Source organism: Anabrus simplex, chromosome 2, assembly GCF_040414725.1.
Source record: "Anabrus simplex isolate iqAnaSimp1 chromosome 2, ASM4041472v1, whole genome shotgun sequence".
Classification (NCBI taxonomy): domain Eukaryota; kingdom Metazoa; phylum Arthropoda; class Insecta; order Orthoptera; family Tettigoniidae; genus Anabrus; species Anabrus simplex.
Window position 1 is genome coordinate 1182883732 of NC_090266.1, and position 1072387 is coordinate 1183956118.

Below are 1072387 nucleotides of genomic sequence, written 5' to 3' on the forward strand. Positions count from 1 at the left end.
AAAATCCGCAGTTTATAAACCCTCATTGAAGGTTCGAGATCATTCAAGACTAAACTAGCCACACCCTCTCAATGGTAGATTTCAAAATTAACACTCAGAATCGAACAAGAAGCCTGTGATAGGTGGAAAATTAATTACAGAAATTAGGGATTGGCTAGATTCGAATCTGGCGGAAAGAAAAAGGAAATATTGCCAACCCAGAAATAAATGAACATTCTTCAGTTACGAAAACCTGGAAATACAAAACTTCTCTAAATTATAACTTCTTACACCTCGCACCAGGGTGCATGATCATAGTTTTTAGTAGTGCCATCTGTGGAAGAATGTCCAAACTTCTTGATGAATGTCAAACAAAACAAGGATAAATTCACTCAGTTTAGGCAACAGCACAATAACAAAATTACCTTATATTTCTGTGGTGACATCTTCTGAGTAAAGTTCTAAGTTGGTGTAGTTTCAGTTTCACTGTTTTACCAATAGAGGAGTTCATTTAGGCGCTGAATTTGAATGCGCGGCTTTGGGGTGTACCTCCATGTACAGTTGTTATTATTATTATTATTATTATTATTATTATTATTATTATTATTATTATTATTATTATTATTATTATTATTATTATTATTATTGGTTGTTCAGTGTTTGGTAAGGTGATACCGCTGATGGTGGCGGGTGAAAGGGTTCTGTGTGGGATATGTTACTCGTACCTTTTCTCAGAATACGTTCTGGCAGACTTCTACTGGTTAGTTATTGTGAAATAAAACGGCAAAAGTACGAGTTTATTAGTCTTGAATGGAGGTGGAAGAGCTTCCTGCCTACGTTCATAGATGTGATAATCTGATGATAGCAGTATTTGTTACAGAATATGAAATATAAATATTTCAGTCATAGCTGGCGCACCCCTCCCCCTTTTAAATCCTGTAAAACTATGTTCCATACAGTACCTGCAGACAGTATTTTGAAAAATCTTGTTAAAGGGTGGACTAAACATACTCTAAAACACACTTTCCACCTCGCAAAACCAGGATAAAACCACTCCTTCATAGTTCGCCTCTCTAATTCAAAGAACGTTATTTATCCATATTCCAACCCTTCTTAACTCTTTATCTTTCTTCGAATGCCTTTAATCGATTCTTCTTTAACTTAACTAATTTCCTTCATATTCCTTTCTTCTCTTCTCATTCCTGACCTCTCCATTGTACATGATGTAATTATGTACTTATGTGTCATATCTGTATTTGTCTTACTGTGCCTAGCTATACGTTTTCTCTTTGTTTTACTTCCAATCTTTAATCTACCTCGTTCTTTTCATTTGCCTCAATGTTTTATTGTTAATTGTTGTTTCCCTACAGCAGAGGTGCTCAGCTGGGCGCCCATTGAGGCTAGCCCAGTGCGGCCGGGCTGTCGTGACGTAAATGCGGGCAGCTTACGTAGCAAGCATACGCCACAGTGAAGCGAGAGAGCGAACACACTTTGTAGGGAAGCGACGGAGCGTTGACGTTCGACTGAGATTACGAAACTCTCATCCACTACTTAGCGAAGTGTTGACTGGGGTACATTATTTAAAATACAACTTTATTGTTTTGTTTGAGTCATCAGTCCATAGACTGGTTTGATGCAGCTCTCCATGCCACCCTATCCTGTGCTAACCTTTTCATTTCTACGTAACTATTGCATCCTACATCTGCTCTAATCTGCTTGTCATATTCATACCTTGGTCTACCCCTACCGTTCTTACCCCCTACACTTCCTTCAAAAACCAACTGAACAAGTCCTGGGTGTCTTAAGATGTGTCCTATCATTCTATCTCTTCTTCTCATCAAATTTAGCCAAATTGATCTCCTCTCACCAATTCGATTCAGCATCTCTTCATTCGTGATTCGATCTATCCATCTCACCTTCAGCATTCTTCTGTAACACCACATTTCAAAAGCTTCTGTTCTCTTTCTTTCTGAGCCAGTTATCGTCCATGTTTCACTTCCATACAATGCCACGCACCACACGAAAGTCTTCAAAAACATCTTTCTAATTCCGATATCAATGTTTGAAGTGAGCAAATTTCTTTTCTTAAGAAAGCACTTCCTTGCTTGTGCTAATCTGCATTTTATGTCCTCCTTACTTCTGCCATCGTTAGTTATTTTACTACCCAAGTAACAATATTCATCTACTTCCTTTAAGACTTCATTTCCTAATCTAATATTTCCTGCAGCACCTGCCTTCGTTCGACTGCACTCCATTACTTTTGTTTTGGACTTATTTATTTTCATCTTGTACTCCTTACCCAAGACTTCATCCATACCATTCAGCAACTTCTCGAGATCTTCTGCAGTCTCAGATAAAATAACAATATCATCGGCAAATCTCAAGGTTTTGATTTCTTCTCCTTGGACTGTGATTCCCTTTCCAAATTTCTCTTTGATTTCCTTTACTGCCTGTTCTATGTAAATATTGAAAAGGAGAGGGGGACAAACTGCAGCCTTGTCTCACTCCTTTCTGCATTGCTGCTTCTTTTTCAAAGCCCTCGATTGTTATCACTGCAGACTGATTTTTATACAGATTGTAGATAATTCTTCGTTCTCGGTGTCTGATCCCTATCATCTTGAGAATCATAAATAGCTTGGTCCAATCAACATTATTGAATGCCTTTTCTAGATCTACGAATGCCATGTACGTGGGCTTGTCCTTCTTGATTCGATCCTCTAAGATCAGACGTAAAGTCAGGATAGCTTCACGTGTTCCTACATTTCTTCTGAAACCAAATTGATCTTCTCCCAACTCAGCTTCAACTTGTTTTTCCATTCTTCTGTAAATAATACGTGTTAAAATTTTGCAGGCATGAGATACTAAACAAATGGTGCGAATGTTTTCACACCTGTCAGCACCGGCTTTCTTGGGAATAGGTATGACAACATTCTTCCGAAAATCGGATGGGACTTCTCCTGTCTCATACATCTTGCACACTAAATGAAATAACCTTGCCATGCTGGTTTCTCCTAAGGCAGTCAGTCATTCAGAGGGAATGTCATCAATTCCAGGTGCCTTGTTCCTATTGAGGTCACTCATAGCTCTGTCAAACTCTGACCTCAAAATTGGGTCTCCCATTTCATCAGCATCAACAGCCTCTTCATGTTCCAGAACCAAATTATCTACATCTTTACCTTGATACAACTGTTGGATATGCTCCTGCCATCTTTCTGCCTTGTCTTCTTTCCCTAGAAGTGGTTTTCCATCTGAGCTCTTAATATTCATACACCTAGATTTCCTTTCTCCAAAGGTTTCCTTGATTTTCCTGTATGCAGCATCTACCTTTCCCAGGACCATACAGCCTTCGACATCCTTGCATTTCTCCTTCAGCCATTCCTCCTTAGCTACCTTGCACTTTCTATCCACTTCATTCTTTAATCGCCTGTATTCTTTTCTGCCCTCTTCATTTCTAGCATTCTTGTATTTTCGTCGTTCATCAATCAGGTCTAGTATCTCCTGAGTTATCCACTGATTCTTAGTTGATCTTTTCTTCCTTCCTAACATTTCTTCAGCAGCCCTACTGACTTCATTTTTCATGACTCTGCACTCTTCCTCTATAGTGTTTCCTTCAGCCTTTTCATTTAGTCCTTGTGCAACATGTTCCTTGAAACAATCCCTCACATTCTTTTCTTTCAACTTGTCTAGATCCCATCTTTTTGCATTCTTTCCTTTCTTCAATTTCTTCAACTTCAGATGGCATTTCATGACCAACAAGTTGTGGTCAGAGTCCACGTCTGCTCCTGGGAAAGTTTTGCAATCCAACACCTGGTTTCTGAATCTCTGCCTAATCATAATGAAGTCTATTTGATACCTTCCAGTGTCTCCAGGTCTCGTCCACGTATACAGCCGTCGTTTGTGGTGTTTGAACCAAGTATTGGCAAGGACTAAATTATGATCAGTGCAGAATTCAACCAGACGACTTCCTCTTTCGTTCCTTTGTCCCAATCCAAATTCTCCTACTGTACTACCTTCTCCTCCTTGGCCTATCACTGCATTCCAGTCTCCCATCACAATTAGATTCTCGTCACCTTTTACATATTGTATTAAATCTTCTATCTCCTCATATATTCTTTCGATTTCTTCATCATCCGCTGAACTAGTAGGCATATAGGCCTGCACTATTGTGGTGGGCATTGGTTTGGTGTCTATCTTGACTACAATAATTCTTTCACTATGCTGGTCGTAGTAGCTTACCCGCTGCCCTATTTTCTTATTCATTATTAAACCAACGCCTGCATTTCCTCTGTTTGATTTTGTGTTGATAATTCGGTAGTCGCCTGACCAAAAATCTTGTTCTTCCTGCCAACGTACTTCACTTATGCCAACTACGTCTAACTTTAGCCTATCCATCTCCCTTTTCAGATTCTCTAACCTACCACAACGATTCAAACTTCTAACATTCCACGCTCCGACTCGTAGAATGTCAGTATCCATCTTCCTGATGATCGCCCCCTCTCGTGTAGTCCCCACCCGGAGATTCGAATGGGGGACTAGTTTACCTCCGGAATATTTTACCCGGGAGGAAGCCATCATCAGTACATCATTCATACAGAGAGAGCTGCATGTCCTCGGGAGTTAGTTACAGCTGTAGTTTCCCGTTGCTTTCAGCCGTGTAGCAGTATCAACACAGCTAAGCCATGTTGAGTATTATTACAAGGCCGTATCAGTCAATCATCCAGACTGCCGCCCTTGCAACTACCGAAAGGCTGCTACCGCCCTTTCGATGAACCATTCGTTAGTCTGGTCTCTCAACAGATACCCATCCGATATGGTTGCACCTGCGGCTCGGCTATCTGCATCATTGGGACACGCAAGCCTCCCCACCGCGGCAAGGTCACATGGTTCGCAGACTTTATAATCGCAACAAAAATTAACCTGACCTTTTCAAGATGTTCCGGTTGATTTGTACTGCACTCGATATCAACCCCCCTGCGCCCCCAACATTGAGGACCACTCATCTACAATAGAGCTTCCTGGTATGTGAAAAATAATCTCTAGAACATTTGGATATCGAACAAGAAGCATTAGTTGATATTTTGATCGACACAGCTCATTATATTTAAGAGTACATTTCCGTTATGAAAATTCTTTTATGAAGATTTCACTAACTTAAGGTGTCGTCATAATATTAAATTCACTTTTCCAGGTAAATAATAATAATAATAATAATAATAATAATCATCTTATTGTATCAAATTGTCATATTTACAAAGCGAGTAGGCGCGCAGTTAAACATTTAAGCCACAGAACAAGAGTTGAACCTTTTTGATATGGATCACAGTGACAAGGCTAGAGGCAGAGAGATAAAAGAAGAATGTGCATAGTGCATAACTTTATATCCACATTTCATAGACATACTAGAATCCATCTTCGAAATATTGATCATAATAAAGTAAATAGTAAATAAATAAATAATAACGACAATAAATATTTCATAGGACTGTCTATCATCTGAAAGCGCATTTGTTCAGTTTAAATTAAAAAATTATTTCGGAAATGTTGTAAGATATTACTTAACGCCATATAGTGCACCACCTAATGGTACGTTATTTTAGAAAAAATGGTACAACAGGCTGTTGTTTCTTAGAAACAATTGCAATTCTTCTTCTTATTTCTCTGCCACTTTTCCCATATCTGTTTGGTTGCGTGTGCGAACTGTGTCGGATATGCCGAGTTTGCCCTATGTTACGGCCGGATGCCGAGTTGGCCCTGTTTCACGGCCGGATGCCCTTCCTGACGCCAACCCTGTATGGAGGGATGTAATCACTATTTCGTGCTTCTGTGTTGGTTGGTAGTATAGTACGCTGTCTGAATATGAAGAGGAAAGTGTTGGGACAAACACAAACACCCAGTCCCCGAGCCAGAAGAATTAATCAGACGCGATTAAAATCCCCGATCCGGCCGGGAATCGAATCCGGGACCCTCTGACCATTCATCCAACGAGTTGGACTTGGAAACAATTATACCAATTGGGTTTAATGAGTTCTTGGTCACGCAAGCGTTGTTTTTCAGTTCATCTTGCTACAGATGACTAGCAGTTTTTGGAATTTGTACATCTCAGTGTGTCAACAAGGTTATTTAGCCACTGGTAGCATTCGCCGCGGCCGTTGGTAAGGTGTGAATCAATTAACAGCGGTCGTGCCAGTCTCGCTGTTGACGACGGGCAGTGCAGATGCATTGGAAACTGTGGCGAATTTACATAGTGTTAATGGGCTAGTGTATAATGCAATAAGTGTAAAGATAATTGTGGAGTGTGATTATAATTTTTTCGTTCAGTTTACGAAGACGTGTGTTACTTCGTGCAGCCTGGTGAGACGGAAATGAACAGGAAGGAAGGAAGGAAGGAAGGAAGGAAGGAAGGAAAACTATTTGTTGAGGGGAACTGTACCTTCTCTCTCCAGTGAGAAAGTAATATCGCAAATAATATCATTCATTTTATTGATAGGAACTGTTTTAATATTTTGAGTGTAGAGCTAATACATAATTGAAATTGACACCTAACAAACGAAAGTCGAGGTTAAAATTGTAATTTTTTCCTCTTAGTATCACTAAACTTTACTCCACAGCGCATTAGCATGTAAAAATGAAATTCATACTTCAGCGTGTATTCGGTGTATACGTGTGTCGAATTTGAAAATTACGAACTATTCTGCTGATTTTCTTCGCTATAATTTGTTGTGCTTTCATTCTTCCTTCTTTGAAACATCGAGGAGTCAGAAAGTTACAGATTTTGTAATTGGGTGTGCATATTGGTCTGAATTGTACTTCGCAGGGCCGTAGACAGACCGGTTTTCTCGGGTCCCAGGGCCCGGGTCCCTTTTGAGAACAAAAAATATCTAAATCAATTAAAAAAGCGAAAAGTAAATGAAATAATCCACCAAAAATGTTTGGTCATACTTGCGGAACGCCTGCAATTTATTAGCGGTTATCTTCATATTCTCGTGTTAGTAAGAAATATAATAGAAAACATTGCTTGGAAGAACCCGCACTGTATTTGTCTACATATGAAGAGCGTGCGGTTGTTCAGACTGCCGATCTAACTCCCAATCCTCCGTTTGTTTCGTCACCCTTCCTTTATTGTTGTAAAAATCTTAGTTGCTAATATTGTCATTTACAGCGAAGTTCGTTTATCTGTTTGGTTTTCGATCTTAAATTTTTAGTTGAGTGATCGCGTTTGTGTAGTAATTACGTCGTAGTTTTACTTGCTAATATTTTTTTACTGTTTGGTTTTCGTTTTGATTAGTGGTAATAGCATAACATCAGTCACCATGAGCAACTACTATAAGCCGGAAATTAAATCGTATTTATCTTCAGTTGAGTAGTAATGTATTCTTCTTTCTTTTCAAATATAGTACCAGCCAACAAGTAAACCATTAATAATTTTTTGAGACAACCTTTTTATTTAGCATTTTGGAACCATAAACGTTAATAACAGACCACATGTATAATTTAGGTAGCAAGATTATTCTAACTTTAATGCAGTGTAGGGGGCTGCCTGGCCGAGGCGGTAAAGGCGTGCTCGGTCCGCCCGGAAGGACGTGGGTTCGAATCCCCGTCAGGAAGTCGTAAAATTTAAGAAACGAGATTTCCACTTCCGGAGGTGCATATGGCCCTGAGGTTCACTCAGCCTACACCAAAAATGAGTACCAGGGGGCAAAGGCGGCCGGGCGTAGAGCTAACAACTCTACCCCATCACGTGCCGAGGTTAACAATGGTGGAAGCCTTTACCTTCCACTTCTCCAAGGGCCTTCATGGCCTGTACGGAGGTGACTTTGCTTTGCTTTTGCTTTTAAGGCAGTGTAAGTATTGTAATACACTTTAGGATTATGTTGTGCTGTACTGTATGCTACGATCACGCCAGATTGCTGACATGTTTTATCTCAAATGCTTACTGAATATTACTTTCATTCGGTCCGACACGTTAGCTGAATGGTCAGCGTACTGGCCTTCGGTTCAGAGGGTCCCGGGTTCGATTCTCTGCCGGGTCGGGGATTTTAACCTTCGTTTGTTAATTCCGTTGGCTCGGGGGCTGGGTGTTTGTGCTGTCCCCAGCATCCCTGTAACTCACACACACCACACATAACACTATCCTCCACCACAATAACACGCAGTTACCTACACATGGCAGATGCCGCCCACCCGCATCGGAGGGTCTGCCTTACAGGGGCTGCTCTAGGCTAGAAATAGCCACACGAAATTATTATTATTATTACTTTCATTTCGCTTAGAAAAGAATTTATCCCACCCTTCCACGTGGGCTCCACAATAAAGAGAGGCCTTGCCTTGCAAATTCTCGTGAAATAATTAAAAAAACGTTAAATTACATAAACAAACCTATTAGATAGAGCAGAGCAGAATTTAGTCGATTTTAATTTAATGTAGGCTATATTATAATTACGTAGGAACGAACTAGTCCAGTATAGCTATATAAATAATAATAATAATAATAATAATAATAATAATAATAATAATAATGTCCGCCTCTGTAGTGGTTAGTGTGATTAGCTGCCAACCCCGAAGGCCCGGGTTCAATTCCAGACTCTGCCACGAAATTTGAAAAGTGGTACGAGGGCTGGAACAGGGTCCACTCAGCCTCTCGAGGTCACCTGAGTACAGGGGGTACGATTACCACTTCAGCCGTCCTCGTGGTGGTTTTTCGTGGTTTCCTACTTCTCCTCCAGGCAAATGCGGGGATGGTACCTAACTTAAGGCCACGGCCGCTTCCTTCCTCTTCCCTGTCTACCCCTTCCAATTTTCCCATCCCCCCACAAGGCCCCTGTTCAGCATAGCAGGTGAGGCCGCCTGGGCGAAGTACTGGTCATCCTCCGCAGATGTATCCCCGACCCTATATCTCACGCTCCATGACACTACCCTTCAGGCGGTAGAAGTGGGATCCCTCGCTGAGTCAGAGGGGGGGGGGGGGGGGGGAAATCAACCCTGTAGGGTAAACTGATTAAGAAAGAAAGAAAGAAAGAAAGAAAGACAAATAATAATAATTTTCAGTTGATGGTTGGTTGTTTTATTCTAAAACTGCCCCCTTATTTAGAGGCCTAGGAAATCTTAAACAATAAACATTAAAAACCTCGCTCGCTTGTGCTTGCATAAATCTTGATATTGGTTTGATCGGTGATTTTTGGGTTGGTGTTGGAATATGAGACTGTTGAATTTCTTCTCGATTTAATAAAAAGCTAACTAGCAGCGCTTACAATATTATTTTATATAGCCTCATACAATTACGACAGATTTTTAGAAAATATGTTGACATAACCATCATTGAGGACTTGCGAACATTTGTTAGGGAAAGCAGAAGCTGGGATAGTTGGGATCAGTTGGTAACTTTTTTAATGTTTACTTCCGGTTGCCAAGTTTTCTATCAGTGTGCGAATTGTTCGAAATCGGTCGGTGTAACTTCAAGATGTCCGATTCGTTGGCTGAATGGTCAGCGTACTGGCCTTCGGTTCAGAGGGTCCCGGGTTCGATTCCCGGCCGGGTCGGGGATATTAACCTTTATTGGTTAATTCCATTGGCTCGGGGGCTGGGTGTTTGTGCTGTCCCCAACATCCCTGCAACTCACACACCATACACAATACTATCCTCCACCACAATAAGACGCAATTACCTACACATGGCAGATGCCGCCCACCCTCGTCGGAGGGTCTGCCTTACAAGGGCTGCACTCGGCTAGAAATAGCCACACGAAATTATTATACTTCAAGATATCGACACAAAATCATACAATTGTTTAGAAAGTAATCTTCTGTTTTACATGTTTGAGATCATGATCTATGACCATTTTACGCGGAATCCCAACCACAGTAACGTGATTGTTCATTTCACATGCCCCACATGCTTAAGCTTGTTTCGACTCACGGCCACCTTGATGAGAAGCCAGTGCCGATGTAAATAAACCGTCGTGTCGTGTCCCCGGAATATTATTATTATCATCATCATCATCCTGTAAGGATGAAGTCAACTCCCGGACGAAATTATATTTACACCGATCTATTTTCAAACCAACTTTGCTTTACGAGAGTGAAAGCTGGGTGAACTCAGGATATTTAATTCATAAGATAGAAATAACAGGCATGAAAGTAACGAGAGTTATCGCTGGTACAAACAGGTGGTAACAACAGTACGAAGGTACTCGGAACGAAGAGATAAAGGCTCAGCCAGGAATGAACTCGATGGATGAAGCTGTACGCATAAACCGGCTTCGGTGGTGGAGTCATGTGATGGGCAGGGGAATGAAGGAGGTTACCTATACCTAGGAGAGAAATGGACTCTATTACGGAGGGTAAGAGAAGTAGGAGACCAGGACGACGATAATTAGACTCATTTTCTAACGATTTAAAGGTAAGAGGTATAGAAATGAACGAGGCCACAGAACAAATACAGGATTGTGGCGGCGGTTAGTAAATTCAAATAGACTCGCAGACCGAGCGCTGAAAGGCATACCAGTCTATAATGAAGATGAATGTATGATATTGTTATTATTTATTATTATTATTATTTTACGGGTTTTCAAGAGGTTGGGAAAGGTGGAGGGGGGGGGGGGGGGCATATCCGTAGTCTTTGGACTTCAGCACACAGTAATTCGCGAGTATTACCTTCGGGTGAGGGCGGGGGGGGGGGGCTTCCGAATATAAATTTGAAATTTATACATTTACAAGTTAAAGCGAGCCTCCTCCCCGTTTACAATATTGATACTTTTTAATTTTACAATAAGCTTTACGTCGCATCGACACAGATAGGGCTCATGGCGACAATGGGATAGGAAATGCTTAGGAGCGGGAAGGAAGCAACCGTAGCCTTAAATAAGATACAGCCCCAGCATATGCCTGGTGAAAATGGGAAACCACGGAAAACCATATTCAGGACTGTCGACAGTGGGGTTCGAATCCACTATCTCCCGATTGCATGCTCACAGCTGCGCGACCCTAACTGCACGATCAACCCGCTCGGTCAATATTGATGCTAGATGGATAGTAGTAACTCGATTCTTAGCGGTGGTATTTTCTTTGCTGGAGTGTTCTAACATGTAAAAGCATGAATTGAGGAGTTAGATGAACTACTTACACTGTTACTGAATGAATACCGTTTCCGATTTTTCCAGTCCCTTTTATTATAACCCAGTCCAGGTCTTAGTTCGCTAGGATGCCGCTACAGGTCAGGAGCTCACTAAAACCGGCACCATGCGCTACGCTGTTATTGCATGAGGCATGCTTCAGTTCATTGGTGTCCGGACTTTTGCGGTCAATGAGATAAACTTGTAGCCGGTCACAGAAATTCCCCAGTTGTCACAGGACATTTGAGGTCACTGCAGCAGGGGGTGGACCTCATTAGTTTAATCTGCGATATCCCCACTACCCTGCCTGATCTCCTGCTCGCTCCTTCTCTCGCGGGCATTATTTAGAGACTGATACCTTCAGACACAAACACAATTCTATATCGAAACTGGTGTAATTATTTACTGTTGTGTGCTGTAATGGATTTGACAGTTACTAATAAGGCAAATGGTTATATGCACAGAAAGTATAGTGAAAGTCAACATGAAATCGTCACACGGATGTGTCTGAAGGGGAAGAACAAGTCATGATTTTTGGTAACATACAACTCTGTAGATGATAAATATATTCTATTCTATTCTATTCTATTCTATTCTATTCTATTCTATTCTATTCTATTCTATTCTATTTTTTATCCGGCCTCTCTTGGTCAACTCTTGTTCTCTTCCGACCCCAACGGTACGATATTTGCCAAGTCCAGGCAGTCTTACATTTTCACGCCCTTCGTGGCTTTTGGCTTCTTTCTCCCTAAAAGTGAGTTGGATCTATTAGATTGTTTTTTTTTTTTTTGTTTTTTGTTACTTTTAAGGGAGGACGGTGGCACCGTTCTACTTTCTCACAAAAACAGTAATCACCACCATCACGAAAAGGTCCCGTGGCTACCACGATATAAAAATTACATTTGCAAGCTGGTATATTTGATATTTAAACTGTAATACAACACAAAGTGTATTTTTATATACAAACATCAGAGGTTAATTCAAAAAATAAGTTTCCTATTTATTTATCGTGGAATAATTAAAGGTAGGCCAGGGTAAAAGACACTTTTTTATTCCGCACCAGTCCTTCATTTTTAGAAAAACGAAAGTGAATCCATCTTTAATTAATTAAAATTTATTTATTTATTTATTTATTTATTTATTTATTTATTTATTTATTTATTTATTTATTTATTATTTATGGTAGTCTAACGTCACTTGAACATACTTTTCGGAAAAAAATTGGATGGGAAAGAATTAGAAATGCCGGACTCGGTGGCTCGGTGGCACGGTTGAGACGCTGGTCTTCTGGGGCCTATTCCACAAAAGTATGGTCTTGTACATTACAAGTTACTAGTGTGGGTTCTTGTAATGTATGGAGTTGTACATTTCTGTTCCACAAAAAATTGATAGTTTCTTGTATATTACCAGTGAATTGTTACAAGTTTTACAAGTGACGACATATCAATAAACATACTACGTCATAGCATGAATCAGCTGTTTATCTTCGTATTCCATTCGTTGAATTAGGTTATGCTTGCCTCATTTATCGTAATATCGTATTTTACTGTAACTTATGCAGCAAAGATTGAAATAACTACTATTCCTGTGAATTTTTTAATGCTACGATGTTATTTTTCAGTTTATTTCTTTGATGATAGGAAATTACTCCGTTATTATCACCCATTCTGTTCTTTCACGATCCTCGCGTATGTTCTACGAGAGTCTAACATACCTACCTTGGTCTGTCATTAGGAATCAGATGCCGCTAATAACGATATTCGGCCGCCAAACTTAATTGTTACGAAATTGCAAACTCTGCATGAATTGTTAAAATGATGTCAAGAGAAACAAAGTTATTCATTTTGAAGGAAATAGAAGGTAGGAAAGATATTCGTTTCGGTGGATTCAGCGAGAGTCTGAAAAAACAAGACAAAATAAATGGTTGGATGGAAATATTTGACTTGGGAAAAGCTCATGGAGCTTTTGAGGGGAAAAGTTGGACGTATGTAAGAGATATTCTGCTCATTAATGATTCCAGGAATGTCCTTCTTGGAATATGTTTTTTTCAGTATTTTCAGGCCAACAAACAATTTGAGGAAATTTTATATCATTTATTGCAGCTACCACAGACCGAAGATTTTGCCATTCCAAGCATATCTGCAGTACCATGGTACTGACCACCATTTCCTAGCCAATGTAATGTTGTTAGTAAATGTTGTTTAGCAGAGAGAGATTTATTTCTGTTCGTAGGATATTTTAAGCTATGGCCAATATCTATCAAAAGTTCTTCCACTTGTATTGTGCTTAACCTAAAACGTTCATTGTATTCAAATACAGTGTTAAACTGGAAGTTTATTCTTTCCCTGTACAGACGATAGTTTTTCATTTTCATCACCATCACTATCACTACTGCTAGACCACATATTTATCAAAATGTATCCAAAATAAGCGTATTTAAATAGCACTAGTACATTTATATATTATTGTCCTTTCACTGGTAGAGAATTCTTCTCAATTCGGTAGTAAGTTACAAGTACTAGTACTTTTGTGGAACACGCCTATAAAAATTCACTAGTAATTTGTAAGTATGGAGTAGTAAAGTACAACTGTAGAAAATTCTTTTGTGGAACAGAAACTCTGGAATTTGTACAAGTTACTAGAGAATTTACTTGTAATGTACAAGACCATACTTTTGTGGAACAGGCCCCTGGCCCCAACTTGGCAAGTTCGATCCTGCCAACCAACGCTTCCAAGTTGTGAGCCCCCGGGACCCATTTACTCACTTACGACAGGCAGGGGATACTGTGGATGTATTCTTCGTCTGTGTCCCCCACCCACAGGGGGTCAAAACCTCCAAACTCGAGTATATACAATAATTTGTTCGACGTTAAATTATATGTTTCAAAATGCTGATTAGTATCACACTTTATCCAGGCTTTGGACTGGCATAATGATAGTATCAAAATCATTTTGGCGTGTTTAAATCAGTTGTATCTAAGCTTCGTCAATTATTTTTGTCGGCTTTAGGTAAGCGTCGTTATAATTTTGTTCCTTTGTACATACCTATTTACATTAGGAATTCCTGAAGCAACAAGAAGATTACGCAAGATTTTCTGTGTAAGAAATTGCCTGTAACCAGGATCTGATGTCTCTAGTTTCTTCATATTTCTTAAGAGTTCTTTCAATCCTGTCATCTTTCTTCACATATTTCGTCTTTCCCATCTTACCTTGATTGAGCTCCAGTTTCAGGTACATGCAGTTCGTCGCTTCTGCTTCCTTCTTTAAACAACCAAATCGTCGAATCGAGGATGTGGATTTCCAACTAAAGAGTTGATCTTGTGATGCCATCCCTCTACAGCATTTGTTGTTCGATATCGCTTTTTGTAACAGATCCACATAGTGATTGGTATCTCGCAGTTTTCAAGCCATGCATGTACAAAAATAGTCGAAGAATTCAGTAAGATTTTCTGTAGAAGGAGCATGAGAATGCATCGCCAACCATCCCTCACTGGCGTCCTCTGGCTTCAAAAATGCCAGAGTAGTGCACATTCGGATGTGGAGACGTATATCTTCGTTTTCCTTGTATTCGCTCGTCAGGCCAAGTTCCTGTACTTTTCTCCAGACATGTGAAAAAAACAGCCACTTAACTCTGCTGACGGAAATACTTTTTTTTTTTTTTTTTTTTTTTTGCTATTTGCTTTACGTCGCACTGACACCGATAGGTCTTATGGCGACGATGGGATAGGAAAGGCCTAGGAGTTGGAAGGAAGCGGCCGTGGCCTTAATTATGGTGCATCCCCGGCATTTTCCTGGTGTGAAATTGGGAAACCACGGAAAACCATCTTCAAGGCTGCCGACAGTGGGACTCGAACCCACTATCTCCCGATTACTGGATACTGGCCGCACTAAAGCGACTGCAGCTATCGAGCTCGGTGACGGAAATACTTCTCGTAGGGTTGATATAGTAGCTGCTTCGGAAGTCAATAGTGATTTTCTTAGGATTCCATTGGGGAACCGCTTCCAAGATAAGGTGAAAGAAACGAATATAAGTTTATTTTTGTTAGGCAGGAACGCAAAGACGACTGGATAAACGTTGCTTTCATCACTTCAGCCTCCAAGGTCTGCGTGAATGGTGTATATCTGGGCGAACTGCTTGCTGCAACTCTCGAACATGACATCTATAAAAGAATTGCGCGTAATGCCTAAGACTTTCTCTACCTTTTTCGGCACTAAAAATTATAATTCTGTCTCCTATGCCGTCGTCAGCTAAACGAAACGGGCTGCCATTATTCGTCTTAAGAATTATCTGAGCACTTGTTTTTGGCTCTACTAGAAGTCCACGTGCATGATTTCGTTGCCGACACATTGTTTGTTCTTTTTTTTTTTTTTTTTGCTAGGGGCTTTACGTCGCACCGACACAGATAGGTCTTATGGCGACGATGGGATAGGATAGGGCTAGGAGTTGGAAGGAAGCGGCCGTGGCCTTAATTAAGGTACAGCCCCAGCATTTGCCTGGTGTGAAAATGGGAAACCACGGAAAACCATCTTCAGGGCTGCCGATAGTGGGATTCGAACCTACTATCTCCCGGATGCAAGCTCACAGCCGCGCGCCTCTACGCGCACGGCCAACTCGCCCGGTGTTTGTTCTTTTTAAAGTTTCTTGAGGTGGCATGTCAGTGACAAAGTCTTAGCCCCTGTTATGCAGATCACCCAACTCCTGCACGTAAATCTGTGGTAGTGGAGTCGCTTCTTCTCTTGCTCTCTTCTTTCCATCCTGAACCTGCTTTTTCACTGTGAAGGCCGCTCCTTCAGGTGGTCCACGCTGATGAACGACGGCATGAACCATTTCTTCGCCTCTTGTCCTCAGCCGTCCTTTACACTTGTTCTTCTCCTGCAGACACACCAAGGTGACGATAACAGGTTGACTCTCCCTATACTTTCAGTACATATAACGTTTGTAAAGTGCACAAAGATTTGCCTGATTAGTAACTGTCAACTCCGTTTCAGCACACAATAGCAAATACAGCACTCACACCAGGAAGTTCGTATAGAATGGTGTTTGTGGCTAAATAATGCCCGCGAGAGAAAAATGTTGATCTGTAAGGAGTGAGCAGGTGCTCAGGTAGGTTAGCGGGGATACCTCGAGATTGTGCTGATGAGGCCCACCCCCTGCTGCAGTGACCTCAAATGTCCTGTGACAACTGGGAAATTTCTGTGAGTGGGCACACGTTTATCTCAGTGATCGCAAATGTCCGTGATCGCAATTGTCCGGCAACCAGTTCATTGGTTGGAGAATATGTCAGCGAGTGGAAAGGAAGGTTTTGTCAACAGTAGGATACATCCAGAACCATTCAGTGCAGTAACGACATCACAGTTAATAAGACTGGGTATCAGCACTTCGACCTATGTTTCTAAGAATGCCGCCTGCTAAAGGCAATAGAATTATGATACAGAAATTTGTGACTTTATTACCATAATGGTGTTGTATCAGGGTCGCAGTCCTACACTCCTAACTATGTGCTATTTACCTTCTTAAAGAGGAATGTTAGCTTTCTCAGTTTTAATTATTTAAGGCTACTTAACGCGAGAAAGTCTGGTGTGAAAGCAGACAAAATGGTGAGTGTCCTTTCACGAAAAATACTTCGGACCTGAAAATGTTGAGTGGTATGAGAATGTGTAATGATTCTGTAGAGTCTGATGATGCACCATGTGACGATGAATCATCATGATTTCGAACAAGTAATTAACGCAGTGTCAAAATACAAATGATATACTTCGTGACATAATTTCTAATTGTATATGTTACGGAGTTATCCGTGGTAGTTAGAGGTGAAAGAAGGTGCGGGCGGGAATAGGTCTCAACTTACAAAATTAAAGTTAATTTTAAAACTTTAACAAAGGTTATATTTTCTTTTCAAAATCAACAGATAACAACAACAGAGTAACGGGTACCAAGTAGCAGGAAAACAATTTAAGAAATTACAATTGTTACAAGATTTGGGCTTCGAGCCCCAAGATTAATTTCTGAGCTCTCAGCTCACCACCACAATAGCTAAAGGGCAGGAAACCCCTATGTACGAGGAGCACTTGCTCCTAATTACAATGTCAAGATGAAAGGAGCAGACCCGCTCTCAATTTTACAAGCCTATCAAAGGCTACAACAACCTTCATTCCTAACTGCCATTAAGGCACACATACAGTGAAACAGGGGTATCTTGTACCCGACCTACAGGGCCTTCACATGAAGAAAACAAACTCTGGGTTAATTAAATGGCCCAAAAAACCAAATTGACTGGAGGCGTAGCTTGCACTCCTACATGAAACTTCTTAACACCTAGGGGGCACTCGGCCAGTTATACAGGGGCTAAGCCCATACTAGGGAGGTGACTAGTTGGCAAATAAGTTTAAGACTTTAAGAAGGAAGAGAAAAACGGTTACGAAAACATAGTCACCTCAAATTCAAAATGAAGGGGAGTTCGAGAGGGTGAAGCACTCTCTATCCCCGCTTTACGGATTGTAATTTATAGATAGACAGAAAAGAATTTACATCTTAAAAGGGTAGTTTACATACAAAAGGTTTCGAACCCTCCCCGAGAGTTAAACTGCTGAGCTAGCAAGAAATGAAGATGTTAACAGGCCATTACCTTGTAGATGAACTGCTGCTTGGAGAAAGAGGCGCTTCCCGCCCCCTGCTATATATATTCACACACTGCAAGATGTCGATGAAGTTACACCGAGACAAGAAAATCAGCAGTTTAAATACCCTCGTGGAACATTCGAGACCTTTCAAGAATGAGTACCCACACCCCCTCAACTTTATTGGATAGCTTAAAGCAACATCTCCATATCGGAGAAGACATACGTTATTGGTCAAAAATTAATTAGAGAAATTCGGGATTGGCTAAATTCAAAACAAGCGGAAAGAGAAGGGTTATACTGCCAACCCAAAAACTGACGGAAAGAAACTTAACAAAGAACAAACTTATGAATACCAAATTTCTTCAAAAAAACAGTTCCTTCACTTCGCACTAGGGTGCACAATTATAGTTCTTAAGTAGTGCCATCTAGAAGAGAATGTCCACACTTCTTGCTACAGAGCAAACAAATACAAATCGAAATAGACATCGTTCAGAACACTTCAAAATTTACAGTAGAGACATCTTCCGAGAAACCTTTGATTTAATCCAGATTTTAAAGTTCAGAGTTTCTCCTGTAGAGAGGTTTCAACTGGCGCAATATTTGAATTCGCGGCGTGGAGGTGTACCACCCGGTACAGTATAATATAATATTTCTAGTTTTATTATGTTCCAAGTTTGTCAGGTGGAGAGGCATGCAGTGACTGTAGCCTATACCTTATTTAGGGAGAGTACAGCGACCAATCCCTCTCAGCCCTTCTTGCAACAAAGAAGAAAAAAGGTAAATAATACAAACAACAATTTACTTTAAGTCGCACTGACACAAACATGTATTATGGCGACGATGGGATAGAAAAGATCTAGTAATGGGGAGGAAGCGTCCGTGGCCTTAATTAAGCTGCCTGGTGTGAAAAAGGGAAACTACGGAAAACCATCTTCAGGGCTGTCGACAGTGAGGTTCGAACCCACTATCTGCCGGATGCAAGCTCACAACTGCGCGCCCCTAACCGCACGGCAACTCGCCCGGGAGATAGTGGGTTCGAACTACACTGTCGGCAACCCTGAAGGTGGTTTTCCGTGGTTTCCCATTTTCACCAGGCAAATGCTGGGGCTGTATCTTCATTAAGGCCAAGGCCGCTTCCTTCCCACTCCTAAGACTTTTCTATCCCATCGTCGCCATAAGACATAGGCCTATCTATGTCGGTGTGACGTAAAGCCAATTGTAGTAATAATAATAATAATAATAATAATAATAATAATAATAATAATAATAATAATAATAGTGAACTGGAAATTAACTAAATTTATTACGAATAGGTTTCAGTCGTAGAAAATTTCTTAACCAACTTGAGAAAAATGAAATAAGAGACAATGAGTGAATACTAAAATAACACGGTAACGCTCTGCGGAATTACATTAATTACTAAAGTTCGTTACACAACTCCGTTGCCCACACGATTAGTCATCTGTTTTTCACTCCTGGATTTGGAGGTCGGAGCTCAGTCTGTGCTAGCGAAATGCGTGCAGTTCACCGTTATTCCAGTAATTCTCCATAATCATTGTCCGGCTCCATGGCTAAATGGTTAGCGTGCTGGCGTGTGTTAACATGGGTCCCGGGTTCGATTCCCGGCAGGGTCGGGGATTTTAACCAACATAGGTTAATTTCGCTGTCACGGGGACTTTACGCATGAGTCGTCTTCGTGATCATTTCATCCTCATACCTACGCGCAGGTTGTCTACCGGCGTCAAATCAAAAGAGCTGCACCTGGTGAGCCGAACATATCCTAGGACACTCCCGGCACTGAAAGCTATACGCCATTTTCATTTCATTTCCATAATCATTAAGTTCCAACAGAACATTCCCTCACCAAATCCCCCACAATACCCCGATGGGAGATAGCTAGACCATGGCTAGGCTTGCCAATTATTGTTATTATTATTATTATTATTATTATTATTATTATTATTATTATTATTAAGGGGCGCCAATGCAGTCTTCCAGCCGCTCGAGCGTCCCGGGTTCGAAAGCGTTGATTTCGAGTTGAATGTTTCAACAGGAAGGGCGTTCAGCATTAAAGGCTTGTCGAAGACCTAACTTAAACCTAAGCGCAGTGCTCCACCGACCGCATTCACAGGTGGGAAGGTGGTGTTGGTACAACTACTACTACTACTACTACTACTACTACTACTACTACTACTACTTTAAAAGCCATCCCATACAGACCAGGGAGGCCCTTTGAGGAGTGGGAAGGAAGATGAACTCTTCTATCTCTAACCTCCGCACTAACAAGTAGGATGGATGATTAAATCTGTGGCCGGTCACCCTTGTGTCCAAGAATTAACCTGGAACTCATTTTCGGTGTAGGATAAGTGAACCTTAGGTCCATGTACCTCTCCTGAAGAAAAAGTCTTCTCCTTTCTAGACTTCCAGACGGGGAATAGAAACACCTTCTTCTGGGTGAAACGAGAACGATTTTATCATCTCGGCATTATTTTCAGCCCAGTCGCAGAATTGCAACAGAAGAGGTTGCTTCCTATTTTGTTTGGGTAATGTTCTAAACTGGCCATGACAATCTGTTTAAAACTGAAGCAGCCCCGTAATGTATTGAACAGTAGGACAGAACTATGCCTTTATCTAGATATTAATTCAACGAAAAAAAAATGGGCAAGTGGTGGGTGCATTTCTGGTACGGTGTTGTTTGCCCGAGAACGGATGCCTTTCGGATTTATAAATGAGCCCAACGGCCAAGGACCCCAAATTTTCGGGAGTGAAATATTCGCCAGAATGTAATTATTTATTTTTGCTGTTCTATAAATGATTATTCTTTTAATGTTAATGCATTTACCTTTTAACTGAAATCAAATGGTTACTAAATTTCATTAATTAACAATAATAAATTACGTCACATTATTGGAAAGTGTTCGCATATTTTGAAAATTTGAACACCGTTAAATTTTTACAATGTACCAGTTTCAATACCTATACCCTTTCAATATTATCAAACTCATTTATGATTGTATATTATTTTACATATACATTAAGTATTAGGCTATTTATGTCTATTTAACGTCTGTATTTCTTATTTCCGTAAACAAACAATAAAAGCCTATGACGTTTTTCACAAAGACAATTGTAGTTATCCTTGTATAATTAACTATTCCAATTATGTATGTCATTAATTAATGCTTTGCCAGTAGCAACACTGATACACGTGCATTATTCCTATGCAGCTCACTTATAGATCCTAGAAGATCCTACCAAGTCAGTAAGTTAAATAAATGCATTTTCGATTAATTATAATTAATGGTTTTGCATGTAGCAATAATTTATTACTATATCAAGAATTACAAATGAAAACATCTGGGGCCGACGACCTACGTGTTGGACCTCTTAAAATACAACAACGATCATAATCATCATCATCAACACACATTTCTAACAATTCACTTCATGGTCTAACCTTACAATACATCCATGGCTCAGGCGGCAGCGGACCGGCTTCCCATCGCTGGGTTCCGTGGTCCAAATCCCGCTCGCTCCATGTGAGATTTGTGCTGGACAAAGCGGAGGCGGGACAGGCTTTTCTCCGAGTACTCCTGTTTTCCCGGTCTTCTTTCATTCCAGCAACATTGCCCCAGAGGAGTGTGACAGACTTCGGCAGTCGGCACAATTCCTTTCCTCGCCGCTCGATGGGGCCTTCATTCATCCCATTTCTGACTCGGTCGAATGACTGGAAACAGGCGGTGAATATTCATCTAAACTTACAAGTGCTGATTTTGTGGGTCAGTAATCAACTACCTTTAGTTATTACGTACATATACTGTACATATTTATTACTCTCTTTTAGGGTACACTTATGTTATAATAGGGCGGAACGCTAAAATGGGCTGTGCCCAGGGCGCCAGGTATCGTAAATCCGGGCCTTTTATATTTTACATGCAGCTCACTTCAGGGCTCCGCTGAGAAGGGATCGCTATCGAACGCCGCGCCAGTTACAATACGCCGAGATGTAGTACCCTGCGTTTAAGGGTTTAAAATTTTATCGGTCGGCTTGTCGCCAAGAACAGAGGCTCGCCAAATTCCAGATCTTTGGCAAAACCTTATGTGCATCAGCTGTCTGGGTAATGAAAAAATAATACGGAAATATTAATTTAGTATCTGATTTAGAAAATTAAATGACAGTGCTGGACATTAAAGTGGTTTAACGTAAATCTAAAAGTGTGAAATTCGTGGGAGATTTTTTGCTGTGTATTTTTATATCAGTAATTTAGTTTTTTAGAGACGATGGGAACGGAAGGGGATATAGCTGACAGCGTGGCAGTCATGGCTTTAATTCAGGTAGAGTTTCGACAGTTTCCTGATAAGAAAATGGAGAATGAAGGAAAACCGCCTCTAAAACCTCAGACAGTGTGGCTCGAACAAACTTTCTCTAACACTAGCTCACAGCTAAACGATGCGTGCCGCCTAGCCAACTGACTCAGTCAGATATTGTGTCTTGGTTTGCGTATTTTTAACATACGTAATTATACGACTGACGAAGGACGAATGCGCTTTATTCCGTAACATGTAATATTAATCAGGTGCAAGTATGTAAACCTTTATTCAAGTTTGATATCGCTTGCAGAATGTTTGCAATTGCAAGTCTGTACTGTCAGTGATCGAAATACGTCAGTTTTTTTTTTAATGTTTTAATATCTTACATTCATTCATCGATATAGTTATTCACATTACGGTACTGGCACTTTATGTAATGGGCATCCGAAACTAAACAGAGAGCTTTATGTAACCTACGCCTTATTATGAGGGAAGGAGAAGGAGCAGCTGGCTCGTAATGGCGAAGCCTGCCGATTACTGGATTGAAAATAACCGATATTTTATCCATTACTCCCTGACGCAGGGGCGTCCCGTCATAAGAGTAGTGGTTTTAGGACAGTTTGGCCGCCACCTCCACCTCCGGTCCCCTGGGAGAGGCCTGAGTGACGTTACTGCGCGGTGTGGGCTGTTAGCTAAGAGCGCCCTCATAACCTCACATGACCTTACGCTGGGTGCTTGTCCACGGTTAACCTTAAAGACCTCGAGTTCGATCCCAGGCCTAAGGAGCGTTAACCGTACAGACCAGTTTGAAGTCTAAGAGTACAGTTAACCTAAGAGACTCAAAATTCAACACTCGGGCTAACCGCATAAAAGTGTAAGCTTAAAATAACAGGCTTCAAGTTCGATACCCGGGCTAACGGCAAAAAGTGCAGGTCTAACGTCACGCTGACCACGCTTAATCTAACCTAACTCACACTCTTGCTTAAATTGCAGGCTTACAGTTACGTTGACCAAGCGTCAATCTAACCGGCTGCCCTTCCCTACACCCAGGCTAACAGTGCTGGCTTAACGTTACGCTGACCAGGTGTTAATCTAACCGGTTGCCCATACCTACACACTGGCTGAAAGTGCTGGCTTAACCTTACCCCTTACGCCTGGCGGGGCTGTAATGTTGGAAGCTGAACTCGGAACAAGATGGCGGCTACACATGGGACTAGGGAGACGGCGTAAGGCTTAATACAAGTGATTTATTCATGGGGGCCATAACGTTGGAAGCTGAACTCAGAACAAGATGGCGGCTAAACATGGGACTACGGAGATGGTGTAAGGCTTAATACATGTGATTTATTCATAGGGGCATAACGTATACTGGCATTTTTCTTGGACCGAAGACTAGTGTAACCTAACAGCTCAATCCACTACAGAAAAAAGGAATACTGAAAATGTATTACGAAGCGAACAACGCCGCATTCATAACATAGTTGGGACGGGCAACTGATCCTCAACCGGAAGCAAAGAAAACGGTATACGCTTGATCTCCTGCCCCCTCCCTTGCTCAGCAACGGATGATTTATAACGGTAGAGGGCTTTACAATAAGTTCTCTTTCCCCAACATAAATTCCCACAGCTCTGTTGCCAATGCACCTCTTAATAATAAATTAAATGCTAACATGTTTAAATAATCAACGCAAAATGTGATAACCATGTTCTTGATAGCGCTCACTTGCGTTTTAAACGACGCGTGCCCCTTCTGTCTAGAGGAAAGAAACCGACTGACAACCCTCATTATCACTAGGGCGGGACACGTTTTGGGATCAGAAGCTGCCGCCTGGGTATACGTTCGCCGTCCCAACTTTCTGTCTTGTGCCATTCTTTTCATCTCAGTGTTGGTCTTGCAGTTCATCCTCAGAAGCAGGCTCTCGAAGTAACACGATCTGGGTCGTCCTCTCCCTCCTTTCTCGGTAATTCTCCCCTCAATTATGTTGCAAAGGAACTCCTGCTACATAACGTAACCAATCAATTTTATTTTTTCCCTATTCTTTTCTTCAATCTCAGTGACTAGACACAGTTTTTCTCCCGTGTCTCTAAGGACTTCAGTATTGTTTTAAAACGTGACATTTAACTGTTTCGCTGAATGTTCGCAATTTAACCAAAGGTGTGTTTATCCGGTAACAACACAAATTAACAAAGACAAAGCTAATGGTACATAATTAGGACGACAATGATTTTCATTACACGTGAGGATAATGATGTCCTTTAGACACTATCGCATGTCCGGCTCCTTGGATGAACGTACTGTGTAAAAATTTCTCTCAGTCCTTCCACAAATACTGTACTGCAAATACAGTAGCCTACTTATTTCATTTATGTTTCTTGAAGTTTTAAACTGTATTTTGTTAATTAACCATGTAAGTGTGCAGCCTAAAACTCACATGTATGACATTTTTAGCAAAAAAAAGGACCGGTTTGTACGACTATCATCTATAACGACCGTTAATGGGCGCTCCTTTAGGTTTCGTTATAAACGGATGCGACTGTATAACGTTTACTTGAATGTAAGGTTTACAATTTTATTTCAAGAAGTAAATTACGAGTAAAAATTACTAAAAATGTAATCGTTACACCAAACAACACATCACAGTACAAACCACCACAGAAACACGTAATACTGAATACATCCCTCCGCGTGGGGTTGGCATATTGGAAGGCATCCGGCAGTCAAACTAGGCTAAATTCTCACAAAGTGCCGACCCCAGGTAACTGGGAAAAGGCCAATAATAATAATAATAATAATAATAATAATAATAATAATAATAATAATAGGGAGGGGTAGGAGAAGAAAAGAACCACCATCGCAAATCCATGTTTCCTTTACCTACGAGAGTGTTAAAGTATAAATCATAATGTTGTTGTAGTGACCGGGCGAGTTGGCCGTGCGGTTAGAGGCGTGCTGCTGTGAGCTTGCATCCGGGAGATAGTGGGCTCGAACCCCACTGTCGGCAGTCCAGAAGATAGTTTTCCGTGGTTTCCCATTTTCACACCAGGCAAATGCTGGGGCTGTACCTTAATTTAGGTGACGGCCGCTTCCTTTACTATCCCATCGTCGCCATAAGACCTATCTGTGTCGGTGCGACGTAAAGCCAATTGCAAAAATAAAAAATAAGTTGTTATAGTGTCCTTACGTTCACAGTAGAGCGAATGCCTAGGTGAAGAAGGTAAAATGAAATGACGTATGGCTTTTAGTGCCGGGATGTCCGGGACATGTTCGGCTCGCCAGGAGCAGGTCTTTTGATTTGACGCCCGTAGGGGACCTGCGCGTCGTGATGAGGATGGAATGATAATGAAAACGACACATACACCCAGCCCTCGTGCCAGCGAAATTAACCAATTAAGGTTAAAATTCCCGACCCTGTTGGGAATCGAACCCGGGACCCCCGTGACAAAAGGCCAGCGCGCTAACCATTTAGCCATGGAGTCGGGCAGTGTGTGTCAACAGGTTCAGGATTTATACATACCGCGTGCCTTGACCGCCTCGTTAGTGATTCATTCGAGTACGAAACAGCGCGGCCCACGCCTGGCGATTGAAGCAAGTTTCGAAACGTTCCATTTTCTCAAGAACTACTTATGGGATTTTGAAATTCATTACATCCCTGAATTTACACTGACCATGACTCCAGTGCTTGATGAAGAAAACGGTGTAGTTCCATTAATTAGTACCGTTATCACGGCAGACATTGACAGTCTGGAAAAGTAATGTTAATGGTTTTACGTCACACCCGCTACTTTCACGATTTACGAAGACGCCGAGAATCCAAAATTTTGTCCCGCAGGAGTTCCTTTATGCTAGTAAATCTACTGACACGAGGCTGATGTGTTTGAGCATATCAGCGAATTGAGTCGAGATCGAACCAGCGAACTTGAGCTCAGAAGGCCAGTGCTTCTACAGTCTGAGTCACTCAGCCCGGACTCCGGAAAAGTAAAAGCCCCTTGGAAACATAACTATAGGTGAAATCAGATTTTCGACACCATTAACGGTATATGAGTTATTTGAGGTGAGCATCTCTTCTGTCTCAAAGACGGACTCATCAGCCGAATGGTCAGCGTTGAGGCCTTCAGTTCAGAGGGTCCCAGGTGGATCCCCGGCGATTTTAATCGCGTCTGATTAATTTTTCTGGCTCGGGAACTGGGTGTTTGTTTGTCCGAACACTTCCCTCTTCATATTCAGACAACACACCACACTACCAACCACCAGAGAAACATGTAATAGTGAATACATCCCTCCATATGGTTGGCGTCAGGAAGGGCATTCGGCCGTAAAATTGGGCCAGATCCCTATGTGCTATACTGTTCGCACCGTGACCCCACCAGGCGTGGGACAAAGCAGCAGAAAAAGATGATCTTTTCTGACTCAGCCTATACATAGTCTATGTATATAGGGCCTATATACACACAATAAGAGGTTTTTTTTTGCTAATTGCTTTACGTCGCACCGACACAGATAGGTCTTACGGCGACGATGGGACAGGAAAGGGCTAGGAGTTGGAAGGAAGCGGCCGTGGCCTTAATTAAGGTACAGCCCCGGCATTTGCCTGGTGTGAAAATGGGAAACCACGGAAAACCATTTTTATTTGTTTTACGTCCCACTAACTACTCTTTTACGGTTGTCGGAGACGCCGAGGTGCCCGAATTTAGTCCCACAGGAGTTCTTTTACGTGCCAGTAAATCTACCGACATGAGGCTAACGTATTTGAGTACCTTCAAATACCAACGGGGCCAGAAGGCCAGCGCCTTAACCGTCTGAGCCACTCAGCCCGGCCAATAAGAGTTTTGTCTCAGAATTTGAAAAGAATGGTATTTCTGTATCGGTCATGTCCACAGTAACAAGGAAATGCACTTCTTACTTTTCCGTAATGTCTGTCTGTCTGTCTGTCTGTCTGTCTGTCTGTCTGTCTGTCTGTCTGTCTGTCTGTCTGTCTGTCTGTCTGTCTGTCTGTCTGTCTGTCCACGCATCACGAGGAAACGATTGAAGGTAATTTCACGAAAATCGGTATGTAAAGTCGGGGGATGAGCCACTACAATCTAGGCTATAAATCATTTTATTCACGCTGAGTGAAATGGTAGTTTAGGGGAAGGCCTAAAATTAAATTCCCCAAAATGTTAATACTACATAACTAAAGTGATATAATATTAAATTTCCGACCATTTATGTCATACATTGTTACCGTACCGGCTATGATAACACAGATATTCATGAATTTGTATTTTTGTTGGTAAGTCCACACCAGCGCCGAACCACGAGAAAATGGGTGAACAGAATTTAATGAAAATCGGTATATAGAGTCGGGGAAGAAGGAACTATAGTCTAAGCTGTAAACAATTTTATTGGCCTTGGATGAAATGGTAGTTTAGGGGTAGGCGCCTAAAATTTAATTTTTAAATACCTATGTTATTGGGCCTGTAGAAAAGTACTACATAACAAAAGTTATAGAGAATATAATTTCCGATCATTTATGTTTTATTCGGTTTTACCGTACCGACTATGATAAGAGTGGTATTTCAGAGTCGGAAGAAAACTAAATGTAAAGGCCTACAATATCGAAAGCGCGTAACATTGATCAACAATAGCATTACATTAACCATTGTTTGTTGTGATGTTCTTTGCCTCTTATGGTGCCCTCAACTCAGATAGATGGGATTACTGCAGCGTACCGAGTATAACAGCCTGACTGAATATTGGCGGGAAATAGCTGGGGAGTTAGGAAACTTTTTTCTTTAGCATGCCATTCCTCTGGTTCATACATTGATACTGCTGGTACGTAACACGCTGGTTCATCATAGTATTCCAGCTGTTCGATCCATACTCTGACGCGCTGTTTTGAATGAATAGTGTGCACTATTGGCAGATGTTCTCTTAGTAGTAGTATGACCTGGTCTAGAATTACAATTTAGGCCTATTCCAAATTATAGCTCCACAATTCACTAAATAATTCAAAATTCAACCCTGAAAAGAGCCGTTTCATAAGAAAAGAGTCTTCCTCTTCACATTTATTAAATTTTACATTCATTTTATTCCAAATTAGCAGTGAAGAGAAAAATTTGTCTCCAAGTCAGATAGATTTTTCCGCCGCCAGGGTAGTGGAATGAGATTTTCCGACTCATCGGGTACGCCTAGGAAACAGATTAGTAAAAGGGCATGGATTTGCCCTGCGAGTCTCTACTATTCGACCCCCCCCCCCGCCGAAAAAAGACGAAGTGTTCACAGATCACGGTTGCCTGCGGCTTGGTCATTCCAGCTCTGGAACTTTGGACTGCTTTCTGAGTATGTAAAAAGGCAGGTGGAGAGTATCTGCCATTATGATGAAAACTCCCCAACCCGATTCTGACTGATGGTAGGCAAGCGGGCTTACCATTACAATGAAAATTCCCTAACCAAGTCTTCATATGAGGAAAGTCTTTCCCGTCGCGTTTCTAGGGTAACATTAAGAGTTATGCAATTTAATACAATCTTGCTCACAACGCGTACACTACCTAACCTAGAATTCTGTACACAATATAGAATTCCGTAGCGAAGCACGGGTACATCAGCTAATCAGAACTAAATTCATACATTTATTAACTTGTGGAGAACGTTTCTGGTCATTATATAGCCTGTTAAATAGGATCCTGTAAAATGCTGTAAATCGGTCTGGCATTCTCACCCTATCCTGAGGATCTGGGCCTGGTACTAAAGAGGATTAAAGAAAAATAATCCTACACCCAGGTGTCTCTTGAAACACTGGGTCATCCAATTATCTTGGAACCGGAGTGCCGGCTGGGAGTGACTAAGCCGACAGCGTAGTGGGACGCAGGGGAGCTTGCGGAGACTACCGGTTCTGGCTTTGTCTCGCAACGCAGTTTGTTTCGTGTTTCAATGAGAGCAACACCTGTGTGCAAAGTGAAGTGAAAATAAAAGGAAAATAATAATAGGCCTAATTATTTTATTCCACACAGTGTGTTTATATACGATTCGTATGGCGGCACAGAATCCGCTCGTGCTGTTAGGAGATAACTTCAAGATAAATTGCCAGGTGTTCCAGTTCCAAGCCTTGGGACGATTCATTGATTAGTTAAAACATTTTGTGAAATGGAAATATTAATGATAAGAAGCAAAGACGGCGGCGTACAGTGTTAATAGAAGAAAATTTTCAAGACACTGAGCAACGCCTGATAAACTCCTAAGAAATTTCTCAGTCGTCTTTCTCAGCAAACGGTAATTTCTTACGATTCCGTACAAAGGGCTACGAAGTTACTTAAGTTAAAACCCTATAAATGGACTGTGGTGCAAGAATTTAAAACAGGTGGTCCTGCGTGTAGGATTGGATTCAGTGAATGGATTTTGAATAAAGTGCATGATGGAGAAATTGTTCCCAATCTCATTCTCTTCTTAGACGAAGCGTGCTTTCGCTTACATGGGTAGGTATGTCATCTCTCAAAACAGCCGATATTGGAGTGCCGAAAAATCTTATCTGCTCACCCCCTATGGGTGGCGGATACAGATGAATACATCCGCGGTATCCCCTGCCTGTCGCAAGAGGCGACTAAAAGGGGCGACCAAGGGTTGGTGGTTTCGGAACCTTGGGATTACCTGTGATTAGTACCATTACGTAAGGAACTACATGAGTTGACGTTACTTGCAATTATATCACTATATGAGGAACACCGTGGGTCTAGGTCACCTGTAATTAGCACCACTAAGTGAGGAACACCACCGGTCTGGGCGTTGCCAGTAATTAGCACCACTATGTGAGGAAGACCATGGGTCTTCATTACGTGTGAGTAGTCAAATTATGTGAGGAACACTATGGTATTTTTTAGAATTGGCTTTACGTCGCACCGACATACAGAGGTCTTATGGCGACGATGGGACAGAAAAGGCCTAGGAGTGGGAAGGAAGCGGTCGTGGTCTTAATGAAGGTACAGCCCCAGCATTTGCCTGGTGTGTAAATGGGGAAAGCACGGAAAACCATCTTCAGGGCTGCCGACAGTGGGGTTCGAACCCACTATCTCCCGGATGCAAGCTCACAGCTGCGCACCCCTAACCTCCCGGTACTTACTACTATGGGTCTGCATTACCTGTGAGTAGTACCACTATGTGGGAAACACCATGAGTCTGTGTTATCCGTGATTAATACCACTCACTGTATGAGGAACATCATGGGTCTACTTTACCAGCGTTTAGTACCATTATGAGGGGCCGGTGACCTGGATTTTGGACCCCTTTAGACAACAAGCATAATCGATGTATGATTTTGCTTTGGAAACAGTCCCTTGTTCCGTTTACTCCATTGTTTGTTATTTTATGGGAAGGTGGGGCATTGCAGGTCAGATCCACTGATAGTTTTAAGTTCATAATCATTTTTCATCGTCGTCTTTTTGATGGATGGATTTTGGAATTTTGATAATTATCTCATTGTGATCATCGTGTACCATTAGGGGCCGATGGCCAAGATGTTAGGCCATTTTAATCATCATCATCGTCATCATCATCATCATCATCTAATCTGCTCCATGAGAAACCTCTTCATGACGAGAAATTAGGAGTGAATATTTTTAAAGTTCATTATAATATATCAGTCAATCTAGCTTGCTCTCGTATTGCCCGGCCGGCGGGAAGTGATAGCTAAGCCTAAAGGGCGCATCTCAAGAACTTCAACATTTGGCTAATAACCAATTTCTTAATTTGAAGATCGCATCACTTGTTAAATCAACGCTTCATGTTTTTATGTTATGTTTGATACTAATTACATAGAATATCTAAGTGTCGCTGCTACAACATGACACTGTTAATTTGTGTAGAATTTCAATAACTTTTGAGATATGACATAGTGATTTTAATCACTTTCTATTTGAGATGTGGTTACTTTGTTGAATAAATAGGTAGAGTAACCCCTAAATATCACTACGGTTAAAGAAAACGGAAAATGTAATAGAAATTTAGACACACTTTTTAGGCTTACTGTGGCAGTACAGCAGTATTCTTATTATTCGTATTCCTATTTATATTCTTATTCTTCTACTTCTTCTTCTTATTATTATTATTATTATTATTATTATTATTATTATTATTATTATTATTATTATTATTATTATTATTATTATTATTATTATTATTATTATTACAAAACAAAAAAGAAAACGTTTACTCCTTTGCCTTGAAACTGCCTTACGTTGAGGAAGGTCATGCTCTATTTCTTCCGGACGCTGAGGCAGGTCTGCATCATTACCTCACATTGTGGGATCTGCGGCGCTCAATGGCAATGAAATGTCTGCCTAATGACATGTGAATGGGAGCCCTGGCTATTAATGTTCCTCCCCTCCTCTCCTCTTTGGCAGCACGCAGCTTTTCTGTGTTGTTCTAGTATTGATCTCAGTGTAATTCCACTGTAGAAGAAACGAAGATATCTGCAGGTGTCTTCGATATTGATTGAGAACGTTCTTTTTCAGGTAAAGATTCCAGGACATTTCTAATTTTATGTTATAGTGTAGTAATGAAGACAAAAGTTTTCAGTATTTGCTTTACTTCAGAAGTGAAATTATAATAATAATGCTATTTACTTTACGTCCCACTAACTACTTTTACGGTTTTCGGAGACGCAGAGGTGCCGGAATTTAGTCCCGAAGAAGTTATTTTACTTCCCAGTAAATCTACCGACACGAGGCTGACGTATTTGAGCATCTTCAAATATCACCGGACTGAGCCCAGGATCGAACCTGCAAAGTTGGGGTCAAAAGGCCAGCGTCTCAACCGTCTGAGCCACTCAGCCCTGCATAGTGAAGTGAAATTATGACAAGAGTACTCAACGGTGGGTGGGAATAATGTAACGTGGTATGTTGAACTTCGAAGAATTGTTTTACTTAACTGTTGATATCGTGATTATAGCCACGGAACCTGCTGTTTTACGTGGAATCCGAACCACAGAAACGTGAATTTTTATTTCGAAAATACAACTTTCTTTTGCTTCCTTCAAAACGCAATCTCTTTGGTGAGAACAACTATCACATCACGCCCCTTCTAATAATCAAGCGGCTCAGACTTAAAGGCAGTTTTGTTTCTGCTAGTGGCTTTACGTCGCACCGACACATATAGGTCTTATGGCAACGACGGGATAGGAAAGGGCCTTAATTAAGGTACAGCCCCAGCATTTTCCTGGTGTGAAAATGGGAAACCACGGAAAACCATCTTCAGGGCTGCCGACAGTGGGGTTCGAACCTACTATCCCCGGATGCAGGTTGACAGCTGCGCGCTCCTAACCGCACGGCCAACTCGCCCGGTTGTTTTGTTTCTGCTTTCTGTGAATTTGTTCATAGAGATCATTTATCTAGTTAAGTGTATATTGCAGAGTTTAGAGCATCTTTTTTAAGGGAACTAGGAGGCCAAACGTGGATGGAAGAGTCCCGTGCTGTAGTGAGTTTACAGTTCCTAACAAAAGTTTAAGATCACCAGCAAAAATGAGTTAACGAACTACGACTTGGTCTGCAAAATATTTTGTGGCTTATTCGTGTTGACATACACATTATAAAAACAACCGTTGTAATATCAAATGAAGTTTAATAAGAGAGATAATTTTTCAAAAATTTTTAGAACCTATAGAAATACTACACTTTTGAGTGTATAGACCATCCTGTTCACTAAACTAAAGGAGGTATATGGGTACTTTATTTTTTTTACATAATAGCCCAAAAAGACTGTATATTGCCATAAAATCCGAAAGATGAACGTATCATAAGATCTTTATTCCGGGGATTATTTTTTCAAACTTCGCATTTAAATAATGAAAACTAACACCGTGTTTAGAAATGCTTGGAATATCTTTGGAATGAGCTACCGTCACCGAACTTGCAATCTTTATGTAGTACAGGCTTCGCCCAACAGATTGCAGTGTTCGATATATGTTACTATAGTGACTCTATATGTACAGTGTGGCCAAGGCCAGTCCAGCCGCCATGTTTTAGCCAAGCACTCAGTCAGCTGATAGATGGAGGAGAGTGATATTATTATTTATTTTGCTAGTGGCTTTACGTCGCACCGACACAGACAGGTCTTATGGCGACGATGGGATAGGGAAGGGCTAGAAGTGGGAAGGAAGCGGACGTGGCCTTAATTAAAGTACAGCCCCAGCATTTGCCTAGTGTGAAAATGGGAAACCACGGGAAACCATCTTCAGGGCTGCCGACAGTGGGATTCGAACCTACTATCTCCCGGATGCAAGCTCACAGCTGCGCGCTCCTAACCGCATGGCGAACTCGCCCGGTAGTGATATTATTGTTTCAATAAAGAATTGACTAGTTCATTGTTTTAAGATGTTATTTATTTTGCTTATACAGTGTGTGTATAGGCCTATCAGTATTTGCTACATTGAGAGTCTGACTACCGGTATCTGATGTAAGACTTAAACATTTAGATTTATACGTGGCATATAAGTCACACTTATTTAAGACGTTAGAAATTCTGTATTGGTAGCTAGGCCTATAATTATATAATTATAACATGTGACATAAAATAGTGTAGTCATTGTCTTGAATAATGTACGTGATGACTGTAAAGTTAGCCTACATTTAAATTTAAAAAAATAACATTACCATATTCCAGGTTACATCGTTTTGCATATCAAAATATACAACGCAGTTTCATCAAATTATACAAATATTAGAGAATTAAATTTTAGGCCTTCCCCTAAACTACCATTTTTCTTAGCGTTAATACAACTATGTATGTCGTATATTATAACGACTTGCTCTCCGACTCTGTATAGCGATTTTCATTAAAACAAGACCACTAATAACATAAATATTTGAGAATATAATTTTAGGCCTTCCCCTAAACTACCATTTCAATCAGGGTGAATACTATTATTTATGGCGTAGATTGTAGCGGCTTATTCCCCGACTTTGCATACCGATTTTCATTAAATTCTCTTCAGCCGTTTTCTCGTGATGCGTGTACATACATACAGACAGACAGACAGACAGAAATTACGGAAAATTAAAAAGTGCATTTCCTTGTTGCTGTGGACATGACTGATACATAAATGCCATCCTTTTTAAATTCTGAGCAATGTACAGACACAACTCTTATTATATATATATTATGCAAGGATAACTACAATTGTCTTTGTGAAAAACGCTATAGGCTTTTATTGCTTGTTTAATTGGTCATTAATTCCATACCCAATGGAAATAAGAAGTACAAACGTTAAATAGACATAAATAGCCTAATACTTCATGTATACGTAAAATATTATACAATCATAAATGAGTTTAATAATATTGAAAGAGTATAGGTATTGAAACTGGTAGAATTTAACAATTTAACGGTGTTCAAATTTATATTTTTAAAATATGCGAATACTTTCCAATAATATGACGTAATTTATTATTGTTAATTAATGAAATTTAGTAACCATTTGATTTCAGTTAAAAAGTAAATGCATTAACATTAAAAGAATATTCATTTATAGAACAGCTATACCTTTTTACGTCGGAACCTAGTGTTTACAGTGCATTAAGTCTTCTGGTATAGCCTAGAGCAAGTTTGTTACTTTCATTGATCAGTCTTATCCTTCCTTGGCTTTCAATATGAAAGTGATTGAGGTATGAGCGATGCTAGTAATGCCATTCCTTATGCAGCCAGTCCATGATATAAATGGTGTGAAAATATTGCTCATAGGGTCGGTTGGTGCATGCATTTCAGTGGGCTTGGCAGACTGATATGTAATAGCAACTTCTGGCTCGGTGAGGAAAGCAAAGGGAAACTACCTCACTCCTCGTTTCCCTAGTACACCTCTTCAGTGATGCCTAAGCCATCTGTGTTAAAATAGTAAAGTTATACTGTACCATGTTACTCGTACTTACTGTTATTACTGTGAAATTACCATTCAGCTGCACAACAGAAGACCTGGTTAAAGCGAAGCCAAATGCACTTGATGTTGCAAGGTTTTGGGCTCACATAGTTTAATGTGGCTCTTCGTCTTTGAAGTATTTATATTATGTTTTATGTTTTTCCTTATATTTAATTTTAAACTTATATATGCTTCTGACACGATATAAATAAATTGCATTCCTTTTGACCGCTCTTCCCAAAACTGGGGAGGGGGTTGTGGGTGCGTACTACGTCACGTGTGGGTGTGTATTTGTCTCTGTTTAACGCCGAATGCCCTTCCTAACGCCAGTCTTATATGGAGGGATGTCATCACTATTGCGTGTTTCTGCACTGGTTTGTAGTGTGGTGTGTTGTCTCAATATGAAGAGGAGAGTGTTGGGACGAACACATACACCCAGTCCCCAAGCCCGAGCTATTATAACTCCCGACCCGACCGGGGATCGATCCCGGGACCTTCTGAACCGAAGGGAGTACGCTGACCATTCATCCACGTAGTCGGACTATTGTTATCATTATACTGTATGAGAAAACTCAACTTGATGCTAGGCGGCACTTATAATCACGTCCTGCAAGAGATGAATAGCCATAACAGCTTGAATTATTCGAAAATATATCATTCATATCTCATAGCGTGAAAATGAATGAGACATAATGGTCGGGAGCGACCTTTCCTGTAACTTTCGTTATATACAGATTTTAGATAAAGTATATATTTTCGGGTATACTTGTAAAGTTGTGAAAAATAATATAACCGTGAAAATTTGTTATATTTTCCTTTCACGGTAAAATCGCACGAAACGTAAAAGAATGTAAATTATATTCTAAACAACTTCCGTTATGTTACCATTGATGCTTTCACGGCTTTCGTTATGTACAGGTTTTCGATACGGGAAATATTAACGGAAAAATTTGACATTTACTCTCGTGGCCTCCATAACATTTTTAACCCATTTTCTTATTATTGTTACCATTGCTTGAGGTAACTCTGCTCGTTCCATCCATAAGCACAAGAGCATGGCGTAATTTTCTTCAAAACTCAGATTTCAGAAATACGTAAATTCACATACATTTCAAAACTAATAATACTGAATAATCTTCCGTGTTTAATGAAAATATATTTTCGGTAGTATTAAAGTTAAAACAGGTAGCCTGTACTTCGCTGAAATTGCATAAAGAGTGATCCTACACTGTGCGGAATACATACGTTTAAAACAGCCGACGGGATATTTGGTTAAAACATGGCGGAGCCAATCAGAATGAAGCACTCGTTGGCCACACTGTACATACAGTGTCACTGTACATGTTACAGATGGAGAATTATCGCTGACTGGCGTCTTATCTTTGAGATTACAATCACCGTCCATGCTGGGAAGTAAGTATCGTGAAAAATACAGAAAAAACGACCCTGTGATACTTTCTTTACCGGGTAAGTTGGTGCGGTTAGGGACTGTGAGCTTGCATCCGGGAGGAGTTTGAACCCCACTGTCGGCAGCCCTGAAGATGCTTTTCCGTGGTTTCCTATTTTCACCCCAGGCAAATGCTGGGGCTGTACCTTAATTAAGGCCACCGCCACTTCCTTCCGACTGCCAGGCTTTTTCTATCCCATCGTCGCCATAAGACCTATCTGTGTTGGTGCGACGTAAAACAAATTGTAATTATAACTTTCCTCTTTACGGAAATATACAGTCTATTAGACAGGTGTTTCGAAAAAAGTTAATTAGTCATAATACCTGCTGTAGTTTAGTGAACAGGGTGGCCTTTACGCCCGAAAGTTGGGTACATTAGTGGTTTCTCAATGTTTTAAAAATTATTACTCATCAACTTCATTGTCCGGCTCCATGACTAAATGGTTAGCGTGCTGGCCTTTGGTTACAGGGGTCCCTGGTTCGATTCCCGACAGGGTCGGGAATTTTAACCATCATTGGTTAATTTCGCTGGCACGGGGGCTGGGTGTATGTGTCGTCTTCATCATTTCATCCTCATCACGACGTGCAGGTCACCTACGGGAGTCAAATCATTAGACCTGCACCTGGCGAACCGAACATGTCCTCAGATACTCCCGGCACTAAAAGCCATACGCCATTTCATTTCATCAATTTAATTCGAACAGGCTGGAATCTCTCTGCGTAACGGGTGGGCTCGATCCCGCTTGACACGGGTATCGTTTGCTCATCACTACAGGCTGTGCAACACCGGAGGTCTGACAAGTGAACCGGCTTCAGGACCGGCACGCTTTCGTATTACTCCACGTGGACTGTCGCTGACAAAGCGAGCATGCTATTGGTCGAGAGACATCTACTATTGGTCACAACAGAGGCGAATGTACTATTCGCGTACCTTTTAGTGATAGATTTTTGTCCGGGGGTGAGGAGTAAGGAGGGAGCTCTCCCGATTCCGGTAATACTGCCAACTGAATGGTAATGAAATCTGAATTGAATCCATAATATGATCGATCGATATGAATCTTCTAAACCTTTATTATCTTAAGGCAACAACTGTGTCACACAATCATTATATAACATTTCTCGATGCGAATCTTGTTCCTAGCATGTATTCTATAGTTTGGCTGTGCTGTGTAAACAACAGTACTAGTACGTAAAGTGTACGCCAGATATCGCACAGCGATGCATATTTTGTGTTTTAAAGGTTGTCAATACGAATCTCGAATACTGCCGATGTCTACCGATTCAGCACTAGGGTGTCCATCCATCACTAAAAGGTGCGCGAATAGTACACAGTCGTAAATCTGGTTACTGTGGCGGGCTGGTACTGCTTAACGTAATAGTCGCCTGTCGTTAACGAAGAAACTGAGGGAACTGTACTGTGGAGTGTCTGGTTCTGGTAGGGGGAAATGTTTGTAACTGTTGCCGAGTTTACAATTTCGCTTTCTCCATTTTTTGCTCCAGTAGCTACTTTTACTACAATTTCTTACAATACACGCTCTGTGACAGTAACTGAAGGCCTTTTTAACAGACCCACAACCGAGCAAGTGGCCGTGCGGTTAGTGTCGCTCAGCTGTGACCTTGCATTGGGGAGTTAGTGGGTTCGAACCCCTCTGCCGACAGCCCTAAAGATGGTTTTCCGTGGTTTCCAGTTTACACACCGGGCAAATGCTGGCGCGCTGTACCTTAATTAAGACCACGGCCCACGGCCGCTTCTTTCCCACTCCTAGGCCTATCCCATCCCATCGTCATCATAAGACCTATCTGTGTCGGTGCAACGTAAAGCCAATTGTAAAAAAATCACACAGGCCCACAAGGCAGAGAATTGACAACATTGATTTTTGAAGGGTCGGTCTGCGCTTTCTTTGTCGGCCACTTCGCTAATTGGTGTCGTGCACCCGTCAGATTTATATGGCTTCTTGTCAGACATTGTTCTCTAGACGTGAAACGAAGAAGAACAATAAATCATACGTGTTGATTGGTTCTAGAGGATTAGGCCATTGCAGCCATCATTAGCATGTATGTCGAAACTTGTGTGATAATCGGTGATATTGTGGTGACTATGGTCGTATGTGTACTATGATTGTATTTAGTATTTTTCATAGTGGAAAGAAGTCTGAAAATATTTTTCGCAGATATATCGTTAACGGGGGACTACGGAATCAAGGGTGGATTATTAAAATCAATCATTGCAGGCTGTTATACCTTTCTGCGTTCAGTCTGCAAAGCCTCTGTTAGTAAACTGTGCGCCTCCACAATCTTCTGTTTGCAACTAGATCTGCGGTTTCGTTTAGTTACGTACCTCTTGTCATTAAATCATTAAATCCTGAGTCTGTCGTCACCTTGGGTCTCCACGTGTTTCTCTTACCCTCCGTGGCCGAGTCAATATTCCTCCTCGGTTAACTATCCTCCTCCATTCGCCTCACATGAACCCACCGTCGAAACCGGTTCATGTGAACGTTTTAATTCGAACGTATTCCTAACATAGACTTATGTCCTCATTCCGAGTACCCTCCTGCCTTTGTTCCCACCGGTTTCTACCAGCAATTATTATCGCTACTTTCTTGTGTGTTACTTCCAACTTATGAGCAAAATAACCCGAGTCCACCCAACTTTCATGCCCGTACAGCTGAGTTGGCCTGAAAACAGACCGGTGTAAAGACCGGGAACTGACTTTATTATTTCTTCCAGAATACTGTCGATGGCAAATACGAGCGCACTGCATTGGCTGTGGTGGACCTTAATTCAGTCTCACATTTTATACTACCATCCTATGAGAATACAAGTCCTAAATACTTGTTCATGGTTTGATTTCTCGACATGGCATTCAATACTCTTAGGTTTCTTCGCTACTGATATGATTTTAGTCTTGGAAAGACTCACTTTCATATCATACTCATTGCACCTTTTTTCAAGTTCCGGGAAATTAAACTTCAGGCTTTCAGCGCAAACTGCCATTAAGATTAAGTTGTCGGTATACGCCAAACTGCTTACTAGATTTTAACCTAACTGAATCCCTCGCTGTCAGCAGATGATCCATGTAAACTATGAACGACGAAGATGAAAGGTTACAGTCTTGTCAAACCCCTGTAAGTGCCTTGAACCAAGAACTCGTTTTGCCATCAATTCTCACTACAGCCCGATTGTCTGCATAAATATCTTCGAATGACTGTAATGATTTCTATTTAATCCCACAATGCCTGGTTACGGCTAACATCATTTTCCTTGATACGCTGTCATATGGCTTCAGAAGATCTATGAAACGTAACTGTACAATCACCTCGTAACGTTTTCTCATTACTTGACGCATATAGCTACTGAAAATCTTGTCCTGACAGCTCCTCTGTGGTCTTAAACCACACCGGTTCTTTTTTTATCCACCGTATTCTCCACTATTGATCCCACCCTCCTTTCTAATATATATATTTGCTGGTATACTGATATATCAAATATCTCAATAGTTCTTGCAATCCTTTCCTTTCCCTTGCTTTTAGATAGTTACTGCCTTTGTCCAATCAGAAGGTATCTTACATTCCATGCTAATCCCATTATGCTCTGAAGCCATTTCGTCCCTGCCTTCACTTATTTTTCACTGTTTTAAGTCTAATTTCATCTATCGCTGTTGCTTTACGGCAGTATAGTTTATTTACCATTCTTTTCCACTTCCTCGAGCTTAGTTTTAGTGTCGCCATTGTTCTCCTCCTCATGCACTCCATTGTCAGGGACTTCAGTAGAGAGATTTTATTTTACGACATTATCGACATATTCTTTCCATTTGTCAAGTGATTCCCTGGTATCTGCAATGAGTTCACCTAGTTTACCCTAACAACTATTCATTTTCCTTTTCACTCCTTTTCAAAGATTTCTGATTACAGCCTGGAAAGGCTTCCCTGCCATTTGAGAACTGGGCAGAAGTGCTCAAAATACGTTTTCCAGCAGTTTTTGTTACATGCTCTTTTACGAAAAAGCAGTTGCAGAATATGTACAAAAGCGCGTAGGTATCTCCCGTATCCCCACTCTACTTAAGAGTTGGAATTATTTCTTTATTCTTTCTCCAGATCTACATAATATGTATATGATCCATTAATGTGGAGAAAAAATAACAAGCCTTACCTAAGCCCACTCACAAAAAGAAAAGGAAAAGAATGTCACCAGATAGGCACACATGAACATACCATACGTAATAATAAAAATAATAAAAATAATATAAATAATAATAATAATAAATGGCAATGAGGCAGGATAATCACTGTCGCCTGGCCCGAGATCAACTCTTATTGGTGGAAGCGTTTGCTGGACTTCTGTGCTAGTATGGGTTTAGCTGTTATGAATACATTCAATCATAAGGCTATTCACCGCTACACATGGGAGGCTAGGGGTACCAGATCCATAATAGACTATATCATAACCGACTTCGAATTCAGGAAATCTGTTAGGAATGTACGAGTTTTCCGGGGGATTTTTCGATGATACAGACCACTATCTGATCTGTACTGAACTCTGTCTGCAAACGAATAAGGGTAGAAAATCTCCAGGACGAGGAAATTAGACAGAAGTACATGGATATGATTAGTGAGAAGTTTCGAACAGTAGACAGTAAGCAGGTTCAGGATATAGAAAGTGAATGGGTGGCATACATGGAGGCTGTAGTAAAAACAGCAAGGGAATGCCTAGGAACAACTGTGTGTAAAGATGGGAAAAGGCGAACATCTTGGTGGAATGATGAAGTGTGAGCAGCTTGTAAACGTAAAAAGAAGGCTTATCAGAAATGGCTCCAAACAAGGGCCGAGGCAGACAGGAACTTGTACGTAAATGAAAGAAACAAAGCGAAACAAATACAGGTAGTTGTTGAATCCAAAAAGAAGTCGTGGGAAGATTTTGGTAATAACCTGGAAAGGCTAGGTCAAGCAGCAGGGAAACCTTTCTGGACAGTAATAAAGAATCTTAGGAAGGGAGGGAAAAAGGAAATGAACAGTGTTTTGAGTAATTCAGGTGAACTCATAATGGATCCCAGGGAATCACTGGAGAGGTGGAGGGAATATTTTGAACATCTTCTCAATGTAAAAGGAAATCATCCTGGTGGTGTTGTGAACAGCCAAGCTCATGAGGAGGAAAATGATGTTGGTGAAATTAAGCTTGAGGAATTGGAAAGGATGGTAAATAAACTCCATTGTCATAAAGCAGCAGGAATAGATGAAATTAGACCTGAAACGGTGAAGTATAGTGGGAAGGTAGGGATGAAATGGCTTCACAGAGTAGTAAGATTAGCATGGAGTGTTGGTAAGGTGCCTTCAGATTGGACAAATGCATTAATTGCACCTATCTATAAGCAAGGGAACAGGAAGGATTGCAACAACTATCGAGGTATCTCATATACCAAGCAAAGTATTCACTGGCATCTTGGAAGGGAGGGTGCGATCAGTCGTTGAGAGGAAGTTGGATGAAAACCAGTGTGGTTTCAGACCACAAAGAGGCTGTCAGGATCACATTCTCAGTATGCGCCAGATAATTGAAAAATGCTACGAGAGGAATAGGCAGTTGTGTTCATGTTTCGTAGATCTAGAGAAAGCATATGACAGGGTACCGAGGGAAAAGATGTTCGCTATACTGGGGGACTATGGAATTAAAGGTAGATTATTAAAATCGATCAAAGGCATTTATGTTGACAATTGGGCTTCAGTGAGAATTGATGGCAGGATGAGTTCTTGGTTCAGGGTATTTACAGGGGTTAGACAAGGCTGTAATCTTGCACCTTTGCTGTTCGTAGTTTACATGGATCATCTGCTGAAAGGTATAAAATGGCAGAGAGATATTCAGTTAGGTGGAAATGCAGTAAGCAGTCTGGCCTATGCTGACGACTTGGTCTTAATGGCAGATTGTGCCGAAAGCCTGCAGTCTAATATCTTGGAACTTGAAAATAGGTGCAATGAGTATGGTATGCAGTGGCGAAGCTAGCTATATTACTTGGGGAGTCTAAGAATATTGTTCAAGCTTACCTTAAATTCTTTTATACAGCAAGTGTATGCGGCGCTCCTTTCTCTCTGCAAATGCATCAATGACACGGTCCCTGAAGCTCTGATTATTTGACAGTTCGTGCAATAGAGATTTCTCTATCGCAAGTGTACTTAAATTACAAAGTCTACTGTTTGTCATTGAATTCCTCAGGAAGGTTTTTATGCGTTTTAGCGCACTCATACTTCTTTCACTCGAACATGTTGTCACTGGAAATGTGAGAACTAAACGAACCAAACGTGTTGTTTGTTCGTAAACCTTGTCCAGACCATTATCCAACATATATTTTAGCAGTATTTATGGAGGTAGATGTTTAGCTTCATCAGAGTACACATTCACAAGTTCATTTGTCAGTTGTTCACTTTCGAAAAAATGGTACATCTTCAGGAGTTGTTTCATTTTCATTGAGGGAAAACTTGTGTTGTAAGCCTTAAATTGATTCTCATCCAATAATTCTGCAAAATGGAAGTTTTCAAAGTCACAGAACCGTATTTCCATCTGTATCACGGTGGTATCAATTATTTCATATGCTAATGCTGTGAGGGTTGGCACTACAAATGATTCTGTTGCCATTGCGGTATTGAAAGCTTTGCTGGTGTCTATGCATTCATTCACTGTTTCTTCATTTCTCAGATTTTTTAAGTTATTTATGGTTTGCTTTATCTCATGGTTGCAGATATTTACATTAGATGTGCATTTTGCTTGCAGCACCTTGAATAAATGATCCATGTAGCAAAATATCTTGTTGAAGACGCACAACAGGAAGAGGAAATTAGGGTCATCTAATCTCTTAACCAGTCCCATAGCAACATTAACAGATTCGCCATCCCATTCTTCATCTTTATCAACAATGTGTGTAAGAGCTTCTTTCAAGTCCTTGAAATGGGATGCTATTGTTGGTGTTGCTCTGGAGTGGAAGTTCCAACATGTCGTACATGCCGGGGAAGTTTAAAGCCTTTATCTCTTAGGACTTGAGTTCTCTTTGATGACTTGCTGAAATATGTATGGAAGGCAGTCAAATCATAAGTAAAGAGACGCACTTTCTTTATAGCTTTTGCTCCATACAAGAGTACCAAATTAAGCTTATGTGCATAGCAATGTATAAACATTGCATGTGGGCAAACTTGCTTTACGATAGTTTGAACACCCCCTGTAGAACCCGCCATTGCGAAAGCCCCGTCGTAAGTCTGACATATTAACTTCTTTTCTACGCCCCATTTTCGTAAGACATCCAATATTACGGCTGACAGTCCAGTGGCACTTATCTTTCGAGACGTCGTAGAACCCCACAAACCTCTCGTGAACGTTATAACCAACACAATACCGAAATATAATGTTCATCTGATTCTGACAAGATATATCTAACGTTTCATCCGCCTGAACAGATACAAATTCACAAATAGAAATTTCTTTCTGAATCTATTCATTCATCACTTGAGTTACACAGTCAATAAGTTCATTCTGAATGTCACTCGAAGTTCCTTTAAATCCTGAAGTTTCTCCCAGATGCTCTCTCATGAATTGTTCTTCTTGTGCTAGCAATTCCAAGGTCTCGAGGTAGTTACCTTTATTTACGGAGTCACTACTCTCGTCATGCCCACGGAATGGAAGTTCTTGTTTTCCGAGAAAACACACCACTTGAACTAACCTGCCAAGAACCCGTCTATTATGATTTACTAACTCATTATGCTTTAGAGCTGCAAGACGAGCCGCTTCTGATATCGCATGAACTATTCTACTCCTGCCGAGAAGAATAAAACGCTCACTGTTCTGAATATGTCTTTTTGAAATCTGGTGTTTACGTGCTCTTCTATGAAAATTTTTAGGGTACTGATGCCACCCTCATTCCATTCACTATCACCTCCAAATAATATGCAAATGTAACAATAAAACCTACAATCTGTCACACTTGCTGTAAGTCATGTATAATCCTTATACCATTGGGACTGGAAAGTTCTTATTTGGTTTCCATCCTTTTGCACAATTTTCAATAATGGCTGAGGCCGCTTGTCTTTCAGGGCATATTTTTCTTCGAAAGACAAAGAAGAAAATGGAGTTCGAAGCAAGTATGTAATAAGATTATTACTTTCATTCATTATACACGGATTTAAAAAATACTGGCAACTCTTCACTAATAATAAGTTGTAAACTTCACAGATCAACAGATCAGAACGTAAACATTAACTCGTAACTCGCGATTTGGAGACGGCTAGGCTCAGTGCTCTGCGAGTAGCGCGGCAGATCGGAGAGCCGTAAAGTCTATTAAGTTTATTAGACATAATTTTCGTGCCTTATATCAATAATTTATTCGTATTACGTCTGGGGAATCTGAGACTCTTAGATTCCCCCCAAGCTTCGCCACTGATGGTATGAAAATTAGCCTCTCGAAGACTAAATTGATGTCAGTAGGTAAGAAATTCAACGGAATTGAATGTCAGATTGATGATACAAAGCTAGAACAGGTCGATAATTTCAAGTATTTAGGTTGTGTGTTCTCCCAGGATGGTAATATAGTAAGTGAGATTGAATCAAGGTGTCGTAAAGCTAATGCAGTGAGCTCGCAGTTGAGATCAACGGTATTCTGTAAGAAGGAAGTCGGCTCCCAGACGAAACTATCTTTACATCGGTGTGTTTTCAGACCAACTTTGCTTTACGGGAGCGAAAGCTGGGTGGACTCAGGATATCTTATTCATAAGTTAGAAGTAACAGGCATGAAAGTAGCAAGAATGATTGCTGTACAAACAGGTGGGAACAATGGTAGGAGGGTACTCGGAATGAGGAGATAAAGGCTAATTTAGGAATGAACTCGATGGATGAAGCTGTACGCATAAACCGGCTTCGGTGGTGGGGTCATGTGAGGCGAATGGAGGAGGATAGGTTACCTAGGAGAATAATGGACTCTGCTATGGAGGGTAAGAGAAGTAGGGGTAGACCAAGGCGACCATGGTTAGACTCAGTCTCTAACGATTTAAAGATAAGAGGTATAGAACTAAATGAGGCCACAACACTACTTGCAAATCGAGGATTGTGGCGACGTTTAGTAAATTAACAGAGGCTTGCAGACTGAACGCTGAAAGGCATAACAGTCTATAATGATAATGCATGTAAAACAATAACATATTGCTTTGTAGAGTACAATAGTGTCAGCAGACGGCATCTGTAACTTAAACAAACAGCATATCACTTCCGGCCTGGTTCGCAACTCAGCTTCACTAAAGTTAATTTTCATCATTTTCTGGATGACTTCCACAACTTTGTAGATAGTCAGCACTTTGTCCTCTCCTTTTTCTTCCGGCACTCCATATATACACTGACTGACAGAGCAAATGCAACACCAAGAAGGAGTGGTCAAAACTTTATGCCAATTGCAGGGTAGACTGACGTCACTGAGGTATGCTCATGATGTGAAATGCGCCGCTGTGCTGCGCACGTAGCGAACGATAAATGGGACACGGCGTTGGCGAATGGCCCACTTCGTACCGTGATTTCTCAGCCGACAGTCATTGTAGAACGTGTTGTCGTGTGCCACAGGACACGTGTATAGCTAAGAATGCCAGGCCGCCGTCAACGGAGGCATTTCCAGCAGACAGACGACTTTACGAGGGGTATGGTGATCGGGCTGAGAAGGGCAGGTTGGTCGCTTCGTCAAATCGCAGCCGATACCCATAGGGATGTGTCCACGGTGCAGCGCCTGTGGCGAAGATGGTTGGCGCAGGGACATGTGGCACGTGCGAGGGGTCCAGGCGCAGCCCGAGTGACGTCAGCACGCGAGGATCGGCGCATCCGCCGCCAAGCGGTGGCAGCCCCGCACGCCACGTCAACCGCCATTCTTCAGCATGTGCAAGACACCCTGGCTGTTCCAATATCGACCAGAACAATTTCCCGTCGATTGGTTGAAGGAGGCCTGCACTCCCGGCGTCCGCTCAGAAGACTACCATTGACTCCACAGCATAGACGTGCACGCCTGGCATGGTGCCGGGCTAGAGCGACTTGGATGAGGGAATGGCGGAACGTCGTGTTCTCCGATGAGTCACGCTTCTGTTCTGTCAGTGATAGTCACCGCAGACGAGTGTGGCGTCGGCGTGGAGAAAGGTCAAATCCGGCAGTAACTGTGGAGCGCCCTACCGCTAGACAACGCGGCATCATGGTTTGGGGCGCTATTGCGTATGATTCCACGTCACCTCTAGTGCGTATTCAAGGCACGTTAAATGCCCACCGCTACGTGCAGCATGTGCTGCGGCCGGTGGCACTCCCGTACCTTCAGGGGCTGCCCAATGCGCTGTTTCAGCAGGATAATGCCCGCCCACACACTGCTCGCATCTCCCAACAGGCTCTACGAGGTGTACAGATGCTTCCGTGGCCAGTGTACTCTCCGGATCTCTCACCAATCGAACACGTGTGGGATTTCATTGGACGCCGTTTGCAAACTCTGCCCCAGCCTCGTACGGACGACCAACTGTGGCAAATGGTTGACAGAGAATGGAGAACCATCCCTCAGGACACCATCCGCACTCTTATTGACTCTGTACCTCGACGTGTTTCTGCGTGCATCGCCGCTCGCGGTGGTCCTACATCCTACTGAGTCGATGCCGTGCGCATTGTGTAACCTGCATATCGGTTTGAAATAAACATCAATTATTCATCCGTGCCGTCTCTGTTTTTTCCCCAACTTTCATCCCTTTCGAACCACTCCTCCTTGGTGTTGCATTGTCACTGTCAGTCAGTGTATTTGGTCTCACAGGGACCCAAACTACCTGAACAGATAATCAAAATACATAACACATATTTATAAAATCTTGATCAGCCTTGTCTGTATTTTTTTATACTTGTGTAACGGTTGGGTGTACTGTTCAGTGTTTCTAGTTATGTTTGCTGTCATTATGTAAACAAGAAATGAATCTAAGATGCTGTCTAGCTGAATTGGCGCAAGCTGTCATGAACCTGACATTATACAGAATACAGCGGAAATTATCCCACCTTAATAAAAGAAAATCTATTAACATCTATAACCACATCCAATCGCCGCCTATACCTAATGAAAGGGAAACACGGCTGAAATAAAGACATCTATGCTAATATCGTGCAGTAATTTATATACACTCCGATTCATGCACTTGGTTATCTACCATACAAAAGCACTAAACAGTTAATTTACTGATATCTACGACGCGTGTTGATTTCAATGTCTATGGATTCGTTATCATTGAAATCAGCGTCGACGATGATCTTGACGTAGAATATTCATGGCTGTCTCCTGGCATAAAAAAAAATTAAGAACTCTCATAACAAAATCAAGTACATTTATCAACTCAAAACAGGACGCATGAAAACCTCGCGGATGCCGTTGACATAACATTAAAATATAGCTATACTTGCTACATCCGCTCTCTTACAAAACTTCCTGATGAAAACCATTTGATATTATTTTTCGTAAAAAAAAAAGATCTTAGCTCTACTGCAAGTGTTAGCAAGCCTTATATTAACATAACACAAGTAGATGTGTGATGGTTGGTTGCATGGGTTTTTCCTTCATAACTAGGTCCTTTTATCACTGTAGTGAGCACTTTCTTACTTCCTTATTTTTCCTTTTATCTATATTTATATCATCGTAGACCTCAAATATTATTCATGTTTCTGAGTATACAAATTATTGCTCCTTTTTTTATACACAGAGCTTCGCGCATTTCTTATACTCTTAATATTTCTATCACTTATCTCTCAGCTTATCCGCTGGTATAGAAAATACCTCTTCCTTAACTCTCAGGATAAATTTAAAATAAATGCTCGTAATTCCCCATCATAATGAACCAATTAATGTTCAACAACCTTCCGCAACTAACTCATCGCATATAACACAGCCACAATGGCTCTCTTACATCTATTCAAACAACAATCTCAACTGGTTTCCACTACCTACGCAGTACGCTACTAAAGATCCAGTAAAATATGTAACCATGACCAAAAAATCATAACTACCGGGATAGTTTATCATGAAGACTGTCAAAACCGTCGTAAACATATTTCTCCACCTAATATTATTATTATTATTCTACTCAATCGTATTTATTCCGACATTGCAATGACGGTTACTGACAACGTTTCTGGTCCTCGTTTATCTACCACTTATAATTTAAATCAATAATTAAGTTTACTTAAACTGCGTTATCTGAATTTTACACGTAATTTTATTATTATTATTATTATTATTATTATTATTATTATTATTATTATTATTATTATTATTATTCCATGAGAATAAAAATTCACTGATCTTACTGTTATTGAAGACATTATGTGAAAAAATTCTCCATGAAATATACGTTTAAATCTGTACCGTACTGAAATTCGAGTCACTGCTGCCCAACTCGTTAATCTCCAATTAAATAACATGATTACTGTCATTGTGCGTGACTATTTACAAGGTGACGACTGCGATATTATCACTGCTTGACTATCATTGAGTACTAATTATGTTACTGACTTTTACCTTCGACAATCTCGCGTCTTAAATAAGAGTATTATTTACATTATTACAATAAACAACATCTTAAGACTTTTGTTCACTTACTCATTTGAAGATTGCTGGCCGTTTCATCTGAAGTCCTTCCGGCAGTCCGAACTCCTTGCATTTAGCCCATGGTGACAGAGACGCGGGACACCGTCGTAAAACCGCCGTATCCAGACATGATAGGCCTCTTCAAGTACACTTCGTCACACACACGAAACACGACCTTGATGAACTTACTAATTGCACAATTTATCTTACAATAGAGTAACATTTTTTAATTATAAATGATTGCCTCTAGACTCGGGCATTAATACTGCTTCTACAAAGAAACTTTTGTACACAGTCCTTGATGACTGCCTAATCAGCAGGGCTCTGAAATACTTTCCCCAAAATAGTGGTCAGTCAGATCAGATTAGTTCCGCTCCCTTTCTACAAGGTCGTCTAACATTTATGTTTGAAGGTCGGTCAACCTGCTATTCGCGGAATTTGAACTGGTGTGACTGAGCTGCTCGGTGACTGCACGCATTCTTACCCTTTGCCGCTACCTGTCCCTTAACAAAAATAACTATAGTAGGGCCCACGAGAGTTGAAGTCTGACAGGTGAGCGGCGAAATCTGTAACTACGAAGTACGCTGCGTTGTCATAATTAACTCCATTTGCAGCCTACCACCCTTTCAGACAGGCTGAGTGATTAATAAAACATGTAGGCCTAGGCCTAATACAATTCATTTACCTTGACCGGTTCCTAAGCTCGTGTTAATAATTCCAGCATTTAAGACAGAACACGACATTATCGATATATATATAAAAGATTTCATAATCACTGACAAAATCATCAGTTTCTGACAATAACCTCAACAAATGCACATGTTAATCACAGAATAGAACAACACTACCCACATTGATAGATTTTTATTATTTAACTCAGATTGTTAACGGTACCTGTACAATTAAGAAATAATCTACGCTATAATAAACACAATAGGAAGACGATACTTCATCGAGAAAAGAAATCAGTCAGAATATGAATGACAAAAGTGACTGAGAGCCAGCCAAGCCACGTGGTGATAGCGTCCTAAAATGTTGCAACTCTGTTATCGTTGCCATAGCAACAGGCCATTTTCGAGCAGCGTTAGTCAACTTTTTCTCGCCGGTGGCGCTAAACGTCAGACTTCAACTCTCGTGGGCCCTACTTTATGCCAAGACACCTGTTCCGTTAACCACTGCACAGCTCCTTCATTTCCTCGTAATCTATCTGGGGGTATATTTACATCAGGCGTACTGAATATGAATAAATTGCTACTGCGTTTGCAAATGACAGTTCATACGGTAAGGCGTGGAATTACCAACATTTTGACGTTAGACTTATGTTGTTTATTCCCCCATTGGAAACTATTATTCTGAATGAATTCTTTCACTCATTATGAACTGAGACATTGATGGTCTGAAGTTAGTTATCGGCATGACCGATTTAAAGTCAATGTTGCTAATCATTGTTTCTAACTTGACACAGGAAAACTAAGTGTTGAAGTAACTTACTCGATACGTTGACAGGTGACGAGTAACATGGACGAACTGACATTGGGAACTCAGAATACAAAGACAAGGAATGCGGTGACCGGGTCTCCTTCATAGTTTCGTGAATACCACGGGGCTCTCCTTCCTAACCGCAGGAGGTTCGTACAATTCGTATTCCTCCGTTGCGGGGGTAGATCTTCGTAGCAGAATTAATTTATATGTCAAACGTCGTATCATTTCACCACTGGTATTCCTGAACTCACAATATTCGTGCTTACTCGCTGATAAACTTTACCTCGGAAATCGATCGCAGAGTGCCTAATTTATTAACCGGCGTGAGTAGCACTATCCTTCCTTGGGAATACACTGTAGGTTGGTGTATTTCGGCACAAAAAAAAAGTTCACAGCGCGGCATATTGCGTTACTGCTAGGCACTTTCTCTAATATAATAGTAAAACGTATGATTAATAACAGAAATTGTACAGAAAATGACATTTTATCCTGCTGTCTGGAGCACACTGTTTCTTCTTTAACTTTATCCAAACATCTAAGATTTACTTAATTATCTCAGGTGCTGTTTTCAAACTAGTAAATTTGAGCGTTGTGATTGGCTTAACTTTGCCTGCGGGGTTTTTGTCGTTCTTCCGCTTGGACGAAACCGCAGGTGAAAAGGAGTGTCAGGTATCGTTCCATCCCTTATTTCAAATTTTCTTTCCTTGTTTTCTGCTTAAACTTTGTCAAGCAACTGGGAGTGCCTTTATTGTTCTCGACATTCGGTTTCCCTTGAGAACATAACAGAAATAGTAGCCTGTCGGCATCTCAATTTGAGAGCTTCCTGCTACGTGCCTTAAAGCCGCCTACTAGGATTAAGACTTTCGTCCCAAAATTGTATTTGAGCGAATTTCGCTGCGCTGGCTATGTTTGCAACTATATATGATTAAAATGACCGCCCATTCTATTTCAATTCGGGATATGGGTGCAATAGTTCAACACAAACGGCCAGATAGACAGACAAATGTGAAAGCGAAGTTGGAATTGATCATTATACACCAGATCTGGGACAGAAACTAAGTATTCGGAGGAAATTCGAAATATACAGGCAGAAAGCCAATTTTATATACACATTGTTGTCTCGGTATTGCATTTTCTGTTATAAATGCCCAAAATGTGATGACCGGGCGAGTTGGCCGTGCGGTTAGGGGTGCGCAGCTGTGAGCTTGCATCCGGGAGATAGTGGGTTCGAACCTCACTGTCGGCAGCCCTGAAGATGGTTTCCCGTGTTTTCCCATTTTCACACCAGGAAAATGCTGGGCCACGGCCGCTTCCTTCACACTCCTAGGCCTTTCCTGTCCCAACGTCGCCATAAGACCTATTCGTGTCGGTGCGACGTAAAGCAAATAGCAAAAAAAAAAAAAAAATGTGATGCTTAAACAAAACAAATAATTTTAAAATATCCTTGCGTCTAATGCTGTACCTTAAATTTTTATTTGTCAGTCAGGAATCGTTTTAAAATATGTGCCTATTCTTACATAGCTCCATCAAAATGTAAATTACCGAGCGAGTTGGCCGTGCACTTAGAGGCACGCGGCTATGAGCTTTCATTCGGGAGATAGTGGATTCGAACCCCACTGTCGGCAGCCTTAAAGATCGTCTTCCGTGGTTCCCCATTTTCACACTAGGCAAATGCTGGGACTGTACCTTTTTGAAGACCACAGCCGCGTCCTTGCTACTCCTAGCCCTTCCCTATGCCATCGTCGCCACAAAACCTGTCAGTGCCGGTGTGACGTAAAATATATATATGTGTGACCTTTCGCGCATCTCTAACTTCGGGTTCTAGTTGAAAATGTTATGCCTCAGCTGGTGTCACGCGGAGATGCAAAAGATTACACTCAAGGGACGTGAGAGTTCGTCGAGCCTGGTCGGTGTCGCACCGTTTGTTTCCTTAAGATATGACTGACGTATGGAGATGTACGTGCATTAACGACTTAACCTAATCCATTATGATATTAACTTATTCTATCAATGAAAAATTCGAGAATATTTCTTTTCTTGGAAGGATGTTCCGTTTAATAACTATTATATTCGGAATAACAATTACAATACTAATTCAAGAAGCAACACAAATGTACGTTAATAGTGATTGAAAATTAAATTAATCAAAAGAAACAATCCTGATTCTTAACTGTTGTTGGTTATGCTCTTTAAATCATCAAATTCTTATCACAATTAAAATATGTTGGTCGCAATAATAATAAGAAGAAGAAGAAGAAGAAGAAGAAGAAGAATAAGGCATTATGATCCCTTTCACTGATCATTTTACCCAATTTGCTCCTACCGCAGAAAACACAAAGCAACACCTTAATGCCAGCTAATGTGGACGAAATGAAGCGTCAGCAAGCAAGTGCATTTAATGCTTGACACTTACATACACTTGAATAAATTCAGTTGTACAATGTGGGACAAAAATGCAAAACAATCACTTACCGTGGATCAGAATGACTTAAAACAACGTTTTTCTGTCTAAAATATTCAAAAATAAAGCTGAGCTAATCTAACTCACAACGCAGATGTGACCTCAACTGAAGACTTAGCCTTCGAATTCTCCACACGATGACAGCACCAATCAGGCAGATATTAACGATGATCGTTTTTCCCCGGGGGGTGGGGGTCATTTTGCCGTGGTGTTCCCTACAACATATTTACATCAATGACATTGCACTACACCGAGTACGGAAAAGCTTGGGCGCAGATTCACCTTATATTCACTAGGACTGAGATAAGTATGTGCTTAACTTTTCAGAAATATGTACAGTATTTATGTATCTGCTGTATCTGATTAAGTTTCAAAAATATATTTTTAAAGTTGCACTATGATTATACTGTCCCCACCCCCCACCCTCCTCCAGTTACTCGAAAACATAGTTGAAACGTCCAAACGTCCTTGAATAAACCAGTCCACAATAAAAATATTCCGACAAACTAGTTCCTCCTTAACAGGCCTGCCGCAGTTTCCGAATCCTGCAAGACTTACTGCGGATGCGCGATATGAAAGCATGCACGTCATGTTGTCGAATTTTATTCTAACGAGTAGAAGAATAGGTCACTTTATAACCTACTCTCAGTGGATGGGGGACGCAGACGAAGAATACACCCATGGTATCCCCTGCGTGTCGTAAGAGTCGACTGAAAGGGGTGACCAAGGGATGATTGTATTAGAACCACGAAACTACTTGTGATCAGAATCATTACGCGGGGAACACCATGGTCGCCTTTACTTGAGAGCAGTACCACTATATCAGCGACACCGTGGGATGCGTTGCCTGTGATTAGTACCACTATATGAGGAACACCACGGGAATACCGGCGCCCGTTGTTAGTACACCTAGGTGAGGAACACCATGGGTTGGCGTTGCCTATGAGTGGCGCCTTTATGTGAGAAACACCATAGGTCTGCGTTACCTGTGCGACGTACAATACTTGTGAGTAGTACCATAATGTGTGGAACACCGTGAGTCTACGCTACTTTTGATTAGTACCGTAACACGACAAATACCACGGTTCTACTTTTTTTAAATATTTGTTCGTGACGTCAACCCCTGTGGATCTTTTGCCACTACTTGCACCATATGATATGAACCTAAGACGACCCAAACACTCAGTCCCCAGGCTAGGGATATTAATCATTTACAGTTAAAAACCCATAACCCGGCTGGGAATCGAACCCGGGGCCGCCGGGTGACAGGCGGACGCGTTGCCCCCTACACCATGGGGCCAGACATGGTTCTACTTTACAAGCGTCAAGTACCATTATTAGGGGTCGTTGACCTGGATTTTGGACCCCTTTAGACAACAAGCATCCTCGATTCAGGATTGCGCTTTAGAAGCAGTCCCTTGGTCAGTAATACTACTGTTTGATAGTTTCTGGGCCGGATCAACATTGTTTTAAATTCATATCCATCCATTCATGTTTCATCATCATCATCTGTTTACCCTCCAGGGTCGGCTTTTCCCTCGGACACAGCGAGGGATCCCACCTCTACCGCCTCAAGGGCAGTGTCCTGGAGCTTCAGACTCTTGGTCGTGGATACAACTGGGGAGAATGACCAGTACCTCGCCCAGGTGGCCTCACCTGCTATGCTGAACAGGAGCCTTGTGGAGAGATGGGAAGATTGGAAGGGATAGGCAAGGAAGAGGGAAGGAAGCGGCCGTGGCCTTATGTTAGGTACCATCCCGGCATTCGCCTGGAGGAGAAGTGGGAAACCACGGAAAACCACTTCCAGGATGGCTGAGGTGGGAATCGAACCCACCTCTACTCAGTTGACCTCCCGAGGCTGAGTGGATCCCGTTCCAGCCCTCATGCCACTTTTCAAATTTCGTGGCAGAGCCGGGAATCGAACCCAGACCTCCGGGGGTGGCAGCTAATCACGCTAACCACTACACCACAGAGGCGGACTCTTCATCATCACGTTTTTTTAATTCTAGTCTGTGGGTGATTTCGAACTTCTAAATTGTCATTATATTTCGTCTCATTAGGGGCCGATGACCTACATGTTAGGTCCCTTTAAACAAGCATCATCATCATCATGATCCTCAGAACCTTTCATAGAACTGATAATTTTGCTCGACTGACGTAAGAAGAAAATTTAATTTCGCCCCCGACACACCTACACAAATACGCACAGTCGAACACAGCAACAACACCTTTACACGTGACTGCCCTTAAATTCACTAATATTCGCTATTCGGTTTTTCATCAGCAACTTTTATATACAAAGGAGTACTGTAACAGTATTTTCACCTGCAAGGCACATGGTACATATTGTTACGAATAAAACTCAGTATGTTTTATTGCTCTAATTTATTTTAGGATGACCCAATAAATGCACACACACACACACACACACACACACACACACACACACACACGAGTCTATTCAGACATGAGTGGCCAACAAGTGTCTCTTCTGTACACACACCAGGAAGTCCCGGCCGGTTGGAATTGCCTGGAGACGGCTATAATCCTTACTTTCACTTCTCTAAGTCGAGTCACCCCATACATCAGCTTTGTGCAGACCGCTGGATTTGAACACAGTGCTACTGGCTACACAGCACACGATTACTATTCCTTGATTCGACTCCAGAGACAGTCCAGTAATTCACACAGTCACATGCAGTGAACACCTAAACACCAACAGCTCATTAGTATTCAACAGCAGGATGATACTCTCAAGAGCGAATATTAACACAGGTCCAATTACCCTCACACTCACGATAATTGCTTTGATCGCTGACTCACGGCGGTCCTACATCGACAGAAGTACACACACTCACAGTACTCTCAGATAGTACACGTCTTCCGTTCCGCACACTGACTTCAGTCAAGCTACTCGCTGGGTACTTCAACACAACAATAGCTCCTCGTTCAGACCTCGGTGGGAAACTAGCGACAGCCAACACCTCTGTCGCCCTCAGCCCAGCCACTGAACCTCAACACACTGTGTCTTACACAGACTCCACCACGCAGTCCAACACTGACCCTGAGTCCAGCACGGGCTGACTCTCCGCGGTTAGCCTCCCTTTTTATAGCTCGGACGATTTGCACCAAAATATTCGCGATGTAGCCAGAGCCGGAATATTCTCGTTGCATCTCCAAGAAACTCTCAGGTAAGCCAGCCGACGAGAACAGTACACGGATATGCCAGCTATGCCCTCCAGGCCGGCTGGGAACTTCCCGGTCGGCTGACTTACTAGTCCCTTCCAAGAAATACCAAAAGGGGCTACCACAGGGCTGGCACGTAACAATACTGTAAGGTGTAGGTGGGTAGTAGGTAAATAAATACACGACTGGTAGCGTTTACTCTTAAGATTCATTTACTAGCACTAATTGTTATACAGATACAGTCGCACAATCACTCTAGTTAGCACACTCTCTCTCTCTCTCTCTCTCTCTCTCTCTCTCTCTCTCTCTCTCTCTCTCTCTCTCTCTCTCTCTCTGTGTGTGTGTGTGTGTGTGTGTGTGTGTGTGTGTGTGTGTGTGTGTGTGTGTGTGTGTGTGTGTGTGTGTGTGTGTTTTCTCACTGTTCAGTGACACTAGTTATTCAGTCTAACACTTACGAGTTGAAACAATTACACTGCACACACTCCTGTAACTGACGCTTGGATCCTAGAACAGTTCACTGTTAATTCACTTTACTTCACAGTTTAGTGTATGCGCGCACAACCATTCTCAAATCTGTACGTGGTACATCAGGCATGTCAAGGTCACGAGGTGAGTGACAGTTTTGCACTGGCCCAGGACGTTGTCTTACCAGATAGCGCACGTCTGGAGAGGTGTACATTACACGCTCATAACTACGGTACTACAGCAATACACGTACACACGGCGACATACATAATTAAATCTATTCAATACAGCGTTTGCATAAAATGGGCGAAACACTACGCTTTGTAATCACCGTGTACTAGAAAAATAATTACGTTAAAGGTTACCATAATGTATGAAGTACCAAGCTCGATAGCTGCAGTCGCTTAAGTGCGGCCAGTATCCAGTAATCGGGAGATAGTGGGTTCGAGCCCCACTGTCGGCAGCCCTGAAGATGGTATTCCGTAGTTTCCCATTTTCACACCAGGCAAATGCTGGGGCTGTACCTTAATTAAGGCCATGGCCCCTTCCTTCCAATTCCTAGGCCGTTCCTATCCTATCGTCGCCATAAGACTTATCTGTGTCGGTGCGACATAAAGCAAATAGCAAAAAAAGTATGAAGTGTAAAATAAGTCTTTTCTTCTTCTTTTTCTTTTTTCTTAAGATCATCAACTCCTATGAGCAATTCTATTTATTGTGAAGCAGAATAATGCAAAATACTATGCCGCTTCTATTTTACTTCTGTGGCAAAACGTAATGTTTTTATAAACTTAAACAAAGGAAAATATTTTTCGATAAAAGTAGCATCTCCCCAAGTAAACGTATTGATTCAAACGTACACAAATACTAACAAGATTATTTTAATGACATTTGTTCGTGGCGTCGACCTCTGCATATCCTTTGCCGCAACTTTCACCATATGAGAGGAACCTGCGTGTAAGTGTAATTGCAGAAGTGTAAAGTGTTGAATGTGAGGAAAGGAACGTTATGGACGACACAAACATCCGGCACAAACACCCAGTCCCCAGGCCAGGGATATCAATCATTTACAATTAAAAACCCTTCAAGCGGCCGGAAATCGAACCCGGGGCCGCCGGGTGACAGGCGGACGCGTTGCATCCTACACCGCGGGGCCGGACCACTAACAAGTTACTGTGCTAATCTTTATGCCACAGCTATGCAGCTGAATGTTTCAACCATTACGTGTAGACCAAAACAGGTAAATGGAACCTGTCGTCGATAGGCGTGCACAGCCCTGAGTCAGCAACGTGGGGGAGGTTTTTTTTATTTTTTTATTTATTTATTTATTTATTTATTTATTTATTTATTTATTTATTTATTTATTTAGTTGGTTGGTTTAAATCAGTGTCAGACCAAACGGCCATCTTGATATTACAACATGCTGGTTTGAACTTTACAGTTCAATACAATTCATTGACACATTTTGGAATATATATGTAAGGACATAGAACATGGGGACGTACCTACAAGTCAACTGAGGGGAAGAGACTCGCTCTCGGGTTTGACACCCGTGTGGTACACGCATGAACAGAAATGGTGTTCCAATATAAACAAGGGATGTAAAGGTATTTTGCTCCGATCCAGATAAACAGTTGAAGTTGGCAAGCGTTATGAAGAGGCCTTTGTCCAGGTAATTCATGTTGGGTCGCGCCACATGTGGCTTATTGGGGCGGATAAGTGGTGCTAGTCCAGGAGAGTTGGTGGAGGCTATTTACCCCATAGAAGAAGTTCCCGTTATCATGTTTGTGCAAGATAACGGCTCTGTTCACACTGCACTTGTGACCAAAGATTTCTTCGAACAGCATCCTTACGTTCACGTGCTTGACTGGCCTCGGAAGTCGGCTGACTAAACGTCGGTAGTTGTCGCAAGAGGAAATTCCTCATAAACCTGACTGTAGGGGTTGTGGTACCAGGTGTCAGGCCTATTGTATTATGTTAACAGATCTATCCCTTTCAATATCTTGTGTAGGTAAATATTTATAATATCCACGGATGACCTTTTGCGGATGCGGATAACCAATCGCGGATGCGGATGTTACGTTGTATATCCGCGCAGGGCTCTGACTGTAGAATAGCAGTTGTGCGCCTGAGGTCACAAGGAAACAACTTGCGCCGGCGAACGACCTCTGATAAAGCAAGACGAATGCCCTGTCTGAACCGCTAGAACAGAAAGTTGAAGTGTTATCGATATTTCAAAGTGTAATTGTCCGAGGTATGAATGAATTAGTCTACATGTCACCGGGCGAGTTTGCCGTATGGTTAGGGGCGCGCAGCTGTGACCTTGCATTCCGGAGATAGTAGGTTCGAACCCCACTATCGGCAGCCCTGATGGTGGTTTTCCGTGGTTTCTCATTTTCACACCAGGCCCTGGGGCTGTATCTTAAGGCCACGGTCGCTTCCTTCCCTCTCCTAAGCCTTTCTTATCCCATTGTCGCCATAAAGCCTATCTGTGTCGGTGTGACGTAGAACAAATTGTATGGCATGATTAACATGAACACAAGCATGTGAAATGAAGAACAACTATTAATACAAACATTCCTATATAATAAAAATATTCACAAATAAACAGAAAAAACAGAACAAACAGAACAATAATGCAGTTTGTTTCTCAAATGCATTTTTGAACAAATTTTATTTACGGATTTTTCAATAATATTCACGAGTAAACAGAAAAATAGAACTTTATTCATAAATAATTATTCAGAAGGAATGTTTTATGTACGAAGCTATCAAATATAATCACAAAAAAAAAATAGAAGTTTCTTAATAAATGTCCGATTAGTGTGTATTATGCATTTCATGACACGAAATGTGAAAAGCTCTACCACTAGATGTACCGCCTGAACAGTCTCCTATGGGAAATGTAGTTTACTGAAGGAATGCCCGCTTTCTAATCTCATTTCTGGATGTAAAATGATCTACCACCGTCTCCAGATTTAACGCTTTAACAGCCTCCGAAGACTACCACTTTTTATGGGAACTTAACATATAGGATGAGGTTTTATTGAGGGGGGGCACTCTGTCCCCCTAAGACAATTTTTTGTGGGGTCAAAAAACGCCTTGCCCCCTCAAAGTCGGCGCCACTGAGAATATCGATATTTTTAATGGATTAGAACTTATTTCGGAGTAACACCTTTCGTGAATAGCCCTGTATGTAGTAAGTTTTCGTCTCTTTGGTTGAATGCGCAGTGGCCTTCAGTTCAGAGGGTCCCGGGTTTGATTCCCAACCGGGCCTAGGATTTTAAACGCGTTTGGTTAATTCCTTTCGTTCGGGGACTGAGTAGTCGTGTTCGTATTAATACACATATTCATTTTCATACAACAGATCACAATACAAACCATCACAGAAACAGGCAATAATGAACACATCACTCTACTTATTGTTGGCGTCAGGAAAGGCGTCCGGCCGTACAAAGTGAGCTTAATCCACATCCAGTGCCGACCACAAGTAGTTGGGAAAAGGCCAGGAAAAAGATGATGGTGTTTAAGTAACTAATTTAAATTAAAACGTAAATAAATAAGCATTTATACATTATTCCTCTATAGATTAACACCAATAAATTATTACGTTTTGATGAACTTTGCGCCTCCCGGCTCCGACCCAAAAAAAAAAAAGATAAAAAAGAAAAAATTGGCGCCTTTAACGACGATCCACTGGGCCCGTTTATAAATCAGACACTGACGCAATCTCAAGTACAAAAGGCCAGCGTCTAACAAACTGCGTACGCAGTCTTTCATTCATGAAAACTTCCGTAAGGAGCTTAATAAATCTATTAAACAAAACCACGTGGCAATGTACCCGAAAATATCTCATTACAATGCTTCAAATTGTAAGACCAGGAAAATTAAAGTATTGTCTTCACCCAAACTGTGATCTGGGAAAAAAAATCAAATCCTACCCATTCGAAACGAATCCTAGAAGGGGAAAAAAATGAAAGGAACAAAATAGTGTTGTAGAACAACCACATCTCACGATTCTGAACATAGAGAAACATGTCGTTACTAAAAAACGAAGTAATAGTAGTTTGATGAACAAGGAAATATCGCTCGTCGTGCACGACGCTTGATAGGACACGATGCCACGCACGGCACATGATGTAGCTGTTGCCGCTAGGCGTGTGAATGTGGTTTATATTTACAGGACAGCACAGCACAGCACTCAGTTCGCTCTTTGGTTGCGATAATGAATTACGTAAGTTACCTGGAGCACGTCCGGTTCATACATTTCTTGGCTGTTGTTATGGTTGGCATCTTTCTTGCGGGTTTCTTTTACATAATTATGAATCACGTTCTACTTAAAATTAACGATCAATGTAATCGTCTCAAAGATAACACTAAATCTAGCAATATATTTCAAATGCCTATTAATAGCTTTGCACACTATAGAATAGCTGCGGATTATGTACATGCTTATTGATAAAACTGGAGTAATATTTACGGTACTTCCTGTACTCCTCGAAACCTGTTCCACTCAGTACAGAAATAAGCAGTACAAGTCAGTGTATGGCTTCAATGATGGGTTATTTATTAGATGTAATCGTTTAGTTTGTCATGTCGTATTTCATAGGAATTATCAATATCCGTGCTGATACCGAAGCACGCTATTTAATCAGCAAGATTAGTTTAGATGTTTAGTACTTTATTAATATACTGTATCTTCCTTATAATTTAAACTGATCCAGAACTCTTGTGTTTAACACAGGAGCTCTGAGCAATTTTAGGATATCATGTTTTCGTTCCGAGATGTGAAATTTCCGGATAGTGTGGTCCTTGTGTTTGTTATGGACGGATATGATGTGATCTTCTTATCGTGAATGACAATGCTGGAGGCAAAGGGCCAACGTACAGCGTGTGTTGGATGAGTGATACCGTACCGAAAACAAAGGGAAGGCGGTCGTGGCCTGGCGTTCTGTTAGTACCATGTTGCACCGCTGGAGTCGCCATGTCGCTCGACCGAATGAGGAGTATCAGCTGGTCGCTGTGGTGCCAAACACGCCCAGGAGAGGGCGGCTCAAGTCTATTGAGGTGGGTGCTACTTCTATTGATTATGTAAATATTTTGTAGATAGAAATGCAGACTTACTGTCAATGAGTCCTCTAAAAATATTGGCGATTTGAAATGTATTACCAGTTAACGATCCAAACCTGACTGGATTCTGTTCACCGAAACTCCCTTCAGGGAGATCATCGTTTGGCATGGGCCCATAAGATTTGTAGAGTTTATTTCCATGCGCGAATATGTCACAGTGCCATATGCTTTGTTGTTTCAAGTAAGATAAATAGTATTTTGACCTTCATTCTAACGCAAGCATATTGTCATAGCCTAGAAAACAGTTCTCTTTTCATTACATATAACTATCCCCGATATGTTTTCATTACTTGCCTTTGATTCATGGTTGTAAGCGATATTAAATAATAGAAGCAATCCGTTTGCTATCATTCCTTGTAAAATGCGATTATCATCTCTTCGTGAATGAATGTACCCCTTTGGTGCTTCTGTACCAGAAGTCGGATATTTCATATTCGATTTGCGTTGTAATGAGATGGTGTGTTTACAATTGCTTGTTAAGTCGTATAATATATGTACGTCGTTGACACTGTTTGTTTGACTTACACAAAGGATCCCTGTTACTTCTAAGCTTATCTGTTGACAAATCGAATTTCTTTTTAGTTTCTTACATGTGCAAAATAAATTAGAGGAACATGGCAAGTTGACGGCCGGGCTGTTTGCAAATCTTTACTTCATATATTTATACTATATTTTCTCCTAAAGGCATCAGTTAACTTGACATATTTTCTCATAAAACTATCTTCCATCATTATTTATTTACCGGCATTTTAATTTATTTATTTATTTATTTATTTATTTACTTGAGATGTGAATACGTTCAAACTCAGACTGGGATATCAAGAGCTTAGCGATGTTCAATAAACACAGCTGCTCTGAAATTTAAGACAAAAATCTGAAAAATTATTGTGGAACAGCCATAATGTCTGACTTAAGACCTGGTTGTTTTACTATTTTACGAAGAGAGTTTTATTAATAGTTAACCGTCGTACTATAATAATAATAATAATAATAATAATAATAATAATAATAATAATAATAATAATAATAATAATAACAACAACAACAGCAACAGTGTGTTTATAGAGTTCAGGCAAGATATGCTACTCCGGTCTCTAGTCTTTACCTTGTTCTCATTTGAGACATTGTTGATGTCGATATTATATTTACATTTTTAAAAATTGTATTACCACTCTTCAGCTGGAGATACTTGTCTCTGGAAAATTTCCCCATAAGTGAATTTCCCTCAAAAGCCATAATTAGGTTAATGTCGTCAGTTCGTTAGAACTAACTTGACAAGGACGCATATATTAACTCATAACGCCAATAGCAGATGAAAGACGTTTAAACATACCGGCCAAATTATTCTACAGACCATATACACATTACTGAATATAGAGGGCAAAAATATGCTTTATAGTTCGGGATGGTGTGGAAATGGGACATCATGGAAAACCATCTTCAAGGCTGCTGACAGTGGGGTTCGAACCCACTATCTCTCGAATGCAAGCTCACAGCTGTGTGACCAAACCGCGCTGTCACTCGGTCTGATAATTAGAGCCCTTCGTTTAGGCACTCAGAATTATCAAAATAGGTAAGCAAAAAGGCAGGCAAAATACGTAAAATAGGCACTTCAGGCTGAAAAGAAGCAAATTAAATTAATATCAATAAGCAAGCGCACTTGCAAAAGAACATAACTCTGTCTGTGTGTGTGTGTGTGTGTGTGTGTGTATGTGTGTGTTTTTTACTCACTACTACAAGCCATTTCTTCAAAATCTCAGCATTTCAACTCGCACACCTATCAGGCGAAATAGTTTTCATTGCCGAAAAAGACCGGTCCACATCAACTAATGTGAAGGGAGTGTATTGAAAACAATGAAGTGTAGGTGACTTACGTCTAAAGTTACTGAAGTTACCCTTCAGAATGTACAAAATCTGTATTATCTTGAATCCTAGATTTTCAGACAGCACGTTTGCACTTTTCACTTAAATTACTTCCTGCTCCACCTGGTGCAGCTTCACTTAAGCTCACCGTATCTTCGTCAGTATTCATCGAAGAGAGAAGAGCACCCCCCCCCCCTCTTTTTTCAAGTATTGTTACTACTTTCGACAATGCAGCGTAATGGGCTGCTGTGAAAGTTAAACTACCGAACGAGTTGCTGCGCGGATTGGGTCACGTAGCTGTCAACTTGCATTCGGAAGATAGTGGATTCGAATCCTACCGTCGGCATCCCTGAAGATGGTTTTCCGTGGTTTCCCATTTTTACACTAGGTAAATGCTGGGACTGTGCCTTAATGAAGGCCACGGCCGCTACCTTCCCAATCCTAGCTATTTCCCGCCCTCCGTCGCCGAAGAACTTCGGTGTGTAAGAGCGACGTTAACAACAAAACGTTACTGCTTTTTGACACGCGAACAGGTAAGTGATTCTTTCAGCCAGGCTGAGTAGCTCAGACGGTAGAGTGCTGGTCTTCTGAGCTCAAGTTAGCTGGCTCAGTTCGGTGGTATTTGAAGGTACTTAAATACGTCAGCCTCTTGTCGGTAGATTTACTGCCACGTAAAAGAACTCCAGCGGAGCAAAATTCCGGCACCATGGCGTCTCCGAAGAAGTGGGATGTAAAACTAATACTATTATTACGGTTCTTTCATATCACGAAAAGATGCGGTGGCATTCTGAGGGAGTGCGACTACTACTTCAGATACTTTGTTGAAATTCTCCGAACAGTACAAAGAAGCAGAGATATTACATTCTTGGATGAGGGGAAAATTACAATAACACATTTATGCTCTTAAAGGTGAATCATACCAAATTAACGGAAAAAATGAGGATAAATTCATCGGTTTATGGCTTTAAAAGGCAAAAAGCGTCACAAAGTCTGCCTATTTTAGCCAATGCTACTTTTATAAAAGTAAATGTTGGCCCTGTCATTCCCAAATATGCCAAAACATGCTTATCTCTGCATAACTGTTTCATATATCGTAACAACCGACAAAAAGTATAAGGAGCATTTGGCCGAACATTCGGGTTCTGCTGATAAGATTCCTGAGAAAACGAAATATTTCATTCGGTCATAAGTTTTAGGCGCCTACTCCTTTATTTCGTCGCCATGGCGACTGGGCGCCTGGGACTTCACCAGCTCTGGTTTATAGAAGGTAGTAGGTGAATTACTCCAATAGTTCTTCCGTTGTTGAGTTTGTTGATCTGAAGTTCCTTGATTGGAAACACATAAGAAACCCTGAAATGGAGTACATCGTCGTGTCTGTTGTGTCTATAGTTAATTATTGTTCGGTCGTAGAGTTTAAAGTTCACATTTTGAGAAGTCTATCTAACGAAAGAACAGCGTATCGAAATAATATAGGCCTAGCTAATCACATACCATCTGTGATGTATGTGCCTATCCGGCAATTTTCACTAACTTTTGAATGAAATAGAAAGTACGTTAATTTACTGTATAAACAAAAACGAAAAAGCACTCGTCTTTACATGTATGGACTGGTTGCGGTCTTAAATGCGGGAGACCCGCGATCATAAATTTAGTTGCACATTAAGAACCCCTTTCCAGGACAAAATCCTTGCCCTCTGGTGACCTATACAAAAATCATTCGAAGTGACTTTTAACGTAGGCTATAGCATTGCATCATTACATCAATTAATTTCATTTCTCTTTAATTGATACCACTGCAAGATAAATCTTACTCTTCAAACTCTTTCTAATGAGATTTATTTGTAAAAACAGTTACGAGAGTTTCCATTCCATTAGCTTACCAAAATTTGCCTTGCCATGGCTGATTCCTTCCCACTCCTAGCCCTTTCCTATCCTATCGTCGCGATAAGACCGATCTGTGTCGATGCGACGTAAAACAAATTATTCAATAATAATCCCTAATAATAATAATAATAATAATAATAATTTGCCTTGTTATAATACAATGAAAGCTATGTTCTAGTGCTCATTTCAGCAAAATTATACATAGGCCCCTATACCTTACAATTGCAATGACGATACATGGTGTGAACGGCTAATTTCAAACATTTTAAAAGCACCAAGATATCGACAGCATTTTATATTTAAGTGTGAGTCATTCACACTTGTACATTACTAATTAAGTTTCCGTAGAACCGAGCAAGTTATGCACGCGGTTCACGTCGCGTAGCTTTGAACATGTGGTTGGGAGATCGTGGGTTCCAATCCATGCGCCGGGAGCCCTGAAGATGGTTTCCCTTTTTTATACCAGGCTGTACTTTAATTAAGGCCATGGCCGCTACCGTCCCAATCCTAACTCCTTTTTATGCTGGGGCTGTGCCTTCAGGCCACGGTCGCTTCCTTCACAGTCCTAGCCCTATCCTATCTCATCGACGCCATAAGACCTGTATGTGTCAGTGCGACGTAATACAAATGGCGACCCAAAAAATAAAGAAATTTAGCCCTTTACCATCCTTACGTCACCGAAAACCTTCGACGTGTTAGTGCGATGTTAAACCACTAACAAAAAATCTGTAGATCAGAGTATCGAGCGAATTGGTTACACGGTACGAGTCATATAGCTGTGAGTTTGTATCGGGGAGATGGTGGGTTCGAACTGCGCTGTCGACTGCCCTGACGACGGTTTATCGTGGTTTCCCATTTTCACACCAGCTAAATACTGGGACTGTACATTAATTAAGGCCGCGGCTGCTCCCCACACATTTCTAGCCCCTTTCTATCAAATCATCGCTGAAAGCCTGTGGGTGGTGTTATGGGTTTTAAACCGCTAGTCAAAGAACAAAAAAAAAAAGAGTGTGACCACTTTCGGAGGTTATTGGTAAAGTCCTCTCCACAATGGAGCTGGTCTGTTTCACTTTTGTTTCCTGTGGAGGTCCGAGGTTCGAATTCTCGTGCTTAAGACAACTATCCTGCATAATATATTCTGTTATTTTGATACTCGGAGCAAAAGTTAAAATAGTACTGTAATCAAATGAAAACGGGGCACTAACCAAAATACATTTAGTATGTTGTTGAAGAAAATGGAACCTTGAGTTCCAAAGGAAGATACTTTCGAGAGACCTGCAATAGTGGAACATTTCATACCCCAAAAGTATGTCCCACCGAGCTCGATAGCTACAGTCGCTTAAGTGTGGCCAGTATCGAGTATTTGGAGGATAGTGGGTTCGAACCCCACTGTCGGCAGACCTGAAGATGGTTTTCCGTGGTTTCCCACTTTTCACACCTAGCCCTTTCCTGTCCCATCGTCGCCATAAGACCTATCTGCGTCGGTGTGACGTAAAGCTCGAAGATAGGGCCACAGTGACAACGCCCGCGTCCACACCGACAGTTCTATGAGGAATACGCTCCACTGACTTTGGGTAGGAATCCCTTCAAATGTCTCCCTACAGCCCAGGTATCTCCCCATGCGATTTTCAGATTTTGGGGGGAATTGAAGAAAGACATTCGGGACATCGGTTCGCATAGGACGAAGACGTGTATGACAGCCCGCCAGCTTTTTAAAACATGTTATTGACCGCCTCATCATCCAGTGCGATAAACGTCTTAACAGTTCTGGTGAATGCTTTTGAGGTACGAAAAGTTCATCTATACTTTTTGGCAGGTGATCCGTTTTCATTTGACTGCTCCGTAGATTTTTTAAGTGTTTTTTCTTTTTTTTGCTAGTGGTATAACGTTGCACTAGCACATCGAATGATTTTGACGACGAGAGGATGGGGAAGGTAGCGGTAGCGGCCGGCCTTAGTTAAGGTATAGCCCCTGGTGTGAAAATGGGAAACCACGGAAGACCATCTTTAGGGCTGTCGACGGTGGGATTCGAACCCACCATGTCCCGAATGCAAGCTTATAGCTACGCTACCCTAACCGCACGGCCAACTTGCTCGGAAAATTGTAAATCTTAGGAAATCTACCCATATCACAGGGCCAAGTAAGTACAATTACACACGTCACTCCATCATATTTAATTATGATCTATCCGAAGTTTCGATGTTATTGATCCTAAAAGTTCCGTACTGTAGCTTTTCTTTAACTGGGGGAAAGTCTCTGATGGATCTGTTTCCCGGTTGAATGAATGCGTTGTAATAAGAAACGCGGAGACAGTACAGTCTTTCCCGACATATCAAGCTTCCCTGTAACTTTTGTTCCAATACCAAGACGTAATAATTCGTATGCCGTCGCCTCAGATATATTAAAATGTCTCGCTCGTTGATATATCCTCGGCGCCATGGTCTCGGCACATGGCTGGAATCAGGTCAAGTAGATTCAAGTCACTACTCGTAAATGACGACTTCATTATTTTTGAGATTTAATCAAAACATATTATTGTGTATTGGAAAAGTAAAACCGTTTCCTGTTATTGTTTGGTTTTCATTTTGAGGACAAGGAATTGAATTAGTCGTCATTCCCATGCACACTGCGTTGTATTCTGCTATGTTGTTAACTAGAGGATAGGATTAGATTAGTAGGCCCAATACTTGGGCGAAGGTATTCATTAAAATGGAAGAAAATCGTAGAGAAATTACTTCAGGTCAGATAACGAAAACCACTGTTTCCCTAAATGGAACCATGTGGCTTTGGCTCCCATCAGTTTTCTGTTATTATAATTCTTCCTTTCTAAGATTTCTTTAATCGCTCTGCAAAATATATTGCTACATCACATTATAGATAACTGAATGAACAAAAACAGAATTCAAACAAATACAACTGAACAGTAATATTGCTAGAGCTGGTAGGTCATTCCCAACGGACCACTCATGAATCGAGTGCGATTTACAACATATTATTAGAATGGAATCATTGTTCTTAATGGATTTTTGTTTCATTTCATAAAAGGAGATCGATGACAATGAGAGACTAGTAAGTTTATCGTTGAGTATTTTGTTAACTCGTAAAATTTACTGGTTTTTTTTACTATGATTGTTTTAATATTGAAAAGACAAATCACTCTAATGGGATTTTGAAATTGAGAAATCACTGAAATTGAGATACGGGCACTATTGGCAATTACTTCTTCACTGTTCATGTTCTAAATCAATTGCTGTGAGTAATAAATATTTATTCCAGTCGCTGAGATTTTCTGGTTTTATGTTTATAATGTGAAACACCAGAAACATATACCAGGGTGGAGAAAAATTTTGAATCAGTAGTTTGTTTATTTATTTACTTATTTTTTAAATTTATTTATTGTGATCCTGACAGGTATACCAGTATGTTCAGTTACGTATGGAGTAGGCCTACGTCATTCTGGATAAAGTTTGTTTCCCACGTACCACGGAGCGTTAACGGAAACAATTTTCTGTTTTACGAACCTTCAACTTCATTCTTCAATAAATTACGTACATTATTTAGCTGGCTGTGCGGCTAGGGACGCGCAACTGTGGGCTTGCATTCGGGGGATAGTGGGTTCGAATCCCAACGTCGGCTGCCCTGAAGATGGTTTTCCGTGGTTTCCCATTTTCACACAAGGAAAATGCTGGGGCTTACGTTAAGGCTACGGCCACTACCTTCCCAGTCCTAGCCCTTTCCCATCCATCCGTTGCCGGAAACCTTCGATGTGTTAGTGCGACGTTAAACAACTAGCTACTTCGCCTACCAAATGTCAACCGCCTCTTAACAGCATTCGACCCCGTGGCGTAAAGCTCAGGACGCAAGAATCTAACTGCGGAGGTAGGCTGAGTGGCTCAGACGGTTGATACGCTGACCTTCTGACCACAGCTTGGCAGATTCGATCCTGGCTCAGTCCGTTTTTTTACTTGAAAGTGCTCAAATGCACCAGCCTCGTGTCGGTAGATTTACAGGCACGTAAAATAACTCTTGGGGGACTAAATTCTGGTGCCTCGGCGTCTCCGAAAACCGTAAAAGTAGTTAGTGGAAAGTAAAACATCATTATTATTCTGTTGTGGATGTTTGGTTTTTGAGACAGCATTTGCTCTCAACTGTGTAAGCTGTGTTTTCATCATTGTATATATATATATATATATATATATATATATTTTTGCTAGTTTCTTTACGTCGCACCGACACAGATAGGTCTTATGGCGACGATGGGACAGGAAAGGCCTAGGAGTTGGAAGGAAGAGGCCGTGGCCTTAATTACGGTACAGCCCCAGCATTTGCCTGGTGTGAAAATGGGAAACCACGGAAAACCATCTTCAGGGCTGCCGATCGTGGGGCTCGAACCCACGATCTCCCGGATGCCACTGTATATTTTATCCAACACATTCCGATGAGGGAATAACAGTAGATCATTAATTAGAAAGTTTGCTATAAATATTGGAAACACTTGGTGACTTGTCACTTCGCAGACAGTCTAGATCAGTGGTGGAAAACTATAAACTCGCGATTACACCCGTACCGTATGCGACGTGATAGCGGAGTGCCTAGTTCGCTGGCCACAGTTCGAATCTCGGCCTGTGTATGTGGGATTTTTGAAATAAAAAATTCACGACCCTACGGTTCTGATTCCACGTAAAACTTGAGGTTCCCTGACTATGATCACAATGTCAACAGTCGCATAAAACTACAGGCTTGCTTTGTTAAAGCGTACTCACTGACCTTGAACGCTACACCACTTTCCCTGTTGCCTGCTTCAAATTCTGCAAATCTGATGTGTTACTACTACTACTACTATTTTGTTCTACAATTTTGCTTTACGTCGCGCCAACAAAGTTATTATGGCGACGATGGGATAAGAAGGGCAAGGAGTGGAAAGGAAGCGGCCGTGGTCTTAATTAGGTTACAGCCTCTGCATTTGCCTGATATGAACATTGGAAACCACAGACTGACAACATTGCCGACAGTGAGGTTCGAACCCACTATCTCCCGAATGCAAGGTGTTTTCATTCCGTACCCTGAAGGGATACGGCGGGCCTCCTAGAGGGTTACGACCTCTCTCAGGCTAAGGAAATCTGAAGCGGTGGTTTGTTTTGCGGTGAAAGTGAGGAGATTGTTGGCCGTGGCCTATAACTGTATCTGTCCCGGCATTTGACTTAGTGCAAGAGAATGGAAAACCATTCTCAATTCAGCCGACAGGTGGAACTAGCACCTCCACCTCCCGAATGCAGAGCTGCAAGAAGAGTAAAACTAGCCGCTGTTGAACCGAAGCCCATTCTGCTCTGTGAATCTGAGGGAAATACATGTGTATGTATACATGTTCATATCGTTGTCGTCATCGTCGAGCAAAACTCGTGCTAAATGTCTTGTACATTTATATAAACGTGTATAATTAATTACATCTAAAATTAGTACGGTAGACACTGTTTACATCTTATCTTTTCGTCTCATTCAATATTACAGTAGTGCCCATGGTAGCTGCTGCCCTGAAGCTTGGTTGGCGGGGGGTGGGGGTAGGGATTATGACTGAACGCAGTGACGTATTCATTAACTGCAGTGTATTATTCTGTAAAGTATGTTAATATTAACGAATGCATTCTTCAAAGAATTGCATGGGAACTTAATTTTCACAATAATTTATTTTTGATGATTTAATTACGTAAATAAAAGAGTAACTTGCTTTTAATGAAATATAAACCTATAATTTTACAAAGAATGTGTTAAATTTATTGTAATTATATATTAAGCTCAAGTAAATAAATAATTAAATAAATATGGGCATTTTTCTTATAAGGATACGCCGTAATCTACTACGATAACAATGACAAACATAAAGAGGGTCACATTACGTGCTATATCACTACTCGGTTTCCTCTGCAGATTTCGTGACATCACATATAAAAATGCCCTCAGAGCGTTCTACGTTTCCTGTGTTTTATCCGTTGTTGACTATACCTCTCCAGTATGGGTCCATTTCTTCTCCTCCAAATCTCTGCCACCTTGACCGTGTAGTCTGTTTTCTGCACAATCATCAGAGCCAGGCTCCCTGTCTATTGCAACTTGAGCAGAAATAAGTGCTTGGAAAATTAATTTTCAGAAATCTCTCCGCTAATAGTTTATTTAGGTCGCGTGAAATAGTTTCAATTTTTGCCCCTCCATGTCGCCTCCAGGTGTACCAGAATGTAGACCCTCTTCCATATTCCATCCTCCCACCTTTCTCTTACCGAAGGGTCCATCTTTATACTATGCGTATTCCAGCCGCGCATAATACTTAATCACGCAATAGGAATTTAGATATCTTCTTATCGTATCCTTCCTTCTGTCATGATACCTCTTACATAATGCAGCTTCATATCTCTTTTCCTTCGGGTTCTTCTTCAGATCTTCATTCACCATCTCTTCTGTTATATTGACGTGATTTTTTTTTCGTTGTGATTGTTTATGTAAAATATAGGGGTTTCGTTGCAATAGACCTGTACCGTTAATTTTGTTTTCATTTGTGTCCTATGTAAAATGATGTCTATTTCCCATTTTAGATTAATTATTGTAAATATTGTACGTAAGATATGTATTATTGATATCTGTGATTCGGCACTAGAAACAAATAAATAAATAAATAAATAAATAAATAAATAAATAAATAAATAAATAAATAAATAAATAAATAAATAAATAAATAAATAAATAAATAAATATACTGTATATTTTATTTGAGTCCGTGCTATGAGGCGTGAAATACCTTGACAGATCGCTCTACTTGAATACAACCGAATTACTTCTGTTACTTCTCGAATATTTTTGCACGATCTTTTCCTTCGATTGAATCATGTGTAATAGAATGTTTATTTCTATAGCACCGCTGTACATTATATTATTCTTTTTGGCGATAACAATACCACATAATATCTAACTTATCGATCAGAGATACTTTTGTTCCCAATTTATTTCAGGACTTAAAATTACGGAGTCCCTCCTTTCGCACCTGCCGGCTGCGTCCAGTTCAACACAGCGTTACCAATCCACGAAAGCAAACATCTGCTATCATCGTCACATAATTATACTGTTACCTAAACTATTCTGTTTCTTCTTATTAGTTGACTGAAAATGTGGTAAATAACAATTGAGTTAACTTGTATGCGTGTTTGCTTGCGTTTAAATACTCCAAGGAATAGAACAATCATAAGTAGTCACTGAATAATGTAACATACACGAAAATGAAAAGTAGGCAAGCTGCGCACAAACACAACGTTTAATGAACTCACGAGCGGAACCGCACAGCGTCAGAAAACAGACTGGAGAAAATGTTTTGCTCTTACGTCTAGAATGGGAAAGAATTGAACATCTGTTACTTATCGATCTGTTGTGTTTTAGTCGGTACTTGAAGTACTCTTAATCGACAGACTCCTTCCTTAACCTCTGTCAATAAGGCAGGCGCGGTGGGTTCTGTTTTATTGCGGGTAATACATTTATGATACAATTGATTTTCTTTACTTTAAGACTGAATTACTGTTAAGAAAAGTTGATTCAAACTAAAAGGAACGTCTACTATCGAGAATGTAAATGGTCCCAACACATTTGACATACCTTGACATACTGCATTTTTGCTTATACAGTAGTAAATTTGAGACACGCATTCTTAGATTACGGACATATGCCTACCATTTTTGTTACATACATATTCATTCCCCTACTAACATTTTCACATACACACACACACATCTATATTAGTTGACCTACTTTTTATTTATTCTGTATACACTATTATTGGTAACCGTTGTTATACATTTCAAACCACATTGAAGAAATTAGTATGGTCACAATATATTCCTACATCCAAAGATGGTTTTCATATCTCGTATCACAAACAACAGACAAATGAGAACAATGGAAGAACATAACTGGATATGTTGAAGAAAAAAATGGGGATCCATCTACAAGTACACTGCACATACTCATGTGTCGAATCAAGAGCTGATTTCTGCTAAATAGAAAAATCACAGCCACTGTACATCTAAAATTCTGTCAGCTGGAATTGTTGAAGACAGATTAGCCGAAATATCAGCAGGCGTGCTTTCGCAGCTTCCAGAAAGAAGTGGTCTGAGACGACTAATGAATAGGCCTAGGCGCCGCGAAGCATTTCTGCTTAGGAATTCGAAAACTTCAGCAGATTTCAATGCAGTTCCAGAAGAATTTACCAGAGATGAGAAATATTTTTGGTTATGTTGTTATTTTCGCAAACGCACAATGATTTTCTTCTCTTACGGAAATCGGTGTGGAACCTTCAAGGTATCACTAGTAATAATGACACATATTTACATCAATGTGTTTTTCGTGGGAAACGCCCTGCTATTCGTGTATATCATTAAAAGAAATGCTTCACACGCATGTACTCTAAGAAAATTAACACTTTCTATGTCCAAGCTAATATTGATTTAAATCCTGTTACAATAGTTACTGATTTTTAACTAGCGATTATCAATTTCCAGAAGATTCGACACGGTTGTGTTGTTGTTGTTGTTGGTTTTAGAAATGCAGTATATCAGCCCTTAAGTTTGGCTCTCGTGCCTACATATGATGCCTTTGATACATATCATCAGATCTATGATAATATTCCTGTCACCGTGCTTGAAATTGCGGAATATTTCTTTAGTACAAAAGAGGTAGACCGGCAAGTGGCAGAACACTGTCTGTTCATCCTGGGTATCCCCCTATTCAATGAAATCACTTTGATGCGACAATTCAAGATCAACCAAGGACTATTAATACAGCCGGGCTGAGTGGCTACGACGGTTGAAGCGTTGGCCTTCTGACCCCACCTTGAGAGGTTCGATCCTGGCTCAGGCCGGTGGTAGTTGAAGGGGCCCAAATACGTCAGCTTCGTGTTCGTGGACTTACTGGCACGTAAAAGAACTGCGCGACTAAATTCCGGCACATCGGCGTCTCCGAAAACCGTAAAAGTAGTTAGTGGGACGTAGAGCAAATACCATTACTACCATTCATGCAATAGAAGGTTGACACAACCGTTTCCAAATTATGGTTGGCAAGTGGCACCTTTCAGTTTGTTTCTGTTATGCATGATTTTTTAAAGAAAGGAACAACAAGATGGTACAGTCGAACCTCGATATTTCGAACCTCCATTAGTCGAATTTCCAGTACCTCGAAATAATTTCAATTTCCCTGACATCTGATCTATTTTCCACGATAATTTATTACTCTATTACTCGGAATTCGGCTAAAAATATTCTGTAACTCTAATTTCGTACAACATTAATTGTGCAATACAGCATTTAATGTTGTGTGTTATTGTTCCTTCACGTACTACAGCAAGGTTAGTATATTCTACAGTATATCTTTCCATCAGACTTTGGTCTTTTTACATAGCGACTTATTTGTCCACCCCTGGTGCGTTGACCTTAGACAGTTGAAGCTGTATGAACCCCTTCCCTGGATCGTCACTGGACCAGGCGTTAAGTGCACCTGCTATTCTTCAATCCTGCATACAGAATCAGTCGAATGTGTTAACAGAAGGCAGTTGGGGATTTTTTTCCTAAGGTGTTAACAGAGGTATATTTCATGTTCCTCTACTGTATGTATTCTGACTTCAACGACTTGATCGAGCTCGATAGCTGCAGTCGCTTAAGTGATCGTGGGTTCGAGCCCCACTGTCGGCAGCCCTGAAGATGGTTTTCCGTGGTTTCCCATTTTCACACCAGGCAAATGCCGGGGCTGTACCTTAAGGTGACGGCCGCTTCCTTCCACTTCCTAGGCCTTTCCTATCCCATCGTCGCCATAAGACATATCTGTGTCGGTGCGACGTAAAGCAAATAGCAAAAAAATTCAACGACTTGCTATAATAAGTGTGTAATTGAAATGACAAAATACGAGGTTGTTTTTATATGGTTAAATAACACCTACGGCAGTATCAAGCTTTAGTTACGTGATTCGATTACATACGTACAATCTGCAAAGGCGGGAATTCTCAATATCTCGAAATTTCGATAACTCGAAATAAAATTCAGCTCCCGAGGTGATTAGAGATATCGAGGTTGGACTGTACTCAAATAATACGTGAATTAAACGCTGGGCGAAGGGTTAGAGATGCACGCAGAGTCGGCTACGAGAGAGTTAATCGAAGATATCAACATGTAGGGCTAATTCAGCACTACGAACAATACAAAAAGGATGCTGGAGTTGTGGAATATCTGTTCACATGCGGACATAATTTTATCCCATAAAACCATAATTTTAATTGAATTCCGTACAGTGAAGCAGTTTATTTCATTTAATATTCAGTATGTCAGATGTCTCATTCGTCAAAATACAACTAGCGTAATTGTAGTCCACCACTGTCCGGCTCCATGGCTAAATGGTTGGCATGCTGGCATTTGGCCACAGGGGTCCCGGGTTCGATTCCCGGCAGGGTCGGGAATTTTAACCATCATTGGTTAATTTCGCTGGCACGAGGGCTGGGTGTATGTGTCGTCTTCATCATCATTTCATCTTCTTCTTCTTCTTCTTCTTCTTCTTCTTCTTCTTCTTCACGACGCGCAGGTCGCCTACGGGTGTCAAATCAAAATACCTCCCCCTGGCGAGCCGAACATGTCCTCGGATACTCCCGGTACTAAAAGCCATACGCCATTTCATTTCATTTCATTTCATTCCACCGCTTGGCTTATGTGTCAAATGTAATATACATACTATACGTGCATTATGATACTCTTCACGAACGCTCCTTCGTTCGGTTCCTTGGCTGAATGGTCAGTGTACTGATCTTGGTTTCAGAGGACCCCGGTTTCGATTCCCAGCTAGGCTAAGAATTTTAGCTGTGTCTGGTAATTCATCTAGCTCAGGGGCTGGGTGCTTTTGTTCATCTTAAAACATCTTAATATATAGTACACGAACCCTTTCTTGAGCCCAAGTTCCCATTCAGCACTATGGAGCTCAGGGATCAAGAAGAGGTTAGCGTACTATCCTTATAACACATTACACTACAAACCGCGCGATAGCGAATATGTCTACATCCCTCCGTAAAGGGTTGGCGTCAGGAAAGGAATCCGGCCGTAAAACTGGGCTTAATCCAGACACAATGCCGACCTTAAGCAATTGGGAAAAGGCCAGGAAGAAGAAGACGACTTCACGAACGCTCCTTGATGAGGATATCCAGTTCTAATTTTGAAAGAGAAGATAGCTGTATTATTGTCCGACTCGTTGGCTGAACGGTCAGCGTACTGGCCTTCGGTTCAGAGGGTCCCGGGTTCGATTCCCGGCCGGGTCGGGGATTTTAACCTTAATTGGTTAATCCTAATGGCACGGGGGCTGGGTGTATGTGTTGTCTTCATCATCATTTCATCCTCATCACGACGCGGAGGTCGCCTACGGGAGTCAAATAGAAAGACCTGCATCTGGCGAGCCGAACCCGCCCTGGGATATCCCGGCACTAAAAGCCATACATTTCATTTCATTTCAGCTGTATTATTGTACTTAAAAACTGGTCAACATGTGACCAGTTTATTCGACATGTTTTGAAATAAAGGAAAAGTAACAAGGAAGTAAAGAAAGAATTAAATAAAAAGACGTAGTTAAATCAAATCTGTCGCATTTGATATTTTTCGGAATTTAACCACGAGTTGAAAATGAAGCCATCAGAGGTAACAAAGTCACTTCTGTATATTATGTACGAGCATTAATATCTATATTTGGCCCTTAAAGCCTCAAATCATCACCATTCTCTGTAGGGATCACAGTTTGTTTTCCATGAGTACATGCTCAACAACAACAACAAAATACATCATGCGTGAAGAAAGTAGCTTATCTCGACAACCCCTGGTCTTTGAGCTCTTTCGAGCTAAATTCAAATGATATGACTGTTATTTTATCCTAATTCACTACCTCGAACAGCAGGAAATGCCAAGTGTTATTAGTAAGGACACTATGACAGTTATGATAAAAACAGTACCCTTGCGATGAGCCAAAAGTTAAACCACAAACACTTCAAATAGTTCGTCGGTGACTTTGACCCAGATGTTGGATGTTAGTATTTCAAAGTCGGTGGCTCAGCCGAGGTAAGTTGCCAACCTTTTTTTGTTTGTTTTTAGCTTTAAGAGAGAAAGCTCATCAGAGAATCCTGTCCTTAAGTGAATAACACGAAGTGGATTTCTGGTTTGGTATTTTAAGAGACCCGATACAACATCAATTAAATGAAATTAAATTGGCAGTCTCTGGAAATATATGTTCGAACCCCACTGTCGGCAGCCCTGTAAATGGTTTTCCGTGGTTTCCTCTTTTCACACCAGGCAAATGCTGGGGCTGTACCTTAATTAAGGCCATGGTCGCTTCCCTCCCACTCCTGCCCCTTTCCTCTCCCATCGTATTCAAACGCGTTTCATTTGCCAGCTGGGGACTGCCCTGTTCGATTCGCGCTACGTATGAAACATCAGCTAGCTGTTGAAGTACAGAGTTCCTTCACCTCCTGACAAATACGTATTCTCCCTACTGTACTCATAAATACACTATGATAAAATTATTACCTTTAATATCGCCGTGGGTAACAGGAAAATGAAAAACTGATATGCGACGGGTTCTATGAGACTACATTATTATTCTGACGTGACATTAAACCATACAAGAACGAACGATCTAGCTGCGCTGTGTGGGCCGCTTAGCTCTTAGCTTGCGTTCGAGAGATGGTAGGATCGAACCCCACTATCGAAAGTCCTGAAGATGGTTCTCCGTGGTTTCCCATTTTCACACCATTTTAATTAATGTCAAGACCACAGCCATCCCGGTCCTAGTCCTTTCCTAATCCATCGACACCGAAAACCCACTTGAGTTAGTGCTAACGCTAGGTAAAATAAAAACCATAGCCTACTTGATTGACGTCAGGAGGGACATCTCCCCTTACAACTGAGTCAAATAAACATGCATGGCACGGATCGCCACACATCACGAGCACAAAGTTAGTACCATTATCTCGGAAGGTACTGACGATATGAAAAAGTACTGTCGGTCTGATTATGTGCCCCTTAGTACAATTAAGGACCTGAATTCTAAAACATGCTAACTCCGAAAAATAAATGAAAATTGAGTTGTGCACAATTTCGGGCTAGGCACATAAGACATATTTTGGCATAAAAACATTTTAACTCCTGTTTGATACTATGTAAAATGTAACCTTGAAACTTCCTCTGAATTCTTAACCATGCCATGATTTGGAATTCAAATGATCGACGGAAGTTGGCATGGCTATAATTAGATAGAAACAGATCGATTAAGTAGGTACTTCAAGGTATCTTGTTGCAAGGAAAAGGAGAAATTCAGTATTTTGAAGTACAAAATAATGAAGTACAGCAGAAGACATAAGAATGAAGTCCAAGCAGGTGTCTTCAGCGATGTCTGGAATAAGTTTCACCTCCTGTATGATTGAGAAATTGAACCATAAACATATATATTTTACAGCAGGGGATGTATGGTGATCCTCTGCCCTTTAAATCAGAGAAACTTGATATTAAAAATCTCATGAAGTTTATTCCAGAAAAAGACAGAAAATTCTACGAATCCCTAAAATCAAAACCAGCTGATGGTGGTGGTATCGAATCAGTGTATGGAAGTGAGTATGAGTAGAAAAACATTAGGTCTCAGTATGTAAGTTACATGATCTGAACAGAGTTTAAATGGTTTTTATGAAGTGAGAAGCAAGTATTATTGTTTTGTTAATGATAAACAGGGTGGCACAGACGGACAAAGACACGTACTGTGGATTATAATCTAATAAATGTCATAATTAAGTAGAAACAACAAACACAACTTATATCTCATTCCTTCTTTCCCAATGTTTTTGTGATAATATCTATAACATAACTTTGTAAGTGTCTGCTTCTAAACCATGCTAACTCCATTCTGAATCGTTTTTAAGACATGGAGTAGGCTAATTGATACACTAAGTATTTGTTACCTTAAATTAATGTGATGTAGTTAGTACCTTATGTAAAATAAAACTCCTTAAAAATATATACACAAAATAAATATTATATTTTTCCTCTTTCCTAATTGTTTTTAAATTTTGGAGTTAGCATGATTTGAAATTCAGGTTCTCAGTTACGGAAAGTGAAAACGGAATGTCAGTATCTTTAACCGTTCACGAGTTATTTGTGTTGGACAGCTTAGCTGAATAAACCTGTAAGGTACGTACTGCAAATTCGCCTACTGTACAGCCACTGAGCTAATCACGCCCCCCCCCCCCCCCCGTTTCAGTATCTGAATTGAGTCCCTAATTTGTAGTATATCCAGAAATCGAATCAAGGTCTACCAGATGTTTAGCTACCATGCTAACACTTTGAATTCAGTAGATATTGTTTGGTAAAATGTCTTAATTCCGCTGGATAGAGAGGCTTACATCTGGAGCGTGGCATTGTATGAAAGTGAAACATGGACGTTAACTAGCTCAGAAAGAAAGATAATAGAAGCTTTTGAAATGTGGTGTTACAGAAGAATGCTGAAGGTGAGGTGGATAGACGAATGAAGAGATACTGAAACGAGTTGGTGGGAGGAGATAGATTGGGCTAAATTTGACGAGAAGAAGAGACAGAATGATAGGACACATCTTAAGACACCCAGGACTTGTGCAGTTGGTTTTCGAAGGAAGTGTAGGCAGTAAGAACGGTAGGGGTAGACCAAGGTATGAATATGACAAGCAGATTAGAGCAGATGTATGATGCAATAGTTACGTAGAAATCAAAAGGTTAGCACAGCACAGGATAGGGTGGCATGGAGAATGCATCAAACCATTCTATGGACTGATGACTCAAACAGCAACAACGACAGAGAGGCGTAGACGGTAAAGCACTGGCCTTCGAACCCAAGTTGCCGGCTTCGATCGCGGCTCCCTCTGGTGGCGTAAGAATCTGCTCAAATACGTGTCAGTAGATTTATTGGACGAAATTCGGCACCTCGGCGTCGCTGAAAACCGTAAAAGTTGTAAGTGGGACGTACTTCCAGTAGCATTATGTCTTAATTTCACTGTGGTAAGTTTATGAAATAATTTTTTAAATGCGAATGCGTCCCCACTACAGATGCACAGACTGGGAATTGCACGCTCAAGACGATGCTTCTCCTTTCGTAGTTCTGAAGCTCACAACGAGCTTTAAACCTTATGTAAGTCAGTAAATGGATTGGAATTTCACTATATCATTGTCGGAGCACTTGATGAAGTGACCTCAACCTCATAATTATGAATTGTTTCAACAGCTTCTTGTGGAGGGAGTGGAGTTACAGCACCGAGCAAGTTGGCTACGCGGTTTGGATCACATAGCTATGATCTTGCATTCGGTAGCTAGTGGGTTCGAACCCTGCTGTTGGCAGGCTTGAAGATGATTTTACGTGGTTTCCAATGTTCACACTAGGCCAATGCTGGTACTGTTCCTTAATTAAGACTACGGTCGCTTACTTCACAATCCTACAGTAGCACTTTCCTATCCTATCGTCGCCATAAGACCTGTGTGTTTCGGTGCGACGTAAAACAAATACTAATAAAAAATGGATTTACAACACTTCCATTCGTTTCCCATGCTGCTTCCATAGAATTTTGGGGAATAGTGGTTGGCCAACGCAAGAATTGCAAGTAACTTCATTTTAAATAATGGACTTAAGGGATCGATTCCTGGAGTATAATATTTTCAGTATCTTAATTCCTAGTAAGGGCATGAACATACACTTTCGCGAAAGTTTTTTTTCTTTACTTGTCTTTATTATTATTATTATTATTATTATTATTATTATTATTATAATTATTATTATTATTATTATTATTATTATTATATATGTTAGTCGCTTTTTTTTGCTGGGGAGCGGGTGCCTTCTGTCATTAAAGTGGGATTCAAATCATCAACCACCACCACCACCCCGATACTATTGGTTTATATGTCAACATAGACCCTTATCCGTTTTCTTCACCGAGATCCACAATAGGACTGGGAAGCTACATTGTTCCGAAATCCGTATTCTAATCCTGGCGCTGACAGCAGCTATCCTGAGCGTGGTTCATCCCCAGGATTTTCCACATTGTCTTAAGAAACGGCCAGCATAGTACTTTACCTTGAGTCCTGGCGCACTCACCTCAGTTCAAGTCCAAGTAACTTCAGTTGCTCATATTGCATCTCTTCCAGCCTTGTCAATTATCAGTCAGTCAGGAGAGAACGGTGAGAGGTTTGAAATAAAACGACACCTCTGTATTGTTGGATTCCATATAAAAATGGGGATGCCGTGGTTATGACCACGATATCAACAGTCTCGAGGAAGCATAAACTAATTTATTTTGTGTCCGGCTCCATGGCTAAATGGTTAGCGTGCTGGCCTTTGGTCACAGGGGTCCCGGGTTCGATTCCCGGCAGGGTCGGGAATTTTAACCATCATTGGTTAATTTCACTGGCACTGGGGCTGGGTGTATGTGTCGTCTTCATCATCATTTCATCCTCATCACGACGCGCAGGTCACCTACGGGTGTCAAATCGAAAGACCTGCACCTGGCGAGCCGAACATGTCCTCGGACACTCCCGGCACTAAAAGCCATACGCCATTTCATTTTTTCATTTATTTTGTCAAAATATCCACGATTAATAGAAGTACTGTAATATACTAATAAAGATTATTTATTCGCTCACGACGTTGAAAAGATTTGAGGTTGCCTTCTAACCGAGCGAATTGACTGCGTGGTAAGGGCCGCATAGCTGTGAGCTTTCGTTCGGAAGGTGATGGATTCGAACTCCACTATCGACAACTCTGAATGTTTTTCCGTGGTTTTCCATTTTCACACCAGTCTATGCTAGGGCTGTGCTTTTAAGGGCACGGCCGCTTCCTTTCCTGTCTTAGCCGTTTCCTATTCTGTGGTCGCCGAAGACCTACCTGAGTTTGTGTGACATTAAACCGCTAGCAGACAAGGGATTGCCTTATCTGATACATGTTTAGCGATGGCTTACAAGCTGTTTATTTATTCTTTCAGTTTCACTTTTAGTATGTCACCGGAAAAACAGGCAGAAGAAAAACCATGAGCATGGGCAGTTTTTTTTTTCAGAAGTTATAATCCGAGATAAAGCACTTTTGTTCTCTATTTGTTATTTATTCTGCGTCGCACTGGCACAGGCAGGTCTTATGGTAAAACCATAAGATAGAGAGGTTCGAACCCATTATCTCCCGAATGAAAGCCCACAGCTCCATGACTCAAACCGCGCAGCCAACTCACTTGGTAGATGAGGTATTAGAATATGGCATACAAAATACTGTGCACATTATAATGGACACTGAATTAAAGTGGATTAAAAAGCCACAGCTCTACATGGTTAGTAGGGTAAAATTCCGAACCCTAGCACCCTTTCTGTAACAGTCGAGGGGACGTTAAATATTATAATTATTATTATATTGTAGGCCTCTCTGTGGCTCAGACTGTTAGACGCTGAACTTCCGCCTCTCCGTCGCGGGTGAAACTTGTGCTGGATCAAATGTATCTCTGGGTATCTCCTATCAGTTTAATACCAATATTAGACCTAGTCTGTAATCATTCATGTTTATCACCACAAAGGTGTGTACTATTCCTTTTGAGTTTTACTCATTTTTTGTGTAGGCTGAGTGAACCTCAGGACCATATGAACCTCTGGAAGTGGAAATCTCGTTTCTTACATTTTTCGATTTACTAACGGGGAATCGAACCCACGTCCATCCGGGTGAACCGAGCACGAGTTTACATGCCATATTTTAATGATAGATTTCCTTCGGTCGAGTTTACATTCCCCCAGCTATCCTCGTGTCGGCAGATTTACTGGCACGTAAATAATAAATAAATAAATAAATAAATAAATAAATAAATAAATAAATGATTTTTTCGTACCTTCCGTAAAATTAGTTAATAGTACGTGCAACTGATAATATTATTCGTACACAACCAGTCCTGTATTCTTTAAGCCGGGGATGGAACCTGGGCCAGTCGGTTGGGAACCTACTCAACTAAATCCTACACTGCAGACGGGGTTCACTAAAGTGCAATTAACCTGAGTCGAAATGGACCTTACAACCATCTCAAATCATGTAATGCTATCCGTTTTTGCCCCGTGAGCTTATAACTACAGACTAGACCCCACAGTTATGTCCTGAAAGAGATTCTTAGGCTGCCTATGACTCTATCGATACAAAAATTAAGCTTGCAGTTTTACGTAATTTATTTTTATGAATACCAAGTGAGTTATCTACGCAGTTCGGCCTAGTAGCTGTTAGCTTGCATTTGGAAATAGGTGGGCTCGAACCCAACTGTCGGTAGCCCTGGTTTTTCGTGGTTTCTCATTTTCACACCAGGCAAATGGTAAGGCTGTATTCCAAGTAAGACAACAGTCACAGACCATCCCGTCCCGTCCCATGCCGTCCCATCCCAGACCTGTTCGAGTTGGTGCGACGTTAAACCACTAGCAAAAAATCAGTTGTTATTATTAGTCGTGGGTCCTATAGTTTGACGTCAAATGTAAACCAAAGAAATACTACGTTTCATCTCAAAATTCTTCGTGCAGTTGGCTAGGATTCGAGCCGAAACTGGTGGTGGTGTCATAGTAGTTTACACTCAAAATGACGGACTGTTATGCTGAAATTGTCCGACTCGTTGGCTGAATGGTCAGCGTACTGGCCTTCGGTTCAGAGGGTCCCGGGTTCGATTCCCGGCCGGGTCGGGGATTTTAGCCTTCATTGGTTAATTCCAATGGCCCGGGGGCTGGGTGTTTGTGCTGTCCCCAACATCCCTGCAACTCACACACCACACATAACACTATCCTCCACCACAATAACACGCAGTTACCTACACATGGCAGATGCCGCCCACCCTCATCGGAGGGTCTGCCTTACAAGGGCTGCACTCGGCTAGAAATAGCCACACGAAATTATTATTATTATTATGCTGAAATTCTTTCCGGCTGCGTTGGTCACATGCACGAATACATGTCACTTCAGTTGTCCTAAATAATTGTAAATTGCTGACTGAGGTATTACAGTTGATGTAAAATAATGTTAAAACTTGCCATTTAGAATTTGGAAGATATATTTTATAGTTCATGCTCACCACTCCTGTTTCATGCAAATATTGGTTAAATATATATATTTTTGGAGATCCTCACTTCTACTTTACCTTAACAGGGTGGTAGTTCAAATACCTGAAATACTGAATAGCCCTTTGTTGTCTTTGAAGAAGAGAAACTTTATGTAGTTCTCTCAGTGACAGCCGCTCTGAGTGGCTCAGACGGTCGAGGCGCTGGCCTTCTGACCCCAATTTGGCAGGTTCGATCTTGGCTCAATCCGGTGTTATTTGAAGGTGCTCAAATACGTATACGTCAGCCTCGTGTCGGTGGATTTACTGGCACGTAAAAGAACTCATGCGGGACTAAATTCCGGCACCTCGGCGTCTCCCAAAACGTCAGTGGGACGTAAAGCAAATATCATTATTATTCTTTCAGTGATAATGTCTATTTTTTTTAGCACCGTACACACTACACTAGTGTCTGCAACCATTCTACAGTAGTTGCTTATATTATGATATAACCTAATTTTGGAAACTTGTTGTCACTGGTCTGATTATTACAAAAAGTGAAATTCCTTACAACTACAAACATGTCCGGCTCCATGGCTAAATGGTTAGCGTGCTGGCCTTTGGTCACTGGGGTCCCGGGTTCGTTTCCCGGCGGGGTCGGGAATTTTAACCTTAATTGGTTAATTTCGCTGGCACTGGGTGTATGTGTCGTCTTCATCATCATTTCATCCTCATCACGACGCGCAGGTCGCCTACGGGTGTCAGATCGAAAGACCTGCACCTGACGAGCCGAACTTCTCCTCGGGGTCGATTCTGGGTTGAACCGTATGTTTTTTATTTCGTAAATGTAGTCCAGGTAGTATGGTATCTGGCATCTTAATCATCAACAGCGATTGCAGCGGGTCCTCTAGAAACCATTTGCACTTACATACTACGATCCTAGAAATGGACGAACAATCGTTTTCATTGGTCAGTTTTGAAAGACGCGCTTTCCACGTCGAGGGCGTGAATTTATTCGCACCACTTCATATACTAGATGCGAAACCTGTTTTCTTTCTACCCTCCTCCAATGGGCTCATAGATTAGCACCAACTATTATTCTTCCCTCGTTCAGGTCCATTACATTTCGTTAGGGCCTTACGTTACCAGTAGGCCTAGCAAAGTATTTGTTGTGTTCAGCGTCACAAAATTTTGTAAATGTAGGATACATGTGACCTAAGGTACGGTGTTTTACTGTATTACAGTGTGTAATGTCCGATGGAAATTTGCAAATTAAAAAATGTGCCTCAACCCAGGATCGAACCCTCGACCTCATGCATGCCAACCCAAAACTCTATCCACTACAACAACTGTACTGCATGGATAATGTTTGCTGACAGAGGTATTTACCGTACATGTAGTTACAGTGTTGCCAGATTGCCACTCTTCAGCGTCCTTTTTCTGACTGATATACTCGCAGGACGAACTTTTGTGAGAGACTTTTTTTTATTGCTGGCATGTGAGGAGTCGCACTGCGACGCCCGAGTGCGCGAATTTCGCTTCACTCTGTATATTGCTATCTGCTTTACGTCACACCGACACAGATAGGTCTTATGGCGATGATGGGACAGCAGAGGTCTAGGAGTGGGATGGAAGCGGCCGTGGCCTTAACTAAGGTACAGTCCCAGCATTTGCCTGGTGTAAAAATAAAAAAAAACACGAAAAGCCATATTCAGGACTGCCGATAGGGGTCGATCCCAACATCATCCGATACAGACGTTTAGTTTGTATAGTATATTGTAGGTAAAGTTAGGCATACTGAAATAGGAGGGAAGGGGAGGCGAGACAGAGGACAAAATGTAATTCATTTGGTAGATACATATAAGTGACGGTAACATTTGAACCTCGTAACTGAGGGGGTGGGAGTTAGTTATGAGGAAAATTAGAAGGAAGATTAAGGACAGTAAGGTTATCCAATCGATGTAATGTGTTTATTAATTTTAAACAATTTAAAGGTATAACTTGCATATTTCTTTTAAAGGCTGGAATTACGGTATTCAGCACTTCGCACCCTCCATCTGTTTGCTGTATGAGTGAAACACTTTTGGCAAATCAAGCAAGGACTGTAGTGTAAACAAACTTCTCTTTGTTCTGAATATTTCTATTGATCTCGTGGCATCTTAGTAAACATCTTACGCAACGGGTCCATTTTTGTCCTCCGTTTCTTTCCCAGTGCAGTTTGTTGCAGCATCACGATCATTCGCCTAAAGATGAGAGAAACCGTAGCTTCAGTGAACTGACAAGTGAAACGTCAGACCTTCAGGGCTCGGATTTGTTTTAAACTTCACACATGTAGAGGAGGGTTGTGTCACGTAGTTGTCACCTTGCGTTCGGGAGATAGTGGGTTCGAAGCCCACTCTTGGGAGTCCTGAAGTTGATTTTCCGTGGTTTCCCATTTTCATACCGGGCAAATATTGGGGCTGAACCTTAATTAAGGTCACGTTCGCTTCATTCCCAGTCTTATTACCGTCTTATCCCATTGTCGCCATAAGATCTGTCGATGTCGGTGCGACGTAAAACAAATAGGAAAAATAAAGTTGTAGAGGGCCCTTAGGGCAGTATACTGTTCAGACGTAATGGCTTCCAGAATTAAAGACCTGGATTCTCCTTCTAACTCACCAAACGTTTTCCGATATGTAGGCCCCTATGTCCAGACCTGGAAATACGTAGCTCTGTGTTTCCCAATTGCTTGTACAAAACAAATTACTAGTATCGAATGGAGACTTTCCAGCTTCATATATTATTATAGTAATAGTTGTGATATAGGGTCAAGTATGGGGTATGATATATGAACCATCACAAATTACAAGCGTGCTTCCTTTGACAAATGCGATAAGAAAGGACTTGCATACTTACTGACATAATATATAATGGTCAGAATGAATTTGAAAAAAGTACGGTGGCTTTCATACTGTGGCATTCATTCACTGGACGTAACAGCCGGAACTTCACCGGTTATCGCAGTTAGAGCTGGTCAAACGTATGTAGGGTTACTGTCTGTCTTATCTCAATCTGACAGCTGGAACGTCTTGTTCCGTAAGATGATCAATAGTGTTATACTGAGAGTCAACTCAAGACCTTAGCGGTCCCTTTGATATTAGTCAGACTTCTGGTCAGTGAAAAGGCTTCCGCAGCGCCAAATAGTTCCCTAGGTTCGTTACTTGTTCCTGAAGTCGGGAGCTTTCTTCAGTTTGGTTAGATATTCTGGTGAACTGACTTGGCGAATTAAAAATGTTTGCCCTGTATAAATATGGAAAATATATCACAGGTTGTATGTTATTCGGGTTCGTTACCAACTCTTATATTTCATACGTAGATGGCTATGAATAGTTATTGTTGTCAGTGGTGTATGTAGCAAAATAATAATTATTTAATGTGATATTGATATCTTATTCCACTGTGTACTTAGTAAGCTTTGTTCGAGTTCATTCCATTGCTGATAAGTTCGCATAATATGTGCGACGTTGAAGATGGATCCAAGAAAACTGTTGGCAATACTGGCTGCAACAGCGTGTTCAGTATTCATAATGGCTGCCAGCTGTGAGCAAGACGTGTGTGATGCTGTGACGCTTGAGTCCCCTGTGAAATACTTTAAAGCTAACAAAAGTGGAGAAAAATTAAGTAGGAAATCTAAACCAAATTGTTTTAAACGTTTTCAGTAGCCTACGAGATTAGAATCCACTGTGGGCTGTGGAAGACGTGAAAAAGACCGCGCAGCTGACCGGCGTTTCTGTGTACAGTGTTTAAGCCGCTGGCTTGGAATTTAAACTCCGCGGAAAATCCAAGTCTCCAGCAAAAGGTCGATGTGTCAGCTCAGTTCAATGTATGCACTCGCCGTAAATAAAACGGGAAGGGCCTTAACACGGAATAATTATAATTTGCACTTCATATTCGTAACCGCCCTCTAACTGCAGAAATGTTGTCATGAGGGGATCATGAGTTCGTTTTTACCTTCCGAATGACGAGACTACAATATTTACAACAATCCTGGAAACATTGTATTTTGCAATCCCACTCACGGGTGGGTTTTTCAGCGTTTTGAACTGTGAGAAACTGCCACTGACAGTCGTTGCACGAGAGCGGAATCGTATACTTATGTTGTAAGTCTCGATGTGCCTCACACAAATTGCATTATGAAATAAAAATTAACCTTGCTTCTCTTGCCTCGGTATTCGTCAGTAATCTGTAGGTTTTACATGGTCAATAAAGGAATAAATAGGTATGGTACGTAATCAAAGTACAGCTATGTGAAAGGAAGTGATTTCGTTTGATGCTTCACTATTTCAGAATGAAGTACTTGTCAGATAGACGCACGGCGTTAATGATAAACTGGTTGCGGCGGAGATGGAGAACGGTGATGGGAAAGGGGAACAGGGGACGTGCTCACATGCGGAAGGATACTTTTCCTAAGCTCTTGAGTTGAATTTCAGATTTTTTTATAGGAGTCAGACCTGCGGTAACTCCTTTTGGTAATTCTTGGAAGGGACTAGTGAGAGCCGACTGGGGAGCTCCCAGCCGGCATGGAGGCCGGCATTTCCGTATACTGTTCTCGTCGGCTGGCTTACCTGTGAGTTTCCTGAAGTTTCAACGAGAATATTCCGTCTCTACCCACATCGCGAATATTCTGGTGCACATGGGCCGAGCTATGAAATGGAAGGCTAGCCGCGGCCAGTCAGTTGGTGCTGGATTAAGGGTCAGTATTGCACTCCGTGGTGGAGTCTGTGTGAGACTGTGTGTTTGGTTTCGTTGGCTGGGCTGAGGGTGACAGAGGTGTTAGCTGTCGCTAGTGTCCCACCGAAGTCTGAGCGAGGAGCTATTGTTGTGTTGAAGTGGCCAGAGAGTAGCTGGACTGAAGTCAGCGTGCGGAGCGGAAGACGTGTACTATCTGAGAGTACTGTGAGTGTGTGTACTTCTCTCGATGGAGGACTGCCGCGAGTTAGCGATCGAAGCTCATCGTGAGTGAGAGGGTAATTGGACCTGAGTTAATATTCGCTGTCGTGAGTATCGTCCTGCTGTTGAATACTAATGAGCTGTTGCTGTTTAGTTGTTCACTGCATGTGACTCTGTGAATTCATGGACTGTCTCCGGAGTCGAACCAAGCAAGTCTTCGTGTGTTGTGTAGTCTTAGCCCTGTGTTCAAATTCAACGGTCTACATACAGCTGCTGTATGAGGTGACTGGACTTGGGGAAGTAAACGTAGGGAGTAGCCGTCCCGGGTATAGCAACGGGCCGGATCGCCTGCTGTGCTATAAGGAAGCGAGACTTGTAAATTAACTGCAATTAGTAGGTGTGTCAATTCATAGCTGAAAAGACGCGTGTGCGTGCATTTATTGGATCATACTGAAATAAACTAGAGTAATAAAACGGACGTAATTTTGTTCGTAACAATAGCCTACTCTTCTTACGCCGCGCCAATGTAGGTAGAGCAGTGTTAAAATTGCAAACCAGAAGATGAAATCTAAGCGTGTGAGAAAGTTTCGTGGTCTGCTGAGCACTTAGCAAGATCGCGGTTCATCTCCAACACGAAGGAAACGATGGAAACCATTACTTGGCACGGCGAGGGCGAGTTCAGTTAGTAAACAACAACATAATGGAGCAAGAGGGGTGCCAATGATGACTCTTCGGGCAAAGAGAGGAGTAGGAGTGGTGAGTAAATTCGCTTACGTTTTACGAACAACCACATTCAAGGTAGCCGCTCTCTGTGCCTGATTTTGATCATTAGAATCCTAAATCTTCTCAGTGCTATCGCGTTGCATCATGAAATTCCATTATTATATCCTCTTTTGCTATGGACGCAATTTCCAATCATTTGCTGCGTGTACTGCAAAATTTTAAACATTCGTTTATGATTAAAAACGGAGACGAACAGCCATATGTGCTCTGGAGAAAGTTGGTTTGTGTTGCGTGATCACGCTGGTAGTTCAAGGACTTTCGAATTATCGGCATGGTAAGTAGCAATAGCCTTTAAAAACTTGCTATACGGTCCCTAAGTAGAATACGTTGTCAGATAAACGCTAAGTGGGCTACGAGGTTGTATTTATTCCATGAAATATGGAGGAAAGTGAAATAGAATGACCTTGTCTCTATCTCTTGCAGAATTCCTCTCATTATATAAATTGTGAGGTTTAAAGAAGACCCTACATGCATTTTACATAAGATCAACAAATAAGAAAGACAGTCACTATTAGTTTCCTTTGTCAAAATTCATGGCATAGTCTTCATTATTAATTACACACACTTCAAGCTCATTTATGCGACACTAGCTAGTTACACACCCGAGCTTCGCACGGGAGGAAGTTTGCATGTATGATAATACGCTTCACAACATTTCCTTCCTCCTAATATACAGTATGTGGCTCTGTTATTCGTACAGGCTTCGATTTCATATGAAGTCTCGTATATTCACATTAACGATTGAAAAACTGAAATAAAACGTACATTACGGGTAAAAACATGGTTTGTCAATGATAATTTGTTAGTCAAAACCATATTTACGCAGGAAGGTTTGATACGAATGTGCCGGCATCGACAAAAGGGTGTACCAGTTGTATTCTTCGTACACATGGACAGGATGATGAGCACCGTTTGTTTGCGATGCACGAAAAAGCATCAGTGATGGCATACGACTGGTCAAGGGTGTGATCAAGGGCGTTTGTCTCCAGTTTATCTGTGGTGGACATGGGTAGGAGTTCAGAGTTAAGTACGCAGCTTAAGAACACTCTACTTAAACTGGCACTTAAAGGATTTTCATTATGAAAGATTGGACAGTTTGTCAATAGAACACATTCTGCGGTACAATATGTGGTTGCTAAATTTAAATACAAAGGCACTATTAGGAACACGCCAAGGAAATCAAGAAGAAAGTGTTTAACTGAAAGGAGAGGACGGTTTGTTGCTCAGCTGATAAAGTCAATTCCAAATTAAGTGCATCAGTATTGAGGCAACTTACGGACTGGATAGATGACCAGCAACTCCACCATCCGTCGCATCCTGTATCGGCATGGGTACTGTGGAAGAATCCCTCGGAAAAGGCCATAAGTAGAAAAAACAGACGGCTTAGACTGACATTTGCTAGGGAGCATATAAATAAGGAGAACGAATACTGGAATGATGTTATCTGGTCTGATGAGACAAAAATAAACCTTTTCGGGTCAGATGGCTTCCACAGACTATGGAGAAAAATTGGTACCGACAATGATGTGGCGAATACACTCCCAATTAAAATACGGTGGTGGGTCTGTCAGCCAGAGGTGTGGCTAACATGCATTTCATTGATGGAATAATGAACAAGGAGGGCTATAATGGAATCCTGAGGGAAAACTTGAAGAAGAGCGCCGAAAAAATGGGGATGCCGCATGTTCATATGTTCCAGCATGATAATGACCCAAAACACTTTGCTGAAATTAATAAAACATGTTTGATGTGGAACGTTCCTAAGCAGCTTAGAACACTTCCCCAGTCTCCGGATTTTAATCCCATCGAACATCTTTGGGCTACGTTGAAGAGGAATATCGTCGGCAACGTGTGCGTACGAAGGAGGAACTTAAAAGTGTGATTCTTCAGGGATGTCAGAAAATCAGCCCGAACATGTGAAAGAAATTAGTGTATTCTACGCGGCGACGATGTCAGGCATTTATAAAGGCTAGGGGACATTCCACTAGATACTAACATGTCCCAGGAACCCTTTATTTTTTGTTTATTTCAAGTGTTCAGTTTGCTTGTACGAATAGAAGAGATATAATATTATGGGCGCGCTTTTCTTTATTAGAAGCTGTATGTTTTGTTAACATGATTGCAAACAGATATAGTAGATACATATTTTCTGAAAGCTTTGTTGAATATATGTTCAGTGAATAAAATCCTTTTCAGTTTATTACTTTCTGGCAGTGCGTACTTAAGCAAACAGCCCGTACGAATAGAATAGGTGCATACTGTATGTTTGAACGTAGCTGAATGCTACGTTTTTCCAAGGCCCTTCGGTCATCTGCGTCTTAGCTTCCTCTGTCTCCCCGTGCGACCGACACAGATAGGTCTTACGGCGACGATAGGACAGGAAAGGGCTAGGAGTGGGAAGGAAGCGGCCTTGGCTTTAATAAGGTACAGCCCCAGCATTTGCCTGGTGTAAAAATGGGAAACCACGGAAAACCATCTTCAAGGCTGTCGACAGTAGGGTTCGAGCCCACTATCTCCCGAATACTGGATACTGCCCGCACTTAAGCGACTGCTGTAGACATTGCAATACAACAGATTATAGTGGATTAGAATCACACCATCGGCAGCCCTGTAGATGGTTTTCTGTGGTCTCACATTTTCACACCAGACAAATACTGGGTCTGTGCCTTAATTAGGGCCACGGATGCTACCTTCCCAATCCCAGCAATTTCCCATCCTTGCGTTGCCGAAAATCTTCAATGTGTTAGTACGAATTTAAACCACTAGAGAAAAGCAACAGGTTATCAGACATTTTCTACACGCATAATTACACACAGTTGATGACTGAACATGTTTTAATATATAGCAATAACAACAAGAACATATTTTTTACCTAGCGAGTGGCTGCGTGGTTTGAGTCACATAGCTGTCTGCTTGCATTTGGGAGATAGTGCGCTCGAACCCCACTGTCGGCAGCCCTGAGAATGGTTTTCCGTGGTTTCCCGTTTTCACACCAGGCACAACTGCTGAGGCTTTGGCTTAATTAAGGCTACGGCCGCTTTCTTCCCACTTCTAGCCCTTTACTATCCCATCGTCGCCATATGACCTGTCTGTGTCCGTGCGACGTAGAGGAAACACACACACACACACACACACACACACACACACACACACACACACACACACACACTCTCTCTCTCTCTCTCTCTCTCTCTCTCTCTCTCTCTCTCTCTCTCTCTCTCTCTCTCTGTGTGTGTGTGTGTATGTGTGTGTGTGTGTAGAGTATATTTAAATATATATATATCCCTTCCAGCAACATAAATGTAGGCTACATTTATCTCTGAGTGAGCAAATAGAAGAACGAAATACACAAATAAACCCCGAGCATTATGGCGCAACAGTTCTGATTGGCCTACCAAGCGACCGCTGCTCAGTCGGAGGTTCTGCACTTTACGAGATGACGCATGGTCATTTTGATGAATCCTTTCGGTCGTTGTTATTGGTTTTCTAGACCGGAGTCGCTGTCTCACCGTCAGTTAACTCCTTAACTGTAATCACGTAGGCTGAGTGGAATTCGAAATAACACTCAGGTCCAGGTAAAAATCCCTGACCTGGCCGGAAATCGATACCGGATCTCCAGGTAAGAGGCAGGCACGGTACCCCTAGACCGCGGAGCCGGCGGAAGAAACAAGTGTGTGCATAAAATATAAGTAAATACAGCTCAGTATCAGTCAGTCAGGAATACAGAAAACTGCATATGTAGAGTAGGCATACCTATTCAAAAAGACAGTCACCTCCGTACAGGCCATGAAGGCCCTTGGAGGAGTGGAAGGTAAAGGCTTCCACCATTGTTAACCACGGCACGTGATGGGGTAGAGTGGTAAGCTCTACGCCGGCCGCCTTTGCCCCCAGGAATTAACCTGGTACTCATTTTTGGTGTAGGCTGAGTGAACCTCAGGGCCATATGCACCTCCAGAAGTGGAAATCTCGTTTCTTAAATTTTACGACTTCCTGACGGGGATTCGAACCCACGTCCTTCCGGGCGAACCGAGCACGTCTTTACCGCCTCGGCCAGGCAGCCCCTGCATACCTTTTCAAGACCTTTTGAAAACGAAAATAAGATTTAGCTAGATTTTCACGCCCTAATTTGAACATCCCTACATTACACACGTGCTGAGGTAATTTAATGTACTGAAACTTCGAATAAATTCTGAAAAAATAGCTACATTTATTGCCATCACAATCCAAAGTAGACTGCTGTCAATCTATTAGACACTTGGCAAGTTCGATCCTGGCTCAGTCCGGTGGTATTTGAAGGTGCTCAAATACGTCAGCCTCGTGTCGGTAGGTTACTTTCGTTTATATTTGCCAAAATAATGACGTGTGAAATGAAAATGACAGGGAAGCTCTGCCAATAAAACACATGAAAACAGTTCAGCGCCTCTAGCGCCAGTGGAGTAACGTCTAATAGATTAATAATAATGTTATATTCTTTACGTCCCACTAACTACTTTTACGGTTTTCGGAGATGCCGAGGTGCCGGAATTTAGTCCCGCAGGAGTTCTTTTACGTGCCAGTAGAATAATTTTAACAATATTAACCTATGTAACAATTTCCATGCGTCTAAATTAAGATAAATCGGAAATCGAAGTCAAAACCTTTTCCACAGAGGAGTATTCACTAATACCGCACAATTATAGGCTGTCACCGCCACGTTTCCAGCTATGTAACTACTCTGATTGCAGTGCGTGGACCCGTTTGTCAAGGCCGGTATGAGAAGCGCAACGTAGATCTCGTTAGCCGAGATGCTATTTTTCCCTCCTGGTTGAAAGAGCTACGAGTATACGGGTTCCGTACGGCGTACATGGTTTCAATATTGATGTCGCCAACTGTTCAGAGAACGACTCAGTGTTTCTGAATTTAGCCGGCCACTTGTTACACACTCACAACTTCGACGTAATTCAGCTACGTCTTGATTATGGGTTCGTCATAGTTTGCATTACGCAGCACTCGGGAGATAGTGCACAGCCGTAGAACGGTAAGTACACGTTTCTCTTTATGACGTACTGTACTTTGCCAGGACGTGGGCAACTCGTTAGCCACAACACAATAGGACCATCATTCACTGACAGATTGGAACGTCGATTGGCCATGCCGACGCCAGAGATGGCAATATGACAGTAGTTATCCTTGGATTCGGGTGATAGATACCTTCTATGAAAGTCGAAAGAAAAAGGTAGTGGGACGTAAGATCAGTACAATTATTAAGAACTCGTTTGAACTACGGTCAGGTTATGAGGAGAGTGGCGTCTGGAACTTACACTGCGGTTCCTTGATACCTAGATGGATCGATATGCCAAAAACCTATCTGTATACAATAAGCGATATATATAAATAACTTGATGGGCGGTTTTCGCCGGAGGAAACTGTGAAAAAACGGCTGAACAGATTTCAAGGAGCGACCACACATTTTAAAGCTTACAATCTGAAGGTCATTCGAAAACAGTAGTGTTTTTTTTTTTTTTTTTTTTTGCTAGGGGCTTTACGTCGCGCCGACACAGATAGGTCTTATGGCGACCATGGGATAGGAAAGGCCTAGGAGTTGGAAGGAAGCGGCCGTGGCCTTAATTAAGGTACAGCCCCAGCATTTGCCTGGTGTCAAAATGGGAAACCACGGAAAACCATTTTCAGGGCTGCCGATAGTGGGACTCGAACCTACTATCTCCCGGATGCAAGCTCACAGCCGCGCGCCTCTACGCGCACGGCCAACTCGCCCGGCACAGTAGTGTTTAGTCTATTGACGAATTTCATATATAAGTTTCTTATTTTCTTCAACTTATTCCAAGGTTTTCCGCTAGGTACCGTGGGGTGTGTGAGTTGACACCGTGTGCCAGCTGGCACCATCGCTTCTTCCTCGAGCTGATCAGCGACAATACAACGCACAAGCTGCAGAGGAAGTTGCAGGCACCTCTGTTTCCCAAGATGGTCAACCTCCAAGATATCGTTAGGAAGCTTAGGAAACTTTCTATTCTTGCACGAGTTATATTATTTCTAATAAACACAACGGCCTTTTGTGTTAGCTAGTTAACAACTTGAGATGGTGGTGGTTCACTTTCACTGTGAATTAGCTTTGATGGCCTTTCGTCTAGGTCGCCATCGGTTTTCTCATTTTACAGCATTGGAGATCGATTTCCGACAGAGAACCTCCTCAGTAAGCTGTTCATGGCTATGGACGCCTTCAGCTCGAAGAAATGTCATATTAATTCCTGTAGTAAAACGCCTAGCATTGTATTTATTTTTAGTACACTTCCAACATCGTTCTCCAGTAGATTTCATAACACGATAAGAAAGTTTTTGTAAAGGAGAACGGCCGTGCGGTTAGGGGCGTGCAGCTGTGAGCTTGAAATGCTGGGCAGTGTTGCCAACTTAGCGGATTTTCCGCTAAATTTGGCGGAATCAGAAGACTGTCGGCGGAAAAATATTACATTTAGCGGACAGCGGTTTTTGTGGCGGAATTCTAGATTTATTATAGCGGAATTTAGTGTTTTATCCATTTTACGTTTTTTTTAAAATTTGTACTCCAGTCTGTCTCCGAGCTACTGGGCGAGTTGGCCGTGCGTGTAGAGGCGCGCGGCTGTGAGCTTGCATCCGGGAGATAGTAGGTTCGAATCCCACTATCGGCAGCCCTGAAAATGGTTTTCCGTGGTTTCCCATTTTCACACCAGGCAAATGCTGGGGCTGTACCTTAATTAAGGCCACGGCCGCTTCCTTCCAACTCCTAGGCCTATCCTATCCTATCGTCGCCATAAGACCTATCTGTGTCGGTGCGACGTAAAGCCCCTAGCAAAAAAAAAAAAAAAAAAAAAAAAAAAAAAAAAAAAAAAAAAAAAAAAAAGGTCTCCGAGCTATTCCATATTTCTTGCCAGGAGCTAGCAGTCACATGAGGAAAACATGTTATTTGAATTTGATGTTATGAGATCATGGTATCATAGATTTGTAATGCGCGGGGAATGACGAATGACGGCAGATAATGAAACTGTGAGAGAGTAGCATTTATATTTATGCTATGAAGGAAGACCGTTTAATGAACTGGCCTGTTTTGTGTGTTGCCCTTGAGGTAGGGGATTCACCTAGTTTGCACCCGGCACTAAAATTCCTCCAATTTTTTTTTTTTCTAGTTGCTTTACGTCGCACCGACACAGATAGGTCTTATGGCGACGATGGGACAGGGAAGGGCTAGGAGTGGGAAGGAAGCGGCCGTGGCCTTAATTAAGGTACCCCAGCATTTGCCTGGTGTGAAAATGGGAAACCACGGAAAACCATTTTCAGGGCTGCCGACAGTGGGGTTCGAACCTACTATCTCCCGAATACTTGATACTGGCCGCACTTAAGCGACTGCAGCTATCGAGCTCGGTCCTACAAGTTTTAGTTTCTCGGTTCGCAGGCAGGGGGTTAATCCCAGTGAAAGTCACGGATAAGGTGAGTGCAGACATTTAATTCTATTATTATTATTATTATTATTATTATTATTATTATTATTATTATTATTATTATTATTATTATTATTGCTGCTCATTTTTATTGTTCATTATTCGAGATCGTTCTTGGCGGAATTTTAGCGGATTTTTTGTAGTATTTAGTGGATCTTGTCCGCCTCTGTGGTGTAGTGGTTAGCGTGATTAGCTGCCACCCCCGGAGGCCCGGGTTCGATTCCCGGCTCTGCCACGAAATTTGAAAAGTGGTACAAGGGCAGGAACGGGGTCCACTCAGCCTCGGGAGGTCAACTGAGTAGAGGTGGGTTCGATTCCCACCTCAGCCATCCTGGAAGTGGTTTTCCGTGGTTTCCCACTTCTCCTCCAGGCGAATGCCGGGATGGTACCTAACTTAAGGCCACGGCCGCTTCCTTCCCTCTTCCTTGCCTATCCCTTCCAATCTTCCCATCCCTCCACAAGGCCCCTGTTCAGCATAGCAGGTGAGGCCGCCTGGGCGAGGTACTGGTCATACTCCCCAGTTGTATCCCCGACCAAGAGTCTGAAGCTCCAGGACACTGTCCTTGAGGCGGTAGAGGTGGGATCCCTCGCTATGTCCGAGGGAAAAACCGAACCTGGAGGGTAAACAGATGATGATGATGATGATTTAGTGGATCTTGAAAATATAATTTGGCAACACTGATGCTGGGACTGTTACTTAATCAAGGCCTTTCCTCTCACATCGTCGCCTATCTTTGTGGGTGCGACATAAAGCAACACGTGTAAACGAGAATTTGTTTGCCTCTTTCACTGAACACGTAGTCTGGATAACACCACTTGCTTCATCGTAAGAAATGTTAAAATATTTTTCACAAATAGTACTGTCAAATTATTAACACATAAAGCAACTTTAATTTAATTGAAAGATACTTCCTTCGTGGTTATGACAAGTGTGACTCAACAGGACTGACCGACGGGTAACGCAAGGGGGAGAGGAAAGTCTATGTTAGTCAGCGCGAAGGGCCAGTGGGTTGGTTTAGGCAGCAAATCGCTCAATTCGAGTGTTTCGTTTTATCTGAGGCAGATGGAATTCACTCAGATCGTGTGCGCCGTTGAAATATTTCGCTCTGTTCGAGTGCCCCCTCTGTAGTGAGGGTACATTTCGGAAATAAATTACAATTTATTCTTGACTGCAACTGCAGTGATATTTACTTGAGTTGGAACATAGCAGCCTTACGACCAAACTCGGAACTAGAGCAGAATTTCGCCACTGTTGGATAGCGTATGGTCGTATGGTACGTGAAGTTTAAAGAGTAAAATTTAAACTTAATTGGAAATATAGGCTTTCATTGACATTGTATGTATTAATGTCATACATAACATGGGGATATAGAACTAGGGCTCGGTAACTGAGGAAAAATCCCTTTTTCTCTCGAGTGTCCGAAAACGAGGCCCAACATAATTTATGTTCATTCTGAGTCATTATAGGCAAGAAAATGGTGAGTTTTATTTGTCCTTTTTTGCCTTTTCAGTTAGGTGGAAATGCAGTAAGCAATCTGGCCTATGGTGACGACTTTGTCTTAATGGCAGATTGTGCCGAAAGCCTGCAGTCTAATATCTTGGAACTTGAAAATAGGTGCAATGAGTATGGTATGAAAATTAGCCTCTCGAATACTAAATTGATGTCAGTAGGTAAGAAATTCAACAGAATTGAATGTCAGATTGGTGATACAGAGCTAGAACAGGTCGATAATTTCAAGTATTTAGGTTGTGTGTTCACCACGGATGATAATAATAAGTGAGATTGAATCAAGGTGTAGTAAAGCTAATGCAGTGAGCTCGCAGTTGCGATCAGCAGTATTCTGTAAGAAGGAAGTCAGCTCCCAGACGAAACTATCTTTACATCGGTGTGTTTTCAGACCAACTTTGCTTTACGGGAGTGAAAGCTGGGTGGACTCAGGATATCTTATTCATAAGTTAGAAGTAACAGACATGAAAGTAGCGAGAATGATTGCTGGTACAAACAGGTGGGAACAATGGCAGGAGGGTACTCGAAATGAGGAGATAAAGGCTAATTTAGGAATGAACTCGATGGATGAAGCTGTACGTATAAACCGGCTTCGGTGGTGGGGTCATGTGAGGCGAATGGAGGAGGATAGGTTACCTAGGAGAATAATGGACTCTGCTATGGAGGGTAAGAGAAGTAGAGGTAGACCAAGACGACGATGGTTAGACTCGATTTCTAACGATTTAAAGATAAGAGGTATAGAACTAAATGAGGCCACAACAATAGTTGCAAATTCTCAGAGACTTGCAGACTGAACGCTGAAAGGCATAAGTGTATACTGATAATGTATGTATGCCTTTTCGGCGCTTTTTGGCATACAGATCCTTTTTAGCTCCTTTTTCTAGCTTTTTTTTTTTTTTTGCAACTTCAGCTTCTTTCTACTACATTTGTACTGCCCATTCTCAATTCGAATGATCATTAGTTCATCCATCACCTCTTAAACATATTTCCTGTAGTAAGAGAGAAAATTAAACGAAAACGAAGGGAAGTGAAATGAAAAAATGAAACTAATACTTGAATAAAACAGAGGTATGTGCAAGATAAGTGAAATATGGAAAGGAGAAAATTTTGGTGTGTGTGTGTGTGTGTGTGTGTGTGTGTGTGTGTGTGTGTGTGTGTGTGTGTGTGTGTGTGTGTGTGTGTGTGTGTGTGTGTGTGTGTGTGTGTGTGTGTGTGTGTGTGTGTGTGTGTGTGTGTGTGTGTGTGTGTGTGTGTGTGTGTGTGTGTGTGTGTGTGTGTGTGTGTGTGTGTGTGTGTGTGTGTGTGTGTGTGTGTGTGTGTGTGTGTGTGTGTGTGTGTGTGTGTGTGTGTGTGTGTGTGTGTAAGATCTCACGTGCTTCAGTTATGAAACCTTTAACACCCGTTGATGCGGAGAGACGTTTCTCGATGTTTCGCAGCGTGCTGTTTGAAAACCGACGATCCTTTACACCTAAGAACCTGGAGATGATAATTGTGATATACTGAAAAGCCAGCTGCGGTAAGGTTTTTCGAATCCAAATTTCTGTAACCCTAGTGTGGTTAAGCCAAATATGATTCCAACAGTTTGCTTTACGTCGCACAGATACAGATAGATCTTATGGCGACGATGAGTTAGGAAAGGCCTAGGAATGGAAAGGAAGAGGGCGTAGCCTTATTTAAGGTACAGCGAGTTTTAGAAGAGAGATCTAAATATTGGTTTACAAGACCAGTGTTTTTATTAAACTGTTGAAACAATGGCAGCATTTGTCTGGTGTGAAAATGGGAAACCACGGAAAACCATCCTCAGGGTTGCCGACAGTGCGGTTCAAACGCATTATCTCCCAAATGCAAGCTGGCAGCTACGTGACCCAAACCGCGCAGCCATTCGCTCGATGTGTAGATTTATAATAATAATAATAATAATAATAATAATAATAATAATAATAATTTAAAAAAGACGGCAGGCCCATAGTGAAAGGATGAGGAAGTTTTGGGAAGATAAGAAGAACAAGAAGATGAAGAATACCAGTGCTATTTAATGGTTCCACGTGCTCCTTAAGGGGCTAAACAAATGTATAGGGCCTATATATATATATATAATGATGTTAAAATGTTGTTTTCTTTACGTCCCACTAACTACTTGTACGGTTTTTGGAGACGCCGAGGTGCCGAAATTTAGTCCCGCAGGAGTTCCTTTACGATCCAGTAAATCTGCCGACACGAGGCTGACGTATTTGAGCACCTTCAAATACCACCGGTCTCAGCCAGGATCGAACCTGCCAAGTTGGGTTCAGAAGGCCTGCCCCTCAACCGTCTGAGCCACTCAGCCCGGCTGTAGATTACTAGAGCACTGATTATTATGCCAAGAAGGCCGTCTGATGCCTGGCATTTTAGAAGTATATAAAGAAAAGGAATCAACAAAATGTAAGCTGAGTGGTATGGTTTATTCCACGACGGTGGAACATCTAAATTAATGGGCCATGTGATAAGGGCCCACAAGGACTTGGATAAAGTGTCTTCACGATCTTTTAGTCGTAACAACCTCGTTGGCTGAACGGTCAGCGTACTGGCCTTCGGTTCAGAGGGTCCCGGGTTCGATTCCCGGCCGGGTCGGGGATTTTAACCTTCATTGGTTCATTCAAATGGCCCGGGGGCTGGGTGTTTGTGTTGTCCCCAACATCCCTGCAACTCACACACCACACATCTGGGTGTTTGTGTTGTCCCCAACATCCCTGCAACTCACACACCACACATAACACTATCCTCCACCACAATAACACGCAGTTACCTACACATGGCAGATGCCGCCCACCCTCATCGGAGGGTCTGCCTTACAAGGGCTGCACTCGGCTAGAAATAGCCACACGAAATTATTATTATTATTAGTCGTAACAACGCCCCTGTTGCAGTATACGATAGTAACACTTCGGAAAAGACAGACTTGCACCACTCTTCGGCTCATTTCGTGGCAACTGATTAGCAAACTTTGTGATTTATGTAGGACAAAGTGTTTAAAATGTTCGTACGTAAATTAAACCCTCGATACGAACTTCCATCACGCCGCACTCTGTCAGATATAACTAATGCAAATGCGTCATGTTTACATGACAAATAAGGGACTGAATAAGCTTGATTATGTTTAGAATATTTAGGTTGGAACAACAACATGTCACCTTCGGTAATGTGTTCCAGGTACAGACAGTTAGTGTAAAAGTATTCGGACAACCGCGGCTATCGCGAAGAGGCGCACTAAGGGTACGAACATACCGAAGATGCATCGCAGCTCTGGAGTGTCCGAATATTTTTTGTCGCCGCTAAAAGTGAATTTTTCTTTCTTATTGTGATTTACCAGGCATTGTTACTGCTATGTTTGTATTTTTTGCTAAATATGAATAAATGCAGATCCCAGTGGACAGAAAATGTAATTCTTAAACCGCTGTATCCCCGTCTTCGCGCATCTTAGGGCGCCTCCTCGCGATAGCCGCGATTGTCCGAATACTTTGTACACTAACCGTCTTACTAATAAACGGTGTATAACATTTATACAAGGTTTATACATCGTTTATGTGAAATTCGTTACTAATAAACCGCGTTAAAGCCTCCTGTGTATACATCTGTTACAGTTATTCATTGAATTGCTTATACAGACCAGGACTCTTGTATAAGCGCCGTATAGCAGCGAGTAGCAGAAAAAGAAACGAGTGAGCCGTTTATTTTCGTGGTATTTATTGTCTACAGTAATATAATCGTGGTCAAATATTCGACTTATCCATATAACATTGAACACACATTGAAAGAATGGACGATAACGTTGATGATCTTCACGGTAATTTAAACATAGAATACATACACCATTCTGATGTTATGGAGGCTAGACATCTTCGTAAAGTAAAACACTTTAAAGAGACAGAATGACAATGAATGACTATAAAAGAAATGATGGTATTTTTGTGTAATAATGTGTTACTGCTTAATAGACTTTTGAAATTGCGAGTTTATTATAAATTATCTGCCTCTACACTTTATCAAATTTGAGTACCCTAAAAAAAGGACATATTCCTCGACATAAAAAATGGTATAACTTGAAAACCGTACGACATATGATTTCCATACTTTGGAGTTGAATATGCAGAAATATGATGTATAAATGCGTAATAGAAACTTTTTTGATCAAACCTTACTTTTAAGCTACAAAACAGTTGTTCCTTTCTCCTGAAAAGTAAGGATTTTGGAATGTGTACACTTTTCAACTCGCCGATTCAATTACAATTGCTTACGTTTTCCGTACTATCCCAGATAGGAGCTATTGATCTTTTCTTAAGCTTTTCCATTTTTTTTTTGCTAGTTGTTTTACGTCGCACTGACACAGATAGGTCTTATGGTGACGATGGGACAGGAAAGGGCTAGGAGTGGGAAGGAAGCGAACCGTGGCCTTAATTAAAGTACAGCCCCAGCATTTGACTGGTGTGAAAATGGGAAACCACGGAAAACCATCTTCAGGGCTGCCGACAGTGGGGCTCGAACCTACTATCTCCCGAATACTGGATACTGGCCGCACTTAAGCGACTGCAGCTATCGAGCTCGGTATTTCCATTTCTTTTTTTTTTTTTCAGTTAACGGGAATTTACAAGCGCATCACTTGACGTCTGTGTTAAGAGATGCATATACTGCATACTTGTAAGAGCAACACCATTGTATATAATCCATCTTCACTTGCCGAACTGAGTGGCCTTCCGACCTCAATTTGGCAGGTTCGATCCTGACTCAGTCCGTTGGTATTTGAAGGTTCTGAAGTGCCTCAGCCTAGTGTCAGTAGATTTACTGGCACGTAAACGAACTCCCGCGGGACCACATTCCGGCACCTCGGCGTCTTTGAAAACCGTGAAAAGTAGTTAGTTTGACGTAAAAATATTATTATTATTATTATTATTATTATTATTATTATTATTATTATTATTACTACATCTTCACTTCCCCGGCATACAACCATTATTTACAGTACACTGTGTTATATACAGTATGTGCTGCTATTATAGTAAATACTGTACCGGCTCTTCCTTCCAAGAAGTCCGAGTGAAGTCACTGGCGGGTAATTCAAATACGTTAAGCCATGAACACTGCCCTAACGGTGCACATGAACAGACGTACAATGTAGGTTTCACTACGGCCTCCACAGATGTATGTGCTAGTTGCTCCTATGAGTGAACCGGTAGTATGACAAATGCTACTATCGGCATTGTTAGGTATTAAACCGGTCTCTGCTTAGTCGGAGGATTGTAAGAGGTTCAGAAGCCGTCGACCGATTGATGTGGTTGCCAATATGTCACTTTGTTTAGGTGGACACTGTAAAATCAGCGCGGTCAAGTAGGGAATTCTTTATGGAAATGGTGCGTTTTACTTTGTCATTAGAATTTAACTGTTTTAATTTCGATATGAATGAATTTATATGTATAATTTCTGTGTTTTCCTTACTTTGTTCATTTCCAGGATTTGTTTTATTGAAATATTACACGCCATGCAGGGGAAAATCTTCGGAAGCCTGGCAATATTTTGAAGTTGTTGATTGGGCCGTTCATGCTTCTGGGGCAATATCTTCAGAGTGATTACACTAACTTGCATCCTACCGCATCGTTATTATATGATCAGAGCAACCACGCAAGAACACTGAAAATAAATCAGCTGTCAATAAAGCAGGCTAACAACTTTTTGAAGGAAGACTTTATCCATTTCATGAGGATTGCTTTAAAATGTCATGCGCGACTCGTTAGGAGAGTATTGTGTTCAACATTCTTGGCAGAAAAAAAGCCGAGGTGGCCAGACAAACTCTTACGTGTCTCAGATTTTGACGTGGAAGAATTAAAGTCTAATTCTGATAATTTATCTTAAGGTAAATACAATATTTATAAGAGGACCATACAGTTCTATTTGGAAGGTCCGAAATAATAAAATGCTTCCGTTTGAAAACGAAATATTTTTCAGTCGTGGTCTCATAACACCAAATGATTTCTCTGTCATCATATCGTAAATTTTTGTAATTAGATAAGTATATCTGCTTTCTTCATTTCTTTAACTGTTAATTTCATTGCCAAACGAATTGTTGAAAATAGTCGATGAAGGAGAATTTGTTCAGTAAAATGTACCATTTAAAACATTTAATGTGCCGTTTCCAGATGTTATAATTTGAAGTATGCGCCACTGAATTCAATCGGATGACTACCGGAGACCTCCAGAGGTTTCTTTCTTTTTTGCTACTTGATAACGTCGCATTGGCACATGGAAGGTTTTCTTCGACGCAAGGATGGGAAAGTGCTAGGATTGGGAAAGTATGATGATGATGGTGATGATGATGATGATGATGATGATGATGATGATGATGCTTGTTTAAAGGGACCTAACATCGAGGTCATCGACCCAAAGGAAAGTATACTTGGGGACAAAACATGACGACCTCGCCACACATCACGACTCTCCGGCGGCAGCCCGGTGTTTATTGTAGGATTTACTACGTCTACTGCATTCGACACGAAGAAAGGGTAAAGGCTGAAGAGAGTGTGGAATAAATTGTTTTGGCAACCTCTCCACACCAAACAAGTATCACTTAGAACTCGTTAACTCAGCAGGCTGTGATTGACTGCTGGCTCCCAGAAACTGAGGCGTCATGTTTTGTCCCCATGTACAGGGGCCATTGCCTTAATTAAGGCACAGTCACAACATTTTCCTGGTGTGAAAATGGGTAACCACGGAAACCCATATTCAGGGCTGCCAATGGTGGGATTCAAACCCACTGTCTCCTGAATGCAAGCTCACAGTTGCACGACCGTAACCGCATGGCCAACTCGCACTGTACCTCTGGAAGTTTAGCATACGAGAACTACTGCTTCGCTCCGCTCCTACCGTTCCCAGCACTAGCTGTAAGCTGCCGTGTAGTCCCCAATAGATTTACCGACACAAAAAAAAAACTAGCACGGGACAAAATTCCGGCACCTCGGCGTCTCCGGAAACCGCAGAAGTGCCGTAGTTAATGGGACGTAATAACCGATATTATCACTAGGCGAATTAAATATAAACTGGATTTTTTTACAATGTTATTAAATCCACCAACAAATACACAAGACCTTGATTTTTCTACATAGTCCGCGGAATTTGACACACATTTTTCCCACTGAATTGGCCATTTATTTTTCCGTCCTCGAAGAAAGGTGTATGCAGCCAGTTGCGCACGTACTCCACCGCTGCATCATGAAATCGCTTTCCTCTCAGTTCTTTCAGTGGTCCAAACAAGTGGTAGTCACAAGGTGCTGACAGATCCAGACTGTAAGGTGGGTGATCCAGAGGTGTCCAATGCATTTGATCCAGTTTTTTTCGTGTTATGACAGTACTGTGTGGCTTTGCATTGTCTTGCGGAACATCGGATCGGTTGCCAGCGAGGTTGCCGGACAATCGCGGTCACGGACATTTGCGGTCGCCGGACAATTGCGGTCACTGAGATAAACTTGTGCCCACTCACAGAAATTCCCCAGTTGTCACAGGACATTTGCGGTCACTACTGCAGCAGCAGCAGGGGTTGGGCCTCATTAGCTTAATCTCGGGTATCCCCGTTAATCTGACTGAGTTCCTGCTCGCTCCCTGCAGATCAACACTTTTCTTTCGCGGGCATTATTTAGAGGGGCTGCCTGGCCGAGGCGGTAAAGGCGTGCTCGGTTCGCCCGGAAGGACGTAGGTCGTCAGGAAGTCGTAAAATTTAAGAAACGAGATTTCCACTTCCGTAGGTCCATATGGCCCTGAGGTTCACTCAGCCTACACCAAAAATGAGTACCAGGTTAATTCCTGGGGGCAAAGGCGGCCGGCGTAGAGCTAACCACTCTACCCCATCACGTGCCGAGGTTACGAATGGTGGGACTTTACCTTCCACCCCTTGCTTTGCTTTGGGCATTGTTTAGAGACTGATGCCTTCAGCCACAAACACCATTCTATACCGAAACTTCCTGGTGTGAGTACTGTATATATCATTGTGTGCTGTAGCTCAATCTTGAAGGTAAGAGGAGGAAGACGAAATATGTGAAGAAAGATGACAGAATTGAAAGAACCCTTAAGAAATATAAAGAAACCAATGACATCAGCTCCTGTTTAAAGGCGATTTCTTACATAGAAAAAATACCGTAATCTTCTTGCTGCTTCAAGCAATCGTAATGTAAATAGGTATGTACAAAGGAACAACATTATAACGACGCCTACCATACCATTTTCTCCGAAAAATGTTAGCGTGGCGTTCGACTACCAGAAATAAATAAATAAATAAATAAATAAAATTAATTAACGTTGGATTAACTTTTGTTTTTCTAAAAATGAAGGACTGGTGCGGAATAAAAGGGTGTCTTTTACCTTGACCTACCTTTAATTATTCCACGATAAATAAATAGGAAACTTATTTTTTTGAATTAGCCTCTGATGTTTGTATATAAAAATTCACTTTGTGGTGTATTAGAGTTTAAATATCAAATATACGAGCTTGTGCATCTGCGTCACTCTTTATATCGTGGTAGCCACGGGACCTTTCCGTGATGGTGATGATTACTGTTTTTGTGAGAAAGTAGAACGGTGCCACCATCCTCCCTTAAAACTAACCAGAAAACAATTCGAATAGGTCGGACTCTCTTTTAGGGAAAATGAAGGGAAAGGCCACGAAGGACGTGAAAATGTAAGACTGCCTGGGCTTGGCAAACATCGTACCGTGGGGGTCGGAAGAGAACAAGAGTTGATCAAGAGAGGCCGAATAGGAAATAGAATGGAATAAATATATGTATTTATCATATACAGAATTGTATGTTACCAACAACATGACATGACTTGTTCTTCTCCTTCCGACACACCCAGGTGACGATTTCATGTTGACTTTCCCTATACTTTCTGTGGATATAACCATTTACCTTATCAGTAACTGTCAAATCCATTAGGGCACACAACAGTAAATACTTACACCGGGAAGTTTCGATATAGAATTGTGTTTGTTTCTGAAGGTAACAGTTTCTAAATAATGCTTGTAAGAGAAAAATGTTGATCTCCAAGGAACGAGCAGGAACTCAGGCAGGTTAGCGGGGATACCCCGAGATGAAGCTAATGAGTCCCACCCCTGCTGCAGTGACCGCAAATGTCCTCTGACAACTGGGGAATTTCTGTGAGTGAGCACAAGTTTGTCTCAGTGACCGCAAATGTCCGTGATTTTATGATGACCGCAAATGTCCGTGACCGCAAATGTCCGGACACCGCCAGCGACGTTTGTTGCAATATGCAGCTTTTGTCTTGACTAAAAGACGGCAGTAACAGGCTGCGTTCATTGCCCTTCGTTCATGCAAGAAATCCACAAACAAAATGCCGCATAGTCCCTCCCCCCAAAGAAAACCAGTTGCAGGCACCTTTCCACCAGAAATACGTGTTTTGGCTTTAACTGGGCCATCTGCACCTCCTTCCCGCCACTCCATGCTTGCTTGTATTGACTCCGCGGTGAAATGAACCCGAGTTTCATCAGAAGTCACAATGCGACGCAGAAAATCATATCCTTCTTCCTCGCAGCGATTCAGATGCTTCCGACAAACATCCTGGCGGAAGTTTTTGTTCATGGTTGAGAAGACGAGGTACCCGCAAGACAATTTCCGAAGTTCGAGTTCGTCATTGAAAATGGCTTGAACAGTTCCAAAGCTTATTCCTACGAGTAAAACAATTTTAGAAATTTATATTCGCCAATCTTCTGCAATAAGATCACGTAGAGCACGATGCAATGATGCTCGTCGTGGTCGTCTTTGGTGGGGCTAGTTTTCCTCTTCTTCCCGTCCAGTCAAAAATTGTTTGTGCCATTCATACACATGGGTCTTTAAACGGGTTGCGTCCCTAAACTGCGCACGGAACCTTCTCAACATTTCCGAAGCTTTGGTGCCTTCTTTCGCCAGAAACTTGATGATGCGCAGCGCAACGGACATGTATACGGTACTTCTTGCTCTCTCATGGCGTACTGAAGCGAGCGGTCGCTCTGTTGTGTGTGGCGCATAAGACCCCTACTTCGGACATTCCCACCAACATCCTCTCAAAACCCCACCCATTTTCGCTCGTTACCAGAGCCGTTAATTTTAAATTCCGGTTTATATTTGATGCACCTCATTATGATTATGATTATTATTATTATTAATAATTAATTAGGGTTACTATATTATCCTTTTTTACCAGAGACCACCCGTTTTTGAGCCTTCTCCCAACCCCCGTTAAGTTTTGCTAGATCCACGGCTCTTCCGTCTACCATCAAATTATTTCTCATGTGTATCATTTTAATTTATTTTGATGCCTGGCAGTCAGTACAGGGGAATAAAACTACTTACGGACATATAGCCTTCTAGCTAATTTTTCACACTTTGTTTTTATTCTATTTTATTGTCATCGATTGGAGTGCATTTGCCACTATGTCTGCCCTCTAGCGAGTCTTTCCTGGACTCCGTTCAAAGTTGGCAACACTGAATGCGTCATTCACTTCTTGTTTGTATCGAAGTTGAAGCTTTTCTAACCACCGGTAGTGACTAGTGAATGATTTTAAGCACGCATAGGCCTCGTATTCTGTTCGCTTTGCGTATTACAGTGAGTTATACGGTTGCAAGTAATAAAAATGTCCAAAGATAACTTTAAGCGTAAGTTTACTTATAAAGTTGAATTTCATTTTCTGCTCCAAGGTAGGACAGACATGGAATATGAATGCACACTTTACAAGTTAGTAATTTAATCTTTGCTTATTTGTCTACTTGATTCTACATTACATGTTATGATATATATGCCAGTATGCCCCAATCTGTAAACTAGTGATGTGTTGCAATTACTATGAACGCATTTTTTCTCACTTCTTTCAGTGGTCCAAACAAGTGGTAATCTTGCTAATTGTACAAGGAAAGCAGTCATCTCCGTACAGGCCATAAGGCCCATGGAGGGGTGGAAAGTAAAGGCTTCTACTATTTGTAACCTCGACATTAGATCTACGCCCGGCCACATTTGACCCCAAGAATTAACCTGGTACTGAGTGAACCTCAGGCAAATACAGTAGAGACAATACGCGACACTTACGGATTTCGCCTTGCTAAAATGGGGGACAATTCGACGGTGGCGTTCCTAGTGACTTGACCTGAACAAATCGCGCTAAATTCAAATATTAATGGAAATGTATATACGGAAATGGATAAATAAATTACGTCTAGAAAGAAAGTGGTATTGAGATATTAACTTCGAAGTTGCTAAAGCAATTATGGATAAATGAATGAAGAATGATTTAAAAGGTTATTATTCAAAGACTGAAATTAGACACGTAAACAAGATATGAAATGGGGTGCTGTGAAAAAGGGCTGATCTTTCATTTATGCATTACTTTTTTAGCTTTAGCATTCCTGCCTGAACTTTTACGGTTGGATTTGTCTTTTTTCTCATTTAAAAAACATTGTATCATCACATTAAGACACTTGTCAATAAAAATATCGGCACATTCCTTACACACATGATGCAATGAATTAACATTCAAAAGCTGGACAATTTACCTCTTAACATGAAGCCTACTAACAGAAAAAAAATCTATAAAATTCCGGCTTTAATCTGAGAAGAGGGATTAAAGAAAGAAAAGTATGAAAATGTTGTCGATAGTGATGCTTTGAGGAATATTTACGTACAATCAGAGTAAAAATGTAACATACCCTTGGCTGTACAGTCGAGGATTTTTGAAGTCGCTGGCCCGGAAATGATCTGAACAGATCTTATAATTCTTATATAAGCGTAACGTCCCTTCTTTCTTGTACGCCTTATCCAAATCACTTCTGTGACATTTCAAAACCCACAGATCACACCCACAACAACACATCGGTATTGAAGGTTAACTGCTGCACTATACAATAAAATATGCGTATTACATTTTATGCCAGTTAAAATATGGGTCGAGCAGGTCAGAAGATTATGAAGTACTATAAAAATCTCTGTCACTGGAAGAATATATATGCAAACACAATATTACTTACATGTTCTTGTCACGAGGGAACCTGAAGAACGACCGCGCATTTTTCTCTACTTCGTAATTACTGCAGCCAAACACATCACATACCTTTCCCCTCATGTTGAGAGGAGATATCAAGGAAAGACACACGCTACTATTTAATTATGTCAACTCACTGAAAACGCATAAATAACACCAAAAACTTCACACAAAAATACACGTGCTCTTATGACAGAATCAGTACTGTTCAGGTCTATCCGCTAGAGTGAGCTCCAATAGCTGTCCCTCGATATCTCGCTCAGTGTCGGGTATTGTCTCTACTGTATTTGCCTCAGGATCATATGCTCCTCCGGAAGTGCAAATATCGTTTCTTAAATTTTTCGACTTCCTGACCGTGAATCATACCCACGTCTTTCCGGATGAACCGAGCATGCCTGTACTGCTTCGGCCAGGCAGCACCCTCCCCTTTTTTTACATGCTATTTATTCGGGGCGTTGACCTAAATTTGGAAATTGCGGAAGTGTAAAGTGTTGAATGTGAGGAAAGGAACATTAAGGACGACACAAACACCCAGTCCCCAGGCCAGGGATATTAATCATGCACAATTAAAAACCCCTTTCCCGGCTGGGAATCGAACCCGGGGCCGCCAGGTGACAGGCGGACGCGTTGCCCTCTACACTGCGGGGCCGGATCAGACAGCCCCTACAGTACAGAGTAAATAACTAAACTAGCGTTGCATTAAAACTTACATTTTATGTTATTTTTTTGTTTCAGCTGCTTTTTTTATTTTCCATCTTTCACAGAGGGCGTTCTGACATAGCAAACAATACTGAGACAAACGAGCATAAGGAAAGCAAAGCTGCATGTAATGCATCTAAAAGTGTGGCTAGTTTTTTCCCAAAATCATGTGGTGAAAGTGATCTAAAAATTGCAGCAACAGAAGCTTCTTATTCATTTCACACAGTCAACACCACCATAGTTTTAACTTAATATATTGTACTGATAAACACATTAGAAAAACTTTCAGTGCCTCCAATACGGGAGCAAATTTGTCATGTGTAAGGAAAAAAAATGTGAGGCAATATTGACCAATGTGATTGCACCTGAGTGTCTGAATGAATTAAAATCTCCTCTAGAATCAGATCATTTCATTGGTATTGGTAGTGATGCCAGCAACCACGGGAATGTAATATTATTCTCCATAGTAATCCAGTTCTTTTCTCCATCTGAAGGTGATATGCAAGCGAAACTAATTGATTTACAAAGTTTCATAAATGAAACGTCTGAAACTGTTGCAGAGTACATTTTGAAAAGTACTTACTAATAACTAGGGCTCGCCGGGCTGAGTGGCTCAGACGGTTGTGGCGCTGGCCTTCTGACCCCAACATGGCTTAGTCCGGTGGTATTTGAAGGTGCTCAGATACGTCAGCCTCGTGTCGGTAGATTTAATGGCACGTAAAATAATTCCTGCGGGACTAAATTCCGGCACCTCGGCGTCTCCGAAAAACCGAAACCGTAGTTAGTGGGACGTAAAGCAAATAACATTATTATTATTATTATTATTATTATTATTATTATTATTATTATTATTATTATTATTATTAGGGCTCGGAAGTTGATGACGTATAAATTCCCTAAAAAGCCTATTTTTAAAATACCTAAAAATATCGAAAAGGACCTAAAACTGGCAAAAAGGACGTAAAAAAGCGATCCAAATTTATTCATAATTTTAGTTGATTACATATTTAATGTTTCAAAGCCCGCCTGGTGGCCATGATCGTTAAAGCTTTGAAGTCTAAACGGTCTGACACCGAAATTAGCCGGTTCGAGACCCGTTGATCGAAAAGAAATTCACCATGAGAATGTTAGCCGGTGTGGTAGAGGAGGTGGTGATATACAATTTCTAATAACTAGATTGCGTGCCAAAAGCCTGGATTAAATTCCAAACCTCTCCGGAGTGCTCATATGTAGTGAGGGCATATGACGCTGTTGATAGTAATTCGTCCGTCGGATGGGGACGTTAAGTCTTGGTGCTGTTCGACAGGAGTAGGCTATGTGCCGGCACCGGGTTTCACCCACTCCCTTCCTTGTATCATATATCACGTCATTCATTTCATCTTATTAACTCCTCTGATGAGGTTGACGTGAGGAAGGGCATCCGGTCATAAAAACCCACCACGACAGATTCATCTCACCTCACCTCATACTCGACCCCATAGAGAAACAGGACTTAGGGTTAAACAAACAAACACATTTAATGTTTAAAAATGAAAAAAAATTCTGGTGGTATTCAACACACAGTGCAAAAATATACGAGTGAAGTAGGCCTACTTCTTTCAGAGTGTATGTATCTTTTGATTAACATAATTCTTTTAAAATTCCGTGTTTGTTAAAAACGTACTTCCAGAATTTAGAATTAAATATTTTTTTTTACCTAGATTGAATTCAGCGAACCCGCAGTGCCATCCTGGAGAAAGAAATTGAAATTAGTATAACTGGAATCATATTTGGCTTAACCACATTAGGGTTACAGAAATTGGAATTCGGAAACCTTACTTCAGTTGGCTTTGCAGTATAGCACAATAGTCATCTCCAGGTTCGCAGGTTTAAAGGATCGTCGGTTTTCTGACAGCTTTTTTTTTTCTATTTGTTTAACGTCGCACCGACACAGACAGGTCTTATGGCGACGATGGGAGAGGAAATGCCTAGGAATGGGAAGGAAGCGGCCGTGGCCTTAAGGTACAGCCCCGATATTTGCCTGGTGTGAAAATGGGAAACAAGGGAAAAACATCTTCAGGGCTGCCGACAGTGGGGTTCGAATCCACTACCTCCGGGATGCAAGCTCACAGCTGCGCGCTCCTAACTCGCCCGGTTTCTGACAGCACCGAGCTCGATAGCTGCAGTCGCTTAAGTGCAGCCAGTATCCAGTATTCGGGAGATAGTGAGTTCGAACACCACTGTCGGCAGTCCTGAAGATGGTTTTCCGTGTTTTCCCATTTTCACACCAAGCAAATGCTGGGACTGTACCTCAATTAAGGCCACGGCCGCTTCCTTCGCACTTCTAGCTCTTTCCTACCCCATCGTCGCCATAAGACCTATCTGTGTCGGTGCGATGTAAAGCCAATTGTAAAAACAAAATTTCTGACAGCACGTTGCGAAACATCGAGAAACTTCTCTCCACGTCAGCGGATGTTAAGTGTTCATACTTGAATCAATAATAATAATAATAATAATAATGTTATTTGCTCTACGTCCCACTAACTACTTTTACGGTCTTCGGAGACGCCGAGGTGCCGGAATTTAGTCCCGCAGGAGTTCATTTACGTGCCAGTAAATCTACCGACACGAGGCTGTCGTATTTGAGCACCTTCAAATACCACCGGACTGAGCCAGGATCGAACCTGCCAAGTTGGGGTAAGAAGGCCAGCGCCTTAACCGTCTGAGCCACGTAGCCCGGCATATACTTGAATCAAGTAAGATCTTCCTCTTCAAAAGCACTCACATCAAAATTGTCTCATTTCAAAATTTCACTTGATACCCCTGGTTTTCTTCAAGCACTAGTTTCTTTTTCATTTCATATCACTTCATTTTCTCACTTTTCAGATATGGTTCAAATATTATGTAATTGCTATAAAAAAGATGTTTATGAGGTGATGGATGAACGAATGATGATTCGAATTGAGAATGGGCAGTAATTGTGTTCGAAAGGTGAAGTTGCAAGAAAAGTGTTAAGACATTTTAAAAAAAGGCTAAGAAATGACGAAAAAGGCAAAAATGGACAAATAAAACTCGTCGTTTTCTGGCCTACAATGACCTAGAATGAACATATGTTATGTTGAGCCTCGTCTTCGGACACTCTAGAAAAATAATACCGAGCTTGAGAGCTGCAGTCACTTAAGTGCGACCTGTATCCAGTATTCGGGAGAGAGTGGGTTCGAACCCCACTGTCGGCAGCCCTGAAAATGGTTTTCCGTGGTTTCCCATTGTCCCACCAGGCAAATGCTGGGTTGTACCTTAATTAAGGCCACGGACGCTTCCTTACCACTTCTAGCCATTTCCTGTCCCATCGTCGCCATAAGACCTATCTGTGTTGGTGCGACGTAAAGCAAACGTAAAAAGAAGAAGAAAAAAAAAGAATTTTCCTCAACTTCAAGAAATATGGTAACCTCTTCACTGAGTGAACAACACTAATACGTCAATGTCTATTATCATATTTTGTAAACATCGCATTAATGTTTTATGGCATTATGGAGGATATGGTTTGAACAATTAGCTTTAACTATTCCTTCGTTCCTTTAACAATTTTATAATTGAAGAATGCTTTCCATAGTTCACGTTAGCAAAATCAGCGCAGTAAGAAGGTAATCATTGTTTACCTTCAAATTGTGTTACATAAGAGGATATCCTTTGATGTTTCATTTGTCTCTTCAGAGCATTCCAGTAATTTGTTTTGTATTTATTTGAAGGGGTCAACATTCTAATTAGGACTGGGGACATTTTCCTATTTCACAATTGGAAGCATTGAAGTAGAGATACACAAACGTTTACGCCTATGCTACATTTTTTTGGGGTCATTCAACATTTTCTAAAAGAACATTTACGCTCCTAGGAGCTAAACGGTTTTTCACAATAATTTTGGCCTACCCAGGGGTAAATACCCACTAGGACGATGTCTCCATTCCTGTATGAACATCCGACTAACTCAGGGTTGGGCAGAGAGTGGGTTGGTTGTCGGTTGGGTCAGGATAAAAAGTCGAAGTTCTACACTAAAATATCAATCAATGACAGGAAATGGAGGTATAACGCGAATGAGAAACAATCATAGGGGGGTAAGATGGATTTATTGATAAATATCCCCGATCATATCACGAGAAAACAAGTACACTGACTGACAGAGCAAATGCAACACCAAGAAGGAGTGGTCAGAACTTTATGCCAATTGCAGGGTAGACTGACGTCACTGAGGTATGCTCATGATGTGAAATGCGCCGCTGTGCTGCGCACGTAGCGAACGATAAATGGGACACGGCGTTGGCGAATGGCCCACTTCGTACCGTGATTTCTCAGCCGACAGTCATTGTAGAACGTGTTGTCGTGTGCCACAGGACACGTGTATAGCTAAGAATGCCAAGCCGCCATCAACGGAGGCATTTCCAGCAGACAGACGACTTTACGAGGGGTATGGTGATCGGGCTGAGAAGGGCAGGTTGGTCGCTTCGTCAAATCGCAGCCGATACCCATAGGGATGTGTCCACGGTGCAGCGCCTGTGGCGAAGATGGTTGGCGCAGGGACATGTGGCACGTGCGAGGGGTCCAGGCGCAGCCCGAGTGACGTCAGCACGCGAGGATCGGCGCATCCGCCGCCAAGCGGTGGCAGCCCCGCACGCCACGTCAACCGCCATTCTTCAGCATGTGCAAGACACCCTGGCTGTTCCAATATCGACCAGAACAATTTCCCGTCGATTGGTTGAAGGAGTCCTGCACTCCCGGCGTCCGCTCAGAAGACTACCATTGACTCCACAGCATAGACGTGCACGCCTGGCATGGTGCCGGGCTAGAGCGACTTGGATGAGGGAATGGCGGAACGTCGTGTTCTCCGATGAGTCACGCTTCTGTTCTGTCAGTGATAGTCACCGCAGACGAGTGTGGCGTCGGCGTGGAGAAAGGTCAAATCCGGCAGTAACTGTGGAGCGCCCTACCGCTAGACAACGCGGCATCATGGTTTGGGACGCTATTGCGTATGATTCCACGTCACCTCTAGTGCGTATTCAAGGCACGTTAAATGCCCACCGCTACGTGCAGCATGTGCTGCGGCCGGTGGCACTCCCGTACTTCAGGGGCTGCCCAATGCTCTGTTTCAGCAGGATAATGCCCGCCCACACACTGCTCGCATCTCCCAACAGGCTCTACGAGGTGTACAGATGCTTCCGTGGCCAGCGTACTCTCCGGATCTCTCACCAATCGAACACGTGTGGGATCTCATTGGACGCCGTTTGCAAACTCTGCCCCAGCCTCGTACGGACGACCAACTGTGGCAAATGGTTGACAGAGAATGGAGAACCATCCCTCAGGACACCATCCGCACTCTTATTGACTCTGTACCTCGACGTGTTTCTGCGTGCATCGCCGCTCGCGGTGGTCCTACATCCTACTGAGTCGATGCCGTGCGCATTGTGTAACCTGCATATCGGTTTGAAATAAACATCAATTATTCTTCCGTGCCGACTCTGTTTTTTCCCCAACTTTCATCCCTTTCGAACCACTCCTCCTTGGTGTTGCATTTGCTCTGTCAGTCAGTGTAAATCAAGGAAAATAATTTGTAAAAGAATGAACTCAAAATATTAGAAATAAGTCGAAATTAGAACGTTACTTGAATGATAATACCAAATTTGACATCAAAATCAAGTTCAACAAAGAACTCTTATATACATCAAGACTGAGCTTCTTCTTATAGTCCAATGTTTATAATTTATGGCAACAAGTGTACGCAAACACTGACATGTGGTATTTCCGTATGGAGTTTCACACTATCGCATCCCAACGATACGGTTTCAAAAGTTAAGTTAATTCCGAGAGTCGCCGAAATTACAATTAAATAAAAGTTACATTATAAAGAAAAGTTACGACGAAAAGAAAAATAATTAAGACGCAATGGACGCTATGTAAGTTATGCAAAATACTAGGGGCATATCCTATACTGTATTTACAACAATACAAATAATCAAACTAAACACATATATGTACATCGGATATCGAGTAAAATCTTAAATGCTACACTGATTCTAATGTGAATCCCGGTTCACTGCAAAAGATCTAGACAGAACTAGATAAACCATCAATACTTCAGCACTCGGGCTGTTCCCTTTTAAAACAACGAGACAAGGTATACAATCACAAATAACAATGTAAAACATCATCCTGTAAGGGAAAAACATACAAATAATCCTTGATATCATGAAGAAAGCAATGGGCAACATTGCCTCCTTCTGCTGCGTTTGAGCGCTCAACAGTGCGGTCATCCGCCATGTACTTCCGGGTCGATTACGAGCTGAAAAGAAATGTTGAACTCCACTAAAGTTTGGATTCTGTCTCCCGGGGCGGTCACAAGGAAGTATCGTCTCCTTCACACCTACAGATAAACACAGGCCAGAAATCAGCTTGCCATGAGATAACGCCTTTCACCGGCTACACGGAAACTCACGTATATTCATACCTTCTAAGCATGCTTTTACCATTAAATATCATCAGACTCAATAGTCTGGAATTTATACTGTCCATTCTGATCACAATACACACTCAGAAGACACTACGCAGGCACACACATCTGCACAATACTCTTTATCTCGTCAGGCATATAATCAGCCTGCCCCAATACATTATAATTCAGCATGCAATCTTTATCTCATTATTTCTCATGAATCCCATTGGCCTTCCACATTATGAGACTCAGTCCATGTCCTTTACAGACCATCAGGCAAACAGAATCCAACTTAACTCAAAGATCTTATTTTAACAACGACGTTCTGCAGCTCCTTCAGTCAGCTTCCATAAAACCATGCATCATGCAGAATAGCTATACCTGTCTCTCTGAATAACCGAAATAAAATGAACTAATACGTGTTTAACGTTGTATAAAGATGAACCTGTCAATCTAGCCCTTCTAGCATATATTTAAGGAAAACTCGTAATATCCTACGCTAAGTAACATACACAAATAAACAACAACTGATCCTATCAATTCCTCATTTTCCCAATCATCTAATCATAAAGCAAAATGAAAATAAAATAAACATGCATTATTCTCGTATCCGAAACTATCATAGTAACAAAATTAAACAAACACATGCCGTCAGGCTTACTTTTCATGAAATTAAAAGTCCTATCTACACTGCCCTAGTACCTCAACATAACTTACATATCATGCCATAAATAACACATGCGCCTTACTGTATTCACATGACGACTCTCGAGATACCAGGATAGCAGCTTACATCCCTGCTAATTTGGTGATCTACTCCATGTCACTCACAGTATTAGCATGTGGGAATACACTTCCTTCTTCTACGGTTGTTGCCATCATCTTGCTAGAAATATTCACTGGAACACAGAAGACTTTGGTTGATAATATCTTCGCTGCTTAATGCTACGAGCCGAAATACCCTTTCTCTTTACCAGATCAGCTAAACACACTGATATAATTATAATACACTTCACTTAAAGGGTGAGAATACAGTTTAAAAAGCAGCACACGGTTCGCTACGGAAATTCTCCGCGAAACGCGCCCGTCGCGGAATAGTGAAACAATAGCACGTTTCCACTACACTTGTTACTCAGCGGTCACTAAACACCGTCTTTATATATTGAAATTAAACTCTGCCAAAATATACTATTCCATATACTCAAGAACAGTAAAATCTTCCAACTACACAATTTAAAGTATCATTGAGAACCAGTTACTGTTACTGGAATAACACCACGTTAACCACGATCACCAATCAGAGTTTGTGCTTCCGCACCATCCAAGCATTTAACACAGAGTGACGCTCTTCAGAGCTAAGGTTACTGAGGAGGCTTCGGTGACGCCATTAATACTGGAGTTCCCGGGTGTCTGAACCAACCACCAATCAGAGAGTTCGTCGTATATGATGACACAATACTTACTGTGATATATTTACAAAACACAACTTAAACACTAGCAAATCTCTTCCACCAATTTTTATATTACATTTCCAAATATATCTGACTTCTAAAACTGTGGAAAACCGATTACCTACAGAAACTGACTTTAGCAACTGAGCACGTTGGTCATCCTGGAATTAAGATTTGGCGCGGTGTAGCCTCCATGTTTCCCAAGTCCTTAATTTCAATTGGCTGAAATATATTGCTTAGTCAGCATCTACTACACGTGTCGATCCTTGCCAGCGCTTGGTTACACCATCCTTTCTCACGGTCATACGGAAATATGAAGCAATATCCAGCGACTCACTGTCTTGCTCAACATCCGTTATCAACTATCTTGGGATACGATGCTTTAACATGTTAGACTGTAACTTTTATGAATAAATTTTACACATTGGGTCAAATAATACTCTATTATTATGGGCCGGCAGGATACGGCTCAATAAGACCTATCTGTGTTGGTGCGACGTAAAGCAACTTGTAAAAAAAGAAGAAGAAAAAGAATTTTCCTCAACTTCAAGAAATATGGTAACCTCTTCACTGAGTGAACAACACTAATACGTCAATGTCTATTATCATATTTTGTAAACATCGCATTAATGTTTTATGGCATTATGGAGGATATGGTTTGAACAATTAGCTTTAACTATTCCTTCGTTCCTTTAACAATTTTATAATTGAAGAATGCTTTCCATAGTTCACGTTAGCAAAATCAGCGCAGTAAGAAGGTAATCATTGTTTACTTTCAAATTGTGTTACTTAAGAGGATATCCTTTGATGTTTCATTTGCCTCTTCAGAGCATTCCAGTAATTTGTTTTGTATTTATTTGAAGGGGTCAACATTCTAATTAGGACTGGGGACATTTTCCTATTTCACAATTGGAAGCATTGAAGTAGAGATACACAAACGTTTACGCCTATGCTACATTTTTTGGGGTCATTCAACATTTTCTAAAAGAACATTTACGCTCCTAGGAGCTAAACGGTTTTTCACAATAATTTTGGCCTTTATTCGGCCAAATTCACTTGCACATCAAACACTTTGCTTTATAATCATTACCCTTCACTGACCCAATGCAGGAATACTATCTTTCCACTTGATAACACAAATTATTTAGGCTTCTGTTTCGGCCTATTAATCCCTTAATCACTGCTCATTGTACGGCACAGGCCTAACAAACTACACAGAGGTGCAAAACGAAATGTACGCGTGCATGTAGGAAGTGAGAACAACAGAACGATACTACAAATAGGAATCTCATTAGCCGAGAGCATGGGGCAGAAAATGTTCGAAGACAAGAAAAGTACGGAAGCCTGAAAACTGTTAAAAATAAGGGCCACGTACGGGAGATTCCGCGAAATATGGCAGGGTTGGCAACCCTGTTTAAGCACAAGCTAAATGAAATTGAAAACCATCAAAGTTTGTCTATTTGGGTCTGTGTAAGTAATATCTTGGTAAATTCAGACCCATTTATCTTATGACTACGATTATACGGGTGGGATGGTTTCTTTCATTTACCGGTTTCGATATTTCTACTTGTAAAATCTGGGACTGCAATTCCTCCTGGACGAACTTCGACCCAGGTACTATACAAACTACGTTCGTATGCTACCATTTAAAATGAATTATTCTCAGCTCTTCATCTGTGTAGGCCTACTCCATGCTTGTGTACAGTACGTAGAAAATTGCTGTGTTTGCTATATTTTATGCATGCTATTGCAATGTTTTCGAGTGAAAAAAAAACGGTCAGACCAGCTACCCCACTTTAATATGACATTTTATTGATTACAGGAACACTCCCCCCCTCCTCTCTTTCTAGAGATCCGGCGAAAACTGTCCAAGATTGTTCTTGGCCACAATTAAAATTCTAGTTTGGCCACAAGAAGAAGACAAATGCAGGTTAGCAATGGATGCATCTGCATGGTGTGCCTGCTTGTTCCTATACACTCCTTGCCAACGCCGACATATTGCACTTGTTTTTATATGTTTCTCTTCTACTTGTGCTTCAAAAATGAGTTGGAAATGCTCTTCAAAACTTGTGTAATTTCCTATTGTGCTTCTTTAGACCTTCTCTTAGTTATGCATTTTCTCTGTACAAAATAACTTTAAAAAATTTATAGTTTGGCATCCCTGAACAGTACTTCTGCTCGGTGATCTGAGGTTAAGCTATGAATCAACAAATTATTAGCGCTACGTCTTATGCTTCCATTGTTGATTTGCTGGATTTATAACTGTCATTTCCTATCTCATGTACCGTCGTCAGAGCCGGTTTAAAAAAACATACTAGTGACTCCTGCAGTAAATGCCGCACATATACGCAGAAAAAAAAAATGCATTCAAGGTACCTTGGGCGAAATTGCAGTCAGTCATAGCGATCTAATTGTTGCCGTTGAAAGTTTCTGGGCTCAATTTCTTTATTGTGAATCTCTTTAGGATCACCCGGGTCTGTGGGATGTCCCTTAACCGACATAGATGCATATTGGTTTGTACATTAAAATATATGTATATAACGAAGGTAAGGTCATAACAACAAAGCTTCAAGCCACAGCTCATACTCGTAATAACTTCACGCCACCATCGTAACAGTATATTAACATGCTGCCAACTGAAATTTGTGATTCTCCCACGATAGGGCTAGTAGCGATGATACCAGTTGCCGCACGGTACGTAGCAGAGGGCCTTGGAACTATGTCAGTTGCCACACGATACCTAGCCGCGCACCGCGGTACCCAGCGGAAGCCGAGGGAAAATTTTAAAAAAATGTTGGAAAATCGGCAGTCCTGTAAAAAAACTACAATTTTTCCAAGGACCTTTCGATTGTACGCTTTGAAAATGAGGTTCGCTCCTAGAAATTTGTCAGCCTTTTTCTCACAATTCCCATTCCCGGAAACGGTTTATTAAATTTTATTTATTTATTTATTTATTTATTTATTTATTTATTTATTTATTTATTTATTTATTTATTTATTTATTTATTTATTTAAAGTGGCAAAGTTAGTGCTCTTGGCCTCTTGACCCCTCTCTTACGCCCCTTGCCGGTGGTAAACGAATAAATTTCTGTAACTGGATTTTATAAAGCATTGTTCATGACATCGTCCATCCGCATTTAATAATTTTTCTGATGCATGATTTCTCTTTAAGTGGTCATGCTGCTTCACCAAACAATAGATGCCGGAGCACAGAAAATTCCCGGTTAATTCATGAAGTTCCTTTGCATGATGCTAAAGTTGGCGTGTGGTGCGCTGCAACAACACAACGAGTAATAGGGCCTATCTTTTTTAATGATACGGTATATTCAGAGAGGTACCGCAGAAATATACCCCCACTATTTTAATTCAATTGCTATCAGATAATGAGGGGAAAAATCGACATTTCCAACAATATTCTGCCACAGCCCATACTGCTACCGATTCCATGGACGATAAACGAGGATGGTCATGACAGGATAACTTCTCCCTCCCCACATTTTCCCTCTTTTACCGTGTGTGACTTTTATTTGTGGGGAAACCTAAAAAATAAGTGTACAGCAATAAACCTCACGCTGCAGAAGACCTTAAATAAAATATAACTGCAGCAATCAGGAGAATTACGGAACCAGAACTCAAGTGTGTGAATTGGAGATTTTTCATCAAAAGATGTGAGAAATGTGTGAATTCAAGAGGACGCCACATTCAGCATCTCCTGTGACAAGGTTAGTGCTCGTTATAGTGCATGCAATTATTATACAAACATACTAAATCCCCACGCCAGTGTTGTGTTTCGGTCCCGGCCTGCTCGCCACGGTTACATGCGATCGTAAGCGAGGACCTAAAACGAATGCACTGTATAAGAGCTTGTAACAGATTGTTTCCGCATATCTACATATTGGTATGCAAATTAGTTTTACCGATGTTCTTCGATTTATGTAAATAATGATGGCATGATCAGATTGTCGGAGAAAAAATTCCTTTCAAGAAAATGAGGCTGTTTTGTTATTTTCGGGCGCGTAGATAATTCAAATAGACAAACTCGCCGTATTTGGCGTGCCAGAACGCATATCGTTACCTGCTGCTGTGCTTCAGGGAAGTGAGGTGATAATGCTTCGCGCGAAAGTAGGCCTACAAGTTTGTCGTTCATTTAGCGCAGTCCTTTCCCAGCCCCAGTAGACTATTCTGTCTATATTGGCTACTAAGTTTGGTGAGATTGGCTCCGTTCCGATACACCAACGAAGAAATGGCTGATATGCACCTAGCCTATGGCGCAGCAAATGGCAACGGGAGAGAAGCCGTACTGATTTGTGGCAACCGGAACTTTAATCGCTGCCAACCTCATCATTCAACCTTCGTGTACATTGGCAGGCGACTGCGTGGAAGAGGGTCGATGAAAACCCTCGTGTGACAGTAGTGCGCATATTTCAGCATCGGTTTAGTGTCAGTATTTGGGCCGGCATTGTTGGTGACTATTTACTTGGGCCGCATGTCCTTCCTCCTGGCCTGAACGGCGACGAATGATACCGTTTCTTGGCAGAACCACTGTCTGGATTATTGGAAGATGTTCCTCTGGGTAGGCCTATTCGGCACCGAATTTAGTTGTCATAATGGCACTCCACCGCATTTCATTCGCCGTGTCACATAGAATTTAAATGATCAATGTCCAGCGTGGCGGGCCAGTTAAATGGCCTCTGCACTCGGCCGATTTAACTCCCGTAGACTTTCTTCGTGACGTGAAGATCGAAGTAATAGTGTGTTTTTTTACCGGTATGTTATAATCTATTGCAGGGCCTCTCAAACGCCCAAAATCTCACGCGTGCAAACTGAGGCGCAGAAGTCTTGTTCAAAGTGCATCGGTCCCACTCGGCTCGGTTCGAACTAACGCTTCGTCTCTGGGCTTTTTTTCTTTTTAAATGCTATTTGTACGGGGCGTCGACCCATGTGGATCTGTTCCCCTGCTGGCACCATATTGTATGAACCTGCGTGTAATTGGAATGGCGGTAGTGTGGAATGTTGTGTGTGAGGAAAGGAAGATTAACTGCTCGGCTCAACTCGGCTCGGATTTGGAGCGCTACGGAGCAAGTGGGGAAGAGGGAGACAGGTGGAGCGAGCGAGACCGGCGTGGGGGAAGAGAGAGACAGCGCTATTGCTCCAAATCGAGGAGTGGGGGTCTGCACTCTAGTCAACCAAGCGAAGTCGTCTTTTGCACTGTGCACAGCGCAATGCACTGGTGCATGCACCCTGAGAGGCCCTGGTCTATTTTATAATTTATATTGAAATTGTGTGTTTGACAGACTGGAAAGCTTTTACGTTACATATAAAAAACGATGGCGTAATTGAATTGGCGGAGAAATATTTTGCTTTTCGAGGAAATATTTACTGAAATCAAACCATTGGGCGTATTGTTTCGTTCAGTATTTCATTCCTTTTACAATGTTGGGAGAAAATTAATGCTCGATCGTATAGCGGCAGCGATGCATCTCCGCGCATGTTAAATAATAAAGAACTTCACTGATACCAACAGACAAGAGGAGAAATGATCGGGTGCATTGTTTGTCTTAATTACCGCCTGTTCTTCTGCTGTGTGCGTGCAATTATGGCTGCTTAATAAACAAACGACGGATACTGCCCATTAAGAGAGAATAAAAATTCTGCGCGAATCGAACGAGGAAACTTGTGCATTCGCGTGGAGCATTATCACTCCACTTCCCCTCCCTTCCTTGAAGCACAGCAGCGGGCAGCGGTATGCGCTCTGGCGAAGCAAATGCGGTAAGTTCGTCAATTTTGAATCGCGCGCCCGAAAGTAATCTCATTTCCTCGAAGTCCGACTCGCTGGCTGAACTGTCAGCGTACTGGCCTTCGGTTCAGAGGGTCCCGGGTTCGATTCCCGGCCGGGTCGGGGATTTTAACCTTAATTGGTTAATTCCATTGGCACGGGGGCTGGGTGTATGTGTTGTCTTCATCATCATTTCATCCTCATCACGACGCGCAGGTCACCTACAGGTGTCAAATAGAAAGACCTGCACCTGGCGAGCCGAACCCGTCCTGGGATATCCCGGCACTAAAAGCCATACGACATTTCATTTCATTTCCTCGAAAAGGAAAAAAATATTTCTCCGCCAACTCAATTCCGCCATCGTTCTTTATAAATGTAACGTAAAAGCTTTCCAGTCTGTTAAACACACAATTTCAATATAAATTATAACACTAAAACACGCCTGTTAAGAAAGCACGCTATTAAACAAAGAATGGCATGTTTCGTTCTACAAGAACATCCTCAGATTCTTTCGAATCACTTAAATCATGCGCATGTATGTACAGTATTGTTTACGTAGCGTAAACTTGTCAAATATTGAGAGTTTGGTGAAAATATGAACAAGTTGAATATGTTTACAGGTATGTATAGTGTTATGTGCCATTTTAACCACATACCAGCCCTTCTGCAATTCTTAAATCTGACAGAACCGGGAATCGAACCCAGACCGAGGACGGCAGCTAATACGGTATGGAGGTGGACTAAAAATGGATAGGGAATCTGCCATCTGGGCGTCAGCCCTAAAATGCAGATCAGCGGTGATTGATCGATAGATTTACTGGCATAAAATGGAAGTCGTGTGAGACCTGATTTCGGCACGCCGGCGTCTCCGAAAACCTAAAATTAATTAGTGGGACGTAAGACCGCTAACTTTAAAATAATGACATTGTTAAATTGTATGATATTGTTATAAGAGTATTATTTTTGTGTGTTTGATGATGGTATTTGAAGGAATGTTAGTCTTTTAAAAGTTGGATTACCGGAATGTTATCCTGAGAGTTGTGTGACGTGTATTTATTTTACATACACCGCCTGTAACTCGGATACCGACCGTGGAACTGGGAATTCATTCCCCAACTTTGAGCGCAGGAGACAAGTGCCTAACCAGCTGGCCTATGTAGCCAGCCTACCGGCTTTTGTCTCCAAGTAAATTGCTCCTAATTTACATAAAATACGAAAGGATCATGCTTGCACCTGCTGACTAGGGCAGATAAATTTGGAGCCTTGACAGTACGTGCTAACTCGATAATGCTGACTCGAGTAATTACATTCATTGTACGTGCTAGTTTGAGCAGACATTGACTTTGTTAGTCCTGGCAGCTATCGCAGCAGCATACGCAACTGTGTTGTGATACTGGAAGCACATTTGATACTCCTCCAGTAGCGAATCTTTGTGGTGAGAGCTGCAACAGATACACGACAGCTGGGAAATCTTGGGCGCTAGTGCCACATCAGACACGGCAGGCGTGTGTTGTTACAACTGCTGCTCCCTTCCTGGTAAAGCGTGTTTTAGATATTTCTGTGTTACTTTTTACCATATTGCTGACATTTACATATTTCTGCTTAGCTTATTCAAGTTCATCTGTTTAGCGGATAAATATGCTAACACCTATGTGTCTCCGTGACTCAGGCGGCATCGCGTCGGCCTCTCACCGCTGGGTTCCGTGGTTCAAATCCCGGTCACTCCATGTGAGATTTGTGCTGGACAATGCGGAGGCGGGACAGGTTTTTCCCCGGGTACTCCGGTTTTCCCTGTCATCTTTCATTCCACGAACACTCTCCACTATCATTTCATATCATCTGTTAGTCATTAATCATTGCCCTAGAGGAGTGTGATAGGCTTCGGCAGCTGTCACAATTCCCATTCTCGCCGCAAGATTCATTCATTCATTCATTCATTCCATCCCTGACCCGGTCACTGACTGGAAAAACAGGTTGTAAGTTTTCATTCAAATATGCTAACACATAATAAAGCTAATTCTGTGCTTATGGGACATACTAGCCTTTCTTCATTGAATCATTTTAGGATCTAGGACATCCTTAGCATTACCATACATTATGGTATTAGCTCAGTAGCGTAGCCAGGGTCGGCCAATTGGGGGGGGGGGGAGGGGGAGTTTATAGTTACAAAATGATGATAGAACACAATGTAAGTGCTTGTGCATGTGTGCTGCGCGCATAAAGACTTGTCGTTCATTATAAGGCCACTGATACAAGTGAATTATCTTGATATTCAGACTGCAGTACACTACAACATTGCACATGAAAATACCGTACAGAACAAGACAATACAATCAAGGTCAACAATTTTACAGCAAATGGTATGTTCTGTTTACAATCTGAGCCGGCCCCGTGGTGTAGGGGTAGCGTGCCTGCCTCTTACCCGGAGGCCCCGGGTTCGATTCCCGGCCAGGCCAGGGATTTTTACCTGGACCTGAGGGCTGGTTCGAGATCCACTCAGCCTACGTGATTAGAATTGAGGAGCTATCTGACGGTGAGATAGCGTCCTCGGTCCAGAAAGCCAAGAATAACGCCGAGATGAATCGTCGTACTGACCACACGACACCTCGTAATCTGCAGGCCTTCGGGCTGAGCAGCGGTCGCTTGGTAGGCCAAGTCCCTTCAAGGGCTGTAGTGCCATGGGGTTTGGTTTGGTTTACAATCTGAAATCCAACTTTCTAAGCTTCGTACAAAATAGATTCAACAGATCTGTTGGTTCTACAATTATGACTCCGAATGTTAATTTAGTTTATTGTTTATTGTCAGTTCCTGTTTGTTTTATTCTTGTAAAATTTCCATGGGGAGGGGTTTTTCTAACCTCTGGTAACCCCCCCCCCCCCGGCTACGCCCCTGCATTAGCCTACTAGATTTCTCAAGCGGAAAACTGTAACGCCTCCCGCAATACCACGTGACGTGCAACTGGTACATGTACCACAGGCTGTCATTTAAATGCATTTCAGTTTTATTATCCCATAGTCTAACCATTTTCTTATTCATTTAACATACTGTTACTGTATATTTTAATAATTGATACTGTGTTATATTACGACATGGTATCAGTCTTTCAGAAATACCTACTTTTCTCTACAATGGATTTTTTCATTAACTACTTGTTTTGAAGGAAAATCATACATTTCCTTGCAGGAATAATTCACATTGAACTTGACACTGTCTGCACTGGCAACTGTTGACACTAACATGGTACCATTTTGTGAAGACCAACACGGATTCATGTTTGCAATTAGCTTTTCAATAATAGCTTTACACTAAACTCTGGTAGTGAAAATTCACCAAACAAAGATAACAGAACTTGAGTTCTTCTTGGCGTCATTTCGTATGGCATTCCATATTTCTTCATTTATCATTCCATCCTCCAACCCGTTCCCAAGAAATGTAACCATTTCCTTCACAACAGATATATCATTAAAACACCCCCGAGCCTGCTGGTTCTGTAAAAGTATTCAACCATGGGAATGCACACTCCAGGATCTTCCTATTCTGGTACCGTTTAAACAAAATCCAGAAAAATTGGTTGTAAATTTCATAGCGCCAGGGGCGGTGCGTGGTATTGTTGCAGGGTTGCACAACTCCCAATATTTTTTTTCCATTCATTTGTCCTCTTTTCTTCTAATGTTTTAGTTTAATAAACCTAGCATATATTCTAAAACATATTAAAATCAACCATCTTTGGTCGTTCGCTGTACCAATGCTTCGTAACGGACCAATAAAGACTGCTGGCTTTGAATCAAACTCAGGGGGTTTACTTTCCTACGGCAACTCCCTAGCGGACAGCGCGGCGCAATGTACCTCAGCAGGGGCGAGCCTAAGCCGGCATAACATCAGGTAGCATGCTCGCCAGTATCGGTTTCAGGGAGTTGCATGAGACTAGCAAGTCCCCTGCCGAGAAACAGTTCCAAATGTACCCGTTAGATTGCGCCACTCTGCGGAGATTACTTCATTCCTACTTTCTCTCTTCTTGCAAAGTTAATTTCATTTTCATTTTTTTAAATTTACAAATTTCGCTTATCGTTGCACCGGCTCAGATAGGTGTTACGGCGAAGATAGGATAGGAAAGGGCTAGGAGTTGGAAGGAAGCGCCCGTGGCTTTAATTAAGGCACAGCTTGGTGTGAAAATGGGAAACCGCAGAAAACCATCTTCAGGTCTTCCGACAGTGGTGTTCGAACCCGCTATACCCCGAATGAAAGCTCACAGCTATGCGACCCTAACCGCACGGCCAACTTGCTGGGTGATTTCTTTTCCACGCCATACCAAACCACCCGCAATATTAGCAACATCTTGCTTCAATGAAAAACAGACGGCAAATTTTCAATTCAAGTGAGACAAAAGTAACTGTGCCAGGCTGAGTGGCTCAGACGGTTGAGGCGCTGGCTTTCTAACTCCCACGTGGCAGGTTCGATCCTGGCTCAGTCCGGTGGTATTTGAAGGTGCTCAAATACGTCAGCCTCGTGTCAGTAGATTTACTGGCGTGTAAAAAACCTCCGGCACCTCGGCGTCTCCGAAAACCGTAAAAAGTCGTTAGTGGGAAATATAGCCAATAACATTATTATAAGAGTAACTGTAGTTACAGTGTAAAATTAGCCTCTTATTTCCTGGGTTATAATTGACAGACATATTACAGTTTTAGTAGGAATGCAGCTCATTACTTAACGATAATAGAGTTTCTTGTTATTTCTGTAAGCTATAAAAATGTGACACTGAAAATGTTGGTGCAACACCCAGCTTCAGATACCACCAGCCGCCACTGCATAGCGCGCAGATAAAACTCTCCAGATATGAATGTGCTGTGTCATAAATCATAAATAATAACCTAAATAAACATTGGGACAAATATCTGTCCCAACACAGTCTTGTGGGGACATGGGCCAACTCCATCGAAATCGGGACGGTCCCGGATAATTCCAGACGAACGGTAGCCTATCTTAATAATTAGACTTTGAATACTTTTACATTGTCTGATAGGTAATCTGTGTTATAGTGTGCATAGCAGTGAGTGTAGCTAGGCTATCAAGGATTGGGATACTTCGGGCATAATATATGAACTACACCAGCCTAAAGCCAATGTGGAAAATTTAAATAGGAAAATCCTCGTCCAGTATAGTAGCCAAACGTCACAGTAGTCTGGAACTGAGCTATGCAAATAGTGGCTTCTTAGTTTTTACCTTGGAACGAGTCTATGGAAGAAGGTGACAATATTTTAAACAAACGGAAATGAAAATTGAATTGAATTGAATTTATTGATAATGATGATATATATGCCACTGAGGCTGAAAAGCCCCTTTATGTAGCGTCTACTTATAACACAATACAAGTTTATGAATATACTAACTACATTTTATAATATTAAAATATTAAATTAAACATTAAACTTAAAAATTAAAATACAGATACCAATTCCAATAAAATTAAAACATAAATCATATAAGAAGTAATAAAGTATATCATTCGATTTTTTAATATTTTAGGCTACAAGAATCTCAGGAATATAAAAAACAGAAACAATTTTCTTAGAAATATACGTATTTCTTATTATTAGACACAAGAATACCTGATCTCAGCCCCTTGCGTACTCCTCCAGTAAGATGTTAACGACTGCTTTAGTTTGGTGCAGTTCCTGTCATTTGCGAAACGGTGAAGATTAAAGACATTGAAGATACGGGATGCAGTGCAAACAAAAGATTTGTTAAATTTAGTGGTACGATGAAGGGGAATTTGAAGGGTAGTTTTTGTAAACCTGTTATCTCTGTTATGTACTGACTCCATAGATTTAAATGCATTATATAGGTAGGGTGGGGTCTTCAGTTTGAGGAATTTTGTGCGTAGCAACGGCTACTGAGATTTCCCGTCGTTCATGGAGTTTCAACCATTGCAGCTGTATGTAATAGGGTGTTATGTGTTCATCACGCCTGGCATTTGTCACGTAACGAACACATGCGTTTTGTACCCTCTGGAGTTGGATGTTCAAAGTTTCAGATAAGTCTTTGTATACGACTGATCCAAAGTCAATTATGGGGAATATAAGACTTTGAACAAGTAGTTTCCGCATAAAAGGTGGTGTACATGACACGTTACGTTTCAAAATATGCATGGATGACACAACTTTTCTGATCACATTTGACGTATGATCAGACCAGGATAGGGTTCTGTCGAAAATGAGTCCTAGATTGTTAACTGTGTCACTATAATGGATATCTGAATCTAGAATTGTTATTGCTGGGAGGGATTTGAGGTCAACAGTTTTCAGGAGTTTTGAGTAACCTATGAAAATAAGCTGGGTCTTGGCCACATTTAATTGGAGGTTATATTTGCGCTCCATTCGATCAATCGAGAGATATCATAGTTGAAATGCATTATACAAGAAGGTGCGTTAGTGGGACTGAAGTGGAAGTAAGCTTGTAAGTCATCAGCATACATGTGAAAAGTACTACTTTCAAAGACTTCAGAAATGTCATTAATACAAATAGAAAAACATAAAGGACCGAGGACTGATCCTTGTGGTACGCCACAGTTTACTGATTCCCAGATAGAGGATCGTCGGTCAACAAACGTAACTCTTTGTGATCTACTTGATAAGTATGATTCAAACCAAGACAGAGCACTCTGCGAGAAACCAATTGACTTCAACTTTGCAAGAAACAACTCATGATTAACAGAGTCAAATGCCTTAGAGAAATCAAAAAGACATAATATAGTAAGCTGCCTCTTATCGACGGCCACGCGTATATCGTCTGTAACTCTCAGCAGAGCCGTAGTAGTACTATGGCCCTTCTTGAAGCCAGATTGGTAGGGATTTAGGATGTGATAGTTAGACAGATATTCACATATCTGCTCATGAACAATTCTTTCTAATGCCTTACTAAGTGCACAGAGGATACTGATAGGCCTAAAATCACTACAGACTGTTGGGATTTTCATTTTGGGCACAGGACGTACATTGGCACGCTTCCATTCTGAGGGATACACTCCATTCTGTAGAGAGAAGTTAAATAAATGCACAAGGGCAGGAAAAAATATGTCAATGCAATTAGAAATCATGGATATTGAGATATTATTATTATTATTTAGCTTTAGTTCGAATTGATCTGACTGCTTTTTCTACCTGTGAAGGGTTTACGTACATGAAATAGAATTTATCTCTTACTTGGAGTGACAGATCTATAATGTTTGGTAGTTTCTGATACTTTCGGAGAGTTGAAGTTAGAGACTGATGCCATATAATATTCACTTAATTCAGATGGAGTAACAGGCATCTGGCTATCTTGAGAGTGACTGACTCCAATACCAAGTGATTTTGCAGCACGCCAAGAAGCTGAGGTGCTCTTACAGTTACGGAAGATGTTGTACGTATACTTCACTTTAGTGTTTCTAAAGACTTGTTTTGTCTCATTACGCAAGACCCTGAATTGCTCGTAATCATCTGGAAGTTTTGTTTTAATAAATTTCTTCCTAGCTCTGTCCCGTTTACTTATCAATTCCTTAATACGCTTATTGAACTATGGTGTTGACTGGTGTTTTACGAGAATTCTTTTTGGTGGCGCATGCTTGTCATAAAGAAAAAGTACAACGCTGTTGAAGAGAGACGTTTTGATCTATGTCATTAGACTGGAAAAACACATTCCAGGGTAGTAATTCAGCGTCAGCACGAAACTTGTTTACGTCAAATTTACTGAAGTCTCGAACAAGAATTGTTTTCGGAATTTGTTTTGGCGTGGATAAATTGAATACAGCATATAGCAAATCATGACCAGAAAAACTGGCAGCTGGTTCCTGTCCGTATTCTACTACCAACTCATTGCAGTTGGATGAGATTAGGTCAAGAGTGCTATCGGAAGTGGCAGTATGAAAGGTTGGATTGAATTGAAGGCAGTCGAGGTTACAAGCGTTGAGCACATCGCGTATGTTATTGCTTTCAAACGTCCCAGTTCCGAAACGAGCATTAACATTGCCCACAACGAATACATATCGTCGCTGGAACGGTAAAAGGTTGTATTCCACAAAGCTCTTCCTATCAATTATTCTCCTTAAGACTGGCCACGCCTCCCAGCCACGTATGGATATGCAGTCCATCAGAACAAATTTTGTTGTGTTCATTTTCCTATGCCCATGTGTAAAGGAAAATGAACCTTACAGTACCGTACTGTAGGAATGCACGTTTGCATTACGTATTTACGCACTCCTAGTGTAAAATGCATGTAAGGTTCACTTTCGTTTAATCATCGACATAGGAAAACGAACACAACGGACATTGTTCTGATGGACTGCGTATCCATATGTGGCTGGGAGGAGTGACCAGTCTTAAGGAGAATAATGGATAGGAAGAGTATTGTGGGATACAACCTTTTACCGTTCCAGCGACGATATTTATAATTCATAACATGAGAATACATATCGTTCAAGAATGTATCCATGAACCCTACTTTTGGTGGACGATATATACAAGCGAAAAGAATTTTAGTGTCTGAAAGGGCTATATCAAGGATGATGTACTCAGGTTTCTTACTGTACTCTCCAGGAGATTTGCTAAGTACACTACATTTTATGCTGTTCTTCAAGTAAACTGCAACACCACCAGCGGCTCTGTTTATTCTGTCATTACGGAAAATATTATACCTATCGAGACAGACGGCAGAATCTGGTACTGAAGGTTTAAGAAATGTTTCACTTACTGCAATAATATCAATCGAACTCTTGCCAAAAATGTGCCGGAACTCAGATATATGGGAGGAGTCAACAAGAGACTGAGAATTGATATATATTTTTTTTTGCTAGGGGCTTTACGTCGCACCGACACAGATAGGTCTTATGGCGGCGATGGGATAAGAAAGGCCTAGGAGTTGGAAGGAAGCGGCAGTGGCCTTAATTAAGGTACAGCCCAGCATTTGCCTGGTGTGAAAATGGGAAACCACGGAAAACCATCTTCAGGGCTGCCGATAGTGGGATTCGAACCTACTATCTCCCGGATGCAAGCTCACAGCCGCGCGCCTCTACGCGCACGGCCAACTCGCCCGGTAGAGAATTGATATGGATGACTTTAAGATTTCTTGTGTTTCTCACACTAACACCGTGTAGTAAGTCAGATAAGTCACACTCATTACTTGTCATGAGTACAATATAGAACAAAAGATTAAACACAATAGATAAATAACAGATCGTTCAAGAAGTATGATGTTTTTAGTAGCTTATATCAATATAAGAATAATTTAAGGATTTAGAAATTACGTGATGAAGTGAGATAAAAAAAGTGTAGAAAATGTGTATAAAATCAATCGCGTTAGCAATTATTTCTAAATGTAAAAGAAATTATAACTAATATACTACACTAAATAGAATGGTTGCGAAAGAGAAACTTTTGAATTGTTAGCCTCACCAGAATTATCTTTACTTCTCGTCCAAGGTACCGTAATTCCAGTAATCAAGTGATGCACAGGAATACGAATTATCGCGCCGCATCATTTCAGTGGAGCTGGGTAGCGTTTCTTCAGTTCCTCGAGGTCCCATTCCGTCTTCACTCGATGTTTCACATCACCAACGCGCACCATTATGATACCATCCATAGTCCGCACTGAATTTAGTCCGAAATGGCTTACAGCACGTTTGAGAATGTCAGTACGGGTCTTAGTTAGGTCCTCCCGTATGGTTATACCACTATTCTTTAACAGCCTCTTTGATTTGAAGACTGCATTTCGGTAGGCGTATGAAACAAATTTCACAATGATGGGCCTGGTTTTGTTGTAACTTCTGGCACCAACTCTGTGCGAACGGTCGATCATCGCGGGATCAAGTGGAACATTGATCCGAGTGGCAATCTCCTGAATGCGCTTGTCCGTGTCTTCTCCTGAAGTTTCAGGTACTCCAAATATACGTAAACTGTTCCGACGTTGATAACTTTCCAGCTCATCTGTCCTATCGTCTAACTACCGTTGAAGATCAGTTATTGCCTCGTCACGTTTGGTGAGTTCACATTTTAATTCTCTGATTACATCAGTATTAAAATCAATACTTTCTTTATGTTTCTGTATGACCTTATCGGGTACTCTGTCTACAAGTTCATCTAGGAGTGAACTGTTCCTAATGAGGTTATCCACCGTTAGTAACACCGTAGTATCTATAACCTCCCTGCTTACGCTGGTTTGCAACGTGTCCGATCGGTTGCACTGATCATCGCAGGTCAAGATGTTGGCAGCACTGTTCTGTGAATTTAGAGGACGGTTGATGTTCTTCACTTGTTCTCGCGTAGTTTCAGCAGTTGCCACATGAGAGCGTGGGCTGTCACTGTTTATTTCCTTGCCTTTAGAGAGTGGGATGGCACTACTGCTCGCGGGCTGGGCGATACGGGATTTAGCCTTCACTTGTTTACGTGAGTTACCCATTGTAATTCAAAAACCTTTTACAAATTACTTACGAATCACGATACCTTCTTCCAAGTAAAGTACTTCTGCACATGCACAAGTCAAAGCACCACTGAATGCACACTTGATATATACTTAACACCGTCTTACAACACCTTCACAAAGATAAATACTGGAGAGGTTCACACTCGCGTCTATACCACCATGAGAGAGAGAGAGTAGGGATTTTTGAACATGGCGGTCCAGTGACAAAGGAGAGCAGGACTCTTCTGACTGGGAACACACCTCTTTCCTGGTAAATCACATTCGCCCCATTCCCTTCCTCCCTACCTACAAATGTTCTGTCTCGTCGTTTTTTCACAGGATTTTTCTCCGTTCCGAATGCATTTATATCTCGCACTATATTAATTATTATTACAGTAAACTGTTATGTTATGTTGTGCTCGTCTTGAATATGGTTTTCTGTGGTTTCTCATTCTCACACCAGGCAAATGCTGGGGCTCTGCCTTAATTAAGGCCACGGTCGTTTCCTCCCCACTCGTAGTCCTTTACTACCTCATCGTCGCCATAAGACCTATCTGTGTCGGTGCAACGTAAAGCCAGTATTGTAAAAAACATTGTGCTCGTATCATTTAACAAATCTTTTCCTCGGCGAACTGTGAGCGTATTCTATATAAGTATGCTTTTGAAGTATGGTAATAGGTAAACAGTATAAACGGTAAACATTTATTAACTGACCAGCAGTACCCGCGGTTTAGACATCTGATTTGAACACTGTCCATAACAATGGTGAACAGTCCATTAATATGCTACCGCTCAACTATCTCTCTTCTCTGCACTAACCTTTTGCCCAGTAAATGCGTAAGAAATAATTTCGTGGTTATCCGTTGTTTAACGTAATCTACAACTTTTTCTCTGAATACTCGCATACAAAATGTTGGTTACAGCGCTTGTGAAAACTCGCTCAAAACATTTTCAAACTCCGGGCTCAGACGGATAAGGCGCTGGCTTTCTGACCCCAAGTTGGCAGGTTCTATCCTTTAAGTCCGGTTGGTATTTGAAGGTGCTCAGATACGTCAGCCCCGTGTTGGTAGATTTACCGGCACGTAAATGAACTCCTGCGCGACAAAATTCCGGCACCTCGGCGTCTCCGAAAAACTTAAATGTAGTTTTTGGGACGTAAAACTAATATTATATTATTACATTTCCAAACTATAATAACGTATACTACAATGAAACATGTAGGAAAACATAACACGTTCTACAAACATAGTGATGTAAGTCAACCTCTTCTGACAGTCATTAGTACGCCATCTGTCGTACATTAAATAAAAGCGATAATTCCAGTGCCGCCTCAAAAATATTCGGCCACTATACAAAAAGCAAAATAAACTCGCATAATTGACAACCCTGTTACACATTCTGTACTTCGTAGGTCCACCTTGATGTTTTATGACTTCTTCCAGTCGATTCGGCATACTGGCGATAACTTTCTTGATATAATCAGCGCTTAATGCCGCCCATTCTTGTAGCACTTCTCTTCAAGTCTGTGAAGAAACTTGGCGACCGCAATTGCAGAGCTGCCTTCATTCGACTCCATACATTCTCGATGGGGGTCAGGTCGGGTGATTGTGGTGGAGTCTCCAAAACCTTCGGGCAGTTGTACAGCAGCCACTCCCTGATAAGTTACGACTTGTGCTTGGGGATTTTATCTTGGCAGAACTTGAAAGTACGCTGTATACCAAGTTGTTCCGCAGATTGTCGCAAATTGTTTTTGAGGATACCCAAATAGCCCTCTTTTATCAAAGTATGTTCAGTGAAACGCAGTGCACTAAGCACGTTCGATGCAACACATCCCCATACCATTGCACTTCCTCCACCATATTTTACCGTTGCTTGTAAATTGCTTGTTTTCAGTTCCTCGTGACGTTTCCGCCACACCAATTGCTTTCCATCGGATCCGAAGACGTTGAACATTGACTCAACAAATAACACATCCCCCCACCAAGCACTGGGTTTGCTTACGTAGGTTTTTGAGAACTCTAGCCGCTTCTTTTTATTTACCGCACTAATGCATGGCTTCCTCCTAGCTCTTCTCTCAAAGAACTCATTCCTTCGCAGTGCTCTTCGCGCGGTTTCAATACCCACATTCTTTCCACACTCCTCTAAAACAGCTGCTACCAGTTTCGGGGCACTAATTTTTGGATTTCGTTCCACATTCCGAAGCACAAACCGCTCCTCTCGTTCTGTCCGCCTTGTCGGTCTGCCGGTCTGGGAAATTTAATCATACTGTCTTCATTTTGGAATCGTATTAGTGTATCTCCAACTGTTGTTCTGCTTATTTTAAGCATCTGCGATAACTTTCTATGCGATTTACCTCGAGCATGATGGAGTATCACGAGCTGGAGCTCTTAAAACGTGGTAGTGTGTTGTCTTTTGCACCCCATTTGAAACCAGTCCGCAACACTGCAGCAAATGACGTGTCTTGCGGCACCGCACTACCGAACTGAACGTTTTACAACGCTATCTGCTCTGTCGCTGTCAATGAACACAGCGGCAATCCCGGCCTTTAGCCACCACCGAGGAACACATTACGCAACACTGCAAACAACAACACCGCAGAAACCCTGGTTTTGGGGATACAATATTGCAAGGAGACATCTAACAACCACCATCCGGATGAGGCTTGGACACGGATGCTACCCTCACCACCTCCACCGCATCGGAGTGACAACCACGACAGTTTGCCCACATGACGATTTCGATTATGCGGATCTGAATCACATAGTCTTTTTTTGTTCCAGGTATGAGCAACAACGAACAAAGTTATTCGCACAGCTTCGGTCATTACGTATCCCATTCCCCACAAATGTTAACATTCTTCTTCAAGACCACGATAGCAAAATCTACAGAGCACTGATCCAGTTTCTACAAGACACCAATCTAACTCTATAAACCCTGATGCAGAAGCCACCAACTGAAATAATTAATAAAGATAATCTCTTAACTGTTACATCCCATTAACTACTACCTTTCTACCATGGCCTTCCCACCCTGTAGTAATGCCATGACCGGCCTCATGGCGAGAAGGTATAGCACCATCCTTATCCTTATCACTACCAGCTGGCCAAATGGTGTCTAGCCAAAGGCCATTCTTGAAAAAAAAATCCCGGCCTTTCCGGGTGACCGAATATATTTGAGGCATGCCATTTCACCCAAGTGCGCAATGTCTTTTCTTTTACAGCATACTGTACATCAGTGCTCCGTGATTCCTCTTCTGCACAAGCATCCACATGTAGTTCCATTACTTGGACACATTTGGTTACACATTCGGCTCATGGTTACGTTATTGTCATCACTTTTCCGCGGATTTTATCAGTGGCCGAATATTTATGGGAGTGACTGTATATCCTATGGTACAGCCAGACTCCCAGGAACGAATTTCGTTGCATTTGCAACCCGTTTCATGGCGGTTGCCATGGGAACGGCGAATACTCACCATGTGCGCCGAGCAAGCTACATAAGTGCAGCCAAAACTGAAATGGCCAGTGAGCAGTACTCTGTAGGTCACTCGGCGATTGGCTGACCCATTCAGACGAGAGCATTGCCACTTGAGTTACCTTAGGTACAGTAAATATCACTTCTTGGGATGTCTCAGAGCTCGGTAGCTGCAGTTGCTTAAGTGCGGCCAGTATTCAGTATTCGGGAGATAATGGGTTCGATCCCCACTGTCAGCAACCCTGAAGATGGTTTTCCGTGGTTTCCGATTTTCACACCAGGCAAATGCTGGGGCTGTACCTTAATTAAGGCCGCGGCCAATTCCTTTCCACTCCTAGCCGTTTCCTGTCCCATCGTCGCCATAAGACCTATCTGTATCGGTGCGACGTAAAAGCAGCTCGAAGAAAACAACTTGAAATTCCATGTGTACTGAACATTTCGTACACCATGGAATAATGGAAATAACAATAATCTTACCTTGGGGGCACATTTTGGCTTGCGACTAGTTTCACGGCTTCGTAGCCGCGTCTTCAGACAAGGAACAATGACCAGTATTGTTGCTAGTCATTTACTTTATTTCGTAACATCAGCATAGTGGTCGCTAGCACTGTTTGACGCTTGCTGTTGGTTCCTTGCGATGATAGGAGACGGTATTGGAATTGTGTGCGCTCTGCCTTGAGTGGTTCCGTTTCACATATGTTCAAGTGGGACGCCAGATGTCGCTCAGTTGATGCGAGTAAGCTAGAAAGAGGACTATAGGGTGGCTGTTGCACCGCCATATTTGAATCCACTTCAACGACGCGTCTGCCAACTTTACATAAACGACCAAAATAAGTGAGCGTGGTGATAATTAATTTCGTGTGGCTATTTCTAGCCGAGTGCAACCCTTGTAAGGCAGACACTCCGATGAGGGCGGGCGGCATCTGCCATGTGTAGGTAACTGCGTGTTATTGTGGTGGAGGATAGTGTTATGTGTGGTGTGTGAGTTGCAGGGATGTTGGGGACAGCACAAACACCCAGCCCCCGGGCCACTGGAATTAACCAATGAAGGTTAAAATCCCCGACCCGGCCGGGAATCGAACCCGGGACCCTCTGAACCGAAGGCCAGTACGCTGACCATTCAGCCAACGAGTCGGACAGCGTGGTGATTATGCAAATGCACAATCTGCAGGAATAAAGACTTTTATACAGTTTACTTAATTACAAGATACACGGTATATAACTACATATTGCATAAAGAAGGAAAATGGACACATTTTCAGTAATTACATTACATTTAGGAGTAGGCCTACAGTACTTAGAACCGAGCTCGATAGCTGCAGTCGCTTAATTGCGGCCAGTATCCAGTATTCGGGAGATAGTAGGTTCGAACCCCACTATCGGCAGCCCTGAAAATGGTTTTCCGTGGTTTCCCATTTTCACACCAGGCAAATGCTGGGGCTGTACCTTAATTAAGGCCACGGCCGATTCCTTCCCACTCCTAGCTCTATCCTGTCCCATCGTCGCCATAAGACCTATCTGAGTCGGTGCGACGTAAAGCAACTAGCAAAAAAAAAAAAAAAAAAAAAAAAACAGTACTTAGCAGGGGCCTATTCCACAAAAGTATGGTCTTGTACATTACAAGTAAATTCTCTAGTAACTAGTACAAATACCAGGGTTTCTGTTCCACAAAATAATTTTCTACAGTTGTACTTTACTACTACCCGTGGTGTAGGGGTAGCGTGCCTGCCTCTCACCCGGAGGCCCCGGGTTCGATCCCCGGCCAGGTTAGGGATATTTACCTGGACCTGAGGGCTGGTTCGAGGTCCACTCATCCTACGTGATTAGAATTGAGGAGCTATCTGACGGTGAGATAGCGGCCCCGGTCTGGAAAGCCAAGAATAACGGCCGTGAGGATACGTCGTGCTGACCACACGACACCTCGTAATCTGCAGGCCTTCGGGCTGAGCAGCGGTCGCTTGGTAGGCCAAGGCCCTTCAAGGACTGTAGTGCCATGGGGTTTGGTTTGGTACTTTACTACTCCATATTTACAAATTACCAGTGAATTTTTATGGGCGTGTTCCACGAAAGTACTAATACTTGTAAATTATTTGTGAATTGGGAATTATTCTCTACCAGTGAGGGGACTATAATACACTGACTGACAGAGCAAATTCAACACCAAGAAGGAGTGGTCAGAACTTTATGCCAATTGCTGGGTAGACTGACGTCACTGAGGTATGCTCATGATGTGAAATGCGCCGCTGTGCTGCGCACGTAGCGAACGATAAATGGGACACGGCGTTGGCGAATGGCCCAATTCGTACCGTGATTTCTCAGCCGACAGTCATTGTAGAACGTGTTGTCGTGTGCCACAGGACACGTGTATAGCTAAGAATGCCAGGCCGCCGTCAACGGAGGCATTTCCAGCAGACAGACGACTTTACGAGGGGTATGGTGATCGGGCTGAGAAGGGCAGGTTGGTCGCTTCGTCAAATCGCAGCCGATACCCATAGGGATGTGTCCACGGTGCAGCGCCTGTGGCGAAGATGGTTGGCGCAGGGACATGTGGCACGTGCGAGGGGTCCAGGCGCAGCCCGAGTGACGTCAGCACGCGAGGATCGGCGCATCCGCCGCCAAGCGGTGGCAGCCCCGCACGCCACGTCAACCGCCATTCTTCAGCATGTGCAAGACACCCTGGCTGTTCCAATATCGACCAGAACAATTTCCCGTCGATTGGTTGAAGGAGGCCTGCACTCCCGGCGTCCGCTCAGAAGACTACCATTGACTCCACAGCATAGACGTGCACGCCTGGCATGGTGCCGGGCTAGAGCGACTTGGATGAGGGAATGGCGGAACGTCGTGTTCTCCGATGAGTCACGCTTCTGTTCTGTCAGTGATAGTCGCCGCAGACGAGTGTGGCGTCGGCGTGGAGAAAGGTCAAATCCGGCAGTAACTGTGGAGCGCCCTACCGCTAGACAACGCGGCATCATGGTTTGGGGCGCTATTGCGTATGATTCCACGTCACCTCTAGTGCGTATTCAAGGCACGTTAAATGCCCACCGCTACGTGCAGCATGTGCTGCGGCCGGTGGCACTCCCGTACCTTCAGGGGCTGCCCAATGCTCTGTTTCAGCGGGATAATGCCCGCCCACACACTGCTCGCATCTCCCAACAGGCTCTACGAGGTGTACAGATGCTTCCGTGGCCAGCGTACTCTCCGGATCTCTCACCAATCGAACACGTGTGGGATCTCATTGGACGCCGTTTGCAAACTCTGCCCCAGCCTCGTACGGACGACCAACTGTGGCAAATGGTTGACAGAGAATGGAGAACCATCCCTCAGGACACCATCCGCACTCTTATTGACTCTGTACCTCGACGTGTTTCTGCGTGCATCGCCGCTCGCGGTGGTCCTACATCCTACTGAGTCGATGCCGTGCGCATTGTGTAACCTGCATATCGGTTTGAAATAAACATCAATTATTCATCCGTGCCGTCTCTGTTTTTTCCCCAACTTTCATCCCTTTCGAACCACTCCTCCTTGGTGTTGCATTGTCACTGTCAGTCAGTGTATAACTTAGTTGACATTCGTCAATTCATTCAATTCAACTCAACTCTCTAGGCTACCTTATGACTATAAGTCTTACTCGTGACCACTCGAAATTGTCTGTTTTATATTGGGAAGAACCGCTCAGTGTTTCCTCAGTTCGTATGTCACATCATTGCACAAGACATCAATAATCGAATCACAAGATCACCGGTGTACGTGGACAGTGGTAAGTGAGCCGACTGACGCAAATAACTTAAACAAAAAGATGTTGAATCAGAAAACTACGGGGCTACTCGGCATCTCGGGCGGCCTATAAAAAATATGATGATTTATACTGATAGACATATTTTCAAAGATGACCGAGCGAGTTGGCCATGCAGTTAAGGTCACGTAGCTATGAGCTTGCATTCGGGGGATGGTGGGTTCGAATCCTACCGTCGGCAGCCGTTAAGATGGTTTTCCGTGGTTTCCCATTTTCACACCATGCAAATGTTGATGTTGTACCTTAAGGCCACGGCCGCTTCCTTTCCACTCCAAGCCCATCGTCGCCGTAAGGCCTGTCTGTGTCGATCCGAGGTAAAGCAAGTTATTTTATTTATATTTAATACTAGCAAAGGTACCCGTGCTTCGCTACGTTAAACATTGTATTCCTATACGGATATCGAAGTAAATTTACTGTACATGCAGTAAATAAGATTTTTTAAAATTCCATGTCTCTTAGCGTTACGGTATTCGAGAAGCACCATAGGGAGGTTCACATACATTGTTTCCAATATAAAGTGCGAGTTGTGGAGTTGTGATGAAAACGGCAGGTCCACTTGCCTACTGCCATTCACAATCGAGATGGAAATGTTCAGGATAATGACAGGTCCCATTGCCTACTACGAGGTCACAATCGATTAGGGGAGTTTTCGTTGCAATAGCAGGCCCCGTTTCCTACTTCCAGACAGATAACAGTTGAGGAATTGTTATTATAATAGGAGGCACCTTCTCTACTGTCAGTCAAAATTGAGTTGTACTCTTATCATTATAATCGCAGGCTCCTTTTTCTAATGGCAGCCAGCTTACTGCCAGTCACTCCGAGTTGGTGAATTTCTATTATAATAGCAGGCCACAATGCCTAACGTCCGTCACATTTTAGATAGGTGAATTTGTTTATAATGACGGGCACCCTTGCTTACTGCCAAACCCAACCAGATAAAGGAGTTTTGAAAAAAATTCTATGCTCCCTAACCTTCTGCCAGTCATATAGAGAAATAAATTATTCATTACATTGGTATACAGGAGTTGGAGAGGGACCCCATTCCTACTGCCAGTCAAAGTCGATGTGGGGAGTACTGATTACAATAGCAGTATAGCAGAATAGGATAAAATATGGGTAAGGTTTTTTCACAGTGCATTATTTTTCGGATACTTATGTAACAGCTACAAACATAGAATTTGGCTCACTGGGTAGGCCGATGTTCGTGCAGAAATTGATGATGCTATCTTTCCTGTAAGTGATTCAAACCATCAAATATACGTGTAAAATGTGCAAAATTTACGTACAATCCAGAAATAGAGCCACATTTAAGGTATAAGGGATAGAGATACGACAAAATGTCATAGAACCAAAGTTGTAGATCATTCCAAATTGAACGAGATTGTGCCACCCATTTTGTGATACGACTTACTGTTTAGCCACCAAATACCTCGAAAAGAAGGTCTGAACCGTCATTAAAATTGCCTCCATATTTCGATATTTTTTCGGAGGTAAAAGGGAAAATTTAAACATCGCGTAATTTTTTCCGTCGGTTACAGGCTAAAAGCTATAATTTTGCCAAATGTCAATAATCTAGCTAGTCTGGCAGATTGTGCCGCCATCTTGATTTGGGGGAGGGGTTAAAAATTAGGACTTTCAGGAAACTTTTAAGCCCATGAAACCTATACCGGTAGGTTATCGTTTTGGATAAATATATCCGACTGCGTTCTTATGCTGAGCCCCAAATTTGAGACTCCCAGCATGCCCCCCTCAGGGTATTTCTAGAATTTTCTATTTTTCTAGGGATTCTGAAGTCATCAGCTTCTCTGCTACCAAGTTTTAAATTTGTAAGATGCCTGGAAGTGCCACATTAATTCACGTCTATTTTCATTTTTATACGTTAATATATGTAAGTTATATACAGTACAGTATATATACAGTAGATCGTTCCAAACCGATTACCATTATTAATATAGATTATATTTCATCCCGTTCCCGAGGGGTTCTAATGGTGCCTTGCCCCCACAGTATTTTTTTTCAGATTGTACGTAATATTAGTACGGCCCCCACCCCAAAGGAGGCTGAACTTGTACTTTAAAAATATCCGGAGTGTCACTATTCATCTCAGTAACCCCGAAAAGTATAGATTCGACGCTATTTTCGATTATTTTCTTACATCGCTCACTCCTCGCCCCCACCCCCAAAGGCGGCTCAACGTGGACTTAAACAAAATCCGGAGTGTCACTATTCTCAGCGACCCCGAAATATATGGATTCGACACTATTTTCTAATATTTTATGTCACTCTCCTCGCCCCCCTCCCGCCCCTAAGTGTACTTGGGGTGTCGTATCCCCACGCAGTTTGTCTCCTGATACTAGGTCGTAATTGTACCAAGTTTGGTGTAAATCGCTCTAGTGGTTTACGGGGAGATGTAATACATACACACATACGTACATACTGTGCCATGTATATATAGACCTACTGTATGTAAGTACTCTTAGATGTAGGCTACTAATTGCGAAGGCAGGTATTTTTACATCTAATTCTGTATATATATATATATGAGTTGTGACGTTCAGAGAACTGAGGGGAAACCATAAGTTAGTGTATAAAATTTGAGTTATGTCGGTTCTTCTTGTTATTATTATTATTATTATTATTATTATTATTATTATTATTATTACCTACTTAAGTTTTGTACTGTAATATAACCGCACAAGTGCCTATTTTTCCTGGATTTCATTTTTAACTTATTTGTTTTGTATTGTGCACTTATCGTGAATACAATAAAATGTCCATGTTCTTTGAAATCATTTAAGAAAAGACTAGGCAAACAATTGATAGGGAATCTCCCACCTCGGCGATAGCTCTAAATGCTGATCACTGATGATTGTGCGTACATATATTTTTTCATCTAATTCTACATACTTATTTAATGGAATTGTCACTGAGGGGGAAAGGCTTTGTAACATCAAAATTTGATGCGAAGAGGTGGCTGCCAGGAGAAACCTGAATCTGAAAGCTAGATGACGCGTAGGAAAGCAGCTCGTAGAATAAAGACCAGATGGCAGCAGCAAGCTTTGAATGTCGTTGCTGCTGTCTTATCAGGAGACACTGCACAGCAGTGTTGAATCATAGCGGATTACCCGCTAAATCTGGCGGATTCTAAGTCCTTCTAGCGGCGAAAATATACATTTAGCGGCTAGCGGAATTTTTGGCGAAATTTTGATGTGTCGGAGGATTTTTCCTTTTTTTTTTTTGCTATTTGCTTTACGTCGCACCGATACAGATACGTCTTATGGCGACGATGAGACAGGAAAGGTCTAGGAATTGGAAGGAAGCGGCCGTGGCCTTAATGAAGGTACAGCCCCGGCATTTGCCTGGTGTGAAAATAGGAAATCACGGAAAACCATCTTCAGGGCTGCCGACAGTGGGGCTCGAACCCACTATCTCCCGATTACTAGATACTGGCTTCACTTAAGAGACTCGGTAGGGATTTTCGATTGGCTTTGCAAAATGTAAACGTAATGCCGCACATTTATGGCATACCGGGCGAGTTGGCCGTGCGCGTAGAGGCGCGCGGTTGTGAGCTTGCATCCGGGAGATAGTAGGTTCGAATCCCACTATCGGCAGCCCTGAGGATGGTTTTCCGTGGTTTCCCATTTTCACACCAGGAAGATGTTGGGGCTGTACCTTAATTAAGGCCACGGCCGCTTCCTTCCAACTCCTAGGCCTTCCCTATCCCATCGTCGCCATAAGACCTATCTGTGTCGGTGCGACGTAAAGCCCCTAGCAAAAAAAAATTAAAAAATAGCATTTATGGCATAAATATTGCCGAACTGAATGAAATTAGTGGGAAAAATTAGAATGTACCTAGTCCCCGGTGGAAGTACCACTAAAGTTTTCTTTCAATTCCTTCGGGTCGAGCTTGTAAATCACCATGTAATTGGGAAGTACTGTGTTATTTTTTACTGGACGAGATCTGTTTTCCTTTGTGAGTGTGTATGTTAATTCAGTTTATCACTGGTGTCTGTGATGAACTGAGTCGTCATACTGCAGCACCACAGGGGTCATTTTTAAAAGTAGTTAGTATTTTAGTGACTTTCATTAGTGTGTCGAGCTTAGATTCTGCGGTTTTTTAATGTTTAAACGATTTTATATTACCTTTGCCTTAATGACTTATTGTACTTACTGTGTGCGCATGTTTAAATATCAAGTGTATTTATTCTGGAGCACTGTAGTTTATTAACCACTGCTGGTAATCACTTTGCCGAAGTTTGCAAGACGATGTTTACAGACTCCGTTGTTGCCAGAGATTTTCAGATGCATAGAACGAAGTATACTGCAATAAATAAGACACTTGGCCCTCGTTTCATAAATGAGTTGAAAAAATATATAAGGGTCAGCCCTTACAGTATCATCATTGACGAATCAACAGATGTTGGGGTCTTAAAAATCCGCGGAACATTTTAATGTGTAATAGCATCCTAATGCCTGGTGACTGTAGTAACTTACCGTATTTATATTTGCGTTGATTAAGAGGGTATGGCTTGACAGTAAGCGGTAAGCAGTTAAGCACTAGATTAACTTATGTTTAATAAATCATACTCTTTTTTTAACTAAGTGGTGCTATTGCAACCACTCCCAATCCCATGCCCTATTATGCTTCGTTCCGACTCGCAAACATAAGCAAGATTGCACATTTCATTTATTATTAAATCGAATGTTGAAGAATCTAGCGGATTTCTAGCGGAATTGGCACAGTCAATTAGTGGTTTTCACTCTTATAGTGTTGGCAACACTGCTACACAGACGTAATAGGAACGGTGACTCTAATGCGCCGTGAATCGGATCACTGTATCGATTCAGTAACGTGAACGGAATCAAATGAATCGATTCCGTAAAATGAATCGAATACCCTATCACTAATTTGGACTGCTCCACGGTGTCTCACATTAACAAACTGTGTCTCATGGAGTGAAAAAGCGTATCATTTGTTGAACTTGTACGGTTAATGATACCAATAAAGATTTTCACCCTAAACTACCCAGTTGTAGGCTACCTTGCTCGACGCGCGAGCCCTGCAGGCAGTCTGCTCGAAATGGATTTTTCACACCTTAAGGTGTAACTAACTATCTGGCAGACTATTACGAAGAAAATGTTTTTTTTTTTTCAACATAAATTTGTAAGTATATCTGCTGGGCTCCATTCTTAATAGGACTAACAATTCAGGCAGCGCATTCAATTCTAAGGGTTCTGGACGTAGGCTACAGTTTTTCGGCTTGCCCTCCTTTTTCAAAAACTACCTGCTCCCCTGGAAGCTATCATAATTATATATAGCCTGCAATAATCTGGAAGAAATAACTTTCGTTAAGGTGAAAGAATTACTAAAATCACCGAGATGAGCATCCAAATACTTCCCCTTTGACTTGTACTCATGGCAACGGCTAGCAGTTCTATCAACCCGACGGTATTACTATTTCTTTTCTTCTTCGGAGGCATGCGTACCTCAACACGCAAGATTTCTCGCGTACCAACGGACAAATTATTCCGTCTGTCCTTTCTCTGTAGGCCTACTTGATGGATGCCGCTTCCGGGTGAGTAGGTTTAACTTGTAACGCCAACCTTCTACGGCATTAGTTGTTCTCCAAGGTCATGACCAAACGGAACCACTGACCGCCGATAGTTGTATGTACCATGTAAAATTAGCACTTTATTCTGGGTGCAAATTTGAAGTTCCCATCACACATCCAGCATGACCAGCGTCCTAATTTTCGTAAATGCACGCTTGTTGCCAACATGGCCAATTTACTGCCATTGTCAAACTTCAGAAGCCATTCGCGACCATCATTGTCTAATTTAAATTGATCGGAAATATCATGCAAATTCTCCAGCGTCTTACGGTTGGGTGGTGTGTGTTCAATTTGTTTAATATTGGCTTGGGGCTGGTTAAAATGTTTCGAAAATTCCTGAGTCGTGAATTTCGCAGGGCTCGTGATACATAGTTTGTCCTCGGTCTATGTGACCAATAAGAATTTGAAACGAAGGTATTCGGATGAAAGTTCTTTCGTTTCGTCCCAAGTGCCTGGAACAAACATTAATTTGGGAAGATCCGCCTAGGACGAAACGTCAATACACAGCATTGTTCTAACCATATTCCATTCCCGTCTTCATAAGTGTATAAATATTATTACCGACGCCTTAATGTTAAAACTAGTAACCACCGGGCGAGTTGGCCGTGCGCGTAGAGGCGCGCGGCTGTGAGCTTGCATCCGGGAGATAGTAGGTTCGAATCCCACTATCGGCAGCCCTGAAGATGGTTTTCCGTGGTTTCCCATTTTCACACCAGGCAAATGCTGGGGCTGTACCTTAATTAAGGCCACGGCCGCCTCCTTCCAACTCCTAGGCCTTTCCTATACCATCGTCGCCATAAGACCTATCTGTGTCGGTGCGACGTAAAGCCCCTAGCAAAAAAAAAAAAAAAACTAGTAACCTCTCGTCCTTGGTAAAAATGACAATGGTATTTAGACTGATGCTTTCACGGTTCGTAGGCCTGTTTATTTTTAAATATATACGCACGACACAGACAGGTCTTACGGTGATGATGAGATAGAAAAGACGTAGGAGGGGAAGGAACCGACCGTGGCCTTAATTAAGGTGTGCAAGTGGGATACCATGGAAAACCATATTCAGGGCTGCAGGCAGTGCGGTTCGAACCCACCATCTTCCGAATGCAAACTGACAATTATGCGGCCCAAATTGCTTAGCCACTTGCTTGGTACGGTCCGTATTAATAGGCGTGATATCTTTTGGGTGTATATCATGTGAAAGAGACAAACTGTAGATAATATTTACAGAACCTAGGAATTTCTACAGTTTTCCTTTCTCACTGGGCAGAACCCCAAAAAATATATCATGTCCGTCTGGTAATGATATTGCTCTGTTGTTTCGTGCAATTGTAAACTGTTGACTTCTTAGTCCTATCTTGAAACGATTTTGTGAATGTTGCTGGCGTTTCATACTTTACTCAAACATAGCCTGTATTTTTTCACATTGGTGATTTCAGATTTTCTTGGCAAGTAAATTATTTGGGTAAAGTTCTGGAATCGCACACGATGTTATACTGCATAGAATTGTAAATTCGGTAAGTTGCAGGTTTGTGAGCGATTGCAAAACAGACCTCGACAATGTTGTGAGGTGGACAGCCGACAATAGGATGATGATAAATAGTATAAAAGGATCAGGTTGTAAATTTCACCAAGAGGAAAAGGCCTCTGTATTTTCACTACTGTGTTGATGGGGTGATAGTATCTCATGGGGATCATTGTAAGCACCTAGGTGGTAATACAAGGAATGATCTTCATTGAGGTAATCATATTGACGAAGTTGTTGAAAAAGGTTACAGATCTCTTCACATGGTTATGCGAGTATTTAGGGGTTGTAGTAAGGATATTAGCCGGCCCCGTGGTGTAGGTGTAGGTGTAGCGTGCCTGCCTCTTACCCGGAGGCCTCGGGTTCGATTCCCGGCCAGATCACGGATTTTTACCTGGATCTGAGGGCTGGTTTGAGGTTCACTCAGCCCAAGTGATTAGAATGAGGGGCTATCTGACGGTGAGATAGCGGCCCCGGTCTAGAAAGCCAAGAATAACGGCCGAGAGTATTCGTCGTGCTGACCACACGACACCTCGTACTCTACAGGCCTTCGGGCTGAGCAGCGGTCACTTGGTAGGCAAATGCTCTTCAGGGCTGTAGTGCCATGGGGTTAGTAAGGATATCGTCCGTCTCCATGGCTAAATGGTTAGCGCGCTGGGCTTTGGTCACAGGGGTCCCGGGTTCGATTCCCGGCAGGGTCGGGAATTTTAACCATCACTGGTTAATTTCGCTGGCACGGGGGCTGGGTGTATGTGTCGTCTTCATCATCATTTCATCCTCATCAAGACGCGCAGGTCGCCTACGGGAGTCAAATCAAAAGACCTGCTCCTGGCGAGCCGAACATGTCCTCGGAAACCCCCGGCACTAGAAGCCATATGCCATTTCATTTCGGTAAGGATATAAAGGAGAGGGCGTATAAGTCCTGGTAAGACCTAGTTACCGCATGGTCCCAGCCTATACGACCCTCGCCAGGACTACTTGATACGAGAACTGGAAAAGATCGAAAGGAAAGCAGCACGATTTTGCAGGGCCTACAGTACAGGCGGGCCCGGGCCTTGAAGGGGCCCTGCAGACTCCTTGCACGAAATAATACATAAATTATATAAAATAATATGTAATTCTGCAGAATTTTAACTTTTGACTTTATAAAGTAGGTGAGTCAAGTAAACACCAGCATTGCGCGTCGCGTAGGCGCGTGATGCACTATATTAATCTATGTAATTCCTAAGTAAGAGAATTTGAGAATATGTGTTCATATTTTTGGAAGGCTTATCAGAGACCGATCGTCCCACGCACACGCGTCTTGTGAGCCTGTCACAAGACAAGAAGGTAATTGAATTACCTTGCGATGTTAGTGAAGAGTTGATGACAACATTTGAATGTTCCTACAAGGACGGTATCAACTCGGAGCTTACATGCAATTATAAGACCCATACATGTTTTTTCTTTGAAATCTTACAGTAATGAATAATTCCTTTGTTTACATAAATTGACAATTACTTCTTCCTGCTGTGATTTAATTTGTAATAGTTGTACATAGGTTTGCGGTCGCTTGATAGGCCATGGCCCTTCGGGACTGTCGCGCCATGGAGTTTGGTTGTATCCATAGGTTTTAAATTTTATTTCAGGAGCCGAAATTTTAATTTTTACAGGCGGACCCGTATAACATTCGTTACGCCCCTGGACCAAGGATTAGTATTACGAACATGTTGCAAATTTTGGGCTGGGGATACTTGGGAGTAAAGAGACGAGATGTTTGACTAAGTGGTATGTTTCGGCTTGTTAGTGGAGAGATGGCGTGTAACGACGTTAGTAGACGAATGAGCTTGAGCGGAGTTTTGAAAGGTAGGAAAGATCATAATATGAAGATAATGTTGGAATTTCAGAGGAATAATTGGGGCAAGTATTCATTTATAGGAGAGGAGTAATGATTGGAAGAAATTATCAAAATAAATGATTAATTATTTCGAAGTTATTTGAAAACGTTTAAGAAAGAACTAGGTGAATAACTGATAGGGAATCTGCCACCTGAGCGACAGCTCTAAATGCAGATCCCGGTAAGCTTTTTGAAGCCTAGCTGGCCGGCTATGTTTACATTCCTTGACTGCGAGGTTCTAGGATTTCTCCAACTTGAGACACAGCGTTGTCAACTCTCCGTTTGCACTGTTTAACCTCTGAGAGCGAGCAGCGAGACTGGACAGAACTGCGCGCAGCGATGCAACCATGGAGACATGACAAGCGAGCCGGCTTCAGGACCGGCACGCTTTTGAAGTACTCCACGTACTGCTATTGGTCACAACAAAGGCGACTGGAGAAAGTCGTAAATCTGGTTACTGAAGGGGGGAGGTCCTGCTTAACGTCTGAGTTGCCGGTCGTTAACGAGGAAATTGGGAGAACTATAACACTACAAGTTTGGTGAGGCCTAGTTGTAGCCCGAGTAAACTATGGACTGCGGAAAACATCGCACGCGTATGGACAGCTGTATACCAAGCTAAATAGCTGCAGTCGCTTAAGTACGGCCAGTATCCAGTATTCTGGAGATAGTGGGTTCGAACTCCACTGTTGGCAGCCCTGAAGTTGGTTTTCCGTGGTTTTCCATTTTCACATCAGGCAATTATTAAGGCCACCTTAATTAAGGCCATGGCTGCTTCCTTCCCACTCCTAGCCCTTTCCTGTCCCATCGTCGCCGTAAGACCAAGCTGTCAGTGCGACGTAAAGCAACTTGTATGTTTCTTTTAAGACAGCTATGGAGTAAATTTCCACGAGATCAACGTACGGATATCTACCATGTTCGCTGTCGAAGAGGTCAATAGTATGGATGTTGCGCAGTTGTCGGAACCTCCACCCGCACAAGCTTCAATGATAAATCAGCTGTCAGAATGAGATTGTCCTGCAAGCTGTGAACGTTTTTAAGCCAGTTGGTATCAGATAACGTCAGATGAAGCATTTGTTGATTTGTGTGTCAATACAAACAGAACATTATATCGGGTTACTGCATCAAATTTCACCCATGTAGCTAAACCTGTGCCGGCACCGTGGTGTAGGGGTAGCGTGCCTATCTCTTACCCGGAGGCCCCGGTTTCGATTGCCGGCCAGGTCAGGGTTTTTTACCTGGATCTGAGGGCTGGTTCGAGGTCCACTCAGCCTTCGTGATTAGAATTGAGGAGCTATCTGACGGCGAGATAGCGGCCCCGGTCTAGAAAGCAAAAAATAACGACCGAAAGGGTTCGTCATGCTGACCACATGACACCTCGTAATCTGCAGGCCTTCGGGATGAGTAGCGGTCGCTTGGTAGGCCAAGGCCCTTCAAGGGCTGTAGTGCTATGGGGTTAGGTTAGATTAGCTAACCCTGTGTATGGCCATTTTAGTTAAACTACGAATTAATCATTGGTTTGGTAAGAAAATGTTGGTAAGGAATGGTTCAGTGCATTTTATTTATAGCATTACCTAGGCCTATTTCGTAATCACAACAGAGGTAATGAATGTCCGAAAATGCATTTCAGTAAAACTATACAGAGCGGTAAGAAACAACATGAACCGGGTATATTGAGTGGTAGAGGGTTGGTCATACTGATAAATAATTTGAACAAATAATTAGATATCTCGTGCCATTGCAATTTTACCAGATACTGAAGTTAGCGAATCAGATCGCTTCCCGGGCGAGTTCAAATGGGCTTCGCGCAGCGGTGTTGCTAAATCTGTAAGTGGCTTCGACCGGCTAGTGAACCATGCCGAGAAATCAGGAGCGTAACGAATGTTATACGGGCCCGCCTGCCAAAATAAAACTTCAGGCCCCCTCAAATAAAATGTAAAATCTTTGAATAACTCAATATAAGTTTAAATATAGCAGGTAGATGTTAGGCAATATATTGTCAAGTTCTACGAACAAAGGGAATATTCGTTATTGTAAGATTAATGCTTTAATAGGTATTTTGACTGACTCCGTGGTTTAACGGCTAAGCTTCTGAACTGCCAACCATATACAACTTACATGTGTGTGCGTAACTTTAATTTTGTATTTATTTTCAGTAGCAAATGAACCGATACCGAAGTCTCAGTTATAATAATTTATTCGATTACAACACATACAAATATACGAACAAAATTAAATAAAATACTGTTCAAATAAAGTCTGAAAAATATCAAACCGCACGACTGATAAGCCTATTAGGCTTATAACATTCGCGCAAAGAAAGCGCGTTCGAAACTTGGTTATCTGATTATTACTACACGAGCTGCTTCTTGGCATTACACCTTGTTGTCGAATAAATGTGTAACAACAGTTAATGATAATATTATTGACTTTGCGTCTCACTAACTACTTTTATGGTTTTCGGAGAAGCTGAGGTGCCGGAATTTAGTCCCGCGCGAGTTCTTTCACGTGCCAGTAAATCTACCGAACCGAGGCTGACGTATTTGAGCACCTTCAAAAACCACTGGACTGAGCCAGGATCGAACCTGCCAAGTTGGGGCCAGAAGGCCAGCGCTTTAACCGTCTGAGCCACTCAGCCCGGCTATTACGGTAGTATACATGGCAATATGACCTTCCCGGTGCAAAAGAATGACAACACAGTACACATGAAGTTCACATGACAAACCTGGGCCTAAAGACCCTCAAAGGCCAGCACCTCAACCATCTGAGCCACTCAGCCCGGCGGTACAGTAGTTAAATGCTCTACAAAATGTGTACTAATACGATCTCAGGTGCACTGCACAACGAGAATGTATAATTTTCTAACTAAAATATGATATTCTGATATACATTTTCACTGCTGCAATTATTTTTAAATAGACTAACTTGGTGCTGATCTTTCCGGAGGAGCGTGTCGCGGTGTTGCGAGAGACGGCAAGGGCAAGTAAGCGTTGTTTACAGCCGTGCTGTGTTAACACTCGCTTGTCAGCTTACAATACACTCAACTCTCGATTTACCGTACTCGGATCAACCGCGTTGCGGCTTAACCGCGATATCAGAAACACTAAAAATGCTCGAGTGTTGGAAAAATGAATAAAATGGCGTATGGCTCGCCAGGTGCAGGTCTTTTGATTTGACACCCGCAGGCAACCTGCGCGTCGTGATGAGGATGAGATGATGATGATGAAGACGACACATACACCCAGTCCCCCTGTTAGTGAAATTAACCAATGATGGTTAAAATTTCCGACCCTGTCAGGAATCGAACCCGGCACCTCTGTGAGCAAAGGCCAGCACGCTAACCATTTGGCCATGGAGCCGGACACGAATGTTAGGAGTTACAGTAATACAAGCGCAACAAACAGTTACGCATGGGGTTGCCTTGGCAAATGTCGAGTCATTGCTGGAGTATATCGAGGGCCAGGATGATGTTCTCATCACCGAAAAACTTGTTTTGAGAAACTTGAGAAGCAAAATAAAGAAAAAGTGTTTCTCGGCACAAAAGCAGGAAACCATGAGTGATCATTTTCAGAAACAGTAAAGTTACGTAGTCTGATTATTTTTCTTTGACTTTTTAGTGTCAACGAAAAGTGCTGTTTATTTTTCAATTTATTAATTGTGCTAAGTGCTACTTTTACTGCACGCATTGTGTAAGTTAATAAGAAACAATACAGAAGTATCATTTATTATCATTATAACTGTACTTTCAGTACGCGTGTTCTATTTTTAAATGTTTGCGGGTTATCAGCGATTTTACATACCCGGGAAGCCTTAACCCTACATTATCCCGGTTAATCGAGAGTTGATTGTGAACTGTTGCTAGATGCGACCAAGTGACAATTCCTCTGCGTACAAATTGTAAAAGAAAGACCTGCCGATGGTGTGATTCTAATCCACTATAACCTGTTGTATTGCAATGTCTACTGCAGTCGCTTAAGTGCGGCCAGTATCCAGTATTCGGGAGATAGTAGGTTCGAACCCCACTATCGGCAGCCCTGAAAATGGTTTTCCGTGGTTTCCCATTTTCACACCAGGCAAATGCTGGGGCTGTACCTTAATTAAGGCCACGGCCGCTTCCTTCCCACTCCTAGCCCTTCCTTGTCGCATCGTCGCTATAAGACCTATCTGTCGGTGCGACGTAAAGCAACTAGCAAGAAGAAGCAGAAGAAGAAGAAGCAAGTCCGCCGGCAAGCCGGTTAGGACCCCCCTATCCGCCACCTGGGACGCGCCACGTGGGAGTATCACCTCTCCCCCTGCTACGCCTGCGTAGCAGGTTCGTGGAACATTTTTTTTAAACCTGGTATTGGTAATTAGAATAATGGCCGAGAAGATTCGTCGTTCTGACCACACGACACCTCGTAATCTGCAGACCTTCGGGCTGAGCAGCGGTCGCTTGGCAGGCCAAGGCCCTTTAAGGGCTGTAGTGCCATTGGGGGGCGGGGGTATTGATAATTTCAGTTTCACACTGCTACATATATCAAAATAATACACGTTATCGGATAATATCCACTGTACCGGGCGAGTTGGCCGTGCGCGTACAGGCGCGCGGCTGTGAGCTTGCATCCGGGAGACAGTAGGTTCGAATCCCACAATCGGCAGCCCTGAAGATGGTTTTCCGTGGTTTCCCATTTTCACACCAGGCAAATGCTGGGGCTGTACCTTAATTAAGGCCACGGCCGCTTCCTTCCAACTCCTAGGCCTTTGCTATCCCATCGTCGCCATAAGACCTATCTGTATCGGTGCGACGTAAAGCCCCTAGCAAAAAAACTAAATATCTACTGTCATAAAAATGCACAGGTTTTATTGCCCAGGTCCTCACATAAAGCAGGGGCAGAAAAGGCACCCATGCCATTGTTCCAGCTGACAATTTGGTATCAAGCCTGATTCTCGGAAGACTGAATGACATTTAAAATGCCCTTCTTCAGTATTGACACTAAACTTGGTGTTTAGGGAAGGAGTGTTGGGTAATTCCTTGTTGAGGAAACTGGCACAGTGAGTTCTGCTCCGCACACACACACACACTTGTGCGCTGGTCATGCTGCCAGTCGGTATCGTGTGCTACGGTCGTGATAAGTCTGATAAGGGATGGCCAGTGACAAACGGCCCGCCAGTGTGGAAGCTCTGCCCCTTATCCTTAGCTACCCGCCCCCGAGGACGTACGGCAGTCTCTTCACTTATTACAATTTCCTGAAGAGCGGTAACGTATCAACTAAGGTAAATTATACTAAACTTTTGCTTTCTGAATCCTTAAGAACCATTTGGAAGTGACCTTCGGCTGTCTTGTATCTTATCTTGAGTGTCTGTCGAAAGTAGCTCAGCTTGAGGAAAGTTTCTGTGATCCCTGTATGCTGGTTTGTATACGCATTCACATGATCTTTGTACTCTATATTTTGTTTAGTCTTAAGAGAGTCAACAAGATGACAGTTTTATTAGTAATAATACTGTCTAATGTTCGGTTTTGATAGAATATACTCCTTATAGAGTGTACGATAATAACCTGCGATGAGCTTAACATGACATACAACTTATCTGAGAATTAAGTCAGGGCTAAGTCTTAAACTTCACAATTCTCTTCTCTTAAATAACTAGAAAGCAGCGTTATATATGTTGTATCACTGCGATCAGTTGTTAAAGTATTTGATTAGTCTGTGAACGCCAGATATGGAGCATGATTACACAAGCATCTAGGGTGGGGGTGGGGTCATTTGTCTGTAGAATTCCAGGCAGCAACTTTCATTCATATTTTTTGGCGTACCTTTACTTCGATGTGTGAAGAATTAGCCCTCCATAGCTTTTTACATTTTGATTGGACTGCAGATGTCAGTTACGTCTAGGGACCGATGACCTAGATGTTAGGCCCCTTTAAATAATAATAATAATAATAATAATAATAATAATAATAATAATAATAATAATGTCATGTCTGCAGTATATTTCCAGGCTAGAGAATGTGACTGGACATTTGATTCTCCTCGCTAGTTGGAAGAGATTCCTTCCGTGACCTCATTTTGCGAAGATTGTTCTCATTTCGTTGTGACCAACAGACGTTCTGTTGTACTGTAGTTGGGTTTCATTCGCCGAGCTTTATTTGTGGACAAGTTCCCTAAAATTCGTTTCCTATCTAAGCAACGATATTTTGTTTAACATTTCTGTTAAACTGCCGCATCATCAGCCTGTCTTAACATTGTAAATATTTAACAGAAAATAACTCTCCGGGCTGAGTGGTTCGGAGTAAGTTGAATGAAAACCGGTATGATTTCAGATCACAGAGTGGCTGTCAGGATCAAATTGTCAGAATGCGCTAATTAAATTAAAAATGCTACGAGAAGAATCGATAATTATATTTAGTAGATCTAGAGAAGCCATGTGGCTAGGTTTACCATATACTGAAACCCCAAAATGAAGACACCCCCAACGGGATTGATCAACACGTTCTTAGGACTGCCGAATCCCGAATGAAACATTATTAGTTCAATTTTATGTTGTCAAATAGCTATATTTACATAATAAACAAACAAAATAAAAAAATATTACACACATCGGACATACCTTCACTTTAGTGCCCATGCCCCGTGGGTATTTCTCACTGGACCGAATCTTTTGTTAACAGTTCCGTATGTTGACATAAATATTTAAAATAGTGTTTGCAATCACATGTCTAAAATTAAATGTTACCATTGCAATACCTTTTACAAAATCAGCTGTCAGTCTATTTCTCTCTCGCCGGGCTGAGTGGTTCAGACGGTTAAGGCGCTGGCCTTCTAACCCCAACTTGGCTCAGTCCGGTGGTATTTGAAGGTGCTCAAATACGACAGCCCCGTGTCGGTAGATTTACTGGCACGTTAAAGAACTCCTGCGGGACTAAATTCTGGCACCTCGGCGTCTCCGAAGACCTTAAAAAGTAGTTAGTGGGACGTAAAGCAATTATTATTATTATTATTATTATTATTATTATTATTATTATTATTATTATTATTATTATTATTGGTCTATTTCTCTCCTTTACCACTGCCTGTATTACGAACAACCACCTCTCAACACAAGCGCTATGGGCTGGCACTGCAAAGAACTGCGAAATTTTAAGTAATTCACTAAATTGTTATTCACTATTACACGACCCGGTGTACTTGGATCATATCTTCTGGTCTGGTTCATTGGATGAGGAATATGTAATTTAATGAACATGCAGCTGGATGAATATAATTTACCAATTCGGTCGAGTAGGCCTATAGGCCTACACGTTAGAGTTGAGCTTAAGTTATACTTCAGAATATCTGTGACCGGCGTATCTGTGACACAAAAATATCTGACTTTTATCTGTGATTCAGTCACAGGAAGCACGAGCATATGATTATCGTTACGGTCACTCTTTGGTCGCGGGCGGCCCTGGGTACTTCTGCGAGGGTCGAGTCATAAGTCATGGCAACTATTTTTTTTTCTTGAAGATACCAGTCCGGTTGGAAAATGTAACATGTACATGTGTGGACAATGAATAGCACTGAAATATCGTAACACACTAATTTATTACGGTAATAATAATAATAATGTTATTTGTTTTACGTCCCACTAACTACTCTTCTACGGTTTTCGGAGACGCCGAGGTGCCGGAATTTAGTCCCGCGGGAGTTCTTTTTAAGTGCCAGTAAATCTACCGACACGAGGCTGACGTATTTGAGCACCTTCAAATACCACCGGACTGAGCCAGGATCGAACCTGCCAATTTGGGGCCAGAAGGCCAGCGCCTTAACCGTCTGAGCCACTCAGCCCGGCTATTACGGTAGTATACATGGCAATATGGCCTTCCCGGTGCAAAAGAATGACAACACAGTACACATGAAGTTCACATGACAAACCTAGGTCTAAAGACCCTCAAAGTAGTCCCCTGCTACTGACACCACACGCTGTCAACGATGTGGGAGGCGCTGAATACCATCTGCCTCAGCATTTGCCGCACCATGTGTGAATCGGGTCACCTGTCGGCGCACAGCAGTAGCAATGTCCTCTCGTGTTGCAAACCGCCTACCACGTAGTGGTTCCTTAAACTTTCGAATGAGATCAAAGTCACAGGGCGAAATGTCGGGAGAGTACGATGGGTGCTCCAATTCTTCCCATCCCCAGCGTCGCAGCAGCTGCCCTACACACTCTGCTTTATGTGGTTTTGCATTGTCGTGCAGGATTATTGCACTGTCCACAAGATCCGGGCGTTTCTCCCGAACGCCACGTTGTATCTGTCGCACCAGGAAGTCCCTGTAGAACAGTGCGGTCACTGTTCAGCCATGTGGAACAAAGTGGCAAACAATGACACACCTGACGTCATACGCGACGATCACCATCGATTTGACTGGGGAAGGATTCTGCCGGACCTTCTGCCTCCTTGGTGATCCAGCATGTCGCCACTCCGCGGACGGACGTTTCAGTTCTGGTTCGTATGCCCTGGCCCAACATTCATCGATGGCGATTATTCGTGACAAGAATTGATCACAGTCCTGTTGCCAGGGTGCAAGGTTGTGGGAGCATATTGCATAGCGCACCCACCTTTGAACTTCCGTCACTGCATGCGGTGTCCGACTCGTTGGCTGCACGGTCAGCGTACTGGCCTTCGGTTCAGAGGGTCCCGGGTTCGATTCCCGGCCGGGTCGGGGATTTTAACCTTAATTGGTTAATTCCAATGGCACGGGGGCTGGGTGTATGTGTTGTCTTCATCATCATTTCATCCTCATCACGACGCGCAGGTTGCCTACGGAAGTCAAATAGAAAGACCTGCACCTGGCGAGCCGAACCCGTCCTAGAATATCCCGGCACTAAAAGCCATACGCCATTTCATTAGTGCATGCGGTACCACCGCGATGCGATTTTGCGCAGTTGCAGCTCATTACGTAATATTTTGTTGACGGTGCGTTCCTCGGTGCCACTTGGCCTCTCTAACTCCAGTAGCGTCCATCGTCTGTCTTCATCCAGGAGCTGCTCGATGACGGCACGTGCCACGTCGGTCCGCACACTGACAGGACGTCCCGAACGTTGCTCATCACTGGTTGACACACGTCCTTGCTGAAACTTTCCTACCCACCGTGCTATTGTACGGTATGGTAGGGCATTATTCCTAAGGGCTTCCACTAATTCACTGTGACATTCCATCGCATTTCTCGCTCGGAGAACGGCTATTTTGATGTAAGCGCGCTGCTCAACACGGGTTACTTCCATCTCGCACGACACTCACCAACTGACTGATTTCACAGCCCTCGCTGCGCTACTACCAGCTATCACAGAGCCATCTGTTGTTCTGCATATACACTATGCCTGCAGAACTTACACACGACACACATAAGTTTGTAATCCGTTCACATATCTACAAGAAAATTAGTTGGCATGACTTTTGCCCCAATCCTCGTATATGAAATCAGTACAAAAATTCCTCCCATATAGGCCTACGGGGTTATTCGGCAAAGTTGTCCATCTCAAATAACTCGTGAACGGTTAAATATATTGTCATTTTGTTTTTCTTTCAGTAACGGTACCTACCAAAGGGCTAATAATCGGACTTAAAGTACTGCGTCAAGACGGTAATTTTTTTAAACGGTACCACACTATTTTTTTTACACACAGCCTTAAATCTACAAACATTACAAATTCAGCACCGTGATTATTTTGAAATTCGGACAAGTACTTCTCGAAAAAATATTATGTATTCAAACATGCCTCATTTGCCAGCTGAAAACTGATCTGTTCGATTCGCGCTACGTATGAAACATGAACTAGCTATTGACATAATGGAGAGTTGCTAGATAGGTATTCTCTCTACTGTGCTCAAAAATACACTATGATAAAATGTATGATTTTAACACCTTTAATATCGCCGTAGGTAACTGGTAATGAGGTGTTTTTTCCAAGGTGCGACTGTAGCCGCCACGGCGGCCAGAGCCGCAACGACTGGGGTCGCAATATACGTTGGCGACAGCAGCCTCAAGCGACGGGCACGTGGGGTGTTTTCTCAGACACGACTCCAGTCGCGCAGTCCAGTCCGTCAGAAATGGACGAGAGCACGGGCGATTTCGTTAGTGGCAGGGCTTTCCTTGACATTTGAATGTAAGAAGAAGAAGAATAGTTAATGTGGTATCTCGGCCCGAAAAGAAGGAAAGTCAACAGTATATTTGCATCGCACTATGAGGAAGGACGCTATAACAATTTAATTAACAGGCATCTTTTAAGAGATGAGACAAAGTTCAGGAAGTATTTCAGACTGAGTGTTTAGTTATATTCTCTAACTTTTAAAAAGTGAAATTTTGAAAACCCCCTGCAATCGGTACAAGAAGCCTATCAGCCCAACTGAGAAACTTGCACTCACTCTCAGGTACGGATATTTTAATCTTATTTAAACAGTGTTTAGCTCAGCTGAATAAGTGTTTTTACAGTAAGACATAACGATGAGTAAATCTGTGGTCGTAATGGACTTCAAGATTTTTTTCGAGTGGCTTTATGTCGCACCGACACAGATAGGTCTTATGGCGACGATGGCATAGGAAAGGCCTAGGAGATAGAATGAAGCGGCCGTGGCTTCATTAAGGTACAGCCCCAGCATTTGCCTGGTGTAAAAATGGAAAATCACGGAAACCCATCTTCAGGACTGCCGATAGTGGGATTCGATCCCACTATCTCCCGGATGCAAGCTCACAGCTGCGCGCCCCTAACAGCACAGTCAACTGGCCCGGTAAACTTCAAGTTAACAAACCCGCAACTTAATTGAGTGACACAACATTAATTGCACCAATATGTCAATTATTTACATGCCATTCCATCGGTGTAATCTAGGGAATGAAGGAATCAATAAAAACCCATAAAAATGATAATGCAGAGTGGGATTTGCATTTTATATAAAAAGTACATATTACACTGTATATTCATTCCTGTAAATTATGACCCAGTAATCTTGACAAGATATCAAGACTGTTTACATCTGAGCACGGCTCGGCTCTTATCGGCCCTTGATTGACAGAGGAGAGTGCTTGCGAAGGAGGTGTTGAGCAATAGTCACTTCCGTCGCAGCGACTGCGGCCGCCAGCACTGCTCACTGCACCAGTGTGGCGGCTCAAGCCGCAATCGCAGCTAGTCGCAGACCAAATTCAAACTGCGCATGCGCTGAGATGGAGACCGTTGTCGCCGTGCGGCTACAATCGCACCTTGGAAAACGCATTTTAAATGAAAAACGGATATAGACCTTGAGCTGCAACAGATAACATAGCCCTGTGAACGTGATCCAATTACGCAACTTAAAGGTGCGTTTTCCAAGGTGCGATTGTAGCCGCACCGCGACAGCAGACTCCATCTCCGCGCATGCGCAGTTTGAATTTGGTCTGCGACTAGCTGCGATTGCGGCTTGAGCCGCCACACTGGTGCAGTGAGCAGTGCTGGCGGCCGCAGTCGCTGCGACGGAAGTGACTATTGCTCAACACCTCCTTCGCAAGCACTCTCCTCTGTCAATCAAGGGCCGATAAGAGCCGAGCCGTGCTCAGATGTAAACAGTCTTGATATCTTGTCAAGATTACTGGATCATAATTGATAGGAATGAATATACAGTATAATATGTACTTTTAAATAAAATGCACATCCCATTCTGCATTATCTTTGTTATGCGTTTTTATTTATTCCTTCATTCCCTAGATTACACCGATGGAATGGCATGTAAATAATTGACATATTGGTGCAATTAATGTTGTGTCACTCAGTTAAGTTGCGGGTTTGTTAAACTTGTAGTTTACCAGGCCAGTTGACTGTGCTGTTAGGGGCGCGCAGCTGTAAGCTTGCATCCGGGAGATAGTGGGATCGAATCCCACTATCGGCAGTCCTGAAGATGGGTTTCCGTGATTTTCCATTTTACACCAGGCAAATGCTGGGGCTGTACCTTAATGAAGCCACGGCCGCTGCATTCTATCTCCTAGGCCTTTCCTATGCCATCGTCGCCGTAAGACCTATCTGTGTCGGTGCGACATAAAGCCACTCGAAAAAAATCTTGAAGTCTATTACGACCACAGATTTACTGATCGTTATGTCTTACTGTAAAAAACACTTATTCAGCTGAGCTAAACACTGTTTAAATAAGATTAAAATATCCGTACCTGAGAGTGAGTGCAAGTTTCTCAGTTGGGCTGATAGGCTTCTTGTACCGATTGCAGGGGGTTTTCAAAATTTCACTTTTTAAAAGTTAGAGAATATAACTAAACACTCAGTCTGAAATACTTCCTGAACTTTGTATCATCTCTTAAAAGATGCCTGTTAATTAAATTGTTGTAGCGTCCTTACTCATAGTGCGATGCAAATATACTGTTGACTTTCCTTCTTTTCGGGCCGAGATACCACATTAACTATTCTTCTTCTTCTTCCATTCAAATGTCAAGGAAAGCCCTGCCACTAACGAAATCGCCCGTGCTCTCGTCCATTTCCGACGGACTGGACTGCGCGACTGGAGTCGTGGCTGGAGACGTGTCTAAGTAAACACCCCACGTGCCCGTCGCTTGCGGCTCTGGCCGCTGTGGCGGCTACAGTCTCACCTTGGAAAACGCACCTTAAACGATATTTTGTCACAGTTACTTCCATGACAGCGTATCTGATATATCGGTGACAGAAAAATATGGCTGACAAAGTAACAGGCTGTGATTTATTTATCGACCATCTCTATACACGTGTATTGCACAAACAAATTAAGTGAAAACCGGAACGAAGGAGAAGTATTTCAACTATCTCTAAAAAAAGCCAAACCCCATCGCACTACAGACCTGGAAGGGCCTTGGCCTACCAAGCGACCGCTGCACGAGGTGTCGTGTGGTCAGCACGACGAATCCTCTCGGCCGTTATTCTTGGCTTTCTAGACCGGTGCCGCCATCTCACCGTCAAATAGCTCCTCAATTCTAATCACGTAGGCTGAGTGGACCTCGAAAATGCCCTCAGGTCTAGGTAAAAATCCCTGACCTGGCCGGGAATCGAACCCGGGGCCTCCGGGTAAGAGGCAGGCACGCTACCCCTACACCACGGGGCCGGCTAACTATCTCATAGCTAAAAATATCGATACATCGATTGTAAGCAATGTAAATCGGTATTTTCTGTTTTACTAGCGTAACAGATAGATTGTAAGCGAATAATAAGTGGTGTAATTCAATAATTTGTATGAATATATATAAATAGGCCTAAATAATATATACCATGTTGAGGATACCAGATTAAAACAAAAGTCAAAGATATTACTTCCCCAAAATAAAAAAAATGCGGACATTAGCAGAAATCGTAAACATATACGCGGATGCTACATTAAACATCGAGAATACGGACATGTCCGCATAAATGCGGTCGTATGGTAACCCTACATATGGCAGAGTACCGAGGAAAAAGATGTTAGCCAAATAGCCATACTGGGGGATTGTGGGATGAAAGGTAGATTATTAAAAGGTATCAAAGGCATTTATGTTATCAATTGGGCTGCAGTGAGAATTGATGGTAGAATGAGTTCGTAGTTCAAAGCTCTTACAGGGGTTAGGTAAGACTGTAAACTGTTGCCTGTATTGTTCACAGTTAACATGGAACATCTACTGAAAGGTATAATGTCGCAGGCTGGGATTCAGTTAAGTGGAAATGTAGTAAGCAGTTTGGCTTATGCCGACTTAGTTTTAATAGCAGACTGTGCTAAAAGCCTACATTTTTTTTTTTGCTACGGGCTTTACGTCGCACCGGCACAGATAGGTCTTATGGCGACGATGGGATAGGAAAGGCCTAGGAGTTGGAAGGAAGCGGCCGTGGCCTTAATTAAGGTACAGCCCCAGCATTTGCCTGGTGTGAAAATGGGAAACCACGGAAAACCATCTTCAGGGCTGCCGACAGTGGGATTCGAACCCACGATCTCCCGGATGCAAGCTCACAGCCGCGCGCCTCTACACGCACGAAAAGCCTACAATCTAATATCTTGGAACTTGAAAGTGGGTGTAATGAGTATGATATGTAAATTAGCTTGGTGCAAATGGATGGGAACAATGGCAGGTGGAGGATATTCGGAATGAGGAGATAGTCTAATTTAGGAGTGAACTCAATTGCTGAAAATGTACGCATAAACCGGCTTCGGTGATGGGGTCATGCGAGGCGAATGGAGGAGGATAGGTTACCTTGGAGAATAATGGACTTAGTTATGGAGGGTAAGAGAAGTAGAGGGAGAACAAGTTGACGATGGTTAAAGTTGGTTTCTCATGATTTAAAGATAAGAGGCATTAAACTGAATTATTTGTCAGAGCTAGGTGCAAATAGGGGATTGTGGAGGTTTAATTAAATTCACCGAGGCTTGCAGACTGAATGCTGAAAAGCATAAGTCTATAATGACTGTGTGTATGTAACGTATGTATGCATGAACGCAGTAGCGTGCGGTGAACATATTCATTACCCCAGCTGCAAAAAAGTTAAATATAAACAATCGTAGCCTCACTACACTCTCTAAAGTCAAGATTGCCATTTTATAAGGCTGCATTTTTCGTGAAAAGGTCTATCTGAGAAAGATCTTCCAAGAATATTTTCAACCGCACGGTCACACATGCTTCCAAATTGATATTCACGACAGTGGCACCATCATAACTTAATCTATAGCAGATTTTAAACAATGTACTTAGTTTCATCCGGTGACGCTTCGTGATAGTACAATCATGGTTTTCAAAAAATACACTGGGACTATTTGTTTTTTACTTAAAAAGCCATCTAAACTAATCAGAAAAATTTAACTGGTATTTTATCGTCGTTGAAGTATTATAGTTTCACTCGCATATTCATGAAGAATGCCAAAGAACTCGCGAAACCTTCACCTATAATCCAAGAGGAACACTGCAAAAAATCACTGTATACCACCATCACAGGCAACCATTCGCGCTTAACTCTGTGTTCATGCTGGGCAAGCTAAATATTTTTCTGCGGCTATCGGAACACACACTCTACACGTGCCATCAATGAATTGCTCGAAAAAACACTCTACATGCCGGAACCCAAGACTAAAATATATTATTCTATATTACAGTTGGTTTCATATACTGGCTCTATTTTTATTAGCAAGACGATGTGCAAGTGGCTATACCGTTAAGATGTTGATATTTTCCTTGCAGTCTCTAGTGTGTGGCGCTGAAAAATTCGAGTGTCAAGTATTAAAACTAACACCCGTTACCTAAGCTAGCTGGCCTGTCGCCGTAAATTGCTGTCGGGGGAGGGGCCAGAGCTTCGCCTTGAGGAAGCTTCAAGTGCATGCGTCACCCAAGCGACCTTAAATTTTGCTGGGGGTAGCTCTCTATCGCGCAGGCAAGGAAACCTAGCTCGCTGGGGCTGTAGGCCTACCTTAAAAGGCCACGGTCGCTTCCTTCCCATTCCTAAGCCTTTCCTATCCCATTGTCGCTGTAAGACCTATCTGTGTCGGTGCGACGTAAAGCAAATAACGAAAAAAAAAAAAAAAAACCCAGCTCGCTGGAGAAGCTGAACTGTGGTAGTGCAGAAGGATTGTCGAAACAGCTGTACTTGGCTTGGCTTAGATGTTCGCAATTTTTTAACCATTATAAAAAGCGTTCTAAGGAATAAGTAGAAAATGTTAATACAAAGTTCTTTACCCCAGCGGCGTTGGCGTAGATGGGGTTCAGTGCACGCCACTGCATGTATGTCACCCTTGTATATGGAACGCTATGTATCGATGAAGGCTAAGAATCAGTGCGTCCAACTCTTCTCCCGTTTTTCTACGGGGTCTGGTATGAAGTAAGATTAATCTGTGTAGCAAGTTTTTAGGGCCCAATGTCCTTCCTTGCGTCAACCTCACCAGAGGAGTGTATGAGATAAAATGAATGACCTGATTTATTTTTTTTTGCTAGGGGCTTTACGTCGCACCGACACAGATAGGTCTTATGGCGACGATGGGATGGGAAAGGCCTAGGAGTTGGAAGGAAGCGGCCGTGGCCTTAATTAAGGTACAGCCCCAGCATTTGCCTGGTGTGAAAATGGGAAACCACGGAAAACCATTTTCAGGGCTGCCGATAGTGGGATTCGAACCTACTATCTCCCGGATGCAATCTCACAGCCGCGCGCCTCTACGCGCACGGCCAACTCGCCCGGTACGTGATTTATGATGATAAGGGAGAGCGTGAAACCCGGTGCCGGTATATGGCTTACTCCTGTCGAATAGCACCAAGGGGTCTGCTCAATGTTTAACGTCTCTATCCTACGGACGAATCACAATCAACAGCTAACTCCATATGAACACTGTGGAGAGGTTTTGAATTGAATCCAAGCTTTTGGCACCATCACATATATTACCCTGTCAGCCAACATTATGATGGTCTATTTTTTCCCGACCAAATGACTCGAACCTGTTAACCACGGGCCAGACCTTATAGACTTGACGCCTTTTAGCGGCCATGTAATGAGGGCTAAGGACAGTAGCGGCGATTAGGGGGAGGCGAGGTGGCAGCAGTTCCCCCCCCCCACCACCACTTTGTGGAGAAACGATTACAGGTTTATTCCAGTTTAGCCGGATGAAACTAGGAATTATTTAAAAAAAAAAGCAATTTGTACAATCCCTGTTGTCTTATCAGCTAATTCTTTCCTTTATTTTCTTTAATCATAAACACCATTTTTAGCGGCAATACGCACAAAATATCGTTCGTCCTGGCTAACCGATTTGTATAGCGCCATAGCAAGTAGTGGAGACTGCCTGTGCTGTGAGGAAGGGTAGCAGGGGTATTTTTAAGGCCATAAAAATGAAATGGCGTGTGGCTTTTCGTACCGGGAGTGTCCGAGGACAAGTTCTGCTCGCCAGATGCAGGTCTTTTGATGTGACTCCCATAGGCGACCTGCGCGTCATGATGAGGATGAAATTATGATGAAGACGACATATACACCCAGCCCCCATGCCAGCGAAATCAACCAATTAAGGTTAAAATTCCCGACCCTGCCGGGAATCGAACCCGGGACCCCTGTGACCAAAGGCCAGCACGCTAACCATTTAGCCATGGAGTCGGACTTAAGGCCATGGAGACCGAGGTATGATCCACCCGCTTGCCGTGCGCATTCGTCAGTCTGGCAGTCTCTTTAGTGTCTGATAGCTTTTAGTGTGTAGTCAAATACTAAATGATTTAATTGTATAATCACGCCGTATTTCTTTTCAATTGTAATAAATGTGAAATATTGTTCCTTTGGTGAAGGTTTTGTTACGGTACTGAATCAACATCTCAAAAAAACTGTTAATACCGCACTTAAGTTGGTAAACTCTCAATACCTCTCTGTCGAAATTCGCCAAGAGAGCATTAAAAAGCTTACCATTTTGTAGCCTTTATTATAGTTTTTGTGTATATAAGCCCCCCCCGCTATATCCCACAGACCCGGGTGCTGTTTATTGTCTGTATTTTGTTTTTTACCCCCGCCCTTTTAATTCCCAACCTCCGGTACTGGCTACGAGACTGAGACATGACAAAAGCTGAATGCAAGCAACAGAATCCAAAGTTATGTGAAATACACTTCAGAAGAAGCAGGGGAGTTAGAAATAAAGACTTCCCAGAAGAGATGAAAATGAAAATCCACAGCCTGTTTCCAGTCATTCGACTGGGTCAGGAATCTAGCGGCGAGCAAAGGAATTGTGCCGGCAGCCGAAGCCTGTCGCACTTCTCTGGGGCAATGATTAATGAATGAACGATGAAATGAAATGATAGTGGAGAGTGTTGCTGGAATGAAATATGACAGGGGAAACCGGAGAAACCGGAGAAATCCTGTCCCGCCTCCGCTTTGTCCAGCGCAAATCTCACATGGAGTGACCGGGATTTGAACCACGGAACCCAGCGACGAGAGGCCGGCGCGCTGCCGCCTGAGCCTCGGAGGCTCTATGTATCCAATAGAATGTATACCCATTTCCGTAAAAGCCTAAAGATTGAAGTATCACAGGGTAATTTTTCCTGCACTTTTCACGACACTCGCTTCCCATTGCGGACGGTGACTAACCTCGAAGATAAGACGACAGTCAGCGATACGCCGATAATTCTCTGTAACATGTATCGACACCTGCGATCTGTTGAGCGAAGCCCGTACTACTTGAGGAGTGCAAGTTCAATGACTGTAGCGTATTATCTTTTTTATTTTTACATTTTTATTTATTTATTTATTTATTTATTTATTTATTTATTTAGTTACCTTTCCAAAATTACAATTTACAAATCAAATTTCAAATCAATCAATTAAAATTAAAAATCAACATTGACAGTTTAAAGAAATATAGCTAGCTGAAAACCATAAGCACACCTGTGTAATTGTATAAGAGTGTTGAGACTAATATAAAATACAAACTACACTTCATAATTTAAAGAAAGAAATACAAATACTAAAATAATGAAATTAAGAGAAAGGGGAATGCCTCCAAAATCAAACGGCCAGGTCCAGCTGAGAAGCTAAGGCATCTTAATAATTGAGTGGCGAGTCTGGGCGTGTAGGAGTAAACTCCTGTGTGAAAAGAAAAAAATATTGAAGTTAAATTAAGGTGGAAAAGAAACTAAGAGCGCTTACCACCTGGCCCCGGTGCGATCACCAGGTAACCAATCAGAGCATAGAAGCTCACCTCCCACCACCGAGACTCACCAATCAAAACTACTGTTTTTTTTTTCTTTCTCAAACGCGAATACTTATCGAGAATCTTCCTTTTACGCAACTCTTAAAGACGTAGGGCGTCTTTCTAGAATCGACGTTTACGTTTCACAATATTGAAGCCGTAGAGCGTTTTTCTAGAACAGACATTTCACAATATTACAAAAGATCACTCAACACTAATGAAAACAATCCTTTACAATTTTCAGTGTTACAAAATATCACCCAATGATAATGAAAACACAATATTACAAATATTCAATAATAATAATAATAATAATAATAATAATAATAATAATAATAATAATAATAATAATAATAATAATAATTGTCCAAATGACTGTCTTCTATAAGTCCACGTGTTATTCATTTTCTTTCTCTACAAAACCTGTGTCATAAGTGTAATCCCTCAACAAGACTGTTTAGGCTGCGACAATTATTATTGAATGTCCAGTTCGATCGCGCGGATTTAATACACAGTTAAAATCACCGGCCAAAATTTTATTATTAAAAGGGCCCTGCACAAAATATCTGATGTCATCTTCAAATAATCGTTCTCTGTCAAGATGCCCTTGGGAACCTGACGGAGCATAAACAATAATAAAAAGAGTGTCCTCACATTTCAGAGCAATAATTCTACCATTGGGATGAAACTCTGCTTCAGAAACAGACAGTCTTGTTCTATTATATTATAGCCGTACCTCGAAGTGATGGGCCAACGTTTACGTTATATTCGTATCCCGAAAACTAGTCTAAGTTAGGATCATTAACTTCTTGAAGAAACGGGATATGTATGTCATGAACCCTGAGAAAATCCTGAAGGAGAGCTCGCGTGGTCAGACTTTTGACGCCGTCTACATTCAAGGTGGTGACACAACGTAGGGGAGTCATCTGCAGAAACAAGGGGACAATCAAAGTAATTGTAGTAAAACTCCTGGTAGGAGGATTTGATTAAGCTGATCTGGTCAATACACTTTCATTCATACACTGGTGTCTACTTTCTGTTATTTAAGCCGACTGCGTGAGGTAGGGCCTACTACGCGAATGGGTGCTGTACGGTTTTGATTCGTCACGTGCAACGTATTTGTTGACAACTTTCATCTGTGAGTTGTGTGAGTCCTTGTTACTGCCTGTTGTATTCGGGGTAGTCTTGTCACCTGCTAGCGAGGTCACTGCACTTTCACTAATACTCGATCCTGTTGTGTTAGGATCCATTACAGGGTCAGGAATGGGAGAATTTTCTGAATCTGGTGTAAACTCCATGTCTTCACTGCGCAAAGAAGCAGACTTCGTTTGTTTGTTTGTTTGTTTGTTTGTTTGTTGTCTGTGATTGGATGGTTTGTAAAATCTGGGTTTGTATTCTGTTTTGTTAACTGAGTGTCTCCTTTTGTTATGTGGATGTCTTCCTGAATTTCCATATCCTCAGACCTTATTTTTCATGTTATTGGTGTATTTACTATATGTTTCATTCTAACTGGGTTCTCTTCGGCTGCCGTCTGATCTACAGTCACCTGTGGTATCTGAATGTCCCCCCCCCCCCTTCTCAAAGTTGTCACTACAAAGTGTCATGATTGCTTCTCCCGTACTACTAGGGCTTTCCTCTTGGGACAATGTATTTAGAGGTGTGTTGTTTCTTTGCAATAGAAACATGATTTTGATTGTCCTTCGTAATATAGTAGAATACTACAATCATTCAGCATAAACCGAGACGGAATAGGGTACTTAATTTCTATTTCTACAATTCGTATGCCATTACTTACATCGGCGAATTCGTAGGCTTCATTCCACCGTTCTTCCTGGATGTCCTTCACTACTCCATACGTAGAGAGAACTCTTGCAAGGCGATCGTTGCTTATTTCTGGAGGGAGGTTGAGCACACGTACAGTCACTCCCATAAATATTCGGCCACTGATAAATTCCGAGAAAAAGTGATGACAATAACGCACCCATGAGCCAAATGTGAAATCAAATGTGTCCAAGTTATGAAACTATATTTGGTTTCTTAGGCCGAAGAGGAATCACGGAACATTGATGTACAGTATGCTGTAAAAGAAAGGACATAGTGGACATGGGTGAAATGACACGCCTCAAATATATTCGGTCACCCGGAAAGGCCGGGATTGCCGTTGTGTTCATTGACAGAGACAGGGCAGATAGCGTTGCAAAACGTTCCGCTCAGAAGTGCGGTGCCGCGAGACACGTTGTGCAGAAATCATTTGCTGCAGTGTTGCGGAATGGTTTCAAATGGGGTGCAAAAGACAACACAATATCACTTTTGAAAAACGCCAGCTCGTGATATTCCATCATGCTCGACGTAAATCGCATAGATAGATATCGCAGATGCTTGACATAACCAGAACAACAATTGGAGATATAATAAGACGATGCAAAAATGAAGACAGAATTAATTCAATTCCCCTGGCAGGCAGACCAAGAAGGCTAACACAACGAGAGGAGCGGTTGTGCTTCAGAATGTAAAACGAAATCCGAAAATTAGTGCGCCGAAACTGGCAGCAGGAGTTTTAGAGGAGTGTGGAAAGAAAGTGGGTACTGATACCGTGCGAAGAGCACTGCGAAGGAATGAGTTCTTTCGGAGAAGAGCTAGGAGGAAACCATACATTAGTGCAGTAAATAAAAACAAGCGGCTAGAGTTCGCAAAAACCTTCGTACACAAACCCAGTGCTTGGTGGGAGGATGCGTTATTTGTTGATGAGTCAAAGTTCAACATCTGTGGGTCCGATGGAAGGCAATTTTTGTGGCGGAAACGTCACGAGGAACTGAGAACAAGCAATTTACAAGCAACGGTAAAAAAATTGTGGAGGAAGAGCAATCGTGTAGGGATGAGTAGCATCGAACGGGGTTGGTGCTCTGAGTTTCATTGAAGATACTTTGACATAAAAGGGGGTATTTGGCTATCTTCAAAAAACAATTTGCGACAATTTGCGGAACAACTTGATATACACTGTACTTTCAAGTTCTACCAAGATATCGACCTCAAGCACAAGTCGTAACTTGTCAGGGAGCGGCTGTTGTACAACTGCCCGAAGGTCTTGAAACTCCACCACAATCACCCGACCTGAACCCCATCGGGAAGGTATGGAGTCGAATGAAGGCAGCTCTGCAATTGCGGCGGCCAAGTTCCTTCAGAGACTTGAAGAGGAGACTGCTACAAGAATGGGTGGCATTAAGCCCTGATTCTATCAAGAAAGTTATCGCCAGTATGCCGAATCGACTAGAATAGGTCCTAAAACATCAAGGTGGACGTACAAAGTACGGAATGTGTAACGTTGTTGTGAATTATGCGAGTTTATGTTGCTTTTTGTATAGTGGCCGAATATTTTTGAGGTGGCACTGGAATTATTGCTTTTATTTAATGTACGACAGAGGGCGTACTAATGACTGTCAGAAGAGTTTGAATTACATCACAATGTTTGTAGAACGTGTTACTATGTTTTCTTACATCTTTCGTTGTATTAAACGTTATCATTATAGTGTAAGAATAACTACCCAATAAAAGTGTGTGAAAAATCAGACTGACCGAATATTTATGGGAGTAACTGTATACCTTTAGCTTAAGTGTCCGCTGCCGAAACCGTTACTTTAGTGCAGGGCCTCTCAGGGTGCATGCATGCACTGTGCACGGTGCAAAAGACGACTTCGCTTGGTTGACCAGAGTGCAGACCCCCACTCCTCGATTTGGAGCAATAGCGTTGTCTCTCTTTCCCCACGCCTGTCTCTCTCGCTCCCCTTGTCTCCCTCTTCCTCACTTTCTCCGTAGCGCTCCAAATCCGAGCAGAGTTGAGCCGAGCTTAGCCGAGTAACCCAGAGATGAAGCGTTGGTCCGAGCCGAGCCGAACCAAGTGGGACCGATGCACTGTACACAGGAACTCTGCGCCGCAGTTTGCACGCGTGAGATTTTGGGCGTTTGAGAGGCCCTACTTTAGTGGTACCACCATTAGCTAAACGAAAAGTTTTCACTTCTTCGTGCCGTGCTAGAAGGTTTTCATAAAGAGCCACAGATAGTAGTTTTATGTAGGCTACACAGCGTTTACCCGTTATTTAACTGTGTTGCAATCACTTGGTCTCTGTTAAGTTTTAGTTCGTTACTAATCCAACGATGGATTTCTAAAAGCGAAGGCCTATAAATTCTGTCTTCAAAAACACATTTTATGGTGTTTTCCCTTACACTTGTCATGATTTTACATACAATTTTCCAAGGACTACACAAAATATATATTAGGAACACACACTCGCACTGCGCGACAACTACACAGTACCTACACGCCGCTTGCCGTGTTACCTCGGCCGAGGTTACGCACGAACCCCATTCCAAAGATGTTTCAAGCATTTATAAATGCGGTATTAATTTTTTATTATTTAAATTCGAAATTTCAAAACGAACGTCCCCATTAAATAAAACGACCTTATGATACGTCATTATACAGTCTATTGCAGGGCCTCTCAGGGTGCATGCGCGTGGTGCATGCACTGTGCACGGTGCAAAAGACGACTTGGCTTGGTTGACCAGAGTGCAGACCCCCCACTCCTCGATTTGGAGCAATAGCGCTTACTCTCTCTTTCCTCACGCCTCTCTCGCTCGTTCCGCCTGTCTCCCTCTGCCCCACTTGCGCCGTAGCGCTCCAAATCCGGGCTGAGTTGAGCCGAGTATAGCTGAGTAGAGCCGAGCTTAGCCGAGTAGCCCAGAGACGAAGCGTTGATCCGAGCTATACCGAACGGCACCGATGCACAGTGCACGGAGCTCTTGCGCCTCGCTCTGCACGCGTGAGATTTTGGGCGTTTGAGAGGCCCTGGTCTATTGGATAGATAGGGTAAACTCGGCAAATATGGGCACCATAAGGTATATCTGAAGAAAAGGAGCACTAAAACAACTTCCATTTTCCTGGTAAAAAATCCTTGAAAACTTACAACCATTTCCATTCGAATAAAGCTTGAACTAGCCTCTATCCCATAGTGGTTGATATACTGTGCAGCTTCGCAGCAAACCCTGTAACTGCCCATATTTGCCAAACTCTTAAGGTAATATGGGCACATTTTCTGGTAATATGGGCACAAGTTATTAAATCACAATTAGAGCCACTGATATGGTTATATTCATTTTGTATTGTAACAAGGTGGTTGTATTGAACATACATATATGAAATAAGGGTAAATATATATTATAATTAAACACTGATCATGAACAAATGCTACCAAGGAAGTAGAACTAATACCATTATTAAGTTACCGACTCGGAATCACTTGAATTGAATTAGAAAATGTAAGTAACATAAAGCTGGTCAAAACTGTGTGTAATATGAAAAGTAAAAGGATTAATCTAACAGAAACAGTCACATGAGAGCACACTGAGTCATAAATACTGACAAAGATTTTTAACTGCCCTCATCTCAATAGAAAGAATCGCCTTCCATCTCTAAGCACTCCTCACGGAACCACTTAGCACATGAACCACAACACTTAGCCCACTTCTGCCCTTCATTCTCATCATAATAATTCCCCTTACACACAGGACAAATACAGGAAACTTTGTTGCTCCGTATGGCTTTACGCTTTGCGGCTAAACCTCCTCTACTGACTCCTGCGATAGGCCTAGCCCTTTTCTGTGCTGAAGCCAGATTTTCTTCACTTGCAAGTTCTCTTGCAAAACACTTACGTCTTCCCCGGTTACTAGTCGTCATCTTCAGTTTTGGACTGGACAATTTTTTTCCTTTTTCACATACAACATGGCCACCCCTCGTGTTCATTTGGAGTCCTGACTCGTCGGCATTAAATATTCTGGCCGGCTTGTGTAGCAGATTCAAATCCTTCATCTTTTTAATCAAGAATTTTAAGTTTGTCTAGGCACATTATAAGTTCTAGATGCTTGTAACTGATTACAATCGCCATTTCTTACTGTTATTACAACACGCGACATATCCTCTTTATCACATTTCTGGCGGATACCCGCTCGTTCATTCCCATTTTGCATCATAATCTGGAAAAAAAGGAAAATTATTTATTTTTTGCGAAATAGCTACGTGCTATATTAATCGATTAACACGAAAACGTACAGATTGCCGTAGAAATAAAAAAGAATAAGTCTATCTCAGAGCCCGTCACGTAAATACAATATAATTTGATGATGCCCATATTACCTACAATGTCACTGCCCATTTTTGCCTTAGTGCCACATTTCAGAAGTTGGCATTAATGGGAAAGAACTAATTCCCAAGCGTGTATCCTCTCGCTACAACATACCCTACACTAACCTTGCAAGCTACCCCTAGTAATATTTCTTGAAAAATAAACTTATTTTGCGTGTAGTGCCTTAAGTAAATTAACTGAGTTATTATAACGCCTTGATTTTGGAAGAGTAGACTGGTCTACTTACCTCAAACCATGTTCTTTTCAGCTTCCGTTAGCACAGTAGAAGACAACCTTTAACATACTGAGCAGGTATGACACTTCACGATCACCAACCTAGCAGAGCGCATGCTTCTACTCGCTACCATTGCGTGAAAAATGAAAAATTTCTTAAATCTGCCCATATTACCTTAGTGCCCATATTTGCCAAGTTTACTCTACTTAGAAAATATTAACGTAACCATATACCTTCTGTAGTTGAGTCAGCAGGATGCTCTTTACACACAAAAGTGGGATATTGTTATAGGTTCTCAAAATTATAACTTTAAACTTCATTCGATATTTCAACGGTTCTTTTTTCATAAGTTGTATGTCAGTACGAATAAGGCAACATGTATTTGCAGACCAGTTCGTACCCTAAATACAGGGCCAGCAGTCATTAACTGATATTCGCTGGTGGTCTTAAACTTTTGTTAGGTACTGTATTATGAATTCTAATGAAGACGGCACAGCCCCGAGCCATCGAAATTAACCAATGAAGGTGAAAACCCCCGACCCGGTTGGGAATCGAGCCCAGGATCCCCTGGACCAAAAGCCAACATGCTAACCATTAAGCCATGGAGCCGGGCAAGGGGATAATGATGATACCACTTCTAGCCATTTCCAATCGCAATCGTCGCCATAAGATCTATCTGTGTCGGTGCGACGTAAAGCGGATTGAATGGAATGTGTCATGTGTGGCTGTTTCGTGATGGATGCAGTATTTTTTCATCCATCTCTAGGTAAGGTAAGGGGCCCATACTTCGTCTCCGTAGCAGATTTGGACTTTTAGAAATTCAGGAATATTATGGACAAGGCTAGAAATTGGTATATATATTACTGGTATTCTCCACTTACGGGCGAGTTACAGTGAAACTGTTATAACGTGAGGTAGTCAATATTTGACATAAACATAAACACAAAAAACTAAACTACAAAAATGTGTTCGTAATTTCGTCCCCCACCAAATTTATAAAAAGTACAATTAATTTTAATATATCTTTCCTTTTCAACCTTACCAAACACTTTCCCTGTAATGATTTTCTTGAATGCCACTTATTAGAAATGTTTTCTTGGTATTATTTTAACATAGTTTTTCAGCATTGCTCGTGAGATGTTGAACGCTTTGTTTGCACGTTTGTAACCATTATCTTGTCCCTCATTCCCTCAATATCCTTTTTCATAGCTTCTTTACCCACTGCTTGCGTTTTCCCATCTGAAAATAATAATAAACTCCATAAATAACAAATAAAATGAAGGGGGACGAAATTGCGAACATTCCCTGATTTATTATAATGGCCTCTACTGCTACAATAACTCACGCCAACCACCTCACTGTAGCGATTGCACGCCAGGAACTACACCACACAACTGAAATGCAGTCCAGTATTTCATACACATATCAGTGCTCACACTAGGAATAACAGGCTTTCAGTTTGAATGCTGCACTAACTCGGCTCAGTATGAAAAGTGAATCCTCCATGTACACGGAAACTAATAATAATGGCGCATGGCCTCCGGAGAGGCCTGGTGCAGGTCTTTATCTAGTAGTCGGCCTATTAGGCGACCTGCATGTCTGTGAAGATGAGGGCCCTACCGAGGATGATTTCTAATGTTGAATACGCCACACATACCCTGCCCCCGAGCCATTGGAATTAAGGTTAAAATCCTCGACCCGGACGGGAATCGAACTCGGGACCCTCTGAACCGAAGACCAGTACGCTGACCATTCAATCAACGAGGCGGACCTACGGAAACTAAACGTGGTGCACACAACGAACTCTCACAACATGACAACGGGATGAGGCTACGCGTGTACGCGCGGATAAACATAAGGTACCAACCGTGCAAACTGGAAATCCCTAGGGGGACGAAATTAGGAGCGGGAACGGAATTTGGCCCTCCTACCTTACACGTAAGAGCAATGTACAGTGTGTCCCACCCTACCCTGCGATTTCAAATACTTTCGAAATGAAGCAGAACGTGTAAGATCTTGTTGCGCAGAATGTATCCATACCAGGGGCTCACGCATTGGGAAGGTGTGCACATTCCATGAAATTCAACCAATATTACTTGTAGCACAAAGTTACATTTTAAAATACAACGTGTATGCATTGTCTAGTGATTTGAAATCCAGAGGTACAATTAATGATAACAGACTTGGTTTCACTTTTCTAAACATCAGACCTTCTGAAATATCTGGACTGTTTTACGAGACTTGTGTAGAATGTGGGAATGGTACGCAGTGGAGGACACTGTCGATCTAGGTAGCGTTCAGCATACAGGTATTTCCTGTGACATTCACCGTAAATTAAAATAATGCTTAGTTTTTTTTTTTTCATTACTGAACATTGTTATGTCTACTATACGAAATGAAATACAACAAAAAATGCCAAAACAGGGTTCAATGTACCGCTACGGAAATCCGTTGCCCTACGTACTATTTCACTGTTTGATACTGACAGCAGTACAGCTGTACTGATATTGGTTTGATGACTGTAGGCTTCTGGGGCATTGCATTTCTCTGAGCAGAGTACTTGTCCCTCATTCCCTCAATATCCTTTTTCATAGCTTCTTTACCCACTGCTTGCGTTTTCCCATCTGAAAATAATAATAAACTCCATAAATAACAAATAAAATGAAGGGGGACGAAATTGCGAACATTCCCTGATTTATTATAATGGCCTCTACCGTCAGAAACCTTTAATTTCCTTCTTAATCCGCTTACCCTCCAGGCTTGGTTTTCCCCTCGGACTCGGCGAGAGATCCCACCTCTACCGCCTGAAGGGCGGTGTCCTGGAGCGTGAGACATTGGGTCGGGGGATAAACTGGGGAGGATGACCAGTACCTCGCCCAGGAGGCCCCACCTGCTATACTGAACAGGGGCCTTGCTGGAGGATGGGAAGATTGGAAGGGATAGACAAGGAAGAGGGAAGGAGGCGGCAGTGGTCGTAAGTTAGGTACCATCCCAGCATTTGCCTGGAGGAGAACTGGGAAACCATGCAAAATCACTTCCAGGATGGCTGAGGTGGGAATCGAACCCACCTCTACTTAGTTGACCTCCCGAGGCTGAGTGGACCAGCCCTCGTACCACTTTTCAAATTTCGTGGCAGAGCCGGGAATCGAACCCGGGCCTCCCGGGGTGGCAGCTAATCACACTAACCACTACACCACAGAAGCGGGCACCTTTTATTTTTATATAATCTGCTTTACGTCGCACCGACACACACAGGTTTTATGGCGACGATGGGATAGCAACATCCCCCAGAATTTGCGTGGTGTGAAAATGGGAAAACACGGCAAACCATCTTCAGGGCTGCCGACAGTGGGGTTCGAACCCACTATCACCTGAATGCAAGCTGATAGCTGATAGCTACGTGACTCAAACCGCGCGACCACTCGCTCCGTAACTTCAGGAACAGTGTGTCTTTTGCCACCCTATAAAAGTCTACATAGTTCAGAGTGTATGAGGTTCAGAAAAGAGAAACCAAGTCTATTATCACTAATTGTACCACTAGTTTTCAGTTCGCTAGAAAAAAAAACATGTTCCATTAAAAAAAGACCGGGCGAGTTGGCCGTACGGTGTGAGCTGTGAGCTTGCATCCGGGAGATAGTGGGTTCGAGCCCTGAAGATGGTTTTCTGTGGTTTCTCATTTTTACACCAGGTAAATGCTGAGGTTGTACCTTAATTAAGGCCACGGTTGCGTCCTTCCAACTCCTAAGCTTTCCCTATCCCTTCGTCGTCATACGACCTATCTTTGTCGGTGCGAAGTAAAACAAATTGTAGGGAAAAATGTTGAAAATGATATTTGTTTCATTTTCTGAATGGTGGATAGCTTCCAATTTTGACTCCATGACATGGGTACATTCCTGCGCAACTAGATTTTTTTCCATTTTTGCTTAATTTAGAAAGTATTTGAGCTCGCAGAGTTAGGTGATGCCTTTGTTGCCGGAACCTAGTGTTTAGAGTGCACTATGTCTTCTGGTATAGGCTAGAGCAATTTTGTTACTTTCATTGACCAGTCTCAGTCTTATCCTTGGCTTTGACAAAATGAAGGTGACTGAGGTATGAGCGATGCTAGTAATGCCATTCCTTATGCAGCCACTCCCTGCTATGAATGGTGTGAACATGTTGCTCATAGGGTCGGTTGGTGCATGCATTTCAGTGGGAGACTGATATGTAATTACAAATTCTGGCTCGGCGAGGAAAGCAATGAGAAACTACCCCAGTCCTCATTTCCCTAATAAGCCTCTTCAGTGATGCCTAGGCCATCTGTAACAGCTGATGGCAGAGCTGTTGAGGATCCAACCAGCCTTTTGGGCTGAGGACTAAACATACACACGAGTTAGGTGAGACACTCTTGTATAGCTTCCACCGAAGTAGGCCTATGTCTCATTTACGGCTGTGACAGTAAGGAACGTGTGGTGCTGAGTAATGGCATTCGGAGCACGATTAGCGCATCTGGATATTACGAAATGTGCTACTCATAGCGCTGCAATAGCACTTTCAGGTCCAGTGCGGAAAGCAATGGCATACTACTTCCACCATTATTATACCTAGTACGCCTCATTTCGGTACTGCCATCGCTTTTTGTGTTCTTCTATAACTGCATAAACTTTCATTATTCTGTTTTCAGAATCCGACTTGCCTCTGGGCTGAAAACCTAATAAACATTGTCGGTTGACGTCAGAATACGCTGACTGGTGTCTAGTACCAGCTAGAACAAGAGTAGGAAGGCGCTAAACCGAGTTGTAAGGTGACTACAATGAAACTTAAAACGGAAACCTTACAACACGTTACAACTTCTTAGAATTGCCTGTCGTGTTGGAGGGAGTGTTCTTGGTTTTCGATGCTCATTAGTTACTTCGCAAGCGTGTGTTGTAGATGAATGTTTTAGAGCAGAAGTGTGTGTTGTGAGTGTTAAAGTTCTGAAGAGACAGAGACACAATGATTACTCCAGATAAAGTTTCATTTCTTAGAGCGGTATTTAAGGCGAGTAATGGTCGAGTAAGTGTCAAGTATCTACTGTGTCACTATGCGCAAGGGTGTAAGATGAATTCACAAAGGAAATATTTTAAAATGCTATAAGGTTAAACATCAGTTGTACCGGTACACATTTCGAGGGGAAGGATAAAGTAAATATAAAAAGGAAACTTTGAAATGCTGGGCGTTTCATTCTTACATCTTGTGACAGGGCCTTGGTACAAGGGCTACGCGGGTTAACGCCGACCTCCCATTTTTTTTTTTTTTTTTTTTCAGAGACGTACTGCTTTTTCCATGGGAACATCGTTCCCTGGCTCTACTATCATTTTTCATAGAAAACCGTATGGCATTATTGCCCGAGATTTCCAACAACTGAACAACTGAGATACTCCATAGTATGTCAAATTCACTTATGTTTTGTTCCGGTGGCTAGTATAGTTTTTTAGGTGATTCCTTCCGCTTTAAAAAATATTTTTTGGAACTTGTCCCTGCTTGCGCACTGCCAGGAGCTTCATCCAGTGTCCTAGTGACGACTGGACTCGAGTTTAGTTGTTCTGTGCGGTGGATTAAGCCCACAGACCGCCGGATGCCTTTCCTGACGCCAAACCTGTGTGTTCATTATTGCGTGTTGATGTGTTTGTTGGTAGGGTGATGTGTTGTTTGTGAAGATGTGTATTAAGACGAACACAAACTCCCAGTCCCCGAACTAGAGGAATTAACCAACGAACCCGGAGCCCTCTGAACCGAAGGCCACTACGCAGACATTCAGCCATGGAGTCATGTTTGAGGTGAGGAAAATGCTTTAAAAATAATTGGAAAGCCTTCCCTTTTGAGGAGGAGCTTCATAGCCGAGGCGTTAAAGGCGTGTTCGGTTCACTCGGACGAACGTGGGTTTGATTCCTAGTCAAGAAGTTGAAGAATTTAAGAAACGAAATTTCAACTTCTGAAGTGGCGCATAGCCCGGAGGTTCACTCAGCCTGCACCAGAAGCGAGTACCGGAGTAATTTCTGGGAACAGAGGTGGTCGGGCAAAGGCCTAACTGTTTATCCCATGTAGTGCCGAGGTTATGTAAAGTGGAAGCTTTTATCTTCCACTCCTCCAAGGCCTCCATGGCCTGTACGGAGATGACTGCTTCCTTCCTTGCTCTACTTCTACATTTGATGTTCAGTCATCGTTAGTCATTCTAAAGATTTGCTTTGCTCTGCTTGAATTGTGATTTATTTCCCAAAATGTATCTCTGATTTCCTGTACCACTGTTCTGTATAAACATTAAAACCGAGGGACCGAGCAAGTAGCTGTGCTGATTGTGTCACATAGTTAATGGTAGGGCCCGGATGTTTATGACCTAAAAATGTATTAAAATATGACAGTAAATATGACTTACAAGTTTTTTGGCCACATTTTCAAAATCTTTAAATTAACATACTTTTAAAATGTAGAACATTCAGTAATAATATTAATGTTGTTATTATGTTTTTAATTCATTTAATTTTTTTTTGCTAGTTGTTTTACGTCGCACCGACACAGATAGGTCTTACGGCGACGATGGGACAGGAAAGGGCTAGGAGTGGGAAGGAAGAGGCCTTAATTAAGGTACAGCCCCAGCATTTGCCTGGTGTGAAAATGGGAAACCACGGAAAACCATTTCCAGGGCTGCCGACAGTGGGGTTCGAACCTACTATCTCCCGAATAATTCATTTAATTACTCAATCCAGAGGTAACTCTCGACTCTGCACAGAATGAAATAAATGTCACATTTTTGATGGGCGAACAGAAAGAATTACATAGATTTTAAATTTTCAGGTAGGAACGTTCTTCTATCTTCACGCAACATTGACTTGTCACGGTAAAAAGACCACTCAACATCCTCATAGGGCCATATTTGAAATAAGTCACATCATTAGACTCGCTATTCTGTCGCTTTATACGCACCTGTCTCTTTCTATACACCTTACCCTCCTAATTGACATAAATATATATTTTTTAAGAAAGATAATTGTAAGGAATTACAGACAAAAATGAGATGTGAAAAATCCGTTTTTGAGACGGCTGGAAGCAGGTATGCGAAAATGGAATAAAAATATAAAAATATAACAGAAACACGAAAATTCGGCGGGGGGGGGGGAATATGACCATAATATGAAAAATTACCGGAAAATGACAAAAAAGTTAAAGCCAAAATATGACTATATGACCCGTGAAAATTGCATAATTTTAGTCACCATTCATAAAATCGTGCTTAACTTACATTTTCCCATGGAAATAATAAAAAAAAATGAAATATGACATGTCATAAACATCCGGGTCCTAGTTATCAGCTTGCATTTGGAAGATCGTGGTTTCGAACCCCACCCTCGGCTGCTCTGAAGATGGTTTTCAATGGTTTCACATTTTCACACAAGGTGAATACTGAGGCTGTACCTTAATTAAGGCCCCGATCGTTTTCTTCCCACTCCTAGCCCTTTCCTATCCCATTGTCGCCATAAGGCCTATCTTGTCTGAGCGACGTAAAGCAGATTGCGAACAAAAACAAAACAAAACCTGAGGGGTACAACCTTGAAACCCTGCCTCACTCCTTCCTGGGTAGTTGCCACTTTTTATACCGCTTTTCCCACATCGATGGGGTCGCGGGTGCGAAATGTGTCACACTTATGGATTTGGCTCTGTTTTACGGCCGATGCCTTTCCTGACGCCATCCCTCTATGGAGGGATGTGATCATTATTGCGTGTTTCTGTGGTGGTTGGTAGTGTGGTGTGTTGGTTGAATATGAAGACACACACACACCCAGTCCCCGAACCAGAAGAATTAATCAGACACGATTAAAATCTCCGACCATGCCAGCAATCAAACCCAGGATCCTCTGAACCGAAGGCTAACGCTGACCATTCAGCCAAGGAGCCGGACATTTAAGCATACATTAATAACGTCTCACAAGTTCCTTGTCCTTGTTTATTACAATGCTAAATTCATATAATCCAATAATTAATTTTGTGCTGATTTCAGATTTCAGTCTTCCTGTAAATAAATCCTAATTCTTACCTGCGAAACAATTTTAAGGGGAGTTTATACTTCATTTTGAAACTTCTTCAGTTTAGATTCTATTGTTAACAGATGTAGGTTTCGTATTTGGGTTCAAATAAACATATATTTATCAAATTAGAGATATGTAGATGTATTTGTTCAAAGGTTTTTCAATTTTATCTTACACAGTACTAGCAAGATACCTGTGCTTTGCTACGGTTTTCAACTGAAAGTTATCTTTCAAAGTTTTACATTTTTGGGGAGTCTACTATCGGCTAGTCTATAAAATAAATCCTAGTTTGTGCGTCAAATGGTTTTGGCGGAATGATGATTTATTCTCCGATCTAACACTCGTCTGAACACCATACAAATGGAACGTTTTGAAACGCTAAGTATTTAACTTGCCTGCTGCCATTTCTTGAAGGATACAGTACTTTTGTATCCATTTCTTGGCACAGGCCAGAGTAAAGTGTAGTTTTCACCGAAGTCCCAGTCTCCTCCATGGCTGTGACAATCTGGAAGCTGCAGGGGTATGGGTGGTGCTGAGTAATGACATTCAGAGCACGACTAGTGCATCTGAGTGTTATGAAAGGTGTTGCTCATAGGGTCAGTCGTGCTGCAATAGCACTCTCTAACCCAGTGAGGAAAGCAATGGCAAACTACCTCACTCCTCGTCTTGCCTAGTACGCCTCATTTTGGTGCTGCCGTTGGTTTTTGCGGTTTCCTTATAACCGCATAACCTTTGGTGGTGCTATTTGAGGATCCAACCAGCCTCTGGGCTGATAACCTAATAGACAGACATGTATTTAACATCTAGGCCGTAGATTCGACCAACCAGTGATTTTTACTCCGTACGTTGGACAGTAATGGAGGAATGAATGTTTAGTTTTAGGGGTAGAGTGTTTTTAAAATATTTCTTATTTAACACCTAAGACTTAAAATTGTACATGAAGGTTGGTCTTTTAAGTTCTTACCTCAAAAGCCGTTTTTGAAGGCAAAAAAAGTTGTAATTTTCAGAGTCAACCTCCATCTAAACTTTTTAACAGAGAAACATTTTGAAGCCAAGCTCAGTGGCTCATATGGTTAAGGAGCTGGATTTCTGAGCCCAAGTTGACAGATTCTATTCTGGCTCAAATACGTCAGCCCCGTGTCGCTAGAACTCCCGCGGGATAAACTTTCGACAACCATAAAAGCAGTTAACGGGACGTAAAACCAAATATTATTGTTAAAATGTCCGGCTCCATAACTAAATGGTTAGTGTGCTGGCCTTTGATCACAAGGGTTCCGGGTTCGATTCCTGGCAGGTTCGGGAATTTTAGCCATCATTAGTTAATTTCGCTGGCACGAGGGCTGGGTGTATGTGTCCTCATCATCAACATCATTTCATCCTCATCATGACTCCCGTCAAATCAAAAGAACTGCACCTGGCGAGCCGAACATGTCCTCGGACACTCCCGGCACTAAAAGCCATACGCCATTATTATTGTTAAAATATTTTGAAGTAGGTTTATATCAGACTTCACACCTGAGACATAAATTACCTTCTTGTAAAATCACAACTTCGTACGACAACCTGTTTCGGAGGGATCAGTAATTTCATTTAACATCATTTAACCCCATTGGGGTGAAATGTTTTAAAATATTTCCTATTTTACATCTAGGATTTTAAAATTTATACCGCCATTCGGAATGTTGTTTTCGTATGTTAACCGGTTTCGGAGGAATGAGTATTTATGTTTACGGGTCTTAACTCCCATTTAACACCCTTGGGGATTTTCTTCACACCTGGCAAATGTTAGGACTGTACCGTAATTAAGGCCACGGTCGCTCCCTTCCCGATCCTAGCCCGTTCCTATCTCTACGTCGTCATATGACCTACCTGTGTCTGTACGACGTGAAAAAGAAAAGAATTCAAACCTTGTGGTATTTAACACTTATGATATAATTTGAAATAGTGTTCTTTTGTGGCATTATTTGATTCATTTGGGGTATAAAATTCATGCCATTAAATCCATCACAATTGAAAATATCCCTCGATGATCGCTTCTTGCTTAATTTACATTAGCAAATCGCAGCCCTAGGCTACACGATAACTCAGGGAAGTGCGTTAGAGCGCACCGAGCCTCGTGACATGCACGTTTCCCATACCGGACGACGTATCAACAAAACAGTTTTCCTCCAGTTACATTAATTTTCTTTAGACCAGTCTCGTAGATTGAATGAAATTTATTTTGTAAAGTTTCAACCCCCTTTCTCCAACGAAGAAAAGCATTCTAATGATAAAAACTGTATGAAAGTAGAAACATAAATAATGTGATGAACAATATAAACCGAAAAGATAAATTTTCGTGCAGTAGAGTGAGCCAAACCAGTAAGAGGTGCCAGTGCAGCAAGTTTTCCACTAGACGTGGCGGATTCACAATGTTCTTAGCATGTAATGTTCATGTCAGGATTTAGTGGTTATTTCGACTTCTTCTTGCGGCAGAGAAACATTCTTTTTCACTTACGATAGAGGAGTTTTTACGTATATTCATTTCGTGCTTGTCAGTTTTCCATGCAATTGCGTTGGCCAGACTGAACCAAACACAAGTGATACGCGGGAAGTGAATACTTGATTACAGTTTATTGTAATGTTTGGTGACGGTATATGTCGGTGTTCGATTCTTGTGTGTGTGTGTGTGTGTGTGTGTGTGTGTGTGTGTGTGTGTGTGTGTGTGTGTGTGTGTGTCGGTTAGGTATAGGAAGTGAAATTAATCAGGTGAGCTAAAATTCTAAATACGTGGTCGGATTACTTCTTCACTTTATGCTAGTTGTTCTACAGGGAAACTGACATTTGAAAATTGCTTGTACTTTCGTTATTGGCTATTGAACAGCTTGCATCAGGATGTTGAAAATGATAAGCAGCTTCAATTCTTTGTGTTTCTTGGGCGAGGGTGATATGGTTCTTGTAAATTTTCTTCTAGGACTCTTGGTACTAGTCACATTATAAATAGGATAGATAGGGAACCCTGATGGTACAGCACTTTTCTTTAGTACTCTTCTACCTTTGCCTACAAATGAATAATTATTTACTTTGAAATGAAAGCTGCAGGCAACAGAAGAAGCAGAATTAGTTTTAGGGACAAAGTTATCGCAAGAAATTGCTTTGGGCTACTCCTTCGTTTTGTCCTGGTCTACCACGAACCTACTACGCTGGCGTAGCAGGGGGAGAGGTGATACTCCCACGTGGCGCGTCCCAGGTAGCGGATTAGGGGGGTCCTAACCGGCTTGCCGGCGGACTTGAGAGAAATAAAATACCTCTCGTGGACCAAACACACAACCCCCTGTGGGTGGGGGACGCAGGCGAAGAATACACCCACAGTATCCCCTGCCTGTCGTAAGATGCGACTAAAAGGGGCGACCAAGGGGTGATTGTCTTGCAACCGTGAAACTACTTGTGATTAGTACCACCATGCGGAGAACATCATGGGTCGCTTTTACTTGCGCGTAGTACCACTATATTAGGTACCAAATAGGTTTGTGATTAGTAGCACACAGGAGCACCGTGCGGTCGGCTTTTGCAGTACCTGTGATTAGTACCACCATATGAGCGGGACCATGGGATGATAGCTACCATGGTTCTGCCTTGCCTATGATTAGTACCCACTATATGAGGAACACCACGGGATAGTGCAGGTCCCTGTGGTTAGTACTCTTATGTGATGAACACCAAAGGGTTGCGTTGCCTGTAAATGGCGCTGCAATGTGAGAGAAACCATAGGTCTGTATTACAGTATATATCGAATTTCATAACCTGTGAGTGGTACCATAATGTGTGGAATACCGCGAGTCTCTGCTACTTTTGATTAGTACCGCAATATGACAAATACCATGGTTCTACTTTCCTAGCGATAAGTACCGTTATGAGGGGCCGATAACTTGGATTTCGGACCTCCTTTAGACTGCAAGCATCATCGATTCAGTGTTATGCGATAGCAGCAGTCCCTTGGTCAGTAAACCTATTGTTTTACGTCAGTTTCTGTGAACGTAAGGCATTGCGGGTCGCATCCACTGATTGTTTTAATTTCATCTCCATCCATTCATTCTTCGTCCTCACGTTTTGAATTCTGGTCAGTGGAGAATTGTGCACTTTTAATTTGTCATTCCATTTCGTCTCATTTCGTACCATTAAGGGCCGATGACCTCGATGTTAGGCCCCTTTAAACAACAAGCATCATCATCATGTTCTGGTCTACAGGGAATTCGTGAAATGAGTGTGTCTCTTTGCTCTTTTTGCTGTTCGAAGTACAAAATGGCCTACAGCAGTACATGTTCGAATATTTCCAAGCACAGTTAAAGAAAAACAAATCACTACACTACACAAATAAAAAAGCGAATTAACGCATACATTAGAATTCTTGTTTAGGACGAAGTTACGGCCAGAAATCACTTTGAGTCACTCATAATACTTAACTATTATTCTTGTTTGCAGAAATTTATGTTCGAAGTACAAAAAGGCACACAACAATGTCATATATTCCAAGTTTTGTAAACACAATTTTAAAAATCAAATCACCACACTACACAAGAAAAAAAAAAAAAAAAAACTAAGTAGCGCAGAACTATCAACTCTCAATAACAAGCCAACAAACACCTCATGACGAACACATTACCAATACTTACGACAGTAAAACAATATAAATGAAACTGGATGCAGTATACAGCTTCCAGTCAGTGACTTAGGTGGCCAGCGTTACAGCGGCATTATGGTAAAACTTTCCAATTACAGCTATATGCTGGGTTTCACAAGTGATTTTCAAGCCCGGTATAAAGAGCGCAGCGAGGGATCCAGTCGGCCGTGGTAAAGCATTTCCCCAACCACTCTCCGCCAAGTTGCATGTTTCTCTTTCCCTCTCAGGCTTCCACAGAGGCGTAATAAAACTCCTTGGAACAAATTTTCCAAACGGTTTGACGTATTGCATTTAGCGAAGAGCTTTGCGAAGCGGCTTAAATCTAAGCAAAACTCTGTGAACAACTCACGAAGTGAAAAATAGTTTAGTAAACAGTGTGTGGTGGTCATCCGTAAGTTGAGGAGGTGACAAGGAAGAGCTCACTGAAAGATTTTCATCTGCACTTTAATATGTTTTTAACACCTGTGTGTGGGACGGTGGCCGTAAATGCAAAAGATGTGAACAGGATGCGATGGGAGAGGATTAAAACAAGACAGCAATATACAGATGTCTTGTGTTATGATCCATCGTTAATCAAGGAACCGGTAACTAAACTCTCCTGGCACGTTTGTCTTAAATCTACTATGTAATTGCGTTCCTTTCAGTAAATGTTTAAAATATTTTGTTAATTGAACCGGAAATATATATATAATTTTACTCAGCGCATTCACGGAATTGACAGAAAATATAAATTGTCTCTTTGCAGTGTGACGCCATATAGAGTGTATATTTTTCTTTTACTGCTCTAGTGACTCTCCTTTAGTTGTAGTGTACCTAGGCATAGCTGTTACACATCTTGCAGTGTTCAGCGTTTAGCGTATCAAGGTTCATGATTTTCATCTGCTCTTCAACATGTTTTTAACATCTGTGTGTGGGACGGTGGCCGTAAATGCAAAAGATGTTAACAGGATGCGATTGGAGAAAGAACAAGGCGGCAATATACAAATGTCTTGTGTTATGACGAAATGGGTTGTGTATGAATAGGAAAATGTTCATATACCGGTAACGTAATACAGCCCCCTAACCTTATTTGTCACCTCACTTTCATGGCAACGCACACATTCATTAGGCTATCGGTAGGCACATAAGCACACACAAACAACACTCACGCCATTCTAAATTAGACTTCCTTTCGTTCCGATTCTGAGAAGTCGTTTTTTATTTATCGCTTGCACGTTCACTGGGCTCGAATTGCTATGAAATAATCAACAGCCGTGTCAGCACTAAAGTGCTCTTCTACTATCGTAGGCACGAAAGTCTTAACCATTGACACCTGACAGCCTTACCGCTAGTGACGACAGTGGCTTCGGTGAAATACCTGTATAACTACGCAACTACTGCATCTAACGGGGCGGGGCAGAAGTAGTTCGCTTTCAAATAGAATTCCCTTTCATTTCGGATGTTCGGTTAAACATCAATTTTTAACCCGAACTGTTCCTTTAAGACTATAGCTCAGGTAACACAGTTGAGAGAGTTAGGTTACAATATATTCTACTCTGTCATCTTAGAAGTGGTTTCCGTGGGTGAAATACAGGTTAACACCGGGAGGGTGACTACAAACATACTGGCAGGGGCAGATTTAGCGGGGTCGCATAAGTCTCAATAGCGAAGGCCCGGATTTCCGGGAGGTCCCTAAATCACCGTGAAAAGGGAAGTAATACTAAAGAAAAAGAATTTATATTGAACACGATATTTCGCCTACTGTATTCATAGAAAAGTACTCATGGTTAACATATTTGACCGATGGATAACATTTTATTAAAATAACAGAACTTTCCCGTTTAGTTTACAGCGTGTCACTTTCCTATTCATACACAACCCATTTCGTTATAAAGCGTTCCATGTGGCTATATAGTTATGGATATTATTGGTTTATAGTTGTGTGTCGTGAATGTAATAACAAGACGCAAACACTCAGTGCACGAATTTTTGGGAGTGCAAACTTCTAGTCGAGTTTTACATCGACACGGTAACCATGGTCGTGTACCGAGGAAGAGGCCCGATGTTAGTAAGAAGAGCCGTGCTGCAAGACTGCTCTTCGGGAAAGAACACGTAAACAAGCGCCAGGAGTTTTGGAATAACGTCATCTGGTTCGATGAAACTAAACTCGACTTGTTCGGTTCCGATGGTGCCCGCAGGGTGTGGAGTAAGACCGATACGGACAACGATGTGGCCTATACATTTCCCACAGTGAAACACGGAGGTGGATCGGTTATGATGTGGGGGTGTGTGTCGGCACAAGGTGTAGGGAATATTCAATGTATTGAAGGCACGATGGACAAAGTACAATAATATCTTGAAGAACAATGTTAAACAAAGTGCTGAGAAATTGGGAATGCCACCGACCTACATGTTTCAACAGGATAACGACCCCCAAACATACCGCTGCCCTGAACAAGGAGTGGATAATTTGGAACGTTACAAAACAATTAGAAACGCCTCTCCAGTCTGCTGACTTAAACTCTATTGAACATTTATGGGCGTTTTTGAAGCCTAGGGTTCAGAGTAGAAAGGTTTCATCCAAAGATGGGTTAAAACGAGTGGTAACCCAAGAATGGTACAATATGAGCCATGAAACGTGTGCGAGGCTGGTAAATTCCATGCAGCGTAGGTGTTTTTTTTCTTTACGTCGCACCGACACAGATGTCTTACGACGACGATGGGATAGGAAAGGCCTAGGAATTGGAAGGAAGTGGCCGTGGCCTTAATTAAGGTACAGCCCCGGCATTTTCCTGGTGTGAAAATGGGAAACCACGGAAAACCATCTTTAGGGCTGCCAACAGTGGGGTTCGAACCTACTATCTCCCGAATATTGGATACTGGCCGCACTTAAACGACTGCAGCTATCGAGTTCGGTGCAGCATAGGTGTGAAGCTGTCATTAAAGTCGAGGGTTACTCTACAAAGTAGGTGCAATGGTTCATTTCATTCATATGTTTAGTTGAAGAACTGTCATCCGTATGAATAGCAATGTGACGTTGGAAAAGGTCATATTTAGTTATATTCTCGAGTATTTTGTACTACCGGTACCTATATATTGTTATAAATATTATTTTTATATGCCATTATAAAGAAATCTATGAGAAATAAATTCCTTAAAATACAATTACTATAACATCCATTTGAATGTCCAAAATGTACTGTTCTTTCACAATATAAAACTGTATGAATGAGAAAGTGACATACTGTATGGGTGGTGATATCGCCGTAATGTTAACACATTTTTATCTTTGAAATGAACGCCTTAATATACATATTCATTTACACACAATAAACCAATCAATCAATCAATCAATCAATCAATCAATCAATCAATCAATCAATCAATACTGATCTGCATTTAGGGCAGTCGCCCAGGTGGCAGATTCCCAGTCTGTTGTTTTCCTAGCCTTTTCCTAAATGATTTCAAAGAAATTGGAAATTTATTGAACATCTCCCTTGGTAAGTTATTCCAATCCCTAACTCCCCTTCCTATAAATGAATATTTGCCCCAGTTTGTCCTCTTGAATTCCAACTTTATCTACATACTGTGATCTTTCCTACTTTTATAAACGCCACTCAAACTTATCCGTCTACTAATGTCATTCCACGCCATCTCTCCGCTGACAGCTCGGAACATACCACTCACAATATTATAATAATATTTGAGATATACATACCACTTAGTCGAGCAGCTCTTCTTCTTTCTCTCAATTCTTCCCAGCCAAAACTTTGCAACATTTTTGTAACGCTACTCTTTTGTCAGAAATCACCCAGAACAAATCGAGCTGCTTTTCTTTGCATTTTTTCCAGTTCTTGAATCAGGTAATCCTGGTGAGGGTCCCATACACTGGAACCATACTCTAGTTGGGGTCTTACCAGAGACTTATATGCCCTCTCCTTTACATCCTTACTACAACCCCTAAACACCCTCATAACCATGTGCAGAGATCTGTACCCTTTATTTACAATCCCATTTATGTGATTATCCCAATGAAGATCTTTCCTTATATTAACACCTAGATACTTACAATGATCCCCAAAAGGAACTTTCACCCCATCAACGCAGTAATTAAAACTGAGAGGACTTTTCCTATTTGTGAAACTCACAACCTGACTTTTAACCCTGTTTATCAACATACCATTGCCCACCGTCCATCTCACAACACTATCGAGGTCAACCTGCAGCCGCTCACAATCTTGTAACTTATTTATTACTCTGTACAGAATAACATCATCCGCAAAAAGCCTTAGCTCCGATTCCACTCCTTTACTCATATCATTTATATATATAAGAAAACATAAAGGTCCAATAATACTGCCTTGAGGAATTCCCCTCTTAATTATTACAGGGTCAGATAAAGCTTCACCTATTCTAATTCTCTGAGATCTATTTTCTAGAAATATAGCAACCCATTCAGTCACTCTTTTGTCTAGTCCAATTGCACTCATTTTTGCCAGTAGTCTCCCATGATCCACCCTATCAAATGCTTTAGACAGGTCAATCGCGATACAGTCCATTGGATATCCAGAATCCAAGATATCTGCTATATCTTGCTGGAATCCTACAAGTTGAGCTTCAGTGGAATAACCTTTCCTAAAACCGAACTGCCTTCTATCAAACCACTTATTAATTTCACAAACTTGTCTAATATAATCAGAAAGAATGCCTTCCCAAAGTTTACATACAATGCATGTCAAACTTACTGGCCTGTAATTTTCAGTTTTATGTCTATCACCCTTTCCTTTATACACAGGGGCTACTATAGCAACTCTCCATTCATCTGGTATAGCTCCTCCAACCAAACAATAATCAAATAAGTACTTCAGATATGGTACTATATCCCAACCCATTGTCTTTAGTATATCCCCAGAAATCTGATCAATTCCAGCCGCTTTTCTAGTTTTCAACTTTTGTATCTTATTGTAAATGTCATTATTATCATATGTAAATTTTAATACTTCTTTAGCCGTAGTCTCCTCCTCTATCTGGACATTATCCTCGTAACCAACAATCTTTACATACTGCTGACTGAATACTTCTGCCTTTTGAAGATCCTCGCATACACACTCCCCTTGTTCATTAATTATTCCTGGAATGTCCTTCTTGGAACCTGTTTATGCCCTAAAATACCTATACATACCCTTCCATTTTTCATTAAAATTTGTATGACTGCCAATTATGCTTGCCATCATGTTATCCTTAGCTGCCTTCTTTGCTAGATTCAATTTTCTAGTTCCCTCAATTTCTCCTTACTTCCACAGCCATTTCTAACTCTATTTCTTTCCAGTCTGCACATCCTTCTTAGTCTCTTTATTTCTCTATTATAATAAGGTGGGTCTTTACCATTCCTTGCCTCCCTTAAAGGTACAAACCTGTTTTTGCATTCCTCAACAATTTCTTTAAACCCATCCCAGAGTCGGTTTACATTTTTATTTGCCGTTTTCCACCGATCATAGTTACTTTTTAGAAACTGCCTCATGCCTGCTTAATAGTCCTACTTTTAAGACCTTCCTTTCTATCACATTTATTTTTAACTACGACAAAAACATCTTCATGATCACTAATACCATCTATTACTTCAGTTTCTCTATAGAGCTCATCTGGTTTTATCAGCACCACATCCAGGATATTTTTCCCTCTGGTTGGTTCCATCACTTCATGAATCAGCTGTCCTTCCCATACTAACTTATTTGCCATTTGTTGGTCATGCTTCCTGTCGTTCGCATTTCCTTCCCAATTGACATCTGGTAAATTCAGATCTCCCGCTACAATCACATTTCTTTCCTTGTAGTTTCCTACATAGCTGATTAACTTGTCAAATAATTCTGAATCCGTGTTAGCGCTACCCTTTCCAGGTCTGTGCACTCCAAATATATCAAGTTGCCTATTATCTTTAGAAATGAGCCTCACACCTAGAATTTCATGTGTCTCATATTTAACTTTTTCGTAGCTTACAAATTCTTCTTTCACCAGAATGAATACTCCCCCTCCCACCATTCCTATTCTATCTCTACGATACACACTCCAGTTCCGTGAGAACATTTCTGCATCCATTATATCATTTCTCAGCCATGATTCAACTCCTATTACAATATCTGGTAAATATATATCTATTAAGTTACTCAGTTCTATTCCTTTCTTTACAATACTTCTACAGTTCAACACTAACAATTTTATGTCATACCTACTTGATTTCCAGTTCCCTGTTCCCTTATCACCGCTCCCTAGGCCACCCCGTTTCCCTGAATGTATCTCCCTATTACCCTTCCAAACAAATTTCCTAACTTATACGTACCACTGCGGTTTAAGTGAAGGCCATCTGAGCGCAGATCCCTACCATATTACAAACCACCACAGAAACACTCAATAAATTCCTCCATATAGATTTAGCGTTAGGAAAGGCGTCCAACCGTAAAACTGGGCTAAATCCAACCAATGTGCCGAACCCAGGTAATTAGGAATAATAATAATAATAATAATAATAATAATAATAATAATAATAATAATAATAATAATGTACATGATATTACTCTTATGTCAGTGCCTTATTTTATTACATTTTAATTTACATTTTATTATTTTACAGACAATAGAGCATTAAGAATTAAACTAACTGATTATTTTAAATTCACATTTAATTTTTTCATTATCAGTTTTAAAAGAAGTCCTAGTTAATGGTAAATTTTAGTCTATAATTTCAATTAGTCTAATCTTTTACCATTAGGGATTAATTACCAAGATGTTGGGCCCCTTCAAATAAAAATTATCATCATCATCATCATCAAGGAGAATGCTGTGATAATTGACGTCTATTGCCCATGTAAAATCACATTGTTCTGTCATAGACTGTTAATGCTTTGCCATTGTAATCATTACGGCTTCTTTTTTACTTTTAGAGTTTTTACTATTACCATACTCCTAAAGATGAAGCCATTGAAACCTAGTTATGAGCCAGGTTATAAGAAGTGAAAGGAGGGAATAAAGAGGAAGATGAAAGCCTACAAAAGCAAAAGGATAACTTAGTTGATTAATATTTCTACAGAAACCTGAGCAGAACCATACCACCAATGTGCGAATTGAGCAAAACCCCAGGATTTCTGTACTTCAGAAAAAATATGCAGCTAGAACCTTAAGCCAAGGGGCTCTGAATATTCAGTGAGATGGGCCCCTTTCAACATAGATCCACCCCTGCATGTAGGCCTCTCTTTTCCAATTGCTAGATCTTATAAACTACTAATACAGATCAGATAACGTACACAGGTACTGTTTATTATCAGATATTACCATACTCAAATATAGGTCTAGAGACAGAAAGAGTAAAAGCTTTCTTTTTTTCCTACTGGTTTCACATCCCAGCTACTCAGAAAGGTCTTACAGCGGTGATAGGATAGGACAGGGCTAAGACTGGGAAGGAAGTGTCTATAGCCTTAATTAAGGTATGGCTTTTCCCAGCATTTCCCTGGTGTGTAAATGGGAAATCACAGTAAACCATCTTCGGGGCTGTCGACAGTGGGGTTTGAACCAATAATCTCCCAGTTGCAAGCTCACAATTATGTGAGCCAAACTCACTCAGTCTCTTGATATCTTGATCATAGCCAGGTTCATGTGGATTTCAAGCCACAGAGACCTGCCTTTTCATTTAAAAAGCCCTACGTGCATTGATCAGGTTTTGAACCATGGCCACTCTGGTGAGGATGCAGTAATGAGGGCACTAGGCTGTCACTCTCGTAGAGATAGATAGATAGATAGATAGATAGATAGATAGATAGATAGATAATCTCTCCCTCCCAAGCCCTGTATGGATCAGAAGCATCATCATCATCATTGTACAGTTCCAGTTTCCCGGGTACTGTTAATGAGCCTCTTCCACTTCTTCCTGTCCATATACAAATTGTCATGGAGAACATCATCCACTGTCCATCCTCTGGTTACTAGATCAACCTTGATCATGTCCATCCATCGGGTTTTAGGTCTTGCTGCTGGTCTTTTCCCCTCCATCTGTCTTTCCAAATTTATTCTGGCTGTTCTTGTAGGCTCCATCCTCATCACATGCCCATACCACCATAGTCTGGATGAACCAGTTCGGTCTAATAGGGATGTCTTTATTCCGGCTTCTTTCCTCACCTCCTTATTTCTTAACTTGTCCATCTTGGTCTTCTGGGATGGTGGATCTAAGAAATTTCATCTCCAATGCTTGCAATCTTGATGAATCTCTTTTTGTGAGGGTGCATTTGTTCTGGGTGATTTCTGACAAAAGAGTAGCGTTACAAAAATGTTGCAAAGTTTGGGCTGGTAAGAATTGAGAGAAAAAAGAGGAGCTGCTCGACTAAGTGGTATGTATATCTCAAATATTATTATAATATTGTGAGTGGTATGTTCCGAGCTGTCAGCGGAGAGATGGCGTGGAATGACATTAGTAGACGGATAAGTTTGAGTGGCGTTTATAAAAGTAGGAAAGATCACAATATGAAGATAAAGTTGGAATTCAAGAGGACAAACTGGGGCAAATATTCCTTTATAGGAAGGGGCGTTAGGGATTGGAATAACTTACCAAGGGAGATGTTCAATAAATTTCCAATTTCTTTGAAATCATTTAGGAAAAGGCTAGGAAAACAACAGACTGGGAATCTGCCACCTGGGCGACTGCCCTAAATGCAGATCAGTATTGATTGATTGATTGATTGATTGATTGATTGATTGATTGATTGATTGATTGGTTTATTGTGTGTAAATGAATATGTGTATTAAGGCATTCATTTCAAACATAAAAATGTGTTAACGTTACGGCGATATCACCACGCATACAGAATGTCACTTTCTCATTCATACAGTTTTATATTGTGAAAGAACAGTATATTTTGGACATTCAAATGGATGTTATAGTAATTGTATTTTAAGGAATTTATTTCTCATAGATTTCTTTATAATGGCATATAAAAATAATATTTATAACAATATACAGGTACCGGTAGTACAAAATACTCGAATATAACTAAACATGACCTTTTCCAACGTCACATTGCTATTCATACGGATGCCAGTTCTTCAACTAAACATATGAATGAAATGAACCATTGCACCTACTTTGTGGAGTAACCCTCGACTTTAATGACAGCTTCACACCTATGCTGCATCGAGCTCGATAGCTGCAGTCACTTAAGTGCGGCCAGTATCCAGTATTCAGGAGATAGTAGGTTCGAACCCCACTGTTGGCAGCCCTGAAGATGGTTTTCCATGATTTCCCATTTTCACACCAGGCAAATGATGGGGCTGTACCTTAATTGCTAGGGGTTTTTTTACGTCGCACCGAGACAGATAGGTCTTATGGCGACGATGGGATAGGAAAGGCCTAGGAGTTGGAAGGAAGCGGCCATGGCCTTAATTAAGGTACAGCCCCAGCATTTGCCTGGTGTGAAAATGGGAAACCACGGAAAACCATCTTCAGGGCTGCCGATAGTGGGATTCGAACCTACTATCTCCCGGATGCAAGCTCACAGCCGCGCGCCTCTACGCGCACGACTGTACCTTAATTAAGGCCATGGCCGCTTCCTTTCCATTCCTAGGCCTTTCCTGTCCCATCGTCGCCATAAGACCTATCTGTATCAGTGCGACGTAAAGCAAATAGAAAAAAAGAAAAAAAACTCTTCTTTGAACATGACTTTTCACCCTAATTGCCATCATACCATTGTCTGTTCTCAGTTTTACAAAATTGTCTAGGTCTTTTTGCAGTCGCTCACAATCCTGTATGTTATTTATTTCTCTGTACGGTATAATGTCATCTACCAAGTGGAGTGGCTGTGTGTGTTAATGCACTATGGCAATGGAGCCAAGCTGTGCATTTGGGAGATGCGTGGATTCCACCTCCTCACCCAATTTCATTCATCATTCATTTCATCTTAATTAGTTCCTCAACTGAGGTTGGCATAAGGAAGGGCATCCAGCCATAAAATCATGCCACATAAATTCATCTTGCCTCATTCCCGACCCATATCAGGAAACGGGACTAAGTGATAGACAAACAAACAATATAACATCATCTGCAAAAAAGCATTATCTCTGATTTCATCTCTGATTTTATTTCTTTATTCACCTCATTTATATAGTATATAAGAGCCATTCAACAGGAAACGAGCTGGACGCTATAAAGTGAAGACGTATACCGGTACCGTTATTTCAAAAGTATTGCCAAGCACTGTTGAGGCACTTGTCCCACTGCGACACAAGGCTGTGAATGACCATCTCATAAAATTTCTGGGGCTGCGTTGTGAACCGGTTCTGAACGTACTGCTTGACGTCATTGTCCAAGGTAAATCATGTGCCTCTCAGAGCCTTCTTTAGCTCGCATTGGATTTTTTTTTGCGTGGTGACGACCCTACATGCTTCCACTGGAGACTTTGTTGTATTGACTAGGGTTCGAAGTGATGACACCATGTCTCATCTGCAGTGACCACTCGTGACAGGAACACATTCCTTTCCTTGGCACAGCGCAGCAGACGTTCAAGACAGAGGTCCATTCGACAGGCTTCCTGTGATGGTTGAATACTGCGAGGCACACATTGGGCTCACTTTTAGCAAATTTTCAATCTGTTGTTAATGATGGCGTGAACATTTCAGATGTTCACTCCGACCGCTGTGGCAATGGCTGCTAACGTAACTCGTCTGTCTTACACAATGAGGCATCCACCTGCTAGGCAATGGCATTGGTAATGCGGTGTGGCATTCCAGACCGTGCATCATCGGCCAACGATATATGTCCTTCCCTGAATTGTTTGTGCCACGCCTTGACTCTTGCAATGGACGTGCAATGCTCTCCATACATTTGTGTCATTCTTCAATTCATTTTCTTTCTCCTCACTCCTTCTGCTGTCAGAAAACGCTCTACACCCCTTTGCTCTTCTTTTGAAGTCTCCATTTCACTGTTTTCAGCACGACTGGGTGCAGTGGACGATCAATGCGTGCACATGTTCGCTCAGTTGTCATGTGGTGTGCACCCATGTCCCTCCAGTGGCAAGTTTAGTACCTCAGCACTCTTATAGGGACCGCACCTTCTTCTGCAGGCAATTGCATTATGATACTTTCAGCGATTTTCATTTTAGAGTCTCCGGCTCATTTCTTTTTTGAATGGCCCTCATATATTAGGAAACTTAAAGGTTGAGTGAAACTACCTTGAAAAACCCCACTCTTAATCATTACAAATTCAGATAATACTTAGTTACTCTAATTCACAATTTCTATTTTCTAGATTTTTTCTCTCTATTGGCTATACGTCACACCGACACAGATATGTCTTATGGCGACGATGGGACAGGAAAGGGCTAGGAGTGGGAAGGAAGCGGCCGTGGCCTTAATTAAGGTACAGCCCCAGCATTTTCCTGGTGTGAAAATGGGAAACCACGGAAAACCATCTTCAGGGCTGCCGACAGTGGGATTCGAACCTACTATCTCCTGAATACTGGACACTGGCCACACTTAAGCGACTGCAGCTATCGAGCTCGGTTTCTAGGAATTTAGCCACCCATTCAGTCACTCTTTTGTCTGGTCCAATTGCCGTCACTTTTATCATTAGTTCCCCATCATCTCCCCTATGAAAAGCTTAAGATAGGTCAGTAGCAATTACAGTCCATTTGACTTCCTGAATCTAAAATATCTGCTATGTCTTGCTGGAATCCTGCAGGTTGAGCATCACTGGACTAAACTTTCCTAAACCTGAACTGCCTTCTGTCAAACCAGCTAGAAATTTTTGCAAATATATCTAGATAGCTAGAAAGAAAGCTTTCTCAGAGGTTGTATGCAACACATGTCAAGTTCACTGGCCAGTAATTTTCCGCTTTGGTATAGATTATAGTGCCTTAACCAATGATGTGCGAGTTTGTTGTGTGCTCCCAGTCTGTTGTATTGAGGGGAATCCTATGACTCATGACCACAAACGTGCTGATTTGAGGGAATACATTACTTTCAGACATAGTGTTCATCTATACTAATGAATAGAATTCAAAGCATAGTGATGTATAGCATAAGGCTAGGTATAAAAATGTAAATAGACATGAAGTTACAAAGTACTTCCAGGCACCCTAGAAACTTTAAAAACTTGGTCCATAGTTAGCATGAGTTTTATAAAATTTGAAGACCATATATTAGTTCGTTATAGATATGTTTAAAAAAGAATTCAGTTGAAGTAGATTCATTTTTAGAACAATATTATTTTGGTACCGTCTGATTACTGGCCAAATATATTTTAAAATTTTAAACAGTCTAGAAATTTCAGAGGAGGCCCAAATTCCTTGCTTTTTAATTTTTAATTTTTCTTTCTAAACTTCATCCTTTGTGCAGTGGAAAACCAAAGCTGAGCTTTAGAGCTTCAGGGATGTGTTTACTTATTTATTGCATACTTTACTTTCTGTGATAAAGAAATGAATTTGTCCTGGGTTTGTTTATTGTCAAATGAGATTGTTTGGGAAGTTACATAATAGGCTACTCCAAGCTCTCAAGGTTACCTCAGTTTATTGCTGAGCTTAGTTAGTACTGCTTAAGTCAGTCATAAGTAGCGACCTGTTCTGCTGTCATGAAACGTGGATTGGGGGGATTGACTTCTCATAGTCGGAGTGGAAATAATTTGCAAGTATGAAGATTTAAGTTACTAAAATTTGTGATGTATGTATGCAGTTCATATGCTTGAATAACTCATTCATGAAGGCTGTCTTCCAACTAAATTAAAATAAGGTGTTGAAATAGTATTTCAGAGCTAATGTGACAGCTTTTAAAAATACCTCATGCAAAATTGTCAATATAGAGCATACTACGATTGGTTTGCTTCATGCAAAAGTATAATGAAGTGTACATCATTGTTGAAGGCAGCAATTGAATTAATGAAATACAGCCAAAAGGAATTTCCCACAGTTCCTGGAAAATAAAAATGCACAGCCTGTTTTCAGTCATTCGACTGGGTCAAGAACAGAATGAATGAAGCCCCCATGTAGCAGCGAGGATAAGAATTGTGCCAGCTGCCTAATCCAGTTGCACTTTTCTGGGGCAATTCATGGATATGAAATACTGTAATATAACTTCAACTACTGTGCTCACCATTTGTAGTTTTACAGTTTTTTTTTTTTACAAGTTGCTTTGTGTTGCACCGACACAGATAGGTCTTATGATGATGATGATGATGATGATGGGACAGGAAAGGGCTAGGAGTGGGAAGGAAGCAGCCGTGGCCTTAATTAAGGTACAGCCCCAGCATTTACCTGATGTGAAAATGGGAAACCACGGAAAACCATATTCAGGGCTGCCGACAGTGGGGTTCGAACCCACTATCTCCCGAATACTGGATACTGGCCACACTCAAGTGACTGCAGCTATCGAGCTGGGTTTACTGATTCTACTTGACTTGAACTCAACTCAAATAGTATTAAATCTTCCTCCACCTCTTTTCCCACATCTGTGGGGTTGCATGTGCGAACTGTGTCGCACATGTGGGTTTGGCCCTGTTTTATGGCCGGATGCCCTTCCTGACGCCAAACCTATGTGGAGGGATGTAATTACTATTGTGTGTTTCTGTGGTGGTTGGTAGTGTAGTGTGTTCTATGAATATGAAGAGGAAAGTGCTGAGACAAACACAAGCACCCAGACCCGGGCCAGAAGAAATAATCAGATGCGATTAAAATCCCCGACCTGGCCGGGAATCGAACCCGGGACCCTCTGAACTGAAGGCCTCAATGCTGACCATTCAGCCAATGAGTCGGACACCTCGAATAATATTAAATAAATATAATAATCTGAAATGTCTGTAATTTGGACACCAGAGTTTACCAAAATGTATCCCTTGAATTTCAATAGAGCATGATAAGTTTTCTCTTCTCTCTCAGGACATGTAAGTGAAACTGTGTACTGGTACATCCGCTATGGCCCTTGCCTAACCCTCTGTAAATGATTTAGCAGGTTGGAATTGTACAAATGTAATCTGCCTCAAATAAAATCTCCACAATGACTTGGAATAAACTAGCTATATTATACCATGACATAATCCATACAGATCCACTTCATGGAAATCTTCAGGTTATATTTAGTCTTGATTTTACCACATACTGTATGCATTCAAACATTACCAACTTGTGTAACCTTATAGCTTGTACGTTTAACACAAAATAGACATAGTAATGAATCTAATGCAGAGGTGTGATGTATGTACCATCACAATGCATGCATGTCTACTCTTTAGTCCTTTCTCCTGAAACAGGTTCAGGGTTGAAGTGAGATGAAATTATATGGCATGTTTTACAGTCAGAACTCTTCCTCTTTTTTTTTTTTTTTTTTTTTTTTTTGCTATTTGATTTATGTCGCACTGACACAGATATATCGTATGGTGATGATGGGATAGGAAAGGCCTAGGAATTGGAAGGAAGCGGCCGTGGCCTTAATTAAGGTACAGCCCCAGCATTTGCCTGGTGTGAAAATGGGAAACCACAGAAAACCATCTTCAGGGCTGCCGACAGTGGGGCTCGAACCCACTATCTCCCGATTACTGGATACTGTGATATAGATGTTGATTCCCATAGGGAATCTGAAATATTTGTTCCGAATGAGTACATTTATAATACCAATATAAATGGTCCGTTATTGGACATTACAAATTTTCCAGCCAACTCATTCCCGGTCGCCAGCGCCCCGCCCCCGTGTGCTAGGCTGGGCTCATCAGTTGGTACCTAGCACACCTACCAAGACGCTGGCTAGTGTATACCGTGCATACTCTTCCTAGTGCCAGTCTCAGTTAAGGAGCTAATGCAGATCAAATAATAATTTTAGTTCCGTGTGGCTATTTCTAGCCGAGTGCAGCCCCTGTAAGGCAGACCCTCCGATGAGAGTGGGCAGCATCTGCCATGTGTAGGTAACTGCGTGTTATTGTGGTGGGGGATAGTGTTATATGTGGTGTGTAAGTTGCAGTGATGTTGGGGACAGCACAAGCACCCAGCCCCCAGGCCTTTGGAATTAACCAATGAAGGTTAAAATCCCCGACACGGCCGGGAATTGAACCCGGGATCCTCTGAACTGAAGGCCAGTATGCTGACCGTTCAGCCAACGAGTCTGCAGATCTAATGAGTGATGGTGAATAAAATTGGGTAAGGAGGTGGTAGGAATCGATGTGGCCTATGAACAGGAACCGTCCCAGGATTTGCATGGAAGTGAAAATCGGGAAACCAAAGAAAACCATTGTCAGAACATGTAGAACGGTACTCAATTTGCCTGGATATCCGTGGGTTACATGACAGCCATCCAGAACATGCACTCCTGCTGAAGCAGTATAATATCCCCACACCTGGACTGCTGATTATGTTATTAATTCATGTTCTTTCAGTACCGGTAGTAGTTACAATCAAAATAAGCATTTACCTTATCACAGGATATGTTCTCATACGTGCCAGTAAGTCTACAAATATGAATTTCAGCATCTCCAAATTCCAGTGGACTGAGCTGGGTTTGTAATAATAATAATAATAATAATAATAATAATGTTATTTGCTTAATGTCCCACTAACTACTTTTATGGTTTTTGGAGATGCCGAGGTGCTGAAATTTTGTCCCACAGGAGTTCTTTTACGTGCCAGTAAATCTACCAACACAAGGTTGACGTATTTGAACACCTTCAAACACGATCGGACTGAGCCAGGATCGAACCTGCCAAGTTGGGGTCAGAAAGCCAGCGCCTCAATCATCTGAGCCACTCAGCCCGGCGAGAGCTGGGTTTGAACTTACCATGTTGAGTACTCTTAGATCTGAGCTATACAGCCTGGCCTTGTCATGCAAAGAAGTCACATGTGGAAGGAAGGGTTACCCTTTATTTTATTATCTGTTATTCTACTTTGCAACAAGGCCAGGTAAATAATAATATTATTTATTATTGTTATAATAATAATAATTATTATTATTGAGCTCTGTAAGGTATCCAGTCTAGTTATAAAATTGACTGCTTTCAAACACCTGCCCAGGCAACAGATACTTACACAAGCCCGAAACCCCAAACATGGTAAGTTACAGATGGATTATGTTGCTACTGCACAGGAAGTACTACAAGAGATCCAGAACATCAAGATTTTGAGAAGTGCCAAACTTGGTTCCAATCCTTACTAACTCTAACATAAAAGTTAAGCTCCTTCCTGGAAATACTAGAAAGATCCAGTTCAGAAAGACCAACAGGTTGAACACTGAAAAGCTAATATCTTGTCAAGATTTCCCGTAGAAACTTGAGTCCTGGGATCCATGGGATTGGTAACAACTACAAGAGGTTCTGCTGAGAACAGCTACAATCCCTCTTAAAAAACTAAGGAAACATGCTTGGTGGCTCAGTGAATGCAATGCAGCAATATGGCAAAGACAGTTCACCTGGCAAAGATGGAACTCACAGAAAAATGAAGGAAGATAGTTGGAAGAATTTCCTAGAAGTGAAAAAAATAAACTGCAAAAAACATTTGGTGGGGGGAAAAAAACACACCTTAAACAAAAAGTCTGGCACAAATTGAGCAAGACTTTGGGAAGAACAATCTACATGCGGAATCTCTGTAGTTACACTCCACCAATAACTCACGGTGACAAGGACAATTGCAAAATCCTGGCCAGTTTCTCTGAGTTCCTTCTCAGTTATAAGGTCTTCACTTTTGAAGACAATATGTCTATTCACAGTTGCCTATACCCACTACAGAAGAAGTCAAACAGATCATCCAGTCACTCAGAAACAAGGCATCTAGCAAGGGCTCATTAGTTGCTAAACTATGGAAGCATGCTGGCAACAAGGCAGTCAACAAGTTAACTGAGAAAATCTGCAAGATTTGGGAAGAAGAGAAACTTCCAAGTGACTGGACCTTAGCCCCGATTCACCGTGAAGAAGGTGATAGTACAGATGTGAACAGCTACCATCGCAACTCTCCTCATAATAGCCTACAAGATCCTCTCAAAAGCTCTTCAAACTAGGGCAGAACAACTGGATCCATAATTGGGATAATACAAAGACGGGCTCAGGAAAGGACGCTCATGGGCCAGTCATCCAGCAGACCCTAACCAACACTACCTTCAAAGTGATATTTAGGCAAGAGATTTCAGACACCTTTGGGATTAAGGGCAGGGTAAGGCAGGGAGATGGACTCTTGCCTCTGCTCTTCAATTGCGTATTTAAGAAAGTCATCCGTGAGTGGTACAAAGAAACAAGCAACAAAGGGATCAAAACTGAGTCAGATTGGGCTGTAGAAACATGAACCTGACAGTTAAATGTCTAGCCTTTGCAGTTGTTCTCATGATCTTTTTGGATTTCCCAGATACTGCTGCAGAGCAGATCAATCAACTCCAGACATAAGCAGCAAAGGCAGCCCTCCAGATCTTTGAGAAAACAGTGTTTATCACTAACATCAAGCCAGTGCCCAGAGAGCTAGACATGGGACAAGGATAGATCACGTGGACAGAGGAGTTAAAATATCTAGGGTAATGGTTTTACATCCCACTAACTACTTTCCTGATTTTCAGAGATATCGAGGTGTCTGGAATTTTGTCCAGCAGGAGTTTTTTTAATATGCTTACCGATTTACTCTAAGAAAGAAGCCATTTCCCATCCTTCTGCCGCTGAAAACCTTTGATGTGTTAGTGAGACATTAAAAAAAATCCTAAAAAAAGATTACAGATATTTACCTTACTCTCATTGACACATGATGAAATTCCGTGAACAAGAATGATCTTATACAGTCTTACATTTGAAAGTTTTATGTTAGCCTTGATGAATTTATCAACATTACTGTTTGCTGTGCAAGTTGTTAGGAGGAGGATTACATTCCAATCTTTCGCCAATATTGCCTGTTTTCCTGTAGTGGGCACAGCCCTTTCACAGTTCACTTCTTGTGAACAATTAGACATGGGTCGATACCAGTTTTTGTTGATACTTAATACAAATATAAGTATGGTTTTATCCTCGATACTCTGATACTATCATTCTCAAAGTAAAATAATAAAACAGAAATTTCTGAATTCAGCATTATTGATTAAGTAGGCATTTTATGTTAACTATCTGTATAATTATAAATTAAAATATATTGTGATATGTAGATCTGGTTAGTAGTTAGCCATGCATCTTTCCACAAACTGAATGTTAAAAAAGTATTCAACACTATTTAAGAAAATAAAAATAAAATGAATGATAAAACAGTTACTTAATAGTGTTGCAAGTTTTTGTTCAAAAATGCAAGCCTTCTCATTCTGTTGGGGACGAGTCTACTTCTTTTTGTGTCCCATATGAATTCTGCTGTGCTAAAGAGTCTCTCAGAATATACTAACTGAGCAAGTTATCCATGCGGTTAGAGGTGCGTAGCTGTGAGCTTGCATATGGGAGATAGTGGGTTTGAACAAAACTGTCGGTAGCCCTGAAGACGGTTTTCTTTTGTTTTCGATTTTCACACCAGGCAAATGCCGTGGCAGTACCTTAATTAAGGCCATGGCCACTTTCTTCCCACTTGTCACTCTTCCCTGTCCCATCGTTGCCTTAAGACCTATCTGTGCCGGTGCGACTCAAAGCAAATTGTAAAAAGAAAATACTGTTGCTGGTGGCATACATGAACATTTCACAGCTAGTTTTCACAGTTTTGGGAACTTTGTATTTGATTTCCAATAAGTGGAAACACTTCAAATGGCGTATGACAGATCTTCTTTGAGGTATGTGGTGATTTCATTTACAGAAGTGTTAACTAATAGTGAATTTGTTGTGTCATTTTCTTGTGTAATGCTGCCATACAAGCACCACATACCAGGCAGTTTTGCTGGCTCCAAAAAATTGGTCACCTGAAATAGAATTTTTAAAAACATCTTTACTATTTTTAATGAGTATATTAAAGCCTGGGGTTGCAAGCATAATTCATTCTATAAACATGCATGTAATCCAAAGAATTTGTATATCAAAGCAAATATTCCTGTAAGCAATAATTGAAATACAGATGATTCATTCCACAACCCAAAATTATGTATTGATGTAAAATGATCCACATAAGACACAAATTTCCTACATCTTCTGGAACACATGACCTTTGATTTGATACAGTCGTGACTCCTTTTGCAGCATCCAAACATTAATTAAGTTGTTCTTTTTTTAATATTGTGCAGTTAGTTGATGAAGACTTCGTGCACATTTAAAAAAAAATATCAGGCATATGTGTATCTTGTTTATACTTCTCAGTGATTTCCCTCTCAACTTTAACTTTCACTATACACATCTCCTCCTCCTTACTGCCTTCCTCTTAAACTTTTTTCATCATTGGGCCTAGTCACTACAGTTGGACACAAAATAGGAAATGCTTTATGTAGACATGAGATTACTATGCTATAGCATACAGTAAACATACGTTCATATGGATGTTGACTGTATGAGCAAGGAACACTAATGGAACTGCAGCACGGGAGATTATTACACACAGTCCTACAGTGTGAGGTAAAGTACAGGGGAAAATGATTGACTCGATTGTGTACTACTCATAGTGCAAAACTTTGCTCATTTATCAAGTTAGAATTCATTTAAAATGTTTGTACTTCTTGCAAAACCCTCGCAGACCAAGTTGCTCGCAATCCAAGGTTGTACTGTATTGAAGTAAAATGTATAATTTTGCCAAAGATATGAATACACAGCATATTAAATTGGAATTACAAGCTTATGTCTTCAGTTGTAGATTCAGGACCCTCCTTTTGGTTAGCAAGTTGCAGCATTTTGTCTGTAGCAGCAGTGAGAGCAATCAAACTGCCAAAGTCTCATTCTTTTAATTGCGATGGAACATATTTCGTTCTCTTCAGTGTCTTGCATTGCATATTAATTGCATCCAGTGATGACTATCTAAAGCTACCAGTTGGCAGCACATAACAGAGGCAAAGGACTAAGACAGAAGACAGTGACAAGAGACTGAGACAACAAAACATGTCACTGCTAATTTTTTAAATGAAAACCTAGACAGACAACACGCCTAGACATAGGTATTTGTTCAGATGTGCATGTGGCAAGGATAGGAATTGTGCCGGCTGCGAAGCCTGTCGCACTACTCTGGGGCAATGATTAATGAACAACAGATGAAGTGAAATCATACTGGAATGAAATATCACAGGGAAAACTGGAGTACCCAGAGAAAAACCTGTCCTGCCTCTGCTTTGTCCAGCACAAATCTCACATGGAGTGACCGCGATTTGAACCACGGAACCCAGCCTGAGCCACGGAGGCTCTAGTAATACTAGTATAGTTAAATATTAATACCTCTTGGGTATTAAGGGCATGGAGGTATCAAAAGTATCAAGAACATATCTCTATTAAGAATAGATCCCATTTCCCTCGATTTATCACCTTATACAGTTTCCCTGTATGGAACAAGTAAACCTAAAAGTTATCTTTAAAATTATCCTCAAACTTCTCTGCAATAATTTATCTTACATGAATCGCAAAAGAAAAAAAATAATCTTTGTTGTAATTTGTACACTGACTGTACCATTATTAGGACTTTGCTCCAGTTTTAGTAACAAATCTTCTTCTTCTTCCTGACCTTTTTTTTTTTTTTTTTTTTGGTCATCACTTGGTGTGCATTTAACCCAGTTTTATGGCCGAATGCCCTACCTGATGCCAACCCTATGTGAAGGGATGTATTTATTATTGTATGTTTCTGTGGTGTTGTGTTGTGTTGTGTTGTGTTGTGTTGTGTGTAGATGAGATGTGTGTTAAGACAAATGCAAACAGCCAGTAAGCAAAAAGCTGGAGGAATTAACCATATGCAGTGAAAATCTCCCACCTGGTCAGGAATCAAACACGAGATCCTCAGGACCAAAAATTCCTCTGGCTATTCAGCTGAGGAGCTGGACCAAAGTCTTCACAATACTGTTGTAACATGAAAATACTTTCTTTTTATAAATACTTTATAAAATTGTAACACAGCACAAATAACCCTTGTGATACAAAATCATGTCATAAAACATGCAGAATTTTAATACCAGAAGCACTGAGAATGAAGTTCTGAAGAGTGAAAGTCAAATGAGGATAAGCCAAGGTGATGAGGAGGCAACATGCAAAGACATATCCTTCCACAATGAGATTGCTGCTGTGGCTGGTCACCACGCCTTGCTGTACCAAAAGGTGATACAACCATGAAAGACAATGTATAGTTTCTATTGTTGAACGTAATAGTCTTGTAATGTGCCAACTTAAATTTTTAAAAGTTATTATTGTTGTTGTTGTTTTTGTTGTTAAAGTATTTCCTTATTAAAATATAAAAAGATTTTTAAGAAGACCTTGCCTTATGCTTCCCAGTTCTAAATGTCCAGCAGCTTTTAATTGGTTCTTCTATTTGTGATTAATCATTGTACTGTATGTATGTATCGTCATAGCGAGCTGATATTTATCATCTGTCCATATCTAATCAAATTCCTTCCTTGTCCAATTTGCTCAGCATAGAGAATTGTGTTAGCAATGCAAAAATTTTCTGATCAAGATTCATGTTCTTTATTTCAATATTTGTTTATCTGAATTGCACTTGACTTGCATATTCTTTATAAATTATGGTATTGAAATTTATGTATATTACTGAAGAATAGATTAGGTAGTTTTTCAGAGATATATTGTTGTGCTGTATATTGAAACAGCCAGAAGGAAATGTATGAGAGTACATTGTGGAGTATTATGTTGTTCAAAGGGGCATTTGCAGTTATCTTCAGCTGTGCGCAAAAACAAAAGGTTTAATGGCAGTCAGTGAGGAATGGACTCATCTTCCCCATCACAAGTGTCTTCACCGCACATGACACTCGACTCCAACCACTTCCCAAGTGCTACAACTGAAGACAGTCCATCACGCCGTCCTAACCGTTCCTCATTCCTTCATTTGCACATCCCTGATCCTAGCACTTGGGGAGGAAGCCATGGATTGGATGGTCATCGCCATTGGTCAGTGCCATCATTCTCCATCACACCAGCTACAGATGGCTCCACTGGCAGTCGAAAATTCAACTTCGGTTTGCATCGGCTGTCCCAGACGGTCAGTGCTTCTGTGTGGAGTGTCAGTAGCTGTGTGACAGTAGTGACATCATATAGTTAAAAACTTTACATGCACAGAAATATTAACCACTAATAATGCCTGATGTGTGTGTTCTAACCACACTAGAGCTCTTGGATTGATCAGTTAATATGTATAACTTATTTTGTGCATAGAGACTACAATGAACACAGCTCAAGCTTCCCCGATTGTGTGAACCTTATAACAAATGTTTGCCTAAAACCTGCAAGAGTCATATACAATCACATTCCTGTATTCACATGCAACTACTGTACTTATATAATTACCCTTCTATTTTAAGTTTATATAAAGGTGGTACACTACTGCATCACAAACAGAAATTTATACATGTTCAGAAATGATAGTGAAATGAATTGGAGTTATGTTTATCTAGTGCTCATCTTGATTTGTGGAATTCAAATATTATTCAGATCTGTCCTTATTCTTATTTTTATTTTAGTTATACAGTACCGTTACATGTCCTCATTTTTCGTGATATTGTATCAGATAAACCTTGAGGATTTGGTTAATTGCCAAATTGTCTTGTTTTGGGATATTAGGTTGTGTAGCCATTTTTGTGTTGTCTTGTGACGAGCGCAGGTTGCCAACTCAGCTAATCTAGGGTCCCCATTCCTTATTGAATTAGCTGTCATGTTTTTTATTCCAATAGCTTCTCTGTAGAGATGATCTTGATGTAGATGGATAGTAGCCAGAATCATAGTTTACTGAAATCTTATTTTTATGATCAGGGAAAGAGAGGGTATCCTTCCCCACTATAGAATTTTCTACTTTGACGAGGTGACAGCGATGCCTACATAAACTAAACAGACGTTCTGGGTTAGGCGGGAGGACAGTCCCGGTTTCAGACATTTTGCTTGCTTCCCCCTCCCCCTATCCAAAGCTCAGGGGCACTTAAATGTTCTGCTTTCAGTAAATATGGTGATTTTTTTTTGCAGTTGTTGAGATCTCGTTTTCAAATATCACACGGCTAACAAACAAATTGATTATTTCCAGTTCTTGTGCAATTTGGTTTTGTATTCTGTTCTGCTGTGTATAGGAGCACATGTGCAGTGAATTTGGATCCAAGCAATCTGTTTGTTGAAAGAATCTTCTCCTACATACTCAAAATCTGGACATCTGAGAAATTGCATCTGAAAGTAGATAATCTCAAAACACAGAGCAAATAAGTTTATTTTTCAGACAGTTGTTTAGAATACCATGACTTTCCAAAATTGTTTCCACAGCTAGTTTCTAGTGACAAGTACGGACTGGTTGTGAACAAAAGTGACATTTCGTAGAGTCGGTGACTAAGTTTTCATCTGAATTATGTTAGAAGTGGATAAAAATAAGATCAACAAGTTATACTTCTGTATTCATTTTTAAGTAGATTATATAAACAAACAAATAAACAAAAATTGTGCTAAAACTGAACTCCTCGATTTTATAAACTAGATCTTTACATTTTATTTTTCACAGGATTGTTTTTAATTTCATCAATTTTATAATTATCTTCACAACAGTTATATAGTAAGTGTGAATCAAAGTTAATTTTTGTAAGTCTGAATTAAAAGTGGAAAATATCTCCTCAGTTACACTAAGTTAAGTTAAGGCTGTTAGGACATTCTTTCTTGTGCAGAAATGTAGTGCATTCCCTATTCATGAGGAAGGTTTGTCTCGAGACCACCAAACGCAGCTATAATACAGGATGCCAGAAAATTTTCTCCACAGCACATACGTGCTGCGCGAGGTGGCATCAGTAGTTAAGTTGGCACCATGCTGCCGCTTGTATCAAATCAAACAAACAACAAACAGTAAATATTAAACTTTGTACTCACTCACAGATGCTGGAAGTGTTGACCTTGTGATCAAAGGCAGACTTCAGTACGCCTACACATATTGTCGCAGACTTTCACTAAAGGTTCTTGCGTAATGGACTGCGCATAATTAAGTTCATCAATCATTTTTCGTCTGTTAAAAGCGTAGGCCTGCCTGTTCCCTGTACTGAACCGGTCACATGAAATTTACTGATCAAATCCTGAACGGTATCTCAGTTTGGACACTCTGAATTAGGAAATCACGCCTAAAATTCTAGTTTTACATTTTCTGTAAACTGATCGCCTTCACGAAAAACGTATTCCAACATAAAAACTCTCTCTTCAGGAGTAAACATTACTGCTTGTACCCTGTTGCTCTATTCCAATAATCTACCTGAACGCTCGCTTAATGCAATACACACTGATGATTTTGATAGCCCACAGCTCACACATGGGGCCTTCCCTGCACTGCTATCCTGTCGACCTTGGCATGTCGTTGAGTGAGCGTGACAGATATGCCACCGTGCTGCCAACTAAACTGCTGATGCTACCTCACGCAGCAGCATGTAGGCACTGGAGAGAACATTTCCTGGCGCCTGTTACAAGGCTGAAGAAACATATGGCATCATTGACGCCTATTCCAATAAGAAAAGTATCCAGTGACAGAATGAAAAAACAACTCTGGCTACCACCTGCTGGAATCATGATCATCTTTATCGAGAAGCTATTGAAGTAATGAAACATGACTACCGTGTCAACGAGACAGAAAAGGGACTGCAAATAAGCAGAGTTTGGTAGCTTATGCTTACCATAAAGTAACAGAAGAATGGTTGCACTGGGCTACATTGAGCAAGTCTTGATAACACTAATCAGAAATAGGTACAAGCTGATACTAACACAACAATCTAGCATTCTCACTTATAAAAATGTCATTTAGTCTTTACAAAGGCTCCTGCACAGTAGTTGAAACATAGACACATTTGCGGTGTCAGTGTGATCCATTATCCCAAAATATGATGATCACTTGTCTGTTGACATCAGTCGTGAAAGCCTACACTAGTATATAATTTAATTCCATTACTCAAACAACTCCAAATACTAAACCATGTTGCTTTTCAATTCATAAACTCCTTGATCTGAAAGGGCATATCAAACCAAACTTCTGCTCTGTTAGTTGATTCTTTCTTTCTATCTTTCTTTTATATACTAATGTCTCAAGAGTTGTATGACAGTGCTTGTATTGTTTTCATGTTTGATATATATAGCTTGTAACTGTACAACAGGGTTACAGATTTCATTCAGCCTTTTTTTTTTTTAATTTTTTTTTTTTTTTTACATCGTTATGCCCTACTCAGGAGCACGGTTGAACTTGCTTAGCTGATGTGTTGCCTTCTTTTCCTCCCAAAATCTCATCAACCTCTCGCTGAGATTCTTCCTTCGTTCTTCTGTCCAAGTTATAGTAGCTCTGGTGTTGGGTTTGTCTTCAAAGTGGTGATTGTTGATTTTGGTTCTGAATTTACATCTATCCTGCACAAATAATAATAATAATAATAATAATAATAATAATAATAATAATAATAATAATAATAATAATAATAATAATAATAATAATAATAATAATAATAATGTTGTAACCAAGGTTGAGATTTACAAAACACAACTTTATTATTCGCTTCAAATGCAAAATACACTATTTACACAAATAAAACTGAAATTTAACTTGAAGCAAAATGAATTAGGAATCTTGAGAAAGAGTCTATCTTTTGTACACTATATACAAGTTTGCAGTATTTACATCCACTACTATCTCGAAAGATAGTCCTTGTGATATGAAAAGTCGATAGTCGAAAACTATCAGAAGTACTGACATAAATGTTTTGGAAAGTCCTTCCTTGCTGAGTTCATAAAAGCAAGTTCAATGTTGGAAGAATTCTTACTTGGCGAAACCAAGGGAGCTTGCATTAATTAGGGAAATATAACGGTATGTAATAGTACGATTGGATATGGGCAGCGGAATGGGAAAGAGGAGCGGTGACCAGAGGTGAGACCTCGTACTGCCAGAAATTCAGTCCACCTGGCCGAAGCACATTTTCAAGAGGAGTAGCCTCCGTGCTCGACGTAGGGTGTATTCTGTAGCTGGACACCGGGGCAAGTGGGCATCAGGACAGGCTGGGAGTTCCTCTTTATAGTACACACATGACGGTCCAGGCACGCGCACTGAGGGCTGCGCGTCGAGGCTAGAAGAATGACACCTGGCGCGCGTGTAGCTGGCTGGCGGAGCGAGAAGGGAGCGCCGGACATACAACACCCTCCCCTCCTAAATACGCCGGTACGGCGTGAAACGGCGGCGGCGCTGGCGGCGGCTGCGATGCTGTGCTGGAGCTGCTGATGTCTCTGTTGGATTGTCCGGAGCTGGGACCGGGCGGAGTGGCGCTGTCGCGTCCTGAAAGGAACCCATGGTTATTAAATGGTCTAAAGCGCGTTCAGCAATAGATTTATCTGGCTGAGCAATAGAATCAATAGCTGGACATGGGCGGTAGCGCAGACGTATCTGGTCTTGATGGCGGCAGATACGTTTCTCCGTAGTCTGTAATTCATAGAGACGATGACCCAAAGATCTGCAGATGACTCCAGGTATCCAGAGTGGGTTTGACCTGAATGTCCGGGTGTAGACCTTGTCGTTGACTGAGAACTTCGTTGGTGAGGTCTGAGACTGGGCCGGAAGAGGCTGCAACAGAGAAAGTAAAGTTCTGTGAGGTCGTCCATGGAGCTTCTGTGCAGGAGTGATATTATCAGCGCCAGGCAGAGTTCTGTAGTTGCTTAAGAGTTGGAGCAATGCTTGGTCTTTAGTTAAGCCTGAAGAGACAGCTTTTTTCATACTTCTCTTAAATGTTTGTACAAAGCGTTCAGCTTCACCATTAGATTGAGGGTGAAAAGGCGGTGCTAGGATATGACGAATGCCATTATATGTACAAAATTTCTTAAAAGCAGTAGCTGTAAATTGAGGTCCGTTGTCCAAAATGAGTACTTGAGGTAAGCCTTCTGTAGTAAATATTTTCTGTAGAGCACGAATGGTAGCTTCGGTCGTAGTAGTCGAATGCATATCCACTACATATGGAAAGTGCGATAGTGAATCGATGACTATTAACCACATGGAATTGAGGAAAGGACCAGCGAAATCGATGTGAACTCGTTCCCATGGAGTAGTAGCAGGAGGCCATGAAGCTAGATCAGAAGATGGGGCGTTCTGATTCAGTTGACATTGTTCACAATGACGGATGAGCTTTTCGATGGCGGCATCAATACCGGGCCAGTAGCAGTGTTGACGTGCTAGTTGCTTCGTTCGGGATATACCCCAATGGCGTCGGTGTAATAATTCGAGAACTTGTTTCTGTAGGCTAAGTGGGATAACCACTCGGAAGATGGTGCCTGCTTCTAGGAGTACGACTCCAGCACGAGTCGTGAGACGATGCTGCATACGATGATAAGGTGCAAGGTGGGCGGGAAGATTGCTCTGAAGAGGCCAACCGTTGCGGATGTAAGTACGCACAGTAGCAAGTGTACTGTCCTTATCCGTAGCTTTAGCTATGCAGGTAGCATCAATAGGAAAACTGGAGACAGTATCTTCAAGTTCTATGTCCAACTGAAGACATTCAGATTCTTGAGAATCGAAGGCAGTATCAGGACCAACTGGTAAGTGTGAGAGGGCATCAGCATTACAATGCTGGGATGTGGCTCGATAGACAATCTGATAGGAATAATCAGAAAGGAACATGGACCATCTTTGAAGCTTTCTGAGGGAATTCTCAGGGATCTTATTACCAGGATGGAATAAGTGTACGAGAGGCTTATGATCAGTAATGATCAGGAAATGGTTGCCATAGAGATATTCATTGAAACGGCGAATACCAAAGATGATGGCTAAAGCTTCTTTCTCTATCTGTGAGTATCGACGTTGATGGTCATTAAGTGTTTTCGAAGCGAAAGCAATGGGGCGTTCCCGTCCATGACGATCCTTCTGGGAGAGAACGGCACCGACACCGTAGTCTGAAGCGTCAGTAGCTAGCGTGATGAGCTTGTCGGGCTGAAAATGAGTGAGTTGTATAGCTTGAATTAAGGCGTTGTTGATGGTTTTCCATGCCTGTTGGCAGTGCGGAGTCCATTGAAATTTAACACCTTTTTTACGTAGAGCGTTTAATGGAGCTGCCACTGTAGCGAAGCGGGGAATGAACTTATTATAGTAGTTCGCTTTGCCTATGAAGGACTGGAGCTGCTTGAGGTTCTGAGGTGCTGGCATGTTGACGATAGCTGAGACATTCTGTGCACTAGGGCGAATTCCAGTCTTATCAAGTATATGTCCTAGGTAGTGAACTTGAGGCTGAAAGAATGTACATTTAGCGAGATTCGCTCGTAGGCCATTGTCTTTCAATTTCTGGAGAAGGAGGCGTAGATTGTTTAGATGTTCCTGATGATCTTTTCCAGTAACAATAATATCATCCAGGTAGTTAGCACAACCGGGAATGGAGGCAGTGAGTTGAGCTAAATAGCGCTGAAAAATAGCCGCTGAGGATGAAACACCGAATGGGAGCCGCTGGAGCTGGAGCAGTCCGAGAGGAGTGTTGAGTGTTAAAAATTTCTTAGAGTCTTCGTCTAAAAGTAGCTGGAGATATGCTTCTTTAAGATCAACTCGAGAGAAGAATTGTCCACCAGCGAGACGACGGAATAAGTCTTCTGGACGTGGAATAGGAAAGATATCTGTGTCGAGTTGTGCGTTGACTGTAGATCGAAAATCGCCACAAAGTCGAACATTACCATCAGGTTTCTTGATTACCACTAGTGGAGTAGCCCATTGACTAGAAGTAACTGGTACCACAATGCCAGTTTGTATCCATCTTTCTAATTCTTTCGTGACCGGGTCTTGAAGTGCTAGGGGTACTGGACGTGCTTTGAGGAAGCGAGGCTTAGCTCCGGATTTCAGCTGTATGTGAGCTGTATAGTCTTTTGCTGTTCCGAGCTGAGAGTCAAAGACTTCAGGAAACTGCTTTAGGAGATCGGTAACGTCAGAAGTAGGATGCAATGTAGATACAACGTTAATGTTGTCATGTATCTGGAAACCAAATAAGTTAAATAGATCCATGCCCATAATGTTGGATGCAGTGTAGTTGTTAACTACGAGAAGAGGAATGGCCTTCTGAATTCCTTTATAACTAGCCTGAAGCTGGATTTGACCTTTAATGTCAATTTTCTTTTTGTTAAACGTCACAAGCTGGATGTCAGCTGGAGAGCATGAAGGGGAACCTAAGTCATGGTAGGTAGCCAGGTTAATAATAGAGACAGGTGATCCAGTGTCTAATTGAAAATCGACGGATCGAGTAGAGAATGAGAGAGGAACGATGATCTTGTTAGAATTCCTTGTGGGAAGAATAAGATTGATCTGATCAACTTCCATGTCTTGGCGGGGCTGTATATGCTTCGGGCGTGCTGCAGGAGTCTTAGCAGGGCGGAGCGAACTCCGACATACAGTCTTAATGTGTCCAAGTTTATTACATCGTTCACAAGTGGCTTTGAAAAAACGACAGTCACGACGTTCATGATGCTTGAAACAGCCTCGGCATGAAGGCAGGAGTTTCGAGGTGCTTTTAGAATTGGGCTTCCTTGTAGCATTACGAGAGGGAACCTGGCGAGAATGCTTGGTAGAGAGCGCCTTATCTGGACGGTTCACTGTAGCAGAGGACTTGCGGGCCTGAGTCGAGACTTGAGCAACTTCGTGGGGAGAAGCTATGGCTGCGGCAGTCTTGGTAGTAAGCTCATAAACCGTAGCAATACGCTGGACGTCTTCTAAAGAAGGGTTACTCTGCTTGACAGCGTCAAAACGTATCTTGTCCTCAGGAGTATGTAAAATTACCATGTCCCGAATGAGAGAATCAGTGTAGGGTGAACCACAACCGTCCTTGGAGCATATGAACTGGCAGGGTTTAGCTAGACCACGCAATTCAGTTATCCATTCAGTATGTGTCTGATGGGGTTGCTTTCTGCTCTGAAAAAATTTATAGCGAGCAGCCACTATGTGAGGAGCTTTGGCATAATGTTCAGTGAGACGGGCCAGGAGCTGTGCGAATGGTACCTCAGAAAGGTTTTCTTCTGGACCTAATTTACGTAGTAATTCACACGTAGCATTGCCAACCGAACTAAGAAATAGTGCTCGGCGGCGTTGATCATCTGTGACAGAATGGCAGATGAAATGCTGTTGTAAGCGTGCTAAATAAACTGACCATTCTTCCTTAGCCGGATCAAAAGCAGAGAACGGAGGAATAGCTGATGGCTGTGTAGAGACAGAAATAGCTTGAATAGCCTGAATTAATGCTGCCTATTGTTGTTGCAGAAACTGTTGTTGTTGCTGCTGTAAGGCTTGGAATACCGTAGCGAGTTGCTCAGCTGTAGCCATTGCGAGATGCGTGCAATAAAGAGCCAGGAGAGCTGTGTGTCAGAACTGGTTGTAGGGGCGACCTTGATCGGTATATGCTGGGAGTGAGAGAGAGAGCAAGCAAACACGCTGGAGCGTGCCACACAGGTGGAGCGCACGACAGAGAGCTGGGGAATGTCTGTTGAGTGGGCGACACACTGAGCACTGATTGACTTCGTCGCCAATGTCTAAGTGTATGAGGGCACTGAGTTTGCTGTACCTCGTTGTGAAGGAGTGGATGAATTGCAAGTTATTATCCTGTCGCCACAGAGTTGGTGACTGGGGCCGATGAATTGGAGTGTCTGTTGCGTTCTGTTTGTTTACCTCGTCGCCATAGAGTTGTGTTGTAACCAAGGTTGAGATTTACAAAACACAACTTTATTATTCGCTTCAAATGCAAAATACACTATTTACACAAATAAAACTGAAATTTAACTTGAAGCAAAATGAATTAGGAATCTTGAGAAAGAGTCTATCTTTTGTACACTATATACAAGTTTGCAGTATTTACATCCACTACTATCTCGAAAGATAGTCCTTGTGATATGAAAAGTCGATAGTCGAAAACTATCAGAAGTACTGACATAAATGTTTTGGAAAGTCCTTCCTTGCTGAGTTCATAAAAGCAAGTTCAATGTTGGAAGAATTCTTACTTGGCGAAACCAAGGGAGCTTGCATTAATTAGGGAAATATAACGGTATGTAATAGTACGACTGGATATGGGCAGCGGAATGGGAAAGAGGAGCGGTGACCAGAGGTGAGACCTCGTACTGCCAGAAATTCAGTCCACCTGGCCGAAGCACATTTTCAAGAGGAGTAGCCTCCGTGCTCGACGTAGGGTGTATTCTGTAGCTGGACACCGGGGCAAGTGGGCATCAGGACAGGCTGGGAGTTCCTCTTTATAGTACACACACGACGGTCCAGGCACGCGCACTGAGGGCTGCGCGTCGAGGCTAGAAGAATGACACCTGGCGCGCGTGTAACTGGCTGGCGGAGCGAGAAGGGAGCGCCGGACATACAACAAATAATAATAATAATAATAATAATATCATTAATTGACCCGATTCATTGGATTTTATATTCTGATTTTCATCATTTGAACTGTAATATAATTAGGTATCATGCATATTATGTCATTTAATCATAGGATAAGGGATTTTTTTGTAATTATTCTGTACATAAATAAGTGAGATTTGTTGATTTGAAATGATCATGCTGTGACTTGTAACTGTGGGTAGGTGAGCTTGCATGATATTTTGCAACCGAGGCTATGTTTAACTGAGTCTGTATTAGACAAGTAAATTTTCCGCTGACACACCTTCGTAGTCATCGTTTGGACACGTAGGGAAGCTATTAAGACTCGTGACTACTTTCGTATATTGCGTGGCCATGTGGTTTCGATAGTGTGTCCGTATTCGCCAACTACCATGTGTTGATGTGGAAGGGATGACCAGATAATAGGGAGATAAGTGATCATCACAAGTTTATAGAAGCCGATGTAAGAGTGGTGTTCGAAGAGGTCTAAGAATCGTCGATGAGGTGTAAGGGTGGTGGTCTGATCTGAGTAGAGACTTGTACTGGGCTGATAGTGAAGCAGCAACATCTAATTGCGAGGTAGAACTTTGCAGTATAAGTTTATTTCAGTAGATTTACCAGAGATTTAGTGCCGTGGTCTTCAGAGGTATAGGAAATATATATATTGAATTTAACCGATATATGCAGTTAACAGTCGCCATGGTACTTGGAATTCTTTATTGAATTTTACTATGCAATTCGCAAACTTTGTTCGAGAATTGAATCTAACGTAGATACATCTAAAATCACATAGAACTGTTGTATTTATTTCAACAACCTCTATATTAGCTATCAGAACATGTGAAACTAGATAGTATGCCTGGATATTACAGGTTCTTTCAGTAAAGTTTTCCAATTTTGAACAATAAATATTGAGTGGACGTAACCGCATTGGAGCTTACTACACTCGGACAGGGAATGTAGGTCAACTCCAGGTTACATAAGAACATAAGATAACAGTAGATGGCTTCCGAATTCAACCCAATGGTTTTTCCAGGAATTTCAAGTTCAGTGGTGTGTGCAGACATCAGGTAATTACAGCATCAGACATGTTATGCATAAATAGCATGAAGAATAATGTAATCACCAGCGATATCATAGTTCAATTCAAGTTCATGCCAATAGCTTTCTTTATTTAGATCAAATTTTCTGTATATATAACAACAAATCTCACAGGGTATATTTTTAGTGTTAAATTAAAGTATGGTCATGCTAGGTCATAGTGACGTAAAGTATAGTCATAAATTCAGTTTTGTTTTAATAGTAATAAGCGATTTTATTTCCAAGTACAATCCTCAATTGTGGAAATGCAGCCATAATCTACAATTGTCCTGATCCATATTCCTGTATATTGCCAGATGTGCGAGTTTATCACCTCACGCCTTGAGAATAATTGAGATACGAGGCATGCTCTCTGAATTTTGTTGCTTATTACAGCAACTGGCGCTCAATCAGTTAATAGTATATTGTGTGAAGAAAATTAATAGTAAGAGTAGCGGTAGGAGTAGTTACAAGCTTTTTCAGTTTGAGACTGCTAATTTATATCATCACCATCATTCTCCCTGTAGCCCACCTGGTGGCCGTAATCATTACAGCATCAAGTCTTAAGGGTCTTGACACCGTGGTTAGCTGGTTTGAGTTCTGCTGGTGAGGGGGGGGAAAGGACTATCAGCATCATTGGCGCCTTCTTCATACCGAGTTGTTTTTAGTCATTGATCACAAGTTAACATGTTCGAAACAAGAGCTCTGTTTACCACCTGCCAGGTTCCATTATCTTATGCTGTTTTAAATTCAGACCATGCATTGTACCTTTCTTGTACTTTTCTTGCATTGTACTTTTCTTTATTAAGTACAGCTTTTTTCTTCCTTCATCCATTTAATAATTCTATACCACTGCAGTCTATTTCTCTACTTCTCACCACTGTCACTAGTGGATCTTTGTTGTAAAGTGGATTCCATACTTTGTGATATGTGATATGATGTGATATGAAACATTCCCAAGTTGCACCCTGCTGATTTTCATCCCATTTAATTATTTTCCCAACTTCTTGAAGTTCTCAACAAGTTGATACATTCATCTCTGATTTTCATAGCTCCTTTTCCATATCTTTTTCCTTTTGTCATTGCAGATGGCTTATTCTTCTCCACACTTATTTTCTTTTCCCATTCAATATTATCAGTTATTTCACTGAGCTGTACTTTGACATTTCTCTCATCCTTTTTCCAGATCACAATTTCACCGGCTAATAATAATGTGTTCATTCCCTTATCTCATATGCTACTATTTTTTTTTTTTTTGCTAGTTGCTTTACGTCGCACCGACACAGATAGGTCTTATGGCGACGAAATGCTACTTTTTGCTCTCATGGCATCATCCATGATGGTTATAAATAATAAAGGAGATGGCACATTTTCCTGTCTTAGTCCAGTATCATTTTCAAACCACACTATTTTCCCACTTAAGCATCTCTGTTTCTCTCTGTATGTCTTTCCCTTTAGTCAGTATTCTAGGAACTGTTTCTCTTTCCATCTGCGATGACCTGATTAGTACACACGCATGCACTCAACTATACTTTTGCAATGAACGACAACACTTTCCTAATTAGTCGCTATTTACAAATGTCTCTTGTCCTCACAGCGGGTTTCCAACCTGGTAGTGTTTACCTGGAATGGTTTTCTTCCATAATCTTGATGGACAGGTCTCACCTTTCACTTTGCTTCGCACATACCACAGTTACCTCACACAACAGCTTTATGCAGATAGGTTTGAATATACAAACTTTTGCTATCACAACGCACAGTGACTGCACACTTGGCTACATTCAAGACAGGATCGCTAACTCTAAGAATAATTTCACATGACCGCTTCACACGATGAACTTCTCAACACATACAGTATCACTCGACAAGACAATAATGTAGCACCAACTCAACTACTACTCAGCACTAACAACTCACCTATGACATAAACTCTTAACACTCCTCAATGACAACAATTGCTCCAACTCTAACATTCCACCACGACAACACTCTCTCAACACCCACTCACTCCTCTCATTCATCGCAAGCCTTCTTTTACGAGTACATACCTCTAGTATTGAAGTACTAGAACCTTCAGTGTGCTGCCAGAATAGAAACTTTCTAGTTTCGCCTTCTAGAAAATTCACGGAGACACCAGATGGAAAGCACTATACAAGCAGAGGCCTGCTGGGAACTTCCCGGCATAACTTCCTCAGCCCATTCAGAAAATTGGGGGGGGAGGGGGGCTCCAGTGGGCTGGCAGTCACTTGAGCGTGATAAAGATGTTGATTCCCATAGGGAATCTGAAATATTTGTTCCAAATGAGTAAATTTATAATACCAATATAGTTGGTCCATTATTGGATATTATAAATTTTCCAGCTAACTCATTCCTGGTTGCCAGCGTTTCACCCCAGTGTGCTAAGTTGGGCTCCTCAGTTGCTTAATAGCACACCTACCAAGATGCATGGCTAGTGCATACAGGCATCAATTTTTGAAAATGAGACAAAGTCTCTCATAGTGCATTGTCACTCCCGGTGGCTCCAAGTAGCCTACGCAGTGGCCTCCACGGTATGCACTTTACTTTACTTTACTGTACTTTTAAAATGATGTTTAATTTCTTTTAACACAAATCTAGAAAAAGCTCCTTCTCCCTCTACTCAACAATGAATGATAACAGTGCACTTTCCGCATTATAAATAAGTCTACTCCGTGAGTCGCGTATGGTTGAATAGACCGGAGATAGGTAACGTGAAGAGTCGCATGCGAATGAAATGACCGGATAGCCAGCTTGTCTCTCACTGAAGGAGTGGTGAGGGATAACAGTGGTGTGACAGAAGTGTGGACGAGTCCATTGAAAAGTGCTGAGGTGGAGGAAGTACAATAAACTGTGTTCGTGGAAGGATTGATCAAAATAAACAGAAATGTTTGAAATGACCGGACGCGACCCCTCACGAGTTAATAGGTTAACTGAAACAATATAACTGAGGTTAAAACTAAATGTTTAATTTCGGGCCAATGACCCTAGATGTTAGACCCCTTTAAACAACAAGCATCATCATGACCAAATGCTTCATTGACAGTTATTTTTCTACTAAGCACCAACAGAAATTAAAACTGCCCTTAACTGCTGAAATATCGAAAGTACAGTATAAGGGAGATGTTAAAACACTGACTCAGTAACTTCTTTTGAAACTATACCAGAGATTTAAACTACAAATATGAAATATATAATCGGCTGATTTACTCGACTTACGCCGACAGCAGAATATTTGAATATGAAGAGCAGCAATTATAACCAACGATGCGAAGACCATTAACTATCTTGCCAGTGGAAACCTGTGTATTCTACTGAATTCTTTTTATTTTCTTCAATTAAATTTGCAATGCTACCAGGATCGTATTGTTTATTTAAAATGTTTTGTCCTTCATGATAAGCACTATGTGCTATACAAAATATCGTGTCTAGTACCCATACGAATGTAAATGTAGAATCAGCAGGAAGTATAACTCCATATAATAACTTTACAAGTATCCTGCTAAAAACTATCAATATTTAAACAAAAATTAAAAAAAAAAAAAATCAAAAAGTTTCCCCCAATCCAAATATGAAGCAAAGTAAACCTATGTAACCTACAGTACACAATGTACTGAATACCAACAGAACTACTAAACATAAAATTTAAAAAATAACAATCATCGTGGTTATTTCCAACAAACACCAAACACAAGTCATTTATTCCATTAACTAGGTCACTCACACACCAAATGTTTTTATTGTGCTGAGTAATAACTACTTTATCACTACAAAAATACAGAGCACCTTCAACAGCTGACCATTCACTAGCACGTCCAACAATGAGGTTTTCATAGTTGCTAGTGCCTCTGGTGAAGAACGGAAGGTACAGAATAAAGATTGAATCATCAGGTTGCTCTTCATTCAGTTTGGTATAAATTAGATTCTCTAGTGCTTGGCTGCCTAGATAGGACGATGACTATAAAGTTCAAAGGCAAGATATACAAGACTGTTGTTAGACCTGCCCTCACTTACGGCTCATAGTGTTGGACAAGGCAAAAGAAGCATGATCAGCAAATGCATGCAACAAAAATGCGGATGCTGCGATGGTCATCGGATGTCATCTTCTTGGACCAAATGCACAGTGAGCATATACGAGTACGGCCCCTATCAGTGAAGAATTGGAGGAGCAGCAGTTGCGCTGGTACGGACACGTACGACGTTGAGGTGAAGATCATCATGTTAAGAGAGCTCTTGCAATCGAGGAACCAAGGAGAGGATGCGGGCGTCCGAGAGCAGCATGGTGGTGTACAGCCGAAAAGGCCTTGAATAGAAACGGCATTCGAATGGCAGAGATATCCAACTGCAGGTAGTACTCTCTAAGGGTGAGAAGAGCCGGCCCTGAGTGATATTTGAGAGTATCCATTGTGGGCACACACATGACCAGGAAAGAAGTAGTGCATGGCTGCTATACACCAACAGTTATGCTGATAAAACTGTACAATAAACTTATATCAGTTTAGATTCTGGCACCTTTTTTCTTTCATCCAGTGTTATGGCAAGTGTAATTGAAGGAGTAAACATATTGGCACAGATTTTCTTACTGTCTCTTGTAAAATGTTATTTATTATCCTTAGCTTGTGACAATTTTGTCAATTTTAGACATCTTAAATGGCAAAAGTGAACCACTGACTGAATCAAATGGGTGGAAAACTAGAAAACGTAATGTGACAGGCCAAATTTGGTACCTACTGGGAATTCTGGGACATTTTCAAAATTTTCCTCTGTGAATTTGCAGGAAATATCAGGACTCCTCTCTCTATGCATAAACCAGAGCCTAGATATCTCTGTGACCGCTGCTGCTTCTATAAAAGATAGCTGAGGGCTTCATGCTGTTATAAGGTACCTACAGAATGGGTGGAATAGCTTGGTGACTTTGAACATGTAGAGAAATTAATTTCATTTTATGGGTCCGAATTGAACTTTGATTAAACCAAATTAAAATAAGTGAGTTAATCCACCTTTTCAATACAAATTAAATAGTGTTTATTAAATAAACACTTAATGGGACCAGTTTCGACCTATTTAAAGGTCATCTTCAGCCATATCGTGTGTAGAACAACGTATTTGAAATGCAGTTGTTTTAAAGATGGTCTTAAAACATAGAAGTTTGACACTATGAATATATTTGTTCAACTCATATTTTAATTAGGACATTATTTTGCATATATGCTCAAGTCTACATCCCATCAAGATTATAAATGATTTAAAGTGTAAAAGTGTATCTACACTTCGCAGTGATATTAAGAATATCAAAAGACTTCTTCTCTACTAAAACAACATTAATGCATATGTGCCCAATTCCATACCTCGTCAAGATTGTGAATTTCGACGTGTATCTACATTCTTGAATACTATGAAGAATACAAAAAGACTTCTTCTTCTCATATATTCCCACAGCTAAGTGAACAAAAGTGTTTTAAGGAAATTCTAAAAACATTTTTTTCATAGTGTCAAACTTCTATGTTTTTAAGATCATCTTTGAAACACTGTGTTTCAAATACGTTGTTCTACACGCGATATGGCTGAAAATGACCTTTAAATAGGTCGAAACTAGTCCCATTAAATGTTTATTTAATAAACACTATTTAATTTGTATTGAAAAGGTGGATTTAACTCACTTATTTGAATTTGGTTTGACTTTGAACATGACCTGGTATTGGTTGCTATATGAGTAAGCAATCAGTTAGGATCATTTCCACCCTTCTCAAATTGGCCAAGTCAACTGCTGGGGATGTGACTGTGTAGTAGAAACTGGAAGACATAACCACAGCAAAACTAGTGTTGATTAGGTCTCATGTGTTGTCTGATAAGGTGCACTGAGCACTGAAATAGGGGCTACAAGAAAATCCCATAAAATCACATTGTACCACCATGCATTAATTCTGCAGTGCCACCAATTGTGCATCTAGCACCGTACTGTGTGCCAGGAGACACAAGGACAAGGGTTGAAGGCTCGGGCACTGCATTTGGTGGTGAAAAGAATGCTGCTGCTGCTGCTGGTTCGTGAACGACTGCAAGTACGTGATTTGGAGAGATGAATTGTGTTATACCATGTGGCAGTTAGATGGGAGTGTTTGGATGTGGTAAATTACATGCAAACAATACATGCCAGCTTGTACAGTACCTGCAATGAAATTTGGCAGAAGTGTGGTGACAGTGTGTGGGTGTTTTTCATGGTCTTGGTCCTCTCATAATAATACAGAGCATGTTGAAAGTAGGATATAAGGACATCTTGACCGGCTGCATGTTGTCTATGGTAGATCAGTTTGGAGATGTTCACTTCAGCTTGATAATGCTCCATACCATAAAGCGAGTCTGTTCAACAGTAAAGTTCTAGAAATGGTTTGGCTGGCCCACATCCCCAACCTCAATCCTATCGAACACTTCTTGGATGAACTACAATGTGTCTTTGCATCAGACCCCAGTACCCACATCACTAACTATGCTTGGTACAACAATGCCTACCACCCCCTCATTTTTTACATTTTTCATTCTTACAAGAATAAACAATTACTTGCTCATTGTAGTCAACAATTACAGCAGTGACAATAATATAACTAAGGAATTACACTTTTAAATATACTGATGAAGAGATAGTAGGCTAACAGGAGAACAAAACAATGTGAGTCCTTACAAGAAATTGAGCCTGATAAAGAAATTCTGACTGTCTTCAGGATCAGCACATCAAGGAACATATATATTTAACAAGAATTGATCTGTGTATTTAGTGTTAGCCTATTAATTTATTTTTTTACAATTTGCTTTACATCGCACCGACACAGATAGGTCTTATGGTGACGATGGGATAGGAAAGGCCTAGGAGTGGGAAGGAAATGGCTGTGGCCTTAATTGAGGTACAGCCCCAACATTTGCCTGGTGTAAAAATGGGAAACCATGGAAAACCATCTTCAGGGCTGCCGACAGTGGGGTTCGAACCCACTATCTCCCATGGTCGCTTCCTTTCCATTCGGTGCAACGTGAAGTAAATAGCAAAAAAAAGAAAAAAAACCCCACAGTTACAGCATATCTTTTAGTGTACATTACTGTTGATGTATTAAAAGTGGGAAAAATCTTCAAGAAAAGGGGGAAGACTGGCCAGAAACATAAGATGACGTGTAGGTACTTCAAGAGTTGGGTGTCCTCAGCAGACATTCATAAAGTAAGCAGTGGACCAAGTGATTCTGTTTTCATGTGCATTTCTTGCTTTAAAAATTCAGAATTGTTTGTAATTTTTGTTTGTAATGTCTATCATATATCTCTCTTGGAAGTAGGTGTCAAAGTAGGAGAATAACGTAGGGTAACTTCGAAATATGAATGTGTGAATTTTGAATGGGTTTCATCAGTGTACAGGAATTTACACAAATAAGTTCATGAGACTAAAGATTGCTTTTACCTGTACCCTCATATTTAGTAGCTGCTGCATGCTCGATTTCTTCCAGACCATCAAAACAAATGGAACTTGTTTTCTTTAATATGTAGAATTAATATAGCAGTTGAGGCTTTCACGGCTGACGTTCATTATCAAGTCTGTATTTTGAGGGCTTGTAGCCTGGAAAATACAGATATGAGGTGGGATTAATATTGAGTAATGTTCTTTGTACACAAGTATTTTCAGGTTGGCATTATTGCTCAGCTACCTAACAATGTTTTCATTAACTATTAGCAACTTTTAACAATTGTAGTGAGGTTTATGTTACCATAGTCAAATTATGTTCTTGTTTGTGTTTTATGTTTGATGGTTGTTATTAAAAAAATCTTATTTCATTTCTCTTTCCTTTAGGATAAAGTATAAGGGAGTCCTGCAAGGAAGTTATATTCCATAATAATTTTCATAAATGGTTTAGAAATGAATGGACGAATAAAATCTGGTAGAGTTGTAACTGATAGATACTGGTATCAGGCTTACATTTTTGATTATATGGCTGTAAATTTGTCTTTTTTAATACATTGCTCATTTTCATTTTAAATTGGTATTGGTATTTGGTGTGTAAAGGGACCTAACATCTAGGTCATCAGTTCAATTAGTATTTGGATTAAATATGTATTCCTTTTAGTTATGCAAGCAGTATAGATGCAGTAAATGCTGACATATTTGAAATCAGCCATGTATCCAGGAATTATACATGTATTTCAAACTCAGAACTATATTGTATTTTTTCTGTATTGTGATATGTAAGCATATTGATAGCTGATACACATTTTTTTCTCTTCCCATTCTACAGGATATTTTTTTGCTGGGCTGAGTGGCTCAGGTGATATAGCGCTGGCTTTCTGAGCCCAAGTTGGTGGGTTTGTACTCTTTTTGGTGCAATAGTATTTGAAGATGCTCAAATATGTCAGCCTTGTGTCTGTAGATTTACTGACATGTAAAAGAACTCCTACGGGACAAAATTCCAGCACCTTGACATGTCTGGAAATCGTAAAATTAGTTAATGAGAATGTGAAACCAAGAATGTTGGTGTTGTTTTTAAGATTCTTTATAAGTCTACACATGACCAGTTGTGTAGTGTAGATGGTTAGGTATTCACTTTCTGTGCTCAAGATTGCTAATTCAATCCATGACACAGACATTTAACATTTAAGAATCCTTGGTTGCAGAAGACCAGTAGTTCTACTGGCACATTAGGGAACCCCTTTACAGTGCAGAATTCTGGTACTATATTCCTTTAAAATCTCTAGCAATTAAAGGGATGTTAAATGTACAACATCATTTATATTATGAAGATGTGTTTGTCCATTTTTCGTTAATGACAGCACTTCAAACGATTTTCTTTGTATTGCCATACGAGTAGAATATATCAAAGTTACATGTGAGGCTGTATTGCCAGCCCTGTGGTATAGCGTACCTGCCTCATACCCGGTAGGCGCCAAATTTGATTCCCAGCCAGTCCAGGGATTGTAATTCTGAACTGAGGGCTGGAACAGGGTTCACTCAGCCATGTGAGACAAAGTGTGGTATTCTTCTGATATGAGAGGCAAAGGATCTTGTCAATAATGCCAAACAGTACGGCTGAGGATGTCGTCACTTTGACCATATGACTATCTGGCTGGACAGCATTTGGCAGGCCAAAGCCCTATTGTGCTATTGTCCCATGGGCTTATTTGTTTTCTATTCTAGGTTGGGTTGCTATGTACAGATTATTCTCAATCAGACACAAAAATTAAAGACTGATTGAATTTAAAAATTGGGAAAAATGAATGGAAAGAAACAACATAATATAGGGTGAAATAGAAAAAGTAAAATATATACCTAGCCAAATAAAACTTTAACTCTACCGCAGATTATTAGAAAAAAAGTCCAAACTAGGAAACATATTAGCCGAGTTGCAGGTGGTCCACTACATTTTGATAACTATATATTGGACTATGATAAGGAGTAGAAGGATATAGCATGACAAGTGTCACGAACTGGAACTCCAAAGGAAATCTCGCCAAGAATATCTCAGCACTCAAGGTTTCAGAATTTGTGTTGCAGCTTACTCATACTTTGTTCTTGTTGCTTTTCTTGCTGCATTTTTATTAAAATTCTTCGCTATCTGGATATCTGAGATGGTAAATGCATTTTCGTTGACTAGATCTAAATTATTCAGCTCCTTGAAAGTGCTGCAATGAACTGCAATGAACTTACAGACACTATCATATTTAGTTGTGCTTCATCATAATTGTGCATACCAGGACTTTTAAACATTTGTATATTGGTTTAATATATCTGGAGGAGACCATGAAGACGTTAAATTCAAATACTTGTTGATTAACTTGTGAAACAGGGAACAACAATATTATTTTGCAAGCTTCGGAATTATTTGTGCCACTTGTTGGGACCAGAAAAGGGGTGGACAGATTGGAAGTATATAAACTTTAGTTGGAACAAACAAACAAACAAACAAACAAACAAACAAACAAACAAACAAACAAACAAACAAACAAACAAACAAACAAACAAACAAACAAACAAACAAACAAACTTACTTACTTACTTACTTACTTACTTACTTACTTACTTACTTACTTACTTACTTACTTACTTACTTACTTACTTACTTACTTACTTACTTACTTACTTACTTACTTACTTACTTACTTACTTACTTACTTACTTACTTACTTACTTACTTACTTACTTACTTACTTACTTACTTACTTACTTACTTACTTACTTACTTACTTACTTACTTACTTACTTACTTACTTACTTACTTACTTACTTACTTACTTACTTACTTACTTACTTACTTACTTACTTACTTACTTACTTACTTACTTACTTACTTACTTACTTACTTACTTACTTACTTACTTACTTACTTACTTACTTACTTACTTACTTACTTACTTACTTACTTACTTACTTACTTACTTACTTACTTACTTACTTACTTACTTACTTACTTACTTACTTACTTACTTACTTACTTACTTACTTACTTACTTACTTACTTACTTACTTACTTACTTACTTACTTACTTACTTACTTACTTACTTACTTACTTACTTACTTACTTACTTACTTACTTACTTACTTACTTACTTACTTACTTACTTACTTACTTACTTACTTACTTACTTACTTACTTACTTACTTACTTACTTACTTACTTACTTACTTACTTACTTACTTACTTACTTACTTACTTACTTACTTACTTACTTACTTACTTACTTACTTACTTACTTACTTACTTACTTACTTACTTACTTACTTACTTACTTACTTACTTACTTACTTACTTACTTACTTACTTACTTACTTACTTACTTACTTACTTACTTACTTACTTACTTACTTACTTACTTACTTACTTACTTACTTACTTACTTACTTACTTACTTACTTACTTACTTACTTACTTACTTACTTACTTACTTACTTACTTACTTACTTACTTACTTACTTACTTACTTACTTACTTACTTACTTACTTACTTACTTACTTACTTACTTACTTACTTACTTACTTACTTACTTACTTACTTACTTACTTACTTACTTACTTACTTACTTACTTACTTACTTACTTACTTACTTACTTACTTACTTACTTACTTACTTACTTACTTACTTACTTACTTACTTACTTACTTACTTACTTACTTACTTACTTACTTACTTACTTACTTACTTACTTACTTACTTACTTACTTACTTACTTACTTACTTACTTACTTACTTACTTACTTACTTACTTACTTACTTACTTACTTACTTACTTACTTACTTACTTACTTACTTACTTACTTACTTACTTACTTACTTACTTACTTACTTACTTACTTACTTACTTACTTACTTACTTACTTACTTACTTACTTACTTACTTACTTACTTACTTACTTACTTACTTACTTACTTACTTACTTACTTACTTACTTACTTACTTACTTACTTACTTACTTACTTACTTACTTACTTACTTACTTACTTACTTACTTACTTACTTACTTACTTACTTACTTACTTACTTACTTACTTACTTACTTACTTACTTACTTACTTACTTACTTACTTACTTACTTACTTACTTACTTACTTACTTACTTACTTACTTACTTACTTACTTACTTACTTACTTACTTACTTACTTACTTACTTACTTACTTACTTACTTACTTACTTACTTACTTACTTACTTACTTACTTACTTACTTACTTACTTACTTACTTACTTACTTACTTACTTACTTACTTACTTACTTACTTACTTACTTACTTACTTACTTACTTACTTACTTACTTACTTACTTACTTACTTACTTACTTACTTACTTACTTACTTACTTACTTACTTACTTACTTACTTACTTACTTACTTACTTACTTACTTACTTACTTACTTACTTACTTACTTACTTACTTACTTACTTACTTACTTACTTACTTACTTACTTACTTACTTACTTACTTACTTACTTACTTACTTACTTACTTACTTACTTACTTACTTACTTACTTACTTACTTACTTACTTACTTACTTACTTACTTACTTACTTACTTACTTACTTACTTACTTACTTACTTACTTACTTACTTACTTACTTACTTACTTACTTACTTACTTACTTACTTACTTACTTACTTACTTACTTACTTACTTACTTACTTACTTACTTACTTACTTACTTACTTACTTACTTACTTACTTACTTACTTACTTACTTACTTACTTACTTACTTACTTACTTACTTACTTACTTACTTACTTACTTACTTACTTACTTACTTACTTACTTACTTACTTACTTACTTACTTACTTACTTACTTACTTACTTACTTACTTACTTACTTACTTACTTACTTACTTACTTACTTACTTACTTACTTACTTACTTACTTACTTACTTACTTACTTACTTACTTACTTACTTACTTACTTACTTACTTACTTACTTACTTACTTACTTACTTACTTACTTACTTACTTACTTACTTACTTACTTACTTACTTACTTACTTACTTACTTACTTACTTACTTACTTACTTACTTACTTACTTACTTACTTACTTACTTACTTACTTACTTACTTACTTACTTACTTACTTACTTACTTACTTACTTACTTACTTACTTACTTACTTACTTACTTACTTACTTACTTACTTACTTACTTACTTACTTACTTACTTACTTACTTACTTACTTACTTACTTACTTACTTACTTACTTACTTACTTACTTACTTACTTACTTACTTACTTACTTACTTACTTACTTACTTACTTACTTACTTACTTACTTACTTACTTACTTACTTACTTACTTACTTACTTACTTACTTACTTACTTACTTACTTACTTACTTACTTACTTACTTACTTACTTACTTACTTACTTACTTACTTACTTACTTACTTACTTACTTACTTACTTACTTACTTACTTACTTACTTACTTACTTACTTACTTACTTACTTACTTACTTACTTACTTACTTACTTACTTACTTACTTACTTACTTACTTACTTACTTACTTACTTACTTACTTACTTACTTACTTACTTACTTACTTACTTACTTACTTACTTACTTACTTACTTACTTACTTACTTACTTACTTACTTACTTACTTACTTACTTACTTACTTACTTACTTACTTACTTACTTACTTACTTACTTACTTACTTACTTACTTACTTACTTACTTACTTACTTACTTACTTACTTACTTACTTACTTACTTACTTACTTACTTACTTACTTACTTACTTACTTACTTACTTACTTACTTACTTACTTACTTACTTACTTACTTACTTACTTACTTACTTACTTACTTACTTACTTACTTACTTACTTACTTACTTACTTACTTACTTACTTACTTACTTACTTACTTACTTACTTACTTACTTACTTACTTACTTACTTACTTACTTACTTACTTACTTACTTACTTACTTACTTACTTACTTACTTACTTACTTACTTACTTACTTACTTACTTACTTACTTACTTACTTACTTACTTACTTACTTACTTACTTACTTACTTACTTACTTACTTACTTACTTACTTACTTACTTACTTACTTACTTACTTACTTACTTACTTACTTACTTACTTACTTACTTACTTACTTACTTACTTACTTACTTACTTACTTACTTACTTACTTACTTACTTACTTACTTACTTACTTACTTACTTACTTACTTACTTACTTACTTACTTACTTACTTACTTACTTACTTACTTACTTACTTACTTACTTACTTACTTACTTACTTACTTACTTACTTACTTACTTACTTACTTACTTACTTACTTACTTACTTACTTACTTACTTACTTACTTACTTACTTACTTACTTACTTACTTACTTACTTACTTACTTACTTACTTACTTACTTACTTACTTACTTACTTACTTACTTACTTACTTACTTACTTACTTACTTACTTACTTACTTACTTACTTACTTACTTACTTACTTACTTACTTACTTACTTACTTACTTACTTACTTACTTACTTACTTACTTACTTACTTACTTACTTACTTACTTACTTACTTACTTACTTACTTACTTACTTACTTACTTACTTACTTACTTACTTACTTACTTACTTACTTACTTACTTACTTACTTACTTACTTACTTACTTACTTACTTACTTACTTACTTACTTACTTACTTACTTACTTACTTACTTACTTACTTACTTACTTACTTACTTACTTACTTACTTACTTACTTACTTACTTACTTACTTACTTACTTACTTACTTACTTACTTACTTACTTACTTACTTACTTACTTACTTACTTACTTACTTACTTACTTACTTACTTACTTACTTACTTACTTACTTACTTACTTACTTACTTACTTACTTACTTACTTACTTACTTACTTACTTACTTACTTACTTACTTACTTACTTACTTACTTACTTACTTACTTACTTACTTACTTACTTACTTACTTACTTACTTACTTACTTACTTACTTACTTACTTACTTACTTACTTACTTACTTACTTACTTACTTACTTACTTACTTACTTACTTACTTACTTACTTACTTACTTACTTACTTACTTACTTACTTACTTACTTACTTACTTACTTACTTACTTACTTACTTACTTACTTACTTACTTACTTACTTACTTACTTACTTACTTACTTACTTACTTTGAGCACCTTCAGATACCACCAGACTGAGCTAAGTTCAAACCCACCAACTTGGGCTTAGAAGGCCATCGCTTCTACCATCTGAGCCACTTGGCCTGGAAGTTAAAAATAAATATACACAGTGAATTTTTATTTAACTCAAGATATTTAAGGACTCAGTTAGAACATACATTTTGTAGTTATGTGTACCTTTTTTGTTTGTACTTTCTCATAATTTTTAAGTGATTTAACATGAACTAGAATTTTTTCTTCTTTTCCCCTGTAATATGGACATTTTCCATTCCTTCTAAATTCTCCAGTTTACACATTTCCCAGTTCCTGCCAACTTGGATAAAGCTCTTATAAAGAGCTTGTATAGATGGAATATTTCATTAATGGCACTTTTCTTGTCAGACTCTTTCACGGAGGACATGATAAAATGGGGAAGATATTTCCCTATCTCATACTATAGGAAATTGTGTCCATCTCTTCCCTAAAGAAGAAATGAAGTAAAGTTGCTGATTCATGTACTGTATTAAAAACTTTGTTGTAAGAAAATAAAATTCCTCTTTGTTATAGACTCTGCACCGGAGCGATTCGATGGTGTCACTTTGCTATCGGTCACTGGTGAACTACATCATCGAAGATAATCTTACTGGTCTTCAGAACTTCCTTGAAAATAAGAGAGTACAGGTGGATGACAGAGATGAGGTAAGTGTGTTTTGATTTAACAAGAGTTAGGAGATAATTGAATAAAAGTAATTGAATTACTTGTAATGAATTCATCTTTAGTGATTGTTACTTATAACCATTACTTTTCACAAAATGTAATTTTTATGTGTAATTTACTTCTTGAAATAAAGTTGTAATTGTTACATTCTACTAATAGATTTACATAGCATCGAGAGTTTGACAGTGTTGGAGATCCAACACTCGCAAGGGATCACACCAAGGGTATAAAGCCAAAGATATGATGCACACTCGTTCATTTACTTGCTACTTTGTGCGTTACTGGTTGAGATGTCCGACTCATTGGCTGAACGGTCAGCGTACTGGCCTTCGGTTGAGAGGGTCCCGGGTTCGATTCCCGGCTGGGTCGGGGATTTTAACCTTAATTGGTTAATTCCATTGGCACGGGGGCTGGGTGTATGTGTTGTCTTCATCACACGCCTACGGGCGTCAAATAGAAAGACCTGCACCTGGCGAGCCAAACCCATCGTGGGATATCCCGGCACTAAAAGCCACATGACATTTCATTACTGGTTGAGATTTAGAAAATCATGTACAGTAGTACGACTGTGAGTTTGCACATGGTCGATAACAGAACCAGAATAAACATATGACTGCAAAGGGGTTAAGGAATTTGCATTCCCCTATTTGAATAAACATTTTGAATTACTATAGATACTGAGAACATGAGTGTGAAGTGCAAATGTTGATTTAGAGCGATCATTTCGAAAGTTCCAAGGTATTGTGTTTAGCCTCACTTACTGATGATGGCTTCTTAATGTCTATGCTAAGAGACACAAAATGACGTAATATCTTTTCCCTTGCAAACTTCAGTATTGTTCTAGCCTTTTGTGAAATGAAAATGTCTGTGATTTCCTGATGACTGGCATTTCATAAGTCATGGCAATTGTGTTCTCGTTTATCTTCTGGAAAAGCATCTTGCTATGTGTGATGGTAATTTTACAGATTACTTGTTGAAAAAAGTAATTTGGAATTGTATTTGAGTAAGACATTCCTCAGGTAACTGTAATTCAGTCCAATTACTTTTATTTTTGTACTTTTCCCATCGCTGGGTGTAACATTAAGAGATGTTTAAGGTTGCAAGTTAATTTTATGAAAATGTATTTGGTAATGATCTGCTGTTTTTGAGTAACATAACAACAACATATATTTATGTATTCTATTACATTGATACAGCCAGCTATGGGTTACAGCTACGCAAACTACCTGCCATTTTTCTTTCAGAGGCTTACACATTTTTCTTTACATTGTAGCCAAAGTTTCTTCAATTCAGGCTTCTTTTTCTGTCTCTGTTCCATTGAGATGTTGTGTGGTTTAGCAGGATGTCTCTTTGGATTCTCCCTAATATCTTCAACTTTCTTCCTGAAGATGGTTCTGTCTTGAATTTCTTTTGGAGTTTCTGCTTCCTTCCTTCAGATCTTTGTGCACTTCTTTAAGCCAATGGGAAGGAGTTTTCCATTTTTCCTGAAGAGCTAGTATTTTATTCGCTCCTCTATATCTGGGTTCATTCTCTTTAGCTCCATTGAAGGTCGGCCTCCTCTTTCTGATTTTTGCAGTGATCTTCTCTGTTCTCTCATACAGTTCTCTATTGGATCTCAGATGGAATATAAAACCCTCTGACACTTTCTTGTGTCCTAGAATTTTCCTGAGAAAGTTCTTTACCTTTTTCTCAATTGTAGGATAATCTGTTTTGGCTAGTGTCCCTGCAGCATAGAGGCATTCTGGTCTGACTACTGTGCAGTAGTGTCTCAATTTTGCTTGGATGGAGATCATTCTGGACCTGTAGGTACCATGGTAGTTTAAAGGCCATATCCATCCTCCTTGCTCTTTCTCCTAGCGATCCTTTCTCATTGTCATTAGGAGTAAGGATCTCGCCCAGGTACTTAAATTTCTTAGTCCTTCGGATATTTCCATCCACCATATCAGTCTTGTGGATAGGGTCCATTTTAGCTGAGTCTGTGTACATTGTCCTTTCAAATAAGATCCTCAGGCAAGTCTTAGCAACTACATCTTGTAGTACTTCTATTTGTTCCACTACTGTTGGGATGTGTTGTGTGTGTCCTCCGTGCCTGCAACTTCCGCAGCCCGCCCAGCATCGACGTTTCGAGAGACCACGAGGTGGACTGCACTGCTCTGACGTAATCGTTTGTGACGTCAGGCAGGACTATAAATTGAGCAACGTTTCTGTCTCTCCAGGCACTCCCACAGTGTCCAATGACCAGACTACACCGCAAGTCAGACACGGAGGTACCCTCTTAAATAAGTGTTCTGAACAGGTGGACTAATTCTGGCCGGGAGGTTTCACCTCAGGGCATTGCCTTATGCATCCTGCCTCCCGTAGTGCCGTTGAGCCTCCTACCCTAGCATTCTGCTATTCTCTCAAGTCCCCTACAAGTGCTCCGACTTCAATCCAAGCATTCTGCTATTTATGAACCTTAACGCAAGCTCCTTGCAAGTCCTACGCCTCCTACTAGCATTCTGCTAATGCGGAGTTTCTACAAGTTCCACTTATCATTATACTAACTATGGATAGTTTTCAACTATCAAGGACATTCCTTCATCTGAGCAGACTATCTTATCAAGATATGAACTGAATGTACATAGGAATATTAACTTGTATAAATGTAAATAGTTTTCAGACCCTCAGTCTACTACTTTATGTTAGCATTGAACGTGTGCAGCTCATTAAACTTCAAGACAAGTTTCATTCTTTTTTGTGTACATATTGTATGAAAATTTCCTTGTATATCAAGTTCCTTTTATGCAACAGGATGTTGTATGCAAGGATCACTTCATTATCAGCAAAGGCCAGGCAATCAAATGTGATATCAGTATTTTTTCATCCTCTGAACTCCCTGGGAATTTTTATAAGAGTCTCATGGTCCACTGAATCATAGGCCTTCTTGAAATCCATGAAGGCCAAAATCATCCATTTTTACCTTATTGTCGTAATCGATCAGTGACTTGGGGATGAAAATTAATTCTGAACATGAATTTCCTTTCCGAACCCTGCTTGGTATTCCCCCAATCATTTATATAGGTGGGCATCCGCCCTAGTTTGAAGAGCTTTCGGCAATATCTTGTACGTGATGGGAAGAAATGAGATGCCCCTGTAATTATTGATATCCATTTTATCACCTTATTTGTACAAGTGATGAATCGTAGCATTCTTCCACTCCTCTAGGATCTCGTCTGTTGCCTGAAAGTGAACAACAATTCCTTCCAACTGTTCAACCATATTTTTGCCTGTGTACCAACACAATTCTACTGTGATAGTCTTTTCCAGGAGCCTTGTTGTTTATTTAGCTCTTTAATTATACCGTTAATTTCTTCTTAGTCACGAGAAGTTTTTCTATGAGTGATCCAAAAACAAGTTCTTCCTCAGGAGGGTCACAGTTCAAATGTTTCTGAAAATAATGAGCTAAGTGTTCGCAATTATTCTTGTTGGTTGTGATGAGCTTTCGTTCCTCATTCTTAAAACCCAGGTTTCTAGGAGTGAATCCCTTAATTTTGTTCTTAAAAACTCTGTAAAAATCCCTCATGTTATTTCTCAGTTTGGTCAAATTATTCCTTTTTGTATATCGCCGCTTCGCATTCCTGAGGAGTTTGGCAGTGTGTTTTCTCTGTTCATTGAATTACTCAAAATCTTTGTGGTTAGAGTGCCATCTGTTGTATGTTCTGGATCTTTCCTGCATTGCTCTGTTGCACTCGTTGCTCCACCAGGGATACTTTATTTTATTTCCTTTGCCAGGAATATTGTGTGTTCGGCTGCCTCTTCGTTTTTCTTGTTAATTTCTTCTGGTTCATACGAGTCCAAGCATTCAAGCTCTTTCTGGTACTTCTTCACGATTTCATGATTGACCTTGAACTTGTCTGTCTTAAATCTTTTGATTTTAAATGAGGTTCTCTTGGTAGTTTTGGGTCTGAACCCATTTTCACCTGAGTCCATGTAGCTCTCTTTTGAACCTTGACATTCGTTATTTTCCAGAGGCTGCCATGTTATTGATTTGAAATTCTACCAAGCTGGGATTTGGCAATCGCCATGTCATCTTTTGGTTCTTTCTTGAACCGAGTGGACCTTAACTTCAGATTGAACAAATCAGACTTCAGTCAGCCTTTGTCCATTTTGGTTTGTCCTTTTATAGCCTGGATATTTTCCAGCTATTTTCATATATTTCTTTTCTTTCCCAATCTGTGCATTGAAGAAACCCATTAGAATTTTTACTTGATGGTCAGGAATTTACATCAATTCTCTTTCAAATAAGGACCAAACACTTTATCCTTTTTTGTTATCCTTGTTGATTGGATCTTGCACATTGTGGATCACATAAGATTTTCTTTTTATTAGATTGTACTCAAGTAATTATTACAACTTCAGAGTTATACTGTAGATTCATGTTAAACTGATTTTCCTTAAAATAATATGGCCATTCCTATCTTCCATAAGCTGGACTGAGTAGTTCAAACAGTTGAGTGCTGGCCTTCTGACTTGGCAGGTTCAATCTTGGCTCAGTCCGGTGGTATTTGAAGGTGCTGAAATGTGTCAACCACGTTTTGGTAGATTTACTGGCATGTAAAGGACCTCCTGCAGGGCAAAATTCCAGCTCTTTGGCATCTCGAAAAACCATAAAAGTAGTTCGTGGGACTTAAAATGAAGTACCTTATTATTGTCTTCCATAAGATCTCCTACTTACCTGGAAATTGAATAAATAAAATACGAGTGTCATTTCATAAGTTATGGCAACTGTGTTATGGGATCTCTTCTGCAAAAGTACTTAGCATATGAGTCTATGTTTGAAAGCCTCAGCAGTTTAATATGGCAAAGCTCTATCACCCATTGCCATTCTTAGCTCTGCATGACACTGATATTAATTTTTTCCATGGAGAGCTGCAATTTTCACATATGGCTCTTGTTCATCTTTACTTAAAACCAATGTGAAGCATGGCCTGTAGCATGCTGACATTTTTGTGCATTGTTAACTAGCCACGAGTGCTTACAAATGCTATATATTGGTAACATTAAGTAGTGTGTGATGCATGTTTTTCAAACATATGAACTGGATCTACCGTGCTCCCACCTGTTTGGAAAATATAACAATGTTGCTATGACTAATGAAATGGCCTCCACATGTAGTAATTGTCCTGTATCATATACTCATTCCTCAGAGTGGCCTATATTTCACTATTTGAATTATTTCAAATTTCTCGTCAATCATAATTTTTATACAGTAACAAGAAACATGCAAATCAAAGTTCATCAGTATTATCCTGCTTGTGCTCAAATCACTGCATCTGTTCTTTGTCCATATCTCATATACTTCCTACAAATCCAGTTACCTGTATTATTAGTAACTTTTCAGTTTAATAAAGGTATATTCTTTGATGATGCCGTTGGTATAAAAGGCACTAGTAATGATGGAGTAGACCCAAACTAGATGGAATTCGCTTTCACATTCAGTAGTATATCCAACCCTAATGCAGTCTGTCGATTCATGTGCCTATATCTAACACACATTTCTCTGCCTGAGAGCCAATCTCTCTCATGTCATGAATGTGTCTGACTCGTGGCTAAGATGTTGAGTTAAATATATATATTAATTCATATGGCACTGAGCTCGATAGCTGCAGTCGCTTAAGTGCGGCCAGTATCCAGTATTCGGGTGATAGTGGGTTTGAACCCCACTGTTAGCAGCCCTGAAGATGGTTTTCCGTGATTTCCCATTTTCACACCAGGCAAATGCTGGGGCTGTACCTTAATTAAGGCTATGGCTGCTTCCTTCCCAGTCCTAGCCCTTTCCTGTCCCATCGTCGCCATAAGACCTATCTGTGTCGGTGCGACATAAAGCCAATAGCAAAAAAAAAGAAAAAAAAAAGTTCATATGGCATCGTTACATACTTTCAGTCAATCACTGACAAGATAAACTAGCCCCTCTTCACTTAATACTGAATAACAGCATCTGGATATCACTGAAGCACATTGTTTGTGCTAAAGAAGCAAATATTTAACATAATTCCCTTGATGTCATTAGGAAACATAAAGGATATCAATTAAATGAAACTCCAGAATATTAATGATGAAAGTTATGAAGTTATATTTTGAAATGAATAATTGGGTTAAAAAATAGTTTAATGATGACCACCAACATGTTAAAAAACAATATTTTGGTAAGGTTTTTATCTTTTAATGTGTGTTAATGACATTCAGTTTTTAATATCGGGATAGGATCACATTCTCTTCAATTTTTTTATTATTATTATGGGTTGAATTGAAATATTTCACAATCATTGCACTGAAATTTGAAAGGAACAATATCGGCTACACACATCTTCATTATAGACTTTCATTCCTTTCAGCCATAGTCTGCGAGACTCTGTGAATTAACTAAGTGCCTCCCCAATCCTCTATTTGCAACTACAGTGACTCACATAATTATTCGGACATGTTAATTATAGACTTTGCTACACACTGGCCCTATGGTTCAGAGAAAATATTGTACAAGCAAACTAGTTCCTGACAGAACCCAGTTTGAGAGATACAACATGGCGCTGAAATGTGTACTTTTAGATAACAGGAGAGAACCAGTGACCCTGGCACATCAGAACACAGTTAACGTGCTTCCAACAAAATTATTTGGATGCAAGTCAGTTGCTGTGCAGAGGTCGTGTGTAGAAGAGCCACGGACAGCATGATCATAAACGTTCAGAGAGTTCGAGTGCTGTGTACAACTTGTGTGAAAATGGGCCGCAGAGGAAGAGAGCATAATTGAACAGCAGAAGCTAGTAATTTTTCACCGTGCTAAAGGTAAAAGTTGTCGTAAAGTTGCTGAAATGTTACAAATGAAGAAAAGTACAGTCTCTGATATCACAACATGGTTCACACTTTCTGGGAAGTCGGGAAAAATCAGGGAAAGTCAGGGAATTTGGGAAAGGTTAAGGAAAGTCAGAGAAACACTAAAAACAATGCCTGAAAATCAGGGAAAATAGCTAGCTCTTTTAAAAAAGTCAGGGATTTTTAAATTACATACTTTGCTCGCGCTTGTTGCTGTGATAAAATCATCAACAAATGTGTGATTTCTACCTGATAACTGCTGGTGAAACAAAGTTTAATCAAGTTCAGGTAAGAAATATTTATACAGTATATTAAATATCTGTTATTACTTTTACAATATAATTAAACAAGAACTACATTAATTTACACTATATTACAAAATTAGGCTGTAAGTGTACCATACATTTACTATACTTCAACTTCTATTCAATAAGTACTGCAAAAGTACAAACTGTATGAAGTATACTTCATATACATAATACTTACCATGTTGTTAATATAAAACAATTCACTTTATGCCCTTAATATATAAAGGTAGACAGGAGATAAGTCTCTCTTTTTTAAAAATACAATTGGCTTTACGTCGTACCGACACAGATAGGTCTTATGGCGACGATAGGATAGGAAAGGGCTAGGAGTGGAAAGGAAGTGGCCTTGGCCTTAATTAAGGTACAGTCCTAGCATTTGCCTGGTGTGAAAATGGGAAACCACGGAAAACCATCTTCAGGACTGCCAACAGTGGAGTTCGAACCCACTATCTCCCGGTTACTGGATACTGGCTACACTTAAGCAACTGCAGCTATCGAGCTCGGTAGGAGATAAGTCTACTGCTATCTTAAATGCTACAGAAATTTGCCATCAAAGGCTACATTTTATTTTTATTATTTTTATTATTTTTATTATAGATATTTAGTAATTCATTATAAATATGTTCTACAAGGTCTTTTTTATACAAAAATTTATCATGATTGAATAATCTATATATATAAAATTACTTGTCCTGACTGACTGACTGACTGACTGACTGACTGACTGACTGACTGACTGATTCATCATCGCCAAGCCAAAACTACTGGACATAAAGAAATGAAATTTTGGGGATACATTCATATTAAAATGTAGGTGCTCATTAAGAGAGGATCTTTGGATATTCTGTCGCTAAGGGGGTGAAAAGAGGGGTAAATTTTTAAAATGAGGATATCTATATCTCAAAAACTTAAAATTTTACAGGTGTGAAAATTAGTATTTGGAATCTCCGTTAAAAATAAAGGAGTTTAATCCTTTTTATGAGGATACCTATATCTCAAAACTGAAGATGTTACAGTCGTAATAATGGGCATTTGGAAGCTCCTTTATAAATAAAGAAACAAGTCTTTTTGGTTTTCTTTAAGTTCACCTAAGGGGGGAGGGTGAAAGGAAGTGAAAAAATTTAATTCTTTTTATGGAGAAACTTATATCTCAAAAACTTAAGATTACACACGTGAAAATTAGTATTTGGAATCTCCTTTGAATATAAAGGAACATGTAGTTTTGTTGTCGGAAAATACACTTAGAGGGGGGTGGGGATGCGGGAAGCACTCATCAAGGGGTTGAATTCCTTTTATGGGGATACTTATGTATATCTCAAAAACTGAAGATGTTACAGATGTGGGAATAGGTATTTCGAATCTCCTTTAAAAATAAACATGTATTTATTTTTTCGACTTGAGAGAAGACTGTTTCTCATATGTACAGTTCTACGGTGCATGGTCGTCTTAGCCCCGAAAGGTAATATCACAAACATGGTTTACAAAGAATTTCTGCAGTAAGTGAAACTAAATTTATGGGTGAGTTTTTATACTTCAGGAATTTTCAGATAATGTCTTAGTACAATGCCGAGGAATGATTACTTTGATCAAATTATGAAATCCACGTGAGCGAAGCCGCGGGTAATTGCTAGTTTTTTATAAAGTAACTTATTTTTAATTTGCAGGTTCATTTTGAATATGACATCTTCAAAGAAAACTTTTTTATGACCAATGGTTGAACTGTAAAATATCAACCCCGAATTCACAGGCTGGTTAAGCAATGGACCTACCATTTCACAAGTTAATTGTAACATTTGCATAAAATCAATTGATTTATTAAACATGGGTCATCAGGCTGTTATATCTCATGGTAAAGAAAAAATTCATATGAGTTCAGCTAAAACGAAAGAAGACCAATCTTGTATCGACTAGGTGGAAAATAAATAAATACTTAATTGTGAATCTATTGAAGTGCGGTACGGACCATGAAACTGATTTTATGTAATTCTACAAGTACCTCGAGAGAAAATGTTACTAGTATGAGTCAAGTAAATATCCAGCCACTTAGTCAAGAAAGTATGGAAATTTCACCCTAACCTGAGATTTTGAAATCCGCTTAACAATCAGTTGAATCATTTTGCACAAGGGACGATGTTACAAAAGCGGAAGCAATATGGGGTTTGAAAGTTGTTAATACCAAGTTTTCGTTAAAACATTCAAACTAATGTTCCCAGACAGTTCAGTTGCTTCGAAGTTTAAAATGGGTGCCACAAAGTGCAAATACATTACAAACTATGGTCCAGCTCCTAATTTACCAGGCGAGTTGGCCATGCGGTTAGGGGTGCGCAACTGTGAGCTTGCATCTGGGAGATAATGGGTTTGAACCCCACTGTCGGCAGCCCTGAAGGTGTTTTTCCGTGGTTTCCCATTTTCACACCAGGCAAATGCTGGGGCTGTACCTTAATTAGGGCCATGGCTGCTTCCTTCCCATTCCTAGGCCTTTCCTCTCCCATTGTTGCCATAAGACCTATCTGTGTCGGTGCGACATAAAGCAAAAAAACCTAGCTCCTCATTTTTCCAATGAACTCAAAGATATGTTGCAATAGTGTGATGATTACATCATCTGTTTTGATGAGTCGTTAAATAAGATGGTACAAAGGGGACAGATGGATATATTTGTTAGGTTTTTTGACATCAGTAGGAGTAGAGTATGTACGTAGTATTTTAAAAGTGTGGTTAGGCAGAAGTACTGTGCAAGATTTACTTGAAAGTTTTAATGCAGGAATTCATCCATTGAAGCAAAAAAATATTCTTCAAGTTTCAATGGATGGCCCAAATGTTAGAGTTTTATGAAAAAGTTGGAAGGAAGGAAGGAAGGAAGAAAGGAAGGAAGGAAGGAAGGAAGGAAGGAAGGAAGGAATCGCTAGATGGTTGGATAATGTGGCATGTAGTGACAGACTTTTAAACATTTTTGATAGTGTTAAGGAATTCATTGATTCATGAAAAGTTTTGAATACAAAACCATTAAGAAATATTTCAGAACAAACAAAAGACAGCTTCATCAAGTGCAAAGTAGCATTTTTCAAAAACATCTCCCAAAAATGTGAACAATTTCTAAGAACATTTTGAGCTTCGGATCATCTAGCTCCATTTTTGTTTACAAATTTCCAAATTACTTTATGTACTTTGTTGGAGAGGTTCATAAGAAGTGAGAAACTACCTTCTAGTAGATCTGCTCTCTTCTCCTTGGACTTAAAAGATGAGCTCAACAACCGTGACTTGAAAAATATTTATATCAGTTTCCAAACCAAAACGCTTCTTAAAGAAACCAGAGCAAAGGAAACTGATATTCAGAAGTTCAGATTAGAGTGTCAAACTATACTGATCAAAGTGACTGAAAAATTATTAGAAAAATGTCCTATTAAGTACAGAACAGTACAAGGTTTGTCATCTTTGGAGCCCAACATAATATTCAATCAATCAGAACAAGGAAAATAGAGAATTAACATATTATTAGAATTATTGAACACTACTAACAGCATTTCTGATGTTTTTGCTGAAAAAGCTAAAACACAGTACAGTAGTCTTAGTTATGAAGCACACATCATATTTGAACAACATATCAAAACATATCAAAACATATCTAGAAAATGCTTACAGATTATTAAACTAGGTGTAATCTTTTCTCATGGAAATGCTACTGTTAAGATTGCTTGCTCAATAAATAAAAATTTACTTGTTGAAAATCTACATGAACACAGCTTAGTTGCACAATGCATGGTTCAAAATTCAATAAGATTCTATGAAAGCATCCAGAAAATACCAATAACCCAAGCACGCTTGAACAATGTCAGAGTTGCCCAGAGAAGATATAAGGAAAGCCTCCAACAGTAAAAACAAAAAAGCTCAAATAGAAGAAGAAAAGAATAGAGCAGAAAAACGAAAGATATCCTTGGAAATTCAGAAACTTGAAGCTTTGAGGGAAGAAGAAAACATCACATCAGAAATACTATTATTGGAGAAGGCCTTGTTGATTTTCATGTATTTAGAATGGACAAAATCAACATTTGACCATTTTGACATCCAACCAATGATAGTGTCCAAAAAAAGATGGTTTTTAGTGTTATCTGAAACGTATTTCAATTTACTAGAGGTAATGGTACAAATTATTTACACATTTGTTATGACATACTGCATTAATTTTTAGCATACCTTAAAATGTTTGTATCATTAATGTTGTAGAATATGTTTAGCTGATTACTTTAAAACACTAGACTAAGTATGACATTGTATTCAATTTGAAAAAATTTATTATGTAATCAAAGAGTATTGTAAGAATAAAAAGGTGAGTGATGGATGGCTATGGGGATGGTGGAGGCCGATTAAAAAGAAAATGATTGATATCCTTCCAGTCATTTAATGAGTCGAGAGTCAGGGAAATATTGTCTTTTCAGTCATGGAAAGTCAGGGAAATCAGTACCAAAATAAAAGTGTGAATCGTGCACAAGATTCTGGGAGGAAGATAGGACTGAACATCTACCAAGAACTTTTTCAGTGAGAGAAGAGTTTTGTATCATCACAAAAACAAAAAAGGAACTAAAGTTCAGTGCTCCAAAACTTGCTTCAAAGATAGCCACAGACACCGGAAAGAAAGTGGATCCCGAAACAATAAGGAGAGTGCTCAGAAGAGGTAACCTTCACGGCCGTATTGCAAGAAGGAAGCTCTTCATAAATTAAATAAATCGAAGGAAGACAATGCTGTTTGCCAAGGAACATGTTAGAGGAGACAATGAGTGGTGGAATGACATTATATTTGCTGATGAGAGTAAATTGAACATATTTCAGTCTGATGGGAGGATAACAGTTTGGCGGCATCCTAATACTGAGCTTCAAAAGAAAAAACTGAAAGCAACTCTTAAGCATGGTGGTGGACATGTAATGGTGTGGGGGTGCATGTCGGTGAATGGAGTTGGTGAATTGGTTTTTATTGAGGGTAAAATGGACCACTTTCAATACCTTAGAATACTGAGGGACAATATGAAAAAGAGTGCCATAAAGTTTTAAGTTTTATCAAGATAACGACCCAAAGCATATGGCCCGGAATGTAAGGATGTGGTTATTGTTTAATTGCCCAAAGGTGTTTCATCCTCCTCTTCAATCACCAGACTTGAATGTGATGGAAAATCTTTGGGACAAACTTGATAAAGAAATAAGAAAAACAACAATCACATCTAGAGAATAGCTGAAAAACCAACTTCAAGAACAGTGGCAGAAGATATCTCCCGAATACACCCTGAAATTAGTGAAGAGCATGCCAAGTCGACTCAGGGAAGTCATCGAAAAGAAAGGAAAGCCCACCAGATACTGAACCCTTAGGATCATAAGTAAAAAGGAAAGTGTCCAAATAATTTTGTGGAGTATTAGTTTTGATTTTGTTTCTTAATTATTATATTTTCATTGACAGTGTTCATTAGAAGAATGATGGACGTTTAGTTTTTATATTTGTTACATAAACTTCTATTTAATTTATATCAGTGCTTTATTATTATTGAAATCACTGATACAAAGGAAAATATAATAAATCATGTCTGTCCGAATAATTTTGCAAGTCACTGTACCTCTGTGACCTGGTGTAGTTCCATACCTCTTGTCCTTAAATCATTAAAAACTGAGGCTAATCATCTTAATCGTCTTGAACTTCCTCTGTTTTTGTTACTCTCCATGTCCAAGTCCAATCTTCTCCTAGCTAACCTATCCTCCTTCATTAGACTCGCATGACCACACATCTGAAGCTGGTTTACGTGGAGCTTTGTCTATTGACTCCATTCCTAACTTGTCTTTCTCCTCATTCTGAATACCTCCTGCTATCTTCCCACCTGTTCATACCTACAGTCGTATGAGAGGAATAATACACTTATAGTTTTAGGCTAATTTGTAAGTAACTGGGCAGGTAAGGTATAGAAAAAGTTACATTTAAATTGCTTATTTTGCCTGCTTTGTCGAAGGACTTTTATACCTACAATTTTTGTTCCTGAATCAAAGAACCAAAATAAATGATTAGCTTTTAAGTGTTTCAATTTAAAATATGATCCTTCCTTCTTATGTTTTCAGAATGGTTCAACTCCTCTTATATATGCAGCAACTAAAGGAAAACTCCAGTTTCTGCGAGAACTAATAAACCATGGAGCTGATGTGAATGCAGAGGACTCTGTAAGTCATGTTTCAAAAACGTTTTTCTTCTTTCTCTGCAAATCATTAAAAGGGCTTATGTGGCTTAGATAAAATTGGCAATCAGCCTTACAAAACACAGGCTATTCAACACAATTGGTTAAATTAAATTAAATTTAATTTTATGTAAGTCATCAAGAAAGCAAATACACTTCAAATTATAGAAGTTACTTTGCTCAACAAAGTAAATAGAAATAAATTATTAATTGCATAGAACATGAATAATACAATACAAGAGCCGTAATGTACCCTGTGGATACACTACATCTTCTTTTTCCATTAGATATAAATGTATATGCCAAAGATTAAGAACAGTTCTTTCTCACAACCTTCCTTTACATTTAAATTCTTGAGACTTGAAAAGATTGGATTAATGTGTATCATTTTAGGATGGCTGGACTGCACTACTGTGTGCTGCAAAAGAAGGTTATCGAGATATCTGTGCAGAGCTTCTTGAACATGGAGCTGACATTGAGCATAGAGATATGGTAAGAGGAAAATGTGTTAAAATCATTTGTTGAAGCTATTCTCTTGCATAAAACTAGTCTTGTGTTTATGATATAATTCTAAAATTGTGTATAAAATAGTAGGTTGTAGAGTAATTTGTATACATGAAACAAACATTAACCTTTTGGCCGTGTGGTTAGGAGCGCGCAGCTGTGAGCTCGCATCCGGGAGATAGTGAGTTCGAACCCCACTGTCGGCAGCCCTGAAGATGGTTTTCTGTGGTTTCCCATTTTCACACCAGGCAAATGCTGGGGCTGTCCCTTAAGTAAGGCCACTGCCGCTTCCTTCCCATTCCTAGGCCTTTCCTGTCCCATCGTCGCCATAAGACCTATCTGTGTCGGTGCTACGTAAAGCAAATAGCAATAGAACTCCCAACCTTTCTCAATCAGTTGTCTTATACTAAAGATCAGGCCCACAGTTGATCTTCCTCTTCGCAAACCATGCTGTTCGTCTTCTAGATTTTCTTCCACTGTTTTCCTCGGCCTACATTCAAGGACGCTTTCACAAATCTTTGCTGCATATGGGATCACAGTAACTCTCGGATAATTGTTGCACTACTTTCTGTCACCTTTCTTAAAGATCAGAACCATTTCACCTTTCTTCGTACCCTGATGTCCTTCTATGCAGCTTTTAATACTTGCCAAATCCAGTGAATTCCAACAGGTACTGCAGCATTGATCATTTCACTTGTCACACCATCACATGCGGCTGTTCTCTCAGGATGAATTTTCTTGGTTGCTTCTGCCACTTTTCCAGCTGACATTTCTCTTGAATCAACACTTCCATTCTGTAGTTTAACTTCTGTTTCTTCCACCCCTTATGTAGCTAGTGGATTGAGAACTGTTTCAAAATACTCCTTCCTTCTCTTAATGATGTCATTTCCATCAGCTAACAATTCACCTGTCACACTTTTAACTGTCAGAGCACCCTCCTCCCAATCAGACTTCCCTGTTTTTCAATAATGCACACAGTTTCTTTTTGTCCCCTTTTACATTTTCTTCTAGTTCTTTCATGAACTTTTCCCACCACTTTTGTTTCCCTGCACTTTCCCTATCTTTGTCCACCTTTTGTTTGCTTCTTTATATTTTTCTGTCATTTCATCTGTTTCCGCCAATGGCTGTGGCCGTGTTGAAACACCGGATCCCGTGAGTTCTCCGAAGTTAAGCAACATTGGGCGTGGTCAGGAGTTGGATGGGTTGCCACGCGCTGTTGGTGGGGGGTAAGGGAATGGAGGAGCGGAAAGGAACTGGCCACCCTACCGCACATAAACTTCAGCTCAGGAACACCTCTGCGGAGGTTTGGACCTGCCTTCTGGCAGAATAACCTTTACCTTACCTCATCTGTTTTCTTCTGCATATTCTTCCATATTGTCTTCTTTTGATTTACCAAGGTATTTTATTTTCCAGGCCAATGACCTTAGATGTTAGGCCCCTTTAAACAAGAAGCATCATCATCATCATCATCATCATTTTATTTTCTGTTCTTTTTGTACCCCTTCATCCACAAGTTTTTCTGGCACACACTACAAAAGTTTTCTTAAATTCAGTCCATTCTTCTCCCACTCCTTTAACTTCAGATTTTGGAACCAGTTTCTTAACTTCCTCTTGGAATTTCTCCCACAACTGTTTCCGTTTCAGATTCCACACTTTAACTTTCTTCTCCAATCTTTCATTTATTATTAGTACTCTTCCTACCTGGATATTGGGTATGACTAATCAATGATCGCCATCAAATGCTTGGTCTGGAAACAGTGTTCTATCCATCTATTCTTTCCGAATCCTCCTATCAGTCAAGAAGTAGTCGGTCATGCTCTTCGTTCTACATTCTCTCCTCAATCATATCTAGTTATCTTTTTTGAGTTCATCTTCTTGAACCATGTATTCCCAATTATGAAACAATTTCTCTCACAAAATTGCAAAAGATCTTCGCCTTCAGAATTTATTTGGCTATAACCAAATGGACCTACCCGATGTTCCAGGCCTCTCCATTTCTTTCCTGTCTGACACATTCAGATCCAGTGGCATAGATAAGAATTTTCCTTGTGGGGGGGGATGATAATAATAATAATAATAATAATAATAATAATAATAATAATAATAATAATAATAATAATAATAATAATAATAATAATACACATTTTAAATGGATGTTTTATTATTTTATTATCTTTACCTTCTTAAAATAATAAATACATCTATTTATTATCATAAGTACAAGCACCTCATGGTGGGAGATATATTCCCCTTATTTCCCTCTTATCTAAGCCACTGTTCAGGTCCCTCATTATCACACATACCCTGTACTAGATAGATGCACACCCTTTGGTCTCTAATCCCTCTTCCTGATTTTCTGCCAGAGGAGTATAAACTTGTATCTAGTCCTTCTCTTGCTTGTTAGTTTCAATTGTAACTTTTATTATGCTGTCACATACTATTGTGAAGGTATTTTCACAGAAACAAGGATGATTGGGGTTAAAAAACCAAATAAATAATAATTACATTATTACTCTGTAATGAGCCACTGGAGACCGCGGGTCCCTTATATCAATATACACGGAAGGTTTCCCCGAACAACCTCCGAAAGGTTGTCAGTGGCGTTCGGATTCACCCTGTACATTCTTATTATCTTCCTATGTGTCCGACTCGTTGGCTGAATGGTCAGCGTACTGGCCTTCGGTTCAGAGGGTCCCGGGTTCGATTCCCGGCCGGGTCGGGGATTTTAACCTTAATTGGTTAATTCCAATGGCCCGGGGGCTGGGTGTTTGTGATGTCTCCAACATCCCTGCAACTCACACACCAAACATAACACTATCCTCCACCACAATAACACGCAGTTACCTACACATGGCAGATGCCGCCCACCCTCATCAGAGGATCTGCCTTACAAGGGCTGCAATCGGCTAGTAATAGCCACACAAAGTTATTATTATATCTTCCTATGTTTCACCTTTGTTTGACTATTGTGAATTCATTGGAAGTTTAGGTTTATACAAACTAAAATTTATAATCTTGTCTGTATATTAGGATTATCTGGCTGTCAATCATTTTGAGAATTTGAAAATTCTTTCCTTCTCTTTTCTGATACGAGGTAACTTGAATTATTTTCTTGGTGATAGGGTGGCTGGACACCACTCATGTGGGCTACCTACAAAGGACATGCTGAGGTGGTGGCTCTGTTGCTGGAAAACAAAGCTGAAGTGAACGCTCATGGGAATTACCATATTTCTTCTCTTCTGTGGGCAGCTGGACGAGGTTATGCAAAGATAGCCAGAATGCTTATACGGCATGGTGCTAAAGTAAACGTTGGAGACAAGGTATGTAATATTTTTATAACATATTAGGTGATATTGTAATTTTAGTGGCACTTGTTTTTGACTGACTCATAGTAATTTTATGTGAATACAAATATTTTAAAAACAAATATTTTTATTTGTGTTCCTTTTCATATAATGACTTGATTTGACACTTCTTTGTTCCCTTCCATCACTTAATTAACATAGAGTATTAATAAGAGATTTTATCTATTAGAAATTGGTATTTGTGGACAGATTTCCTTTTTGAAATTTGTTGTTTATCTTAAAACAAATGTCACAGAATTTTTTTAAATTTGCATTCATATAAAACTGTCTATAAATTTAGGCTGATGGGGAAAATATTGGAAAGAATAGTAACTTGTCTCATGTGAGAGATGTGCATATAATCAATTGGCAGGGAACGGGAAAGAAATCGATGTTATGTCCTATACAATACTGTAAGATTTAAAAGAATTAATTTTTATGTCATTCATGTACATAATTGAGCAGCTCGATTTGTTCTGGGTGATTTCTGACAAAAGAGTAGCATTACAAAAATGTTGTAAAGTTTGGGCTGGGAACACTTGAGAGAAAGAAGGCGAGCTGCTCGACTAAGTGGTATGTAATACCAATATAAATCGTCCGTTATTGGACATTATAAATTTTCCAGCTAACTCATTCCTGGTTGCCAGCGTTTCACCCCGTGTGCTAAGTTGGGCTCATCAGTTGGTACTTAGCACACCCACCAAGACGCATGGCTAGTGCACACATGTTCCGAGCTGTCAGTGGAGAGATAGCGTGGATTGATATTAGTAGATTAATAAGTTTGAGTGGTGTCTTTAAAAGTAGGGAAGATCACAATATGAAGATAAAGTTGGAATTCAAGAGGACAAACTAGGGCAAATATTCATTTATAGGAAGGGGAGTTAGGGATTGGAATAACGTACTAAGGGAGATGTTCAATAAATTTCCAATTTCTTCAAAATAATTCAAGAAAAGGCTAGGAAAACAACAGATAGGGAATCTGCCACCTGGGCAACTGCCCTAAATGCAGATCAGTAGTGACTGATTGATGATTGATTACTGTAACATTTAACACTATACTGTAATTCTTTTCAGCCATGCATAGGCTATTCTTCCTTTTTTCCCCCCATTCCTTATTTACCTTGATCTATTTTCTGTGTCTTTTCATTTGGTTGGTCACCAGATCATATTTTAGGACAACTTTCATAGTATCTGTGACTAGGAGCCTCAAAGCCCCTTATCTCAAAAGTTATGACCAAGAAAATCATAGTACCATAAAAATTGTATACGTTTGGCAAGTACTACCTCTTAAGGGTATTGGCCTGCCAGATGAATGCTGCTTAGCCAGATGTCCTTCTGGTATTTGTGTTTGGAAAGGTCAGTGTGATGACTTTCTCAGCTTCCTTGGCTTTCCTGACTGGCTTCTCTACTTCTCATATCAACAGGACAGAAACAATTTCTCTCACAAAATTGCAAAAGATCTTTGCCTTCAGAATTTATTTGGCTTTTGGCTGGTGTGAACATGTAATACCACGGAAACCCATCTTCAGACCTGCTGATGATGGAGTTCAACCCCAACAATATTGCATGGTAGAATCATACGCATTTTCAAGTTGTCAAATGCAAATCCTCTTCGATTGTTACATAGTATATTTTTTTACATCTCAATAATAATAATAATAATAATGATGATGATGATGATGATGATGATGATGATGATGATGATGATGATGATGTTAATTTTGTGGGGAAAAAGCCTTATTCACTCATGTATAACTCTTTGTGGAACATCATTTGGATGTTCCATTCCTCTTGTTTCACAGTGTATAGTTTCCTCTACTGTTACATCTGCAGTATCTACTTCTTCCCTGTGACTTCTGCTTGCTTGTTTGCTTCCTTCCTTCCTTCCTTCCTTCCTTCCTTCCTTCCTTCCTTCCTTCCTTCCAATTATGTTATCAATATCACTGTTGGCAGTCATCTGTGTGCTAGATCTTCCTCTATCAATACATTTCCAATAAAATGTAGTTTCATTTCTGCTCCATGAGTGATGGTACATATACCCATTCTTTACTATCTATATATATATATATTTTCTTGAGACTTAATTACCCTAGCCATAAATCAAAACAAATTTTGAAATATCAATTTTTGTTTCTATAGTTGTAACTTCAATAATAAGAATAAAACAAATCATCATTTATGAATTTTTTTTTTTAGGTTTGGATGTTGGAAACATTTGACATTTTGCATTGAATATTCTCGTTTTGCATATTTCTGTAGCAGTCATTTTTGGGCATTGGACATTTTGTATTGGAGATTGTTACCTAGAAGGATCAGTGTGCATTCAGAGCACCTCCGTCAATAATAACAAGCTCTGTTTGCGCCCCAAAGTTGATACTGCCCCTAACCATGACAGAGCCATCTCCAAACAGTGTCCTCTTGGACATATTGCATCGTGAATATTACTCCCTTGTCTTTCTCCATACTCACTCTACCATCAAGTGACCGAAGACAAATGAAGAGCACCATTGACTATTGGTCTAAATTGCATTTCTGGTATTGATGTGCAAATTCTAATCATGCTACTCAGTGCCAAAAAATGAGCTGTACACCAGTACTGGATCTTCTTGACTTCAAATAGTCCTCATCTTACATTCCTCTCACTTACAACGGTGTTTCTTACTGCCTCAAAATGATTTCTGGCCTGCACTGCGATAGTTCGGGTGATCTTGCAAGAACTGAAGGAACAGGAACCTGTCACACTTGGCAGTTATAGACCTCCAATGCCCTGAGCCACATAGTGTGATGGGTACAGAGTTCATGGAATCATCTCGGACCATGCTGGACAATTCCAGGCGGTGCACCAGTTACATTGCCTGCATGATGGATGCTTTGTCCATCCTCGATTAACGTGATAGGGCGCACAGCGTCTTTTTGGCTAAGGGGCACCTTTACTTGATGAATGTGACAGGAAAACTGAAGAAAATTTGTTATTGTGACAAAAGTTACACCATATATTAATAATCCATCAATGGTTTCTACTCCAGTATCACAAAATCTTTTAAAATTTAAAGGCTTTAATGCCTGCAGGTGCAATAAAATCAGTGTCTAGCACTTACAGTTGAACAGCAGCTAATGAAGTAGCATTTATGACCTTTTATCTCTGTATCTTATCTCTAAGATTGTTGACTACATGTTTCTTAGCTCATAGAACTTCCCTTAATAGAAGTCATCTCTGTTTGTATTTATTTGCATCCAATTCAATTTTTACAAAGTGATCCACTCTTTTTGCCAATCAGTATAGTTTTTCTTAGTCTCCTATTAGCTGAAGTCATTTATTATTTTCCAAATTGAACAAATTTTTGCCATTTATAGTTTCTGTTTTGGGAGATGAAGATGGCTACTACATTTCGCTTGCATGTGAGAAATGCACCGATAGCAATGAGAATACTGAAGACCTCTAACATAATTGTTAATAATTTCACTGTTCTCTTCAGTGTGTCAGTTCGTGTTCCTTTACATGTGGGCTAATACTGTATTATAAAACTCTTCTTAAGAATAAAGTATAATTAATTTACATTTTTCACCTTGCATCCTATGGTCTGCAATATTTTATGGCCTTGTAACTGTAATAGTACCATCATCTCCTTGCCTTGTACAGTTGAACATATGGTTTAAATGGAAATTGACATTTGTATACTTTCTGGAGTGTCACAGTGTTCGATTTTAAAATATAACAGACACAAATGAAATTCTCTATTTTGGTTCAAAACTCTGTGTGCAGTTACACCTCAAACATATAGTCAAATGATTAGCATAGTGATGTGATAAATTGAACGGCTTGCTACCTGAGTCCATGTACTGACACCCTTGACCTATGTAAAGGCTCTCGGAGGCTATGCGTACATAGTGGAACACTGCTTCCAGTTTTGGAAAGCTTGTCAACCGCTTGACATGCCTCTATGATGCAATCAAAGAGATTTCACCCAGTTGTAAGAGTTTGACAGGGGTCAAATTATTGGAACTCGTAAAGCTAGATGCTTGCATCGACGAATCACCCGTCACCTAGGCCGTTCCCATGAGAGCAGTGGATGTGTCACGGCATGCACACATGGCACGTGGGCTGTTTACAGTGTTGTCATGAATGATATACCTGGACTGGTGCAGACTAGAACAAAGTAGTCTTTAGTGACAAATCCAGGTTCTCTTTGTACACGACAGTGGCCAAGTTCATGTCTGCAGGCCTCATGGGAGTGCCTCAGTCCTGCCTTTACTATGACACCACACACTGCCCCACTCTGCTAGTATGCTGGTCTGCACAACAGGAATACCTTTGCAATATTGCCACACTTCTGTGGCCTGCCAGATCACAAGATTTATCGCCGATTGAAAATATCTGGGACCACCTGGGATGCTAATTTCAGCAGTCTAGGAGTTGACATGCTCTAGAGAACCAGTTGCTGCAGATATCGGCAGATGTGCTGCAGGTTATGGTACGAAATCTGTTTGTATCCTTGTCTGATCGTATCACATTTAATAATAATAATAATAATAATAATAATAATAATAATAATAATAATAATAATAATAATAATAATAATAATAATAATAATAATGATGTTGTTGTTTTTACGTCCCTCTAATTACTTTTTCGGTTTTGGGAGATGCCGAGGTGCCGGAATTTTGTCTCATGGGAGTTCTTTTACATGCCAGTAAATCTACCAATACGAGGCTGACGTATTTGAGCACCTTCAAATACCACTGGACTGAGCCAGGATCAAACCTGCCAAGTTGGGTTCAGAAGGCCAGTGCCTCAACCATATGAGCCACTCAGCCCGGCCCGTGTCACATATTGTGTCCAAGGTACAGGCAGATCCTCGGAGTACTAGAGTCTTGCTGTTTTCTGCAGTAAATTATCCTTTTACTCTCATATCACTTTCTTACATCAACTTTAAAATAATCCATATTAAGTATTGTGCAATTCTAACAGCTCTTTCCTGGTGCACAGTTCTTTTTGCAATTGGGTGTAATTAGTTTATTCACTAAAAATGTTACTTAAACATAGAATTTTCTGATGGAAGTTGTATGCTTAAATTTTTCTTTTGCTTTTTACTTTCCAGTATGGCACAACAGCATTAGTTTGGGCATGCAGAAAAGGGAATGCTGAAATTGTGGATTGCTTATTAAAAGCAGGAGCAAATGTAGACACTGCAGGAATGGTAAGTTGTTCTTTCTTTCTTTCTTTCTTTCTTTCTTTCTTTCTTTCTTTCTTTCTTTCTTTCTTTCTTTTTTGTTGAATCCAAACAGGTTCAAATATATTTAATACCATATCCTACATAAATGATGCATGTGATTTGTGTTAAGTTTAAGGAAGGGCAGCTTGGTAATTTATCACTGAAAAAAATTCAAAATGAAGCAGGTTGATTCCAGTCATCCCAATTACTGTAAGAAGAATGATAAAGGTACACAGTGTAATCATTCCCTTGGAGGAACACTGGAGAGGTATAATGATACACAAAATAGTTAACATATCGCGGTGATGAAGTATTGCAAGTGCTTTCGTGTCTTGATTTTTGTGCATGAGAATAACTGTTCTTTGTTTTTGTTTCAGTACTCCTGGACCCCACTCCTTGTAGCAACTATGGGCAATCATGTTGAAGTTGTCAACTTACTATTAGAACACAAACCTAATGTCAATGCTCTAGACAAGGATGGTTGCACAGCACTTACTATTGCCTGTAAGGAGGGTTACCATGAGATTGCAGCAGCCTTGCTCAATGTTGGAGCTTACATAAACATACAGGTACTTTTTTGCTAAATATAGTGGACAGTAGCAATATGGAGGAATACTGGAGAGTTATAATGATTTATGAAGTAATTAACATATCATGGTGATGAAGGTTGATAATGCTGTTGTAAAATTGTAATTTTCTTTCATTTTCATGATAAACAGTATCAGTATGCCTCATCATGGCACTGTTTGGGGTCTCTCAATAACTGCATATGCTTTAGCAGTACTTTGTGAGGATCCAACCAGCCTCTGAGCTGAAGACTTAACAAGCAAATTATGTGGTATTTAATGGAAAATATCCTCAAAAGTTTCTTCAAATTCTCTTTCAGTTTTTTGCAAATAACTAGAAACTTGATTTTGGCAGCTATTATGTATTCTTCAGAGTAAATGTTGAAAATGTCTTCCACCTGCATCCATATGGAACTGTACTTGCCACACCATATTCAGTGACATCCTCTGAAGTGGATTCTTCTTCTACTTCTTCTTTCCCTTTGTGCCGTTAGTCGTCGGGACATTTCAGCCATTTACTAAACTTTCTTCTATCGTGCGCCATTCTCTGAACCTCACCCAGGGTCTTTCCTTGCTTCCTGATCAGTCCCAAGATGTACTCCTCCCATTCAATCCGTGGCCTCCCTCGTGTTCTTCTTCCTGTTGGTCTGGCTCGCCACACCTGCTTCGCTTTCCTTTCATCTTCCATTCTTTCTAGGTGACCAATCCAGCCCAATCCTCTCCTCTCAATGACGTCCATTATTGGCTCCTGCTGAAGCTCATCTCTTACTGTGGTGTTTCTAATATGGTCTCTTCGAGTATTCCCAGCAACTTTCCGTAAATATCTCATCTCGGCGGCAACCAGACGGCTCTCCAGTTTTTTATGCACTGTCCAACTCTCTGCACCATACAGGAGGGTTGGCAGGTACACGGCATGATATACCCGCATTTTTGTGTTTCTAATGATTTCTTTCTTTCTTCCCTATGATTGTGTTGTTTATACCATAGTAAACTTGATTAGCTTTTCTAATTCTGTTGTTTATTTCTGCCTCTAATTTTCCGTCCTCTCTGAAAATGGTGCCCAGATACTCAATTTGTTCTACTTGTTCAATATCCTCATTATTCCACTTGATTTGAAGCTGTACTTTTTCTCGTTTGGTGAACTCCATGACGTTGGTTTTGCTCGCATTCACTTCCATCCCATGGTCCTGGAAGGCATAAGCCCATTCAGTAAGAGTTTGTTGGAGATCCTCCTCTTTCCGAGCCAAAATCAGAATGTCGTCTGCATAGACCAGGGATTGGACATATATTGGTCTCATGTTCCAGTTGCCAACCTTAATTCTTTTAGTTCTTCTTTTACACTGCTTAATGACTTGGTTCATGAAGATCACAAAGAGAAGAGTACTCAAGCTGTCACCCTGCTTTACTCCCTTCACCATTTCAAATTCCCTAGAGCATTCACCAGCTATTCTCACCACTCCTTGGACTCTATTGTACATGCTCCTAATGCGGCATAAGAGAGTCTTTGTTACCTTTTCGTCTTCAAGTGCTGCCCACAGCTGTTCCCTGGGGACCGAGTCAAATGCGGCCTTTAGGTCGACAAATGCAGCTAGAACATCCTTCCCTCGACTAAGTCTTTTCTCTATAACTGTTCTTAGTGTATATATATGGTCGTGTGTTTGTCGACTTGGCCTGAAAGCACACTGTTCTTCTTCTAATTTTTCCTCTACTTCTTGTCTCAACCTCCTCTCCAATATGTGAGTGTTTATCTTTCCGGCCACACTGGAAAGACAAATTGCTCGATAGTTTGCACAGTCCAGAGTGCTGCCCTCCTTATGGATAGGAACAATAATGTTCTTCTCCCAATCCTTTGAAATCTTCTGAATGCTCCATGCTTGTTGGCATATCCTTGTCATCCATTTCACCACTGCCTCTCCTCCATACTTCATCAATTCCAGTGAAATTCCATCCCAACCAGCTGCCTTGCCCACCTTCATTTCAGTGATAGCCTCTCTTACGTCACTCTGCATAATTGTCTCCCCTTCTTCTAGTTCTTCTTCTGCCCCGTTACCGGCGTCGTCTTGTAAATTCTGGTCTGCGGGGAACACATCCTCATAGTACGTGCTCCATGCATCAAGGATGTCCCATGGCCTCGTTTGGATCTTCCGGTTCCTATCTTTAATGTTCCTGATTCTCTTTCCAGTTTTGCCTTGGAGGGATCTTAGTATCTTCCAAAACTTCTTCTGATTATTTCTGTATTCTGATTCCATTTCCTCACCAAATTCCAGCCAGTTCCTTTCTTTTGCCCCTTGTACTTGCTGCTTTGCTTCATTACGTGCTTCAACATAGTTCCTCCAGTCCTCTACCCTTCTTGTTCTCATGTACTCCTTCCAAGCTACCTTTTTCCTCCTTACAACTTCCTTGACTTCCTCAGTCCACCACTTTGTTCGTTTCCTTTGTGTGTTTACTGTAGTTTTCCCACCGACCTCTTCTGCTACTTTAATAATATTCATCTTAAATTCACTCCATCTCTCTTCTAAGTTCCAACCTCTCTCAGGTTCTTCTCTTTCTCTTTGCTGAAGTATTTCCCCCAACTTCTGAGCATAATTCTGCCTTACCTCTTCCTCTCTAAATGCAGAAATTCTTATTTTCTCAAATCGAAGATGAGAGGGTGTGGGTGTAGCCTTGAACCTTGTTTTCATAACCAGAAGCCGATGTTCTGTACTCATTTCTGCACTGCAGAAGACCCTTACATCTAGTGGTGCATAAGTCATGTTCTTAGTGTAACAAAAGTAGTCAATACAACTCTTTGCTCCTCGGCCTACTGCCTCAAAAGTTATTTTATGGATACTTTTATGGGGGAAGAAGGTGTTACCAATCCTTAGCTCATTATCAATACAGAATTCCAGCATTCTTTCACCATTGGTATTGATGGTTCGTTCTGCTCCATGTTGACCCATACATCCATGTCCTCGACGTAACCTATTTCCGATCCTAGCATTCCAGTCCCCCATCACAATAACATGTCTACTTCTTTCCCTAGCTTTGTCTATAGCTTTTTGCATTTGAACATAGAATTGCTCCTTATCTACTTCTTGCATATCTTCAGTGGGGACATAGATCTGCAATAGCGTAATACATTCTTCTAGTTCCAGATCCACTGTGATAAGTCTGGAGTTAATAGGTTTCCATCCTGTCACTTTGTTTTCCACTGCTTCGGACATAATGATGGCCACACCTTCTTTTGCCCGTTCATTCCTGCTGACTCCTGAGTATCTCATTACATATCCCTTATCCAAATTTATTTGGCCATTGCCTTTTCTCTTCATTTCACTGACTCCAAGTATGGCAAGCTTGTACTTTTCCATTTCTTCGACTATTTCTACCTCCTTTCCTGACAGAGAGGTCACATTCCAAGTACCAATTCTCATATACCTTTTCGTGCCAGGTTGTTCCCTTGTTATCCATCTGGCTACTCGTTTCTCTGAATAGTTAATTTTGCTCCACGTGGGTTATTAGCCCTACGGAAGCTAGCATGATGAGGGGGCTGCCCTCTTAGCTGTCATGCCAGCCCGTTTTCTGTCAGGGTATCTTCCCTTAGCCTTTGGGGTCCACTCCCTATCTGCAAGGCAGCAGTTTGTGGTTCGCAGTCCTCTGCCTACTCCGCCGTTGAGGTGTTTCCAAAGTTCCTTCTTCTGCCTTCGTAGCCATTGACTGCCAACTTCTGATGAATTTATGTGGCATTTCCTGCACACAGGCATCATCTGGCCTCCAAAAGGGGAACTCCTCCGCCCATAGCCGTTGGACCCCCTTCTGGTTGTTAGGTTTGGTAATGGCCGCCTGACCCTCGGCCGGACAGTCGCAGGTTGTACCGTCTACTGTCACATACGGAAGTGGATTCTTGTCAGTGTCATTGATTTCATTCCTGATGCCATCACAGAGTTCAGCAAGTGATCTATCTTGTTTACTAATTTCTTTGGTGAGCTGAACAAGTGTCCTCAAACATCAACACAATCTTGACTCATTCCAGTTCTGTGTTTTCCACTACTGCTGAGGAGCAAGCCAGTTGTCTCCATCTTTCTCACCAATGGTAAAATTGTTGGCCTGGTTGGAAAATTGTGCTCACCGAATTCTCTTCTAAATGCCCGTTGTGTTTCAATCAAGGAATTTGTCTTCCAGTATGTTTTCACAGTAAAAAACATGCTGCCAAAGAGAATAATGCATGTTTATGTTACGTCTGCAAAACTAGAGACTGTAAACTAATTAATTATAGCCAACAGTAGGCATAATAGTCAACAGTGGATGGTAGGGGTATGAATATATTTTTCTCCCAGAGCTACTGAGGTCATTGAACCCAATGTCAAGTTTCTGCTAGCATACAGAGGGAAATTATAACTCATTAAAATGGTTAAGGTTAATGTGGATTGTGCTATATAAGTGAGGACATATTATATCGATAGTAAAATAATAATTTATATATTTCTCTTTGGATGAAATGAGCCTTGCTATGCTATGCCATGCTATGTTAAAAGATAGAACTTCTGATGCACATAGCTGCCCCTGTGCATCAGTGGTAGAGTTTTGGCCTCTGGATCCCAAGACAGCAGGTTCAAATCCGACAGAGGTAGTCTGATTTTTGAAGGGTTGAAAAAAGTCCATTTGACACTCCATGTCATACGATATCAGGATGTAAAAGATCTCTGGTGACACATTTGGTGTTCACCCGACAAAATTCATTAAAACTCAGCCATAGACACCCAAGAGAGATCCGGTTTACTGCGTTGTCTAGTAGTCCTAGAGTAAAACTGAACATCGAAATTGATGAGCAGACAGCCAGATGTCATCAAATTAAAATGTCTGCACATGGTATTGTTGCTGTTGTTCACATAAACCATGGAATAGCATAAAATGTTATGTACTATTATGTGATCTATAAAACATCTGTCTGTTAAGTCATCAGGCTGGAGGTTGTTTCAGTCCTCAGATGATACCACCAAAGTTTATGCAGTTAAACGAAATTGCAGAAATCATTGGCGGTGCTATTATCAGGCATACTAGGTAAAATGAGCAATGAGGTAGTTTGCCACTGCTTTTATCTCTGAGCCACAAAATGCCTTTGCAGCACAACTGTCCTTATGAGAAACATCTTTCAGAGAATCCAGATACAATAATAGTTGTCTGAGTGTCATTGCTAAGTACCACCTCTACCTCAGTAGCTTCCATACTGTCACAGCCATAGAAACGAATAGTGGAAGCTACATTTTCCTCTGACCTGAGCCAAGAGACAGATGTAAATATAGAATATTGATATTAATCAAGAAAAAACAACAGACAACCCAAAGCATCAGAGAATGTTGAAATCATGAAGGCAGAGAATCTTGAAATCATGAAGGAAGAATGCACACTCAATAAAGACTTAGAAATGCAAAAAAAATGTATGGACACATTCATGTTAAGCTTTTTTAATGCTCGGGTAGTAGTAGTAGTAGTAGTAGTAGTAGTAGTAGTAGTAGTAGTAGTAGTAGATTTAACCTGTCTCTATTAATAGGATAAGGGTACCTGCAGATGTAATTGCTATCGATGAATTTTATTATTCATTTCTTTTATTCATTTGTTAATCATTTTACTTATGGATTTCATGTATCATTCTTTCCATTTCCTTGGTAAGCTATACAAAAAAAGAGAACTGAAGGCTAATAACCAAAATATAACTTTGCTTGGAGATGTTGCTTTCTTTGACTTTCTTCGTTACCTCATTACCCATACCTCAGTAGCTTCCATACTCATGCAGCCATAAATGAGGCTGAGACTTCAGTTCAAGTTAAATTTTGCTCTGGCCTGTGTCATCTCTTCATGATGATGATGATGATGATGATGATGATGATGATGATTATTTGGCCTCAGTTGCCATGTGCAAGCATTTTAATTTGATGACATCTGGCAGCCAATTTTGATGTTCCATTTTATTCTAGGCCTACTAGATAGCATAGTATATCGGACCTCTCTTGGGTGCCTATGGCTTAGTTTTAATTAATTGTGTCAGTTAAACATCAAATGGGCCACTAGAGATCTTTTACATGCCAACATCGTACGTTATGGCTTGTTGAATGGATTTTTTTCCACTCTTCAAAAATCTGACTGCCTGTGCAGGGTTTGAACCTGTGATCTTGGGATCTGGAGGCTGACGCTGTACCACTGGTCCACTATATTTTTGTCTGAATTTAGTGCAAACACTGTGTTCAAAAGAAAACTAAACAAGTTATTTGTATGAAATGACGATATTCTTCAGTGCCTCTTTTACATCTTGTAAAAATGAAGATGATATATATTATGTGCTATGAGAAACTAAATATAAGTCATAAATCGGAGGAGGACAGGGTGTAATACTTAACCAAATTTTCCTACACGTATACAGTAGAACCTCGATGCATTGTTCCCGGAACTGTCGTGTTTCCGTATCCATCGTTCAATTTATTCGGTCTCAAAAATGTTCCACATAAACCAATGTTAAATTACCCCACATCTCTATCGTTCCTCGAACTATCGTTTTATTGCATCGATCGTCAAAATAATATTTGACCTCGGCCACAATTTTCCCGCATGGATCGATCGTACGTAAGAAAAATAAACACAAAAGTTTTTTGAATTTAAAGAGACAGCTGAATAATCTAGCTTATAATAGCAGCAACCTGTTACGCGAGAATGTACGAGCAATTAAGGGTTGCTAGTCTTGAGCAAGGATCTCGTAGGCTGGAGTGCTGTGCACAGGTTATTCATGCTCAACCTCACTACGAGCCTCCTGGCGCCAACGCTTCTCCTCAACCCACTAACCGGCCCCTAGAAGTATTCTTATTTACAAAAATTAAAACAGAGACACTGTAAAACTCAAATTTGCCACCATTTTCTGTGTTGCTATTGGCTGGCTAGGGTTGCCAACTTCGTTGAAAATGAGAAAATCGTGCAGTTTAAAATAGTTTCAGCATGCGCCGGGTACGTTTTAATTAGTCACAGGGTTATTAATCGCGTCGTATCTTGTGATGTGTGTGGGATGCTAGAGGCCTGTTGACCACTTTGTTGCCCCCTGCCCAGTTTTTTTTTACAGCCGGATCTAACCAAGCCAGACCAATAATCTTTTCACTAGCCTGGTCTTGAAACTAATTCCTAAGTTGGCAGCATCACTTAGCCCGCTGTAACTTCATCCGAGGCGCGCCATGTTGAATTTCTAACCACTGTGACATCATGCGAGCCGTGCCATGTGGGATCTCTAACCTATCGTTCGCGAAGGGTCCACGGAATCTTTACCAAAATACAGGTTTTCGCTGTAATATCTACGTATATAATTAATTTGCAATAAGAGAAGTGACCTTGAAGGTTTTCTGATTACTACGAGATGTAAGGAAAAGTGAAACGAAATGGCGTAAAAGTCGCGCTTTTTATTTTCATCGTGTATATCCTGATTGCAATATTTTGATACCATTATGGATAGTATGAGCATGTCCGGCTCCATGGCTAAGAAGCCACGATCGGGTCGGGGATTTTAACTTTGTTGGTTAATTCCGACTTAGGCATTAGGATTCATCCTAGGTAGAGCTACATTTTCATAAGCGCGTCGATCGCCTATCACGCAACAACTCGAAATAATCTGCACTTGGCTTCAGAGGCCACACGCCATCATCATTATTATTATTATTATTATTATTATTATTATTATTATTATTATTATTATTATTATTATTATTATTATTATTATTATTATTATTATTATTATATTTACATGATGGAAAATGCCTAAGTACAGTACCCATATTTTATTATTTTGCTTTTCCCCTACTTTATATGTCACCCGCATTTATAGTTTTCCTGCATCCATCATCATTTTCCCCCTCTCCCTTTAAAAATGACGCATCAAGATTTTACTGTATTAAGAAAATAATTTAAAATTGATATAAGGGTGTATTTTGTTGTGGTTAATTTTGACATTTTAAAATTTTTTAGGACCGTGCTGGAGACACAAACTTAATACATGCTGTCAAAGGTGGACATCGCAGTGTAGTGGAAGCATTGTTAAAGAAATATGCAGATGTTGATATCTCAGGAAAGGTAGGCATTTTTCCCAAATTTGTTTTACAATATAAGTTTGGACTAGATACATAATTTTCTTGTTCTATTGTTATAACGTAAATCCATTGCATTAACATAGCTGTGTGGATTTATGGATGCTGCTTTCAAATCTCTCTTTTATCACTAATAAATACACTGCCTGACGAAAATGTTAAAGCACCCAGAAGGGGAAAAGGAAAGGAAATGAAATGAAACTTCACGTGTTGAGAGGGTATGTGTTGTTATTTCAGCGATTATAGACTCGAGTCAAATTTACAAAGAACTTGGCAGTACGAGCCCACTTATCTGTACGTTGTTGCACCCCCTCTAGCCTGGATGCATGCACCGATTCAGTTATGAAGGGTGTCATAAAACCATTGTATCCTCTCCTGAAGCAAGCTGGCTCACAACTGTTGTAATTGGTCCTTGATATCCTGGATGTCGGTACTGGGACTTAGTTGATGTCTGAGCTGGTCGCACACATTCTATCGGGGACAGATCTGGGGATCTTGCTGGCCGTGGGAGTACCTCAACATCATTTTTGACAGTTCATAGAGACACGTGCTCTGTCTGGAGGAGCATTGTTCTGCTGAAAAATGGCACCATGATACTGTCGCATGAGAGGTAACACACGAGGACGCAATCACTACCAGCCGTGACTTGAAGTCCTACCCTATGGCTCCCCACACCATGACACCAGGAGTAACAGCGCTGTACCTCTCCACAACATTGGAAGAATGGGACCTCTCCCAAGGTCGCCGCCATACTCTCAGATGATGGTCATCTGGGATCGTGCAGAACCACAATTCATTGCTGAACACAGTGCAATGCCACTCATCAGCAGTCCATGCTTCCCGGTCATGGCAGCACTAAAAAAGCAACTGGAACCTTGATGATCAGTATGCCTGCCCTCATGTTCCCAGCAGTCCAACATTGGGCCAGTGTCACATCCGAATGAACCACAAATCTGGACATTGAACATTTCGACCACCCGGCCAAATGGAGACCCACAATGAGGTCCTGTTCAAATTCTGTCAGTTGCTGATAATGCTGTCTCTCTTGAGTACATGATATCTCCATGTCCTTCACAATGATCACTCAACATCTGATGCTGTTTACCCCCCACCATATATACCTTACCAGGCCTGGTAACAGTACTAAATATGAACAACACTAATGCTATCTGTTGGCTGTTCTACCTGTCACAGAGAATTGCAACTCTATAATCATTTATGTACTCACTGATTGTGTGTATATTATGAAGTTACATTGACATCAGACCATTTCTTTCGGGTGCTTCTATTATTTTTGTCAGGCAGTGTAAATGGTGATTATCTTGTATATCAATTCAATGAAGAAATTATGGCCTTTTCATGAGTGAGAATGATGGAACATATTTTGACCACTTTGCTGATGCTGATTGTTTGCATAAATTATATGGTACCAGTATATTGTCATTGCCGGGACGAATCCTCATATGTGATAATATTTTTTGAGATACACTGACCCGCAGCACATATATTATGAAGAGCGAGAATGCCTTGACAATATTCACACAACATTGCACCTTAGATGACAGAACCTTACTGGCCAAGGTTCTAAGTTTCATATAGGAGCTTTTGTCCCGGCAGCGACGATGTATTTGAAAGCATATATAAAGTAAACATTACTATCTAAGGATAAATGGGGATTACACTGACTTCAGTGATTAAAGCTCTCCAAAATAAGATTACAATGTGTATTAAGACATTTGGAAAGAGGTTTGACAAATATGAAAAAATTGTAAGCCTCCTTTCTGGAATTGTTTGAAAACTTGTATTATCACTTAAAACTGTAAGCCTGCTTTCTTTACTTTGTAATGTTCTGTTTGTGTTTAGGTAACATGGTAACTTTTGACTGTTATAAGTAACAATTGTTGCTCATATTACAAAATAATTATACAAATGTTTTGCTATAATACTGAGAGAGGATTTGAACTAAGAACCAGCTGCACTAAGTTTTTCCTATTGGCGACACGACAGCCATCACTTATTACACGATATTGAATCATTCCGTATTGCCAGTTTTCACTTTACAAAGGAAAAAATTTAAAAGTATCCTCCCATTCAATAAATAATTCCATAATTAGATGGAGTAATAAAATTCAAACATTTTTTGACTCGTTTGAGCCATCTTCAATGAAATAAGGGGGGTTAAAGTAATTTACATAACATAAGCTAAAAATGTGCTAAACACATAATGAAGGAACAAATGAAAAACAAGAGATATGACTGAAATAAAAACAATACAATATTTACATCATTAGATGGAGCAATGAATAACTCGTTGAGACAAATTCAGTGAAAAAATGTTAATATAAAACATAATAGAATTGAAAAAGTGTGTCAAACCTAAGAAGAAAAGGAATGAAAACAAACAGACGGAAACGAACAATAACTGCCGTGCTTATAGTGAGGTTGCGGACCTCTTAGTCTAAAAATTTCAGTTTGATAACAATTCAAAAACAGGACAAAATCACTCTGTTGAAAAACCTGGCTGACTTTGTAGAAACACTATCACCATGAATGGCTAGGAGGAGAGTGAAAAAGCTTGAGAAACCAACTTTGAGAGGAAGAAACGTGCCAGGTGAAATGTATGTGACAAGTGATGGAAAAGCGCTGATGAATTAAAAATTTTAAAATAGTAGCATTCTCAATTTCTTCTCAATTTAGTGGTCCTGTTCTTGATGATTGTTTCCAGTGTTTGCTAGGTGTGTTTGCCTTATTTTAAATGGTCGGGAGGGTGGCAACAAAATTGAGAAGCTGTGTTAGAGAAGATAACAGGTGCATGGTAAACTTTAAGTGACCATAGTGGAAACTGTCAATGAAGTTCCAATCTGTAATGGAAAAAATGAGGTTGTGTGAGAAACTTGGGCTGATAAGTAAAAAGGTGTAAAATGAGTGTGAAGAAACTTTAAACTTATGGTACTTAAGAGGTGGTTGTCCTCTCAAAATGGCCTGGACAAAGACAGACTATCAGCCTGATTTTTCAACACAGCAATTTCGTCCCGTTTTTGAATTGTTATCAAACTGAAAGTTTTGTTCTTGTTGCTTGATGCTTGTTGTTTAAAGGGGCCTAACATCTAGGTCATCGGCCCTAACTGAAATTTTTAGACTAAGAGGTCCGCAACCTCACTATAAGCACTTGTTGTTTGCTTCCGTCTGTATCATTTGTTTTCATTCCTCTTCTTCTTACGTTTAACACACTTTTTTGATTCTATTATGTTGTATATTAACCTTCCTTTCACTGAATTTGTCTCAACAAGTTATTCATTGCTCCATCTTAGATGTAAATATTGTATGTTTTTATTTCCATCATGTCTCTTTTGTATTTCATTTGTTCCTTCATTATGGTTTTAGCACATTTTTAGCTTGTATTATGTAAATTACTTTAACCCCCCTTATTTCAATGAAGATGGCTCAAACGAGTCAAAACATGTTTGAATTTTATTACTCCATCTAATGATGGAATTATGTTATGTATTGAATAGGAGGATACTTTTAATTTTTTCCTTTGTAAAATAACAGCCATCTTTGGAGTTAATTAGATGGGAGGTGCGCACGCATATCTGTCCTGGCCATGGATGTGTGTTTGTGATTGCCCATGCACAGGCATTTGTGAGGTGTGTCCTGTTCTACATATTAAATTACGAAGTGTATATTTACTGCCACACAACATGTGTTTATGATCAGTCATCCCATCAAGTCCAAGAAAGATTCTTGGGTGTAAAAGTTCCAGGTCATACAATGATCCATACTGTTTGTAATAATTCAGGCTACAGGAAGTACTAGCTTAAGAAACCAAACCAACAGTGTCGAGTTCTGAGCGAAGAAAAATTAGATAACATTGGTCATCATTTGGAAAATTCTGAAAAAAAAAAACCCACTGTTGACTGTGGACAAGAGGCTAACTAAATTGTCACGGTTAAAACCATTTAACAAACGTGGCATATACTCTTCAACCAGGTGATCATGTACATAGGTTCACGTTTGTCAGTGGGTTCTGGATAATGTTTAATATTTAATATTTTTCTCAGTCCAGGCCTGGTTCCATGTCCGTGTTTATGTGAATATGCAAAGTAATCATTATTGGAGCACTGAAGAACCTGATTTCGTACATTAAATACACCGGGTGAGTTTGCTGTGCAGTTATGGGTACCCACCTGTGTCTTTGCATCTGGGAGATAGTGGGTTTGAACCCCACTGTTGGCAGCCCTGAAGATGGTTTTCCGTGCTTTCCCATTTTCACACCAGGCAGATGCTGGGGCTGTACCTCAATTAAGGCCACAGCCGATTCCTTTCCACTCCTAGCCCTTCCCTGTCCCATCGTCGCCATAAGACCTATCTGTGTCGGTGTGACCTAAAAACAATTTGTAAAAAAAAATTAAAGAAATTAAATGCCCATCCACAATGAGAAAATTGATGTATGGTGCACCCGCCATGAGCGGTGGACGAATCACAGGACCAATATTCTTTTTGAGCATGCTGTTGATTCTAACACATGTGAATACTGTTCTAACCTCACTCCTTTTTGGAGAATTATCCAACAGGGAGTGTGATTTCACTTTCATGGCTCATACAGCCAATATTTCAATGATAGGAATTGAAAGTGTGTTGCAGCAAGACAGAGTTTTTAGTAGGGATTTGTGGCTTCCCAGTCACTGACCTGATCCCCTACAACTTTTCTTCCTGAAGTAGTTTAAAATATTGCATATACAAGACAAGTCTGCACACCCTAGAGGAAGTGAAACTAAATATCTGCTAGCAAATTCACAACATTATACAACGTGAACTACAGTAAGCGAGGTATTGTTTCTTAAATAGGTGCCAAAAAGCTGTGGGCAGTGAAGATAGGCAGTTTCAGCATTTCCCTTCATAAAGTTGCTAAGTAATGAACTTCTGAAAATAGTTCATAGTAATGTTGTATGATCGCATCACCACTGCTGAACTCTCACTTGCTGATAGTACCAAGCTTGATAGCTGCAGTTGCTTAATCCAATATTCGGGAGATAGGGGGTTCAAAGACAGCCCTGAAGATGGTTTTCCATGGTTTCCCATTCTCATACCAGGCAAATGCTGGGGCTTTACTTTACTAAGGCTACGGCCACTTCCTTCCCACTCCTAGCCCTTTCCTGTCCTATTGTCACCATAAGACCCATCTGTGTCGGTGCGACGTAAAGCAACTTGAAAAATCATCGATAGTAACAGCACTGCACAGCAGGTTCTTAATTCGAATAGTCTCACAGTACAAAAGATATTGGATGTTAACTTAATCTTCAGTTAACCTTGGGAAATGTACAGTTAGTTGGTTTGCGTCTAGGAGCTGGAAGTCTTCTTCACACTAAAAATTCTTTGAGAAGTGACTATATTCACTCATACGTATATTGCTGGTTTCTCTATTGGTGCAACTGCCTCTTCTGGAATTCTAGCTCCATTTCTAATTTCTAAAACTTTATTATTTTCACGCTACAGTTTTATTCTCAGTGACAATAAACAATTTGCCTCCCATAAATAATTATTGGGAACGTTATGTTCGGCCCGAACTTCAAGAGACTTGCTACTGCAAGCGGTCGGATTGATACAATGCATGTCGTGGTGGTCGTTATAACATCTTCCTATTTCTGTCGTAGTAGTAATGTCATTCTTGACTATGTACTGCTTGTAGTCATCATCTTTCTCTTTTCTCCACAGTACACATCTTTTACAGTTGTTCTCCTTTCTGTGGTTATTTTAGCTGTCTTATTTACCATCAAACATAGTGGGGGAAACATTATTCTCCCTTTATTCTCAGCCCTGCATAAAAGTCAGATTAAAGAAAATGCCACCTATATACGAAAGAACTTCTTGACTCAAAATTGGGTAGAAATGAATCTCTAGAAATGGCATAGAACCATTTCTGTCTGAGCTCAGAGTGGCATAGACATTCATGAAATTAAATCCCCTTTAGTTCCCAGTCTTATTATGGCAGTATGCCATACTTTAGTATACCATCGTAGCTAACCATCCACCTACGACAATTAAATGTTATAACTTCTCCTGAATACATACTTACGCACATAATGATCAATATAATGAAACATAGTTAATTAATTCGACCTTTGAAAATGTGTGGAATAGACATTCATACATACCTAGGTTTCTAAAGCGTGATACTTATTTACTTGTAGTTAATGAATATGAAACTTGTTCACAATCACTTCATTAAACACCAAAACTTGTGTAATAAACAAGGAAAATGCTTGCCTTTAGTGAACTAAAATAGGCTGTGAAGAGACATATCCTACTAGCACTCCTATGAAAAATCAACTACGAGCTGTTCGCTGCTTAGCATGGAAGCTGAGGCAAAGGACAAGGTGTTACAAACATAGCAGACGGTGATGGTTAAAGAGAACAATGAAGGTATGGAAGACTTCCCTTCAGACCATCCGTGGAGAACCAATGGTATTGTGTTGTCTGTGGGTCGACTATGGAACGGTTATGCACTCGCACTTATCGAAGAGAGACGACATCCCCCCTCCCCCCAGTGTTTACTTGTGGCATCTACCTGACCGTAGTAAACATCCTTACAGTATGCGCTGATGTGGCTGATTTCCACCATAGTCTAAAACTTCCGAGCATCATATACCTCTTTCTCTGAGATGACAAGCAGTCGGTAGACCTTGTCTACCATTTTATGAGGAGTATTGGTCTGTTTTATCATTTTCAACAGTAAAAATTATTCTAATTATTTTCCAAATTATCTTTTATTGTAAATGAATTTTATTTTTAGTAACACTATTAATCTACAGTAAATTGTAATTTTAGTTCTCTCATCTTTTAACTGTGATTTTTCTTTTAGTTTTGTTTTATGTTTTAAAATTGATTTTGGTGATTTGCTTTTTATAATGTGTATGGTTTTTTAAACTTTCTTAATGCCCCATTGAATTTTATTACATATTAATTAATGATTTATGGAGAGTATGGCATTGCAAATCAGATCCACATACAGTACAGTAAAACCATGTTTCTCCGGCCCTCGTTGATCCGGATCTCCAGATAATCTGGATCAGATTTGTAAACAAAAGTACATCAAATATTCGCTTTTTAGTCTGATTCAATGTACAGTTCCTGCATAAATTGTACAATAAATTATGGTAACACTCTACTGTAAAATGCTTTTTGTTGAGTTTAAGAAAGATTTACTGGAGTGTCACAGGGCACTAATGTGGCTATGGCACTATGTTGGAAGAAGAAATTGTAGCGGCATGCACATTACAGCTGACAGTGAGAAAGTAGATGACATGGACGAGGAGGGAGCGATCACACTGCAACAGCGGATGACACATGCAGATGCTGTGCATCAACTGACAAACATCATGGCGCACTTGGAGTGTCAGTCCGAAACCACTCCAGCTGAATTATTAATGATGAAGCATTTGCGTGACTGTGCTTCGTTCATACACCACATATGTTTCAAACAGAAGACAGTGGACCAATCCTTTGTTAGGAAATTATGTGATTTTATGTGATTAAGATTTTTGTATTTATTGTTGTTGTTGTTTTGAGTCATCAGTCCATAGACTGGTTTGATGCAGCTCTCCATGCCACCCTATCGTGTGCTAACCTTTTCATGTCTACGTAACTATTGCATCCTACATCTGCTCTAATCTGCCTGTCATATTCATACCTGGGTCTACCCCTACCGTTCTTACCACCTACACTTCCTTCAAAAACCAACTGAACAAGTCCTGGGTGTCTTAAGATGTGTCCTATCATTCTATCTCTTCTTCTCGTCAAATTTAGCCAAATTGATCTCCTCTCGCCAATTCGATTCAGTATCTCTTCATTCGTGATCTGATCTATCCATCTCACCTTCAGCATTCTTTTGTAAGACCACATTTCAAAAGCTTCTATTCTCTTTCTTTCTGAGCTAGTTATCATCCATGTTTCACTTTCATAGAATGCCACGCTCCACACGAAAGTCTTCAAAAACATTTTTCTAATTCCTATATCAATGTTTGAAGTGAGCAAATTTCGTTTCTTAAGAAAGCTCTTCCTTGCTTGTGCTAATCTGCATTTTATGTCCTCCTTACTTCTGCCATCATTAGTTCTTTTACTACCCAAGTAACAATATTCATTTACTTTCCTTAAGACTTCATCTCCTGATTTAATATTTCCTGCATCACCTGCCTTCGTTCGACTGCACTCCATTACTTTTGTTTTGGACTTATTTATTTTCATCTTTTACTCCTTACCCAAGACTTTGTCCACACCATTCAGCAGCTTCTCAAGATCTTCTGCACTCTCAGATAAAATAACAGTATCATCGGCAAATCTCAAGGTTTTGATTTCCTCTCCTTGGATTGTGATTCCCTTTCCAAATTCCTCTTTGATTTCCTTTACTGCCTGTTCTATATAAACACTGAAAAGGAGGGGGGACAAACTGCAGCCTTGCCTCACTCCTTTCTGGATTGCTGCTTCTTTTTCAAAGCCCTCGATTCTTATCACCACAAACTGATTTTTATACAGATTGTAGATAATTCTTTGTTCTCAGTATCTGATCGCAATCACCTTCAGAATCTTAAATAGCTTGGTCCAATCAACATTATTGAATGCCTTTTCTAGATCTACGAACGCCATGTACGTGGGCTTGTCGTTCTTGATTCAATCCTCTAAGATCAGACGTAAAGTCAGGATTGCTTCACGTGTTCCTACATTTTTTCTGAAGCCAAATTGATCTTCTCCCAACTCAGCTTCAACTTGTTCTTCCATTCTTCTGTAAATAATGTGTGTTAAAATTTTGCGGGCATGAGATACTAAACTAATGGTGCGGTAGTTTTCACACCTGTCAGCACCGGCTTTCTTGGGAATAGGTATAACAACATTTTGACGAAAATGGGATTGGACTTCTCCTGTCTCATACATCTTGCACACTAAATGGAATAACTTTGCCATGCTGGTTTCTCCTAAGGCAGTCAGTAATTCAGAGGGAATGTCATCAATTCCAGGTGTCTTGTTCCTATTTAGGTCACTCAAAGCTCTGTCAAACTCTGACCTCAAAATTGGGTCTCCTATTTCATCAGCATCATCAGCCTCTTCTTGTTCCAGAACCAAATCATCTACATCCTTACCTTGATACAACTGTTGGATATGTTCCTGCCATCTTTCTGCTTTGACTTCTTTCCCTAGAAGTGGCTTTCCATCTGAGCTCTTAATATTCATACACCTAGAGATCCTTTCTCCAAAGGTTTCCTTGATTTTCCTGTATGCAGCATCTATCTTTCCTAGAACCATACAACCTTCGACATCCTTGCACTTTTCCTTCAGCCATTCTTCCTTAGCCACCTTGCACTTTCTATCCACTTCATTCTTTAATTGCTTGTATTCTTTTCTGCCCTCTTCATTTCTAGCATTCTTGTATTTTCGTCGTTCATCAATCAGGTCTAGTATCTCCTGAGTTATCTACTGATTCTTAGTTGATCTTTTCTTCCTTCCTAACATTTCTTCAGCAGCCTTACTGACTTCATTTTTCATGACTATCCACTCTTCCTCTATTGTGTTTCCTTCAGCCTTTTCATTTAGTCCTTGTACAACGTGTTCCTTGAAACAATCCCTCACACTCTTTTCATTCAACTTGTCTAGATCCCATCTTTTTTGCATTATTTCCTTTCCTCAATTTCTTCAGCTTCAGATGGCATTTCATGACCAACAAGTTGTCAGAGTCCACGTCTGTTCCTGGAAAAGTTTTACAATCCAGCACCTGGTTTCTGAATCTCTGCCTAATCATATGAAGTCTATTTGATACCTTCCAGTGTCTCCAGGTCTCATCCATGTATACAGCCATTGTTTGTGGTGTTTAAACCAAGTATTGGCAAGGACTAAATTATGATCAGTACAGAATTCAACCAGCCGAGTTCGTCTTTCGTTCCTTTGTCTCAATCCGAATTCTCCTACTGTATTACCTTCTCTTCCTTGGCCTACCACTGCATTCCAGTCTCCCATCACAATTAGATTTTCATCACCTTTTACATATTGTATTAAATCTTCTATCTCTTCGTATATTCTTTTGACTTCCTCATCATCCACTGAGCTAGTAGGCATATAGACCTGCACTATTGTGGTGGGCATTGGTTTGGTGTCTATCATGATGACAATAATTCTTTCACTATGCTGGTTGTAGTAGCTTACACGCTCCCCTATTTTCTTATTCATTATTAAACCAACTCCTGCATTTCCCCTGTTTGATTTTGTGTTGATAATTCGGTAGTCGCCTGACCAAAAATCCTGTTCTTCCTGCCAACGTACTTCACTTATATCAACTACATCTAACTTTAGTCTATCCATCTCCCTTTCCAGATTCTCTAATCTACCACAACGATTCAAACTTCTAACATTCCATGCTCCGACTCACAGAATGTGAGGATCCATCTTCCTGATGATCACCCCCTCTCGTGTAGTCCCCACACGGAGATCCGTTTGCCTCCGGAATATTTTACCCGGGAGGAAGCCATCATCAGTACATCATTCATACAGAGAGAGCTGCATGTCCTAAGGAGTTAGTTACAGCTGTAGTTTCCCGTTGCTTTCAGCCATGTAGCAATATCAACACAGCTAAGCCATGCTGAGTATTATTACAAGGCCATATCAGTCAATCATCTAGACTGCCGCCCTTGCAACTTCCGAAAAGCTGCTACCCCCCTTTCGATGAACCATTCCTTAGTCTGGTCTCTCAACAGATACCCATCCAATATGGTTGCACCTGTGGCTCGGCTATCTGCATCATTGGGACACGCAAGCCTCCCCACCGCGGCAAGGTCACATGGTTCGCAGGGGAGGTTGTATTTATTTATTTATTAATATTTATTAACATCTTGTAAACAATACCATGTACATTATTTTGTTACAAAACATAGTTTCTTATCATGATAAATGGTGAGCTTATTTGTATTGTATTGTATTGTATTGTATTTTATTTCGTCCAACTGATCATACAGTGATATGGGACACGTCAATAATCATATTTACAGTAACAAAGGATAAAACAGTAATATACATGCCATGATAAATAAAGAGAAATATACAATGTGGTAAAGAGGCACAGATTAAAAAAAAAAAAAAAAAAAAAAAAAAAAAAAAAAAGTTATACATAAGTTAATTTTCAAGAGCTAAGTATTCTTCAATAGAATAAAAACAATGGTTAGAAACAAATTTGAATAATTCTTTCTTAAATTTTGAACATGGTTTTATCTGCTTAATGCAGTCTGGTAATTTATTAAATAAATGTACTCCTGCATAACTCAAACTTGATTCATATAGCTTAGTTTTGTGTGGTTCTATGTGCAGACTGTGTTTATTTCTAGTATTATACCTATGTACATCAGAATTTATGGTGTAGCTGTTTACATTCTCCTTCATATATACAAGTGTATGGAAGATATAAAGGCTAGGCAATGGTAAAATAAAGTTTAAAGTATTTCTTGCAGCTTGTCCTCCTGCCGACACCGGCCATTCCTCTAATTATTTTCTTTTGTAACTTAAAGATGACTTTGCTATATCGTGAATTCCCCCAGTAAATGATTCCATAGGTTAGTATGGGATGGACATATGCAAAATACATAATTTGGCAAGCCTTTAAATTAAAACTATTTTTCAAAGATATTATCATGAAATAAATTCTACTAAGCTTTTTCCCTATAAACTCTGTATGTTTATCCCAGGTTAATGATTCATCCATCCACAAGCCAAGAAACTTTGTTGATGATGAGTACTCAATTATGGTCTCTCCAAATGATATTGGACTAACTTCCATATTTAAATTAATCTTATGGTGAAATCTAATCACAGAAGTTTTCTGTTTACTTAAAATTAATTTATTATCTTCAAGCCAGCTCAGGATATTACTCACTATATTGCCTGCCTTCAATTCTAACCCTTCAGAACTTTCATCAGCTACAAAGACAGTAATATCATCTGCAAACAAAGTTAATTGCACTCCTTGAATATCATCAACAATTTGGACGATATCATTAATAAATACTAAAAATAATAATGGTCCTAAAACTGACCCCTGTGGAACACCATGATCTATGTTTCTGGCACAGGAATACACATTCTTAATTACATTTTTGCTCAAATCAGTACCGGTATATGATATTTCAACAATCTGCCTTCTATCCCCTAAAAATGATTTGAACCAGTCATAGGCCATTCCCCGAACTCCATACATGTATAACTTTTCTAAAAGCAAGCTGTGGTCAATTATATCAAAAGCTTTTGTTAAGTCCAAGAAAATACCTAAACATGCACCCTTCCCATCTAGTGTGTCATATATCCCTTCAATAAAGTTAATGAATGCTGTGGTAGTTGATCTATTTTTACGAAAGCCATTCTGGCAACCAGCTAATATATTATGCTTCTCTAAGAATGATAACAGTCTATCGTACATAATTCTTTCCAGTATTTTGGAGAATACAGAGGGGAGGCAGACAGGCCTATAGTTACCAGCATCTTCTTCACTACCCTTTTTATGTATCGGAACAACTTTGGTTACCTTGAATTTGTCTGGAAATTTACCAGTGGTTAGTGACAAATTTATCAAGTAACAGAGAGGCTTGATTATGTATTGGTAACAGCATTGAATAAGGTAGTTTGAATAACCATCTAAACCAGAAGACTTCTTTTTACCCATCTGTTTTATTACCTTATCTATCTCTTGCTCAGTCACAGGAGTAAGAAACATGGATGATACATTCCTGTGAACTGTATTCAAGTTTGTTCTTGTCACTGCTGTTTGAAAATTTTCCGTTAACCTCAAAACTGCTTCTATAAAATAGGTACTAAATATTTCTGCAACTTCTTCTGGATCACTGATTTCTTTCCCTGCATTTGTAAGAGTAATATTACTTTTTAATGGAACTAGAGTACCTTTCTCCCTTTTTATAATGTTCCACATACATTTAGACCTGTTTTTAGAATTTTTTAGCTCATTCTCATTATGCAATCTTTTGGCAGCCTTCAAAACTTCTTGATATATGTTCTTATACTTCTTATAATAATCCTTCAATTCAGATGAGGATTCTGTTTTGCTTATTATTCATGTAACCCAGATTATCTGGATTTTCAATTTTCCACATTGCCTTTGGTCCCACTTAGTTTTGGATAAATTATGTTTTATTGTACTTTAGTCAATGGGTAAATTTTAATTTATAATTTATAATGTTTGTGATAGCTGCAGTCACTTAAGTGCAGCCAGTATCCAGTATTCAGGAGATAGTGGGTTTGAACCACACTGTCGGCAGCCCTGAAGATGGTTTTCCGTGGTTTCCCATTTTCACACCAGGCAATTTCTAGGGCTGTACCTTAATTAAGGCCATTGCTGCTTCCTTCCCCTTTCCTCTCCCATCGTTGCCATAAGACCTATCCGTGTTGGTGCAGTGTAAAACAACTTGTAAAAAGAATTTATAATTTCATCTGAAGCCATCAAGGGCCAATGACAATATGATGGTTTTTGTGATCTAAATATTACAATTTGTGTCTTTGTTTTGTAAATGTCTATCTTCCCTATCATTATAATATTTAATGTACATATTGCTCAGATTGCCTTATTTTTTAAATATTTATGTTGTAGGATAGGAAAACTGCAATATACTGGGCTGTTGAGAAAGGGAACGTTGCAATGGTCAGATTGCTATTAACTGCAAATCCAGATTTGGAAATATCCACAAAGGTAAGCTATAACAAATCTACTTTCACAAAATGAGAAGTTATTTCCTCACATTTACTACTAATAGTAATTTCAAAAAACTGAAACTTATCACAGAAATTCTACACTAATATGCAAAAATTAAAGACAATGAAGATAACTGCATTCCAATACATATGTTGAGCAACAAACTGTGACAGTTTAATTAAACAGCACATCCAGAGAGATTTATTACAGAACTTTTCCCAAAAGCTATCAATTGATAAGACCACAAGGCATTGCATACAGGACATGTCATGGTGCCAACATGGGTAATGTGGTAAAGTGGTACAATATGTGGTCATCCCAGATACCAGCATACATGGTATAAACATCTCTCATGCCGAAAACAAAATTTTCCAACAGTACTTGAGGTATAGAGTCCTATTCATGTATCAAACCTGCCTGCAGCTGATTTATGGAAGTACCAGAGACCCCTCTAGAGGATACCAGGGTGTGCCCCTAGCTTACTTGATATGGCCCATATTAGGGGAAGTGGCTAGTAATCCAGTAGCACCTAGTAGCAGTAGCATCTAGTAATCTCTGTATACCTGACCTGTTGCAGAGTCACATTAAAATACATGCAGAGCGATGTATGTGAACCAAAATGCCAGACCAGACTTAAATGCTATCACTATCATAATGATCTACTTCAGTGATAGTTGAATTTTACATCAACCAGACCTTTGAAGGGAGATGCTATGAGATATTTCAGGGCATAGAACAGTGTCATCTGAGTTTGATTTGCTTCAAGTTGCTTAAGGATTTTTCATAGCACAATGTTATTGATATGGGTTCTTTGAATCATAGTAGTCAAATGCATACCAGTTACACATCAAGTCCATTCTATTCGCGGTATGATCCACAATGTAGTCTTTCATTTCATTTCATTTCATTTCATTTCATTTCATTATTATCTTTAACTTTTTGTGTATTACTGTGTGAATTACCGTATTTACGCGAATAATCCCCGCATAGTGTTCATAAAAATTTGACACACGTAATTGGGCGCGGGTTGTATTTGCTTCAATGTTGGCATTTAACTTTTTTTCTTTTTCAAAATGAGCCTTCCTAAAGTTAGGGGGTGGGGATTATTCGGTGGCAGGGATTATTCGTGTAATACGGTATTTTATTTTCTTCATTTTAACACTCTGAACTCCTTTTTGTATATTTTCCTAATGAAATGTGTAATTTATGTCTGCCACTCGTCAAATTTCAAATTCCTTCTGTGGTGATTGATCTGATGTAACAGGAACTTATTCCTTGATTATTTCTTGCTAGCCCATTGTGTGGTCATTGCAAATAATAGAGGTACTTTGGTCCGACTCGTTGGCTGAACGGTCAGCGTACTGGCCTTCGGTTCAGAGGGTCCTGGGTTCGATTCCCGGCCGGGTCGGGGATTTTAACCTTAATTGATTAATTCCTACGGCACGGGGTCTGGGTATTGTCTTCATCATCATTTCATCCTCATCACGATGTGCAGGTCGCCTACTGGCGTCAAATAGAAAGACCTGCAACTGGCGAGCCGAACCCGTCCTGGGATATCCCGGCACTAAAAGCCATCCGACATTTCATTTCATAGAGGTACTTTTTTCGTGTATGGCCTGCAGTTAAACTGAGAAGGTTTGAAGTTTAGAAGGTACCCCGCTTTCAGAAAGTATACTGTTCAATCTTTCTTAAACATTAATTCTCTTCTGCATTTTTATTCTTTATAAAGGACAGACCTTTTTTCATTACAGACAGTTCCATTTACCTAGTGTTTGTTCAGCTGCTACCTTTTGTTACCTTGTGACTGAGTAATGCAAACATAACTAAATCATAATAATAAATTTAAAATTTTATGAGTTTTAAACACTTAGTAAAACATTAGAACAAACACAAGGTTCACAGACTCGAAGCAACATAAAACATAAACAGGTTGGGAAACTTGACGACTATCAAAGGACGTGGGAAACGAACGGCATGGAAACCCAATGAGGTAGGTGGTACATATCCACTGTGGGGAAAGAAGTGGAACACGACAATCACCCTCAAACTCTTAATTTAATAAACCAACAAAACCAGATAAAAAGGGACAAACCAAAATCTACAACCAAAACAAAACAACTCATATACTAAATGAAAATAAAAATTTGACTGTGACTGTAAATGCACGCTACATACAAAGAAATTTTCAATTTATACAGATACAGGAAGAACTGAACAAACTCAATTGCATTTTCAGATATGTGCATAATATCAAAGGAATTTTTATAATGAGAGCTAATCTCATTTTGCCAACTTAAGAGAGAAAGAAGGAATAATGCTTAACACAGAGGTACCGCAACCTAGTATCCTTACCTAAAACACTTCCAGCAAGGAACATTGGTTTTTTGGCAAACCCGAAGAAAAGTTATTACACGTTAATTACAAAGTTTTCTTTCACACAAAAGGAAAAGGGAATTGCCTCCAAAATTAAAATTAAAATGTGAATGCTTACCTGCAGAGCTAAGTCATTTTGATGAATAAATGGCGAATGTAAAATTTGAGGGTAATCTCCGGCGCACGAAGGAAAAATTACATTTAAATTAAGTTAAAGACCTCAAAACAAGGAATAGTGTTTACCCCGAGACAGGTATCCCATAACAGGACAGCAGCAGGAGTGCGTCCGCCCTCTAGGCCGGTCAGGAGCGAAAGGCACTAAAGCAAGCTTCGCTCCCACAAAAGGGCAACAAGCCAGAAATGGTGCAACCACCAAGGTAACCAATCAGGCAGTAGAATTTACTCCTGACTTTCACATTCACCAATGATATCTCTTATTCCTACCAATCAAAGTTCTCTTCATATCCAGTTCTTAAAGGTCGAGATGTTTCTTTTACACGACACTCATTTTGTCACCAAAAAATGGCATGTGTAAGTACATGCTGCCTCAAAATTTAGATACATAATTCCAAAACTCACAGCTATAATTAAACACCAAATTTTTCCAAACCTAATTCGTCCAAAAGGAGATCTTACACAACACCATAAGCAAAATCTTCCAAACAAAAAGTCCAATGTTCAATTTTTCAAAGGAGATACTGTATTTACGCGAATAATACCCGCCACCGAATAATCCCCGCCACCGAATAATCCCCGCACCCTAACTTTAGGTAGGCTTATTTTGAAAAAAAAATGCCAACGTTGACGCAAAAAACCGCATCCCAATTTCGTGCCTCAATTTTTTTTAAAATGTGCGGGTATTATTCACGTAAATACGGGTATTTACGCGAATAATCCCCACCACCGTATTTACGTGAATAATACCCGCCACCGAATAATCCCGCACCTTAAATTTAGGAAGGCTGATTTTGAAAAAATAATTCCAACATTTAGAAATAGGAAAGGATTTCCACCTATCAATACTTGTTTATTGCACTTATTATGCTACTATAAACACAGTTTCACAAACATCGATAACGACATGCAAATCCTGAACATAAACCCCAAAGGCCCCTTGCTCAACATAACAGAAGAATTTTTCATCACTCTAGATCAGTATACCAATCCACATTACAACATAAATTAAATCACAGAAAAAACTAACATCATCTTCAATACAGTTATGCCCGCCCTAAAAAACTCTTACCTGAAGATAATCGATAAACAGAACGCAACACGCGACAGAAAAACATCTAACAACACACCCAGCTCCACCCCCACCCCCACAACAGCAACTCTCCCTACCTCTCCTTCCCTTCCCCTCACAGCAGCTAGTATGAGCCCAAGAAGAACACGAAGCAGTACACAACAAGCTCGCATATCAAACACATCTCAGCCACACCAACAACAGTAAGTACATATTCAAATTAGCACACACAACCCTTAGACATTCAACAAACATAAATATCACTCATAGCTCAATCTTATCTTCCACAGATAAATATAACATCACTGCACAACTACAAATGGGAAAGGAGCCACTACTTTGAACCCAATGTCACTCAGATTTTATGGACGTCGCAGGACAACATATTTGATTTTAACATAAGGCAACACACACAACAGAGCTGAACATATTTTAGCCTAATTTTAACCATACGTCTGGCACCTTTTTAAAATTGGAAAGTGTTTTACTCTATGTACATACGTGAAGACAAAATGTTTTACTCATACAATTTTACAAGCAAACGATATCATTTAAACTCCAGGAACAGCAGCTGAGTGTACAACTGTGTAAACAAGACTTGAACATGGGGGTTAGCCAACAAGCAAGACACGAACGTTCATGTGCATGAAGTGCTCCCATATATTGTATTCATCTTGTACTTATATATATGTTAGTTTTAAGTGAGATATGTTTTATCAACTAAATTTAAGATCTTAAACATACTATTTTAGACATACAATACATTGTTGTACATAGTGACATATATGCCAGTTCACGTTATGACATGCCCCATTTGGATGTCACCTAATGTTTATTATCGTATGGCATTCCTTTGAGAATACTATCTTAATCGTAGCTTCATCACATAGATATGTATGCATGGTTCAGCTGAGGATGACCTTATGTAAAGGGTCGAAACCGGTCCTGTAGCATAATAAGTGCAATAAACAAGTATTGATAGGTGGAAATCCTTTCCTATTTCTAATTGTGTAGTTCGTCAATACGGAAATGAAGATTATAGATTACGATAATTCCAACATTGACGCAAATAAAACCCGCACCCAATTTCGTGCCCCAAATTTTTTAAAAAAATGTGCGGGTATTATTCGCGTAAATATGGTATTTTATACAACATAATTTTTTAGACAACATGAATTTTTCAAAATAAATTTGAAGAGTCTTCCATCATTTCCCCACTGCTGTCCTAACTCCGGCCACTCCTTTCATAAATATTCTACATATCTCAGATTAAAATTGATTTACTTTCTCATTGGTATAATGATAAATATTTAAAACACCATCAACTACTTTTATTGATGCAAAATTATTATCTAAATTTTGGGAAGCTCCTGGACCTAATATTATAAAACTTTCTTCCCCACCTTCCCTCATCTGTTCTCTGTACTTACTGTCCCTTCCCCTTGTACCTTCCCTGATATTAAAGCTCTGAATCATGTGAGTCCTTTTTGTGTGTGATTTTATTTTTAATATGTATGAAATGGAATTTGATTAATCATATCTTTCAGTTCTAATGATCAAATTCTTGATATTTTTACAGTGACTTAGTAAGGAGTGTATTTATGCAGATTATTCTGATTCCTTTCATTGTTATAGGATGGAGACACACCATTGTTGCGAGCTGTGAGAAACAGAAACACAGAAATTGTTCAGATTCTTCTTGATAAGAAAGCCAAAGTATCGGCAGCTGATAAGAAAGGGGACACAGCTCTGCATATAGCAATGAGAGCTAGATCTAAGGTATACTTCATCATCATATTTGTTACTCCAGGAAGTGGTATTATACTATTATGTAGATAATTTATGCATGTACATATGTGTAAGGGGCAGTCAAATGAAAACTGAACACCCACCATAACACACATTCCACGCAAAAGGTGGCAACACTGTTGTTATGTATCAATACTACCATCGCTGTGGTGACAATTCACAGGTGCACACAGTTATTGGGTTATGTCATTGTTGGTGCGTGGACTGGTCTAATGTGTTTGTCCAGCTGTAGAAATGGAGGCAAGGAAAGAAGAGCAGAGAAGTGTGGTTCGTTTTCTGGCGGCTGAGGATGCGGGAGCATGTGAAACTTATCATCACATGTCTGCTGTGTATGGCGAACACTGCATGTCCATAACAAGTATGCATGAGTGTCAGAGGAGATTCTGAAAAGGGCGCACATCACAGCCCTCATACTTCCAATCTGGCGCAGGCTACGGTGCAACGATTTGGTTGGGGAACATTTCAACATCCTCTGCACTACCCAGATCTTTCACCATGTGATTTGCACATTTTTGGCGACCTGAAGAAAGACGTTCATGGATGTTTGTTTTATTCAGACCAGGAAGTGAAAGAGTGGGTGTAATTGTAGATCTGTCAGTAACCTACCTCTTCACAACTTATAAATCTCATTTTTAAAAAATCCTTATTGGCTTTAACAACTAAGGTCAAAGGATTTTCCCCCACCTTCCAATACTTTTTTCATTTTTATAGCTAGTTTTTATGTGTATACAAACATGTGTCCACGTGAATTCTAGCTAAACATTGCAAGAGCATGTTTCATTCCATTTTGGAACATCTTTAGCTTAAAAAAAAAAAAAACCCTCATATATTAAGTACAAATGTTGGCATGCATAAAATAATGAGAACACTAAAGGTGATAATGAAGTTAAAATGCTCTTCTGTAGAGAATTAAAACACTGAACACAAGTATTGGAAGGTGGGAAAAATCTTTTGACTTCTTTGTACAAAACTGGAATTGATCGTCTCGTCTCCCAGTGGGATAAATGTATTAACGCTTTTGGTAATTGTTTTGAATAAAACCATTCCATGGTCACATTGTAGCAGGTGTTCGGTTTTCATTTTTCTGCGCGTTGTATGTATGTAGGTTTGTGTAGACATAGGTAAATTATGTGCAAGGTCAGTATGTTATATAATCCTAGTCTGATCTAGTTGATATAAGATCATTAGTTGATTTATGCAGGAACTTAGCTTGGGGATGATAACCTCAATGGCAATGTGACTAAAACTGAATTGTCATTCATCAAAGAAAATTGGTATTTTCTAGTTTTTATGAAAAATCTCCTCAATTATTGTGGAAATATTTAACAAAGTTATTTAGAAATTTTGTCATTTATTCTATAATTGTATCAGTTTAATGACTTAATACCACAATAAATTTATAAATGTGTTGACACCTTCAGTAATCATACCTCATGTTGATTTTTGTTATGGAGTAATTGCAGAAAGACCTGATCTTTTATCACTACATTCGTATAATACTATATCTCCCTTATGTCATCTTGATCCTTCCTAATATTGCAGCTTCCATTTTCAACAGTGTATACCATAATTCTGCCATGATGTATAAATTTCTCTTTTCTTTTTTTTTCTTTCTTTTTTTTTCCCTCGTGAAACATAAGTTACTTATTAGAGACCTAATAGGTCCTTGTTGTTTATTGTTTTGAGTGTTGAATCCTCAGCCCAACAGTTGTTCAGATCCCCATCACTTCCATTATCAGTTGTCATAGAAAGCCCAGGTGTTACTGGAGGGCAATACCAGAGAAATGAGGAGTGTGATAGTTTCCTGCTACTGGGTGAGTTGGCCATGTGAGTAAGGGCATGCAGCTGTGAGCTTGTATCCAGGAGATAGTGAGTTTGAACCCTGCTGTCGGCAGCTCTGAACATGATTTTCCGTGGTTTCCCATTTTCACACCAGACATATGCTGGGGTTGTACCTAAATTAAGGCCATGGCTGCTTCCTTCCCCTTCCTAGGTCTTTCCTATCCCATCGTCTCCATAAGACATATCTGTGTTGGTGCGACGTAAGGCAAATTGTAAACAAACCAGTTTCCTGCTACTTTCCTCACTGAGCTAGAAGGTGCTATTACATGTCAGTCTGTCTAGCTCACTGAAGTGCATACACCGGCTGATCCTATGAGAGACTTTCTCGCACCAATTATGGTAGGGACTGGCTATTAAAGAATAATATTAGAAGCATCACATATGCCTTGATCATGTTCATATTCATAAAACAAATGATGAGACTGGGACAGATTAAAGAGAGGAACAGACTTGACCTACCCCATACCAGAAGATAAAGTGTATGGTTAACACTATGAATCTGAGCTTGATGGTCTAGCTTTCAGGGCCTTTGCTTGATTCAGTACATTAACGTAAATGGAAATGTAGGCCTCAGATAACATTGTCTGAATTAATGTGAAATAACACAAATTATAATAATCTGGAGGAAGAAAGAGATCCCTGAAGAGTGGGGAAAGGGTTTAATTATCCCGATATTTAAAAAAGGTGATAATTTTTTTTTGCTACGGGCTTTACGTCGCACCGACACAGATAGGTCTTATGGTGACGAAAAAGGTGATAAAAAGAAATGTAATAACTACAGAGGGATCACCCTTATTGTCCATGTAGCTAAGATATTTGAGAGAGTATTGGAAGGAAGACTGAAAAGGAAACTAGAAGGAGAAATAGAAGAACAGTATGGTTTTAGGAAAGACAGGTCAATGTTTGACCTGATCTTTACATTAAGACATATGATGGAGAAAAGATGGGAGTTTGGAAAAGACATAATGATAACATTTATTGACATTGAGACAGCTTATGACAGTGTGCCCATACAGTTGGTATGGGACACATTAAGGAAAAAACAAGTTAACAGAGTGGAAGTGCAAATGATAAAAGCTATGTACAAAAATTGTGTTAGTAGTGTGAAGACTAGCATAGGGAAAACAAAATGGTTTAAAGTAGAAAATGGTCTCCGACAGGGAAGTGTACTATCTCCCATACTATTCATCATAGTCATGGATGAAATTCATAAGAACATTAAACAGAGATAGGGAAGACAGGCAACAAAAGCCATGTTGTTTGCAGATGATATACTGATGAAATGGAAGTACAATAACAAGTAGATGTGTGGAATCAAGAGATAGAAAAATTTGGAATCAAAGTAAGCACAGAGAAAAGTAAAACAATAGTTATGACAAGGGGAAGGAAGGAAGGAAGGAAGGAAGGAAGGAAGGAAGGAAGAGGAAAGATAAAATTGAGTGGTAAAATTCTGGAAGTGGTTAAAAGTTTCAAGTACTTGGGAAGTGTGATCAAGGAAGATGGAAAGATAACTGAGGAAATTGGGAAAAGAATACAACAAGCAAACAGCTTCTACCAGAGCGTAAGGGGTATTTTGTGGAACCAAGATGTCTTGAAGAAATGTACGAAAGTATTATATTCAACCTGTTATGAACCCATACTAACCTATGCAGCTGGATCGTGGACTACAACAAAACAAGAGGAGAGTAGAATACAGGCAGCGGAGATGAAATTCCTAAGAGGTACTGAGAATTAGAAATGAAGAGATAAGGAAAAGGACAGGAATCTTGAAACTTCAAGACAGGATAGAAACAACAAAGCTGAAGTGGTATGGGCATATGATGAGAATGGGAGAAGAGAGAGTGCCAAAGAAAGCTCTTTCAGAGAAGTTAACAAGAAAGAGACCACAAGGAAGACCCCGAAGGAGGTGGACAGATTCAGTATGGGAGTGCATAAAGAAGAGGAGAGGAAAACCAGAAGATGTACTTAAAAATGGAGTGATGGAGAGACAGGCAGCGATGGAGGTCCTTAATTCACAACCTGACCTGGAAACGGGAAATGATGATGATGATGATGATGATGATGATGATGATGATGATGATGATGATCTCAACTTATAAACAAGTTGTTTAATAACAGGGCAGATTCGAAGTCTCCAGTCCAGCAGTTAAAGACCGATGTAACATAGTAACTCGTGCTCCGCTCTTTTCCACTAACAAGTATCGCCCTTGGCAGGCAGTATGTTTTTCGGAAGACTACAGTAGAACCTCGATACATCGATCCCAGAACTGTCGTTTTCCCATATTCATCGTTCAATTTATTTGGCCCTGTAAATGTTCCATATTTAAAAACCCCATGGTGCAACAGCCCTGAAGGACCATGGCCTACCAAGCGACTGTTGTTCAGCCTGAAGGCCTGCAGAGCATGAGGTGTCATGTGGTCAGCACGACGGATCCTCTAAGCTGTTATTCTTGGCTTTCTAGGCCAGAGTCACTATCTCACTGTCAGATAGCTCCTCAGTTTTAATCACGTAGGCCGAGTGGAACTCGAACCAGCCAGGAATCGAACCCGGGGCCTCCCGAGTAAGAGGTAGGCATGCTACCCCTACACCATGGGGCTGGCACGTTCCATATAAATCAATGTTAAATTTCCTTGCATCAATCGTCAAAAAACATATTTGTCTTTTGCCACAATAGAGATGTATCACGCAAAACTTGTCCACTAGGTAGCGTAATGGAAATACACGGTATGCGCTTCCCGCTTCTCGATTGTTTTACATGAGACTTATATGGAGTATTTCTAAATTTATGAAAACTGAAACGAAACTGTTTACTGTAAATGCATGAAAATGAACTCACCATATTCTGCTGAGTTTTGAAAGAGATGGGAAATAATATAGGTGCCATGACGATTGCTGATTTGAAAGTGGAATTGAAGGAAAAAGGTGGAAAATTATCCAGAAGGAAGCGAGTTGACTGAAAGGGAAGGACTAAATGTAGCAATCTTTCCTTTTAGTGTTTTTGTTAAGATTGAATTCTTCAAGTGCAAATAGCCACGATATTGGCATGACTGCAGTATCACAGGCTACATCCAGTAGGTACTACTGAATTTAATTTCCTTTCAGCACACTAGTTTCAAGACCTTATTTCAGGCCATAAGACAGATATAAATATTTTAAATTTGGAAATGATGTACCGGTATTATTTTGTTTTCACTAAGTCTGAAATTGATGGTGCTTCAGTGTCAAAATTATAGGTCACTCTGTGATTCAGGGTACACCACCACACACGGTATTATGGATGCTTCCCTACTTCTGAATCTTCTTGCTCTCGGGATTATTTCAAAGCTGCCGGTGCCACTCCATGAAAATATCAAAGGTACAGCATTCTCCTTAAGTCTTCATCTTTCACATAAAATTATTGAATAATACTGAAAATGAAAATCCTCAGCCTGTTTCCAGTCATTCGACCGGGTCAGGAATGGAATGAATGAAGTCCCCATCTAGCGGTGAGGATAGGCATTGTGCTGGCTGCCAAAGCCTGTCACACTCTTCTGGGACAATGATTAATGGCTGACAGATGAAATGAAATGAAATTGGAGTGTGTTTCTGGAATGAATGATGACAGAAAACGGGAATACCCGGAGAAAAACCTGTCCCGTCACTGCTTTGTCCAACACAGATCTCACATGGAGTGACCGGGATTTGAACTACAGAACCCAGCGGTGAGAGGCTGGTGCACTGCTGCTTAAGCCACGGAGGCTAATTGAATACTCGTAATAATAAAGAATATTATTGTTTTCACATCCCACTTACTACTTTTACGGTTTTCGGAGACTCCAAGGTTTCGGAATTTAGTCTTGCAGGAGTTCTTTTATGTGCCAATAAATCTATCAACACAGGAGTGACGTATTTGAACACCTTCAAATACCATCGGACTAACCCAGGATCGAACCTGTCAAGTTGGTCTTAGAAGGCCAGCACTCTATCGTTCGAGCTACTCGGCCAGGCTAAAATGGTTGAAATAGGTCATATTAACCTTTTCACTCCCAAGTTTCTTTCAGCCTTATGCATGCCCTCTACCAGATTTTTCTGGACGTTTCAACAGTGGTTGTAATAGGCCATAAATACATTGTATTTACACAGCTACTGAAAAGTCATGGAATGACAATATCAGCTGCAGTCGCTTAAGTGCGGCCAGTATCCAGTAATCGGGAGATAGTGGGTTCGAGCCCCACTATCGGCAGCCCTGAAGATGGTTTTCCGTGGTTTCCCATTTTCACACCAGGCAAATGCCGGGGCTGTACCTTGATTAAGGCCATGGCCGCTTCCTTCCCAGTCCTAGCCCTTTCCTCTCCCATCGTCGCCATAAGATGTATCTGTGTCGATGCGACGTAAAGCAAATGGCAAAAAAAAAAAAAAAAAAAAAAAACAATATTAGCAATAGTTTTCTCCTAACACTTTTCCCAAAACTTGAAAGAACTTGGCGTGATAAATGTCGACAGCTTGTTTCACTGAAACTTATCTCCACTATATTCATAAAAAATCAGACTCATCATAATTGCCTAAAATTTCTAAAATATAATCTTGTGTTATGCTTTCTTTACACTCCCGTGCACCCATCTCAGAACGCAGCTTTGAAAGAAAAACACAAGGCACATAATTATCGTCAAAAAACTGTAAGGCGATTTATGAATCATCTGTCGTCTGAACAAAGCATGTCAACAGCATTGGACTGAACTCGGAAGTGAACAAGAGTGCATTGCTTTAAATCCAAACTAACTCGTGTTTGGGACAGCGGGAGAAATGTTGACATCCGAGTTAACTCGGGCATGGGATGGAAAAGGTTAACTAATCAGGACGTCAGCAACTTATTATATTTCAGTAATGGCAAAATTTTCAACTGTATAATGCTTTGAGCAGACATTGATGTTATGTTTTATTTCTTAGGTCTTGCCTACAAAGCACATGCACCTACTTTTTACGGAAGGGCTCCTCCTTAGGAAATTGATGATATGAGTACGATTGACCTTGTTTTTGGAACATTGGAATATGCAATTGTCAGGCAAAACAGTTTTCTTTTCTGCCATTGCGATATATTAAAACTTTAACTTCATCAATTAACTAGGCAACTTCCATTAAAAACATAGAGGAATAAATGACGATCGACAAGTGCATACCGTGTACCACTCCTGAGACATATATTGGTAGTGTTTCAGAACGTAAGAAAAATATATGCAAAAGTGTTTCTGAATTTAAAGAGACAGCTCAATATTCTAGCATATAATAGTAGCAACCTGTTACTCGAGAATGTATGAGTGATTCAGTGTTGGTAGTCTTGAGCAAGGATCTTGTAAGGCTGGAGTGCTGTGCGCAGGTTATTCACGTGCAACCTCACTATGAGCCTCCCGTCACCAACGCTTCTTCTCGACCCACTAACTGACACCTAGAAGTATTATTATTTACAAAAATTAAAACGGAGGCACTGTAAAACTCAAATTTGCCACCATTTTCTTTGTTGCTACCGGCTGGCTAGGGCTGCCACCTTTGTTGAAAATAAGAACATAGCACAGTTTAAAATAGTCACGGCATGCGCCAGATACATTTTAATTAGTCACAGGCTTGTGGAGTATGTGGAGTATGTGGATGCTGGATGCCTGTTGACCACTTTTGTTGCCCCCTGCCCAATTGTCTTGTTACAAGCTGGACCTGACCAAGCCAGACCATATCTTCTCACCAGCCTGGTCTTGAAACTAACTCCTAAGTTGGCAGCCTCATTGGCAGCCTTACATAGCCCGATGTGACCTTGTCTGAGATGCACCTTGTTGAATTTCTAACCTCTGTTGTATTGAGCCATGCCGTGTGGCGGTGTAGGATCGAAAGAGGATGATAGGATCTTTAACCTATCATTTGCTAAGGGTCTACGGAATCTTTACCAAAATGCAGGTTATCACTGTAATATCCATGTATATCATCAGTTTGCAATAAGAGAAGGCAGTAAGGTTTTCACTTATTACAAGATGTAAAGAAAAGTGAAACAAAACGGCGTAAAAGTAACGCTTTTTATTTTCATTGCATCTAATCATGGTTGCAGTATTTTGATTCAGTTATGTATATATTAGTATGAGCGTGTCCGATTCCATGGCTGAATGGTTGGTGCGTGTTGGCCTTTGGTTCAAGGGGTCTCGATCGGGTCTGGGATTTTAACTTTCCTTGATTAATTCTGACGGTTCAGGGGCTGTGTGTGTTCGCTGACTGACGCATTAGGATTCATCTTAGGTAGGGCCACATTTTCATAAGCATTTAGATTGCCTATCTTGCTACAACTCGCAAGACCTGCACCCGGCTACAGAGGCCACGCCATTATTGTATTATTATTATTATTATTATTATTATTATTATTATTATTATTATTATTATTATTATTATTATTATTATTATTATTATTATTATTATTATTATTATTATTATTATTATTATTATTATTATTCTAGTTCTTCACATTTGCATTGTTCCTTTTGCAGGGAATTGTTGAGGTTCTGCTACGTAATCCTAAGAATAGCCAGTTATTATATCGACCCAATCGTGCTGGAGAAACTCCTTACAACATTGATATGAATCATCAAAAGACAATATTGGGACAAATATTTGGAGCACGTACGTTGTAATAGTTCCTTTTTATTTTTTATTTTATTATGTTCACAGTAAAGTAGTGTAAAACAAAAGATAAAGGTTTCCACCTATTCAATACTGTTTGTTGTAACCTTAAAAACGTTGCATATATTTGTTGCAACAAATATATTATGTTTTACACTCTATTTGTTTTACACTATATTGCTCTTCAATATGGATTAATATGAAATTTATTACCTGTGTTCACAGTAACAGATGAAAATCATATTTTAAATTACATTATTTTCTTTATTTGATATGTTTTAAAGTACTTGATTGGTGTTTGATAAATCAGACTTATTTGTGTAAAGGAGAATATAGAGCAATTATAAAAATGCAGTAAAAGAACAGCTTCATTACTTTCATACTGTATCAGCTTTCCATTATATTCATAGGTGTTCAATTTCACATTACAAGTAAACTTGAAGCTTGTCTAGTATGATGTTTTTAGCTTATCAGTTGAGTGCTGTATATGGATGCTAAATTGAATGGGGAAATAAACACTAGTTCTATATATTCTGATCTAATTAGTACTTGGAGGAAGGCATAAATGTCATAAGATAATTGTGATGTAGATAAGTAATTGAGAATGACTTGACAGGAAAAAGTGAACATAGATTGAAGTATGCTTATTATTAACTTTTGACATGACTTGATCAAATAGAGGAGTATAAATACTTAACTTATTTCTTTTTCTTCAGGTCGACTAAACACCAATGAAGATAATGAAAACATGCTGGGATATGATTTATATAGCAGTGCTCTTGCAGATATTCTGAGTGAACCATCATTATCTATGCCAATAACTGTTGGGCTTTATGCTAAATGGGGCAGTGGCAAGTCCTTTCTTCTCAACAAGCTACGAGGTAAACTTGTACTGTATTTCATCCATGTTCTACTTCATAGTTCCCTTTTTCTTAATTTCTACATCAAATTTGGAAAGCTCTCAAGCATAGAAATATTGATTTCTTTTTTTGTTAGTTTTTCCCTTCACATTTCAAGATCTTAATTTTATTGTTCAGGATCCTTCCCAGCTTCATCATATATACATGAAGCATACAGTGGAAAAAGAGGCTCAGTCTATTTTTTTCTGAAAACTGGATTGTGCTGTCATCTGTTGGGGGGACTGTCATGAAGATATGTGCACATAGTTGTTTTGGGAAAAAACAAGCTCAGTCCTGTGTAAGAACAAAAAGAAAAATTAATAGACTGGGAAAAAACAGGCTCAGTCCATCTGTACTGGGGAAGAAACAGCTCAATCCACAGATGCTATATTCAGATTGCTAGTTAGGAGAATGACTCTGGCTTGATTAACTCCTTGCTCTTTGTAATTTTGCTTTAACTCGACTGTAGGCTGTGCTGTGTTATAGTTCTAAGTGGAACAATATTAGTACTGCATTAGGATTTGTGAAATGTTTTGTGTCATGTGGAGATGAGACTGATTTGCACATACGTAATCCCACTCTTGTCATTTAATTTGAAGGTTAATTTTAGTCTGCATTGCCTATCGATGGGTAACAGGGAGGATATTGTCAATAATGCTGATAACACTGAACAGTGCTCTGGTAAGAAATCAAAGAAACAAAAACAACATGGTAGAATGTCTAATGCTAATATCTTTTTGAAGTTACTAAGTCATAAAATGGGGCCTGATTGCTAATTTAAACCACAATGTTTTCAACTTGTCCTGATTGAATGAAGTAAGAAAATGTCTAGTTTTAATTTGTTAGGATCTCATGATGTGAAAAGCTCTTACCTCTGTGATCTAATAAGTCATCCCTGTTTAACGCAGAAGGCCTAGGGTAAAAAATAATAGGTTAAATGATGCTTCATATTCATACAAAGTTAGGGTAGTGCAAAATAATGAAATGGTTGAAGTTGTCAGTGACGTAAGGTATTTATAGCAATGCATGGCATTTCAAAGAATAGAATATTTGGTTAAGAGCCTGAAAACAACTGGGACTTCTCCGAAAGCTCAATGAGGAATACGTGAAAATCGACCCCGCACACTAAGTGATGAGGCAGCTACTCTGATTCGTGACCATATTAAATCATTTAAAGGCAGATCTAGCCACTATAGTCTTCATGATACAGCAAAAACATATTTACCAGAAGAGCTTAATGTGAAAAGAATGTGCAAAATGTTACGTCAGATTCATAAAAATTAAAGTATCCTATAAATCTTACAGATCCATTTTTTGTAATGACTTTCATATTGCCTTCGGATAGCCTAGGACAGACACCTGCAGCACATGTGATGAATTCACAACCAAAGTTAAAATAAGAAAGGCCTTGTTAGATCCTAATGAACTCGGCATCATACAGCAGGAGATTAGACGTTTGAAAAATGAAAACAAGACTCCATAAGCTAAGTGCGGAACAGTTCTATAAAGGAAAAGCATGGGCAAATGAAATGTGTAAATTGTCGGCAAGCCACGAGGCCATACATATGGACTTCGGGGAAAATCTTCCTTTACCAAATATTACCACAAACGATGTCTGTTATAAATGCCAGCTATCCATGTATGTGTACAATGTACATGTTTTGTCCACTTCACAAAGCATATTTTACATGTATCCTGAAACAGAAGGCAGAAAGGGCAGTGATGAAGTTTGCTCTTTACTTCACAACTTTGTGTACAGTTACCTAGAGGGATAGGTTAGGCATCTATAAATAATAAATAAATGATTCATGCCCAGGACAGAATAAAAACTTCACTTTGTTTTGATTTCTACATAACTTTATCCACCAAAAGAAGTGGCTAGACTCTCTAAAGATAACTTTTCCAATTCGTGGCCACTCCTATATGAGGTTTGACAAGAATATGGGACTAGTAAATACAAAGTTCAAAGCTGAATATACGTCAGATTGGATAGAAGTGTTTAAATAAGCAAGAACAAACCCATTTCCATTTGAAATAGCAGAAATTGGATACTACCAGTTCAGAAAGTGTACTTCTTTCATGGAGAACTCTTATAAGAAGAAATCTCCATTTACATCTAGACTTATCAAGGAACTTAAAATCTCAATAGAAGACTTTACTTCAGGTGTGGAGCTATGCACAGCATATAATGCAGCGTGGATAAAATTCCATTATAGACAAACCAAAAAATGTCTGCAGTGCTTCAAAACAATGAATTCAACCTTCCACATAAATCATATGAAGGTAAATGTTTGTTCATAGGTATCTTACAATATCGAAATTGATATAACTTAAATACTGAAGTTACAGTATACCGGTACAGTGCCGTCTTTGTTTTGTTTTAGGTTGTTTCCGCAGACGAGGAGCTCAGTACCAAAGACTGTCAAGATCTGAAGAAGTTGTGTCATGCAAGTGCACAAGTGTGGGGAACTGATAAAGACAGTGCTGTGTTTATTTATTCTTTTCAGCAAGTTCTATGTATATATTTTCATTTTTTTAAGGTTGTCATTGAATAAATATGGCTGATTTTTACACGGTTTCATTTATGGTGGGTGTGTGTGTAACATTTTTTGGTGCTGAAACCCGGGAAGGGAAGAGGAGAAATACTAAGCTAAAGTTTTACAAATGATAAGAGCTAATAGTGTACACAAGCTAAGAAGCCCTGGGAGTTACAGAATATCCACGAGTGGATGCTCACAGAATATCCACGAGTGGATGCTACGAACATCTGCAACAGAGAAAACCAGTCACGTAACGTGCTGAAGGACACTATTGGATTTTCTCATCACTGCTGTACAGTCAGCTAAGTCACATGAAATCATTAAGGAATGTAATATCATCTACTGTAGAATATTGAGTTTTATGGCTTTTACTTGGATCATTGTGATATATATGCATGTTTCCACACCACATGTACAATAATACTATTCATTAGAAGATGCATGCGGTCTCTGTGAGCACAAAGACAAGCGATAAATGCACGATATACGAATATCTACGGAAACCATTCAGGTTATCTCACGGTGAATAGCGCTACACCGGCGCACTAACCTATACGGACAAAAGTTGGTTACACTATCTCCAAGACCTTTGCTAAGTATAGCAGTGTATAGAAGTTAACGAGGCAATCAGATACAACATAACCTTTGTTCATCCAACATTGTTACATACGATTCCACCGTTATTAGTTCTCATGACTAACGAATTACAGTTATATAACCACTTAAAATCGTTCATTATGGCAGAGGATAACCCCCCCCCCAAAAAAAAAGGAAATTTGGAAATCTCCAAAGGAAACGTAAGACCGTAAGATCAAATATAACAAGATTCAGTTCCACAATTAACGATGGGGAATCGCATCCGACTACGGACTATGAATACAACAAGCTTAGGCTGGAAGATGTTTTAAACCAACGCATCCCTCTTGACGAAGAAATTCACGAACTCCTGTCGGACACAGAGTACGAAGATGACATCAGTAAGTGCGAAGAGTACACAGACATAGCTAAGCAGGCAATCTTGAAAGCATCATGCATCATTGGTGATAAAGTATCCACGTCAGTCGCCAGTTCGAATCTAGCGGTGTAAAATGCAACTGTAACATCTGCGCCATCACTTTTGATACACGCGGTGAAGCTTCCTGCCCTTAAGTTACAGCCGTTCGCAGGTGATATTGAAAAATGGTTGAGATTTTGCGAGCAATTCCAGTCATCCATAGATAATAACCCATCCATCACAGTCATTGACAAACATTTCTTTCTCCAGGGTTATTTGGAAGATGAACTGAAGTATTTAGTAGAGGGCATCCCTGTAACTGCTGACGCATATGACAAGACAAAGCAAACCTTAATATCGTGCTACAGTGACAAGAACCACATCATTCAAGCACATATTGATTACCTCGAAGCCTAAAAGCCAATTGTTGACCCCTCTGCGGAAGCTTTAAATGTTTTGTTTATAGAGAGTAACCGCCATTTCCAGGCATTACGAGCTTTAGAGTACAATGTCGACTACTATGGACACATGTTATCTCCAAAACTGTTACGAGCATTTCCCAGTGAAATCATCCATCATTGGATTGTTAATGCCAGAAGGGAAAACGACCGGGCGAGTTGGCCGTGCGCGTAGAGGCGCGCGGCTGTGAGCTTGCATCCGGGAGATAGTAGGTTCGAATCCCACTATCGGCAGCCCTGAAAATGGTTTTCCGTGGTTTCCCATTTTCACACCAGGCAAATGCTGGGGCTGTACCTTAATTAAGGCCACGGCCGCTTCCTTCCAACTCCTAGGCCTTTCCTATCCCATCGTTGCCATAAGACCTATCTGTGTCGGTGCGACGTAAAGCCCCTAGCAAAAAAAAAAAAAAAAAAGAAGGGAAAACGTAGCAGAAATTCGCATCACAAGGCTCGTGGAATTCCTGAGTGACAAGGTAGAGAACGTCATGATCACACATATAATAAAGTGCTCCAGTGTGACTAGTACCCTGCTGCTAGGTTCGGGCAAGTTAACACAAAATCAGGTAGGTTAGATAAACGAAAGGGGAAGTCACCATCAGAATTCTGTATGTTCTGAGAGTTCATGGTCATTGGACTCAGAACTGAGCAAAGGTATCCAATACGAAAGAATGCATTGTAAGGCTTAAGGCCTCCAATCGATGCTTCTTGTGTCTTAACAGAGGGCACATTACTAGGGATTGTCCCAAGAAGAGCAGGGTGTCCTGCAGTAAATGCAAGCAGTCTCACCATGTTTCGATCTGCGGTAGACAAGAGGAACCGGTATCAGTGGGCAAGATCGACATAGGAACACAAGGCTTCACCCACTTTCAAACTGCCCACGCTACAATCATTGGACCAACCGGTGAGAGTAAACTAACGCTTTGCATACTAGATGCTGGTAGAGAGTCAAGCTTTGTTATCACCGATCTTGTGAAACAACTGAATCTAAAGGTTATTGGAAAGAGAGATTTAGTTGTTTTAGAATTTGAATCGCAGCATTCCACACCCACAATTCGTAGAATCATAAACTTCAAAATCAGCAGCGGAACATCCACTATACCCATATTAGCCTTTGAAACTGCCAATAAGTACTAGCCACATCCTGCTGCAACATCTGATGTTCATACATTCTTACGTGTATGAAAACTTCAAGTAGCAAACCCTGCTGATGTTAGACATGACCTACCAATATAAATTTTGATAGGCATTGATTAATATTGGAAGATAGTTGAAGACAGGCAGACGATACACCTCTCAGACATGCAGGTACTCGTACTTTCAAAGTAGGGCTGGACACTTACTGGAAACAAGTCTGGCACATTGGTCAATCATGCTTCTGTAAATCACATCCACAATTCATTCATTCATTCATTCATTCATTCATTCATTCATTCATTCATTCATTCATTCATTTATTTAGCTTCCATAGACTGTACAATTACATATTTTGAAATATGCCAACAGTATAGGAGTTGTCAAGTGATTTCCTAATACTAACTATAATATATGCACAACAATGAACATTTTGAAAAAGAAGAAAAACAGAAACACCAAATACCTCAATGTTAGGACAGCACATCTTAATTTTTTTAAATAATATTAATAACCAATATTTACAAGACAAAATAAAAATATATTGGTGTGGTGTTAGTAATATGAACATAGTCAATGTGACATTAACATATTTTTAAGGCGATATACTAGATTAATAAGTAGTAGCATCATTACCAGCACTTCATCATGTATTCTTCTGTACTGTAGAAGCAGCTACTCAGCAGGAGATTTTTAAAGCTGTGGTAAATGAACTGACGGGACTAATATCTTTAATCGTATTTGGAAGCTTATTATACAATCTGATTCCAACAGAGTCTACATGTCTCAAGGCAATGGTTTTACTCTTGTGCTCGATAAAAATATTACTTCTTGTTTGCGTCTGGTAATTGTGATTGTCAAAATTCTTTCTGAAGTGATCAATATTTGTTTTCACGTGTAGAATGCATTGCATGATGTATATGCTTGGTACTGGGAGTATCCTTAGTCTTTTAAATAATGGTCTGCAATGATCTAACCTGTTACGTCTGAATATAATTCTGATAGCTCCTTTCTGTATTCGAAAAATAACATCAAGATTTGATTTGTAGCAGCCCCAGAGACCAATAGCATAAGTGATGACTGAATGGAAATATCCAAAATATGCTATTCTAACATATTCTTCACTACAACTATTAGACAAAATCCTTAAGGCAAAACAAACAGAACTCAGAGACTTCCCTATTTTTTTAATATGACAATCCCATCTTAATTTTTCATCTATATGGACACCTAAAAATTTTGTGGTCAACGTATTTTCAATTGCATTTGCATTTAATATAAGGTTGTGTTTTTTTGCAGTTTTGTCATGGTAGTTAGATGCCTTGAATTCCATGTATTGGGTCTTTTTAAAGTTCAATGTTAATTTGTTTTTCCTGAACCATGATTCTAACCTAGACAGGACTGTATTTGCTGTAGTTTCTATAAACGTAGGGTCAGGATTATTAATAATTATGTTTGTATCATCAGCATACAGAACTGCTGTTTCTACTTGATTATTGTGAGGAAGATCATTCACGTAGATCAAGAAAAGAACAGGCCCCAAAATACTACCCTGCGGAATACCTAAGTCTATGCTTTTTACCTGAGAGTGATATGTCTCATTATGTCCCTTACTGTTACAATGTGTAATTTCAACAAACTGGGATCGTTTATTCAGGTATGATCTAAACCAGTCATTAACAATTCCTCTAACTCCAATCTGATATAATTTGTGCAACAATATTGCATGATCAACAGTATCAAATGCCTTTTGAAAGGTCAAGAAATAGTCCTATCACAGTTTCATCATTATCAAGAGCATTTACGACCAACTGTGTAAAATGTGATAAAGCAGACAAAGTACTTCTGCCGGCTCTGAACCCATGTTGTGCATTATTTAACAAATTATATTTAATTAAAAATTTAGTAAGCCGATCTTTCATAGCACATTCAAATATTTTTGAAATAACAGTAAGTATTGATATTGGTCTGTAGTTATGTAAATCGTGTAAGTTTCCACTTTTAAAGACTGGGATAACTTTAGCAATTTTTAGGAGATTAGGAAACTGACCACTAGAAAATGATTCATTGATGAGATAAGTTAAAGGCTGTACCAGATAGGGAGCACATTTTTTAATGAGTTTTGTGGGAACTTCATCTACACCTGTGGAAGTTTTGTTCTTACAGGATTGTATGATTTTAAAAACTTTCAGTTCTGTTACTGGAGTTAACTGCATAGAGTTTTGCACAAAGGTTGGGAGTTCTGGTAATACACTGACTGACAGTGACAATGCAACACCAAGGAGGAGTGGTTCGAAAGGGATGAAAGTTGGGGAAAAAAAAGAGATGGTACGGATGAATAATTGATGTTTATTTCAAACCGATATGCAGATTACACAATGCGCACGGCATCGACTCAGTAGGATGTAGGACCACCGCGAGCGGCGATGCACGCAGAAACCCGTCGAGGTACAGAGTCAATAAGAGTGCGGATGGTGTCCTGAGGGATGGTTCTCCATTCTCTGTCAACCATTTGCCACAGTTGGTCGTCCGTACGAGGCTGGGGCAGAGTTTGCAAACGGCGTCCAATGAGATCCCACACGTGTTCGATTGGTGAGAGATCCGGAGAGTACGCTGGCCACGGAAGCATCTGTACACCTCGTAGAGCCTGTTGGGAGATGCGAGCAGTGTGTGGGCGGGCATTATCCTGCTGAAACAGAGCATTGGGCAGCCCCTGAAGGTACGGGAGTGCCACCAGCCGCAGCACATGCTGCACGTAGCGGTGGGCATTTAACGTGCCTTGAATACACACTAGAGGTGACGTGGAATCATACGCAATAGCGCCCCAAACCATGATTCCGCGTTGTCTAGCGGTAGGGCGCTCCACAGTTACTGCCGGATTTGACCTTTCTCCACGCCGACGCCACACTCGTCTGCGGTGACTATCACTGACAGAACAGAAGCGTGACTCATCGGAGAACACGACGTTCCGCCATTCCCTCATCCAAGTCGCTCTAGCCCGGCACCATGCCAGGCGTGCACGTCTATGCTGTGGAGTCAATGGTAGTCTTCTGAGCGGACGCTGGGAGTGCAGGCCTCCTTCAACCAATCGACGGGAAATTGTTCTGGTCAATATTGGAACAGCCAGGGTGTCTTGCACATGCTGAAGAATGGCGGTTGACGTGGCGTGCGGGGCTGCCACCGCTTGGCGGCGGATGCGCCGATCCTCGCGTGCTGACGTCACTCGGGCTGCGCCTGGACCCCTCGCACGTGCCACATGTCCCTGCGCCAACCATCTTCGCCACAGGCGCTGCACCGTGGACACATCCCTATGGGTATCGGCTGCGATTTGACGAAGCGACCAACCTGCCCTTCTCAGCCCGATCACCATACCCCTCGTAAAGTCGTCTGTCTGCTGGAAATGCCTCCGTTGATGGCGGCCTGGCATTCTTAGCTATACACGTGTCCTGTGGCACACGACAACACGTTCTACAATGACTGTCGGCTGAGAAATCACGGTACGAAGTGGGCCATTCACCAACGCCGTGTCCCATTTATCGTTCGCTACGTGCGCAGCACAGCGGCGCATTTCACATGATGAGCATACCTCAGTGACGTCAGTCTACCCTGCAATTGGCATAAAGTTCTGACCACTCCTTTTTGGTGTTGCATTTGCTCTGCCAGTCAGTGTACATCTGATTTATTTGCATTTTCAAGTTTGTATGGTAGGGATAGAAAGAAATCATTTATATAATTAGCCAAATGATGAGGGTCATTCATTTTTATTCCCTTATCATTTTTTATGGCAGCAACTTTATTTCCAACTGCGTGTCTGTTGGTTTCTCCCTTGATTACCTTCCATATGGTTCGTGATTTATTGCACGACTCTTTAACTTTCTTGTTATTGTGCATTATCTTAGCCACCCTAAGAACTCTTCGATAGACTGATTTGTAGGTTTTAACGTACTTACAAAAAACCTGGTCACAACTCTGCTGTGCTAGTCTACTTGGTAATTTACATTTTTGACTTGAAATCCGTATACCCTTCGTGATCCATGGCTTTTTTGAAGATTCATTAATTACTGCAAGTTTTTTTGGCAGATGTAATTCAAATTCCATTAAAATAATGCTTTAAAAGGTTCTATACTTTTGGTCATTGCTATGATCGAATGTTATTGGAGTCCAGGTCTGAAGTTTAAGGCTTTCAATGAAACTGCCACATGCAGCTGCAGAGAAAAAACGAGTTAATTGTGCTTGCTTTATTTTGGTTGAATGCTTGCTAGCATTCTCAAATTCTAGTTGTAAAATTTGAGCATGATGATCTGATAATCCAAAATTTATATTAGATGCTTGCATTTTAGAACAATGGAAATTAATCCAAATGTTGTCTATCGTTGTAGCTGAGGTGGCAGTTACCCGAGTGGGTGTAAAAATTAAGTGTTTTAGATTACAGCTTTGAAGAACATGCAGTAGTTGTGATGTTGATGGAAGGTTTTCTTCAGCAAAATCTATGTTAAAATCACCACAAAGTATTACTTCTGCGCTGCTATTCCTACCGAAAATGTTATGAAGGACTTGATCTAAATTTTCTAAGAAAATCTCCACATCAGCATCCGGTGAACGGTACACGGTTAACAGAATTACCCTTTTACCATAGGGAAGCTTAAATTCCACTGAAGTTAGTTCAAATTCTAATTCAGAATTATGCACTTCAAGATCCTTCCTTTCTTTACATTTAATTCCTAACTTAGCAAAAATACAAACTCCCCCATGCTCTTTATTAACCCGACTGTAATTACTTGCCAGATAATAACCTTCAATATTAATGAGTTTAAGTTCATCATTATTACACCAATGTTCATCCACACAGATAAACATAACATCCTGTATTGAATTTAAAATTACTTGTAATTCTAAAATTTTATTTTTAAGACATTGAATGTTCTGATGAAATATTTTGAACCGCCTATTCCCACCCTCCAAGTCATTACCGGTATTTAATTCTGGACCCACATTTTCGATTGAAATGTTATTGGGTCCAGAATCTAACACACTTTTCCCGGACTAGGTAGTTCTAGGACAGACTTTTCCTGATCTTTACTTGTAATGATGTTACTTATTACCTTTCTTACATATTGCTTCCCAAGTCTATTCAAGTGCATGCCATGCCTCGTATGAGAAGTTCGGTTTAATTTACTAATGTCTAACATCGATAAGCTGATCCCTATGGACGAAGACATGCGGCAATTTTGGGACTTGGAGACTCTAGGGATTTGAGACCATCAGAAATGAGCATGAACATTCAAGGATGCAGCAGTAATGAAGGAATTTCATGACACTTTTTGGATGGAAGATAGTAGGAGAATAGTGTGTTTACCCAGAATGGAAGGTGTAGTCTTACACTTAAATCGCACCAATGCAGAAATTCACTTCAGAGAAAAGGGCAATCTCGAGTTTCGAGAAATGTATCATTCCAAAATGATGAACTATATTAAACCTTTTAGTGCCAGTCGCTTATAGGTGGTCTACGCGAGGAATACCAGGCCTTTTTTTTTTTTTGTAAAGAAATTGCAATGTTTCAGTAAAATCATTATAACTTGATTATTATTGAAGATATGCCTTCGAAATTTTTACTTATCATAGAAAAGGAGTTGCTTTACATGTTTTTAAATTCACAAGCTGTGTTATATTAACACTATAAAATATAAAAAAATAATAGCTTAATAATTATCAAAATGAAAATTGAAAAGTCAAAATTTAGATTAAGAAACAAAAATCAAAATTAAAATTATGCACTGAAAAATATTATTGTCTGCAAATATATGCTCTTGGTTCACTATTTGCAAAATTTCAATATCCTAGGCACTAAAGTTTCCAATTTAAAAAATATTTTATTTCACTATACAAATGTACACATTTCATGCTGGTTCACTTTTAACACTTGTGATACCCTATGCAGTTGCCATGAAGACCCTTCATACACTTGGAACAGGCAGTTCGTGATCTTTTTACTGGCCCTCCATCTTTTTTGCTGCACACAACGCATCTTTTCAATAACCTGCCATCTAATTTCACCAAAAGTTCACCTTCCCTAGGTGGATTTAGCTTGGGTACGGCATTGTTTATTAGGTTCTTCTCTTGGATCCATTCCTTTTCTATTGATTCTATTATGGAGGAAGTGAACTTGAGACGCGTCATAACTTTACTAGAAGTATTCTGTTTATAAATCAAGTACGAATTCAGCACCATTCGCGCCAAGATACAAAATACCACCTTCTTCCAATATTTTAGTGTTCGGTGCTCGTCAAAGTATGTGTACAGCATCATGTCAGATGGTCAACTCCCCCCATTGATTTGTTATATTCGAGGACTACAGCTGGCTTTCTTACTTCAACCTGCTGTCCTCGACGCCTCTTGACTGTTGTTTTAGTGTGTGCTGTGCAGGATGTAGACAAAAGAAGCACTGGATTTTTCTGTGATTTATTTTCCCGGTACCCAGCAACAAGAATCTTATTACTCCGAAAATATTTCTCTTGTCCTACACCAAACTTTCCTTTCAGTCCTTGTGGGATATCTTTTCTGTTGCATCTGAGGGTGCCTGTTAGGTAAGTACCATTTTCAAATAGGTACTTGGCCAAAGGAATGCTGGTAAAAAAAATTGTCAGTGAGAACGTGATAGCCTTTCTTCAAATAGTTTCCCATAGTCAGTAATGTATGAACTACTACATGTCCCAAGCCAAACTTCTTAATTTTCTCTTTGTCTACATCACTCTTTGCCCCTCTGTAGCAATAAAACCCCAGGCAGTAATTGATGACAGAGTCACAAATCATCCAAAACTTAATGCCCCACCTATGATGCTTCTTATTTGGGAGGTACTGCATCAGAGATGAATGGCATTTAGTGCCCACTAACGATTCATCTACACTTAATTGCTGATGCGGCGTGTAGTGAAACCAGAACAGTCTATTGGCATGGTCAACTATTGGCTGAAATCTTGCACATGGATCATATTTAGGGTGGCCAGGTGGAAAGATGGTACTATTGTCAATAAGGTGGAAAAATTTCAGAATTAACTGAAATCTATTGCGGGAAAACATGGTACCGAACCAAGGAATCTGTCTTGAATTAGTCTACCAGTATGAAAGTATAGTTGGCCTTCTTGTAATACCCATTTCCACAAAGGCTTTTATTTCTGCGACAGTAACAGGTCTCCATTGTCGAGCTGTTGAATGGGGCGACAGTGGCTTTAGAGAAGAGAGGAACTGATTTGCATACCTGTTCATTTCCTTCACAATTAAATTCAAAATATATACAGTAAAGAACAGGTCAAACTACTGCACAGGCTCTGCATCAGCGGGAGGCACATGTTTAGGACCGGGTGTTTCGAGATACAGTGGGAAGGGCTCGAACCGAGTGTCATTTCCAACTGAAATTTCACTGAACACTGTATTATGCATATAGGCATTGTTGTTATTACTGCCTGCATCGTGGCCTACTCTGTCTTCATTTACGTCACTTTCCGAATCAGCATCACTGTCACTTTCGCTAATGACAATAACACGAGGTTTATTGTACTGTGGAATGTCATCGCTACACTCACTTCCTGTCTCTGAAATAACATCACCAACATCATAATTGCATGACCCTGATATAGCTACATCTTCATCAGACTCAATATAATCGTCATCGGCACAGACTCTGTTAATATATTCAGCTAAATCGTCATCGTTCTGGAACATATCGCGCGCGGCAGAGGCCATTTTCCCGCTCACAAACTTTTACGGTGTACAGAATATAGGTCGCTTTGAAAAAAATCATATCTCCATAAATACAGCGATTGGTGCGATAGTTGTGGTAGATTTAGAAACTACAGGTTGCAAAGAATCTAGATCACCTGTATTGTGCTGCTATCTGTCTGAAAATCGAGAACTACAAGCGAATATAAAACTGCTTGTGTAAGGAGCGCTATTGCGTTCCCGGCAATTTTCGCTCGCTCGCCGAGGAACGCTTTTGCGCTCTCTGGTATTCTAAGAGTTAAGAAGGGACATGTTGAAACAGTACTTCTAGAGGAATCTACTAATAATGTATTTTTGCTACCTTATAATGCAGTCAAGAAGAAAGACTACATAATCAAATGGAGAATAGTCTTCAATGCTTCCTCCCATCTGAAGAATTCACCATCCCTTCAGAATGCGCTGGAACCAGGACCTAACCTATTACCAGAAATATTATCAATGCTACTTCGCTTTCGGATGTGCCAGCAAGTGTTAATCTTGACCGGATTCTAACCTTCTTGCAACTCCTAGATGAGAGGGACAGGAACCTAACAAGACTTTTCTGGTTCCATGTAGAAGAGGATGACAGTGGACACACATGCACCACAAAGGACATCATGACCTACAGATTCACACATTTGCCATTTGGCCTCACCTGCAGCCCTTTTCTTTTATCGACTACCCTCCATGAACTGACTACAAGACTCAATGACGGGTATCCAACAGCTTCAAAAATCTTGGAGAAGAACGTCTTCATGGATGACTTCGCCCACAGCTGTGGAGGAGAAAATGGAGCCATAACTACATACTATGAACTGACAAGCTTGCTTAAACAGATAAGTCTACCGCTGGTGAAGTGGGCAATTAACTGTGAACCACTGAGTAATATCTGGTGTGCTGAAGGCCATGAGATCAAGCAGAGCACCAGTGTCCTTGATGTCATCTGGAACACAGAAGAAAATGAACTGCTGTTGAATCATCAAGATATCTTGAACATCGAGAACCCATCCACCAAACAACAGGTAATCCGAAGAATAGTTGCAAGATTCTACGACCTTCTTGGCATGCTGTCACCTGTGTTGATTGTAGGAAAAATGATCTTTCAAGACACATGATGCAGGGGCATCCAATGGGATGAGATTTTGCCACAAGATATTGCCCGGAGATGGCTAACTTGGACCTCAAGCCTCAAGCAGTTAGACATGATACAGATCCCCAGATGAGTAGGATTCTTCAGCCAGACTCTAGAGGCTTCAAAAGTCCATGTATTCTGCGATGCGTCAGAAAGAGCGTATGGAGCTATCCTGTATGTTAGAACCACAGATGAATCTAGTGTTTCAGTTCAACTTGCTTGCAGCAAAGGTAGGCTTGCCCCTACCAATAAGGCAACTCTCCCATGACTTGAATTGTTTGCTGCCCTGACAGGTGTACTCCTTCTCAAGTATTTTTGCTACTCTACGGGACATGATGTCGCAAGAGCTCTGGGTTGGATACATAGCAATCCTAATTGCTGGAAAATTTTCATTTGAAATCATGTGACAGAAATACAAAAGAACTCTACCCCAGCTCAATGGCATCATTGTCCTAGTACAGAGAGCCTAGCTGACCTCCTATCACATGGACCGTTCACCACAGAGCTTCAGTCCACTGCACTGTGGTGGCATGGACCTGCATGGCCTTGTGGTAATCCAAGCATCTGGTCTTACTTGCGGAAGCTCGAAAGGCTCCCCAGCAGGTCTTGACTGTCAACACCTGGGAACCTCCCATTGACGCAGCAAAGTTCAGTTCATACTGGAAAATCCTGTGCGTATGGATTTTATGCTTCATAAATAATGTGAAATACGATGAAAGTCTCAACAGTGGTCTGACAGCTCATGAACTAGAAGCAGCATGTCTTCATTAGATCAGCATAGCTCAGAGGGATAGCTTCCCTTCGAAATACAATGCCCTCAAGAAGAAAAATGACATTTCCACAAAATCAAAGATTGCACATTACAACCCCTTCCTGCAGGATGACCATATAGGCTATAGGGTCGCCTTCATTTTGCAGAGCTGATGGTCCAACAGAAGCACCCACTCCTTCTTGAAGGCAACCATCCTTTTACGAGTGAGAATTATCCTATACGAACTGTGCACAGAATTTTGGATTCTAAACGCTCGGCAAGCTATCAAGAAAATCCTCCACAGATGTCTGCCATGCAAGATGACAAAGAATCATTGTGGAAGTGAAATTGAGGCTCCTTTGACACTGGATTGTGTGCAAATTACTAAACCATTTGCCGTCACAGGTGTGGACTTCGAAGGCCCACTGTATGTGAAGGTGGGGAGTCGGTTGCAGAAGTCATAAATCATGTTGTTTACTTGTACAACCAGAAGAGCTCTACACCTCAACCTTGTAACAGACATCAGCACAGAGAAATTTATCATGGCCTTTAGACGCTTCTCTGGTAGACGAGGATTTCCCCACACCATATGTTCTGACAATGCAAGGACATTTCAGGCAGCTAACAAGGAGCTGTCAGAGCTCAGTCAAATCCTCTGTCACCCCTTAACAAACCACCACCTTTTGCACAATAACATCACCTGAACTTTATTCCACCATGGCCCACTTGGTGGGGAGGATGGTGGGAGAGAATGGTTGTAATGATCAAGAGATACCTCAGGAAGGTGTTCGGGAAGTCCCTGGTTGACCAGGAGATCCTGAAGACGCTGCTAGTAGAAGTGGAAGCAACGATTAACTCAAGAACCATCACACAAGATGGCTCAGATATACAGTAAGTAAAACTTCTTTTATAGTTTCACACTTGTACGTTTTCTACACTTATGTACTTTTTTTTTTTTCAGCGGTCCCGACAAAATCCTATACATATTACGGCAAGTTATTTAATTTATACTTCTTTCACTTATACAATTTTTATGCTTATATCTTCAGTCCTCGAAGGCAAAATGCTTTGTTTATACGTTTACGATGGTTTCAGTCTTCAAAATTGCAAGAAATATTCTGAACACAAACTTACGACTCGCACTGTACTTTCCATGGAAATCATACCTCTACACGCATGTTTGGTAGTGTGAGCAACCTGGAAGCTATTTTCGAGCATACTCTTGGTGTTCTGTGCTTCAGGTGTGACCATGTTGTGATTAGCATCGTGAGATTCATGAGTAATGAATGTGGGTGAAAGAAAGAGAACGAGTATTATGATTGCTGAAAGATTATGTATTTTGAGTGTAGTGAAGGAAAGTGGCTACATGAAACAAATTGAAATTGCTTAGAAATTGGGGATTGCTCGGTGTACCTTAATACGATTGTAGCTAAGTTTGCGGAAATTTAAGGAAGCGCATTAGGTATTATGACAAATAAGCGGACCTGCATTCAGGGCAGAAAGTACCAATGCCTGGAAGATTGTTTATTACAGTGGTTCAGGCGACATTGGGCAGAAGGCATTCCAATCAGCAGACCAATGCTTTGCGAAAAGGCAAGTGAACTAGCGATCACACTTGGTGTAGAAGATTTTTGTACTTTGTCAGGCTGGCCACACAAATTTAAGGTTAGGCGTGGTATTGACAGTCATAATGTGTGTGGGGAAAGCAGAAGTGTCGATACTGAGACTGTGCAAGATTGGAAAGAAAATAGTTTGAAAGAACTGACATCACGATTCGCTCCTAAGGACATTTTCAACACAGACGAGACAGGCCTCTTTTATTTAATGCCTGGACGTACAATGGCATTCAGAGGGGGAAAATGTCAAGGCGGGAAACAAAGCAAACAACGCCTAACAGTTCTGTTATGTGCCAATAGTGACGGAAGTGAAAAACTGCCTCCACTGACAATTGGCAAATTTTCAAAGCTGTGATGTTTTAAAAATGTTGCTACGCTCCCCACGAAATACACCAACAATAAGAAATCCTGAGTCACTATGAAAGTTTTTAAAGATTGGCTTCGAAGTATGGACCCCAAAATGGGAGTGGTCGGTCATAAGATATTATTGTCCGTGGATCGATGCGCAGTACATCCTCCTATTACTTACCTGAGGAATGTGACAATGGATTTTTCCTGCAAATTGCACGAGCGAGCTGCAGCCACTCACTCTTGTAGTGATAAGCAACTTCAAGTTGTATTATCGTAAGATGTTGGTGCAGCATGCAATCAGATGTGTAAACATCAGAAAAAAATCTAAGTGAAGATCAGCATATTACAAGTAAGATTTCTCTCGTTTATTTCCTTTTAAAAAATATATTTATTCATGTTTATGTGAAATATTTGCCCTAGGACTTCGTGCAGTACTATGCATTAAGGGCCGTTTCACACTAGGCGACAGTAATCGGCTACCAGCTGTCCGTGTTTTTGAAACATCATTTTAAACAGATCTCTTCACACTGGGCTACTCTGTCTTGGCGACTGAACTTGAAGTAGTTCATTCCCGCTACCGACAGGTGAGGCAGATTTTGCAACTCCGACTGGTAACAGCTGCATATAATTTATTCTTATAAAATTTTTCCACCCTAAGTAGGGTCGAAACTAGTTCCAAGTGACTTAATGTAATGTAAATATATGCATTGCAAAAATAATTTATTGAATAGGTGGAAAAATTTTATAAGAATAAATTATATGTAATCTCAGTTCAGTACGAATCAATCAAATTTGAAATTTATAGCCCTTGATGGCGACAGCTAATAAACCATAGCTGTGCACTGAGGTCTTCACATTCTTCAGTCGCGTTCCATTCAGAACTCCCTTCAGTGTCATTGTGCATTTCATGTTCCTTCATGTTATGGATTCCATTTCAAAATGCTACAATCTGTAGTGAATAAAATAAATTATGTTCAGTATGAATGATATCCGGCTCCTTGTTTAAATGGTCAATCTAATGGCCTTCGGTTTAGAGGGCCTTGTGTTAGATTCCCAGTGGGGCCGGAAATTTTAACTGTGTACGGTATGGTTTGTGTTTGTTCCCACACTCTCCTCTTCATATTCATACAACACATCGTACTACCAACCACTAGAAAAACCCGCAATAATGAACGCATCCCTCCACATTGGGTTGGCATCAGAAAGGGCATTCGGCTGTTAAACAGGGCCAGATTCTCATGGGCAACACAGTTTGCACCCGCAACCCCACAACTGTGGGAAACAAGGTAGAAGAAGAAAAATATTAAGTATGATGTATCTAGACAAGTGGGACAAATAAACATGGAAGATTTCATTATACAACCATCTGGAACTTAAAATGTGACGAATGTAGCAGTAGAGTTGAGAAGAGAAATGCATGGTCTTGAGTAATGATCATCTCAGTTCAACTACCTCAAAGTTAAGGCTAATTTTTCTTTAGCTGGTTTTACTTTTCTCAACTTGGTGTCCATTCCCATAATATCTTTTTTCACACCTTAGAAGAGTTCATCAAAAGGTTTCTTTGACATCCTGAAGTAACTAATAAACTTGGTCATCACATAAATAGTTGAATAATTTATAGAAAAAACGTTTTTCCAAACGATCTTTCAACATAGGATGTGAATGAAACCTACGATGCTCTCTTTCCATCTTTCTTTTCGACAATAATAAGAGGCAAGAAGATGATGAAAACTGGCAGTAGACTGTAAAAGGCGGCTAAGTAGCGTGGTGGGCTACTGCTCGGCGACACGGAATTCACATGAGCCTCTTTGTAGCCGATTCCGGTCGCCTAGTGTGAAGCGGCTCTAAAGGACATGATTCTTTGAGTTGTTGTTGTTACAGTAATCTCGTGTCTTCAAAAAAAATTAAAAATAACAAATTAATTTCTTCTCCTCTGATAGGCAATGCATTACATCGCAGCGTCATGGCACCGTGTTTCAGAACTTACAGTACAAAATTGTTTCCGAAAAGGTGGATTTTGAGGGAGTTCTGATGATGATTGTAATATCATCGATGATAATGCTGATGCTCCTGATAATGGTGGCAATAGTAATGACGACTATGATACCGAAGAGCCACAGCCAGCAAAAAACAAACCAAGATAACTGACTACTTTATTCTGTAAAGTGAATCTTTTCCCCCTCTATGCATTTTTTTAAATCTGGGTGCATTTCTTTTGTGCTTATATTGTTTCATATTGCCATAAATATTTTGGAATATAATCAGTTTCACATTTACAGAATTTCATTGAAGCGTTTTCCACACTTACATGATTTTTTCCTTCGGTCTCCTGGAAAACGTATAAACGAAGTTTTACTGTGCTAATGCCAAGTCATTTTTTTCATGGTGAACGCTTCACAGCCTTGCTTACCAGTCCCGAGCCCAGCATCCAGATAAACGTGAGAAAAGAAGTTGGGCACAGGCAGAAGTTACAAAATGACTCTCTGAGGAGTTGGAAGAAGGAGTACCTTTTAGAATTAAGAAGCTACAATGAGGTCCAGCGTCCTAAGAAACTACCAATAGAGTGCCAGGTGGGAGGCATAGTTTTACTGCAAGAAGATGTACGACCGAGGCACATATGGCAGAGGGCGTTAATCACTGAGACCAGACCAGGCAGAGATGGGAAGGTGCATACACTCTACCTCCAGAAAGCTGATGGGACTATTATCAGCCGATGTGTTCAGCTGGTCATTCCATTGGAGATCGACCAGGGTGGGGAGGATGTGGAGAACTGATGAAGATAGTGCTGTGTTTATTCATGTTTTCTCTTTTGAGCAAGTTCTGTGTATGTGTTTACTCTTTGCAGCACGTTCTGCATACATGTTTTCATTTTTTGTATGTTGTTGTCAAATAAATATAGCTGAATATGACACAATGTTTCATTTATGGTGTATGTAGCAAGAAGAATTCTTCTCTTCGATTCCCTACACTGACTAACATCTTGGATATCAAGGCGATTCAAAATCCTGGACGTCAAAATTTAAAAGATTTCAAACAGCATGTTGTCAGTGTTGAGCAATGTATATATCTTATAACTTTGTTGATTTCTAAAATAATTGTAATCTATACACTAAATAAAGCATTTGTTACATTCTGTAATAGGATGGTGGTTTAGTTATCAACCGAATATTCAAGGGACTAAAAGGCCGAGTACAGGACTGGGCTAGTTTTTCCATGGTTCTGATAGTAGTACAAAGCTGTTTAAATTTACCTATCAATGATAATGCTCACATGAGCATAAACTAGTATGAAACAATGATCCCAATATATCTACGTGCATATTGTACAAGTGTAATATGTAATAATATTAAACATAAGGCAAATGCATAGTTACAAACTTTAAAATTAGTTTCCTGAAAAAATTAGTAAATGTGACTGAGCCCCTTTTTGCTTTATACCCTTCATATACATATATATATATTTCCCCAGCAGGAAAAGAGAAAAAATAATAAGTTGTTACAATAAGGGAATATCTGAATATTTAGCAGTGTCATTCATGACCTTTGGCAATTTGATTCACCCTCTCTAACTTCACAAGGGATTTGTGCAAATACATGTGAAGTGAAGAAGTTTTCCTTGAGAACAATCAAGATTTTCTTCTGAAGATGCGTAGCAAAGTTCTCTGTGAAATGTAAAGATTTTCACCTTGTTTTCTTGACACGGCACAAGCCCAAAAGCTTTTTATTATGTCTACATGTGAAGTCAGTTAATATGGTGGAAATCTTTAAATCTTGAATACAGTATAACCCCTACAATCATTACAGTCTTAATTTAACAACTGCAAAAGGCAATTTATCAACAAACAATCATCTCTCAAATGACTGGGATGCAACCATTATAAACGAACACCATGAAAAGTTTTGACAACTAACCATGTACAGGACACACCTGTTTGATTTACACAATAAGATACCGAATATAACTAATAGTGATTAGTGATTACAAACTAGCCAAGTCAGTCAGTAATCCAGAAATTTAAAAGAATATACCAAAAATATGATTACTTTTACAATAAGCTGTCAGGCATAGAGAGAGCCATCTAGTTTGTGACTTGGATACAGATCGGTTTACCATTAACCATTTTCCGATGGATCTATACAAATCTTGTATACAAAAGAATAATGACAAAGGACTGGGGAGAAAAGGAACCTGAGGAGCACAACATGAAAAATGAGTAATTTAGTCCATGAAAAAGTTATGACAGACGTACGTTCAGTTTCAATAATCCGCCTCAATATACATAATATTTGGTTCTGCCCAGAGAATTATTGCAACTATTAAGAATATAGCTCAGACATTTGGTGTTGACCACTCCCCCAAATCCTGCCAAGGGTGTCATGTAGGAAAAGTGATAATTTAACCTTATGTAAGCTTGTTTCCACATCTCTCACCTGCTGAGATTCAAACGACGAATCGTGGAGCAGATACCCGCTCTTTCCAATTATGACCTTTGTGCTGATACGTGCACTATGGTCACTCTCTCAATTCCATCTGCTGAACTGACAAGGTGGCAAGTATTTATAAGTCATCAAGAGGTTGGAGAAAGTACGAGTGGCGAAAGAACGTTTAAGGACTTGACGTCGTGGAATGCGAAGGAAGCAGCAGATCATCTAATATGGCGGCCAGTCTATGATTGGGAGCAGAGGGTGACAGTTCATGAAATGCAAATGAGCACAAGTGTAAGGAAGAAAGTAGAAGTTAAGTCCCAGAAATAATAAAGTATCTGTAGCAGACCACACAATATTAAGGTGGGACAGTACAAATTGTGACCCGTATTTTTGGTATGCCTTACGCGGGTCATTCTTCTCCAAATCTACATCTCCATTGCTTCCACTCTCTATCTTTAGCATTTCAGTGCCCAGCTTTCCCATCCATACGCAAGTACACACCAAACAAAGCTCTTCACAAATGCTCTCCTTGTTTCTGTGTTTATGTACTTACTGCTTAGCAGTTGTCTGTTGCTGTAGAAGGCTTCTTTAGCCATGGCTGTTCTTTACCCATGGATACTCTGTAGCCACTGGTGACAGTGCTTCAAAGATGACAAAATTGGCTTACCTGTTCAATTTTTGAATTGCCAATATTTATTTGAGTCTTAGATCTTTGAGTGGCCTTACTTATAACCATTGTCTTTTTCATCTTAGTGTTTGCTATTTGCTCTATGTCCCAACGCGTAGAGGTCTGATGGCAATTATGGGATAGGAAAGGCAATGACTGAGAAGGAGTTGACCATGGCCTTATTAAGATACAGCCCCAGCATTTGTCTGGTGCAAAAAATAGAAAACATTGGAAAAACATCTTCAGGCCCACTGAAAGTGGGCTTTGAACCTACTCTTTCCCAAATGCAAGCTCACAGCTACATAATCCGAACTGCTTTCTTGGCTCTCGTAGTGTTTATTTTGAGGTTCTATTTGGAGAGGATTTCAGCCAAAGCTGTTAGTGTTCTTCCATTCATTTCCTTTGTTCTGCCAACAACGATGCCAATATCATCTGCATACTGTATACATACACTGCACGGGTTTCTCATTAATTTTAATACCAGCTGTTTTTCTTTTCATCATTGCTATTGGCTCTTCTATTTACATATTGAATAAGTGAGGTGAAAGTGAGCAGCCCTGTCTTTCACATTTCCTTTTTTTTCCAGTTTCTTTGCTTTTTGTTCACTTCAATTTCAGTTTGCTGTGGCTTTTACACATTCAGTATTAAGTGTCTGTCCTTCCAGTCTATTCCTACTTTTTTCATGGTTTAAAAGAAAAGTTTCCAATCCATTTTATCAGAGGCTTTTTCAAGGTCTATGAAGGCTGCATGTATATTCCTATTCAATTCAAGTCACCTCTCAAAATTATAACTAGAGCAAGAATTGAATCTCTAGTTCCTTTCCCTACCCTGAAACCTAATCGGTCATGGTCTATGTATTGTATTATTTTTCCTTTAGCCTAATTCTGTTCTTTATTATGTTGAGCACTATTTTGGAAGCATTTGGGAGAAGGTGGAGGGTTCTATAATCAGAACAGGCCATTCCATTTCCCCTCCCAGGTAATAATACTCTCACACCAGACAAATGCTGGGGTTGTATCTTAATTAAGGCCATGGCTGCTTCCTTCCCACTCTGTGCCCATTCCTATCCCATCATTGCAATAAGGCCTATCTGTGATGGTGCAACGTAAAACAAATTGTAAAAAACAACAAAAAAACAATTTATGAACATCATTATATGGATCTGTATTGACATTCACTCAATTGTACAGTAATTGTCCTAAATATAGGACAATAATAAAAATGTCCTGAAAGGTGGAAAATTCTCTTAATTACAATTGGAAAAATAATACAGTCTTACTGTGAACAAAATCAAGGAGGACTACTCCTCTTTTGTAACAGTCAGTAACTACTTAGATAAGAGCATTCTTTATCTTGTCCTCCATATATTTCATAAGTTCTGGTGATAACTCTGTCAGGACCTCTTGCTTTATTTTCCTTCAGGCGTAACAATGCCACTTCAGAAATCAGTTAATCAAAATTGTATTCAGATATCTTTACAAATCAAACTGGATGATCTTATACTAATTTGGAAAGCTATTTTGCTATTTTAATATCACTAGCCAAGTGTTCAGAATTAATTCCATGAATAAACTTATGAAAAAAGAAGAAACATTTGAGTTACTCATCTAAAATTAAGCTGAATATCAGACAAACTGATTCAGGATCAAATCTGCCATCGTGAGCTAAGCAGGCTGAATGTTCTTAAGGTTTTTGTAACTTTCAGATTGACTGCATGAAAAGATTGCCATAATGTAATGTATACTATTCCTATGATATGTTATAGTAGTATCTACTACCTAAAACAGGGCGAATTAGGTACGCAGTTAGGGTCATTTAGCTGTGATCTTGCAGTTGGGAGATGATGGGTTTGAATCCTACTATCGGCAGCCCTGACGATTGTTTCTCATGGTTACCCATTTTCACACTAGATAAATGTTGGAGCTGTACTTCAAGTAAGGCCACTGCTGGTACCTTCCCAATCCTAGCCCTTTCCCATCCTTGAATCACTGAAAACCTTAAGTGAGTTAATGCGATGTTAAACCACCCACCCACCTGCGCGCGCACGCGCGCGCGCGCACACACACCCTCACTCTCTCTCTCTCTCTCTTTTTTTTCTTTCTATCTGAGGTCCTTTTGCATCAACTACCCACTTCCATAAGCCAACGATATAGAGTCAAGTCATAAGAAATACACTACATTGCATGACTACAAGGTTCTTTTTATTCTAATAGTTATTTCATTCTCCCCATTAGGGGAGCGGGTCACCAGTCCAACAAAGGGACTCTTTGGCCAATTACATGTACAATAATTTGTTGTGAAATGTTTTATATGAGTGTGTGCTAATAGCACACGTTTTGCAAAAGTCAGGAAAAAAAAAAGTCTTCTTTTGTAGAATACATCAGCAGAAATGAAAGTCTGTTTCTTGAAGTATGAAGCACTACAAACTTAACATAAGAACAGTAAACATTTTTTTCTTGAAGAGAAAGAATATGGAATGAAATGATAAACAAGATCGGATTTTAGATGTACAAGCAATATCATAATATTAATAACCAATTCTTGTCCAAGTGAAAAAACCAAGTCGTCATAAGTTCTGAGAGGTCACACATACACTGAACACAAATGTAATCAGAGATGGCGGTGGTATGGCCATTAATTCCACTAAATGTGTAAAGTGGCAATGGAAAAATAACCGGAAAAAGAACCTCAGTCAGAATTGTGTGATCTGCAGTGGTCCATAACTTTATGTGCGTTTAGATTTAGCTGTGGGCTGAGGCCGATGGTGGAAAGAGGTGTTTGATAAGAGGTGTTGGTTGGTTTGTAAGGATGGCGGTGGCGAGAGGAGAAAGGCTAATTGTTTCTAAAGGTTCAGATGAGCTGCGGGAGACAGCATTCTGTAAATAGCGAAGACGAATAGAATGTAGATGAGAAAGGATTGTTGGGAATGTATAAAGGTCATTTACTACTTCGAGTCTAGTTTCTGGTCTGAGGTGATAAGCCAGTTGGATGGCGTGACGGTCTAGTTTTAATATGTCGAGGTATTGGAGAAGGGAGGCGGATATCCAGGATAAGGAGGCGTACGTGATAACAGGTCGAACAAAAGCTTTGTACGTATTAATAATCTGTGTTGCTTTTAATCCCCAGGTTTGAACTAACAACCAGCGGAGAAGGTGAAACCTGCGGGATGTCTTTTTGTAAATCTGGTCCAAATGTATATTCCATTTTAAATTATTTTGAAAAGTGATGCCTAGGTAGGTAAGAGTGGTGGTTTTGGTAAGGGGTTGATTATGTAAGGATAGATAAATTTGGTTAGTAGGACGGCATCTACGTTTACAATTGCGGAAAATTATAAATTGTGTTTTGCTTACATTGATTTTGATGTGCCAAAGATTCAGCCATTGTTCGAGCTCATTTAAGTAGGTTTGTAATTGAGATTGCAGGGATCGGTTATTAGTTCCTAGAGCCAGTATTGCTATGTCGTCAGCAAATTGATATAATCTGAGTGGGGGAAGAGGTTGGGGAATATCGATACAAAACAAGATATACAAAAGCGGTGACAATGGACTACCTTGTAGGACTCCTGCTTTAATAGAAAAGATGTAGGATAATGTATTATGGATATTGATTTCGGCTGTGTGGGATTTAAGAAAGTTGGTGAGGAAACGGATGATCGTCATAGGTAGCGGGAGGTGACGAAGTTTAAATATCAGTCCGTCGATCCATACCTTGTCAAAGGCTTTCTCAACGTCTAGACTGATAAGGGCTGCACAGTTTTTGGGAGGTAAATATTTTGTGAGGGATGCAGAGATATGAAAGAGGTGGTCATGTGTGGAGTGCTGAGGATGGAAACCGGCTTGCGATTGAGGTATGAGATGGAGGGAGTTGAGATAGGAATATATACGGCATGCGAGGATGGTTTCTAAGATTTTAGAATACACTGTTAGAAGGCTGATAGGGTGATATGAATTTATGAGAGATGGTAGTTTTTTTTAGGTTTTATAAATAACAAAATAGTAGCATGTCCCCAATGGGCAGGAAAGAATCCAGTATGGAGAATGATAGTATATACTGCACTTAGGAGTTGTAGGAAAGGATGTGGAGCTTCTTTGATGTGTCGGTAAGTAATCTGATCTAGACCAGGGGCAGTGTTCTTTTTGGTCCTGAGTACGTCTTTTATGTCTTGTACTGTAATAGGAACATTTAGGGGATGTTGGGAATCAGGGGCGGAAAGAGGTTCAAAGCTAGGTCGAAGAGGAGGTTGAGTGATATCCGCATATTCGGTTATTACAGCATGGTCGGGATGGTAGAAATGGGGGTTGGAAGACGGCGAGAAAATTACTCTATAATGATCTGCGAAAATGTCGGCCTTTACTTTAGGATCGCTGGGTGCGGATTTGTTATGTATTATTGGATAATGGGGGTAGGATATCTTTGTGTGTGTCAGTTGTTTTAATTTGGTCCAATATTTGCGAGTATCAGTCGTGTTGGATAATTCAGTACAAGTATTTGCCCAGGCTTTTCTTTTCATAGCCTTGATGAATGAACGAGCATGTCTAAGGGGAGTTCTATGTTCGCGAAGGATATTTGGGTCACGGGTGCGGAGGTATGCCTTGTAAAGGTCATGGGAATATTTTAATAGCTGGAGTGCTTTAGGTGGTTAGGTGGGAGGGGAGGTTTGGAGGGATGGGAGGTGTGGCGAGGAATATGGAGTCTGTCGGCAGTAATAGGGAACATGCATGATCCGGGGTTTTAATTAAAAATATGCTAATCTGATTCAAAATTGCATGCAGAATTCAAAAATGTGACCAGAATGTACAAATAATAACTCAAAACATGATAAAAATCTACGAAAATGTCACGTCACGCAAGTACGCGATCTCATTGGTCTGACGTCATCGTACAGGTTGACTGAATTAGCAGACTAAATAACACATAGTGCGCTGTGAGAAGCAGGATACACTTCGCGTATTTCTACTTTACGTTAGTGCCTAATATGGTTAAATTCGAGGTCTATACATCGGATAATAATCTGAGTGGTATATTTTAGACTTAAAATGAATCCTGCGCAGACAGTGAGGCAGAAAACTTATAAATGGTGTAGAGTTCCGATGTTCAATAGCACATCGCATACCATACCAAACAAATTGTTTATACATGTTCCAAAGACGCTAAAACTAGGGGGAAATGGATTTTGGCGAGCCGGAGAAATGCTGGTGATATATCGGAAGAGTCTACAGTTTATTTTTTTGAAGATTTTAACATAAGATAAATTTGTTTGAATTTTCAAATCACTTTTCCATGTCAGCTGTTCTAGTGGTAAAACTTTAAATTTTAATGTATGATGCTTTATTTAAATGCTTCAATTACATCTTGGAATATGAAAGTAATAAACAGTGCATTAAATAATGCTGATTATTAAAGTATTCTCCAAACCTAACCTATGTTTTGGGTGATCCATGTCAAGATAATAAATCAAAGGGGTTATGAACCATTTAGACAGCTCTAATTCTACCAATATATCTTGGCATGGGACAGTTATGTATGTCTTTATTGAAGAGCTTAATTGGTAAAGAAATTTAGGCTATATCTAAATACTCTATAATGTAACAAAGAATAGGCGTGTACATCATGAAAGGAAACAACGTGAATTTAACAAATGTATAACTCTACACAAAACCAATGCTTGTCTGTTGGGGTCTTGTAAGTTAACAATGCTCAATTATAATAATTATCATAACATTAATGAAATAAATAACATAATTGCACACAGGTGAAAATAGTGATGTAGGTGTTTAAAATATTATCCAACTTAGCCTAAGTTTTAGTTTATACAAGCCAAGTCAATAAACCGAAGGGTAAAAATACCGCGCGAGTTGGCCGTGCGGTTAGGAGCGCGCAACTGTGAGATCGCATCCGGGAGATAGAAGGTTTTGAACCCCACTGCTGGCAGCCCTGAAGATGGTTTTCCGTGGTTTCCAATTTTCACACCAGGCAAATGCTGAGGCTGTACCTAAGGCCACGAGCGCTTTGTTCCCATTCCTAGGCCATTCCTGTCCCATCGTCGCCATAAGACCTATATGTGACGGTGTGACGTAAAGCAAACAGCAAAAACAAAACAAAAAAAGTAAAAGTCACAGCACCCAAAGACATTCCTGTATTGAGCGACCAAAATGTCACCAGGACACATTTCTTTCCTGATATGCTCAGCTTGTTAAAAGCCAAATGTAATTAATGTCATTGGCTTCACGCCCCGCTAACTACTTCTACGATTTTCGGAGACGCCGATGTGCAGGAATTTAGTCCTGCAGGAGTTCTTTTACGTACCAGTAAATCTACCGACACGAGGCTGACGTATTTGAGCACCTTCAACTACCACCGGACTGAACCAGGATCGAACCTGCCAAGTTGGGGTCAGAAGGCCAGCACCTCAACCGTCTGAACCACTCAGCCCAACTTGTGAAAACTAGATGAAGTCATATTTATCTTTATCATGTTTAACTTTTTCCCTCCACAAATATATTTAATTCTCTTTCATGGGCCCCGGAAGTGGGTAGGCCAGTTGCCCCAACCATAAATATATATTTTTTCAGAAATGATAGGTTATAGACCTACAGTACTATGATCTTTCTTTCTTTCCTTCTTTCTTTCTTTCTTAATCAGTTTATCCTTCAGGGTTGGTTTTCTCTCGGACTCAGCGAGGGATTTCACCTCTACCACTTCAAGGGCAGTGTCCTGGAACGTGAGACTTTGAGTATGGTGATGAAACTGGTGAGGAGGGCCATTACCTCGCCCAGGCGGCCTCACCTGTTATGCTCAACAGGGGCCATGTTGGAGGATGGGAGGATCGGAAGGGATAGACAAGGAAGAGGGAAGGAAACGGCCGTGGCCTTAGGTGCCTGGTGGAGAAGTAGGAAAATACGAAAAACCACTTCGAGAATGGCTGAGGTGGGATTCGAAACCCTTCTACTCAGTTGACCTTCCGAGGCTGAGTAGACCCCGTTCCAGCCCTCGTACTATTTGTTTTCAACTTTCATGGCAGAGCCAGGAATCGAAACCGGGCCTCCGGGAGTGGCACACATTAACCACTACACCACAGAAGCGGACTATGTTATGTTATGTTAGTGCTGAAATCCGATTTCTTACTTTACTAATGCTGAAAGCCCGAAAATGTAATGTTATTCTTTAATAGGGGAATCAGTCTAGAAGGAAATGTTGAAAGTGATGTGATATCTATCCAGGTTCGTTGTTATCCTAATACTATGGGTTACAGTACATTGCATGTATATAAAAGACGCCACTTACAAACTTGCTTGTTATCCGCTAATTTCTGCGGCTACAAAAGTCACATTTTTCAAGAATGATGACGTCTACACATGGTAGATTGTCTGACTGTGTTGTTTTGAACCTTTCTTCTGTCGTTTCGAAGTTATTCGCGATCATGAATAATAAACAATCGGCTTTTAGCAACGGCTGATGCACAACGGCTGGTAGAGCTCCATGCGGTACTGGATCGTGACGTCACAGCGCGCCGCCTACGTCAGAGGCCGTTTCACTCGCCTTGCGGAAAGGCACTATTAAATATTTTTTTAATGGTAGAAAACAAGGCAACATACCACAATGTAATACGTTTATGTACTATTTCATTGGTGTACTTTTCAAAAAAAATATTTTTGAAAATGATGCATGTTCCCAATTAGTGTGGATTCTAATGTCTTAATTACGTCATGTAATTCATGCGGTGATGTAGGTGGGTCAGTATTGCGTATTATGTCTGTTGTTGTTTGCCTGTATGCTACCCAGTCGGTTCGATTATACTGTCTGACTGGTGGAGGACGTCAGGTATGTTGGTATGGATTAGTTAGGACATTTGTGACGGTTAATAGGGCAGGAACATGGTCACTGCCTATTGAAGGAAGTAGAGTGATGTCACAGTTCGTTGCTAGGTTAGGGGTGAGGATTAGAATATCAGGGGTCGTTTGTGATATAGGGCGGGTGGGGGAGGGGAAGGGTAAGTCAACACCCCGGATATCATGTAATAGTTGGTTGTAGGTGGTTTGTTGTTGCTGCATATATGACATAATGTTGAAATCTGTGATAATAATGTAGTACTATATTTACGATCGATGTATTCCACAAATTTGGTTGGTAGGGGAGAACCTGGAGGTATATAAATTGTTGCTAGAGCTATTATTTGATTTCCAATCATGATTTCTATGATTAATTTTTCAGATGGGTATTCATTTAGATAATGATAATGTTGTTGTGAGGGAATGGATTGATGAATACTAATAGCTACCCCTCCGCGGCCTCTGGTGGGGCGATCGGAGCGGTAGAAAGTATGGTTTTTAAATTTTGGACTTTATTTCCTTGTTAAAAATGTTTCATTAAAAATTATGATATCCGGTTTGTGTTGATCTATCTGCAGATCCAGCAGCGGGCGCTTGGCCCTCAAAGAACATACATTATTGTAATAAATTTTCATTTACTAAAATAGTGGACTAGGATCAAGGGGAAAGAATGCACAGTGCGTTCTTGTCCCAGAGAATGTTGCGTCCAAGTGAGTCTGGAAGATCAATCGCGCCGCTAACTGGACCTGATACAGAATATTAGGACGTTGAAAGGGGAGAACATTCTGGAGCACCATAGTGATGAATCACAGAATGTTCTCCGTGGAGGGAGGGGGAAGAGTGGAAGAGGAAGGCGGGGTGGGAAGATCAATGGGAGTGATAGGTAGCACGGTTTCTGGTTGAGTGGGGGAAGGTTGAGGTTTACCCTTGCATTTAACTGAAAATGTTGGATGAGCTTCGCCGCAGGTGGTGCATTTGGGTGATCCCTTATTCATGCAAGCATGTGAGGCATGTTGACCACTGCAAATCGCACATACCTGGTCGAGAAAGCACGGTGCAGTAGTAGGATGATCGTAGGATTGACAGCGATCGCAGCGCCTGCGCTGTGGTGGAGATGAGCGGGAGGCCTCCACACGATGTTGCTTCGCGTAGATCAGCACACCGTCCCTCAGTAGCTGGTCCAATGTTGCAGTATCCCGGGAGAGGATACGCATCAGCGAGGTCGGTCCGTTGGCATTCCGGATACGAATGACCCGGAAGATTTGATGTCGCTGCTGCTGGAGTTGGGCAGCGACCTTGTCCTCAGTGTAACTGCGATCGACCCCGTATGCCACCACTGACAAGGTGGGAGCTGGACGCGAAGGTGGTTGGTTTCGCTGTGGTTGTTGAGCCAGGTTCTGTGCTGCAGCATGCTTTCCAAAGTGCACCATTCCTATGGAGTTGACTAGGACTGTGTAGAATGGTCTAGAAGTTTTGATATTGTAGCCATCTTTGCTCCAATGAATTTCTAGATTGTATTCATGTATGGCGTTGGGCAGAAACTTGGTGATAATATGGTAGATTGCTTTCGGATGGTTGATGTCCGGGTTCAGATGCCTGAACTTCACTATGTAGAATGGGGCAGGTAGACCGGTGTTTTTTGCTATGCCACTGCACTGTCATACTTGATAGGGCAGTGCAGGATATTTTGCTGCCTCTGCATAGCTTCTAATACTTGATAGCATAAATTCCGGAGACCGATTCCCAGGTGGTAAATGAAACGGTGCTATAATATCACTCTCTTTGATGTTTAGAAGTGATATGCCGCTTGGAGATGCTTCAGGATTGGCTGACAGTGTTGTATAGGTACTGCCAGTCGATGCACGGGACCTGTCATCCTCAGGAGCAATGGCGATCTTCTTACGATGAGTGGGACTTGGAGAATCGTTGGATTCAAGACTCCTTGCTTGTTTAATTGTTTCCTCGTCCGTCACGGTTTGTTGTCCTTGTGGTGGTGTAGAACTTCCGGACGCCATGAATGTTGCTTTACCCGCAGATGATAAATTATTGTCGACGGATGGTGCCCTCCATTGATCTGCTGCTAATATAAAGGTGTTGCCGTTCGTAGCTGTTCCCATACAGTACACAAGTAGCTGGAATGTGTTACAAGGTTCTTTGAACACCCGTTTTTAAGAAGAAAGGGGTGCAGTTGCTTTAATGGTATTTGTTATTAGATTTTTGATGGACCTATCCTGTGGATCCTTGTTAACTTTGGCTTATAGCATCAATGATCACCTTTTTGCTCAAAGAAATGACAGTTTTTGAACTCTCGATTTTTGTCTTGAGCAACATAAATAAGGCTCAAGCGATGAACTAAATTACTTATTCATGTCACACATTTTCATTTGCAGATGAAATGAAAAACTTTGCTCGTCAGTGGGTGGATCCTGTCTTCCAGTTTTCATCTCTTCTCTTTATAGCAGTGGTTCATTCTGCACTAGCCACTGGTACTGCAGTTGCCTTAGCTTCAGATAACTGGATAATTGGTGTGAGCTCTGGTGGAGCATTTGTGTTGCTTGCTTATACATTCCTTGTTCTAGTATGGTTTGGAATTCAGAGGTAAGTATGCATTTCTAGTAGGAATATATATATATATCGTGTGTGTGTGTGTGTGTGTGTGTGTGTGTGAAATTAACCTCATCATCCACTATTTTGTCTTCTTTCATTTTTTATTTTCCATTGAATGTTTTCTTGTCCTTAGTTTTATATGTGTTTTTTAGTCCTCACTTTTTTTTTTGCTGGTTGCTTTACGTTGCACCGACACAGATAGGTCTTAGGGCAACGATGGGATCGGGAAGGACTAGGACTGAGAAGGAAGCAGCCGTGGCCTTAAGGTACAGCCCCACCATTTTCCTGGTGTGAAAATAGGAAACAACGGAAAACCATTTTCAGGGCTGCCGACAGTGGGGTTCGAACCCACTATCTCCCGGATGCAAGCTCACAGCTGTGCACCCCCTAACCGCATGGCCAACTCGTCCGGTAGTCCTTACTTAATACATTCTCTAACTATATAATAACATGAGGGTACCTACTATCTGCTATTCATTTTGTAGAGTAGCACATTAGAAAGGATCTTAAGTTTATATATATGTCCACATGAGGAATTGCACCTGTTTCTCTGTCTCTCTTCCACACACATATTCTGAGAAAGTCTTCAGCACCTTTTGTGTCTTAGCTTCAATTAATTACAGTTATATTCTCAACTAGAGATATTGAAATATCACAGGTTCAGACAGGCAAGTATTTCGAATTTGACTGGAGATCTGGAGCACATGCCATTTTTTCTTCTTCTTATTCTACTACTACTACTACTATTATTATTATTATTATTATTATTATTATTATTATTATTATTATTATTATTATTATGAAATTCTATACAGTTTATACAGAAGAACTCTGTAAGTTTGTTGCAAATCAGACAGCCTCCATTGCTATAAGACACTCTGGCTGAAATGTGAGGATTGTACTGTGAACTAGAAATATGTAGGGTACCACGAAATTAACTTTACACTTAGTGAAATTCAGTAAAATGAATGTAAAAATGAATACTTGTTGTTAATCATGGGTCTCTTCTAGGTTCCATCCATTCACCCTGACAGTATCATGTAGCACCAACTTACAAACTTGTGGTTAAATACAAATTAAGATAAAGAAATGAATTTAACAGAATGTAAACTTACTTTTGTGTCACACTGTATTTGAGAAAAGAAGACATACACAGTACACCTATGAACTTGAAGATCAAAGAAATGTATCCATATCTGCTTGCAGAGGATAATATTTGGTCTAACTCACGTCTGACAATGGATGATTGTCAACACAAAAATCATACTGATTTCGAATGATGAACATTAACTTAACAAATCTGTTTAATAATAGACCTGGATGCTCTCTGAAAAGAGGAACATAAGAAGTTCTAAATCCAAAAAGTTACATGCATTTATTCTAAAAATATTGAATACTATTTATGGCTGTTAAAAAATATTCTTATCAATGAAAATGAATCAGGAAGAATATTAGAGACCTCTTGATTACAGTACTTTCCATCAAACCATAATGAGCAACAGTTTCACCTGACTGAGTAAGTGTGCTGTGCAGGTAGTCATGTAGCTGTAAACTTGCGTTCTGAAGATGGTGGGTTAGAATCCTACCATTAGCAGCCCTGAAGATGGTTCCCCATGATTCTTGATTTTCACTTCAGGCAAATAGTGGGGTTATATCTTAATTAAGGCCATGGTCTCTTCCTTCCTAATCCTAGCCCTTTCTCATCTTTGCATTGCCGAAAACCTTCGATGTGTTAGTGCAACATTAAATGACTAACCAAGAAAAGTTTCACCTTGGAGATATAATTTATTGTGAAAGAAATAACAACTGGTTTCTTACGCTAAGCTCCAAAAGTGAAAACATATCATACTTACTTACGTATAGTATATTTCACACTCTTTTACTGAAAATTATGAACCATCTTTTGATGCACGTTATGTGTTTCTTCTTCTTCTTCTTCTTCTTCTTCTTCTTCTTCTTCTTCTTCTTCTTCTTCTTCTTCTTCTTCTTTTATGACCACATAGGATCACTTTAGTCAGTCCGTCGTTCAGGTCTCTTTGAAGGGATTGTTCGGGCTTTGCGGTCCTCCCAGTACTTCTTCAGACGCTCCGATCTTCGTGCCCTTTCCTCAGTTGAAAATGTGCGTGTTGTTGGTTTGTTTTGTGTAAGGGTAAAGCGGAGGTTTGTATTCTTGAGTTTTGTATTCAATTTTATCTTATTTTTGGTGTCTTCTGTTGTAAGGCCTATTTCCTTCAGATCCTCTCTTACTTCTCTGATCCATTTACATCCTGTTGTGGTATTTTTTGAGACGAGATTGTGTTGTACTAGTTGTTTCAGAAGTCTCGAGTCCTGCATCCTCATGATATGTCCAAAGAATCCCAGTCTCCTCTTACGCATAGTATCTGTAATGGGTTCTAGCTCTTTGTACACGACTTTGTTAGGTATTAACCGCCACTGTCCATCTTTCTGATATTTTTTGTTGATACAGGTTCTTCCAATCCTCCTTTCAATTTTCTGAAGTCTGTCAGTCTTTGATTGTTTATTCAGGTAAAAGAGTGTTTCTGCTGCATATGTAGCTTCCGGTTTTATAACTGTGTTGTAGTGTTTTATTTTTGTATTTATTGATAGACATTTCTTTTTGTAGATATCCCATGTTAATTTTTGTGCTTTAGCTAATCTATTTGTTCTTACTTGGATTGAGATTTTTTCATTTAAGTTATGTGTTATTACTTCTCCAAGATATTTAAACTGAGTTACTATTTTGATTTTATTACCATTTATGGTGACTTCTTTTAGCTGTGTTGGTTTTTGGGGCATAATTTCTGTTTTTTCAAATGATATTTTGAGGCCAATTTTATTTGCAATGTTTTGAAGTTCTGATATCTGGGTTTTTGCTTCTTTTATGTCCACTGCTAGTAATGCTAAATCGTCAGCAAAACCCAGGCAGTTTGTTTTGATTTTTCGGCCAATTTCTTCTAATAATGTCTTTCTCAATATCTATGCACTTTTGTTCATACTAATTCTCTCTTAGATTTTTAGTCTCTCTATTAAATAGGTTTCTGAGTTGTTATAGTATTGCATTTACCTAGAAGATAGTCCACTTTTCTCCAGCATTTCTAGTATCTTATTTGCTTTCCGTGGTTTATAAATTGCTTTCTCTTCATTTGCCAGGCATTTCTCTGCTGCTTCAGTTGTTGCTTTCTTCACATATTCCCACTTACCTTGAATTCAAAGTTGCACTAATTTTTTCCATGGTAAAAGCCTTATCTGTTATTTCTGTATATTCACTCATAGCACCTAGATTATAATGTCCATGTGGTTAGGGGCGCGCAGCTGTGAGCTTGCATCCGGGAGATAGTGCGTTCGAGCCCCAGTGTCGGCAGCCCTGAAGATGGTTTTCTGTGGTTTCCCATTTTCACACCTGGCAAATGCTGGGGCTGTTCCTTAATTAAGGCCACAGCTGCCTCTTTCCCACTCCCAGGCCTTTCCTATCCCATCGACACCATAAGACCTATCTGTGTCGGTGCAACGTAAAACAAATTGTAAAAAGAAAATTATAATGTTATTTCATCATTCTTTTTATCAGGCTGATGTCCGGCTCCATGGCTAAATGGTTAGCATGCTGGCCTTTGGTCCAGAGGGTTACGGGTTAGATTCCCAGCAGGGTCGGGGATTTTAACCTTAATTGGTTAATTCCAGTGGCTCGGGGGCTGGGTGTGTATGGCGTATTCAGCATTAGAAATCATCCTAGGTAGGGCCTTCATCTTCACAGACATGCAGGTCATCTAATAGGCCATCTACGAGGAAAGGATCCACACCAGGCCTCTCCGGAGGGCATACGCCATTTGATCAGGCTTATAGTTGGGCAGACCCATTAAAACAGTCACCACCCATTATCAATGCTAAGGTATATTTTGTCTGTGTATAGGAAAGGTAAATATTCTTGAAAATGAATGATTTATCTAGAAGGTTATTGCTCATGGCAAACTCGCACAAATTAAGCATATTGTATTCTGGTCAGTAGGAATTCAAATATAAGTTTTCAAAATTTTGCTTTACACCTCAAAATGCAATGAAGTTCTATGCAAGCAGACTGTGGAAGGACAGACACGTTTTATTTCTTTGTGTCCGTGTAGAATGAGAGACCAGCATGGGGTGGATGAAAACAGTGATAGATTGGTATCCAAATGATGTACAGTAAAGGAGAGGATATCAGTCATCCCATTGGTCCATGTCCTGAGATGAACTGGATGAGAATGGCATTAAGACAGAGGAATGTAAAGGAAGAAAAGATGGGAAGGCCTTTGACTTAGCAGGGGACTGAACAGGCAAAAGAGTAGTGGTGTTATTAGTATTAATGAGGGTACTATTCATATGGTCAAAACCAAGCTCGATAGCTGCAGTTGCTTATTGCAGCCAGTATCCAGTATTCGGGAAATAGTGGGTTCGAACCCCACTGTCGGCAGCCCTGAAGATGGCTTTTATGTCGCACCGACACAGATATGTCTTATGGCAAAGATGGGATAGGAAAAACCTAGGAAGTGGAAGGAAGCGGTCGTGGCCTTAATTAAGGTACAGCCCCGGCATTTGCCTGGTGTGAAAATGGGATACTACGGAAACCCATCTTCAGGGCTGCCGACAGTGGGGCTCGAACCCACTATCTCCCGATTACTGGATACAGGCCGCACTTAAGCGACTGCAGCTATCGAGCTCGGTGGTTTCCCATTTTCACACAAGGCAAATGCAAGGGCTGTACCTTAATTAAGGCCACGGCCCCTTCCTTCCCAGTCCTAGCCTTTTCCTGTCACATCGTCGCCATAAGACCTATCTGTATCAGTGCGACGTAAAGCCAATAGCAAAAAATATATATTAATATGGTCATATGTGGTTGCTTTGTGGGTATGTTTGGCCCCACTGAGTCCATGTCCATAATAATGTGGTGCTATCGTTGGATCTGATGGCTTATGTTCACAAGATTTAAAGTCGTCTTCTTTTTATCAACTGTGTTAGAAATGAGGAGTCTCTAATAACTGTAAAACCTCATAAGTAGAGCCCGGATTATATGTAATATAAAATTGAGAAATATGTACATAAATATGTAGCTAAAATTGACAAAATATGTAGCTAAATTTGTAATAAATATAAAAATATGTAGCTTAATAGCTAAGCTTTATTTGATGTATTCTTGTACACAAAAAAGGAAACAGAACCGAAAAAAGTTAAAAGTGCAGATATTATTCAACCTCTAATTTTCAACTGGAGGCACAAGTAATAACTAAATATTTATCCAAATTATCTGCGGTCATCAAATGCTTCCTGTCTGTTAGGATGTTCTTATAGACAGAAAAAGACCTTTCAACTTCACACGAAGTCACTGGCAATGAGGAATGATACTGGAAGATATGTTCTCATTCTCAGAAAGCTGCACAGACTCACCATTAAATACTTGGCATACATTTGAAAAAAATTTGTATCCTGGGTTCTTTTTCAATACATCATTGAATTGTACTGAAACACACTTGCTGATTGTTCCTGACACAACACTCAATTTACTGATTGCATCTTCCACTATAGACATAGATTCATAGAGGGATAGCTTTGAAATGCTTTTGGTATCCAGCTAAAGTGGCTTGTGATGTATGCAGTGGATAAAGCCACCTTTGAATCTTGAAAGGCACTCACGCACACACACTGCATTTTCAGGAAGAAATGTTTCCACCACTGACTTCACTGCTTCAAAATTTTCATTAAAGAAGTTTGCAGCTTCTATCCATGTTCCCCACCTGGTGATCACAGGCTGTGGAGGTAAAGGCACATTTGGTAACAGTTTCTTGTAGTACTGCATGCTATAGGGATATTTGCAGAAAACTTTTCTTCTTGATGATACAAACCATTCACTTCAGGTAATTTCTTTTATGGGCTCAGGTACTCAATATAATCAATGTGCCAAACATGTGAAATGGACTGTATTGGGGTAAAACACAGACAATGCAACTATAGATTTTAGCATATAGGATCCAACATCTGAGTAGGGTACCAACACGTTTTCTTCGTTAATCCCTACCTCTTTAAGTCCATTGTAGAATCATGAATCTGTAGCATGATTTGTCTGTTCCAGTGGTTACCAGTGAATTAAATAAGACTTACACGGAGCCTCTGGAGCCAATTTACTTGCTAGGAGATTTGCAATGAAATGGCCCAAGGCATCGGTCGACTCGTCAACGGCAAACCAAATGTATGAATCGCCAAGTTCACCTCTAATCGTTCCCATCGTGTCAATGTAGCAGGAGTTCAAATAGTTTTTCCGGAGTGTTCATTCATCCGGAATATTGAGGTTGCAATGTTTGCTAGGAATCCTTGAAACTTCGGCACTCCAAGTTATACCATAGTATATTTGCAGCGACCATTGTCTTGCACAAATCTTGATTAAATTCACTGCTAGAAGACGAAGAAGGTGCCAGCACTCCTTGTGTAAGAACAACTTGTTTCTTCAACGGATCGCGTTTTTTATTTCTCACATGAAGATCAGTTTTTAAATGCTGTTCTAATTGTGACTTCATGAAGCACCCAGTACATTCATCACACATTATGCATAGCACGATTTTACAGTCACTTGTAATGGCTTCATCAATCAAAATCAAATCGATTAACTTTGATGCTAGATTGGATGCGACTGGTGCCATAGCGATTCACTAACTGTGACTCAGAATATGGTTCAAGCAAGTGTTTTCTTTCCTGAGTAGCTTTCACTTTGTGTCTTTTTCCATAACAGCAGCGACATGTCATTGACCCACCCTTCACTTCATCAACATAGCTAAGGGATACGATTCTTTGACAGAATACTTCATTTTCAATTATTAAATTATTTGTAGATGTTAGAGACGAAGCAGGCTTTTAAAACTATTTTCAGATGTTTTAAGTCAATGTAAAATTAGTGAAAAAAAAAAAAAAAATCGTGTTTTCTTTCAAATGTGCAATATCCTTCAAAATATTTAAAATATGTAATATTTATTAAAATATTTATTATGCATCAAGATATGTAAAAATACGTAACTTTAAACTCCTGGAATAATGGATGTTTTAGTGTGTGAATCACTGACTTTTTTTTAAAGCTACATATATGGGAACTGAATATGTAATTATGTATAATCCAGGCTCTACTCATAAGATAAGTGGTTTGTATCATGATGTAACATGCTACTAAATTTCTCACAGTTATGTTGCTGATCGGTAAGTAAGTTGTCATATGATAAATATTCACTACCCTTCACTATACAAGTCAAAATGCAATACATTTCTAACTTCTGACTGGAATGAAGCAAAACTGAGCTTTCCTGAAGCTAACAGCTTACTCCCCAGCAGTGCAATTTACCCCATGAAACTCGGCAATTTCAGGCCATTCCTTTTAATTGTGGCTAAGCTGAGTGGCTCAGATGGTTGAGGCGCTGTCCTCCTGACCCCAACTTGGCAGGTTTAATCCTAGTTCAGTCCGGTGGTATTTGACGGTGCTCAAATACGTCAGCCTCGTGTTGGCAGATTTACTGGCACGTAAAATAACTCCTGTGGGACAAACTTCCGGCACCTCAGCATCTCCAAAACCCATAAAAGTAGTTAGTGGTATGTAAAGACAATAAATAACTTCTTTTTCTTCTTTAGCGTTTGTCCCGCCTGGTGGCAGGGTCCGCTATGTGGATTTGTTGTCTCCATTTAATTCGGTCACGGGCCATGTCAGGATGTAGTCTTACAGCTTTCAGGTCGTTGTGCACTGTATCGATCCATCGCTGTCTCTGTCGTCCCTAGGGCCTCTTTCCAGTGACTTCCAATGTATACGCTGACTTTGCCAGTGTATTGTCTTCTGCTCGCAACACATGTCCAAACCAGCGCAGATGGTTTTCTTGCATTTTCTTCTGGATCGGTGCAACGCCAAAGCATTTCATAATATTGTCGTTTGAAATATGATCCAGTCTAGTGATGCCAGCTGTCCACCTAAGCATCTTTGTCTCCATGATGCTTAGTCGACTTTCTACCTCCTTCGTAGCAGGCCAACACTCAGTGCTGTAGAGAGTGACGGAACGGATAACAGTCCGGTAGATCTCAGATTTCAGATGGTCCTTCATTCGACAGTCGCAGGTGACACCCGTTGTCATTCGCCACTTCAGCTGGGCTGCGTGTATCCTTGTGTTGACCTCATCAGTAAGTCTGCCATCATCAGAGAGTGTGGAGCCAAGATATTTAAATTTCTCTACTCGTGGTAGATCTTCACCATCAGTGTGGATGGTTCCAACTTCTCGAGAATCTAATGTCATGTACTCTGTCTTCTTTTTGTTGAAGCGCAGCCTATATTGCGCTAGTCGGTTGTTCCACTCTTCTGTTTGGTGCTGGAGATCAGACTTACTCTCAGCAGCCAACATGACATCATCAGCGTAGAGAAGTGCCCATGGTGTTGGCTTGTGCAGGGCTGATGTAACAGTGTCCATCACAAGAAAGAACAGCAGTGGTGATAAGGCAGAGCCTTGATGTACTCCTACAGTGATGCGGAAATTATTGAATGCTCCTGCGGCAGCTTGAACATAACTTCTTGGTTCTACGTAGAGCACCTGTGCTCACTAAACAAGGTGCTCTGGAATGCTATGTTCTCGTAGCGCTAGCCAGATTAGGTCATGTGGCACCCGATCAAAGGCTTTCTCAAGATCCAGAAAAGCGAGATGAAGAGGCGTATGTTTTTCATGGTGTATCTCAACTAACAGCCGTGCAGCATGGATTGCATCTGTTGTGCCACAATTTTTCACAAATCCAGCTTGGTTCATTGTAAGTTTGGCTATATGGCGAATCCTTTTGTCGAGAATACGTTCGAAGATCTTCATCGCGTGGCTCAGAAGTCTGATCGGGTGTTAATTAGAACAATCGGCAGGACTTCCCTTCTTCTTGAAGATTGGTATGGTAATGCTCCGTCGCCAATCTGATGGTATTTGACCTTCTTTGATGATCTGATTGAAAAGCTGTGTTAGCCATATTGCCGCATCCCACCGTTCAGAGCACCAGAACTCTGCCGGAAGATCATCGGGGCCGGTGGCTTTCACTGGTTTCATCTCCTCCAGAACAGCCTGAACTTCTGTGACGTCAATTTCCTTCACTGGGCCTTCAGTAGCGGTGGTGGTTGGGATTGGTGGGTGGGGAAATTCTTCGGTTGAACGTTTCTCAAAATAGCTCCGCCAGCGTTCTCGTGCTTTCTTCCAGTCGACCGGCAGGTGATGTTTTTCGTCATTGATGCCGTAAAAACGATGGATGTCTTCCGTTTTGTGGTGCCTCGATTTGAGTAGCCGGTAAATGTGCCACTTGCCTTTGCGCATGTCAAGTTTTGCATATAGGTCTGCATATCGGTTTGCTTTTTTTGTAGCAATGACCTTCTTCGCCTCACTACGGGCTGTTTTGTAGGCATTCCAACGAGATGGTGTTTTAACTGAAAGAAACTTGTGGTACAGCTGTTTCGTCTTCCGCACTGCATCTTTAACATCGTCGTGCCAAAGCCACGTGTCTTTGTCAATCCTACGTCGTCCTGGTTTAGTTGTTCCAAGAATAGAGCGTGCGGCTTCATGAACAGCGTCTTTCAGTTCAGTCCAGCTCTCCTCAACTGTGGTGATTGGTGGCACTGTCATTTTTGTAACAACGTCGACCTCCTTCTCCTTATAGCACCACCATTTGATTCTTTTAGGCCCATTTCTGGGTAAGAATTCAGCTCTTGGCGACTTCATCCGTAGCTTACAGATGACAGGTCGGTGTTGCATCGCGATGGTTTCATAAGGAACAATTTTTGTATCCAGAATATCTTTGAAATTCCATCGTCTCACAAGGATGTAGTCAATCTGAGTTGCATTGGAGCCACTGTAGTACGTGATTAGATGAGTATCACGCTTTTTGAACCAGGTGTTTGTGATGATCAGATCATGAGTTATATTATCTTTTTATTGTGCAACTTTCCCCCACCTACATCTGATGGTGGGGGCTCTGCTGGAAATTACATTCCAAACACAGGTGATGACAAAGAACATTTCCGGGATTGGAGAAAATGTGGTTGCACTAAGCAATAATAGGAAAAATTTGTGATATGATAAGCAAGGTATTTTTATGTAGATTTAATACAGCTCAGAGCTAGGACTTTGAATTTATGGTGTGCTAAACAAGAAAGCATCTTAACGAGGAAGACACGATGCTTCGCTATATATAACTTCTCATACGCATCATATTCAGTTGGCTGTTAAGAATGAATCTACATAATGCTGATTTTTTGTTGTAAATGAAGAAAGGAATTAAATCAGATTTCATGTAGAAACTTCATATTACTCTAAAACATTTATATCTATATCATTTATGATACAGACCAGCAAGATGAACCAAATTAAAATTAGCATAGCATTTGACAGTATAACAAGCTTCCTGTCCCCTATGAAAGCTACAGGGAAGTGAGTACATTCCTTTCTTCATTAACTTGTTCACATAGTCTATTTCTTATTCCCCTCAACTTCTTATTATTGGATTGAAATATGTTTCTTTTGTCTGTAGGTATGACTGGTATTGGGCGTACAACTTCAATGTGTACCTGAGCCAAAAGATGAATTCGTTAAAGCTCATATTGCAAGTTATGTTTTGTCATCCTCCTGGGGCAAACTGGAATGATGGACTTGCTGCCCAACCTATACGGTAAGCATAGTTCAATCTCTTGTATAAAATATAAATATAGAAAGGCAATAAATTTCAAAATGTATTTTATGTTCAATACTGAACCATGTTATCACAGTGCATCTTTCTAGGGGGACTCTTCTCTTCAGATCATGGGGTGATGACCATGAGGTCCAACCTGAGTCTAACATTGCTTCCTCTTACTTAAAACAGGTTCCTCTCTTTCATTTCTTCATTTGACCTCCATTGGTTTCTCTTCACAGACTCCAGTCTTACCCAATTTGTAAGTCAGAGGGAGCCTCCCATTGCCCTTTCCTTCATTTTGACGATACCTTCATTCTTTGAAAGGTTGGAACTCGTACATTCAGGATAACATTAGTGGGGACTGGTAAACCTGTTTTTTTCTCTTCTTCAAAAGTACAACTATCATATCTCTACCATCTTTGTCTAAAACCATTCATAAGATTTTCTTGGTTATAAAAGCCTATTTGTTCCTACCCTTAAGTCAGCTAGTAGCTCATAGTATGTACAGACTTTTAGAGACAATGTGGGAAAAATTACTGCATTGTTAGCATACAGTACTAGTCCATGTCTTTACTCACATATTGTGCAGAGTCAAATTCATATTCTGGTGGGGATTTAATTGGATGAAACTGAGCATGATTTTAAATACCTATACAGAAATGCAAGGATCGGACTTTTAGCTAATGCGTGGAGGCTGGAAGTATAGTATGTATTTCTCTTTTACAGGTATGTTATAGTGTTATATACCATGTTTCGAACTAGTGTGTTCAACAAACTGAAAAGCTTTATTTAAGTTACATTAACCAAATTAACAGTGATATTCAGTGGTCGTTACATTAACAAAGTTGACACGGGAAAGTATGGCTTCCATCTTAACAAATGATAGCAGATAGGAAGAAGCGAATACTTTCTGAATGTGAAGAAACTCTGGGAGATACACTTACCAACATTCAACGATATGCAAGTTATTCTTTGTTAGGCATCAATAATTGTTTCCTGAGTTTTGCTTGTTGTTTTACTGTACATTCGTTAGGATGCAGTACACGTTTCCTCAGTACATGCATTTTTAGTAAAAAAATTATTAGATTACAAAGTCACTCATAGCCATGCAAAGGGTGTTCAGGAGAGAGTATGGCATGCATGATCCTGCTAAGAGATTTGTGATATTGGGAGTGATCTCATTTTAGTTAACTGTTGGGTTCTTCAGCCTGCCAAAACTAATTTTGAATAAATACATTTATAGACTACCTGAAAAAGAAAACCTATGGTAACAGAATTATACCCGAGAGAGAACATTATTCGATTTTATCAAATCGCACCCAAAAATAATTAGAAATGTATAAACATTTATGTTTATTTCTGCTTAAATCCTTAAAAACTTGAAATTTTGAACTTATCTTAATGAAGTCCTCACTTCTCTCAACTCTAGCATAGAACAAATAACATTTTTAAAAAGCTTAAGTGAGACATGATACTGGCTATTGTGAGAAAGTTGTGAACAACTAGGTCTTTGTTGAGTGAGTCTGGCAAGCATTGGACATCTGGTTTAGCAGATGTGGCAGAACATGTACAGACTAATTTGTTTTGGTATCTTAGGAAATAATTACATTGCTTGGGGTATTCTTATTCCATACGTCAAAGAGCAGCCAAGGTAAAGAAACTGCAGCTGCACAAGTTGACTGCCATTCACACATTGCAAGAGTGAGATAATGGAAAAAGAGTCCGTACCTGCACATGATTCTTGGATTTGACTGTACGGCGATTGGAAATTCTGAACATCACATGGTTCAGACAAGGCCTGATTCCATCTGCTGGTTATGTGAATTCTCAAAATACCTTCATTTGGGTACACGTAACCCATGCACTGTTCACGAAAGACCTGCACCCACAAAAGGTCAGAGTTTGGTGTTCAGTCTCTGCAATCCGAATAGCGGGTCCATTCTTTGTCTCGGGTATGATAAGCACAGTCTGGTACAAGGACATTTTCCTGCAATTTGTCAAGCAACTAGATGACATTGAGCTAACTCAGGGTTATTTTCAGTAGCATCATACATCAACAGAGTCTCTCGCTCTGATCAGCAGCTTCTTTGAGGACAGAGTAATCTCTGAGAATTTGTAGCTGTGAAGATCACCAGACTTATGGTGTCAAGGATAAAGTAGGAGCAAAATAGACCACGAACAATTGAAGAACAGCATCATGACTGAAATCAATGAAATAGATGAGGAAATTTTGCAGTGAACTGCCAGAAGCATAGAGCGATGGGTATGGCTGTGTCTACAGGAAGATGGAAGTCATTTCCAGTGATGGGAAAAGTACAAAATAAAAGTAATTGGGCTCAGTTACAGTTACCTGAGAAAAAAATTACTCAAGTACAATTCTTAATTACTTTAAAAAAGTAATCAGTAGAATTACAATTACTTTACAAAACACCACTCTTAGGACATCATTGACATTGTTTCACATGGGAATGGAATGATACCAAAGTTTGTAAGGAAAAATACTTTACTCTAGTTTGTGTTATTTAGCATAGGGATATTAAGTGGCTATCATCACTAGGCGAGACTAAACAGACTTACAAAATGATTGCTCCAAGAAAAATTTGCATGTCGCTTTTATGTTTTCATTATTTTCAGGATAACTAATTCAAAATATTTATTCAAATAGTGGAATGGAAATGCCTTGATCCCTTCACCGTCACACATTTATTTTGGCTCCATTCTCGACCACATATCCCCTGTAGGTGGGGGTAGTACAATAACATGTACAGCATTCCCTGCCTGTCATAAGGGGCGACCAAAAAGGGAGATCAAGAATGCTCAACTTGGGAGCGTGGGTTAGCGTTCACGGTTCTGCTAGGTGAGTCTGTCATTGCTTCCCCTTACTTGTGTCAGTGTCCTCAGTCAACTATTATTCTTTCCCATTCTCAACGGTATTACATTTTGGAGGCCTAGGGAGCCTTTCAATTTCATGCCGTTCATGGCCCTGCCTTTCTTTTGCAGACACCTTCACTTTTCGAAGTGTAGGTCATCCTTCATTTTTCCTTCTGATTAGTGTTAATAGTTGTTTTTCCTCTTAATACAGTAATAACCACCATCTTCTCGACCACGTAGTACACGATTATCTAAATCTCAACCAGTAACCACGACAACCTGCAAGTAAGTAAATGGGTGGGCAATGTATCCTGGAATTATGCCCTTGGTGCGTTGCTTTGAAAGTGCTGGGGCACCAAAGCTTGTCTAAAGTTGCCAAGATTTCGATGTGATGTATGTTGATTATTAGATTGTAATGATTAAAATTTTATTTTCAGAAGTAAATTAAGTCAAAAGTAACGATTACGAATAAAAATTACAAAGGTAATCCCAAAAATAAGGTCTCCTATTTTTTTTATAAATACATAGACCTATTTATTTCTAGAATGGTTTACATCATTTTACAGCTTAAACATTTAGCTATTTTTCTACATAGTCACCATTTTGGTCGATGCATTTTTGTAGACGCTGTGACAGTTTTTGTATGCCCATGTCATACCAGCTCGCCGCCATGCTGTTCAGGAAGTTGTGAACTTCATCTTTCACCTCATCGTCGGTGCTGAATCGTTTTCCAGCCAAATGTTCTTTCAACTTAGGGACTGTGGGGTGGGTGGGTGATGTTCCACTGAAACGGTTGCAGGAGGCAACGGTTTGCCGGGCGACGTGTGGGCGAGCATTTTCATGGAGAATGTTTATGCCCTTGCTTAACATTCCTTTTCTCCGGTTCTGAATTGCCCGTCTGAGTTTTTTCAGGTTCTCACAGTACCTGTCAGCATTAATTGTGGTCCCAGCAGGCATAAAGTCGACCAACAATACCCCCTTTCGATCCCAAAACAAAGTTGTCATGACTTTACCGGCAGACTGTGTTTGCTTGAATTTCTGTGGCTTTGGCGATGAGGGATGCCGCCACTGGCGTGGTTGTTGCTTGGTCTCTCAGGTGTAAAGTGGAATGCCCAGGTTTTGTCACCTGTGACAGTTGAGTCCAAAAAGTTGTCCTGTTTGGCTGCAAAGCATTGAAGAAATGTGCGGCAAGAATCGGCTCGTTGCTGCATGTGGTCTTCAGTCAGCATCTTGCGCACACCTTCCGATATTTCAAGTTTTCCGTTAAAATTCTGTGAGCGGCACTTCAGGAAACCTCATGAAACAAAGTGCAGAGATCATCCAGGGTGATCTGCCGATCTTCACGCACGATTTGCTCAACCTTCACGACTGTCTCGATGGAAATTGACCGTCTCCCGCTCCTTTGTTCGTCGTGAATTTCAGTCTGACCGGCTGCAAACTCTCTACACCTCTTACAAACATTGTTGACATCCATGCATGACTCACCATACACTTCTGTCAATTGGCGATGAATTTCAATCGGTTTAGTACCTTTTGTGTTAAAAAACCGAATAAGTGCACGCACTTCGCACTTGGTGGTAACATCCAACGGGAGCTCCATTCTCAACTGCTGCCAAGCCAAGACTGAGTGCCTCAGCACAGCATGCGCATGTTTATATGCGAGCGCAGGAAACATTTTTCACAATATTGTGACCAACAGCCACATGAACAGAGTTCTGTAATTATTAAAAAATAGGAGACCTTATTTTTGGAATTACCCTCGTACTAAAGAAGTAATTGTTACAAGTATTTCAATTACTTTTACTCAATTATTCCCAACTCTGGTCATTTCCAACATCTACTGTGATGGTAAGTGAATCTGCCACAATTTCTTCATGTTGGAACGTACAGTAGTTGCATCTACCTATCTGCTACCAGACAGAAATGGGGTCGTTTAGAAAACCACCTACCGGGCAAGTTGGCCGTGAGGTAAGGGGCGCGCAGCCGTGAGCTTGCATCCAGGAGATAATAGGTTCAGATCCCACTGTCAGTAGCCCTGAAGATGGTTTTCCGTGGTTTCCCATTTTCATATCAGGCAAATGCTGCGGCTGTACCTTTATTAAGGCCACGGCCACTTCCCTCCAACTCGTAACCCCTTCCTCCCCCATCGTCGCCACAAGACCTATCTTGTCAGTGTGACGTAAAGCTACTAGCAAAAAGAAAAAAGGAAATCCACGTGATTTATATAAATTACCCAGCATTGAAATAAGGATGTACATGGCTAAAATCCCTAGCCCAGCCGGGAATCAATCTTGGGGACCTCTGAACCAGAAGTCACTACTATGACTGTTCAGCTTAGAAGCTGAACTGGTACCGTAAAGTGGGGTAACTTCGGCCATACAGGGTAATTTCGGCCACTGGTGAATAGCAACACTTATTTTCTCCTGCCTCCTATACTGAAAAAGATGAACCACTTGCAACAACTAAAATGCACGTACAATAGAATGCTCTATCAACACTCGGTAGTCCAAAGAACATTGGCGGGCTCATTTTTGCGTCAATCAATTTTTTTCGCAGCCCCGACTATTGTCTTGTCTGTTAACAACAGAAAACAAACTGTTCTCTAGTCCCAGCATTTGATTCTCCATTCCAGTGTTTTATGGGGTCAAAATGTAAGTACGTCTGGTAACGGATCAACCCAATGTGATGCATTTTATTCAAATAGGTTTTTCTGGGAATAGTTTTGTGATAAAAGTTGTCCTCCTCCGGGGTAACATCAGCCATGTCAAGAACATACAGGAAAACATTACGCGGCCATGGGTATTGTAATAACAATCCTGTTCACTTCAAGAATGCTTTAGAAGAGAGTAATAAAGCCACAATAACAATAAATGGGGAAGTTTACTCCGACAGGGAGGGGAAAGACAGTTCCCATTTTCAATGATAGACGGATATCAGTTGACATGAACAATGCACATTTAAGAACTTGATTGACGGCCCAGATATTTTCTAATTTAGAAGACAGTGTGTTATGAGAACAGTCTGCAAGATTGCTTTTTTTCCAATATCTTTTTCTCTCCATACAATTTGGCTTTATGATTTTTGTACCTTTTATTTATTATCTTTTGTACCATTACAAATATTTATGCAACGCAACATGTAATTTGTAATATCATACAATGCTTGTATGCTTAGGCGAAAAAAAATAGTGGAAAATGTGAATTTGATCACTATACTTCTGTTTCAGTACAAATCGTTTTAATTTGTTTGTGATTGTTGATACTGGGCATTCTGCAGGTTTTAAAAAAACATTCACAGTGGCCAAAGTAACACTACATCGAAGAAAACTTTGTTTCGTGAGTTATTTTCATGGCGGCCGAAGTTACCCCGAAACATGGGGTAACTCCGGCCACTCTTTCGATAATCATAATTCATTACTGAATAACAATTAGAATTATGTTCATATTTAGAAATGAAGAACAAACATTGCAGAACTTATAATTTTCAGAAAATTACAGAGAATATTTCACATTTTAATTTTAAAAATATACGAGAAAGTGGCCGAAGTTACGGTATTTTACGGTATTTAGAAAAGGTCTTTTATTTTTAAATTAGGGATGAAATCAATGAAATGTATTCAGGTCCATGAGGATGGTTCCAAAATATGCAAACGGAACCTTAAAGCATTGTTATGGCAAGAGACTTTATGAAGGCTTTAGCAAGTCCAAATCATTCACAAAAGTTGGCTGCTATTATTAGGTAGTTCTGTGCGACTTATTGGATAGAACTTATGATATAAGTTAAAAGTAGAAAAGGGTGCAAGTGCTTGGTTTCTTTCTGAAAAATCGCAAACTGAATGATGATGATGTTGTAGGGTTTTCAATTTCTAGCCCATCAAGTCAATCCTTCTGCCATGTGTGCAATTCAAAGTTAAAAGTGAAATGAATCCAGATATATAAAATTCATGAAGATGTTACCTAATATATTGCAATGAACTATGAGTAAACAGTGATCGTTGTGTGGCAACTGTCACTATCAAGAGAAGTTTTAAAATTTTTTTGGACAAGAATAAATAGCAGCAGCCAGTCCATGTTGTCAGTTTTACAGGGCCAGTTTTGAATGAAGCTCATCAATCTAGTGAAATACAACCTTTGTAATGAAAGATCCATGACTGTCACTGTAAGGAATAAAATATTTAACCTAACTGATCGTCTTTATTCTTTTCAAAGATGGTCATACTGCATTGTCATAGAAGGAGCTTAAATGATTTTGCTTTGCCTAGGCTGAGTAGCTCAGTTGGTAGAGTACTGGCCTTCTTAGCTGGGAGTTTGATCTCAGCTCAGTCCAGTGGTATTTGAAGATTCTCAAGTACATCAGCCTCATGTTGGTAGATTTACCGGCACATTAAAGAACTCCTGTAGGACAATGATTTTGCCTCCAAACATACTACACATTAAAGAAACAATATTGTACAATGAGAGTCTTGTCCTTTCTACCATGTTATTTTGTTTGTTTATAATTCTTCTCCATAGAACATGGGGGCTGATGACCTAGATATTAGGCCCTTTTATACAACAAGCAACAAGCATAGAACATGACAAAAACAGATCATAAAGCAGCTTGAATTTATTCCTTCCTGTTTATTGATCTTCACTTCATTGCTGTACATTAAGTCTTTCACTGTAACTGTGGCCCATTAATAAAATATCTTACAGTAGAGGCATGTCTGCTAATTCAGATGTGCATGGATGTAAAGGCTAGAATCATCTAAACAATCATTAGTTATGAGCCTAATCTCTACCAACAACCACCACTATAGGTGTTTGTAATGAATTAAACCTAATGAATTTTCCTGTTTCAGTTTCTATTTTACTGACCAAACTAGAGTCAGTAGTACATCTGCAGGAGAAAATTCAGTGGTTCAGATGCTGGGATCATTATATGATTCAATTGAAAATGACTATGGTGCTTTAGCAACAAGATTATACAGAGCATTCAGACCAAAATCATGTGAGTATTGTCAAGATCAAAACCACATATTATATCTGTATTGAAATTGTTGTAGCCTTACATAGTATATAATGTATTCTTTGTTCTAAATCAGTTCATTTTTCAACATAATGAAAAGCCTAAACTGTCTTTATTGTGAATGGTTGTTTCCTGACAATCTACCTGCAATGTAATTGTACCTGAAGTTCTTTATGTTCATATGAGACTGATGTCCTTGTATGAGTAACAATATTGAACAAGTACAAAATTAAATCAGATGCAGTCTCTTCATTGTTGCTATACATACATGTTTATTTAGGCTGGTTTTGCCTTGAATCTAAAATTTCGTCTACTGAACATAGAAGACCTCATTTCTACACTAATACATACTTTTGTATTCTGTAAAAAAAAAAGAAAAAATAAGGGGAAGGAGGGCCACGGAGAAATATATCTTCACAATTCAGAATGTTACACTAGTTTTATTTGTTTCTTAAAATTATTTTATGCCCACATTGGAGCACTTTAATCAGTCCATATACATTTAAGTTCTTAAAAGTATTAGGTACAAATTTGGCTTACGTTTCTTCTTCTGCTCCCAGAGCTCCTTCATTCTTTCTGACCTGGCTGCCCTTTCTTTGTCAGTTATGGTGTACTTTGCATGTAAAAGTTTCTAGTTTAAGTCTCAAGTCTCTGTTTTTGAGGATCCTGTTCTCTTATCGGTCTTTAATTTGCTACAATGTCAAACCTAACACATCTAAATCATCTTGGACTTCTTTGAACCAACTATTCTTGGTTTTACTTTTCCAAAAGTAGTTGAAAAGATGTTTCAGTACCCTGGTTTCTGGTAGTCTTGATATGTGGCAGAAAAATGCAACCCTCCTTTTCCACATTGTGTCTATTATTGACTCAGTTTCCTGGTATACAACATTAGGTAATAAAAGCCATTGTCCATCTACTTGGTGTTTTTTGTTTATGACTGTTCTAAGGATTCTCCTTTCTGTCTTCTGTAATTCATCTGTTGTTGATTTGATGTTCAAATTGAATAGTGTTTCACTAGCCTAGGTCGCTTCAGGTTTAATAACGGAGTTGTAGTGTTCGAATTTTGCATTTATCAAGAGAGGTTTCTTCTTGTAGGTTGGCCAAGTGATACGTTGCACTTTTTTCAATTTAGTTGTTCTGTTTTCTACTGATACTTTCTCGTTTAAGTTCCAAGTAATAATCTTCCCAAGATACTTGAATTTATTTACAATCTTAATTTGTTTGTTATTATTCAGTGTGATAGTTGGTGTTTCAACCTTGAAGGATGGCATCATTTCTGTCTTTTCAAATGAGATTTGTAGTCAGACTTTTGCTGCTCATTTTTTTTTTAACCTACCCACCACTTCATATACACACAGTACTCCACACTAACCAGCCAACACAGAAACTTGTAGTAGAGAATACATTCCTCCACATAAAGCTGGCATCAAGGAGGGCATCTGACCATAACATAGGGCAAAGTTCACAAGAAGAAGAAAAATGATGTTATAGCATTTTAAGACGTGCATAGCCTCGGGACTGGATGAGGATAGTAAAATAAAAATGAAAAAGATAAAAATATAGTGCATTCTTCAAACTCTGTTTTTTTTTAAAATCAGGAATTAAATTAAAATGAGAACAAACAGATGTTAAAATTATTACAAGAATAAACATAAATAATTACCAGCAATTTCATACTCTATGGCTAAATGGTTAGCATGCTGTCATTTGGTCCAAGGGGTCTTGGGTTTGATTCCTGACGGAGTCAGTGATTTCAACCTTCATTGGTTAATTGTGGTGGCTCAACAGGGACTGGGGGTGTGTGCAGTCTTCAGCATAGATGGAGGTCCATCCTCATAGATGTGCAGATCACCTATGGGCGTCAACTTGAAAGACCTGCACCAGGCCTCTCCACAGGCCACACACCATTATTATGATAGTATCAGTAATAATAATAATAATAATGATAAAAAAATTATAATAATAATAATAATAATAATAATAATAATAATAATAATAATAATAATAATAATAATAATAATAATAATCCCGTGTGGGGATTTACCGGTTACCTCCACCGGGCGCGTCCCATTGGAATTGGGGAAGCTCGCTGGCTCTGCCGCCAGCAGAGTCAGAGGGTAGTAGGGAAATAAAATACCACCGTGAAAAAAAAAAAAAACTGGTCCCTTGCCAGGGTTACGGCGAAGACTGGTAAATGACCAGAAGCCAGAAAACATCTTGAGGCAACCTCTAGGGCTAACAACCCTAGTTGCAAAAGGATGGGTACCCGTCCAAAGCAAAGTCAAGTCAAAAAGCATGATGGCACAACATTTCAAGAAACATACCCCAGGGGGTAAATCTTCGGATAGATCCCTCGTCGTGAATGCCATGGCGCACGAGTCTCGTTCGGATTCTGGGGGAGACTCGACATCATGCAAGAGACGAGTCGGAGCGTCTCGGTGTACCCCGAAGAGTCAAAAACTCAGGCCAAAATCTAAAACCTTTCTAGCAACTTCCAACATAAATTCACTTACACAAACTGGCAAGCTGAAAACCCTCATCAAAGCTCTTCACGAAAATCAGATATCCATAATGGCCCTACAGGAAACAAGGTACCCAGATGAAGAGATTTATGAATCCGATGGCTACCGATTTTCTCAAGAGCAAAGCGCAAAGAGGAATCCTCAATGGAGCTGCGATGCTTGGAACCGCGTTTGCTGTTAGAACCAAGATCCTTAAATCGGTTGCAAATTTCGAACCTGTGAATGACAGATTGTATATACTCACAATTAAATGCGTGAACAAAACCTACGCCCTAGTTAACGCACATGCTCCTACAAACGTTAAGAACAAGTCTGATCCAGACGAAGTTGATAATTTCTGGGACCTACTGGATGAAAAATTAAACAAAATCCCCAAACACCATGTCAAGCTTCTTTTGGGTGACTTCAATGCCCAACTAGGTCATGAACAGAAGTACAAGAAAGTTATAGGAAATTACCCTGCTCACAAAAGAACCAATCCCAACGGTAAAAGACTGGTGTCCATTTGCGAAAATCACAACCTGCAGGTCATGTCGACCCACTTTCTCCATCTACCCAGAGAGCAAATGACTTGGCGTTCTCCCGTCCAAACTCTCGGAGAGTTCCAAATTGATCACGTTGGCAATCTCCAGGAGAAACAGCCCTGAGATTATGAATGTGAAGGTAAAGAAAGGCATCAATGTGGCCTCAGATCATTATATGTCTCTTATCAAATTCAAACCAATTCCCGCAAACACAAGGAAGACAACCAAACAGATCACATGCTTCGACAATGATAAACTTCGGCAAAGGGTCGAGGAGTTCCAGGAAAAGGCTAGACCAAATGACTGTGACTTTAACAACGCCAAAAGTCTCCTTGTTGAGGCTGCCAAAGACGTTGCAGAAATCAAGAGAAGCAAAAAGCATGCCTGGTGGAATGGTACCTGCGAATCAGTCCTCCAAGAAAGACTCAATGCATGGAATCAGTACTACTCTACAAAATCAGAAAATGATTGGGAAACCTACAAAACCCAACGTGCCCAAGCAGCTAGGGTGTTCAGAACTGAGAAAAGTAAATACGAAAAATCTCTCATTGAAAAGATAGAACAAAACTTTAGGAAGAATGAAAGCAGAGAGTACTACAGAGCCTTCAAACACAAACTCACTGGCTATAAACCACCATCTCTATGCTTTGAGCGAAAGGACGGCACACTGGCGACGTCATATGAAGAAAATTGCAGCATTCTGGCAGATTACTTCAAGAATTTACTTAATTGCTCTAAACCGCAAAGCGCCATTGAGACCAAGGAACCCTTATTCAGGTACCCAGATTCCAGACCACCCGACAGAGATGAAATCAAGCGCCACATTGCCCGTCTCAAAAATAACAAAGCGCCGGGTGATGACTCAGTAGTAGCAGAACTATGGAAATATGCCCCAGAGGAATCACTTGATATCTTGCAAAAGCAAATAGAAGAAATTTGGAACAAGGAGACCCTACCCGAAGATTGGAAAATAGCTTTGATCCATCCACTGCACAAAAAAGGCAGCATGAAGAACATCAACAACTACAGAGAAATATCTTTGCTACCCGTGACTTACAAAATTCTATCACTTGCCATCCTGGAGCGTTTGGAAGCACAAGTCGAACATCAAATAGGTAAATACCAAGGAGGGTTCAGAAAATGTCGCTCAACAGCTGAACAGATCCAAAATCTCAAAACGATCATCAGATATTGTACACTAAGGTCCAAGCAGTATGTGTCTGTCTTTGTGGACTTTAAGAAAGCGTACGACTCCATTGACCGGGAAGTCCTGCTAAACATCTTAAATGAATTTGGAGTTGATTTGAAACTGCTGGCATTAATTAGAGCCACCCTGACCGATACAAAATCCAAGGTGAAGTTCCACGGATGTCTCTCGCATTCCTTTGACATCAAAACAGGAGTCCGACAAGGTGATGGGCTATCCCCGATACTCTTCAACTGTGTTCTTGTAAAGATCATCAGAACCTGGCGGGTGAGATTACAGGAAACCAACTACAGTCCATTGAGAATAGGAACCAAATCCAAGGGGATCGCAACAGACTGCTTAGCATTTGTCGATGATATTGCTGTTCTCTCAAACAACGTAGAAACCGCTAGAGCTCAAGTTGAAATTTTAAAGGAAATTGCCGAACAAACTGGTTTGCAGATATCGTTTGAGAAAACAGAAGTAATGACTAACATCAAAGAGGCTCCACCAAAACTCCATACAAAATATGGGGACATCACCCGAGTAGACAAATTCAAATACCTGGGTGAGATCATCATGAAAAATGGACTGGACAAAGAAGCACTTCAGGAGCGAGTACGCAAACTGGAAATAGCCTACCAAACATCCCGCACAATCTACAACAAAAAATGCCATTCCCAAAACACCAAGATACGTCACTGTGAAACAGTTCTGAAGCCAGTAGTTCTATATGCAGCCGAAACCCTGTCTCTAAATGCCAACAAAGGACTCCTTGAAGAACTGGAGAAAAAAGAACGCAAAATTATGAGAGAAATCTTGGGATCAAAGTACAGAAATGGAATCCATCAAAAGAGATCCAACAAGGAAGTCTACAGCAAAATAGAGAAAATTACTGACACAATCAGAAAAAGACGGTCATGATTTTATGGTCATCTGAAAAGAATGGACGGAATAAAGTTAACTAAAGAAATCTTTCACTTTTTAGATTCAAACCCCAAAACCACAATTCCCTGGTTTAGAAATACCAAGGAAGACCTGCAAATGCTACATATCTCAGCTGAAGACGCCCTTAACAGAGATCTCTTCCGCAAGAAAATATTGACGAACGGGTTAAACCGAGACGAGCAACCGAAGAGAAGACACGGTGGCCCTTGGACAGAGGAGCGTAAGCAGGCCCAGCACCACACGTACTACTCATGGGTGACGGACGTGCGTAAGATCGGCTCCACAGTTTCAGTGAATTAGAAGGTGTTATTCTAAAGGGAGCTATATAATAAGTGGTACACGAGTGTGTGATACAGTGTTGAATCAAACCAGTGAGTATCAGTCATTGTAACAATCAGTTCACCAGTATTAAGTAGTGATTTCTCAGGCAATATGGGCCGTAGCAAGCGCAACACCAGTGACCAAAGCAGTAGTGCCAACCGCAGCAGTGCCAACCCTGTTGAAGAGGCAGTCACCAGGATACTAAACGAAACCATCAGCTCTGGTAAGTTCCTTGAAAAGATAGTAGCCGCCATATCGGAGCGTGTGACAGAACTCGTCATAAAGGAATTAGAAAAATCTCTCCAGTTCAATTCTGAAATTGTGGCAGAATTGAACGCAAAACTCGAAAGCAGGGATAAAGAAATCCGTGAGATGAGGGAAGATTTTGCTGCAAGATGTGACTCACTGGAACAATACAGTAGAAGAGCTAATGTTAGAATTTTTGGGGTACAGGAAAGTGTAAGTGAAAATACGGACGAACTTTCGATAAATGTTTTTAGGGAGATAGGTGTGATTGTGAATTTGCAAGACATTGATAGGAGTCACCGAGTTGGACCTAAATCTCCAGGGAAACCTCGGCCAATCATTGTCAAATTCACATCATATCGAACAAGGCAGGAAGTGTTTCGCAATAAGAGAAAATTGAAAGGTACCCCAGTAACTATTCGCGAGGATCTAACCTCCACCAGGTTGTCAATTCTTAAATCAGCTATTCTCCGCTTTAATCAGAGCAATTGTTGGACCTCGAGTGGAGACATCATTATTAAGAAACCAGATGGCAGTAAAATTAGAATTAACCGGCTGAGTGACATTCCTAAGGACAGTGACAGCAGTTAAATGTAACAATTCACTGAACTGAGTGCACCGAACTGAGTGTTTATATTCCTACATTAGTCCATATTTATTTATCTCAAGATCGTTAAATTCTATCTTAGAATAGTTTAGTGAATTATCATTTATTTTCGTTTAGCTTAGTTAAAATTTCTTTTTTGCAACTATTTATCTATATATTTTACTAAATAATTGCATTTACTTTCTTATTTCCTTATGATTAATTTAATAACTTTCAATTTTAAATACTTTTAATTTTTATTTTATTAATTTAGACACAACGCCCTTAATTTAGTCGCGCTTTAAAATAATAGGTAATTCTAGGCACAGTTGACTATATTCCTGCACCTCACTACTTCAGTTAACTTTAAATTCCTCCTAGCTCTTTGTGTTTATCTGTACATTTTGTTAACTTTCATCGTTCCAAGTTGGCAAGAGTTACAAGTGACAAAACAAATTCCTCTGACGTCACCAGTCGATTTCAACAGCCACCGTATGTCGCCTCAGACCAGCAACCCTCTCCCGTCCTTCCGCTGTCCCCACTCCCCTCACCCTCTAGCGCAAACCTTGATCAAAGTACCGCTAGTATCCTCAAGACTTTCGTCTCGCAACATCCCAGAGCCCTGCACGTCTGTCATATAAACGCGCAAAGTATATTAGCAGCCAACCGAATGGACGAGATTGCTGAAATATTCACTCCACCTGTTTTCCATGCCCTGCTAGTGTCTGAGTCATGGTTAACAGACAATAGCCAGTCTTCTTTGTGTCATCTTGAAGGCTACTCGCTTCTGAAAAATGACCGCACTCACAAACGGGGTAGAGGGGTATGTGGCTATTTCCTAACTAGCCTCAAACTTAAGCTGGTCGGTCATTCACCTGGCAGGTATGAGAGAAAACCGGAATACATGCTCGTAGAAACAACAACGAACGGGATTAAAGCGCTTGTAGGAGTAGTTTACAAACCTCCGAATACATGTCACTTAGAGATCTTTGAAGCTGACTTGACTAAATTACTGCCAGACTACCCTCACACAATAATTATGGGGGATTTCAATACGGATCTAACTGACGCAACTTCTTCCGAATCCACACGACTCAAAACATTATTTCAAGCCTATAATATGGAAATCTTACCTCTCTCTCCGACTCACCATACATCTCATTCGCACACACTATTGGATCTTATAGTTACCAGCAACTCAGACAGAGTCCTCAATGTTGGTCAAACCTCCGTACCTGGTATATCTGCACATGACGCAATATACATCTCGTATAACCTCCGGCCACCGAAACCCTCCCAGAAATTTATCACCTATCGACCATTGAAAAATATAAATAAAGATAGACTCTTAGAGGACGCAGGCAAAATACCCTGGCATGACATAACGAACTATAACAATCTAGATGACAAAGTTGACTTCTTTAATAGCAAAGTAATGGAACTATTTGACAAGCATGCCCCAAAGCGGCGAGCGAGAATATCGAAAGGACCCTCCCCGTGGTTAAATGACAAAATTAGACAACTTATGAAACAAAGAGACTGCGCTCACAGACAGTACAAAAATGACCCTACCGTACAAAACTTTGACGAATATAGGAAGTTACGAAATAAGACAACACAACAAATACGAAATGCTAAATTGCGACACGCTTACAGTTTAATTATGCCTGACGGTAGAACAGCGACGACATTTTGGAAATCTATTAATAAGCTTGGACTTACGAAGAACAAGACCAGAGAAGAAATTACAGTACCTCTCGAGACTCTTAACAAGTACTTTACTGATAACTGCTCCGTAGTACGACAGGACGACAAACAGAGACTTATGAATTATTATGGTACACGCCCTACTCCTGACAGAGAGAAACTCTATTTCAGTCACGTGACGCCCCTCCAAGTCAGAAAAGCAGTCCTCAGAATAAGCACGAAAGCAAAAGGAATTGATGACATAGGGACTGACATGGTCAAACTAATTCTTGATTGTATATTACCAACCTTAACTCATATAATCAATTTCTCTCTTCTATACTCCACATATCCAACTCTCTGGAAGAAGGCTATTGTGCTACTTCTTCCGAAAAGTAAAACGCCCTCGAACGAGGGAGACTATCGTCCAATCTGTATTTTATCAGCTTTATTAAAAATCTTAGAATATGTAGTTCATACACAAATGTCTGAGTACCTTCGAACGCACAATCTCCTTAATCCTCTCCAGTCCGGTTTCCGACAAGGACATAGTACAACTACAGCCTTAGTTAAAGTGACTGAGGATGTTAGACAAGCAATAGACAGAGGACGATTCACAGTTCTGGTACTACTAGATTACAGTAAAGCTTTCGACAGCGTAGACATTGACATTTTACTTGTAAAACTAAAGGCTCTACATTTTTCTCAGAGTACGATTGCTTGGATGCATTCTTATCTTCACGGACGTCAACCATGTGTGAAAGGTAATAATGGAATCGTTTCCTCGTGGCGCCACGTGAAGAGAGGAGTCCCTCAAGGCTCTGTACTTGGTCCTCTTCTTTTCGCACTCTTTGTGAATGACATATCATCCAATTTAAGACACTGCAAATACCATATGTACGCTGACGATCTTCAACTCTACACCGACTCTACATCACGTGACCTCCAGGAAAATATCGACTTACTAAATATTGACTTACGGTCTGTTAGTGATTGGTCTGCTGCGCACGGCCTGAAATTGAACCCTACAAAGTCGCAAGTAATCCTTCTTGGCCATCAAAGTCAAATAACAAGTATAACTAAACGTCTGTTGCCAGGAGTAATCCTGCAGGATGTTCCAATTCCTTTTGTATCACAAGTGAAGAATCTCGGTGTTATCATGGACGAACGCATGACTTGGTCTGCACATGTCTTACATATCTGTCAAAAAGTTTACTCATCTTTACATTCTTTATATAAATACAAACATATATTTCCAATAAAGCTTAAAAAGAGATTAATTGAAGCCCTTGTAATGCCACATTTTGACTATTGTGATGTTGTCTTCAATGACGTCAGGCCACAATTTTCCCTAAGGCTACAGCGCGCTCAAAATGCGTGTGTGAGATATATATGCAGCTTAAGAAAATATGACCACGTGTCACCATCTTTCCTAAAATTAGAGTGGTCGCGACTCCATGTTCGTCGTAACCATCATACTTTGTCTCTTCTCCACCGAGTTCTTACTACATCTTCCCCATCCTAACTTTCTTCACGTTTCCATTACTTCTCAAATGTTCATGACAGACATACAAGGGCTCAAACATCCAACCTGCTCATCATCCCTCACCATCGAACTGCCGCATATAACAGCTCATTCTCGGTGTTTGCCGCATGAGAATGGAATCGTTTACCGGACGACGTCAGGGGAATAACAACTACAGTGTCATTTAAGAGAGCGTTAAGAGGTGCAACAGGATGCGAGTGACCTGTGAATTTCTGGCCTTTCAGTGATCGTGCTACTACAATATCATTACTAGCTATTATTATTATTATTATTATTATTATTATTATTATTATTATTGCTGTTGTATGTATGTCCTACTGTGGTGGAATTTTATTTCAGTTGTATTTTGATTGTGTTTTAATTGTGTCTTCTAGTATTAATTACGGTAGTATTACTTATGACTTTAATGTATACTAATTGGTTTAGTGTATGAGAAGGCCTAATGGCCTTAACTACGCCAATAAAGACATTTATCTATCTATCTATCTATCTATCACAAAGAATGAGGGAAATTTGGGCTCTAAAGAAGTCCAAGTTCAGTGTCAAATGCAACAAGACTTAACGTGGTCCTTGATGGCCCCAGCGAATTATATAATAATAATAATAATAATAATAATAATAATAATAATAATAATAATAATAATAATAATAATAATAATAATCAGCATTAAGAGAATAGAAGTACAGCTTGAGAAATATAAACTGTAGGATTTTGAAGGAGAAATATAATCTGTGGAATGTTGAAAATCCGAGCGAGTTGGCCGTGTGGTTGGGGCGCACAGCTGTGAGCTTGCATTCGGGAGATAGTGGGTTCGAACTCCACTGTCGGCAGCCCCAAAGATGGTTTTCCATGGTTTCCCATTTTTACACCAGGCAAATGCTGGGGCTGTACCACCACGGCTGCTTCCTTCCCACTCCTAGCCCCTACCTATCCCATCATTGAATAGAGTATGGTTGCCCAGTTGTACTTCGTCTTAAAACAGTAACCACCACTACTACCACTACTACCACCATCACCACCTATCCTATCATTGATGAAAACCTATCCTTGTTAGTGCAATGTTAAACCACTACCAGTATAACAAATAATTTATGTAAACAGCTTGAGGCTTCATAAAGTTTCACTCAAATGAATAACAATAAACCAGATTTATCCTTTTTTTTGACAACAACTACAACAACAACAACAACAACAACATTTTGTTCGGGTATTGCTAGCCTGGTGCACCCCTTGTAAAGCAAATTCTATGACGAGGATGGGCGGCATCTACCATGTATAGGAAACTGCATGTTATTGTGGTGGCGGGTAGTATTGTATATGGTGTGAGGGTTGCTGGAATGTTGGGGAGAGCACAATCAACCAGACCCCTAGTGAAGGAAATTAACTGTTTTTCAAGACTAAAATCCCTTGATCTGTTTAGAAATTGAACCTGTAGCCCCCTGAACCAAAGGTCAGTAGGCTGACCATTCAGCCAAGGAGCCAGACTTTTCCTCAGTTAATTAATAATTACTCTTACCTGTATCATTGCTCTTTCTCCTAGTCAAATCTACATCTTCATGGCGCTGGCGTAGACTGTGCTGCTTACCATACGCCATCATCTTTGAGATTAGTTTCATCTGTCTACTTGTTGGAGCTGTTGTTCTTACTGAATTCCTGCAAGATACAGGTGATCATTCAGGAAGGTAAGCCAGAGTCTTACTCTTATTTTAATTTCACTTTCACTTTCTACTTGCAAATGTTAACTTCCAGTGTCAGAGCAAGTAATGACGTCAGCCAGATGGAGAACAAAAAATGAGAGTTCTGTGCCCTGGTGTTTACATCATCCTTTATGTTCTTATATATGAGGGCAATAGTGGGGTAGACATTTTTGATCCTGAAAAAAAAGAAAAGGAAAAAATCTAAAATAAGACTTTTCTTGAAAGATTTTTTGAGGTAAATGATGAGTTGATGCATTTTTAAATGGGTAGAAATAGATGCATAAATCTTACTCAGTAAATAAGTTCTCTATGTGATATGATTTGCGTCAAACACACACTTCTTTAATATTTTTAGTGCTAGGTATTGTTTATCTAAAATACACTGACCAGCAGAAGTAGAACACATTCATTTCTTATGTAAAATCTTAATTTATTCTACTAAAAGTATCATTTTTCCAATATTCATTTAAATTTTATAAAAGCTAGGTGTTTCGCTATAGAAAATATCAAAACATGTTTTACAACATGCATTACCTCTCAATTTTTCTTACATTTTGCAATTCTTCAAATCTTTCAGTTTTCAGTTTTCTTTTTAGTTGATTTTTGCCAGTTGTTATTGAATTTATGACCAGACAATACAAAGTTACTGTTTGTAATGTACTTCACGACAACACTGTTCGCTAAAAACAGGTGTTTCTACCTCAAGTGTCTATGACGGCCTGTAAATGCTCAGGCATACTGTTTACAAGTTGTTGGATGGCCTCTGCTGGGATGCAGTTGCACTCCTCCAGCAATGATATTCGCAATAGTGCCTATGTATTGTCACATTATCTTACGTTCCTTCCAAATGTATATCATACATGTTCAATGGGGTTTATGTTAGGACTACATGGTGGCCACTCCAACAGTTCTGACTTGGCACTTTGCATAAGCCAGCATTTCTTGGTTATTCATTGTGGATCGCTGCTGGCTTTAACCTCCTATGACCAGCCAGGCAGAGAAAAGTTGTTCTACCTCTCAGCGGAACATAGAAGTGGAGTTTTGCTCATTACAGTGAAAATTTGAACATAAAAAAGTGGTAACATAGCATATTCCTAGGAAAGAGTGATACCAGCAAGATCAAAAAATTTCTCTTCAATTATGTAAATTCTGTATTCCTTGAAATGTGCATTTATAGTTCTTTCTTATTATCAAATTTTGCATTGTTTGTCTATCCAGTATCAAGGATCTCTTCTTTGTATTTGAAATTGATAATTACATCATCATTTAATGTCTTCAAACACTTAAGACAATGATAAGTGTGCGATTAAGTTCTAGTGTTTGAACTTCATCTGAGTTTGTAAGTTCATAGACTTGTTTCATAAGATCAGTGTAGTGCTTTGAGAAGTTACCAGTAATCTTGCAGAAGATAATGTGTTTGGATTGATATCCTTAATATATATGACACGATATCCTCCTCTTTCTTGTCTACCGTTTGTTCTCGGACAGTGACTGTCACTGCTGTGTTTTTGCTCTTTGTAAGGGATTTGTGCACTAGAAAAAAGTAAATCTTCAGGAGAATTTAGGTATTTTAGATTTACCATATTTAAATATTGTAATGGTTATATCGTCTGCCGTGCCAACTTGCTACGGGCTGGTGACGTCAGCGTATTGGCCCACCCGCTTACTCTTTGACTGCGCCAATTGCGAACAAGGCTCCGGTGTTAGTCCGGCCCTCCTCTCGCTTCCGCCCATGGTGGTGTGGCATAGGACTATGGAAATGAAGAGACGATTAACCTGGAGTCTTCCATCTCACGAGGTCCAGCATATGGACTGAAATGACTGGCGCAGATATATAAGACAGGAGTTACTTGCCTAAGTTGGAGTTTGTGTAGTTCATTCGTGAGCTCAGTGAGTTTTCGCCAGTGCTGTGAAGTGTGTGAACTGCTGTGACTGTCGGACTAGCGTGCAACAGCGTGGGCTGACGGCGAATGAGAGACTGTGAAGCTGTGCAACGGACCTTGTGTGTGAATGTAAAACTGTGCAGGCGCGCGCGAACTGTGTAGTGTGCGGCCACTTTTGAAATACAGCGTACACTGTCCTAGGGTACAAGTGCATGTGATGTGTGACTTTGTGACATAACTGGTTAGCTTGCAAGAATAATAATAATATATATAGCAGAGAGAGAGAGAGTTTTTTTCAGGCTCTCCTCAATAAGTTCACCAAACTTTTATCCAAACAGGCCAAAATCAAGAGCGAACTCAAATGGGAATTAAATGAACTTAAGGGTGGACAACGTAAATTAGAACATGAAATGCGCTCTCTCGAAAGAAAATTCAAGAGTGACATTATGTAGGACATACAGGAACTGGTAGAAAAACAGATCAAAGAAATACCGCAGGTTTTGGAGTCAGGGGTTCGAGACCTGAAAGAAGAAGTAAGCGCCCTGCGTACGAGAGTGGCAGCCATGGAGACTCTTGCTAGAACCACCAGCAGTGACAGTGGCTCCAGCGCAGCAAAGGTAAAACCCGTACGCTTCTTGTAGCACCTTCCGGGCCCAATTTGAGACGTGTGCGGGCACAGCGGTTGGACATCGGAGGAAAGATCCGTGCATCTAATCACCGAACTGCAAGGTCCAGCAGCGGAGGTGCTACACAGCCTCCAGCCAGGTGCCACCTACGAGATGATTGTTAGAGCGCTCGACTGCCGATATGGTGACCACCAGCCGCCTACAGAGTCCAGCTGAGGAAGAGGACCCAGCGCGCTAATGAGACGCTGCAGGAATTCATGCAAGGTGTAAATCAGTTAGCCCACAAGGCTCTGGATGGGCTGCCTCAGGACCACATTCAGCGGGAGGCAGCCTATACATTCACTGATGGGCTCTGCGACACTGAGATCTGTCAAAAGATAATGCTCAGCAAGGAGCATAACCTCAGGAAGGCCCAGACGTTAGTCCTGAGGATAGAGGCAGTGAAGGGAACAGTGGCACCAAGAATATGAGCCACAAGAAGCGATGACTCGCTGGAGACCCACTCCGTTACAGGAGAGCGATGCACGCCACATCCAAGACGCTGACGCACCAATGAGATCAGTTGCTGGAACTGCGGCAAGCGTGGCCACCTAAGGTTGAACTGCCATGTGAGGGCCGCTCCCCAATCAGAGGAACGAATAAGGGCCGATAAGGAGAAGAGCTTGATGATGCTGTCACCACTGTCCCCTCGCTTCACTTTAAATGTGGTCAATGAGCGGAGCAACGACAGCTTGATCACCGACGGGTGACTCGGAGGCAGGCTGTGCCGGGTCACGATAGACACGGGGCAGCATTAACCATCACCAGGCTCGACATCACTGAGGGACAGCTAGAGAGGGAACCCAAATGCCCCTACATGCTGCGAACAGCCTCAGGAGACAACATCCCTGTCCTGAAGGAGGCGCTACTTTAGCTGACGCTGGGACGACGGCACCTACGAGTCTGGGTCTTCATTGCCGCCATCACGGATGGGCCTAGACATGCTACAGGCATACGAGGAGACTGTTTATGTGGGACAACGTTTATTGTGGCTCAGCAGACAAGAGGTAATGCTCTGATGCCCAGGGACACAACCTCGAGTAGCGCGATTAATGCTGGCCAGCAACGAAGTGATACCAGCCAACAGCGAGATGATGGTGATGGCTTGGTTGGAAGAACCCGTACAAGGTGGTAGTGTGCTCGTTGAGCCCGGATCGCTGACCACTGAGCAAGGACTCTACCTGGCCAGGACGCTGCGTGCCGGTACAAATATTGAATTCGTGGGAACAAAGGATACCCAGCGGGACTGAGCTTGAAACTTGTGAACCAGTCACGTGTGTCGTGCCAGTGGACAATGAACATGCACAGGCCCCGAAAGCAGGCGAAGGATCAGATAAGCTCTGGAAAATTATATTCGACGCCCGGAAACATTTGGAGGCGGGACAGGTCAGGGAGCTTATGGAACTAATCCATGCATTCCGGGATAATTTCACTGCTACCGGAGGTGACTATGGAAAGACGGATAGAGTGTACCATCATATTAACACCGGCGATGCTGCTCCAATCCCACAGCCACACTTGGCAAAAAAGGTGGAAATCGATCAGATGCTGGGTGACATGAAGCAGTGGGGAGTCATCAAAGAGTTGAACAGTCATTAGTCATCACCAGTGGTCCTGGTGAAGAAAAAGAATGGTGAAACCCACTTCTGCATCGATTACCACAAGTTAAATGATGTCATGTTGAAGGACTGTTTCCCTTTACCTCAGACATGTTATTTGGAGCCCAGTGATTTTCGACTTTGGAACTTGAAGTCTGGGCACTGGCAAGTGCCACTCCATCTGGAAGACAAAGAGAAGATGGTGTTCTCAATTGACCAAGGACTCTACCAGTTCACCATAATGCCCTTCAGCCTCTGCAATGCGCCGGCAACCTTCGAGCGACTGCTGGAGTCTGTACTGAGGGGGGTAACTCATGACGCCTGCCTCGTGTATCTGGATGATATAATTATTGTGGGATGAACATTCAGAGAGCACGTTGAGAACCTATGGAGAGTTTTCCAGTGACTACATGGGGCTCACTTAAAGTTAAATCCAGGAAAATGCCAGCAGTTCCAGAAGGAGGTGCGCTACCTGGGCCACATCGTGTCATTGGAGGGAGTAGCCACAGATCCGAAGCAGTTAGGAGCTGTCAGGGACTGGCTAGTGCCAAGAGAAGAGCTAGAACTGAGGAGTTTCCTTGGCCTTTGGACGTACTGCCGCAGATTTATAGCTGGCTACGCAGACATCTCAAAGCCTCCTACATGGCTTACCGAGGAGTGGAGGCCTTTCCAATGGTCAAGTGAGGCAGAGGCTGCCTTCCGAACGCTGAAGGAGTCGCTGTGTACAGCACCCATCCTAGGATACCCCAAGCTTGGGGAGAAGTTCATCGTAGACACTGACGCCAGCGATGTGGCAATTGGTGGGGTGCTGTCACAAGTGCAAGACGATGATCGCCTATTTCAGCAAGACATTGTCAAAAGCTGAGAGAAATTACTGCATGACGCATCGGGAATTGTTGGCTACCGTGAGGACCTTGGAGCACTTCCTCAAGTATCTGTATAAGCAGCCTTTCCATTTGCGCACCAACCACTCTTCATTGACCTGGTCCCTAAGCTTCAGCAACCTAGGACAGACAGCTCGCTGGGTACAGCGCCTTCAGAAGTATGACATCACCACCATGTACTTACAAGGAAGGAAGCACTGCAACACAACACTCTATCCAGAAGACTGTGCCATGAGAACTGTGCACACTGCCAGAAAATGGAGAGACAGGTGGGCATTGTGGACATCCAGGCTATGAGGTCACCCACCACTGAGATGCCATCAGGAGGGAGCAGCTGCAGGGCAACGACATCGGGCTGATCTTCAGGGAAGTTGAGTCAGGGCAGAGGCCGGAATGGAAAGACATCGCCAAACGCAGTCCAACCTATAAAGCGTACTGGGCCCAGTGGTCGTATCTCATGTTTAGCAACAGGATGCTTACCCGCATGTGGGAATTGACTGATGGAAAGAAGCAGATTGCCCAGCAGATAATTCCCAGGAGCATGAGAAAATAAGTGCTGACGGAGTTGCATGCTGGCACTACTGCCCGCCACTTTGGGGTGAATAAGACCCTAGATCGTGGTCGAGGGCTTTACTACTGGTTGTACCTGAGGAACGATGTTGAGAGGATGTGCCAGCTGTGTGACACCAACACGGCGAGCCAAGACCCATGTACCAGGAGTAGGGGCCAGATGATGTCTTACATCATTGGAGCACCTTTCAATATACAAACATTTTATTTACAATGTATTTACATTTAAAAGATATATCAAATATACAATACACAAAACTGTTTCATTCATTTGCACTTTATCATTATTTGGCATAAAAATTATGTCAAATGTATAGAGTAAATCAGGCAGGTTGGACACATGGGTTTGAAGTACAGATACTGGAAAATGTTCTTCACATTATGAGCTGATAATATGACCTGAAGCATAAAAAACTTAAGTACCAGTCATGTAAGTAATAATGACATACTGGCAAAAAATAAATCTTACCTTTTATTGGCTTCTCTGTCTTCGACATTGCTCCCGGCACTACAGGAAGAATTACTGCTGCTGTCTCTGATCACATCATCCTTCTCTGTAGCATAAAGGTTAGTGTTATTAGCTGCCGTCCTTGGACGCCCGGGTTCGATTCCTGGAACTGCCAGAAATTTAAAAAATGTCAGGAGGGCTGGTACATTGTTGAAATGGTACGTGTAGCTCACCTCCATTGGGGGTGTGCCTGAAAAGAACTGCACAACCTCAGGATTAATTTCACTGGTCACAATCTCCATAAGAAATCATCTTCACTCCCACCTAACGTATTAGAGATTCCCATTTTCTTGAAGCTCTTTAGAATCACCTTCAAAGAAATAATGTCACAGTTTCCAGTAATTACTCATTGTCTTCTGTCAGGTGGCCATGAAAATTGTCCAACACAAAGAGGGCTGAACACCGAAGGAGGGATCCTGCTCAATTTCCCCAAACCATGCATATCCAATCCTGTACCAGATGTGTTCACCCACTTTTTTTCTTCTTGAATACAAATGTGGATCCCTCGTGGAAATTTTACTTCCGGCATCGTTTCTCGTTTCAGAACAACATGGCTGTTTTTCACTTCCAGTAGTGCATACGATAACACATGGTGTCCCTTTCTTATTATTTGACTTTGTGGCACATCCAGACTTATTGACATCTGATATGCACCTGTTTGGGAGAGCAAATACACTTAAGAAAATGGAAATTGCAACACCATGAAGGCATTGGTCATTGGTTGTTGATTTTCAAGATATGGAACGATGCCATGTAGGTATGTAAACGATCAAAGTTTCAGACCCATTGGATTGTTGCTACAGGTTTCCCCACATGATTGGTCGCGGAGGAATCAACTCCAGTATACGGACTCTGGTGTTGCGTAGTTGACTTGCAGTCTGTGCAGTGAAGTGTTCCCCGTCAAACATGCCTCGACGACAGAGAAGAACACACTATCAACAACTGTCGCCGTTTGAGAGGGTTCGGATAATTGGGCTGTGTGAGGCTGGATTATCGGTAAAGACTGTCGCTGCACATGTTGGCCGACAGGCGTCTACGGTACAACGTATATGGCAGCAGTGGTCAAATAAAGGTACCCACACTCGTAGACCTGGCACAGGCCCAGCACGACGGACAACTGTGAGAGAGGATCGCCGCATCATTCGGATGGCCCAGATGGAACCCCATGCAACAGCAGCGCAAATTTGAGAAGCTGTGGCACCCCACGTTGTAACTATTTGATGATAATAAATATATATAATTTCTTGAATATCATAAAATATATCATAAATGAAAATATTCAAAAACTTAATAAAATTAATAAGCATAATTAACCGAAATGTCCGTAGTATGGGCGCCAGAGTTCACCAGAATGGATCCCTCGAATTTAGATAAGAGCATGATAAACTTTATATCCCAGGGCGTGTGCATAATGCTGCATACTGGTACATCTGCTGCAGGCCTTACCTAACCTCCTGAAAACAACTAAATAGGTAGGAACTGCACCTAGATTCATCAATAACTCCACTGATTCTAAAATAGCTAACTATATTCTTAACAACATCCATGCATGAGCACCTCATCAACATACAAAATTATACATATAATGCACACATAAAATTTTGCCGGAAGACTCCATGTTACATGTAATAAATATCATTTTTGGTCCGTATTGATGATATTAGATTGAAATAATAACATTAAGATAACCGATAACCAATTCATTAATGAAGCACGAAATAAAAATAGCCTACACAACAAAAAACACTAATCGCAATTTATTCTTCAATCACAACTCTATCAACATCACAGACAATAGTTACTCTGGATCAGGAATATACAGATTGAAATGCTCTACATGTAATTTTTCTTATGTTGGCCAAACTGGCCGCAGCTTCTCTACCAGATACGCCGAACATTACAATGCCCAAAGACACAACAAATTCTCCGCAATGGCCAACCATATGAGGGACACCGGGCATAAATTCACCACAATAGAACAAGACCTCCATATCCTAAAAAGAGTTGATAAAAGCAAACTCATGACAGAATATGAAAACTTATTTATTTTCCTCGACCAACATTTTAATAAAGATAAAAATCTAAATGACACTATTGATAAAAAAAGCCCCTTGTATGAACAGATTCTTATTTTATTACGAGAATCAACTTCCCTCACCAACAAATTCTTAAAAATCTTCAACCTCACATCAATTAGAGTTCCCACCTCCCCTACAGCTAATATACCCCCCTCCCTTCCCCCCGCCGCTAGTACCTCTAATTCAAATACAACCAATAAACCCTTAGCCACACCCACCGGAACATCGCTCCCTCCAATAGCCTTACACCGTTACAACACGAGCAGTAATACACTCTCTTCCTTCCCTCCCACCAATAGCAGCCCCCCTCTAATAGTTACGTCAACGCAAACAGATCCCCCTCCAGCACAAAACTTCAGTTATAACACACGTAGCAAGAAGTCTACTGTTGCAAATACTTCTAACTCATAATATTACAAGCTATCTTTGTCACCGTCAAATGGTAAGTGCATAAGATTCTACTTCAATATTTTTCAAATATCTTTTCACACAATTAACTCTACGTTTCTTGCTTCCATTTACAGATTCCACTTGTATATGCTTTTTCAACTAGAATATCTACAAACTCACAATTTACAACATTTGAACATCACTTCAAATTTTGAGATGGTCCATAGTGATCCTATTTGAAACTGTTCTTCAACCTCTATTCACCAACTTCATATCCTCAACATGTTCTACAACTTCACCATATGCATCTGACTTTCGTCTTTTATCTTCAAGATCATGATGAACTTCGGATCTCCCGACTAACTTTGACTTTTACTCTCTCCTCTTTTCTTTGATTATATAAGATTTTTCGCCATCGTCTAATTATAACCGCCATTACTATCAACTTTACTTTTATGCAATCTTACTACTTGTTGTTTAACAATCTGTTTTATTCCATTGTACTTATTTTAGCAGCCTTCTAAGGTTAATTTTGTTAATACTTCCACTATTGTATCTCATCACATTGTATTTTCAAACCATCATTGTTATTTTTAATGTTATTTTACTTCAAATCTCTTCAAGATTTTAAAATTCATTTCATCACTACATGTTATTTAGACGCTTATTTTTAATTTAAGGTTAAGACTATGGCTGATGATGCCTTCAGAGAAGGCGAAACATGTCCCACTATTAGCTAACAAATTTATGTAAATCATGCAAGACGATTTTGTATTGATTAGGTGGTCTAATAAATAACTTAATGTTATTATTTCAAGACTCCATGTTTACAACAACAACAGTAATGAAAACCGTGGGAAAATGAAAGCGAGAACTAAGCTACCATTTGTAGATAGTCTGATGAACAATGTACATATATGTAGATAAATACCCTTCACTGTCTCTGTATCAGTACCACTTGCCGATTCTCATAATCTTCAGATATCACATCACACAGATAGTGTACCTTGTAATACTGTGTTCACAGACTTTAACACTTGTTTCAAAGATATATACATTTAAGTAACACACGCTTATCGATCCTGAATATAAATTATGGAAAGTCTGAGATAGCTTTCACCAACATATAATGCCAGGCCGCCACAAGTACTACAACACTTAATGCGTACGCCCTCCACAATTTGTTGATCAGCCACTTTCCACGAACATAACCAGACTACGCTCCACGAACGTTTGAAGTCCAGTCCATTGCAGCCGTGTCACTCCAGTACCGTGTATCAGCACTACTTCCTTCTCGTACAGTGTGTCAGTTGTGGTTCTTGTCCGTACCGAGTGGTTCTCTTATACAGTAGTGATTGGTTGTAGTTGTCTTCCTTCTCGTTCCTTTACAATCTCCCTGGTTGCCACCGTATGATCAACCTTTATAGACATCAACATCCCCCTCCTTTCAGATGATACGTCTGGATTGGTGCTTGCCAGCCAATCATGAGTGATCTCTAGTCAAGACCAAGCCCTGAACTTCTCCTCGCTCCCAAGAGATAAACAAACTCTGGGGTTTGTTACATGAGTCAACGAACTTCCCTAATACAACAACAAGCTCATCTCATCAGGCTGGGATATATACATGACTCATGAAATTTCCCGACACAAGTACATCACAACAAACACTGGGGTAGCCACATGACTCATCCAAATTACCAGAGTTATTAAAGCAATGTTTTCCCACTCGTGCAAAACAAATTACTCATACCTCCATATGTGGATATCTTCCAGCTTACAAATATAAATGGCAAAATATACAAATGAAATACTGATGATAATAATAATAATAATAATAATAATAATAATAATAATAATAATAATAATAAAAATAATAATAATAAATCGAATACTGAAAATATCTCTAACTTCTACATATAATTCGGGGGTGTGATATATGTACTATCACAGCGTTACACAACAAACAGTTGGTAATCGCCTATGTGCAGCTGGCTTACGAGCCCGTGTCCCTGCAGAAGGTGTTCCATTGACCCCACAACAGCGACATGTAAGGCTGGCCTGGTGTCGAGAAAGATCGACGTGGGTTGACAAATGGCATAGTGTCATCTTTAGTGATGAATCACGCTTCTGTCTTGCCCGCAGTGATCGCCGGAATCATGTGCGCCGACGTACCAGGGAGAGGGGCCGCCCAGATCTTATATTCGAGAAGCACACAGGGCCAACACCAAGCATTATGGTCTGGGGAGCTATTGGCTTTAATGTGAAATCACAATTTGTGCTTGTTGAGGGCACTATGACTGCTCGACAGTACGTTGATAGGGTACTCAAACCAGTGGTTGTCCCTCTGATGGCGAACATTGCTAATGGGATGTTTCAGCAGGACAATGCCTGGGTTCACACTGCACGCATCTCCAGAGAAGCTCTCCACGACATCACAACCTTAGAATGGCCCACCAGATCCCAGAACCTCAGTCCTATTGAGCATGTGTGGGACGTGATAGGTCGTCAACTCGCCAACCGTCCTCAGCCACCCACAACTCCAGAACAACTGACCCGTGCAGTATAGCAAGCATGGACCACAATTCCTCAGGAAGCGATCCAGGGCCTTATTGACTCCATGCCTCGATGAATTCATCAATGTATTGCAGCTCGTGGTGGGAACATCCTGTATTTATTGATTGTCCAAACTTGCGGTCAGAGGGACCTGAATGTGTAATCAAACCAGTGGTTGTCCCTCTGATGACGAACATTGCTAATGGGATGTTTCAGCAGGACAATGCCTGGGTTCACACTGCATGCATCTCCAGAGAAGCTCTCCACGACATCACAACCTTAGAATGGCCCACCAGATCCCAGAACCTCAGTCCTGAATCACAACCGAACACTCGTCCTGCATGTTCAATTGCAGCAATGTAGCACCACTCCTTCTGGGTGTTGCAATTTCCATTTTCTTCAGTGTATTTCTTCAATTTCCACTTCCCAGTCATGAAACAATGAAAATCAGTTACGTTTTGGTTGAAATCATTTGGCATTCTTTGGCATAATGATATTCATTTTCAAAGAGAAATGGACTTTCTCGTCATAAAATTAATCATCCAACCTTGGCTAACCTTAAAATCAGACACACTGATCCCATGAGCTGTGTTATTTCTTCGTCCTTTAAAATACAGCATTTTGTGGGAAATGACATATAAGTTGTTGCATAAATAATTGACATATTTCTGCAGATCATCCTCTACTTGCAGAAACTTGTAACTTTTTGGGCCGAGAAATGCTTCATGAGACTTGTCACTTGAAGTGCAGTATTCTGTTCCTGCCAGTAGCCCATGTTGCACTTGGACACTGAATGCTTCTGGCAAACTGCCCTGTTCCCGTGTGTTTTGGTGTAACTGCTGACTGTGATTTTATATAATGCAGTATTACTTAAATACTTGCAAATTGTAGATTAACAAACAATTTTGAGATCACAGAACATGCGCATACCAGAAACACTCAGACTGAAATAAAGCATCTCTAGTGTGGTCTGCACTGATTCACTCACTGATCTAATGCAGTGGTACGTCTGAACGGGCAATAACAGGAAGTTGTGTGGTATTTGGAATGCTAGGGTTTTGCAGTAGGAAGGCTGCTACTTGACATCTTTATTTTGAAATGCATCCAGAACTTGCAATGAATCATCGAGAAGGTGGGTGCGTTAAATATACAAACATTCCTTCGCCCCCTACTTTGAACCAAAAAAATATATTGGGGTGCATAAATTATGCAGGGGCATTAGTTATGCAAGGAAATACTTTTTTTTTGTTAGTGGCTTTACATCTCACAGACAGGTCTTATGGCGACGATGGGATAGGAAAGGTCTAGGAGTTGGAAGGAAGCGGCCGTGGCCTTAATTAAGGTACAGCCCCGGCATTTGCCTGGTGTAAAAATGGGAAACCACGGAAAACCATTTTCAGGACTGCTGACAGTGGGATTTGAACCCACTATCTCCTGGATGCAAGCTCACACAGCCTTGCACCCGTAACCGCACGGCCAACTCGCCCGGTGCAAGAAAATACAGTATATGAAGCAGTACAATAAATTACTTACCAATTCACTTGTATTGTAGGCCTATATGTTTCCTATTTTGTTTCAAAACTATGTTTTGGTATTTCATTATAATGCATACTTCAAAACTTAATTGTGTACTTTTTTATGTTAAAAGTGTCTTTTGATTATTTATAGGTTACTGGAAAACCTGATGTTACCAGTCTTGTTTGGTGCAGTCCCAATGCTCTACATCTGTTATAATTTTAAAGATGATGTTTCATTGTCTCGTTAATTTGATTTTTATAACCATTACTTGGAATTCAGTGTAAATTATTTCTATTATTTCTATCCACAGCCTTGATGAAACAACTGCAAAAGTCATCCTGATAACTATTGGGCTCCTGTTGGGTATTGGAATTGTCGCCAACTTGTATACGTGGAGTCAGATGTTGCAAGCTGTGGTATTTTCTCAGAGACGTCACTTGCAACGTGCTATTGCTCGCCTGGATACATTAAAATCTGAAGGATTTCTTCAAGCATTACGCTCTGAAGTCAACCTCATGACAGAAATGGTAAATAGTTGTAGTGCCACTGAATTGGTTAATATTTAGCATTTAAAAGTTCTCTTTATCATAGAGAACAAGTATATTCTTGATAAGTAGATATATTACACCAGATATTTAATAGGTCTTTAGAGGGGATTCTTTCCTAGGGAAATGATCAATCAGTCATCACCGATCTGCATTTAGGGCTGTCACCCAAGTGCTAGATTCCCTGTCAAAAAATTGTTCACCTAATCTTCTCTTAAATGATTTCACCCCCTGTGGATGGGGGATGCAGACGAAGAATACACGCACGGTATCCCATGCCTGTTGTGAAATGAAACTAAAAGGGGCTACCAAGGGATGATCAATTTAGAGCCATGAAACTACTTGTGATTAGTACCATCATGTGGGGTAAACCATGGGTCGCCTTTACTTGCGAATAGTACCACTATGTTAGGCACACAATAGGTTTGTCATTAGTAGCAATAATGGGTGGGTCACTATGCGTTTACAGTACCCGTGATGAGTACCACTATATGCGGAACACCACGGGCTTACGTTGCCTGTGATTAGTACCATTGTGAGAAACACCACAGGTCTGGGCATTGCCTGTGATTAGTAGCACTATGTGAGCGACACAGGGGGTCTGCGTTGCCCGTGATTAGTACCCACTATGTGAGGAATATCATGGGATAGTACAAATCCCTTATTTGAGGACGACCATGGATCTGTGTTACCTATGAGTGGCGCCATTATGTGAGAAACACCATAGGTCTGTGTTACCTGTGTGACGTACAATACTTGTGAGTAGTAACATTACGTTTGGAACACCATGATTCTCTGCTACTTTTGCTTAGTACCGCAACTTGAGAAATACCATGGTTCTACTTGACTAGCGATAAGTACCATTATGAGGTGCCGTTGACATGGATTTTGGACCTCTTTGGACAACAGGAATCATCGATTCAGAATTGTGCTTTGTAACCAGTCCCTTGGTCAGTAATACTAATTTTTCAATATTGTTTCTGGGAAGGTGAATCATTGCGGGTCAGATCCACTGGTTGTTTTAAGTTCATAATCATTATTCATCACTTTTGTTTTGAATTCTAGTCAGTGGATCAATTTTGGAATTATTTTTTACTTTCAGTATTGTGAGTTGGCTCTGCTGATTATTATTCATATTTATCCTTTCATTCTTCATCATCACGTTTTGAATTCTGGTCAGTGGATGAATTTTGGACCTCAAAATTGTTGTTGCATTTAGTCTCACTTCGTACCATTAGGGGCCAATGACCTAGATGTTAGGCCCTTTCAAACAACAATCATCATCATCATCATCATCATCATCATCATCATCATCATCATCATCATAAATAATTTCAAAAAATTTGGAAATTTATCAAACATTTCTCCTTGATGATTCCTTTGAAGGACCGTTCATAACTGGAAATACAGTGACCACCAAACAAGAGTTTATGACAAACTCAAGTAAGGCACAAATAGCAACTTGGCAGGAAGGACAGGCTGTTTTTCCCCAGAACCCTACCCATCCTTTCCACTGGGGACAGCCATTGTTCTCTTCAACAAGGAGGAATTAGGAAACAGCCTCTTTATTGTAAAAGACAGGAAAGAAATGAAAAGAAGGCAATGATTTTCCTTTTCTTACCTGGGACCCTCTGAACCGAAGGCCAGTACGCTGACCGTTCAGCCAACGAGTCGGACAAAACTATTTAGACCTTAACATATACCAGAAGTAATAATCACCTATTTTATGACATTTATAGAATGCCTTACTCAGACAATTAATGTAATCAAACAGGATTCTTTTCTTCCAAGTTCACACAAGAAGGTCTCATTCTATAGTTTGGTACATAGAACTTTAAACATTCTGTTTTCCAAAGAAAATTACAATAAAGAAATCAACACCATTTACAAATAGCTATAAAGGATGGTTGCAACAGAAATATTATCAATTAAAAATGATTACCCCCTGTGGGTGGGGGATGCAGACAAAGAATACATCCACGGTATCCCTTGCCTGATGTAAGAGGCGACTAAAAGGGGCGACTAAGGGATGACTGTATTAGAACTATGAAACTACTTGTGATTAGTACCACCACGCAGGGAACACCATGGGTCACTTTTACTTGCGCATAGTACCACTCTGTTAGGTACAATATAGGTTTGTGATTAGTAGCAACAGAGTGCGTTGCCAGCTTTTACAGTACCTGTGATTAGTACCACTTTAGGAGCGACACCATGGTTCTGGCTAGCCTTATGATTATTACCCACTGGGTATGTGAGGAATACGACGGGATAGTGCGAGTCCCTGTGGTTAGTACACGTATGTGATGAACACCATAAGTTTGCGTTGCCTGCAAATGGCACCGCAATGTGCGAAACACTATAGGTCTCTATTACATGTGCGAATTTCATTACCTGTGAGTAGTGCCATAATGTGTGGAATACCGCGAGTCTACGCTACTTTTGATTAGTACCGCAACATGACAAATACCATGGTTCTACTTTCCTGGCGATAAGTACAATTTTGAGGGGCCGATGACTTGAATTTTGGACTCCTTTAGACTACAAGCATCATAGATTCAGTATTATGCTATAGACACAGTCTCTTGGTCAGTAATACTATTGTTTTATGTCAGTTTTTGTGAATGTGAGGCATTGCGCGTCAGATCCACTGATTGTTTTAAATTCATATCCATCCATTCATTCTTCATCCTCACGTTTTGAATTCTGGTCAGTGGAGGATTTTGGACTTTTAATTTGTCATTATATTTCATCTCATTTTGTACCATTAGGGGCCGATGACCTAGATGTGAGGCCCCTTTAAACAACAAGCATCATCAATAAAATGGTTATGGAATTGAGGAACAAACCAGTTACTTTTTTCAAAGAAAGAAACCACTGACAGCAAAAAGAACTTCATTTCATTTACATACAATTGTAATAATATTTTTCAAGTCACCAGTATTTCCACAAAACACAATCTCTCTGTTTCCTTGAAAACCAGTAATACTAATGCCAGGTTATTTCATAACAGTCATGTTAATAATAATAATAATAATAATTATAATAATAATAATAATAATAATAATAATAATAATAATAATAATAATAATAATAATAATAATAATAATAATAATAATAATAATAATACATTTTCAAATTTGGGTGTTTATAGATTGAAATGTAATTACTGTCAGGCAAACTGGCAGACTGGTAGGAGCTTCAACATTCCTTATGAAGAACACGTCAATGCAAAAAGATATAATAGATTAATGAGCTCAATAGCTGTAGTCACTTAAGTGCGGCCAGTATTCAGTATTTAGGAGATAGTAGGTTCAAACCCCACTGTCGGCAGCCTTGAAGATGGTTTTCCTTGGTTTCCCATATTCACACCAGGCAAATACTGGAGCTGTACATTAATTAAGGCCATGCCGCTTCTTTCCCACTCCTATCCCTTTCCTGGCTTGTGTAAAAAGAAAAAAAATCTGCTACGAGTGAGCACATGGAGGACTCATTCTTATATACTTCAATCGAACAGGATATGGAAACTTTAAATAAATTACAGAAAGGCAGATTGCTCAATATTTGGGAAGACAATCATATTCATTTAGATCAGAGATTGAATGCAGCTTTATATCTTCACGAAATTTCAGAAAAGGTCAGTATTTTATACGATGAACTTATAAAATTTGGTAACAACCATAATTTTTTGCTAATTATACGTAACTTATTGGTCACACGTCTGCTTCCAGTACCTCATACTCCTTGTTTACATTCCCCCTCCCCTCCCACTCTCCCTTCCTCTGTTGATGCTGCTATCACTCGTGCAAGAGCGAACGTGTTGCCGACTTAGTGTCAGCCTAGCTGGCAAGTTGTATGCTACAGTAAGGGATATATTGGCGAGTGAGTTAATAATTTTCATTTTTCATTTATGTCCTTGGTCTCCTTTTTTTATTCCTTTTAGATATTTCACACTTTTTTAAGGTGCTTCTACTGCAGTTCTAATTCAGAATTGCAAAATTTTCTTTTGGTTTGCAATATAATGGCTGTCCACACATTTTTTGAACTTCAGAAATGTTATTTTTAACATGAGTTGTGGACAATTTTATTATATGAAGTACATCAATTTTTATTATATCTCCTACAAGATTTTATGGATTTTAAGGAGTACATTTCCAATTTTATTAATCACACCACAACTTTGCGTGTCTTTCTACATCTTGATGTTTAAAATGTGACATTGCAACTTAAAATTCTTTTAAGTAGGGGCCTGTATAAAAACGTAAGATTCACTATGTAACATTCAGATATTTTATATGTTGTCCTGTTGTATAATCTAATGCAGCTGATGATGGCCAAAATAGGCTGAAACATATGCTGATCACTAATTATGTAATGTTTTTGCAATTTTAAATTGTAAATAAAACTGAGCCTGCCTCTGTGGTGTAGTGGTTAGTGTGATTAGCTGCCACCCCCGGAGGCCCGGGTTCGATTCTGGGCTCTGCCACGAAATTTGAAAAGTGACACGAGGGCTGGAATGGGGTCCACTCAGCCTCGGGAGGTCAACTGAGTAGAGGTGGGTTCGATTCCCATCTCAGCTGTCCTCGAAGTGGTTTTTCGTGGTTTCCCACTTCTCCTCCAGGCAAATGCCGGGATGGTACCTAACTTAAGGCCACGGCCGCTTCCTTCCCACTTCCTTGTCTATCCCTTCCAGTCTTCCCATCCCCCACCAAGGCCCCTGTTCAGCATAGCAGGTGAGGCCGCCTGGGCGAGGTACTGGTCATTCTCCCCAGTTGTATCCCTGGCCCAATGTTTCACGCTCCAGGACACTGCCCTTGAGGCAGTAGACGTGGGATCCCTTGCTGTGTCCAAGGGAAAACCAACCCTGGAAGGTAAACAGATTAAGAAAGAAATAAATAAAATAGAATTATTTTGACTAGGTGGACAACCAAACTTCTATTTTATTGTATGGTACATTATTCTCCCACAGAGGCCTATAGAAGAACTCAGAAGGTGCAAACACATACTCATAAAAATGTATGTTAAGCATAGTCTTAAGGGCCTCCGTGGCTCAGGTGGCAGTGCACTGGCCTCTCACCGCTGGCTTCCGTGGTTCAAATCCTGGTCACTCCATGCGAGATTTGTGCTGGACAAAGTGGAGGCAGGACAGGTTTTTCTCTGGGTTCTCCAGTTTTTCCTGTCATCTTTCATTCCAGCAACACTCTCCAGTATCATTTCATTTCATCTGTCATTCATTAATCATTGCCCCAGAGAAGTGTGACTGGCTTTGGCAGCCGTCACAATTTCTATCCTCGCCGCTAGATGGAAGCTTCATTCATTCCATTCCTGACCCAGTCGAATGACTGGAAACAAGCTGTGATTTTCATTTTCAAGCATAGTCTTACTGTTGAATCTGAAATATAAATGTTGATCATTCTTTATCTCTTTATCTGTTTTAGGTAAAATGTCTTGACAGTTTCACCTCTCAGCAAACACGCCTGGTTGTCATTGTAGATGGCTTGGATAGCTGTGAGCAAGATAAAGTATTGCTGGTCTTGGATGCTGTTCATATGCTCTTCTCAGATACACTCTCTCCATTTATAGTCATATTAGCAATTGATCCTCATGTTATTTCTAAGGTAAGGATGTTAATATCATATTATTATTATTATTATTATTATTATTATTATTATTATTATTATTATTATTATTATTATTATTATTATTATTATTATTATTATTATTATTATTATTATTATTATTATTATTATTATTATTATTATTATTTCCTTTGCCGTATAAGTGTTCACAGTGAAGAGACACCTGAACATCACTCAGGGTCGGTTCTTCTGATCCATAAATAGTATTCCTTCTGCTTCTGTATCTGGGCAACAAGGTTATCCTTCCTTTCCAGGGTGATTTCATTTGTTTGCTACAACATTGCTTCTGGATGTCTTTGACCTTTCTCTGATTCTTCAATGGCAGAGATTACTGTACAGAATGATTTTCATAATGCTGTGTGGCGTTCCTGTACCAGTGGAGTTTCATCTTTCCAGTTTCTCACCAATAGTGGTGATGCTGAAGAATCCTTCCATTTGCTCATTACACACTTGGTCGGTCAGAATAATACTTGCAGACAACTGCAGCATTCACATTTCTGTGGTGTGCATATGTTGATATTGCTGATTCTGCCTTACCCAACATTCAGAGCCATACATGAGGGCTTTTCCTTTAAGTTCTGTGAATATCTATCTGTTGTACAAGACAGCTGTTAGTCGTCACCATATCATCCAGCGAACATTGATGCGATTCTTGACATTGTCACCAATTGTGACATAAGTGGTGATGACAAAGCCGAGTACTTGAGCGTGCCGGTCATCATCAGTGATTCACCAGCTAGGAAGACAGTGTCATGTGGGCCAAACAAACTCGGGCTTTCCAAAGTTGCAGAGCATGCATACTGTCTTCTTATGGCTGATGCTGTGTCTGTGTGGTGCTCCTATAGCTGATAGTAGGATTTTCATTTTTGTAAATAATTATACCAGTTGTGTCCTATTTCTGTAATTTTGGTAATCACTGATGAGCTGAAAGAAGTTTTGTCTTTGTGTAAATGTTTATTCTTGCGATCAAACATTGATATTTGTTGGAAATATCTACAAAGTGTCATATTTAAAGTTCAGGACTTTTCAGTTGGGTCAGCTTCTTTGGAAAATGATATGAATATAAAATGAAATAACGTAAGTGTATTGTGGAGATTTATTCATCCTGGTCAGATAACAGTTAAACGAGACTTGCTAACTTTAAAAATTCTACCTGCTTCCATTACTCATATTTTGAGTCATTCTCTTTCTTCCCATAATTATCTCTTTGATCACTAAATATGTTCTGCTATTGGTCAGAATATCTCCATTTTAGTTCTGAAAGTAAACTGAATATGGCTGGAAACAAAGTAATACACTAACTGTGAATTTCTTTTTTTTTTTTTCTTTTTTCTTCCTCCTAACCAGATTGCAAGTCAGGTTAGTATGTATCCTGGTGGGAAATGTTGAATGTATAGATGGTGTTGCTTCCAGTCTTTGTATTAATGTTTCCAGGTCCTATGAATAGCTGTGAATCCATTTATATCCTGATATGAAAATGAATTTCCAAGCATGTTGATGAGAAGAAAGTACAGGCATTTGCACAAAAGAAGGTGAACTTCAGCCTCAGTAATACTGTGTAATAATGACTCAAAAATGTAGCTTGTATTTTATGGAAGAAGTAGAAAATATTGATTCCATGTATATTTGATAAAATTTTCAGTTTACAATGCAGAATACATTCTGCCATATGATCTGAAAATACATGCATGCTATTATATTTAAAAAAAATTCCTTAAAAGGACATAATATATAATTAAGTATATCATGCTGACAAATTTCATTTGTAGCACAGCTCATGTTCCATTAGAGAATTACAATGTAACTTTTCCCTTTAAGATATACTGTGATTTTCAAGTTAATAATTATAACGGTTTTTAACGATTTAGAGATAAGAGGTATAGAACTAAATGAGGCCACAACACTAGTTGCAAATCGAGGATTGTGGCTTGCAGACTGAATGCTGAAAGGCATAACAGTCGATAATGATCATGTATGTATGTATGTATGTATGTATGTATGTATGTATGTATGTATGTATTGTATGTATTGTATGTATGTATGTATGTATGTATGTATGTATGTATGTATGTATGTATGTATGTATGTACTATGCACCTAAATAAAAATTCTGTATATCAAATATGCTTCCCAGGAAAGACTCTGAAACATCTGTAAAAAATAATAGCTTCTTCCCAAATACAGGGCTAGTACATACAGGGTATATATTTAAAAGGAGTTGCAAATTTGTTTCTGTAGTTGGTCATAACATAGTTGCTCACAGTTAACTTTTCCTTCTGTAAATGCCTTGCATTTTCTTCCCCCCCCCCCCCCTCTTTTGCATCTATTCTGATGGCATGAACGCATTCCTGTTACCCTGTAAAGAAGAGCTACATTTTAGAGCTTTCAGAATTGATGTAGGTGAAGGCATACATGAAATGTCTTGATGAGAGAGGAATATTGTACAGTTCTTGAAGTTAATGTTGGCTGTGAAATAGATTTAGTTGACTTTCCATCAATTCTGTAAACTACTGTAAAACTGTTATGACTTGGATCATGTTGTAAATCAGGCTTAAGAGATCTTGTATACATCCAAGTCAAGACTTGTTCGAATATGTTAGAAATTCATTCTGACATTTCATTAATTACAAATAAAATTTTCTTCAGTTTCTTCACGTTATTTTTTATGTCATTGGAGCCACCTTGTCTCTTTGAGTTATGGCCAGGATTTAAGGAATGATGCCATATGATTGGTCAAGTGAAAATTCTAATCCAGGATTCATCCGTTATTGAACCTCAGCCATTTAAATGGAATGGCAGCAGCTAAGCCTTAGTGCTAATCGTGCCCCCCCTCCCGTAAGGAGAACATAATTGTTTCATATTATTCATAAACTGCCAGTAGTTCACTTTTCAAGCAGAAAGTCCAAATACCAGTTAGAAAGTAGAATATATCATTGCTTTCCTCAGTTTCAACCAGTTATCAGAAGCATACAATCCCTAAGAGTTTTCATTCAAACAGACTGCAAATTGAGTATCATTAGAACTGTAAGCAAATAAATGTGAAAATGTTTCAGGACAATAAAAGTAAAAGACAATACTATGATATAATCAATGAAGAGTTTCAAATAATAAATTGTAAGGTAGTCTAGGACATAAATGTGGAATTAAAATGGAAAAGAGGTGCAACACTGAAGATAGCAAAGGTATGTCTCGAAACAAGGGTGTTGAAAAATAACAGATGCTTACCTCATAGTGGAATGACACGACTAATGCAGCACATAATATAAAGTGAAAGCAAATCAAATATTACTTCAGTAAAGAAATCTCATATTAGAGAGTATTATATAATATGAAGGAACAATATCAAATTAATTATTGTTCAATGAATAAATTAAGGGAAGAGTTTAAAAGAGATTGTAAAATTAATTCACCTAAAATATTGCAAAGGATCCTAGAAAATGAGGAAGAAGACAAATTACGAGCATTTTGGTTAAGTCTGCTAAGCTCATAAAAGAGTACAATTGACCAGATGATAATAATAATAATAATAATAATAATAATAATAATAATAATAATAATAATAATAATAATAATAATAATAATAATTTAACATTTGTGCTAACTGGTAATTGCCTTATCATATGCCGATATGTCAGAATTTTGTCCCATAGGAGGTCTTTAATTTCCCAGTTGTTGCATTTAAACATCTTCAGTCAGGATCCTATTTTATTTAAAGCATGTAGTTAAAATGTTAAGCAGTATTTACACGGAGAGATGGCTAGCCTGTTCTCTCTCTTCAGAGGTAGGAACAGAGGCTTACGATTAAAGTTATTTGAAAAACATAGTGAGATATGATCAGGGGTGGCTGAAGATTGGTAATTATATTTCAACTTACGGAGACACTAGGTCTTGTCATCATGGTTGTTTGATGGTCCTTTGGCGAAATGAAGCGTTATCTGAACCTGTGATAATAAAGAGCGGGGTTTATGCAGTGCTAGATTATTGGACCTTTGTAGTCTTTTATATATATATGATTTGAATAAAGAATTGAAGTCACAGATGAGGCTATTTGCAGATAATGTTATTCTGTATAGAGTAATAAATACGATACAGGATTGTGAGCGACTGAAAAAGAGGCAGACAAGTTTGTGAGATGGATGACAGATAATGGGGTGAAAAGTCAGGTTGCAGTTTTCACCAATTAGTTTTAATTAGTGTGTTGATGGAGTGTAAGTACCTAAGGAAAGTTCTCCATTGGAGTAATATCATTAATGGGATTGTAAATAAATGTTACAGATCTCTTCATATACTGAAGAGGACATTTAGGGGTTCTAGTAAGGATGTGAAGGAGAGGGCATATAAATCACTGGTTAGACCCCAGTTAGAGTACGGTTCTCCACAATAACCTGAAAATACTAATCCAAATTCATTGCCACCAGATGAAGAAGAAATCACAAGACAGATCAAAAGACTTAAAAATAACAAAGCATTGAGTGAGGATGGAATCATAGCAGAAGTCCTCAAATCAGCAGGCCCAAAGACCATAAAAAAAATCACAAAAATCATGCAAGACATTTGGAAAACACAAGAAGGGAGACAGAACAGATGTAAACAACTACAGAGGAATCTCACTAGTATCAGTTGCATATAAAATAATTCTATCCCAGTGTCTTCTTGATAGAGTACAACAACAACTAGAACCACAAATCAGAGATTATCAGGCAGGATTCAGACCAGGTCGATCGTGTCCAGAGCAAATCTTGAACTTAAAGCTAATCCTAAGACATCAGAGAATTTGTAGCAAAAATTTAGTCTGCACATTTGTTGATTTCAACAAAAGCCTATGATTCAGTGGATCGCAAATCACTCTTTCAAATATTGAAAGAACAAGGTTTAGACATGAAAACACTTTCAGTCATAAAACAGACACTGACAGACACAAAGCCCAAGGTTACATTCATGGGGAAAATCTCAGATCCCCTTGAAATCAAAATGGGAGTGAGACAAGGAGATGGACTCTCGCCCTTACTCTTCAACTGCATCATGGAAAAAGTTATACAAGAATGGCGCAAACAGAAATTGGTCCTCAAAATTCACCAACCAATCACTTTAGGCAGAGGAAAACTAGTGATTGATTGCTTAGCATTTGCGGATGACCTAGCAATACTAACCCAAGACATTTCAACAGCCCAAAATCAGATTGAACTCCTGAAAGAAATAGCAGAAAAAGTCAGCTTTAAGATATCTTTTGAAAAGACAGAATACACGACCTGCAACAAATATGCACCAAAATTCATGGAAACAAAATATGGTAAAATTAAATTAATATCACAATTTAAGTACCTCAGTGAAACAATTCAGGAAAATGGACTTAAAACAAAAGCCAATGAAATTAGATGCCAAAAGATGGAAACTGCACATCGACTAACCCAAAATATTTATAACAAACCATGTATCTCCAAGCATACTAAACTGAGACATTACAATAGTCATTAAACCAGAATGTCTTTATGGATCAGAGATACTAATCTTTAACAGCAAAGCAGACATTGAAAACACTGAGAAAAAGGAACACAAAATCATAAGAAAAATTCTAGGCCCGAAACTCACCAACGGACAATACCAACTTGGAGGCAGACAAGAAATCAAACAATACACAAGTATTTACAGTGATATTAGAAAACACAGGCTAAGATTCTATGGTCATATTAAAAGAATGCATCATCGGGCGAGTTGGCCGTGCGGTTAGGGGCGCGCAGCTGTGAGCTTGCATCCAGGAGATAGTGGGTTTGAACCCGACTGTCAGCAGCCCTGAAAATAGTTTTCCGTGGTTTCCCATTTTCACACCAGGCAGATGTTGGAGCTGTACCGTAATTAAGGCCACAGCCGTTTCCTTCCTACTCCTAGCCCTTTCCTATCCCATCGTTGCCAGAAGACCTATCTGTGTCGGTGCGACATAAAGCAACTAGCAAAAGAATGCATCCAGACAGGCTTACAAAACAAATAGTCTAATTCTATGAAAATAGGAGTGAGGCTAAAACAGACACATTGAAATGGATTGGCAAAATTAAAACCGATTTGAAACAGGCAGGAATTACACCAGCAGATGTCCAAAACAGGGTGATCTTCAGATCTAAAATTCATAAATGGCAAGTTGACCAAGAGGAAGGACCAAAGAAGAAGACTGGAGCTACCTGGTCTGAAGACAGAAAGGAAGCCCACAGTAAAAGACTGAAAGAAATATGGGCACAGAAGAAGGTAAATGCACACCGCTAAGTACTTGGCGTAGTCTTAATGGGCTTACTCACAAATATTATAATAATAATAATAATAATAATAATAATAATAATAATAATAATAATAATAATAATAATAATAATAATAATAATAATAATAAATACACAGCACTTCCTATACATGTATAATTAGTTTCCAAAATTACTGTTGAATAAAATAGTCACACTAATGCATTTCTGGTTTTAATACATGGCAATGGCTGTACCTTTTATTGTAAAGAAATTAGTTAATACAGTGACCCTTCCTTCTAGGAGACAAGGTTGCCTCAGAACTAGATCAAGCAGGCCACCAGTAAGGCTTTTCATCCTTGTCTGTTCATTCATTCCTGATCTAGAGAAGGCTAGGAGATGGTTTCTTCCTTTTTTGTTTTTTGTTTTGTTTCTTCTTTATCAGTTATGGGGAAAAAGGTTTCTTACCAAATTATACTGTGTGGGAGGAAAGCTTCTTCCCCAGTTTCTTTGAAAAATATGGTAACCAGTCATAGTGACAACAGCATGATGAGCCAAGAATTTATTATTCTTCAACCCTCCTAAAATACGATCCCTTATTTCATTTTTTTTTTTTTTCAATAGCATATGTCGTTTTAATCTATAATATTCAGTGATTTGGACAGCTGACTTTTCAAAGAAAATAGTTTTTATTGTTTGAGTCATCAGTCCATAAACTGGTTTGATGCAGCTTCCATGCCACCCTATCCTGTGCCAACCTTTTCATTTCTACATAACTGCTGCATCCTACATCTGCTCTAATCTGCTTGTCATATTCATACCTTGGTCTACCCCTACACATCCCTCAAAAACCAACTGCACAAGTCCTGGGTGTCTTAAGATGTGTTCTATCATTCTATCTCTTCTTCTCGTCGAATTTAGCCACAAGAAGCTAGATTCAATACTTCTTCATTCATGATTCGATCTATCAATCTCAACTTGAGCACCACATCTCAAAAGCTTCTATTCTTTTTCTTGCTGGGTGAGTTATCATCCATGTTTCACTTCAGTACATTGCCGCGCTCCAAACGAAAGTCTTCAAAAACATTTTTCTAATTCCTATATCAATATTCAAAGTGAGCAAATTTCTTATCTTAACAAAAGGCCTTCCTTGCTTGTGCTAGACTGCATTTTATGTCCTCCTCAGTTCTGCCATCGTTAGTTATTTTACTACCCAAGTAACAATACTCATCTACTTCCTTTAAGACTTCAATTCTTAATCTAATATTTCCTGCAATACCTGACTTCGTATGACTGCACTCCAAACTTTCATTTTGGACTTATTTATTTTCATCTTGTACTTCTCACCCAAGACTCCGTCCATACCATTCAGCAACTTATCCAGATCTTCTGCAGTCTCAGATAAAATAATATCATCAGCAAATCTCAGGGTTTTGATTTCCTCTCCTTGGATTGTGATTCCCTTTCCAAATTCCTCTTTGATTTCCTTTACTGCCTGTTCTATATAAACATTGAAAAGGAGGGGGGATAAATTGCAGCCTTGCCTCACCTCTTACTGGATTGCTGCTTCCATTTCATAGCCCTCGATTCTTATCACTGCAGACTGATTTTTATATAGATTACAGAAAATTCTTCTTTCTGAGTACCTGATCCCGATCACCTTCAGAATCTCAAATAGCTTGGTCCAATCAACATTATCAAATGCCTTTTCTAGATCTACGATCGCCATGTATGTGTGCTTGCCCTTCTTAATTCGATCCTCTAAGATCAGATGTAAAGTCAGGATTACTTCACGTGTTCCTACATTTCTTCTGAAGCCAAATTGATCTTCTCCCAACTCCGTTTCAACCTGTCTTTCCATTCTTCTGTAAATATTATCTGTTAGAATGTTGCAGGTGTGAGATACTAAACTAATGGTGCGGTAGTTTTCACACTTGTCAAGACCGGCTTTCTTGGAAATAGGTATAACAATATTCTCCCCAAAAATCGGATGGCACTTTGCCTGTCTCGTACATCTTGCACACTAAATGGAATAAGCTCGCCATGCTGGTTTCTCCTAAAGCAGTCAGTAATTCAGAGGGAATGTCATCAATTCCAGGTGCTTTGCTCCTATTTAGGTTTCTGAAAGCTCTATCAAATTCTGACCTCAAAATTGGATCACCATTTCATCAGCATCAACAGCCTCTTCGTGTTCCAGAACCAAATCATCTACGTCCTTACCTTGGTACAACTGTTGGATATGTTCCTGCCATGTCTTCTTTCCCTAGAAGTGGTTTTCCATCTGAGCTCTTAATATTCATACACCTAGTTTTCCTTTCTCCAAAGGTTTCCTTGATTTTCCTGTATGCAGCATATACCTTCCCTAGGAACATACAACTTGCACTTCTCCTTTAGCCATTCTTCCTTAGCTGCCCTGCACTTCCTATCCACATCATTCTTTAATCTTCTCTGCCCTCTTCATTTTTTTTTCAATCTTGTATTTTCGTCGTTCATCGATCGGGTCTTGTGTCTCTTGAGTTATCCATTGATTCTTAGTTGATCTTTCCTTTCTTCCTAACATCTCTTGAGCAGCCCTACTGACATCATTCTTCATGACTATCCATTCTTCTTCTACTGTGTTTCCTTCAGCCTTTCCATTTAGTCCTTGTGCAACATGTTCCTTGAAACAATCCTTCACACTGTTTTCTTTCAACTTGTCTAGATCCTCTCTCACTGAATTCCTTCCCTTCTTCTTTTTCTTCAATTTCAGGTGGCATTTCATGACCAACAAGTTGTGATCGGAGTCCACGTCTGCTCCTGGGAAAGTTTTGCAATCCAACACCTGGTTTCTGAATGTCTGCCTAATCATAATGAAGTCTATTTGATACCTTCCAGTGTTTCCAGGTCTTGTCCATGAGTACAGCCATCATTTGTGATCTTTGAACCAAGTATTAGCAAGGACTAAATTGTGATTGGTGCAGAATTCAACCAGCGGACTTCCTCTTTCGTTCCTTTGTCCCAATCCAAATTCTCCTACTGCATTACCTTCTCTTCCTTGGCCTACTGCTGCATTCCAGTCTCCCATCACAATTAGATTCTCACCACCTTTTAAATATTGTATTAAATCTTCTATTTCTTCATATATTCTAGATTTCCTCATCTGCTGAACTAGTAGGCATATAGACCTGTACTGTTGTGGTGGGCATTGGTTTGGTGTATATCTTGACAACAATAATCCTTTCACTATGCTGGTCATGGTAGCTTGCCCGCTGCCCTATTTTGTTATTCATTATTAAACCAACTCCTGCATTTCCCATGTTTGATTTTGTGTTGATAATTCTGTAGTCACCTGGCCAAAAATCCTGCGCTTCCTGCCAACATACTTCGCTTATACCAACGACATCTAACTTTAGTCCATCCATCTCCTTTTTCAGATTCCCTAACCTACCATAACGATTCAAACTTTTAACATTCCATGCTCCGACTCGCAAAATGTTAGTATCCATCTTCCTGATGATCGCCCCCTCTCATGTAGTCCCCACCCGGAGATCCGAATATTTTACCCAGGAGGAAGTCATCATCAGTACGTCATTCATACAGAGAGAGCTGCATGTCCTTGGGAATTAGTTACAGCTGTAGTTTCCTGTTGCTTTCAGCTGTGAAGCAGTATCAACAGAGCTAAGCCATGTTGAGTATTATTACAAGGCCATATCAGTCAATCATCTGGCCTGCCACCCTTGTAACTTCCGAAAGGCTGCTGCTACCCTACTTTCGATGAACCATTCGTTAGTCTGATCTCTCGACAGATGTATTGTTGTTTGAGTCATCAGTCCATAGACTCGTTTGATGCAGCCCTCAATGTCACCCTATCCTGTGCTAACCTTTTCATTTCTACGTAACTATTGCATCCTACATCTGCTCTAATTTGCTTGTCATATTCATACCTTGGTCTACCCCTACCGTTCTTACCTCTTACACTTCCTTCAAAAACCAACTGAACAAGTCCTGGGTGTCTTAAGATGTGTCCTATCATTCTATCTCTTCTTCTCATCAAATTTAGCCAAATCGATCTCCTCTCACCAATTCGATTCAGTATCTCTTCATTCGTGATTCGATCTGTCCATCTCACCTTCAGCATTCTTCTGTAACACCACATTTCAAAAGCTTCTATTCTCTTTCTTTCTGAGCTAGTTATCGTCCATGTTTCACTTCCATGCAATGCCACACTCCACACGAAAGTCTTCAAAAACTTCTTTCTAATTCCGATATCAATGTTTGAAGTGAGCAAATTCCTTTTCTTAAGAAAGCTCTTCCTGGCTTGTGCTAGTCTGCATTTTATGTCCTCCTTACTTCTGCCATCGTTAGTTATTTTACTACCCAAGTAACAATATTCATCTACTTCCTTTAAGACTTCATTTCCCAATCTAATATTTCTAACATCACCTGCCTTCGTTCGACTGCACTCCATTAATTTTGTTTTGGACTTATTTATTTTCATCTTATACTCCTTACCCAAGACGATCCATACCATTCAACAACTTCTCGAGATCTTCTGCAGTCTCAGATAAAATAACAATATCATCAGCAAATCTCAAGGTTTTGATTTCCTGTCCTTGGACTGTGATTCCCTTTCCAAATTTCTCTTTGATTTCCTTTACTGCCTGTTTTATGTAAAAATTGAAAAGGAGAGGGGACAAACTGCAGCCTTGCCTCACTCCTTTCTGGATTGCTGCTTCTTTTTCAAAGCCCTCAATTCTTATCACTGCAGACTGATTTTTATACAGATTGTAGATAATTCTTCGTTCTCGGTATCTGATCCCTATCATCTTCAGAATCATAAATAGCTTGGTCCAATCAACATTATCGAATGCCTTTTCTAGATCTACGAATGCCATGTACGTGGGCTTGTCCTTCTTGATTCGATCCTCTAAGATCAGACGTAAAGTCAGGATTGCTTCACGTGTTCCTACATTTTTTCTGAAGCCAAATTGATCTTCTGCCAGCTGTGCTTCAACTTGTTTTTCCATTCTTCTGTAAATAATACGTGTTAAAATTTTGCAGGCATGAGATACTAAACTAATGGTGTGGTAGTTTTCACACCTGTCAGCACCGGCTTTCTTGGGAATAGGTATAACAACATTCTGCCGAAAATCAGATGGGACTTCTCCTGTCTCATACATCTTGCACACTAAATGAAATAACCTTGCCATGCTGGTTTCTCCTAAGGCAGTCAGTAATTCAGAGGGAATGTCATCAATTCCAGGTGCCTTGTTCCTATTTAGGTCACTCACAGCTCTGTCAAACTCTGACCTCAAAATTGGGTCTCCCATTTTATCAGCATCAACAGCCTCTTCATGTTCCAGAACCAAATTATCTACATCTTTACCTTGATACAACTGTTGAATATGCTCCTGCCATCTTTCGGCTTTGACTTCTTTCCCTAGAAGTGGCTTTCCATCTGAGCTCTTAATATTCATATACCTAGATTTCCTTTCTCCAAAGGTTTCCTTGATTTTCCTGTATGCAGCATCTACCTTTCCCAGGACCATACAGCCTTCGACATCCTTGCACTTCTCCTTCAGCCATTCTTCCTTAGCTACCATGCACTTTCTATCCACTTGATTCTTTAATCGCCTGTATTCTTTTCTGCCCTCTTCATTTCTAGCATTCTTGTATTTTCGTCGTTCATCAATCAGGTCTAGTATCTCCTGAGTTATCCACTGGTTCTTAGTTGATCTTTTCTTCCTTCCTAACATTTCTTCAGCAGCCCTACTGACTTCATTTTTCATGACTCTCCACTCTTCCTCTATAGTGTTTCCTTCAGCCTTTTCATTTAGTTCTTTTGCAACATGTTCCTTGAAACAATCTCTCACACTATTTTCTTTCAACTTGTCTAGATCCCATCTTTTTGCATTCTTTCCTTTCTTCAATTTCTTCAACTTCAGATGGCATTTCATGACCAACAAGTTGTGGTCGGAGTCCACGTCTGCTCCTGGGAAAGTTTTGCAATCCAACACCTGGTTTCTGAATCTCTGCCTAATCATAATGAAGTCTATTTGATACCTTCCAGTGTCTCCAGGTCTCGTCCACGTATACAGCCGTCGTTTGTGGTGTTTGATCCAAGTATTGGCAAGCACTAAATTATGATCAGTGCAGAATTCAACCAGCCGACTTCCTCTTTCATTCCTTTGTCCCAATCCAAATTCTCCTACTGTACTACCTTCTCTTCCTTGGCCTACCACTGCATTTCAGTCTTCCATCACAATTAGATTTTCGTCACCTTTTACATATTGTATTAAATCTTCTATCTCCTCATATATTCTTTCGATTTCTTCATCATCCGCTGAACTAGTAGGCATATAGACCTGCACTATTGTGGTGGGCATTGGTTTAGTGTCTATCTTGACGACTATAATTCTTTCACTATGCTGGTCGTAGTAGCTTACCCGCTGCCCTATTTTCTTATTCATTATTAAACCAACTCCTGCATTTCCCCTGTTTGATTTTGTGTTAATAATTCGGTAGTCGCCTGACCAAAAAATCTTGTTCTTCCTGCCAACGTACTTCACTTATACCAACTACATCTAACTTTAGCCTATCCATCTCCCTTTCCAGATTCTCTAACATACCACAACAATTCAAACTTCTAACATTCCACGCTCTGACTCGCAGAATGTCAGTATCCATCTTCCTGATGATTGCCCCCTCTCGTGCAGTCCCCACCCGGAGATCCGAATGGGGGACTAGTTTACCTCCGGAATATTTTACGCGGGAGGAAGCCATCATCAGTACATCATTCATACAGAGAGAGAGCTGCATGTCCTCGGGAGGTAGTTACGGCTGTAGTTTCCCGTTGCTTTCAGCCATGTAGCAGTATCAACTCAGCTAAGCCATGTTGTGTATTATTACAAGGCTGTATCAGTCAATCATCTAGACTGCCGCCCTTGCAACTACCGAAAGGCTGCTACCCCCCTTTCGATGAACCATTCGTTAGTCTGGTCTCTCAACAGATACCCATCCGATATGGTTGCACTTGCGGCTCGGCTATCTGCTTCATTGGGATGTGCAAGCCTCCGCAGTGCGGCAAGGTCACTTGGTTCATAGGGGAGGGCAAAATAGATTCATTACTTGAAAAATGTACTCAAGTTTTAGGAGGGGCTGTTACTTCATACTTGTGATAGACCTGTGGGTAAGACAGATCATTGCATGTCTTGACTCCTCTCTCCTTTTACTCTTCCTGGTAAACTGGGTAAATATGAGACTTGGGCAGATGCTTGCCAGAAAAGTTAACCCTTACTGATTTCGTCTACAGTCCATACCTTCATAGATCACTTACCATGCTCCGAGCTCTTGGGATCAACATACCTACAACCTGCCCCACTGACTTTAAGGTCATTATTTCCCTGAAGGAATTCTTTATCTAAAGAAAGTTAGTCCATTTTCAGTACTCTCATTTCCCATGAGAAGTAACCTCTTTTTCTCTCCTTACAACTGGAGTGTATTTTCCCATCTTCTGATCTATGTTCATCATACACACTTATGGTAAGTCCACCGTTAACCCTTCTTTCACTTGGCTTATTGTCGATGATTTCTTATTTGTCACTTGTTTCTATAAGATTTTCCATACTTAACCAAACTATATGAATATTAATTTCATATTTCTCATATATCTCACACTTTTTATGAAATTTGTTGTATAATATGTTGCTCCAGTATTACCCATAGAAATTCCTTCTAAATTCAATTTTGCATCAAAGAGTTCATTCATCGACATAAATCATCATCATCATCATCATCATCATCATCATGAGAACTATCCTCTTAGTGAAATAAATGCTAGGCTGAGTTGCTCAGACGGTTGAGACTCTGGCCTTCTGCCCCAACTTGGCAGGTTCGATCCTGGCTCAGTCCGGTAGAATTTTAAGGTGCTCAAATACGTCAGTCTCATGTAAGTAGATTTACTGGCACGTAAAAGAACTCCTGTGGGACAAAATTCCAGCACCCCGGTGTCTCCAAAAAACAAAAAAGTAGTTAGTCGGGCGTAAAGCCAATAACATTATTATTAGTAAAGTAAATTGTCTCTTCCTCCATGCAAGCAGACGTGATTCATACCATAGGTGCTGCGCATACAAAAAAGAATAAAATGATTATCAAGAAAATGATGAATAGCTTTTATTAACATTACATATGAGGCGTATAGTTTCAAACACGACCAAGTCCATCTTTTTCACGTTCTGATGTTTTGACTTCCATGGATTCCTCTTTACAAGATGAATACAACGGAAACGAAAGTGGGTTTCAAATCCGGCCGGATCACATTTAAAATTGCAGCAAAGAATGGGGTTTCATATCAAAGTCGGCCAAGTCCCTGTTAACCCGCACGGGCCAATAATCCTGCGCTATCCAGTCACGTGTTTTCTTCCGGTAATATGGCAGCCTGACGTTTGTTCGAGTCACATGTGGTGGTTTTGTTTGCGTGTATTTTAATAAATATTTTATGAATAATAAATATATACATAATTAATTGGTCGTTTTTAATAGTATTCATATTTGCTGTGCAATAAAATGGAGGAAATGAATAAAAGCCATACCAGAAAGCGTCAACGTGATCTTTCCACCTTGAAGCGCATGAGGGAAAAACAGCTGAGATGAGTACAATCAACGTGTTGTTAGTGGTGATTTAATCAAGGCTCGGTGATATGTTTCGAAGGCGCGATGGTATTGAATAGGTATAATATGAAGAATATACATTGAAGTAGCTACATAAATCTATATATTTTCAAAATATACACTATTTAAATGTTAATTAGCCTCTACATTGGTTACAATATTGGGTAATTTTACACAAACATAATGTTTCAACTAATAATCTTTAAAGATTTTTCACTAAATCTTATATCCTTTTTAATCATATTTGTTCTAAATAAAGTCAAGATGAACACAGTTGGAAAATAGGCCTAATCTATATTTCTTTTTTCTTTAGGTATTAGGCCAAATTTTCTAATCTAAGTTTCAAAGATGGCCAAATCCTCTTACGTAAGTTTCAAAATCGGCCAAGTCCCACAGTTAGTTTCAAACATGGTGAAGTCCAAATTTTAAATACATTTTTCAATTCATGTAATATATTTAGACTGTAAAAATTGTATGGTAATGAGTCAGAAGCCTCTGCTAAGCAACATAAAGATTAAAGTGTCTGAATATATATGAATTAATAACCTAAACGAGTTTTTTGCTTCTCCTGAAAAAAACAGCTCAACGGACTTGGCCATGTTTGAAACTATACGCCTCATATATACCGGGGGTGCCTATCTGGTCCACTGTAGGGCTTTCATTGTGATGCACGAATGGGCTACTTGCAACAGTGTAAAGTCAGAGAAGTTGTCGAATGTTGCAGGGGTTGCAGACTATCGAGGAACTCAGTTTGCTGAAACCCTGCTGGAGGGCTCTGTAGGGTACAAACCAGAGGTCAGAAGTAGCTTATATGCTTGCCAGTACCCAGGGAAACATTAACAACATGTGGGATTCCCACTCCTGATTGTTGGTTGTGAGCCATCCGCTTGGGGTTCAATGTAAAGGGGCATGTTAAAGAGGAGTTCACTTCAGACAGCAAGAATTAGAATGCAAGTTATGCATAGAGCCCTGCACGGATGCAGATATCCATGGATAAATCCACGGATATCCGCTAAGTTAGTGTCTTGGCGGATGCAAATGTATGGCTGTGTGGATAATTTTGTTGATAATTTATCAATAATGTTTATTGATTTTCACTCAGGTATACCCTTATTTTTGCTTGTGGTTAGGTGACCCTTGACAGTGGTATGGGAAAATGGTAATATATAAAGAGCAAATCTGATCTAAGCCTAACTGGTTCCTGCCCACAATTAGTGCAAGAAAGGAATAAAGGTCAATAGGTCGGTAGTTGTCGCAAGAAAAAATTCCTCATAAACCTGTGACTGTAGGGGTTCTGGTGCCAGGTATCAGGCCTAGTGTATGATGTTAACAGATCTATCCATTTCAATACCTTGGGTATAATATACTGTAGTTAAATATTTATAATATCCGCAGATAACCATTTGCAGATGCGGATAACCATTCGCAGATGTGGATAATATTTTTTATATCCGCGCAGGGCTCTAGTTATGCAGACAGTCTGCTTAAATGGAAGGCATCCTCCTAAATTCCTCAAGCAGAATTTTTCAAAAAGAATGATATATAAGACCATAAATGATAAATTGCATATTATTCTTCGCAGCAAGTAGATAAACATCTGAAATATGTTAACTGTAGAAAAATGAAACAAATATATTTTAGCACTGTAAGTTGTTGTTAAACAGAGGAGACTAAATTCAATGGATAGAAATATATGTTACACTCAATAATTTGGTTCTGCCATAAGCAATAGTATGGTTCACAGTGCTACAAGAACACAAAATGAAATAACGAAGAATGGTATTAATTCTAAAATACCCCCTTGTTTAAACGTGAATTACATTTGAGATTATGATCAAAAAGCTAAGGATTGTTCAATACAGCTTTGCGAATAAACATGTAAAATGAATTTATGAATGTATAAATCTGAGAAGAGAAAAGTAAAAATAATATTAACCCTGTACATCTTTGACAAATATAAGAAACAGAATTCTGTTATATTTCCTAACAAATCTAAAATCTGCTTTGATATGAATATATTGCAACTATCATAAGCAATAATATGGTGCTCATGGTTACCAAATCACAAAGAGAAATACACTCATTTGCAAAAACATTCAAACCACAAACAAATCATCATAGTACAATGAAGGTTTGCTGTGGTGTGTCTCTTCTACCGTATTTCACCGCACAATCGTCGCCACTGCGTAATCGTCGCATCCTTTATTTTCAGTACCAGAATCGGATTTTACAATTTCATTGCATAATCGTTGCACTCCAAATTTTGTTCATGAGGCTATTTAAAAGGTAAATGGAACTGCAATGTAAGTTGCATATGAATGCGCAGTTTAAATACATACATGGCTTATTGGCAATTTGGCAACACAGTCAGGTTTGCGAGATATCATGCAACACATAAATAAGTAAATAAATAACTTCATTAATTAATTAATTAATTAACAATACAAGTAAACGTACGATGCATGGATTATAGGTAGTTTGATGTGGTCGTGAGACAGTGTACAATTTATACACCAGTAACATATTAATTCTCATTTGTAATACATAAGGCTGTAAGTTATTGCTTATCGGCAACGTCACCAGAAAATACGGGCACTGCACACTCTTTGTTTTCTAATACAGCTTCCAAAGCCTTGCAACCAGGGGTGCGATGGTTTCGGAACACACAGGCAAATGGCGACAAAATGAGTCATTGAGAATCTAACTCACGAAAAAATAATAATCCTCTTTTCAATGGTAAACATCAGAATGAATACATTCTTTTTTCACAACATTGTCATGTTCTTGTGGTCTACTATAATACATAATCGAACGTTCAGGTAGTGGGAAATTTACGAGTAGGTACACCCCTGCTTGCAACCCTTGTACTTCTTCTCTACTGGACCACTCCATGTTGTGGAGGTATGTAGGTTCTCCCGTTTCGTGTTTATTAGGAATTCTCATGGAAGTATCGACTGCTCTGGAATGTACAGATGCATGTGTGTGTTTGTAAGTGACTTGATTACTGTAGACAGGTGTGCGTCAGAATTTAAGTTTTATTTTGTTTTTGGGATATTTGTAGAAATATTTTGTTTTTAAATACAATTGTACGGAACAGTTACAGACAGTAATTTACATAGCAACACATTAATGCGTAAAGCATATATTTGTAATTATAGATAATTACAGAAACCTTTCTGCGGCCTTCAAGCTAAAGGTAATTGTCTTTGCTGAACAACACAGTAACATCCGTGGAAAGAAAATTTTCATAGAGTGGAAACTTGGTCCATGACTGGCGAAAATTAAAAGAAGATAAAAAAACACAAACTGTTCTAGATGCGCATTTGGATACCGGAAACAGGGAAGTGTCCAAAAATTGACGAAGTGTTCGTGTACGTCAATGGAATATGTACCATCGGCTGCAGTGTATCATATGAAATGTTACAAATGAAGGCACAGAAGGCAGCGTGCGAACACAATGTTCCCATAACTCAGTTTAAGGCAAGGTGTGGATGGGTTATGAGGTTTAAGTGACGACACAATCTGTCAGTACGAAGGAGAACAACACTGTGTCAAAGATTGCCTGCTGATTACACGGACAAGATTGCAAATTTTCACAGATTTGTATTACGTTTGCACCAGAAAATTTGTACTTCCTTTCTGAAATCTGTATAATGCTGATCAGGTTCCAGTCTTTTCCCATACCGTATGCCTCGCAACAGCACTATTGCCCTATAAGGATCATGGAGTGTATTTATGAAAACTATCGGTAGTGAGAAATTACGATGCACGGCAAAGCTGACAGAAATAATTTGTCCCTTACATAATTTTCAAGAGGGAAAGTTATGCCTAAGCTAATACAGTTTCCCCTTGGAATTCGTGTACGAGTGCAACCAAAGGGTTGGATGGTCGTAAAACTCATGCTGGACTGGATTAAAACTGCGTGGATCGGGTGAGTTGGCTGTGCAGTTGGGGACACGTGGCTGTGAGCTTGCATCCGGTAGGTAGTGGGTTTGAATCCCACTGTCGGCAGTCCTGAAGATGGTTTTCCGTGGTTTCCCATTTTAACACCAGGCAAATGCTGGGGCTGTACCTTAATTAAGGCCACAGCCACTTCCTTCCAACTCCTAGGCCTTTCTTATCCCATCGTCGCCATAAGACCTATTTGTGTCGGTGCGATGTAAAGCCATTACCAAAAAGAAAGAAAAAACTGTGTGGGATTGAAGACCCAATGGACTAGTGAAACAGCCGGCTCTGCTTATTTCAGATATATTCCGAGGTCACCTCCTCAATGAAGTGAGGCAACTTCTCAATGAAAATAAGACAACAGGTAGCCATTCCTGGTGGCCTAACATGATGCCTGCTGGAGATATTAGGTGTCCATCCTTTGACTTACCAGTATTATGTTTGTAGGCAATGAGGAGTTGGGACCTTACACCACCTGAACTAGTCTCCAAGAGCTTAAACACTTGGATCTCAAACACACTAGACGGATCCGAAGATGACTCTGTGCGGCAGAGTGACGAAGAATCTGATACTGGTATGAGCAACGGCGAGGACGACACATCAGATACCAAAACCAGCGATAGCGACACAGATGATTTCAAGTAAATTGTTTACTGGGAAGTCTGTATTTCACAATAATGCAATAATTTTTGCTAGTGTATTATTTTAACTTTAATGCTCTGATTAATAAGTTCATTTTTGTTTTCAGATTGGAGAGATGTTTGCCGAACTGTTGCAAATTAATTATGAATTTTGATTTGGACTATTTTAATTATTTTGATGTATATATGCGATTATTATGTGCACCTTAAACTTGTATAAAATACAATTTAGTTATAAATTATCTTTTCAAAAATTCAAATACTGGTATTAAAATATTTGTCGCGTAATCGTCGCACCAAAGAGGATATAATATGATAAAGATGAAAGTCAATAATAAATTTCGGTTCCAAGACAGATGGCCCCTTGTAGTTTCAGTCCGCAATCAGAGATTGCACTGCAGTGTGCATCGTTTGCAATACCTTACTATTATTATCAATAGATTGCGCAGAGAAGTGATTTCCACCAAAGTGACTCACATCCGGTTATGCTCACCACAACCCCTCCCTCCACCTTCAATTCTAATCCCCCCTCCTTCACCCCTCCTACCCACCCCACAACTCATATATGATGATTATAATGCAGTTCTACTGTTTCCATACCCAATACATGATAATTCATATATTTTTATTTTCAAGTACTTGCTATGTCCTAAATAATGATCTGATACCCCTAGTTAGTACAGCATAGTATGTTATTGAGAGCATAACCTCACACCACAAAGTACATGATGGTTGACCAGTTGTACTTCCTCTTAAAACAATACTCACCACCACCACCAAAAAGTAGCTTTACCTTGAAATGAATGATTGACACATTACCGCAAAGCTGATATTCCGACAAATAATAAATCTCTTCTAAAGCAAGAGAGCAGAGCACAGCATACGCAGGATATGGGTATCACATCAGTATCCAAGTACCACATGAAACTAAAAATAACAGAATTAAGTGCACTGAGACAGGATATACAGTATATAGAATTACATAAATAGAACCATTCAGCTTCGAGCCCCTGAGGTGTACTCAAACAGGAAATACAGGTTTTCAGGAGGACTGGCAAGGATATATTTCTAATTAACAAGCAAAAGAAACAAAGATTTACAGCACAGGCACATGGAATTCAAACAACACAAATAATGTAGCATCATGGAAACTATAGCTTAAAATCGATATTAGTTCGAAGAAGGTTAATAGATTGGGTAAAGTCGGATTCAATGCAATCCAGCAATATTATCTCCATAATACTTGACGTTATACAACTAATTCTTTGTCAGAAGGGCCCACTGATTGAGCTTAGACTTGAAATACTTCACTTCGAGACAAACAGCCTTTAATTATTAAAATCACTCTTTTCATGCCTACTTGCCTACCATCTACAGAACCTTCCTACAACTATCTACCCGTTGTGAATGACCTGCAGCGTCATCTAAAAATTAGGACTGGAACTACCTGAAGCTAGCTACAGATTGGAACCATAGGCCCCATTAGACTTTCACTGGGGTGGGTTGCACTCTACTATTTTTTCGGGCCATGCGGTCAGGGGCACACAGCTATGAGCTTGCATCCGGGAGATAGTGGATTCGAGCCCCACTGTTGGCAGCCCTGAAGATGGTTTTCCGTCGTTTCTTATTTTCACACCAGGCAAATGCTGGGGGGCTGTACCTTAATTAAGGCCACGGCCGCTTCCTTCCCATTCCTAGGCCCTTCCTGTCCCATCGTCGCCATAAGACCTATCTGTGTCGGTGTGACGTAAAGCAAATGGCAAGAAAACCCACCCATTTTTTTGAAAATTTTGGTATAAAAAGTATGACGTTTATGCGGTGAAATACGGAATGTTCAATGCTGACTGCTTGCATGTAAGTACCACTAGGGGAGGTACATGTCCCTTCCTCATTCGTAGATGGAAGACACCGAATAAGGCCTTAGTAGCAGCATGAGCCACAGAGCTAGGTTGAGTGAACACTCAGCATATCCTGACAGCCAATTTGACAGGCCTTTGACCAGCTAGTTGATTTTGGAAGAGCCCTCATTGTCAGACTAATAGAGGGAGTTTGGACATTTAGCCATGTTGCTCACCACTTGGTTGCAGTGGTACACACATGTCGAGATGGCTCAAGTTGACCCTAGTGGACCCCAGCAGGTTGGATCGTTTCATGGTGTGATAGTTTGTAAGCACTCCAGGGGCGTCGCTGTAAACCATCCAGAGACTTGTCACAGCTGGGAATATGCCTGTGTCCACCAGTGCCATATCTAGGCAGTTAGCAGAGCAGGACCGGTCTGTCCCTTACGATGTCTACCATTATGAACTGAGTAATGCTGAGCACGTTTTTAACTTCTGCCAGGAACAGGCAGCATGGCAGCTTGTGGACTGGCAACTAGAAGTGTTTAGTGATGAATCATGGTTCTGTCTGGATACAAATGACTACCAAATTTAAGTATAGAGATGCCCTCACCAGTGCAGTGACATTTTCTTATAGAGCGGCACACCACCCCAATACTATGGGGTACCATTTGCTATGAGTACTGCTTCCTACCCCACTGGTGTTGATTGATGGAACCTTTGACGGCACAGCGGTACGTCCAGTAAATATGCGACCGTACATACTTCCCTTTCTGGTGAAGCTCGACCACCCCATTTTTCCACAGGATTATGCCTGGTCTCACCCAGCACCTCTGGCCTGCCTTTGTGATGTCAGCATGCTTCCTTAGCCAGCAAACTGTCCAGACCTCTCACCCATTGGGAATGTTTGGGACCAGAGTGGATGGCAACTTCAGCCAGTGATATCTATGGCAGAGTTGGAAGGCCACGTGCGCCAGGTGTGGCAGGATCTTCATCAGAAGAACATCCGACGTCAGTATGCCTCCGTGCCTAACTACATCACCACGGGTCTCTGTGGTACAGGTAGTGCAACATTGTACTAAGTGTATCCTGGAAGTGTTTGTAACTCTACATGCCCCTGTGATGGCTCCTTCATCGTGCAGGTTGCTTTCAAAAAGTAGTGTAGTACAGAAGCATGTTGATTCTAAACTCAAATATTTGCATTATTGTGTGCAAGGAGAAAGGCATTCACATTTTCTGGAGATAATCATGTTCTTCTCGCTTGTACTCGTACAACATCTACTTACTGAAGTTTCTTTCACTGAAAGTTACTGGTGGCAGGAATACACATAATCCTTTTGTCGTACTTGTAGGAGGAATACACATAAGTCTAGCATTGCTAATTTTGGGTACTCATGTTCATGTTTTTCCCACCTGGATAAAACTTCTTTTTCTGCAGTATTAATGTCAATAGCTGCAGAATTATATCTGCTAATTTCACTGCTTCCTACAGGAGCCAGAAGCCATTATATATATTCATTATATATGTCTTACTGAGGATGACCCAACGCCGGGTTGAAACATGTCTATGACTGTGTAAAGTTTTGTCTTAATTGGATGTAAAATATAGTATTGACTAGGAGGATATCAATTAATTTTGTACAATTTTGTAAGAAGTCCATAGAATTATTTAACATAATCTACACTGTTACCTGTTCAAATGGTACACAAATCAGTGCCTGCAAATGGATAACTATGCCCATCACAATGCTTTCTGCAAGTGGATTGTTGAACAAGAAAGTAGCACACACTTGAGTTTAAGTTAAATTTTATGGCACTTAAATTTTGTGTAGTGTATTGTGTTATTTTGTTACAGTGTTAAGATTCCAGGATCACCTAATTTAACCCTATGGACTGTTTGTGGGGCTATTTTCGCTATCAAATTTATGCAACATTGCCTGCAAACGGAGGTGACCTTGTATGTAAATGTTTTGCAGCAACAGCAACTGTCGCATTGACAATAGTATCTTGATTGCAAGAAAGCATACTGAGAAGAGTAGTATTATGTACTGAACAGAGAGGAGCTATTTTGAACATTTGTTGTGATGTAACATGCAACAATATTCATATATATCATGATTTCCTTTCCATACCAATCCACCAGCCTAGTGTGGCAACCCAATATACTGCCAAGTACGTGCCTGCTAGGTGCTGCATCAGCATGCTGCAGAGTATCGATCTGAAGCACCCAGTACATCCCCGGACACAACTTTTTCTTTGTAATTACAGCCTGTCATTTTTGTGGTATTGACACTTTCAAAATTGGGGCATGTAGTATAAGACTCAGTTTCAACACTCTTTACATAACTCTTTAAATGCAGAAGTGTAAATGCATTATGAGTTATTAGATCAGTAAAAGGAACCATTGTCATCCATCTAGAACTTGTGATAATTGATGTCTATAAAAATGGCACCTTCGCATAAACCATTAAAACTTTTGCATCCTAGGGCAATAAAATTATTATAAATTAATGATTTGCATATCTAAAAAAAGCATATTTCCCTTTCATCCTGCATTCTTATACAGTAATTTATACTCTTACCCAGTAGTCGGTCTGACATTCAACTGTCAGTGCCAGGATTTTAACCTCATTTTCTTGAGAAAACTGTTCGACAATGAAGCTGGGTAGATCTAATCAATTTTTCCTCCTGCTAAGTATTCAGACAGTAAGAGCTGTGAGATCTGTCATGTTCACCAAATGACATCTAGTTCTACCCCAAGAATGGTAGTCAAAAGTTGGTTGCATGGCCATTCAGAGAGGTCAGGGAGCAGTTGTGATAAGGAATTTACTATGTAGTCAGAAATGATCTTAAACCACAAAAATATTAATAAAAGAATTTTTAAAAAATTTTTTTTTTTTTGCTAGGGGCTTTACGTCACACCGACACAAAAGAAAATTTAACTTGATTCTTTTCTATTCTCCAGTGGCATTGCTTTGAAGTCCCTCTGCATGTGGTTCTACTTCACTATCCACAGCTGTTCTGCTTTTTATGTCGCCAATGGTAACTGAAATGAAAATACTTCTATTTCTCTGACTTCTAGCATGTCTTTATCTCCTTATGTCATGCCTATCCATAAGATCTGTGTAATCGTGCACCAGTATGTTCAATATCAGTAGTGATGGTACCTTGCCATTTACATGCATTTCATTTCATGATCTTTTTCTTTCCCTATTTCTCTCTGAGAGGGGAGTTTTTAATTGGGTTTTCATCATTTGACTTCATTTAATAATGCTTTAACTGCAGATTTGAAGAGAAGATTGTACTGGATGTTTTTTATTTAGTAAAACGAAATACATATTTCTATATTAGATACCAGATTAATATTAAGGAAACATCATTATACTCGTATTTGGCATGACAAGTCGGTAGCCAAATAAGAATCGAATGAAAATTTTCCTGGTGTCTAAATGTTTGCAATAGCTATCTTGGTTACCATGTAAGAAGTCCACATTCTGTAATACTGTCCAGAAAATGGGAGGATTCAAAATTAAGTTTCAAAGATATCTATAATTTTCAGCTCATTCTTGTTCAGAAAGAATCCTCTTAGGAAGAACCCATCTAAGAAAGCAATTCTATTTCTTTTTTGCTTAGTCACTATTCAGGCCAACCTCACGATCTGGGTGCAGTGAGCATGCCTTTCAAATGGAGACCTTGGGTTTGATTCTCAGCCAGGTTTGATGTCCATTTAGTCTACACGAGAATACCTAAGGAGCTATCTGAGAGTGAGATGGCAGTCATGGATAATGGCAGAGAGGATTAGTCGTACTGACCATGCATCATTTAGTATTCTGTAGGCATTTGGACTGAGCAGCAGTCACTTGGTAGGCCAATCTCATTGGGGCGTGTAGCATCATGCTTCTCCCCCCTGTTTAGTCAGCTCCATGGTAAAGGGATACCATGTCTGTCCCTTACTTGGAGGCCTTGTGTTTGATTTCTGGCTCATTCAATACGAGACGGAAAACTTGAATGTGGTTCATGCAGATCATGTGACAAATTAATACACTGGCGGAAAAAAATCCAAACGCCATGAAATAAGGAATGTAGAATATGGAAATTTCGGCAATATATTTGTCCAGGTAACATCTTTAATTGATTAAAAGTACAAGACTATTGGTTAATATCCGCATGAGAAAAGCCATCACAGATATGCCATGCTGGTCCAGTGGAATCGCCTGACTGTTGAATGCAGGCATGCAAACTTACATGCATTGTGTCGTACAAGTGCTGGATGTCAGCTTGTGGGATGGAGTTCCATGAATGTTGCTTTTTGTCGGTCAATACAGGGACGGTTTATGCCGGTTGTAGGTGGAGCTGGAGTTGTCGTCCAATGATGTCCCAAACGTGCTTGATTGGTGACAGATCGGGGGATCAAGTGGGCAAAGGCAACATGTCGATGCTCTGTAGAGCACGTTGGGTTACAACAGCGGCATGGGGGCGTGCATTATCCTGTTGGAAAACACCCCCGGGAATGCTGTTTATGAATGGCAGCACAACAGGTCGAATGACCTGATGGACGTACATATCTGCAGTCAGGATTCAGGGGATTACCATGAGAGCACTCCTGCTGTCATAAGAAATTGCTCTCCAGACCAGAACTCCAGGTGTAGGTCCAGTGTGTTGACGCCACAGACAGGTGGAATGCAGGCGCTCACCTGGCCTCCTTCTAACCAACACACACCCATCACTGGCACAAAGGCAGAACCGGCTTTCATCGGAAAACACAACGGACTCCACTCCATCCTCAAATGAACTCTCGCTTGACACCACTGAAGTTGCAGACCACAGGTATTGGGGTAAGTGGAATGCACGCCGCAGGGCATCTGGCCCGGAGCTGTCCTTCAAGTAACCAATTTCGAACAGTTTGTTGCATCACTATGGTGCCAACTGCCACTCGAATTGCTGCTGCAGACGCAGTCCACTGTGCCACAGTCACACGCCGAATACAGCAGTCCTCCCTCTGGGTGGTGCCATGGGGACATCTGGAGCCCAGTCTTCTCTTGACCACTGCTGCCATCACGCATGTACATTGGAATCATTCCTGCCAAATCATTCTGCAGTAGCGCAGAAGGAAAATCCACTTTCATGTAGTCCTATTATATGGCCTCGTTCAACCTTAGTGAGCTGTTGATACTGGCATCTTAATCATCGTAAAGGCATTCTTGACCCACTCACAGTCACTCCATCCAATTTCACAGGTAACTAATGCTCTCGCACAGTACAGCCCGTATTTAAGGCAAACCTGATGTGCAACGTCATGGGGCTGCTACTTGCGCCACGCTAATGTGATTTGCTGGAAGTTTGAATCAACATCATCTTTCAGATGTATCTGCTATTTTATTTACGTCGCAGTGACACAGATAGGTCTTACAGCAATGATCGGATAAAGAAGGCATAGGAATGGGATGGAAGCGGCCGTGGCCTTAATTAAGGTACAGCCCCAGCATTTGCCTGGTGTAAAAATGAGAAACCGCGGAAAACCATCTTCAGGGCTGCCGACAATGGGGTTCGAATTCACTATCTCCCAGATGCAAGCTCACAGCTGCACGTCCCAAAATGCACGGCCAACTCGCCCGGTAAACGAATTTGATTCACAAGCTGTGAAACGCATCTACGGTCCCTCTGTCAGAATCTTTTTCAGACTACAATTCTGATGTCGTGTTTCGGGCCCACGTGTATTACACCACTCCTTGTAGACACACTGAACAGTCTGCTGCGAAACATCAACAAATCCAGTAACTTCACACATCGTATGGCCATGGGCACAGCAAAACACAATTGCCCGTTTTACCCACTCGGTCACATCCTTACATATACCCGTGTTGACGTACACTCTCCGCTTTAAACATCAATGCCTCACTGATCATTACTGCCTTATCCTCACGTAGAGGCAGTGCGCTTGCATGGGACTCGTTCGCTGCGCCATCTGTGCAGGCTTAACCATCCATCTGTGCGTGCGCACGCACGAAGGAGTGAGTTTACAAGGTGATAGAAGAAAATCTTATGGCTTTATGAGCCAGTGTTGTCATTACTAGTAGCATTATAATCTAAATGTCATATATCACTGTTTAATAATTTAGTATATAACCATAGTCAGTACATAAACTTCTATCATAACGGGTACAGAAACTTTCATGAAGCTCTTCCAATCCCTTGTCATACCTATGCTTTCGTCAGCTCTTCCAAATAAGTTTCCATACAACACCTTCCTTCTCAATCCAGTGAAATAGAAATAGCACTTTGTTTCACTTGGTGTCCATAACAGAGGCAGTTTAATTAAATGGAGAAGAATTTATCAGAGGGAAAATGAAAGACAGAAATCACAATGAGTGTCAAAGTAGGGATAGCTTCAACGATGCTGATAAAGCAAAAGTTTGTTAATATGAGTACTAATTATTCCAAGGAGTTCGTTAACCCTTTTAGGACCAGGTATATTCAAGGAGGGCATGCCTAAGAAGACCAGCTGTTTAGCATGTGGTATGGTGAAACAGACCAAGCTGTTCGAGGCATATTATTCTCATCTCCTTTCAGAAACCTGTAACTTAGTCTGTAATAAAGTTTTCTTCACAATTCTTTTTTTCAAAATCTTGAGAAAGCAACCCTTTTTCTTATGAGATGTAAATGGAGACAGTTTAAACAAAATTAATATTTTAAAATAAACAATATTTTATATATGCACTAAAAATATTTTTTAAATGTTGAAATGAAATATCTGTAGCTTCTAAACTAAGCAAAATTTATCCATGGCAAATGTATTATTTACGTTCCATAGTTCATTATCCGTACTATCACAAGTTTTATTGGAGTTCAGATTGAAATTAATTAACAAAATATTGTTATTGTCACCTTGATCTGAAATCTAAAAATACAGCACAGCAGTAAGCACACATTGTTTGCCTACACATTGTAGATACAAATAATAATAATAATAATAATAATCGTATGGCCTCAGCTACCGTTTGCAGACATTTCGATTTGACGCCATCTGGCTGTCTGCTCGTCAGTTTCGACGTTCCGGTTTACTCTGTCTGCCATCTAGCGGACCTAGAGTAAACCGGATCTCTCTTGGGCGTCTATGGCTGAGATTTAATTAATTTTGTCGGGTAAATACCAAATGTATCACCAGAGATCTTTTACATGCCGACATCGTATGACATGGAGTGTCGAATGGATTTTTTTCCGCCCTTCAAAAATCCGACTACCTCTGCCGGGTTTGAACCCGCTATCTTGGGATCCGGAGGCCGACACTCTACCACGGATCCACAGAGGCAGCTACAAATCCAGTACCTATGAATAACACCAATACACACCTATAATATAACACACTGAAACGGACTCAATGATGTTTTAAAATGTTTCCAGTTGTTTTCCACACATACAAAAATTTATTTACAAATATGTTTCACAATGCACACACCATGGCACCCTTCTTTGCATTTGGTACACACAGTTCTTCAGCTGGTCCTCTAAGGGCTAAAGATTAATAATAATAATAATAATAATAATAATAATAATAATAATAATAATAATAATAATAATAATAATAATAATAATACATTAGGCAGCAAGTAACCTAGTGCACACTTCTCAGTTTTTCGTTTATTTCTTTGTTTGCTTATTTACGGTATCTCCCTTCCAAGTGGATAATTATTTTGAGTATTGTTTTCCGTTTCATGTGATACAGGCATCGCCTTTGTAAATAATGAGTGTTTCTCGTAAACATATGACACGTTGTGAATTGTAGGCAGAACTCGACGAGAACTCTGACGATGACTTGTTAGATTTATCAGATTTCTGGAAATGAGATACTGTAAATAAGGAAGCAGGCAAGCAAGCAAACAAACAAACAAACAAACAAACAAACAAACAAACAAACAAACAAACAAACAAACAAACAAACAAACAAACAAACAAACAAACAAACAAACAAACAAACAATAAAATTGAGAAGAGTGCACTATGTTACTTGCTGCCACACGTGGTTTATGTTGAATTGGCAACAGCAGACCGCACAGCTCGGTGATAAGTTTAACGCGGGCTGACGAGCGCGAAATGGCGCTCTGCATTAGATGTGCTGCACTGTACTTGTTGGTGTTTATTTCGTGCTTTGACTCATAATCAAACTTCAATCTAACAGTCCCAAAAGATCTTCAAGACACTTAATACAGCGTCATAATATTCATGTGTAAAAATATTTGGCCTACAGATATCCTTTTATTTCATTGACGAAATATTGCTAGCTGGTCCTTTTAGCCAGTGTGGCCATTGACGATATATCGTCAGTTGGTCTTCTCGCAAGGATTGTCACTGACGATATATCGTCAGCTGGTCCTATAAGGGTTAATACTGTATAAATAGAGTGATACTCCCTTGAGTTAAATATGATGTGAAATATATCACAACTCTGTAGCAGTGTCATGTATTGTCAGAGAATGATATCATTAATATTCTGGATGTCCGGCTCCATGGCTAAATGGTTAGCATGCTGGTCTTTGGTCACAGGGGTTCCAGTTTCGATTCCCGGCAGGGTCGGGAATTTTAACCATAATTAGTTAATATTGCTGACACGGGTCTGGGTGTATGTGTCGTCTTCATCATCATTTCATCCTCATCACGACGTGCAGGTCGCCTACGGGTGTCAGTCAAAAGACGTGCATCTTGCGAGCCAAACTTGCCCTCGGACACTCCCGGCACTAAAAGCCATACACCATTTCATTTTCAATATTCTGGAAAACTGACATAGGAGCAGAAAACATAACGCAAGTTGAAATACAAGAGAACTGAACACCAAGCAAGTTGGCTGTGCGGTTAGGGGCACGCAGCTGTGAGCTTGCATTTGGGAGATAGTTGATTTGAACCCCTCTGTTGGCAGCCCTGAAGATGGTTTGCCATGACTTCCCATTTTCACACCAGGCAAATGCTGGGGCTGTACCTTAATTAAGGCCATGGCCGCTTCCTTCCCGCTCCTAGCCCTTTTCTATTCCATCATCGCCATAAGACCTACTTGTGTTGGTGCGACGTTAAGCTAATCATTGTGTGAAATATAAATACTCAGGCAAATCACATTATTACTACTGCTTCCTATATTCCATGTCAGCTGTGCATGGCCCTTGAAGTGTGTCACATGTCGTGAACTGGCATGGTGGGTATACAAGATGTGCGAGAGGCTGTTTGCACATATAAGATTTTTATTTATTATTGTCATGGATATAAGGGACTATTTATTGATGTTGGTGATTATTGTTTTTTTGCGCCAAGGATGGCAGGATTTCTGATACTGCTCAGTTTGAGAACTGTTCGCATCCTGCTGTAGTTAAAGTGTTTCGTGAGAGGACAAATGAGGCGTCTAGTATCAAAACCGGCCAAGTCACTCAAGGCATATTTTTCAATATGGACGAAAAACCTGTAGAGACAAAGCAATGATGGTCAGAAAAGATTTTTTTTTCACAGTTAAATCCTTAATGGTTTGATATTTAAGTTCCGTTGTTTTGAGAAATCTAACTCATAATTAACCCATCTTTTTTGTTAATTTAAATTTTGACTTGGCCGTTTTTGTTGCAATTTTGTACAATTTCACAAGGTATGAAAGTAAATTTTTCAGTTCACCACTTGGAACAATATCCACCTTACAGCACACAATAATGACAAAATACGAGCACACCGGAAATAGGATTGCTTTGGAGCCAATAACGGTAAGAAGCCCGCGAATACGTAAATCAGTGTTGCATACGAACAAAAAACAAAATATTATGACTTCAAAGAATATACATTACGAGGAACGATTTTGCCTACTGATATTATCACATTGTTGCTTAATGTAACAACACAAGGTTCCAGACAATAATGCTGCATCATAAAGATTGTCGCTCGTTCCTTGACTTGGCCGGTTTTGAATTCACTGGCTGCATGACTTGGCCGATTCTGTTGCACGACCGAGAATTCAGTGCTCTATAACATGAAGACATGGACGATTTTAAAGCATATTCTTGTTTCACCTGATAGTGCTATACTTCTACTTCAAATTTATAACCTTAACTCATTTTCGTAAATTTTGTGACTTGGCCGGTTTTGATACTAGACGCCTCAAATGGTGCCATTGCAAATATCCAACATGTAACCTGCGGAGCACAATGTACTGTTGATGGGAGAAGTGAATATCGACTACAAAGGTGCAAGAGAACTGACCAACACACTACAACTGACCATTAAAACGAATCAAGGGGCTATGAGATGTATATCTAAAATTACAGTTGAGGTAAACCTGCTGTGTGGCTGTCAAAGATGCATCTGTGGAAAATGGTTTCACTCTGCACAAAAATGATGCAGCTGTATGTGTGTTGGGTATTCAGCCCGAAGGCTGGTTGATCCTCTTCAACTCCACCAACAGCTGTCATAAATAGCCTAGGCGTCACTGGAGAGGCGTGCTAGGGAAATGAGGAGTGAGGTAGTTTCCCGTTGCTTTCCTCACCGAGCCAGCCGCTATTATTACATATCAGTCTGCCAAGCCCACTGAAATGCATGCACCAACCGACTCTATTGAGCGATATTTTCACACCATTCATAACAGGGACTGGCTGCATAAGGAATGGTATTACTAGCATCACTCATACCTCAGTCACTTTCATATTGTCAAAGCCAAGGATGAGACTGAGACAGGTCAATGAAAGTAACAAATTTGATATAGCCCATACCAGAAGACATAGTGAACTGTAAACACTACATCTTGCCAGCAAAGGCATAATGGAACTGTACCTCCCCTGATTGACAAAGGGTCGCCTTCTCTGGTGAGCCGAATTTTCTGCTTCTTCAGACAGATGGACATTGATGTATCAGATGAGAAGCAACAGAGAACAAATACCAGGCAACCATTGCTTGAAGAACACAAGCTGGTGGTGGTAGCATTATGGGCTGGAGAATACCTTCATGGCTTGCTATAGGACCACTCATCCATGTTGAAGACACCCTCAACTGATTTGATTATTAACCCATCCTTGCAGATCTCATATACGCATACACGCTGACAGTCTTTGCACAGACGAATAGGATTTTCCAGCAAGATAATACGACATGTCGAAACAGTTGATCTTCGATATCTCGAAGCGTTTCTGGAGGTTGAAAATGCTTAAGAGTTATTGAAAATTCGAGGTATAGAGAAACGAGCATACTACTTCGGTTCCACACACACATATCAGTTGCATCGTAATCTGCTTTCTAATTTTTTCACCACTGCTACTATATTTTTTTCTTTATCAGCAATTTCAATATTAGTTTAATATTATTATTTTAATATTTTCACCATAATTTTAGTACTATTTCTTCTTTCTCCCACCCTTTCTTCCACTACCTTGATCTACTTACCTGTTTTTCACTTGCATTTAAAATTTTCAGCAAATGTTTCTTCTCTGTGGCACTGATGTTGCTGTTCTGAGCAGGGCTTTGAGTAACCCAGTTAGTCTGGAACTTAGAAACTTACACATGGTTATTCAAGCTTGTGAAGTGCAGTACCATTAAGATACTATGGCATGCGTTTAATCAAACAATATACACTGGAGAAATTTTATGAATAATTATTATTCTTGTATAAGGAGATTACTTGAAGTTCAGGTTCCTAGTCGAGGTACCAGTTTTATGTGGGGATAATCATGTGATGATCTGCATAACTTCAAGTTACAAAAATATAGTTTTTCATCTGGGTTGAAATATTCTTTGAGATTCAAAAATTTGATTATAGAACTTCAAGTTATAAAATAGAAATATATTTATATAAAACACATAAAATTTTCAAGATTCCATTGGAGAAGATAAATTCCTTCAAGATATTAAAAATTTGAGTTATAGACTTTTCAAGGTTCGAGTTATGAAAGTTTAACTGTAGCTAGAAATGTCCAGCATTGATTGAAGGTGTATGACCAAGACTTCCAAGTACTTAACTGAATCATAGTTTTCTTGATTTGGATCCAGTTAAAAATACGTAGGACCATACAGATTGTATTTAATGTATGGATCATCCATCACATGCTCTAGCAGCTGTGGGATGCACTGCTGACAACATGGCTTCAGATACCTGTTACAACCTACCAGCACCTTACTGATTAACTTGCAGCTTGACCAGCTGTTATCCATGCTGCTCACCATAGTTACTCTGTATATTAGGTGGTAGTCATAATAATGTGACTCAGCTGTGTAGATTTGTTAAGAAGGAAGCCATCATTTTTTCAGTGTTAACTCAGTTAATACAACTTGTGATCAGTAATCAGAAAGAAAACAATAAACACCATACATTAATATAATTATATAGAATCGCTTCTTCTGTCGATTTTCTCACGCCCTTCTGGGGTCATGGGTGTGAACTCTTTCACAAATGTGGATTTGGTCCTGTCTTATGGCTGAATGCCCTTCATGACGCTAACCCTGTGATGAGGGATGTATGCACTGTTGCGTTTTTCTGTGATGGTTGGTAGTGTTGTGTAGTGTGGTATGTGTGTGTATGTAAAAAGAGGCAAGTATTGGGACAGACACAAACACTTGGCCCCCAGGTCAAAGGAATTAACCATATGAAATTGAAATCCTCAACCCAGCTGGGAATCGAACCCAGGGCTCTCTGAACTGAACGTCTATATTGACAAATCAGCCAAAGAGTTGGACAATTATATCGAATCACTTACCGTATATTTTTGTATTTGGGGCCGATTACGTAGATCAAACGACAATAATCATCATCATCATCATCATCATCATCATCATCATCATCATCATCATCATCATCATCATCATCATCATCTATTTTTGTATTTTAGTTGAGACTGCAAATTTTACAGAACATACAATTTATTTGACCATATTCAGCTCATATGAAGTTTGATTTTTGTTGTGGATGTAAGATGACCCTCTCCTGTAAGGACTAGCAACATATGTTGAAATATTTATGTGGTATCTGTTAAGCTGGAAATGTTGCCTGTGCTGTACTTCTGCCATGTGACATCCTTGTTATGTATGTTTCCCCTTCTTTTCTACCTTCAGTACTGAAACTATTTTATTGTCATAAATGTTATGCTCTTGTGCAATGTAGTTTGTTACTCTATGTATCCATTTGGTATTTACAGTGCCATTTCATAGAAGAAATGCTAGATACATTTTCTTTCTGTTGTGAACTGATTACTAGTTAATGTTCCATACTTTGCTTTAACCTGCTGTGTGATAGTGTTACATACTTGAAACAGTGATTCCGTTTGATGAATAGCAAAGAGGTATGATAGCTCGGTCACTAGGTTCTCACCAGAGTGGCCATAATTTGAATCCCAACCAATACAGCTTTGATTTTTGAAATGGGAAATCACATCTCTGAATTTTAACTAGACATAAAATTGATGGTCCCATTGCTGAAGATCACAAGATTAACTTCATATAAAACTGTAAGTGGACTTTTCTTTATAGATGGATGTTCTTTGTCCTTCAGTTTCCTTGTCACTTATTGACCGAGTAATTCTTTTTCAACTTTGGTGGGTGAAGTGGAGGTTGGAGAACATTCCATAGTAAGTTCGACTAGTGACAGCACAGGAGGATTTACAGTACTTTTCATTTCTTTAGAATTTTTATCCAACTGCAGGAGTCTTATCTTATGCTGTAAAATGGGTGGTATTTGCTTGTGACCACTAACTGTTTTTGGGAAGATAATTTAAAGTAATAAACAAGTGAAAATCAGATCATATCTAGAAAGGTGGGAACATTGAAAGGAACACATTATAGGATAAACACGACTGGAGAGTGAGGGATGAGGAAGGAAGACAAGAGCTGGGATTGGTAAGGGGAGAGCCAGTCTATTTGCAGAAAGCAGTGTATAAGTTTTTGTTTTGCTATTTGCTTTACGTCGTACCGACACAGATACTCTTAAGAAAATGGAAATTGCAACACCATGAAGGCATTGGTCGTTTCTGTTCATTTTCAAGATATGGAACGATGACATATAGGTATGCAAACGATCAAACTTTCAGACCCATTGGATTGTTGCTACAGGTCTCCCCACGTGATTGATCGCAGAGGAATCAACTCCAGTATATGGACTCTGGTGTAGCGTAGTTGACTTGCAGTCTGTGCAGTGAAGTGTTCCCCGTCAAACATGCCTCGACGACAGAGAAGAGCATGCTATCAACAACCTGTCTCCGTTTGAGAGGGCTCGGATAATTGGGCTGTGCGAGGCTGGATTATTGCTAAGGACTGTCGCTGCACGTGTTGGCCGACAGGCATCTACGGTACAATGTGTATGGCAGCAGTGGTCAAATGAAGGTACCTAGACTCGTAGAACTGGCACAGGCACAGCGCGACAGACAACTGTGAGAGAGGATCGCCGCATCATTCGGATGGCCCGGATGGAACCCCATGCAACAGCAGCTCAAATTCGAACAGCTGTGGCACCCCACATTACACAACAAACATTTGGTAATCGTCTGCGTGCAGCTGGCTTACAAGCCCGTGTCCCTGCAGAAGGTGTTCCATTGGCCCCACAACAGCGACATGTAAGGCTGGCCTGGTGTCGAGAAAGATCAACGTGGGTTGACGAATGGCATAGGGTCGTCTTTAGAATCGCACTTCTGTCTTGCCCGCAGTGATCGCCGGAATCGTGTGCGCTGACGTACCGGGGAGAGGGGCCGCCCAGATCTTATTGTCGAGAGGTACACAGGGCCAACACCAAGCATTATAGTCTGGGGAGCTATTGGCTTTAATGTGAAATCGCAATTAGTGCTTGTTGAGGGCACTATGACTGCTCGACAGTACGTTGATAGGGTACTCAATCCAGTGGTTGTACCTATTATGCCGAACATTGCTAATGGGATGTTTCAGCAGGACAATGCTCGGGTTTACACTGCACGCATCTCCAGAGAAGCTCTCCACGACATCACAACCTTAGAATGGCCCGCCAGATCCCCCCGACCTCAGTCCTATTGAGCATGTGTGGGACATGATGGGTCAACAACTGGCCAACCATCCTCAGCCACCCACAACTCTGGAACAATTGACCCATGCAGTGCAGCAAGCATGGGCCACAATTCGTCAGGAAGCAATCCAGGGCCTTATTGACTCCATGCCTTGACGAATTCATCAATGTATTGCAGCCCATGGTGGGCACATCCTGTATTAATTGTTGTCCAAACTTGCAGTCAGAGGGACCTGAAAGTATAATCATTGAAACACAACCAAACACTCGTCCTGCATGTTCAACTGCAGTAATGTAGCACCACTCCTTCTGGGTGTTGCAATTTCCATTTTCTTCAGTGTAGGTCTTATGACGACGATAGTATAGGAATGGGAAGGAAGCGGCCGTGGCCTTAATTAAGGTACAGCCCTAGCATTTTCCTGGTGAGAAAATGGGAAACTATGGAAAACCATCTTCAGGGCTGCCGACAGTGGGGTTCGAACCCACTATCTCCCGATTACTGGATACTGGCCGCACTTAAACGACTGCAGCTATCGGGTCGGTATGAAGTTGAGATTGCCCTTGTCTTTTGGGTTTTCTTTTTATTTCTCCCTTTTCCACACTGAACTGTCATTGTGTTCATCCTGTTGTATGTTCCTTTCAATGTTCTTGTATGATTCTTTGAGGAAGATGAACTGTGAAGAATAATAGAAATAAATCAATTTCTCATACTGCAGTTCAAGCATCCATTCAGTTTCTCACATTGGATAATTCTGCTTAATTCCTTCAGCCAGTTCAACATTATATACACATCCAGGATTGTACAAAGTTCAGTGATTTTTTGTTTCTTCTCAAAAACTGTTACCCATAATTTAGGATGTTTATATAGATTGATGCTTTCATGGCCCCATAATTGTAGACATAATAATAAGCTGCCTGGGTTTTGCCATGTCAATGAAAGCAAGGTGAAATACTTTACATCTTGCTGAGAACCTTGCTTGCACATCTTTAGAGGAAAATCTCATCAGTTCACGAGGAAGACTTATGTAATAATAAAGGTTTGAATTTAAAAATGCTTTACCGGGCGAGTTGGCCATGTGGTTAGGAGCGCGCGGCTGTGAGCTTGCATCCAGGAGATAGTGGGTTCGAATCCCACTGTCAGCAGCCCTGAAGATGGTTTTCCGTGGTTTCCCATTTTCACACCAGGCAAATGCTGGGGCTGTACCTTAATTAAGGCCACAGCCGCTTCCTTCCAACTCCTATGCCTTTCCTATCCCATCGTCGCCATAAGATCTATCTGTGTCGGTGCGACATAAAGCCACTAGCAAAAAAAAAAAAATCCTTTACTGTTGATCTATTGTAAGTAGTACTCTCATTCATCACCAGATGCCTCACTGTGCGTTAGCCCTCTGAGTGGGAGGTGATGACACTATCTTAGCTCCAAATAAGATGTTCCTTGTTCCATCATATGTGTGCTGCAAAGTAAAATGCAAATTCTTTAGATAAATCCGGGACGAATGTGGTAGAAGAAATAAATAAAATATTTTTTTACAATTTGTTTTACGTTACACCATCACAGGTAGGTCTTATGGCGATGATGGGATAGGAAAGACCTAGGAGCAGGAATGAAGCGGCCGTGGCCTTAATTAAGGTACAGCTGCAGCATTTGCCTGGTGTGAAAATGGGAAGCCATGGAAATCCATCTTCAGGGCTGCTGATCTCCGGGATGCAAGCTCACAGTTGTGCGCCCCTAACCGCATGGCCAACTCGCCCGGTCTAAATAAAATAAAGTTGAATGGAGACTGACAAGGATAGAAGAATAGAATAGAGCCGAGGATGGAAAGAAAAGTGCATAGCAGGAAATCTAGAAAAATGAGTGCGAGTCGGGTGGGGGTGGGGAAAGAGGATGTATTACAATGAGGTTGAAGACACAATAGTGAAAAGAAGTAGGAATAATACAGTAACAGGTGTACACAGGTTATGAAAGTATGACACATAGTAAATAGCCTAGAATGAACCATGTTTTGATGAGGAGAGTAGAAATTTGAAAAACACAGAAATGAAATAACAGTAGTGAAAGGACAAGGAAGAGAACTACCTACGTAAATCCTTAATGGCTAGCAACCGCGTATTACTTAATTGATAGCCAGATCCCTGTTGAAATTATTATGATTTGTATGTATTTCCTCCGTTTAATGTATTTTCTTCTGAAGATGCGGAGCAAAGTTCTCTGTGAAACATAAAGAATTCCACCTTGTTTTCTTGACACGGCTTCTTATCCTGTCTAGGGTGTTTGTCATTTAGCTGAAACAAATCATCCTCCTTATATCTCTGTATTTCAGGAAATATTACAAAATATTAATGCATGCACCAACCAACCTCATGAACGATATTTTTACACCATTCATAACAGGGTGCAGCTGCACAAGGAATGGTATTACTAGCATCGCTTATACCTCAGTCAGTTCCATATTGTCAATGCCAATGATCAATGAAAGTAACAATTTTATTCTAGCCCATACCAGAAGACATAGCACACTGTAAACACTACATCTCACCAGCAAATGCATCCACCAAATTAGGTCTTTTAATTCCTGCCCTTAATACTACTACAGTGTAATGTGAAGGAACAATGACAATATGTCACTCTAACACCAAATCTCAGGCATCTACTATAACCTGAAAAATTGCAGATAGCAGAATTCAAGCGGGAGTTTTATATGCGAGATCACTTTCATTATCAGAAGTGTAGTAATTACAAACTTCTAGTTGAGAATAGGGAGAGTAAGTTTCAGAAGTGATAGACAGTTACTAGGGGCCAGACAATGGTTATAACAAGAACAAAGAGAAGATAATTTAGTGTTTGTGCATCCTGCCAGAATGTCCTGTAGTTGACTATGAAATTAACATCTAGAAAAATCATTCCTTTTTTTTAATTATAAGTTTCTGTTTTGTACAGATTCTGTTAAATACAGGTTTTGTTGTATTTTCTTATGTTGAATCCAATGTAATTTAGTAATGTAATTTAATGTAATCACTTGAGCTGTGAAGTAATATTTGTCCTTGGTTTTAGGCTGTCGAAGTGAATAGCCGGCGGTTGTTCAGCGAATCTAATATTGGAGGTCATGACTATCTTCGGAACATGGTTCACTTGCCTTTCTATCTTCAAAACTCTGGTTTGCGAAAGGTCAAAGTTGCTCAGCAAACATCACAGTACCACAGAAAGAGTACTACAGCATGGACCGAAAATGAAGAAAATGTTAACTTTGCTGCCTCTAGTGCCTTATCTTCAGTAAGTAATAAGTATGACAAACCATTAGCTTAGTATTCTGCACACATTAAGCAATATTTTCATAGATTAACAATAGGACCCAGTGGGGGTGCACTGAAACCCAGCTACGCCAGCGCTGCTGGGGCAAAGAATTTGGTATTTACGTTTTCTTATTATTCCTTAGGACATTTCTGTATCAAGTTAAAGAAAACTGCAAACAGCTAAATCAAGGTAAGTACAGCTGTTTCGGTAAACTGTTCGCTCTATCGCAGTTTCTTTGCCGGCGTGAAACCAGTCCAGGTCTCTCCAGCGAGCTGGGTTCCTTTGCTGGCATGAAAGAGCTACCCCAGTTGCTTGGTTAATGTATGAGCTTAAAGCCTCCTTTTCTTGGGAAGGTTGGGTGATAGCTGTTGGCCCCACCCGTGATTCACAGCCTCTTACGGCGGGGAAGCAGCTAGCTTGGGTACATGTCAGTTGTAATAGCTAACACTCAAAGTATTCAGTGCCACACACATGAGGCTACAAGAAAAAATAGTACAGCCACTTGTACAGTCTTGCAATAAAAATAGTCATTTTATGAAATCAATTGTAATAAAAGTATTTATTTTCATTTTGGTTTTCGACATGTATGAAGTTTTTGGGAGCAATTCATTGATGGCACATGTAGAAGATGTTTTCTGATATACGCAAAAAAATAATTAGGTTACCCAGCATGAACAAAGAGCTAAGCGCGAAGTACAAGCATTTTTGTATTTGGTTGCTCTGTACGATTGTGTTTCCCTGTAATGGTGGTATATTGTTAATTTTTGTAGCATTCCTCTTGGATTATAAGTGAATTTTTTGTGATTTCTCTGGCATTCTTTGTGAATATAACAGCGGTATAGGTCGTGAGGAACATTTTCTCTCATTTGTCGTTGCTGTACCTACACTTAATAAGCAGTGAAAGTGTAAAACTTTGGCGATGGTAAAATACCTGCTAAATTTTGCTCATTCAGTTTAGGTTATGCTTTTTAAGTTAAAAACAAGAAGTCAGTACCAGTATATTTCTGTGAAAGCCATGCCATGTCTGTACTATTTTGAAGCATCAGCAGGTGAAACTGTAAGTAAAATATTTAAAATATGCTGTAGCTTAAGTTATGATGGTTCCGTCACTGCCGTGATTATGAATTGGGAAATATGTGCGAGTATATGGTGGAAAATATTCTTATTCAAGTGAGTTATAATTTCATAAGTTCTTTAATAACTAAATTGTCTTATTCATTGTCTGATCTGTTTGCTTGTTATATTTTCACTTAGATATTGAGTGAGTTTATAAAATACTAATGTTGGCTTTAGAGAGAGTGGTGGGGCTGCGATTGCTTTTTGTAAAATTAATTTTTGCTGCTGGGGTAACAAATGTGTTCACTGCATGCCACTGATAGGACCTGATGAGAAAAATTAAATTAGGAAACTGTAGATATGTTATATGTAGGCACCATTTTTGATCAAGGAGTTAGTTACTCCTTGCCTCAAAGGTTAAGATTATTACACGGGTGTGTGTGATTCTATGTCCGGTTCAGTGATTGCATGCTTTGTGTTCTACATGATGATGATATAGGGCGAGGGTGAAACCTGTTGTTGGCACCTAGCCCGCTCCTGTTGATCAAGGGGTCTGATCAAGGCTTAACGTCTCCACCTGATGGACGAATCGTCATCAACAGTGTGGAAAAATATGGAAATGAATCAAGGCTTTTGGCTAACATTGGTGTACCAAAGAACTAGACCTACAATTTTATGTGTTGGATAGACATAATAATATATCTTACTAGCTTTTAAACTGATGATGTTTAACAGCTATTTCATACCAATATTTGCCTATGGTATTGAAGCATGCACCCTCACAAAAAGAGATTCACCAAGACTGCAAGCATAAGAGATGAAATTTCTTAGATCCACCATCCAGCAGACAAAGATGGACAAGTTAAGAAATGAGGTCGTGAGGAAAGAAGGCGGAATAAAGACATCCCTATTAGACCGAATCAGCACATCCAGACTATGGTGGTACAGGCATGTGATGAGGATGGAGCCTACAAGAACAGCCAGAATAAATTTGGAAAGACAGGTAGAGGGGGAAAGACTTGCAGGAAGACTTAAAACCCGATGGAGGGACATGATCAAGGTTGATCTAGTTACCAGAGGATGGACAGTGGATTATGTTCTCTGTAGCGTTAGTTCGAGACTACGCGTACACAAAATAATAATAATAATAATAATAATAATAATAATAATAATAATAATAATAATAATAATAATAATAATAATAATAATAATAATGACATAAAATGTGAATAAGGAAATAGTAAAATGATGCAGTGGCAGTGAATACACATCAAAGCACGGAAACATGACGGATAACTTTCAATACGCAAAATTAAATTATATACAAGGGATCGCTTACAGGCCTAAAAATGGCAACTAAAAAAGGAGAGTGGAAGGTGGAGGAACCCTATGAGGTCCATGGGAAGGTATGGCATTATGGAGGAGAAAAGGTTTACAATCATCACGTCGAAACTCATCATATTAACATAATCAAAACCAATATTACAAGAAACAAAGTCATGACATAGACTGATACTTAATTGACAAATCAAGGGTGTTTCAAAGACTTTAACAAGTACAGTTCCACAACATGGAATCAGGACATACTTAAGTAACTTAGAGAAAAACTAGATTTAACATCGAAAACTGATGCTACATTACAATGTATAGTTTAAAACGAAAGTAGGTAAAAGAATTGAATTACGGCAATGGGAATCTAGGGCAAACTCGGACATGTTAAATTTAAAACTTTAAAAATAGCATTAAGCAAATAAATACCGAAATGCAAAAGGAATAAAATTAAATCAAACAAAATCTGAAAACATTGAAAATAACATGAAAATAGCAATGGCACTTGCCAATAAGGAGGTAGGGTCCCCGGAGGGGAAACCCTCAAGCACATCAGCACTCGGGGATGGTCAGATGGAATCAACGCTGCCTAATCTCCTCCTGCATGCGAAGCGGCCTAAGGCCAGAAATTGACAAATCCCAATCCACCAATAGGGTAGTGTTCCACTGGATTCCCGTTCGCCAGTATAATTGCATGACCATATATGGTCATTTCCTGTCCTACTGATGTGAGAGGAATTACACTGATGAACATGTCTTTCGAAAAAAAAAAACGTACACCTTTTAGTAACTCTCTTCGGTGTAAGTACTGCGCAGCGGAGGTGACAAATTCCGTCGTTCACTGCAGATGTGCCACAGACGATGATTTTCGGTATATAATCAATACAATCAATACAATCAATACATACTGATCTGCATTTAGGGCAGTCGCCCAGGTGGCAGATTCCCTATCTGTTGCTTTCCTAGCCTTTTCCTAAATGATTTCAAAGAAATTGGAAATTTATTGAACATCTCCCTTGGTAAGTTATTCCAGTCCCTAACTCGCCTTCCTATAAATGAATATTTGCCCCAGTTTGTCCTCTTGAATTCCAACTTTATCTTCATATTGTGATCTTTCCTACTTTTATAAACGCCATTCAAACTTATTCGTCTACTGATGTCATTCCACGCCATCTCTCCGCTAACAGCTCGGAACATACCACTGAGTCGAGCAGCTCATCTTCTTTCTCTCAATTCTTCCCAACCCAAACATTGCAACATTTTTGTAACGCTACTCTTTTGTCGGAAATCACCCAGAACAAATCGAGCTGCTTTTCTTTGGATTTTTTCCAGTTCTTGAATCAGGTAATCCTGATGAGGGTCCCATACACTGGAACCATACTCTAGTAGGGGTCTTACCAGAGACTTATATGCCCTCTCCTTTACATCCTTACTACAACCCCTAAACACCCTCATAACCATGTGCAGAGATCTGTACCCTTTATTTACAATCCCATTTATGTGATTACCCCAATGAAGATCTTTCCTTATATTAACACCTAGATACTTACAATGATCCCCAAAAGGAACTTTCCCCCATCAACGCAGTAATTAAAACTGAGAGGACTTTTCCTATTTGTGAAACTCACAACCTGACTTTTAACCCTGTTTATCAATATACCATTGCCTGCTGTCCATCTCACAACATTTTCGAGGTCACGTTGCACGGTGTCTGAGGGCTCCTCGATCTTGAAAACAAATAAGACACAATGTTGGACTTTGAGTAGTTGGAGAAGAGATACGTTCTTAACAGCCTTTACAGTTTGTTTTTCTTCTGCCACACGAACCATAATGTCACTGTATTCCGCTTGGCGTCTTAGGTAGCTGAAGAAGAACTCGATGTCATCGCTTGTTAGGTTCCTCGTCAAAGCATAATGCAAATGTATACTTATGAGGTATTTTACGCAGGCCACAGTGGATTGGGTAGTCAAGATCTATGTATGATACATTTCCCTCATGAATCTTTTTACTTTCTCGGAGTGCATTTGAATTTTCTTAATATATGACAGGAAATCATTAATTTACCAACTGAGGCGTTCATCTTCAGTATTAAAAGATGCTCGTTTGTTCTCATTCCTGGAATATGTCCCATGTGAGGTGTTGCAGACGTCATGTGCAACGAACAGTTTCATAAAATGCTCCATAAAACAAATGGTTTATTTTAAACCATATTTAATGCTCTCGGAACAAACCACCTCCATACTTTTCAAACCAGAAATTGTTTCAGGGTAAAATACAATATTTTTTGCTCTTGCTACATTTATTTTCTCCAAATTTGTTGGGCAAATTATTTTTGTGGTCGATATCCTAATTTAAGATTTCTGAGTTTGAAAAGGCCTCTCAAATGATTGCCAGTCACGGTAGCATTGTTTACAAAAAAGTCCAGTGATAAATTTTGGGATCGCACGATTCTTATGACGTAACTCGGATCAAACTTAGGAACAGAGGCCTAATTTCATCAGCTGGAAGTCGTATCTCATGTGTAATACTTCCTCTGCATAATGTTTTGAACATTGAACATTCACTAGAAACTTGTGAAATGAAATTCCACTACCTCTGATTTCTCTTGAATAAATCATGACTGGAACTGCGAATGCTTAACATCAGACGAATACTTACATTCACAACCAACTCAATTAATAAACACGTTTAAAGGCGCGAACCTGATAGACAGGGGGCGAAAGCGACCCTAGCGGCCCGGCATTGAACTTCAATGTGACCATTTCGATAGCATCTTACAGGCTCCATTTCAAGGCCTTGTATTATAACGTAGGCAACGGTCCCACCATATATTACATTCTCTGTAACAAGTTGTATATGGACAGAAAGAAGTGGAAGAGGCTCATTAACAGTACCTGGGAAACTGGAACTGTACAATGATGATGATGATGATGATGATGATGATAACTAGCTTTTACTTGTTGCTTCACATGCATGGAATTTGTTTTTGTGCCCATTCACAGAATTGATGAACACTGGAAATTATAGCAGATTAGTTGTATATTTTACCAGTATGCACTTGTCCATAGCAGATTTATTGTAACTTAGCTATTATATTATGCTTTGATAAGAGTTGATGACAAGTGTGTTAATGAAGTTATTCATCACACTTTTTTTTTTAATCTAGGGAAACTGAATTTATTTCTTGATTTATGTTTGTCTTCATTTCCTGTAGGATGTGTGGATTTGCCCTGTACACTTTATCTTTTATTGAACCCCAGATACAGTAATTACAGGGGGCACAAGCACCAGCAAGAACTGCGGTGAGCATTATACATCGCCTTCGCTTCTTACCTTGAACACTACCCGTTTCCCAAAATTTATTAACAGTACAAGTTGGAGCTTGATTATTGGGGATTTTTTTGGATAATAATCTCATGACAGCACAAGCCAATCCTGTGCACACGTAGTCTACAAATTGCAAGTAAGCACATAGACCTATTATTCATCATATCTTAGCACACCTCTGTACACATGCTGTTTCAGCAGCTGTTTAGCACAGACTGAAAAAATGAAATGGCATATGGCTTTTATTGCCTGGAGTGTCCGAGGACAAGTTCGGCTCGCCAGATGTAGGTCTTTGGATTTGACGCTCGTAGCCGACCTGCGCGTTGTGATGAGGATGAAATGATGATGAAGACGACACATACACCCAAACCCCCGTGCCAGCAAAATTAACCAATTATGGTTAAAATTCCCGACCCTGCCAGGAATCGAACCCGGGGCCCCTGTGACCAAAGGTCAGCATGCTAACCATTTAGCCATGGAGCCAGACAGCACAGACTGATAAGTTATAATGTTCTTACAGAGTTCCCATGAAGGAGCTTGTCGACCAAATTTGCAAATGGACTGGACCCACTGCGCGTATAGGGAACTCATATACTGCTCACCCGGTATAACACATGAGCTGTTGGATTTCTGAAATTAGGTTGAGGCAGATGTTGAGGAAAGTAGAAGAGAGGGAGGAGGGGAAGGAGAAGGTGGTAGTGTTTCACGTTGGTACCAACAACGTAAGGCAAGCTGATATAAGTACCAACATAGTTGGAGATGTGTGGGATCTGGTAAATGCAGCACGGGTGAAGTTTAAGAAAGCGGAGATTGTTATTAGTGGAATACTGTGTAGGAGGGATACTGATTGGAGGGTGATTGGGGATTTAAATGAGACTATGGAGTGGGTATGTGGGAAACTGGGAGTGAAATTTCTAGATCCTAATGGGTGGGTAGGAGATAGGGATCTGCGCTCGGATGGCCTTCATTTAAACCGCAGTGGTACGTATAAGTTAGGAAATTTGTTTGGAAGGGTAATAGGGAGGTACATTCAGGGAAACGGGATGGCCTAGGGAGCGGTGATAAGGGAACAAGGAACTGGAAATCAAGTAGGGATGACATAAAATTGTTAGTGCTGAACTGTAGAAGTATTGTAAAGAAAGGAATAGAATTAAGTAATTTAATAGATATATATTTACCAGATATTGTAATAGGAGTTGAATCATGGCTGAGAAATGATATAATGGATGCAGAAATTTTCTCACGGCACTGGAGTGTGTATCGTAGAGATAGGATAGGAAAGGTGGGAGGGGGAGTTTTCATTCTGGTGAAAGAAGAATTTGTAAGCTACGAAAGAGTTAAAGATGAGATACATGAAATTCTAGGTGTAAGGCTCATTTCTAAAGATAATAGACAACTTGATATATTTGGAGTGTACAGATCGGGAAAGGGTAGCACTGATGCGGATTCGGAATTATTTGATAGGATAGTAAGCTATGTGGGAAACGACATGGAAAGAAATGTGATTGTAGCGGGAGATCTGAATTTGCCAGATGTAAATTGGGAAGGAAATGCGAACGACAGGAAGCATGACCAACAAATGGCAAATAAGTTAATATGGGAAGGACAGCTGATTCAGAAAGTGATGGAACCAACCAGAGGGAAAAATATCCTGGATGTGGTGCTGATAAAACCAGATGAGCTCTATAGGGAAACTGAAGTAATAGATGGTATTAGTGATCATGAAGCTGTTTTTGTGGTAGTTAAAAATAAATGCGATAGAAAGGAAGGTCTTAAAAGTAGGACTGTTAGGCAGTACCATATGGCTGATAAAGCAGGTATGAGGCAGTTTCTAAAAAGTAACTATGATCGGTGGAAAACGGTAAATAAAAATGTAAACAGACTCTGGGATGGGTTTAAAGAAATTGTTGAGGAATGCGAAAACAGGTTTGTACCTTTAAGGGTGGTAAGGAATGGTAAAGACCCACCTTATTATAATAGAGAAATAAAGAGACTAAGAAGGAGGTGCAGACTGGAAAGAAATAGAGTTAGAAATGGCTGTGGAAGTAAGGAGAAATTGAAGGAACTTACTAGAAAATTGAATCTAGCAAAGAAGGCTGCTAAGGATAACATGATGGCAAGCATAATTGGCAGTCATACAAATTTTAGTGAAAAATGGAAGGGTATGTATAGGTATTTTAAGGCAGAAACAGGTTCCAAGAAGGACATTCCAGAAATAATTAATGAACAAGGGGAGTGTGTATGTGAGGATCTTCAAAAGGCAGAAGTATTCAGTCAGCAGTATGTAAAGATTGTTGGTTACAAGGATAATGTCGAGATAGAGGAAGAGACTAAGGCCAAAGAAGTAATAAAATTTACATATGATAACAATGACATTTACAATAAGATACAAAAGTTGAAAACTAGAAAAGCGGCTGGAATTGATCAGATTTCTGGGGATATACTAAAGACAATGGGTTGGAATGTAGTACCATATCTGAAGTACTTATTTGATTATTGTTTGGTCGAAGGAGCTATACCAGATGAATGGAGAGTTGCTATAGTAGCCCCTGTGTATAAAGGAAAGGGTGATAGACATAAAGCTGAAAATTACAGGCCAGTAAGTTTGACATGCATTGTATGTAAGCTCTGGGAAGGCATTCTTTCTGATTATATTAGACATGTTTGTGAAATTAATAACTGGTTCGATAGAAGGCAATTCGGTTTTAGGAAAGGTTATTCCACTGAAGCTCAACTTGTAGGATTCCAGCAAGATATAGCAGATATCTTGGATTCTGGAGGTCAAATGGACTGTATCGCGATTGACCTGTCTAAAGCATTTGATAGGGTGGATCATGGGAGACTACTGGCAAAAATGAGTGCAATTGGACTAGACAAAAGAGTGACTGAATGGGTTGCTATATTTCTAGAAAATAGGTCTCAGAGAGTTAGAGTAGGTGAAGCTTTGTCTGACCCTGTAATAGTTGAGAGGGGAGTTACTCAGGGCAGTGTTATCGGACCTTTATGTTTTCTTATATATATAAATGATATGAGTAAAGGAGTGGAATCGGAGGTAAGGCTTTTTGCGGATGATGTTATTCTCTATAGAGTGATAAATAAGTTACAAGATTGTGAGCAACTGCAACGTGACCTCGAAAATGTTGTGAGATGGACAGCAGGCAATGGTATGTTGATAAACGGGGCTAAAAGTCAGGTTGTGAGTTTCACAAATAGGAAAAGTCCTCTGAGTTTTAATTACTGTGTTGATGGGGTGAAAGTTCCTTTTGGGGATCATTGTAAGTATCTAGGTGTTAATATAAGGAAAGATCTTCACTGGGGTAATCACATAAATGGGATTGTAAATAAAGGGTACCGATCTCTACACATGGTTATGAGGGTGTTTAGGGGTTGTAGTAAGGATGTAAAGGAGAGTGCATATAAGTCTCTGGTAAGACCCCAACTAGAGTATGGTTCCAGTGTATGGGACCCTCACCAGGATTACCTGATTCAAGAACTGGAAAAAATCCAAAGAAAAGCAGCTCGATTTGTTCTGGGTGATTTCCGACAAAAGAGTAGCGTTACGAAAATGTTGCAATGTTTGGGTTGGGAAGAATTGAGAGAAAGAAGAAGAGCTGCTAGACTAAGTGGTATGTTCCGAGCTGTCAGCGGAGAGATGGCGTGGAATGACATTAGTAGACGAATAAGTTTGAATGGCGTTTATAAAAGTAGGAAAGATCACGATATGAAGATAAAGTTGGAATTCAAGAGGACAAACTGGGGCAAATATTCATTTATAGGAAGGGGAGTTAGGGATTGGAATAACTTACCAAGGGAGATGTTCAATAAATTTCCAATTTCTTTGAAATCATTTAGGAAAAAGCTAGGAAAGCAACAGATAGGGAATCTGCCACGTGGGCGACTGCCCTAAATGCAGATCAGTATTGATTGATTGATTGAAATGTATGCTTCTGATACATACCTCAAGAACAGGCTGAAGAACTCTGACTAGATTGAGTCTGAACTTGTGAAATTTTATTGGTATACAGATGAAAGATTTGACACATGTATTAGATGATATGTGGGTCACTCTCTTCTACCATGAATCAAAGCATACCTCAGCGAAATGAAAACACCTCTAAGCAAAAATATAAGATTATATCTTGATCTGCAGCAGAGGTTATGCTCTCATTGTCTTTGGATTCTCAAGTAATGTTTTAAACCCATTTCCAGAACCAAGATGAGAATGTGAATGCTGAATTGTACTGTGAAGTTCCATTGATGTTTAGGGCTGCCATTCCAGAAAGAATGTTCTAATTACAATCAGGACAATGTTGCATAAACCCTCCATGGCTCAGGCAGCAGCACGCCGGCCTCTCAAAGCTGAGTTATGTGGTTCAAATCCCAGTCACTCCATGTGAGATTTATGCTGGACGAAGCGGAGGTGGGACAGGTTTCCCCCTGGGTTCTCCGGTTTTCCCTGTCATCTTTCATTCCAGCAACACTCTCCAATATTATTTCATTTCATATGTCAGTCATTAACCATTGCCCCAGAGGAGTGCAAAAGGCTTCGGCAGCCGGCAAAATTCCTATCTTCGCCGCTAGATGGGGGCTCCATTTATTCCATTCCTGACCTGGTTGAATGAATGGAAACAGGCTGTGGATTTTTATTTTCACAATGTTACATCTATGGTCTTGACACACTTACAAGAGAATTGAAAACTTCATTAAATTATTCTTTAACATCTGCTCACTGACCTGACTTAGCCCTTTGCAGTTACCATGTGTCAAATTTCACATGAACTTTTCTTTGCAGAAAATGTTCCACAGGTGCTAGAAAGGCTCCATGTGAGGTATGATGATGGTTGAGACAATAGTCCAGAGAGATAGTAGGTTCGAACCCCACTGTCGGCAGCCCTGAAAATGGTTTTCTGTGGTTTCCCATTTTCACACCAGGCAAATGCTGGGGCTGTACCTTAATTAAGGCCACAGCCGCTTCCTTCCCACTCCTAGCCCTTCCCTGTCCCACCATCGTCATAAGACCTATCTGTGTCGGTGCGACGTAGAACAACTAGCAACAACAAATAGTCCAGAGATATTTATGATGAACGTGTCAAGACATGGTTAAAGTTATATGATACATGTATTGTTGCTGGTGGAGGTATGGCGAGAAATGAGGGAATGTGTAAATCATGTAATAAATTTGAAGATGGTATTTGACTTGTCAGTCATATAGATATTTATGACCCAAATGTTAACTTGTTCTTGGTCTTGGTTTACCTAAAACATAGATTTTTATTTTTGTAGGTATCTGGGCGACGTATGTCATCTGAATCTGGTCTCAGCAGTTCGGAGAAACTTAAGCCTCCTTCCAGAAAAGGATCTCGAAAACTGAAATTAAGTGAGAGCATTGCAAGTAGCTTGGGCAGCAATCTGAACAGAGTTGGTGGGGCCCATGATCTTACAAAAATGTTACTCACAGATGACTACTTCAGTGATGTAAACCCACGTAGTATGCGCAGGCTTATGAATGTTGTTTATATTACAGGTTTGTTTTACTTTCTTTATTAAAACCTGTAAACCCCCTTTCAGCTTATATTATACATAGTTTTATCAATATGTGCAGTGATGTGAAGAATTAATAAATCACAAGGCAGTCTTCATAATTGAGAAGACATGGTGTTATGACTCAAATTTTTTTCTTAGTTATGTATGATCCTGCTTCACCAAATTTTCTTGTACTGTTGTACTGGAAAATCAGAGGAAAAACAGGGTGATGTAAATATAATTTGGTCTTCAAACTCGCTTTCATCTTACTAAAGACTGTTGATGACAATAGTGTAGTTTTGCTATGCTACATTCAATTTTCCTCAATATCCTGGGGTATCACCCATCCTAAGTACTTTAAATGATGTTCCTATTCCAATTTTGCATTTTCTACTTGCCAATGAAACTTTTCCAATCTGCTGTTATAGATAAATCATTGCTATAAAACAAATTGCTTAGAATATTTCCATCCAACTGAATCCCTCTTTGCCATTGTAAGCATTTCAGTACTTGATTCATATAAATTATTGATAAAATAAGGCATAAAATGACAGCTTTGTGTGACCCTAGTAACTATAATACTGAACAGAGAAAGGAAGAAAAGAAACTTTATTAAAATCATTAGAATCATTTTCAAAGTTTTTACAAAATTGTAATAATTTTATTGATTTCTTTCTTTCAGGTCGATTACTTAAGGCATTCCAAATAGACTTCAACTGGTATCATTTGGCTAGCTGGGTAAACATTACTGAACAGTGGCCATACCGAACGTCATGGATAATTCTTTATTATGATATGTATGAAGATACATGTGAAGATACAACTTCCCTAAAAACACTCTATGATAAGTATGTTCATCTTCTAGAACCATAAATGTGTACTGCAGAGAATAACTAACAATTTTGTGAATAAATTGTATTTCCTTCTATAGGGTACGGCCTTTAATTCCATGTTCTAAAGAAGTAGAACCTTTATTGGAATTGGATAGGGATGAAAGAAAATTTGATATTTTCTTGACTTTCCACCGAAGCAGTCTACTGGTCAGTGATCTCAAGATTTTTCTACCTTTCACAATTAATCTGGACCCTTACATCAAGAAGGTCATTAAAGGTAAGTCCATCCTATATGCTATGGAAATGAGTCAGTACAGACCAAGATTTATGGGAGAATGCATTCAGAAAAGAGTTTTGACTATAACCTGTACTGTGTGGTGAATCTTGCTTGATTAAAACATTGTATGCAATTAAATGCTACAAGGAAAAATAAGCTAGCTGACTGAATCAGTATGAATAGAAGTAAATAAATTCAGTATGAAGTTAAAGTGTAATTTGTCTACCACTTCCAGAAAATTTGGAGAACTAGCAGGCAGGACCTACAGCCTTTGTGCTAAAGAGTGTAGCCACAACAATAGTACCGGTACAAGAGGACTGCTGGGCGATCTGAAAAAAAAAGAAAGAAAGAAAGAAGTGAAATATTTGTATCCCTATCTTGGGATAAATGGTGGGGAACTTCAGCTGCTCTTGTAAAATTTTCCAAAGTTAGTGAGCAAGAGGGAGAAATTAAATTCGCTAATAGAAAAAATCCACTCTGGTATGGTAACAGGAGTTGAATCTGAATCTTTGTCAGGAGAGGAAATAGAGGTTGATGCTGATGATGATGCTTGTTGTTTTAAGGGGCCTAACATCGAAGGTCATTGGCCCCTGGAAATAGAGGGTAATGAAGTGTCATTTAATGATTTAATATATAACTTACAGGAGAGACAAGGGTTGAGAGAAGGGGCGGGGTATTTTAATCAGGTCTGGGATAAGTATTATTTCATGACATCTGGCATGTTGTAATAATTATTTATATCTTTGCTCTGTTGTTGAGCAACAGTTGAAAATTACTTCATTCAACTTAATGTTTTCATAAGAAAGCCATTGAAAATAATGGTAACATGAGAATATTGGTATCATTCTTGTCTACCAAATGAGAAACATATGAGGATAAGCTGCTATAGAAAAGGACTAGATCATAGAGATTATCTATAACTTTTACCAAAAACTTTACAGCCAGTCAACTCCTTCCCACAGCATCTGGAAGAGTTAAAATACAGTCCAGAACCCCATATCTTAGGAGCTATAGTCTGTTAATGGACCAGAACTGAGAGAAGCATTAAAGTGAAAATCAGCAAGGCATTAGGGGAGGATATTACAAGTGAAATGCTCTAAGTTGGATGACTGACCATGGATAAAACACTTCTGGTAATCCCAAACAAGTGTCTCAGGGAAAGGAGAATTCCCAGCTCATGGCAGAATTCAGAGGTCATTCTACTTTTCAAGAAAGATGACTGTTATAAATATTGAGAACTATAGACCCATCAGTTTGCTATCCATCTTTTACAAATTGCTGACCAATAAAATGACAGACAGACTTGAACAATATCTTAATTTACATGAACTTGCTGAACAAGCTGGTTTCAAGAAACTATACAGCACAAGTGACCATATTAAGACAGTTCACTCTCTCATCTAGAAATATAATATAATGTCTCTCCATTCATGGATACAAAAAATTGAAGAGGACAAGGTCACAGAAAAAGTTCCAATCGAGAGAGGCGTCAAACAGGAGGGCGATACCATCACAACCAAACTTTCCACCTTGGTGCTACATTGTGTTCAGGCGTCTAAACTGGGACAAAAAGGACATGAACATTGACAGAAAATAACTGAGCCACCTTTGCTTTGCTGATAATGTTGTCCTCATCAGTAGTTGTGCCAGCAAACTCGAAGCAGCACTGTAGGAAATTCAAAAAGCTGTAGGACTGAAAATGAACCTGCAGAAAACAAACATTATGAGCCTAAACAACATTTAGGTTACCATCAACAATAACATCCTTGATATAGTTGATGAGTATGTGTACTTGGGGCGCAACATCAAACTTCGGCAGGACAACTTGGCAGAAGAATAGGCTTAACCTGGGCAGCCTTTGGCATACTCAGCTCTATCCTCTGAGACTCATAAGTCCCTCTGAGCCTTAAGAGGAAAGTGTATAACAAGTACCTGTTGCAATCTATGTGCTCAAAACTGCTACTGTAAAAAAAAAAAAAAAAACTACCAGTGCTAACAGACTCAGAGTTTGCCAGTGAGTGATGGAGTGGGTGATGCTGGGGGTCAGCATACGATGCCAAATTTGGAATGAGTAGATCAGGAATCTCAGACGTAGTGGAGCGAGTGGCAATTAGTGGGTTAACAAGAAGTAACCTCAAGTGGTCCAAAGCTGTGGTGCAGTGGATACCTCAAGACTCGAGGAGAAGCACTGGCTTACCACAGAAAAGATGGCATGATGGCATCCAATGTTATGCCATGCTGGAAGGAATTGGATACAGACTGCCCAGCAGAATGAATTTTAAGGTGGTGATGTGTAGCAAACAATACCTCTCTGGTTTTCAGAAAGAAAACTGTAAACTTAACACTAAAATTATATTTATTCCTAAAACTGAACATTATGCTTAAATAGAAATAATGACTACAACTACGTAACTCATGCATGCAAAGACAAAATGTCTCAAACAGGCAAGGGGTAGTAGGTAGCTCCACAGCTCCCTAGTGGGAGTTATAATGCCCATGCTCTAAGACAGAATGTTGCCCTCTGGACTGAGAGATGAAGCCTAGTGGCCAGAAACTTACCCATTGAAAAATGAAAATAAAATTACTTTTTTCCATTTGAATGACTGAATGAATGAATGAATGTAAGGTATGTAAGTTTTATCTCATCATGGCAGAAAATTGTAAGAAAACTGTAACAATAAAACAAATATTGGTAGTTACAGAAAAACTTGGCCGCTAAGCTAAGCTGGAAGTAGATTATGGACTAGGAGTACAAGCAATCCCCAATTTAAGCATCATCATGGAATCTGTGAACTTACCGTGCACAAGGAATATCTGAATGCTAATGTTGCAGTGGCAAATTCTTTCTGCACTGAATTTCAACAGTTCCTCCAAAAGAAAAACTTAGCACCTGCTTAAGTTTACAATGCCAATGAGATGGATTTGAACTGGAAATGTCTGTTGACAAGGACACCTGTCTTCGAGAATGAAATCTGTTCTACTAGACACGAATCATCCAAGGGACGTATCACCATTTGCTGTGGCAATGCAGCTGAAAATCACAAACTTAAATTGTGTGTGATTGAAAAGGCCAAGTAACCAAGTTGCTTTAAGGTACAGAACCTGAAGATCTTCCAGTACGTTATTAAAATCAAAAAGATGTAGGTATGGACTGAGCAATCTTCACAAACTGGTTTCACAAGAAACACTGTGTGAGATGTTCATTGCCATCTCCAAAAGAAGGGGATTGAATGGTAAGTAATTTTAGTGCTGGGTAATGCTCCTTCACATCCTCGTGGAAGTAACTTTGTTTCCAACTACAGCTTTTTCACAATAACATTTTTAGCCCCTAATGTGACTTCTGAAAACGAGCCCATTGCCCAAGGTGCAATAGAATCCCTTGAACAATGTTGTCAGACTGGTCTACTGAGAATGCTAATGGAAGAAGACTACAACAAGGTGGCATTCTGGAGGAAACAACTGTGTTAGATGCCCTGTATTGCACATGTTGTCTTTGACAGCATGTCAAAGCACAAACATTAGTGAGACCATTGTATAAAATGCTGCCAGATGTACCTGGGTACAAAATGACTTCCTAAGCTATACAGAAGGTGATATGAGGAAGTTGGACATTATAAATGTAAACATAAATATGGGAGGGGGTCCAGAAATATTGATGAGGACATATTGACATATGGTTGAACATAGACTCTTGTGAACCTGACTTCACACACATGCCTGATGAAGACAGTGCACACACTGCTATGAACAGAAACTAGACTCCTTGGCTGAATGGTCAGAGTACATGCCTTTTGTTCAGAGGGCCTTGGGTCAGATAACCGGCAGGGCCAAGAATTTTAACTATGTATGGTTAATTCCTCTGTTTCAGGGACTGGTAGTTTGTGTTCTCTTCATCTACTACATGCAACATACCACATTACTAACCACCACAGAAATGTGCACTAATGAATACATATCTCAACACAGGGTTGGCATAAAGAAGGGCACCAAACTGTAAAACTGGGCCAAATTCCTGACAAGTGCTGACCTCAATAAATTGGGAAAAAGGCAAGAATGATCATGATGATGATGATGATGATTATTATTATTATTATTATTATTATTATTATTATTATTATTATTATTATTATTATTATTATTATTGTTACCGTGTTTTGGTGGTAGGTAGAGGTGAAAGAAGGTGCGGGCGTGAACGGGTCTCAAACTACGGAATCAAAGTTAATGAAAAATTTAACAAGGTTATATTTTCTTTTCAAAATAAATAAGTAACAAGCATGGCAGGTACAGAATAGCAATTCAAATAAGGTGGTTACAATATTTACAGAATTTGGGCTTCGCGCCCCGGATTCATAATGCTTGGGCAATCAGTTCAGTTTTACCTCAAACACAAGTTTTAACAGAGGGGCAGAAAACCCCATTCATACCTAGGAGCCCTTGCTCCAAATTACACTGAAAAGCCTCCTCGAGGCATACAACATACAATTTTTAAAAGAGCCACTCGCTCTCAAATTTAAGCCTCTCCCAGGCCACACCAAACTCAACCTCCAAGTTATCCTCAACGGACATAAACACAGGGGTAAAATACCCAATCTACTGAGGTCTATTAAATGAAAAGCAGGTTAATTAAATGACCTCTAAAACAATTTGAGAGGAGGCGAACTTGCACTCCTAATACACTTTGATTTTAAAACCTACTTTGGCACTAGGCCGTTATTATAAGGGCTAATCCCATACTACAGAGGTGACTTAATAGCAATGTACATTACATTACGGAAGAATTGGTTGAGAAAATAAGTTCACCTCAAGACGATGTGAGTGGGAGCTCGAGAGGGTTAAGCACTCTCTATCCCGATATGTCGTTTTAAAACAGAATAGATACCTGTTGTTTTTACATTTTAGGAAAAGGTTACATGGTTGAACGCTTAGAACCCGCCCCGAAAGTTAAACTGCTGAGCAAGAAAAGAAAGAATTTATTAATCGGCCATTACCTTATTGTTGACCGCTGCCGAAGAAAGAGGCGCTTCCCGCCTCCTGCTATGTACTTAATACACTGAAAGATGGGACAGAAGTGGCCCAGAGACCCAAAAATCAGCAGTTTATATCCTCTCGTGGAAGGTTCTAGGCGTTAGGGGAATGAAAACACCCGCCCACAATGTTTTTATTGGATAGGACCCCGCAACAGATACAAGTTGGGGGAAGATACACCAGATTGGTCAGAAATTACTAAAAGAAATTCGGGATTGGATAAATCTAAAACAAGGGGAAAAAGAGGGGTATACAGCCAACTTAAACAATAACAGAAAGAAATTTAACAAGAAACAAACTTTTGAAATAAAAATTTCTCCAACAAAATAGTTCTTTGACTCCGCACTAGGGTGCACTATTGTTGATCTTCAGTAGTGTCCTCTAGAAGAGAAAGTTCACACTTCTTACTTCAAGCGAAACAAAAACACATCAAAAGTGACACAGTTCAAAAACTCAAAATTTTCCACGTGGTGACATCTTCTGAGAAAGTAGGGAATTAATAGAGTAGATAAAGTTCAACCTTCCTCCAGAAGAGGAGATTCAACTGGCGCAACTTTTAAATAAACGGTGTAGAGGTGTACCGCCCGGTACAGACCTCCCCCCCCAAAAGTTCCTCCAGGGGTGACACATGAAATCAGTTTGAAACAAATTCCAAGTAATGATGTTGATACGAAGATAGATAGCAGAAGCATTTACAAGATTTCTTAATTCAGTTTCAAAATGTTGTTGTTGCAGGTGAATGAAAGTCTTTAAGTTTGTAGAATTTGAATTTCTGAAGATAAACTTTTAATACTTAAAAGTGAAGAAAAATTTTTTGCACGGTCCACCAAATATTGCTGTTGAATTCCCAAGTGACGATATTAAGGTTGAACAGGAATGTCTATGTAGTTGATGTAGGCTAAGTTGGATGGCCAGACCGGCCGTTACAGCTTGCGTCCAAAGGAGGCCTCTCGGACCCCTCAAGTACCCTGAGATACCGCTCGCCCGCACTATGAGGGGAGCAGAGGTGTTGAAGCACGCCGCGCCCGCGGTGAACATATACAGGCTGCGGGCAAGTAGCAGGTCGTGCGCCGCACATCAGCCTTGGCCGGGAGGAGAGCTCCGGCTCGCCGTGCACATGTCGTCCTCGCTGGGGCCGAGGGGGCCCGTCCTCGAACCCAGCCGCGGCACAGCGCCGCGCGGCTGCGGGGGCACTGAAACATTAAAGCTAGGCGGCAGAATTGTGTTGGACCATCATGTTTCTTTTGAGGGCACAGGCATGTAAAGAGATTGAGGGGCCAGCGGCGTGCAGATATCCATGGCATTTCATCTAAGCCAGCCACTGTGTGTAGTGGAGCAGGAGACGGGAGTGTGGTAATGGCCGTGACAAGGACAGGATGGCAGTTTAACAATCGGGGGAGGTTTACAAGAAATGCTTACATATAAAATAAAATAGAAGGAGCAGAATGCCTTAAGAGTGGAACTCAAAAAAAAAATATAACCACCATATTCCTATCAAATTATATTAAGCAAGTTGACACAAAATTTACACCGGTTTCACCTGGGACAGGTGAACCCTAAATATCCTCTCGGTGGCTGGGTTGCTTACTAACAATGTAACCGGAGTAAGAAAATCGAGAATGATGCATGGCCCATGAAATCTGGGGGCAAGCTTGCCCGCGGGAACAAAATTCTTGACCATAACCTGGTCACCTACCTTCAAAGGGGTGGGTCTCCGTCCACGATCATACCTTTCCCTAACCTTTTCATGAGACACTTTAAGATTGGCTTTAGCCTTCTTCCAAAGATCTTTAATATTGTCCGGATCTATTGTCTCGGGTAGAATGTCACTCAGAGACCAGAGGTTAGAGAGCGGCGTGTTGGGAACAAACTTAAACATCAAAGAAGCTGGAGTAAACTTGTGAGATTCATGAACCGCCGAATTCAAAGCAAAAGCTAACCAATGCAGGGACGTGTCCCACCTAGAATGATCTTCATGATGATAGGCAATAAGTGCGGACCTGAGATTACGGTTAACCCGTTCAGCCAGAGATGGTTGAGGGTAATAAGCAGAAGTAGTTACATGAGAGATGGATAAGTCAAAACAGAATTTACGAAATAAATTAGATGTAAAAGCCTTAGCATTATCAGATACAATATATTGACACGGACCAAAGGAAGCAAAAATAGAATTTAAGCAAGTAATGGTGGACTGAGCGGTAGCCAGCTTAGTCGGAAATAACCAAGAAAATCTGGTAAAACCATCTACACACACAAAGATGAACTTGTTGGCATTACCCTTCGACTGGGGGAAGGGTCCTACATAATCAATGTACAGGCGTTCCATGGGGCGCGACGCTTGATGGGAAGACAAAAGGCCTACCTTGGTGGACATGGTGGGTTTACTAATCAAACAGGATTTACAAGCCTTTACTAGTTCACGGATTTCACCGTCCATACCTTTCCAGATGAACATATCACGAATCTTTTCACGGGTTTTAAAGATTCCAAGATGCCCCCCCAATGGGGTCTCATGATAGTATTTGAAGATCATAGGTACAAGAACCGCTGGAACAACAACTTTCATCATCTTATCATGCCTCGAAGGGCAACATAGAACACCATTCCTCAGAACATAAGGGACAACATGTTCCCCAGAAGAAAGGGTTTCCATTATCGGAGCCAGCGTCGGATCTTCACGTTGGTATTTCTCAATATCCCTAAAAAGCATGGGAGCATCTGTTAAGATGGCATTAACACCAGATAGTATGGACTCGGAAGGTGATGAACTGTCGACCGGTTCGTGGGTCTCAACGTCGTTATAAAACATACGGCTGAGTCCATCAGCAACAACATTTTCGGTACCTCTGATATGTCTAACATCAAACTGGAAGGCGGAAATACGAATAGCCCAGCGGGCTATACAACCAGTACGACGCGGCCTACCTAAGACCCAGCTTAAGGCTTGATTATCTGTCTCCAGGTCGAATTTGACGTGTTCCAGATAGAGACGGAACTTTTCTAAGGCGAATAAGACTGCCAAACCTTCAAGCTCATATATGGAGTACTTTGCTTCTTGAGCCGAGAAAGTCCTAGATGCATAGGCGATGGGGCGCCTCCCTAGTTCAGTCTCTTGGAGAAGGATTCGCTACCGCCGACGACGACGCGTCGGTTTGGACGATGAATTTCTTCGAGAAATCAGGCATAGCAAGTACAGGGGCATTACAGAGAGCTAATTTAAGGTCTTCAAAAGCGGCTTGTTGAGAAGGTCCCCACTCGAATTTGATGCCTTTCCTACGAAGAAGGTTTAAGGGCGCCGCTCTATTAGCGAAGTTAGGAATAAACTTCCTGAAGAAATTCACCATACCAATGAACCTGGCGATACCTTTAATGTCCTTGGGAGGTTTAAAATCACGGATGGCCTGTGTTCTAGAATGATCGACTGCTACCCCATCGGGTGACACAATATGCCCTAGGAATGACATAGAGGGCTTAGCAAAGGCAACCTTGGACAACTTAACAGTTAACCCAGCCTTACGAAGGCGATCGAGAACTTCTCGCAGATGATCTAGGTGTTCTTCAAAAGTCTCTGAAAATACTACGACATCATCTAAGTAGTGATATAAGTACTCGAATTTGATGTCGGAGAAGACCCTATCTAGCAGCCTAGTGAGTACAGCTGCTCCCGTGGCAAACGCTGTAAGGTGTTTAGACTCTTCGGCAAGGGGAATTTGATTATAGGCCTGATTCAAGTCCAAGATGGTAAAGAACTTGGCCTTACGAAACCATGAAAAACAAGAATGAAGGTCAGGAAGGGGCACAGACTGCAACACCACCTTCCGATTGAGAGCCCTGTAATCAATGACAGGCCTGAAGCCTCCTTGGGGTTTCGGGACTAGAAAAATAGGCGATGAATACGCCGACTTAGAGGGCCTAATAATACCATCCTTCAACATCTGATCGATAATTTCCTTCAGAGCCTTCATTTTAGGTGGAGATAGCCTATACGGTGGAAAACGGACAGGAATCGAATCCGTAACCTCAATTTTGTATTCAATAAGGTCAGTAACACCAAGAGTATCAGAGAACACCTCGGGAAACGACTGACACAGTTTGCGAATACTATCGGCCTGCTCCTCAGGTAGATGTCTAAGGTCTAACAACATCTCATCCTGGGTAGGCGAAATAGAAGAACATGACACAGAATTACACTTTAATAGTGGGATTTTACAACTAGAAGCAAATTTGAATGTGCACAACCTAGACTGCAGATCGAGCACAAGACCAGTGTGAGAAATAAAGTCAGCTCCCAATATAATGGGGCAAGACAATTGCTTGGCCACAAACAATTTAATTTTCCATGTAAACTTAAAAACACAAATTTTGACCAGTAAGGAACCTAGAATTTCTAATGGAGATGAATTAGCCGAAACGTATTGGACAGGAGAAGAGACATAGTCAGGAAGTTTACAAACCGATTTCAATTTAGAATACCATTCAGCCGAAATAATCGAACAAACACTGCCTGAATCTAAAAGAGCTGTTATAGACTCGTTATTTAACTCAATCTTAAGAAAAGGAACAGGTGCGGGGGTATCCGCCGCAATCCTAAGACATTCTTTAGGGCATTCAAAAGATGAATTTGAAGGCTGATCGTTCTCTGCATTTACAACCTGTTTACTAGGGGCTGAGTCTCGGGAAGATGGATTAGTCGACTCAGCCGAAGCCACTAGTCACTTTTTATTATTGGCATAGGTGGAATTTGCACCAGAAGTTGAGCACGAGGGGGTGCTATTTGAGTTGGGACAATTCTTGGCAATATGTGAGAAAGCCCCACATTTAAAACAGCTTTGTGATGACCCGGCTCCATTCCTCGTCCCACTTGACTTGATCAGCGGACACTTGTTGCGCAGATGGTCAGGCGACCCGCAAGCATAACATTTACGGGGATTGACTGATCGGCGAGGTGGAGGCCGAGTATTACTAAAGGAAGGCGGGGGTTCTTTCGCGACACGCAAAGAATCGGCGTATCTAACTCCTTCCGCTGAGACTGCCAATGCTTCAAGTTCTGAGAAAGTTTGCGGGCACGCCGCGAAACACAAATATGACCTGTAGGATGGTGAAATGCCTTCCACAATGGCTTGTACAATCTGATCCTCAGGGAAGTGCAGAGCAAACACCCTAGTATAAAACTTAATGTCTTGTATGAAATCAGCCAAGTTTTCATCCAACCTCTGTACTCGATAATAGTATTTCTGAATCAGAGATGACCTTGCGCGGGCGGGAATAAAATTAGCAAGTAGATGTGCATGAAAATCTTCGATGGATGACTGTTCAGCTATGGCTCTTACTATTTTGTCGGAGAGAATACCAATAGCATACGGATAGATAATTTGCAAGATTTGACATGGAGACAGAGAAAAAACAAGGGCATGATCCTGAAATTCCACTAGAAATCTTAAAAATGAAATTACGTCACTGGTGGTATTAACAGAAAACTTGGATATACCTCTGAGCAACATTGCCAATGGATGAGGCAAGCTACTAAATCCGGGTGACATAGTAGGTAAAGGTTTCAATGGCAAGGAAGTTAATTCAGAACGGATGTTACTCAATGATGCACGACGTTCAGATTCGTTGTCCAATGGGGCAGGGATAGTTTGAGCAGCAACGGTTATCCTATTAACTTCTCCCTTGGGAGGCGCTTCCTCACTACCTGCATTCACAATGGTGGGTTGATCAGATTTGGGAGGAACTTCCCCAGTTAACAATTGAGTGACCTTACTAGATAATTCGGAAATATTTTCCAGGAGCGTACTGGCTTCCTTCCTCTGAACGTCATTCAGTTTTAGAGACAACAGATCGTTAACCCTATTCGAAAAATGATATAGCCTGCCTTGCACACGCTTAATTTGATTAGGAGACGGATCATTTTCATCAAAAAAACTAACTACAGACGCTAGCCCAGTAATATTCTCCGTGATCGTGGAAAGAGAGTCGTCAATTTCTTTCTCTCCCAAATTGGGGATGGAAATGGGCAAATCAAGGGACTCTCTAAGCTTGTTTGTGTCTACTGCAACCGTGCCTCCAGATTGTACATTTCTAATAGTCAATTCATAGATCAACTCCTCCTTGCGCAAATAGTTAAGAAGGAGAACATCGCGAGGGCCGGGCATGATGACAGAACAATTTGGAAAAAATCAAAAAATTCCAGCAACTGAGAAAATGGTTAGAGTTCGGATCAAAACAATATCTAGCCGTCAAAAGGGGCTAAATTGAGACCCATTCAACCACGCTCTGCTACCACTTGTTACCGTGTTTTGGTGGTAGGTAGAGGTGAAAGAAGGTGCGGGCGTGAACGGGTCTCAAACTACGGAATCAAAGTTAATGTAAAATTTAACAAGGTTATATTTTCTTTTCAAAATAAATAAGTAACAAGCATGGCAGGTACAGAATAGCAATTCAAATAAGGTGGTTACAATATTTACAGAATTTGGGCTTCGCGCCCCGGATTCATAATGCTTGGGCAATCAGTTCAGTTTTACCTCAAACACAAGTTTTAACAGAGGGGCAGAAAACCCCATTCATACCTAGGAGCCCTTGCTCCAAATTACACTGAAAAGCCTCCTCGAGGCATACAACATACAATTTTTAAAAGAGCCACTCGCTCTCAAATTTAAGCCTCTCCCAGGCCACACCAAACTCAACCTCCAAGTTATCCTCAACGGACATAAACACAGGGGTAAAATACCCAATCTACTGAGGTCTATTAAATGAAAAGCAGGTTAATTAAATGACCTCTAAAACAATTTGAGAGGAGGCGAACTTGCACTCCTAATACACTTTGATTTTAAAACCTACTTTGGCACTAGGCCGTTATTACAAGGGCTAATCCCATACTACAGAGGTGACTTAATAGCAATGTACATTACATTACGGAAGAATTGGTTGAGAAAATAAGTTCACCTCAAGACGATGTGAGTGGGAGCTCGAGAGGGTTAAGCACTCTCTATCCCGATATGTCGTTTTAAAACAGAATAGATACCTGTTGTTTTTACATTTTAGGAAAAGGTTACATGGTTGAACGCTTAGAACCCGCCCCGAAAGTTAAACTGCTGAGCAAGAAAAGAAAGAATTTATTAATCGGCCATTACCTTATTGTTGACCGCTGCCGAAGAAAGAGGCGCTTCCCGCCTCCTGCTATGTACTTAATACACTGAAAGATGGAACAGAAGTGGCCCAGAGACCCAAAAATCAGCAGTTTATATCCTCTCGTGGAAGGTTCTAGGCGTTAGGGGAATGAAAACACCCGCCCACAATGTTTTTATTGGATAGGACCCCACAACAGATACAAGTTGGGGGAAGATACACCAGATTGGTCAGAAATTACTAAAAGAAATTCGGGATTGGATAAATCTAAAACAAGGGGAAAAAGAGGGGTATACAGCCAACTTAAACAATAACAGAAAGAAATTTAACAAGAAACAAACTTTTGAAATAAAAATTTCTCCAACAAAATAGTTCTTTGACTCCGCACTAGGGTGCACTATTGTTGATCTTCAGTAGTGTCCTCTAGAAGAGAAAGTTCACACTTCTTACTTCAAGCGAAACAAAAACACATCAAAAGTGACACAGTTCAAAAACTCAATATTTTCCACGTGGTGACATCTTCTGAGAAAGTAGAGAATTAATAGAGTAGATAAAGTTCAACCTTCCTCCAGAAGAGGAGATTCAACTGGCGCAACTTTTAAATAAACGGTGTAGAGGTGTACCGCCCGGTACAATTATTATTATTATTATTATTATTATTATTATTATTATTATTATTATTATTATTATTATTATTATTATTATTATTATTATTATTATTCCATTGGACACTTAAATACAGTTAACACATTTTTTAAATGTGCTATCTGAATAAAAATATGGACGAGCATGAACATCCTCAGTCTGATCATTATTAGGCCTACTCACTAGAATTGTTCAGAATTAAACTGAGTACATTTAAAAAAAATCCACTACATTATTGGAGCACATTCTACCATCTGGGTGCATCATCCTTAGCAAGACTTCACTGTCATAAAAGACTGTACTCAGAAGCATACATTCAGGATATACAGAAAAAGCACTGTGACTGCTGAAGGTTACAGTGAAGAACTACTCTTCATTATGGTCTAACAGTTGGTGATGGTTATAGACTTGCACTCGCTGACAGTCACCTACATAAAATGTAAAACAAAAAATGTAACATATCCCAAATCAGGACATGGAGATATCACGCAAATACATTTTGATTCATATATGGTACATGAAAGCCAGAATAAAAGACAACATTCGGAACAGAATCCTTCACAGAAACAAAATCCAGTGACATAAATATGTACCATTTACATCATCACAATTATCAGTGTTTGTCCTTCTTACTGACCTCTTTTTCTCTGTTTCATTCGGTCTTGGGATGTGTCATGGTGTAGATCAGCTCTCTTTGTGTTGTATAGTCCTTCAGCCTGTTGTTGCTTAGGTTGGCCTGTGGGCAGTGCTGCCAACCCATAAATATTTTCTCTGTCAAATTTTAGTTGAAAATCCGCTAAATTCCACTAAATTTTGAAATGAAGCAAAAGTGCATATACCAGCTGTTGTAATAAGAGATTAACTCAACACTTGCCAGTTTCAGAACAGGAGTTCATCATCTTCTCCTCCGCTCACTATATGCTCTGAAGCAGATGTGCTGAGTTGAAGTCCTACGGTTTCATATGAAGCCACATGGTACTATTTTTTTTCAAAGAATATGCTGGCAGTTCACAGCAGCAAGACCATACGGAAATTTTCACATGTATTTTGAAGGTTATTTTCACATTCATGAGTGTTTTCATTGTTTTTGATAAGTGCGGAAAGAATTCGTGTCAAACAATTTTGCATTTATGTTGCACTGCCAACAGATGCACCGTCCATATTTGGGATCACTGGGAAGCTCAACTAACTAGTCTTTTAAAGTTTAATTATTTAACCACTATTTACGAAATATCTGACTACTTTTTAACCTTGTATTTCGACATATTGACGTACCAAAAAGAACCTGATGTCAAAAGAAACACGACACTACCCGGCTTATCAAGAGTACAGGAACGACTGTAACAGTTACTGACTGAGGCTGTGGACCAGAGGTGGTCTAGAAAACGACTGGTATTATGTAGCATAAGCTCAATACAACGGGAATAAGTGGACTATTATGCCGTACTAAGTTCTATATTATTTTTTTATCCTGGTGATGAAAGGTGATGTCGTTACCGCTGAAAATTGAAAGTTTAAAAATCCGTCAAAAAGTCCACCGTCCGCTAAATGGAAAATTTATTCGCTGTTCCGTTTAAAAATCCACCAAATTTGGCGGAAAATCTGCTGAGTTGGCAACACTGCCTGTGGGTCTCTTTCCAGTGAATTCTATCATTGCAATTTTATCTATATCTGTGTTGTGTGTCCTTCGCGCTCCTAGCTCTGCGCCAGCCAGCACCGCGCAAGCCGCAGCTTGGATTATGCGAGACTCTACGAGACGACTCCAGTGCGCTTGCTTGTGACGTCAGTCTGCACTATAAAAGGAGCACCTGGCAGCCACTTAGTAGGACTCCCCAGTGTCCAGCACCAGATTACACTGAACGTCGAACACGGAGGTTATCCCTCTTAAACATGTGTCTCGGCCAGGTGGACTGAATTCTGGTTGTATGAGGTTTCACCTCGGGCCACTGCCTCAGTTCCTGTTCCTGCAGCCACGTCGAGCCCCGATGCCTGTATTCTACACATCCTCAGTCCTCACTCAGGCTCCGACACCTACATTAGATTCTCTAATTGTGAATATTCATGTCATTTCATGACAAGCCAATAGAAATAACTGCATTATGTTAGTAGGAACTTTCATGACAAGCTACGCTTATAAAACCAATAGTTTTTGACTATAATGAACTCTACCTTTTAACAAACTATCTCATCAAGATTGCTTCGAGTGTACATAAAGTTAATGTGTATAAAGTGTACATTTCTACAGACTCTCAGTCTACTATCAAGATTAATTACTTGTGAATTTACTCAGCTTCAAGAAAAGTTTAAGTTAAATTTGTGTATATATTGTATAAAGTCAGATTGAAGCAATAAATTTATGTTGTGTTCCAGTATACCTTATCTTGTATACAACAATCTGGTGACAGCACTTATCCAAGCCTTCATAACTTCCATACATTTTCCCCTGTATTTTTTTTTTTTTTTTTGCTATGGGCTTTACGTCGCACCGACACAGATAGGTCTTATGGCGACGATGGGATAGGAAAGGCTAGGAGTTGGAAGGAAGCGGCCGTGGCCTTAATTAAGGTACAGCCCCAGCATTTGCCTGGTGTGAAAATGGGAAACCACGGAAAACCATTTTCAGGGCTGCCGATAGTGGGATTCGAACCTACTATCGCCCGGATGCAAGTTCACAGCCGCGCGCCTCTACGCGCACGGCCAACTCGCCCGGTTTCCCCTGTATTGGCACAATACCAAGTTGTTTTCTTACTTCTTCCTTGTAAACATAATCCAGTCTAGTGATCATCTCAGCATCTTAATCTCCATGATACTTAGTCAGAATTATGCCTCCTTTGTAGCTGGTGAACATTCTGTACCATAGAGTGCAACAGAACTTGAGAACATACGATAGATTTTTGACTTCAGGTAGTCCTCCATCCAGTGATTTGCATGTAATGCCTGTCATAATTTGCTTCTTCACCCAGGCTGCATTAATCCTCGTCACTTTAACATATGTTGTATATACAAACTGAAATACAGTGAATGTTACAAATTCATCGGACAGATCAGTCCAAATTCTTAATCATGGTACAACGAACACATCTAAGCTCTGAAATAAAACTCAGAATCTTGGAACGTATTTAATGTTTAAAAATTTGTGGTGGAGTCAGTTTAATTCTGCATAATTTTTAACATCACTATGTTATGAACATCAGCATTCAGTATTTTTTAATATTATTTTAAATTTTGTCTCCAGAAGAGCAACAGAATGCAGATGATACCTCTGGACTATTTGGAACTCATTTCCCAGCATCTCCCCCTGCAACAGCAGCATCAGCAGCAGCACCACCACCTGTTCCAGCAGTCAGCAACACCCCATGGGGAAGTAATAAACCAGCACTTCTTCGACGTCAGGTATGTAGGAGAACATATCAGTCTTTAGATCTCTTAAAATTGCTCAATTTCTCAAAAAGGAGGGTGATTAAGATGATGATACATTTCAGATTTTTATTATTAAAGTGTCAGTGTGAATTTATGACAATTTTCTGGTATCTATATATATATATATATATATATATAAAATAAGAGTTTTGTCTGTACCTTGCTCAGAATTTGAAAAGAATGGCATTTCTGTATCGGTCATGTCCACAGTAACAAGGAAATGCACTTTTTACTTTTCCGTAATTTATGTATGTATGTATGTATGTATGTATGTATGTATGTATGTATGTATGTATGTATGTATGTATGTATGTACACGTATCAGAAGAAAACGGCTGAAGATAATTTAATGAATATCAGTATGTAAAGCCGGGGGATGAGCCACTACAATCTAGGCTATAAATTATTTTATTCACGCTGAGTGAAATGGTAGTTTAGGGGAAGGCCTAAAATTTAATTCTCAAATATTTGTATTACTGTATTAGTGGTCCTATTAATAAATGCTAAATAACTAAAGTTATATAGATTTACATTTCCAATCGTTTATGTCTTATACATTTTTACCGTACCGGCTATGATATCACAGATATTCATGAATTTGTATTTTTGTTGCTAAGTCCATATCAACGCCGAGCCACGAGAAAATGGGTTAACAGAATTTAATGAAAAATCGGTATATAGAGTCATAAAATAAGAAACTACAGTCTAAGCTATAAACAATTTTATTCACCCGGGATGAAATTGTAGTTTAGGGGAAGGCGTCGAAAAATTAATTTCTAAATGCCTATGTTATTGGTCCTATAGAAAAGTACTACATGACGCAAGTTATAGAGAACACAATTTCCGATCATTTATGTTTTATTCAGTTTTACCGTACCGACTATGATAAGAGTGGTATTTCAGAGTAGGAAGAAAACTAAATGCGAAGGCCTACAATATCAAAAGCGCATAACACTGATCAACAATAGCAATACATTGACCATTGTTTTTTTGTGATTTTCTTTATTTCTTATGCTGCCACTCAACTCCGATAGATGAGGTTACTGCTGCGTACCGATTATAACAGCCTGACAGAATATTGGCGCGAAATATCTCGGGAGAAAGAAAACTTTCTTATTTAGCATTGCCATTCCTCTGGTTCATACATTTTCTGATACTGCTAGTAACACACTGGTTCATCATAGTATTCCAGCTATTCGATTCCTACTCTGACGCGCTGTTTTGAATGAGCATTGTGCACATGTAAGGCAGAGGCTCACTTAGTAACAGATAGAATTAGAATTTAGGCCTGTTCCAAATTATAGCACCACAGTTCACTAAATAACTCAAAATTCAACTCTGAAAAGAGCCATTTCTTAAGAAAAGCTACTTCCTGTTCACTTTTATAAAATTCAACATTCATTTTATTCCAAATCAGCAGTGAAGAGGGGAGGGGGGTCTCCTCTGCCTTGGAGGAAAAATTCGGCTCTAAGTCAGATAGATTTTTCCTCCGCCAGTGTAGTGAATTGAGATTTTCCGACTCATCGGGTACTCCTGGGAAACAGATTAGTAAAATGGCCTTAGGTTTTGCCCTGGGACTCTCCACTATTCTACACCTCCCGCTGAATAAAGACGAAAAGTGTTCACGGATCGCGCCTGTCTGCGACTTGGTCATTCCAGCTCCGGAACTTTGGACTGTTAGATCGGCAGTGTAGTACTGCTCTTCAAAAGTGAGAAAATGTGTGGTTTTTCATTTGATCGAGTATTTCATATGAAAGCATTGCTTTTAATTGCGCCATTACTACTGACGTCATTGTAATGGTCTACGTTCATTTCAGTTACGGAAACCACAAAGTCAGTTTTTCTGAGGATGTATAAAGGCAGGTGGAGAATGAGTGCCTGCCATTATAATGAAAACTCCCCAACCCGATTGTGTCTGATGGTAGGCAGGCGGGCCTACCATTACAATTAATATTCCCTAACCCAGTCTTCATATGAGAAAAGATGTTTGGTAAATTCCCAGTCGCGTTTCTAGGGTAACACTAAGAGATGGTGGTGGTGATTATTGTTTTAAGAGGAAGTACAACTAGGCAGCCATCCTATATATAACACTAATCAGAGAAAAAAAAATGGAAGGGATCAGACACTTCAAAAAATGAAGGTATCGGCCAAAGAAAGACAAGGGCCACGGAGGGTGTGTAAATGAAAGACTCCCTAGGCCTCAGGAACCTAATACCATTGGGGTCGGAAAAGAACAAGAGTTGACCAAGAGAGGTCGGATAGGATTAATGAAAGTGAGAAGCCTGACACAAGTAAGTGGAAGCAATGCCAGGACTCAGCTAAAGGCCCTGTGGTTGCCAACCCACGCTCCAAAGTTCAGAGTGTCTGGAGCACCTTTTAGTCGCCTCTTATGACAGGCAGGGGATACCGTGGGTGTTATTCTACCGCCCCCACCCATAGGGGGGATAACGTTAAGAGCTATGCAATTTAATACAATGTTGCCCACGTGTACACCACCTAACCTAGAATTCTGTATACAATGTAGAATTCCGTTGCAAAGCACGGGTAAATCAGCTAGTATTTGTATAAAAAGAAGATCCAAGGCCCATTCAAAATAAGGCCTCCAGATGTTTGAGGATCACATAATCATGTGTCTTGTGTGACAAATGGATGCCCATTAAACTTAAAGGGAGAGTCATACAGAACTGTTTACAAATTTCTACAGACATTGTTTCTCACCCTTTTCATGAATAACTGGGTTATGTATTGTCTCAAAGGCATGCACACTACCCCTAATATCCATGTTTCATATCCTCATTGTCAATCTAATGGAATTGAACTAAAACTCCCAGACAGGCAGTGTTGCAGCACATGGCAGTGTCCCAGTAGTGTAATTTTTATGGCACTGTGAACCTTGAGCATTTAACACTGAGTTGAGAATGCTGGCTGAATATATAATTCACACGGTCTGACTGGTGCCTGAAGTGCACCGATTAAATACCTTGGTGCTGTACACAATATTTGTAGAACCACACAGATGATCATAGAATACCTGAATACACTGGAAGTACCTGGAAATTGGTAGAAAAGCTGATGTCTAACTGTGCACACACAGACCGTTAAGACTCCTTGGCCAATCACGAAATGTGGGTGGGGCTACATCACACACGTCATATGCGCTTGCTAGAAGGGTCCCATATACTTTGTGTTTTGGCCTTCCCGTGTTTTCTGGAATTTAATCGTAAGTTCCAGCAGTCCAGCACTCTTTACTTCCTTCATTGTAATAACAGATGTTTAGTTTGGATGCCAGTTATAAACTTTCCTCATAAATTCTCCATTTTTGTTTTTCTTTTTCTTTCACCATTAATTGGTCTAGGGGAGCAGCTACTTCCCCTGGCAATGCCCATGGTCAGGAAGGGCAAACTGCCATAAAACTGGGCCAAATCTACATGTGCTGAGCCCAAGTAATTTGTGAAAAGTCCAGGGATGATAATAATAATAATAATAATAATAATAATAATAATAATAATAATAATAATAATAATAATAATAATAATAATAATAATAATAATCATAATCATCATCACCATCATCATCATCATCATCATCATCATTTCCTTTTCTTCTGCTGGTCAGATTTTTATATCGTCTTCTGATCAAAACCTGGTATTCCTATGAAGTACTCCTTGTGCACAGTTAGTATAGCTTGAACTTTTTCCCTGAACAACAGAATTGTGTAGGATTGTTGCATTTCAATTCAGGGAGCCAAAACATCATTTGGCTTTAACAGTAGCCAGCTGAGTTAACTTTTTGACCCTGGAAAATGTTGCTAAATATATCCATTTCGTGAACACCAGACAGTTCACTCTTAGATTTTCTTCAGTAAGTACAGAATGTATAGATGTGATGATTTAGATGTGACTTGGGTGACATTTTGGTTGTGAACTGCAAACTTTGGTAGACTACTGTGATTGTATAGAATATGGTATTTCAGATTTTTCAAATCTGATCTGCATTTGGTTTGCAATAATATGACAGACTTCCTTGGCAGTTCTTTCAATGTCCATTGAATTTAGGATGTAGACAATCTGTTTATTTCTTTTCAAAGTTAGCTTCAATCAGAATTCATTACCATCATGCCACTACATTGCTGTGCATTAGTATTATTTTCCATATTAAAATAACAATGCAGTATTCCACTAATATGAACATAGTACCCACCACTACCGATCATACAACATTCACTGCTTTGTGCTTTGATATTTACTTGCATCCATGCACAAATGGAGGTAGGGTGGCTGGTGCAGCTGTGTGCCCATCCACTGTTAGGCTAAACATTCTGAGCCCTGTGGCCCACATGTGCAAAATATAGACTGGGTACTGCCTGCAACACATTGATGGGAGGAGGCAAGGCTTCACCCTGCTTGGGAGACATTAGCCTCGTAACAGAAAAATCCAGGGCTCTTTCAAGCTGGCCCGAGAGTACACTGCCAAACAAAAATGTACTGTAAAGGTAACACACATGTGATTCTGAGACTTTCAGAATACTAACATAACATACAGTCAAAACAGTGAGGTGCGCTGAGTGGCCAGAAGTCAAGGGAAGGGGAGTCCCATTAGAAAATGTGCCATTTATGACCCCTGAGCATTCTGGCTGGCTGCGGCATAGCTGAGTGGTCTGTCGCAGACACCAGTGTCGTGAAGATGGCAACACATCGCGAGTTAACCGACTTTGAATGTGGGATGATCATCAGTGAATGGCGCAAGCGTCATAGCATTGCGGAGATTACACGCGAATTCGGGTTTCCGAGGTCAACAGTGTCGAGGGTGGACCTTCAATATCGCAGAGAGAATGTTACCACCCATGTAAACCACCGCACGGGACCACACGTGTTTAACGAACGGACATCACATTGTAGAATTCTTCTTCTTGGACATTTCAAATATCTATAAAGAATGGTAGTCTACAAGTGAGAGGGAACATTATAATGATGAACAGGATTGTTTCCAATAATTTAATTCAATGAAATACTGTATCTCAACAGTATGTGTATGTACAATGACATACCATGTCTTTGATGACAATGAAGTGAAATAGTCCGGTGAGATTTCAGTTGAATTTGGTAATATAGTAAAATACTGTACTTCACAAATACTTCATGTAGTAGTCATACTTTCAATGATATATACATGTTTTTAGCATTATTTGATTATTGAATAGATGGAACTTTGCAAAAAAATTTAAAGGATAAAGTTCATTAATGTCAATACGGAACCCAAAATGAAATTTATAATTTGCAATGCTCTAAGCATATCATTGAACCCCCCTTGGCCCTTATGACAGCTTTCACTCTGTCAGGCATGGAGGCAATCAATTTTCTAATGATATTGATGTCACTTTCATGGTTCCACACTTTCACAGTCACCTCTGATGACTCCTGTCTTGTTGCAGGCCTCTTCTTCTGAACCTCTTTCCCTACCAGTTGTCACAAATTCTCAACCAGCTTAAGGTCTGGCAAATTTGCCAGCCATGGAAATCCTCTGATGCCCAATTCGAATATGACAGAACAAATCTGAAATGGAGATTCTGTTTGAAAAGCCTTTATCCATCCTGGAATGCATCATATCCAGGTTCATCAGAGGATACCAGATCACAACATCATATTGATCACTTGTCATTGTTTCCTGAACAATGTACAGTCTTCCAGCACCTTGATACAGCATTATTCCCCACACTACAACCGATGTAACATTAATAATGTTTTGTACAAGGTAGTAAAGTTCCAGCGTTTCACTGGGTTCACTTCTAATCAGCTGTTGTCTCTCACTCAATATGGAAAATTAGCTTTTATCTACAAATACCACTCTTCTCTACTGCTCTTTTGTCCAGTTTACATGCTGTCTGGTCCATACCAGCCTCTTTTTTTCTCATTGTAGGAGTTAAGAATGGCTTCTTCTTGACAACTCTAGCCTTCATTTCCACTTCAGTCTTTTCCTCACCACTGATGAGCTGGAATGAATTCCTGTTGACTCTTGCCATACCTGTGCCAGTTCTGCTGAAATGACACTCCTGCTTTTCCATCTTAGTCATAGGACAATCCCAAGGAAAACAAATATTTGTACATAAGTAGTATCAGTAATTTTCTGCATTAAAAATGTTTAAATGTGTAACTAAAAGAAGAATAGCAGTTCAAACAAGGATGTGTAATACTTCGGAATGGTAGTGTAAACTGTGGCCAGAGCAAGGTGCAGATTCTGCTAGAAGATTTAATTATTTTATTCTGGCTATTTCACAGCCATTTTGCAAGCATTATCATATGAAAGGTTTGTTTTTCTAATACCAATGCTTCAAGATGTTTAATCTCTGTCAGATATTCAGAGGAATCCATTGTGTACTTTTTTTTCTTTCTGATGTCCAGAGGCAGCTGCCTAGGACACCGTCTGTCCAAACACCTAGCATGGTGATGGGATGGCCTCAGCCATGGATGACAGTACAGGAACCAGTACCTCCAGTTGTAAGGCAGCCAAGTTACAACTACATGCCTCCCTCAGCCATTTTTGTAAGTATTTCCTCTCTTTCATATAACAGGAATGGCTAAATTGTTATTACAGTGTTGGTACTGTACCTCTTTGCAATTTTGCATTCTCATGAGTAATTTATAATAAAATTTTTTTAGCATATATAGTGTTGCATAAGATACCTTGAAACTGATTATCTGTCTCAGTTTTTGTAATAAAGCTGACATTACTCATCCAAAAGTACACTGAAGGACTCTTATTTTGGCCCCTTTCAGTGAATATTAATTAGTTGGTATTTGGTTTACATCGTTATAAGCACACAATGACCAGTTTTATCATAGTGAGAGTACAATATTATTTTGATTCCATTAATTAGCTATCTTTTTCATTATTCTTATTTCTTTTTCAGCCTGATATGGCTGATATTAAGCTCTCTAATTTATCTGTTGATGGAGTCTGTGCTCTTCTGTCCAAAATTGAGGACATGAATGCATCTATGGTGCCCAGATATTCAAATCTTCTTCGTGAGCATAATATAAATGGCCGTGTTCTGCTTCACTGTGATTTAGAGGAGCTAAAGAAGGTGAGTGAGCCCTCAGATTCAATTTTTCTTTCTTTGCCTGTAGTAAGTATTTTAACGTACAATTTTTTTCTCTTCTCTAGATCATGCAGATGAGTTTTGGTGACTGGGAGTTATTTCGAATGATCATCACTTCTCTTCGGGAATATGAGCTCTTATCACTATCACAACAGGAAAAAAATGTGCGCTTCTCTGTACCAGCTACTATTCAAGATAGGAAAGGTAAGGGAAATGCTTATTTCTAGAGAGAAGGCAAGAATAGTTTACCTCAGTGATTCTCTTCAGGTAAGATTTAATAACACATGAGTGTCCGAACTAATGAATTGCTTAGAGGGTTAAAGAACTATCTTTTTACACTATAACTAGCTAATGCAAGGTGACAAAATACAGTAGAAGTTTTTGATTACATAATGAATTCCCTTTATCCATGTAAGTTCAGTGCCACCAGTCACAGCTACTATGTGTTACAGCTCTGCTTCTCATTCTTCATCCTGGCTTTCTCCAGTTTACTGGGGTTAGCATTTGAGGTGATCTTGGACTAGTTTTACAGTTGGATACCCTTCTTGATGCCAACACCATACAGAGGGATGTATTCACTATTGTGTATTTCTATGATGGTTGGTATGTATGAAAATGGAGAGAAGTGTATTAAGATGAACACAAATGGCCAGTCCCTGAGCCTGAATAGTTAACCAAATGTACTTAAATCCACAGCCTGGCCACGAATTGGACTCAGGCAGGGAGAGGGGGCTTCTGAACCAAAGGCCAGCATGCTTATCATTCAGCCCAGGAGCTAGACTGTTACAGTGCTACTGTCCTATTATTTTGTGTTCCGATGTATCATAGCGTAATTTTACCTTCAATTTTAATTTTTATAATTTTAATTTTTATACCGAGCTTGATATTTGCAGTTGCTTAAGTGCAGCCAGTATCCAGTATTCGGGAGATAGTAGGTTCGAACCCCACTGTCGGCAGCCCTGAAGATGGTTTTCCCTGGTTTCCTCTTTTTCACACCAGGCAAATGCTGGGGCTGAACCTTAATTAAGGCCATGGCCGCTTCCTTCCAACTCCTAGCTCTTCCCTGTCCCATCATCCCCTTAAGACCTATCCGTGTCGGTGCGACGTAAAGCAACTAGCAAAAAAAATTAAAAAAAATAAATAAATATATAATTTTATTAAACACATTGTGTACAAGGTATTAATTAATTAAATTAAATTAGCATCATTTGCATAGTGTGACAAAGTCAATGTCCTGTCTTCGCACTCAATAATATGATACGTGTTGCATGGTCCTCCACATTTGGTGCACTGACATCTGTCGGTGGGGCTGTGGTATCCCTTGGTTGAACATATTCAGTGATGTAGTCCGTGGGCTGTCACTCTCGCATATAAATGGCGCAGTTGGTAGTTGGCCTTTTTCCATTCGTTGCTTGTCATTGCTGGGGTGGTGAGAAGTCTGGGATTGATGTCCCTCGCTTTCTGTCGCCCCTCTTCTAGGAATCTGGTGCTTTGTGGTGTTGGTATCAGATTATGGGCTTTCGTCAGGTCTTCTATAAAGAAGGTTGTGTCTGCCAGGATATACATTATTCTGTTTTGCGTGTATTTTGAGAAACAGAACATTCTTTTCAGGTAGGCTGTTTTTATTCCCTCTAATCGCTTCAGATTCGAGTATGTGAGGTGGTTCCTTATAAGCTGTATGCCATATGAGGCAATGGGAGCAATCTTTATGTCGAATAGTCTCAGGGCTGTTGTTACAGATAGTAGATTCAGTTTCTTTATCTCGAAAATCGCCTTTATTGCTCGTACAGCTCTGTCTTCAATGTGCTTGGAAAAGGCATGTCCTGTCACTTGCAGTGTGAGTCCTAGGTACTTGTAAAACACTGGTAAAACACTGGCAAATATCGCAGAAACAGGATGTTACCTGAAAAGAGAATCAAAAGAAGACATCCAGAAAGCGGTGAGTGTCATCAGAAACTGTTTTCAAGAAATAAAAAGGTCTCTAGATGATAAGATCCGAATTGGTGATATAGCACAAAATGAGGTTAGGGAAAGGAAAACAGTTCATGCGCTCCAAGGAAGAGACAGCTGCCTCATGGTACAAGTGGCACCATCTGCTGGCACAAGGGATAATGAGACGGGAAGCAGCGTGCGCACAGTGACATCTGTTGACCAACCGATCGAAGCACGTGAAGATGACGACAGCAACCATCAACTAGTGCCACCTGTTGATAGCACACACGAGGAGGTGGGCAGCAGACTACGCCTAGTGATATCTACTACCCGACCAGCTGGAGCACATGAAGACAGCGACAACAACCAGCGATTACTGACATCTGTTGGTCAAGCAGCTGGAACAAAAAAAAAAAGAATATACATACAAAGAAGAAGACGGCCGGCACATTGGACTGGTAACACTGTCTATTGACTCAAAACACTAAGATGCGGACAGAAACCAGAGCAAGACGACACCTACAGACCGACCAGCTGAAATATGTGTAGATATTGGCAGTAGCCAGGAACCACTGACATCTGCAGGCCAACTGGACGAAACACAACAGACCAAAGACCCCATTGACAGATGGAGCCTAGAGGCACATGACGGCTGAACACCTAAGACAGATGCAAACACAAAAATGGAAAAACAAATCATGGAAAAAGTAAACCACCAGATACAAATTACACTAGCCTGCAAAAAAAAAAAAAAAAAAAAAAACTTTTGGTGCAGTAGAAACGAAAATAGGTGGGTTTTATGAATTTATTAATGCAGAATTCGATAAAAAAATTAGTTTTGGCGTATCACATCTGGTTTAGTGGCAATTTTACAAAATGTTATTTTGTTCTTACGTAAAATTGTTGATACTTAGTATTGATTAAATTGGATGTATTAATGTAAATTTCAGCTTGCAAAATGTAATCATATTTTGCATGCATTAAATACACATAAATGCTGCTTTTGTAAGCAAGTAGATGGTTTGTAATATATTTTTAATGTATATTGAAATTCGTGTAACTGAAGCATAAAGCGCCTATTTAGTTTCGGCTGTACAGTTGCTTTTAAATTAATATAACCGTACCTTGAATAAAAATTACATGGTTAAACATACACAGTTTTGTTACTTACATTATGTGCAGGTTAGATTCACACCTCCGTCTGTTCCCATTTTCCGTGGAATTTCCGGGTTTTTCAAGTTGTGGAATGATCTCTAGAAGGTCGTCTCGTGCAATCGGCCATCATATTCACATCCCAACGTCCCTGATAGCGTCATTTTGCATCTTTGAGATCCTGGTGAAACCTTTCACCTTGTTCTTCACTGACAGCTCTTAAATTTGGAGGGAAATAATCCATATGCGAAGCTAAGAAATGAAGCTTAAAGCTCATATTACAGCCGAGTTCCTTAAACTTTACCAACATTTTCCTTACAATTTCTTTGTATTGAGGGTCCTTAATGTTGCCAAGAAATTTAGTCACTAGGTACATCTTTGAATGCGTTCCATGCCTTTTTCTCAATTTTGGTCATCGTTTCTGTGAAATTTTTATCCCTCATCAGTTTACGAATCTGTGGTCCATCAAATACGCCTTCTTTGATTTTTGCATCTGATAATGAGGGAAATTTAGTGGATAAATATTGGAAGCATAGGCTACTTTTATCTGATGCCTTGGCATACTGTTTCATCAATCCTAATTTGATGTGCAATTGTGGAAGTAGAATTTTTTCATGGTCAATAAGACTTATATTCAAGACATTTTTGGATCATGGTTGTAGTGGTTTCCTTTCTGGCCAATTCACTGTATCCCAATGTTTATCCCGTGCCCTGCTATCCCATTCGCATAGGAAACGGAAATTTTGTATAGCCTTTTTGTTGTCCCAGCAACAATCCAATGATCTTCAAATCACCGCAAAATTGCCACCCATGCTCGTGACATTTAATTTTTTCAAGCACCAACTTTAAGGTCTCGTATGTTTCAGACTTTTTTGTGGAGTGTGCAAGTGGTATGGATGCCAGAACATTCGTATTATGAAGCAAGACAGCCTTTAAACTTCTTTCGGAAGAGTCAATAAAAACACGCCAGTTGCTAGGATCATACTCTTTCTCTCCCAATTGACATAGAAGATTTGAAACATCTGTACACAATACAAGTTCATCTACTTGAGTATAATACTTTCAGACTGTTATCTTTGAAAGAAAACTGCTTTATCAGTCCATCATAAACATTGCATAAGGGCTAGGGCTTTTAACACGTCTATTTATTCATGTGGTATAAGATGAAAGACAAACGCTCAACTGTCTTATGTTCAATACTACATACCTCGCGGTCTATTGCATATCTGGGGGGAGTTTGTTATGAATTTACCAGGAAACCCCAACTACAAAATGAAAATTTAGACAGCAATAAACCTATAATAAAATGCAAACAATAACAAATCAAATCACATAATTGTATTCTAAAAAAAGTTACGTGAGAACATCTCTCAACATTACATCTTATGAATTCATGTAGATACTAAAACACCGAATTGCATCAAAACTAGACATGATAGAAAAAAAAATAGCATCATTTTCGGAATCAGGGCAGCGATTTCCATAAGAATTACATATTTTCTATTTTACCGCAAAATCATGTTGGCTAGTGTTATGATAGAAAACCTCTCAAACAAAATCAGAAAGCTGATTAAAGATGAAATTAAAAATGCAATGCAGCAGGATACAGATCCTCCCCAACGGCCCACGACAATAGAGTTAGAAGCTACCACGCAACTCGAAGAGAGCAGCATTAGGAGAGATGAGGACAACGAGGTCTTTACCATAAAACAGGGAAGAAGATGCCGAGAACGACAGTCTCTAGAAAGAAACGCAGAGACAAACAGAACTGGCAAAACACCATAACCGGAAACCCCACAGAAGCAGAAGACCGACAAAATGTGAAGACAGACGAACACCAAAGGCAAACTGATCAAAGAGACCTACAACCCAGAAACTTACAAGTTGCCAGCAGAACACCCACCCACCCTCTCTAAAATAGGAAGAGGAGAAAAGACAAGTAGACTAAAGCCTGCAGTGAAACTATACTGGCTTTTTCTGGGTCACCTGGATGAGAGGACCACACCCGAAGACATCACGGAACACCTAAAGGAGAAAGGCATCAAGGAAGTAAAAGAATGCGTGGAATTAAATACGAGAGGAAGAAACAAATGCTTCAAACTTGCAGTTGACGAACGCATCAAACATGAAGTTTAGAGGGAGGAATTATTGCCTAAAGGAGTAATCTTCCGACCGTATCAATTTTGCAATCGACTACAATCAAAGAAGAAGAGTAACATCAAAATCACGTTATGGAACGTGGAAGAACTAAAATCTCTTCTAAATATTTTACCAGATGACATAATATCCAGTAATGACATTCTGATCTTCTGCGAAACCCTTTTACAAGAACCTTGGAACATACATGGTTTCCACGCCGCACATGCCCTGACCAAAGCCGGGCCAAAAGAAGACCATCAGGTGAAGTCTCGTGCTACTACAATCCAGCACTGGGACAAGCGACTTGCATAGAGACAGGAGAAAATATCATAATAGTACAATTAAAAAATCTTCAAATCGTAGGAATCTATATAAGACCCCAGTGCTCAGCAGACGAAGTGATAGAAATCGTAATGACTGCACTGAATGAAACTAACCCAGAGATTCCAACCCTGCTGGCAGGAGATCTAAACTGCCAAATAGACAGACCGAACAACAAATCAGAGGCACTATTTGAACTACTGGAAGAGGAAGGCTTCATCCTCAGCAACGAAGCACAGGATAAAACATACATCTCCCACAACGGCTCGAGCACTATAGACCTTGTATTCTACCACGGAAACGACCTAAAGCTCAAAATCATAACTACCACCACAGAGTCAGGAGGCACACCTACAAGGAAACATATCCCAGTAAGAGCAGAATTCCAGATAATATCGACGGAGAGAACCACACAAAATGAGCAGCGATGGACGCCAAGAAAAATAGTTCCCGATCTACTAGTTCAGAACACAAACGTGGAAGAAATACTGAACACAGTAGAAAGGGGCAACATTGATCTTGCACTGAGGAACCTAACTGAATCTCTGATGCAGTCTGCATCCCCAAAACCGACAAAGAGGAAAAGCAAACCCTGGTTTGACAGTGAAAGCTACACAGCACGGAACCTGATCCTGGAAAAACTGAATGACCTGAAAAAGATAGACACGAACGACGACACTCAAAGGCTCAAATAAGTACATGTGAGAACGAGATATACCTCGCTCCTGAAGGCTAAGAAACAACAGTATAACCAGGCCAAAGAAGAAGAATTAATACAAGAAGCAGAAACAAAACCCTACAAAGTCCTAGAGCCACGGAAAACCAAGGTGACCCCAAGTATCTCAATGGCGGTATGGGAAAACCACTTCACAAATATACTCAGAAGAAGAAAATGCAATACCATGCAAACGGAAGCACCGAGCTCGATAGCTGCAGTCGCTTAAGTGCGGCCAGTATCCAGTATTCAGGAGATAGTAGGTTCGAGCCCCACTGTCGGCAGCCCTGAAAATGGTTTTCCGTGGTTTCCCATTTTCACACCAGGCAAATGCTGGGGCTGTACCTTAATTAAGGCCACGGCCGCTTCCTTCCCACTCCTAGCCCTTTCCTGTCCCATCGTCGTCTAAGACCTATCTGTGTCGGTGCGACGTAAAGAAGAAAAAAAAGCAAAAGGAAGTACCCCGCTAACGGAAGAAGAAAGAATAACAGAAGACGAAGTTTGGCAAGCAATTGAAAAGAGCAAACCTCGAAAAGCAGCTGGCCCAGACAATATCTCGAACGAGCTGATGAAAGGGTCAATGATATATACCATTAAGTTATGGACAGCCCTATACAAGTGCCTAGAAATCATGGACACCCCTGCAGTATGGAGAACACCCAAGAATCCTACAGAGGGATAGCCCTGGAATGTGCACCATTTAAGATAATGAACAATATCTTACTCAAAAAGATCCATGACAACATAATGGCAGTTATACCTCGGGAACAGTACGGCTTTACTCCCGGAAGATCAATTATACAAGCGGTGGGACAAGTACTCCATTTCATAAGCGAAGCCCTGACTAAACCCAAAGGTAATGCATATGCAGCATTCGTTGATTACAAACAAGCTTTTGACGGGGTAAAGAGCGATAGAATACTGGAAAAACTAAAGCCTGTGTTAGACGAAGAAAGTCAGATCTTTAAGTTCATAGCAAGCATCCTCCGAGAAAATACAATCAGAATCCATGATGGCCTAATCCAATCCAAAGGAATCCAGCAAACAAACGGAGTACTCCAGGGAGATCCTATAAGCCCCATTATGTTTAACATACTTACCCATGATGTGATACAAAGGATACAAACAGAAAAAATGAGGATGTTGTTGTACGCTGATGACATGATCCTGCTTTCAGAAAGAAGAGAGCCCCTGCAAGAAGCCATAAACAAATTGGAAGAGTGGTCCCAAGAAAATGACCTAGTTATAAATAGGGTAAAGACAAAAAACAATGATAAAAAAAATTATAAGGTACAGTAGAAGTCCGCTATAGCGAGTACGGCATATAGCAAGAATTCCGTTACCGAGCTCGATAGCTGCAGTTGCTTAAGTGCGGCCAGTATCCAGTATTCGGGAGATAGTAGGTTCGAACCCCACTGTCGGCAGCCCTGAAAATGGTTTTCCGTGGTTTCCCATTTTCACACCAGGCAAATGCTGGGGCTGTACCTTAATTAAGGCCATAGCCACTTCCTTCCCACTCCTAGCTCTTTCCTGTCCCATCATCACCGTAAGACCTATCTGTGTCGGTGCGACGTAAAGCAACTAGCAAAAAAACAAAAAAAACAAAACAAAAAAAAAAAAAGAATTCCATTGTAATAACAGATGTTTTCTGTCCCTTGAAAATCCCTATTTTAAAATGTGTATTATCCTTTGGTTACAACGAGAATCCTATCACTGATACATATGTCACTACAAGCGATTAAGCGTGGGTTATTTTTATCTGTTATAGATATATATGCACTCGAGCGATTATATTAAATGCAAATGATCATCTTAACATCAGAGCACTAAATAATAGGAAAGTAGCTCTGTAACAGTCTGGCTCCGGGGCTGAATGATAAGCATGCTTGACTTTGGTTCAGAAGCTCCCTCTCCCTGCCTGAGTCCAATTCCTCGCCAGGCTGTGGATTTTTTGCGTTATGTGCACTAGCGAGCTCTCTCATCGACATTCAAACTTGAAGGGGATGTCTGAGTCTATTAGTAATACTCGTTGACTGGTGTTCTGTAAACACAATTTGAAAATTAAAGAGAATATGTTTCTGTAATAAATGCTTAAATAATGTGGCCAATAGCACTTGTTAACTCTTTAGAAATAGAGGCTGAAGTAAACAATCGCTTAATTTAATGTTATGTACTGAAATAAAGTAAGAATGTGACACACCTCAAAATACGGCGCAGAGTGGATGACTCCTTTTAGAGGTTAGTTTATTCAGTAAAACCTCGTTTGGATGTTTCTGCAGGGGACAAAGAAAGATAAGGTGTTAAGCGAGAAAACGTACTGTTGAAAACACGATTCAGGACTACCCAACTGGAAAATGAAAACACTTGATATGTTTTTTCTGAGATGCCTGTATTTTACGTCGTGTATGTATGGGTACGCTGAAAGATATAAGCTATCTACAATTTCTAAAGATGAGAGAATTAAAAGGCGTGGGGGCCATAAAAATATCAGCGCATTATTTGCAGATCACTCTCTTTCTAAAATAAATGTCAGTTGAAGCCTTATATTTCGGACCAGTAGGTTATTAAATATTGTTTTCTGATCACACTCTTCGATCATGAAGTATTTGAAGGTTAAACTCGGCCATGTGTGGGAGGATTACTTTGACCATCATCTCAAATGCGACAACACTTCGATCAATTGGATCAACTCGAGTTGAAACTCAAAGGTGCAAGTTTCAACACATACGCCACCGTTGAAAGATGCGGATGCCTGTCCGCTTCCTGGATTTTAATTCTGTCCTCATTAGTATGAGATATCACGACTTTTTCAGTATCCATAACTGGTCTACACAATAATATGACCATGCTCAATGAATATTGAATTTTCATGACCGCATTGTAATCGAAACAGACTTTCAACGTATTAGGTCGTGTTAAGTACATGTAGTACGTGTTGAAGAGATGTTAAGTACAGAACAATAATGGCCAGCCGGACACCAATGGGATCCGAACCTACAACCTCCCGATTTTGCGTCGGTTGCTCTACCAATTGAGCTATGGTGGCCTAGGCCATCTTTGTTCTGTTTGAAAGGATCTGATCTACAGGTTCAACACGTACTACATGTACGTAACACGACCTAATATGTTGAAAGTCTGTTTTGATTACAATGCGGTCTTGAAAATTCAATATTCATTGACATGCCCCACAACGGGCGACTTAAACGCACTCTACAGTGTGCTAGCAGCAGTGCCAGACCTGTAGCTCAGATCCTTTCAAACAGAACAAGGATGGCCTAGGCCACCATAGCTCAATTGGTAGAGCAACCGACGCGAAATCGGGAGGTTGTGGGTTCAGATCCCACTGGTGTCCGGCTGGCCGTTTTTGTTCTGTACTTAACATCTCTTCAACATGTACTACATGTACGTAACACGACCTAATACGTTGAAAGTCTGTTTCGATTAATATGACCATGCTTTTCAACTTCATATGATTATATTCCTAATCCGTACCTACGTAGGCTATCACGCAACAAATATTCAGTACCCTTCACTGTATAACTCAACACAATAAATTTCTAACTTCTGAATGGAATGTGACATACAAGCAAAAGAGGCATTCTGGGTTATTCAGCAATATCAGTGAAAACCGGAGAGTAAAACTGAACTTTCATGAGGCTATGGCTTGCTTCCCAAAGGTGTAATTTACCCTGTAAAGATCAGATCTTCAAGGCCATTACTCACTTTCACGCAACATTCTCCAACAGGCTTCCATTGGCAAAGACTCTAATATGTGTTGGAAATCATGTTCCTTTCACAAGAGATGACAAAGAACATTATTAGGGTTAGGAAAAATGTGATCGTACAAAGCGGTAATAGTGAAAATTTGTGACGCGGTAATTGAGGTATTTTTATATAGATTTAATACGACATGAATTGGTACTTCAAATTTACAGTGTTCCAAGCAAGAAATTGTCTTTATGAGGAAATCCCTAACGAGATATCACACCGGGCGAGTTGGCCGTGCGCGTAGAGGCGCGTGGCTGTGAGCTTGCATCCGGGAGATAGTAGGTGCGAATCCCACTATCGGCAGCCCTGAAAATGGTTTTCCGTGGTTTCCCATTTTCACACCAGGCAAATGCTGTGGCTGTACCTTAATTAAGGCCATGGCCGCTTCCTTCCAACTCCTAGGCCTTTCCCATCCCATCGTCGCCATAAGACCTATCTGTGACGGTGCGACGTAAAGCCCCTAGCAAAAAATAAATAAATGAGATATCACTGTATTTTCTCGTGTGTGTTTAAATATGGAAAGACTATTCCCATGTAAATTTATAGTGAAAAGGTAATCATTACTTTACTGGCACTTGAAATCTGTTTTCATTATGCATATAAGGCTTGGTTAGGTGATGCAATTTGAATAAGTAAACCGAAACATTTTTCATAGACCCCACTGGAGTGATACTAGACCAATTTTTCAGAAAGAAATTGAACATACAGGTTCAGGTTTCTCAGAATTAGAAGATAAATAATGGGTAAGCCACAGTATGGAAACCTGCGAAAATGAAAATTTTGAACAAACTGATTGCTGTTTCATACCGATTTTAATGTTTGTTGTTTTTATCCTGACTTTTACAAAAAATCAGATATAACAACAATCCGTATAACGAGTAAATATTTTTTCGTTATGCATTCTTGCTATAACGGACTTCTACTGGATTTGGAAAGTTGGCCAGTACTGTGACAGAGAGGTAGTGTGCCTGCCTCTTATCTGAAGGCTTCCAGTTTGATTCCTAGCCAGCCCAGGAAATGTAATAGGAGAGCGTGGCATTTAAGAGCAAGGATGTCAGACCTTGTACGGGTTGTATGAGTAACAGTTGACTACAGGATATGTAACAAACAAGACCTTGGCACATTTGATCCCGGCCAGATTGTAGGCACCAGATGTATGGGCCGCTCTATATCTGAAGTCTTGCAGGCACTTGGCTTTCTCAGGACCACCATATCAAAAGTTTTAACATGAGCAGTGAGTACGTTGATTCAGGCAACCCACCATTGCCGGGATCAACCGTGATGTAAGACAGGTTGATTATAGGTGTTGCCATAAGCTTGCTCAGACTTTTAGAGTGGATAGATGGGCCACAGTGTTGCAGATCATTTGTCAGTTCAGAGTTCAATGCTGGACGACAACGACATATGAGCAGCCATACCCTCCAGAACCATCTGTCTCCTTATTGTGGCGTACAGAGCCGGCCCTGCAGTGTAGGGGTAGCATACCCGGGTTCGATTCTCAGCCATCAGGGAACAGTTCAGATTGCTGGTGCTGGTATCATCATGTGCAGACTGCTCATGTGGGATGTAGTGGGACCTCTGCCACATCAGCAACATATTTCTGCTTGTTGGCAACAAAATGTTCTCTAACATCAGAGGAAGTTCCTGTGTCATGAAGGTGACATACTTGTTGGCTTTCAGTGACCCATCTATGAAAAATGGTCCTATGAGATGATGGCTCACTATTCTGCACCACACATTTCCACTCCATGGACATGATGTTCCACTTGGCGAAGCCAATAGGGATTGTTTACTGACCAATAGTGTATGTTTCTAAAGTTAAGTTGGCCATGATCTTTAATATTGTTTCATCCTTAAACAAGGTAAGTGATAACTGTGGTGTATCATGTATTAATACCCATTTACAAAAATGAGCAGCTCATAGAGCAAGGTATAGTACAGCTAGTCTTGGACAAATGTTTCCTGATCACCTGCTGCTGGCTGACCCATTCTCCTGATTTGATGCCTCTAGATTATTTTCTGTGTGGAAAGCTAAAAAGTATTGCCTACAAGGACATATTGACTACACCGGACAACATGAACTCTGTATTGGGACAGTCTGTATGGACATCTCTTCTGAAATGCTTTGTCATGTACAGCAATCTGTGGGTGAATGACTGGAATTATATATATAAAGGCTAAGGCCATCATTTTGAACACAACTGGTAACCGTACACATATGAACAAGGTAGGCACACACAACCTAGTAATGACCAGTCAACTGGAGCAGACAGCACTCCAGATGGACAAGATGATATTTCATGAACTATTTGCACTAGGACTCAGAACACCGGGCAAGTTGACCATGCAGTTAGGAGCGCGCGGCTGTGAGCTTGAATCCGGGAGATAGTGGATTAGAATCCTACCATCAGCAGCCCTGAAGATGGTTTCTATGGTTTCCCATTTTTCACACCAGGCAAATGCTGGGGCTGTACCTTAATTAAGTCCACAGCCGCTTCCTTCCATCTCCTAGGCCTTTCCTATCCCATCGTCACCATAAGACCTATCTGTGTCAGTGCGATGTAAAGCCACTAGCAAAAAAAGGACTCGGAACAAAAGCCATTGTGATTCTAATTGTCTTTACCTTCATTTTCCTTATGATAATAGGCATTGTTCTGTTTAAAAAATAACTTTGATGCTCAAATAACACTTTCCAGGCATTGTTGGAATCCATTGAACTCCTATATGTACTTCCATTCTGTAAAAGCATTGCATCAATTTCATGTTGCCTTTAGGAAATATTCATGGTGGTACTTTCAGGGGACTCACCTTGTGTATCTTAGTTGAAAAGAGAGAGTTTAAATATATTAATAATAAATACCAGGAATAAATTTGGAGATGAATATTTACATTGTCTGCAAAGCAGATGCCAAATCACAAGTTGATGGAATTGTTAGTGCATGGGAACTACAGTAACTATGAGAGGTGATTCATTTTCTGGTTAGAGGTATCTTTCGGATGATAATCCCCTGTTTTGTCCATTAAAACAAGAATCTTGCTATTATCAGATACTTTTGAACTTCACTTACAGCCAGTAATTTTATACAATTTAAAAATTACACATTTTTTTCTGTAGTTTGTTTACGTTAATGATATTAGAGGAATTTTAAGTTCATTTTTATATTGCATTTTATAACATTGCATCCATTTACAACTGTTCCTCATAGCAAAATGCAGGTGTTCTCTACTCATTTGGCAACTCTCTCTCTCTTTTTCAATTCTGGTAGCAATTTATTAAAATTAGGAACAGTCTAAACTTAATCTAGCCGGGCTGAGTGGCTCAGACAGTTGAGGTGCTGGCCTTCTGACCCCAACTTGGCAGGTTTGATTCTGGCTCAGTCCAGTGATATTTGAAGGTGCTCAAATATGTCAGCCTCATGTTGGTACATTTACTGGCATGTAAAAGAACTCCTGCGGGACAAAATTCTGCCACCTCAGCATCTCCAAAAACCATAAAAGTAATTAGTAAGACGTAAAATAACATGATTAGTGTTAAACTTAATATGGCAATTATTTCTGAATATGCTAATTTTCTTTCTTGTGTCCAGCTGCATGGGTAAATGGTTAGTATGCTGGCCTTCAGTTCAAGGGGTCCTGGGTTCAATTTCTGGTAGAGTCGAGGATTTTAACTTTCATTGGTTAATTCTACGGGGGCTGGGTGGTTCATCTTATTATCTGCGCACTTTTTAGTGATAGATTTACACCCTAGTGCTGAAGCGGTCGACCTCGGCAATCTTCGAGATTCGTACTGGCAATCTTTGAAACACGAACTATGAATCGCTTATGAATCGCTGTGCAACGTCTGGCGTACACTTTACGTACTAGTACTGTTGTTATTTACACAGTAAAGCCAAACTATAGAATTCACTCTAGGAAAAAGATTCGCATCGAGAAATGTTATATAATGTTATATAATGTGTGTATGACACAGTTGTTGGCTTAAAATAACAAAGGTTTAGAAAATTCATATTGATCGATCATATTATCGATTCCATTCAGATTTCATTTCCATTCAGTTGGCAGTACTAAAAGGAACCGGAAGAGCTCCCTCCTTACTCCTCAAACCCATACACAAATCTATCGCTAAAAAGTGCACAGATAGTAGGTAGGGTTCCTTCCTCTCATACATGCAGGTCACCTGTAGGATACCAACTCAGAAGATCTGCACCAGGCCCCACGCCATTATTATTATTATTATTATTATTATTATTATTATTATTATTATTATTATTATTATTATTATTATTATTAAAATGCTATCTGTTTTATCAATCCAATTTAGTGAAGGATGACCCAATTTAGTACATACACACACAATTATGGCTATTTACTAAAGCTAGTCTTCACAGCACCTCACCAACTGGGCAGTCTTTACCTGGAATGGAGACCCTTCCTTAATCTTGATTAACAGTTCGTCTTTCACTTTTCTTGGCACCACTCAGTCACTTCATGCACACACACGTAGGTCACAACACTTGATAACTGTTCCATTGCTTGTTCTACAGAAATCCATCATACTCACATTCATCTCATGTGGCTGCTCCATACTGTGAATTACTCAGCATATTACTTACAAGACAGTAACATAGCACCACTAATCAACCCTGACCACACTCTAACATTACTCTCTCGATCGTACTCCTCCCAGTACATTCAGCAACGGTGACCTCGACAAGCGCTGCTACTGTCCAACTCCCTCATTCGCATCTAGCCTTCTTTTTATATCCCTGCTGCTGCTGATGAAGTACTGGAATCTTCAGGATGCAGCTAGAGAAGGAACATTCTCGTTCCACATTCCAGAAAGCCCACACTGAAACCAGATGAAAGCACAATAGGAGAGGCCAGTTTGTAGTCCCCTGCCTGACTCTCTCATCCCGTTGGGAAATACCAGAGGGGGCTACGACATGGCTTATGGTAGCTCGAGCATATAAACCTTCTTCTTTGTTGTGTCATTAAAAATGCGGGTACTTAAGAAGATGAAATAATTTATTCAGAGAGATACTTGCTCTCTCTATAGTACCCTGTAAGTTTCAAAATTGGTTTTTTAGGGCGAACTGATGCTGTCATTCATGCCAAAGATGGCCCAATAAAATATTACTTATTGTGTACTGTAGGAGTTCAAATTAAGATTGTATTTTCTTCTAAATAAAATGTACAATATCAGTATTCACTTTCCAGGAATCAATGCAAAATCAAGTTCTCAGTTGGAAAAGGAAAAGCCGACTTCACGACCTGAAACCAGATCTACCAGCAAACAAACAATCATAGAAAAGCAGGTAAGTTTCATCTTGATTTGTTATAGTCCATCAGAGATGTGCAGTTGGATAATTGAATTATTCTGAGCCCTTTCTATGATCAACAGGAATGATAGAGTTATTTGTAATCCACTGTACTGCTGAGCATGAAAATAATTTACTTCTTTATCGTACATCTAACACTTTCCTAACCAATGGTATGATATATTGTTGTTACTGTTGCTCAAACCAAACCGTTATTATTTTTAGTAATCAATCGTTTACCTCAGTAGGGCACTTTCTGCATGAAAATATATGTCATTGCTATTTAAAGGACTGCAGCAATGTTCCATAAATCAAATGTTTAAAAGTAAACATAATTTGGAGAACAAGTGCTGGAACTTGGTTTCTCTCCGGCTTTAAACATCCGTACATTCTGGAGCTTACTTAGATTATTTATTTGTTATTGTATGCCATGGAAAGGAGAAAAACATTACATGTAATGAACATGTAAGGAACAAACAAGTGACAAATCAGGTCATTTATCATCAATCACCACTTATTTGCATTTAGGGCAGTCACACAGGTGGCGGATTCCCTAGCTGTTATTTACCTAGTATTTTCTTAAATAATTGCTAAGAATTGGGAAATTTATCAAACATCTCCCTTGGCAAATTATTCCAATCCCTAACTCCTCTTGCTATAAACAAATATTTGCCCACATTTTTCCTCTTGAATTCCAATTTTATCTTCATATTGTGATCTTTCCTACTTTTAAAAACCCCTGTGGGTGGGGGACGCAGATGAAGAATTCACCCACGGTATCCCCTGACTTTCGTAAGAGGCGACCAAGGGATGATCAAATTAGAACCATGAAACTACTTGTGATCAGTACCACCATGCGGGGAACACCATGGGTCGCTTTTACTTGCGCGTAGTATCACTATGTAAGGTACCAAACAGGTTTGTGATTAGTAGCAAACAAGAGCGTGACGGCTTTTACAGTACCTGTGATTAGTAGCACTATATGAGCGACACCATGGGATGAGGGAACCCATGGTTCTGGCTTGCCTATGATTAGTACCCACTATATGAGGAACACCACGGGATAGTACGAGTCCCTGTGGTTAGTACACTTATGTGATGAACACCATAGGTTTGCGTTGCCTGTAAATGGCGCCGCAATGTGCGAAACACAGTAGGTCTCTATTACATGTGCGAATTTCATTACCTGTGAGTAGTACCATAATGTGTGGAATACCGCGAGTCTATGCTACTCTTGATTAGTACCGCAACATGACAAAATAATACCATGGTTCTACTTTCCTAGCGATAAGTACCATTGTGAGTGGCCGCTAACTTGGATTATGGACCCCTTTCGACTACAAGTATCATCGATTCAGTATTGTGCTATAGAACAGTCCCTTGGTCAGTAATACTATTGTTCTACGCCAGCTTCTGTGCATGTAAGGCACTTGGATTGGTTCCACTGATCGTTTTAAATTCATATCCATCCGTCCATCCGTCCGTCCGTCCGTCCGTCCGTGGATGTTTTTGGGCCTTTAATTTGTCATTTCATTTCGTCTCATGTCGCACCATTAGGGGCCGATGACCTAGATGTTAGGCCCCTTTAAACAACAAGCATCATCATCGTCATCATCCTACTTTTAAAAACACCACACAAACTTATTTTTGTACCAGTGTCACTCCACACCATCTCTCCACGGACTGCTCAGAACATACCACCTAATACCAATATAATTGGTCTATTATTGGACATTATAAATTTTCCAGCTAACTCATTCCTGTTGCCAGCATTTTGCCCCAGTGTGCCAATTTGGGATCATCAGTTGGTTACTAGCACACCCACCAAGATGCATGGCTAGTGCTTACTGTGGAGGCCACTGCATAGGCTACTTAGAGCCACTGGCCGTGCCAATGCACTATGAGAGACTATGTCCCTGAGTTAACTGGAAAATGTATAATGCCCGATAATGGACCAATTATATTGGTATTATAAATTTACTCAGTCAGGACAAGTATTTTAGGTTCCCTATGGGAATTGATTTCTGTAAGATACCACTTATAATACCAATATAAATGGTCTGTTATTGGACATTATAAATTTTCCAGCTAACTCATTCCTGGTTGCCAGCGTTTCACCCCCATGTGCTAGGCTGGGCTCATCAGTTGGTACCTAGCACACCACTTAGTCGAGCAACTCGTCTCCTTTCTTCCAAGTCTTCCCAGCCCAAAGTTCGCTACTCTTTTGTCAGGGCCGGGCTGAGTGGCTCAGACGGTTAAGGCGCTGGCCTTCTAACCCCAACTTGGCAGGTTCGATCCTGGCTCAGTCCGGTGGTATTTGAAGGTGCTCAAATACAACAGCCCCGTGTCGGTAGATTTACTGGCACGTAAAAGAACTCCTGCGGGACTAAATTCCGGCACCTGGGCGTCTCCGAAGACCTTAAAAAGTAGTTAGTGGGACGTAAAACAAATAACATTATTTATTATTATTATCTTTTGTCAGAAATTACCCAGAACAAATCGAGCTGCATTTTTTTGATTATTTCCAGTTCTGAAATCAAGTAATCCTGATGAGGTTTCCATACACTGGAACCATACTCTAATTTGGAATCTTACCAGAGACTTACATGCCCTCTCCTTTACATCTTTACTACAACCCCTAAATACCCTCACAACCATGTGAAGAGATCGGTAACATTTATTTACAATCCTGTTTATGTGATTACCCCAATGAAGGTATTTCCTAATACTAATACCTAGGTACTTAGAGTGATCCCCAATAGGAACTTTCACCCCATCAATACAGTAATTAAAACTGAGAGGGCTTTTCCTCTTTGTGAAATTCACAATCTGGCTTTTCACTCCATTTATCATCGTACCATTGCCTGCTGTCCATCTCACAACATTGTCGAGGTCTTTTCGCAGTCGTGCGCAAACTTCTAATATATTTGTTACTCTATACAGTATAACATCATCTGCAAGGTGCCTCATCTCTGATTCCAGTTCTTTACTCACATCATTTATATATATATAAGAAAAAATAAAGGTCCAGTAATACTGCTTTGAGGAATTCCCCTCTTAATGATAGAGGATCAGATAATGCTTCGCCTTCTCTAATTCTCTGAGTTCTGTTTTCTAAAAAGTAAACCACCCATTCAGTCGCTCTTTTGTCTAGTACAGTTGCACTTATTTGTGCTGGTAGTCTCCCGTGATCTACCCTATCAAACGCATAGACAGGTCAATCACAATACAGTCCATTTGACCTCCTGAATCTAAAATGTCTGCTATATCTTGCTGGAATCCTATAAGTTGAGGTTCAGTGGAATAACTTTTCCTAAACCTGAACTGCCTTCTGTCGAAGCAGTTATTAATTTCACAAACATGTCTAATATAATCAGAAAGAATGCTTTCCAAAAGTTTACATGCAATTTATGCAAAGCTGACTGGCCTGTAATTTTTGGCTGTATGTTTATCACCCTTTCCTTTATACACAGGGGCTACTAACGCAACTCTCGTTTGGTATAGCTCCTTATGCAAACAGTTATCAAATAAGTAGTTTAGATATGGTACTATATCCCACCCCATATTCTTTAGTTTATCCCCAGAACACTTATCAGTTCCAGCTATTTTTCTTGTTCTCAACTTCTTTATCTTATTGTAAATGTCTTTGTTATCATAGGTAAATTTCAATACTTCATTAGTATTAGTCAATTCATCTATCTGGACATTATTCTTGTATCCAACAATCTTTACATACGGCTGACTGAATATTTCTGCCTTCTGTAGATCCTCACATCCCCTGTGAGTGGGGGCATGGACGAAGAATACACTCATGGTACCCCCTGCCTGTCTTAAAAGGTGACTGCAAGGGGCAATCAAGGGATAATTGAACTAGAACCATGAAACTGCTTGTGATTAGTGCCATCACATGGGGAACACCATGGGTCGCTTTTACTTGCGAGTAGCACCACTATGTTACACAATACATACCTGCCAACTTTTACAGTTTTTCCATAAAATTTATGGAAATTGCAGCATTTTACGGTTTTATGGATGGACGGTGTCGTTTTATGACTTCGTGGACAAAAATTTGAAACGTTAACGTTTGATAAGCGCTCCACTTCTGTACAATCGATTGTTTGCCTGGATCGAAGCACGTTCGGTCTTGGTTGAAGGCAAGTCCATGGTAGTCGATAACTCATTCTTTGATATGATTGGTATTTTTAAACGTGTGATGTTTGTGTTGTTATTGGAATTGAATTTAAACTTGGGATAACAGTTCTTCCGTGTGAATCTTAGGTGTCGACAGGCTCTGCTCCACAAATTCTTTGTTACGCTCCATTCGCTTGTTGTGATTTAACGTATATTCTTTGACCATGTGAGTGTTGTTTATGTTATATGTTATAATTTTATGTGACGTTCAGTGATCCAGGTTCCTTTCGATGTTTCAATAGATATAGAGACATTTGTTCTCAGACGTTTTCATACGCTGTATTCCTATTGTAGATTATCATGAATAAATCCAACAAGAAACAGTACTTCCAGACATTTAAAGAATCATATTCTGTTGATTTTCTGTGCATACTAAAATCAAGAAAGGGAAAAGAATTTGCTTTTTGCACGGTATGTGGGTGTGATATTAATATTGCACATGGTGGAAGAAACTATTTAAGTAATCATGTGAAGTGCGGTAAACACGTAAGTTACGTTAAATCGAAGGAAGATAACAAGAAAATCAACACTTTTTTTTGCTGAGCCTGGAAACGTTGACAGTGACGTAATTAGGGCCAAGTGTCTGTTTACTTCCTTTATGGTGGAACACAATGTGCCCTTAAGTGTGGCTGATCATGCTGGTGCTTTATTTAAGATGATATATCCCACATCAGAAGTTGCAAAGAAATACAGCTGTGTGTCGCACGAAAACAACATGCATTGTAAATAAAATGGCAAAAAGTGCATCATCTGAAGTTGTTAAGTGCTTTCAGAATGGACCATTTTCTTTGGCAATGGATGGAAGCAGTGATACGAATGCCAAGTTGTATCCTATTGTTGTTACCTTCTGTGATATTCCTTGGGGAAAAAGTAGTGAGCACTGTGCTATCCATACCAGCATTAGAGGGGGACTCAACAGGGCAAAACATAGGTAACCTGATGTTATCACAGCTGAATTCTCATAACATACCAATTGAAAACTGTGTGGCTTTCTGCTCCAACAATGCTCCTGTTATGATAGGACACAAAAATGGGGTTTCAGCAGTTCTAAAGGAAGTTCCCATGAACCTACTACGCTGGCATAGCAGGGGGAGAGGTGATACTCCCACGTGGCACGTCCCAGGTGGCGGATAGGGGGGTCCTAACTGGTTTGCCGGCGGACTTGAGGGAAATAAAATACCTCTCGTGGACCAAACACACAACCCCTTGTGGGTGGGGGACGCAGACGAAGAATACACCCACGGTATCCCCTGCCTGTCGTAAGAGGCAGCTAAAACGGGCGACCAAGGGATGATAGGATTAGAACCATGAAACTACTTATGATTATTACCACCACGTGGGGAACACAATGGGTCGCTATTACTTGCGCATAGTACCACTATATTAGGTACCAAATAGGTTTGTGATTAGTAGCAATCAGGAGCACTGTGCGGTCAGGCTTTTACGGTACCTGTAATTAGTAGCACTATATGAGCGACACCAGGGTTCTGGCTTGCCTATGATTAGTACCCACTGTATGAGGAACACCACGGGATAGTACGAGTCCCTGTGGTTAGTACACTTATGTGATGAAAACCATAGGTTTGCGTTGCCTGTAAATGGCGCCGCTATGTGTGAAACATCATAGGTCTGTATTACATGTGCGAATTTCATAACCTGTCAGTAGTACCATAATGTGTGGAATACCGCGAGTCTACGATACTTTTGATTAGTACCGCACCATGTCAAATACCATGGTTCTACTTTCCAAGCGAAAAGTACCATTATGAGAGGCCGATAACCTATATTTTGGAACTCTTTAGCTTGCAAGCATTATCAGTTCAGTATTGAGGTATAGAAGCAATCCCTTGGTCAGTATTACTATTGTTTTCGTGAGTTTCTGAGGCTGAGGCATTGCGGGTCGGCTCCACTGATTATTTTAACTTCATATCCATCCGTTCATTCTTCGTCCGCACGCTTTGAATTCTGGTCAGTGGAGGATTTGGGATTTTTATTTTGTCATTGCATTTCGTCTCATTTCGTATCATCAGGGGCCGATGACCTAGATGTTAGGCCCCTTAAAACAACAAGCATCATCAAAGGAAGTTCAACCAGGTGTTGGCATCATAGGTTGCATTTGTCACCTGATCAATCTAGCAGCTGCAAAAGGTGGTGGAAGATTAGCACTTAAAGTGGATGAGATCCTTGTTAATATATTTTATTTCTTAGAGAAGAGTGTCAGAAGGAAAGAACGCCTTCAGAAATTTCAGAACTTGCACAATAAAGAGTCAAAGAAAATTCTGAAGCATGTATGTACTAGGTGGTTATCTTTAGGCAGATGTTTAGATAGACTACTGGATCAGTGGGATCTGCTTCTTCCTTTCTTAAAGGAGGCAGTAATATTATGTATGGTACCCAAAACATTTCCACAAGCTTGACATCTTCCAGAATACCTAGAGTTGAACAAAGTGGATCCAAAGAGTATCAGAAGAAGAGAATTCTTGATTCTGCTACTACACATGCCCCTAAAAGAATACCATATTCTTCCAAATGTGACAAACCCATCCTAAAAAGTAAGACTTCTGCTACAACACATGAGGAAAAATTGTTTATGTTCCTATCCTCAAACTTGAACAAGGCCCTTTGCACTTTCCTTCATGTGACTATTCCTGTATTTGACAAATTCAGTGTTGCCCTTCAGACTTCTTCCCCACAAGTTCACTTTTTATTAGAACTTCTAATGGATTTGCTAAAGCAGTTGTTCACCAAGTTTGTTAAGACCAAAATTGTCAAAAGCTCCTCATTGCTTGAAGTTGAGTACGACTTGATTCAAAATCAAAGAAGTGATGATGAGTTAGTTATTGGCATTTAGACTTTGAACACAGTGAATGATCTCCAGGATACAAATAAATCCCTTTTCTTTTCATCAGTGAGAAACTACTTTGTACTGCCTGTGACTACATCATCAACAAGTTTCCACTCAAGGATGATGTATTAAAGCATGCTCAAGTTGCTAGGTTAGACAAAATTGAAGATGCACAGTTTTCTTCCACTCGTTTTTTCTTGCAAAAGTTTCCTATCATGTTATGCAAGGAAGAGAATGAAACTACAGATGAGGTGGTCAATGAGCTTCAGAGACAGTTCACAGCTCTTCAGGTATATGACACTTTGGTTGCAAGTCAAGATGCTACTAGTGATTCCAGTTGGGTATAAATATCAAGAATTCGTGGAGCCGATGGACTTCTTAAGTATAACCAAATTTCTAGAGTATTCTCGCAATACCCCATAGCAATGCAGAATGTGAATGCGTTTTCAGCCTTGTGAAGAAAAATAGAACAGAGTTCAGATCATCCACGTCCAAAGAATCTCTGGAGTCTATTTCTCTTTTGAAGACCAGGAGTTCTGGTCGCTGTTATGACAAAACATTTTCTCAAGACTTTTTGCAGGAAGCTAAAAAGGCCACAACTATGACTTTAAAGTCAAACTAGCATGTGATTTGCAGTGTGTATTATATTATTTCTTGCCTGTGTTATGTTAAACAAGTTTCATTGTGTAAAGCCTTTTTAATTATTGCATATCTGCTTAATTTATCAAGGAAGTCCTGTTATGTATGCTCCAAACTAATATTCACCATGCCTGCTGCTGTTTAACATAGATTTCTTCTTGATTATTATGTTCATCTACAAATCATTGACTTGTGATGTAAGTAGATATGATTTCATTGAAGTATCCTGTTTAAAGCATGAATTATTGTATTTCGTAGCCCAGAAGTATTATTATTTTCGTCAAGCTGGGGTATGTCAAAAATGCTTAGAATTTTTTTGTCGCGTGTGAGTTTTACTGATAGCCCTTTTTAAAAGTATGCAGGTATGATGATAGGTTTGTGATTAGTAGCAGCAGAGAGTGGTTCACTGTGGGTTTACAGTACCTATGATTCGTATCACTATAAGCGGAACACCACGGGTTTACGTTGCCTGTGATTTAGTACCATTATGTTAGAAACGCCATGGATCTGGGCGTTGGCTGTGATTAGTATCACTGTATGAGCGACACTGTGGGTCTGCGTTGTCAGTGATTAGTACCCACTATGTGAGGAACTCCACAGGGTTACTGGTGCCCGTGATTTGTACACCTAGGTGAGGAACACCATGGCTTTGCGTTGCATATGAGTGGCGCCATTTTATGAGAAACACTATAGTTCTGAATTACCTGTGCAACGTACAATACTTGTGAGTAGCACCATAATGTGTGGAACACACTTCTTGCGATTAGTACCGCAACATGAGAAATACCATGGTTCTACTTTTCTAGTGATAAGTACCATTATAAGGGGCCGTTGACCTGGATTTTGGACCCCATTAGCCAACAAGCATCATCGATTCAGGATTGTGCTTTGGAAGCAGTCCCTTGGTCATTAATACTATTGTTTTAAGATATTTTCTGGGAAGGTGGGGCATGGAGGGTTGGATCCACTGATTGTTTTAAGTTCATAATCATTGTTCATCATCGTCTTTTAGAATTCTAGTCAGTGGATCAATTTTGGAATTATTTTTAACTATCAGTATTGTGAGTTAGATCTGCTGATTATTTTAAATTCATATTCATCCATTCATTCTTCTTCATCATGTTTTGAATTCTTGTCAGTGGATGAATTTTGGACTTTTAAATTGTCATTACATTTTGTGTCATTTCACACCATTATGGGCTGATGACCTAGATGTTAGGCCCCTTTAAACAACAAGCATCATCATCATCATCATATCCTTACATACACCCTCCCCTTGTTCATTAACCTTTATCGGCCGAGTGGTCGAAATATACCAGAGAATTATACCTCGAAAAGGACGAGTGGTTGAAATTTCAACCACACCCAAACTCCCCCAAAAGGACGAGCGGTTGATATATCAACCACATAATTTTCCTCGCAGTTTGTTGTGAATTCTGGCTTATGAAAATGATCTACTCGATTTGTTACTAATATGAGTCACTAAAATGTGCATAATAATGTACATAAGAATTTGGCGGCTGCTCTTCCTGCTACAAACAAAGCAATTAGTTTGTTATAAGCAGTGAACATGGCTAGACGTGCAGGAATGTTAGATTCCGTTACTCAGGACGAAGTGCGGGAAATTTTGACAGACACAGATTCTGATGAAGATGTAATATCTGTATCTGAATCAGAAGAACTTGGGTCTCCTCATGAAGGGAACAGTGTTATGCGTGGAAGTGAGAGTGAAAGTGACATGGGTTATCTCGTTTAGGGAATGAACATTTAAATTCAGACTCGCCTCCACTAGGAAATTTTAAATTGATATTTACCAATGAACTTTTCGGAATACTTCTTGGAGAGACAAACCAATAGGCATTTCAGACTTTAGGTGCAGATAATAAACAGCTGGAAATTCAGATGCATGAACTGTACCATTTATTGGCCATGATTGTACAGATGGGTCACTGCCAGAGAGGCACTGTGAAGGATTACTGGTCTACCCAAGGGCAGTATTACACTCCTTTCCGTTCGAAGACAATGAAGCGTGACAGCTTTCTCCACATTCTTAGAGTTCTACATTTCAAAAATAATGACAACGCACTTGACAAAATTGACCCCAGTTATGATCGACTATGGAAAGTACGAAACGTATTCGATTACTTCAATGACAAATTTTCTTCAGTTTACAACCCAACAGAACACCTGGCAGCTGGTAAACTGATAGTCCTATTCAAAGGTAGAGTGATCTTCAAGCAATACATACCAAAAAAAACATAAGCGGTTTGGTATAAAACTTTACAAGCTCTATGACAGAAATGGTTACACATACAATATGACGGTCTACATTGGCAAACAACGGTAAAATGCTACATCAATTCTACGCATGAAACAGTTCTGCAGCTAACAAGGAAGGTAGAGGGTGTAGGCCATAAATTATTCATGGACAATTACTTTTCCTCTCCTGCCCTCTCAATGATTTGCTTGGGAGGAAAGTAAACAGCTGTGGCACCGTCCGACATAACTGGAAGGATACGCCGAAAAAATTCGGACCTGAAGATTTGAAACTGAAGAAGGGAGAAGATTATTAGCAAAGTGACGGGAAACCTGTGCGCAATGAGTTGGAAAGATAAAAGGGGAGTGCATTTGCTAACTAACATGCATAACCCGTCACCATCCGGTCACTTTATTGATGACAATGGGATTGCACTGAAACCTGCAATAATTGAAAGCTACAATGCACATATGTGTTAATGTGACAAGAGTGATCGCATGGCCAATAGTTACGATATTTCCTGACGAATATGGAAGTGGGCAAAGAAACTGTTTTTCCATCTGCTGAGCATCGTTATTTTGATTGCCATCATCATTCACACGTCTTGTCAAGGAAAGCTGTCTCAGAAGGAGTTTCGTGAGCTACTTGTTAGGAATATAATACAAGCTGCTCAGGACACGAACCCAGAGCTACCATCCACTGATCTTGGCAGACCGGTTACCAGTGTTGCATGTCTCTCTCGCCTTGAAGTGAAAAGTTCTAAACATTGGCCTAACAAGGGATCTTCTTGCAGGTGCAAAGTGTGCTTGGAGAAGGGAAAGACATCAAGGTCGAATTTCCATTGTGAGGAATGCGGTGTAGCACTTTGCGTGTATCCTTGCTTCAAAATGTACCACCCGAAAAGTACATTTTAAGGTCCATGTTTTCACCTTCTTCTTTATGAAATCATTCATTCGTTTGAATGTTGTTTCTGTGCCTCGAGAAGTGTGATGTGATATAAAATGATAAGAACAAAATAACTCGCTACTTCCTTGTACAGTCTTCACCTCAGCGTGGGCTGTTTCCATTGCGTCAACAGATTAGTTTCCTGTTACTGACATCACCTGACCTTAGAACATAAATTGCCATATCTCGTAATACTATTGCTCCATATCTAATGATTGACTCAGGGAGGTTTTCATCTCATTTCAGAGGTTTTCTTACGTGCAGTATTGTGTACAAATTCAAAAGTAATGTAGTGTAATATGAGATTAATTGGATTTATAATAAATTGTACATAGTGTTTTGTAAATCCTTTACTATCATCGCATTCCCCAATTTGTATGGAATAATCCAATCCTTATTCGAAGTTGTTCTTTCAAAATTTCTAATTTCTACAAGAGTATAAGTATGACGGTATAGTTCATGCTGTCGCTAGGAAAAAAAAACTCTGGCCGGCATGGGCTTGGACCTTCCTAACACTCCGTCCACCAAGGGATATGTGCGCGCATGGCTGCTCGTACGATAAAGGTTAATGATTCCTGGAAAGTCCTCCTTGAAACCTGTTTCTGCCAGTATACCTATACATACCCTTCTATTTTTCACAAAAGTTTGTATGACTGCCTATTATGCTTGCCATCATGTTATACCTAGCAGACTTCTTCACTAGATTCAGTTTCCTATAGAAAGATGGAAACATATAATAGGATGAACAACTTCCTCAGGGAGGCAGATTTCAGAACTCATTAAGGGATCATTTTGATATGTTCAGTCTTGATGTGGGAAATGTTGGATTAGAAAAAACGCCAAATAAGAACAACAAGAACAGGAACAGGAAAAGGAAAGAGAGAAAAGGATAAAGATGAATGCAGATGGTAAAGGGCTAGGAAGACAGGACAGACATATGAGGAGAAAAGGAACTTAAGATGTCAGTATACTGTATATAATGGAAAGGAACAAAGGACAGTCATATATAGAAAGATAGGAACAAGTAACAGGATAAGCACAATGACTGGTTAGTATTGGAAGAGAAAGCAATAGAAAGGAAACAAGAATAAACAGGAATACACAAATGGACGATGACACTCTCCACACACAATGCTGTTTGAGAGTAGACTCTCCTGTCATCAATCCAAATTCTTCTACATCCATAGTTTCCTCCTGTGATGCTGACCTGTCATTGTGTGTTTCATGCTGTATGTTCCCCTTTATGCTCCTATCTTTATATACTATACATGACTTTATTATTTTATTAATATAGTTTTGTGAAATAATTTTGGTTTTTATTTCATTTCTGTAGATGAGACTTACTGTGAAAATCTAGTGATGCTAATACATAGCCTATATCATCTTAGGTAGATACAGTATGCTATCATTAGAGTCCGGGTTTTATGTAGTTACTTATTTTTTCGTTCTGTATGCAAGTGTCTAAAAACTTAAAATCTTTATGAATTAAGAATTATAATATTTAATGTTCATGCTATATTTTTTTAAACATATTTTGTACAGTGCTACATATTTTTACATGAAACCAGCATGTATGTCAAATGCTTAATTAAACATTGGATTATACAAAATGATCAAATATTATATAAGTTTCTCAATTTTAAATTGAAAGTTGTCAGTACATTAATGGAATGAATATTCCTGCTTTCACGATGCAATGGGTCAACCACTCATGTATAGCCTGGTATCTCTCAGCTTACCCTTTGATCTTGCACTCCCTAATAAGCTCTGGAAAATGTAGGTGATTGATGGTTCTCAATACATAATTTGCTTGTCACCCTACCACCTGAATGCAGCTTTTGTTAGCTGGCTTTACAAGAAAGTGGGAATGACAAAATGTGTAGGGTATTACCTTGCTCCACCATTTGAAGGAGCTTACGAACTCAGTGACTTTTACAATAAAGCAGGAAGAGATTAGGAAGTGGGAGGTAAGGGTTGTATTTTGTTCACTAATATTAACAACATACGGTAGGGGGCTGGCCATTTGAAGTATGTCTTTACTACCGATGGGAAAGTTGTGCTGTGTCAAGTGTGTGACAAAAAAAGTAGTCTGTACAATGAAATCTCAGTTAGAACAGCATAAATGAAGTGCGCTTCACAACAAAAATAACCAGTTACGTTCAGTAAAATAGCAGTCATTATTAATACAAACACAAAAAGATTCTCCTCGAATCGAGTTTCACATAGACCTGTGTGAAGCCATGATCACAGCAAACATACCATGGAACAAAGTTCAGGTGCCAAAATACCATGTTTTTCTCAAGAAGTACTGTTGTCATCAAGTTCCTGACAAATCTACACCTTGCAAGGGATATTTTGATAACTATTATGATAATGCTATGGAGTCCATTAGAATGGAAATAGGCCATTCTTACATCTGGAACACCATGGGTGAACCACAGACATTTTGGGCATATACATTATAAACTTGGTTATGGGAAGGCTGAGTTCAGACAGTGCATCAAAACCATAAATCACTGCCAGGAGAGTTCTAGATTGCACAGATCACAGAACAGTTGCCCTACTCATTAATGATGGACTAAAAGTATTGTGGTCTGGAGGTGTACAACAAGAAAGAGTTCTTTTAACGTATGCTGACTCGGTAGCCTATATGTTGAAGGCTGCAACTGCACTTAAAGCATTCTATTTCCACCTCACTGGTCCATACTATTCACCAAGTTGCAGAAGAGATACAAAGTCACTTCTTTCAAGTCAGTGAACTTGTTTCTTCAACCTAGAAGGTGTTTCTGAAGGTGCCCTAACGTGTGCAGGCTTACTGAGAGCAACTACCACAAAGGACACTTCCTCCACAACCCATATTAACATGATGGGGCACTTGGATAACAGCAGTTAATTTCTACAATGAACCCTTCAACATTGTGCTGTTGCTGACTCTTTCACCCCTCAGTCTGGTGTATCAGTGAGGGATTGCATGTTATGTTGCATGTATCAAATCTAACTTCAGCTGGATTCCTGAAAACATAAAAAAATGTTGGAAATTAGTGGACTATCACTCATGGAATTGATGGACTTCATCTGTGCCATGAAAAATGAATTGAATGCTGTTTGCAGGTCAGTAGGTGTAAAGGTCATGAAAAAATTTCAGTCTGTTTTGGAGAGAAATCCAAGTTACACCAGTTTGTTTATTGTTGGCCAGATTATCAATGGAAAATTGTGAGAACTCCAAAAGATATTGCTCTAAGACACATCCATGTACTTAAGTATTCATCAGTGATTTTGTGTGATGCCAAGCAATCATTTTCAGTGTACAAGAATATACTTCCCAATTGCTGACGGAACCTGACTCCTGAGAATATGCAGAAATACCTTGTAACATACTAAGCTCCTCACCTTGATTGCCTTTTGCACCATAGTCTGTGATATAATTTTTTGTATTGTAATTTTTTTTAAATTAACCTTATTTTTACCTTTCATGCTCAGTAAAATTATTTTTGAAACATTTTTATAATTTTGATGCTTCATTATTTAGTACATACAGGGTAGCGCATGAATAGCTGACACATTTGAAAAGCAAATATAAAATGCAACTTATGTACTATGTTGTTAAAATTTCGCGCACATCTTCCCTGTTTCATGGAAATATCTGTAGAGGTGACACTGCTGCTTTGTTGCCAAATGCCTGCATTCCAGTGAGCTTTCTGCCATGGCCGACCACGGCCGACTCTCCGTTCAGCAGCGCGCCAGAACAGTTATATTTTATTGCAAATCAAAAAGTGTTACGGCGACACAAAATAAATTTAGGTGGGCACCAGCAAGGAACACCACCCTTCGCTTATACAGAAACTTTGAAGGACAAGCCAGTGTGAAGGAAAAAAAAGCGACCTCGTGCACCAGCAGTTCGGTCTCCTGAAAACATCGCTGCGCTGAGGGTCGCCATGCAGTGCAGCCCGGTGAGCTTCAAGAGAAAGTGGAATATCACCCCATTCAGTTCAAAGAATATTACACGATGACCTTCAGGTTACCTGTAAAAAATGTCTGTGCTACACAAGATCTTCACAGGCAGAGTAGTTTGCAGTGTGCCTTATGGACTCAAGATAAAGATGAAGTACTGTTTAACACTTGGTTCTCTGATGAAGCCTATTTTTTTATCAAAGGGGCAGTTAATAAACAAAATGTGTGGTTTTGGGCTACAGAAAACCAGACATTATTCATGAAAAAACACATATGGAGAAAAAGTGAGTCTGTGGGTAGCTATGTCAAGTCATGGGTTAATTGGACCATTTTTCTTCAGACAGACTGTTAATCCACAACGATACACGGACATGCTGGAGAATAAATTCATGCCTCAAATTCCGCTGTACCTATTCATACGCAGTGGTTTATGCAAGATGGTGCAACATCTCACACAGCTAACGATGTTCTTTAGTTTTTGAGGGGAGTATTTGTTGATCATGTAATGTCTCATCGTTACCCACAGCACAAAAATTATGGCAGATTTTTCCGACCTCCTTAAAGCCCAGATTTAAATGCTTGTGATTTCTTTTTATGGGGCTATTTAAAAGAAAAACTCTTCGCTTCAAGACCTCAAAGCCGCATGGAAATGCGTGCTCGGTTAATGCAGCCCTCCAGTGAAATTCATGAAGACCTGTGCCGCAAAGTCGTCAGATACATGCGTACCCGTCTCGAAGAGGTTATCCGCCGAAGTGGAGGCCAAATTGTATATATGATATAGTGGAATGTATTTCCAGGGTCCATGCTGCCTATGTCTAAAATTTCATTAGTGTTCTCTGAAAAATAAGGTGGTTGTTCTAAAATTAAATGTGTCAACTATTCGTGCACCACCCTGTATTTTGATGTTTCTTGTTACCGGTACATATTTATGTACACATTTTGTAGGTTAATAGTGCATAAAGATCTGGACTCTAGTTATCACTACTTATCAGAATATTTTTTTAAATTGAAACTTAAGATAAATTCAGTCATGAAACTGGCTCTAAAACTAAAATAAAAATTAAACATGTTAAATGAATACATCCTTAGTTACATTCTGAATGTTGTATAATTTCCATAATTGTGAGCAAAATTTGTTTTCATGATTAACTACTATAAGTTAAAGTTGCTCACATGCTGCTTCTGCAGAGCCCTGCTTATACAAATTTTGATCAATCAATACCTACTTGAAATGTATATGCAATCTTACTTTCTGCAATATTGAAGATGAAAATAATTTCAGGAGCCCTGCTTATACAAATTTTGATCAATCAATACCTACTTGAAATGTATATGCAATCTTACTTTCTGTAATATTGAAGATGAAAATAATTTCAGAATAGTTTATCTCCATAGTCTCGGTAAGTCTCTGTAGACATAATAAGAGGGTTACCCTTCATGTCTAATGCATTACCTTTCAGGTCTATAATGTTTAAAGCCTTATATTCTCGGGTCTCTAATGACCATTTCCAGGATACTTGTCAAATCATAACTGGAGGAAAGAAGAGAAGAAAACCCTTTAACAAAGAAGTACATAGAAAGAGGACAAGTAAATATAGTATTGGGAATGTGCACAAGAGTGTAACTGAATGCCACTCTCTCCATTGACATTGTTTAGTATAACACTTAACCTCAGCAGCTGTTCAGGACACTGAAAAATGTGAACTGTTTTGTAGATACCATGAAATTGCTCTTATGTGTTGTTGAGGAAAGTGAAAAGTCTTCACTGATAGATGTGTTATTACTAAAGTGATGCAGGGATATAACACCAAAAAAAGAAAGAAAAAAAAAACTGTTAAGGAAGAAAGCTTTCTTTTTCAAAATTGTTTGGAAGTTGTTTTAAATTCTGTGTATATCATGCATGCAATATTTATTGAAATGTTTGTTAAAATTAATATGTACTGGTGCTCCTGAAATTAGTGGAATTTAGAAAGATTTGGTTATTCAAAATCATATCTACATTAGTTCTTTTTTTTTTTTTCTTTTTTTGATAAGTGGGATATTTTCAGCTTCTTAACCATATATGCATGAGTTTGTGCACAGTGTCTTCAGTAAAAAGGTGTTGTCTTTGGAGCTATTCGGTTGTGGTCGCATTTTTATGAATGATAACTTTTCACCTGCTCTATTGTAGGCCTTGTCAAGACAGATTGTGGTCGAATAGAATTCACGTTTTCATATGTAGGTGGAGGCTCAAGCATTTACTGCAGAGTCCAAACTTTTGGAGAAATTGTACTGGAATAATAATAATAATAATAATAATAATAATAATAATAATAATAATAATAATAATAATAATAATAATAATAATAACAATTATTATTTCATGTGGCTGTATCTTGCTTGGTTCCAGCCCTTGTAAGGTGGCCGCTCCGATGAGTTGGGTGGTGTGGGCAATGTGTGACATGTATGGGAAACTGTGGTTGCATTTTTATCAGTCAGAAGAGAGAGGGGAATAAAAAAGGAACACATATAATTGGATAAACACAATGGCAGGTCATTCTGGGGAGAGGGAGCAACAGAAATAAGAGACGAGGATAAACATGGAAACACAAACTCATGTCCTTATATTTCTCGAGGTGCTGCAGCTCTTTTTTGTCACACTCCCAATGAAGGTGACTGCATGTACCTTTTCAACAACATACCTACACTCTTCCTCATCATCATCATCATTTCTTTGCTCCAGCAAGCCGGGTGCGGTTGTGTACGAGCCTCCTCTAGTTTGTTCTATCCATCCACAGATGCTGCTCATATATGCGACACCAGTTCGCGTCTCTAATTTCAAGGTCCTTCATTATCTGTTTTTCCCAAACATCACAAGGTTTTCCTCTTGGTCTCTTCCCAGGAACATTGTGATCAAAGTATGTTCGAGGAGTCCTGTGAGGGTTCATTCTTTTCATGTGACCGTACCATTGCAATCTCTTCACTCTTCACTTCTAGAGTCTCCAGCAAGCTTCTTTCCAATCCAAGCTGTTGTCGGATATCTACATTCCTTATTTTATCCATTCTTGTTTTTTGTAGACAAGAACGGAGAAACTTCATTTCTGTTGCCTGAAGACGACTCTTTGTTGGTCCAGTAAGTGTTGCTGCTTCCAGGCCATATGTCAGTATAGGTTCTAGATATATTTTGTACAAGCTGATCTTGGAAACTAACGGAAATGTTTCATCCCAAAGTATTTGACGTACAGCATGAAAGAAGCTTTCTGTATTCTGTTACTAATCTCTGGATGTATGATATTGTCTGATGACAGAACACTACCTAAATACTGGAAGTTGTCTGCAATATCCATCTCCTCATCTCCAATTCTTAGATGAACAGTTGGAGAGTTTCTACTCATCACCAAGCCAACTGTCTTCGTTTTGCTGATTTTGAGACCAAAGGTTTTAAAAGCTTCATGCCAGAGATCTAATCTAGTTTGTACTTCCACTTCTGTCTTACCCCATACCATTACATCATCAGCAAAAACCAGGGCATTAGTTGTTCGATCCTTTCTCTTAACCGCTTTTAAAACTTCATCCATTATGATTATGAAGAGAAGTGGTGAGAGACAACTTCCTTGCTGGACTCCACTCTTGCTAATCTCAAATCTCTGGCAGTACTAGGAATCAAACCTCGGCAACCTTGAAGATGGTTTTCCGTGGTTTCCCATTTTCACACCAGGTAAATTCTGGGACTGTACATTAATTAATTCCACAGCTGCTGCTTTCCCGGTCCCAGCCCTTTCCCATCCTTGCGTTGCCAGAAACCTTCAGTGTGTTTGTGCAATGTTAAACCACTAGCAGAAAAAAAAAGAAAAAGAAAAAGAAACAAACCGAGGCTTCTGAGGATGACAGCTAATGGCACTAACTTTATACTGTTGGAGCCGAGCTCTGTCCTGTTTCCAACTTGTTCCAACTACATCAGTTGCAAGGAAGAAGGTTGTAACTTCTTCCTGAAGTCTCCTTTTCATTCAGAAAAAAATACAATTCCTTAATATGAATCTCTACTTCGGGACAGTGCCCTAAGTTTTGCTATTTCTTCTTTGCCATTCCCTTCAAAATATACATTGCACAGCTGGGGACATATTAATTCCAAATGATACTCATTTCATAGTAGTCACAGAGTTCCCACCAAATCTGAATTTAAATCTGGCATATTATATTCAGGTACAAATTGTCTTTTCTTTCTTCATATTGTACTGCATTCTGTGTCTTCATTCCTTCCTGTATAATTCATCAAGAGGTAAAAATCTTCTGTGCAAATCATTTCAGTTTAGATTACTAGTATACCCATTCTATTGTTTTGCTGCAAGGAGAAAGACCTGTTGTTTTATTAAGGATGATGCTTGCCAGTACGCTTTTACTAATACCCAAATGACGTATAATTTCACATGCTTCTCTCTTGGGAACAGATGAATTATTCTAAAAAATGACAAGCATAGTGCTGATGGTATTTTGTTTTAAGTGTTGCATGGCACAAAGAACAGTTGAATAGTGTAGAATTTCTCAGAATTTTTTTACCATATCAGATTTTATATTTTTGTCAAACTTACAAGAATGTTATTTTTTGGTGAAGAATTTATATTGCTTTAAATAAACCTACTTGAGGATATCAATTGTTCAAACTATTAAGATCCAACCAAGTTTGAGAGTGTGCACCTCTCTGTAATTTGAGACCATTTCAGTCATTACTTCTCATGAATATAATGTACATAATTATTATGTACATTAGTTAATTGTTTTCATGCTGATTCCAAAGATAGCTTTCATTTTTACTCACCATGTAATATACTGGCAGTATAAGCTGTAACTCATAGTGATTTGAAAGTTATCTTGAAATCTTATGTATTCGTAGCTGACTCATTGCTAGTAAATTTGTATGCTTTAGATCATTTAGCTCAACAAAGTCATCTTTCTCATGATTTCTATGGCCTATTTATGGGTAAGATTTGAGTTCAGTTCGTTCGCATATCTGAAATATAAGTAAACTCTGTCATTCATAGCATGCAATCTCTTGAATATCTAGTAAATTTCTTAAATGTTCCTAACATCATTATACTACACTCCTATTTCTTATTAACATAATCAAAGTTACCTTGAAATCTTATGTATCCATAGCCAACAAAAGCAAACAAATGAGTAGTACTGATGGAAAATTCTACGAGAGAATTATGTGTGGTACTGTAAAACGGGGTAACTTTGGCCATTCAGAGTAAATTCGGCCAGTGGCGCATGGCAACACTGATTTTCTCCTGCCCCCTATACTATAAAAGATGAATAATTTGCAACAACTAAAATACGCGCGCAATAGTGTGCTCTATTAACACTCGCTAGTTCAAAGAATATAGGCGGGCTCATTGTCAAGTAAAGCGATTTGTTTCACAGCACCGATTATTGTCTTGTTGGAGTAACATTGAAAAACAAACTGTTCTCCAGCCCCAGCATCTGATTCTCTACTCCAGCTATTTATGGTGTTAGAAAGTAAGTATGTCTGGTAACTGATCAACTGAATTTGATGCATCTTCTTCAAATAGGTTTTTCATGCAATAGTTTTGTGGTAAAAGTTGACCTCTTCCAGGGTAACTTCGGCCATGCCAAGAAGATACAAGAAAGTTTTAGGCGGCCGTGGGTATTGTAATTACAATCCTGTTTACCTAAAAAACACATTAGAAGAGATAAAGAAAGGCACTATAACGATTCGGCAAGCCTCGGAGAAATATGCTGTTTTGCGATCGACCCTGCAAGACAAGCTGAACAAGAAGCACACGGGAAAAATAGGACATCCAAGCATTCTTTCAGCTGAGGTTTGCTTTGACGCTTATATGTAACTGCTTCACTTATACCCCCGAGGTGTTGCTAACAGAGATATTTTATTTACCTATTATCTCTGGTGTTTGATTTCAGGAAGAAGCCAACCTCATTCATGGACTTACTACGTGTGCTGTATGGGGATATCTGTTAACACCTGGAGACATCAGAATTGTGGTGAAGGATTATCTAGACAGAGAGGGAAAAACAATTTCCATCTTCAAAGATAATGTGCCTGGTGCATACTGGCTCAAACGTTTTCTTGATAGACATCGAGATTTATCGTTTCGCTTTGGGGAAAATATCAAACGTGCTAGAGCTTCCATAGGATTGGTAGAAATTGGTGAATACTTCGACAACTTAGAAATGACACTGGATGGAATTCCTCCAGAAAATATTATAAACTACGATGAGACTAATTTTGTAAATGATCCGGGTAAAGTTAAAGTGATTGTAAAAAGAGGATGTAAACACCCTGAGAGGATTACTGGCTCATCAAAGAGTGGAACTTCTGTCATGTTGGCAGGAACAGGCTCAGGAGAGTTGTTGCCTCCATATGTGCTCTATCAAGCCAAACATTTGTACCCAGGCTGGACAGAAGGTGGTGTCACTGGTGCACATTACGACAGAAATGAAAGTGGTTGGTTTGATATGGCCATTTTTGAGGAATGGTTTTCTACAATTTGCCTGCCATATCTCAAGAAGTTACCTGGTAAAAAAGTAATAATAGGTGACAACCTGGCCAACCATCTGTCAATGGAAGTAATCAGACAGTGTGAGAACAACAATATATCGTTTGTGCTCCTGCCACCAAGTTCAACTCATCTAACACAACCATTGGATGTTGCACTTCTCTGTCCACTTAAAATGTCTTGGAGGAAACAGCTGAACGAATGGAAGAATAAGAATAGACGAACCCTACCTAAAACAGAATTTCTCAGAGTTTTCAAGTCAGCCCAGGAGGATATAGGGGATGAAAGGTTGAAAAGTAGCCTGAAATCTGGCTTCAGAGCTGCAGGACTTTGTCTTCTAAAAAGTGATGCTGTCCTAAAAAGACTTCCTGACTTTACCGAAAATCAGAGTTCGGAAAAGTCATGGAGCGAATCGTTCACGAATCTCCTGAAGACATCTCGATTAGGAGAGAAGAATAAGTCCAGATTCAAAGGAAAACGACTGAATGTGAGGCCTGGACGAAGTGTAACCACAAACCACATATCAAAGCAACCCCAAAATGAACAGGAGCAGCTTGAAGAAAATTATGAACTTTGCAGCCAAGGAGAGAGAATTTGAACTGAAGACAGGACGGCAAGTTTGGAAATGCAAGTAGATGGGACTGATGAATATGAAGCAGGAAACTTCTTACTTGTAAAATTTTCCAAGGACAAAATTCAGCGATTTTATGTTGGAGAAGTTAAGGAAACTGGAGAGCACTTGGTAGTGAAGTTTCCGAGGAAGAAAGCTGGAAGGGATGTGTACTTCACTTTCCCAGTAATTGATGATGAATGTGACGTCCAGAAAGATGATATTGTGAGGAAATTGGAAGTTCGGGATCCAGTCAGACGTGGGCGATACAAATTCAAGAGCTTAATTGACAGGCCAGATATATTTTTAATGTAGACGCCAGTGTATTGTCAGAACAGTCCAAAAATATTTTATTTTTTCAACTTGTTTCTTTCTTCATACATTGGACTCAAGAGAATATGATTTTGCTATCTTCATTATCTTGCATGCCAGTAAGATTAGTTACATAATATAATGCATAATTTTTATATCAGTGAGTGCTTACAGGCTTAAGTTAACTTGTTTCTTCTTTGGGGAAAATGTGAGTTATTTGGAAATATCTTGTAAATTTGATCACTATACGTCTGTTTTGCCCCGAATGGTCTTAATTTGTTTGCCGATTATTGATATATGGCTTTTTACAAGTTTTTAAAAACTTTTATGGTGGCCGAAGTAATACTAAGTCGGAGGAAACTTCGTTTTTTTAGTTATTTATACGGTGGCCGAAGTTACCCCAAAACACGGGGTAACTCCGGCCGCTGTTTTGATAATCATAATTCATTACTGAATTACAATTACTATTATGTACATACATAACAATGAAGAAAAAGTACGGCAGAACTTATATTATTTTTTTCAGAAAATTATAGGGAAAAGTCCATATGTATATTTTCAAAATACACGAAAAAGTGGCCGAAGTTACCCCGTTTTACAGTACTATGTTCCTGTAAGTACTATTTCAACAATTTTGAAAATAAAATTGGATGGGGGAGGAGGGGACTTTATTGGTGATGAAGTGACATAATCACTAGGAAAATTAGTCATTGTAGAAATGTAAATTTCTCGTGAGAATGTAATGAAGAAGATAATTTCATCCTTGTGGATCCTGCCACAATGCCAGGTGCCTCACTTCACAATACAAGAATTTGGTACTGTTGGAAGTGAGCTGTTGGATTGAAGGACTCCGTTAGGAATCTGTTAGGATAATAAGAAAAAATAATTATGAAACAAATTGAATCCTCAGGATGTGTTCAATGATTTGAGAAGCTAATTTTGATGGTAGACCCTGTCTCACTCACAGCTGAAAACATGCTAATGAAGACAGGGTAAACTGGTCTCTTACTCAATCATAAAGTAAAATTGTATTGTGCAGTTGTATATGTAACAGTTTTAAACATAAAAAGTATGCTGCTTGAATTGATTAATCAATGTGCTACTAAATATAATTGTGGCTTTATCCTCACTATTTTTATAAGAATATTCTGATTTTATAACAGTGACTGATGATGACTGTAGGTCTAAATGTTATTGGGTCTGTATAATTTTCCCTCTGAATTTCTTTGGGAACTTCCACAAAGAGTTTGTGTAATTCAATTAATAATCTGGTAATCATACCACAATCCAGTTGAAGTTGTTTTGAAGATGTTTTGATGATTTGAAAATAACAGGTACCGGTAGTTGATCAAAGGAGATTGGACAGGAAATGTGAAAGAGAGGGATCTGGCTAATCACTCCCAAATTCATAGTTGTGAGTCCCTAGCAAAATAATTGTGATAATAATACTGAACAACAATAGCAATACCCTAAAAGGAGATCCACAAAGTTTGAGGAGCTGACAGGGATGCACATAAAACAGTTGGACAAATTTTGTAGCCTTCAGTGTTAAGATTCTCTTGTGAATCCTTTTCTTATTTAAAAAAAGAAAATTATTACAGGAGTAAACCAACTTTCACTGATTTTATAATGGTTACCAGATTACCTCATTCAAAGTGCTTTCAACCATTTTCTGCATGGCCATCCTTGGATTTACCATTATAAGATTAGTAAAAGTTCATTTTATTCTATAAATTGTTATCAGTAAGTAATGAACATCAGCATTGAAAAATTTATACTTACTAGCATATCATGTATGGTTTTGAAACAAATTTTATTTTATTTATTAATTTTATTAATTTCTCAATGAATTACATTCTGTGAACTCAGAATCACTTTTTGTTTCTTTCTTTTGTATCATTTACTTTGTGAGTTTATCCATAGAAAAGAGGTAATGCCATTCCCCAGCAATAGATTGTTCAAAATGAAATCTTTGTAAATCACTGATCCATGAGAGTTTTTTTACATTTTGCCTCTCTGAAAACCATAGAAGTAGTTAGCAGGACGTAAAACCAATAAACGTATTATTATTTACATTTACTGACCAATAATTGTCCTCCAGTTGAGTTTCTATCAACTGATGCTTATTTTTCATGCTTCTCTTGGAATTTGTAGTACCAGGTATGATGTTAAATTGTTGATAATTTTCCTTGTCATGTCCTAATGATATTCCATCCTATTATTTTAGATTGTTTCATTTGTTTATTCATTCATTCATTTTTCTTTACTTCTTTATTGTATTCAGAAAACTGCATGTCTCTATTAACAGCATGCTTAGAAAATACCATCGGAATGGGATATGATACAAAAGTGGCATTGTCACTGGCCTCTCACCAAGGCAGCTGGGGTTCGCATCCCAGCTGGTACCCATGAGATTTTCAAATGAAACTTCATGTCCCCTTGGTTCAGATTCCACATAAAACTGGAGGTCCTGTGACAATCATGATATCGACAGTTACGTAAATTTTCAAGCTGCTTTAGAAACTTGTTTTTCTGATGATGAAGGTTTGTAGCGTTTTCTTCCTGCAGTGTACCTGTATATTGAGTTCATTCCAAATGTTTTTTGCTGATTAGTTGGTGGTTCTACCATTAGGCTTATTGATAGTGAGGTTGCTAATATTTGCATGAAATGTTATGTCTTGCCGTGAGTACCTTTCTTCCTCCTCTTTATATTCAAAATGCTGTTCTTATAGTATTTTAAAAAGCCTTATTTAGTGAAGTAGGACATCTGATTTAATACACTAGAACCCAATCTGGTCCTGTATAAAGCAGTAAATCATTGGGATATTATTCATGAACCTTCTGCTTATTTATTGTTATTTATAATATGAGAAAAGGCTTTATTTTGAACTCACCTTGAATATTTTTAAAAGCAATGGTGAAAATTAAATTGCTGTGTTCATAGAAATTGTTAACTTTTGCTGTGAAATACAGTTTTATTTTTGTTTTCAGGTTACACTCGAAGAGCAAATGATATGTGGTGCCCTCCAAACTCTGAATGAAGAAGCTTGTGAAGATGTTCTAGATGAGGCAGAGGAAACAGAATACAAGGTCACGGCAACAGCTCCATCATCTGATTCAGGTGAGTTTTTAGTCGTGACCTTGTCTGACCGTGCACAGGACAAGAGTGGTGTCAACAGTGTGAGGGATGTTACGTTACTATGATACAGCATGCATGCTTCCTCTCAGTGAGCAATATTCTTGCAGTAGAATATGATGGTTGGTCAAATCATATTTGTGAAGATTTTTCATTGGAGCAAGCAAAGAGAACACTTTCTTTTCCATACTTCCAGTTGAATAGATTTTTCATTATATAATTTTTGTAACTAATTTGGTAAATGTTCTGTTTTATTTTTATTTTTATATGCATTTACTTTTAAAATAAGGTTCCCCCAAATTGGCTATTACTGTGTCACAATTTATACTTGGTTTATCACTTGTAGTCAGCCAGTGTAAGTAAGTGACACTCAGTATTTTGAATATATTTCCAGTGCTACTAACCTACATACCATTCACATACTCTGATTACTATCTTGTCAGCAAACTAGAATAATAGTACAGAAGGCTGTGGTTGTAATAAGTTAGCTCTCGGACACTGTCTTTACATTTTAATATTTATATCAGTTTTCAAGGTATATTTTCATCTGCCTGTGTAGTGGTAGTTCTAATTGTATGGTTCGGTTTGTGATGTGTCACAGTTTTTATATTCCTCAGCCTTTTGTTCAGTTAGTTTATTCTTTTGTTTATGGTTACAATTGTATGAGGTTATTTGTTCACAATAATTTCCATGGAGCACCAAATTTAATATACAGTATTAATCAGTAAGCTTTCATACACACAGTAACTCTATAATATGTATTTATTCTGAATCAGTTTTGGAAATTACCCTTTGAATAGATCAGATATGATTCATGTGCAAATTTTCAGTAACCACGTATAACTTGAATGGAAGATAGAAATACTACATCTAAAAGTGCGCTCTTCACACTACAATAGAAATGTCAAAAATTCTCCAAATTACACTGCAATAAACTCACTGGAAACAGCTGATAAAAATAATGCTAGCACTAATATGCTGATAGGACTATCTATATTAACTTTACATGCTGGTAACTATTCCAAACTCGGAAGGTACTTTCGCCCATGTTATGTATCTCCATATGATAATCAATTAACTCAGCCATCATCACTCTAAGTTTCATCACCAGGACATGCCAACTGTGGAGAGAACAATCACGGTCAAGAAAAAGGTGATGGTGACACTCCAGTAAATTCACAAAATTACTCAATATGTCCTCATTGTGGCAAATCTTTCTGTGGTTTAAATGGTCATATTGCTCACACACATCCTGCCGCCTACAGGAAAGCAATTTTGGAGCAATATGGAATGAATGAATCAATGTTCACATCAGATAGTAAACCAAATGTTATTTTGAATGCTTATGATATTTTACTTTTGGAAAATCTATTTTTAGAGATCCTAAACATAGTCAGGGATGAGAATAAATTTGAAGACAGTGTTTACCAATTCATTTAAAATTTTGGAAGTGCTCCGATGGAATATAAGGGCCCTGAATACCCTGCTGTAAAGTACTATAAAGCTAGGAAGGCAAGGCAGCGAGTACAAGAGCAGTCCCTGTATTCTCAGTATACCAATTCCCAACGTCGTGATAAATGTTTCAAGGTAAAGAAAAGAAATCGGTGTCAGTATGATCTTATACAGCATTACTACTATTATAGGAGGAAGAAGGCAGTTTGGATTGTTATGGCCATTACAGATTGCAAACAGTGTAAAATTCCACCATCAGAAATTTTTGCATTTCTCTCCAGTACAATGTAGATGTACCAAATCCTGTGCACTCTTGATGCATATATTTTTCATGAAAATGAAGACTATGATTCTAACTGTTATGTGACCAAGACAGAAAGGGAATAAATGAAGATACAGCTCCTGGTCCTGATAAGATACTCCTCAATGTAACAAAAAATGTTAAATGCTGCTGGATTATCAGTAAAACTGCCAATATAATGTTAACCTGGAATTATGTTCCTAAGGTGTTCAGGAAAGGCCTTACCATCTTATTATATAAGACAGGAGATCCTACATTAATCACTAATTGTCATCCTATAACCATCTTTTCTATTCTAAGAAGGATTATTGAGAGGACACTGGAGAAGAAAATTAGACCACATGGCAAACTATCTATCCAACAATGAGGCTTTGTACCAATACCAGAAACATTTATAAATTTGTCCCTAATAAACAGCTGTCTCCAAGATTCTAAACAAAAGAAAAAGAGCTACTCTATTACTTTTTTAAATGTTTCCAATGTTTTTGACACCATTCGTCACAATCACATGGAATCGATCATAAACACAACAACAATTCTTAAGTGGCTTAAAGCTATTATAATTTCTCTCTTGAAACATACCTCTGTAAATATTGAAATAGATGCAATCACACATGCCAAGGAGATACCTGACTGTAAGGATGTAGCTCAACGTTCACCTCTTTCACCCCTTCTCTTTTAACTTGACAATTGATTTCATGTTACAGTAGAACCTCGATAATTCAAAACCGGTTAATTCAAAATCCCACCTAATTCGAAGCAGCTCTCATTCCCAGAAACATGAGATATGTTTTTGCATGTCATTTAAATTCTTTAATTCAAAATGCGGATAATTCGTAATTCGAAGAACAGTGTCAGTCCCCATTACCGAAATTGAGACTTTTAATTCAAAACTGCCTCAACATTTTAAAAAAGTTTGTATTTTTCAGAATAATTTAAATTCAAAAATTATCTGGGTCATGATAGAATGCGTCTTTCAGAACTTGCTTTCAGTTACTCCAGTGCGTCTACAGTGTGCTTCATATTTGATAAGTTAGAGTAAAATCGTAATTATTTTGTATTCAGCATTTTAAGGAACGCCACAATATCACGTAGCAGGCTGTGTGCGGAGAAGTAGAATCTGCGAACATTGGCGATGCCGACAGTTGGCAAAAAAGCATGCATATTATCATATTGTACGCACTGAACAATATTGTAAATGCCAATGAAACTGCATTGGTTTTTTTTTAATGCCGAGCCCCAACGGACTTGGTTTAAAAGGTGAGAGTGCCAGCCGGAAAATCGTACAAGGGTGGGGTCATTGTATTGTGTTGCAATGCACACGGAAGTGAGAGACTTTCTTTCCTCGTCATAGTAAAGTTCGATAAGCTACGAAGTTTTAAGGGCGTCGGGCACTTTACGTGCTAGTACATGGCATCTAAAAAATGCAAACAGTACCAAAAAATTAAGCATTTGCACAACAGAGCCAGCATAATTTGTCATCGACTTTGAATCGTATGTGTTTTTCTTTCGTTGTGTAAGGTTAGGTTTACCAGTGATTTATCCAAGTGTATTATTTGAATAATGTAAATGCACCTTGTTGGATACTTTTTGGAAATAGCTTTTTCCATGGCATTTGAAAGGTTTAAACTGTGAATCTGGGTGATTGCATGCATTAATGGATCTTAGAATACTTTGTGATGCGGCAATTATGAGAAGAATTATGAGAGAAGTACCATAGCGGGAAATTGTGCAAGGATAGAGTCACTGTACTGTGTTGTAAACTTGTAATGAAGACTGAAGCAAAAGACTATCTCCCCTCGTCATACAAAAGTTTGATAAGCCACAATGTTCTGAGGACATCTAAAATGCATACAGTACAGTAATCCAATGAATAAGGGACTTGCACAGGGGAGCCAGCATAGATTTCTCCTCGTCTTTGAATCATGTTCTTTTTAATTTCGTTGCATGAGGTTATGTTTGTCGGTGAGTTGTCCAAGTGCGTTACTTGAATACTGTAAATGCACCTAGTTGTATACACTTTAGAAATACTTTTTTAATGGCATTTGAAAGGTTTAAACTGTGTATTAAAGTTGATTGCATGCAGTAACAGGTCTTAAGAATATTTTGTGATGCGGCAAGAGTTGGCATATCTGAAATAAGAGTTGGCGGTTAATTCAAAATCACATAATTCAAAGTCCGATTTTTGCGTCCCAATGACTTTGAATTAACGAGATTTTTCTATACCAGGCGAGCTGTCCATGCGGTTAGGAGTGCACAGCTGTGAGCTTGCATCTGGGAGATAGTTGGTTTGAACCCCACTGTCGGCAGCGCTGAAGATGGTTTTCCATAGTTTCCCATTTTCACACCAGGCAAATGCTGGGGCTGTACCTTAATTAAGGCTACAGCTGCTTCTTTCTCACTCCTAGGCCTTTCCTTTCCCATCATCACCATAAGACCTATTTGTGTCGGTGCAATGTAAAACAGAATTGAAAATTGGTATTTTTAATCTTTTAAAAATAAAGCAACATGCAGTTTTTGTTTTCAGAAAAAACACTTAAGGGAGGGATAAATGACTGAAAAAGGGTTGAATTATTTTTATTAGGATACTGGTATCTCCAAAACTGAAGACATTGCAAATGTGAAAATTGGTATTTGGAACCTTCTTTAAAAATAAAGAAACGCGTATTGTTTGTTTTCAGAAAAAACACTTAAGCGGGGTTAAAATGACTGAAAAAGGAGTTGAATTATTTTTATTAGGATACTGGTATCTCCCAAACTGAAGATATTGTAGACGTGAAAATTGGTATTGGAAATCTCCTTTAAAAATAAAGAAACATGTATTTTTCTTTTCGGAAAAAAAACACACGGGGGGTTAAATGACTGAAAAAGTGGTTGAATTATTTTTATTAGGATACTGGTATCTCCAAAACTGAAGATATTATGGATGTTAGAACTGGTATTTGGAATCTTCTTTAAAAATAAAGAAACATGTATTTTTTGTTTTCAGAAAATTCACTTAAGGGTTTTATAAAAAAAAGGTCTGAAAAGTGAGTTGAACTCTTTTTATGATGATACTTATGTCTCAAAAGCTGAAGATACCGAGCTCAACAGCTGCAGTCGCTTAAGTGCGGCCAATATCCAGTAATCGGGAGATAGTGGGTTTGAACCCCACTGTTGGCAGCCCTGAAGATGGTTTTCCGTTGTTTCCCATTTTCACACCAGACAAATGCTGGGGCTGTACCTTAATTAAGGCCACGCCCACTTCCTCCCCATTCCTAGGCCTCTCCTATCCCATTGTCGCCATAAGACCTATCTCTGTCGGTGCGACGTAAAGCAAAAGAAATAAAAGCTGAAGATGTTACAGACATGAAAATTTGTATTTGGAATCTTCTTTAAAAATAAACACGTATTCTTTTGTTTTCGGAAAACCCACTTAAGGGGTTGGTGTGGGTGAAAAGAACTGAAGAAAGTGTTGAATTACTTTTATGAGGATACTTATATATCAAATATTGAGGATGTTACAAACATGAAAATTGGTATTTGGATCTCCTGTAAAAGTAAAGGAACATGCATAATTTGTCTTCTGAAATTTCACTTGCGGGGAAGTGTTAAAGGGGGTGAATTTTTAAAATTAGCATATCTACAGTATATCACAAAAACTTACCACATATTACAGACATGAAAACTGGTACTTTTAAAAATCTTTTAAAAATAAAGTAACACATATTTTTTTGTTTCAGAAAAAGCACCTAAGGGGTAGGGGTTGTAAAAAAGACTGTAAAAGGGAATGATTCTTTTTATGAGGATACTCATATCTCAATTACTCAAGATGACACAGACATGAAAATTTGTATTTGGAATCTCCTTTTAAAAAAGGAAACGCGTATTCTTTTGTTTTTGGAAAATCCAGTTAAGGGGAACGGGAGATAAGTTAATTAAAAAATGAGTTGAATTCTTTGTTTGAGGATACTTATATCTTGAAAACAGAGGATGTTACAGACGAGAAAATTGGTATTTGGAATCTCCTTTAAAAATAAAGACACACGTATTTTGTGGTGGGGGAAGGTGGAATCAACTTAAGGGGGCGTAAAAGGAGTTGCATTATTTTTATGAGGATACAAATAAGAAGTGGACTTGAAACAATACACCCTTAAGGAGGTTTTATCTGGGTGTGAGGAATGATGACAAAAATATGCATTTATATGAAACCATTTGAATTATGAAGTTAAAATTCCAAATGATATCCTAGGTGTTAAATAACAGAAGGTTTAAAACAAATTTAACTGCTCAGAGAGTTAAATAGGGGTTAAGATCCGAAAACAAATATGTTCATTCCTGCCTCCGAAACGGTTTAACATACGAAGACAAAATTCCAATTCCAAATCCTAGGTGTGAGATAGGAAATAATTTTTAACGTTCCAACCCTAAGTGTTAAATGAGGTGAGCTCCGTAAATGAAATTATTGATCCCTCCAAATCTGTTTGACGTACAAAATTGTAATTTTACTAGAAGGGTGTTCTTTTATGTCCCAGGTGTAAAATATCGTATACTTCAAAATATTTCTCCCCTAAGTCCCCGCTAAGTGGTTTAGATGGTGGTTGACCATCTAAAACCCTTTCAGGCACTAACTTATTTTTTTAAAATTTTTTTTTAATGATAGTTGATCTTCTGTATTCTAGATGTTAATAAATATTTAAAAACATTAACCCCTTAAAAATATGTATTCCTCCATTACTCTTCGGCGTACAAATTTCACAGGTTGGTCGCTTTTACATCCCAGATTTTAAATAAGATAGGGTTTAAAACATTCAAATTCTTCCATATGGGGTTCAAATGAGTGTTAGATCAGAATATAAATAATCATTTTTTCCAAAAAGTTTGACATACGAACTGAGGGCGTATTTTACATGCTTAGCTGACAGTGGACTCTCCAAAATGTAAAACATTGAATAATAATTTTCAGTTTAAAGCCAAAGCGAAGCATGGGTATCTTGCTAGTTATTTAAATAAAATTGGTCTTGTATTGAATGCTGCTAAATCAGATTCTGCAATGATTGAAAATGGGAAGCTCAAACCTGTTTTAATTAGAAACATGGATGGAATCCAAATTACTTCCATAGATGATAAAGAGAGAATTAAATATTCAACACATAAAAAAGATATATCTATTACCATTCATTTTAAAGTATTGGAGCAAACACTTCCACACACCTATTTTTGTGCTCCTGGACTGAGTTACACAACTATCTAAATTAATAAAATCTATCTAATCACCAACAAGCCAATGCTCAAAAATGCTCAATATCCTTATGGAATTCTTAGTTAAGAATATGTTCAGCAGTTCATTTATTCATCAGACTGTGACAATTCAAAACAAAAATATCAACTTCTAATTTTGAACTAGAATCAGTTTCATATACTATCATGGGCACATTCATTTCATTTTTACCATGCGTTTGTTTAGGCTCATCTCCCAAGGAGATGTCCTCGATATCTAATTACCCTGCTCCCTATTTTTAAAGAACAATGGTAATGGGGACTGCTGAAAATATCAAGTTCTCTCAGAATCGTCCGACTTATCTGCAGTTTACCCATTATAATTAAAGTGCAAGCCATGTCCAGTGTAACAAACAATCACGTTCTGGGCACTACATTTACTAAGCCTTACATTTCTGAAATGCTTTTGCTGGCAGGACCTAGTGTTTACAGTGCACTATGTCTTCTGGTATAGGCTAGAGCAATTTTGTTACTTTCATAGATCTGTCTCTGTCTTATCCTTGGCTGTGACAATATGAAAGTTACTGAGGTATGAGCGATGCTAGTAATGCCAATCCTTATGCAGCCAGTCCCTGCTATGAATGGTGTGAAAATGTTGCTCATAGGGTCGGTTGGTGTATGCATTTCAGTGAGCTTGGCAGACTGATATATAATAGCAACTCTGGCTTGGTGAGGAAAGCAACGGGAAACTACCTCACTCCTCATTTGCCTAGTACGCCTCTTCAGTGTTGCCTAGGCCATCTATGACAGCTGATGGCAGAGCTGTTGAGGATCCCACCAGCGCAATCGCTGACGGACTGAACATACATACATTTCTGAAGTGATTGCACAATCTCTTAACTTCCTTATGTACTCTGTGTACCTCTCTATTCACACAAGATCCTTCATCAGGTCATACCTTTGGACTATATCAGTCACAATAGCCATATAGTAACCGAGTCTGAGCAATCCTTTCCTCAAGAATGACACCACATTAGCACCTTCATTACATGCAATGTCATTCTTGCCACCCATCATCATCATCATCACCATCATCATCATCATCGTCATCATTACTGTTGAAATCCTTACATTTTCAACACTACTACTTCTTAATATCGTAAAAAGAGGAGCTTCTGGTTGTACCATAACTCAATACACTGATATCAGACTTATAACCACCTACAATATTTGAAAGTATATGACCCTAACTGTTTTAACCACCTACAATATTTGAGAGTCCATGACCCTCACTATCACTGAAAATCAACACTTTTGATTTTAAATTCTGCCTCGCCATGGGCTGACACTTTTCTTCTTTACATCTTTTGGCAGTGTTCGAAACGTTGTATAACTCAATATTATTTCCTCACTTACATTTGGAAAATCAATTTCTCTATGAGCTTTAAATCTGTTAGCCCATAGGAAGATCAAAACACCTGCTAACATTTACCTGTGTATTTGAAAATGTCCTCCCTACCTGTTGCCACTTACCTTCCCTAGGTGGGCAACTCATAATAGTCGCTACATCAGCATACGTCCTTTTGCTACTTAATTCAACCTGCAGTCACATAATACAGTCTCATAAGCAGCAAATAACCTGTTTTAATGTGCTGTATTGGTTTGAGAATACAGCATGGTTTAAGAGCATGAACTGCTTATGTTTCTTTTACATACTGTGTATGAAGGAACTGAAAGTAAATATTTGCCATCTTCCTGCAGACAGTTCAAATTCCATTGGTGTTATAAGCCTTTTTAGTTGAAGCAACATGTTTGTGCAAATTAAATTACTTTTGTAATAAAGGATTAAGGGGTGTACCCTAATTTTGAATAATTGCAGCACCAGTTACTGGTACAGTACTGGTACTTGCAAAGTTGTAATTATCTTATAAAGCATGTAAAGGGAATGTACAGGGTGTATCATAATTAATACGTAGCGCAAATTGAAACAGCTGTAAGAACACAATACTAGATGCAAAAAAGTCTTAATAAACATGGGACTGCAAATAAGCCATTTGCAAGATAATTTAGAATTTGTGGTTACCAACGACCACTGACTTGATGTGTGTAAATGTAATCCTAGTTAGGAATAGGTACCAATACAGCATTAAGAAAAGTTGTTAGATATTTTGGTAGAAACCTTTTTAAGAGAGCAGCAGTTGCGAAAGTAGAAAGTATAGTTTTGGGGAACATCCAGAGCTAGCAGAACACAGTCTTGGAAAATCGGACTGTGTTAGGTACTTGCTTTCTACGCTCAGAGTTGTTCGATTGAATCCTGACACAGTTGCATAGAATTTATAAGTCCTTAAATGTGTGAGATCTATCTCAGTAGAGTTGCTGGTACATTGTCCAGCTCCATGGCTAAATGGTTAGCACAGGGGTCCTGGATTCGATTCCTGGCAGGATCGGGAATTTTAACCATAATTGGTTAATTCCGCTGACACGGGGGCTGAGTGTATGTGTCGTCTTCTTCATCATTTCATCTTCATCATGACGTGCAGGTCGCCTACGGGAGTCAAATCAAAAGACCTGCATCTGGCAAGCCGAACTTGTCCTCGGACACTGCCAGCACTAAAAGCCATACGTCATTCCATTTTTTTTTTGCTGGTACATTGAACAACCTCTTTGGGGTCAAAATTTCAGCACTGTCATATCTCTTTAAACTCTACAGCAGTTTGTCTGTTGGTGAACACATTTTTTAATGAACAGTCTATTTTATGAAGTTATTTTATTATTTTTGTTAATTTAGGCATTAATATTTATTGCGTGTTAATATGATGTTTTCCTAATTGTCATTCCATTTGTGTAATTGCATTGTCATCTAAGGTAATGAAGATAAAATCTGTATTCTCTATTTTTCTCATCTCTTTTTCCTTAAAAAAAGAAAATTTGGTATACTTAGATCAAAGATATTATCATTTCACGCACTCAGATAAATTTTTCTCATAATATCTCTGTTAGGTATATATATCTACTGTAGATTTTATTTTTGATATTTGTTTTACATCGCAACGACACAGATAGGTCTTATGGCGATGAAGGGATAGGAAAGGCCTAGGAATTGGAAGGAAGCAGCCGTGGCCTTAATTAAGGTACAGCTCCAGAATTTGCCTGGTATGAAAATGGGGAACCATGGAAAACCATTTTCATGGCTGCCAACAGTGGGGTTCGAACCCACTATCTCTCGGATGCAAGCTCACAGCCGTGCGCCCTGTAGCTTTTTTACTTACTACTAGCTATCATACCTGTTTTTGACAGGTTGGCCATGTAAGTGGTTCAGATAAATGGAGAAAAGCAATCTGATTCATGGCTCGATGAAAAGGGTGGTTGTGGTTAAAAGCAATGGTATCATATGAAATGTTCGATGAAATGTAAAGCTGCTCACATTCTCACTTTTCACAAACATTGTTATTTTATGCTTTCGATCTACCAGTGCTGGAATGACCTGGCCACAGACAGCGGTGAAGACTGCTCTCTCTGTTGTGTTCCATTCAGAGTGTAAACTGTCCATTGCTATCAGCGCCTTCATAGCATGGATTAAATTACTCGAATACTATGATGGACCATTGTGTCAATTACCACTAGTTATCAGAATACATATGATCAAGACAAATGACAAGATTAAGGAGAAAGTAATCTAACTTCACAGCTCCTCCCTGCCAATATTCATAGAGATTATTTCATTTGGCAAGGTAATTCCCTTAGATTGCACTTCATGCATGTGTCCACTCATGGCCCTCTATGGGACAGACAGTACATTTAAGTATCGGAATGGTTATCTTTATACTACGGCAAATGTGTGAGGCATGGAGGATGAGAATTTATTATTCTTCCTCTCCTTATTCGAAGGATTCTTTGGTAAGATTAACATTAACAATGATAGGATGCAGGGAATAAATGAGAAATATAAAATCATAAATATTTCCATTATTGCATAGTGTACAATACATTTGTACTGTGCATAAAATGAGAAATTTTATTTTCTACAACTTTTGCTATTTAGTGTTTATCACTAGGACCAGCATTAAGGTATATATTTGAGAATTAATTTTAGACCATTCCCCAAACTACTATTTTGCCCAGTGTGAATACAATTATTTATAGCCTAGGCTGAAGTGCCCTCCCTCCTGACCTTAAGTGCCAATTCTCATTAAATTCTGTTCAGCCACTTTCTTGTGATGTATGTACAGACAAGAAAGACAAGACCAGACAAGACAGACAGGCATAACTAAAATTTTAAAATTGCATTTTCTTCTTATTCTGGACTTGGTTGACACAAATGCAGATTTCCTAAAATTATGATTGAAGTACATACGAATTTTACATGAACTAAAAAGTATACCGAATATCAGTGGACAGAACCGTGTCTAGGATATAAATAATTGTCTATAGCCCTATGAGTTTGTCCATTTTTCTCCAGTCCACTGACAGTAGGCCCATCCAATTTCTCTTATTCCAGTTTCTCCATTTCTTTTTATTTTATAATAGCGCTATAAGCAATAATATAACTTTTTGACATAAATTAAAATTTTGTTAAATTTCAAGCATATGCCTAACATTTTTTACACAGTGGCTATCGTAATAGTCACTCAGCATGGCAAAAAGAAATTAATCCATGGTGACTATGTTTCCCATTTATTCTAAAAATAAGAAAAGGCACCAGGACGCATTAGAGATGTGAAAAAAGGGAAGTTTACAACACATGATACACGATACTCCAAATACTGACACATGCATCCATATCTTTAAAACAGCAGGTAAAACAGAACAGATATCCTTTTCGTAGTCATTTCCAACCACCTCTTGAAAAATGCAATAATTGTAACCTGATCAATGTAAAACCTTGTATGCATTTGGCATTCAGTCCACTTCAACCCTTTAATAAACTGGGCTTTCAAATATTCCCAGTATTATTCAAAATCTATTATTGACTGACTACAGAGTTAAAAAGTGGATGAAAATATTTAAAATGGATGAAAAAATGTGTGGATGAAACATGGGAGTGGACAAAAGGAAAGGTAATGAATTAATATGATAGGGGGATGAAATGGAAAGTGGCCTAATTGTCCATGGACAAAACATTTGGGGGTGTTGGTAACAGACCCTTTAAAGCAATGATCATCATGACCATTTGACCTGGTTGTATTTTAGAAAATTGTACACAGAAATTAACTATTCCAAATTATCGATAACTAATTTTCTTATCTGTAGAGCCACTTTTGTGTATAGTGACAGGATTGTTAGAAAGAACTTATTTTTTTAGAGGCCACCACTATTTTTCATAGAAGTTAGAATACTCATTATTGCCTCAATTACCATCATTCAAATATTCAATACTTACATCTTTAGAAGTGTTAATATTTTGAATGTGATTTAGGGACATTCTAAGGGACCAAACATTTTTTTATAATCAGATTTATTTTACATTTAAAGTCAATGGTGAGGATTTTACATTAACATTTACTCAAAAAAGATGACCAGTCATGGCAGTATATCATGAAAAAAATATAAAAAGAACTTAACAATGTAGAATACTGTTGCTTATTTTGTATTGAAATTGTATAATGCTTTAGATAATTTAACTGCTGCAATTAACTTGTTTAACCTGCTATTGAGAATGTGAAATTAATTTGCATGGTAAAACAGGCTTTCCTTATTACTGTATCTCTAGTTGAAATTTAATCTCAGTTTGTTGCTTAGGAACACAAGGTTTGGGTCTTCATGGATCACCAGTCCAGAAATAATTATAATGTGATTGCTGTAACTCTCTTAAATGTTAAAATATTTTTATAACAATATTTATCTTATTAGGAAAATATTCAGTGATCATTGAATTTACTTCTTCGGTAGTGTACAAGAGACTTGATTCATAAATTGTATTCTTAGAGGTTTCTGGTAAATCACCTCTATTATTCTTGAAACATTTTTGTGAGATTATTAAGATATTTAAAAGGAATCTGAATTGTCTAACTGCACTTCTTCCTTTACAAGGATCTCAACAGTATTGTGACATACATATTTTTTTGTTAAACATTTATAAAAGCACAAGACTTACTGACTAAATATGTGGGCAGAACACCAAATGAGCTGCATGTTTACCGTTTTTATTTACTTAATGATGGATTCACTCAACCACCATTATTTATCCCACTTTATCAGCTGTAGCACTGGATGTTATAACCAAACAAAGAAAATACTGGTCATTCTTGATTACTTTCAACATACCACCACAGAATCTCAGGGGACTCGTGGAGTTAGTACCACTGAAGTGAGACTGAGGCTGGCAGGCACCCAACAAAATGAATTGTGTGCATTGTTCTTTTTTAAATGACTATACTGTTACAGTACCTCCATTGTTCGTTGCTTGATACTTACATATTGTACTCAGTAACAATTCTTTATGCAAAATACTTGACAAACTTTCCACATTTTTTTATACTCTTAAGATTCCAGAACAGATGATTTCCATACATATTGCCCTCTAATGTTGTACAATTATGTACGTTCTGCTGCAGTTGGAGATCTGATCTAAATCTTAGAATAAACAGAGCATTTTATTAACTATAGCTTAATTAGTTACAAAAATTATTGAAGATATCAAAATGTGCTAATCCCATGTCAAAATATTATTAAATTGTTGTTGATATATGTTAGATCTAATTAATGTATATATAACTAGCAAAAGAGACAAACTTATTGTTTTAAATGACATCTGTTCTAGTGCAGATATGAATATAAATGAAGAGAAATATACCTATATATATGTATATAAATTAGCTTTATTGAAAATGTGTGAGGTGTTTCAAATATTTCTGAGACTAATCTGAAGTATATTTGCTGAATGAAAACAGGTGCAGCACAAATTATATATTAATTACATCAGAATAAAAACGTTTTCATAAACACTGGCTGGTCAGCTGGCTGCACTACATTCCATACTTCACCAGTCCACAGTCTGTTATAGAAACTGCTTGCCATCTGTATTGAGATGCACAGAATTTTTCCCCTTTTCGTATAAAATTTAATCTGATGGAATGAGTGATTTGTCAGTCCGGCTTCATGTCTAAGTGGTTAGCGTGCTGGCCGTTGGTCACAGGAGTCCCGGGTTCGATTCTCGGCAGGTTCGGGAATTTTAACCATAATTGGTTAATTTCCCTGGCACGGGGACTGGGTGTATGTGCCGTTTTCATCATAATTTTATCCTCATGACGATGCACAGGTCGCCTACGGGAGTCAAATCGAAAGACCTGCACCAGGACTCTCTGGGGGCCACACTCCATAAAATAAATAAAAAGTGGTTTGTTCACCTAGACTTTTCCACATACTAAAATATATTTTTGCTACAGTGTCTACTGCATACAGTATGCTCTGTTTTCTTATGTTTTATAGAATGTGTCTTGTAAATTCGAAATAAGGTTAACATTCTATCTGCTTTACAACGAACTATCAGATGCACTTGGAAATATTTAATATATGATAACACACAGGAAGATTATTTTCCCTCCTTCTTTAAAACATTAATTAGTACTAAGCAGGAAAAATTTGGAGTAGAATATTGTTGTGCTTTAATCGTATACAGTAACCAATAGATTTTATAGATATAGGAAAGTAACATTTCTGTCATTCTTGTTGAAAATAGTACATCTTATTACAACTGACACCAAATGCAGCATTGTATAGTATAGTGCCTAACAAACTCTTAAATTTCAAGTATTCTCTTATACTTAAGTTGAACTGGTCAGTCCTGATTATTGGTGAGAAAAAGGAACACTGAGGAGTCAGGCTAAAACATTTGCCTGCTCTAAAAATAAAGATTACGCTATTGGGTTACATTGAGACACTATTTCAAATACTGAATTAAAGTGAGAATGTGATTAAAAAATGAAAAACAAGAACAAACTGGAATCTGACATTAAGAAAAATGTTTTAAAGAGCAATAATGACCTAATTTTACTGGGAATAATTCTGTGAACTAAAATGTGTATATTATTTACCAATACTTTAATACAAAAAAGTATACAAGAAACACACACTCTCGCAAAAAAAAAAAAATGTAACCCATCTACCATTAGTGGTTCACTACCTAATATTTTTTATGAAAATGCAAGTCTTTTCTCTTTAGATCCCCTAAAATATAACCTAAATTCCCTTATTTTCTTATGTTGACATTTTGCCATGATAATATGCTACCATCATTCTTGTTCTAGATGCTTGAATGTTTAGACATATAGGGCGTATGGTTTTCAATACCAGTTCCATCTATAGTAATCTTGTATACGGTTCTTCTCAAGGATTTTCTGCCAAACATAATCAAGGAAGAATAAGATCATATGGTCTAAGAAACATAATGTACTGGTATCTAAAAAATGGTTAAATATCAAGGACTATTGAAATGTATGGACACTATGAAAAGCAAAACAAAAAATATGAACGTAAAGAAAGGCAGGGAAATAAATGCTGGAGAAAAGTTCTTGCAATTAATCGGAACACACTGCATTACCTAAAAAAAAAAATTTTAAAAAAATGCAATGTTTTGTGCTGAGCTGAACTGGAGTAACTATAATACTGAATGTGAGGACTCCATGAAAACATGCCAGGATATTGTACTGGAGGAACTGATTAATTAGTATGCCACTGAACATATATATGTGTAGATTACTTAAATACCAACGAACTGATAAGATTTGTACTTACAATCTTGACCATGGAAGTGATGTACCTAACAAAATCTACTGCAAGACTAGCTTTAGTGAGCAGGACTGAGTGGCTCAGGTGGTTATGGTGCTGGCTTTCTGAGCCCAAGTGGGCAGGTTCGATCCTGGCTCAGTCTAGTGTTATTTAAAGGTGCTCTTTCTGGTACATATACCGGCCCGTAAAGGAACTCCTGCGAGAAAAAATGCTGGCACCTCGGCATCCCTGAAAACCTCAAATAGTAGTTAGTGGGATGTAAACCAGTATCATGATCATCATGATCATCATCATCTTCATCATCGTCAATAAGAGATGATAATGGAATTTTGCCCTGAAAAGAAATTTGTTAACATGTCGATGGAGGTATTGACACAGATTCCTCCCACACTCTTAAATGCCAGTTGACTGTGCCAGGATTCATTTGCAGTTCATTGGTTTCACAGAAGATGGGTGCCTAAGCAACTATATTGCTCGTATAGGTTGAAGGGAGAAAAATCTTACTTCGAAAAAGATTAAATATCAGGTATTAGTTCTAACTCCATCGTAAAGGGAAATAATACTATTGTTCAAACACATGTGACTGAATGCTACTACTTCAGTATTTGTCATTAATAAGAGATGACTGACACCTGTTTTCCAAAACCAAAGCTCCAGTCCACTTATTACCCTTCTTTTCTCATAGGTTACACACATACTTCTCTCTTTAGTCATAGATTTCTTCCTCAATGAAACCTTTCCCCACTTGTAGTATCACATTGTAACTTCCTTCATGTGCTGAACATGTGAGATGACATATTAGTGCCTATGATGTTTATTTCCCTTAAGTGGTCAGTCTCAGAACTATTTGAAATTGCCTGTTAGCTGATTCACATTTATTGATATTATAACAAAGCTTCTGTGATTTTGACTACATTCACATCTATTATTGTGATTGTTGAATTTCTAAGGATATACTGTACATTATGTGAATTGTAATAGAAACTCAGGGGCCAATAATTTATTGTGTGTAGCTATAGTTCCTCTTTTAAGTACCTTGTCTGTCCATATTTAAATCAGGAAAAATTTATGCTTTTTCTCTCTTTGAACTGTAAGTTACATATGCTTTTTGCATGTAATGCATACAGTGTTGTGTGTTTTCACTTGAATGGAAGAGTCTTAAAGTACAAACTTATGTCAGATTTCACTTTTGCAATATTTTGAAGAGTATATTGATATTACAGGTCTTTTTGACTCGTCTTTCAACTGAAAGTACAAATATTTTTAGAACTACTTTGTTTAACATGCAGTTGTTTTATAATTGACTAAAATGGGTGCATCTTTCTACTTTTAAATTTGAACCTGAAATTTACTTACACAATCAAATACTAATTTAATTATTGGTAGTTTTCTCATGAAGTAATGTAATTATATTGAATAAGGATATTGGTGAATATTTGTGCTTTCTGCTACACAAGTATTATATACTTCCACTGGTGAAAATACAAACATAAGTGAAAATCAAATGTGCATATAAACTTATTATGGCATGACAAATAAAAAGTCACCGGTATATATCTTGCACGTGTGTTCATTGCAAATGCATGTTTCTTTTTTTTGTTCTGCCCAGACAGTACTCATACTTTATAATCTGCTAATTTATTAATCAGACAACAATTTAGTTATGAAAACACTTGCTTGCATGTTTTTACCAGGCAAATAACATTCCAGTATTTTGTATTTAGTGGCATAATCTATTTAATTTGATGCTTGTAAAAATACACATTGTCACACTATTTAACTTGTATTTATTTGAATATATTAAATGTAGCTATATCTAGAACTGAAGTATTTATTTTATTACCTGTGTTGAGAGTGAGATCTGACAACAGGACAGTTTTGACAGCAATATCAAAAACTATAAGTATTGTATTCATCCTCTGTTTTTTGTTTTTCTAAAATGTTTGATTCTTATCAAACTTTGACAAACTCCCAAAAGATTTCCATCATCAGCATAAACGAAACATTATAAAATAGGTTTAGCAAATGAATTCTGAAACGTGAGTGCACGTATTTTGGTAATTCATGTAGAAAATGAGCAGTAATGACAAACGATTACAATCATGAACCAACTAACTGTATTTCCTACATATCCTGATACTTGATACACTTAGGAATTTAAATTTTTGCATAATCTATCAGCACTAACAACAACCTCTTTCCAAGAACATTATCATATTATTCTTCTACGTTTATACTGCCACAGATTCATCCAGTTTATTCTTTATTCTCTTCTGATTATCATAATATTCTACCAATAATGAATTCTTCAATAAAGGTTCCTTTTTTTAAAATCGATTTAGTTGTCAGTTGTATTTGATCCAATCATGTACTATGTGTATATATATGAGGGGTGTTTGTTTATTAGTGGGAACTATTAATTACAATCATTACAGAAGTGATACGTCTATGGAATTTTTATAGTCCCTCAGTGTAGTCCCCAGCTTTGCGTAGAACCCATTGCCATGATATGGAAGCCATAGTATCCCTGTTGCAATGCCTGTTCTGTGGATGGTGCAAACGGAGTGGTCAGTCGCCTGCATAACTTCACGAACAGTTTGGAAATTGATACCATTAAGTGGTTCCTTCGTCTTTGGTATAGTTCCCTCTGTGGATCAGTGGCAGATTTAGCCTCTGGATCCCAAGATTGTGGGCTAAAACTTGGCAGAAGTAGTTGAGTTTTGAATCGCCTCTTAAACATCTTTTCTTTAGTAAATACATATATCTGAATCATATCTTAAAAGAGGGAAAATGAAATGAAAAAATGAAACTGGTGCTCGAAAAAGCAGGGGTATCATATTATGTGCAATATAAGTGAAATATTTAAAGGATAAAATGTTGATGTGTGTATTTTTGATGAGAGGGATCTCACTTGCTTCAAGTATGAACCCTTAAAATCGGTCAGTGTGGAGAGAAGTTTCTCAATGTTTCACAACGTGCTGTCTGAAAACAGACGATCCTTAACACCTAAGAACCTGGAGATGACTATTGTGATACACTGCAAAGTCAACTGAGGTAAGGTTTCCGAATTCCAGTTTCTGTAACCCAGGTATGGTTAAGCCAAATACGATTCCAGTTACACTAATTTCAATGTCTTTCTCCAGGATGACCATTGCAGGTTTGCTAAATTCATTCTAGGTGGAAGAAAATATTTCCTTCTAAATTCTGCAAGTACTTTATTAAAAAACATAAAATTCCTTTAAATTATGTTAATCTAAAAGCATATACTGTCAGAAAGATGTACTTCACTCCTATATTTTTGCATTGTATGTTGCATGCCACCAGAAATTTGCATTTTTTTCCTTCATTAAATATATAATTAAAACTAGAATTAGGAATGAATTTGGAGCACTTTTTTATGTCATTTTTTGCCAGTTTTTAGGTCATTTTTGGATTTTTTTAGGTCTTTTTAAAGGTCTTTTTTAGGCAATTTATAGGTCTTCAACTTCCAAGCCCTACTCATTACAGAGAGAGACTTGTATAGGATCATGATAAGATAAACACAACAGGTCAGCAGTGGAGGAGGAAGCAGTAGAAAGAGGAGAGAGACAAAGGCAATCTCCACATCTTCATATATGGTACTGTTATTTTCAAATAGTTAGGTTCTCTCCTCATCAGTTACAATTCTTCTACATCCATCACTTCTCAGGCTCCAACAAGCTTGTTTCTGCATCCCATCTGTGTCAAGAGGGCAAGCTTCAACATTCATTCAGGGGCCATCTTGACAGATCTTGTCTTGATACGGGATATGTGGCATAAGAAGAAAGCTGGATAAAGAAAAGTGAAGACAAAAAGATACAGATGATTGGAGGTGGTACTCACTATAGATGTTAAGAGTACTATGATTACAAGACTAATTCCAGTTTTCTGTATTATGGGTGCTGAGAATGAAGAAAATAGCCGGCCCTGCAGTGTAGGAGTAACATACCTGCCTCTTACCCGGAGACCCCGGCTTCGATTTCTGGCCAGGTCAGGGATTTTTACCTGGATCTCAAGGCTAGTTCGAAGTCCACTCAGCCTACATGATTACAATTGAGGAGCTATCTGATGGTGAGATGGCAGCCCCGATCTAGAAAGCCAAGAATAACGGCTGAGAGTATTTGTCGTGCTGACCACATGACACCTAATAATCTGCAGGTCTTCAGGCTGAGCAGCGGTCGATTGGTAGGCCAAGACCCTTCAGCGCTGTTGCACCATGGGGTTTGGTTTTGGAGGATGAAGAATATGCAGAGGAACTGGATTCTTGAAAGAGACAACTGGCTAAGCTCACTAAACACACATTGTCCAGTTCTGTTTCCACTTTGTATAAACCTTCACCTTATAAAACATCTACCAGAAGTAGCAAATTATATCAAACCACAGCGATCATACAACCTCATAATAACAAAGTTGTGGATTTATGTTCATTAAAAATAGAATAATAAACATGCAATATATTCATGAAATTATTAAAGAAAACAGGACTGTACTGTCCTGCCAGGTAAATCTAGCATATCTCTTATCCTGATCTTCTGTGTAGGCCAAAACAGGTTCCACAATATTCATGACGAGGTGGTAGATCAACCTAATTGTAACATTTTTGACTGCAAGGATATTCGTGACAACTGAAAGTTACAGAATTTTCTTGAAAAAATTTTGTGCATTTTTAAAAAACTCTCAATGAATTACATACTTCTTTCAAGAAAGCAGAAATAGCACAGAGGAATATATCGATGCAGGGAAAGCAACTTCAGCATGTAGGTTGAATATTGATCCTCTGTTCTCTAGAGCTAAAGTGAATGAAAACCTACAAACTGTTTTCCAGTCAGTGACCAGGTCAGGGATGGAATGAACGAAGCCCCCATCTTGTGGCTAGGATAGGAATTGTGCCAGCTGCCAAAACCTGTCACATTCCTCTGTGGCAATGATTAATGACTGACAGATGAAATGAAACCATAGTGGAGAGTGTTGCTGGAATGAAATAAGACAGCGAAAACCGGAGTACCTGGAGAAAAACCTGTCCTGCCTCCACTTTGTCCAACACAAATCTCTCATGGAGTGACCAGGATTTGAACCACAGAACCCAGGGGTGACAGGACGACGTGCTGACGCCTGAGCCACGGAGGCTTCTCTGTAGAGCTGCAACATGATAAACAATTTGCATTCCCCATGAATGAACTGTCTTCAAATTAGGTATTTGATGGAAATCAAGTTGGGTAAAGCAAGGAACATGGAACACACAATAAGATGAACAAAATGACAAGTCAGTGTAGGAACAGGAAGCAATAGAAGCAGAAAACAAGAACGAACATGAAAACACAAAAAGAGTAGGAAAATCTTCATATCTCAGACATTGCCATATTTGAATAGATAGGCTCTCTCCTAATCAGTTCCTGTTCTTCTACATCCATCTTGTCTCATCTCCTGATGAGATCATTTGAAAATGAAAAATGAAAATCCTCTGTCTGTTTCCAGTCATTCGACCGGGTCAGGAATGGAATGAATGAAGGTATGCTATTTTCCAACTGATGAGCTCAACTTAGCACACTGGGGCGAAACGCTGGCAACCAGGAATGAGTAAGCTGGAAAATTTATAATGTCCAATAATGGACCAAGTACAGTATATTGATATCATAAATTTACTAATTCGGAACAAATATTTCAGGTTCCCTATGGGAATCAATGTCTTTATCACCCCATCTAGCGGCGAGAATAAGAATTGTGCCAGTTGCCAAAGCCTGCCGCACCCCTATGGGGCAATGATTATTGACTGAAAGATGAAATTAAATTATATTGGAGAGTGTTGCTGGAATGAAAGAATACAGGAAAACCAGAGTACCCTGAGAAAGACCTGTCCCATCTCAGTTTTGTCCAGCACAATTATCACATGGAGTGACTGGAATTTGAACCATGGAACTCAGAGGTGAGAGGCACGCTGCCGCGTGAGCCACGGAGGCTCTCACAAAATCATGTCTGCTTCCCAATTTCATCAGGAGGGTAGACATCAATACTCATTGTGGGGTAATCTTGACAAATCTTCAATCTTGATGCAGGAAATGTAGGATAAGAAGAAAGCTAGATAAGAAGAAGAAATGGGGAAAAACGTAAGACAAAGATGAATACAGTTGGTTTTTCCTTCCACTTATCTGGCTTTCTTCATATCCTACACTTCCTGTGTTGATACTGAAGTTCTGTCAAGGTAGCCCCCCAATGAGTGTTGATGCCAACCCTCCTGATGAAGCTAGGGAGCAGAAGCAATCTCATCAGGGGCTCAGAAGAAATGGATGTAGAAGTGGTGAGGAAAGAGCTTATTTATTCAAAAGAAGGCAGTGTCCCACTTTCAGCAGCCCAGAAGATGGTTTTCTATGGTTTCCTATTTTCACACCAGGCAAATACCGGGGCTATACCTTAATTAAGGCCATATATGCTTCCTTCCCACTCCTAGCCCTTTCCTACCCCATCGTTGCCATAAGACCTATCTTTGTCAGTGTGACGTACAGCAGATTGTAAAAAAAAAAAAAAGAGAGACCTGTCATCATGTTTGTCCTATTGTGTTACTTTTCATGTTCTTAACCTTATGCAGCTTGATTTGAAATTTGTTTGTTCTTTTTTAATATATGATGGAAATGATGATAAACATGTTTGCTGTAATGGTCTTGGGAAATAGTAGTCAACAAGTCACGTGAACTCGGTATATGTGAGGTTTGTCCGATGTGTATTGGCATGATGTCTGTACTGGTGTTTTTATTATTAATAGGAGTTAAGTTTGAGGAGGAAACAACGTTGATTTTGATAACCAAAATGGTTAAGTGGGAAGCTACTTCGAAGATGGTCTAAAGTAGGACTTTTACCCTCTACTCGTCTCAGCTGTGCATATGCTGCAGTCCCTCAGATCAGTCTTAAATTTGTGACAGACCTGGAAATCAAACATGATCCTACCAGATACAATGCTACCAAGGTAACTCAATAGGAAGGAGTAGTGATCATACAGATGCTGCATACAGAAAAATCAAGGAAACCTTTGGAGGAAGGAAAACTAGGTGTATGAATATTAAGAGCTCAGATGGAAAACCACTTCTAGGGAAAGAAGACATGGCAGGAACATATCCAACAGTTGTATCAAGGTAAAGATGTAGATGATATTGTTCTGGAACAAGACGAGGCTGGTAATGCTGATGAAATGGGAGACCCAATTTTGAGGTCAGAATTTGACTGAGCTTTAAGAGACCTAAATGGGAACAAGGCAACTGGAATTGATGACATTCCCTCTGAATCACCGACTGCCTTAGGAGAAACCAGCATGGCGAGGTTATTCCATTTATTGTGTAAGATGTATGAGACAGGAGAAGTGTCATCTGATTTTCGAGAGAATCTGGTCGCAGTTTCCCCCCCTCCTTTTCAGTGTTTTGTATAGAACAGGCAGTAAATGAAATCAAAGAATTTGGGAAGGGAATCACAATCCAAGGAGAGGAAATTAAAACCCCGAGATTTGCTGATGATATTTTATCTGAGAATGCAGAAGATCTGGAGAACCTGCTGAATGGTATGGACATAGTCTTGAGTAAGGAGTAAATGATGAAAATAAGTAAGTCCAAAACCAAAGTAATGGGGTCCAGTCGAGCAAGGTCAGGTGATGCAGGAAATATTGGATTAGGAAATAAAAGTCTTAACTAAAGTAGACGAATATTGCTACTTGGGTAGTAAAATTACTGATGGCAGAAGTAAAGAGGACATAAAATGCAGACTAGCACAAGCAAAGAAGGCCTTTCTTAAGAAAAGAAATTTGCTCACTTTGAACTTTGCTATCGGAATTAGAAAGATGTTTTTGAAGACTTTCGTCTGGAGTGTGGCATTGTAAGGAAGTGGAACATGAATGATAACTAGCTCAGAAAGAAAGTGGATACAAGATTATGAAATGTGGTGTTACAGAAGAATGCTGAAGGTCAGATGATGGATAGATTGAATCACTAATAAAGAGATACTGAATCGAATTGGTGAGAGGAGATCGATTTGGCTAAATTTGACCAGAACAAGAGATAGAATGATGGGACACATCTTAAGACACTCAGGACTTGTGCAGTTGGTTTCTGATGGAAGTGTAGGCGGTAAGAACAAGAACGGTATTGGTAGACCAAGGTATGAATACGACAAGCATCTTAGAACAGATGTAGGATGCAGCAGTTACGTAGAAATGAAAAGTTTAGCACAGGATGGGGTGGCGTGGAGGGGTGTATCAAACCAGTCTATGGACTGATGACTCAAACAACAACAATAACAACAGTGATCATACAACCTCATAATAACAAAACTGTGGGTTTATAAAATATAATATGTATATATATAATAAAAAACGTGCAATATGTTTAAAAGCAACCTTATCCTACCACGCACGAAGCTACCAAAGTGACTTAATGGAAAGGAGTGGCGATCATATAACAAGGTAAAGGAAGGTAACAAGGTAAAAGAATATGAAATTTTATTTTATACAGTTCTTTATTCATGCAGAAGTACAAGTTACTGGAACCATTATGACACTAATTGATTAATGTTATAATTATATTGTTTTAATGGACGGAACAAAATGATCAGCTCTGAAGCAGTCATACTTCATAACTTTTGAGATAGTTATGTTAAACATATACCATTTATAGATGGTTCTGTCTATTCCATGTGTGTCTTTGGCTACGTAACTTCACAATTTCTCTGATCTCTAAAGTATATAGTTAAACAAAGATTTCAGTAGCTCGTTTAGAGTTTTTGTGATAATCTATAAACAATGAACGAAGAAGATAATAGATGAAGTAGAAGAAAGTGGAAATGGAACTATTAGCTGTAAATATGATACCGAGAAGAGTTATATGTAGTTAAAGAACAATATTTTAACAAAGGAAAATGATTTGAAATTGTGCCTTCTCTCAGGGCTTGATTTCAAATTCCCCACATATTACAGTATATTGTATGGGCACATTAATGAATTCCATTGGGATGGTTGACACAGCCTGCATGAGAATCACATTTGACTTTTTAAAACTGCAATAACTGTCTAAGGGGCATTCTGCAAGGCAGGAAGTGAATTAGTATAGATCAACTTGATACACCAGTGTGTTCTTCTAGCGATCTCAGAAATGACTACATTTTTAGAATCTTAAAAATGGCCTTGAAAGATGGCTTGTCTTGCAGTGGTCATTTCCTAAGACAAATGGTCTTGCTGTCTCTTGGTTACATTAAACTTCTAGCGATCTCAGAAATGACTACATTTTTAGAATCTTAAAAATGGCCTTGAAAGATGGCTTGTCTTGCAGTGGTCATTTCCTAAGACAAATGGTCTTGCTGTCTCTTGGTTACATTAAACTTCAGTGCTTATGCCTTAAACAAGCACTGCATCTGTAAAACTATTCCTAAGACTCTTTTAAAATACTCCATGTTTAATACTGGCATAATGCAGCTGCTCTTCATCTAAGTATACTTAATTTACATAAAGCAAAGTCCCTGACACAGCCGGGAATCGAACCCGGAAGCCTCAGAACCAAAGGCCTCAATGCTGACCATTCAGTTAAGAAGTTGGACCCTCTCCTCCTGCTACTGTAATTGATGAATGATGGTGAATGAAACTGGGTAAGGAAGTGAAAGGTATTGGCTGTGGCTTATGAATAGGAATTGTCCAGACATTTGCCTGGAAGTGAGAATGGGAAGCCATAGCAAACCATTCTCAGGACAGCTGACGGTGAAGTTCAAACTCACTCATCTTCCAAATGCAGAGCTTCACTCCATAGCCATAGTGTGTTAACGCACACTATGACTGCTCTGTCACAAGGTAGATTTGAATGTGGTCTAAAAAATTAGGTTTAATCATCCATTTATCTGTGCTTTGCAGAATGTTCAAAGTTTGCTCACTTGCAGTTTTTGGACAACTGATAATTTGGTGTGATTTTACATTTCTATGGATGAATATTACTTTGTTAACCAAAATATATTTTACAGTCTGTTTGTAAAGTGCTGATTTGTAAAATATGGAGAGGCATTGTCAAATGTTCATCTAATGCTGAGATGTGTTTTCTCTTGGCAGAGTCATTACTAGGGCTAGGACGTTAATGTATTATAAAATACTAAAATAGTTCACTTTAAAAATTAGAGTAAGGATCCTAAAACTCAAAACATGGTATTATTAGAAAATTGCACTTAAAACTATATTTGATTTTCGTGTCAGATTTGAGGACAAAGCCAAAATTAATATAAAATATAAAATTAAGTAAAGCTTAAATTTGTTTAAGGTTTAAATTTAAAAGAATATTATTGCTACCGGGCAAGTTGGCCGTGCGGTTAGGAGCGTGCAGCTGTGAGCTCGCATCCGGGAGATAGTGGGTTCGAATCCCACTGTCGGCAGCCCTGAAGATGGTTTTCCGTGATTTCCCATTTTCACACCAGACAAATGCTGGCTATACCTTAATTGAGGCCACGGCCGCTTCCTTCCCATTCCTAGGCTGTTCCTGTCCCATCGTCGCCATAAGACCTATCTGTGTCGGTGCGACGTAAAGGAAAAAAAAAGGATATTATTTAATACACACCCCATCGATGGTATCTTTACCTTGTCATGGTGGTGGGGCTTGTGTGGTCAAAAGATCCAGACTAAAAGGGATACCCTGGTCCTCCAGGTTGGGGGTTGGGCACAGGGTTGACACCTCTAGCCCGTAAAATAAAAAAAAGTTAAAAGCTTGTTGAAAAGACACAAAGAATAAGAATAAACCGGCTGGATAAAATTGATTAAATTGAAACACGACCTAGGCGAGGAAATGGTTATGGATTGGTATTAGTGACTTGGAATGTGAGAAGCCCACTCCAGCCTGGAAAAAGCAGAAAACTAGAAGAGGAACTAAGAGAGTATAATGTTGAAATTGCTGCTGTACAAGAAATTAGATGGCAGGAAATTGAGATGTTCCACTTACAGGATTATACTTTAATCGATAGTGGAAATAGCAAGAACACCTGTGGGACAGGCTTTATGATATCTAAACAACTAAAGCATACCTTAATGTCTTACAAGGCAGTAAATGAAAGAATCTGTGTCATGAGAATCAGGGGCCGTTTCTTCAATTATACACTTATAAGCATACATACCCCTACGGAAGAAAAGGAAGATAAACTAAAGGATAAGTTTTATGAGGAGCTTGAGAAACAGTATGATAAGGCACCTAGACATGACATTAAAAAAGTAATTGGGGACTTCAGTGCAAAAGTGGGACAAGAAGAAGAATTTAGACCCACAATAGGAGCACAGAGTTTACATTTGGAAAGTAACAACAATGGGTTATGGCTTATTGACTTTGCTACAGCAAAGGATATGGTAATCAGTAGCACTACATTTGAGCACAAGAGAATTCATGAAGAAACTTGGGAGGCACCAGATGGGAACACCAAGAATCAAATCGACCAAATACTGATTGATAAATGACATGCATCAAATGTACAGGATGTGTGTACTTACACAAGTACGGATATAGATTCAGTAAGAGTCAGAGATAAAGCAGAAAGGAGGAAAGCATTTAACCAAGAACAACTTAATGATGATGCAGGGAGGAAGGAATATGAAAGACAAGTCAAAGAAGGTTTGAAAAACCATAAAAATGCAGTAACAGTGAATGAATCATTGCGGGTGATTAAAGAAGCCATCGCGAATGCAGCCCAGGAGGTACGAGGAGAAAGAAAGAAACAGCCAAAGAAGGATTGGTATGATGAGGAAGTAAAGCTAGCCTTAGAAAAAAGAAATAAAGTAAGAGTGATATATATGCAAAGGGCAACAAGAGCTACTCACCAAAGGTATGTGAAATTCAGAAGGGAAGCTAAGAATCTTTGTAGAAAAAAGAAAAGAGAAATCGAAGAAGAATTGATAAAAGAGATGCAACAAGATTATGAGGATAAGAGAAGTAGAAAGTTTTATAGAAAAAGCAGAGAAAAAGTGGATTTCAATCAAGAGTAAGCTGCATACGAAATAAGGAAGGACAACTACTTGGAAATAACCAGAAAATATTAGATAGATGGGTAGAATATTTTGAGGAGGTTGTGAATCCAGTTAACATACAAAATGAAGAATATGAATTAGAATTGCCAAATAATGAATCTAATGATGATGAATCTGAGGAATGCAATAGTGAACCACCCACTTTGGAAGAAGTAAAAGGTGTGCTCTTATCGATGAAGAATAATAAGTCACTAGGAGAAAATGGAGTAAAAGCTGACTTGCTAAAATATGGTGGAACGGTATTGATACAAACATTGTATGAGTTGATATTGGAAATCTGGCGAACAGAGAAATTACCAGAAGAATGGGAAACAGCTTTAGTGTACCCAATTCTTAAGAAAGGAAATAAATTGAAATGTGAAAATTATAGAGGGATATCTCTGCTGTACATAGGGTACAAGATTTTTACCATAATAATATCTAAGCATCTAACACACAAAGCAGAGCAGGATCTTGGAAAATATCAGTGTGGATTTCATGCAAACCGTTCAACAATAGATCATATCTTTACAATGAGGATCATCCTGGAGAGGTGCTATGAATATAACATACCACTGTATCAACTGTATGTTGATTTTAAACAAGCATACAATTCAGTGCAAAGAGGAAAACTACTCATCGAAATGAAAGCCCTTGGTTATCCTGGGAAACTGATTAAGTTGGTAACAACAGCGTTGAGCAGAAGTAAATCTAAGGTATGTGTGCAAGGAAAAGTATTGTGAACCTTTGATGTAAAAGTAGGTTTGAGGCAAGGAGATCCAATGTCTGCTGTCCTCTTCAATATTGCTTTAGAAACAGCTGTACATAACATCAATGCAAATCGTGAAAGGAACATGTATCATAGACCAGCCCTGTCCACGGGCGCCATGGCATCCGAGGTGCCCTTTTATGGCGCCCTTCGCAGTTAATTTCCAAATTAAATTGTACTTAATATTTGAAAACAGTACTTTTGCATTTCGATAAATATTATTACTTTTCTCTTAAAAATACCGTCCTCAAAGTCAGGAAATTTGTTATATTCATACCTCCAAATACACAAAGAGCTTTGAGTAAGCCATAAATGTGATCTAGGCCTAACTGACTCATGTCCGCAATTAGTGAAGAGATAGAAGAAAGGTTCAGAAAGAGAGCTATTCGACATGTAAGTAGTTGTGACAAAGGGAAATCCTCCACAAACCTCTCACTGTGGGGGGTGGGGGCTAGCGCCAGGTATGAGGCCCTCTCTACTCACAGAGTCAAATATAGCCGCATATTTATTCTGCCAAACAGAACCGCTTCCTTATGATTCACTTGATTGCAATGCCATAAACTACCTACCATGACAGAGTTTCGCCAGGACGACATTGGGACACTCAATTTGCCCACAAACTAACTTTAATCCCAACAAAGCTGTGCCGTAAACAATGAACAAACGATTTATGAAAGTCTTGCAATTGGAATGTTCCCAGTTCTTAGCTTTCAAGTGAACATTCAGTATTACTTGTGAGCTTATAGGTTTTGAGTGCCTTTTGTTGTGATAAGTTGTACATTCAGCATGTTTTGTGTGCTTTTTTTCATTACTATTTAAACTTTAAATTATTCAGTTTATAATCAGTTATATTTCATTAAACATAACTCTTCTTAACATGGCTAAAAGGCAAAGAAATTATAACTTAAAGAGTGAATGGGAGGAACAGTATTGCTTTATTGAAAACAAAGGAAAGTCTGTGTGTTTATTGTGTAATGCTAGCGTGTCTGTTCCTAAAAGAAGTAATGTACAGCGACATTTTGTGACAAACCACAAAAAATTTGACAGTGAATTTCCTGTTAATTCTGAACTAAGAAAACACAAAGTGAAAGACCTAAAATCTAAATTAGCATTGCAACAATGTGCGTTTAAGAAGCCAGTTCAGCAAACGCGTAACGTGACAACAGTTTCTTACAAAGTTTGTTAGATTCTAGCTAAAAGGAAAAAGGCTTTCAGTGATGGGGAAGTAGTGAAAGAAGCTACGCTAAATGCCGCTGAATCTCTGTTCGAATCTCACAAAGATAAAGCTGAACTGATATCTTCAATCAAAGGACTTCAATTCTCACCAAACTGTTGCTATGCGGGTTGAACAGATTTCTAATAATATGGAATCTCAATTACATCAGGATTTGAAATTGTGTGAACATTTTTCACTCCAGTTTGATGAAAGTGCTGACACTGCTGAGTTGTGTGCCTGACAGACTCACACCTGGATAACGCGTTAAGAGCAGCCTGTTCCAGTTACACACCAGACTTTCCTCAACTTGCAGCGAGCATGCAGTGCCCGATTTCACATTAATTATGTGGGTAAATATATTTTCATATAATTTTTAATTCTATTATTATTATTATTATTATTATTATTATTATTATTATTATTATTATTATTATTATTATTATTATTATTATTATTATATAGTCGTTGTTGTACCGATAACAGTAGTCGAATTAGTGGAATCGTACCTTTCGCCCACATACCCTTAGTTATCATATGAATGTGCTCGCGTAGAAACGAACGTTGGACAGCCCTGTCATAGACTAATTCAAATATTGGCATATGCAGATAATGTGGCCTTAATTTCTCGTACAAAGTATGCATTTCTTCAAACCTATAAAGAATTGGAGAAGGGAGCACAGCAAATTGGACTGGTAGTGAATAACAATAAAACTAAGTTCCTAGTGAGTTCCAGATCTAGTCAACCTGCAAATGCACTTAGGTGTGGAGAAAAGTGTTGAAGGGGTACAGGAATTTAGATATCTAGGCTCTCTGATTACTTTGCAAAATGAAACTAAAAAGGAAGTAAGTGCTAGATTGGCTGCGGGAAATCGATGCTATGCTGCCGTAATTCCAACATTAAGAAACAAACTAATATCCAGGAAAGCTAAGTTGATCATTTATAAGACTGTCATTAGACCAGTGGTTACATATGGAGCTGAGACTTGGGTATTAAATAAAACAGAAGAAAATAGTTTAATGACATGGGAAAGAAAAGTATTGAGGAAGATTTTTGGGCCAGTTAAACCTGAGCTGGGATGGTGTATTAGATCAAATCAGGAGCTTAGAGACCTATATCAAGAACAGGATATAGTATCTTTGATGAAGACTGCTAGAGTGCATTGGCTGGGACATGTCCATCGAATGAGGACTACAAGAGAACCTAAGAAAGTGCTGGAGGGGCATCCAGGTGGAAGACGATGTAGAGGTAGACCAAGAAAGCGATGGATAGAAGAGGTGGAAGCTGATTTACATACCATGCGAGTCCGGAGATGGAGGACCAAGGCAATCGAAAGAGAGCTTTGGAAAAAGATTGTTGCGGAGACCAAGGTTCTACAAGGACTGTAGCGTCAAGGAGTAAGTAAGTAAGTATTTAATACCGGTACACAACTGATTAAGTGATCTGAGCTATTTTGTATAACTAGTAATCATTGAGTGTTCATTTCATTAGTCCTGAATTAAAATACACGGTAAACACTGTTTGCAGGTTTTCAAATGAAAATGACTGCCGATTGTCTGCTGATGAAGTGTTATACATTGAGAACTTCCCTTTTACTTCTACTGTCACTACAGGAACATACCTATAGTAAACTGTGTCACTTGCTTCTTAAGTCCCCTGGCAGTTTTCGAAGAGAGAAGTTCTCACCAAACAGAATATCTGCAATTGAAGACGATATACCAAACTCTTTACCCTCAAAAATATAAAAGCACCTAACCATATCTAAGAATTCGTTAAAGATTCACAAAATGCAAAAAAAAGGTGCATTAATTTACGTGCATAGTTAAGTACCTTTACTGTGAAACAATAATAAATTGGGCTTGGCAATAAAATAAAAAATGCAAAATCATCAGATTCCCAGCCCTAGTCGTACCATACCATACCATACCATACCATATATAATGAAAGAAAAACCTCAAATTCACCTGTAGGTCATTATTTGTCCTATTTTTCAAAACTCCACAAAAGCAGAAGAGGAATGTTTTGGAAGTGTTCAAGTGTTCTGCAGTTGGTTATGTAATTGTCTAGTTTTTCTTAATTAAAAAAGAGCTGCTTAATTGTAAGCACGTTTTATTGCAAGATAAAATTTCAGTGATCTTCATCTTGGACTATACCGTATATTTAGAGCACTGCTAATGTTATTACATCGGTAACTGATTTGCAGGATGCATTATCATCAGTTTCTCTCATAATAATTACCTGTACCATATGATTGCAGCCAGGCACTTCATCAGGTAAGGATCTGGTACCAGTTTATAGAACCAGGTCAGTTTGTGGAGCTTCCTTCATACCAGGTGTATGCATAAGTTTTTACCGGTTTTTGTGGTAAAGAAAACACGTAATTTTCAAGGGAAATTCATTTTTTGTTTATTCAGAATATTGGCCATTGGCTTCTGCACACTTCGCCCATCTTTCAGGTAAGGTATGAATAGCATGCCAGGGAAACTGCATATCTTTTGCGGAAAACCATTGTCAAGCCATTTTCCAACTTCCTCGAAATTGCTGAAGATCTGCTGTGTGAGCGTATGCCCCATTGATGCAAAAAGGTGATGGATAGTGCCAGGTCGGGGAGTGCGGTGGATGCGGAAGGATGTCCCATCCAAGCGATTTCAAGGTGTCTTTCACTGGATTTGCTGTGTGAGACGGCGCATTGTCGTGTAACAAAATCACTTTGCCATGTCTTCTGGCCCATTCTGGTCGTCTTTCGATCAATGTGTGAATTAAATGAATGATTTGTTGGCGATAGCATCGTGAATTAACGGTTTCACTGGGCTTCAAGAGTTCATAATACACAATACTGCTCTGATCCCACCAAACACAAAGCAGGGTCTTCTTGCCAAAGTGATTTGGCCTTGGTGTTGAAGGACCGACCTCGCCGGGCGATAGCCACGAAATGAATCCATGAATTGGATTGATGAATTGGAGTGATGGCGACCGCGTAAGGATACTGCGAGAGTGTTGCTGTGATAAATAAGTTATATTTACAGATAAAATCAGTGTTTCAGATGTAAATAGTGTTGTCAAGACATCATAAGGCGATACATTTTCTCTTTTACACAAGTGAAGGTGAGTTGAGAATCGTTATGCTTCGTAGTGAATAACTACTCAACGTATGTGCATTCAAGACGAGCTAGAATTCAACTATGGAAATTGGATAAAGACTTCAGCCCATTGCACAGTTCGACAGAAAACTACATTTTATTAGCGCCACATTTAGACACTTCATTGGACACTCTATGTTAATTTAGCTGATAATGCCTGATAGTGCCTGAAGATAAAGTCTCAGGATCAGTAAACTTTAAGTTATGCCATTATTAGTTATTTAAATGTGACAGTAGATGTTTATTAATAAACCTACATTCATCGTGCATATTATCGGGTGTAATTATTTATGAATGAATTATGAATCTGTGCTCATAATATTTTAATTAATCCTGTTCAAGGTGAATTGTAGTTCTGAGGTAGGAATACTGATTAGAAAAGTATTACCTTATGCATCACGTGTAGTAAGGTATTTACACATATCAGTCACGCAGGAGAGAAAATGTACTCATGCATGTACTGTGGTGAGACTTTCACACACATAGGGGATGAAAGTTTGGCATATGCACTGAACGAGGATAGGCAATCAGACACCAAAAAGACAAATTTATGTCGTTAGTTGCTCTCACGCTCTCAACTAACGCAAATTAATAGACAATCGCAAGGAATTTACTGCTAACATCTGACATCCAGCAGATACATCATGCCAACCAACAACCACCAAATAGATGAAGAATGCTTTACCTGTACAAAAGCGATCACTACTGATGAGATCATGGAGGAATGAGACCGTTGAAATTTACACGGACACAAAGACTGCTCAACCCTAACACAAAGAGAATATGACATCCTGGACAGGAGAAACTGGAAGCTCACGTGGTTCTGCACCGCCTATAAGCGTGCTGCCCAGGTAAAAGAACACGGCTGCATAAACCTAATCAAAGATCTCCAAAACAGGCTTGACAATTTGAGGGAATACTTGACCCAGCAAAAGGAAACCAGGCTAGAAAAGCAAATCAGGAATGCCGTCAGGGTCGAGCTGGAAAGCAATGTGGGGGTTCACCGTCCATACCAAAAAGAACCAAATGAACTAGAAGTAACAAAAAAGGGAAGGGAAGAAATTGGAACCAACACCCAAATCAACCATGGAAGAGTCACAACTGCAGTTACAAGGCACAACGAAGTGTAGAAGGAGACAATGCAACAAACCAGGCCAGAAGATATAGTGGTACACCACCAGATGGAGGATATGAACAACACCAAACAGGAGGACAACGGACACGACAATGCGAATAGTGCAAAAGAAATAAATGACATCTTACCAGCGGAACAGATAATTGTGAATTCGTTTGTAAGAGCAACCAAAGTGAACACGAATGAAGAGAATGCGAATGGCGATCATGATAACACGTGGAAGAATGGTGGGAAAAGAAGAACGCAGAAAATGAACGAACATAGTCTTGTGTATAAAACCTCAGCCAACAATGGGATAGACAAGTTTAATACTCAGATGACATGGAAGCCTAGACCAACACCTCCACAAAGGAGTAATATGCAAAACTGCCATCCTAATGAAGTGCAAGCAGAAACACTGACGAGAAAGGAATATGTGAAAAGTACCAAACAAGCAGAAATGAGACTAAAACCTGCAAAAAAGAGTCCATGGCTTTATGTTGCAAAACTAAGTCAAGACACTACTACAGGTGGCATAGTTGCATACTTAAGGGAAAATGAAGTGGAAGGAAGGATCCACTGCGACATGGTGAATGAAAGAAATGGAAGTCGGGCTTTCAAAGTAGGCATACCCATTGAGAAATGTGAATTAGTTTACAACTGCAATTTTTGGCCATCTGACGTCTACTGTTGTCCCTTTCAACAACTATGGAAATACAAAGGGCCATACTAGCAAGACAACAAAGATACTAACATGGAATGTGGAAGGACTACGAAGTTTACTGAACCTTCTATCACGAGAAATCCTAATCAACAATGATATTTTCATTCTCACGGAAACTATGGATAGAGAGGAGTCGAGATTTGACGTTCCGAATTTCTACATGCATACGCAAGACAATACACAAATAGAGGAAGACCGACCGGTGGCGTTGCCTGTATAGTCAAACCACGCCTGGTCCCAATAAAGCTACTATGGAGGGAGGAGGATATATTAGTTGTAGAAACAAAACTATGTGTGATAGTGGCGGCTTATTTTAAGCCTGAACAAACCACTACGGACATAACATACTGTCTTGGAGCAGCTTTGAATACTTTTCAAGAAACAAGAAAGGCTGTTCTAGCTGGTGATCTAAATTGTAGAATGAATATAGAAAATTCAAAGAGTAATGAAGCAGTCAGTTGCCTAAGAATGGAAGGTTTTCATGTCCGTAATCAAAGCCAAGACTGGACATACATAAGTCACAACGGGGCTAGTAAAATAGACCTCATGTGCACCAGAGGAATGCCTGGAAAAAGGAGTGCCAATACAATACTGTCAAAAGGAGCTGCTATCTGCAAACATATCCCAGTCAGCTTAGAAGTAGATGGTGAAGTTAAGGACAATATTCCAGCAAGAGCAACTAACAATACAATCAAGAAAATAAACATAGATAAAGTGAGAGAAATTCTGGAGGATATACCAAAGGTAGTAGAACAGATCAAGGAAGGAGATATTGATGACACTGCAACATGGACCCAATGGAGGCAAATCAACTGTTACAACATTTACAAACAGGAGCTTTAAAACTTAATTTGAATATACTTTGGATGAGGTAGTTATCTCAAAAGATGGCAAGTGCAAATACTTAGGTGTGAGATTTGAAAGCAATTTGCACTGGAAGGGTCATGTGGATGACATTGTTGGGAAAGCATACAGATCGTTACATGTCATAATGAGGCTACTTAAAGGATGCAACAAAGAATTAAAAGAGAAAAGTTACTTAAGTATGGTTCGTCCATTATTGGAATATGCAAACAGTGTTTGGGATCCTCACCAAGAATACCTAATAAAAGAAATAGATAGTGTGCAGAGGAAAGCAGTAAGATTTGTAACAGGAGATTTCAGGAGAAAGAGTAGTGTATCAAAAATGTTAAAGGAACTTGGGTGGGAAACTTTAAGTAAGAGAAGGGGAAAATCTAGACTTATAGGATTATATAGAGCCTATACAGAAGAAGCATGGGGAGATATTCGTGAGAGGCTTCAGTCGGAAAACAATTATATCGGCAGGACTGACAACAAATATAAAATTAGAAGGAATTTTAGCAGAAGCGATTGGGGTAAATTTTCATTCATTGGGAAGGGTGTGAAGGAGTGGAACAGTTCACCAGGGGTAGTGTTTGATCCTTTTCCAAAATCTGTGCAGATATTCAAGAAGAGAATAAACAGGAACAGAGAAAATAAATGAAATGTTAGAGGCATTCGACCAGTGCAGGTTAATGTAAATAAAAAATGTGTGTGTGAATATATTAATTCCATCCCCTGGTCTAAGAAGTTTGGACAGCCAAAGTAGAGGACTGCCTGTAGGGGTGAAGTACAGTGGGGACTTTGAGGGCCCTGGGACCGCTACGGTAGCTGTGAAGGCCCTTGAGGAACTCTGAAAAGTGGTGGCAAAAGGGGCTCCGGTTAAGACTCAGCAGGTCGTTATGCTACTTAGGTTCCAGAATGGGTAAAAATAAATAAATAAATAAATAAATAAATAAATAAATAAATAAATAAATAAATAAATAAATGCAATGTAAAGTTTAATCTTATACCAGTTGTATAGTATCATTTGTCTGACTCGTTGGCTGAACGTTCAGCGTACTGGCCTTTGGTCCAGAGGGTCCCGGGTTCGATTCCCGGCCGGGTCGGAGATTTTATCCTTAATTGGTTAATTCCTACGGCACGGGGGCTGGGCGTATGTGTTGTCTTCATCATCATTTCATCCTCATCACGACGCGCAGGTCGCCTACCAGCGTCAAATAGAAAGACCTGCACCTGCCGAGCCGAACCCGTCCTGGGATATCCCGGCACTAAAAGCCATACGACATTTCATTTCATTTCATAGTATCATTTGAAGTAATTCCACATGCTGTATATCAGTTGACTATATTAGTAAGTAGTACAGGAGATATTATAAGTAGAATTTTGTAAACAATATAAATTTATTAAGGATGAGCTGTGTGTTTAATAGAAAAAATTGTTATCGTAAATTGTATAATATTGTATTATAGGAAAATTTTCATGTTAATTTAATATTTAGTGCTTGACAATAATGTATTTTAGTGTACCATTTGTCACTGAGGTAGACACCTCATTTGCAAATAAAGAGATTTTGATTTGATTTGATTTGATTTCATACTGCATCAATAGTGCAGCAGCCCCACATGTACAAGGGAGAAAAGCAAAACCATGGTTTGACGAATCATGCTATATTCAGAGGAAGGAGATCATGAAAAAACTTCACAACATGAGACAAAAGAAAGACAACAAAACATTGGAAGAATACCGGCAGCAAAGGAAAAGCTATAAAGACATGCTCAAAAAGAAGAAAAGGGAATACATAGAAGAGGCACAAAGAAAGGTCATTACAGAAACAGAGTCAGACCCGTATAGGGCCCTACGACCAAAAATTCAAAGATTCCAACCCAGCATATCAATGGAAATCTGGGAAGACCATATCAAGAAAGTAACCTGTGCAAAAGAATCAAGACCCAAAATCAGAATGGGAGATTTTAAAGGCTTTGCAGAAAATGAGGAATAATAAATCTCCCGGACCGGATGGAATCAGGACTGAACATCTTAAGCAAACTGCAGATGAACTGTTAAATGTTTACAACACTGGGTGAATACCAAGTGAATGGAAGAAATCAACAATTAAGCTACTGTATAAGGGAAAGGGGAGTACTGATGATCCAAACTTGTACCGAGGAATTGTATTGGAGTTGTTTGCCCTGAAGCTATTAACAGGGATACTGACATCCAGGATAAATGTAATTATAGACCCACTGCTGCCAGAAGAGCAATGTGGCTTCTGTAAGCAAAGGTCAACACTCATGGCAACAGAAAATCTACTACGACGTATAACAATGACTCTGGAGAAACCTAACGGCAAACTTTATGTAGTCTTTGTTGATTACTCAAAGGCCTTTGACTTAGTCAACAGAACTATACTTATGAACAAGTTAGAAACGCTAACATGCAGAACAAGAACAACGACCCTCATATCGAATATATTAGCAGAAAACTATAAACAAGTCTATGACCGAGTTGGGAATTCAAACTGGATAATGCAAACATATGGAGTACTTCAAGGTGATCCCCTGAGCCTCACCCTATTTAATGTGCTCACATACGATGATGGTGACAGAATTCAAGAAACAACAAAGGCAAAATTATACATAAATGCGGATGATATGGCAATAGCTTCAGAGCAGATAAATAACTTGCAAAAGGCAGTAGACATGTTAAGTTGACTGGGCCCAGAGGAACGAAGTTACAATCAATGAGGACAAGACAGAAATGATAATTTTTCGAAACGGTGGAAGGCCAGCAGTTTCCTACCAAGTGACCTGCAATGACAAGGAACTGAAAATAGTCAACAATTTCAAATACCTAGGCATTAGCCTACAGGTTACAGGAAGAAGCTTTAGGCAACACATAAGATCAAAAACAGCGCCACAATAAAAGCTATAAACTACATTGGATATCTAAATCTAATTTCACTGGAAACAGCAATGGCACTTTTTCAAACGAAGTTGCTGCCCGTTCTGACATATGGACTCGAGCTAATATGGGAATTCCTTAACTACAGGCAATTGGAAGAGATAGAAAAGACAAAATCCAGATTTCTCAAAAGAGCCTTTGGTGTATCAAAGATAACCACATCCAGACTGGTGTACAAGCTTGCAAGAGAAACATTCCTAATAGAGGATCTAGGGATAACTCTACTACTGCCGACTACGGAAAGTTACAACAAGCTGCTCCAAGATCTACAGAATAAAAAGCAGGATATACCGATGGAATTCTACACAACAAATGCGATGCTAGACAGAAGATGGACGCAACCTCTGTGTGAAATGAGGTAAGTCATGACCAGGCTTGCAGTTCATGGTTTCCACCCCAAGATTTGCTCCCGAAAAGTGTTTCATGATCCAGATGAAAACTGCGTGTGTGAACTATGTAACAGTACATGCAGAACTTACCATATAACCACGTGCCCACACCAAACGAGGTCAATAGTGGAATATAGCAAGGAGTGACATGACTGCTCAGAACTAGGAAATATGCTGTATTACTATGTAGGTCAAATTCTAAAAGGAATATGACATATATGTATCATTATGGCCATTTGGCTGCAATAAATTCTTTATTATTAAAATGAATCCAATTTTCATCACCCATCACAATTCAGTACAGAAATGATCTTCTTTTGTGGAGTTGAAGCAGCATTTCACAAGTGACTTTGCAATTTTTCCATTTGCCATTCATTCAAATTGTGTGGGACCCATTTACCGAGTTTATTGATCTTCCCCATTGCTCATAAATGTCTGCTGATTGTGTCTTGTGACACATTTAATGCTTGTGCGAATTGCTGTTGAGTTTCAGTTGGGTCATCATCCAGTAACGCCTGCAATCGCTCGTCTTCACACTTTTGTGGTCTAACAGAGTGCACACTGTCTTCCATATTGAAATCACCATGTTTAAATTGTCAAAACCATGTCTCACATGTTCTAATCAATGGAGCATGTTCACCATATTATATTACTACCAGCAAACAATTACTTTTCACAGCCTTTTTCTTTTGATTAAATAAGAAAAGCAATGCGTGCCACAAATGTTCTTTTTCAGGCACAAACGTCGACATGATCACTGAACGATACACCATAGACGCTAGTGTTTGGCGGACTCATCTTGTGTGTGTTGGTAGGCTAATGTCAGACAAACAAACTAATGTATGTGTCAAATTCAACGCTGCGTACTGTTCGCTGGTGCCATCTCTTAGTAAAACCGGAAAAGACTTACAGTATACATACACCTGGTACATCTAAGGAGATTAGAACAGTGTGATTATGGGATATTGCAGGAATAATAGAGATAGAGTTAGAATCACATTTTCTCTCTCTCAGATTACCACAAACTTATGAGGTTTGTAAGGCAGAATGTTGTTGATGTCGTTGACAATGCCTCTGAACTTTTAGTTTGCATACATAATTTTAGCTGCTAATGGGAAACTTAGACTACAAGAAAATGATAGAATGCTTGCTTTTGGATGGTCCAAAAAGCATCTATGTCTGAATGGAAAAATGATACATAGAATAGGGATTACATTTCAGAAAGTGATCATCGTTATTAGAGTTTAAAAAATTATCAAAGCAGACTTTTAACTTGCACCATTAGCAGTGAATGAAGAATGAATCACTGCATTAATTACTACATTCCATCCAAATCAAATGCAAACTCTTAGGGTGTTCATCCATTGAGGATGATCAGATGTGCAGCCACTCTTGAAGAACAGATGCTGTATGAGATTATATTAGTAATCAAAGGCAGATGTTTTTCACAGTAGTGAAAGGTAACAGCTAATACTGCACATGTGTACTAGATAATTGTGTGAGGCTTTCAACGATATCAACAAGTTTGTGCTTTCCTGATCTCGAAGATGAATGGATTCCTTTTAGTTTTCTGTCCAATGCAAGCATTCCAATTTTAGGTTTTCTGTACAATCACTTTCATATAGTTCTTGAGGACAGTGATAAAATAATGAAATGCAGTCCCAATGCAGTAGTTCAAGGTTACCATTGACTGCCCATGCAGTAAATCTCACATCAGGAGGTATTCATTAGATAGCTATTCTGCAGCATACTAACAAAGTAAGGATTCACTAAATAAGAACTAATTGCTTTGTGACGAGAGCATTTACTGTAAAACTTTAAATGATAACCTAACAAATTCCAGAAATCCCACCTCGAACTCCAAAACTGTAAGAAATTCTGCCCGAGATCTGTTGTACCATGACTGCCGTTACCTTTCACCATAAGTTTGACCACATTCTAAAACGGTATCTTAGTGCACGCTTTGCTGCAGAGTGGGAAGATACATTGTATGTCACCCCTACAGCTACTCAATTGAAAACCTCTCAGTGGATCTGGATTCATCCCTGTAAATATGTAGTTAAACCATACGGTAAATAAGAACAAACTGAGAGAGTTGGCCATACGGCTAGGATTGCGTAGCTGTGAGCTTGTATTCGAGAGATGGTGGGTTTGAATCTCACAGTCAGCAGCCCTGAATATGGTTTTCCATGGTTCCCCATTTTTACACCAGGTAAATGCTGGCGCTATACTTTAATGAAAGCCATGGCTGTTACCTTCCCAGAATAGCCCTTTCCCAGCCTTGCATCACCAAACACCTTTGATGTGTTTGTGTGGCTTTAAACCTCTAGCAAGAAAAAAACAAAAAACAACAACAGTTGCACACTGAGTTATGCTGACCATGCAATACATATGAAGGATAGTAAGTATTTACATAGCATATCTGCAAAAGGGATGGTAGTGTGCAGTATTATCAGAGGTGTATAGTATTCATCAGTGATGATAAGTAAACTCTAAATCACAATTGATCCTTTATAATGTGTACAAAATATGCTCAATGGCTAATAATCCAGTGTTTCTGGAATGCTTGCAGTATTCTGTTATGTGGATAAAATGTATTTTTGCAATTGGTAAAAAATAAGTCAAAATATTGAAGTTACACACCAAGGTTTACCATAATAGTAGCAATAAAATACTGGTAATGTTTTGTTTTACCAATAATTACTGTCATACTTTATTTCCAAATTTAACTTACGATATGCTGTATGCTATCTGTGTTTCATTGCATTAGTTAAATCAAATCAAACAGTCAATGCTAGCTATCAATTGATCATAGACTCTTTTTTTTTAGCAAGATCATCCGTACATCATTTGTAGATGCTACTGGTTAACTATATCGTTATTTATGCTATAGATTATTTCATATTCAAGATGGTGTGTGTGTCAATATGTCTTAATATTTTTGTTACAGATTTTTCCTCACAAATAATTCACCCTACATCTTTCATTTAAAGTTTGGGGTAGGGCGAGTGTAGTTTACATGCCAATAAATAGAGTATTTTTTATTAAAAGATTAAAAAATGTAGACAATTGTGATATCTTAAGAAAAAGCCCCTACTGACTTAATTGAATCTTTTTACAAACACAGATCTGTGAGCCAAATGAGGATAAGAATGAAATTTTCCAGTCAACCGTCTCTTTATCCTTTCATAAGCTATACCTGGGTATACAGGATCATTTTTCCTTTGTGGGATCAATCCACATGTAATGACTGGTTGGTTATAGCTGGTAACTGTGGTGAAGGGGGTGAGAAAGTCCACAGCTGCAATTGTGGCATAATTATATAATAATTTCCCATAAATTTCTGGCATCTGCTTATGAAATTAACCATTACCCTCTGGAGTTCCCTGTGAGAAATTGGAGAAATTACTTCATTAATGTTACTTTTCACTTCATCTAAAGTGTGTGAATTTGTCCTGTACACTTCCTCACTGATGCATCTCGATGATGGCAAATTTTGTTGTTGACAAAAATAAATTTAGCACAATATTAATCCCTAAAGTGTTGTACAGATGATTTAAAAATTTCATCAATATACCGTTAGCCAGATAATATCCCTCAAATTGATGTCAAAGGTTTACGGTGGCCATGCATCTCAGTCCGAAACAGTACATCACCCACTCCAAATGAATGCACCTCTTGAACAGGCTGGTACTTCCCATCTTGACCTTTACATCTCTACTACACCCTTTGTCATCATCTATCTGACCTTATGCCATTTATGTAACCCCAAATTAAAATGTCGGCTGGTCCATTTTCTCCTGTCAACACAATGACAATTCTCTAGTGGAACATGTCTCATTGGTCAAATTAACCTTAATTGGGCACTACGCAGCCAATTGCATACAATTTGCGCTGATATGTGGACACTGCATGCCCTCAAAAAGTTGTCTTTTAATTATTGAGCAGTCAAAGTTTATCTCCTCTGCGCACTTACATGGATATCCTGATCTTATTACATGTTATAAACCTCATTTTAGGTCCGTATTGAAATTTTTTTAACAGTTCAACAATAATAAAGGTGTTTTAATTTATTCCACCTATTCAATACTTATATTTTCACTTATAGTTGTTACATAATTAAATTCTTGGTTACATGGGACATGTTTCGCCCTCAATTAAGGGCATCTTCAGCCTAAATACAATAATCAAAAATACAACTAAATTAAAAGTGGAAGTTAAATACAATCAACAAAAATACAACTAAAATAAAAAGTGGAAGTTAAAAGTTTAGTCTGTTATTAAAATTCGGAACAATAAAAATGTGAAAAATGATAAAATAAAAAGATGCTAATGGAAAACTGTCTTATGATTAAACTATAATCTTGTCGGAGACTAAAACATACAAAAAGGAAGAATGCTGAACGAATTAGAAAGTTTATACATCTATTTAGATCAGACGTACAATAAGCAAACGAATCTCAATGAAACCACGGACAATAAAAGTATGCTACATGAATTAATGCCGGAATTATTAAAGTCAGTTAGTTCGAATAAATTTAGGATACCTAATATATTTAATTCTTCAAACCCTAATACTCCTCCCATACCTACAGATATTAGGCCTACTTCCAGCAATGCAGTTGACTCCGCCCCTTTGTCAGCCTCGTCACATTTGACTCCACCCATCCTCTCCTCCCTTTCCTCACTCCCCTATTCCTTCCCCTCCCAGTTCACTACCGCCTCTGCAGCACAGTTATAACACCAGACTCAGAGCCAACAGACGGGCAGCAACCAACTCAACAGTAGTTAACAAATAACAACTTCCACTTACATGTAAGTCCTCATCTGTTTCAAAATTATGTAAGACTGAATTCTCTCCTTACGTTCAATTTCTTATTTCTTCTTTTCCTTCTCTTCCAGAAAACTTATTTCTGCATCTGTTGACATTTTCTGGCAAGGATTCAGCCATTTTATTACCTACCGGTGCTAACGGCCTCTTACAATTTTTCAATAGATGCTTCTGCCTTACTTGCTACGAATTTCATCAGCGGCCTTGAAAAGATTGTACTCATGACAATCAAGTTTATGCTTGTGTACACGCCCTCATGTCGTTGGCATTTTATTATTACCACTTTGATTTTCCAATATTTTATATGAACTGTTTTAATTAGAATTTTAATAGAAGTTTTAGTCTCCGACAAGATTATAGTTTAATCATAAGACAGTTTTCCATTAGCATCTTTTTATTTTATCATTTTTCACATTTTTATTGTTCCGAATTTTAATAACAGACTAAACTTTTAACTTCCACTTTTTATTTTAGTTGTATTTTTGTTGATTGTATTTAACTTCCACTTTTAATTTAGTTGTATTTTTGATTATTGTATTTAGGCTGAAGATGCCCTTAATTGAGGGCGAAACATGTCCCATGTAACCAAGAATTTAATTATGTAACAACTATAAGTGAAAATATTAGTATTGAATAGGTGGAATAAATTAAAACACCTTTATTATTGTTGAACTGTTATCCTGATCTTTACGTCATGGTGTCACTCTCAGTTGAACTTCTCTCAGGATAAGGTCATATAGAATGTGTTTTGAAACAGTAAGCATTAACAAGCAGTCCTGAGGAGTTAGGCATGTAGAATCAAGCCACCGGTTGAAAATGGGCATGACCAGACAAAGAGCAGTACCGGCTCTACTGCTTACACGCTTATTGCCCAACACCACTTCAAGTCATATGAGTTTGTTTCTTGCTGCTTAGCTGTAAGCGTGTTGTCCCGAGCTCAATCAATCAGTCACTACTGATCTGCATTTAGGGCAGTTGCCCAGGTGGCAGATTCTGTATCTGTTGTTTTCCTAGCCTTTTCTTGAATGATTTTAAAGAAATTGGAAATTTAGTGAACATCTTCCTTGGTAGGTTATTCCAATCCTTAACTCCCCTTCCTATAAATGAATATTTGCCCCAATTTGTCCTCCTGAATTCCAACTTTATCTTCATATTGTGATCATTCCTACTTTTAAAGACACCACTCAAATTTATTCATCTGCTAATGTCATTCCACGTCATCTCTCCACTGATAGCTCAGAACATACCACTTGGTAAAATTCTTTTAAAAATAAAATTTACTGTATCCACCTATTCAATATAATCCACAGTTTATAGTGATTAAATTCTACATGAATTACATACACTTTTCAGGTACATGTTTTGCCTTTTTTGGGCATCTTCAGCCTGTTGACAATCTTAAGGTCAAGTCGAAGGCCTTGTTTGAGTAAAACATTTGAAGTTGATACAATACAAAATGATCTTATTCTAAAAAAAAATTTTTTTTGAAAAAAGTTTTTCTTAAGATGCTGTGTACATGGGTTTAAAATGTGTACATTAAATAAAACCAAAATTTATGGCATGAATACAATAATAATTATCTCATATATAACTAAAAGTGTCCAAAGCAAAAATTGGATCTTCATCACACCCGATGAGAGTATGGGAATAAGTGGCAAAGAATAAAAGAGAAAGATATTCACAGCATTCTGAAGTTTCATGCCATACTTGTTTCAAATGTTTAGTCAGTAACATCTTTCCTTCTTAAGATACTTCTCTTTCTGACTGATACCCTGTGTTACTGTATGAACAGCAGTAATAAGTATATCAGTTATTATTTAGGCAGATGATGGGAATAGGTTTCCTATGTCATAAAATCATGCAAAAAATAAATGAGTGCACAACAGAACACAAAATTTATTCACTACTTCGTGATGTATTCCATTGACTAGTATGTGGATATGTTACTCATCTATGGAGAAGATGGACAGAATGCATACCAGCCACAATACCTGTATCAAGAAAGCTATCCGGATAGACAACTACTGACAGGCATGACATTTCGGAGTATTGAAAGGTGTTTGCGAGCTACTGCATCCCTAGGAAGGACATGGCCTGTTCAAGATCGTCCTGTGACGTCAGCATCCAACACAACCTCTTCATTGTGAGCAATCTGGCATAACCCTCACGCTAGCACAAGGGCTACTGCACAGGAGACAAACATCAGCCCATGTGTCTGTTATGCGGATATTGCATACCCAGTTACAAATATCAGAAACAAACCCAGATTGAAACAAATTCTGAATACCTGGCTCCTACAGAAAAAAAAAACAACCTCATTTATGATGATTTTGTATCACTTGTAATTAGTCCTTAGAACTTAACTGAAAAGAAACTGAAAAATTGACAAAGAGGATTAACCTCATTAATGTCAATATAAATGTGTACCCATAAATTACTGCTATAAATAATCTCTGTTAAATATTGCCATTGTATTGTTAATTCATTCCTGTCCACATATGAGCATTGCTTATATGGGATTCACTGTTCATTACGTCCGACTCATTGGCTGAACGGTCAGCGTACTGGCCTTCGGTTCAGAGGGTCCCAGGTTCGATTCCCGGCCGGGTCGGGGATTTTAACCTTAATTGGTTAATTCCAATGGCACGGGGGCTGGGTGTGTGTGCTGTCTTCATCATCATTTCATCCTCATCATGACCCGTCCTGGGATATCCCGGCACTAAAAGCCATACGACATTTCATACTGTTCATTATTATATTTAAAAAATTATTTATGCATAGCTGTGAATAAAATGAAGTTTACTACTACTAGTACTACTGCTGCTACGTATGATATTTTCTATCTCTTCCATGGTATGGTAGAGCACCGGTAGTTCCCTGGTGTGAAAGTGGGAAACCATGGAAAACCATCTTCAGGGCTGCCAACAGTGGAGTTCAAAACCATCATCTCCCAAATGCAAGCTCAGAGCTACATAACACATACTGCATAAACAATTTGCTCAGTACTTATAATTCACTCAATGTGATTTCTTTTTAAACATTGTATTACTATAAGAAATGTCCAACTCGTTGGCTGAATGGTCAGTGTACTGGCTTTAGGTTCAGAGGTTCCCGGGTTCGATTCCTGGCCGCGTCGGAGATTTTAACCTTAATTGGTTAATTCCAATGGCTCAGGGGCTGGGTGTGTGTGGTGTATTCAACATTAGAAATCATCCTAGGTAGGGCCCTCATCTTTACAGACATGCAGGTCACCTAATAGGCCGTCTACTAGAAAAAGACCTGCACCAGGCCCCTCCGGAGGCCATACGCCATTCATTTTACTATAACAAATAATAAAACTGATATCTTTGTTCAACTAATAGTCCATGAAATGATGAGCAAGGAGTACCAACATGGCTTTCAAATTGTAAAATGTATTTATCATGTATGTCTACCCCTTTGTCCGTTCCCTGGGATGGGATCGGGGATGAGGTGAGATGAAATTATATGGCATGTTGTTATGGTTGGATGCCTTACCTGATGCTAACCTTCAGTTGAGGGATTAATGAATATGAAATGAATGATGGTGAATGAAATTGAGTGAGGAAGTCGAAGGAATCAGCTGTAGCCTATGAATAGGAACTGTACTGTCATTTGCCTGGAAGTGAAAGTAGGAAACTACAGAAAACCATTCTCAGGACAGCCAATGATGGGTTTAAACCCACTCATCTCCCAAATGCAGAGCTTGACTCTATAGGCCGTAGCGTGTTAACATGCACTGCCACTCCCCTTGGTATAAAATGTATTTATCATGTCTATTTTTAATTTGCTGGAAAGGTTAAACATGGTTTTAGAAATCTCTCTCTTATTGGGAATAGTCATAGTTCCATGGAAATAAATAACTAAGGTAATTGCCTTAATTTATGATAGTTATGTTATCTTCATTGAAATCTTAATTACAGCATGAATTTAGTAGGAATTGAGCCTGTGAACTTGTATAGCTGAAGAGACCCTTAACTACAAACTGTTAAGATGAAAATTTTGCCTGTGAACTTGTATAGCTGAAGAGACCCTTAACTACAAACTGTTAAGATGAAAATTTTGCCTGTGAACTTGTATAGCTGAAGAGACCCTTAACTACAAACTGTTAAGATGAAAATCTTGCAAATAATGAAACTTTACCTAGTGTTCTGAAAAATTTCTGTAATAGTTTTAGGCTATACAAGGATTTGTTTTAATGCTATAACATTTTCAGGTTAATCTCCATTTTCCTTAGGAAACAGCTCCCATGACAGTGTATCTCACTCATCACGCAGTCAAATACCTTAGGAGTACTTCTAAAGAGCTTGTAATTAATTCGGTTCACTTTCATTAAGTGGGAATAAAAATCTGTATTTAACTGAATAGTTAATGTCTGTATGCTGCAACCAGTTCCCTCTTCCATTTGTTTGAAAAACCTTAATAAAATACATGTGCACAATGAACTATTGCTATTTTTATAAATAATTAACTCCTTACATTAAAGAATCAGCAATGATTTTATGCTGAAACACATCCTAATCATATTTAAACACTTTTCAACTCCTTTCTTTCTCTGTACCAGTATTAACTGTTTTCACTTCCCTCACATGTTCCTTTAATCACTTCTTTCCCCTTGATCACTTCTTTCCCTCCATAAACATTGCAATATTTTTAGGTAAGGAGCTCAAAAGGGAGTCTGATAAACTGTTTCACTCTAGATTACTTCCAGACTGTAAATACACCAGTGTGCAAAACTTAAGGACACAACAGCTTTTCTCTTATAGTGCTTTATAGGAAGTATGTATCTATGAGAAAAATAATAAATAGAAAAGTGTTTGATCCTATTTTATTCAGAAATATTTACATAGCACTAACTGACATAATGCAGATGCACCTATGTCAGAGATGTAAACAAGGGAAGCATTGGTTGTCATTAGGTAATATAATAACCTGCAACAACCTCTCCATACTATGGACGAGATTGTTCAGCAGTTCTTGTGGTAACATAGTCCATTCCTCATTCTGCACCATTTTCAGCTGTTCTAAAGTTTCCAGTATGTTTTCTCATGCTGCTAGGCCTCTTCCCATGATGTCTCTTGCATGTTCTATGGAATTTACTTTGAAATAATGGATAGGGAAATCCAACCGTCTAATATCTTCACTTTCCTACAGTTCATCAAGAGCTGTGTTACAGTATGGCCTAGCATTATCATCCATGAACAAAATCTTGGATCCAACAACACCTCTGAATAAATGCACATAGAGAAGATTGATTTCATTGAAGAAGAATTTGCCAGTTACGGAATTGCGTTCCAATATGTGACGCTTTGTATGTCAACCATGTACAATACCATGTCCCAATCTCTTGCCAGATTAACTGGCATCCGGACTCACTGCTGAGGTAAATCAACTTTCGTCAGTAAGGGATATTTACCCCATTGCTCTGCTGTCTAGTCCTTGATTTCTCTGCACCACTGTACATAGCATCTCTGATGGGCAAGTGTTAATACGTCACATTGTACTGGCTGCTCGTTGAACAGTCCACCACTCTGTAGTCTTGTAAGATGAAATGAAGTGAAACTCTTTTAACAAAGATGTTTTCTGTGGTGGAGAATAGTCAAACATAAAGCTCTTATCAGCTTTCAGGCCATAAACATCACAAATTTCATGTTTATGTGCTGTCAGTCCTTCCTCTGGCCATGCACCTATGACTGATAGTTCAGATATTTTATTGTTGTTTTACACTTCGTCCATAAGTATTGTATCCCAGTGTATGTTGAAGCACCAGATCCTGTAAGATCTCTAATGGTAAGCATCCTTTTATATGGTCAGTATATGGATAATGAACCCTTGCTGTTGGTGGGTAGAGAAATGAAAAGAAATTGGTTACTATTTTCTGTTTGCTTCCTCTGACCATTCAAAACCTTCACAGAGGCAATAGCCTACTTTGGGACTGGTAATGAATGTTGAAGTTGACATTAAATTCTAAGAACAACTGGATATATTATGAGCTTGTAAAGTTACTGCTTAGTTAAGAAAGTCACGATCAATATCTTTTTGGTATCACTTTCTACTCCAAGCAAGTAAATTTTTCTATTCATTGACAGTGTTCAACTACAGAACTGCATTATTCAGATTTTCCTCTATGTGTCTCGCTCACTCCCAGAAAGTGCTTTAGTGGTATCTTATTTGTGATCCCAGAGCTCCTTTCCTATTGCCGTATTCAAATTAAGAAGCAGTTATACTCAAATAGACCATATAATAACATAGATCATGCATGGACAAACCCCGAACAAGTTGGCAAGCAACCTGCAAAGCCAGCAAACACCACATAATTGAGAATGAATCACTAGATAGAAGCTCAAATGGACAATGAATGCAGTGGTGGTTGATGATTCTTACACAAATATATTACGGTGTACAGTATATATGTAAATAAATAATAAATCACAAGATTTTACTTTTAAATACATTTCTTCTTCAGGTTTACGATACAAAAGAGTGATGGACAAATGAATACTAACTATCCGCAATGCCATCTCTTGTAGTCTGTGCCAAGGCCAAGAATCTCTTATGATTCGTAAATCAGCAAATGCCCATGCATGACATCGATTGTCAGATACTTTCCACACAATATAGGTATTTTAACTCCTTAGTAGTGATGTCTCTAATGAAGCAATAGCAACATAAACAATCAACATGACTCGTTTTTTCCCAATTTCCTTCTTGATATTCACTTTCTGTTATTTCTATGGTTTTTACTGAGATTTGTATTGCCTTAGATTTATTTTTATTTCAACTTATGTTACTGTTATCAGTTTAATTGTTTTTCTGATGATGGTGGCTGTTCCAAACATAAAAGTCTATTTTTATCTCTGTGTATGTTTTAGAGTTTGATCAAGTAATTTAACCTTTCTGCCATAAGTAATTGTGCATGTATGCAGTTTGGAACTACTTATTTGAGTATGAGCACTTTCTTTTCTATGTAGAAAATTGTGGATATTAATAATTAAAGGTAATGTATTCTGGCATATTTGTTCCACATGCTTTGCTTTCCAGTTTATTTCTTCTATTTTTAGTTCTTTTTTAGTAATGTGAAGAATTTTCAAGATGCTTACTGTTACATATGATTTCCTTAACTTTCCATGAGAATTAACTGTGTGCCTGTTCTTCCTCCACATGGCCATGGATATACGTATGCAGAACTTATAAGAGGAAGTCACTCCCAAGTAACCGGCTTGAGTAACGGCGTTATTGAGACTTTGGGTGAAACTGAAGTGGTTCTCCTTCAGTCATCCCCTCTTCATCACCCTCAGTGGCAGCCTGTGACAGTCAACTTTGGCGGGAGTGGAAGTCGAGACTCAAATTTTGATACTCCCAGTTGTGGAAGTTCTGCCAGTGGTACACCTATCCAGCAGCGCAAGCGGCCAGATACAGTGTTTGGTAATAAACCTCCACTCCCCCCTAATAAACTTGAATCGGCTTCTGGTATCCATCGTGGTTCTCTTCATAGTCTACTTCAAAGGACTGGCTCCTCGCGCAGCATCAGTGCTATTCAGGGAACAGGGAGTGGAAACAAAGTCCTGAAACAACGTCAGAGACCATCATCGTTGCTTGTTTTGGGTGATGATCAAAATATATTTGATAGTTTGACACCGCCAGCTTCACCTAAACATCATGTTGCATTTAGGTCTCACTCTGCAGAAGATGGTAGTAGTGGAACTAAACCTCAGTCCATTTCAGCAGCATCACTGTTATGTAGTTTAACTTCATCTCTCCGTGTGAAGAAGTCGAATTCTTTGCTCAGTGATGGTTCAGTAGGAAATTTTTCTCTTTCTCCATCTGTTCTTGTCACACCTGCTTCAAGTTTGGAAATATTAAACAGACAAAAAGAAAGAAATGTTCAAATCATCAAAACTCCAATAGCAAGTGATGATCTGGATGGTGTTGAAAGAGATGTAGGTGTTGTGGATATAGATAGTGATGATGAAAGTACTCCTCTAGTTTCTGAGATCTCAACTCCAGCCACTGGCACTAGCATAGTTTCTGCAGCAGCGCATTTTTTGAATCGAGGCTTCTCGGTTACAGGTGGCTCTGATAGCAATTCTGCTAGCAGTGAAGACTCTCCTTCTTCAGTTAAATCAACACCTATTTCACCAGCACCACAATTAAGTCTGTCTCCTGAGAATGGAATGGAAAGGAAGGACTGTATGACAAATAATGGGAACTTTGATCTACTTGCCAATGGCCCATCTGATCCAGTCTCCACTTCACAAGTTTCATGTAGTTCATCAGTATCGCTCAGTCAATTGCTGGAGCCAACAAGTAACTACTACCATCTAGTCACTGGAGGTAGTGCTGAAAGCAATGTTGGCCTTAGTTCTCAATTAAGTTCTTATGAAAAGTTAACAGATGTTGACCTCAGAGAATGTCAGAAGAAGTCAACTTCTGCACATTTATCAAGACAAGATGCTCTGGATCATTCTGGGTCAAAATTGTGTGGTTCCTCCAAACCAGAATGTAAAGATGAATGGAGCAATCCAGAAACAACTGTCTGATAAAAAGAATAATTTGATCATGGTGCTAGGAGGAATAAAGATAAAAATATCCTCCCTATATAAAATTGATCATCTTATAAAATGGCATAATTACTTACCTACTCTTATTACAGTCTGAAGTAGATGTAATCTACAGAATGATGTTAGAATTTAACATCTGTTTTATGGAAAACAGAACACCTTTAGTAGGCAATAATAATAATAATGAATCAATCAATCACCACTGATCTGCATTTAGGGCAGCTCCCAGATAGCAGATTTTCTATCAGCTGGTTACCTACTCAAATAATTTCAAAGAATTTGAACATTTATCAAACATCTCACTTAGTAGTAATTTATTAAAATCCCTAACTCCTTTTCCTATAAATTAATATTTGCCCCAATTTGCCCTCTTGAATTCCAACTTTATCTTCATATTGTGATCTTTCCTACTTTTAAAAACACCACTCAAACTTATTCATCTACTAATGACATTCGACTCCATCTCTCCACTGACAGCTCCAAACATACCACTTAGTTTAGCAGGTTGTCTCCTTACTCCTACGTCTTCCAAGCCCAAACTTTGCAATATTTTGATAACGCTACTTATTTGTTGGAAATAAAGCTGCTTTTCTTTGGATTTTAGACAGTTCTCGAATCAAGTAATCCTGGTGAGGGTCTCATACGCTGGAACAGTACTCTAATTGTGGTCTTACCAGAGACTTATGCCCTCCCACTTATATCCTTACTACAACCCCTAAATACCCTCATAACCATTTGAAGAGATCTGTAACCTTTATTCACAATCCAGTTTGTGTGATCACCACAATGAAAATATTTCCTTATATTAACACCTAAGTGGTAACAGTGATCTCCATTAAGAACTTTCACCCCATCAATGCAGCAATTAAAACTGAAGGGACTTTTCCTCTTTGTGAAGCTCACAGCCTGACTTTTCACTCTGTTTACCACCATACCAAATACCTGCTGTCCATCTCACAACATTGTCATGGTCTTTTTGCAGTCTCTTACAACATTTTAACTTATTTATTATCCTACAGAGTAAAATTCTGCAAAAGTTCTTGTCTCTGATTCCAGTTCTTCTTCTTCTTCTTCTTCTTCTTCTTCTTCTTCTTCTTCTTCTTCTTCTTCTTCTTCTTCTTCTTCTTACCATTTTCCTGCTTGTGCAGGGTCTGCTGTTTTTAATCTTGGCTCACCATTTTGCACGGTCGTGGGCATGATGTGTTCTTAAGTCCAGAGTCTTCATGTCAGCATTCACTGTGTCATTCCAGCGCTGCTTTGGGCGTCTGTGTGGTCATTGCCCATTAATTTCAAAGGAGTGGGTGAAATTGTCAACTCTTCCAGGTGCAGCACGCAGGACTTAACCATACCATTGGAGACGTTTTACCCGTGCCTTCTCAGTGATGGGTGCAGTGCCCATTTGCTGGTGGACGATATTGTTTTTTACATGATGCGGGAGCGTGATGCCCATCAACCAACGGAGGATGTGCATTTCCATGGTGTGTAATTAGCGTTCTGTAACTTAGTCAACTGATCGACATTCAACACCGTATAAAGCAACAGGACGTACTACCATGTGGTATATTTTGGACTTCAGATGTAGTGGCATCCTTCTGTCGCAGAGTATGCCTGTGACTTCCCTCCACCTCATCCATGCTGCCTTTATCCTACTTTGCACTTCATCACGTATCCCACCATCAGTCTGTAGGCAAGATTCTAGATACCTGAAGCTTACTGTCTTCGTTAAGGTCTCTCCATCAACTTGAACTGAGCCATTACTAGGGATGGTTTCCAGGTATTCAGACTTCGTTTTGTTCAGTCTAAGACCGTATTGTGAGAAATCTTCAATTTGACGCTGGAATCCACTTCTGGTGGTATCAGCAAGTGCTACATCATCTGCATGTAAGAGAGTCCAAGGGACACTCCTCTGCAGGTCCCGTGTAATTGTGTCCATGATGAGAACAAATAATAATAATAATAATAATAATAATAATAATAATAATAATAATAATCGTATGTCCTTTGTCAGCTGATCGACATTTAACACCATATAAAGCAACAGGACATACTACCATGCAGTATATTTTGGACTTCAAATGTAGAGGCATCCTTCTGTCGCAGAGTACACCTGTGACTTCCCTCCACCTCATCCATGCTGCCTTTATCCTACTTGGCACTTCATCACGTATCCCACCATCAGTCTGTGGATGAGATCCTAGATACCTGAAGCTTATGGTCTTCGTTAAGGTCTCTCCATCAACTTGAATTGAGCCATTGCTTGGGATGGTTTCCAGGTATTCAGTCTTCTCTTTGTTCAGTCTAAGACCATATTTGGAGAGACGGCTGTTCCAATCTTCAATTTGATGCTGCAATCCACTTCTGGTGATATCAGCAAGTGCAACATCATCTGTGTATAAGAGTGTCCGAGGGACACTCCTCTTCTGGTCCCGTGTAATGGTGTCCATAATGAGAACAAATAATAATAATAATAATAATAATAATAATAATAATAATAATAATAATAATAATAATAATAATAATAATAATAATAAAACCGGGCGAGTTGGCCGTGCGTGTAGAGGCGCGCGGCTGTGAGCTTGCATCCGGGAGATAGTAGGTTCGAATCCCACTGTCGGCAGCCCTGAAAATGGTTTTCCGTGGTTTCCCATTTTCACAGCAGGCAAATGCTGGGGCTGTACCTTAATTAAGGCCACGGCCGCTTCCTTCCAACTCCTAGGCCATTCCTATCCCATCGTCGTCATAAGACCTATCTGTGTCGGTGCAACGTAAATCCCATAGCAAAAAAAAATAAAAATAATAATAATAATATTATGGCCTCAGCTACCATGTGCAGACATTTCAATTTGATGCCATCTGGCTGTCTGCTCATCAATTTCGATTATCCGTTTTACTCTAGGCCCACTAGATGGCATGCCGAGTAAACAGAAACTCTTTTGGGCATCTATGGCTGAAATTTAATGAACTTTGTTGGATAAACACCAAATGTGTCACCAGAGATATTTAACATGCTGACATCGTACGACATGGAGTGTTGAATAAACATTTTTTTTTTCTGCCCTTCAAAAGTCTGACTACCTCTGCCGGGTTTGAACCCGCCATCTTGGGATCCGGAGGCCGACACTCTACCACTGATCCACAGAGGCAGCTACGAGAACAAAGAGCAATGGGAACAATGAGGTGTACACCGACTTTCACTGGGAAGCTCTCCGAGATGCAGACAGCACAACGTACATGACTTGTGGTGTTCGTGTATAGCATCTTGATCCAATTGATAAGTATTTCTGGTACATCATGGTCACAAAGTGCATACCAGATCACATGATGTGGAACACGGTCGAAAGCCTTTTCAAGATAAAGCAGGGCAATATGCAGTGGCCGTTGTTTCTCTCGATGCTTTTCATTGAGCATTCTGGCAGCAAAGATGGCATCGGTTGTTCCAGCACCCTCGACGAACCCGCACTGGTTGGTACTATTGCTGACAATATCATGCAGTCATCAATGGAGGATTCTCTCTCAAAAAATTCTTCATTGTGTGCGACAAGAGGCGAATTTAACAGTAATTTACACATTCTGCTGGGTCACCTTTTGTTTAAAGATAGGCACAATGATGCTTGTAGCCCAATCACTGGGAACAGAGCCAGAGTGAACTATGGCATTGAAAAATATGTTGGTCAGCCAGGTGATCGCGGGTACTTTTAATTCCTGCATTTTCCAGAAGTCTGCCGGAAGGTCATCAGGTCCTGGTGCTTTTTAGTTCTTCATACTCCTGATGGCATTGGTGACTTCCTCTGGTGTGATGCGCAAGATAGGACCAGCTGTTGGATTACTTTCTGGAATAGGAGGATGTGGGAACTCAGTCTTGGAAATCTCTTCAAAGTGTTGTTGCCAATGTTTGAGGATGTCCTGTTTGTCTTGTAATCACTAATCATCTTTGCCTTTTAGCTTTGGCCAGCTGGAAGATAGATTTCTATCCTTCCTTTGAATCCAGTGTTGCATATAGGTCATTATAGTGGCTGTGCTTAGCTTCGGTGACAGCTTTCTTAGCGTCACATTTGGCTATGACATATCTTTCCCTGTTCTCTGGAGTCTTGTGAAACCCAGCTTTTATATGCCTTCTTCTTTTCATGCACATTTTCTTGGACTTGGGCTGTCCATAACCACATTTGCTTTTCAATACAGTAGGAACTACATTTTGTTTAACCCAAGGTTGCTGTGGCAGCTGCAGTGAGAGATTTGCAGAATGTGATCCACGTGTTGTCAGTCACATTCAGGTCGAAGGGAGGAAAATTTACACTACCTGCTAGGGTCTCCTTTTTGTCTTTAAGCTTCCACCACTTGATCTTTTTGGGGGCATTTATCCCTTCACTTCTTTGATGTTTACAGATCCTTAAGTCTGCCGTGAGCAGCTTATGTTGAGGGGCTACACAGTCAGATGGTATGACCTTCACAACTAATACTGGTCTGAGATCACAGCATCGAACAAGGGTAAAGTCAGTTTGGCTGCTATAGTCACCACGAGTGTAGGTGATGAGGTGGTTGATGCGCTTTTTGAGAAATGTGTTACCAATAACCAAGTCATTTGCCTCGGCAAAATCCAAAATTTGAGTACCATCATCATTTTGGGTACCGTAGCCATTACCACCATGGCAACTATAACCATCCTTGGTTTGACCAACATGCCCATTAAGATCACCACAGAGAAGTAGAAACTCATCTTGAGGACACGCTGTAACATTGTCCTGGAGCTCCTGCTAAAACTGTTCCTATTCTAGGTCACCACAGCAAGATTATGGTGCATATGCAGAGAAGACACAGAGTCAAGAAGACAGAGTGTCGATAGTAATTGACATAAGGCGGTCTGAATAGCGCTGAACCTTGGCAACTCAATCTCGCATGCTGGCGCAGACGATGATGGCAACACCATTCTTGTTGGATGTACTATGGTAGATCAGTTTATAGCCACCTCCGATGTCACAAGATTTCTGGCCTTTCCAACATGTTTCTTGCACACATGCAATGTCCACTTTCAATTCTTTTAGCATCACTGCTAGTTCGCAACTGCGTCCTGTAAGAGTCCCAGTGTTGAGCGTGGCGATGCGTACATGTTGTTTGCATTGAGCTAGCTTCTTTAGATGGTTCCGCCCTTGAACCAGTAGTCCTTGTCCATTCCTCACGGTGGTCAGGCGAGGCTGACGTGCGTCCCTTCTGGGGGACATCCTAGCATTATCTGACAAAATTGACGTAGACATGATTCATGGGTTGCGACAGAGTTACCGATCGGTTGTTGCCACAACCTGGCATCGAGCATTTTAGAGCTACTGCCAGCAGGAACTTAGGCCACCCATAACATGGAGAGCAGACGCCTTTCGTAGCTGCTCCTAACATGGAGAACAGACACTAACTATGATATATGCCCATAGTTATGGACAAATACCTTTTACTCTTACTAATCCTGAGTACTAGGATGCCACTTCCGCCAGCCGCACTGTTCAGGATTCCAGCTTCTCCACCTATGCCACCGTTGTGGACTTCACTCATAACCCTGACCTGGGGCCCTCCATATTTATGACCCCTGGAGAGAGGGTGTCCCAGTATTATAAAGCCCCTAGGAGTAGGGCTGCCTGTTGGTCTGCAGGTTCATTTCCGAGGTATCTTCACCAGCCCACATTTCTGTAGGCCTCTTATCTGCCATCTGGGGATGCACCCTCTAGGGGTTGACAGGCTTCCCCGAGGGTTCTTTTCTCATATCATTTATATATATAAGAAAACAAAGTTCCTATAATACTGCCATGAGAAATTCTCCTGTTTATAATTACAGGATCAGATAATGCTCTACCTACTCTAATTATTTGAGTTCTGTTTTCTAGAAATACAACCACCTGTTCAGTCACTCTTTTGTCTAATCCAATTGCACTCATTTTTGTCTGTGGTCTCCCATAATCTACCCTATCAATAGCCTTTAATAGGTCAATCACCAGAAGTGCCTTCTGTCGAATCAGTTACTAATTTGGCAAACACGTTTTTATATAATCAGAAAGAATACTCCCTCCTGCATGTCTCATCAACCATATGGTACTGCCTAATATTCCTACTTTTACAGCCTTCCTCTTGCGTTTACTTTTAACAAAGACAAAAACAGCTTTATGATCACGTATACCATCTATTACTTCAGTTTCTCTATAGAGCTCATCTGGTTTTACCAGCGCCACATCCAGAATATTCTTCCATCTATTTGGTTCAATCACTTTCTGATTCAGCTGTCCTTCACAGATTAACTTATTTACCATTTGTTTCTATCATTCACATTACCTTCCCAACTGACATTTGGTAAACTGAGATCACTGCTACAATCATTTTACTTTCCATGTCGTTTCCCACATTATCTGATTATTTTATCAAATAATTCCGCATCGCAGCATCAGTGCCACCCTTTCCAGGTCTGTACACCCCAAAAACATCAAGTTGCCTAGTATCGCTAAAGAAGAGCTGTACACCTAGAATTTTATGTTTCTCAACCTTAAATTTTTTCTAGGTTACAAATTCTTCTTTCACCAGTATGAATACTCCCCGTCCTACCATTCTTATACTGTCTCTATAGTAAACCACCCAGTTCCATGAGAAAATTTCCACATCCATACTATCAGTTCTCAGGCATGATTCAACTCCTACTACATAATCTGGTTAATATATATCTATTAAATTGTTTAATTCACTTCCTTTCTTTAAAATACTTCTACAGTTTAACAGTGACATTTATATGTTATCCTTACTTGACACTCAGTTCAGTGTAGTCCTATTACCGCTTCTTAGTCCACCCTCTTCACCTGAAAGTACTTCCTTATAACCCATCTAAACAAATCACCTAACTTACACCTACTACTGCAGTTCAAGTGAAGGCCATCTGAGCATACATTCCTATCTCTTCCCATTAGGATCTGAAAATCTCGCTCCCATTTTCCTACATACCCACTCAACAGTCTCATTTAAATCCCCAAACACCTTCCAGTGAGTATCCCTCCTGCATAGTATTCGAGTGATAACAATCTCCGCTCCTTTAAATTCACCCCGTGCTGCATCAAGCAGATCCCACATATCCCAACTATGTTGGAACCTATATCTACTTGCCTGAAATGCTAACAGTCATAAAAAGCTAGTGTGTCAGAAATTTATCTTGAAGAGAGATTCATAAATATACTGCTAAACCTACTGAATGGCCTCTTTGTACTTGAACATTATTAAATGTTATTCAACTAAACTAGATTTTGATCCATCAACATTTAGCACAGTGGGGTGAGCAGCCTAACACATGTGCTATTGTACTGGATAAGGGAATGAATCTTCAGTGTGTTTGAAAATTGGTTTATATCATAGTTCATGTGTTGAAATATTATTCTGTTTAAAACAATGAATATTGATGCTAAGATATTAGTTGTTATGATTCTAGTCAAGAAAGATGGTAGGCAGATGGTACCATAATGGAGTTCCCTTATACACAAAAATGTGATGCTGTAAGAGTCTAGATACTCCATTGTTACAATATACAAAGGGCGTTAGTTAAAATACTTGTAAGATAAAAGCGTATAATAACACAACAGCTCACCTGTGGTTTTATTAAAAGCGAATGAACCTATTTGTTACTAACTTCATAAATACATATTTTTTTTAAACCTTGTTGATTGTAATAAAAACCATTGTAATAACTGGCTGACAGATAGGTTATTCAGGTTATTTACCGTGTTATATCCTATAAAGAATGATTAGAATCATAATGTATCAATATTAGTGTTGAAGCAGCTCATAATAGTATCACTCTGAAACAAAATTAACATATAATGCAAATTAGGCTCTGGTAACATATGTACACAGAACAGTGCTTTAAAATAGTAATTACTAAATATTGCTTAAATATCAAATAGCAGATCCTGGGCATAAGTTTGTAATTTATTTCTTGCAACTAGAGATGAGCATGGGTAAACCATGAACATAGTGTGTACTCAGGGGCAGATACCAGAGTGTAAGGAAATGGGTTTTTCAGGTGTGGCTGTTACTCCTCCTCTATATTGACAGGTAAAAGAACAAAGACTTTATGCATATACAAATGCGGGTTATGTACGTAAGCAGCTAATAAGGGGCAATATGAATTTAAATACCTAACATAATAGCACCTTCTTTCTTAGTGGTCCTTGCCAATTCAGTGAGCATCTAGAATGGCAACAACAGTAGATGAAATAGTGGAACATCTTGCTTAGCAGTGGCATATGCTGGGACCAAGACATGGGCTACCATTAGACTTAGGTTACCCCTTTTCATTGGTTGGTTTAGAGAATGTCAAGCCTTCAGCGTTTTGAGCTGCAGCCAATAGCCAATGGAAAAACCTGCTGTGTTGTCAAGGCTGCTTCACAAGCTACTGCCCTGTCCTCTGCTACTGCCAATGCTCAACCCCTGATGAGTGGAGATGGTAGCCTAAGGTTTAGCAAATTAAAGTCTGATTTTGTGGCTAAATGGATAGAATGCTTGCCTTTGGTCCGATGGCCCCAATTTTCAGAATCAACCCCCTCATACTCTTAATTCCCCTGGCTTGGGGACTGCGTGTTTATGACGTCTTTGCCATTCATTTTATCCTCATTAGGTCACACCAAGCCTATACAGATGCCATGCACCATTATTATTATTATTGTTAAATAAAATATTGTTGAATTTTACAGCGGTCATATCCATTGTTCACTGGTTAATTAGTTTTGTTGGGAGATCAGTGTTGGTGTCCGACCCATGATCACGGGTTCGATTCCAGCCAAGGAAAGAGAACACTAAACCTGAAAGATTGCATTTCATTTTAACAGATCTAGCAATAAAAAGAAAACTATATTGCTCCTATAACAGCAGCCCTGCAGTGTCTTCCTACAAGGATGTAGAAGTAAACAGGAGTGAAATACCAGCACTCTGTTATCTATATAATTAAGTCAGAAGTATGATGTGAGGAAGTATTTTGGATGAGTAAAGAATGGTTGATAGCAGTGGCGATCTGACAGACCGAAGCCTAGCACACCTATCACCCGTTCCCCCTCTTACCCGATATACAGTAGCAAGCCGCATAGGGCGAGTCGAGGGGAGAGGGACGAGAGTCTGGGCTACAATATCAGTCTCCGATGCCTTGCTATCAGAAATACATGCGACGTATTTTCTCACTGCTTTCAAGTTCTGTAAAGGACCAATGTGTCAGATGTTTACATTATAACGTGCTTCAAACTGCCACCATTCTCAGTTGAGGTTTGGGCTTCACAGATAGCCTTGGTAGCCCTCAATATACGCCACTGTTGCTTGGGAACATTATACTTTAGGAAAGAGTTAGGTATGGGTTGCATTTGATATAATTCTTGATGATAAAGGTGAAAATAAATGTATGTCCAATATAAAATTGGGCAGTGTACCAGTATTTTAAAAAATCCAAGCACCAGTACCTTAGTGAAACTGAACTGTAACCGAATAATTCCTCAGATTAAGATTGCTGGTACCTCTAATATCAGTCCAAGTCTTTCAGTAAAACGTAGGATAACTGAGGCATGTATGAAAATGTGTTCTTATAACTTTGTAAGAGATACTGACTTTAAGATAGTAGCTCAAGAACCTATTGATGTTGGACTTGAGGCAGGTTCTGTAACTTCATCTGAGGTGTTATCACAACAGTAGTGGAACACAGCCATGAATTAGTAAATTACATTCATCGAGTAGTTCAGCTATGCAAAATAATTCATCTACAGCTACTACAGATATGGAATGATAACTTTAAAAAGAATCACCACCTGTCATTAACTGCCTGTTATATTCATGACTGGAGTACAAAAACTGTGCTCTTTACAAGCATGTTCCCTAATGAACTGAAAACTGGGGAGAACATAATTACGGAAATACCTAGGTATTTTACCTAAAATAACAGCACCTTCCTTCTTAGTTGTCTTTACCAATGCAGTGAGCATCTATAATGGTAACACAAACACAGGTTATGCACGTAAGCAGCTAATAAGGGCAATACAAATTTAATATATAAACTTTATTGCGCACAAGTTGTGCAGTATTAGGATACATTAATCAATACAGAGGTTTATGATTGATTTCACACTATTTTTACATGACAGTACGTGATATCGGTCACAATGTTTACCACAGAGTTCATATATGCACATATGTTCCTAGAGCATTTATTCCTTTCTGGAGTTTGTTAGTATCGTGAGAACCCATCACCATGTCGTCTGCGTATATATAAATCTTGAGGGACGGAGCGGAAGTTCTTATTGCTTGGACCACGTCATGTGTGGCTACGTTGAACAGAAGGGGACTAAGGGGGTCTCCTAGTAACACTCCGTTTGTCTGTATAATTTCTTGCGAGGTTGTTACGTTGTCTGAAGTTGTGATGGTGTTTTTACTCAGGATGTTGTGTATCAAGACGCTTAGTTCCTTGTTTTGTTCCACCATCTGTTCTAGTTTGGCGCATGTTAAGGTCCTGTTGAGATTGTCGAACGCTTTTGTAAAATCGACGAATACTGCATGGAATTTTCCTTTTGGGAATCTTATATCCTCCTCGATGTCGTCTATGAGGTTTTTTTTTTTTTTTTTTTTTGCTAGGGGCTTTATGTCGCGCCGACACAGATAGGTCTTATGGCGACGATAGGATAGGAAAGGCCTAGGAGTTGGAAGGAAGCGGCCGTGGCCTTAATTAAGGAACAGCCCCAGCATTTGCCTGGTGTGAAAATGGGAAACCATGGAAAACCATTTTCAGGGCTGCCGATAGTGGGATTCGAACCTACTATCTACCGGATACAAGCTCACAGCCGCGCGCCTCTACGTGCATGGCCAACTCGCCCGGTATGAGGTTTCTGACTGCATGTAGGGTGCTTCGGCTTTTGCTGAATCCAAATTGTTCCTCTGGGATCTTGTTGTTGATTTCCTCTGTTAGTCTTATCTTCACAAGATTCGTCAGAATTTTGAGAAAGTTGTTCTCTAGCGCGATTCCCTGGTACGAGTTTGGGTCAAGTAGCTCTCCTTTTCCCTTGTATATCATTCTAATTTCCGAGGTTTTCCAGCTCACCGGGATTTGTCCTTTATACAGACATAAGTTCATCATGTTCGTGATTGCTGGGATTAAAACTTCCGAGGCTGCTTTGATGTGCTTGTTAAATATCCCATCCGGGCCTGCTGCCTTCTTGTTTCTCAATGTTGAAATAGTGTTTCTAATTTCCTCTGTTGTAAATCTTCTGATGTCATCGTATTATCTTGTTATTTCATGAGCTTTGTTGACCCTTTGTTGGTTTAGGATGTTTGTGAAGTGAGCCTCCCAGATTGGCATCTCTATTTTCCCCATTGTCTATGACTGTCGTGGCTTTAGAGCAATGTAGGGGTTTTCTTTTGCTTCTTCCACCATTCTTCTAGCCTCGAGTTCTGTGAAATCGTCTTGTTTCTTCTTTAGAAGGTTTTTATATTCTTTTCTGAGTCTGCTATAACCTTCCTTCTTAGTGGTCCTTGCCAATGCAGTGAGCATCTATAATGCTAACCTAGTTTTTTCTAAAAAATTTACAGAGAACTTTGAAATTTATTAAGCATTTTCCTTGATAAATTTATTCCAATCCTTAACTCCTTGTCTTATAACTGATCAGCGGACAACTGAAAAAAAACGCTCATGGACATTCCGGTGAACTCCAAGGAGTAGAAACACGAAAGCAAGCAGTCACTGTATGTATGTACATAACACAAGGAGTAGAAACACGAAAGCAAGCAGTCACTGTATGTATGTACATAACACAAGGAGTAGAAACACGAAAGTAAGCAGTCACTGTATGTATGTACATAACACAAGGAGTAGAAACACGAAAGTAAGCAGTCGCCGTAATGTAACAAGTACCATGAGGCATTGTAGTAGCAGTCACAGGGATGCACCATCATTTAAATATTGTAAAAAGAAAACATCAACACCTCAAGATTCTCGGATTAATGTCCCTTTTCACTAAGCTCTCATAAAAACGATCTACTTCCAATGTAAAATCTGCTTGTCAAATCAAGACTAGTTCGAGGAAATGACTAATAGTTGCATTTCACTGTCTACAACTAATAGATTACAGAAGCATGCCTCAAAACAACACATGAAGCAGAATATTTCCAATGCATTTAAGATTTTAAGCTTTAGACACTATTGAGTTTTAATGGAATTTACAGCTCAAATGTTAATACAATAAGTCAACTAACAATTGGTTTTTAAAAAAACAAAGAACTTGAGAATTTTAGGCAAATCTAGTTATTGTGAATATATTACTGTGTTTTGGACATCTTTGTTATTAGAGTAAACGAATATCCCAATTTTAGCACTGTCATTTAAGTTGTTAAACTGTCCATGGTGTGTACAAATGCCTATGTTTATGTATTTTACCACTTAGGTTTTAGAATCATAATTAAGTACAAATTAGTTATAAGCAAATTAACAATGACAGGTCTTAACCTTGAGATAAATTACAAAGGCTGAGGATACTTGAAACCAAGCGAAACATGTCCCTTTTTATGTAGTGTTGTAGCAATGTGAACTTCTAACAACACAAAATCAATTGTATTGAAAAGGTGGAATAGAAAAATAAAAAATACAAATTTGTATGCAAATTATAACATTCTGCCTCTCAACAACCACCTAAACCCTGTACGCAATAGCAAATGCTCATTGTCATTTCCCATCTCCTTGCATAGCTCCAAAAATAACCTGGAATTTAGAGGCCTGACTTGGATGAAATTAATAACTTTCACAGCTTCCTTCATCATATCATGCTGTTCTGGGGCAATGTTGTGAGTTGCTAGTGCTTTACAGCAGATGCAATGATGTGTCCACATTATACGAGGGGCGTCATTCTTCACATGTGCAGTTATACCTTTATTTTTTCCAGATAAGGCCCTGGCACTGCCGATAGTTAACCCAATGCATTGCTCCTAGTTAAATCCATTTTCAGTCATGAATATGTTGAGGACCACAAAGATACTTTTGGTATTATCTAAGATTGAACAAAACAGCAAATCCTCATGGATCGGGTTTTCTAATTCATATCAAATGAAAGTTAATTAATTAACATTGTTAGTAATATCATTGATTTTATTGAGCTGCAATGCACAGTATTCACTCGTTCAAACGATGTATCTCACACATTTACTGCCATTTCTTCTATACCTCTATTGACTGTGTTGTCAGACGATATACCACCCAATTGTTTTTAGTACTGTTTGCCAAGTACAGTATTTACCATCAGTTTTCTTCAGTTTCCTTCTCTCCAATGGTATGTGGTTGACCATGTTTTACTATTGATTGGGAAACTTGATATGGTGCTAAGATTACATTTCCCTTGTCTCCCGCAACACTGTCCATGAGTATTTCCTTCCATTCATAGAGTTCAGCGAGTTTATTGTGAGAATAGTAGTCAGATTTTGAGCTGCACTACCTTTTATTGTTTGGAGATTATGTCTTAATTTCGATGGTTTCATACACTCGCTAGATAAAATATTAGCACACAACACACACTGGGGCTTCTCATCATATCCAATGTTGAGCAGAGTAAATCCCAATTTCAGATTGTACTTAGGACGTTCCTGCACTTATTCAACAGTTTTCCAGCTAGTGGTTGAGGTTTCCAGAAAATACTCAGTTTCATCACTGTTTGAATAAGACGCACACTTCAATGAACCTGTCTTCAACCAGCAATCCATATTATCAGTTGCAAGTACTATTACACTTACACTTTATTACTCTTTGCTTCTGGATTCCTGAACTTTGAGAACATGAAAAAGCAAAGATAGTCTCTACATTAATATAAAATGATAGACCTGTTAGCATCGGGCAACAGATTTGACTGTGCTGGTGCATCTGACTGTGTACCAAACCAAACTAACAATTAAGACATCCATTGCCATCCCTCAGCCACTTAAAGAGTTGCTAACAATCCGCTGCTGACTTATGCCATCTATTGCCCAAGTTAGGAGTTACATATACTGTTATATAGTACAACAGTGACGACAAAGTTATTGAATTTAAAAAATAATCTATGAATGTGTGTGTACAATAAAATTTCACTCTTTAAGTATTTACAACTTACATTAATATTGCGAACCCCTTGGATTATCACCGCGGTCCCGCAGGGTCGCAGACTGCAGTTTGGGAATGGCTGCTCTAGACAGATGTTACAAAAATCAATACATCATTGGGATGACTAAAACAATATGAATGGCATGAAAGACCACTTTGAAGGATGGAACTGGTTTAGAAAGACAGTATGGTTCATTATGTCATTTTTTTATAAGATAATTTTTTCTCACAGGACCTGCTACCATAATTTTCCTTTGAGGATATTGCTGTAATTAATGTGTTGGTTATGATAAATTGTAGTTACTTATGTCCAGATTGCTACTTTCAAAGTTATTCACTTGATTTTTTACTCAGTATACCGAATAATATTAATGTTAACACTGTAAGTTTTTTCAAACATTGATGAATGGTAACTAAACTGAAGCAATTACAAAATGTAATTTTCCAATTAGGTATGAGACTTTCAAGAAAGCACAGTTAGTGATTATGATTGTACATTTACAGCTATGCAATATTATTTTTAGTGAAACGAATATGTATATCAGGGATTTTAGCAATAGCTTTAATGATTAACATTTTTTCTCTGTCTATCTTTGAGTAACTTGCACATTTTGGAGCAGTTTGTTAGTATTTATATATTAACTGACAGTAGTACAAACTAGGCCTAGTTAGATTGAGAAACTAATGAACTGTTGTTGATTTATTTATGTTGTATTTCTTTTACTTGTTGATGAATAGATATGGAAAACCATGTTGTCATTGTACTTGACCATATAATTGTCACAATTACATACTATTCACAGTTTGTAGAATTTTTAACTATGGCTTTAATTACTTTTGTCCCTAGAATTGAACCATTTGTTAATGAAATAATCAGTGACAGCTAGTGATAAGGTTGCAATGCTACACAATTCCCTTATTTTTAAAGAAAGCTTGACAAGTAGATGTACTACTCTACCTAGTTTATGCAGTTCTCTCCTTCTTTCCTTATAATATGTATGCAAGCACAGTTCCATATATAATGTTTTTGGAAACTATTTCGATAAAAGATAGTGAGTTTACTTGATATCAGAGTACAACCACATTTAGAATAGGAAGAACCAGCTGTATGGTGTTTTTCCTATTGGCAAGCGCAACACCTGTCTGCCGATTTCAGTGTGTGGGAGGTGTGTGGATCTGTTCTGGCCTTGGACGCAAGGCAAGCTTTTTAATGAGTGAATACCAATCGAAATACACATTTATAAATTGTATGCTGTTCTACTTTGTGTATTAAATCATGAAGTGTATCATGCCTCAGTATGTGTTTATTAGCACACAACCTGTGCTTTTTTAATTTTTGATTCATCTGTGTAGGTCAGCCTATCAAGTCATACCACAATTTCAAGGAAGATTCTTGGGTGTAAAAGTTCCTGGTCATAGAACACTTCAGACTCATTATAGTAAATTTCAGGCTACAGAAAGTTTTAAAATATCATGTATACAAGACAAATCTGTACACCTAGAAGAACTTAAACAAAATACCCACCAGGAAACTGACAACATTATGCAACACAAACGACAGCTATGTATAGTTTCTTAAAGAGGTGCAAAAGATATGTGGACAATGAAGGCAGTCAGTTTCAGTATCTCCTTTCTTGACATTGGGGCACATGACAGCTGAGTGACATAGTCACTGGCTTTTCACCAAGGTGGCCGAGTTTCAAATTCCGGCCAATGCATGTGGGATTTTTAAATGAAGTCACATTGCTGTGGTTTGGATTCTCCATAAAACTAGAGGTCCCGTGGCCATGATCATGATAGTAATAATAATGGCGTATGGCCTCCGGAGAGGCCTGGTGCAGGTCTTTTTCTAGTAGACGGCCTATTAGGCGACCTGCATGTCTGTGAAGATGAGGGCCCTACCTAGGATGATTTCTAATGTTGAATACGCCACACACACCCAGCCCCTGAGCCATTGGAATTAACCAATTAAGGTTAAAATCCCTGACCTGACCGGGAATCGAACCCAGGACCCTCTGAACCAAAGGCCAGTACGCTGACCATTCAGCCAATGAGTTGGATATGATCATGATATCAACAGTCATGAAAAACTAAAAATTTCCCTGCTTGCATAATGTTTATAAGCAACGAACTTCTTAAAATAGTTAACGATATTTGTATGGTTCCATCAACACCACTTAAATTTGCTGACACACAGCAGTGACTGTCACACCCATCGATAGGACAAACACCACTTAGCTGGTTCTTAGTTCACAGCTCTCACTGTATTCTAGCAGATGGGCTCAATTGAACAAGCCCATATTTAAACAAATTACTTAATTAGTAATTGTGTAGCAATTACAACAAGTATATAGGGAGATCTGCAGTAGAATTAGTTGAACTGTACTGACTTCTGTCAAGTTTCTATGCCTCATTCGTTGAATCTTTCTACCTTTGTGTACAATGAATTGCGATCCTTTGATAGGGTATGGTAGTTATTTGTAATCCATGTAATCTTAGGGTCAGTGTGATACTTTTATACAAATTTATTTAGTGTTGTGTTTTCTACACTATTTTTAATTTTCTTAGCAGATTTCAAAATAAGTGTTTCATGATTCTTCAGTGCTGATGAAATTGAAACAAAGAACTTTGGAGACTATTAACATACATAGATATTACACATGGCAATGGTAACAGGGAAAGATAGTAAACAATTGGAACCTTGAATTTCTAGGACTAATACTCAACATTGCACATGCACTATACAAATTTTGGCATTCCTCTGAGATGCATGTATTTGATCCTACATTAGTACTCTGGTGAGATTATTAATTACTCTTCCACCCCCCTCATTTGAAGATGGATTATCTCTTGTATGTTATGTCCAGTATTCTCTACCTCTTACATGCTATATGCACTGCCTGACAAAAAAAATTGAAGCACCCAGAAGGGGAAGAGGAAATGAAATGAAACTTCACATGTTGACAGGGTATGTGATGTTATTTCAGTGATTACAAAACCTAGTCAAATTTACAAAATACTTGGCAATACAGGCCCACTTATCAGGGTGACATTCTACCCCTCTGGCCTGGTCACATACACTGATTCAGTTGGGAAGATTGTCATAAAGTCATTGTATCCTCTCCTGGGGCAAGTTGGCCCGCAACTGTTGTAACTGGTTCTTGAAATTCTGGAGACTGGCACTGGGACGGAATTGACCTCCGAGCTGGTCCCACCCATGTTCTATTGTTGACAGATCTGGGGATCATGCTGGCAATGGGAGTACCTCAACATCACGCAGACAGTTCATAGAGACATGTGCCATGTGTGGATGAGCATTGTCCTGTTGAAAACTGGCACCACAATACTGTCGCATGAGAGGTAACACATGAGGACGCAGTATGTCTGTGACGTACTGTTGTACCATAATAGTTTCCCCAATCACTACCAGTCATGACCTGAAGTCATACCCAATGGCTCTCCACACCTTGACTCCAGGAGTAACACCGCTGTGCCTCTCCAAAACATTGGAAGAATGGGAACTCTCCTCAGGTCACTGCCATACTCACAGACGATGTTCATCCGGGGTAGTGCAGAACTGTGATTCATCGCTGAACACAAGGACGCCATTCATCAGCAATCCATGCATCCCAGTCATGGCACCACTCCAAACGCAGCTGTTTGTGTTGTGGTGTTCACGGCAGTCGACAGATGGGACGGCAATTCCCTAGTCCGACTACTGCCAATCTACGACCAATGGTGCAGGATGACACAGAATGTTTCAGGGAGTCTGTTACTTGTTCTCAGATGGCAGGCACAGATGTTAAGGTTTTACAATGTGCTATCCTCCCTTGTGGTGGTCAGACATGGTCGACCAGAAACTTAACGATGAATATGCCTGCCCTCACGTTCCTGTGCAGTCCAACATCTGGCTACTGTCACATCTGAATGCCCCACAAATCTGGCGATTGCAAGATTTGACCAGCCAGTCAAATGGAGACCCAAAATAAGACCCCTTTCAAATTCTATCAGGTGCTGATAATGCTGTCTGACATGAGTACATGGCATCTCCGTGTCCTTCACAGTGATCACTTAACATCTGATGCTGTTCATTCCCCTTATATATCCTGCTAACAACACTAAACATGAGCAACACATGGCACAGTCTGGTGACTGTCCTACCTATCACAGAGAATTGTAACTTGAATCATTTACATACTTGCCGATGGTGTGTATGTGTACAAAGTTACATTGACATCCAACCATTTCTAATGTGTGCTTCAATTTTTTTGTCAGGCAATGTATTTAATAGCAATAAATGCATGAATTTCTTCAAGGCTTGTAGTGTAAAAATAATCTTTGTCCTCTGCATCTATTTTCAAAATAATTAGGTCAAGTAATATATATTATTGGCAAGAACTGGTAAATATAACATAGTAAATAATCAATAACGAGTAACAGGTCACAGTAAAGAGGATCTATAGCCTATATTATACAATTTTAACATGTTAAAAAAGAGTACAAGTAAATAAATATGACTAAATTAGAAATTTCATGTACTTTCAAAACCCTCAACTAAGGACAAAATTTTGGCATGAAACAAATATTCTCTAGTTCATATTTTAAACAAATAATTCTTCAGTTTTGAATCCAAGAAAATAATTCTTAAAGTTATTTTCACGTATTAATTTTAGGAATTACCCTCTGTAATGAAAAATGTAATCAGTGAAACTTTATGTACCAAAGAGGATACACAAGAAATACTTTAAGCATTGAATATAATAACAATTTGCTTTTTATCCATAAAACATCATCGTCACCACCATTCATGGTTTCATGTAACTATCCATGATTCAAATTATTTCCACTACTTTCTATTCATATTTATTAAACCCTCAACTAATAATTCAGATGCTTGAAATCATTTTCAAAATCCGCTATTCATTTTTGTAACATCCTTCATCATTTTCTTTTCTGTTATGTTTAGATCCTCATTAATTAGAGAAAGGTTTTTGAAGTCTGTTACTGGTAGACTCACCGATTGACACAGCTATGAGAAATGTTGTATAAGTGAAGTCTTTAAGCTAAAGTCACCAGATAAGTAGGTTATTATAATAATGATTTAGTCCGTAAGGAGTTGGGATATCAAATTATGATTTGGCTAAACTTAAGCTGAAAACTGAAAGAGAAGGAGAGGAAATTTTTATTTCTTCCAAGAGATGTTTATGCTAAGCAGTTGTCGTAACTTAATAAGTCTTAGGAATGTGAGTAACCTATTATTTGACATGCTTGACTATGTTCCAAATTTAGTAATATTGAGTGATTCATATACATACATACACATCTTCATTATAGACTGTTATGCCCTTCAGCATTCAGTCTGCAGGCTTCTGTGAAGTAATTAATCAATCTCATCCATATTCCTCTGTTTGCAACTAGCTATTTGGCCTCATTCCGGTCTAGAAGGCCAAGAATAACGGCCAAGAGGATTTGTTGTGCTGACCACACGACACCTCGTAATCTGCAGTCCTTCGGGATGAGCAGCGGTCGCTTAGTAGGCCAAGACCCTTCAAGAGCTGTAGTGCCATGGGGTTTGGTTTTGGCCTAATTTATTTTTGCACCTCATACCATTAATCATTAAAAACCGAGTCTAACCATCTTCGCCTTGGTCTCCCTTTACAACTCTTACCCTTCATGGTCGAGTCCATTATTTACCTAAGTAACTTATCCTCCTCCATTTGCCTCACATGGTCCCACCACTGAAGCTGGCTTATGCTTACAGCTTCATACATCGAGTTTATTCCTAACTTAGCCTTTATCTCCTCACTTCAAGTACACTCCTGTCATTGTTTCCATCTGTTCATACCAGCAATTGGTCTCGCTACTTTCATGTCTGTTACTTCTAACTTATAAGATCTTCTGAATCCACCCAGCTTTCACTTCTGTACAGCAAAGTCGGTCTGCAGGTAGATCACTGTAAACAGTGTCATGCTTGCTACGCCAAGAGGATGGTGGATTGACTGGTACTGAGGGGTTTGGGGGACTGGCAAAACTCCCAAGAAAGTCAGTGTTCAGGGGTCCTCCCACAGAAAAATTTTGAATTAAAAGATGTCTAAAAACACAATATAGACTATGTAATGATATGATTTTAGAAGGCTTTAATTAAAAATCTGATTGCAAAATTTGGATTAAACAATAATGATATTTAAATTACAGGAAGGGTTATAGTTACCTCATTTTAATTTTATGATACTCCTATGTTAAACTTATTTTCACAGCATAATCAGAATTTTTGACATAATGCTCTGAATTCTCCAACTAACTGGTGTATTTATTTAAAATCTGAGATGAGTAAGTCCAGAGTTTTCTTACAGAACATTCCTTCTAAATTACTACATTGTAAAACAGCTTTAAATATGAAGAGAGGAGAAAAATAATTAATATCACAAATTTTGTTGCTATGATATGTATATATTAATAATATGCACATTTGTTGAATACAGTATACATGATGAAATAAACAGGATTTATTTTATGAATTGAATACATCGTTGAGTACTTGTTAGGCTGAAGTGTAGTTCAACGAATGGTGAATATAAAATTAATAATGTTATTGGTTTTTACATCCCAGTAAGTACTTTGATGGTTTTTGGGGATACCAAGGTGCCAGAATTTTGTCCTGCAGGAGATCTTTTGCATGCCAGTAACCAACAGGAGGCTGATGTATTTGAGCACCTTCAAACACCATCAGACTGAGCCAGACTCAAACTTGCCAAGTTGAGGTCAGAAGGCCAGCGCCTCAATCGTCTGACTTGTGAGACACTCAGCCCAGCAAATATAAAATGAATGCCTACCTAAATCATACTGTCATTTGGGGAAAACTGGATAAACTCATTCATTCATGTCATATTTCAGTTGTCAACATAGAGCAGACAGCTTGACGCTGGGCCTAGCACATGCACAGAATGGCTAGTCAGATTTGCCACCTCCATAATACAAAATGCAGTAGGCAGTTATACCATTTTCTGCACTGAATTAATCAGATTGATTAGCCTCACATTAATTCAGTGTTTCATATAATTTGTTTTATAATGCATAAGCAATTTGAATGATAATTTCTTACCATTTATATCAAATGCTTAGTCTTATTTCCCTAAATCTAATATCTTCTCCAGTGTGAATATTTTATATTATTAGGCCAACAGCAAGGGAGCACCGAGGATGCCACGTGAGGAGGGCAAACCGGGACATGTACCACCATTGTTCTCCACCCCAAGAACTCCATTGTTCAGGACACAAAGTTTTCCGTTTACATTGAGAAGATTTTCAAAATATTCTTTCCATCTGTCAAGTGATTCCCTAGGATCTACAATTTGTTCACCTGTCATCCAGGTGGCAGTTTCCCTATCAATTGTTTACCTAGCCTTTGCTCATTTATGTGCCTGACAGAAATTGTGTTATCTGACTAACAGTCATACCTCACACTCCACCCTTCCCCTTTTAATTCTTGTTATCTCGCATTATTCAAACATAATTAACTCATAACACAGCTAGATGCAACCTCCTTGCCAACTCAATTAGCTCTACTTTCTTTCCTCCATAAGCCCCATTGATATCAATAGTTCCCAACCAAATTCAATTTCATTTGACAAGTTGTTTCCAAGGATTCTCTGACCTATCAGATGGAGGTAGGACTCCATCACTTCCATAGGCCATACACTTGCTCAAAATATTCTGTGCTCACTTAATTTCTGTGAAGTAAGGTGCTATGCTATTTACGCATTGTCCCAGTGAGAGTTTCTTCTCTAACAATTAAAGGACCCCCTATGGATTGTATAGTCCTAGCTGCCTGTGCAAAAGGAGGGCCAGGGCTCAGAATATGTCCAAGATGTCCACTCCAGTCTAGCACGAGGTCTGTTCACAGGTTAACGAGTGTTTTAAAGGAAATGAAATAGAACCACATAGGCATGATTAGTGAAAAGTTCCAGAGAATGAAACACAACAAGACCCAGGATATTGTAATTGAATTGGTGGCATACAGAGATTCACTACTGGAAATACTTAGAATGCAACTTGGAACAGTGTTAATATAGATATAGAAAAGAGAATTTGTGGCAGAATTGATATAGTCTGGGCAGCTTAAAAATATAGAAGAAACTAGCAAGATACCCGGTGCTTCGCCATGGTTTAAAGTGAAAGTTATTGTTTTAAGCTTTACATTTTTGAGAGTCCACTGTCAGCTGAGCCTGTAAAATACGCCCTCAGATCGTACGTCAAAACATTTTGGGGGAATGCTTATTTATTTTCTGATCTAACACTCATTTGAACCCCATATGGAAGAGTTTGAATGTTTTAAACCCTATCTTATTTAACATCTAGGATGTAAAAGTGACATAGTGTGAAATTTTGATTTTGTACGTTGAACAGTAATGGAGGAATGAATACCGTTTTAAGGGGTGAATGCTTTTAAATATTTATTAACATATAGGATATAGAAGACCACCCTTCATAAAATAAAAGAAAATTAAGTTCGGGTCAGAAATGGTTTCGGAAGAATGGATATTGTGTTTTTGAGAGTCAACCAACATTTAAACACCTTATGGGAGAAATATTTTGAAGTATACAATATTTTATACCTGGGACATAAAAGACACTAAGGGAGGATTTTTGGATGTTCTGTCACTAAGGGGGTGAAAAGGGGGGTAAATTTTTAAAATGAGTGTATCTATATCTCAAAAACTTAACAGTTTAAAGAAGTGAAAATTGGTATTTGGAATCTCCTTCAAAAATAAGGAAATATGTATTATTCGTCGTTGGAAAATGCTCTTAAGAGGGGTGGAAAAGGTGAAAACCAGGCTGAATACCTTTTATCAGGATACTTATATCTCAAAAAGTGAAGATGTTACAGCCATGAAAATTCGCAATCTGACTCGTTTTCTGAGAGAATCCGCCAAAATTATGATCTGACTCATTATCTGAGAGATTATGGCAAAGTTCCTCCCATTTTTCAATCTTTCTTTCCAGCAATCGATTTTGTACTTCCCGGGCTAGGTCCAGGTATTCCACCCGGTCAGTTGGGTCCCTAAATCTTTGCCATCCTTTCCTATAAGCATTTTTAATATGATCAAATCCTTGAGGAGATCCGGCGTGGTGTTGTCTTGGGTGCCTTGGTGGTACTGAACCCGCGGCCAGACTGCATTCGTAGTCATTACACGGCCAGGACCCGTTTTCAGCGCTGTCCGCACATTTTGATGGTGGTCCAGAACTTTATTATTATTATTGTTGTTGTTGTTGTTGTTGGACCCCACAGCAAGATGCAAGACCGCTACTTGGCAGTAAATTACATCTGCTGCCATTGTCATTGCTGACAATGTGACCAGCACCATTGTCGCGCGTAGGCAAGTGCGTGGGATTTCTGGTGATACGAATGATATACTTCCATGCATTATTGACCTTATTATAGAGGTGAACAATTGCACGGTCAATATCATTCCTATTGTTCATTTCAAATGTGTTAAAAAATTTTATTTATATGCCAGGAGAATCTACTGTAATCTAACTTTATGTACTCCAAAGGAAAAGATGGTTCTTAAAAACAAACCCTGGAAAGATTAAAAATGATTGGTTTATGATCAGAATAATTACATTATGAACAGAAAATTATTGGTCTCAACTCCTTTTTCACCCCACCGCTGTTAAATTGATTTACACACACCCCCCACCACCACCACCACCACCACCAAAAAAAAAAAAAAAAGAGGGCGTGTTTCTTTATGTTTAAAAGAGATTCCAAATACCAATGTTCACGTCTGTTGCCTTCAGTTTTGAGATATAAGTTTCCCCATTAAAAGAATTTACTTTTTTCATTTCCTTTCACACTCCCCCCTCCACCACCAAGTGAATTTTCCTGCAATAAGTACTTGTTTCTTTAATAGTAAAGGATCTTCTAAATACCAATAATCATGACTCTAACATCTTCAGTTTTTTAGCTATGTGTCCTCATAAAAGGAATTCAACTCCTTTTCACCCCCACCCCTCAAGATGATTTCCCCTCAAAAACGCATTTCTCTTTCTTTTTAAAGGACATCCAAATACCAATATTCACATCTGTAACGACTTTAGTTTTATAAGATGTAAGTATCCTCATACAATTAATTCAATTAATTTTTCAATTCTTTCACTTTCGTTGGATTTTCCGAGAATGCCTGTTTCTTTACTTTTAAACCAGATTCCAAATACCAATTTTCACGTCTGCAAAATCTTATGTTTTTTGAGATAATAGTATCTTCATACAAATAATTCAACTAATTTTTCAATTCCCGCCCCCCGCCTTTAAGTGAATGTCCGAAACCAAAAAAAAAAAAAAAGTATTTATTTATTTTTAAAGGAGATTCCAAATACCAAATTTCATGTCTGTAACGTCTTCAATTTTTGAAATATTGGTATCCTAATTAAAAGAATTCAACCCCATTTTCAGTCACTTTTACTCTGTCAATCAATCAATCAATCAATACTGATCTGCATTTAGGGCAGTCGCCCAGGTGGCAGATTCCCTGCCCCCACCCAAGTGCTTTGAACGAAAACAAAGAATACATGTTTCTTTATTTTTAATAGAGATGAAAGATACCATTTTTCACTTCTGTAATATGTTAAGTTTTTGAGATATACTGTAGAAATCCTCATTTAAAAATTTCACCCCCTTTAGTTCCTCTTAAGCGGGGTTTCCAAAAACAAATCACCTATGTTTCTTTCCTTTTACAGGAGATTCCAAATACTAATGTTTACGTATGTAACATTTTACGTTTCTGAGATATACTGTAGATATACCGATAGTCTTTCTAAAAATTCACCCCAATTTTTCACTCCTGTTTAACCCCCAATAATTGAATTTTCCAAAACTAAAAAATAAATGTTTCTTTATTTTTAAATAAGATCCCAAATACCAATTTTCAGGTCTGTGATATCTTCAGTTTCTGAGATATAAGTATTATCATTAAAGGCATTCAACCCCTTTTTCACCCGTTTTCACCCCTCTTATTGGGATTTTCCAAAAACAAAAAGTGCGTGTTTCTATATTTTTAAAGGAGATTCTAAATACCAATTTTTATGTCTGTAAACTTTGAAAGTTTTGAGATATAGATATGCTCATTTTAAAAATTCATCCCCCTTTTCACCCCCCCCATTAATTGGATTTTCCAAAAACAAAAAATATGTATTTCTTTATTTTTTAAAGGAGATCCCAAATACAAATTTTCAGGTCTGTAATATCTTCAGTTTCTGAGATATAAGTATCTTCATTAAAGGCATTTAACCCATTTTCACCCTTCTTCACCACTCCTATTTGGATTTTCCAAAACCAAAAATACATGTTTCTTTATTTTTAAAGGAGATTCTAAATACCAGTTTTTACCTCTGTAAATTTTTAAGGTTTTGAGATATAGATACTCTCATTTTAAAATTTCACCCCCCTTTTCACCCCATTAGCAACGGAATATCTATAAATCTTCCCTTAGCGAGCACCTACATTGTAATATAAATGTATCCTCAAAATTTAATTTCTTTATGTCCAGTAGTTTTGGCTCAGCGATGATGAATCAGTCAGTCAGGACAAGTTATCTTATATATATATATATATACTAGCAATTACCCGTGGCTTCACTCGCCTGGATTTCGTAATTTGATCAAAGTAATCTTTCCTCGGCACTGTACTAAGACATTATCTGAAACTACCTGAAGTATAAAAACTCACATAAAAATTGAGTTTCATATGCCCCAGAAATTCTTTGTAAACCATGTTTGTGGTATTACCTTTTGTGGCTAAGACAACCATGTGACATAGAACTGTACATGGGAGAAACAGTCTTCTCTCAAGTCAAAAAAGTAAATACATGTTCCTTTATTTTTAAAGGAGATTCCAAATACATATTCCCACATCTGCAACAGTTTTTGAGATATACGTAAGTATCCCCATAAAAAAATTCACCCCCCTGATCAGTTCTTCCCCCACCCTCACCCTCATGTAAGTGTATTTTCCGAAAACAAAAATACGTTTCTTTATTTTTAAAGGAGATTCCAAATACCAATTTTCACGTCTGTAAAATCTTCAGTTTTTAAGATATAAGCATCCTCATAAAAATAATTCAACAATTTTTCACTTCTTTTCACCACCTGTTAAGTGACTTCTCCAAAAACAGAAAGGTACAGTTTCTGTATTTTTAAAGAACTTTCCAAATACCAAGTTTCTTATCTCTAACATGTTAGGTTTTTGACGTATAATCTAGATATACCAGTACTCATTTTAAAAATTCAGCCGCTTTTCCAATTCTTTTCAGCCCTTTAACTTGATTTTCTGAAAAAAAATGTGTTTAATTATTTTTTAAGGAGATTCCAAGTACCAGTTTTCATGCCTGTACGTCTGTAACGCCTTCAGTTTTTGAGATAAATGCATACTCATAAGAATAATTCACATTCTTCTTCTTATTATTATTATTATGCTTTGTCTTCTTCTTCTACTTCTTCTTCTTCTTCTTCTTCTTCTTCTTCTTCTTCTTCTTCTTCTTCTTCTTCTTCTTCTTCTTCTTTCCACCCCTCTCCCAAAGTGGACTTTCCAAAAACAAAAAATACATGTTTCTTTATTTTGAAAGGAAATTCAAACTACCAACTTTCATGTCTGTAACAGCTTCAGTTTTTAAGATAAAGTATCCTCATAAACATATTTCAACTCCTTATATCTTATTTTCAACCCCACATCCCTTACATCGTTTTTCTGAAAAACTGAAATGCGTGTTTCTTCATTTTTAAAGGAGATTCCAAATACTAATGTTCACGTCTGTAACATCTTCAGCTTTTGAGATATAAGTATACTCACAAAAGTAATTCCACTCCTTTTTCACCCCACCCCCCAATTTCCTACCCGCTTAGTTGATTCCCCCCTCCCCAAAAGTGCGTGTTTCTTTATTTTTAAAGGAAATTCCAAATACCAATTTTCACGTCTTTAACATCTTTAGCTTTTGAGACGTAAGTATCCTCATACAAAGAATTCAACTAATTTTTCAATTCATTCACCCCCCTTAAGTGGATTTTCCAAAGACAAAAGAACATGTGTTTCTTTACTTTGAAAGAAGATTACAAATACAAATGTTTATGCCTCTAACATCTTAAGTTTTTGAAATATAAGTATCCTCACAAAAAGAATTCAACGCCTTTTTTACCCCATCCCGTTAAGTTGATTTTACCCTCCAAAAAATGCGTGTTTCTTCATTTTTAAAAGAGATTCCAAATACAAATTTTCATGCGTGTAACCTTAAGTATTTGAGATCTAAGTTTCTCCACAAAAAGAATTACATTTTTTTCACTTTTCACTTTCTTTCATCCTCCCCCCTTAAGTGAACTTTCTTAAAACCAAAAAAACTTGTTTCTTTAGGAACTTCCAAATGCCAATTATCACGACTGCAACACCTTCAGTTTTGAGATTATATGTATCCTCATAATAATAAATTAAAGTCCTTTTTCAACCGCCACTGCCCCCAAGTGATCCCCCCCCCCAATGCATGGTCTATTATTTTTAAAGGAGATTCCAAATACTAATTTTCACGTCTGTAACATCTTTGGTTTTTGAGATATAAGTATACTCATACAAAGTATTCATCTAAATTTTCAATTAATTCATCCCCCTTAAGTCGATTTTCCAAAGACAAAAGATTACGTGTTTCTTTACTTTGAAAGAAAAGTCCACATAGAAATTTTCATGTCTGTAACATCTTCAGTTTTTGAGATATAAGTATCCTCATGAAAAGAATTCAATTCTTTTTTCACTCCACCACCACCTGGTTAAGTTGGTTTCCCTCACCCAAAAATTGCACGTTCCTTTATTTTTAAAGGTGATTCCAAATACCAATGTCCACGTCTGTAACCTTCAGTTTTGAGATATAAGTTTCTCCAGAAAAAGAATTCAATTTTTTTACTTCCTTTCACACTCCCCGCTCAAGAGAATTTTCCAAAAACAAACAGTACCCGTTTCTTTAAAAGAGCTTCCAAATACCAATTATCATGACTGTAACATCTTCAGTTTTTTATATATATACATATATGCATCCTCGTAAAAGGAATTCATCTCCGTTCTCATTCCCCCCACACCAAGTTGATCCCCCCACCAAATGCGTGTTTTCTTAATTTTTAAAGGAGATTCCAATTACCAGTTTTCACACTTGTAACATCTTTAGATTTTTTGGTATATATACATACATTATCGTACAACAATTCATCTAATTTTTTAATTCTTTCACCTCTCCCCCCCGTTAAGGGTTTTTTCCAAAAACCAAAGGATACGAGTTTCCTTATTTTTAATGGAGATTCCAAATACTAATTTTCATGTCTGCAACGTGTTAAGATTTTGAGGTATACTGTTGATATGCTAATTTTTAAAATTCACCCCCTTTTTCAGTTCCCCTTAATTGGATTTTCTGTAAAAAATATTTATTTTTCCTTACTTTTACAGGAAATTCCAAATACCAGTTTTTCAAATCTGTAATATGTTACGTGTCTGAGATAATTTGCAGATATCGTCTTTTTAAAAATTCACCCCGTTTGTCACTCCTTTTCTTCCCCCATTCATTGGATTATCCAAAAACACAAAAACACGTGTTTCTTTATATTCAAAGGAGACTCCAAATTCCAATTTTTATGTATGTAACATCTCCAGTTTTTGAGATATAAGTCTCCTCATAAAAGGTGTTAAACCTCTTTTCCCCCTTTTTGCACCCTCCTTAATGGGATTTTCCAAAAAGAAAAAAATACATATTTCTTTATTTTTAAAGGAGATTCCAAATACCAATTTTTACATCTGTAAACTTTTGAGTTTTTGAGATATAGATATCCTCTTTTTAAAAGTTCATCCCCCCTTTTCACCCTCTTAGCAACGGAATATCAAAAAATCCTCCCTTAGCGAGCACCTACATGTTAATATGAATGTATCCCCAAAATTTCATTTCTTTACGTCCAGTAGTTTTGGCTCGGCGATGATGAATCTGTCAGTCAGTCAGTCAGTCAGTCAGGACAAGTTATTTTATATATATAGATTATCTCACAAGGGTTTCAAATAACTATAGATAGAAGAGAGAAACAAAGCCAAACAAATAATTTGAAATCATAGGAGGATTTATGAGGAAATAATCGAAAACATTGAGCCTTACTGCAGCTAAGTCTGCTCGAGTATAACAGAAACTGTAAGGAACAGCAATGATAAAATTGGGTTAATTCATAGTATATTCTAGAAAAATGTTGGGCAGAAAAGGGAAGAATATCCTGAAAAGTTTTTCAATATAAGGGCATTACTGTGATAATTGAATGTTATTTCTATTTTATCTTTTGTGGAATAGTAATGTAATATAGTAGCTAAGTTATCATTTACTTATCTGCTTTTTTTTTTTTGTTGCTTTAATTTACTCCACACACTTGGTACCTAAGCTATAGTCCAAATTTCATTTCTCCAAACAGTTGATCTAATGACAATTTCCGATTTCTGAAAGAAAGCATTGTTATTAAAATTTAGAAACCATATCTCACTGAAACTAACACATTTATATATTATGTTCATACATACATACATACATACATACATACATACATACATACATACATACATTATCATTATAGACCGTTATGCCTTTCAGCGTTCAGTCTGCAAGCCTCTGAGAATTTACTAAACGTCGCCACAATCCTCGATTTGCAACTAGTGTTGTGGCCTCATTTAGTTCCATACCTCTTATCTTTAAATCGTTAGAAACCGAGTCTAACCATCGTCGTCTTGGTCTACCTCTACTTCTCTTACCCTCCATAACAGAGTCCATTATTCTCCTAGGTAACCTATCCTCCTCCATTCGCCTCACATGACCCCACCACCAAAGCCAGTTTATGCGTACAGCTTCATCCATTGAGTTCATTCCTAAATTAGCCTTCATCTCCTCATTCTGAGTACCCTCCTGCCATTGTTCCCACCTGTTTGTACCAGCAATCATGCTTACTACTGTCATGTCTGTTACTTCTAACTTATGAATATCATGAGTCCACCCAGATTTCGCTCCCGTAAGGCAATGTTGGACTGAAAACAGACCGATGTAAAGATAGTTTCGTCTGGGAGCTGACTTCCTTCTTACAGAATACTGCTGATCGCAACTGCGAGCTCACTGCATTAGCTTTACTACACCTTGATTCAATCTCACTTACTATATTACCATCCTGGGAGAACAAACAACCTAAATACTTGAAATTATCGATGTGTTCTAGCTTTGTATCACCAATCTGACATTCAATTCTGTTGAATTTCTTACCTACTGCCATCAATTTAGTCTTCGAGAGGCTAATTTTCATACCATTATGTTCATATGATTCTATAAATATTAAAGAAAGAACTTTGTCTAATTATGCAACAAGCAGGTATCTCTATCTCCATTGTACATCCCTGATTAGAAGGAAAGGATTCATAAAATTCAGCCTGATCATTTAGTCAAAACAAACTTTATCTCAGTACAATTAGCAATATTGGGGATTCACTTACCTCAGTACATTATTCATGAAACTTAATCTAACACTGACTAAGCTATGGAGTACATGATTTGTATATCTGAGTTCTGAAAATCTTTATCTTCATCTACCATGAAACTGAAAGAAATTCAGTGTATTGTAGAACTCAATCACCTTTCATTATTTGAAGAAGTTTCTAAATGCACTGAAACTAGTTGTGCTACTTTAAAAAAAAATTGCTATTGATTTTACATTGTGCTGACTCAGGTGTTACTGCAATAATGGGATGGGACAGGGCTGGGACTAGAACTGGTAAGGAAGCAACCGTGACCTTAATTCAGGTACATAGTCAGCATTTGCCAATTGTGAAAATGGGAAGCCACTGAAAAGCATATTCAGGGCTACCAACAGTGGGATTCAACCACATCATCCCCCAAATGCTAGCTCAGAGGTATACAGTACTACCCAAACTGCACAGACAACGTGCTCAGTACTTAACATTTAAGCAAAATAGCAATTTGAAATATGAATGTTAGAGATCATACATGGACTACCAACATTTAAGCAAAATAGCAATTTGAAATATGAATGTTAGAGATCATACATGGACTACCGGTACATTTTATATTATAAAGGCAAATTATCTTTGTTTATAGTCAGCATCAATTTATTAGGAAACCTCCTCTTTGGCTGATCATTACACCTTCTTATGTCATTCCACTGTTTTTCTCGATGAAAATAGGCTTTAAGACCTTCAAGTCTGTGGTTTTAATTGCTGTATTTCTTAGGGATCACAACATTAATCAGTGTGTAATGTAATAGGTTACTCATTTCTCCATCACATGAGTGATTTCCATTAAATGAAAAGGAATAATGTGATATTAAACTGTTAATGAATACCATATTAATTTTCTTTCCATCCCAGCACTCCTTACAGTGAAAGTTTATCATAAGCCACCGTACTTCTGATTCTTATAGTTCCGTTTTTTTAGTTGCAAAGTTAGGTTACATTCCATAGTATTACTTAAAAATCTTTTTGTACTCCATTTGTACTGTGTAAATAAATATTATATTTTAAATGACAGCTGGATATAGATGCTTATGTTTAAAATGTCTCAAGTTATAACATTCTTAATTTATTTTCACTGCCTTTTCAGGCTGTTGTATACTTTTGTGTGTGTGTTTTGTAATGTGTATTGAAACTTCAGCTGTATAAAAGCTTTCCTTTTGGTATATCTTTTGGGCCAGGGAAAACGAGTAAAAGTCAAAAGTAGCTGCATTTCAGGACATAAGTTTGAAGTTTTAAAAGCAGAGGCAGTATTAATTATCGAGGGTTTGAAATGAATAGTCCTAAATCAACATATTTCATAAATCTGTACTTTCATCTTTTAATAATCGTTTTCTTCTGCTAACTGTTGAAAATTAAATCAGTGACTTGTACTATGAGGACCCGATATAACATGACTTATACTCTTACTCCCTGGCACAAAATATATATTCTAGAATCAGTGAAATAAAAGGGTGAAGATTTTTCTAAAATAAATAATGTTTATTTATTTCCCATTACCCTGATTCTTAAACTGGAAGATCTGTTCAATTCTGTCAGTGAGAGTTCTTGGACCAGTCTTTCTGAGGAGAGTGTTGCATCACCCCCTTCCCTACCGATGACGTGAGACGTAAAATGATACGCACGTAGGGGAAAAATGAGGTGTGGACCATGACTAGGAAAGGCCAGGAGAACACAGCCTTGAGCTGAAAACGTCCCTCATTATAGATGAATAAGGATATTAATCTAATTCTACAGCAATAAAATCCAAATAAAACTTAAATGGGGACGCCCAGTGACTTTGTAAATAATTCTAAATGTACATATGTAAATAAAAATATATCACTTTTTGCCTTCAATGTACGCAGTATTATGCGACCTGGACGGTTACAAAATGTCCACGCATCGCTTGAAAGCCTTGACCCAACCATCGTATGTGTCAATGAGACGTGGTTGTCCAGCAAAATTAATGACTCAGAAGTGTTCCCTGACTCGCTGATATTGTTCCGTAAGAACCGATCCCACCGCTCTGCAGGGGGAGTTCTAATTGCAGCCAAGCCAGAATGTCATCCAACTCGAGTTCATCACCTGGAGACAGCTGCCAAATCACTGTGGGTTGAAGTGACGTGCAACAAACACAAATTCCTTACTGGATCAATTTATCGTGCCCCTAAGTCGTCACCGGAAATGAACGATGAACTAATCCTTTCTCTTGAGTGTGTGCAACATGTACAACAAAATTCTGATGCCATTTATATTGTCGGTGATTTCAACATAGAAATTACGAGGTCCAGAAATGCTTCACCTGTTCCAAATAACACCCTCCCCAATAAATTCCTTTCCGCTTTCTATGATTTATTCCTTCATCAATTAATGTTCGAAGCCACGCGTATTACGCAAACAACACGCTCAACCCTTGATCTTTTCCTAAGTAACATACTACAGTCCGTCCAATCTCTCAATACTATTCCTGGATTCTGTGACCATCAGGCAATTCTCGCAACACTGACCCATATAAAACCATCCCCCAAACTCCATACCAGAACAGTTTATAATTTTTCCCGAACAAACTGGAATGATCTATCCACTCCAACTGCCTCCCCGTTCTCACCTCAGATTTCACTGGCAGTGCTGACATAAACAAGATATGGAATGACTGGAAGAAAATTTTCTTTCAATGCGTAGAAGAAACCACACCAACAGTAAATATAACCAGCAGATGGAAATCTCCATGGATTACCAAGGAGATAGTGCGAGGAATTCGAAGAAGGGACCACCTGCACCAGAAATGGAAAAGAAATCCAACCGATTATGAGTGGGAGAAATACAGGCTGGCTAGGAACAAGGCTAAGCAATCTATCAGAGATTCCTATGATTCTTACATCCACAGTCTCAACACCAACTCCAAGGAACTCTGGGCTTTTCTCAGAAGTAAAGGTTGCAACAGACCTCCATCTGTATTTAAACATAATGGTACGGCAGTCTCCATACCACAAGAAATTGCAGACACCTTCAACAGGACATTTAAAAGTAACTTCTCCGTCCCTACTGAGGAAGAGAACATGCTATATTCAAGGACAACATCTACCCCTCTCTTCCCTCTAACCAACCTGTATTTCTCAATGAATTAAGTAAAGGAGGGACTTCTGAAAACAAGACCTCATGCCGCAACCGGGCCGGACCGAATGCCAGCAAGAATTCTCAAGAATTGTGTAGTCGCATTGGTGCCCTCTCTTTGCGCTCTCTTCAACAATTCCATTAATACCGGATCTGTACCTGTGGAGTGGAAAGAAGCCAACGTAGTGCCAGTTTTCAAAGATGGAGATACGGAAAACGTAGATGATTACCGCCCAGTTTCTATAACATCAGGGGTCTGTAAATGTATGGAACATTTAGTTGCTAAATGTATGTTGGATTTTCTCAAGGAGAGAAACCTGCTGAACTCAAACCAGCATGGCTTCATTCCAGGAAAATCCTGCACAACACTTTTAATAAAAGTCATTGATGACTGGCAGTTCTCCTTGGAGCAGACTGATGTCTCTCAAATAGACTGTGTGACTCTGGACTGGAGCAAAGCTTTTGACCAGGTGTCACATCAAAGACTTCTGTTAAAACTTAGCAACTGCGGCATTCAGGGTAAACTGCTGTCGTGGTTGAGGTAATTTTTGGTGGGTCGAACGCAATGTGTTGTGTACGGAGGAGCCAAATCAGACCAAACCACAATTACTTCTGGAGTAATTCAGGGCAGTGTGATAGGGCCCCTCCTGTACACGATTTATGCTCTCGACTTACCAGATTGTGTAAATTCGACCATGGCGCAGTATGCCGATGACACAGTCATTTACAGAGCCATGAAAAACAGTGATGATATTGTAAAATTCCAATCGGATCTGGATAGTATAGCTCTGTGGTGTGAGGTAAATAAAATGTATATAAATATTAAGAAGTGTAAATATATAAGACTAAGCAGAGCTAAACAACCACTCCAGAACCAACCTACTCTATGTGGAATCCAACTGCCGACTTCTAACTCCAGAAGACTGCTCGGTATTCACATTACGGACAATCTGAAATGGAATAAACACGTGGAGGAAGTGAGGTGTAAGGCATACAGAGCACTAGGTTTCGTCTGTAGATGTCTCTCGGGAGGAAGAAGTAAAGCCCTATGAATGGCTTATATTTCCCTAGTGTGGCCCATACTATTATATGGCCTTCCTTCCTGGCACCCAACGACAACGGAAAATATGAGGAAACTAGAGGGTATCCAGTGACGAGCAGAACATTTAATTAACAAACACATCCCCTTAAATACAGCCAGGTCATTGCCACCAGTGAACTCGTTATGTACACAAATAGATGTAGCCTTCCTTAGAAAATCCCTGATGGATAACACACACCTCTCCCCTTTCCACCGCCTGCAGCTCAATTACCGCTCTGTTAAAAGAGACCAAGGAGTTACTCTTGTCCCTTCCTTCGCTAGAACAACCTCATACTTAAATGGGTTTTACGCAAGGGCTGTTCATACCTGGAACCTTCTACCATCAGAGGTAAAGCTGCTTCCTCTTCCTCACTTCCTCCGTGAAGTGAAGAAAATGTATATGTAAATAGAAACCCATAAGTGATGTATATAATTTGTATAAATTAGAATTGCAAGAAGGATGGGTGCAAGTACAGGTGTATGTGGGCGAATGTGTATGCGTGCGCATGTGGGAGTGGTTGTGAATGAGTGTGTATACAGGGGTCTGAGTGAGAGTATAAATGGCTGGGTGTTCTTACTCTAATATTTTCAGGATAAATCAAGATAATTATTATTCTAAGGGTACAGTGTTTGTAGTGTAAATATGTAAATTTAAAATTGTCTACGTAAGTTTATATGTAAATATTCAGTAGAGTTTATGTACACGTATGGAGATGGAGGCACTTCCGTGTATGTGGGGCTTGCCCTTTCTCCATCTACCACCCCTTTAAGGAAAATAAATAATAATAACCAACAAATCTCACTTATTAATATATAGAATAATTACAAACAAAATGTACTTAATCTATGATTAAATAATATAATATGCATAATACCTAATGATTACAGTCTAAATGATCAAAAACAGAATATAAAATAATGAATCATGTTAATAAATAATAATAATAATAATAATAATAATAATAATAATAATAATAATAATAATAATAATAATAATAATAATAATAATAAATACTGAATGAAATCTGTAACCCTCTTGTACGGTTACAAGGTTTAGAGTGTGTTCATAGCGGAGGCAGGGGAAGATCTGCCTCATCCATTGCGGAGAGGTCCACCAGCTCAAGGTAATGGCAGACTCCATGTAATCATGTAATAGTCTCTGAAAGATAGTTCAAGGGGAAGGTTTCAAATTTATTTCGTAATGTAACTTCTATTTCTCATGTAAATTCTCAAATAAGTCTGAAGAACTGAAGGTAACTTTGGAAATAAAGAGTGGGAACCCTCTTGTATTCCCTTTCAACTTGGGATTGGGGTGACTATGATTTTGTAACCTTTAAAATCTATCTCATAACTTAATTATTATTTTTCCTTTTATCTAATCGCCTTCGTATTATAGGCTTAGCCTCTGTAACGTCGGGCCATAAGCCCACATAGGGTTTTAAGTGTTTTCATGTGAATTTCAAGGAGTGCCAGAGTTCGTCTCCTAACATTTCGATTTTTGGCCAGTAACTTTAACCTTCTGTTTTTATATAAAGCCACATAGAATGGGTACTTGTTACCCTGCTAAAGTCAACTTCTATTATTCATTTCCTTTCATGGTAAATCAGACAAGGCAGTGTCTACTGTTGGCTTTTTGTTAAATGTAGGTTGTGCCTTTAATAGGCTTGGAATTTGTAAATGTTGGAGAATAGTCTCCTAGAGTGAAATTGTGTGGAGCAAGGACGTTTGTTCCTTTTCTATTATTGTAAATTATAGAACTCTTGAGGATGTATTGAAAGGAGCAGTGGTGCTCTTGTTAAAATTGAATGGATGAAAACCATAACGGTATAAGTGAGATTTTTTTAAAAATGATTAAGTGCAGGATGTAACTCTGGGAGGATGCATCTTTTCACCAGCAAAGAGATACAAGTGATAGCGGTAATATTCTGCGCTCTAGTGATGGATGGTATAACTACAAATAGCATGCTTTATATGAGTGTTAAGATGTCTAAATGCCTTTTCCTCTGAATAACCAAAATGCTACTTGTCCGTTATGGTTTTAATCCATTCAATTGTAACTGGGGAGCTTCAGGCTCATGTTGTTGAATCATGTTGTCTAGTTGTCCTAGGAGATTCTAACTTTGTTTCTCGATCTCACCTTGTACCTGATTTATTTGTTATTGCTTAGCAAAGTTCAAATTTGAAAAGAAAAGAAAAAAAGAAAGGCAAGAATAAAATTACTAATTTTAAAGTGTTAATTAAAATTCAATCTTTTCCTTTTCTACCCATTCATGCCCCCACCTTCTTTCACCTCTGTCTGCCATGATATCTCCGTAATAATAATAATAATAATAATAATAATAATAATAATAATAATAATAATAATAATAATAATAATAATAATAATAATATTATATGCAGCTACAATTTTGGTGAAGAAAAGACTTGTCATTGTAATAAATAATAATGTTATATTTTGTTTTGCTGAGTGGCTCAGACGGTTAAGGTGCTGGCCTTCTGACCCCAACTTGGCAGGTTTGATCCTGGCACAGTCTGGTGGTATTTGAAGCTGCTCAAATGCGTCAGCGCGGTAATAACTAACTTGCTTGGGAGCTTAAACCGCTCACGGACATACGGGTCAGTTCTCCCGGTGCCCGTCGTTTATCTCACCCTGACTCATTTCTCATGAAAATGCTGCTCATACATGTGTCCCGATATGAATCAAAATTGAATGATCGAGTGTAGATTTCTAAAGTATACCATGTTTATGCTACATTGTTCATGGCCATCTCGGAACCGGGTCCATGCCACCAGCCAGGACGGCAAAATCATAAAACATGAAAAATATTTACATGCTATACAATGGATGAATTGCCCGGTGCCTTGCTTAATGTTAGGACCTGAGAGGCCTGCAATGTAGACGGGGCCGTGTATTAAGAGACCCGCAGGTTTATCCAGGGTAAAAAAAATATTTACCCAAATGCCACACAGCGCGAGAAAGGAGACATCATGATGTAGAATGGGACGAAAAAAGTTGTTTTTACAATTCATAAGTAGTGGTTAGTGACTAGTTGCCTCCCCCAGAGGCCGGGTTCGATTTCCGGCTCTGCCACAAAATCTGACAAGTTGTACGAGGAATAGAACGGGGTCCATTCAGCCTCGGGAGGTCAACTGAGTAGAGGGGGGTTCGATTCCCTCCTCAGATATCCTCAAAGTGGTTTTCTGTGGTTTCCTACTTCTTCACAAGGCACATGCCAGGATGGTACCTAACTTAATGCCATGGCCGCTTCCTTCTCTCTTCCTCGTCTATCCTTCCAATCCCTTCCCACTCCTAGCCCTTTCCTATCCCATCGTCCCCATAAGAATTATCTGTGTCGGTGGGACGTAAAGCCGCAAGGCCCCTGTTCAGCATAGCAGGTGAGGGAACACAGCCGTTTCTCGTAACACGAGCAGCTCCCTCTCCAAAAAGACTAGCCCCATGTTGTTATAAGACAAAGCAATGAAAATTAGTACCAAAATATCATATTTTAGACAATTATTCCTAATTAGACCTAATTATTCACAAAATGATCGCTTTTGAAATTCAAACACAGATAGGTCTTATAGCGGCGATGGGATAGGAAAGGGCTAGGAGTGGGAAAGATGTGGCGTGGTCGTGGCCTTAATTAACGTTAGGTTAGGTACCATCCTGACATTTGCCTTGAGAAGAAGTAGGAAACCACGGAAAACCACTTCGAGGATACCGCGTGGTCCACGGGAACTTAGAATTTTCCATTCGGAATTGCTAGGCGGGCAATAATTCCATTGTGGAGATTTATCTCCCGTATGCAGTTATCAGACTGTGCCTCTTATAATGGGCTTCTGATAAGTTCACCTGCACAGGAGCAGCAGAAGCACGTCACAGAAGACATACACCCTCACCATCAGCATCTCTGCGAATACAGACAGCTCCGATCTACGACAACTCCCCGAAGACTCTCCCAATCATTTTTGTTGCCGGCCGGGTGGCTCCACATCTTTAATACAGCTCCCAGCTGGACTCAACAAAGCATATAGCTGCTTCCACGATTGGAAAGTCAGCTCCCCATCATGTCTGTGTACCATTCTGCCCTTACCATCACTACCACCACAACCACCACCACATCTGCACATACCCATCCTTTCGTTCCTTTCACTACTAGTGTATATCTCTGTCTGATCCTTCCCCAATTTTGTCATTGTCCCTCCCCATCTCTGACACCCCTGACAGATCCAGTCTTCTGTACATACCCCCTCCCCGCTACCTTACACCTCAGCGACCTGAAGAAGAAGCCGCCTCTGCTACGCCTGTCAATACATCAGCAAGCGCCGCACCATCACCGTCGACACCACCACCACCACCACCACCAACAACAACAACATCTTAGGCCATGTACAGCTATGTCATTCGAGGTGTGAATCCCACCACCTCCGACCGTAAAATACTCAGTGAACTCCACGCGGAAGGCGTCCCTGCCCGAAGAGCATTCAGGATCCAGAACGTCTACGGTCCAACATACTTGGTCCGTCTCCATCTACCTACAGAAGATGATGTCCAGCACCTCATCAGCACGGGAGCGTACATATACCGCCAGCTACATCAAGTGGAACCCTCTCAATCCCCTCCGCAACTCTCCCTAGCCATCCCGTCAACAATACACGTCGTCGCCCCCGGCCAGCCCCTCCTCCATACCAACATCGTCAACCCGTCCGTTCACCATTTCCAACACTTGATATCATCAGACTCCTCACGACCTCCTTACTCAACATCAGCGCAACCCGTCGACACCACCACCACCAACACAAACAACAACAACAACAACATCTCAGGCCATGTACAGCTGTGTCATTCGTGGTGTGAATACCACCACCTCCGACCGTGAAATACTCAGTGAACTCCACGCGGAAGGCGTCCCTGCCCGAAGAGCATTCAGGATCCAGAACACCTACGGTCCAACATACTTGGTCCGTCTCCATCTACCTACAGAAGATGACGTCCAGCGCCTCATCAGCACGGGAGCGTACATATACCGCCAGCTACATCAAGTGGAACCCTCTCGATCCCCTCCGTAACTCTCCCTAGCCCTCCCGTCAACAATACACGTCGTCGCCCCCGGCCAGCCCCTCCTCCATACCAATATCGTCAACCCGTCCGTTTACCATTTTCAACACTTGATATCATCAGACTCCTCACGACCTCCTTATGCAACATCAGCGCAACACTCCACCTCCTCACTCTTCCTTCCAACAAGAGCAACTTAGTATAACCCTCCACTCCTTCCACACATCCCCCGTAATTTCCATCTCCGTTGCCAAGCCCTATTAAAGAATATCTTCCTTTTCCCATCTCCTTATTCTCACACTTCTCTCCAACCCCGTCACCTCTCCTGGCCAGAGAGAGGGCGTTACCCTCTAAGTGGCCCGTCCCACCCCTTCAGGGTGGGGAATGAAAGCATTTGTAGTAGTAGTAGTAGTTCACCTGCATACACCCCAGCATCAATGGGTAGGGTCTGACACATCCCACTCTGATGAGTCTAGTGTCAGACCTAAGACGAAACGGTTGATAGAGCAAACGCCTGAAAAGCCTTACATCTGATCTGTTTTTGAAATGCTCTATTGGTGAAAAATATCTAATTCCCTCCACGGGAACTTAGAATTTTCCACTCTCATGTGAGTACAAAAACGAAAGATAGAAACATATATATTGAACCATTGAGAGGTCATGGGTTCAATATATATATATATATATGTTGCATTTTAAACCCCACAACACATTTCTTTCTTTCTTTATTTCTTAATCTATTTACCCTCCAGGGTCGGCTTTTCCCTGGGACTCAGCGAGGGATCCCACCTCTACCGCCTCAAGAGCAGTGTCCTGGAGAGCGAGTCATTGGGTCGGGGGATAAACCTGGGGAGGAGGACCAGTACCTCGCCCAAGCGGCCTCTCCTGCTAAACTGAACAGGGGCCTTGTGGGGAGATGGGAAGATCGGAAGGGACTAAATGGTTATCCTGATGGCCTTCGGTCACAGGGGTCCCGGGTTCGATTCCCGGCAAGGTCGGGAATTTTAACCATCATAGGTTAATTCCACCGGCACGGGGACTGGGTATATGTGTCGTCTTCATCATTTCATCCTCGTCACGACGCGTAGGTCGCCTACGGGAGTCAAATCAAAAGACCTGCTTCTGGCGAGCCGAACTTGTCCTTCGACACTCCCGGCAGTAAAAGCCATACGCCACTTCATTTTTACACTAGCACTTAACCACGGCTTCGGTCGCGTGGATTTCGTAACTTGATAAAAGTAATCGTTCCTCGCTACTATGCCAAGACATTATCTGAAATCCCTAAAGTATAAAACCTCACCGAAAAATTGAGTTTCATTTACCCCCAGAAACTGTTTGTAAACCACGTTTGAGGTATTGCCTTTTGGAGCTAAGATGATCATGCGACATACAACTGTAGGGCCTACATGTGAGAAACAGTTTTCTCTTAAGTCGCGGAAAGTTCCTTTATTTTTAAAAGAGATTCCAAATACCTATTTCCACGTCTGTAACATCTTCAGTTTTTGAGATATAAGTATCCCCATAAAAATAATTCAACCCCTTTATCAGTTTATCCCCCACTCGCACCTCCACTTTAAGTGGATTTTCCAAAAAATGTACATGTCTCTTTATTTTTAAAGGAGATTTAAATACCAGTTTTCACGTCTGTAACACATTATGTTTTTGAGATGTACTGTAGATATGCTAATTTTAAAAATGAACGCCCTTTTTATTTCCCCTTAAGTGGATTTTTCCGAAAACAAATTATCTGTGTTTCCTTACATTTACGGGAGATTCCAAATACCGATTTTCATGTCTGTAACTTGTTACGTTCTTGAGACGTATTGTAGATAGGCTATAGTATTTTTAAAATTTCACCCCCTTCCTCACTCCTGTTCATCCCGCATTAATTGAATTTTCCATAAAAAAATACGTGTTTCTTTATTTTTAAAGGATATCCAAATATCAATTTTCATGTCTAACGTATTCAGTTTTTGAGATATAAGTATCCTCATAAGAGGCAATCAACCCCTTTTTCACCTGTTTTCACCCCCTTTAAGGGGATTTTCCGAAAACGAAAAAATACGCGTTTCTTTATTTTTAAAGGAGATTCCAAACACCAATTTTTACGTCTGTAAGCTTTTATGTTTTTGATATATAGATATAGTCATTTAAACAATTCACCCCCCTTTTCACCCCTTAGCGACGGAATGTCTAGAAATCCTCCCTTAGTGTGCACCTACATTCTAATAAAAATTTATCCCCAAAATTTCATTTCTTTACGTCCAGTAGTTTTGGCTCTGCGATGATGAATCTGTCAGTCAGTCAGTCAGTCAGTCAGTCAGTCAGGACATGTTATTATATATATATATTTTTTTCTAATGGTTGAGAACATCGTAACTTGTAAATGAGTGGCGTACTTCTCAGGTTATTGTAATTCAGCACAATTACTTTTTTTCTTGTACCTTTCCCATCACTGTGTATATGACTGCATATTCATAGCAATTGGCCTTTGATGGTGAGATGTAGTGTTTACCGTGCACTGTGTCTTCTGGTATGGGCTAGAATAAATTTGTTTCTTTCATTGCCCTGTCTCAGTCTCATTCTTGGCTTTGACAATATGAAAGTGACCGAGGTATGAGCGATGCTAGTAATACCATTCCTTATGCGGCCAGTCCCTGTTATGAATGGCGTAAAATATCACTCATAGGGTCGGTTGGTACATGCATTTCAGTGGACTTGGCAGACTGGCATGTAATAGCAACTTCTGGCTCGGTGAGGAAAGCAACGGGAGACTACCTCACTCCTCATTTCCCAAGTATGCCTCTTCACTGATGCCTAGGCTAACTATAACAGCTGTTGGTGGAACTGTGGAGGATCAAACCAGTCCTCGGGCTGAATACCCAACATACACACATGAGCTCAAATCATCGGCGGCGGCGGTGGCGGCGTCGTTGTTGCTGCAGCCATTGTTCTTGTTCTCACTGCTGCAGAAACCCCTCTAATTCGTTCATAAGCGCTGGAGTGAAGCATTGTGATATCGATTCCGTCTCTCACTTTCCAATATTCTTCGATATCTCTGTTTATTTAATCCGTTCACCCTCCAGGGTGGGTTTCTTCCCCCGGACTCGGCAGGGGATCCCACCTCTACCGCCTCAAAGGCAGTCCTGGAGCGTGAGACATTTGGTCGGCAATACAACTGGGTAGGAAGGCCAGTACCTCGTTCAGGCGGCTTCACCTGCTATGCTGAACAGGGGCCTTGTGAGGGATGGGAACATTGGAAGGGACAGGCAAGGAACGGGGAAGGAAGCGGTCATGGCGAATGGGTCACTTAAGGGCCCCATACACGCGCAGACTTAGTCGGAGGTAAGTCTGCGCAAACCAGTCTCTTCAGACATGTCTCTGTGTGTATGGCCGATAAGTCTGCCGACAAAAAGTCTGCAGGCAAGTCTCTGACATTCTGGCGCTGCTTGAATTCAGCTGGAGACTTTGCGACGAAAGCGCTATCTCAGAGTTGCGGCAATAAATGTAAACGTGATAACCTACAAATATGAAAACTGAAATCATTTCTTGCGCGTCTTCTTTGTGCAGAGCGCTACATTATGTCCAAATAACAACTCATCTTCTATACGGACTATCTAATTAATTTCAATCCGTATATATTTTTCAACCATCTGAAGTGCATAATCTTAAACAGAAAACAGCTGAGCGCGTCGTATTCAACCTCCTCGGTAAATAATCATTTAGTCTGAGCGTGTGTGGGCAACTGCATACTTCCGACTTACCTCCCAGAGGCAAGTCTGTGCAGGTCAGTAGCGTAGCCAGGATTTCAGTTTGGGGGGGGGGGGCATTCATCCAGAAATTTATTTTGATAGTTGTCCAAACTTCCATCGTTTAGGTGGTGTAGAATACCTAAAAAGAAAATGAGTGTCCTTGGATCCAAGTAAGAGTGGTGGATTCGTATGGATTCCGGAGGCCAATAGTACTTCTTCTTCTTCTTCTTCTTATTCCCACGCTTTTCCCACATGTGTGGGGTCGCGGGTGCGAACTGCGTCGCACATGTGGATTTGGCCCTGTTTTACGGCCGGATGCCCTTCCCGATGCCAACCCTATATAGAGAGATGTAATCAGTGTTGTGTGTTTCTTTGGTGGTTGGTAGTGTAGTATGTTGTCTGAATATGAATATGTTGGGACAAACACCCAGTCCCCAGCCAGAAGAATTATTCAGATGCGATTAAAATTCCTGACCCAGCCGGGAATCGAACCCGGGACCTTCTGAACCGAAGGCCTCAACACTAATAATTCAGCCAATGAGTCGGACTCCGGAAGCTAATATTAATATGCATTTTATATAAAATGCTTAATAAAAGTACATTCGTTAAAACTCCTGGGGTGTCTGGTCTCCTTGGACGACAACCCCCCCCCCCCCCCCTCCGGCTACCTCTGTTACTCCCATCCCAACATAACTGCAGCATTTCATATATTCCGAGTACAAGTGAAATGAATGCCAGAATAAACAGTTTGAGTAAGGATGCAATATTCTGGTTTAGAATAAATACGCTGATGTTATTATAATAATGGTCATGTGATAAGCAATAAAGAAGCGACATTTTATACAAATAATGCGGCCAAGATATACACACACGCGCGTCGAATACAGGTTTCTCATCCTTCTTGTTGTCTATGGCTAGATGATGATGGCCCACCGTCACTCTTTATTTCGACATTATAAACAAACCCTAGATGACACAGACTTCGAATCTAACGGCATCTTAATAAATCGCACAAAGCAGTTAATCAGAAATAAAAATGAATATATTTCCGCAATTTAGCTAACAACTTAAATTCTAATCGCGCATGGGACCAACTTAGAGCTCTAGGAGTAGGAAAACATCAACAGAGACAGACAACTTCTGACATTCCACTTGACGAACTGAACGATTACTTTAGTAGAATAAACATTCAACCTACCCTAATTAACTGCACCGACTCACCACCCTTCCCACCAGCCAATCCACCATTCACTTTTCACAGTGTCACAAAATCAGGTTAAAAGGCTTTGTACTCGATTAAATCAAAGATTACAGGTGTAGATGATATTCCTATTACTTTTATACATAACATTATGGGTGCTTTCTTGCCTATACTGACGCACATACTGAACTACTGTTTACTAAACGGAACTTTCCCTACTGTCTGGAAAACAGCCAATATTATATCGGTACCTAAAAGTTTAAAACCACAATCACCCTCTGACTATTGTCCTATGTCTATACTCCCTGCGCTTTCTAAAGACTTTGAACGTTTAATATACGAGGAAGTTCTAGAATACCTAAATGAAAATGCTCTTTTGGACCCTTTGCAATCTGGATTTGAGAAGGGTCACAGTACCGCGACAGCACTTTTGAAGGTTACTAAAGACATTAGAAACCCTATGAACAAACGACTGTTCACTATACTTATCCTTCTTGACTTCAGTAGCGCCTTTGACACTATAGTAACTCCGACTATGATAAAGAAAATGGAGCTGCTAAATTTCGACCTGGCTGCGCTTAAGGTTTTTAGTTCTTATTTGAGTAACCATCGACAGCGTGTAGCAGTAAACGACAAGCCCTCTAAATGGAAAATGAAACTTAGTGTTGCCCCACAGGGCAGTGTTCTACGGCCCCTAATTTTCTGTATTTATATCAATGACATACCATCTGTGACACACATTACCTCTGTGCTGACGATCTTCAAATATATCGACACTGCAAGACAAGATGTTAACAGGGACCTCCGAGGACTCAATGTATATGCACAACGAAGCTCTCTTGCACTAAACTGCAAAAAATCTCAATTATAATTGGATCTCGAAAATTAGGGAGCTGCTCAAATAATGTCGCAATCCCGCCTATCCTACTGAATGGTAACATTATTCCCTACAGTAAAACGGCTACAAATCCCGGCGTAATGATGAATGAAACAGTTGATTGGTCTGATCACACGAAAGAAATACGTAAAAAGATTGTTGGAGTTCTTCGCCCTCTTAAACGGCAGAGGGATGTATTTCCATTTTGAGCTACAGGCCAAACTAATACAGACACTCATTCTCCCTTTTCTTGATTATTGTGACGTTGTTTTAGTTGACATGTCGAGAGAAGAAACATTTAAACTTCAACGAGCCCTGAATTCCTGCCTGCGATTTATTTACAATATCAGGTACTATGTTCATGTCACCCCACACTATCAAGCTGTCTCATGGCTGATGTCTGATAAACGTCGGCAGGTACACACTTTAACGATGGTGATAAGTTTTAGCTGAAAGTCAGCCAATGTACTGTATATTTCTTCTAAATTCAACTTCTTATCATCATTTCACAACTTAAATACACGTTCTAGATTCATTCTCTCTATTCCACTGCACCGCACAAATAAAATTAATAGATCTTTTGTGGTGACTGTCGCCAGATTATGGAATTCCCTGCCAGTTCAGGTCAGAGAAAGTAGCTTTTTTTAAATCACGATTTAAGGTCACCTGCCGAGACTACCTGCTGAGGACAGCTGATTGAATGGTCGATGAATGTGTGCGTTCCTGAGGATTAGTCATTTTTAAGAGTTTTTTATTTATTAGTTCTAATATTAATTTAGTGAGTAATTTATTTAAATTTATTTTCAATTCTATTAATTTATGTAGTTTTAACTATTTTAAGTATCTCAGTATTTTATTTAAAATTCTGTTTAGTATGTGGTTAAGTGTACGAGAGGGCCTGGAGCCCTAACTTCACCACTGTACTGAAGGCACTAATAAATAAATAAACAAACAAACAAACAAATAAAAAATATATAATGTAAAGCGTATGGGTATGGATATTTTGTTAGTTGGTGATGAAAAATACACCTCACAACGTATGCTGTGTAGGGTTTACCTTGTCCTTTAGTTTCCCTCGCGGTTAGGGCCACGCAGCTTTGAGCTTGCATCCGGGAGATAGAGGATTCGAACCCCACTGCGGGAGCTCTGAAAATGTTTTCCCACGGTTTCCCATTTTCACACCAAGCAAATGCTGGGGCTGTACCTTAATTAAGGTCACGGCCGCTTCCTTCCCACTCCTAAGCCTTTTCGATCCCACCGTCGCCATAAGACCTATCTGTGTCGGTGCGACGTAAAGTAAATTGTTAATTACTTTTCCTCGCAAGCCTGGGGTACAGAATATAATAGTATAAAGTTAGAGTTTTTTGACGTTAACATTCGTATGTATAATTTTTATTTACGTGGCAGAAACCAACGACACTGAGCTGTTGCCATTTCAACACCATTTTAAGGGCCACCGACCCAAGCCGGGATTTGAACCTGCGAACTCAGACTCAGAAGGGCAGCGAGTCAACCAAGTGAACCACATGAAAATGAGGCGTTTGTGATTATTGTTATAAATAGATGCAGTTAGTACTCTTACAAAGGTTTTATGAGGAGCATTTATTAAGGCGTACGTTTTCTTACTGTCCGAAATGCACGAGGCCGGACAGAAGAACTAGTTGGAAGCTGAAGAGCTTTGCAGGAGTGTCGCATCCTTCTCTGTATACTTTTCCAAACCAAACTCCATGGCGTAACAGCCCCGAAGGGCCATCGCCTACCAAGCGACGGCTGTTCAGCCCGAAGTCCTACAGGTTACGAGGTGTCGTGTGGTCAGCACGACGAATCCTATCCGCCGTTATTCCTGGCTTTCTAGACCGGGGCCGCCATCTCATCGTCAGATAGCTCCTCAATTATAAACGCGTGGGCTAAGTGAACCTCGAACCAGCCCTCAGATCCAGGAAAAAGTCTCTGACCTAGCCTGGAATCGAACCCGGGGCCTCCGGTAAGACGCAGGCACGCTACCCCTACACCGTGGGGCCGGCTGGATACTTTTAGGTCTCCTTATTTTAGAATTTGACTTAAGGCATCCTGCATTCGATTCCCGGCACTGACAGAGTTAAGAAAGGCATGGGATGGGGAGGATATAGCCTTGTTTGTGGGTGCAGTAGAGTTGGCCTTGAGTCTCCCGTAATCGAAATATCTACGACCTGGAAGGTAGTCACCTTCACGGGGTGTAGTACCAAAGTGGTTCCTTTTTTTAAGAAGACAAATTAAATGAAGATTCTACTTCCTCGCAAACGAAGAAGGAACAGTTTCAATAATGCAGCCAGTTTATGTTAAGGGCACAGAAGGTATGATTGTACATGGTAACAATCAAAACCAACAATATCTACTGAAGATCCGTCAACGCACTCGGTAGGACCGGCTTTCTTTTCATATCCACCGGGCAAGTTGGCGTTGCGGTTACGGGCGCACAGCTGTGTGCTTGCATCCGGGAGATAGTGGGTTCAAACTCCACTGTCGACAACCCTAAAGATGGTTTTCTGTGGTTTCCCATTTTCACACCTGGCAAATGCTGGGGCTGTACCTTAATTAAGGCCACGGCCGCTTCTTCTCACTCTCAGCCCTTTCCTTTCCCATCGTCGCCATAAGACCTACGGTGCAATGTAAAGCAAATTCTAAATAAAAAATAAAAAATCTTTTCACAACCCCTTCCAAGGAAAAGTTGTATCCACACTACTGGTCTGGACTTACACCCCACCCACTGAAATTATTTTGTGGGTACGCCTCTGCATCCACTTACCATTTAAGGTACAAGGTAACTCCGAAGAATGATTGGATACTCAAAATACACCACCATAAATGATGAGGTCCTGGCTCAAAAGTATAAGGAAGGGTAAGGGACGGGATCTAGTGTTTTAAGTAGAATCCGTATCAATAGAACGTGATTTCCCATTTTAAAAATGTTTCATGTATCGACTGCAATTCAAGCCTGGGCCGTCCTGTTGAGAAGATAGAACCATTGGGACTGAGTTATCACGCCCGCCATTTTCAAAATAGTTACCCGCACTTTTGATGGTGTCATTTGAGGTTCCAATTAGTCCCCGGGCATTTGACAAGATATATAGGCCCACCTATCGAACTTAGGCACGCATCCGTGATTGTCTTGCTACTGTAAGAATAAAAAACCTTTTTTCATAACTTACCGAGGATGCGCATAGTGTTGGCTTCTCAGTGACAAAACGCCTCCTCTTCAAAAAAAGTTACTTATATGGCACAAAATGAGGAACTAACGTGCAGCTCACAATCCCGTCACAGTCTTCCCAACGCTACAACTTAGGCCTAAACACAGCACATCTCTCAACCACAGTACAACCCGAGGATCGCTAGGACATCGTTGTTTCCTGGAACCGATATGCAATATCTGACACGATGTTGTAAGCTTGCAAATGTTTCTGGACGTGGCCCCCGTTATATCGGTGGTCACGTTCCGGCCCCCTTCTGAGTAATCCCTTGTTAATTGCCCCTTTCTTCATGTCTTGACATTTGTCAACACACGGTTACATTCTCAATAGTGAGACCTCTACAGGGAAATATCCCCGCGCATCACAATCCTAATTGTCTTCCTTTCATTCAAGCAGTACAAATATGGTTAATTATGTATGGCCCTATTGAGCCTTGCTAGTAGATTCTTTGTCGCTACGTTAACTTAACATTTCGGCGTAAGTTTTTAAGTTGTTCGTACCGTACGTACAACAACGGCTGATCCTCGCTCTAGTTTCAGGAAATATTTCTGCCCTCCCTCCCTTGGCTACGCCAGTGGTGCAGGTAAGTATTCCAGAAGTCTGCGCGTGTATGGGGCTCTTTAGGAACACGCGGAATCAACATTTGTTGAGCATTCTTCTTCGCTGAACAGTTCATCATTTTCATCGATTGTTGTAATTTCTGCTCCTCCTACCAAGTACGTCGTGTTTTTTTTCTTCTCGTCTTCCTCAAATCTCCTTGTGTGAACAATTTTCCTGATTACATTTCCATCCTGCAGATTTGGTGATCCTAAATCAGTGAGGTCTTTCTGTACTTGTTTATACCATTTTGATCTCGTACGTTTGATTTGCAAAAATTTGTGTATTTGATAAGTAAGTCTCTTCTTATTCATTCTTTCCAAATGGCTTATAAATTGAATTCGTCACAGTCTCATTGTGTCAGTAAGTTTATATATTTCTGAGTTGGTTCAAAAAGTAATAAGTAAAAATACAAGTACAATTACAATGTCTTCACAGAACGCGAGTCTTCAGGGAATTACTGACATTTTTTTTTCACATGGGGATGGAATGATGCCGAAGTTTGCAAGGAAAAATACATTACTCCATTTTGTGTTCTTTAGCATAGAGACATTAAGCGGCTATCAACACTAGGTGAGACTAATCAGACTTCTCAAGCAGGCGCGGCGCGCCGACTTCGGGTAATTATTGGGGGGGGGGGGGTTAACATGAACACAGGTATGTCAAACAAGGACCAACTATTAATGCAAACATTCCTATATAATAACAATATTCACAAACAGACCAATAATAGAGCTTGTTTCTCAAATACATTTTTGAGCGAGTCTTATGTACGGAGTTTTCAATAATATTGACTCATAAATGCAGTATATATTTTGAAGGAATGTTTTATGTACGAAGCTTTCAAAAATAATCACAAAAAATAGAACTTGCTTCACAAATACATTTTCTTAATAAATATAATATGTTTTCCTTTCTTTCCATCTTAATCCGTTTACCCTCCAGGGTTGGATTTTCCCTCAGACTCAGCGAGAAATCCCAACTCTACCGCCACAAGGGCAGTGTGTTGAAGAATGAGACTTTGGGTCCGGGGAATACAACTGGGAAAGAAGACCAGTGCCTCGTTCAGGCAGCTTCACCTGTTATGCTGAACAGGAGCCTTGTGGGGGGGATGGGAAGATTGGGAGGGATAGACAAGGAAGAGGAAAGGAAACGGCCGTGGCCTTAAGTACCACTTTTCAAATTTCGTGTCAGATCCGGGAACCAAACCCGGGCCTCCGAGGGTGGCAGCTAATCACACTAACTACTACACCACGGAGGTGGACAAATATCCTATTACCGTACTGTATATTATGCATTTCATGATACGTAATGTGAAAAGCTCTACCACCAGATGTACCACCTGAATATTCTCCAGTGGGAAATGTAATTCTCTGACCAAGCTCGATAGCTGCAGTCGCTTAAGTGCGGCCAGTATCCAGTATTCGAGAGATAGTGCGTTCGAACCCCACTGTCGGCAGCCCTGAAGATGGTTTTCCACGGTTTCCCATTTTCACACCAGGCAAATGCTGGGGCTGTACCTTAATTAAGGCCACGGCCACTTCCTTCCCACTCCTAGCCCTTTCCCATCGCATCGTCGCCATAAGACCTATCTGTGTCGATGCGACGTAAAGCAAATTGTTGCAGGTGATGGCCAGCGCTCTACCGTGGACGGATCGAAACTCGTCGTGGTACAGGTGGCGACTCTGTTGGTTGATTGTCGAACCTCGCTGAGAATAAATATTATTTCGCGGCTGGTACCGGTAACAATTCTGTAAGTTTAAAGAAATCCCTACAGGTGGCGGGAAGGTTGTAGTATAAAACACCAGCATTGAAAAGCAAATTTCTTCCTAAAAAGTGGCTCGATATGATCAGTACGAATGTATAAATTGATTTCAGTAATACTATTGTTGTATTCAGAAAAGCAACATTCTGAATTACTAAGAAAATTGCGGGATAAACCGATACTTCGGTTTCTCTCATTTACAGGGTAACTTAAATTAAGTTCAAATAGGTCAAAGAAATGGTCATCTATGAACTGAAATTTAGTCGGACAGGATGAGAATCTCGTCTAACAGTTGGAAAGAAATAGTTTCCGAATACCAGAGGAAAAAGAATTCTACAGTACATACGATCATAAACACCAAGCCTCTGACCAACATAGCTATCGTCAACGACGCGGACGGGAATCGAATCTGAGGCCCCCTGCATCGAAGGCTATTACGCTGACCATTCAGCCAACTAGCCAGATTATTATTATTATTATTATTATTATTATTATTATTATTATTATTATTATTATTATTATTATTATTATTGCCGGGGTGAGTGGCTCAATGATAGAGCGTCAGCATTCGCATCCCAAGCTGGCGGGTTCGATCCCGGCACAGTTCGATGGCATCTGAAGGTGTTCAAATACGCCTGCCTCGTGTCAGTAGATTTATCTTCTCTCCATGTCGTCCGTGTAAACCGTAAAAGTAGTTTGTAGGACGTAAAACCAATAACATTATTATTTAGATTCATGCTTTCGTGACTCGCATTGATAGACATCACAATCCTTTGGAATTTTGCCGTGTCAACGGAAACAAAGAGAATTTCTTTGCGTTTCGCGGAGACTTTGCTCCTATTCCACAGCATTTCGTATCCCGACTCTCAGGCCCACTTACTGGGCCACTCAGCCGTTGCCCATGGTTCACGAACTAGGACGTGATTACGGTAACCCACACCATGAACTATTACAATTATTATTATTATTATTATTATTATTATTATTATTATGTCCGCCTCTGTGGTGTAGTGGTAAGTGCGATTCGCTGCCGACCCCAAGGCCCGGGGTCGATTCTGGCTCTGCCACGAAATTTGAAAAGTGGTATGAGGAACTGGAACGGGGTCCACTCAGCCTCCGGAAGACAAGTGAGTAGAGGGGGATCGATTCCCACCTCAGCAAATCTCGAAGTGGTTTTCTGTGGTTTCTCACTTCTCCTCCAGGCAAATGCCGGGATGGAACCTAATTTAAGGCCACGGCCGCTTCCTTCCCTCTTCCTTGGCTATCCCTTCCGATCTTCCCATCCCCCCACAAGGCCCCTGTTCAGCACAGCAGGTGAGGCCGCCTGGGCGAGGTACTAGTCCTCCTTCCTAGTTGTGTCCCCCGAGCCAAAGTCACACGCTCCACGACACTGCCTTTCTGCCTTTGAGGCGGTAGAGGTGGGATCCCTCGCTGAGTCCGTGGGAAAAAAAGTCAACCGTGGAGGGTAAACGGATTAAGAAAGAATTATTATTAATATTATTATTATTATTATTATTATTATTATTATTATTATTATTATTATTATTATTATTATTAATGCAGCATAGCTGAGGGACATTGGACTGTGGTAGCCAAGTTTATTACACCTGAACAGGAACAGGAAAGACTACGAGAAACCCGCCAGAAATAGCGGTCTGACTCGTGTTCCGAGATATTTCGACAGAATTCCCATTGTTCAATCTTACGTTCCAGCAAACGGTTGCTGACTTCACGGGCGAGTTCCTCGTATTCCGCACGTTCGGCTGGGTCGCGGTATTTTTGCCATCTTGTTATTATTATTATTATTATTATTATTATTATTATTATTATTATTATTATTATTATTAAAAACAAGTTTTCATTCCTCCCCTGAAGGGGGAGGCGGGCCGCCTAGAAGGTAAGTCTTCTCCCTTCCAAGAGATTCAGGTGAGTTAAAGGTGAAGTGAAGGATTTAGGAGTTGTGTATGGGATTTGTGAAGGGGTTTGACCTATTGGCTAATCGTATTTGTTCTTTTGTTTGTTCTCTTCTTTTTTCTGTTTTTTCTTTTTTAATTATATCATTGTTATTCATCTTTTCCCATATCTATTTTTAATGTGGATCAAAACCTTAAAGAGATCCGGCGTGGTGCCGTCTCGGGTGTAACGGTTGAACTGAAGGGTAGCCACAATTCTCAACGGTGCCGAGAAGTCCCAGTACAATTGAGGGATTATGACCCGTCGACCCAATTTGGGCCGCCTGCATTTGTGTCGGTATAGTTGCGGAACTTTGACATTTAAATCACGCTGACCAGGATACGTTCTGCACCCCTTGGTGGAGTGGGGTTAGAGGAGAATATCCTATGTTAGTTACCCATGTGTCTGCTAGGCCGAGGGGCGTTCGTATTTATGTCTCGGCGAGCGCCCTTTTCCTGCGGAGTCCGAAAATTTAGACGACTATCCAGATTATTATTATTATTATTATTATTATTATTATTATTATTATTATTATTATTATTATTATGCGTGAATGGTCCCTTTCGGAACACACGAAGCTTTATTTATGATTTCATTTGCAGAGGATCCAGGATGTTTAATCTGTTGACTAAAGATCCTCTTCCTTTCTTCCGTTCACTTGGTACCTGCTCTTTTTGGTACTTCATTCCGTGGAGTAAATTCCCACTTGTCAATTTTCGATTCAAACTTTCTTCAGATTGAATTTGTGCGTTCTTCATGCCGCTTTTGTTTCTTGTATCCAAGGGAAATTCTTCAGTTTATCAACTCTTTCAAGAACTTGGTCCGTAAAATTTTAGCCTTCTATTCCTGAGGTCTGCCGCAATATTATATTATTTTTCTGTGGATTTCTGGGTTCGGAGGCGGTACCCTTCTTCCGTGTGTCTTGGTCCTAAAATTTTTCTCGTGATTTTTCGCTCTTCTTTTAGGATATTTTCCAGCTCGCCAATTTTATGAAGCTTTAGAGTTTCCCCCTGTATGTAAAGCCACAGGTTTGATTACAGTATTGTAAGGTTTAATCTTAACGTGGGGAGACATGCATTTTTGTTGTAGATTTCTCTTGTTCTCCCATATGCTCTTCTGAGTTTTTGGACACGGTTGATTTGGGCGATTTTTTCTTGTCCGGTTGGTTCGAGGATTTCGCCCAGGTATTTGAAGTGAGGGACTCTGTTGATTTGTCCGTATTTTGTATTGAGACTATGGATGTCTAGTTTTGAACAGAAAAAAAAATCAGTTTTCTGGAAGGATATGAAGTCCGACCTTTCTGGCACATTCTTGGAGAATTTCAACTTGCTTTATCGCTGTGACTTCATCGCTGGACACAAAGGCCAAGTTATCCGCGAAGGCTAAGCATGGAATTTCAAGCTTGTTTTTCTTTTGTGTCCCAATGTTTACTTTCAGTTCATTTTCCCATTCCTTCATCACCTTATCTCGGACGACAATCCATCTCCTTGCAGGACACCAGTTTTTATCAGGAATTCGTCTGAGATTGATTTCGTGTCAGTGAGGGTCTGTTTGCTCAAGTTCAGCGTTTTTGGGTCTAGTCCCTGTTCTTTCAGGATGCTGAACAGAGATTGACGATCAAGTGAATCATAAGCCTTCTTGAAATCTATGAAGGTACAGATGATTGGAAGGTTTCTGAGGGCCCTGAATTTTAAAGCGGTTTTGAGGTTGAAGATCTGTTCAGTGCACAGCTTGATATTCGCCAATCTATGCTCGAGTTGTTTTTGTATTCTTTTCAACAGGCATGCAGAGAAAATTTTGTGGCCGACTTCAAGGAGGGAGATTCCCCTATAGTTGCTGACATCAGTTTTGTCTCCTTTTTTGTGAAGTGGGTGAATCAAGGCACATTTACAGTCTTCGGGGTGTTTTTCATTTTTCCAGATTTTCTGTATGATTTCTGTAAGTACTTTGAGTGAATTTGGACCAAGATTCTTAAGGAATTCTGCAACGATCCCGTCTCTTCCTGAGGTTCTGTTGTTCTTTATTCGTTTAATGTGGATCTGAATTTCATCCTGGTTTGGTGGAGGTGATTCTGGGTGAGTGAAACTGGATGCTTCTTCAAGAAATCTTTCACTGGGTTCGGGGCAGTTTAATTTAATTTCGTGTGGCTATTTCTAGCCTGGTGCAGCCCTTGTAAGGCAGACCCTCCGACGAGGGTGGGCGACATCTGCCATGTGTAGGTAACTGCGTGTTTTTGTGGTGGGGAATAGTGTTATGTGTAGTGTGTGAGTTTCATGAGTGTTGGGGATAGCACAAACACCCAGCCCCCGAGCCATTGGAATTAACCTATGAAGGTTAAAATCCCCGATCTGGCCGAGAATCGAACCCGGGACCCTCTGAACCGAAGGCCAGTACGCTGACCATTCAGCCAACGAGTCAGACGGGGCAGTTAAGAAGTTCTGAGAAGTACCGTGCAAGTTCTTGGCAGTTTTCTTTATTAGTAAGCGCCAATTTTCCATCCTGTTTCCTGAAACATAAGTTCTGTGGAATGTATCCTTGGATTTTTTCTGTGAACGTTCTGTAGAAATCCCTTGTGTTGTGGTTTCTAAAATTTTCTTCAATTGAGTCCTGTTGTTCTTTCTGGGGCTTTCTTTTTCCTTGCCTGTTGGTTTTGGATGCTTGTTTTCTGGTCTCATAAAATTCTTATTGAGTTTTCTGGGATTTTCTACTGTTGTATTTCTGAAATGCACATTTTCTTATCTCTAGGGCTTGGTCGCATGTTGAGTTCCACTAGGGGTGTTTTGTATTCCTTTTTAAGGGCACCATTTCTCGTGCCTTCTGTATGATTTTGGTGTGGAATTCTTCCCATGTTTTCGGTGGTTAAGTTTCCCATGCTTCTTTTAGATCCGTAACAGGAATCCTTTTTTGTCAAATTTCTGTTGTTGGATTTTCTTGGGGTGGTATTTTCTTGGAGTAAATTTTACGTTAACTCTTGTCAGATAGTGATCAGAGTCGATGTTTGCTCCTCTTCTCACTTGTACATCATGTACCTCTTTCTGTAGCGGATATGAGATAGCTACATGATCAATCTGAAATTCGCCAATGGATTCAATGGGGGACCTCCAGGTTTTTTGTTTCTTGGTATGTTTCCTGAGGAATGTGGAAATGATTTTAAGGTTGCACTGTTGACATAGTTCAAATAGTCTTGAACCGTTTTTGTTGGTAATTTTGTGCGCCTGGTGGAGTTCGACGGTTTTCCTGTGTTCCTTTTCTCGGCCGATTTGTGCATTGAAATCGCCTAAGAGGATTTTGACGTCATCCTTTGGAATTTTTGACATTACCTTTTCAAGTTTGTTCCAAAATTTGTCCACGTTATGGGAGTTCTTCTTGTTGTCTATATTTGTAGGGGCGTGTGCATTTATGAATGTATATTTTTTTATTGGCACACTGAATCCTCATGGTCATTAGGCGATTATTGATGGAATTAACTTCTTGGATCGAGTATATAATATCGTGTGGCTATTTCTAGCCGAGTGCAGCCCTTGTAAGGCAGACCCTCCGATGAGGGTGGGAGGCATCTGCTATGCGTAGGTAACTGCGTGTTATTGTGGTGGAGGATAGTGTTATGTGTGGTGTGTGAGTTGCAGGAATGTTGGGGACAGCTCAAACACCCAGCTCCCGAGCCATTGGAATTAACCAATGAAGGTTAAAATCCCCGACCCGGCGGGGAATCGAACCCGGGACCCTCTGAACCGAAGGTCAGTACGCTGACCATTCAGCCAACGAGTCGGACCTTGGATCGAGTTCAGTATACTTTTATGTACTACGAAGCCCATACCAAATAAAGGGGTCATATTTAGAATCCTTTGGTCTGTTTTACTTTTGAATATACGGTAATTTCCATAATCCAAGGTGGCATCATCAGTAAATCGAGTTTCCTGCAGGGCAGGGATAAGAATTTTTTGCCGATCAAGTTCTGTGACTAAACTGAGTAATTTTCCTGATTGAATCAAAGTGTTGATATTGAATGTACCAATGTACGTTGGGGTTCTGTGGAGCAGTTTACCAGAGAGCTCCGACTCTCTCCTATGTTTCCGTGGTCTTCCAGGCTCCCCAAAATCCGAAAGCCCGCTTGGCGTCTCAATGCGACGCGACGGGTGGATTGGGTACCACCTGGGGTAATGTTGTTACTACGCTCACGAATCATGTTTGGCTTGTAATAGGAGATCCAGCAGTGATGGGTGCTTAGAACCAGGGATTGTTAGTTGCTGGAGCTTCGTATTGCCGCCGCACCCACAAGGTGGCAGACGCGGACGAGGAAGCCGGTGGATACCATTCAGACGCACCTGGATTTTAAACAGGCTTTTTATTACTATCCCAAAAAGGAAGGATGCCTCTTCCGCCAGTTCCGCCGTACCAATGATCTTCATCTCCGCCTTCACTGCCGTTGAGGTCTTCACTCGTAACCCTGAGCTGGGATCCTTACCAGATGATGCACACTGGGTCAGTGTGCTCTGGGATTCACATAGGCAGGGGCGCCACTCCCTAGGCAGGGCTGCCGCCGAAGAGGGCCCCTACCTGCTACGTGCATTGTCATGCTCCATGGCTAAACGGTTAGCGTGCTGGCATTTGGTCACGAGGGTGCCGGGTTCGATTCCGGGCAGGGTCGGGAATTTTAACCATTATTGGTTCATTTTTCTGGCACGGGGGCTGGGAGTATATGTTGTCTTCATCATTATTTCATCCTCATCATGACGCGCAGGTCGCCAACGAGAGTCAAATCTAAAGACCTGCAACTGGCGAGCCGAACATGTCCTCGGATACTCCCGGCACTAAAAGCCACATACCATTTCATTTTTTCATTATTATTATTATTATTATTATTATTATTATTGTTATTATTATTATTATTATTATTATTATTATTATTATTATTATTATTATTATTCAATCAATCAATCAATCAATAATGATCTGCATTTAGGGCAGTCGCCCAGGTGGCAGATTCTCTATCTGTTGTTTTCCTAGCCTTATCTTAAATCATTTCAAAGAAATTGGAAATTTATTGAACATCTCTCTTGGTAACTTATTCTAATCCCTAACTCCCCTTCCTATAAATGAAAATTTGTCCCAATTTGTCCTCTTGATACATACATACATACATACATACATACATACATACATACATACATACATACATACATACATACATACATACATACATTATCATTATAGACTGTTATGCCTTTCAGCGTTCAGTCTGCCAGCCTCTGAGAATTTACTAAACGTCGCCACAATCCTCGATTTGCAACTAGTGTTGTGGCTTCATTTAGTTCTATACCTCTTATCCTTAAATCGTTAGAAACCGGGTCTAACCATCGTCGTCTTGGTCTCCCTCTACTTCTCTTACCCTCCATAGCAGAGTCCATTATTCTCCTAGGTAACCTATCCTCCTCCATTCGCCTCACATGACCCCACCACCGAAGCAGGTTTATGCGTACAGCTTCATCCATCGAGTTCATTCCTAAATTAGCTTTTATCTCCTCATTCCGAGTACCCTCCTGCCATTGTTCCCACCCGTTTGTACCAGCAATCATTCTTGCTACTTTCATGTCTGTTACTTCTAACTTATGAATAAGATATCCTGAGTCCACCCAGCTTTCGTTCCCGTAAAGCAATGTTGGTCTGAAAACAGACCGTTGTAAAGATAGTTTCGTCTGGGAGCTGACTTTCTTCGTACAAAATACTGCTGACCGCAACTGCGAGCTCACTGCATTAGCTTTACTACACCTTGATTCAATCTCACTTACTATATTACCATCCTGGGAGAACACACAACCTAAATACTTGAAATTATCGACCTGTTCTAGCTTTGTATCACCAATCTGACATTCAATTCTGTTGAATTTCTTACCTACTGACATCAATTTAGTCTTCGAAAGGCTAATTTTCATACCATACTCATTGCACCTATTTTCAAGTTCCAAGATATTAGATTGCAGGCTTTCGGCACAGTCTGCCATTAAGACCAAGTCGTCAGCATAGGCCAAACTGCTTACTACATTTCTACCTAACTGAATCCCTCCCTGCCATTTTATACCTTTCAGCAGACGATCCATGTAAACTACGAACAGCAAAGGTGAAAGATCACAGCCTTGTCTAACCCCTGTAAGTACCCTGAACAAAGAACTCATTCTACCGTCAATTCTCACTGAAGCCCAATTGTCAACATAAATGCCTTTGTTTGAATTTAATAATCTACGTTTAATTCCATAGTCCCCCAGTATAGTGAACATCTTTTCCCTCGGTACCCTGTCATATGCTTTCTCTAGATCTACGAAACATAAACACAACTGTCTATTCCACTCGTAGCATTTTTCAATTACCTGGCGCATACTGAAAATCTGATCCTGACACCCTCTCTTTGGTCTGAAACCACACTGGTTTTCATCCAACTTCCTCTCAACGACTGATCGCACCCTCCCTTCCAAGATGCCAGTGAATACTTTGCCTGGTATACTAATCAATGAGATACCTCGATAGTTGTTGCAATCCTTCCTGTTCCCTTGCTTATAGATAGGTGCAATTACTGCATTTTTCCAATCTGAAGGTACCTTACCAACACTCCATGCTAATCTTACTACTCTATGGAGCCATTTCATCCCTGCCTTCCCACTATACTTCACCATTTCATGTCTAATTTCATCTATTCCTGCTGCCTTATGACAATGGAGTTTATTTACCATTCTTTCCACTTCCTCAAACATAATTTCACCAACATCATTTTCCTCCTCCCCATGAGCTTGGCTGTTTGGCTCTTGAATTCCAACTTTATCTTCATATTGTGATCTTTCCTACTTTTAAAGACACCACTCGAACTTATTCGTCTACTAATGTCATTCCACGCCATCTCTCCGCTGACAGCTCGGAACATACCACTTAGTCGAGCAGCTCGTCTTCTTTCTCCCAGTCCTTTCCAGCCCAAACTTTGCAACATTTTTGAAACGCTACTCTTTTACTAATCTGGACGTGCTGGCGTGACGTAACATCTCGATTTGACGGGATGTCACCTCTGCCATTAGTGCCATTGTTGACAATAATACCACTGCCATTGTCGCGCGTAAGGAAAGGCGCGGGATTTCTAGCGGCATGAATAATGTATTTACGAGCATTGTTCATCTTATTATAAAGGTGACCTGGTAATGTCCTCTAAGAAGGAGCGAGAGAAGTCGAATAATAATAATAATAATAATAATAATAATAATAATAATAATAATAACAACGAAATGGCGTATGGTTTTTAGTGCCGGGAGTGTCCGAGGCCATGATCGGCTCGCCAGGTGCAGATCTTTCAGTTTGACTCCCGTAGGCGACCTGCGCATCGTGATGACGACGAAGTGATGAAGACGACACATACACCCCGACACATACAACCAGCCCCCGTGCCAGTGGAATTAACCAATGATGGTTAAAATTCTCGACCCTGCCGGGAAATGAACCTGGGACCCCCGAGATCAAAGGCCAGCACGCTAGCCATTTAGCCATAGAGCGGGACATTTTAAAAATTATCTTTCCTTCTTTCTTTCTTTCTTTCTTTCTTTCTTTCTTTCTTTCTTTCTTCCTTAATCTGTTTACCCTGCAGGGTTGGGTTTTCCCTCGGACTCAGCGAAGGATTCCACCTCTACCACCTCAAGGGCAGTGTCCCGGAGCGTGATACTTTGGGTCGTTGGATACAACTGGGAAGTAGGACCAGTAACTCACCAGGTGGCCTCACCCGCTATGCTGAAACAGGGGCCTCCTGGGGGTAATGGGGAAATCGGAAGGTATAGGCAAGGAAGAGGGAAGGAAGCGGCCGTGGCCTTACGTTATGTACCATCCCGGCATTTGCCTGAAGGAAATGTGGGAAACCACGGAAAACCACTTCGGGAATGGCTGAGGTGGGAATCGAACCTGCCTATACTCATTTGACCTTTCGAGGCTGAGAGTACACCGTTCCAGCCTTCGTACCACATTTCAAGTTTCGTGATAGAGCAGGCAATCGAGCTCGTGCCCCCGGGGGTGATAGCTAATCGCACTAACCACTACACCACAGAGGCGGATAATAATAATAATAATAATAATAATAATAATAATAATAATAATAATAATAATAATAATAATAATAATAATAATAATAATGCCGGACTGAGTGGCTCAGACGGTTAAGGCGCTGGCCTTCTAACCCCAACTTGGCAGGTTCGATCCTGGCTCAGTCCGATGGTATTTGAAGGTGATCAAATACGACAGCCCCGTGTCGGTAGATTTACTGGCACGTAAAAGAACTCCTGCGGGACTAAATTCCGGCACCTCGGCGTCTCCGAAGACCTTAAAAAGTAGTTAGTGGGACGTAAAGCAAATAACATTAATAATAATAATAATAATAATAATAATAATAATAATAATAATAATAATAATAAAACCAAAACCCATAGCGCTGCAGCCCTGAAAGCCCATGGTCAACCAAGCGACTGCTGCTCAGCCCGAAGGGTTACAGATTGCGAGGTGTCGTGTGGTCAGCGCGACGAATCCTTTCGCCGTTATCCTCTGCTCTCTAGATCGGGGTCGCTATCTCACCGTCAGATAGCTCCTCGATTGTAATCGCATAGGATCAGTGGACCTCGAACCTCCCTATTCGACGACCGGCAATAATAATAATAATAATAATAATAATAATAATAATAATAATAATAATAATAATAATAATAATAATTTCAGGTGGCTATTGCTAGCCGGTACAGCCCTTGTATGGCAGACCCTCCGACAAGGGTGGGTGGCATCTTCTCTGTATGGGAAACTACTTGTTATTGCGGTGGAGGAGTGCGTTGTATACGAGTTGCGAAGATATTGGGGAGAGCACAAGCACCCACAAACCGAGGCTAGAGAAATAACTACTTAAGATTAAAATCCCCGACCAGGCCGAAAAGGGCTCTCTGAACCGAAGGCCACTGCACCGACCATTCAGTCAAAGAGCAGGAACAGCCGGATAATACAATACTATAAGTAAAATGATTCATTTACATATTTTTTTCTACTAGAAACATATTCTACGTATGCATGCTTTCATAAAAACTGATGTTTTATTTCTTTCTAAATCTTCCTTGTTCCTGTCCTGGAGTACTAAACTTTGACTACCACAGTCCAATGTTCCTAAGCTATGCTGAATTAATGAATAATAATAATAATAATAATAATAATAATAATAATAATAATAATAATAATAATAATAATAATAATAATAATAATAATAATAATAATAATAATAATAAATAATTGTTACCGTGGTTTAGTGGATCGGCAGAGGTGAAAGAAGGTGCGGGGGTGAACGGTTCTAACTACTTTGTCAAGAAAGAATTTAAACAGAAATGGAAGGTTATATGTTTTCGAAAAGCAACAAGTTAACAAACTCTCACTTCGTGAGATAACAATTACATAGCAAATTTAAAACAAGATTCCGAAAAGAGAGAAAAAAATTAAGATTTTAAATCTTTAACACATTTCGGTTACAAGCCCTAGTTTTACAATTTTTTGAGTGGTAGCACAAAAACCCAAATTTGTTCAAAGGGGCAGAAAACCCCTACCACATGGAGCACTTGCTCCCAACTTTTAACCTCAAGCCTCCCAGAGGACTTCTTACAACACTAGAAAAGAGCTGACACGCTCTCAGTGTTTCAAGCCTCTTCAAGGCCATACCATACTTTACAATAACTTGCCATCAAGGCACAAATTACACCACTGAAACGGGGGTGTCTTGTACCCAATCTACTGGGCCTTAGCAGAAAAAGAACAGTTTAAGTGAATGGCCCGCAATACCAAAGGAATGGAGGCGAGTACTTGCACTCCTAAATACACATTTTAAAACCTAAAAGGCACTAGGCCGAAGAAACAGGGGCTATTCCCAAACTATGGAGGTGACTCGTATACTGAATAAATTTAACACATTAATGAAGAGTAGAAAATCGGTTACGAAAACGTAGTCACCTCAAATCAAAATGAAGGGGAGCTCGAGAGGGTAAAGCACTCTCTATCCCCGATTTACAGCTAAAGATGTATGAAGTTCTTACATAAACTGGAAGAACTTTATATGTTTATAGAGATAGGTTACATGGTAAAGGTTTCGGACCTTCCCCGCGGGTTAAACTGCTGAGCTAGCAAGAAATAAAGATGTTAAGCGGCCATTACCTAACTGAAGAACTGCTGCACGAAGAAAGAGGCGCTTCCCGCCTCCTGCCACACGTCCATACACTAACTTAGCTGTTGATGAAGCGGCCGAGAGGCAAGAAAATCAGCAGTTTTTATACCCTCGGGGAAGATTCGAGACCTTTCATGAATGATAAGGACACACCCACGGAGTTTTATTGGCTAACATCAAAAGGTACACACAAAATCGAAGAAGAAATACGGGATTGGCTGAAAATTAATTACAGAAATAATTGATTGGCTAACTTCAAAACTTTCGGAAAGAAAAGATTAATATTGCCAACCCACAAATGAACGAACGAAATTTAGTAATAAAAAAAATTATGAGTACAACATTTCTTCAAGCAAGTTCCTTCACTTCGCACCAGGGTGCATGATCATATTTTTTAGTAGAGACATCTATGAGAGAATGTACACACTTCTTGATAAATAGTAAACAAAAACAAGTCGAAATTCACACAGTGACATCTTCAGAGGAAATATTTAAGTAGGTCAAGTCTTAAGTTCACAGGTTCTCCTGTAAAGGAGTACTTTAAGGCGGAAAATTCAAATGTGCGGCGTAGAGGTGTACCAGCCGGTACAATAATAATAATAATAATAATAATAATAATAATAATAATAATAATAATAATAATAATAATAATAATAATAATAATAATAATAATAATAATAATAATAATAATAATAATAATAATAATAATAATAATAATAATAACTGTACCGGGAGGTACACCCCAACGCCGCGCCTTCAAATTCAGCGCCTAAATGAACCCCTTGTGATAGTACATATATCACACCCCCGAATTATATGTAGAAGTTAGAGATATTGTCAGTATCCGATTTATTATTATTATTATTACTATTATTATTATTATTATTATTATTATTATTATTATTATTATTATTATTATTATTATTATTATTACCGTGGTTTGGTGGATTAGCAGAGGTGAAAGAAGGTGCTTGGGTGAACGGGTCTCAACTTACGAAATTAAAGTTAAGATAAAATTTAACAAGGTTATATTTTCTTTGCAAAATCAAGAAATAACAAGAATGGCAGGTACAGAGTAGCAAAGCAACCAATCGAGAATGTACAATTACAGTGTTACAGGATTTGGGCTCCGAGAGCCAGACACATAATTCTTGAGCAATGAGCCCAACTTTACTTATACATAAGGTTTAACAAAGGGGCCGAAAACCCCAATCATGCCCAGGAGCACTCTCTCCCTATTACTCAGAAAAGCCTGCTCGAGGCACACAGAAACCAAATTTTAAGAAAGAGCAACACGCTCTCAAAGTTCAAGCCTATCAAAGGCCACACCAAATTCTACTTTCAAGCTGTCCTCCAAGTACATGAAAACAGGGGTAAAAATACCCAACCTACTGAGGCCTATTAAGTAAAGAAACAGGTCAATTACATGGCCTCCAAAATACCAACTTGAGAGGAGGCGTCCTTGCACTCCTAATACACTTTATTTAAAACCTACTTGGCACTAGGCCGTTAATGCAAGGGCTAATCCCATCCTAAAGAGGTGACTTATATAAGAAAACGATTTACATTACATTAGAAGGGAAGAAACGGTAGTGAAAATAAGTTCACCTCAAAGCAATATGAGTGGGAGCTCGAGAGGGTTAAGCACTCTCTATCCCAATTTGTAGTTTAAAAAGATAGAATAGGTACCAAGTGTCTTTACATTTTAGAGGAAAGTTACATGGTAAAAGGCTTCGGACCTGCCCCGAGAGTTAAACTGCTGAGCTAGCAAGAAAAGAAGTTATTAAAAGGCCATTACCTGGTGGTTGAACTGCTGCCCGAAGAACGAGGCGCTTCCCACCCCCTGCTACATAATTTACACAATGATAGATGTTACTGAAGTGGCGCGGAGACCCGAAAATCAGCAGTTTATATACCCTCGTGAAAAGTTCGAGGCGTTTCGTGAATGATAACACCCACCCACAAGCATTTTATTGGATAATGGCAAAAACTACTACACTAGACGAGGAAGAACCACCTTATTGGTGGAAAATTAATTACAGAAATTCCTTATTGGTCAAATTCAAAACTGGCGGAAAGAAAGGGTTAATATTGCCAACTTAAACAATGACTGAAAGAAATTTAACAAAGAACAAACTTATGAACCCAAAATTTCTCCAAAACCACAGTTCGTTCACTTCGCACTAGGGTGCATAATTGTAGTCCTGCAGTAGTGCCATCTAGACGAGAACGTCCACACTTCTTACTACAGGCAAAACAAAGATACATCGAAAACAACACAGTTCAGAAAACTTCAAAATTTACAAGTAGGGACATCTTCTGAGAAACTTGAGAATTAACACAGTAGTTAAAGTTCAGGCTTCCTCCAGTAGAGGAGTTTCAACAGGCGCAATGTTTGAATTAGCGGAGCGGAGGTGTACCGCCCGGTACAGACCTCCCCCCCCCCCAAAAGTCCCTCCAAGGGGCAACACAGAACAACATAAACTTTTGTTTTAAAATACGGTCCACGTTATGATGTTGATACAGAAGTTAATTGCAGAAGTATTTATAACCAAATTTTCTTAAATGATTGGATCCAGTTTCAAAATTCTTTGTGGTTACTTTTGATGTAATGTCTTTATGCTTGTAGAAGTTGAATTCAGAAGGAAAGCCGTTAAATTCTTGAAAGTGAAGAAAAATTTTCTAAGTCCACCAGATATTGTCGTTAAATTCAAAAATGTAGTAATTGTTGATATTAAATGTCCCTGTAGCTGATGAAGTTCATTTAATGTTGATAAGGTTGGACGGCCAGACCGGCCGCTGCTGCTTGTGTCCAGAGGGGGCCGCTCGGACCCCTCAAGTACCCTGAGATACCGCTCGCCCGCACTATGAGAGGAGTAGTGGAGTTGAAGCACGCCGCAGCCGCGGCGAACGTATACAGGCCGCGGGCAAGTAGCAGGTTGTGCGCCGCACATCAGCCTTGGCCGGGAGGAGGGCTCCGGCTCGCCGTACACTGGTTGGTCTCACTGAAGAGGGGCGGGCCCATACCCCACCTCAGTGGCGGTACGGCGCCGCGCTGCTGCGGGGGCACTGAAACATTAAGATCTCGGAGGCAGAATTTTGTTGGACCAGAATGATTTTAGGGTACATTCATTGTGGTGAGGTTAAGGGGCCAGCGGCTTGGAGATATTTATTTCATTATATAGCCACTGTGTGTTGTTGAGCAGGAGACGGGAGCGTAGTAATGGCCATGGTAAGGACAGGATGGCAGTTTAACTGGTCGGGGAAGATTTACAATAAATGCTTACACACAAAGGACCTGACTCCAAGGGACGAAGGCCTCAAAATGCAACCAAAAAAAAATAACCTTCCGAATTCTTTCAAAAATGTTAAAGCAAATATAAAATCAGCTACGTTAGCGCGGAAGCTACACAGGTTTCACCTGCGACAGGTGAACCCTAAATATCCTCTCGGTGGCTGGATTACTTAGCAATAAGGTAACGGGTGTAAGGAAATCGAGAATAGTACACGGCCCATGAAATCTGGGGGCAAGCTTGCCCGCGGGAACAAAATTTTTGACCATCACCTGGTCACCTACCTTCAAATTGGTGGGTCTCCGTCCACGATCATATCTTTCCCTAACTTTTTCATGAGACACTTTAAGATTGGCTTTAGCCTTCTTCCAAAGATCTTTAATATTATCTGGATCTATTGTCTCGGGTAGAATGTCACTCAGAGACCAGAGGTTAGAGAGCGGCGTGTTGGGTACAAACTTGAACATCAAAGAAGTTGGAGTAAACTTATAAGATTCATGAACCGCCGAATTCAAGGCAAAAGCTAACCAATGCAGGGACGTGTCCCACCTAGAATGATCTTCATGATGATAGGCAATCAACGCGGACCTCAGATTACGATTAACCCGTTCAGCCAGAGATGGGATAATAAGCAGAAGTTGTCACATGAGAGATGGACAGGTCAAAACAGAATTTACGAAATAGATTAGATGTGAAAGCCTTAGCATTGTCAGACACAATATATTGACACGGACCAAAAGAAGCAAAGATTGAATTTAAACAAGTAATGGTGGACTGAGCGGTAGCCAGCTTAGTCGGAAATAACCAGGAAAATCTAGTAAAACCATCTACACATACAAAGATGAACTTGTTGGCATTTCCCTTTGACTGAGGGAAGGGTCCTACATACTCGATATACAGGCGTTCCATTGGGCGCGACGCTTGATGAGAAGACAAAAGGCCTACCTTGGTGGACATGGTTGGTTTACTAAGCAAACAAGATTTACAAGCCTTTACAAGTTCACGGATTTCACCGTCCATACCTTTCCAGATGAACCTTTCACGAATCTTTTCACGAGTTTTAAAGATGCCTAGATGCCCCCCTAATGGGGTCTCATGATAGTACTTGAAGATCATAGGTACAAGAACAGCTGGAACGACAACTTTCATCATCTTATCATGCCTCGAAGGGCAACATAGAACACCATTCCTCAAGACATAAGGGACAACTTGTTCCCCAGAAGAAAGGGTTTCCATGATCGGAGCCAGCGTCGGATCTTCACGTTGATATTTCTCAATATCCCTAAAGAGCATGGGAGCATCTGTTAAGATGGCATTAACCTCAGATAGTATGGACTCTTGAGGTGATGAACTATCGACCGGTTCATGGGTCGCGACGTCATTGGAAAACATACGGCTGAGTCCGTCTGCGACAACATTTTCAGTACCTCTGATATGCCTAACGTCAAATTGGAAGGCAGAAATTCGGATGGCCCACCGGGCTATACGACCAGTACGACGCGGCCTACCTAAGACCCAGCTTAAGGCTTGATTATCAGTCTCCAGGTCGACTTTGACATGTTCCAGATAGAGACGGAACTTTTCTAAGGCAAATAAGACTGCCAAACCTTCGACCTCATAGATGTAATACTTGGCTTCTTGAGCCGATAGAGTCCTAGATGCATAGGCGATGGATCGCCTCCCTAGTTCACTCTCTTGAAGAAGGACTGCAGCTGCCGCCGACGACGACGCGTCGGTTTGGACGATGAATTTCTTCGAGAAATCTGGCATAGCAAGGACAGGGGCATTACAGAGAGCTAATTTCAGGTCTTCAAAAGCGGCTTGTTGCGAAGGCCCCCACTCGAATTTGATGCCTTTCCTACGAAGAAGGTTCAAGGGCGCCGCTCTATTAGCGAAGTTAGGGATAAACTCCCTGAAGAAATTCACCATACCAATGAACCTGGCAATACCTTTGATGTCCTTGGGAGGTTTAAAATCACGGATGGCCTGTGTTCTAGAGTGATCGACAGCAACACCATCGGGCGAGACAATATACCCTAGGATTGACATGGAAGGCTTAGCGAAAGCTACCTTGGACAACTTCACAGTTAGCCCAGCCTTACGAAGGCGATTGAGAACTTCCTTTAGATGATCTAGATGTTCTTCAAAAGTCTCCGAAAAGACGACGACCTCATCAAGATAGTGGTACAAGTACTCAAATTTGATGTCGGAGAAGACCCTATCTAGTAGCCTCGTAAGCACAGCTGCACCCGTGGGGAGCCCGAAAGGCACGCGGTTGTATTCATACAGATTCCAATCCGTGGCAAACGCTGTAAGATGTTTAGATTCGTCAGCCAAAGGAATTTGATTATAGGCCTGATTCAGATCCAAGATGGTGAAGAACTTAGCTTTACGAAACCATGAAAAACAAGAATGAAGGTTAGGAAGGTGCACCGATTGTAACACCACCTTCCGATTGAGAGCCCTATAATCAATGACCGGCCTGAAGCCGCCTTGGGGTTTCGGGCCTAGAAAAATAGGCGAAGAATACGCCGACTTGGAGGGCCTAATAATACCATCCTTTAACATTTGATCGATGATTTCTTTCAATGCCTTCATTTTAGGTGGAGATAACCTATAAGGTGGAAAACGGACAGGAATCGAATCCGTTACCTCAATTTTGTATTCGATCAGGTCAGTAACACCAAGAGTATCAGAGAACACCTCTGGAAACGACTGACACAACTTACGAATACTGTCAGCCTGCTCCTCAGGTATATGTCTAAGATCTAACAATATCTCGTCCTGGGTAGGCGAAATAGACGAACATGGTGCAGAATTACATTTCAATAAGGGGATTTTACAATTAGAAGCAAATTTGAAAGTGCACGACCTACCGTACTCTGAAGATCGAACACAAGACCAGTATGGGACATGAAGTCGGCTCCCAATATAATGGGGCAAGACAAATGCTGAGCCACAAACAATTTAACTTTCCAAGTAAATTTAGAAATACGAATTTTGACATTTAAAGAGCCTAAAATGTCTAATGGAGATGAATTAGCCGAAACATATTGAACTGACGATGAGCAATAGTCAGGAAGTCTACAAACAGATTTCAATTTCGAATACCATTCAGCCGAAATGATAGAACAAACACTGCCAGAGTCTAATAGAGCTGTTACAGGCTCATTATTTAATTCAATTTTGAGGAAGGGCACAGGTGCGGGGGTATCCGCCGCAATCCTAAGACATTCTTTGGGGCATTCAAAAGATAGATTAGAAGACTGACATTTCCCCAATCCTTCAACATGTTTACTTGGGGCTGAGCCTCGGGAAGGTGGGTTCGCCGACTCAGCCGAAGCCACTAGTCGCTTATTATTATTGGCATTGGTGGAAGTTGCACCAGACGTCGAGCAGGAGGGGGTGCTGTTGGTATTAGGTCAGTTCTTGGCAATATGGGAGAACGCGCCGCATTTAAAACAGCCTTGTGATGAACCTGCTCCACTATTTGTCCTACTCGATTTGATCAATGGACATTTATTGCGAAGATGGTCAGGCGACCCGCAAGCATAACATTTACGGGGTGTGACTGGTCAGCGAGGTGGAGGCCGAGGATTACTAAAAGAAGGAGGGGGTTCTTTCGCGACACGCAAGGAATCGGCGTATCTAACTCCTTCGGCCGATACAGCCAATGCTTCAAGTTCAGCGAAGGTTTGCGGGCACGCCACGAAACACAAATATGACCTATAGGATGGTGAAATACCTTCCACAATAGCGTGAATGATTTGGTCTTCGGGAAAAAGAAGAGCAAATACCCTAGTATAGAACTTAATATCTTGGATGAAATCTGCCAAGTTTTCATCCAACCGCTGTACACGATAATAGTACTTCTGAATCAAGGATGACCTCGCACGAGCAGGAATGAAATTTGCAAGAAGGTGTGCATGAATGTCTTCAATAGATGACTGTTCCGCTATTGCCCTAACAATTTTGTCTGAGAGAACACCAATTACATAGGGATAAATGATTTGCAAAATTTGACACGGAGAAAGAGAAAAGACAAGGGCATGATCCTGAAATTCAACTAAAAACCTTAAGAATGAAATAACTTCACTGGTAGTGTTAACAGAAAACTTCGAAATAGCTCTAAGCAGCATGGCTAATGGATGAGGCAAACTACTGAACCCTGGTGACATAGTAGGTGGAGGTTTAAGTGGCGAGGAAGCTAATTCAGAACGTGCGTTATTCAACGGGGTATGACGCTCGGGTTCGTTATCTAACGGGGCAGAGATTTGTTGCGCTCCAACAGCTTTCCTATTTCCTTCTCCTTTGGAAGACTCTTCCTCTTGAACTACGTTTATTGTAGCAGGTTGGTCGGTTTTGGGAGGAACTTCCCCAGTTAACAATTGGGTAACCTTACTGGACAATTCCGAAAGACTTTCGAGAACCACACTAGCTTCCTTCCTCTTTCTCTCCCAAGGTTGGGATGGAAATCGGCAAATCAAGGGACTCTCTAAGCTTATTGGTGTCTACCGCAACCGTGCCTCCAGATTGCACGTTTCTAATAGTTAATTTAGAGATCAACTCCTCCTTGCGCAAATAGTTGAGATGGAGGACGTCGCGAGGGCCGGGCATGATGACAAAATTTAACAATTTTGAACAAAGAAAAGGAAAAGTCCAGCGACAGAGAAAATTGTTAGAGTTCGAGAGCCAAGCAATATTTAGCCGTCAAAAGGGGCTAATTTGAGACCCATTCAACCACGCTCTGCTACCACTTGTTACCGTGGTTTGGTGGATTAGCAGAGGTGAAAGGAGGTGCTGGGGTGAACGGGTCTCAACTTACGAAATTAAAGTTAAGATAAAATTTAACAAGGTTATATTTTCTTTGCAAAATCAAGAAATAACAAGAATGGCAGGTACAGAGTAGCAAAGCAACCAATCGAGAATGTACAATTACAGTGTTACAGGATTTGGGCTCCGAGAGCCAGACACATAATTCTTGAGCAATGAGCCCAACTTTACTTATACATAAGGTTTAACAAAGGGGCCGAAAACCCCAATCATGCCCAGGAGCACTCTCTCCCTATTACTCAGAAAAGCCTGCTCGAGGCACACAGAAACCAAATTTTAAGAAAGAGCAACACGCTCTCAAAGTTCAAGCCTATCAAAGGCCACACCAAATTCTACTTTCAAGCTGTCCTCCAAGTACATGAAAACAGGGGTAAAAATACCCAACCTACTGAGGCCTATTAAGTAAAGAAACAGGTCAATTACATGGCCTCCAAAATACCAACTTGAGAGGAGGCGTCCTTGCACTCCTAATACACTTTATTTAAAACCTACTTGGCACTAGGCCGTTAATGCAAGGGCTAATCCCATCCTAAAGAGGTGACTTATATAAGAAAACGATTTACATTACATTAGAAGGGAAGAAACGGTAGTGAAAATAAGTTCACCTCAAAGCAATATGAGTGGGAGCTCGAGAGGGTTAAGCACTCTCTATCCCAATTTGTAGTTTAAAAAGATAGAATAGGTACCAAGTGTCTTTACATTTTAGAGGAAAGTTACATGGTAAAAGGCTTCGGACCTGCCCCGAGAGTTAAACTGCTGAGCTAGCAAGAAAAGAAGTTATTAAAAGGCCATTACCTGGTGGTTGAACTGCTGCCCGAAGAACGAGGCGCTTCCCGCCCCTGCTACATAATTTACACAATGATAGATGTTACTGAAGTGGCGCGGAGACCCGAAAATCAGCAGTTTATATACCCTCGTGGAAAGTTCGAGGCGTTTCGTGAATGATAACACCCACCCACAAGCATTTTATTGGATAATGGCAAAAACTACTACACTAGACGAAGAAGAACCACCTTATTGGTGGAAAATTAATTACAGAAATTCCTTATTGGTCAAATTCAAAACTGGCGGAAAGAAAGGGTTAATATTGCCAACTTAAACAATGACTGAAAGAAATTTAACAAAGAACAAACTTATGAACCCAAAATTTCTCCAAAACCACAGTTCGTTCACTTCGCACTAGGGTGCATAATTGTAGTCCTGCAGTAGTGCCATCTAGACGAGAATGTCCACACTTCTTACTACAGGCAAAACAAAAATACATCGAAAACAACACAGTTCAGAAAACTTCAAAATTTACAAGTAGGGACATCTTCAGAGAAACTTGAGAATTAACACAGTAGTTAAAGTTCAGGCTTCCTCCAGTAGAGGAGTTTCAACAGGCACAATGTTTGAATTAGCGGAGCGGAGCGGAGGTGTACCGCCCGGTACAATTATTATTATTATTATTATTATTATTATTATTATTATTATTATTATTATTATTATTATTATTATTATTATTATTATTAGTATCGGTATTTCATTTGTATGTTTTGTCATTTATATTTATAAGCTGGGAGATCTCCACATATATAGGTAGTATGAGTAATTTGTTTTGCACGAGTGGGAAAACATTGCTTTAATAACTCTGGTAATTTGGATGAGTCTTGTGTTTGTTGATGTTGTTGTACTAGGGAAATTTGTATGACTCGTATGATATACCAGAGCGTTTGTTATTGTCTTGAGACCAAGTATGAGTTCAGGGCTTGGTCTTGACTAGAGATCACTCATGATTGGCGGGCAAGGACCAATCCAGACGTATCATCTGAGAGGAAGGGGAATGCCGAAGTCTTTATATACTCCGACATCACAGCGGAAGGAAACTACTACAACTACAAGCAGTAACACTGTATGAAGGAACGACAACTGACACACTGTACGGGAAGGAAGTGGTGCTGATATACGGTATTCGAGTGACACGGCAGCAATGGACTGGACTTCAAACGTTCGTGGAGAGTAGTCTTGTTATGTTCGTCGAAAGTGGCTGATCAACAAATTGTGGAGGGCGTATGCATTAAGTATTGTAGTTCTTGTGGAGGTCTAGCATTATATGTTGGTGAAAGCTATCTCAGACTTTCCATAAATTATGTTGAGGATCGATAAGCATGTGTCACTAAAATGTATATATCTTTACAAGTGTTAAAATATGTGAACACAGTATTACAAGGTACAGTATCTGTGTGATGTGATAACTGCCGATTATGAGAATCGGTAAGTCGAATTGATATAGAGACAGTGAATGGTATTTATCTACATGTATGTACATTGTTCATCGGACTATCTACAAATGGTAGTTTAGTTCTCGCTTTCGTTTTCCCACTGTTTTTCATTGTTGTTGTTGTAAATATGGAGTCTTCCAGCAATATTGTATGTGTGTATTATATGTATAATTTTGTGTGTTGATGAGGTGCTCATGCACGGATGTTGTTAAGAATATAGTTAGCTATTTTAGAATCAGTGGAGTTATTGATGTACCTAGGTGCAGTTCCTACATATTTAGTCGTTTTCAGGAGGTTAGGTAAGGCCTGCAGCAGATGTACCAGTACGCAGCATTATGTACACGCCCTGGGATATAAAGTTTATCATGCTCTATCTAAATTCGAGGGATCCATTCTGGTGAACTCTGGCGCCCATACTACGGACATTTTGGTTAATCATGTTTATTAATTTTATTAAGTTTTCGAGTAATTTTATTTATATATTTTTATTCATGATTTTATTTATTGGTAGTCGTCAAAAAAGTTACACCCTCTATTGGTAAAACAGTGAAACTGAAACTACACCAACTTAGAACTTTACTCAGAGGATTTCACCACAGGAATATGATGTAATTTTGTTATTGTGCAGTTGCCTAAACTGAGTGAATTTCTACTTGTATTGTTTGACATTCATCAAGAAGTTTGGACAGTCTTCCACAGATGACACTACTAAAAACTATGATCATGCACCCTGGTGCGAGGTGTAAGAAGTTATAATTTAAAGTTTTGTATTTCAAGGTTTTTGTAACTGAATTTGCTCATTTATTTTTGGGTTGGCAATATTTCCTGTTTCTTTCCGCCAGTTTTGAATCTAGCCAATCCCTAATTTCTCTATTTAATTTTCTACCCATCACAGGCTTTTTGTTCGATTCTAAGTGTAACTTTTGAATTTATCCAATAAAATTGAGAGGGTGTGGCTAGTTTAATCTTGAATGATCTTGAACCTTCCCTGAGGGTTTATAAACGGCGGCTTTTCTCGTTTCTTGGCCAATTGATCGTCATCTTACTGAGCGTGTGTGTCAAAGCAGGAGGCGGGCGGCCTCTTTCATCGGTCAACAGAACATCTTCCAGGTAATGAACACATAACTTATTCCTTTCTTGCTACCTCCGCAGTTTAACCCGAGGGAAAGGTCCGACTCTTTAGTTATGTAACCAGCTATTCTATAATGTAACTTCTCTCGGCTAATGTAAAAACTTCATAAAATCTTTAACTGTATATCGGGGATAGAGAGTGAATTACCCTCTCGAGCTCCCCTTCATCTTGGTTTGGAAGACTACGTTTTTATAACTGTTTTTCATTCTGTAATGTGGTAAAGTCATTTCTATACGAGTCACCTCCATAGTTTGGGAATAGCCCCTGTTTCATCGGCCTAGAGCCCCTTAGGTTGTTTTAGTGTTCATATCTAGGAGTGGAAGTATACGCCTCCATTCAGTTTGTGTTTCGGGTTATTTACTTAACCTGTTCTTTTTCGTCAAGGCCCTGTAGGTTGGGTACTAGATACCCCTATATAACATTATTTTTCAATTTGTAAGTTGTGCGAGTGATTGTAATTTTCTGATATTGCCTTGAATAGGCTAGAACATACTGAGAGCCTGTTTGCTCTTTTTCAAAGTTTTTGTAAGATTAAATAGTGCCTTTGGAAGGCTAGATATTGTAATTTTGGGAGCAAGTGCTCTTGATTTGGGGGATTTCTGCCCCTGACTTAATGGTTCCCAATTTTTGTGTAAACCGAATCCGGTATCTCCAGAATTGTAAAACTGGTGGCTTAAGGCCCAAAGTATTAAGGTTCTGAATCTTGGAATTTTCCCAATCTTGTTTAATGATTGCTACTTGTACCTGTAATATTGTCATGAAAAAATGTTAAGTTTGAATTTCTGAAAATAAAACCTTCAGTTTAAGTTTTAAATTCATTTTGATATTGTAGTTGGACCCATTCACCCCGGCACCTTCTTTAACCTCTTTCTGCTCCACGGGTAACCCCGTAACAATAATAATAATAATGTTTTTTTTTTTTTTTTGTGGGTTGCCACAGTCACGTCCTAATTCGAGAACCATGGACAACGGCTGAGTGGCCTGGTAAGTGGTACTAAGTGTCCGGATACGAGTTGCTGTCGAATAGGAGCGGGCAGCTCGGGCATGGCCTTCCATGTTCTCCGACGGCTAGGACTATACAATCCATCGGTGGTCCCTAACCCGTTAGAGGAAAGATCCTCACAGGAACTATGTGTAAGTAGGGTATCATCCTGCTTGACATAATGTACCGAGCTCAGAAATGTTATTTTTTGCTAGTTGCTTTACGTCGCACCGATACAGATAAGTCTTATGGCGACGATGGGATAGGAAAAGGCTAGGAGTGGGAAGGAAGCGGCCATGGCCTTAATTAAGGTACAGCACTAGCATTTGTCTGGCGTGAAAATGGGAAACCACGGAAAACCATTTTCAGGGCTGCCGACAGTGGGGTTCGAACCCACTATCTCCCGAGTACTGGATACTGGCCGCACTTAAACGACTGCAGCTATCGAGCTCGGTTTTCTTTATAAATCATAAGTGGATTACACTCTTCAATTTGCATTCGGGAGATGGGTGGTTTCCCATATTCATACGAGTACCAGGCAAATGCTGGGGGTTTAAGGCCATGGCCACTTCCTTCAATCTCCTAGCCCTTTTCTATTCCATCATCGCATACGACTCCGGAGTGACGTAAAGCAACTTGTAAAAAAAAATTCCAGTTACATCTTCTTTTTAACGTTTTCATAAAACTATAACTTCTTCCTCCGATATACAAAAGGAATCCACTAGTAAGTGGATAGGGAATCTGCCATCTGGACGACTGCGCTAAATGCAGATCAGTATTGATTGATTGATTGATTGATTGATTGATTGATTGATTGATTGATTGATTGATTGATTGATTGATTGATTGATTGATTGACATCAACATTTACACCTCAAAGAGTAGAAATGCTCACGCTCTTTCCGCGCGGCAACAATGGATCACGTCGTTCTAAGAGTGGTACATCCGAAACATGATGAAAATGAATCCTACAAAAAAACCAAGCGTCGACCTAAATTTGGTCATCTCACTATTAACAATGTCCCACTGTCCTCGACCAACAAATTAAACTATCTCGGCTTAATAACTGACCGCAGTTTGTCTTGGAGATATTACATAGAACAGGCTTCACAACGAGTTTTGGTATAGTTAGCAGCCCTACAAGTATTAAGAGAAATATTTACCTAGCATATACGTATGTCAGGCATATCCTGCTGTATTGTTGTGAGGCCTGGAGCTATATTCCCAAACTCCACTTTCTAAATTACAGGTTTTCCAAAAGAAAACTTTGAGAATGATGTCTAGAACCCTAATACTAAAAAGATACGAAACGAACTTCACATTCTGCTTATTTGATCTCGGATAAACAAATTAGAATGACGACCAAATTTCTTAAGACGGGTCATAAGGAGCAAGAAGACGAACACACGATTCAAACGTCGAGGCCCTTGGTTCACTTGTGACCTGTTTTAAATTTGAAAACAACAAATCTTTCGGCCTTTTCCAAATTTAAACCAACTGTCACTTCACATTATAAATTCGTTTCCTAAGAAGTGAGCATTTTCCACACCCCCTTCTAATACTCCGGCATTAACTGTTAAAACTAATATTAGCGAATAAGGGGTTCATTTTCTGACGCGAGGCAAAATACCGCCTCCCAGCCAGATCGATTTTCTCCCGCCACTGCAGTAAAAAGAGATTTTACCGACTCATTGGGTATTCTCGGAAACAGATGAGTAAAAGGGCATAGTTTTCACCCTGGAACTCTCATTTACTTGCCCTCAACACAAAAATCCTCTCTCCTACTTTTTTTATCCTTTGTCTGGTCCCTAATCAGTTAAAGGAGAGATCCTCACTTGGACAATGTGTAAGAAAGGGTAGCATCCTGCTTCACAGAATACTTTATCGAGCACGCTCAGAACATTTTAATCAAAGCCTCGGACCTATGGGTGTAACGGAGTACCACGCTCATTTGACAGGCGAGGGACTCCTTGGAAACAAGTTGCCGAACAAAATGGAATTCGATGGGGAGCTGTCAATATTAATGAGGCTTGTGGAAGAAAGAAAGAAAGAAAGAAAGAAAGAAAGAAAGAAAGTAGAACTGGCTGACTCAGCAAAGAGGATGAGTCTGGATGTGTTGCAAACAACCAAGCTCATGGGGAGGAGGACGATGACGTTGGTGAAATTACACTTGATGAAGTGGAAAGGATGGTAAATAAACTGCATTGTCATAAAGCAGCAGGAATAGATGAAATTGGACCTGAAATGGTGAAGTATAGTGGGAAGGCAGGGATAAAGATTAGCATGGAGTGTTAGTAAGGTACATTGAAATGAAATGTCGTATGGCTTTTAGTGCCGGGATATCCCAGGATGGATGCGGCTCGCCAGGTGCAGGTCTTTCTATATGACTCCCGTAGGCGACCTGCACGTCGTGATGAGGATGAAATGATAATGACGACAACACATACACCCAGCCCCCGTGCCATTGGAATTAACCAATTAAGGTTAAAATCCCCGACCCGGCCGGGAATCGAACCCGGGACCCTCTGAATCGAAGGCCAGTACGCTGACCGTTCAGCCAACGAGTCGGACGGGTAAGGTACATTCAGATTGGACAAAAGCAATAATTGCCCTTATCTATAAGCAAGGGAACAGGAAAGGTTCCAATAACTATCGAGGTATTTCATTAATCAGTATACCAGGCAAAGCGTTCACTGGCATCTTGGAAGGGAGTGTGCGATCAGTGGTTGAGAGGAAGCTGGATGAAAACCAGTGTTTTTTCAAACCACAGAGGGGCTGTCAAGATCAGATTTTCAGTGTGCGGCAGGGAATTAAAAAATGCTACAAGAGGAATAGACAGTTATGCTTATTTTTCGTCGATCTAGAGAAGGCATATGACAGAATATCGAGGGAAAAGATGTTCGCAGTAGGCTACTGTTGGAGTAGAAAAATACAGGGATTCGGCGGCCGCCTCCGTCTCCGGGCTCCCAGGGGCCTCCTCCTCCTCCTCCTCCCCAGGGGCCTTCCCACGGGCCCACTCCTCCTCCTCCTCCTCCCGAGGGGCCTTCCCAGGGGCCCGTGCCTCCTCTTCCCGAGAGCCTTCCCAGGGGCCTGCTCCTCCTCCCGCGGGAAATTTGAATTGGTAAACAAAGCCACGTGCTTTTTTGACAGCTATCATCGACAACAACGTATCGCAAACCTCAGTACTACCATCTTGACGGGCCTTAACCTTAGTGGTACCAACTTAACCTAACTAGCGCGAGATTTGAATCGGTAAACAAATCCACGTGCTTTTTGACAGCCACGTGCTTTTTGACAGACAACATCGTATCGCAAACCTCAGTACTACCATCTTAACGGGCCTAAACCTTAGTGGTACCAACTTAACCTAACTAGCGCGAGATTTGAATCGGTAAACAAATCCACGTGTTTTTTGACAGCTGTCATCCGCCATCTTTAAACTACAGAGCACCGTGCTGCCCTCTTTATCGCAGTAGCTGCAAATTCGTCACCTGTCATCCGCAGTGCTGCCATCTTAACGGGCCTAAACCTTAGTGCTACCAACTTATCCTCACAGCGCGAGATTTGAATCGGTAAACAAATCCAAGTGCTTTTTTGACAGCTGTCATCCGCCATCTTTAATACATATAGCACAGTGCTGCCCTCTTTAGCCACTTACCTTTGAAATGTGGTGGCGGATTATTTGAAAAATGCTTTTTGACAGCAGCCTGTCATCCGCCATCTTTAATCCATAGAGCACAGTGCTGCCCTCTTTAGCTACTTACCTTTGAAATGTGGTGGCGGATTATTTGAAAAATGCTTTTTGACAGCAGCCATCTTTAATCCAGAGAGCACCGTGCTGCCCTCTTTAGCTAGATACCTTTGAAATGTGGTGGCAGGCAATTCCACGTGACAGCAGCCATCTTTAATCAAGAGAGCACCGTGCTGCCCTCTTTGTGGTAGCGGCAAATTCCACGTGCTCTTGTTTGGAAACAAACTCACGTGCTTTTTTCTGACAGCTGTCATCTGCAATCTTGCATCACAAACCTCAGTGCTGCACTCTTTAGCTAGATACCTTTGAAATGTGGTGGCGGCAATTTGAAAAATTCTATGAGCTCTTGTTTGGAAACAAAGCCACGTGCTTTTTTGACAGCTGTCATCCGCCATCTTTAATTAATAGAGCACTGTGCTGCTATCATGTGGGCAATTTCCTCAGCTGTCATCCGCCATCTTTAATCCACAGAACACCGTGCTGCCCTCTTTATGACATGTAGTAGCGGGCAATTTGAAAAGTTATGTTAGCTGTCATCCGCCATATTTAATCAAGAGAGCACCGTGCTGCCATCTTTAGCTAGATACCTTTGAAATGTGGTGGCGGCAAATTGAAAAATTCCACGTGCTCTTCTTTAGTAAACAAACTCACGCGCTTTTTGTCAGCTGTCATCCGCCATCTTACATCGCAAACCTCAGTGCTACACTCTTTAGGTACATACCTTTGAAATATGGTGGCGGATAATTTAAAAAGAAAAATTCTACAGCAGCCATCTCTCGACGCTAATTGCACAAGATGGTGGCTGTACATGATTCATTAAAGGTGCTTATGCAAGATGCCCGCTATACATAGGTTCTTATGAGACTCCCTTGGGATGCTTGCGCAAGATGGCGGTTATACAAGGCTCCTTATGAGACTCCCTAGGGATGCTTGCGCAAGATGGCGGTTGCTCTTATGAGGCGGCTTAAGGGTCCTTGCACAAGATGGCTAGAGACGCCCTAAGGATGCTTGCGCAAGATGGCGGACACAAGATGGCGGCTATACACGACTCCTTATGAGACACTTTAAGGGTGCTTGCGCAAGATGGCTGCCGCTCTTATGAAGAAAGCTAGCTTAGAGGCTAACGTGTCGTGCTAGTTCGATTCATTAAATTTAGGGCTTAAATGCAAAATGTTAAATATCTCGAAAACGGTGCACGGTAGAGCAAAACGGACAACATTTCTCTGCCCAATGCGTAGGTTCGCAGTATGAGGAACATGATAGCATAAGAAAAACATAGTCTAATGATGGGATCAACGGTTCGGTTCCTACTTAGGCCCTTTGTCATTTGCTCTGTTTTAGCTTGTATTGAAGTGAGTCTTCGTAACATGATCAGGTCTAGATATGGTAGAGAGTATAACGTACCGTGCTGGTTCGATTCATTAAATTTGGGGCTTAAATGCAAAATGTTAAATATCTCGAAAACGGTGCATCGTAGAGCAAAACGGACAAACATTTTCCGCCTACTACGTAGGTTCGCAGTATCAGGAACAAGAAAAACATAGTCTAATGATGACATCAACGGTTCGATTCCTACTTAAGCCCTTTGGCATTGGCAGCAATCTAATTCTACAAGATGGTGGCTGCTCTCATGAGACACAAGATGGCTTGAGACGTCCTAGGGATGCTTACGCAAGATGGCGGACACAAAATGGTGACTATACATAGCTCCTTATGAGACAGCCTAGGGGGGCTCGCACAAGATGGTGGCTACTCTTATGAAGAAAGCTAGCTTAGAGGCTACTGCGCAAGATAACGACTGCTGTTGTGCATGCGGTGGAGGGCAATTTGAAATTCTATGTGCTTAATCAACAGAGCACCCTGCTGCCCTCTTAAACTGAAATGTGGTGGTGGATAATTTGAAAAATTATTTTGACAGCTGTCATCTTTAAACAATGGCGACTATACATATGCTGTTATGACCTTATCATTCTCCTCCTCCTCCTCCTCCTCCTCCTTCTCTACCTCCTCCTCCTCTTATGTCAAGGCGTAGCTTTATATCGAACAAGTTTAAACCTGCATCGCGAAGGCAAGCGTGTGCAGCGATAACATTATTGTGCATGTTTAGACTTGCGAAACATAAGAAGAGTAGAATCAAACGCTGTACTCGATACAACATGTGATCAGAACATTGATTGATGTGTTCAGAACACAAAATAAGTGATCAAGACTAGAATCGAACACTGTACTCAATACATCCTGTGTTTAGAACATGTCAGGGGATACCCTTGTTCTAAGAAGATCAGATTGAAACATAACAAGACTAGAATCGAACACTTTAATCGATGTTGTTAACTTCAACATGTGATCAGAACATTGATTGATGTGTTCAGAACACAAAATAAGTGATGAAGACTAGAATCGAACACTGTACTCGATACAACATGTGATCAGATCATTGATTGATGTGTTCAGAACACAAAATAAGTGATCAAAACTAGAATCGAACACTGTACTCAATACAACATGTGTTTAGAACATGTTAGGGGGTACCCTTGTTCTAAGAAGATCAGAATGAAACATAACAAAACTAGAATCGAACACTGTACTCGATGTTGTTAAATTCAACATGTGATCAGAACATTGATTGATGTGTTCAGAACACAAAATAAGTGATCAAGACTAGAATCGAACACTGTACTCAATACAACATGTGTTTAGAACTTGTTAGGGGGTACCCTTGTTCTAAGAAGATCAGAATGAAACATAACAAGACTAGAATCGAACACTGTAATCGATGTCGTTAACTTCAACATATGATCAGAACATTGTTTGATGTGTTCAGAGCAAAAGTACAATTATAATGATTTGCTTAGTATAAAATCAAAAACTATGGAAACACACTGTGCACATATCGCGTAGCTAACTCGCTCAGTAAACGATATTGCAAAACTACAACTTCAATGATTTGCCTAGTGTAAAAATCAAAAACACACTGTACACATACTGCGCAGCTAACTCGAAAGTACAACTTCAAATGACTTACCTTCCATCATTCGTCTTGTGTGAAAATCAGTCGAACAAGTTATCGCATAAACATGTAACATGAAATATCAGACAATCTGTTGGCATGGATCACAAGCATGTAGCTTATGCGGGAAGTAAAATTAAACAGAACGCTAGTGCTATAAGAAATTCTCTGCTTACATTTAAGTCCCTAGCTGTTGAATAAGTTATTACATAAATATGTAACATGAAATATCGGTTCGGAAACATATTGTTTCAATCTGTTGACATGGGTTACAAGCATGTAGCTTGTGCAGGCGAGGACTACTATGCAAAATGCTGAGCCGAAAAAAAAATCGTGATAGGGTATGGAACCCAGGGGTTACGTCTTATCAGAAGGGCAAAAAGGATGAAAGGACTCTTCCTCCTCCTTACCGCACATTCCTTGTAGGGCTAATTGGCTAAAGGGCTAATGGGCAAAAGGGCTAATGGGCTAAAGGGCTAATAGGCAAAAGGGCTAAAGGGCTAAAGGAGAAACAACCTCATCGATCGCTATTAGCAAGAACGCGTGTACTTTGTTAAGTGTAGAAAATTAATCTTTATTGGTAAATGGTTTTATGTTCAGAACAAGGAATGGAACCTAGGGGCTACGTCTTACCTAATAAAATCCCCGAGGTGCGATGAGTTTTTCTAACTAGTGTTTGGAACATTGAACTTTTCAAGATGATAGCAGAGAGGTTAGCAATGTTCTGTTCTTGGATTTTAAATTCCGCGCTACAACATGCATAAGGTGGCAGCCTTGAGGTTTACCGCCGTAAAGATGACAGCAGTGAGGTTAGCGATGTTCTGTTGTTGAATTTTAAATTCCGCGCTACAACATGCATAAGGTGGCAGCCTTGAAGAATATAACGGAAAATTATCGGAAAAGTTTTCCATGTTCAGAAAAGAAGAACGGCTTTATAGTAAGAAGAACAAAATAAAACCAATGATTAAATAGAAGAAAGTAAGAATAAGAGGAAGTCAACACTAAATAAATCGGATAAGTTACTCTGCTACCATTTTGTTACGAATTAGGAGTGTAGAAGGAATCAAACTTGTTTCGATATCCAGCAATTCGTAGAGGACAAACAATGACGTAGTAATTGATAAAGATTCATTGACAGGCCATCCAAAGTGAAAAAGGCTGGGACCAATGGTAGGTCAGTGGAAGGAATAAGAAGAACAATGATAAAGCTTAATCAAGACAGTGTATTCTTTCTACTTGAAAGTTCACCTCAAATCACAACTTAGGATTTCGTAATATGATACATTAATGAAACAATCATCGTGAATAATGTATATCACAGGAAAAATCCATAGACCATTTAAAAACTATAACGTAAGGCAATTCAAATGGGCATGGCAAACTGCAAGCCTCGGAATAAATTAACACAGTTTCCAAAAAAATGAACAAAAGGAGAAAGAAGGCAGTAGGAAGGGGCAAGCACGGGATCACAACAGTGGGAGTCGCCTGAACACTTTGAGTTGCGGAGTGCAGGATCTGTTCATGTTAAAAGTTGTTTAGTCCAGGCCACTGTTCAATCATTCACAAACTCTTGAAATTACAATTAACTGAAGTTCATATTTTGATGGGAAATAACACCCATGTCAAACTAAACAGAAACCGGCCACAACAACGAAGGTAAGTTCAAAATCCTTTAGATAAACAATAATGGTGGTAATAGTAATTAAAGTACTCTGTTGCTCACCCAATATAACAGAAGAGAAATGGAGTTTCCCAGCAGAACACTGGGAACTCCTTAGACGACCCTCCAGCCTCACTCGGTATCAGCGCTGGACTGAAGACCGATTTTTTTAGGGGGGGGGCCGTAGCCCGCTCCTCCGGCGTGGCAATCGACACAATCTACATTGCCTCCGACATGCTATTAGTTTCTGAGTAGAAAGAGATAGCAGGGAGAGTGGGAAGTGATACAAGGAGTATCTGCCGGTTTCCGAGTTAGACTCGCTACCACGGCAAGAGTTTGTATTGGTTAGGTGGTGTTGAGGAATGGTATTGGAGGGTCAGGGGAAAACCACATAGGCAGAAAGAAAGAGCCTAAATGTAAAACCTGACATCTTTTGATAGTACATGCAAGGATGTGGGCTTGAAAAAGACCAGAGGTTGTTTTAGTTAGGAATAAGTGTCATGCAATCATAACCATTTCCTTGCCATTTACTGTTATTATGGGGATCAGTCCTTCTTGTCACTGCCGGGTCGGCTCGGGTCCGCTTGCGTCTGGGCGTTGGGCCACAGGTTCGTCCCATTGTCCAGCAGCCAGCAGTTCCTGGTGCCAAGTCTCCTTTTGGAGAGGGGGGAATTAGAGCCAAGCCTTGCATGCAAGGTGCTATCTTCTTCCGCCTGTCGATGTCCCTCTATGCGGTGTTGTTGGAACACACTTGTCACTGCAGATCTAAAACTAAGGTTATTAATAACATATGTATATACAGGTTCTCATTGTAGTGCCGGCTGTTTGCCTGCTCTCATGTCCAGCGTTCTACCTAAATAGGAGTGAAATAACTCATTAAACAAATAGATATTAGTGCTGTTTGTAGGGCGCGGGCTGGTGTTCTGCTCCCATGTCTCTGCCGGGGGGGGGGCGGGGGTGGATTGATACGTCCTTGGCCGTCTGGCTGCGTTGCTGTCGTCTTCTTAAGTTGTACTTCGTATCAATCTTCCTCGACTGGTCCCTGGGTCTAGCACAGCTGAAACATATTTACATATTTACATAGGTGTCTGCAGTGTGTGGGTTTATGTGGTATATAGGTGTCAGCTTGGGGGGAGGGGGTTGGCTATCGGCCCCTCGCCCACCCAACCCTGTGGCTGAACAGAATGTGCTTCGGTGTGGGATACTTTGTATAAAGATCGACGTCGTAGCGTCCAATCCCGCTTACTAACGGGTTGATCTTATTACTCCATGACTTTCTGTACATTTTTAGTGTCTGTTTACGTATGTGGTGCCTTATTAAGCTGACTTTCGCAATACCGCGTAGTTGGCGTATTGGCGTGTCGTAAGGGAGTCTGGCCGCTGCTCGTATGCATTTATTTTGTATTAATTCCAGCTTATCCAGGTTCGTCATTGCAGTGAACCCCCACGCTGGAACTACGTACATGATTATTGGTCTAATTAGGGCCTTATACATGTTTATGGCTACTTCCGTGTTTATACTGGACTTTTTGTTCAGTATAGGATATAGCTGGCTAAGTCGTATGTGTGCTTTTCTTTGGATATATTTGATGTGGTGTAGCATGGTGAGCTTTCTGTCTAGGACTACTCCTAGGTATTTGGCTTTGTCCTGCCATATTATATCTTGGTTGAAAAGCTTTAGCGGTTTTATGTTGACTGGTCTGCGTGTGCGTCTGTTCTTCTTAGTGAACAGCACGGCTTGGCACTTGTCAACATTGACCTTGATGCGCCATTTCGTTAGCCATGGGTCGAGAGTTCTTAGCGCTACTTGAAGCCTCTTTCGAGCGCACTCTAGCCGTGGATGTTGAACTGTGATAGCGGTGTCATCAGCGTAGAGGTGTGTGGTAGTGAGTTATGTAGTAGGCATGTCATTTGTATACAGGACAAAGAGGATTGGGCCGATAAGGGACCCTTCGGCTACACCCGCTCTAATCCTACGCGTACTTGACAGTGTGTTGTGTACGTCTACTTAGAACTCTCGGCCCTCCAGATAAGATTGTATAAGTCTTATATAGCCTGGGTGGAATTTGTGGTCTATTAGTTTCGCAAGTAGGCCTTCGTGCCAGACTTTGTCAAATGCTTTCTGGATATCAAGGAAAACCGAACCTGTGTCTCTTCGTTTATTGAGAACTATGGTGGCTTGTTCTATGAATCGTGTGAGCAGTTGTGGGGCAGAATGTCCGTTCCTAAAGCCAAACTGCTCGTTGCGAATTATACCTTTTTCCTTGATATGCCCTATTAACCTTTTCAGTAGTATTTTCTGGAATACTTTACTGAGGGCGTCCAGAAGGCTGATGGGCCTGTAGTTGTTAGTGTCTGACTTGTCTTTGCCTTGTTTTCCAAATACGAGAATCCTAGCCCTTTTCCATTGCTCAGGGTAATATTGGAGTCTGAACATTGCATTGAAGATAATGGTTAGTAGTGTTAGGGCTTTGTGAGTTAATTTCTTAATTATAATATTCTGGATCTCGTCTGGTCCAGGCGCCTTCTTGGGGTTAAGATGACCTATAATCCACTTAATTTCGTGTATATTTGTCCTCTTAACTTCCGGCTTAGGTGCGTTTTCAAAGAATTCTGCTACCTTTGCCTCAGTTTGCCTGATGAAGGCTGGGTCAGATGGTATTTCATTCGGAGTGAAAGCCGCCTCTATCGAACCGCTATGATTTCCGCTTTATCACGGTTCTCGTATACCGGGCCGTTAGGTCCATTAATGGTAGGGATGCTGTGTGTTTCTCGCGTGAAGTGTCTCACACACACTGGCCTGGTGTTTGTGTCGAAAAGTCTGAGGTGGTTGTTCCACTTTTCCGACCTGCATTCCAGTAATTGAGTTTGTATTTCCGTGCTTAGTTCGTTTTTCATCTCGCGATTTCGTCTCTGTGATGTCGAGCCCAGTTACGCCTGTGGATGTTGCGAGTGCGTATTAACTCTTTTATGTGAGCTGGGATCTCGAAAAGAGGGGATTCTTTGTGTTTGCTTAGCGGTATGCTCGCAGTTGTGGCTGTTTGAATTGCTTCTACTAGGGTTTTGACTACTTCGTCAATTTGGGCTGTGCTGTCTAATAGCATGCCTTCGCTTCCCTGTAGGAGTGTGTCTAGCTTGCGTTCGAATTTGCCCCAGTTGGCTGCTTTATAGTTGAGCCGGCGTTTGGAGTTTTTCTCGTGTTCCTCTGGGTTCGCATCTAGTGTAAATATCACTGGTTCGTGCCTCGACCCCAGGTTGTTCACTACCGTTATGCTATGCCCTTGAGGAATATGTCGCAATAGGTCTATGTCTAGTATGTCGGATGCGTGATCGTTCGGTGCTAGGAATAGAAATAGGATAGAAAACTTAAAAAGAGAGAGGCGGAGCAGCTATCGACCAGTTCTGCCTATTTTAGGTGCATTATTCAGTAACCAGGATAGGGCCTGATTATCAGTTTGAACAAGGAATTGTCGATGGTCGAGGTATTCGGTAAAATGCTCAACAGTAAGGATTAACGCTAATGCTTCCCTTTCATAAATAGAATACCTACGTTTAGTAGGCGAAAGCAAGCGGCTAAAGGAATAGGAAGGAGCTTACCGTCTCGGTTTTGATTTAAGACTCCTCCAACAGCAACGTCAGAGGCGTCCGTAAAAACTTCAAAAGGTAAATCAAAATCAGGTATTTGAAGAATAGGGGCTTTGGTTAAAGCAGATTTGAGGGAAAGAAATGCAATTTGCTGCTGTTCTCCCCAGTGAAATTGTATACCTTTCCGTTTAAGTAACTTAAGTGGCTCAGATATGTGGGAATAGTGGGAGATAAATTTACTATAAAAGCCAACCATACCTAGGAATGTTCGCAACTGTTTCAGATGTTTAGGTGGAGTAATACGATCAATTGCAGAAACACGATCAGGGTCAACAGAAATGCCGTTATTCGAAAGAATATGCCCCAAAAACTTAATGGAAGTCTGGGCTAAAATAATTTTGGAAGGATCGACGGTGAGATTAACGGAACGTAAACGAGAGAGTACTTCACGAAGATGTTTAATATGAGTATCAAACTCAGGACTATAAATCAAAAGGTCATCTACGTACGGAAATAGATACTGATATTTTATGTCAGAAAAAAGATTGTCAACAAATCTTTACATGATTTGTGAATCAAGATTTAATCCGAAATGTACTTTTGTGAATTGATACAGACCCGTGGGTGTAATAAAAGCAGTATACTTAGAGCTGCTATCATTTAAGGGTAACTGATTATACGCAGAATTGAAATCTAAGAGGGAAAAATATTGTGCATTGGAAAGATGCTGAAAAGCAGTTTGAACTTTAGGCACGGGGTAAGCATCATAGAGAATCTAGGAGTTGATTTTTCGATAATCAACTATAAATCTAAAGGACCCGCCAGGTTTATCAACAATGAACGCGGGAGAGGCATAATCAGAAGTGGAGGGTACAATAGTGTTATCGTCCAGCATTTTGTCTACAAGTTGATTAAGGATTTTCATTCTGGGCGGACTCAAGTGATACGGGGGAGATCGAACAGGAGTGCTGTCAGTGAGATCAATATCAGCATGGAAATTAGTAACAGTTCCTAGTTTAGGGGTTACAACATCAGAAAACTCAGTTAAGAAATTATCAATTTGATCAGACTGAGAACGATTACAATACACATAGTCCTGGCGAACGGAAGGAGGATGTGATAGAGGAAAATCTGAATAATTAACTAATGGAATCCTAATGTCCGAAAAATTAAAACGAATTAAAAGAATCAAATACCAAACCAGTGTGACGAAAAAATCATATCCTAGAATTAGTGGATATGATAAGTTTTCTACGACATTAAAAGATTAGTGCCAAGAAAAATGTTGAATTTTTAAGTTAAGCCTGACTTGGTGTGAAGTACATCATTTGATGCAGAAGTACAACGAAGTGAATACAGATAACGTTGAAGATGAGAAAGAATATTCTGAAGAGATTGGAAAAGTTCTAGACTAATTAAAGAAGTGGTCGAACCAGAATCTAAAAGGGCAATAGTAGGAATATTGTGCAACAAGACCACAGTATGAGAAGTCCTGGGTAATGAGCAAAAAGTATGAGAACCATATTTTACGCTCGTTGTAGTACGAGAACTAGTAGAACATCGAGGAAGCCGCCGAGTAGTGGAGGTATCATGGTGAAAAGAATGTATGTGATTAGGCAGATTTGTCCCGTGTACTCGTCCGCTGCCTACGGACGGGGGTTGTAGGAATGGGAGAGGCACAATTTTTAGCTATATGTCCCGTACCTTTAGAGCGATAACAAATAATAGGTTTACTAAATGTAGCAGAACGAGACATTGGTAATAATATTTTCGCCAGGGGTGAAGAAGTAGAGGGAGGTAAGACGGGTGATTGTACATGAGCATAGTAGGAAATATTGACATATTAGTAAGTCGTATGAACTTGTGCTGCGGTATACAATTGTAGCAAAGAGGTAGGAGGGGAATGTACATGAAGAAGCTGTCGAAAGGAAGGCACAGCATAAAATGTAACAATTGATATTAAGTCCGATGGGTTATTAGCGATGTTAAGAACATTACTAAAGGTAAAAATGGAGTCTAAATAGTCGTGGATAGGTTCGTCAGAACGTTGATAACGGCGAACAAATTCCAAACTTAATTTATGACGTACTTCATAAGGTAGGAAGTAATTATGAAGACAAGTTCGAAATTGAGCCCAATCCTGAAAATGTGCCATATTTATTCTCCAGCCAAAAATTAGTTAATGTCCCGAAGTTTTAGAGGTTAATAAGCTAATGAGTTGAGAAAATGGGGCAAGTTGAACTTAAGGAATTTACGATCGGAAAATAACCAAATAGTTAAATTTCGATTATTTGTATCTGTTAAAGTAGGCACTTGTGTTAATGATTGCTTAATAATTTCTAGATTCAGTGAGTGAGTAAGTGGATTTGAGGAAACAGGCGATGAGGTGAGTGGCCTAGAAGATTCAGGATGTAAATGATGAGTGGTAGTTGGAAGTTTTTGGTTTCAAGTCTTGATCAAGTAAATTTGAAGTGTTAGAATGCGGAGACGAAAAAATAGCGGATGAAGATTCTGAGGATGCAGTATCATCAAAATAATTTAAATCCGCACAAGGTGGATTAGGTAGAGACCGAGAAGCCGGGGGTGAAAATGAATAGTCATCAGAAGAATATAACGGAAAATTATCGGAAAAGTTTGCCATGTTCAGAAAAGAAGAACGGCTTTATATTAAGAAGAACAAAATAAAATCAATGATTAAATAACGGAGAGTAAGAATAAGAGGAAGTCAACACTAAATAAATCGGATAAGTTACTCTGCTACCATTTTGTTACGAATTAGGAGTGTAGAAGGAATCAAACTTGTTACGATATCCAGCAATTCATAGAGGACAAGCAATGACGTAGTGATTGATAATGATTCATTGACAGGCCATCCAAAATGAAAAAGGCTGGGACCAATGGGAGGTCAGTGGAAGGAATAAGAAGAACAATGATAAAGCTTAATCAAGACAGTGTATTCTTTCTACTTGAAAGTTAACCTCAAATCACAACTTAGGATTTCGTAATATGATACATTAATGAAACAATCATCGTGAATAATGTATATCACAGGAAAAATCCATAGACCATTTACAAACTATAACGTAAGGCAATTCAAACGGACATGGCAAACTGCAAGCCTCGGAATAAATTAACATAGTTTCCAAAAAAATGAACAAAAGGAGAAGGAAGGCAGTAGGAAGGGGCAAGCACGGGATCACAACAGTGGGAGTCACCTGAACACTTTGAGTGCGGAGTGCAGGATCTGTTCATGTTAAAAGTTATTGAGTCCAGGCCACTGTTCAATCATTCACAAACTCTTGAAATTACGATTAACTGAAGTTCATATTTTGAGGTGAAATAACGCTCATGTCAAACTAAAAAGAAACCGGCCATAGCAACGAAGGTAAGTTCAAAATCCATTAAATAAACAATAATGGTGATAATAATAATTAAAGTACTCTGTTGCTCACCCAATATAATAGAAGAGAAATTGAGTTTCCCAGCAGAACAGTGGGAACTCCTTAGACGACCCTCCAACCTCACTGGGTATCAGCGCTGGACTGAAGACCGATTTTGGGGGGGGGGGCCAAAGCCCGCTCCCCGCGAGTGACCATCGACTCAATCTACATGAGCTCCGATATCTTATTATTTCTAAGAAGAAGAAAGAGATAGCAGGGAGGAGTGGGAAGTGATACAAGGAGTATCTGCCGGTTTCCATGTCAGACACGCTACCACGGCAAGAGTTTTTATTGGTTAGGTGGTGTTGAGGTATGGTATTGGAGGGTCAGGGAAAAACCACATAGGCAGAAAGAAGAAAGAGCCTACATGTAAAACCTGACATCTTTTGATAGCACATGCAAGGATGTGGGCTGGAAAAAGACCAGAGGTTGTGTTAGTTAGGAACAGGGAACATGCACAAGTCATAAACCCATTCCTTGCCATTCCGTCTGCCAGGGGATCAGACCGTCTGGGCACTGCTGTGACTAGCGCGGTCCTTGCCGGCTGCGGAGCCATGCGTCAAGTACCACTAGGGCCTGCCGCACGGCTCCACCTCCTTGAGGTACCTTGTACCCAGTCTCCGATCCCGGAGAATGAGGCCAAGCCCGCCGAGGCGGGGGTCTTCTGGAAGGGGGTGGGTCATGACGCCGGGACTCCTTCCTCTCTGCCCGCGCCATGGCCCGGTAGACTGGGCATCTGCGGTGTTACGCCGGGTGGCCCCCCGAGCAGTTGGCGCACACCGGAGCTCCTTAAGTGTTGCGCAGGCCGTGTAGTGGTGGCACCTCACTTGGAGCCCACAGCTGACCTGACGGTGGCCCCACCTCAGACAGCGGAAACACTGCAAGAGCTGCTGAGGGGGACGTTTTACTCTCACCTGACTGCCGCTACCCGCTGAGGTCGTCTCCTGATACGCTCTGGTGTTGACTGCTGTCCTGGGAGCAGTCCTGGGTTGCGGCTGGGCGGGCCTCTCCTGATGGGCCGGCGTCGCATTCTGCTTCCTGGTCCGGCGTCGTCTTCATCCCCCCGGTTGTTTCTTCTCGGCAGGGGAAGAGGCCTCGTCCTGGTGGCCCTCTTCCCGGCCTGGTGACCCCGGGGTAGCTGGTGGCTCCGCTGCGTCGCCGTCTTCTTCCTTCTCATAACTGGCGGCGGTGGCGTCGGTCGGTACTAACACTCGATTGCGTTCCCTGTCCTGTGGGGCGCACATCGAGGTCTGCAGCTCGACAGACTGGCTGGCAGGTTGGGCCTGGACAGCAGCCTCAGAACGCCAGGGGGAGTCCTCCTCCACTGCTGTGGTGCCGTCCGCCGTCGCGGGCGCTTTCCTGGATTGCGCCCGGGTAACAGGCCCTTCCTGGTAGGCCTGGGTCTGTGTCCACTTCGCAGTACCGAGCCGCTCAGCCTGGGCCGCACAGTCGCGGCGCCAGGGGGCAGCATGCTCCACCTCCGTGGTGGCTTCGCTGGTCGATGGCTGGGTGGTCTGGACTAGGTCGGTGTTAACCGCCCTATGCCTTAGCCTCCTCGGCGTCTGGGTGACGGCCTCCCTGGTCTCCGTCACGGCCCTGACTGCGCCGGCGTTCATCCCTGGCACTCCGTCCCTCCCTGGTAGACGGATGACCTGAAACAGAGAAGAAAGCTCCTTCTCTGCGTCGCGCATCAGCTCCTGGTCATGATGCCTGATGATGAGGCCTCCTGGTAGGAAGCTCTCGACGGACATTGTTGTCGAGATGATCCTGCCTCCATGGCGAGGGCGCCGCATTCTGTCCAGGACGAGACCCCGTTCAGAAGATACAGGGCGCCCCGGCCTGTAGTACACGAGCACCGCCTCGTATTCCGGGTCGGTGTAGCCTTCGGAGAAGAAGCCGTTAGGGGGGTCGCACCCGTCCCTGTACGACTCCGTATCCACCTCGATCTCCGGCTCCTCCTCCTGCTGCAACTCTGGCTCGGGTGCCGGCGCCTCAGCTTCCGTGTTGATCTCCGGTGCTGATGGCCCTCGGTTGAATAGGCCTCGGAGCATGAGCCCAAGCTCCGTTGCTATTTCATCTGGCGTCTTCTTCTTCTGCTCCATCTGGTTGCCCGCCGTAGTCCTCCTGAAATAGAACTGAAAGAGAAGAGGAAGGCGAGCACTGAGAAGTGCTCAGCTCAGACAAAGCTCTTTCGAAGTCGTACTAATAAGTACCGCAGCCTGGTTAACACTTAAGAAGTACCGAGCACCTGGCAAGGAGAGAGAAAGCAGACCGAGAGGCACGTACGTCCTTCCACTACGACAGTCAGCTCGTCCTTGTCCTGAATGAGTGGGCCAGGTATTTATACCACCACAGAAAGTTCAAGAAAGAAGCACACAAAACATCGAGAAGCATCAGACAGCGACGCAGCGGGTGACGTAATCCAGTGGTGAGCTAGTATGCAGTGAGCTGTTCAGCAGGACGGACGCAAGACGCAAGATAATATTCTTATAGCAAGACACCAGCTTTGCGGAAACAGTTGCTGATTGTGGAGGATGACACCTGCTTCCAGGCAGTCGAAATAAAGTCCATGGCAGTGAAAGTACAAGGCCGGTTAGATGAGTGTTAATAGCGGCGAGTAGAGGAAGACAAGTGGAGTTCACGTTGATGGCAGCCGTAATTATGTGAGTAACCGTTACAACATACAGATAATATGTTTCGCTTTCAATCACTTGCAAATTTGCAGGTTTCGGCCAATAGATTAAAAAACACGATACGATTTGCTTTCTTCATGCCATTTTAATTTGTTAATTGCCATTGTTAGCTCACATGCTGTTTGCCGAAAAGCCATGGCCACTGGACCTCCGAGAAAGAGTTGTCCAAAGCCCTTATGGATATAGAATTTAATTTATTTTACTTACTTATTTTGTTTATTTATTTAATTAATTTTAATTTATAACCCGATGTGAATAAGAACATGTATTGGGCGGAAGCCCGTTTGTTCAACAATAAATACTGTATACTGATTTGCTTTCTTCAAATGTGGATATCCCAGTAAGCATCCAGGGCCATTTCAAATTCCTTCAGTTTACTGTTTCGAAAGTGGACTTGCAGAAGAGTGTTCCGGGGAAAAATGTAACCAGCTTGGTGTCCGGACATTTCGTACCACGTGTATTCCGTACTACTTGATTTTAGAGGTCATTTCGCACCACCTAGGTCGTTATCTACCTGCGAACGGTTTTCCCATAATTCCCAAATATTTACGCCAAGATAATCCGTACTACTTGATGACATTTTTTTTTTCCATTTCCACGCCAGCGGGCTTAATGAGCCTTACTGACATACTTTAGAAATCAGATACAAAAACTAGTTAGGCCTACAATATTTACTGAAGAAACCTTCTGTATTATATTAATAATTGCCATTTAAACTAACCTTATCACTTGCGTGTACGTAAATATTATCATAAGAAAGTCGATTTATTGAAGTATAAATCCTGGAACAAAACAATACAATATAAATATACATCGTGTGTGGGAGTAATGTGCCTGATGAGCATGAGGATGGATAATATTGTTATTATTGTTAATACAGTATTTATTAAATACTGCATTATTTCATTATCAAGTAAGTAAACTAAAATATTCTGATGTACTGGCGGATATGGGCTGGAAGGTCAGGCGGAAACATGAAACTACTGAAAGGCGGAAGTAGCGAATGACGAATACGAGATGAGAATTAACACGTGTGCCAGTCAGATCAGTTGCGCCCGACGGAAGTTTAACATCAGTAGTGGTCACACCGTGCGGAGGCTTCTGCGCCAGTAGTGGACAATGGATATACAAATGAATACATTCATTAGAAAATAGTTTTTACTTCGCAATATTTCCCTCTCTTTCAAGTGGTACGGAACGTCTCCTCCTAAATATTTTAAAGTCATTTGCTGACACTTCGCAGGTAATCAGCTGGTCAAGTGGTACGAAATGTCCGTGGTGTAACGGTTCAAATCCCGTTACAAGATGATATCTTTATTTGTATTATTATTATTTCATCTGTGATATTATTACTATTATTGTAACTATTATTATTGTTCAATTCAATTCTGCAATGCTTGTCGCTTGCGTGATTGTAGTCAAATTGTTACGTATATATGTGTGTGTAGATTAACACTAAAGACATGTACGGTAAGAGTTGCTGTATATCAGATGTGGATGTAATGTGTGCAATAACTTGTGACATTGTAATATTGCGAAATACTGCTGGAGTAACTGCCGAGTCATTGCATCGTGAGCATTTAGCGGTGAGCGCCACTTTCTTGGAGATACCTAGGGTGGCGCCGGCGTTTTCACCATAGGGTGTAACATTTGTCGCGAGGTGGGAGTAGATCATAGTTATTCCTGGAGATTGCGAAGGTGTGTCAACTAACGTCTATATAAGGTGGCTGCATATTGTAGCGTCAGTCACTGATTCAACGGGAAGGAGAGGCCTCAGTCGTTCATTAGTCATTAGTTAAACGGAAGGTGAACAGTGAAGAAGTCAAATGAATAAATGAACAGTGAGGGAGTCAATTGGAAGGAGAGACCTCAGCCTGTCAGTTAGTTGTGTTCCAATGATAGGCTTGCCATGAAGTCATATAGGACAGACTTACCAAGAAGTCATCAGGATGGAGAAGAAGCAGTCACATGGATACATCACCAAATTAGGCTTGACACATCTACAGTAAACACCAGATCAAAGGAATACGTCGTAATTACACTCAAAGTGTTGAAGGTACAGTCAAGTGAACCAGTGAGGGATAAATTTCGTGTCTAATTGTTAAATGTCCGGTCGAGAAGAATTCAAATTCATGCTTAGTTTCTTTCAGTTGCAATGTCATACTTTTATATTCTCATTTCATCGCAGCAGTTCTTACTATTTTTATTGAAATTATTTCAAGAATATATTTTGTTCTATCAAATTAATTTTTCGTTCATTTCTAGAGTAGAATTACTTAACCTCAAATTTAATGGGGAAACCAAACGCTAATCTCCTTTTCCCAGAACCTATTTGGTATGTTGTCAAAAGTAAGATTATTACCCCACACCCTTTCAGTTTAAATATTCTTCAGTGGTACGAAGTGTCCTAGAACCGGCCAGCTTACCTTCATCCGATGTGCTCATTGCGAGAAATGTTTGTGTAATGACCACTCTTACGTCATCGACCTTCATGCTTTCTGCTCTTAAACCTTCAACGGGTAAGCGTTATCGCTTTATTCGATCAACGTTTCTGTATTTTTATAAATCACTAGCTGTTACCCACGGCTTCGCTCGCGCGGTTATCGTAATTTGATAAAAATAATCGTTCCTCGGTACTGCACTAAGACATTATCTGATAACCCCTAAAGTATAAAAAACCCTCCGAAAAACTGAATTTCATTTACCCCAGAACTTCATTGTACACCACATTTGTGGTATTGAATTTACGGGCTAAATGACCAGGCTACTGGCAGGGCTAGCTCTGGAACATGCGACATAGAACTGTACATGCGAGAAGCAGTCCTCTCTCAGGTCGAAAACCAAAAAAAAAATGCTTTTTTCTTTATTTATAAAGGAGATTCCAAGTGCCTATTCCCACATAAGATATGTACTGTAAAAAAGGCAACTCCCTTGAGTTATAAAACTGACCAGGAAAACTAGTAGAAAGAGCCAGCTGTACTTCAAGCTGGCTCAGCCAACTAGAAAATGAAACTTAGGAAAGTAAGGAATTTCAAGTTACCCAAGTGCAACAGTCAATTTTTAGGGAGGAAGGGGGTCTGAGATTGTTCTTGGTAAACTGTCAGAGTGTAGTAAATAAACAATTAAAATTCGGTACATTGATGGAATCTTATGAGACTGATGTGGTGATAGGAGTGGAATCGTGGTTGAGAGAAGGGGTGGGTATTAGAGAAGTACTTCCAGAAGGGTACACAGTCTATCATAGAGACCGAGGAGATAAAAAGGGAGGGGGGGGTGTGCTTATTCTGGTGAAGGAAACATATTGTTCACATGAATGGTTTACCGATGAAAGGGATGAAATATTAGGGATAAAATTAATTTGTGATAATATGAAGGAGGTGGGAATTATAGGAACATACAGGCCTGGAAGAGAGGAAAGAGACATGGAAATATTTGAGAAAATAATAGATTATACTCATAAAAACAATAATAATGATGTGGTAATAATTGGGGGAGATCTAAACTTGCCTGAGGTTGAATGGAATGGAGCTGCAAGTGAAGCCCATGAACAGAAACTAGCAAATAAGTTAATTTGGGAGGGAGGATTTACACAAGTAGTACAAGAACCGACTTGTCTCAATAACTTACTAGATGTATTCTTGGTTAAACCATGGGAAATTGTTGATAAAACTGAGGTAATTGAAGGAATAGGTGACCATAAGGCTGTAATAATGGATGTAGGACTGGTACCAAAAAGGCTTAATAAGAGGGTCACACAAGACAAGAAATTGTACAGAAAAACTAAAGTTGATGAATTTGGGACTTACCTTAAATCACAATTCAGTTGTTGGATAAGTGAAGGGAGTAATGTGGATACAACTTTGGGCTAAATTCAAAGGAATCGTATGGGAAGGAGAGAAGAGATTTGTACCTGTTAAGAAGGGTAAAATGACCTCAGACCCTGTTTATTATACAAGGGAAATAAGAAAAATAAAAATAAAATGTAGAATAGTAAACAGGAAAATCAAAGAAAGTAGGGAGAGTAGAGAAAGTAGAAAAATGCTAATGAGGGAACTGAATAGAGTGAAAAAGGAAGCAAAAGAGAATTATATGAATGGAATTCTTCAAGAGCGTAAATGACCACAAAGGGAAATGGAAAAAGCTGTATTCATATATCAGGAATCAAAAAGGAAAAGGAATCCAAATTCCTACAATGGTGGGAGAAGGGGGTGAACACTATTTAACAGATACTGAGAAAGCAAACCTCTTTAGTAGGGAATTTAGAGATTCAGTAGATGATTGTCAGGAGTTGGAAACCGAAACAGAAGTTACAGAGGGACAGACACAGAGGGAAACAAGAAGCTTCTCGTTCACAAATGAAGATATTTTCAGAGAAATCCAAGTGCTTCAGCAAGGAAAAGCAGCAGGAAGTGATCAAATTACTGGGGAGGTGATAAAGACAATGGGGTGGTACATAGTGCCTTATTTAAGATTTCTCTTTGACTATGTCATAAATAATAGTGTAATACCAAAGGAATGGAAGGAATCTATAATAATACCAATTTATAAAGGAAAGGGTGATAAAAGGAAACCAGAGAACTACAGACCAATCAGCCTGACCAGTATAGTTGTAAAATACTGGAGAGTTTAATATCGAAGTACATCAGAGGGATATGTGATGATAAAAATTGGTTCATGAAGAGCCAGTATGGATTTAGAAAGAAATTTTCTTGTGAGGCACAACTGGTGGGATTTCAGCAGCACATATCAGATCAATTGGATTCAGGAGGCCAGTTAGATTGCATAGCCATAGATCTTTTCAAAGCCTTTGATAGAGTGGAACATGGAATATTATTAAAGAAATTGGAGGGAATAGGATTGGATGTAAGGGTTATACGTTGGATAAGAACATTTCTAAATTTAAGGGTTCAGAAAGTCAAAGTAGGAATTAACGTATCGCAGGAAGAGAAAGTTTGGAAGGGAATTGCACAGGGTAGTATAATCGGTCCGTTACTTTTCTTAATATGTAAATTATTTAGGGAACAATATAACATCAAAAATAAGATTGTATGCAGATGACATAATTGTTTATAGGGAAATAAATACCATTGAGGATTGTTCAGAATTACAAAGGGACCTTGAGAGTATCCAACAATGGGTTGAAGAGAATAACATGAAGATTAATGGAGGCAAATCAACTGTTACAACATTTACAAACAGGAGTTTTAAAACTGAATTTGAATATACTTTGGATGGGGTAGTTATCCCAAAAGATGGCAAGTGCAAATACTTAGGTGTAAGATTTGAAAGTAATTTGCACTGGAAGGGTCATGTGGATGACATTGTTGGGAAAGCATACAGATCGTTACATGTCATAATGAGGCTACTTAAAGGATGCAACAAAGAAATAAAAGAGAAAAGTTACTTAAGTATGGTTCGTCCATTATTGGAATATGCAAACAGTATTTGGGATCCTCACCAAGAATACTTAATAAAAGAAATAGATAGTGTGCAGAGGAAAGCAGCAAGATTTGTAACAGGGGATTTCAGGAGAAAGAGTAGTGTATCAGAAATGTTAAAGAAACTAGGGTGGGAAACTTTAAGTAAGAGAAGGGAGAAAACTAGACTTATAGGTTTATATAGAGCCTATACAGGAGAAGCAGCATGGGGAGATATCCGTGAGAGGCTTCAGTTGGAAAATAATTATATCGGCAGGACTGACCACAAATATAAAATTAGAAGGAATTTTAGCAGAAGCGATTGGGGTAAATTTTCATTCATTGGGAAGGGTGTGAAGGAGTGGAACAGTTTACCAGGGGTAGTGTTTGATCCTTTTCCAAAATCTGTACAGATATTCAAAAAGAGAATAAACAGCAACAGAGAAAATAAATTAAATGTTAGAGGGCATTCGACCAGTGCAGGTTAATGTAAATAAAGAATGTATGTGAATAAATTAATTCCATCCCCTGGTCTAAGGAGTTTGGACAGCCAAAGTAGGGGACTGCCTGTAGGGTTGAAGTACAGTGGGGACTTCGAGGGCCCTGGGACCGCTACGGTAGCTGTGAAGGCCCTTCAGGAACTCTGAAAAGTGGTGGTAAAAGGGGCTCTGATTAAAACGCAGCAGGTCGTTATGCTACTTAGGTTCCAGAATGGGTAAAGAAAAGAAAAAGTAAATAAATGCAATGTAAATTTTAATCTTATACCAGTTGTACAGTATCATTTGAAGTAATTCCACATATTGTATATCAGATGACTATATTTGTAAGTAGTACAGGAGATATTATAAGTAGAATTTTGTAAACAATGTAAATTTATTAAGAATGAGCTGTGTGTTTAATAGAAAAAAATGTTGGCGTAAATTATATAATATTGTATTATAGGAAAATTTTATCCTCTTGTTAATTTAATATTTAGTGCTTGACAATAATGTATTTTAGTGTACCATTTGCCACCGAGGTAAACACCTCATTTGTAAATAAAGAGATTTTGATTTGATTTTTTGACATCTGTAACATCTTCCGTTTTTTAAATATAAGTATCCCCGTTAAAAGAATTCAACCCCTTTATTAGTCCTTACCTCCCCCCAAATAAGTGGATTTTCCGGAAACAAAAAAATACGTGTCTCTTTATTTTTAAAGCAGATTCCAAACACCAATTTTAACGTCTCTATCATCTTCAGCTTTTGAGATATAAGTATCCTCATAAAAAGAATTGAACTACTTCACTTCCTTCCATCCCCCAGCCCACTTAAGTGGACTTTCCGAAAAGAAAACAGTATTTCTTTGTTTTTAAAGGAGATTTCAAATACCAATTTTCACGTCTGTAACATTTTCGGTTTTTGAGATATAGGTACCTTCATAAACAGAATTCACTTATTTACCCGCTTTTTAATTATTTTCATCCCCGTAAGTGGATTTCTGAAAACAATAAATACGTGTTTCTTTATTTTGAAAGGAAATTCCAAGTACCAATTTTCATGTCAGTAACATCTTCAGATCTTGAGATATTTGTATCCTCATAAAAATAATTCAACTCCTTCACTTCTTTTCACACCCTCCCCCTTTAAGTGAACTTTCCGAAAACAAAAATGCGTGTTTCTTTATTTTTAAAGGAGATTTCAGATACCAATTTTCACGTCTGTAACATCTTCAGTTTTTGAGATGTAAGTTTCCTCATAAAAAGAGTTCAACTTCTTCACTTCTTTTCACCCCCAAGTCGATTTTCCGAAAATAAAAATACACATTTCTTTATTTTCAAAGGAGATTCCAAATACCAATGTTCACGTCTGGTAGATGTTAATTTTTCATATACCTAGATATACTCATTTTAAGATTTTATCTAATATTTCAATTATTTCCATCCCATTAAGTGGATTTTCCAAAAACAAAAAATACGTGTTTCTTTATTTTTAAATGAGATTCCAAATACCAATTCTCACGGCTGTAACACCTTCAATTTTTGAGATATAAGTATCCTCACGAAAAGTATTCAACCCTGATTTCGGTCCTTCTCACCCCTCCTCCATTAAAATGAATTTCCGAAAACAAAAATTACGTGTTTCTTTATTCTTACAAGAGATTCCAAGCAGAAATTTTGACATCTGTAACATAACATATTCATTTTTTGCGATATATAGTAAGTATCCCCATTATAGGATTCAATCCCTTTTCTAGTCCATTTACCCGACCCCCCTCCCCCAAGAGGAATTTACGAAAAGGAAAAGTACGTGTTCCTTAATTTTAAAGTTGATTCAAAATACCAGTGTTTACGTCTGTAAGATGGTAAGTTTTGAAAAATACTCATAATAAAAATTCACCTAATTTTCACTCCTTTTACCCCGCCTAAAGTGGATTATCTGAAAACAAAAACATATATTTCTTTATTTTTAATGGAGATTCCAAATACCATTGTTTACGTCTGTATCATGTTCGTTTTTGAGATTTAGTCATTTTAAAAATTCACCCTATTTTTCACTTCTTTTAATCTCCTTCTTAAGAGGGTTTTCCGAAAACAAAAAACACATGTTTTTTATTTTTAAAGGAGATTCCATGTACCAGTTTTTGAGTCTGTAACATTTTTCAGCTTTTGAGATATAACTTAAGTATCCTCATAAAAAGGGTTCAAATCCCTTTTCACTTATTTTTACTCCCCTTAAGTGGATTTTCCAAAAGAAAAATACGTGTTCCTTTATTTTTAAAGGAGATTCCAAATACTATTTTTCACGTCTGTAACTGTTATGTTTTTGAGATATAGACAGGCTCATTTTAAAAATGCACCTCCCCTTTACATTCCCTTAGCGACGGAATATCCAAAAATCCTCCCTTAGTAAGCACCTGCACTCTAATATAAATGTATCCCCAAAACTTCATTTCATTATATCCAGCAGTTTTGGCTCGGCAATGATGCATCAGTCAGTCGTTCAGTCAGTCAGGACATGCTATTTTATATTATATAGATTAAATTAATGGCCTCAGCAAAACTTAGATGGGTACTTCTTACCACTATCCATCTAATATCGAGTGAGTTGGCCGTGGGGTAAGGCGTGCGCAGCTTTGAGCTTGCATTCTGGAGATAGAAGGTTCGAACCCCACTGTCAGCAGCCCTGAAGATGATTTTCCGTGGTTTCCCCATTTTCACACCAGGCAAATGCTGGGGCTGTACCTTACTTAAGATCGTGGCCGCTTTCTTCCCACTCCAAGCCCTTTCATATCCCACTGTCGCCATAAGACCTATCTGTGTGGGTGCGACATAAAGCAAATTCTATCCATCTATTCCTTGTCTTTAGTCTCAAAGCTCCTCTGCTTAATGTCCATAGCAGCTATAAATCTTGCTGTGCCGGGCTGAGTGGCTCAGACGGTTGAGGCGCTGGCTTTCTGAGCCCTACTGAACAGGCTCGATCCTGGCTCAGTCCGGTGGTATTTGGAGGTGCTCAAATACGTCAGCCTTGTGTCGGTAGATTAACTGACACGTAAAAGAACTCCTGCGGGACTAAATTCCAGCACGTCGGCGTGTCCGAAAGCCGTAAAAGTAGTTAGTGGGACGTAAAGCAAATAACATTATTATTATTATAAATGTCCGGCTCCATAGCTAAATGGTTAGCGTGCTGGCCTTTGGTCACAAGGGTCCCGGGTTCGATTCCCGGCAGGGTCGGGAATTTTAACCATCATTGGTTAATTTCGCTGGCACGGGGCCTGGGTGTATGTGTCGTCTTCATCATCATCGTTTCATCCTCATCACGACGCGCGGGTGCGCTATGGGTGTAAAATCAAAGGACCTGCACCTGGCGAGCCGAACTTGTCCTCGGACACTCCCGGCACTAAAAGCCATACGCAATTTCATTATTATAAATCTTGCTGTATGCATATTTTGATGCAGTCTGTCAAACACACTCACTCGGCACTTTAAGAAAGCCTCTCATTTTGTGTCCGCTCAACGGGCCATATTTAATAACATATTTTGTTTGCGGTTCAACGTCGCACAAACACATCGAAGGTTTTCTGCGATGCTAGGACTGGGAAGGTAGTTTTTTTGCTAGGGGCTTTACGTCGCACCGACACAGATAGGTCTTATGGCGGCGATGGGATAGGAAAGGCCTAGGAGTTGGAAGGAAGCGGCCGTGGCCTTAATTAAGGTACAGCCCCAGCATTTGCCTGGTGTGAAAATGGGAAACCACGGAAAACCATTTTCAGGGCTGTCGATAGTGGGATTCGAATCTACTATCTCCCGGATGCAAGCTCACAGCCGCGCGCCTCTAACCGCATGGCCAACTCGCCCGGTGGGAAAAGACGTAAACGCATCACCATGTTTCGTGTTGTAAAACGAGTTGGCCGTGCGTGGGAAGGTAGTGACCCTGGGTTTAATAAACATACAGCCCCAACATTTGCCTGGTATGAAAATGGGGAAATATAGGTAACCATACTCAGGTTTGCCGACGGTAGGATTTGAACCTGCCATCTCCCGAATGCAAGTTAGTTAGTTAGTTACTGCACTCTTGCAGAGTATTGTGTTAGAAAAATATACGGTGAGAGCGCTAAAATGGTTTCACTTTGTATTTTCTCTTGTAAATAATTTACCTAAACTACTACATGAGTTGGCTACGCTGTAGGAATCTGTAAGTTTGGGAGGGGTGGGTTCGAACCTGAGGATTGTTTGCCGTGGTTTCCTATTTTCACGCCAGTCAATTGCTGGGGTTGTGCCTTAATAGATGGCACAGCAGCTAACTTCACTGTCCTACAGTAAGTTTCTCTCATCCGTTGGCCGACAGGCGCGCCCAGCTTATCTGCCTCCCGTTGAATCATCACTTCCCGTTACAGATCGCAGCGACAGCACGGGAATGTCCGCACTTCGCAGTTCAAGTTGTGCTTAGAATGTCTATTAAGTGTTGATCTGTCGCTCCAACTGTTCTCGAGTTGTGAAGTGTATAATTCGTGGTATAATTGTCGTGCTGAGCTTTTTACTAAAAAAATAGTTATTTTTACAGATATCAGTATGAATGTTTACCAAATTCTAGTACTTACAATGCAATAGAAAATATAATTATTAAACTTCAGGAAAAGTTTGACTCAGAAAATATAGCTGCGGGATTATTAATTGACTTGAAGAAAGCTTTCGACACAGTGGATCATGATATTTTAATCAGGAAGTTGGAAGCTGCTGGAGTTAGAGGAACAGCATTAAACTGTTTTATCAGTTATCCTACAGACAGAGAACAATTTGTGTCCTGTAATAATGTGAACAGTATCCCATTGCCTAAATATATATATCGGTGTACCTCAAGGTTCAGTACTAGGTCCCATTCTTTTCCTCATATTTATGAATGATATAGGATCACTAAAATTATACGGACGATTGTCTCTATTCGCTGACGTCACTAACGTGATTTATACGGACACTTCTCCGGATAACCTCGAAATCACGATGCAGTCCGATATTACTTTACTTCAGAATTGGCTTCTTGTAAATCGTCTAACTATTAATCTGACTATAACAAATTATATCATCTTTCATAAACCAACATGCAGGCCTTCCTCCGGATATTACACTCAGTATTTATAACTGCAAAATACCTAGAGCTAGGGTGACAAAGTTCCTAGGAATAATTCTTGGCGATTTCCCCTCTTGGAGTGATCAGGTTCAGGCGATTTGTAATAAAATTACACCAGCAATTGGCGTTCTTAATAGACTTAAATACAAACTTACTAACACTCTACTAAAAATATTTATCACGCTCTTTTTCAAAGTCATATACTTTATATGGTGCATATTTGGATATGTTGCAGTAAAGAGCTATTTCAGACTGTTGAAATCCTAAACAAGAGAGCATTAAAAATACTGTTTAAGCCACCTACATTGACACCAACAGCTTATCTATACAAACATTGTAATGTTCTTCCACTTGAGGCTTTACGTCAGAAAGCTTCAGCTGTGATGGTCTACAAACTGATAAATATTCTGGCTCACTCCAATACTTTATGTGTGACAAATTCTGACGTACATTCATACAATACAAGAGGTACCAATAACATTCACATTGGGTTCATTAACTCAAGTAAATATGGCAACAAATCGGTATGGTACTACTCAGCACATGTGTATAACTCATTTCCTGAACATATTCGACAGGCTGCTTCATTTACTGTATTTAAACAGAAACTTGTAAAATATTTACATAAAATGATATGAACATCTGAGATATCTTGACTATGTAACATGCATACGTTAAATGTATCGTACCTCTATAGTGAGTTTAACTCACTTTCCGTTTATTCCCATGTAAAACATTTAATATTCTGTGTTATCTCCTAATTCTGCTACATGTATATCAGATATGTATTGCACCTATATGAGCCATGGCTCCGGTGCCCTTTACGAAATATTTTTTTTTAATGTGTACACGATAGAGGAAATTGTATTTATGTACGATAACTATGTGAAGAGAAGTCGTTAGGCGATTTGTAACACAATTTTCAGGTGAATTCCCTCCACACAGAGAAACCGTGCGGAAACTCGTGAACAAATTGAGAGGAACTGGTTCTTTAATTGATAAGAATCGAAGTGTTACAAAACGTGTACTTAACGAGGAAAAAGTAAATGAAATCACAGAAATATTAGAACATACACCTACAAAATTCCTAAGACTACTTGGACAAGAAGGCGGGGTTTTGAAGAGCTCGGCAGGGCTGGCTACGAAAATGTTAAATTTGAACATATCCGGAGAGAAATAGCCCCAGTTACAGAAGACGAACTTATACGTGAGAAACGGAGTTTCCGAAGACGTTACTAGAAATGTGTGGATGCTGGAGGAGAACATTTCCAACATCTCCTGGCATCAGGTATTTTCTTAATTACTAATGTTATTAATTCATATTTTCTTAATTTTAATTGTTATCTCATGCCATGCACGGATAAAGTGAGCGAAGTGCTGTGCTTGTTGCTATGCCGCGGAGTGGGGAGTGATGAGTCAACGGGAGGCAAGCAAGCTGGGCGCGCCTGCCGGCCAACCGTTGAGAGAAACTCACGATAGCCCTTGTTTTTTATACCAAAGCCATTTCCTTGCGGGCCATGAAGGCTCTTGGGGGAATGAAAGGTAAATATTTCCATTATTAATGACCTGGTAACCTACGGGTGTAGAGTGGCTAGCTCTATACCTGGCCATCTTTGCCCCAATGAGTGAACATGGTACTTATTTGTAGTGTGAGTTGAGTGAACGCTATGGTATTGTGCCACTCCAGAAGTGGAAGTCTTGATTCTACATTTTCTGACTTCCGAATTCCTGATGGGTAATGGAACCTTCTTCCTTCCGGGTGAAACTAGCACTTCGGCTGGGCAACGTTCCTCCCACTTCTTATACCAGCACCGCCAAAAACCTGTATGCATTATTGAGACATTAAACACCACCACCAACAACAACAAATACAAATACCTCCCCATCCCGTATGAATGAGGCTACAGTCCTCATGGACATGCAGATTACGAGGTGACGCGAAAAATCCTCTCGGCCGTTATTCTTGGCTTCCGAGTCTGGGGCCGCTATCTCACCGTCAGATAGCTCCTCATTTGTTCTCACGTAGGCTGAGTGGACCTAGAAACAACCCTCCGATCCTGGTAAAAATCCCTGAGCTGACCGTGGATTGAACCCGAGTCTTGCAAGTAAGAAGCAGTCTCGCTACCGCTATACAGCTTTGCTGGCAAATAATAATAATACTAATACTAATAATAATAATAATAATAATAATAATAATAATAATAATAATAATAATAATAATAATAATAATAATAATAATAATAATAATAATAATAATAATAATAATAATAATACCGAGTGAGTTGTCTGCGGTACGGCCCATGTAGCTATAAGGTTGTGTTTGGGAGGTGATGGGTTCGAACCCCGCCGTTGACTGCTCTGAAGGTTGTACAAATGCTGGGCTGTACCTTGATTAACGCCACAGCTGCCTCCTTCCCAGACCTAACCGTTTCCTACTCCACCGTCGCTAGAAACCTGCATGTGTTATTGCGACATTAAAGCTGTATACGGTATATACCGAGAGAGTTGGCCGTGCGGTTAGGGTCGCGCAGCTGTGAGCTTTCATTCGGGAGACAGTCAGTTCGAATCCCATTGTTGGCAGCCCTGAAGATGGTTTTCGATGGTTTCTCATTTTCACACCAGGCGAATGCTGGGGTTGTGGCTTAATTAAGACCATGGCCACTTTCTTCCCACTCCTAGCCCTTTCCTATGCTATCGTCGCAATAAGACCTATCTGTGTCGGTGCGACGTAAAGCAAATTGTTTAAGAGAAAGCTCTATATAAGAAGAAAAAGAAGAAGGAGAAACTTAACGACCGTAACGTTCACGAACTTATTTTAACTCGCGCTCAAGGATATTCCTGCCCGGCTGAATAACCTACGAATATTCCTTTTACATGGGGGCTTTAGGACTGCGACTTGTCACGAACTGTTGTTATTTGTTGTGGATTCTTATTTTTGTTTTTTATGGACTAACACATTGTTCATAGGTTGTTAGAAACACCTGTGCGCATAGAAACAAAGAATTAGGTCATGTTATGCCACTGCCTGTTTAGAGAGGGCAGTACAGTTTCTCTCGCATCATTGTTGCAAGTTCCTTCATAAGTGAAACCTGTTTCTCCAAGTTCCAAATGATGAGACAGAACTGTTCACCTGACGGTTGACAGAGCTATCGATCGTGCGGCGTCCCGACGATCAATATGGCGGCGCGTGCGTCTCCGTACTTCTCGTGTCCCACCCTTGAACCACACTCGTGACACAGTCAGTGCTCTGGTCTTGTGTACCTGCAAGTGGAACTAATAGCAGAATAGAGAGGGTAAGTTGTCAACACAATGTATCCTCATATGTACCAGAGTTTTATCGCCAAGGTCTAGAGGAGAAAGTTCTTTTATCATCGAGACATCGATAATTGTTGCACCTCCCAAGATTGAGGCGTAAATTTGACTGGACTCTATCTGAGAAAATAATAATAATACTAATAATAGTAATTACAGCTGTATCTTGACAAATTTCGTACCAGTATTTATCATAATCCTGCGGTTCTTTCTATAGAAAAACATTCTGAAGATTCAGTGTCATTAAAGGCACACATATTCGAGTGAAGGAAGAGTTGAATTATTGGACAGTATGTATGTAATCAGTATTTCACTCATCCCGGGGAAAACCAGATAAGTCAATTTTTAGGTTTTTTGCAGTAACTTACTAAGGTCAATGCTCTATATTCCTAGACACTAACAAGATAAGTCATTTCGTCACAATACTGAAGAAATAGCCAGATTTTCCTTCCAGACTTTTCACGAATACAAAACAGTCCCCGGTAAAAACAAGATAAGTTGAGTTATCTTGTTAATATTCTGAATATTGTTAATAAACGTGGCTCCAACCAGATAAGTCAGTTTGTCCTGTGTGTAGTATATATTCTATTGTCATTGTGGGCGTGGATATTATCTTGTAAATGGACTACTGGCAGTGAATTTATACAGCTGCTTCTGTTCAAAAGAAATGTTAAATACAGCTGCTTCTATTCAAAAGAAATGTTAAATCTTACAAGCTAACAATACCCAAATGTGACGTACATGCTTTGGTTTCGACCTGTCCAAAGCAGATACTTCATTCATTTTTTGAATTAAACAAAATCCAATCAAAACTGTTACTTAAAAAGCTGTTTCTTAGAACGCATGATGGTTTGACAACATTTAGTGAACCGGTGATTTCGTATTGTTTAAAAACAAAAAAATGTTCCCCAGAAAACCTCAATTTTTTTATTTATCTTGTTTTTCCCTGGGATGAGTGATTTAGATCTATATTTCAAAAGAAGCGTCAATGCAATTCAGGTTCCATGCGTGGCTCGGGAGTACTTTTCTTTTTACTTAATTATCGAGTATGAAGGAGAAAATATCAGATTATTTGAAGAAATTATGAGGCTGTATTTGTTTTGAATGTAATTATAGTCCCGTTTTAAATTATTATGTCTTTATAATTTCGGACGAGTTGTGGGCAAGGAGTGTAAGTCGATCTGTTTTGATACCACGTTCCACTTGTTCTGAGCAAGATGGGGTGGGATTCTCGCGACGATTACCGGTACGCAGTATCCACGGAGAGATGAATTGTACCTGCCTGATTAATCACGTCCACTGTTTCCATTTTTACTTCGGGAGAATACCTGTCTATTGTTATGCAAGGTAATAATATGTTATGTTGATTCTCCACGTTCTTTTATATCAATCGTCACGACGTAGGTGCATGCTTGCACGGAATGTCATCTACATATCAAGAGTGTGACAAATAGCAAGACAAGAGTGTTGGCTGAGTAACTTCTTCTCTAACTGTTCATCCCCGCGGCCAGGGTTCGAATCCTAGTCAATGTAAGTGACCTTTCCGAACAAGAAACCATCCACCTTCCTATGAATCAGATTCCATATAGAACTGTAGGTTTAAATTGAAGGTTTCTATGTAAAACTTCAAGTCTGCTTTGCTTGCCTTAGGGACTAGAAGCAACGAGATCATCAGCCCCGGAGACTTAAGGAATGTGAATGATACCTGACGATCTGTAAATACTGTACTACTACTACTACTTCTAACAATAATAATACTACCGAGTGAGTTGGCCATGCGATTAGAGTCCCGTAGCTGTGAGCTCGCATTCGAGAGATAGTGGGGTCCAATCCCACCGTCGGCAGCTCTGAAGATCGTTTTCCGTGGTTTCCGATCTTCACACCAGTCAAATGCTGGAGCCACGATCGCTTCATTCCCAACCCTAGACCTTCCCCACACTTGCGTCACCGAAAACCTTCAATGTGTTGGTATGATGGTAAACTACTAGCACCGGGCGAGTTGGCCGTGCGGTTAGAGTCGCGCAGCTATGAGCTCGCATCAGGGAGATAGCGGGTTCGAATTCCACTGTCGGCAGCCCCGAAGATGGTTTTCCGTGGTTTACCATTTTCACACCAGACAAATGCTGGGGCTGTACTTTCATTTACGTCACGGACGCTTCCTTCCCATTCCTAGGCCTTTCCTGTCCCATCGTCGTAATAAGACCTATCTGCGTCGGTGCGACGTAAAATAAATAGCCAAAAAACACTAGCAATTTTTATTATTATTCTTTTTTCTTAATCTGTTTACCCTCCATGGTCAGTTTTCCCCTCGGACTCAGCGATGGATCCCAACTCTACCGCCTCAAGGGCAGTGTCCTGGGGCGCGAGACTTTGGGTCGGTGATACAACTGGGAAGGGGGACCAGAACCTCGCCTAGACGGCCTCACCTGCTATTCTGAACAAGGGCCTTGTGAGGGGATGGGAAGATTGGAAGGGAATAGACAAGGAAGAGGGAAGGAAGCGGCCATGGCCTTAAGTTAGGTACCATCCCGACATTCGCCTGGAGGAGAAGTGGCCCACCACGGAAGACTACTTCGAGGATGGCTATTATTATTATTATTATTATTATTATTATTATTATTATTATTATTATTATTATTATTATTATTGTTGTTGTTGTTGTTGTTGTTGTTGTTGTTCCGGGGTATCTGTGGAACGCAGAGATGATGAAAGAAGGTGCGGGCTTGAATGGGTCTAACTACAATATCAAAATTAATTTAAAACTTAAACTGCAGGTTATATTTTCAGAACGTCAAACTTAACGATTTTTCATAACATGAAACATCAGGTACAGTGATAATCTTGAAACAAGTCTAGCAAAAGACAAGATAAGTGGTCTTAACAGATCCTGGGCTTCAAGCCCCTCGCTTTACATTTCCTGACCTCCGAGCTCAAAGTTACAAAAGGGCACAAATCCCCTAATCCACGAGCACTTGCTCGCCAAAATATAAATATCTAGCCTTCCAGAGGCACTCTTTACTATTACAAAACTTGAAAAAGAGCTAACAGTCTCTCAATTTTCCAAGCCTACTCAAGGCACAACTTACAATTTCTGGCCTCTCAAGGTACAACTTACAATTTGAAAATGATTTATGCAGGGGTATATAATACCCAACCTACTGGGCCTTCATGGAAAAAGAACAGGTTAGACAACTGGCCCAAACACAAAGTGAACGGAGGCACACTGCGCTCCCATATAATGAACACTTAAAAACCTAAAGGGCTTTAGGCCGATGAAACAGGGGCTATTCCCAAACTACTGAGGTGACTCGTATAGAAATTACATTAACACATTACAGTAGGAAAAACAGTTAGAGAAAAACGTAGTCACCCCAAACCAAGATGAAGGGGAGCTCGAGAGGGTACTTCATTCTCTATCCCCGGTTTATAGTTAAGGATTTTATGTTTTTATGTTAGCCGGAAGAAAGTTACATTTTAGAAAAGTTGTTACATACTAAAGAGTCGGACCTTTCCCTCGGGTTGAACTGCGGAGGTAGCAAGAATGAATAAAGTTATGTGGCCATTACCTTATAGATGTTCTCTGGTTGCAGACGAAGAGGCCGCCCGCCTCCTGCTTAAGCACACACACTCAGTAAGACGACGATCAATTGGCCAAGAAACGTGAAAATCCGCAGTTTATAAACACTCAGGGAAGGTTCTAGATCATTCAAGACTAAACTAGCCACACCCTCACAATTTAATTGGTAGATTTCAAGTAACATTCAGAATCGAACAAGAAGCCTGTGATAGATGGAAAATTAATTACAGAAATTAGTGATTGGCTAGATTCAAAACTGGCGGAAATAGAAAAAAGAAATATTGCCAACCCAAAAATAAATGAACTTCAATCAGTTACAAAAACCTAGAAATACAAAACTTCTTTAAATTATAAGTTCTTTCACTTTGCACCAAGGTGCATGATCATAGCTTTTTAGTGGTGTCATCTGTGGAAAAAATGTCCAAACTTCTTGATGAATGGCAAACAAAACAAGGAGAAATTCACTCAGGTTAGGAAACAGCACAATAACAAAATTACATAATATTTCGGTGGTGACATCTTCTGATTAAAGTTCTAAGTTCCTGTTGTAGTAGTTTCCACTTTTGTTCGATAGAGGAGTTCATTAAGGCGCTAGTTTTGAATGCGCGGCGTTGAGGTGTACCTCCCGGTACAATTATTATTATTATTATTATTATTATTATTATTATTATTATTATTATTATTATTATTATTATTTAGCGTCCTTTCAATTGCTGGAGATTCTAAGAGATAACGTGAAGCCTCCGTGGATCAGGAGCCAGCGGGCCAGCCTCTCATCGCTGGGTCCCGTGGTTCAAATCCCGGTCACTCCATATAATGTTTGTGCTAGATAAAGCGGAGGCGGGACAGGTTTTTCTCCGGGTACTTCGGTTTTCCATGTCATCTTTCATTCCATAAACACTCTCCAGTATCGTTTCATCTGTATGTCATTAATCATCGCCCCAGAGGATTGCAACATGATTCGTCAGCCGGCAAAATTCCTATCCTTGCCGTTAGATGGGGGCTTCATTTATGATATTATTAACCCGGTCAAATGATTGGAAACACGCTGTGGATTTTCAGTTTTCTAAGAGACAACATATATCGGAAGATTGTTCTGCAAATATTTTCTAATGCAACGAAAAAAAAAAGAAAAGACACGGAATTGACAGATCTGAAAATCCTAAAATGCAACCGATCTTAACCAAGATCGGTTTAAAGTGTTTGGGTTCACGTCCCACTAAATAATTTTACGATTTTCGGGGACGCCGGGGTGTCCCACATGAGTTATTGCCCGTGCTGGTAGATCCGTCCGTTGATATTTCTTGAGGGATGCAGTATTTGTTCCATCCGTCTCTTAGCAAAGACCAGAGGAAAATGTATCCTGCAGAGAAGTCCCAGGCTCATCCATGGCTGTGACAAGCTTCGAGGTATGGGTGGTTCTAAGTAATGACATTCAGAGAATGGCTAGTGCGTCTGATGTTGCGAAAGATATTATTCATAGGGCAGGCCTAGCTGCAGTAGCACTCTCTGTCCCAGTGATGAAAGCAACGGCAAACTACCTCACTCCTCACCATGACGTGTACGCTTCATATAGCACCAATATCGGATTGTTTCGGTTTCCACGTAACCTCGTAACTAGGGGCGGATTTCTATGACCTAGAAATGTATGAAATATGTATGCATTTATGGCCTAAAAACCATAAAAATATGACCTATAAAATTTAAAATATGACTTAATGAATAGGATCTACATTACAATACATACAGAAACACTTTTATTACGATTGCTACAGGCTGCAATTAATGTAGTGTTCTTTCTTTTTTTCTTTCTTTCTTAATCTGTTTACCCTCCAGGGTCGGTTTTTCCCTCGGACTCAGCGAGGGACCCCACCTCTTCAACTGGGAAGGATGACTAGTACCGCCTCAGCTGCTATACTGAACAGAGGCCTTGTGGAGAGATGAAAAGATTGGATGGGACAGCCAAGTAAGAGGGAAGGAAGCGGCCGTGGCCTTAAGCTAGGTACCAAGCCAGCTGGAGGAGAAGTGGTAAACCACGGAAAACCAATTCGAAGATGGTTGAGGTGGGAATCGAACCCGCCTCTACTCAGTTGCCCTCCGGAGGCTGAGTGGACTCCGTTCCAGCCCTCGTACCATTTTTCAAATTTCGTGGCAGAGCCGGGAATCGAACCCGGGACCGTTTTGACCAAAGGCTAGCACGCTAACCATTTAGCCATGGAGCCGGATTCAGTAGAAGTATATTCCAATCTAACCTGAAAAATAATTTCTAGACCTTACTCTGATTTTTTAAACTTTCAAATGAAAATTACAAAAAATATGCCGTTATAATGAGATTTTGTTCAAAATATGCTAGAAAATTTTTAAAAGCCTAAATATCCATTTTTATGCCTAACAAAACCTGTTTAATTTTGGATATGCTTGGAAACGTGTTGAACATACAAGACTGCATGATACAATGTTTACCGGGCGAGTTGGCCGTGCGCGTAGAGGCGCGCGGCTGTGAGCTTGCATCCGGCAGATAGTAGGTTCGAATCCCACTATCGACAGTCCTGAGGATGGTTTTCCGTGGTTTCCCATTTTCACACCAGGCAAATGCTGGGGCTGTACCTTAATTAAGGCCACGGCCGCTTCCTTCCAACTCCTAGGCCTTTCCTATCCCATCGTCGCCATAAGACCTATCTGTGCCCCTAGCAAAAAAAATACAATGTTAAGAAAAAATATGACGTGCTGGTATGTTACAGGACTTCTTGTTCAGTGGCCACAACTTTCCAAAGCAGTTTCTTTGATAATATAATATTATGCAAATGTTTGTTAACTCATTAGCCCGGAGTCTGACTGGATCCTCATATAGCTCCACTGGAGTGTATGGAGTTATAGGGAAAGCCTAAAAAGCTATGATGACGTGTACTAGGCAAGATAAGGAGTTGGGATTTTACCATTGCTTTTCTCAGCGAGAAAAAAGAAAACGAGGTCTCGCAAATTCTGTCTTTCTGTCCCAAGCACAAGTATTATACAAGAATTCGCTCCCAACGATCATATGGCATTAGTATTTTCTTTCTTCTTTCTTTCTTAATCTGTTTGCCGTCCAGGGTTGGTTTTTCCTTCGGGGATAGAACTGGGGAGAAGGACGAGGATCCCGCCCAGGCGGCCTCATCTGCTATGCTGAACAAGGGCCTTGTATGGGGGATGTGAAGATTGGAAGGGATAGACAAGGAAGAGGGAAGGAAGCGGCCGTGGCCTTAAGTTAGGTACCGTTCCGGCATTTGCCAGGAGGATAAGTGGGAAACCACGGGAAACCCCTCCGACAATGACTGAGGTGGGAATCGAACCCACCTCCCGAGGCTGAGTGGAGCCCGTTCCAGTTCTCGTACTACTTTTCAAATTTCGTGGCAGAGCCGGGAATCGAACCCGGGCCTCCGGGGGTGGCAAACTAATCATGCTAACCACTACACCACAGAGGCGGACATTAGTATTTTAACACACGAATTTTCCCCAGTTGTCCAGGTAGAAATATTTTCCTTCCTATTTTAAATAGACTTAGAACAGCCAGTAGGTACTGATATTGTTGTTGTGGTTAACAGAGTTTGATATCATGCCGTACCGAACGCCCCGATGATTGTCAAGAGGAGTACAAATTATTTACTGATAGATACTTCGATCTGTGGGGAAGGTTACTGTATCCGAGTTTGTTGGCGTCATTGTGGTACAGTCATTTTGTTGTTGTTGTTGTTGTTGTTGTTGTTGTTGTTCTGTTCTGTCAGTAACGTTTCATTCACCAATATGCCTCCGAATCCACTTCTATACAATATGGTAAATGAGACTGCTTCTTGTATCTTGAAAGTTACACTGAGTGGCCAAAAGTCATGGGAAGACACTGAATGTGATGTTAATAACGAGTTGCTCCCCCGCGAAGCCTCAAAACGGCAAAATACGCCGAGGCTTCAGCTCTATAATGTGTTGGAATCGTTCTGGAGGGATCTGGACCCATGCATCTTGCACTGCTACCCACAGTTGATCTTGTGAAGTTGGTGCGGGGTTCATGGAGCGTACATCATTATCGACAGCATCCCATAAATGCTCGATTGGATTAAGATCGGAGAATTTGGAGGGCCAATCCATGGTCGTAACTTCACTGAAGTGCTCCTCCAACCTTCAACCACCTGCGTGCTACCATAGATCGGTGACATGGCGCATTGTCCTGTTAAAACTTTGCATCTCCATCAGGGTACTCTATGGCCAGGATGGGATGCAGATGGTCTGAAAGGATGTCCATATAATGTGTACCTGTCAGTGCTCCCTGCAGCCGGACAATGGGGCCAAATTGCGACCATGAGAACGCCACCCAGACCAGAACTGAACCATCTCCCACCTGGACACAACCTTGTTGACACGCAGGATCCAAAGCTTCATGCAGCATAGGCCACACTCTCACGCCCGCCATCAGCTCGATACAACTGGAACCGGGATCTATCGGACCATACCACACGCCGCCATTGTTCCATGGTCCATTGCCATTGTTCGCGGACCCATGCACGTCGTTGAACTCTGTGTCGATGTTTCAGTAATGGGACACGAGTTGGTCGTCGGCTGGTGAAACCTATGTGGTGCAGTTGCCTCCTTACAGTCCTAGTAGAAATGGGTTTCTGACTCCCAGCATTAAACAGGGCGGTGATCTGACTCACAGTAGCCCGTTGAGCGTCCAGTATAGTTCTGCGGAGGCGACGTGATGTCGTTCGTTAAACACCTGCGGTCTTCCTGTGCAGCGGTTTACCCCGGTAGTAACATTCTCTCTGCGATATTGAAGATCCACCCTCGACACTGTTGACCTCGGAAACTCGAATTGCGTGTAATCTCCGCAATGCTGTGACCCAAGCGCCGTGCGCGGATGATCATCCCACGTTCAAAGTCGGTTAACTCTCGACGTGTTGCCACCTTCACGGCACTGGTGTTTGTGACAGACTGCTCAGCTACGCAGCAGCTAGTCGCAACACTCAGGGGTCGCATAAGGCACATTTTCTTATGGGACACACCTTCCCATGACTTTTGGCCACACAGTGTATGACGTCTGGTATTACTACGAAGAGGAGTTCGACTGTGTAGTGTGACAACTGTGCCGAACAAAACAAGTATCGTATAGATCTCATGATGTTGCTGTATCTTATTGGTAAAAACTGCTTTGATATCATCGGCCCTAAATATTTAGTATCTGGACTTTTCTATGTGCCGTATGATCGCGACTTGGGCGTAATCGAAAAGAGGAAGAACGTTTAGCCATCAATGGTTCCGGAGGAACTCTTAGGGATGGTCCGAAATGCAAGGCATTTTTACAATTTCAAGTTACCTTAATGACAAAGGAAGATTTTTTGACGGTGCTAACGAAAGTGACATAATTTTAACACTGACGCTTTCAAAAAAATCAGCACCCTGTCGTGGATAAAGATTTCAAGAGCTATGTTACCACTGATATACATTTCCCTACAATTTGCTTTACGTCGCCCCGACACACATAGGTCTTATGGCGACGATGAGATAGGAAAGGGCTAGGAATGGGAAGGAAGTAGCTGTGGCCTTAATTAAGGCACAGCCCTGGCATTTGCCTGGTGTGACAATGGGAAACCACGGTAAAACATCTTCAGGACTGCCGAAAGTGGGATTCGAACCCACCATCTTCCGGATGCAAGCTCACAGCTGCGCGCCCCTAATCGCACGGCCAACTCGCCCGTTAATCTGATGTTTTGTTACAACTTAAATGTTTAGGGTAGTTACTACGTTGCTCAAAAATTGGGCATTGTTTTTTATGCAGCACGGTTAACTACTATTGATTGTGGAATATCTTTCCTTGAGTCTATATTGTCGTTTTCTACAATGTAAAACTTTTTTTTTCTTCTTCTGTAAACTTGACTTGTTGTGACTTATTGTCTTCCCCATGTCAGCGTCTCAATTATTAATATTAAAATAAGTTATTTTTAAAATTTAAGGCATAATCTTCTAGACTTACCAAATTATTTATACTTGAAATCTAGCCGCCGCTCCTCAGATGAATGGAGATTTCCACGATATCCTCGAAAGGCAAGTTCCTGACAAGCGAGATAACACACGACATTTATTAAGTGTTTTAGCACTCACCTATTTCTTTTCACTTTTACATTACGGTATGGCTTTCAACAGTTACTCGCCGGTAATTTAAAGCAAGATATACCCGAGCCCTATCAAACTCTCAGTACATTAGTAGTTGAATGTGCATTCATATGACTCACAAATTTCTCGTGTCTGCGGATGGCAGTATGCAAGCTGTTAAGATCATTATAGCCGGTACTAGTCCACGAGCTCTCAAACAATAAAAATCCGGGAGATAGTGGGTTCGAATCCCACTGTCGGCAGCCCTGAAGATTGTTTTCCTTGGTTTCCCATTTTCAAACCAGGCAAATGCTGGGGCTGTACCTTAATTAAGGCCACGGCCGCTTCCTTCTAATTCCTAGGCCCTTCCTATCCCATCGTTGCCATAAGACCTATCTGTGTCGGTGCGACGTAAAGCCACTAGCAAAGAAATGACGGTTGAAGTCTTTCTTATTACAGAATATCAAATGTGCTGATGTAGCAACCGGTCTATCCCGAAAAAGTATGTATATATATATTTTTTTAAATTGAAGGTTGGACAGGTTTCCAATTAAGTTTTCCAATATCACATTAACACATTTCCTTGCGATTACCCATCATCAGATGCCTGCTGTCATTTCTTGATGGATGCAGTACTTTTGCATCCATCTCTTAGCACAGGCCAGAGTAAAGTGTAGCTTCCACTGAAGTCCCAGTAGACATCCATGGCTGGCTGTGACAATATGGAAGTTGCTGGGGTATGGGTAGTGCTGAGTAATGACATTCAGAGCATGACTAGTGCATCTGAGTGTTATAAAAGGTGCTGCTCATAGGGTCAGTCATGCTGCAATAGTACTTTCTGACCCAGTGAGGAAAGCAATGGCATACTACCTCACTCCTCAACTTGCCTAGTACGCCTCATTTTGGTGCTGCCATTGGTTTTTGGGGTTTCCTTATAACCGCATAACCTTTGGTGGTGCTATTTGAGGATCCAACCAGCCTCTGGGCTGATGACCTAACAGACAGAACAGACACCCATCATCACAATGCTACATAAAACTGCTAAATTCATTTTCTCACTGAAAACATTTCACGTGGCAATCGGCAAAATCACTTTGAAGACTGCACTGCAAGATTCCGAACAGAGAGAAAGAAAGAAGTATGAGTTCTCGAATGGAGAATAACTGTGTCCTGTGAGACAATCCCCCGCATGCAGAAAGAGTCGGAGCTGTTAAGGGGATAAAACTCCGTGTTTCCCACCCACCTCACATCTCTTTTGCCATGGCGTATTCCTGAGACTCATAATTATCAAGGTGCCACCTGGCTTTCAGAGGTACTCCGTGGCCAAGTGCATGCGGTCCGTACACCAACTTGCAGTCTAACTTGCCTAACTTATACAGAGTGTCCAAGGAGGAATGGTCAATGTCAGGGATACGCTCGCCATACACATTGATACGTGTAGAAAGTCTCCGTGTGCTGGTAGTGGGACTATTTGACTATACCTTTTGAATAAGTATACGAACGACAATACGGGCTTTATAATGAGATTTATTTTATGCTAGAATAAAACGTCAAATTGGTTGGGTGGGTAAGACATGCGTGTGGGCCACTAGCCCAAAAACAAATGTACATTAATCGTGTTCGAACTCGGAAACCATTCGGAATAGGGCGTATGACCATACGAAGTTTTTGATTCGAATGATCGTTCCTGTCATATCCCTGAATATTGACCATTACCATATATCTTGGAACATTCTGTATACTTCCCTTGGAACAGCTGTATACAGGGTTATTCAGCTAAGCTGTCCACCTCAAATATCTTCTGCTCCGTTAAAAATATATACATTCTGTTTTTAAATTCCTTAATTGTTCGCCTCCATCACAAACGTAATTACTGTGAAACCGGTAGCAGCTTTGTGTTTTAAATAGGACTATATTCATTTCACCTAACAGAACAACTAAGAGACGGGCTGAGTGGCTCAGACGGTTGAGGCGCTGGCCTTCTGGCCCCAACTTGGCAGGTTCGATCCTGGCTCAGTCCGGTGGTATTTGAAGGTTCAAATACGTCAGCCTCGTGTCGGTAGATTTACTGGCACGTAAAAACACTCCTGCGGGACAAAATTCCGGCACCTCGGCGTCTCCGAAAACCGTAAAAGTAGTTAGTGGGACGTAAAGCAAATCAGAATCAAGCGACAAGTTCAGTGATGCGCTTATTTTGCAAATCCGACGAGTACTTTTGGAGATATTAAAGGGTTTCATATGTGTAGGCATCAGACAGAAAGCTATGATGTAGAGGGTTTGCTGAGTGACTCATGCCTTGTTGACAAACAAGTAAAATTAGTGCATTCTCATTTAAAAAAAGCAAAGTCGCTCAAACATCTGGACTGAATAGTTTGCTGTTCTATTCTAATATTTATTATTGTGCTTTTTAGCATTTATAACAAATATTAAATGTACCAAAAACACTTTAGCTTATACAGTGTGTCTTCATCTTGAACGTTATTTGTGACTGTTCTTTGAGAGGTTTGGATTGCCGATAAATGTGAAATTGGTTAACTTTTTTTAAAATTATTCTGATAATTCTGATTATTCTGATATTTTTTATATCTTCGTATTCTTTTCTTAAGATAAGGAAACAATGTTAAAACATTCTTCCTGTCCCCTCCTCCTATTTTATGACAGTGCTTTGGCTATTATTAATAAGAAAGGTACGTTCTAAACCAAAATTAAAAATGATGCCAATCAAACAGATAATCAACTGACAGCGTTTAAACTCACGAACTGAGTCAGCTTTAAAGGCATGACGTCATACTTTATAAGACACTTCTTACGGTATAGTCAGTTCCGCTGTAAAGTCTATTTTACTAGTTAACATGTCCGGAATTTTTCATTTTAAAAATGATGTCATTTATGGTTTAAGGATACAAAGTGTCAAGTCAAAAAGCTGAGAATCCATGTATGGCAATGGTATGAATAACACCATATTGAGATTTTCATATGTTCTTTCTATCTTTTATTCGTTATTTCTCTACCTTGGTTGTTCGTACTGTTTAATAGTGCCGAATTCCTTTAAAGTTATAATGGGTGGGCACGTCTAATTTAATTATTAAATGATATTTCGTCAGAATGATGTAGATGTATGGGATATTATACAAAATCTTGATTTTCGGCCAGTTCCAGTTCTCAGTTTGGTTCACGTAGATCAACACGAATTAAGTCTCGAAGTCGTCCTGAATATGGTTGTTTGAAACAAGAAAACCATTTCCTTGCCGTAACTTTCCCCACTGGCACTCTCCTCGTAAACAGCAAAAATGCTTCTAACGGTCTCCGGTATCTTTGCTATGCTGCTAAATTAAAAACGAAAGAATACGTTGGAAATTCTCAGTTTTTTGACTTGACACGCTGTATCATTAACCCATAAATGACATCATTTTTTAAATTGAAAAATTCCGGACATGTTAACTAGTAAAATAAACTTTACAGTGGAACTGACTATACCGTAAGAAGTGTCTTATAAAGTATTGTTGCTAAGGAAAACAAACCAAAAAAGAACCCACTACTAAGTTATGCAACGATCTGCTTAGTAATACTGTAATGACTATCAGTGTTTCCAAACACGACCTTTAAGATTCCCTCTATACACCCCATGTACGGTGTATCCCTGCAAGATAAAAATCAATGGTGTTAGAACAGCAGAAAAGGGTAGAGTGTATAGGCTGTAACAGCAGGCGGGGGACGGAGAGTAGGGGAGCATTGATATGTAAACACGAGCATCCCTTCCTGTCAGAGGAAATTATTTGCAGTGCCATGAACTAAACTGTTTCCTTTTACGTTATTATTGATTCATTTCCGAGACTAGGGGGTTCCTTTTGTCATTCATACTGCGTACTTGCGTACGTGCATGGGAAATGATAACCTGCATTAATATGTTATCCATAAAACTGGGCGTTTCAGTAATTATGTGGGCTTGAATCTGAACAGAGGTTCCAGAATATCTCTATACACAGCAGACGCCACTTACGCTCGGTGGTGATCCTGCCTTACAAAGGCTGCATTATTATTATTATTATTATTATTATTATTATTATTATTATTATTATTATTATTATTATTATTATTATTCACAATTTGCTTTACGTCGAACCGACACAGATAGGTCTTATGGCGACGATGGGACAGGGAAGGGCTAGGAGTAGGAAGGAAGAGGCAGTGGCCCTAACCGCATGGCCAACCCGCATGGTATTATTATTATTATTATTATTATTATTATTATTATTATTATTAATAATAATATTGTACCGGAGGTACACCCTCTCCGTGCATTTAAACTGAGCGCCTTTTAGAAGGCCATCTGCTATACGTACAATGAACTGTCTAGCACAAGAAGTTTCGATCTTTGTCTTTACTGTCTACTTATGTGCCCCCTCTGGTGAGAGGGTGGAAATTAATTTTCAAGATAATTATGTTATTTATCAGTTGGCTAAACTGCAATGTTTTCAGATTCTTTTTTGTGTTCTTAGGTTAATAGCACTGCTAGTACTTCCTTCTTCATGTAAATTTTCCACCAATAAGGAATTTTGGATATTTATTAAATTAACCAATCACACGCGAGGGTGTGTACAGGGCTTCAGCCCAGAGAGTTCTGGAACCTTCCTCTCCCCTATAAAAGCTGGGACCTTTGTGGCCATGCTTGCCTTTTCCATCGCTCCAATCTAGAGTGTGTCGGAGGCACGGGGCAAGCCTCACCCATCGTCGGAAAGCCCACCAGCTCAAGGTAATGGCAGACATCTTTTAATAATGTAATAGTTTCTGAAATCTAACTTGAGGGGAAGGTTTCAAAATTATTTCTTAACGTAAAAATCAATCTTTCAATGCAAATTTTCAAACCAGTCTAAAGACCTTAGTCTAACTTAGGGAATAAAGTGTGTGAACCCCCTTTCATTCCCATTCAACTTGGTCTTGATGTGACTATGATTTCGTAAACTTTAAAATTTATCTCTACTTTTCCGAATTTAAATTTATCTCCATCTAGTCACCTCCGTAGCTTAGTTTCAAAGGAGTGCAAGTGTTAGCCTCCTAGCATTTTGGTTTACGACCGATAACTTACTCTTTTCTGTTGATCTTAAGGCCATGTAGAATGGGCACATGTTGCCTCCATTAAAGTTTAACTCCCTATTTAAATGTAACATAGGCTGTCGAGCGAGTAAGACAGTGAAAACTGTTTGTATTTTATATCTATTGTAAAAAAAAAAAAATTCTTGCCTTGGAGAGGCTGGAATGTTGTAAATTTTGGAGCCCCGTTTTCTAACTTGTAAATGATTGGAGCAGTAGTGCTCTCTGTAATATTGTAACGTTTGAGCTACCAAACTCATCTCTTAAAAATCATTATGTCGATTGTACCTGACTGTGCTCAGGTTTCAAACAACTATTGTTTCTAGAGCTGACGAGCTCGTCTTATGTCTATCCGATTGTTATTTGGTGTGGTTCATTTAGTTTTGAATTGAGAAAAAAGAAAAGAAAGCAAGGAAATAATAAAATATCAAAATATTAGAGTTTAAAATTAAGATTTGATCTTTTCTCTGTCCACCCATTCACGCCCCCACCTTCTTACACCTCTATGCTCCACGGAAAGTGCGTAACAATTATTATTATTATTATTATTATTATTATTATTATTATTATTATTATTATTATTATTATTATTATTATTATTATTATTATTATTATTATTATTATTATTATTATTATTAATTCTGCCTGCTGTCCTTTCTTAATGGGTACAGTACTTTTTCATCCATCTCTTGGCACAGGCCAGAGGAAAGTGAAGCTTCCACTGCAGTCCCAGTCTCATCCATGGCTGTGACAATATGGAAGCTGCTGAGGTATGGGTGGTGCTGAGTGATGACATTCAGAGCACAACCAGTGTGTCTGAGTGTCATGAAAGGTGTTCCTCATAGGGTTATTTGTGTTACAATAGCACTTTCTGGCCCAGTGAGGAAAGCAATGGCAAACTACCTCACTCCTCATCTTGTCTAGTACGCCTTATTTTGGTACTGCCGTTGGTTTTTGTGGTTTCCCTATAACTGCATAGCCTTTGGTGGTGCTATTTGAGGATCCAACCAGCCTCTGGGCTGATGACCAGACAGACAGACAGACAGACAGACAGACAGACAGACAGACAGACTTATTATTATTATTATTATTATTATTATTATTATTATTATTATTATTATTATTATTATTATTATTATTATTATTATTATTATTATTATTATTATCACTTAAAGAGAATTGGCCAACCTGCGTGTATATGAAGTGTATGCGATGTACAAAAAATTCATTAAATATTGGTAATTGCGACACTTTTCTTTTTACCAAACCCTTGTACTTGTATGCATAGAAACTGTCTGATAGCCTATCGTATAAATTACAGCATACGCTTTAAACAGTAACGGTTTGTTAGAGGACCGCAGAAGTGTTTACTTGACATATAATTAAATGACTGACATTTCCTGTTAAATCACTCCTAACCGCTGACTGGCTGTACCAGCAGAATTCCGCAAGGTAGGCGTCTAACGAACTTCACAATACAGCCAATTGTGTCTTCACGACATTGTAACTGGGACTGTTAGGTCTCAAAATTAGGCTAGGTGCTCCAGGAACTTAGAAAAGGGTACGTTTCCAGCAATTATTTTTCGTGAACGTAGAAGAACTTAGAAACATTCCTATGCTCGATATGTACCGCTCTAAAACGTGCAATAGTGTGAATAATAGTGAAATGACCGGGCGAGTTGGCCGTGCGGTTAGGAGCGCGCAGCTGTGAGCTCGCATCCGGGAGATAGTGGGTTCGAACCCCACTGTCGGCAGCCCTGAAGATGGTTTTCCGTGGTTTCCCATTTTCACACCAGGCAAATGCTGGGGCTGTACCTTAATTAAGGCCACGGCCGCTTCCTTCCCATTCCTAGGCCGTTCCTGTCCCATCGTCGTGATAAGACCTATCTGTGTCGGTGCGACATAAAGCAACTAGCAAAAAAAAAAAAAGTGAAATGTAATCCAATGGTAGACTGCATCGTATATACCAGCAATAGTGCAGTATCAAGTTATATTCCCAAATGATGTTACCGAGTAAGTGACTACGGTATGGGTCATGCATCTATCAGCTTGCATTCGGAAGATAGTGGGTTTGAACCCCACTGTCGGCAGTCCTGAAGATGGTTTTCCGTGGTTTCTCATTTTCACACAAGGCAAAGGCTGGAGATGTAGCTTAGTTAAGACCACGGTCGCTTCCTTCCCGCTCCTAGCCCTTTCGTATCCCATCGTCGCCATGAGACTTATCTTGTGTCGGCGTGACGTAAAACAAATTCCCAGGATGTGGCACACATCCCTCTACATAAGGCTGGCAGCAAGAAGGGTATCCGGCTGTAAAACTAGGCCAAATCCATATCAAGTGCTGAGCCCAATAAAATGGGAATAATGTGAGGAAGAAAAAGAAGGTAACGATTACACTTTTTTGAAGAAGTAAATAACAAGTGTCCGCCTCTGTGGTGTAGTGGTTAAAGCGATTAGCTGCCACACTCGGAGTCCCGGGTTCGATTCCCGGCTCTGCCACGAAATTTCAAAAGAGGTACGAGGGCTGGAACTGGGTCCACTCAGCCTCGGGAGGTCAACAGAGTAGAGGTGGGTTCGATTCCCACCTCAGCCATCCTCGAAGTGGTTTTCCGTGGTTTCCCACTTCTCCTCCAGGCAAATGCCGGGATGGTACCTAACTTAAGGCCACGGCCGCTTCCTTCCCTCTTCCTTGTCTATCCCTTCCGATCTTCCCATCCCCCGACAAGGCCCCTGTTCAACATAGCAGGTGCGGCCGCCTGGGCGAGGTACTGGCCATTCTCCCCAATTGTATCCCCCGACCCAATGTCTCAAAATCCAGGACACTGGCCTTGAGGCGGTAGAAGTGGGATCGCTCGCTGAGTCCGAGGGAAAAACCAAACCTGGAGGGTAAACAGATTAAGAAAGAAGAATAAATAACAAGTAACGATTTCGAGTAAAATTTACTAAGAATGTAATCGTCACAAATAACTTGATTACTTTTACTCCATCACTCCCCAACTCTGATCCCCTTAGATTAGAATTCCTGTGAGCTTGCATCCGGGAGATAGTAGGTTCGAATCCCACTATCGGCAGCCCTGAAGATGGTTTTCCGTGGTTTCCCCATTTTCACAAGAGGCAAATGCTGGGGCTGTACCTTAATTAAGGCCACGGCCGCTTCCTTCCAACTCCTAGGCCTTTCCTATCCCATCGTCGCCATAAGACCTGTCTGTGTCGGTGCGACGTAAAGCCCCTAGCAAAAAAAAAGAAGATTAGTATTCTTGTTCACTGACAGTCAGTAGCGGCGATTAGGGGAGAAAACATACATTTTCATTCCAATTTAACCGGCTGAAACTAGGAATTATAGGATGTTTTAAAAATAAAAGCTTTTGTACAAGCCCTGTTTTCTTATCGGCGAATACTTTCCTTTATTTTCTTTAATGATTAACAACATTATAGGAGGAAATATGCGCAAAATGTCGTTCATCGCGGCTAACCTACTGAATGTGCATAGCTTACGTAACCCCATGGCACTACTACCCTGAAGGGCCTACCGAGCGACCACTGCTCAGCCCGAAGGCCTGCAGATTACGAGGTGTCGTGTGGTCAGCACGAGAAATCCTCTCGGCCGTCATTCTTGGCATTCTAGACCGGGGCCGCTATCTCACCGTCAATAGCTCCTCAAATGTAATCACGTAGGCAGAGTAGATCTCGAACCAGCCCTCAGATCCAGGTACAAATTCCTGGCCTGGCCGGGAATCGAACCCAGGGCCTCCGGGTAAGAGGCAGGCACTCTACCTTTACACTAGAGGGCAGGCTGTATTTGCATACAGCCACAGCAATTATTGTTGACTGCATGTGCTGTGCGGAAGGGTAGGAGCAGTGTTGCCAACTCAATTTTCATTTAATAAGCTAGATAATCATCCAATATAAGCTAGAAAAAGCTAAATAAGAACTAGGAAAGTAAAAAATAAGCCAAATATTTATAGCACTGTTCACCGGATAGGGAATGAAATTACTCTTTGTTCTGCTAAATTAGCAATCTACTATAACTGCAAACAATGGATATTTAATGGTCTTGGCAGGTGGAGATCGTGGTGATTATTGTTTAACAGGAAATATAACTGGGAAACCATTCTCCATTGACGCTAATCAGGGGGGGAAATGGAAGGGGTCCAACACCAAAGAAATACAATGGTCACGAAGGGCGCGGAAGTGAAAGACTCCCTAGGCTTCGTGGCCTAATACCGTCGGGGTCGGAAAAGAACAAGAGTTGACCAAGGGAGGTGGGATATAATAGATTAAAGTGAGGAGCGTGGCACAAGTAAGAAAGTTTTGTGAGGTCAACGGGCGATAGTAAAACTGAAGGACCGAGCTCGATAGCTGCAGTCGCTAAACTGCGACCAGTATCCAGTAATCGGGAGATAGTGGGTTTTAGCCCCGCTGTCGGCAGCCGTGAAGATGGTTTTCCGTGGTTCCCATTTTCACACCTTAATTAAGGCCACGGCCGCTTCCTTCCAATTCCTAGGCCTTTCCTATCCCATCGTCGCCATACGACCTATCTGTGTCAGTACGACGTAAAGCAAATAGCAAAAAACTGGAGGATGAAAAGGGATGTCGTAACATTACATCATAAAGGCACATTCCATCATTCCATGCTCCCGCTGGTCCAGTGGTGAGTCACCTACCATGAATAGGTGATCATAGCTAATTTCACTGTTGCTATCACATCATACAAGAAGGGAACATAAGGTGGGAGAGAGAGAGAAAGTAAGTCTTTGTGCATACTGGGTGAACCACAACTCCACATCACATGAGGCACGTTGATTGAAATAAGCTAGATTTAGCGGGGAAAAAGCTACAGCGGGAATATTGTCCTTTTGCCGCTAAACGTTGGATTAAATAAGCCAGATTTAGCGAGGAAAAAGCTAAGTTGGCAACACTGGGTAGGAGGGGTATATGTTTGTTTGCCAAGGTCATAGACACAGGTATGATTCACCCGCTTGCCGCGCGCATTCGTCAGCCTGGCAGTCTCTTTAGTGTCTGTTAGCAGTGTTCCCAATTTAGCTTTTTTCAAGCTAAATCTAGCGTATTTAAACCAACGTTTAGCGGCAAAAAATCAATATTCCCGCTGTAGCATTTTCCCCGCTAAATCTAGCTTATTTCATCCAACGTGCCTCATGTGACTTGGTGGTGGTATTCCCCCAGTTATGAAGGAAGGTTTACTATCTCTCTCTCTCCTTGTGTTTGTTTCTTGGATTATGTCACTGATGTGATAGAAACAGCGGAACTAGCTATCATCGCTTGGACATAGTACGTGAATCACCCCCGGCCCAGCCGGAACAGTAGATATTGGTCAGATATATTTAAGTTTTGTGAGGTCATCGGGCGATAAGGATTAGCTTTTGCTAGAAGATATAGGCAGTGGGCCTTTTAGTATAATTATCGATGAGTCTAACGACATCAGTGTTACTAAAATCTTGGGGATAGCAATTCTGTATTTTGGTGTTAAGACTGGAGGACTGACATCCAGATTTCTATCTTTTTCCGAACTACACGGCTGCGATTCTGAACCTATCACCGCTTGTGTGCTGAAAACATTGAGAGATTAACAGTTAAACATAGGCAATTTAAAAGGGATTGGTGTCGGTAATGCCTCCGTCATGACCGGCGTCAATAACGGGGTTTATGCCAAATTGCACAAGGAATGTTCAGGGCTTGTAATGATACGTTGCGTATGCTATTCACTGCATTCACTGCATTCGTCGCACTGGGAAGTGTTGCAGAAACTACCAGTTTCCCCCGGAGGTGTTACGCAAAGTAGGGACAGCAGCTGCTTACAGGGGTGATCCAAGTAGTGTTGCCTACTGAATGCATGATTCGGAGCAGTGTATCGATTCACTCAAGTGTCCGAGTGAATCGATTCACAGGAACGGCGAGCTCACGGCACACGATTCAGCTTACTCCCAGCGGACAGTGCTGAGTGGCGCACTCACTGGACGTTGACGGGGAGCCGAGCTTCCGCTGCAGCGAGACAGTGAATTATGGCACATCGAAAGAATCGTGAACGAGCGCGGCTCAGTGAGACACATGATACACACGGCTCCTTATCGGCTCACTGGACACGCGGAGAGCCGAGCTTCCGCTGCAACGAGACATACAGTGAGCCATGGCACACCGAAAGAATCGTGAACGAGCCGGCTCAGTGCGACACAAGATACGCACGGCTCCTTATCGGCTCACTGCAGTGAGACATACAGTGAGCCATGCTACACTGAAAGAATCGTATCCTATAATGGACTCTCGAGCTCAGCTCATTTGAAAATAATACCCATTTGCATTCACTGTCCTCTTCTTACAGGGAGGTTTAAATAATAGATGGATTTATTTGCAGTGTAAAAAAGGTAGTCACAACATAATTCTGAAGTAGCTAGTAAGTAGGTAGGCTATTAGGTTATACTATTTATTAGTTTAATGAATCTTAGTATTATAACTTAGTTGACGTTTGACAATTAAACTCGACTCTAGCCTGCCCTATGACTATGAGTCATGCTCATGACCACTCAAAAGTACCTGTTTTATATTGGGAAGAACGGCTCAGTATTTTCTCAGTTCATATGTCACATCGTTGCACAAGACTTCAATCATATGTAGACAGACACAATAACAGTATGTTGAATCAGAAAACCAGCGGGCTACTGTACATCTCGGGTAGCCTATAAAAAATATGACGATTTAAAAAAATCCTCAGCTGATAGAAAAATGCATATTTAAAAAAACGACTGAGCGAGTTGTCGTGCGGTTAATATAGCGTGGCTATGCGCTTGCATTCGGGGGATGGTGGGTTCGAATCCCACCGTCGGCAGCCGTTAAGATAGTTTTCCGTAGTTTCCCCATTTTCACACCAGGAAATGCTGGGACTGTACCTTAATTCAGGCCATGGCTGCTACCTTCCTAATCCTAACCTTTCCCACCCTGCGTCGCCGGAAACCTTCGATGTATTAGAGTAACTAGCACTTTTTCTAAGAAAGGAGTTCATAGTATGAAGACCAGATGGCAGCTGCGAGCACTGAATCCTGTTGCTGCTGTCTTACCAGCACATACTACACAGATGCAGTAGGAGCGGTGACCAATGAGCCGTGAATCGGATCACTGTATCGATTCAGTAACGTGAACGGAATCAAATGAATCGATTCAGTAAAATGAATCGAATGTCCCATCACTAGATCCAAGTGGCATTAAACCTCGTGCTGGTACTTCACAGCAAAGTTCTGCAGAAGCATGTGAGGAAGATGCTGATTTGTCCTTTCTGTTCCCCGAGAATTCAGACAGTGATCCTGAAGATCCCCTAGAACTTCACTTATAAATCAGGTAATTGTAATACAAATAATTTCGTTAAAATATAACTGAACTTGTGTTATTCCTAGTCTTCAGTGTAGAATTGCCAGATTGTAGGTCCTCCCCATATTTTTAGGTTTTTGACCTTAAAATACATCTTGCATTATTTATGATCCCATCTACGTTTTCTAGGAGGAATTAATATCTCGATTTACGGCATTCCAAATTGTACAGTACACTGACTTATCAGCAAGTTCTTTAATTGATTGCAAATATTACCTTTAGTTTCCATCACAGAAATGTACTCATTTATAAACATATTCTTTTTAACTTTCCAATATTAAGAATTCCGTTCCTTGGCAAAATGCAATTAATGAATTGAAAATTAGAGGTTCACTAAACGTTAATGCTATAACTTAAATGGTACTTTGTATTTACATATTCTTAGTCAGACTAGTGAAAAACCTTTCACGCAATCGTTGGGTCTTTTTTTTTTTTTTTTTTTTTTTTTTTTTGCTAGGGGCTTTACGTCGCACCGACACAGATAGGTCTTATGGCGACGATGGGATAGGAAAGGCTTAGGAGTTGGAAGGAAGCGGCCGTGGCCTTAATTAAGGTACAGCCCCAGCATTTGCCTGGTGTGAAAATGGGAAACCACGGAAAACCATTTTCAGGGCTGCCGATAGTGGGATTCGAACCTACTATCTCCCGGATGCAAGCTCACAGCCGCGCGCCTCTACGCGCACGGCCAACTCGCCCGGTATCGTTGGGTCTGTACTCTGCAAAAAATTGTATAGACTGTCTTTCCCATCTTTTCGTGGAGAGAAAAAGAAAGGAAGATATTTATAAAAGGAAGATATTTATCTTCCCTTTTTTTTTTTTTTTTCTAAAACCAGTCTGCCAAGACTAGCTCAGTGTACACAATTAAAAGTGCATGGTTTACAGTTATAGTAATTTGCTAATTGAACAGAACAAAGAACAATTTAATTCCCTATCCTGTAACCAGTGCTACAGAAGTTTGGTTTATTTTTTAACTTTTTCTAGTTATGATTTAGCTTTTTCTAGCTTATATTGAATGATGGTCTAGCTTATAAAACGATTATTGTGTTGGCAACACTGTCTGTTAGTTTCTTGGCTGAATGGTCAGCATTGAGGCCGTAGGTTCAGAGGGTCCTGAGGTTCGATTACCGGCCGGATCGGAGATTTTAATCGCGTGTGATTAATTCTTCTGGCTCGGGGACTGGGTGTTTGTGTGTTTGACCCAACACTTTCATCTTCATATTTAGACAACGCACTATACTACCAACCGCCACAGAAACACGCAGTAGTGATTACATCCCTCCATACAGGGTTGACGTCGGGAAGGGCATCCGGGCGTAAAACAGGGCCCAATCCACATGTGCAACACAATTCGCACCCGCGACCCCACACATGTGGGAAAAGCGGTAGAAGGAGAAGAAGAAGTTTCTGAGTGTGTAGTCAAATACTAAATTATTTTTAATTGTATAATCACACCGTACTTCAATTTAATTGCAATGCATGTGTAATATTGTACCTTGTGTGAAAGTTTTGTTATAATATTAATTCACAGCCTGTTTCCAGCCATTCGACCGGGTCAGGAATAGAAGGAATGATGCCCCCATTCAGCGGCGAGGACAGAAATGTGCCGGCTGCCAAAGCTTGTCGCACTCCTCTGGGGCAATGATTAAGGACTGATAGATGAAATGATACTGGAGAGTGTTGTAGGATTGAAAGATGACAGGGAAAGCCTGAGTACACGGAAAAAAACCTGTCCCGCCTCTGCTTTATCCAGCACAAATCTCACATGGACTGACTGGGATTTGAACCACGGAACCCAGCGGTGAGAAGCTGGCGCGCTGCTACCTGAGCCACAGAGGTTCATTATTACGTATATACAGAAGTACTGAATCAATTTTTTTAAAACTATTTTTACCGCTCGTCGTAAACTGTCAATCTTTACCTTTCTGTCGGAATTCACTCAGTGGGCATAAAAAAACCTTACCGTTTTGGAGCTTTTTTCCTTTCAGATTTGAAGTATATAGAGCATGTACCTATTATATTCGTACGGGCTGTTTGCTTTAGTACTTCAAGGCACTGCCAGAAAATAATAAACTGAAAAGGATTTTATTCATCATCATCATCTGTTTACCCTCCAGGTTCGGCTTTTCCCTCGGACTCAGCGAGGGATCCCATCTCTACCGCCTCAAGGGCATTGTCCTGGAGCTTCAGACTCTTGGTCGGGGGATACAACTGGGGAGAATGACCAGTACCTCGCCCAGGCGGCCTCACCTGCTATGCTGAACAGAGGGCCTTAAGGATTTTATTCACTGAACATATATTCAACAAAACCTTCATAAAACATATATCTACTGTATCTGTTTGCAATCATGTTGTCCAAACATACAGCTTCCAATCAAGAAAAGCGCGCCCATAATCTTGTACCTTTCCTATTCGTACAAGCAAATTGAACACTTGAAATAAACAAAAAATACAGGATTCCTGGGACATGTTAGTATCTAGTGGAATGTCCCCTAGCCTTTATAACTGCCTGACATCGTCGCCACATAGAATACACTAATTTCTTGCACATGTCGGAGCTGATTTTCTGCCATTCCTGAAGAATCACACTTTTAAGTTCCTCCTTCTTACGCACACATTGCCTACGGAGATTCCTCTTCAACGTAGCTCAAAGATGTTCCATGGGATTTAAATCCGGAGACAGGGGAGGTGTTCTAAGCTGCTTAGGAATGTTCCAGATCAACCATGTCTTATTAACATCAGCAGTGTGTTTTGGGTCATTGTCATGCTGGAACATATAAACAGGTGGCATCCCTATTTTTTCGGAACTCTGCTTCACGTTTTCCCCTCAGAATTGCATTATAGCCGTCCTTGTTCACCTCTGACCGGCATACAGCTCCAAAGCATTACAGACCCATCACCGTATTTTAGAGTAAGAAGTGTATTAGCCACATCATTGTCCGTACCAATTTTTTTCCATATTCTCTGGATGCCATCTGACCCAAATAGGTTTATTTTTGTCTCATCAGACCAGATAACATCATTCCAGAATTCGTTCTCCTTATTTATATGCTCCTTAGCGAATATCAGTGTAAGCCTTCTGTTTTTTCTACTTACATATGGCCTTTTCCGAGGGATTCTTCCATAGTACCCATGCCGATACAGGATCCGACTGATGGTGGAGTTGCTATCTTCCAGTTCGTTCCTCCGTGAGTTGCCTCTATATTGGTGCACTTAATTTGGAATCTGACTTTATCAGCCGAACAACAAACCGTACTTCCCGTTCAGTTAAACACTTTCTCCTGGGTTTCCTTGGCGTGTTCTTAACAGTGCCTTTGTATTTAAATTTATCAACCACATATTGCACCGTAGAATGAGTTCTATTAACCAGCTGTCCAATTTTTCGTAATGAAAATCCTTTAAGTGCCGGTTTAACTATAGTGTTCTTATGCTCCGTACTTAACTCTGCACTCCTACCCATGCCCACCACAGATACACTAGGAAGAAGACTAATGCACTTGACCAGTCGTATGCCGTCACTGAGACTTCTCCGTGCATCGCAAACAAAAAATTGGCATCATCCTGTCCATGTGTACGAATACAACTGGTACACGCATTTGTCGATGCCAGCACATTCATATAAGATATTCTTGCCTGTATGGAAATAAGTATGGTTTTCACTAACGAATTATCATTGTCAAACCATGTTTTTATCCATAAAGTACGTTTTATTTTAATTTTTCAATCGCTAATGTGAATATACGAGATTTCATAAGAAATTGAAGCATGTACGAATAAGAGAGACACATACTATATATACGGTATATATATACTGTATATATAAGTTATATACTAGCAAGATACCCGTGCTTCGCTACGGTATTATACTGAAATTTATAATTGAACTAGCTGATGTACCCGCGCTTCGCTACGGGATTCTCAGAAAGACTGACCTTGTGGTTTTCCTAACTGAAGTAAACAAAGGCCATTACTTTTGCTAGTTGCTTTACGTCGCACCGACACAGATACGTCTTATGGCGACGATGCGACAGGAAAGGGCTAGGAGTGGGAAGGAAGCGGCCGTGGCCTTAATTAAGGTACAGCCCCAGCATTTGCCTGGTGTGAAAATGGGAAACCACGGAAAACCATTTTCAGGGCTGCCGACAGGGGTTCGCACCTACTATCTCCCGAATACTGGATACTGGTCGCACTTCAGCGACTGCAGCTATCGAGCTCGGTAAAGGCCATTACAAAAACGTCAGTAGGAAAGTAGCGATGTTATAATAATAATAATTTCGTGTGGCTATTTCTAGCCGGGTGCAACCCTTGTAAGGCAGACCCTCCGAAGAGGGTGTGCGGCATCTGCCATGTGTAGGTAACTGCGTGTTATTGTGGTGGAGGATAGTGTTATGTGTGGTGTGTGAATTGCAGGAATGTTGGGGACAGCACGAATACCCAGTCCCCGAGCCAAGGGAATTAACCATTTAAGTTTAAAATCACCGACCCGGTCGGGAATCGAACCCGGGACTTCTGGACCAAAGACCAGCACGCTAACCATTTAGCCATGGAGCCGGACAATGTTATCGTATAAAATACTCGATCAAATGAAAAACCGCACATTTTCTCACTTTTAACGAACAGTACTACGGTGCCGATCTAACAGTCCAAAGTTCCAGAGCTGGAATGACCAGGCCACAGACATCCGTCATCACTCCTCTGCCATAATTCTCTTAAATATGCAAACTGCTCATACCAATCAGTGCCTCAGAGTACGGATTGAACAGCTCGAATGCTATGATGAACCAGTGTGTTATGTACCAGTAGTATCAGAAAATTTATGAGCCAGAGGAATAGCATGCTAAAGAAGAAAGTTATCCAACTCCCCAGCTACTTCCCGCTAATATTCAGGCAGGCTGTTACACTCGGTACGACCGGGCGAGTTGGCCGTGTGGTTAGGGGCGCGCAGTTGTGAGCTTGCATCCGGTGGATTCGAACCCCACTGTCGGTAACCCTGAAGAAGGTATTCCGTGGCTTCCCATTTTCACACCAGGCAAATGCTGGGGCTGTATCTTAATTAAGGTCAAGGCCGCTTCCTTCACACTCCTAGCCCTTTCTTACCCCATCGTCGCCATAAGACCTATCTGTGCCGGTGCGACGTAAGGCAATTTTCGTCCTAACTATCGTAGATGTGTGGCAACAGAAGACACAATGCCCACCACAACAAACAATGGTCAGTGTAATGTTATTGTTGATTAATGTTACGCGCTTTCAATATTGTAGGCCTTCACATTTAGTTTTCTTCCGACTCTCAAATACCACTCTTATCATAGTCGGTACGGTAAAATTGAATAAAACATAAATGGTCGGAAATTGTATTCTCTATAACTTTTCGATAGGACCAATAACATAGGTATTTAAATATTAAATGCTAGGCGTCTTCCCCTAAACTACAATTTCATACAGGGCGAATAAAAATGTTTATAACTTAGACTGTAGTTTCTTAATCCTCGACTCTATATACCAACTTTCATTAAATTCTGTTAACCCATTTTCTCGTGGCTCGGCGTTGATATGAACTTGCCAACAAAAATACAAATTCATGAATATCTGTGTTATCAAAGCCGGTGCGGTAACAATGTGTGACATAAATGATCGGAAATTTAATTCTGTATAACTTTAGTTATGTAGTATTTATCGATAGGACCACTAATAATATAAATATTTGATGGTTAAATTTTATGCCTTCCCCTAAACTACCATTTCACTCAGCGTGAGTAAAATGATTTATAGCCTAGATTGTAGGGGCTCATCCCCCGACTTCACATACCGATTTTCATTAAATTCTCTTCAGCCGTTTTCTTGTGATGCGTGTACATACATACAGACAGACAGACAGACAGACAGACAGAAATTACGGAAAAGTAAAAAGTACATTTCCTTGTTGCTATGGACATGATCGATACAGAAATACAATTATTTTCAAATCCTGAGCAATGTACAGACAAAACTCTTATTTTATATATATAGATGCTTAACGTTTTATATATAATCCTCCGAAATTCGCGATCTTACTAGTTTTCTGCGAAAATCCGCCAAAATTTGCGATCTGACTCGTTTTCTGAGAGATTACGGCAAAGTTCCTCACATTTTTCAATCTCTATTTCCAGCAATCGATTTCGTACTTCCCGGGCTAGGTCCAGGTATTCCACGCGATCAGTTGGGTCCCTAAATCTTTGCCATCTTTTCCTATACGCATTTCTAGTATGGATCAAATCCTGAAGGAGATCCGGCGTGGTGTCATCTTGGGTGCCTTGGCGGTACTGAAACCGCGGCCGGACTGTATTCGTAGTCATTACCAAGCCAGGACCCGCTTCCAGCGCGGTCCGCACAATTTGATGACGGTCCAGATTATTATTATTATTATTATTATTATTATTATTATTATTATTATTATTATTATTATTATTATTATTATTATTATTATTAGATGTTCTGGACCCCACAGCAAGATGCAAGACCGCTACTTGGCGGTAAATTACATCTGCTGCCATTGTCATTGTTGACAATGTGACCAGCACCATTATCGCGCGTAGGCAAGTGTACGGGATTTCTGGCGATACGAATGACATACTTCCGTGCATTATTGACCTTATTGTAGAGGTGAACAATTTGACGGTCAATCTCATTCCTATCGTTTATTTCAAATGTGTTTAAATTTTAACTTATATGCCAGGAGAGTCTACTGTAATCTAAGAACGTTCTCCGAAGGAAAAGATGGCTGTTGAAATCGAACCCAGGAAAGATTAAAAATGATCGGTTTATGATCAGAATTAGTACATCGAAAATCTACAGCCTGTTTCTCGTCATTCGACAGGGTCAGGAATGGAATGTATAAAGCCCCATCTAGCGGCGACAATAGGAATTGTGCCGGCTGCCGAAGCACACCTCTGTGGCAATGATCGATGAATGACAAATGAAATGAAATATTGGACAGTGTTGCTGGAATGAATGATGACGGGTAAAACCGGAGTATCCGGAGAAAAACCTGTCCCGCCTCCGTTTGGTCCAGCACGAATGCCACATAGAGTGACTGGGATTTGAACCACGGAACCCAGCTGTGAGAGGCCGGCGCGCTGCCGCCTGAGCAACGGAGGCTCCTTATAAGTACATTATGAACAGTAAAATCAATTGGTCTCACCTCCTTTTACACCCCACCGCCGTACAGTTTATTTACCCCCCCCCAAAAAAAAATTAAAAGGGGGCGTGTTTCTTTATGTTTAAAGGAGATTCCAAACACAAATGTTCACGTCTATTACCTTCAGTTTTGAGATATAAGTATCCCCATAAAATTAATTCACTTTTTTCACTTCCTTTCCAGTCGAACGAAGGCAGGTGATGTAGGAAATATTAGATTAGGAAATGAAGTATTAAAGGAAGTAGATGAATATTGTTACTTGGGTAGTAAAATAACTAACGATGGCAGAAGTAAGGAGGACATAAAATGCAGACTAACACAAGCAAGGAAGAGCTTTCTTAAGAAACGAAATTTGCTCACTTCAAACATTGAAATCGGAATTAGAAAGATGTTTTTGAAGACTTTCGTGTGGAGCGTGGCATTGTATGGAAGTGAAACATGGACGATAACTAGCTCAGAAAGAAAAAGAATAGAAGCTTTTGAAATGTGGTGTTACAGAAGAATGCTGAAGGTGAGATGGATAGATCGAATCACGAATGAAGAGATACTGGATCGAATTGGTGAGAGGAAATCGATTTGGCTAAATTTGACGAGAAGAAGAGATAGAATGATAGGACACATCTTAAGACTCCCAGGACTTGTTCAGTTGGTTTTTGAAGGAAGTGTAGGTGGTAAGAACGGTAGGGGTAGACCAAGGTATGAATATGACAAGCAGATTAGAGCAGATGTAGGATGCAATAGTTACGTAGAAATGAAAAGGTTAGCACAGGATAGGGTGGCATGGAATCTGCATCAAACCAGTCTATGGTCTGATAACTCAAACAACAACAACAACAACAACAACAACAACAACAACAACAACAACAACAACAACAACAACAACGTGTCCTCGTGAAAGGAATTCAACTCCTTTTCACTCCCGCCCCGCAATATGGTCCCCCCTCCCCAAAATAACGCGTTTTTCTTTGTTTTTTAAAGGAAATCCAAATACCAATTTTTACGCCTGTAACAACTTTATTTTTATTAGATGTATGTATTCTCATACAATTAAGTCAATTAATTTTTCAATTCTTCCAACCCCCTCTCTCCTTCATTGGATTTTCCGAAAATACGTGTTTCTTTACTTTTAAAGCAGATTCCAAATATCAAATTTCACGCCTGTAACATCTTCATTTTTGAGATATCAGTTGCCTAATTAATAGAAATCAGCACCATTTTCAGTCACTTTTACCCCCTCCCCCTCCACCCAAGTGGTATTTCCGAAAAGTAAAAATACACGTTTCTTTATTTTTAATAGAGATAAAAAATACCATTTTTCACTTCTGTAACATGTTAAGTTTTTTATATATACTGTAGAAATTCTCATTTTAAAATTTCACCCCTTTTTATTTTCCCTTAAGGGGAGTTTCCAAAAACAAATCACCGATGTTTCTTTACATTTACAGGAAATTACAAATACCAACGTTTTACGTCTGTAACATTTTACGTTTCTCAGATATTCTGTAGATATAGTCTTTCGAAAAATTCACCCCAATTTGTCACTCCTGTTTAACCGCCATTAATTGGATTTTCCAAAATCAAAAGTACTTGTTTCTTTATTTTTAAAGGAGATCCCATATACAAATTTTCAGTTCTGTAATATCTTCAATGTCTGAGATATATGTATCCTCATTAAGGGCATTCAACACTTTTACACCCCTCCTATTGGGATTTACAGAAAACAAAACATACGTGTTCCTTTATTTTTAAAGGAGATTCTAAATACCAATTCTGTACACTTTTAAAGTTTTAAGATGTAGACACAATCATTTTAAAAATTCACCCCCCATTATTTGGATTTTCCAAAAACAAAAATTACATGTTTCTTTATTTTTAAAGGAAATCCCAAACACCAATTTTCAGGTCTGTAATATCTTCAGGTTCTAAAATATAAGTAGCTTCATTAAGGGCATTCAACCCATTTTTTACCCTTTTCCACCCTTCCTATTGGAATTTTCCGAAAAAAATACGTGTTTCTTTATTTTTAAAGGAGATTCTAAATACCAATTTTTACATCTATAAACTTTAAAAGTTTTGAGATATAGATACACTCATTTTAAAAATTCAACCCCTTTTCACCCCTCCCATCAATTGGATTTTCCAAAAACAAAAAATACGTGTTTATTTTTAAAGGAGATCCCAAACACCAATTTTCAGGTCTGTAATATCTTCAGGTTCTGAGATATAAGTATCCTCATTAAAGGCATTCAACCCATTTTCACCCCTCCTATTGGGATTTTCCGAAAATAAAAAAAATACGTGTTTCTTTATTTTTAATGAAGATTCTAAATACCAATTTTTACATTTGTAAACTTTAAAAGTTTTGAGATAGAGATGCACTCATTTTAAAAATTCACCCACCTTTTCACCCTCCCATAATTGGATTTTCCAAAAACAAAAACTACGCGTTTTTTTATTTTTAAAGGAGATCCCAAACACCAATTTTCAGGTCTGTAATATCTTTAGGTTCTGAAAACTAAGTAGCCTCATTAAAGGCATTCAACCCATTTTTCACCCTTTTCCACCCTTCCTATTGGGATTTTCCGAAAACAAAAAAAATACGTGTTCCTTTATTTTTAAAGGAGATTCTAAATACCAATATACATCTATAAACTTTAAAAGTTTTGAGATATAGATACACTCATTTTAAAAATTCACCCGCCTTTTCACCCTCCCATTAATTGGATTTTCCAAAAACAAAAAATACGTGTTTCTTTATTTTTAAATGAGATCAAAAGTACCAATTTTCAGGTCTGTAATATCTTCAGTGTCTGAGATATAAGTACCGGTATCCTGATTAAAGGCATTCAACCCCCTTTTCACCGTTTTTCACTCCTCCTATTGGGATTTTCTGAAAACAAAAAATACGTTTTTCCTTATTTTTAAAGAAGATTCTAAATACCAATTTTTACATCTGTAAACTTTCAAAGTTTTGAGATATAGATACACTCATTTTAAAATTTCAACCCCCTTTTCATCCCCTTGGCGAATGAATATCCAAAAATCCTCTCTTAGCGAGCACCTACATCTTAATATGAATCTATGCCCAAAATTTAATTTCTTTATGTCCAATAGTTTTGGCTCGGCGATGATGAATCTGTCAGTCAGGACAAGTTATTTTATATATTGTACCAGGAAATGATAGTGGGTTTTGGGCATGAGAAGGATCTCAGGTAGTGTACGGTGTTTTTGGAGCCGATACAGAGAAGGATAGAATCGCAGGGCGAATAATAGATGGTTATATCTTTTTCTATAAAATTTATTGATAATATCAGTAGATAGATCGCCCTGCAATCTTACTGTAGAACTCAAATCTATCATCAATATTTGTCAAAATCAAAGATTTATATCGTGACCTTCTTGAAGTCAGTTTGAAAATAAATATCACTCCTTCATGGAACATTAATATCCTACAGTCTTTTTAAATCTCGTGAGAACATAAGATATCAATTTTGCACCTAGAGTCTTTCTACATTTTAAATCACACAAAAATGAACACACACATTTATAAAAAAAAGTTGAGTAAAATATTTAAACTCTTGTGGAGTGTCTCTCAGTTTGGATTGTAAGAAATGATGATAAAGCACTTGAAAACCCTAAAGTTTATCTACGTAACGTGAATTTGAATTACTTATTAACTTTGAAATAAATTTATCACAGAATGTGAACTTCTTTGATACGACGAGAAAATTATGGAATACTTTTCACACGAAGCACTGATAACATCACTGTATTGGATTAACTGTTTGGTAAAAGTCAGTCAGTTTGTAATTACTCATTCAGAACAGAAATATCTGCTTACGACTGTTGAAGTTGGAGACTCGGCGTCTGGAAAATTCTGCGGAGTGCGGAAGAAGACTCGAACTCGGCGATGTTCCGTGAAGAGACCACGTCGACGTCCCTCGATGGGTACCATAGATGAAGGAATGATGTTCGATGTAGCAGGATGTAATATTTCGCCAAGGTTTTCGTCACTCTTGGAGGTGATATTAGCACACGGAAAGTTCAATTGGCACTATTCAATTCAGTGATCACGGAGATTATTACCACTCACTGTCGTGATACACAGTTCCGTTTTAACTCTAATTTTACTATACTAAATTAATATTTACAGTCCTTGTGACACAAAACACAGTTCATAATCATCACTGATTACGTCTGAAATTATGATTGCGAAGTAATAAGCACAGTTCAAACACTTGAAAATGTAATTTGCAATAGTTTTTATCACAGTCTCTGAACCATTGTTGTTGGCAGATTAAAGTGATTTTATGGTCGTGTTTATATAACACTAGTCTGAATTATTTTATATAACCATAAAAAGTTCTTAATGTTCTCTGGGTTTATTATAGTGTTGATCGAATGATCGAGAAAGTTCACTGGGAAAAATAGCAAAGTCTTGTCCTGTTATGGAACAAATGTTAAGAAAGTAAGGTTACACACAGTTCACTGTTATACTGTCTTAAAGGAATGTGTCCTAGAATGATTAATAATTGTCGTAAATTATGATTTCCGTTTTGCCACACACGATAATTTAAGATATCGTCATAGTTCACAATTACACTAAATTAGTAAAGTGTACCAGTCCGTAAAATATCAGATACTTGAATTCTCACTCCGAATTATGGTCTTATTCAGTTAATGTTATATTACGGAAACGTCTAGAATTTTACCGTCATCGTGGCGTATTGGAACTTCACGTACGGTACTAGTTCAACGGCGTTCGATCATGGCCATAACCACGTCCTCGCGAATCGGACGGAGCATACTTTCTTCACTGACGAGACTGCACTGACAGACTGTACTCGCTGCCCGGGTCAGACTGCTCTCTCCCTGGCCTTGGCCCAGTGGCATATATATACACGCCAGGTGGGCGGCGCTATGAATCAGCTGACGGAGGGGTGTTCATTCTTCCCAAACTTTAAGTCGTTATATTTCGAAAACTACTGGATGGATTGACTTGAAATTTGCAGGGCATTACTCCTATAATGTTAGCTATAGTTTAGTGTTGGTCTCATTTTAATCGGTCCAGGCGTTAAAAAGTTAATGAAAAAACGTCTAGAAATATCTGTAGGGGAAGTAAGCAGTAAGCGGCGGTGACGTCACTTGACCTTGCTTGACTTGCTCGTGAAGTGTGGTAGGTACTAGAACGTTCTTTCACACCGCTGCTCACGTATCGGAATGGAATTGTATGCTGGAAATAAAGTTTTTAATTTATATGTGCCAGGACCTAGGCCTTCCTGGTACAATATATAGACGTATCCCCCTCCCCCCTCCGCTCTATCCCACAAACCCTAGTACTTTTTATTGTCTGTACATTTTTGTCCCCTACTTCTAATTCCAAATCGCCACTACTGCTCACAGTGTGAAGATAATACATCGACTTCAACAGCCTCTTCTCTAAGGTAGCTTGTGTTTTCAACATGTGTATCTGACAGTGACGAATTCCCTCAAATATGAAAGGAACAATGTGACAACACATGTTAGTCTAAAGTATACACTGGGAGAGTTATCGAAAGAACTGTAATAAATTATCTGTAAAAATACCTTGATCATGCACTCTGGTGCAAAGGAATGAACCTTCTTGAAGAAATTGTGTATTCAAATACAGTACGTATTAGGACGTGATAGAATGATTCTCTTATCGTATATATTTATATGTCCTGATCAATGACTTACGTATGATATAACTCTTGGTCATATGAACACTTCTAAGGCCCTCACAAGGGAGTTAGGAAGATACTATGTAGAAGTGTGTCGTGTGCCTATTTTCTTTTTACCTTGGAGTTTTAAAGCCGGATGCCTTTTCTGATGCCACGTGAATTCTGAGACGAAAATATCAACCCAGCATTAACCAGGATTCGAACATTAGCCTTCCGGGTGGGAAGTAAGTATCTAAGCCACTGAGCTTGTAACGTTCCAGACGTTACAGTGTAATTATGTTAATTTTATTATGTATAATTAATTCAGGAATTTAACGTCATGATATTTATTTTGGTATGTAATTGTATTATAATTCATATTTAATCATTTGCTCACTATCATTTCATTACTTTGTAACTACGACTTGTAAACGAGGGCTGAATATTCTAATATTCACTTAGATTCTTGCGACATTTGTTTAAAATTAACTTGCAGTAGATTTCCTCTATATTGCTACATCACCGAGGAAGGAGAAAGGACAAAATTAGACACCAAGTTCTGGGAAAGCGAGCACGTGTTCACGCGTCCCAACGTAAGCTACCGTATTTCGACCAGAATTATTCAAACGAATCAACGCCTATATTTTGAAAGGAGCGTCATGTTGCCATGGATAATGAGTGAATGGACCAATAGAAGAACAGTTAATATCAGAGTTAAGACCCGTCAACTCTAATATCTGGAGTGGGGAGAGACATGTCATCTGATTGGACCACGTGTTGCGACCTGTAATTAGCAACAGAGAAGGTTATAAAAGGGCATGCTGGAGCTCTTGGCCTCATCTTATATCTTGATCTCTACTACTGGACTCGGCTGCATTCTACTTGATCTTCTTCGTTTGATTCTACGTTAGTATTTTACTTCATTACCACGACGTGGTACTTAGAAATTCCGAATGAGGGGTGCATAGCCACTCTCATCAGGAAGTACGTACAGCTCGGCTACAAGACCGGTTTGAACCAGTCTAAGTCAATAGGTAGTATTAATCTAGATAGAAATGAAACTTCAGAGAACATTTTCAGTAAAGTTGGAAGGATTCTTAATTGAGTATCCTCTCCAAATAACCCAAGGTGGTTCTGCTAACTATGACTTAGGGCTTATCTCCAATATACGGGATAAAGCATAATAGGGAGTGTTAGTTTTGAAGTCATCTTCCAATTAGTGGTGGGTGCAATTTGCAAGGCAGGAATGGTACTTCGCTGCAGATGAAGAGATATCAAAGACGACCGATGATGTTCCAGCTACAAGGAGGGAAGCCTTCCAAGGACCAGCAGAACAAGACTAAATGGTGAGCAAGCGAGTTAAAGATATTGCAAGTTTTCGCGAAGTAGAGTCATTCAATTTTTTATTAAATTCATTTTCTATTTTAAATTCAGTCTTCGTTAAACCGTCGTCATTTATATTAAATATAATAAATAGTATTTTTCCAGTTAACTTTAATCAATCTGCCTTAATTAGCCTTTTGATTTTTAATTCTCCTGCTTAATGATTAGTGCACTATCACCCCACCCCTGTGATAAGAGTCCGTCCAAGCTTGATTATAAATTTTTATCTTTAAGTCTTCAACTTAAAGATTGGCGCCCTTAGCTTGAATGGTTGCATTTCTCATTTGATGATTGTTCTCCGAGTGGGGAAGTCACATAAATGCCGCTCCAACGTGTGGCGAGAAAATCATTAAGTACGGAGCAGTTAATGACAGTAACGATATCAGAATTCGTATTATGGGCAAAATTTGGATATCCACGTTTCATTAGGAGTGTTTGATTGTGGGAAGGGTCATGGCTGATCAGACGAAAGAGGAGAGGATGTTGCGCAGTGGACGGGCGATAAAAGGCAATAATGTATTGAGTTCAGAGGAAGAGTTGTGTAGTCTAGTAGAGGAAATTGAAGATAGAAGTGTAAGTAGTATGGAGAGTGAAGGCAAGCAGAAAGAAGTCAGTATGGAGTCAGATGATAGTAGGATGGGGGGCGAAGCGGAAGTAAACACTAACAATGAAAGTAATAATAATGATCAGTTAATGGGAATGATGCAGTTAATGTTAAGTAAGATAGAGGACAGTAAAACTGAAATAAAAAGTGAATTGGAACAAATTAAAATAGATGTAGAACAAACTAAAGCTGAGCTTAAAGGTGAATTAGAACAAACTAACACTAAAATTGAGAATATTAAATATGAACTTAAAGAACAGTTAGAGCAAACTAAAGCTGAATTAAGTAGGGAGATGAGGGAAAATAAGGAGGAAGCGAATCGGAGAATGGACGAACACAGTAGGCAGTTACGCGATCTGGTGGTAAAAAATGAACATTTTAATAAGCGATTAGAGGACCAGAAAAGTGAATATGAACGGCGAGGGAAAGAGGTAGAAGAAAAGTTTGCGGGGCAGAGAAGTGAATTCCTGGAATTAATGGGGAAGGAAAACAACTCTACTAGGGAGGAAGTAATGAGGCAGGTCACTAGTATTGATAAGAGAGTTGAGACTCAAAGAGGGGAAATACGGATATTTAAAGACCACGTCCAACAAGAGATTGACACGGTAAAGCTTAGAATAGAAGATGAGACCCGGGCAAGTGAAGAAAGGTTTACGACAGCTGAAGAGAATAAGATTGAAATAAGGACATTGAAAGAGAAGCAGGTTAATTTGGAGAGAGAAATTGATAGGAGAGACAGAGATGTAGAATGCCGGATAGAGAAAGCAGAAAATCAGTTAAAACAGGTGGCAAAGGATAAACAGGTTTTCACGGGAAGGCAATGTCTAGGGAATAGCTACATTAGGGAAATAGAACTACCTAAATTTAATGGGAAACAAACGAACCCGCTAGATTTCCTTAAGATGATAGAAAAACGATTTGAAAAGCGTCTGGAGGAAGGGTCTATGGACTGGGAAGACGTTATGGAAAATATTGACAATGCTTTTGTAGGAGAAACACGGTCTTGGTTCATGGTATATAGGCAGACGATGACGAACCTGAAAGAATTCAGAAATAAGTTTAGAGAGAAATTCTGAAATGAAGCGATACAAGCTCGGGAGAGAGAAAGGGTGGTATTTGGGAGGTACAAACAGCATGAAGGAGTTACTATGACAGAGTACTTCCTGGCACATGTCATGATTTGTCAGAACTTAGATGGTATAACCGAGGGGTCTGATGTAGTAAGACTACTTTTAAGACATTTTCCGGACAGGGTGAGAGAAGCGGCCTGTATGCAAAAAGTTGGTAATATTCAGGAGATGGAGAACCTACTAGGCAGTTTTGATGCGTTAGCTAACCTTAGAAGTAGAACGGAGAATATTCAGAACTTTAGTCATCACAACGGAATGAGACATAACGGTAGAACACAGAATCACGAAGCTCGCAATCAGTTCAGACCTCAGCAGAACAGCAGGAGCGGAGCACAGGAATATAGGACAGGAAATTCCCAACGGAGGCCAGAGCAATGTACTAATGAGTCCAACGTCAATACACAAAGGGAACCTTTAAACTAACTAGAGGCTGTAATGTTAGGTCAGAATTCCAGCCTAGTATGAAGGTAGCGAAGTGTCTTGCCATGAAAGTGTTACCATATGACCTCGATGTTAGAGACGATTTGTTGTATGAACCCGAGCAGAATAATGGAGATTCAAATAATAAAGTAGTCAATCCCGTTGTTAAATTGAAAGTCTGGGGGGCGTGGGTTAAAGTTTTGATTGATTCTGGTAGCCAAATATCATGTATTAGTTCTCAGTGGTATGAGTCATTAGTGAAACAGGGTATTCAGTTGGAGGAAATGCCTGTTAAGTCTACTTTCATCATTACGGCTGTTGGAAAGAGGTCTAAGCAAATTTGTAAACAAGTAGCTGTCCCGATCTGTATTAATAATTCTATTAGCGTTCAGATATGTTTGGTAATTCCGCATTTGATATATGATCTTATCTTGGGATCTGACTGGTTAACGTTAAAATTGGCTCAGTTAAATTACAATGATCTTATGCTAAATTTGAGGTGGAATAATGAGGATATCAAGGTCAAGTTTGAGGAGGAAATTCAGAGGAAAACGGAAGTTAGTACAGTGTGGAGAATGAGAGAGGTTTCTAAAGTAAATGAAGAGGCTAGTGAGGGCCTGAAGTTGTGTCAGTTGTGGATTAATGAGGATAAAATATGTGGCTTGAAAGAAGCCGTAAGTAGAAGTGAAGTAAATGAAATCCAGAAGGACAAGTTATATGAAGTGTTATGTGAACACGTGGAGATTTTCTCCGAGAAACCTGGTGTTACCCATCTGTATGAACATTCTTTCTCTGTGCTGGATAAGACTCCATTCAGCGGACCGCGGTATCCAATACCACACAAATATGCAAAAGCCGTAGAGGATCAAATTCAAGCTATGTTAGCAGACGATGTGATTGAATTATCAAACAGTCAATATGTTAATCCCTTAATTGTCGTGCCTAAGTCTGATGGATCAATACGTTTGTGTATTGATGGCAGGGAGATGAACTGACGTATTGGTGCTGATCAGTTGAGATCACAAACCATTGAAGAGTTGATACAGAATTTTCAGGTTAAGAGTTGGTTTTCTACGTTAGATCTTAGGAGTAGTTTTTGGCAGATACCTTTAAGATCAGAAGACAGGCCTCTTACTGCTTTCAGCTATAAGCATAGTTTGTACCAATTTAGGCGTGTTCCTTTTGGGACCCGTACGAGTTCGGCAGCTCTTATTCGGGCACTTAGTATTGCCTTGGGAGATGATACTGGAGATTATGCTACTATTTATATCGATGATTTGGTCATAGGATCTAGTACCTTTGAAGAGCACTTGGACCACTTGGAGAGGATTTTTTCTAAATTAGAGTATGCTGGTTTTACTCTGAAACTTGACAAATGTGTTTTCAGTAGACGAGAGGTGACTTTTTTGGGGCACCGTGTATCGGCAATGGGAGTGACGCCTGAGAGCACAAGAATTGAGAAAATATTGAATACTACGACACCTAGAAATATTAAGGAGCTCAGATCGTATATTGGTGTATGTAATTTTTTCAGACGATTTGTAGTGAGATTTGGTAACTTACTAGAGCCATTTAGAGAACTATTGAAAGCTGGCAGTAAGTGGGAATGGACACAAGATCATGATAGAGCTTTCCTAAAATTAAAAGAAGGATTCAGGCAGGCGGTTGTTTTGAGATACCCCATGCCCGATAGGAAGTATGTGTTGCTGACGGACGCATCTCACTGTGGTATCGCTGGTGCACTATGTCAAGTAGATGATGATGGTAATTTAGGGATTGTGTCTTTAGCTTCCAGAGGTTTAAGTGCTGCTGAAAAGCGTTATACTATAACGGAACTTGAATTCCTAGCTATCGTATACTCCCTGAGTAAATTTAGGATGTATGTTTTAGGTACCGAATTTGAAATTAGGACGGATCATCATGCTCTTTCTTTTGTATCCAAGTGTAAATTATCGTCTAACAGAGTTAGTAGATGGATACTCGCCCTACAAGAGTATGATTTTAAAGTAACTCACATTAAGGGAAAGAATAATGTCCTTGCTGATTTATTGTCACGTGATCCGAAGTTGAGCGAAGAAGGTAGCCTTCTAGAGCCACGTGAGGGCATTATTATATGTACATGTCTGTCTAAGGAAAATGAAACTGCTCTAAATAGACTACGTAACCTATTGGTTGAACAGTCGGTAGACGAAGAATGTCGGGAACCTTTGTCTGTACTTCAGGGAGGAGAGCAGCTCACTGTGTCGCATGGTAGGCACACGTACAAACTGGTTAACGGGTTTCTAGCCAGGAAATGTGGCGAGGATCTCTGGGAGATTTGTGTACCCAAAGCGCTACGTGTGGAATTGATTTGGTTTATCCACAAGGAATTAGGACATTTTGGAGCTAATAAAGTTCTGTATGAGATCCGACAGAATTTTATATGGGACAAGATGGGAAGAGATATAAGAAAAATTCTTTCCACTTGCGATCTGTGTCAGCGTAGCAAAGTTCCTAACCGCTATTTAGAAGGACCTCGTCAGGCAGTAATCTCAGAAAGACCTGGTGACTTGGTGTGTACTGATTTATTTGGACCTGTGGTAAAGGGACAGTTCGGCTTCCAATATATTTTAGTCATTATTGATGCCTTCTCGAAATTGGTCAGATTATACGGTATGAGAAAAGCCACTGGAAAATCTTGTAGTCGTATAATCAAAGAGAAGTATATCCCTGAGTTAGGTACTCCTCTTAGAATATTATCAGACAGTGGACCGCAATTTATTTCGAAAAAATGGAAGTCCTTAATTAGAGAGCTAGGTATCACACAGGTTCATTCATCTATTAGATACCCTCAGGGCAATATGTGTGAACGCGTTATGAAAGAGTTATCTCGCATGTTTAGATGCTTAGTGTTCGATAAGCATACAGCCTGGGTGGCTCATTTATCCCGCATAGAGACATGGATCAATGCAGTTCAACATGAAAGCACGAGATTGACGCCGTCACAAGTTCATTTTGGTTGTAAGCCTCAGAATGAACTAGTGAGAGTGTTAGGTCTGCCTGAGGAACCACCTCGTAATGCTGAATTTTACGTCCGACTGGCACGGGAGAACCTGATTAAATCTGGAGATAAACGTAAAAGGCAACAGAAACGTAAGGTACTGGATAACTTTGAGGTAGGTGAGATGGTTTTGGTGAGAGTTCCCATGTTGTCAAATAGTGAGGATAAGGTGACTAAGAAATTTTTTCTGTTATATCAAGGCCCTTATAAAGTACATCGTAAACTAGGACCCTGTGCTTACAAGTTAGCGGATGGCGAGAGCGTAATGAATGGTTCGTATAACATTAGTTTGCGGAGATACCTGTCGTGTGAGGTGGCTGAACCGGATTGTGAGATATAGGTCAGTAACTCGGGGAAGTTGCTACTTGTTATGTCAGACTACGAGTGGATGAGTTTACGTCTCTATTGTGGTGGTATTTCCTGGTTGTGTTTGTAAACAAGGGAGGTGTTTGTGTGACGGTAGTGTTACGCTCGTTCATTGACGAGAGATCATCTGTTTTCCGTATGTGAGGCCATGAAATTTTATATATTTGTTTTCTGAGATGTTACAGAAGGCTAATTAAAGCTGACAACGGCAAATAATTAATTTTCCCGTATGTGCATTTCTAACTTGCAATAATTTTACCGTGAGCTTAAATCACGTGTGTATTCGAGTGAAGTGTATTGCATCCTGCTTCAAGATAAAGTTGAAACATTCGAAAGAGTGATAAAAGTGTAAATTGTTTGTATCATTTGTTTTCCATGTTTCTAATGTATAAGATTGGAAGAGAACGTGTTATTGCTATCTAGCAAAGAATGTCGGAGAGATGGGGAGTAAAAGGACAGATAGACACTCGGCAGAGTCTATAATCTGAAATTGTATATATATTATGTGATATTCTCTAGGATAATCTTGTTTTTTTCTTACAAAAGTGAAAAGGTGCTTGTGTTGGGCATAATTTTGTAGCTATACCTCAAGATGAACTGAAATAACAGACAGTCGCAATGGTAAGCAGTCTAAGAGAGATATGATGGAAAGAGTGAGATATAATTAATTGTATGTAAATAATGTCGCTCGTTATGGGCAAGTAATAGAGGTATTTCAAATCAATGTGGGAGTAAGTGTGTGAGTTCTCAACTCATATGATATTTGTTAAGAACTCATGGGGGCGTATGTAACGTTCCAGACGTTACAGTGTAATTATGTTAATTTTATTATGTATAATTAATTCAGGAATTTAACGTCATGATATTTATTTTGGTATGTAATTGTATTATAATTCATATTTAATCATTTGCTCACTATCATTTCATTACTTTGTAACTACGACTTGTAAACGAGGGCTGAATATTCTAATATTCACTTAGATTCTTGCGACATTTGTTTAAAATTAACTTGCAGTAGATTTCCTCTATATTGCTACATCACCGAGGAAGGAGAAAGGACAAAATTAGACACCAAGTTCTGGGAAAGCGAGCACGTGTTCACGCGTCCCAACGTAAGCTACCGTATTTCGACCAGAATTATTCAAACGAATCAACGCCTATATTTTGAAAGGAGCGTCATGTTGCCATGGATAATGAGTGAATGGACCAATAGAAGAACAGTTAATATCAGAGTTAAGACCCGTCAACTCTAATATCTGGAGTGGGGAGAGACATGTCATCTGATTGGACCACGTGTTGCGACCTGTAATTAGCAACAGAGAAGGTTATAAAAGGGCATGCTGGAGCTCTTGGCCTCATCTTATATCTTGATCTCTACTACTGGACTCGGCTGCATTCTACTTGATCTTCTTCGTTTGATTCTACGTTAGTATTTTACTTCATTACCACGACGTGGTACTTAGAAATTCCGAATGAGGGGTGCATAGCCACTCTCATCAGGAAGTACGTACAGCTCGGCTACAAGACCGGTTTGAACCAGTCTAAGTCAATAGGTAGTATTAATCTAGATAGAAATGAAACTTCAGAGAACATTTTCAGTAAAGTTGGAAGGATTCTTAATTGAGTATCCTCTCCAAATAACCCAAGGTGGTTCTGCTAACTATGACTTAGGGCTTATCTCCAATATACGGGATAAAGCATAATAGGGAGTGTTAGTTTTGAAGTCATCTTCCAATTAGTGGTGGGTGCAATTTGCAAGGCAGGAATGGTACTTCGCTGCAGATGAAGAGATATCAAAGACGACCGATGATGTTCCAGCTACAAGGAGGGAAGCCTTCCAAGGACCAGCAGAACAAGACTAAATGGTGAGCAAGCGAGTTAAAGATATTGCAAGTTTTCGCGAAGTAGAGTCATTCAATTTTTTATTAAATTCATTTTCTATTTTAAATTCAGTCTTCGTTAAACCGTCGTCATTTATATTAAATATAATAAATAGTATTTTTCCAGTTAACTTTAATCAATCTGCCTTAATTAGCCTTTTGATTTTTAATTCTCCTGCTTAATGATTAGTGCACTATCACCCCACCCCTGTGATAAGAGTCCGTCCAAGCTTGATTATAAATTTTTATCTTTAAGTCTTCAACTTAAAGATTGGCGCCCTTAGCTTGAATGGTTGCATTTCTCATTTGATGATTGTTCTCCGAGTGGGGAAGTCACAAGCTAACCACATCCCCTGTTATAATAATTGTACCGGGCGGTACACCTCCACGCCGCTAGTTCAAATATTGCGCCAATTGAAACTCCTCTACAGGAGAAAGCCTGAACTGTAAAAAACTGTATTAACTCAATAGTTTCTCAGAAGATGGCTCTGTGTGAATTTTGATGTGTTTTTGTTTGTCATTAATCAAGAAGTGTGGACGTTCTCTACCAGATGTCTCTACAAAAAAACTATGATCATGCACTCTGGTGCAAAGGAATAAACCTTCTTGAAGAAATTTTGTATTCAAAAGTTGTTGTCTTTACTAAATTTTGTTATTTTATTTTTGGGTTGGCAATATTAATCCTTCCTTCCGCGGGGTTTCAACTTAGCCAATCCCGAATTTCTTTAATTAATTTTCAGCCAATCATGTATGTCTTCTTCGATATGGATATGTAGCTCTAAGCTATCCAATAAAGTTAAGCGGGCGGGTCTTAATTACCCCTGAAAGATCTCGAATTTTCCGCGAGGGTATAAAAACTGCTGATTTTCTTGTCTCCGCGCCACTTCAGTAACATCTAGCTTAGTGTGTGGATATGTAGTAGGGGGCGGGAAGCGCCTCTTTCTTCGGGCAACAGATCTCCAACAAGGTAATGGCCTTTTAACATCTTTATTTCGTGCTAGCTCAGCAGTTTAACTCTCGGGGAGGGTTCGAAACCTTTCATATGTAAACTGTTAAACATGTAAACCGCTTTTCCTGGTAAACTTCGGTTTTCTTGAACTTCAATTCCGGGATAGAGAGTGCTTTACCCTCTCGAGCTTCCCTTCATTTGAAATTGAGGTGACTACGTTTTCATAACCGTTTCTTCTCTTCCTTAATGTATTAAAGTTTTCTCATACGAGTCACCTCCCTAGCTTGGGATTAGCCCCTGTGTATCGGCCTAGCGCCACTTAGGTTTTAAAATGTAGATTTAGGAGTGCAAATTCACGCCTCCATCCTTTTTGTTTTGGGCCATTTAAATTAACCTGGTTTTGCACACTAAGGCCCAGTAGATTGGGTACGAGATACCCCTGTTTCTTTATTATGCCTTGATGGCAGTTTGTGTAAAAGTTTGTTATTGCCTTTATAGGCTTGAAAGATCGAGAGCGGGTCAGCTCTTTATGGAGTTGTGGTAAAAGTACCTTAGAGAGGCTTGAAATGTAAGGTTGGGAGCTAATGCTCCATGTAATTAGGGGTTTTCTGCCCTTTGGTAAATTGTGGTTGTGAGCTGTGAGCTCAGAAATTATACTTGGGGCTCGAAGCCCAATTCTTGTAACGAACTGTAATTTGTAATTTCTTAATTTGTTGATCTGCTACTTGGTACCTGTTAGACTCTGTTATTTGTTGATCTTGAAAAGAAAATATAACCTTTGTTAAAGTTTTAAATTAACTTTAATTTTGTAGTTAAGACCTATTCCAGCCCGCACCTTCTTTCACCTCCGCCTACCACGGATATCTCCGTAGCAATAATAATAATAATAATAATAATAATAATAATAATAATAATAATAATAATATGTCAACCTCTGTGGTGGAGTGGTTAGTGTGATTAGCTGCAACCCCGGAGGTCCGGGTTCGATTCTCATCTCTGCCACGAAATGTGGTACGAGGGCTGGAACGCGGTCCACTCAGCCTCGGGACGTCAACTGAGTAGAGGGGTGGCTAGGTTCTCACCTCAGCCATCCTCGAGGTGGTTTTCCGAGGTTTCCAACTTCTCCAGCAGGCAAATGCCGGGATGGTACCTAACGTAAGGCCACGGTCGCTTCCTTCCCTCTTCCTTGTCCATCCCTTACAATCTTCCGATTCCCCCATAAGGCCCCTGTTCATCAAATCAGGTGAGGGCGCCTGAGCGAGGTACTGGTCCTCCTATCCAGTTGAACCCCCGATCCAAAGTCTCACGCTCCATGACACTGCTCCTGAGGTAGCAGAACCGGGATTTCTCGCTGAGTCCGAGGAAAAACCAATCCTGGACGGTAAATGAATAAGGAAGAAAGAAAGATAATGATATTTGTTACGGGGATACCCGTGGAGCAGAAAGAGGTTAAAGAAGGTGCCGGGGTGAATGGGTCTTTCTACTATATCAAAATTAATTTAAAACTTGAACTGAAGGTTATATTTCTTTACAAACAACAACTCAACAAATAACAACATGTCAGGTACAAAAGCAATCTTGAAACAAGACTAAGAACGTCCAAGATTCAGAACTTTAACAATTTTGGGCTTCAAGCCCGTAGTTTACAATGTCAGAGATACCGGATCCAGTTTACAAAACCTTTGATTCAAACTAAGGAATCATTTATCCAAGGGCAGAAATCCCCTTAATTCAAGAGCACATGCTCCCTCAATTACAATGCCAAGCCTTCCAGAGGCACCCTTCACAATTACAAAACTTGGAAAGAGCTAAAAGGCTCCCCGTTTCTTCCAGCCTACTCGAGGCAACATCAAAAATCTTACACTCTCCGGCCTTCTATGGCCCAACTTACAAATTGACACAGGGGTATCTCGTACCCAACCTATAGGGCCTTCGTGGAAAAAGAACAGGTTAGATAACTGGCCCAAACACAAAATGAATGGACGCGTACCCTGCACTCCAGATAATGAAAGATAAAATGCTACCGGGCTCTTGGCCAATGAAACTGGGGCTATTAAAACACTACTGAGGTGGCTCGTATGGAAATAACTTTAGTACATTACAGAAACGAAAGGTTGCGAAAACGTAGCCACCTCAAACCAAGATGAAGGGGAGATCGAAAGGGTAACTCACTCTCTATGCCCGATTTACAGTTCAAGATTTTAAGACGTTTCTACATTAGCCGAAGGAAGATTTACATTTTAGAAAAGTTTGTTACATAACTAAGGATTCGGACCTTCCCCTCGAATTAAAGCTGCGGAGGTAGCAAGAAAGAATTAAGTTATGTTGCCATTACCTTATAGATGTTCTACTGACCGAGGAAAGAGGCCGCCCGCCTCCTGCTTAAACACACACACTCAGAAGGACGACGATCAATTGGCCAGGAAACATGAAAAGCCTCAGTTTATATACCCTGAGGGCAGGTTCGAGATCATTCAAGACTAATCAGGACACATCCTCTTAATTTTATTGGTTAAGTTCAAAAGTAACACTCAAAATCGAACAAAAAGCCGATGATAGGTTGAAAATTATTTACAGAAATTTTTCATTGGCCAGATTCAAAACTGGCGGAAAGAAAAAGGAAGTATTGCCAGCCCAAAAATAAATAAACATAGATCAGTTACAAAAACCTAGAAATACAAACTTCTTTAAATTACAAGTTCTTCCACCTTGAACCAGAGTGCATGATCATAGTTCTTAGTAGTGTCATCTGTAGAAAAATGCCCAAACTTCTTGATGTATATCAAAACAAAACAAGGAGAAATTCAGTCAGTTTAGGAAACTTCACAATAACAAAATTACTTAATATTTCAGTGAAGACATCTTCTGATCAAAGTTCCAACTTGTTGTGTTATCTGTTTCACTGTTTGACCAATAGAGGAGTTCATTTAGGTGCTAGTTTTGAATGCGTGGTGTTGAGGTGTACCTCCCGGTACAATAATAATAATAATAATAATAATAATAATAATAATAATAATAATAATAATAATAATAATAATAATAATGGGAAAGGTTTCCTTAACATAGAAATTATAGTTGCATGTAAGTGATCTACAGACAGTTGAAAGATGACTCAAAAAGACAAATGTATGAGTTTATGTCCTTACAGTGTTAATTCATGAACTTGAATATTACTGCATTTGCCTATTACCTATACCAGGTGGCCCACGAGCGCTCTACTTTCTATTTACAAATGTTACGCATGCACTAGTGATACATGGGATGCCTAATCACTTGTTTCCGAAGGAACGCTACAACGTGCTGTATTTCGGATGTTGTGAAACAAATAGCAGTCATTTTACTGCACACGTTCCATAACAGGTGCATTTGTAAATACGCCAAAGACGCAGAAAAGAAAATGTAATAACCAGGGTTAGGATTTTTACGTGCGCACCTTTTTTTGTTAGGGTAAATTAAAGCTGTTCGGAAATATATCATAGTGTGAAATTTTGTTTCTAGTTGCGAAAAGAGTAATTTTTCACGCACCTTTTTCCCCTTTGTTGGGACCTTTATACTTTTTCCCCCAACCATGCACATAATCTCCCTTTTCCCCTTTGTTTCTTTTAAGTTTAAATCCAATTTATTCTATACGATGTCTAATCAATATAACATATTTTACTTTCAATTAACGTCTCCTCAGCTTGCTGTGTACGTGCGAATAGTAAGCCTACCTCTTTCAGTAAACAGCGCGGGAGTTGAAAGCACACTTGCAACAATGGAAAATAATTGTGTGTTCGACAAAACCCCTTTCTCTTGCTTTACCGCAATAATGTCCGACTCGTTGGCTGAACGGTCAGCGTATTGGCCTTCGGTTCAGAGGGTCCCGGGTTCGATTCTCGGCCGGGACGGGGATTTTAACCTTAATTGGTTAATTCCAATGGCACGGGGGCTGAGTGTTTGTGTTGTCTCATCATCATTTCATCCTCACCACGACGCTCAGGTCGCCTACGGGCGCCAAATAGAAAGACCTGCATCTGGCGAGCCGAACCCATCCTGGGATATCCCGGCACTAAAAGCCATACGACATTTCATTTTACCGCAATAATGTAGCCCACAATAATGCAGTTGACAATGAGTGATTCTATCCCACCAGAATCAGTAGCCTGCTGTTCGAGAATGTGAGTTTCTTATTGTGAGAGGCGTCATCTGTTCGCATGGAGGCGGAGGCTGGTGACGCAGAGATGCCAGCAACCGCACCCGCGTAGTTCCGAGAATTGAGACTGGGTTCTGTTCGAAACTACTAGAAATTGCTGAGACTGCAGTTCCAGCATGAATGAGAACATTCTGGTAACTGTCGTGGTGTTATAAGAGAGTGTGGACAGCAAGTGAGCGAGTGAGCGCAAGAGTGAGTTGTGTGTTTGTCGCATTGAGTTAGCAAGTGAACTGGTGTTAGCAGTTTGTTACATTACTAAACGAGTGTACTACTAAATTTTACCATGCCAAAGGTGTCCAGTGCCCGATTTATTGCTCTGGCTCAGGAATGCAAACAAGATTTCATAGACACTCATGGAACTGTTATGCGATGTACTATTTGTGATTCAAGAATTTTGTTAGATGAAAAACACCAGCGAGATCGCATCAAAAAACACCTTTACAGCTCTAAGCATCAAATGAATAAGACTCATCAAGCAAAGAAATCGCGGCAACCTCTATTACGAAATGCGTTTCAACACAGTTCTTCAAAAAGCCAAAATTTGAAGGAATTAGACATTGATTTGTGTGTAGCTCTTACACAAGCAGGAATTCCACTCAATAAGGTGAACCATCCAGCCTTCAATGGATTTCTTGAAAAATACACAAAGATGTCAATGCCCGATGAGAGTGCTTTAAGAAAAACTACATGGAGCCTGTTTACCAAGAAACCATACAAGGAATCAAAGAGAAAGTGTCTGATTGCGATGTGGGAATCATTGTGGATGAAACCATAGACTCAGTGGAACGATATGTTTTGAACATTTTAGTTTTTCCCTTAGCAGGGGAGAACGTTAAGGACATGTTGTTGAAAATGTATGAGCTGCATAAAGCCAATGCCAGTACAGTAATGCAATCAATTATGGACTTCTGCCAAAAAAAATCTCGCCTACTGGTATCGAGTTTGAAAAACTTCTTCTTGTGGTTACGGACCAAGCTCCATACATGGCTTAAGCTGTTAAGAAATTGAAACATTTATTTCCTAAGTTGAAGCATGTGACATGCTTGGTTCATGCCCTTCACAGGGTTTGTGAAACCATAAGGGACGAATACGACATCGCAAATCAATTCATCTCTGCCCTGAAAAAGATTCTTCTGAAAGCTCCGAGTCGTATTGTTGCCTACAGGGAAACCACTGGCCCCTTCCTAATAGAAACAGACTTACTTTTTAAAATATAGAGATGCTTAATGTGTTGAAGCTTCATGTATTTTTCTCCTTTTGATGAGTGATAATTTGATGTAGGTCTACTTGTTTGTAATTCAATAAACTAGAATAGAGGAAAGAGAGAGCGTTGAATTAGTTGAATAAACCAGAACCTTTTTGTCCCCCTTTTTTTACCTTACTTGAGGACATATTCCCTTTTTTTAATCTGAAATTTGCACCTTAAAGTCCTAACCCTGTTAATAACGTATTAATTTATACATGTGCAGACATTCCACACTATAAAAGAGTTGTTTATATGAATACATATTATTATAGCTTCAAAGCTCATAAAGTTGAAATGTCACAATTGGATCTACCGGAAAGTTTCCTTCTATAGCTACTCATAATATATATACAAAAAAAACATGTCCCTTATGGTGCAGGCAGTGCTGAACAAGTCTCGCAGTGTCTGCAAGGACACGTCTCAACATTTCAGGTGTCACTGCAGCACAGGCCTCACGAATTCGTTGTAGTTGTTCAGCATTTTCCGGCTCAGTTTCGTACACTTTCGATTAGATATATCCCCACAGAAAAAAGACCAGAGGGGGTGAGATCAGGTGCTCATGGTGGCCACTGCCAAGGTCCACAGCGATCTATCCACCATTCAAGATATCGTGCACGAAGATGTTTCTTCACGGCTCGAAAGTAGTGATGTGGTGCACCATCATGCTGGAACCAATGTTGTAGTAGGCCCTACTAGCTGCAGTGGAATATCTTCTAGAAGGTATTCTAGAGACATGTCGGTTCCAGATAACGCCTACCGGTGAGCGCAGGAGCTATAAAAAAAGGCCCAATGATGTAGTCTCCCAGAATACCGCACCACACATTTATTCACACACACACACACACACCCACTGGAGTTGCATATGCAGTGCTCGAAACCAGTGGGGGTTTGCTGGAGCGTAATTATGGAGATTGTGAGTATTGACGATGGAAACATTCGAAAAATATTCCGGATAAAATTTTAATCTTGCTGTAATGCCGCGGCGATTCTTCGTCAATATGTTACCCTGCGATCAAAATCGTTTCCATAGAATTGCTGATGTAGGTGCACCTTTATGGGTGCCATTTTCTCTCCTTCAGGATCCTTTGTATTGACGTACGGGATACTCCTAGCTCATTCGCCGTTCGTCTTTGCCCTAAGTAACATTAAGCATGTGTACGTTGTAACAATTATGGTTTGTTTGTTATTATTAGTAGTATTATTTTAATTTCTTTACGTCCCACTAACTACTTCTGAAGGTTTTCGCAGACGCCGAGGTGCCAGAATTTAGTCCCGCAGGAGTTCTTTTACGTGCCAATAAATCTACCGACACCAGGCTGACGTATTTGAGCACCTTGAAATACCAGCGGACTGAGCCAGGATCGAACCTGCCAAATCGGGGTCAGAAGGCAAGCGCGTCAACCGTCTGAGCCACTTAGCTCGGTATTATTATTATTATTATTATTATTATTATTATTATTATTATTATTATTATTATTATCATTATTATTATTATTATTTATATGCCTTTGCTGGCGGGAACTAGTGTTTACACTGCACTACGTCTTCTGGTATAGGGTAGAGCAACTGTGTTCCTTTAATTGATCTGTCTCAGTCTTATCCTTGGCTTTGACAATATGAAAGTGACAGATAAGAGCGATGCTAGTAATGTCATTCCTTATGCACCCAGCCCCTGCTATGAATGGTGTGAAAATGTTGCTCATAGGGTCGGTTGATGCACGCGTTTCAGTGAGCTTAGCGGACTGATATGTAATAGCAACTTCTGGCTGGTGAGAAAAGAAACAGGAATCTACCTCACTCCTCATTTCCCTAGTACGCCCCTTCAGTGATGGCTAGGCCATCTATGACAGCCGATGGTGGAGCTGTTGAGGATCCCACCAGCCTTCGGGCTCAGGACTAAGCACACATACATTATTATTACATCATCACAGTTGTGTGAAGTTCAACTTACCGTGTGAAGGATTGCGTTCAAAGTACATTCTGCACGTCAGCATTATCACAGACGGATCTGTCCCTGCTGGTATGTGCCTTGAACGATCCATTAGCTTTTAATCGCAACTCTGTTCGTCCAAATACGTGTATAGAAGGCAGACTTCTGCTTGGAAACTGCTGTGCATACCGTCTGCGAGCTTCGGCTGTATTCCGACCAGATTCTCCAGAATTTAAAATGATATGTAGACAGCAAATATAGAGCTGCTATACAATTCACTAGCCTAGTACGAGCACTATGCGGTCGAAAACGAGGTTTATTAATGCAAGGGGTTGCATTAGGGTACGAACATGCCGAGTGGATTACTCTTCACTCAGTGCTCATAGCAGTGCTCTTCACTCATCACTCATCATTCAAAGGCGCACATACCGGGTAGGAGACCCTCGCTCTTTCTTCATTAATGAGGAAACGTTTTCCATCCAGTTATGATTGTGCAGCATTCACGAGAAGATAGCGTTGTGTTCTTTAAATGTAATTTTGTTTCGTGAAAATGTTCATATTCCTTTGTATACATAATAGTACTGGGCGAGTTGACCGTGCGGTTAGGAGCGTGCAGCTGTGAGCTTGCATCCGGGAGATAGTGGGTTCGAATCCCACTGTCGGCAGCCCTGAAGATGGTTTTCGGTGGTTTCCCTTTTTCACACCAGGCAAATGCTGGAGTTGTACCTTAATTAAGGCCACGGCCGCTTCCTTCCCATTCCTAGGCCTCTCCTATCCCATCGTCACCATAAGACCTATCCTTGTCGGTGCGACGTAAAGCAAAATAGCATACATAATAGTTAAGTATAGTAGCAGAAGTGATGATGAACTTATGATAGCAAGCAAACTGTACTTGATTTCAAGCTCTGACAGAAGATACAGCGCACATCCAATTAATAAGAGTGGGTGAATTCCATCATTTATACCAAGAAGTGAAGAAAGACCCACAGAAATGTCACGATTACTGAAGAATGTCATTTCAGTATACGACTCCTTGGCTGAATGGCCAACGTTGATCCCTTCGGTTCAGTGAATCCCAGGTTCGATTCCCGGCCGGGTCGGAGATTTTAATGGCGACATAAGTTCTTCTGGCTCGGGGACTGGTTATTTGTGTTTGTTCCATCACTCTCCTCTTCATACTCAGACAACACACCATACTACAAACTACCACCGAAACACGCAATAGTAATTACATCCCTCCACATAGGGTTGACGTCAGGAAAGGCATCCATCCGTAAAACAGGGTCAGTCAACATGTGTGATACGGTTCGCATCCGCGGCCCCACAAGGTGTGGCAAAAGGCGGTAGAAAAAAGAAGAAGAAGAATAATGCAGACATTTCAATATTTGCTGAAAGGAACTGAAGGCAATATGAAATCACGGAAGTACAGCAACTATCATGTCAGTGATATTTGCATTGAAGAACTGGTCATTACAATAACGTAAGCAGTAGTAATATAATATTATTCTCCACTTCACTAAAGAAATCTGTACTTCATCGAAAGATTAAATTTACCGAGTATAAAGATAATATTCAACATGGATATTTTACCTTCAGTGAACGCAGGCCGATAATATTATGAGTAGGCGGCCGTGGCCTTGAGCCAACCAATCACAGAACAGCGCTCAAGAAGCACATCGCTCCAAAATCAAACCGATTTGATTCTTGAGGGAGGAGCGGAGAGAAGAGGGATGAGTGAAGTGCCGGCATGAACGCTACTATTGAAATGTATGGGTTTGTTTTGCATCTCTCAGCTTCCTGTGTGAAGACACAGGAGTGATGAGCGCTGAGCGAGGAGTAATCCACTCGGCATGTTCGTACCCTTAGACGGGTTGCGCTGAGAAACATGTTGCGTGCGACCGTCCGGTTATTACCTGTTCGTATTCTGACGTATATTCTGACGTAACCTTCCTGCAGGTAATAATGCCCCTGTGAAAATCAGTTAGTAGATACCCCATTCATCACTAATGTATGTGGGACATTTATAAGTAGAAAGTACGGCGCTCGCGGTCCGCCTAGTATATACAATTACTACTTGCATAGTGTATCGACGGTTTTCACTCCCTCTTCTAAGCTGGAGTTTCATTAGACTTATAATTTTTTTAAATGAGAATAAACTATCCTTACCTGGTATTTGTTCTCACTCCTAATGAAATTGCTCTGGTTGATCTCGCACATTTTCAAGAGGTTTAACATTAATTATCTTCGGGGGCCGATGACCTCGATGTTAGGCCCCTTAAAACAACAAGCATCATCATCATCAATTATCTTCGATCCCTAAATACTATTTTTGTACCGATATAAATAGGGCCTACTACTAAGTTAATCAAAATGACCTACAGCTAGGTTGTTTCTTAATTACTTCCTTGCCCTTATCTATTTCATTATTTGGTATTGCTGATGTGTTAAGCTGTTTCTGGTGTATTTGATCTCAATCCTTTCTTAAACTCCATCGGAAAGCTTGTCTGTTATGTATTAGTGCTTAAAATTTCAAGATCTTATTTGACCAGTTTATACCGAAACTATATTTTTCCTTACTTATTTTTTTACTATTTGTTTTACGTCGCACCGACACAGGTAGGTCTTATGGTGACGATGGGATAGGAAGGGGCTAAGAGTGGGAAGGAAGCAGCCGTGGCCTTAATTAGGGTGCAGCCCTAGCATTGCCTGGTGTGAAAATAGGAAACCACGGAAAAAACATCATTAGGGCTGCCGACTATAGGGTTCGAACCCAATATTTCCTCAATGCAAGCTCATAGCAGCGCGCCCCAAACCAACTCCCTAACTTTTTTCTTACGTGATTGGATTATTATTATTATTATTATTATTATTATTATTATTATTATTATTATTCTTTCGAATGGGCCACCAGAGGACCACGTGCCAATTTCAATTCCTTCTTCTTTGTTCTTTCCTTTTCTTCCAGTACGCTTTCATCTGTTCACTATATTTCTTCTTTCTGTCTTCAGACCACTTTGAACCAGTCTTTTTTACTTTCCTACCTTGGAATTCTTCTATTTTCAATACTTTTTTCCCGAAAGCCTTCTCTATTATTTATTTCTTTTGTTGTTATATTGTTTTTTTCTAAATCCTTTCTTACTTCATTGACCCAGCTTGTCGTTGATTTCTTATCCCACAAATATCTGAAAATCTTACTGGTTAATCTACTATCTTGCATTCGATATAAATGTCAAAAAAACATGTCTCCTTTTCCTCATTACATCTGATATATTTTCTATTTTTTGATATATTTCAGCATTACTTCGTAATTTCCAACCTTCTGCTGTGTTTTGTGGGCCTAATATTTTCCTCATGATTCGCCTTTCTAGTATTTCTAGTTTATCTAAATTATAGTTTAATGCCAGACATTCGCTTGCATATAGGCATTCTGGCTTCACTACTGTGTTGTAATGCCTTATTTTTGCATTTTTGGATAGGCATCTTTTATTGTAGATATCTTTGGTGACACCATAAGCTCTCTCCATTTTATGTACCCTCACCTCTACTGCAGATTTTTCTAAACCATTTTCTTGGATTATTTCCCCTAGATATTTGAATTTTTTTACCCTCTCTATTTGGCCAATATCTGTTTTCAGAAATTTTGGTGCATCCCAAATATTTGTTAAAAATTTTGTTTTTTCTGCAGAAATTCTTAAGCCAGTTCTGCTGGCGATTCTTTCCAAGACATTTACTTGGGTTATAGCAGATGTCACATTTTCAGAAAGTATTGCAAAGTCATCTGCAAATGCAAGACAATTTATTTCGATCCTTTTGTTTCCTCTTCCTAACCTTATCGGTGAAATGTTGAGTTCAATAAGTTTTTCGTTCCAAATTCTCACTATTTTCTCTAGGACACAGTTAAAAAGAATTGGGGATAGTCCGTCACCTTGTCGTACACCAGTTTTTATTTTGAAAGGCTGTGATATCTCTCCCAGAAATTTCACTTTAGAGACTGTGTCTGTAAGTGTTTCACGGATTAGATTTGCCAGTTTAGACTTTATGCCAAATTCTCGAATTATTTTATATATAGTTTCTCTGTCAACAGAATCAAAAGCCTTTTTGAAATCTACAAACATGACTACAATGTCCTTTGAATTAAGTAACCTGTGGCGAATTATTGACTTAAGATTAAATATTTGTTCTGAACATGATCTTCCTTTCCTGAAACCACCTTGATATTCACCTAAATGATTGTCTAGTGTTGTTTCTACTCTGTTTAATAAAATCTTGGAAAATATTTTATATGCCACTGCTAATAAAGATACTCCTCTGTAGTTATTAACGTCCTGTTTATTACCTTTTTTGTGGAGTGGATGTATCAAGGCTACTTTCCATTCCTCAGGAATTTTTTCAGTTTTTCAGATTTCTTCAAAGAGTAATTGTAGCTCATTTGCTATATTTGGCAAGGACCACTTCAAAAGTTCCGCTGTAATAGAATCTTCTCCGCTAGCTTTGTTGTTTTTGAGGGTTTTAATTACTTCTTCAATTCTAATTTATGACTTGGTTCAGGACAGTTCAAAAGTTGATCAAAATATCTTGCTAATATCTCACAATTTTCAGTATTGCTTAGTCCAATTCTGCCGTTTTCATCCTTGAAACTAACATTTGTAGTTTGGTACCCCTTTAATTCATTCTTAAAAGTCTGATGAAAGTCACGGGTGTTATTTTTTTATAAAGTTTTTGTCCATTGCTATAAGTTTCTTCTTTTGAAAGGCTCGTTTAGTACTTCTGATTATCCTTGCTGTTTCCTTCCTTTGTTGGTTAAACTGATCAAAATCTTCAATTTTCTTTGAGCATTTCCATTTTTTCCATGTTTTAGCTTTAAAAATCAAGGTTATATTTTTTTGGATTTTTTTCTTGTCTTAAATGAAAGATATCAACAAAACCAGTGGCTCAGCGACAGTACAAGATTTCAGGTACAGTAGTTTAATACAATTTTACAAGTGTTATTTGAGCACACCCAAAAGTTAAGGAGACAAGTCTCCTCATTTCATTTACAGAGTATATCTACAAGAATAGGAAGAGCATCTAGGAGACTGAGCTCCGAACCTAATACCATTACAACCCGAGTATCTTTTGCTCACCGAAAATTTACAGTTTCCAGGCCTCTTGAGGCACAACCTACATTTAATAGTTCGAACAGATTTCACTGTCTTCAACACTCAACGGTTTAACCACTTAACAGAAAAGTTTTACAGGAGTATAGAATACTCATTCTACCGGGCCTTGATGGAAAGGAAAAAAGCAGGTTAAAGTTACTGGCCCAAAAATCAAAATGATGCGAAGTTAGAAATTTGTTCTCCTAGAAATGTGCACACAAGATTAAAACTCTATTTGGGCTTCTGGGCCAAAATTACAGAGGCTAATCCTATTCTACTGAGGTGACTAGAAGGAGAAAATTTAAGTTACAAGGCTACAGATAGGAAACGGTTACAAAAACATAGTCACCTCAAATACAAGTTGATAGGGAAGTCGAGAAGGTGTCACACTCTCTATTCCCGAATTTCGGCTAAGTTTGCTAGGCTAGTTTGAGATTTACATTGGAAGATGAAGTTTGCATCATTGAAATTTGGAAATTAAAGGTTACATAATTAAAGACAGGAAACCTTCCCCTCGGGTTAGCTTTCAGAGGCTAGCACCTAGTTAGTACATGGCTGCCATTACCTTATTGCGCTGGACTGCTCGATGAAGGGCGAAACGCCCCCGACTCCACTATTAGCACACACTCAGTACACCTAGTACCTAGGGAGATGTTTTCATTCCCCTTCCCGAAGGGAACGGGCGGGCCACCTAGAGGGTGACGCCCTCTTTCAGGTCAGGATCAGTACACTCGACGATCAAGAAGACAAGGTAGCTCGAAAAAATTGCCAGCTTTTATACACGAGAGGAAAGTTTGAGAGAGATCTGGACTAAGGCCCGACACCCAGCCAGATTTTTATTGGATAATTAAACATGTAGAAGAAAGCGCCGATTGGTTGAAAATTAAATTCAGGAAATTTCCAATTGGTTAATTTTGAAGTTGGTGGAAAGAGGACGAAGTGTTGACAACTGTGAAACACAAAAAACAAAAACAAATCTACTCAGTTTAGGAAACCTTAAAATAACATATTACGTTATCACTTTAGTAACGACATCTGTTGACCAACGTCCAAACTTCTTGCACTAGTGATTTCAAGTTTTAAGACTAAGATGTCAGTTCACAAGGCGCTTGATTTGAATGCACGGATGCGGGTGTACCCTCGCGGTACAATTATTATTATTATTATTATTATTATTATTATTATTATTATTATTATTATTATTATTATTATTATTATTATTAACACCGAGTGGAATAGGCGCCCATGTTAATGCGCTACGGCTATGAAACCAAGCTCTGCATTCGGGAGACGAGTGGGTTCGAACCCCGTCGTCGGCTGTCCCGAGAATGGTTTTCTGTGGTTTCCCATTTTCACTTCCAGGCAAATGCCGGGACAGTTCCTATTCATAATCCACAGCATATGTCTTCCACTTCCTTAGCCAATTTCATTCATCAGCATTCGTTTCAACTTCGTTACGTCCTCGAGTGAAGTTGACGTCAGGAAGGGCATTCGCTCGTAAAAGCAAGGCATATAATTTCATCTCACTTCATACCCGACCCCCAATCAGAAAACAGTGAGCACAGGCACAGGCGAGAGTAAAGTGTAGCTTCCACCGAAGTCCCAGTCAACAACCATGGCTGTGACAATATGGAAGTTGCTGGGGTATGGGTAGTGCTGAGTAATGACATTCAGAGCACGACTAGTGCACAGTGTTATGAAAGGTGCTGCTCATAGGGTCAGTCGTGCTGCAATAGTACTTTCTGACCCAGTGAGGAAAGCAATGGCAAACTACCTCACTCCTCATCTTGCCTCGTATGCCTCATTTTGGTGCTGCCATTGGTTTTTGGGGTTTCCATATAACCGCATAACCTTTGGTGGTGCTATTTGAGGATCCAACCAGCCTCTGGGCTGATGACCTAACAGACACAGACATAGAGTGAACGAATGGCGTCATAATGGACGATTGTCACATCAACAAATGAATGTTGTATGCTGAGTATTTAGCCCGAGTGCTGGTTTGATCCTCAACAGCTCCAGCAACAGCTGACATACAGTAGATGTCCTAGGCGTCACTGAAGAGACATATGAGCGAAATTCGTTCGTAAAAGCAAGTCATATAATTTCATCTCACTTCATACCCGACCCCCTATCAGAAAACAGTGAGCACAGGCACAGGCGAGAGTAAAGTGTAGCTTCCACCGAAGTCCCAGTCAACAACCATGGCTGTGACAATTAGGAGTGATATAATTCCCCTTTGTTTTCCACACCGAGCCAGAAGTTGCTATTTCACGTCAGTCTGTTAAGCTTACTGAGACGCACGCACCAACCGACCCTATGAGTGACATTTTCACACCATTCCTAACAGGGATTGGTTGCATAAGGAAGGGCGATACTAGCGTTACTCATGCCTCAGTCACTTTCATATTGTCAAACTCCTAGCCCTTTACTATCCCATCGTCGCGAGAGGACGTATCTGTGTCGGTGGGACGTAAAGGTCTGCATACACCAATGCGGGACGCGAGAAGCGGGAGCGGGATCGAAACCTACAATCCCGCGGTCGCTGCGAAGTTCGTCCTTGTCTCCACACCGGAGCGGAGAACAGTAGCTGAAATGGATTCGTCTGATGAAGAAATGTTTCTACTTCTAGCAGTGGCGGCTCCTTGGTTGCATTGTCAGCGTACTGACCTTCGATTCAGAGGGCATCGGTTCGACTCTGTAGTATCTTCAGTTTCTGAGGTGTGAGTATCCTCATTAAAGGCATTCAACCCCTTTTTCACCCCTCCTATTGGGATTTTCTGAAAACAGAAAAATACCTGTTTCTTTATTTTTAAAGGAGATTCTACACCTCCGTACAGGCCATGAAGGTCCTTGGAGGAGTGGAAGGTAAAGGCTTCCACCATTGTTAACCGCGGCACGTGATGGGGTGGAGTGGTTAGCTCTACGCCCGACCGCCTTTACCCCCAGGAATTAACCTGGTACTCATTTTTTCGTGTAAACTGAGAGAACCTCAGGGCCATATGCACCTCCGGAAGTGGAAATCTCGTTTCTTAAATTTTATGACTTCCTGACGGGGATTCGAACCCACGTCCTTCCGGGCTAACCGCCTCGGCCAGGCAGCCCCTATGAATAGTATTCAGTATTTTTATATTCATTACGAATTAAGCCTCACTAGCTAACAGGGGACAAAATTTGTCTTGAATGTATTTTAATTAATAAGGACTATTTTATTAAGAAGGGTGACAAATGTCTGATAAAATTCACCTTTATACACTTTCAAGAATAATTCCTACCTCTATTCACTCCAAATTGGACTTTACCCGTTAACATAAAAATCAGGAATTTCTGCAACATTATACAGCAACTCTTGAACGTAAAACATAAAAACTTATCATTCTGTTATAAAATACTCTTCCCACATCAACTCCATCAATATTCTGATCTATACTGATTGACTAGTTCATGAACTTGCGATTAAAGCAGTAAAGCGTGCTTAGAAGAAGTTCTTCTTTTGAATAGGTTCATGCAGAAAGGGCCTTGGTCCAAAAGAGTAATTTTTCAGGAAAACATAAAAAATAATATTTTGGACCAATATATCACTCTAATCACATTTTGAACACGTGCATTAGGTAGGTTACAGCTCGGTTATAGATGTGTAGGAACATGTCGATGTTCAACTACGTATTTTTCCATTTAGAGGCTGTAAAAGTCACTGGACTGAGGCCGCTTTTGCATAAATCATCACAAATTTTTATAGGAATGCAGTAAAATTATTTAAAAATATCAAGGTTAACACAATCGTGTATTTTAAAATGTTATAAAATCATATACATTAATTATTTCTCATAGTTATTGTTTACTGTACGTTCTCAACTTTTCTGAGTCACTGGACTGAAGCTTGGATTCAATTCGCAGATAGCAGAACAGGCCAGAGCCCGCGACTGAGCGCCTTTATCCTAAAATAATGTTGATCGACTCTTCATTTACTGACTACCATGAAGCCGGCCTGAAGCCTTTCCAGCACGAATACATGCATTTCAGACTGTACAACACGCTGATATGTGAACATTAAAAAAAAATTATGAATGTGTGTGCAGTCCGTCAGCGATGCCGCTGGTGGGATCCTCAACAGCTCCGCCATCAGCTGTCATAGATGGCCTAGGCATCACTGAAGAGGCGTACTAGGGAAATGAGGAGTGAGGTAGTTTCCCGGTGTTTTCCTCATAAAAATTTAAAAAAAATGAAAACAAGTAGACTGAGGCCCTTTCTAAAGGCTGCCCGGCCGAGACGATAAAGGCGTGCTCGATTCCCTGTCAGGAAGTCGAGACATTTAATAAACGAGATTTCCACTTGCAGAGGTACACATTGCCCTGAGGTTCACTCAGCCTACATCGAAAATGAGTACCAGGTTAATTCCTGGGGCAAAGGCGGCCGGCCACCAAGTGCCGAGGGTACGCGGATAGTGGAAGCCTTTACCTTCCACCTCTCCGCGGGCCTTCATGACCTGTACGGAGAAGACTTTGAATTGCTTTATTTTAAGCTCCCAACTTTTCTGAGTCACTGGACTGAGGCCCCTTCTGCACAAATCACCGATAGAGAGCAGAACCTAGATTTTATCGAGAACAGGATAGAGTATGCGACTGAACGCCTTTTTCCTTGAACAGTGTTGATCGACTCCTCATTTACTGACTTCCATGAAGCCGGACCGAAGCGTTTTCATCAAGAATACATTCATTTAGGAGTGTACAACACACTGTTCTGAAAACGTCATTTTCGTATTTAAAAAAAATGGACTGAGGCCCTTTCTGCATGAAGCGATTCTTTTGAAGTAGGCCAATACGTCTAATAATAGCTAAAATAACAGTAGGAATTATGCTTATTTTTCAGAGGGGAATTGTGTTAAAAAATGCGCGATCCACATTTGCATTTTGAAATATAATGCTTTTTAATAAGTATTACTAAAAAGGGTTGTTTATTTCTGCTTCTTAACTGAAAAAAGTTAGTTGAACAGTAACAGCACTGGGTGGTTCATAGACATCTAGCAGGTAGTTTCGCTGATACTTAAATTGAATTACCTACCCTAAATATACATGTACTATTTTCTGAAAAAGCCTCGATTTCTTATTCATCTCTTTATACAAGAGTATTTTTATCCAAGAACGATTTACAGTAATTGATAGGTAGCTATCGAGGGCGACGAATGGAAAGAAAGTACTGTGATGGCATTTGCTACAGTATATTGACTTGCAACAACTGAAAGTTAAAGGTGAGCACAAAGTAATAAATAGTAAAAGCAAACAATGGATTGCTTTCAATTTTACTGTGCTCAGTATTTAAATATAAGTTATTATATTTGTTAGTCTATAAAGGACTGAATATTTTATCTCACAACCTTCGTTCATTACATGTGACACTACGGAATTTGCAACTTTAAATATAAATACAAAAGGTTCCCGTAAGCACAAAATTGTCCCAGAAAAGCAACAACCAGTTCGCCATAAAACGTGAATTACCCATCTGGCTCCGTTCGAACAAATCCCACCGCGCCGAGCCATCTATTGGACTTCATGTGTGTGGAGCATCGCGGGGCCGATTAGACTCGAGCCGTTTGTTGGCGTCACCATGTGTGGAATCCGCGATCCAAACTGCTGTCAGTATTCAAGGAGACACCGGGTCGTCAACACGTCTGCCGTAAAATGTTCAGTTCTACTAGCGGGCGTGATTTCGTACTTCATGTGATTGAGAGATATCGTAATCTTCCTTGTCTTTGGCAAGTAAGTCATGCAGATTATCAGTTCCTGACCAACTAGTGCAGTTACTTAAAATGAAATATCCTGAAGCGAAGTGGGAAACTTGCTTCTATGCCGAGTCGTACAACAAAGAACTTAGAAAGGTAAGTGTCGCAATTCCACGTGACAATTTCAGTGTTTCATCTTTTGTTGTTCCTTCTTCCTCCAACATTCCTTCATCTGCCCTCTATGCCTCCTTTTCCTCTCTTCGAAGCATTTTGATCCTGTATTTTCCCCCTCCTGACCTTGGAATCCTTCTGTTTTTAACACTTTCTTTCTAAAAATCTCTCTCTGTGTTTCTTCTTCTTCTTCTTCTTCTTCTTCTTCTTCTTATGTTGTTTCTTTCCAAATCATTCTTGAATTCATGAATCTAGGTTGTTGTTGACTTCTTGTCCAAAGATATTTGAAGATCTGTTTGGTTAATCTGTTGTCATCCATTCTGTATAAATGTCCAAAAAATATCAGCAGCCTCTTCCGCATTGTATCTGTTATGTTTTCTATGTTCCGAAATATTTCATCATTACTTCTTGATTTCCAGAGGTACGTAAATCATATCGGACCGAGTATTTATCGTATAATTTTTCTCTCCAGTATTCTAATTTATTCAGCTTGTAATTAAGTACTCGCGTATTATTATTATTATTATTATTATTATTATTATTATTATTATTATTATTATTATTATTATTATTATTATTATTATTCCTAGGCTCGCCTGGTGCCTATGATCGTTAATGCTTTAAGTCTATATGGTCTGACGTCGTGGTTAACCGGTCCGAGTGTCACTGTTCGAAAAAATCTTCACCATCCGAATGTTGTCCGGCAGGGTGGGTGAAGTGGTGGTGTACACTTTCTAATCATTAGATTGCGTGCCAGATGTCCGGATTCAATTCCAAACCCATCCGCAGTGTTCATATGGGCTGTTGATCATTCGTCCGTCGGATGGAGACGTTCGGCCTTAAGCAGACCCGTTGATACCATTCGACAGGAGTAGGCTGTGTGCCGACACCAGGTTGCACCTTCTCTACTGTCTATATCACGTCATTCTTATCATCTCATTCATTCTTCTGGTGTGGCTTACGTAAGGAAGGGCAAACGGTCATATAATCTCGCTATGGAGATTCATCTCACTTAATTCCCAACCCCGTACAGAAAAGGGACAAGGGGTGGATACACGCACATTATTATTATTATTATTATTATTATTATTATTATTATTATTATTATTATTATTATTATTATTATTATTATTATTATTATTATTTACGAACTGGTTTGTATGGTATTATCCGTATATATACTGTTAAGACATTGTCTGCAGGATATCTAATATAAAAGAATATTTTATTGATTTCGTCAGTTTCTTATATTTCCTTTTGAGGTAAACCCAGGATTCGTGTGGGGAATGTATTGCCGAAAAAAAAAAAAAAAAAAACCCGGACGGTTCGATGGCATCATTTTCTCAAGAAATCATCAGTGATAGGCTTCCTATTTTTTACACCGAAACTGGAGTACTGAATAATCACTTAGGCTTACGAACTGAGAAATATCATATTTTTGCATCTGAATTCCTTCTTCGGACAGGTAGAATTCACCCTTTAGGTTAAAGAATTTCTCTAACCCGAATTATTATTATTATTATTATTATTATTATTATTATTATTATTATTATTATTATTATTATTATTATTATTATTATTATTATTATTATTATTGTTGTCCGACTCCTTGGCTGAATGATCAGCGTTGGGGCCTTCGGTTCAGAGGATCCCGGGTTTGATCCCCGCCGGGTCGGGGTTATTAATCGCGCCTGATTAATTCTTCTGGCTCGAGGACTGGTTGTTTGTGTTTGTTCCAACACTCTCCTCTTCATATTCAGACAACACACCACACTACCGACCGCCATAAAAACACGCAAAAGAGAATACATCCCTCCACATAGGGTTGGCGTCGGGAAAGACATCGACCGTAACACGGGGCCAAATGCACACATGGGCGACCAAGTTCGCACCCGCAACCCCACATGTGTGGGAAAAGCGGTAACATATTATTATTATTATTATTATTATTATTATTATTATTATTATTATTATTATTATTATTATTATTATTATTATTTAGAAAATAATTTACCCTGCGCACTACCTTATGGCTAAATATCTGCATTTTCGTAGGTGTACAGGTATATATACTGTATTTCTGCTACAGAAATAGAAACTTTGCCATCGTGCATCACTCTAGACATCTCAGACCGAGCTCGATAGCTGCAGTCGCTTAAGTGCGGCCAGTATCCGGTATTCGGGAGATAGTGGATTCGAACCACAATGTCGGCAGTCCTGAAGATGGTTTTCCGTGGTTTCCCAATTTCACAAGAGGCAAATACTGGGGCTGTACCTTAATTAAGGCCACGGCCGCTTCCTTCCCACTCCTAGCCCTTTCCTGACCTATCTGTGTCGTTGCGACGTAAAGCCACTAGCAAAAAAACTGATCTAAAAGATTTAGCTACCTGAGTAAATTTCCTTCTTTTAGCCAACCATTTATTTTGCCATTTGCGCCTCGATTTTTTCTTTCAATTGAATAACACAGCCACAGCAGCAGTTGAAGTATTGAATTCTTTTTCGTCCATGTTCAGAACGTGTGAACTTAACAAGCAGACAAGCATTCTGCCTGAAAGCTAGCTGACTCTGCTCAGGAATCGGCTGTACGCAATAAAACGAACAAATACAATTTATAAATATGTCATTGTAGTGTTCGCAGTGGAAACAACCGGAGCGTTGTGCAAGCAGGTCAAGACCATAAAAACTAGTTCAGGGCATAAATACTTTGCGACATTTAATTAAATGTTTCGTATTCTGTTCGCTTCTTTCTTTGAATATACAGGTTTTTTTCTCAAATTCCTTTGTAAACATTTTTTGCTTATAGTCTTGATTTACTTTAACATTATGTTGAGTTAGATCCTCTTTGAGATGTGATTGTGATTCGGGAGATAGTGGGTTCGAACCCCACTGTCGGCAGCCTGAAGATGGTTTTCCGTGGTTTCCCATTTTCACACCATGCAAATGCTGGGCCTGTACCTTAATTAAGGCGACGGCCGCTTTTTTCCCATTCCTAGGCCTTTCCTGTCCCATCGTCGCCATAAGACCTATCTGTGTCGGTGCGACGTAAAAAAAAATAGCAAAAAAAAGATGTGATTGTGAAAAATATGACCTTTGTAATTGTCAAGTGCTGTTAGAAATTGAGGGATTTTTTCGAAAAAATGGCATTGATTCAAAGTCAAGTTCTGTGTCAAGCATGAAGAAACCGTCTATAGTCCCCACGCATGAAGACACCTGGAAGTTCTATCAGCAAAAGAAAGTGGTCATTATCCGTGAAGCTCAAGAAAAGAAAAATTAACACATGTCACTTCGCTTGAAAATTCCAGATTACAAGCATACTGAGTGGTCTAGCCGCCCCTTGCGTACCCTGGAGCTCTGTCCACTGCCCATCTCCGACCGCGTCCCTGCACCTCCTGATCAGGGGCGTAACCGCAGGTCGCCTACGGGTGTCAAATCAAAAGACCTGCATCTGGCGAGCCGAACTTGCCCTCGGACACTCCCGGCACAAAAAGCCATATGCCATTTCATTTCAGGGGCGTAACGTCAGGGCCTGCAATGCAGGCGGGCCTTGGCCTTTAAGGGGCCCGCAGACCCCTCGAGAAAAATAAAAAGAATATATATCTAGCCTAATGTCACTCTGCGCGGAAATGGTCAGGGCGATTTTGGAGAATCAGTCGAAATAGTTTCGTAGTTTACAAATTGTGCGTAGAAGAATTGCCACTTGGTTGCATCTAACAGCAGTTTATTTTCTTGAGTGTAACGCAGCACAGCTCTGCCAACACCGCAACACGCTCCCTAGAAGAGATCTGCACCAAATTATTTAAAAATAATTGCACCAGTGAAAATTGATACCAAAATATCTTATTACAGTTAGAAAATTTTATTTCCTTGTCGTGTAGTGCACCTGAGATAGTATTCTGCACACATTTGGAAGAACATTTAATTGTTGTCACACATTTATTCGACAACAGTGCATGATGCCAATAAGAAAATAAGTTGGTGTAGTAACAATCAGTCAACTCAGTTTCGAAAGATTTCCCCTTGCGTGGAATTAATAATAGGCTTTATCTGTTGTGCGGTCTGATATTTTTTCAAACTTTATTTGAACAGTTTTTTTTATTTAATTTGTTCGTATAATTTTCTGTGTTGTAATCGAATAAATTATTATAACTGAGACTTTGTTATTGCTTACAAAGTTTAGTTCTCTGGTTACTGAAAAATGAAACCAATCTTAAGTAGGAACAACTAAGTAGTGCATGGTTGGCAGTTCAGCGGCTTAGCCGTTAAACAACGGAGGACCGAGCTCGATAGCTGCAATCGCTTAAGTGCGGCCAGTATCCAGTATTCGGGAGATAGTAGGTTCGAACCCCACTGTCGGCAGACCTGAAGATGGTTTTCCGTGGTTTCCCCATTTTCACACCAGGCAAATGCTGGGGATGTACCTTAATTAAGGCCACGAGCGTTTCCTTCCTACTCCTAGGCCTGTCCTATCCCATCGTCGCCACCTTCTCCTTGTCACCCTCCTGTGGCTGGTGTGAATGCACTTCGAAATTCCTGGTTCATGGGCGCCCGCAAGGGGGGGGGGGGCAAGGGGGGGGCCTGGAATTCTAAAAAGTTGATGTTTAATTGTTTAATATCATACCAGATTATTTCATAAACTGAACTTACTGACAGTCATCTAGCATCTGTTATATTCGCAAATTTCTGTAAACAATTTAATGTTGCTGACGTTATATTGGTATTTATATTCAAGAACATTATCCATGTGCACCCCCCCCCCCCCTGGAAAAGATCCTGCGGGCGCCCATGACATGGTTGGATCTAATATATAGCAAGGTCTGTTAGGACCTGGAGTCAGGATATGCAACATACCTACACGCTGGAAAGAATACTGTAACTATACTAGGTATAGCGACTTTGAGAATAGAAACTTTCACGCCATGAATATTGTACGGTACCTGCCCAAAAGCATCCATTCATGCAGTAGCGTAGCCAGGATCGGCCGATGTCTATGAATGTTTATTTAATTTATTGTCAGTTCCTATTTATTTTCTTTTTGTAGAATCTCCATGTGGCAGTCTAACCCCCAGTAACCCCAGCTACGCCCCTGAATTCACGGTAAAAGCAAAGCAAAGCAAATACTCTATTACCAATACCCGACAGCTCCATCTCAAGAGCATTTAGTGGAGTGCGAACAGCGACGGCGGTGACATGCAAGCTCGGGAACTGCATACTCTTTTTTGCTACGGTTCAGACAAATGCCTCTCCAGTCACTGGAAATATTTGGTAAAATAACTGAACAATCATAATAATTAAGAATGTAATTTTAAAATATCGTCCCTGCTCTGGCAAACTAGCGAAACTGACAAACTAAGGAATCTGTAGTTCTGAAGTTCTGGTCTAGATTTTGTTATTTATATATTGTCTACCCTCTGACAAAGTCTCACATTTGCAGCTCATTATGTATGCCTAACACATAAAACCAATAATTAAATATAAAAATTGATTTGACATGAGTAATCACAACTTCTTTCAGCTCTCCTAACCTTTTGACAATTTTCAGATTCGTTAGTTTGCCAGAGCAGGGACGATATGGAATACCTCCTTCATAAGCCTCCTCCATACGAGCATTTTACTAGCTGTGCCTCTCGCAGTCTTAAACATGAAAAGCAGAATTCGTTTGAGGATCCACACAGCTTCCGGGAAGGATACTTAACAACTACCGTACTCTCTCCTCTTCTTCCCAGTTACCTGGGTTCAGAAATTTGTATGGACTTGGCCTGGTTTTACGGCCGGATGACTTTCCCGACACCAACGAATTCACTATAGCGTGTTTCTGTGGTGTTTTGTCGTGTGATGTGCTGTGTGTATTAAGACGAACATAAAATACCCAGCCCCAGAGCTACAGAAATAAACAGATTTCATATGCGATTAAAATCCCTGCTCACCCGGGAATAGTATCGGGGCTTCTTGAACTAAAGTCCAGCACCTGACCGTTCGGTGGTGGTGATTATTGTTTTAAGAAGAAGTACAACTCGACACCCATCCTCTATTAACATTAATCAGAAGGAAAATGGAAAAGGCCGACAATTCGAAGAATGAAAATATCGTCAAAAGATAGGGGTGGGCCACGATGCGCTGACCCCTTAACAACATAGGCTACATGCTTTAATAAGGTTTCGGGAAGGAGAAGCTGTAATTAAGGAATAGGAATTTTGGTCCATTATTTTGTTTCTTCTTTGGTACGGTCTATCTCCCCGGATCTCGCACTGTTATCTCGTATTTGCTGTACCGGTACTTTGAATGTTCTGTTTTACCCTTGAAGACATAAATAAATATAATTGTGTTTACGTAATACATACTGGTGTTACGTGAGGATATTTGCATCAAGTAAGCTACGATGTTCCCTACAAGGAAGAAGTGTTCAGGAATTCCTAAAGTCTCTTTCACAACTTTATGGATGAAGAATTATCATATTTACGTGTTAAATGTGTTCCATAGGTGTTTAGTCCTATGGCAATAATACACTGAAATAAACCTGAAATCGACCGGACTCGAAACTCCTGTCTTACGCTACAGACCCACAACCTCCGAAGTAGGACATTTATGATACTTAACACTGCGGACCCTCAATTTTGAGTGCATTAAGTGTTCAATATTTATTAATATTGTTGGTTTTTGCGTCCCACTAACAGCTCAAGTATTTGATTGACTTCTTACAAAGAAAGGTACCCAACTGTTGCAGCGTACATTTTGAATCTAAGTAGTGGGTTAAATAGACAATATCGAAGTATGCACACCATGCAAATTACAGCTGCTATGGACAAAAAAAACATAGAAGCTACGAGCTGCAAAATATAGACTATGAGTACACATGCAGACAGGAATCCTCGCGCAGATTAGTCCAAACGCGGCTGAATATTGTAGATGGGCGAGCAAATGCATTCAGTAACGTTTAAATACTGGAAATACAGTATATTACGCATCCATGGCAGTTCAAGTGCAGTAGACATGAAGGATGATAAGTAATCCGTGGTCTAGACAAAAACATCTTTCACAGTGAGCACATCGAATGAAGGCAAGCTGAACACAGTCATCAATGAAACATTCTTCTTCCAAACCACTCTCGAAGCAGTATTCGGAAGGTGTCTGAAATAATCCTGGATATTCATCGGTATAACCACATTTGAAGAAAGCAAATCACATCAATTGTTTGAAACTATTTGTCGAAAATTGGAAGTGCACAAACGATTGAATGCGAAGAAATTGTTCTCTTTGCCACATTTTAACTGTGGACGATAGCACTATCGTATCAGTGATGAACTGTACCATACTTTTGAATGGACTGAAAAAAGAAAACGTCCGCTGGTTGTACCAATCCAGTACATTTTCCAGGGATCAGCTTCGTGTGAAATTCATACTCTTCTGGAACTGTCTCATTGTATAGAGCATTACCTTTATTTGCTGTCCAAGAATCAACCAAAAGAAGAACTCTATCTCTGCCGTGCAAATCCGTCTATAACACCTGTTCGAGGAACACTTTCAAATCCCGTTTTGTCACGTTTGGTGATTTTCTAGCATATGCTTTCCCATTGGGCAATTCAAGTGTCATGCTTGCTGGAAATTTCCCATTGGGTTCAGAGTCAAGAACATACATGTGTGGAAGAAGGGTGCTATCCATTACAATAACAGGTGTTATCATGTATGAATGGGTGGTTGCTGCAACTGAATCCACGGTACCATAAATCGTCTTTGCTCCCTTAACGGCAAGAGTTGTCCCAGAACGTAACTTCACAAAATCTTGACTGATCTGCATTCATTATATATATATATATATTCGATTATATACTCTTCAATGAAACGCCTTACTTCCGTAACAAACTCATCAACTTTCTCTTCGATGTCAGCGGAATCAACAACAAATCTGCTGCCAACATTATACGTGATTTTGCGAGGACCAATTTTGTCTTTCCTCTTGAACCGCTGCAGCCAAAATGTATAAGCTTTGAATGTTACGGTGTTGTTTGGATCAATTTGTGCTTTAAAAGGCATCGCCCTACCGAGCTCGATAGCTGCAATCGCTTAAGTGCGGCCACTATCCACTAATCGGGAGATAGTGGGTTCGAGCCCCATTGTCGGCAGCCCTGAAGATGTTTTCCCGTGGTTTCCCATTTTCACATCAGGCAAATGCCGGGGCTGTACCTTAATTAAGGCCACGGCCGCTTCCTTCCATTCCTAGCCCTTTCCTCTCCCATAGTCGCCATAAGACCTATCTGTGTCGGTGCGACGTAAAAAAAAAAAAGGACATCGCCCAGATTTGTAGCGTTCGGTCATGTATAATTCCATGTTGTTTCGCATTGCAATGGACTGATCACGTATCTCATTGTTTATTCTTTCTTGTAGCACTTTTCTGTTTCTGCCATGTCGTTTTAGCGTCTTTTGCGAAGTTTTGCAAAACTGTCTTTTTTTGTGTGTGTGTGTGTGTGTGTGTGTGTGTGTGTGTGTGTGTGTGTGTGTGTGTGTGTGTGTGTGTGTGTGTGTGTGTGTGTGTGTGTGTGTGTGTGTGTGTGTGTGTGTGTGTGTGTGTGTGTGTGTGTGTGTGTGTGTGTGTGTGCCATTACGGTAGTGAATTTGACTCTAGGGGACATGTCTAGGGCTACTCCAGGAGGGCACCATTGTGAAGGATCATTTTCTTTTGGCTGCTTCGTCCAGATTTTGTAAGCATTAGCCAAGTAAACTTCAGGACATTTGCTTCTATTCATCTTTTGGTGGTAATCGATAATACGAGGAACCACTGTTCCCGTCACTGCCACATAATGCTGGACCGCTTTCTGAAGTCGTTTCATTTTCTAGCTGTATCACTGGATCATCCCCAAAATCGCTTTCAATATCATCTTCATCGGTGACTTCTTCATCTACCATAAGAATTATATACCCTTCAACAAGAATGTCTTCATCATGTAGCTGTTTCCTAATCTGTTCGAAAACTATGCGCTCTACCCTAGTTGGCTTTTCCTCCGAAATACCGAAGAAATCCCTAACAACTTAACGACCACAGCTTGTTTCGTTTTGCAACAGCCTATGAATACAACAGGTCACATTCACCTCTAATACGTAACTAGCATATCGATTCAGCGTCTACTCTTTTTTTTTTTTTTTTGCGTTCCATGCTCTCCTTCGCCTCCTTCCACTTTCAAGGATCCATACCTCGTCAAATTGCACCAAATGTCATTTCTTATGTTCTGAAACATAAATAAACTGGTCTCGTTCAAAAGTCAGAGACAACAGTTGGGTATAAAGGTCATAGATGGTAACTTCAGCACAGATGTGAGGTCATGATTTTTAATTCTTGCTGTCCTTCTCAGTTCCCTTGCTAGGTATTTTGTTCAGCGCATAACATTTTACTTTCAATATCACGGCAATGTAAGTGTATTTGTGATTAACTATAAACAACACGCCAGTGCGTACAAGGGGCAATATGCTAACGCAGAGTTGACCATACCATGCTGTCCCGTGTATTTAGTAGCACTGTAGACTTTCCCGCAGAAAACAGTACAGTAAAACATTTCAGAAAAGTGCTGTTATGTCGTAATGTTCTTATTTTTGAGTCGGTACAGAGAGAAATCCCTCGAAAGACTCCTCAACCGACCCTTCAAAAATTGTAAAGTCTGTATATATGTGCAATACTTGTATTCCTGATGAGTAGTGTTCGGAAAAAAATATGCTGTAGCAATTCGCATATTACATGTCAGTGTTTCTTGAGTGTCTGACGGTATCGCTAATCAGATTGCATGAAAACATCTTGATATACACAAATACATTCATAAAAGATATTTAATCACTTAATTACGAGGAGATAAATTCCTCAAAGTGACTCAAGTTTGTAAAAAGTAATGAACAAATATTTAAACAAATGAGAGAAGTCCCATACGTGCCATCTATCGACCATTATGAGAAACAGGTGCTAACACTGTTTAATATTTTACAACACAGGGGTGACAAGTGCCGCTGAATTCAAATTCATAGGTAACGTGTTGAATATACTTCATCGAAATATACAGTACGGGTACATAACGAGAACTTTGTCTGGCATGCAAAATACACACATGATCCTTCAGGCTTAAGTTGTAGGCTCTACTGAGAAGTACAGGAAAGGAAACTGCCTACATTATGATAATGCCATTAGCTGAATATTTAAAGCCAACATGTAAATCACTTCAGCACCATGCAGAATGTACTGTAACACTCTGTATTCAGGAGGGTGGTGGGTTTAAAAGCCCAGAGAAGAAGTGGCTACGCCTCTATCGTGGCTCTACGCCTCTGCCTTCGAGAGACGGGGCAGGGCTGGCCCAAACCGTCCGCTGTCCTGAGAATGGTTTTCCGTGGTTTTTCATTCTCCTGCACTAAGGCGAATGCCGGGACAGTTCCTAGCATAGGCCACGGCCGCTAACCCCCTCACCTTCTCATTGCATCTCCTTCACCATAACAAATCTGAGGGCCTGAGAGACGGCGTTACCGTCTAAGAGGCCCGCCTCCCCCTTCAGGGGAGGAATAGAAACGTTTTAGTAATAGTAGTAGTACTAGTAGTAGCAAAAACCCCACCGTCGGCTGTTCTGAGAATGTTTCTCTATGGTTCCCCACTCTCACTTAAAGGCAAATTCCGCGATAGTTCTTATTTTCAGGCCACAGTGATCCCTTCTACTCCGTCTTTCATTGCACGTGAAATCACCATACATCTCCTAGCCAAAGAAAGGGCGACACCCTCTATGAGGCTCGTCGTACCCCTTCAGGGTACTGAATGAAACCAAAAGAAAGTCTTCAGAAATACAAATGGAGTGAAAGCATATCCCTCACTAGTAGTAGACTGTGGGAAACAGATCATAAGGTTGAAAGAGAGGTAAACATCTCAAATATGAAGGCTATTAGCTCACTGACTCTTCAGGAAAATTCTTCTGAAAGCCTGTTCGCGAAACCTTTCTAAGCACATCTGAAACATATCTGGACATAGGCGCCGATTTAAGGGGGAAAAGGCACTTTCCGGCCCCCTCCAAACTCCAAGTCTGGGGCATCATCCCCCGAACAATTTCATTGAAGGGGCCTGGCTCCTAATTAAATTCCAGGATAGATTTCTGATGCTTAAGAATTCATATTTCTCTTTAAATAGGCTGATTGAAGTTAGAAAATGGTTACCTCTATTTCAGATGCAAAGAGAGTTCAACTGTTTCACAAACGGAAGTGTAGATGACTCATCCCAGGTCCCAGTTAACATCTGTCTCTCCTCACGGCCCTTAATTAAGATTATCGTTCATCCTTCATGATGAAACGCGAAGATGGCCACGCCTTTCAATTCAAATCTATAAAGTGTCACGGTCGGGTCGTTCATTTGTAACATATTATCAATATTTTATTTAATAAAGTGTTTTTAACATGGGTACCTGTAAATACGGTATAGGCCTACATTACCAGTAGGGAATAATAATAATAATTATTATAATAATTAACACTGATACCACTTATTTAATTATTCTTAGTTCTAACTTGTTACAAAACGTAAACATGGGTGTGACCATTACCGTATTTATACATTAATCAGTGTACTATCTTATTACTGATTGTTTATTGTGCTGTTGTTTCTTTTGGCAAGTTTTCATTCCCCACCCTGACGAATAGGGGCGGGCCACCTAGAGGGTGCCGCCCTCCCCCTGGCCAAGGGATTAGACGGGGTTGCTGGAGATAGGTGGAAGAGGGAGATGGTAAACCAAAGCATTGCAGGTGTTGGGGATGGGTTGGGGGGTGTGTCTTTAGGCTAGGGGGATGATAACTCTTTATTAGATGACTATAATTGACAGCACGAACCTAAGAGTTTATCTGCCCCCCCCCCCCATATAATATAGGGCACCTGGGTGACATAACATTCATTTGGTTGTTGATTTCATACATAACAATGATTGATGCAACACAATGAGTACAACTTATAGATCAACATAATATATACCGGGTGGTCCACCAGCAACTTGCGATCCAGTTTTATGCATCCCGTTACAGTTACTACAATTCTGAAAGATATTGGTCCTTCTCCCTAAACCGGGGTAATATAACGAGATGTGTGTTCACGGGCTGGAAGACAGCAGGATTCGTGAGCGCCTCTATCAATTCATTATGGGTACAGATACGCAGAACACGTAGGAGGTGGACGCACAGACTGGGAGCACGGTACTGTATAGGATGGGAAGTGGGCGCCGTAGGTCCAGTGTCGCAGTAGCTCACATGGCAAGCGAGCGGGAAGATATGTGATAGTGGACAGTGCTCGAGGGAGGAGGTTCGAATCCCACATAAGAATGCTTTTAACAGCCAGTTGCCCGGGATGTGGTAATGTTGCATACTTGATAGCTTCCAAGGACTGATTTGTTTATTTGGCCCTGTAAAAGAACGCATGTAACGTTGCATTGGGTATGGTGATGGGTTAGACGGGGATGAAGAGAGGACGGACTGTGACCAGTTAGCTACGTCGTACATGCCCCAAGCTTCGTAGACCACAGGTAGGGGAAAGTATGCTACATTGGAATGTTAACAACATGCGATGGCAGGTAAGTATGTACTGTAGCTGCGCAAACTCCCCTCCTTCGAAGCAATTAACAACACAAAGTTTATTCGCTGCCTCGAGATTATTCCAGCGACGAGTATGTGGATATGTTACTTATCTATGGAGAAGCTAGACAAAATGCATACCAGGCACAACGCCTGTACCAAGAACGCTATCCGGATAGAAGACAACTGACGGGCATGACATTTCGGAGTGTGTAAAAACACCTGCGGGATATTGCATCCCTGGGAAGGACACAGGCCTGTTCGAGATCATCCTGTGACGTCTGCTGACAATGAAGAGGTCGTGTTTGACGCTCTCCGGCACAACCCTCATACTAGTACACGCGCCATTGAACAGGAGACGAACATCAGCCGAGTGTCTGTTATGCGGATATTGCATACCCACCGGTTTCACCCGTACCATCTGCAATTACACCAGGAGCTCCAAGGTCACGACTTCGATGCCCGGGTGGCGTTCTGTCAATGGATCCTGCAGCATGTGGACACTGATCCTGCTTTTCTAGCGACTCTCTCATTTACGGATGAAGCAAGATTCCACAACAATGGAACCGTTAATCGCCATAGTACTCATTATTGGAGCGTGCATAATCCCCATTGGGTGCGACAGACAGCTTTTCAGGTACAGTGGGGCGTGAATGTATGGGATGGAATCATGGGTGATCACCTCATTGGTCCCCGTTTCTTTGAGGACCATCTGACCAGCCAGCGCTATCTGCGGTTTATCCAAGATGAACTACTACCAATTTTGGAACATGTGCCACTCCTTAACCGCTGTAGGACGTGGTTTCAACAGACGGAGCTCCACCGCACGCGGCGGTGGTCGTCGGGAACATCTCAATGCGACGTATCCTGATAAAAGGATAGGAAGGGGAGGACCAGTCACGTAGTCCGCCAGATCGCCCGATCTTACGCCGCTGATTTTTTGTGAGGCCATGTAAAACAATTGGCGTATGCACAGGAGCCGGCCAGTCCTTGTCACCTTAGACAGCTCATCACCGAGGCATGCCGATCCGTTTCGCCAGGGATGTTTCAACGGGCCAGACGGTCCTTACAACATCGCGCGCAGCTCTGTATCGACCACGGAGGTCGTAAGTTCAAGCAAGTGCTGCGTTAAACGACGTGGATAACTGAAATCCTATCACATGTGTCCTAGCCTCTATCAACCCAGCTCCATACCAAAGGCCCTTTTCAGGACCAATATAAACAAATCAGTCTGTGAAAAATACTGGTATTAAGTATACAACCTTGCCACATCACAGGGAACTGGCTTAAGAAAAATACTTGCATGGGACTTGAAACTTCTAACCCTCGAGCACTTCAACCATTACACACTACAGCCAAGGCCTTGCTACAGCGCACTAGCCATGAGAGCTACTGCGGCACTTGACCTACGGCACACATTTCCCAGCCTATACTGGCCACAGACGATTATGTCCACATCCTTGTCCAACCTAGTACCATACTCAAAGCAACGATACATACGGTCTTTTACAGGGTCAAATAAACAAATCAGTCCTTGGAAGCTATCAATATGCAACCTTACCACATCCCAGGCAACTGGCTGTTAAGAAAAGTTCTTAATGTAGGATTCGAACCTCCTACCTCGAGCACTGTCCACTATCACATATCTCCCCGCCCGCTTGCCATGTGAGCTACTGCAACACTTGGCCTACGGCGCCTACTTCCCAGCCTATACAGTACCGTACCGTGCTCCCGGTCTGTGCGTCCACCTCCTGTTTTAAAGTACGTGTTCTGCGTATCTGCACTCGTTTTACAGGTTCATTCAAGGTGCTCATAATGAATTAATAGTGGCGCTCACGATTCTTGCTGTAAACACACATCTCGTTATATTACTTCAGCTTAGGGAGAGGGACCAATGTCTTTCAGAATAATAGTATATGTGAAGGGATGCATAAAACTGGATCGCAAGAGGCTGGTGGACCAGCTGGTGTAGGTAAGAATCATAATAAAAATGCTTCAACCCCTATTTCACTTTTTCAATTCCTCTTAAGGGGATTTTCCGAAAACGAACGAGTACGCGTTTCTTTATTTCTAATGCAGATTCCAAATACCAGTTTTCACGTCTGTAACGTCTTCAGTTTTTGAGACATCAGTATCTTAATAAAAGTAATTCAACGCCATTTTCAGTTCTTTTTACCCCCCCCCCCCCCCCTTAAGTGGTCTTTCCGGAAACAAAAAATATGTGTTTCTTTATTTTAAGAGATTAATAATGCCAATTTTCACGTCTGTAACACGTTGAGATCTGCTGTAGATATGCTAATTTTAAAAATTCACCCACTTTTTTCACTGCCCCTTAAGTGGATTTTCATCATCATCATCATCATCATCATCATCATCATCATCATGTTTACCCTCCAGGTTCGGTTTTTCCCTCGGACTTAGCGAGGGATCCCACCTCTACCACCTCAAGGGCAGTGTCCTGGAGCTTCAGACTCTTGGTCGGGGGATACAACTGGGGAGTATGACCAGTACCTCGCCCAGGCTGCCTCACCTGCTATGCTGAACAGGGGCCTTGTGGAGGGATGGGAAGATTGGAAGGGATAGGCAAGGAAGAGGGTAGGAAGCGGCCGTGGCCTTAAGTTAGGTACCATCCCGGCATTCGCCTGGAGGAGAAGTGGGAAGCCACGGAAAACCACTTCCAGGATGGCTGAGGTGGGAATCGAACCCACCTCTACTCAGTTGACCTCCCGAGGCTGAGTGGACCCCGTTCCAGCCCTCGTACCACTTTTCAAATTTCGTGGCAGAGCCGGGAATCGAACCCGGGCCTCCGGGGGTGGCAGCTAATAACGCTAACCACTACACCACAGAGGCGGATAAGTGGATTTTCCGAAAACAAATTATGAGCATTTCTTTGCTTTTACAGGAAATTCCAAATACCAGTTTTCACGTCTGTAGAATGTTAAATATTTTAGATATACTCTTGACGTATTCATTTTAAAAATTCACCCTATATTCACTCCTGTTCTTTCCCCGTTAAGTAGATTTTCCGAAAACAAAATAATACGTGTTTCATTATTTTTAATAATAATGTTATTGGCTTTACGTCCCACTAACTACTTTTAAAGGTTTTCGGGGACGCCGAAGTGCCAGAATTTAGTCCCGCAGGAGTTCTTTTACGTGCCAGTAAATCTACCGACACGAGGCTGACGTATTTGAGCACCTTCAAATACCACCGGACTGAGCCAAGATCGAACCTGCCAAGTTGGGTTCAGAAGGCCAGAGCTTCAACTGTCTGAGCAACTCAGCCTGGCTCTTTATTTTTCAACGAGATTCCAAATACCAATTTTCATGTCTGTAACGTCTTTAGGTTTTGAGATATAAGTATCGTCATAAAAGGTATTCAACCCCTTTTCACCATTTTCCACCCCCATTAAGGGAATTCCAAAAACAAAAATATACGTGTTTCTTTATTTTTAAAGGATTCCAAATACCAACTTTTACAATTGTAAACTGTGAAGTTTCTGATATATAGATGTACTCAGTTTAACAGTTCACCTGCTTTTCACCCTCTTAGCAACAGAATATCCAAAATTCCTCCCTTAGTGAGCACCCACACTATAATATAAATGTATCCCCAAAATTTCAAAACTGTATGTCAAGTAGTTTTGGCTGGGAATTGACTACAGTCAGTCGGAGTTAGCCTTTTATACCGGGTGGTCCACCAGCCCCTTGTGATCCAGTTTTATGCATCCCTTCACATTTACTACAATTCTGAAAGACATCATTCCCTCTCCCTAAACCGGGGTAATATAAAGTGATCTGTGTTTACGAGCTAGAAGACAGCAGGAATCCTGAGTGCCACTACTAATTCATTATGGGTACCTCGAATGAACCTGTAAAACGAGTATAGATACGCAAAACACGTACTTTAAATCAGGAGGTGGACACACAGAATGGGAGCACGGTACTGTATAGGATGGGAAGTGGGCGCCGTAGTTCAAGTGTCGCAGTAGCTCACGTGGCTGGCGTGCAGTAGGATGTGTGACAGCTGACAGTGCTTGAGGGTTAGAAAGTTCAAGTCCCATGCAAGTATTTTTTTAAAGCCAGTTGCCTGGGATGTGGCAAGCTTGTATACTTACTACCGGTATTTTTCACAGACTGATTTGTTTATTTGGCTTTGAAAAGGGCCGTTGGTATGGAGCTGGGTTGATAGAGGCTAGGAAACATGCGACAGGATTTGAGTTATCCACGTCGTTTAACGCAGCACCTGCTCGAATTGACGACCTCCTTGGTCGATACAGAGCTGTGCTGAATGTTGTAATTACCGTCTGGCCCGTTGCAACATCTCTCGCGAAACGGATTGGCATGCCTCAGTGGTGAGCTGTCTAAGGTTGTGCAGACACCAGTTGTTTTACATGGCCCTATGGAAAAAAAATCCAGGGGTGTAAGATTGGGCAATCTAGCAGGGCAGGGGACAGGTCCTCCCCTTTCTACCCATTTATCAGGATACATCGCATGGAGATGGTTCAGATGGTGTGTAGTGGAGACCCGTTATATTGAAACCACATCCTGCAGCAGTCAAGGAGTGGCACATGTTACAAAAATGGTGGTAATTCATCTTGGAGAAACCGCAGATAGCATTGGCTGGTCAGGTGGCCCTCAAAGAAATGGGGACCGATGAGGTGATCATCCATGATTCCACACCATACATTCACGCTCCACTGTACCTGAAAAGCTGTCTGTTATAACCAATGGGGATTAACAGTTCCACTGTTGTGGAATCGTGCTTCGTCTCTAAATAAGAGTGTCGCTAGAAAAGCAGGATCAGTGTCCACATGCTGTAGGATCCACTGACAGAACACCACTCGGGCATCGAAATCATGACCATGGAGCTCCTGGTGTAAGTGCAGATGGTACGAGTGAAACTGGTGAGTATGCAATATCCACATAACAGGCGCTCGGCTGATGTTCGTCTCCTGTGTTATGGCCCGTGTGCTGGTGTGAGGGTTATGTTGGATAGCGTCAGACACGACCTCTTCATTGTCAGCAGATGTCACAGGATATATATAATTTCGTGTGGCTATTACTAGCCGAGTGCAGCCCTTGTAAGGCAGACCCTCCGACGAGGGTGGGTGGCATCTGCCATGCGTAGGTAACTGCGTGTTATTGTGGTGGAATATAGTGTTATGTGTGGTGTGTGAGTTGCAGGGATGTTGGGGACAGCACAAACACCCAGCCCCCGGGCCATTGTAATTAACCAATTAAGGTTAAAATCCCCGACCCGGCCAGGAATCGAACCCGGGACCCTCTGCACCAAAGGCCAGTACGCTGACCATTCAGCCAATGAGTCGGACATGTCACAGGATGATCTTGAACAGTCCGTGTCCTTCTCAGGGATGCAGTATACCGCAGGTGTCTTTCCACACTCCAAAATGTCATGTCCATTGGTTGTCGTCTATCCAGATAGCGTTCTTGGTACAGGCGTTGTGCCTGCTATGCATTCTGTCTAGCTTCTCCATAGATAAGTAACATATCCACATACTCGTCGTTGGAGTACATCTTGAGGCACTGAATAAACTTTGTGTTGTGAATTGTTTCAAAGGAGGGGAGTTCGCACAGCTACATATTTACCTGCCATCGCATGTTGTTATCATTCCAATGGGGAATACTTTGTCCTACCTGTGGTCTATAAAGCTTGGAACATGTACGACGTAGCTAACTGGCCTCAGACCATTATCTCCTCATCCTAATGCTACCATACCCAATGCTACAATACACACGTTCTTTTACACGGTCAAATAAACAAATCAGTCCTTGGAAGGTATCAAGTATGCAATCTTACCACATCCCAGGCAACTGGCTGTTAAAAAAAATTCTTATGTGGGATTCGAACCACCTACCTCGAGCACTGTCCACTATCTCATATCTTCCTGCCCGCTTGCCATGTGAGCTACTGCGGCACTTGTCCTACGGTGCCCACTTCCCATCCTATACAGTACCATGCTACCGGTCTGTGCGTCCACCTCCTGTTTTAAAGTACGTGTTCTGTGTATCTGTACTTGTTTTACAAGTTCGTTCGAGGTACCCATAATGAATTAATAGTGGTACTCACGATTCCTGCTGTCTTCTAGCCCATAAACACACATCTTGTTATATTAGCCCGATTTAGGGAGAGGGACCAATATTTTTCAGAATTGTAGTAAATGTGATGGGATACATAAAACTGGATAACAAGGGGCTGGTGGACCACCTGATATATAAAAAGAAATAAATTTTACTTGCTTGTCCGACTCATTGGCTGAATGGTCAGCATTGAGGCCTTTGGTTCAGAGGTCCCCGGGCTCGATTCCGGGCTGGGTCGGGGATTTTAATCGCCACTGATTAATTCTTCTGGCCCAGGGACTGGGTGTTTGTGTTTGTCCCAACACTTTTCTTTTCATATTCATACAACACACTACACTACCAACCACCACAGAAACATGCAATAGTGATTACATCCCTCCATATAGGGTTGGTGTCAGGAAGGGCATCCGGCAGTAAAACATGGCCAAATCCACATATGTGTGACGCAGTTTTCACCCGCAACCTCACAGGTGTGGGCAAGCGGTATAAAAAGAAGAAGAGGAAATTTTACTTTCTTGTAACAGAAGTAATTACAGATAAATTAGGGGACTAACAATTAAGCATCTCTATACTATGTATAAATGAATACAAATATATAAGTGAAAATATTTAACAAATTAGAAAAATAGAAAATAAGGTGATACGTATGATGACAATGTTGATCGTTAGAATGAGTGATTGTGAGGAATTACCCCTACCCAGTCTCCACATGTTGTTCAGGTGGAGGAGAGGGGTGCAGATAAAAAGAGGAGTATTGAGAGGGGATTTTGGAAGACAGGAGAGGATGGGATTGTTACAGTCAAGGGAATGTTGGAAATAGTGGGTAACAAGAATGGAGAGGAAAGTATCTAGGTTGTATGTAGGTTGGGGATTGGGAAGATATGGTACATGTCAGAGGTGTGAAAGTGTGGAGCAAGGTGGAGGGCAATACGGACTAGGTGGCATTCCTTGGATAGGATGTGTTAGGAGGGTAGAATGGGAGTCAGCAATGGCCAACTAGGTGGTGAAACCATAGACAATGGCAGAGCGGATGAAGGCGGTGTGAGTAGGAGAAGTTTGGAGTTGAGACCTCAGTTGATCCCGGATAGCCGACATACCAGCTGGGCTCGGCAGGAAGATTTGGTTTGAAAGGTCTGGAAATGTGGTTGAAAAGTGAGAAATTTGTCAATGGTTACATGGAGGTACTTGAGGGAAGTTTGAGTGGTAAGTGGAGTGTCACAGATAGTGAGTCTGAGGAGGAAGGGGTCTCGGGACAAAGAGAAGTGGTGGCAGCTACGACAGATGAGGACTGACTGGGTTTTGGAGGGGTTTATAAGGAGATTCCACTTGTCACATCAGGATAGGAAGGAGTCAAGGTAAGGTTGTAGAAGGTTTCTCATGCAGGTGATGGAGGGAAGTGGTGCCAGGATTGCAGTATCATCTGCAAATTAAAATAACTAAATGGGGACGGGAGATTGAGAGATATCTGCTACGAACTAAATGAAGTGTAAGGGGGATAGTGTGAAACCTTGGAGAACACCATAGGACATGGGGAGTGAACGGGAGTGTTCACAATTAATGGGTAATCCTGGTAGAATGGTGGAAGAGGCAGGAAGTGATGATGTGAATGTATGTAGTGGGTAGGGCAAAAAAGTGAAGTTTAAAGATGAGGGCTGTGTGCCAAACAGTCAAAATTACAAGATATTAGAATCATTCCGTATTGACGGTTTTCACAAAGTGAAAACGGTCAAAAGCCTTGTTAAAATAGAAAGTAATTATAAGGGAGGGTTTTCTATAATTGAGGTGGTTGGAGGCCGTTTTGATAAGCTTGAGGAGTTGGTCATGGGAGGATAGCCTGGGACGGGAACCTTCTTGGGAAAGCAGGAGAAGTGATGGGATTGTAGGTACGAGTAGAGGCAGTGGACGACCAGGATTATATATAGAAGGATGTCTAGGATGGAGATGAGTCATAATTGCCGGTACTAGTTGAGGTCGGGTAGGAGTTTGCTGGATTTGGAGAACAGGGGCATTTTGGATTTCTTCTAGGTGGTTGGGTAGAAGCCGGTAAGGAGAATGAAAGTGAAGTGTGTGGCTAGAAGGGTGAAGAGTATGGAAGGGTCTTTGCAGATGTGGCAGTAACAGATATTGTCTGGGCCGGGTGCGGTATTGTGAATTTTGGAGAGGGCAATATAAATATCTGTGGGTGTGATGGGAGAGAGTTAAGAGGGTGAGGGGAGGGGGTGTGTACAGAAGAGAGTATGAGTTCAGGAGAGGATACAGTATGATAGAATGGGACATCAGAAAGGCAGAAATGATGGGAGATTTGGTTGTTGAAGCGATAGGCAAAATGTTCAGAGGACTGGGAGGGTGCACATGTATTGAGTTGAGGATTGTGCAAGGTGGAGAAAGTAGGTGTCATGGGTACGAGTGTAATCCTGGGGATAGGATTGGGAAAGTTTCTGAAGACGGAGAAATTTTGGAGGGATGCGGGGTTTGGAGGGGGAATATAAGGTGGTGGGGATGTTGGCTTGGGAAGCAGAGGTGATAGAAGATTGGAGGAGATCCCAGAGGGTATCAATTGAGGCCTGGTCAGTGAGCAGGGGAGAGTATGTTGGAGAGTTGGAGAGTGTGGAGCAATGTGAATTCCAGTCGGCTCAAGCAAAATTGGGTACTGGTTTGCGGAATGGTGGTGAGTGGGGAGTTGTAGAAGAACAGAGTGATAATTGCTCTCAATGCTGGGAAGGAGTGTAATATTGATGAGATGTGTAAGAGAGTTGCGGGCAATGATTGCATCAGGTGTAGTCTGGGAAGAGGGGCATGTTGGGCCAGGGAGTGGGATAAAGGAAGAATCCATGTCACTGAGGAGGAAGTGGAGGCTGTACATTTCTTGAACGGATCTGTCTTTGAGTTCAGGTCGACAAGTGCGAAATGATCTGCTGAGGTGGGTGAGGTAATCTAGTGGGAGGGGTTGGCTGGAACTAATGTAAATTGTAGCAAGATGTAGGATGCAGGAGCAAAAATAGATTGTTGCTGTCATGGATTCTCTAAAGTTAAGAAAATGGGGGAGGGTTGAGGCATATGGGAAGTGAAACTTTTGTAGCTATTGCTGAACCCCTCTTTACACAATCTTCAGGGTGATCTGCACAATGGAGGGTGTATCCAGAAAGATGAGCTGGAGTTAGTGGGCGGAGAATGGTTTTGTTGAGTAGAATGGTGTGTGCTGTTGGATGAGTCTGGAGGTGGAGACACTTGGTTGTAAAGGACTGAATATTTAGGAAGAGAGTGCGATGGGACGGGTGGAACTTACACATTCTGGCTGACAATCCATCAAACAAAGGTCTCTAAACGATTGAATTGAAAATGGGAGTTTAGGCCTAAGTGGGTGGTGACAAAATGGAGGTTTAAGGTCTGATTGGCCACTGCTGGAAGGTGAGAGAGGACTAATGTTTGGTGATATAGGAATAAGTTAAGTAGGGTAAGGGTGGTGAAGCGAATGATATCTTCGATGGTGGGAGGAGAGAATTGTGAATGGGTGGGATCTGTAGGTGTGTCCACAGTTGTGATGGGGGCGATGAGTTCAAGTCAGTTGTCAGGTGGAGAAGGACAGGGTCTTACAGATATGTGAGTACATAGGATGGGATTCACCACACGTATTGCAGTGAGGTGGGGGGGGTTGATGTTGGGTTATTTTAGGGTAGGATGTTGCTGTGAACAGTATCCACAGATAGAGATGGCTGCCTTACAGTCTGAAGTTCTGTGCAAGTTGTACTTAAGACACCGTTCACAGAAGGGGTTGAGAAGGGGGGATTTAAGGGCTCCACCCAGTGGTGCTGGTGATATATTGAGACCCTTGTAGACAGTATTGTGTCAAGGTCTTCGGTGGTGGGGACCAGCACCTGCACTATGAAAGTCGGCCCAGATGCGTTCTTACTTCGGAAAACTTTCCTGGCAGGAATGCCCTTGCGTTTAATTTCCACCAAGATCTCAGAGTCTGGAATATCCAGGTCGACCCCCTGATGAAACAGCTGAAGAGAATGTGTCGGGGTGGAGGTGGGGGGAGGTTTATGTTTGGGCTGTGATAGAACTTTAAATGGTGGAGTGGAGCCCAGTTGATGGGCACCTACGGAGTTTGTAAGACAACTGGCAACTTCTTCATTGGTGATATAGATTAGGTATGGTTGATAGGCCTGATGTCTGCGGAATCTGGAAGATCATCTGCAAGGAACGGAAGTCAGGGGATGAGTTCTGAAGGAGAAAAATTTGGGTACCTTGGGGATGTTTTTACAGAGAGTGGGAATTGGTTACAGGACGATGGGTGTTGGAGAGGTGGGGGGGATTTGATGGTGGATGATGTGTTTATTGGTGGAGTGTTGGCTATTTCCATTGGGTTGGTATTCTACAAAAACGGAGGAGGTGTTGATTCAACGATGGCGACTTTAGTGGTATCGGTTCCTTTGGTACAGTGAGATGCCTTTTAAGTCCCTTAGAGGGCTCTCGTGTAGGTGGTACAAACAAGTGGCATATTTACAAATGGTTGATGAAGTAGGGTGCACGTTGGGGCACATGAGGCCCATGGCTTGGACTTTGGAGCGAGTCACAGACTGACATGGTGTCAGTACAGTGGTGGCGGTATTCATTGCTGAGGTGGTAGCAGTTGTGGTGATTGCAATAGAGCTGTTGGCAATAGTATCTTTGATTATAAATGTCTTTCACTGGAAGATAGAAAAGTCTCTTGGGGATAAACCCTCTGGCGCTTTTGGTGAACTCTGGAGATGAAGGATTCGCCGAACCCACACCAAAATCCTTTGATATATCACCTTGCATAAACTAGTGTAGCTATTACAGTTGTTTCAGAATTCAATAGTAGTTACAGTGTGTTTCTTCCTGTAGATGAACAAAGTTTGAACAGACGTTCTCTAGAACAGCTGGCTTAAAAGTCATTGGTGAGACCATGTTTTCAAGGAGCCATAAACTCCCATGACTGCTGTCGGTGCAGTGCAATCCATTGGACAGCAAAAGATCGTCTTGTGCTAGTTGTTGAACATCATAGCAGTGGTGTGGTGGTCGCTTTTTTCAGTGCAGTAGTTCTACTCAAAATTGATAGATTTTTAATAAAGAAAATTATTGAAAATAAAAATACTTGTGCAGGAGATCAGAAAGTTGAATAGATGTGCAGTACCAGTAACAAAAACGGAAGTAATAATTTGTGTGCATTATCGTTACAAGAGTCAGGAAAAAGCCAGCAAAATAATGGTAAGGAACATAATTCAGACATTTTGGACTTTGCAATTTCCATGGGTATTGTATGAAAAATCTAAAGATGTAATTTTCTGTAAAATATATAAACAAACTTATAGAGGGGAGCGTCTTAATTCTCTCAGAATTAAAATGACATTCAAAGATTCAGGTTTCTGGAACTGGAAAAATGGATGTTGCCATTGATGCTTTCACGTCCCGTACTTATAGACATGATATAGGCTTTTGGGTTTATGCCGTGTTAAGAAAATAAGGTAAAATTCTTTACATTTCACAGAGAACTATGCTCTGCATCATCAGAAGAAAATCTCGATCGAGGGTCTAAAACAATGAACGAGCTTTGAAATTAGACGTTACCCAATAGAAGTGGAAATGGTACGTTCATTTGTCACCAGATGGCTCCTCAGACGTGGTGCATCACTAACGTTCGAAGCAGAGGCTGACGGAATCATCAGAATCATTCAGAGAGGGACACATAACATAACAGGTGTACACACGGAAGAAGGTATGACATAGACACAAGTCTGGAATGTAACATCTGGCAATGAGGAACGTACGAATTTGGAAAACACCAAAACGAAATAACAATAGTGAAGGGACAGGGAAGGGAACTACCTACGTAAATCCTTAATGGCTGGTAACTAGGTATTACTTAATTGATAGCCAGTGTCCCTGTTGAAATTGTTAGGATTTCTACGTATTTCCACAGCTTTACGAATAATCCTGGACCTGTAGTGTCTTGTGTAAGTAAGAGTTTGAGCACCTTGGAACATGACATCATGATCCGACGATAGAGCGTGCTCAGCTATTGCTGATTTGTCTGGCTGGTTGAGACGAACATTACGTTCATGTTCCTTAATGCGAGTACCAATGGACTGGCATGTTTGGCCAATGTATACCTTGCTGCAAGTACAGGGAATTTCGTATACCCCAGGATGTAAAAGTGGGGACAAATTGTCCTTGGTTTTACCCAGACTGTGAGCAATTTTTTAGTGACGGTGCCAAACACTGTTTTGATATTGTGTGTGCGGAGGACCTTGGCAATTCGATCGGTGGTGTTATGAATGTAAGGCAGGTAGGCAGTTCCCTTCACTTCTTCGTTCTGTGAGCCTAGCTTGGTCATTTATCTGAGATGCAGGGCTCTATGAATCTGCAAATCGCTGTAACCATTACCCTTGAACGTGACTTTTAGTGTGTCCATCTCCACCTGGATGTTTGATGGCTCACAAATTCCTCTCACCCTCTTGATGAGTGTCATGAGAATGCCTTGTTTTTGTGCTGGATGGTGGTGAGAATCTGCATGAAGATAGTGATTTGTGAGGGTAGGCTTACGATAGATGGTATGTCCCAAGGAGCCGTCCGGTTTCTTTCTTACTAGAACATCTAAGAAAGGAATGCATCTGTCTGACTCCATCTCCATAGTGAATTTAATTAAAGGATTATGCTGATTTAGGTGGTTTAGAAATAGATAAAATTTTCTCAGGACCTTCTGTCCACACCACAAATGTATCACCAACAAACCTCCACCATATCGTAGGTTTGACGGGCGCCAAAGCAATAGCCTCCTCCTCAAAATGCTCCATAAAGAAATCAGCCACTATGGGCAAAAGTGGACTTCCCATAGCCACTCCGTCTATCTGTTCATAAAAATTCTCACCCCACAAGAAATAGCTGGAAATCATGCAGTGGTAAAATAGCTTAGTAATGTCCTCAGGGAACAGGTGTTCAGTGAGAGGTATAACCAAGTCAATCGGCACTTTAGTGAACAAGGACTCCACATCGAAACTTCATCTATTTCTAAACCATCTATATCAGCAACATCCTTCAATTAAATTCACAATGGAGATGGAGTCAGACGGATGCCTTCCTTTCTTAGATGTTTTAGTAAGAAAGAAACCGGACGGCTCCTTGGGACGTACCGTCTATCGTAAGCCTACCCTCACAAATCGCTATCTACATGCAGATTCCCACCACCATCCAGCACAAAAACAAGGCATTCTCATGACACTCACCAAGAGGGCGAGACAAATTTGTGAGCCATCAAACATCCACGTGGAGAAGGACACACTAAAAGTCACGTTCAAGGGTAATGGTTACAGCGATTTGCAGATTCATAGAGCCCTGCATCCCAGAGAAATGACCAAGCTAGGCTCACAGAATGAAGAAGTGAAGGGAACTGCCTACCTGCCTTACATTCATAACACCACCGATCGAATTGCCAAGGTCCTCCGCACACACAATATAAAAACAGTGTTTGGCACCGTCACTAAAAAATTGCTCACAGTCTGGGTAAAACCAAGGACCAATTGTCCCCACTTTTACATCCTGGGGTATATGAAATTCCCTGTACTTGCAGCAAGGTATACATTGGCCAAACATGCCGGTCCATTGGTACTCTCATCAAGGAACATGAACGTAATATTCGTCTCAACCAGCCAGACAAATCAGCAATAGCTGAGCACGCTCTATCGTCGGGTCATGATGTCATGTTCCAAGGTGCTCGAGCTCTTACTCACACAAGACACTACAGGTCCAGAATTATACAGAAAGCTGTGGAAATACGTAAAAATCCTAACAATTTCAACAGGGACACTGGCTATCAATTAAGTAATACCTGGTTGCCAGCCATTAAGGATTTACGTAGGTAGTTCCCTTCCCTGTCCCTTCACTATTGTTATTTCGTTTTGGTGTTTTCCAAATTCGTAGGTTCCTCATTGCCAGATGTTTCATTCCAGACTTGTGTCAATGTCATACCTTCATATGTGCGTATACCTGTTTTGTTAATGATTCTGATGGTTCCGTCAGCCTCCGCTTCGAACGCTAGCAATGCACCGTGTCTGAGGAGCCATCTGGTGATGAATGAACATACCATTTCCACTTCTATTGGGTAACGTCTAAATTCAAAGCTCATTCATTGTTTTAGAAGCCTTTCTCGAGGACAGTTGAGATTTTCTTCTGATGACACAGAGCATAGTTCTCTGCGAAATGTAAAGAATTTCACCTTATTTTCTTGACATGGCATAAACCCAAAGGCCTATATCATGTCTGGAAAAATGGAGTTGAAAAACTGAAAATACATGAAAATTCGGCCTGCCACAGGGAAGCAGTAGTAAAATTTAGTGCTTTAAAACAAAACAAATGTTATTTCTCAGCTTGCAAGTGAAAAACTCAAGAAATAAAAGAAAATCACACTTGCCTTCCCAAATTAAACTCTATATTACGTTACCTTGCAGTACAAGGAATTTCAATTCGTGCACGCATAGATGACAGAAGTAATTTTAAAAGTTAATTTTAACTTAGGTGTGAGGGTAGTCACTAACTTTATAGATAAATGGTTGCAATGTGATTCCTATAAACGAACATCTCACGACAAACAAAATGAATTGCTAACCATTTTGCATCACTCCTTACTTTGAAAACTGATTGCAGATATTAAAGCTGCAAAATATTTTTCTATAATAGGGGATGAAACCATGGATGTGTCAACACAAGGGCAATTCAGTGTTTCTGTAAGATTTGTTCTGGGCTCTTTAGAAATAAAGGAATATTTATTCTACAGAATTTACTCTACAGGGAACACTTTAGCTGAGAGTTTGTTTAATATCATTGTTGACATCTTAAGCTGCCTGACCTACCGATGTCTGACTGTCAAGGACAGAGTTATGATGGGGCAGCTAAAAAGGCCGGTGTCTGCAATGGAGTACAGCCTAAAATAGCAATTGACAATAAAGCTGTGTTTGTGCACTAATTGGCACATTCTCTGAATCTTACATCACAGGATACCTTAAGAGGAATACCAGAATGTCAGAATGTAATAGGAGTAATGGAAGATTAATCAATTTTATCAAAGAATCTCCCAAACGGATGTCCCTCTTCCCTCATTTAAAACCTGGTGATTCTGCGAAACTTGGATCATTCTCTCCTACTAGATGGACAGTAAGGTACTTTGCATTGTCTTCCGTTTTAGCCAACTATACCAAATCTGTGTAAGCAATCTTCCAAATTAACACTTCCTGTGTATATATGTCCTCACTATACACCTTTTCTACATCACTCAAAACGGAACTTTTCCGTTCCTTCACTCTGGGTTTTCATAGTCAGGTGCTTGGATAAACCCTGTCCTGCAATATTTTTACGTTCTGTATGCATCACGTACATGTGACTGTGTTTATCTGGATATTCACGGTCAAGGTTTTACCCAAGATTACATACGTAGGCTAAGTTGAAATGTCCCAGGAAAGGCTGTCTGATTCTTATCACTAATATATATATATCAACAAATAAATACTTGAAATGCCTAACTTAATTATTATAACACAGATATGTACATTAAAATATTAGAAATATGTACATTATGATATTAGAAATTAATTTTGGCATAATAATAAGAACATGGTTACCGCCATATTTACTTATATAACAAACTGCTACACATTAATATATGAAACAACCTAGACAATTGTGCGTGTAACATGATACATGTTACAGTATATTACTTGAAATTCTATAGGGAAAGGGAGAGGGTATGATCGGTCCTTTTGATGGTTTGGTAGACTACCAGAAAATAAGAGACACATCTGCAGGAGCTCTTGCCTGAACTTGTGAAATTCTTAAAAAGTAGTGTTGAGTGTTTCTGTATCATGTGCACTGCTGAGCAATCATTCTTCGAGTTGCAGAGGTTAAAGATGTATATTATATCTGTTACGAGGCAGCATCGCCTAAATGCTGTTCCTGTCATCCATTGTCATCGTGAAGAAGCCATGAACTTACTAAAGTAGACCGGCATTCAGTGGCAGACAAGTTTTTTGGCAGGAAAAAGCTGAGATGCAACACTTCTGCCAGAAAACAGTAAGATATGACTCAACAGACCTGACATTAATATTTCTTCAGACTTTAAATTAATGAAGTATTCATTCAATCCTTAGGTTATTAAAAGCTGATATGGTGTACTAGCATCATTATTAACTTCTAGTCTAATAGTTGTATTAACTTTTTCATTAATATCCAATTTTATTGCATAATACTGCCCCCCAAAATGTTTAGCAAGTTGGCACCTGTGTGCTTGGGTATACACTGGATTATTTTAACCGAACCAAAGTTTGAGTGGAAGACGAGGGACAGAGTTTCCGTACTATCCTTAAATGTTGAACAGCAAACTGAGGCAGATTTTTGAGTAGATACTACCAATTCCCTCATACTCTCCCCCGCCACAATTCTAGTGTTTTATCTAACCCGGGTGTTGACTGGCTACTTTGCCTACTCTATCCTCAGGTTCATAGAGTTCTGGGCTCAATTCCTGGCCAGGCTGGGGATTTGAGCCACATCTGCTTAATTCCTTGAGCTAGAGAGAGAGGTATTAGTGACCTTCTTAATAGACATCTCCATTTACGCACAACACAACACTACCAAGTACCACAGGAACACTCAGTAATGAATACATCCCTCCACATAGGTTTGGTGTGGGAAGGGCATCTGGCCATAACACTGGACTTAATCCACATTAGTACTGACCCCCAGATAATCAGGAAAAGGGCTAAGAGGAAGAATAATATCATTAAGCTACAGCTTCAACTGCAATAAAAATTTCAGAAATTGTGCTACTTGCATTAATACAGTCTTAAGCCACTCCAATCTCATAACCAGGATTGCCTACATAGTGCAAACAAATCCTCATTTTTCTCTTCATACTGAGAGTAACACCTCTTGTCACATCATTTTTTGTCCAGAAAATACTGTGCCATTCACTGGATATTTTCCTTTTTAAATCTAATATTATAATTACGGATATCACAGTTTTGGCAATGTTTATAGGTATTCCTTCTTCCTGGAATATCCATAAAACATTCTATTATTGTGAATGTAGCCTTACCGGGCAAGTTGGCCATGCGGTCAGGAGCGCACAGCTGTAAGCTCGCATCCGGGAGATAGTGGGTTCGAACCCCACTGTCAGCAGCCCTGAAGATGGTTTTCCGTGGTTTCCCACTTTTGCACCAGGCAAATGCTGGGGGCTGTACTTTAATTAAGGCCACGGCCACTTCCTTCCCATTCCTAGACCTTTCCTCTCCCATCATCGCCATAAGACCTATCTGTGTCAGTGTGACGTAAAGCAACTAGCAAAAAAAAAAAAAAAATGAATGTAGCCCTTATAGTTCTTCGTGAGTGAATCACTGATTTCTTAGTATAAACTATTGCAATTTGATCTTTATGCATTCCATACTCGAGCAAGGAAGCACTTGTCCCCATTCAATTGGGTGAGGTCAAGCACAGGGAATGAGACTTCCCAGTTTAGGGTTGCCAGATTTGTAAAACTAAACAGGAGGAAACTTTATCTACATCATCCATCTATTTTCTTCATTTACAATATATCATACAATGTTTTCACGAGAAAGAAATGAAGATTGACGTAAGGAAATACAGACACACACATACTGTACATACAGAGTGGTCCATCCACCCCCTGCAATCTAGTTTTAAACAAACTGCTTCATTTACTAGAATTCTAAAGTACATCAGTCCCTTGCCCTGAACTGGGGCAATATAACAAGATGTGTGATTATGGGCTAGAAGACAGGACAAATTGTAAGTGTCACCATTAGTTATTTATGAGCATCCTGAATGAACTCATAAAACAAGCACAGATATGAAGAACAGGTACCTTACAACAAGAGGTGCACACACAGAAGAGGGACAAGTATTATATGGAACTGCCCACTGCATGTCAAGCCTCCCAATAGTTCACTTGGCAGGGGTGTGGTCGGAGATGTGATAGTGGACAGCGCTCGAGGGCATGAAGGTTCAAATCCCCTGAAAGTGTGCCAAAGTTGTCAACTTTATAGATTCCACAGACTAAAATGTCTATTTGGCCCTGGAAAGGGCTGTTGGTATCGTGGCACAGTATGGAGTTGGGTTGGAAGAGGCTAGGAAATATTGACAGGATTTCAAGTTTGTGCGTCAATTAATGCAGCACCTGCTCAAAGTGTTGACCTCTATGGTCGATACAGAGTTGCCGTATTGTTGTAAGGACTGTCTGGCATGTTGCAACATTTCCGTGATAACCGATTGGCATGCCTCGGTGATGAGCTGTCTAGGATAACAAGGACATCAATTTTGGTGCATATACAGTAGCAGTTGTTTTGTCCGGTCCCGCGGTGTAGGGGGCAACGCGTCCGCCTGTCACCCGGCTGCCCTGGGTTCGATTCCCAGCCGGGTCAGTGGTTTTTAATTTAAATGATTAATATCCCTGGCCTGGGGACTAGGTGTTTGTGTCGTCCTTAACGTTCCTTTCCTCACATTCAACACTCTACACTTCCGCAATTCCAATTACATGCAGGTTCATATCATATGGTGCAAGTAGGGGCAAAAGATCTCTATAGGTCGACGCCCCAGACAAATAGCATTTTATTTAAAAAAATGAAAAGCAGTTGTTTTATGTGGCCCTTAGGGAAAACTCCAGGGACATAAGATTGGGAGATCTGGCGGGCCAGGAGACAGGTCCTCCACTTCCTATTAATTTATCAGGATACGTTGCATTGAGATGGTTCTGGAAGACAACCACCGCATGTTGTGGAGCTCCATCATATTGAAACCACACCCTGTAGCTGTCAAGGAGTGGCACATGTTCCAACAATGGTGGTAGTTCATCTTGGAAAAACTGCAGATAGCATTCTCCGGTCAGAGGGTCCTCAAGGAAATGGGGACCGATGAGGTGATAACCCATGATGCCACACCATATGTTCATACCTCACTGTACCTGAAAAGCTGCCCGTCGTACAGAATGGAGATTATCCACACTCCAGTAGAACACAATATGATAATTAATTTTCCATTGTTGTGGAACCATGCTTCGTCAGTAAATAAGATTGTCACTAAAAAGACATAATCAGTGTCCACGGTCCATTGACAGAACACCACCCGAGCTTCAAAGTCTTGACCAGGCAACTCCTGGTGTAAGTGCAGATGATACGGGTGAAACCGCTGGCTATGCAATATCCACATAACAGACACCTGGCTGATGTCCATTTCCTATGTAATGGTCTGTGTGCTAGTGTGAAGGTTATGCCATATAGCGTCCAATACAATATCTTCGTTGTAAGCAGAAGTCACGGGATTAACCTCAACAGGTCGTGCCTTGCCAGCGGAGACAGTAGCTCATATGTGTTTTTCCACACTCCAATATGTCATGCCTGTCGGCTGCTGCCTGCCTAGATGCAGGCTTTTTGTGCCTGGTATGCATTCGGTCTAGCTTCTCCAATGATGAGTAACATATCCATATACTCTTCACTGGAATACGTCATGAGGCAGTCAATAAGCTCTGTGTTGTGTTGGGACTTGCCTCAAAGGAGGGGAGATCATGGAGCTACATGCCTACCCCTCATGGCATGTTGTTAATAATTCGAATGAGGTACACTCTGCCCTACCTGTGTCCTATGAACATCTACAACGTAGACAACTGGTTGGCTGTTTTCTAGCCAGAGACCATTACCTCCTCATCCACATCCACTGTGTCACGATACCAATGGTCCTTTATAGGACCAAATAAACAAATCAGCCTGTAGAAGCTATTTAGTATACAACCTTTCCACATCCCAGGCAATTGGCGGTAAAAAAACAAGTACTTGCCTTGGACTCAAACCTTTGTACCATCGAACATTGACCACTATCACATCTCCAACAGTGCCTTTTCCAGTGAGGTATTGCAAGGTTTACTGTGCAGCTGTAGTTCCTAGTGTATACAATACCTATTCCTGGTCTGCGTGTGCACCTCCTGTTGTAAGATATGTTTTCTTCCTATCCGTGCTCGTTTTACAGGTTCATTCAATATATCCATAATGAAGTAATAAATAGTGGTGCTGACAATTTCTGCAGTCTTTTAGCCCATAGCCACATATCTTGTTATATCACCCTAGTTAGACAGAGGGACCAATGTATTTCAGAATTGTAGTGAACCTGGCAGGTTCGATAAAATTAGATTGCAAGGGGTTGTATAAAGATACACATATGTATGAGTACGGTACTTGGTCCGCATGCAGTAAAATGTTTGTATTTAGAATTGCTGTTCATGTAATCTGTTTTTCTTTCATTCTTTACCCTGAAGGCATACGGTGTAGACAGTGACACCCTCTCTCAGGTCAGGAGATGTGTAGCGGCGATTTGAGATGAGGTGAAGGGTGAAAGGGGCCTATGAATAGGAAACGTCCTGGTATTTATCTGCAGGTGAGACTGAAAAAGCACAGAAAACCATTTTCTGGAGGGCCAACAACCTAGATGACAGGTCCCTTTAAATGACAGTCATCATCATTCTCAGTACAGCCGATGATGGAACCAGCCCACCGCCTCCTGAATGCAGGGCTGTTAAGCTGAAGCCACCCTGTTCGGTCATCATGTAATCTCATATATTGAGAGGATAACTTCAATCAAAATTGAAAGTGGGGTATGGGGTATTATACATGAGATAGCAGGCTTGGTCAAGCACACATTTTAAAACACTGCCCATGGACTAATGTTCTAATTAGAGGAAAGGCTTTCAAAGAAAATGTTTTTTCTTTTCAATTTCTCATTTCCTCTGACACTAATGTGGTCCTTGATGGAATGATTTTATTCTCCTTTGTGTGCAGCTTTACGCCGCCAGGTGACAGAACTAACTAAAAATTATCATTTTGGATGAATGTCATTTTCTGAGAAACCCCTCAATTGAGACTGAATATACATTAAAATACCACTAGTTTCTATTTACATCATAAAATGTTATAATTAAATAAGCTTTGAAAATGTTAAAAATAAAATACGGCATTTGTTCAAAATCAAAGGATGAAGTATTTCATCAAGTAATTTCCTCAAAGTTAATGCATAATTCTGTGTACTGTAAAGACAGCATACATTATACTGACTACGCATGCAAAACCTCCACATAATTTCAGCATTTCTTTCTTTCTTTCTTTCTTTCTATCTTTCTTTCTTTCTTTCTTTCTTTCTTTCTTTTTTTAGCAATACGTTGATTCCTTACCCTGAAGGGTTGTTGGATCCAATGCACTCATCAACAGCTCTCATAGATGGCCTCCGCATCAATGAAGAATTGTAATAAAGAAATAAGAGTGAAGTAGTCTTCTGTTGGTTTTCTCACAGAACTAGAAGGTAGGCTTACTGTTCCTATCACTCTGCCAAACCCACAGAATTTCATATACAATCTGACCCAATGAGCAATACTTTCTCACTATTCATCACAAGAACTGACTGCTGAGAAAATTATTTTCCTAGTGTTGCTCACATGGGCACCCACAGGATTTCTTCCAGGAGTGGGCACAATAACACTTTTCCAAATCATCTTTCCTGCTGTAGAGAAGGGAACAATTTCTTCCCTTTCATTACGTAGTTGTCGCTAGATGATGAGACTCACCTCCTCCCTCCCCGATTTTTCATTTCATTTTTTACTTGCTTCGTTATATGCAGCATTTCGCTGCCCTGAAAGCTTTAGCTACTTTATGGCAAGTATCAAAGGTTTGGCTCTTCACCAAATGGAAAGATTCTATAAACTTAAAGAAACACAATTTTATTACATAACCAATTTTTCTTAATTGACTACAAGGATCATATAAGAGTTTGACTATACACAGCCTCCTCCATCTTAGAAACTACCAACTTTATATAAGCAAACAAAAACATCTTGCTCAGTGTTCCCAACATTATCCCATGAAGTTCATGGATGTGGAACAGTTAACTTATCATAGTCCTGGGAATATCATTAAATCTGCTCACACCTGAAACAAACAAAGTGGCACAAAAGACAGACAAGTTCAAATTAATCCAAATATATTTTTGGCACTTTAACAATTCTTCCACTTCAAGTCTTGTTTACTTCTCCTGACCTTTCCTAAAGGCCAATCCAGTCTCTCTGAGTTTTGATTGCCAATGAGGACAACATCATCAACCTGAACATTTTTTAATTGCTTGGCATTAAGGCCACAGCCGCTTCCTTCCCACTCCTAGCCCATTCCTATCCCATCGTCGCCATAAGACCTATCTGTGTCGGTGCGACGTAAAGAAACCAGCAAAAAAAATTGCTTGGCACCAATCTGCTGTCGTATTTGACCCGAATATTCACTGTGGAACCTCTTTCTCAGATTTTCCTTCAGTGTCAATCTATACTTCAATCTCTTGTTCAAACTGGAGGACTTGATGACATCAACCTCAGACACAGCAGCTTCACGAATATCTTGAAGAAACAGGCCAGGCGTTATTACTCCTAGTTCATTTGAATTATCAGTTGTATACATCAGAGGTCTTGAGTTTACTACATTCTCACAATCACATAGCACTGTTTCCATCTCAGAATAGGCGAGAGATGTTCGTCCCAGTGTTCTCCGAAGTAACCTTTTCACAAGTTCTATCAACCTGTCCCACCAACCTCCCCACCAGTCAGCAATTTGTGGGTTGTATTTCCACTTTATTCACTCCACTGAGCAGTACTCATGTACCTTTGACCAATCAATTCGACTGAAGGCAGTATTAGCACCAGAAAAGCTAGTATCATTATCACTAAAGATTACAGCTGGCCGTCCTCTGCTGGCTACAAATCGATGAAAAGCTTGTAATAACACATCGTCGCCATAAGACCTATCTGTGTCGGTGCGACGTAAAGAAACCAGCAAAAAAAATTGCTTGGCACCAATCTGCTGTCGTATTTGACCCGAATATTCACTGTGGAACCTCTTTCTCAGATTTTCCTTCAGTGTCAATCTATACTTCAATCTCTTGTTCAAACTGGAGGACTTGATGACATCAACCTCAGACACAGCAGCTTCACGAATATCTTGAAGAAACAGGCCAGGCGTTATTACTCCTAGTTCTTGGAGAAGTAATAACACATAACTTAAATGAAAAAATCTCAATCCAAGTAAGAACAAATAGATTAGCTAAAGCACAAAAATTAACATGGGATATCTACAAAAAGAAATGTCTATCAATAAATACAAAAATAAAACACTACAACACAGTTATAAAACCGGAAGCTACATATGCAGCAGAAACACTCTTTTACCTGAATAAACAATCAAAGACTGACAGACTTCAGAAAATTGAAAGGAGGATTGGAAGAAATGGTAATGAGGGAATGGTTTAGAAAATGTCCCCCCAAAATAAAGATTGGCCGAAAAATCAAAACAAATTGCCTGGGTTTTGCTGACGATTTAGCATTACTAGCAGTGGACATAAAAGAAGCAAAAACCCAGATATCAGAACTTCAAAACATTGCAAATAAAATTGGCCTCAAAATATCATTTGAAAAAACAGAAATTATGCCCCAAAAACCAACACAGCTAAAAGAAGTCACCATAAATGGTAATAAAATCAAAATAGTAACTCAGTTTAAATATCTTGGAGAAGTAATAACACATAACTTAAATGAAAAAATCTCAATCCAAGTAAGAACAAATAGATTAGCTAAAGCACAAAAATTAACATGGGATATCTACAAAAAGAAATGTCTATCAATAAATACAAAAATAAAACACTACAACACAGTTATAAAACCGGAAGCTACATATGCAGCAGAAACACTCTTTTACCTGAATAAACAATCAAAGACTGACAGACTTCAGAAAATTGAAAGGAGGATTGGAAGAACCTGTATCAACAAAAAATATCAGAAAGATGGACAGTGGCGGTTAATACCTAACAAAGTCGTGTACAAAGAGCTAGAACCCATTACAGATACTATGCGTAAGAGGAGACTGGGATTCTTTGGACATATCATGAGGATGCAGGACTCGAGACTTCTGAAACAACTAGTACAACACAATCTCGTCTCAAAAAATACCACAACAGGATGTAAATGGATCAGAGAAGTAAGAGAGGATCTGAAGGAAATAGGCCTTACAACAGAAGACACCAAAAATAAGATAAAATTGAATACAAAACTCAAGAATACAAACCTCCGCTTTACCCTTACACAAAACAAACCAACAACACGCACATTTTCAACTGAGGAAAGGGCACGAAGATCGGAGCGTCTGAAGAAGTACTGGGAGGACCGCAAAGCCCGAACAATCCCTTCAAAGAGACCTGAACGACGGACTGACTAAAGTGATCCTATGTGGTCATAAAAGAAGAAGAAGAAGAAGAAGAAGAAGAACACATCTTTTGATAATTATAGGAGCAGCTCCAAGTGGACCATTCTGGTGACTCCACACGTAAATAAGCAAATCCATGCCTTTTCATAGTTTTTCAGATAAAGGGGTCTAGCCATGTCCACACCTGAATTTTCAAAGGCAGCAGAATCTCTTACATGTTCTGATGGGAGTGGTGGTGTGGATACTACCAATGGTTTAGCTTCCTGGAGCTTGCAGATGACACATTTGTTAACACTGACCATCGAGTTCTTCTTCCTCCTATCACCCAGAATCTTACCCTCATAATCGAAAGCAGACCTTGAACTCCAGCATGACACCTTTGAACATGAACATCCATAATCAGCCGTGACACAAAGGGATGATTTTTCGTTAAAAGTACAGGATACAGATTCATGGCTATCATGTCTATTGGAGATCTTGGATTATAAGCGGAGGAGACCGTTGTGATCTTCAAAGGGTTGTAGACTTGAGATCTTGGGGTCTGTAATACTGGAAAATGCATCTTTCTATACTAGTCTCAAGACCCTTATTTCAGCAGAGGTAACTTCTTTAATAGAAAGGGGTCCTGTCTTCTTTATAAAATGTTCAGAGCCAACCACTCTACAATTATTTACAAACTGACACATCCAAGCAACCATTCTGACAGTTTTCTCACTCCATGAAAAGTACCTGTAGTAAAAATCACTTGGAAGAGAATCAGCTTCTGCACAAAGCATACAGGAAACAACAGTATTCTTCCTTTCTTGAATAATAACATCCTATTCAAATTTGACTTCGGCTGAAGGCCAACTGCTACGTTGTTGGTACAACCATTCAAGTCCCTCCCACCATGATGATTAAAGCACCCCTTTCCCTGAACAACCTCTAGATGGCAGGTCAGTAGGATTATAAACACCTGGAACATGATGCCACTGTTCTACTTGGGTCAACTTCTTTATTTCATTCACCTGGTTCCTCACAAAGGTAGCCCATTAGTCTTCTCTTTTTAATCCATGCTATGACTGTAGATGAATCACTCCAGAAATATGATTCATAGCTACTGGGAAGATGTTCACTGATTGATGAATGGAGCCTAGCACCTATCAATATAGCAAGCAATTCTAGACGAGGTATTGTGACTGTATTATTTGTAGGAAAAACTCTCGTTTTTACCTAAATCAACTGTACATTTAATTGCTGAATCGTCTCCACCCTCAAAAGCACAGCTGCTGCGTAGGCATATTTGTTGGCATCACAAAATGTATGCACGCTCCATTCAGCAGGTTCACTGTTAGAGGGTAGCCATCTTGGGATCTTCAAATCTTTCAAATATGCAACATCATCTGACCATTTTGCAAATCTGTTCACAATGCTCTGATCCACTTCTTCATCCCACCCAATTTTTAAACTCCATAATTCTCTTAAGATAAGTTTTGGCTCTAGGGTCACAGGAGATGAAAAACCAATTGGAACAAACACCTCATGGGCTGGGAAAAGAATAGTCCTTTTGGTAATTTTCTCTAGATAATTTTGGTAACAGTCCAGGCTTATGGCCAGAGTGTCTTGTTTTCTGTCCCAGATTAAACCAAGTTTATTAGACAAGCCTCTGTAACTGAATTTGGATTTGTGAACTTCCATCCACGTAATTCGAACTTTCCATCGGCCATGATAGAGGTGGCTTCTTGAGTGAATTGTCTGAGCTGATCCTCGTCATTAATGCTCGTGACTACATTATCAACATAAAAGCAATCTAAGAGATTTTAATTGTGGTCTTGGAATATGCAGAAACTCCCTGATGAGATACATCTAGAACCTTTGTGAGATGAAGTCTGATGACTGCATTTAACAAATAAGGGCTACAAACAACACCAAACACAACTCTCCTGTGCCAATAAACAATGACGTTCCACAAATCATCCTTCCATAAGAAGCGTAGGAAGTTCCAATCATTTACATTCACACTAATCTGCAAGAAAGCTCCCCTGATGTCGGCTACAACTTATATTTGCTTCAGACGGAATGTTAAGAGAAGTGGTGGTATCTGTTCTACCAATGGTATCCCTTTCTCCAAGCACATATTCAAAGATGGAGTATTCTTTTCATGAATTGATGCATCGAACACAGGTCTAATTTTTGTAATACTATTTTCTTTCACTACATGTCTGTGAGGAAGATAATGTCACCTATCACTAACAATCTCTGAGTCAGGAACTCTTTCAATTACACCTCCTTCAAGCCACCCCTCAAAACCATGTTCATATTCTAAATACAGCACATTAGCCTTCAACTTTTTTTTACAGTGGAATCCAGTCATTTTTCTGCCAGGGTGTAATTCGATGAAAGAGCAGGGTGCCTATCCTTCCAGCTGAACGTTGTATCAACCTTCACAATTTACCCTTGCAGTATCTTGATAATGCTTATCAACTTCCATCTGCAATTCAAGCTTTGTTTCCCTATCAACAGGATCAGTAATACCAATCAACTCCAATTTCCAAAGATCTCAGATATTTAATTCATTAGTTAGCATAGATGTGACAATCATAACAGTTGTAACTCTGGATTACCTAGTCTCCATAGCTACCAAACCACATGATACACTTCTAACATAGCCAGTGAAGAGTCTGGCAGCAATGTCAGCACCAATAAGAATTTCTATAGGACCTGGAGTACCTATGACTTCCTGCAAATTGTTTATTCATCAACTATTTCACTAACCAATGCCATATCTTGAATATGAGGTAATTCTAGTTACACTTCTCAAACGTTGCAGATATTCGTTCTATGGCTTAACGTTCCAAATAACCATGCTTTTTCCCTGCATGTTTGCATGTTTTGGCCTTTTTTGGAGAAAATTCATGCATAATGCATATTTTGAAGATTTTGGATTTAATAGTGAATATTTAGATGTTTAATATTGCATAATATGACTTTTCTTCTGATTTTGGCGCATATATAAATGTTACCTTGCATAATAGTGCCTTTTATGAATGTTGGAATGAAGAATTTGGGATCATTTTTCCACGTTATATAGTATGTCTATTACTGAGAGACAGAAAGAATGTATCCATGGCATCCTATGTTACAACCAAAATTAGTACATATGGTAGAGGTCCTATAATCCAATTAACCAAGCATTTTATCTGTTGCTTGAGTAAACACTGATGTAAGCCAGAAGTCCCGACGTCGATCTTTACAATTCTTAGAAATAAGGTGTCCCAGTTATACATTGCTATAAATTTAACCTTAAATTGTACATTACTCATTGGCGGCTCATTTGTTTGTCTATGTTAAATGAACAAAACAAAACTTGCATCAACTTCTGTGACGCCATGTTACTAAGATAGCAGCTTACAAACCTTGGTTTTGCACTTTTGCACAGAACTCTCTTCCGTTATTATCCTGGAATTTCCTACCTGGAACTCTCACTCATCACTCATCTTTGTTATCGCAGCACGCACTCATTAACAGTTATTGAGGACATTCAAAATAGTGTCTGCAATCATCGCACGGAGAAGTAGCTGTGGCAGCTAGAGATAGATCGAACAAACTGATCCATTCAAATCCTGACTTTGAATTCATCAAGCTTATATAAGACGTATTGTGGTGAAAATGCAAAAGACGTACAATTTGACTTCACTTTGTCCCAAATATCTTCATTTAAGTATGCATCTGTCACTTCTTGTGACGTAGAAAGATCATTTTCTGTGTTTAAGATAATGCTTTACATTCAAAAATAAAGGGTAGGATTCTCCACCTGTTCAATACAACTTAAAATGTGATATAAATTAAAATGTCACATTTTATTAATAATTTTTAGGTACCGGCTTTGGCATTTTTTTATGCCATCATCAGCCTAGGTTTAGCAAACAAGGACATTGAGTAAATTACATATGTATATACACAAATAAACCTTCTAAAAGTCTAGCAATTTATAATTGCATCACAATATAAAACATTTGACTACATAAAGCTTTATTATGATGTATATATGAGAGTTTTATGCAGTCAAATGTTGGAACTGGTGGAGAAGCCTTGTTCGCCGACCCATCACTTAAGATGGAACGGCGTGGGATATGTATGTATGTATGTATGTATGTATGTATGTAGTACACATCACATCTTAATTACACTTTTATATTCAAATACCACACAATTTCAAAAATTGTATCAGTGTTACTATAACTTCTAAGTGGTTTACATCCAGAAGCAAGGGATATGGCATCTGGGAACTCTAAAATGCATCAGTGTATTCATGACCTGAATCTTTAGTCCAGAATAATAAACAAATTGGAATAGAATGTGATGCAAGTCCACTGACACTGTGAAGAACTGACCACTCTTATGTAGAAAAGTTGTGTCGGGAATTTTTTGTGGTTAAACCGCATACGAATTATAGATACTTTTGACTCTCAGCTGTAACAAAGATCTGTGAACCATGGTTGTTTAGGAATGTTGGTTTGAATTAAATGATAGTTATGTCCTGTCCATATTGTTGATATTTCCCAATCCGGTAGCCAGTGTTGGTATGTTTGTTGTCAAACGAGGGGATAAATGTCCATATACGGCAGTGGAGGCATCTTGCTAAGGCCATCACAAGCACCAATTTTTGACAATTTGTCAGCTTCCTCGTTGCCAAAGATGCCAGAATGTTCTTTGATCCACAGAAACGCCATTTGATGATCTGTTAATTCTAAGTGTAAAGTACTGTTGATTATATCAAACAAATAGTCATATGTCTATGAGTATTCCATTGAGGATTCTGAAGTTTTTGGAGAACATTTTTCAAATTGGTTATCAAAGAAGAGTTTGGAAAGCTAATCACAATCCAAGGAGATGAAATCAAGAGATTTACCAATGATATTTTTATTTTATCTGAGTCCTCAGAAGATCTGGAGAAATTGGTGCATGGTATTGCAACCTTACCACCAACGCCATTGCACCATAGAACCACATGACAGCATCATTGTCCCCATAATTTTGGGCTACTGCCATATAGAACCACACGCCAAGGCGTTCGATGGTATGGGACCTTTTTAGTCTAGAGTCAAATGCCACCTCATCTAGAAAAACGAAGAAAAATAAACTTCAAAATGATGGGTGAGCAAAAGCTCTTTGGACTGTGCAAGGATCAACTGCACTCCTCCGTTCCAAAGAATCAAACCAACAGCCTCCCAGTGGCATGGTGCGTTCGCAACAAAAGATCATAATATAACACTTAACTAACTTAAAGGCATAAATGAACAGAGGGATTTAGGATACAATGTTTTTCCGGCAAAAATGACAATCGAAGAAAAGTTTTTTTAAAACCTATTTATTAATCCTTGATAAAATCACGATTAATTGAAATTAACCCTGAATAATTCTAATATAATGAAAATAAAATATACAATGTCCGATGGACTAAATACAAATTTGGAGATGTCACTCCTTTCATTGATAAAATTAATGAATTCAGTTTTGTTAATATTTATCGATTAAATGTCAAAATTGTTTGTTCCTTTTACTTTTTGACATGACAATAAGTATTACATGAAATAATCAGTACAAAATCTTTTTTAAGAACAGAAATATCCTTATAAATGCGATGGTTCTCATCACATTCCTTCTTCACTATTAGAAGAAACAATTATCTATGCGAAAAATTGGAGACAACTTGGAGTGGTCGCCTAACTAAATAATTATATTATTAAATAAGTAAACAAAAGAATAAGCGAACACTAGTTGATAAAATCATGATCATCAAAATAAAATTTGACTGATGTCGGATCTGGAAATCGAACCCACATCACAATGAATCCGATGACAAATAATGAGACAGAAACCGTTTTGTCAATCAAACAAAAAAAATTTAACACAACTCAAGGAGCATATTTAAAAAAATATGTACACATATTTTAAAACAAACTATAAACAATATACACATGCAACTGGCTGTATAACATAAAAGAAATATTTATGTGACAAAGAAAATCCATGGTCTGCTTTGGAGTTCGAACCGATGATCACCAGGATGACATCGACAGACGGGTCTCTAAAAACTCCCTTTTTCAGTTATTCATAAGATCAACAAATCAATAATAATACTGGTGTTCCAGTTATTTAATTTCTTTATGGAAATAAACATGAAAGCGTTCAGTCTTAGTGGACAGGCTTGAACAATACACTTCGCAGTGACCCTACCACAAGGGAAGAGCTCACGCACCCCTTTCTAAGTCATATATCATACAATGTCTAACCACACCAAATAATGGTCGGCAGCTGAATATTTCTTGTCAACAACTCAAGGCGAGTCCAATCATCTCCCTTAAAATACATCATGGTAAATAATGTCATTTCAACTGATATCCTCATATCATAAACAAAGCTCCACTGGCTTATTAATTCACTGCCCTGTTACAATCCTTTAATTCAATATCAAGCCACTATTCATCTTTTTAATTTCATGTCCATAGACTTAGAATGTCCAGGTTCACATCCATCCGACTACATAGAATATCTCAGCCTATGTTTTCCTACAGTTTGAACTCAGACAAAAAAAAATCAAATATGGATTTAAACGTATCCATAATGTTATTCTCATATTACAGAAAAACGAATACTTGACATAAAGGAAAACACTTATCTAAATGGGAGGGTCTTTGTTCATTGTCCAGGCTTGTCACAAGTTACGCATATAATTAATACAGCCATCTACATATTCTTATGCAAAATTACATTAAAACAAGAGTACCTTCCTATCTTCATGATATAAGCAGATAGTGCATTTTGAAGACACTGTTACCATGCATTACCAAAATAGGCTTGAATATCCCATAAAATAAAATATACATATCACGGTTTGAGATCATCAATAATCAAATCTACATTTTCCCACCTAATCTAAAGCACTCTCAGACTTACTGATATTTTTCCATTAAATCACGTACATGCATAACATTAAATATTTTTCAGGCCAGAAATTTTAGCCCATATAATACAATTTCAATTCCCATCTAAATGAATATAGAAACAAATATGAAGACCACTCACAAGTTCTCTCTCTCTAATTCAAGAATACATGCAATTTACATTTCTAACCTAATTTATGTGATCTACATATTACATAACCCTGCATTTGTTTAGATCAAATTTATATTTTCGGTACTTATCATCAAATCAACAACAATAAAGGACAGTGTTTCCATTAGCATCTTTATATATTGTATCATTTTTCACATTTTTATGTCCCGAATTTTAATAACTGGCTAAACTTTTAGCTTCCACTTTTAATATTAGTTGTACTCTTGATGATTGTTTTTAGGCTGAAGATGCCCTTAATTGAGGGCGAAACATGTCCCATTTAACTGTGAGTTTATTTATGTAACTACTATAAGTGAAAATAAAAGTATTGAATAGGTGGATAAAATTAAAACACCTTTATTGTTGTTGAACTGTAAATTTTCAATACGGACCAAAAATGAGATTTATAACATGTAATACTTATCGTCATGTCATGAAATCCATGGTTCGAGCCCAGGGAAAAGGCCCTAATCGTCGCTTAGCCTCTCATGGCGCTGACGTGGGTCACAGGTTCAAATCCACTGCTATTCCTGCTGAGCACGTTCATAATCCCAGGGTCCTCTTCTGCACTGTAACAACTCTAATGATGTTGAAATAAGTTGCGTCACTCAAAACACAATTTTTCAAAACTGTAACACAGTTCTCATAGTCACGTTACTTAAACACTTTCAATACTATCACTTGGACAAGGTTTTTCACACCGCGTATTTGCAAAATGTATATTATCACTCTCAAATACAGGTATGGTCAGAACACCGGTGGAGCGTGGGTCTGCCTTCAATCTTTTGTGTCAAGTGGAAGTTGTGTCATCATGGCTGCCACTTTTATAACCTTACCCCTACATACACAATAGACAGCGGTCAGTCCCCACAACTTTTTTAAAAATTAGTGGTTCTACATGTTGTATGACATCGGTAATGCACTCAAATGTGTGACTCAGACTCTTAAGTACTCTTGTTATGTGCGGAACATGCATTGATCGGCGGTTTATTTAAAATTTATTATCAAAATGATGCCTTGACAGAATCCCCGTGAGGATTCTGCGTACTTAGTTAGTGTGGGTACGCCATTAGTGGTTATATAATCAGATGGTCACGTATTTTTCCACACGTTAACATTTTATAAACAACTCGAATTTTGGCAGAGGTCTATTATGAAAACATATGACATGCTGAGGTTTCTCTTACTAATTGTTATACATATCTCGGAATCATACCATACAAATCAAGCTTGCACGTTGGCATCGCCATGTTTCGGCCAATTTTATAGCAGGCGTAGGTATTAGTATTGATTATCTTTCCTTGTCATTTTTCATCTCTCTCTCTCTCTCTCTCTCTCTATCTGGGGATTCCTTCAGTTACGACGGAGTCATGTTTACCAAGTTAGAAGCGTTGTGCAAACAGATGCAACCTAATGCAACATTCTATAATATATACAAGGGAGCTTAACAAAAGTTTTCACTGCCTAAAATAATTATTAAATAAATATGTACATGACCGATATGGTCACAGTATGGACACAGTTTGGAGAAGGAGCACAAGATGAAAATAAATAAATCTAAAACAAAAGTAATGGAGTGCAGCTGGACAAAATCAGGTTATGTAGAAAATGTTAGGTTACTTGGATGGTAGAATAACTAACGATGGCCAAAGTAAGGACAACATAAAATGCAGACTAGCACAAGCAAGGAAGGCTTTTCTTAAGAAAAGAAATGTATTCACTTCAAACACTGATATAGGTACCGGTACTAGGAAGGTGTTTTAGAAGACTTTTGTCTGTTGTATGGCATTGTATGAAAGTGAAACATGAACAAAACCTATCACAGAAAAAAGGAGAATAGAAGCTTTTGAAATGTGGTGGTACAGAAGAACACTGAAGGTATGATGGGTAGACTGATTGAATGGGTGATAGGAGAATGGTTGTGCCATATTTGATGAGAAGAAGATAAAGAATGATAGGACACATCTTAAAACGCCCAGCACTTCTTCAGTTAGTTTCAGAGGGAAGTGTAGGTAGAAGAATGGTAGGGGTCGACCACGGCATGAATATGAAAAACAGATTAAGGTGACACTCCGGAGATAAAAATATGTTTTTACCTAATGCATGGAATATCACGAAACTTTGTGGGAATGTCTGTCACTTACATAAAAGTAGAGATATCACAAACATTTCTTTCTTATACAATTAATAGTTTTTCCAGAATAAATTTTTGTTTTTGAAATTTTTTATTCCATTTTTCTTGTGAAATTTAATTAACATGTTAATGTAAATTTGTAAGTAGGTAGATAATACTTCTTTTAAAAGCACTACATATCGATTTTTCTGTACGTAATTTATAAAGGAGATATATCGTACTAAAGTTTGTGTAATTTTTACGTTCTAAAATTTTGGACTTAAAAATCCCTACTACTTGAAAAAATTCTGCAATTCAAAAATTCCATGTGCGGGTTTCTTAATATAGCTGTGATACATATACCATACAAATGTTGTTACATTTGGCAGAATATTATGGGAGAAAAATGCAATTTAAATGTAAAATTACAATTAGCAAACAAAGCATTGTTACAGTGATAAATTGATTGAATTCAGTAGAATAACTTCGTGACAAGAGAAAAAACCTCAATCCTTTCAATTTCAGTCATTTAAAAAAATTCACCAAAATGACCAAAATAACAATGTTTATCTCCGGAGTGTCGCCTTAGAGTAAATATAAGATGTAGTAGTTACATGGAAATGAAAGGTTAGCAGAGGATAGGGCAGCATGGAGAGCTGTATCAAACCAGTCTATGTACTGAAGACCCAAACAACATAAGCTTCCTATAATCTAAGGTGGAAACTTCCAATGGTTGTGCCCATTATAATACTTAACTATTGAAATTCAAATTTCCAAACTGTGTTGGTCACTTTGTTTCTCAAAGTCTCCTTTAGGGTAGCCTCCAAAATGTATTTTGAGTTGTTTGGAGAGAAGGCTTCTATAGCCTTTCAGATGTCAGATTCCATTAAGGTATCTATGAAAACTATCTTTTTGTTTTAGATGGGGAGTGGCGTGGACCTTCTCCTCTACATAAATGCATCTTGCGTGGAGTGTGGTGATTTGGGTCCACCTCCTGACACAATTCTGGGAATACCACCGCCTCCACTACCTGCATTTTTGCAGCGCACCCTTACAAACAACAGCAATCATACGAGTTCATCTCCTTGCAGTGTCCAGTGTGACTGGACCTCGGGGCCTGGAGTGGAATATGTTGAGTTACCACGGCAAGGTAAGTCATGTTTCAGATCAGCATCTGCTATATAAACCGGTGACCCCAACATGGTGTAAGAGTCAAGTTTTGGGTTTTTCAAATACCAGCTTCAGTTTTATGGCATAGTTATATGTCATAGTTCCTTTCTTAGTACAACTACAGTAGATAGTAGCACTTAATTATTGTTGGTTGGAATAAGTTGGAAATATCAGAGCAAAGAGTGGTGCATACCACATATATATTATTTGGCCTCTATCTGTTTTGTTTGATGTGAGCAACGAGTATTCTGGTGCTTCAGTAAATATGTTTGCTATTATTCAAGACACATATTTTCCACTGCAATTATAAAATGGATTTTGATCATTTAGATGACTTTGTTAGTGAGCCAAGTTATCTGGCTGATTATGGAACTAGAGATGATCCTTTAAAGCTGCTTTAGAAAGATAAAGATGATGATGATGATGATGATGATGATGATGCTAACATCTAAGGTCATCGGCCCTGTGCTTTACAAGAAGTTTATCCTAGAGGGGCTCTTTGGCTATTTAACCTACAGTGGTGTGTAATGGGGCAAAATGATAGCCAAACAAGTACTTCTTGGACAGATTGCACAAAAAATCTCTGTAATGTGCCTTAGCCAATGATGGAAGAAAAGAAGAGTGATACAATGAATGTGCTGCAATTTATTCCCCCAATATCCCATGCAGAACGTAATGTTTGTGATACGGACCTGCCTGAAAAAATAAAACTTCAGGCCCCCTCAAATCAAATGTAAAACCTATGAATAACTTAGTATAAATTTAATTACAGCAGATACAAGTAATGCAATATATTGTCAAGTTACATGAACAAAGGAATTACTTGTTATCATAAGATCATTATTAAATAATGTTTAATGGGTATTATTTAACTGCCTCCATAGTTTAACGACTAAGTTGCTGAGTTGCTAACGATAAACCACTTAGATGTTTGTGCTTAACTTTAATTGGTTTGATTTTTCAATGGTTACAGAACAATACTCTCTAACCGATACCGACGTCTCGGTGATAATAATTTATTCGATTACAACACAGAAAAATATAACTCACACACAAAATTAAATAAAAAACTGTTCAAATAATGTTTAAAAAATATAAAATCATACAAATGATTAGCCTATTACTAACTTCATGCAAAGAGAGCTCTTTCAGAACTGAGTTGACTGATTGTTACTATATCAAATTCTTATCAGAATTATACGCTCTTGTCGAAGAAATGTGTGACAATAGTAAAATATTTGGCAAAATTGGTTCATAATACGATCTCAGATGCACTAAACAACAATAATGTATAATTTTCTAACTAAAATATGATATTTTAGTGTCAATTTTCACTGCTGCAATTATTTTAAAATAATTTGGTGCATGTCTTTTATGAAGAGCATGCCACGGTGTTGCGAGAGATGGCAAGAGGGAGCATTGTTTACAGCTGTGCTGTGTTACACTCAATACAATAAACTGCTGCTAGATGCAAGCCCCTTAAATGCCAGGCCCACCTGCGTTGCAGGCCCTAATGTTATGCCCCTGATACCATGCCTATTAAAAGAGTGATAAGTATTTAAAAAGTTTTGCACGTTCTGGTTTAGTGCACTTTGTACTTTGCCATTTGTATGTAAGTACATAATGCATTATGTATACAAAGAAAAAGCATACAGTCAGCTGTGCAGAAGCAATTAAAATGCAACAAAACCACAAGGTTGGTAATGTGGGATGTTGAACACTTATTGTTCATTGTGTGGCAGATCAATACAGTGTATATAGCTTGAACACAAGGAAGCATACTCGGCACTAAAGAATCCAACATGTTTTGGGGCAGATCATTCTGCTCTTGGATAGCAGGTTCAGTCAGTTGCTGAATGTTAACAGGAGGATTAGGATAGTGGACAGTTGTTCACTTGAGTTAACGCCATGCATGTTCTGCACAGTTCATGTCGACAAAATATGACAGCCACACCATTTGCTGTATGCCATGTGTCTCAAGAATTGATTGACCACCCAGGTTCGATGTGCACAAGCATCATCATCGACTAGTGTAAAACTCTCGCTCACAGTGGCAGAAAATCCTGTAACTACAGGCTGGAGGTTGTCGTCTCTGTACAACAGACCTGTCATGTTACTCTAGATAGGAATTAGAGGCATACATTGACCAAACATGATGCAAGTGTAATGGACTAGTATAACTCGGAAACAATTCTCTAAACCCATGGGTAAATAGTGAAAATATCGAGCTTGGTTAGTAGGTGTTGTTGTTGTTGTTGTTATTATTATTGTTGTTGTTATTATTATTATTATTATTATTATTATTATTATTATTATTATTATTATTGCCAGTAAAATATTGCCTGGAAACCAAGGAAAAACAATGTTAAGAACAGTGTGGCAATAAAGTGATTAACATTAGTTACTTTTGTTATTCTTTTATCTCTGACTGAGACTATAAGGTGGTAGTGAGACAGAGCAAAGGAGAAAAAAATCAAATCATATAAGGTCCCTTGACACATATTTCTCAGGATAGATGAAAACTGAACGATGTTAAAGCACTGATCGAATTGTTTTGCATTTTTGAACGTTTGGCTTGTGCCACTGAGTGAGTTGGCCATGCGGTGAGGGTCGTGTGGATGTGAGCTTACATTCAGGAGATGGTGAGATCGAACTCCTCTGTTGGCAGCCCTGAAAATGTTTTTCTGTAGTTACCCATTTTCACACCAGGTAGCCGCTTCCTTCCCAAACCTAATCCCTTCCTATCCTTCTGTCGCCGAAATGCTTTGATATGTTAGTGCGATGTTAAACCACTTGCTAGGATAATGATTGAGATTCCATCTTCAAACGAATCCTGAAATTATGGATGTCCTAGGAAATTCAAATGTGTTTATACGTTTTGATGGTGACACATAGGATATTATACATTGTGATCCAAACTTTTATTTTTAACTGGCTAGAACATTATTTTGAAGGATGTTTGTTAGTTCTAACAAAAGTCACAAAATTACAGAACAATCTGTATTTTTTAACATAACTGAAAATGAATGAAAATAAACACAGTTCTGGGAACCCAAATTAAACAAAAATATGTTGCAATAGGGTTCTAATCATTCTTATCACAGTTTCAGTATTCATTTATTACGTTTTGCTCAGTTCAGGTTCTTCTCCTTATTGGTTTTATGCCCCACTACCTACTTTTCCAGCTTCAGAGATGCTGAGGTGCCAGAATTTTGTCCCGCAGGATTTTTGTACATGCCAGTAAATCTACCAACATCTGGCTGGCATATTTGAGCACATTCAAATACCACACAAAATCCTGCCTGCTTGTAGTCAGAAGGCCAGTGCTCTACTGTCTAAGCAACTCAGCCTGGCTCTCCTAAGCAGTCATATACCATGTTCCCTTCATCTTGTTCTGTGGTACTTGAGAGATCCAAGGCTTGTACGAAAGACTCCAGGTATTCTTCTTCTTTCCAGTTTTCATCAGATTCTAGGATAAGAAATTTATTCACATCTTTACTTTTCTCATTATTTATTCTGCTTGATAGTGGTATCATAGGTACCTTGGCTGTACTAATGGATCTTTACCCATGTTTCCCCATCATCAAAATGATAATGAAGTTCTGTTCTCAACATTATATTTTCATCACTATTTGCAGTAAAGTTATCTAACTTCATGATGATTCTTTTCACCTCACTGTTGCATCTTTTATCCATAATTTGTCGACTCTTTGAAATCTTTTAACTGCCAATCATTTCCTAATTTCCTTGTTTCCTCTATTTCATTTTTAATTTCCACGTATTTCTCGGGATTCGTGATTTCAAGAATTTTATGTAGTTTCCTTTCAACTCATCCAAAGGGCCTATCTGCTGTCAAAAATGTATGTCCATGAACTTTAAAAAATAAACACACTTCCCTTATTTGTGGAGGAGATCTCTGAAACAGTCAGAATGCAACTGCATTTGTTGGATGCTGATTTTTATTCTGCCAAATGTAAGCATCCCCAATAGGTCTGAGAACTACTGTGGACTGATCAGTACATTTCTTTCAGAGAAAGTCCAGTCCGACTCGTTGGCTGAACGATCAGCGTACTGGCCTTCGGTTCAGAGGGTCCCGGGTTCGATTCCTGGCCGGGTCGGGGATTTTAACCTTAATTGGTTAATTCCAATGGCCCGGGGGCTGGGTGTATGTGCTGTCTTCATCATCATTTCATCCTCATCACGACGTGCAGGACGCCTACAGGCATCAAATAGAAAGACCTGCACTTGGCGAGCCGAACCCGTCCTAGGATATCCCGGCACTAAAAGCCATACGACATTTCATTTCATTACAGAAAGTCCATGAGAGCTGAAGAGATTTTATGTGACCCTCTTCCAGCTTTGGTTTCATTCCACACATAAGACTAGTTCTGTTGTTCCTATATTTGTCATATAAAAAACTATAACACGATATTTGGCAGCTGTAATATGCCTCCACTATATTCCATTTTAGAAGAGGTTCAGAAGAGGTTGTACCAGCTGTAAATCAAAAGTAAAATTATTTGCTTCATCAATTTATGAAAGGCTTTAGCTTTTAATCGATGAACACAAATTTCTGCCATTAACTTTAGCGTATTACTAGCATCTTGAGTGTGGTGGAACAAAGTATAATCTGGCAGTTTGGAAGTCATTCTGCACCAGAATCTTTAACACAAAATTTAATATTGTCTTTGGAATACGTACAAGTGACAAGCAGAGTCACCAAGCCAAGGGGAATTAACAGTATGAGAGGGTTGATTCTGAGAACAGAACTGGGGCCATCAGACCAAAGGCAAGCTTCTATCCATTTAGCCACAAAGCCAGACTTTAATTTGCTAAACTTTAGGCTACCATCTCCACTGATCAGGGGTTGAGCATTGGCATTAGTAGAGGCCAGGGTAGTAGCTTGTGAAGCAGCCTTGACATCACAGCAGGCTACTCCATTGACTATTAGCTGCGGCTCGAAACGCTGAAGGCTTGACGTTCACTAAACCAACTACTGTATCGAGAATGGGTAACCTAAGTCTAGTGGTAGCCCACGTCTTGTTCCCAGCATACGCCACTGCTGCTCATTTTTACAAGCCAAACATTTTCCCTCTGTGTTTATCAGTTTTGATGGCAGTCTGTACTGCTTATTGCACTTTTCTCACTGTCTTACTACTGTACATACATAATGCCACATTGAGACTGTGCATATTTTCTTGCTACTAGAAGCATGCAGCTAAAGGCAGACTGAAATGCAGCACTACATGCATCAGTCTTGTGTGCACAGCAAGGTGAAAATAGTTGTAAGCACTCCCCATTCTGAATAGGGATCTCCACGTCTCATTTTGTGCAACAAAAGATTTGTTTATGATTGAAGCTGAGTAAAATGTTTGTCAGTGATTTAAGTTAAGGTACAGTGCATTCATTTTATGAGGAAACTTCTGCATCATTCAGACAACGGCCAACTTGCGCAGGGAAGACCACAGAGCGGGAAGCCATACAGCAGGAAGCGTGTTCCATTGCTGCTAGAAAATCAAGACATTCAGCAACTACAGAATAATATACATACATACTTACATACATACATACATACATACATACATACATACATACATACATACTGCCCCCTTTATGCCGGGCTCAGCTCGCCGGAGAGCGAGGGTCTCAGTGGTGGACCGTTCGCTGTTGGCTGCGCAGAAAATTTTAAAGGCAGGGATAGATGAAGGACTAGCGACAAATGAAAGGAGACTAAAATAGGTTTACACATTTATTAAACTAACACTCTTTTAAAGAAAACAATTAAATTAACAAAATCTGGGTTGGATTCTTGAAAAACATCTTCTCCTCGTGCTTTCATTCGTGAGGGATCTCGCTCAAATAAATTTTCAATGATTGTTCTTTTCTGCAATAATAAATATAGAAACCATTAACTTACTGAAAAATTGATTGGAAAACAAAATAATATCTAATATCCTTCTCTTATGATGATAATCCAATTATTAAAATTAAAATCTTCCCTCCTGGGTTTCAATTATTTTCCAAGAAAATGACTATTTTCTCCTCCTTATTTAAATTATTGAAAATTATTTAATTCATTAATTTATGATTAGCAAGTCTTCCCTAGACTTTCCTTTCAACAATTACTTCGTTTATATAATTATTGATTGAATAAACTTCTTCTAATAACTTTTACTTGAACTTATATCACCTTAACTTTTGCTCAATTTTATGCAGAAAGTGACTGTACAACATCTAACAATTAAATCTCGTGACATCAGTCCACGGACGTTGCCTTCTCTTATTCACTTTGAGTTAGTAAATTAGGCCCTAATCAACCTTAAATTACGATAAAATCTTCTAAAGATTCAAAATTGATCCAATTACGGACACGCGAAGTAATACAAGTCGGTCAAAACTTTGACGCACATAATGAAAATTATCTTCACAAAATCGTACATGAAATATTCCAAAAAACACAGAATAGGATCAAATCTCACATCACACATTCACACAGGGGTACACGGCGTTATTATAACATTATTTACACGAACACTAACCCATTATTATTAATTTTAGGATTTTACTGCGAATTAGGGAAATCATTCTCCAGATGACATTATCACACACATCCCAGGTATCAATTCAGAGTGTGATAGAATTAAGGTTATCACTTATACAAAGAAATTAACTATACAACAATGTTCAAGGAGTATATTAAACAGAAATCATCCTAATTTAGCGAATAGAATAATTGTAACACAGGTCAAAATAATAGAATACGCGCTAACGGTACATGAGTTGCGGCATTTATTTTTATTCATCATAATGTCGTGGCTCTCAATTATTCTGCACTGAAGCTCGAAGAAATCATGTCCAGTGACACATCTCTTCCCAAAATTGACTCTAATGGGTGCATAAATTATTACTCAAAATATAATGCCCATCTGCAAGTCATACTCAAATTCATAGCGCAAAAATATACCTATAATTCGTCGATACTCTGTCCGGAGAATTTGCCATGTTCCAGGCTTACTTTACATAAAGTGAGCACACGATAATACTTTCCAAAAATAACTAACATTAAACTCATGACCTTATTAAATCATTTTAGCCCGTAATTAGCTTTAATTATTTTTACTCATTATTATTATTATATTCCTGACCGTGCATAATCTCATTCGTAAAGTTGTCGTGTGAAGTTATTCGGATGACTCTAAATAAATTCGAACCCATAAACATGTCGTACAATCATAGAATGAAATTCTACACGAAGAAAAACACTAGAACACTGTCCTAATTTGTTTTAAATAACTTTCAAATTATTTCAAAACTAATCAAAATTAACGCGGGGTTCATTTAATTTTTATCTCACCTGTCTTCTAAATTCTTAGGACAGTTAAGGTCTCTCTCGATGACTCACATTCATTTCTAACTAATAGAGCAAACACACACTCATTCCAAGGGTTCTAACTACCTCTCACCAAAGAAGGAAGAATGAAAAATCAAACTACTGCAAAACTAATAGAAATCCAAAGGAATAAGTAAGGCTACGTTTACAGATATTTACAAAGATAGAAAGCAATTGAATTCTTAAAGAATACTCATGTGACTGGTGTGAACTGGATTGCGGCTGATGACCTAGCACGTGGTCACATCACCTTCCATCGAACGAAGTCTCGCCCATGTCCGATGCCTTACATGTTTAGTGACTCATGGAGGCGTTGACGATGTACAGGAACTTGCAGTATTCTTCGTGGAGCTGGATAACCATCTTGCCGTAAACTCGAACTCAGGACCTTTCTTCTTCCAAGTTCTTGTAGAAAGCTGAAACTAACAAAAAGTCTTAGAAATAGCCCAGGATTCACTCTCGATGCTTTATAATCTGGCTGAAGACACTTATCTTAGAACAACCCTAAATTAATCGTAGTGAAATTTTTCGAGTGTCTGAATTGCTGTTTATATAGTCCTCGATGCCTTCTCCAATGTAAAGTCTTCCGATGAAGCAAACGACGTCCAGTCTCTTCGGTTGCTGCAGTCAGAGTAATGCTCAAATTTAGCGTTCAGAAGTATAAAACCCTCTACCAAATTTTCCTCTGGAATTACCATTAATTTCCTGTCGTAAGACATAGGTGTGTCTCTTAATTACATCTAATTGGTGGATTTGTTGAATTCCAGTGAAAGTTGTCCCTTTTATTGGCTGCTCCAGTTTTACGTCACTTGACTTTCCATTTATTGATCGATTGAGATCTGCCTGCTCGCCGTGTCACGTGGTACGCACACATGTGTCTGAAGGCCACATAACAGGAATTCCAGCCTGCTCCCTCGTGCTCTCTGTAGGTCGGGAAAACCGGTTCGCGAAGTGACTAGCTCGTACTGGCACGAAATACGGAATCTCACCCTCTTGCCGATTAAAATAATGTCCCAACACACTGATGAAATAAATCATTTTCTTTCTAATAAAATATTACCACTTTTGAAGGGGACAATACTTCATCATTATAGACTGTTATGCCTATCAGCGTTCAGTCTGCAAGCCTCTGTGAATTTACTAAACGTCACCACAATCCTCCATTTGCAACTAGTATTGTGGCCTCATTTAGTTTCATATCTCTTATCTTTAAATCGTTAGAAACTGAGTCTAACAATCATCATCTTGGTCTACCTCTACTTCTCTTACCCTCCATAACAGAGTCCATTATTCTCCTAGGTAACCTATCCTCCTCCATTCGCCTCACATGACCCCACCACCGAAGCCGGTTTATGCGTACAGCTTCATCCATCGAGTTCATTCCTAAATTAGCCTTTATCTCCTCATTCAAAGTACTCTCCTGCCATTGTTCCCACCTGTTTGTACCAGCAATCATTCTTGCTACTTTCATGTCTGTTACTTCTAACTTATGAATAAGATATCCTGAGTCCACCCAGCTTTTGCTCCCGTAAAGCAAAGTTGGTCTGAAAACAGACCGATGTAAAGATAGTTTCGTCTGGGAGCTGACTTCCTTCTTACAGAATACTGTTGATCGCAACTGCAGGCTCACTGCATTAGCTTTACTACACCTTGATTCAATCTCACTTACTATATTACCATCCTGGGAGAACTCACAACCTAAATACTTGAAATTATCGACCTGTTCCAGCTTTGTATCACCACTCTGACATTCAATTCCGTTGAATTTTTTACCTACTGACATCAATTTAGTCTTCGAAAGGCTAATTTTCATACCATACTCATTACACCTATTTTCAAGTTCCAAGATATTAGACTGCAGGCTTTCGGCATAATCTGCCATTAAGACCAAGTCGTCAGCATAGGCCAGACTGCTTACCATGTTTCCACCTAACTGAATCCCTCCCTGCCATTTTATACCTTTCAGCGGATGATCCATGTAAACTACAAAAAGTAAAGGTGAAAGATTACAGCCTTGTCTAACCCCTGTAAGTACCCTGAACCAAGAACTCATTCTGCCATCAATTCTCACTGAAGCCCAACATAAACATAAATACCTTTGATTGATTTTAATAATCTACATTTAATTCCATAGTCCCCCAGTATAGCGAACATCTTTTCCCTTGGTACCCTGTCATATGCTTTCTCTAGATCTACGAAACATAAACACAACTGCCTATTCCTCTCATAGCATTTTTCAATTACCTGGTGCATGCTGAAAATCTGATCCTGACAGCCTCTCTGTGGTCTGAAACCACACTGGATTTCATCCAACTTCCTCTCAACGACTGATCACACCCTACCTTCCAAGATGCCAGTGAATACTTTGCCTGGTGTACTAATCAATGAGATACCTCGATAGTTGTTGCAATCCTTCCTGTTCCCTTGCTTATAGATAGGTGGAATTACTGCTTTTGTCCAATCTGAAGGTACCTTACCAGCACTCCATGCTAATCTTACTACTCTATGAAGCCATTTCATCCTTGCCTTCCCACTATACATCACCATTTCAGGTCTAATTTCATCTATTCCTGCTGCTTTATGACAATGGAGTTTCCACTTCCTCAAGAATAATTTCACCAACATCATTTTCTTCCTCCCCATGAGCTTGGCTGTTCGCAACACCACCAGGATAATTTCCATTTACAATGAGAAGATGTTCAAAATATTCCCTCCACCTCTCCAGAGATTCCCTGGGATCTATTATGAGTTCACCTGAATTACTCAAAACACTGTTCATTTCCTTTTTCCCTCCCTTCCTAAGATTCTTTATTACAGTCCAGAAAGGTTTCCCTGTTGCTTGACCTAGCCTTTCCAGGTTATTACCAAAATCTTCCCACGGCATCTTTTTGGATTCAACAACTATTTGTTTTGCTCTGTTTCTTTCATCTACGCACAAATCCCTGTCTGCCTCGGTCCTTGTTTGGAACCATTTCTGATAAGCCTTCTTTTTACGTATACAAGCTGCTCTCACTTCATCATTCCACCAAGATGTTCGCTTTTTCCCGTCTTTACATACAGTTGTTCCTAGGCATTCCCTTGCTGTTTCTACTACAGCATCCCTGTATGCCACCCATTCACTTTCTATATCCTGAACCTGCTTAATGTCTTCTGTTCGTAAATTCTCGCTAATCATATCCATGTACTTCTGTCTAATTTCCTCGTCCTGGAGATTTTCTACCCTTATTCGTTTGCAGACAGATTTCACTTTCTCTACCCTAGGCCTAGAGATACTTAGTTCACTACAGATCAGATAGTGGTCTGTATCACTGAGAAATCCCCGGAAAACTCCTACATTCCTAACAGATTTCCTGAATTCAAAGTCGGTTAAGATATAGTCTATTAATGATCTGGTACCCCTAGCCTCCCATGTGTAGTGGTGAATAACCTTATGCTTGAAGAATGTATTCGTAACTGCTAAACCCATACTAGCACAGAAGTCCAGCAAACGCTTCTCGTTCCCATTAGCTTCCATATCCTCCCCACATTTACCAATCACCCTTTCATATCCTTCAGTTCTATTCCCGACTCTTGCATTGAAATCGCCTATTAGCACTATTCTTTCCTTGCTGTTGACCCTGACCACGATGTCACTCAAAGCTTCATAAAACTTGTCAACTTCATCCTCATCTGCACCCTCACATGATGAATACACGGAGACAATTCTAGTTCTGATTCCTCCAACTGACAAATCTACCCACATCATTCACTCATTTACATGCCTAACAGAAACTATCTTGCGTGCAATGGTATTCCTGATAAAGAGCCCTACCCCAGACTCTGCCCTTCCCTTTCTAACACCCGTCAAGTACACTTTATAATCTCCTATCTCTTCCTCGTTATCTCCCCTTACCCGAATATCACTTACTCCTAGCACATCCAGATGCATCCTCTTTGCTGACTCAGCCAGTTCTACTTTCTTTCTTCCATAAGTCCCCTTATTATTGATAGCTCCCCATCGAATTCCATTTCGTTCGCCAAGTTGTTTCCAAGGAGTCCCTCGCCTGTCAAATGGGAGTGGGACTCCATTAACCCCATAGGTCCGAGGCTTACTTAAAATGTTTTGAGCTCGGTAAACTCATGAAGCAGGATGCTACCCTACTTGCACCTAGTCCAAGTGAGGATCTCTCCTCTAACAGGTTATGGACCACCGGTGGATTGTATAGTCCTAGTTGCCTGAGCATAAGGGGGGCCATGACTCAGAATATGTCCGTTATATAAGCCCACAAATTTAAATATTATTATTAACAATACTGTACACCTATACAGATTTACTACTCACAATTTATTTCAGATACTGTTGAAACTGATTTCCTTCACAGTAAGACATGTCTCACATTGTTTATACGAATTATTTGCCACTTTCTGTAATTCCATGTTGCATGTGTTACATCGGACTTCCGTTCTTCTATAGTATGGGAATTATTACGGTTAACTTTGCCCTTTAAGGTTTCCCAAAGATAATTATCACAGCACCAGGCGAGGTGGCCATGCGGTTAGGGACACACAGCCGTGAGCTTGCATCTAGGAGATAGTGGGTTCAAATCCCACTGTCGGCAGCCCTGAAGATGGCTTTCCATGGTTTCTCATTTTCACACCAGAAAAATGATGGTGCTGTACATTAATTAAGGCCATGGCTGCTTCCTTCCCATTCCTAGCCCTTTTCTGTCCCATCATCACAATAAGACCTACCTGTATTGGTGTGATATAAAACAAAATTGTAAACAATATTTAAAAAATGAAAACTAACTTGCAAATATATTGTGGACACACTTGCGTGTAATACTAAATGATGTATCATTCAGGAATATATAGACTTTGGCAAACTGTGTCAGTGCAACGCAAATCTAATTGTAAAAAAAATGTACATTAGGTTGGCTGATCTTAGGGGGGGGCATAAAACTGTGCTAATTATCCAGTCATAAAAGACTGGATGCAAAGGGTCTATGGAATTTAGATTGGTATGGACTATGGCACCATACTGTTGAAAATATCCGTAATCCTTTTATTCCTATGTCAGTTCATTAAAAAATGAACTCAAAATTGTTCTCCCACACACATTTGAATTCACATGGTCATCGAATAATATAGGCCCAATTATCTGCCGTGTGCTTACTGCATACCATACTCCTGTTTAAATGGGATTCAGTGCCTCTTCCTGTACAATATGTGGGTTCTCAGCACTCCATAATCGCATGTTTTGAGAATTTACATTTACAGAAAGTTGAAGCCAAAGACTGATCATGCCACTTGAGGGGCATCAGTGGTAAGAAATAAAAAGAGGACTCCCAAATTGAAAACCGCATTCTGCAACATTTTCTACAGCGGTTTGCAAGACCCATATTATTTAATGCAACCTTCACCTCGACCTCGAGGAGTCCCCTCTTCTATACAAATTAGATTAATTCGCTACATCCTATTTGAATTGTCTGCAAGATTATCATAAACAATGGATTTGGAACAACACCATTTTTACAAGGAAAATTTTACCTCATAGATTTTTTAAAAGTGTGATTTTACTGTAAGAATAAAAAGAATAATGAAATATGAGTGTTTTTTTTCTCTTTTAAAGACTCTAATCAGGGGTTTTATGCACTATAATTTTTTTTTTGCAATTTTATTGAACACAAGTGTATGATTGTCTTTATAGGAATCATAAGTGTATAACAACTTTTTACTGCCGGTATATGTATATTTTTAATCTATGCTAAAACGAAGCAGCAGTAATGTAATGTAATTGCTAATGTGATTATAATATGTATTGAAAAGTTTTTAACTTGTAATACATACCACTTAGTTGAGCATCTCATCTGCTTACTCCCAAGTCTTCACAGTCCAAAGTTTTGCAACATTTTCATAACACTACTCCTTTGTCGGAAATCACCCTGAACAAATTGTGCTGCTTTCCTTTTAATGTATTCCAGTTCTCATATCACACAATCCTGGTGAGGGTCTTATACACTGGAGCCATACTCTAACTGCGGTCTTACCAGAGACTTATACGCCCTCTCTTTTAAAACCTTACTACAACCCCTAAGTACTCTCATAACCATGTGAAGAGATCTGTAACCTTTCTTACCAACCTCGTTAATATGATTACCCCAATGAAGATTGTTCCTTACATTAACACCTAGGTACTTACAATATTCCCCATGAGGTACTATCACCCCATCAATACAATAATTAAAACGAAAAGGACTTATCCTCTTGGTGAAACTTAAAAATTGACTTTTCATCATCCCACTTACATTCATACCATTGTCTACTGTCCTCTCACAACATTGTTCAAGTCCCCCTGCAGTCACCCATAATCCTGCAACTCATTTACTACTCTATACAGTATAACATCATCTGCAAATAGCCTTACCTGTGATTCCAAATCTTTACTCATTTCATTTATATATATAAGAAAATATAAAGATCCAATAATACTGCCACGGAGCTCAATAGTTGCAGTCACTTAAGTGCGGCCAGTATCCACTATTCGGGAGGTAGAGGGTTTGAGCTTCACTATCGGCAGCCCTGAAGATGGTTTTCCGTGGTTTCCGATTTTCACACCAGGCAAATACTGGGTCTGTACCTTAATTAAGGCCACCAATGCTTCCTTCCCAGTCCTAGCCCTTTCCTGTCCCATCATTGCGATAACACCTATCTGAGTCGGTGCGCCGTAAAGCAACTTGTAAAAATTAAAATAATAATAATAATAATAATAATAATAATAATAATAATACTGCCCTGCAGGACCACCTTCTTAATCATTACAGGATCAGATAATGCTTCACCTACTCTAATTTTCTGAGTTCTGTTTTCTAGAAATGTAGCCACTCATTCAACCCCTCATTTGTCTAGTCCAATAACCCTCATTTTCCTCAGTAATCTCCCATGATCTGCCCAACCAAAATCCTTGGATAGGTCAATGGTGATACAGTCCATTTGACCTCCTGAATCTAAAATATCTGCTATATCTTGCTGGAGTTCTACAAGCTGAGCTTTCGTGTCCTATGTACATTGCCACTTCAGTTTTTATTCTTGCGCTCATATTGTTTTGTTGGTTATATACACATACTCCTTCCTTAGTCGTAATTCTCTTTAGGCAACATATAATCCCTTCTCTGGTATAGCTTATACATTATTATTAGAATTGTTCATAAAATATACAGTGTTGTGTAATATATTCTTCTGGCATTGGCATCGCTTAGAGTTTAGTTATGGCTGATACTTCAAAGTCCGCTAACAAATCTGGATGGTGAGTAAGGGGACAAGCCAGACAAATAGTACATAAGATAGCTGGTCACCAACGAGAAGAGAATTAACTTATTTAATAAACTAAACTCTAAAAGTTTGGCTTCAGGAATAAAATAGAATCAGCAGGGAGTTCACAGTCCCTGGTGAAGCATATAACAGCGGAAGAGAAGATGTCCATGGCCATGCATCTTCTAGTCTTTTTACAGCAGATGGCCAGAAAATGGTCCATAAGAAAAAGGCTGCAACAGGCGATTTCACAAAAAGTGTGATATGCCAGAAATGTAGTAAAATTTATGTGGTGAAAAGAAAACCTGTACCTACATTAAATAAACTGCACAGGATCAGGAAATATATTTGACTGTAGCAGGAACTATATTTGTAGGATACCGTACTGTAAGACATGCAGTTTCGGTACACTAGGTCCTGTAGTTTTCAAACATTGTCGATAGCAAAAATCAGATATAGTGGTATGTAGGTTAAGGTACTTCAGACAAACCCATCAGTGCAGAAATGTTGGTTCCAGTAGGAAAATAGTGTATTTAGATGATATATCTGATCATTCTACTCGGTTTGTCCCATCGTGGGAAAACTACAAGCTATAGGGAAAGATCCTCACATTATTGTTATCAAAGCAAGAAAACAGGGAACTTCCTTGACTGCATGAACATTACCGGTTTTTCATCGTAGGTGGAAAGGCAACTGTTAACGAACTTAAGTACTAACATTATTATAGGATTAGCCAATCACAGTGCACAAAAGAATAGAAAGCCAACACCCTCCTCATTATAAAAGGACATTGTTGGTTGACTCAGGCACAGCATCGAATTTGAAAGAAGTACCGGTATGACTAAAAGAGAATTGTAAATGATAGTAGAAAGAAAGTCCAAAATGAGGAGAATAACAAAATCAATCATTTTTAAATTTTATTTTTTACAATTTGATTTAGGTTGTACCGACACAGGTAGGTCTTATAGCAATGGGAAAGAAGGGTCTATGGCCTTAACTAAAGTACAGTCCCTTCATTTGCCTGGTATGAAAATGGGAAACCACAGAAAACCATTTTCAGGGCTGCCAACAGTGGGGCTTGAACGCATTATCTCTTCAAGGCAAGCAGATAGCTACTTGACCCAAATCGTGCAGGTACTTGCTTGGTATTATTATGATTATTATTTATTCATGTGGGCCACAGTATACTATGTCTGCTGCAATATCACACAGACCACAATCTTACTGAATTACTGTGGCCAATCATCAAGGCTAGAGTAGGCCAATCTGTGTCCGACTCTCTAGATCTGAAGAATACACCTTGTGGGCAAACATTTTCAGAATACTGAGTATCCAAATGGAAAATAAAATGTTACGAGCATGTACGCAGGATAGAAGAGAAATATTGGTCCAGAAATGCCATCAGTCATGACGCTATTACAGTTTTGTTATCTCTGAGTGATGACAGCTCATCTGAACCTCAACTAGAGGTCAACAGCGTAATCAGGAAGACGATACTCTGTGCAGTGTCTAATGGACTTCTTCTTCTTCCTACCTGGCCTTTTTCTTAATTATCTGGGAGTGGGACTAATGTGAGTTGAGCCCAGTTTTATGTCTGGATGCCATACCCTGTATAGGGGCATGTATTCACTATTTCTTGTTTCTGTGGATGTTGATGGATGTGTTGTACACAAACAAAGATGTGTATGGAGTGTGATGTGTTGTACGTAAATGAAGATGCGTATGGAGAAGAACATAAACTCCAGTTGGAGTTAACCAAATGCAGCAAAAATAGCTGGCCTGTCTGGGAATCATACCTAGGACACTCTGAACTGAAGACCACTACACTGACCATTCGGCCAAGGAGTCAGTGCAGTGTCTAATTGACAATAATAGTAAAGTATGTCACAAATAGTTCACAGCCTAACACAGGTTACCAGTCGTAGCCCACAAACAGTAAAGCTATGCACACATGCACCCAAGTACGCCACCGTCATACAAAAATGTTACTTAATATGTTGAGAAGGACAACAGAGTTACATGTGTCTTGTTTTTGGATGCTTGTTGCAAGCAAATTGACAGTGTATATTATGATTCTCCACTTGTAATTTGTTGACTGGGGTGAGTATTCTATATTTGAAGGATTATTTTTTGTTTGGACACATTATTGTCATAGTCAACCTGAGGCACCTTCATTCAAGTCTCAGATAACATATTTCACTTGAAGCCAATATTTACAGGGTTTTCTGAAATTGAGAGTGAATTATAGCTCTAATCACATCTCCAACCATGAGCTATTGCAAATTTTCAAAGTGGTTTAAGAGGAGAGAGAAGAGCACCAGATAATGTTTTTATTTGAGAACACTTATTGACAAATATGTAAAGAAAAATGGAGGTTAATTCTATATAATGTCAATAGACTTGGAGAAAGTATTTGATTCTGTGAACAGGGAGTGGTCATTACTAGGTTGAGATGAGCTTGAGTATCATATAAGATAAGAGCAATACATGCTGAAGCAATATGCACAGTGCAAGTGAAAGAAGGAGTAGTTGTAGGAGAGACTGTTTCTAAACTGGAAATGAAACTGGGGTGTAAATTGTCACTTATTTTATTTCTGTGGTTTATTACGGATATACTAAAATTAGAAAGAGGAGAGATTTGTACTGCCATGTTTATAAAATCATGATATTCCTGGTCTTGTCTTTAGTGACGATGTGCTCCTGTTCACACTAACACCAGCTGCAATGCAATAAAAGTATTGGTGTTATTGAGAAGTCTTGTAAAGTGCGGAATATGAAAATTAACACACAAAAATCCGGAGTAATGGTATGTAAAAAAGGGAACAAATTAGTAAAAAAAGAAAAATGGTATCTTGGAGGAGGAAATATGGATAGAGTTAATAAGATAGGATATCTAAGAATTATAATATCAGGAAACAGAAAATGGGCTGAAGATATCAAGAAGGAAAAAATGATTGGTGCAGCAACTCTAGCTGCTGTATTATACATACTGTATATGTCTAATATAGATTGAAACAATATGTGCAGCAATACTTTTATCACAAGTAGCAAACATTCTGGAAGGGATATCAGACAGAGAAATGAGAAGAAAGGTAGGAGAGCTGCAAGAGGAACAGTATGGCTTTAGAAGTGGAAGATCTACAGTGGACCCAATCTTCAGCATGAGGTAATTGATGGAAAAGAATCTGGTCATGACATTCATAGAACTAACAAAGGCATATGATAGTGTTCTCAGGGAAAAGGTTTGGGACACAAGGTCAAAAAGAGACTGGGCACACAGACTGTAGAAATTGTGCAAGCAATGTTCAACAACTGCATCAGCAGCATACAGATGCCGGTTGTAAAGATGGAATGGTTTAGAATTGAAACTGGACTAAGACAGCGGTGTGTTGTCACCTATTTTATTTCTAATGATTGTGGATAAAATTGTAAAGGAGACAAAGGAAGCATACGTGAGTAGGGAGATGAAGTTATTACTATTTGCAGACAATATTGTGGTCTGGGGAATAAACAGCAAAGAAGTACAAGAACAACTTGATGCACTGAACAAGAAAGTTGAAAAGTATGGTATGAAAATCAGCTCAGAGAGAAGCAGAGAGAAGCTCAGAGAACCTTGGTAATAGCAAGAGGAGAAAGACAAAGGGAAATTTATTGTAAAAATTGGTGGTCAAAGCCTTGAAATTGTGGACAGTTTCAAATACCTAGGGAGTGAACTAATGCAGAATACAAGGCTGGATACAGAGATTAGCAAGAGGGTGCAACAGGGCATTGCATTCTGCCAGAGTGTAAGAAACCTTGACTAGAATAAGGAAGTACCAAGGAAGTGTTAAGAGATAATGTACGAAATGTATTATGAACGCATATTGACTTGTGCAGCTGAGATTTGGACAATGACAAATAGGGAGGAGCGTAGAATTCAAGCCAGCAAAGTGAAATAACTAAGAAGTGTGATAGGAAAGACAAGAAAAGAAAGACTGAGAAACAGAGATGTTAGAAAGGAAATTGGAATAGAAAACCTAAATGAGAGGATTGATAGGAATAAACGAAGATGGATTGGACATGTAAAGAGGATTGAGGAGAAAAAACTACCTAAACAGATTATGGAGATGAAATTCAAAGGAAAGAGAGTGAGAGGGAAACCTAGAACAAGGTGGATTGATTCAATAAGGAGTGCAAGAGGAAGAAACCTGGACTGGGATAAAATGATGTAAGAGGAATGGTGGAAGGAGAGAGGAATGTGGAGAAATGCCATAAATGCTCTGACCCAGCAGGAGCTGGATAAGGGGAAAGGAGCAGGTTGAGTGTATTTCTTTCAAATTATATTTGTTTGTGTGTTTGTTTGTTTTGGCTGTACTGTACTGAACTGCTTGAACTGGGAGAGGGGAGTATTCTATTCTGTTCAATTGTATTCTATTCTGTGACTCTAATCTTTGCAGATATGTGTTAAAGGTGATGATGTTTAAGCAAAGTACCTTCAGTAACATGCACTATTTCATGTTATTGTAATTTATATTATCATATTTTGCAGGATATTTACAATGACAAATCGGGTGGTGTTTCAGATATGTTTTTCAGAATTACATGACAAGTCTGGTATAGTCTGTGGACCTACGCAATTGAATGACTGTTCAGAAGATTTAGAAACTCCATTTTAGGATCGCACTCGCATACTATGCTCGAACACACATTACATACAGACGGTGGTAACTATCACAGGAAATGTTTACTGTGTCAGTTCCATTTACTACGCTAATGTTTCTAGATGCCCTCATTATGTTGTGATCAGGTTTAAACTTGTAGAGAAAAAAATAGCCACGTTCGCTCACTTCCATGTCCTGTCTATCCAATCACACAACTAACCACAATTACTTGGATGATTCCATTTGCTCTTGCAAACTGTACCATACTCAATGTTATTGGCACCATCTGGTGGTGTTGTTAAATGTACGTATGTTGAGTTCTCAGCACAGAGGCTGGCTTGGACCTCAACAGCTCCACCATCAGCCGTCATAGGTGGCCTAGGTGTTGCTGAAGAGGCGTACTAGGGAAATAAGGAGTGAGGTAGTTTCCTGTTGCTTTCCTCACTGCACCAGAAGTTGCTATTACATATCAGTCTGCCAAGCCCACTGAAATATCTGCACCAGCCGACTCTATGAGCAACATTTTCACACCATTCATAACAGGGACTTGCTGCATAAGAAATGGCATTACTAGCATCATACATACCTTGGTCACTTTCATGTTGTCAAATATAAAAAGCAATTCATCCCAAAATCCAACTTTTCATGCGCAACAGCCTGATATGACCATCTGTTTAATCAGTAGTGTCCCCACATAAGTGACAACTGTCTCCAGCACACCTTTAGACAAGAGTCTACATTAAATATCAGTTCAAGAACAGAGGAAAAATACTATACATTAACCATGTATTCTGTATCAAGACTGTCCAAACAATTCAGCAACACAATCAAATCATTTCCTCGACTTGAACAGAGAAACAAAATAATAATCAAATCTTGTGGTAGTAACTTTCTCCCCTCGAACAGTGGTCATTTATCTGAATATCTGTTTCATTTCCTTAATCTTTTGATCTATATGCATTTTTGTAGCACTTGGCTGTTTACCTTTCTAATGATTTTAGTAGCAGTTCAGTATATTATGTGGAGTGATTATGCACCTTCCTAGTTTTAATTTGTTTATGTAGCTACAGATGGATATATGTATGTTTATGTCTCCAGGGCCTGCTATGGATGATACCTGGTTGTTAGTTCTCATCACCTCCTGTGTTGGTGTCGTGCTACTTGGAGCCTTGCTGGCGCTCTTCCTGCTCAAATGTAGAGTGTGAGTATGAGTATAATATTTGATATAGATTTATGTTCTGGAATCCCACATTTCTTCATCAGAAACCAGAATTTCTCTTTTCTTAATGCTATTTGTTTTCATGTATCTTTAATTACTGGCAATAATAGGTGCTGAAACACCAGAAATGTGATCTGAAACAGAGTTCTTTCATTTGCTATTTAATATGTTCTGACACAGAGCAAATTATAGCTCATTAAGACCCAGTGTCCTATATGGAGGAGAGTGCCTTAACTCCATTTAATAATAATAATAATAATAATAATAATAATAATAATAATAATAATAATAATAATAATAATAATAATAATAATAATAACAACAACAACACCGAGCCAAGTGGCTGCGCATTAACACACTATAGTAATGCAGCCAAGCTTTGCATTTGGAAGGAGAGTGAATTCAAACCGCACCATCAGCTGTCCTGAAAACTGTTTTCTGTGGTTTCCCATTTTCACTTCCAGGCAAATGCCAGGATAGTTCCTATTTATAGGCCACAGCAGATTCCTTCCACCTCCTTATGCAATTTCATTCACCATCGTTTATTTGATCTTCATTCGTTTCTCAGCTGAGGTTGGCAACAGGAAGGCTGTGAAACACATACCGTTTAATTTCATCTCACCTCATCCCAACCCCCTATCAAGAAACGGGACTAAGGGGAAGGGATACAGTAACAACAACAACAATAATAATAATAATAATAATAATAATAATAATAATAATTACTGAGCTCGATAGCTGCAGTCGCTTAAGTGCGGCCAGTATCCAATAATTGGGAGATAGTGGGTTCGAACCCCACTGTTGGCAGCCCTGAAGATGGTTTTCTGTGGTTTCCCATTTTCACACCAGGCAAATGCTGGGTCTGTACCTTATTTAAGGCCACGGCCGCTTCCTTCCCGTTCCTAGGCCTTTCCTATCCCATCGTCACCAAAAGACCTATCTGTGTCGATGCGACGTAAAGCAAATAACAGATCAGATGTAAGGCTTTTCAGGCGTTTGCTCTATTAACCAGCATTTTGTCTTAGGTCTGACACTAGACTCATCAGAGTGGGATGTGTCAGACCCTACCTAATGATGCTGGGGTGTATGCAGGTGAACTTTTCAGAAGCCCATTATAAGAGGCACAGTCCGATAACTGCATACGGGAGATATGGAGTTTAAAAGAATTTAATTTTAAAAATATTGAAGAGTGTTTAACAACTGAGGAAAAACAAAAATTAGGCTCAATGAGCTGCAACGTAATGAAGTTAATTAATAAATTAAACTTAGATAACTAGGAAAAGAAGAAAATAACGGTAAATTCACAATAACAAAGACGGCCGTCATTTAAATAAAATAGGAAGAAAACAACCTGGTAACTTAAGTAGGCCTAAGGCAAGAGTTAAGTTACCTATCTGTAATCTCAATTACTTTCCGCCAAAATTTTTAATTACTTTTAAGCTTTCAGAAAACACTGGACCAGGTTCAATTTTATTGCCATGAGCTTTCACAGGGGTCAAGATTTTAAAAGGTCTCAATAATGAACCCGAAATTGGACCCAAAAAAACACAACAGAGAATCAGGCGAAAACAAACAGAGATTCCCCGAAAGTCTAATTAAAACATCAATCAAGAAACCAAGTACGCCCCCAAAATAGCGCAGAAAGCCGAAGTCATGCTCCGAAGGAAAAATCCACCCTCCAGATCAAGTCGAAACAATCATCAACAAACATTAAAAATTAGTAAACGTCGCCATGGTAATGGTGCAGGCAAAATTTATGAGACACAAATCCCAAGGGACCACAATAATGGAACACGAGAAAGAACAAAAGAGACTCAAGGATAAAGAAAAATATGAATAGAATAAACAAGGGACCGAAAACCAGAAATAGATGCTTATGGGAACTCTTTCAGGCATTACACAAATGAATTATACATTTCTTTATGGTGAAACAAAACCACCCCGTAACTCCTGAGAACATTGCTTTAAATATAAAATAAAAATAGCCAAAATTTTGGGAGCAAGCTTTTAGAAAATTACAAATGAGAAACCCATGTTTCAGTAGGAGAATTACCAATACTGAAAAAGTTATGTTTTTTTTTTTTTTTTTAATGATTGCATTAATTTCAAAAAACGGACGATTTCCAAAGCGCCGCTTAAAGTTCGGAAAACATCCGGAGAAGAAGATTTATATGAAGTCACAGACCCATCGATGATGAAGACTAGATGTATGAAAATGTAACTTACAGTTCCAATGTAGCTTCCATGTTTCGAGAGACGCGTAGTTTACATACTTACAATTTTTTCGCCGTAGTCATACTTGATCCACTAGTAGGAAGGTATAACCAATTCTAAATATAAATGAAGTTCTTGAGGATGAACAACATCCTCGCACATCAACGGTTTTGTCCAAAATCCATGGTCACACAGATTGCTCGCGTAGAGCCACAATGAAGTTTGCTTCTGAGCGCCGTGATAGCTTCCAACAGACAACGGGCCACTACCAGCCAGAGAGAGAAGTTCATTACGTAACAATCCTCGTTAGCTCTGATTGGCCAGTGACATAGGCACGGCTAAAAGTCGAGCACGCTTGCGCAGAAGGCAAACACTAGTTTAGCGTGGTTTGGCACAGACTACGCGAAACACAGACACTTCTTGAATAAAACTAGAACAGAGTGTTTTAGGCAAGTCAAAATAATAAGTTAGGAGAATGGCCTCCAGTAACTTAGAAGTAGTCGTAGAAAGCAAGTTTGAAAGATGAGCATGATGTGACACAATTTCTACAGCGATAGCCACTCCAAAACATAAATGGGGAAGGCTAAAAACGTTACCTCGGTAACAATGATGATGATGATGATGATGATGATGATGATGATGATAACCATACTGCACCCTATCAAAGTCAAGAGACACCAGCCAGTTGAGATTTGTGTTCATTTCAGTGCAGCTGATCCAGCCTGCGAAGAAAAAATAATTATCTTTGGTGAAAGGTTGAAGAGGTGATTTACCCTAATTTAGGTGTTCTGATTTCAAAAATATAAACTGTTTTTGCCTATCATGTACAGTTTTTTTGCTATTTGAAATCCAAATTTGACATATTGTTGTAATTTTGATAGAAAACACCATTATCTATATATACAAAATTACTTGTCCTAACTGACTGATTGACTGACTGATTCATCATTGCCGAACCAAAACTACTGGACATAAAGAAATGACATTTTGGGGATAAATTCATATTAACATGCAGGTGCTCGCTAAGGGAGGATTTTTGGATATTCGGTAACTAAGGGTGTGAAAAGGGGGGTGAATTTTTAAAATGTGGATATCTCAAATACTTAAAAGTTTACAGACGTAAAAATTGGTATTTGGATTCTCCTTTAAAAATAATGAAACACATATTTTTTGTTTTTGGAAAACTGCATTAAGGGGGGTGAAAAAAGGAGGAAAAGGGGTTGAACACCTTTTATGAGGAGATTCACATCTCAAAAACGGAAGATGTTACAGACATGAAAATTCAAATTTGGAATCTCCTTTGAAAATAAAGAAACGTGTATTTTTGTGTTTTTGGTTAATCCGATGAATAGGGGGTGAACAGGAGTGACAAACGGGGTGGATTTTTAAAAAGACTATATCTGCAAATTATCTCAGACATGTAAAATATGCAGCGTTTTACTTTGGATGTGGTGTCGTACCTGGGTAACCACGTACACTCAGAAAAATCGAAATGCAGCAGTAATGGAAATGGCAAATCAATATACCAACAAAGTAAACACGGCCATAATTGTAGTACACTCACAAATAATCAGGGATCATTGAAGAATATAACTAAGTCATGAACTTGGACACTAATCCGACTAACGCGGTAACGTAAACAAACAGCAGTCCATCCAAGTATGGCATGCCACGAAAAGGATTACAGCTCTCCACAAAATCCATGCATATACAAGTACTCAGATTTCAGTTTCAAAGTGAAGCGTTTTAGCAGAGCGCACAAAGAAGCATTTTGCTGTGTCCATTTTCCAAAGGGACCCGAGGTAAGTACAGATGATAAGGGGCATGGCAATACGTGTGACAGTAATCAGGGAAAGAGAAGGAACTGCTTTTTCATAATAATAATGTATTACAACATATACCAAAACAATTTTTACATGCCAAAGAAAGTGATCAGATGATTAAAGAGAGTAACAATATTTTCAAAAATAGATAGTTCGGATTTTTAAAATACACTGACTGACAGACAGAGCAAATGCAACACCAAGAAGGAGTGGTCAGAACTTTATGCCAATTGCAGGGTAGACTGACGTCACTGAGGTATGCTCATGATGTGAAATGCACCGCTGTGCTGCGCACGTAGTGAACGATAAATAGGACACGGCGTTGGCGAATGGCCCACTTCGTACCGTGATTTCTCAGCCGACAGTCATTGTAGAACGTGTTGTCGTGTGCCACAGGACACGTGTATAGCTAAGAATGCCAGGCCGCCGTCAACGGAGGCATTTCCAGCAGACAGACGACTTTACGAGGGGTATGGTGATCGGGCTGAGAAGGGCAGGTTGTAATGTAGATGTTGATTCCCATAGGGAACCTAAAATATTTGTCCCGAATGAGTAAATTTATAATACCAATATAATAGTCCGTTATTGGACATTATAAATTTTCCAGCTAACTCATTCTTGGTTGCCTGCATTTCGCCCTCGTGTGCTAAGTTAGGCTCGTCAGTTGGGACTTAGCACACCACCCAAGACGCAAGGCTAGTGCATACCGTGGAGGCCACTGCATAGGCTATTTCAAGCCACCAGCAGTGCCAATGCACTATGAGAGCTATGTCTCATTTCCAAAAATAGATGCCTGCCTGGCCATCAAATAATGTAGATGTTGATTCCCATAGGGAACCTAAAATATTTGTCCCGAATGAGTTAATTTATAATACCAATATAATGGTCCGTTATTGGACATTATAAATTTGCCAGCTAACTCATTCTTGGTTGCCTGCGTTTACTCATTCGGGACAAATATTTTAGGTTCCCTATGGGAATCAACATCTACATTATTTGATGGCCAGGCAGGCATCTATTTTTGGAAATGAGACATAGCTCTCATAGTGCATTGGCACTGCTGGTGGCTTGAAATAGCCTATGCAGTGGCCTCCATGGTATGCACTAGCCTTGCGTCTTGGGTGGTGTGCTAAGTCCCAACTGACGAGCCTAACTTAGCACACGAGGGCGAAACGCAGGCAACCAAGAATGAGTTGGCTGGAAAATGTATAATGTCCAATAACGGACCATTATAAGGGCAGGTTGGTCGCTTCGTCAAATCGCAGCCGATACCCATAGGGATGTGTCCACGGTGCAGCGCCTGTGGCGAAGATGGTTGGCGCAGGGACATGTGGCACGTGCGAGGGGTCCAGGCGCAGCCCGAGTGACGTCATCACGCGAGGACCGGCGCATCCGCCGCCAAGCGGTGGCAGCCCCGCACGCCACGTCAACCGCCATTCTTCAGCATGTGCAAGACACCCTGGCTGTTCCAATATCGACCAGAACAATTTCCCGTCGATTGGTTGAAGGAGGCCTGCACTCCCAGCCCCGGCCTCCGCTCAGAAGACTACCATTGACTCCACAGCATAGACGTGCACGCCTGGCATGGTGCCGGGCTAGAGTGACTTGGATGAGGGAATGGCGGAACGTCGTGTTCTCCGATGAGTCACGCTTCTGTTCTGTCAGTGATAGTCACCGCAGACGAGTGTGGCGTCGGCGTGGAGAAAGGTCAAATCCGGCAGTAACTGTGGAGCGTCCTACCGCTAGACAACGCGGCATCATGGTTTGGGGCGCTATTGCGTATGATTCCACGTCACCTCTAGTGCGTATTCAAGGCACGTTAAATGCCCACCGCTACGTGCAGCATGTGCTGCGGCCGGTGGCACTCCCGTACCTTCAGGGGCTGCCCAATGCTCTGTTTCAGCAGGATAATGCCCGCCCACACACTGCTCGCATCTCCCAACAGGCTCTACGAGGTGTACAAATGCTACCGTGGCCAGCGTACTCTCCGGATCTCTCACCAATCGAACACGTGTGGGATCTCATTGGACGCCGTTTGCAAACTCTGCCCCAGCCTCGTACGGACGACCAACTGTGGCAAATGGTTGACAGAGAATGGAGAACCATCCCTCAGGACACCATCCGCACTCTCATTGACTCTGTACCTCGACGTGTTTCTGCGTGCATCGCCGCTCGCGGTGGTCCTACATCCTACTGAGTCGATGCCGTGCGCATTGTGTAACCTGCATATCGGTTTGAAATAAACATCAATTATTCATCCGTGCCGTCTCTGTTTTTTTTCCCAACTTTCATCCCTTTTGAACCACTCCTCCTTGGTGTTGCATTGTCACTGTCAGTCAGTGTAAAATGGGACGACCATTTAATAACACAATTTTGTACCCAAAACAGCTAGACTCAAAACAAGAGATGAATTTTACAATAGTTTTCATTAGGAGTATCCTACAAATGCTAAACAGATATTACCCATTAATACAAAATTTTAAAATAATTTGAAAAAGCATATAGGCCACTGTACAATCGCAAAAGAAAAAGAAAAGGGAACCCCGGGACAGGAACGTGGGGAAAAAGGAAGGACGAGGAAGAGAACAGTACCTAAGGCTGGCAACAGGGATTAGGAAAGATAGAACCTACAAGTATTAATGCAATCCTGAAATTCGAACAGAAGCTAGGCGTTAATATGAATACAGTTAGTCCTATTCTTGCGTTTATTCACCAAGTCTTTTAGTATCCAATGGTTCATATCACTGTAATTTTCACATAGTAGAAAGCGAAATTTGGAAAAAATCGTAGTGTAGTTCCAAGACAAACACCAATGTCAACAGCTCAGACTAGTGATATTTGGGAGCGTGAACAGTCTTTAGCAGCCAGTTCGGCATGATGAAATAGGGGAATACAGCTTTAAAGAGAAAATTAAGTATGGGAGAGAATATAGATTTAAAGTTCGCTCACCCGTCCAGCAGTCCTTGAGCTTCAATCATGAACAACAAACACCATTTTAAAAACATTGCACACGGACCAGCCGCTAGCGCAAATAAAAGAAAGTCCTCCCTCCACACAAGTCGTCTTCTTCATCCAACTCGCCGATAGAGCCCAGAGCAGGCCTTATTTATATTACGATGGAAACGTCCAGAAAAGACGAGAGCAGATGGTACACATTGCGCAGCGATGTAATAGGGGAGGAGAGGAGGGAGGGCAGCAGTGCGAACAGTACCAGCTGGAAGGGCGAAGAGAGCACATACACAGAGGTTAGTAGCAGCATGTCGAGCCGTAGCAGACGTAGAATCACGTAGAATAGTAGAAAAAATAGGAGCACGTTATACATATTACAGATTTGAAAACTGTTATTTGGAATTTCCTGTAAATGTAAAGAAATATAAATTTTTTTTTTTTTGGAAAATCCACTTAAGGGGAACAGAAAAAGGGGGTGAGTTTTTAAAATTTGCGTACCTACAGTATATCTAAAAACTTAACATGTTGCAGACATGAAAACTGGTAATTGGAACCTCCTTTGAAAATAAGGAAACACGTATTCTTTGGTTTTCGGGAAAAAAAACCTTAACGGGGTGGGGGGTGAAAAAAATTGAAAAATTATTTAAATTATTTGTATGAGAATGTATGTATATATACCAAAAAATCTAAGGATGTTACAAACGTGAAAACTGGTATTTGGAATCTCCTTTAAAAATAAAGAAACAATTAATTGGAAAATTAGTTGAATTCCTTTGTATGAGGATACTTATATCTCAAAACTAAATATGTTACAGACTTGAAAATTAGTACTTGGAATCTCCTTTAAAAATGAATAAATATGCATTTTTGGGGGGAAATCAACTTGGGGGCGAGGGTGGTGAAAAAGGATTAATTCCTTCTTATGAGGATACATGTACCGCTATCTCAAAACTGAAGATGTTACAGTCATGATAATTGGCATTTGGAAGCTCCTTTATAAATAAACAAACAAGTATTTTTGGTTTTTGGAAAATTCACTTAAGGGAGGGGGGGGGGGGTGAAAGAAGTGAAAAAATTTAATTCATTTTATGGAGAAACTTAGATCTCAAACACTTAAGGTTACACACATGACATATGTATTTGGAATCTCCTTTAAAAATAAAGACACATGCATTTTTGAGGTTTATTAATTTATTTTATGAGGATACCTATATCTCAAAAACAGAAGATGTTAGAGGCATGAACATTTGTATTTGGAGTCTTCTTTGAATGTAAAGAAACATGTGTTCTTCTGTCTATGGAAAATCCATTAAAGGGGGGTGAATGAATTGAAAAATTTGTTGAATTATTTGTATGAGTGTTCCGTAAATATTCTTCCAATAGCAGCGTTATAAGAAGCGGTAGGCCTAGGGGCTGGATATTAAGGAGCCATGAATAAAATATGCTCAAAGTTTTATTTTACAAATAAATAAATTGCCTTCCTCTGTTTTCACAGAATTGACGTTATTTAACATAATTAAACCACTCACATTTAAGCAATGCTAAAACACGATAATACATAATAACCACCTTAAAACAATGAGGGAACCAGCCCTCATGAACATGTACCAATAAACGAGGAAAAGGTTTCTTTCTGCGAACAATTAGGGCATTCTGGCTATCAGACCACATTACAACAGAACTTACAAGGCGCTCCAAACTAAGCGGAGAACGTTAAACAAATTGCATACCAAAGTGGAACCAAGGTTTCCATTGAACTAGTTATAGCCTCCGTTTTTCGAACTTCCATTATCCAAGGTATAAATTTACAGTAAATAACATTCTACACTAAAAGGAACCTTCAAAGTTACACGACCTAACAGGGGGTTACTCCTCTACATACGGAGGTTACAGATTGCTCATAGCACAGAGACTTCCCTGAAGGGGAAACCCTTAAAAAATACCAGTTGTTTCTAAACACCAATGAGTTTACCCCCTTAGAGCACTGAAAGAGTAGCTAAAAACGTTACCATTTTACACTAAATACATGTTAATAAAAGGCGTTTCCTAATACCTCAGGCCTATCCAATACGTAAACATTACAAGGAAGGAAACGAAGTCCCACTCTCTTACCTTCACGCTACGTGACCGGGGACGAAAGGCCCGAGAAAAGAGCCCGTCAAGGGAGCTCACAGCTCAAGTGCCAGCAAGCAATTGCACGAGGCAGGGGCTACACCACAAGTCGCCGCCAAGGTCAAGTCTGACACAACTCCTCAAGGGGCGAGGAGAGAGGGGAAGAGCCGTAAGGCACAGAGAGGGGGACCTCGATCCAAGGGCGGCGCTTCAGAGCGAGAACTTTCTTGATTACTCTGAAGCCATGCGGGGGGGGGGGGGGGGCAAGGGCAAAATTTATTATTTAAAAGGTAACCGCATAGCTGATTAACAAATACATTTAAAATACATACAACAAGTACACAATACACAAGGCAGCTTGCAAGCATTACAAGGCACATAAGAACAACCAAACGATGGGAGGGGAGAGTAAAACTTTTTCATGGCACAGACCCTCCCCCCCCCCTTAAAACCGATGTCAGAAAAGTTCAACAATAAGCAGAAATATGCAACTTCAAAACAGTCCTTCTTAAGATGAGTAGGAAAAGCTTCCATATTCTACTCCTTCACAGAGCGGACAGATACACAATTCACATATAGAGTAGAGACTCCGAAAGGAAGGTAAACCTTCCTACATAGTAAGTTCATGCAAGGAACTCCAGCAAGCTTGCAGATTAATACGGCATCACAATTTCCACTCGGTCCTCCACATAAACGAAGATGCAGATAGGCAAGGCAGTAGTGCTCCGCCAAACAAAGAAGGTTCGCAGTAAGGGCTCCAAAACGTGTTGTCATGAATAACAGGCTGAAACAATTGGCTATCAGGATGCTCGAAGTACCACAAACTCCACCGAGGGGCCCTCCCAGAGAGCTCAGGCAACAGGATCCTCCAGATGGCTAGAATGACAAACACAGAGCCGACAGAAGTTTGTAACAATTTCCACATTCAAGGAGGACCGGGGAAGGTTCGACAACGCCAGGCCGCAGGTATTCCCCGGCAGCAGCGCGAAGGTAAGACGGGTAGCAAGCGAAGGGGGGGTAAACGGAAGGGCGTGAGGTAGAAGAAGTACAGAACATACTAATCAATAAAATTCAGTGCAACACCATATAAGGTAGTAACACAATAATAATTCAACTCTCGTAGAAAGAAACCCTCCTCAAATAAAATAGAAGAAAGGCAAGGAGCGTCCCAACAAGACGGCACAGAGAACTTAGGCAGGCTTGACCTGAGAGAGGTGCACCCTAAACACCCTCACCGCCACGGGGTCCCTGAGGAGCAAGGTGACCGGAGTAAGGAACTGCAAAATAGTACAGGGCCCCCAAAAGTGAGGGGATAACTTTCCTGATGGTACAAAATTCCTGACAAAAACACTATAGCCGACGGCAAGGCTGACAGGTCTTCGCCCCTGATTATAACGTTGCTGTTTCCTTAAATTAAATATCTTAAGATTAGCCATTGCATGTTTCCACGTGTCCCTAACATTAGGAGGATCAATTTTCTCCGGCAACAAATCGTTTATATTCCACAAGTTAGACAATGGGGAATTAGGGATGAAACTAAACATGAGAGAAATGGGCGACGTCTTGTGCGCTTCGTGAACCGCCGAGTTAAAGGCAAAGGTTAACCAAGGAACCGAGGTATCCCATCTCAAAATATCCTCATGGTGGAAGGCGATAAGAGCAGAGCGCAAATTACGGTTCACCCTCTCCGCGTACGACGGCTGAGGATAGTACGCGGAGGTAGTGACGTGCGAGATGGAGAAACCTAAACAAAATCTCCTAAACAAATTGGATGTAAAAGCCCTCGCATTATCGGAGACTAAGTTTTGACAAGGGCCGAAGGTGGAGAAAATGCTTTTCAAACATTTTACCGTGGTGTCAATGGTAGCCAATTTGGTAGGAAACATCCACGTAAAGCGGGTAAAAGCGTCGACACAGTCGACAATAAATCTATTACCTTCGCCCTTCGATTTGGGTAGGGGCCCAACATAGCCGATGAATATACGTTCCATGGGGCGAGTAGCTTGAGTGGAAGACAAGAACCCTACCTTAGTATTCTGAGGCGGTTTACTGATCTTACAAACCTTACAAGCTTTGACCAATTCTCGCACTTCACCATCCAACCCCTTCCAAATAAAGTTCTCCCGAATCTTCTCTCTGGTTTTAAACACGCCAAGGTGGCCAGCAAGAGGGGACTCATGATAATATTTAAAAATCATGGGCACCAGAACGGCGGGCACCACCACCTTCGTCCTTTTATCGTGCCGAGAAGGGCAACACAGGACCCCATTCCTTAAAAGGTACGGAGCGACCGGTTTCCCCTCCTCTAAATCAAGGATCACAGGTCCTAACACCGGATCTTCTCTCTGAATTTTCGCTATGTCATGATATAACAAGGGCGTGTCAGACAAAAATGCCACTGAAGTAGCCAGCAAGCCAGAGGAATCAACGTCCAAAGGTTGGCCATAGAATCTGCTAACGCATTATCCGACCCCCAGATGTGCCGCACTTCAAACTGAAAGGCCGAGATCCTGAATGCCCAACGGGCTAATCGACCAGTTCTCCGTGGTCTTCCCAGGACCCAACTCAACGCCTGGTTGTCGGTTTCCAGTTCAAATTTTACGTGCTCTAGGTACATCCTGAATTCCTCAAGGGCAAACAATACCGCCAACCCTTCAAGCTCGTATACAGAATATTTCGACTCTAGAGCGGACAGAGTCCTGGATGCATAAGCGATCGGGCGTCTACCGAATTCTGAGTCCTGTAACAACACGGCAGCCACGGCGGATGCAGAAGCATCGGTTTGCACAATAAAGGGCTTGGAAAAATCGGGCATGATTAAGATAGGAGCGGTGGAAATCGCTAACTTAAGGTCTTCGAAAGCGGCCTGCTGAGATGGTCCCCACACAAATTTAACCCCTTTCTGACGTAGGGAGTTAAGCGGGGCCGCACGCTTAGCAAAATCCGGAATAAACTTCCGAAAAAAAATTATCATGCCCACAAACTGGGCTACCCCTTTCACATCTCGAGGAGGACAGAACTCACGAATAGCCTGGGTGCGCAAAAGGTCCACAGAGACGCCGTCAGGGGACACAACATGCCCTAGGAACGACATCTGGGGCTTGGCAAACGAGACCTTAGAAAGCTTGACGGTAAGCCCAGCCTTCCGGAGACGCGTCAAGACTTCCTTAAGATGCAACAGATGCTCCTCAAAACTCTCGGAATAAATCACTAAATCATCCAAATAATGATATAAGTAATTGAATTTGATATCCGAAAATAGTTTATCTAAAAGTCTAGTGAGGACGGCAGCACCTGTCGAAATGACAAAGGGCAGGCGACGAAATTCATATAAATTCCAGTCGGTGGCAAACGCTGTCAGATGCCGCGACTCGGGGGCAAGAGGAATCTGATAGTAGGCTTGCTTCAGATCCAATACGGTGAAATATCTAGCCCTCCTAAACCAGGAGAAACAAGAGTGTAAATCTGGGAGCGGGACTGACTGCAACACAATTTTCTTGTTCAGAAGCCTATAATCCAGGACAGGCCTAAACCCGCCCTGGGGTTTGGGAACGAGAAATATGGGCGAAGAATACGCAGAAGTAGAAGGTTGAATAATCTCCTGGTCAAGCATCTTTTCGATGATTTCCTTCAAGGCCTTAATTTTAGGCGGAGACAAACGGTAAGGGGGAATTCTAACGGGAGTCGAATCAGATACTTCAATTTTGTATTCCAAAATGTTGGTCATGCCCAATTCCTCAGAGAACACATCCGAAAAGGTGTCGCACAGCTCCGTAACACTCTGCGCCTGATCCTCAGCAGATGGCTAAGATCGCTCGCCATCTCACTCTGAGGGCGCACAATCGAACGAAGAGACACAGAATTAGAAATGCACAAGGGAATTTTTAATGATTGACAAAACTTGAACCAACAAACAGCATTCTGTAAGTCCAGAACTAATCCGGAGTAGGAAAAGAAATTACTTCCCAAAATAACGGGACACGACAAATCCTTGGTTACACAAAAGGAAAACTTCCACGAAAAATTAGAAACGCGGATTTTACTAGTAAAGGACCCCATAACATCGACCCTAGAGGAATTGGCCGATACACACGAAACAGAGACCGGTTCTAAATCAGGAAATGTACATATCGCTTTATAGGCGGCATACCATTTCTCGCTAACCAAGGATAGCACACTTCCCGATTCCAGTAAGGCCGACACGGGTTCGCACCCCATTTCCACTTTGATAAAGGGGACACTCCCATTCACATCCGCGGAGATCCGTAAGCACTCCGATGGACAGGTACCCGATAAATGATGAATAGAGGAGCCATGAGTGCCATTATCCACTGGGGGATCGTGAGCCACGAAACCCCCCTTACCTAGTCAGCTGGACGCTGACATTTCAACACAATTCCTCGCCAAGTGTCCTGCAAGTCCACACTTGAAACAGATGACATTGCCACTCCTAAGGGGGACATTGGCATTGGTTCCCCTGCCCGCTGGGCGGCTGCGCGAAGGCCGAGAAGGGCAACGGTTACGCAAATGCTCACGTGATCCGCACTCGTAACATTTCCTCTGATTACCTGGTTTTCGTGAATCAGGAGCGTCGGGTACATTGGGCAATGACGAAATACTCCCCGTACGTAAGGTGTCCGCGTGACGAACTCCTTCAGCAGCGACGACCATCGCCTCCAATTCCGAAAAATTGCGGGAATGAGCCGCGAAACATAAGCACGAACGATACAAAGGTTTTATGCCCTCAACGATGGTCGAGACAATCTGTTCTTCTGAAAAATGGAGGGCGAAAACCCTGGCGTAACTTTTGATGTCCAAAATAAAATCGGCTAGCGATTCATCATTACGCTGGACTCTGAAATAGAATTTCTGGACGAACGAATTTAAAGCCCTAGCCGGGATGAAATGAGTTAATAAATGAGCGTGGAATTGTTGGAGGGTTGTTTGTTCAGCGATAGCCTTAACAATCCTATGAGACAAAACCCCAGTCGCCAAAGGATAAATGAATGATCTGTAAAATATGGGTATGCGAAATACCAAAATCAGAGCATGGTCCTGGAACTCCACCAGAAAGCAAAGAAAGGCTACCACATCGCTAGCAGAATTGACGGAATAATATGGGGCATCCTTCAGCATTAACGTCAAGGGATGAGGGATATTGGAGAAGGTAGAAATATTCGATGATAAATTAGATTGCAAGGGTAACTGCTCTCCGACCTCCACATTCCCTATGGATTTACCAGAGTTGTCTCCACTTACCGAGGGGACCGAAGGGAGAGATTTATTTTTTAATAACAGCTTCGCTAGCCACGAATCAACTTTCTCCAATAATTTAACCGCTTTCTCTTCCAAGTCTTTCATCTGGCCCCTCACCTCATCATTTAGCTCTAATGAAAAAATATCCCCAATTCGCTGAACATAATGCATGAGCCGACCTTGAACCCTTCTCAACTGGTGACTAGATGCAAAATTGCTCTCCAAACATTCCATAACCGAGATAATATCAGTTAAGTTGGTGTCTATCAGGGACGCGGCACCGCCCACCTCGCCGTCAGTATAGCGAGGCACAATAACAGGCTTGGGTCTAAATTTGATCGCAATAATGCCTCATCATTTTTGACGGTACCTCGAGACTCGAGGTTATGAATGGTCAGTTCATAAAGCAACGCCTCCTTTCGGAGAGACCCCGGGTAGGCTACATCAGGGGTAGTCATTATAGCAGTGGAAAAAACAAACCGAAGTACACCATGACGGAAGGACACCGAGAGAACACCTCTCTAGAACGATCGAATACATCCAACACTACACCAGCCCCATTCAACCCACGCTTTGCAACCAGTTGTGTTCCATAAATACTCTTCCAATAGCAGTGTTATAAGAAGCGGTAGGCCTAGGGGCTGGATACTAAGGAGCCATGAATAAAATATGCTCAAAGTTTTATTTTACAAATAAATAAATTGCCTTCCTCAGTTTTCACAGAATTGACGTTATTTAACATCATTAAACCACTCACATTTAAGTAATGCTAAAACACAATAATACATAATAACCACCTTAAAACAATGAGGGAACCAGCCCTCATGAACATGTACCAATAAACGAGGAAAAGGTTTCCTTCTGCAAAAAATTAGGGCATATTCTGGCTATCAGACCACATTACAACAGAACTTACAAGGCGCTCCAAACTAAGCGGAGAACGTTAAACAAATTGCATACCAAAGTGGAACCAGGGTTTCCACTGAACTAGTTAATAGCCTCCGTTTTTCGAACTTCCATTATCCAAGGTATAAATTTACAGTAAATAACATTCTACACTAAAAGGAACCTTCAAAGTTACACGACCTAACAGGGGGTTACTCCTCTACATACGGAGGTTACAGATTGCTCATAGCACAGAGACTTCCCTGAAGGGGAAACCCTTAAAAAATACCAGTTGTTTCTAAACACCAATGAGTTTACCCCCTTAGAGCACTGAAAGAGTAGCTAAAAACATTACCAGTTTACAATAAATACATGTTAATAAAGGGCGTTTTCTAATACCTCAGGCCCATCAATACGTAAACATTACAAGGAAGGAAACGAAGTCCCACTCTCTTACCTTCACGCTACGTGACCGGGGACGAAAGGCCCGAGAAAAGAGCCCGTCAAGGGAGCTCACAGCTCAAGTGCCAGCAAGCAATTGCACGAGGCAGGGGCTACACCACAAGTCGCCGCCAAGGTCAAGTCTGACACAACTCCTCAAGGGGCGAGGAGAGAGGGGAAGAGCCGTAAGGCACAGAGAGGGGGACCTCGATCCAAGGGCGGCGCTTCAGAGTGAGAACTTTCTCGATTACTCTGAAGCCATGCAGGGGGGGAGGGGGCAAGGGCAAAATTTATTATTTAAAAGGTAACCGCATAGCTGATTAACAAATACATTTAAAATACATACAACAAGTACACAATACACAAGGCAGCTTGCAAACATTACAAGGCACATAAGAACAACCAAACAATGGGAGGGGAGAGTAAAAGTTTTTCATGGCACAATGAGGATACTTATATCTCAAAAACTGATGATGTTACAGACAGGAAAATTAGTATTTGGAATCTCCTTTAAAAATAAAGAAACATGCATTTTTTTGTTTTCCGGAAAATCAACGTAAGAGGTGTGGGGTTGAAAATAAGTAAATAAGGAATTGAAATATGTTTATGAGGATACTTTAGCTTAAAAACTGAACCTGGTACAGGCGTGAAAGTTGGTATTTTGAATTTTCTTTCAAAATAAAGGGACACCTATCTTTTGTTTTCGGAATGTCCACTTAATTTACAAAAGGAGTATATTTATTACCCCACCTATTCAATACAATTAGTACTATGTTATGTGGTTAAATAAACCTAGAAATTTATAACATTCGCCTTTTCTCTTGGCCAATATTTTTTAACGCAAGAAATAAACAAAATTCACCTTCAATGTTTCAACCATTTTAGTCTATTGAGAACTTGCGTTGACAACTGCCCCAAGCAAGCATATGCTGAATTTTCTTATGAAGAGGATCCGCTTCAGTACCAGACATGTGCCATTTTTAGAATTTTATATGACACAAATTTTCTTTTGGACAAGATTTTAAATTTGTATACAATGATTTTAACATGTGTTGTATATGTCATGTCCCAATATCATATTTTATAATTACTATTCCTTAGTGTTAATACCATAAGAAATCACAGTTCAATTTTTGTAAATAATAAATGTCAATGTCCTCTAAACAATGTTTGTTTTAATATTAAATTGATAAGGCTGATGATGCCCAATAAAAGAAGAACAAAACATGTCCCCATAAAATGTAGAATTTCTAGGTTTATTTAACCACATAACGTGGTACTAATTGTATTGAATAGGTGGGATAATAAATATACTCTTTTTGTAAACAAAGTGAGATCACCGTTTTCAATAAGGAACAAAAATGAGAGTGATGGTTTGTAAAGTCCACTTAAGGCGGGAGAGGGGTGGAAAAGAGTCAAGAAAATGAAGTTGAATTATTCTTGTGAGGATACTTTTATCTCAAAAACTGAAGGTATTACAGACATACAAACATGAAATCTGATATTTGGAATCTCCTTTAAAAATAATGAAACACGTATTTTTTTGGTTTTTGGAAAATCCAGTCAAGGGGCTGAAAAGAATCGGAAAAATAGGTGAACTTTTAAAATGAGTACCAGTTTATCTACATTAATTGTCAAAATCTTAACATTATAGAGACAAGAAACTTGGTACCGTATTTGGAAAGTCCTTTAAAGGTACAGGAACATGTACCTTTTTGTTTTTGGAGAAGGCACTTAATGGGGGGTTAAAAGAAGTGAAAAATAGTTGAATTATTTTATATGAGGATACTTATGTCTTAAAAACTGAAGATATAACAGACGTGAAAATTGGTATTTGGAATCTCCTTTAAAAATAAAATTTTTGTTTTCAGAAAATACACTTAGATGAGGGTTGGGGTGGGGGAAGGGCTGATCAAGGGGTTGAATTCTTTTTAAGGGGATACTTACATATATCTCAAGATGTTACAGTGTGGGAATAGGTATTTGCAATCTCCTTTAAAAGTAAAAAAAACGTGTATTTATTTTTTCGACTTGAGAGAAGACTGTTTCTCACATGTATAGTTCTATGTCGCATGGTCGTCTTAGCCCCAAAAGGTAATACCACAAACATGGTTTACAAAGAATTTCTGGGGTAAATGAAACTAAATTTTTGGGTGAGTTTTTATACTTTAGAAATTTTCAGATAATATCTTAGTAAAATGCCGAGGAATGATTACTTTGATCAAATTATGAAATCCATGCGAGCAAAGCCATGGATAATATAATATAATTGATAATATATGTAATTTTAATGGGACATGATAAATTGCAACTAATATACAAAAAGTAACATGTTCATTGCTAGAATGTATGAATCTCACTACTAGAACACTATTGTTTGCTCCACTTTGATGTGAGTGAACACTGTGTTGATTTGCGTTTGTGTTCCTCAGTAGTGTTATCTCGCACTAAACACCAACAGTAATCTGACATGGAGATGTCCCATCGCCCCTGATACCTTCGTTCCATTTCTTTTAGATCCTGATGGAAACACTCACAATGTTTCTCGCTGAATGCTCCTAAATTTGCAGGAAAATAATGCAGATAACTGAGCAGCAACCCAATTTCTCGAAGTTGTACAGCATGGTTTCCACAATCTGTTGGTAGTTGACATCTTTAGCATTACCCAGGAATTTGCTACAAGCATCCTTGAATGATTCCCATGCCTGAAGCTGTGTTTCATTCATCGTCGTACTGAATGTCGAATCCTTCATAAGCTTCCGAATTTGGGGGTCGTCAAAAGCACCTTCCTTAATTTTGGCATCAGACAGTCTTGGAAATTTCTGACAGAGGTACTGAAAGCAGGGACTGCCTCTATCCAAACTCTTCACGTACTGCTTCATAATTCCCAATTTAATATGTAAAGGGGGCAATAGTACACTTTGAGGATCAATTAATGGATGATTTACAATGTTTTTTTCTTGTCTTGGGCCACTATGTCACTAACCAGTGCCGATCCCTGTCCTGAGAGTCCCACTCACACAGAAAACATGGGAACTTTGTATATCCTCCTTGCTCCCTTAATATGATACTGCACACTTTTAAATCACAGCACAGTAACCATCTGTGTTCACTGTAGTTCAGTTTCTGCAATACCATAAGATAAATTGTGATAGTTTTCACAAGGAGATGTTGAATGAGTGACTGGCACTGAAGCAAGTTTATTTCCATTGTGCAGAAGAACACCTTTGAGAATTATTTTGCTGGTATCAATAAATAGACGCCAGTCCTTTACTTGGTAAACAGTTCCAAGATGATGAATAAAGCCAGGGATATCACAGTGAAACACAAATTTGACTTTGTGAACAAAAACTGCCAGAATTCTTCTTCCCAATTTCTGTAACAATATGAATTTGTCTCAGGAAGTAAAAAATGTATCTCTTTTAATCTTGGTCCTGAAAGTTCACACTCTTTTCTTTAGTGAGGCCTAGGTCACTCACCAAATCATTTAAGTCACACTGATTATAAAGACGTGGAGTTTTATCCTCAACAATCGGTACAAAGTTATCATCATCACCATCCTCCGCACTTGAAGATGGCGAGGACACACTCTCTGGTAACTTTATTGGTGGTTTTGGGACAGGAATATCGGGTCCATGTGGTACGGGGGTTATGGGAGATGGAAGGCAGCGATACACAATGTGCTTCTTGTTTTTCGTATTGAACCTGGACACTTTACAAACACAAAAATAACGTTCATCAAAATGATTTATTTGTTCCCACCAAGCCATTGGTATTCCGAATGGCATTGACGGCAACAACCCATTGTGCCATTGCCGCAGATTTTCTAAACACATTTTACACACAATATAGGGTGCAAAATTCTTGTCTTGATCACCTAACTTCATGTTAAAATATGCCAATACAGGCTTTTTATAAATGGTGTAATATTTCGCTTCTGGCCTTTAATTGTATACTGGCCACATATATAACAGAAAGAGTTGGGATTGTTCACACATTTTTGCCTCTGAACATCACTGCCACTTGCCATTTTAACACAAACTAACTCACTTATTCACTCAATCGACTTCAAGTGCACGTTGTAACTTGTAGACAAAGACGTGACATACGTTCTCAGATTCTCCTCTCAGACTATGGAGAAACGCGATCTTGGTGTTTTGATCTTGTCTGGACATTGCACATGTGTGCACTGCAACTGTTCTAATTGTTCTTCCGGTGTTCCTGTATGATTACCTAATCCCCTCCAAAACAGAGCACATACAATATTTTCTCTCAGATATGTCCATACCGGCATTCCATACAACCAATCCAAACCTCATTTTCAACAACGAAGCTCCATTAGCATAAACATGAGACAGACTTGTGAAAAATCTGTACGTGGTATGAAACAACTGGTATTTTTTACATAAGGACACTAAATGTAACGTATATCACATACAATTACTTTTCGCAGGCCAGTGTATTTGATTGTAAATTAGAATGCCTGTAGTTGTTTTAAAATCCAATTATGTTTGTTCAACTGAAGCACCATCGGTTACATCAAATTTGGTTAAACAGGACTCAGAAGTGTGTACACAATCAGTTGAAACCCGCATATTCCATTATTAATATAAATTGTTATATATTTTTATATATTGTAAAATGCATAATACTGTGGTTAAGGTCCAGACATGTATTTAGAAGATGGCGCATACCACCTGAAGTAAGAAAATTATTCTCAGAAATGTTATGCTGATATTCTGTTCCATAACTCTGAGCATAAATAATCAGTACTTGACCAAGTTTACTACCAAGTGTGCAATTAGTCATTATATCATTCAGTTGAAATTTACAAAAATGGACTGCATCTTTTCCAGATAGAGATCAGGTTGAGCCCATATTAAAATCAACTGATATCTGTGTCGGTGCGACGTAAAGCCCCTAGCAAAAATAAAAAAATAAATAAATAAATAAATAAATCAACTGATGCCTTGCAGTAGAACTTGCAGTTCAACAAACATCATGGGATCAATTTGCTGAAAGGAGACTTAGACTTTTAAATAGTATGATAATGAAAGCAAGTGAATATTGGCACATGTGAATGTCTTTCCTACCATGGATATGGTACCCAGTGCTTCCAGGATTACTCAATCTCATCACATGAAATTATAATATTTGACTGTTCATCAAAATCTTTGCACACATTTGTTCACAGTTCAAATCCAAATGTATTCGTCCAATTTATTTCGAACCCAATCACACCATTGAATGCAGATAAGTAAGACGTATTTTATTTGTGGTCAAAATTAGTGTGGGTGCATTTAAAAAAGTTTTGTCCTTATCTCAGTGAATAATAATGTTACAGAAAAAGATATAGGCACATCCACTGTATTATGAGCCATTTATTTATATTAAGCTTTGTAAAAACACAATTCCAATATCTGTAGAAGTTTAGAAGACATTTAAATTGAACGTCTTAAGTTAATCGAACTGCATATATACACTCTCAGTATTGGACGTCAGAACTTAGTAACGGATACTAGGGAATAGTGGAGGAGAGTCAAATGTGTAACTCCCAATGTTATTTCTATAGATATATGGTTATAAAACAGAGATCCACCTCTTGTGAGAGATATTGCTAACATTGGTCTTCAAGTATGGAAGAGAACCAGTTTATTACCTTCACCGATCCATCTCATTGCTGGCCGCGCTGTGTAGGGATAAGCGTGTGTGTCCTTTAACCCCGAGCCCCCAGATTTAATTGCCAACCAGGTCATTGATTTTTATCTGGATCTGAGGACTGGTTTGAGGTGCACTCAGCCTACGTGTTTACAATTGAGGAGCTATCTGACTGTGAGATAGCGGTCCCAATCTAGAAATCTAAGAATAATGACCACACGACACTTTGTAATCTGCAGGCCTTCGGGCTGAACAATAGTTCCTTGGTAGGCCATGAACCTTCGAGGCTGTTTCACCATGGGGTTTGGCTTGTTTGGATCTATCTCAGCCTCATCTGCTTTACCAATATAAAAGTGGCAGAGGTGACGTTGCTGTCAGTAATGCAGTTTATATGTTGCCAGTTCATTTGCTGAATGGTGTGAAAGTGTTATTCATTAATAGGGTCAGTTGGTGTATACTGTACATTTTAGTGGGATTGGCTGATAGATGTAATAGCACATTCTGTCTCTGTAGGAAAATCAGTAGGAATCTGTTAATAATGTAATTAGTTACATAAAACAGTCACATACATTAAAGGAGTGTTGAGAAACAGGGAGTATCAGAAATGGTGCTCTTTAAAAACCCATGTGCACAGTGCAGCTTTCTTAAAAGAATATCCTCCATCCAACAGAATACTTACAAATAAAATGGGACTTAAAAGCTCTGAGTGGTGAAACGTCCTCAAAACGCAGTGCAACGTTGCTTTAGTAAGATCTCTTCATGGACGAAGCCTAGGTGACACCAGCTGAAGGCATTGCAGCAAGACCGAAACCCTTGCTTTTGTCATCACGGAGAGCTTTTAAGAAATAACCAACAGCATCTCATATGGATGATGATGGCTAAAGTACTCATTAAGAAGAGCTATGAAGTTCACGAGGACGTTCACTGCATGGCTGAAGGTGGAAGCACTTGCCGAATAGACATCATTGTGCTGGACAGGACAAAGGTAAAAATAATTATAACTGACCCCACGGTACACTTTGAGAAGAGTCTGGATCAGCCAGCAGCTGTTGACTGTGAGAGAAAGGTAATATACAAGCCAACAATGAGCTATTTCTGAAAATCATATAATATTAAAGAACTATATGTGGTGGGGCTGTTGATTGGAAGCTGTGTGACAATCCCACGATACATTGTGGAATTATTAAATTTCTTTGGGATCCACCTGCTGATTTGCCAGTTTATGCTTTGATGGGGTCAATCCAGACATTAAGGAATCTCCAATCATCTGTACAACCTCAAAAATGAATCCATAGCTTATAAGTCTCATGTAATTATCCCTTTCCCGTTAAACATTTGCTTTCATTTTTCTCATCCTACTTAACTATAGTTTCAGTGTTCGAATTATAATGCATATTGGTATACTTTAATCCTACGTTTTCAATAGCCTTGTTGATAACTGTCACTTTCACATTGTCAAAGCAAAGTTCAGAGTGAGATAGGCTGATGAAGACTGTACATTGTTAATGGTATATCTCTCCAGAAATGGATCTGGACTTAAAATGTAGGTATGAAGGAGAAAATTGAAAAACTGAGCAAATATGCTTCATGATACGGATCATATAACGGTAAGCCAACATTTAGGAGCTGGTGAGTTCGAACCCCACTGTTGGCATTCCAGAAGGTTTTCCACTTTCACAACAGGCAAGTGCTAGGGCTCACCTTGTAGGGGCAAAAGATCTTCTTAGTTCGACGCCCTGAATAAATAGCATTTTAAAAGAAAAAAAAGAAGGGCTTACCTTAAATAAGACTAGAGACATTTACTTCCCAGCCCTAACCTTTCACTATCCCAGTGTTACCGAAAACCTTTGTGTTAATGCAACATTAAACAAATAGCAAAAGGGGAGGTAATCATTAAATTTGTCCAGACCTTCATCTTACACTTGATACTCAAACAATAGACAATAAAACACTCTTTAACTTCTTCTAACAGCAAGACAGAAAGTTGAACAATAATTTCAGTTGGTGTTCAATTTCATAAAAAATATGGTATTTATTTATAGTTTGACTAGGCAGTTCAAGGAATAGAATTTTTCTCTACCAAGTCTCTATATTGATGATGGTCATGATTGTTATTTAAAGGGGCCTAACAAGTCTGTATATTAAGCAATCTACAACTCTTGAAGTTTGAATTCCAGACTGCACTGCAAATTTCATATATATGACAGTATGGAAGTGTATAAGCTACAACTGGATTCATGTCGGATTTGCTTAAATAGAAATCTCTTGTAGAAGACTTATGCCTGGTAAGTTATGGTTCTTATTCATTCATATCCTAAAGGCAACATCTTGTCAGTGCAACCACTCCCTACTGTCATTCATTGTCCTTTTCAATTTCATGTGATTGTCACATCCTAGTCACTTTTTTCTGATCTCGTCCAAGTACTTCTTCCTAGGCTGTCATCTTCTTTCTTCCCCAATGCTTTCCCTTCAAGAATGTTAGTGATGAAAGTGTTGTGTCTGATTATATGTCCAATAAATTTCCTTTCTTTCTTTCTAATTTTCTGCAATAATCTTCTCTCTTCATGGACTTCCCTTAAAACTTTCAGGTTGGTTTTTCCTGTCCATCCACCATTTTGCACCATGCCCAAATTTCTGCAGGTTTAAGGCAGTTCCTTTCCAGTTTCCGAGAGAACAGCTTTCACTTCCATAGAGGAATGTTCTCCATACAAATGACTTTACAAAGGAGTTTTATGACATCTATATTTATATGTTTGCTGATTAAAATGTTTTTCTTTGTCATAAATGCCTGTTTCGACAGTGCTATCCTTCCCTTCATTTGCAACAAATATCTGTGATCATGCTGCCAAGGTAACAAATATTTCACCTGATCAATTCTGACATCATCAGTTTTTATATTTGTCTTGATGGCTTTAATATTGGTATTCTCTTGTACTACCATTATTTTAGTGTTCTTTTTGTTGTCTTTTAATTTTCATTTTTTAGAGAGTCTGATAACACCTGTAGTGTTCCCTTCATTTCTTTTTCCAAGTGTGAAATTATTCATACGTCATCGGCAAATCAGATACAGTGTACCGTTTTACCATGACTTTTATACCCTTTGCTTTCTCCTTCATGATGTGAATAGCTTCCTCAATTAACACGTTAAATAAATACAGAGAGAGGGCATCCTTGTCTGACTCTTTTCTAAATTCTTGCCTCTTTCTCTACATCATTGTTCTTTATTTTTGTGCTTTGGTTCTGATACAGCTAATTAATCAGTCTTCTATCCTCTCAGTCCAGTCAAATTTTCTTTATAGTTTGAAAAAGCAGTTCGCAGTTCACATTGTTAAAGCCTCTTTCTAAATCAATGAAGGTAATGTAAGTCTATCTATTCATATCTCTCCTTCTGTCCAATAGCATGCTACTACATGGCTAAAAGCAATGGAAAACTATAGCCGTAGCTAACTCCTGAGACATGCAGCTCTCTCTGTGTGAATGATGTACTGGTGATGGCTTTTTCCCGGCTACCAGGTGGGGACTACACGAGAGGGGGCAATCATCAGGAAAATGGATACTGACATTCTGCGAGTCGGAGCGTGAAATATTAAAAGTTCGAATCATTGTGCTAGGTTAGATAATCTGAAAAGGGAGATGGATGCACTTATGTTAGCTGTAGTTGGTATAAGTGAAGTACTTTGGCAGGAAGAGCAGGAGTTTTGGTCAGGTAGCTACAGAATTATCAACACAAAATCAAACAGGGGAAATGCAGGAGTTGGTTTAATAATGAATAAGAAAATAGGGCAGCGGGCAAGCTACTATGACCAGCATAGTGGAAGGATTATTGTTGTCAAGATAGATACCAAACCAATACCCACCTCAATAGTGCAGGTCTATATGACTACTAGTTCAGCAGATGATGAAGAAATCAAAAGAATATATGAAGAGATAGAAGATTTAATACAATATATACAGTAAAATGTGGCGAGAATCTAATTGTGATGAGAGACTGGAATGCAGTGGTAGGCCAAGGAAGGAGAATTTGGATTGGGACAGAGGAATGAGGAGGAAGTTGGCTGGTTGAATTCTGCACCAATCATAATTTAGTCCTTGCCAATACTTGGTTCAAACACCACGAACGACAACTGTATATATTGACAAGATTCAGAAACCAGGTGTTGGATTGCAAAACTTTCCCAGAAGCACACGTGAACTCTGATCACAAATTGGTGGTCATGAAATGCCATCTGAAGTTGAAGAAATTGAAGAAAGGAAGGAATGCTAGGAGATGGCATCTATACAAGTTGAAAGAAAACAGTGTGAGGGATTGTTTCAAGGAACATGTAGCGCAAAGATTAAATGAGAAGACTGAAGGAAACACAATAGAGGAAGAATGGACAGTTGTAAAGAATGAGGTCTCTAGGGCTGCTGAAGAAATATCAGGAAGAAAGGAAAAATCAACTAAGAATCAATGGACAACTCAGGAGATACTAGAAAAAAATACAAGAATGGAAAAAATGAAGAGGGCAGAAAAGATACAGGTGATTAAAGAATGAAGTGGATAGAAAGTGCAGGAAAGCTAAGATAGAATACTGCAACAGGAAAATCAAGGAAACCTATGGAGAAAGGAAAGCTAAAAAGAACCAAACCCCATGGCACTACAGCCCTTGAAGGGCCTTGGCCTACCAAGCAACCGCTCCTCAGCCCGAAGGCCTGCAGATTACGAGGTGTCGTATGGTCAGCAGAACGAATACTCTCGGCCGTTATTCTTGTCTTTCTAGACCGGGGCCGCCATCTCGCCATCAGATAGCTCCTCAATTCTGATCACGTAGGCTGAGTGGACCTCGAACCAGCCCTCAGGTCTAGGTAAAAATCCTTGACCTGCCCGGGAATCGAACCCGGGTAAGAGGCATGCACACTATCCCTACACCATGCGGCCGGCAGAAAGGAAAGCTAGATGTATTAATATTAAGAGCTCAAATGGAATACCACTTCTAGGGAAAGAACTCAAGGCAGAAAAATGGCAGGAATACATCCAACAGATGTGTCAAGGTAAAGACGTAGATGATCTGGTTCTAGAACAAGATGAGGCTGTTGATGCTGATGAAATGGGAGACCCAATTTTGAGGTCAGAATTTGACAGAGCTTTGAGGGACCTAAATAGGAACAAGGCACCTGGAATTGATGACATTCCCTATGAATTACTGCCTTAGGAGTCCGACTCGTTGGCTGAATGGTCAGCGTACTGGCCTTCGGTTCAGAGGGTCCCGGGTTCGATTCCCGGCCGGGTCGGGGATTTTAACCTAATTGGTTAATTCCAATGGCGCAGGGGCTGGGTGTATGTGTTGTCTTCATCATCATTTCATCCTCATCATGACGCGCAGGTCGCCTGCGGGAGTCAAATAGAAAGACCTGCATCTGGCGAGCCGAACCCGTCCTGGGATATCCCGGCAGTAAAAGCCATACAACATTTCATTTCATACTGCCTTAGGAGAAACCAGCAAGTGTGTAAGATGTATCAGACAGGAGAAGTGTCATCCTATTTTCAGTAGGATGTTGTTTTACCTATTCTCACAAAAGCTGTTGCCGACAAGTGTGAAAACTACCACACCATTAGTTTAGTAGCTCATGCGTGAAAAATGTTAACACGTATTATTTACAGAAGAATGGAAAGACAAGTTGAAACTGAGTTGGAGAAATCAATTTAACTTCAGAAGAAATGTAGGAAACATGAAGCAATCCTGACTTTACGTCTGATCTTAGGGGATTGAATTAAGAAGGACAAGCCCATATACATGGTGTTTATAGATCTAGAAAAGGCTTTTGATAATGTTGATTGGACCAAGCTATCTGAGATTATGAAGATGATCGAATCTGATACCGAGAACGAAGAATTAGCTGCAATCTGTACAAAAATCAGCCTGTAGTGATAAGAATTGAGGGCTTTGAAGGAAAAAAAAAAAAAAGGAAAAAAGAAAGAAAAAAAAAGAAGAAGAAGAAGAAGAAGCAGAAATCCAGAAAGGAGTGAGGCAGGGCTGCAGTTCTTCCCCCCACCCACCTTCTCGATGTTTATATAGGATAGGTAGTAAAGGAAAGCGTAGAAGAATTTGGAAAGGGAATCACTATCCAAGGAGGGGAAATCAAAGCCCTTGGATTTGCTGATAAAATTGTTGTTTTTTCTGAGATTGCAGAAGATCTGGAGAAATTGCTGAATGGTATGGACAGTCTTGGGTAAGGTGTACAAGATGAAAATAAATAAGTCCAAAACAAAAGTAATGGAATGCAGCCAAAGTCAGGTGATGCAGGTAATATTAGATTAGGAAATGAAGTCTTAAAGGAAGTAGATGAATACCGTTACTTGGGTAATAAAATAAGTAACGATGGCAGAAGTAAGGAGGACATAAAATGCAGACTAGCACAAGCAAGGAAGGCCTTTCTCAAGAAAAGAAATTTGAAGACTTTCTTCTGGAGCATGGCATTGTATGGAACTGAAATATAGATGATAACTAGTTCAGAAAGAAAGAGAATAGAAGCTTTTGAAATGTGGTGTTGCAGAATAATGCTGAAAGTGAGACTGATAGATCGAATCACAAATGACAAGAGATACTGAATCGAATCGGTGAGAGGAGATCGATTTGGTTAAATTTGACAAGAAGAGATAGAATTGCAGACACCCAGGATTTGTTCAGTTGGTTTTTGAGGGAAGTGTAGGCACTAAGAATGGTAGGGTTAGACCATGGTATAAATATGACAAGCAGATTAGAGCAGATGTAGGATGCAGCAGTTATTTAGAAATGAAAAGGTTAGCACAAGATAGGGTGGCATGGAGAGCTGCATCAAACCAAACTATGGACTGATGACTCAAACAACAACAACAACAACAACATGTTTTCTTTTTCAGGTAGTTTATACATTTATTGATTCAAAATTAGTTTTGGCAGACTGATAAACCTAGCAGTTTAAAAAATAATGTAATAAAACAACCTCATTTGTTGCTTCAATTATTATTGCACTCTTTAAATTATTCCTCCTCATTGGCTCATCATTTCTATTTGCTATTTTACTGCTTTTTATTTTTTCAAAAACCTTGTTTGTTGCTTCTTCTTTCAACCCTTCTACTTGCCATTTCTTTTTAACAGATCTCTTGGTTTTTCTGAATGTGATGTTGTATTTGGCAAACACAAGAGTATGATCAATATGTCAAGTTCTGGATAATTGTGGCATGATGTTTCCTGATTTCTGTACCTTTGTTTTATTAGTATATAATCTGAATAAGCCTCCGTGGCTCAGGCAGCAGCGCACCGGCCTCACACCGCCGGGTTCCATGGTTCAAATCCCGGTCACTCTATGTGAGATTTGTGCTGGAGTAAACTGAGGCAAGATAGGTTTTCTCTGGGTACTCTGATTTTCCATATCATAATTAATTCCAGCAACACTCTCCAATATCATTTCATTTCATCCCTGCCATTTATCGTTACCTTCAGAAGCTGGCACAATTCCTGCCCTCGCCGCTACATAGAGGCTTCATTCATACTATTCCTGACCTGGTCGAATGACTGGAAATAGTCTGTGGATTTTCATTCATATTCAATCTATCTGAAACCTTCATATTTCTGTCACCTCCAGTGTGTATCTCCCTCTAAGAGGAACTTCATGGTTCTTATGTCCAGCTTTATGGTTAAATGGTTAGCATTCTGGCCTTTGGTGGAAGGGTTCCTGGCTTCATTTCCCAGCCAGTTGGGGATATTAATCTTAATTGGTTAATTCATATGGCTCTGGGGCTGGGTGTTTGTGATGTCCTCAACATTAGAAATCATACAGGTCATTTCCTTTTTCCTTTACAATTTTGCTTTACACGCACTGACACAGATAGGTCTTATGGTGATGAAATGAAATGGCGTATGGCTTTTAGTGCCGGGGCTGTCCGAGGACACGTTCAGCTTGCCAGGTGCACGTCTTTTGATTTGACGCCCGTTAGCGACCTGTACGTCGTTATGATGAAGACGACACATACACCCAGCCCCTGTGCCAGCGAAATTAACCAATGTTGGTTAAACTTCCTTACCCTGCCGGGAATCGAACCCGGGAACCCTCTGAACAAAAGCCAGCACGCTAACCATTTAACCATGGAGCCGAATCTTATGGCAATGATGGGATAGGAAAGGGCTAGAAGTGAGAAGGAAGCAACCATGGCCTTAATTAAGGTACAGCCCCAGCATTTGCCTGGGTGAAAATGGGAAACCACAGAAAACCGTCTTCAGGGCTGGGACAGTGTGGTTTGAATCCACTGCCTCCCGGATGCAAGCTCACAGCTGTGTGCCCCTAACCACATGGCCAACTCACCTGGTATGTGTGTTAAAACAAGTCGATACATGACTTATATAAATGTCATTACAAAGCAGGTAAGGATAAGTCTCATTTATGCATCATCACACTTTTGGCTTAATTATTTTATAGACCCATGTTGTGCCTGAAATCTTTTTCAGGAATAAAATATGTAAAACAGCTTTCTTTTTTGCTGTTTGTTATTCACCTCACCAATTCAGACAGGACTTTAAGCGAAAGGGGTGGGACTGGCAAGGAAGCAACCTTGGCCTTCATTGAGATATAGCCCCAGTATTTGCCTGGTATGGAAATGGGAAACCTCAGAAAAACATTTTAGAACGTTAGAACTTTTGTCTTTGTCTTCGGACGTGGAAGTGTAGTTGTAAGAGGTCAATTCTGTTGCCTCCTGTATTGAGTGTTTGTGGTGTCCTCAACATGCTAATTTTATCCCCTTAACCCCAAAATAACACAAATGCCCTTAATAAATGGAAACATTCAAGACGAATTAATTTGCTCAGCAGTGTACAGTAGTGTTACTGTGACAATGACAATACCATCTTCCAAGCAAGTGTCTTACCCATGGCCATCTCTTACATCAACCCAACAGTTTCAGTAGCCAGATCACGAGTCTTGCTCACAAGTATTTACTACAGCAAGTTCTGTAACTCAATCAAAATGCTCAAATTACAGCCCATGGGTGTTAACTGTGTCATTCCTCCCACCCCCTTTCCGATATAGAGTATGTTATAAGTTATAACATACAACGTAACATTGTATGTTATAATAATCTATATATATAAAATAGCTTGTCCTGACTGACTGACTGACTGACTGACTGATTCATCATCGCCGAGCCAAAACTACTGGACATAATGAAATGAAATTTTGGGGATACATTAATATTAAGATGTAGGTGATCGCTAAGAGAGGATTTTTGGATATACCGTCGCTAAGGGGGTGAAAAGGGGGGTGAAATTTTAAAATGAGTGCACCTATATCTCAAAACTTTAAAAGTTTACAAATGTAAAAATTGGTATTTAGAATCTTCTTTGAAAATAAGGAAATACGTATTTTTTTGTTTTCAGAAAATCCCAATAGGACGGGTGAAAAAGGGTGAAAAAGGGGTTGAATGCCTTTAATCAGGATACCGGTACTTATATCTCAGAAACTGAAGATATTACAGACCTGAAAATTGGTACTTTTGATCTCTTTTAAAAATAAAGAAACACGTATTTTTTTGTTTTTGGAAAATCCAATTATTGGGAGGGGGAAAAGGGGAGGTGAATTTTAAAGAAGAGGATATCTATATCACAAAACTTTGAAAGTTTTTCAGATGTAAAAATTGGTATTTAGAATCTTCATTAAAAATAAAGAAACACGTATTTTTTGGTTTTCAGAAAATCCCAATAGGAGGGGTGGGAAGGGGTGAAAAAAAGTTGAACGCATTTAATGCGGATGCTTATATCTCAGAAACTGAAGATATTACAGACATGAAAATTGGTGCTTTGGATCTCCTTTTAAAATAAAGAAACACGTATTTTTTGTTTTTGGAAAATACAATTAATCGGGGGGTGAAAAGGGGGTGAATTTTTAAAATGAGTGTATCTATATCTCCAAACTTTGAAAGTTCACAGATATAAAATTTGGTATTTAGAATCATCATTAAAAATAAAAAAACACGTATTTTTTTCAGAAAATCCTAATAGGACGGATGAAAAAGGGTGATAAAAGGGGTTGAATGCCTTTAATCAGGATACCGTTAATTATATCTCAGAAACTGTAGAAATTACAGACCTGAAAATTGGTACTTTAGATCTCTTTTAAAAATAAAGAAACAGGAATTTTTTGTTTTTGGAAAATCCAATTAATGGGAGGGGGAAAAAGGGGGTGAATTTTTAAAATGAGTGTATCTATATATCAAAAGTTTAAAAGTTTGCACATGTAAAAATTGATATTTAGAATCTCATTTAAAAATAAAGGAACACGTATTTTTTGTTTTCTGTAAATCCAATTAGGAGGGGTGTAAAAGGGTGAATAATGGGTTGAATGCCTTTAATGAGGATACATATATCTCAGAAACTGAAGACATTACAGAACTGAAAATTTGTATATGGGATCTCCTTTAAAAATAAAGAAACACGTATTTTTTTTGTTTTTGGAAATTCCAATTAATGGCGGTTAAACAGGAGTGACATATTGGGGTGAATTTTTTGAAAGACTATATCTACAGAATATCAGAGAAACGTAGAATGTTACAGACGTAAAAAGTGGTATTTGGAATCTCCTGTAAATGTAACGAAACATGGGTGATTTGTTTTTGGAAACTCCTCTTAAGGAGAACTAAAAAGTGGGTGAAATTTTAAAATGAGAATTTATACAGTATATCTAAAAAAACTGAACATGTTACAGAAGTGAAAAATTGTATTTTTATCTCTATTAAAAATAAAGAAACGTGTATTTTTAGTTTTCGGAAATACCACTTGGGTGGAGGGGGGTAATAGTGACTGAAAATGGTGTTGAATTCTTTTAATTAGGCTACAGTTATCTCAAAAATGAAGATGTTACAGACGTGAAATTTGATACTTGGAATCTGCTTTAAAAGTAAAGAAACACGTATTCTTGGAAAATCCAGTGAAGGCGGGGGGGGGGGGGGGAGGTGAAAGAATTGAAAAATTCATTGACTTAATTGTATGAGAATACTTACATCTATTAAAAATTAAAGTTGTTAGGGCCTACAGACGTGAAAATTGGTATTTGGATCACCTTTACAAACAAAGAAAAACGTCTTTTGGGGGGCAAATCATCATTGGGGGCGGGAGTGAAAAGGAGTTGAATTCCTTTCATGAGGACACATAAATCAAAAACTGAAGAAGTTACAAGGTTACAGTCATGATGATTGGTATTTAGAAGATCCTTTATTATTATTATAGGAACAAGTATTTTTTGCCGGAAAATTGTTTGGAATCTCCTTTAAACATAAAGAAACACGCCTTCTTTTAGTTTTTTTTGGGGGGGGGGGTAAATAAACTTAACGGCGGTGGGGTGTAAAAGGAGTTGAGACCAATTTATTTTACTGTTCATAATGTATTTATAAGGAGCCTTTGTTGCTCAGGCGGCAGCGCGCCCGCCTCTCACAGCTGGGTTCCGTGGTTCAAATCCCGGTCTCTCCATGTGACATTCGTGCTGGATAAAACGGAGGTTTTTCTCGGGATACTCCGGTTTTCCCTGTCATCATTCATTCCAGCAACACTGTCCAATATCATTTCATTTCATTTGTCATCCACTAATCATTGCCGCAGAGGAGTGTGACAGGTTTCGGCTGCCGGCACAATTCCTATTGTCGCCGCTAGGTGGGGGTTTATTCATTCCATTCCTGACCCTGTCGAATGACTGGAAACAGGCTGTAGATTTTCGTTGTACTTATTCTGATCATAAACAGATCTTTTAAATCTTTCTTGGGTTCGTTTTCAAGAGCCATCTTTTCCTTCGGAGAACGTTCTTAGATTACAGTAGATTCTCCTGGCATATAAATAAAAATTTAAACACATTTGAAATAAATGATAGGAATGAGATTGACCGTCCAATTTTTCGCCTCCATAATAAGGTCAGTAATGCACGGAAGTATGTCATTCGTATGGCCAGAAATCCCGCACACTTGCCTACGCGCGACAATGGTGCTGGTCACATTCTCAACAATGACAATGGCAGCAGATGTAATTTACAGCCAATTAGCGGTATTGCATCTTGCTGTGGGGTCCAGAAATCTATAATAATAATAATAATAATAATAATAATAATAATAATAATGTTCTGGACCGTCGTCAAACGTGCGGACCGCGCTTTAAACGGGTCCTGGACGGGTAATGACTACGATTGCAGTCCAGCCGCGGGTTCAGTATCGCCAAGGCACCCAAGACGACACCACGCTGGATCTCCTGAAGGATGTGATCCATATTAAAAATGTTTATAGGAAAAGATGGCAAAGATTTAGGGACCCAACTGACCGGTGGAATACCTCTACTTAGCTCGGGATGTACGAAATCGATTGCTGGAAAGAAAGATTGAAAAATGGGAGGATACTTGCCATAATCTATTAGAAAACGAGTCAGATCACGAATTTTGGCGGATTCTCTCAGAAAACGAGTCAGGTCGCGAATTTCGGCGGATTATATATAAAACAATAAGCATTCAATTCTAAATTTCAGTATAATACCGTAGCGAAGCACGGGTATCTTGCTAGTAAATTAATAATAAATAATATTTAAAAATGTATGTCTACCTCTTAGTCCCGTTTCTTGATACGGGGTTGGGGATGATGTGAGATGAAATTTTATGACATGTTTTCATGGGTGGATGCCCTTCAAGACTTCAGTTGAGAAGCCAGTGAAGGTGTACATGGATTACAAATACAGTACAATGTTTAATTGGTAGCAATTCATCTAGCTGACTAATCCTCAATTTGGATATTATGAAATTAAGCATTTACAATGGCCTAGATTAAAATTTGGTGATCTTCCCGAATAACCCATTCTTAAACGGGTTGACCTTTTTCTCCCGGTTAGCGTTCTCTCTGTAAACAGCAAATGATACCCGTCGAAATCTGATGCCTTTGATCTTCGATTAAACTCAAACAGAAGAATATACTCAAAATGCTAGTTTTATCCCTTTAGCACTCCATATACAAACCCCAAAACAACATAAATGCCCTTAATAAATGGAAACATTCAAGACGAATTAATTTGCTCAGCAGTGTACAGTAACGTTACCGTGACAATGACAATACCATCTTCCAAGCAAGTGTCTTACCCATGGCCAACTCTTACATCAACCCAACAGTTTCAGTAGCCAGATCAGTCTTGCTCAAGAGTATTTACCACAGCAAGTACTGTAACTTATGAGTGTCCTCTTTCAGCCTAGCTATGATCTTTTTCCTTGCCACCCCTGCCCTCTTGCCAGAAAGCCAGTTTATTCCCTGTCAAGGCGCTACCATGGGTATAACTTGGGGGTGGCAAGGAGTGGCATTTGCCTCCCCTCCCTCCCAATATTTTGATGGAATCCAAATTTTTGTAATATTACAGACTTAGAAATATGGAGTAAGTTTTTTGTTACTTGGTTTAATTTAGCTCAATGAAAAAAATTATCGTTGTAAAATTGTATAGGCCTATGCTGACTACTGTGTATAATTAATGTTAATAGAAATAATTTCTATTATCGTTTAATTTTACTTTCACATTATGTAAAATAAAGAATAGTTTTGTTTTTGTCCATGTTGTCTGCTTTATTTTTACTCTAGTCTAGCAATTTTAGGGGAGGGGATGGCATATAAGAATAATCGAAAAACGACCAATATTAGCGTCGAATACATAGTTTCTGTGGTCGCTGAGATGTATTGTGACACTCTGGATGCCGTTTCAAGTACCATTTCAGTTGCATAGGCATGGTGAGAAGTGGTGATGACAAAAATGTCCAAACTGATCGAGATTAGTTCATTTGTGATACAAATTCTTATAATTTTGTTAATTACCACCTATTCAATACAATAAAAACGTAATAAAAACTTACATATTTATTAAGTTGTTGATATGGTACATGTTTCGCTCCTTTTTCATGAGCATCATCAGCCAATTATTATTTACTTAAAGGTTATATAAGATCATGAATCTATTCTATTGGATTAAGATTATGCTTGTAAACGTGATTGACAAATCTTATAATATTTTACAAGTCATATAACAATAATATTACGTCTTTAAGTTAAAATATATTTGTCTAAAATCTATCCAAGTCTAACATTTTATTGACGAAACTCATCTGGTGAACATCCTTTAAAATTATTTTAGAAAACCTTTTGAGATCTGGCTAATTGTATTGATTCAATGTTGCTTGACTTGTATGATTGTCGTTGAAACCTCGTTAACTATATTAACGACTTTCTACATTTGATAATTGCCTATGTTATGAACATTTAACTTGTTCTCGATGTTGCTGGAGTAACATTTATACAAAATGTATTAGCATTAATTGTATGTTGTCAATACGAGAATATTGTTCATGAAACAAACTTGTTGGTGAATAAACACTTTCTAATGTGACGTAGAATTTGAAATGTTCTCGTATGCTCCAAATTGGGCTTGTTGGTATATCTGTAATGAAAGATAAAAAATATATGTTTATGGTTTTGAGTATAATTCTGTATAAACTTCTTATCGAAAGAATTGTCACTTACTTTCCTTTCTGCTGCGTAATTGTCTAGTGTTACTCCTAGCCTCTTGAGAACTAATTGTTCTTTTTTTTTACGGGGGGCCCCCGTAGCCCGCTCCCCCGTCGTGACCATCGACTCAATCTACATGGCCTCCGACATGCTATTAATTTCTAAGTAGAAAAGAGATAGCTGGGTAGAGTGGGAAGTGATACAAGGAGTGTCTGCCTGTTTCCATGTCAGACACGTTACCAGGCGAGATTGTGTTAGGTATATGGTATTGGTGTATGGTATTGAAGGGTCAGGGAAAAACCACATAGGCGGAAAGAAGAAAGAGCCTACATGTAAAACCTGACATCTTTTGATAGCAGATGCAAGGATGTGGGCTGGATAAAGACCAGAGGTTGTGTTAGTTAGGAATATGTGTCATGCAATCATAACCATTTACCTAGCTTTTGTCAATTATTATGGGGGATCAGTCCTACTTGTCACTGCCTGGTGCGGCTCGGGTCCGCTGGCGTCTGGGCTTTGGGCCACAGGTTAGTCCCTTGGTCCAGCAGCCAGCAGTCCCTGGTGCCAAGTCTCCTTTTAAGGAGAAGGGGAGTAGTGCCAAGCCTTACTTGTTGTAAGGGGCATCTTCTTTCCCGCCTGATGACGTCCCTTCTTTGCGGTGTTGGTGTCACACACTTGTCTCTGTAAATATATACACATATATACACACATCCTATTATATATACATTATTACTTTTCTTCTGTAGAGTGCGGGCCGCTTTTCCGTTCTCGTGTCCTGTAGAACAAGTACAAGTACAATTACAATTAGTAGATTAATATTTAGTGGTATTAGCAGGCGTGGGTTTTTCGTCCACTCCTTTGTCGCTGGTGGGGGCGAGGTTGGATTGGATCGTCTCTTTCATGGCTGTGTTGCCTTCGTCGTGTTGTATTTCTTCTCTCAATCCTCCCTCGCTTGGCTAAATCTGTAACATATTAATAACATAATCTAGGACAAGGATGTAGGTAGTAAACCATCATGTACATTAATACAGGTGTTGTGGTGTGTGTGCATATTGTTAAGTGGTGCGGTATATTGAGTTGGTGTCAGTTTAGGAGCGAGGGCGGTTTTGGGCCCCCGGCCTCCTGGCCCTGTGCCTGAACAGAATGTGTTTCGGTGTGGGGTATTTGGTGTATAGGTCGACGTCATAGCGTCCTATTCCACTGACTAGTGGGTTGACCTTACTACCCCATGACTTCTTGTACATTCGGAGTGTTTGCTTACGTATGTGTTGCCTTATGGAGGTGACTTTCGCAATTGCGCGTAGGTGGCGAATTGGTGTGTCATACGGGAGTTTAGCCGCTGCTCGAATGCATTTGTTTTGTATTAGTTCCAGCTTATCCAGGTTCGTCATAGCAGTGTACCCCCAGGCGGGAGCTGCGTACGTTATTATCGGCCTAATTAGGGCCTTGTACATGTTTATTGCTACTCGCTTGTTAATACTGGATCTTTTATTCAGTATCGGATAGAGCTGTGCCAGTCCTGCGTTTGTTTTCCGCTGGATGTCTTTGATGTGATATAGCATGGTTAGTTTTTTATCTAGGACTACTCCTAGATATTTGACCTTGTCGTGCCATGCTATATCTCGATTGAACAGTTTGAGCGGTTTTATATTGGCTGGCATGTGTGTGCGTCTGTTCTTCCTAGTGAACATTACGGCTTGGCATTTGTCAACGTTGACCTTGATACGCCATTTGGTTAGCCAGGGCTCGAGAGTTCGCAGTGCTACTTGTAGTCTCTTTCGGGCGCATGCTAGCTGAAAGTGTTGTACTGTGATGGCAGTGTCATCCGCGTAGAGGTGCGTGGTAGTAAGTTCCGCTGTCGGCATGTCATTCGTAAATAGAATGAACAGGATTGGCCCTATTAGTGACCCCTGGGCTACGCCCGCCCTGATTGGTCGCGTGCTTGACAGTGTGTTATGAACATCTACTTGGAACTCTCGGCCTTCCAGGTATGATTTAATTAATCTTATGTACCCTGGGTGGAATTCGAGGTCTATTAATTTCGCTAATAGGCCTTCGTGCCAGACTTTATCGAATCCCTTCTGGATATCAAGGAATACCGTGCCTGTGTCTCTTCGCTTGTTTAGTCCGATGGTCGCTTGTTCTAGGACCCGGGTAAGCAGTTGCGGGGCGGAGTGGCCGTTTCTAAAACCGAATTGTTCGTTCCGAATGATTCCTCTTTCCTTGATATGTGCTATGAGCCTTTTCAGCAGTATTTTCTCAAATACTTTGCTGAGGGCGTCCAGGAGACTGATGGGCCTGTAATTATTAGGGTTAGATTTGTCCTTGCCTGGTTTGCCGAATACCAGGATTCTCGCCTTTTTCCACTGTTCGGGATAATACTGCAATTGGAACATTGCATTGTATATTTTAGTGAGTAGTGCGAGGGCTTTCGGGGTTAGCTTTTGAAGTATTATGTTCTGAATCTCATCTGGGCCGGGTGCCTTCTTCGGGTTAGGGTGACCTATTATCCACTTAATTTCGTGGATATTAGTCTTCTTAACCTCGGGCTTAGGTGCGTTTGTTAGGAATTCCGCTACCTTGGCCTCTGTTTGCCTAATGAAGGAAGGGTCCGACGGTTCGTCATTGGGCTTAAAGGCCTCTTCAAGTGAGTCGGCTATCACCTCTGCTTTATCTTGATTTTCATATACTGGTCCGTTAGGTCCCTTAATTGTTGGGATCACGCGTGGTTTTCGCGTGAAATATCTCGCTAAGTTCCACACCGGTCTGGTATTTGTGTCAAACGTACTCAGTTTGTTATTCCAGATCCGAGACCTATACTCCATTATTTCGGTTTCGATTTCGACCCTGAGTTCGTTTTTACGTATCCGGTCTTCATCGCGGTGGTGTCGGGCCCAGTTGCGCTTGTGTCTGTTGCGCTGGCGTATTAGATCTTTAATGTGGGCCGGTATTTCCATGTTGGTGTTTTGTCTAGGTTTGTGTACCGGGATGCTCGCAGTTGTGGCTGCCTGGATCGCATTTACGAGTGTTTTTAGGGATTCATCCGTTTGGGCTGGGTTTACTATTTAACTACTTGTTCTGTTTGCACTCTTGTATTATATGAGTGAGTGTGGATGAGTTTACGTTTTGGCGGGGAGTGGGAAGGGGAAATGAAGGTAGGCGGTGTATTATTGGCTGCAATGGATTGTGGAGGGGACTGCCTAGGAATTATTTATATCAGATTTAAGCATTTGTATTAGATCCGGTAACTGTACTAAGAAAGAGTTCTTTATTTCAATTTTGTCATTTAGGTTTTTATTTTTGTTGTATTGCTGATCTAAATGAATGTATATGTTTTCTAATTCCGTCATTTCTGTTCCTTTTTCTACTCTTCTTAAAATTCTTAAATCCCTTTCAATAGTTGTAAAACTGTGTCCAGTTTCTAGCATCTGTGCTCCCATTGCAGAATGATTCTTGTGTTTGGTTGCATTCACATGTTCGAGATATCTTATCATAAAGCTTCGGCCAGTTTGGCTAACATACGAAAAATTGCATTCTGCACACGTAAGTCTATATATTCCAGATCCTTGATATTTATTACTATTTATACATACATACATACATACATACATTTTCATTATAGACTGTTCTCCCTCTGAAAGGGAGATTACTATTTATATTAACTTTATTGTGGTTGAAGAAAATATTTCGGTTCGTGTTTTGGGTTTTGAAGGCAATGTTAATATCTCGTTTTTTAATGGTATTAGTGACTTGGAATATAGCTAGGTTAGTAAATGTATAAGTTGCAAATTTGGATTTCTTATTTTTATCTGGTGTGAGACTTGTGGCCAATTTTATTTTCACCTTATTAATGATCTTGTTAACCATCTCTATTTTATAACCGTTATTGAGTGCCAGGTCCTTTATGAAATTATGTTCTTTCTTTAAACTCTTACTTGTTAGTGGAATTTTAGGGCTCTATAAACCAAACTCAAAAATGCTACCTGTTTGTGAGAATGTTCTTTACTTTACAGAGATTTGGTTATTAAATTAAAGTGATTAATATAGAAAATTAGTAATAATTTTGTGTTACAAATTGTTCTCAAAAGGGAGTTCAATTAATGAGAAACAAAATAATCTATAACTAAATCTTGAAATTAAACACATAACAATAATTCTTAAACTACAAAATAGTTCTTAAAGTATCAAGCAACGTCGCAATAAAGAAATATATAAAAAATAACTTCACACTTCTTTAACATGTCATAAAATACCTAAAAGTAAACAATCAAATTGCCCAGGCAGCACAGGACAATATAGCTAGTGTACAATAAAGGTCCAATAACGGACCATTTATATTGGTACAATAAAGGAAAGGTTTGTTTTTACATCTATGATGTCTGCTTGATTTTTACTTTTACAGATAATTACAGGCCAAGTAACAAATACATTTGAATTGGGTCTCCTTTCTTCATTTTGTGCAAATGTTCTTTACTTTACAGAGATTTGGTTATTAAATTAAAGCGATTAATATAGAATATTAGTAATAATTTTGTGTTACAAATTTTTCTCAGAAGGGAGGACCAATGGATTTCTGCCCCCCCCCCCCGCCCAATCAAAATGCTCAAATTACACCTATGGGTGTTACGTGGCATTTCTCCCATCCCTCTCAATATAGAGTACAGTATTATTTCTTCTATAGTATAAATCATACTGCACATAGAATTTGTAAAGCCCCCAGTGAAAAGCCCGTATACAATCAGACACAATGTAATCATAAAGCACAGCATATAGCGAATATAACATCTCCTTCTAAAGCCACTTGACACTTAATATTGTAAATACCTAAGCCAGCTTTTCTAGCCTTACATATTAATAATGAAATGCCTGTTTCACTTTCCTCATTGAATCTCTTGTGATTTTCAGACAACGCAGCGGCAAAGGTTCACTTCAACTGGACAACTCAACGCTGGGTAAGGCAAAGGGAGTGAAAGGCTGTGAAGCAGTTTTGTATCCATGCCCGTCGGCAGGTGGGGCTGTAACTCCAGATAGCCGCGTCCTCTGGGCTGCTCTTACACCCCGTGGAACTACACAGCACTTCGCAGGTGAGCCACCAAGATATGGCGCCACCTTGCCTCCTCCACCACCGGTGAGTTTCGACAACTCCGGCTTCGTCGACTCTGACGATCCTGCTCCACCAGTAGAAAGCTACCCTCTGAGTGAGCTTCCGGAAGGAAGTCCCGGTCCAGTGCGAGGCGGATCTCCTCGCCCTCGCGTGTCTTCTCCTACGCGTATTGAGCATCCTAATTTACCACCACTGAATCTTCACCCACACCATCGCAGCCTACGCAGACCAACAATCTCTCGAAGGGAGTCTGACACGGGACCCCTATCACCTGTAGTATTGTGAACTATAAACTCCTTAATGTTGTGAAATTCTCCTATACCCAATGCAGTTTGAATGAACCATCGCTGTGATAATATATCATACATCCACAAAGATGCTTTGGTTTTGCTTCTCAAAACACCACTAAAGCAATAAGATGACTGTGGCAATAAAAGCAATCAGTTATTTTCTCTTGATATCCATTAAGCAATGTATTTCCATCTGAAGATTGCTACCAAGTTAAACTTTATTTCTTGCTCTAAATGTGAGACACTTACGTATGTGATCAAATCACAAACCGAGGCATTCGCAGTACTATAATAAATGTTCGAATACAAGCAAACGAAAGACATAATGGCAGCTTGTCGTCAGATCAAATTTCGGCAGCTGATGTTTTGTATAGTAAACTGCTCCTTAAATTGTACTGTAATATAATTTTCACTAACAAGTGATTAACTACCGTTGCTAGTTATGTGGAGTGGGGCGAGTAATAAAATACGTGTGACGAGAATTGTAGTGCTCATAGAGTTTCAAGAAAAGCAAGTCAAGGTACCGGTAGATCAAGTTCAACAACGACTGAAATGAACAAGGTCTGATGTTTTGATGCAGATATTTTAAATTCTTAGGAATACATCGTACAAGCATTCGACGAACAGTCTGGATTGCAAAGTGTTGTCGTTACAATTCCTTTAACCCTTCATTCCTCTTTATAATTTGGTAAAATCTGTTAAGCGAAGAGTATCACATTCAAGTCCCCTGAAATGGCATTAGTTTATAGTCTTTTATGGAAACATCCATTTATCCAAACAATAGAACAGGTGAAGGAAGTTATTGGGCTATACACCTTCCTCTAATATTTAAACCTTAAATTACTAATAATATGCTCCAGCATATACATTGCAATTTCTCATTTGCAATTGCATCCCCATTCTCTCCGTGCGGTACATAATTGCATTGCCTCTCAAGTCACTGGTAGAATGATGTCCAGCTTTTCGGGTAGAAAGAGCAGAGCTATTTGTTTCCTTGTTCTCTTTCTCTTTCATTCCATAGCTGCACTTGCCTAGATAGCCCATGTGAAGGGAAACCAGGTCTCCACTTACGTCTCTTGCTTACGTTTACTTTTAACGGTTTGTTACTATGGCAACAATGAAGTCGTATTCTCTCAAGTACGTTATCTTTGAAATAACGTGGAACTGAAGGTAAAGATACCTAGGTGAAGGCTACCTCCTCCTACCACAGCTCCTTCCTTATCCTTGGCTCAATTGCTGGCCAGTTCCATTGAACTTCTTGTGTTGAGTGGGCCTTCTGAGGGACTCCTGGTTATAATCACAAGTCGTACGTGGTATGCGATAGGATATCATGAATCCCGTTAATGTTATAGTGTGTTTTCCTAGAGACACCGTTTTACAAATGGATCATGGATGGGTCTGCTACTCTTAAGGACAGGATTGATTTATTGTATAAATGACAGGTGAGGTTTGCTTGCTGGAAAATATATTTGCATATGTAGTCCTAGGGATTACTGGGCTGTTCCGTAGTACTAGAAGTGTACTTGCAGTTTTGATCATGGCTGTGATTCAGGAGAGCGTATCAGCTTTAGCTTACAGTCCGTGGCCTCGAGTTTGATTCTGATAAAGTTACTGAATTTTTCCTATAATAATAATAATAATAATAATAATAATAATAATAATAATAATAATAATAATCATAATAGTAATAATATTAAATGAAGAAACCCCATTCACACAATATACACACAATGGCTCACACAAGTGTTTTTTGTTCCCAGGAAAACTTTCGGCAGGCAGATTTGAATTTATGAGACGAAGTAAGCTGCCGAATGTCCATTGGTAGTATATTCCAGAGTCTCGATGCAGTAACTAAAAAGGAATGATTATAGGAATTCGTTCGACTTAGTAATTTCAAGTAGGGAACCAGAACAGGTATTAATTTCATGGAATGAGGAAAGGAAACGAAAATTAGAAGAGAGGTAAGTAGGAGTGTTCGTCGAGAGAACTTGGTAAACAAGTGTCATTAAGTGAAAATTCCTTCGATCATTTATGCGTAGCCATCCCAATGTTTTGAAATATGGTGTAACATGAGCGTCATGCCGCAGTTAGAAGGCATATCGTATGCATAAGTTTTGTGCTCGCTGAAGTCTCAAAGCTTGTTCAGCATTTAGATTGACTAGTACCATATCACAGTAGTCTAAAATTGGGAATAGTAGTGCTTGGATTAATTTTAATTTAAGTTTTTGTGGGAAAGAATTCTGATAACGTTTCAGGGGATATAGAGCTGCATGAACCTTTCTACATACATTTGTTATGTGTTCATTCCAGGTCAGATTCTCATTGATGGAGATTCCAAGATTAGTTACATTTTTATGGTATGGTACAGCGATGTCATTGTTTATGATTGGAGGAGGATTGATATTGCTTATTACATGTAATAAGTTAGTGTTTCCTATGATAATACTTTGTGTTTACGACGATTTAAGATGATTAACATAAACACAGGGACCCCGAGCAAGAGGAATAAACCTTTTGCAGTTAAAATCCTCGGTCTGGCTGGGAATCGGATCCGGGGCCCTCGGAACCGAAAGCCAATATGCTGACCATTCAGCCAAGGACCACAACCACCACCACCACCACAACAACAACAAAGTCTGAAAGAATTCATATTCGGAAAGGTATTTTACTTTCTTGGTTATGATCACGTTATTGACTTCAAGTCATCCCTTCAGTAAAACTTCCGTACCCAGTGTGCGAAAGTGAAGTTAGAGATCCAACATGGCGCGGCTCGGACGACGTCACGTAACACTCGGCAGATTTGCCAACTTATGCATTCTTAGCGACAAGACCGTTGGACTGGATTGGTTAGGTCCGGGGAGTGACAAAATCATTGGTCTGGATTGGTTAGGTCCGGCTTGTGACTAGACCATTGGCCTGGGTGCGTAAGCCCCCAGGTTAGAGCCCTTAAGCCTCTAGTATCCTGCGTGATACAACCATTGGTCTGTTGGATAGGTTAGGGTAGGTTAGTGACAAAACAATTGGTCTGGATAGGTTAGGGTATGTTAGTGACAAAAGCATTGATCTGGATAGGTTAAGGTAGGTTAGTGACAAAACCACTGATCTGGATATGGTTCTCTTACGTTTAGCGAATATGGCAGCCCTGTACCTGCACACGATGCGTGCTCTGTCGAAGATAGTACGAGGCTTGTCCGGCGAAAAGGCAACACATCGCGAACGTTGGCCGGTCAATAGGAACACAGCGCATGGTCGCATTCTGCTGATTTACACAGTCTCGGTTTCAATTCGGAACAGTGAACAGCACTACTTCGTATTTGCCTTTGAGGAAATATCCCATAATATGAGAAATACTGTAGACCTATATTAGTAATGGGAGTTATATAGCGATCCCAGTTTTACAAACTAAAAAGATTGGACACGTTAATACAGTAAGAGCTAAAATATAATTAGGCCCAAATAACTTTTAAGCTGCACGTCTGGTTCTACAACTGATGCGCAGGGCAAAGATGCTCCTTCTCATGAGGGTTGAGAAGACTCTGCGAACTGTATTTTGCGGGCCCATGAATCTCAGACAAAAGTCTCACGGTTAGTGATCGCAATGCAGCGGCCGTTGTTAAAATGTACTGCAATTCAATGTGAACTATTCTGGTTATCCAATAGTATAACTGCAGAGATCTAACAGTCGGTAGCTATGATATCTGCCAATCATCTTGGCGCCAACCAAGTTGTCTCACAACCACAGCAGACATTTTGCGACTGAAAATGTTGGCAACTCTGAGACAACAATCCAGTTGCGAAATTGAGACAAGGACGCAGGATAGAACAAGTCTGTCAAAATGGTCAAATGGCGGTACAAATGAAGGCTCCATAAAACATATACATGGGACATGGGACAAATGTCTTAAAATTGATAATGATCTTGATTATTATTATCATTATTATTATTATTATTATTATTATTATTATTATTATTATTATTATTAAAATGATTTGAAATGAAGTACAAAGACCTGAATAAAAGAAGACAAAATTGGCAAAAATAACAAAATCTCAGCTTGGTATATTATAATAACAATGATACATTTGTGCGGCAAAGTGCTGCTGCTGAGAGGAATCCTCGTGGAGTCCGGAGACAATGAATTCGAATTTGAACGTTGCACATAATGAAGATTGCATTACAATGCAAAATACTAGCTATATGACATTTTGTACATAACCTATGTTCAGTAGTGGCAATTAGGGGGAGGGGCGCAGGGGCCAGTTGCCACCCCCAGGTTTGTGAAGAAAACATTACATTTGTATTCAGTTTTAGCTGGTTGAAACAAGGTATTATAGGAATTATTAAAACAAGCAATTTGTACAAGTCCCCTCTTGACTTATCAGCTAATTATTTCCTAAAATTATTAACAAAATTATTAGCAGAAATACGCATAAAATGTCGTTTGTCGTGGTCAACCTATTTGTATACCGCCACAGCAAGTAGTCGGCACGTTGCATCTTCTGTGAGGGAAGGGTAGCAGGTGATATTTGTATATTTGTGACCATACCATGCATGGAAGTATGATTCACCCGCATGCTGCGTGCATTCATCAGTCTGGCAGTCTTTTTTAGTGTCTGTTAGTTTCTTTCAATTTCTTAGTGTGTATTTAAATACTAAATGATGTTTAATTGTATGATCCTTTTTCCGGTTTGGATATATTAACGGGCTAAGTGGCTCAGACGGTTAAGGCGATGGCCTTCTAACCCCAACCTGGCAGGTTCGATCCTGGCTCAGTCCAGTGGTATATGAAGGTGCTCAAATACGACAGCCCCGTGTCGGTAGATTTACTGGCACGTAAAAGAACTCCTGCAGGACTAAATTCCGGCACCTTAATAAGTAGTTAGTGGGACGTAAAACAAATAACATTATTATTATAATTATTATTGATATATATATCCCCCACCCCATATCACAAACCCGGGTACGGTACTTTGATGTCTGCAAAAATGTCTGTCCCCACACCCCCACCCCCGCCCCAACTACTTTTAATTCCCAATCGCTGCTACTGGCTATGTTCGTCTTATGCAGTTTTATAACGTGTTTTTTAATGTTTGCAACGACTGAAGGACGCATGATTAGCAACCCATATCAAAGTGATCTGAAATCTTTTTCTAAGACTGCAGTATCAATGATGCCACACATTCTCGTAGATTTAGAAAAGTAATACATTCCGATTAAGTTTCTAATTTTAGTTGCATAGTTCTTTTTGTATTTCCTTTAATTATCAATTATTATATCATATGTACAGTAAGATGTAAAATATAGATGGTGACATTTTGTTTGTATTTTACTGTATTTCATCTAACTGATGAAACATTGATGTCGGACATGTCAATAATCATACGATATTTAAAGTTTCAAAACCGAGAAAACAGAGATATACAGCAAATCCAAGAAATAGATGGAAATGTAAAATTTAGTGTAATCCTGGAAACAAACATAATATACAAATTAACTTTCAGGAGTTAAATTTTCTTCGATGGAATACAAACACTGGTTACAAGCAAATTCTAATTTAGTAACTCTGTGTTAAATGTTAAACGTGGTTTTACACCTAATGAAGTCTGGCAATTCATTAAACAAATGAACTGCCTAACTCCTACTTAATTCTTAAAACTTGATTCTGTGTCGTTTTATGTACTATTTCTGGTACTATAGCAGTGAGAACCTGGAAATCGGGGTGAAATTGATAGTATTATCTCTCATATATACTAGTGTGTGAAATATATAAAGGCTAGAGGATAGTAGGCTACCAAACATTTGAAATATATTTTGTAGCTTGTACATTTGCTGACACTAGACATTCTTCTAAATAGTTTTTGTACCCTAACTTAAAGATGACTTATCTACTGATTGAATCCCCTTAATAAATAATATGCCTACCAAAGTGTAGCAGATTTGACAATCTTCAAGACTTAATCTAATTTTAAAAAAACATCATGAAATAAATTCTAATTTTCAAAATGTCCGTTTAAACTCTGCAAATAAAATTGTTACCGTGTTAATAATTCATCTATTCACAAGTCAAGAAACTTTGTTGATAATGACTATTCAGCCATGGTCTCTTCAAATGATATTGGACAATATTTTATTGTAAAATCCACTCAACGCAGTTTTCTTTAGTGGTATTTGAAATTAATTTATCTCCAGAGCAGCTCATGGTATTTCATGCCTTTACTTCTAACCCTTTATCACTTTCATCAGCTTCGAAAACAGTATTATCATCTGTAATCTTATTTACGAACATTATGGATGTCACCGCAGTCTATGTTAGGAAGAACAATGAAATTAAGGAAAAATGACTTTCTTCATTGGAAAAGCTTGTTCCCACGCAGATCACTCTCCTTCTTGACTACTCCTCCAGCACTTTATTTATACTGAGCGTTGAGGGACATTATCTTTTTTTCTGAGTCATAACGCCTCATGAGCAATGTAGACACCAATATATTTCTCCTACTGGAAGTTATACTCGTCTCTTACTCCTGAACGAGCTGAAGTTTGTCTCTCTTGTCAGTGGATGGGAATATACAGTAATATAGGCGATAAAAGAGTGCATAATAACGAATCTATTCTTGTGTGTTTTTAAAAACTTTCATTGGTTACTACACTCAAGTATACATTACGTTAGTAAATTTTTTATGTCGTAATGTGTTAGAAGTTTGTTCAATATTTTATTATACCATGCTGTCTGTTACAACTACTAGACTAATGAAAAAATACAGTAATCATAATTTACATGTCATTTGATTAGACTGTCAATTTTTTTGTTACTTTTATTCTGGGTAATGTAGGACTGAGGCAAAGGAAGACGTTATGTCGTAAGACAGAATATCTCTGAGGCTTGTTTAGATTATAAATGTTATTGTTTAAAATCTTCACTTGATGCTTAGGTTTTATAAAAATCCAACAAATTATAATATATTATCCATGCTCTATTTCTTTATTGTTGGTGATGATATTCAATTTTATACTCACGTATTATGTCGAGAAATAATGTTTTGTACTTCAGGGTCATATGGATACATTGACATATAATATATTTAAATAAAACCGTAAGTATATTTGGGCACTCAGAATGTTTTAAATACACTTATGTAAAATGCTTATAATTGTATTTACATCTCATTCGTTGTGTTGTTCTCAATATGCATTTTAATCCTTTATATTGAATAAAGAACCACCTGTGTTCTCTGACGTTTATTTCTGATATTTCCCTTTCCTCACATAAATGCAATCCCTCAACTCAGTTGACTGGAAGACACATTAGTACATTACATTTAGGAGAGCTAAGAAAGCCGGGCTGAGTGGCTCGGACGGTTGAGGCGCTGGCCTTCTGACACCAACATGGCAGGCTCGGTCCTGGCTCAGTCCGGTGGTATCTAAAGGTGCTCAAATACATCAGCTTTGTGTTGGCAGATTTACTGGCACGTAAAATACTGTTGTGGGACAAAATTCAGGCCAATTACCGTCTCCTAAAACCGTCAAAAGTAGTTAGTGGGACGTAAAAACAGTAGCAATTTAAAAATTAGAGCTAAGAAATCGCTGTCCCAGTTCAATACTAAGATGTCTTAAATATTATCTTTGAAAATACAAAGAAAACATATAGCATAGTTATTGCTCCATCGGGTTCTATACTAAGAAATCTTGAATGCTGCCTTTTTCACACTGCGAGAATAATGTCTTAGTGTTTCCTTAAACAATTTCCTATGTTACAGTATAGCAGATAAACGCTCAAATGCTCCTAAAACATTCATTTCTAAGACGTCGTCGTATTTAACTTGGGCGGCGATAAGTCACGTAAACAAATTGATATCCGTAGCCGAGTATACTCCACCAAATAACTAGAAAACTCTTTATGTTCTGATGCCAACTTTCGAATTGTAATTAAAAATAAATCCCTTGAACACGAATTTCCTCAGAATTATCTACACTTGTTCCATGTAAAATAATGTGGCGGTTTTTTATTTCAAGCCTTGAGGCATATACCACAATTGTAGACCTGAGCTCAAATTATTAAAAGTGCATGCATGACTTCCTTACAAACATCCATCTTTAATTAGCAGGTAGTTAATGTATAACAACAAAAATTTTAGTTGACTATATCAGTAGATGTAAGCTATAAAAGAGTTGTTATTGACTCATATGAGGGGGTGCGGTGTCCACGTTGCCGGTGGTCGGCAATATACAGAAAAATATTATATATTTTCATTATTATATAATTTGCATTTTCTACCGGCAATCTAAAACGACCAGATTCCCATGGCATATCTCTGAAAAACATCATTGCCATTTACTGTAGTATAAAAGAATTAAAGTGGGGCATAGTACAGTATATGCACGAAACGTCTTCAATGTTTCCAGTTTACGTCAGATGTAGCCTGCAGCCCACACTATGGAACAACATCGCAGAGTGAGCTGGTAGTTGTACCTACACAACTCGGGATAAAATAAAGACAAAGCTACTCGTATTTCAAAACAATGACTATTGATAGTTGACCGAGACCATTGTCAACATTGTCTTATAAGCTTACACATATTATATGACAAGTCTATAAACAAAACTCATACAGTGTCGTCAAATACTTCCTTATTTATAACATACCGAATTAGTTTGACGATGAAATATAGTCTATGTAATTTCCTTTTGTTTTTACATTTGTCTACGAATTACTTCCTGGAGAATATTTTCAAATACGTGCACATTGTCCCAGATAACGCAAGATTTTATAGCATAATTTTCAATCTGAAAAGATTTGTTAGGGAGGAATCCATAATTTCCAGTGTCGGTAATGTAACCTCAAAGATTTTCAGCCTGTCAAAAATTGATTTATAACACACAACATTCCTGTAAAACACAAACAATAATAAAAAGTAATGCCATGTTTTGTTCTACAAGAACACCCTCAGATTATATCACATCACTATGTCGTGCATGTATTTGTACAATTTTGTTTGCATTGCGTAAACACGTCACTGATTGTGAACTGGCGATGTAATGAACAAGTGAGACATATTATCATTGTAGTAGTCTTCCGCTGCCACCTTTGTAACTTGGAGAAAGTTTTCTCTCCTTAAGCTAAGCTTCTATTCTTCAGTAACCTCCAGCGACTACGTTTGGATTGAAGCCGATTCCCTTGCTCTGGTCAAGGTGTCTTTTTATTTTCTACACTGAGGACGAGTTTTGCTTTTACTGTCCTTTTGGCAGCAGCACCCTGCGTCGGATCTGAAAGAAAACTGGAGGTTTGAATTTTCGTTTGTACATCAAAAACTTACTAAAATACTCCCAAAAACTTGTTTTACAGTTTATTTTAAAAATGAGAACTTTCAGCTAAAAAACAGAACCCACATTAGTGTGCGTGCCAAGACTTAATTCACTACTTACAAAAAAATAACAAGTAAAAAGTTCAGCACAGTACATGAAAGTATACGCATGTACATGATGAAATTTTCTCTTTTACAGTGTGGAACAATGTATTTTAAACAATTAAAATCTTATACATTACATTTCTCACATAGAGTACGAGTTCTGCTATCACAGTCCTTTTGGTAACAGCACGCAGCACACTTCCATGCCTTGCCTGTAGGGAAACCTAGCCCGCACACTTGTGCGTATCAACATTCAAAACCTCATGGTATCACGTACGATGTTGTATGTTCACAATTTACATTCGCTAAACAATTTACACACTTCATTCATTATATTCTGATTTTTCAGTAGAGCTTCTACATTAATATGAATGCAATAAATAAATACTTATTTTAGGCATTAGGACTTCGCGCCATCTTGCCGATGAACTGTATTTTGAAACTCTTCTTCCTCCCCCCTGGTGGCCAAGCGCTAAATAAAAACAACTGAAGTACATGCTACGTGTCCCGCACAAGCACTGCAGTCCGGTCCAGCGCCAAGAAAACGTCAAATAAGCTCAGACATGAAAAAATACGAACCCGCATAATTGTGCGTACATGGTCTGAAAGGGCTAGGGAGCGGTGTTAAGGGATCAGGGAACGGGAAATCAATTGGGAATGACATAATAAAATGTTAGTGCTTAGCTGTAGAAGTATTATCAAGAAAGGAATAGAATTAAGTAATTTAATACATGTAGGCACCGCAAAGATGGATCGAAATGCTACTACTAGCGCTACATAGTGGCTCGTTCTGAAAGAAGAGGTGAGGCGTAGTGCGAGATTATCAGTAGATGTGTGACATTCGAACAAGTTGCTGGTTTAAAGGCGTTTAATTCGGCGATCTAAGTGAATCATCATGCAATAAAGAAAGAAACCTTGTTGTCAGTGGCCACGTGAACGGCGTTGAAGAGTTAATTTCGAATGGTTTCAGATACATCACAGGAAAAGTCACCCCAGAAACGTCTGTCAATTTGCCGCCGTATATCGTGAAACTCGGGGTAGGCAAGGTGTAGTTAGGTAACAATTTATAAAGTTTATTGAGTAAGGATTACTTAATGCATGTTTGCTAAGTTGTACGCATTTTTATTTTGTGTTCAGGTCAACCAGAATCGTAATGTCTCTATCAGCGAACGATCCTATCCTGCTGGCGCCAGAGGAACTTGAAAACACGTAGCTGCTATAGTGTATTATATAAATAATGAAAGCGTTGTCTCCAAAAGAGACCGTCCACAACAATGGGGAAACCCGAGACCTAAAACAATGTCAACAGAAAAATATAGAAAAGGCAAACTTGTAGAACTGTTCGGTAAAAAGACTTTGGAGACACTCTTCCCCCCCCCCCTCGAATTAAGTGAGGATATTTTAAAACACCTCCCTTGCAGTCTTCGTACAATGCTTCAAGCAAAAGCAAGTACTGAAATAGAACAATCCAGGGCCGTAGTCACCTCATTGATAGACAGGGCAGTGAATGATGTGGAGAGAGAAGAATGTGAGGAAATTGTGACACAGCTATTACATTTACAAGTCTCTAACGGCGTGCGTTTACCAGACAAATACACCTTTCGCACTGTGAGTGATGAAATTTTCGTTACCAGCAAAGTGCAGGTTGATTCAGATCATACAGGCTACTTTTTCAGGCTTTTGAAAAATTTATCGGTACACATGTTTCCATATGACAACTTTATTTCACGCAATAACGGCTGTTATACCATCAAGCTTACATTCTACAGATACCTCTTCTACACTACACAAAAATTTTACAATGATAAACTAAGCACACCTATTTCTAATAAGATATTACTCGTATATTACTGTACAGTACACTACAATAATAATTATAACTACCACATAAGGTGTGTAGAACCTGTATAGAGCAGTTAGGGCAATGGGTGAACGGTAAGCGAACTGCGTTGCCATTCGGTATTTCAAAACAGTACACCCTGCTACTTCTGTATGTGAATGTGAACGGATTTAACAGCAACAACAAAGGTACCATTTTGTATCCAAGCTATATTCAATCTGCAAATTTACCTGTTTCCCATGGCCTTGATACACCAGTACCACAGCGTCCAGAACATTTACAGGATTGTCCCTCTTCTGAATCTGACCCAGAAATGGCGGGCACTTACTCTGAATGTGATTTCTCCCCTGAATGAGACTGTTCGAGCAAAGTGCATTGAATGTCTTCGTTCGAGATCTTGGCCTTACAGAGGAATCAGCCGAGTTACACTGGTCTAGACTTCGTAAAAGGAACATGTTGGCACCAGGGACGACATATTATTGGTATATTCACCGCGAACAAGAATTCACACCCTTCTTGTTTTAAGAGGGACACTTGGTTTACTGCAACAACATTCCGGAGGTTATCTTAAAACTAGGAGCAGCACAGTATGGCACTATTGACTGGAGACTTTTCATCGACGCCACCAAGCGTATTTAGAAGTGCGTCCTTCTTCATAATGAAAACAAACTTGCATCAATTCCCATTTCTCATTCAGTTATTACGAGAAACATATGGCAATCTCGAACTGCTGTTGTGTAATCTGAAGTACCAGGAACACAAGTTACATAAAATGAACTTCATTGTAAAGCCCGTATTGTCGTAAGTATACTTTGAAGGTTGAGTCAAATGTTCCAACTTTACAATAACAAAATTCTTTATTATCTAATTATTTACAAATCATTTTTAAAAATATGACGGGACATGTTTCGTCTAACTTGTAGACATCCTCAGCCGCAAGAGTCTTTAAAAGATAGCAATAAGGACAAAGACAAAGCAACACATTAAAATAATTCGGGTAGCCGAATACGTCAATTAAAATGGTGAAGAGTGTTCAGGAATGTTCAGAGCACAACACTTAAAAATATATTGTTGGCATTAAAGATTAAAATTGTCCATATGGGATAATTCAGTATAACTTGGCGTTAAAATTATTCTTTTTGAAGGTGCTGTGTTGACATACAATATTCTGTTGTGTCGGCGAAAGTTTAATAATGTCGTGCACAATGTTAAATCCAGTAGCATAAAAACTATGTATAAGGAATCCAGTAACTGGAGGTTAAGGTCGTCTTATTGGCATGATGTTGACATTTCTTGCTGAGAAGTTAGGTGGAATATTTGAACATGATAACGTGTGTGGAATGAGCAGTAAAGGGCCATAGAACAAGACTTTTAGCTGTTTTTAGTATTGAAATAGGAAAGTTTTTGTATTTTGTGATATAAAGCAATAAATGAAAAAATATACAGAGTGCGGCACATCTGCTTACTTACGTTCTCGCCTGTTCGAGAGCGTCTAGTTCAGCGTGGATGATTGTGGCTGACTGGGGGCGAACTATGGTGGTCGTGTGTGATGGGGGCTGGTATGAGGGGAAAGTAGGGGAAGGTTGGAATTAATAGGCTGGGAGCTATCATGTGGAACCTTGCTTGTAAGTTTGTCAAAGTAGGAACTTTTAAGCAATGCCTCGAAAATTACGTTCGCAGTTTCTGAATTTTCATTCAAATTGTGAATGGGATTACGTTTTTTATTTATATTAATATCGATGTTTTCTAGAACGTTAAGTAAAGTGCCCTTATTATGAAAATAAAGAATTTTTATGTCTGTTCTATGGAAGTAAAGAAATGATTGGACTCTGTCATATGAGTGCTCATGGCGGAGTACCTTCTCTGTTTAGCGGCGTTGATATGTTCCTTATATCGAACTGAAAAGCCTCTTCCGGTTTGCCCAATAGAGCTCGCGGGACATTGGTTGCAATTGAACTTATACTCGCCTGATTTATAATATTTATTCATAGTGTTGTTAATTTTATGTTGGTTGTAAAAGAGATTAGTGTTATTGTTGACTCTTTTAAAAACAATATTGATCTTATGCTTCTTAAAGATGTTGGTGATGTGTTGTTGTTTGAGTCATCAGTCCATAGACTGGTTTGATGCAGCTCTCCATGCCACCCTAACCTGTGCTAACATTTTCATTTCTACGTAACTATTTCATCCTACATCTGATCTAATCTGTTTGTCATATTCATACCTTGGTCTACCCCTACCGTTCTTGCCACCTACACTTCCTTCAAAAACCAACTGAACAAGTCCTGGGTGTCTGAAGATGTGTCCTATCATTCTATCTCTTCTTCTCCTCAAATTTAGCCAAATCGATCTATCCATCTCACCTTCAGCATTCTTCTGTAACACCACATTTCAAAAGCTTCTATTCTCTTTCTTTCTTTCTAAGCTAGTTATCGTCCATGTTTCACTTCCATGCAATGCCACGCTCCACACAAAGTCTTCAAAAACATCTTTCTAATTCCGATATCAATGTTTGAAGTGAGCACATTTCTTTTCTTAAGAAAACTCTTCCTTGCTTGTGCTAGTCTGCATTTTATGTCCTCCTTACTTCTGCCATCGTTGGTTGTTTTACTACCCAAGTAACAATATTCATCTACTTTTTTTAAGACTTCGTTTCCTAATCTAATATTTCCTACAACACCTGCCTTCGTTCGACTGCACTCCATTACTTTTGTTTTGGACTTATTTATTTTCATCTTGTACTCCTTACCTAAGACTTCATCCATACCATTCAGCAACTTCTCGAGATCTTCTGCAGTCTCAGATAAAATAACAATATCATCGGCAAATCTCAAGGTTTTGATTTCCTCTCCTTGGACTGTGATTCCCTTTCCAAATTTCTCTTTGATTTCCTTTACTGCCTGTTCTATGTAAACATTGAAAAGGAGAGGGGACAAACCGCAGCCTTGCCTCACTCCTTTCTGGATTGCTGCTTCTTTTTCAAAGCCCTCGATTCTTATCACTGCAGACTGATTGTTATACAGGTTGTAGATAATTCTTCGTTCTCGGTATCTCATCCCTATCATCTTCAGAATCATAAATAGCCTGGTCCAATCAACATTATCGAATGCCTTTTCTAGATCTACGAATGCCATGTACGTGGGCTTGTCCTTCTTGATTCGATCCTCTAAGATCAGACGTAAAGTCAGGATTGCTTCACGTGTTCCTACATTTCTTCTGAAGCCAAATTGATCTTCCCCCAACTCAGCTTCAACTTGTTTTTCCATTCTTCTGTAAATAATACGTGTTAAAATTTTGCAGGCATGAGATACTAAACTAATAGTGCGGTAATTTTCACACCTGTCAGCACCGGCTTTCTTGGGAATAGGTATAACAACATTCTGCCGAAAATCGGATGGGACTTCTCCTGTCTCATACATCTTGTACACTAAATGAAATAACCTTACCATGCTGGTTTCTCCTAAGGCAGTCAGTAATTCAGAGGGAATATCATCAATTCCAGGTGCCTTGTTCCTATTTAGGTCACTCACAGCTCTGTCAAACTCGGACCTCAAAATTGGGTCTCCCATTTCATCAGCATCAACAGCCTCTTCATGTTCCAGAACGAAATTATCTACATCGTTACCTTGATACAACTGTTGGATATGCTCCTGCCATCTTTCTGCTTTGTCTTCTTTCCCTAGAAGTGGCTTTCCATCTGAGCTCATAATGTTCATGCACCTAGATTTCCTTTCTCCAAAAGTTTCCTTGATTTTCCTGTATGCAGCATCTACCTTTCCCAGGACCATACAGCCTTCGACATCCTTGCACTTCTCCTTCAGCCATTCTTCCTTAGCTACCTTGCACTTTCTATCCACTTCATTCTTTAATCGCCTGTATTCTTTTCTGCCCTCTTCATTTCTAGCATTCTTGTATTTTCGTCGTTCATCAATCAGGTCTAGTATCTCCTGAGTTATCCACTGATTCTTAGTTGATCTTTCCTTCCTTCCTAACATTTCTTCAGCAGCCCTACTGACTTCATTTTTCATGACTCTCCACCCTTCCTCTACTGTGTTTCCTTCGGCCTTTTCATTTAGTCCTTGTGCAACATGTTCCTTGAAACAATCCATCACACTCTTTTCTTTCAACTTGTCTAGATCCCATCTTTTTGCATTCTTTCCTTTCTTCAATTTCTTCAACTTCAGATGGCATTTCATGACCAACAAGTTGTGGTCAGAGTCCACGTCTGCTCCTGGGAAAGTTTTGCAATCCAACACCTGGTTTCTGAATCTCTGCCTAATCATAATGAAGTCTATTTGATACCTTCCAGTGTCTCCAGGTCTCGTCCACGTATACAGTCGTCGTTTTTGGTGTTTGAACCAAGTATTGGCGAGAACTAAATTATGGTCAGTGCAGAATTCAACCAGCCGACTTCCTCTTTCGTTCCTTTGTCCCAATCCAAATTCTCCTACTGTGCTACCTTCTCTTCCTTGGCCTACCACTGCGTTCCAGTCTCCCATCACAATTAGATTCTCGTCACCTTTGACATATTGTATTAAATCTTCTATCTCCTCATATATTCTTTCAATTTCTTCATCATCCGCTGAACTAGTAGGCATATAGACCTGCACTATTGTGGTGGGCATTGGTTTGGTGTCTATCTTGGCGACAATAATTCTTTCACTATGCTGGTCGTAGTAGCTTATCTGGTGCCCTATTTTCTTATTCATTATTAAACCAACTGTTTGATTTCGTGTTGATAATTCGGTAGTCGCCTGACCAAAAATCCTGTTCTTCCTGCCAACGTACTTCACTTATACCAACTACATCTAACTTTAGTCTACCCATCTCCCTTTTCACATTCTCTAACCTACCACAACGATTCAAACTTCTATGATATCGTAATCTTATTCTTGGTATAAGTGAAAGTGGCGTATTTACCTGTTTTTCTTTTTGTTTCTCTAGGCAGAGTTGAATTGGATTTGTTAGTAACTTTATTGACTATCCTGTCAAAGAAATGCCTGCTAAAACCGATTTTCTCACTATTAAGCGAGTTCTTTTTTACGATTTACATAAGATAAAGGGATATGAAAAGCTCTGTGGTTCAAACTATAAAATGTTGCTCTTTTTTGAGATTCCGGATGCATTGAATCTTGCCGGATGGTAATAATATTTTGGGTGGGCTTCCTAAATATGGTATAAGAGAATTTGTTGGAGCTGTTATTGATAGTAACATCTAAGAAATTTAAAGAATTATTGACTTCTGCTTCGGAAGTAAACTTGACCCATGAATCGACTGCATTAAATTGTTCAAGAACGATGTCGCCATTGGAGATGTTGTGGTCTTTTATGGCAAATGCATCATCAACAAAGCGCGTCCAGAATACAATACCGCTAATTTTATTAAGAAACACAATTGGCAAATGTGTGGTGATTTAAAAGTGATAGGTTTTCTGTTAGGTTTACAAGGAGGTTACACAAAGCAACCCTGCTTTCTGTGTGAATGTAACGGTTGAGCTAGGTTACATCACTGGACTCAAAAAGAATGGCCACATAGACAATGGATTGTAGGGTCGAAAAACATAAAACAAGAAGAGCAAAATAAAGTTACCTCGGCTTCATATCAAACTAGGACTTTTAAAGCAATTCGTTAAGGCCTAAAACAACGAAGGTGAATGCTTTTAGTACCTGTGTCATCGATTCCGAGGCATCAGTAATTCCAAAATCAAGGAGGGTATATTCACGGGTGCAGATATCAGAAAACTTCTTTGAAAACGTTACGTTCGCTGCATAGCGATCGGCATGGACAGGATTCGGAATGTGGTCAAAACTTCCTTAGAAACACGGATACAGACTACAAACAAATGGTGGATAGATTGCATGTTTCTTTCCAAGATTTCGGCTGTAAAATGAGCTTGAAAGTACACATGTTACAATCACATCTGGACTATTTCCCTGAGAACCTAGGAATTCTGAGCGAAGAGCAAGGAGGAAGATTCCCCCAGGATCTATAGGAAATGGAACGCAGACATCGAGGGAAATGGAACAAAAACATGCTGGTACATTACTGCTGGTTTTTAAAAGAGAAGGTCGAAATACTCCTCACACATGAAAAGCAATGCGATGACGTCTCCTATACTAAGGTAGGACATTATAAATTTGAAACCGTAGACTTACCATTGTCAGTACGTTATGAGGCTTAATGCGAGGAAATTTTGGTCCATTTGGCTGTGTTTTTCTACAAATCTGTTGACACAATACACTACATATCTTTATATTATGTTCATAAGTATACCAGTGTAAGATATTAGTGTGAAAATAATAAGCGTTCTTTACATGTGTATAGACCGTTGATTATGCCGAGTAGTGTTTTGCACCACGAATTTATCAGCTGATATTTTCACTTTCAGGTGTAAGACGTAAGTACTACTGGATATGACTCGATTGTGGACTTCATAGACATAAATATCATTATTTCCTAATTTGACTGGGACGTACAATAGAACCAATAAATTGATATTTCGTTATTTCCTGGAATGTGATAAATTCCACCCCACAATCACAAAACCTGACTTGGATAAGGACGTACAATGTAACTTCGCAGTGAAGGGCCATAATTAAGGTCATCGCAATGCTAAAACACCACTTGGCGCCATAGATGGTCTTTACTACAACCTTTTGAGCAATTTGACGAGCAGAGTGGCTTCGGATCTACAAATCTGCATTCGGGAGGCGAAACTACTCCCACTGTCATCTGTCATGAGAATGGTTTTATACGGTTCTCCATTCTCCTCAATAAGATGATTTCCGGGAGAGTTGCTTTCGTATATCACCGCAACACATCTCCTTACCCACGAGAGGGCGTCACCTTCTAGGAGAGTACACCTGATGTGTTACGGAAAGAAAACTTTAAGTAGGTAGGTATAGCAATTTTTCCAGTTAACTTAGCGGATTCGAAATACTTTCTGCAGGGGAATTTTTTTTAACATATAATTGTTTTGTAAACTATACAGGGATTCTTAATGACCATCCAATGTGTTACCTATTGCACCTTTGGGAATGTCGAATCAGCCATACTCCTTTTTACGGTGTTTCCGTGGTTCAGAGAGAGGTGAAAGAAGGTGCGGGCTTTGATGGGTCAATCTACGATATCAAAGATTCTTTTAAAACTTTGAAATAAAAGTTATATTCATTTTCAGAAAATCAAACTGAACAACAGTGTATCAAGTACAATGACAATTTTGGTACAAGAGGAGAAACCCCCAAAGTAGGGATTTTAACACTTTTGGGCTTCAAGCCCCGAATTTACATTTTTACAATGTCGCCCATCTAGCGTTTACTTCGAAACCAGATTCCAGAGCACTTTGGTCCAACCGTTACAATTTACAACCTTCCAGAGGCACTCCTCAATATTACATAAATACCAGAAAAGAGCTCTCCAAATTTAACCAAGGAGTCTGCACTCCCAATTTCGTACAGCCTACTCAAGGCAACATTACACAAAAATCTTGCAATTTCTGGCCTCTCTAGGCCTAACCTACAATTTACAACTTTTTGTACACAGGGGTATCTATTACCCAAATTACTGGGCCTTCGTGGGAAAAAAGAATAGGTTAAATTACTGACCCGAACACAAAATGTATGGAGGCGTTCACTTGCGCTCCTTGAAAACTCGATTTTAAAACCCTACTTGGGCTTTTGGCCCGATAATGCAGAGGCTAATGCCACAATACTGAGGTGACTAAAAGAACAAGTTACTTGGTAATCTACAGGAGAAAAACGGTTACAAAATCGTAGTCACCTCAAGTTAAATTGAAGGGAATTCGAGAGGGTAACACACTCTCTATAACCGATTTACAATTTTAAGTCTTAATGAAAGTTTACATTAGCAGAAAGAAAGTTTCCATTTTACATAGTTAGAAACTAGAAACTTCCCCTCGTGTAAGACTGCGGAGGTAGCTACAGAGATATAAAACTGCTGGCCATTACTTTGGCTGGTGTATTGCCTGCCGAAGAATGAGGCTCAGAGCCTCCTGACTTAACACACACACTCTCAGAAATTCGGCGATCAAAAGACAAGGTAGCTTGAAAAAGCCGCAGCTTATATACCCGAGGGGATGGTTCGAGAGGGTTCTGGACTAAATCTGGACACACCCTCTCATTTTATTGGATAATACAAAAGGTACAAGAAGCCTATTATTGACTGAAAAATAATTACAAAAAATTTCTGATTGGCCAGATTGAAAAGCTGGCGGAATGAGAAGGAAGTGTTGCAAACCTTGAAATATTGAAATAAATGAAAGTTAGGTGAGTTGTGAAAACCTATCAACACAAAACTTCTTTAAATCACAAATTCTTCTACCTTGCACCAGAGTGCATTACCTCGGTGTTTTTCTAATGACATCTATGGAGAAAAGTTCAAACTTCTTGCGTAAACCAAAACAAAACAAATAAATCTAGTCAGTTTAGGCATCTTCAAAACAACACATTACTGATTTATTCAGTGGTGACATGTTCTGGTCCATATCCCAACGTCATGCATTAGTGGTTTCAAACCTTGTATGAGAGATAGCGTTTCTTAACGCGCTTCTTTTAAATGTGCGTGTTTGAAGTGTACCTCCCGGTACACTTCTCTCTATCATTCTTCTGCTACGGTGCTCTGCAAATAAAATATACCGCTTTGAGACCCTCATATGCTTGGGACGCGATCAGTTCGGTATTCTTCTTCTTCTTCTTCTTCTTCTTCTTATTCAGGAACATAAGGATGTCATGTACTACGGGCACTATATTTACTACTAAATGATAATGGACCAGGTTAAAATTTACTGATTAATTCATTCAAATCGAATAAAAATCAAAAATATTAAGTAAGAAAATAAAATAATAAAACGGACTCTGACAGTAATGCAGCCATCTATAGCTCGGTTACACCATAAACAAGAATTCTCATAACCGATTAATTCAAACTGAAATTAATTATTGACACCACAGGTGTACATCGTTGACCAATGACTGACGTAATCTAATTACATTTATCTACAATGCCAAATACATTAATTCTTATTAAAAGGACTTCGAGCAGTCTCAAAAATTATATTCTTATTAATTTAATTTGCAGATATTAAAAATAAAATCATCAAACGGATTACACTGACATTTGTGAATTTGCACTGCTCCGAAAAATTAATTAGGGGTTTCCTGAGAACACACCTGAGTTTGGGAGTTTACTGTTCCGTGTTACCTTAGTGTGATTTAAATTAGCGTCACATTAAATATTGGCTCAACTGACGTTCATGATCTGGTATCGGAAGGATACTAAACAAATTTTATCCACGAGCATTTCTTGAAACACTGTGTAGTCACCACGGATTACCTAAATTAAAATTCATATAACGAAATCAACTGAACAGACCTGCCAAACAATTATACAATAATTAAATATTCAAATATTTTACCTTACCGTGTTTGCCTGACTCGCCTGCCTTTTACCTCGATTATAAACGCATGTCCAATTCTGTTGTTTTACACGTACAGTCCTACGCATTTACAATTCTACACAGGCCTGTTCAGCGACTTAATTATTGATTTTTCTGGTGTAAATAAGTAACAGGTTATAGAGTGTTCAAATATTTGAGTGATTATTACTACATAAACTTTTAAACCTTTGAACATTAATGGTGAAATTAATATATTTTACACGTGAAAGAAAATAGTTTTTGCTGTTTTCTGTCATTCAAATATTAAACTAGAATGGAAAATATAATAGGCGCTATAGAAGCCTTAAAGGTTATTTTAAATGAAAGGATCACTGAATCCAACTCTAATTTAGGACGGCGAATAAGTGAATCAAGTGCTAGCATGAATCAGCTCAGTGCTCAACTTAAAGAAACTAATTAATCTATGAAATGGAATCGCTCAGCTCTGGGAATCTAATGCTAATTTAGAGGGTCGCGTTAATGAATCTAATAATGGGATAGTTCAGCTCAGGGAATCTAATGCTGCAAGCAATGCTAACGCGAATCGGCTCAGTATTCAACTCAATGAAACTAATGCTGCAACTAATGCTAGTAACACCCAACTGACTGAAACTGCTACACAAGTCCAGAAGGGGATTGACAATGAGTTAGCAGAAGTTAATGTCAATCTAGAAGGTAGGCTCGCTCAAGCTGGTACCGAAATTGAAAAATGATTTACTGAGTCCAACGCGAAAATGAATTGTAAGTTCACGCATATCAATGAACGACTTACACGTGACTTAGAAGCCATGGGGGAGAATATTAAAACCGAAGTAGTAGAGGACTTGAATGCTGCCTTTCCTACATCTCAACAAATCATTAAACACGTAGACAGCTTGAGGCGAACTTCTACGAGTCTCATAGAAAGTTTTCATTAGCACAAGCTAAGATAGCGTCCATCCAAGAAAATATCCATGACTCCTTCAAAAACAATTTCAACAAATTAAGTAACGAAGTTAACCTGTTGAAAACACAGCAAGAAGGAGCTGATAAGCTGTTAAATTCTCAGTTAGATAGCGCCCATACTCAAATTACACGTGTACGTCGCGATGTAACAGAAGTGAAACAGGACCTTGAACAAGAAGTTAAGGAAGTCGAAAATTCAATACGAGGGCAATTCAAGACTATTAAAGTTGAACTACAAGGGAAAATAGAAATACTTAACAACAAATTATCTCAGAAAAGGACGTATTATCATCTCATTTCCAAGGAGCTAGTGGAGAAACACCTAACATTTCTTCAGTAATGAGGATGCTGAACGATAAACCAGCGAAATTTTCTGAGAAGGAAGAATATACAGCAAAGGAATATCCTTTTAATGTAGAGGAATATTTTCAGGAAAATCGTCTAAGTCCCGATTGTCAGTTACGTATGACGTTCAGGTTATTAGAAGAACGGGCACTGACGTGGTATACTGCGTTTAAATTTAATATAAAGTCTTACGATAAGTTCTAAGAGGTACTAAACAAAGGGTTTTGGAACGCAGAAACGGGGCAATTAATTAAACTTCAGTTATATTCTCAGAAATAAAATACAGCTATAAATTCTTCACGCAATTGAAGAAGATGCAATTCTTTGATCCTCCCTAACGGAGCAGGAATTAATAATAGCACTTTCCTGCGAAATACAGGAAATCTTGGTAGCAGCCAACGTGCAAGATCTGGAACAGCTAGACGTTGTTCTGAGAAGGCTAGACACTGCCCATACGCAGAATTTAACGAAACCAAGCAAGACAAAAGATGTTACAGCTGATCATGCAGAATTTAAGACCCAAGTTAGACCGAACCTCGAATCTCGAGAGGGAGAGAATTTCAGAAACCCATCATATCGTTATAGGCAACGAGCTAGAATAAGATAGAGGGGCTGTATACCTGACATCAGCGCTCCCTGCTTGAAGCAAGTTGATAAGGGGCAGCCATGTTAACGGTTGTCAAAACATAGCGAATTGGCGCGAGAGCATATGTTGAGGTGACAGGGAGATCGTGCTTGCCAATTTAATTCCCTAAGTTTTAAGAAGTGAAAAGATAGATTCTCGCTTTCAAGAATGCCAGCCGTAAGCTCAGCGTATGGTTGTACTAATCGGAGTAATAAAACCAAGGATATATCGTACTTTTAAGTAAGTATTACTGAATTATAGCCGAGATTCCTTTTTGTAATTTCTGTTTGTAATTAAATCCATTTTATTGTTTACTTAGCGAAAGTACGGATAGCCACGGTAATTATTTGTCGAATTTTGTTTCAGATTTCGTTTAAAGAACAAGGAATTAACTGAACAATGCGTTGTGAGGGCGAAAAGAGATAAATGGTATCTAACTCAATTCAGTTGCTTATGCTCTGTACATTTCCAGCCCTATTTAATTTTCATTCACATTTATAAATAAAGGAAATGGAACGCCCACCACCAAGAAAACGTAACCACAAACAATCACTTATTTCGTTCAAACGTACACCAAGTATGATAAATACAGCATTTTACTGCTATTTTTGAAATGTATACAGCCGTTATTGTAGACGTCTGTTGCCTTGGTTTTTAAAACTACGCCACACTTCATAATGGACAACTTTCAAGCTCGTAATCCCAGTATGATATGGTACTGGGAAAAACATGATATCCACCCATATTATAATAAATAATTACACTAAACGATTATTGTGGTAAAGTATTCATGGGCCGCCTCTGTGGTGCACTGGTTAGCGTGAGCAGCTGCCACCCCTGGAAGCCCGGGTTCGATTCCCAGCTCCGCCACGAAATTTGAAAAGGGGCACGATGGCTGTAACGGGATTCTATCAGCCTGGGGAGGTCAACTGAGTAGAAGTGGGTTCGACTCCCACCTCAGCCATCCTCGAAGTGATTTTCCGTGGTTTCCCACTTCTCCTCCGGCAAATGCCGGGATGGTACCTAACTTAAGGCCACGGCCGCTTCCTTCTCCCCCACAAGGCCCCTGTTCAGCATAGCAGGTGCAGCCCTCCCTCACAGTTGTATCCCCCGACCCAATGTCTCACGCTCCAGAACACTGTCCTTGAGGTGGTAGAGGTGGGATCCGTCGCTGAGTCCGTCGGAAAAACCAACCCGGGAGGGTAAACAGATTAAGAAAGGAACACAGTACTCATGAGGATGCAATAATTTTAAAAATATTAACAGAATGAGGTTGTAACATATTATAGGTCCCTATGATTTTAAGGTTTCCTGTCATAAATATTTATGTCCATCGTTTTTATTCTAATTTACGCTTAACCACAACAGCCAAGCAGGGTAACGCTCTTGTTCCGATTTCGAGACCTATTCGTATGTCACTGTGCGATGATTTCGAACTACCCTACAATCAACTGATCGTTATGTTGGCCTCGTGCCGAAATATGATGAAGTGGCGGTATTCGCTTTCATGCTTCAAGCTTTCGGCAACGGACTTTAATTCTCCCCCAGCGATTCTAAAATGCGCATTTTCTACACTTTTCGTCATTTAAAGGCCATGCCCCCTTGCTTGTGTGACAACAGGAAACATGGCGGGCATTCGTTCTATTAGGTTCACCCAGGCAGCGCTTCCGCCTCTCTATGTTATTCTAGCTCGTTGGTTATAGGAGTTTCAGGAGACGTCCGTATGAAGGAAATACAGCATACGAACGAGAGTAAACGTGGAGGAAACCCAGAAACACACCAAACTATAATAAAGATTCCCAGATTGCGGAACTTGAAAAAAGATGGAGAGAGAGACGTGAATACGTTCAGAACCGAAATAAGGGTAAAGGAGTACCAGGCTCTACTTCGTTCAAATACGAAGAAAGCTTTAGGGTGCGAAACGATACGCCTGAAACAAATCCCGAATCAAGGAGCGCAATAAAATCACCAATGACACAATAAAGAAATTGCCTAAAAACCGACGTGATGGAGAGTTACTTTGTACAACAGTTATCAACCACTGGTACCTAGATGATACGGAATTGTTGTATGAAGACCCCATGCCAGCACAACAAAGAATCAATCGTAGTCTTCCAATCATCAACATTAAAATAATCCATATCAATGTTACTTCTTTGATAGATTCTGCAGCTCAGGCTTCTCTGATTTCTGACATATTGATAGATAATGTAAAGGGGAAAGATGATGTACTTATAATACCTGTCGCTCAGGTGAAAATAAAGGGAATTGTACCAGATAAAAGTATCAAACGCAAATTACAAGCATTTGTGGAGTTTGAAATTGTAGGTATCCCATTTCAACACATATTTCTAGTATTAACTCAGATGAAGTTCAACGTCATATTGGGATCTGATTTTCTGGTAAAATATGGAGGAATAATTGATAACCTTGCTAACATGGTAATGTTTTTCGACGTCAGCTCTGTAGAGTTGCTGTTGGTTAATTATGAAAATATGAGGTGCCAGGGATTTTATACCCCAGTAAAAGAAGCCAAAAGCAAGATGAGCGATGCTCCGCCTGTCGAAGATATTGAATATGAAGGGGGTAGACCCGATGAAGAGGGACCCGTCGAGGACCAAGGATGTCCATCATCGTTGATGATTTTGACGTAGGTCATGATTACCTCACCTTTCTCACCAATGTGGCTGAAATCTCAGAGATCAACTCCGAAGTGGCAGAGACAAAACGAGAAATCTTCAAGATTTTCCCAGATGTACTTAACGATAAACCATGGATTATTAAGGCCTTCAAGTATCATTTGAATGTTAAGGATAACTCTCCCTATATAAAGCGACCGTATCTATTTTCTGAAAAATATATGGATGAAAATTTTATATTAATTAAACAAATGGAAGGCAACAGCATAATATCCAAATGTTTCACTCCATTTATTAATCTCCTTGCAATTGTCAGGAAACCAAAAGGTAGGCTACGCATATGCCTTGATACTTTGGCATTGAATGAAAGACTAGTCTTGAAATGTGACCATCAGTGGCGTATGCTGCAATCAAGACATGGGCTATCACTAGACTTAGGTTACCCAGTTTCGATAGTTGGTTTAGTGAACGTCAAGCCTTAAGGGTTTTGAGCTGCAGCTAATAGCCATCGGAGTAGCCTGCTGTGTTAAGGATGGTTCACAAGACCTAGCCTCTGCTACTGCCAATAATCAGCACCTGATCAATGTAGATGGTAGCCAACGAATCAGCCTCATCGTACTCTTAATTCCCCTAGCTCGGGGACTGGGTGCTTACGACGTCTTCACCATTCATTTTATCAGGTCACCATTAAGCCTTTCCAGAGGCTATGCATTATTATTATTATTATTATTATTATTATTATTATTTCTTAATCCGTTTGTCCTCCAGGCTTGGTTTTTCCCTCGGACTCAGCGAGAGATCCCACCTCTACACTCAAGGCCAGTGTCCTGGAACGTGAGACTTTGGGTCGGGGATACAACTGGGAAGAGGACCAGTACCTCGTCTAGGCGGCCTTACCTGCTATGCTGAACAGGGACCTTGTGAGGGATGGGAAGATCGGAAGGGATAGACAAGGAAGAGGGAAGGAAGCGGTCATGACCTTAAGGTAGTTACCAATCCGGCATTTGCCTGGAGGAGTATTGGGAAACCACGGAGAACCACTTCGAGGATGGCTGAGGTAGGAATCGAACCCTCCTCTACTTAGTTGACCTCCCGAGGCTGAGTGGACCCCGTTCCAGCCATCGTACCACTTTTCAAATTTCGTTGGGGAGTCGGGATTCGAACCTGGATCTTCCGGGGTGGCAGCTAAACACACTAACCACTACACTACAGAGGCGGATATTATTATTATTATTATTATTATTATTGTTGTTGTTATTATTATTATTATTATTTTCTCAGTTGCAAACAATAAGCATGGCCAACAATAAAGTTTGTGAAGTTCGCATGAGCCACATAACCACAAATACTTTTCATACTTACTTAAGTTGAAATACCCCTTTGTATGGGTTCTTGTTTTTCTCCTCCTGTTCACACTGTAACTGTATAAGAGGTGGGGTAGGCTTATCAGTTTTAATTATCAGCAATTTATCTTCATATCTTCATATTTCAGTTCCAAAAACTTACATACGGTTCAGCCATTTCACAAAAGTAACTTCTCAAGGTCACAGTCACGTTAAACACTATAACTTCAGATAAACTAAAATTGTTCTGAGATCAACTGAAATATACCAATAATTTCCAACCTTAAGCAACCCGTAAGATGTCCTGCACATGCAAAAACAAACTCGTGATACTGTAGCACATGGGTGAATCCCATCAATTCGGACACTTCCGGAGAACTTCGAATCTTTGGGCCTTCTCTTTCCACCGCTGTCTCTTTTGTTAGCGGCGGTAATTTGACGGACCGAGGCGTAGCCCAGCTCAAGGTTAGGATCCCCTCGTTCCCCGCACAATTGCGACATTCACCAGCAAGCCTTGCGCGGTAGGTCGAGGGGAGTGAGCCGAAGGCCTGGGCTGCGATGTTAGTCTCCGATGCCTTGCTCTCAGAAATACGAGCGACGTTCTTTCTCAATACTTTCAAGTTTTGTAAATGGAAGAATGTGTCAGATGCTTACATTACAATAAGATTTCCATCGTTCTCATTTGAGGCTTGGGCTTCACTGATAGCCTTGGTAGCCCTCAGTATACGCCACTGATGACCATCCTCCTATACTTCGGAATGCCACAAGGAAGTTTCGTGGGATGAAACTCTTTTCAACCATGGATATGAATTCATCTTATTTTCATATGTTACTAATCGAAGACAGCCGGGTGATCACTGAATTTTTATTTGAAAATATCAACTATGCCAAGATTTCTCTATATAGGACCGTTCAAGGTAGCAGGGTAAGTACTCGACAACGGAGCATACAAAGTTGATATGCTAGATGGTAGCGTCGAGGGAATGTACAATTCTGCGAACTTGAAGAAATAATTCAAGAGGGAAAATTGAAGAAAAATATAATCCTGATCGAATTTTCTTTTCCCTAAGGAAGGAGGATATGTACCAGAAACGCTGGTCCAGCATCAGTATTGAAGTATTTCAAACTTAAAATACGCGCCGCGCGCCAACAGAGCAGCCGGCTGCAGCAAAAATGTTGCAAGTGACATAGGGTGAATGACGTAGGAGCCAGCTCCAGCTCGCCAAGGCTAAGTTGCGTCCCCATAGAACGTTCCAAATATTCTACCATGAATAACTCGTATATGAATTATGATACGAATATAAGAGTAACATCACCGTGCACACCATTTTAATATCTTCAAGTTCCATTAAAATTCACCTTGGATTAAGGAAGTTATGAAGAGAAATGAAACAGCTTCATTCTCCACGACATTGGTATAAATGCAAAGCGAAAATTCGACACGTCACGTCATAATGAATTTATAATTTCACGGTATCTTTAAATGAACCCAGGACTATTCGTGAACGGAGCTTATTTTCACTAGCAAATTATTATAAAGTCTTACCAGTATTATTATTCTTGTTTGAACATGAACATGACAGTGTGAGTGAACGGGACTAATTTCACACCTGTATTAATAGTTTAATAGTGCCACATCTTGTTATATGTCTACATAACATTGCGTGTGAACGGAACTAATTTCATATGTATAGCATTTAACTTATTTTACCAAAGTGAAGTAATTGCCACTCATAGTGCCATAGCAGTATTAAACTTTGTAAATACATCCTAACAACAATCGTAAATCAGTAGAACTCTACAAATAGTTGCGTTATCTTATTCAAACATTAAAGCATTTTTGTTTCGTGTGAAGAATATAATAATCTGTGCTAACCGTGACTTGCGTTAAAGAGAGTGCTTATTCGATTCTATTGACATTTCGACACTTGAAAGTTATTTTTTCTCAAGTGACCAGTTTATTTGCCTCGAAAAATCATTCGTTTTCGTTTTCATTGGCATTCGACGCGGCATCTTTGTATTTATCTTCTTATCCTTTCATGGGTATGATTAAACTGAGTTCAGATATTACACCTCAGACTAATACGTCCAATATATTCAAGAGTTAAAATGCGTGTGTTCGCGCTACCCTTCCGAGTGAGTGATCTCGGCGAACCAAACTCCTAGATCTTCAAGATTTTCAAGAACTTCAATAATTTCTAGAAATTCTGGAACTTCTACAGCTTCCCTCGTTGGATTATACGTGGTTCCATGGTGCCGAGAGCTGATTCATGCTGAGGACGAAAGGAGGAGCAGAGCAACTCGGGACATCGCAGCTGCACGAAGGAGAAAGGTCGCTCCCAATTCACCTTCTACTGTACTGAGGTGATATGAACTTGACTTTTCATAATAAAACAAACAGTTTACAAAATTTTAGAAATTCATTCAAACGAATCCTCACTCTCTCTCTCTGTAATACCCCAATTTAATGTGCCGTACACGCCCTGCGTACCACCTCATGCTCCTCAAGCTATAATGTACGGGCATTTCCTCTTATAATACTAAAGGTTCCGCTTACTTCTAGCTTAACGTTACAACACCGTCCTGTACAAATTCACACGAACCTTAAGTGTTTCAAAATTTTACACTATGACTTACAACAACAACAAGAGTACAACATGCAATTCCCTTTAGAGAAAAGATTACAAGAAAAACTACGTGTTTAATATTCTAAATCCTGCATCATCATATACAAGTTCACATACAACTACTTATGTGTTACCAGTGCTTCACACTAAGGCTCACTATACTATACGTTTAGATTACTACTAGCTTGACATTACAACACCATTATATATTTTCTTCAGAGGCACGGCTGCTTCCCGTACCAACCTACTTTATATAAATAATCAGCGAATAAAATCCGAGCAGTAACTGTTAATGTTGCACCATTCAGCGATCATCATGCAGTAGTGATGAAGATTGCTGGGCATAGACATGCGGCAGAGATGGGAAGGTGTTGTTGGAAAATAAACAGCTCCTTGTTTTATTAAGATATACAAAATGAATTTTTCCTCGTGTAGAATGATCTGGAAACTACAGTGCAAATTGGTGGACAAATTATATCTAGTCTTGGCTATACAAGTTTAAGCCAGCTTTCAGAGTTTCTTCAAATGTAAGGGAGTTGAAAAGGCAATCAACAGATGACGTACGTCATACTCGTATTACCAGTGATGACGCGTGACATTTTGGAAAACGTTACCACACTCCTTCTGAGAGTATATTGTCGCTTGCACCTCTGCATTTTTATGAGCAGTACAGATGTCATTTCTTAAAAGTGAAAGACTTGATAACTGATAATACTTCTGTATAATAAGTGATGAAATGGCACATAATATATTGAACTCTAGTGAGCATCATAATCATAGAGACTAGCAGTCTCGATTATGCACTAATTGAAAATAGTTCACATCATGAAAAACGTATGGCAGGCTACTCATGCACTCATAAACATCTATTAAAGTGCTGACAATATATCTGTCATTTTTCTTCTTTCTTTCTTAATATGTTTACCCTCCAGGGTTTTTGCTCGGACTCAGCGAGGGATCCCACCTCTACCGCCTCAAGGGCAGTATCCTGGAGTGTGGGACATTGGGTTGGGGATATAACTGGAAGGATGACCAGTACTTCTCCCAGGCGGCCTCACCTGCTATGCTGAACAGGAGCCTTAGTGGGGGATGGGAAGAATTGAAGGGATAGACAAGGAAGAGGCAGGGAAGCGGCCATGGCCTTAAGTTATGTATCATCCCGGCATTTATCTGGAGGAGGAGTGGGAAACCACGGAAAACCACTTCCAAGGTGGCTGAGGTGGAAATCGAACCCATCTCTACTCAGTTGACCTCCTGAGGCTTAGTGGACCCGTTCCAGGCCTCTTGCCACTTTTCAAATTTCGCGGTAGAACCGGGAATCGAACCCGGATCTCCGGGGTAGCAGCTATTCACGCTAACCACTGCACCACAAAGGCGAACCTGATATTTTTCAATAGCTCAGTATGCTCGTCATTTCCCTTTCTGTAAGCTGTACTCAGCAGAACTCTATTCTGGACCTTCCGAACTGAATCATATCAGCAGCACCTCATGGCGTCTCTTTAAAACTCTGAAACTATCTAAATTGTCCACACCGCCTTTATTCCAAGTATTATTTTCCGAGTAAAGTACAATACATTGCCAACAGTACAGAATATTCATTTTTGCATAACCATATAACCAGTCGAGATTTATGTACCACGAGTCATGAAAATATCGTACTGTTCTTTTCGATCCTTGAATAAATTGTTAAGTGAAGGCTTGGGTCTAAATTTTTCAATTATGTTTTTCTTTTCTTCTAAAGTTCTTAACGAAAATGGCGTGTTCATTAAGCTTTGTATTATACACGAACATTCTGGGCTCGCCAACTCGCTTATTTTTGAGGTGGAAGCGACAGCATTCATTTAAATGTTTAATACGTTGTGCAGTCCTAAGGCTATCCTTACCAAACATAATTTAAATATAAATTCACACTTTAACAAAATAAGTTATGTCTGTTGATAACACGACCGGAGAACGTAACAGGATACATCTCACAAGGGACACCTTTGACCTCGAAAGCTCGGAACCGCACGAAACCATGCTTAGAATAACGAGCAGTCATAAACAAAACAGTGGTGTGCGTCATTTTCATGCAAAATGTTGCATTCTAACTCAAGTAACATTTTAATAGAGAGAAACGAAGTAACAAAAATATCAATTCTATAGGAAGGAAATTATATGTAATTTAATGGCGTCAGTGTATCATTATATTTTCAATCAGCAGCGGCAAAAGCTCTCTGCTTAAAGTACTTATAATAGCGCAAAACACACATATACTGCAGTACCACATACCTGAAAGTGCTTATATTAGTCTTCAAAGTGCAGACTCGGTATTTCGATGAAGTGGCTAAAACAAAGTGGGAGTGAACAATGTGCACATCTTACTTAAGCCACGTTATCACATTCCAAATCACGCAGTCCAATATCAAAACCACACTAATTACATCTTCAAATGATGATGTTGTTATGTCAATGCCATAACCTGGTTTTCGCCAAGCATATTGCAACATAGGTTTATACGTAGGTGCAGCAAATTGATTGTATATCACAGAGTGAAGTTTCACGATGAAATAACGATCATGTACCTCCACTTGGGGTTTCGCACCTTGTAGTCTTACAAAATCAGTAATCCTTCTGATATAGAGTTTATATTGCCGAAGGAAGTAAACATCAAGGTGTTGGCAATATTTTGTTGTTTCCGGTGGCAATATCTTCAGCGTAACATTTTTGTTTGGAAAACTTGCATCTAGCAGGTTACGATCTGAATGACCTGCCCAGGAATCACACAACAATAGGCTCTTTTCATTTGTTACATGTTCGCCAAGGACTGACGTTAGAAAACATTTCATGTGTTCTTTAGTCATTTTTCCACTTTTGCTTCCCTCCACATGAATGTTTCGTGGAGAGGTTGTTTCAAGATTCTTTAAAATATTTGGACCAGAAGTTCCTTGTGTCTCTTGAAATCAGATGTATAACTTGTTTGCTAGTCTGCCTGCCATTGATAACGGCACATCAATTGTGTAACTGTGGGTAGAGCTATGTACAGGCTGCAATGCACTACCTGTAGTTGTCTCTCCTCTGTAAGACAGTGTTGATGCTGAAGACATTTCATACTGGAATTTACTATGGTCACTGTACCAAACATTACCTTTCTCCACACCCACGTCTGTTATAAATATATTCACTTCTTCCACAAACTGTTGTTCCTTTTGACGTATAATATTATCGTCTTCCATGTCCTTACGTGTGACAAATGTAGTAATATGCCTGGATGAAATACCATATTCAGCCTTGAGATGGTCGATAAAGGAAATGGAAGCTTTGAAATTGACCAAGCCAACCACTTTATCCCATTCTAGTGCCCACATCTGCAGTTGCCAGTAGTGAACTCTATATCCATACCTCCTTGCACCATCAAATTGCGATATTACATAATGTTTTACAGTTTGTAATTGCGACAGTCTGTTTCCTTTGAAACGAGCACCTGCTCCCTGTTTCCTAGACACATAATGTAGAATTAATGTGCAATTTGATTTACTTTTGATGCGCTTATAGCGCTTGATTAGTTTGCTATAGGAACTGAAGCCACGATTGTAATAGTCCTAATAAATGTTCTCTAGTACGCTGTCATCAATATATATTAATACACTGGACCTCGTCTTTTTGGGTGGAGAGAGTTCGTACTCACTTTGAATTGACTGTTCCTGTTGCTCTGGAGATGAATGACGTGTACTGCTTGAAGAGCCACCTTCAGGTTCAGATTCCCCCTGTCCTTCAAAATCCGTATATCTATCCAGCGTAACGACGTGTATTTCCGTGTCATCGCCATTATATTTCTGAATTATTTTGTTATATAATATATCCGCGGACTCCATATCCTCGGCCCCGATGTCATTTCCATATTCAGCACGTCGCAACTTGGTCCCTAATATTTGGACCACATGCGTAGGATTAATTCTCTTCATGATATCACTGCACTGTACACAGTTTACACAGTAACTCGCTTGCAAATACTCCAAGAGACATATATGTACTGCAGCTATACCACTCAAGCAACTGGAGCACTGGTTAGTGCAGCTAAACTATGCCACCGTCTACTGGCGCTAGCAGACAAGTGCGGAGTTTTAATGGAAATGAAGCACACCACTGTTTTGTTTATGATTGCTTGTTATCCTAAGCATGGTTTCGTGCGGTTCTGAGCGTTCGAGGTCAAAGGTGTCCCTTGTCAGTGTCAGCGAGGAAGAAGTTCCGGCTCCATGGCTTAATGGTTAACGTGCTGTCCTTTGTTCACAGGGGTCCCGTGTTCGGGAATTTTAACCATAATTGGTTAATTTCTCTGGCACGGGGGCTGAGTGTATGTGTTGTCTTCATCATCATTTTATCCCCATCACGACGCGCGTCGCCTACGGGAGTCAAATCAAAAGACATGCACCTGGCGAGCCGAACATGTCCTCGGACACTCCCGGCACTAAAAGCCGTACGCCGTTTCATATCGAGGAAGAAGATCCTAATACCCTGTGCACTCCAAGTGACAGATCATCTCACGGCCCAGATGGCCTCGGCTACAGTTTCTTCATGAAGTACTGGCACGTCGTTAAAGATACGCTCCTGGAATTAATGAACATTCTATTTAAATAACTCAGAAGAATCAACTGTATTCATGGAAGGCATTATAATACTCATTCCAAATGTGTCAGTACCCGAACCTCGCCAGACTATCGTCCTAAAAAAACTTAACTAAGTGCAGACTACATATTATTTATGAAAATTCTCGTCAACAGGTTACGGCCGTTTCTGGAAATCATCGTAGATGTGCAGTATTCCGAACAAGAAAATTACTTTTAACCTCCACGCAATTAGAGATGCTATATTATTATGTGAACACTACATCCATAAGGACGCAGCAATATTTAATCTTAACATTGAAAAGGCCTTTGCTAGAGTTCACTATGGTTATTTGTTCACGATTCCCGACAAGTTTGGTGTTCCAAAGTCAACATGTAGTATCGTTAGAAATCTATACACTTATGCTCATTGCAGAATACACCTAAATTGTCATTTTTCCAAACCTATTCCAATGCGTAAATCAGTGAGACAGGAATGTCCCATACTTATAATACTCATCGCCTTAAATGTACAACCCTTCATTCGAGCTGTCCATCACCTCCTAAAGGATGTACCAAATACGCACAAGATGTTTATGGTCCGAGTGTATTTCGACGGCATAGCAGTTTCATTACGGAACCGAGCCCAGGCGGATCACCTGATTGTAATATCGGTGTACGAGAAAGCGACCAAACCTGAAACTCAATTATCAGAAATATGTCTTGTTGCAATTCGGTAACTGGCCAAAACACAACAATTGCTGAAATCCCTGTAAAAGAAGAACTAAAAATCCTCGGTTTGGAATTAACGGGTAATTTTCAGGAGACAGTCGGAAAGAATTGGATTACAGTCACCAACACTGTCCGGAACACAATGACGACGCACCTCGGGCGGAATCTTAATCTAATACATAATGTATGGCGCATTAATCCATTCACTCTGTCTAAATTATGGTATGCATCTCAGGTCCTTCCCATTTCAGAGAAACATGCGCAGAGATTGGAACTTGGAATGACTTATTACCCATAGCGTGAATACATCTATCGCATATGAAGACAACATCTCAGAAGACCAGTTGACCAAGGAAGCACCGGGGTCATCGCAGTCTCCGCTAAGGGCTCTCGTCCATTGGAAGCGGAAACCTGTAAAATGCTGCGATGACGAATTCGTACGAACACGCACGAAAACGGCCGAACGATCCAAACCGCTCACTTCAAGCGGGGCTGCGTCCATTGGAACCGGCGTCGTTCGTCAGTGAACGCACGAATACCTGCGAACTATCCAGATTGGTTTGGATTTTTCGGCCGAAGGGCTGCGTTTTATCATCAATCCTCTAAAGCTTGATAATTACAGTACGAGGTGTTAAGTATTTGTGGGATCAGCGGTAGTCCCATTACCACATGCGGGATTTGCAAAAGTTGTTATGGAATCAGGTGGCGAGAGAAATGGGTGAGCCAGGTAAATGTTATATATTTATTCACTTTATACCACTTTACTTGATTCCTGTACCTGAATATTCTTTATAACACAAGTTCAAAGTGTAACTTTCATTAAAAAACTTGTCCACCTCTGTAGCGTAACGGTTAGTACAATTAGGTGCCGTCCTCGGTGGCCTGGGTTTTATTCCCGCTACCGCAAGAAATTTAAGAATGTCAGGAGTGCTGATATGTAGTAAAATGGTACATGCAGCTGTGGTGTGCCTGAAAAGAGCTGCACTACCTCGGGATTAGGACACGAATTCACTGAGTTCGATAGCTGCAGTCGCTTAAATGCGGCCAGTATCCAGTAATCGGCAGATAGTGGGTTCGAGCCCCACTGTCGGCAGCCCTGAAAATGGTTTTCAGTGGTTTCCCATTTTCACACCAGGCAAATGCCGGGGCTATACCTTAATTAATGCCACGGCCACTTCCAACTCCTAGGCCTTTCCTATCCCATCGTCGCCGTAAGACATATCTGTGTCGGTGCGACGTGAAGCAAATAGCAAAAGAAGGTCACGAATTTACTTATTAAATACTCTAACAATATTTATACTTTCCTGACCGATCACTTCATACCTACGTCTGATTAATGTTTGTAAAATATGTTCTAAAATGCCTCCAGTGTTCGAATTATAGAAAATAAAAATGCAGTTTCTCATTTCAGATAAATGTTACCGTTCTGTGACTTGACAGCGGAACTCCACATATACTCCCGTGTACTATGGTCGCTCGAATCGCTTTATCGCACTGATGAGAGAGAATCATTTCTGCTATTCCTATTCAGTGGCGGCCGGTCAATACGTGCTACCGGGCTCCAGCACGTAGCTTGGAACTGTACGGAATTATTTATGTACAGTACAATTATCCTGGTGCCTTTTCTTTGTTTTGAGTACGGTATGAATTTGGTGAAAATCAGGACAAGATCTGTTGAACACCTAGCTCTCTTCTCCCGGGAAACTTAGTCCGTGCTCATCTGAAATGAGCTCTGGCCTGTAGCCTGAAGGAAGCAATACGCAGGCGCAGCCAAGCTTGCAACACACCCCGTAGCCGGTGGACTATACCATAAACCGGGCTCAACTTTCACTGATCCCGTCAATAGTTACTTTTTCTCCCGCAAGGGGGGTAGAACTGCACGATGTTTCCTGCTACCCTGATGTTGAACGTGGTAAGTGGTTAGCGATTCTGCCACTAGAGATTAGTATCGCCTGGGATTGAAAGCAATGCCAGTCTCGAAAGTAAAGCGTAAGTGGAGGCAATCTATCGCAATGATAATGTTGTTATTAAGGAAACCAACCAATGCTTATTAAAATATCCATCTTCTTTTTGGAATCAAAAATAAGGAATTCGTTGGTGAGTCAAAGAATCTTTGACTGGCCCGAAATGTTTTCCTGCATTACAATGTAATTTTGTTATTGTTTGTTCTGAGTTATAAATTGTGAGAAAAGCTTTATTATTATTATTATTATTATTATTATTATTATTATTATTATTAACAGGATTGAAGTATGTTGGTCATCATGGCAATATGCAGACTTAAAGAAAGCTTATTCAGTGGTTTTCCTGTAGCACGTAGGCTGATTTTTTCACGAGCCGCCACTGTTCCTATTACCTCTCGCTGTTGCAAAACATCTATCTTCCTTTCTTCTTAATCTGTTTACCCAATAGGGTCAGCTTTTCCCACGGACTCAGCGAGGGATCCCACCTCTACCGCCTTAAGGGCAGTGCCCTGGAGCGCGAGACAATGGGTCGGGGAATACAACTGGGAGGAGGACCAGTACCTCGCTCAGACTGTCTCACCAGCTATGCTGAACAGTGGCATTGTGGAGAGATGGGAACATTGGAAGGGACAGGCAAGGAATAGGGAAGGAGGGGGCCGTGGCCTTGAGTTAAGTACCATCCCAGCATTTTCCCGGAGGATAATTTGGAAACCACAGAAAACCATTTCGAGAATGGATGAGGTGGGAATCGAACCACCTATACTCAGTTGAGCTTCCGAGGCTGAGTAGACCCCGTTCCAGTCATCATACCACCTTTTCAATCGTGGCGGAGCCGGGAAACGAACACGGGCCTCCGTGTGTTGCAGCTAATCACACTAACCACTAAACCACAGAGGGAGACTGTTACATAACGTACTATATGATAAGAGAGGATTTCCTTTGCCTGGTTGGGAATTAGGAAATGAACGTTAAAATCGGAAAAAATAAATAGAAGGGGGAGAAATTCTCCAGCTTCCTATTTCAAAATGAACATTGAGGTAAGCAAAGTTACAGCTAGACGTTTTTCAGGTGAAACATTTTCTCAAATTTTACTGTATGGTACTTCTTTAAAAAATATTGTACATTTTATAATATTTATCGAAATATTTCACATGTCATGCGAACATAACCAAAGTACTGTCATTCCTTCTTTACCAGATCAACCTATATATGTGTGAAAATTCACCAAACAATTGCCTTTTCGATAACATGATTTACTCATTCCCGTCTCCTTTTCTGAGCTCTTCTTCTCTCTAGCAGATGTGTATCTAGTGAATAGACATCACACAAATCTTCACCAGACGCCATCGTCTCACACATACACCTACTAAATAACTCGGCCGAATACGCAGCCAAAGGACGATAGCGTACGCACGATTTCGGACGAACTGACTTCGCACAGATTCCAGCTTTCCGCTTACAGTCTACGAGAAGCCTAAGTGTCTGCTCTGCTTCTGAGATCAATTCTAAAAGCAAAGAACGGACTCAGAGATATAAATGATATGTATAGTACGAGCACCTATTAGAGATACATTTTTGTGCGTGTTAGAGGAGTAAGGAGGGAGCTCTGACAGTTCCGGTAATACTGCCAACTGAACGGAAATGAAATCTGAATTGAATCGATAATATTATCGATCGATATGTATTTTCTAAACCGTTATTATCTTAAACCAATAACTGTGTCACACATACATTATATAACATTTCTCGATGCGAATCTTGTTCGTAGCGTGAATTCTATAGTTTGGCTGTGCTGTGTAAGCATCAACAGTACTAGTACATAAAGTGTACGCCAGATGTCGCACAGCGATGCATAAGCGATTCATAGTTTGTGTTTCACAGGTTGCCAATACGAATCTCGAAGAAAACCGAGGTCGACCCATTCAGCATTAGGGTGTCCATCTATCACTAAAAGGTGCGCATACTATACTTTTGGATGTCACCACAGACGCGAAATCAACCGGTGGAATCCTCAAGCTTCAAATAAATAGTGCATACTATTGAATCCTTGTATCTCTATGTGAATGAACAGTGGATTCGTACCATGAAAATCATCTAAAGTCGTATTTTAAACCGCCATCTTGTCTCACCACAGATCATGGAAAAATTCCCCAACAAAAAATGGAAAATTATCTGGAAGCATTTCACAACTAACGAGATACCAACACACTGGAAAATTCAGCATGTATCGACATCCAAGAAGGAAGAAACATCGCCACAATTTGGTCCAGTCAACCTTGTGTAAAACATGTGAGTTTACAACTATTGACACGCAACTCCACAGACTAACACAATGCGGTGGTATGATAGTCGCCTGGCAATGAACAATTTTTATGGTGCATCAGCTAACATTTTCCAGTAACCCTAATGATATGTACCGTATCTAGTTAACTTTGGACGTAACCAACAGGAAAAGGAAGTTCGTCCTAGTATGGCTAGCAATTGGCTTACTTCACTATGCACAGGCCAAAGATAGATGCTCTGTACAATGTTTTAGGCAGTTTTTCAAGACAACAAGACAGAAACTGGCACTGTATAGTAGTTCTGGAGCGCAGGAGATATTCAATAACCTTCATGTTCTTAACCTGTGATGATAGAGCACGCGTAAATGTCTGCATTTATTTGTTTCTTCATTTAATTCATTAATTTAACGATGCAATTGTACAGTAGTTATAGGACATAATAGAAGCTGAATGACCTTTCTGTTCTTTATTTTAAAGCGATAGAACACGTGTGATTATTCATTTTTTAAACTTGGATATACTACTGGCCGTGCTTCTCTGAAGATTTGTTGATTGTAGATTTTTGTGTATGATGTTTATTTGTAACATTATGACTGTTTCAGCAGCACTCTAATTATTCATGTATCCTTGTATTTGCCATAGGAAATAAAATATTTTTTAAAATAAATGTAAAACAATCTCAGACAAGTCTAGAACTATAACTCTTTTAAGGCCCGTTTTTCTAGCCAAGACAGTGTGTCTGCTTGCGTTTTCTATTTCAGTCTAATATGTTTGACGTTATACAATACCAAATACGGTGGAGACAATACGCGACACTCCGCGAGATATCGAGGGACAGCGCTTAGAGCTCTGTCTGGCGGAGTGACCTGAGAGTTACCGATTCTGTCGTAAGAGCACGTGTATTTGTTTGTGAAGTTTTTTGGGTTATTTATGCGTTTGCATAAAGTTGACATAAGTAAATAGTAGCGTGTGTCATTCCTTTATATCTCCTGTCAATATGAGTGGAAAGATATGTGCTGCGTTTGGCTGCAATAACTATGAAGTGCAGAAGGATTCGCGGTATTTCTTCCGTTTCCAACGTGACAAGATAATGTAAGTTAATACTGTGTTTGCATATATATCCTTCCAATTACAAAGATATTTTTATAGAAGGCCTACTTACTAAACAATATAATAAGCTTATTTTATTGTATTAGTGCAGCAGTTAACCTTCAATACCGATGTTGTTGTAGGCGTGATTTGTGGGTTTTGATTTAATTCAGGAAAATGCATATGCATATGTGTGTGGCTGGCTGTGTTCCAAGTTACCCCGTTTAGAATGCCGTAATGCGTTGTCAATCACTGAAGAAAATATTGGTGATTTAAGAAATGTGATGATGCAAATTTGCTTTACCCTAACGTAATGGCAAGTATTGCTTACAGGGAAATTTTGAATGTTTTTGTGGCTAAATTTATAGATGTTCTTTCTGTTAGTAGGCTTCAAGTTAAAAGGAAAATTGTCCAGCTCTTAAATGTAAATTCATTGAATCATGTGTATAAAGGCCGGTCTCCACTGATTAACATTTAACAACAACATGTTAAATGTTAACTGGTGACACCATCAACATGTTAAATGTTAAATATTGAATACTGTTTCATTTAACATTGTAGCCACACTTAATAAAAATGTTAAACTTGACTTTCTTTGTTTATATTATGGGTAGTTCATCATATCAATTTGTGGTAACACATTTAGGTGGTGTCTGGTAATTTCAGACAAGGACAATGGACTCAGATGAAGAGGATTTGGTCTTTGTTATTGCCATTGTTGCTTCTCGTTATGATTTAGAAATGCAGTTCTATTAGACACATTTCCTCCCCTCATCCTGCTCATTGCTTCAAAAGCAAACCTTTTTGAAGTATAAATTTTGTCCGCTCCCTCCCCCGACATTTCTGATTTTTTTGCAATACTCGACTGTACTGGGAGCGGAGGGATGCTAGGTTTTTTTTCGATGCACTCGCGGGAACAATTATAGATAGTTTAGAGTTCCTGGAAAATGTCGGCTTTCTTCGCTTTATCTACGCATTCATTTGATGAGACATCCCACAAACAAGGCCTTTCTATTATATCATTAATTAAGTCCAAAGTAATCCTGCTCCACTCCATTTCTGACTATAAATTTTAGTATAGTGCAGAGGAAACCACATACGTGCGCGTATCGGAACCAGTATGTATTTGTAGCTTATAACAAAGAGAATAAGTGTTGCGGATTGTTGTAACTATAATCCTACTTCACGAGAAGCAGGTCGTTTGCATCGTTTGGCTATCTGTTGACATGGAAACGGAAAGGAAGTTGCCGAAGCTGTGCCAACATCTCACGAACAACGAATTGACTTGACATGTTTTCCACTTAGAGCGGAAAACACGCCAACATGTTAAAAGTGTTAACCTCAACATTCATTCATTCACTGATTCATTTATTTCAATTAATTCCAACGAGCCTGCAGGCTCATACGTAGGAATTGTACAGGACATTACATGCTGGCGGGTACTTAGATATCAAAATATATTTTGTGTATATAAAACTAGCAAGGTACCCGTGCTTCGCTACGGTATTATACAGAAATTTATAATTGAATGCTTATTTTTTAGATATATAATCCGCCGAAATTCGCGATCTGACTCGCTTTCAGCGAGAATCCACCAAAATTCCCGATCTGACTCGTTTTCTATTAGATTACGGCAGGTTTCCTCCCATTTTCAATCTTCCTTTCCAGCAATAGATTTCGTACTTCCCGGGCTAGGTTCAGGTATTCTTCCCGGTCAGTTGGGTCCGTAAATCTTTGCCATACCGTATTTTCCTATAATCATTTTTAATCTGGATAAAATCCTTCGGGAGATCCGGCGTGGTGTCATATTGGGTGCCTTGGCGGCACTGAACCCGCGGTCGGACTGCATTCTTAGCCATTACCCGTCCAGGAGCCGTTTCCAGCGCTGTCCGCACATTTGACGACGGTGCGGAACATTATTATTATTATTATTATTATTATTATTATTATTATTATTATTATTATTATTATTATCATTATTATTATTAATATTAATATTCTTCTTATTATTATTACTATTATGTGTTGCTGGGATGAATGATGACAGGGAAAACCGGAGTATCCGGAGAAAAACCTGTCCCGCCTCCGTTTTGTCCAGCACGAATGTCACATGGAGTGACTGGGATCTGAACCACGGAACCCAGCTGTGAGAGGCCGGCGCGCTGCCGCCTGAGCAACGGAGGACCCTTATAACTACATTAAGAACAGTAAAATCAATTGGTCTCACCTCCTTTTACACCCCACCGCATTTACGTTTTTACTGCCAACTCCCCCCTCCCCCTCCAAAAAATTAAAAGAAGGCGTGTTTCTTTATGTTTAAGGGAGATTCCAAACACCAATGTTCACGTCTATTACCTTCAGTTTTGAGATATAGGTATCCCCATAAATATAATTTACTTTTGTCACTTCATTTCAAACTACTCCCGCCCCCCAAGTGAATTTTCCACGCAAAATATACTTGTTTCTTTAATAGTAAAGGATCTTCTAAATACCAATTATCACGACTCTAACCTCTTCACTTTTTGATTTATGTCCCCTCATGAAAGGAATTCAACTCCTTTACACTCCCGCCCCCCAAGATGGTTTCTCTCCCAAAACGCGTTTTTCTTTGTTTTTAAAGGAGATCCAAATACGAATTTTCACGTCTGTAACAACTTCAGTTTTTGTTAGATGTATATATTCTCATACAATTAAAGTCAATTAATTTTTCAATTCTTTCACCCGCCTCGCCCCCCTTCATTGGATTTTCCGAGAATACGTGTTTCTTTACTTTTAAAGCAGATTGCAAATATCAAATTTCACGTCCGTAACATCTTCATTTTTAAGATATCAGTAGCCTAATTAAAAGAATTCAACACCTTTTTCAGTCACTTTCACCCACCCTCCACCCAAGTGGTATTTCCGAAAACTAAAAATACACGTTTCTTCATGTTTAATAGAGATAAAAATACCATTTTTCACTTCTGTAACGTGTTGAGTTTTTTAGATATACTGTAAAAATTCTCATTTTAAAATTTCACCCCTTTTGGGTTCCCCTTAAGTGGAGTTTCCAAAAACAAATCACCTATGTTTCTTTACATTTACAGGAGATTACAAACACCCACTTTTTACGTCTGTAACATATTACGTTTCCAAGATATTCTTTCAAAAAATGCACCCCAATTTGTCACTTCTGTTTAACGGCTATTAATTGGAGTTTCCAAAAACTAAAAAAAATACGTGTTTCTTTATTTTTAAAGGAGATCCCATATACAAATTTTCAGTTCTGTAATATCTTCCGTTTCTGAGATATATGTATCCTCACTAAAGGCATTCAACCCATTTTGCACCCTTTTACATCCCTCCCATTGGGATTTACAGGAAACAAAAAAATACGTGTTCCTTTATTTTTAGAGGAGATTCTAACTACCAATTTTTACATCTGTAAATTTTAAAGTTTTAAGATGTACACACATTCATTTTTAAAAATTCACGCCCCTTTTCACCCCCCAATATTTGGATTTTCCAAAAACGAAAAAATACGTGTTTCTTTACATTTAAAGTAGATCCCAAATACCAATTTTCAGGTCTGTAATATCTTCAGGTTCTGAAATATAAGTAGCCTCATTAAAGGCATTCAACCCATTATTCACCCTTTTACACCCTTCCTATTGGGATTTTCCGAAAAAAGGAATACTTGTTTCTTTATTTTTAAAGGAGATTCTAAATACCAATTTTTACATCTATAAACTTATCAGTTTTGAGATATAGATACACTCATTTTAAAAAATCACCCCTTTTTCAACCCCCCCCCCCCCCATTAATTGGTTTTTCCAAAAACAAAAAATACGTGTTTCTTTATTTTAAAGGAGATCCCAAACACCAATTTTCAGGTCTGTATTATCTTCAGGTTCTGAAATATAAGTAGACTCATTAAAGGCATTCGACAACTTTTTCAACCTTTTCCACCCTTCCTATTGGGATTTTCTGAAAACAAAGTATACGTGTTTCTTTATTTTTAAAGGAGATTGTAAATACCAATTTTCACATCTATAAGCTTCAAAAGTTTTGAGATATGGATACACTCATTTTAAAATATTACTCCCTTTTCACCCCCTCTTAATTGGATTTTCCACAAACAAAAAATACGTGTTTCTTTATTTTAAAAGGAGATCCCAAACACCAATTTTCAGGTCTGTAATATCTTCAGGTTCTGAAATATAAGTAGCCTCATTAAAGGCATTCAACCCCTTTTTAACCCCTTTTCACCCCTCCTATTGCGACTTTCCGAAAACAAAAAATACGTGTTTCTTTATGTTTAATGAAGATTCTAAATACCAATTTTTACATCTGCAAACTTTAAAAGTTTGGAGATATATATTCACTCATTTTAAAATTCACCCTCTTTTCACCCTCCCATTAATTGGATTTTCCAAAAGCAAAAAAATACGTGTTTCTTTATTTTTGAAAGAGATCAAAGGTACCAATTTTCAGGTCTGTAATATCATCAGTTTCTGAGATATAAGTACTGGTATCCTGATTAAGGGCATTCAAACCATTTTCCCCATTTTCACTCCTTTTCACCCCTCCTATTGGGATTTTCTGAAAACAAAAAATACGTATTTCCTTATTTTTAAAGAAGATTCTAAATACCAATTTTTACACCTGTAAACTTTTAAAATTTCGAGATATAGACACACTCATTTTAAAATTTCACCCCTCTTTTCACCCCCTTAGCGAAGGAATATCCAAAAATCCTCTCTTAGCGAGCACCTACATCTTAATATGAATATATCCCCAAAATTTCATTTCTTTACGTCCAGTAGTTTTGGCTCTGCGATGATGAATCCGTCAGTCAGTCAGTCAGTCAGTCAGGACAAGTTATTTTATATATATAGATTATTAGTAAACGGTTGAGCATATAAACACATACAACATATATAAAATATGTACATCATCAATATGAGGATTACAGAAAATTATTTCCGACTGTATCTACGTTTACATAACATGAAAGTTGCAAAGGTACAATAATACATTACAGAGTATTTTCATTTTCATAACATAAGAGTTGCAGAAGTACAAGAATAGATTTCAGATTATTCACAATTACATAACATAAAAGTTGCAAACGTACAAGAATAGATTACGGAGTATTTACGGTAGATATACATAACACAGAGTTGCAGAGGTACAAGAACAGATTGCAGAGTATTTACATTTACATAACATAAAAGTTGCAGAAGTACAAGAACAGTTCCGGGCAGTTTGTAAGATTGTTTAGGAGAATGACTTAAATGACAACTGATATTTTGATTTAAACAGCACTGTACCTTTCCCAAAAGTAATGCTTGACTCTTTGTTCGAATTTTGCCAAAGTTGGTGCTGTTTTACGTCCACAGGGATGTTATTAAATAATTGTATCGCAGAGAACTTTAAGCTGTTTATACCATATTTATGAGAACGAACCTTGTAGGGCCTATAAGGCAAAGTCATTTGAGGGCCTAGTACTATATGGATGGTTGTCAGAATTCAGAGTATATGTAGTGTTGTGGTGTATAAATTTGTTTTATTTTATACATGAGTACAGCTGTATTGAATTCTGTACTCATGCTGATGGGTGGTATTTTAGCACTTAGGTATAGATATTTCATTGGCGTTAAGTAGGGAAGATTAAGTATATTTCTAACAGCTCTATTTTGTACTACCTACCATTAGCTCCTTCAAGTCAGACTTCTTACAGCGCATCCAGATTACATTCAAATATTGTAGGTGTCTGTGAACTAATGAGTAGTAGATCTGTTTTAGAAGATGTTGTGGGATAAGATAAGTACCTACGTTTCTTTAACAATTCCTGCAACAGGTGTGATCTTTTTAGTAATGTATTCAACATGGTCTGTCCAGTTCAAGTTCCTATCAATTACCAACCCAAGATATTTGACAGTACTAACTAGTTTTATTTCAGTATTCTGCATATACACTGACTGACAGTGACAATGCAACACCAAGGAGGAGTGGTTCGAAAGGGATGAAAGTTGGGGAAAAAACAGAGACGGCACGGATGAATAATTGATGTTTATTTCAAACCGATATGCAGGTTACACAATGCGCACGGCATCGACTCAGTAGGATGTAGGAACACCGCGAGTGGCGATGCACGCAGAAACACGTCGAGGTACAGAGTCAATAAGAGTGCGGATGGTGTCCTGAGGGATGGTTCTCCATTCTCTGTCAACCATTTGCCACAGTTGGTCGTCCGTACGAGGCTGGAGCAGAGTTTGCAAACGGCGTCCAATGAGATCCCACACGTGTTCGATTGGTGAGAGATCCGGAGAGTACGCTGGCCACGGAAGCATCTGTACACCTCGTAGAGCCTGTTGGGAGATGCGAGCAGTGTGTGGGCGGGCATTATCCTGCTGAAACAGAGCATTGGGCAGCCCCTGAAGGTACGGGAGTGCCACCGGCCGCAGCACATGCTGCACGTAGCGGTGGGCATTTAACGTGCCTTGAATACGCACTAGAGGTGACGTGGAATCATACGCAATAGCGCCCCAAACCATGATGCCGCGTTGTCTAGCGGTAGGACGCTCCACAGTTACTGCTGGATTTGACCTTTCTCCACGCCGACGCCGCACTCGTCTGCGGTGATTATCACTGACAGAACAGAAGCGTGACTCATCGGAGAACACGACGTTCCGCCATTCCCACATCCAAGTCGCTTTAGCCCGGCACCATGCCAGGCGTGTACGTCTATGCTGTGGAGTCAATGTTAGTCTTCTGAGCGGACGCCGGGAGTGCAGGCCTCCTTCAACCAATCGACGGGAAATTGTTCTGGTCGATATTGGAACAGCCAGGGTGTCTTGCACATGCTGACGAATGGCGGTTGACGTGGCGTGCGGGGCTGCCACCGCTTGGCGGCGGATGCGCCGATCCTCGCGTGCTGACGTCACTCGGGCTGCGCCTGGACCCCTCGCACGTGCCACATGTCCCTGCGCCAACCATCTTCGCCACAGGCGCTGCACCGTGGACACATCCCTATGGGTATCGGCTGCGATTTGACGAAGCGACCAACCTGCCCTTCTCAGCCCGATCACCATACCCCTCGTAAAGTCGTCTGTCTGCTGGAAATGCCTCCGTTGACGGCGGCCTGGCATTCTTAGCTATACACGTGTCCTGTGGCACACGACAACACGTTCTACAATGACTGTCGGCTGAGAAATCACGGTACGAAGTGGGCCATTCGACAACGCCGTGTCCCATTTATCGTTCGCTACGTGCGCAGCACAGCGGCGCATTTCACATCATGAGCATACCTCAGTGACGTCAGTCTACCCTGCAATTGGCATAAAGTTCTGACCACTCCTTCTTGGTGTTGCATTTGCTCTGTCAGTCAGTGTATATATTTTACTTTGTGGGACTTCATTCTGACCTTGTTTTGTCATTATCATATAATTAGTCTTTTGCACATTAGTTGTTAATTTAACATGCAAAGTTAACATGCAAAGTCAATTGGAAGATACAATCACAATATACATGTCAATTGTAACATGTTAAATTTAACATGTTGGTGTTAAGGCCGGTCTCCCCTGATTAACATTTAAAACCAACATGTTAAATTTAACATGTTACAATTGACATGTATATTTTGATTGTGTCTTCCAATTGACTTGGCATGTTAACTCAGAATGTTGAGGTTAACACTTTTAACATGTTGGCGTGTTTTCCGCTCTAAGTGGAAAACATGTCAAGTCAATTCGTTGTTCGGGAGATGTTGGCACAGCTTCGGCAACTTCCTTTCCGTTTCCATGTCAACAGATAGCCAAACGATGCAAACGACGTGCTTCTCGTGAAGTAGGATTATAGTTACAACAATCCGCAACACTCTTTCTCTTTGTTATAAGCTACAAATACAGTACTGGTACCAATACGCGCACGTGTGTCGTTCTCTCTGCACTATACTAAAATTTATAGTCAGAAATGGAGTAGAGCAAGATTACTTTGGACTTAATTAATGATATAATAGAAAGGCCTTGTTTGTGGGATGTCTCATCAAAGGAATCCAGTAATAAAGCGAAGTAAACCGACATTTTCCAGGAATTCTAAATTATCTATAATTGTTCCCGCGAGTGCATCGAAAAAAAACCTAGCGTTCCTACGCTACCAGTGCAGTCGAGTATTGCAAAAAAAATAATCAGAAATGTCGGGGCGGGAGCGGACAAAATTTATACTTCAAAATGGTTTGCTTTTGAAGCAATGAGCAGGATGACGGGACGAAATGTGTCTAATAGAACTGCATTTCTAAATCATAACAAGAAGCAACAGTGGCAATAACAAAGGCAAAATCCTCTTCATCTGAGTCCATTGTCCTTGTCTGAAAATACCAGACACCACCTAAATGTATTACCACAAATTGATATGATGAACTACCTATATATAAACAAAGAAAGTCAAGTTTAACATGTTTATTAAAGGCCGGTCTCCACTGATTAACATTTAACAACAGCATGTTAAATGTTAACTGGTGACACCATCAACATGTTCAATGTTAAATGTTGAATACTGTTTCATTTAACAATGTATCCACACTTAATAAACATGTTAAACTTGACTTTCTTTGTTTATACATATGTCCTAAGTAGTTCATCATATCAGTTTGTGGTAATACATTTAGGTGGTGTCTAGTATTTTCAAATAAGGACAATGGACTCAGATGAAGAAGATTTGGCCCTTTGTTATTTCCACTGTTGCTTCCTGTTATGACTTAAGAAATGCAGTTTTAGTAGACACATTTCCTCCCCTCATTGTGCTCATTGCTTCGAAAGCAAACCACTTTGAACTATAAACTTCGTCCGCTCCCTCACCCGACTTCATTTTTTCAATACTAGACTGTACCGGGAGCGGAGGGACGCTAGGTTTTTTCATTGCACTCGCGGGAACAATTATAGATAATTTAGAGTTCCTGGAAACTGTCGGCTTTCTTCGCTTTATATCTGTATTCCTTTGATGAGACATCCCACAAACAAGGCCTTTCTATCATATAATTAATTAAGTCCAAAGTACTAGTAATCTTGCTCCACTCCATTTCTGACTATAAATATTAGTATAGTGCAGAGAGAACGACACACTTGTGCGTACCGTTACCGGTACTGTATTTGTAGTTTATAACAAAGAGAATGAGTGTTGCGGAGTGTTGTATCTATAATCCTACTTCACGAGAAGCACGTCCTTTGGCTATCTGTTAACATGGAAACGGCAAGGATGTTGCCGAAGTTTGGCCAACATCTCACGAGCAACGTATTGACTTGACATGTTTTCCACTTGGAGCGGGAAACACGCCAACATGTTAAAAGTGTTAACCTCAACATTCTGAGTTAACATGCAAAATCAATTGGAAGACACAATCACAATTTACATGTCAATTGTAACATGTTAAATTTAACATGTTGGTGTTAAATGTTAATCAGTGGAGACCGGCCTTAAGGAATGTGCCGATACTTTTATTGACAAGTGTCCTAATGTGATGTACAATGTTTTTAAATGAGAAAAAAGACTAACCGAGCCGTGAAAGTATAGGCAGGTATGCTAAAGCTTAAAAAAATACATAAATGAAAGATCAAGGCCTTTCACAGCACTATTTTCACATCTTGATTATATGTCTAATTTCAGTTTTTAAATAATTCTTCATTCATGTATCTAGAATTGCTTTAGCAACTTTGAAGTTAATATTTTAGCTACACTTTCTTTCTAGACGTTATTTATCCATTTCCGTATATACATTTCCATTGATATTTGAATTTATCGCGAATTTCCAGGTCAAACCACTAGGAGCGCAATTTGCGAATTGTCTCGCATTTTAACAAGGCTAAATCCGGAAGTGTCGCGTGTTGTCTCGACCAATACAGTTCCCTCTTGGCAGTGCTCGTGTGCAGTTGAGTTGACAGTCGCTGTGAGGAGGTAGCGTGGACGGTATAGTGTAGTGATTCTACAAGTGTAATAAGTACGTTATGGGGGAGCAAAGTGGTGGTGAGGAGTCTCCTGATCCTTCAACCCTCCCAGTTGCTCGGGAAGAGACAGTTCAAATGGACCAGGATGAGGACGATAGTCTAAGTGAGAATAGTAGTACCGTGAGTACATCGATTCCACCCAATGAGGTAGTGCATAAAGAGACTGATGCTTCGATTTCGAAGACTGAGTCGCAGGAACTTTATCCTAGTACTCATTATGGACCTTTCATTATTTTTGTGGAGTCCACAGCAACAGGCAATGTCGGTAACATGCATCCTATGACACTGGGTAGAATTTTCTATGAGAAAAATATTCCAGGCATAAAATCAGTGGCCCGCAAGGGACGAAATAGGGTACAAATAGAATTTGTATATGCCGTACAGGCAAATTCATTTTTGAAACACCCTATATTAGTTGAGCTTAAGTTACGGGCATATATACCTAGCTCTAATGTATTGCGGGTAGGAGTTATCAGGGGAGTAGAGAAGACCTTGACCGAGGATGCTATATTAAAGCACTTAAAGTCTCCTGCTACTATAAAATCTGTAAAGCGTTTGAACCGTCGAATTGTTAACGAAGAAGGCACACAGTATGTACCTACTGGATCTATAAAAGTGGTTTTTCGTGCGCAGAAACTTCCACAGTACGTGTCATTATATCAGGTGCATTTAGAGGTGGAGCCATATGTTTTTGCTCCCATCATCTGTAAAAAATGCCAACGGTACGGTCACGTTGATAAGCATTGCAGAGCAACAAGTCCCAGGTGTGGGAAATGTGCAATGCACCATACTACGGCGAACTGTACGGAAACTTTCTTGCAATGCGTGCATTGTCGCGGCTCCCATTCAACTGGCAATGTTGACTGTCCAACTCACCAACAGCAAGTCCACATTAAAAAGATCATGAGCCATCAGAACCTATCTTTCAAGGACGCTGTACAAAAAGTCCAACCTAGTGAATATAATCTAGTGGACACTTCCCAAAATTTTCCCCCTTTAACTGGGGAGGGGCACACTCCTACACAGTCGAATCCCCGTAAGAGAAAATTCACACAAGTAATTTTAAAATCACCGAGGCCAGTACCAGCCCCAGGATATGATAAGGAAGGTTATCAAAATTTGGTTCGAGAGATTCCCCGCATGGAGATGGCAGCTTCAAGAGTTACACCTGTTTACGACGGCGCAAGCCGTCGGATGGAGGCACCTTTGGACGAACCTGTTGCCACGAGTAGCGCCTCCATGGCGCAACCGCTTTCGTCATTTCATAGGCAAAGAGAATATCTTCAATGTGGTCTTTATCAATCTATTCAGCAATTGGTACAATTATTGGGTGATCACCCCGCGTTAGCTCATAATTTATTCCAGTTAAGGGACAGGATTTGTAGTTTTATTCAATTCTATGATCAGAATCCCTCAATGGAACGCTAGAAGTCTCATGAACAAGCGTCATGAGCTATTTAAATTAATACAGGAAACAGTACCTCACTTTTTAGCTATACAAGAAACTTGGTTTCATCTAGAGACTCGCATTAAGTATCCAAATTACAAAGTTTTACGTAATGATGGACCCGGTTACGGTGGGGTTGCCTTTTTGGTCCACTCGTCCGTGACATATCGCATCCATTCGAATATTCAGGCCATACCCCATACATATGTTATAGGATTATATTATATGCATTTTTTACTTGTGAATATCTACTGTCCTCCTGAATTTTCCATTACTGAGAGACAATGGAACCAATTCTTTCAACAATTTACTACCGAACCATATGTTTTTTATCTTTGGGGACTTTAATCTTCATCACACACTGTGGGGAGGACATTTGGATACACTTCAAGGTACACAGTTCCTTAATGAAGTAAATAACCATGCTTTTGCTATTTTGAATGATGGCTCTCCTACGCGTTTGACTGCGCCTTCTGCCCCTCCTAGCGCAGTAGATTTAACATTGTGTAAGCGAAATATGGTGTCTACCGCTACATGGCATACTTTGAGTGATACTTATTCCAGTGATCATTTCCCTATTGTTATTTCTTATGGTGTAGGCAGACCCTTTTCTCCACCGCACCACACATTTCAACATAACATGATTCGATCTTTGAGGAGATTTAAACCACAAATATATACCGCTTACATTGAGGATGCGTTACAAAAAATACCGGAAAATACTTTTTCATATCAAACGTTACTGCAGATTTTAACAGCTTATATTAACCTTCACCACCCCATCAGCGCTTCACCCCCTTTATCTTCTAGGAAACCTGTGCATGTTAAGTGGTGGGATGACGAATGTCATTTGCTGATTCAAACTCGTAAAGTACTTTTTCGACAATATAGGCAGCACGCAACACCTGAAAATTACTTCCGGCTCAAACGACACATGGCACAAACCCGCCGAATTTTCCATCAAAAACGTCGTGTCGCGTGGAGGGAGTTTATATCGTCCTTCACGCGTCAGGTTCCAATTGCAGACTTGTGGAATGCCATCAGGGCAATCACAAGAGTTACGCAGCACTCCCCTGCCAAGACCATCCCAGGTCAAGTATTATCAGATTTTCTTGTTAGAGAGACGCCAGATTTTGTAGTGCCACAGTATGTTCATTCCCAAGACCCACTAGACGCACGTTTTTCCGTATTGCTACAACCCTGCGACTATCAGGAATTAGAGGCAGTACTCCAATCATGCTCAAATTCTTCCCCAGGTCCAGATAATGTATCCTATCAAATGCTCCAATTATTACCTATTAGAGCAAAGAAGGCATTACTAAATAGGTATAATGATATTTTTCGCAATCACAGTACACCGGTTAGTTGGAATGAATTTTTCCTAATTCCCATTCTTAAAAATAAGCAGTTACCCACTGAGGTAAGTAATTATCGCGGTATAGTCCTCGGTTCGTGCATCCGTAAAGTCTTTCTAAAGATCTTACTTCGAAGAATCCTATGGGTATTAGAATACTATAACTTGACACCTCGATATCAATATGCCTTTTTTAAGGGACGCAGTACATCTGATGCATTTCATAGTTTTGTTATCGATTTACTATTAGCTCGTCATAGAAAACATAGTACCATAGCGGTTTTTCTTGATATTCAACGGGCTTATGATTCCGTACCTTTGAACATATTATGGGAAAAACTTGCAACTCTTAAGATTCCTGAGGGATTTATTAGCATTCTCAGACAGCTTCTGACTTATCGAACACTCCGATTTAAATCGACACCTTGTACACTCCAGCCCCGGCAGGTAAGTAATGGGTTGCCACAGGGCGATATTCTGAGTGGTATTCTTTTCGCTCTTTTTATGAAAGATTTTGAAACGGTCATTTTACGTCATGCTCGACTACAGACGTATGCTGATGATTTTTTGCTTTATTGTACACATGAAGATTTATAGCTCTGTAGACAACATATTAGTTTCACACTTCATGAAGCTAGAACATGGTTAGAGGCCCATGGGTTAAATCTTTCCATAGCGAAATGTCGAGCAATGATATTTACACATCACCGAACCTATGACCGATCGCCACTTGCTTTTGATCAGTATGAAATACCAGTGGTTAGTCACCATAAATATCTTGAGTTATTTATCGATCAAAAACTTACATGGAAACATCATTTTTTATATTTGCGTTCGAAGAGTGAACGGTATATTCAGGTCATACAGGCCGTAACCCGTAGGCAATGGGGGGCAGATCCCGTTGTGGTGCTATCTTTGTACAAAACCACTATTAGGACGATATTGGACTACGGATCACATATTTTTGACGTAGCATCTTCTACTAACTTGAATATTCTTAACACTTGTCAATATAAAGCAATACGCTCCTGTATTGGAGCTTTAAAGTCCACACCTACCAATGCCCTTTTAGTTGAAGCCTGCGAAGCTCCCTTACAAGTACGTAGAAAAATACTTGCGACGAAATATTTACTTAAAAAGTTTTCTTTAACAAGTCATCCTTTAATTCCGAAGTTACAGTTACTCTCGGAGTATTATTCCGTTCGGCGCCAGGGTTTACGCAGATTGCCTGTACTGTTTCATGCGTTTAATACATTGAAGTCGAAACAGTGTACCTTAATACACAGTGTTACTTTACTACCCTATACCCTACCCTATCCTGTTTCTTATTTTAAGCCTCAAATAATTTGGCCTATGCGTAATGGCTCTACTAATGTTCCTTGTTTGCAGGAGACCGAGATATGTCCTGTTAAAAGAGTGAAATTTTCTCATATTCCACGAAGCATAAACATTTTTACAGATGGGGCAAAGAACATTAATGGAGTTGGTTCCGCTTATTATATACCTTCTCTAAATGTTAAAGAACAATATGGTTTGCCTCGTGACTGTTCGATTTTTACGGCGGAGCTATTCGCCATACAGCAAGCTTTACTTTTTGTTCAGCGACAGGGATATACGCGAGCTACAATCTATACGGATTCGCTGAGTGCATTACAATCTTTGGTTTCTTATGAGTTATCCTCTAATTGGTATATTTACAATGTCAAGAGTCTCCTTTATATGCTGGACAACGTCGGTATTTCCATACCTTTAGTATGGGTACCAGGTCATGTGGGTATCCACGGTAATGAAAAAGCAGATTGTTTTGCAAAACAAGCTTCTCGTCTTCCTGTTCCGAATACTAGCAATATTGTTCCAGCTTCTGATTATGTAGTTGTTATCCGACAGGAGGGGCGTCAAGACTGGCAGAATTTCTTTCGACAGACTGCACAAGTCAAAGGTAACTTCTATTATCATTTACAACCAACACTTTTAGTTAAACCTTGGTTTATACGAGGATCTTATACTAGACGACATATTATTAACATCATTCGGTTACGGTTTAATCATGCCCTTACACCACAATATCGATCACGTTTCCATTTAACGCAGGATACAAACTGTTTGTGTGGTACAGATATCCGTAATGGCGACTCCAACCACATTTTCTTTGAATGTTCTTTATATGCTAACCCCCGTAAAAAACTTCTGACTAACCTCAAGCGACTCAAACAGGTTTTTCCTACCAGTGTTTCTTGTTTGCTCTGTAATCCTACAGTCGAGATTATTCGAGTGTTAAATTTGTTTCTAGATGAAGCCAATATCGTGTTATAATTCTGTCTGTAATGTAGGGTGAGAATTACTCATGCTTTTCAAGGTTTCATTTGAGTGATTCCTCATATCATTAGTGGATTACTTGTGAATGCTATTTTGGATTCTTCGTGTGGGTGAAGCTTTAGACGCAGTGTGCTTGCAAGATTGGAAGTTTCCCGTATGACAACAGGCTACTCTAGCAAAATGGGGTTGTTATGTGATATAGTGAAGTGCAGTGTTTTGTGTTTTTCTACTTGCCAGCGCAAGCATCAATTATTGAACTGACATTTTTCATTTATACTAGTGTGTTTACATGAGTAAGCGAGTATTGACTGGGTGAAATGTCGTAGACACAGCCCATAAGCATCAGCAAGCAAGTATTCGACAATACGAATGAAGAACATCGCCCGTCCAAAAAATACATTTGCCGAAAATGTACTAAAAAAATTAGACAACAAGACGTGAAGCTCTCAGAGCACAAACATGGCGACGTTATTTGACCTGGTGTGATTAACTTTGTTTGATGTTGAATATGTCGCCATCTCTAGGCGTCAACACAGCAACTACTGACCTATGTCAACTTGTTTTCAAGCTGGGTTATTCTGAGAAAACTGTCAACAACTTTGAGTAATCTTTGTTTGTGATTCGGATGTGACTGATGGCATTGTAGTTCCGAATTTCCAAGTTTTCCTGTGACAGTGAATGTTGCACTTGAAAAACAGCAAAATTTCATCCGTTATTGTAATTTAATGCATTCGCCAACTTTTCCTCTGTAAAGAGTATACGCACTTCCGTCTAAGGACTATGGAAAGACAGATATGGATACACAAGTGACAGCGAATGTTTGAAATAGTGTATCGCTTAAATATTACATGTTTTGGATATTGTGTAGCAAATTTTAGACGTTAAGTATGTCGGAATCTTACGGTGAGTAAGGACATGGTTGCACACGTGGTATAAGTACAGACATTGCTTAAATTGCTGCCACTTTAGTATTTTTCCGCGTATGTGTATAGAATTGTGAATTGAAAAATTTGTGTTTCTCGCTCTTGGAATATGGGATTCATATATTCTTTCTGTTTTTTATTTTATTTTTTAATGCTGGATATGGGACGATGTTCTTTCGAGAACACTTGTTTGGTAGAATTGTTGCTTTTGTCAGTCAAATGTAATACGTCTAAGCTACAGGTGTTCGGCAGTAACTGATAATGTTTTTAATCCAACAATGTTTACAGTCTCTTGGGTTGATGAGTAGCGTACATTCGACTCTAGAAATTCAAATATTTTTATTTTCTGTCTACCTGTATGATCACATAAACTTGAAGGTTCAGTTGAGTTTGTTTATCTTGACTGAAGTGCAGGGTAAAACTCCAGCCCTGGAGACATGATTTTTCTAACGTTATAAAAAAGTGGAAATTAACAAAATCTCAGAGAAGAGATGTGTTCATAGCGATGTCCAGGAACCCACCATCCCACCCCAAGAACTACATTTACTTTTATAACCTAATGAAGAGTATTAGACGCCATTTTCATTGCTGAAGTAGCTACTTGCATTTCTATTGTCCAATGTAAAGTGGCACATGATCTGATTCCTGTCAGTTATGATAATCATAATCCGTTATCAAACCCAGCACAATAAAAGCGCCCCTTTGCTTGTCCGTATATCACAGGTCTTGTCCAGATCCTATCCTAACCATCCACACGGCAAGAACCAGTCCAGACCAATGGGCTTGTCCAGGTCCCATCCTAACCGTCTGCTCAGCAAGAACTAGTCCTGACCAATCATGTTTCCACACGAAACTAGAGACCTAAGGCCGCTTCGCAGCTTCTAACGTGGTGGCTTACGCCCCCAGCCCCCCCCTTACTTGTCCCTATATCACTGGTTTTGTCCAGGTCTCAACATAACTGTCCGCACGGCATAAACCAGTCCAGACCAATGGGGTAACAGTAATCACCACCTATCGAAGCACCACTCACTCATTTGTTCTTAAGTAGTGAGGTTGACAGCATTGAGCACCGCTTGATAACATCCTTCCCGAGAAGGTCGCGAGCATGTAAACAAACGACAGTTGTTCCATGCATGTGAAACGCTTGTCTCCAGGGCTAAAGTATTGATGAAGTGGGTAAGTGCAGTGCTGAACAAAATCTAGGGATAATGCATTTCTCTGTTTGGATTATACTGGCTTGGGAAGCAGGAGAGACATTCATGTATGATGTGCATGTCATAATAGCTTAGCTGTGGGACTATTGAAGAAAGTTGTCATTAGTCACAAAAATTTACGGCAAAAATTCTGCCCTCGTTATGTACCGTTTCTAACATTCTAAGGAAGTAGAAGTGAAAAGAATCTCGCTTGGAATTAGTGTCAGAGGAGAGATGTGTTCATAGCGATGTCTGGGAACTCACCATCCTGCCCCCAAAAATACATTTACTTTTATAACCTAAGGAAGAGGATTACACGCTATTTTTCATTGTTGAAGAGTAATTTGCATTCCTATTGGCCAACAGAAATTGCCATGTGATGTCATTGTTGTGAATGATTTTACTTGGATTACGTTACCAATCCCAGCAGATTAAAAGCACAAGTAAATGGAACATATGAAGGAAACAATGCAGATTACTGAACAGCAATATTGTTATAATGGTCTTGTCCGGGCACTACGATAACCTGTCCACACCTGTGGTCTTTTCCAGGCTCTACCCTAACCAGTCCAGACCAGTCGTCATTTCCACAGGAAGGTAGAGGGCAAAGGCCGCTTTGCGGCTTCTAACCTGGGAGCTTACGCACCCAGACTCCCTTTGCTTGTCTCCATATCACTGGGCTTAGTTCCTCAGTAGGCAGGTTGGCAGCGTTGAACACCACTCAACTACGTCCATTGCAAGAGCCAAACAAGCGAAAGTCGTTACGTGCATACTTTGTGGGTGGGTGGGTGTGTGTGAAGTTGTAAGAAGGGCCAAAGTATTGATAAATTAACTTCAACAAGGTAATACTCTAAAACAGTGGGTGCCACTAGTGGTGTTCAGAAGTTAGCTGTCTCGAGCAGTGGTGATATTTAAATACACAAACGAACACACACATCTGAGTGAATTCTATCCCCTTCTGCTGAGTGAATGGTGTGATAAATTAATAGGCTTACGCGCACACTTGAACACTTGGCTTGGCATAGATATTAACAGAACAGGGGTGGTAAATTAATACACATACACCTGAACAATGTCTTAAGTCGTTGTGCCTCATTTTGATTCACATATATAACTTATTGAGAAGAGGCCAATAATTTGACATTCCAGATGAATTTACCGTTATAGTTTTGATAACTGCGTTACCCAGGATTCATTATAGCATTGATTTGGCACCCACTATTCAAGTGATTTTTAGGGATGAACTTGATGACCGGTTTGTTGCATCACTTGATTACCTTTCTGGTTAGCAGTCAGTGGAGCAAAATGCTAACCCGAAGGCCCTGGTTCAGTCTCGGGCTATGCCATGAATTCCAGATTAGTTATGTATGGATTAAGGTATGTTTGGGTTTGTAGGGAATATTTAGAATAGATTGGGAAAAGTAATAACCTCTGTATGCATTAATTATATTCCTGACGGTAAGGTCCATTGTGCTGACCACAAGACACACATCCCTGCACCAAGAAGCGAATCGTTTGTCAGTAGAGCAAAGGGTCATAAAAGCAAATTTTTGAAGAAAACGTTCACTTTAGTAGCATGTAATCTAGTGCAGAGGTTCTCAAACTTCTTGCATCAGAGAAACTTGATCAATAAATGTGGTTAACGGTGGTACCTTAAGCTAATTTTTTGTATTTTGGGGTTCTGTTGGAATTTGATTTCTGGTGTTATAGGCCTATTCATACATACATCCATCATTATGGACTATAACAGTTCAGTTTCAGCGTTCAGTCTGCAAGCCTCTATGAATTTACTTTTTTTTTTGCTAGTTGTTTCACGTCGCACCGACACAGATAGGTCTTATGGTGACGATGGGACAGAAAAGGCCTAGGAATGGGAAGGAAGCGGCCGTGGCCTTCATTAAGGTACAGCCCCAGAATTTGCCTGCTGTGAAAATGGGAAACCACGGAAAACCATTTTCAGGGCCGCCGACAGTGGGGTTCAAACCCACTATCTCCCGGCTGCGGGCTCACAGCTGCGCGCTCCTAACCGCACGGCCAACTCGCCCGGTTATGAATTTACTAAACGTTGCCACAATCCTCCATTTGCAACTAGTGCTGCGGCCTCGTGTAGTTCTATACGTCTTATCTTTAGATCGTTATAAACTGAGTCTAACCACCACCGTCTTGGTCTCCCTGTACTTCTCTTACACTTCATAACAGAGTCCATTATTCTCCTAGGTAACATATCCTCCTCCACTCACCTCACATTACCCTACCACCAAAGTTGGTTTATGCGTACAGTTTCATCCATCGAGTTAATTACTAATTTGCCCTTTATCTCCTCATTCCAAGTACCCTCCTGCCATTGTTCCCACGTGTTTGTACCAGCAATCATTCTTGCTACGTTCATGTCTGTTACTTCTAACTTATGAATAAGATATCCTGAGTCCACCCAACTTTCACTCCCGTAAAGCAAAGTTGGTCTGAAACAGACCGATGTAAAGCTAGTTTCGTCCGGGAGCTGACTTTCTTCTTACAGAATACCGTTGATCGCAACTGCGAGCTCACCTGATTAGCCTTACTGCACTTCGATTCAATCTCACGTACTATGTTACCATCCTGGGAGAACACACATCCTAAATACTAGAAATACCGAGCTCGATAGCTGCAGTCGCTTAAGTGCAGCAAGTATCCAGTATTTGGGAGATAGGTTCGAACCCTACTGTCGGCAGCCCTGAAAATGGTTTTCTGTGGTTTCCCATTTTCACACCAGGCAAATGCTGGGGCTATACCTTAATTAAGGCCACAGTCGCTTCCTTCCCGACTCTAGCCCTTCCCTGTCCCATCGTCGCCATAAGACCTATCTGTGTTCGTGCGACGTAAAGCAACTAGGAAAAAAAAACCTAGAAATTATTTACCTATTCCAGCATTGTATCACCAATCTGACATTCAATTCTCTTGGATTTCTTACCTACTGACATCAATTTAGTATTCGAAAGTTTACAGTCATTTTCATACCATACTCATTTGGCACAGTCTGCCATTAAGATCAAGTCGTCAGCATAGGCCAGACTGCATACTACATTTCCACCTAACTGTATCCCTCCCTACCACCTAATACCTTTCAGCAGGTGATCCGTGTAAACTATGAACAATAAATGTGATAGATTACAGTATTGTCTAACCCTGTATGAAGAACTCATTCTACCATCATTTCTCACTGCTGTCCAGTTGTCAACATAAATGCCTTTGATTGATTTTAATAATCTGCTCTTAATCCCATAGTTCCCAATATGGCAAACATCTTTTCTCTCGGTACGCTGTCATATGCTTTCTCTAGATCTACGAAATATAAACACATCTGCCTATTCCTCTCGTAGCATTTTTCATTTACCTAGCGCATACTGAAAATCTGGTCCTGACAGCCCCTCTGTGGTCTGAAACCACACTGGTTTTCATCCAATTTCGTCTCAACCACCAATCGCACCCTCCCTTCCAAGATGCCATGAATACTTTGCCTGGTATACTAATCAATGAGATACCTCGATAATTGTTGCAATCCTTCCTGTTCCCTTGCTTATAGATAGGTGCAATTACTGCTTTTGTCCAATCTGAAGGTAACTTACCAACACTCCATGCTAATCTTACTAGATTATGAAGCTATTTCATCCCTGCCTTCCCACTGTACTTCACCATTTCAGGTCTAATTTCATCTATTCCTGCTGCTTTATGACAATGGAGTTTATTTACCTTACTTCCCACTTCCTCAACCGTAAATTCACCAACATAATTTTCCTCCTCCCCTTGAGCTCGGTTGTTCACAACACCACCAGGAAGATTTCCTTTTACTTTGAGATGATTTTCAAAATATCCCATCCACCTGTCCAGTGATTCCCTGGGATCTATTATGAGTTCACCTGAATTACCCAAAACACTGTTCACTTCGATTTTCCCTCCCTTCCTAAGATTATTTATTAGGTTTCCCTGTTGCTTGACCTAGCCTTTCCAGGTTATTACCAAAATCTTCCCAAGACTTTTTTTTGGATTCAACAATTATTTGTTTCGCTCTGTTTCTTTCGTCTACGTACATTCCCTGTCTGCATCAGTCCTTGTTTAGAGCCATTTCTGATACGCCTTCTTTTTACGTTTACAAGCTGCTCTCACGTCATAATTCCACCAAGATGTTCGCTTTTCCCCATCTTTACACACAGTTGTATCTAGGCATTCCCTTGCCGTTTTTACTACAGCATCCCTGTATGCCACCAATTCTCTTTCTATAACCTGAACATGCTTACTGTCCACTGTTCGGAACTTCTCACTAATCATATCCATGTACTTCTGTCTAATTTCCTCGTCCTGCAGATTTCACTTTCTCTGTTCTAGGCCTAGAGATAATTAGTTCACTACAGATCAGATAGTGGTCAGTATCATCGAAAAATCCCCTGTAAACCCATACATTCCTAACAGATTTCCTACCGGGCGAGTTGACCGTGCGGTTACGGCCGCGCTGCTGTGAGCTTGCATCCAGGAGATAGTGGGTTCGAACCCCAGAACCCACTGTTGGCAGCCCTGAAGATGGTTTTCCATGGTTTCCCATTTTCACACCAGGCAATTAAGGCCACGTTTGCTTCCTTCCCACTCCAAGGCCTTTCCTATCCCATCGTCGCTATAAGACCCATCTGTGTCGGTGCGACGTAAGGCAACTAGCAAAAAAAAAAAAAAAATATATATAGATTTCCTGAATTCTAAGTTGGTAAAATATAGTCTATTATGAATCCGATCCCCCGACCCTCTCATGTGTAGCGGTGAATAGCCTGATGCTTGAAGAATGTATTCGTAACTGCTAAACCGTACTAGTACACAAGTCCAGTAAACGCTTCCCATTCCTATTAGCTTCCATATCTTCCCAACATTTACCAATCACCCTTTTGTATCCTTCAGTTCTATTTCCACTCTCGCATTGAAATCGCCCATTAGCACCATCCTATCCTTGCTGTTCACCCTGAGTACGATGTCACTCAATGCTTCTTAAAACTTATCAACTTCATCCTCATCTGCACCCTCACACGGTGTGAATACACTGAGACAATTCTCGTCCTAATTCCTCCAACTGCCAAATCTACCGTATCATTCACTCATTTACATGCCTAACAGAAACTTTGTTGCATGTAATAGTATTCCTGATGAACAGCCCTACCCCACACTCTGCCCTTCCCTTTTTAACATCTGTCACTGTCAAGTGCACTTTATAATCTCTTCCTCGTTATCTCCCCTTACCTGAATATCATTTACTCCTGACAAATCCAGATGCATCTTCTTTGCTGACTCAGCAATTTCTACCTTCTTTCTTCAAAGAGCCCCATTAATATTGCTAATTCCCCATCAAATTCCATTTTGTTTGCCGCGTTTTTTGAAAGGAGTCCCCCGCCTGTGAAATGAGAGTGGGACTCTGTTACTCCCATAGGTCGGAGGCTTGCTTAAAATGTTCTGAGCTCGGTAAATTCTGTGAAGCAGTATGCTGCCCTTATTTACACATAGTCCAGGTGAGGATCTCTCCTCTTATGGGTTAGGGACCACCAGTGGATTGTATAGTCCTAGTCACTAGAGCACAAGGAGGGCCATGACTCTGAATATGCCCGAGATGCCCACTCCTATTCCGGAGCAACTGGTATCCCAACTCTCAGGACCACTTACTAGGCCACTCAGCCGTTGCCCATGGTTCACGAACTAGGATGTGTCTACAGTAACCCACCCATTCTAGCTAAAATGATTAACTGTTATCTATTTATTTTATCATTTAATGTTAATAATTGAAAAATGATGGTGGTCGGGGTTGATGATAAGCTCAGTGGCTTAGCTTCTGGCTTCTCACCCAGAAGGCTGAGTTTTAAATCCCGGTTGATTTCTGGGTTGAGATTTTCATCTCAAGTATTGTGTGGCGTCAGGAGAGGCATCTGGCCTTAAAATCCCAGTCAAATCCAAAATGAGTTTGGGTGCTTCCAGCAACCCCAGAAAAAATGGTTTTGGTAAAGAAAATTAAGTTTAATTGAAACATATTTGAGAATAAATAAGTCAATGTATAGTTAGTACGTGGATCCTAAAATGGTGTAGAATCAGTAATTCTCTGTTAACATGCTGTATTCACAGCATCTCATTAGGGCAAAACTTTACTATCAGGGTCGCAAAAGAGGGGTTAGGAATCCAACATGGCGTGACTCGCACGTCGTCACAGCACGCTATACAAGGCAGCCAACTTTCGAACATTGATCTGGCTGGTGACAAGACCTCTTCCCTGGAGGCCCCGGGTTCGATTCCCGGCCAGATCAGGGATTTTTACATGGATGTGAGGGCTGGTTCGAGGTCCACTCAGCCTACGTGATTAGAACATAGAAAAAAGTCGCCTGGACAGATGAGTCGAGGTACCAATTTGTACACACCGATTGCCGGGTAGCATTGCATCATCAACCACATGGGGCAATGGATCCCTCTTGCCAGCAGGGTACAGTTCAGGTCGGTGGTGGTGGTATACTCGTATGGGCACTGTTATCGTTGTATGGAATGGGACCCCCTGGTATATCTGACAACGTCCTTCACCAGTGAATGTTACAGGAACGTGCTGGAAGAACATATTCACCCTTTGTTCCCCTTTAGCGCCCTGCAGGTGACCTGTACCTGCAGCAAGACAATGCTCCAGCCCATCATTTCCAAATTGTGGCTGACTGACTCAGTAAGCACTCTACAGATGTGAAGCTGCTTGCCTGGCCCCCAAGGATCCCCTATCTCAATTCCATTGAACACATCTGGGATGTTGTTTAGAGGGAGCCTGATGAGACCGGTCTTCATGGATTATATAAGGCTGTGTTGCAATGATGGCTCAGTATGGCCATTGCTTCCTGTGTCTTGTGGAATCCATCCCACACCGCATCGATGTCGTCAACAAGGCGAAAAGGGTGCTACTTGCTACTAATGCAGTTGCACTTGAGTGTATATAGAAAAATTAAAATCTACTGTTGTCTCCAATAGAACTTGCATCATGTGTGGCCACAGGGTTGCCATATTCTGTGAAAATAACATCTGCAAAATTTGAAAGTGTCATGGCGTGTGCCAGATATATCTGCAACATGAATATATTAAGTACCAATCAGTGGTCTTGTCTCTAGCCAGTACTGTTGCAGGAGATACTAGAGGCTTGTGGGTTTACACACCCAGTCTCACTAGCCCATAATCGAACCAAACCAGACCAGTGGTCTTGTCACTAGCTGCATCTAAGTTGGCAGTTTGGCAGCCTTGTATAGCATGTTATGATGTCATGCAAGCTGCATCGTTTTGGATTCCTAACCTCTCTTTGCACTCCTATTAGTAAAGTTTTAACCAAATTTCATGCATTGTGCCACAGAATTATATTTTATATAGCCTACTATTTTCATTTCAGTTACGACTGCTAGTGTGACGGATTCACTTGTATAGGAGAGCTGAGTTTCTGGAAGTCTGGTTCATTGTGAGATTTCTCGAAGAAATGTTGAAGAGAACAATTTTCATACAACTTGTTTGAAAATTCCAAGGTATTCTTTTAAATGAGCTCAGGATCTGGTGAATGTTAAGTTCCTAAAAGTGAATTTCAAAGTGCCATCATATGCAGTATATAGACTATAAATCATTCACATTCTTTCACTGGCATAACTAAGGCTTCGTGCACACCGAGCGCGCTTCGCATAGTGTGTCGCGTGTTGCTCAACGCTAAGCGCCACGCTAAGCATAAACCAGTGCTTTGTTCTTAAGCCAGGTGTTCACACAGTCCGCGCTCCGTTGAGCTGAACGGCTACCTTACAGCTAAGCGAAGCGCCAGACAACGCGCAGTGCTGGTTACTTGCCTAGCGTTACCTGGCTGGTTCTGATGCTATGGAAGAATACATTATTCATGCAGTGTTTCAAAGAGAAGAAATATGGAACCCAAGACACAAAAACTATAAAAATGTAACTGTTTTGCAAAATAAGTGGACTTAAGTATCTACAACAGTTTCATCGCATTCCTACAGTAAACATATACAGTAATATTACTTCTACTGTCACTCTTTACTGGGCTTAACATTGTGACAGGCTGAAATTGCGTATGAATTTTAGTATCGGAAGTGTCCGAAGAGAAGTTCGGCTTGCCAGGTGCAGGTCTTTTGAATTGATGCCCGTAGGTGACCTGCGTCGTGATGAGGATGAAATGATGATGAATACACACATACACCCAGCCCCCATGCCAATGGAATTTGCTAATTATGATTACAATATTTCCGATTCTGCAGGAATCGAACCCGGGACTCCTGTGGCCAAAGGCCAGTACGGTAACCATTTAGCCATGTAGCCGGACACTTTGTGACAAAGTGCATAGAATCTCCCAGACTCTCTAATATCGGTTTGTAATTTTGCCAATGGAGTGTGGTAACATTAAGAATATCACTCTGCAGGCTAGTAGTGGGCTTGGAAGTAAACATTTCTGTTTATTAATTATATTTGTCACACATTTACTCCACTTTTGTTATGATGATTAACTGTGTATGCTAATTGTAACAATATTGCAAAATACTATTTATAATTATAATTCATAATTATTATATAATATAATTTAGCCGGAAATTTAATTTCCATGTGTTTGCTGAACGGTGCTCCTAGACAATTCGGAAAATTGAATTTCTCCCAATACTTCTCTGCTACTTGTCGCCACATTTCAGTTGCAGGGTTTGGAAGGTCAAAGGTATTTTTTGTCGTTCTTAAGTAATCATAAAATTTATCGTGATAAAGTCTTGCATCTCTGTACAAACGATGGAATTCTCCGAAAGTAATTCGTTCTTTTTTTTTTTTTCAATTGGCTTAATGTCGTACCGACAGATAGGTTTTGCGGCGACGACTTCATTAAATTCATGAACCCACATTCGATTCTTCTTTCTAATTTTCAATGTTAGGTAACTGTTATCCATCAGTAACCTGTTTCTAGTGTACGTCGATAACGGCATTAGTTTGTGACCACCCTAAAACGCCTCGCGCCAAACTAAGCTGAGAGCACGGCGTAGAGTTTTCGGTGTGAACAGCAAGCATGCCTTGCGCTATGCATAGCATTTCACGCTACACGCGACACACTATGCGAAGCGCGCTCGGTGTGCACGCAGCCTAACTGTGATTGTGAAGCTGTGGAGGCACCTTTCGACCAACTAATGTTATGCCTGGTGGCCATGATTATTAAGGCATCAAGTCTGTATGGTCTGACAGCGTGGTTAGTCAGTTCGAGAAAAATTTTCATCTGAATGTGGGTCGGCAGGGTAGGAAAGGTAATAGTAAACAATTGCTAACCACTGGATTGTATGCCAAAAGCCTTGATTCAGTTCCGAACCATAGTGTCATACGGAGTGAGGGCACATGACTGTGATTCGCCCATGGGATGGGGACGTTAAGCCTTGAGTAGATCCCTTGCTGTTATTCGATAGAAGTAGGGTGTGCGCTGACACCGGGTTTCGCTTTCTCACTGTGGGGGATGCACAATAGATCTAATTGGTCACAGTGCATGGTCATGCAGTGGCTTCCCCATTGTATGAAACAAATCTGATGTCGTCTTCAAGCTAAGTGAAATGTTCTCTAAACATTTTTTTGCAAGTCATGTAAGCATCCAGTGATTTCAGCACCCAGAAGAGTATCCAATACAGAAACAAAACTGAAGTGTAGAAAACGGTCTGGCATTCCTGGTCATTCACATTAACCAGCACTCAAGCTTTTTCAGTGTTGAATTGTGTGGGATTTTGTATTTAAATATGGTTTGAAGTTGCATCAACAGAACTTCCTTGAAGGAATGTACCAGTATTTAATTCATTTAAATGCAAAACGTGTCATCCTAGTATGCTCAACATTAAAACCTAGTTGAATAAAAATGTTTTGACCCCCTGTGGGTGGGGGACACAGACGAAGAATTCACCCATGGTATCCCCTGCCTGTCGTAAGAAGCAACTAAAAGGGGCGACCAAGGGAAGATTGTATTAGAACCATGAAACTACTTGTGATTAGTACCATCACACGGGGAACACCATGGGTTGCCTTTACTTCCGAGTAGTACCACTATGTTAGGTACACAATAGGTTTGTGATTAGTAGCAGCAGAGAGTGGTTCACTGTGGGTTTCCAGTACCCGTGATTAGTACTGAGCCATTGTGAGAAACACCACAGGTCTGGGCATTGCCTGTGCTTAGTACCAGTATATGAGCGACATCGTGGGTCCGCGTTGCCTGTGATTAGTACCCACTATATGAGGAATACCATGGGAATACCAGCACCCGTGATTAGTACACCTAGGTGAGGAACACCATGGGTTTATGTTCCCTATGAGTGGTGCCATTATGTGAGAAACACCATAGGTCTGCATTACCCGTGCGACGTACATTACTTGTGAGTAGTACCATAATATGTGGAACACCGTGAATCTACGCTGCTTTTGATTAGTACCGCAACATGACAAATACCATGGTTCTACTTTACTAGCGATAAGTGCCATTATGAGGGGCTGTTGACCTAGATTTTGGACCCCTTTAGACAACAAGTGTCCTCGATTCCAGATTGTGCTTTAGAAGCAGTCCCTTGGTCAGTAATACTATTGTTTATGATAGTTTCTGGGTCAGATCCACTGATTGTTTTAATTTCATGTATCCATTCTTTCTTCATCACATTTTGATGAATTTGAACTTTTAAATTATTACATTTCGTACCATTAAGGGCTGATGACCTAGATGTTAGACCCCTGTAAACAACATGCATCATCATCATAAAAATGTTTTGCTGATAAATGAAAGCCACTAAAAGAGAATGTGTGGAAGAAACGCTCGTTTTCCGATTGCAAGCGGAGAAGACAGACAAGGACTTCACCATGGGAATGCCATCTTTCTTCTGGAGAAATGACTATGCATATCTTCACAGAGAGCTATTAATAGTCTTGTATTTAGAGGCCTGGGTTTAGTAAAGTTTTTAATTTTGACAGCCTCTTCAAGAACAGTGTTAAGAATCTTGGAAATCTGTTTTAACACCAGTACTTGTCTGCAAATTACACATTAACTACTTCCAGATGTCGTTAAAACAGGCTTAACACGCTCAGTGTGGATAATGCAGAAGGAGGGTGAGGAAATGTGAATCATGGGTAAAAACCGCTCACCACTGTCGTCACACACTTCCCGTAAATCCGCCGTATCAAGCGGTTCATCCAAACTTGGATTTGTTCAAGCATATTCCAGGCATTGCGTATTTCTTTTCTACACTTTTGGCCACACCTAATCAGTTAAATTCTCAGTGCTTCTATTATTGTGATAAGGTCCGACTCGTTGGCTGAACGGTCAGCGTACTCGCCTTCGGTTCAGAGGGTTCCGGGTTCGATTCCCAGCCGGGTCGGGGATTTTAACCTTAATTGGTTAATTCCATTGGCACGGGGGCTGGGTGTATGTGTTGTCTTCATCATCCTTTCATCCTCATCACAACGCGCAGGTCGCCTACGGGAGTCAAATAGAAAGACCTGCACCTGGCGAGCCGAACCCGTCCTGGAATATCCCGGCACTAAAAGCCATACGACATTTCATTTCATTGTGATAAGGAATGATTATACTGTTATTGTTAAAAGTTCGGTAAAATGTCAGAACTCAAAGTAATGATTTTTGCCTGCAGCATATTCTTTTTGTTTTGTGCATATTTTACCCAGGTTGCTGACTGTGCAATTCCATCAACACTATGAGGTCTAAAAGGATCAACTTTCGCCTGAAAAACTGTCACAACAGGTGTACAGAGATGAAGAAATTCTGAAGTTACATTACAGGTTGGCAGGTATGCTGCCGTATATGCATCCTCATTGAACGTGTTAACACCCATGGTAACAACCTGACATTCCCCTACCATTCATTGATCTCAGTCAGTATATATATCAACACTTAGTTCCCACAATAGTCATTTTTCATGTAAATAAATGTCAACCATGCCCCAAGTTTTCTCACCTGTGGAGAAGGCTATTTATATCTGGTGCGGAAATCTGAAGAACTGGAAGATTAACTACATCATAGATTTCATTCAACTGTAAACTGAAGGAAGTGCTGGCTGTTATTTATGAAATAGTTTCCAATTCTACATTTGTGCTCATGTGTTGAAACAGTGTATTTTGAATGGAAACACTTTATTGATGACAGCATATATTTTTCACCCAATATAATAAAAACAATATCTTGTATGCAGGGCTTCTGGAGATTTTTTACATTGGTGTGAAGCTGTCCAGATTGCACAATATGATACCTTACTTTAAGTTACAAGAAACCATCCGTGATATTTCATTTTTGTCATTTGTGGTTTGAGAAATTATACTAAGTTATGATCTAGATTTATGATTGAGAGAAGAACTTGAAAAACAGTGGAAAAGTTCCAAAACAAAAGAAGGGAAGCTAAGAATCTCTGTGAATGGAATAAGAATAAAGCTAATTTTAGGAAAACAATTGAAAACATTAAGGAAGCAAACAGTCAAAAGGAAATACAATTTTATGTAGTAACTAGGGAATTCAGAGTAGGATTCCAGCTAAGAACACCTGGTTCTCCTACAAATGACAAAAATTATATATCACGGATGGTATCATATTGTGCAATTTGGACAGGTTCACACCAATGTAAAAAATCTCCAGAAGCCATGCATACAAGATATTGTTTTTATTATATTTATGTGCTAATTTGATAGGGAATGAGGAAGTGAATATAGCACAATTTTTATGGCTTTTAGTGCCAGCAGTGTCCATGGATATGTTCGGCTCGCCAGTGCTATATTGCTTTTCCCAGTACACCCCATGAGGGTGAACTGTATCTAGACGACCTGATGTCTGTGGGTATAGCATGTAATTGTACAGGCTAGAAGTGGGAAATAAGCTGCTGTGTCCTTGAGAAAGGTACCATTTCAGTTTTTGCTTGGAGTGAAATGGAAAAACCATTTTAAGGATGGCAGTCGGGGGATTGAAACCCACCTGTCTCCCATGTAAAGAACTAGCAACTATAACTGGCCATGTCGCAGTGCACTGGGATGACCTGTTCGGTTACAGCACGGATATACGGGGGCTGTAAATAAAATAGTGTCAGCGTAGTCCAGACACTCGGGCATGCGTAAATACGATGTGGGAGTGGTCAGATGGTGCTGTTGTCGATGTGTAGTATGCATTTGATGGGCCTCCAGTTGGGAACATTGTTGATTTCACCGCTCTAAAGCATGTTTTCAAAAGGTGATCAGCATTTGTGGATAAAAATCGAGGTTCCGCGTGGCAAAATTGCATCAGAAAGTTATTGAGGATTGCGTGAAGCCTGTAGCGAGAATGCATTACCCTATAGCAGGGCCTCTCAGGGTGCATGCACTGTGCACGGTGCAAAAGACGACTTCGCTTGGTTGACCAGAGTGCAGACTCCCACTCCTTGATTTGGAGCATTAGAGCTTACTCTCTCTTTTCTCACGCTTGTCTCCCTCTTCCCCACTTGCTCCGTAGCGCTCCAAATCCGAGCTGAGTTGAGCCGAGCTTAGCCGAGTAGCCCAGAGACGAAGCGTTGGTCCGAGCAAAGCCGAGCGGCACCGATGTACAGTGCACAGAGCTCTTGCGCCTCGATCTGCACGCGTGAGATTTTGGGCGTTTGAGAGGCCCTGCCCTATAGGATGGTTGCACGCTGGGTCAAGGCGTTTCGTGCCGGTTGGACTAAGACTGCGGATTTGCACCACACAGTTCGGCCGTCCATTCCTCAAGATCATATTAACATCATGAGAGGTGTCGTTTCCGTGGACCAGGGATGGTAAACCTTTTCCGACTAGTGTGTCAATTAAGGTCGTGTCTAGTGATTTCTACTGTCTAGTGTGCCATCGGTTATTTTCCTTTAAAATCATCATTTGACTTCTTTTAGGCATTAGATTGCATTACATATAAATCCATTCAAATGAATGATTCAATCCATTTGACTGAATTTTTTAATGTTTTTATTTTGCAAACATCTCTGAAAATTACATATTAAAACTTGTAAATTTTAGAATAAAATATATTTTTAATTTTTCTTTAACCTAATAGAAAAATAGCGACGAGGATAGGAACAGTGTCGCACTCCTCTGGGGCAATGACTAATGACTGAGAGTTGAAATGAAATGATATTGGAGAGTGTTGTTGGAATTAAATATGACAGGGAAACCCGGAGTTCCCGGAGAAAAACCTGACCCGCTTCCGCTTTGTTCAGCACAAATTTCACATGGAATAACCGAGATTTGAACCATAGAACTCAGTGGTGAGAGGCCGATGCACTGCCGCCTGAGCCACGGAGGCTTCACTTTAAACTAATAAAATTTGTAAAAAATATGGCCATAGAGTTAACTGTAACATAACTCTTTAATAAAACGTGACGTTAAAATATGTTAGTATTTTGTGTGGTGTGCCACACAAATCGTGTTTGCGTGTCATCTAGTGGCACGCGTGTCATAGGTTCGCCATCCCTGCCATAGACCATCGATGGACTCATCAGTGGCGACAATACGCTGCAGAAATGGATTTATCCCTAGAGCTTGGTCTTGGTCATCAAACGGTGTGGCATATACTATCGAAATGTCTTAATGTGAGGAAAATTGCATCCCGTTGTGTTCCACAACAACCCACCGACGTACAAAAATGGCACCAGTATGCACTGGTTGGCATCCATCCGGACAGATACCGTAACGAAGGAGACTCATTTCTGCAGCGTTCCTGTTTTGAGAACATCTCAGATACTAACAATTCGACCGGTCTCTCATAGATGCTGCTATTCTTTGCAGTACAGCACATGCACAGAACATTGGGTGGACGAATCTGTGAGGTAGGGTTGGCTACTGCCCTAATTTGTGTATGTGTGAGAAACCCTGCTTTCATTTCCTAGTGTACATTGAACAGTGTTGCCACTAATAAAGGAATAGCTGTCATATATTTGACAGAAAAAGTCGATACTTGGCTTATGCGGATGATGTAGTAATACTTGGACAGTCTGTGAGAGCCATCAAAGTAGTTTTTACACAAATACAAAGAAGTGGCACATATATCGGAGCTAGTAATAAATCGGGAGAAAATAAAATACATGAAAGAGACTTGATATGCAGCTGCAGGTCAGACACTGGCTATCTGTAGTATGCATTTCAAGGAAGTTAATTGTTTTAAATATTGGGGATCTTTGATAACTTTAAAGTATGATGTAAAGGAAGAATTGCTGCTAGCAGTAGATGTTATTATAGTGTAAATCATATTTTAAAATCCAGAGCAGTGAGCAAAAGAAAGTCAAATTAAAATATATAAAACAATGATATTGCCAATAGTTACTTACGGAAGTGAAATGTGACCTATGTCAGAAATGGATATGATGATGCTGAATGTTTGTGAAAGGAAGATATTGAGGTGCATGTATGGGCCAGTAGTAGAGGATGGAATTTGGAGAATAGGAACTAAGAGGATGGAATTTGGAGAATAGGAACTAATTATGAGTGCAAATTTTCAACAACAATGAAGACTTAGTGGCAGATATAAGAGGAGGAGGGGGTTAAATTGGTTGGCCATTTGGTAAGAATGGATGGCATCAGGCTTCTGAAGTGGGTGTTGGATGTTAAACACAGGGGAAGGAGAGAAGTAGAGAGACTGAGATGGGTGGAGCTGTGTTTGGAGTGGTACCATAACCAGCAGGCATGAACTAATGGTGTTGTGTTAAGTGATGAATCTCAGTGCTGCATTACCACAGATGTTTAAATTATAAACTTCATTTTTATCCGTATTGAACTGAGATTACAAAGCTTTCACAGGTTTTAGGGTCCACCTTATCCCTACATAATTTGTTATGTACATGTAATTACAACATGTTATGTTTATTCAGAACTAGTTTCGACGCTATACTGCATCTTTATCATCGTCAGCTGAACAGAGGCATTGGAAAACTGGCAATCATATAAATATTATCAACATTAACATTATCACAAATTAAAATCTATAACCTTACAGTTAAAATGAATATATATTTAAAAAGCTATAGTGTTTGTCATGTAGGCAAATGCTGGGGCTGTACTTTAATTAAGGCCACGGCCGCTTCCTTCCCATTCCTAGGCCTTTCCTATCCCATCGTCACCATAAAACCTATCGGTGTCTGTGCGACGTACTCAACAAGTCGAAGATTTGTGGGGCTGTTGTACCAAATTATTACAACCATATGCGATCAGGTTCACTGTAATTATTGTAATTTAAGGTGAATTCAAATTAAAATTCACACTTCCTGCTGAATTAAATACGCTTCGTAATTCTGCGTATAGTTCAATCATAAAAACAGATTCAGAAAATTATGTAGTGTCCTTTTTGACAATATTGTTCTGTGAAACAAGCCTGATGAGGTGGGAACGTACAAATAAAGTCCTTAAGCTATTAACAAGAACTACGTTTCCCAGTTCAAATGCGGAACCTCAGAAGGTCGTTGACTGAGCGAAGCATAATAAAGCACTGTGTGCAGTGATATTTCGTTTCACTGAACAATACTGTCAAAAAGGACACTGCATAACTTCCTGAATCTGTTTTTATGATTGAACTATACGCAGAATTATGAATTGTATTTAATTAAGCGTAAAGTGTTTTATGAACGGAACTATTTTAATAACTGCGTGAATTTTAATTTGAAATCACCTTAAATTACAATAATTACAGCGAACCTGATCGCATATGGTTTTGAAGATGATGATGATGATGATGATGATGATGCTTGATGTTTTAAGGGGCCTAACATCGAAGGTCATCGGCCCCTCATATGGTTTTAATAATTCGGTACAACAGACCCGCAAGTCTTCGACTTGTTGAGAATGGAAGGACAAACACTATAGCTTTTTAAATATATATTCATTTTAATTGTAAGGTTATGGATTTTAATTTGTGATAATGTTAATGTTGATAATATTTATACGATTGCCAGTTTTCCAATGACCGGGCGAGTTGGCCATGCAGTTAGAGGCGCGTGGCTCTGAGCTTGCATCTAGAAGATAGTGGGTTCGAATCCCACTGTCGGCAGCCCTGAAGGTGGTTTTCTGTGGTTCCCCATTTTCACACCAGGCAAATGTTGGGGCTGTACCTTAATTAAGGTCACGGCCGCTTCCTTCCAACTCCTAGGCCTTTCCTATCCCATCGTCGCCAGAAGACCTGACGTAAAGCAACTGGCAAAAAAAAAAAAAAGTTTTCCAATGCCTCTGTTCAGCTGATGATGCAGTATAGCATCAAAACTGGTTATGAATAAACATAATATGTTGTAATTACATCTACACAACAAATTGTATAGTATTGAATAAGGTGGACCCTAAAACTTTTAAAAGCTTTGTTACCACAGATGACCATCGTGTGCAAGTATGCTGACGCAGAGGGGAGAGGACATATCCTGAAAATATTGTGGAGAGACATACTGGCACTACTCTTGATATTATGGTGTGAGGAGCCATAGAGCATGACTGAAGGTATTCTTCGACCCTCCATTACAGTCTTTTTGAGGTAAAATTTTCACACAAAATAAATAATTATTGGACCAAATTGAAGTGTTTTCTTTAGTTTCCAGAAATATACTGTATAGTTTATTCTTTTCTCTTGTTGTTTAGCTTATTTGTATTCACTTAAATATTGGGTGCACACATTGTTCTGCAGCTGTCACTTTGACAGCTTGTCATTTCTTGTTCAGTATTTCTTTTTTTAAATTTTTTTATTCAAAATGCTAGATGTATTTGAACGGTTTATTTCTCATACTCAGAAGTTAGTCATCCTGGTGGGCAGCAGATGTCAGAACTAACCAGATTGTATTCTTGACTAAATGTTTACATGGGAAAACACAGAATCCCTATGAAACGTCCAGCAGCTTGATTTGACGACATTGCCAAAAGGATGTGTACATAGGATGCAAAACCCTACAGCTTAGAGTAATAAAGAGTATTTGCAATTTTAGCAACAGCAATACATTGAAACAGAACATCCTGAAAAAGGCTGGAATCAATCCTGGCAAGAAGACAGTGTCCGATGTAGATGTCGCAGATAAGAAGCACCTCAGTCTGACTATGAAGCAGTGTACTCTGAAGCAAAAGCGGTGGAGATACTTATGGGCCAGGAAGAAACCAATTAACCTAAAATCCCAAGAAAGAATTTGGCACCGTTTATGCAGCAGGAGGTTTTTAGGAGTAGAAAAGTAAGTGATTTTACTCTTTATGTGTACCGGTAATATTTGTCATGAATTGGAGAAATGAAATGTCCACTTAGAATTAAGATATTGGCTTCATTTAAAGACTGAAATGAAGGTAATGCAGCTATGTTATATAGCATGGTAATGAAATTGTATTGAAGTTACGAGTCTGGCCCTTATAGTTAATTATTTGTTTCCCTGAGAATAATTTGTATGTATGTTGGATATTCAGCTTGAAGGCTCAACAGCTCCACCATAGATGGCGTAGGCATCATTGAAGAAGCATACTAGGGAAACAAGGAGCGAGGTAGTTTCACGTTGCTTTCCTCGTCGCGTAGAAGTTGCTATTACATATCAGTATACCAAGCCAGCTGAAATGCATGCACCAACCAGCCCTATGTGCGACATTTTCATACCAATCATAACAAGGACTGGCTGCGAATGGAATGGTATTACTAGCATCGCTTATACTTCAATCACTTTCGTATTGTCAAAGCCAAGGATAAGACTGAGACAAGGAACTGAAAGTAACAAATTTGTTCTAGCCCGTACTAGAAGATATAGTGTACTGTAAACACTAGGTCTCGCCAGCAAAGGCATGAGAGAAAAGATATACATTGAAAAATATTATGACACAAGATGAACTGTCTGTCTTTTTGTCTTAAAAACATATTACAATAAAATAGGCCTAGGAATATAGGAATTATTCTTCCTCATTAAGTAGCTGAAAATGTCACAAAAGAATGGATGAAACTTGTCCTACTTGACATAATTGTATTTTAATAATTGAATACTTTGTTTCAGTATTGAAAAATGATGGACTTCTCTCAAAACATGTATAGGCCCCCTACGATATAATTGATCACTGTCAATACAGGCTTTTAACCATTAAATTCATGCAACACAATGCTTGTCCATTCATATCATATGTGTCAATGGATGTCCGGCCTCATATTGATGTACCCTCCTAGCCAACAAATCTATCAATCTGTCTACGTTTGAACATTTGTGGGATCACCTTGGATATCGATTCCAACTCGGTGGCAATCTGCGGGATATCGTGGGACAGTTGTGGACAGATTTGCCTCGAGAGGATACAATGACTGTACGACTTCCCTCCGTACCAAATTGACTCATTAATTTTGGCCTGAAGGAGTGTTATACCCGATTGGTGCGGGACGAAAAGCATGCTTGTACTGACAACTTTGTTGTCCATTTGATCTGATATTCTAATAATTATTTCAATACTGCTGCATGACCTTTCAGTTGTTATAATTTCATTTCCACCACTAGATGCTTAATTTTATTTTTTCATTAGTTTGTTTATATGTCCGTTTCACTTGAGAACTTATCATTTAGTATTGTGGGAGCGTATGTCTTAATTATCTTAGTTTTCCCATGTTATCAACTTGATTGTATATTCTCTGGTTTATAAAGAATTTTGTCTTTATTAAAATGTGTATGGACAATTTTCTTGCAATAATTTTCTGAAAAACATACTTTGTTTATAGTTCTTGAGTGTGCGTTATTCTTTGTTCCAGATTTCTTGTTCAAATTCCTGGTCATAGGAAGTGCAGGATCTGGAAAGTCTTGCCTCCTGCATCAGTTCATTGAAAGCAAATGTGAGTAGGTTTTCAGCCTTTCAGTGTTGTAGCAGTTGGAACACTAAAATGAAAAGAGATTATCTGTTTGAAATAAGCCTATAAAAAAATAAAAGGAATGGGGAATTCATCCTTCAAATCCACCTTGCAGCGCAGAAACTAAAGGGAGTAGTATAGGCATTTCTGTGGCTGTCCAGTCTGTCAGGGTGCTCATTACTGGGCGAGTTGGCCGTGTTGTTAGGGGCTTGCATCTCTGAGAGAGTGGGTTCGAACCCCACTGTCCACAGCCCTGAAGATGGTTTTCCGTGGTTTCCCATTTCCACTCCAGGCAAATGCTGGGGCTGTACTTTAATTAAGGCCATGGCTGCTTCCTTCCTGCTCCTAGTCCTTTCCTATCCCATTGTCGCCATAAGACCTATCTGTCGGTGCGGCGTAAAAGAGATTCTCAAAAAAAAAAAAAAAAAAAAAACGGTGCTCATTGTATGGAAACTATGAAATACTGTAAAAATATTTAGATTAATGCTTTCACGGCTTGTAATGGTAAACATGATGATAAGCTTGTGGGCTTTTTCTGCATCCGAAAACGTTTCACAGAGAACCTTATTCCATTTCTTCAGAAGAAAATCTAGTCTATTCATTAGCAAGACTTATCTAATAATGAAGGTTTGAATTTAAGAATGTTTTTTTAAATTTAAAAAAAAATAGTAAGTGGTATTCTCATTCGTCACTAGATGGCTCACTGTGCACTAGCCTTCTGAGCTCCAATTAAGATGTTTCTTGTTTCATTGTATATGCATGCATAGTAAACAGCAAGTTCATTGGATGAATCAGGGACGAATGTGGTAGAAGAAATAATAAATAAAACTATCTTCAACCTTGTTTTTGTACGTCCTTCAATCTCCCTTCTTCCTGACGCTCATTTTTCTCGTTTTTTTCTGCTAACACACAGTGAGCCATCTAGTGAGGAACGAGAGTACCACTTGCTACAGACCTCTGCAGCAAGAATGATGAAGGTTCGAATTTTGCTTGTAAACAGACGAGATTTCCTTCTGAAGACATGGAGCAAAGTTCTCTGTGAAACTGTAAAGAATTTCACCTTGTTTTCGGACATGGCAAAATCCCAAAAGCTTATTATCATGTCTGTGAACTAAAATATTAGCCTATATCATAAACACATTTTTTTTTTTTTTCACTTGTGAAAATGACAGACATAATTATCAGAATATTTTGTTTAAAATTATCTGCTTTGGAAGACAGTTTTATCAAGTACATTAACAGTAGATGTATGAAGAGTGAACATAAAATGTAATTTCAGCAACAGTTTCAGTCACAGTAACTGTGTAAATCAGGGTTTTTCAATCTTTTGGTGTCTGAGGCCCCCTTAGCAAATCGCATGCATGTCCAAGGACCTCCTAGCCACAGAACATAATACTGAATTCAGTGAACAAGAAACAGAATTTTGTAATGTTACCAAGTTCGATTTTATAATTTTAGCAAAAGTTTTGCATGCTGTGATATGAATTTTTTTTGTGTGAGTTGGGGCGCAAAGTAAATTTAATATGAGAATATATGTTGTTAAGCAACTGTAATGTTCATTCACGGTCATTTAACCGTTCATCCATCACCACCAGAACATAATCTGCATATCTCAACCAGCATTCTGTATTAGCTATGCTACTGATATTAGTGTACTCTAAATGATCAGTGTATATCTCCGCTAAGATCCCCGAGGCCAGTGTGCCCATGGTAAGACCATATTGCTTGTAAATGATATCATTGAATCCAAAGTAATTATTATTGAGGACCAATTCTAAAATGTTCATAAATTCTTCTATTTCAAGAATGTCTTATTGCTGTATTGTCTTAGATTGTTGTTAATAATGGCTATTGTTTCTTTTATGAGAATACTTGGATACATATTAGTAATGTCAAAGGAAACTAATGTATGATTTGGAGCAATTTTGAAGTTATTGAGAATATTACATAATTGGGTGGAATCTTTAACTGTTTTATTTGCAAGGAATTTATAAGGATTACTTAGAAATTCTCATCGATTTTCTGTGTGAACAGTGTAGACAGAGAAGTAATAGAATATTTTCAGAATGATATATTCAACATTGAATGGTAAAATATCTTTTCCGTGTCGGATACAATTACGGAGAACATGGACTGGACATCCTACACCTACTAGATTCTTATGATTTAAGGTTGGAGAAAACATTTTTCCCATTACCTCTGCTAACACCACCAAAATTAGTGTTGCAGTTATTGCCTCCTTAGGCAGCACACTTGTTGAAATTTCCTTTTGTACGAAGAATGTTTGTAACCGTGGATGAAATTGTTTCTGCATGTTTCATTTGTAACACACTGCATGTCTATAACATTAATTTACAATCCTCCCTGCACATCACTGAAAAATATGGAATCACTAAGGGAAACATTTTTGTGTGACCATGATTTGAAGTATCTGTACACACTCCAAAATATAGAACGTCATTGTCTTGGACTGCTACAACAGCACTATTGATAGCATGAGTTCCAATTATAACGTTGACAATGGCCTCCGCATTTGTTTGTGCACACAAAATCTTTTATTTTATTTGAAGGTGCTCCAGTACACTGGCCTCGTGATGGTAGATTTACTGGCACATTAATGAACTCCTACGGGACAAAATTCTGGCACCTTGCCATCTCTGAAAACCTTAAAAGTAGTTAGTGGAATGTAAACTAATAAAATTATTATGAGTTTCCGCTATTTCAAGTCTATTGCTTGTACTAACTTAACTCTTCCTAAGTCAACAAGAAATCATCAGGTTTTTTTTTTTTTTCATAAATGCAAACGTTTTTGTAGACTTTCAGCGCAGTTCACTGTTGTATACGGGAACCATTATCATAATGTTGAAGCCAAATTATAATTGTTTGTGAAGTTTTTACTCCTCCTCACATTTCTTAACCTTTTGTTTTTTCTCTTTAAGTGATTTAATAGACTGTGTGGTTGTTTCACCTTGGGGAAGACTAGTGCTTTTCCGGGAGACTCCTTTTTTTAAACTTTTAAATACCATTCTCTCTGGTATCTTAATGGTGCTTACCTTACACATTGGGTAATTTCTAGCATCCAGCCGGCCAAAAATATCTTCAACCCTTGTCTTTGGTGCGTATTTTCTGTGAGTCGTGTTTATAAGACGCGCAGTTATTATTAAGTGAGGGCTCAGTAAGGACGTCAGAACTAAATATTTCTTTAGCTTGCAATGTGATTATATTAGTTGAAGGTATGTATTTTATATAGTATGTAGCATTTTCTGAAAATTACTATATTTTTTTTCCGGAATATCGACTTAAAATTCAAGTACAGTGTGTCTAAGCGCTACCTAATTATACAAATTTAAGCTGACTTTCAAAATGGATTGTCTTTGATTTCCGCAATGAAAGTCATTTGGAGGAGTTATCTATATTTTAATGAATAGAAAACTGTGACTTATTGCTGCGACCATGAGAGTAATTTATTTTTTTCAGAAGCCAAAAGACAAAAAGCTGAAGAAACTAAGCTACGAATTGTTTATGAACTAAAGGGGACATGGTTCAAGTGTGGGTTACTGTAGTCACGTCCTAGTTCGTGAACCATGGGCAACGGCTGAGTGGCCTAGTAAGTGGTCCTGAGAGTCGGGATACCAGTTGCTATGGAATGGGAGTGGGCATCTCGGACATAGTCTGAGTCATGGCCCTCCTTGTGCTTAGGCGGCTAGGTCTATACAATCCAACGGTGGTCCATAACCCGTTAGAGGAGAGATCCTCACTTGGACTATGTGCAAGTAGGGTAGCATCCTGGTTCATGAGTTTACCGAGCTCAGAACATTTTAAGTAAGCCTCGGACCTATGGGAGTAACGGAGTCCCACTCCCATTTGACAGGCGAGGGACTCCTCGAATACAGCTTGGCGGACGAAATGGAATTCAATGGGGAGCTATCAATATTAATGGGGCTTATGGACGAAAGAAAGTAGAACTGGCTGAGTCAGCAAAGAAGATGCATCTGGATATACTAGGAGTAAGTGATATTCGGGTAAGGGGAGATAACGAGGAAGACATAGGAGATTATAAAGTGTACTTGATGGGTTTTAGAAAGGGAAGGGCAGAGTCTGGGGTAGGGCTCATTATCAGGAATACCATTGCACGCAACATAGTTTCTGTTAGGCATGTAAATGAGCGAATGATGTGGGTAGATTTGTCAGTTGGAGGAATTAGGACGAGAATTGTCTCGGTGTATTCACCATGTGAGGGTGCAGATGAGGATGAAGTTGACAATTTATGAAGCATTGAGTGACATCGTGGACAGGGTCAACAGCAAGAGTAGTGCTAATGGGCGATTTCAAAGCGAGAGTTGGGAATAGAACCGAAGGATACGAAAGGGTGATTGGTAAATGTGGGGGAAGATATGGAAGCTAATAGGAATGGGAAGCGTTTGCTGGACTTCTGTGCTAGTATGGGTTTAGCAGTTCCAAATACATTCTTCAAGCATAAGGCTCTTCACCGTTACACATGGGAGGCTAGGGGTACCAGATCCATAATAGACTATATCGTAACCAATTTTGAATTCAGGAAATCTGTTAGAAATGTACAAGTTTTCCGGGGATTTTTCGATGATACAGACCACTGTCTGATCTGTAGTGAACTAAGTATCTGTAGGCCTAGGGTAGAGAAAGTGAAATCTGTCTGCAAACGAATAAGGGTAGAAAATCTCCAGGACAAGGAAATTAGACAGAAGTACATGGAAATGATCAGTGAGAAGTTTCGAACAGTGGACAGTAAGCAGGTTCAGGATATAGGATATACAGGGATGCTCTAGTAGAAACAGCAAGGGAATGCCTAGGAACAACTGTGTGTAAAGATGGGAAAAGGCAAACATCTTGGTGGAATGATGAAGTGAGAGCGGGTTGTAAACGTAAAAAGAAGGCTTTTCAGAAATGGCTCCAAATAAGGGCCGAGGCAGACAGGGATTTGTACGTAAATGAACAAAACGGAGCGAAACAAATAGTTGTTGAATCCAAAAAGATATCATGGGAAGGTTTTGTTAACAACCTTGAAAGGCTAGGTCAAGCAGCAGGGAAACCTTTCTGGACAATAATAATAAAGGATCTTAGGAAGGGAGAGAAAAAGGAAATGAACAGTGTTTTGAGTAATTCGGGTGAACTCATAATAGATCCCATGGAATCTCTAGAGAGGTGGAGGGAATATTTTGAACATCTTCTCATTGTAAATGGAAATTATCCTGGTGGTGTTGCGAACAGCCAAGCTCATGGGGAGGAGGAAAATGACAATGGTGAAATTACGCTTGAAGTGGAAAGGATGGTAAATATACTCCATTGTCATAAAGCAGCAGTAATAGATGTAATTAGACCTGAGATGGTGAAGTATAGTGGGAAGGCCTAGATTAAATGGCTTCATAGAATAGTAAGATTAGCATGGAGTGTTGGTAAGGTACCTTCAGATTGGACAAAAGCATAAATTACACCTATCTATAAGCAAGAGAACAGGAAGGATTGCAACAACTATCAAGGTATCTCATTGATTAGTATACCAGGGAAAGTATTCACTGGCATCTTGAAACGGAGGGTGCGATCAGTCGTTGAGAGGTAGTTGGATGAAAACCAGTGTGGTTTCAGACCACGGAGAGGCTGTCAGGATCATATTTTCAGTACGCGCCAGGTAATTGAAAAATGTTACGAGAGGAATAGGCAGTTGTGTTTATGTTTCGTACTTCTAGAGAAAGCATATGACAGGGTACCGAGGGAAAAGATGTTCACTATACTGGGGGACTATGGAATTAAAGGCAGATTATTAAAATCAATCAAAGGCATTTATGTTGACAATTGGGCTTCAGTGAGAATTGATGGTAGAATGAGTTCTTGGTTCAGGGTACTTACAGGGGTTAGACAAGGCTGTAATCTTTCACCTCTGCTGTTCGTTGTTTACATGGATCATCTGGTGAAAAGTATAAAATGGCAGAGAGGGATTCAGTTAGGTGGAAATGTAGTAAGCAGTCTAGCCTATGCTGACGACTTAGTCTTGATGGCAGATTGTGCTGATAGCCTGCAGTCTAATATCTTAGAACTTGAAAATAGGTGGGATGAGTATGGTATGAAAATTAGCCTTTCGAAGACTAAATTGATGTCAGTAGGTAAGAAATTCAACAGAATTGAATGCCAGATTGGTGATACAAAGCTAGAACAGGTCGATAATTTCAAGTATTTAGGTTGTGTGTTCTCCCAGGATGGTAATATAGTAAGTGAGATTGAATCAAGGTGTAGTAAAGCTAATGCAGTGAGCTCGCAGTTGCGATCAGCAGTATTCTGTAAGAAGGAAGTCAGCTCCCACACGAAACTATCTTTTCATCGGTCTGTTTTCAGACCAACTTTGCTTTACGGGAGCGAAAGCTGGGTGGACTCAGGATATCTTATTCATAAGTTAGAAGTAACAGACATGAAAGTAGCAAGAATGATTGCTGGTACAAACAGGTGGAAACGATGGCAGGAGAGTACTCGGAATTAGGAGATAAAGGCTAATTTAGGGATGAAGAGGTAGACCAAGTCGACGATGGTTAGACTCGGTTTCTAAAGTTTTAAAGATAAAAGGTATGGAGCTAAATGAGGCCACAGCACTAGTTGCAAATAGAGGATTGTGGCGACGTTTAGTAAATTATATCTCAAATATTATTATTAAAATTTATAGATTTTTTTAGTAAATTCACAGAGGCCTGCAGACTGAACGCTGAAAGGCATACCAGTCTTTAATGATAATGTATGTATGTATGTATACTAAAGGGGACGCGGGGTTCGCAGGGGCCACTTTTGGTTTGTACAGAATCAGAGGTTAACTATGTCACATAAGAAACCTCAGCGCTGAAATATTAGGCAAATTGCGGGAGAAAATAGACAAATCATTTTATGGGTTCGTGGGGTGGGGGATGTATTTAATTGCATTTAATCAATGTATCCAGACATTAAAAGCTAGAAAAAAGATGCAATAAATAAATACTGCAGATGACTATAAAAGATCACAGTATTAATGTTAAAGAAAGAAATCACACGTAGGCTTATCACATAACTCTCACTCAACACAATACAATTACGCACTGATTTAAAGCCTAAAATACACACGCAATAAATAAATACTGTAGATGACTTCACTACAGAAGTGAGCTGCCAACAGTTCACAGAGTGGTTGAACATGAGCTACACTTCACTGTGGTGGGTGGAAAAGTCTGCAGTACATTGTCTTCCTACCAGTCTTCCCAAAGTTGTTATATATGTGGTGCGTCCCCTAAACGGATGAATAATATTCCCGAAGTGATTGAAAGAGTAAACCCAACAACACTGAAGTTTGGGTTATGATCACTTCATGCATAGATTCGATGTTTTGAATGCCTTTTACATATAGCGTACCGTCTTGACGTGAGAAAGTGGCAAATAAGGGATGCCAAGGAGAAGAAACTGGTTGAAGAAAGAAGAATATACAGGTTCGGTTCAGGAAGGAAACTGGGCTATTGGTTGATATCCGAAGCAAAGTGCTGGCAGTACCAATGATGGAAACCACTAGAAGATTCTTCAGGGAGGCTTCTACTTCTGCGGATGTTACTGGAGTAGATCTAAATTTAATAAACCATCTATGTGTCATCTTAGAAACTCTTTCGTGTGGGTAAGCCATTGATAAAGTGACATTTTGAATGTACGCAAAGGAAACTATTCAATTGTTCTTACAAAAATACAAATCGTACTGCATGCCTGTAACTTTGCACAAACTCTTGGATCATGGAGAGGAGGTAATTAGGCACTGTATTATAGCTATTGGACAACTCTCCGAGGAAGCGCAGGAGACCAGGAATAAAGATAACAGGAAACCTTCCAGAAAGTACACAAATACTGACCTTTTTCATAGGCTGCTTATATCATCAGACCCTTACATTACCAGATTAAGGAAATGGAGGAGGAAGTTGATTCTGCTTTCACGAGAAGTGCTCAACTTACTGTCTGAGTCTCCTGTATCTGGTTCTGCCGAAGGAGATAATGACAGTGAAGTTAGCGATTCTGATGTAACTGCATCTAATAACTAAGTACATGTATTCCTATCTGTTTTTAAACATTCTAAACAGCATGTCCCACTATTAACATCTATTTAATTTCTTAAAGCTGTAAAAAAAATTATTAAAATTACAAAGATTACTAATTCTGTTCCTGGCGTGCCCGGTATGTATCAAAAATACAATCAGTCTCAGATATTTGTGCAACAGCCATGGAGAGCGATGTTTCACTGTGTGAGTGAGTGAGGTAAAACTTATCACTTCACTCCGGCTCAATGGTTAGTGTGCTGGCCATTGGTCCAAGAGGTCCCGGGTTCGATTCCCGGCAGAGTCGGCGATTTTAACCTTTGGTTAATTCCAGTGGTTAGGGGACTGGGTAAGTATGCCGTCTTCAGCATTAGAATTCATCATAGGTAGGGTGCCATCCTCACAGATTCACATGAATTGCACACCCACCAAGGCACAGTAATTTGTTCTTTGTACTTGATTGACCACACACTTAATTATCTCCAATAATAGCAGTTACATACTAAGTTTTATGTAAATCGATCCATTAGCTTCTGAGATACTATTTTTGGCCGGCTAGATTCCTGAAATTGCGCACTGTGCCTTGGTGGGTGTGCAATTCATGTGACCCATCTTAATTATGTAATATGATTCATGGCCACTTGTGACTGATGTATAGTGCACAGTTAATGATTACTGAATATAACTTGCTTTTGTGTTTTAATTTTCCAGTTAAAGATGAGAGTAGTCATACAATTGGCGTGGAATTTGGATCGAAAATAGTAAATGTTGGAGGTAAATCTGTCAAATTACAAATATGGGATACTGCTGGTCAAGAAAGGTTCAGGTATGACAATTTTACTTCCTTTCTTCTTTCCTTTTCTGAGCGTACAACCTTATACATAAAGAATAGACTGAGCAGTTGACTGCATTTTCGCTATAAATGAGAATGTACAGTATTTTCAGTAGTTTAGAACTATGCTTATTGAGCATATATGTTGACACTTTTCCTGTTCAGTACTGTAAATTCTGTGAAATCTAAGGATATACTGAATAGCCTATACACTGTTAAGTTACTGCCTACTTTTGATATCATAGCGTACAACCTGTGTTGGTGTTGTGTGTGTATAACATATGCAGTCTGCATTCATATCGCTCATTGCTGTTGTAGGTATTCATCACTTGTTTGTTCATTTACATTATTTTCTGGGAAAGAAGTTTTGTTGCCAGGCTGAGTGGCTCAAACGGTTGACAGGATGGCCTTCTGACCCCAACTTGGCAGGTTCGATCCTGGCTCAGTCCGTTGGTATTTGAAGGTGCCCAAATGCATCAGCCTCCTATCGGTATATTTACTGGCACATAAATTAACTCCTGCAGGACTAAATTCTGGCATCTCGGTGTCTCCAAAAACTGTAAAAATAGTTAGTGGGACATAAAGCAAATAACATTATTATTAGTATTATTGAAAGTTTTGTTAGGTTTTTCATGCTTTGCTTTGAAATTCCAAATTTCTTTCCACTTTCTTAACTATCTTCCAGATATTCAGTGTTATTTGTGAATGTAAACTGTGGTGATTGCATGGTGATCAGACATGAGTTTATATGAGTGTAGTGAAAAAAGTTTGAAGAGATTATAAAATGGGAAAAGGAGGAAAAACAGAATGATATTACCAAGGAGTAGAATACAGCCAAGTACTTTATGAACCTTTCTTAAAATAAAATTCTAGAGGGTTGGTTTATTCAAAGTGGAGAGTAGAGAAAACATGTTATCGACTGATTTTCTTAATGCTATTGTGTTTGTTTTAAAGTATGACCATAACATCCTCTCAAGTGACCCTCTGGTGTGAACCTTGACAGCAGAATTTACAGAAAATTTTATGGCAAGTAGTGGTTGGAATGCAGAATTCAAGAACAGAAACTGCATTTTTTTTAAAAGTGTTTGTCATTACAGTGTAACTGTTGGTTGAGATGACTGTAGAACTTTTTTGCAGATTATGAGCCAAAAGACATGTTTTGCTTGGATTAATCGTTCTTTATAGTTTTTGTCACTCTATATACATGAGATACTTCAAGAACCTGTAGTTAGTGACACCATGGTCCACCTTCCTAGAAAATAAAACTTTGGTCTCAGACGTTAACCATAGTAAACCACTTTTTTTGTTAAGGTTCATCTTTGGCAGTCTCCAGATGGGAGAATATTTTTTTTTCAATCAATCAATATATATCACATATTTATTGTACAGCACCCTTTTACATCTCAGTTTTTAGTGTCAGGCTCTTTTTCTCAGGAAAGGTGGAGGTTGCTGTGATCTTAAATTAGTATTATTTCCGTTGCTACATGTTTGATGGAGATGCTCTTAAATGGTTGTCACTGGCAGGTAGTACTCTTTGACAAGTGTACTGTCATTGATGTAAATATCATGATGCTTTCAGAATACTGTCATCCTGGACTGAAAGCTGTTCTCAGCTCTCCTAACATTTATTTATAGAAAAGAAAGAATTTCATTTTAATTCGGAATTGACATTATCATAACCTAAGAACACTAAAATGAACACCAATCAAAACATTACATATGAATATATTAATGTAATTTTCATGCAATTTCCAGCTTCTTAAAGGGCTTCAACAGTTTTAATTCTTTTGATTTAATATTTTCTGTACCGTCATGTCTATTCTTGTTAACTTAGATTTACAACTAGAGACAGGCACAGTACAAAGAAAATTTTGTTAAAATTTAAAATTCTTCCTTTACCGTTTTTCCCACATTGGTGGTTTTGTGGATGCAAACCGTGTCACACATGTGGATGTGGTCCAATTTTGTGGCAATGTAGTGTGTTGTGTGAACATGAAGAGGATTGTGTTGGGACAAACATGAACACCCAGTCCCTGAATGGTAGGAATTAACCATACACAGTTAAAATTTCTGGCCCAGCCGGGAATCGAACATGGAGCCCTCTGATCCGAAGGACACTACGCTGTCCATTCAGCCAAGGAGCCAGGCTGTGAAAATATAAAATATATTTTGCCAAAAAACAGGAAAAAATGAAGGAAAAATTCAAAATAAGAAATATGTATTTTCATGCTAAAATATATTAGTTCCTAAACCATTTAGAGTAGGTTTATGTCATTATTTACAATAATAAGCCTTTTGTCTATAGATTAAGTTTTGTCCATATCTAATATTACTATATCATCTCAGGTTTCAGTGTCGGAATGATCGTCGCCATAAGACCTATCTGTGTCGGTGCGACGTAAAGCCCCTAGAAAAAAAATGTGTCGGAATCTTTATCTCAGGAGCATCCGCATCATGAAACTGAGAGTAGAAAATAAATAAGTGGTAACTTTAGCTGGACTCAACGCTAGTTACAAGACACTACTAGTAGCTTTTCAGTATTTTCTGCCAAATGCACAGTGTGCAATTTTCCCAATCTAATTGGAGACTGATTAATTCTTGATTTGGGCTGAAATGTGTACTGATTTATCTTTTTGACTGTACAAGGAATGTTGGGAAGCATGAAAATTTAGTCCTTGCCAGCTATTTGTTATGACTAGTTTACATAAACAAACCCCACCTGTCTTGCTCATTGTCGTTCTTCAGTCGCAGTGAAGTTGGACTTGTAACAGACCTGCAAGTGGTACTAAATAAGTGTCAATCAATCAATCAGTCAATACTGATCTGCATTTAGGGCAGTCGCCCAGGTGGCAGATTCCCTATTTGTTGTTTTCCTAGCCTTTTCCTAAATGATTTCAAAGAAATTGGAAATTTATTGAACATCTCTCTTGGTAAGTTATTCCAATCCCTAACTCCCCTTCCTATAAATGAATATTTGCCCCAGTTTGTCCTCTTGAATTCCAACTTTATCTTCATATTGTGATCTTTCCTACTTTTATAAACGCCATTCAAACTTATTCGTCTACTAATGTCATTCCACGCCATCTCTCCACTGACAGCCCGGAACATACCACTTAGTCGAGCAGCTCTTCTTCTTTCTCTCAATTCTTCCCAACCCAAACATTGCAACATTTTTGTAATGCTACTCTTTTGTCAGAAATCGCCCAGAACAAATCGAGCTGCTTTTCTTTGGATTTTTTCCAGTTCTTGAATCAGGTAATCCTGGTGAGGGTCCCATACACTGGAACCATACTCTAGTTGGGGTCTTACCAGAGACTTATATGCCCTCTCCTTTACATCCTTACTACAACCCCTAAACACCCTCATAACCATGTGCAGAGATCTGTACCCTTTATTTACAATCCCATTTATGTGATTACCCCAATGAAGATCTTTCCTTATATTAACACCTAGTTACAATGATCCCCAAAAGGAACTTTCACTCCATCAACGCAGTAATTAAAATTGAGAGGACTTTTCCTATTTGTGAAACTCACAACCTGACTTTTAACTCCATTTATCAACATACCATTGCCTGCTGTCCATCTCACAACATTTTCGAGGTCACGTTGCAGTTGCTCACAATCTTGTAACTTATTTATCACTCTATAGAGAATAACATCATCCGCAAAAAGCCTTACCTCCGATTCCACTCCTTTACTCATATCATTTATATATATAAGAAAACATAAAGGTCCGATAATACTGCCTTGAGGAATTCCCCTCTTAATTATTACAGGGTCAGATAAAGCTTCACCTACTCTAATTCTCTGAGATCTATTTTCTAGAAATATAGCAACCCATTCAGTCACTCTTTTGTCTAGTCCAATTGCACTCATTTTTGCCAGTAGTCTCCCATGATCCACCCTATCAAATGCTTTAGACAGGTCAATCGCGATACAGTCCATTTGACCTCCTGAATCCAAGATATCTGCTATATCTTGCTGGAATCCTACAAGTTGAGCTTCAGTGGAATAACCTTTCCTAAAACCGAATTGCCTTCTATCGAACCAGTTATTAATTTCGCAAACATGTCTAATATAATCAGAAAGAATGCCTTCCCAAAGCTTACATACAATGCATGTCAAACTTACTGGCCTGTAATTTTCAGCTTTATGTCTATCACCCTTTCCTTTATACACAGGGGCAACTATAGCAACTCTCCATTCATCTGGTATAGCTCCTCCGACCAAACAATAATCAAATAAGTACTTCAGATATGGTACTATATCCCAACCCATTGTCTTTAGTATATCCCCAGAAATCTGATCAATTCCAGTCGCTTTTCTAGTTTTTAACTTTTGTATCTTATTGTAAATGTCATTGTTATCATATGTAAATTTTATTACTTCTTTGGCCTTAGTCTCCTCCTCTATCTCGACATTATCCTTGTAACCAACAATCTTTACATACTGCTGACTGAATACTTCTGCCTTTTGAAGATCCTCATATACACACTCCCCTTGTTCATTAATTATTCCTGGAATGCCCTTCTTGGAACCTGTTTCTGCCTTAAAATACCTATACATACCCTTCCATTTTTCACTAAAATTCGTATGACTGCCAATTATGCTTGCCATCATATTATCCTTAGCTCCCTTTGCTAGATTCAATTTTCTAGTAAGTTCCTTCAATTTCTCCTTACTTCCACAGCCATTTCTAACTCTATTTCTTTCCAGTCTGCACCTCCTTCTTAGTCTCTTTATTTCTCTATTATAATAAGGTGGGTCTTTACGATTCCTTACCACCCTTAATGGTACAAACCTGTTTTCGCATTCCTCAACAATTTCTTTAAACCCATCCCAGAGTCTGTTTACATTTATATTTATCGTTTTCCACCGATCATAGCTACTTTTTAGAAACTGCCTCATGCCTGCTTTATCAGCCATGTGGTACTGCCTAACAGTCCTACTTTTAAGACCTTCCTTTCTATCACATTTATTTTTAACTACCACAAAAACAGCTTCATGATCACTAATACCATCTATTACTTCAGTTTCCCTATAGAGCTCATCTGGTTTTATCAGCACGACATCCAGGATATTTTTCCCTCTGGTTGGTTCCATCACTTTCTGAATCAGCTGTCCTTCCCATATTAACTTATTTGCCATTTGTTGGTCATGCTTTCTGTCGTTCGCATTTCCTTCCCAATTGACATGTGGCAAATTCAGATCTCCCGCTACAATCACATTTCTTTCCATGTCGTTTCCCACATAGCTGACTATCCTATCAAATAATTCTGAATCTGCGTCAGTGATACCCTTTCCCGATCTGTACACTCCAAATATATCAAGTTGCCTATTATCTTTAGAAATGAGCCTTACACCTAGAATTTCATGTGTCTCATCTTTAACTTTTTCGTAGCTTACAAATTCTTCTTTCACCAGAATGAACACTCCGCCTCCCACCCTTCCTATCCTATCTCTACGATATACACTCCAGTGCCGTGAGAAAATTTCTGCATCCACTATATCATATCTCAGCCATGATTCAACTCCTATTACAATATCTGGTGAATATATATCTATTAAATTACTTAATTCTATCTTTCCTTACAATACTTCTACAGTTCAACACTAACAATTTTATGTCATCCCTACTTGATTTCCAGTTCCCTGTTCCCTTATCACCGCTCCCTAGGCCATCCCGTTTCCCTGAATGTACCTCCCTATTACCCTTCCAAACAAATTTCCTAACTTATACGTACCACTGCGGTTTAAATGAAGGCCATCTGAGCGCAGATCTCTATCTCCTACCCACCCATTTGGATCTAGAAATTTCACTCCCAGTTTCCCACATACCCACTCCATAGTCTCATTTAAATCCCCAATCACCCTCCAGTCAGTATCCCTTCTACACAGTATTCCACTAATAACAATCTCCGCTTTCTTAAACTTCACCCGTGCTGCATTTACCAGATCCCACACATCTCCAACTATGTTGGTACTTATATCAGCTTGCCTTACGTTGTTGGTACCAACGTGAAACACTACCACCTTCTCCTTCCCCTCCTCCCTCTCTTCTACTTTCCTCAACATCTGCCTCAACCTAATTCCTGGATAACACTCTACCCTGGTACCCTTTCCTCCACACACTTTCCCCACGTGTCTAACGATGGAATCTCCCATGACCAGAGCCTCAACCCTACCCACCTCGTTTGATCCCCTCCCCTCTTGGTCAGCCCTATCTTTCCTGATAACTGCAGAAGCTACTTCCTCCTCCCTTTTCTCCTTCCCATGACCCTGTTCCACCTGTCTTTTCCTATCATCTACTCTACATTTTCCTTTCCTACCTTTTCCCTTCCTCCTACTCCCACACATCTCAGCAACAGTTCCCTGTCCCTCATCTTCCCTCTGTTGTTCTACCTGGAGTGACTCGTACCGATTTTGCACAGACACCTGTCCTGAATTCTGATCCTGAATAGAGCTCTTAGCCTGCAATCTCCTTCCCCTTAGAACATTAGACCACCTGTCTTCTACAACTCCTCCCTTTCCTTCCCCTCCCTCTTGTACACCTACTGTAACCTGTACGTTGTTTGAGGGAGTCCTATCTTCCTTCCTGTCTTCTGTGAGAATCCTAATTATCTCCCTCAAACTTTCCAACTCCTCCCTCATACCCCTCAATGCCTCGCCACACCCACAGAAACTACACTCGCGCTCCTTAGCCATTCTTTACGGGGGGAAAAATGAAATTAAAAATAAAATAACTTATTTGCAAAAAATAAATGAACGGAGGGATATATTGTCTGGGATAGTACACAACAATAAGGTAATTAATATACGACTACACTACAATACTACTTAGTCGTGCTCTATTTTTTTATCCTACAACCCCTGACAGGATAAAAACTGCTGTTAATTACTGAATATCGAAAGTAATAGCCTACACAAGAACTACACAATTCCAAACTGCAATTAAGCCTATTCTAATTACAACAACAGTATTTTAGTACGAGTTTCTACGGATACCTCTACTACACCAGTACTACACAAATATTTTACAATAATAAAATAATCACACTAAATCCTAATAGGATATTACTCGTATACTACTGTACAGTACACTACAGTAATGTTAAACTACTTTTAGACGTATCCTAATTACGGAACCGTACCGTATATCACTAAACTAAGCACAACAGAAATGAAATTTGCAAGAACTACTGTACTCAAAGATTACCAACGAAGCTAAATGCTTAGACAAATTATTATTAGTATTACGGTCTAATAGATACACACGAAAAATAACACACGAATATAGCAGGCAAGATACGGCACTATCTAAATGTACTGTATCTATACTACAATGTATCTACACTACACTACCCTGCGTTTGGTTAAATGCTTAAGTATCGAAAAGATTGCCGTACACGAAGAAAAACACGAATATAACTGGCAAGATAATATCTAATATATTATACCTTATCTTCACTACAATTCTACTGAAATGTGGTTATGTGATTATTACAGCTGGTGGATTACTATTATTTTCCCTACTCCACGGGACGGAGAATCAAAGTGTCCTTAATTAGGCCTACTGAAAAATACGAGGTTGTCTACAGTAATTTCTCAAATATTTCTATCAAAACTACTACTACTACTACTACTACTACTACTACTACTACTACTACTACTCCAGGGACTTGAACTGCAATTACTGGGATATATGAACTTTATTATTATTAGCTAACCGCTCATAAATACTGAAAGATCAAGGGAGCGAAATATAAATTACGGATACTTTAACTACCTACTTAGAAGTACCAATGAATGGAATACAAGATCAGCTGATTTTTATTTATATTTACTTGACTACACTACACCCTTTGTTCACAACTTAGCCAACAATGCAATATTTGAAAATGAGGACCGACAATAATCAATAACAATACAACGACTGTTAACTATTACCGTGTAATCTCTTTAACTTCTTTTTAAATGGAGGTTTACAGGCATATCGTGGTTTTTTTTTAATGTAGTAAATTATTACCTTCGCGATAGTTTGAACGGATATCTATACGAAATACCGGAGAAGTTGCTGCAGAAGTTACGGTACTATTCCTTATGATAACCTACCTTTGTAAGTATAACCAACGAACCTACAGATATTTACAAATATTTTTAAAGTTAATATTATTACCTAAAGTATTTCCTAAACCTAAAATCGAAACAAGGTACACCTAGCTAGCCTACTTAACCTAGAAAACGTAATTTACTGAAGACCAACTGAATTACTTGTTACAAAATTTAAATAAATGTCACCACTCCCAATTTCTACCAACAAGCACTAAACACCACTATCTTTGTATGTGCAATAAATAATACAGGTATGTAATGTATGACACCGTTTTTAATAATATTCAGGTTTTCCTCTTGTTATACTGAATACTCTTACAAAAAATGTATCCGTATACACTGTGTGAAATTATTATGTGAATAAATAAATGACCGAATTATGGAAAAATGAATGAAAACCTACATTTTATAAATGCCACTAGCAGCACACCTCATTATCAGGGCCAGGATATGCCAATGCTCTTGACGTACACCATATGAGAGAGCACTAAAATTCAATTATACTATACAGTTAAAGCGAATAAACCCAGTTTCAAGTCATTCTCAGAAGATTCTCTGTTAAGTAAATATGGATACAGTAGTCTACGGTGCATTATTTCCAATCTGAATTGAATTCTACTGAAAAAATATTGGCTATTGGTAGAAATTGAGTGGCAGCAAATGACATGATCTTTAAGTTAAATGACTTAAGAAAATTGGCAGAAATGAAATTTCATGCAATAACAGGAATAATGAATGAGCCTTCGTGGCTCAGGCAGCAGTGCGCCGGCCTCTCACCGCAGGGTTCCGTGGTTCAAATCCCTGCCATTCTACGTAAGATTTGTGCTGGACTAAGCTGAGGCGGGACAAGTTTTTCTCCGGGTACTCCGGTTTAACTTGTCATATTTTATTCCACGAACACCCTCTAATATCATTGCTCCAGTCTACAGATAATACAACTATTTTGAGTTTTGCAATAAGGTGGATAATTACAGTATTGCAGTTTCTAGTTTTGGCCTGAGACTGAACAAGATTATTGTGATGTACAGTCAGTCTGGTACTGAGGAACAATGCCGGTGACTCTTCATCACTATACTGAACAGCATTTGATAAAGTTGTAAATATATTTTAACTCCCATATATGTAGTATGTAATTATTCGTAAATTAGTTCAAGTCTTCTCTCTGTGAACAAAAACTTTTCTATGACTTTGTCATAAAATTAATCTTTCATTTTTAGTTCTTGAAGCACGTCTTTTTCAATTGCTATGATACTTAAATTATTAAGTCTATCCTGACCTTGTGTGCACCTTTGATGTGTGTGTATTAGTTTCAGAGCTGAAAACAAGCGCTCAACAGAACTAGTTGTATTTGGTCTGGTCAGAATCAGTTCAGCCAACTTACACACTAATTGTTTAAATCCCAAAATTAAGTCAATTGTTCTTGTTGAAATCAGTAACTTATATACAGGTGAACATTGGAATTCTTTACTTGAATATTATTATTACTGTTAGTTCACTAGTCTTTATAATACCCATACACAGGTTTTAAGGAATCTACAAGTTCATCTGGAAATGTTACTTCGTAGTTATCAAACTTTTGGAGGTGCAAAAGCTGAAGAAAACAAAATTTTGAAACTGAGACACATCTTGAGCACCCAGAACAGGATCATACGCTCTGAGTGCCTCCAGAAATTCCATGTACCCCTGGTTCAAAGAGTTGTCTGATTCATCAAGGCCTCTCAGAAGAAGTACTTGCTTAGCCAAGAAACAAATGGCGTCAAGTTAATCTTCTTAGCACCTCCATGCTCTTCTATACTTCCTCATTGTGTTTATATACTATTGCTCCTTGGAGGGAAACAACAAGAACGTTGATTCCAAAAAGTTTGCACATGCGGACAAAGAACGGGTAGGTTTGCTATTATAGTCATCCTATACGAACAAGTTCTTTTCAAACATCAGATAATCTGTGTCGGAACAGTTATACATTTATGATACTCCAAATTATCACCAACATGCACATTATTGCTACAGAGAGCTGTGAGACAGAAGCCGCATGCAAAGCAACGGTATTTCTCAGCGTCCCCACCACTGACTCGCTGGCTCTCTCCCCACCACTTCCGTTACAAACAACATTGAAGCCAGCGCGGTACACAGCTCCCAACCCGGATGCGAAACAAAGCGAGTTTGTAGTTTCTTTAGAACAATATATTATTCATAATATTAACTGCGTGAAATAAATAACAGTGTACAATCAACCATGTTAAATATCAAACAATTTAACGTTAAACGATGCATCTTCTACTTTATTTGAAAGCGCTGTAAGGCGCCAGGTCGATAGTCTAACCACAGTTTCATGACCTCCTCCATGTCATTGAACGTTGAGGGTTTATCGGCTTGGATGTTGTGATATGCTGTGTTATCCATCACCGAAATGATGTTTGCAGGCATGTTTGGGATTACTTTCTCTTCCAGCCATATAGTGCTAACTAGTTCTTCTTCTTCTTCCCAATTGCCTAGGGTCAGCACTTTATATGGATTTAGCCAAGTTTTAATAGCTTGATGCCCTTTCCTGACCCTAACCCTTTGAGGGGGGTGTATTCGTTATCATGTGTTTTTTGTTGTTGTTTCTAGTGTAACGTGAACGATTAAATGTAAATAAAGATGTGTACTAAGGTGTGCACAAGCACCCAGCCAGTCAGTTAGAGGAATTAAGCAGACACTGTTAAAATCCCCACCCTGATTGGAAACCAAAACCAGGGCCCTCTAAACCAAGGGCTGTTAATGCTGATCGTTCAGCCATGGAGCTGGACACTTGGTGCAAAGTACACAATACAGAAAAGAGATAATCGGTGCTTCAGTTCCATAATTAAGTAATAGGTGATACATAAATCACGTATGTTGAAATGAAATGGCGTATGGCTTTTAGTGCCGGGAGTGTCCGAGGACATGTTCGGCTCGCCAGGTGCAGGTCTTTTGATTTGACACCCGTAAGCAACCTGCGCATCAACTAAAAACTGAAAATTTATATTATTTAAGTCCTACAGCAGATACTGTGTTAATAAAAATGTTAGTGTTACTTTTTACAGAAAGTTATATTACCTGTATATGCCAATGGCATTTGTGAGATGTAACTCTTGCTTCAGAAGATCAGTGCAGCTGTTTACCACTTCTGTTAATTCCAACATATCAGCACCAATCATTAACCCTTGGATATTTTCCTGAGTCACATTGATAACACCTACAGAAAACAAAGAACTATTAATATTTATGCAATCAGAGGCACAAAATCAACAAATGTAACCAAACTGTTATTTAGTAATGCATGGAACTTGTAACTTACGTGGTCTACTCACGTGACAATGTTTGTACGCATAACACCAGTACATCTCTTGGTTATGAGATTCACGAGGTTGATGTTGGTAAAATGTTATGTTCTCAGCCAATTTAAGTAAGAAGAAGGCGAATCTGTCCGCTTCCCTTTCTATCCTATCAAAATACAGGCCAGTGTCCAAACAGTTATTCTGCTTATATCTGATGTGTGTGGATTAGTTCTGTACAGTTTCTCTTCCATTACATCTCAAGGTTCAAATAAGTCACAAGGGGAGGGAGAGACATGGAGAATGAAGAGCACGAGATGCTAACCTTCGGAGCCCAAGTTGATGGGTTCGATTCAGACTCAGTCCAGTGGTATGAGAATGTGCTCAAATATGCCAGCCTCATGATGGAGAGATTTAATGACACACAAAAGAACTCTTGTGAGACGAAGTTCCAGCACCTCAATATGGCAGGGTATGAATGCATCGCCAAGCATATAAGGCAATGGATCTCTCTTGCCAGCACTTATAGTTCAGACCAGTGGTGGTGCTGTTCTTATACGGGGAGCGTTTACATAGGATAAAAGGGGACCCCTAGTAAATCTGTCGTCTCTCACCAGAGAATAATGGAACCTGCTACGAGATCATGGCCCCCTGTTTGTTCGCCTCCAACACCCTGCAAAAGTCCTGTACCTGCAGCAAGACAAGGCACCGGCCCATTGCTCCCGATTTGTCACCACTTGGACATTAGGATGTTTGTCTGGCCCCAAGTTCAACAGACTTCAATCTTATTGAGCACACCTAGGATTCTGTTGAAGGGAAATGTGCACTCTGGACCCTTCTTCGAATAACCTTTGTGCATTATGGTGGCTGCGCTGCGGTCACGGATCAATACATCATCTCAACACCTCTGGTGTCTTGTGGAGTCCATGCCACACTGCAATGCCACCATCATCAGAGAAAGCGGGAGCTGTAGGCTACTATCTGGGTATCTCTAATTCAATTGCTCATCAATGTATTGTATATAGAGCCTAGTATTCCACTCAACACATTATTCTATACAGCCTCAGCTTCTCTGTGCAGGCATTTTGATTTGACATCATTTACACTGCCTGCATGTCTATTTCAACATTCTGTTGTACTCTATTGTCCAGCAGACAGCAGAGAAACAGATCTCTCTTTGGTGATTTATAGCTCAGTTTTATTTCATTTCATCAGGTAATCACCAAATGTGTCACCAGAGATCTCTTACATGCTGACATCATAACTGCCAACATTCATAAATAAAACCACAAAATCAGGAGATTGAGGAGAAAATTCCTGGAAAATCACTTTTGTTGAAAATTTTAATCTTTCGGAAAGTAGGAAGGACAACTTCTTCGCTGTAATCACAGTACAGCAAAATTAATGAAAATAAACTGAAATGTAAAGAAAATTAAAAATGAACATTCAAGAAAGAATATCAAGAGATTTAAAAAAATCCAAAATAACTTCTAGTACATAAGCTCATTTACATTTAAAACACAGTAATATAATACTATTTATACAAGTACCTATCCTTGGTATACTAATACATGAGAAATGTTCATAAAAAACATAAAAACAAAACATTGTATTTTTCCATCATAATCTATATATATAAAATAGCTTGTCCTGACTGACTGACTGACTGATTCATCATCGCCGAGCCAAAACTACTGGACATAATGAAATGAAATTTTGGGGATACATTCATACTAAGATGTAGGTGCTCGCTAAGAGAGGATTTTTGGAGGTGCTCGCTAAGAGAGGATTTTTGGATATTCCGTCGCTAAGGGGGTGAAAAGGGTTGTGAAATTTTAAAATGAGTGAATCTATATCTCAAAACTTTAAAAGTTTCCAAATGTAAAAATTGGTATTTAGAATCTCCTTTAAAAATAAGGAAATACGTATATTTTTGTTTTCAGAAAATCCCAATAGGAGGGGTGAAAAAAGGTGAAAAAGGGGTTGAAAGCCTTTAATCAGGATACCGGTACTTATATCTCAGAAACTGAAGGTATTACAGACCTGAAAATTGGTACTTTTGATCTCTCTTAAAATAAAGAAACACGTATTTTTTTTGTTTTCGGAAAATCCAATTAATGGGAGTGTGAAAAGGGGGGTGAATTTTTAAAATCAGTGTATCTATATCTCAAAACATTGAAAGTTTACAGATGTTAAAATTGGTATTTAGAATCTTCATTAAAAATAAAGAAACACGTATTTTTTTTTTGTTTTCGGAAAATCCCAATAGGAAAGGTAGAAAGGGGTGAAAAATTGGTTGAATGCATTTAATGAGGATACTTATATCTCTGAAACTGAATATATTACAGACCTGAAAATTGGTGTTTTGGATCTCCTTTAAAAATAAAGAAACACATATGTTTTTGTTTTTGGAAAATCCAATTAATGGGGGGTGAGAGGGGGTGAATTTTTAAAATGAGTGTATCTATATCACAAAACTTTTAAAGTTTATAGATGTAAAAAAATTAGTATTTAGAATCTCCTTTAAAAATAAAGAAACACGTATATTTTTGTTTTCGGAAAATCCCAATAGGAAGGGTGGAAAAGGGTGAAAATGTGTTGAATGCCTTTAATGAGGCTAATTATATTTCAGAACCTGAAGATATTACAGACCTGAAAATTGGTATTTGGGATCTACTTTAAAATAATAAAGAAACAGGTATTTTTCGTTTTTGGAAAATCCAAATAATGGTGGGTGAAAAGGGGAGTGAATTTTTAAAATGAGTGTATCTACATCCTAAAATTTTAAACGTTTACAGATGTGAAAATTGGTATTTTGAATCTCCTTTAAAAATAAAGAAACCTGTATTTTTTGTTTTCGGAAAATCTCAATAGGACGGGTGTAAAAGGGTGAATAATGGGTTGAATGCATTTAATGAGGATACATATATCTCAGAAACTGAAGATAGTACAGAACTGAAAATTTGTATATGGGATCTCCTTTAAAAATAAAGAAACACGTATTTTTTGTTTTTGGAAAATCCAATTAATGGCGGTTAAACAGGAGTGACATGTTTGGGTGAATTTTTTGAAAGACAGTATCTACAGAATATCTGAGAAACGTAGAATGTTACAGACGTAAAAAGCGATATTTGGAATCTCCTGTAAATGTAAAGAAACATAGGCGATTTGTTTTTGGAAACTCCTCTTAAGGGGAACTAAAAAGGGGGTTAAATTTTAAAATGAGAATTTATACAGTATATCTCAAGAAACTTAACATGTGACAGAAGTGAAAAATGGTATTTTTATCTCTATAAAAATAAGGAAACGTGTATTTTCAGTTTTCGGATATAGCACTTGGGTGGAGGGGGGGGGGGGGTAAAAGTGACTGAAAATGGTGTTGAATTCTTTTAATTAGGCTACTGTTATCTCAAAAATGAAGATGTTACAGACGTGAAATTTGATATTTGGAATCTGCTTTAAAAGTAAAGAAGCACGAATTCTCGAAAAATCCAACGAATGGGGAGGGGGGGAGGGGAGGTGAAAGAATTGAAAAATTAATTGACTTAATTGTATGAGAATACTTTCATCTAATAAAAACTAAAGTTGTTAGGGCCTACAGACGTGAAAATTGGTATTTGGATCTCCTTTAAAGACAAAGAAAAGCCCGTTTTGTGGGGTGGGGGATCATCTTGGGAGGCGTGAGTGAAAAGGAGTTGAATTCCTTTCATGAGGACACATAAATCAAAAACTGAAGAAGTTACAGTCGTGATAATTGGTATTTAGAAGATCCTTTACTATTAAAGGAACAAGTATTTTTTGCCGGAAAATTCACTTGGGGGGGGGGGGGAGGAGTGTGAAAGTGAAAAAAAGTGAATTATTTTAATCTGAAAACTGAAGGTAATAGACGTAAACAATGGTGTTTGGAATCTCCTTTAAACATAAAGTAAATAAATTTAACGGCGGTGGGGTGTAAAAGGAGTTGAAACCAATTGATTTTACTGTTCATAATGTGTTTATAAGGAGTCTCCGTTGCTCAGGCGGCAGCGCGGCGGCCTCTCACAGCTGGGTTCCGTGGTTCAAATCCCGGTCTCTCCATGTGACATTAGTGCTGGACAAAACGGAGGTCGGACAGGTTTTTCTCCGGATACTCCGGTTTTCCCTGTCATCATTCATTCCAGCAACACTGTCCAATATAATTTCATTTCATTTGTCATCCATTAATCATTGCCCCAGAGGAGTGCGACAGGTTTCGGCTGCCGGCACAATTCCTATTGTCGCCGCTAGATGGGAGCTTTATTCATTCCATTTCTGACCCTGTCGAATGACTCTAAACAGGCTGTAGATTTTCGATGTACTTATTCTGATCATAAACCGATCATTTTTAATCTTTCCTGGGTTCGTTTTCAAGAGCCATCTTTCCCTTCGAAGAACGTTCTTAGATTACAGTAGATTCTCCTGGCATATAAATAAAAATTTAAACATATTTGAAATAAACGATAAGAATGAGATTGACCGTCCAGTTTTTCACCTCTATAATAAGGTCAATAATGCAAGGAAGTATGTCATTCGTATGGCCAGAAATCCCCCACACTTGCCTACGCGCGACAATGGTGCTGGTCACATTCTCAACAATGACAATGGCAGCATATATAATTTACCGCCAAGTAGCGGTCTTGCATCTTGCTGTTGGGTCCAGAACATCTATAATAATAATAATAATAATAATAATAATAATAATAATAATAATCATGTTCTGGACCGTCGTCAAATGTGCGGACAGCGCTGGAAACGGGTCCTGGACGGGTAATGACTAAGAATGCAGTCTGGCTGCGGGTTCAGAACCGCCAAGGCACCCAAGACGACACCACACCGGATCTCCTGAAAGATTTCATCCATATTAAAAATGCTTATAGGAAAAGATGGCAAAGATTTAGGGACGCAACTGACCGGGTGGAATACCTGGACCTAGCCCGGGAAGTACGAAATCGATTGCTGGAAAGAACGATTGAAAAATGGAGGGAGACTTGCTGTAATCTATTAGAAAACGAGTCAGATCGCGAATTTTGGCGGATTCTCGCAGAAAACGAGTCAGATCGCAAATTTCGGCGGATTATATATCTAAAACAATAAGCATTCAATTATAAATTTCAGTATAATACCGTAGCGAAGCACGGGTACCTTGCTAGTAAAACCATAAAACTTGAATGAACATTCATCATCATCATTTCCCATTATCCAGCTGTAGCCGGGTAGGGGCAAATATGGTTCCTCTCCACTTTCTTCGGTCTTTCCACCACTCCTCCTCCAACACTGTGTCCCGGTCCAGGTTTTTTTCTCTAATACTGCGTTTGATTGTGTCCTTCTGTCTCAATCGTAGTTGTCCGCGGGCTCTCCTTCCTTGCATTTGCATTTCCATCACCTTTTTTGGCATTCTTTCATCACTCATTCACTTTATGTGCCTAAACCATCATAATCGACTCTTCTCTATTCTCTCATTCATTTCTTCCACTCCAGTTTCTGCCCGGATTTTCTCATTCCTTATTTTGTCCCTTCTAATCTTCTGTATCATACTCCTCAAGAACTTCACTTTGGCTGCCTGCATTCAACTCTCATCCTTCCTTGTCATTGTCCAAGTTTCTGCTCCGTAAGTTGTTATGGGTACGTAATACATCTTGTACATAGTTTCCTTAGCTGTAGCCGGGTAGGGGCAAATATGGTTCCTCTCCACTTTCTTCGGTCTTTCCACCACTCCTCCTCCAACACTGTGTCCCGGTCCAGGTTTCTTTCTCTAATACTGCGTTTGATTGTGTCCTTCTGTCTCAATCGTAGTCGTCCGCGGGCTCTCCTTCCTTCCATTTGCATTTCCATCACCTTTTTTGGCATTCTTTCATCACTCATTCACTTTATGTGCCTAAACCATCATAATCGACTCTTCTCTATTCTCTCATTCATTTCTTCCACTCCAGTTTCTTCCCGGATTTTCTCATTCCTTATTTTGTCCCTTCTAATCTTCTGTATCATACTCCTCAAGAACTTCACTTTGGCTGCCTGCATTCAACTCTCATCCTTCCTTGTCATTGTCCAAGTTTCTGCTCCGTAAGTTATGGGTACGTAATACATCTTGTACATAGTTTCCTTAGCTTCCATTGGCCATAACATGTTTCTTACACTATGATAGAAATAGCTTCCAGCTTTAATCCTCACTGAGCTCAATAGCTGCAGTCGCTTAAGTGCGGCCAGTATCCAGTAATTGGGAGATCGTGGGTTCGAGTCCCACTGTCGGCAGCCTTGAAGATGGTTTTCTGTGGTTTCCCATTTTCACACCAGGCAAATGCCGGGGCTGTACCATAATTAAGGCCACGGCCGCTTCCTCCCAACTCCTAGGCCTTTCCTATCCCATCGTCGCCATAAGACCTATCTGTGTCAGTGCGACGTAAAGCAAATAGAAAAAGAAAAAAAAGCTTTAATCCTCAGCATCCAGTCGAGCATTCTCCATTAATTCACTCCCCAGGTATTTGAACGTCTCCACTACTTCCAGGGGCTTGTCTGCAAGTCTAATCTGACCTTTCCCTTCTTTCTTCCCTCTAGTCATAACAAGAGTTTTACTCTTTTCTGCACTTATTTTCAATCCACATTCTTCGATCTTCCCATTCACCACATCCAACTGTTCTTGAACATTCATGTCATCATCTCCCCAGATCTCAATATCATCTGCAAATAATAACATGTTCATTTCTTTTCCTCCAAATGCTGCTTTTGCTGTTTTCATGATGTCAGCCATTATTATTTTAAACAGAATTGGTGATAGAACACTTCCCTGTCTCAGCCCACTAGTGATTTTGAAACAACTTGTCCTGCCAACTTGTGTTTACATGCAACTACAACACTGAATGAACATTATAACTGTGAATTAAACTAACTCTCGCATGAAAAGTGGTGCTGTTTCTGGCTCTTTAACATAAACAAACATTTTTTTTTTTTTAAACTTTGACATTCACAGTGACCGATAAGAGAATGATCTACAATCATTGAAGCAACATACTGAAGTGGTGGTTAAAACATATTTTAAGTTATGCAATCACTGGCTTAAAATTGGGAGAAACGGTTAAATGATTGGAAGATTGGGAGGCAATGTAAAAAATTGGTGGTCTCCCCCCTATTGGCAAATATGGGCATGGAGAGCGATATGGAATTTTTCTGCCCTTCTTTCTCTTTGTCTGTGTCTTATCACACAACTTCGGGCCTGGCACATCAGCTGGGATAGAACATATTTTTTCCACTTTTGGGTATTTGCATAGCAAAGTCAGAAATAGGTTAGGGACTGAGAAGGCTGCCAAAGTAGTTTGTATTTTCCATGAACTCAACAAGAAGCCCACTAAGTACAGACAAAGTGGTAGTGACATTTGGATTTATAATATTTTCAAAACATCCCTATAATTTCCTATGGATGTTCTTTTGCAAAAATGTAAACAAGGACATCAAACCATTACAAAATATCACTGTGTAAACTGTACTCTAAACTGTACCACTGTAGTCTTCTATTTTTAAAATGATGAATTAAAAATATGAACACCAAACAAATCTCCAAGACATGTCTTCTAAATAAAACATGTTTTAAACAGTTGTTTGAAATACTGAGTTTAAAACTAAACAATTTTTTACACTCTGCTTAAAACATTTTGTTTTAAACTTGCCAACCCTGTCTATTCCCTCCAAACATTCTTCATTTACTCAACCCTTCCTTTCACTGATGTTCTATTATACACTCATTGCCTAGTAAAATGATGTGCTTTATAGAAGAATATGTATTGGTGGACATACTGTTAGGGCTATTCAGTGCTACACAAGGAGGGTAGGGGCACCAGATCCATAGTACACCATATCATAACTGACACTGAATTCAGGAAATCTGTTATGAATGTGCGGGTTTTCCAGAGATATTTTATTTTATGAAACAGACCACCAACTGATCTGTAGTAAACTAAGTACCTCTAAGCCTAAGGTAAAGTAAAATCTGTCTGCAGACGAATAAGGGTATAAAATATCTGGGATGAAGATATTAGAGATAAGTACATGGATATGATTAGTGAAAAGTTCCAAACAATATACAGTAAGCAGGTTCAGGATATAGAAAGAGAATGGGTGACATACAGCGATGCTGTAGTAGACACCACCAAAGAAATGCCTAAGAACAACTGTGTGTAAAGATGGGGAAAAAAAGCAAACATCTTGCTGTAATGATGACGTGAAGACAGTTCGTAAATGTAAAAGGAAATTGCACTAAAAATGACTTCAAACAAGGACTGATGCAGAGAGGGAACTGTATATAAATGAAGGAAACAGAATGAAACAAATAATTGTTGAAACCAAGAAGTCGTTAGATGATTTTGGTAATAACCTGGAAAGGCTAGGTCAAGCAGCAGGAAAACCTCTCTGGACAGTAATAATGAATCTTAAAAAGGGAGGGAAAATGGAAATTAATAGCATTTTGGGTAAATCAGGTGAACTCATAATAGATCCCAGGGAAAATCTGGACAAGTAGAAGGAATGTTTTGAAAATATTCACAATGTAAAAGGAAATCTTTCTGGTAATGTCATGAAGAACCGAGCTCATGGGGAGGAGGAAAATGATGTTGGTGAAATTATGCTTTAAAATTATAAAATGTTATTTATTTACAACACTGCCGTCTCGATCCTCCCATACCGCCTGCTCTATGCGAGGTTTTTTGCGACTAGGCTGCGACAAAATGGCAGGCATAGACGCACAATGTTCCAAACTTGTTCTAGTGACGACAGCCTACAAAACACTATGCAGTATGGTCATATCTTCACTGAAGCTCGTAAATTACATCAGTAATATTAAATATCGGCAATATTACCTTTGTGAAGTCGCAGTTAGCTTCTTCATGCACAATTTAAAGATTTTCGTGGACGAAGGCTTGGAGTGGTACTGTACTTTTTGTGCTCTTGCCAACGCAATATCAGTTAATAGAGGTCTTACGAATTTGGTTAGGATAATATCACTAACAGATTGCTGATTTTCATTGACCTTACACTGTAACAAAACACATTCTGATAGGGAAGACGTCACAAGTCCTCGTATTACGCTCGTACGTTTGAAAGACTTCGACAATAGGGCACAGCAGCTTAAACGAGCTCCTGCAGATACTTCAGAGCAACAAAACAAGGTTTTGGTAATCGAACTCCTCCTCTGTCCTGATGCATAATCGGTTCCTTTAGCAGTGTCGAAGTTGTAGGCAGCGAGATGTTGCTGACGCAAATGTCACACTCCATCCTCTCCTCAAAAACACGAACCAAGTATCCGCAAAATAGGATTTGATTTCCTGTTTCTAGTTTGATTGAAATGTTATCGTCTGGATATCTGAGGTTGTCCAAAATGTCTAAACATGAAGACGTTTGTTTTGTTATTGTCCGTCTCATCACAAGGAATGAATGAAGCCCCCATCTAGCGGCGAGGATAGGAATTGTGCCGGCTGCCGAAGCCTGTCGCACTCCTCCGGGGCAATGATTAATGAATGACAGATGAAATGATATTCGAGAGTGTTGCTGGAATGAAATATGACAGGGAAAACCGGAGTATGGTGAAAAACCTGTCCAGTCTCCACTTTGTCCAGCACACGTCTCACATGGAGTGACCGAGATTTGACCACGGAACCCAGCGGTGAGAGGTCGGCACGCTGCCGCTTGAGCCGCGGAGGATCCATCCCCTTCTGAAATAAGGTGTAAAGGCACAGATGCGAGAGTAATCTGAGGGTATCCAATTACTTCCGTTATTAGGTCCTTGCCTAGATAAATTTGACTGCCGCTTTTCTCTTAATTCCCTTCTAGACGGTATTTCATGCAGTTGTATCTTTTCTGGCTGTGAACCACCTTGCCAAGATTGGCAAAATGGTACACAACAGTTGAATATTTCGGGGAAGGAATCTGAAGTTTCAGTTCTACAAAAAATATACCTTGTACAAATGGAATGAAACAAGTACCTACACCTTAAAATCACTTTTAAAATATCTATAAGCATAACATGATTAATTCATTTCACAGTTCCATACAAAATATCTCTTGTACGAACGGAAATGACCAGACACTCATTGTATGAAATAACTCAGGTTTTCACACACATTCATGCACCAATAACACAGTGCTACACCCACACTGACAGCGAAGATTGTGCGTCTACTACTGCACTCTTACGGCGACTTGGAGAAATATTGGTAGTTGCGCCTTCCTGTGTTAAACTAGTGGCATAGAGCAGGCAGTATAAGAGGAGTGAGACGGCGATGATTTACAACCACCTATTCAATACATTACAATACACTCGTTGGACCACAGTACAGTCTTGAAGTAATCATGTAATAAGGAATCCTTATTAACTAGGCAGCAACATGGAGGTGATACAAGGGAAGCTACATGTTCAAACCTTTTTTAATTTGAAAATTATCCCTCATTCTGCTTTAGCCTTTCTAATTCTGCTTCATCTTTCTGTACACAAACAAACAAAAAACAAGAAAGTTCAGGAAGGTAGAATATGTAAATATTTTCCATATGTAATTTTCTCAGTTTGTCTAATGTTGATTACTTGCACATTATTTCATAACACTGCACTCGCCATTAGCTTCTCTACATATTAAAAAACCATCAGTTGTAAAGTCTCAACACTCACAAAGATTGCTGTACAAACATAATTTATTCAAATTGTACTGTCATTGGAGATGAAAATCTGAAGGTCTCACTTTTATTATTGGTTGGACCGAGAGAGTTGGCCGTGAGGTGAGGGGCGCATAGCTGTGAACTTGCATTCGGTAAATAGTAGTTTCGAACCCGCCGGGCTGAGTGGCTCACACAGTTGAGGCGCTGGCCTTCTAGCCCCAACATGGCAGGATCAATCCTGGCTCAGTGTTGTGGTATTTGAAGGTGCTCAAATACGTCAGCCTCATGTCGGTAGATTTACTGCCACATAAAAGAACTCATGCGGGACAAAATTCTGGCACCTCACCATCTCCGAAAACCGTAAAAGAGTTGTTAATGGGATGTAAAGCCAATAAGATTATCATTATTAGGTTTGAACCCCACTGCCAGCAGGCTTGAAGATGGTTTTTTTGTGGGTTCCCATTTTTACACCAGGTAAATACTAGGGCTGTAAGGCCACAGCTGCTTCCTTTCCACTCCTAGCCTTTCCTGGCCCATTGTCGCCATAAGACCTATCTGTGCCGGTGTTACATAAAGCCAATCGTAAAAGAAATGTATAGGTTGGCATTTTAAAATTATGTTCAATATGTTCATCTCTCATTTGAATGATTGCTTTTAGTATTTTGAAGATTTTACATTGCTCGTGAATGGTCATTATTTTATGTTCATATTCACAAATGTTATTAACGCATTGATTATAAGCGTCCTTTTTTTTCTCCTTCTAATATCGGGCACTTGAATACAAGTCCGTCGGCCATGATGGGCAGTTTGTGACGTTCATGTATTTGTGTACACTTGTCTTTTGTCTAAGAGTTTGTTACTCCTTGCTTTAGGGGTAAAAATCGTTACACAAGTGTATGTCTTGCCGTGACCAGTATGATGACTGCATCCTAATGTGTTGGTTAGTGTGTGGTGATGATAATTACGTAGGGAGAATGTTAGCGCATAGCCTACTCCTGTTAAATAACACCAACGGGATTGTTGAAGGCTTAACTTCTCTGTCCGATGGACGAATCACCATTAACAGAGCCTCATGCCCTCATTCCGTACGAACACTGTGGAGATGGTTGGATTTGAACCCAGGCTTTTGACATGTATTCTGCCATGCTGGCAGAGCTCAAACCTACTAACCACTGTGTCGGAGCTTGAAGGCTTAACGTCTTATCGATCATGATGACCACCACTACCTGTGGGTCATGTTGATTATAAGTTGTTGGCAAGAATTGGACATGTGATTCTCTTGAAATCACTTATTTTCATTAGAACCATAACTCAGTACATGGAAGCACTTGAAGAGATAGGAGAAATACATTTATAAATTCTTATATAGTGCATTAACTGGCTGAACAGAAATTCTGAAACCTCTAATGAACCTCTTCACTCCATGTCTTGACCATATTATGGTCAGTATTCGGGAGATAGTAGGTTCGAACCCCACTGTCGGCAGCCCTGAAAATGGTTTTCCGTGGTTTCCCATTTTCACACCAGGCAAATGCTGGGGCTGTACCTTAATTAAGGCCACGGCCGCCTCCTTCCCACTCCTAGCCCTTTCCTGTCGCATCGTCGCCGTAAGACCTATCTGTGTCGGTGCGACGTAAAACAACTGGCACATATTATGGTAAGTTTGTGCCACACTACGAACCAGTTCAAATTCATAAATTTGAATCACTTAATATCCATGCCTTTCTAGAATATTGTACAAAAAATATGACTGACAATATGTAACATGTCACTGCTGTGTTGTGTCGCTCTTTGTTTCACCTCAAAGTCACTACACTTAGCCTGTTATGCTTATAGTGTTGCTGAGATGGATGCCACCTCCAGAACTTGGCCATTATTTACTTCAAGACCTAGCAGAATGTACATAATATGTTATACACCAAAAACACTCAGTTTGAAAATCCGTAGCAACATTGTTGCTAAGTCATTGCTAGAAAAAGCTAAGAGAACAGGAGAGAAAATACTTTGCCAAGTATGGTTATATTAATTCAGAGTCAAATAATAATGCTAAAATTAGGGTGATTACTTTTCCTGCACTGGCAGTTTGACAAATGCTACCAAGTATTTATCAGATGTGTGTTATTTTTGACTGTTTGTTCTCATCTGTTAACTACCACAAAACCTCTGGAATTGCTGGAAAAACAGCTCAGAAGCCACCATAACCCTCAAATACCATGTAATAACAGGATTGGAAGTAGTGAAACCGGATAAAACATTTGTTAGGAAGCCAAAGTTAATGTTATTTAACTGAACAGAAATTCTGAAACCTCTAATGAAACTCTTCACTCCACATCTCGACCATATTCAGTCCTAAATGTAGTTTTCCCCTAGACTTTTCCTCCCTTGCCATAGATAGTAACACGGATGGTATTTTGTTACAGGTCCTTCTTTTCCAATCCTGAATCCAATAAATTGAGAGATTCAGTGGTAAAGACACTGCATTAACACTATGCTGCCATCCGTAATTCACTTGCATATATGTATATCACAGAAAAATTGGCCTTGAGGCATATGATACTACTGTTATCATGTTGTACAAAATTATGACTATCAGAAACTCCTTTGGATTGTAAAGATTAAAATAGACTGGTAAAAAAAATTATTTTTCATTAATTGCCTAAGTCATGTATATTATTTAATGAAAGTGAGAACATGAAAATGGCAGTTGTACTGAAACATATTATATTTTATTAATTTCCTTTTAGTTTTGAAAAGGAAATGCTTCCTTGAAAACTGCATTCTGAACTGCTGTTGTAATAGCTATGGCAAATTCATTGATTTAACAAAGATATGTAGTTAGGATGCACTGTTCTAAGTGGAACGTAGAGAAAATGTTGTACAGTAGTTACTTAATGGAACAACATTTTTAATTTTAATTAAGACATCAGCATTCTTTTGAGGTTTTCTTAATAGCTATACACTTATGCTTGCTTGTTTCAGTATGGTACATAGAATAATCCAAATGAGACTAAATATGTCACTGACCTAAATAGCGCTTCAAAATATTTTAAGAGCTGAGGTGCTAAAGGTGGGTTATTTGACCATTTTTAAGCATGATTGGCCAGCCTACGTGTTTTTCTTTTAATCCCTCTCATACTTATTGCAAGTGAATGTCAGTAAGAGTTCCTTATCTTATGTCCTGGGACAAGTGTTTCAGATCCTTGGCATACAAATAATTTATGCTACAAACCTTTCTAAAGATACCACAATATCACAGGCCATAATTTTGCTCAGACACACCCGTGTAGAAGGGTCTGATGAATAAAACGGTCTCTAGATCTACAATGAAACGTGAACAGCCGGGCTGAGCGGTTGAGGCGCTGGCCTTCTGACACCAATGTGGCAGGTCTGATCCTGGCTCAGTCCGGTGGTATTTGAAGGTGCTCAAATACATCAGTCTTGTGTCGGTAGATTTACTGCACGTTAAAGAACTTCTGCGAGACTAAATTCCGGCACCTTGGCATCTCCAAAAACCGTGAAATTAGTTAGTGGGACGTAAAGCAAATAACATTATTATTATTATTATTGAAACATGAACAGAAAATAGTTGAGAATTCAGATTGTATTTGGCAAGATTGCAAAAATGACTTTAAAATGTGTCATTTCTACCATTTGAAACATATTGCACTGTCCTGTAAACCTTTCCATTTCAAATCATATGTAGATTGATAGGTACATGGATTGGATCACATAATTGGGACTCATTTAAGAAACTCATACCTTAAGCATGACTTACAAGGGAACATCCACAATGGTGAAGTCGCCGATCGCATTGAAACTTAGCAAACACATTGAGGTACATGTAAAAACAATGCCAGCATCAATTTTAGGCGCCAACATTCATTAGCGCGTTAACTAAGGGGCCTAAAAGTTGCGACATTTCAAGTCCCGCGCAAACAGCGATGAATTCCTCCTGACCAATGCTTAGCCGGAACACTGCTTTGTGCCACACCTCTGCTCCTCCTCCCCTCCGCACCGCCTGGTTCAGCACCACTCGTTTCCCTCTCCCCGCGCTGCCGTCTGCTTAGCTGTCGAACAGAACCTGTGCTACACTGCGTACGCTATCAGCCTTCCTCATAGCTCTCCCTTGGACTTTCCACATTGTATAGGCAGTTTACATTTTATGAAATATTATTTTATGAAAACGTTTGCGACGAGTCCTTAAGCGCAATGTCACTGAGCGTGTCAAAAATTATTTTTCATCTTCAAGCAAAGCACGGAAGTCACGGTGAAGAAGGTCCGCTGAACTTTCGGGAGCTGCAGCTTTGTGACGCGATTGAGGGTGAGTGTTAAGCAGTCAACTATTGTCAAATAGGTTTTGACGCTCACGGGGAGATGTCACACTGCGGACATAGGCCGTAATAACGTAGATTGAAGCGTGGTCTTTTGCGCTGCATGTGAAATTGTAGGTTTATGATATGTTGATACCGTTAACTCTGTCCGACTCGCTGGCTGAACGGTCAGCGTACTGGCCTTCGGTTCAGAGGGTCCCGGGTCGGGGATTGTAACCTTAATTGGTTGATTCCTACGGCACGGGGGCTGGGTGTATGTGTTGTCTTCATCATCATTTCATCCTCATCACGACGCGCAGGTCGCCTACGGGTGTCAAATAGAAAGACCTGCACTTGGCGAGCCGAACCCGTCCTGGGATATCCCGGCACTAAAAGCCATTCGACATTTCATTTCATTACCGATAACACTCTCGTTGTTTTTAAACGAACAGTTGTGTTCGCTGTTGTTCCTGTCAATACATATACACATAACAACATGTATTTTAGTTATTTGTTTTATTTCTCCTCGCAAGCGCGAGGAGAAGGGAGGGGAACGTGCCGGGGAGAACCACTTGGAGGGTAAAAGGCGGTGCAGAGGGTGTGTCTCCAGACGGGAAGTGTGTGTGCCGGCTTAGCATTGGCCAGCAGGTATTCATCGCTGATCGCGCGGAACTTGAAATGTCGCAACTTTTAGGCCCCTTAGTTAACGCGCTAATGAATGTTGGCGCCTAAAATTGATGCTAGCATTGTTTTTACATGTACCTCAATGTGTTTGCTAAGTTTCATCGCGATCGGCGACTTCACCATTGTGGATGTTCCCTTGTTAGAGCACTGGGAAGAAATGTGATATGGTGATGAATACGAATGTTTTATTCCAATGCCATTTGTTAGCCGGATCCTTGAATTACTTGATAGTAGCATCAACGCTGCTGTCAGTGCACTGGGAAAGTCTCCAAATAGACCCCCGAAACAAGACAAATATTTCTATAAATTATGTCTAAATAACAGATGCTCACTTTTGAAGATAGAGTCTTTGGTTTTCAAGAAAATGATAATTATCTACTACTACCACTACTACTACTACCACTACTACTACTACTACTACTACTACTACTACTACTACTACTACTACTACTACTACTACTACTACTACAGAGTGGTATGGTGCAGGTGTTTCAAGTTGATGCACTATAGGCAACCTACACATCTATTAAAGGCCATACCTAAGATGATTTGTAATAAACACACTTTCTCACTCTCGCTCAAATTAATGTTACACATTTCTGCCTTTATTTTGATGTATGCATTACTATAACCATATCTTCCTGTGCATAAAAATTAATTTTTAAAATGCATTTTTTTTTCATAGATAATTTTAAAATTCTATAAAATAAAGGGTAATGGCAAAATATATTTATGCCTATTATTATTATTATTATTATTATTATTATTATTATTATTATTATTATTAATCATATGGCATAAACAAAAGCATCCTGCATGTGGTGGCCGTGTGTAGGTACTTGGACTCTTATTTTCCAGTAATGATCATCAGCATTTGACAGCCAGGCTATATTCTGTAGATCTGGCTAAATAGAATACAGCATTTCTATGTGTAGTAATCGCCATGTAAGGCCATACACTAAAAGGTAAATATCGCTGCCCGATTCTCTTTTTTTTTTTAAGGCTCATCACTGCTGCCAACATAACTAGTTACATATTAAAATCACCAGACATAACCATAACATACTAACCTAAGTGTATAGGCCTAAACATCGATAATGAACGTTTCCTTACCCCAGTAAATGATAGAAGTTAAGATGAAATAAATCAAGATATTCAAAATTAAGCCTGTTTCCACGCTCAATGAGGAATTAAGGAAATAAATACACTTTCTCACTCTCGCTCAAATTAATGTCACTCATTTCTGCCTTTATTTTGATGTACACATTACTATAACCATATTCTTGAAAAGAGAAGTGTCTTCAACGATGCAATTTATTTAATAAGTCTTTGCAGTGTGATTTTCGAAAGTTCCAGAAATTGCTTAGTGCCTTTCCTTTCTTTTGCGTTAACATTTCTTTCTCTCTTCAATAACTAGTAAAGGAGAGAGATTATTGGGCATATTTTCAGTGTGCAGGCTGGTTATATCTTCAAGCTTATCCAGGAAACATATAGGAGAACTGATGTGTGGTAAGCTATGTGAACGGAAATTAGGTCAGCTTTCAAGCTCACTGCGGAATTGAGAATAATAATGTTATTAGTTCTACTGACTACTTCTATGGTTTTCATAAACTCCGAGGTGCCAGAATTTCATCCCGCAAGACTTCTTTTACGTACCGGTAGGTCTGCAGACATGAGACTGGCGTATTTGAGCCCCTTCAAATACCGCCGGACTCGAACCCACCAACCTGAGCTATACCATCTGTGCTAGTCATACCTTCTCTCCTTCACTCACTTAAATTTAATTTAAACATTTCCTGCCTTTATTTTGATGTACACATTACTATAACCGTATTCTTAAAGGGAGAGAGAGAGGAAGAGAGATATCTAGATTGTATATTTTATTGCAATTTCCATAAGTTCAAGGACTTACCACGTAGGACCTATATTTCCTTCCTTTTGCTTGGATGTTGTTTTATTCTTCTTCTTTCTCCAATAAGCAGTAGTGGACGGGAGGCCATTTTAAACATATTTTTAGCTTGCAAATTGATATACCTCAAGCTCACCATATTAGGGAAACCCACGAAATGTACAGAGGCACTAACGAGTCAAACAACATTGCCAGATTTTTATATATGACTTAAATCACACTTATTGAAGACAGGTTGTAAGGCAAGAATGGGATAGGAAAGAGGTCTAGGACTTAAATTACACAGTTTGGATTTCTGCCATAGGGTGACCCACTTACCTGTATATGGATCTTCAGTTCTTCAATTCCACATATACGTAAGAACATTATGTACCTTAATAAAAGATACTTCCCTAGTCTGTAGTCTGATTGGTGCAGGTTTAACAAATCTGATGATGATGCTTGTTTAAAGGGGCCTAACATCTAGGGTCACCGGCCACTAATGGTACGAAATGAGACTAAATGTAATGACAATTTAAAAGTTCAAAATCATCCACTACTCAGAATAATAAACATGATGATGAAGAATGAATGAATGAATGAATGAATGAATGGATGGATGGATATGAATTTAAAACAGTGAGTGGATCTGACCCAGAAACTATCATAAACAATAGTATTACTGACCAAGGGACTGCTTCTAAAGCACAATCCCGAATCAAGGATGCTTGTTGTCTAAAGGGGTCCAAAATCCAGGTCATCAGCCTCTCATAATGGTACTTATCGCTAGTAAAGTAGAACCATGGTATTTGTCATGTTGCAGTACTAATCAAAAGTAGTGTAGACTCATGGTGTTCCACATATTATGGTACTACTCACAAGTATTGTACTTCGCACAGGTAATGCAGACCTATGGTGTTTCTCACATAATGGCGCCACTTATAGGCAACACAAACCCATGGTGTTCCTCACCTAGGTGTACTAATCACGGGCGCCGATATTCCCATGGTGTTCCTCATATAGTGGGTACTAATCACAGGCAACGCAGACCCACGGTGTCACTGATATAGTGGTACTAATCACAGGCAACGTCCAGACCCGTGGTGTTTCTCACAATGGTACTAATCACGGGTTCTGGAAAACCCATACAGACTCGCCTTATGTTGCTACTGATCACAAACCTATTGTGTACCTAACATAGTGGTTAATTAGCATCTTACAGTATAGTGGTATTACTTGCAAGTAAAGGCGACCCGTGGTATTCCCCACATAATGGTACTAATCACAAGAAGTTTCATGGTTCTAATACAATCATCCCTTGGTCGCCCCTTTTAGTCACCTCTTACAGCAGGCAGGGGATACCATGGGTGTAGGTGAGAGAGGGGAATTTCACGCACCTAAGGAAAAACACCTGTATAAGGTACCATTTTGGATCCAAAATTTCTAATGTACTTCGGTACGATAGGAAATATATTTAGGAATACAGACTGTGGAATACAAGTACCCAAGTTGTAAAGTTCCCGAGTCTTCCATCAAAATAAAAATAAATGGTTTTGCGTACCATTACCCACCCGTGTGGGGCAATGGGACGCATGTATTTCTTTGCGTATGTACTCTCACAAAACGCTCAAATTTTTAAAGACAGTTGTAATTATCTGATTTGGGCATGCACTGAAGGAAAACAAACCTTTTATGTAATAAATGAAAACATATTATACAGTGAAACATAAAAATAATAGTACTGAATCACAAAATAAGTTTCAAAATTCTCAAAATTAATCCATACAATCCAAGTTACTTTGAAATTATGTATAAAAGTAACTTCCAGTAATAGCAAAACAAAATTAATTTTATTTTTAGACAGAAGTCACACTTAAATTCAACAGCAGACTCTGCGGCACCACATTCAGTGTGAACCCACCCGGAACAAAGAACACGTCTGTACCACAGTTCATTATTGCGGCCAAATTCACCACAGAAGAGACAAACATCGTTGGTGGTATTCATCTGTGGTAACCCAGACACCATTTCTTCCGTGTAATCATCATTATCAACATCTTGGCAAAGTTCATCATCACACATTTCATCTGACGAACTGTTGTTGTCTTGAAAAAGTACCTTACTTGTCTTCATTTTTTGAATTTGCAACTAGTCTTCTTGACCACTGCATACTCATTTCTCTCTCTTATTTTCCAACTCCTCTAATACTGACTTCCTGGGTGTGGCTATCAAGATTTCAGAGGGCTGCTTAGGCCTAGACCTTTGTGTTTTCGCACAGGATGTTGATGTATTGATAGGGATAGGAGAGATATCTACAATAGACACTGGTTCTCTACTGCAGTTATCTTCATCAGCTTCAGCTGAGCACTCTGGTGGAGATCTCATGAGACCTTCACTGATATCTCCGTCATCCCTTGTCTCAGCCTCCAGGAGTGTTCCACAGGCTGGAATATAGTCCTCCTCAGTAAATATATTAGGATTAAGGCGATATATTCCTGTTTTTCTAAATCCAGATGCTGCTTTAACTAGACCGGTAACCTTGTTGCAGGCAGCATTAAATAGACCAGCAACATCCTCTTTGCAGATCTCATATGGGTGATTCCACATGAATAAACTACACTCCCTATTGTAGGCTGATTTGAGAGGGCCGTAGAAAGAAACATCCAAAGGTTGTGGGCGATGTAATGTATGAGGGGGGGATTGATACAACAATAATTCCGTTTTCCTTGCAAAAATTATAGGAGGAAAGTGATGTGCGACTCGAATGGTTGTCCATTAAAAGATAAGTTGGATCCTTCACTGATAATTGTATGTGTGCAACGTAATGCTTGAGCCACGTCAGGAAGAAGTCCTCATTCATCCATTCTGACTTGGAGCACATGTAAATGCTTCTTGGCGGGCCTCCATGTGTTAATGGAGTGGACATCCTCACACCAGGATATATGAACATGGGTAGTATATAATTACCCGTAGGACTCATGGCGCAACATACTGTAATATTTTTTCCTCGTTCTAAGCTGGTCGTTGTCCCTACTTGCTTTTGACCTTCACGGGCAATTATTGGAGGTGGCTTCTGGACGGCTGAAATGCCGGTTTCATCAACGTTATAAATACGTGATGGAGGAAATTTATGTTTTTCACTGACAGCCAAGAGATTACGATAAAGTCTGTCAACTTCTGTTTTATTAAATGGTAACACTCTGTTTACGCTAGTTGCTTCTGGTTTCCGCAGACTGAGTTCTGGGTTTCTTCTCAAGAAACCTTGTGCCCAGTCCTTACCAGCCAATTTAGTAGTTTTGTTGAAATTGTTAGACAGACTGTTTCTATCCTCAAATTCATAGGCAACACGACGTAGTTCAATCATTGTCATGCCGTAAAATAGCTTAGCCAATTGAAGAAGGTGAGAACAGAGTTCCTTTTCTTGATATTCAGTAAAGGCAGTTTTCCTCCCCATCTTCGGTCCTCCCATTAAACCACATTTCAAACGCTTCCTTAAAGTTGCCTCATGAATACCAAACTGACGCCCAACCTCACGCACTTTACGTCCAGTTCTAACAGCAGCAACTGCAGCAGCTAACATTTCTTTAGACTAAAAAGCCTTATCTGTAGTCCTCTTACGGTTCCGAACCATCTGAAATTGCAATTCTTAGTTTTAATTATATGCATACGACCCAGAGTGTCTTACTTCAAGAACCTGCTTCTGAAGATGAAGTGCAAGACCTACGCTGAGTTGAAAAGACTGGCTCAAGATAGACAACTGTGGCTGCAGCGACAAGGCTTAGCCTTTAGAATATGATGATGATGATGATGATGATGATGATACTTATTTCGCTAAAAGAGTGTACATGTATCATACACATAAATCTCTGGTAAGATATGAAACCCATATTGTTTAGAGGGGGGTAATTGCATGCACCAAAGGGGTAATGAGACACAGAGCGCGTACGATTGCCCCTCTAGACACCTTCACACCTTCTGTCCTGCCATTTTATAACCGATGAGGGAATAATGGAAATCACGTGTTTATCACAAGATATTGCTTTTCGCATTCAGAAAACTGAAAACTTTTGATAAAAAAAGTGGACGGTTTAGTACGTACCTTAATATAAATTCAACTCTTCTGATGTAAGATGATGTAACAAAGCGAATATTTCTGCACAGCACAAGAAACATACGCAACTCAGGCTGACACTCGACTTGCATCAACGTTCTGGTGACTCCTCACTAGACTGTAGCAGATTACAGCATGCTTGCTACAAGGGGAGAGGATTTAGAGGGGTGCGTCCCATTCCCCGATGCGTCCCATTGCCGCTCTCTCCCCTATACTTTGTCTGCGTCCCTCACCCACAGGGCGTGTATAACAAATCTATTTGGGAAGAAATACTTTTTTACTGTATTTACATCATAAAGAAGTCATATTGTCATAGCAATAACAATATGCAATGAAATAAATGAACTCAAAGAGATAAGCATAATTTACTATATTAAATATTTATTTACTTTTTAAGGGTATGTAGTAATAATAATAACAACAGAAGTATGCAATACCGGGAGAGTTGGCCGTGCGGTTAGGGGCGTGCGGCTGTGAGCTTGCATCCGGGAGATAGTTGGTTCGAACCCCACTGTCCGCAGCCCTGAAGATTGTTTTCTGTGGTTTCCCATTTTCACACCAGGTAAATGCTGGGGCTTTACCTTAATTAAGGCCACGGCCGCTTCCTTCCCATTCCTAGGCCTTTCCTACCCTTTGTCGCCGTAAGACCTATCTGTGTCGGTACGACGTTGCTAGAAAAAGTATGCAATAAAAAATAAATATACTGTAATTTACACATCAAGAGCCATTTCATGGTCACTGAATTGCAAAGCAGGGGGTATGAATAAACAAACATAATACTAAACATGAGTACTAGTATTTTTAAAAAAAGTGCATCCGGGAGATAGTAGGTTCGAATCCCACTATCGGCAGCCCTGGAGATGGTTTTCCGTGGTTTCCCATTTTCACACCAGGCAAATGCTGGGGCTGTACCTTAATTAAGGCCACGGCCGCTTCCTTCCAACTCCTAGGCCTTTCCTATCCTATCGTCGCCATAAGTGTCAGAGCGACGTAAAGCCCCTAGCAAAAAAAAATTTAAAATGCTAAAGGCAAGGTGATCTCCGCCCTTCTGATGGTATGACCACCTTGACGAAGGCAAAATACATTTTGCCGGGTGTTTTGGAGGCTTTGCATGTTCAAATGATCCTTAGAGCTATGCCGGCGGTAATATATGCTCCTGTTAGGGCCACGCAAGCCAGACAGATCTAAGGTGATGATCCAGACTAAGAGTAATACCCCTGGTCCTCCAGGTTGGGGGTTGGTGCGTGGGGCTAACAACTCCACCACCACAAAAATACATATTGTTCAAAAAGCAAATCAAGATAACCGGACAGTCCAAAACTTACGACGACTAAAGTGCGCTAAATGGCAACGATACGGATATATTGTAACATGGAATGTGAGAAGTATCTTTCAGGCTGTGGCTATTAGAAAATTGGAGGAGGAATTACTTAAATATTAGATAGATGTGGCAGCATTACAGGATATAAGATGGAAGACAATTGAGGTGGCAGATATACAGCACTACATTTTGTTCAATAGTGGGGAGAAAGAAAATAGAATAGGAACAGGGTTTATGGTCAAGAAATAGATCAGTCATAATATGATTGAATATGAAGCAGTAAGTCTCAGACTGTGCCAGTTAAGATTGAAAGGGAGATTTGCCAACATATCACTAATTAGTGTTCATGCCCCAACAGAGGACCGAAGCGGAAGAAAAAGAACAGTTCTATGAAAAAATGGAGCAAGTATGACAAGTTGCCCAAAGATGATGTTAAAATTGTCCTAGGGGATTACAATGCCAAATTAGGCATAGAGAAAGAAAACCACCCAGTGGCAGGATATCACAGTAAACACCAAGAATCCAATGAGAATGGATGGAAATTGATTAATTTTGCCTTTAGCAAGGAGCTGGTGATCAAGGGAAGTTAGGACTGAATTTATAAAAAAATAGTAATTATTGATAGAATGGAATGAAATTTGGTTTATGGTCTCCTAATGGTGAATTAAGGCCATATACCAATATTCAGGAAAATAGCAACAGAATTTTCTGAGAAATTAACACTTACAATTTAACATTTTTAAAAATCGATAAGCATAAAAAATGCTCCAGCTGAACAGTTACTTCAAATATCACATTGGAATGTTGTGTATAGGCACTTCAAGGTATGGAAAGAATTTTAACAGAGAGAAAGTCTGCATATGTAGTCCATGAATGTGTTGGAAAAAATGTGTTTTATGTGTTAATGTTTTTCTCAAATTATGCTAAAAAAATAAACCTTTGAAGGCTACTATCTTCTAAGGTATCAACATTATAAAAAATTCTGTCTGTTAATATCAAGACAATACAGGTGTTAACAATCCATGAAATTCTCATGGAATTTGAAACCAAATTGGTTCAGCTGGAACATTTTAAATACCTGAAAATGTACATATGAAAGAAAACACATTTTCGTAAGTAAAAGCTAGTGGATGGGGACTCAACTGGACATTTAAATGTCATGCTAGTACTTTAAAAATGGCAGAAACCGAAAAATACCACCGCCAAATGATCCACAGGAGTCCGGCATACAATCATATGCACAAATTGGAAAATCGATCATTTTTACTTTTTTCACCAAAAACTCAGTCCCAGCCTCCCTTAAGAGCACATGTTTTCCTCATAAGGAGATCCATAAAGAGACATGGATATCACCAGATGGTCTGACATAGAACCAGATAGACCATGTGCTGATAGATGCACGACATGCCTCCAATATTATGGATGTGAGAAGCATGCGTGGTGCAGACAGTGATTCGGATCACAATGGTACTAATCAAAAGTAGTGTAGACTCACGGTGTTCCACACATTATGGTACTACTATTGAGGATCAAGTTCCAAGAAAGACTGAGGGACAGAGCTGAGCAGAGCAAGGTATGTAAGGTAGAACTGTTGAGGGATGAGAAGAAGGAGCAAGAGTATAGAGACCGGCTGCAGAGAAAACTACAGATGGGCAGAAACGGGAATGTCGACATACAATGTGAAGAAACCAAGCTACCAATCAATACAACAGCGCAGGAAGTACTTGGAGAGAGAAGGAAACAGAATAGAAATAAATTGTATGGCGAAGAAGTGGGTAAGGTTCTGGAAGAGAGAAATCTGGCCCGACAAAAAATACTACAGAGACCCACTCGAAATAATATGGTAGTTTTTAAAGAGAAACAGAAAATAGCTAACTAATCGATAAGGAACAAGGAAAAAATTGAAGAAAGGAAGAGTGGATGAAATGCAGAAGAATTTTGAAAACAAACTAGGTAGAATACCACTAGGGATGCTACAGGTAGATTTATAGTTCACTTACCCCTCAAGCAGAAACTTGAGGTTCTGGGAAACTCTTTCAATCATGCCGTGTCAAGACTAACTCAACTAGAACTGCATTTCAGTAGGCGGCCCTCACTTAAGCACGAGTACTGTAACTTTCTTCATGAGTATGAGGCCATGGTGCATATGGTTAAGGTCAGGGACTGAAGGTGGAAGCTATTATCTACCCCACATCCAGTTTTTAAGCTTAGTAGCTCAACTAAAAAAAAAAACGGGATCGTATTTGATGCATCTGAAAAAACTTCTAACAATATTTCATGTGTGTGTTTGAGTCATCAGTCCATAGCCTGGTTTGATGCAGCTCTCCATGCCACCCTTTCCTGTGCTAAACTTTTCATTTCTATGTAACTATTGCATCCTACATCTGCTCTAATCTGCTTGTCATATTCATACCTTGGTCTACCCCTACCGTTCTTACCACCTACACTTCCTTCAAAAACCAACTGAACAAGTCCTGGGTGTCTTAAGATGTGTCCTATCATTCTATCTCTTCTTCTCGTCAAATTTAGCCAAATCGATCTCCTCTCACCAATCGATTCAGTATCTCTTCATTCGTGATTCGATCTATCCATCTCACCTTCAGCATTCTTCTGTAACAGCACATTTCAAAAGCTTCTATTCTCTTTCTTTCTGAGCTAGTTATCGTCCATGTTTCACTTCCATACTTCACTCCACACGAAAGTCTTCAAAAATATCTTTCTGATTCCGATATCAATGTTTGAAGTGAGCAAATTTCTTTTCTTAAGAAAGCTTTTCCATGCTTGTGCTAGTCTGCATTTTATGCCCTCCTTACTTCTGCCATCGTTAGTTATTTTACTACCCAAGTAACAATATTCATTTACTTCCTTTAAGACTTCATTTCCTAATCTAATGTTTCCTACATCACCTGCCTTTGTTCGACTGCACTCCATTACTTTTGTTTTGGAGTCATTTATTTTCATCTGGTACTCCTTACCCAAGACTTCATCCATACCATTCAGCAACTTCTCGAGCTCTTCTGCAGTCTCAGATAAAATAATATCATCGGCAAATCTCAAGGTTTTGATTTCCTCTCCTTGGACTGTGATTCCCTTTCCAAATTTCTCTTTGATTTTCTTTACTGCCTGTTCTGTGTAAACATTGAAAAGGAGGGGGGGACAAACTGCAGCCTTGCCTCACTCCCTTCTCGATTGCTGCTTCTTTTTCAAAGCCCTCGATTCTTATCACTGCAGACTGATTTTTATACAGATTGTAGATAATCCTTCGTTCTCTGTATCTGATCCCTATCATCTTCAGAATCATAAATAGCTTGGTCCAATCAACATTATTGAATGCCTTTTCCAGATCCACGAATGCCATGTACGTGGGCTTGTCCTTCTTGATTCGATCCTCTAAGATCAGACGTAAAGTCAGGATTGCTTCACGTGTCCCTGCATTTCTTCTGAAGCCAAATTGATCTTCTCCCAACTCAGCTTCAACTTGTTTTTCCATTCTTCTGTAAATAATGCGTGTTAAAATTTTGCGGGCATGAGATACTAAACTAATGGTGCGGTAGTTTTCACACCTGTCAGCACCGGCTTTCTTGGGAATAGGTATAACAACATTTTGACGAAAATGGGATGGGGCTTCTCCTGTCTCATACATCTTGCACACTAAATGGAATAACTTTGCCATGCTGGTTTCTCCTAAGGCAGTCAGTAATTCAGAGGGAATGTCATCAATTCCAGGTGTCTTGTTCCTATTTAGGTCACTCAAAGCTCTGTCTAACTCTGACCTCAAAATTGGGTCTCCCATTTCATCAGCATCAACAGCCTCTTCTTGTTCCAGAACCAAATCATCTACATCCTTACCTTGATATAACTGTTGGATATGTTCCTGCCATCTTTCTGCTTTGACTTCTTTCCCTAGAAGTGGCTTTCCATCTGAGCTCCTAATATTCATACACCTAGATTTCCTTTCTCCAAAGGTTTCCTTGATTTTCCTGTATGCAGCATCTATCTTTCCTAGAACCATACAACCTTCGACATCCTTGCACTTTTCCTTCAGCCATTCTTCCTTAGCCACCTTGCACTTTCTATCCACTTCATTCTTTAATTGCTTGTATTCTTTTCTGCCCTCTTCATTTCTAGCATTCTTTTATTTTCATCGTTCATCAATCGGGTGTAGTATCCTCTGAGTTGTCCACTGATTCTTAGTTGATCTTTTCTTCCTTCCTAACATTTCTTCCGCAGCCTTACTGACTTCATTTTTCATGACTATCCACTCTTCCTCTATTGTGTTTCCTTCAGCCTTTTCATTTAGTCCTTTTGCAACATGTTCCTTGAAACAATCCCTCACACTCTTTTCATTCAACTTGTCTAGATCCCATCTTTTTTGCATTGTTTCCTTTCCTCAATTTCTTCAGCTTCAGATGGCATTTCATGACCAGCAAGTTGTCAGAGTCCACGTCTGTTCCTGGGAAAGTTTTGCAATCCAGCACCTGGTTTCTGAATCTCTGCCTAATCATATGAAGTCTATTTGATACCTTCCAGTGTCTCCAGGTGTCGTCCATGTATACAGCCATTGTTTGTGGTGTAAACCAAGTATTGGCAAGGACTAAATTATGATCAGTACAGAATTCAACCAGCCGAGTTCGTCTTTCGTTCCTTTGTCCCAATCCGAATTCTCCTACTGTATTACCTTCTCTTCCTTGGCCTACCACTGCATTCCAGTCTCCCATCACAATTAGATTCTCGTCACCTTTTACATATTGTATTAAATCTTCTATCTCCTCATATATTAGTTCGATTTCTTCATCATCCGCTGAACTAGTAGGCATATAGTCCTGTACTATTGTGGTGGGCATTGGTTTGGTGTCCATCTTGACGACAATAATTCTTTCACTATGCTGGTCGTAGTAGCTTACCCGGTGCCCTATATTCTTATTCATTATTAAACCAACTCCTGCATTTCGCCTGTTTGATTTTGTGTTGATAATTCGGTAGTCGCCTGACCAAAAATCTTGTTCTTCCTGCCAACGTACTTCACTTATACCAACTACATCTAACTTTAGCCTATCCATCTCCCTTTTCAGATTCTCTAACCTACCACAACGATTCAAACTTCTAACATTCCACGCTCCGACTCGCAGAATGTCAGTATCCATCTTCCTGATGATCGCCCCCTCTCGTGTAGTCCCCACCCGGAGTTCCGAATGGGGGACTAGTTTACCTCCGGAATATTTTACCCAGGAGGAAGCCATCATCAGTACACCATTCATACAGAGAGAGCTGCATGTCCTTGGGAGGTAGTTACGGCTGTAGTTTCCCGTTGCTTTCAGCCGTGTAGCAGTATCAACACAGCTAAGCCATGTTGAGTATTATTACAAGGCCGTATCAGTCAATCATGTAGACTGCCGCCCTTGCAACTACCGAACTTTTGCATGTTTCAGTACTTCATCATTGAGAAGGAACTTGTTAATAATATAATCACATGCTGTGCAGAAGTAACCCCTGGCAGATGAAAAGAATGCTCATTTATCTCTATCATTAAGTTTCTTCACCAAGTTCATTGTCTCAACGCCAATGACTAGCTCATCATTGTCTCTCTGATTCTCAATAGAATGATATGGAACTTTCAATAAAAGGGAACTTTTGATCACTTTCGGGTTAACAAATCTGGAAAGCAGCTTCTTCAACAGGTTCGTCATTAGTTCTAGTGGTTTATGTATGTGAGGGGAAGCACTCTGAAGTATAGAATTGAGATTCTCAAATAAAGGAATGACAGCATACAGGAAGGCACAGTATGGCTTATTTAAGCCTGATGACAAAACCATAAAAAATTTTGTACACGATTTTGAATAATGTTCTTATTCTTTAGCACAGGAGTGTCAGATTTTGAGATATATTCAAATCGTTTGGGAGCGACCAATTCTGATGACACAGTAGCTTTCTGCTTTTCATGGTCTTTGGAACTTCCAGGCACAGCTTTTGGGATCGTAAGTGATGTTAAGTTAGTAGTTGATGCACACTGAGCATTAACAAGCACCTCGTCTTTAAAGAAACCCAGTAGTGGATCCCATTGCTCTAACAGCCTCTGCAGACACCTTCCTAACGATAACCATCTTGTGCAAACATGTTTCAGTATCTTCATTTCCTTGTTGCGAAGCTCTTGGAATTTCTTAAAGCGTTCCTTCCTCTTACAAACCTTTCTAAATAATAGAAGATTTTGACTAATAGTTCATCAACTTTAACAGGCAAACTGCTGGCACCCTTCTCAGCAGCCAAGTTAATCAAATGGCATGAGCAACCCAGTACAAAGACAGATGACTGTGCTTCCCTTAAAACAGCAGCAACTCAATTCTTCTTTCCAATCATGACTGAAGCATTGTCGGAAAAGAACGCTACACAATTTTGAATTGGTATTTTGTAATACTCTAACTGTGAAATTACCAATATTACATTCCATTGAATCACCAACCAAGGCTGGGATGGACAACACTGAGCAAACTATATTTTCTTGCTTTGCCACAAAACAGGTGACGACAATAGTCTAAAGCTTAGCATTACTATTATTGCTCCCATCCTTAGCTAAAGAAAATGGTTCACGTTGCATGTAACCAACGAGTTCACTTCTTGAATCCGTAGCCATTTCCTTCAAAATGTGTGTGGTTTTCATACGAGCACAGCCATATTTTTTTTGCAATTTCTGAACCTGGAAACATTTTCCTAAACAGAACACCAGCATGATCGGTAGCAACTAACGGGATATTATGTTCAATTAAAAATCAAGTGAACAAGCATTCCGCTCTTACTATATCAAGGTCGGATCCAGAAGAGGTAAAAAAACAAATTAATTTTCTGGCTGCCATCCTTAAATTTTTGTATTGGAGACGTGTTTAACAGATTTAATGTGATTTCCTAATTCTGTTCTACCTCTGTGAGAAACGTTTATATCATACGAGCACATGGAACAGAATGCGAATGTTTCACCTTTCAGTGATTGTATAAAACAGGGAAATTCAGCAGAATATGCTGCCCTAAAAGATTGATAATATCGTTTCTTAGTTGAACTCGTTATGTACACCACTAAAAATACTAAATCGCTAACAAATTCGTCATCTCTAAAGTTAATCGTTGGTCTAAAGTTAATAACTACAGGTCTTTTTAATAACCATTATACCCCTTAACAGTGGAGAAGTCAAATTCAAGTACCACTGTTAGAACGCAGTGAAACAACAGATAGGGAATCTGCCACCTGGCCGACAGCCCTAAATGCAGATCGAAGCTATAAGTTAAAATGCCACTTCCTATATCATACCAGTCGATTTGAATCAATCAATCAGCCACCTCTGATCTGCATTTAGGACAGGTGGCAGATGTTACCTAGTAAACAGAATAGAAATCTAAAATTAAACCACGCTGTAATAATACACATAAGCAAATACATTACATACACATATGCCATAAGTCAGTAAGAATACACAAAGGCTAGGTCTGTAAACCGTATCGACGTTGAGACAAGACATGGTTAGGTTAGGTTCATAACAAAATATTTTTCCATTTCAACTGATTCTCACTGTCAGAAACTAATCATAGAAACAAAATTAAACCGGGCGAGTTGGCCGTGCGGTTAGAGGTGCGCGTCTGTGAGCTTGCATCCGGGAGATAGTGGGTTCGAATCCCACTGTCGGCAGCCCTGAAGATGTTTTCCGTGATTTCCCATTTTCACACCAGGCAAATGCTTGGGCTTTACCTTGATTAAGGCCACGGCCACTTCCTTCCAACTCCTAGGCCGTTCCTATTCCATCGTCACCGTAAGACCTATCTGTGTCTGTGCGACGTGAAGCCACTAACAAAAAAAAAATTAAAATGGACAATTACCCCAATTAATTGTTAAACTCTTGTCATAAGGTTCATATGACTACAAGTTATAACTCATCTTCCTTTTTCAGTACCTCGTAGCAATGTCTGAATTGATTTTTGTAAACGAGGTAACATTGCTTTCCTCTTCGTAGGAGTTCTTGATGATTTTTCTTGCTTCTTAGACATTTGAATTCTGTACGTAAGTACTGGACGAAATAAGACCACAATTAATAAAATGCTGCGTTCATCATTTGACGCAAACTACGTTATTAAATGCATTGTTCGAACATGCCACAATTCTGCTTACCTGGTATTAGCCAAACAGATTTACAATCCCACAGAAAAAGAAAATGTGCTTTAATTATACCCACAGATGTAAGACTAGTGACTTTAACAATACTGCAGTGGCAATACGTAATATCTGGGAATTCATTAAATAAATCCTGGCTGCATAGTGCCAGCGTGCCAGATTAACAGTAAATGTAAGACATTGTATCGGAAAGTAGAGTCCCTAAACTGTATGGTTAGCGACACTGAATAAAAACCCAACAGTTTGAAAAGTAACCTTTACATTACTGGGGAGAAAGAGTAAGATTGCACCCTTAGTGTATGGGCTTACATGCTCAGGAGTATATGTAATGACCTTTTGTGGCATTTATTATTCAAAGTCAATAATAGTGCTAAAATCAGGTGATTACTTTTTCTGAGCTGGCCATTTTACGAACGTTACCAAATATTTTTCACGTGTGTGGTATTGTTAACTGTTTGCTCTCATCTGTAAACTACCACAAAACCACTGGAATTGCTGGATAACAGTTCAGAAGCAACCCTTACTCTCAAATACGATGCAATATCAGGATTGGAAGTAATGAAAGTGGACAAAACATTTGTTAGGAAGCCAAAGTTGAGTGATTCAGTCCTAAACGTAATTTTCCCGTAAACTGATGCAACGTTGGGAGTTCCTTGGTAGAACATATGATTACATTATTTTTCCTTCTTTTTGTGTTTGTTTGTAAACAGCTTAACAACTTCAGCTCTGACACAAGCAAATTTCACAACATGAATTTATAGCTTTAATAATGGAATTTTAATACTACTAATAAGGCATTTTTAACATATTTTGTCTTATTCCTATATACGCTGCACTTTTTCCTAACATATGCTTAATGGAAAATGATAAAAGGACTAATTCTGTCTGTGGAGATGAACCTGGCAAACAAATTTCACAACATGAACTTATGCTTTTATTCACAGAATGTTGAGAAGCATTCTGTATGCAGATGAACCTGACATTTTTTGGCATGCATGTTTTGTCTGACTTCTACACTCCCTGCACCTTCTCCTTGCATTTCCTTCATGGCAGTTGATAACATGACCAATTCTGTCTTCCCTCACTGAAACTGGTAAGCTGCTCTTGCTTGGGTGCCCGAGGTTGCTGTTTCTTCTGCATGGTTGCTCTTTTGGATCCAGTTCTGAATCTTTCTTCTCACTCCTTAGCAGAAATAAAACTACGTGCAATCTGAAGTCTATTTGATTTATGGTAGAGCCTGTTGCTAGGCAGTATATTTTCCAACCATTCACAATCGCTCTGTCGATACCATTAGAAAATAGTGGCCACCACCATTTCTTGCCTCTTAATTCTAGTTGTCAGTGCCATTATTGTGAAAATCCACCTTTCCCATTCCTTATATGTAATTGTGGACCAATATTGGTTGAGGAACCATGTTGTACTTCCTTTCCCTACTGTTGTACTGGGTGTCCACAATTAAACTGACTGTGTTCAGCATGAAATATCATGGGCTGTAATGGTTTTAGGATTCTGAAATTTTGTAGATATGCTAACTAAACTATGCGCTCACCATTTATGCCACAAAGATTATTGATTCCATGTCTTGCCACCATTCAGAAATATGTCTGCCTTATCTTCTTTCACTAGAAGTAGTTTTCCATCTGAACTCGTAATATTCATACACATAGTTTTCCTTTCTCCAGAGGATTCCTTCATTTTCCTACAACCAAACAACCTTCAACATCCTTGCACTTCTCTTTCAGCCATTCTTCCTTAGCTTCTTAGCTGACCCACACTTTCTATCTACTTCATTCTTTATAATCACCTGTATTTTTTTTGCCCCCCTCATTTTTTGCATTCTTGTATTTTTCCCATTCATCGATCAATATCTCCCAAATTATCCCCTGCTTTGTGCTGTGATTAGAGTCCACATCTGCTCCTGGGAACGTCTTGCAATCCAACACTTGGTTTCTGATTTTCTGCTTAGTCATAATAATAATAATCATCATTATCATCATCATCATCATCATATGCAGTTTCCAGCTGTTGGCCAGGTCTGCTTTGCCTATTCATGATGAAGTGCATTTGATACCTTCCTGTGTCTCCAGGTCTTGTCCATGTAAACAGCTGTCGTTTGTGGTTTTTCAACCAAGTATTAACAAGGACTAAATTATGATCAGTGCAGAATTCAACTAGCCCACTTTCTTTTTCATTCGTTCATCCCAGTCTGAATTCTCCTACACCACATTACCTTTTCTTCTATGGCTTACCACTGCATTCCAGTCTTCCATCGTAATTAGATTCTAGTCTCCTTTTACATTTTGTATTAAATCTTCTCTCTCTTCATAAAGATCAGGCCAGCTAGGAAGACAGCCGGTGAGGGGAAGTGTGTGAGTGAGAAAGCAGAGCCGTGGGAGCAAGAACAACTTCCCCTTCTCGCTCAGTGTTGTGGCGACGTACAGTTGACCCGAAACATTTGTTATAACTGACATGTAACACTCCGCAGATTTTTAGTTAGTGGAATTCTCTTCCAGTTGTAAATTACAGACATACCTAGCCGAAATGAGTTTATTTAGAAGTATTACAGGTGATAGATAGATTTAAGGAGTTAGAAGGTAATTTAACTTCTCATTATAATAGCTGTCAAAATTGTTTTCGTGTATCAATTTGCATAAACATTATATTATATTATAATTTGATGTAAAATTAACTTCACGACACTGTAGACGTGCAGTGTAGAATATGGTTTGCTATAACAGCAGGCTTCGTAACTTGAGCCACGTCATGTAAAATAAGTCGATGATGATAATAATAATAATAATAATAATAATAATAATAATAATATACATCAAGAATGAAACACACTACAAGAAAATTGAAAAACTCACAGATACTATGCGATAAAGGAGGATAAATTTTTACGGTCATCTTCTCCTCAGAATGAACTTGAATAGATAAACCGAATAAATCTTTGACTTCTTCCGTAATCGCAAAACAAAACCCAACTGGTTTAAAGAGACTGAAAAAGACCTGGTAGAATTAAAAATTACAGAAAATTCACTATTTGGTCGATCAGCTAAAGTAATAACTAAAGGAGAAAACAAATTACATTAAAAGCTAAACCTATTATCTCGGAAGACGAGAGGAAACGAAGATCAGAAAGAATGAAAAAATACTGGGCACTAAGAAAAGAACAACGCACAGAGAAAGGATTGATTCAACATACCCCAAAGAGGGTGAAATGAAATAACAATGATGATAATAATAATAATAATAATAATAATAATAATAATAATTACTTTTGCTATAAGGCGAGAAACCAGGGTTAGACTATATGATCGTTTGTCCTTAGCTCCTTAATGCCAAGATTTTGTTGCGCTCTTGTAAAATAAGAAATGTGACTTAACGGTATGACATATACAGAAACAAAATATAATTCATAAAAAGAAACACCATAAAGTGTCTACATATGCTGAGTAAAAGGCAACAACATATGAATACAAAGTTAACTTAAATGACACTTAAAATAATAAATAATAAAATAATGACACTATATTCACAAAATGACGACATACTTGTTTTATAATGTCTTCTACAGCTCTTCAATTCCACTGAGTTCTCTGCCATCACTTCTGTCGTCCTCACCGGATGATGTGTTATCGGCTCCCAGCTGGATCACGAAAGACTCTATAATGCCTTCAAGAGGTTCCTCGTCCCTCGTGGTGTCTTTCTCCACCTTCTTTGTGTGTTCACATTTACGCTTCCAGTCTTCGGCAGATATTGACTTAAATTTCTGTATAGCAAGTTTCTCTACATCGTCAGTAGTGAAGGTGACGTGAGAAGCTATCCAGTTTTTCACTTCTGCCCACATTATTTCAATACTGTTTAATTCAGTTTGATATGGGGGCAATCGAAGGACCGAGTGTCCTTACTGTTCCATGAGTTCATCTAGGAAGTAGGTTTTGTGTGCCGGCTTGTGCAATTTGATAAGCTCATAAAGCTCGTGTTTATACATCGTCTCACGGTGTGGAATGTTCCAGTTCACTAGCCAGGAGATCGTCGCTTTCCGTGAGCTGGAAGTTGGAGCTCGATCTACTTCCTTGTTGTGATATGACGCGTTGTCAATTACAAGAACACTGCGAGGTGGGCGACTAGGAGTAAGCCTATCTTTCACCCACTTAAAAAAATGGTCACTATTCATGTCATCATGGCTGTTGCCACTCTTGCTGCCAGACTTCCAGATTAGCAGGCAGTTCTCAATGAAACCCATTTCCCCGCCAGCATGTATAACTATAAGTCTTTCATTTCAACATTGGCACTGATATACCGGATATTGAATTATCAGACCAGCCTTTAACCGGGCGAGTTGGCCGTGCGGTTAGGGACACGCGGCTGTGAGCTTGCATCCGGGAGATAGTGGGTTCGAATCCCACTGTTGGCAGCCCTCAAGATGGTTTTCCATGGTTTTCCATTTTCACACCAGGCAAATGCTGGGGCTGTACCTTAAGGCCACGACCGCTTCCTTCCAACTCCTAGGCCTTTCCTATCCCATCGTCGCCATAAGGCCTTTCTGTGTCAGTGCGACGTAAAGCCATTAGCAAAAGACCAGCCTTTACTGGATACATTGGATGTATGTATATAGGTTTCATTCGTGTGCACTACAGGCCTATCCTCCGCCCAATATTGGGCAATTTTTTTTCATATAAACAAATATTTTAATATTTTATGTCCTGTTTTTCCATTAGGATGCACTTGTTAGTGTTAGTTTTTTTTTTTCCAACGATATCCTAATGATCGAAAGATTCGCATGACCCTAGTATTGTATCCTTTGACCTTTAAGTCTTTCTCTAACTTTGCATGAATTTTTGAAACCGTAGGTAAACATTTTTCAACTAAATAAATAAAAATGGTTAACAATACGACGTACGGCACCTTCATCAAAGTTGTCCACTCCAGTAACATTCCTAAACATAGGGAGGCCAAACCATGATTTTAATTAACCTTATCAGTTGAATGTCACAACATAGAAGTTTTAGGTGCCTGGATTCTATAACTTGGTTAAATTACTGTATTTGATTTTTTATAATACAAAGGCAAATTTACCTTTCCTTTCTATGTGTACTTGAATTAGTAAGTGTCCGTAAGTCACATTGCCCTATTTGTTTTTTTTTGTTTTTGGCAGGGAAAAATTATTATTATTATTATTATTATTATTATTATTATTATTATTAGTATTATTATTATTATAAAACTTATCACTGAATATTTAATCAATTCATGGTATTTTAAATATACAGGTTATACATGTGACTGGGAGGAGTCAAGTTAGGATCATCCTGCTACCATATGTGACAGTAAATAGTACTATAGAGCGTTCCAACCTTAAATGGGGTAATTCCGTCTCTTTCCTTCTCCCATGTTTTGCGGGTAGCGCTGTCCTACTCTAATGCAGCGGGTTTGCCAGATATCCGTAAATCAGAATGTTATCGGTTAAAATAGGTGAATATCGTGTTATGTACAGAATTTCAGGGCGCATCTGATGCCGTTAACAAAAAAATGTAAAAAAAAAAATAATTTAGTGTGAAAATTGTAATATAAGGGAAAGTTTTGCCAAATGCAAATCTTCATTGCATAGAACTTTATCATGTCATAACTCCTATTTTATACTCATAATTTTCCTAATTTTTTCACTGCTGGTAAAGAAATATTTCAGCTCGATGTAGATAAGTTTATTTTTAAATTTAAATGATAACAAATTGCAGTATATGCGTTTATTTTCAGTCATGTTCAAGGAATTTTATGTGCAGGCACGAAAAAGTCAGTCGCTGACCAGCGTCTTTCCTATTGAATTTGCATGGGGGGTCAAAGCGAGGCAAATGGTCTACAGATATGGAAGTTATTTTTAAAACAATCCCGAAGTTCTTATCTTGCTTAGTTCTCAATTTGTGACAGGAAGAATATCTCCTTGAATTTTGGTTTCGCGCGTGACTCGGCTGGCTGGCTGGCTGGCTGGCTGGCTGGCTGGCTGGCTGAAGTACCTATAGTGATCTCCCAAACATGCGCTTTTAACATTTCCAGACAGTCGCATGCAGTGCAGTGCTCATTTCGTCAGTAATATGTATAATAGTGATTAAATACATATCAGTGGCATATGTACAATTCTTGAGGGTGTGATAGTACATATATCACACCCCCGAATTATATGTAGAAGTTATAGATATTATTGTCAGTATTCGATTTATTATTATTATTGTTATTATTATTATTATTATTATTATTATTATCAGTATTTCATTTGTATATTTTGCCATTTATATTGGTAAGCTGGAAGATATCCACATATGTAGGTATGAGTAATTTGTTTTGCACGAGTGGGAAAATATTGCTTTAATAACTCTGGTAATTTGAATGAGTCATATGGCTACCCCAGTGTTTGTTGTGATATACTTGTGTCGGGAAATTCATGAGTCATGTATATATCCCAGCCTGATGAGAAGAGCTTGTTGCTGTATTAGGAAAGTTCGTTGACTCATCCGAGGCAAACCCCAGAGTCTGTTATTGTCTTGGGAGGAAGAAGTAGTTCAGGGCTTGGTCTTGACTAGAGATCACTCATGGTTGGTGGGCAAGCACCAATCCAGACGTATCATCTGAGAGGAGGGGGATGTTGATGTCTATAAAGGTTGATCATACGGCGGCAACCAGGAACATTGTAAGGGTGATTGTAAAGGAACGAGAAGGAAGATAACTACAACTACAACTGACGCACTGTACGGGAAGGAAGTGGTGCTGATACACGGTACTGGAGTGACACGGCTGCAATGGACTGGACTTCAAACGTTCGTGGAGCGTAGTCTTGTTATGTTCGTGGAAAGTGGCTGATTGTGGAGAGTGCTTGCGCATTAAGTATTGTAGCACTTGTGGCGGCCTAGCATTATATGTTGGTGAAAGCTATCTCAGACTTTCCATAATTTATATGTTGAGGATCGACAGACGTGTGTATATATCTTTACAACAAGTGTTAAAATATGTGAACACAGTAGTACAAGGTACAGTATCTGTGTGATGTGATAACTGCCGATTATGAGAATCGGTAAGTCGAACTGATATAGAGACAGTGAAGGGTATTTATCTTCATACATGTACATTGTTCATCGGACTATCTACAAATGGTAGCTTAGTTCTCGCTTTCGTCTTCCCACGATTTTCATTATTATTGTTGTTGTTGTAAATATGGAGTCTTCCAGCAATATTTTATGTGTGTATTATTTGTATAATGTTGTATGTTGATGAGGTGCTCATGCACGGAATTTGTTCAGAATATAGTTAGCTATTTTAGAATCAGTGTTATTGATGAACCTAGGTGCAGTTCCTACCTAATTAGTCGTTTTCAGGAGGTTAGGTAAGGCCTGCAGCAGATGTACCAGTACGCAGCATTATGTACACACCCTGGGATATACAGTTTATCATGCTCTTATCTAAATTCGAGGGATCCATTCCGGTGAACTCTGGCGCCCATACTACGGACATTTCGGTTAATTATGCTTATTAATTTTATTAAGTTTTTGAGTAATTTTATTTATATATTTTTATTCATGATTTTATTTATTATTATCAAAGAAAGTTACAAGGGAAAGTGTATTTCGTTTGTGTGTTTTGTGAGTTCGTGCTCGTGCCTGGGGATCTAATTTCGAAGAAAAAGTGCAGAAGGATCATGGCGTGGTTAAAGCAAAGCAAACGGTCTTCGGATATGGAAGTTATTTTTAAAACATACCTCAAGTCCTTAACTTGTTATCTCTTTTGTTTACGTTCCACAACTGACTATTCTGGCTGAGCTTTTAAATATACTGACAGCCGTGTGCAGTGGTGTTCATTTAATCGGTATTATAAGATTGATTAATTAAAGGTCAGTGATATATATAGTATTTAATAGCGTGTTGCCTCCGAAGAGGCCAAGTGCAGGTCTTTCGAGTTGACGCCGCATAGGCGACCTGCGCGTCTATAAGAATGTGGCCCTACCTGTGATGAATTCAAATGCTGAAGACGGCATACACACCCAGCCCCCGAGCCATTGGAATTAACCAGTGAAAGTTAAAATGCCCGACCCGGCCGGGAATCGAACCCGGAGCCCTCTGGATCAAAGGCCAGCACGCTAATCATTTAAGCCATGGGGCCGGACAAGATCAGTGATAAATGGATAGTTCTTGAGGACAAGTGGATTGTGTTTGTTGTGTTTGTGTAGTCTGTGTAGTTGTCAGTTCGTGCGGGGGGGTTCTTAGTTCGAAGAAAAAGTGCAGGAGGATGTACAATGGATCGTCAAATTAAAAAGAAACATTCCGTAGGTAAACTCAGGGGAAAAGAACGCAATATTGTAATGAGTGCCCTGGATTATTTTTTAAAGACTATGAATATGAGCAGTGCAGTCAGTGAAACAGCTAAAGCTACAGGTTGTTTCGAAAGAACAATCTGTGCTATAAGGAAGAAACACACGCATGGTCCTTTGCGAACTCCCGCAAAAAAGAGAGAAGGACGGCAGAAAAATGCAAGGAAAATTAAATATGATGAAATTGTGCAAAGTGGAGTGCATCGGGTGGTTCACTCTCTTTTATTTGCTAACATACCACCGACATTGAACGTGATTTTGCGTCGGGCAAATGGAGAAGATTCTTTGCCGTGATTTTCCAAAACTACGTTGTATCGCTTCTTACATGATATAGGCTTCCGTTATTTAAGACGGGGTAATAAAGCAGCTTTCACTGAAACCGATGAAATTATTAATTGGAGGCACAGATACCTCAGGGAGATAAAACGTTTGAGGGACACAAAATAAAGCTATAATTTACACAGTTGAATCGTGGGTAAATATTGGGCAGACAGTGACAAAAGATTGGAAGGATAAGACAGTGAAAAGTGCACGGCAGGCCGCCATTGAAGGGGTGAGTTCGGGACTTAGGTTAACGAAAATCCGAGGACCGTGATTTGCCTTAGTCCACGCGAGTAATGAACATGGTTTTGTTCCAAATGCTGAGCTAACATTTTTATGCCATAAAAACATAAGACAATGGGACAAATTACGTGAATGAAGTAAAGAAAAATGAAAGAGATTTGTGGAAAGCAGACGAATTACAGGATGATGTCGACGATGAAAAGTTTTTAATACGACTTTCTTCATCGTCCGGATCATCCTCAAGTTCATCTCCCGAACCCGGTTCATCCAAAGCGGGAACATCAGGCCTTGCAGAAAGGATAGAAGGTGTACGTCCAATGTCTGAGAGCAATGGCAGTGATTAAGGTACGTTGTATTTATTTTACCATCCTACAAATATTAATTCATGAATGAATACACTTAAAATTACAAAATTACAAACGAAAAATGTGGAACTGTGGCGCCCTGTTTGAGTCACACTTGAGCATGATCTTCATCAGTCGATTTCGCAACAGCGCACTCCATCTACACTGTACTGCAATTTAAGGTTGGAACACTCTATACCTGTGACTGTCTGGCCGAGGGTCTAGTGGCCATTACCAAACTTGACACCCAAAGGGAGTACCAACGGCTACAGCTGAAGGAACCTCCTTCTTGGAGGCCAGGTGAAGCCTGTATGTAGGAAATGACACATAAATTCACCAGAAAGGATAACATAGTCAGCGGTTTAAGTGGTGGAAGAGGACTTCATTCCCAATGGCAGATAACAGGAAGAACTTTCTCCAGTCAGCAACATCTGTGCTTCAGTAAAGCGGTTGCAGAAGCGTCTGTACTCCTGAGGAGCAACCTAAAGTTACACCTGGCAGTAGGTATAAAATGCCTCCGAGAGTGGTGACCCCACCGTAATTGTAGCCTATATATGATATGGTACTTCTAAACTTGCCTCGGAAAAGGTTAAGGCCTACCCTGCGCAAGCAACTTGCAGTTCCTTGGGTGCTGGGGGAACTGTGAATAATGGGCGACCAGTAACCAACTTCTTTTCCCAAAAATTTCGTTTCATATGGATCATCTTCAATGCTGCCAACAAATTAAAAATATCTAACCCTCTTTTTTTTTTTTGTGGAGACTTTCCTAATTGAAGATATACTATTGAAATTTGACCTGCCAGCTACATTTTGTTAGATGAGACTACTACAACTGTTCTTCATATTCATCTGGCATTGTTTGCAGTACTGTCTACATACATAGCTGATGAAACTTGAACACTGTGATTTTGATCCAGTAAAATCAGTTATCTCTCTGTAGTTGCTATTACTTTCGCTTGCTGAATGTTTATTTTTGAGGACACTCAATGCCCTACTCTTCTCTAGTATAAAAATCCAAGTATTGAGCTCTGCCTTAAATTTTGGCCATCTTGCTGTTCAACTCGCATGTTTACTGTGATTTAACTGGGTTTTTTTTTTTTAGATCCTCTTCCTGATTCTGCCAAGTTCTTATAATTTTCTAAGTTAGAATTGCCCAAAATGTTTCTCGAAAGCTTTGTATCCATGTTCTTTAGCATACACAATTGTGCAAATCCTGTAGGCTATATCATAGCAATGCTGATATTGTTTTTTAAGCCATAACTTGCAAATAAATTTAAGAAAATTCAACAGCAGGAATGTAAGTCACTTGAAAATTATACTTATAACTATTGGAAAGTTTAAAGAAAAGGCAGGCACAGTTTGGCTTAACGGGCAGCACTCCTGCTCAGGCAGATAAAAGGAGCTGTGTGTGCACTCTGGCGGATGGTACAGCATAGCGGCTGCTTGCATGGCTCCCAATTACAACTAGGGAAGGGATGCATTTCAAAACAGATTTAAACTTTTAACAGTTTTATTGTGACTATTGTGACTATTCAGTGAGGAAACTGCATAAGTTATTTTGTGTATAAAAATGCCATGTGCTAAGTAAATTAGTTTTGTTTCATTAGGTTATGCGTAGAAACAGAAAAATTTTGACATGTGATAACTAAATACTCCTTTAACTACTACCTGTAGTCATAGAAATACTGTAAACCAACATAAAAGCTTGTTTAGGAATAGAGCATAAACATTGAGCGAGGAACAAACTGTACAGTTGTATTGTGTAAACATAATATACTCAGGTGCTTTGCTTGTGCCTTGACTCTGCATATCACCATCTAGTCTTTACAGCACGAACTATTAGAAATCAGCTGCTCTCTGCCCTTTCAGTGCTCATGCCGTTAGTTCAAGTAGTGGGGCTTTCTCATTACCCACGTATTACCCACATAGTCATGATTGTCACTGGCAGCACATGGACATCCTTTGAACTCTGCAATACTCCAGTGTTTTCACTCATCACAAGGACATAACAGAACTCAGAACAGAGAAAATTTCCATAAATCAAAGTAATCTTCCAGACCTACTTTAAAAGGGAAAAAAAAAAAAAGTGTCTCTTATGATGACTAATACAGTAAGTTAAATTAACAGTATCTACTTAGGCTTGTGAGAACGGAATATGAGCAGGGTTTTCCCAAGTGGGCCTTTTATGATCCCTTGTATGTCTTATATGTCATCATTTTCTCCCTCATGGGTTTTTGGACAAACATCTGTTATCACATTTACTGAAGAGTTTGCAGAACTGGCTGCCCTTGCTCTGTACCATTCCTCGTAGACCTTGCAGTACCATCGGTTGTTATACAAAGTGCGTTGACTGCGTGGCGAGGATCGTGTATGTATGTATATATATGTATATGGATGTAAAAGTTTGTTTAATCGTAGTTAGTGAATGTGTGTAGGTGAGACTATATTTTATATATTGACGTTAATCACTGGGAGCAATTTGATTGTTTAATGAATGTATTAGTCCTCTACTATCACTTCATTCAATTATGGACATTTATCTGTGCACTAGCAGTTACCCACGGCTTCGCTCATGTCGATTTCGTAATTTGATAAAAGTAATCGTTCCTCGGCACTGTACTATATATTCATATGAGTATGGCTATACAAATTGAGAAATATTATACCAAATCAAAAGGTTTTAAAAAGCCAAAAATTTTCAAGTATTTTAAAGAAACATTAAAAAAAGGTAAAGGCACTTTGCTGCTTCATTCGACAAGTACACACGCACATCAAACATGCGCACAGTGTAAACACCCACCAGCAAGATTCCACTTGGTCAGATTAGTTTGTTTCTTGGTGCAAGGTCGCACCACCTGTTTCCTCAAGCAAGCATGCATCCAATGTAAGCGAGCCCTTAAGTACGTCTCTACTAAGGAACATGATATTGTGAAAAATTCTTTTTTTCTTTAAGCAGAAATTAATGCAGATATATTACAAACACATGAATTAGGTCCACGTTTTGTGCTAAGTATCATAAGCTACATATACACTGACTGACAGTGACAATGCAACACCAAGGAGGAGTGGTCCGAAAGGGATGAAAGTTGGGGAAAAAACAGAGACGGCACGGATGAATAATTGATGTTTATTTCAAACTGATATGCAGGTTACACAATGCGCACGGCATCGACTCAGTAGGATGTAGGACCACCACGAGCGGCGATGCACGCAGAAACACGTCGAGGTACAGAGTCAATAAGAGTGTGGATGGTGTCCTGAGGGATGGTTCTCCATTCTCTGTCAACCATTTGCCACAGTTGGTCGTCCGTACGAGGCTGGGGCAGAGTTTGCAAACGGCGTCCAATGAGATCCCACACGTGTTCGATTGGTGAGAGATCCGGAGAGTACGCTGGCCACGGAAGCATCTGTACACCTCGTAGAGCCTGTTGGGAGATGCGAGCAGTGTGTGGGCGGGCATTATCCTGCTGAAACAGAGCATTGGGCAGCCCCTGAAGGTACGGGAGTACCACCGGCCGCAGCACATGCTGCACGTAGCGATGGGCATTTAACGTGCCTTGAATACGCACTAGAGGTGACGTGGAATCATACGCAATAGCGCCCCAAACCATGATGCCGCGTTGTCTAGCGGTAGGGCGCTCCACAGTTACTGCCGGATTTGACCTTTCTCCACGCCGACGCCACACTCGTCTGCGGTGACTATCACTGACAGAACAGAAGCGTGACTCATCGGAGAACACGACGTTCCGCCATTCCCTCATCCAAGTCGCTCTAGCCCGGTACCATGCCAGGCGTGCACGTCTATGCTGTGGAGTCAATGGTAGTCTTCTGAGCGGACGCCGGGAGTGCATGCCTCCTTCAACCAGTCGACGGGAAATTGTTCTGGTCGATATTGGAACAGCCAGGGTGTCTTGCACATGCTGAAGAATGGCGGTTGACGTGGCGTGCGGGGCTGCCACCGCTTGGCGGCGGATGCGCCAATCCTCGCGTGCTGACGTCACTCGGGCTGCGCCTGGACCCCTCGCACGTGCCACATGTCCCTGCGCCAACCATCTTCGCCACAGGCGCTGCACCGTGGACACATCCCTATGGGTATCGGCTGCGATTTGACGAAGCGACCAACCTGCCCTTCTCAGCCCGATCACCATACCCCTCATAAAGTCGTCTGTCTGCTGGAAATGCCTCCGTTGACGGCGGCCTGGCATTCTTAGCTATACACGTGTCCTGTGGCACACGACAACACGTTCTACAATGACTGTCGGCTGAGAAATCACGGTACGAAGTGGGCCATTCGCCAACGCCGTGTCCCATTTATCGTTCGCTACGTGCGCAGCACAGCGGCGCATTTCACATCATGAGCATACCTCAGTGACGTCAGTCTACCCTGCAATTGGCATAAAGTTCTGACCACTCCTTCTTGGTGTTGCATTTGCTCTGTCAGTCAGTGTACATTATAGACGATTCAATTTTTTTTATTGACGACATTTTTTTAATGTATGTGAAGTATGTCATTATTTGAAAAGAGCTCTGGTTTTCCCTTGTAGTTTCTCCTAAAATATGCCCCTGGTTCACAGTTAGCTTGTACTAAGCCAGTTGGTTCATTACCTCATAACCAGGAATGTAATCGTTATAACATAAGACATGTCCTTTTCCGGTATGGTTGTTGACGTACTTGGATAGAATATGGAAGAAAAAATTATGTGTCCAGAGGATGTTGAATATTTTTAGCTGATATTCTTCTTCCTATATTCATAGTTTATTATAGCAGTTCACTTCCATGTAAAAGTTTGTTTAATCATCATAGGTACTTGGTTTTTAATTTTGTGTAGTTGATGAATGTGTGTAGGTAAGACTACATTTTATGTATTGACATTAATCACTGGGTGCAATTTGATTGTTTAATGAATGTATTAGTCCTCTACTATCACTTTAGTAAATTATGGACATTTATCTGTACACTAGCAGTTACCCGCGGCTTCGCTCGCGTTGATTTCGTAATATGATAAAAAGTAATCGTTCCTCGGCACTGTACTAACATATTATCTGAAAGTCCCTAAAGTATAAAAACTCTCCAAAAGTAGTGTTTCATTTACCCCAGTTACTCTTTGTAAATCACGTTTGAGGTATTGCTTTTTGGGGCTAAGACAACCATGCGACACAGAAATGTACATGTGAGAAACAGTCTTCTCTCAAGTCGAATAAATACACGTTTCTTTATTTTTAAAGAAGATTCAAAATACCAGTTTCCATGTCTGTAACATTTTCATTTTTTGAGATATAAGTATACTCATAAAAAGTAATTCAACTCACTTTTCAACTTCCTTTCACCCCCGTTAGGTGCCGTTTCCGAAAACAAAAACGTACCTGTTCCTGTACTTTTAAAGACATTTCCAACTACCAAGTTTCTTGACTCTAACTTGTTAAGTTCTTGACATATACTGTAGATATACCGACAATAGTTTTAAAAATTCACCCGCTTTTTCAATTCATTTCAGCCCCTTAAATGGATTTTCCGAAAGCAAAAACATATGTTTCGTTATTTTTAAAGGAGGTTCCAAATACCTGTTTTCACGTCTGTACGTCTGTAACACCTTCAGTTTTTGAGATATAAGTATTCTCATAAAAAGAATTCAAATTCTTCTTCACTTCTTTCCACCCCTCTCCCCCTTTAAGTGGACTTTTCTAAAACGAAAAGTATGTGTTTCTTTATTTTGAAAGGAAATTCAAAATACCGACTATCACATCTGTTTCAGTTCAGTTTTTAAGATATAAGTGTCCTCATGCACGGAATTCAACTCCTTCTTTACTTATTTTCAATCCCCCTTCAGTCTATTTTCCAAAAATATAAACAACCGTGTTTCTTTATTTTTAAAGGATATTCCAAATATCAATTTTCACGTCTGTAACATCGTTAGTTTTGAGATATAAGTATCCTCATATAAAGAAATCAATTAATATTTCAATTCATTCACAAAAGAATAGATATTTCTTAACTTTGAAAGAAAATTCCAAATACAAATTTTCAAGTCTGTAACATCTTCCTTTTTTTCAGATCATAAGTATCCTCATTCAACTCCTTTTTCAGCCACCCTCACCCTCACCCGTTAATTTGATCACCCCCCACTCAAAAATATGTGTTTTCTGTATTTTTAAACGACATTCCAAATACCAGTTTTCACATCTGTAACATGTTTCGTTTTGGGGATATAAGTATCCTCATAAAAAGAACACAATTTATTTTTCACCCCCCGCCCATTACCTTCATTTCCATCCCCAAAATACGCGTGTCTTTAGTTTTAAAAGGAGATTTCAAATACCAATTTTCACATCTGTTACCTTCAGTTTTTGAGATATAAGTTTCTCCATAAAACGAATTCGTTTTTCACTTCCTTTCTCATTCTCCCCTTATGCAAAAACAAAGAGTACGTGTTTCTTTATTTATACAGGATCTTCGAAATACTATTTATCACGAGTCTAACATTTTCAGTTTTGAGATATATTTATCCTCATAAAAAGAATTCAACTCTCCCCCCCCCCCCCCCTCCCAAGTTGATTTTCTCCCCAAAATGTGTGATTCTTTATTTTTAAAAGGTATTCCACCTATCTGTTTTAATGTCAGTAATATCTTAAAAATTTTTATAGATATAAGTACCCTCATACAAATAATTCAATTAATTCTTCAATTCTTTCACCCCATTAAGTGGATTTTCCAAAAAACAAAAGAATTTGTGTTTCATTGTTTTTAAAGGAGATTCCAAATACCAATTTTCACATCTGTAACATCTTCAGTTTTTGAGATATCACTATCCTAATAAAAAAAAGTTCAACCCCCTTTTCAGTCCTATTTATCTGTTTTTTTTTTAACAAAAATACATGTTTCTTTGTTTTTAAAAGATTAAAAATACCAATTTTCGCATCTTTAACATGTTAAGTTTTTGAGATGTTCTGTAGATATTCCCATTTTAAAAATTCACCCCCTTTTTCAGTTCCTCTTAAGTGGATTTTCCTAAATTATATATATCTATGTTTCTTTACTTTTACAGGAGATTCCAAGTACCAGTTTTCAATTCTGTAACATGTTAAGTGTCTGAGATATATTGTAGGCATAGATATGTATTTATTTAAATTCCACCCTGTTTGTCACTCCCGTTCGCCCGCTATTCATTGGATTTTTCAAAAACCAAAATATGCTTGTTTCTTTAATTTTAAAGGAGTTTCCAAATACCAATTTTCATGTCTGTAACATCTTCAGTTTTTGAGATATGAGTATCCTCATGAAAGGTATTCAACCAATTTTCCCCATTTTTCACCCCTCTTTAATGAGATTTTGCAAAAACAAGAAAAAAACACGTGTTTCTTTATTTTTAAAGGAGATTTCAAATACCAGTTTTTACGTCTGTAATCATTTACGTTTTTCAGATGTCCTCATTTTAAAATGTCACCCCCCCCCTTTTCACACCCTTAGCGATGGAATACCCGAAAATCCTTCCTTAGTGAGCACCTACACCCTAATATAAATGTATCCGCATAATTTCATTTCTTTATGTCCAGTAGTTTTGGCTTGGCGATGATGAATCATTCAGTCAGTTAGGACCTGTTATTTTGTATATATAGACTAGCTGATGTACCCGTGCTTCGCTACAGATTTGTACATTGTTTACAGAATTGTAGCTTAGGTAGAGTAGGCTACACGTTGCAAGCAAGTCTGTATTAAATTGCATAGCTCTTAACGTTACCCTGGAAACGCGACGGAGAAATCACCAACCGTCTTTTCTCATATGAGAACTGCGTTAGGGAATTTTCATTGTAATGGTAGGCCCGCTTGCCTACCATCAATCACAATAAGGTTGGGGAATTGCATTATAATGGCAGACACTCACTCTCCAACTGCCTTTTTACATCCTCAGAAAGACTGTTTTAGTGGTTTTCCCAACTAAACTACCATTTCACTCAGCGTGAGTAAAATTATTTATAGCCTAGATTGTGATGGCTCATCCCCCAACTTCACATACCGATTTTCATTCAATTCTCTTCAGCCGTTTTCTCGTAATGCGGGTACATACATACATACAGACAGACAGAAATTGTGGAAAAGTAAAAGTGCATTTCCTTGTTACTATGGACATGACCGATACAGAAATACCATTCTTTTCAAATTCTGAGCAATGTACTGACAAATCTCTTATTTTATATATATAGATATCTTAGCTGCTGCTGTTCATATAAATCTGAGAAGAATGGCTTCAAAGCATTGTATCTACAGTTTGATTTTCCATCTTATCCCTTTTGTATTTTGTCTCTCTCTTAATTTTCTAACTGCTCCTACATATATATTAATTATCAAATACAGTAGCTTATTTAGCAAATAATAGTAATATTCTGTTGTATTGTATATTGTGTTTCCAGGTCAGTTACAAGGAGTTATTACAGAGGAGCAGCAGGTGCTCTCTTGGTGTATGATATAACCAATCGTGAAACTTTCAATTCATTGGCTAACTGGCTATCAGATGCACGAACACTTGCAAGTCCAAATATTGTTATTCTCTTGGTTGGTAACAAGCGGGACTTGGATGCCGAGAGAGAAGTTACTTTCCTTGAAGCTAGTCGATTTGCACAAGAAAATGGTAATTTGTTGCTGTTACTCATGTAAACTCTAATTCATATAACATAGATATTTTTGTGAAATTTGGAGTAAAAGAATTGAAAATTATTTTAAATTTATTTTTTATATTTTATGTGTTTTAGGCTGGCTTATAGCTCTCAATATTTGGGGAAGTAAATAAATTGTATGTAGTGTGTTTTGCTTGGGTTTGTTTAATGTAGAATATCTTATGTAGTTCATTCGCTGAAACTAAGATGGCTATTTGCAGTTCTTTTACGACCTCCGTGATCTTGACAAGTGAAGAATTTTGATGTGAACAGGAATTCTGTTTTCAAACTAAAAATATTGTTCAGTGTAATCTAAGATACTCTGTAACGTTCTTTACGTGGTATTCCAGAATTGATGTTTCTTGAAACAAGTGCCAAAACTGGAGAGAACGTAGAGGAAGCCTTTCTTAAATGTTCCAAGACTATCCTGGCCAAGATTGAAACAGGTTTGTATAACATCAAAATATGGGATTTAATCACAGGGATCTAGCTAGATATCCTTGGAAAACCATACTAATGCAAACTAAACTTTGTCGTCTTGTCAAAAATTAAACATTTTTAATAATAATACTTTATTAATGGAAATACCATTTTACATAACAGTAGAGAAGTATAGACAAAACACAGTAAAAAGAAAGTTTAATGGAGTATAAGTAGAAAAAATATGTACAGATATATACACAGGATATATTACAAGTAAGCACAGGAAAGTAATACAAAAGTAATACAAAACACAGTAAAAAGAAAGTTCAATGGAGTATAAGTAGAACATATGTACAGATATATACACAGGTTATATTACAAGTAAGCACAGGAAAGTAATAGTCAGTTCTGGAGATTATGTAAATGAGTTCTAAATTTTGACAATGAGCAGTTAAATATATCAATATCCACTTTGTTTAGAGATCTTGACATTCGTTCAATTGGCCCTTTGAATGCATAGTTAGTTCTATGCCAATTTGTAGACAATGTATTCTTGAACCTTGTGCGTCTGTCTGGTACATGTACGTTAATTTTTGCAAGGAGTTGTGGACAATTCACCAAGGAATGAAGCAATTTAAAAATGAAGAGTGTATCCAATAATTCATGGCGTTGTGACAGGCTATGCAGATTTAAGGACTGTTGTAGGGATGTATAATCAACATTATTATATGAGAATCCTGCTCTAAAAGAATATAGACGAAGAAATTTATGTTGTACTGAATCTAATCTATGGATAGAGGTCTGATGAGAAGGGTTCCAAACAGGTGTACAGTATTCTAGTATAGGGCATACCATAGATACATACAGCAATCGATAGGTAGCTAAGTTTGAAAATTCCCTAGAATATCTAGTAATGCAACCCAATCTTTGAAATGCTTTCTTACAAATATTTTCATTAAATGATAGGTTATAACTGAATAAAACACCAAGGTCATTAACTTGTGAAGCAGGAGTTAGAATGTTGTTATTACTAAATTTGTACGGAAATGCTATTTTCTTCTTGTTTAAAAAAAACTATATTATTTTACATTTCTCATGATTAAGTTTCAACCCATTTTGAATACAGTACTTTCCCAGATGATGTCAATCTTCTTGAAGTTTTAAACAATCAAGTGGACAAATAATTTGCATAAAAATTTTTGCATCGTCGGCAAACAAAAGCAATTTAGAATTCTTAAGTATATTTTTAATGTCATTTATGTAGAGAGTAAAAAGTAAAGGTGCAAGGTGAGACCCTTGAGGAACTCCACTGGTAACAATAATAGGCGCAGAAAAATGATTCCTTATTTTAACAATCTGCAGGCGATTTTTAAGATATGATTCAAACCATGAGAGGAGAGGCCCATTAATTCCGTAGCCCGTTAGTTTTTGCAGCAAGATATCGTGATCGACAGTGTCAAAAGCTTTTGAGAAGTCTGTATAAATGCAGTCCACTTAGGAGTGGTTCTCTATTGCATCCAAGAGAAACTGATAGAATAAAAGAAGATTGCTACAGGTTGACCGTCCTGAAAAGAATCCATGCTGCTCATCAATGATGATGTTTCTAAAGAGAGGTGTGATTTTGTCAAGAATTATTGAGTCAAATATTTTGGAAATATGAGAAGAAATTATAACTGGCCTATATTGTTTTATGTCAGTTTTATCACCATTTTTGAAAACTGGACTAACAAATCCTTTCTTCCATTCCACTGGAAAAACACCTTGGTTTAATGATAAGTTGAACAGATAAAAGAGTGCTTCACATAAAATAAATGAGCAGTACTTGAGCAGGTAAGTTGAAACACCATCAGGTCCTACAGTTTTAATGTATGTTAATACCCTATTAATGTAAAGAGCCCTGAGATATAAATATATATATTTTTTGAGAATGACAATTCTGGTATCTGTTGCCAGTTAATCATATCCAAAGTAGGCTGAATACTGAATTGAGAAAAATACTTGTTGTCCACTCACCAATATATTAGAATTAAAATCAGAATGAGTGTTGAACACAAGGATGTAAGTATTCCCCCTGTCCCATGCCATCAGACACATCATGGAACAGACCTTGTATGCTTGTGTAAAGCACTGTGCTTTGTCTAAAACGTTTTCACATGACCTGTTCATTATATAAACAATTAATTGTTAATTAAAACTTCTGTATAGTAAAATCGGTAACTAGGTAGCGAACTCAGTGATTTGTATTTGCGGGAACCTGTGATATCATTAGGCAAACTGTCAACTGTTTTTTATTGTTCCATTATCACATTTCAAGAAATTCATATTTACGTTAATTATTAAAGATCTTTTCATCTGCAAGTGAACTCTTTTACTACTGTGCTTAGCTCTATACAATCATTATTTACAGTAGTTAGAAAGAACGTTATAGCGATTTCATATATTTGGAATGGTTTTTATATTGCTAATCTTTTATTACTAGCTTTATCCATTTACTTTCATAATCAATCCACTCTCATCCAATTACTTTGTAATAAATACCAAAAACACTATTCTGGTATGATTACCAGAAATGTCAAAGCACATTCATTCATCCACTGACTGACTGACCGACCGACCGATTAGTTAATGACTTTTCTTATATAGATCTGTTAAAAGACTTGAAGAGAACTCCTAGAACTATCAGGGTAAATCATATCCCCACCTATCCTCCCGTCTCTTTCTGTGCGGGACAAGGATTAATTGTGTACTAATTCTGTCACTGGTCACTGTGTGAATGTAGCTAAGCTGGAAGTAGTTTTTGGAATAAATATACATATTTAAAAAGTATATAATGTCTTGATTCAAATATATGTTCGACTTAGCGAAGCATTTGTACCTAATCATCATACTTGCAAACTAGAACAGTGACAGAATATTTCGGAAATTGTCAAGCAATAGTGTTATTACATTTAAACTCTCATAATAAGAATAACATTCATTGTACAGTACGTAATGGTGTTCAGTGAGTGAGTTGGATGGGTGCATTCATGAAATGCTGTGTTCAAACCCCACCATTGGCAGCTCTGCAGATATTTTTCCATGGTTTCCCATTTTCACTGCAGGCAATTGCTGGGGCTGTACTTAAGTAAGTCCACAGCATTTCCTATCCCATCGATGTAAAAATGTGTACGAGTAGTATGAGTTTAAATCCATAGTGGGGCTGATGACGTAGATGTTAGGCCCCTTTAAACAACAAGCATCATCATCATCATCAAACCCATAGCAAAAGAATAGTGTTCAAGTTTGCCTTCTCGTCCTGACGATTCAAGACAACTGTGGAGCCGCTGTCAGTTCTGAAATAAAATTGAAACATATGGTGTGTGTTTTCTGTGAGAACTGAGATTTAATCTGGCAGAGGAATCAATTTATATTAGAAAATGGTGTGTACACCAAGTGGATAAAGTTTTTTTTACATACCTAGTTACTGTATTTATACAATTTCGGTACTGTAGGAAACATTTCCATTTCATTTGATGCTGTTATTCCTGCATGCTGCACTGTCAATGTCATTTGGAGGTCACAACTTGGACAAGTGTAATAAGATTTGTAACTTTATGGCTTGTACAGTGGTTGGCTAACCTATCTGCAGTAGCCTAACCGCATGGAACATATAACACACATATCAATATGTCATGGTACTATTCAATTTACATACCACATTTGAAATACTAATTTTCTCCCGATGTGCTTGTCGTATTTTGGAAACATGTAAGTATTGTAACGTGGCGAGGGTGGTAAATAAAAACACAACTGGTAGCGTTTAAAATTCTATTACTAAAATGTATTAGTTACTGCTAATTCCTTACATACTGCACAACCACAGAAGTACACCATTTTACGTTCTCTCTACTATCATTGACTGAGTCACACAGTTTGTTCACTCTATCACTTACAGACTAACACAATCACGCTAGCTACACAGTACACATTATATACTGTAATTTATACTTCACTATAATTCCACAATTATACTTGTTGTACAGGATGGGTAGGAAGTCCCCATACCGCTGTAACTGTTTAGTATCAAATGTTATTTAGGTTATGTTACTTACGTATTAAGAGTCCAATATATCTGTGTGTTCCCCATCATGCTGTAAACAGAGTTCTATACGCCCTATGTCCTTCTTGACATTTTTCTGAGCATGTCCAGTGTTATAGTAGGAAATGCATCCTCAACAGCATTGCACAGTTCTTCATTTGTAGCATAACGACATGCAGATACATGTGCCTGCCTTTGGTTGTGGTACCATGCACAACCATTAACCGGACTCAAGGGAGATAGGGCCACCTTCCCTATTCTCCACTTGAGTAACTCCTGCCTGGTGCATCCACGTTGCGGGGGTGGGCATCCTCTGCTCCAGTAGGCCGGTGTAAAAGGATGGCTAAGTTCAGGTGGGGACCCAGTCCGACGGGGTATAACGTGGAACCCATGCCCAGGTTTACGGGTGAAGACCTTAACGGCGGATCCAGCAGAGAAGGCGACCTTCGGAATGGTGGAAAAGCCGGATGAGGCAACCCATCCTCACTGGGGTTAATTAGTTGAGGACGTAAGACAGGGTAGACGGGACTCCTTAGTCGTGGTGAAGACAACCTGTCTAGGAGTAGGATGCTCCAAAATCAATGTCCCCAGCCAGTGGATAGGGTTGAGCATGGGGTTAACGGCCTAACCTTGTGAAAAAAGCATTGTTCAGAAGACTTCTATGAGAAAACCGGACAGAAATCAAAGACTACAAAAGCTTAGGAAAAGGACACGAGTAAGGAAAGCGGATGTAAACATGGCGACATGGAATGTAAGAACAATGTTGAAACCGGGAAAAATGCAAGAAATTGTAAATGAAACAAAAAGATTTGGATACGACTTAGTAGCGATTCAGGAAATAAGATGGAAAGGGCAAGGATGTATTGAAAAGAAAGATTATAACCTCTATTACAGTGGGCCGGAAGAAAGAATAGGACAGTTCTGTACGGGATTTATAGTACATGGGAAATTGAAGAAGAGTGTAATAGGATTTGAACCGATCTCAGTTAGAATATGTAAGCTTTGGATTAAGGGGAAGTTCAGGAACATAACTGTTATATCAGCACATGCACCAATTGAAGATGCAGATGAGGAAAGGAAGGAACAATTTTATGATGAGTTAGTACAAACCATTGAAGAGGGACCAAGATATGACATGATTATTATTTTAGGAGATTTTAATGCCAAAGTGGGAAAGGAAGAGTGTATGAGACCAATAGCCGGGAAATATACACTACATGAAGAATCAAGTGAGAATGGTTTTTACTTGGGACAGTTTGCAACTACGAGTGGTCTTATAATGAAAAGCACCTGCTTTGATCATAAGAAAATGCATAAAGGAACGTGGAAGATGCCAGGAAGCACAGTGGTAAATCAAATAGATCATGTACTAGTGACTACGAGGCATGCAGCATCCATTATTGACGTAAGTTCATGCAGAGGGCTAAACTGTGATTCTGATCATTATTTAGTAAAAGCAATAGTGAGACAAAAATTGGCAACAGGACAGAGGAGACAACCTACGGAAAGAAGGAAATGGAATTTGGAAAAACTACAGCAACCAGAAATAACAAGAATTCCAGTCAAAAATGAATAATACTTTACAGACAATTGGACAAGTATCTGGAATAGAGGAAAGGTGGACAAAAATTCAAAGGTGCATACAAAATGCGGCACAAGAAACACTGGGTATAGCTAAAAAGAAAAGAAATATTTGGTGTGATATGGAGTGTGAGGAAGCGATTGGAAAGAAGAATGCAGCAAGAGCAAAAATGTTAGAGAGATACAAGGTCAAATAGGGAAAATTATGAGAAATGCAGACGTGAAGCTGTAAGAAGAAGAAAAGGGAGATGATTAAGAAGAAACTAGAGAGTATAGAGACACAAAGGTTACAGAAGAGGACAAAGGAATTCTATAATGAAATTAATTATTTCAGGAAGGGGTATACGCTAAGATTGAATGGCTGTAAGAATAAAGAAAGTAACCTATTACAGAATGAAGAGGAAATAAGTGAAAGATGGACCAAATACTTCTGAGAGCTCCTTAACAAGGAAAGAGAAGATGTGGAAGACAGTGAAAGGCATATGGAGCAGAGTGGGTCAGAACCATAGATAAATGCCCCCACATTGAAAGATGTCGAAAATGCTATTGCAAAATTAAATAACCATAAAGCAGCAGGAGAAGATGGAATAACAAGTGAACTGATTAAAAATAGTAGCAAAGAAATGCTACGAGAGATACATGAACTGATTATTAAGATTTGGGAGGAAGAACGGATACCTGATGAGTGGAATACAGGAATAATTTTCCCAATATATAAGAAGGGAAATAAATACAAATGCACTAATTATAGGGGAATTACATTACTGAATATCATCTATAAAGTATTTTCAATATCTTATTACAATATCTGACTCCATATGCTGAAGAAAGATTGGATGAAGTACAGTGTAGCTTCAGGCAAAATAGGAGCACAGTAGATCAAATATTTGTGGTACGCCAAACGATGGAAAAATGGTATGAGCATAATATAGATCTACATATGTTGTTTGTAGATTTTAGACAAGCATTTGACTGTATATACAAGGATAAGCTATATGAATATATGGAGACAATAGGAATACCACAGAAACTGATTAGGATGTTCAGAATCACTTAAGGAGAAGTAAGGGCAAAGGTGATGGTGGATGGAAGAATGGGAAATGAGTTTGCTCTTAATACAGGAGTCAGACAAGGTGATTCACTCTCAGCTACTTTGTTTAATCTGGCAATTAACCAAGTCCTTGAAAAAATAATGGATACCGAAAATATTGTATATAAACCTAAACAAATTTGTGCGTATGCAGATGATGTAGTGTTAATGGCCAGGAATGATAGATATTTGAAGGAAATGTTTCTTGAAATGGAGGAAGCAGGAAAACTGGTGGGATTGGAGGTGAATGACAGTAAATCCAAGTATATGCATGTGACTGTTACAGAGGGCAGAAGAAGTCAAGATAATCTGACAATAAATGGGCATAATTTTGAGAATGTACGAAGTTTTGAGTATTTGGGAACCATGTTGACAAACAATAATAGAATAAGTGAGGAGATACATCGTAGAATAATAGCTGGAAACAGGGCCTATTATGCAAATCTTACATTATTTAAATCTCGTCTATTGTCTAAACCTACAAAATTCAAAATATATAAGACCCTTATTAGACCTGTAGTGACATATGGCTCAGAAGCCTGGAACCTTTTAGTTGATGACGCATATAAATTAAGAATATTTGAAAGAAAGATTATTAGACAAATATATAGCCCAATTCAAGACCAGAATGGTTGGAGGATAAGGACGAATGCTGAAATACAGAACATATTAGACCAGGAGGATATAGTTAGATTTATTAAGGCACAGAGACTGCGATGGCTTGGCCATGTGGAAAGAATGGAGGAAGATCGAATGCCAAGAAAAGTAGTTAAATCCCGAGTAGATAAAAGATGGTGACAAGGAAGGCCCCGTAATAGATGGAGTGATGAAGTTTAAGCCGACTTGAGAGCAATGAACATCCGCCCATGGAGACCAGCCGCTCAGGATCGAAGTAGATGGCGGACTATCGTAGAAGAGGCCAAGGCTCACACAGGGCTGTAGCACCGGATAAGTAAAGATACATGCGCCTTAATGACTCCTCATAACGAGTTGTCAGGTGAGGTGAGGACTACTGGGTGGCCATTTCAAGGGAGCTGGTGTTGCTAATGAAACACGACCTATCCACTGTCCTGGGCAATGTTCGTTTAGGAACTCTCAAACTGTGAGTGTGTAGTGAGTCGGCGCTCTGTCTTGCTGCGACCATATGCGTTCTTTGAGGCCCCTTTCCTCAAGCTGGGGTATTAACCCTGTTTGTAACATGTATAAATACTTTGCGCCATTCACAGTCCCTTCAAAAAAGTATGGTCCAAGCAGATGATGTGATGTCATCGCTACCCATATCATTACGTGAAGCGCGTTCCTTTCCAACTCAGCTCTGTAATGAGGATTCTCTTTGGCCCAGATGCCAACATTTCTAGCATGTGAGCTGCGATAAATAGCACATTCATCTGAAAACATAACCTTAGCATGGTTCACTGCTTTTGAGAATTTAGTTAACAAAGCAAGGCATGCTAAAACGCGTTCATTCCAGTCTCTGTCCGATAAGTCGGTTACGAACGTCAGTCCAAAAGGTCTGAACTTACTGAACTTAAGGTCTTTTTTAATGTAATCTCACATTGTTGTCCTCGGTATACCAAGTTCCAAAGCACAATTACGTGTCGATTTCATAGGAGCTTGTTCAATCAAAGCACGGACTCCAGCACATGTTTCTTCTCATATCTTCTTCCCTCCACTCCACAGTCTGTCTTTAACACTGCCCAAGGCAAAAGCATGTCTGTTCCAGTCGATAAGTGTTGCTTTTCATGGTGGATCCTTATTAAATCTTTCCTGGAATGCTTCCATAATCTGTCTCATTGTCTGCTCTGTGTGTTGTCATTTGTGCACCCACACACATGCCATGGTTTCACACTAACACTTGACTGCGACAATATGTATTCCAACATTTGATTCCAACAATTAATAAGAAGTAATATAGCTACCAACCTGCATATATAACATAGCATAAATAACATTTGATACTAAACAGTTACAGGGGTACGGGGACTTCTCGCCCACCGTGTACAATAACACCGTTCATAACTTATGCACAACAGAGTTCCATAATTCTGTACGTGCTACACTGTCATGTCAATACAGCCACTGGCCCTCTTTCACTGGTCATACACTCAGCAGTCTTCATTCACCCCTTGTCGATCCTCGGTCAAACTCTCCCTCGCTGCACGAGAGACATAAGGCTCACTTCACAGCATCTGGACACAAGAGACCTCAACGATGGACAGAACAGGACGACAGACTCAGCTCTACATAGAGAACGCTTTCTTCATGGCAGTGACTGCACTCGCTTGACTGTTGCGTTCAATTGGCACACACACACACACACATCACTGGCAGCATTCAGCTGTCTGTCCACTGACTGACTTGAACTAACCTCTTGAGCTTGACTGGTCCACCCTAAGTAGGGAGGCTGGCTCCCAGAAATACTTTTCGAAAGAGGAAATCTCTAGAGTCCTCTCAGTTTGGAATGATCTGGATGTACCTCCAGGTCTGTCTTGTATCGTCAGGAGGCTGCCAGTGAGAGGACAGAGCAATGTTGGAGAAAGGCTGGCCTTGCGCTCCTGTCTCATTCCTGACTGGTCGCCTGGGGCAAGTAGGCAGGGCCAGTAACTCGGTGATGTCCCTTGCATCTGGGGCAAATTGACTTGCTACTCCTATCTTGGAGCTACTCCCATCTTGGAATCAGCATGGCGGGCAAACCGCCACAGAATGTTAAGTCCTCTGCCCAAAGGCTGATTGAATCCTTAACAGATTCACTTTCAACTGCCATAGATAGCCCAGGTGTTACAGAGGAGATGTACTAGGGAAGTCAGGATTGTTGTTTCCCATTGCATTCCTCACCAGTACACTGTTAAATATTGCTGGTTTAAGACTGCTGTGCTTGTGGGTGAAATCCGTATAGTTCTATTTTAAAAACCAAATATGATGAGAGTAAAACATTCTGCGTTATTTGATACACACGTTGTTGCTATTCGTAAAGATACCACAAACATTGATATATTCAATAGATCTCAAGATATTTGAGGTGGACATTTTATCATCAGCTTTCTAGCTCCTGCTGGATTAGGATGTTAATGGCACCTTTCCAATTTTCTCTAACCAAATACCATTGCTGCTTCTCAGCTTGTGTTCCAATCCAGGTTCCTTCTTATTATGCTGTTCTTGATTGAGTTCAACCACCTTAGTCTGGGTCTACCTTCTCTTCTCCTTCCGTCAGTCTTAGCGTCCATCATCCTCATCTTGTGTTCTACCTTCAACAATCAGTCACAGGATCCCTCACTCTTCACCTCTTGCGGAGACTTCCATTTCAAGGTTTATAGGCTGATGAAAAGCACTGTACACAAATGTCCTGTGGTTGCGTTACATTATGGACAAGATGGAAATTAGTGTCCACTACCCTAGGAAGAGCACCAAGACCTACAATAGCAGTGATGGTCGAACTTAGTATCTGGGTTTTGAGACTGGTTGGGGGCATCTGAATTTTCAGACTGGTGGAAGGAGAGGTGTTTGTTTTTTTGTTTTTTCCAAATGGTTTTACGTTGCACTGAATTCTGATAGAAGAGCTACAATGTCAACAGAACATAAATGATAAGGGGTTACTTTGCAGTGGAGAGGTAGGGAAGATTTGTTGCGATGGTGTTATTATTGATGGTGATTCGACTGTTGGATAGGGACATTAAACCTTGAGCAGACCCCTTGTTGTTATTCGACGGCAGGAGTAGGCTTGTGTGCTAATGCGAGATTTCACCCTCTCCCTCATTATCATCATCGTTACTACACACCTCCAGACATTGACTGAAATAGTCAACCATAGGTTCTATAGTGTTACTAACAGTCCAGTCAGCCCCATGACTGTCCATCAGGTCGTAAGAGAAATGGGGATTGATTGTCATAAACTAAACATTTATCCCATAAATTCAAAGCCTCACTTGAAAAGGAAATATGTAGCAACACCAGTGGGGAGTGAAATACTGGTATGTGAATTAATTGTTGCGGGTTTTCATGGTCTTTTATACTAAAAATCACTACCCGGAGAGGTAGCCTGCTTTACTATCTACTAAATGTATTAAACCACTGTTTACAGTTATTTACAAATCCACTCGTATTTTGAGTTTTCCAATTCAACTGTTCACTCACGCTCGCTCACTTGAATGATCACACTGCACACCAGTGCATTGGAACTCCAGTTTTCCAAGGACTTGTGATTGTCTTTTGACTCACTCATAGTAGACACAACACCGATTCACTCAAGACTGAATCACTTTGTCGCGGACTTGCTACCATCTCGTTACTTACTCGCAGGCACATTGACACAAAACTGACTCGATCTCGCTGGGTTTGCTCTTTATGTAGGCCCGCACAAGATTCTCGTAGTTTCCACTTCTAGAGCATTCTGGGTACCATCTTCATTGTCAGTCGCGAGCCTCGACGATTCGCTGGCGCTATTATTTTCATCACTGCTGGCCTACCCACATTGTAGTTTCTCCACCAGTATTGTCATCATCCACTGGCCCCCTCACACTCAGGGCCTTCATTGGCACAATATATTGCCATATATAACGTTATAGCATGCTGCAGTCCATTGGGAATCAAGCAAGTTCACCACATTGTTTGGGTTGCATTGCTGTGAGCTTGCATTCGGGAGATAGTGATTCAAATCCTACTCTCACAAATGAGTTAGCACAAGTTGAGCTTGCAATTGAGTTGGGGTTATATGAACAAAATTGATATGTAGATTACAAATATACACACACTATGTGCCACCATCTATTACATTTTACATTACGAACTAGTATATGTTCATTTGCTGAGTTTGAAAAATTGATTGCTGATGGCTCCTAGTTAAAGATAATGTTCAGAAAATGAATCCTGGAAACAGGCTTCCTGCTCGCAGTAGGTGTTCATGATCACCTGCTGTAAGGAGTTTTCCAAATCCTGCCAATCAGCGTCAGACATCTGCTTGAGTGGTGTCTGAAACCTCTGGTGCAATGGTCCAGGGATATACAACAAAGTATGTGTTGACAGAAGACAGAACTGATTATGTACTATGAAATAGTATCTCTCGACACGTGACTGAAAGTAATGTGTGCATCGAAGAGGGTGATTCTGATCGTAGATTGGATGGCACATACCTGGGTTCTACAACCTGTGATAAATAAGTATGGTGAATGATTTCATGAATTATTTGTACATATATGCAGGAATACAGCTTATTTTCCTTTAAAATAATTGCCTCCTGCGGTTATGCACTTTGGACAATGTGTGTAGAGGTCTCGCATACTTAGGGGCAAAAGCAGCCTGTTGAATGTTGGCAGTGTCTGAAAACCATTGTTGCTTTTAAGTTTCTTCAAGCAAGGGAAAAGGAAATAATTGGCAGGGGCCAGATCTGGTCAGTAAGGAGGGTGATGGAGCACAGCAACTCCCCTTACATCCCAAAAATGGGTGCACGTTTATGGCAGTATGGTGGCCTGCATTATCGTGCAGCAGCCACCAGGATCCATTTGAGGTGTACTGGGAGTGCATGTCTGATCCTCTTCAGGAGCCAATCCAAGATGTTCACGTAGGTGGTCGTGCCTTCTGATAGGTATTCATTATAAATGATCTCTCCAGCATCAGAAAAGGTGATGAGCATTGTCTTGATTCGTGACTTCTCACACGTAACCCGTTTTGGATTTTTGTTACCCTGGGCCGTGCCACTCCATGATTTGCCTCTTCTATTCTGGATCATACTACAGGCACCATCATCGCCTGTAACGATGCTTTCAAGAAAGGTGGGGTCACTGTCCACCATGTCAGTAAAGACTCGACATGCCTCTACCCTGTCTTGTTTCTGATCATGATTCAGGTCGTGAGGCACTAACCACAAACACAGTTTATGCTTACCCAACTTGACAGTTACAATTGTGTAAGCACTCCCATACGAAACTCCTGTGGCCTCCGCCAACATTCAAACTTTTTGTTGATAATCTTCAGTCAAGAGTTGGTGAATGTTCTCGATGTTTTCGTCATTGCACGATATCACGGCCCTACCTGGCTTCACGCTTTTCTGACCGTCATGGGAGATCTTGTACCATTTCAACACACACTTTTTTGTTAAAGCACTGTTTCCTTACACCTGGTGAAGCATGTCATGACATTCCCTTGGCATTTTCCCAAGTTTGAAGCAGAATTTTATGTTCGTGTGTTAATTCACTTCAACCTGAACAGCATCGCAGCACTACACTGTACTTCCACAATGCATAATACAAACTGCACGTCTGGACAAACACACGGCTTCACAAACGATGACCGACCGACTTTGGGCCAGTAGTACCAACTACACTGCACACCAGCAATTCAGCTACTTTATTGATCACAGGTTGTATCATGGTATGTCCCAAGCTGGGCTGAGTGGCTCAGACGGTTAAGGCGCTGGCCTTCTGACCCCAACTTGGCAGGTTCGATCCTGGCTCAGTCCTGTGGTATTTGAAGATGCTCAAATACGTCAGCCTCGTGTCGGTAGATTTACTGGCACATAAAAGAACTCCTGCGGGACTAAATTCCGGCACCTCGGCGTCTCCGAAAACCGTAAAAGAGTAGTTAGTGGGACGTAAAGCAAATAACATTATTATTATTATTATTATTATTATTATTATTATTATTATTATTATTATTGTATCATGGTATGTCCCGAGCAAATTGACCAGAAGAAAAAGACTATTTTGCTAGATTTGGGAAAAAGTCTTGAAAAAAATTGCTCGGTGATTTGTTTCATGATTAGACTGGACTTCTAATCCACAGGCATGGTCACTTAGTGAAACATCAGGCTATTGTAACTTACAATTTAAATGATGATGGCATATATGCTTTTTGTATTTTTAATCTACCTGTCGATCCCTTTTACATAAACAACAACTTACCAGCAATCCGCTCGCAACTTGTGCTGACTCCCTTGTCAGTTCTGTATGAAACTACTTGCGTATTTATTTACTCATGTATGCACATTAGCCCTTCCTGCTAATATCTGTACAGTATATAACTACCTCATCTTCTCATCTCTTCAATAAATATACATTTCATGGTCAAATTCCTGGAGTGAAAACAAAGTTAACAGTTTGAACACTTAACTCCTTATAGTCTGTTCCATTATCAGATACCTTTTCATGTGGGTATGAGAGATTTGTATGCCATTGTAAGTGATTCTATTTTATTTGTTTTGCAGGTGAACTGGATCCTGAACGTATTGGCTCTGGCATTCAGTATGGAGATTCAGCTACACGACGCTTGCATAGGGAAGGCAATCGACGTCAACCTGATTGTATTTGCCGCATGTAAATGAGTTTATGCTTGTCTGTTACCAGATTTCCAACATTTGATTTTTTGACACTCTGTTATGTATTTTACAAACTTTAGGCCAGTAAGAACAGTGCTAGATATGTTATTTATACAGTCATCAATAATATTATTGGCTGAGTTTAATTTACCTCTTGACAAAGGTTTCAGAAATGTATTAAGAGCCGTAGTTTGATTCTACAAATCTATATAGGACAAGTTGAACATTTCCAGCTTCTTGTACATGACATTTATGTGTCATTTGTTCAGTGCTTTACCATTCATGTCAAAAAAATTATGTTGGTTTTCTATTCTTTTCTTTTGTTTGTTTTGTGTATGGACTAAATTTTGGTCATATGTAACCCAGCACTTTCCAAGATTTCTGCTGCAGGGTGAAATGATACTTGTTAAGTTAGCAAGTGAGTTTCATCTTCCTGAATGAACCATATTTATTTCCATAAATTTTTACTTTGTTTAAGCATTTTTTTACCTAAAAATGGGGGAGGGGAAATTTACAAATTTCAATTTGAATCTGAAATATCGAATTCCACCACTTTAGGGTATGGTTCCTGGTCTAGCAACAGCATATCGCACACCACTGTGTGCTCATTTCTTGCGTTATTCAGTGTACAAATGTCGGGTTTAAAAATTCCTTAATGTTTTCACAATCACACATTTTGCAAAATAACAAAAATTAAATTCACCGAGGACAGAAAATGTTTACATAATCATGGTGGGAAATTGATGCAAAATTTTATTTCTCCCCAAATTTCCTTTTCAGAATTAAGGGTAGGAAAATTACATGGGTAAATATGATATGTATAATATTATTCTCTTCTCTTATACATTTGCCGTATTCCTATTGTTTATTGCCTCAGAAATGTTGCCATACAACTCCTCGGTGGAAGTAATGAATGTTCTGTCACTTTTCTACTGTAAAAATATTACTATTACAGCTTTGGCAGACTGAATAAGAATGATATGACCTTTAATATCCAGTCAAGATTTTCCTTTAATTAGAATTGTTCACAGATTATCTTATTCTAATGGCTTTGAAGTTCAGATGGTAATGGTAGTAAAATCATTGCCATGTAATATTTTGTCACACTTTTCTCTACTATAGTCAAATATTGTGACAAGGAGTGCTCGTAAAGTGATTCTGAAATGTACTAAAGTGAAACCTCTCTTTTATGGACATCAGAGGGACATAACAATTTGTCCGTATCTGGGAGGTGTCCTTCATTGGACAGGAGGTTGCCCAATCTAACTGTAAATTTATAACATACATTACGTATACCTTCACTCTTTAAATTGATTATTTTAATTCTAAATACTTTAAAACCATTCATAGGTCTAAAGTGTACATAACAAAGTTCTTTTGCTGCTCTAACCTTCTCTTGAATAATAGGATCAGAGATGGGAACATTTTTACTTCTTGCTGCTGAAAACCACTCGGGACACATCACTATCGACAGCAAGACCCTAATTTTTCGGAAATTTATTTTTCCTCTTGTCATCACTGTTCTCATGCTACTACCTTAATGTGTAGTCTTTCTGTTGCAAAATTATACTTACTTGTGTCTTCTCTACACAGAATTAATCTGCAAGCACGGTGTAGTTTTTTCCGCATACTCGATAACTTCATCCTGCGGATTGTCAAACCTGTACCTTTAGATGCCTTAGCACTTGTAACAAAACAGCTGACAAGTGAGTGAAGAGGAAATAAAGTTACTATATGTGTTGAATTTATCGTGGTAACTGGATTTTAGAGTCGTCATTCATGCAACATTTTATAACTTTCTTTATTCACCTACTTCCAGCTAAAGATACTGGAAGGCTAGTCTCCTGGGCTATAGTGTACACGCGAGCACAGAAATGGTGTTCCGGTATAAACAAAGCATGGTATACCCCACCTCTACGCTTAACGCATTGCTGCAGGTAGACAGCCTGCTACAAGACTGTTGCGACTGAAATGGGCACAGTGGTGGATGTATAGCAATACGCACACTGTGCCTTAAGCACTACCCGTTCACTCTCTCGCCTTCTTTTCGGTACTGGAGTGACCTTTGACACTACCCCTTCACTCCCTCTCCTCCTTTTCTGTACTGGCGTGGGGCAGAGTTGATTGTTTACGTTGGGACACCATTTCTGTGCTTGCATGTACTATTGCGGAGCCCTTCTTGTCGATACAGTACAATTCTGTACAGTCCTCAGACATATTTTTTCCAATATTTTAATGCACAGTATTTTTATTAGGTCTCGAAATCCCATTTCTGTTCCTAGTCAAGAGATTAAGCAAGCTTTAGGATTCTCAAACAGCTGTTCATGTCCATAAACTATAGTCTTGTTTCATAATTATTTCATTTGCAACATAAAAATCTGTCCATGTTTGAGGATTGTCCATAAGGGGTAGGGGTTTGCTGTATATATTTTGTATTCTGCTATTGTCCTACTCATCAAAATATATTGTGCTGGAATTGTTCACTTCTTCAGGGGACACTCTTAATGACTACCCAAAGGCTACTTCCGAGGAAGGTCTATATTTTCTGGCTTTTTTTTTCCCCCCCCTCATCCAGTCAAACTTCCTCTGTTATGCTCTGCCTGCCTGTCTTTTCCATTTTTGTTTATTTCTTTTCAGAGCTGGATAACATGTAGTTTAACCCAGTTATTCTCTCCTTGTCATTTTTGTCTTCCTGATAACTTCATCTCATTCCAGTAATTAATGTGTAGTTTACACCTCAGATTTGCGTGTGTGTTTACTTGTAATATTCATATTGTTACTCATATTTGGCTATCTAATTGAGCACAGCTCCTTTCAAAATATTGCAATATTCACTACACTTTTTCCATATCATAAGTTGAATAACACGCATGTGTGTGTCGTATATAGACTTCTGGACTACATTCAAGGTTGTGACTACCAGTATGTGTGTGGTGCTGGATATGTATTCATTCGCATTTTCAATTACGTGGCTCATGAAAACTTTATTGCACACTTATAAGTGAATTATACGTAAATAACTTGAATAATTCCTATGTACTTGCATCATTATTCCTTTTATGCTCCTTGATAATCTGTAAATGGTTAGTCACTGACTTGAACACTATACTATCCAGATCAGAAGGAACTTAGTTGCAAGGAAGTACAACATGTTTCTTGTATATTCCTATCAACTGCGCACATTTTTATCCACGCAAACTATACTGGAGCCTATTTGTTTACGTAATTGTTGATTTTTACATTGATTTTTTTTTTCAAATAAGAATATTGTAGTAAACGTTTTTGTTTTTTTTCTTATGAGGAATTTGTGATTACCATTTATTCTGTGAGACATGACACTTGCTATATGAGGGTAGTCATTGTAATGGCTACTACTTCCCCACAGAATGAGTAGAGTAATATGATGTTATTTGTCTGATTAAAAATGGCCTTGTTCACAGAAGCCTGGTACATTATTTAAACAGCCATTGTATGCTACTATATGATATACTTTAGAATGATGTTTTAGCCTGTTTGTGTTAGTTCATTTGTGTTGAGATCTCTTTCCATTGAAATGAGTTCATTAAATTTGGACAGTATCCACCGTAGGTATGTATGATTTTGGGAGGAAATAGTGTTAATTTGCCCAGTTAACAGCAGTGTAACCACAGATGGCTATTGTAGTCAACACCTCTAACAAAAAAGGGGGAAAAAACCATTTATCTCATTAATTCTCATGATTTGTTGCTTTTTGGGCCAACTGCATCTGTGCAATACACTTGGTATAAACATGCAGCGTAAGTTCAGATGACAAATATCCTAACAATGATTTTATTAATACTATGTTACATTGAGTTGCAGTGAGAAGTAGATTTATTGGCATTCACCTGATTAACTCATGGCTATGTTAGTTAACATTCCATCAAAATATTGATTGAAATGTCTTATTCTGAGCAACTACATTTTGACCATTTCCTCAGTCTAAACATGGTGCTAGAGTATTTTTGAAAAGTATAAAAAGGAAATTAAGTTTATTTTATATTTTCACTCTTGCTCCAATTCCTTTTACAATTAATCAAGATTATCGTAACTGTATTACTGTTTTCTGTAGAATATATCCACAGATAAATTACCTTTAGATCATATATCAAACTTATATAGAAACACATTTATTTTCCTTTATAAACACCATATTTTAAAATTGCCTCCGTGGCTCAGGCGGCAGCACGCCGGCCTCTCACCACTGGATACCGTGGTTTAAATCCCGGTCACTCCATGTGAGATTTGTGCTGGACAAAGCAGAGGCGGGACAGGTTTTCTTCCGGGTACTCCATTTTTCCCTGTCATCTTTCATTCCAGCAACACTCTCCACTATCATTTCATTTCATCTGTCAGTCATTAATCATTGCCCCGGAGAGTGCGACAAGCCTCGGCAGCCGGCACAATTAATATCCACGCCGCAAGTTTGGGGCTTCATTCATCCCATCCCTGATCCGGTCATTGACTGGAAAACAGGTTGTAGGTTTTCACAAACACTACATTTTAAATCCACTCACAGCTGTTGTGGTTTATTTTATTACAAAGTATTAAATCTGTTGTAGACTACCTACTGAAAAAGACATGAAAAGTAAAGGAACGGCTGATTTGAGTACATTTAAATGCAATCTGAATTATAGCAGTTTGAATCCTATGCCTAAAAATGTTTGCATAAGTGTTCATTAATACAGCTTTCTTAATTGTTATGTAATATAATGGATAAGTAATCTGTACATTATTGCATCTTAACAGAACAGCCTCATTTTACAAATAAATTTGTTTCTCAATATTAAATGATTCACTATAAACTTCTATGTCATTTGCACAGTATATTAAAATATACTCCATGCAAGGCCTGACTGCATAGAAAATAAAGCTATCAGAGAGAACTGTTCTGCTGTCAAAATAGCACCAAACACCACATTGTCATATTCTGTTAATTAAATAGGTTTTAACAGCTAACTTTGTAAGAATGAATTTTTACTCAAATCAGTATAATTATAATCTTTCATGATTTAAGTTCTTTTATGCTGTTGAAGATGATAATGTTATTACCCAGTTTACCACTTTCATTTTGACATATTTTTAACACATTGGAGGCAGCCATATTTGAATGTGCTAACCTCCAGGAATCGCTGTTTTTTGAAATTATTCAATGCTAGGGTAAGCCATGATTATAACAATTTTGGGAATATTTAGAAAGATCACACTTTCTTCTACATAAAAATGAGTTTTAATTATCATAATAGGGCGCAATTTTTAAATATACATTTATGAAGATAATAAGTTTTACAAACGAAAAAAAAAATTATGTGACTCAGCAATGGATGCCAGTTTGGTTAATATTTCAAAATGTGTCTACTGAAACACACTAATGCAGATTCTAACCTAATTGGTTAGTTGTCACCGGTATCCTTGTTTACAACCAGTAATTTGCTTTCCCACTGTTCGTTGTTTAACGGCGGGGTTTCATCGAGTTGCTGCAGGTTGTCATCTGTACACGGGAAACACCCACATTTTTAGGAAGGGGTATAAAACAGTATTACAGAATCCACTTCAGGAAGGGGTATAAAACTACGTTACACTTCACACCAATTTGAAATTAGCTCATTATCTACATTTACTTGCCTGAAGCACCAGAATCGTCATGTTTACTTAGTGTGTAATTGCTATCCTCATTTTCAGAGCTTGTGTCTTCCATAAAAACATCCATTATGGATTCGTTGTTGAAATTTCGTACACTTGAAATATACATGCTGAATATTCACAAGAATTACACAAGCCTACCTCTCGAACACACACTCTTCCTGTCTGCATGTACCGTACGTACTTTCCTGCCCATTTCACAGCTGAGAGTCAACGATGACGCAGCCCCAGGTTATGTAGGAACGTGGCTGTGTTATCAATGCCTTGAAAGAAAAGCTCTCGACTTATGCTCATAATAGTAAATTTTATGCTTATAGAAGCATTCAACAGTATCCTAGTGAAGTCACAGCACGCTGAAACGGAAGCTAATATTTTTTAGCTATAGTGAAAATGCGCCCGTAGATTCTCCGAGCTCCGTCAGCAGCAATGAAATAGCGCGCCCGTAGTTTCTACGAGCGGCGTCTCCAATATGTTAAGAAATATTTTCTGCCTGTATGGTTAAGAGTAGGTGAACAATTTATAAGGAATCTGCCACATGGTTGACAGCCCTAAATGTGGTTGGTCAGTCAGACGGCTGGACTTTCGAAATCCATTGTTAATTGCCCCCACATCGTACGTTAAGTAAGATCTGTAGTAATTTTACTCAGTATGTCCTCTCTCTCTTGATACGACATGGAATATTATCGTATGACATACATAGTCGGTGTAATGAAGTTAAGAATGAATATTCTTATAACCTTCAAAAAAATCATAAGCGGGTATCTGGTGTCTAAGTTGGTGTCAGAAATAATTTGCTGTTTTGTCTCTTAAATTGAAATTTGTGAAACAGAAGTATGCATTATGGTATATTGCATTACTGACTAATGCTTCAGGAGAGATAAAATTGGAAGAGCTTATGCCAGCCTGGCTGATAGATATATTGTAGGTAGGGTTGAGGAAATTTTCTCATGCCCCCTGTATAATTAAAATAATTTGGGTTTATGCAGCGTCAAAAGATCAAGGGTTTAAATCTTTATCTGTTTGGCGGTTTATTGCATTACCTACTTACCTGATTTCAAGTAAATGCTGAAGCCACGGCTGAGGTATGGAAACATGGCATGTCACATGCCTGCTGTAGTATTAAAGATAGTATTTTTCATGTTTCTTAGTGGTGTTTGGTAGCTAGAATATGAGCATCAGAAAGTGTACCTGGAAGTAATCCATGAGTCTCAGTTAACAGTTCAGCTCTGAGCTGTTATGGTGCTGTTGACTCTTTCTTGAAATTCACTATCAGCAGGCTATTTTACAGATAGTATTAGTGGTGACCTTGACATTTTACATCCAGCCGTTATTATTAGAAGCAGGATGGTTTTATCAGATGGACAAAGTATAATTTAAGATGATCACAATTTATCCCACACTGAAAAACATAGGTGTGCTAACATGTTGGCTTTTTGTGGTATACACTCTGCGTTACTTTGCAGAACTGTTTTGAAGAGAATTTTGTTTTTTGTTGAAATGCTAGTCATTGTTTTGAGAATATTTGTGTTCTATTACCCATTGGTTTGTCATTTTGGTAAAAATCCTCCAAGTGAAAAATACTCTTGACTCACACTGTTGATAGCTGTGTGTTTAAAGTAAAATTTCTTGTTACCTGCTGATGAACTCAAGTTCATTGTGTACGTACAGTAGTATTTTTCACATTATGCCATCTCACGATGCCAGTGGGTTAAAATGTGTTGTGATGTATGTATTATATAATAATTTATGTGTAGTAAGTCATGTTTATTTCCAATTTGCTCTTAATACATTTTAGCACTTGCATCAGGTGTTAATTTTTTGTTTTGTGTAGTGCTCATTTTAGTGTAAAATAATGTTAAAATGCAGTCATTGTTTTCTGTTACATGCCTTCTACCAGCATTCTAATTTTGAAACTTATTACAATGCACAATATATTGTATATTCATATAAAATAACATAATTTTAAAATATATTGTATTATACAGACACACTTGTAGGCTTTTTATTTTTAAGTACAAGTGCGGTTTCATCCCGACTGGTTGAACCACGCAGGTTAATTTATAGTAGTCTAACACCCTGTACATATAATATTATTTTTCTATTAATAAAGTTCAATTTAGATATGTCTTTGCTCTAGGCATTGTCAATTGATTATTTCGAATTTGTAATCATATTGTTGAATGTGCCCTGCAGGACAATAAAATTATTACAAAAATAGTATGAATTTATGAATTTTTTAATGTATTTTATCTCTTGGAATTCTAGTAGAACACTGGCATGCCTCTCCACTTCCTGCCTTCATAGCCAAGCATAGGACTGAACTATGCAGAGATCCAAGATTCTGGTTTTAGGTTGATTGACTGATGTGGCATTGTAATAATATTCAGGTACTGCTACACAGCTGAAAGCAACAGGAAATTACAGCCGTAACTAACTCCTGAGGACATGCAGCTCTGTGTATGTATGTATGAACGAATGAATGATGTACTGATGACGGCTTCCTGTACTGATGACGGCTTCCTCCCGCGTAAAATATTCCGAAGGTAAAATGGTTCCACAATCGGATCTCTGGGCTGCGAATACACAAGAGGAGGCAATCATCAGTAAGATGAATACTGAAATTCTGCGAGTCGGAGCGTGGAATGTTAGAAGATTGAATTGTTATGGTAGGTTAGAGAAACTGAAAAGGAAAATGGATTGATTAAAGTTAGATGTAGTTGGTATAAGTGAAGTACTTTGGCAGAAAGTGTAGGACTGTTGATCAGGCAACTACAGAATTCTCAACACAAAATCAAACAGAGGAAATGCAGGAGTTGGTTTAATAACTAATAAGAAAATAGGGCAGTGGGTAATCTACTATGATCAGCATAGTGAAAGGATTATTGTTGTCAGGATAGACATCAAACCAATGCCCACCAATTGTGCAGGTCTATATGCCTACTAGTTCAGCAGATGATTAAGAAACTGGGCGAGTTGGCCATACGGTTAGGAGCGCGCAGCTGTAAGCTCGCATCCGGGAGATAGTGGGTTCGAATCCCACTGTCGACAGCCCTGAAGATGGTTTTCCGTGGTTTCCCATTTTCACACCAGGCAAATGCTGGGACTGTACCTTAATTAAGGCCACAGCCGCTTCCTTCCTATTCCTAGGCCTTTCCTGTTCCATCGTTGCCATAAGACCTATCTGTGTTGGTGCGACGTAAAGCAAATAGCAAAAAAGAAAAAAGAAAATATGATTAAGAAATCAAAAGAATATATGAAGAGGTAGAAAATTTAAAAGGTGACTAGAATCTAATTGTGATGGGAGACTGGAATGCAGTGGTAGGCCAAGGAAGAGAACGTCATACAGAAGGAGAATTTGGATTGGGGCCAAGGAGTGAAAGAGGAAATCGGTGGTTGAATTCTGCATTGATCATAATTTAGCCCTTGCTAATACTTGGTTCAAACACCACAAAAGACTGTTGTACAGACGAGACCTGGAGACACTGGAAGGTATCAAATAGACTTCATTATGATTAGGCAGAGATTCAGAAACCAGGTGTTGGATTGCAAAACATTCCCAGGAGCAGACTTGGACTGTCAACAACTTGGTACCAAGCTTGATAGCTGCAGTCACTTTTTTGCGGCCAGTATCCAGTATTCGGGAGTTAGTAGGTTCGAACCCCACTGTTGGCAGCCCTGAAGATTGTTTTCCGTGGTTTCTCATTTTCACACCAGGCAAATGCTGGGGCTGTACCTTAAGGCCACAGCCGCTTTCTTCCTATTCCTAGGCCTTTCATGTCCCATCGTCGCCATAAGACCTATCTGTGTTGGTACGACGTAAAGCAAATAGCAAGTAAGAAAAAAAAAATATGATTAAGAAATCGAAAGAATATATGAAGAGGTAGAAAATTTAAAAGGTGACCAGAATCTAATTGTGATGGGAGACCGGAATGCAGTGGTAGGCCAAGGAAGAGAACGTCATACAGAAAGAGAATTTGGATTGGGGCCAAGGAGTGAAAGAGGAAATCGGTGGTTGAATTCTGCATTGATCTTAATTTAGCCCTTGCTAATACTTGGTTCAAACACCACAAAAGACTGTTGTACAGACGAGACCTGGAGACATTGGAAGGTATCAAATAGACTTCATTATGATTAGGCAGAGATTCAAAAACCAGGTGTTGGATTGCAAAACGTTCCCAGGAGCAGACGTGGATTGTCAACAACTTGGTACCGAGCTCGATAGCTGCAGTCACTTAAGTGTGGCCAGTGTCCAGTATTCGGGAGATAGTAGGTTCGAACCCCACTGTTGGCAGCCCTGAAGATGGTTTTCCGTGGTTTCCCATTTTCACACCAGGCAAATGCTGGGGCTGTACCTTAAGGCCACGGCCAGTTCCTTCCCACTCCTAGCCCTTCCCTGACCCATCGTCGCCATAAGACGTATCTGTGTCGGTGCGACGTAAAGCAACTAGCAAAAAAAAAACTCGGTGGTCATGTAATTCCATCTGAAGTACAAAAAATTGAATGAAGGAATGCAAGGAGATGGGATCTAGACAAGTTGAAAGAAAAGATGATGATGATGATGATGATGATGCTAGTTGTTTAAAGGGGCCTAACATCGAAGGTCATCGGCCCTGAAAGAAAAGAGTGTGAGGGATTGTTTCAAGGAACATGTTGCACAAGAAATAAGTGAAAAGGCTGAAGGAAACACAATAGGGGAAGAATGGACAATTGTGAAGAATGAGGTCAGTAGGGCTGCTGAAAAAATGTTATGAAGAAAGGAAAGAACAACTAAGAATCAGTGGGTAACTCAGGAGATACTAAATCTGTTTGATGAACCATGAAAATACAAGAATGCAAAAAAAAAAAAAAAAAAAAAAAAAAAAAATTAAGAGGGTAGAAAAAAAATACAGATGATCAGAGAATGAAGTAGTTAGAAAGTGCAGGACACCTAAGCAAGAATGGCTGAAGGAGAAGTGCAAGGATGTTAAAGGTTGTATGGTCATAGGAAAGGTAGATGCTGCTGAGAAGCGCAAGGATGTTGGTCGTAGGAAAGGTAGATGCTGCATACAGGAAAATCAAGTAAACCTTTGGAGAAAGGAATAGGCGTATGAATGTTAAGAGCTCAGATGGAAATCCACTTCTAGAGAAAGAAGACAAGGTTGAAAAATGGCACAAACATATCCAACAGTTGTATCAAGGTAAAGAAATAGATGATATGTTTCTGGAACAAGAAGAGGCTGTTGATGATGATGAAATGGGAGACCCAATTTTGAGGTCAGAATTCAACAGAGCTTTGAGAAACCTAACTAGGAATAAAGCACCTGGAATTGATGACTTTACCTCTGAATTACTTACTGCCATAGGGGAAACCAGCATGGTGAGGATATTCAATTTAGTGTGTAAGATGTATGATACAGGAGAAGTGCCATCCAATTTTCTACAGAATGTTGTTATACCCATTCCCGAGAAAGCCGGAGCTGATAAGTGTGAAAACTACTGTACCATTCATTAGTTTAGTATCTCACGCCTGCAAAATTTTAACACATATTTTTTACAGAAGAATGGAAAAAGAATTTGAAACCGAGTTGGAAGATCAGTTTGGCTTCCGAAGAAATGTAGGAACATGTGAAGCATTCCTGACTTTACTTCTGATCTCAGGGGATAGACTGAAGAGGAACAAGCCCATGTACATGGCATTCGTAGATATAGAAAAGGCATTTGATACTGTTGTTTGGACCAAGCCATTTGTGATTCTGAAGGTGATCGGATCAGATGCCGAGAAAGAAAGATTATCTACAACCTGTACTACACATCAATCTGCAGTAATAAGCTTCAAGGGCTGTGAAAAAGAAGCAGCAAACCAGAAAGCAGTGAGGCAAGGCTGCCATTTCATTGTTTATATACAACAGGCCGTAAAGGAAATCGAAGAGGAATTTGGGAGAGAATCCCAATCCAAGGAGTGTCTGCAGGAGATCTGGAGAAATTACCAAACAGTATGGACACATTTTTGGAGGAGTACAAGATGAAAATAAATAAATCCAGAACAAAAGTAATGGAGTGCAGTGTTTGGTGATGCAGGAAGTATTAGATTAGGAAATGAAGTCTTAAAGTAATAAAATGAATGTTGTTACGTGAGTAGTAGAATAACTAACGATGGCAGAAGTAAGGAAGCCATCAAATGCAGAGTATCACAAGCAAGGAAGGCCTTTCTTAAAAGAAATTTGCTCACTTCGAACGTTGATATAGAAATTAAGAAAGATGTTTATGAAGACTTTCGTCTGGTATGTGGCATTGGATGGAAGTGGACAGTAATTAGCACAGAAAGAAAGAGAATTGTAGCTTTTGAAATGTGGTGTGTCAGGAGAATGCTGAAGGTGAAATGGGTAGATCGAACCATGAATTATGAAATACTGAATCGAATTGGCGAGAGGAGTACAATTTGGTGAAGTTTTCACAAGAAGAAGAAGAGGTGGTGTTCCGTAAATTATCTCTGGTTAACCATAAGAAAGTGCAGCCCTCATAGGATCTGGACTATGTAAGGATGGAACCTACCCAGAGGACAAAACAGTGAAACCGGCAGGAAAACAGTATAACAAAGTTTATTAAGCAAGGGAAACAACATCGAAGAGAATAGGAAAAATGTTAAATGTTTCAAAAACTAACATCCCTGAGGTTTACATTGACACGTGTTTTGTACAATTCACAGGGGACCAGCCCTGTTCACCATTTAACATACAGTGGACTCAAAAACAATAAATAACTCTGTTTACATATTTCATCAATAATACGCCACTTCAAGTGACTCAAGAAGGGGGAGCACCAGGTACCCCTAGCGACCATTCAATGGTTTCAAATGTTTCTTAAAAGAGCAAATGCTCTGCCCCACATCATTTCTTACACCTTCCAAGGAGGTACAACCTTTCGAAAACATGCTCTAAACTGCAGGAATGAGAACGCATGGTTCACTGAGAACTTGCTAATATACACTTGCTAGGTTTTAAACAACTTGGCCTTTAAAAAGCCTTAAACCAATCTTTAGCGCCTATCAAGGGGTTTAGAAGAAAAGAAATGTCCTCCCATCATCCACAAGTTCAATGAAGAGTCAGACGCTTACCTCCCATACCCCAAGCGGTCCTGGGTTCGACGGAGCCGTGCGGTGCTTGAGACAGAAGGAGAGCCAGGCACGAAGTGAACAACTGCTCACAGCGAGTCCGCCCGACCTCGCCAAGCGAGGCAATCGCGCAGGCGGCATAAAGAGAGCACGGCGTATCCGCAGGGGTAAGGGAGGGAAGCAAGGGGAGAAGCATAGGGCGGAAAGCTCCTTTACCCTAGGGCCATAATTTAGGAAGATAATTTCATTTTGCCCGAGGGCATTACACAAGGGGACAAAATACCATAGTTATGCATAAAATAATCAGTAAACATTAAAATAGACATAATACATAGGATAAATTGAGAGGGGAAATCAAATTCATGGCTCAGGTAGAATGATAGATCACACCTTAAAACATGCAGGACCTGCTCAGTTAGTTTTTAAGGGAATTGTAGCCAGTAAGAATGGTAGAGGTAGACCAAGGCATGAATATACAGTGATAAACAGATTCGAGGAGATGTAGGATGTAGTAGTGTAGAAATGAAAACGTTAGCAGAGGATTTGGTAGCATGGAGAGCTGCATCACACCAATCCATGGACTAATGACCAAAACAACAATATCTAACATAATGTAATTTTGCTGATGAGTGCTGCTGTGAATATGGGGAACATACAGGGTGTCCGAAAATGTTATGGAAATTGTAAGAGGACCATATATTCTGAAACAATCAATCTTTGGCGTTTTTTTATTTCTCCCTAATGAAAGCTCACCGGAAAATCAACAGAGAAATGTAAGTTCAGTCATGAGCAACTTCTGTTTCAGTCTATGCAGCGTATAGCCAGCCAAGCTGTCTTGCTTGATAACGTTGGGCAGTGCACTACCGTAATATGCTGACGTGTCGCTCCCACATATGCAACCTTGTCAGTACTGGCAACATATCACTGAGCAACATGTGACCATCATCCCCAGATGATGTAGCGTCTTTATTCTCATCATTATTATTATTATCATGCCCTAAGGTATACTGAACCAAATGGTGTACAAAACAGGAATACTAGTAGTAAAACTCCTCTTGGTTTCAGGTGAGCACAGTGCATTGGTTTTATAAAGCATGTCAGTAAACACAGTACATTTCGTGCATGTCAAAGTGTGCCTCACTAAATAATAATCACTGATGTGTAATAAAAGTAAACATTGCAAGCATGTCCTGTGGTATTGACTGGTATTAAAGGCTGTTTAGAACAGAGTATCCTAGGATATAGGCTATTAAAACTAAATCCAAGGTAGATCCGTACGTTATTGTGTTTTGGAAGGTGTTAATCAGAAATGTACACCACTATTAATGCCAAATATCTTCTTTACGCTATTTATATTTCCTGACGTAACAGGCCGGGCTTTCCCAGCTCAACTTTTGAGTCCTTAGGCCATTGAGGATGTTTAGTGATAATTGAATTCTGTTCATTGTTTATGTATCGGTATCGTACATACTGTGAACATTAATATATTTTATTCATGCACAAACGCAAAAACTTACAGGAGATGTTGCTTTAAATTTTTCTTTCGCGATGCCCCGCTTGTCCATTCTCCTCTCCTACATGTGTTGAGTCACGCAATGCACACTACTGCATTGCTTGCCAACTGCACAGCACAAGTAAACAGCTGATACTGTGCGTTAGTGATGGGCAGTCTGAGACAAGGTCTTGAGATTTCTCAAGAATAGCGCAGGCACTATTTCTCACGAAAAAGTTTGAGAGATCTCAAGAGCGTTGTCCCGGCATTGTGTGGTGTGCAAGCATGTCGTAGGCCTACAGGTGGACGGATCTGAATGTTGTTTGTGCCTAGTATATGAATAGCAAACCATGTACCTTCTCCATTCCGTAAATACCTGTCCACAGGCGACTAGGGCGTTCATTTCTTTTTCTTTTTTTTTTTTTTGCTAGGGGCTTTACGTCGCACCGACACAGATAGGTCTTATGGCGACGATGGGATAGGAAAGGCCTGGGAGTTGGAAGGAAGCGGCCGTGGCCTTAATTAAGGTACAGCCCCAGCATTTGCCTGGTGTGAAAATGGGAAACCACGGAAAACCATTTTCAGGGCTGCCGATAGTGGGATTCGAACCTACTATCTCCCGGATGCAAGCTCACAGCCGCGCGCCTCTACGCACACGGCCAACTCGCCCGGTCGTTCATTTCTTTCATTTCTACTGAGGTCTGTTTCAGTATACATCATTATAAAGGATACGCATTCTGGCATTGTACTGTATGTAGCGTTAAGTACACAAATTAATAGGCTAAGTACAGAAACTGACGGCTACTGTAGGTACACCTACCTGGATACTAAAGGTGTGCATTATTCACACTCGAGACAAGGCAAGATGCACCTTGCTGCATATGCAACCAGCATTACGCATGAGTGGAATGTGTAATCTAAAATGCTTTTTCTTTTTTTTTTTTTTTTTTTGCTAGGGGCTTTACGTCGCACCGACACATATAGGTCTTATGGCGACGTTGGGATAGGAAAGGCCTAGGAGTTGGAAGGAAGCGGCCGTGGCCTTAATTAAGTTACAGCCCCAGCATTTGCCTGGTGTGAAAATGGGAAACCACGGTAAACCATCTTCAGGGCTGCCGATAGTGGGATTCGAACCTACTGTCTCCCGGATGCAAACTCACAGCCGCGCGCCTCTACGCGCAGGTCCAACTCGCCCGGTCTCTAAAATGCTTGAGTTTGCTCCAATTCTTTTGACAGATAGGGGTACATGGTTATCAGACCCCACATTCAATATCATATGACCACTGCATGTGTTTACCAATATTTTGGTGGTGAAAGAAATAATTCCTTACAATGTTATATCATAATTAGGTACTTTGGTATATGAGGGTGCAATGTGTAATTGTGTCTAGTTGTGCGTGACAACTTGAAGACAATGTCCAAAACGCACCTTAAGTCGTGGATATTGGTTATGTTGAAGAGATGACACACAACACAGCCTGCTGTGTGGTTTGTTCAAAAGAAGTAAAATACATCATCAGAAATACTGGGATGATCCGACACTTAAAAATACATAATATCAATGAAGGGAAATCGTCACAAAACACCTCCGTCACAGTCTGCAATCACAAGAAGCTAACTTTTCGACAACAATTGCGAGGTATCCAGGTAGGTGTACAACCTATCTACAGTTAGTAACAAATTATATGGGTTATTCAGGTAAGCACTTCACCTGAAATAACTCTTGAACAGTTTAAGAGACTGACATTCTGTTTTTGCTTTTGTTAATGACATTAAGGGGCTCATAGTTGAACATGCAGTACTTTTCCATGCTTTTGACAAAATTATTTTCAGACACTGCATATTGAAGTGAAATATAGCAATGCTGTAAATGTTTTAATCCTCACTTTGGATTATTCCTTTCATCCATTTAGGTAAGTTATGTAATGGTGTGATGAATTTATTAAACACACTTTTAATTTTATGCAGGTCTGTGTTTCTTTTTAATGTTTCATGCCATCTGTTGAATTTTTTTAAAATTCAGATACAGTCATTCATATTTTGACAGGAAGAAGTTGTTCAGTATTCAAATGAACTCTCTTGAGTGGAATTAGAATGTGGGTGGATTCTTATTTACAAGCTGGAAGTTATTCATATTAAAGAGAAGGCTCAGTCCCTTGGCTTAATGATCAGCATTGTGGCCTTCAGTTTAGAGAGTCTTGGGTTCAATTCCCAACCAGGCCAGAGATTTTAGTTGTGTATGATTAATTTCTCTGGCTCAAGTATGGGTGTTTGTGTTTGTCTCAAAGCACACCTCCTCATTCACACTCATCACACTACACTATTAACCGCTACAGATACCAGCAATAGTGAATACATCCCTCCACACAAGGTCAGCATCGCGAAGGGTGTCCAGCCGTAAAATTAAATTCACTTGGGAGTGTCAAACCCCCCAGTAACAGGGAATGAGGCCAGGAAAGAAAGCACAGTAGAACCTTTTTTAATCTGGGATAAATAAGTGAAAAGTTGTCCAGATCAACTGAAATAACCTCAATGAAGAGTTGAAATTGCATTAAAACTCTGTTTACAGCAACACATCACTTTAGTTATTGTATATACAGTATAAAGAGGGTATGCCTAACAATTTATATTCATTTCATTATGGCATCTTCAAAATCTGATTTGCTAACCTGAACTGAAAAGTTTATTCCTAACTGTTTTGCCAGTCTTTCCGTGGCAGCTTAAATGTCAGTTCCTCCAACTTCCAATTAGTGTTGCCACGTGTCCCGTATTATATGGGATTTTCCGTATTTCTTCATGTAGCGATTCTACACTATGGGTGATTTTTTTTCTAAAGTTAATTTTGATACTGTTCCAAATATACATTCATATTATGTTGTAAATATACCTGCTTCGAATGCATATGTTGAAAGAGTTTTTGAATTAATAAAAACAAATGGAATGGTGAAAGGAATTGGTTTTCCGCAACTGTGATAAAGTCAGAAATTCAGGTCTCACTTAATTTTGATCGTTATCAGAAAATTAATGACTTGATTAAGAGAAATTCCGTATTATTGAAAAAGGCTAAAAGTGAAGAAAAATACGAGTTTTAGACTTTTTATGTAGAAAATGAAATGGCAAAATCTATCTATATATATAAAATAGCTTGTCCTGACTGACTGACTGACTGACTGATTCATCATCGCCGAGCCAAAACTACTGGACATAATGAAATGAAATTTTGGGGATACATTCATATTAAGATGTAGGTGCTCGCTAAGAGAGGATATTTGGATATTCCATTGTTAAGGGGGTGAAAAGGGGGGGGTGAAATTTTAAAATGAGTGTATCTATATCTCAAAACTTTAAAAGTTTACAAATGTAAAAATTGGTATTTAGAGTCTTCTTTGAAAATAAGGAAGCACGTATTTTTTGGTTTTCAGAAAATCCCAATAGGACGGGTGAAAAAGGAGTTGAATGCCTTTAATCAGGATACCGATACTTATATCTCAGAAACTGTAGATATTACAGACCTGAAAATTGGTACTATTGATCTCCTTTAAAAATAAGGAAACACGTATTTTTTTGTTTATGGAAAATCCAATTAACGGGAGGGGGAAAAGGGGGGTGAATTTTTAAAATGAGTGTTTCTATATCTCAAAACTTTGAAAGTTTACAGATGTAAAAATGGGTATTTAGAATCTTTATTAAGAATAAACAAACACGTATTTTTATGTTTTCGGAAAATCCCAATAGGAGGGGTGAAAAGGGGTTGAATGCATTTAATGAGGATACTTATATCTCAGAAACTGAAGATATTATAAACCTGAAAATTGGATTTTTGGATCTCCTTTAAAAATGAAGAAACACGCATTTTTTGTTGTTTTTGGAAAATCCAATTAATCGGGGGGTGAAAAGGGTGGGAATTTTTCAAATGAGTGTATCTATATCTCAAAACTGAAAGTTTACAGATGTAAAAATTGGTATTTGGAATCATCATTAAAAATAAAGAAACACGTATTTTTTTGTTTTCAGAAAATCCCAATAGGACGGGTTTAAGAGGGTGAAAAAGGGGTTGAATGCCTTTAATCAGGATACCGGTACTTATATCTCAGAAACTGTAGATATTACAGACCTGAAAATTGGTACTTTTGATCTCTTTTAAAAATAAAGAGACACGTATTTTTTTGTTTCTGGAAAATCCAATTAATGGGACGGGAAAAGGGGGGGGTGAATTTTTAAAATGAGTGTATCTCTATTTCAAAACTTTAAAAGTTTGCACATGTAAAAATTGATATTTAGAATCTCCTTTGAAAATAAAGGAACACATATTTTTTGTTTTCTGTAAATCCGAATAGGAGGGGTGTAAAAGGGTGAATAATAGGTTGAATGCCTTTAATGAGGATAGATATATCTCAGAAACTGAAGATATTACAGAACTGAAAATTTGTATATGGGATCTCCTTTGAAAATAAAAAAACACGTATTTCTTTGGAAATTCCAATTAATGGCGGTTAAACAGGAGTGACATACTGGGGTGAATTTTTTGAAAGACTCTACAGAATATCTGAGAAACATAGAATGATACAGACGTAAAAAGTGGTATTTGGAATCTCCTGTAAATGTAAAGAAACATAGGTGATTTGTTTTTGGGAACTCCTCTTAAGGGGAACTAAAAAGGGGGTGAAATTTTAAAATGAGAATTTATACAGTATATCTATTTAAAAAAAACTGAACATGTTACAGTAGTGAAAAATGGTATTTTTTATCTCTATTAAAAATAAAGGAATGTGTATTTTTAGTTTTCAGAAATACTCCTTGGGTGGAGTGCGGGGGGGGGGGTAAAGCGACTGAAAAGGGTGTTGAATTATTTTAATTAGGCTACTGTTATCTCAAAAATGAAGATGTTACAGACGTGAAATATGATATTTGAAATCTGCTTTAAAAGTAAAGAAACACATTTTCTCGGAAAATCCAATGAATGGGGGGGGGGAGGTGAAAGAATTGAAAAATTAATTGACTTAATTGTATGAGAATATTTAAATCTAATAAAAACTAAAGTTCTTAGGGCCTACAGACATAAAAATTGGTATTTGAGTCTCCTTTAAAAACAAAGAAAAACGCGATTTGGGGGGAAACCATCTTGGGGGGCGGGAGTGAAAAGGAGTTGAATTTCTTTCATGAGGACACATAAATCAAGAACTGAAGAAGTTAGAGTCGTGATAATTAGTATTTAGAAGATTCTTTACTATTAAAGAAACAAGTATTTTTTGCCGGAAAATTCTCTTATGGGGGGGGGGGGGGAGGAGTGTGAAAGGAAGTGAAATAAAGTGAATTATTTTAATCTCAAAACTGAAGGTAATAGACGTGAACATTAGTGTTTGGAATCTCCTTTAACATAAAGAAACACGCCATCTTTTAGTCTTTTTTTGGGGGGGGGGTTGGCTAAATAAACTTAACGGCGGTAGGGTGTAAAAGGAGGTGAGACCAATTGATTTTACTGTTCATAATGTATTTATAAGGAGCCTCCGTTGCTCAGGCGGCAGCGCGCCGGCCTCTCACAGCTGGGTTCCGTGGTTCAAATCCCGGTCTCTCCATGTGACATTCGTGCTGGACAAAACAAAGGCGGGAGAGGTTTTTCTCCGTATACTCCGTTTTTCCCTGTCATCATTCACTCCAGCAACACTGTCCAATATAATTTCATTTCATTTGTCTTCCATTAATCATTGCCCCAGAGGAGTGCGACAGGTTTCGGCTGCCGGCACAATTCCTATTTTCGCTGCTGTATGGGGGCTTTTTTCATTCCATTCCTGACCCTGTTGAATGACTGGAAACAGGCTGTAGATTTTCGATGTACTTATTCTGATCATAAACCGATCATTTTTAATCTTTCCTGGGTTCGTTTTCAAGAGCCATCTTTTCCTTCGGAGAACGTTCTTCGATTACAGTAGATTCTCCTGGCATATAAATAAAAATGTAAACACATTTGAAATAAACGGTAGGAATGAGATTGACCGTCCAAATTTTCACCTCCATAATAAGGTCAATAATGCACGGAAGTATGTCATTCGTATGGCCAGAAATCCAGCACACTTGCCTACGCGCGACAATGGTGTTGGTCATATTTTCAACAATGACAATGGCAGCAGATGTAATTTACCGCCAAGTAGCGGTCTTGCATCTTGCTGTGGGGTCCAGAACATCTATAATAATAATAATAATAATAATAATAATAATAATAATAATAATAATAATAATAATAATAATAATACTGTTCTGGACCGTCGTCAAATGTGCGGACCGCGCTGAAAACGGTTCCTGGACGGGTAATGACTATGAATGCAGTCCGGCCGCGGGTTCAGTATCGCCAAGGCACCCAAGACGACACCACGCTGTTTCTCCTGAAGAATTTGTCCCATATTAAAAATACTTAAGTTATAAGAAAAGATGCAAAGATTATGGACCCAACCGACCGGGTGGAATACCTGGACTTAGCACGGAAGTACGAAATCGATTGCTGGAAAGAAAGATTGAAAAATGGGAGGAAACTTCCCATAATCTATTAGAAAACGAGTCAGATCACGAATTCTGGCGGATTCTCTCAGAAAACGAGTCAGATCGCGAATTTTGGCGGATTATATATAAAACAATAAGCATCCAATTCTAAATTTCAGTATAATACCGTAGCGAAGCACGGGTATCTTGCTAGTATAATATAAAGTAACTTGTCCTGACTGACTGACTGACTGACTGACTGACTGATTCATCGTCGCCGAGCCAAAACTACTGGACATAAAGAAATGAAATTTTGGGCATAGATTCATATTAAGATGTAGGTGCTCGCTAAGAGAGGATTTTTGGATATTCCTTCGCTAAGGGGGTAAAAAGGGGGTTGAAATTTTAAAATGAGTGTATATATATCTCAAAACTTTAAAAGTTTACAGATGTAAAAATAGGTATTTAGAATCTTCTTCAAAAATAAGGAAACACGTATTCTTTTGTTTTCAGAAAATCCCAATAGGAGGGGTGAAAAACGGTGAAAAAGGGGTTGAATGCCTTTAATCAGGATCTCGGTATTTATATCTCAGAAACTGAAGATATTACAGACCTGAAAATTGGTACTTTTGATCTCCATTAAAAATAAAGAAACAGTATTTTTTTGTTTTTGGAAAATCCAATTAATGGGAGGGTGAAAAGGGGGGTGAATTTTTAAAATGAGTGCATCTATATCTCAAAACTTTTAAAGTTTACAGATGTAAAAATTGGTATTTAGAATCTTCATTAAAAATGAAGGAACACGTATTTTTTTTGTTTTCGGAAAATCCCAATAGGAGGGGTGAAAAGGGGTGAAAAATGGGTTGAATGCCTTTAATGAGGATACTTATATCTCAGAAACTGAAGATATTACAGACCTGAAAATTGGTACTTTTGATCTCCATTAAAAATAAAGGAACACGTATTTTTTGTTTTTGGAAAATCCAATTACTGGGAGGGTGAAGGGGGGGGTGAACTTTTAATATGAGTGTATCCATATCTCAAAACTTTTAAAGTTTATAGATGTAAAAATTGGTATTTAGAATCTCCTTTAAACATAAAGAAACACGTATTTTTTTTGTTTTCGGAATATCCCAGTAGGAAGGATGGAAAAGGATGAAAAAGGGGTTGAATGCCTTTAATGAGGCTACTTATATTTCAGAACCTGAAGATATTACAGACCTGAAAATTGGTATTTGGGATCTACCTTGAAAATAAAGAAACAGGTATTTTTTTTCGTTTTTGGAAAATCCAAATTGTGGGGAGTGAAAAGGGGGGTGACTTTTTAAAATGAGTGTGTCCACATCTTAAAACTTTAAAAGTTTACAGATGTAAAAATTGGTATTTAGAATCTCCTTTAAAAATAAAGGAACACGTATTTTTTTGTTTTCTGTAAATCTCAATAGGAGGGGTGTAAAAGTGTGAATAATGGGTTGAATGCCTTTAATGAGGATACATTTATCTCAGAAACTGAAGATATTACAGAACTGAAAATTTGTATATGGGATCTCTTTTAAAAATAAAGAATCATGTATTTTTTTGTTTTTTTGTTTTTGGAAAATCCAATTAATGGCGGTTAAACAGGAGTGACAAATTGGGGTGAATTTTTCGAAAGACTATATCTACAGAATATCTGAGAAACATAAAATGTTACAGACGTAAAAAGTGGGTATTTGGAATTTCCTGTAAATGTAAAGAAACATAGGTGATTTGTTTTTGGAAACCCCACTTAAGGGGAACTAAAAAGGGGTGAAATTTTAAAATGAGAATTTTTACAGTATACCTCAAAAAACTTAACATGTTACAGAAGTGAAAAATGGTATTTTTTATCTCCATTAAAAATAAAGAAACGTGTATTTTTAGTTTTCGAAACTACCACTTGGGTCCAGGAGGGGGCGGTAAAAGTGACTGAAAATTGTGTTGAATTATTTTAATTAGGCTACTGATATCTCAGAAATGAAGATGTTACAGACGTGAAATTTGATGTTTGGAATCCAATGAAGGGGGGGGGGGTGAAAGAATTGAAAAATTAATTGACTTAATTGTATTAGAATACATAACCCACAAAGCCCATGGCACTACAGCCCTTGAAGTGCCTTGGCCTACCAAGCGACCGCTGCTCAGCCCGAAGGCCTGCAGATTATGAGGTGTCGTATGGTCAGCACGACGAATCCTCTCGGCCGTTATTCTTGGCTTTCTAGACCGGTTTAGAATACATACATCTAATAAAAAGTAAAGTTGTTACAGACGTGAAAATTGGTATTTGGATCTCCTTTAAAAGCAAAGAAAAACGCGTTTTGGCGGGGGGTAACCATCTTGGTGGGCGGGAGTGAAAAGGAGTTGAATTCCTTTCATGAGGACACATAAATCAAAAACTGAAGAAGTTAGAGTCTTGATAATTGGTATATAGAAAATCCTTTACCATTAAAGAAACAAGTATTTTTTGCCGGAAAATTCACTTAGGGGGGAGGGGCGGAGTGTGAAAGGAAGTGAAAAAACGTGAATTACTTTTATGGGGATACTTATATCTCAAAACTGAATGTAATCGACGTGAACATTAGTGTTTGGAATCTCCTTTAACCACAAAGAAACACGTCTTCTTTTAATTTTTTTTTTGGGGGGGGGGTGGCTAAATAAACTTAACGTCGCTGGGGTGTAAAAGAGGTGAGACCAATTGATTTTACTGTTCATAATGTAGTTATAAGGAGCCTCCGTTGCTCAGGCGGCAGCGCGCCGGCCTCTCAAAGCTGGGTTCCGTGGTTCAAATCCCGGTCACTCCATGTGACATTCGTGCTGGTCAAAACTGAGGCGGGACAGGTTTTTCGGATACTACGGTTTCCCTATCATCATTCATTCCAGCAACACTGTCCAATATTTCATTTCATTTGTCATTCATCGATCATTGTCCCAGAGGAGTGCTTCGGCAGCCGTCACAATTCCTATTGTCGCCGCTAGATGGGGCTTCATTCATTCCATTCCTGACCCTGTCGAATGACTGGTTACAGGCTGTATATATTCGATGTACTTATTTTGATCATAAACCGATCATTTTTAATCTTTCCTGGGTTCGTTTTCAACAGCCATCTTTTCCTTCGGAGAACGTTCTTATATTACAGTAGATTCTCCTGGCATATAAATAAAAATTTAAACACATTTGAAATAAACGATAGGAATGAGATTGATCGTAAAAATTGTTCACCTCTATAATAAGGTCAATAATGCACGGAAGTATGTCATTCGTATCGCCAGAAATCGCGCACACTTGCCTACGCGCGACAATGGTGCTGGTGACATTGTCAACAATGACAATGGCTGCAGATGTAATTTACCGCCAGGTAGCGGTCTTGCATCTTAGCTGTGGGGTCCAGAACATCTACAATAATAATAATAATAATAATAATAATAATAATAATAATAATAATAATAATAATAATAATAATAATAATAATGTTCTGGACCGTCGTGAAATGTGCGGACCGCGCTGAAAATGGGTCCTGGACGGTTAATGTTAAGAATGCAGTCCGACCGCGGGTTCAGTACCGCCAAGGCACCCATGACGACACCACGCCGGATCTCCTGAAGGATTTGATCCATATTAAAAATGCTTATAGGAAAATATGGCAAAGATTTAGGGGCCCAACTGACCGGGTGAAATGCCTAGACCTAGCCCGGAAAGTACGAAGTCGATTGCTGGAAAGAAAGGTTGAAAAATGGGAGGAAACTTGCCGTAATCTATTAGAAAACGAGACAGAGCGCGAATTTTGACGGATTATATATCTAAAACAATAAGCATTCAATTATAAATTTCAGTATAATACCGTAGCGAAGCACGGGTATCTTGCTAGTATTGTAATAAAGTTTGTGCATACAATGTAATTATAAACTAACCCCATGGCTCTACAGCCCTGAAGGGCCTTGGCCTACCAAGCGACCGTTGCTCAGCTCGAAGGCCTGCAGATTACGGGCTGTCGTGTGGTCAGCATGACGAAGCCTCTTGGCCGTTATTCTTGGCTTTCTAGACCGGGCCCGCTATCTCACTGTTGGATAGCTCCTGAATTCTAATCACATAAGCTCATTGGACCTCGAACCAGCCCTCAGATCTAGGTAAAAATCCCTGACCTGTTCGGGAATTGAACCCGGGGCCTCCAGTTAATAGGCAGGCACGCTACCCCTACACCACAGGGCCGGCACGATGTAATTATGATACAGTAAATTATATGTTGGTATTTTCTTGTCTTGATGTCGTGTCGACATGACCTGCCCCTTATTGGCTTTTCAAAAACCTGGCAACCCTACTTCCAATCCACTCAAATGTAGTTTTGTTAACCACTTGAACACAGCACCATCTGAGGTTTGTTCTGCAGGCTTTCTTATTCACTTCACACTTTTCTCCTTATGCTGTAGATTGTTTGTTTTGCAATTCTGTACCCTGCACAAATATTAGCTTTTGAGGTTTTTTGATTACGGATAATTTTTCCTTGTGTTTGCATTTCAGTCACTGATCTCTATACATGGATGGCTGGTAGCTTGGGTAGCAGTAAGCCGAATAGAAGATGACTGGCGTAGTAAGATGGCAGCGAGCGCACGGTGCAGTAGACCACGAGGAGCGCGTTTGCTTCGTTTATGCTTAGTTCAGTGACGCTAGGCCTCCTGATTGTAGTTCCATGGGTGTTCTGTGCTATGTTCTTGCAATACCCTACACATTTACAAAGGAATTAAGATGAAATACATCAATGATAAATCACTAGTTTAGATATTTCACTCGCTGAATTGAAACCACATGTTACTTCTGCATGTTAGTAAAATATAAACAAACAAGGGAGCCATGCTTGTACTACTACGATTAACACAAATACGAATTCCTAAATGTAAACTGACTGACAGAGCAAATGCAAATAAACTTTTTTTAATTATGTCTTTCCGCAGAAACCGACATCACTAGTTTATTTCACAAGGCGTACTGTCTATAGTCTGACTATCTCCGTCTGAAGTTCTGAACTCGTCACATCATAAATATTTTACATGTTTATGTCATCCATTGCTCACAAAACCCTGTGCTGTGGGTCATGCAAGTTCCGGGTTATCTGCACCCTTTCTCCACAGGTCCACAGGTCCCAATTATATGTATTCTGTGACTCCCCTTTAAATTTTTGTGTGACATGTATGTAGTCCATATGTTATTCCATATCTTGAGAATTGTTTAGCCCATACGTGTGTATATATGTAGCCATCTTTTATTACATATAAATCCTAGCTCTGATGATAATTATTGCTACAATGACCGCAGTTGTATCTCTTTCTCGAGACAGTGTTTACAGTGCACTATGTTTTTAGTATGGGCAGAAAAAGTATGTTACATTCATTGGTTTAACTCAGTCTTACCTTTAGCCTTGATAACATTAAAGTAGCAGAGGTATGAGCGACAGTAGTAACACCATTTTGCAGCCATTCTTGCGGGAGTGTTACATACTGTACGGGACCGTTGGTATCTCCTCGTCACCACACGCAGGTTAGTTCTTATGCTAGAAAGAATTCTAGCCGCCTTCCTTACATGCTGCCCCAGCACGTCCGTGGCCTTCTGAGAGGAGAACCTTACTTGTTGCTGCACTCAACAAGATCCAGACAGATCCATAAGTTCCAAGATTACCAGTATTTATTAGGGCGACCCAGGCGATGATTAGTTGGTTTAATTTGAACTGACAGTAGTAACATATGAATTAAGCCCTCTAACAGGTACAATTCTCTACTAAGCATTGCAAAATCGATATTAGTGACATCTATATACACTGACTGACAGAGCAAATGCAACACCAAGAAGGAGTGGTCAGAACTTTATGCCAATTGCAGGGTAGACTGACGTCACTGAGGTATGCTCATGATGTGAAATGCGCCGCTGTGCTGCGCACGTAACGAACGATAAATGGGACACGGCGTTGGCGAATGGTCCACTTCGTACCGTGATTTCTCAGCCGACAGTCATTGTAGAACGTGTTGTCGTGTGCCACAGGACACGTGTATAGCTAAGAATGCCAGGCCGCCGTCAACGGAGGCATTTCCAGCAGACAGACGACTTTACGAGGGGTATGGTGATCGGGCTGAGAAGGGCAGGTTGGTCGCTTCGTCAAATCGCAGCCGATACCCATAGGGATGTGTCCACGGTGCAGCGCCTGTGGTGAAGATGGTTGGCGCAGGGACATGTGGCACGTGCGAGGGGTCCAGGCGCAGCCCGAGTGACGTCAGCACGCGAGGATCGGCGCATCCGCCGCCAAGCGGTGGCAGCCCCGCACGCCACGTCAACCGCCATTCTTCAGCATGTGCAAGACACCCTGGCTGTTCCAATATCGACCAGAACAATTTCCCGTCGATTGGTTGAAGGAGGCCTGCACTCCCGGCGTCCGCTCAGAAGACTACCATTGACACCACAGCATAGACGTGCACGCCTGGCATGGTGCCGGGCTAGAGCGACTTGGATGAGGGAATGGCGGAACGTCGTGTTCTCCGATGAGTCACGCTTCTGTTCTGTCAGTGATAGTCACCGCAGACGAGTGTGGCGTCGGCGTGGAGAAAGGTCAAATCCGGCAGTAACTGTGGAGCGCCCTACCGCTAGACAACGCGGCATCATGGTTTGGGGCGCTATTGCGTATGATTCCACGTCACCTCTAGTGCGTATTCAAGGCACGTTAAATGCCCACCGCTACGTGCAGCATGTGCAGCATGTGCTGCGGCCGGTGGCACTCCCGTACCTTCAGGGGCTGCCCAATGCTCTGTTTCAGCAGGATAATGCCCGCCCACACACTGCTCGCATCTCCCAACAGGCTCTACGAGGTGTACAGATGCTTCCGTGGCCAGCGTACTCTCCGGATCTCTCACCAATCGAACACGTGTGGGATCTCATTGGACGCCGTTTGCAAACTCTGCCCCAGCCTCGTACGGACGACCAACTGTGGCAAATGGTTGACAGAGAATGGAGAACCATCCCTCAGGACACCATCCGCACTCTTATTGACTCTGTACCTCGACGTGTTTCTGCGTGCATCGCCGCTCGCGGTGGTCCTACATCCTACTGAGTCGATGCCGTGCGCATTGTGTAACCTGCATATCGGTTTGAAATAAACATCAATTATTCGTCCGTGCCGTCTCTGTTTTTTCCCCAACTTTCATCCCTTTCGAACCACTCCTTCTTGGTGTTGCATTTGCTCTGTCAGTCAGTGTATATAATACAAATACATAATATATTTAAACTATCAAAGTATACATGTGTGGCAGATAAAAATTGAGTACTATTATTTGGAAGAGGTACAACACACTTTCCGTCAGTTCAAATTACAAAATTTCCTAACATAACGCAATTGTATTGATTACGTAGTAAACAAGTGGCTGTCAGCATGCCGAAGTGTTCTCCTATGCAAAATACGCCGCGAAATACTTTAATATCCAGCTAAAAAAACCACAGTAAACTATCATTATGCCGTTACAGGAGAAGTGGGTGTGGTTCTGGGCTTTTAAATGTCCTGCAGGCTCATATTAAATGGCTTCTACAAGCGTTAAACAAGCCGGAATTGCTAAAATAAAAGTATTTTCTGAAAAAGGAAGAATGGGGCTATTTTTGTATGAGTAAAAAGAAAAACAGAGCTTTTTGGCTCAAAATACGAAAAATGAGTCATACCTCCCCTTAAGAATGCATAATTTCATGGCATACATGTATAAAATTTACAGCAATGTTTCCCGAAACAGTTTTTCACTCGTGTTATATTACCGATCGCTAATTGCATGTATTCAGCACCTAAGTTAATATTTGTCGGCCGTTATTATACACACATTTTTATTGCTATCTCGGAGATTTACTGACCTCGGAATGACGTGTCGATGTTCCCAATGTCCTTATGCTTTGAATGAGCATGTCCCTATGTTTTTAATTATTCCAATGCGCCATTAATTGCGATTTACAATTGATTATATTATCATTGCTTCCCCATAAGGAGAGCTCTAGGATGGGTACACCAACATGGCGGACCGCGCGCTCAACTTGGCGTACTTTCCCCTGCAGCAGAGAGCTGCCATCAGCGATCCATGTATAGAGATCAGTGATTTCAGTCCATAAAAGAGCTTGCTCAGCGTTGTGATGAAAATATGTTAAAATTCAGTGAAATACAGTACTGTGCTATAGAACAGAAGAGATGCATTTGATACAATAGCTTAGTAGAAACTGACTGCACTGTGTAGCCACAATAAAAGGCAAACAATCACAAACATCACAGTGTGACCAATGCAATTGCTGACTTCCAGCCACTTTTAAATCCTTGCATTTTGTATCTCAAGTCATATTTTATTTTTCCGTCCGGATTGAGTGGTCTGGTTTTTCGGGGTTTGGATTAACAAGCTCAACATGTAGGATTCCAGCAAGATATAGCAGATATCTTAGATTCAGGAGGTCAAATGGACTGTATGATGATTGACCTATCTAAGGCATTTGATAGGGTAGATCATGGGAGACTACTGGCAAAAATGAGTGCAATTAGACTAGACTAGATTAGATTTGTTTATTGTTAGGATTCCATTTAGACTCAAAACTGAGCTGGAACGTTCATAAACAACAACTATGTAAGACACTGTCCCAAGTGATATTTTTCTACGAAAACTGCAGACGTGTTAGCAAACATCAAATTATATCTGCTTACTATGCATTCTTTCATTCACAGCTTCAGTATGGAACAATAATGTGGGGGAATTCCACAGGGGCTCAGGATGTCTTTATATGGCAAAAGAAGCAATCAGGTGCATACAGGGGATTTCAGACAAGCAATAATGTAGGGCCTTTTTCCAAGAGCTGGGAATAATAACTTCTCTTAATATAAACTCACCAATGCATAATGGACATTAAAGAAAACCTGATTAATTACCCATTAAGGAAGTAATTCTATTCTATTATATAATACAAGAAGAAGAAATGATATAGACACTCGTCATGTTAGATAAACTACACAGGAATGATACTCTTTAACAAGCTCCCATTGGAATTAAGAGATACGTCTGTGAAATCCTTTCAAAAGACCCTTAAAAGCTGGTTGATGGGAAACAGCATTTACAGTATATAGAAATTTGAAGAAAAATTGGTGCACCTCCCTACATATTAGTAAAGATGTGTAAATGTATAAATATGTAGATATTTTACTTGTTGGTACAGTATTAAGTAGTACAGTACATATTACAAGGGAGTCAACGATAGTATAGGTATAATGATGATTTTTAAGAGCATATTTTTAATGGATTGTTGGACTTTTGTCTATTACAATGTACATTGTTTAATGACAGTAAACTCTGTTATATTCTATTGTATTCTAGACAAAAGAGTGACTGAATGGGTGGCTATATTTCTAGAAAATAGAACTCACAGAATTAGAGTAGGTGAAGTATTATCTGATCCTGTAATCATTAAGAGAGGAATTCCTCAAGATCTTCATGTTTTTGTATATATAAGTGATATGAGTAAAGAATTGGTATCAGAGATAAGGCTTTCTGCAGATGATGTTATACTGTATGGAGTAATAAATAAGTTTCAAGATTGCGCGCTCTGCAAAAAGACCTCGACATTGTTGGCAGATGGACAGCAGGCAATGGTATGATGATAAACAGGGTTAAAAGTCGGGTTGCGAGTTTCACTAATGGGAAAAGTCCTCTCAGTTTTTTTTAAGTCGCACCGACGATGGTATACGGTAGGCCTAGGAATGGGAAGGAAGCGGCCGTGGCCGTAATTAAGGTACATCGCCAGCATTTGCCTGGTGTGAAAATGGGAAACCACAGAAAACCATCTTCAGGGCTGTCGATAGTGGGGTTCGAACCCACTATCTCCCAGATGCAAGTTCACAGCTGCGCTCCCCTAACAGCACGGCCAACTCGCCCAGTCCTCTCAGTTCTAATTACTGCATTGATGGGGTGCATGTTCCTTATGGGGATCATTGCAAGTACCTAGGTGTTAATATAAGGAAAGATCTTGATTGGGGTAATTGCATAAATGGGATTGTAAAGACAGGGTACAGATCTCTGCACATGGTTATGAGGGTATTTAGGTGATGTAAAGGGGAGGGCATATAAGTCTCTGGTAAGACCCCAACTAGAGTATAGTTCCAGTGTATGGGACCCTCACCAGGATTACTTAATAGAAGAACTGGAAAAATCCAAAGAAAAGCAGCTCGATTTGTTTTGGGTGATTTTCGACAAAAGAGTAGCGTTACAAAAATATTGCTAAGTTTGGGCTGGGAAGACTTGTGAGAAAGGAGACGAGCTACTGGTCTAAGTGGTATGTTCTGAACTGTCATTAGAGAGATAGCATGGAATGACATTAGTAGACAAATAAGTTTGAGTGGTGTCTTTTGAAGATAAAGTTGGAATTCAAGAGGACAAATTGGAGCAAATATTTGTTTATAAGAAAGGAGTTAGGGATTGAAATAATTTACCAAGGGAGATGTTCAATAAATTTCCAAATTCTTTTAAATTATTTAAGAAAAGACTAGATAAACTACAGTTGGGAATGTGTTACCTGGGTGACTGCCCTAAACACAGATCAGTGGTGATTGATTGATTGATTGATTGATTGATTGATTAATTGATTAATTGATTGATTGATTTATTTATTTATTGATTGATTGATTGATTGATTGATTGATTGATTGATTGATTGATTGATTGATTGATTGATTGATTGATTGATTGATTGATTGATTGATTGATCGATCAATGTTTTACTGGAGTAAAACGGAAAGTAGTCTGAAGAAGGAAGCATTTGTTCATCCTGCAAATGTGTTGATAGTCTTTTGGTAGAATGGGTTGCTTCCTAGAGATCCATGAAGAAATAGGAGTGAACTAGTAACCTGGAGACTCAAGGAGAGTGAAAATGAAATGTGTGTATACAAATACATTTGTGGTCAGTGTTCAAGACCAAATTTTGCAGGTAATATGAAAAAAGATGGTGAAGAATAATAATAGTGATGAAAACCAGAGCATTTGCTTTTTCAGACCATGAGATTGAATGGACCTAACTTTTAGCATACACCAAGTGACTGAGAAGTGTTCAGTTAGGAGTAGACACTTTTTTTGCTATTTGTTTTACGCCGCACCGACACAGATAGGTCTTATGGCGACGATGGGATAGGAAAGGCCTAGGAAGTGGAAGGAAGCGGCCGTGGCCTTAATTAAGGTACAGCCCCGGCATTTGCCTGGTGTGAAAATGGGAAACCACGGAAAACCCTATTCAGGGCTGCCGACAGTGGGGCTCGAACCCACTATCTCCTGATTACTGGATACTGGCTGCACTTAAGCGACTGCAGGTATCGAGCTCGGTGAGTAGACACTTAAGCTTAAGATTTATATCCCTAGAAAAAGCATGCGACAGTACAAAGAGAAGATTTTAGCCTTGTTGAGGGATTATAGGATCAACAAGTTGTTAATGCAGACATTTTAAAGATATTTATGTTGACAATGGGGCTGGTGTTTAGAGTTAATGTAAAACAGGTTGTTGATTAAAGGTAGTTGCAGGGATCATGCAAGGTAGTAATCTTTCACCCTTGGTCATAGTGTTCATCATAATGACGGACTGTGTCAGAAACTTGCATCTAATAACCCGCAGCATGACAAGAAGTGCAACCACCTATCCGATTCGTTTTAGTCTTGTTTCTTCCAGCTTATGAAGAAGATATCCAAAGTCATATAATTTTTGCTTCTTTACAGTAAAGTATGTCTGGAAACAGAGAAGCAAGGACAGCTAGGACTACAAATTTGCTTTCTTCTGATAGACTGTCATCAGTCTCAACAGTGAACCAATTGCTTTAGCTTTCTTATGCTTTGATTTTATTTTTGTTCATATATCCTTGAATACCTGGAACAGTCCAGATGTTCCAGTTTATATCTCCTACCTTTCATTCAGTCTTCTGAGGTCTCATCCATACCACTATCCTTTATTCTTGAAAATGGTTATTTTCTTACAGTATTCACTGCATTTCAGTTGTCAGACTTCTTGGTCAGCGTTGTGCCCTTAGTTTCAAAAGGCCTGGAGTGTGATTCCCGATCAGTCTGCGGATTTTAGGTGCGTCTGGTGAATTCCTTCTTACTTTACATACCGTACTACCATCCAGTCTAGAAATATTCAGTAGTGAATACATCCCTCCACACAGGGTTAGCTACAGGGAAGGCATCCGTCTGTAAAACTGCATTTAATCCATATCCCCTGCTGACTCCAAGTAATTGAAAAAAGTGCCACAAAAGTGATGATTCACCATATTCCTTTGAAGTTGTTGACATTTCCTTGTAAGTTTCCAAAACATTTTGCCATTGCAACAAATGACTTGCATGACTACTTTTAACCAAGAAATCATGCTCCATCGGCTCTTGCTACAGTCATCATCAATGTATATGATTGCCTGTAGTCTTAATTTAGTATTTTGTTCTAGGCTAGGCAGGTGACAGCTCATGGTTTTCAGGAACTCGGCAATAATGAGCTGTATCTTATTTCTCTCTCTTTTGGACTGAATGTTACAGCTGTCCAAAGAGTTGTTCCCTTAGTATGGGTCTCTTCTTCAAAAATACATTGTAAGCAGCTCGTCTAAAAGATGAGTGTGGAATAAGATTAAATGAGTAGTGAAATAACCATCATCCATCTTACGACTCGGTGGAACCAGTGTTGTCCACGGACATAAAGAAAGAAAAAAGTAATCGGAAAGAGTTTATTAGTAGAGTATACCCCAATGCAAAATGTCCCTATGAACGTTACATCTTATGATCGCTCGTTTACAAGTTATGCCCATTTATGTTAATATGCTGTTCAGTAGCCAGAAAGCCATCAAACTTGTGAAGTAGAGACGTCTTTTGAGTTTTTTTTCTACAGCTACTCCAAAGTGGGACGTTACCAGATAGGGCTATTACCAATAAGCTAATTCCAGGACAACTTTGGAATGTCTGTAACTCATAAATGATCGATCACAGAATTCTGTGTGTTTTGGGGTGTACTATCCACGCCTTGATTACTTCCTACATTTTGAAGAATACTTTGTGTATGTATGTATATATCATAGAGAAAACTTAAAACATTGAGATTCTGCTGAATTGTGAACCATAGTAATGGTTTCTGCAACCATTTATGGTTGATGAGCAACTACTTCCTGGCCTTTTTTCGAAGTTATTGCTGTCTGCAGTTGAAGTGGATTTGGTCAAGTTTTATGCCAGGATGCCCCTCCTGATGAAACCTTATGCGGGAGGGGTTGATATTCACTATTGCATGTTTCTGTGGTGGTTGGTAGTGTGATGAATATAGGTGAAGAGAAGTGTGTTAAGACAAATGGAGATACCTGTTTCCCGAGCCAGAGGGATTGATCGTATACAGTTACATTCGTCGCCCCGGTCAGGAATTGAACCCGGAACAGGGGTGTAACTTTAGGGCCTGCAGGGCCTGCAATGCAGGTGGGTCTGGGCCTTCAAGGAGCCCCGCAGACTCCTCGCATAAACATAAAAATAATGTATATCTTGCCTAATGTTACTCTGCATGAAAATGGTCAGAAGACCAGATCACGATGAAATAGTATGTTTTTTGCAATTTGTACGTAGAGGAATTGCCATTTGGTTGTATTTAGCAGCAGTTATTGTAACTGTGTTGATTGTAACACAACACAGCTGTAAACAATGCTTGCCCTTGTCGTCTCTTGCAATATCGGGACATGCTCCTCACTAAGGACCTGCACCAAATTATTCAAAAATAATTACAGCAATGGAAATTGATACCAAAATATATTTTTTTGTTACAAAATGATACTTCCTTGATGTGTAGTGTACCCGAGATCATATTATGCAAAATATTTGCGTACGATTTAACACTTTTCACACATTTATCTGAAAACAATATATAATTCCAACAATAACTTGATGTAGTAACAATCAGTAAACTCATTTTTGAAGAAACTCTCCTTGCGTGAAGATAACAACATGGTGTACTTACACCAGGCTTTTCAGTTGTGCGGTTTGATATTTTTCAAACTTTATTTGAACAGTCTTTTATTTAATTTTGTTTGTATATTTTTCTGGGATGCCTTTGCTGGCGAGATGTAGTGTTTACAGTGCACTATGCCTTGTGGTATGGGCTATATCAAATTTGTTACTTTCATTGACCTGTCTCAGTCTCACCTTGACTTTGACAACATGAAAGTGACTGAGGTATGAGTGATGCTAGTAATACCATTCCTTATGCAGCCAGTCTCTGTTATGAATGGTGTGAAAATATCGCTCATAGGGTCGGTTGGTGCATGCATTTCAGTGGGCTTGGCGGACTGATATGTAATAGCAGCGGCTGGCTCGGTGAGGAAAGCAACGTGAAACTACCTCACTCCTCATTTCCCTAGTGCGCCTCTTCATTGACGCCTAGGCTATTTATGACAGCTGTTGGTGGAGTTGCAGAGGATCAAACCAACCTTAGGGCTGAATACCCTGAATACTGAATACATTTTTCTGGGTTGTAATCGAATAAATTATTATAAATGTGACTTCAGTATCGGTTACAGAGTATAGATCTGTAGTTACTAAAAGATGAAACCAATTTCAAGTACGAATATCTAAGTGGTGTACTGTTGTGTTGGCCGTGCAGCAGCTTAGCAGTTAAACCATAGAGACAGTCAGAAAAAACCTATTAAAACCTAATTTTTTAATAATCTTATAATAATGAAAAATCTGTTTGTTCATATAATTTGACAATATATTGCGTTAGTTCTACTTGCTATAATTACGTTTGTTAGTTACTCATAGGTTTTACATTTCATTTGAGGGGGGCCAAATTTTCATTTTGGCAGACGGGCTCCTATCACATTCGTTATGCCCCTGACGTGCGATTAAGGGAGATTCAGCATTCATGAAAAAACTAGAAGTGAAGAAAAATACTGGTTTTAACCTTTTTTTGAAGAAAATGAAATAGCACATTTCATATGTGTCTACAGTGTGATCATTGTTGTTGTTGTTGTTTGAGTCATCAGTCCATAGACTGGTTTGATGCAGATCTCCATGCCACCCTATCCTGTGCTAACCTTTTCATTTCTACGTAACTATTGCAGCCTACATCTGCTGAATGGTATTTGTACCTTGGTCTACCCCTGCTGTTCTTACCCCCTACACTTCCCCAAAAACCAAATTCACAAGTCCTGGGTGTCTTAAGATGTGTCCTATCGTTCTATCTTGTCTTCTCATCAAATTTAGACACAACATCTCCTCTCACCAATTCAATTTACTATATCTTCATTCGTGATTCGATCTGTCCATCTCACCTTCAGCCTTCTTCTGTAACATCACATTTCAAAATCTTCTATTCTCTTTCTTTCTGAGCGAATTATCGTCCATGTTTCAGTTCCATACAATTGCCGCGCTCCAAAGAAAAGTCTTCACAAACAGTTTTCTAATTCCTATATCAATATTCAAAGTGAGCAAATTTATTTCCTTAAGAAAAGTCTTCCTTGCTTGTGCTAGCCTGCATTCTGCAATTGTTAGTTATTTGACTACCCAAGTAACAATGTTCATCTACTTCCTTTAAGACTTCATTTCTTAATATAATATTTCCTGCAATACCTGACTTCGTATGACTGCACTCCATTACTTTTGTTTTGGACTTATTTATTTTCATCTTGTACTCCTCACCCAAGACTCTGTCCATACAATTCAGCAACTTATCCAGATCTTCTGCAGTCTCAGATGAAATAACAATATCATCAGCAAATCTCAGGGGTTTTGATTTCCTCTCCTCCACTCCTCTCTGTGATCTGTTAATCTCTTCATTTCCTCATATGAGCCCGCTCCTACATCTTCTCTGATCTGTGTAGAGTATTGCAGTCTAGGTCTTTCGCTATCGCATTGAATCATCCCATCCATGACATTAACTATTAATCTACTGTGCCTGCAGAGGTGACTAACTAAATGGTCTTTTCTCTTTCTTATTGTTGATAACAAAGATCTTTTCCCCCTATTTTTTAAAGAATTTCTTCATTTGTCAAATTGCTTACACGATTTCCATCCATCTGAATCCTACTCTCCTACAGTGTGTATTTCAGGGAATGATTCATATGAACTGTGAGCAATAACGGTGTAACATTTGTAACAGTTTCGAACGAAGAACTCACCTGCCATCAATCTTGGTGCAACTTGATTGTCAACATACATGGTCGAGAAGTTTAATCCGGTTCGAGCGGCCAGTGTCCAGTATTCGGGAGATAGTGGGTTCGAACCCCTCTATCGGCAGCCCTGAAGATGGTTTTCCGTGGTTTCCCATTTTCACACCAGGCAAATGCTGGGGCTGTACCTTAATTAAGGCCACGGCTGCTTCCTTCCCACTCCTAGCCCCTTCCTGTCCCATCGTCGCCATAAGACCCATCTGTGTCAGTGCGACATAAAGCAACTTGCAAAAAATCTGGTTCGAGGACTGTATATTTGTGTCGTTCTCAGCATTAGTAGTACCCCATTCTCACAAACATCAACTTAAAGTAATTTATTTTTTGCTTTCTTGTATTTTCGTCGTTCATTGATCAGGTCTAGTATCTCTTGAGTTATCCATTGATTCTTAATTGATCTTTCCTTTCTTCCTAACATCCCTTCAGCAGCCCTACTGACCTCACTCTTCTTGGCTGTCTGTTCTTCTTCTACTGTTTCCTTTGGCCTTTCCATTTAGTCCTTTTGCAACATGTTCCTTGAAACAGTCCTTCACACTCTTTTCTTTCAGCTTATCTAGATTCCATCTCACTGGATTCCTTCCCTTCTTCAATTTCTTCAACTTCAGGTGGCATTTCATGACCAACAACTTGTGATCAGAGTCCACGTCTGCTCCTGGGAAAGTTTTGCAATCCAACACCTGGTTTCTGAATCTCTGCCTAATCATAATGAAGTCTATTTGATACCTTCCATTGTATCCAGGTATCGTCCATGTATAGAGCCGTCGTTTGTGGTGTTTGAACCAAGTATTAGTAAGGACTAAATTGTGATTGGTGCAGAATTCAACTAGCCGACTTCCTCTTTCATTCCTTTGTCCCAATCCGAATTCTACTGCATTACCTTCTCGTCCCTGGCCTACCACTGCATTCCAGTCTCCCATCACAATTAGATTCTCGCCACCTTTTACATAATTATATTAAATTTTCTATCTCTTCATATGTTCTTTCCATTTCCTCATCATCCGCTGACTAGTAGGCATATAGACCTGCAGTATTGTAGTGGGCATTGGTTTGGTGCCTATATGGACAACAATAACCTTTCACTATGCTGGTCGTAGTAGCTTACCCCCTGCCCTGTTTTCTTATTCATTATTAAACCACCTCCTGTCTGGCTCCATGGCTAAATGGTTAGCGTGCTGGCCTTTGGTCACAGGGGTCCCGGGTTCGATTCCCGGCAGGGTCTGGAATTTTAACCTTAATTGGTTAATTTCGCTGGCACGGGGGCTAGGTGTATGTTTCGTCTTCATCATCATTTCATCCTCATCACGACGCGCAGGTCGCCTATGGGAGTCAAATCAAAAGACCTGCATCTGGCGAGCCGAACTTGTCCTCGGACACTCCCGGCACTAAAAGCCATCTGCATTTTTCCCTGTTCGATTTTGTGTGTATAATTCTGTAATCACCTGACCAAAAATGCTGCTCTTCCTGCCAACGTACTTCACTTATACCTACTACATCTAACTTTAGTCTATTCATCTCCCTTTTCAGATTCTGTAACCTACCACAACGATTCAAACTTCTAACATTCCACGCTCCGACTCGCAAAATGTTAGGATCCATCTTCCTGATGATCACCCCCCTCTCGTGTAGTCCCCACCCGGAGATCCGAATGGGGGACGATTTTACCTCCGGAATATTTTACCCGGGAGTAGGCCATCATCTGTAGATCATTCATACAGAGAGAGCTGCATGTCCTCACGAGTTAGTTACGGCTGTAGTTTCCCGTTGCTTTCAGCCGTGCAGCAGTATCAACAGAGCTAATCCATGTTGAGTATTATTACAAGGCCATATTGGTCAATCATCTAGACTTGCCCTTGTAACTTCCGAAAGGCTGCTACACCCCTTTTGATGAACCATTCGTTAGTCTGGTCTCTCGACAGATGCCCATCCGATTTGGTTACACCTGCGGCTCGCCGCTAATCTGCTTCATTGGGACGCGGAAGCCTCCCCACCGTGGCAAGGTCACATGGTTCAGAGGGAAGGATGTGATCATACCCAGTACAATAAATTATATCTCAGTGTTTTCTCGAACAAATGTCGTTATGTCGTGTTGACAAGACCTCTCCCTTATTGGCATTTCAACAACCTGACAACCGTAGTTTGAACCCACCATCTCCCGAAGGCAAGCTAACAGCTACACAACCTGAAATCCTGAATCGCACAGCCAATTCACTCGGTTTGTACTAGTGTGTGAATGTGTATGCACTATAATTCAAAGTCTGGAAGAGATAGATCTCATTTTTAAGAATTGTTATATATTTGTTATTTGCAGTATAAGCAATACTTTAGAAATTCGGTAGATTACAAGGACTGCCAAAGTCATTGCACAAAAGGAACGGCACAGAGCAAACAAACAATGCTGAGGGAGGTCCCAGAGCCCTCACACTAGTGATGGGATATTCGATTCATTTTACTGATTCAGTTCATTTGATTCCGTTACTGAAATGATGAAGTAATCTGATACATGGCAAATTAATATGTATATAATGTGCATTAAAGAAATTATCAGAGTTAGGAAGTAAGTCAGTAAAAGTAATTGAATTACCTGAAACAATTGCATTTGTAATAATTTTTACTCATAATCATTACTTTTCATAAAATGTAATTTTTACTCGTAATTTACTTCTGAGTCCGTCTCTATGGTGTAGTGGTTAGTGTGATTAGCTGCCACCCCGAGAGGTTCGGCTCTGCCACAAAATTTTAAAAGTGCTACAAGGGCTGGAATGGGATCCACTCAGCCTCGAGAGGTCAGCCGAGTAGAGGTGGGTTCGATTCCAACCTCAGCCATCCTCAAAGTGGTTTTCTGTGGTTTCCCATTTCTCCTCCGGGCAAATACCGGGATGGTATCTAACTTAAGGCCACGGCTGCTTCCTTCCCTCTTCCTTGTCTATCCCTTCCAATCTCCACATCCCTCCACAAGGCCCCTGTTAAGCATATCATCTGATGACCAGGCAGGCATCAATTTTTGGTAATGAGACACATTCTCTCATAGTGCATTGGCACTGCTGGTGGCTCCAAGTAGCCTACGCAGTGGCCTCCATGGTATGCAATAGCCATGCGTCTTGGTGGTTGTGCTATTTACCAACTGATGAGCACAACTTAGCACACTGGGGCGAAACGCTGGCAACGTGAATGAGATAGCTGGAAAATTTATAATGTCTAATAACGGACCATTTATATTGGTATTTTAACTTGCAGGTTGTCGTGGTTACCGGTTGAGATATAGATAATTGTGTACTCTGTGGTCAAGATGGTGGTGGTGGTGATGATTATTTTTTAAAGACAAAGTATAATTGGGCAACCATCCTCTATTAACACTAATTACAAGGTCCGACATTTCAAAAAGTGAAGGTATCGGCACAATAGCATAGCCAAAATCGATTGATGGAGGGGAGGGGATGTTTACAGTTACAAAAGGGCGATAGAACATAATAAAGGTGCTTTTGTGTGTGTGTGTGTGTGTGTGTGTGTGTGTGTGTGTGTGTGTGTGTGTGTGCGCGCGCGCGCGCGCGCGCGCGCGTGTGTGTGTGTGTGTGTGTGTGTGTGTGTGTGTGTGTGTGTGTGTGTGTGTGTGTGTGTGTGTGTGTGTGTGTGTGTGTGTGTGTGTGTGTGTGTGTGTGTTGCGCACATGAATGAGTGTTTATAAGGACTGAAACAAGTTAATGTTGATATTCATATTGCAGTACCGGTACACTAAAATATCTTATATTAAAATATAGAACCAGAACAATATGTTCAAGGTCAACAGTTTTACATTGAATGGTATGTTCAGATTACAATCTAAAATCCAACTTTTGAAGCTTCTTCGAAAGTAGACTCGTCAGCTCTGTTGATTTTACAATTATGCCTCTGTGAATGTTCAAAAGAGCCAACCCATTGAGTCGACTTTCACTTGTTTATTGTCAATTTGTATTTATCTTCTTTTGTCGAAGTTCCATAGGGGGAGGGGATTTTAACCCCCAGTAAACCCCCACCCCCAGCAAAAGATAGGGAAGGGTCACGAAGGGCGTGAAAATTAAAGACTCCCTAGGCCTCGAAAACCTAATAGTGTGGAGGTCAGGAAAGAATAATGGTTTACCAAGGGAGGTCAGATAGGAAACATGAAACCGAGGATACTGATACTAGTGATGGGCAACACTCTCGCTCGAGACTCTCGAGACTGACGTCGCAGATCTCGAGATTCTCGCGAAAATCTCGAGACCGATCCTCCTGTAGTGCAAGCTGTGGGACGTACCAGTAACTACGACTGTAATCTTGATAGTTTATCATTGGCAGATATTGCGTAAAATAACGTTCTCATATGAAAACGTGTGAGCCAATACATTGTGTCAAATGCCTGGAAAAGTACTGCATGTTCTACTATGAACCCCTTAATACATTAACGAACATGAAAACAGAATGCCAGTATTTTAAACTGTTCACGACTTATTTGAGGTGGACATCTTAGCTGAATAACCCTGCATAATTTGTGAATAACTGTAGATAGGATGTACACCTACTTGGATACTAGAGGCGTGCATTATTCGAACCTGAGTCGGGGAAGATGTGCTTTGCTACATATGCAACCCCCATTACACATGAGTGGAACGTGTAATCTAAAATAACCGACTTTGCTCCAATTCTTTAAGCAGGGGGTGATGGCAACGCTCTCGAGATCGATTCTCGTGTGCTGCGAGCTGTGCGACGTCCCAGTAACTTTGAGTGTAACCTTGATAGTTATCAGTTATCACCATCAGTTCTCATGTGGAAACGTGTGTGACGATAAATTTTGTCAAAAGCCTAGGAAAGCACTGCATGTTGAACTATGAGCTCCTAAATACCGTTAACGAAAGTGAAGACAGAATGCCAGTATCTTAAACTGTTCACGAGTTACGTCAGGTGGACTTCTTAGCTGAATAATCCGTATAATTTTTTAATAACTGTTATTAGGATGAAAACCTACCTGGATGCCTCACAATCGTTGTCAGCAGGGTAGCTTCTTGCGATTCAGACCGGACCGGAGGTGTTCTGTGACGATACCTTATCATTTATATTATGTGATTTTAAGGGTCGGATCATCCCAGAAGTATTTCTGCCGACGTATTTTACTTCTTTTGAATAAGCAACACAGCGGGCTGTGCTATGTGACATCTCTTCAAAATAACCGACATCCACTACTTACGTTGCGTTTCGGACATCGTTTTCAAGTTGTCGCGTACAACTAGACACAATTTCACATTGCACCGCCATATATCGAAGTACCTAATTATAACGCGAATACTCTATAACATTGCAAGAAACTATTTCCTTCGTCGGCAAAATATCGGTAAACACAAGCAGTGGTCATATGTTATTCAATGTGGTGACTGATAACGATGTGCACCTACCCGTCGAAAGAATTGAAGCAAACTGAAGCTTTTTAGGTTACACATTCCACTCATGCGTAATGGTGGTTGCATACGCAGCAGGGCGCATCTTGCCTCGTCTCGAGTTCGAATAACGCACGCCTCTAGTATCCAGGTACGTGTACCTACAGTAGCCGTTATGTTCTGTACTTAAACCACTCATTCATGTACTTACCAGTGCATACAATGCCAGAATTCGTATCCTTTATAATTATGTTATACTGCATCAAAATAGACCTGGGTAGAAATGAACGATCTAATCGCTTGTTGACACGTATTAACGAAATGGAGAAGGTGCGTGGTTTGCTATTCGCATATTCGGCGAAAACAACATTCAGCTCCGGCTACTTGTAGGCCTATGACACGCTGCTCGCCACACAATGCAGGGACGACGCTCTCGAGATCTCTTGAAACTTCTCGCGAGAAATAGTGCCTGCGCTAGTCTCGAGAAATCTCGAGACCTCGTCTCAGACTGCCCATCACTAACTGATACAACAGGGGCATAACGTTAGGGCCTGCAAGGCCTGCAGTGCAGGCGGGCCCGGGCCTTTAAGGGGCCCCGCAGTCTCTTCGTGACAGAAATAATGTATATCTACCCCAATGTCACTGCACAGAAAAGAAAAGGGCGATTTTGTAGAATTAGTCGAAATAGTTAGTTCTTTTTTTACAAGTTGTACGTAGACGAATTGTCACTTGATTGAGTGTAAGACAGCACAGCTATAAACGAAGGCTTACCCTTCCCGTCTCTTGCAACAACGCACCAAATTATCTTAAAATAATTACAGCAATGAAAATTGATACCGAAGTATCATATTTTAATTACCGTAGGTCGTATTATGCACAAATTTTGCAGAACATTTTTAACTGTTGTCACACATTTATTCGACAACAGTTCGCCAACAAATTAGAAGTCAGTGTAGTAATAATCAGTCAACTCAGTTTTGAATGAGCTATCTTTGTGTGAATTTAATAATAGGCTTAACAGTTCTGCGGTTTGATATTTTTCAAACTTTATTTAAACAGTTTTTTATTTAATTTTGTTTGCAATTTATATTTTTCTGTGTTTTAATCGAATGAATTATTATAACCGAAACTTCGGTAAAGGTTACAGAGTATAGTTCTGTGGTTACTGAGATATAAAAGCAATTAAACTTAACAACGAACAACTAAGTAGTTCATGGTTGGCAGTTCAGCAGCTTAGCCGTTAAACCACGGAGATAGTCGATTGAAACCTATTAAACATTATTTAATAAAAATCTTATAATAAGGAATAATAAATTTGTTCGATACACAAGGTAGCCTACAATATTAATTTACTTTCCTAAAAATATATTTTCAATTTTTTCAATTTTCCGATCGATAATACACGTTATATTCAACTTGGTTTTGTTTTCAGTATGTATACCGCCATCGTAATATTATATTTTTAGAGTGATGATTTTCTCTAACTCTTATTACAGTGTGTCAAGTTATTCGTATGATTTACATTTTTTTCGATGGGGCCCGAATTTGAATTTTGGCAGGCAGACGCATATTACATTCGTTACGCCTCTGTGACACAAGTAAGTGGAAGCAATGCAAAACTCGCCTTATGAAACCGTGGTTGCCGACCCGTGCTCTCAAGATGAGAGTACTTGTTCTCCCTTTTAATCGCCTCTTACAACAGACAGGGGATACCGTAGATGTTATTCTACCAACTCCATCCACAGAGGTTACGTGGTCGAGAATGAAGCCGTAATAAACATTAGACTGTGAAGCTGTTAAGGCATTTCCATTTTTCCTATTTTGAATAAATATTTTGAGTTAGTTATCCTGAAAATGATGAAAACATAAGATTGACGTTTTGAAAGTCGGACTAGTCTCGCCTAGTGATAGGTTTTTTGTTTTTTTTAATTACAAATTTTACGTTGAGGAATTGCCACTTGGTTGCATCTAGCAGCAGTTCATTGTGTTAAGTGTAACACATCACAGCTGTAAAATAGACTTGCCCATGACGTCTCTCACAACACCGCGACATGTTCCTCAGGAAAGACCTGCACCTCGACCAAGAAATTCCACCCCAAGGGAGGACCATTGTATGGTGCGCCAAGCATTGCGGGATCCAATAACTTCGGCACCCGCTATCCGCGAACATGTACTGAAGACTCTACAACATCCTGTGAGTTCCCGCATAGTGTCTCAACGACGCGCATCCACCGGATTGGGGTCCTACAGCCCCATGCGTCGGTTGCCATTGACACCAGAACACCAACGCATGCATATGGAGTGGTGCCTTGCCCGGGAGGCATGGACAGGGGGGCGACTGGTGTCACATCATGTTCTGTGATGAGTCCCGGCTTCTCCATAACTTCCGATGACCATCGTGTGCGGGTGTGGCGGAGGCGAGGGCAGGGGGCAGATCCTGCCCATATTGTGAAAAGACACACAGGTATAACCTGTGGCATCATGGTGTGGGGAGTCATAGGATAGGCGTTCAGGTCACCTCTAAAGAAATAAAGAAATGGCGTATGGCTTTTAGTGCCGGGAGATCCCAGGACGGATTCGGCTCGCCAGGTGATATGACTCCCGTAGGCGACCTGCGCGTCGTGATGAGGATGAAATGATGATTAAGACGACACATACACCCAGCCCCCGTGCCAGGGAAATTAACCAATGATGGTTAAAATTCCAGACCCTGCCGGGAATCGAACCCGCGACCCCTGTGACCAAAGGCCAGCACACTAACCATTTAGCCATGGAGCCGGACAGGTCACCTCTAATTGTGCTTCTGCAGATTTCGATGGCACTGTGATGCGTCATAGACATTCTGCATCAGCACATCCTACCCCTTATGGCACAGCACCCTGGGACAGTGTTCCAACAAGATAATGCACGTCCACACACAGCACGTCTGTCTGTGGACTGCCTAGAGTATGTTGAGATCCTCCCGTGGTCAGCAAGGTCCCCGGACCTCTCCATCATTGAACACGCGTGTGATTATATTGGAAGGGGACTCCGTCCCAGCACCAGCCTGCGGGATCTGGAGGGACAGCTGCGACAACTGTGGACGAACTTGCCTCAGGAGAGGATCCAAAGGCTGTTTGACACCGTTCCGAACCACATAAGGGCATACATTGCAGCCAGGTGGGGTGCGACATCCTACTGACCTGGCGCCAACATTCCACCTATAACTGCCAATGGCCTTGTCTCTTTCATCCCATATTGTAATCAGTTCAGTAAAGGCACATGGTCATTCAGAATATATAGTTTTATTCACTTTCAACTACTCCTTCTGGGTGCTTAACTTTTATTGTCAGGCAGTGTATTTAAAAATAATGAAGATTCATATCAAAATATGATATATTAGTTAGGAAATGATACTTTCTTAATGTGTCGCACACCTGAGATCATAAATTATACATGAAGTTTGCAAAACATTTAACATTCGTCACACATTTATTCAGCAACAATGAATAATGCCAATAAGAAATAGGTGTAGTAACACCCTTTCAACTCAGTTTCGAACTAGCTCACTCTGCGCTAAATTAAAATAGGCTTAGCAGTTTTACAGTTTGATATTTTTAAAACTTTATTTGAACAGTTTTTTATTTCCTTTTTTTTCGTATATTTTTCTGTGTTTTAATCAAATAAATTATTATAACCGAGACTTCGGTTTCAGTTACAGTGTGGTTCTGTAGGTACTGAAAAGGGAAACCAATTAAAGTTAAGTATATGAACATCTAAGTGGTTCATGGTTGGCAATTCAGCAGCTTAGCTGTTAAACCATGGAGGCAAGCAAATAAAACCTATTAAACATTATTTTTAATAATCTTACAATAACAGAATAATCCCTTTGCTCATATAACTTTACAGTACCATCAACTGGGGCTATTCCAAAAGGTTTGAAATATTTTTCTCTTTTATTTTAATAACTCATTTGTTTTATTGAATTTTATTTTAAATTATTTAAATGGGGTGAGTGTGGGAAGCTATCCAAGGAGATATTTCCTTTGTTATCTGTCATGGTTTCTTTTAAAAAATTAATTAATTGCTTTTCAGAATGGCCCAATGGTTGGGGCTATTCTGAAATACAATAGTTTTTAATTGTGGGACCCTTGTGTGTGTGACTAAAGGTTATTCTGAAGGATGTTTCCAGCAGATAAAATCCTTCGGATTAGTTTGATATATTTCACATCATATTTTTTATTTGCATTGACTCAAATTAACAAAAAAAGCTATATTTTTGGGCAGTTTCTTTAAAAATTGTCTTTGAAAGTACTTTAATATCCCAATTTGTGCTATGAAAACAGAAGCATACAGATGAGACTATTAAAACCAGTAGCACTTATTCCACATTTTAAAATAATGTTTTAAGGGGGCAGATAGTGCATTACTGTAAATTAGGTAACTTACTTAAATATTAAAAGGAAGTTTTAACTGTCCACCTCGCTTCGTAAACTCTGGATCAGATAAAATGTTGACAATATCTGCCTTTCTAACAACGTCAATATCTTCAACTGGATGGAACACAAAAGTAGAAGCAGCAGGCCTCCCATGTGATCTGGTGAATTTCACTTCAAACTCATCTTTATTTTAAACTTTTAAGACACACCCAACATAATGTTTGATCATCTTCTTTGTTTTGTAAACTACCACAACCCAAGAATCACCAGAAACAAGCTGCAGCTCAGTGTCTACCACACTAGGGACTGAAACTTCTGATTCGAATTCTTCATCTGATGTGTCATTTGTTTCCATTTGTTTCCTGAATCATTTGGGGATGATCAGATGCTTTGGAGAAGTTTCACTGCCTCCTGAAGCCTGAAAGTCTGTTGTCAAGACGCCCAACTCCTGGTCAGACATCTAGTCTTCTCTTTCTGCATGGTTTGCCCTTTCTAGGCTGCATTGATGTCAATAATGTGGCAATGTCCTCAGCACATGCTCAAGGTCGAATGGTCGAATGGTCGAATTGAATATGCCCGGAAACCAGCAGTCAAGTTGTCCTTCCCATTAGGTGCTGTTTCCTCAAGCAACTCCTTCAGCAATGAAGGGAAAGGATCTTTTGATATAGAAATTGTTTGTCCACATCCAACTTTCCACTTGTCCAAGACTCTCCTCCCAGCCTTTTTTAGGGGTCCATAAAATGAAACATCTAGTGGCTGAAGCAAGTGTGTCCCATTGGGAGGGAGGCAGATAAATCTGATGGCTTTCTTTTCACACTGAGATACAACATCAACAGAAAAATGTGACACCAAGTTGTCACCAATGATGACTTTACATCCATCTCGCTTTTTGGCCCATGGGACTACGATACCGACATTAAAATCCATTCTCTGAAACATACTGTGTCAAACCATCCGCTACGCATTCAGTTATAAACTGTGCCTTCCTTCCACGTGTCCCATAGATGCTCAGCTTTATAAACTACATACGGTGGTAACAGCTTGCCCTCAGGTATACCAACAATCATTACTGAAGTGCTGCTTTAACAGTTCTCCCAATATCTAGGTAGGTTTCAACAATGACTCTGTCAAAAGCATCCACTGGGAAACCCCACCCGGCTAATTTAGTTGTATGTTCAACCAAACTCACATCTTCTTCGGCTGACAAAAGTGTAGGATGACCTGGTGAAGAATGCATATTTGTACCATGAACATGGGCATTTAGCGTGCCAATTGGTATCCTGTATTTCTTTGACGCAGCATTCACTGTCATCGTGCCTTCCTTAACGTTCTGAACAGCAGTGGCCTGAATTTTGGCACAATTTTTGCCCCTTTTTATGGACATAATTTCCCACCATCTTTACAGTTTCAGTCACTGTTCACTACAACACTGCACTACAAATTCTTCGTCAAAAGATAGTCAGGTATTACCGCCCAACCTTTGACAGTGTAGAATAGAAAATTTATTTAAATTCTGTTGATCTAGGCCACGTTTGGTTGTATTGAATATTTATTGATTCAAAGCAGTCAAGTATTGTTCCTTATTTGGATTATGGCAACATTCAAAATACTTTACTCACAGAACTTGTAACCACAAAAGAATGTATTCTCATAATATGTACCGCCAGAATAAAGGTCTCTGTTGGTTGCGGACATCCTCATAAAAGAAAAACCTGTCCATAATAATAGAAGGATTCAAAGAAGGATTCAACCCCTTCTTCACTTAAGTGGCTTTTCCGAAAACAAAAATACCTGTTTCTTTATTTTTAAAAGAGATTACAAATATCAATTTTCATGTCTTCAAACTGTTATGTTTTTGAGATATAGAAATACTCATTTTAAAAATGCACCCCCTCTTTTCACCCCCTTAGTGACGGAATACCCAATATTCTTCCCTTAGTGAGCAGCTACATTGTAATATAGAGTAAATGTATCCCTAAAATTTAATTTCTTTATGTCTAGTAATTTTGGCTTGGCGATGATGAATCTGTCAGTCAGGAGGTATTATATACATCTATAGAGTGGGCTTGGCAGACTGATGTGCAATAGAAACTTTTGGCTCAGTGAGGAAAGCAACGGCAACTACCTCACTCATTTCCCTAGTATGCCTCTTCGGTGACACCTAGGACATCAATGACAGGCTAATAGTGAACCTGTTGAGGATCCAACCAGCCTTCGGGCTGAATACCCACCATGCATACATACAGATCTACCAACTTAAATAAGATAATATGAATTATATAAAGGAAACAATAACATTTTATTGGGAATATTTCATGTTACCGCCCATGTGGTGTAGTGGTTAGTGTGATTAGCTGCCACCCCCGGAGGCGCGGGTTCGATTCCCGGCTCTGCCACGAAATTTGAAAAGTGGTACGAGGGCTGGAACGGGATCCACTCAGCCTCGGGAGGTCAACTGAGTAGAGGTGGGTTTGATTCCCACCTCAGCCATCCTCGAAGTGGTTTTCTGTGGTTTCCCACTTCTCCAGGCAAATGCCGGAATGATACCCAACTTAAGGCCACGGCCGCTTCCTTCCATCTTCCTTGTCTGTCCCTTCCAATCTTCCCATCCCCCCTGCAAGGCCCCTGTTCAGCGTAGCAGGTGAAGCCGCCTGGGCGAAGTACTGGTCATCCTCCCCGGTTGTATCGCCGACCCAGAGTCTGAAGCTCTAGGACACTGCCCTTGAGGCGGTAGAGGTGGGATCCCTCGCTAAGTCCGAGGGAAAAACCGACCCTGGAGGGTAAACAGATTAAGAAGGAGATATTTCATATTGGGAAAATACTATTTACTATTTTGATAGGTTTCCATAGTCCGACTCTTTGGCTGATTGCTCAGCGTACTGCCCTTTGGTTCAGAGTGTCCCGGGTTCGATTCTCGGCCGCGTCGGGGATTTTAATCGCTTCTGATAAATTCTTTTGGCTCGGGGACGGGGTGTTTGTGTATGTCCCAACATTCTCCCCTTTATATTCAGACAACACACCATTCTATCAACCATCACAGAAACACGCAGTAGTGATTACATCCCTCCACATAGGGCTGGCGTCAGGAAGGGCATCCGGCCGTGAAATAGGGCCAAATCCACATGTGCGACGCAGCTCGCACCCGCGACCCCGCAAATGTGGGAAAAGCTGTAGAAAAAGAAGAAAAGAAGGTAGGGTTTCATTAGTTTTCTTTTTTACATAACACAGGGGGACAATTCTTCACGCCAATGTGACCCGTCACGGCGTCTTTCTACTAATGAAGTAGACCGGATCTCAAAAAAAGAAGAAGAAGAAGAATACGATTTTAATTTACCGTACATGACTTGTTTTGATATTGCAGTCACTGAAAAAGTTTGTTAATACTTCTGCAATGTGAACTGTCGGATGGTACACTAAACATGAAACATTTAGCGGAAGTTGGTAGCCTGAGTCTGGTAATTTGTTCATTAACATACGACGTTGTTCCCATGTCGTGCAATGTAAGAGGATATGATTATGTACTATTAATTTTCTTTCCGCGTGTACATACGTTACTTCCTATAATACTTTGACGAAAACGATATTTCGACGTTCATGCATAGTTTAAATGAATCCATATAATTGTAGTAATATGACGACGTGTGTACTTTCTAAATGAAAACCACTATTTATTTGGTATTTTGTTCAAAATATAGTAATCAAATGAAATAATAAGCAAATAAGGGTGTGTAAACACTGCCTGAAAGGGAATTTCCTGCAGTTTCATATTCATAAAGCTTTCGTCGCAAATAAAAGGAGTTCCAGAATGTTCGAGACCAGTCTGCTGACGCTGCTGAGTGAGCGTCTAGACACACGCACACAGGTCGTGGCGGGACGGTTACTGTAGACATAGGACGCGACATCAAATACATAGCGCGTACGTATAATGTTACTCTATGAAAAAAGAAAACTTTTTTAAATTTTCAGCGTCTTTTAACATTCCTTTCTGCTATTATCTATCACGTTCTTCCATTTAATTCGAGGCCCCGGGTTCGATTCCCGGCCAGGTCAGGGATTTTTACCTGGACCTGAGGGCTGGTTCGAGATCCACTCAGCCTACGTGATTAGAATTGAGGAGCTATCTGACGGTGAGATAGCGGCCCCGGTCTAGAAAGCCAAGAATAACGGCCGAGAGGATTCGTCGTGTTGACCACACGACACCTCGTAATCTGCAGGCCTTCGGGCTGAGCAGCGGTCGCTTGGTAGGCCAAGGCCCTTCAAGGGCTGTAGTGCCATGGGGTTTGGTTTGGTTAGTGTAGGTACATGTATAATTCCTCTCTGTTAGAATTGGTAGGTTTGGTGGCACTTATCACTTACAGTGTTTAATTGAATCATTTTATTTCTTTTTATTTATTTAAGGGACTTGTTGCCTCCTTGTTACTGTAAAATCTATCGTACGGTTTTAAATAAATTTTGATAAATTACAGATATTGTTGCTAATAGGTTAATTTGACTTTCAAAATTAATTTTGTTATTTAGCCACCGGTACTTCATTTAAAATGCTGACGTATTCTTTCTAAATGGGATATTCAACCGTGAAGTCCATTGTCATAGACACGTGCAAATTACTGTGGAGAAACTTAGTAGAATAGCATTTCCCTGTGCACATTACTGAACGATTGAAGCAATCAAGAGCGGGGTTTTGGGACTTACGGAATTTCCCAAATTCTGTAGGAGCACTTGATGAAATCACTGCAGAATAAAATGTCCCGCACATTCTGGATCAAAATTCTAAAACTACAAAAAGTTTTTCGCAGTAATCCTGCAAGGTGTTTCTGATCCGGATTCCGGAATACAAATTCTTAGTCACTGACGTAGGTGCGAAATGTAGCCAAAATGACGGCGGTGCGTTTGTCGCTTCTTCACTATGCACAAGCCTCGAAAACAATGATTTCGACATACCTCCAGACTGCGAACATCCAACTTATTCCGAAATATTACCAAACGTTCTTATTGTAGATGAGGCAAAATCCATTGGAAACGTAGGCTACCTGGTCAAGCCATACGCGCGGGAAGATCTACCTCCTGCAACAACTACCTTCAATTAATTTTTTATCGATTGTCACGAGCTCGGAGGTGTATTGAATGTGCTTTCGGCGTAATCTATTCAAAATGGCGCATTTTTCAGAAATACATTGAAACGATAGTACCTCGCTGTATAAGAATAATAAAGCGTATTTGTATTCACCACATTGTTGTGAGGAACAAAGATGGTGAAAATGACCCCGTATTCAGAGAAGTGCATCTTAATGCACTTCCAGTCATGACTGTAAACAAATAGGCTATAGAATGAAATATTATAGTTACACATCACGAGCATAGGAAAACTGATATTTGCGAGCTATGTTAAATAGAAAGACCCGAAGGGAGAATATAGTGTCTAAATGATTATTATTTCATCATTTTTTTTCTTTTTACAATTTGCTGTACGTCGCACCGACACAGGTAGGTCTTATAACGACGGTACAATAGGAAAAGGCTAGAAGTGGGAAGGAAGTGGCCGAACAGCCCCAGTATTTTCCTGATGTGAAAATAGGAAACCACGGAAAACCATCTTCAGGGCAGCCGACAGTGGTGTTTCTTTTTTGCTAGTTGCTTTCCGTCGCACCGACACGCACTGGTGTTTGAACCCACTATCTCCCGAATACAAGCTCACAGCTTCGCGACCCTAACCGCACGGCCACTTGCTAACCCCTACGTCAACAAATCTGTGCCTGAGAGCTAAACCAACGTGTCACATTTTATTCATTTTTTTTTATGAAACTTAGAGTCATATAAACGTAAATCAACTGTAATTTTATTTTTATTTCAATAAAATAATAAGTAACCATTTTAAGTGTAAATTAATGAATGTGTTCAGTGATCAGAATATATCAGAGCAACAAAGAACATTTGTTGCCTAAGTCACAATGCAGCCTGACGTTTTCCCTCTCTAATGTAAAATGACTAAAATATGACTTCCAGTACGTCAGTTTATCTCTCAGGTACAGAATGTACATATCTGCCAACAGTGGGAGATTTGAACCCACTATCTCCCGAAAGCAAGCTGAGAGCTACGTGACCCAAACATTATTATTATTATTATTATTATTATTATTATTATTATTATTATTATTATTATTATTATTATTATTATTATTATTATTATTATTATTATTATTATTATTAAAGTATTATTATTAGAGAGAAACTATATATATGTACAGAACTGTAACTGAGAGTTAAGCCAACGTAAGTCACATTTTAGTCATTTTACAGGTGAGAGAAGAAACATCAGTTGAAGAGCATTTTTTGCTACATTTGCTACATTGTTCATCGCTGTTCTTGATATATTTTGTGTGATTTTGATCCCTGAACACATTCACTAAATATAATTTACACTTAACATGGTTAATTATTTTATTGCCATAAAAATAAGATGATCGTGGACTTACGTTTATATGGCTCTAATTTTCATAAAATGTGACTTACGTTGGTTTGGCTCTCAGGTACAGAAATAACCAGGGCAGTATTGTGCAGTGGCGGTGGGCTCACGTGAACACCCAATTCTAATGCATATTCACGCATTCATGGATAATTAAAAATTGTTCCTTTTGTTTCGACCTGATTTCACCAATCGATTACAAGCATTCCACTTATATCGAAGCTCTGTTACTCTGACAGTTGTTCGTTTCGACTGACAATGCAGGAAGCACATTGGCCCTTTGCAATTTCATAGCGATTCTGTATTATTGCCGATACTGATTTGTTCCAGGGGCGTAATGTTAGGGCCTGTAGGACCTGTAGTGCAGGCGGGCCCGGGCCTTTAAAGAGGTCTCGCAGACTCCTATAAAAAAAATAAAAGCCTTATGTCACTCTGGACGGAAATGATCAGGGCGATTTTGTAGAATCAGCCTGAATAGTTTTTTTTTACACATTGTCGGCAGGCCTGAAAATGGTTTTCCGTGTGGTTTCCCATTTTCACACCAGGCAAATGCTGGGGCTGTACCTTAATTAAGGCCACGGCCGCTTCCTTACCACTCCTAGCCCTTCCTTGTCCCATCGCCGCCATAAGACCTACCTGTGTCGGTGCGACGTAAAGCAACTAGCAAAAAAAAAAAAAGGTTTTTCAATTTGTACGTAAATAAATTGACATTTGGCTGCATCTAGCAGCAGTTATTTTAACTGTTTTGAGTCTAACACAGGACAGTTGTAAACAATGCTTGCCCTTGCCGTCTCCCGGAACACCGCGATACGCTCCTCACAAAAGAACTGCACCAAATTATTCAAAAATAATTACCGCAATGAAAGTTGTTGCCAAAATATCAACAATGTATAAAGCAAATAAGAAATATGTGTCAGTTCAATTTCGAACGAACTCTGTTTGCGCGGAGATAATAAATAATAAGCTTATCAAATGTGCTGCTTGATATTTTCGAACTTTATTTGAGGAGTGTTTTATTTAATTTTGTTAGCGTATCTGTCTGTGTTATAATAGAGTATTGTAAGTGAGACTTCGGTGTCGGGTACAGAATAAAGTTCCGTAGTTACTGAAAAATGAAACCAATTTCAAGTACGAACAACTAAGTGGTGTATGGTTTAGCAGGAGGAAATCAAAGAAAATATATTAAACATCATTTGTTAATAATCTTACAATATATGGCTACTCTTACCACTACTCTTATACCTTCATATCTTTCACACAATGTAAATAACATTTGTTTGAGCGCCAGTTGCTTTTTTAAGAAAAACAACAAAATTCGGTAGAGCATACCTCTTATATCAATTATCTCAAGGCGTGAGGTGATAAACTCACATATCTGGCAATATACAAGGATATGGATCAGGACAATATTAAATTACTGTTGCATTTCCACAATTGAGGATTGTACATGGAACTGGAATCATTTATTATAATTAAAATAAAACTGAGTTTATGACTATAATTTACGTCACAATGAACAAGCATTGACGTCTTTTAATTTAACAAAAAATTATATATTGTGAGATTTGCGGTACAAATAAAAGGAAAATTTAATCTAAACAAAAAAAAAAGCTATTGGCATGAACTTGAAGTGAGATGTGATATCGCCACTGATTACATTCTTCTTCATGTTATGAATGCATTACATGTCTGATGCTTTAATTACCTGATGTCTGCATACACCGCTGTTGAACTTGAAATTCTTGGGAAAACCTATGAGCTGAAGTCGGGAGCCGTCTGCTGTTATCTTCTTATATAACAAGGAGTTGGCCTACATACCATGTACGCGTGTAGGGAGCTCCAATGTAATTACGTCCACTCAATATATTATAAGAAATTGGAAAATATTATTGAAACATCTTGTGAAGTCCATCCTCACAAGAAGATGAGGTTTCTTTATCAGCATAGTACTCGTCTCTGCTCGGATACAACCACCACTTGTAGACCTCCTCGATTATTACAAGACCTCTTGAAAACACAACTCTTAGCTCTGACCATCACTCTAAGACCACTTCTTCCATTTGATACATCTGACTGTTACATATGATCTGAATACCTCTCACCACCGTTGCATCGACTTATATAACCTCGCGATGACGACTCATCTCCCTACTCTCTGTTCATCCCTTCCACTTCAACATACAGTAGCTGGCGAATACTGACACTTGGTCGCAATCACGTGCCCACGCACTGATGTCATCAGTCAAGTGTTGTCTAAGCGTGCCCAAGCGGATTGAGGATGACTATGCTGAATGCGTCACCGGGAAATCTACTTGCACATAACATTCTCAGTTAAACATGGCCTCGATTGCAAAATACTATGCCAGTTCATCTAGCCAGAGTTACAAGCCACAGCATGACAATATGAAACCAACAAATCTCACTTACTACAATACAGAATAATTACAAACAAATTTCACTTAACCTATGATTAAATACAATAATATACGTGATACCTAATTATTACAGATTACAGTCTAAATGATGAGAAACAGAATATATAAAATCTAATGAATCGGGTTAATAATAATAATAATAATAATAATAATAATAATAATAATAAATACTGAATGGAATCTGTAACCCTGTTGTACGGTTACAAATAGTCAATATACACTGACTGACAGAGCAAATGCAACACCAAGAAGGAGTGGTCAGAACTTTATGCCAATTGCAGGGTAGACTGACGTCACTGAGGTATGCTCATGATGTGAAATGCGCCGCTGTGCTGCGCACGTAGCGAACGATAAATGGGACACGGCGTTGGCGAATGGCCCACTTCGTACCGTGATTTCTCAGCCGACAGTCATTGTAGAACGTGTTGTCGTGTGCCACAGGACACGTGTATAGCTAAGAATGCCAGGCCGCCGTCAACGGAGGCATTTCCAGCAGACAGACGACTTTACGAGGGGTATGGTGATCGGGCTGAGAAGGGCAGGTTGGTCGCTTCGTCAAATCGCAGCCGATACTCATAGGGATGTGTCCACGGTGCAGCGCCTGTGGCGAAGATGGTTGGCGCAGGGACATGTGGCACGTGCGAGGGGTCCAGGCGCAGCCCGAGTGACGTCAGCACGCGAGGATCGGCGCATCCGCCGCCAAGCGGTGGCAGCCCCGCACGCCACGTCAACCGCCATTCTTCAGCATGTGCAAGATACCCTGGCTGTTCCAATATCGACCAGAACAATTTCCCGTCGATTGGTTGAAGGAGGCCTGCACTCCCGGCGTCCGCTCAGAAGACTACCATTGACTCCACAGCATAGACGTGCACGCCTGGCATGGTGCCGGGCTAGAGCGACTTGGATGAGGGAATGGCGGAACGTCGCGTTCTCCGATGAGTCACGCTTCTGTTCTGTCAGTGATAGTCACCGCAGACGAGTGTGGCGTCGGCGTGGAGAAAGGTCAAATCCGGCAGTAACTGTGGAGCGCCCTACCGCTAGACAACGCTGCATCATGGTTTGGGGCGCTATTGCGTATGATTCCACGTCACCTCTAGTGCGTATTCAAGGCACGTTAAATGCCCACCGCAACGTGCAGCATGTGCTGCGGCCGGTGGCACTCCCGTACCTTCAGGGGCTGCCCAATGCTCTGTTTCAGCAGGATAATGCCCGCTCACACACTGCTCGCATCTCCCAACAGGCTCTACGAGGTGTACAGATGCTTCCGTGGCCAGTGTACTCTCCGGATCTCTCACCAATTGAACACGTGTGGGATCTCATTGGACGCCGTTTGCAAACTCTGCCCCAGCCTCGTACGGACGACCAACTATGGCAAATGGTTGACAGAGAATAGAGAACCATCCCTCAGGACACCATCCGCACTCTTATTGACTCTGTACCTCGACGTGTTTCTGCGTGCATCGCCGCTCGCGGTGGTCCTACATCCTACTGAGTCGATACCGTGTGCATTGTGTAACCTGCATATCGGTTTGAAATAAACATCAATTATTCGTCCGTGCCGTCTCTGTTTTTTCTCCAACTTCCATCCCTTTCGAACCACTCCTTCTTGGTGTTGCATTTGCTCTGTCAGTCAGTGTATACAGCCTATATACATTTGACAATATATTGCATAATATCTATTTGCTGTTATTCCCTAGGGCCTATATTAGTTTTTCATAGGTTTTACATTTTATTTGAGGGGGCCCGTATCACATTCGTTACGACCCTGACACAGGGCCCTCTGAACCGAAGGCCATTACGCTGACCAGTCAGCCAAGGAGCTGGACAATTAATGGAGAACCAAATCAGCTAATACAATTTAGATACATAAACAGATCTATTGTTCAAATAGGGCTATTTTGCTCCTTCTTGTATTTAAGGGCATATTGATGGAATTCAAGTTACCGAAGATTTACAATCTTTTAAACTGCTAATATTTCCACGGTTTAAACATACCTCTGCCGCCGCCGTAGGCTACGAACTAATCATCATCATCATCATCATCTGTTTACCCTCCAGGTTCGGTTTTTCCCTCTGACTTAGCGAGGGATCCCACCTCTACCGCCTCAAGGGCAGTGTCCTGGAGCTTCAGACTCTTGGTCGGGGGATACAACTGGGGAGTATGACCAGTACCTCGCCCAGGCGGCCTCACCTGTTATGCTGAACAGGGGCCTTGTGGAGGGATGGGAAGATTGGAAGGGATAGGCATGGAACAGGGAAGGAAGCGGCCGTGGCCTTAAGTTAGGTACCATCCCGGCATTCGCCTGGAATAGAAGTGGGAAACCACGGAAAACCACTTCCAGGATGGCTGAGGTGGGAATCGAACCCACCTTTACTCAGTTGATCTCCCGAGGCTGAGTGGACCCCGTTCCAGCCCTCGTACCACTTTTCAAATTTCGTGGCAGAGCCGGCATTCGAACCCGGGCCTCCGGGGGTGGCAGCTAATCACGCTAACCACTACACCACAGAGGCCGTCTACGAACTAGTCTCGGTTCTAAATTGCAGCGATCAGAAGTATTTTTGCTAGTGCTGTCTTCTATACAGCTGCATCCTATATTTTGGCACAATATTTGAAATGACTGAGAGGAATGAGGATGAGCGAGTAACGGCCCCTGCCTTGCCGTTAGAGATACTGTAGTACATGTCCAGAATACTAATGTCCTTTGAATACAATGTGAAAGACAAAGGTTCTTCCGTCAGTAGTAAGCTGAGTGCGGAGCAAGCGAAGAATCCTAAGAGCGTAGAAGGTAATGTATAGCCGCATTGCAAAGGTTTCCTCATACCCAGTCGCAAAATTTCTGTAGGTGAACGAACATGTTAGTAAATGTTAACATTAAAACTTAACTATATTGCTGTGATAAGTTGTTAAATAAGAGATTCAATCCATGCTACTCCAACTGAAATGTTACTGTCTTTAGATAACAGAATTTACTAGGGGACCCCAAGAAGTATATGAAATCTGCTATTCTTCTTTTTAAAAGATGCGTAAATTCTGCATTGTAATCGACAAGAATCTGCACTCAATAATTGGAGGCAGAAAACCAATGGTTAAGATTCAACCATGGATGAGGTACGAGGTACTTCGTTAAAATGAACCAATGCAAGTAATTACTAAAAGTACATTAAATTAATAGAATAGCCTTCATGGCCGGTACGGAGGTGACTTTGCTTTGCTTTGCTATATTATGTTATCTATAGGTTTTACATTTTATTTGAGTGGGGACCAAATGTTTATTTTGGCAGGCGGGCCCGTATAACATTCGTTACGCCCCTGGGGGTACTCCAGCCATACTTCAATCTGCTCGTAACTCAATCCAGAAAGTCGGAAACCTTCTCAAGGATGGTTCTATTAGCCAGGAGTTAGGGTAGGCGATCTTCAAAACAACGCTAGGCGTTACACATTGAAAATATGTTACAGTGTTTAAGTCATGTCCTGCATGTTGGAAGTGTCAGTCTCAACGCGTCCCAAATTTGGGCAGCGTCGGAAAACAAGCCCGAGCCCACGCAAAAAATTTAACAAGAAAAACAACATCCTCAAAGCTAAATGAAAATTAAAACCTACAACCTGTTTTCCAGTCATTGACCGGGTCAGGGATGTGATGAATGAAACATATATAGGCTGTTATTACAATGGGGTCGCCACTCCCAAGGTGATTTATTAATGAGTGATAAATGCTATGAAATGATAATGGAGAGTGTTGCTGGAATGAAAGATGACAGGGAAAACCGGAGTACCCGGAGAAAAGCCTGTCCCGCCTCCGCTTTGTCCAGCACAAATCTCACATGGAGTCACCGGGATTTGAACCACGGTATCAAGCGGTGAGAGGCCGACGCGCTGCCGTCTGAGCCACGGAGGCTCTCCTCAAAGCTAAAGTCGGTGTAAAAGTAACAACACGGTGGAGTGAGAATACCGACAGAGCTATCGGTGGTATAGAATAGAATTTCTTAATGTAATTATTAATTTTTTTACAATTTGTTGTATGTCACACCGACACAGATAGTTCTTATGGTGACGATGGGATGGAAAAGGCCTAGGAGTGGGACGAAAGCGGCCGTGGCCTTAATTAAGGTACAGTCCCAGAATTTGCCTGGTGTGAAAATGGGGAAACAATGGAAAACCCTCTTCAGGGCTGCCGACAGTGAGGTTCAAACCCTCTATCTCCCGGATGCAACCTCACAGCTGCGCGCCCCTAACAGCACGGACAACTCGCCCGGTTTAATGTAATTATGTCATATACCATAGACATTGTCAAAAATATTAAACCATAAATGTACATACGCCTGCTCAGAATAATATATGATTTCAGTACGCAACAAACTTATTAATTTAAAAGTAGACTATTCCTGCTGTGATTAAATATTATGTATGATTAACAAAGTTTTACATTTTAAGCTCACAATTACATATATTGAATGATGTTCTTTTGACGATATGATGACAATTTATGACATCTCAACTTACTATGCGATTAGGTTCACTGACCTGGTATTATGTTCGTGAACATCACTTCTGAGTTTAATTTCATCAGTTTCTCTATATGCTCCAGCTTGAGAAGTGCGTTATTTACATGGGTCAACGGAGACAGTCATCAGAGTTTGACAGAAAGAGGCCTGGATCGGGCATTCTTAGGGAATTTTGTTATCGTACCGGGTACTTAACTTTTACTGGCGAAGTAAAAATTTAGAAATTCGACTGCAGTTTCCCCACCGTAGAGTTCCATATTTGTGAAAGAATGCAAAGCAGGCATTTAAGAGACATTTACTGACAAGTGAGACCGTTATTTCTGATGGCTCTCAAATACTCTACCCTTGATAGATTATGTGAAATAAAATAAATGTGAGCCTCCAAGTTTAGCTTTGTATCTAGATCTATTCCGAATAATTTCGCCGGTTTATGTTCATGATTTAAATGTCCGTCTCCTTGGCTGAATGGTCAGCGATCATTGTGATTTAAATTATGCTTTTTTTTAAATTAAATACCATTATCCGAGTCTTTTTATAATTTACAAAAGAGCTTATTTGCAGATAATAATTCAACTGCCACATTCAATCTTTCCCTGCTTAGTACATTGAGCTCTTCGATTAAACAGGCCTCATATCAAACTGTAGTATCTAATATGAAGAGGCATTAGACCCTGTATTTATTTATTTGTACAAGAAAAAGAAAACGACCTAAGACGGAGTCTCGTGAGACTCCACGTTGATTATAAAGTTCGGCCGATCGGACCCCTCCCACTTCCCCTGCTTGCTTTCGATTACTTAGATAAGAAACTAAAATGGTATGCTGTTCATCCTTACATGACAGTAATTCAATTGTGAAATTAAAACTGAAGGGAAGATACAATCAGATCATACGCAGTGAAGCAGTGTAGCATGGAGAAACGAAATCTGGATGGACTTCAGACATCTTATTTGTAAGCAGGAGGGAAACGGTGTCAAAATCTAGCTACGGGCTTTACGTCCCACCGCCTCAAATAGGTCTCATGGCGACGATGGGATAGGAAAGGCCTAGGAATGGGAAGGAAGCGGCCGTGGCCTTAATTAAGGTACAACCCCAGCATTTGCCTGGTGTGAAAATGGGAAACCACGGAAAATCATCTTCAGGGCTGCCGACTGTCGGGTTCGAACTCACTGTCTCCCGGATGCAAGCTCACAGCAGCGCGCTCTTAACCGCACAGCCAACTCGCCCGGTTAATGTTTCCATATACATATTACGTATATATATTTAAATGCAATTTGATGGGAAACTTAAACAGGTGAATATATTACGTTAATCAATTATTATGTGACAATATTAGAATATGAAATAAGTATAACCAGTCCAACAACAGCTTAATGTAAAAGAAGTGAGTTTTAGTTCGACCCATATGTACAGTCACAGTAGGTTATAACGACTTCAATGAGACCGCCAATCAACGGTCGTTTTAGCCGATAGTCACACAAACCGGTTTACTTTTTTGTTACTAAAAATGTCTTATCCGTAAGTTTTAGGCTCCACACTTACAGTACATGGTTAATTAACAGAATTTAATTAAAACTTCAAAAAAGTCACTGAAATAAGTGCTGTATTCACAGTACAGTATTTGTGGAGTGGGACTGGAAGGAATTTCATAGGTTTTCGCTTCAAGAATAGGTCCATTGATCGGCACATTATTTATTTAGTAAAACACTACGTAAACAACAGATAGGGAATCTGCCACGTGGGCAACTGCTCTAACTGCACATCTGTAGTGACTCATATTTGTTCTTAAACCATTTAAGTAAAGATTCTTCAATATCTTTGTGCTCAGACATTCTAACACGCTTGATTTTTAAAGAATTTTCTTCAAAAGGAGACTATTTTCTCTCTGTCCTTTCCAATTGTACGTATCATTTAGTCTGATACATCCAATTCCTTCCCGACGGTGACATTTGTTTCGCCATTTTCTAATTGCCATATGTGTGTGATATTTCTTCAATATTAAACATTCCTTTTCTTCTGCGACGTCTTCACACTGATGCTTGTCTTGACTATTTGACAGACTCATTTGAAATCTACAATAGTAAGCGTTACATTGTCGTCAGTAATCCCCAAATACCGGTACGTACCGAACAAAAATCAGCACTGGACGTTACAGTCGATACATTTATCCGAAAACGTTCGGCTCCTTGGGTAAATGATTAGCGTGCTGGCGTTTGGTCACTGTGGCCCCGGGTTCGATTCCCGGCAGGGTCGGGAATTTTAACCATCATTGGTTAATTTCGCTGACACAGGGGCGGGGTGTATGTGTCGATTTCATCCTCATCACGACGCGCAGGTCGCCTACGGGTGTCAAATCGAAAGACCTGCACCTGGTGAGCCGAACATGTCCTCGGACACTCCCGGCACTAAAAGCCATACGCTCTTTCATTTTTATCCGAAAACGTGATCAAAATACGTCGTTTTATGCGATATGTCGTAATAAGCGATGTCGTGTTAAACGATTTTTTAAAATACAGTTTTTATATAGGACTAGCAAGATACCCTGCTTCGCTACGGTATTATACTGAAATATGTAACTGAATGCTTAACGTTTTATATATAATCCTCCGAAATTCGCGATCTGCCTCGTTTTCTGAGAGAATCCGCCAAAATTCGCGATCTGACTCGTTTTCTGAGAGATTACGGCAAAGTTCCTCAAATTTTTCAATCTTTCTTTCCAGCAATCGATTTCGTACTTCCCGGGCTATATCCAGGTATTCCACGCGGTCAGTTGGGTCCCTAAATCTTTGCCATCCTTTCCTATAAGCATTTTTAGTGTGGATCAAATCCTGAAGGAGATACAGCGTGGTGTCGTCTTGGGTGCCTTGGCGGTACTGAACCCGCGGCCGGACTGTATTCGTAGTCATTACCAGGCCAGGACCCGTTTCCAGCGCGGTCCGCACAATTTGACGACGGTCCAGAACATTATTATTATTATTATTATTATTATTATTATTATTATTATTATTATTAGATCTTCTGGACCCCACAGCAAGATGCAAGAATGACATACTTCCGTGCATTATTGACCTTATTATAGAGGTGAACAATTTGACGGTCAATCTCATTCCTATCGTTTATTTCAAATGTGTTTAAATTTTTATTTATATGCCAGGAGAGTCTACTGTAATCTAAGAACGTTCTCCGAAGGAAACAATGGTTGTTGAAATCGAACCCAGGAAAGATTTAAAATGATCGGTTTATGATCAGAATAAGTACATCGAAAATCTACAGCCTGTTTCCAGTCATTCGATAGCGTCTGGAATGGAATGAGTAAAGCCCCATCTAGCGGCGACAATAGCAATTGTGCCGGCTGCCGAAGCACTCCTCTGGGGGCAATGATCGATGAATGACAAATGAAATGAAATATTGGACAGTATTGCTGGAATGAATGATGACAGGGAAAACCGGAGTATCCCGCCTCCGTTTTGGTCCAGCACGAATGTCACATGGAGTGAAAGGGATTTGAACCATGGAACCCAGCTGTGAGAGGCCGGCGCCCTGCCGCCTGAGCAACGGAGGCTCCTGATAAGTACATTATGAACAGTAAAATCGATTGGTCTCACCTCCTTTTACACCCCACCGCCGTTAAGTTTATTTACCCCCCCCCCCCAAAAAAAAATTAAAAGAAGGCGTGTTTCTTTATGTTTAAAGGAGATACCAAACACCAATGTTCACGTCTATTACCTTCAGTTTTGAGATATAAGAATCCCCATAAAAACAATTCACTTTTTTTTCACTTCCTTTCATACCCCCCCCCCCACCCTAAGTGAATAATCCGGCAAAAAATACTTGTTTCTTTAATAGTAAATGATCTTCTAAATACCAATTATCACGACTCTAACTTCTTCAGTTTTTGATTTATGTGTCCTCGTGAAAGGAATTCAACTCCTTTTCACTCCCGCCTCGCAAATACGTGTTTGCTTACTTTTAAAGCAGATTCCAAATATCAAATTTCACGTCTGTAACATCTTCATTTTTGAGATATCAGTAGCCTAATTAAAAGAAATCAACACCATTTTCAGTCACTTCTACCCCCACCACCACCACCACCACCACCAAAGTATTATTTCCGAAAACTAAAAATACACATTTCTTTATTTTTATTAGAGATAAAAAAATACCATTTTTAACTTATGTAACATGTTAAGTTTTTTGATATATGCTGTAGAAATTCTCATTTTAAAATTTCACCCCTTTTTATTTTCCCTTAAGGGGAGTTTCCAAAAACAAATCACCTATGTTTCTTTACATTTAGAGGAAATTCCAAATACCAACTTTTTACGTCTGTAACATTTTACGTTTCTCACATATTCCGTAGATATAGTCTTTCGAAAAATTCACCCCAATATGTCACTCCTGTTTAACCGCCATTAATTGGATTTTCCAAAAACAAAAAATACGTGTTTCTTTATTTATAAAGGAGATCCCATACACAAATTTTCAGTTCTGTAATATTTTCATTTTCTGAGATATGTGTATCATCATTAAAGGCATTCAACCCTTTTACACCCCTCCCATTGGGATTTACAGAAAACAAAAAAATACGTGTTCCTTTATTTTTAAGGGAGATTCTAAATACCAATGTTTACATCTGTAAACTTTTAAAGTTTTAAGATGTAGACACACTCATTTTAAAAATTCACCCCCCTTTTCACCCTCCATTATTTGGATGTTCCAAAAACGAAAAAATACCTGCTTCTTTATCTTTAAAGTAGATCCCAAATACCAATTTTCAGGTCTGTAATATCTTCAGGTTCAGAAATATAAGTAGCCTCAATAAAGGCGTTCAACCCCTTTTTCACCCTTTTCCACCCTTCCCATTGGGATTTTCCGAAAACAAAAAATACGTGTTTCTTTATTTTTAAAGGAGATTCTAAATACCAATTTTTACATCTATAAACTTTAAAAGTTTTGAGATATAGATAGACTCATTTTAAAAATTCACCCCCCTTTTCACCCCCCCCCCAATTAATTGGATTTTCCAAAAACAAAAAATATATGTTTCTTTATTTTTAAAAGAGATCCCAAACACCAATTTTCAGGACTGTAATATCTGCAGGTTCTGAAACATAAGTATCCTCATTAAAGGCATTCAACCCAATTTTCACCCTATTCCACCCTTCCTATTGGAATTTTCTGAAAACAAAAAGTACGTGTTTCTTTATATTTAAAGGAGATTCTAAATAACAACTTTTACATCTATAAACTTTAAAAGTTTTTGAGATATAGATGCACTCATTTTAAAATCCACCCCCCTTTTCACCTTCCCATTAATTGGATTTTCCAAAAACAAAAAAATACGTGTTTCTTTATTTTTAAAAGAGCTCAAAAGTACCAATTTTCAGGTCTGTAATATCTTCAGTTTCTGAGATATAAGTATCCTCCTTAAAGGCATTCAACCCATTTTTCACCCCTTTTCACCCCTCCAATTCGGATTTTCCGAAAACAAAAAAATACGTGTTTCTTTATTTTTAATGAAGATTCTAGGTACCAATTTTTACATCTGTAAACTTTCAAAGTTTTGAGATATAGATGCACTCCTTTTAAAAATTCACCCCCCTTTTCACCCTTCCATTAATTGGATTTTCCAAAAACAAAAAAATACGTGTTTCTTTATTTTTAAAAGAGATCAAATGTACGAATTTTCAGGTCTGTAATATCTTAAGTTTCTGAGATATAAGTATCCTCCTTAAAGGCATTCAGCCCATTTTTCACCCCTTTTCACCCCTCATTTTGGGATTTTCAGTAAACAAAAAAATACGTGTTTCTTTATTTTTAATGAAGATTTTAAGTACCAATTTTTACATCTGTAAACTTTAAAAGTTTTGAGATATAGATGCACTCATTTTAAAAGTTCACCCCCCTTTTCACCCTCCCATTAATTGGATTTTTCAAAAACAAAAAAATACGTGTTCCTTTATTTTTTAAAGAGATCAAATGTACCAATTTTCAGGTCTATAATATCTTCAGTTTCTGAGATATAAGTACCGGTATCCCGATTAAAGGCATTCAACACCTTTTAAACCGTTTTCACCCCTACTATTGGGATTTTCTGAAAACAAAAAAATGCGTGTTTCCTTATTTTTAAAGAAGATTCTAAATACCAATTTTACATCTGTAAACTTTTAAAGTTTTGGGATATAGATACACACATTTTAAAACTTCAACCCCCCTTTTCACCCTCTTAGCGAAGGAATATCCAAAAATCCTCTCTTAGCGAGCACCTACATCTTAATATGAATCTATGCCCAAAATTTCATTTCTTTATGTCCAGTAGTTTTGGCTCGGCGATGATGAATCAGTCAGTCAGTCAGTCAGTCAGTCAGTCAGTCAGTCAGTCAGGACAAGTTATTTTATATATATAGATTTAGAACGGTCCGTTAGATTTCGCCGTTATATCTAATCATCATCATCATCATCATCATCATCATCATCATCATCATCATCTGTTTACCCTCCAGGTTCGATTTTTCCCTCGGACTCAGCGAGGGATACCACCTCTACCGCCTCAAGGGCAGTGTCCTGGAGCTTCAGACTCTTGGTCGGGGATACAACTGGGGAGAATGACCAGTACCTCGCCCAGGCGGCCTCACCTGCTATGCTGAACAGGGGCCTTGCGGGGGATGGGGAAGATTGGAAGGGATAGACAAGGAAGAGGGAAGGAAGCGGCCGTGGCCTTAAGTTAGGTACCATCCCGGCATTTGCCTGGAGGAGAAGTGGGAAACCACGGAAAACCACTTCCAGGATGGCTGAGGTGGGAATCGAACCCACCTCTACTCAGTTGACCTCCCGAGGCTGAGTAGACCCCGTTCCAGCCCTCGTACCACTTTTCAAATTTCGTGGCGGAGCCGGAAATCGAACCCGGACCTCCGGGGGTGGCAGCTAATCACGCTAACCACTACACCACAGAGGCGGACCGTTATATCTAATACGTGGTTAAAAGCGATGTCGCCGGGCTGAGTGGCTCAGACGGTTGAGGCTCTGGCCTTCTGACCCCAACTTGGCAGGTTCGGTGTCTGTAGATTTACTGGCACGTAAAATAACTCCTGCGGGACAAAATCCCGGCACCTCGGCGCCTCCGAAAACAGTAAAAGTAGTTAGTGGGACGTAAAACAAATAACGTTAAAAGCGATGTCACACCACTCATGTGCCGTAACAAACATCATGGGGTCTTGCGTTGGACTTTGTCATTGTAATTCTACCTTAGTGCCCGGCTCCATGGCTAAATGGTTAGCGTGCTGGTCTTTGGTCACAGGGGTTCTGAATTTGATTCCCGGCAGGGTCGAGAATTTTAACCATCATTGATTAATTTCCCTAGCACGGAGGCTGGGTGTATGTGCCGTCTTCATCATCATTTCATCCTCATCACGACGCGCAGGTCGCCCACGGGTGTCAAATCAAAAGAACTGCACCTGGCGAGCCGAACATGCCCTCGGACACTCCCGGCACTAAAAAGCCATTTCATTTTTACCTTAGTCTGTAATAATAACAATGTTATTGGTTTTACATCTCACAAGCTACGTTTAAGGTTTTCGGAGACGCCGAAGTACCTGAATTTTGTCCTGTGAGAATCTTTTTTCGTACCGGTAAATTTATCGACACAAGGCTGGTGTATTTGAGCACATTCAGCTTAACTCGGATTACTGATGTTGCCAAATTGTACTCTGGTGAAAGTGACAGATTATATAACATCGTTTGTTGTTGTTATCAAAATGATTATATTTTGCTAGTCCATATCCAGTACACATAAAAAGTCATAAAATAATAACGTGTGTTGTATTTAAATGTCTTTAACTTACTGTGGTCAAGTCACTTTTCCCCTAGGTGCTCTGAAACCAGTCGTCATACCGAACTGAAATTTTGCATGGAGCATACGAATAAACCGTATTTCTTGTCCACCAAGTCTCACCCCAATATTTGGAGGGTCGATTGGAAAGGGTTCCTTGTAAATAGTGTAATTGGTTTGATGCTCTTCTTCTGTGCTCAGGGTAGCGGCCTTGAATCCCAACATATTTGAATGGCAGTAAAGTGTGCTTAACCTTAAACTATTGACGTGAGGCCCTTAGCACGTTCAACCCCGAATGTTCCGACCTTCACTTCCATCAGTAGTCTTAAAAATCTCGTTCTCTGTCTAGCTTCCTAACTTCCAGTCTTCTCTGTGTTCCCATCATGATCAAAGCTGCCAGTGTTTTGTGGAAGTGACTCTTGTATAACAGCTCGGTCCCTGGGACCTCACAACCGTAGTTATGTAGCTAAGTGCGAGACTTCATATTCCTCATTCGTGAAATCCCTGCTTCCACAGTGTAATAGGTATTATAAAAAATGAGACTGATGAACCCATGTTTTGTAAACAAAGAGCCTCTTATGTTACAAAAATCGTAGAAGAGGTATTTGATTTATTATGAAGGAAAGTGTTGCACATGTTTTTCTGTTACGTGTGATAATTATTCTAAGCACCTTTTAATATGCTCCGTTGTGTGAATACTACATTTAGGATGCCGTTATGTAAATGTGTATTACAGACTGCGAATACTCAGACATTTCCAAAGACTCTTGTTTTGTGCCATAGAAACTGCAACCTTGCAAGTAATATTACTTTGAGTGCTTTAATATTGCTATTAACTACTTATGGTTTATGTCTTTTAATTCAGCAATCCGCCTTCCACTGAAGTCCCAGTCTCATCCATGGCTGTGGCAATATTGAAGTTGCTGGGGTATGGGTGGTGCTGAGTAATGGCATTCGGTGCACAATTAGTGTCTGAGTGTTATGAAAGGTGTTGCTCATAGGGTCAATCGTGTTTGCAGTGGCACATTCTGGTCCAGTGAGGAAAGCAATGGCAAACTACCTCCCTCTTCATCTTGCCTAGTACGCCTTATTTGGGCTCTACCATTGGTTTTTGTGGTTTCCCTATAACTGCGTAGGTAGCTTTGGTGGTGCTATTTGGGGATCCAACCAGCCTCTGGGCTGATGACCTAACAGACAGACAGACAATTCAATAATGTGTGGTTTATCAGAATACGTAGTTAATACATCATTAATACTCTGGCATTTTCTAACCCATATTTCTAGTAGTGGTCTGTGGGACCTCACGTCGGTAACTACGTACAGAATGTTAACGTCCGTAGTTAAGGGTTAAATGCGAGTGCTGATTCTATTCCTTCCTTATCTCTGAGTCGGAGCAGCCTATCTCGCCTTCCATATCGAGAATGATTGCTAGTATAATCAGTTGGAAACAATGGTGGGTGGGTACTCAGAATGAGAAGATAAAGGCTGTGCGTATAACTTAAAGATAAGAAGCGTGGAACTAAACAAAGGCACAGAGCTAGCTGAAAACAGAGGAATGTGAGGGCACAAAGGATTACAGACTAAACGCTGTCTATAACGAATGTATACTGTATACGCATCGTTACTCGACTTAGGGCCGGTTCTACCACCTACTGGTAAAGTAGCGCGTAATTTGCCCTCCGCGTAAAAGGATGTTTCCGTCCGACCATTCACAGGTAGCGCTATCAGCAGCATAAATCGTCGTTACCCGGCGCGTAATTTCTCGGCCACTTCGAGGGCCCGATAAGACTTTACCTGCCGGGCAAGTTCTGAGAGCTGAACATTATTAGCTGTATTTCTGGTGATATGCAACTCAAATTAGCTTAGTATACTGAAAAAAGCATGATAGTGTAACAGTGACTGATACTGTATTGCAGGATCTTGAGCATTAATGCTTCCCTTTAGTTGCAACGGTCACATCAGCCTCTCGCATCGGTAGCGCAGGGAACACATTTTATACGTCAAGCTTTCGTAAAGAAACTCTAAAAGGATGTAAAATCAAAATCTATTTGGAAATCATTTCAAATGGGCTTTATTTTTCTACTTTTTCAGTTTTCGGACACGAGATATATATTACTGTATGTATCCTACCTAACCCCAGCGTTTTTGTAGCGTAATGGTTAACACGTTCGCTTCGTAGTACGAAGTGTGCAGGTTCGAGTCTTTATTATGACGAGTCTTTTTTTATTTCCATTATTAGCGTTGTGTTAATCTGTATGCTTCTTTTCATACGTTCTTATCACAATATTATGTCTACTAGGAAAATTGCTTTATATGTATGCTACCTATAGCAAGTGATGTTATGATTAATAGCACATAGGACTGTCGCCCAGGTAGCAGATTCCCTATTAGTTGTTTACATAGGCTTGTAAATTATTTCGAAGAAATTGGAAAATATTCCATTCCCGAATTCCTCTTTCTATGAATGGATATTTATCCCGATTAGTTCTTTACATTTACAGTACCTTCCAACTTTATCTTCATAAAGTTAAAAATTAAAATGAAATGCTTTATCAATAAATGGAAGCATCTGGAACTAAACGAGGTCACAGAACTAGTTGCAAATAGAGCATCGCGGAGATACTTAATCAATTCACAGAAGCCTGCAGATAGAATGCTCAAAGGCAATAAGTCCGTAAAGAAGATGTGTGTGTATATACTTATATGGAAGTGCGTAAAAGAGAGTTAAGAACAACGGCAGGGAACGAAAATACACTTTAAAATGTAAATTAGAAATACGATGAAAACCTGCGTACCTTCTATTACGGAGCGAGCGACTTGACCAGTCTACTACGAGAATACCTTTCAAAAACGCTGCCTTGCATGATAGGTTATAACTGGCGTAAGAAAATGTAATCTCGAGATTTTAATCCCAATTAGGTATTGATATTGAAGATCATAGATTAAAATTACGAAAGCTTGACATGAATCGTTGTCCATAACTCTTAAGACTCCCCTTATTAGGCTTTTTGGTGATAATCAGCAGACGCAAGCAGAGGGAAATAAGACAATCGAAATGGGTTTCGTGCATCTAACGATAGATAGCACCACACTCGAAAGCGAGAAATCGCTGAAAATCAGTCTAGCCAACCTCGTATATCGGTGTCTAGCTCCGGGTAGCTACCTAGCGCTTGCGCGGAGGTGGTTGGACGCAAGCCAAAGTACCAGCCGATTTACACCTCCAGGTAGTTTACCTCCCGGGCAGCTGCCAGCCACTTTACCAGCAGATGGTAGAACCGGCCCTTAGGAGTTAGGACAACCTCTAAATGTTTGCTGTTAACTAAATTAACTAAATTCCTCAATTCAAATAGCTACCTTGGTGGGTCAGTGGCAGAGTGTCTGACTCATGATTCCAAGTTTGCGGGTTCATTCTCGGCTGAGGTCAATTTTTGAAGGGCAGCCAAAAATATTGGTCCTCCGTGTCATTGTTGTTGAAATGTTAAAGATTTCTGGTGGCGCAGTCAGTGTCACCCGATAAAATTAAAGGAACTCAGCAATAGGAACCTTCCAGTAGGTTTCCGCATTCGTCGCTAGATAGCAGTGCAATAGAGGAATGTCGAAATCAATCATCAATCAATCACTACTGATCTGCATTTAGGGCAGTCGCCCAGGTGTCAGATTCTCTACCCGTTGTTTTCCTAGCCTTTACTTAAATGATTGCAAAGAAATTGGAAATGTATTGAACATCTCCCTTGGTAAGTTATTCCAATCACTAACTCCCCTTCCTATAAACGAATACTTGCCCCAATTTGTCCTCTTGAATTCCAACTTTATCTTCATATTGTGATCTTTCCTACTTTTAAAAACATCACTCAAACTTATTCGTCTCTATATATACTGTATATATATTGCAAGTTGCTTTACGTCGCACAAACTACTAATATCATTCCACGCCATATCTCCATTGACAGCTCGGAACATAGCACTTAGTCGAACAGCTCGTCTCCTTTCTCCCAAGTCTTCGCAGCCCAAACTTTGCAACATTTTTGTAACGCTTCTCTTTTGTCGGAAATCAGCCAGAACAAATCGAGCTGCTTTTCTTTGGATTTTTTTCCAGTTCTTGAATCAAGTAATTCTGGTGAGGGTCCCATACACTGGAACCATACTCTAGTTAGGATCTTACCAGAGACTTACATGCCCTCTCCTTTACATCCTTACTACAACCCTTAAATACCCTCATAACCATGTGCAGAGATATGTACCCTTTATTCACAATCCCATTTATGTGATTACCCCAATGAAGATCTTTCCTTATATTAACACCTAGGTACCTACTTACAATGATCCCCAAAAGGAAGTTTCAACCCATTAGTGCAGTAATTAAAACTGAGAGGACTTTTCCTATCTGTGAAACTCACAATTTGACTTTTAACCCCGTTTATCATCGTACCATTGCCTACTGTCCATCTCACAACATTATCGAGGCCATTTTGCAGTTTCTCACAATCTTGTAACTTATATTGTATTACTCTATACAGAATAACATAATCCGCAAAAAAGCCTTATCTTTGATTCCACTTCTTTACTCATATTATTTATATATATATATATATATATATATATATATATATATATATAAGAAAACATAAAGGTCCAATAATACTCCTTGAGGAATTGCCCTCTTAATTATTGCAGGGTCAGATAAAGCACATATATTGGTAGGCAGGCCGAGTAGATAGCTCTACTTCAGAAGATATGCAGAGGCCATGCGATTATTATTATTATTATTATTATTATTATTATTATTATTATTATTATTATTATTATTATTATTATTATTATTAACTCAAATAAATAACTTGTTTGGATAATAAAGATCCATTTGTTATTTCAGGTGATGACAAGATCCTGGATTCCAGTTCTTATTTTCCTAACCATCGACGGATGTTGCGTGAGGTGTCAAGACGCCAATGTCACGATGAACAAATTTCCTTTGAAGTCTTCGAGTAGTCTGAATGCACTTCACTCACTGACCGAGGAATATCTTAAACATGCGACGATTTTCAAAACCACGGTGGACTTCACAGTCCCACTTTTCTCTTTCACATTCCCCACTAAAGAAAATCCAAATGAGCATACTGCAATTATACGACAAAACTTGGTGGGTCAGTTCATTTACTTCGCCGTTCTTGCTCTTTCCTTCATCGCATCCATTGCACTGCCAGTTAAGTTAAATGACGGCAAACCTGTAGAAAGTCGCAAGTCAAATTTCATGCCTCCAAACTCTACCTCTGCAATTCTAGAGAATTGTTTTCTTCGTTCTCTGTGCGAAGCGAACCGAGATCCTCGCAAATACGGCATCGCTTCCTTGCCATTGCTGCTATTTCTACCGTAAGTATAATATACAATAAGATATTAGAGTTTCCTAGAAGTTTAGACATGGAAAATTATGATTTCATCCGGTAGTTATCAAAGATTCTATTTAAAAGAAAGGGGCTAATGATTTGTGTTAAGTACTAACTTGTGTAACTCGTCGTTGGTGGGTGTGATACCTATTTATGCAGAAAATTATTAAAAACGGGATAGGCTATGACTAATGTTTAAAAACCAAGAACTGAAGACAAAGTTCCAAGAGAGAAGAAATACAGAAAGAATGTTGATTAAATGACTGCTAAAAGGGAATATCTTGAGAACTATTATTTCATCTGAGGTCCTAAAGGAAATATATCATGGAAACACGGCCAAATCTCCGAGTGTTGACTGCATAATAACTCGGGAAGTCAATTACCTCACCTGGTACGGAGGAAAGGGCGGGATACGCTTCCGTCTAACGTCCATCATCTTCCTACTTGGAAATTATTGTTCATCAATGCACGGATCAAATAAGACTGGCACAAAAGTTATTCGCACACTTGTGGATACAAAGTTTTATGCTTATTACTAGTATTATACTAAAACTATTCAATAAAAAACAATGTGTGCAACCGAGCAAGTTGACCACGCGGTTAGGGCCGCCCAGCTGTGAGCTTGCATTCGGGAAATAGTGGATTCAAATCCCACTAACGGCAGCCCTGAATATGGTTTTCCGTGATTTCGCATTTTCACACCAGGCAAATTCTGGCTGTGTCTGTACCTCATTTAAGGCCACGGCCGCTACCTTCCCAATCCTTCCGTCGCCGAAAAACTTCGATGTGTTAGTGCGACTTTAAAACAAGAAGAAGAAAAAACAATATGTGCCAGTGTAACTACTGAGAAAGTGTACAATAGTTACTTTGGTTTTCCCATAAACCCCAGTCTATTTCAGGATTTTAATATTTAGTAAAAACAACTCTGATGTCTGAATTGAGTAAACGGACCTTTAGAATTTTACTGATCTTTAAATACGATTTTTGATCGGCGTATGTTCAGCCGTTTAGAATTCACGCATCCTGAAGTGTATGGTTCGTTTCCTAAGTTAGTAACTCAAAAACTTACTTTTTAATGTTGATTCAGTACTGAGCAAAACAGTGCGTAGAAGAAAAATCATTAGATCCTTGTCCGACTCGTTGGCTGAATGGTCAGCGTACTGGCCTTCGGTTCAGAGGGTCGCGGGTTCCCGGCCGAGTCGGGCATTTTAACCTCCATTGGTTAATTCCAATGGCCCGGGAGCTAGGTGTTTGTGCTGCCCAAACATCCCTGCAACTCATACACCACACATAACACTATATTCCACCACATTACCAAGCAGTTACCTACACATGGCAGATGCCGCCCACCCTTATCGGAGCGTCTGCCTTACAAGGGCTGCACCCGGCTAGAAATAGCCACACAAAATTATTATTTATTGTATGTGTGTTCAGTCTTCAGCCCTAAGGCTAGTTGGATCCTCAACAGCTCTGCCATCAGCTGTCATAGATGGCCTAGACATCACTGAAGAGGCGTACTAGGGAAATGAGGAGTGAGGTAGTTTCCCATTGCTTTCCTCACCGAGCCAGAAGTTGCTATTACATATCATTCTGCCAAGCCCAGTGAAATGTATGCACCAACCGACCCTATGAGCAACATTTTCACACCATTCACAGCAGGGAGTGGCTGCAGAAGGAGTGGCATTACTAGCATCGCTCATACCTCAGTCACTTCCATATTGTCACAGCCAAGGATAAGACAGAGACAGATCAATGAAAGTAACAAAATTGCTCTAGCCTATACCAGAAGACATAGTGCACTGTAAACACTAGGTCCTGCCAGCAAAGGCTTTATTATTTATTAGATCATTAAATTTGGATAACCGAGCTCGATAGCTGTAGTCGCTTAAGTGCGGCCAGTATCCAGTAATCGGGAGATAGTGGGTTCGAGCTCCACTGTCGGCAGCCCTGAAGATGGTTTTCCGTGGTTTCCCATTTTCACACCAGGCAAATGCCGGGGCTGTACCTTAATTAAGGCCACGGCCGCTTCCTTCCAATTCCTAGGCCTTTCCTATCCCATCGTCGCCATAAGACATATATGTGTCGGTGCGACGTAAAGCAAATAGCAAAAATAAATTTGGATAAGCATCATTTGATGTAGATTCAATATTAACTTAAAAAGCGTACAATAACTGTTTAGATTCTCCTATAGACAGTGGTTTATTTCGGGATTTTAAAATTTTGTTTATTATTTAGTGTATGTACGATGAGAGATATTGCTATTATGTAAGTATAAACAAGACCAGTAAACAGGTACACTTCCTTTTTTTTTACAATTTGTTTTACGTCGCACCGAGACCGATAGGTCTTATGGCGACGACGGGGTAGGAAAGACCTAGGAGTTGGAAGGAAGCGGCCCTGGTCGTAATTAAGGTACAACCACAGCATTTGCCTGGTGTGAAAATGGGAAACCATTTTCAAGGCTGCCGATAGTGGGGTTCGAACCCACTATCTGCCGGATGCAAGCTCACGGCTGCCCGCCCCTTACTGCACGGCCAACTCGCTCGGTAGTTTACCATTTTCACACCAAGCAAAATGCTGGGGCTGTATCTTAATTAAGGCCACAGCCGCTACCTTCCCAATCCTCGCGTCACCGAAAACCTTCCATGTGTCAGTGCGACGTTAAACTACTAGCAAAAGAAATACAAATAAAGAAAATATGGTTGAACTAAGCACTCTTGTAAGTAGTCTTACGGGTCTGGTAGATAATAAGTACTGTATGATGTTAAGTGCTACATCATTGTATACACGACAGCAAGATAAGATGGAGGATAGTGTGGTGTGTGGTACATGAGTTGCAGGAATGTCGGGTACAACACAAACATCCAGTCTCCGAAACAACAAAATTAACCTTTACGATTTAAAATTCCCCGACCCGGCCGGGAATCGAACCGGAGGACCGAAGTCCAAGACGCCGACCATTCAGCCATGGAGCCGGACAATTTATTTAATCAAGGATGCCGATATCTGAATATCTTTATTTTACATTTACTGTATGTGATTTAGTTTAAAATTTCTTTTGTTTTAACAATTTTACTGTATAATAGTGGTCCGACTCGTTGGCTGAATGGTCAGCGTACTGGCCTTCAGTTCAGAGGGTCCCGGGTTCGATTCCCGGCCAGGTCGGGGACTGGGTGTATGTGTCCGTCCCAGACAACATACCACACTACCAACCACCACAGAAACATGCAATAGTGATTATATACATCCCTCCGTATAGGGTTGGCGTCAGGAAGGACATCCGGCCGTAAAACAGGGCCAAATCCACATGTACTACACAGTTCGCACCTGCGACCCCGCAGGTGTGGGAAAAGCGGTAGCAAAAGAAGAAGACGAAGAAGAAGAGTGTGGTGGATGATAGTTTAGTGCGCGGCACGAAACTTAGGAACTGTTCGTTATTAGCCTTATAATAATCTTATTTATACATATACATACTATGTATATTTTTGTTGTGTTATTATGTGTATATGCTATGTAAATGGGCATAAATACTCATGAACCGTCCACAGTGTTGTTCTTTTATCTAATACAGTCCTTTGTACAAATGTCCCATTAGTTTAGCTGTAGGCTAGCTTGCAAATCTGTAATACGTTTGAGTTAAATACAATTTGATATTATACTAGACTTTTTGATCGCATATTTCCCAGTCCTTAAGCTACTGCAACGGCGTACACTGAGGGCTACCAAGGCTATCGGTGAAACCCTAACCTCAAATGAGAACGACGGAAATCTAAAGCACATTGTAATGTAAGCATCTGACATTGTGTTCCATTAGAAAACTTCAAAGGAATGAGAAGAAACGTCGCACGTATTTCTGAGAGCAAGCCATCGGATACAGATCTTGCAGCGCAGACTATGCGTCGCTCTCCCCTCGACGCTCCACGCGCGGCTTGCCATGCGTTCCTCATCGTATATACTGTACTTCCTCACCTTATACTCATAGATAACAAGAGTGCTGATATTTCACTTCCCGTTTACTTCTACACCCTTGTAGGAAGACACTGCTGGGCTGCTGTTATAAGAGTAATAGGCTATAGCCTGGTTTTCTTTTTATAGGTTAAAATGAAATGCAATCTTTCATGTTTTGTGTTCTATTTTGTTGGTTGGAATCGAACCTGTGATCATGGGTCGGACACCACCACTGATCTCCTGAGGAAGCTAATAAACCAGTGAACGATGGGTACGACCGCCAATAATAACAATAATAATAATAATAATAATAATAATAATAATAATAATAATAATAATAATAATAATAATAATAATAATAATAATAGTAATAATAATAATAGAGCAGGGCATCTGTATAGGTTTGGTGGTGACCTAATGAGGATGAAATGAATGGCGAAGACGTCATAAACACCCAGTCCCCAAGCCACGGAAATTGAGAGTATGAGAGTGTTGATTCTGAGAATTGAACTGGGGCCATCGGACCAAAGGCAAGCATTCTATCCATTTGGCCACAAAGCTGGACCTTAAGTTGCTAAAGTCTAGACTACCATCTCCACTGATCAGGTATTATTGACATTAGCAGAGGCAAGGGCAGTAGCTTGTGAAGCAGCCTTGATAACACAGTAGACTTCTCCGTTGGCTATTGGCTGCAGCTCAAAACGCTTAAAAGGCTCGAAGTTCACTCATCCTACCATCGAAAAAGGGTAACCTAAGTTCAGTGGTAGCCCACGTCTTGATCCCAGCATACGCCACTGAGCTACTCCTATTTAAAGTGTTGTGGGCTGTCGGATGCGTATCATTGCGTACGACTAAGATACTTTTGTGTTGCGTCAAATTGGTTCTAAAAAAGAGTAAGAAAACTGAACTGTCTTCGAAATGACTGATTCTCATAGGTATTCACTGACACTGGTGATATGGTCAATATAGCGACGCGCACAAAACTCAGCTTCAGCGAGCGAGCACTTTAGGCCCCGTTCACAATGCAAACGTAACCATAAACTTAACGACGTAACCTAACCAGAAAATTAACGTAAAATTTGTAGTATTCACAATGGAAGAACGTAACATGAACGTAAAGAGTACACAGCAGCCAATCAATACACTACCACGTTATTTAGCACGGAAGCTGTTTTTTTTTTGCTAGTGGCTTTACGTCGCACCGACACAAATAGGTCTTATGGCGACAATGGGATAGGAAAGGCATAGGAGTTGGAAGGAAGCGGCTGTGGCCTTAACTGAGGTACAGCCCCAGCATTTGCCTGGTGTGAAAATGGGGAAACCACCGAAAACCATCTTCAGGGCTGCCGACAGTGGGATTCGAACTCACTGTCTCCCGGATGCAAGCTCACAGCTGCGCGCCTTTAACCCCACGGCCAACTCGCCCAGTTAAGTTGGGCTTTAGGCTATCTCGCAGTTTTATATTTTAATACCTTGGTGGAATCAAACAACGTGCTAGCAGAATTCACATTACTCCCAACACCTTTTGCTTTGATCCTGGGAACTATGTACCTGAAAAGGCGAAGTAAACAACGGTGCAGAAAATGGGTTCATCCCTTGAACCAGAGAAGTTTATCTCAGGGCGATTTCGGTGGTTTACTGTAAGAAATGATCCTCACCAGTTCGTTTTGTACATGCGGATGAAACCAGAACTATTTGACACTACCTCACGATTTGTGTCGACTTTTCTAATAAAAAGAAGTTTAAGGTCGCCTTTGCCGATATCTATGCGCACAGCTATCACACTCCGTTGAGATGTTCTGGTACGATATCGTTTTCGTAAACTAGTAATCTGTCATAATGTTAAAAAATATACAGGGACACTGTTTTGTCTATGAAGGAGATTGTCACTCGCCCGGTCGCCAGCGCTGCGAGCTTGTCTCCCCCCATTAGCCGTCAGATTTCATTGCTAAAGCATATTTATTTCTACGTATTCTCTTTCGGGACAGCGTCTTTGTAATTCTTTTTCCTTTTATCATACATACAAACAAGGATTGATTTGAAAGAGAATTACAAGTGTTTCGTTGAAAGAAGTCATTAAAAACTTAACGTAAAATTAACCGCAAGGGAGTTTGCAATCCCTTCATTTTACGGACTCGCAGTTAAGTTTACGTCGGCGCATTGTGAATGGTTCCATCAGATCACATGGCCGCACACTTCTAACATAACGTGTTTTTTTTTTTTTTTTTTTGCTAGTGGCTGTACGTCGCACCGGCACAAATAGGTCTTATGGCGACGATGGGATAGGAAAGGCCTAGGAGTTGGAAGGAGGCGGCCGTGACCTTAATTAAAGTACAGCCCAAGCATTTGCCTGGTGTGAAAATGGGAAACCACGGGAAACCATCTTCAGGGCTGCCGACAGTGGGATTCGAACCCACTATTTCCCAGACGAAAGCTCACAGCCGCGCTCCTCTAACCGCACGGCCAACTCGCCCGGTTACGATAATTTTAAATTTACGTTACGTTACGTTACGTTTGCATTGTGAATGGCGCTTTACAGTAGCCTACACGCCGCCATCTCTAAGTTATTCTGTGCTCGTTGCGACTAACCGACCGCGTCACTAAGTTTGGCCGGACAAAATTTCGCACCATATCGTCTCTTAAAACCGATGGAATGTGGAGGGAAGAAACGTATAGCACTATTATTGTAATTTTAAGAGTTTGTCTTTGAACCCTTCTACTACTCCCTGGTAATATCTTCCTTGTCTTTCTGCAGGTCTACGAAGGGTAACGGCACCGCCCAGTCCATGTACCAGCTGGCAGCGTATAGGGGAGCGACAAGACAAGGAGAATGCAAGCGTCATTACCACTGCTCATTCGATCCTTGGCAACTCTTTCAGTATCTTGTAAAATATTTTTAACGTAAAATAAAAACTTTTTCCATCATAATGTCTTAATTGATTCTGTCGAAAACAAAATAAAGTATTGCTTCATCCAGTAGTATAGGAAAGTGAAACCAAAGGATCCCTAAGTGCAGATCAGTGACGATTGAATGATTGGATTGTTCAGAATACATTGTACTTACTGTATATACTGATCTCATGGTCTCAGCTCTTAGAAAGTCCTGTCGCATACCAGAAGGCCACCGAGCAAGTTGGCCGTGCGGTTAGGGTCGCATAGCTGTGAGCTCACATTCGGGAGATTGAGGGTTCGAATCTCATTGTCGGGAGCCCTGAAGATAGTTCTCCGTGGTTTCCATTTTCACACCAGGCAAATGCTAGGGCTGTACCTTAATTAAGGCCACGTCCGCTTTCTACCAAAGGTAAGTAGCTAAAGAGGGCAGCACGATGCTCTGTTGATTAAAGATGGCTGTTTGTCAGAAAAACACGTGGGTTTGTTTCCAAACAAGAGAGCTAAAGGGGCAGCACGATGCTCTCTTGATTAAAGATGGCTGCTGTCAAAATAAAAGCACGTGGGTTTGTAAAGCACGTTGAAATTACCGCCACCACTTTTCAAAGGTAAGTAGTTTGCGATACAAGATGGTGGATGACAGCTGACACAATTTTTTAAATTACCAGCAGTGTCGTAAAGAGTGCAGCACTAAGGTTTGCGATGCAAGATGGCGGATGACATCTGTCAAAAAAGCACATAGAATTTAAATTACCCACCGCCACATTTCAGAGGTATGTAGCTAAAGAGGGTAGCACGGTGCTCTGTTGATTAAAGATGGCTGCTGTCAAATAGAATTTTTTCAAATTGCTCTCTACCACACTTCAAAGGAAAGTAGCTAAAGAGTGCAGCACTGAGGTCTGCGATGCAAGATGGTGGATGACAGTTGACGGAAGTAGCTAAAGAGTACAGCACGGTGCTCAGTTGATTAAAGATGGCAGCTGTCAAAAAGCATTTTTCAAATTATCCGCCTCCACATTTCAAGAGTAAGTACCTAAAGAGTGCAGCACGGTGCTCTCTTGATTAGAGAAGGCGGATGACAGGCAAATGCTGAGGCTGTACCTTAATTAAGGCCACGGACGCTTCCTTCCCAGTCCTACCCCTTTCCTGTCCCATCGTCGCCGTAAAACCTATCTGTGTCGGTGCGACGTAAAGCCAATAACAACAAGTAACAAATCCACGGAGCCGGGCTGATTGGCTCAGACGGTTGAGGCGCTGGCCTTCTGACCCCAACTTGGCAGGCTCGATCCTGTCTGTGTCCGGTGATATTTGAAGGTGCTCAGATACGTCAGCCTCGTGTTGGTAGATTTACTGGCACGTAACGGAACTGCTGAGGGACAACATTGCGGCACCCCGGCGTTTCCGAAAACCGAAAAAGTAGTTAGTGAGGCGTAAAGCCAATATTATTATTATTATTATTATTATTATTATTATTATTATTATTATTATTATTATTCAAATCCACAGTCCAACTCGTTGGCTGAATGGTCAGCGTACTAACCTTCGGTTCAGAAGCTCCGGGATTCGATTCCCGGCCGGGTCGGGGATTTTAATCGCTTCTGATTAATTCTTCTGGCTCGGGGACTGGATGTTTGTGTCCGTCCCAACACTCTCCTCTTCATATTCAGACAACACACTACACTACCAACCACCACAGAAACACGCAATAGTGATCACATCCCTCCATATAGGGTTGGCGTCTGGAAGGGCATCCGGCCGTAAAACAGGGCCAGATCCACATGTGCGACGCAGTTCGCACCCGCGACCCCACAGGTGTGGGAAAAGCGGTAGGAAAAGAAGAAGAAGAAGATTATTCAAATCCACGACTCGACCGGGAATCGAACCCGCTGCCCTTTCGAACGAAGAGCAGTACGCTAACCATTCAGCCAAGGAGCCAGACGGTCCTTAAAACAGAAATAATCACCTTTGTTTTTTAATATGTTTTACGTCGCGCCGACACAGATAGGTCTTATGGCGACGATGGGACAGGAAAGGCCTAGGAATAGGAAGGAAGCTTCCGTGGCCTTAATTAGGGTACAGCCCCAGCATTTTCCTGGTGTGAAAATGGGAAACCACGAAAAACCGTCTTCAGGGCTGCTGACAGTGGGATTCGAACCCACTATCTCCCGGATGCGAGCTCACAGCTGCGCGAACTACCTTTAATGTTAAACATACATGGTAGCACATAGGAATGGTGATTGCAGTGTCTCCTGCTCTTAGAATGAAGCACAAAAATGGTTAACTGACTGCTGCGCAGGGTCTGCAATGCAAGCGGGCCCAGGTCTTTTAGGAGCCCGGCCGACTCCTCCCAAAAACATGAAAATAATATACGATAGCCTAATGTCACACTGCACGGAAATGGTCTGGGCGATTTTGAAGAATCAGTCGAAATAATTTGTTTTCTACAATTTGTTCGTAGAAGAATTGCCGTTTGGTTGCATCAAGCAGCATTATTTCATTGTGTTGAGTGTAACACAGTACAGCTCTCGCGACACCGCGACACGTTCCTCGGAAACGCCCTGCCCCAAATTATTTACAATTAATTACAACAATGAAAATTGATACCGAAATATCAAACTTTAGTTAGGAAATAACACTTTCTTGATGAGTAGTGCACCTGTGATAGTATTTTGCACAAAGTTTGCAGAACATTTAATTATGTTACACACTTATTCGACAACAATGTACAGTGTCAATAAGAAGTTGTAGTCGCAGTCAATCAACTCAGTTTGGAACGAGCTCTCTTTGCGCAAAGTTAATAATAATAGGCTTATCAGTTGCGAGGTTTCATATTTTTCAAAACTTTATTTGAACAGTTTTTGATTTAATTTTGTTCGTATACGTTTCTGTGTTTTCATCATCATCATCATCTGTTTACCCTCCAGGTTCGGTTTTTCCCTCGGACTTAGCGAGGGATCCCACCTCTACCGCCTCAAGGGCAGTGTCCTGGAGCTTCAGACTCTTGGTCGGTGGATACAACTGGGGAGTATGACCAGTACCTCGCCCAGGCGGCCTCACCTGCTATGCTGAACAGGGGCCTTCTGGAGGGATGGGAAGATTGGAAGGGATAGGCAAGGAAGAGGGAAGGAAGCGGCCGTGGCCTTCAGTTAGGTACCATCCCGGCATTCGCCTGGAGGAGAAGTGGAAAACCACGGAAAACCACTTCCAGGATGGCTGAGGTGGAAATCGAACCCACCTCTACTCAGTTGACCTCCCGAGGCTGAGTGGACCCCGTTCCAGCCCTCGTACCACTTTTCAAATTTCGTGACAGAGCCGGGAATCGAACCCGGGCCTCTGGGGGTGGCAGCTAATCACGCTAACCACTACACCACAGAGGCGGACTTTCTGTGTTTTAATCGAATAAATTATTATAACTGAGACTTCGGTATCGGTTACAGAGTATAGTTCTCTAATTACTGAAAAATGAAACCAATTAAAGTTAAATACGGACATCTAACTGGCTCATGGTTGGCAGTTCAACAGCTTAGCCATTGAACCAAGAAGGCAGTCAAGTAAAATGGAAATGGTGTATGGCTTTTAGAGCCGGGAGTGTCCGAGGACAAGTTCGGCTCGCCAGATGCAGGTCTTTTTATTTGACTCCCGTAGGCGACCTGCGCGTCGTGATGAGGATGAAATGATGATGAAGGCGACACATACACCCAGCCCCGTGTCAGCGAAATTAACCAATTATGGTTTGAATTCCCGACCCTGCCGGGAATCAAACCCGGAACCCCTATGACCAAAGACCAGCACGCTAACCACTTAGCCATAGAGCCGGACAGTCAAATAAAACCTATTAAACATTATTTGTAAATAATCTTACAATGATGAATAATCCCTTTGTTTATATAACTGTACAGTATATTGCATTACTTCTATCTGCTGTAGGGCCTAATTGAATTCATATTAAGTTATTCATAGGTTTTATATTGTATCTGGGGAGGGGGGTGCTAATTTTTATTTCAGCATGCGGGCCCTTA

At 39.9% G+C, this 1072387-nt stretch overlaps 3 protein-coding genes across 3 annotated transcripts; all 3 read left to right on the plus strand.

Moving 5' to 3' along the window:
* Positions 1-61492: 61492 nt before the first annotated feature.
* Arms (Ankyrin repeat-rich membrane spanning) lies at positions 61493-546651 on the plus strand. The gene is made up of 32 exons (XM_067142156.2): positions 61493-61605; positions 121675-121782; positions 211767-212105; positions 237776-237907; positions 251174-251272; positions 251680-251778; positions 254913-255110; positions 260234-260332; positions 260725-260916; positions 268888-268992; positions 282637-282735; positions 287993-288136; positions 296510-296642; positions 297359-297523; positions 329583-329790; positions 340339-340476; positions 348191-348339; positions 359464-359605; positions 372578-372794; positions 378251-378430; positions 417772-417990; positions 429007-429247; positions 429929-430094; positions 430178-430356; positions 446390-446547; positions 452973-453113; positions 453482-453655; positions 453736-453874; positions 468915-469012; positions 493435-493440; positions 494272-494401; positions 545297-546651. Exons 3-32 carry the CDS (start codon positions 211830-211832, stop codon positions 546649-546651), a joined length of 5781 nt encoding a protein of 1926 aa, XP_066998257.1. The 5' UTR covers positions 61493-61605; positions 121675-121782; positions 211767-211829.
* A 171431-nt stretch (positions 546652-718082) lies between these two features.
* Positions 718083-829090, plus strand: LOC136864778 (uncharacterized). Its single transcript, XM_067142157.2, has 4 exons — positions 718083-718294; positions 765407-765635; positions 786074-786176; positions 826953-829090. The coding sequence occupies exons 1-4, from the start codon at positions 718226-718228 to the stop codon at positions 827434-827436; spliced, it is 885 nt and encodes a 294-aa protein (XP_066998258.2). The 5' UTR covers positions 718083-718225; the 3' UTR covers positions 827437-829090.
* A 53944-nt stretch (positions 829091-883034) lies between these two features.
* On the plus strand, positions 883035-996047 carry Rab4 (RAS oncogene family member Rab4). Its single transcript, XM_067142158.2, has 6 exons — positions 883035-883319; positions 904265-904345; positions 913135-913249; positions 973455-973672; positions 974048-974143; positions 988065-996047. Exons 1-6 carry the CDS (start codon positions 883304-883306, stop codon positions 988175-988177), a joined length of 639 nt encoding a protein of 212 aa, XP_066998259.1. The 5' UTR covers positions 883035-883303; the 3' UTR covers positions 988178-996047.
* Positions 996048-1072387: the final 76340 nt, after the last annotated feature.

What these genes read in the sequence shown, in the direction of transcription:
- Arms (XM_067142156.2), top strand. Translation starts at nt 211,830, where the DNA reads ATGGACTCATCTTCCCCATCACAAGTGTCTTCACCGCACATGACACTC. An exon ending in AAGTAAACGTTGGAGACAAG is followed by an intron (nt 255,111 to 260,233) that starts GTATGTAATATT and finishes TTTACTTTCCAG; the next exon opens with TATGGCACAACAGCATTAGT. An exon ending in TACTATTCAAGATAGGAAAG is followed by an intron (nt 453,875 to 468,914) that starts GTAAGGGAAATG and finishes TTCACTTTCCAG; the next exon opens with GAATCAATGCAAAATCAAGT.
- LOC136864778 (XM_067142157.2), top strand. Translation starts at nt 718,226, where the DNA reads ATGAAATATCCTGAAGCGAAGTGGGAAACTTGCTTCTATGCCGAGTCG. An exon ending in ACAACAAAGAACTTAGAAAG is followed by an intron (nt 718,295 to 765,406) that starts GTAAGTGTCGCA and finishes TTTTTGTTTTAG; the next exon opens with ATGGGGAGTGGCGTGGACCT. An exon ending in TTCCTGCTCAAATGTAGAGT is followed by an intron (nt 786,177 to 826,952) that starts GTGAGTATGAGT and finishes TGTGATTTTCAG; the next exon opens with ACAACGCAGCGGCAAAGGTT.
- Rab4 (XM_067142158.2), top strand. An exon ending in TCAGTTCATTGAAAGCAAAT is followed by an intron (nt 904,346 to 913,134) that starts GTGAGTAGGTTT and finishes TTAATTTTCCAG; the next exon opens with TTAAAGATGAGAGTAGTCAT. An exon ending in GCTGGTCAAGAAAGGTTCAG is followed by an intron (nt 913,250 to 973,454) that starts GTATGACAATTT and finishes TTGTGTTTCCAG; the next exon opens with GTCAGTTACAAGGAGTTATT.